The sequence below is a fragment of the Aphelocoma coerulescens genome, chromosome 4 (genome assembly GCF_041296385.1).
Source record: "Aphelocoma coerulescens isolate FSJ_1873_10779 chromosome 4, UR_Acoe_1.0, whole genome shotgun sequence".
NCBI lineage: Eukaryota > Metazoa > Chordata > Aves > Passeriformes > Corvidae > Aphelocoma > Aphelocoma coerulescens.
Genome location: NC_091017.1, coordinates 18,057,106 through 19,189,176, shown reverse-complemented (window position 1 = coordinate 19,189,176; position 1,132,071 = coordinate 18,057,106). Strand labels below are relative to the sequence as shown.

At 41.2% G+C, this 1,132,071-nt stretch overlaps 14 protein-coding genes, 4 long non-coding RNA genes and 1 pseudogene across 99 annotated transcripts in view; 10 read left to right on the top strand and 9 right to left on the bottom strand.

Moving 5' to 3' along the window:
* The window catches only part of HNRNPD (heterogeneous nuclear ribonucleoprotein D), a 9,325-nt gene extending 4,377 nt beyond the window's left edge, over window positions 1–4,948 (bottom strand). For all 4 annotated transcript variants that reach the window (XR_011150506.1, XR_011150507.1, XM_069012978.1 and 1 more), the window contains exons 1-3: window positions 4,584–4,948; window positions 1,029–1,197; window positions 149–310 (exon numbers count right to left, since the gene is read on the bottom strand). Coding sequence is in view for 2 of the 4 variants with exons in the window: in XM_069012978.1 (XP_068869079.1) it covers window positions 149–310; window positions 1,029–1,197; window positions 4,584–4,774 (522 nt within the window). In the remaining 2 variants the exon portion in view is untranslated. The remainder of the gene's footprint in view (window positions 1–148; window positions 311–1,028; window positions 1,198–4,583) is intronic.
* A 1,680-nt stretch (window positions 4,949–6,628) lies between these two features.
* HNRNPDL (heterogeneous nuclear ribonucleoprotein D like) lies at window positions 6,629–10,684 on the bottom strand. Of its 2 annotated transcripts, XR_011150505.1 has the most exons (9): window positions 10,496–10,684; window positions 10,022–10,190; window positions 9,772–9,933; window positions 9,380–9,511; window positions 9,151–9,265; window positions 8,361–8,528; window positions 8,083–8,180; window positions 7,597–7,700; window positions 6,629–6,898 (listed from the first exon to the last, which is right to left on the bottom strand). XR_011150505.1 is itself a non-coding variant. In XM_069012972.1 (8 exons), exons 1-7 carry the CDS (start codon window positions 10,582–10,584, stop codon window positions 8,110–8,112), a joined length of 906 nt encoding a protein of 301 aa, XP_068869073.1. In that variant the 5' UTR covers window positions 10,585–10,684; the 3' UTR covers window positions 6,629–6,898; window positions 8,083–8,109. The 2 variants fall into 2 exon arrangements, 1 of the variants encoding a protein (XP_068869073.1); XM_069012972.1 differs by lacking the exon at window positions 7,597–7,700.
* Window positions 10,685–10,787: 103 nt separating this feature from the next.
* ENOPH1 (enolase-phosphatase 1) lies at window positions 10,788–19,524 on the top strand. Its single transcript, XM_069012973.1, has 6 exons — window positions 10,788–11,130; window positions 14,700–14,801; window positions 15,670–15,872; window positions 16,792–16,924; window positions 17,195–17,318; window positions 18,367–19,524. The coding sequence occupies exons 1-6, from the start codon at window positions 11,047–11,049 to the stop codon at window positions 18,504–18,506; spliced, it is 786 nt and encodes a 261-aa protein (XP_068869074.1). The 5' UTR covers window positions 10,788–11,046; the 3' UTR covers window positions 18,507–19,524.
* Window positions 19,525–20,379: 855 nt separating this feature from the next.
* On the bottom strand, window positions 20,380–46,392 carry TMEM150C (transmembrane protein 150C). 4 transcript variants are annotated; one of them, XM_069012976.1, is made up of 9 exons: window positions 46,373–46,392; window positions 35,673–35,807; window positions 30,418–30,502; window positions 29,365–29,418; window positions 29,215–29,247; window positions 29,050–29,117; window positions 25,737–25,864; window positions 23,238–23,415; window positions 20,380–22,617 (listed from the first exon to the last, which is right to left on the bottom strand). In XM_069012976.1, exons 2-9 carry the CDS (start codon window positions 35,677–35,679, stop codon window positions 22,409–22,411), a joined length of 762 nt encoding a protein of 253 aa, XP_068869077.1. In that variant the 5' UTR covers window positions 35,680–35,807; window positions 46,373–46,392; the 3' UTR covers window positions 20,380–22,408. The 4 variants fall into 4 exon arrangements, with proteins under 4 accessions (XP_068869077.1, XP_068869076.1, XP_068869075.1 ...); XM_069012975.1 differs by lacking the exon at window positions 46,373–46,392 and adding an exon at window positions 40,978–41,033; XM_069012974.1 differs by lacking the exon at window positions 46,373–46,392 and adding an exon at window positions 40,970–41,028.
* A 2,329-nt stretch (window positions 46,393–48,721) lies between these two features.
* SCD5 (stearoyl-CoA desaturase 5) lies at window positions 48,722–73,948 on the bottom strand. Its single transcript, XM_069012971.1, has 5 exons — window positions 73,615–73,948; window positions 58,005–58,135; window positions 53,538–53,743; window positions 50,984–51,216; window positions 48,722–50,443 (listed from the first exon to the last, which is right to left on the bottom strand). Exons 1-5 carry the CDS (start codon window positions 73,781–73,783, stop codon window positions 50,253–50,255), a joined length of 930 nt encoding a protein of 309 aa, XP_068869072.1. The 5' UTR covers window positions 73,784–73,948; the 3' UTR covers window positions 48,722–50,252.
* A 7,693-nt stretch (window positions 73,949–81,641) lies between these two features.
* On the bottom strand, window positions 81,642–121,191 carry SEC31A (SEC31 homolog A, COPII coat complex component). 14 transcript variants are annotated; one of them, XM_069012957.1, is made up of 30 exons: window positions 121,064–121,191; window positions 120,785–120,836; window positions 119,940–120,022; window positions 119,276–119,399; window positions 116,888–117,086; window positions 115,731–115,826; window positions 114,037–114,177; window positions 112,893–113,035; window positions 111,891–111,990; window positions 110,483–110,644; window positions 110,155–110,307; window positions 108,517–108,756; window positions 107,898–107,972; window positions 105,805–105,855; window positions 104,945–105,022; window positions 102,672–102,747; window positions 101,872–102,050; window positions 100,388–100,514; window positions 100,105–100,250; window positions 98,256–98,429; window positions 97,543–97,716; window positions 94,934–95,026; window positions 94,146–94,275; window positions 92,799–93,155; window positions 89,523–89,570; window positions 88,007–88,065; window positions 85,796–86,068; window positions 85,284–85,403; window positions 83,100–83,171; window positions 81,642–82,250 (listed from the first exon to the last, which is right to left on the bottom strand). In XM_069012957.1, exons 2-30 carry the CDS (start codon window positions 120,829–120,831, stop codon window positions 82,071–82,073), a joined length of 3,900 nt encoding a protein of 1,299 aa, XP_068869058.1. In that variant the 5' UTR covers window positions 120,832–120,836; window positions 121,064–121,191; the 3' UTR covers window positions 81,642–82,070. The 14 variants fall into 14 exon arrangements, with proteins under 14 accessions (XP_068869058.1, XP_068869059.1, XP_068869064.1 ...); XM_069012958.1 differs by lacking the exon at window positions 89,523–89,570; XM_069012963.1 differs by lacking the exon at window positions 89,523–89,570 and having other exon boundaries at window positions 92,844–93,155.
* A 326-nt stretch (window positions 121,192–121,517) lies between these two features.
* Window positions 121,518–127,871, top strand: THAP9 (THAP domain containing 9). Of its 2 annotated transcripts, none has more exons than XM_069012950.1 (5): window positions 121,518–121,604; window positions 121,674–121,869; window positions 121,950–122,238; window positions 122,502–122,652; window positions 123,571–127,871. In XM_069012950.1, exons 1-5 carry the CDS (start codon window positions 121,525–121,527, stop codon window positions 125,498–125,500), a joined length of 2,646 nt encoding a protein of 881 aa, XP_068869051.1. In that variant the 5' UTR covers window positions 121,518–121,524; the 3' UTR covers window positions 125,501–127,871. The 2 variants fall into 2 exon arrangements, with proteins under 2 accessions (XP_068869051.1, XP_068869052.1); XM_069012951.1 differs by having other exon boundaries at window positions 121,526–121,604; window positions 121,696–121,869.
* LIN54 (lin-54 DREAM MuvB core complex component) lies at window positions 127,555–167,607 on the bottom strand. Of its 4 annotated transcripts, none has more exons than XM_069012955.1 (14): window positions 167,478–167,607; window positions 150,993–151,720; window positions 145,257–145,377; window positions 142,395–142,540; window positions 140,755–140,910; window positions 138,247–138,463; window positions 137,457–137,530; window positions 137,106–137,303; window positions 135,228–135,319; window positions 133,967–134,038; window positions 131,529–131,631; window positions 131,199–131,336; window positions 130,271–130,473; window positions 127,555–129,940 (listed from the first exon to the last, which is right to left on the bottom strand). In XM_069012955.1, the coding sequence occupies exons 2-14, from the start codon at window positions 151,683–151,685 to the stop codon at window positions 129,739–129,741; spliced, it is 2,415 nt and encodes an 804-aa protein (XP_068869056.1). In that variant the 5' UTR covers window positions 151,686–151,720; window positions 167,478–167,607; the 3' UTR covers window positions 127,555–129,738. The 4 variants fall into 4 exon arrangements, with proteins under 4 accessions (XP_068869056.1, XP_068869053.1, XP_068869054.1 ...); XM_069012952.1 differs by lacking the exon at window positions 167,478–167,607 and adding an exon at window positions 166,975–167,062; XM_069012953.1 differs by lacking the exons at window positions 140,755–140,910; window positions 167,478–167,607.
* A 241-nt stretch (window positions 167,608–167,848) lies between these two features.
* On the top strand, window positions 167,849–176,844 carry COPS4 (COP9 signalosome subunit 4). The gene is made up of 10 exons (XM_069012956.1): window positions 167,849–168,030; window positions 169,134–169,213; window positions 169,951–170,102; window positions 171,121–171,224; window positions 171,976–172,129; window positions 173,238–173,388; window positions 173,740–173,910; window positions 175,165–175,280; window positions 175,633–175,717; window positions 176,262–176,844. Exons 1-10 carry the CDS (start codon window positions 167,954–167,956, stop codon window positions 176,393–176,395), a joined length of 1,224 nt encoding a protein of 407 aa, XP_068869057.1. The 5' UTR covers window positions 167,849–167,953; the 3' UTR covers window positions 176,396–176,844.
* Window positions 176,845–181,402: 4,558 nt separating this feature from the next.
* ARHGAP24 (Rho GTPase activating protein 24) lies at window positions 181,403–428,927 on the top strand. 12 transcript variants are annotated; one of them, XM_069012941.1, is made up of 12 exons: window positions 181,415–181,512; window positions 183,977–184,042; window positions 196,399–196,510; window positions 274,619–274,818; window positions 310,205–310,292; window positions 398,520–398,642; window positions 410,267–410,474; window positions 420,857–420,989; window positions 421,737–421,810; window positions 422,220–422,341; window positions 424,882–425,953; window positions 428,197–428,927. In XM_069012941.1, the coding sequence occupies exons 3-12, from the start codon at window positions 196,486–196,488 to the stop codon at window positions 428,438–428,440; spliced, it is 2,289 nt and encodes a 762-aa protein (XP_068869042.1). In that variant the 5' UTR covers window positions 181,415–181,512; window positions 183,977–184,042; window positions 196,399–196,485; the 3' UTR covers window positions 428,441–428,927. The 12 variants fall into 12 exon arrangements, with proteins under 12 accessions (XP_068869041.1, XP_068869039.1, XP_068869044.1 ...); XM_069012939.1 differs by lacking the exon at window positions 181,415–181,512 and adding an exon at window positions 182,845–182,987; XM_069012940.1 differs by lacking the exon at window positions 183,977–184,042 and having other exon boundaries at window positions 181,403–181,507.
* Window positions 210,649–212,270, bottom strand: LOC138110159 (U4/U6 small nuclear ribonucleoprotein Prp31 pseudogene; annotated as a pseudogene).
* A 15,053-nt stretch (window positions 428,928–443,980) lies between the features above and the next one.
* On the top strand, window positions 443,981–611,775 carry MAPK10 (mitogen-activated protein kinase 10). 31 transcript variants are annotated; one of them, XM_069012910.1, is made up of 18 exons: window positions 444,026–444,218; window positions 449,967–450,028; window positions 450,252–450,441; window positions 451,519–451,655; window positions 455,731–455,834; window positions 536,087–536,272; window positions 536,367–536,438; window positions 546,471–546,640; window positions 563,741–563,870; window positions 565,719–565,777; window positions 566,745–566,883; window positions 567,837–568,002; window positions 571,147–571,218; window positions 592,236–592,418; window positions 594,571–594,695; window positions 604,003–604,066; window positions 604,529–604,606; window positions 609,642–611,775. In XM_069012910.1, the coding sequence occupies exons 5-18, from the start codon at window positions 455,751–455,753 to the stop codon at window positions 609,782–609,784; spliced, it is 1,671 nt and encodes a 556-aa protein (XP_068869011.1). In that variant the 5' UTR covers window positions 444,026–444,218; window positions 449,967–450,028; window positions 450,252–450,441; window positions 451,519–451,655; window positions 455,731–455,750; the 3' UTR covers window positions 609,785–611,775. The 31 variants fall into 31 exon arrangements, 30 of the variants coding, with proteins under 30 accessions (XP_068869025.1, XP_068869011.1, XP_068869010.1 ...); XM_069012909.1 differs by having other exon boundaries at window positions 449,963–450,028; XM_069012920.1 differs by lacking the exons at window positions 449,967–450,028; window positions 450,252–450,441; window positions 451,519–451,655; window positions 455,731–455,834 and adding exons at window positions 468,957–469,049; window positions 473,444–473,563; window positions 520,316–520,472.
* Window positions 611,776–618,315: 6,540 nt separating this feature from the next.
* On the top strand, window positions 618,316–629,941 carry LOC138109475 (uncharacterized). Of its 3 annotated transcripts, none has more exons than XR_011150498.1 (8): window positions 618,316–618,403; window positions 619,641–619,739; window positions 620,830–621,115; window positions 621,818–622,010; window positions 624,046–624,163; window positions 625,845–625,958; window positions 627,628–627,809; window positions 629,564–629,941. It is a non-coding gene; the product is annotated as an uncharacterized lncRNA (long non-coding RNA). The 3 variants fall into 3 exon arrangements; XR_011150500.1 differs by lacking the exon at window positions 618,316–618,403 and adding an exon at window positions 618,410–618,746; XR_011150499.1 differs by lacking the exon at window positions 618,316–618,403 and adding an exon at window positions 618,410–618,807.
* A 7,079-nt stretch (window positions 629,942–637,020) lies between these two features.
* On the top strand, window positions 637,021–751,553 carry PTPN13 (protein tyrosine phosphatase non-receptor type 13). Of its 12 annotated transcripts, XM_069012901.1 has the most exons (49): window positions 637,316–637,398; window positions 663,423–663,542; window positions 671,212–671,381; window positions 675,077–675,142; window positions 677,780–677,965; window positions 680,924–681,017; window positions 693,845–694,006; window positions 694,118–694,408; window positions 703,872–703,967; window positions 705,613–705,712; window positions 712,033–712,252; window positions 713,198–713,272; window positions 713,382–713,556; window positions 713,767–713,920; window positions 714,055–714,193; window positions 714,624–714,776; window positions 716,123–716,305; window positions 717,299–717,461; window positions 720,628–721,051; window positions 721,219–721,316; window positions 723,136–723,192; window positions 724,904–724,996; window positions 726,287–726,394; window positions 727,113–727,244; window positions 727,494–727,960; window positions 728,913–729,056; window positions 730,811–730,904; window positions 731,669–731,754; window positions 732,288–732,450; window positions 733,339–733,553; window positions 733,635–733,733; window positions 735,411–735,772; window positions 735,971–736,145; window positions 737,482–737,640; window positions 737,876–738,047; window positions 738,152–738,362; window positions 739,400–739,470; window positions 740,140–740,201; window positions 740,868–741,024; window positions 741,351–741,527; window positions 742,806–742,888; window positions 743,891–743,946; window positions 745,042–745,145; window positions 746,266–746,414; window positions 746,978–747,068; window positions 747,739–748,076; window positions 748,598–748,813; window positions 749,639–749,701; window positions 750,719–751,553. In XM_069012901.1, exons 2-49 carry the CDS (start codon window positions 663,428–663,430, stop codon window positions 750,797–750,799), a joined length of 7,449 nt encoding a protein of 2,482 aa, XP_068869002.1. In that variant the 5' UTR covers window positions 637,316–637,398; window positions 663,423–663,427; the 3' UTR covers window positions 750,800–751,553. The 12 variants fall into 12 exon arrangements, with proteins under 12 accessions (XP_068868997.1, XP_068869005.1, XP_068869004.1 ...); XM_069012896.1 differs by lacking the exon at window positions 637,316–637,398 and adding an exon at window positions 637,021–637,096 and having other exon boundaries at window positions 693,845–694,408; XM_069012904.1 differs by lacking the exon at window positions 637,316–637,398 and adding an exon at window positions 637,039–637,110 and having other exon boundaries at window positions 693,845–694,408.
* A 13,353-nt stretch (window positions 751,554–764,906) lies between these two features.
* Window positions 764,907–833,317, top strand: AFF1 (ALF transcription elongation factor 1). Of its 2 annotated transcripts, none has more exons than XM_069012892.1 (21): window positions 764,907–765,150; window positions 787,877–787,997; window positions 788,505–789,503; window positions 808,113–808,157; window positions 809,168–809,254; window positions 809,840–809,876; window positions 810,241–810,292; window positions 814,571–814,625; window positions 814,754–814,791; window positions 816,219–816,375; window positions 817,680–818,555; window positions 820,227–820,324; window positions 822,988–823,228; window positions 824,037–824,128; window positions 824,339–824,402; window positions 825,209–825,345; window positions 825,584–825,655; window positions 826,278–826,371; window positions 826,474–826,517; window positions 827,264–827,508; window positions 830,151–833,317. In XM_069012892.1, exons 1-21 carry the CDS (start codon window positions 765,134–765,136, stop codon window positions 830,270–830,272), a joined length of 3,693 nt encoding a protein of 1,230 aa, XP_068868993.1. In that variant the 5' UTR covers window positions 764,907–765,133; the 3' UTR covers window positions 830,273–833,317. The 2 variants fall into 2 exon arrangements, with proteins under 2 accessions (XP_068868993.1, XP_068868992.1); XM_069012891.1 differs by having other exon boundaries at window positions 814,754–814,797.
* A 936-nt stretch (window positions 833,318–834,253) lies between these two features.
* LOC138109473 (uncharacterized) lies at window positions 834,254–842,893 on the top strand. The gene is made up of 3 exons (XR_011150497.1): window positions 834,254–836,819; window positions 837,236–837,321; window positions 841,353–842,893. It is a non-coding gene; the product is annotated as an uncharacterized lncRNA (long non-coding RNA).
* Window positions 842,894–865,829: 22,936 nt separating this feature from the next.
* On the bottom strand, window positions 865,830–925,308 carry LOC138109471 (uncharacterized). 3 transcript variants are annotated; one of them, XR_011150496.1, is made up of 4 exons: window positions 925,136–925,308; window positions 871,163–871,275; window positions 866,458–866,572; window positions 865,830–866,377 (listed from the first exon to the last, which is right to left on the bottom strand). It is a non-coding gene; the product is annotated as an uncharacterized lncRNA (long non-coding RNA). The 3 variants fall into 3 exon arrangements; XR_011150495.1 differs by having other exon boundaries at window positions 865,830–866,572; XR_011150494.1 differs by lacking the exon at window positions 866,458–866,572.
* Window positions 925,309–952,764: 27,456 nt separating this feature from the next.
* LOC138108974 (uncharacterized) lies at window positions 952,765–979,188 on the bottom strand. Its single transcript, XR_011150169.1, has 6 exons — window positions 979,025–979,188; window positions 978,296–978,351; window positions 963,276–963,419; window positions 960,884–961,661; window positions 960,705–960,795; window positions 952,765–953,089 (listed from the first exon to the last, which is right to left on the bottom strand). It is a non-coding gene; the product is annotated as an uncharacterized lncRNA (long non-coding RNA).
* Window positions 979,189–1,003,921: 24,733 nt separating this feature from the next.
* On the top strand, window positions 1,003,922–1,074,738 carry HHIP (hedgehog interacting protein). The gene is made up of 13 exons (XM_069012889.1): window positions 1,003,922–1,004,238; window positions 1,011,142–1,011,337; window positions 1,018,450–1,018,606; window positions 1,019,422–1,019,623; window positions 1,053,323–1,053,474; window positions 1,053,914–1,054,087; window positions 1,054,964–1,055,107; window positions 1,055,999–1,056,120; window positions 1,058,174–1,058,297; window positions 1,058,665–1,058,795; window positions 1,059,386–1,059,467; window positions 1,069,675–1,069,823; window positions 1,072,180–1,074,738. Exons 1-13 carry the CDS (start codon window positions 1,003,972–1,003,974, stop codon window positions 1,072,371–1,072,373), a joined length of 2,094 nt encoding a protein of 697 aa, XP_068868990.1. The 5' UTR covers window positions 1,003,922–1,003,971; the 3' UTR covers window positions 1,072,374–1,074,738.
* Window positions 1,074,739–1,132,071: the final 57,333 nt, after the last annotated feature.

Sequence of the window (1,132,071 nt, the reverse complement as noted above, 5' to 3'; positions counted from 1 at the left end):
TTAAAATTCCAACCACTAACACACATGGAACAGCCATTAAGCTCACAGTAGCATCCATGCAGGCTGCATGTGGGGGATGCTTTTTATTAATAAATTTGTGAAGACAGAACAAGTTCCACAGGTATAAGCAGTTTGTTTCACCACATACCTCGCCAAAACCTCCAAAATATTCCCTTATTTTCTCCTCAGGTGTGTCTGGAGATAAGCCCCCAACAAAAATCTTTTTAACGGGTTCTTTTGTTTTCATGGCTTTAGCTCTTTTTGGATCAATGACCTTTCCATTCAGCTTGTGTTCCTTCTGGTCCATGACCTGAGGAAAATTAAAACACAATCTTACACAGTTCAAGGTAAATGTTTCACTGATGTTTTGAGTAAGGCCAAATTTGCTTCAATTTCAACACTTGGGTTACGCCAATAATTTGTTGCACAAAACCAATGAGTTTTATAATTTTTGATCACTACACTGACACTGACAGTTCTGACAACTGGAACCACCTATTAACCAGCAGAAGCAAGTGTTAACATTTCTCAAAAAGTACTCTACTCATCCTCAAACCTTATGAAGTAAAAAATCTGTACTTTAGGTATCACAAAGGTCAATGAAGGTGAAAACTTTACCGTGTGCTGTATCCACAGCATTTTAAAAAAGTTAACAGATCGTTTTTGCTTGGATAGAGCCCAAATGTATCAAAGCTATAGGCTCTACTCCAGGAGTTCACATTACAGCTCTGGAATTGAAAGACTTGAAGTTCTTTGCAAATGCTGCTTTCACAGCAGTAGGCAGTGGCATTTATACACTGTACTTTTCAAGTGCCCAAATCCATACCTCAGGAATCACTGCTAGTCCTGGACACTGCATCATGAGTAAGATGGCTCATAAAAGAAAGCATTTCAACAAGCACCTTAAGCACACTGCACTCCTGAATCACCTTTACCAGAAGATGCACAAACACCAGTGCCTACAGCCATCCTAGTGAGTGCTTTATCTCCGATACCTAAATTACAACGTTTCATTACATCAATCCCACCTTATCTACGCTCTCCGATTCTTTGAAGAGCACGAAGCCGAAGCCTCTCGATCGCCCAGTGATGGGGTCTAACTTCAGAGTGCAGTCTACAACTTCCCCAAACTTAGAGAAGTAGTCCTTCAGATCCTTCTTCGTTGTGTCCCAGCTAAGGCCACCGATGAACATTTTCCTGTTAAGACAAGATGGTGAATCTGTAAATGTGTGTAACCCAAAATCCTGCACTGCCAAGTTTCATGAACTCAATTACCTAATGCATGGAACTGGCAGTATTTTATCAGTCGTGTCACTACACACACGGGCCTGCACTTTTTGACAGCTTGCTTAAATGATTCTGGCCAGGACAGATAAAGACTTTCACATACACAGATGTTTTTCACCATTTTCTCCTGCAGCTGCTTACTCTGCTGTCCCAAGAAATTACCAACAGGGACAAAAAAGTCTTTTACTACTTCCTTACATCCCCACCACTACTGACCCACCACAGGCTTAATTCCATTTAGTTATCTGTGGAGCCTCCACACAACTGCTCATGAAACATGCACAGGCAGATTAGATTTGCAAGAAGTGTGGTTAAAACAGAAGCATTTATCTACCAGTCTGGACTGGACATATGCCCAAATTAGTAAACTAAAATAAAAAGTTTAGTCAACTTCCCTTCCCCAGAAAGCAGTAAAGAAAAAGCAAAGTATTGGATGGTCAGAAGATACCTTTCTTCACAAAAACTTCATATATACACCTGGCATAATCCAATATCACCAAGAGAATGTCTTTCTGATACTTCTACAGCACCAGTTTTGCTAGGCAGATGTGTACAGCACATAATTCATGACTTGTATTTTCAAAAGCACACTGAAGCTTAGAATCAAATCATAACCACCTCACCATGTTATTAAGGCATAAAAAAATTTTTTAATATTCAAAAAATATGAAAAATCAAGGCAGTATACACACAAATCAAACATTCCAAGTTATCAGGCATAGCTTAGGCACCCATTCAAAAGAGGATTTGATCTGAGATGATCTCTTCTAATACTGATAAAGCAGATTTTACAGTGAGCTCTAACCAAAAAATATATCCATTATAATCTATAAAAGCGCTTTCTACAAAGCTTTGCACATTTTCACTGTCCCAACTTATTCCACAACCAGACACAGTTTTCAGAAAACCTGAAAAACCACTGTATCATGTTTCCAACCCTTCCACTTCCCACACACAAATATTCCTGCCAATCATGCAAAATAGCATTGTACCTCCACAACTCAAACTCTCTCGAATTAAAAGCTGCTCCTGTGAACTAACTCTGTTGAATTAGCTGTGCTCTCACAGAATTAACAGGAGCATTCGGTTTCTGACAAACATATCCACACAGATGACTGTTCAGGAGCTTCAGATGTTTTTATAACAAGTCTTGAAATTTGTGAATTTTTCCCACTAGTTCCAGATTTCTCTTCAACAAAGTACCAACAGCCCTTTCTATCAGGTTCTTATTGTCTTCATGGAAGAAATGGTCCACCCTGGTAAACCAGCAGCCTCATACCAGTACAGAGAGTAAGCCAAAGTATGCTTGCTGCCCTCTGTTCACCCATCATTAAGGTCCTTAGTTTGTTTGCTGTTCTGTGGAGGGTTTCTTAAGCATCCAAAACACAAAAACACAGAGGATGCAGCATCGTGTTTCTGACACATGGGGGGCAGTGATGCTCTAGCAGTTACTACTGAACTCACACTCGCTACACAAACCACCTGTCTCAATATTAACACACAAACCCTCTTTGTATCACTAAGGACAGACAGACCAAGAACGAGAGCTTGAAACCAACAGCCTCTGAAGGGTTTTCATCCCTCCACACAGTAACTGCACGTTTGAGCCCAGTCACAAAGCAGCAAACCCCGTCTGCTTCCATCTGCCCCTACATAAACTGCTGCTCCAAGGCAAAGCTGAGCTCAGGTCAAGGCTACACCACAAACGTGAGCACAACAAACAATTCAGGAGCAGTGTCACAGTGCTGCCAAAAGCTTGTAAAATACATACATTATTCCTAGCCCACAGTCTGGCTGGTCTAAGTCACTTCAGCACATACAGTTTCCCAAAATAAAATCCCAGAAGTGCACTGGGAAAGCTTTCAAACTTCAGACTTAGCTAAACAAGATATCACAGGTATGCTGTTTTCCCTTTACTACCAAAAGTGTAGTCGAAACACTTTGTTTCTTGTACAGCATTAAGAACTGACAGGTCAAATAAAAAGACTGAACTAGACTACAAGTCAATGTGTGATGCATGTAAGCACTGCCCAACATCCCTGCACCACTTAAGAGACCACTTCTTCTAGGCTGTGCTGCCTCAAAAGAACCTCAGCTTGTTCCTGAAAACCCTTTATTTGGTGTGTATTCCAGGGCAAGAAATAAAACAAGCAGGCAAACTCTGAAGATATTTAAAGCCATTAAGAGCAGGTGAAAAGTAACAAAACCATTCTGATTTTTTTGCTAGTCCCAGCAAAACACTCAAAATAGGTTACTCTTCTCTCTCCCGGTAACATCTCAAATTATTAACATCTCTCTCAGCAACATCCCAGGTTGTTATAGAAGGAGGAAGACACTGGAAGGTTTTGCAGCAGGTATCTGAAGGACACAGTAGCTAGTGCTCCTTTATCCAGGTTATCTTTTGCCTTGACCAAAAACAGACCTGCAGCTCGAGTTTCTCATGGGTCTGACAGGAGACAGCAGTGCGCAACAGCCTGTCCTGTCACTGGACTGATTACATACAAATTTCACCGGCAATACGGAAGTGACACTGCCCCAGGCAGAGACACTCTGAAGATTAAAAGCTGTCTTTATTCTCCATAAAACAGAGTAACAGAACATGCTGAGTTGGAAGGGACCTATCAGAATCATCAAGTCCAACTCCAGCCCTGCAAAGGACACCCCAAGAGTCACACCCTGTGCCTGAGAGAATTGTCCAAGTGCTTCTTGAACTCTGTCAGGCTTGTCCTGTAACCACTTCCCTGTGGAGCCTGTTTCACTGCCCAAGCACCCTCTGGGTGAAAAACCTTTTCCTTATACCTAACCTGAACCTCTCCCGACTTAGCTTCCCGCCTTTTCGACTCCTACTTCTAGAGTTCGGACACCACTTAACATAATCCTCCCCACAGCAAGTTCCGAGAGAAGCAGAGGGACGCTTCAGGCTGGGAAGAAGTCCCAGTGCCTCTCGCCTGACACTCAACTGACACACTGTAATGTTTGCAGCACAGGGCAATGCTGTGACTGCAACCAGAGCATTCAGCCACACCGAGCTACGGTCTTAACGCACGCATCGCACTTTAACTCACAGAAAAGACATCCTTAAAAAAAAAAATAAGTAAAAGAGGTCTGTAGCTTGGCGCACATCACACCACTTGTACACCCCGGGACCAGACACCGCCCCCGCCGCTCGGCCCGGCCCGTGACGTCGCCGAGGCGCCAAGTAAACAAACAGGGCGGCGAGCGGGGCCGAGGGGGGCCGGGCCGGGCCGGGGGCGCCAGGCCCCGCCCGGGACACACAAGCCGCCCCCGCCGCTCACCCCTCGTCCTCCTCGTTCTTGCTGGCGTCGATCTTGGCTCCCTCCGACTCGATCCCGCCGCCGCCGCCGCCTCCCCCATCGGTGCTCCCCGCCCCCGCCTGCCCCTCAGGCTGCTCCGCCGGCTCCGCCGCGCCGTCCCCGGCGCCAGCCGCCACCGCCGCCGAGTCCAGAGCGAACTGCTGATCCGACATGGTGCCGGTGCCGCCGCCGCCGCCCCACACTGGCCACCCCCGGTGCCGCCGCCTCCCCGCCGAGGCCCCGGCCCCGCTGGCGGCCCCGGCCGAGCGCGCCGATCCCGCCGATTCCTGCTCCTCTCGCTCCCTGTTTTTAATGGCGCCGCCACCGACCCAACCTAAAATGGCGGCCGGAAGGAGCGCGGCGGGCGGGACACGTGACACCGCCCCCGGGGAGCCGTGAGGGAGCGCGGGGCGGGCTCCGGCACAGCGCCGGCAGCAGCGGAGCCTGGGCGGGCCGAGAGGGACGGTCACGGAACCGATAGGGCTGGACGGGGCCTCGGGAGATCGTCCAGTCCACCCTCCCCGCCCAGGGCAGGGCCACCTGGTGCGGGTGACACAGGAACAGGTCCCGGTGGGTTTGGAATGGCTCCAGAGAAGGAGACTCCACAACCTCTCTGGTCAGCTGTTCCCAGTGCTCTGCCACCCTCAGCTTAAGAAGTCCTTCCTCATGGTGAGGTGGAACTTGTGTTTTAGTTTGTCGCCGTTGCTCCTCGCCCTTTCACTGGGCACCACTGAAAAGTGTCTGGCACCTCTTGGCACCTGCCTTTGAGATATTTATGTGCATTTATGAGATCCCCTTCAGTCTTCTCTTGATTAAACAGGCCCAGCTCCCAGAGTCTCTCCTTGAAAGAGATGCTCCAGACCCCTCATCATCTTTGTGGCCCTGCACTGGACCTTCTGCCATATCTCCTTGCCTTTCTTGTGCTAAGGAGTGCAAACCTATGCACAGCACTCCAGCCACACTTCACTGGGGCCAAGTAGAGCGGGAAGACCATAGAGTGAAGAAAACTCAGCTTAGTGGGGTTTTGTATATTAACAAACCACTGTAGCAATGAAGCCATGTCCTTGTGGCACAAGTCTCCTTCAGCCCTAGAGTTGCTGTGGAGGACAGCGCTGGATCCAGCTGCACTCACGCAGTCCGTGTATGAACTCACGCACTGCTGTGGCTTCTCCCTGCAGTCCCGTACCAATTCTTTAGTTTGTGCCCAGTGACATCAGTGAACTTTAACAAGCAAGGTTTATTTTGATGCTTGACTAGGTACTTGTGCTGAGAAAAATCAAAACTTCAGGTAGACTACTGCAATCCTTCAACCTCCGTAAGAATGTATATGCTCCATTACCCATCCCAGTCATTCTAATCCAAAAAGAACCTGCTGGGTAACGCAGTGTTCCTTCTCCAGCAGCCACTCAGGCCTTTAGTTGTTGCTTGCTAGCATGCACAGGATGGGAAGCTAGGTAGTAAGAGTACAGTACAGGACCTAACTTGTAGGTGCCAAGTTTTCTTGGTAGGTAAGAAGCTATTAAGCTTCTTACCTACCATTTTCTAAGCTAGGTAGTAAGAGTACAGTACAGGACCTAACTTGTAGGTGCCAAGCTGTACAGAAAAGAGCTGCTGACCCTGAAGCTCAAGAACTTGTGATCTCCTGCTTGAAATCAGAATAGAAGTGGTGTAGGAAAGTAATTAACCTAGGTTCTAGAATATTCAAGGTTTAAAGTGCTTGAAAAACTCAACTCCTCAGGTACTATCGGCATTAAAAAGTTGCTGCTATACTTCTAGATCACTCTTGAGATGTTCAAAACTGGCAGCATTGTGCCACAGCTCACTCTCCTTGTTTCTGCAGAGGGCAGGACAAAACTCCACCATCTTCCACAGTGATGCTAATTCCAACCACTCTGGTGCTCTTTTTAGACAGATCAGGGAAAAAAGTGTTTTTACAGTAACGCTGATCTCCAGAGAGGTACCCGCCCTTCTGTCCAAGTGAAACTATAGATCTTACACCACTTTAAGGTGACAGCAAGACTACACACTCACTTAAGTAAGCATTTATTAGAGAATCCTTTAACATGAAATTATACAAATAAAGTTTGTATAAACACAAGTCCACATTGTGTCATAACATGAATGGCAAAAAGAAAGTAAAAACCATAAAAGAAAACTAGTCGGCCGCTATGTACAGTTGGACACAGTTGTGTCATACACTAAAAGTCTTTTACAAAATAGTCATTTCCTCTCACGAAGACCACCCTCCATTCACTCACGATGCGTTGCAAGATGGCTTTTTGTTGCAGTATCTCTACCTAAAAAATCAAGACAAAATGCATGTCAGATCTGTGACAGTTACTACAGAATTGTTAAAAGGTCCATTTTCATGAACTGCTTTAAGTCTTCTATATATTCCTTTCTTCACTGTTAAAGATCATATGCATATTTATCAAGGTAACACAAGAGGTTTGTTTAGTTACCCATCAGTAATTTGTTTTCCCAAATATAGTGCCATTCAGCCCATCTAGGAAGCTGCTCCAAATCAAAAACCATCCAATTTAGACAAGTAAGCAGGCTCTGGATCGCTTTCTTTCCACTGAAGACACTGCCAAAAGGCTTTCTGATTATTTGTTTATACAACTAAACGACTTATGTGCAACACAAGTCAGGTCACTTTAGTTCAGACAGTCCATATGCATATGATCTTTAATGTTTATCCAGATTTAAAAGTTCGTTTTGGTTTGCAGATTTCACTATTAGCTATAAAAAGAAAAAAGCAAGCATTAAAATCTTAAAGAATGCACATTTAAAATGAGGTTCCACAATTGAAATACAACACTAAACAGAAGACCAAATGATTAAGCTGTAAAGGCATTTATGTACTTTAACTCCTGTAAAAAACCATTTAAGTTAAAGACACTTAATCTCCAAAAAAGATTAAAAAAAGAAGCCAAAGTCTGAAGTTTTCCACTTTAATCTTTACGCTGGTACATGAAGTTGGAAGAGACCATACCACAGGACAGCGTTTTCTGGTGTATGCCTTGCGCTCTGCCTGCAACGTGCGACCCCAGAGATAGACGTGGTCAGGGTGACACACGGCCTGCAATGAAGTTCCCGCTGGCGGGTACAAACAAGGTATAATGTCAGAGTTAGAAGACAACATTCTTGTTTTCCTTAAGTTGTACCCATTTCAGTACTTTACCTGTTAATACTTCTAATAAGTTTAATTATTCCTCTAGACCACCTGGTACACAACGCAAACCAGAAAAACTCTTATGTTTTTCTGAAGTACTAAAGAAGATAAAGTCACATTTTTATAAAGTTAAAGATCTATAGACACGTAGGCAAAGCTGGTTTTAAAAAAAAAAGTATTTTTTAAGTTAACAAAAGCTTAATTAAAGGAAAAGTCATGCTAGGCAAGTTTTTACTCTTCGTTTGTCTATTGATCTTTAAATTAGATTAGACATACTCGGAGTGGAGCTTGCACTCATGTACACACCTGTTTTGTCAAGTACTAGGTACTGCTTTAGTAGGGCTGGTAGTTGTTTTGGTGGTTGCCGCCGCCACGGGACGCCTTCCCATACGTGCTTTGTTGGCCTGGAGGTAACACACGGGGAAGAAACAGAACAATCCAGAAGTATTAACATCCAGCCTCAGGAGACTCCACACACAGCACACCAAGAGATCTGACCTTTAGAGCCATGTGCTGAGTAAGAGCAATGTTCCAGAGAGGGGATCCATGCTCTTGTTATCTGGAATGAGGGCAAAACCACTTACCACTGTAATCTGTGTATCCTGGCCCATATCCATAGTTGGGATAGTTGTACCCAGAGTAGTCATAGCCTCCATAGCCACTGTAGCTCTGATCACTGTAAGCGCTATTGTAATTTCCATAGCCTTGATCATAATAGTTATTAAATCCTTGGTTCCAGTTTTGTCCCTGACCTGAAACCAAGTATAGCAAGCGTAAGTTTCAAAACTTATTTCACTCCTCTCCTGTGGCACTTCATCTAACTTTCAATGGCAATCTTTCTATACTAGAGCTATTACCCAAAAGAACCCTCTTGCCTCCCCAAGAACAGTAATTTTCTAACAAGAATTGAGATATCCCATTTGGATATGAGAATAATCAGTAATTGCCTGAGCACCAAGTGACACCACAGGACCAGCCTTACTGAGTGGTGTTGTGACTGCTTGACCTTGTAAGACTGAGATGCATTAACCTGTAGCTAACAGCTGATGCCCTCTGATCCATTTGAAAGTGACTGTAGATCCCTTTCAAGTGACAGTGTAACTGCACTGGTTACACTGTCCACTAAGGCTGTACAAAAGCACCCTACATCCACCTTCCCACTTCACCGCTTGAACACAAGCGGAGCAAGAGGAGATTCCTCAGCTTCAACAAGCAATCATAACCACCACAACATCACTTACTAACAGGCTACTTGACACATTTGATTTACACATGAGATCTGCACACAGCCTGCAACCTGGAATATCTACAAACTCCTGAGTGTTTGGTAAGACACTTAGTACTTACATTAATAGAATCACTGAAAACACTCACCCCGTCCACGCCCCCTTCCGCCTCCACGTCCACCGGAAGAATTGCTTTTCCCTCCTTTCTGCTGCTGCTGCTGCTGCCTGTACACCTCTTTGGGCTGTGCTACTTTGATCTCACACTGTAAGGACAGAAATTCTTTAACTCAGCAAGAATTTCAAGAGCATTTTGTGATCTGCTTTCACAGAAGGCTATAGAGATAGATTTCACATGCTAAGAACAAGAGTATTCCTACCTTTCCTGAACCAATCTGATGGTATCTGCTCTCTAGTAACTTCTTTACTGGCTCTTCATCTGTGTATGTGATAAAACAGAAGCCCCTCCTTTCATTTGTCTTTGTGTCCATGGGAAGTTCAATGTTTTCAATCTGAAATCAAAATGCATATAAACAACGCATGAAATCTGTAAGCAACTTTTTATGCCATCAGAACCATCTGGCAGGGCAGCATCTATGCTGACTACTTCTGGCAGCTATAAATCCGACCATTACCATTCTATGAAGTCACTAACATATAGATTCAACAATCTCTAGTTTTGGCCAACTCCCTCCTCGCAAATTCTATCTTAAGAGAGAGGCAACACTGCACTTGAGAACTAGAGGTGTTCTTACATGTCAATATACTATACCTCGCCAAAAGCACCAAAGTACTCCTTAATCTGTTCTTCAGATGTATCTGGACTCAGCCCACCAACAAACACTTTTTTTGGTGGCTCCTTCCCTTTCAGTGCTTTTGCCCTTTTAGGATCTATTAACTTCCCATCCAGTTTGTGTTCCTTCAGTTCCAACACCTAAAAAGCAGACAAAGGAACAAAGTCTCAGATCGCTACAGCAACACAAGCTGGCTTCATGCCATCGATCCGCAGGCAAAGCGCCCACCTTCTCCACGCTGGCGGCATCCTTGAAGAGCACGAATCCAAACCCCCTCGACCTTCCAGTGACCGGGTCTGTTTTGATTGTGCAATCCACAACCTCGCCAAACCGCGAGAGATACTCCGTCAGGTCCTTCTTGCTGGTGTCCCAGCTGAGGCCTCCGATGAACATTTTCCTGGAGGGCAGGAAACGCGTACGGATACGGGTGAGGGAGCGGCGGGGGAGCTCCCCCCGGGCCCCCATAGGCTGCCGGTGACGTCACGGCCCCGATCGCCCCCCCCCCCCCCCCCCCCGTCCTGTCCCCGCCCCACGGAAACTGGGTCACCCGCCCGGGACACAAAGGCGGGCGCGGCCATGGTGCGGGGAGGGAAGGCCCCGCTCCCTCCGGCCACCCAGCCGCTCCCCCGAGCCGCAGGGCGGGCGGCCGAGATGGACGCGCGACTCCCCCACACCTCCCCCCCACGCCATCCCAGGCCCTACCCGTCGTCCTGCTGGTTCTTGCTCGCGTTGATCTTGGAGCCCTCGGCGAACTCCTCCTGGCCGCCGCTCATCTCGGTCGCGTCCTCCATGGCGGGGCGAGGGCGGCGGGGGTGCTCGTGCGAGCGGCGGAGACAGCGGAGACCTGCGTCCGGCAGAAAATGGCGGCGGAAGAGATCCGGGCACCGCCTGCGTCTGCCTTTTATACCCGCGCCGGCAGCCAATCAGAGCCGCCCTCCCGCCCGGCGCCGCAGCGCCCCCGGCGGCTCGCGGCGGGGCTGCAGCAGCCGCCCTGCGGCCGCCATCGCGCCGGCCGGGCCGAGTCGGTGCCGCCGCTCCGGGCGGGCACGGGCACCGCCGCACCGGCTACCGGGACGAGCGGGCGCCGGCGCTGGGCGGGCCGGCCGGGGGTGGGTCGTAACGCGTAACCCAGAAACCCCGTTCAGGCGGCGGCGGGGCGGGGCTGGGCGGGCGCTCCGGGGGCGGGCACAGCCGGCGCGGCGCTCCCCGCCGCTGCCGCGCGTCCCCGGTGCGCCCCACGTGCCGCCGCCGCCATGGGCGTGCTGCCGGTGCCGGCGGAGGTGCGCGCCATCCTGCTGGACATCGAGGGCACCACCACCCCCATCGCCTTCGTCCAGGTGAGACCCGGTGACCGCCGGCACCGCGGGGGCTCCGGTAGCATCGCCGCTCCCTCCTATCGTGACCCCCCAGCCCTGGCGTCGCGGGGGCTCCCGTAGCATCGCCGTTCGTACCGTGACTCCACGGCCCCGGCAGCTCGCCGCGGGGCAGGCCCGAGGTGCCGCCGGGAGCGAAAGCTGTGACCCATTTTCTGTGTTTTTCCGAATAATGCTCCCGAGAAAATACGCCTTGTCTTGCCGATCGGCCGCCCCCTTGGTGGGCTGAGGAGCAGGTCACTATCGCTGAGATTCGGGGCAGGTCTGGGATTTTTTTCACGGATATAGGGCAGTTGGAGTGCTCGCAGCCTCATCCGGGAAAAGCCCTCGAGCATCGCTGTTCCTTTGATGGCTGGAGCTGCAGCACCGCGCCCGGGTCTGCAGAGAGCCTCAAGTGCGATCTCTTTGAAGTGCGATGCTTCTTTGCCTTAATTTCAGTAATTAACAATTTGCAGTAATCGGTAATTCTCGGGGTTATGTGCTGCCTTTTCCCTTCGGGAGGGTGGTACAGCCAAATGCCCCCAACTGTGCCGGGGGAGCGTGTCCAGCACTGCGGGAGGGCAGCGCAGGGGACACACCGAGCGTACGCAACAGGGACTGTAGTGGCACCGAATGTACGAGTGCTTCCCTTGCCTAGGAAAAGGCTTTAGACTGCTGGAAATGCTGGTTTAGGTGCAGAACCGAGGGGACTGGGAAGTCTGCGTGTCACGGGTGCTTGGAGAACCGCAGATTTTAATAGCTGCGGGTCCCTCCTCTCCGGGAGGCTTTGGTTCGCAGGAGGGAGCGGCTTGCTAGGACAGCAAACGGATGTATCCCTTCTCCTGCCATTAATTAACCTGGATTTCCCCACGAGACGTTATAGCTTTTGGTAGATCTTTTTAGCCAGTAGCTTACAAAGGTATTTTGTGACCCACATGGCAGCTGAAGGCTCCTGCCAGGCTTTCTAGAGGTTTCTGCTAACGCAGTTTAACAGATGAACAGTATGACCTACATCTTTCCTGTCCATGTTCTTCCAGTGCTCTTGGAGAAACTTCAGGCCTAGATGGCATTACAGCTGCCTCCCTCCCCTCAGTATCTTTCAATTTAAACAGTTTGGACAGCTCAGGTTTCTTAACTAAATATCTAACAGAGTTTATGTCCACCTTGAAGCCGTTTTGGCTGTTGTGCAAACAACATGCCATGCACCTGAGACTTCCGGTTTCCACCCAAAATCTTTCTCTTGTAGGGAGGCCAAATGAATTTTGGTTCTCAATAAAATTCAGTTTGCTGGAAATCCTGAAAATGCTTGGAACAAGTTATTTCATTTGGTCTTTCAGTTAACCTCTATTTGCCTTTGAAAGGTCCACTGCTGGTTCAGCAGACACTTTATTCTTTAATATTAAACGATTTTATTTAATCCTTTCGCTAATGTTAGAATTACTGAATATGCAAAGTAAGGAAACAGAATGAGTCAGTCGATGGGTGGATTAAGGAAAGATACCAGAAAAGAGAGCATCTGGTGACCATCAATTAGAGGTCATCAAGTTTTCTCATTTGCCGGGTCCACCCTGGCAGAGTGGAAGTAGATGGCAGGGGAAGAGATGTCATTAGATAAACTGTATTCCATGTGATTTATCTAGGATTTGTTAGATCTCCTGTAAAAGAGCATATTGTCACTGAACTTTGTGACAGCTTGCATGGACATTAAGAGGAAAATAGACCCTGGTTACTTGAAATCCTACAAGTGCTAATTACAGCTTGCATGTAATAATTAATGAGCTGCATCAGTGGCTATTGATGGTAAAAATGCTTCCCTTTCTGTGCTGGGTTTGACATTGCTGTAAGCAGTTGTGAAGGCTTAGGAGGGCTGTCAAGCTGTGTTTGGTGGAGAATGATTCTCCATCCTGCCAAGCTGAATTGCTGGTGGACAATGCCAAGGAGCCTGTCCGTTCCCCCAGCACTCACAGGAGGTAGGCAGAGTGATGGGAGCTGTGCATAGGCAGGCTCGTATCTCTGTTCTCCAAAGGAGAGAGAAGTGGGTGAACTTAGAAGGGTCCCAGTTAAACCTATTCAAGAGGTTACAGCTGCCAGCTTTTGCTGAAAGCTGAAGTGGTAGAGATGGAAGGGTTTCTTTGCAGGACACAAGGAGTCTTTCTTCCACACAGACTCATGGCCTATTAAACTTAGTCCATCATTGACTGGGATCACTCCTGACATCCACAAACCATCTGTCCCACTGGCTGTCCACTATTCCAGCTGTCACGTGGGTGTCCCCTCTTAGTTCACAGACCGATGTATTTGCCAATGGACCAAGACTTTTACCCTTTTAAAATCCCTCAGATCACAGAATCCACTGATCTTTCAGAGCCTGTTTGGAAGTTTTTCTTAGCCAGCACGAGAGTATGAAACGCTGCTTTTGGAAAACAATTGGGACCTTCTGACATCTGAGTTGTAAAGGAGGTTAAATCAAGGCAGCAGGTCAGCTGCATTTCCCAGTGGATTCTCTTTAATTTCCTCCATGATTTAAAAGATAGTTTGAAAGTAAAGGAAATGAGAGTAACTGGGGGCATTACAAGGCTTTTGATTTCCCTAGATCAGTTTGTGGTAATTTTTTTGGCAATTTGCATTGTTTTTAAAATATACAACATGGAAAACACAATATTACAGCAATAGAAAATCCTGCAGTTCTGCCACCACATCACACTCTCAGGACCATTGCTTTATTAATTCAGTAACAAGCTAAAGATGACATACAACAAGGAACAAGAAACTATGATCCATTTTTTGAGGAGAGGTGAGTTCAGGTTAGTTTTTGCCCAATTAAGAAAAGCTCAGTTCTCTACCCAAAGGAAGGAGTTCCCTGCCCTTCTCCTTGACCTGAGGCTTTTCCCACACCTGGAGACACACAGTGGCTGCTTGTGGCTTCTGACTCATGAAACACCACTAATGAGAGCAATTTGTAATTATTTCTGGTCGCCCTTGGGATCTCTGTGAAGGCTTGTAATTTTCCTGTGGCACTTTTCCCAAACCCTATTCTATTTCATTTGCAAGACTGTCCTGTGGAGTTCCGTGTCACCAGACCAGGCTTTTCGTTTTAAAAGGTCCTCTAACTTTGGCGAGAGGTTAAGACATTTTCAGAATGACCTTTGCTAGGACAAGTGCCCCATCAAAAATACAGTGGCATGAGTTGTCAGTTCAGAGTACATACATTGTCAGCCTCGTACTCCTCAGCTGGTGGGTCACATGTGCCATTTGAGAGGTTTTTTGGCAAGCCCAGGAAAAGTTATCACCCACCTTTCCATCACAGGCTTTAAAAGTTTCAGCTACGTAAACATTTGTGTAAAAAAATCCACCTGCACTGATCTTGGCCTGAGGTTGGCTCAGTCCTGTGACCAGGCAGACACCCTTGTCAGGAAGTTTCACCAGCTGCAGCACTGCAGGGCAAGCTTAAGTTGGGAAAATAACGGTACATGGCAGCATGTGCCAACAGTTCCTTTAGAAGCCAGTCAGCCTTACCTCTGCCAGGTTAAAGGAGCAGCCTGTTTTTCTGCCAGGAGACCTTGTTCCCTTACATCAAAGACAACGTGAAGGAGTATCTGCGTGCTCACTGGGAGGAGGAGGAGTGCCAGCGGGATGTCGGACTTCTGAGGAAACAGGTTAAGTAACAGAGTTATTCTGTGTCTCTGGGTTTTCATAGCATGCCTGAGGCTTCAGGTCACTCAGACTGTCCTGGTTACCCAACATTTGTCCCTATCTCTTTGCCCCCACCCTTGGAGGCCAGTTGCCTCAATGGTCAGATTCTCCCCCATCCAAAGCCTGCGGTTGCGCTTGGCAGGCAGCATCCTTCCCTCAGCTCACCTTGGTCTTCACAGCCCCTGGGCAGCTGTTGAGCCTAGACTTTCCAGCTTTTTGCCTGCACTGTGCCCTTCTATTGTTGAATTCAAACCTCTTTTGGGAAGCAGCACAGGGGGATGGCAGAGCACTTGGCCCACTCAGGGCAGTGGATGGTGCCTCTGTACAGAGACGCAGCATCAGTTTGAGACCTGTGGCTGAAGCCAACAGATGCATTTGCTTCTTTGCCTTAATTTCAGTAATTAAATACTTAAGCAAGCATAGTTCTCATTAGAGTATTTACAGTACAGCTACAGTAATGCTAATTGTTTGGTTTGGAAAGTACAATTCAAGCAAGTATTTCTAAACACAACTAAGTCTCAATTTCCCATTGAGAAAAGCATTCAAACAATGTTGTAACCCCTCACGTGAAGAGCAGTTCAAGCAGTGTCCTGCACAGGGGTGCATGAAGGCAGGTGTTAGACCACTTTCCCTACATTAGAGGTGATGAAACTGCTCCGCCTCTTCCCTCCCCTCTTTTTATCATGGATGATTTCACATAATCACAGAACGTTCCGGGTTGGAAGGGACCCACAATGATCATCAAGCCCAGTTCTTTAGCAAATGGCCCATACAGGGATCAAACCCACAACCTTGGCGCTGTTAACACCGTGCTCTAACACCACTTTCCAGGCGCAGGAGGACTCCAGCCTGGATGGGGCCGTGCCGATCCCTTTGGAGAGCGGCAGTGGGGAGGAGGAGCTGGAGCGCGTCATCCAGGCCGTCGTAGACAACGTGCACTGGCAGATGTCCCTGGACAGGAAGACCACAGCACTGAAGCAGCTGCAGGGCCACATGTGGAGGGCAGCCTATGCCACTGGGCACGTCAAAGGAGAGTGAGTAATTGTGTGAGTAGTTGTGTGCCCCCTCCTGGGGGACAGGTATGGGGGGCATCTTTCCTAAAAGTTTATCAGCAGAACAGCTGTGTGAGCTATTCCTGGGAACAGCCCCTCGTACAAATACAAATAGGATCCCTAGCTCAGCAGACAAGCCAATATTTGAGAGATTTCTTGGTAAACCAAGAGTCTAAGGCACAAGTATGGGCTTCTTACAGTTCTTTGTCTTGAATTTTTTATCCCCAGATTGCACTCATATTTTGGAACAAGTATAAACAAGTCAGGGTTGCAGGGTCAGACCCCTTCAGCTGTTTCCTTCTGCTTTGTCTTTACCTGTGTGTTTCCTGCCTTTCCACTTCTTTGTGTCTTCAGGTTCCTCTTTACGTTTCAGCCTCAACACAGGAGTGCATAAGTAGGGACAACTGGAGTTAAGCCTGATCTTCTTATTTAGGTTAAGAGAGAACCTAAACCGTGCATTTCAGGTTTCTAAGGAAGTAAAACAAGCCCATAAATTCACAAAGTGTTTAGTCAAATGAGGAACGAGGAAGAAGAAAATGAGCTCACAGAAAAATGTAAACATCCACCAGAGAAAATAACAAAACCCAAAAACAAGTCAAGAGAGACAGATATCCTGTTGGTTTTATTTTTAAAAACAAGGCTAAATTGTCTTAGAGCGACCCAAAAACCTTGGAGAAAGCTGCCTGCTTGGCTGCATTCAAGGAGTGAGATCTCTAAAATCTCCTTGCCCAGCTCTGCATCACCTGCTGTTGAAATAGACTCCCCGGTTCCAGGAGCCCTGAGCAGATTGAAGTCCCCTTGCAAAGTAATGGGACAAAACTAATTGTCACAGTGCCTGGCTAATGATGTCCCTCCAGTTGCCTCTGGGTTTGCCCTTACCTGCTGCCCTGTTTTGCTCCAGAATCTTCGAGGATGTGGTTCCAGCCATCCGGAAGTGGCGGGAAGCAGGGATGAAGGTCTATATATACTCTTCAGGCAGCGTTGAAGCCCAGAAGCTTCTGTTTGGATACTCTACAGAAGGTGATATCCTAGAGGTAGATAACCTTACCACCTTCCTTACAGCTTCTCCACTTGCAGAGCACTCCCCTCCCTCAACCACCCTTGCTGTAACACTTGTGGAATGAATTCTGGGACAGGAAGGTGGGGCAGCAGGTTTGACCCATGGGAATTAAGCTCAAGCAGTTGACTGTGAGAGCATGGCTGCACCAACCCCTCATTACTGTGGCAGAAAGGGAGGGAGGGAGGTTTGTCCCTGCTCTTCAGGTGGGACTCAGCCATGGCCTGTGCTTCACCCTATCTTTCAGCTCTTTGATGGCCACTTTGATACCAAAATAGGCCCCAAAGTAGAAAGTGAGAGCTACAGGAGGATTGCCGCCAGTATTGGGTGTGCCACCAACAACATCCTCTTCCTGACAGACGTTCCTCGAGGTATGTGACCTGCCAGTCCTACTGGCTCTCACCTGTGCAGGGGAGGCAGGTGCTCTTCAAAGTGTGCTGCTGACTTCTCACAAGCACCCCAGAAATGTTGCAGACCACTTTGCTTCAGCACGTTCCCTCTAGCTGTTGCCATCCTCCTTCCTTACACACCTGGGCTTGCACACAGCAGTGGGATGTCCGTGTGCAGCGCTGCAATGAGGGAAAATAGGTCAAGTAGAAAACCTGCCTTTGCACCAGCCAGGAAGGAGAGACTGCTGAAGCAGAGCTGAAGCACGCCCCATTTACAAACAGGGTCAGTGATTTGGCCTGTGCTCATGGGAAATGATGGTGTTTGCTGTGTTGCTATGTGGCTGGTTCTTTGTGCCACTCATGGTCAGGGTGTGTTCATCAGCAGGAAAACATTGCTTCAGGTTGCCAAGACTTGACCCCTGGAAAGCCAGACTTGAGAAGCTAATTTAATTTCCTGCCTTTGCTGGAAACATCTTTCTGGCAGAAATGGTGCTGGGTCTCAGTCTAAGCCAGCTCAGTGCCCCAGAGTTAGTCCTTACCTCCTCCCCAGCCTTGGCAGCAGAGCTGGTGAGAGCTTGTAGTTACCTCCTTTTCCCTGGATCATCTTCCAGTGGCCTTTTGTGCTCAGGGAGTGAAAAGAAGCTTGTGAGAAGAAGATTGGGGGAGGGGGGTGTTTGACTCACAAATGACATAGGCTGACCACATCCTCGTGACAGGAATGGAGCTGATGAAGCAGGAATGGAGCTGATGGTGTGTGCTGCCTGCAAGGTGCCTTGGTCAGCCATCAGCTGGCAGAAGGGAAGGGATGGTGAGACAGCCAGCTCCTGTCCACTCCTGCAGCTACAGCCGTCCACAGCAGGCCTGCCAGGAGTGGGTTCCTCTCTAGAGCCCTGCCACGTGCAAACGCTGCTTTCTCAGTCTCAGCCTTTAAAGGCACTCGAGTGTTTTGGGGCATCCTCAAGCCTTAAGGACCCTGATATGAAGGGGTCAGTAAGCAGCTCTCACCTCCACTCTCCCCACTCTGTTTCAGAAGCCAATGCGGCCGAGGAGGCGGACACTCACGTGGCTGTGGTGATCAGACCAGGCAACGCAGGACTGACAGATGATGAGAAATCCTATTACAGCCTCATCTCATCTTTCACCGAACTTTTCCTGCCTTCCTCCACCTAGGGAAAGCGGTGCACGCACAAAAGACTGTGCTTCACCTAATTGTCCTTGTGAAATGTTAGGTAATTTTGTCCATAATCAGAATTTCAAACCAAATCCACATTATGTCTTGGGCCTCGTGCAGGCAGGTATGGATGGAGAGTATGGTGTGGGGTCCCTTGTGCAGTAGGACAGAGGCCTGCTGCCAGGTGGAGCTGGGAACAGGGCAAAGAACAGCACCATGAGCCCTGCTGTTCCTCCCCTTTCCCAGCTAGCAGTTAGCCAAGGGAATGCTTCCTTCAGACTCATCCCCTGGAATCTGGTGCTGAGATGCCCCACCATGAGCTCTGTCATTTTTAGAAGCAGTCTGCAAACAAGGTTTATGTCCCCTTGTCCCAGAGGGAGCGCTGGGGACCACGGGGGGATATGTGAGCTTCTCCCTGCAGATGGGATTGCTGGCTAAGTCAAAAACATTCACAATTAGGATTCCCAATGGAAAATGCCAGCTGTGGGCTATAATACAAGTAGGTTTGGGCTGCCACAGAAAAAGCCAGCCCTTGCTGCAGGCCAGCTCTTTAGACAAGGAACAATGTATATCTTGGCTGTGTCTGCAGCAGCTCTAGGTAAAAACAGTACAACTTGCATATGGAAGCTGCTTGGAGCTCCACAGCCAGCCTACCCAGAATGAAGCCGAGTATATATAAACACAGCTTTAAAAATTAAATTCTGGACACACTTCACTGCTGCATCATGGTGCTGGGCTATGGGATACAACTGGCTGAACCCCAAAGTCAGCTTGACAGCTTTTCTCAAGTATTTCAGCACCGACCCATGGAGCTCCTCCTCCAGCCAACATCACCCAGTCCCATGTTCATAGCACTGATCAGCTGTGAGCAAACCTTGACAAACTGCTCCTGAGGGCGGACATCCTGCTGCATTTGATGAGAATTAAACCCCTGACCTTTTCACCTTACCTAAATTGTGCCAATTGTAGATCATGGTGCTTTTCCTAATGTAGTAAATAAAACCACAACTTTGCTTTCATTGTGTTCATTCCATCACAGCATTTAGCCTTCCTGTACTAGCACCAGTGATCCCAGCACCTAAAAGGCAATTTTATTATTTTATTTCTAAACCTGTAAACTGTTTTCCTGCTTTCACCTTCCCCAGTCCTTTCTTTAAGGCAGCAGCCTTGTTCTGACAAGGAAGCTGTACTACCTCCCTGACCGTTTTAGGATTTCAGTTGTGGCTCAGTGCAGGAGTGAGAGCCACAGGTAGGTTATACCTGGTAGTACTGGAGGCAGAGGCAGCCTGAAACTCCTGTGTGATATCTCCACTTCCCCATTCCTTGCTGCTGGCACTTCATGCACGGGTGTCTTGCCCTCACAGCCAGCCAGAATATAATATGTGCATGCTGCCTTCCTGAGCTCTGATCTACACCTACAGCTGTCCCTGTTGAGAGCAGCTGATGGGTAAAGAACAAGGAAGAGGCAGGCACTTGGGGAGGAAACTACGTTGTGCCAGCATGGCCCTTCTAAAAATTTAATAGTAGCAGGTCAGGCTGTGGGGCAGCTAGTCCAGATGCCTTTCTGGGCTGTGTAGTGAGTGTGATCCTGCTCCTAGGAAGAGCCTGCTAATTAGTGCTGTTACAATAAGTGTATCTGCATGGCTGAACAGTCCCTGGCTTCCTTAAGTGATAATGTTAATCATTACACTGTAAATAAATACTCACCTTTTGTTTTGCCTTTGCCATCAGAAAGCTATGCTTGGGGTAGGGACAAAAATAAAGCTCACTTTCTCCATAAAAGCACTTTCTTTAGTGATATGTTTCAGTGTATATCAGTTGTCATTTAGTTGTACTGAAATGTGCTGTTAGAAATACTCTTTAAGAAATGTACAGAGTTATCCCTAAAAACCTGAAGTTCAGTTTGGATTGCATATAGGAAAAGGAACAAAAGGAAGAAAAAATAACCACATCATCTTTTTTTTTTTCCTTTGATACAATTACAAAATCTAAAATAATAAACTGAAAGTATTAATCAATTAGGGGGAAAAAGTCACAGTGGACTATTTACAGTAAAACACCGTTACAACAAATTGCTATTTTGTGCTCCATATGGATTAATGTGTGCCAGTGCAAGAGGATCCCCACCTGCATGTTCTCCAGACTGCCCCCTCCTGTCCTTGCCCAGGAGGAGTTCCCTGGATGAGCCTCCGGGGAGCTGGCACCTCACACTGCTGTGTCCTTGGCCACTCTCAGCACATCCTTCCAGGAAAGCTTTCCACTAATGACACTGCTACAAGGAGGAAGCCTTCAGCTGTTGGCAAAAAATGCTCTGGATTTGTAACAGCTGCCTGAGAATAAGTTTTGGTGCACAGAAAATAAAGGGCTGGCTGAAAGCTTTCTACTTAATACAGTTTGTCTCAACTGTTTCTCCTCTCAGAGGTCTGTGACCTTTGCAGAAGACTGAATGCCCTTTTGCCTTTTCCCTTTCTCAGAAATGCCACAGAGCAGTACAAGTTCCCCTTCAAGTGGCTTTTCCTACCATTTTAATTTCTGTTTGTTTTCCTGCAGCTCAGACAAGATGCAAATGTAAGCTGAGCCTGATTTGTGGAGGAAAATAGGAGCCATGTTCATGGGAGGCAACTCCCATCACTCCCCTGCCCAGCCAATACAGCAGCCTTCCCAAAATGAGGCTTTCAAGTGGGCTTTGAGCTCCTGCTTCTCTGAAAACAGACCTTCTATTTGAAAACCTCCCTTTAGGGAGGGAGAAGCCCTTCTGGTTCTGTTGTTCCAGTCTCCAACCTCCAGCCCTCAGGCAGATCACCCACCCCCTGGGGCAGAACTCCCTCCTGGCACACTGGAAGCCCATTTAAACCTGGGGCAGACTCCGCTCAGGACAACTGGCCACACTGAGGGGCCCAGAGCCCAGCCCAGCATGTCCGAAGTTTGGCTTGCACAAGGAGCAAAACCAAACCCTGTGCCCAGAACCACTGGTGTTGTTCCCGTGGCAGACAAGCCTGGTGTCTCTTAACACAATGTTTTCCCCCTTAGTGAACATAAAAAAAAAAAAGTTAAAAAAAGTTTTTGAAATACTATACATGATGTGTGGTGGAAGCACTACACATTTGGGAAGAGCAGCCTTTTTGGGGTCATCTTCAGAGCACATAGACATTCTCATCTTAATTCAGCACCTCACTCCCACCAGTCCCCACCAGGAAGCCCAGCACAGCACCCCACTGTGTCACCCCCTCTGGCCTGGGGATGATGTGCCTGGCTACAAGGCAGCATCAGCCAAGCCTCACCTCCTGATCGCAGCAGTTCCTTCCAAACCCAGATTTACCGTCAGCTGCTTTCCAGGCTGGAAGAAATGCCTGCCTGCTTGCCATAACAGCCAGTCCATTGGGGTCTTCCACATCTGATTCCAGGTTCTGAAGAAACAGCTGTTCCTGCTCATCCTACCAACTTTCCCCAGTTGGCAGCAAAGAATACAACCTCAGAAACACACGAAAGATGCAGTCTGGTGCCTTGGGAACCAGTGACTCCTGTGGTGCCCGAAGAAGTCTGCTTCCTTCACCTCCTCCTCTGCAGGGTGGGCTGAGCAGAATCTGTCTCAGAGAGGCATCACAAGGACAGGCTGCTGAATGTTTTGAACAACAGGAGTGTGACAGAGCCACTCCAAAAGAGTCACTGGTGGCACAAACTACGCAGCTTGTGCTCTCTCATGCTGCTGCTGAGATGGATCCACTCCTCTTCTGGCAGACACCTCTGTTTGTTTGGCTCTTAGCGAGATAGCCACCCTCAGAGCCCTTTGGCAATACCATCATGATTGCACATGAAAACAAACTCATAAAAAAGTGTAAATGAGGTCATGTTTCACCCATGAGACCACACCTGCCCCCCTCCCCCCCTGCCAGAGGACAGGCTACACCTGATCTGTCTGGTACTCGGAGGCTTCTGATAAGTTTTCGGAAAAGCTCAGGAAGTTTTCCTGGTACTCAGAACAAATGATCTCAAATCTGTAATGCCTGAACTCCACTGCAAAGGTGCCAAAGTAGCACAGGAAGCACATCACCAGGCCCCACTGGATCCTGGAAGCATGCATGTGAATGCCCCGGTCCATAAGGATGAAATCTGGAAGAGAAAGTCAAGGAGAACAAGTGGGAACAGAGACACAAACCAGTTTGAAAGCCAACAGGGAAGAAAATCTGAACAAAGTCACCTGGATAAGTCAACCCATCCAGCCATCATGAAGAGAGTGTGAATGTGATGCCAGAGATGAAAGGGGTCCAGTGATGCCCATGGAGCACAGCAGCCCTCCTATACGGACCACATCTTCCTGGACCCCAGATCAGGGTGATAAACATTTACAGAGGGAAACTTGGGTGCAGACAAGTCAGTGCTTTGCTTGAGCATCCAGCTAGCCAGGGACAAAGCCAGCAAGTGGGGATCTGGCTGGGGGACCCTACCTTCCAGGAGCTTCCCAGTGGGAACTGGATCAGATCACTGCACCGCAGGCAATGGGAACACCTTTCAAACAGCGAAACCTTTCATTCTATTTAGATCCCCTGCAAAATTGTCCCTTTCTGTGAAGTCTGGAAGCATACTCTACACAGTATGGCACTGAAGTAGGATTGTGTCATGAAGACAAACTGAGTAGCATTCCTAAATGCTTTGAGATGCTAGGGCCGGTGTGAGAAGAGCTGCTGCAGAATATGATACCTGGCTTCCCAGGGAGCAAGACAAAAGGATACAGAGCACCACACAGAGGGTGATGCTGGCTGAGAGAGCCACTCGTGGAATCCCAGCTTTCCGCCCCTCATTCTTCAGGTTGATCTTGAGGGTAAGGGCAGACTGGATCCAGCACGCCAATGTCCCGAAGCCAAAGGTCAGCAGTGTGCCCACGATGTGGATCTCCTCATCATTGGAAAGCTAGGAACAAACAAAACGGTGATTGTGTGGACACAAGAGGAATTATCTGATAGCTAACTGGATTGCTGCTGAGGTGGGACAGGAGAGAGTGGGGATCACTGGGGTGAGAGACAGAGATGCTGTATCATTTCTTCTGGCAGAGGTGTAAGGTGTAACATAACCAAGGTGAGTTGACAGCTGTCACAGTCAAGCAGATCTTCTGCCCAAAGCCCAAAAGCACCATGGAAAATGCAGTTGCTTGAGGACTGTCTCCACAGCTCCCTGACAAGGCTCAAAAATAAATCCTTCCTTGGCTCGAAGTGATGGCCAGGGCGGGCAAGGACAACCCACTGGGTCTTGTACAGCTCCCTGCAATGGATGCAAATTGTGCACCTTCAGTGCTAGCTGCAGGGAGCAGTGCTGCCTGGGGAGTGGGCAGCCAGAGCCCTGACACCCCCTTGAGCTAGCACAAGCCAAAACACAAATACATGCTCCTGGTTTGGCAAGTTTCTCCCAGCAAATTTCCTCTTCTGCCCATCCCTGACCACTGGGGTCTGAGGTAACATGAACCCAACCTCTCTGGAGTGCCAGTGCTTCCCTGTTCCTTGGGCTTCCCTGTCACACAGGGCTCAGTGACTGTGCAACACTGCAAGGCAAAATGACAGCCAGGTTCAACTAGCAAGAATCTGCAAAGAGATCCCTTGGGGCTACAAATCCAATCAAAAAGTCCAGCATGGACTTAAGCCAAACTATTTCCCTTTTCCCTCTGCCTCTGAGGCATTTCTAGAAAAGAAACTACCAGTCTATAACTTCTCCCTGCAGCCTTGATTCCTGTTTGATGATTTAACAAATCCCCATCAAATAAGACACAATCTACAGGACAACAATCTAGTTGCTGTCCCTCCACTGGTATCTCCCCTCCTCTCTACCCCGATTTTTTTTCAAGAGTAGGTCCAAATAATAATACAGGTAAAAATGGGATTGAGCTACCTTTCCCAAGATAGCCAGCACTGCAAGGGACTTGCAGGTATAATGTCCCTCTAAAACACCCAATGTATAATTTTGAAGAAATATGACTTAATGCCATATTCAGCTCAGCAGTCAGGCAGGGAGAGGCATGGACAAAGGTCTCATTATGACATGCTTTCATGTTTGGCAAAAGATGCAAGAAAGGGTACAGATAACTAACAATGAATGGATAATTAGAATCAGATATCAGAGAATAGAATCAGAATTTATAGACAGGCATTATTCAAAGCATCTACTGTTAAATTACAATCATTTGCTCGGAAGAGTGAAAAAAGGAAGGAGAGATTGAAACTTAGTGCCTTAATATTCTTCTCAGAGGTAGACAAAGCTGTTACAAAGGCTTCATAGTTCCTAGCTGGGAAGCTCCTGTGAGAAAACAAGACTCTGGGTTTTGGGTTTGTGCTGTGGAGTTAGTAAGACCAATCCATAAAAGTCAAATTATCTCACACCTCATTCAAATAGAAAAAAAAAGTCAGCTGTTAAGGACACCAAGTTCCTTCAATAACTGTACAACCCAAAGAGGTCCTCACCCTTCACAAAACAAGTACCATTTCTGCATTAGCTCCTCGTCATGCAAAGCCAGGGGAGCAGCCAACCATCACTGACCTTTCTCACTTCCTGCCATTATTGGGGGTCATTACTTGCACCCCAGTGAGAGGCAGAGCCTCAGAGTCAAACCCACGTGCCACTAACTCTAATGCCTTGATTTTCAGTGCAGCCCTGACAGACACACTTGTGATCACAGGGGACACCCATCCCTACAGATGTGGCAGGTGTTTGTTCCTATAACGTTGCAGGACAGAGGGAGAATGGGAGGGCCGCCATCCAGACACCCATCACATCCGGAGAAGTCCTGGCACTCCTCTGCTGTGTCCCTCTCCTGGCAGGTCTGAGGATCAGCAGAGGTGGATTTAAAGCAAGATATGTTTTAAAAGAAGGACACGGAGCTGTCTGCTAAATCTGTATGGGCATTTGTGCATCTGTTTGCGCAGATGTGTCCGCAAACTTCCCGCTCAACCCTTTTACCCAGGGCCATCTGTGCCAGCTCCCAGGGCTCAAGAGATTCAGGAGATTCCTGCTGTGGCTCTCAGCATGCAGGTGCAAATCCTGCTGGAAACATGTGAAAAGTGATTGTGGCCCTTCATCTCAGCACACAAGGGGCAGACAGAGGTGCCGGAGCAGGTACAGGGAGGGCTGGGGCACATGCTTTTCCCGGGCTCACATCACAGGCTGTTCAAAGACCCAAGCAGATCCCCTAGAATAGCAGGGAACTCACATCACAGACAGAGCAGTCCAAGCCTGCAGGGCAGTACCTGAAAGTTGCCGAGTAGGGTCATCCCAAAAGAAGCCAAGCACAGTGCCACCAAGCCGCTGATGTTCAGCCAAGGGGTGAGCACCTTTGGCTTCAGCTGAATGAAGCGCAGGACAGCCATAACAAGCGCTGGGAAGGAAACACAAGGCAAGGGGTATCAGTAGGTAGAACCTGCTGCAGCAAACGCCTGCCTGGGGGCTCACAGCCCCCTCCTCCTCTTTATACCTGCAGGCCAGCAAGCTCTGTGCTTCTGCATGGTGCCCTCCCACTTAATCAGGGACAAGACTAAGCACAGGAAGCATTTCCCTTGTAATCCAGATGCACCAAGCTCCAGGCTTCCTTTCCTCATTATGCTTTGTCTGCAAATTTTCTGAGGGAAAGAACACCTTCCTGCTTGCCTGTGAAGCTTCCACATACACACCACACATTCACTTAGTGGCACCTGCATTTGCATTGCTTCACTCCACTCAGGAGTCCTGAGCTCTCCTGGAGGAGGTATGTCAAACCCCACTTTTATTAAAAAGCATATGAATGGCACATATTCCTGCATATGGGGTTTGCCATAATGCCCACTGCCTCTTCTCCTCCTCTGGAACAAGTTCTGTTGCCACAAACATTCCATGAAGAATGGAACAACAGTCCTTCCATGCTTACAATTCTCCCAAGCACCACGGTATGTGACAGATGATAGATGTGATATATCATACGTCGTATGATATGGCATAACCCCAGAAGATACTCCAATCATGTATGCTTGCCCTCCCTAGGGAATGCTGCATGGAACAACACAGAAAGTCAGGCAATCAGTTGGCCTCCAGATGGGATTCAAACCAGACCATTAAAAATCAATTTAGTTGAACAGGGAAACTTGCTTGCTGTCAAACACCTTCTTATGCTCATGCTCAAATTGATAGCGTGCAGCTCATATTGTTGTAAATAGTTTGCCTTAGCAAATTAGATCTGCATTTTCCACAAAACCCCTGGTATAATATCAAAAACATGGTTTAGGAAAATAAGGGCACTGTAAGTGACAAATATCCACTTTTACCCAAACTGCATAAGATATTTGAATTTACTCTCTCACAGTTGCTCTAGTGAATCAATCCTTAAAAATGAGAACTTCGTTCCCCCCCAAAAAGAGGACTCCTACTTTTCATCCCCAGGCAATTGTTTGGGACAGCCACCTGTGATTACTCAAGCTCACGTACAGGAACTTTTAAATTTCTATTTCTACAATACAGACTCCTGAAATTATGTGATCTTTTTCTAAAACCTGATGGGAATGACAAAAGGGAGTTAAAAGTATGCCGTGCAAAATAACGGCACTTTCAATTTCAGTCATTCCTACATTTCTAGAATGTTTCTGTCGTTTTCCTCTCCTTTGACATAACTAAGGTGGGCAGAGATAAAAGCTAAAAGCAGCTCTCAGAAGTACACAAATACAGCAGAGGAAAGTTTGACTTTATCCACAAAGCAGAGATTAGAACAGAACAGACTATTTCTGTTGGAAGGGACCTAAAACAATCATTGAACTCCGCTGCCTGACCAATTCAGAGCTGACCAAAAGTTAAGGGCATTGTTATTAAGGGCATTGCTCAGATGCTTCTTAAACAGTGACAGGCTTGGGGCATCAACCCTCTCACTAGGAATCCTATTCCCATGTTTGACCACTCTCTCAGTAAAGAAATGCTTCCTAACAGAGAGTCAACAGCACCTCCCAGTTTGGGATCACCAGCAAACTTGCTAATGGTGCCTTCATGTCACTCATCCAGATCGTTGATAAAAACATTGAACAGAACTGGCCCTGGAAATGGCCCCTGAGGGACAACCACTGGTGGCTGGATGCTAGCCAGATGCAGCTTCTCTACAACTCTGTGAGTCTTGCCCTTCAGCCAGTTCTTCACCCAGTGCACTATGAACCTGCTGAACCCACAGGTGGACAACGTCTCCAGAAGGTTGAAGTGAGGGACAGTGTCAAAAGTCTTACTAAAATTCAGAAACACTACATCCAACACCTTCCCTTCATCCACCAGGTGTGTGGCCTTATCATGGAAGGATACTGAATTTGTTCAACAGGACTTTCCCTTTGTGAGTCCATGATGACTGTGCCTGGTGATTGCACTGTTCTTTAAATGTGTCCATATCATCTTGTCCCTAATTTTTCCAGGAAGTGAGGTTAGACCAACAGGTCTGCAGTTCTCTGGGTGTTCCTTCAGGCCCTTCTTGAAGGCTGGAATAACACTGGCTGGCTTCCAGTCAGCAGGGCCCTCCCCAGAATCCCAAGACATTTGGTAGATGATAGAGAGGGGTCCTGCCCTAACATCCACTACCTCCTTCTGTACTCTGGGATGAATCCCATCTGGACCAAGGGACTTGTGAGCATTCAGCTGATACAGCTGGTCCCTGACAATTCCAGTGCCCACAAATGGAAAGTCTCTGCTCCCATGCTTGTGATCCTTCAACTCAGAGGACTGGGCAGCCCAAGGTCTATCAGCATTTTATTAAAGACTTAGGCAGAAAAAGCATTGAATGGCTCTGCTTCTTCTTCATCCCTATTAGCCAGGTTACAGCCTTTTACAACTATATGTCCAACATTTTCTTTAGGCATCCTTTTGCCACTGACATACTTAAAAACACTCTTTTTGCTGTCTGAAACAACTCTGGCCAGTTTCAAATCAAATGGAGCTTTGGCCTTTCCTGTCTTCTCCCTGTATATACAAACCACAGCACTGCAATCTTCCTGCAAAGCCTGACCTCTCTTCCAGAGCCCATATAATGGCTTTTCCTCTTAAGCCAAGCTGGTCTTCTCCCCCACCCTTTAAGCACAATCTCACACAGTGGGATTGCCTGCTCCTGTGCTTCTAAAAGTTCTTAAAGACTGACCAGCACTCATGGACACATAAGCCCTCAAAAGCAGATTCTCAACATACTCTCCTAAGTACTTCCCTGAAGAGCTTAAAGTTTGTTTTCTTGAAATTTAGCATTCAAAATTTAGGGATCAAAGCAATTCTGCTTTGATCCCTAAATTCCATTTTTGTCATTACAGCAAAAGTTCTAAACTCAACCACTTCATGATCACCAAGGCCAAGACAGTCACCTACCACCACACCTCCCACAACACATTTGCAGTCTGGAGGTTGTATTTCCCCTGTTACATTTCTTTCTTTGCAATGGGAAGAAGCAGCAATCAAAGTGTACAGTTCAAAAGACTTCACATCATCACATTCAAGAAGAATATGTACAGGATATTACTTATGTTCCAGTGACTCTTAAAACAAGCAGAAAGAGAAGGAAACTCCAGTTGTGGTTCCTACCTAGAAATGCTGCCATGTTCATGACTTGACTAAACACACAGCTTGCAGGAGGTGCATCACCTGCAATACTTGAAAATATAAAGTGTATCATTGTAACTCTGGGATGGCAAAGACACATAAATAATAAACCATTAATCAGTACTTGGAAGAAAATAATTCATTTACCTTATATAAGGCGGTCTTTCGGGACCAGGTTTCCTAAGAGACATAGGCACAGGAAAAAAGATTCAAGGTTTTCTTTCCCATTTTTCTTTAATTGTTTTATTACTTTAAAGAAACAAGTGATTGAATATAAAGCCCACAAGCAGCTCTTACCTATCTGGTACACTTAGTGGGAGAATTTTGTTGTCTTCCACTGCTATAAAGTACCTGTCAATAAAAAGGAAAAAAGAAGGAAATAGTGTAAAATTTCATCCCAGCTTCCATTCCAAATATCACTCAAACAACACAGTAAGTGTCTCAAAGCCCACTGGCAGGATCTGCTGGAGGAGCCTGTGTTTCTCTCTGCTCAAGTAGGCAGTTTTGCTCATTTCTCAGCCTGTGTGCCTTCCTTTGTGTTGCATCTGGTTTGTATGATTGAGTAGACAAACAGGGTCACTGAACTGAGCTGCCTTAAAAATAACCAGCCAGGGGAATGTTTTCATCTTTAGTTTGAATTGTTTTGATTCATCAGGTTTACTATAGTACTCCATCCACAAAAGCTGTTTTAATAGAGAGGGGATGGGACAAGAAAAACAACAAGCAATAGAGCTCACACAAAAGGCTTAAGCTGCCCCTGCTGCTGGAAAGCAGCATCCATAGACCATGGCCAAAGCCACATCCTACAACATAACTGCTTCTCAGCCTGAGCATAGCTGCAGATCACACATTCATCACTCCCAAATTCATGCTGCAGTCATCTGCCTGCATGCTCGGAGAGAGCCCAGCTCAGGGAAGTGCATGTCATGTGTGCATTTCGGTAGGAAGCATTAGGGAGAAAGTGAGAAGTCAGCACTAAGCTGCTGGCAGGTTGTCAGTGCTGGATGCTGAAGATTTTGAGTTTCCACGCCAAAGCAGGGCCTAAGTGTTTCTCCAAGAGCTTTGCTGAGTCATTCAAAGAAAATGTGATTAAAGGAAATTTTTACATTTTTATCTTTCTCTTTTCAGGCAGCTCCCAGTAAGACATATCAGGAAGAAAGCAACTTGGCTTGGGGAGCACAGAAACTCAGAGATAAAAATGTGATCCTGCAAGCCATGAACTGCCACAGACTGGCCCCTGCCCCTATCATGTGCGGTCCCAGCCCCACAGTAGCTCAAGGGCAGAGCACCCCCAAAAGACTCTCCTTAATGAGAAGCAAGCTCCCACATAACCAGCAGGAGATAACTTACACTATCCATAATCCAGCTGATGTAAAGAGGGTAAAGACAAGAGGTAAAAACATCCACATACTGCATTTCTTCCCATCCATACCTGCTAGAAACAAAGAACAAAGTAAAAACAGAGGGCAGAGTCACCCATCCTCCTTAGCCCTCCTCTTCTGAGAGCAAGAAGGGCATCCCCACAGCAGGTGCCAAGGCACCGAGCTCCTCACAGCCACAGCAAAGCTTTCCTGCAGTCACTACTGGCATAAAGGGTTCAGCTGCTGCACACAGGCAGCATGCTCCACACAGTTTCTAACAACCAAGGCGCTGGAGCCAGGAGACTCTTCAGCCACACCTACAGAATTGGAGTGGTTTTCAAAGTACTTCCCTCAAGGATTTTGTGCAAGGTGACCACAAGACCTGCAGCTCTGATTCCCAACTACTTCCCGCAGGCACAAGGCAAGGCAGCCTCCTACCCAGGGTCATTACCAATTCCACACACGCTGCCTCAGCAGAGCCTGCAGCATGGAGAGAGAGGGATGCCCGTGCTGTCATAATCCCCACAAAGCACACGACCAGCTCCCGTCCTGGCCACAGCAAGCAGCTAAAAACAGTGTCTGGCCACACACAGAGCGGAGCCAAGCTCCAGCGCCGGCACCCAGCGCGCTGTCAGGAGTCGGGATGAGGCGCTGCAAACAGGATCAGCTCTTGACATGCAGGCACTGTGAAACCCTGCATGTGGCTTAAGGGTGCTGCGGACACTGCCTCCTGAGGAAGCATTTGTCCTCCAGGCAAGATCATGCTGGATGAGCATCTGGAATGCCAGGGCTGTTCCTGTAATATGTGCAATTCAGAAACACTGCTGTGCTGCGGACACAAAGAGTCCCATGTCTCCCCGTGAGACCTTTGATAATGGATCAAGTATTTTCTCATCCTTTGTCCTCCTCCATAAATGTTCTTCCAAGCATCAACACAGCCAAGAGACACAAAGCAGAACAACACGAGGCTCACAGCTCCAGCACCTGCTTTACTTTCACCAGGGCAGCAGCACCTGTGCCCCTGTGCTCTGCCCCCGCCCCTGCTGCAGGGCAGGTCTTCCCTGGGGTCACCAGCCCCACAAGGCATAGTGAGGCACCCTGGGGTGCCACGACAGCTTGGAGATGATGGCCTCTCATTAGAGCCTGCTGGCACTTGCAGCTCAATTACCTCATCCAGGTCCTTAAAGCCATGACCCTTCCCTTTGCCCCAGAGAATAAAGTACCTGAATTGTCATCCTCCTCCTCTCAGCTCCCCTGGCCTTCCTACATCTGCAGCACAGAGCCATGGTCTGCTCCCTGCTGTGAAGACCCAGAGAAGAGTCAGCACCCTCACCCTGTCGCAGCAGCCTGCAGCTCACTGCTCCCCTACGGCACCAAAGCTGCAAAGGACACGCTGGCTGGACTGCTCAGGGCCCCAGACTCCTGCCCTGCCTCACTGGGACAGAGGCTGAAGGGCTTGAGTGAGGCTCTCCACACCCTGTAGAAGACATGGCACTCTCACTCTTGCTCTACAAGTCAGCTATCTTGTTTTCCCTGCAAATGAACTAGCAGGGGTACAAAACCACACCCTGGCAGTGCCAGAGTCACACCACACTTGCCCAAAACCATGAGGCCATGATTTGGTGCTGTTTGTACAGACAGCCTAGAGTAAGAGAGAAAAGCAACCTTAAAAGACAGAAGAGCAATCAGATAAGGTCTCTTCCCTGACCTGGAAGCAGAGAGAACTGCAGACAAGGAGCATGAAATGATGCAAGTATTAAGTATGCTGATTTAAAAAGCAGGCAGCTCCAGTGTGCATACAGATCTTTAGCATGGTGTAACAGATCAGAAGAAATTATCAGTGAGGGGGACTTGATCTCCCATCTCATTTCTATTCCTCTCCTCCTGTACAGGAGACACAGCATTTCACAGCTCTGTTCCCCGCACAGCTCCTGCTGTCGTGCTTGCAGCTATTCAGCAGCAATATATCCAGCAGCAATGCAGCAGCATTCCTTAGCTGGTGTTGGATGGTGCTCTGGTACTGGAAGACCCATGACAGCAATGTCAAGGACTGTTTCCAGGGGGCAGCTGCCCCACATGCCACAGGACCGTGTCCCTGACAGCCCCTGGCAGCACAGTGCCCAAGTGCCAACGCCCCATGCAAGGCAGATGTAACTGTGGCCAAATTGCCCTCTCCTGCCTTGGCTGAAGAGAGCAGGCAGATAACATCACCTCCTGCCCCTGTCTGCTCAGCAAGGTAATTACTGCTGTGCTCAACTCTCCTCTTGTCTCTGGTGGTGGCTGGGCTGAGCCAAGGGAACACAATTCTTTCATGTCAGGGGATGGCACATCTTACTTACCCTTCCCCTTTGGAAAGGTACAAAAGTTTCATTTACACAATAAAAGCAAACACCAGCTGTAACACCTATCCTCATTAATGGGTTGCCATAGCTCCTCCACCTCCCAGCATGGAAACTTCACAAGCTATTTCAACACTGTCAGTCATGCAGAAAGGAAGGTGGCAAGGGCTTTTCCCCCAGGCAGAGCAGTGAGGCAGCACACAGGGACAGGGACTCCACACCAGAATGAAGTGGGGAAATGTGAAAATACTATCCAGATAACCACTGCTCTGTGCTGAGCTCTAAAATGGAGTGAGGCCAGGACTAGTGCCCAACCTTCCCAAAGTCAGAGCAACATGGCTACAGACTCACCCCCTTGGAAAACAGCCCTCTGTTTAATATTCACTGTGCCACACTGAGTCCCCTTCCATCAGCCACTAACAGAAATTGACATCTGAAATCATTGCATATTAAATGAATGATCAGTGCAGAGCACAGTGTCCTGATGGGAAGCTGGCTCTGTAGTTCCGACACCCTAATTTCAGCCAGCTAAAAAGAAGGAAGCCACCTGTGTCTGATGGATGAAATACCAAAAGTAGGGAAGAAGGGTCCCTTTCCCCCATGTCCCCAAACAGCAACACCTTTTAATATTGGCCATTGGCACAGCCCACACATGCTTGGATATGTTTCAGCATCCCCACGTGGGCAGGGGATGGTTTAAAAACAGAGCTCAGCTCCCGCACATTTCTCATTTATTCCCTGCTGTGTTGTTCGGGTGCCAGGAACAAAATTACATGTAATCCCAACTTCTTCCAAAGGAGAAACCCTAAGCATGTGCCAAACCTGCCTAGCATTGCACTAGTGTTCAGCAGACATAATTCTCAGCAGCTGCCTTTGGGTTAGCCTTGTCCTCTTCAGGGATGTCCCCAGTGCTTGTATCTTCAAGCTGGGAGACCTCTGTGCACACTAAGACCAGCACCTCTAAAAGCAGACAAGAGAAGGAACAAGAGAAGAAGGAACCCAAACATCATCCTCTCCTGCAGCACCACACCAGTTTAGCCAAAGTAAAAGGCCAAGAGTGATAGGAGAAATTACCAAAATTCTTTACGGGAAATGTAGAAACAAATTCTTTGACAGTTAATTGCTCCACGGGGATGACATAAAGCCAGCCTTCCCCTCCACAGTTCTGTTCTGCATTGCTGCCATGACCAGTGGTGCCAAATCTGAGCAGTCAACTCCAGCTGGCAACAACAGCAATCTCTGCCAGCCCATGTTCTCCCAAATAAACACACTGCATCCAACAGGCAGCTGGTAATTTCCCATGCCCATTCGTCTTCCATTTTTAAGGCTTGCACAGGAAGGCCTTCAGCGACAGAAAGCCCTCATGGTGCAATGGATTCACAAAGATAACAAAAACATTCTCAGCATCACAGCTGACCCAGCCCACCCTCTCAAAAGCTCACATGTGGTTTTCCAGTCCCTCTTGACACACACTCTCACACCAGCACTGCAAAACCGCTGTTGAGGTGTGCTCCTGCTGCCAGCTAATATGAGTCAGGGTGCAGAACTGAAAAGAGTTTCTCATTAGCACTGCCCCAGTGTGTGTCTTGAGATTTTCTCTCAATGCAAGCTTACTCATCTCCAGTTCCATTTTTATGTCTAAATCTGCTTAGACTGTCAGCTGCTTGCTCTGCTTTTTTTACCATTGCCCCGCTATACACCCTCAACCAATTAAGCTTCCTTTCCTCTAATGTACACACTTCAATTACAGCAGGCAGTTCACCAAACATATACTGCTGCTTGCTCAAGGTTCATTTAATATGGACATCTTAATTTCATCTGCCAAGCAAAGTTAGAGGCTCCTCCTGAAGTTGCTTTCACCAGAGAACATGAATGTAAGGAAGGACAAAATTACCACATTAACAGAGCCATACATCTTTTTTTAAGACTAAAGCATGCAGATGCATTTGAAATGCATAATAAGCCAGAGCAACACTCCTGCATTTCACAGCACTAGGCCATGGGGTTATTTCAGAGAACAGGAGCACTGGGAGAAGGACACTGTTCAAAACATAGAGCAAGTAATGAAGAATTGCTGCCAGTCAGCAACAATAAAAGGGGAACAAACACATTCTGTCTTTTGGGGGAGCCCACTATAGCTCTCTGTTGGTTTTAAAAGCAAAAATAACCACAGTCACTTGATACCTAATGACTGTAACTGAGTAGATACAAACCAGCACATTATATAACCTGCCACCCACAAGCCACAAATGCCAACATAACAAAACAGGGCGTTTTCAGGTTTATCTCAAGGTTTCCAGTGTGAGTGCACAATGAGAGAGATAAGATGTGACAGAGGCTTGTAAATACGTAACAAAACGGTGGGATAACAAGGAAAGAAGTGATCCCCTCTGTCAGCAGGGTATGATGTTCTGCTTGCTTCAGGTACCCACCTACCTAACATCTCACAGATGTGCAGAAATGCCATTTTCATTTTATTTATACAAGAGGAATGGGAAAAGGTAAAGACATCTCCGGGTTGTGCATGGGGGAAGCAGGAGATGCGTCAGTAATCCTGCAACAACGTTGAGAGGCAATGTTTTCAGCCACGGCAACATCAGTACACGTTTCTTGTCTCATTTCACACACTGTGACTGCATCCAGTGTGCTAATGAAATGCTCTGGCCAACATAAACCTATCAGAGATGGGCCAAGCGCAACAAAGAAATGAAACCTTCTAGTCACCAACAAACAGGCAGAAAAGGACATACTGATAACCACAGTGTCTGACCCAGAGATATTCCCGCAGCACTGCTGGGTCCCGAGGCCAGCGCACCCCACTGTACTTCAAAAAGTGCCCTCGGTTTTCTGCTTCCTGCTGCCCCACAACCTTCACCCTCAGTCACACATGGGTGTAAGTACTTACAGGCCATTTAGCAACCAGTGCTGAGCTGCTGTGTTACAGCCAGAGACGCCGACTGTCAACTCTTGTGGGCTGAGTCTGCCGGTCTCGCACTTGGCGCTGCACGAACCAGGCACGCCCCGCTTCCAGACCACGCTCCTGGGTGTTAGAAAAGAAAAATTAATATGATTTGCCACCACAGGACCAAAGGGGTGTTCTGTAGGCTTTGACCCACGGACTTATGCCAGATCACACTGATTTCCACGAGGTCCCACTCGCACCATGAGCAGGGTTTGGGCAGTGGTAGCCCTCAGCCTGCAAATAGGCAAAGGAGGCAGAGAGAGGAGCTGGGTGAGGCAGAAGGTAACATCCAGTTCAGACATAAGGAGCTGGGGCAGCAGGCAGGGAAAGCAGGCAGGAGCAGCCAGGGTGAGCTGGGGAGAACTGCATTTTGCAGGTGCTGTGTGCTTCTTTGCCCCAGGGATCCCATTCTGCTTGGGAGCACTCACTGCAAGATTCAGCCATCCTGGCTCCTCCTGACCTCCTGACAAGCCAGGTGGCAACCAGCTCCCAGTGAGTCCTCCCAGTGTGTGCTGGACTGCCCACACCCAAGGGCAGATGCTTTACCACCTCTGCAAACGCAGATGTTGAGGAATACACGTAGTAGCTTGGTGAGCAGCTACAGTGGAAGCTGCAGGTTGTGGTGGTGGCTGGAGCTGCAGGCAAGGGGCTGTGACCTGGCACCCACCCTTTACCTAGCACAGGGTATGGGGACCTGTGGCACTGGCCAAGGGTGGCTGGTCACCCAGAGACTCCACAGAACCAAATAAACAGCAAGAAGGCCCCAGACTAAATACCACAATTGGAACTGGTGCACAGACTGTGAGGATATAAAAGCCTGGGGATTCTTTAGTTCAGAGTCCCCCTTACCCAAGGCACCAATTCAAGCTGTCATGGTGTTACTGCACCATGATTAAATTACTTAAAGGGTCCAGACCTCTGGGACTCTGCTATGGGAATCCTGGGGTCCAGCCAGTGAGGGAAACCTGACTGACTGTGAGTGTGGGATGTGTGAGGAGTCAAGCAGGGTACACATCAGTTTAATGGAACCCCATGCTGTGAAAGGGCTTCAGTCCCAGCCTGGCACAGTGGGAATGTGACTGCCAAAGTGGCTCCTGGGTGGTCAGACAGGAAAGTTTCCTTAACACAGAGATGTTCAAGACTGGAGCCACTTTCACCAGACTTCTGAGACACAAGGGAAATCTAGCAGAGTCTCAACACAGACCAAACCCATAGTCTCACACCACCACCACAACCACAAGGGCGTATCTTCCCCTTGAGAATCCTTTGGTTTGGGATGCTTGTGAGAAGGGCACTTACCTTAAAGTCCCAGCCAATCCCCAAAGTAAAGAGCTGCTGGAAAATGAGGAGGGCTATTTATCTCCTCAAAAAAAAAAAAAATAAAAGACAGCAAAGCTCTCCCAGCTTCAGCTGTGCTGTGAGGAAAGTCTCTGAAACCACCTCCTTGCTCTGCAGGCAATACAGAAATGCAGGCTGATGTTATGGCAAAGCCCAGGAAGTCAGAGGCACTGTGCAGACAGGCTGTCCAGTGACTGTCCTCCACCTCAACCACCCCAATCTAATGACCACAGTCTGAACCCACAATAAGCAGAATGAGTGTTTCTTCACCCATAAAGTACAGAGATCTTGACAGGGTATTAATAAATTGATAGACGTGTTTTATTTGCTCCTCAGTTCCAAAAATCACAAATGCCTCCAAGCATTTCCAACGTGCATGAGCAAGCAAAGCCAAGACACCGGAAGGGGGAAGGAAGTCTGCCCAAAAGGTTTGTCCCATTATCAGGAAAACAATGTAAGTGTTGGGAGTGGCAAAGAACACTTAACAGGGAGGTGAAACCTCATGTGTTGACTTACAAATAGCTTTGAAGGTAAGGAAAAACAGACTAAGCCAGGGGAACAGACTTGGCAGAACGTTATTCCTGATCATACTGTCTCCTTCTCCCATAGTTTATGGATGAGAAAGTACACACGCTGCAAGGCCAGAAAAATTCCAGGTTCCCCGGCCTTTTCTACCCTGCCACTGTTTTTTTCCCACCAAATAGAAAACACAAACTCAAGCTACAGAGCTTCTCATGAAGTGCAAGCAGGGCTTCTCCCACCTGTCTACCCTGTCTTTCATCTCTTTTATCCCTTCCACGCCTCTTCTATTCACCTTGTGGAAGCACAAGCTCCTTTCTTCACTGCATTTTGCAGCTCTACACTTTTGGAGAGACGTACAACTGTCCCCAGAGCAGCATTTCCTTTGGTAAATGCAACTTGTCACAGGGAAAACACCCCAGGCCTGAGAGCTGTTAGGGACTGTGGCAGAGCATACTGAGCTTTCTCAGGACAGTTTTCCCTCACCAACCTCTTCAGCCTGAGGACTCACTCCTCCTCCACAGAAAGAGGTGCCTCTTCTTCACATATTTACCACCAAAGCCCCAGAGGAGCAGCAATAAGGTGATGGCCCAGAGGGTGAGCTACAAGGAATGGATGTGCAGTACCCGTGACTTGGCTTCTGCCACTCCACTAAAGAGGCCCCTTCTGGCACAGGGATTGTCTTTTGACTCTGTTGACACCTGTGGAAATCATTTTCCCTGGGAGACAAAGTACAAGGTAAGCAGTCATGCACAGGCACTTCTGTGGTGTTCACCACTTCCTTGCCAGTATTCCTTACCTGTAGGAATTAGTTACATTTGTTTATCAGTGCCCCAAGCTGCTACAAACATAAGCAGCTGTTTGTAGGGTGTTTGGGTGAGCTACAGTAGGAAGGTGCCATACAGCGTTTCCCCTCATGCAAACACAATGCACAGAGGGGAGCAGGGAACAGCTTCCAGCTGTTCAACAGGGGCCAAGCCTGTGTGCCCAGCCCCTACATTGCATCCAGAGGGATTAAAACTTTTAAAGTCTGTTGAAATATTTTCAGAGACAGACCTCTGAGAGCATTCAGCTGGGCCAAGACCACACTGGGGAGGCTCTCTCTGACAAAGCTGTGGCCATCTTCAGTGTCTTGGCCAGGCAGAATCCACTCTTGCAGTTCTGTGGTGCCAAAACTGAAGGGCCACTGGTTCTTCTGGTTCAGGCAGCCACCATTATTAATACCAGTGGTTCCTCACGGGAAGTAGGAAATAATACAGCGAGAGCAGAAGTTCTCTCCCTAAGTACCTGGACCTGCCCCAGCTCAGGAAATTGCAGGGAGGATGCTGGACACTCTCTCCACCATTGCAGCACATCAGCCCACATCCTCCAGGTTTTTGCTCCCTTCCCTTTGCTACCCATGGGAGAGGCAGCCCAGACCTCTCCCCTGCAAGCAGGGCCATCCAGAGGCAACCTCAACATTAAAAATGTACAATAAACCCCACATGAGGCAACCTATAGCCATTTTCACATCCCTCTCCTCCCATTCACTCTGCCCTTCTTTCTCCACCTGTTCCCAATGTGTTTTTCTTCCTTTTCACTCTCATCCTGCCCTCATCCTTCAGCCTCAGGTGACCTCTTCTGCAACCTGCAGGGACCCAAGGCGAGGAAAGACCTTTGCAAGTCTTCTTGAGGCAGCAGAACCCCACAATTACTCCCATTTTAGGCAACAGGGCCAGTGATTTGCTCGCTGAGAGGTCACACTGGAAATCAGTGACACAGAGGAGCACGCGCTCACAGAGTGCTGGTCCAAGCCTTCTACTGCAGCAGCAGCCACCACCCCCTACCCCACTGTATCCTTCCCAATACATTGCTTAGGATCATCTTTCTCTTTTCTCACAGACCTTTCTCAGCTTCTCTACTCCCTCTTAACCTGCAACCGCAGTTCATTGTTTCAGCTTGGACTGCAGGATTGGGACCCTAAAGCGTCTCTGTTGGGGCAAACCACAAACTTGCAATCTCAGGCTGCCCGGAAATGGCTGGGGGAAGAGAGAAAACCATGGACATGACGTTTCTTCCAAGAAAAAAACCAACTGAAAACGTTGGTGTTCTTGCAAGCACACATCCCTGCTCTGCATCTGGAAAGCAAACACTGCAGCACAAGGAATCTGAAAAGGGGAAATGAAACAACTGCACTTTCAGCATCCAGGTTCAGAAAATGCTGACAGCTGGGCATGGATAATCACAAGAAAACAATTTGACTTTTAGTAGTTCAGCAGTGAAATCAGGAGCAAGATGTTTGTCAAGCAAATAGGAGTCCCCTTTCTTCATCCCATTACCCAAAGGCAGAAGGTGGGCAAGAATCAAGTCCCCTTCTTTTAGGCACTGTTATCTGTTTGAGCAAGACACAACAGGCAGGCAGTGTAAGGATACACCTTTCACACACTGCCCTCCTCCATATTGAATTGCTAATCCTAATTAACTATATGTTCGTACATTGCTATGGCATGAGGATTGTGTGAATGTTGATCAGACAACCCAAGTGTGGGTCACTTCCACAAGTAGCTTTGTTTAAAAAGGAAAAAAAAAAAAGGAAAAAAAAAAAGCAGAAAGGTTAACTCATAATTTCTGTAACCTTTATAGATTAAGGGTTCTGAATCAAAGGTTTGGCACAAGGATGATGCTCTAATTAAAAGCTAAGACTGAGATCCCAAGCGACCCCATTATCACCTTGGGACATCAGCACCCAGCATCTTCCTATCACTCAGAGAGAGGCTCTCGCCCTTCCTTCCCTGAGGGAGCACAGCACAGCTGAACGGCCTTTCTTGACACCTTAAATTTCCTCCGCGAAATTTAACCAGACACAGCCTGCATGTCCTGACAGGACATCCTGACAGGATCTGGGGAAAGCTGGACCTGTCCCACTCCACAACCTCAACCCAGGTGAGCTTCTTCACAGACCCCTATGCAGCAGCCCGGCCGAGGACCTTGCCGAGTTCTGTCACCACCACATCGCTCAGCGCCCAAGGGACGGATGTCCCAGAGGGATTCATGGATGAGAGGGATGCCGAAATCATGACCTGGCAGAGCTCTTCCACAGCTGGATCCTCCAGGCCCTGGGTGAAGCGGCTCTAATCCTCCTACCCAGCCCGTGTCTACCTGCGGTGACACAGGACGCTCCAGGACAGGCAGCGCGGGGGTCCCGGCTCCTGCCGCAGGCTGCAGCCCCTGCCCCGCCCGCAGCTCGAGGGCTCCCCGGCGGCCGCGGGCACCCGGACCACGGCCGGGGCGGGGGCGACGATCCGCGACAGGGCGGGGCGGCAGCGAGACGGGAGCGGGCGGGAGGGGGTGTCTGGCACTCCCGGCGCAGGCTCCCGGCCGCGGCTCCCGGGAGCGGCTCCTACCTGCGCACCTGCGGACGGCTCCGGCTCCGGCGGCGGCGGCGGCGGCGGCGAGCGCGGCCGGGCTGGTCCGAGCCCCAGCTCCGCCGAGCCCCGCCCCGGACGGGCGGGTCCAGAGCCGCCGCGGCCACCGGGGGCCCCGGAGCAGCGCGGGGGGGGGGGAGGCGGCTACTGGAGATGGAGCCGCTGTGTCGCTCTGACCGCGGGTTTGGGATGCTGGGATGCCGTCACAGTCCCCCCGGGCGCTTCAGGGCATCCCCCGGGCACGGCCAGCGCCACGCCCCGTGTGCAGCCGCAGCTCCGCCCGGTGCCGCTGTCTGCGGGCCGTCCCCGGTGCGGCCATGCGAAAGCGTCCCTGCTCTGCCCGCGTCCCTGCCCGCCCTTCCCAGCGCCAGGAGCACCCACCCAGCCTGCGGCTCTGCGTGCGCCCTCCGCTCCGAGCCCCTGGAGGCACCGGGGAGGGCTCGCCGCACAAACCCCGCATCTTTGCAGCCCTCCCGGGAGTGCTGCCCATTTGGATGGGTATTTTGAAAGACCTCAAGGAAGCAGCCACCCAGTAGCAAGAGACCCCAAGAACAGCTTCTTCCACCCCTTTTCCCTTTCCTACTGTGGTGGGCTTTGTGATCTCTGTAAAGTATCTCTGTGGATGGAATTTTGAGAAGAAACATTCCCAGCAAAACAGCTCGGTGATAACCATTTGGGACTGTTTCCTGGAGTGGAGGGATCCCATCACTGTCTGATCTTCATGGGATTAAGTCAACATGAATGCTACTACTTCTTTTTCCTCTTCCTCCCATCCCCCTGTGTCAGGATAACTGATGTTATCTAGCAACTGTGTTGTTTGTTTTCCTAAAATCCAAATAAGGTAGCACTTACACAAAATTTTGTCCTGGTGCCATCACTTACGAACCAACACAAAACAGACAGATGCCCAAATCCATGTCAGCCCCCAGAACAGAGTTGAGTTATACATCAGCAGTTTATCTGCATTTCACAGTCTGCCCTTCTAGCAAGGAGCACTCTTTCACTCGGCAGGTTTGGCCCTCATGGAACACTGAAAAGATTTCGTGTCACTGATCCCCAGGGACTGAAAATCCTTCAGAGTGCTGATCCTCAGAGCAAGCACTGCACCAGCAGGTCCCCTGAGCCCTTTCCAAAGTGGCTGCATCATCAAGGGAGAGGACAGACGCTCCTACAGAAAGGCATGTACTGTGTATGCTTCTCGGTGTTTTAAAGGCTGAGGGGGCTATTTTTAGAGCCAAAATAACATTCTTCCTGCTTTGGTATTTCAAATCCTATGTTATCCTGGACTAATAAATGGTTCCTTGCAGCACTTGCTTTTTTTGCAACCCCACGAAATCCAGAGATCTTGGCCAGGTTTCTCCTCTGCCCCATGGCACTGCAATGCTTCGGAGCCAAAAGTGACTTCCAGACATGGCTTTCCTCGGGCAAGGAGTTGCTATTGCCTCCATGTCACCAAGAGAGGCCCCAAAATCAGGTGCCTTGAAAAAAATACACTTGAGGTATCAGCATTAACCACATCCCTCCCTGCAAGGCTTCTCATGACAGCAAAAGTCAGGGAAGCTCACTTTAAAAGTAATAGAGAGGAGGTCTTTGAATCCCAGCACCCTCTGGCTTTCAGCAGCTGAGGTTGAAGAAAACCTTCTGTCAAACAGGTGAGAAGTGAGTGTTCGGTCCCAGTGATTTTGGTCAGAAAGGAAAATGCAGCAACTAATGAGAAACTGCCTTAGTCACTTCACCTCTGCTGTCAGCCAATACTGGAAAGGAAACAATGCACCATATGGGATTTTAAGGCAATTTCATTTTTGGTAAACTCTGAGTGTCTGAGACATTTTGTTCACAGTTCTTTTTTGAGCAGATGGTGTCCCTCTGAGTGCTGGAAAACGCATGATGCTGACAGGCCCACCAAAAACCTATTACAAATTAAAAAATCACAGCTTGAAAAAAGGGCACAGCCTGGGGACAGCAAGCATGTGCTGGAGCCCACCCAGTGCAGGAAGCAAGAGAGATGCAGGCAGGCATCAGCTGTTGAGGGGTGATGTTACGAGGGTCGATGGAGACATTTCCTACAATCGTTTCTTCAGGGGACACCATGGGAGGAGCAGCCCCTCTCCCACGACCCTCATCCTGCAGCATCTCCCTGTCAGGGGTGTGAGGGTGCAAAGGGAGGTAAGACACGTGGGCACGTTGTGTTGGAACTGCATCCCACAATAAGGCATCACCTGCCTCCCTCATGGTAATGCTGCACATCCCAAAGCCCACTGCAAGCTCACGCTGACCTGTGGGAAGAGTCTCTTCTCCCACATCTCCACCAACACTGCCTTGGCAAAGTCGAGTAGCCACAAGTGCCTGCCCTCACCTTGTTTGAGGTTACACCTGGCTTTCCCAGGGGTGGATGTGCCAGAGGCTGACAAGAAGGCACAATTGCAATGACACTTCTGGGCAGATGTGAGGATGCTCCTGGGGTGCTGTGAGCAGCGTTTGAATTCTTCTGTCCCAATCTACACTGGGTTTTCCTGCTGGGCCACTGAGACCCACAGGGGATCTCCCTGGCAATTTTCCTGGATTGCAAAAGCAACCTGCTCCAACACAAGCAAATGTTCCCAATTACAGCTTTGCTTTGCTGTCTGTTCATTAGTATTTCCGCCCCTGATGAATTACAGCACATGTACATTCCCTGTCCAAATTTCACCACATCAGTGCTCTTCACGAGGAGTGAACTGCAGGCCACTCACATCTGCTTTCTTCCAGAGACAGAGAAGTGGGAACTCTGAGCCCCCCATGTCCTGACATCAAGTAGCAGGATCAGGCCTTGGCAGTATTTTATTTTTCATGTGAAGGACAGGACCCCACAGAGCTAACCCCTGCCCTTGCAGACCTCACTCACAGCTCAGGAGGAAGCAAAGCAACATCATGCCCCTCTAGTTGCAGTCCTTCCCAGGGTGATACTACCATTGAAGACTGGCTGTGGTTATTCTGGACTGGATTTTTTGGGAGGAAAAGGTACACAGAGATGAAGAAAATGGAAAAGGGAACTGCTTTGAGTTTGCTTTCATTTCTGGGAGATACGTGTCTTTTGAAAATACATTTGCAACCTTTTTCTCCTGTCCTGCTCCTTTCAGCTCCAAAGCTGGAGTGAGGCCTGGCAAGAAAGGTTGCCCACCCAGAAGGAGGAGCAAGGGGGAAAATGGGCGTAGGGATCACTCAGCAGCAGCCATTGGAGCTGCTCCACACCCTGATGCATGTGTTAAATACAATTAAAACTGTTGAAAGCCAGTTAAAACTGTTTCTCAGTTGAAGTGTTAACCCTTATTTCATTAGCTAGATCAACTCTTATCAAAGCCATCTGTTCCTTTATTGAGCTTTTCAAATATTGTGATAGACTTCATTTCTCCAAATGCCCTGCTGATAAATAGATGCCATCTGAGCAAGCGCACCTGAGGCTTGGCTTTGACAAGCTGTGCTCAGGGTAGCTGGAGAGGCAGTGACCTGCAAAGTGCACTCTCTCACCCTAAAGAAACATCCCCAGATCCCACCCCTATGAGATGAAGCTCTTCCCAGTTCACCCACATGATCCCAACCAAGAAAAATGCACCTAGATCAGGGAATGGAACAGCAAATTGAAGAGACCCATTCCACCTAACTGCAGCAAAGTGACATCATTTAAATGTTAGGAAAGGAAATGGAGTAAATGGAAACAAAATTACACATTTTTTTCCATAAAAAGAGAAGTAAAAAAAAAAAATACTGCTGTGATAGCAAATACATGGGATAAAGAGGACTTGTAGTCAGGGTGTGAGCTCTGGGGAAGAAATCTTGCAGTGCCAGAGTACCAGTGTGTGCAGCTGAGAGCTGCAGCCTGGTGTGCCCTGGCCCCAGTATGTGTGTATTCCGGCCTGGCAGGAGGACAGTCCTACATGAAGCACAGAAAATGCTGGGGGGAAAAAAAGGGACATTTTTTTTTCTTTAAGAATAATGACATTGTGAAAAAGAAATATTTCCTATTATCCTGCTGTAAATGCTACTGGAACTGTGTCAGTCAGGAAAATTTAGCAGCCACAGTTAATAAAAAGGTTAGGCATGCTGTGCAGATGTGGTAAGGACCATTTCACCTACATTTCTTATCTGTGCTGCTCATTGGAGCCTTTCCTCCAATCATTTTCCAAATCCTGCAGGAGGGATTTTTTTTATTGTTCTGCAGGCAGGCTTTGCTGCTCACCTGCTTCTCTTGGGCAGTAGATTTATCTTTAACAATGCTTGTGTAGGGCAAGGCCTTTACCTGCCCTGGGGCCATACCTTTTCTCCTTGCCCTGTTGGCTTTAACCTCAGCTTGGCCATGGGCGGTACAGGAAGGGGAGAGGCAGTGGCACAGCTCCTGGAGTCACTTGTCTGAAATCCAGGATGGGAATTCTTTCATCATTTTCTCAAAAAAAAAGCCTAAATCAGGGTTTAACTCTCCAGGGAGTGGGGCAGCAGGAGATGGACTCAGCAAAAACAATGCACCCCATGTGCCAGGGGTGATTTAAACAGCAACAGCCTCCAAACCATCCCGTGGGCAATTTTGCCCATGCAGGGCCACCCCAGGAGTTCTAAATTTTTCCCCTATTCTCACCTGTTTAGTCGGGCTTAACCTGGGTAGAGGTTTTTGACAGAGGTTTCTGCTCCCAGGCCAGGCACAGCTGTGCCAGAGCCTCTGTGGGAGCTGGGGCACATGGGCACATGTTAGCACTTGCCTCCTTTCCGACTGGGCTTAGCTTTCAGTTTTGCTTTTCATTCTTCTTTTAAGATAAGATCTTATGGGAAATTGCACCTTGATTCCCATAAACACCCAGAACGTGGTGAATGCTCTGTAACACCCTTTCCACATAAAGGGTAGAGCTACAAAACAGCCTAGGGGCAAAAATATCCAGGTAATACAAGTCCAGCCTGGCCATGCCTTTGGGACCACAGTCTGGGAGCTGATGTATCATCAACCTCCCTCCAAACTGAGAGGCCTCCCAGCTGCAAATACCCTAAACATTGTCCAACCCCATAAATCAGCCACCACACTTCCAGCCTTGCACGGATTCTCAGGCTCACATGGACACAGGAGATCTTTTAGAAGATCTTTTTTTTCCTAGGAGCCTCCCACCCCAGCATCTGAATGTGATACCTGCAGGCAGGCCACATTTCCCATCTGCTGGGGTTATTTCTAGAAAGCTGTGTTCTGGCTGCCAGCCAGGGGACAGCAGTTGCCTTGCACTTCCAAGCTGCAGAGGGATGCAGACATTCCCGGGGCTTACCAGGGAACAGCAGAGCCTCTGGAGGAAGTGGGCTGAGCAGAAATCCACCCCTCACACCCCTAGAGTGCAAACCCCGATGCATTTCTTCAGCGCCAGCACTCACCCTCTCCCTGCAGCATTGCTCTCAGGGCACAACTTCAGTGCCAGCAGGTTTTGCTCATGCCTCCTGCTCCAGGGATTACCCCAGCCCAGCCCAGCTGCAGCAAGGATGGGGTCAGATGCACCTGGAAGTTTCTCTGCAGTCAGCCAGCACAACCTTGGTCTCACCTCACACTTTGACTGCTGTGTTTGTGCTCTGCCCTGACAATTGATAATAACATTGGTTATTATCAATAACATTAACCAATAACATTGGTTATCAATGTTTGCATAACCAATCATGTGCTGTAATTTGGAGATTAAATCCTCCTCTAGAGATTGTGCCAAGTCCCAGGGGACCCAGGGCAGGCTAGCATTCCCTCGAGCCACCCTATGCCAGAAAGCAGCTAGCCTGCTTGGGAGTTTCCACTTGGAAGGAGCACACAGCTCCAAAGTCAACACTCCATTTTGTAAGGGGCCCACCAGTTCTGGGAAAAGAGGTAAGACTGGCCCAGTGCCTGCTGTGTGCCAAGGCTGAGAGCCTGGAAACACTCAGTGCCACGGTGCATGGGGCAAATACGTGTTCCCACTCCTGCATGCTGTTATTCCAGATGAGTCAACGTGCCAAGAACAGAGTTAGAGACAACACAGGATCAGGCACTGCCAGACCATCAGGTCTCAGAAGACAGTCAGTGTGTTCCTGGTTAAGTGCAACCTACAGCCAGCCACCAATCCACCAGCAGTCCCTCAACACTTCTGCATTGCTTAGGAAGCTCTAGCCAGGTCTTTAACTACCAAATCAGCAGGAGAAGTGCCACAGACCACAGAAATAAGCGCAGCTCATGCCCCAGCACCTACCCTACCAAGGCTCCACAGCTTTCCCACATCACTTCATTCAACAGTGGATGGATCCAGCACCTACCCAGGGAAATGGCAGTGGCCCTTCCTGCCTCCCACAGACCCTACATCTTCTTGAGGAAGAGAAAACCACACTAAAGAACATGACCAGAATAATTTAAAAAACCAAAAAAACAAAACAAGTGAGCAAAAAGTTCAAAACAAACACAAAACCACAAACAAATAAGCAAAAAACCAGAAATGCATGGAAGTATTCCTTGTTTTACCAAAATTTGAGGCACCCTCTTTAAAAATCTATTTTTCCTACAAAGCCTGACACTTTTTTAATCAACTCTACCACATGGAGAATTTAATCTACAAAAAGAGGGATTCAGGTAGCATAAGCTTCCAGATAAGCATTTGATGGAGGAGCTTTTTCTTTTCTGAACAATGTTTCTTCACTTATTTTCAGTTTTTCAAAACCAGGCAACTTGACAATGGCTTCAATTTCAGTTTTCAGATCCCTGAAATACACTGGAACTGCTGCTGCTGCTTTTGAAGTCTTATACCTGGGGGAGGGTGGGGGGAATCTTATCTTGTTGCAATTACAGGTATTCAGAACAGCATGTGTTTCGTACCAAAGCCACTTACTCTCACACTAGGCACTTGACAGGAATGAGCCTGAGGAAGTCCAAGCAGTAGCAGGACAAAAGAAAAATGATAAAGATCAACAGGAAGCTGTGTATTTTGGTGCCTTCCCTGTAGTTCTGCACTCAGGAAATTGCACAAAGGAACGGATGGGAGCACCAGTGAGGTCAGGTGTTTGCACATCTTCCAAGCTTCGCTCCTACAATCACACCCCAACTCCAAACCCATTACATGCACCTCTTTGAAGGCAGGTTCCCTATGATTTTTGCCATGGAAGGAACAGCTCTATCTTTCTAACCAGCAGGTCAGGAGCCCCCCAGCTCCAGGAGCCCATTTCCACACCATCCTGCAGCCACTGCAGCAGGGGGTGGGGAGACATCTACTCGTGTGTGTGTAATTCCTGTGTCTGTCAAATGGCTCTGACTCCGGATGAATGCACATCAAAACACATCTTCAGGCATACCCCGGTCTTCAGGCCCATCTCAGCAGAAACAAAGAGAACTTACAGCAAAATCTAAATAAAATGTTTAATATTTTTGGCCAAAGCATTGTCCTGCAGTCACACCGGGCTGGTATTTTTCTATTCAAGCAGGATTTTCACATGCAAGAGCCTGCCACAGTCTCCTTTCAAGTTTATGTCAGCTTCCAGTTTCTTTTCCCCCTCTATCAGCTCGGCCAGGAAGCCCTAAGTAATCAAATCTCTTGGTGCCCTTCCATTTGACAGCCTCCTCTTCCCCTGACATTCAGAAGTGCTGAGGGGGGAGGCATTTTGAGCCACACCAAATGCATAGCTGGAAATGCCAAGCGAAACGCTGCTGTAATTCTGATGTGTGATGCACAAAGATCTTTGCTTTGGGAGATGTTTCAGAATTAAACACAGTGGCCAGGCTAACTCATAACTGTTTATTGTAAATCACTCAAGAGTTTACACATCATTAATGGCAAAATAACACTTTTAAAACACCTGCTGGATGAAAGACAGAATAAAGACAACTCTTTTATATTATATGGCATCATTTGAAAAACAAGAAACAGAACAAAAAAGAAACCATTTTATTTTTTTTCCCCACTTTTGCATCTTTCCTGAAAATATCTGGGCCTGAGTCTCAGTTATCTTGAGATCCCTGCCTTGCCCAGGGTGTGGGGCTGTGTGGCTGGGAAACAGGCACTCCCTCTCCGAGGAGCAAGGCAGTGACCTTCTTCATAAATGAAAATCATGCCCTCTATCTTCAAAAGTGCTCCAGTGCTGACAGTACAAAGCCTCTCTCCTGCACTGGCTAACATCTAACACAAAGGGCTATATGTCCCATTAAATCCACATGCCTTTTTTTTTTAGTATTTTTTCCTTTTTTTTCTTTTTTTTCCTTTTTTTTTTTTTTTTGGTTAAGCAAGGCAACTGTTAAAATTCAGAAGCTACATAACTGTCTTTATATTTTGCTCAGAAACCAATGGATGTTGCATGCAGCTGAAATACTAGTACAGGCTCTGACTTAGATAAAGGTCAGTTTTCTAAGACCCACTAGTCAAAGGCATAAAAAGAAATTAAGAGGCCTCTTGTGCAAAAGGAGCTAAAATATGCATGCATCGATGGCCATGACTAATTAGAGTATGACTTAGGTCTCCAAACATTGAAACCGAAGCTTTATTTGGCTTAAGACATGGTGGAGCTCCATACATTTACAATTACAATGTGTATGTGACAACAAAGGAACCATCTCAATATAGCATCAGTTGGTATTTTGGACTGTATAGAGACTAATCTTCAACACAAAAGCCTGCTCAGCAATAAATGGTTTTCATATTTAGCAAAGACAGCGGTGCACTGGGCTGGCTAACAGGGCTAACAAAAAGAAGAAAGCAGGTTTCCAAACTAACATCTAACTAAATTGAGGGTGATTTTTCCCCTTGGACATACTGTATTTCATCAGTGGTGTTACTGTCCTTTCCATGAGTATGCAGCTGACACAGCACACTGGGCCCTGCCCTATCCCCCCCGAAAGATGCGCCTCAAAAGCTTATTGGATTAGCAGTAGGAACAAAAATCTCCCCTAACTGCACTTGGAAAGGACAGTTAGTTCCTTCAACCTGCCAACGTTTACCATGAACAAGCAAATTACAACAAATCTCAGACATGAACTACAGTGACTAAAATCAATCTCTCTCCTGTTTAACTGCAATATTAAATAATATGTAACATTTTTACACTTAATAGTCTTAAGTTTGGACATCAGACAGCTAATAAGGAAAGAAAAAAAAGAAGCTGTGGCTGAATCAATTCCTGGGGGAACTGATTCAGCCCAACTGATCTGAAACAAAAAAATAATTTTACCCAGAGGTAAATCCACCACAGGCACGGGGTTGCACGCACACACCCAGCCAGCCACGCGGACAGCAGCGCTGGCACAGCGCAGCCTCGCTCCTCAGGCACTGCCATCTCCAGTCCTTTCCTTGCGAGCCTGGATCATCTCCTTCGGGGCCTGCTTGCGGTCAGTGACCAACCCCAGCCAAAACATGAAGTCAATGAACCAGGTGGTGGGGTTGAACTTCAGGCCCAGCTCGCTGGCTGAGTAGTCAAACGGGAAGGTGTGGTGGTAGTTGTGGAAACCCTCACCTGAAAAACAGAGAGGGAGTTTAAAGACCACATGGCTGGCACTTTTGTCAACAGAGGAACACACGCAGGTGGGGCACTCCAATACCCATTTCCCAAGTCTTGCATCTAGTGGAGGTTATGCTCCACCCCAGAGCTCTGGGGCAGACCCAAACCAGACTCCATTTCACTGCTCTGGGCTTTCCTCCCCAGCAGGAAGGGGCATATCCCATGCCTTATGCTCAGGGAAAAAAACCAGAAGTGCTTCAAGAGGGGAGACACGCAACTGGGTAAGAAGTGGGGTCACTCACTTCTGCTGAGCAGAGCTTGCTGCTGGGTGGGTGCTAACACCTCCCTTCCCAGAGACTACATGGCATTATTTCAACGTGGGCACCATCAATACAACAAGGGCGTCTTCCTCTAGAACGTGCAAGCTCCAGCCTCCTCCAAACCTTGGCTCCAAGCGGCGTCCAGCTGCAGGCACCCAGAGTCCCAACCAGGGTGAAACAGGATGGGACATCACTCTGAGCTCGCAGAGTGCAAACCCAGGGCTGCAGCACTCACCAATGGCTCCCAGGGTGACCAGGGTGTTCTGCCTGGGGTTGATGTTCTTGTCGTAGGGGCGGTTGCCGTACATGTGGGCGGCGCTGTTGACCAGCCAGGTGACGTTCAGGGAGATGGTGTACCGCAGGATGGAGGCCAGGAAGTAGGCGTTCCACAGGCTCTCGCCCCACAGGTACCACGGCACGAAGGTGGGGATCACAAAGCACATCAGCACAACTGAGCTCTTGTAATACCTGCGGGTGTTACAAGGTAAGGAGGGAAAAAAGGAATGCAAAGGAAGACCCATCTTGTTGGTGCCCCTATGACAGGTTTAAAATAGACCCCTGCTTTTTCTGAGTTTTGTGGAAGGGATGAGGAAAAACAGAGTTTGGATTTATTAGACAGTTATTAAAACTCTGCATTTGCTGAAAGTTTTTTGGATAGGAAGAACTGTCATTTTTGTTTGACAAAACCAAACAATTTTCAATTAAAACCCACAGAGGATTGAGAAAAATGTTAATATTAGAAGTATTTTTGAAAGGAAAGAAGTTTTCATGAACACAGTTCTCATCTGTAACACATGAACTAGTTTTGATCATCTTCTGTATGAAATAAATCAACCTCTTGCCTAGATGTTCTTTGCTTGATATATTTTGTTGTTGTTTGGAGGTTATCCCTCACATGTTGGGCTCCAGAAGAAGATCTGCAGCTCTACAGCAACACCAGCCATGGTGAAAAGAGAGCATTCCTCAACTCTTTCATAGAACTCTATCCTCACTCACCTGAGCTAAGGCCCTCCAAGGAAACAAGTTCCCTTTCTTTGCTCCACCAAAGATAACAAATAATTTCCAACTCATACGACTGACTTCTGATAAGGTTTGCAAACCTCATCAATTCAAGGCCAGGGTTTAAGTAGAGCTGGAGGAGAAAAATACTTTCCAGTCCAGAAAACTCCTTCAAAGTTAAAAGCTTCTACTACTCTGGGGAAATAGAATAAAATATGAAAACAGCTTATCAGGCACCAATTAAAACCATTCTGCAAGATGCAAGAAGCCCAGACTGAAGTCTTTGATGAAGACATGAAATCTCCCATCTGAACAAGCATCTGAGTACATTGTCTCCCCTTTGACTGAAACATCCACCCTGGAGTGAGTGAAACCTCCTTACCTGGAGTGCAGGGGAATCAATGCCTCGACACATGCTTGGGGAACAGCGCTGCTTTCACCACATGAAAACTTTGTCATGGAGACACTTCACCTGTGAGCTCCTCTCTCACATCCCTTGCAGGATTATTGCTCCGTTATTCACAGAGGGTAGGTTTTGCTGTCAGTCGTGCCTGGAGCAGTACTGTGATTTCAGCTGAAGTGATGTGGTTTTAAACTGAGTGGTGCCTCAGCCACAACTCAGCAGCACCACTAAATTCAGCAAAGCTAACAATTTGGCCTTAAAACAAAACGTGACAAGAAGGATTTATTATGATTCTTACTGATCTGACCTGCTAGTTTTTCCACGCTGTCAAAAAAAACCCCAACACTGCAACCTTGTAGAAAGGAGAAACCCAAATTCTGATTTCCAGATAAGGGACTAAGCCCTAAATCCATATCCAGAGCAGAGACATTTGCTAAGACAACTTTCCTGCAGAAAACATACTTCATCACTTTGCAGCATGACCAAAGCAGTACAGCCTGCTTCTTGTGGGATGCTGCTGTCTTGGAAAAGGCAATAACCAAGAGGAGCTGCAGCAAACTCCAAAGGAGCTGCTGCAAACAGGTACTGCCAACTGAGGAACCAGTAAAAGCAACCATACATGGAGGGAAGTATTCCTCACTCCTGTAAGATTTCCATTACAATGGTAATTTTTTGCATTAGAGAAATCTGGGCACTAGCAGCAAAAAACCCTGATTTTTAGACTCAACTGACTGCTCCCCTCACTCAGAAAATACAGAAAAATGGCCTTAAGCAATTTTCCAAAGTGCCTGGATGAAATGCTTGCAAGCAGGAAAGTCTTCTTGTGCCTAAAACACAGGTACTCACACAGAGCACAAAGAATGTTGCTCAATTCTAAGCTCTCACAGAGTGTGCAGCAAACCAAACTAGGACTGTGCTAATTCCCAAGGAAGATAATTAATTCTGTATAGAATGGCAGTCTTGGGAGAGGTGGCACTTGGCCTGCACTGGCCCAGGGGTGCCAAAGATGACCTTGCAGAGTGAAGTGTGCACTTCTGTGTTAAGGCAATTAGTGACTGCAGTGTTTGCTCCTGTGATCAAAGAAGAAGGCCAAGATCCAAGCAACTTCTGCCACAGCTGTTTTCATAACCAGCCCTGGCTTTTTGGGAAAGCAGAGGGACAAGGACAGGGCTCACTGCTTGTGCCACAGAGCCTGTGAGGACAGTCAGCAAGTGTCAGCCACACGGGAATAGTGGGGGCCAGAGGAAAGGCATCCCAGCACCTGCAGTCAAGCTGGCAGGGATATCTCGGGGAAGAAAAGGGAAAGACGAAAGAGCCACAACCAGACCACCAGGTGGAAGGACCCCTGCACTCCCACCTCACACCAGGACCTAGTGCTTGCACTTACTTTCTTTGGAACCTGACGACAGGGTCATCCAGCAGGTCAGTGAAATCCAGTTTCCTGCCCTTCTCGATGACGTCCCGGTGCTTGCGCACGAAGAGCCAGCCGATGTGGGAGAAGAAGAAGCCCCGGCGGGCGTTGTGCGGGTCCGCGTCTGTCTCCGAGTACTTGTGGTGCACACGGTGGTCTCGGCTCCACTCGTAGATGTCATTCTGCACAAAAAATACGGTGGGGTGAGAGGAGAGGGGCCAGGCACTGCAGCCTCCAGTCCCCCCCCACAGTAACAGCAATGAGCCCCTCTCTGACACTCCTCAAAAAGGCTGCTGACTAAAACCCCCAGCTCTGCAGCCAGCCAGCCCCTCACACTGCTCCCGTCAGTCCCCACACGGAATGGGACCTGCTCTGGGAACTGGGGACACAGACTGGACAAGTCTCAGGACTGGAAAGGGCTGTTAGAGCCTCTTGGCAGTTACCATCATCAATCTGCCCTGGCCCTGTGGCCTCCCTGGGTATTTGCTGTGTGAGTTACCATTGTCAGCCTGCCCTGGGTGTCTGAGGATGTGCTGCTGGGACTGGGTACATCCATGTTTACATTGTTATTTTAAGACTGTGCTATGGGGAATCTTGTATATTTATTTTCAGGGGACTACTGTGCAGAGGCTCTCAGCTCCTCTTTCTCAGCTGGTTGCAGCTGGTGCCCTCCAGGCACAAACACAGCACTGAAAATGGGACAGAACTTGTGGATCACTACAACTACTGTAGTGAACAACATGACACTGAAATGCCTTATGGCTGTAAATGGAATCATGTGGATTGCAGGGAGAAAGGGATGGACCACAATTTCACACTTGGATCCATGAAGAGAGACTTTCTGAGTTCACTAAGCCAAAGGGATTTCAACCTCCCAGTTTGCTCTACAGGATGCCCTGGACTAAACTGGTGGCTTCTGCAGTGGTGCTGAGCTGTTATTGCAAGGGATTGTAAGCACATTCAGCACTTGCAAGCCTCAGGCCACACACTCATCTGTGAATCGAGTTGCTCAACACCAGCACCAAAACATGGAAATGTCAGTTAATGCCCAGATCCACAGGAGTGTGAACTTTGATCAGAGAGTTCTTAGCAGAGGGTGCTATTTCCATCTCTGCACAGTCGGGGGGTACCCAAGCAGAAATACCCAGGGAAGGAAAGGCCTGGGTTACTTTTAGGAACAGCACCCACAACCACCAACCACAGCAGTTTTGCTCCCGGCAGAACTTGAGCAAACCATTTGCAGTGTCTCTGAAGAGCAGGACACCACCCATCTGGGCACTGAACATACCACAGGACAAAGCAAGCACAGGATAATGAAACTGTGTACACCTGTATTTCGTGAGACAAAAGCCCCATGCTAAAAGCATTGCAGAAGTCATTGCGCTTTCTTTCAGCTATCAATGTTTGAGAGAAAGCACTGAGGCGACTCTGGGAACAACTGCAAAGAGCAGCTAGAGAATCCGGCTCAAATGGCCCCACATCCAACTTCAGCTTTGCAAAAATGCTCTCTGCCTGCAAGAGCACACCAGGGACAAGTGAGGAACAAGAGCCCTGGAAAGATCTCAGCTCCACTGCGTTCAGTTGTGCTCAGCCCTTTACTGTTGTCATGTAGTGAACACAATGATGCTGGGAGTGGGCTGGGAATGAGGGGGACATTTTCCTGCAGCACTGACTCATTTAAGACATTGAGAGGAGGAAGCAAAGATCAGCCCCTTGCCAGTGCTCCAGTGTGTTGCACCTTAACTATCCCATTGCATGAGAAAACAAAGTAAACTACAAAAAAGCAAAGGAAGTCACCCAGTCCTCAGTGAGAACAAGGGCAGACCTCTACCTTCCTACAGAGAAATCAAAAGGAATGAAAACCTCTACACTGCTTCAAGTGGCTTCGGTGGGAATATCCCTATGACTGGAAAATGTCAACATTAAGTAATTTAAAAATAAACCAGGGTTATGCAAAAAGCACACTTAGAAAAGGTCCTTTTTCCTAACCAGATATAATTTTCCAAGTGAGACTATTGATCAGTTTGTCACAAGAACACTTGATAAGTCATTTGTGGGACAGCAGATAACCAGGAAAAGCAATGATACTGTGAGAAATTAACTTGGCTTTTCATGCCACAGCAAATGCCTGCAGAGCTGGCAAAAAAAACATGATTCCCCAGATGAAAGGATTAGGAAGCCGTGAAACAACTGAACTGCATCTAATTAAAAACCACAAAGGCTAAGAGGAAATAAAGGCCGGAGGCCAGAGCTGTTGACAATAAATACACCAAGAACTGGAGCACAGCATGTGTAAATATGCTCTGCGTGTATTAATAGCAACCATTTTTCAGGAACACATCACTTTTGATCAAGTTTAGGGTAAACACAGGGGTGAAATCCCTTCCAACGCAGAGAGCAACAGCATCATGCTGTGACAGTGATGCAGCCATGAGGTTTCATTAGCAGGTCCCTCAATAAACCTGCAGACTGAAACATGCCAATAGCCTGGGCTGTGTGACAGTCTCCATGTGCTGACACAGCTTGCCACACCACCACTCCTGCTGTGTACAAAAGCACCCAGCACAAACACAGATTGTGCCACAGAGATGAAACCAGCATGGCCCAGCTGAGGTGCTGAACTTAAAATACTAGGAGATCAATAAGCCAGGTATTACCTATGTCTGAAACAGACAAGTGACAGCAAGAAGCACAGTCTTTCAAAATTGTGAGAGCTTCATTCTAGATGGAGGAAAGAAACACAGCTCAGCATGCTCTGATCATAAAAAATCCACGAGGCAACACAGCAAAAGTGGCTGCATCTGATGGTATTCCAGAGGAGGTACAGCATGTCACAGCACAGGCAGCATCAAGTTAAAACTCTACAGCAGAGTTTCCTTCCCCTGCCCTTCGAATTCTGAATACTTCCTCCTTATTTAGCATCCAGGTATGCTGTACATGTCTCCAGTGCTACCTCTTCCTCCCACAGCCAACGTGAAGGAGATGGACCTGAAAACTCATCACTCACTGTCTGTTTGTGGTGGTGGAAACAGCCTTTACAGGCAATGGATGTCGTGGTAATTAGGAGCAGGCTTCAGACTACTTCAAACTTAAGAGTGGGCAATCTGGCCTTTCATCTTGTTTCTGATATGAAGGGCACAAAGGTGGCTTGAAGCTACTTTGAAGTACTTCCCTGCCTCCAAACCACACCGTGTCCTCAGACAAAAGCAGCGAGGAGGCCAATGCAGCTAAGAGCAAAAACCATAGCAACAGGGGAGCAGAATGCAATGAAATCCCTGTGTGCAGGCTCACTGCAAACAGCTCTACACATTCATTTAAATTACTTGTGAAAGACGAGATCAGGGAGACAGTACCAGGGGCTTCTCAGAACTCAAAACAGTTGTTTAACACACTGAGCAAAGGGCTTGTAAAGCTCTGCAAGGAACCAAGCAGCAGATGGGAAACAGTTCTGAATAAAGAAAGGTTATAGTCAAAATGGACACATTTCCATTTTCAAGCAAAAGCATTGTGCTCTTTGTAATGTGTAGAGGAGCTAACTAATTAATTCTTTCCACCTCAAAAAAGAAAAAATCAAAGATGATAAATGAGCAGTATAGAAGTAGATAAAAGGACTCTTTTCATTCTCTGTCAAGGTACATGAACAGAAAGTCAACCAACCAGAGTGAAAGGAAAAAGAGGAAAACTCAGGGCACAACACATACGTGGTACTCGGTGCCACAAGGGGTTATGGCAGCCAAGATCAGTAAGTTTAATTTTAGTACAGATAAGTTTAATTTTAGTGCAGGTTCATATCCCTATCCTTACCAGCCAGAGGAGGAACCAAATTCACACTGAGAAGATGCTGGTTCAGGGCTAACTCCTACAACCAGCTGGGTGTTACACAAGTGTTTCTGTGGTCTAAGACTGCCTACCAGTAAGTACAGAGCTAGTAACACACTTCTTCACAAATGTATTTGAATCTGGCTGGTGAAAAACGCTGCATAAAACAGAGATAAATTAAGATTGTGAAAGGATGCCTGCTCTCCTTTCTGGGCACAAAGTCTCCAACTGCCTGGATGAACAGACACTTGGTTACACAGACACATCTGCATCAGGTTGACCCTTATAAAAGTCTCCATGTTGTCCTGTGAAGCGTGGGGCCTGACCTGTGCCACAGATCAGCTGCTGGGGTGGTGAGGGGTGCTGAGCCTCTGACCTGGTCACATTCAGCTTGGTCCTTAAGTAATTATTGCTCCTGGTCTACGTAGTGCATATTGTTACGTGGGTGGTGAGAGGGGCTCTGCATCCCCTGAGCCAGCAGAATGTGTTACAGCAAATAAATGTCTGTCTTTCTGCCAGGATTTTTTTTTTTATTTCTTCTGCTGTCTCTAAGCTGAGGGGATCCCTGCACAGCAGAGAGAGCTGCCTGGAGGTCAAGAATCTGAACAAGCAACACCAGCCCACCTGGAAAGCCATGGAGTTAGCTGCAGCCAGGAAGATCCTCAAAGGCAGCTTGGCTTTGTAGGAACGGTGGCTCCACAGGCGATGCGCGCCAGCTGTCACGCCCAGAGCCGTCAGCAGGAAACAGAAATACGCTGAAAGACACAAAAACAAAACATGGGGTGTGCCACGGGGCCAAATGACATTATTTGTGCTCTCTTTGGTGTGAACATGGTCCTTGCCCTGCCTGCTGACACCTGCAGGGTCACTCAGGAGACGGGGCTGGGCAGACAGGAGGTGAGGTTCTCAGCCCACCTCTGCCTCACAGACTCTCTGCCAAGAGGACAGGCTCATTTTGCAAGTGTAAAATTAAAACAAGAGCTGATTCAAACACTAAAGAATATTGCAGGACAACTTCAAATCAATTTACACCATCTGCAGCAATGTGTTGCTTAGCCAGGGCTCCCTGCCACCCTACACACACAGACATGTTTTGGTTACAACAGCCTATTTCAAATACCTAAACAGAGTCACCAGAACAAATAGGGGAAACGCGATCCCCAAAAAGGGGGTTTCTATTTGTGTCTGCACAAGAGTCTGTCCAGCAGACAGGCAGTGGCTAGACAGGAATTCACAGTCTGCTTTTCCCAGTACGTAATGTAAAACATTTGTCTCTGCAAGAAGAAAACAAATGTATATGTAGGTGTGTGTCTACTGTGTCCCTCTATCAACTCCCAGCTCACAGTGCTTGAAAAGGCAGCATCTGAGAGGAAATGTAACAGAAAGATATTTGGGAAAATAACAGCAACCATATTTCATGTTGATTGTCACCCCTGCGGACTGAAGAAGCAAATGGACTTTTTCCACTCCGCTGGTGGATCCATCAAAAACAGATGTACCCAAACTGCTTCCCATTATGTCCACGGCCAAAATCCCTGTAATCTTCTGTACAGCAAACCAAAGCCTTTCTCAAAAGATGCAGCAGACAGCTGGAGTCAGAATGGTCCCAGTAAAGATGATGCCTCTCTAAAACCTGCTTTGGTTGCCATCAGTGAAGAGACAATTCTGATTTTCAGCAGGCTGAGTGCTCATGGTACTCCTAGAAAAGGCTCATTTGTGCAGTTACACCCAGCGTACTGAAGCCTATCATGAAATTAAAATTTCTACTCGCCTGAAGGGAGGTACAGAAACGAACTAAAATCAGGCATTCTCTCTGCACATTATCTACAGATTTTGCTGAATTTACAGATTACTCTCAGATCAGTAAAATGCTGACACCACAACTCCTTATGCTCCAGTCTCCACTGTAGTCTTGCAGCTATTGCATGTGCCTTGTTAGAGCAAGGGCTTGGACTTCTATGAAATTAGGGAAAACCTATCCTGCCATTTTCTCTGTGTGATGTTGAGCTGTGCAGAAACATCACCAAATAAAGCCTTCCAAATCACTCAAATTACTGTAATTGTGGGAACAGATCTGTGACACACAGAATACTGACATTACCCAGCTAACATAAAAATATTAGGGTTAGAGTCCTGAATCATTACAAGAACATATTTTCTGTGGGCTTTATGACTGGTTAACCTCCTGCTAGTCACGGGCTGAAATCTCCCATCTTCAGCAGTTTCTTTGCCTCCTTAAAGCACAAGGGGGCTTTTCTCCCACTTCAAAGCAACAGATCATTTAATTGACCAAGTGCTTCTCAAGGGCATCCATCCATCTCAATCATGAATGATTGCTTAAAATGAGAATGAAAGATAAATGGGTAGAATGAGAGATATGCAACATTAGGGTTGATTTCACTTCCCTTCTCTGTCCACTGTAAGGAGGAGGCTGCATGGCAGGTAAGAGACCACAGGGAACATCTGCACTGAACACAATCTGGGACAACCCTCTCTGGCCCTTTCCAGCCCCCCAGCGACTTGCCAGCCCCAGCCCACTCCTGCAGTGCTCAAGTGATCAAGGAAACAGCTGGGGCTTATACCCACGCAACATGCCTATTTTTTGGCTTTGCAGAGGAGGAATCACAAGAGCAGGAAATCTTCCTAATATAAATCCTGAGGGCTGAAACATCCTCAGAAACAAACAAACAAAAATTACTCAGGAGGTTCAGTGTCAGAGCAGAAACAAATCCTGTCAGACAAATGAATTGTTCGGTGATGGCAAGTTTTGTGATTCTTACAGCAATTAGGGTGCCCAAAAATAATACTTGACCATTAACTCCCAATATGTAGGTAGCCAAGATGACAAATATCTGCCATGTAAGAAATAGGTCTCAAGCCCTCCTCTGCAGAATAAATTAGGATTTCAAACCAAAAATCAGACTACCAACCATTTGATTTTACATTAATCATGCACAGCTACAGTAACTGTATGAGAAGAAAGCCACTACTTGCCCACCTGTCTCATTTTTGGGGATGGGAGTGTGCCTAGGGGGTGAACATGTCAATGAAATAGACAAGGATGACAATACAAAGCAAAGCAGCCAGTTAATAGCAATTCCTCCTTATACTGAACACACCCTCTTAGACCAGTGGCTAAAGAGGTCTCCTAAGTAAGAGAGTAAATAATATTTATTGCAGAAAAAGGGGGATAAGAATAAAACCACAAGAAAAGTACCAATAAACAACCTGGAATTAAAACAATTAATGTTGTATTTCTTCTTAATTTAGTGGGATAGCTAATGTACAAAGAGAAAAACAGCCACATGTGTCCTCTGCATGTTCTGCTAAGGTCTGACAGCAGCATTTCCAACCAGGAGCTCACTCGACAGAGCACAGCACAAGCAAAATGATTCAGAACCGGGGCAGTGGCAGAAACATTTAAAAGAGGGAACAAGGAGGAAGAGAGGGAAGAGAAAACAGCAGGTAAACCTGTGCAAAAGGACAAAAGAGAGACCCAGTGCACAGGGACAGGGAGAGGATGCAAGAGAGACAAGACACATGAGGTTAAAGTAATGTGGAAACACGGAGCTGGCGGGTTGCTAGGCTTCCAGTACACTGTGCCTGTGCACAGATGCTATTTATGGGAACACACCAGAATCAATAGGCAGAAGATTTTTATTCAACATTCTTATTAATGGCCTGAAACAAAGGCAAACAGCATACTAATTACAACAGTGGATGATGCTATATTTGGAGCAGCAGTGAGAGAGCTAAGAAAACATGCAAGGATCTATGCAGAAACAGGGAAAGTAAGGCTCAAAGCAAAGACAGAGAGAAGTAATGTAGTTTGGGGAGCAGTAATTAGAGACAGGGATCTGTAATGAGGATGAGAAGCTTGGGAAAGCAGGAGCCTGAAAGGAGGATCACCAACAGTTCATAAAACATTCCCAGTGGGCCATATGATAAGGCAGCAGGATATCAGCGTGATTTTGAAAAGGAAGCACAGAGGTATCATCTCACTGTCAGACAGAAGCAATGAAAACTGTACCAGGCAAATAGTTTAAAAATGGATGAGAAATCAACAGCATAAAACATTTGAGCCACCTTTTTTGGAACAATTCATTGTGCCCATAGGTGCATTTCCAGAAAAGCTTCACTAAGCCCAAGGCCAAGCTCATGTGAAAATCCCAGTGTCCATGGAACTGGCCTCTTATGAAGATACGGGGAGATGTTGCCACAGTCTGTATCTGCTTCACAGGCATCAGAAAATCATACTCTGCTCTAAGTGGTTGCTTAAATTGGAGAAGATCTCACCCTCTGAAAATTTCAATTCTGTTTTATGCTGAATATCAAAATTAGAATTATTTATATTATAAAATTATTCTGTTTCTAAATCCTGGGACCCCATTACAAAGATATGCATTTATTGTTTGGATCCAGCACATTACAGATTGATTTTGACTTTCATCTCATTATTAAAAAAAACAAATCAACCAAAACAAGATGCTCAACAAGCACTGGGTTCACTCTGCGTATCTGAACAGACAATGCTGGCTCTGGAAAGCGAGGAGATGACTGGACACCCTTGTTCAGCACAGATGACAAGGAGACACAGTGGGATAGCAACTATCCACACGTTACCAATGTCAAACATAACCTAGTTAGATGGAGCAAATCACAATTATCTCAGAGGGACAACACATCAGACAGGAAAATAGGAGCAGTGAAACAGAATCAACTGCACATTCACAATAGCACTACTGTCAACACACAAACCATCTTTAAAATACAGAATGACGTCCCCCAGTTGTTCCCAGGGGGTGGCAGCACACGGAGCCTGGCACCAACTCACACCCAGTGGCTGCGATCCCTGTGCAGGGGTGGCACGGAGAGGAGGGACAGCAGGGCCGGGAGCAGGGAAGGGAATCAGCCCTCGCCAGTCCCACTGCTGGCACCTCTCCCATGTGGCTCCCAGTCCCTTCACTGGGACTTGAACACTGCATTCAACCACAGCAAGGTGACTACTCTGAAGCTGGCACAGGCCTGGACAGCCATCATCCTCACACTTTGGTCTCCGTGAGTTGTTCCAAACACAGATCCCACCACAGATTTATTTTCCAAACACACTTTGGGACTGGGCAACTTCTGTGAACCTTTGAGCTTTTTTGCACGTTACAGCATGTAAGAAACTATTTTCTGCTCCTGAAGCAGGCTTGGTTTTAAGTCAAGTGATGACACATCTTACATCAGCCAGAATTGGGGTGTATCACATCAAGTGCCAGCAAGCAGGGCAGAAACTCACCAGTGCCTCTTCAGTACCAACAACAGGGAAAAACATGTGGGGGAAAGTGCTCACCCCTTCAAACAAGACAGATGGCAGGCCTTGTGAAATCAGAGCAGTGGCTCACCTAGCCCCACACTTTTTCTAACAGGGGTAAGGGGAATTGCCATGCAGAGGAGACAGAGTAAAAATAAAAGAATTTAAAAGGAAAAAAAAGACAACACAGCCCAGTTACTGCTGCACTAGCACTGCCTGCACACTTTCAGCTGTGTGGACTTCAAGATGTGGCCTTTTGCACAGAGAGTATGTGAAAAGTAATTACCAAGGCAAGTAATTACTGGAGGCTGTCCCAGAGCTGTTATCACACTTGCTCTGACCAGGAAGGTGACAGACCTTGGGTCAGGATAGCCACCAAGGGTCAGGGACTTGGTTTTATGTCTTGTTCTGAGGACATCAGCCCCATTTACTCCTGTGCTGGCTGCTGTCCCCTTCTGCGAACCCCCTGACACAAAGCCCTGCTCACAACCCACCCACTGAGTTATTTTGTACGTGCTCAGGGACCTGCTCCTTCGGTGGTGTCTTCAGCTTCCAGTTGCTATTTTGGAAAAACCTTAGCTCTTCTACTGTCACCTTTTTGGGGACAGCTTCAGAAGCACGCAGCACTCTGTTCTGGTGGAGGTCCCACTGCTGGGTCATGACATTCCCAACATTGTTTAGCCTACAAAGTCTGACACGTTCCCAGGCCCAGCCTGAAGTTACATTCAGCAAAGGCTTACACATTTTTACAAACACACACCATGTCTCCAGCAGTTCAAGGATCAGGAGCCAAGATCCCATGGATACAGGAGGGAGTAATTTCCTCAGAAATGAATTCTAATCACATTAATGGCAAAGAAAGCACATCTTTTGCATGGGGAATTAAAATTAACAAATGCAAGGGCTGTGCTTCACCTGTAGACATCTGTTACCTCTTCAGCAAGAGGGCAGCTGGAGGTAGCTGACCTTAAAATGCTGTTCATGATGAAGACATCTCATGACATGACACCATTTGGTGGAAATTCTCTCTCCACAGTAGCCAGCAAAGCCTCAAGCAAGCTGCCGAGAAATTTTCATCTTAGCACAGGCCATTTTTTTCTCCCCCACATATAAAAGGATACCACAACTTGACTCATTTATATAAAAAAACTATTTGAGGATTAAAAATAACACAGATGGACATGGAACTTTTGCCTACTTCCACACCAGCATCCTGTGCTTATTCAATCAGATGAAAATTCCTTGTTAATGATTTTTACTAACCAAACAAGTCAAACCCCAAGTTTTCCATTAGGCTGCAAGAACTGCATGAGACATCCAAACAGCAAGTTGCTCAAGCACAAACATGCATAGCTTACTGACTGCCATAAATATGTAACACTCCTGTAACTTCCAGTGCTGACTTCTTCCTTTCTAAAAATTAAATTACATCTGCATATCCTGTATCTGCCTTCTCCTCCTCACTTGGGGGGTTTTGCTGTTACTCAGTGGCAGATTCAGGACTAATATGACCAAACCAGGGAAAGCAGTTCCAGTAGTGCTGAGTGGTGCCTAACTCCATTCCCACTGAAATTCAGGGCAGGACTGCCACCCATTTCAGCAGCTGCACCACGCCTGGTCTCTTCTGAACTCCTAAGAGATCCTGCACTTCACTACACACACAGACAGAGGTAGAAGATTCTCTTCTGATTCAGGGCTCAGACTGGAAACGCAGCTGATCATTTTGTGGTGCCTGGTATGCTTTTGTATGCTTTCATTAGATAATGTCGAGTTTGGGGATATATTTTCTTAAAATGCCACGTCTGCCCTCAGAATGGCAAGTTTTCCTACCCCAAATCAGACCAGCAGTCCTTCCAAACAGCTCAGTTTAAAATGCTGGCTGATGTCACGCACTGTACTGGTGGGAGGGCCAGGGTCAGCATGCAGCATTTTTGGATGTAGATTAGGTATCAAGTCCCCAGTACCCATCTCTACTGCTAAACTCCAGGGAAACCTGGGAGATCTCTTCCTCCACAGCAAAGAGACACCAGGGAGCGGTAACACATCATTTAACCTGCAGCATCCTACTATAAAAGTCTTGTTTCCTGACCTGGAACTACATTTATTACGGAGGAGGAAATTTTCACCACAGTCCCTAAATTGCTGCCAAGAAGTGATGTTGAATCAGCACTCTGGCCCTGGGGTCTCTGGGAAGGAAACACTGCTCTGCTAGCCAACCCTCTGCTCCCTGAGCCCTGCTAACTATCAAAGGCTGGCATCAAAAGCTCCTTGGGCTGGATTCAAACAAGCAAATGAGAAATAAAAAGCACTGGAGTGCAGCAGCACCAATTCCCTGGGCCGCCCACCATACAGGTCATGCCAGCTCTCACGGGGAGCTGCGCTTCCCTGTGGAGACCAAACATGTGAAATCTCAGGCTAGAAAGTTTCATCTAAAATTAGATCTACACATCCTCTGAGCTACTCGAAATTGAGCCAAGAGAGAAAGAGATAAGAGGAAGCACATCAAAGGCAAAGGGGAAGCAGAGTTTCAGAGCTGCAGAGATGATTGCTGATGATGTCCTGCTCCTACACCTCTGTACTGTGGTGGAGCTCCAGGAGAAGCCATCTATCACATCCCCTTGGCCCTGCCATCCCCAGCTCATGAAATCCAGGCTGCCTCTGCCTGGATGCACATGCCTGTGTATGCATTTTCAGGAACATTCCCCAGAGCCAGCACTTTTGGCTGAGTATACAAAAGACTTTATTCCGGTTGGAATAGCAGAAACGTTCATATTGACAACTGCAGCCAATGTGACATAAATAAAACCAATAGAGCAATGGAAATCATGGCTGAAAGCAATTATTCCAGCCAATGCTAGAACTCCCCTAGGAAGGAAATACAGATTCCCTGAACTCACCAGCAACTGAAGATTGCCTTAAGATGTCGAACAGCTTATGTGTATTTTTAGATCAAAAGAGAAGGCTGGAAGATGCTTTGGTTTCTCTGAAATTTTTGATGCTTATGTGTAGCCTGTCTCAGCTCAGCTGGGTCCTGCATCATCACAAAACCATGGGCAGATTTCACTTCTCTCCCAGTGACCTCACTGCTGTCCTCAGTCCGCACACTGACTTGTGCTCTCTGGTGGGTTTTAAGTGCTCTATAAATGCCAAGACAGAAATAATGCCAATTTTACCTCTTTTTTTCAAGGACAGAGTAGAGAAATAGCATGGTTAAGCCATTAGCACAGCATCCCTGAGCCTTGCATTCAGCAGGCAGCTCTGCCCCAAGGAAGAAGGTTTAGTTATTCTTTAGTTATTGTTTAGCATCCCTGTCCAAAAAGGGACAAAGCCAAAGCTTGCCCTGTGCAGAACCAGGTACATGACAGGGGAATGCCCTGCCTGACCCAGTGCCCTCCCCCTGACCACTGAAGCAGAGATCTGATGGATTTCACTTTTCAGGGCTTCAGAGTCCAAATGTATCACTGCACCTTGCCTAGATGCTTTGTGTCTGCTCCACTTGTATGCTTTCAGCTGCTACACCTTTCCCTAGCCCTTCCAAAACCAAACACAGCTCAGAGAAAAGCCTCTTGCAAAAAATGGCCTCTTCCAACTTTCACTCTTGGCAGTTGGAGCCTCAGAACTGGGCTGCAAGCACTAAACCTCATTAAAATTAGAAGGCACAAGCCCCTTGCACCCAGCAGGTCAGTTAGCCAGAGCTGTCAGGTTAGAGGATGGTGCCAGGGCAGACGAGGAGACCTTGTGTGTGGGCAGGCTGATGCTCCCCAGGGGCACTCACCAGATGATTGCTCCCCACGCTCCCCCAATGACTCCTCACTATGTCCCTCCAGGACAAACAGCCCTGCCCCAGCCCAGCTCTGCTCCCCCAGCAAGCTCTAGCACTCAGAACATCATCTGAAAAGCCACTGTCCAAAAACATGTTGAAAAACATCCTCCAGAAACCCCCATCCGCTGCTGTTGAGGCCCCTGCACAAGAGGGATGGCAGGCACACAGGATTCCTGATGCCAGCATCACAAACAGCCTTCCCCTCTGTTTCACATCAGCTTTGCTTTACTTAGCACAGTTATTGTTAATGTTTCAGCTCTCCAGTAGGGCAGCACATTTAATTGTTAGCCTACATGGTAAAAATAAAATCTGATTACAAGAAATTGCTTGGCTTCAATTATAACATCAGTGTTAGTTACAAGTGCAGCTGTGACTGCAGGGAGGGTAGGTGGAGTGGCAGAGATGAGGACTCACACTAAATTCAAGACAGTAAGCCCCTTGAGACTTCTCCTGCAGAGAAGTCCATCCTGACTCATTCACTGAAACTCCTCAGAGCTTGCATACTGCCATCCCCACCTGCACATGGAACCAAAGATAAAAAGCTAGAGCCAGAAATCCCTGATGACTCCCCAGAGCTGCCTGCACCAGCTCAGGGGCTGCTGGACCACGGCTCAAGAAGGCACTTTATGCTTTTGTGGCCTTTGGCTGGGCTTTTGTGTGTTTGCCACAGCCAGCTCTGGGGGTGCCAACAAACCTCCCCTTCACAGGGCTGCTGCCCAGGGATGCCTCTCCCAAGCCCACGATGTCAGGGGGCAGCCCAAATGCCAACAATCCTGCCAAATTCAGACAGGGATTTCTATCTTTGCTGGATCCAGCTATCATCTCTGTCCTCATCACACAGATCAAAGGGAAAGAGTGCTTGAAGTTCTTGTGGCTTGCCTGGGGCACAGGTCAGAGCAGCCCAGCAGTGCTTTCTGCTGGGTGAACATCCCGATGTCCAAGCAGGCACAGCTCCCCTGCTTGCTCATCCACGCCCACTGCAGGAACTCCTCAGGACTGCCTTGAACCCACTCCTGAGAGCAACAGGACCAAAGAACCATTGCATGCATCCAGGGCTCAGCACACACACGGAATTTTTTCCCCCTTCCTTTGCCGTGCTCACAGTGACCATGTGATGTGCAGCACACAGGATGGAGGGAAACAACACAGGAGCACCAGCAATGCACAAGGGATTAAATCAGGATAAGGAACAAAACCACATAGTTACAGCTGATCATTGTGACAGACAAGACCTTAAGGAACCACCTCCAGCAACAGTTAAAACAAGAGGGGAGTGAACACTGGGGAAGGGAAAACATCTGACAGGCAGGAGTGTCCTCAACAGGAGATCATCTCAGAGCAGGATTCTGGAACAGACCCAGGAACACTCTCAAGTGACTGTATCCATCCGTACCTGTTCCATCAACAGGATGCCCAGGGAAGTGGTGGAGTCTCCATCCCTGGGTGGATTTAGAAGATGTGCACTTGTGGTGCTTAGGGACGTAGTTTAATTGTGGACTTGGCAGTGTGGGCTAATGGTTGGTTTTGATGATCTTAGAGGTCTTTTCCAACCCAAGTGACTCTGTGATGCTGTTCCATCTGTGCATTATGTGAGGGTGTGTTCCCAGTCTTACCATGGACACGGAGCTCAGACCATTCCCAGATGTGTTACAGCCACCTCCAGCTCTGGGGCTTGTCCCATTTTTAAGGAGGGAAACACTGTCTGAGAAAAGATTTTGTTCTTGTCAGAGATGATGGGAATTCAGCTCTTGATGCCAGGAGGGAAGGAGCAAGCCAAGAACTTGGCTATTAAGAGTGACAGCTGTATAACTATGCTTTCAAATTAGCCAGGGGAGGACAAGCCAGTCCAAAACTTCTCTGGAGACAAGCAGGGCTACTGCCCTGTGCACCTCAGAGATGGAATTACCATTCTGATGCTCCACCTCTTCTCCACTCATCATCTAGTGGACCAGCTGCTGCCTTGAACTGCTGAAAGCATGGTGGAGCTGGGGGCTGATGAACAAGGCCAGCCTCCTGTATTCCACAGAAACCTCCCAGAGCTGCTCCCTGCTCACAGCTGGGACTGTTCTGGGAGCCAGCAGCCAAGAGATCATTCCTGAGAGTAAGGCAAGGGAAGGTCTTTCTGTTCATTAAGCCCTTCTCAGCGCGTACCCAGGATAAACGCACTTGTTCCCTGTTTCCTGACCCAAAACCTTGCCTACAGCAATCACCTGAGCATAACCACTGTCCAGGACACAGAGGAGCATAACCCCTCTCCAGAACAGCAGCAGGAGCGACAGAGAAGTTTCCATCAGATGTCTCCATTTCACTGGGTGTGAAACAGAGACAGTGTCTGCACTCTCCTTCATCCACAGAGGTACCAAGGAGAACTTCCCTGGAGCTCGGATTTTTTTATTTACAGCTGTCTGCGCCGAGTTTCCAACACCGCGTGTGGAAATGGTTTGGGACTAAAACCAGTTAACAACCAAAAAGCCAGCAGGTGGCACTCAAGAATATCCGAGGCTCTGGAACCATGCAGGACCAATAAAACTTGAATCTGCAGTGCACAACAGCGACCTGTGCCTTATTACACAGGCGTGCTACCTACCAGGCAGCCTGGGAAACAGGCGATCACCCAAAGCACTAAGACCACAATTGCTTCAATCTCTCTTATTAAAGGGATCCAGGCATCCCAGGCAGGATTCAGGCATGCCAGGCAGGATCCAGACTCCTGCCTGGGAGCAGCTTGTACCTCAGCAGGAGTGCAGCTGGGCAGCACCGCTGCTCCGTCTGCGCTCCCAGCCAGCCAGCACTCGCACACGGGGGAAAGCTGTGGATAAGCATGGCACAGGGCCCGCCACGGCTGAACATGAACAATCTGGCGCTCTCAGGAGCACTAAAACATCTCCTAAAAGCAGCTAAAACAACAGCAACAAGCCTCCCTTCCCATATGAGCACCATTAGGGCAAGGCCATCCTCCTTCCCAACTCCAAGCTCTGGCAGGGCACAGCGTGTGAACTGACATTCACTCGTCCCTCAGGCAGCTCTGCCAAACACACCCAGGTGATTTGGGATTTCTGGGTGGCCATGCTTGTGCAAGTTTTTAAAGTTGTTTCAGCAGCCTGAAATAAAAGGTTTTAAAGCAGGTAAACAGCCTAATCTTTTTTGTGGCAGCTCTATTTCCTAAAATTAATTTGGCTACTTCAAGCGCTTCCTCACAAGCCTTCTGTGAAGGCTAAAAAGCAACTTTTCCCATACAAAATCTGAGAAAATCACATGATCCCCCAGATGGAGTCTTTAGGAAGTAATCATGAGCCCACCTAAAGAAACTGTGAGCAGCCATTAGCATCGGGCGCTGCAGTGAAACATGCTGGTACTTCTGCCTGTACAAGGATTTCAGAGGTTTTTTTAGTTTGTTTTCCTAAATCAAACAGATAAACCTCACTGGGACTGCCACAGCATGGGCCTGGCTGGAGCAAGGAGATTCCTGGTTAAGAAGCATCATTTAATGGCACGTTACTATTGCAGGGGATGAGTCTTGCAGAGTTTCCTCCCAGGTAGCCTCTGGAAGGTGGTGCAGCATGTCCAGCCCAAAAGAGGACACCAGTGAGCCACAGCTGGCCACAAGCACCCCTTTGCACAAGTTAATTCCTGGGAAATCTGCATGCTTGGCCCAGCCAGCCCCACCAGCAGCGAGCTGCTCCCACCCTGCTTCACTTCCTCGTGGGGGCCTGGAGAGAATGGTGACACCTCCCCTTCAAACCTCCGTGGTGCTGAGTGCCAGGGGAAGGCAGCAGGGTCTTCTCCACACACCCCTGCACCAAACCACAGGTCAGGCTGGCAAAGAGCAAGGCAAGAGAGCTCCCAGTGAGCCTGGGCTGCTGCAGCAGGGGACATTCCAAATCCACTCGGCAGGTTCCATGGCTGTCCCACGGGCACAGCCTGGGGCTGCTCGATGCTTCGCACACACCGTCTGCTGCCTCTTGGGTCAAAGCAGCTCCCAGCTCATGGAAAATTTTGACATGAGTAATTTCATTGTTTTTGTTCAGCTTGGACTGAAGTCAAATTCCACAGAGACACTGGGATGGCCCTGAAAGCCTGTGTTTAAACCAGCTTATCTGTACATCCCTTGAAAGAGAATGCAGTTCCCAGTTCTGCACCAACTCAAATCCCCAATTCTGCACCACCCAGAGTGCTGTTTGGGATCCCTTGTGCAGCCCTAGCTCCACGTGAGGTGTGGGAAGCTGCAGCACGGGCCTCAAGGTGCCGGTGCGGGAGGCAGCGGGAACAGAGCAGCACAGATAATCCCGAGTAAACAACCAGCTGAGCCTTCCTTGGCAGCGTTTTCCCATTGTCTATTATGTACAGCTGGACAAATGTCAATAAATTACCAATGGAAATGAGCCCTGCCGAGCAGGCAGCTTGGCTTGAACAGCTGTTTTCTAGGTGGCACAGTGGCATTTCAGCTCCACTTTTCAATCGGTGCTGCATCAGCTGCCTCTGGGGGTGGGAAGGGAAGGAGGAAAGCAAGCCCTGCACAGAGGGAGGGTTTGTACCCGGCCTCCCCCAGGGGAGAACACAACGAGAGGTGGATGTCTTGGGGGAGGAGAAGGTAAAAAGCCAAGCAGGCAGTGGTGAGTCACGGGAAGCTGTCGGCTTCCTGCCAGACACCACGGAGGTCACAGCCAGCCACTGGCATCCCACTCCCAGCACACTTGTTCCTGCAGCTTATCCATGGACAAGCAGTGGTGGGGAACATGGAGCGGAGCAATGCAAGGGCTTGCACAGGATCACTGGGAAGCTCCTCGAGTCCCAGGAAAGCTTGGGAAGAGAAAGGAAACCATGGAGGGATGCATGGAAGGCTGCAGCTCCTCCATCTGCACCCTTCAGCGTACACACATCCCTGCACTACCTGACACTACACTCATACCCGCCATCCAAGTTTGCCAGCATGCCAGCCCTGCTCCGAAGGCTGGCTGGCAGCCAGCGCCCACAGAAAGGCAGTCTCACAGCTGATCTGCACAGGGAAGGAGACGTGGAGAACTGGGGAGGGCGAGGGACACGTCTGATTGACACTTTTTCCTTCCAACTCAACTTTACTGATTGGCTCCTTGCACACTGAAGTGAGGTGCGTTTGTCAACTTAGGCAACAGCCACCCTTTTTTATCTGCCCTGAGTCGCTCAGAGGCACCTCAGAAACAGGTCAGCAGCCTGACAGCAAGCTAATTTGTCTGGCATATTCTGCAGGAGAGTGTGTATTTTCATGTTGCTCACCACCTCTGAGGGGAGCAGACTTGGCAGCAGCCAGATGCGAGAGTGGCACGCAGTGTCCAGGACAGCTGGAGCCAGTGCCCTCACTCCCTGCTGTGGAGCCCCTGTAAAAACCACCCACCAAACTCCTGTAAAAACTCTGTGGTCTGCTTTAGGGTGGCTGTTAAAAATAATGATGTCAAGAAATGAGAGGCTCTCACTTTCAGAAGGAAAGGCATTAAGCTGCAAAGTCGCTGAGAGCTGTTTATTATTTAGCATCTGTTTAATCTCAACTAGGAAAAAATACCTCAGAGGATGAAGGGCTGAATTGGTAATTCTGTCCTTTGCCTCCAGCCTCAGGGATATTTGTAATTAAGGACAGTGAAATCAGAGATGATTTCAAATTGTCTTCTTGGAAAGGCAAAACAGAAAAAGAAAGCCCACCTGCCTGCACACTACAGGACCTAAAAGGGTTGAAAACAGACCACAGGCTGTGCATTCCGGCCATACAGCTCCCACAGGCTCTCCTGGTCTCCCTGAGCCTCAAGCTGTGGCCAAGGTAAACTATGAAATCAACTTGAACACAACCAGGAATAGGGAGGCGAGAGGAGTAGTGCTTACAGAAGGAAACTATGCAAAACACAACCACCCCACAAACCTCTTCTAGTCATGAGCAAGCCAGGTGAGGGATTGTGCAAACCAGGCTGCCAGTCAAACGCAGGTGCCCTCCAGGGACCCAGAAACTGAGGATGGTAATTGATGGAAAGATTTATTTCCCAACTGCAAGCAGCAATGGTGGTGGTTTCGGGGGGGTTAAAACAGACTGAATATCAAAAGCTGAACCACTGAAAAAGAGATTTCAGATTTCCTCTAACAGAAGGAATAAGCCTGACTTCTAAAGCATTTAGAAGAAGCTGGGGCTTCTGAAGAGTCACCTCAACACTAATGATGGCAGCCTAACAACCCAAATTCCACGTCTGTGAGTTCCTGCAGCACAGACCCTTCTTTCGGCTGTATAAAAGAGTTCTGGGGCTGTTATATTCTCCACTCACCCAAAACCAGGTTATTTATCCAAGAAATTGCATCAGCTGTAAGCAGCACACAAGTTTTTACCCTCTTGGCCACCGAGATTTATATGACTCAATATATGATTCTGCCTGCTAAATAGTGATGCTGACATTCACCATCCATTTGGTCTCACAAACCCTGACAAGCCTTGCTCAATACCGCAGTGCTTCTGTGTAGCTCCTCTCCCAGCATCATTCTTTTGTGGAGAAAAGGGGACCTCACTACAGGATGGAAGAAAAGATGCCGTATTCCATATTCTCTTTCCCAGATCGAATCCTTGGCTTTTCACGGCTAGCAGGACAGACACTGCAAGCCATCTCCCCTCAGAAAGCAGAGCCGGGCTTATCTTCCCTGTGCCAGCACCTTACAGCTCTTCCTCGACTTTTACATCTTCCCTAATGAGATGTATCGCCTTCCCCAAGAAACAAACGACGAGCTGATTTTCTACTCCAAACCGGGCCAGAAAACCGTGAGTGTTCACAAAGTAACACGGTGAAACAGCAAAGGGACGGCAACGCGTCCTCCCTCAGACCTTTACACCGAAACATCAGCGCTTGACTGGGTTTTTTAACTAAAAAACCTGATAAATGTAACCGGAGGGAGAGCGCCTCCTGTTTCTACAGCAACCGAGGGCCTGGCGCGGCGCTGCCAATGGCATCCCGGGAGCGGCCGGGGGGGGGGCTCGGGAACAAAAGCGACCGCGCCGGTAAACAGGGGACGGACACGGGGAAACCGAGACGCGCCCGCTGCCCCGGGGTGCCGCCGCGGGCCGCCCCTCGCCCCCGCCCCACCTGTAGCGCATCCCCCGCACTCACCCCAGAGCAGGGTGAGGATGTGCGCCCGCGGCACCAGGCTGAGCGCGTAGACGGCGCCCAGGTGCAGCAGCCCCATGAGCACCACGTTGCGCCAGACGATGGCCTGCCCTCCGCCCGCCGTGCCCGCCGTGCCCGCCTCGCTGCCGGCCGCCCTCCGGGGCGCGGCCATCGCGCCGGCCGGGCGCTGGGGAGAGGCGGCGGCGGCCCCCGCGCAGCGCGGCCCCACAGCGGCTACGGGCGGCCGGGACGCGCCGCCGCCGCATCTGTTGCTGCCGCCGCCGCCGCCTCCATGGAGCCGCCGCGCCGCCGGCTGCGCCCCGCACCGCGGCGGGGACGGGCGGGGGGCGGCCGCCGGGACCGCATAGCGACAGCCAATGGTGGCCCCGGGCCGCCCGCCCCGCCCCGGCCCCGGCTCCGGCAGCGGCTCCGGCTCCGCCCGCGGCCGCCTCCCGGCGCGCCCCCGCGGCAGCGCGGCCCCGCTCCCCTGCCCGCAGCGCTGCTGCCCGCACCTCTCCCCCCCGCCCCGCTCCCGCGGGCTCTCCGGCTCCCAGGAGACAAAGGTTCACAGTGGCGTTCAATTCTGGAAGCTCGTGCCATCAAAGTAAAAGATGCCACTGGCGCTAGGGAGGAGCAGGTGTTGGAGAGATGGTGGGCAAAGTTCGCCTGTGTGGGAGTGACAAGGTGGGCGCTGGAAACAAACAGACAGACAGGCAGCAAGCTGTCTATCGGCAGCGCACACCGAACGAAGAGCTGCCACACCTGCTCTTTGCTCCGTCCCACCGCGGAGGGAGCGGCGCGGTTCCAGCGCTCCGGTGTGGCTCCGTGCCGCCGCCGTCCCGCCGTGTGCCCCCCGTGCCGCCGCCACCTCCCGCTGCCAGCTCTGCGGGAGAGGAAGGATCCCGGGGTAGCGGGGATGCCGGGGCGGGCGTTGTTAATGGCGAGTTCAGCGGTGCCAGAAGGGTGGCCCCGAGAGGTGGCAGGCGGAAAGCGACTCACTGTTACCAGCGAGGTGCTTCACCTGCCGCGGAGCGAGAGCATCCTGCACAAGCTGCATACAGAGGGTTTAAGCCGTTAGGTAGGAACCAGACACTGATTCCAGATAAAATTCGTTTTGAATGCTCCTGAGAGGACTGGAGGGAAGGAGGGAACGGCCCAAGAGTTCCAGCAGCACTCCGCCCTGGCAGGGACCAGATTTTCCAAGATTTACAGCCTGCCATTGCTGCGCCAGGGCCGCAGAAGGAGGTGATTTAACTTGTGCTGTGTTTTCCTGCCCTGACCTCCTCTGGCTGCCCAAGGTCAACTGTCAGGCTTATTTCAAGTATACCTACTACTGATCTAATACGTGATGTTCATTTTCCTGGTTGGACTCTGCAGTCTGATGTTGGGGGCAGGCAGGAGAGAACACTCCATCCTTTAATGATTTTTCCACGTCTTGGTGCCTGAGAGCAGAAAGAAGCCCCCATCCCTTGCACAGCAGCTGCTCCCCAGCTGCTGATGGGCACACCCGTGCAGGAGGAGAGTGCACAGCCCAAGCTCACCTATGCACACCACGGACAGGATGCCCTGAGTGTTTAAGGCAGGAATGTCAAGGTCCAAGGTGAATGAAATGGGAATGTTACCAGGCAGCAAGGAAATATGGGGACCCAGGGAGCGCATGTCTCTGAAAAGGCAGGATGCAACCATTCATCCTGACCTGGTTTTGCACGCTATTAAAGCAAGGCATAGGATAGATGTTAGTCTTATACACTCAGGCAGAAGCAAGTGGCACTGAAGCCTCGCAGCTGCCTTCCACAGGCATTTCCTGCCACCCTGGCAAGAGGCAAACACAAACAAACTGCTTTGCAAGAATTTCAGCTAATTTGAGTCACTGATGAACACATCTGTGAAGGCTCCCCCTGTGAGCCTTTGCACACAATATGCTAAGTTTAATACCCCACATTTACCTCCAGTTCCCCAGCAGTTTGCTTACAGAATAGCCAACACAGCAGGGAAAGCGGGTGAACAAAGATGACATGGAAAATGTTCTGCTGTGGCCAGAGGTCCTCTGGGTGCAGGGAGTGCTGATGCTTAGGGTGACAACTCTCGGGTAACTTCTGTGAAGGAGAAGTCCTCGTGCCCCTCTCCAGGTGAAGCTGGCTGCATGCAGAGAAGGCTTGTCAAGAGCAGCAGTAAAACTGTAAGGAGGATATTATGTGGTACCCAGCCTACCTGGCTCCAGAGGGGTCCCTAATGCTCATGGAGTTGCTGGTCCTGATGGAGGAGCAGAGGAAGCCCAAGCCAGACCAAAGTTTCCCCTCTGAGAATGTCACTGCATAGTGTTATTCCTCATGAGTGTAGCCCATTACTATTCCCCTGATTCCAGTAATCACTGCTCAGGCAGTGGCAACTTGGTGACAGCATCAGCATTTGTCCCAGGATCACTGCAGTGGCTCTGGGAAGCAGCACATTTTGGGACATTATGCTGTTAAAACTTATACCCTCTTTTAAAAAGCTACCTGGCTACATAATGTCAGGACTGCATACCACAGACAGAGGTCTGGACTTTCAGATTAAGGCCTTGCTAGTACCCAGAAATGCAAAGAAAAGATTTTGAAAATCTGACTCCTACTTCCCTTGGTAAAAAAATAATATTGGAAAACACTCAGTAAGCCAGAATTGCCTAGAGAAAAAAACCTGGGGAGTTGTAACCAAAACAGCAACAGAGTTAAAAGGAGATTTTCTCAATAAACATTCCAGGGTTTGTATTTTTAAAAGCGAAGGATGTGCAAGTCTGAAAAAAAAAAAAAAAAAGGCTTGAGTGTAGTTCAGAGATCTGGAAACAACTTGGTTTCGTCTGCTGTACCTAATGGTGAATGTAGATGTGCTGAAAATGAGAACTCAAGGCAGTGTTTTGAGAGAAAGATGACACCCTCCCTTTTGTCTGCACATCCTGCTTTTGCAGGCAGTTCCAGCGGGACTTTCTGTTGTCGTGCCTGTCCGTCTGCTCGCTGAGTTTGGCCTCCACTGCTGCAACAATGCCTTTCCTGTGCAGGTAGAAGAGGCACCTGGCACTGAGCTGGGGTCCAGGGGACCTGTAGGTAGTTCTTTTTGCTCTCTTGTGCACTGCCTTCAAACGATCTCACTGTGTGGTCTGCCTCACACAGCTCTTGCTCAAATCTCACTGATTGGGTGAGAGGGCTGGACTAAAGACTCAAATCCACTCACAGGAAGCAGGCAAGCGTGTAATTCCCCCTGGGACTGAGCCTGCCTTTCTGAACTTCGCTGAAATGCTCCACCAGGTTGCTGAACACGTTGGCACAGGCTCTGAGTAGTGCTTGGGTGCACCCCGCAAGTGATCACACATCCTCTCAGCCTCGCCAGCGAGAGAGGGCTCATCCATCATCTGCACCGAGGTGTGAAATGCTGCCCTGGACAGCAGCCTGGGAATACCTCACTGGCACATTCCCACTGCTGATGGGGACAGCCGTCTCTGTGCCACAAAGATTCTTCTGTGTTGCTGGGAGGAAGGAGGTTACAGGTCACTCTGCCAACACAACTGAGTGTCAGTCAACCAACGCAAGAACAAAGGACAAAGACCTAAATCTTGTGGAGCTTCCTATTCCAGCAGAAACCATCATGGACTTGCAGGGCTTCAGGATTCAGCACTGCTGCTGGAGTTAGGTACTGCCCCTTAGACAAAGCCTGTTTTCTCACTTTTCAGGGAGAAGCACGGGGGAATCCACTCAAACCTGCGCATGGCCCCCACCTGTTTTGTTCTGTGTGTCAGTGCGTGGGTGGGCAGCAGCAGCTTGTCAGGTTGATGCCTGTTCCATCAAAAATCCTTACTGCTGACTAACACGAGACCTACAGGCTCTCTGCCTTACTGGGGTGTGCCAGGCTGGCATGGTCCTCTGGAGCTGAGGCTGCGAAGGGCCTGAAAGGCTTTGTAATGTCTTCACATTTTTTACTTTCACAAAGGTTTAAGAAACAGCAAAAACTGGGCACTAATGTTGCATAGCTCCAGAATTTATTTGTCCATTTCCAGTTATTTGACCTGACCTTCACTACCTTAGAAAGCCAAAGGAGTTCAGAGGGAGGCTTTTGCCAGGGTCTGAGAGTGGTGTGGCAGGAGGAGGCAGACACCAGCTCGTCTCCATCCCAAGTGGGTCTTGGCACAGCACTGGCCTCACCTCCTGATGGGCCTGGATCCAGCAGAGCGTGGTTTTATGAGTGATATTGCTACAAAGCACATTAGTCTGCTGAGCTAATTAATTTCTAACTACACCTCCTGAGGCAACTGAATCAGCAGAGAGCACATAATTAAACCCGAGATTGTTTTTCATATATTCTGAACATTCTTCTAGAATTCTCTGCCTGGAAGAAAGAAAGAAGGCAGCGATGATGAAAGGTTCATGTGAACATTGAGTATCATTTTAATGGCACTCAGTCCTGACTGCTACCATCACATTTCACTGCAGAGCTATTTAACATGTTGTCACCAGTGGCCTATTTTTTTCTATTCTCTTGCCATGAAAAATGAAGTAATGACCCCAAAGCATTGTTCAAATGAACACTTTAGGTAAAGAAGGAAACAAAGCCTAAAACATCAGAGGGAGAAGGAATATGTGATCAATGTTGGTGGATTGAAGTGCTTCTTGTGTACCTGGCAAAGAATTTGAGCCACAATTTACCAAGGAGCGTTCTGTATGCTGTCCAGGAAGGCATGGACTTACTGGGTGAGATCAGCTGCAACTGCCTTTTTAGAGTAGTTCTTAATAAAGCCCCTTTTAATTAGATGCTCTTCTGGATAACTTGCAGCTCTAAAGCTCATAGGAATTTAATCAGTTTAGCCTCTTTTGGGTGAGGATTGCATTAAATGTATCCATGGATCCCTGCCGACTGGCGACTTGATGTATCTGTTGGATCTGCAGGATCGTCAGAGGAAACACGGGAATGATCAACTCATCATACAGCAAGTCAAGGCTGGGAGATTACCCATTTGAGACTGGACATGTTGCAACTGTGCCTGCTCTCAGTACATTATTTATTGGATTCCTCAGTATTCTCTGGCAGTGGCCTTGGCCCTTGTTCAAGGCTGAGCGACTCAGCTCAGCACCAGGCACCTCAACAGGACACTGAGCATTCCCTGCAGGGGAGGTGCTGTCAGCTGGTGGCAGATGTTCGGCTGGATTTCCCTTTAGCTTTGAGCCATTGCTGGCTCTATACCTGCTGCTCTGCCTTTGCAATGGACGCTTCAGAACAATGAACACTTTGGAGCTGGGTGGGATCAAAGGTAGTGGGGAGGGGTGCAGGGGAGGGAAATCTCTGACTCAGGATACCCTTTATTTCCCCTCTCAGGCATAGCAGTGTCCCCAGCCAGGCTGATGACACAGTGGGGTTGGTGTTGCTGAAGCCACGTACCAGCACAGTGGTGAACGTGAGGATGAAGCTGAGGGCAGCTTGCAGAACTCTGGGGAGTGGTGCCACTGCTCTGCATGCTGGCTCTGCCATGTTTCCCCTCCATAGTTTTTTGGGGAAACAGCTCTGGCAGCAAGACCCCTCTCCCTTGTCTCTCATTAGCCTGGTCTGTGTAGCACATGCTTCCTTCTGGGCAGAGAAAACAAGGCACTGAACAGTAAACCCGCATTCCCAGACTTTATGTTTGGGAGCTGCGTTGTCCAGAAGGCACAACACAGGACAAATCTGATGTAAACCTAGCACAGGCTAGAAAGGCAGCAGCAATTAAAGACAATATCCAACATTCCTGTCTAATGCTGACCTTGGACCTCTGCCAGCAAATCCAAGGCAAATCCATTACAGAGCTTTACAAGCACAAAAAGGTTTTCACTCAAGTGCTTAACTTGGATGTCCTGCCTGCAGCCAGCCCTCTCTGCAGCACTGCCCCTGTTACATCCCCACCTGTCTCCAGCAAATAGCACACAAATGCATTAACTCTGCCCTTCCCTGCTGGCCCTTTTGCTTGGATGGTGACCGCTGAAGTAGCAAGGTACCCCCCATGTCAGCTGCCATCAGACAACACCCATGCTGTTCTGATTACATCCTTGAATTTCCTTCCATCCCTTCTTCTTACAATCCTGTAGCCTTGGGTGGCTACAAAGAGGAGCAGCTTGGTTGGTGTTATAAAGGTATAAATCTCTTCTCACTCAGTGAGATCAAAATTAGGCTATTTGGGGCCAAATTATTTTACCAGCATAACTTGGCAGGGCTTCATTGCCTTCTGGAAATGAAGATGGCCGTTTGCATTTATCCCATCAGATGGGTGGCTAATTGCTTGGCATTCCTTGAAGATATGAACAGACGGCAGCATAACCAATAATTCATCTCAGCTGCTCTCAGGAGAGAAGCAGCAGATTTCAGATTTTTGCATCCCCTCCTGTTACATACTCAGGCAGTGCAGTTTTCCTGTCCTGAGCTCCTGATGATGGCTGAGGTGGAAGACAGCTTTCCTTTCAGCAGGGAGAGGGGATTACTCCATTGCTGACACAGTGTCCAGGCCATAGGGTGACATCAGGGTACTCTTAGGATACGATCACCTCAAAACCCCCCAGTGTTTCCCTCTGATCTGGTGGTCTCATTTTTGACCACTTCAATTTCCAGACCAAACCTACACATGGCCAGCTCATACCACATTTATTCTCATGCTAACACTGCTCTCTAGTCCCAATGAACCCAATTCCCTTGTGCTCTTCACAAGGGGAACAAGCAAAGTTTATTTAATCTCTTCCCATTCAATAAACTCTCCAGTCCTGTCCCTAGCATGTGTGCCTTGCCGAGCCCCTTCTCATTTGGCATCCTCTGTGACACAGATGCAAGTCTCATGAAGGTTTGTGTCATTAAACATTCCATGGCTTTTACAAAGCCACATCTCACACAGGAGATATTCCCAGCCAGTTACTCTCACACGCTGCTGCTTGCTCTTGTTCCCAACTTATGAGCTTCCACTTTACAGCAGTGCTTTTGCCCACGACCCTGCACCTACTGGAGGGCATCCCCTTCTGCCACCACCATCAGTCTCCTCAGTTGTCACTGCCAGAAACAGCCAGCTTCCCAAAATATGGACGAGCTGCCTGTCCTTCACAGTGCTTGCCACCCCTCCTGTTCCATGTCCAGAACACCCAAAAACACTCAGAGAGAGCATATACAAGGCCAGCTCCTGCATTCCTCTAGCATTACCTCCTATCTGCTGGTTTGGTCCTGAAAGTACGTACTGAGACTGCTTTTTGTTTTCCTTGCTGAGCAATGCATCACAGAAACCTCAGGCCAGCCCAGCACACTTGCTTTTCACGCTGCTGAGGTGGTTTTTTAAAATTTTATTCCTGTTTACCTTTGAATGTGTCTTCTTTTAAAACTTTTCTACCTTGAATCAAGACACAGAGGTACTGCTATACTAAGTATACTTACACAAGAGTACTTGTAACACTGCTTAGAAACCTGTAACCTAGATCAAAAAATTTACTCCAATTGTTGTTTAGACTCCTCAAATAAGGTAACTCCAAACTGATGCTTTGTGTTCACCAATTTTAAAAGCTTATGAAGTAAGAAAATGCTGGAAAGGAAATAAAACTGTTTTGCCTGACAAATCTGTTTGAAGTCACAGAAGTCACCAGTGATTTACATTGTTATTTAGATGTTATTTCTTGCAGTGTGCATTGCCAAAGCTACAGTCCACTGGCACTGAGATTTTAGGGAGTTTTCATGCCAAATTGCTTCTTTTATTTCCAAAATCCAGACATTTCTTCCAACTGCTGTTCTTTCTGTGTTCTACACAGAGCTTTAGTGATAAAAAGAGGAAAAACAGAAGTATTCTCATGCCCAGGACACAACAGACAGCAGCCCCACTGTACTCCAGGTTCAAAATCTCTCCATTGCAGTTCATAAAGACAAATTTTAATAAATTTACATTTATTGAAAATATCACATTAGCTTTTATTTTGCTCATTTGCCCCAGTGCACAATTAAGCAATTTAACATGTAAATTGTAATAATAGAACTGCAAGCAGCTTCATAAAATGAAAGACCAAATACACTTATAACATGATCAGACTGTTTTTAATCTGGTGGATAAGGAACAGTGGGGTGGAAAGGGAATAATTTGTTTTAGGGTCTGATACACAACCTATCTTGTTGTTTCAACACATACATCTGTTATTAAAAGCCACTGTTTAGCAGTGTAACATGCACCTAAAAATTGACAACGTGGGGCATCATCCATTAAATATACTATTTGTAGATGAGAATCATTAGGGGTGGGGAAAGGATTAAAATAAGAAGAAAAGCACCAGGGCTCCACAGCCCTTCTAGAACAAAGTACTTTGCAGGGAGAGTGTAATGCCATTTGCCAGCTCTACTGCGCCATGCTGTGAGGACGAGCGCTTGGTCCATTTCCCGCATGTCTGCCGTAGAAATGCACTTCTTTGGGAAAGCAACCACCAGGGCTTTGCAAGTGCAGGGCTACCTCACACCCCCAGTTTGTTGGCCTGGGTGAGGACGACCTTCAGGACTGGCATGAAAGCAGAGGTCTCGCTGAAGTTGCTGGTGCTGACGATGTGTGTGTGGATGTTCAGTCCCTCCTGGTAGTTGCGGGTTTCGATGCTCTTCACGATGTTGTGCAAGCCACTGATGATGGTTGGAGAGAGCTGCAAGGAAGGCAGGCAAGGCAGGTCAGCACAAAGGAAAAACTAGAAAGAGAGAAATTCCGAGTGTGGCACTTGGCCCTCAGGAAGTTGGAACAATTAGTTCCTTTTGTTGGAGCCAGCTATCTTCAGAGCTGCACCACACTGGGAACAGTCACTGGGAAGTCTAACAACAGACTTCAACCAGCATGGACCTTCTCTGCAGTACTGCTATGCCCTGCAAGCCTTCCCTGCCAGCCCCTGGATGCAACTCTCTGGGGTGGGAGACCTGCTGTGACAGACTCTTGGCACTAGAAAAACCTACTGAGCTTTTACATCTTTGGGTAAAGTTAATTGCTCAGCAAACATGGACAACAAGAGGATTACATCACTCTAATCTTAAGGTACTAAGACATTTAAGCACAGTCCTTTGTTCTGCCAAAGCCTTCTGGAAGGCTTTGGAAAAATTACCAAATCTTCAAAAGTACTTGCACATCTGCCTTCCAGTGAAGTCAGTGAGCCTCCAACATGGAAGTCTCCTGGGTTCTGTTTTGACCCCAGGCTGTGTGTCTCAGTTTCTTCCTGGAGCAGAGAAACAGTGCCTGCTGCAAGGAGCTCTGCTCTTTGGCTCAGCACAGCACCACAAAACTCATGACAACCTCAAAACACTGCAAAGTCTGCACAGGTGTGTGGAGTCAAGCACAATAACTAGCTGTTTTCTAAGAAATCCATGCAAACATCCAATAAATGGATCTGGAGCACACTTCCAAAGAAAAAACAAGCACCTGCTGCATATTGCAGAAGTAGTACTGCACCAATGAAGTCATTGGCCATACGTGATTGAGGGGTGGGGGGAAGTACAACAGAACTTACTGTCTGTTCCCGAAGTTTGTCATATAGAAACTCCAGGCGTTTATTTGCATCATCCAGCTTCCTCTTGGTTTGCTGCAAGAGAAATAAATACATCAAAGCATAGTGATTTTAAGAACCCCAGACGAATCTGATATCATTGCAAAGAGCAATGCAGCACATCAAATTCCTTTCTCAACAACATTTTCCTAACACATAATTTGGATTCATTGTTCTGTACTCTTCTCTCCTGATTTTGCTAGGAAAGACCACGTGATGTGACTGTAGTTCTCTACATGTAAATGCTCCAGTTGTCTACAGAGACTAGAAAACAGTAGAGGTACACCCCAAAAGCCACTGGTCATTTGCAAACCCCACTGGCATAGCTGATAAGAAAAGTGACAGAATTCTGAGTTGCAGCATGATTTTTTTCCCTATGGTTCATTGAAAAAGTATAGTGATAACTGGATAAAATTCTTACTGGAATGAAGTATCCAGCAACATCAGTGAGAGCTTAAGGGCACATGCAAGTACTCAAGTTCTAAGTGTTTACAACTCAGTCACCATTTATGGCAAATCCTAATTATATTTTTCCTCATGTGATTAGTAAAGCCAGCAGTTTGTATGTAAGTTTTTAGTGTCAACAGAACAGCTAATAGCCCAGCCCAATCTGTCCTTACAGACCCTTTGTGCTTCCATGACTTTTATAAAGTAAACCACCCACTGATGTGCCTGGAATTGTTTTGCCACCAAAGGCTCTTAAAATAACCCCAGTACATTCCACCTGGAGCTGCAGCTGCTGGAGAAATGAATTTTTACCCACTTTTTTTTTTTTCCCCCAAACAACATCTAAAATTGTAGCTTTTACTCCAGAGTAATAAAACAGTAATAAAGCATCAAGGTTACAATTGCAGGAGCACAAAAAAGCTGCTGGTCAACAGCACCAGAAATGTCATCAGTGCACAAGAGTAATGGAACTTCCTCCTAAATCAGTCTGTGCATGAAACCATCTTCACTTTATCCTAAGTGCCATTTTCCCTGGCAACTGGAAACATTTCTCTGGATTAAATCCTGGAGAAAATAAAGCTTGTGGGAATGCTTTAGCTCAAGGGTGAAGACCAACTGATGGCTGCCTGCTGTGCTAGAAATTAGGGAAAGCTGTTCAGATGGCATAAAGGAGAACACAGCACACAGATCTTGGGCCACATGTGGAAAACTCCTCAGCAGCAGTTATGTCATCAAGGAACTGAGGTATCTAAGGAAAAAGTACCCCAGGAGGAGCAGGTATGAAACCCCCAGTTCTTTTGAACTGGCTAACTCTCAGAGACATAGACCACAGAACATTTGTTTCAAAACCCATGAAAGGTGCACATGCTACTTTCATTTTACAGATAGTCAGCTAGGACAAAGAGGAATAAATGGTGTCTAGGAAACTGCAAGGCATCTCTCCAGCCAAAGCAATTAGGTGGAAGTGCAAACTGGTTGTTCTCCTTGCTCTTTAGTGCCCGTTCCCATTTTCCCCTTTAGAATGTAATAGTTGAGCAGTGCCTGTATTTGCTCTGACAACAACTGATGTGTACAGTCAGGGTGGTGTCTCTTGTCTCCCTGGGCTGAAACACTTTCTCTGCCTAACAAAATCAGAGAGACTTAACAAGAAGCAAGCAAAATGTGTTGGTAGTGCAGAAAAGCAATCCCCAGGTGCAGATGTGAGTGGAATGCTTTTGCCTTCTTTGTCTGTCTAGGAGAAGGGACACTTAGAGGAAGTGAAGGTCAAAAGGAATGCTGTATACACTATATATATACACACACGTGTATATATGCTCTCTACAGCCTTTAAATAAAGGATTTTGAGCAATTGAGTGATTCCAAACCAAGAAGAGCATGAGTCTGTGCTGCTGACCATGCAGATTCAGGGCACAAAGCCCTCTGCACACCACCAGCACCACCTTGTAGCATGTGGCAGGCACAAGCTGAACAGTCAGCATCTGGGCTTTGTGGTGGCATGTTATTTACTGGCCATCAGAAATAATTGAGAAGCTCTGGGAGGGATGGCTCATTTACAAAGTACTGGCTGCCATGGGAAATGTTTTTCCTATCCAGCTCCAGTGGTTGTGTTAAAGCTGTTAACCTTCCCCTTTCTCAGCTAACTGTTGCTTCCCTTTGAAATGAGTTTGTTACCAGAAATCACACATCACAGAAGTCGCCTACCGGATCAGAGGCAGACAGCAGGCACCTCTGGATGAGAGCTTCAAATGTAGTCTTCAGAATAAGGTGCTCCTCAGGGATGGGCTTCTTGGTGATCTTCTCTGTGGGCAGTGCCTGCACGTGCTGAGCAACAGAGAACAGGTGAGACTTTTCCAGGTCACTGTGCCCACATGTTGTTTTCAGCTAAACTGAGTGGCATTATTAGCTAGCTTGGCACAACTCCTATTTCTTCCCTGTGGGTGTGTGGAGGTGACTTTACCAGCACCTGCTGTTGCTCCCTCTGGGAAGGTGTGGAAGTTGCAGAAGGAAGCAGCTTGTTGGCCCATACTGACTATAGGATTAGTGTGGCATCTAGGTGGAGGTTACAGTACCAAAATGCCAGCACGGCACACAGCCAGTGCCTAGAAACTCCACAGTACACTTTGCAGCTACAAGAAAAGCCTGGATAACAGGATCCTGCCTGGCAGGCTCTACTGATGGACAAACAAACCCATGCAGTGCTGGGGCTACGTTACCTGGATGGCATTGCCGATTGGGGCCCCCGGGGCCCCCTCCGTGCTGGGTTTGGAAACAGTGGGTGGCATGATGGATGGCCCCAGGGGCTGGGAAGCAGGCTGGAAGCCACCCTGCAGCACCATCTGCCCTGCAGGGAGGTGTGGAGGCTGGAAGCTGGGTGCACTGCTGGGCGGTGCTGGAGCCGGGGGCTGCTGCATCTGAGCCTGTGGATCCGCCAGCGGGTTCATGATGGGGGAAGTGATGGGGACCGGGGGCAGGAAGTTGTCAGGGACCTGGGAAAAAAGCAGGGCATTTGTGTTGGTGTGGCTGCTGCAGGCACAGCACAACACCCAGCTCTTACAGACTTCCCAAACCACAGTAAGTGGGAGTGCTGGATACAGAAGTAACAGGGGCAGACAACACAGGATTGCACTCTGGCTAACCAAAGCCATCCCTCGGGCTGCACAGTAGGAACTGCCGTGGGGCAGCCCAGCCTGCCCCTGGCCACAAGAGCTGAGTGCAGCCACCTCAAATCAGAGCCACTCTCCCTCGGCCAAGGGCACAAACCAGAGATGTGGCAGACCAGCACTATTAGAAGAGAAAACTAACCCACACCTACATCTATTCTTACTATTGGGTCATTATATTTAGACTTTTGTGTCTCACTTTCAAGGGTGTATTTTTGTCCATGCAGTACGTAGGTCACAGCCAGCAACATGCCCCAGTAAAGCTTCTGAAAGCTTTTCAAGCTTCTGGCACACAGGTCTGCACTAAGGCAGATTACCAGGGCATTTCAGATTCATCCCCGAGCATCTGCCAGTCTTGACACAGGGGTGTTTCACAGACATTTGGAAGACGGAAGAGACAACAAAATGAGCTTCTGGCCTCTGCTACACATCATGCAGGAATCCAAACAACAGAAAAAGGGCTTCCATGGGAATGTGCACATTTCTTTGGGTGCGCATGGAAAAAAAAAGGGAATATTACAGAACCCTGAATGAACAACCCTAGAATTAAGCTAGTGGTTTGTGACCGCAAAAAAAATATTCCCAATCCAGCAACAAAGCCAGTAATAAAAGAAATGAATCACAGCAATAAACTTTTGAGTGGTGAATAAGTTCTTAGTTAGGAGGAAAACAGCTGAAAATTATGGCTTGAAATGCCAGACATTCCTTCTATTTTGTAATAGTGCATGTGGTGAGTCATTTTATAATATCCTAAACCACCCCTCAGACAGTGGACAAAAGGGAAACAAACATAGAAACACAACTGACAGATTTGTTAAATACCCAACAGGGAATGCAAGGAGCACATTCCTCATTTAGAAGGACCCAACCCACAAGCCTTGGCTACAGCAGACACTCTGGCTGTGACACACACACACACACACACAGAAGTGGCAAAACCCTGTGTGCAGAAGGCTGCCTCTTGAGCTCTCAGCTCCAGCAGTCATTCTGACACTAAAAGTTCTCTAACCAACCTCCAAAAGGTTTTTCACCTTGAACTGCAGAGACCAAAGGGTAAGGAAGACTTCTGCCTTCACCTTCACCCAGATCTTATCTTGCCTGCTCTAACTTTTTTTGTTCTCTGCACACTTTAGACACTCCAGACCAACTCTTGCTTCTCAGGGTCAGAGTGGTGGATGACACTGACTGCTATGGAGAAACTCCAGGCTACAGCAGCACCAGGGGATGAAAAGGCTCACTCTGCTCCATGCCAAGTGTTCCCAGTTATCCTGCCCTGCTGCAATTTAAATCCGTTTTGCAAAACTACATTATCTCCATCACGGAAATTGTCTTACTCTTAACAGATCTCTTAGGGTCAGACCCTTCATCAGGATAAATTGCTTTCAGCTCCAGCAACATCAATAATCTGTAACAATTTGCACAGCCTCCTCATTTTACCTAAGTATCATTTCCTGCAAAACTCTGCTGCTTTCCTGCAGATGAAAACAGTCAGAAGTATTTGCTTCAAACCAGGAACAATGTTGTCATTAACAACCACAACTTCAGCAAAAACCCACCATCTCTTTGGAGGCTTATATATTTGGAGAGGGATAATGCATATTTAGAGACACATTAAGGCCATTTCTGCTCGTGAGGTGCAGCTTTTGTTTGCTGCTAACCCTTCTCTTTCCTTATCCTGCCAAAAGGTTTCCCAGGAGCAGCTTAAACAATTGCTTTTCAAGTGACCAGCACTCAGTTGTGTTGAGGTAGGACTTCCTAGAGTACCTTCTTCTTCTTGGCAGCTCTGTTCAGGGTGGGAGGGTCATTCCAGCCGTTCTGAGGCCCTGGGACAAAGAGGAAACAGAGACTGTAAGTACCTGGGAGGAGGGCAGTGATGCCTTCTTGAGCTCAGCTGAGCCAGCTCCCTGCCATGGCTCTACTGGCAGAGCCTTGCCCTCTCCTGCCTGCTCCTCTGCCCTTCCCTAAGGGCCAGAGCAGCTCCTGTGCCAGCCAGAGCCTTCCAACATCCCTACCATCAGACCCTTTGGGCTCCACACCCGCTGGGCAGGTTTGGGATCTTGACCAAGCGTTCTCAAGTTAATAACTTAATTATTAACTTTTCCTTTTCTTGCAGGAAGAAAGAGCTTTGAGCAGACATGCCCAAAAAAGCTCTGCTACACAAACTGTGCATGTGAAGAGAGCTTACCCGTGACATTTGTACATGAAGTTCCCCAGCAACACCACACAAAAAGAAGAGGCATAAGAGGCCTTAAACATTTCAGGCCAGATTCACCCAGCCACCTTGCAAACACAAAAGAGCTACAAACCCAGCTTTCCCCTGCCAGCTACAGCAGCGTTTTGGGTGCTTTGTATCCCCAAATCAGAGCAGAGCTGCTTGAGCAAGGTGGAAAAGTCTGGCTTTCTGCACCAGGGGTGATTTGTTTGAAACTGGAAGAAGCACAGAGGAGGTCTGAGCAGATTCACTCCAAGTCTGGGGTGCTGCTCTGCACCAAACCTTCTGCTCTCCCAAGAAAACAAGCCCCCTGCAGCTGCGAGATTTGCACCCCAAAGCTCCATTAGTGCATTAGAAAGAGCTGCCCATCTCCTCACGGAGCACATGGAATCGGGCCCACTGCATTACATCCAGGCATTACCGGGGCCTCCCCGAATAATCAGGATTTATTGCACAAAGCCACAAAAAGCCAACAAAACCAAATCCCTGCTCAATGGACTTTTTCACCACAGTGTTTTTCACTTAGCAGATGACGAATTTACCTTAGACTGCACAGCTTAACATTACTGCAGAATTTGCTCAATTTATCTGAAATTTCATTTGCTCCCGAGCTTTTGTCAAGCAAGTTCCACATCCAGAGCATCTTAAAGGGGTAAATGAAAAACTATTTAAAACCCCTTTCACGTCTGCTTTCTCTTTAACCAAAGGCAGTGCCATCTCCTGGCAGCCTCCTCTATTCCTTCCTATCCAGAAAATCCTAGACTATTTCAGATACAGGGAGTCCAACTGATAGTAACGTTAAGAAAATCTCCCAGACTGTTACTCCTGTTAATTTCCTGGAATAATTTGCATTAAAAAGGAAAATATTTTAAAAGAATTTGTTTCTGTGGTTAAAAACTCCAGATATATTGTTATTGGTTTCAATTAAGGAATTAAAAATCGATTTAATCAAAGTCTAATTGGCAAACAGCATCACACTTAATGTCCTCTAAAAGAACGTTTGCATAACTGATGTCCGTTCAATTAATTTCATGTAGTGGCTGTAATTATTTTCAGGTTAGGTGGTACCTAGTTCACCTGCGAAGGGAGAGGCCTGGTCTTGAGATGGTAGACTTTCTGCAGACAAAATGCAAAGATAACTAAAAAAAAAAAAAATTCTTCAAAAATAATTAAGCAGTTGGTCTTTAATTTTTGACCAGCAATTTAGTTTCACAACATGCATCAGCAGAAAAAACACCTAACCTAATTAATATGCCAGCTTGGAGACAGGTCATTTATTCAAACCCCCATGGAATTCCTTTTGTTCGCCTTCCCCCAAAACAAGCCTGTTGCTCTTTCCATGCAGTAAATCAGTGCTTCTAGTTGTTTATAACAAATGTTGCAGGGTTCTGGCCCATTTTCTTATCTTTTCTGCTGTTCTCATTTTTTATTCCAGTGCAGCTGACAGACCATTATTCTTAGCCACAATATTCTCCACATTGTTTTACCATTCCAGAAAGCTTTTTGATGCTTGAAGTACTTGAACTTAAGGTGGATCTCCAAGTATTTTCTCAAATCAAGGCACACTCTCAACTGCATGCAGCCCAGCAACCCAAGTATGTTCACATATCAACCTTACACTCACACACAGAGACACACTGCCTGCTCAGACTGAGCAATAAATCCAAATGGCAAAATGCAGCCAATAAAGCCCACACCATTTCAAAGAGTGAAGGAGCTTTGGGGATGAGGTAACTCCTGTCCCTGGGGTTGGCCTGCTCATAGTTCTGGTGCAAACCCTTCCTTTAGCTCAGAATTGGTCTACTGCATTGTCAAACAAGATTCAGGATGCTGAGAATTAGAACTTCCTTGAAAGTAGGTTCAAAGATCTATAAAGTGAGAGGGGTTGAAAATAAAATTACATGTGGGCTTTTCTTGCTTACTGAAGCTCTGAGCACAGCTTAACATATTGATGTTATATACCTTTGCAAAAAAGCAGAAAATATTTACAGAACTCTTTCTTTTTAAGTGCATCTTTAAATCCAAGCCAGGTCAAAGGTCAGGTGCTTCTCAAGAGTTCAAATTTGAGATTCCTTCCTCCCTTACTCCTGCCTTTAAATGAGTCACATTTGCAAAGTGAAGCATGATGTTCCCAGATAAGATCATCACCCCACACAAAAGCACACTACTTCATTGCCAGGATCAGTATCACTGCAGCAGAACACTCCGAGTCACAGGTGAGATCTACTTCTGGCTGCAGATCTCTGTGGTTCTACAGGATCTCCTGCCAAGGCATCCCTCACTAGGCACTGCAGCTGCTCAGAAAATGTGTTGGTGGTAAGGCATATTAAGCACGTACACTGTCACTGCTGCACTTAGAAAAAAAGATTCTTTTCCTTCTTGTTTGCATGCTTTCTGAAAGGTGTAATCTAAACACTGGAAGAGAACAGAGTGTGCTCTTCAATCTTTTTTCCATAGTTCTCCAGCTGCACCCATCACTTGTGTGTATGCATGAGCCATCCTGGCCCTCAGCACCTCGCCATGCCCTGGAGTCCACCTCTGCATTTCAGCCTAAGGCTGCAGAAATCGGAGAGGATGCCCAAGTTTGGGTTCCTGAAGGTCTGACACTTTGTACTGGCTACCTTCTCACCACACCTGCTGAGAAGAACATATGCAGCATGGATAGTTCTCAGAAAGTTTTATAAAAAGCCTAATATGAACAACTTTGAACGCTGAAAAGAGCTTCACCCACTCTGAGCATGCCACGTGGACTATGTCACGTCACTGCAAGAAAGCCAGCAAGTGGCAGATCCGAAGTGCCTGCCAGTGACGCAAGCTGAGTAGTAAAATGGGTAAGAAAGAACAATTTTCTTGCTCCTTGCATTTATTTGGAGGTGCAGAAGCTATGCTGTCTGCATTATAATGTGCTGCTTGACATCCCAGGCCTAGAATCCTATCCAATACCTCTTCCACCATCCAATTTAGTAACTCCTTTGGCTTAGATTCAAATTTGACATGCCCCGTAACATGGGGTCAGGAGAGGTCACAGTAGAGCACCTCCAAGAACAAACAGGACACCAAATCTGGCTGCATGGTGAATGGAAAAGGTCTTTTCTCCCCTTGCAACTCTGGCAGCCCTACACCTATTTTTTGACAGGGCAAAAGACTGCTTTTCCCCCAAATGCAAGGGGGTATGTGAGCTGCCAGCCCCAAGGACACCAACAGGAGCATCTACTCATAGGATTCATGCTGCCAAAGGCAAAATGGCTTTTCTGCACTGCATCACCCCTAACAGACTTTTAAAATAAGAGAGGGAATGACGGTGTGCACATTAGGGCCTGTCAGCAGAGTCAACATCCCCAAAACATCCCTCAAATCTTGCCCAGCATTCCCTGTACTCTCTGCCTCCCAGATCTGGTCCTTGACTCTTCAGCTGGACCACCTGGATGTCAAGTATGTTTATGAGCAGGTTTAGAAAAGGACTACTGATTCTTCCTGCACTGTCTGGCATGCAAAGCTGCTGCTTCACAGGCTGCTAAGTGAAGGGACAGGTTTGTTATGGCAGGCAAGGTCACTGTCCCACGGCAAACAGTGACATCCAGGCAGTCACAAGCAGACACAGAGCCCCACCTCAGCGAGTGCTCTCTCACCAAGCCTGCTCCAACATGCTCCTACGTGTCAGCCACACACACATGCTTTTAATTGACATTCAGGGAAGAGACGTGTGAAAGCATTTCTAAATCACTTCTGATTATCTTTTAAGGCAGTTGCAGCTACAGTAAAATCCCATCACCATAAGAGGTTAGGGACAAAATAGTGAAAAGGAGCTGATGCCACAGGAACTGCTGTTTGAATTAAATATGCTGCCAATCCTGGGCTTAAAAGGCTGCTCAAGAACCAGGGATACAGGGACAAATCACATCTGCAAAATCATTCTGCGAGGAGAACTAGGATCATCTTGTCTGCAGCGATTAGGAAAACTTGCTCATTTTTGTACTTTGCTCTCCAGTCACAACACAGGCTCTGACGCCAGTGATAAAACTGAGCCATGATCCATCCATGGCATACAACAGCCTCATAACAAGCCTGTTGTAGCATCCTGTCCTGGGCAAGACAAAAGCTCTGTGACTGTGGCAAGGTCTGGCTCGCCAGAGAAAGGTGACTGCTCATGCTGCTTAGTGCACCAACAGCCCTATCACGGATGCACAGGGGTGATGATGTGGTTTAGAAATGCTTTGAACTGATCTCTAAGCAAAAGCAAACATTTTGCAGAGCATTCACAAGGAAAAAAGTGCATATTTAACTGAGTGGGTGAAGACCGACCCCCTCCCTCCTCCCTGCCTGCCCCCCTGTCCAAGCGCAGACCTGTTCTCTGGGATGCAGGAAGGTCACTGGTTGCAGGCAGAGTACCTGTTGGTCCAGTAGGTAATGCATAAGCCACAGAAGTTGCTGGAGGTCCTGGCCTGCCATGCTGAAAGGATGTGCCAGAAGGAGGAACAGGGTAGGATGAGATGGGATTCAGGCTTGTTGGGGAGGGTTGAGGCTGCCCGGGGTACAGTGGGGAGGACATGGAGTGGGCAGGGGCAGAGGGCAGGTAGGAAGGGGTGGTGTTAGGGGCAGGGCTGGGGTAAGAGGCTGAAGCAGGGACAGCAACAGGCTGCTGAGGCTGATAGAGAGCTGGTCCCCCTGTTCCAGAGGAGTACTGCTGTGTGGCCTGATATGCTACAAACAGGGAGAAAAAACAGTCAGTCAGTGAGTTCATAACAGAGCAGCAGTTTCATCTGCCTCTGCTTCCTGACTCTCCTCTCTTCATCCCCCTACCCCCCGAAACCACTTACCTGCCCAGCCAAATCCTGGCTCCCACAGCTCTGCCTGCACTTATAGGACTGCTCGAATCCCCAGCCTGTCGCTGGGAGCAGGGAGGCACAGAGAGGATGGCCTTGGCTCAAAGGACTCCTCCTCTCCCACACACACTCTCCAGCCCAGAGCCACCATGCTGTTTGGGGCGGGCTGGGACACACGGACACTGTGGTCTTCTGCACCCCTGCCATCCTCACAGGGGTTCACAGGGCAGGGAAAGCCCTACCCCAGGTTTTTACAAAGGGAAAGCCCAGGCCAAGGAAACGAACAGACTCTGGAAGGGAATGTAAGCTCACAGGCTTTCACTGTGGGCCCTGCAGCCTATTTCACTGCCTCTGCCCATCTATGGCCATTTTTCCTACATCATGCCAGTAATTTCAGTCCTTGCTTTGAGTGTGTCAGGGCTCTGCCCCCTTCTTCACTCACCTCTACTACTGCTCTCATTTCCTCATCCCCTTTCCCATCTCCATGGAGCCCCAATGAGAAATGGATGGCCCAGATGCACATAGATGTGCTGTGTCCCTCCTTACCAGGCCTGTGCTGCTTTCCCAGGACTCAGACTTTGGAGTTTCTGACCCTAGCACAACCTTGGGCAAGGCCAGCTGTTGAGTGAGTCTGAGAGCTGTGGGTAGACACCTCAGCAGAGGAGGAATGTTTGACAGAGGGTGTCTGTCTGGACCCCATCAAGAAATGACAATACTCAAATGTCACCTCACCTTTCTCCCCACCCCGCAGGAACTGTGGGACTGGCTTGGTCTCAACACTCCCAACCACAAGGAGAGGACTGGTTATTCCTGAGTTAATGCTGGCCCACCTGGGTGGGAAAGAGAGGGGGAAGCTGCTGTTACTCACTCTGTGGGTATGCTGGCCGTGTTCCTGCTTGTGAGTACATGCTGTAGTTGGAAGATGTGGCTTGCTGCGGTGGCATGCTGGGGCCAACAGCACCTGGCATAATAAACCCTGGAGGAGGTGGGTTGTCTCCCTGCAAAAAGAAAAAAGATTACAGGAAAAATGGTTGGGAGGGACAGGGTTTAATCAGTAATGGTAATGCAGTGCTGAAGCAGAACTGCTGCAAAATGACCAGTTCACGTTTCAAGGCCCAAAACCACATTCCCTGGAGGAAGGGAATCACCAGCACAGGGGCAAATGCCTCCAAGCACCCCAGTGCCTTAGGGTGCCCAGCACAGCACTGGAAGCACAGCTGGATGTGCAGTGACTTCAGCAGCAAGCAGAGCAGCACACACCTTCCTGCACAAGGAAGAGCTCCCTTCCCGTACTGCCTGGTGTTCAGGCAGCCCGAGAGCACCCTGCCATCTTTCAACTAAACTTAAACGTTAACTCTGAAGCTTCTAATCTCCATGGAAAAGGGGAAAGGAAAAATCATACTTCAAATATTCCAGTGTGGGGCAAGGGTTGGGGAGACTCAGGTCACACTGAGCTCCCACTCAAGGCTTTCCAGTGCCGCTCATCTGGGCATTGGTGAACAAAAAAAGTAACGAGATGCAGAGGAGTAAAACCAGAGCACACATGAGAGCTGCTCCTTCCATCTATCTGTACCAGGCTGTGCCAAGTACACAGACTATACCAGGGGACATACCGGGGTGGAGCAGAGGCTCAGAGAGGAATAATGAAGGTTATACCTGTATGTCAGAGGGACAGCCTGCAGGAGGATGGCTGGGAAGGGCAGTAGGAGTTTTGTTACTCCAGGTAGTGACAGTAGGGGCAATTCTAACCTGAATCGAACAAAGAAATACCAATCATGGAAAACAAAACAATAAAAAAGTCTAAAGGGTTTCACAAAACAAGATGCAAAGAAGTGAACACAAGAAGGTTTGCATGCTGGCACTTGTAACAGCCATGAAATCTCAGAGGAAGAAGGAAATTGCATTCAAGACAGACAAAAATCACTGTGCACTGGAGCCAAAGTGAATTGCAGAGTGAGGACGAAGCACAGTGGAGTTGCAGCTGCAACAGGCTGTGGAGCAAGTGCAGTGTTACCTGTGCCAGTCAGCCAGGTCTCCAGCTTTCAGCACATTTTCCTACTGCATACGGCCCCCCCGCCATTAGTCCATGGCAGCGAGCATCACTAACCACAGCTGCAAGCCCCAGGTTCCGTGTTAAATTCAAACATACGCCTCACACAAAAGGAGTCTGTTTAAACTGAGCTTCAGATGAATTTAAAAAGGTTAAAATCTGATATTCAGCTCTTGCACATGCACAAATACACATCATAATGGTAATTGCTCCCCAGCCAGTCTCCCGTAGCTCCTTTCCTCTATTTTCCTTCTTTGCCACTCCAAACGGCTTCAATTCCATACAACCACTTCTACCTTTCTGATGAGACGGAAATCAAGAACTTCCTGTGCCTGTCACATTCCTGAGCAAGGAGTGGGTGTGCTGCCCAACAGCAGGACAACATGGCTGGCATAGGCAGAGGGAAAGCTGTGACCCTGCAGTCCTGGCTGGCTCAACTGGCTTCAGTCTCTGTGTCTCTAGCTGCACACAGTGCTAGGCTAATGGTGCAGTCAACTGCACAACAGCCACTGCTAATGCCTGCATAACTCATCACTGGAGTGTCTAAAAGACTTTTTCACCCCCTTTCATGCCTGGTTTAGTCAGATGAAAAAGAGGGTTCACAAAACTATGCAAAAAGGAATCCAAATGTTAAGTGCATGTTCCTATTTGGGACAGCAGTTAAACAAAGGCTGCCTCAAGCTTGAACAAGTCACGCTTTCTTAAAAGGAAGTCAAACAAAGCAAGTGTCCTAAGACTCAAATATGTCATTTCTCTCCATTCTGGTTCATCAGCTCAGAACCTTTCTGACTGACACCTGTCCCCTTCAAGCCCTTCCTGCTGAGGATGAACTCCCTGAAAAGCCAGGACCACAGAGGGTAGTAACTCCCGGTGAACTTGAGGGGTTGTGATACACCCAGCCTTTAATGAGCAGGGCTTGCTGAAATAATTGCTTGAGGCATTCTGGAAACAGTGGGAGAAAGAGGGAGCTCTAGTTTAAAAAAACATTGCTCCTATCTCAACATCTAGAGGAGAGCTGCTATTCTCCAGAGCCAAACAGGAAACACACAGCTTCGCTTCTCAAGGCAACTCATTGCTTACAAGGAAGACGGCCAAAGACATAGACAGCACAGTAGACTTGATTATTAATGATGATGCATTTAAAATCATATGCAGTGGGGTTAGCAAGGTAAATCCTGGATGAATGCTTTGTCCTTTCTGAAATCTACCTTGCTAACACTCTGGAGAGAAGGCAGAGGCATGCACTGCCCAACTCCCCCCCAATCTTTCATCCCTTCTTTCTTTCCTGCCCTGGTTTTTCTGGCAGGCACTGCCTGAGAGCAGCACAGACAAGAGATACCTTCGCTTGTGCCAATCTCTGTGTAAGGAGAACACCCACAGCCCTAACACAGCTCTGCTCTCAGAAAAGACCAGCCCAGAGCACCTTTAGAGCAAGGCCAGATGAGCTGCAGTGCTGTGCTGGGGGATGAGAGACCTGACAGTGCTCTCTAAGCACACACACAGCCAGAGCTGCCCAACACACCACACTGCCCTGATGGCCAGTGTGTTCTCTTGTAGTGTCATCCTCAGGTTAGAGGCAAAACCAGGGAATTTTCCTCCCCCATTCCTCCTCTTCCTCCCTGCACAGCTCCCTTATTAGTCTTATACTCACCAGGTCTGTCTTGTAAGCCCAGCTCACTCTCAGCCTCCCCACCAGCCCATGCCCCTTACAGCTGGCTGGGAAAGTCTTTTCACAGCAGGCTGTACCCACAGCTGCTGAAATGTGCCCTCAGTTTGCTATTGCCACTGCTCAGCAACTTCTGCAGACAAAATCAGAGCTGGGGGTGGGAATAATCCGCCCCAGGGAGGCTGGTGAGCCCCAAGGCCTGCAGGGATGGGACAACACCAGGGACTGTGAGAGGGAGCACAGAGAACTCCTGCAGTGCTCTCCCACACAGCTGCTCTTGGCACTGAAGCACATTTTCAAACAAAGTGGGGAAAGACCAAATCTTCGGAAGCAGGCTACTTGATAAGGTGTTTAAAGAATGTTTCCAGATGAGAAGTAAAGGAGGCATCTGTACTGACTGACAGGAAGCACCAAGGACCTTCACCACAAGGCTCTCAGTAGAGGTTTGTCACACAGCCTCAGATCAAGAGAAAGGAAAAAAATTATTACATCCATCACTCTCCAGAACTCAAGCACCGTGTCCCTCCCTTATTGCCAAAGCCCATTCACCTGCTGGTAGTACTGCTGGGCTGGAGCCTGGGGCGCCTGCATCCGTCCAGCCACCGGGCCAGCTCGTCCTTTGGGCATGGGCTCTCTCTCATATGGTCCCTTGAGGCCATCCTGTCCCGCTGGGAGCTCCCCTTGGGCTCTGCAAAGCCTGTCCCGTAGCTGCACGATGTTTGGCTGCAATCAGAAAAGGGCAGTGAAGGGAGGGCAAATGCACTGCCTGGCACCCGGTGTATCACACCGAGAGGCAGAGTGGCCACTCACTGAAGAGCTCTCCCAGAAGCCTGCTCTGCTTTATTTCATTGGAATAAGTCTTTTCTGCATGAGACATGAGGCCATTGGAACTGCCTTACAAGTGCCTGCCTCATTCCCAAACCAGCCTGTCTACAAATATCAGCTGGTGGAAGATGAAGTCAGAAGACAACAACCAAATGTCATGTCATGGCATTCACTGTGTCTGGCTTTCAGGAGGGACACCCTTTGGCAGTCACTGGCTGCAGGCACAAGGGTGTGAAACCAAGAGGGAGCTGAAGTCTGTGCACGTCTGCCAGCTCAGTGAGGCCAGTGCAGGGTGAGGGAACAGCCTGGCTGTCACATCCCAAGGTGCATGTCAAGTGGCAGTACTGATGCCGAACTCCACTGTGAAGAGACCTTTGCTCCAAAGCACACTGGTTCACAGAGAGAGAGGGGAAGCAAAGAGCCTGAAGGCTCCATACCTGGTTGGAGTTGGCAGGGAGGAAGGTCAATGCTGCAGCCAGGCTTCCCTGAGCAGCCAGGAGGTTGGCATACTGGCTCATCTTCTCAGCCAAAAGGGCCCCCACGGCATTCGGGTCCACAGCCTGCGTGAGCTGCACAGCTTTGCGCAGGATCACGACCTTCTCTATTAAATCCTGAAAGAGCAGAAGGGGAAAAACCCACCCACAAGTGAGAACAATGAAGTGAAGGAGGTCTTGGCTAAGGACTGTTGTGGAGAGCTGCTCCTCAGGGCAGCCCTGCAGGACCCCTCTCACCCAAAGGGGAGCCCAAGCCAAGCGCAGGTTTCCCAAACAGCCACAGCTGCACCAAAGGCACGGCTGTTCCCAGAGGACGGAACAGCAACCACCCACCAAGCAGCTTCTAACAGCAAAGCCAGCAGAGTTCAAGAGAACTGCTTTCATTAAACAGGATTTCAGGGTCCTATCAGCACTAAGCATGTCCACCAAGTGGATGCTTTCATAAAACTATCTAGTGACAGCCTCAGAGCAAACAAACATCACAGCTGTCATCACTACTAGTGCCAGGCTGCTGCATGTTCATTTACAGTGTTTTAGTAAGTCAGCTCTTATCCATCTTAAAAGGAGCTAAAAACTCCCTTGGGAGAGTTGTCCATAGTTTTCTAGTTGTTACAGCAAAATGGTTTTCCTGATATTCACCAGAAATACTCTATATCTTGCCTTCCTTGCACATCCCCAAACACCAGAGCTGGTCTTGGTTGGGTTTCCTTCTAGTCCTAAATTACAGGAACATTTTCTGTTCCATTCTCTCATGTTTTTCTTACTGTATTTATAGTACAAATATTCATTTGCCAAAACGAAACCCCTTTTTAAAATCTTACAAGAGATTTAATGAGAGTGTACCACACAAAGGATTTCAACCATACATTACTAATAGATTGTTTTCTAACCATTTGTTTTTCCCAACAAATCAGCACTTCAAAAAAGGCAAGTAAAAAAAACCAACCAACAACTTCTATTGCCACTATCATAGTAAACAAGCCACCTAATTAGGACTTTAACAATATTTTTCAATTTTACTGTCTGAGAGGCCAAAGCCATGCAATCAAAATGCAAATTCAAACTGAAGGTAAATCTGTAAATAAAGCCCTCAAAATTAAATAATTTTGATAATTCAAAACTGGAGAGAGTTAATGACATGAAGCAAAACTCAGATACACATCAGTTCCTTCAATTAACTACACAATAGTCTCACAGTATCATCAAATAAATACTTTCCAAAACTCATCCTTCAAAGGCCTTGAACACATGGAAGAAACTAACATTGTACTATAAAATAAATTTTTCCATAACTACTTAATTCCACTCATCAATCCTATTCCCTCAAGATATCTGCTAGGAGCAATGTTTTCCACTGCTGGAAACCAAGCCTTGTATATGCAAACCCCTAGAGAAAACTCTCATGAGAGCCTTCCTACAATTGTCTCTCCAGATTTAAATCTAATTCTTTTGATTTCTTCTCCTGAACTTCCAAAAGTATAAAAGTCCAAGTATTTCCTAACTGCAAAAGATGTAAGCACTGAAAGACCCTTCTTTACCAAGACAGTAAGTACTACAATTGTTTTTACACAAGTGTATTAGCAGCACCACCCAAAGAACAAGGCAAGCACAAGGGCCACTGTACTTCCCAACACATTTTCCAGTAGCACATTTATGTGTTATTTTTCCAGAAAGGAAAGGCTTGCATCCTGATGCACATCAGTCAGCAAAGCTCTACACTAGGTAATTTGATTTAAGAGCCAAATGATTGCAGTCCATTATTTCCAACATTTTTCTTAAAAGAATTACCAACCTGAAGGGACAAGGGGCTATTTCCATCCTGAACTTTGGTCCAACAAGCAACGAGCTTATCCACATTGCCGGCACAAATGTAACACAGGCAAGCTTGTGTCTGCAGAACGCTGTCCCCCTCATTTTCCAGCCTGCTACCCAGGAGATCTAGATAAAATACAAACAAAGATGCTGGTGAATCACTCTGGTGATCCCTCCCCACCACTGCTGAAGCTGGGGAAGCAACTGGCCGAGCAAAGCCATGGTACTGCTCCAGAATTAACCAGTCTGTGAAGTATCCTTACCGCAAAGGGCTGTAAACTCGTCTGGCCTGGCATAAGTGAGCACAGCAGCCAGAGCCTCTCTCCAATTCTGCAGGTCACAAGACTGCACAATCTCTTTCCAGTTCTTTGTTACAACTGCAGTGATGAGCTGGAGCAGGACAGAGACCACAGTTAGAACCTTGGTAGGATTTCCTCTGTGTAATACACAGGATAATTTAGATCTGTTCCAGTGTACTCATCCCCACTGTATCCAGGGTCAGGACAGGTACATGGTTTTCAACACTATTTTTGCAGACAAAGATAATACACCAAGTACTTAGCTACAGGTCTTCTACACAATGAACAGGGAGAGGTATGGATTTTGTTTGTTAAACTGTTTCATTCAGCTTTAAGCTCTTGGTCTCAAGCTGACCAGCAAGGGGCAGTTGAAAAGGCTGCAAAAAGGAAGCAGCAAGTTGGCCGCAATATTAGCCTGAGCTGGGCTGTAGTATCCCTGTCCTCCACCCACCCACCCAGGCTGCCTCTGCACAGCCCTCAGAATGAAATTCCAGTTTCTTCCTTCTCAAACTCTGCCTCCAGTTATTTTGCTTTGGACAAAAGACAGACTTGGCAGCTGTGCTGCTCTTTAGTGAACAAGGCCCTTCTCATGCCAAGAGTTCAAGCTCAGAAACAGCTGAACAAGCAGTATGTGGGCAGTTTGGGACCAGAAAAGAAAAAACACCTGAACAACAAATGCAAGATCCTAACTACAAGGTCTGTCAGCATAGGCACAGATGACTGGCCAGCTCCTCATAAAAACACCTTTTCCTAAAGGATGAACTACAGTGGAGAAATTCCTTTAAAAGCTGCCACCCTTGCTAAACCAATTGTTCTTTTAAAGCCACTTCTCCTGTTTCAACCTCCTGTCACTACTTTCTCATACTGGTAGCAAAAAAAAAAGATTTGCACAAGCAGCATCAGCAACCCCTAGCAGTGCAAAAAGCTGAAAATAACAATAACCAGCTGGCCATAAGACACTGTCTCCTAGACAAAGGGTGATTAATCTACCCTGGGCATACTTTGCTCTCTCTTCTGTGCATGCAGTAAAACAAAGCATCAGCAAAATCTGTGAAGACCGATCACGGGTAGAAATCAACATGCTGCTGCTGGCCCTGAGCACAGGTCACGTGTGAAAAATGTGACAGAATGGCAGACTGAAATGTGCCCTGCTTAAGGTATTTGTCTTTATTGCTGAGAATCTGTTAGTGTACATGCAACTCAGAGACACTGGAGATGAGATAAAGAATACTCTTGTGCACTGATATTCAGGTGGTGTGCCTCTTCTCCCTTTATCAATGCATTAAAAAACACTAACAGAAATCCTTCTGCTCCGAGACCTTACAGACTTGAACACTTACTAACATCTGCCAGAAATAAACCTGTAACATGGCAAGAAAACTTCTAAGGTGAAAAAGGGAGTTGCCAAAGACATATGAGCATGTTAGCTCTGACTTGGAAACACATACCCTGGTAACTTTGCTCTGCATCTTGGCAAAGTACTTCTCCTGTGTCCGGGAGAGCAGCTCCTGCCCGCCGGCGATGGCCAGGATGATGGCATCGGCCATGCGGTTGTCGTGCAGGCACAGATCCACTGCGCTTTCAAAGTTCCCCGTCAGCAGAGCCTGTGAGATCAGCCCATCCACATCTGCAAGGAGACAGGGGTGCACTTCCAAATGCTGCCACAAAAGCCACTGAGAGATGCAGCAGCAGGTGACACTGTCCGACTGTACAATGCTGGCACAGCTGTCTGCAAACCAGCGGGCTCCTGGCCAGGTACTTACAGAGGTGTTCACCTTCACCTCCAGCCTCAAACACACAGGGGCACTGTCAAGCATTACTTACCTTGTTGCAGATCAAGTTCCTAGAGGTCTAAATGGCCTCTGAAACAACTACCTGAACAGTGCCATAAAAAGTCTAACCTCGACAGGGGTCAGTGGCTTCTGTGTTACTCAAGATCCCCTGGGAGTTTCTGTATGAACAGCACTTCATGCCTGACCAAGCGTGTCAACTTTTTTATCAGAAATCACTCAGAGCAGCTGCCATGTCAGCAGTGGGGTACACAAGTGCTGTATAACTTCCTTCCTTCCTCAAAAAAGTTGTATTTTTCAAGTGCCTTGAGACTGCGTGATAATGCAGTTAGAGGCAAGTAATTACAACCCTTCACAATCTGTGCAGAATTTGCCTTCTCACTGGAACACCAGTATCAACATCAGTACTTATAAATATCAGTACATACAATGAAATCAATATCAAGGTTTTTTTGTACCTCCACTAACAGAAATGTTAAATGTTGTCTTTGCAGATCCCAAATCTTCAGTTTCTTTTTTATGGTCCTTCAGCGTCTAAGAGAAAGGAAAAGCATGATTTTTGAGATTATGTAAACACTTAGAAAATAAACACATTTTAAAACCATATGGCTCTTGCATTGCAAGTTAAATTTAGAACTTCAGACTACCAGTCAACTCAGAGATCATTAACTCAGAAGGGAAGGTTATCCCTGTGTGCTAGTTTGGGCAGAGGTGAAGTCACTTTTCTTCAGTATTGTCCTGGAAACAGTGCTGATAATGAGATGTTGTTGCTTTTGTTGAGCAGCACTTGCACAGCATCAAGGCCTTTTCTACTTCTCATACTGCACCTCCAGTGAGGAGGTGGGCAGTGCATGGGAAGCTGGGATGAGACACAACCAGGACAGCTGACCCCAAACTGACCCCAAGGGATATTCCAGGCCATATGACATCATGCTCAGCATAATACAAAGCTGGAGGAAGAAGAAAGAGGTGGATGTTTGGAGTGGTGGCATTTCTCTTCCCAAGTCACTGTTACATGTGATGGAGCTCAGCTTTCTTAGGGATGAACACATGCCTGCCCATGGGAAGCAGTGAATTAATTCCTTGTTTTGCTTTGCTTTACAAAATAAACTTCCTTTATCTCACAAGTACCAGCAGTCAGACACCTGGATCCAGGGTACTGACTTGCACCTGTGCCCATATACACACAGCCCCCTCTGAACAAAGCTGGAGCTACAAGGAGAAAATCAGAAACCTTTTCTTTCCTCCTCTTTCAACTTTAACCCCTACCAAGAACAGTCTACCATTAATGCTACCTAGGTTCCACTTTGAATTCCAGCTCATCCTTGAAACCCTCTGCACTAGACATACACCCTAGTTTAAATAAGCAAATTACAGGTGAACACAAGCTTAATTTTCAACACAGAAGTCCAACGTAGCACTCAGTACAGGAGTGCTCAGTGGACAGAGGCTGCTTTTTTTATAAAACTCACCCAGAATTAAGACAGAGACCACTTTGTGCAAGTACCTGGATTTTGGCATTTCAAACAAAACATTTCAATAATAAAAAATAATATCAAGAGGGAAGTCTCTCTCCACCATCAAATTTCACAGCACAGGCTAAGCAAGAGTGCAGAGCCTGACCCACAAACTGCCTCCTCTGTCACAAGCCACTGCTCCATACATGAAGGGGGTTCAGGAACACCCTGCTTGTTCAGCTAAACTGAAGGACACAGTCGACCAAAGATAGGCCTTTGGATGGGAAGCAAGTCTGAAACAAGCTTTATGTTGGGCTCATGAAAAGGACACAGCGCCTGGAAAATTATTTCGTTGTCAGATAACACAGGATGTGTGTTTGGTGTCAGTTGAGATCATGTTGTGACTATCACAGGACTAACGTGCCCATCCATTTACTTTATGTATGTGACAGCACACCCTGATGCATCACCAGTGGCTTCAGGCCAGGCTCACAAATATTTAGGTAGGCTAAGGTCATGTTTGGCTGTGAATTCTCTCCTAGAAGAGACATTTGTTATGAGACATCTGATATCTTCATGACTGCATACAGCAAAACCCTTACCCAGTCAAGATACACATGTCTGCTTCTACAGAGCCCAAAGAATTAACAAGCCATCAAGCACCTAACCAAAGAGAGCATTCTGGTTTTGGTGTCCTTAACAGGCTGTTTGTTATGTGGAGTCAAGTACACCACTCCAGCATGAGGAGTGAGCCTTAAACCATGGTCCCATCCCACAGAGAGCTGCAGACAGGCACCAAGCACAGGGAGCACAGCTAACAGCCCAAATTCTAACCCAAAAGGGAGACTGAGGGAGTGGGGAAGAATGAAGTTGGCCTGTTCACACAGCAGTACAGTATATTCAGTGCTAGTGACAGCTCACAAGGCAGGGGCTGGGTCCTTCGTGCTAATTATAGACCTGTCCCCATATGTGAAACACAGGGCTGAAAACAATGCTCTTCAAATGGTCAGACAGCAGCAGTAGGTGTAGGATCCCAAATGCTGGCATGGTGGAGCACAAACTGCCTGCAATAAACCTGGCTGAACATACTGCCTGAAGCAGATGAAAAAAATCTCAAGTAACTTAACAAGAGACCAGCTTTATCATTCTAAATAACTTCTTGTATTTCTGTATATCCTCAGCAGCAGGAAAAACCAACAAAATGAAATGCTGTTAAAAGGAACAAAGTCAACAGAGGGGAGGTCAGCAGGGTTAGTCTAGAGGGCAAGAGATACCTCTCCCAAGAACTGCTCCTCTGTAGTCTGGCCTTCATCACCCTCGTTTGGCACAGATGCATCAGATTCTGCAGGAGCCTTCAGCAGAGAGAAAACGCCATAAAAATCCACCAGCAAAAGAGGCAGAAGTACTTTGCATTGCAGAGTATAGTCACCTTCCCACCAAACAACAGTTAGAACCAGATGAAAATCACAGAAATGCATTGGGAATATATGCATCACAAACATGGTAGAGGCTGCTTCCTTGCTCTTTGTCATTACACAGTACCTTGTGCTGTTTTCATCTCAGCTGCCTCAAAACAGGCAACAAAAGCCTTCTTCTCCATTAGGCATCTACAGAAGACTCTGAACTGTCTGTGGCACAAAAGCAATGCAGTCCTGCTGTAGACTCAGGCCATTGCAATCACAATGGGCAATGCCTGCACTGTAGTTACCACTCTTGTAGGAAAAGTTACAGGACCACACTCTCAGTCCTGTTTTTGAAGCCTGATGAAGGCACTGTTCTTGAAATCAGGTGCCAGGCAGCAAGGCTCTGCCCTGTCTCACAGGCAGCACAAAGTGCCACAGTGGGCAAGACACGCAGCAGCAAGGAAAGGTGGAGGGACACCAATGAGACCCCAGATTAAAACCTGTGACTGAGAGCCCTTCATTGGAAAAGGAGGGGAACATCTGAGTGGGAAAGAAGTGGTTGGTTTTTTTAAATACCTTCATCCTACTGAATGTAGGAACTGGCCACATGCTGGATTATTTGAGACTTACTTTGGGACAGCTATCAAGTGAAAAGAAAAATGACTCTTACTTTGCAAATTACCATGGCATTATAGAACTAACCACAGAGTTACATACATGTGTTTGCCTACCTCTCCCAAGACACCATCTGCAAGACCTTCTTTATTCAGAGCAGATGTGATCTAGAAAACAACAGATTGAAGTAAGTACCCTTTTAAAGAGGCACCAAATTCTCAGATTGCAAAACTGGCACATGTAGCTACTATGTTGCTTGCACAACAGTTAACATGAAATTAAACATTTTAACATAAAACTAAAGCCATTTCCTTTTCCAGCCTGGTGATGGATTACTGCTCAGATCCCTACACCCCAAGCTCTGATGGAAACAACAGCTGCACTATGCCTTTAAACCTTTAATTGTTAACTCAAGGGCCTCAAACCTCAACTAGAGCTGCTGGAAACCACAGGAAAAAAAAGCAGTATCAGAACATGAAGGACAAAACTCTCTGTCTGCTCTGGTCAGGGAAAACAAAGCAGTGACAATCCTTGTGGAACAGGGAGCCTGACAGGAAGCTGAGCTTTCAAGCACATCAGGTACATGGCTGTGGACTAGGATTTTCCAAGCTACAAAAGAGTTAAAATGCTCAGCTTCTACTGCTTTGTGAAGCAAGTCGTGACTCCAGATTCAATTAGGGCTCTCAAAGCCAGCAATTTTATGTATAGAATTTCTATATTATTTCAGCATCAGGGAGCCTGGGTTTCACATTGCTCCTAAAATTATCTACTGCTTTTGGTATTGTAGGCTTTATTTTACCCTTGCAGGCTGGTTTGTGTAAAGAGCTGAGCTCAAATTGCCAGAGACAGTTTTCTCTTTCTTTTTTAATCACTGGTTTACAATAAAAATGAGAAATCCAGGACTTGGCTTGCATGAGAATCACAGGTTTTAAGACTATAACCCACCCTCCCATGTTCTTAACAGCTTATTACAGGAAGCTGAAATCTGTGATCCCTGTTTTACTTTCCTAATGCTACCAATAACAGGAAAACCAAGTTGTGATTTAGTGAGCTTTTCATCTGGGTATCCCAAACTTTCAGATGAGCTGTACTGTGTTGCTTCTTGACACTGAAGAAAGCATGGACTCAACTTCTATGGGGAATGTTTTTAGAAAATAGCTACATAAAAACAGGGCCTTGTAGCTCCTCTCATCTGTTTCTCAAATACTGAAATAATGGTGTAGGCCCGGCATTCCAGGCCACCCAGTTCAGCTGTGCCCATTTTCCCAGCTTCTCCCCATGCACAGGGCATATCAAACCCAGAGCAAGAGCAAGCAGTGGGCTTTAATCTCATGAGGTCACTCTGCAGAACCACCACTAAATTTCAACTGGATTTTCTAACTGAGAGCTGCTTTTCAAAAACAGGGTTACCCTTGCTGTGCTTGCCTTTGCACAAATATTTAGAAGCTGAGGACAAACTGTTATCAAAATCATGATTTTTTTCCATAATCATACTAATTTTGCCCTGAAGGACATTTAATTCATGAGCACAAAGACACTTTAATGGAGTCAATCTTGGAAAATAAAACATTAGTTTGATATAATGAAAATGAGTCAAATGTTAAAATGAAATAAAATCCTGGGTAGACAACTGAAAGCAACGAAGAGCCAAAAGGCACAGCAGGTAACTCCCTGTAACACTGAGTAAAAACCTTCCAACTGGGAAGAAAGGTCTATAATGATGTGCAAATTGTTTCCTGGTAATCCAAATTTTGCTTTTCCAAATGTAACCACATTTGACCTTTGGGGTTGTTTTTTTTTTTTTCTTTTTCTTTCAAAAATGAATTATGCCTCCCACAAACAAAAAAGACTACCCCAGGTTTTCCTAGTTAATGATAGCCTGAAAACTGCTTACGTGTTCTTCAACCAGAAAGCCTAAAAGCATATCCCATTCCATGATGCTAGAGTAGAAGGATGTCACGTGGCAAAGTTACATGACTAGCCTCAATCCATAAATATCAAAGCTTCTTGAGGGGTGAGAATTTCAAATCAACTATGGACAGTCAGATGCAGACACATCTCTGAAGTCTGTTGCCTGCTCTGACATTTCCATTGAACATCCATATTACAAGAAGACACAACTAATGAAAAAACCCAACAGAGCAAACTGTTTTCTGTAAGAATGCTAAAGTTACTCAGAAGTTATTTATCTCACATATCACACATTTACCTTCTTCCTCAGATCATCCTTCCTGTATCCTAAGAGCTCGAGGTACTTAACGCGTGAATCTTCTTCGAAGTTCACCTTTAAAAAGTTAAAGGCCATATTGCAATTTACAACTTTTCATTTTCTCCCTCACTGGCACAAATGACTCAGTGAGATTCACTGACTGAGTAGACTGAATGTAATAAAGAGAACTGCAAAAGTCTTCAGTGACTTGGGCAACTGAGCAGGTGGGCAAGGCTTCCATCTGGTTATTGTAGGTGAATAATCTGTTTATCTGCTTCACTTGGAAACCTCTAAATGCTTGGAGTGAGCAGTGAAAAGCCCATCTAAAGCTATCCCAAAGCTTTAATCCTTCTCACCAGCTCCCTGTACAAATATGTGCTGATGGGGGATATCAAAAACCTTCATCCACACCTTTGCTTTGCCATGACTTCTCACAAACACCCCTGACCCTGAGGACCCTCCCTCCTCTGCTGGGCCCCCTCCAGTGACCTGGCTTGTGGGCACTATTCCCACAGCCTGCAGCTTTTGGTTCCCAGCATCTGTTCTGTTAGTGCAGAAGGAACCACGTCCTGGCTTTCCCAGTCAGTGGGGAACTCCCAAAGGGCTGTTACCCTATTACCTTTAAGAAGGCCCACACGTTCCTCTCAAAGTCAGCCAGGGCCATGTCAATTTTCTTCTGACAGTAGCTGACAAAGCCCTCGGACTGCACAGCCTCCTGCAGCTGGTTTGAGCGGGCCAGGAACTCCTTCTCTGTGACAACCTGGCTCACGTAGACATGGGGATGCTGCTGCTGCTGCTGCTCCATGCCCGGCTGCTGTGGAGCCTTGGAATTCTCAAACGTCACCAGCTTGCCTCCAAACTGGAATTGAAGCACACATGCAGTATGTGAAAAGTATACAGCAGGGAAGCAAGCATGAAAATGTGTTTTATATAACATATATATGCTTATTGCCCAATAACTGAACACTCCTGACGTCTGCTCATTGATTTGTTCCCCCCCCCCCAATATTTCTATGCATTTAAGGAGCTTGTGGGACAAGTAGGTTCACATTTAATAACATTTATAAGCACAGCCATTCCTGTGCCTATTTTTTTCTCAGGCAAAAGACTGACCAGAAACTGAGAGCTAGAGCCATGGATTTATAGAGTACCCAGCATCAGTGGAGTATCTCGTGATACTGCAATGCAATTATCAAAGAAACCTATGCATCACTAAGTAAACGCTCAAGCATGATGTCTGCCCTGCTCTTGCCAGGCTGTTTAGCAGTTGAAATCCTACTGAGAGATAGACAGGAAGTTGTGACAACATTTGAAGAGGTAAAATCAACACAAGAAAATAATTAGGAGGGGCTTATGATATTATTTCATTCTGTAGCTCAAAGTTAATTTACACAGGCCAGTCCAGTAAAATCTGCCTTAAAAAAAAAAAAGCAAAAGCCTAGCCAGGAAAAAGACTGACACCTGGCTCCTAGAAAACCAGGACAAATAAGGGAAAAACCAACATCATAAAATGACACATCAGTCAGTGGCTAGGCAACATCACGTCTGACAGGAGAAAATTGCATTTAATTTGTGCATCAGATTGTGAATAAGCAGACACATGATGCTGAAAATTGAGAAATACTTCAGCAGAGAAATCAATTTCAAATGGACAGGCTAAAATCTCCAGAAGATCCCAAATAAATGGCCTGTGAGTTTGGAAAATAAGACAAAAGTGGAGCCAAAGAGCAGATGACTGCAAAAAGCGGAGCTTGCCATCCCCTCACCTGGCTCCTCTGCAAATCAACTGGCCATAGAGGAACCCTTGTGCTGCTACAGCAACTCCTGCTGCCTTGATCAGAGCTAACCTGAGTATTCTCCACCACGCTGACTCACATGAGTGCGGTCTGAAGCTATAGAAGTCTCAGATACTTGCCCAGTTTGGTCTCATTCCCTCCTCCCATTCCCCCCATGTATATTTGTTTACTCCAAAGCAAGCACTGCACAGAAATAAAAGCAAAGCCCTAATGCCAAAATACAGACTAACAAATGTCTGTCGGCAATGTTTCTTTTCCCCAAGCATTTTGGTCAGGCTTTTGCTGTCCCCAATGCCCTGTCTGGAAGCTGCCCCAAGCATCTCCCACTATGATGACAAACAGTAAGCTCTCCCAAGGTGGAGCACCACACTGAACTCCCCCCTTCCTAAGGGGTTTAGCAGGTGCCAGCAGTATCTCCCTACCTGCCTGGCCAACCCTGCCCATCCCGGTCTCCCCCTTACCGAGAAGGAAGCTCCCATGGGTCGCCGAATCCACTTGGGTGGTTTCTTCAGAGGCAACACCACACTCTGTGGGGCAGTCTGCTGGGGAAGCTGCAGGGGAGGCAGGGGCTGGCCTGTGCCAAAGGGATCAAGGTTCCCAAAAGACGAGGAGAGCTTTAATAACACAAGGGGAAAACACAGAAGTGACATTTCCTCTTATGAACAAAACATTTGTTTGTGCTGAAGTGGTACTCCTGCCAGCAGGGCTGCAGACAGCCACTGAAGACTTCCCATGCTTTGTCCCCCCCACCCTTTCTGTCCCTGTTCTTAGCTGGACAATTTTCAACACCTGGTCAACTTGCTTCTGCCTCAAGCCATCGGTGCTGCCGCCCATGATGGAGTAGACACTGATGCGCCCGTCGAAGGAGGCCGCAGACATGACAGCAGGGTTCCTCGGGCACCACTGGATATCAAAGCACCACTGCGTGTTCGTGGGCAGCTCGTACAGCACCTGGGGAGCAAAACCAAGCCCAACCAATCAGAGCTCTCATGGAGCACCCTGCCCAACAGCAACTATCCTCCCGTCTGCCCTGAGACTGGTCTGCTCTTGCTACTCCCCAGCAGTCTCCACATCACCATACACACTAACAGCGGGCAAACCCTGATGATCCCCAAACAGCTGATTGTCACATACCACTGCTTCATTTCCTTCTCCTGCCATTAAAGCTTCTGTTTAATCCACACAGGACAAATGATGCAGGTGGAGTGTGTCTGTGCTGTCCCACTGAGAGCTGTGAGCTGTCGACATTCACGCTAACTTATTCAAAGCTGATTTAGGTATCCCCACACACTACATGCACTAAGTCTGTTTTCACAGGAAAACTGAAAAAGGTAAAACCTGCACCCTGGGCAGACAGCCTCTTGTGCCCTGGAACAGATAAGCCCCCCTTACAGCAGACATTTAACCATAAATGAGGAGAAAGTCAAAGAACAAAATGCTAACTGTCAGCAAAATGCTGTCTCCCAGGAAACTGGTTTTATTTTTAATAAAAACATGCAGCATGATTCAACCACATGTAAAAGCTTCGTAACAGCACAGGATCCAGCTCAGATAACTCATTTGCCACTGTACAGCTCTTGCACTTCTGGGCCAGTGTCTGAATTTTAGAAACACTTCCCACTCCACAGTTGTTGCCCACTGGAGGCAAGGATCCCTCCAGCACGCCTGAAGCCCTTCTCATAGTCTAGGGACAAACACTGTCTGAAAAACAGATCTGCATTCTCATTGAAAGGTATCCCCAGGCCCAAAAGGGTGGAGTGGGAACACATTTGAGTGGCTCTCACTGATCTGCCACTATTATGGCAACCTACAAAATTCCTCCTGTCTGGATAAAGTTCTTACAGAAGGAAAAAGGCAATTACAACAATGATCCAGCCACACTGGACGCAAAACAAAAGAGTAGGAAGCATATACTTAGTTTAAGTGGAGCCATTTCCATCTCTTATAATGAACAGGGACATCACTACTCGGTAAGAGAGAAGCAGCAGGGACAAATGTGTAATATTGACAATATCAGGAAGGAATCCCGCACCACCAGAACACACTCAGAAAACACATGTAGCAAATAGGATAGGGAGAAACATCCCACAGAAGCATCCTTCCTAGGAATGCAAGCACAGGAACACATATGTGCTTTGCATGTGCTACGTCTGAGCAGAGATTTTTGGGGTTTTTGTAAGTGGTATGTATACAATACCTCGCCTGTGTTAGGGTTGGAGCAGAGAATTTTAGCATCCTTCCCACAGCTAAGTAGCAGCTCTGGATCTGCCATACTCCAAGCAATGGCCAATATACCCCTGCATGAAAAGCCACAACCAAAAAAAGCTTAATGTAAATGCAAAATGGTGATAAATAAAGCATATTTATAAGTTCAGCATCCCACGCCTAAATGCCCTCTCCACCCCTTCCTATTACAGGAGGAGGAATTTTTCAATGTTATCAGCCCTTGTTTTGTTAAAATAGATGTTTTCTATTTTCTGCATGAAAAAATATAAAGATGCAGCCATTGTATCTGAAAATTAAATGCAGTATTCATGTGGGAGAACCTGGGCATTAGTGTAACAATATGGTTTGTTTGCCTGCAGTGTCACTAATATCCGGCGTGCAAACCCAGAGGTAAAGTCAGTGACTAGAGATTTGTCAGCTTTTTATTAGCAAGAGATTCACTGGCAGCTGTTTTGGTAGAAGCCACAACACTGTTCTCCCTCCTTAAATCAAGCATTGGATTTGAGCAATAAGGAAGGTTTTATCAGCAATGAAGGAGGGACAAGAATTTAACAAAATCATCCACTATACCCAAAATTAAGGCACTGAGGGGCAGAGAAATGGTGCAAACCCACACATGAGGATGTGCCTGGGTGGACCTTTAGTACATTATTCAAGCAAAATCAACTACCATTAACTCTTTTTACCTTAGCTTCCTCTTCTTAAACTTAGAAACAAACTAGTAGCTTCACTGTTTCAGCAGCGTGGTGAGTTTATTTAGTTATTTAATTTTGGGACCTGTTCCCTTTGAAGTACCAAGTTCCAAAAAAGGCAAGTCTTTCATGGCACAGCATATAGCACTGCCTGCTGCTGAAACTGCCCCCTTAACCAAGCCTTCCTTCCCAGAGAACAGCAGGAAGTGAGATGTACAAACCAGGACAGCCACCAGCAGTGCAAAGACCATGGAGCACACCACGCTATGTAAGACTTGTACCTCGTGTGACTCTCCAGAACACGAAGTGGCGAGGAGGCAAATCTGAGGTCCCACATCTGAATAACAGGCAGCCTGTCATCCTCTGAGGCCAAAACCATCTGGGTGGCAACTTCAGGGTGCCACGCCAAGCCTGAGCAGTGCATCTGAGGGGCGACATTGGGCCAAAGCATCACATAACTAAGCAGCACTAAAAGAAAAAGGAAACTAGACCAAATACGTCTGTGTGCATGGTAAAACACTGTTGTGAGGGCATTTGTAGCTGTGTTTCTGGGCATTATTTCTGACTGCATTCAGCATGGATATTCTCCTTAATCCTGTGAATGAGGACACTTGTGCAGTTAGGTTTCCCAAGGTCCTCTCAGAGAGATTACACTGCGCTGACTTTTTCACAGTCCTACGTTTTAATGTAAAGTCCACCATATAAACCTTTTCCTCTACTACTTTTATTGATATTTTAATAAAAGCCAACATTAGGCAGAGGTTATTGTCATGAGAACAGTGTATCACAGGACTACCATCACATGATGAAGACAGCCTACTGTGCTGCTATGTCAGGCAACAAACACATAAAATACTGAGTTACACAGTTTATCAAAATAAGAGTGCTGTGACGAAAGAGCTACTTCACAACCACCCAGCAACTTTCATTTTTAACCCTTGCTGTATCTTTGAAGTTTTTTATAGGAATATTCTATTTAAAATAATACAAAACTATACAAATATGTCACTCTCCACAAGCTGAACAGGTTCTTTTTCACATTTAACGCTGCTTAAAGTGGTGGCATGGTGGTTATAACTACAGGAGGCAGCGCCCCTGTAACTTGCTCAACGCCACACTTCTCTGTGCCAAAATCAATAAAAATCTTTCTGTGGTAGCCCCAAACAGATCAGTAAGGCCTTTCTCAAAATTAAATCATCACTCTGATAGGACATCTGAGTGCCTTGCCTTGCTTCCATCTGCATCTGGCTATTTTAATTTATAATGCTGACAATCAATCTTGCATAAACATATTCTCAAGAGCAAACTGGGCCAGGCACCAGTGTCTCTGTCACAGAAGAAGGGGTGCCATGACCCATCCCCACACACCCAGAAGCACCCCACACCTCTCTGCAAGCACCCCAGCAGCTGCAGGAGAGAACTCACCCTGTTGTTGTGGTCACTGACTTTGATGATGGGCTCGTTCTTCCTGAGATCCCACACGGTGGCTCGGCCACTGGGGCTGGCGGATGCCAGGATGTGCTGGACTTGCCTGTTCCATGCAATGCAGCTGATGTCCTCCAGAGGCTGCCACACACACAACAGCCTGTCACAACTCCGCCACACTGAAGACTCAACCCCTGTTATTTTCAGGCCTTGCTAAGTGAGAAATCTGCAAGGAGACTGTCCCGTGTACTGGGTGTGTTCTGGCTCCTTTTCTACACATGCTGTAGGGTACAACACCTGAAAACACTGATTTAAAAGCTCCTAGAATTTCTCCGTGAAGTTATTTTCTGCTTTACAGTACTACACGCTAGTTACTGAATCAAGACTAAGCACAACTGTCTTCAAGAACACAAAATTACTCCATGAAAGTATATCCAGACATATGAACTGCTCTTTTGTCTTGGACTACTAGGTTTTTATTCAGGAAAAAAAAAGGTTTGCTCGCAGGAATTCCACGGGTTTTTTTATTCCCCCCAATGCTTATTTTTAGACCAAAAATTAAAAGCAGTATTAGCCCAGCCCTTTTTGCCCTATTATTTCTAGTCGTCATTACAAATATGGACTAAAAAGATATCTCAGCCTAAAAAAATCACTATTAGACATAAAAAGTCTTTTACAGGGATCTCTAAGGTAAGCATTCTCTTAAATGCCTATGTGTTAATAAATGACTTGAACTAAACAGAGTAACCAAACTCACAGAGTTTAAACTAAAAATCTTCAAACTGAAGATTACTTCTCATCCCATTTACATACTTTATTATCTCCAAATTATCATGCAGTAATAAACACATTTTCCAGTAACAATGAACTTCTGTGGAATTTTGTAACAGCTACAAAAGTGTACCTGCATTGAAACAACTTCCCCCCATTCTTCCATTTCCTTCACAAGGCACAAAGCACAAAAGACTATTGTTCTTCCCCACAGATCATCTTTAAGAGACACAGGCTAAATACTGAGCCTTGAGTACAGCAATGAAACCACTCCCTGACACCCACCAAGGTAACTGCAAAACCTACTGGCTCATGATGTGACTTCTCAGGAGCTGCTTTTTATCTTCCTCCTATTTTCCTCTGTGTACCTGCACCATCTTCAGGTTTGTGCATGCAGTGAAACATGCAGAGGAAGACTAAAAGACATCTAACGGCTATGGTATTTGAAAAGCAGTGTAACATGAGAGACTCAGCTTGTTGCTTGATAAAACACAACTTTTCTCAAAGACTAAGGGGACACTACAGCTTTCCATGGCCAAATACAATTTCTTAACAAAAAATTGCCACATGAAGACATGGCTGGCTTGTGCAGCCAGCCAAAACTGCAGGTCGGTTGTGGATAAACAAGACAGCACATCCAGAGTTGCTGCAGGGCAAGCAGAGCACACCACTTATCACATGGACCTGTGCACACCTGCACTTACAGGCACAGCCAGGACACTGCTCTCCAGGGGCTGCAAAACTAGCAGCATCCAGTCACCCTCGCATGCAGCTGCTACCCAAGTTAGACTTCAAGAGGCTTCTCCACCTCCTTTCCCTTGAGACAGCTTTAAAACTGCAAATTTCAATCAGCTCTCACTTAACTGCCATACATCTTTTTCATGAGTCTGCTCTGGAGAATTTAATAAATACAAATCTGGTACCTGCGTCTTCACTCCTGGTGTCATTGGTGTGGCAAAGTTGTTCAAGTCCCAGATATAGATTTCAGACTCATTAGCACCAGAGGCCACCAGATTAGTCTGTAAGAAACGTTAATAGATATTAAGAGTATTTTCAGCATCAGCTTTCCCAGTCTTAGCTGCTGGGAGGCATCAGACCTGCAGGACTCTGAATTTCCCTTATCAGCTCAGAATATAGGGAAAGATACAGGGAAAATAGGGCAGAGGAGGAAGTGGTGCTGCAGTTATGGCCACCACAGAGCTTTGCTCTGGACAGTGTGGCATTCCTGCCCTGCCCACAGTGAGTGCAGCCATCCAGAGCAATCCTGTACCTGGGATGCAAAAGTCCAGGCAGGGCAACATGAGCCAAGGCCACCAAGTGCCCTTTGGTCACATTTTGTGGCTGATGACAGGCAGGTCCTGAGTTCATAATGGGCAGATTCAGAGAGGACACAGTGAACACAGTACAGCCTTGCTGGAAGCAAGTGTGCAGGGACAGAAGTGCTATTTAGGAAACAAATCCAACTGAATTCTCACACAGCTGGAGGCAACAAGAAAAAACCAACACGCTGTATCTAGAGGGAAGTAAATGCTCATTGGTGATGTGGGAAGGATTCTTGGTTTTGAGAGCCCTTCTGCTAAAGAGGCCACATGGCTGTGTTTCCTTGCTGTCTCCTCTTCCCAAACAACAATACTTAGAAGTCTTGAAGATAGGTCCTTCCCAATCCCTAGAGGAGATACCTGAAAACTGATCTCACCAGGAACATGAATGAGAGCATGTAACTAGTCCCTGTGTGATTGGCACAATGAATGCACAGAAGCTAAGAGAGGAGACTGACTAAAGACACCCTGAAGACCACCTCTACTTCCCACATAAGCAGAGCTAAAAAGATCAACAAAATTGATGACGTAAACTGATGAGGGGAAGGAACGAACCAAACACCTCAGGCACTTTCATTCCCCATCCTGAAATGCCAGTAATGGGACAGGTTTTTCCTACTAAATACAAACAGACCCTCAAACACCAAATACAGTTTATGCTTTTCAGGGGACAGGAAGCAGCAGAAACATCTGAGGTCACAAGTCAAGATAAGCCACTCCTCTATTGATGGTATGTTAAGAGGAACAGCAGAAAAACCAACCTGGAACATGTTGACATCGAGAGCTCTCACTGGTCCCGTGTGCTTGTCTTTCTGGGCTATTATCACCTCAGCCTCTCCATCTATGATTTTGGCTGGGTCATACAGAATGACATTTCCATTTTCACCCCCAGCAATCAAGACTCCAGACACTCTGTCCCCCGAGCTCATGCTGTGAGGGCCCCAGATCAGCTTGTGGTACCTGTAAGACACAGAGGTCCCTACAGTTTAGAAACATCCACCACCAGCTCCCCATAGGCTGATACATCCCATTTTTCTTCCCTCCAGCTAAAGTCAGAGGAAAGCACTGCCTGCATTTCTTCCTGAGGACAAGTCTCTGCACTTACACCACCTTCTATTAGGAAGACATGCCCCAATTCTGCTCATAAACAAGAGGCACAACATGCACAACCAAAAACCCGTAAACTGATAACATCTCTAATGTCCTGGCTGCAAAATCAGGTAAGTGCTCCCAACTGCAGTAGGAGTAATCAAAGTAAGGGCTGTAAGCCCATCCAGCCACAGCCTAGAGAAAAACCTCTGTTATTTGCAAGCAGCTTCATACAGGAGAAGAAACAGGTGAAACTAGAAAAATTCCATACCCTTTTCCATATCTGTGCTTTTGGATGTGCAAGTGTTTTGTCTGCCATAGCAGGGGCTCAGCACATGGTTTACTCACCTCACAAACACCTCTTGGACCACAGCCTGTTTTCAGGTTAAATCATGAGGAATCAAACATACTTCCAAAAATTAAGAACTTTCACACTATTGTGTCCATCTGTAAATACTCAAATTCCCTTCAACTCAATTACCTTCCTGCATAAGCAAAACAGGATTCTTGTGCCATGCAAAGAATGAATATCTTCCACATAAAATGACACAGCCACCTATCAGCTCTTATGCAAGCAGAAAGCAAACCCACATTGACTGGAAGGTGGCAAGGAGCTACCTTAGCATTCACTGTAATATCATTAATCTTTGTTATCTCTGGGCAATCTTCAAGTGATTTCTTTAAATCACAGCAACTTTAGCATGGTAAGATAAATACTGCAGAAAGCTACCCAAAGAGTGTATGCTGGGTGAGAAATACCATAACAGCCAAGTGCTCAGGCTCCCAGTGTTGAGATTACAGCTGGGGTTCATCAAAGAATGGTGCTACGAATGGAAATTGGTCTGTGATATCAGACAGACCCATTCCTGGGTATGATTTTTATGCTTCTGCACCTAACTATGCAAATTTACGAGAAATTAAGTGACTGACAGGGTTGTCCAGGCACCACCAGCAAGACTGAACAGGACTTAAGATAACCCAAAATGAAGGCAGGGAACGGTGAGGAACAAAACCCAAAATTTAACTGTGCAATTACTTTTCTCTTGCCCTTTACTCTTTCTAAGATAAAGTAAGGTTCTATAAAAGCAGCTCAAATCTTTCCTGGGAGGGCAATTAAGGACTTATCTTTTGTGGGTCTAAGCACCAGGACATTTTCATTAGCTGGAAACCAAAATATAACCTGATGTATACACTGCTATCTAATCTTTAATTAAAAACAAACAAACAAACAACCCTCAACCTCCTTTTTAATGCATTTTCTGGGGCAAAGTCAAATCCTCATGTTGCTGGTCAAGGGAGTTACTTTACAAGGAGCACTGCATCCTGGCTATAAGGAGTGCTTCTAGAAATCCAGTAAGCAAATAGCAAGTCTTGAAGAATCTCAGTTATAGCTAAAACAAGGCAGAACAATGAAACTCAAAGATCCAACACCGTGTCCTGCTCTGAGCAGGTCAGTAGGACATGTTGACATCAGCTCTGCTCCCAGAGCAGGGCATTTAAAAAGGGACTGTGGCTGTTGCAGCTCTGCCAGAGAGCTGCTGCAAGTGCTGCTGAGATGGAAACTGGATGCTCTGATGCTAACAATATTTGTCTGGATAAAGTACATGGTAAGGAACTAACAGCTAAGTGGAGCTGTGCAGCCAGAAATTTGGCTTCCCAGCTGTGGAAACACACACAACATTGACCCAAGTTAGTCATGTTACAGGAGTTCCCCTGAAATACCTATTTACAAACAGGATGGCACAATATGAAAAGTTCCTACCACATTTTTGCTATTTCACATTTTCTTCTGCTCTCTTGTGAATCCCAGAAGCTTCCTGAGATAAAGGGTCCACACACATACTCAAAAACTTCTGTTTATGTCAAAGCATGAGCTGCTTGCTTGGAGTCCAAGCTCACTGCCCCACAATATCAATTGCACTCGCTTGCCTCCACCTTTCAGTGCTGAACTTCTGCTTCTCTCCTCAACAAGCGCAGGCAAACCCCATGAAGTGACATTTCCACACACACCACATGTAACAGTTCCACACACCTTACTTTTCCCTTACAATGCTGCCTACCTGTGTGAGGAGGAGAATGTGGCACAGCTCTTCATATCCAGTGAAGGGTCTGCTAAATCCAGCTCAAATATTTCTAGAGAAGCACTTGTACTGAAGGTTGCATCCAACTGCTGAGCTGATGTACCTGTGAGGAAGCACATCTGGCAGTGAGAAAGACACAATACCCTCAGCAGTAACTGCAAATGCAGCACAAGAAGGGGAAGGAAAACATCATCCTTCCAAAAAAGATCCTGAGGTGGGGTCAGGCTTCTGTTTCTATTACTTAGAAGTAGTTCCACACAACTCTCCTCCCCATGGTTCCCCCTTTGGGTGTTTTTTCTAATGAATATGAGCAGGAAAAGCTTTGGGCAAGTACCTCTCCCTGATGATGCACAGAACACCATCAAAGTTACAAAGGGAGCCACAAGTGACCAGTGCTTACGACTGGTGTCACCTTTCCCTGGCAGAAAGACGAGGATGCCTGCTGCCACTTGCAGAATGCAAAGCACGTTTTTGTCAGCACAATGAGAGAACCCCACTCAAAGCACAACATATACCCCACTCCAGCCCTCAGGACACAACTACAACTCAGGACACACTCCTACAACTTCCAATAATGGCCCCTTCATGGCAGCCACCACACACAGCCCGAGGTCTGCTAGCACATGCTTCCCAAAAAACTCACCTGTGGCCAGGTAAATGGGGTGCTGCTGGGCAGGGCTCCATGCCTGCATGGCAGTACGGTCTATTTCCTTCAGCTTCATTTTGCTGAAAAGTAAGACCAAGAAAGGTGATGCTTGAATGGCGCATGGTGAGACTGCACTGCCACAGATTCAGGAGCTGCATTAGGACTTGGCAGCAGCAGCCGGAGGGACCGTTTTCCTAAAGACATCCCACAGACACCTAAGCCATCGTCTCCAGAGCACACCCGGGGGGAGGGGAGGAATAACTCTCCACTGGCAGGGTAACACTGACACGTAGAGGAAACTGACGAGTGCTGAACATAACACAGGAAAACGTGGGCAAAGCTTCAACAGCTGTGAAAAACCCTCTTCTCACAGCATCGAGGCATCGAGCACCCTACAGCAGCTTTCTGCCTTAACCCACGAAATAAACTCAGCCCCGGGAAGACCCTCCCCAGACCCCTGCCGCCGAACACCCTCTGCGGCTCATTTCTGGGTTCTATTTCAGCACCCTAGGGCTCCCCCCGCCTCGGGAACGCCCCGCGCGGCCGGCGGGACCGCCACCCTCGCCCCGTTTCCGACAGGAACCGGAGGAAAACAGCTGTAAACCAGATGATTTCCCCGTCCCTGCCTCACCTCGGCGTCCCCGGCGCTCACCCGTGCCCGAACCGCTCCAACGTGGCAGCCCCGGCACCGCCTCCCGGCCGCCACCGTCTTCCGGGCGCGCCCCGCGGCTTCCGGGCGGCGGCAGCGGAGCCGCGCCTTCCCGGCACGGGGAGCGGCGGGAAGCGACGGGGGCGGCGGGGGGGGTGATGGTGGGAGTGTGTGTATAGGGATGTGCGGCCACCTCCTTCTGCGGGTGTCCTCCGTGTCCCTCGAGGCGGGAGCAGCCATCGGCCCTGGGGAAGAGGGAGACTGGTTAGGGGCGCCGGGATCGGGGTGAGCCGGGGGGCAGCGCGGGGGCCGCGGTGCCGCCTGTCCTCAGCTCCAGGGCAGTAATCATGGCGTGCTCATGATGTGAACAGCAGTGAGGCTCATCACGGGACAGGGGCCACCCCAGGGCGGGGGAACAGCCCGAGGGAGCTCAGCCGGCTTCCACAGCCGGAGGCGGCAGCTCCGGACCCACCTCCTCACGGCAGCCGGGGCACAGCTCCGCTGCCGCCTCCCGCCGCCGGGCTCCGCGGCCGCTGGGCGGGCAAACGCCGTGCGCGGGGCGGGTGCTGCCCGGGCCGCATGGCGCGGCGCAGCAGGAGCACAGCGGGAGAGGCAGCGGGCGCTCCCGGCGCCGCTATAAATAGGGGCTGGAGGCGCAGCTCCCATTGGCGCTGAGGATCGCCGCTCGCCACTGGCTGCGCCCGCCGCCGCCGCCGCTCCCGGTTGGCTCGGTTCGCTCCCCGCTCCCGCCGCCGGCACCGCCGTGACGCCGCCGCGCCGCCGCGCCCAATGGGGCCGCGGTCCGACGGGCCCGCCGGCCAATGGCGAGGCGGCGGCCGAGCGCGCGGGCGGTGGCGGCGGCCAATGGGCGGGCCCGTCGGGGCGCGCGCGCAGGGCGGCAGGCGCGGCGGCGGCGGCGCGCGCGGGGCCGCCATGACGCGGAGCTGTTCCGCGCTGGGCTGCACCGCGCGCGACACCGGGCGGAGCCGCGAGCGCGGCATCTCCTTCCACCAGTGAGTGCGGCCGCCCCGCGCTGCCCGCCGCCCTCCAGCCCTCCGTTCCCTCATCTCCTTCTGCCGCAGGTTCCCGGCCGACGCCGCGCAGCGCCGCCAGTGGATCCGCGCCGTGAACCGCGTGGACCCGCGGAGCCGCCGGGCGTGGCGGCCCGGCCCCGGCGCCATCCTCTGCTCCCGACACTTCGCCGAAGGGGACTTCGAGCGCTACGGGCTGCGGCGGAAGCTGCGGCGGGGGGCCGTGCCCTCCCGCTTCCCCCCCTCGGTGCGGGCGGGTACCGGGCGCGCTCCCCTCTCCCCCCCGGGCGGTTCCGCCGGGTGCCGTGACCTCCCCTCTCCCGCCAGGAGCCGCCGGGCGCCGGCCGGAGGAGGAGCGGGACCCCCGGCCGAGCGCTGAAGCAGCCGCTGCCCAGCCCCCCCGCCGGGGACCACAACTACAGCCTGCAGGGACAGCGGGCGGCCGAGCCGCGGCCGCCGCCGGACGCCCTGCGGCAGCAGCAGCAGCAGCCCCCGGCCGCCGGGAGATGCGGCCCCGCGCACCGGCGCAGAACCGTGCCGAGCATCCTCAGGGAGCTGGCGGAGAAGCGTCAGCTTTCTGAGGAAGTCGTGAGTTTGCTGCAGGCGCAGTTTTCAGGTACTGCTGGGGACGCTTGCTGAGGCAGAGTGCACTCCCTCGCCCCGGTTTCATGTCTTTGCTTAACCCGTGCCAAGGAAGAGGTGAGGCACAGTGGTGTCATTTCTGAGCCCTACACTTCACACCAGAAACACGCTGGATGGAGTTGTTCCAGAGGTCACGCTGTTGCCTTGTATTCTGCAGTGTATTTGTGTTATGTATCCCTCTGTTATCAGCCATTTATTTGTTTCACTGAAGTTGACCTTTTGTGATTTCTTAAGCAGATTTGCCTCGAGAGTTGCACAGCTGGAGGCAGATGGCAGACTACTCACCAGAAATGAGGCAATTTGCTTGTCTACTCCACCTCTACCATATTAAGGCCTATGATTACCTACGGAAGATTCTTCCCCTTCCTCATCCCTACAGCCTGACAAAGCAAGTTTTCATTCATTCATTCATTCATTCATTCATTCATTCATTCATTCATTCATTCATTCATAATGTATTTCCAGGTACTTGTATAGAAATAGGTGTAACAGATCTGTCCTGAAGATATTAAGCAGTAGTAATTTTCCCTGCTTTGTTTTTAGTAGCAGGAGCAGAGTAGAGAGGAAATGCCAAGAAACGTGGATACCCCTCATCTCAGAGAGCTGGAATGTGTTCCTGCATGTGGGTCACAGCCTAAGAGTAACACACCTGCACAATGTTCCAGGCTGCTTATCAGAATTTATTTCCTGAACCTACCTGAACAAGGCTGAAGAAACTCTCCCCCTGCAGGTTTAGGGTCTCAAGACTCCTTTAGGGCAATTAGAGGGATCCCAGGGGATACACACAATCCGTGCCAGCCTGTGGGGGTTTAGCACAGCTTCCTGCTAGGAATCTGCTGAAAGGGGTGCTGGGAGTAGTGGATGGAGCTTGTTGGAAAGAGTACCATACCCCATGGACTGCTGGGGGTTTCACATCTTCCAAACTGGATTACAATGTCCGATGTGGAGAAAGCCAGTAGAGAAGGAGAGCAGACTGGTGTTGCTGGCCCTCTGCATAGCCTAATTTGCAGTTCTATGTCTGGTTTAACTTTTTTTTTCCCTTTTGTCATGTGATTTTATACTTTGAAAAGGCAGGAAGCTGCTTTATTACTTCCCTGCTTGGCCAGTACTTTCCTTGGCTACCCATCACTAGGGTGGGAGAAAAGAAACTCGTACTATGCATGAAGGAAAGCAGGGCTGCCTTCTTTGCCCTGCACGTCTCAGTCTGCTCTGCAGCTCTGGGCATGGCTGACTGGTAAAAAGTGCTGTCTGATGCTTCAGCTTTCCCAGAATCACATGTCCTAATTACATCCTCCCTTTTTTCCAGCTGGCTGTCTAATAATGAGGCTGCTGCAGGCTTCAGCAGTGACATTTTTCTCCGGCTTCAGGAAAAGGTGGAGAGAGGGGATCAGGCCTACCGCTACTGTGCTGTGCTGGTACAGGACATGTCCCTGCAGAAGCAGCAGGAGTGGGACCCACAGACCAAGCAGCTGACAGGCTTTGTTGACTTGGGAGCAGGCATCCTCGATGGTGACGAAGCTCCACTGGCATCAGAAGCAATAATCCTCATGGCAGTCGGCATCTCAAGCCCTTGGACAGCTCCCCTTGGCTATTTCTTTGTGAGCAGCACTTCTGGCCACTTCCTTGCTCAGCTCCTTCGTCAGGCCATCAGTAAGCTGAACAATGTTGGGATCGTGGTCCTGGCTGTGACATCAGGTGCCTCTGCTTGTGGTGCTGAGACTGCCAGAGCTTTGGGGATCAGGATAGATCCAAAAAGGATTCAGTGCACTTTCCAGCATCCACCCGGTTCTGCTCACAGCATTGCATACTTCTTTGACGTTTGTCATGCCCTCCTGCTGATAAGAAATGCTCTGCAATGCTTCCAGAAGGTGGAGTGGCTCGGTGACACCGTGTGGTGGCAGCAGGTGGTGGAGCTGGCAGCTTTGCAGGAGCAGAGGGTGTTGGAGCCCTGCAGTCCTGAGTCAGGCAGGGCTGGAAGTAAAGGGAGTTACCACCTGAAGGTCAACCCTGCTACCCTGCTGTTCAGCGAGGGTGTTGCTGAGGCACTGGAGCACTTCCAGAAGCTGGGCCTGGCCTCATTTCAGAACTGCAGTGGGACTGTCAAGTTTGTGCGTCTGCTGAGCTCTCTGTGCAATGTATTTTATGGCAGAGGGCCCTATGGAAAGGAGCCTTTGCTAGCTGGAAATTACACCAAAATAAGCACCCTCTTCGATGAGGCCAAGAGCTTCTTTGTCAACTTAACAGACTCTGTGGGGAGATACATCATTAAGAGCAAACGCAAATTAGGATTTCTGAGCTTCTTGCTAAATGCTGAAAGCCTCAAGTGGCTTTTCTCCAACTATACGTGTCCAGAAGACACTCCTTCCCAGCACCTCCACACACAGGCCTTCAGCCTGGACCCTCTGGAGCAGTTTCTCAGGGCCCTCCAGCAAGCCTGTGGCAGCAGTGGCAGCCCCACCTGCGCTGTGTTCCAGGCTGCTTACCACAAACTGCTGGCCAGCTGCAGCCTGGCACCGGGCTCACCGCACAGTGCTGGCAGTGCGAGCCCCTGGGACAGATCCCTGTCTCGGAGGAGAGATCTGACCCTGGGCACCATTCGTGCTCAGTATCATCCAGCTCCTGCCAGGACTCTGGCCCCAGAGTGCCCCTACAGTGCAGGCCTGCTTTTGCCCAGCTCTGCCCTGAGCAACGCGCTGACGGATCTGTCGCTGTACACACGGAGCCTCGCCTGCACTGCTGGCTGGGTGGCTGAGCAGCTGGCCTTGGACTTGCAATGTGAGGCTTGTCTTGCCTCTCTCTTTGAGGTAGATGAGAGCAGGCTAAGGTACAGGTCAGTGCTCTACATCAAAAAGTTAGGTGGTGTGAGTCTGCCCTCGCCCAGTGTGCACCACATAACAAGCATTTCAGAACGAGTCTTAAACCGGTATGGCAAAGTAGGAGGTGCCAACAAAAATACCAAGCTGTGGCATTTGGCTCTAGAACAGAAAGTCCTCCAGGAGCTTCTGGGTGAAAGCCCCCTCTTTCCCACCCTCACAAACCATTTATTTGAGGGGGACCTGAGCATCAACAACCACTACACAGTCTTGGTAAAGGAAATCACACAGTGTTACTTAAACATAAGAACAAACGCTACCCCACACCTGAATTTGAAATACCCTTGTGGAAGGCACAGATTGAAGAGACTGAAGAGAAAGCATTTGTCTCCATCACCACTGGGTAGCTGTCAGTCAAGCTAAACCCACACAGGGTCTAGCTGAGTACTCTGCTGTTCCAAAGATGGCTGTTCCCTGCTGAGGCTCAGTGCTGGACAGATCTAGGCAACACGTGAGCAAACAAGGCTGGCAAAACTAGTGTTGATAAGCAGTGATGTTTTGGGCCATTCCAAACCCCCTAAGCAGAGTTTAACTGAGCAAAGCAAGGAGGTTTATCTGGTCCTGTGTTCCTTCCAGCAATCCTGCAACGCAGCCACATATATCATGAAACTTGCATGGCAGATCAGGATGAGCAACGGTTGCTCAAAGTGCCTGGGGCAGTGGTAGGAGACTCTGCAATGGCCCCAGAAGTGCTGGGTGGCTTTAGTGCTGTGAGTGCTCTTGCCAGGAGAAAACTGATGCATATTTGATGGGGTTGTGGGGGAATCGTGCACTGGCACTTCGATTTCACCAAAGCAGATGTGCTTTATAAAAGCTGGAGGCAAGAAAGCTTGCAGAGCTTCTACTTAAATAGGAAAATAAAGATGTGAAAAGAAAGTGGCACTCCAGTTGTACACAAGCTCTAATCTCCTTTCCAGTATGTCTCATCAAACAGCTAAAGAAGCTACAAGAAATCTAGATCCTTTGGATCAGTCCTGAGCCTGTGCCCAGACTGTTGTGTCCAGTGGCACCCAGGAGCACCAATACCCTCCTCCCTGGGCAGGAATCCCACAGTGTGCTGCAGCAGGGTGAGCATTTCAGGTCCCATTTCATGGCCCCATCCTCCCACGGCTGGCCTGTGTCCTGCAGGGCAGGGTACAAGCCAGTCTCATTTTGGTGTTTCCACTGATCACTTGAACTATTGCTTTGATGCCACCAAGCAGGACAGGCTTCTTCAGGTAGTTCATTTCCATGGCAAGGAAGCTGTGTCCAGTGCTTTGCCTGGAACAACAAAGTTTGGCATAACTGCTGCTAAGGGGTTTCCCTTTGCCATGCAGAACAGCAGTTGCATCCATAGAGATGGAAGGCAACTAATTCCCATCAAACCTGCTGTTCAGTCATTTTCAAGATCCATGATGGAGCTGAGATGAAAAATGGTGATCTGCCACATCCTAAGGCAGTAATAATATTAAAGGTACCATTCTGCCTACCAGTGACTTGACAAAACTGTCCCTGGTTGGTTTGGGTTCTTCCTCCTTCCCTTAGCTCTACTCACTCATGGTGGGAGCAGACCTGCTGCCCTCAATCCCTCAAGCTGTGCTGTGAGAGCAGCAGCACCACAGAACTTCATATAAACACTGCTGGGAGGAACAAACCAGAACCTCTAGGCTTTTTTTTCCCCAATCCAAATATCTATGCAAAAAGCCATATTATGGAGCCATTCCACCTTACAAGAGACTTTGCAGGAAACTATTCCCTCCCCTCTATATGGGATTTTTGGGACAACTAGCAAAATGCTGCTGCTGAAATCCCAGTGACAGATTGGTTGCAGTCATGTAATGTTGGAACACTTGCATTGCCTCCACCTCCAGCCCTGAGATGAACAGTTATGAATTGTGCCATGGATTGCTGTGCATGACAGCACACCAGTAACCAAGGGATATTTATCTCTGGTTAGGTTTGGTCTCACTGAAAATCCAATTCAGTACTTGCATCAGAAGTGGACCTACTGTTAACAATTTATTTTGATATTTCAAGTGACAAACCTTCTGTGTATATTTGTCAGTGCTGCAGCAAAGGAGTGCAAAAAAAATCATATTTACAGAATAGTATAAATGTTTATTTTTTGTGATTTATCTGACTGTTTTATTTGTACAATATAGAAAAGTGTATTCTTTGAATAGGTCTTGTAAATATAAATTTAATTTTTCTACTTTTGGATGTAAACAGAACTATAAAATGAACCCTTGCCCCATTCCCAATTATTTTTTATGTAACTGGATGAACTTGACTGTTAATCTTGTCCAGCAGTTTGATGCAAATGGCTAAGGAAGTACAAAAACCAATTCATACGCTCTACACCAGGGAGAGGGGAGAGAGGAATCCAAGCTTAATATTTGAGAAAGCTTGTTCAAAACAAAATAGAAGAACTAAGAGCATTTGATTGCACCTTCAAAGTCTTTACAAGCAAAATATTCTCCAGCAATGCCATCATACATAATTACAACTGTAATCTAAATTTCACAAGTGCTTTTGCACACTGTATATAAATACACATCACAAAAGGTGCAATTTAGAGTAAGACACTGAATATATACAAAATTAACATGGATTGAAGTCTAAACAAAAGGCATATTGCAATCTGTTTGAAAAATAATGTAAGTAGGTATTACTTTATTCACTTACACTAATTTACATTTATACAAATCTTACTGGACAGACTATATTAGGTCACTAGAAGGGAACGGAATATCCGCGCTATCTACAGGTAAAGTTACTGCACTGATTTTTTAGTAAATCCAAGTCCTAATTATGAAAAAACATGGCATTTACTTACACAAGAGATGGATTCCCTTTTCAGAGATTTGCACAAACATTGCTATTTATGCTCAGGGAGATGTCCTTAGCAGACAGAGCCCTTCAGGCAGTGACTGGCAGGTCAAACCTGGTCTGTGAGCGCACCACTGCTGCTGGCTGCCTCCCAGGCATTTCAAGGAGGCAGCAGAGAAGAGTGAAGGGCCTTCTGGCAGTGCACAGGGCTGGGAGGTGAAGCATCCTCCCACCCTACTGCCTTCACACACACAGGCACATATCTCTGCTGCTGGTGTGCCTAGCCCCTACCTCTCCCCAGCCTGGCCCAGCTAGAAAACCTGGAGAAAGAGCTCTGCTGCATTTCTCTGTATTTACATTTTTATAGAAGGAATACAAAATCCCTTTTGGAAAAAAAACGTAGCTAGTTCAGGCTGCAGTGAGGTAATAAAAATGCCTGTGATTAAACATGGTTAATGGATCTTTATGATAGGTAAGTAACCTACCAGGTTAATTCTGCAAATGTGCTCCACTATCAAAAATGTGATCTGAGATTGCCTGTAACAAATACTGAAAAAAATCCCCTGCCTTAGTCTGTACCCAGCTATAGTTGATTGCCCCCTGTTTAGTGTAAAAGGATCTGTGTCTGTTTTTGTAGCAATCCTGATTCTGTGCTAGTACTTTCTCTGATCACAGCTCTCACAACTATTCTAAACAACACTAAAAGAGCCCTTATGCCAAGTAAATTGCCAACATGGAGAGAAGCAGCATGCTGAATACCCACAGCCAGGCTGAACATGATCCCTACCTGCGTTTGCAAGTCGATTCAGATGCAGATTGTCATCTCCCATGACTTCAGCTTCTCAGGCCTAAACACTCTTCCAGGGTTACAGCTTGATCCTAGAAAACACAACGGACTGCACAGGCCTACTTCCAGTGAGGGATTTGGCTGCTGCAGACCTCTGAAAAAACAATCTTCACCTAGAAACAGTATCCATCTGCTACACACTTAGGTAACACTACGCTGGGCAGACAGTCTGGCATTGTGTGGCTGCTCTTCCTCACTTCTGAGGACAGGCCACTGTCTTAGCCTTCAAGTTCCAGCTTAAGAAACACCTGAGCACTCCACTCCATTCCTATCAAAAATTCCCCATAATGCCATTCACCTCTATACTCCTTGGGCCCTGCTCCAGAAACATTCTCCATGACTTGCTCAGTGCTAAATCTGCAAGCAACCCCTCTGTATTATTGCCTATGTATCTCACAGTGCTCCATGCACTAAAGGAACATGCTGTGTCAGGTCCTAAATACAAGTACTACCTTCCATTTAGATGCTTATTTCTACATATTTCCTTTCAGAATTATCTTGGATACACTGGTACCTCCATATTACAGGCCTGTCAGCAAAAGCATGACCTGGCTGTTGACATCACCTGTGTTTTCCTGTATGCACAGTGATGCAAATCCATACACTGTAAATAATATATATTATAATAATTTATATATGCCCTTCAGACAATTATTCTGGGGGAAAGGGGAGAACACACCTAATTTTTAAGAAACCCAGGGTAAAAGCTGTACATTGGGAAGAAGAACTGACCTTTAGGCATTGTCTTAAGTAGAAGAGGATTTAGCTAAGATTTAAAAGGCTCTACATCTTGTTATAAAAGAATTTCTTGTTTCAATCTTACATGGGTCAATTTACAACAAGCACCAAATTAACAAATATTATTAAATCCTTTATGCTAAACCAAAGTGTCCCTGTGCCTTAAGTGTTCTGTTCAGTCCGCTTCATTGTGGCTCATGTGCATGAGTCAGCAGTTCATGGCACAAGGGTCACCTTTGGACTTCCCTGCAGAGCTGATAACCCTCATCAGACAGCGTCCAAACTCCTCCAGGATCATGCGCTCTGCCGCAGCTTTGGACTTGCCCATCTTCTCCGCTTGCTCTGCCTGTGCCAGGAGGCATTCACAGGTTGCATCGGCCACCTCCTTGGTGACAAACGTAAAGGGCAGCCTGAACCAAAGAAACATCCACTTAGTCACTGCAAAAACACACGGGGCACCTAACTCTGGAGCTGGCAACTTTTTAGTCTGAGGACTGACGAGATTCCGTATGTCCCATTGCTTCCAAGAGCCTTTAGATAGTGAGTAAGCCTCAGTTAACAGCCAAATGAACTGGTGGGTCAGTGTCCCACTGTTACAGGAACAAAGTGTTCCATTCACCTGACTGCTCCCACCTCTACAGCTTACACAGACAAGGCTCAGAGATGACAGGGACATACCTGTCACACACATCAAAAACCCGCACTAGAAACAACCCAAAGAGGGCACAGCATTAACTTACTTCCCACCACCACTGCTGAGTGCCGGTGTTGGCCTTGTCAGCAAGTCTGAGATCTGGGAAGATAACTTGGTCTTTGCAGCAGTCTGCTGCTGGACCCTGACTTCTGCAGCGTCTGCTAAATGCATTAATGTCTTTCGCTCCGGGCTTTCTTCAAAATTTTTACAGCCAATGCATTTGCATATGGAAGAACACATGATTTTTGCCTGGAAGAAACAAACAAAACATAAGAAACATGTTGCAAGTTTGACTCCCCTTATGAGAAGCCACAACAAAAAAGGAGATTTTGTTTTTATCTCTTACCAATTAACTACCAGAACAAACTTCCAAGTAGTAGTTTTCTCTCTAAATTCTTACCTCTGAGGTGAGGCATCTTCCCAGAATATATACTTGAATCAAATCTTAGAATCATAGAGCACAGAATGTAAATCGGTGGTTTCCCACTCATCCCTTTCTTCATCAACCTCCAGTTTCCAGTGGAATTTAGACAGCTGAGCTTTGAGAAAGGCCAGTCTACACTGTCTCTACATCTACAGACTAATCAGTTAGCACATGAAGTAACAACTTTTGCTTTTGAATTCCACAAATACATTCTATCCCAGAGCATCTGTGGGATGCTACTTCAACTCCTCCTAGAGAGTTGGTGCAGTAGATTTCTTTAGGAAATGGTGCCATTCAGAAAAAGAACAAATTCAAGCCTAAGTCCAAAGTTGCTAAATTGTTTAAAATTAAAAATGCAGAACAGCAGTGATCAGTTTTTCCATGTACATGGCTTTCTATGCGCAAACTGCTGGGAGAAGACGTAACATTGTAGGAATGGAAAAGAACAGAAAGCATTAAAGCAATTCAAGGAAGAGACAAAGTAAATGAGAGAAGTCACTGCACTAAAGGGAAAAAGCTACTGTCTTTCAAATGAGATCATGCTTCGTACCTCATAACACTCGCAGTAGTTTTTGAGACATCCCGAGCGTTTACAGTTACACCCTTTGCTGTGCCTCCGATCCGATTCTCCTTCCTTTCCTTTCCCTATTTTGGGCTTGAAGGCTTCAGGGTTTCTGTCGAGGCAAGCCTGTCAATGCAGACCCAAAGGGTCAGTCACTTCATGCAGGGAGCAGAATTTAGAGGTGCAATGAAAGAACTAAAGCCTTGCATATGTGGGAGGAGATCAGGGCATTATACACCCACTCTGCCCCGCTCTGGAGCTTCAGAAGAAGGAAGCTAAATGGCTTTGGTCCCAGGGGCAGGGGAAGAGGCCCCTCACCTTTATTGCTTTTTGCCTATCGTTTTCATGGTCCAGGTTGTTGTAACAATTTGTACAGTTGCAGTTATTGCAGAATTCACCGTTTGCAAAACAGTCACAATACCTGAAACAGAAGATGCAGAAGGCATTTGTAAACTTTACCATGACACTGGTGTGTGACAGCAGTAGCAGAAGTTCCTACTCTGGCACCAGTACGGGTAAGGGTCACCCTATGCTCAACTCCACACGTACAAGCAGTACCAGCCTCACTGCAGAGCCAAAATCCTCTAGAGTGCAGGTCCAGCTGCTGTCTTTAGACAGGTGGAGCTCAAGGGGGTCCACCTGAGCTCATCACATAGCATAGATCCCCTGTGCAAGAGAAGCTGATGACACTTCTTCCTAGGGTGACTCCTGGGTCACCCACATATTGTGGGCCATCCTGCTGCAGCCACCTCACAGCCAGTTCCTGACCCAGTCAGTCCAAATCAGCCCTCAGGAGATCTCATACAGCCAAAACAAAAGGAAAGCGACTGGAGTGCCAGTTAACAGGCAAACTAACTCATCAATGAGCTTGTTTTGGTTAGTTTTGCCCATAAGCTGGGATGGAAGAACAGAAAAGGAATAACAATTGGTACATCTCAGAGGCTTTGAGGCACAGGTAACCAAGGGAAGGATCTGAATGAGGATAAAGCTGACTTTTTAAAGGGACAAATATATGAACAAAAAGCAGCAAAACATGGACAGGGAAAGCCAATCACATTGCCAGGCCCCTTATGTACCTCTGGTGCCTCCCATCAAAAACATCTCACCAATCCCACAGATCTGATACATCGAAGTAGCACATTCATCCCCAGCTCAAACATGGCTTTAGGCCACAACAAACTCTGACATGTTTCAATGCTTCCAGCTCCACCTCCAGCTATGGCTAAAAACTGCTGATCCTCTTCACTTGCTTTTCAAATCCTGCTGGGAGTGTATGGTCATTTTTTGGAGCCTAAACCCATTGCTAAACTGGCTTTCTGTGTGGCTTGCCCAGCCTTAGCACCACACAAACTAGATTAGGGTTGCCCTGGAGTCCACTACAACCCTTCATCAGACTGAACTGGAGATTTTTAGCATCTTGAATGGTTCCCAGTCTTGGTCTTGAATGTTTTAGGGACATACTAAATCAAAAGCTTTTATAACCTGTAATAGTTCTCCTTTTTTTTTAAAATTCAGCGGTGGAATAGTGCTGGTTTCCAAAACAAACAGTGCCAGCATCAATCCAGAATATAAATGAACAAATAACTTACCTGAGTTGACTTTTTTGTAGAATGGGCTATGTGCCTACCTTCAATGTGCATTTGGGAAAAAACAAGTTTCCCTCCAGACAGAAAAAAAGTTTTACTAGCGAGAAAGCATCTGTGCCAGAGTGAAAGAACCATTTGCTCTGCACCAATGCCCCGCTACTTGAAGATACAATGACAGTGATTTACAAGAAAAGTCTGTTTCCAAACAGCATTCTGTAGGTGCAAAGTATTACCAGTGAGGCCATTATTCTCCAGGAATTTCTAGTGCACATTCAAACACCAAAAGCTAAAACCCTACACATCTAACATACATTGGGCACTGTGAGGTCAGTCATGTATGTAAAATATCTGAAAAGCAGCTGCACATCTTCCTGCCATGCAACATACAAGTTTGGGACTAGGAAGCACAGGGCACACCTCCCCATATAGAGGTGGGGTGCACTACACAAAAAGACACCCAAGCTTAAAAGTTTAAACACACTTCTTAACTTGGGTTCTGATGTCATTGCATTACTCCCCCTTGAAGTACCACACCCGATTTCCTCTTCATTGTCCAGGATTCAGGGAACCACAGATTAATTTCAGTATCTCCTCCCATTCCTGTCCCAAAAATATCAGTAAATTGACTTTGCCTCAAGATGAAGAACTCTCCTCATCTTAAAATACTTTTGTGTCAAATTCTTACAGATACATGGACTGGAACAGCAAAATACCTCATGGATAAGCAAAACTTATCAGTGAAGAATCACTTGTCTATTTAGTCCTTTAATAAAATATACACAGCCCATTTTTTCTGAAGTATTTGAGCCAGCATGGTATTACTGAAGCACTTCACCGAAGTATAGGAAATGCCCATGAATGATACCATGAGATGCCATTTCACTCAGAGTACCAAAAAGGCAGCCAGAGCTGCTGAGTGGAATTGGCTCCACCATGCAAAAAGGTGCATGGTGCAGAATTAGACCTTTTCAAATGTTATGGTCCATATAGCTCACAGGAGTTGCAAAATTACACAGGCTCTGCAACATCTCCACCAATATCCACCTTAAATCAGCATCTAGACATAAAATTTCTGATATACTTAAAACCATTATATTCTGATACTTGACACACTTTTGTGATGTTAAAAATAAGGCTTGAAAGACAGAAACTGTACTAAGCTGTACTTACAATTTCAAACACAGAGACTTAGTACAATTGCAAGGCTTCCTGGGGCGGTTTGCAGACTCAGAAGAAATAATTCTGTGGAGGGAAAAGGGCATTTATATACACACAGTTTTATCAGTTTCTTCCTATTTTAAATTCATGGGAACAGCTCATGATAAAAACTTTGAAAAAAATCTTTATATTCCCCTTGCATTAGGTTTTTGGCTGAGTGTGTTTAAGTAACTATTATAAATAGTGCCTTTCCAATCAAGAAAGAGATGGATTATTTGCTGCAAATTTGGATGCATGCCTGAAGTAGAAATTAGGCTTTAAGGCTAGAGGAAGCATAACTAAAAACTGGAGTTGGGGAAACCTTCCCCAGAATCCCTTCAAGTGCAGTGGGACCAGATCCAACCAAGATTCACACAACATGATCATGCCTTTTCTTTTGTTCTGCTCGGAATTAAAAAATCCCCAAACCCAAAAAATATCCCCTCTGGAATAATGGGAAAGCAAGCCAGACCATGCTATTCAGTTTATAGATAAATTTTATAGCAGACACAGTCTTTAACTGCTCCTAAAACTCGGATTTGGTGACACTAATCGCTTCTGATGAGATTTGTTCCATCCCTATCCAGCAATTTCTGCATGTAATACCGGGGAGATTAAATCAAACCCGTTCACTTGAATAGCTGCTTCGGGATTTGGGATTAGTTTGCATCAGTTGAGGCTGCAGCAACAAAAAGCACCTTCATGTTCACAATTTCCAGCAAACAGTAACACAAAAGGACTGTGCAGAACAGCTAAGCCTGCTGGATTGGCAAAGGGAAAATAATATATGTTAGCTGTTATTTTCATCCTTAAAGGAAAAATGCAAGACTGAAAAAACCCAAAGAAGCCTCCTATCAGGATCCATTTTGCTGTTTGGCTGAATTTCTGCATGCGTTAAGCATCTAGCTTTATGTTGTACAGAACCTCTTTCCAGCGATGTTGAGAAATAGTTGAGGCCTGTAGGTGCTGTTGCAAAATAAAAAATGAGCAACAGGGAGCTTTCAGGTCAACTTCCTGCTATATGAGTTCAAAAAACAGAAAGGAAAACAGCTCTGATCAAGAGATCAAATTGGCTCAATTGTCAGAGAGGTCCACACCCTTCAGTCAGAGGTAGTAACCACACCACAGCAGACTTGAGTGTCTTGGAAAATCCCCCAAACCAAACTCCAATACCTCATGCTTATTCAAGCAGCCTATTCTACAGGCTTTGGGATTTTTTTTCCAAAACACTTACCCGTTAAATGGCAGCCGTGCCTGGGACTGGACACTGGATGTCCCTGTGAAGCCAGTGTTGCTCGCTATAGATACATACGATGACTGTTGTAGCTAACAAAACAAACAGGTTAATGCCTGACATGAAAGAAATTAAAGCATACACTTCATATTGTACAGACTGTAACCAGTCTTTAAATCAGCTTTCCAGATATTGTTATAAAAATAACTTGCTTGTAAGTACAGTTTTAGACATAGAACTTGGACCAGGTGGCAACCTCCTGTCTCCATACTTAGCATAAAAATACTATTTTAGATTCTATTTTTGTTGTCTATTACAGTGTCTAGATCCATACAGATGACAGGGATAACACACAGAAATGTTCAGACCACGAAGAGTTCCTGCTCCTAAAAACATGTTCATTTTCCCCCTAATAGAGCAGAATCACTTCTTGCACAAATTAGTAGCTTCCTTTACATACAAGCCACTTACTATGAAAGTAAGCAAAATGGTTTGTATTCCAACTCCTTTGCATACCTGAACCCACGACTTATTTTTCATATTAAAAAAACAAAATCTCATAAAAATTGCCAAACAACACTGCTCTGGGCTACTTTCTTTAGCATTACCTACAAGCAGCTGTTAGCTCCTGCTGGGACAGGTTCTGGGGACAGACTGGCACACAGCAAGATATGGACCTATAATAGGGCCAAGCAAAAGGGGTCAGGTTGTGACTGGAACACAAACCTCAGAGGAGACGTCCAACAGATGCTAGATGCTAGCTTAAGTAAAATTTGCAGAACTAGACTGCAAGGACACAGTAACAATCTTCAGGGTAAAACTGCAACTGTGATAAAACCAAAGGGCAACCAGAAACCAGGCTGGTACCAGCAATGCTGGAGCTATGAGAGTCTTTGTTTCTACAAACCAGACTTCTGCAGAATGTTTCATTTATTCTCTTTTTTTTTTATGCTGAATGTTGGTCAGATCTTGGCAAAGAGTAAAAAACTAATCTCTCAGCCTCAGTTGGGGTGCCTGGTACCAGCTGCTTCTGACCCCTGGCAGTATGCTTAGCATTAACTAGCAACATTTTATAACGAAAACAGCCATACTCTGTGACCAAGCAGGTCACATATATGCTCCCTTTCTCCTCATCATCAGGCCCTGAAGGTCCTGTGAACCAAGCAGACAAACCAATGGGATTTCTTCTTCCCCTCACTAAAGGTCTCAGGATTCCTGGGCACCAGGCCAATTACTCTGTTCCTTACTGGCTGTGAAGGTCTCAGGCACCCAGACATCTAGGTGATGGTGATTGTCACAGAACAGGGAAGCGCAACAGCACACAGAGAACAGCTATAAAATCACGCTGTTCCAAGTCCTAAGTAATGAACCTGGACTGGAACTGCTGCTGGACACTGAGCCCTGCAACTGCCAGTGGCCAGGGTCACCTCCACTGACATCTGTCTCCTCCGAGGACTGAGTGACTTGTACTCTTTTATATGATTTTCAAGTCTAGGTTATGATTGTTAAAATGATGAACCAAACTGTGTATCAAGATCAGACCCAGTATGCAGAGGGTCTAGGTGATAAGAAATTCCAAATTGAGAGCTAGGTGATTTGAGTAAGTTTATATTGTAAATTCTGTACTATGCTACTCAAAATTGTACTACACTGATTCTGCTTATAGGAATGCTGTGCTATTATGCTAATAAAGAAACCTGTTGAGAAAATAAAGCTTTAATTGCAACTATGATTTAGTGCCATCGTCATCATTCCGCCAAGGGTGCCTAAAAGAAACTGTTGCCTCGGTGTGACAGTCACGGAGCAGGAACCTTTAAGAGAAGGCAGAATGTTCCACAAGAGCAGCATTTCCTTGAGCATCTCTGGGAAAGACTGTACCTGTGTGACATACTGAGCTGGAAGGACTGCATAGCCGACATTTCCCGTGCCAGGGGCTGGTGCCAGCACAGTCCCCGGGGGGAGGTTGGTGAGGTTGGGCTGGATCTGTGGCAGTGGAGTGGCTGGCATGATAAGTCTTTGTTGGGGCTGACTAGTAGTGACTATCTGAGAAGTCGAGTTGATTGGTTTGGGCACCACCTGGAGAGAAAAGAGGTCTTTATGAAACCAGTGCTTCACTCATTCAGAATGCACTTTTATTAACAGAACATTTGATTACAGAGCTGGAAGCAGACCTTTTTTCTGTCCAGCCAAAACAGGTCAGGAATATGACATGATTTAAACTTAGCTCACCTGTTTCACAGTCTGTGCTGGTACTATGGGAACTGACATACGCACTGGGGTCGCATTCACCACCACAGGCTTCGCTGGTGTCAAGAAACAACATCATAGGAATGTGTGTTACTCACTCCAAGTCCACAGTTCAGCCCTTCAAACTTTCACATGTGCATAACACAGAGGTACAGAACCCTCTAACTCATGGCATGCAACACTTGGGTCTAAAGAACACCTTTGTAAACAGGTATTTGGCACAAGAGTGTGTGCACACATTTCACAGCAATGGCTTAAAAAAACAGCCTGGGTGCAGACCTCCTCTGGACACTGGATTTCCCTTACAGCCCTTTTCCCTTTGAAATCTTTTATTCCATCACAGCTCTGGAAAGCATGGACAGAAACCAGCAGAAACATCTGGCACTTCTAAAGCAATTTACATGGAAGTATCTTCATGTTACAGGAGTTTTGGCAACATGCTTGTGGGCTGGCCTGCCTTCACACTTTACATATAGAGGAGATGGCAGTTGCCATGAACCACCCACAAATCTGGTAAACTAGGGAAAAGCAACCTAAAATGCTCCCAGGATTCAGGCCCAACTACAGAGTAATTTGACACAAAGGAGCATTTTCATATACAAACCAGACGTAGCAGCAGAATATGGAATTTATAGAAGTCTTACCACAAAACCAAGTACATCTGGCAGTCTTCACACATCTCTGTAATGTATTCATTTTAATCCTTACAGAACAAACATGAAAGAAAAAACCCAACAGAAGCTTCAGACAATATGTTACCACCAGCACTTACCCTGTTGCAGAGGCTGAGTATTCGTACTGGGATTTTGACTGGCAGATTGGGTTGAACTACTGGCTGTTGTGGCAGTAACGAGTCTGACATAATGGAACTTGCTTCCAGGTACCTGAATCTGCTGAACATTGGGTGCAGTTGCCAAAGGAATAATGGTCTTAAATTGAGATGTACCCACTCCTCCTACAGTAATGGTCTGCACTGCTGATTTCACAGCCTGTTAAGCCAACACAGACAGCACGAAGTTACTTGTACAAAGGCAGAAAGAACATCAGCATGTTTATTTCTCAGTTCCTTAGTGAGCAACTCTAGCACACCATTTGTACCCTTGAGAGGGAAGTCAGTTACCCCCTCCTTGCTTTCCAAAGTAGAACAGATGCAAAGAGATAAATGCCTCTCAACAGCTCAGAGTAAACTCAGTTCCATTTTCAATGTTCTACACCAAACACCAGAGTAAACTAGTATTTACATGAGTAGGGTGACTAGTCCACATCTGCCAAAACTATTTCTAGTATTTCTAGACTACAGAGAACATGGTTCGGTTTGTTTTCCACACTCAAACAACCAAACATAGAAATATTCCTACTATTAAAAGCACATGGTAAGAATCTGCAGAACAGCTTGTGCTGGACTGCAGCATGATTTATCTGCATGTGTACAGATATGTCCTGTTAAGATAGTTTGTGATTAATCCACAGAAATCACTGTGCAACCCTGGAGAGGAAAATGGAACAGAATCCTTAAACTGATGGACATCAGAAAGAGTACAAGCTGAAAAATGAAAGAAGCAAGAACAATGAGGAGTAGCAAAACAAATTCATTAAGAAAAAAGGCAAAACGGTGAAAGAAAGGGAGCTCAGCAGACCTGTGCTACCTTACAGCTGGAGGATCAGTATACCTGGAATTTGCAAAAGTTCATCTTTCCAGCTTTTCTCAAACTACAAACTAATAACAAGAAAGTTTTATTTTATTTATACACATTCATAAGTCTACTGGTTTGATAATAGCCTCTTTTTCCAGACTTGCTCAACCTCAAACCCTGATTTCTTCCTTTTTCTCCTTCCATTTAATTTCTTTTAGAGCTCAGCTTTTTATTCTCAGTATCTTTTACTATTTATATTAAGCATATTGTCCTTGGCATCAAATTTTTAAGTACTACATTTGGTTGACAGTATGATGTGAACTCTTAGGAGAGCATTTTCCCAGCTCCTCAGCTTTCAGCAACTACACAAATGAAATCTCAATTTGCACACATTTACTAGAAATACAACCTTGGTCTTCTAAAAGGTGTTTTCTTGGGATTTTTTTTTTCCTAATACATTGAAACCTTAACAGGCCAGAGCATCAAAACAAGCACTATGTGCAAGCACAGTCACAGACACTATCAAAGGGAGACCAGTATGGGCAAAGTTCTCTCTACCACACAAAGTAGAGGCTGCCATCCAAGGACAACTGGGAAAATTGTAAAATTCAAGGGACAAGTTTCTTCTAAAGGCATGTTCTGGAGCCCAGTGAAGATAGGTGAAGCCCTTGTGTTGTGTCAGATAGCTTTGTATCAGAACTCAGTATGTATACCCCACAGATATCTCCATTTTCTCTCTTAGAGTGCTTGCATTAGAGACACTTAACCTTTTAACAACTATTTCAAAAGACAGTTTTCCCTGGGGAAAAGAAATAAAATTCAAATCTCAATGGTGTCCACACCCACATATCAGCATTCCAATTATCTTCTGTATCAGTAGAATAAGACTGAATCTCTGGCCTCATGCTGTACATGCATGTCCACTCCCAGCTACATCCACACTCTGGATATATTTGCACCCATACACACCCCTTCATGTTTACCAAAACAGGAGTACAGATATTACGACAAAAAAAGATTCACCTAAGATCACAAAAGAGGAAAACAGCAAAAACTGTAGTTTGTAAGAAAGGTCAGTTTTGTCTTGTGATTTATTAATGCAAAACTATTTATAAAAGGTATTACAGAAAACCCCTTTTTTCTAGAAATGAGACATAGGAAATTAATAATTCCTAGTTCTGTAGGTTCCAGCCCATGGTGTCTTGCTTATGCAGACCTCTACAGCAGGCATATGAACTCCACTGCTGCAAACCTCAGAAACACCTGGAAAGCAGCCCTAGGCAGTGGCATAGAAACACTGGCAGAAGAGAAAGAACCACCCAAAGAACTCCTCCTTGTGTCACAGAGTTCTTCAGGTGACTTGGGAGATTCGGTATACAGAGACAAGAATTTGCACCAAGTGGGGCTTTCCAGGTTGGAAAGCTGCTTTCTAATAAATAGCATGCCCTTGTATGGGCTTGCAATGGTTTGCACCCCTCAACTGAAGAAGTATATGCTCCTCAGGGCAATACCTTTGCCAATTCCTAAGCAAACACCATTCCAAGAACACCGTCGGACAGACCGCGGCCAACCTGTGGTCCAGCACTCCCGTTTCCAGCAAGCAATGACACAGACACACCAGAACACAAAGGAAAGTCAGTCTGTACCTGGGTGGTTGTGTGGTTGACTATAGCCTTCCCAGGGGAGGAGGGTGCTGACTGCTGCACTGTGAGGATCTGCTGTCCTAACGCTACATTCAGTGGGACGCCCACCGTCTTCTGGGGGGAGTTGGGAGGCTGGGAGGCCACTGACACCACTGTTAGCTGCTTGGCAAAACAAAAAGCAGTTTAAACCTCTGTGCAGGATACAGGACCCTGGACATACACATTGCCCTCCTCAGGACAGTACAGCTCTCCATCAGAACAGAGCTCTTTCTGGGAACAAGGGACTGCATTTAACCACAAATGACACGGGTCCAGCTGCAACAACAGCAAACAGATCCCTTAGGAACTTGAAGGCATCCCTGGTTTCCAGCACCAAAAGGCTCTTGCAGAAACCCAGCACAGCATCTGGGTGAGAGTGAGGGGTTGTCTTTTCATCTGTTTTGTTGTTGTTTTTTTTTTTAAGGAAACTATCCCATTGAAGCCTGAGCATTGTCAAGAGGGATCTTCTTTAAAAGCTTTATAACTGGTACAATGACTGTTTCATCGTAAATAGAAATTTTAAAGAAAAGCTGCTGAAAAGAAAAAAAAATTCTCATCTCACACTACTGATTCAGTCAAAGTATAAGAACATGAGTACTTTAAAATCCACACTGCAGTTTCCCACAGAGATCCAGTCTTCTGACCACATCTCTGCAGAATGCAGTGTTTGAACACTCTGTATAACCATACCCCTTCCAAGGCTGGTTTTCTACTTTTTGTTCTAAACTTCCCTATGTTTTAAGAAAAATCAGATACTTAGAATTACCTATCTACAGTAAATTCAAGATGTAACCCTAAAGAGTCTTCACACTCACTCCTAGTTAAAGAAAGTAACTTTAGAATCAAAATTAACTTCTTTATGTTGCTTCTTTTAGTAATAATTGTCAAACACAAGTCATTTACTCCATCTGTGTAAACATTACATCACTAAAGCACTGCCAAACTAAAATAATTCTTCACTCTTACTTTGCTTCTCATACATGATACTTAGTTTGCCTGCACTGTGCATCTTGTCCCCCTGCCTACCTTTCTCCAGCAATATTCCTCTTCTCAGGACAATTATCAAAATCTAAACCACAAGTGTCACCTTGACCTGTGCCAATCTCCAGCTCTGTGTTTGTCAAGGACCATTGCAAATCTCATCTACTTTAGAAGTGATAGGGAAGACTAAATTGCCTGTGCAGTAGCAGGCAATGGTTAATAAGGGCTGACCTATTAATATTATTGAGGTCTCCTCTTAAAACAGCCTGCTGACGTTTTATGAAGGCATTAAAAATAGTTTGAGTGCTTGGCTAAGAGAGAACAGCTGCTCTCAGAATGGATGCTTAGGGAATGGCAAGAAATGGCAGGAATGGGAAACTATGCAGTAATGCATATCTACTTAAAACCATAGTAAGGGAGCCAGTTGAAAAAAATCTAAATTAGGGCATTACCACAGATCATTGTGATGCGAAATGGAGACTCTGGAGATATTTTTATGGACTCTGGAGATATGTTTATTATCTCTGGAGAGACAATAAACAGCTTGTAGCAAAGACACAGAGAACTCCATTCAGACCACTGTGCAGGAGGGATAGAAGGCTGCAGCCAGAACAGGTCCTTACCTTATTGGGGGATTTGAGTGGTGAGATAGCTATTTTATTCGGTGTCTGTTGTGTTGTTGTACTCAGAGATGATCCAATGACTCCGCTCTCAGAGATCGTTATTGTCTTTGGTGGTGTCCCTGGAGCAGACTGTGAAAAAACCCTACCTATAAACAATGAAGATACCATCAGCTCCAGTTATCCCTGGTCACATTAACTTTTAAAGCAAAGTTTTCCCTGCCATTTGTGCAATTGAGCCCTACTTCTGAGAGTGTACAATCTGGCAGGAAGGACACTGGCATTCTTTAAGTTAGATTTAGCAACAAAGAAGAAAATAATTGTCATTATTACAAATAAAAAGACAGCTCTCTTGGGCTTTTAAAAAGAGCCAAAATGCACATTGAGCTTTCTGTGCCATTCAGCTGATAATTCTTGACAGCCAGGATAGCATCCTGAGGAGCAGAGCCCTCCAATACACCTGCACCACACACAAACACCCAGCCAGCTGGCAGTTTCCTGGGAAAGCCCTGGGCTGCTGCCAACGTACAGAGAAACTGAGCATCTGTGGGGGACAACTTCCTTTAAAATCTCAGCCATCAAAAATGAGCTGTGTTACAGTGACCAAGAAAAAGGCATTTGGTCTGTCTACAATCAACTCTGAGGTTTCTTGTTTGGTTTTTTGTCCTGTTGATGATTGTTTCTTTCACTGCCTAACAGTTTTTAGTCACACTACCACCCATGTTTTCATGTGTGTGTCATACATTCTCTGTCTTTTTACAATGCCATAGAAGATTAAACATCAAAAACAGCAGCTCCAAAACATGACATCAGTTTCAGGAATATTGCAAAACTCCCAGAATGGAAAACAGATTTTTTTTTTTTCCATACTTTCTAAGTTTCTTTCCAAAGAGTGCTTGACCACTGAGCTTTCCTCTGCTCCACTTTGGTTCAGACTCATTTCTGTCATAGCTTCTGTCACCCATTCTCTTGTACTACATTTATAAAAATAAGAAACAAACAAACAAATACCAGCATAACTTTTCCATCCAAAATCAACTAGTGGCATAACAATTAAAGTCAACTGGAACTAACAAGAAAAAGCACTATCCTCATGGAAAGCTGATTTCCTCTGAGGTCTATGTGCTCTAAAATAACCACTTTTGTGCAGTCTAACTAACAGCATTGATAAGTTGCCAGCAGCTGCTAAAGCCACATGCAATCTGAAGAATCTCAAGTCTGTAGGGATTTTCACCATCTAGAGGTTTCAATCCTTTGAGTTATTTTCTTGGTGACAGCTTTCCATTTCTTACTACAGCCCCTCTGCACCCCTTGGCATCATGTAATGGGTTGAAACTGAGTTGATGGATGAGCTTCCCAAACAGAATCTGGTTGCTAATATTGACAAGTCTTTCACATTTACAACTTCCACCTCAGCTTGCAGGAATTTCCAGCCAATTAAAAATATTTATCAGATTCATGAAAACATGCAAACAAAATCAAAACACAAACCACAACTGTTATACCTTCCCTAAAGTGATGCCAGCCTCCCAAAGTTCACAAGCTGTGCTGGCTGTTTGGAACAGTGAGGGAAAAACTGATATTTAAAGATTTCCATCTCAATGAGTAAGCAACTTTACCTCCCACTGATGCTTCTCTCACAAGCTCAGGCACAGGTGATTTTTCAACATACTGATTTAAAAACTGCAAGTAATTTCTAATGTTTTTGGGTTGTGTTTTTTGTTTGTTTGGATTGTGTTTTTAAACACACAAACAGCTTAATTCAAGTATTTATAAGCATAGCAATCTTCTTACAGGTCTGTATATTTGGTAGGGAATTTGAGAAAGGGGACAAACTGGGGAGTGGGATGGGGAATCCCTCTTTCACCTGAAACACAGGTCAGACTGCAGGCAGCCTGACAACTCAAGAAAAAGGTTATGTTCCAGCTATGGGCCATTCACTGGCATCTATCAGTGTTTTGAATACAGGAGAGAGTTGCATACTTCTAAAAACCAGCTCAAGTCCCAGTGCTGTAAAGACTTAACAAATCTGTTTAAATATGTAGGAAAGATTTTAGACCTACTTAGGCTGATCAATCTGTAAGCAGTTAAAGACATCCTTTAAACCTCTAAAGATGACTCCGCCTTCCTACATTTGTCTTTTTCAGAAAAATTAGGCGTCTAAGATGTTTAGCAACAGATACACTGCCATTATAAACAAGGTATTACACTGTGGTTTTTTTCTTTAATTTTGGTGGTGTTTTTGTTGTTATTCTGTGGTTGGTTGGGCTTTTTTTTTTTAAGGATATATAGATTTGTTTTCCAAAGAGAGAGACCATTTGTTATTTATCTTAATTACTTTCTTAGGCACTTCTGTGATAGTTATTTTTAAAGTAGGTGAGCAATTTAACAAAAACAACACAGCTTTATTCATTTTCTTCATTCAAACATTTTTTTCTGTTACTTGCATGTATTGCATTTAAGTCCAACTATAAGCAGATTAAAGTAATACAAAAGCATGTGTCTCCCTTTCCCCCTGTGTATTTATATAATGTTTCTACAAAAACTTTCTGTTTATCAAGTAATCTTTTCTGTGGCTCTGGGGTATTTTCTTCTCCTCCCCAAAATCTGTGAAGTAAAAGTACCTTGCAGTAAAAGCAACTCTGCAATTACAAAGGTTATTCTAAATGAGTTAAGTATAAAGGTACCAACAACTTCATTTATCTGCTTCTACCCAAAAAGCTTTCTGACTTTTTTTTCCAATTGCTTGAGGTACTCTGACAGAAACTACAGTAAAATCGTTGAGACAGAAGAATTTCTACAATTACCATTTCTTTGAAAAGCCTTTAAAAAATGGTAAAGCAAAACAAGTCAAAGTAGTACAACCTGCAATGACTGGTGACACTTGAGTGGTCTGCCCTGTAACAGCTTTGCTATTGATTGGTTTTGCAAATATCAGCTTGGTGATCACCGGGCCAGAAGTTGGGGTTCGAGTCTTCTTCGCAATCTAAAAGATGGAGGAAAAAAGATCTAAAGTAATTTGAGCATTTTGGATCTAAATTATTGTATTGTTAAGTACATTAAAAAATAAAAAGGGCAATACTCGCACACATAATTAGAAGAATAACTGTGTATCGTGCATTTCACCTCCATTTCTCCCTATGGAAAGAACTAGGAGATTATCCTTGACACTTTAGAATGCCAGCTACCAAAGTAGGATAGCCAAATCCCTCTCAGCTTTTTCATAAGATAGCTCTCTGTGCAAACATCTCATTTTCAAGATGCTGGAATTACTTCTTACATGTGGTTGGTCTACATAAAAATGTTAAAATTAAATGCAGAACTCTCAGTATGTGAAGCTTTAAATGAAGTCACTTTTTTTCAGCCAACCAGGAAAAACTTGTCCCCCAGTGACTTAAATATGACCACTACTGCTCTGAAACATTTCTTGACCATTTTGACACAGCAGCAAACTTGTTTTGCAAATGGGGAAAACGCCTTCTGAAACAGCTCCCAAAAGTACATGGATCATCAGTGCCTGAAAGTTTTGAGTACTCACTAGTCAAGAACAAATCAGTTGGCTACCTCTAAGTACAAGGGGATCTATTTTCATATTGTAATCCAGTCTCCTGAAACACACCTGGACCAAGAACATGTACAGCAATTCAATGACAGATCACTTCAGTTTGAAATCTTTGTAAGCAAGAGCTTTAGTCTTAAAAGTTCTAAAGAAGACTTTCCCCCCTTTTCCACATAGAGAAGTTAGCTACCAGATACATTTATTCCAACAGTTTTTATACACTGGCACCCAGCTAGTGAATAGTTCAATTTAGAGGTTGACTTTTTCCAGACTTTTAACCTGCTGACTGCAGAGGCTGCCTATGGATGTGGCCCGAGTCTATGTGAGCAACTGGAAGGCATTACTGAAGCCCTTACACCTGCCCACCCCGCAGGTCAGGCACATCCTGCCTTTCCTCCACCACACACCCTCAGGCACATCCTGTGGGCAACAGCCATCAGCTCCAGCAATATCAGAGAGGCACAACATTACAACATCCACGTGGGGAGCCACCTCTCAGAGGCACAAAACCACCTTTATTACTCAAGCAGCTAAATCTGAAATCTGCCTGACGTGCAAAGATACAGAGCTGACAGCTACTTTTGACAGCCTGAGAAAGTTACGAATGCTCAAATGAAGCAATTGAGTAGGCTGGAAGTTATGGTTTCCTACACAAAACCCTATCTATAGAATTTGTTGCCTGAAAACACCTTTTTTACAATCACTTAAGGCCAAAACATTCAAAGTATTCAGAAGCATGTAAATTCCTCAACTGCTCCACAAAAAGCACATGTGAGGCTGTCCCAGTTCCTAGTAGCACAGTCATGGCACAGCCTGGGAAGCTGGAGCTCCCCTCTGCTACGGCACCAGAGCCCTGCAGGCTGCTACGGAAAGCCAAGGGCACCTCCGTGTGCCCGAGCTATGCCCAGCCAAGGGAAGCCAGCAAGGAGCAGCTCTGACATCAGGCACTACCAGAGAATGGATCTCATTTAAAGGAAGCCACATGCTGCTCCTCAGATACAGTACAGCTCCTCAGAGGAAAGCTCCATCTCAGAACAAATACGCTGCTCCTCAGGCACATTAGGTGCTTTATAGGTGAAATACAATTGTCAAGGCTTTAAAATGAAACAGAGGAGAAATAAACCTGTTCTTTTTGGAGATATATTAACTAACACTTTGAAACATAACTTCTTTGAAGAAGGAAGCTTCACTCACAGCTCTGTTCACAAATTTAACTCAAAGCCATTTTAACATTTCAAGGATTCAATTATCTTAGCACATATACAACTGATAGATGAGCAGACATTTTATCTGTTATTTTTTTTTCAGCTTGGACACATTTTAATTTCTGATAAATTCTACACATTTCATCTGCTTGATTTGAGATTTCTGTTTTGCTTAAATTAATCTTACCCTGCCATAAGGTATTATTGCAACTCAACTGCTATTGCTTTTTCTCTGAAGTGAGAGCAAAGTCTGGCTCAGAAAATGTGAACACACAGCAGGAACAGCCAGCTCTGGATAACAGCAGTTGTTTCCCAGTAACAGTCAATAAATGTGCCTAAATGACTTACATGAATGCATGTAAAATACTAGCAACGATTAACACCAAGTATTTCAGAAAAACCCTTAAAAATCCCAAAGTAACAGGTCAACACAAGCAGCCCTGCTTCCCTCATACTCAGCTTGCAGTATCCTCCTCAAATAAATTTCCCCCTGCTTTTTAGGTGAACTGTTTGTCGACAAAGAAGGAGGTCTAATAAACAAGTGAATCCCCTCAGGGCTTAGGAAACAGCAAGACAAATGTGGTTGGTTATAAATGAGGAACAGCACTCCTGCCCTTCCTGCTGCCAAGTGAGCCTTTCTGAGGTTTGTGCCACTAGATTACCCCAGCCACCAGGGAGAGGCTTCTAGGCATCACTGTGAAACTCACTACCCATTTCAGTAGAGAAAAGTAGAGAAGCCAGAGGAAATAATCAAGATGCCCTTTTGATACTTCAGAACAGGCAAGCTCTCTGGAGCACTCTGCCATTGCCTGTACGGATCACAAGAAGCTTAACATTATCCCCCTGCCTATGCAAGCTAAGCATGCTCTCTCCAAGTTACTTTGAGTTAGACTGCAAAAATATTGCCTGGAGCAACAAGTTCTTCTGCAACAATATTATTATGTATGGGACCACACACCAACCTTCTTTCCCCTACAGAAGTCAAGAGATTTACCTGCAGGCAACTTGACATAAAGGGTCAAGTTATGTCTTCCTAAACACTCTCCACTAAAGATGAGCTAGCAAGTTCATATGGCTGGACTTTGTTTTCAGTTGCCAGACTCTGTTCTATTCATACAGAAATAGGCACACTCATTCCTCACATTTACTGCTGGATATCCACATAGTCAGCTACCACAAAGAAGCTAACACACTATAAATCCACTCCCTAGATGACCTCTTGGGAGCCTGTCCATGTACCCACTCTCTGTGTAATTTATATTTGGTGTAGTATGAAATATCAGGGACTCCAGAAATAGAAAAGGACCGCTTACTTCAGAGATGAAGAAACTGAACTAGGAATGGGCATTTGAGGTTAGCGAGTGGACAAGGTCCCTTTTCAGTGATGAGATGAAGACACAATGATGGCTTAGCAGCTGCCTTGCCATGGTAGCAACGATGCTGTGGACACTGTTGAAACCAGAGCCAGTTACCACAGCAAAACAAGCACAGGTCAGACTTAATGACAGCCATGGCGACGTGTCTGGACGCTTGGTTCAGAGTCACATGCAAGGCCAAACTCCTGCTTAATGCACCTGGATTAAAGTAGTAGAGCAGCAGGCACACCACCACTTTTAAGGCTATAGGCAGGCAGGAGCCACAGGCTGAAAGCAAATGCACTTGCCCAACAGTTTTTTTCCACACATCCACAGCAGTAGTTTCAACTAAATCAGGACAACCTGCTAAGGACAGTAATTAACTTCTGGATATAGATAAGGCCAAAGGCCCTGACACACTTTACACCTCACAGTTTCATACATCTAGACCTGTAAGTGGAGAAGGAGCCAAGTTCCAAGAAACATTTTGCTGAACTCTACTAATTATGCCTTGGGTGCTGAGACTTCAACTGTCACAATTAGATTACAAGATTAGATTAGAAGTCAAGGCAACTGAATTTCTCTAATGATATGCAAAGCCCCTATGACAGTGACCACAAGAACTGATAAGAGCTCTTTGTCATCTAAACTTTATCAGTTCACTTTTCAGCACCAAGTCAAGCTCCTGTGCTGCCCTCCATCTGAAATACCTTAGTCATAAAGCCACAAGACCTGGGGGGAGGCAGGGAGGCATTCACAGCCTCCTTTTCCACTCACTGAAAGCTTATGGAGCTCGTTCAGGGTGATGGGGTAAATGAACCACTTCTTTTCTAAGACAGGGACTCAAGGTGTGTGTTACCTCCCCTGACATTCAGGGTAGAGTACAGCAAGAATCTCTCACCCAGCCTCATACATCACTCTGATACTTTAGCTATTTTCTACAAGGAAAAGCACTGTCTGAAGTGCTAATGCAATCCTTTTCCCTGCAATATCGGGTGCTAACCTTGCCTTCTTGCTTTTCATTTCTACTTCCTCCTCTCCTTATGGGAAAAAAGGACTGTCAAGTGCTAACAATTCAATCTGTTTTGCAAAAGGAACCAATGGCTTAACAAAAAGAAACCACAACAAAACACATTTACCCAAACTGCAATCAACTAGATTTAAAAATGGATGCAAGTCCACTAGTAAGAGCTTCTGCTAAGGAACCTGTAGAATTCCCAGTGGCAAAGGGCAGAGGTCAATGGCCAAGTCGCTGTATTTCAGTCACTCATAGCACAAGTCATCTCATGCAAGGAAAAACCACATCACAGCTAAGTCGTTCTCCTCAGTTTCCTGAATCTGTCACTTAGCAATGAATAATGAAGCAAAGTAACAGGAACTGATCCACTCTTAAGTGTTCCTATGCTGAGTAAAGAGCAGAGACTTTCTTGAGAGCTACAGCGACAATCATTTATGTTTCAAATGGCTATTACTAAATATGTTTCCACAGATACAATGTAGCAACAAAAAAGAAGAAAGTAGAAATTGGCGCAGGAATCACCTGCAGCTTTAAAAAAATATTCAGAATTGATCTCATTCACCTGCCATGAAACACTAATCAAGGAACATTTGGCTAATGAAATGCTTTAAACTTCGTCATTTTTTATGTGCAGCTGATTATTTTTAATAGCATACTTAAGAGTTTAATTTCTCATTTCATTTAGACAGTAAAATAAATATTTTTCCATCATAACCTGCATTGAGTTCTACTTATCCTTCACTTTAAGAGGTCTTATTTCTGCCTCACTGCCAACTAGAACAAAGTCACTCACATTTAGTTCTGCCACATAGCAGATGAGAATCAGACACTTTGGGTCATAACCCAAGTCTTTTCAACACGTTTTCAGATCCAATCCGATTTTCTGTGGTTTCAAATATCTCAAGATCCATGCCAGAGATTGGGAACAAAACCTCAAAGTGTTCAGCTTATGACAGTGCCTAGCCCATCATCATCTATTAACAAGCTTAACTAGATTTGAGGCAGACAAGATACACCTTTCTGTTCTTTTTCAGATGCTAGAAGTTTTTTTCAGACAGTTTATTTAAACAAACTGAATGTAATAGGCAAAAGCTACTCTTCCATAAAGGAGTGTATACTCTGAATAAAGAGCAACAGGCATATAGAGTTGAATTCAGTCCTCCTGAAAACATGCAGGATTTATTTTTATAAAATGAAAATAATGAGAAAATTATCTTAAATTTACTGAATAGTTCACTTTCTCTGAGGTAAACCCTATGTTTCTAGACAGTAGCTAGAGGCAAACAGCATAAAATGGCAAACACATCCACAGATGAAAGCATGGGCTAAGAGCAGCATTGTATTTAATACAAAGAATAAATGCAAAGGCTGAAAGCAACAGTGTGTCAATCAGTGCAGGAAACAGACAACAACTGCAGCAACAGAACTGGTTTTAAGACGTTTCATCAGCATAACTCATTTTACCTGTACTGTTTTTACTTGCTGGGACTGCAAGACAGAGGGCTGGGCTGCAGTGTTTATCAGCTGACTTCCCTGCGTCAAAGCTGAGACACCCACAACAGGTTTCACTTCCGACCGACCTCCAATGACAACTTTGATCTGCTGGCCTTGTACCTTGGAGTCTCCACCCTGGGCTTGGGACACGGCCTTCTGTGACTGTGGGAGCTGGCTGTGGGGTAATGCTAAAACAATAGGCTGGCCAGACTTGCCCAAAGTTGTTACAATCAGCTTTTGCCCGTCCGGTTTAATACTCTGACTGCCTATTTTAATATCAGTGGCCTTGTTCAGAATAATCTGATTGGCTGAGATAGTGACAGGGGTCTGAGCACCAAGTTTGTGGAGGCCACCTGGAAAGGCAGGCTTTACAGCTGCATTCACATCAGGGCTTGGGGCTGTGGTGTTCAGTGCTGCATCTCCTGAGTGGCTGCTGGGCGCAGGAACTGATTCCGTGGTGACTGCGGCTGTAGTCGTGGCTGAGGAGTCGCTGGTGGAGCTTATGTTCACTATTTCTTCCAGTTCTGTTTCCATGGGAATAGACTCTCCCATCGGCGAAGATACGATAACGGCCTCGATGCTGTCATCTTCCACCAGAGTTATGCCAGTGTCCATGATTTCCTCAGGGAGCAAGCTGTTGACTTCTGCTGAAACCACCTCCATTTTAGTAGCTGTGGCAGGGATGGCCGGAACAGGTACTGCAATATTTTAAAAAGTTATTGGCTTCCAGAAAACACACATTTTCAAAATATTACCAAAGAAGAAAATATAGTAGAATTTTTTCAGACTGAAAGTATTGTGCATGCACAGGAGAGATATCATGGGAAAAAAATGTTACTAAAACGTAACACATTAAGCTGAACTTACTCTCAACCATAACGTAAACCAAACCTCTACAACATCATTCACTGAAGTCAGATGAAGACATTACCAGTCCACTCTTCACAACACAGTACACAAAGAAGCAGTGTTTCCCCGCTGAAGATACAGGCACAGACATTTAAATTCATTGAAGTATAAAGCAAGAGTTAAGTAGCTTTAAAAAAAATCCAGTAGATGACGATGATGTCTTCTCATACATGTCAACATTGATTAGCAGGTTATCTTGCTCAAGAGACTTGTTATCCATTTTGGAAATCTCAGAAAAACAAATGACAGCTTAGTGATGGACTTGAACAACCCCAAAAGCTCCATCAACAGCCACCTACCCCAGGATCAAGCCAAAGCCCACTCACAAGATGAACAGATAATCCCTTGATGCTGGCTATGAAAAGAAGAGCTCAGTAATTTTTTTCCTCAATACTCACCAGAAAATGTAACACACAAATTCATGATTAATTTGAAAGGTGCTCTAAACACAAAACAACTAACACCCCATATGAAAGAAAACGGAATTTTTTAGAGAGTACCCAAATTATATATTAAACAAACCCATGCAGTGAGATTCAAAGCCAGAGTCACTTCCACTTGAGAAACCTTACAGACTTTGCTGGAAATGGTCTGTACCATTCCCCTAAAGCTGTCAGAGTCTGAAAACAGATCAGCTTAATAAGGCATTTTCTGCACTTGCTGACCCCATGAGCACACTTGGGCACTGGATGGGTGAGCACACCACGTGGGTCTGTGTGTACATGCTCCTGAGTACTAATCATAAGCTCAAGGGGACAAAATCCTTGCAAATTCTGTTTCCTACTTGCTAGGAGAAGCAGAGCTGGGTTTTAATACTAATTCATGAGGAACTGTGCCAGTAAAAACACTGACCAAATGCTGAGGTGACATTGTTTCCTCAAGTCATTGTGGGCCCGTTTTGTACAGCAGCTAAGTACAGAACAGCTGCATTACACCCACGAGGTGGAAGGAGTGGGGAAAAAAACCCTGCTAGAATTACACAGTTTCCATGCTGAGCTCCAGAGTCTAAGCTGGAGCAGTCCTGGCCTCCCTGATTGCCAAGGGTGCCACTCTGATCCTCCTCACCTCAGAGTGCCAGCCAGATCAAACTGCCATGACACTCAAGAAGTCTGAGCTGTGAAAGAACTCAACTGACAGTCAAACTCAGGGCTCACTCACTGGCAGGCATTTAAAGATACAAAGTTATCTGATGTCACTGCCAGAAATACCTCCTTTGGAAAGCATTTCTCCCAAAGTAATAATGCTTGCACAGTGATGCCAGCCCTGGTAACCAGCTCTAGACAAAACAGCCAGCTCCTAAGGACACATTAGTAATAGTATCAGATTGCTGCCTTAAAGTCAAATAGGTTAACTGCATAGATGATTACTCAAAAATAGGAATAGTAAAAGTAGACTATGATTTTGAAGACAGCCTATGTTAAGCCCTATTTCAGACACAAAAAAACTAAACCTCAAACCAAACCATTGTCCTGTTCTATACTGATATGCACACAGGGCTTGGATCCAGAAGTTAGACTCCTAGTGTCAAGCACAATCCATGCAATGATTGCCTCCAAGTCTGAAAAGGAGAGACTCATCTAAATCAGACAGTGGGAAAGTCACCTCACTCTGTAATTATAAATAATTTTAAATAACTTGCTTTTGGTTTGCATTTGTACATGTTTTTCCCAAGAAGAAAGGTCATTCTTAGTATCTCTTAACAGTATGACCATGAAATACTTAAATATACCTAAGTAGTTTTATAGTTCAACAGTTATTTGCCTTCTTCATCCTTGCCATTTGGTCATGTTACAAAGAAGTAAGTGGTTATTAAATACCTATATCTAGCTGAAAGTATATTTATATTAACATACATGGAGTCAGGCTTTTAGACAGCATTTTGAGTCCAAACCAACCACTTGCAAGTCAGAATGCAGAAGGAAAAGAAATACATCACATCACATCTGGAATCCGAAACTGAGAAGTGAAAAGGAAAGAAACATTACTCATAGTTACTGGATTAACAGTTTATAGCAATCACGTTGGAGGATTTTGCAGTTATCAGGTCATTTTAAACTTAGCTTCCATTAATGTATTCAGGCTAGTGTGCTCAGCAACAGCAAAAAAGAACCATAACACAACCCACTTGTTTTATTTCTTCACTGCATATTGGACATGACTGAAATAGATACGTGAAAGGCAATAATTAAAATCTCATCCTGGCTATACCAGAGGCTGCTGTCAAAGGCAGCTTCAACATCCCTGCAGATTTTTACTTTTTGGTATTTAGCCAGGATTTCTCAACAGTTCAGCTGTTTATTTTTTACTAATGCTTTTATACTGTTTCCATTTTTCCAGCTCCTCTACTAAAGTGATTACCAACAGTAAAAGCATGCCAACCTCTTTTAGGATCTTAACAGCCTTGAGGTTGTCAAGAAAGGGTAGAGAATTATTTTAACTATTTAAAACCCTTGTAAGTTCCCTTCACTTCAGCAGTTATGCTCTGAGTACTGGATAATGCAAGAGTTCTAACTACAACCCCTTGAAAAGATGCATTACTAAGTGTTTACTCAAAACCTGAAGAAAAAAAAGCAATCTAGACCAAGAAAGTGTTTAGGCTTCAGACCGGGAAACTTGACAAAAATCCTAGGTTCAGATTACTAAACAGATAATCTTGGCCTAAAAATTAATGGCCATACAATTAAATAAAAGTTCACAAAGAAATCCACATAATGAAGATTTGTAAACATAGCTCAGCACACCCAACCAGCCACATACATTAAAAAAATAGAGACTAAAGCATATTGTCAGCAAAGTCTTGGACCAACAACTTTGAAAAGTGCTAGGTACAGCAAGGAGGAGGAGAGGAAAATACTCTCAGTTTGAGCAAACCACCTGTGATCATCCTACTCATAAAACAGATTCCTATTCTTGATAGTCACAAAGAACAATATATCTATGATGGTGTAAAGGATAAAGAGGATTTGTAAGGAAGAGGATAAAGAAGACCAGGATTGTTGGCAAAAATACAGAATGGTGTCTGACAGGTATCTGTGAATTTTCATCTTTTTTCTCTGTCACTGCAAAATCTTTAAGAAACTCTGTTAAAAGTATTGAGATCAATCATATTAACATCTTTGTTGATAAAATACTAGAACAGCCACACTAAACAGGAAAACAACAACAACAAAAAATCAATATAATAAAACACAGTGATCTACAAAGAAGTAAACAAAATGCAAGACATAACAATGCTTGTACTTCTCAGCAACTGCATTTTACTACATGCAGAAACATCTCCATTTCACTAAGAATAGCCAACCTTCCAGCCTGCAACCATGAGCTGTTTGAGTACAGTGACACCTTACAAAACCATCAGCAAGGCTATGTACTGCAAGCAAAATACATGTTCATAAATTCAGATTACACAGAAACAAGGCTTCTGAGACCACCTTTACACAAACTCCTGGGAAGGTGATGCACGTTAGCAAGGCCATGACAACGAAGCAGAGGACCAAAGGGACTCATCACCATTTGTGGCTGCTTTAGTGAGCCCCTTCTCATTCTCTTTTCAGTGCACAGCACTGGCCTGGTGGCACTCAGCCATGGGAACACTCTGGTATAACTTGACAGATTTAGGAACACTGGCCAGACCTGCCTTGAGTCATTGGCAATGTTCATTTCTTAACCAAATTCTCAAGTGTCACTTTCACCAGAAAATAAGGAAATCAAATTAGTAACAGCTTCTGTATGCACACCTTGTGAAGTACAAAACAAACCCACACCACTCAAAACCAAAAGCCTGATAAATGCAATACACCTAAATGGGCTCCTAAAGCAGCAGGGATTCTCTTGGGATCAGCAAGAAAAATCTAAGTGAAACTAAATATCATTGCCAAATACAGAAGTATCTGCTAGTAGTTCTTTAAAGCTGGGACAGATACACTTAAGAGTAGCACTATTAAGAGCCAAAAAGTGCAAATATTTTCAACTTCTGAGCTAAAACTCAGAAGTTGCAGAAGTGCAAAAACCCTTAAAAGGAGGTATGAAGAAGAACAATAAAGCCTGCTCTCAAGAAAGGGGAGAATGAGGCTGAAAACCCGAGTCAGATGAATGGCAGAAAAGTAAGAGAGGACAACCTAACAAGTAATTGTTCACTGCAAGTACAGTGGACTCTAATGAAAATAAATACAAAAGAATGCAGTATCACCAGTTAGTCAGTACAAAAGGGGTAACATTTGGAATTTCCATTGCTGAGACAAAAATATGCCAACACCATCTCTTCTCTTTCCAATCAAGGTGCAGCAGAAAACTGTCAGCAGGCTATAGCTTACATTTGAGGATTTTAAAACTCAAAAATTCCACAATATTTGTATGGTTACATTCATAAAATTGGCATATTTAAACCTTAACTAGCAAAGGTTTAAAAACACAATATATTTCATTCCTAAGTCCATTCACTAGAACAAAAGCAAGAGCAGGAAGAAGGGGAAATACAGAATGGATCCTTGATGATTTAACTGAGAAGCTTGACATGCTGTCAACCACATTTTAGGTGCTTAAAGGCTTTTCAAAATTTTCAGCTTCTGCTTATCAGCACTCTCCACTACCAGCAGATACGTAAACTCCTAAAGGCTGCTGAGCTGAATAAATCAGATTTTTTGGGGGACTTAATACTTAAGAGATTAAGCAATTTGAAATGACCAGGCCTCAAATGCCAATGCCTAGACCTTTCTGCCGGGGCAGGGACAGGTAGCAGACCTGTCTGCAAAAGGTGTGCCCAGGTGTTGGACCTCCTGCAGCAGGTGGCTGAGCCGCAGGAGATGGTAGGAAGGAGCTGGATGGCTGATTCTAAGCACAGGCTGCAGGACACTCAGTCCACAGCCAAAGAGACAAAAACTCCCCCATCAACACATGCAGAAGGGACAGGGGCAATCATCATGCTGAAGAATGGAGGCTTGCAATGACAAGGACTGGCAGGAGGAAGAGACTTCTCCCAAAGGCTCTGCAGACTGAAGAGGAAACACCTATCACAGCAGGAAAGATGCTGCAGCTAAGGCAGCCCCGTCTACTCCCTGTGCCACCAGTAGGAGTTTGGGTACTCATACCACGGGACTGGCTTGGAGAAACCTGGTCTGTGAGGGACTGGTGGGGTCAATCTGCCAGAGAAAGGCAAGAGATTCTTCATTCATAGGCTTGTCTGGATGGTGAGGAGGGTTTTAAAGTACAGTTGTCAGAAGAGGGAAATGGAGGGTTGTGATCTGGGTGGAGTCTGGTTGGAGGCCTGTAGCCAGCAGTGCTCCCCAAGGAGTCAGTACTGGGTCTGGTCCTGCTGAACTTGTTAAATGACCTGGATGACGGGACAGAGCGTATCCTCAGCAAGTTTGTGGATGACTCAAAACTGGGAGGAGTGGCTGACACACCAAGAGGTTGTGCTACCATTCAGTGAGACTTGAACAGAGAGGAACCTAACAAAATTCATCAAAAGCAAGTGCAGGGTCCTACACCTGGTGAGGAATTACACCAGTGCAAGCTGGGGGCTGACCTGCTGTAAAGCAGCTCTGTGGAGAACAACCTGGGAGTTGTTCCAGGGGACAAGTTCTCTGCAAGCCAGCAATGTGTGCCCCTGTGGCCAAGAAGGCCAGTGGCACCCTGGGGTGAGTTAGAACAGTGTGGTCACTAGAACTGCTGCCTGGAGAGGTTGTGGAGGGTCCTCTTCTGCAGAAACCCACCTAGACACAAACACATGTAACCTGTCCTAGGTTTGGTTGGAACAGACAACCTCCAGAGGTCCCTTCCAACCCTAGCCATTCGGTGATTCTGTGAGCACTTGGAAGCTGCAACAATTTAAGTACAATCCAGTGGAAGAGAGATTTAAGTACAATCCCGTGGAAACACTGTACTGCAGTAGCAATTCGTTCACCTGCTCTGATTCCTCTTCCTAATCTCCCAGCTCTTGGGATGTAGGGGAATAAAAACATGTTGCAATTATTCAACCATGAAACAGTTACTAAGCTCTCCATGCTGCTATAATTAACATAAAATACCACAAAATATGGACAAGGACAGTTAAAACACAATGAGCACCCCCTCCTGCCCAAAAAACCCAAATCACAGAGGAAGAAAGAGATGATGTTCTTTGCAGACATGCTGTAAAGAAAAAAAATATTTTCAAGTTTTCAAAAATTCATGTCTTACTGTCTTCAAAACAGAAATGTTTTACACAATTGCATCTTCTTCCTTCACCACAACAGCTGCGACAAATATACTTTAAGACTCAGCTATCCTGTGACCTATAGCTGTTTTCTTTACATCAAAACTATTTCTCACATAGAAGGAATCATAGCATGCTATCACAGAAATTCAATTACACACAGCAAGTACAAAAGCAATTTCTACAATTAAACTAACAAGGACCTTAGAAAGAGTACATAACCAAAAATCTCCATGAGTCAGAGCCTTTCAGGCGAAATGGAAGGTGGAAAGAAAAAGAAAAAAAGCTATAACTAAGTTTTGGATAAGAGCAGCATGTCATACAAATTGCAAATGGTTGAATCATGTTACATGTACAAGTGAGTGCATTGTTTCCTAGAAAACCAGCATTTCAAAACACTGAGATATCTATCTCTGGATTGGACAACCCCCTTTCCACCACAAGAAAATACTACGTTGCCCAAAGGTACCATCTGTTACAAAAGAAGATTATTAAGGAAGAACATTCCAGCGCTTGTGAGGTACTGAACAAAACACAACAAAACTCCAAGCACTCACTCAGAGTCATTAGTTAAAGTCTTAAACACTACTTGTTTGCCACACACCTCACTTACAGCAACTTTCCAGGAAAGTACTGGAAATAACATTCTGTGCAGCAGAATACTTCAAAGCAGTTCAGTTTGCCTTCTGTAGTTGGAAACAATGTTCTACTTTCAAGCAGAGCTTTAGGCAAACTAAAAATAAAATAGAAACTAAAAATCAGAACATTTCCCTTCGCCCTCCCCTTGGTTTGCATGCCAGTCATTTTCAAAACATACCATAGCACAAAAGCTAAAACACAGACCTGCACAGATGCTAAGGCCACTAAACACATTCTGAAGGTGTTCACTACAGAGAACAATCCAAATTTGGGGTTTGTAGATTCCAGGGCCTTTACATTTAATGAAGTACTTCTAACCTTATGTTCCCTACAAACTTTGGTTTGAGATGAAAAGGAAAAAAAACCTAAAATAACTTCAAATAATTTAACTTTCTGCAGTGTTTAGTAGGCCAACAGTAAGGCATTACAAATCTAAAATTACATTGAATAAACATGTAGTGAACTTAGTTTGACTGATAAAAAATCCAAAAACCAAACAAACCTGAAATGCGAAGAGTACTTATCACTAGACCCCCCAAAAATGCAGATTTTTGTCTTCTATATATAGCTTGAAATAAAGGTCTTGCTTTCCAAACTCCAGACACCTCTTGAATGTGAGGCTACAGAAGAATTCCGAAGATACAGCAATATCACACCAAGAACACTCTTAACAACACATGTGAAAACTACCACCATAGGCTTGATATCGAGTTCCCCACAGACTTTTAGCAGGTGTTATCATATTGCACACCTTTAAGATGTGTCTGTCTGCCAGCAATTTCAGCAAGAGTTTTACATTTTAGAGCTGTATTTATGAACAAGAGTTCATCACAACAGAACTGTAACCTGCCAGTTTTACTGAGACTTTGCCAACTGGGAAGCACAATGATGAGCCAGTGCATCACATATATACTACACCAGTACTGCCCAGCTGGGAGGTACAATGCATGAAGTTCATTCTAACTGAAACAAAAACCCCACACCTGACACTGATTTCAGTGAAGTATTTAATTTCAAAAAAATATATTAAAATGGCACACAACATTTTGCTCTAAAATCTTAATTCCTTATGTGTCTTATGCAGTCATGATCCTTTTCAAAGTTAGAACACCACAGAGAAGAAAACCAGAAAAAGAATCTTAAGACAATACAGCACAATGCTTTAAAGGTGGTGCTGTCAAGATTTGAACAGTGGTGAAAGCTGCTATGGCCACTACTGCTTTTTAAACTTATCCTAGAAATCTAGGTTGGCTTTCTTAATTTTTGAGTCCAGTGAAGCATTACAATAAAGACAGCCCGAACAGTTACATTGGAGTGATCTGCAGGAAAACATGCTTATAGCTGCAGATCTCAGCAGTTCTACCAGCTTTAAACATGACAACACTTCACAAGTACAGAATATATTTACTTGCAGAAGGGCTGAGATGAAGATAAACAGCTCACCTGCAGGCAAACCAGGACTTCATCCAGATTCCTTCATTCAGGAAAAAACACTATTAACACTTCCTTCTCACTTCAATCTCTAGATAAAGCACCTCTGTATTCCTTTTGGGAAAACTTACTTAAACAACTAGGACTGTGCAATAGCTGACTGACTTTTGTGGAATAAAATTCCACATTAAGATTTTGAGTTGAGATCAATTCAACAGGAGAAAAAGGAATTTCTGTGGAATCTTCATCCCTGCTCCAGTACGATGTGGGTCACTTCAAATGCAGGCTCTTCTCAGACCTCTGAAGTCTCATGTGTCGTAATATAAAAGGCTGAAGAGCTTCTGAAACACAAACTCCTAAGTTTCATTAGCTTTAGGTAAGAAAACCAACAGCTTTGGATACACTTCAAAAACTCCCAAAAACTTACAGGCAGGACTAGCCAGAAAGAAGCATTTCGGTGACTAGGACTACACTGTATCTCTTACAGCCTTTCCTTTCAATATGCTGAAAGTGACACAGCAAGATATCGACACTGTATCTTATCCTATCCCTGGAGAAACTCTGTTCCAGACAATATGCCAAGCAAGGACACTTAAGGAAGAAGAGTTCTTTGCATGCACCCTCCATGCTGTTCACTGGCAAGCCCATTCCAGTGCCCAATCACTCTCTGGGGGAAGAACCTTTTCCTACTACCCAACCTAAACAACCAGCAGGCTTTGAGAAAAGCCCCAAATCTGTCCTTACGGGATACCCTTCCAAATTTGATTTTCATGGCAAACATGCTCAACCACCAGTTGAACAAGTCACCACTAAGTACACTGAGTTGATACAGATCCAGAATGTTCATCTTCTCAGAATTACTAAGTGAAGAAACAATAGCATGAAAAGCCTTAACCGTATTTTTCCATGGAAGAAGTTGTTCGGCTTTTTTTTTTTAATGTAGCAAGATCTAGCTCTTTACTACATCTAAAACCAATTTGACACACAAAAGAAGCTTTAGCCAACTGCCAGGTCAATTTTGAGGGCTGGAGATTAGCAGTGATTAACACATGACAGGACACTGGAGCTGACCTGCAGCTTGGCAGGTTCTCTGTGTGACTCAGTTGTCCTTGTTCATCACTACACAGTTAGTAGCACCATGTACCCACAAAGAGCTGGACACACCTGCACCAGAGGCTGTCACTCTAAATTCTCTCACAATCCAGCTCAGGACACACACCCAAACAGCTCTGTATCAAACTGTACAGACTACCAAAACCAACCCAGCAGCAGCAACAGAACTTAAAAATAACTATGGGATGTCTTTCCGCAAAATTCTGTAGCATCTGCATTTATCAATGTCACTAAGAATTCTTGTTAAGAATCCAGGACATCCAACTTGTCAAAACCTTTTATTCAACCTATTTCTTTTTACTGACATAACACCAAAACTCACCTTCCTGTTCAACAAAGAATGAGCTCTTATTTTTCCCAGTCATTCCAGTAGCGATGGTAAAAATTCACAAGCAGCCTCCCTCTTGCCTGTCTTCTGCTTCTCTCCTGGGGAAAGCCACATTTTTTTGTCCACAAGAAACAGGAGTGACAAACTTTGCCAATATCATTGAGTGCAAAACTGACTACAGCCTTACTGATCATTCCAGTGTAGCCAGTCCACAGCACTGGCACCAAAACTAATCTCTGCAAATGGAAAAACACCCACTGGTCATTTAATGATCCAGGCATTCTCCTAGCAAAGAAAAAATTTATTTTAGGAAAAGATCAATGCATAACAACACAAGGTTCACAGTTCACAGATTCTTGACTGCTTGCTAGTACAAGGGATTTAGAACACCTACCTATGCAAAGTAGAATCAAGTTACAGTTTAGAAAGTGAAGGTCACTTGATTGCCTAAGTTGATTTCAAGGGGAAAACAAATAAATCTTAGAGAAACAAATCCTTTTATTGGGTCATTTTATAAGCAAAACAAACTCAAGAACAGGCTAGTTAATCTCCTTGTTTGCTGTTTCTCTCATCCCTTTTTAACAAATACAAACAAGCCCATCAACTATTCCAGGCAACTGAAGTTCACAAAGAATGGCACAAAAAAATAGGAAATGCAGTTCTTAAGAAACTCTTGACACCAGACATGTTTTCATTCTTTAGGAAAGCCTCTGCAGAAACGTATGTATACCCAAGACTCACCCTGCCCTCCTGGCATACTGTCAAATGAAAGAGCACAACTGCATGTAGGTGATCTTGCTGTACTACAATTCTCCTAATTATCTGCCATTCTTCAATTTTGCTATCTTTTCAATAATGGGCAAAATAGTGTCATTCATTTCACGCATTCCCTATTTTCTTACTCTCTCTGACACTCTCTGTTTTCTCTCTAAAATTGAAAGGTTTGTTTTGTCATAAAGCAAAGAATTACAAAATCACTCAGCACTGTTTTTTTCAACAGAGAGGCTTTTGTTTAAGCTTACTGAGCTAGAGATACTTTAACAAAATGCATTTCATGAAACCAGAAAAAGATGAATCCATGAGGAAGCTATGATTAACAAGAGTAAGTGGAAAAATTAATCACCTAAGACTGTAAACTCACCATGTTTGCATATGTAATAGCAGAGTGAAAGCAAATAGTTTTAACACAGTAATAAAATATGTGGAACACAGGCAAAACAATTTCCATTCCTTTTTCTACTCTCTACAGAAGGCAAGACATGGAGGCAGTTTGTCTGCATGCTTCCCAGAGGATCATGGCTCTAGATTTACCAAATACAATACCAGTGGCAAACTAGAACAAGGAAAAAAACCCAACCTTACTCCTTATCAAATGCTGAATACATAACTAGTGTAAGTATCTGGTCTTTTTTCCAACAGTTTCAATGAATACTTAAGAAAATATCAGGTGTTCTTCTACCACAAATTAACCACCTATAGTCACAAAATAGTTCCCAAGGCAACCATAATTCCCTCAACCAATGCACACCATTTCCTTCCCATTACTCTACATTCTGCTAAGTGAGTGCTCGCTGCCTGAGACACCACACAAACAACTGTGTGCAGCAGATCAGGAGAATGGGCAAGGTACACAAATTAGCAACTCCTATGTGTTTAAACTGACAGCTGTCAAGTGATATGTACATGAGAATTTTATATTACACAGTTGAGGGTTTTGGGTTTGTTTGAGTTATTTTTCCATGATGAGATTGCTTAAGCTCATGTTTCCACTGCCAAGTTTATAACAGAGGCGCTAGCTGGTTGTTTTTAACAATGGACAGAGAAAAAAAAACAAATCAACACACCAACTAACCTCTTGTCCACATACCAGTTCTGAAGAGATCCTTCATCCCTTGGTAAATTCTGGATAATTTATGCTTCCATTATAATTTTAAAATGAAAAGTAAAAGCTAAAAAACCTTGTATGTCAACAAATTGTTAATTATACACTAACAAAACAAGCACCTGTTACAATTGTATAGGATTTAGTGTAAGCAATATCCTAGCAATACCTTTATTGCACTGTTATTTCAAATATCATTTGCTACTTTGACCACTGTGTGCACATGAGCAGTGGCATTACTCTCCCTATATTTCAGTTCCCTGTGTGTATTAACTACTGCTAAAGGTGTCCTGCTCACCTTTGGCATCTGCCCTTTCATTTCCATACACTTTCCCTTCTTGTGCTAGCAAACATCTATGTAGCTGCAAGGGCAGCCCAGATGAAGGAGCCAGGCTGGATCAAAGCCATCAACTGTAGGTTGTCACTGGCCCATTTACTCCATGCCACTGACACTGGTGTTCAACCCAGGAAGAAAATTACTCCACAAAGTAGTAAGCAAATTCTGGCAAGTCAGTGTGCTGAGATAGCTCAGTTCAAAGTCTATGAGCACCAGAGCAGCACCAAGGGATCACACCTGAAAGATTTTTCACAGAAACAATAATTTCATCCAAGGAAGACAAAGTTCTTGAGTCTATAGCAGAAACTGCTGTTACTCCAAAGGAAGAAAAACCCCAAAACAGTCAGTCCCTAGAGAGGGGGATGCAGTACATACCTAGAACTCATGCAACAGCTCAAAGCAGAGCCCAAAACTAAGGACACAACCCTCATGTGAGAAGCAACACATCCAATGGCAGAAGGATGGCTCTTGAAGGGGAGTGACACACAAATTAAGGAGCCACAAATGAAGATCTGGAACATGAGAATCTCTCACATCCTGTAGCTTTGCACCTCATGACTGATCAAGGGGTTATTTTGTCACTCTCACTCTTTCTTGTGCAAGAATATTTTTTTCAGATTTCTAATGTTGTCAGGTAAGCAAGCCTAGTCACAGGCTGTACTGAAAGCCACATGCTCCTTATCAGCTTTCTGAGCAACCAAGGAAACCAAGCTACTCAAATATAAGGCCTGGCAAAATGCAAACCTTCGAAACAAAAATTCAAGAAACATTTTCCACTTCTCATTGGGAGCTCCTGGAACTAAGAAGAATAATAAACCCAACCCAAACAATCCTGAGTTTACCTCCTAGGAACTTGCTATGAAGTATCCCCCCACACCCTCCCACTGCTGTAGTGTACAAACTCTGTAGGACATTAGGATGTGCTTCTCACAGCATGTGACAAAGAAAGCCCTACCTCTATAGCACATATAGGGAACAAAAGCACAAACACACCAAATGACAGATAAGGAACCTCAGGTTGTTGCTGAAGGAGAAATCAAATGTTGTCGTTCCCCCCCCCCCCATCTACCTTAGTTCCCCCTACAAATATTTTTTAAACAAGTGTAAGGGAAAAGAACCTAAGGGACTCTGATGGTTTTTCCAAATCCAGAATAAAATATATCACAGTGTATGAGATCTCTACAACATCTCTAAGGATTAATTCTGACAGTAGTCTTCATCACCACCCTTATTTACCTGTGGTTAGCAGATACTCTACCTGAAAGCATTTAAAACTTCTCAGTAATTCCAGCTGAACTGTTCAGAGCATTCAGTTACAAACTATCTGAGTGTGGACATCACAGGAGTATAAGCAAACCAAACATCAGCAGATAGTTCTTGATACATAAGCTGAACAAGCAACCTTGCATAACAAACTGTTGAAGCTTACCCCATTACAACAAGCATGAAGTACTTTTTTAACCCATTAGAGAAGCTGGGCTGTATTTTCAAATGCACTCTCCAAGCCAGCCTGTAAGAGTGTTTGGCCTACAGAGCAGTACAGCCACACATCTCTCTGTGTGGCTCTCATCATCTAGGTTGATGCAATTCTGTACAAGGCGTGTAACCAACACTTACCACTTGCTGACAGATATGTAAATTGGATGTCTTGACAGATAATAATTTAAGAAAAAAAAAAAAAGACAAGTCTAATGCATTGTATTTTACAAAGGGACTCCACTGACAGAAGAAATATTTTCATCTAATAACACACTACTCTTCTTGCCTCCAATAAGCCAAAAGCTGTTGTGAAGAAAATAACCACATACTCACAGATTCATTACCTGTTTGTTATTGCCAGCTCCATGTAAACATTGCAAAGAGTACTTCAAATTATTTCTCTATATTCAGTATTTCCTACAGTAACTGTAATATATTTCAAGGAACTGTTCAGAAGGATGAAACTAATAAAAGGTGATTTAAATATCTGTTCTTTCCTCACCTGACATCTTAAGTCTGAGAGCTTTCCTCCTGATTACAGTATATTCCAGTGGACAGTTTCACATGCTCTCAATGCCACAGGGCTTTCCAGAACCCAAATCTTCAATATCAAGCATTACATAATTAGTACATTACATGCTTCAAAGTCAAGGCCACAAATAATTAAAAACACATTCTGAATACTGATATACCTCATAACAAGCAAGAATAGTGACAAGAAAAGATGGGACTATCTGAAAACACGGTCTGGCTACATTCACAGAATCACAGAATTGTTAAGTTTGAAAAGCACCTCTGGAGATGTCCTCCCTCCCTGCCAAGACAGGGCCACTTGGAGCAGGTGACACAGGACCATGGTCAGGTGGGTTTCAATGTCTCCAGAGAGAGAGACTCCACAATCTCCCTGGGCAGCCTGTTCTAGTGCTCTGCTATTCTCAACGTAAAGTTCCTCCTCATGTTGAGGTGAAACTTCTTCTATTTTAGTTTATGGCCATATATCCTTATCCTGTTGCTGAGCACCACCAAAAACTCTGCCACCATCCTCTTGGCACCCGCCTTTGAGATATTTATGTCCATTAATGACATCAGTCTTCTCTTCTCTAGACTAAACACACCCAGCTCCCCGAGTCTCTCCTCATAAGAGAGATGCTCCAGACCCCTTATCATCTTTGTGGCCTCCGCTGGATCCTCTCCAGTATCTCCTTGTTTTTCTTGTACTGAGGAGCCCAGAACCGGTCACATTCCCTTGGAGCTGGGGGCTGTCCACCGGCCGGGCAGCGCACGCTCAGGGCACAGGTGCGCCCTGGCACCGGGGTGAGCTGAGGAAACACCGCACCCGCTCCGCGGGGCAGAGCCGGAGCGAGCATCCCGCTGACACAGGCGGGACGTCCTCACCCACCCGGGCGGAGCCCAGCGCGACCCCGGCGGCTCACCGGGGGCGGCCCGGTCTCCTCGGGCGGCGTACACCGGCGAGTTCGGCGAGCAGTCCGGGCCCCGGAGCCGCCCGACGCGCTGTCCCCGGGCCGGGGCAGCCGGGCCCCGCCGGCCCCAGGCCCGGCGCGACGAGCCCCAGCGGCCGCCGTCCCCGCGCGGTGCCGCCAGCACGGCCGCTTCCCCCGCGCCCCCCGGGCCGGGTCTCACCTCGCGGGGGCGGCCCGGGCCCGTCAGCGCCGGCGGCTGCCACCGTATTTCGAAAGATCCGCCATTTTCAGCCCGTCACCGCCGCTCCCGCCCCCGCCGCACCTGCCCCCGCCGCCCCGCCCCGGCGCCGCCCCCGAGCCGCGAACCCCAACCCCTTCCGCACCGGCGGGTCCCGCGCATAGCCCGCTCCGAGGGGGAGCCTCACCGCGCCCTGGGGCCGCCGTGACCCCGCCGCTCCGCCGCGGCTCCGGGCGCAGCCGACCCCGGCGAGCGGCAGGGAGGGGACGCGCCGGGCGGGCACCCCCGCGGCGGAGGGGCGGCCGGGACCGACTGTCCGCGCCATCCCGGGGAGGCCGGCAGGGCCACCCGGGAGCACGGCCCGCCACGGGGAGAGCGCCCAGCGAGGCCGGGCCTGTTCTCTCCCGGCGGGAGGCGGCTGTCAGCCGCGCTCGCACCCCCTTGCTCCGTCCTCTCGCCGCCGCTTTCCCGCCCCTCGCACTCACCGGGAGGGCGGGCGCTCTTATTCTTCCTCCGCTGGCGATGCCTCTCTCCAGTGCCGGCGCCCCCCGGTGCTGCTCCCGGCGGCCGCGGCGGCGGCGGCCGCACCCGCGCCGATCCCGCCGCCGCGTTTGTTCAAAATCACGCGCCCCGCGCCATTCCCCCGCCGCATCCCATAATACCGCGCCGCCCTGGCAACCGCCGGCGCAGCGCCCCGCGCTTCCGGGACCGCCCCGCCTCGCCGTCCGCTTCCGGGGCCACGCGCGGGCACCACCCGTGGGAGGCGGCGGCTCCGGCCTTATCCCACGCGCGGTTTCAATCCCGTGGGATAGCGCCCTGGGATATCCCCCCCCGCCCGCCCGCGCGCGGGGCCCACCGGCCCGCGCCCCTTCCCGCGGCCTGCGCGCGCTCCCCCGTCACGTGACCGCCCCCCCTCCCGCCGGCGCGCGCGGCTCCATGGTGGGAGGAGGCGGCTCCCAAGATGGCGGCGGGCGCGGTGAGGCAGGACCTGGCGCAGCTGATGAACTCCAGCGGCTCCCACAAGGACCTGGCGGGAAAGTGAGTTGTCCGGCGCCGCCGCCGCCGCCTCCCCGCGCTGCGGCGAGGGGTGCGAGCCGCCCGCGGGGTGAGGGTGAAGGGGCGCCGGGCGCTGAGAGGGCGGATCGTGTCCGGCGGCCGCGTTTCTTCAAATAAAAAGGAGACAGAGAGGTTTCACCTCGTGGTTGTGTAGTTTTTTCGTTCACGGGCTCCCGCGTGTCTGTCCGGCGCCCCTCAGGGCTCGGCTGCTGCCCCTGGGCTGTGCCACAGCGGGAGGCCGGGGAATTTGTTTTCCTCTGCTGCCGTGTATCAGCGATTCTTTTGTTATTATTAATAATTCTTACTCTCTTCATTAAGAGAGTATTTTGGACGGCAGCCCTCAGGGGTTGAGCTGCTCGTGGCGCGATGTGTCACGTAGGTTTTCACTCCTTCGAGAGTCCAGTCAGCTGCAGATCCGTCACCTGGAATTCTTTGACTCCCTGTCCAGTTGCTTGTGTTTTAGGGGAGCTGTGTCACTTGTAGGATTTTCGTGTGAAAACCTTGGAAATTTTGCCTTCAAAACGTAGCTTGAACGCGGATGTAGTACTTTATCAGTATTGCACTCGCTGAGGCAAAGTTTCATTAGCTTGCTGAAACAAGAAAAGAGAAATTGCTGGGTTTTGCAGCAATAAACACTTGAAAACACATAGTGTGCACCTCTGTTCGTGTCAAGTGGCTGTAACATAATATTTATCACCCAGTCGCATAGAGTGTGGCATTTTGAACATTTGACTACCTTGGTTAATCTATGACCAGTAAACTTTTCATTGAGTTTTCTATGCACTATCCTGGACATGTGATTATTCATTTTTTAAACCTCCAAAATCACACATACATTCTTAGATAACAAAAATTATGAGCTCTGTTATCTGAGAATCTAGTCGTGGGTTTTAAGAAGAGCCAGGTACCAATTCCAGGTGAATGTTCATAGTACCTGAGAACAAACTGTTTGGAGAATTGCCACCTTCAAGCATACAAAATATGAGCAAAAACAGGGCTCTGACGTGAAAAGTAAGCAGAGGAGCAGAAGTTTTTAGTGAAAAAAAAAGTCATTTTTAACCTTTTTTTTATTTCTTTATGGACAGGTACCGTCAAATATTGGAAAAAGCCATTCAGCTGTCGGGTGTGGAACAGCTTGAAGCTCTGAAAGCTTTTGTAGAAGCAAGTAAGTGCATCTGGTATAAGTGGTTGCACACTGAGTGAAGGCCAGAGGTCTGTGGGGTTGTGTGTTTGTTAGCTCTGTGTGAGGCTGTGTAAGTGCAATGTATTTTGGTCCTGTTGGACCTCAAGACACAACAGGAAGAGGAACCCTCATCACCACATTTGGAAGTGAAGAGGGAATGGATTTGTAAGCTTTGTGGCTATTACAGCTTTCCAACCTGTCAGCGCTGGAGGGTGAAAACAAAGCAGCCTCTGTTGGGTGCTGAAGTTGGTACTGGATGCCAGGTGGTATTTAAACTGACAGCCTCCTTCTTCCATTTGTAAAACTGCCAAGAAATTGTTAGGGGAGTTTTTGTTTGGGTGTTTGGCTTATTGAACATCTCTGTAAATTATATCTATTAAAATGTTTTTAAAGTCGAGAATAAGCTTAGTGAGATTTAGCCCAAACATGTGCTTTGTCCAAGATATTTCAGCAACTGAGAACTGTAAATCAAGGTGAAAATTTCATTTTTTATCTCTCAGGGGTTAGAACTCTGGTGACCTCTAGTGTAAACAGGTTCTGAAAGAAAAAAAAAACCCACCTTTTTAAAAAAAAGGAAAAAAAAGTCACCTTTACTTGCATACCGTTTTAGAAATTGAAATATTCAAATTTAGCATAAAAGCAAATTATCACCTGTAGTGAAGGCACTGACAAATATGGCATCCATTCTGTGTTTTTTCTTCTGTGCATCTCTGAACCAGTGGTGAATGAGAATGTCAGTCTAGTGATCTCACGGCAGCTGCTGACAGATTTCTGTACCCACCTTCCAAGCCTCCCTGACAGCACAGCCAAAGAAATTTACCACTTCACCTTGGAAAAGATACAGCCCAGAGTTATTTCGTTTGAAGAACAGGTGAGAAATCAGTGAGGGGGGGTTTTGGCTTGTGGCTTTGGCTTTGGTTTTTCCCCTCCTTATCTGCTGACTATTTCAAGCCTTTCAAAAAGCTGTTCAAAACAGATGTTCCTACTTAAAGTCCACTTTTGCAGCCCTGTACATGGAAAACCTGAGCTGATTGCAGAGAGCACTTAGGACTGTGCAAAGAGGACAGACTGTCACTTCATCATGATGATGGACATGTAATTCCTCTGCTACCAGAAATTGGCTTGTTACAATGAAACAATCCTGGAGCCTCCTGGAGGTGCTCTAGAGAGACAGACTGCTACTCATAGTATTGCCTTTTACCCGAGTAGTAGAACAGTCAGGTGGTGTAAAGAGCATGCACCCTGACAAATAGCTTTTGTTTCAAAATAAATGAATTTTCTCTGTGTGTTTATTTTAGCCATAACCATTTTACCTCGAAAAAATGCTTTCTTGAAATCCCGATTCTCTTCCACTACTGAATGTGCTGCTGTGCTTTTTCAGTTCAATTCTGTGTTTTGTTGTATGAATGTGCAGTATCATCTGAGAGTTCTTAGAGAAGTTGCTTATATAAAAAGTCCTTAGGATCTAGTATTTGAGAAGAAAGTCGAGGCAGTTTCTGCCATGATTTTTATTCGCTTCTCTTTATCTTTTGTCTTTTTAAGCAGCTTTTACTCTGAGCTGAACATGCTTGCTTTTATGTCATCATGATTAGGCATAAATTAAATTTAATACATCAGATGATTTTTTTTTTCACCCACACTTCCACTTAAAAAGCCAGGTTGCAAGCACTGATATTTTGCCTGCTGACAGCTGCTCTCCAAAGTAGAAGTTTCTGCATTAGGATCTAATCACAGTTCATCTCATTCATACCTCACAGGCATGATATGAGGTGTAACTGCAAAAAATGGCTTGTGACTTTTGGTGCTCCAGTTCTTGAAAGATTTGTTTTGTCTTTTTAAAAGCTTTATAAACAGTGACTACTTTTGCTATTGATTTTACTGTTCTTCAGGTGGCTTCAATAAGGCAACATCTTGCATCAATCTATGAGAAAGAAGAAGACTGGAGAAATGCAGCACAAGTGTTGGTGGGGATCCCTTTGGAAACAGGGCAAAAGTATGCTATACCCAGTTCTGTGGTGTTATCTGTACCTGCTCTCTCTCTCTGTACTGATCTAGATCAGCGAGTGAGAATTTTGGGGTTTGCTGCACCAGGAGTTACCTTCTATTAATTAGTGCTGATAAACAAGTCTTTCTAATAGTACTTTGCAACAATGTTTCTAAGGTTATTGAAAGGTTCCTGAAAGGTGGCAGTTCTTCCACATGTCTACCTTCTCAGTTCAAAATGAAGATATAGTTTGAAATTGGATAATAATAAATGCAGTTGGGGATTCTTTTGTGTGTTTGTGAAGTGGGGTTTGTTTGTTTGGGTTTTTTTATGTTGAGAACCCTTGCTGTTACTTTTCTCTGGCAGTCCTTTCCCCTTTCTCAGTTTGCACATAGAAGGAATTGCTGTAGGTTTTGCCTATTTAGCACCTATTTGTTGCGCTGCAAGGTTGCTTCTTAACTCAAGTGGCTCACCACTGGTGGGAAACTTCCAGTCCACAAAAAACAAATTATGAGAGTGTAGATTTGTGTCTTGGTGGACTGCATTATTTCTACTGGTGTTTGCAGGAGCCAGTTCTATATTGGCATTCATCTCAAATTTCTTACTCTGTACAGAAAGCACTAATTTTGGTAGTAGGGAAGAACAAAGCAGGGTAAAGCAAATGTTGCCAAGTGCTTAAGAATCATAATACATGTTTAGAGTTAAGAGCAAGGGTAGTTCTGGAGCAACTCTGAGCACTTGCTTTTCTCTTTCCCTACAGGCAGTACAATGTAGATTATAAACTGGAGACCTACCTGAAAATTGCCAGGCTGTATCTGGAGGATGATGACCCAGTTCAAGCAGAAGCTTACATTAATCGAGCTTCCCTGCTGCAGAATGAATCAACTAATGAACAGCTGCAAATCCATTATAAGGTTGTCTAACCTGCTTTATTGCTTTCTCTTTCTACAGGGAGACAATTCCACATTGAGATGTTTTTATGCACTGCCATTAAAACTCTCATCATGAGAAAAGAGACAAAGGGAAAAGCTATATGGTTTTGGGAGCTTGAGAGACATGTCGTAGCAATAATTAACTCATTCCTTACCATTTGGAGATAAGTCTGTAATGGTTCTTTAAATGCCAGCTTTACTGATAGAAAATAAAAGTTAGGCTTCAAAACATCTGAAATACTGTTGAAAATACTGCCTCCACCTTTGTCTATAAATCTAAGAGGGGGAAAAAATTGCATCCAATATTAGAGACAGTAGAAGTCCTCCCATGCCCCAGTAATTAACTAATAAGTCCCATACATAAATGTAGCATAAAGTCTTAGGTAGTAAATTAACTGCTGACATTCCTGCTTTGTTGTGGGTTTACTGTGTACATAGTTCATACACAAATTTCTCAAACCATTTTAGTAACTGGTGAGCAGTGATTACTACAGTGTAATGGAATTGGTCAAGTGTGGTGGCGTTTAAAATTCTGTGTAGCAAAGCAGATGTGCCATGAGCAGTAGCTCAGCATCTGGTGGTTTTGGTTTGTTGGTTTTCCCTTTCCTTTTTTCTTCATCCCATATTACGTTTTGAAGTGCGCACTCAGTTGAAACTGTAAATATTTTCTGTGAATCGTAGAAAAGCACAAAGGAAGGAAGAAATATCAGGTGTTACCGTGCTGAAAGGGAAAAAGCAAACACTTGAAACATAAATTGCTGCCTAAGTGGTAGCTGTCAGTGTCAGTAGTGAAGGGGAAACTCACACGAGTACAGTGCCAGCTGTACAATATTTCATTTACGTAGGCTCAATACTTGGCTTTTAGACATTTGTAGTGTTTAGCACGTGAGATGCCCTTTCAGTTGATTTCCATGATACTGTAGCAAGGACTTTTCAAGTCAAGCTAATTCTTTGAAGACGCAGATTTCCCTAGGAAGCAGAAGAGCAATATTTATGGGAGCTATCACTTGATAGTGTGCAATTTTTACACACCTATATTGTGCAGCCTCCTCTGCTGCTTTTCTTTTTCTGAGATATCCTTCCTTTCTAGGTTTGCTATGCTCGAGTACTTGACTACAGAAGAAAGTTCATTGAGGCTGCCCAAAGGTACAACGAGCTGTCCTACAAGAGCATAGTCCATGAAACTGAGCGGCTGGAGGCATTGAAACATGCTTTGCATTGTACTATTTTGGCATCAGCAGGTAAAATACACCTTACATGTTTGTGTAAAAGACCCAACATAGGTATTTCCCCTGAAGCAAATCAGCTTGTGTGTTACTTGTGGGGAGGTACCTCGTGACAAGATTTGGTGAGGAATCCAAAACTGTGAACATGGTGTCAGCATTACCTGTTGGCAAACTATTAGCTCAGAGTTGGATTACTTCAGTGGCTTTGCCTTTGAACCGAGCACAACCAAATTCCTTCTTCAGTAGAGCTTTGTTGGCTGTTATTTGCATGTATTATGGGAAAAAAGATGGTAACTTTCTGCTGTTCACCTCCAAATCCTTGGTGCTTTGGCGGTCATTTATGAGAATTCCTCTTGACTTTCCTAGGGCAACAGCGTTCCCGCATGCTTGCTACTCTCTTCAAGGATGAGAGATGCCAGCAGCTTGCAGCCTATGGGATCTTGGAGAAAATGTATCTGGACAGAATTATCCGTGGAAATCAACTGCAAGAGTTTGCAGCTATGCTAATGCCTCACCAGAAAGCGACTACAGCTGATGGTACACACTTCTCTAAAACCTTGTAATGCTAGGTGTTCATCTGTGGGAGTTAGACTTTCCAAATCAGTCAAGAAGTGTCATGGAAAAGAATTTAGTATTGCTTTTATCATTAGTTTAAAAGTAAAGCTTCTTAGCCATAGTTCATCTTTCTGGTTTGCCATTAAGGTTTTGAAATACTCTTCTGGAAGATAACTTGTCAAATTTTCTTTCCCTGTCCATGTACAGTCCTCTTCACTGACAACCTCCCAGTATTTCTAACTGAGTCTCTGTCCTCATGAACTTCTAAGGCCCTGTTAGGAACAGGGTGCCTAGAAACCCGTGACATGCACGTAGGCCATAAATGGTCTGTACTGATGATACATTTATTTGAACTGCTTCCTGACTTGACAGGAAGGTGACATAGTGAGGGGATGGTTTTGACCTCACACATGTCTCCACTGACATGACATTAAGTCTGGAATCTCTGAACAGTCAGAAAAAATGTCAAGTAGTGTCTTCACTGGAATCCTAAACACACTGGTCTCAGTTTTCTAGATTGGAAGAATATCAAAGTGGAAAAATACATAAGCATGAAATACCTCTGAATCAGGAAAATCCTCCTAGTGAAAAATAATCACTGATTGGGGAAAAATAAGTAACCATGTAATTGCAGAAGTGAAAACTGGGTTGAAGGTACTTGCTACCAATGTGCTGCATTCCTTCCATTGGGTCACTTTATTGTTCATTTATAACCTGTACTGTTTGTCCTTAAAGAATGCAGCTTAGTTGGTATTTAATAATGTGCTTATCTTCAGCTAGAGGTTAAGGGGCAAATGAGTTATACTGTTGAAAACTGTTCAGTCAAGAAGAGAGACATCAGATAAGGGTTTATCACAAGCACAGTGAGAGAGGTTAATTGTACCCCTAAGAGCTGTGATGAATAATAAGAAAACCCCCAATGGTCTTTCCATTTGTCAAGCTAGGATCACAGGAGGTCAAACCCCCTCAATTCAGACACTAAGTCTTGTAGCAAGGGCTCCACTTACTTACTCTAGGTTTATCTGTTTTAAAATCAGCCATGTGCCATCCATTTGTTTTTGTCCACTGTCTCTGCACAGCTTAACAGGGATGCAAGGCAGATGCATCGGGACCTTCTGCACACGTAGCACTTCAGAAAAATAAAAGAGAAGTGTTGTTTCATTTGCTCTACTATATAAACCAATATTTCAGTCTTATAGTAATGTTTTGGGGTTTTTTTCTCATCTAACCCTAAAGGTTCCAGTATTCTGGACAGAGCTGTTATCGAACACAACTTATTATCTGCAAGCAAACTTTACAACAACATTACCTTTGAAGAGCTTGGAGCATTACTAGAGATCCCTGCAGCCAAGGTATCCATTTTCTACCGTTTTTTGGGTTTTTTTAAACAAGGAGCATGAATGGCATGAGAAAATATCTGTGGTAAATATTAGGAAAATCAGTTAAATTTTAGGGAATCACTAAATATTCCATATTATGAGGAAGGTTAAATATCTAGCACATTTATGAGAATGGGAGGTACACAATGTTGAATGAACAACAGTGGAGTTAGATGCCACTGATAGTTTGTCTAATCATTTCATAATGACTGCTGTCTATAGGTTCCTTCCCCCCTGTGTGTTACACACACCTCGTTAAGTCTGAATAATTTCTAACTTCTTTGAGAATGGACAAAGTTTCTGACATCTTTCCTTGCTATTCCAGGCAGAGAAGATTGCTTCTCAGATGATAACTGAGGGTCGCATGAACGGATTTATTGATCAGATTGATGGAATTGTTCACTTTGAGAGTAAGTTCAGCCACAGTATAATTTATGTTTTTGGCACCTTTCAGAGTGACCTTTTCGAGGTGGTGCCTGCCAGGCCAAGGATACTAAGTTTATTAATCCCTTCTGCCCAAAGTGAGCTTGTTCGTCCTTCTGTCGCCAGGAGGTGGCAGAGTTGGCCATAAGGGACAACCTTTGACACTTCACTCATTCCTGCTCTGCGTCTTCTTACCCACAGGAAAGTGTGAATTTATTCCATCAGTCTCCTTCTAGGAACAGGTTCACCAGGAAGTTCTCTGTCTAATCTCCTCCAATGCAGGAGTTAGGCTTGTAACAGGCAGCCAGAATAATTGTAGCTTTTGAGTACAGAAGTGATCCTGATGTCACTGCAAGGAAGGCTTCCTCTGTGAGTTAGGTGAGGGTGGTGGCAAAAGGAAAGGCTGCAGTTGACAAGGCAAAGGAATTGCTAAGACTTGCTTTGTTTAGTGTGGGTTGTTTTTTCTTTTCCTTTTCCTTTTCCTTTTCCTTTTCCTTTTCCTTTTCCTTTTCCTTTTCCTTTTCTTTTCAGCTCGTGAAGCTTTGCCAACTTGGGACAAGCAGATTCAGTCGCTGTGCTTCCAAGTGAACAACCTGCTGGAGAAGATTAGCCAGACAGCCCCGGAATGGACAGCGCAGGCCATGGAGGCCCAGATGGCTCAGTGACTGTGCCCCGCTGTCCGAAGGGAGGCAGTCACCTGCCTGCTGTGCCAGCAGGGGCAAGCTGAGCAGGACTGGGAAACAAACAAACCTACCATCTGCACTTGCCTATCTTCTGCTTCCACTGTGGCTTAGGACACTATTAGCTGATACCATGTTTGGTCTGACAGGCTCCCAGTTCTCTGAGCTTAGATTGATGCTCTTGCTGCCTCTGCGTTGCACTCTGCTTGTCCTGAAAACTGTGGTTTCCGTTTAAAAGAAGCTGTAATGTCTGCAGCAAGCTTTGGGTTTGGTTTATTTAATTTTATTTTTTTCCACTGTATTGCTATAGCTTTGTAGCCCATTACTTCCTATGATGCGTGTCCTGCTGTGAAAATAGAAGCACCACGTTTCTTTTAGTTGTAATTATTCTAATAAAGGCTGACATAAGCCACTTGGTTTAAGTGTTGTAAGGACCTGTGGTTTTGGTTTCTTTGGTTTTGTTTCCATGTTTTTTCTTAAACAGTAACTTGAAATAAATCAATTTTTTATAATTGCATTTTCAGCCCCTGAAAATGTTAAATGAAAACCATATTTTTTTTCCGTCCTTGCTTATAAAATGCAGATCAAGCTGTCATGTGATAAGCAGGACTAACTTGAAATGCTTATGCACAGCAATGAAGTATGAAAGTGGCCCTTCTGACATTTATTAGTCTGGAGTTGGGCACTCTTTACCCATCCTTATGCTTTGCCAGATACACACATTTAAAAATCATGACAAATACTTGAGTCTTCAGAGGCTTTTATGCTTGGTTATCTCCAGTCTGTTGGAAACTCCATCTACTCTTACCTATCTAGCTGCATACCTTGGATCCATTATATTTTTCAGTTCTTCAGCTTCTTAGAGAAACAAAACCAAGTTGGCTGATGAGGCAAACATCCCTGAAGAAAGGAATTCATAAGGTTTCAGGATGTCAAGCACAGCAGAAACTAGTTGCTATTAAATCAAAATCTTCAAACAGGAAAGAGCAGCATGCACACTTGCTGTTCTTGTCCATGTTTGTAAAAAGGTGTCTTGTTTTGAGGTGTGTTGCTACTACGACTCAGTAAGAAACTGTCAAGTGAGTATAGACCCAATTATAATGTTGTTCTTTGCTGTGCAGTATTGCACATCTTAGTACAACAGCATCATAAAAGTAAGAGCAAAGTGATGACATAAATGATGGGAGTAGGCTGAAGGGTATTTTGACCACCTATTTTTAAGAGAAATTAAATGTAACTTGTTTAAAGTGGTACTGGCTGAGAATTTTCTCTCCCCTCATCAGAAATGTTGTTACTGTTAGTTTGGAGCCTGTTGTTTTTCTTGTTGCTTGTGCTCTGACTTCTGCACAGAGCTCTTCTCCTGGAGCATGCCCTTTGCAGACGGAGGTGTGCCGTAAATGCCATCCATGTACATTCCCATTTAGGTTATTTGCTGCTTCACTCTGGCACTTAAAGGAGAATCCAGTTCTAAAAAGCCATACCAGTGTGTTCACAGCTGCTTTGTGGACCTTTTCTTCCTGTGGGCCAGGACTGACTTCTGGAAAGCAGTAAATAGTTCTACTGAACCATTTCTGAAAGGACAGACCCGAAGTGGCCAAACTTGAGCCTCAAAACCAAGATGGTTTTTGGTGATGCATATTTCAAGTAAGCCAAGACTGATTTATGTGATGGCTCCTGACATAACCGAGATCTAGTCTGGGAATGCTGTGGTAAGCCAGGGACAGGTGAGGGAAGCAGATCCACTTCCAGCAAGGATGAGCACAGAAGGAGCAGAGGTTGCAGCCTTGAAACATGCAGCATTTGGGCTATGTCATGCAACAGGAATGCTATGGAAGGAGTGCGTAACTTTCACATCAGCAGGGAAGATCTAATTTATTAGAGTAAGTACAATTACCCTCAGAAATTGCTGTGATACATTGCCCAGCCCACACTAGAGGCATTACAGAAATTGATAAAGGGAATGGCTCTGAACACCTGCTCCAATATGTTATAGATATGCAGAGTTTGAAAGAGTGAAGAAAGCATGCTCAGTGGTACCAGATACAGGTACACGATATACAACCTGGACACAGAAGCATTAATGAACATTTTCTCACAAAAATCCAAATAAGAACATAAATGGGAGGGGCTATACACTGTCTTACTATGTTCTTACTCTGCAGTTACAGTTTTAGGTAGGGAAAACTGGATCCACCATTCCCACATTACATGAGTATAAATGATCAACCAGTTGATCAACAAGTGACTCCAGAGAATCCTTCATGATTTTATGTTGATAATCATTACCACTCCATGGCAATCTTTCTGGCCTTAATTCTGTTATGTTTGTTATTTGTAAGGGCAGTGGTTAAATAGCTTGAAAGTTTTATTTCTTTTTCCTTAAAGTAAATCAGCAGGTATGCTCAATTAAAACAGAGGGATGATGAGGAACACACACAGTGCTGGTGGCTTGGTGTGCAGCTACAGGCTGTGCCCTGGGTGAGGGGAACGTCAGAGCCCCCCACAAGGGGCTGGCACTGTGCCAAGGAGTGACTGGCCACCCTGGGGCTCAGCAGGAGCTGATGAACAGCGAGAAGACCCCAGACTAAATATCACCACTGGAACAGGCATGCAGACTGTGAAGGTATAAAAGACCAGACAATCCTTTGTTCAAGTTTGCTTGCCAGAAGCACAACCCAAGCTGTTATGGTGTTGCTGCACCACCATTAAATTACTTTTAGGATCCAGATGAGTGGGACTCTGCTATGGGAACCTGGGGTCCAGCCAGTGAGGGAAACCTGTCTGACTGTGTGAGTGTGGGGTGTGTGGGGACTCAAACAGGGCACCCATTGGGTCACTGGAACCCCCTGCTGCCAAGGGGCTTCTGTCCCAGCAGTGACAGCCTGGGGCGGGGGGAGTGCGACTGACAGAGCGGCTCCTGAGCGGTCAGACAGGAAAGTTTGCTTATCAAACGTGTGTGCAGAGCAGTGCCAGCCCTCCCGAGCTCATTCCCCACTGCAGGCCCGGGGATCCTTCCTGCTTCAGCCGGGAGCCAAAGCCAGCAGCTCCCCACTAGATGGAGAGCTAAGCGCACATAACCCACGTTGAGGCCTTAGGGATTGTGGAAGAGCAGCACATTGCCGGTTTTATTTTGTGATTAAGCTCTGCTCATCCATACCGGGCACAGAAGAACAAATTAATTGGCCTCTGGGCTCTGTAGATTTGTGAGCCTTTAGCTGTATTCAGAGCAGGCTACAAAGCTTGTTACTTAGGTTGTACTTCTTGACTTCAACTAACAGTCCCCTGGTACCAGAAAGTTTTCCCTTCTATAAAGCTAAAAATGACAAAAAGAGAACTTTGCTCAGAATAAGGGAGTAAAAATTACCACACGATGCCTCGCAGGATGATTCAAAACAATATATAATATGTTTTTAAGTATAATGCAGGACTGAATTTGGGATAAATGAGGTCTTGGTACTTTAGCAATTAAAAAAAAAAAAATAAAGCCTTAGTACAAGGAGTTGCATTTATCTAGAAAAAGAATTTCTATGAAGAAACCTGAAAACAATGTAAGTAATCTGTTAGGGGGACAACACCCATGCAAATCCATCTCCTTTTTTTGTTTGTTTGTTTAGGGCTCAGGCTCAGGTACTTTGCTTTACATAGGAGAAATTACTTCTCTATGAAATTATGTTCTCATTCTTTGTGGTAGTCACTATTCTAACTTCATTATTCACTGAAAAAAAAAATCCAAAAGCAAAGTAAAAAAGTTTACCAGACTAAGAACATTAGACTGAGAAATAGGCCGTCAGCATACTTCATAGTGAGTGCACAGCACTCATTTTGTTGCAACAGTGTGAACTTATAATATTATGACTTTTGAGGGAAGGGATGCCACCCAGAGGCACCTTTCCAGGCTTCAGAGGTGGGGCTGTGTGAACTGTGAACCTCAAGTTCAACAAGGCCCAGTGCAAGATCCTGCATGTGGCTTGGGGCATCTCAAGCACAAATACAAGCTGGGCAGAGAATGCATAGAGAGCAGCCCTGAGGAGAAGGACTTGGAGGTGTTCATGGATAAGAAGCTCAATATGACCTGGCAACATGTGCCTGCAGCCCAGAAAGCCAATTATATCCTGGGCTGCATCCAAAGCAGCTTGGCCAGCAGGGCGAGGGAGGGGATTCTGCCCCTCTGCTCCACTCTGGTGAGACCCCACCTGCAGTGCTGCATCAGCTCTGGGGTCCCCAACATGAGGATATGGACCTGTTGGAGTGAGTCCAGAGGGGGCCACTAAGATGATCAGAGGGATGGAGTACCTCTGATATGGAGACAGGCTGAGAGAGTTGGGGTGTACAGCCTGGAGACCTTATAACACCTTCCAGTGTCTAAAGGGAGCCTACAGGAAGGCTGGAGAGGGACTTTGTAAGGGCATGGAGTTACAGGATGAGGGGTAATGGCTCTAAATCCTAAGAGAGAAGGCTTAGATTAGATATTAGGAAGAAATTCCTTACTGTGAAGTTGGTGAGACACTGGCACAGGTTGCCCAGAGAAGCTGTGGATGCCCCATCCCTGGAAGTGTTCAAGGCCAGCTTAGATGGGGCTTTGAGCAACCCGGTCTGGGGCAGGTGTCTCTGCCCATGGCAGAAGGTTTGGAACCACATCAGTTACCATGCTGTAAGTCAAGCAATTGATTTATTTTCGCAGCATAGCATGTTTGGATTGTTTGGGGCAAGGATTGAGGAAAACATGTGTTATCACCTCACAGCTTTGGGTGAGTCCCAGCATGGTTATATTTTTGTTGGCTTTCAAATGCTGCAATCATCGTTGGAACTCCTATACTTCAGGGTACATAATGCTTCCATTATTGCCTGTATGGTACTTTATTTCTAGGTACAAAACACTGCCTTGCTGCTGTGACTTTGCTTTTGAAACATGCACTCTGGTTGCACACCTGAGCACCATTACACCATCATGTAACAATTGGCACTGATAGTTTCTGAGGGGTTTTAAGAGCCAGGAAGGAGAGGAACTGCTTTCTCCAGCATGTTCTGCCTAGCTGGTCTCTACTAAACATGGATAGGCCCAAGGTACTACACTGACTATAAAATTAGAGGAAAATGGTAAGGTATGTGTAGTATTTTGTAACTATTTCACATGGTCAATGTCCATGACCAGCCATGACTTTCTGCTCTGAAGACTGGGGAATAGTCACTTCCTATAGTTTCTGCTGCCTTGCCTTGTTCATCTGTGTTGGATATGGTATTTTGTTGTGACTCCTCATAGCTTGTAGCATTATAGGCAGCCATATGACTAGGTTTTTGTCCTGGAATTAGCATGTTTATTATCTGAAAACAGATAATTGTCATTATGTATTTCTACTTTGTAGTAATGGATAAAACCAGAGAGGAATAGTTGGAGAGTCTTTTAAACTCTCGCAGTCTTTGTAAGATGTCTTGTTACTTGAATGTGCTCCAACAAAGTTCCATTCTTGTCATCTCCTTTGTGAAGGGCTGGAAATCCAGACCTGCCTCTGTAAGCCTCCTTTACCAGCAGCTGGTCAATAGCTTTGATTTGTGGGGTTTTGCTAATAGAGCTCAGTACCTGTTCCCCTAACCTGAGGGCATCTTCTCTGATCAGATGCTTTTTCCTTCCATGCAGAATAAAGATTACTAGCCAGGGGAGGATTAGCAGAGTGGGAAAGATTATGGATTTCCTGGAGGCTGTTGGGGAATTCAGGATGCACACCTACCCAGTGGGGCTGATATACCTGGGAAGGCGTATTTGTACTGTAGGGGTAACTGAAGACCCAAGACAGGATCAGAAGGATTTTTTTATTGTTGCTTGCAAAAAGTTGCTAGAACTTTCCCAGTAAAAAAAAATCCCAAATCCTTATTATGTACTTCAGATTTACTATGATTTTTTTATGTATGGTTTTTTAGCTGGAATTTGCCTTTGTATTGTAAGTAATGTTTTTCCTCTTTGTGGCACATGTGAAGAGATAAACAGATGGGAGTTGATTGCTGGACTACGAGCTCACATTGGTTTAGGGCTCATCAGTAGCCTGGCTATTCTGTCAGTAGTCCCAGGGAAAATATGTCAAAACTGAAATGAGGTTCACCCAATAAACAATTACAGGATGGGAATGTATTAGTGCTGGTCAATATGGCTTAAAGGGAAGCAGGTGCTAGCAAACAAGCTAAGTAGGGTTGGAAAAAGTAATTGTGCAGGGGACAAGAGGTACCCAACTTCACAGGCGCTTGTGATTTGCAAGAATTAGCTGTTCAGAGCTGAAAGGATAAGCGTTAACGAGCTGATGTCATTCTAGCTGTCGATTAGGGAATCCTTATCAGCTGAGGGGCTTTGTTAGCGACAGCCACAGCTCAGTATTTCTGCTTACAGTCTGCAAGTAAATAGCTAATAGAATGATTTCTATTAGCTATTTCTATTAGCTATTTCTAAATAGCTATTAGAATAGCTAATAGAATAGTTTGTGGGTGCTGTGTTACAGTGAGGACAGACTGGTACGGTAAGGTAGTCTGGGTGGAGGGGAGTTATTAATGCAAAATAGCCCTGAAATGGCTGCATGCAAATTAGACACAGGTATGTCAGTATTTCATTGCCTTTTGTCCTGCATATTGGTACCAGACTAAGCCACTAAGAGAAATAAGCCCAAAATACTCGTACATGTTTTTAAAGTTGTGTTAAAACATATGGACAACACTGTCAAGTGTGGTCAGACTGATTTTAAAAAAGGTAAATACTTTTGAGGAAGGACCTGAGGAATTTATGCTGTTGAGCTCTCTCAGAAGTCCCTGGAGTGGCTAACTATCCATTTTCTTCCATGCAAAGCATATTTGCAGAACTAGGGTGAGAGATGCAGTAACAAATGGGTAAAAATTCAAAACATGCAACTGTAATGAGACAACAAAGCAGCAGTTCCTAAGAGCAGGAATTAAGCTCTGAAATTCACTATCAAAGGGCAAGGGTAGGTTTCCAGTGTTCTCCTGTCTTGAAATCCAGAATGGCTGCCTGGCTGGAAAGTGGCTTAGTCAATTAATACTGGCTGAGTTTAGTCCAGAGGCAACAGTGCAATTTAAGGGTCTGATCTACAGGAGGTCAGACACCATGACCTAACGATCTGTTCAAGCCTTAAGCTTTTTCAATCTGTGAAGTGATTTGAAGGTGAAAAGATTTTTACCTTACCCATTTCTGCACAGCAGCCATGCCGTAGCCTTTAATTGTTTTCATTCTGTGATGCTTGTATTTGAGGCAGAGCCACATCAGAAATTTATGGCCAGACAACAAAGCAATCAAGCGCATCGAATAATAACTACATTAACTTCTGGAAAGGTTGTGTTATATTTTCCAGTAAGTTGATCATATTTCATCTGAGAGTTTGACTTTAATTAATGCAATACATATTTAAATTCCTTGATCAGAAAGTGAGCTGCTAGAGGATGTATTGCCACATGTGAAACACTCCTTTGTTTTTGTTGTTGTGGCTTGCCTCAGTCAAGTCAGGAAAACATTTTCCAGGGAGTTATCAAACATTGGTGAGAAGCTAATACCAATTGTACCTTGCCTTCTAGTGAGAGACATTGACATTAGTGCTGATGAGTGACCCAGCTGGATACCTGGGGAGAATTAGAGGGCAGGTGGGTGAATTTCAAATCAGTCTGCCCTGCCTTGCAGATGTGTGGGCTGCTGTTAGCAGAGTGGTGGGGTTGTTCAGAAATGCCTTCTGCTGTCATCTAGAGCCTGTGGCATTTTGCTGATTCTGAACATGATTTACAGACTGATGCTGGTCTTAAAATCCCATCAGCATGCTGCCTCCTGGCATGAATGTGGACAGCCTTTGGGAGACAGATGGGTAAAAGACCTCTAAAGGACACAGATTGGATTATCAGTTGTAATACTTCATCCCACTGGACTCTTCCAGAATTTTTAATTGAAAAAAAACCCCCTAACAATTCAATTACGTGTCCTGTTGTGCAGGCATTCAATTTCATAGCCAGTTGCTCCTCTTCTCTCTGCCCAAGGATGGATCTGGTTTTACCCTCATCTCACTTTTGTTGCCTTGTGACCATTAATCTCATTGCCAAGCTGCTGCATGCACCAGCCTGTGCAGAGGAGTCCTACTAGAAGCTGTAGCTGGTAGGAAGAGGAGGTATGGCAGAAAACTCTCTTGTATCAGAGGTTTCTTACAAGCCCACCTGTGCTGACAGCAGGCATTGGGGATGTTCAGGTGTGTTTATGTATGTTGTGGGAGCTGGGAAGAAAGCAATGTGCTCATTACTGATGGCTTATTTTTGCTCAAGTGTGTGACTAGGAGACTGATACCAGCCAGCTGCTACCTGCTCCTGAGGATCTAAAACAATTCTGATAGTTAAGGGAGAAGATGGCTAAAGATGTTCTGTGTGCCACTCAAAGCTTCTTGCTTCCCACACTTGTAGAGCTGTCAGGCATTTTCTTCCATTGTTGACATTCTACAATTGCTTCTGGCTGCTATCAGCATTGATTGTGGCATTAGCTTGCACTAAAAGTGGAGAGAGTCTGTGCAAATGGTTGGCTTTTCTTTCTCACCAGCACCTGGCAATCAATTCTTAACCTGCCAGGCCTAGAACAATTCACTGCATTCTCACAAAATGAAATATATTCCATCTTGGTGGGAAGCCCTTTGTACTTAGCTGGATTGATTTTCTTGAGAGCACCACAAAGCCAGCTTGGGATTTCTAAAAAAGTTAGGTGCAGTACATGGGAAGGGAATCTGTTGCCTCATATTTTAAGGGCTTCAGAAATGAAACACCGATTCTGTCTCACAGCAAATATAACTAGGTTGCTAGTTTTGGGTGTTCACCAACTGTTTTGTGTGCTAGGTACAGTTATAAACCTGTCCTGTGTCTTTCATGTGGCTGGGACAGGATCTGGGGTGGGTTAGAGTTACAACCCTGGCAGCTCAGTGTGCCCTATCTTCCAGTGTAGCAGCCATGGGGCTGTAAAGATGTCCCAAAGTGCTACAGCTGTGCAAGAGCAGCAGCCATTGTTTCCCATAGGGAGTCCCTGGGAAGGAGACCCCAGTTTGAGTTAGCAGAACTACACTTGTGAAAGCTGGTGTTGCAGGAAAAGGGGGCACACTTTGATAGCACTTCCACAGAAATATGCTGACATGGGCCTGATTCTGATAGAGTGCGAAATCTCTGAATGAAATTGGATCACAAGGTTAAAGCATGTGCAGCAGAGTTAGGAAACCCAAGTGAAAATATCCTATCGTGATACCTAAGAGTACCTAAAATGGTCACTGTAAAAATGGCATCAGTTTTAGTACCTAAAATATTCTCTGGGCTATATCCTGTTAAAAAGTGACTCTTTAAACCTTCTAGTTGTTTTGGGGCATATCTTAAAGAATCAATGGTGCGGTATTGTTTCAGCTTGTGATAAGGGCTTTTCTTTATTGCCTTGCATGGGATATGTTTTATTCATGTTTTCCATGCAGTTGGTTTTTTTTGTTTCCTGGAAATGGCTGCTGTGCATGGTGACCTGGAGAGCCACTGCATCTCTACACCTGTGAGGGTGAAGTAACTGGGTAGTTTCCCTTAATGAGCAGCTGAGTCCCACAGTGGAAGTTTCCACTGCAAGGACCCAGCAAGCTCCTCTGGCACCTTATTTTGCTCATCAGACAGTGGCTCCTGTGGGACTTGTGAGCAGAAGAGCAAGAGAGGAAGCTGTGCCACCCCTCGCTGCAGGGCACTTACTTTGGGTTTTGCCTTGTGACAGTCAGGTGGCAAAATGCAGATTTCCATTTCAGACTGATGTTTTCCCACAGTGTCTGTGCTGCAAAGGGCTTTGTGCCATAGGCACATCCAAGCTACACAGCAAGGACAAGCTGGGTAAAACAGGCTGTGCTGAATTCTGGGCTTTTGTACCTAACCTATCACAGGCTTTTGGTTCAGCTCAATTAAGCTTTGCTTTCATATCTCTTAACTGTTCTATGTCATGATTAGTTTCTGTGCGTGGCTAATGAGGGGCTTTAATTTCTTTGATATGTACAAGCTGCATTCTCCATGTGTGCTGGTTTTTTCTGGGGTAGAGTTATTTTTCTCCACAGTAGCAGGTATGGGGCTGTGTTTTGGATTTGTGCTGAACACACTGTTGATAACACAAGGATGTTTTAGTTACTGCTGAGCAGGGCTTGTACAGCATCAAGGCCTTTTCTGCTTCTTGTACTGCCCTGCCAGTGAGGATGCTGGGGGTACACAAGCATTTGGGAGGGGGCATAGCTGGGAAAACTGGCCCAGCTGACCCATATCCCAGACCACACGACATCATGCTTAGCACATAAACCTGGGGGAAGATGAAGGAAGCAGAGGGAATGTTTTCTCCTGGCCATCCCTTCTCTTGAACATTTTTTGTGTTCCTACCACACTGAACAACCAATTTGCTGCCATGAAACCTGAGTGCCAGCCATAGAACACTTTATAGAACATTCTCAGACGCTTGCTGCTTTGTCACATGGATCATTCTTGATGTGCTCTGTGGCTGGTCTCCTTTGCTTCTCCTAATCTGTGCTGAACCATTTTAAGCTCCTAAGGACACCCAGTGATTCAGAGTGGTGTCATAGTTTATTTTCAGTATTAACACAGAAAAAGCATCATTTCACTGAACACGAGAGCCTCCAGCCTAGTGCATTAGGGACTGTTAGTAAAAGCCTAGGGGCCATTAAGCTGAAACTACAAAATCCTTTCTTAAACATAGCAATGAAGAATTTTTCTTGAAAACCTGATTTCTTCTCTATCAGAGGTCTTGTTGGTGGTTTGCACCAAAAAGAAACCCAAACAACCTAACTCACCTGATTAGAGTTTGCAAGTACCAGAGAGGAAAGCCAAACACAAGGTGTCCTAAATGAGCTTAGTGTGTGGCCTGCAAGGTGGTCAGGGACCCAGGATGCTTCTCACAGACTATTCCCTGTTGTTCTGTGTGGATAACTAATCATCCAGTCTCCTGAAGTTGAGAAACACATAACATGTTAGCCAGAGACTTAAGTTTTGTCAGATGAAAAATGCCCTGCAGGGATTTCCCTACCATTGGAGGGCAAACTGTTGAATTGTGTCTGTGGTGGTACCTTCTGGGTTTAAAATGCCTTAGAGGAAGGCTTGAGAGAAGGCTCAGCCTGAGTGGGTTTGTTCCAATACCTGGAGGTGGAACATAGTCTTTGCTCTTCCACTGATTTCCCTTTAGGAAAGAACAAGTAGCAGTGTATTTCTAAGGTCTGCTTAGACAGGAGAAATTACAAAACACAGCCAAGATTATGTAAAACTTTAGGATCCCTTGGGGGGTTGAGTTTTTCAGGCTCACTAGATTTGGAGAGGATTCTCAGGAGCAGTAGCCTGAAGCTGTGATGGGAGGGCCACACAAAGCCTTTGCAAGTCCAGGCAAATGAGTCCCATAGTATTCCTCAAGGGGAAAACGAAGCCTGATCCAACCCCCCCTTAATGTCAGTGGCTCAGATAAGGGAGGTCATGGGCCATTGCCCTGTGCCTTTAATTTACAAGCGAGCTAATAGGAGCCCACCCAAATTAGGGTTTCTGAGAACCAGAGAGGACAGCCAAATGTGAGTTGCCCCAAACCATCTTAGCATGGCCTGCAGGGTGGTCAGGGAGCAAGGATGCTTCTCATACAGCATGACCCATTGCACTGTGTGGGTAATTAATCATCCAGTCTCCTGGGTGAGAAACACCCACAGAAGAGAGTGCTTCATGCCTTAAGGAGTGTGGGACACCTTTTGCCTAGGAGAGTGTTGGTTATCCTGCTTGCCTGTGGAGGGAGCCAACATGCCTGGGATGTTGTGTGCTTACACCACCTTTACTCAGCATTCATTGGCAGGAGAAATGACATTCGGAGCACTGTCCCTCATACCATGACAACCAAATGATCCCAAGGGTTAACCCTTCCTCTGACAGTGATTCAGGCCATGCCAACGGGATAACCTCTTGTTTGGAGATTGAAATGAGCCACAGATTGCTCACATGAATGGAAAATGTTGATGGTAACAGAGCCTGTGTAAGTAACATGTGACAGTACAAAAGGGCAAAAAAGTTTATACATGTCAAGACAGGGCTAATGGGACAAAAAAAGGTTTTTTTTCTAGTCTATGTTTCTGGGTAGGGTTTTCTGGGGTTGTCCTTGTCTCCTGTCTGCAATAAATACTTTATTGAGAAAGCAGAGCCACTGGTACTTGGTGTTTCCCAAGACTGTGCTTTAATGCAAGTAAGTTTTGCTAAGGACCACTGCTCTTTCTATATGATTAAATATCCTTCCTCCCCTTCCATTTTAGGTGATAGAATTTGTCAGGAGCACTGACGGTGTCAGAACTGAGGAGTCCTGCTATTGAGGTAGCAATACAGAAGATCTACAAAACTTAGCCTGAAGCGAGTGCTTGTTTCCAGCTGAAACCTTCCCAGCAGCTCCTTGTCAAAAGCTAGGTGGAAGATATATAACAGGCTCTGATCCCTGGCTGTGAGCTGAGTTGTCTTGGGATTGTGGCACAGCATTAATACAAATATTGCCACACAGTAACAACAGGAAATTATCTTCTCTATCTACTGTAATACAGACTTTCCTGGAGTCATGGAGTAGCAAATAATAAACAGTGCTGAGGGCTGTCATAAAAAATATGGTGATTGCATATCTCGGGATGAAGGTTTTGTTTCCTTTGCAGAAACTATCTCAAAGCTTGTAGCTGGAGAAACTGTTGTGTTACTTCTTTAAAATGTGCCACAGTTAGCATTGCTTATGCCTGAGGATAGTAGGATGCAGTTGTTCTGTCTATGATGGAGTGGGAGCCACAAGAAAAAGAACAAGAACGTGCAAAGACTATTCCCTCTTCTCTTGCATCTTCCATCACGTGTACAGGCTTAATTATGTAGCTATAGGGAAATGCATGGAATTGGCATTCCAGTTAAGGATGAACAGAACGATTTAGCTTTCAACATCTATGTTATATAAATGGGATGGCTGCAGCAGGGAAATGCACTCAGAGGAGAGTAGGAAATGAGCCAGATATTAGGGATTTATCTGAAATTCTGTGAGTTTGAGGGCAGAATTTGTGTTGGCAGGGTGCATCCTTGAGACATGCTTTGGATATCCCACCCAGGACAAACCCCTGTGTTTACAAAGGTCAGTGGCATTGGGCTTATCAGTGGGATGTTATTACTGTATCCCGCAGCCATAGGGAGGAGAGGAGAGAAGATCCAGGAGGCAGGAATTGTGCAGCAAGATTGATTTCTTTAATTATTTTTACAAACTCTTTTATAGACTTTTTTCTTCATAGTCTAATTGGACAAAGGATCAGCCACCCCTTGGGGGTGATTGGCTAAAATCCTAAAACATCCATTGTCAAAATATTTTTCTACTGTACCATAAACATAGTTCTAAAGGTTGCAGGTGTTCACAGTTTACAGAACTTCTGCTATTATCTTCGTGAGAGAGAAAAGTGTCTCATGGGCTTAGAAAGAAGCAAGAAAAATCCTTGCTAGCAGCAATATTGTATCCACAGCATGTCAACTGAAATTTGTGCTGTTAATACCTCACTGGTTCTGAGCACAGGGGTCCTGCAGACACAGGCTGGAATGGAGGAATCCAAACAGGGTAAAGGCTGTTTCTCAATAAGCTGGTACTAATGAAGGGTCCTGCTGGTCTCTACTGTTCTTCTGTTTACCCAAATACCATTTATTACCATGTTTTCCCAACGTGCCTGTGTGAAAGTGGAGTAGGGACTGTCTCTGCCCCTTAGAACTGCTACAAATCTGTTAGACTGTACAGATCATGGATCTAAATATGCATTTAGGTAAAATATATAACACAGCTGCTAGGCAGTTTATTTTCACCAGTGGAAAGACTATATTTCAAGAGAGTGGTGAAATGTCAAGTGAATTATGGGGTTTGTTGTCTTACTTGTAAAAATAAATTGTATATTCTATAATCTGAACCAGACTAGGTTTTAATTATGCACTGTTTTGCTTTGATTTACTAGGCAAGTTATCTAGAGGCCAAAACACTAGCAGATATATTGTAGTAAGTCTGGAATGACTTAAAGGGCAAACATTAGACTGAGTAATTCATTTTCAACAAGTTACCATAGGTTTCTTTGCTAGGCTTTCTTTCATCTTTTGCTTCCAAGCTTAACTCTTTCATGGATCAGTGTAATTTCATTTCTGCTTTATATTTTGATTGTTAATTATCAACCCTGTTGGTTCTGCACATAGTTTATGCCTCTAGGGTTCTGGAGAAATAGATGTAATTTGAACTTGTCTATGCAGGACTTTTAGCTAATTGACTGCTTTTTGTGGAGAGCTGAGTCTGGAAAGATAAGCCAGGTGGTTCAGTGAAATGTGTGTGGTGTGCAATGGGAGATGCTCACTGAAGTCTCACGTTACTGGTAGCAACACTGATGTCTAATCTTCCTAGACATGTGATACTCCAGAGATTTGACCCTATGGTTTTTGTATCATGCTTGAATTTTGTGTTCAAATCAAATGCCAAAAGTTTCTGCAGACCAGGATGGGTTTTGAGTCGGACAAGCTTTTCTTATCAGTGGACTGAGTGCTTGTGGTCAGTGATGAACAATTGCCTTTGACATTCTCCTGCATGCTGGTCATGGATTCTGACAGCACATTGAGAGATGCTGTCAGCAGAATTTCAATGTTACAGTAAATGTCAGCCTTTAAAATGGCAATAGAAATGGTTAGTTTGGATTAGTAAAGATAAGAGCTGAGAAAAGCTGCATGTTAAAATCACCTGTTAGCATCCCCAATCTGGACATCAAATCTAGTAGATCTGATGAAATCTTTTAAATACAAGGGCTGAAAAACTGATATTAGACCAGAATCTCTGTGTAAAGAACCCAGGAACTTTACCTAGTGAGAAGTAAAACAACAGAAACATGGGGATGTCTTGGACTGCCATTGTCTTGGAAGGCCTTTTGACTGCAGATGTTTCAAATAAAAGCTGTTATGTGAAAACAAGGAGATGCTAACTTTGACTAGAAAGCATTCTAGAGAAAATGCTACATCAATAACTGGGTAGCAGTGTTTCAAAGGGGACAATGCAGACAGACCAACTATCCAAAGTTAGTGAGCTCTGATAGTGTGCTGGAAGAATGACTGCTGTGTTCATATCGAATGATGCTCTAGCCTGACCCTGCTTCCTTCTGGGATCTTAAGTATTTTTAGCCTCTTTGATGCCTCAGATAAGTCAGCTGTAAAACAAACATATGGGCATGCAACTTGTGCACTGGAAAGCAGTTTCTTGACATGTGATCAGGTGCTGCAAAGCAAGCTGGTGTTTGTCAGTGAGCAGTGGAACTGGGATTGTTCACTTGGATTTATAATATTAGTTACCTAAGTTAGATTTTTGAGTTGCTTTTTGACTTTTCTTAGATCAGTACAAAGCTTGTAAAAAGGCATTGGGTCTATCTGAAGAATTATGTAAGTAGAAAGCCAATTACTCAGGAGCAGTAGTCTGTACCCTAAGTGCTCCCAAAGTGTTCAGGGCTCATTACTAGTTGTTTGCAGTAGTGGAACAGAACAGCATCTGCCTCACACCAAATCCATGACTGTGGTTTCTAATTTAAGTCAGGGAAGAAAATTTGGCCCTACCCCTCAAACAGCCTTCTTCTATTTCACAGTCAAATATCCTCATTTTAAAGAACTCCATAATCAGCAAAACTGGGTGGAACTCTTTATTCACCCACTTAGCCTAACAGTAAGTGCTGAATGTATGTACTGACCCTGCTATAAACGTTACCAGAGCCTACTCTCACCAGCCCAAAGCAAAGACCATGCTTTTTCCATTTATTCCTGTAGTTGGCATGCACTGGCTAGGTTGTAGAGAGCTAGATGAACTACTGAAATTTTTGCAGAGCTGGAGCTGAACTTGATTCTTTTTTAGCAGTAAGTTTTTAATTACCTTGTCACTTACATACCCCAAATTTGCCCACAGGCTTCAGTGAGTCTGTGCATTGCAGTACAGCTACTGAATGTAGCCCAACATGCTTTATCTTGTAGGTCTGCCAGAGGGGTTTTTATTCTTTGTATTAATATCAGGTTATTGTATATGGAATCTCAGAAGCATGCATCTTTAACATTTTTCTCTTGTTAGAAAGAAATCTGTTGGAGAGAAAATTCTACCAGTTGAGAAACACCTTTTAACATCACGAAGCAATGCTGTGTTCACTGCCCCTTAATGTCACAGGAGCTTCCTAGATTTTTTTTTTGTTGTTGTTGTTGTTGTGGTTGATGCTTGCTGTTAGAACCACATGATTAACTGCTGTTTAGGCAAATTATAGACAGATATAGAAGGAATGGTTGCACTTCTCAGAAAAGGAGGAAATAGCAACAAGGTAGCTAGTTAAAATGATGATGTCAAGTAAAAGGGAGGGCCTGTGAAAGGTACTGAAAGCTGAAGTATAGAGACTACTATTTATGGAAAATAAGAGGAGAGAAATACAGACTTGTGCTGCATTTGCCTTCTGCCTGGTGACTAAAAAATTAGCTGCAGTTGTCTGTGTAATACTACCCTGGCTGTGGCCTGACAATCACCATTTGTTCCCTGGCAATCTATTTCTCTCACAGAATTTCTTCTCCTGGAGTCACTCTGAGAGAATATTTATATCAGTCTGCATCATACATTTATTTTCTTGCTGTAGACAAGTATCTAAGGCAAACCTGTGGCCAGTGTCCGAGCACAACAGTTAAACAGGAAGAAGTAGAAGGTCACTCTGTGGAGAGAGCTTCTTGGAAAGAAGCAGTGGATTTTTAACTTGTAGATACTTCAGCAGTGCATAGGAAGCTGCAATTTGCACAGGACTGTACCCACTCCGTTTTCCAGGGCATAATGGTATACAATAAAAAAACAGCACGAGATTTTCATACCAAACAGCATGACTTGACTGAGATCTTGCACTTGCTTAGCTTTAAAGGTCAGTGAAGTTTCTCTGGGTCACAGGAGAATCAGATGCTCCACAGTACCCAGCCTGGGTTTGCTCTTTGCCTGAGACTAAATACGAGAGAGTAAACCAGGCAGTGAGCACAAAGGGTAATTCTGTGCTTCTGGAGAAACTCTGTGTATTGATGGAATTTGGCAGGTCAGGTGGCATGATTGCATCTGGTTCTTTTAGATTTGAAATCGAGGAATCCATAAGTTGGAGGAAATGAAAGGGTTTTGCCTGCTCATCAAGACCTACGTTTCAAATTTGCATATTCAAATATATCCATTGAAATTCTCCATTTTGTGGTCATGGTTTGAGACTGAAATATTTAACATCTGTTAACATGAATGCAACTTAAGCATTTGCACAGCTGGGGATCGTGCCATATATGAGACTTGGGTGTAACCTTGAAGAGAAGAAAGCAGATAATTTCCACTTAGCTGCATGAAAAAGAAGTCCTGTTTTCAAGACTTGTGTAGTGCTTTTTAAATAAGTGTTGCTAGGTTGTTGGATGTGTGGCTGCTCCTAGTACCCTTTTATAAGTGACTTATGTGCTACCAAATACACCTATTAACCTTCATTTGACGGAATAACCAAATAAAGCTTAGAAAGCTGTATTACAAAGACTGATATGTATGTAGGCTGGTTGATTCATGTTCTGGTTTACTTGACTGACCACTCTGGAAAAACAGAAATGTGGTGTTACTTGTGGCTTATCTGAATAGGATTATCAGGGTTTTCTAGCAATTACTTCCAGCTGTTTCAAAGATAAGTGTGAGAAATGGAAAGCTGTGGAGAAGGGCTGGATGCAAACTCTTCACACCCTGTGTAATAAATACTGAGTGTGAATGTAAACAGTGCTGCTTTGAGGGTATGTAAAAAGGATTTTGGGGATGGTGCTGTGTGGCAAATATCCTGAGTGCAGGCATGGAAAAGACTAATTATATCTGTAAAAGCAGTAGTAGCAGTATCAAAAAGAAAAAAAGTTGTAACATTTCCTATTCATGAGATTTCCTGACTATTTGGTAATGTATGATAAAACAACACAAAGAATCCAATTTCTCATTTGCAGCTACAATTCCTGAGGGTAGAAAAGTGATTTTTTTTTTTTTTTTTTTTTTTTTTTTTTTTTTTTTTTTTGCAATACTTTCATATCTAAAGGAATACACTGAGCAGGGTGCTTTAGTGAGGCCCTGTTTCGATTCCTGATAGATGGGAAACAAACCACAGGAACTGCCAGAAATGAAATTAAGTGAAGTGAAAATGAGCACCACTTAAACAATCAGGCACTGCATCTTAAGAAACTGAAGAGGGGAGTCCAAGGACTGTGCACTCTCCTGTGTCATGGTTTTTGTTATGCAGGAGTTAGAGGTGTGAAGTCCCAACTTGACTGCTGCTGGGGCCCCTGGAGGCAGGGAGCAGAGTTATTCTAGCTGAGCATCTGCTTCATAGCTGAAGCAGTGAAGAGAAAGTGCTGTTCATGCATTTGCTGCGATTGATTATTATCAATTTAGCAGCATCCAGTGCCTCAATAACTCAGTGACATGAAACAGGTAAATTAATGATACCTTATTTACAGGCACATCCTGCTGTGATGCCTTTGCCAGTGGCCAAATGCAGATCATCCCATGTCTTTTAGCCCCTTCAAAAACTGGGCAAGTAATTTTCTCAGTCTCCTGATTATCCCAGGAAACTTTTCAGAGCTGTACAAGTTGCAGTAGAAGCTGCTTCCAATCACACTAGAAAGAAGGCAAGTGCAAGGACATGAAGCCCAAGATCAGCTGATGTTTAACAGGCAGGTGTCAGACTCATCCTGCCCTCCATGTGCTTTATCCTGTATCTAACTGTATGTGAATATTCCTGTCAATATTCTAAATCTTAAGGATATAATTTTTTTTAATTGGTAAATGGGACAACATTCATCAAGGTTTTTGCAAGACAACAGTTTGGTCTTAAGTCAGAAACAGCCCCATTAGTTGGGGATTTTAGCTCCCGGAAATGGTTTTAGAAGAGAACCAAAATGGTTGTAGCACAAATTGCAAATCTACTTTGAAAGGAAATAAATGTTCTATAAAAATGTTCTTCATAATAGATTATAAAAACCAAAACAACAAACCCAAGAAAGTTCAGAATAAGTACATAGTATTGGCATACTAATAGCTAAGTTTGTACCTCCTGTATGCTCCTGTGCTAGATTACAAATGCTTTCACAAGCAATTTAGCAGTAGAGGCTTAAAATACCTCCTCTGCAGTCAGTTGAGTTCATAAAATGTGGTAAGCAGAGAAAGTCCTTAGTTCTTAGTTAAATTAAATGAAAAACATTTGATGTCTAACAGGGTCATGGCTAGAGCCTGTGCTTCAAATGAATTTTTTTTTATAAACTTTTTTGTTCTGCTTGACTGAGATGCCTGAGGCACAATTATGGTTTCCCACATTAAAATAAAAGCTCTGAACAGCCTTTCTAGTGGTGATTTTCTGGGGGATGCTATAGTACAACAAAAAGATGCATCAGTCTGTAATATCATCTGCAGCTTTGATGCAACCTCAGCTGTTAGCTATGGAGTATAAATGTAAGTTGCCAAAACTTTAATATCCATATTACTGATTCTAGGAAATGCTGATCAATATTTTTCCCTTCCCCTTTCCTTCCCCAACAAGGCACCCAAATAAATATTTCTGCCTCCCTTTCCTTTCCTCAAACACAAGGCAATTTCTGAGGTTTAAATGTCTGTAAGGGTGGGCATGAATACATGGATTTTCCATCACAATGATATATCTGTTTCCACTGGAGTGGTCAGGTGATCTAATAAATTTTCGTCTCTGCAAGGGGAGAGTGAGAAAGCTACTCCATTATTGCCTCATTTTAAAAAGCAGTTGAGCAACAGCAAATAACCCAGTGTTTTCATACTATTTCAGAGAATGGCTTGGGTTGGAAGGGGCCTTAGATATTTAGTGGTGGATGAAATGAATGCTAAAGCTGTTCATATAATGAACAGTCCTCAAGGATGTGCACGATTTCTCCTGCAGAATCCATGGATCCTGTGCTAATACCTCAGCTGAACTGCAGTCAGAAGGGCTTGCAAAAGGAGAAAGTGTTGTTCATGAGAAGGGCTCATGGCCTGCTCACTGCTGGGGACAGGTGAGTCAGATGATTTTGGCAATTCAAGGTATTTGCAAAGAGAACAGATGAAAAAAAGAATATATTTTAGAAGGGAACAGTCACAGAGTTCATGTTCCTGCTAGGACAAGTTTGTATTGTTCTGTTAATATAAATCATTCCTTAAGAGGTCTTGGGAATGCAGGCAGGCAAAAGTGGTGACACCTTAGGATATTTGCCCAGGGTTTTTTCCTCAGAGGTTCTATCTTATGAGACTGATCCTGATAAAGGAAAATCTTTCAAAGTAGAAAATGACCTTGCAGTTAAACCAGCTTTGACTTTTGTTATTCACTCAGTTCTGTGTTGCAATGTTTAGTATGTTAGAAAGTTCTTTTGGAAAGATCAACTGTAATACTTATATAAGCTTTCTTTTGTCCTGTTTGGCTATTCCTTTTGCATGGAGGAACTTGTCATTTTCTCACTAAGTGTTGTCAGGAATACACTTCAAGGGCTTTATTGTTCATAAAGGAGTTTAATCAGTTTGGAACAAGGTATCTATGAGGCATGATTATTTCCAACTGGACGAGTAGCAAAAGAAGTGTCTTGTGTGTATGTTCCCAGCAATGCTCTGTGTGTGTCAGTTTTGCTGTTGGCATAACTGTGTATGGGACAGGGCTCCAGAGATGTAAGCTAATTTGACACACTCATAGCTTAGGAGAGATTGCTTTGCATGAAAATAGTGTCTTAAACCTAAGGTTTTTCTTCCAGCATGATCAGGAAAGGAAGTTTCTCAGGTGGTTGATATGTGTATAAAGCATTTCTCTGAGATTGTGTGGCCTGGTGGCAGTGCCAGCTCTGCTACTGTCCAACCACATCACCCAAAAAAACTTGTGGGCCAAGCCTGTCTTAGTTCTGCTGCATGTAGAACAGGGAGAGTCACTGACTGCCTTCTCCTAATCATTTCTGCCCTGGTCCACCCCATGCTGGGTGAAGGAGGAGAAGGAGAGGGCCTCCAACCCCTCTGGGAATGCTTGAGGAGGGAGCAGCTGTGTCATACTTAGCTGCCAGCTTGGGTGAAACCACAACACTTCCACATCCGTGGGGGAAAATACTGCATAAATAGTAGCAAGAAAAAGAATTTTTTTTTCTTCAGTTCCACAACTGCTGTTGTCACAATCCTCACTTGGAAGTGCCATCTGTGGAAATATGCAGATCTGCACTCAGGTTAAGGTTCTGGCCTGTGCAAAGCAAAGATTACCACTAATCCAGTTTTGTCTTGGGGAGAAATTTTCTCTGGGGAACAGGAGAATACACCCTTTTCTGTGCAGCAGCCTACATTCACTTGTGGAGACAATGGACAGTAAAGGCTTGCTGTGGTGCTAAAGCAAATTTGAAGTTTCAAATTATTTCCTTTCAGAGTTGGTATCTATAATTCATCTGAGAGCAACAGTTCTGAAATCAGAGATCTGCTCAAGGGAGTGCCTGGCTTTGACTCAAGAAATAATAAAAGAGAGGAAGAATAAAAAGAATGGTTTCTACAACATATGGAGCAATGGCACTTTGAGATGCTTCAGTAGACTTCTGTACCTTGAGTTCAGCCTTTTATGTTACCTCTGGCTGCACTCACTTATCTGCAGCCTCTCCCTCTTTATCCTGGTTTGCTATTCTCCTCTCTGAAAGGACTTAATTTTTTTTTTTTTTCCTGAATGAATCGTCTGGAATCCACTTCAAGGGTTTATTCATCTTGGTGGAGTTTACTTGCTTTGGAACAAGCCTCCGACGAGGCACGGTCTTAAGGTGCTTCCTACAATTTATGGTCTATAGATCATGCTCTTTAATCTGCTTCCTCTGTAAACTTGCTATGGCCAGGTTTTCCCCCGTCTCAGCTTGCTCCTACCCCTCCAGTGAAGTGTGAGGGTGCAGTGAACCCCATCTTTGTTGAAGCTGACTGGAGAGTAAGGCTTGTTTTAAGAGGAGTCGTGCCAAGTTCCCCAAGATGTGTGAGTTTTGGAAACTATGCAAAAATGCCTCTTGCCCCTTAGTACTCTGCCAGCAATAAGCTCAAATAATTTTAAGCTTTTTTTTTTTTCTGCTAAAGAGTATAGATGGACAAGTTCCTTCTCATCTGTTGCCTCTTACTGAACTTTCTAGAGATTTCTCTAACTTCACAATTAAGAGCAAGTTATCAAAGATTTAAAGAAATGTGGCATGCAGTGGCAGATCCTAACCTTGGAGTCGTGTAATTCCTTATTAGAAGGAAAACAGGTTTTGTAGTAAATATTCAGAGGCCAATACATCCCAAATGGAAACCTCAGAGCTGCAGTTCAAAATTGTGCTCTGGCTGGGCTGTGGCAGGACCTCTGTGCCATGGGGTGGGCAGACAGGGCTGAGGGCAATGGAGCAGTTGAAAATTTCACAGCACAGAGCTGGACAAGGACACTGTGGCCCCTTGGGAAGAGTTCTGTGGCTGCTTTGCTTACAATCAGCATGTATTTTATATGTTCAATGTTGGTACTGAACTTCTTTTGCAAGATATAATCAAATAATGTGTGTATGATAAAGGTAGTTAAGCAAGAGATAATAACAATATTATTCTGTGTCAGTATTTCCATGGCATTGTTATTTGTGGTGTTGATGAGCAATTTGTGAAGTCTGCTGTGTCCTATTTTCAATTTTACAATAGAATAAGCAGTTACTTAAAACTTAAATGTTTTAATTAATCAGAATTTCCTTACACCGATACAGAAGATGCTCCTGTATAGCAGTGAAGCACGGATAACTGTAGGCATGCTGACTAACCTTGCAACAATTCCATCAGATGAAGGTCCTACTTAAGCATTTATTCTTTGGAAGTAACAAAGTTTGTATCTTCGAGGTGAAAATAAGCAGTTCTTTGGTTGTGGTTTGCAGTGAATGACTCATTTGTGACGAGTGAAGAAGGCATGTGCAAATGTGCACTCTGCTGTGTTGCATTGCTCAGATCTTATCCAGCATGTGATGTGCCCAAGTGGCACATGCTGGATGGAAAAAACTGGTGCTGTAACAGATGAGCTCATCCTTTTCTTGCTGGGGCTCACATCTTGTTGCTGAAATAGAATATTCAGTGTTTTTCTCATCTACAACTTTTCTTTCCTTCTATCACTTTACAAATGGAAGACTAGCAGTTACCCAAAAAATGTCTTTTCAATATCTCTGCTTCCTAAATACTTGAGTTTTTATTGTTTACTTTTTCACTGGTACTGAGCCTGTTCAGTTGGAATTCAATAGTTTCTATACCATTCTTAAAATTCAATTTCTCTGGTTAACCAGAACTGAGCTTTGAGGAGAAACTTTAATGTTAGTCTACAACTCCCTGAAAAGGAGGCTGTAGCAAGGAGGGAGTCAGTCATTTCTCCCAGGTAACAAGTGACAGGATGAGAGGAAATGGCCTCAAGCTGCACCACAGGGGGTTTAGACTGGATAGTAGGAAAAATGTCTTTGCTGAAAGGGTAGTCAGGAATTGGAACAGGCTGCCCAGGGAAGCGGTGGAGCTTTAGACATTTACATTAATGTCATAACTAGAAAGATGCAAGTCATTAACTGCACTTCTTACAGTAAACAGACAGTTGACTTCATAGTTAAATTAGAGACGATTTCATTGATGAAAAAGGCAGCTATTGCCCAGTTCACATGGCAAGGCAAGTGTTTAATACCTCCTTGTTTTTCACACAGCAGAAGGTCAAGTTACAATGTCAGATGGCTGGTGAGCGACTGTGAGTCCTGTTGAGCTCTGAGAGGTTTCCTGTGTGCCTTTCATGAACAGCAGAGAGAGATCAGGTGTAATCCTCCAACTACACGTTTCTTGCAGTAGGCAAGTTGGCAAGGGGAGAGCTGTCTTGTTTTGCTGATAGTCAGTTTTTACAAATGCATGAAGTATGAGAAAATCATGGATTTTGTGGTGTATGGTGGGTATTTAGCTACACTTAAATCTCCTTAGTGCCTGTGCAATGGTCATATCAGCAGGAGGAAATCCCAAAAGCAGAACTCCATGACATCTAGAAATAAATATATTTTTAAGAATGCATGAGAAGTTGGAGTACCCCTATCTGTAGTAAACCTTCTGCAAGTGCTGGAAGCAAAGGGATCTGGTTAGGATCTTCTGCTCTAACATTTGGACTGGTAAGAAAACATTATAATCAAGTGAACATTTTTAGATTAAGAGTTTGAAATACTTTTAGAATTGCAACAAATGTTTTAAATTGACATCTTCACATATTAACTGCAATATTTGACTGGTTTGGACTGTGAGGACTGCTGAAATGCAACAGCCTCATAAAGTTCAAGTATGGAATTTTGTGAGGACAGAAACCTTTCTCTTTGTAGCTAGAAAACAGGTAAGAAAACCCTGCTCCAAACACTTTAAAGGCAAAAATTAATTTGGAGCATACCTACAGCTAAAAATGCAGTTCTACTCAGTACAGCATTTTATGTATTTATTAAAATTTATTGAGTGACAATTTTACTTTCCTTGATGTTTTGAAAATTAGCTTAACATTGTAATATTACCAGACTTGTTTGCTTGAAGAAATTAATTTTAATTGGAAAAGGCCCAGCTGTATCCTGTGGACCTTCTCCCTAGTGGAGATTTTGTGGATTGTTGTGTGTAGCTGCAGAGTGATACATCAGCTATTAACCTCTGAGAAATGGAGGTTATGATAATGGAAAGGCTGGCACGTTGTCTTTAGGGCCACAAGGAGTGCCACTGTAATAACAAGGTCTCGCTTCACTCTGTGAATATTGTGGAAAGAGACCTTCAGCTGCTCTGCTCCTTTTGAAAAACAGATTAAATTTATCATGGGGGAAGCTTTGGGATGGACAGTCCTTGAAGTGAAATCCTGGGTTTATTCATAGAAGAGCTATAATGTGGACAGTAGAGGTGTGGGTTTCTTAAGACTGATGAGTAAATGCTGTGATTTTTTTAAGGCAAGTTCCAGAGTATCACAGAATCGCTTAGGCTGGGAAAGACTTTGTGGATCATTGACTCCACGTCCTCCAAGACTATCCTCAGGCATTTTTGTGTTTTCTAACACATCGATAACCCTTGTCTTTGCAGCCAGGTGGATCTCCATGCCCTGCCTTGTCTGAGATTGCCATCTGAAGGTCAAACCCTCAGACATGGGTGTGCTGTCCCCAGACAGTGCCTGAGTTTGGCTGACAAAGGCAACTCTGTTCAGAACCTGAGAGTCTGAACATGATGTGGAATTTCAGAGCTCATGTCATGCCATTGTTATAAAATAAATATCTTGGTTTCAAACAAAAGTTTTTCTATTTTCAATTAAAATGCAATGCAGCTTCTCACCAGAAATTGTGCTTATGATCTGGTGCTGCGAGATGTAAAGTGAAAAACAAAGAAATAAATTGATGTCAAAATAAAATAAGGTTATATAACATAAGGGAGGACTGCAAAACCAGACAGGAGCGTGGTACACTAAAATGCAGCATAAACAAGTTAGTTTCAATTTTTGCTGGTAATGGAACTTTCTTTCTTTGGGAATAATGAGTCTCCTTAAGGTATAGTTACCATGAAAATTCCATGATTGCTTTTAATAGCACAAATTCATATGGATGTATAAAACAGTCTATTGCTAATACCAAGAAAACCTTTCCATTTAGCCTAACTTTATTAAGTTTTTGTCATCATAGAGGAGCAATAAATGCCTTCTGAGCCTGAACAAAAGACTTTTGTCTTTTGCTCTGAACGAGGTTGGAGTGAGCATGTGCTGGCAATCCCTTTGAATTTCTCCTCTAAAAAGAAGGGAGGGTGGAGTAGCTGTATTTATAAAAGTTCACTAGAAACAGAGTGTGTGTGTGTTAGTGCCACAAAACTGTCTTGTGATAGTTCTAGCTGAGATGTCTCTCCATGTTGTACATTACTAGACTTTCATGGAATGTTTCTATGATAAATGCAGCTTTTCAGTGCATCTTGTTTTCCCACCATTTTTTTTCTGCTGGATCAAAAGTAGATCAAAGTCTGGGGAGAAATAACATGGAAATTTAAGGCAGTACAACAAGGATCAGAAAAAAAGAGGGCTGGGAACTGCCCTGGGGATGATGTCTGGACAGCAAGCTGTAGCAAATGTTTTGGGGTTGGAAATGAATGTGAAGAATGGGGAACACGGTATTTTTGTCTTCCAGCTACTCCAGGCAGCAGAAGAGGAGGCATTTAGGGTGTACAGTACAGCAACCCTGAGCAGCAATCAAACTGGCTCCAGGCAGAAGCAGGACTGGAGAGGGGAAAACTGTCTCTCCATGGGCTCCCCTTGCTGCTTGGATAGATCAGGCCTGGGAGATTACAGAACGGCTTTTGGAGGGAAAGCAGCCTCTCCAGCAAAGAGGAGAAGGGAGCCCTTCAACTTCACACCCCAAGAGACACGCAGCCCAGGAGAGCTTGTTGGAGGAACCTGAGCCAGCCAGCCCCACGGAACAGCACGGGAAGCCAGATCCCTTGAGGCTGTGTGTATGTGACAGTGGATACTTCTCGTAGCAGAGACAGAGCCGAGTGGTTGCCCTCGGGGCAAAATGAGAGACTGCTTCAGATGCTCTGTAGCTCACCCTGTGCAATGAATGGGACTCAGAAAACTGAGCTGTCTGCTAGACCAGAATACCAGAGCCTGGCTATTAAGCTGATGAAGTCAACTCTACCACTAAAGCTTTAGCAAATTAGCAGATTAAAATGATTTTATGCACCTAAAGGTAGAATAGAATTCTCCTAATGAAAGTGGACAACAGGAGGAAAAAATAGGCTTGCAAGATTATCAGCAATGTGGTAATTGCTTCAGTTGTCTGCTTTGGGGTGCAGGACACTGACAAGTGAATTGCAGACCTTCTCTGAATTGTTCGGATTCTGATTTAGTCTAAAAGAACTTGTCACTTTAATAGGGTGTGTTTGCAATTGTTACCAGCATAAATGGCACAGATTGGGTAAAAAAAAAATTAAAATCCACTATTTTAATGAGTCTGGCTCAAGGAAGGTGGCTTTCTATCAATTTTTAAGTAATATCTTAACACTTTTAACAGAAATGTTAAGGGTAAATTATATTTCAGTCAAGTACATGCTATTATTTTCACCTTGCTCTCTGGCATGCTGTTTTGGTGTTAGGCTAAGGGTCCAAAGCATGACTTAATCTGGATTTCATATCCTGCATTTCAGGGGCGCTGAGTTCTGAGACTTGGCTGTTCAGCAAATAGCAGACACCAACTTCTCCTTTAATCATTCTTGGAATGGAACTCGTGTTTCTGCACAGTTTAATTTGTTGGCTCTGACTGCTCCTTCATGCTGATGCTTTTGGTGGCTTTGTTACTCCAAAAGTCTTATGTGTGTCATCTAAGAGTGAGGACCCAGGGCACTGTGTTATGAGGCTGCCTGAACTGAACAGAGGTCACTTAAGATCCTTGTGAGCTCAGTTCAGTGATGCCATGCAGCTGTTCACACATGAAACCTGGTCTTGCTTTAAAGTGGAGGGACAACGTAGGGAAGAAGGCAATAAACCTGTTATTTAAAAAATAGCTTGACTTTTAAACCTTTAATCTTCAAGCTGTACTGAGGCAAAGGCAAAATCTCCAGTAATTAATTTCACAAGTACCTGAGGTCAATTCATCCTTCTGTCTTAGTTACCTAATTGGCTTTCACTGCCTTTCTCCTGAGTGCTTGCTGGCTGGCTGCTGCTCTGAGATTTATGGAAATATTCATTCTTCCCAAGTCAGGTACAGGATAAAAGTTCAGGCAAAAGGTAGAACTTTTAATGCAGGTGTAGGTCCCATAGGCTGTATTTGCCCTGTATTCAAGCAAATGTACTGTTAAAATCCTAGACTTGCTGAAATAAATATCCAATTTTGGTATTAGAGGTACCAACTTAAAGAAGTATGAGAAATATTAAAAGCTATGATCAAGGGAATAATGTTTTCTCTGAATATGTGAAAATACAGATAGTTCTCTCCAGTAAGGGCTTTCTAATTATCTTAGAGGGAAACAGAAACTACTCAGCCAGCTCAGCAGGGCAGAGAGACGGAAGTTTGTTAAAAGTTGCTAAGAACATAAAGCTTAAGCTTATTTAGATAGCTACCTGTCTTCCACTGTCATAATATCTGCAGGAAAACACTAACATAAGTAGGTGCTTTAATGGAGTTTATATCTAATCCTTTCATCCTATCATGTCCTTCCCTTTGCCAGACCAGAAATGAGTATTAGTCAATGTTTTCTTGAGCTTATTGTGTTTAGTTTTAAATGCTCAAAGTGCAGGATTCTGTGTGAATTTACCTGCAGGTAGTATCTGGCAAGTGTCTGAGAAGAGGGTGTGGATATTTTGGTCTCGACATTTAATTAGAAAAACAATGCTTCTTATGTTATCCCATGCTTTTCTGTATTAAGTCCTTTATCTTTTCTTTTAGCTTTTTTTGGTGGTAGGATAACATAATTGCACTTGCTGAATATGAGGATGGCTTAAACTGTTAGAATTATGCCCATTTTAGTATTTTTTTTTAAAGATGCTTTTACTCTCTTTTTTGAGGGAAGGACTTAGATTTAGCAGTAGAGTAGGAAAGCTGTTACTTGAACACAGAGCAAGTTTATCCTATCTCCAGATCAGAGTAGTGGTTAGTTTTATTAGTGTGTCTAAGTAAAGACTATTCAAGTTTATAATATAAGAAAGTTTGGGGGGAAAAAAAACCAAAACATTTCAGTGTTGCCTGGATAGCCTGTGAGGCAGACTGCCCTCCCCTGTGAATTCACTAAGCTCAGGTTTGTTTCAAAGTGCAATCAGAATTTTGGAGCTTCAGGCTCTTTTCACACCTGCTGCTCAGTCTGTGCCTGTTTCTAGCAGTTGTACATCCCTTTACCTTTGTATCAACTGAGTCAATCGTGCAGCTCTTGAAAAGAGCCTGGAAGTGCTGCTTACTCACCTGTGCAAAGACTGTGGCAGCTGGGACTTCCAGAGGCTGAATCATCTATTTTATTCACATAGATTTTTAATCTACAAGCTTGAATTCAAATTTAAGAGTCACTGTTTTTTGTTTGGGTAATTCAATTTCGGTTTTATGAGATCTCTTCTGAGTAAAAGAAAATGCCATCATTTATAGGCACTAAAGGTGACCGAGCTAAATTGCTCTGCCTTACATCAATGAAAGGGCAAAAGGCAATAGCCACAGACAGAAGAACAAGAGAATTTGTTTTAAGATAAGAAGTCTTTCTCCTGTGAAAGTGGTCAAGAAGGATCAGAGATTTCTCAGAGACTGTGAAATCTCCATTCTTGGGCTATTCAAACCCCATATGAACCTGGGACAGTCTGTTGTAGAAAGCCTGGGTTAAATAGGGGCACTGGACCAGATTATCTTCAGAGGTCTCCTCCAGCTCAGTCCTCTGGTGTTTTGAGCAAGCTGCAACCATTCCCTCTGTAAGCATCTATGTGAGGTTGAAAGCTCACCATTTTGCTACAGGTAAAGAAAAGTTTTTGTTCAGCTGTGCAAGAAATAAAAGGACTCAGAAATGCTGTCCTTTTTTGCAGAAACTTCTAATAATTAATTTCCTGTTCTGGACTATAAAATGTGTTGAGGAATTCTAGGCTTTATAGTATTACCTGCAAAAATAGGCTGATTTGGTAAGATTCTGTACCTGCATGAAAAAGCCTATTAAGCACTGTTGTGATTTGCCACTGCCTGATTCACAATGTATTTAATCGGTCTCCAGTTCTAAACTTGCATGTTTTCAGTGTTTTCTTACAGTTCTAACTGTCCTGTTAAAATGTGTACAAAAGCAGGTGCAACACTTGATTTGACAGAAGTGTTTTATATGTATGTCTTTGAAATGGCAGCCTCAGCTAAAGCCATACCAGCAAAGCTTGCTGAGGTGTTGATGCCTTTTTACCTGAAAATTCCCCTCATGGACTTAATTCCCTAAATGCTGGCTTGCAGCTTGCTTAACTTGATCTGTCACTAGGCTTTAACTGTAGAGTTTAAAATTAGCATTGATGAGTCTTTTGCTTCATTTGCAGCACGTGTAGTTATTAGAGATACTTTAAATTGTTTCTTTTTGAGTGCTAGCAGGAGATGGTGTATTATAACAGTGATTTTTGTCCTGCAGAGGATGAGTTGAGGGAGCCTTAGTTTAGTTTAGCTTACAGAAGCATCAAGTATAAACAAGTTTACTGTGGAGGTGAATTTAAAATACATTGGAATTCCATTAACCTCAAAATAGAAGCCATTCTGTCAGCTGCTTTGTGCCACTATTATTGGATGAGCACAACAGTGATGTTCCCATATCCTATATACAGCTTTCCTTCTGGTCTCCTTGGGTTTGAGAACAGTACAGGCTGAGAAATGAATGTTCTTGAAAGTCTGCAATTGTGTGCCTACTTGCATGAAAGTCTAACAGTGTCTATGATGTCAAGTGCAAGTCAGGGGTCTGTGAGTTTCTTTTTAAATAACTGAGAAGGACAAGGTGATATTTTTACATCTCTAATGATTCTCCAAGTGGGGTGGGGTGGAAGTTAAGGTTTGTATTTTTTAACAGACTTGGTAAATTAATACAATAAACAAGTGTAAATATTAATTTAATATGCTTTCTGTAAGGGACCAAGCTATTTGTAAGAATCTTAGTGTTGAGGGTTGAATTTGATTCTTAGCTTGGCAAAAGAAAGCATGGGGCTGTCCACTTCTACATCAATGCAATGAGCTCTGCTTTGGCAGAGAACTTTTAATTAATATAATGTGGTACAGTATCTGACCATAGTAGGGTTCAATCAAAGCTGCTCTGGCAGCACTGACACACAATTATCTGTTTCTCTTAGTTCATTTTGTGACTTCATAGAATCATTAAGGCTGGAAAAGACCTCCAGGATCAAGTCCAACCTTTGACCAAGCACCACCCCCCTGACTAAACCACAGCACTGAGTGCCATATTCAGTTGTTTATCAAACGCCTCCAGGGATGGTGACTCCACCACCTCCCTGGGCAGCCTGTTCCAGTGCCCAGTTGCCCTTTCAGTGAAAAAATTCTTCCTGATTTCCAGCCTGACCCTCCCCTGGCTCAGCTTGAGGCCATTTCCTCTCATCTTGTCACTAGTTGCCTTGGAGAAGAGACTGACCCCCACCTTCCTACAACCTCCTTTCAGGCTATTTCAGTTACAGAGTGATGAGGTGTCCCCTGAGTCTCTTCTTCTCTGGGCTAAACTATGCCAGCTCCCTGAGCTTCTCCTCACAGGACTTGCCCTCTAGACCCTTCCCCAGCTCTGTTGCCCTTCTCTGGACTCACTCAATCATGGTCCCTTCAAAATCTCTCAGTCTTCAAAATGTTATTTTTAAGCTTGTTGCCTTTGGTATTAAATTGCTATGTTAAAGCTGAGTATTTGGGAACATTTTTTTAGTAGCCAGCTGCAAGATAAAAGTATGATGTCAAAAGCGCTCTTCAGCAACTTAGTTTTCAGAAGTCAGTAGCCAGCTTTTTTGGGAAATGGATGAGCTTTAGTGCTCTTAAGAAAGCAGCAGAAAGCTGTCACAAACCTTGCTATAAACAGTGGGAGAGGTATGTGTAGGCAGCCAAGTTATCACGATTCTGAAGAAAAACTCTTGTGGAATGTTTTATAAACTTTGTTTTTTTAAGAGAAACTCATGACATGTAGAATTTTATTCTAAAACAAACAGGAGTTAATACCTTCAAAAAGATTTAATTCATAATTGTGAGTAATTTGGCATTGACTCCAAATCATAAACAGAAATTGTGCATGGAACGAAGTTGACTTTATGGCATGAGAGAGATGGAACAAGATGCAAGTTAGGCAGGGGTAAGATGAGTAAGACCTGCAACCAGCTGAGCATATTTACTGCTGTTTTGTTTGTTATAGATACCTTGTTCAGTTACTAAAAGTCTTCAAGGTATCTGGCCTGATGTTTCCAGTGCCACAAATTAGGAAGAAACATGAAGGCCTGACGAAGGCCTGGACTTGTGCAGAAGTTCCCCACAAAAGCAAACTGCAGAAAGCATCATGCTGTGTTTCAAAGGGTGTGATTTGGATTAATGTTCTGAAGGTCAACATGAAGTGTCTGTAGTTCCATAAGATAAGACTGAAAGTGAAACTGGATCCCAGCTGTTGCAGCTGGTCTGTGTATTCCTAAAGCCTTGCAGGATACCTCCTCTTCTCTTAAAGGCTGTCAAGAATCCTCGCTCCTCTTTGTGCAGAGTGGAAACCTGACTCTCTGTTTGGGTCATGCTTTGCATTTAGGTGTCCACACAAATGGAGTGGAGTGGTTTTCTTCAAAACTGGGAACATTGAACCTGGGCTTTGACATGGATTCCTTTTGGACTATATTTAGTGTAAGGGTTTTGTACCAGCAAAGTACAAGCCACTCAAGCCAGGAATAAGAAAACTCACAAGGATTGGCAGTTGAAGGAGCTGGAAGATTGGTTCAAATGAAATTTAGAATAACAAAATTCCCCAGTAAGCTGAACCTTTATGCTGTTTTTTCACTAAATGCAACAGTGACAGTTGTACTTAATGGGCTGTAAAGGTATGTGTCTCTATGGCACAACTTCTATTTTACTGGTCTTTTGCTTCAGTGATATTTTAATTTTATGATGGATACAGAAGTTTCTGGCATTGGCTGAAATGAATTATCCTTTTAGCTTTCTCAACTACTTATTGCTTTTCAAACAGTCAGAACATAGCACAGTCTATGTGTTTTGAGCTGATAATTAAAAAAAGCATTGAGAAAATTGATAAATGCCTCTTTGTTTTTCTTAACCCATATGATTACAGAGTTGGTATTTACCATTACATTGCATCATTACGTAGAACAGGGAATAACACCAAGGTGGAAAGAAAACTTTGCAGGCTCTTTTAGATCTGATATTACATCCTTTTAGGTCAGTAATGATTGAGAAGCCTTTTCATGGTATGTTCTAATGGCTTGTTTAGCAGCTTGTGCCAGGCACAGGTGAAGACAGAGGAGGTGCCTTTCAGCCTTTTGTGGGCAAAATAGCCACAGCTTGCCTGAAAGTGATACAACAAAGCAGACAGGACTCTGTTCCTTCTGTCAAGGAATTCTTCCCAAGCTGCTGTTATGGAACGTGTTTGTATTTCCAAGCCTTCCTTTAGAAGATAAGGTTATTATCTTGCCCATCAGCCCTCTTGTGGGATGAAAGTGGGAGAGTTAAGAAAACAGTGAGCCAGGGTTCACTGGTGCAGAGCGTGTGAGCAGCTGCCTGCTTTGAGTGACAGCAAATAAACAGGCCTTGTGTTTATAAACCAAACACATGCAGGTGCTCCAGAATTCATGGTGCTGTGGGTGATGGATTTCAAGGGCATGGAGAGGACTCTCAGGATTACAAGGAGACTCTTATATATATATATTTTTAGATATTAAAAAAGAAACAACTTGAGAAATGAGACCTGTGTGCTGCTTAATGTGCTGTACTCTCCCAGGAACACATTTCTCATTTTGGGAAGCTGTACTAATGTAAGAGTTTGGCAGCTGTAGTTCTATTCTGAGGTTGTAAAATTCACAAACACATCTTAATCCAGGCCCAGCATTTAATCAGTCTCTATAGTTTTAAGTTTATTGCATAAGATTCAGTCAATTGAATGTCCAGGAAAATCAACAGTTTTGCATATAGTTATTTGCTCATTAAATGTGCTACTCAGTGGCTGGGGTTTTGTTGTCTGCTTTTTGGGCTGATATTTTAGTCCTGATGTATATATAGGTCAGTTTTGTCTTACCAGGATGTTATGATTGTGAATTTAACCCAATAAACATAAAAAATCAGGCTCCAGTAGTTCCAGCATAGGACTAGCAGCAAGGCCTGCTTAATTCCAGGCTGCAGTGCAGTGCAGGTGTTACCATGGTAACTTCTTAAATATCAAAGTACTGTGTGGGTGTGATTTTTGCCTTTTTTTATATATTCTCTGCATTCTTTGCACATATATTTGTTACTCTGTAGTCTATTTTTTTTCTTTATTATTTTTTTCCCCAGACTCCCCAAAATCCATCCAGGACCGTCCAAAATCCCTCCAGGACCTCCTGACCTCTTCAATCCCCCCAAAACTCCCCCAAGATGCTCCAACCACAAATTCCAATATTTATAAAAAGTTTGGGAAAGTGATACTGGGGGGGAATGCCAGGAATTTGGGGGTTGCAGGATGGGATTTGGGGATCCTAGTGGGGTTGAGGGGGTGGGAACCCCATTTTTGTCCCCCTTGACCTGGAGGACCTCCTCCAGAAACCAAATTCTGATGGAAAAGGAAGGGGAGGGTGATATGGGGGAATTTTTGGGGGTCCTGGGGCCTCAGGGGGGGTGGGGACCCCACTTCTGTCCCCGTTGACCTTGAGGAACTTGGCCACGCTGTAGAAATATTTCTGGTTGGCCTTGGCCACTCTCTTTTTGGCTGCCTGTGGGTTCACAATCTCCAACCCCTGCAAGGGGTGAAGGCCACGCTCAAGGCCACGCCCAAGCCGTGATCCTGGATTGTAGATTTGCCTCCATAGATGACACTCTGCTTCTGCAGGGTCCTCTGCAGGGTCTTGCTGATCCGGGCCTTGGTGGCCTCGTTGACCTGGGTCTGGCACATGTAGTCACTGCCTGCCTTGCCCAGGTGGCCCAGGCTGAACCTGAGGTTTTCCTGGTAGGTGTCCTCCTCGATCTCCCTGAAGCTCACCCTGTTTGCAGATCTCTGTCAGCCCCAAGCGTTCCTCCATCTCCCGGTACCGCCGCCCCCCCACTTCTTCCTCTGCTCTTCCAGCGGTGTTGGCAGTGGCTTTACCTGCTTGACCGGGCTGGGGCTCCTGCCACTTGTCGAACTTATGGTTAATCTCCTCCTTCAGCTTGTAGCCCACCTTCCCGTCCTGGCTCTCATGGAAGCTGTCCACCCTGGCCACCAGCACGCACTTGGCCGCCACGAGCCGCGCTGCTTTTCTCCTCAAATCCGGTAGCAGGGACTGGACGATGTCGCTATGGTAGATGAAGCCAGTGTGGGGCAGGACAGAGGTGGAGGAGAAGCTGGGCAGCATCTGGTGCTGGGCCCCCAGCAGGAGGATGTTGCAGGGTGGCAGCTTGGACAGCAGGGTCAGGCCTCCTGCCATCCCCATGATCTTGGCGGCTGTGGAGGCTCCGAGGATGAGGGAGAGGTTGGGGGCGATGAAGGACATGCGGGACTCCATGTACTCGTAGATACACAGGTTGGCCCTGCTCAGTGCCAAGGCCGTGTCGCACGCATCCTCGGTCCTGCCCAGCTCCTCTGCCAACAGCTGCTGCCCCCGTGGTGGTGGAGGCCGTCACGCTGACCACCACGGTGGTGGCATTGGTCAGGATCTGCTGCATGTTCTTGTTCTTGCATTTATCCAGGGAATTCCCCAATTCCTTGATGGTTTAGATGTAATCCAGGGTGTTGGGTACCAGTGACTCCAGCTCCAGGAACTGTTTGAAATATTTGTCCCAGATGAACTTGTGGATGATGTTGAGCTCATTCTCAGACTCCACTGGGAGGTTGTTGGCCTCCACGATCACCCAGCATTCAGGGGCAGCCTCCACTGGCCCCAAAACTTCAGCCACCTTGGGCTGTTTCCCAATGTATTCCTCAATTTTCTGCGTGATCTCTGTAAATGCCTTGGACTCCCAGAGCTTGGCAACGCTCCACACAGACTCCATGGCCTTGGGTGGCTCTGGCTCCTCCCACATGTCCTCGAGTGGGGGCTCCTTCCCCCCCCTCAGAGCCTTCAGCCTTGTCCTCCTCCCCTGCTGCCTCCTCCAGGTCCGCCACCAGCTCGTCCACCAGCGACATGGGGAACTGGGAGCACTGGGAGCACTCCCACTGTTCCTGTCGCAGCCGCGCTGACGTCACTTCTGTCAGGAAAATCCACAAACACCAGAGGTTTATGTCCCAAAAGGAGACAGAGGAGTCCTGCAACTTTATTTGAATAACAGGAGAGAGTCCACCAGGCACACGCCCGCAGGGTTTTATCTTTCTGGGTTTCAGAGGGTGCAGCCTCCTTTTATCCTAAACTCCTGGCTGCATGTTGCCCTCTTCCTCCTCCCATTGGCTGAAGTACTAGTGTTGGAGATAATAGGTAATTTAAAATGTTTTTAATGTAACTTTAGTCAGTTTGAATCACAGAATGAACTAGGTTGGAAAAGACCATCAAGTCCAACCAATGTTCGCCTTTGCCCCGGCAGAAGGGGATTTAAGTTTCTTTCCAGGGCATTGTTCCACCAGATGAAGGCCTGATGAGCCTAATATCTCCACAGACTGGGAGTAGCACAGAAGATACCCAAAAGATAATGACCATCAACTCCGAACATGGCATGGTGGGAGACACCTGGTCTGGGAAAGGAGAGATAAGAATGAGGACCTAATTAGCATCAGAGGCAAAGGCATCTGTAACCAGTGGGAAACCAAATACTAAGAACTACATTGGAACTTGGAACCAATGAACACTGAACCAATGAATCTCTAGGAGTTTTGACTGCATAAAATTCGTGAAAAATCTGGCAAAATTCACGTGTCATGGAATGATTTTCTCTGCACACCTGGGTTTTGTACAGATGAAATTATTTCTGTTGCACATTCTGTCCAGAACTAAGTAATGCCTTGATTCTCTAACACTAAAAATGTTGTTGGAAGGTTTTTGTTCCTCCTGCAGTTTTGGTGACACTAGGAAAAGGTGTACAGCCTTCCTGAATCGCCTACCACATATCCCCCCTTGAACCTATTATTTTACCCCAAAGTTCAGAACTTCGGCTTGTGAAGACACTTGTCTGTTTCAGGAGTGAAAGTATCTGGGCTCTGAAAGGAACCTGCTGCCCAAACTTAGTAGAGATGTTAAGACCCATTTCAAAGACATTAACATCCATACCTTCACCCATCAAATTGTTTGTGAAGACATTCGCTTTCCTCTCACTTCCGACTGCATCACCACTTGTGGTCCAAATTGGTTGTTTTTGTCAATTATGCTAATTTACTAAACTTGTAAAACTGTATTGACCCCTTTGGGGGGGGGTGGGCTTTTGTGGACATTTCTCCATAACTGCCCTGGAGGCCTCCAATGAAAACCAGCTTTTATATTCCCTCCTATACTAATATTATCTTCAAAGTGTGTGTAGTTTCATTTCTAGGTTAAAAAAGGCATCAGAGGCAGAAACCTTCCCAGCAGGGACCTGGGAGATATTCCATTTGAGATACAGGCTCTGAGCTGTATCACAGCTGGGCATCTTGCTGAAAGACAGGGGAATTAGGAGCTAAATGAGCTTTTGAAAAGTTAATTCATTAATAACACATTTTCTGAGTAGTTAATGCAAGTGGATTGAATAGTATGTGTAAGGGTGGCATGATTGGCCCTTAACTAAAATAGCAGTGGGGAAAGGAAGTATTTATAGCCATGAACTGAGGATTTCATTGTCTAATTGCCTCTGTATTCCAAATTATTCCTTGAAGACCTTCTGAAGGCAGCTGTTGAGGGAAGGATGAATGTTTCCAAACCTGTGCTATGCAAGAGATTTGTAGGCTGCCTCAGCTGACTTCCAGTTCTCACTTTGGTCTCAAGCAGACTTGGCACAGGATATGGACGGCTGATAGGAAAAGGCAGCACATCTGTCTTCTGCTGACTTTAACCCTTGAAGCTGTTTGTTTTTGGTGGAATATGAGACCCCTGGCACATCAAATCCGTGTTTGCTTTCCCAGAACACAGGAAAGCTGGCTGCTTGGCAACTGTTATGGTTTCATTAAGATCTGAGATTTTTATGAGGCAGAACATTTTGTGCCGGTTTCGCTGCCACTTGACACCCTGGTGATGGGACTGAAAAAGCCCTGATCTGTCTGTGTGTATGTATGTCCTGTCCTAAGCGGGGATTGCAAGGATAATTTCCTTCAATATGGTACCTGGCTACTAAGAAATGCCTTCCAAAAGGAGCACTGTTGTAAACATTCCCACACATCCTCTCAAATGCTCTACCTGTGCAGCTCTCTGAAGGTTCTCTCTAAAGCAGGCGGAGCTGGTGTTGGAATAACACCCAGGCTTTTCCCTGGTCCTTCAAGAGGATTTACTGCAGTCTCCTTCCTAAAGTGAGGTCAGACCAAGTGAAATCCACAAAAGGATTAATAATGACGCCTGCCAGGGCAGAGCAGAAGAAGAGAACAAAGGAGACAAAAGGTCACAAAGTCCCCTCACATGAACTTGTCAGGCCCATGAATGAAACAGCTCAGCCTCCTGACACATCTCTGACCAAATGTTATGTTTTCAGTTGTTCCAGCTTTCTGCAATGGCTGCACGATACAGTCACCATAGAGACAACCTCTTTCTGGATACCCACAGGGCCCATAAAATATTACCCACAAATCAGAGGGTACCTCTGTGGACCTCGTGGGAGATGGTTTATAGGACTTTTGGCTCGTGAGCTCATCAGGTGAAGAGCTGGAGGACTGGAGGTGGCTGCCACCCACTGTTTGCTGGTCATTCTCTGACCCTTCATCTTAGTCCTAAAGACTTCCACATCAAATATCATGGAAGCCCTCTAAAGCTCAGAGCTTTTTTTTGACTGTCCTAATGCAAAATTGCTTGACCGCTGTATGTTGTGTATTGAAAACTGCTGTATACCAGCTCAGGGACTTGTGTTTTGGCTTGAGTTCCAGATCTGGTTTGCTTGCAAGTGATGCAAATTCTGAAACAAAGAATGTGACATGATGCATAGCGTCCTTCAGGTACTGATACCTTTTTACTGTAGGTAAGAGCAGGTTATAGAAGGGAAGGAGATTTAAGGCTAGGGTATTTCAGGTTATACAACCAGCTCTAGGTTAAATGCCTTATGCATGTTTTGGCAAAATATTCAAGCATTTCTGCTCCTTTATTAATTAGTATCCAAGTTCTCTATACGAGTTGTGTATGTTATTTCAAATGTCAGTTCACAGATAGGGTTTGTTTGCATTCATTCTCATGCTTGCTCTGTGTCATAATTTTCATACAGTTATAGGAACAAACTTGTTTGAACATTCCTAGTTAAGTGTAAAAAAATATTTTCCCATGAGCATCATCTTTTTGGCAAACACTTATATGAAAAGGAACTGCTGTGGAAACTGTTCTGTGTTCTTGGGAAGAATTTACTTTGAAATCCCTTCATACAGCAGAAAAAAAAAAATTCAGTATCAGTCATTGCACAGAAGGTCTGTGGAAATACAAACTTCACCCACCTGTCTGTGATATTGATAAATAGCACTATATTTTCCAGAAGATTCTTGACAGTGAAGCTAAAGTTAAGGGTCATCTTTTTCAACAATATCTGAGGAAACTTCATGACCTATTTGAACAACCAGGATGTGATTCTCGGTTTTGTATGGGCCAATCACATCTTGTTTCATGATGATTTAGTAACTGGGAAAATTTGATGCTGGTTTCTTGGGATGGAAAGAGTTCTGCCAGGTTCAGTTGTTATATGCTAATTTTACTAATGTAAGCACTGCCTTAATGACACTGTAAGCGTGTGATACTGTGACTGTAGCTGAAATCTGGTGTGCTTTTGGTTTGTCAGGTAACATTATACTGAGGGAAAGCTGCATTTTGTCTGGGATCCTGAATGCAGTTCTCCCCACTTTGTTTTTGATCTGAGGTCTGTAGGAGGTCAGTGGAGACGATGGCTGGGAACAAATGAAAGTGTGCCAGTACAGAAAGCTGCAATGCTGTAATCAAGCATCTGTTGCTGTAATGTGTGAATGCTTGGCATTCTGGGAGCTGGGACACAGATTGTTGCTAGCTCCTTCCCAAGGTTATTTCAGAAGCACACAGAGCAGCTGGCAGGGTCTGGGGCAGGTTTAACTCTCTAGTGGCTTCCAAGTGCACGCTGCATTAAAAGTTAAGTACACATCAAGAAGCAGTTTTTCTCAGCATAAGGATTTTTTTTCTTCTGTAACTTATGTTTGACCTCAATACTAAATCCCTTGGTCACCATCTGAATGAATTACTTAGTGTGAGACATGCAAAAACAGAAAATAGAAATCTGCAATAGGTTTTGATGGGGTTTGGGGCATTGTTTTTGAAAGGGGTTGTTGAGTAGAACTGAGCAAAATGACAAGATGCTTATTGTGGCTAACATTGCAGTATAGCCAGACATTAACTGCCCTGGAAATGACCTGTAGGATGTAAGGAGACAAGCTTTCATCAGTCATCACTGTGCTATCCAACCAGACAACTGAGGCCACAGCTTGCCATTCTTCCTACAAAAGGCTTACTCCACAACTACACGCTGTCTGCTAATAAACTGTAGACTGTAACATCTTTTTCATTTGATCTGAACTTTTTAGCTGTTTGATAAACTCTGTATCAGACTTGATACCGTGAAATAATAGCAGGAGAAAGTATCATTCATATGGGAAATGAAGTTTTATTGCTACTTAATACTCTATTAGACCTATCTTGTTCCTCTGCAATTCAAATTTAGTTGTAGGATTAGTTGTTGAAAAGCTACAGTGTGAAGTCAGATGAGTGAGTCAAGTGAAATACAAACATGAATAGTGACAGCACTTCTCATGGCTTCTTAAGACCTTATACTTCTTCACACCTTGAAAACTTGAAACTGATTGCTTTTATAAAACATGCTTTGAAAATTATTCAAGTATATGCTCATTGGGTAATGGTGCTTCATTTCCCTGAATGTACATGGAGTTCATCATTGAATGCTTGTTATTCTTGAGCTATCACAAAAATAATTTTTTAAAGATTTAAGCAATGGAACCACTGCAGTTTTGAAGGATTTGGGGGCATGTATTTTTTTGTTTTGTTTTGGATTATATTCTAGGACTTAAGATTCAATATACTTTGGATATAATGTTCTTTAACCTCGAAGAAATCAAATTGTATGGTGAAAAATGCTATTTCCCATTTTAGTGGTATGTGTTTATTCAGGTAGAGGAAAAAGGATGAGTGTGGTGAGCCACTAAGGCTGCTTGCTGTGCTTAACGAAGAAGTTATTAATGGATGTCCCCAGGTTGTTGCACTTTCAGATGGCTTGAGATGATCATTATGTCATTAAAAATCTAAAGGGGTGAGCAAATCAAGGTGTCTAGGTGTATACAGAAGCTAAGAATCACTGCATAAAAGAGGTGAGGCTATCTTTCAGCACTCTCATGTTATTAGTTGCTTATTACACAGCATCTTCTGCTGCCCAATTTGCTTTGAGGCACAGTTGCCATCTAATTCAAAAAAGGCTGTTCATGCTGTTCATCCTTTAATACTGAATATGATCTCATTTTTAATGTAATTTTTTTTTTTTTTAATCCTTAGATAAGTTTCCTGTCTTCTGATAGTATCTGTCTGAAATGTAGTTTGAGGGAATGGAATGAATCTTGGCTGGTAATTACTCTACAGTAATCAAAACTGATTTTCTCTGTAGGTGTTACATAAACACACCACTGGCCACAGCAGAGCTCAGTTTCCCCATGACCTGGTCCTGTAGGCGTTCCTGTATCTGATGGAAGGCCTTACATCCCACAGTTCTCCATTTCCCTGGTGTCTCCATTGAAATCTGTGCTGACTGATAAGGAGCATGAGAGTAGTGTGGTGCTGCAAATACTTTTGCAGTAGAATTATTTATTTTGCACTTTTTCTGTCTCTGGAAGAGAAAGTTCCTTTCACTGCTGTATGTAGAAGCATCATATGTTCATTTCATGTCATGAGCTAATTCTCTCCTAGGTACCCGTGTTTGACTTGAGACATGAGAACTGGATCCCCACATGAGGAATAAGTTGGAGGTACAAACCAAATTGTTCAGTCAGTGGCAATGAATTCTAAACCAAACTGAAAGATGATGGTGGTTCTCTGGTGGCTGATGGAGGTTTGTTCACTGCATTTAAAACTATTTTTTACTTTTTTTTTCTGCTTTAGACTCTATTTGTCCCTGTTCTCCCTGTTCTGAAACCCTACAGATTGCCCACAAGAGTTTTTCTGCAAATAAATTGTAGGTTTTGGAAAAAGAAAAAAAGATAAAACACAGTTTCTGGTTTTTTTCATCCTGCCTCTGCCATAAGGGAACTATAAGCAAAATACAAATTTTCAGATCACATAGGAATTGCCAGAATGAGTTGCCCAGCACCTCCTGTAATGAGCAACTCTACTTTGTCCTTCCATTTTTTCTCAGGGAGTCTCAGGTCTACCTTGCCAGACTGAAACCCATTAGGTACATGTGTGATAGGTAAACATTTTGTATTGATATTCTTCCATAAACTCAGAACTACAAGAAATGCTGAATTATTGACAAGTCTCAGAAGAAATTCCTGTGTTGACTTAAGGCCATGCTCAGTGATACACAAATTTTTCCAGTGAATTTGCATGAAATTGTGTACTGGATTTCTTTCTGTATGAATATGACAGAAAAGAAGAGGTTTTGTTTGCTAAAGGTCAGATTATATAAAAAAGATGCACTGTTTTTGGGGGGATTCTTCTTGCACATGTGCACTTTTACTGGGTCAGATGTGGGTGGCCTGTGCTGATAAAATCAAATATCTGAGTAGGCTGCTTGTGGACTGCTCAGTAAACAGCTCAAGTACTGTGTCTAGAAGTGCCTTAAAACACACTCATGTAATATTTTTGGCTCAGTATATTGCAAAATCTTTGTTACTTTCTTTACAATAATCTGTTTTCCCCAACCACACTGTTAGATCTCTGTAGCATTACTGGAAAAAAGTCTCTCTGGTAACACTGAAAGTAATTTATTCTCTCTTGATCAGCTTTTCCTTTCATCTTGTGTATTGAAACCCCTTAAAGGGCTAGCATGGGCCAGATTACCAGGATATTAATGCAGTGCTGTCCTCCACAATAGCCTTCAAGGTATTTGCTTCACTTATATTTTTTTCCTCTCCCTGTTCCCTGCATGCACACAGGATGTTGCAAACAACAGGCAGCTCTACTTTCAGAAACTGAAAAGTTCCACAGTTTGCACATCTATTTTTCATGATTGATGTGATGAGAACTTGATAGTTTCAGGATAGATCAAAATACAGGTAACTTGGTAAGCACCTCTTTTAGTGAGGGAGGAGAGTACAAAGATGGTGTTTCAGGAAACTGTGAGAACACCTGGAATTACTTTTATATGTATTGGGCATGTCTCTTCTATTTTTTTGTTTTGACTTTGTGGCTTGTTCCTTGTTTGGAGGGTTTTTGTGGTTTTATTTGTTGTTGTTGTTGGTTGTCTGATTTCAGGCACATGGATTTTATAAAACAGGCTAAAATTTTACTTTGAGCTCTGCATTTGACAAGCTGCTCCTCCACAGTGATATTAACACACTGGTGATGAAAGGAAGCATAAGTTTTCCTTCCTGGTATATCAGCCCAGTACACTGGGCTACCAAGTTAAATATTTTAAAAATTAACTCGAGAGCTCACCTACTTTTACTGCAACCTACAGTTGAGATGTTTGATTATCAAGTGTTACCACAAAGCTGAACTGAAATATTAATATACAGTCAGTGAAGAATACTCTTGCTGGGTCTTTCACTGCATGCTTCCTTGCCACGACTTTTTTGGGGGGATGTTCTGTCTGTGACAGGCAGATGTGAGACTAGGTGTAAAGTCTGATGCAGACATTTGAAGCCACTGGTGGGAGGGGGCCCTGAGCCTTTGCTGACTGTCTTTCCCTTTGGGCCTGGTCTCTCTGCTGCCTTGCAGGCAGTGCAGTTATTTACCCTTGTTCTGGCTGAAGATGAAGGGATCAATTTCATCTGTTTGCACAGCTCTAAATGGTGACACAGTGGTAAAAGCAGAAGGTGGAGACTGAAAACTAAGTTTGGTATTCCAGCAGTGTGAACCATGTGACAGAAGAAAACAGGCCCACTTTGTGTCTATTTAGTGGCACCAGCTGAAATTTGTTTTAAACTGATGCAGTTTAAACTGATCCTAAGTGGATTTAGGCGCACACTGATTTTAAGTGAAGATCAAAACTCCCTATGCCACACAATGGTAAAGCTGGAACAATTTATTCAGGTTCTTGTTCGTTTTGTCAGCATGGTGATGGCAGCTGTTCTGGTTTCTCTTTATTTTATGAAAGAGCTCATATTCAAGCTGTAACAAACTTGATTCAGTGTGGTTGCTGTCTTTCAACTTTTTTGCTACTTACACCCATTCTTAGGCTGCCTCAGAAGCCTGGGTTAACTGGGGCTGTCTGCAAGGAAGGTGCTGTGAGCTTTAACAGGTAGGGTGAACCACCAAGAGGCAGATGAAAAACAAAAAATTGAGTTTAAAAAGCTCATGGGAAGCAGAAGTTTGGGCTGAGCCAGTATAAAGCTCTGTCTGGGCCAGGATCACATCACAAGGGTCCTGGACACATTTTAGCTTGTAATTTATTGAAAACTCAGAGAGGAAAAGGAAGTTTTCTTAAATCTTTGTATTTATAAAAGAAAGTGTTTTGGAAGATGTACCCTGGAGGTAGCAGCTACCAAGAATTAAAGATTTAAAAACAAAACAAACAAAAAAAACCCCCCAAACCAATTTACCAGTACTTTTAGAATAAAAGCAATGAAACTAACCCAAAACCCATTCTCTCTGATGCAAAGCTGTCTGAGCCTTAGGTATGACATGGGTTAGTGTCATCCATGGAAATAAATAGGAAGTATACCTGTTTTCATCATTTGGGAAATGGATGTTATCATCTCTGATTTTTCAGATTTCTTGCTCATCAAACACTGAGGCAGGAACCAGGATGAATATTTAACTTACAGGCTAAAGCAGCAATAACCCTCCCCATAGCTGTAATAATAAAGTTCTTTTCTAATTTAAAAGAACAGCATGTTGAAGCATTAAATTTTCCAGATGAAGAAAATATATTAAAATAAATCAAATTAACTTAGAAGCTTCTGATTTATAGTACCAATGGATCCAAAGCTTTAGAAGAGTGTCTTGTTCAGAAGCTTAGGAGTAGAGTATCAGTTTTATTGTGGGAAACTGTTCCTTTGTAAAACTGAAAAGACCCATTCCTTACTAGTTTTAGAATCTATTTATTTTTCCTGTTATGATTCAGACAAATCAAAGGTTAAAAAGTCAGCATTTCATATTTGACAATCTGTGACTCAGCTCAATTAAAAAAAAAAATCATACATTCAATGAGAAATAGCACTCTAGACTCCCTTTATTACACAGAAGTCTTAAGAACTGTTGGTTTTTTTTCATGCACACACATGACAATTTATCAGCTGGTATTTACCGTGCTTTCCTTCCAGGGCTTACTGCCCTTCCTGTGGGTACCAAGCAAGAGGGCTCAGATTAACTTTTCCCACAAGAAAAAAGAGTTGTGGGGCAGTAAGGTCAGCTGAACTGCTCGGAAGGAGGAGTGTTGTCAGTCTTTTACTAAGTAAATGTGTCTTTAAACTTTACCACCTTCACAAAGAGTTCCATAGGAAATGTACAGCACTGACTAATGGTATTTAGCAACTATTGCTCTCTGAAGAAGTTTCCTGATTTATTTCTCTCTGCAATCAGTTTCTCCATTGTACTTTTTAGTAGCATATCTGATTGCTTTGAATGAAACAGTAATAATGTTTTCTTCCATTTACTACTCAGAGTTGATAGTATTTTGTGAGCATGTAACTTACTATTTCCCTGTCCCTGTATTTATGTGTATGTACCACAGTAAAAAAAAAACCAACAAAAATGATATATATTAAATGTAAATATATTTCATGTGCTGGATTCCCTGGCATGCAAACTTCTGTGTAATGGAAATAGGGTTAAATATTTGCTTTAGTAAAGGACATCTGTGTAGCTGCATGTATTTTATGAGCAAACCTATTCAATTCCACTGACGTAGAGATTATACCGCTGCAGCAGAATTCCCCAGTGTTAAACATTGCTGGCATTTAGCCTGTAGAGGTTTTAGAGGTTTTAGTGGGATTTCAGATGTAATTTTTGTAGAATGTCAAAATAATGTGCAATTTTAAAATCTAAAAATGATAGTTAGGACTCAAAATACCAGTTTTCATTTCTAAAAGGATTTACACCACTGAGCTGTTTTGGTCATTTCTTATATTCCATTTGTACAGGTAAAATGACTACATTAAAAGTCTAATGAAAAAACCTTGATACATCTCTGTTGTGTAAAATGACTCCAGTAATTGGAAAACAGAAAATAAATATTCTACCTAGTTTGTGATGAGTCCAAGTTTACATCTTAACTATTGAAAACACAGCATCACTTGATGGCAGTGATGTACACTTGCAAAGTCTGCCCCCCTATTAGAAATAATGTAGTAGTGCTCTTCACATCCTTTCTAAGGTGTTTCAGAAACTGAGAAGACTCTGGGATCACGGTATAACTCAGGTTGCAGAGTAGTATCTAGTCTAACTATAGTTCAAATGTTTCCCTGGATTAAGTAGAGCATGAATATTGTCCCATATTGGCATACCCAGAGAACATTCCTGAGTTGTGTGCCATGGTACCTGAGGGTGGCGTGGTTAGGAGGTGCAGGAGAAGTTTTTCTGGAGTAGAAATGAAAATTTGGGGCCTGTTGCCAGCTTTATTTGTGGCCTTTTGTCTTCTGCACTCTGCTCTTTCTGTTCTTATACCTGGAGAGTGCTTTTTTTGTCTGTGCTCAGCTGGATGTCTGATGTGGTGCAGATGCTTCATGCCTGAAAGTCAATTTTGTAGAAGAGTTTAACTGAGAAAGGGGTTAAGGAGAGGCCACTTGAGTTTATGCCTGAGTTAGGTCAGCTGTCCCACATTTGGGAGCACATGCACCAGCCAGGGGGAGGTCTTGTGCAGTTAAAGTCTTTTTTTGCTACCTTCCCACTCTGATAAACTGAAGTAGCTCTGACTGAACTTAACTCTTGGATCTTGCTCATACGCCTCTGTAGTTTGGCTCAGTCAAGACTGCCCTTTCTAAAACAGTTAATGATTTAAGCTCCAGATACTGCAGTAAAAAGCAAAACAACTGAACAAGCGAGTGATGGATCCTGAGATGAGATCATTGGGCAAGATAATGAACAACTCCTTTCAGAGATGAAATACTACTGTAATTCCAGCAATGTTCTGGCTATCAGAGTTGAGTTACTATTGCCGTGGAGGTTTTGTAATCAGCCTGCTGGAGTGCAGCCTCAGTGCAGCCTCCTGTCTGCTAAAACACTCCAGTCAAGTGACTGTGTTGGTGCAGTTATGCTCCTTTATCAGATGTTTGCATTCACTGTAGGCAGAGATGTAAGAGGGCAGCCTTCTGTGAGGGGATAATCACAACTGGACAGGCAAGTCAGTATTCATAGAGAAGACCAGCAAATGTGGAAGGGTGAAAAATAGACTCTCATGAGTCTGAGTGGTGGTGCAGGACATCAGCTTCATTGCCTGTCCCTGGACCTGCTCCAGAACCTCAGTTTTCCTTTCTGAACTGAGAGGCCCAGAACTGGACACAGCACTGGAGGTGTGGCCTCACCAATGCCCAGTACAGGGGGACAATCACTGCCCTGGTCCTGCTGGCCACACTGTTTCTGAAACAGGCCAGGGTGCTGTTGCCCATCTTGGCCACGTGGGCACACGCTGGATCATGGTCAGCTGCTGTCAACCAGCACCCCCAGGTCATTTTCCACTGGACCACTTTCCAGCCACTCATCCCACAGACTGTGGTGCTGCCTGGGGTCTTGTGGAACCTCATGCTCTTGCCCTCAGCCCACTGATATGGCCTGTCCAGATCCCTCTGCAAAGCCTTCCCATCCTCCAGTAGATCAACGCTTCAACCCAGCTTGGTATCATCTGCAAATCTCCTAATGGTAGACTCAATCCCCTCACCCAGATCATCATTAAATATATTAAACAGGACAAGAAACACTGGACACCTCTCTGGTCTTGTGCAATCTGTTGAAACTGCAGTTTCATTAGTGAAAACCTGTGAGCCTGTGCTTGAACTGTTCATTTTTCCTCCCCTAAAGAACCAGTGCTTTACGTACCTTGTTCTGTGCTCGTACTTTGGCGCTGTGGGATGCTGTAACTGTAGCTCTTGCTAACTCTAAAGTAGCAACCATTTTCTGTGTATATGGTGAACTAAGACTGAAAAAGTCAGACTACTAATCTAGAAAAGGCTAAGGAAAAAAAGGTTACTCTCAAATTATTCTAACTTGTGAAGCTGCTGCTTCTTTGTCTGTATGCTTTGAATGAAGGACAAACAGGAGTTGGTGAGGCCAGACCAGGCCTGTAACAGAGTCATGGAATATCTCAGGTTGAAAGGGTCCCCTAAGGATCATCAAGTCCAATACCCTGCTCCTCGCAGGACTATTTAAAACTAAACCATATGACTAAGAGCATCATCCAGACATTCCTTGAACTCTGTCAGGCTTGGTGCCATAATCCCTTCTCTGGGGAGCCTGTTCCACTGACCACTCACTCTCTCACTGGGCCACTCTGTCAGAATCTTTTCCTGATGTCCAGTCTGAACTCCCAGGATGCAGGCTCAGTGAATGTTTGAGCAAAACAACTGTTAAGATGTACATTTGACCTAATGAAAAACACTCCTGTGGGTAGCAAACACACCTGCTGGGTCTCAGAAATTTGTCTCGCTATATTTGTTCATGTCTGTTTTGTCTTCACCAAATATTGCCAGTTGCTGTGTTTTCTTTTAAAACAAGCTTATTGGTAAATATTTCCTCTCTGATGAAATAGTCTAGTGATGACTGGATGTTGCTTAGTTATTCTGCTCAGTATGCCTTACCAAACACATTTCAGCTCTACGTTGTTTCCACTGTATTCTACTGTTAATATCGCTCTTGTGCAAGATGGTACTTTTTTCACCAGCAATTTCCTGACCCTTTTTCCAGTATCTCCTAATTTTTTTCATGAACCATACTTCAGAGACTGCAGGAAATTCCTAATTATGATTAGACATAGCATGGAGTAGTTCTTTGGAAGCCTCCAGAGTCAGCTCAGATGATTTTCAGCCGTGCTCTGAAACATCGGAAACATTTTCTACATTTTCAGGCTTCAGTTTTTCAGCCAGTTACTTATGCTTTCTTTATTATGTAGATTTAATCTGAAGATTAGCATGAATGCAAGAGCACTGATGGATTTCTGTAACGGGTGGGACAAGTAATTTTGAAAACAGTATGAAGTGAGCAGTTCAGGTATCCATGATGCAGGTCTACCTAAAGCCATTTGCTTGTGTGAATACCAGTCTTAGTGCACTTTGTAAAGGATAAATCAGAAGAAAACAATTCAACTTGCTTCAATGAATTCTAATATCTGCATTTTACTGTATCCACAGAATTGTGGATGATCTGGCCTCCAGATTGCTGATGCACAAAGGTACTACTGTTACTGAGGACAATGAATGTCAGTGTTGTTGTGAGCTAGCGACTTCCAGAAGTAATGTTTGAACTTCAGGTTCTTTTAAAAAGATTTGGTTTACCCTTCTCTTTCTTTAAAGCTGAGGTAAACCTTTACCTCTTTGGAGACACTGATATGAAGCAGATTCAGGTGGCTCTGATGTTGGTGTTTTGTTAGTTTTCTTACAGTGAAAATTGCAGTAGAGATAATACTCAGTATGGGTAAATAGAGAATTTCTAAGATTTTACACAGAAGATCATTGAATGCTGCTTTTGCAGAGCACAGCTTAAGATGTGTTTTGTAGTCCTGCTCTCTTTGTGTGAGTTTCCTGGTCTGTCTGACCCTTTTGAAGTCACTCAGCTCAAAATGGCCAGCGGATGGATTCTGTTGGCTAAGTCAAGCAGATGAATGGCATTACTGCATTCATACATGTGCCAGCAGCTCAGCTGAACTACCAGGCATCAGTATCAGCTCTTAAAAGTAGAGTTCTGGAGGTGCTCTGTGTTATGGTGCTCATGGAGGGAGGCTTTTGTGTTGTAGAAGTGGATCATAAAAATTTTAAGTGACAGCCAGTAGGGAAACTTGGTTATTGCAGAGGCCCTGTGCAAGGCTGAGTAACGCTGAATAACACTGGTGAAATATTGCTGCTGATACAAACAAGAGGCCTGGAGGCTGATCTTGCAGATACTTGTCTGTATATTCTTTTTAATACAAAGAAGTAATTTATCAATGGGAATAGCTTCAAATGTAGCTAGGAGAGCTCTGCAACGAATGGCCCAGAATCCGTGTATTGATGTGAATGTGTACATGGAGTTTAGCCTAATTAGCAAATACACAGTGTAGCATGTTTGTGCAATTATTGCCTGTAAAGGAAACCGTGGCCATTGAATGTTTTTTTTTCACCATCTGGAAGGTGGGGACATAACTTGAGCTCTTGTTTTGCTAATACCTGTGAAAGCTAAGACAGAGCGCATAATAAATGAAAAAGATTTTGTGGGAGTCTTGCCAATGTTCTCTGTTCCTTGGAAAATGGTAAAGAAGGAGTATGTTTACTTTTTCTGGTAAGGGACTTTGGGCTGGGGGGAAAATTAGCTGTAATTTTCCATTAAACATTGCTTGAAGTTGGAAGAGGAAAGATAATGAAGAGTCCTAACATCAAGGAATGCCCAGATCGCATCATGCAGACAGCAAATTTCTTAGGTTATTTTAGGTTATAAAGGGTTATTAAATCTACATAAAATTAAGTTCTAGGCAAACCCTTGAAAAACAGCTGCTGGAGCAGGCTACTGCTGTGTTCCCACTGATAAGGTAATTTCCATTGTAGGAGTCTATACTAATTAAAGGTGAAAGGTACTGTGCTTTTAAAGGGAGCTTAAATGTGGTAGATTAGAGATACCTTACAGAAGAACTCCAAATAAGATGGTAATGATGGATCTAGAAACATGAAGATGAAGAATAGGTGGAAACACTTTTGATGGATGTCTGAAATATTAGATCATTGTTGTAAGAAAAACGAAAGTGAGGAGGAGTGTTGGTTAAAGAAACATTTTCTGCATTCAATAAATAACAATTTGTATGTCACTCTGAGTATTGGATTTTCATCCTAGCTAAGACAAACTTTTAAATTGCTGTCAATGCTACCACAAATATGAATTTTTTGCTCCTCAGTGAAAAGCTGTGTCAAATGTTCTTCCTGACTACAACAGCCATACTTTGGTGCTTGGCAGAGCAGAGCTTGCATATTGTTCCAGTTGCACAGCAGCCCTGGACTCCAAGACCTTGTTTTCATTTTCTTCAAGCAGCACTGTATGTTTGGAGTGAACAAGATGATGAACTTGTTGTCATTGGGTAAATGGACAACCAAGTCATGTCCAGAACACAATTACATTGCTATAAAATATGCTTTTACTTTATTTTAAGAATGGTTTTATATGTGTGCTGCTCTTGCCATGACACAGACAGAAGAGAACCTTATCTGAAAGTCTGCATGATGCAGTGAATTGCTTAATCCATTTTAGAGTAAAGGCAGAACTGCTGTGCAGAGCAGGGTTCTAGCATGTGGCACAGAATGTATGTATTGTCTTTACGGTTTCTGTTGTAAGCATTTTGCTTGTTTGTACATTGTCCCAGGGTGGCATGTGGCTAAGAGAGCAATATACCTGTCTAGGAAATAATTGTTTCCTCTTTCCCAAAGCCCAAAAGCAGAAAAATGAGTTTTCACTGAAAAATCATGTCTGCATTTGTATTGATTTTTCAGTTGACTTTTCTGTGTGTCTGTAGCAAAAGAATACACTGCCCGTGTTGACAGGGTGTCTATAGCATTCAGGAGGAAAGCTGAGCTGTTAGGTTGTATAAATGAGTAATGTCTTGCAACAGTTGGCCTTGACAGCCTTACACTTTTTCTTAAGTGGATTTACAATCATCTAATATTTGCACACCTCCTTTCAACACTTAAAGCATCAGCCTCTCTTTAGTCCCCATAAATCTAGGGCTATTCTTTCAGGAGGAAGTTCCCCCCAAGTGATTTCAATGATCTGAAATGCTAAGTGAGATGGCTGCACCTTTAATGAGAGGGATATTTCTTAGTTCACCACCGGCTCTGTCATAAGAGAACATTTGCATTCTTATTTGGCCAACGAGAGTCTCATTATAGCAATTTCCAGATAGAAAAGAGCTGAATGCTGAAGCTCAGCTTTAATTAAGTGTGCTACATCTAGCTCAGCTTCTCTAACAGGCTTAGATGAAGAAATACCGAATAATTAAAGGAATAAGGTAGAGTAATGGCTAGGAGTTATAAAAAAGAACCAAGTCTGGTTTCTTTTAATCATGAAATGTTTTTCTTTTTTTGTGTGTGGACTTGAACGTTTCAGCCCTTGTGGCTCAGTCCCTCAGCTGAAGAAATAAATGGTTATAACACTCCTGAAAAGGTGAAAATAGTTGACAGCAACCAAACAAGACCTATTATTTTTCTGGATGTTGCTACAGAGGAAAACATGAAATTGTGATGGGTATGGATGAATTTTTGAAAGATTAGCAATTAGATGGTTGCTGCAAAGACAATTACAGTTACTGTGGGTTTGATCACAAGGAAATCTGAAAATTTGTTGAGGTTCTGTGTCAATGCAAATTTTGGTAATTTGTTACCACAACTCTTTCATACTGTAGTTTTCACATTCACTCCTTCATAGTGCAGTTGAAAACTATAAAAAAAAGTCAAACAAAAAGCTCCAAATGAATATCAGTTGTAGCTAAAAACATTCATTGAAATGCTACAATTCCTGAGAATTTGAAACCATGAGCAACACCATGATTTGATTCAGACATTTGCAGACTCTGGACAGTGGGCTGCTTCCAATCTTTCCTCTTTGTTATCCAAATTTTAATTTTATGCTTTGTAAAGTTGCTGTGAGATGCTAATTATTACCTCGTGGTCAGCTTTGGACCAGCTCCCATAGTGCTGTGGTTCCAATGGTTTGCAGGAGCATAAAACATACTCTAAGGCTTTTTTTCCATCAAATTAAGTTCTTGCAAGGAACACATCTTCATGCTAGTGCTCCCACTGTATTACTGTATTCTTAGCAAAAAATCCCCAAAGGAAAGCCACACTTCAAAGAAGCTGGGCTGGGGGAGATGAAACACAGATGCTATTGTACAGCAAAATTCCATTAAAAAAAAAGGAGAACACCACCATCAAGAGAAGTTCAGCAGCATGGATTCAGCCTTTCTCTTATTTTTCCATTCTCCTGGTAGTGAAATAATTGCAGTAGCTATTTAAATATGTACTATGTCTTTCTCTCATGTCCTGAGGAAATTGGAGAAGGGTAAGAAACAGAGAGGGATAGTCCAGGAGAAAATGAACAATGGAATAGCACAGAGGGAATTCACTGTCTACTTAATTTCACTCTGCTGCAAACTGTTGAGGGCTTTATAGTTTGACAACAATGACAGAGCTGTCATCAGTCCCCACTGTGAAACCTTAGACTTGTGCTTTAACTAGTTCACCACTGGCAACATAAACAGGAGGTTGTGATCAAGTCGTGTTATGTCTTGTGACAAAGCTGAGGTACACAGAATACTTTGTAATTGTACAAAGAATCATGAAAATACAAAGAAAAGGATCCCAGATGAAAATGAGGACATATGTTTTTATTTGCTTAGAAGCTAATAGTTGTTTTTGACTTTTTTTGGCTTTTGCATGTGGGCTGAATTTAAATGTCCTTCCGCACCAGAAATTTGCTCAATTTATGGATGTGAAAAACGTAGATATGTGTGGAGCTTGGTGCAACTTACTTCTAGTGATAGAAAGGGCAACTCCAGTGTGAGGTTTTTCAGTACCTCGGGCTGTAATTGTCACCGGTGTGTGTTCTCAGTTAATGAGGCATTCAGTGCTTCATCACAGAAATGGGAGACTTGTGCACAGTTTGTACCACTGAAGTAATTGTCAAACGTGCTCGTGCTTGGCAGCTGAATGTTAACTAGTGGTGACCTGCCCTGATGAAGCAAGCAGCAGGCTTTGCTTGACATGCTGCAAAAGAATAGATTTCATTTTTGTTACAGGTTCAGAAATATCAATTAAGTGTTGGAAATGTGCTTGAGGCTATGAAATGGCCACTTTGATCCAGAATTCCTTGTTGTTAGGACTTGTTCAAGTGCTGAAGTTTGGTATGGCCCCTTGTGGGGATAGCCTGAATAGAAATAACTGAATTTTAGATAACAATTACTGTTTTCATCAATACACCTGATCATTGGGTTTTTTTTTTTGTTAGGTCCATTTCAGTGCTCTCATTGTTCTTGCTTGATCACTGGATTTATTTCACAAGGCAGAAATGGTAAAATACTTACAGAAGTGATGTTACAAACTGGAAGCATGAGTTGTGTGGAAAAAGGCAGGAACCAACTGCCTCGAATATCTCAGGTTGGCCTGGGAATGTTTGGTTTGGTGAAAGGAGGGTGAGAAGAGTTGGGCAATTTGGAGTCTTAGAAAAAAATGGGGTGTGATTAAGATTTTGAGAGACTGTAGGTACATAAGTTGTATCAATGACTTATGTGGTTTCCTGGGATTGCTGCTTCAATGCAGCAAACTTGTAACTTTAGGAAAGAATAACTGGATCTAGAGAGAATCAGACTGAAGAGAGGTGTGAAGGAAAAAAACACTGAAAGGGTCCAGGTGACATTGTAAACCACCAGACCATGTCTGAGTGCTTTATCATGGCACTAAAACTCCCCCCTTCTAGTTTAGTTTATATGCTTCATGGAAATTGAAAATGTGGCCTTGAAATATATTCAGAAATCTCTCAGGATTTATTGTCTGATATTACAGTAATGTTTTTCCTCTGGGCTTGACAAACACCTCCAAAAAAACCCAACCCTTCAACCCCCTCAAACCACTTGAGTCTTTCCATCCCATTCTTGTCAGTGAAATAAAAATCCATTTATTTGATGGGGAAAGCTGCTAAGTAAAAGTACCCAAAGCAAATCAATCCTTCCTAAAAATTCCAGAAACAAAATGGAATTGGATATTGAATTGTGGCTATCCTGCCCATATTAGGAAATCAATTACAGCTTTTCAGAAGCCACTCTGTTTAAAAGGGAATTAAATTGTTTATTTTTCTATCCATATCATCTTTTTCCTGTCCATTGTATTCTGTCACAATTATCTCTGGTTGCATCTCATTCACCTCATGCTCATAACAAAATATATCAAACATCATCTCATACACAAAATGTTTGGATTTTCCATTAAAAGTGAACAGCCAGTACAGAATAAATACTTGCCTTCAGCCTGCAAAGGATATAAATATTTATTATTTGACAATAATATTCACAAAAGCAACTCACAGCATGTGCCATCAAGGGGCACCCACAAAATCCTTGTAAAATGAGACTGTGGACTAAAATTCTGTAAGAGTGTAGTGGAAAGTAAAGACCTGCTGAGTTTGCCTCACGATCTGGTAAAGTTTTCCTGCAGACTGCTCCCGGTAATGTGAATGCTAATGGCTGTCTTTTCAGCTTTGAGCGACAAAGGTAAAGCAAGGACAAAAAGCTCTTCCCTCACTCTGCTAACAGGATTTTCATACTCTGTCATGTCACTGTGGTTTGGTCTGCTTCTTCTTCCCCAGAAAATGTCCAACTGATTAATGTAATTACATTTTACTAAAATCAACTGTGATTCACTCATATTAGATTTTTGCTTTGCTACGTCATCATATCAAGCCAAAGCTTATCATCCACTCTCTCAGTTATTCTCTTTAATAGTCCTGTATTTCTTATCCTGGTGATGACACATGTTCAGTGTAATTAATAGAAATGTTTCCTGGTACGGAGAAAGGTCTGCAGGTGGTGTGCAAGAGCATTTAATCTTTGAGTTCATTGGAGACAGGGGGATGGATAAAGTGACTTAGAATATTTGTAAAAATAGTATTAAAGCAGCAACAGTGCAGCGCAGTTTGGCAGGAGATACGAGGCCTATCTAGCAGTACATACTTGATTGAGCAGTGGTGAAATGATTCTACTTTCTCCTCTAAACCCTGATCTGTGTTGTGGATATCCATTTCCTCTTTCGGAGCCCCTTCCTATGTCCCTGTTGCCAGTATCATTTTAATAATCAGGGTGTTGCTGCAGGTAGATGCCCCCAGATAGGTCAGTGAGGCACTGGTGTATTTTAATAGGTTTTTTATTGCCCTGCTGCAGTATATAGCTGGTCTGGTGTTCACAGGCTTTGAAGAAGTTTAGTTACTCAGTCCACTTCTCATTTGCTATTTTGAGACTGTTTACCCCACATAGTGGGACCAATACTGGGCTACTTTCTACTTCCCTTTTTCAGGCCATCTACATAGCACCAAATATGGAAAAAAAAAGAGTTCTCTCTGATTTTTATGGTCTGGGTAAAAGTTGGCAAGGCATTATTTATTTGTGCTCCATACAGTTACTTGAAGATGCATTTCCTGATCTGTCAAGATGGGATTCACAGTCCAAATTACTCCTTACTTTGCTTCCATTGCAATGAGGGGGTGACTTCATCCTGTTTCCCCGCAGCAGAAAATACAGAAAATAAAATCCTGTGCCAGAATCTTTGAGAACTAAGCCCGGGTATCCTGCAGTCACGTTAGGCATATGAGGTTTTTGTTGCTTCCTAATGGAAGCGCAACATGATGGGCATTGTAGCAACAGAGAGTCATTGTCCTGGAGAGCTTAAGTTGAAACAGATGTGTTAGAAGTGGGGGAGGAAGAAGAAAGACACAGAATAGCAGCATGGGTTTCCCAGATTTGCTTGGCTGGCAGAAACTTGGACTAGAACTCAAATCTCAAGGCCCCTAGCTCATTGCTTTTTTTGGGCTGGATCCTGCTCTCTGTTTATACCACTCATGACATCTGTCTCATTTTTGAGACTTGCCAGGTAAGCTGAAGAAAAGAAGTTAATGGGACATTACCACTGCAGTATCCATAAGTTCCCAAAACCACAATTACAATTCTTTTTGAAGGGGGAGAAGTAACAGTGGTTTTTTGTTTTGGGATTTTTTTTTTAGCATCCAGTTTTACTGAAATATTCCAGTTACAGGATTGACTGTGCATGACTCGTATGTAAGCATCAAGTAGGAATGGTTTTACAGTCTGGGATGTATTTTCCTACTCTGAATTTTTCAGCTCTGTTATCATGTTAGCAGTGCAGCAACTTGCTGGGAGTGGTGGGGAAACCAGTCACAAGGGTATTGCATTTTCTGTTGCTTCTGGTCCCCAAGGTCTGGCAAGCAGGAAGGCTCGGGTTGCTACAAAGCCCTGGTCTGTGTTTGGCAGCTTGATTCTGGCTGAGAGCTGGCAAGGGTTTTGGCAGCCTCTGAAAGGGAGTTGAATCCCACTGTGGGCTTAATGGTAGATGCAATGTGATCCTGTTCCACAGAAAGTTTTTTTCCTTGTGTAACCAATTACATTTTCTTCCTGCTCCACAATCTGTATTGTTTGATCACAATTAGATGGATGATGAGGGCTTGAGTGGGCAAGGGGAGCTTGGGTGAAATAGAGCTCTGTAAGTATTATCATCACAGATCCTCTGTCACTTACAGGGAGAAGGTTGTCATTTTTTTTTTGTCTGATGGCAAAAGTTTTAGTTCAGAGTCAGAGATTCACAAAATACACTAAATGCCAGTGAGGTTGTGACATCCTAGCCTGGGGCAGGGAGAAAAGTGACTTACCAGGAAAAAGAATTAAAAAGAGGAGAAGCTTTTATCTTGTTAGTGCTTGGAACTTCCTATGAAAGGCTTGGTGGTGATGAGGCAAATGATGCTATCCTCTATCAGCCATTGTTTGCATGGCAAATGCTCCTTGCAGGTCTCCTCCTAAGTGGAGAATTTCTGTTTGTTTGCTGCTGCCTAAAAGTCTTTCAGAACTGCTTCTCCCTAAATGGAGATAAACAGATCTCTAGTAGCAAAGATAGAAGGTTGGAAGAGACGTAAGAGGTTGCAGAGCCGGTCAGGCACATAAGGAAAGGAAACCTGAAGGTACTTTCTGAAGTGTAATTTCTGTTTAGGGTTATTTATCTGGCTATTTAGTCTCACTTGCTAGCTGTTGGGATTTAGTATGCATTCTTATCCATTAGTTTCTGGTCCCCCACCTGATACAGACAGTGATGCACAGTGTGAGGCAGGTGTGAATCACTGGGAGCCTCTGCCAGATCCCTCCCTTGTTTTTCAGTATTTGCTGTAGAGTCTAAATTATGGAATTGTGTATTGGCTTAGAAATACTCCTGTCTTCAAAGAGTGAAAGGTGTCAGCTTCCCTCACAATGAGAAAAACTGCATGACCAAAGCCTTCTGGGAGCAGCTGTGAGCTTCCTAATTTTGGAGATACCAGGTGTGAGCTCAGTTTTGCCATTTTTGGATCTGGATGACTGGCCCAGGAGCCTTCTTCCACAGCACTGAAGAAGCTGGGGAGCAGCAAGTGTTGACTGTTGTAGCTTGCTTGCGAGGGGCAAACAATAACCTCTGTGTGTGCACTATATACTGCCAAAATGAGATTAAATGAAAAAGAAAAAAAAAAACAACAACAACCCAATATAACCTGTATGCCAGCTCCTTTATATATGTATTTAATCCAAGATTCACCAGCTCTGGATAAATTGCATGATGAAATAGTGGGGTCAAAAAATGAGGGGTCTGTATGGCATCCATCCTGGATTATACTGCATATATAAATATATAAATACTGCATGAAGCAGTAATCCCTGCCTTTTTTGTGACTTTAAAGCATTATTCTGAGTACTTAAGGAAGGGAAGCATTTTTTTCTTCTAGAAGTAATAGCCTTAATTACCTCATTGTTACAAGAAGTGACCCGTTTTGTTTCTGTGGCTGCTTGCCTAGAGGAGGAGGTCATTTGCCGTGACACTTTGATAAGATCTCTGGAATTAAAAACTTTGGGTACACAGGTCATCAGGCATACATTAGGTTCTGGAAAATACTCATAAAACTAACTGAGGCATGTGGAGATGAGTGCAGCAGCCTTTATTGCCAATTATGTTGCTTCATTTGACTCTCTGATTTCATGTAGCCCTTGCTCATGGCACCACCTCCACTCACTGCATCTATTTTGTGTCATGTTGAGGAAATTGCAACAGGGGCTTAAGACAGACCTCTGTGGCAAGCAGAATAAAGATGCTTTAAAACATTCAAATGTAAAAATCCTGTTCTTGTTGGCAGGGTTATTCTTGGGTAAAAGGTCTTGATGAAGAGGGAAGTATTCCTAGGGAGCTCTAAAGGGAAAAAGAACAGATGACAATGGTATTGCAAGAGAAACCCAAGACCTACTTGAGATCTTTTTCTGCTGAAAGGTTTTTATTAAGCACCTGGAAGGCATAAAATACATCTCAGAAGTACTCTGAGTCAATTGACTAGCCCTGAAAACAGCTTGTATGTGGGAGAAGAATGGACAGTTACTAGAATAGCTTTTATGTATGGGATAGCTGAAAGAGGTTCCTATTTATGCTTGATCCAAAGGGCGTATGCTGAGTGGCAAATGGGGCTTTTTGACTCCAAAGATAAAAGCCTTACTTTTGCTATTACAATCAAATGGCTCAAGAACTCTCTCTAGTATTATGAAGTAAATGCCACTGTTTGAGATGGAAGTCTATCTGTCAGTCATGCCTCAGGATGCATCCAAAAGAATGGGAGAGAAATGACTTTGGACTGCTGTGTTTTCTATTAATACTTAATCTGTTGCTAGAACTATCTGCTACTTGAATCACCTGTTGGAATTCGAAGGCTTTAATTGGGAGACCCTCAGGCTTTCCTTACCTGTAGCTCCTGTGAAATGAATGATGAGGAATGGCAAACGCTGCTGCAGCTTTGAGTGCTCAGCTTCCCAGTGCTCCAGGGGTAACCAAGCTTACCATGAAAATATGATGAAACTAATTGGGATCAGCAATCTACAAATATGAATGGGATTGCATCTTATCTTTCCTGATGAGACACATCTCATCTTTTGGCTTTACTCTGCTGGTTTAAATTTGCCCCATAAAAGGGACACAGTAAGACCAGATTTACAGTACGGTCAAATAATGTATCATGTATTAAAGATGAAGTGCAGCAAGAACTGCTAGTGAGGCTTGGAAAGCAAACAGCCCACTAGCAAAAGGCATCTGAGCTGCAACCATCTGAACTTTTATTTCAGTTTCTTCTAGTCAGGACCACAGTGGAAGGGAAGCAGTAGATAACCAAGTCCATGTGATCCATATTTTGGTGAGGCACTGAACAATTCTTAACCATTTCTTCCCCTGGATGACTAACTAGTCTAACTGCAGAGATATGACTCAATACACGGTTGAAAGAAGTCCAGACATTTACTGATATCACCAATAAAATAAAACTTTAAAAAGGAAAATGAAAGAAAGCAACAGCAGCTGTAATAAAAGCATTTTCAGTGCTAGGGTAATAAGAATGCATTCATAACATTAACAGAAAGATGGCGAGCCTCCTGGAAAGATTTTGAGGAAATAAATATTGTGCACTGCAGATGCCAATCAGAAATATTAATACATCATGATTAGTCAATGGCACACTGACAGGGTAAGCTATTCAGAGGGGTAGGAAATGATAACTTATCTGGAAATATTTGTTGCAGTAGTAAGATACTGGATGTTATCAGCCCCTGGTGCAGCCTACTTGCATCTATCCTTGAAGGAAGTGGTGATGGATATTCCAGGATCACACCTAAATTATTGCAGAACACAGATATTGCAAGCAATGTCCTGCAAGAAAACAATCTGTGGATTTACCAAAGGACAGAGGTTGCCCTGACATACAATGTGTTGGTGATAGGAAGTCCAAATTTTGTGCAAGTACCATATATTCAAGACACCCAGTCTGTGACAATTGCTATCATGATGATGCAGTAATGTTAGAAAGGATACTTGCACCTGGAAGAATGTCTGATAAAAGGTGAGATTTCCACAATCTGGGAAATTGTGTGCTCCATTTGTAAAGCACTCTGCAAGTCCTGACAGTAGCAGTCTTGACACAGTAAATGTATTGGATGAATTCAAGATATTTTAGTGCTCCTTTTTGATGCACTCTTCAAAATAATCCTTCGGTAATACAGAACAGAGTAATTTGTTTCCATCACCCTTGCTTACTTTTGCTCACTAATGAAAGCTGACCCAAGAAATCTATTTGTGATTTTTTTACTGCCTTATCAAAGTCTTCAAGAGCAAAATTTCTAATTTGCTCCTGGTGACTAAGCCTGTTGTCTTGTGCAGGAGAGTGTTTTGTGAGTGAATTGTGTAATTGCCCTTAGTCTTTGCTCTCTCGTTTTCTTGTTGTGGTCATGTTCATATTACTTTTGTTGTCCTTTGCACCTTAAATGATGTAGTTCATGCAGTGGGGCTTGTCACTTCAGAGCTTAAGCTCAAGGGGTTGGGACTGACCTCTGGGAATCTGCATTGGGGTGAAACATGGGTTTTGTTAGACCACTCCTCCTCACATGCCACAAGGGTAAAATAAAATGCAGTGGTTGTGCTGGTTTCGTCAAATAAAAAAATACAGACATTTCTTAGTGCAAGTTGTTTGAGACACTAAATTCCTACCCCTCTGTGCTTGTTCTTTACTGATCTAATGCAGCAGTGACTGACTCAGGGGGTGATGTCTGGCTGCGGATGTCAGCAGAAGCCATTGCTGTGACAGATATGGACTCGAGCATTTTTAAACAGACACAAATTGTGCCTTGTGCAATAACTGCACCTGTACATTTACTATAAAGGCTTTTTGTTACAAGAAAGCATAGGAAGGAGAACGTGGTTGCCTGAGGAGGATGTGCTCTGTCGTGTTTTCATATTTCTCCTTAGAGATCAGCCTTGACAGGTGAATGAGTGTCCTCTGCACAGGGTGTGCAGAGAGCTTGTTAGAAATAATGGGAATTGCAAAGCACAGACACAGAGGCACTCAATTTCATTGTTTAAGGTTTTCTGAATTCTTTACCTGCTGGCTTAACTGTTACATTCATCACATTTGATGCAGTTATTCCTGTGTATTATTCCAGGTTCACCGTGGGCTGCTGTCTTTCCCTTGTAAATTTATTGCTGCTTTACGGTGTGGCTGTTTCTGGTTTTCCATCCAGACTATTGAGAGGCCATGTAAACCAGAGCTCCTGTTTACTGTTGATGAGGAACATTCACTTCTTAGTGACTTGAGAAGATTGCTTGGCCAGTGGAGAACTCCTCTGAGCTCTTAGGGCTTGTTTTTTTTTCCCTACTGCTTACTTTCTACTGCTTTTTTCCCACTGGTTTTCTATTGCAGCTGCTGCTATGTTGCTTATGAAAGTGAAGTGGCTCAGAGTCTACATCTTTGACTAAAAAGTGAGACTGTGCATTTAAACACCAGTTAGCAGGAGCATAACTCTAATACTAAGTTCTGCTTGCATTCTTACGTTTTAAGTGTATCACCAAAAATTAACACTGACATCCAGTATTTTTGGGTTTGCTAATTTCATCTTGGTTGCTCCAGCTGCTAAATAGATAATCAAGGAGTTTTATGTAATGTATTGCAGAATATAAGTGTAGATGTTAATTTTTAAGGGGAAGAAATCTTGTTTTACAATGTCAGTGTTCCCAAGAGGTACAGGCTCAAAACCCTTTATTTCCATGTGAATTTCAGCTTCTAGGAAGATCCCATTATTTGGGTGTTTTTAACTTACTTAAAAAAACCCCAACATTATTTTTGCATGGCACCAAGTAGTCTGCAAAATGCCCATTGTCAAATTTGGAAGAAAACACGTTATATTTATATATTTGAGGGTTCTACTCTCTGTGTAGAAAGGAACAGAAGTAAGACTTTCTGTTCTAAACTGTCCTATGCAAACAGGATCCAGAATTTGCTGGTTTGAGCTGTGACCTATAATAGTAAATCAAGATTCACTGCTGGAATGACTACATTAGAAAGGGGATTTTTATTTTTATTTCTTCCTAAAAGGGATGGCAGCAGGTAAGGATATACATGCTTGTGTTCTGTGCTTCTGACCAAAGACACACGGTCAGTTACCTTCTGCCTGTCCTCTGAGTCCAAAAGAAATTTGCTTTATAGCTCGGAAAGAATAGTATGTTTATGCTAGTAAGAGCTAATTCCAAAGTAATCTTGCAGCAATACTGGAAGATGTTTAGGAAATCAAAGCCAAGTGGTGAAATCTAATCTGAGATCCTTGGCAACCGCCTTGTGAAAGAGTCAAGTCTTGAAGTTAGTGAGTGCTTTAACAAAAACATTAGTTTTAAAGCCTTATGTTGATGTTCCTGATGTTGGTTGTCTTGCTTCTACATTTTTGCATTGATCTGTCACACTTTATCTTCACTTTATCTATCGAAGCTCTATTCTGTGCCTTCTAATGTTTTCTCAGCTCTAACATATTAATTTGAATATTTAATTTGAAGAGTATATTACATGGGTGGCTGTCTTTTCCTCAGTCAGGACACAGTGGAAGCAGCTTCCTTCTGTGTGTCCAGAATAACCTTGTTTTGTTTTTCATAATAATTTTAGTACAACTCTAGACTCAACAATCTGAACTTGAAGGAAGCAGACCAGATAAAATTGTTTGGACTCTCAAAGAGGAGGAGAAATTCTCTGCTGAATTCTGACATCCAACCTAAACATGAGGTTATTCTGAGCACTTGCACAGAAAGGAAGAGGGAAGTGATGAAAAACCTTTTTTTAAAAAATTACTATCACAATTTTGTGTGATTTGATGTATGGCACACACATCTTAAGAGCCCTACATTAGTACCAGTTATCTACACTGGAAAACAGAACATGTAGCTAGGAATTATGGTATTGAGTGCCACTATTGTATGTGAGGTTCAGTTGCCAAGCACAGGGATGGAGCAAGTTATAAGGCAGGGAAAGCAGAAAAATCAACAAACTAGTGAGCAATATTTTGCTGCAATTGGTGGAAGTGGATATGTAAATGGCAGAGTGCCCATGGGTTATTTGAGATAAAATAATTCCCAGCTGGACAGCTAGATTTTTGATAGATTTGAAGACCCAGAAATTATTCAAACACTCTTGATGATTTTGTGTAGAAGTTTCCTGTACGTGGAAGGAGGAATTTAACAATTTTCAAACCATTTTCAGACGTGTCAGTTTTTTGCCCTGTCTCTGAGCACTTGCATGTCTGTGCTTTATGGCTGTTAGTGTAAGCAGCTTTACTCATTTGTGAAACATCTTGCAGAATCTGTCTGAGGGAAACAGTAAAGATTTAAGTCACTTTTCTGGGTGTTGTCTCTTAATTCTGAGTATGGCTTGTCCTTTTCTTGCTGAGGACTAAAGATACAGGAGTATATTTATTCAATGAGCTGTATTTGTGTTTTCTAATTTGTGGCCTTAAATTTTGATGACACTTGCTATTTGAAATTCCAGTTCTTTCCTTATTGTCAGCTGTACTATTGGATAAACAAAGGAAATAGTGGTAAGCTGGTACTCAAAAATATCCAAAAGTTAAACCACCAGTGTTTAAGAAAATACTGCCTCTTTCAAAATAATCCAGGAGTTGGGGGGATATGACAGATTTCATCTATGAGTGAGCTCACGATAAGGTAAATTGATTTCCATGAAACTGAGAATAGGAAATGACTGTCCAGCTTGCTCTATTGAAGAACATAACCAAGTGAGAAGAGGATGAGAAGATAATTCCTGAAATGTAAAGTGAATTTAGTAGAGTCTTCTCTGTTGGTATTAGACAACAGAATCCGCAGGGGCAGCAGATGCCTTCTGGGTTTAGTTACATTGAAAAAAAGTGGTGTTTTTTCCTGCTTGCTTAGACTTTTGCCCACTTTGCTCACCAGACTGCACAGATGTTTGCAGACAAGTTGTGTTCCAAAGACAGCGTGTATGTATGTTTATATGTATACTTGCCCTAGGAACATATTTTCTCAGAGCAGGGGGATTACTTTTGGAACTGCTTGCACTTGGCCAAGGATATTCTATGCCTGAGCAGGGCCAAAGTGTCTGTGGCAAACACAGATTTTCTCCTTCCTGTTTGATTGTTTGGTAAAGTGTTTCTAGTTTTTGTCATTAAATGTTCCGGAAAAAACAATGTGTTGTTCTTCCAGAGGCAAAGATTCAAGATCTTAGCTCCCTATCATGCAAAGGTCAAGTCTTTGAAGTGTCTCAGTCTTAGGTTTGGTATCTAAGGAGTTAGATAGGAGAAGTTCTGACATGAACTGGTACCTACTGGTACCAAAACAGGCTTTTCTTTGCCTTAATTGTGCATTGCATGGAGTTGGATAGGCTGTTTCCAGTTATGGGTCTGCTCCTCCTGGTTTTTTCCTAACGTAGCTAATGAATGACTGGATATTGATGATGCACGTGTAAAAAAGACAACTCAGGCTGAAGGATTTCAATGCTCATAAAACTGCACATATGAACTGGTTTATGGTCTAAACCTCAACTTTAGAAGGGTATCAGCTAGCGAATCATAAACTGAGAGAAAGAACAGGAGCAAGTGACCACCCATAAGCAAAGTAAGGAAGGAAATCTGAAAGGATCTCCTCATTGTTATTGTTTGTAATTTTGTACTGATAGCCAGATTTCACACGTGCAGTTGTTCAAGGATGTGAGTGGTTTTGCAGCTTAGCTTTTGAAAGCACCTGCATTGTGGGCACAAGGCTGTGAGCGGCCTTGTGCACGAGAAGGTCTGGCACAGGACCAGGGGGGTCTGTGTTTACCCAGTGCTGCAGCCAGCAGTTCCAGTTTGCCCTGCAGCTTGCTTCCTGTGTGTCCCCGTGCTTAGGAAGTACATTGTGCCACTCTCCTTTCTCTACGGTAGCTGGAAATTTCCCTGGGGTTACTTCTCTCTAAAGAGAACAGCACAGCAACAGAACAGTAATTTCCTATCATTTAAACAAGAGGTCTTGTGTCTTAATATGACTGTTGTTCAGATAAAGGCAGAGAATCGCAGAGACAAAACTTACAGAAATGCCTGGGTTAAATTTTTATATAATGTCGATAACTGTGATGCATAAAGTGAGGCTCCCATGTGTACAGGCCCCTCATCAGAGCAGGCATGGTCCTTGATGGTGGAAGCCTTTCCAGCCCACTAAAAAATGTTTTTTCTAGTGTGTCATTCTGGCTGTTCTCCCTCTGAGCCTGAATTTGGCAGCCAAGCAAACTGAAGGCCAGCATAGGTATCCTGCTGTGCATGTGTTTAATTCTGTCCTCCTCACCCTCTAAAGTTTGTGCACGTTTATTTTCTCTTCTTGAGCAGGCATGTATGATACATCCTGTTTACTCTTAAATTACATTGGCATAGAGTCAGCAAGACTCACTGGTTTCTTCAAACTGGTATGGCTCCTGGGAGAAGCTGAATTTTGGTGGGGTGCAGCATGCTGTTCCAGATCTCTGTTGGCCAAATCTCTCCATTTGGCAGGGAGATCATAGGAATGAGTTTGCTCTGCCTTCTCCTTGCTTTATCTCTGTGGATTTCTTTTCCAGAGGCAGGAGCAGGGACCAGCCTTCATCCTTAATGGCTTGCTTAGTTCTCTTTTCTGGCTGGTTATCTCATAAAAAGCTGGGAAGCTGAGGAAAGTGCCTTGGGTATTCCCCTTCATAAATGTACTGATACCTGGGCTGACTGCTGCAGGGCCCAACCCTTCCTGCAGCATTAGTGAGAGGCAGAGTTCAGAGGTTTCATTCAGTATGGATAACCATACTGAATTATTTTGTCTCTGTTAAAAGTAGCTTTTCCAGTGCAGTGGTATCCCATTTATCACTGCTGCAAGCTACGACATGTCACCTGCTACACTACATATTCTTCAGACCTCATCTATTGAAAAACCTCCTAAATCTGAGGAATAAATCAGAAAACTGATTGCTTTCAGAAGGTTGTACCTATTCTTGTGGTACTGGGGATTTTTTAGTGCTTTCGCACTGGGTGGAGCTGGAACCAGCAAACACAGAATTGTGAGAAATGGGTCATGGGAGGGAAGTCGGTGGGAGTGTGTCTAGATCTGTCCAAGCTGCACTCATCAGATGCTGAGATTCTCATGCAAAACAGTTTTCTAGTTTCTACAGATCTTCCAGCTCCAGTCATTAGAGGAACACCACGTGCCTGGTATGTGTAGCTGAAAATGTGCAGGATTTTGTTGTCAGTGTGTACAGTAGGCTGAGCCCGCTTGGGCTTCAAAATGCGATGTTGTGCCATCTTTAACTATCATTATTAGTAATTTTTTTCTTATGATCTCATTGCGGTATCGTATTAGAAACTGCTTTTTGTCTTGTGATGGGGATCTGAAAGAAGAGACATAGCATCTAGGATTTTCCGAGAGAGGCTGTTTCCACCGGAAACCAATACTGTGGTCTGCTGGAAGGGAGGACGCAGAGCTACACGTCATTCACTGCCCTTTCTGAGTACGGGGAAAAGCAGAGTGCAGTCTCATGCTTCCTGAGTCACCCGGGAGCAGGCATCACTCCTGCCCTCCAGGGAGCGGACAGCAGCTCCCGAAACACAATCACGGCTGCCGTTTCCATCCTAATTCCCTGATTTCTGCTGTGCACTTGAGTCACAACTGGGCCTTTGGACCCTCGTTGTGCGGGCACACGGATGGATAAAATCCCGAGTCCTTCTTAAAGAGAGCTAAGCCGTGGTTGCAGAGGTGCTGTTGGAAGTGGATGAGTCGGGGCTGCTTCGGAGTGTATTCGGTGGACTAAAGCTGCATCACAGGCACAAAGGAGAAAGGAGAGGGGGCGGCAAAACTCTGCGCAGCATCTCGGGCTGTCTGTGTGTCCCCTTGGAGTGTGGCAGGGTTAGGGACAGCAGGGACCCCGGGACGGCTCCCGGCGGGTGTCCCGGCGCTGGCATTCCCAGAGCGTCTGGGAAGGCAGGCGCGTTCCTCCAGCAGCGGAGCCGGCGGCGCGCCCGGGGGCTGCCAGCTGCCCGTGAAACCCGAAACCCGGGGGCTGGCCCTGCGAGACCGCCCCAGCCCCTCGGCTGGCGCACACAACACATCGCACATTATCCATCACCCTCACACGCCGCCGCGGGCTGCCCCCGGCGCGGCTCCCGGGGCGCGGCGACAGCCCCCGTGGGATGGTGGCAGCCCCGCCTGCGCACAGGTCGCCTGAGCGGCTGAGGGAGGGGGCAGGAGAAGAAACTTGTGAGCGCAGCCGGGCTGAGATCAGCTGGCGGTGCCGCCGAGCGTGCCCCGAGCCGCGGCCGCGTGTATGGGGGAGCGGGGCGGCCCTGCGTGAGGGCGGCCGGAGGGCGGTGCGGGGCAGCGCCGCAGCCAGCGCCCGGTGAGTAGCGCCGATGCCGCCGCTGCCTGCGGACCGAGCCCCGCGGGCTGCGCAGGGCGAGTGGCTGCTGCCGGCCGGGAGCGGGGGCAGCAGCTGTGCGTGCGAGACAGCTGTTCTTGTCTGCTCTGTGTTGTGTGCGTGTAGGCATCTTTCAGTGTTCTTCTGCGCTGTTGTTTCTTAGCGATGCTAAATACTTCCGAACAGGATCTGTTTTTGTTGGTTTCAGGGCTACAGGCTGTGTGTGTGTCATCTGACTACTTGTTGACTTGAATATAAGTCAAAGCCCTTTGTGCTTTCTGCGGTCTTGGGTTTGTGATGGGTGTCTTTTAAAATCTCCCTCCTTCTATGTAAGTATCTGTAGCAGGCTTTGAGAAGTAAGGTCCTCACTGGGACAGATTTTGCAATGAGGACTTTGATTGTAATCACAAAAGGTTAGGGAGTCTTCCATGGATTTTTACAGATACTGAGTGGATTTCTTTTTGACATAAGGGAGTAATTGTCTTCTCTTTCTCCTTCACTGGGAAGGAAATTGGAGGTAGTATTTGTCTGTCTTTGCAGTAATATGCATGTATGTTGTCAGTTTGGGAGTTTTCTTCTTCCAACGGGGTGGAGAGTATTAAATAATTTATGTTTGATGATGTTAGAAAAATTTTTGCACTGGAAGTAAACAGCAGGGGTTTTTTTAGGTAGGTACCTGTGTCCTGAATAGGTAGAAATAAAAAAAACCCCCACATTTCCTGTGTAGAACAGTGACTTCATAACACAGAACTTATTCAGATATTAATCTGAATTCTGTTTGTCTGCGTCAAGTAGCATGGTTGCTGGGAGAGGATGATGATAACTCTTGTATTAAGATGCTGTTAAGTTCTTGTGCTGCACAGTAGTTCTGTACCTAGGAGGTAACAGACAGTAACTTCTGTACATTCAGGGAGAAAGGATTCCCCATGAGGTAAGAATTAAGGCAGTGGGACTGAGCAGCTCAAGGAGCAAAGCATCTTGTCCCAGCTAAAAATCATTTAAGTGGCATCTCATAGGCACAGAAGGCACGTGTCCAGGCAGAGGTAGAGAGAAGGAAGGACTGAGAGTCAAGTGCTTGTCTGCAGTCCCATGAAATTTTCATGTTGTGGCAGGTTTTGTTATTGCAAAAGGCATCTTCTAGTACGTGACAGTGACTTAACGTTAAAAATAAATGTGCTTAAGCTTGTTTCTTTGTGCATGGTATCTAAAGTTATTAGACTGCCTCTTCTCTGACTGTTGTTCTGTCTCTCAGCTGCTTTTTTTTCCTCTTGTTCTTTACTTGACTCTCAGTCTTTAATGAAACTAGCTAGGTTTAGTTTGGAATAAATAAGGTGCCCATCCCAAAAACACCAAATCAAACAAAAAAAAAACCCAGAAAACAACATGGTAATTAAGTAAAAAATATAAAGCCATGCAGAAAATGCAACTGAAAGCATGATTCTGTGTGGAAGGCTTGACTTCTTTGCGCTGTAAGGTGATGTGCTGCTGGGCTGAAGTGAGAGGGAGGCTGTGGGTTGTTCCTTTGGCATGTGCCTCTCCAGTGTTTGCAGACTGGTGCATGAAGATCACTTCTATTAGTGGCTCTATAACTACGTTTGTTTCTCTGAAGATGGAGTTTAGAAAGACAGAAATTAAGATCCCTTTAAGAAATGACCCAGGTGATAGTTTGAAGTCCTGATAAGGTCATGTCTTTAGAAGCAGCCAGAATCAAAACCCCCTGTGAGCTCCTTGTGCAGCTGTAGCACACAAGCATCTCTTGCTGCTTGATTCAGTATCTTGGTGGTTTTTTTTAAACACACCAGGTGGAAGAAAAAAAAAAAGTTGAAACTCATGGTTCGTAGTTTGAAGTGATTTGCATCTGCTAGCTTTAACTGTCTTCTGTGTAGACTCCTTTGTGTTTCTTGTGATCTGATGGCCTTTGGAAGTATGTTTAATTCCTGGAGCTGTTAACTGGCTTTCTCTATATTGGGCAGAGGGAATGCTTGATACAATTTTTAGTTTTAAATAATCTGGAACAGAATGTGACACTTCATCATATTGTGGTGGCATTTGTGTTGTACACTGTTTTTTGTGAATGTATGTTTGATTTCAGCCAGGGAGAAAAAAGGTTGCCTTCTGTTGGTGTTCTAAAGTGAGAAAAACATGGCAGGAGAGTATCTGGTAGAGTTCCAAGTCTGGAACTTGGCTTTCTGTTATGTTGAAGGCTCCTGGTAAGGTGAGTGGCTGATAGTGTTAGATGATAAGGAAACACACAGCTTTTAATGAAATTTGCTACTCCCCTGCCAGTCTTGGGAGAGACAGAAACTTAAAAAGCTGATAGAGGCCGAATTTTCAGCTTAGATTCTTTTCCTTCATGTAAGACTGCAGAAAATGCTAGTGGTAGGATTTAGTGTGTTAGTTTCTATTACTATGCTAAAGCAAGGATTTCAAGTTAGAATTGTTTTTTATAGTTGTTGCCTGCATTTATTTAGAAAAATGTTGATTAGGTTGCACTTTTTTTAATTGAAAGCACTCAAAAATCTATGAAAATACCAGGCATCTCAAAGATGGATGTACTTCAGCTTCTTGTACATTTGTGACTCTTTCCTTCTGCCTCATCATTTTGCCAGTTACACTTGGGTGATCAAAGTGGGCGTGGTAAGGACTGGAGTGAAGCTGTAAATTGATTTTGTTTTTAATTGATTATGGATCCAAAATAAACCATAATGGTCCTTGATTAGCTTCCATCATAAGCTAGATCATTTAGTCGAGAAGAATACCCTGTTTTGCCAACAAAGTCATTTGATAGGCTCTCCAGTATATTCATTTGGTATAATTATCATCAGTCAGCTTTACTGTGAGTTTTTGGCTACCAGCTTTGTTAGCTCTAGTTCTTATTAGCTCTTTGTATGTTTAATAGCCTTCTCTATCCAAATTTCTGTTTTCTCTAGAGTTACTATTTTATTCTTGACCTTCTCTTTTTAAAAGTGGAAAATAAAGTTTCTTCATGTCTTCATTTTCTTCTCCCTTTCTCTATTTCAACATTTTTTAAAATGGTTTCCAGAGAAGATGCTCTAAGGTACTGTCAGTTCTTCCCAACTTGAGCACCTGCTGAACAAGGAGACACAGACTGGTGCACAGACAGACAGACAGACAGCTGGCCTTTCCTCTTTGTAATTAACAACTTCTTTGGTATTTGTCACCTGCACAACTTTTCAGTCATGATCTTTTTTTTCTTCTTCTTCATTTTTCTTCCAAGTCGTTGGTTACACTGCAAAATAAGATAGTTGCTTGGAGACTGGAAGCCACCTGCAGTGTGGTGCTTTTTTTTTGTTCACGGTCATGGTCTTTGACTTTTCTGTTCAATGTTTGAATTAATTTTGTCTGCTTGGCTCAGCTCTAGTTTCACTGGGCTTTTCCAATGAAAATGTCATGCACCATCAAGCCAGAGGTCTTGAAGGAACACACGAGCTCTTGCTTTTAACTTTAGCAAACTTCTGTTGTTTACTGTTGTACTTGTTAGTTGGGAGGGGCTTTCATGCTCCACTGCTCGATGAGACAAACCTCAGCAACACATGCTGAATTCCTTGGCAATGTGTATAGTTTCTTGCCATGAAATACCTTTCATTTTCTTATATTGAGTTTTGTGTAATGGCAATTAAGATTAGTAGCTTTTTAGCAAAGACATTTTTCACATGTGTTACTTCCAAGAAGTAGTTGGTGTGTTCCCATGGTTCTTTTTGCACATTTACCTTTGCTTTTAGAACAGCAATTTGTTAAAAAAGTAAAGAAAATAGCACTTAAATTTTAACTGGACTGGTATTCTTGGCCTATCAGATTGAACAATCATGAAGTGTTAGTAAAACTCAGCAATTTGCCTCCTTGTAAAACAGGGAAATAGCTCAAAATAAGGAAATAGCCAACACATTTTGGCCCAGACCACACTAACCAAAGAAAAAGCATGTTTGGTTCTCCCAGTTAGTGATATCTAGAGGGATCTTGCTGGCTCCTGAGTACAGGCTGAGTGCTCCTGCAGTAGGCAGAGAAAGTAGCCTTGCAGTTAATCCTTGCTCGGTTGACTCGACCTCAGCTCTGGCGACAGCATCCTGGATTTTCCATAAGCTGCCTCTCTAGCTGTATCTTTGACCTCCCCCAGGTACCACATGCTGTGCTGTGAGAAGAAAAATGTGAAGGATAGAGGTGACATCAGGGGAGAAAGGTTCTAGTAGCTGGCAGCTGAAGCTGGAAAAGGTCTTACAGAGGGTGAAAAGAATTGCCAAGGACAGCACAGCTTCTGTGCGAGAAACAGTGCAGCAGGAAGGAACTTTTCAGCCTGGAGATGAGATGGCTGAGAAAGCTTCACTAACAAGTGGCAGGAAAAGGACTAAGCAGACTACTTCTTCCCTTATTTTTCAGTACAAGAATCCCAGGGTGTGTCCAGGAGTGATGGTGGCAGGCTCAAAACAAATGTAAGGAGGTAATAGTGTGCACAAGATGTAAGTAAGGTGTAATTCAGATGCGTAAGTACTTGCAGTGTAGGGGTTAGTAAAAGGAAAACCCAGTTTTAAGGGGTAGCTAGCCAAAAGTATTGCTGCTTGCTTGTCTTAGTTATCCTGCTTGTCTCTGGGATTCTACTTCAGTCACAGTTGGAGATGGGATGCTGGGCTGGATGGGCTCTTTCTGTCCCTTTATAACCATCCATTTGTTCAGTTCTGACCCTCTTTCATTTTAGTATTACTTATATGAGTGGAAAAAAGATCTGATACTCTGTTTGTGGCTTGATGGAAAGGAGCTGAATGACCACAGCAGATCATGAAGGCCTGCCTTCTTCGGCTAGGAATCTGTGGATACAAGGAAGGATAAGAGCTGCTGTTGCAAAGCAAGTTGTGATCTTTAAAAATAAAAAGCAAAAAGATTCATCACCACTTTCTTTCCAGGCAGTGCTGCGGGAATGTGGCCGCATGGTCTTACAGGATGAGTCTTTAGAAAATGAGTAACAATGGATCACGTGAATTCAAGTGGAGCAGAGACCCCCTGAAGCCTGCTGGAGCTTGGTCAAATAGGCCTTTCTCTATGTACCCAGCTTGGCAGCTGACAGTGTGGAGGTGCAAGAAGAAGAAGAAGCTCAAGTGCTGCTGTGCTGCAGCAATCCCAGCGTGCTAAATGACTGTTTAGCAAATGGGAGAGTGCTACAGTCAAGGGTGACTTAAAGTATGCTTAAGGCCCTTCTTGAGTTTCTTGAGAAAGAAAAATGATGCAGAGGCTGCAGGCAATTAACTTTGCTTCTCATTCTTCAAGTCCTGCTCTGTGGATCAGCTGGATGAGGCAACTTCCCCTCATGGCCGTATTGGTTGGTAATTCTTTCAGTATTTTGGAGGGGGAAAAAAGCGTCAGTAAATCCTAAATGAACTGTGCCTTGTGCAGTATCTTCAAGATCTTTTTGCTGTGACTTTAGTGACTTTAGTTTAGTGACTTCAAATTAGTTGATTATTGCTGTAATGGAGTTTTAATCGTATTCACCTTACCTACTTGGGCACGGACTGAGAAATAAGAATTGTGCTATTATCAATACATAGCACAGAACATGATAAAACTCATTTTTAATCCTTCCTGTTGGAGCATAACAGATTGCTGCAGTTCAAAGACAAGCATGTGAACGCAGACATGTATCTAGGAGATGAAGACAGGCTTCTGGAAATCTTATTTATTTAATGACATCATTGCCTTATTTCAAAGTGTTGTGTTGGAAAGTGTTCTGAGTAATTTGGGGTCTCAGCGTTGTCATTAAAGGTGAGATAACGATGAAGGGAAAAGCTGTGCTGTACATTTGCTTACAATTATAAACTAGCTACCATGGAATTCTGATTCTCCAGAAGTTGGAGCAAGCAGCCTACTTCCTGGATAAGCTTTTTTATGGTGGAGCCTCTAGACAATTCCTTCAAGAGTTTGGGTTTCTGGTTGTTTTCTCTGTGTGTTTGTATGTCTATGGTGGGCTCCTGTTGAGCTCTTGTCTCTTATCTGTGATTGAGATCAAGATTGTGTGTCAGATGCATGGATAGTCACTGTGGTTATCCACTACTAAGTATTCTTGCAAAACACAAAACCAGAAATCCTGGATGCTAGAAAGAAATCTTTTCTCTGGCAGTTGCAATATTTGTGCAGCTGTTCCCACAGATGTTTCTTCTTTCTTGGCTTTTTTTTTTTAAATTTCTCCTAAGAAGTAAGCAAACGGAGGCAGAAATGTTAAAGGGCCTGCCTGGAGAAGGAGAGAGAAAATGCAATGCCTTTTAGCTTGGACACAGTGATTTACGTTCTTTCAAAATGACTGTGAATTCTTACGTTGTTTGCCAAGTCCAAAGCCTGCTTATGCTCTGCAGAGCTGAATGGAAGTGTACTAAAATGGGAGCTTTGCAAATAGGCCTTGAGAGTCAGAATCTGATTGTGGTAATTTGGGATCTTAATAGCATTGCTGGAACCCAAGCGGACCCAACTTTACTGTCTAATTTGCTCATTTTAGAAGTGAATAGGAAATGTACTGGTCAGAAAGCTTGTTCTGACAGAGCTCTGCCTGTTGGCTAAAAGGGAAATTTTTGAATTTCGTTGTAGGAAACACCCCCACCCCGTCAATCAATAACTGATTTCAAGATTGAGGACTAACTCTGTTCATATGCCAGACACATTTATTCACTGTTTTAAAAAAAGCAGCTACAATTCTGTTATATGGCAGTGGGAAATCTTGAAGGTGCTATTTTAAATACAGCTCAAGTAAAAATTCTTTGAAAGTCAGTAAATTAATTGGAGTGTAAAACATTATTAACATTTGATGCATGATGGTGAAACCCCTTCTCCTAGGAGAATACAGGGTTCAAACTGGAGTCAGTTAACCTCATCCTCCAGAAATGTTTAATAAATAATATTTAGGAAAATGCACATTGGTATAAATAGAGATCTGTGTCTTGATGCCAGCAGCTTCCACAGGTTGGGTTTTTCTCTCGGGGGGTCACAACTAAGTAAGCAGGAAGAAGCTCTAAGAAGGCACACGTTGTAAGTAGTGGTTTTGAGTAATGAAAACTTAAGAAAAACAATAAATATCTGTCTGTAAGTGTGAGAGACCTGGTGCTTTTGAGTTGTTTAGTTTTCCATGTAACTTGGTATGTGTGTGATGTCTGCTGCCTAGACTTAACCAGCCGTGCTCGAGTCCTCTTTCTTCAGAGAAAGTTGGACCTGGCTTTGCGTGTTCTGTGAAAATGAGAAAGCAGCCTTAGACTGTACACATAAATATGTCAGGTGTGTAAACATCAGGGAAAGAGCAGAACTATTTTGGGGTGGTAAGGAATAAATTGTTGTAGCCTGTCCATAAGTGTGCTGGGATGAAAGAAAAAATTCTAGCAGGGTAAGGAGTTCCTGGGAAGCCTTGGGGCTACTGGGTTGGGGGTAAGGGGAAATAATAAAATATATGTTTTGATTGGTGTTTTTTTCGCTATCTGAAAGTAATTGTGTTGCCTGCTCCCATGGTCTTTTAGAAGTTGGGCTTAATGAGTAGGCAGGTCCTTTCTTGTCCTGCCTGTTTGTCATATGTGGACGACTGTGAAAAAAATAGTCCACTTTTGAATCATAGGAATATTTTACATGTATTGTAGGATGTGCCAGGACAAAAATAAAATCCATATCAACATACTTTTAGTAGGAGCCTTACGATTTTCACTGTGATGATTCTGTCCTGCAGTGAGTCAACTATTAATTAGTTTAATAGAATCATAGAGCTATTTAGGTTGAAACAGACCTCCAAGACCATCAAGTCACATTTTAGACCAAACACCACCGTGCTGACTAAACAACAGCAATAAGTGCCACATCCAGTCACTACCTGAGCACTTTCAGGGATGGTGACTTCACTTCTTCTTTCTTAACAGCTTCACTGCTTTTGAAGAATTTCATAGGTTTTAGCACTGATGTTGCAAACAATTGTGGTCCCTTGCCATGGTGATTCAGCTCCTGATTTGGTCAGCTGTTACTGGTAGGATTTACCACACTGGGAAAGGGTTGTTGGCTCTGCCCTGGGCAGTGGTCAGTGGATCTTTGTATGGGGGTAGTTGGTCCCTTCAAATGCTGCCTTTTGACAGGCATCAAGGGAGAGGGACACTTCTGGGAAGGAGCAGGGACAGCTGTGATGGTGGTGCTGTAAGCTGGGGAGCTTGGTGGTTCCTCATGCACATGCTTAAGTCGCTTGCGTTTGGCTGTTCTCCTGTTTAGTGTGTACTGAATTCCTGCCTCTTGCTGTCAGCCTGGGCTCACAAAGCTCACAGTGCACTTAGCTGACACCAGGAAAGGACTAAAGCAGCCAGCTGAGCGTGCAGCACGTGGCACGTTCAGTGTCAAGACTATTTATCACGTAATGAGATTAAGCCTCTGTGCAGCACTGCTGAACGACGCAGTTTCATGTAGCTCTGACGCCTTCCCTTGGCAAAGTGCAGAAGGGAAAGTGCAGAAGGCGAGTTGGGCAGAGGTGTGATCCTCTGCCAGCATTAGAAATAAAGTCCTAAATGCTGAGACTCACTCCAGATGTTTGTATCATGTTTGATGGTGTCACTCCTGGGACACTGCTTCGGAGATGTTCATCTCCCAGCACACACAGGAAGGCTCTAAAACGTGAGTTTTACCACTTCTTACTTTCATAGGGACTACTAGAAAAAAAGGCAGATTAGCCAAAACAATATACTAGGTATTGGTAGTCCACGTACGACTATGCAGTAAGTATTTTGTACATTATTTAGGTGTCCAGTAAGGGAAAATTATTGTGCAATACCTGGTGGAAATACTCAGGAAAGGAAATAATTTCTAACCTGTGCTGTTAACCAAACACTGAATTGACCCAGGACAATGAAACAATAAAAAGGTCACACTAATACAGTGGTAGGGGAAAAAGCTGAAATAAGGGGGTATGAGCAGTGCTACTGAGAGATTTCAGAGGTACATGCCTTTGGGTTTTCTGAGGATGTGAAGCACAGGCAGTTATCATTGAAGTTGCTGTGCAGTTGCAGGGAATAGATCTGATCTCACTTGCAGTCTGATAGCACTGCTGGCCTTCTAAACTTTAGACAGAGCAATTGGGATATGTTGGTAGATGTGGAAACGTGGCATGAGGAGGTAATGGTTTCTCAAGTGACTTATCAGAGCTGCTTGTGCCGCCTGTGGCAAGGGCAGGTCTGCTGCTGGGCTGTGCACCAAGCCAACAGCCTTTTTGGAGGGGGAAGGAAGGGTTCATAGTTCAGAAGAGATGTTTTGTAGGAGGTTATGCTGCTCAAAATGCACACCTGGGTTAAGCCTCTGGTGTCCCATGAGCTTAGACCTCTGAGGAAAAGTTAGCTCTGGTAGCTGAGCTCACCATTGTGGCACTATGATGTATGTACCTCGTTAAGGAGCTGAATACCCTCCTATGCCTTGAAGCTGAGTATTTTAGGCTGGAGGGATTGTATAGAAATAAACCAAAACTGAGTGTCTTGGACCTGTGATACCACTCAGTTATGAATATAAATTAGTTCATACTTATCTTCTAATATCATAAAATACCCAACAGCTTTTCATACAACATGGCTCTTGGCAGGGGAAAAAAGAGTATGGTAGTTGAGATAATAGTATATTAAATGAGCGGTTTGGTTTGGAGCTGTAGGAGCATTGCTATTCTTTTTTCACTTTCTCCTTGGAGAAAAAGTTTAGAATTTTTCTTCTGACTCATGGAGGTGCCCCACACTGGACTGCTGTGTGTGTGACAAGTTTCCTCTGTGTCATGTATCTTGAAAAGAGAGTTCTAATGTGAATATAGTGGAATGTTTCCTACCGATTCATATCAGGTATTTTGATTCATAGGGTCCTTTCATCCCTAGCTGAGGATCTGGTGTGAGATGTGGTTTCTTGCAAAGCAATCTTGTACTCAGAAATAATCACATGATGCTTCTTGTTAAATCTATATCTTACTCTCTTGGAAAACTTCTCTGCATGTTACTGAGCTTTATTGGGTATTAGGGAATTTCCTAGAAACATGAAAATCAAATAACAGATTTGCATGGGGAGATTGGTGACAGTTGCAGACAGTATATGTTGAATATTGTCCATGGCATGACACTACAGCAGTCTTGGATGCTAACTTGGAAAATATTTCATGTTGAGCTGGTGGTAGGAAGGTCCTCTGTAGGATAAGTATGAAGTTAGTATCTATGCTTAAAAAATAGGATGCAAACTTGAGCTCCGAAACAAGCTGTATGTGCTATTGGAGGTCTACAAAAAGTAGGTTTTTGTGTGTGTGTTTTCAGAAGCACTAAAAACACAGGGGTTTTTTGTATCTGCTATATAGATTGCAAGCAATGAAGGGTTGGAGTCTTAGCACAAAACCAGAAAGATGATTTATTGGAAATGTCAAGGAATCAATCACAGAGCCTAATAGGCAGTTAAACAAGCTTTTCAGTTTGGGTGTGTTTAAAAGCAAGGAGGCTTGAATGGTTCTTGTTGATAAACTTGGATGCCTAGACAGATTGCTTGGAAACTGATATGAGCAAATACTTTGTTCTGAGACTCATTGAAAGTGGAACAAAAAGAAGCTGTTTTTTGGCTAGTCTGTCATTTGCAGATTTTTTGAGGCTAGTAAGGTACAAAAAAGTAAAGTAGTGTGGAAATTGGGACACGACCCTTTAACCAGCCATTAAAATTTAATAGAGGTCTTTGGAGAATGATTTTAAACTCTGACTTGTCATATTTTTTGTGGTGGTGGTGCTGAAACACCTCTACAGAACAAATGGGTGTTTTAGCTGAAAGCTTGTGTGAAAATATTAGTATTGACCAAGTTGTCATGAAAAGGTTACTGAATTCCAAGATAGAAGATACTCATTTCCCCTGGGACAAAAGAGCACATGGTGAAATTGTTGATGGCTTGGAGTGGTCTGAGTATTATTTTTTGCTGGCACTGTTGAATATACTATATGACATAGCATATATATGTAAGTAAAACTGTCAGTTTAATTGGTTTAAATTACCTTTGGAATTAAAAAAACAAATGCTTTACTATTAAGTAGCATGTCTCATTAAGGCCTTCCTGCTCCTTTGTAACATTAGAATGGCTGTTTATTTTTGTCATGAATTTTGTGAATCTGTAAACAAGGGTTGGAAAAACTTCTCATGGTAGGTTTTTTCGAGATTGGGGAATAGTACTGAAGTAATGTCCTCTGAGGTTGGGAAATGGGAAGAAGGCCTTGGTTTTAAACATTTACACAGGAGAGGATTGAATAACCTTAGTAGAGTTGTCTTGTCCAGATAAGAAGTCCATGGACAAGGAGACAGGGGTTTTTGTTGCATGTTTTGTGTATTTGTAGACACATCAGTGCTACTTTGGCTTAGAGATTCTGAAAACACTCTCCTAGATCCGTTGTTGCCAGTTCCTGCTAGTTGCAGCTAGGCTTAAATTTGGCTTTGTGAGTAAATTACAACTTTTTTGTTTGACTTGGCAGCATTTCATCAGCTAACAAATGACTTTCAGATGTGTGTGATTGATTCTTGTTGCCATATCATTACATTTTTTAGCATTATATACTTCCTTATGGGCAGTCTAAAAGTGCTTAATTTTCTATTTGTAATGTTTTTCTACCAATTAATCTTCTGTCACCCATTGGTCTGCCATAGGCAATGCTAGTTTGCTCTGGGAAAATCATGTAAAATTACCTTGATTTGCAGAAAGATAAGTGAAGGTGGCTGCCTGCAAAATGGTGTGTAAGAGTGGGGTTCTACAAAATTCTGTGCTGAAAATGAATTGTGGGGACTTGAAGGCATATTACAGGGAAAATAAGACACTTTGAGCTGCCTCCTTGAGAAGTGTAATTGTGAATTGTTTTAAAAATTGTTATTCTTGTTGTCCATACAGATGAAAAATTTAAATGGAATTATGTATTTTGTCATTTGCAGGGGTGAAGGTGGGTGGGAATCTCCTTGGTGGTAGAAAATCAGTAATTCCACATCTTTCCCAGCTTTTGCACCACTTCACTTTACCTTACTCAAGCTCGCACTTACTGCATTTGCTTCTTGTTAATAGTCATGCTTAATGGCATTTTGTAGCTTGAATGTGCGATTCTACACTGTTGTTAAACTTTTTAAGGTATTTGTGAAAAGGAAATATCAAATGTGGCCAGTTTGCAAGTGTTCCCTTGCAAGAAAATAAATTCTCTTCAGTCAGCAGACGCTAGTATAGTGTTACTGATCTCAAATACCAAGCAGAACCAAGCTAAATACTGTATTTTGTCTTGCTGTAGAACTTGGGAAAACATTGAATGGTTCAGGGTGATATTTTACAGAAATGCTGCATTGATTTGAGCGTGTGGGATGGGGGAATGAAAAGTTAACTAAAGCAATTACAAATGATCTTAAGTGTTTTAGCACCTTGAGAATTGTCTTAAATGTTGTGGTGAACTTGAAACTGCTGCTTTTTCTTAAGCAATGATGAAAATGGATCCCCCATTGTTTCAATTAACCATCCATAGTTTCCTGTTATCAGTTAGGATATGGTGCAAAGTTTTAAAAGCCACATAAATAGGCTTAAGCATAAAAAAAAATTTAGAAAGTATGTTATGAAGGTCATTTCTCAATAATTCATTTATAAGTAAGATCATTAGGATAATTTAGGGCTTTTGCATAGTTGTGCTAATTTTGTGGTGGGTTTTGTGCTGCTAAAATGGGTGAACTATGTATCAGGAAAGTTTTAGTTCCTGTCAAAGTACAAAAACCTCTTGTAAGCTGGTGTGATGGCTGAATACAATATACTACAACGAGAGCAGGTTTTTATAATTTTCGACCGGCCCATTTGTGCACGTGAAGGGCTGGCAAATGGAAAAAGTCTTCTAGAGATGACAGAGGACAGGCTTCCAACTACCTGAGAGCTGGTTGTAATTGCAGACTCTATGTATGAGGGACCAGAAGAAATAATATTTCATTTCTATGTATGTTCAGTCAGGTGATGTACTGGGCACAGGTTTAACACAGGAGAGGGCTCTGAGAATTTCATTAGCAGGTTTAGGGTACGTTTGTCACATGTGGTGAAATTGCGGGTGTTTTCCACTGATCACTTCCTGTCCTCTCTCTGTAGAAGGATGTTTTGTGGTTTGCCACATTTGCTTTCAGACAGGTTCTTCAAAATTGCCAGAGACCTTAGAAAACCCAGTGGCTGTGGTGCAGAAAACTGGGAACAGTTAGGTATGGATACTTCCATGCCTCCAGCGCTGTTTTTGGACTTACTGTTGTTCAGTGTGTTGACCTGCTTGTAGAGGTTGGTGGCAGCAGCTCTGCAATCCATACTATTTTACCAATATATTTTGACGCACCTTTCTTTCAAAAAAAGTTATTACCATTGGATTTAGTATTGATGTTGTTATCTAAAGTGTTGCTGACACTGTCTTGGCATTCTGTTTGTGTGAGGGATGTGGTTCATGACCTGAAGATATATCTGCTCTGGATTTTTGATAGCTGAGGTAATTCTTCCCTAAAGAAAGCTTCCATTTATATTGTGTTCAATATCTACTGAAACCAAATAAAAAGGGCAGAAAAAGTATTGCTGAGAAAAAAGGCAACACATACCAATAAAAGAAGAATCAGATGAACAGAGAATAATCTGAGTATGGAGTCAGGAGTGAGTTAAAAAAATGTGTAACACAGTTTCATGGTTGTTCCACTTGTTTGTGATTGAAAGAGGAAAACTTTGTGCAAGTAAAGTAATGCAGGTCATGGAATACAAATTACTTTAATTGTTCACAGGTAAAAATGCTTATCATTACTGCTGTGTTGTCTATCGCACATCCACAGGTTTGTTCATATGCTTAAATCTTTTGGTTTGACTTGTACAGGGTAGGTGATGTCATAATACAAAACAAAAAAAAATAAAAATGGGATGATTTCTTTCCATACAATGGAATTAATTAGTGAGAAGGTTTGTAGAATTTTTACTGTCAGCTTTGGGTTTATGGAACTGTCATCTGGATTATGAAAATGTTTGAGTACTGTTCGGAGCACCTTTTTATAGTACAAATTTGGAAGAAGGTGTAGAGCATGGACAAGCTGAGTTTGTGCCAAGTGGCGTACATGAATTTCTGGCGCTGAAGAAATGATTTGATGCAGGAGAAGTCCTCACTGAACTCTTGGAGGCTTTTGCTGGGCAGCAGAAGGGTGGTGCTTGTGTTAGTTCCCTGAACAAGGGGCTATTGGCCCACTCAAGCTTGTTCTGGTAAGGTAACTTTGATGGCTTATATTGCTGCCAGTAATACTCCTGATGTGTTTTTCGAGCCACTGATTTGCATGCCTTATTGAGCTGACTTGTGTCATCCCCCTTTAAAGTCGTTTTTTCTCCTTGCTGTTTGCATCCTTCAAACATTTGTGGAATGTTTTGTGTTCTTGGCTGTCAGGGTGTCAGTCCAACCAAATGCTCATCTCCATTCCTCTGCCCTGAATGTCTGCCAAGCTGTCTTTGTTGTTTCCAGTGGAGAAAAAGGGAACTTGGTAAACCAGATGTTGATGTATTGATACAGTGTATTATTTTCCATATTGAATTGGAAAGCAAGTTTGCAAATAGCTTGTTATATATTACCACTGTTAGGGAACTTAGTGGAGAAAAAAGATCTATATTTACTCTGTATTCCCTCTGGGCTATTTTTATCAGAGAAGGCAAATAGTATTTTTCAATTGTGAATCCTACAAGAAATAGTCCAGAGTTGCAGTGTTTTCTCTGTTTATTGTCCTTCAAATGTGATTTTTGCAGTTCTCATGAGGATCAGATTGTCTTACAAATCTTAGAGGCAATCTGTCTGTCCAAGAGCAATCACCTCACTGCCTCAGGAAGGGAAAATTCATGTTAGTGTTGACAATTGTTTTGCAAATTGTTCCATCACTTCCAAATTACCACTATCCAAGCCTTCTATTTTTTTTCAGGGTTGCTAGTACAGCTTTTTAAGATTTTGCTTTGCAGATTTAAGCTTGAATGGGCTGCTTGAATGGTAGGTTCGTCTGGAAATCTGGACCATGAGGTGAATTATGCCAGGATGCTCCCCATGTCCCAGACATGAGATACATTTTGGGAAACCCCAGATTCCTTGGCAGTCTCTCAGGAAATGTCACAGTGCTGTGGGAGCTACTTATGCCCTTCCTTCCTTACAGGAAAAATAAAGTAAAATTCTCCAGTGAACCATAATAAAGATGATAAAACCAGCTTTGTTCTGGAAAGCTATGTTGAAATCTTAGAACTGTTTTTGATTTTTTTTTCATTCCACTCTGTGCTGTGCTGCTTATCATGGGATTTTTTCCAGCAGAAATTTGTCCCCTCCCCCACCTTTTTTTGGTGTATATTTCTAAAATGCAGTTGAAATAGTTTGGGATTAGAGTTTAGGACATCTAATGTGTATTTGCCAGAGAGAACAACTGTAAGTCATGTTAAAAATATTTTGCTTTCATGATATCCAGATGTGTCTAGACCTTCCTTTGTCTATCAGCTGTGGTGACAACATCTGTTTTCTTCTTTTCACTTTGTGTTCTTGACAATTGAGTAATTGAAAGGATAAATTGTGGCTTAGTCCTCCCTATAAGCTGTGACACAGGGATGTGGTCAGGTTCCCCTTGGCATCTGCTCTGAGTTCAGATTGAGTCCTGCCTGCACAGAGGAGCTGTTGTTAAGTGTGTCACCTTTCCATGCTGTTGGATTCCTGTTTGTGCCATAGTACATTGCTTGGTTTTGAGAGCACGTTGTAAACAAATGTAATAAATAATATAGTGTGTGCTCACTTTGAGGATACTGGAATGTATCTGAAATTATGAGTTCAAATGAAAAGTAGGACTCAGATTCAAGTTTGAGATGAGAAAATACTGAGAAAGGTGAGTGGGCTTCTTGACAGTGTGCTAAGGCTCATTGTTGTCTAGTAGGAATGCAGTCATAATTGCACTTCTAACAGTCTTAAAATGATGCTGCTCATCTTCTCAGGAGCTCTTATGTGTGCTTGAGCTTGTACCTGGAATTGGCAGTAATTCACATACAGAAATTTACTTCTAGGTGATTGCCATGGCAAATATATCTACTTCTTTTTTATATATTCTTGCTCAGCTGATGCCTTGAGAGGCATCAGTTGGACAACAGAGACTAGACAGGAATAAGGGAATAAAGGTAGGTATTTATTTGAAAGGCCTTCAAAGGTCTGGGGAGCCAGAGGTTATCCTCAAGATGGACCCCAAGATGGACAACAGGTCACGAGTTCACCTAAGGCATCATGACCTCTGTTGTGCCATTTTCCGCAAAAAATTGTGTACAACTGACTGTGGTAGATATTGTCACCCTTACTATGGGACCAGCAAATGAAAATGCCCTCCTGGGGACAGCAGGCAGGTTTTTTTGGTTACCAGAAATCTGCATTCTTAGCTCATTACCCTTCTTGGGAGAAATGAACCTCTAAGCATGGACAGGAGGATTTTCTTACACAGTTCTTTCCAGTCTACAGGTCTGTTAGGAAGGGGGGGACAGAAGGTGGGCTGGTTTTAGCTTGCCTGCCACTGTTTGAGAGGAGCAGAGGTGGAATTTTGCATGACAGCCCGGGCCCTACCTCCCTCACATTTCTCCACTGTTGAACCAGGTGTGGAGTGTGAAAGGCTGAGCAGAGCTGCACAGCTGTGCCAGTGTTATGCTTGGATCCCCTGTGCGGGTGTTTGTGCAGGAAAAGCTGTGTGACTGGGCTGGATAAAAGAGTAGTAACCAAATCATTGCCTAGTAAATTCCTGGGAATGTATTTTGCTTGTACAAAAATATTTACAAAGGGAATGTTCATTCGCCAGTTTCGAGCAGAAGAAAATAAATTGAGGTGAAATTACAGAAGGAAGGGTTTAAAGAGGGGGCAGGGCAATAGGAGATGGTTTGAAATCAATCACACATGCTCCTCTTCCACCTGCAGTTTCTTGGATCCAGAAAATGAACCTAGGCCTCTTTTCCATTCATACTAGTTTTTCAAAATGCTTTTGGAATAACTAAAAAAAAAACAAACCCAAAACCAAACCTACAAAAAAGCTCTATAAAACTATTAAAAATAGTAAAAAAAAAGGAAGCTATTCAAGCTTTATAGGTTGTTCAGCAAGCTTTAAAGAACAGTGTGAATTACTGCAAGGGAAATTTTTCAATTATTTGCTTAGTGAGTAAAAGATGTAATTTCTTTTTTTTTTTTTTTTTTTTAATTAAAACTTAAAATTAAAACTGCTTACTGGATCTTTTCTCACTCTGCCAGAAGAAAACATTGATTAATGTCAAGCCTAGGGATAACTTTGGTGCAGTCTCTACAGAGGTCTGATGACAGTGATGAAAATGAAGTAGATCCGGTGATTTAGCTCTCTATGTCTTGCACTTAGCTTTAAAACTGACTGTATTTTTCAGTGAGTTTTGGTGAAGGTTTGAGATGAATTTACTCATATCTGTTTTGTCGTTGGAGTTGAAAAGGAGGAAGAGTTAGCAGTGCACAGATAAGTTTTCAAGGATTTTGGAAATAAACTTACACAACTTCTTCATTAGCTGTAAGAAATCTGACTCAATGTGAACAGGATTACCTGTATGGCTTGGTCATTAATACTGGCCATATTATGTGATTTGGTCATGTGAATTGTCCCAGTGAAGTGTATATATGTCTGCTGAGAAATACTTGACTCTCTTTGAACACCAAAGTGAATGTGTACTTGAAAATGCAGTGGTAATGGTTGAACTTCCAGGCTATTCACAAGATTTTTGTGCCACTGAAGGCAAAAATAGCTGCTCCTTTGGAGAAGTTTCAAATGTATTCTGTGTAAGGACTAAAGCATCAATTCATAGCATGGGTAGACAAAAATCTGAATTATCAGCAACTACTACAGCAAGGTATCTCATGAAAAATTTACTTCTGCTTCCAAGTGTCAGAACTACTTCCTGCAGAGCTTACAGATCAAACTAGTTCCTATCAAGCTGTGTACCAAAGGATGGAGCTCCATAAGAAGAATTTGTTCACCATTAAATAACTTCTAGTGTGTAGAAATACTTTCAGAATAGGGGAAAAAACGCTGGAAAGCTGGGACTTAACTCTGCTTTTAGTGTTTTGGATTCGGTCACTGTTATGTTAATATTTGAAGACAGACTAAACACTGAGAAAACTAAACATACATCCTGCCTGGAACATCAATTAAAACAAGAAACCCAACAAGAGGTTCATTTCTCCTACAATTGGTGAAGGGAGTGGCTTCTTTTCACAGTAATAACCAGAAGTTATATTAGCAGTGGATGTACAGAAATGTTTTTTGCTATGCTGTAGCTATTCAAATAATAAAATGAGCAAGGTTTATGTACTGGTGGCTGAGATTGAGGACTGCAAGTGCTTGTGCTTTCAATTTCTCTCTTGGTTAAACGTCTTATAGGCTTGTCTGTCTTGAGGGTGTTGGGAAAGTGATGGATTTAGTCCTTTGGTCTTGGGTTTCCTGGGGCTTCCAGTACTGAGAGGTGTACATTCTTTCCCCTTTTGTCTAATTTCCTCCCTTTGAAGTGGAGATCAGGCTTCCATTGAAAGCAGAGGTTGTCTAGATACATGGCATATGAACATCTGACTTTATTTGAGAGTACATGAAAGGCTTTTATTACTTTCTTTTAACATTTCTGTCTCGTAATATCATCTTAAATCACACTATGAAATGAAATCATAATAGTTGCTGCTTAGATTCCTTGTGTGTTGTAGAAAGCTTAATGCCTTATGGTACAGGATCTCTCAAGGCCTAGCTGATATTTCAGCTGCATTGGCTTCCATATGTTTGGAAAAAACCCTTCATCATCTGCATCCAATTTAGCAGAGAGCTGGAATGCCGGAAACATGTTTTTGTTCCTGATGAATATAAATGCAAGCACTCTGTGAGCGAAAGCATCACACTGGAGTTGTTCAGCTCTGTTTGTGCAAAGCAAGTTCTAGCTGCTTTTATTTATTCCTAGGCTTTGGTCTGTAATCTCTTTGGTGTGGGCTGAGCCTGGAGGGCTGAAGTGAGCCCACGACGAAGCCATCGGGTCAGCTGTGGTTCCACTTAGCTCTTGGTGTAGGGCAGAGGAGCCCTGCTGCTCTGCTCCTGCTGCAGGTATTTGTGTGGGGATCTCAGTCCTGAATGAGCCAGCTGGTCCTGGAGCTTTCTCCCAGATCCTGGCAAAGGACACTTGGTGATGTTTGGTATCTCAGTATCTTGTACTCAGATACTTCAGCAGGCCTTGGTGCACACAGTAGGTAGGTGATGCTGCTCTATTACAGTGCCTAGTCAAAACCAGCAACTGGATTAGCAGTTTTCCTGTTTGTTTTGCTGAAACACTTGGCAAATTTCATCATCCTAAGAGGCAAAGTGTGTTTGTGCATGTAGGCATTGGTGTGTTTTATATCTGTTTTGTCCAGATTCCTTTACCAGCCTATTGCTGTGAAGCCGAATGCCTTCCACAAACAACGTCTGACATCTGTTACCTGTGCTGGATTGTTTTTCTCTGTGTCAACTTGGAAATTGTATGTATAAAGCTATTTTTTATTTATTTGAAACTTCCAGGGCATTTGACTGTTTTGTTAGGAAATGCAAGGTCAAATAAATATTTTTGATTAGTCTTGCTGTTTACACTTAACAGATCTGAAATGGCACCAGCAGTATTATGTCTTCTAAAATACAAAGGCCTTCAGAAGAATTGAAAACAAAAAAGTGAAGAATTAGAAAAGCTTTGCCAGAGCTAATCTAAGAAGTCAGGTGACAAGACAATTATCAGGGCATCTGTTCTGCCAGCTCCCAAAGTACAAAGTTCTTTGTGTTTTCTAGAACACCCAACTGTTTCTACAGTGTTTTCTATTTGCACTGGCTAATCTGTTTTTTTTAAAGGTTAATTATCTTTTTCTATTCATAAAGGTTGAAATACTGTCTTGAGAACCACTGTGTCTGTTGGAAAAGAAGCTGAAAAATCTTACTCCGTCTGCATCTGTTCTAATTGAACTTGGTTCCTAAATTGGGGTGAATGATGGATCAAGCTGATAAAACAGACAACTCTATGTAAAAATTGCTTTCTAAGGGATTGATGCTTAGAGATTTTACCTTCAAACTTAGAAGAGCAGAGTTAACTTTCAAATCATCATCTTACCAAGAGCAGAAGAAAAAGTAAGGATGTAGTTAGGGTTGCAGACATAGAGAAAAAGGAAGTCATGTATGAAGTTACCAGGAGACTGGATTAATTTAATTGCCTTATACTGGCTTTTCTGCAGTGTCTGTTCTAGAGGTTGGTTGAAAGTATGATTCCTTGGGAAAATTGTCCATAACTGATAGTTGTAAAATAATAAAAGTCACAGTTGTACTTTTACCCAGCTCTACTGAATTGGCTTTGCAAATGGAATAAACTGTGATGCTGATTCTTTTAACAGTCAACTCATGTAATTCATACTTTCCAGAATGCACTTTATTCTGCAAAAAGAAATCCTCAGACAATCTATGCTTTGGCAAATAAGGAACTGCTTGAGTTTGTGACACACTGATTTGAACTTCATTTGGTTTCCTGCACTGATAAAACATGTTGCTTTTGAAATGCAGCATGGTGTTTGGTGCAGGTTATAGATAACTTGAAGGTTACAAGCAAGGCAAAAAAGGTGTCCTTTTCTTCTTTCTGAAAATAAAGAACGAAAAATCAAGAAAACAACAGTGCAGAGCCATGATGGCCATATGGAGAGAGATGGGGTATTTTTGGGATGTGGATGGCAAGGCTTCTCTGCTGTTTTGACTACACTAATGTGAAATAGTAAGGCTGTCTGACTGGAGGTGATAACCTCCTTTCCCTTGGGCATGCTGATGTTCTCCTCTGCAGATAGTGACTCACATAAAACACAAACCATCCTTACTGTAAAGGGAGTTGATAAGAAAAGGTAGATTTTTCTGGTTTGCTCTTGACGCTGTGTTTTGCTGTTGATGACCTGTGTCATTCACAGCAGGAGAAATTTATATTCTCAGGATACCTTGCCTCTCTTAAATTAGATAAATTGAATAAACTGAACTCTGTAAACATGGCCATGCTCAGCACAGTTTTGAAGTGTCTGCAGGTACAGGACCTGCCATCTTTGGATTATTTTTCTGTTGCTTTTGCACCTGTTTCTCTGAAGTGTTAGTCCTAGTTAATGTCACTGTCTCTTTTTGTAGCCTACCTAAAATCTGGAGAGTGCCTAACATTGTTTGCCTACTAGTTGGTACTTTTTTTAAAAAAAGAAACCAAACAAGAAATGTTTTCCTTAAGTTTTATGTAAGTAACATATACATGTCTTCTGTTTTTGAATCCTTTCAGGTGAATAACTCAACTTGGTTTTCCCTTATCTCATTTTGGGTGGAGCAATGTCAGAAAAAGATGCTTACATGTTTTTAGCTGGCTTTCAGGTCACTGAAGGTAACCAGTTACTTGTTAAAGTGTTCTTGACTTTCGTTCTGCTTCTCTTTCAGCTCACATAGCATAGTAGTGACCAGAAAGAGACACATGAACATAAAATTCTTGTGGAGAAGGTGTGTTCACCTTTTAACTGTGGGTTATGATGGTAGAGTCTGAAAACTGTGGATGCAACACAGCAGAGTTGGCTTTGCCTTTAATGGTTCCTTCAGTACAAGCTGGAAAGTAGGTGTTAGCATCCATGCACAGATTGACCTTCTAAAGGATAAGGATCACGTGAATTTATTCCATTCCCCCATATGAATTCATTTTAGAGATAAAGCATAGTGTTGGTGTTGGTGCTGATTTAGGAATTCAGGGACAGTGTTCTCTTCACTTAGAGCTTTACTGGAAAGGGCAATGCCACAATGGTATCATTTTTCATTTACTAATACATGATGATTTTTCATTTACTGAAACAATTTAGGTGGCTGCTTCCTGAAGTACATAGGAAGGATTGTGGACTCTATTTTTCTGAGGCAGACTTGGTTTTAAAAAAGTGAAATGTTGGTTCCCTAAGTATGAATTAATGCTTTTCCTGGGCAGAAGATGGAAATGTCAACTACAAAGTAATGGTGCTTCTTTAGAGTTGGCTTTTTCAGTGGAAAGATACACATCTGCTTTTAAAAATTTTGACTATATTGTCTCCAGTATTCTAGCGTGGAAATTTATGTCAGTATGGTTAATGTGTTTAAGTGACAGAGGCAATTACCATTTACATAAAACATTTCTGAACAGCATTAAAGCTATACTGATTCCTGTTTAAAAGTAGGTCTATTTAAAGTTTAGGTCCTGCTGGGGTTGGCATGCAGAGAGGACACAAATCTTGGCTCTGGTACTAAGTTTAGTAGGAATGGAAGCAGATGCACCTCTGAGGTTGCCAACTTTGAGCCTTTGGTTCTGACTTGCCTGTGTTTGAGTTGGGACAGTGCCAAGATACTTTCTGAGGCTGGGTGGGTGCTCACTACCTATGTACAGTATGTGCTTACCTGCTTAATATCCATATACTCCTCTGCGTGCATACAGGACAGCTGGGAAATGGGCATGGTAATTCTGGATTTCCGTGCAGGCATGGGCTGTAACTCTGTCAGTTCCTCTGATACACTGGGGCAGGATGCTCCCACAGGCACAGCTGTGATGCCATGGTCCTTCTGGGGAACACATGGAAGTGGGAGAGATCTGCTACAGAGGAATCTCTCAGCAGATCACCAAGTGCTGCTGTTACTTGAACTTCTTTGAACTGAAAGGGATAAACATTATATTGTGTGTAGCAAAGCAAAGGGAGTAATTTTGCCTGAAATGTTCATAGCAAATACGTTCAAAGTAAGTGCATGGATTTCTGTTTGTCACATGTGAACTAATGTAAGACTGAAAAGGTCATTGTGGGCTGAGTTGAGGTGGGTTGAACCTTCCTTTGTTTCCCCTGAGGCTTCTGTGGAGGCACCCAGAGATAAGGTTCCTCCTGCTCTGAACATCTGAGTATCGGGAGAGATGCTGCCAGCCAGTACTTGCTGTGTTAATCTTTTTTTTGCCAGAGTTGGGATTTTGCTTGGACTACATTTGCTCTGAGCAAGAGAGGAGTTTTAAGTGTGGTGCAGGCAGCAAATACTTATCTTTCTTCCTCCCACTCTCCAGCAACTACCAGCTCTTTCTGCAGAACCTGTGAGCTCCTTTGATTTGCAAGTACTACAGCAGATTTGGGAGGAAGCTTTTGCTGCTGTAGACAAACTAGAATGTATTTTTGCTGCTTGGCAGTATACTTAGTGAATGTCACTTGTAGCATCTTAATTCCCTTGGTCAATCTTGCAAGGAATTTGCAAGGCCTGAACAGCTGTGAATAGGACAACATGGAAAGTCCTGTTGTGTTGGATTTCCTAAAAAAGCTTTCAGCCTTGTTTCAGTCTCAGTGATTCACTGTCAGAGGGCTGCTGACATCTGTACTCAGATGTCTTTTGCCACCAGTCTTTGAGAACAAAGAGTAGTGCTGGAGATTATTTTTATACTTTGCGAGATCATCTGTTGAGATCGTGCTTAGGCACAACTCATAATCAATTCTTTTGTAAGCGAAGCCAGTATATGCTGAAGTATTCACCACTGACATGTAGGAATTAAGTTAGTTTTAAGCTGTCCTTACGACCACTTTCTCCATGTAAAGTATGAAGCTGTAAACAGGGTTTATGTATTTTCAGTGTCAGATATTCAGAGGCAGTGTTACGCTTTGGTTGGAAGAGACATCTGGGACTTGGAATATCTTTCAGCTGTTCCAGATGCCGCTTTTGACTTGCTCCCTGACCTTTTCACTGCTCAGTATTTCAGCTCCTGAGACTTGTCAACTGTTCTGCATTTCTTTGTCCATCTTGCATCACTTGACCCTTTCAGCTATCAGAGGCTCTTTACTGCCTTGTCTGTAGTTTTTTAAGCTTCTCCAGATAGTTACAGCTGATTTTTCGCTGTATGCTGTTTACCGCTAGCATTGCCAGTTGTGCAGAATAAGACACTTGAGATGGGAATCTGGGCAGAAACCTGGAAGATAAAAGGACCACTTCATTCTAATCACAGAACAGTTTTGAGTTGGAAGGGACCTTTTAAAGGTCACCTAGTTCAACCCCTGTGCAATGAGCAGGGACACCTTCACTTTCCCAGTCACTTTGGTAGCAGCAACCTTGTCTTGCAACTGTGTGCTGCCATGTGATGAAAAAGCTGAGGGGATATATAATAGTAATGGGTAACATGCAAAAGCGTAACAGAGACTGTTACCCTTGGAAGTTGTTTCTCAAGTTCTTCAAAACCCTTCCCTGTGCTGTGACATTTTGCAGCCACTCCTAAATCAGACATGGGTTATCTGTACTTGAGAAAAGATACCCAGACAGATTGCGTGCAAATGCCTGCCAGTTGCACAAGTCTTCTACAGGTGGAGTCCATCTCCACCCAAAACAGGTAGTGGGATTAGGAAGTGATGGAGAGAACTAGGTGTCAGAAGAGAATCCATGATAAAAAAAGTGCTCTTAGCAGTGCAGTTTTGTTATGGGTCTTGCTGCCGCAGCAGTGGTGGGAGGACAAGAAAGGATTTGCTCAAAAGCTGATATGTGGATTTAAACAGAATAGGACCAAATGGCAAGGGCTGCAAAAGTTAAAGCTCTGAAAATTACTCCAAATGCTGATCTGACAGTGTGATGCTGCAGTAACAGAACTGCTGCAGTTGCTTTGCTTTTACAAAACTAGTGTACATGTTTACTAACACTACTCACAATCACAGGAAAGAAATATACACATGCAGGAGTGGATGTTTTCAAAAGTGCCTGACTGAACTTGTTAACTAATTCCTGTTGTAATTCACAAGAAACTGAATGTCTTCTAAATCCTCTAGTCCCGTTCTAGCTGGGCTGTTTATAGCTGTGCTTGAATTCCTGAAAGAAAACAGAAGACTTGTAGAGGTTTGGCTGGTCTAAGAATATCTGTTAGATGGTTCTGACATGAAAATGCAAATCAGGTACTAAAGAGTTGTATTTGACTAAGGCCTCAATTTTCTGGCAAAATTACTGGGTCTTGGTTTTCAAACTGATCCCAAAATATATTGCAAAAGTAATGGAAGTCTTTCCATTAGCTTCACCAGGCAGTGAATCTCACCTGCTACAATCTTACTGGTGAGAACACCTCTCACAAGTTTTTTATTTTACCTAAGGAGTAATTATTTAGGCCTTGGAATTAAAATTCTTTCAAGTAAAATATATCCAGGCTGTCCCTGTTAGGACAAAAGTGAGGGTGAGAAATGCAGAACAGCCAGATGATCTGTGCCTAGGAACATTACTGCCAGTAGTACAAGAGGTTTCTCAGATGTCTTGGAAAACCTTTTGGATAAATGTATAATGTCTGTTCTAAAAGTTTGTGGAGGAAAGCTACTGGCAAGTGCACTGCTGCAGGTTTTGGAAAAGAGCAAGACTGGAATGCTGTAAAATCTCTTCTTGCAGTGACAGAAAGTGAGACATGCTTCATGCAGTGTAAAAATGGTTGCTAAGCACAAACAGTAAGTTAGCTTTCTTATTAAGTATGCTTTTACCTCTTTGACATGTTTTTCCTTCTATGTGCAATATCCTTTTGACACAAGAGATGACTAGCAACTGATTTGAAGTACCCTGGTGGTGGGAAATAGGCCAGTCTTCTGCTTCCTGCAGCAATTGCTTACAAACTCACGCCTCGGGTGAGTTTGAGGTGTCTTGAGACATCTTACCAGCAAGATGAATGCTGACAATGTTTTCACATAGTAAATGGTTTTAAGAAGTTGCTACTCAGCAAGGCTAAATCAAAATTAAATAAAAGGAAGCTTGCTGGTCAGAGGCAGGAACTCTGTACCTGAGAGACACTGATAATCTTAAACTCAGGCACTTGTACTCTGTATAGCTCATCATAAATAAGTAGAAGGGAACCCAGAATTAGATGTCACTTGGAAAGTGGTATAAGTGTGGAAGTATTAATCTAATTTTATAGAGAACCATTGTGTCACAAAGACTGTTAGGAATTCTGTGTGTGTGTGTGTGTGTGCGCGCACACATATTTGGCAGATGCGTTCATCAATAACCAAGCCAATTGTTGCTGCAGAATTGCTGCCTTTTACTGGCTATCTGTCCATGTGCCTGACATGGAAAAGACAACATGTCTGTGCAGTGTTGTGTGTGCCTGCCCTTTTGTGAGAGCAAGAGAATTCGGTGATGTGGCAGGCTGAAGGGGTATGGTTCTGGGGCAGCAGGCACTCTGGCGGCCTCCCACATTTATCCATTTTGTGCTAGGCGACATTAGGCTGTAAAGAACAGCATTTGAGCAGTGGCAAAGATGAATAATTACTGCAAGTGAACTCTGCTGATGTTTTGCATGCTTGAAATGTGCTATCTTGGCCATGAGAAATTTCAGTGAGAAGAAAAACACTGACTGCAGACCACTGGGGTTTCTTGCCAAACAGATCATCTTCATGCAGTCCTATGACTACTCCTGTAACTGGCTTTGGTGTGCTTTAATGAGTTTCTCTGACTATTTCCTGGCAAAATGCTGGGACCTGGGGGAGCTGCCCAATTCCATAATTCAAGTATTGAGTGAGTGGTAGCTGAGGAGAAACACTTCCCTGCTTTCTGTGCCTGCCGCCGGCACAGACCTTCCACATTGGCAAGGAGAACGTAAGTGCAGTTAGCTGCCTTCTAGACAGACCAGTGAGAGAGGCAAGTGGCTTTATGGGAGCAGAAAAAGGTTGGATTGAGGCCAGCAGTGGTAAATGGTGATGGTCTCCATGGACCAGGAGATGTTGATGCAGAGCCAGTGTGTCAGGGAACATTTCTCATTTTGTTTGCTTTGCACTCCTGATGTCCAGACAAGCCCAGGAGAGTGAGCCCACAGGCAGCCCCAAATGAATATATTGTATAGAATTTATTAAGTTCTGGTCATTACCTAAACTGGAGGCTGGCCAAGTCAGTAGAGTTGACTCTGGCAGCAAGTACAAGTTGTGTTTCCTGTTGAGAAGATGAGTTTGAGGAATATTCTCATTTAGTGCTTGAAAATGCATGGCTTTCTGCCTTGTCTTATGAGGCCGAGAGGACTTGGAGTGTGTTGATATAATTCCACACTTTGTCATGTGTTGTTTACATACTGTTTGCACCTCACTGTTCTCTGCATCAGTGCCAGCACCCTGATATTTCTGCAATTTATTTTTATGATCTTAGTGTTGAAACAGCTGTAAAAACAAGCAGTGTGAAAGTGAGCCAGCTGCTGGAATTTCTGATTCCAAGTCTGGTTTGTAGTAGGCAGACATTGGAAGGGAAGGATATATGAAAACAACAAATATACTTCATCTCAGGACTAAGTGCAAACAAGGTGCCTGAATTTTTAACTGCTGAAGAGAATTAAACCACTAATGAATGAAATAATACAGCTTTTTTTTTGTACAGAGCATGTCCAAGGATATGCTACTGCTTTAAAGGAGATCTTACCCTGTGGAGCAGTAGAACTATCATCTCTCCTACACCTCATTTGTTTTAGTGTTGCAGAAATAGTTTGATAGGCATCAGACAAAGAGATGGGGATGTACTAACACTTTCCTTGGCGAGATAAAATCCATATACTTCGTATACTGGTGTCAGCACCATTGGCATGTGACTTTGTGAAACAAAATAAAAAATAGTCTTTCATCCAAGCAGCTAATTGTTTTTGACTTTGGTATTTAGATTCTTGTTTATGGTCCAAGTGTAAGAGGGACCCAATGTCTTCAGCACTGCAGTGATACATACAGGTACTGTACTTAAACTCCTCCTTGAGGCTCACCCAGGCAGCAGAGATGAACTGATGAGCTTAGCAGTTGTGCAGCAAGGAGCACAGGGTAGCCTGTGGGTAATGATTTTGTTCCTTTTTTCAGTTCCAGTAATTTACCTGCTGTTTACAATGCTTTCTGTAAAATACTTGCTAATTCACTTTCTAAGGGTGTGAGTTGGAGGGCTGCTTCATGGTATCTACTTCGGTCCACCCAAAAACCAGCAGCATCCAAGAGATTCCCGCTCGTATTCAGAAAATGCCAATTACGACTTGGGTGCGTTTCCTTTTGTAGCGAGGTCGGTGTGGTCTGAGGACTTGTCATCTGGTTCAGTTTTGTTCTTGCAACTGTAACCACAGACAGACACACAAAAAAAATCTTTATCTGCTCAGAAAGCCAGACACATTTGTATGTTTTGGGGGGACACTTTGCTCAAGTAAATCTCACAGTACAAGTGTTCTGGGTGACTCTAGGTGAACCCTAAAGAGGCGGGAGAATGATTGCCTTTCTCTGAGAAGAATACCAAGTGATTGAAGTTTTGATCCTGCAGTTTGTACTCTGCTGAAAACCTCAGTGCTTGTGTTGGGACCTGTTAACCTCAGTGGCACAGGGCAGCGAGGAGTTGTAATCATGGCAATCAGATTCCAGGATCCAGCCCAAATCAGGGACATGACAACAGACTGTGTGTGGGTATTAAAAGAAAAAGCTGTAAACACACAGCAGAGATGGAAGCTGGAGAAGTTGTTCCAAAGGAGGATGTGTGAGCAGTAGGAAGAAGGGAGCCAAAGGAAAAAAGGGCTGAAAAACACTTCTGGCTGCAATCTATTGATTTCTCCTTGTATTGTGATTTATTTTATGGTGATGTAACACTATCCAGACAAAGTACTTGGATTAATTGTCAGAGGGATGCTTTCATCTGTCAAATGAGTGTGTTATCTGCATTTCTAGTCTGCCTTAGAAGCTGAGTACATCCCTTTGCAATCCCAATGCCCATTCACTATGTTCAGTAAAGGTATTGTTGCTGTGTAGGGGACCAGAACAGGAGTGCAAGGCTTGGACTCACCAATCTACTTTGCCAAATCAGGACACGAAGTTTCAGTCTAGATATTCTTAGTCAGAGATGTCTGCTGCCTGCAGTGTCAAGAATATTCCATTCTTTTCCCAACCTGGTGTTGGGAAACAAAACACTACCTATGAAGCCAGCTTTTCTGGGCCCTAACAGCTGGGCAAGCTTCTGATGAGGCAAGAAAGATTTCCAGTGGTAGTCTGGAAAGAAGAGAAACATGTTGTTCTTCAAGCACTTACTGACAGTGAAATTTCACCATTGATTTTGCACGCTGCTGTGTTTGTGCTCAAAGTCACATTTTACTCTGTTTAGGTATAAACTCTTTGGCACACGTAGGTTTTGGTTTGATTTGGATTTCAACTGGAAATACCAAAACTTGCAACTCAAAAGCCTGTGTTTGTGCTCTAGACTTAACAAGAGATCAAGAATAGCTTTTTGACCATGAAGGTTAAGCACATTACTACATGATTATATGTACAAAATCCATCACTAAGAGTCATGACTGCCCAGAAATGGTTAGAAGGTATCGTTTTAATAAGGCCAAAATGCTACATGAAACTTACAGTTCAGCTCTAGTTTTGACACAGTTCTTGTGCCTTAAGTTAAGGTGGGCCAAAATTCTTCATGATTTGCCAAATGTATATAACAAGTGTCTGGGCACACACTCACTTCAGTCAGGGCTTGCTTGTGTGAGGTGATGTGCAGCTATTCTTGCATTTACTGTCACCATTCCTTTAAGTGGACTTCAGTAAAATGAACAACAACAATAACAAAAAATGCCTGCTTGTCTGGTGGGGTAAAATTAAGCTTTGGTGAAGCAGAGGCTTTTTTTAACATTTCCCTGAAAGTCCCAAGCCTGCCAAGGAATTGTAAAAGGGGACCTCCAGTAGTCAGCTGCTTTCCTTAGTATGAGGAAGTACTGTAAGTTCACTCCTTGTTACTGCCTGTAATCCAGCAGAACTCACCTCTAGAAACAGCTGATGTCTTCTTCAGTGCTGGTCAAAATGTCTTACACAGCAGTTGAACAGAACTTTTGCCTCTTGCCTGCTTTTTAGCAGTTCATTATTATTTTAGTATTTTACAGGTGAGTAGTAATTCTCTCAGCTGATGGGGTGCTGGTATGAGAACAAGCAGGCCGATGGCAAATGCTTTTCAGACGCACTTTTGTAGTCAAGGCATGTTTCTTTTCCAGCTGTGTTGAAAGAAGCAAGTTACTGCCTGGATAATAATCTAATTATTTTACCTTTTCCTCTTGTTTGCCCAACAGGAGAGTTGCCCATTCCCAGTATGGAAGAACACAATGGCTCTTCAGAGACTCCTGCCCTGAGCCAAGGGCGGCACATTGCCATCAAGTGTGGGTGGCTGCGGAAGCAGGGGGGCTTCGTCAAGACCTGGCACACGCGCTGGTTTGTCCTCAAGGGGGACCAGCTCTACTATTTCAAAGATGAAGATGAAACCAAGCCTTTGGTAAGTGTAAGGAGGAGACAGGATGGGAGGTCAGGGAGTAAAGTAAGTTAATGTAAGCAGAATTGTCTGGTGTGTGAAGCACTGAACTTCTGCACCTCTGTCACTGATTCAGTGTTGCATTTGGGATTTTGATTACACTGAGTCAGGCCCTGGCAGTGTGGTTTCCCCATCAGGCTCATTTCTAAAACTTCCTTTCTCAGGTCAGGTTTTCTCATTTCTGCATTTTAAAGGGAAAGAAGTATGCAAGAAGTAGCAAAAGTCATCAGTCAGATGCCCTTGACTGAGGCAGATGCATAAGCTGTATTTGAAAAGATACTGCTTGTGGTTTTTTTTGGTTTGTTGTTGTTTTTTTCTGCTTACTATGCAGAGTATCCCTGCTTTGTGTCTTCCCAAATAACACCCTAGCCTGAATACATTGCCATCTGTAATATGGAACAGACTGGTGTCTGGTTCTGTTGTGGCAGTTTAGTGCTCCTTATTCCTCATCTCTTCTCCTATCTATTTAGCTTTTTCACTAGCATGCTTCAGGGCTGCCTATCCCCAGAGTGCCATAGGAGTAGAGTTAAGTAGTGCTGCCTCTTGGGTCAGGGCAGGCCTGAGCCTCTTTGATAGTAAGGGTCTCCTGCTAGCATCTACAGGAGTATGATAGTCTCATGTATTAATGATTTTCCAGATGTTTGTGACGTTAGAAAAAGGCTTTGACATCTGGGGGTTACTTCTGTGCAGGTACTAAAATATGATCATCACAGCCGTATTTTTTATGGCTATGAAATTTCTGGTGGTCTACCTTTTGTATGGAATTTCACAGGGAGTTCTCAGAGATGTAAAACCCATCTAATCCAGCTTCCTGTATGGAACAGGTCATGACACTTGGCCGAGCTTTACAGCTTGCATTATGGTGCACATGTTAAGAAAAGTATTCAGTCTTGAGGTAATGGTTTCCAAATTGTGAATTAATTTCTAAGTACCTATTTCACTGCCTTGGTACCCATAAAATTATCTCAGATAGTTGTTATTTGATAGGTTAATCAAATAACACACTGCTTATTTACACAAATTATATGATAGGATGACTGCTTTGAGTATGAAATAGTTAATAATTTTCAAGAAATTCAGCTTATCTTCCACTATATATGTTTTGTTAATCAAGAGTGTAAAAAGCAGCCATCAAACTAAAATGTTTGTGGGCCAGATCCTGGGTTTCCAGAATATAACTCTGCTTTCTAGTACTTGATCTCTGCCAGAATGTTTGCATGCAAAGACTTCATGGCTTTTTGAGAGGTGGCACAATGCCATGTTTCATGGAATTTTCTACAGCTCAGAGCCCAATTTATCTTCTTGTCCATCTGCTACTGACCTGTGGGATGGCTTCAGAATATCCTACTGACTTTGCTACTTCCCTTTTGTGAAATGGAGGTGGTGATTCTGATCTGATACTTATGATAGGTTAGGTAGCAGTTTGTGAAAAAACTAAGAGCTTATTTGAATTTTCCACTTCAGTCTCGAGCAAGTTCATAAAGACACTTAGAAATACAAAATGGGGTTGGAAAAGTGCTGAGAGAAGTATAACTTAAAATATGCCAGTGGGTTTGGAAAATTAATGGGCCTGTCCAAATTAAGATCAGTCAATATCTTACCTTGATGTAGCTTTTGAAATGTTTCTGAAACAAACTGCACAAGTGTCAGTGCCTGAAATATGTCCCAGGTTCAATGCCATAACAGAACTATTTTTTTCCCATTACATTGAAGGGTTTGCTGCATTAACTTTGACAAGAAAATCACTATGACCTTCTGGAAACCCTGTTGTTCTTGCTGTGGAGAGCTAAAGCAAAGAACTCCTCTGATACCGTGAATTTTCAGTGCACAGGGATATTACGAAATGGCAAGCATATATTGTTATATTGGATCTATATTTAGGATAAATACCTCTTTGTTTACTACTGGATTGTACAGTCTGTACAATTTACAGATGTACAGTAATTCTTTTAGACAATAATATGATGGAAGAAACTTAATGAGGTTTTTTTTCCAAATCAGATTGTAGGTTTTATTTTGCTTACTGGTTGGTTGTGTTTGGAGGGAGGCAGAGAGCAGTGATTGCTCATACTGAGGAATATTCTAATCGCACACCTTGTGTATATATATATATTTATAGATGGTGGAAGAACTACAGTAGGAGAGGAGAGGACAACACAAGCAGTGAGTTTATGTTCATAGCTCATATTCATGTTAATATGAGTTAGAGAAAAGCAGAATCCAGTTTCTGGTGCAAATTCAGTGGGTGTCCTGAGCACCAGTCTGCTTAACATTTGGTCTTGGCTTCTGTTCAGTCAAGAACAGATATTATGCCATGGTGTTTGTATTTTTGAAAGTTAGGGAGATGTGAATGGAGCTGAATTTTGGAAAAATATTATGATCTGGCAGACTTTATTCTCCAAGTGACTGTGTATAATGGGAGTAAAGAGAAGGAGGAACATTTTGTGTCTCAACCATCAGTAAATGCTTTGGAATTCCTGAAGCAGGCTCATTTCCTGCTCGTAATAGAGATAGCTACCACATAGGCTTTAGTCAGTGTGTGTACATCTCCTTGGCATCAAGGCTATTAAATTTAAAAGTCTTCAGCTGTCAGTGTGAGTGTGGGGAATTGCCTCTGCCAGCCTGTGCCTATAGGCACACAGAGCTAGTGAAGAACAACAGAAGAAAAAGCAGTGCACAGCTGTGTGTCTTACAGTCAAGGTCAGTGAATTGTCATTGATTGATTGTTATTGTCAAACACATGAATCTTTCCCTTGTAATGTTTTATCAATAAATTAGCATCTACTTTTTGCTCTGATATCCCTGAAATATCTCTCAGGATCTGGCAAAGATGGCATTTCTGTTTACTGATGTGTATATGGATAGCAATAATCTAGTTAATTCCACAGGAAAAAAAAAAATCTAACAAATAAGTGAGCAAGCCATGTGAAGGCATAAAATCTGATTTCTGATAAATCTGTATTGTCTCTGCTGCTTGGAAGTGATACTGGATTTTGCTTTGTTAATTCTTTTTACTGTTTTGTGCTTTAGGAAGCTGGTATTATGCTAGACCTGAAGGTCAGCTCTCCAAGCTCGAAATGGGGGCAGCTGAAAGAAATCAGAATTTAGCATTCCCTGTTCCACAGTACAGCTGTTGTTTAAATGCAGCCCATGAAAATTCATTTCTTCCTTTCTTCTCTCCTAGCTTAGCTTCTCCAGCTATGCCAGGGTTGACACACTCTTGACTGAAGATGGGAGGGGGAAGTTAGTGCCTGCTCATGAGACATCGTGTTTTTTCTGTGGTTTTCTGAGCAGCAGAAGGGAGATTTGAAGCATTGTCTCCTTTCTGCAGTTTTGCTGTCTCACTCTCCTCGTGTTGTTGAGGAGGTGGGAGGAAAGCTTGGTAACCTGTACTGATGGAGCATCATTTGTATTAGGTTGCAAATGAACAAGAATGGACAAGCTCATCCAGTCTGAACAGCATTTTAGTTAAAATAAAAAGTTACCTCTTTAATGTTGTTGAGACTCAGCTTGGTTTATGGACTTGAATTTGAGGTGTGTGTAGCAGAGAGATCTTGAAAAGCTATGAATTAGCCTTCAGGAAACACTTGGTGTATGCCTGAAAGCTGACAATGATCTGCTGTTTCCGTTTATATCCCATCCTGAACATTTTGCCACGCAATTTTTATCCTCAAGATCTTTATAAGCTCTTAACTGTTCAGCTTAAGTAATGCTGGAAAGTATTCCACTGAATACACTGTGGCTCCCAGTATCTTAGACAGGCCCTGGGATGAGACAGGAGACTGAAGGGCAAAAATGTCAGTCTTGGATGAGGCATTTGAATTCGTCATTGACTGAAAGCAGGTTAAGTGGCAGCTGCAATCTTAAGTACAGGTCCCTGTTTTGTCTGTAAGGGAAAGATGTTCTCTGATGTACAAACAGAATATATTTTAAAGTCTTACTTTCTGGAATAATTACAGAATGAATCATAGAATGACCTGGGTTGGAAAGGACCTTAAAGATCATCCACTTTCAGCCTTTTGTCACTGATGTCCATTGGGACTCTGGGCCCTTGACCACTACTCTCTGGATGTGACAGTCCAGCCAATTCCTTATCCACCTAACAGTCTACCCATCAAATCCATCTCTCCAGTTTAGAGGGAAGGATGTTGTGGGGAACCATGTTAAAGGCTTTACAGAAACCCAAATAAATGACGTCTGTAAGCCTCCCTTGTTCACTGATGTTGTCACTCCATCACAGAAGGCCATGGGTTTGGTCAGGCAGGACTTGCCCTTGGTGAAGCCATGCTGGCTTTCCTGAATCACCTCCCTGTCCTCCATGTGCCTTAGCACAGCTTCCAGGAGGATCTGTGCCATGATATTCCCAGGCACAGAGGTGAGGCTGACAGCTCAGTAGTTCCCAGGGTCCTCCTTCCTGCCCTGTTTAAAGATGGGTACAAAGTTTCCCTTTTTCCAGTCACCTGGGACTTCACCTGACTGCCACGGCTTTTCAAGTGTCATGGAGAGTGGCTTGGCACCTACATCAGCCAATTCCCTCAGGGCTCTGGGAAGCCTCTCACCAGGTCCCACAGACACGTGCATTCAGGTTCCTCAGTGGTCACAAACCTGATCTTCATTTACAGTGGGAGGGACTTTGCTCCCCCAGTCCCCATCCTGCTGTCCCTCCACTGGAGAGGTGTGGGAAGAGAGGTTGCCTCTGAAGACTGAGGCCGAGAAGTTGAGTACCTCTGTCTTCTCCTGATCTGTTGTTAACAGTTTACCAGTGTTTGTTTATTGGAGTGGGTGCACCTTTTTTGACCTTCCTTTTTTTGGTTAACATACCTGTAGAAGCCCCTCTTGGTTATTCTTTGTGTCTCTTGCCAGGTTCGGTGCTTCCCATATAATGCAATTTGTGTAAAAATTTCATCGACCAATAAATCCACTTAATAGCATTAATAGGAAATCTTGACAAATTACAGTTGCATTTTTAAATTAAAATCAAGCTTCTAATGAATGTAAATAGAAATTACTATGATAATTACATGATTTGTATCTTAGCCTGTCAGGGAAAAATCCTTCAGTATTAGTATTGAATATGATTAAAGACTGAACATCATGGGTTTTTTTATAAGTTAAAAGGGAGTGGATAACATTTCTGTATGGAGGGTAAAAACCTAATTGTATGTGCACTTGAGAACTGCATCACAAGAACTGTGATCTCTCCTTGCTGCCTAGAGCATTTTCAGTCGGGGAGATCAGAGTATCCACTCTGGTCCCTGTCTCTGGAAAGCAACAAGAACCAGCTGTTGTGTAAATACTGAGGAGCAGCACAGCAAGTGAAACAGCTTCTCAGTAGATTTTGCTTTGATTTTTAAGAGCAGCCCTCTCAGTCTTGCTGAGGGAAGGATGTGAAGCACCAAGTCCTTTCATGCTTGGCTTGGCTTGAAAATCCACAAAGTCAGTTCAGGGACTTGATGTGAAAACAGCAAAGAATGTCCAAGCCACTGATAATGATTTTTTATTTTTCAATTTATAGGCAAAATACTTGGAAAGTAGATACAGTTTTTGGATGGACATGTGCTGCAGAGTGAACCCTTGCCTGTGCAAACCTGTAAACTGTAAAGGGAGAATTTAATCAAATGAAATTATGCAGGTGTCACAACAAATGTGGGGCGTTGATAGAGAATGATGTTTCTCAGGAATTTCACTAGAAACTTAATATACTGGATGAAGTTAAATAGGATTTTCTTGACATCAGTAGTGATGATCAGTTTGCCAGATATCAAACTATTTACCAGAAAGACACTCTGCTGTTGGATAGTGGTGAATATGGAACTTAAAAAAACAAACAAAAAGTCTCCATGAAAAAATCCATCAGAAGGCACACCTTAAATGGCTCATGGGAATGCAGTGGAATGGAAGGATGTCCAACACATCTCAGATGAATGTTTTTAAAAGGTCAGTCTGAGTGTTATCTCTATTTTCTTTGTCTTCATGGCTTTTGACTTTGTGTAAGCTGTCTGAAGTAAGGTACTGCTCACTGCAGTTTTGCATGCGCTGCCAACTGGAAACAGATTGTTTGTTAGCCACGTGTTCCTGGTATAATGATACTTCCTGTTTTTTGAAGTGCTTAGTTAAGGAACAGAAGCCTCTCTGTAACATAGCTTTCCATTTGTGGCAGGGGCATTTTTTTCCTTTCTGCTCATTCTTGAGCTCTGTCCGCTGACTGTAACATCTCACAAGTTTTAAAGAGAAAACTTAACTGCTTAAGCATTTCACACGAGGCAAGAGCAGTTGTGTCTTGTCTGATTGTGAGTAGCAGAGTTTTATTCTTTTTTTCTGTCTGAGACAGAAACAGGTGTGACATGGTATGGCAGCAGCCAAAATAATGTGAAGCCTGATCTTTCTGATGCAGTCAGCTGCTACAGCAGTGGCTTTTCCATGCAGAAAGTGAAGGGAAAGGCCCAAAACTACTTTGGGCCCTTTTAATGGATGTTCTGGGAATGGCTTCTCAGTTAGTTGAATATAAACAGGCTTCTGCAACTAAAGCAGTGAAATTTCTGGAATACAATGAGGGTGATCAAAGGATGGGTCCTGGCTTTTACATACAGTAGAAAGTTCTGCTATTTCTAATATCTTTATTAGTTTTTCGGTAATTTAACTCTGCAGGTTTCAGCAACTCACTCGTAGAGACACATTTTTTTACTTCAGTGACTTACAGAAGTGCTTTTAAAGGTGTAATACACTTTGGTCAGTAGATACCCATGGGAATTTTGTATGTGAGAGATTAGTCTGATGAGGCCAAGTTTATTTGAAACCAGGGTACTTCTGGTGCCATTATTCTGTTGCTGGGGAAGGGTTTCTCAAATTTACGGGACTGAATTTCTGTTCTCAGCCTGAAACAAATAGCAGCAAGATCCATCACTGAGGTACTCAACTTGGAGGTGATCAAATTCCAAATTTAATCCCCTTTGCATTTTTGATCTGAAAGAAATAGAAAACTTGAATTTTCAGTAGGTGTTCTTTGTTTTGTTCCTTTAAAAACTTTGAAGTCTTTGGGCTTGGCCCAGTAGGAGTCTTAAAGATTTTTCATGGGAATAAAAAAAGGTTTTACCTTCAGCATTAACTACCACATTAATTGCAGGAGTGTTACTAAACACTGTGCAAGGTTATGGAGTCTGTGCCAAAATGAGGCAGTTCTTGCTCCATGCTTTGCCCCAGCTTATGCAGTTGAAAATTCAGTTCCCCTGTGAAGATGGGTTTTAGGTTTGAGTGCAATGCAAGGGGTATTCTGTGCCTCTTTTATTCAGCTTTGCATCTAGCAATTGTGTCATTGCTGTGACTGCACTGGCAACATCTGGAAGCTGCTGTATCCTGCTATTATACCAATTTGTTTAAATCTGTGCATGCTTTATTCCCAAGGGCTTGGAGCCTTTCATGCTCCCTGAACTTGACTGAGTTTTCAAAACAGCTCTCAGGTGCAGTTTTTATCTTTCTTGCATTGCTGCTGTTCTTTTTCTTCAGATCCAGCTCTCTCCCACTTCCCCTGGGTCTTCCTTTGCCTCTGAATACACTGGCTGGTGAAGTGGATGTGCCCCCTCCTCTCCGAGTGCCTGTAACATTCATAAAGGGCCAGCTTGTATGAATGTTGTTTCCTAATATCATTCAGTGTCTCCATCCCATTTGACAGCTTGGAAAATAACAGATTAAGTGGTTGCCTTCCTATTGCCCATGGCACCAGCATGCTGGCTGCCTGAGTAGATCTTCAGTTCAAACTAAAACTAAAAGTTTGTTTTTTCCATAATCAGCCTTTTTAATGCATTTTGACACCCACCTGCCCCAAAACAAAAACAACACTGGGCCTAGATGCCACGCCAAGCTGTGCCAAGCTGAGAATGTGTCTACCTCATTTTAGGCCTCAGAAAACAGGTTCAGTGGCTGAATTTCAAAATCCACTGAAATGAGACAGTTTTGTGGGTGGGAAATGTGAGTCTTTCATGGTGTTTCAACTTGTGCATTTCACGGGAACTTTTTGTTGTTATAACCAAACTCAGAATGCAGGATGGTAAAGAAAAGATGATCCCATGTGAGTCTGCCTGTTTGTGTGGCAGTCAGTACAGCCCCAGGTCCTCTTTCAAAGCTGTTTGGGAACAATAAATACATGTTCCCAGACTTCTGTATCTTTAATCAATCCAAACTGGGAAATTAGTTCCAGTAAATATTTTTGTAATAGAACAAAGCAAGAATGCCTCGTGGCACTGACAGAAAGTGCCAGCACCATTGACCCATGTGTGTGCATTCAGAGCTGAAGCTCCCGAGTATGCTACCATGTGTTGTATAAACTGTGGGTGTAATTAGACTCAGCCAACACCTGCTGTTAGATTGGAAAAGAGAGGCGCTCTAATAAGATGTAAACTGGCCAACAGCTTAATTTCAAGTCTTGGCTGCCAATGCATCTGCCTAGTCCAAATGTTCAGAGAGCTGCCCCCACCTTTCCCTTCCTAGGATGAAGGAACTGCCTTGTTTGTAAAAGCTTGCTAATGCTGAAGTTCAGCCCTTAGTGTGCTTCATTGCATTTCGTGGATGGGCAGGACTTCCAAGTGAAAGAAGCTGCTGCATGGTATAGAGCTGCTTTTCTGTCGTGGTGGGGCTGCCTAGCCTGTAGCTCTGTTGAGCTCTGTATTTCCCTTTATGCCCGCACCATCTCTCCCTCCCTCCTTTCCCTTTCTGTTTCTGACTTGTGACAGGGTTTGGGACAGGGAAGCAAGGGGATATAGTGTCTTTTTCTTTTGTCTTCTCTGTTGGCTGCCAAATGAAAAATGCGTTTCTGGTGGATGCTAATTAATCTATGTTTAACAGATCAATGAAGTTGTGTGGAGAGGAATAAGGATGGTGTTAGGATAGTTAAAAGATATACCTGATGTTATGTTGGATGGTTGTTGCTGATTGTGTTCTTACTACCACCTTCTTGTCTCAAAGACACTGATCTAAATTCTAAATTTCTAATCCTGTCAGTGGTTTTAGGAACTCCAGTGCAGTGTAATGCCATGTGTCATATTCAGTGAGACAGCAGTGATCTGCTTTAGGTGTTTCTCTTTTATATTTCCTTGCTTAATAAAAGCAGTAAAGCAACTAATGTGAATACTGCTCCACAGCACATGTGAGGCTATAGGATGAAGTTCTGTGAAATCAGCCTCCAGATTCATCTCTAAGTAAACTTAATGCTTTCTCTTTCAAGCATTTGTGGAACCTTAACCATTGTAAAAGTTGGTCTTTTTTCACGCTCCATTAATTTGGGCAGCAGAGGCTATGTGGTAAGCCTGTCTTGTTTAAGGACAAACACATGGGGTATGAATAGATGAGGTTGTTTTGTTTTGGAGCCTGACAGTTGAAATTCAGTAACATTTGATCAACTCATAACCTGAAGCTGCTGCTGATAGCTTTTAGTTTAACATATTAGCCATTAAGGGAATATGTGAGATGTGGAAAAGTTCAGTTGGTTCTGTTATCTTGTGCAGGCCACAGTTAATGTCCCTAAATAAAGAAATCCAGGCGTCTTTGCTTATTTCCTTGCATATTGCCAAGGGATTTACTTAATGTTGTTGCTGTAGTAACTGAGAACTGATTCTAGCAATAATTTTTAGCAGCATTCATACAAGTCCACTGATTCCAACTTGATTCAGCTGGACTGCATAAATGCTCTTATGTGTGAGCTTATGCTCATCACATGAAAAATGGCATGAGTCCTATACAAATTTGAACACAGCAACATGGTGAAGATGTGCTATCTGATATGGACACTGTGGGCAAGAAAAACCTTCCTCTCTGTGTTGGTTATTGGAGCTTTTGGGCTGCCACGTGTTCCCTGACGAGCTGAGCCAGACATTTCAAATCCCTTTGCATGGAACAAGTTTATGAGAATGGCCTTCACAGGTGGTATTTGTGTTGGCAGCCTCAGAAGGGAGTCCAGGGGTTGAATAACAGAAGCAGCTAAATTAACTTCTAGTGCTGGAGGGACATCCTTTCCAGCAGGCTTGCAGCACAGAAGTTGAGCTAACAAGAACTTTCTCTTTTCCTGCTTGGACTGCAGAGTAAAATCCATTAAAAGTCTATGCAGCTACCCACAAAGTGCTCCTGCTTTGAGTGAGTAATTGCAGTGTTTCCACTCTTTTACTCTTGAATAATAACCGCAAGCAATTGAGGAGTGCTAAGGACTTTCATAGACACAGGCATGTATTTTGGAAGCTGGTTGACATGAACTGAGCATTACTGTAATGATCTGGTCATGCAGGTGATAGAAAACAGACACAAGGCTGTGTTTTTAAGTATATGAGCTGATGCTTTAATAAGGCACTATATGTGTATTTGCCAGAGTACAATGGGGATCTCAGAAGAAACTTCTTGAAAGAAATAAAGAATTATTTACCTGTTTTGGAGCCCAGTGAGAATGAGAGACACAGTTTTTTCCCACTTCCTTTCCTTTTCCTCACTTAAAGAGCAATAAATAATGCTCCACATCTGAAGAAGAGATTTAGTATTTGTGTGGAAAAAGGATATTGTTAAAAACTTCAGCCTGCCATTCTTCCTAAAGTTACTATTTGCCATAAACTGCCTAGTGTTAAGATGCCAGATTTCCTAGCCCTCCATGGACTTGGAAGGGATACCTATCCTACTGTGTACCAGCCATTACTGAAACTGCTGAGCTTTTGCAAGCTGAAAATGTATTTAGAAAATAATGTATATATTGTGTTTCTCCTGATATTTTTTTCTGCAAATGAAGTTGTTGCTCAGTACATTTCATTATAAAACCTTTAATTCCTAATGCAGAATCACTGTCTTGGAGTGAGCTTCACTGCTTTTCTTAATATCTTTTCTTGACTGCAGTATCACCTCTTCATCTGCATACTCTTAAATCCTGTGTAATGATCTGGTTTCATGTGGGTGAGACAGATGATGTGCTACAAAAACCAGCTTTTACATGTTACAGAAATAATCCCTTTCAACAGGGAAAACATTGCCTAGAGGGACTTTTTGAGAAAACACCTCATGAGAAATGCTAGCATGACTGGTGTCTGTTACAGGTCCTGTTAGCACGTCTCTGAAAAGGATAAAGAATAAAAGCAGACTGAGATCAATTTGTTTTCACAATTCCTTCCATAGATGTTTAAGAGCAGAGACCTTGGCCATTGGAAGAGCTTGGGTGAGGCACACAGAGGTGTTGGGAAAGGAAAGGAGATTACCAGTGTGCAGTTTGCTGTGCTGTAACCTCCTTCGTGCCTCTCAAGAATGCCAGTTCAGTCTCGGGTGCACCAAACCGGCTTAATTTCCTTTAATGAAGTTGTATTAAATTCCGTGCAGTATCCAAACTCTCCTGTCACCAAGCATCTTTCCTGGAGTGAAAAGCTCTACATGGGGGTGAGGCTTTGCAAGACCTGTGTGATGGTGGGCTCCTGAAGGCATGTTGTTGGCATGAGAGTCTGTGAGTTAGTCTGAAGAAGCCTAGTGTTAGATTTCATTCACAGTCTAGGCTGTAAAACACACGGTGCATTTAACTACCTTCGGATCAACAGAAGATCTTTTTCCTTTTGCTAGTGCATGGGTTTGATTGTTTGTTATTCCAGGTGTGTTTCTTCATTTTCTTTCAGTATTTATATAATGTCATTTATATAACCAACAGTATCTGGGAAGAAGTACAAGTCATAGCTGAAAAATAAAAACCACACAGATCCTATGTGTCAGGTTTTTTGATGTAGTGAAGTTTTTGACTTATAATTTTCGGGCCAGTTTCAGTTTTTAATAGGTTAATGTAAGCTGAGGGTGGAGGGTACAGAGGAAAGTAAATCCTTGGTATTTATAATGTGACAATAAGAAGAAATACATAAGGTAATTTTCTACCCTCTGGTTCATACCAAGGTGAAGGTAAAGCATTTCATGAGTAATCAAACTGTTCTGAGCCAGTTGGAGACAAGGATTCATGTACTTTATGCTGAAGATAGGCTAGAGAGGAAATGGGGAGGTTTTTTTCTTTAAAATAGTCTTCAATTTCTGTTAAAATTCTTGTTCCAATAAAAAGCCTAAGTCTAGCAAACATCAGTGATCTATCACTGGTGGCTGTGGAGCAGTTTTCCTTGGGAAGATAAGGCCCAGTCCTTCTCACTTCTCCTCTGCAAGCTGGAGGTTTATATTTCCCAAGGCACTTGTGAGTTTGGACTGTGAAAACATGGATTTTATTCAAGTGTGAAATCATGATTTTAGGACCAGTGCATTATGACCCTTGGTTTTTCTCACAAGGCCTGTTTGTGATTGCATGAAACAGACTACAACCAATTCTAAAAACAAACAAGTGTGCCTGCTGGCATTTGTGTTAACCTCTTTAGTGTAACAGTTAGTTTAGTAAACAGTCATTATTTTGGTGTCCTTTTGCTACACTGGAAAGAAGTATCTAATTAACTGAGTGAAAAAATTCATCTACTGCTCTGAATGTTACAAAAGGCTGAGTTAATTCTCAGTCTGAGAGTATTTAACATTGTGAGTAGAGCTAATTAAGCTGTTAAGCTGACATGAGGAAAACACAAAACGAAGATCTCCATTCTTGGCTCTCATTCACAACACAGCTGTATTCTTGGACTTTTAAAATATGACTTATACATAAGTACGTAGTTTTTCTAATAAAATGTTTAATTAAACAGAAGGAAGGTCTGCTAGGTTAAGTTGTTGGTGCTTTTCTTGGTCTCCCAAAAGATACCAGCACTGAGACTTCTTATGGTTATGTCCTGCTGAAAATACCCAGAATGGCTGTATATGTGAGTGGTTGTTGTTTGACTTGTAGCAGTGTTGTTCTGGCTAGAGCAGTGTTGTGTATGGAGTTTGTACTGCAGATGTGTCTCAGGGTCTTCTCCCTTGCTTGGGGGTCCTGCTCAGTTTGCTGCCTCTGGGTATAACTGAGTTAGTTATAAAACCAGCAGCACCAGTATGGCTGTTCAAAGACACCACGTTTCAGAAGTTAAAAGGGTTTCATTGGTTGAATGATGCGTGTTCTGTATTTACAAAAAAATAACAATTCCTCCCAGTATTCTAATATTTCTCAAATACCTTCCTTCATGGATATGCTTAAGTCTGAGACATTTAGTGCAGCTCTCAGAAGAAGTGCATGGTTGCAGCTGTATGACTTGCATTCGGCGCAGTGATCAGCAGTTGTGTGTCTCCAGTGTGCTACAGGACTCTGAAATGCAAGATGCTTTCCAGACCCTCTTCTCGTACTTGGAAAGGCTTGAGTTCACCACAGGTGAACTCATGTTATTCCTTCTTAAGCTTTCAGGTTACCAAAAGAATGTACTAGTGTTGAAGAGTGTACTTGATGGATATGTAATCTGCTAGACAGCGTCCATTCTGTAGTTTTAACTTATATTGCTTTTGTTTCGCTTTAAACATCCACAGTGTGCTGCTGCTCCTCTCCCTCTCTGTCCCACTGCACTGTGCTTTGGGAGAGGAGCAGAGTTGAGGAAATAGGAGCCAGGCAAGGGTGAAGGGCCCTTAAGTGTTCTTCACAGTTGGCTTCCTCTGGCAGCATCCATGTATCAGGACTGAGACCATCTGCAGGGTGTGGATGATGGATTTCCATCACCCCTGTCCTGTCATCTCTTTGCTTCTGGGAATGGAGTCCTGGTGCAAAGATAGAGGAGATGCTTCCCAGTACTGTGATTGCAGCAATAAAAGTGCTTTGTGGATATAGTAGTTCAGATGTGAGCTAGTCAAGTTGGTGTTTGTAGCTTACAGAGTCTGATCTGAGCTGGCAGAGTCGAGGGGGTGCAAGCAGAGGTAATTTCAGAGAGAGGTTATTACATGCTTGTAGAGCCGTGCAGTCTCTTTCAGATCAGGGACTTGAATGTGGTGCTGTGGGAGCTTGGACCTGAGTGTAGCATTTGACCTTGGGAGGGAGGGTGAAGTGGTCAGAGGGGGCTGTATGAGAAAATTCAGCTGTGATGTGTAGGCTCAAGGAATGTAACCAGAGATCAAGGGACTAGTGTGTTAAATGAGAGGCTGGAGAACTGGACCAGGGCTTCACAGCAGGTGTGGGGAGGAAGAGCTGAACTTCCAGACCTAAAATGTTGGCAGGACTTCCATTAATTTGCTAACCACTATTCTTCACATTCTCTGTTTTCTTCAGAGGATAATTATTTGCTTGCATTATTCTGCTTGGCTCACCTTGTGAGCACAGTGTGCATCTGCAAATAGCATTTAGGCTCAGCATTTGGCTTGTAGTGTTTTCCCACAAAAGACTTCAGCTCTGTTGTTTTTAAAACCTTTGTCAGCTCACAGCAGAGCTCATGAACGTGTGCTCTGTGGAAGATACAGGGCCAAAAAGGCTTTTTTGTAGAATGGTCTCTGAATCTCTAGAAAGTCTGTGGACACTTCTAAATGAAGACTTGGCAGTAGAAAAATAATGTTAAAGCAGACAGTAAAACAAGTTTTTAGAACAATACCTGTGCTTCTCTCAAACTGGTGGTATTGCCAGAAATGGGACATATGGCTGCTGAAGAATGAAGCTGGCTAAAGGCATCCCTGCTGCCAGTTATCCAGTGGGCTGCATCCAGCAGGTCCCCAATGCATTGCAAACATTCAGGAAGAGCATAAAGGCTTTTTATGTGGGGTGACTGTGAATAATGGATACTATCCAGAAAAGAACTGCTGCGCATTGTGGCGTTCACTAATGCCTGTGCAGTCAGCAGGAAGGTTCAATGATAGATTTCTCTATTAACTGCTTACACAGTTAATAATCCAGCCACTGTGTGCACAGCAGGAGTGAAGTGGTAGAAGGTCCCTTCAGAGAGGAAAACTCTGATGATCTGCTTTGGGAGGTACGATGGTCAGGGTTGGGAGAGGAGAAGAGATGTCTGCAAAAGTAAGTACTGGGAGACAGCCTTTTCTCTTGACCTGAAAGGTGATGTTGCAGGAAGGTAGGGGTCACTTCACTGAATCACTTCAGGGAGAGATTACCTAAGGGGTAAAATTATCTGTGTGAAATTTTAAAAAGTCCACATAAATTGCTGCGTCTCTCTCAAACAGTGGCAGTGTTGCAGGCAATGCTATTATTGCCTGCCTTCTTCAGGGCAGTATGTGGAGGAGGAGAGGGGGAAGGAAGGTTTTGGAAAGGGTTGCTGAGCTCAGACTGTGAGTCTGGCTGGATTTTGGACAGTGGAGAAGTTGAACTGGGGTGGAGGAAAGAAGCTGTCTTTCTCTGAGAGAATAGCTCACATGTTAAAGACTGTCTGAAAAGAAAATGCTGAAGATAATGATTTGATGGAAGGGTGTTGGAGATGTGTCTTTTGACTTCCAGTCTGAAGTGAAAGTGATCCTGCATGATGCTTTGAAGATCCAAGTTCGTGTTACTTTCGAAATGAGTCCAGTGTTTGGGGGAACCCTTTCTAAGAAAACCCACATTTTGGGACAAGCCATTTAACATGTAGAGCCTGGTCAAAAGACTAGAAATAATTTTAGAACAGAGGCTCTAGGAGCCAGGTAGGTAAGAAGCAACCTTTGGGCTTTGGCCTTGTTTGTGTGCTTAAAAATAAAGGGAAAGACTAAGAGACACAAGTAGAAATGGGGCGTGAATGTCCAAATAGTTCACTACAGCTTCTCCTGCATACCAGCAAAGGGACTGAAGGAATAACCACTGGAAAAAGGTGTGCTTCAGGTGAGTGCAAGGAGAGTAGTCCTCTTTTTATGCCTGTACTTGTCCTCAGTAGCAGAAATTAGAATGCCTTTGTCATGTAGCTCTGATGTAAAGTCCCATTTTGCATCTTGCACACTGATCCAGAGCATGCTCAGGATACAATTGTGTTTTACCATAGAATTACTCCAGGTAACACTGTCCTTTCATATTCTTCCTACTCTTGTGTTGTTTAAGTGGAGTAGAAGGACAAAGTGCCAAGAGCTCGGGGTTTGGAGGGTATTGGGAGTGTTCATAAAGAACAAACGTGTCATGGGGGAGAGAAGGGGAGGAACCCTAAGAGTGTAGAGCTGGACAAATGTTCATCCTTAAATGACTCTCTGCCCTACCTAACCTGGCAGGTATCTGAATGAACAGGAGAGTTTCTGAACTGTAGTTTCAGAAAGTTTTACCTATTATGTGACTTGCAAAAGATACGAAGGCTTCTTCTCTGGGGAGAAATTCAGTATACCAAAAGGAAAAGCCTAAGCTCATGGTTTTCAGGTATTTTCAATTATCCACAGTTAGGTTTAGTGTATGGATAATTTAATAAACACTTTCTAGCCTAAAAACACTGCAAAATGACTAAAAGCAGGTAGAGATAATATTTTTAATACAATTTGAAAAGAAAATTCAATTGTGTTTCATATTTTGAAAATGCACAGACATCGTTTGACAGGCTTGTAGAATATTAGAGGACTAATTAAATGGAATTGATGATCACTAATTTAGTTTCATTTGTAGATTACAGGCACAGTAGGATGCGCACGTTTGTGCACTGTGTGTGTGGCACTGACTTTTGTTTAAGACAAAGCCATGGACTCTGTCAGGGACATGCTAAAACTTATCTTAAATGAGGTAAGACCTTTTCAAAACTGTCAGATGCATAAATAGAAAAAAAATAGGTCACTTAAATCACCAGTGTTATCAAAGTTGAGACATGATTTTTAGCCTAGGCTGGGATTGTCATTTCAGGAAAAATTGCAAATGCTAGTCTGTCTTCAGCAAAATAGACAAATAAATATCCCTGGGTTTTGGGTTTTTTTTTTTTTGTAGCAGTATTTTTAGTGGGTTCTAAGAATTACATTTTTGTTGTTTTTGTCTGCTGAAGGCCTGCCTTTTAGTGGAAAATAGAGAAAACATTCCTTCAGAAGAAGGAATGAGAAGTCTCGTGCATTCAGCACTTGGATCCATAAGCAACCTAACCAGCCCTGTGAAAATGAGCAGAGCAGTGAGATCTTTTATTCACATGGAAGAACTTGGGGATACTACAGTTAGCTTCCTAGAAGAAAAGTGTTCTTTTAAACCCACGGAATGTATTTTGTAAGGGACAAAGAGGGTTGAGCTCCCTGTGGCTCAGAGAATGGGGGCAGCATGTCACATAAAGACTCTGTGAAAGTGGTAACTGTTCACTGCAGCCTGGCTCTTACTAACACTGAGGTGGAAATGGCCTTTCTAAACTTGGTTAAGGACACACAGATCTGAATGTTGAGAGCTTGGATGTGCTTTGTTGACATCTTTATGTTGACTTCAATGTATTCTTAATGGGTTGGTGAAAGTGTGCCAGAGCTGGGAAAAGCAAATAGGGATAATACCCTCTTCCACAGCATGATGAGGTGGCTGCTGGTGGTGACAGCCCTGTCCCAGCCACCTGTGAGTAGAGCTGTAACCATTTTAAGGATGAGTAAGATGCTTTCTGTATTCTCTCTGAGTTAGCAGTAAATTGGATATAAGTACAGCTGGCAGGAATCAGCAAATCCGAAATGTTGTAGCTCTTCACTAGAGCACTTTCCTGTATGGTAATAGTTCCTTTGGTCTCCATTACTTAATTCACTTACCTGCAGGAGGGAACCATAGGCTTTGTGTGGGGTTAACTGAAAAGAAAACTTCCTGTAAAGTTGTCATTTCTGATTTCATGCAAGAGATATTAGCTTCCCTGTCTTGAAATAAGTAAGAGCCCTGTACCTTCAGCTGTGAGGCAGTAAAAATGAAGGACTTTTTATAACTTTCTATGAGATTAGAAATTATTTTTTACTACAGAGTGTAATGGTAAATGACATTGGACCTTACACACTGTCTCTTGGAGGGAGCTGGTGACACAGTGAAATAGTATGTGTATCAAGTGTTTGCATATGGGCAATTATGGTAAGTGTTTTTCTAGGAGATGGCATCTTTAGGAATTGCATAATAATACTGGGATGAATGCACTCACCATCAGGTGAGGCCCATCTGCTCTGGTTTTGCCTCCTAAGTTTATTGGTGGCTGAGTGACTGACTCTGCCAGTATTATATGAGGTGAATGGGCTGGGAAAAATCACATGAATGTAATGGAGCAGTGCCAGATCCCTTTCTTTGCCAAATGTATCCAGTCAGTTGTGGAAATATGTGCTCTTCTGGTCTAAGCCTATGTCATAAATTAAAATGAGCCTCTTCTCATATGCATGCTTTTATAGATATTAGCACTGTGATATTAGAGGCTGGTGGGTGTTCAGTTCCTGTAGATTTTCCCATCTCGGCATGTACAGAGAATAATTACTGTCATGCTTTTTATGTATTGCTGAAGGAAAAGGGGCATGGCTTTGGGATGTTTGCATGTGTGGTGCAGGAGCCTGCCCACTTCTTGTTTTACTGAGACTTGTATTAGCACTTTTCATCACAGGATTTTTCACTATATTTGTGTAGGCAAATACTGCTACTGGGCTGTTTCATCAGGTTGTGGAACTGAGGGCTGGTTTCTGCTTAACGAGAGGAACAAAAGAGATTACCATTCAAATTTATTAGCTGTTTATTCCAGCCTTAAAATTCTTCATAACCTTTATGGAAATGTTGTCTATCCCTTAAAATTAAAAGGATGGAACAGAAATTTCATTGTTGTTTTATACTGGAAGTTTCTCTGAAATACACTGAAATGTTTAATGACCTCCAAACATTTCTGTAGGGAATATATCATCCCCTGTTGAATTCAATGGAATCATTTCATCATACCATAAACCACAGGATTTTTACTAGCACCTGCATGAGTTTTTCAGAAGTGTCTCCTTTGTCCCATACTATCAACACACAGAAAATGAGTGAGCAGGTGGCAGCTCCAAACAGTTTTGGATTGAGAGAATAACAGTCTGAATAAATTAGAGATGACTGTCACCATTCATCATCCCCAGTATGAAATGAAGCTCAGTGGAGTAGAAGGGATGTCCTTGATTGTGGTGATGAGGCTCATGGCAGGATTCCTAAGATAACAGAGAAGTGATGGGAAGAAAGTGTAAAAAGCAAGGGGAGCATTCTTCCATGTGACCCCTGCTGTGTGTAGAGGCAGTGCAGGCACTTGTCCAGGTCAGATCACTTCTGACTGGGTAACCTGGGATAGCACTGTAGGTTTCAGGCAATACTCAAAGTTTTCAGACTGTGGGGCGACTGTTGGTTTTGCCACATAGATTTTAGTAGGTAACTGCTGTGTTTTACAAGGCTCTTTTTACTTTGCTTCCCTTCCTATTGTGCACCAGAAGCTGATGTTTTCTCACAGACTGATACTCATTTCTTACTATGTGTACACTGGTTTGTGAAAGACTACCTCAGTAGCCTGTGCATTTAGATTGGGATTCAGATTCCTTTTTGCTTACTTAAAATTACTTACCTGAATGTGAAAATGAAATTTGGGATAAACTTGTGAAGGCATGGTTGATGAGTTTTCAGTGTTCAGATGAAAACAAGAGTGTATGTCTCCTTTCTGAGACAAGTTGAAAGCCTAAGACTACAGTTCACTACTTTATCATCTCAGCCCTGATGCTGCAGCAGATAATTAAAATACCTCAGGAAGTCATTAATGATGAAAAAAAATTTCTTGGTTTGAAGAAAGCGTGTGACCGTATGGAAATCATTCTGTATAAAACTGAACTCGAAAATGCTCAGTGTCTGCTTCAGCTGCCTGCCATGCTGGCTACCAGAGAAGAGCTTGAGCTTCAGCAATGGCTTGGACTTGAAAGGGAGTCTTTCAGACATTTTCTTTTGACCATTTCTTGATAAGATGGACATTTTTGAAAATGATGACTGTGTAGTTGTATCTTAAGGGTCTGAGGCATTTGCAAAGAATTCTATTGTAGTTTATTTTGCTGGGAAAATTGGTGGGAGTGGGAATGAGATGAAGTGAAATTGGTAGAAAAAGGTTTCCAGGCCATGTGAAGCAGTTGAGGCGAGATGGAATGGTGGTGCATTTCTGCCACTGGCCATCACTCTGCTCTCAGTCTGTGCAGGCATCCTTCACTGGCTGCCATCTGTGTGCTGTAAACAGCCATGAGGAAAAAAAAGTGTCTGAAGGGATTTTGGGTGTCATGACTGAGCTAGCAGGAAATCAAATTGGGCTCAGAGAGCCATTTTGTCATGGTAGCAGAGAGAGGAGGGATGTAGAAGCACACTGTGTATTGTGTGCTGGGCTAGCATTATATGGGGAACAGCCAGACGGAGCTAGAGCAGCACAAATCAAATACCAGTGACCTGGGAAATGGAAGTTTCATTTTGATGCCAGTAGCATGAGGTGCAACACTGAATCATGGTGTCCTAGTTTTCTCTTTACTTCCCCCCCCCCATGTTTGTTTCATGTTTTCAGTAAAGCATTAAGAAGTTTTAGCAGAAGCACAGACCATATCGTCTCTACCTGACTTAATCAATAATTAAATAAATTTGTTAGGTAGAAAAGAGTAATAGAATATAGAAAGTACACAGATATTGAGAAAACGAGAGTTTTCTTCCCCACACAAGATAAAGGCTGTCTTCTACCTTGCTTTCAAACACCAGAATTAGCTTTCTGTCTTCTAGGGGTTAGCAACCCCCTTGTGTGTTTTAAGTTTTTAAAGGTGTGATGGGAGGTTTGTGGCAGTGATTCTTGGATGGCCACAGAGGAAGATACAGTGGGTGTGTCTTCACAAGGACTCATTCCCCAGAGTGAAGGTGACATACGAATAACAGTGGTGCTGTTCCTTGTAATCTCACATAATCCCTTGATCTTGTCAGATAGGAGGACTTGTGCATTAGACTAATCATGATCGGGTCAGTATCGAATGGCCTGAGAAAACCAGAATTCAAGTGTGTTCCATCCCACACTCAGTCTAAATGCTGTAAAAATTTCTAAACAATTAGGGATGATAAGCAATTGTGTGATAATCACTCTTTTCTACAGCTTGACCGTTGTGTGGCTGATGGGCTTTTGATGATCTTCCTGTTTTCCTGTTTAAAGGGAATCTCAGCACTGTAGGAGGTCTGTGTCCATTAAAAGGGCTGAGTCATGATGACTTCTTTCTTCCTTCCTTTTATTTACTTGGATGTGGTACAAGTGCGCATGGATCCTGAAGTAGCAAAATGAATAGCTCACAGGAGAGCCTCATTAGTCTTGAAATTAAAATAATTGAGTTCTTTTAGCTTATTAGTGCTTAAGAATAGTCTTCTCTAAGTCCATTACCTCTGGGATAAAAGCCGTATTTGCAGCTGAATAAGCAGCATGTACAACATGACGTGTTGCTAGGGAAAGAGGCTTTCTTAGTTCTTCGCCAGGCTTGTGTAGTAGGGAAAAACTGAATGACCTCAAACTGCATTCCTGAAATCCTCTTTACTCTTCAGTTGGCAGTCTGAGAATATTTCCGTAAGTGACTCGGGCTTTCTGGAGCTGCTCTCATTCCCTCTCCAGCTTGGACAGTCAGTGATGTGGGAAAAGAAGCTCCTTCTGCCTGCTGAGTCCAATTCTATGATGGCAACGCTCACTTGTTTTTAATGGGTTGAACCCTGGTTTTGGTGGAGTCATTGATAAGAGCCTCCATCAAGAACCATTCCAAGTGTTAAAATAGACCAAGCAATGTAAAAATGTGTTGCGAGGAATCTTGCCTGACTACCTTTAAGCAACACATTTAACTCTCTATCAGCAACAAGGCACATAAAAATAATTTGTCTCGTTTAGCAGCTGAAATTTGTGACAATTGTACAGAACACAGTGCAGTAGAGAAGAAACTGAGATGGTGCTGTACTGGTTAGTACAAGAAACTTGAATGCAGCAGGTCAATGGCAGTGCCTTTATACAGCTTGCATTTATTGGATGGGTCCTTTTTCTGCAGTGGGAATGAGGGTAGTTCAGTAAGAAATTAAGATTAGTAAGTTCAGGAGTTTGTAGTGGATGGGGGAAACAGTTTTTAAAAGTTTAAGTGTCAAAAAGGACTTGGTGGTTATTGTTCTGACATCTGCTGTCTTACTTTTAAACATCTGTTTGTAGCAAAGACATTGCACAGGACAGTGTGCAATTCCCTTGATACTTGCGTGGTATTAATAATGAAGGGGGACAGAAGCCCCAAAATCCTGACAGTGTCTATAATATGAAACTGTGTCCTTACCCACCCTTTGGATAGATGCTGTAGCTGTCTCAGTTTATAAGAGAGGATGATGGTGACTGCCATTGGTTTGACTGGCACTCATATTTATAAGACATCTTGGTCAGAAATGTCTAAGTCCTTGAATATGTAGTACAAAAAGGTGTGTATCAGTTAAAAGGCCCTGAAACTCAGTGACAAGGACTGTGGACTGAATATTGGACCAGGAGTGTTTTCAGGCTTTGGTACTTGCACTGGTTTTCTTACAACATGAAGCCATTTGCTTTTGAAAGTAATTGTCTCTATTCTCAGTTCTTCATAGCACTCAAAACTTTTTACATCTTTGTATAAATGGGAACGCAGGCCTTTATCTTATACTCAAGAGGGAGGTCATTAAATTGTGGTACTAATTTGTGTTTCAGAATGAAAATCTACTCAATCCCCTAGAGTGGAATATCATCACAGATCAGTTGATCTTTTCTGCTTTAAAGGGGAAAGAGAAAAGGAAAGAGACCTGGAGCAATCATTGATACAAACTCTTCTTATGAGAGAGAAAAGGAGATGGTTTAGAGATGGGGGGGTTTCTGATTCAGAGTCGTGGAAAAGACTTTTTTCCTTAACACAAACCCTGCTAAAAATAGACGGATACTGTGCCTTCAAATGAACTTGCTGCTGTTTGAGTGACTGTGTGTTTATCATCTTGCAATTCAGTGGAGCTCTCAGGCTGGAGAGCTTTTCTTGTTCTGTTTTGCTTCTTGATTAATGCTCTGACAGTGGATCATAGCAGTAGAAATTTTGATAATTTGCTTCATCCTGCATAGCTCTAAGTCTCACTTCAGACACCTCTGCTGATGTAGGCAGGAAATTAATCTGAAAGTCTCCTCTCTTTTAAGTTTACGCTGGTGCTCAGTGGCTCTCTCAGTTGGACTGGATTTTCATAGTGTATATATATTTAAATGTTTGTTGGGCTAAATACCAAGTCTTTGTGAAAGGTTCCTAGCTGGGTAGATGGGGTCTGGCATGTGAGATGCTGGCTTTGATGCATCTGGGTGCGTACACAAATAACAGTTTCTGAACAGAAATGGAAATCGTAGCAGGATAACTCTCTTCCCTTCAGACAAACATTTCTGAGGACAGCTGTTTAATGAAAGGCCTTGGAATGGCTGAAATCTTGCCATTCCATGACAGCAGCCCTTCATTTCAATCCCTCATGAAACTCCCAAAATCTGCCTGTGAGTCTAGATACCTTTTTTTGGGTTGCTATGAGACAGCAGCAGTTCGCCTGCTGCTTGCTTTCCCTGGGGTATCCGTCCAGCCATTTTAAATGACTCATCTGGTTTGTGTTCAGTTCTTCCTTGACTGTTGTAGATCTAAAATGTAAAACCCACCAAAATTGGAAGAGGAAACTAATGGAGAGATCTCCAAAGCTATAAATATGAGATGCTGTCTGTCAAAATTGATGCTAACGTTTTTACAACATAATTTGATTGATGTAACACTTCAAACAGCAGCCTTGATCAGGATGCTTTTGTGAACAAGATAATTTATCTCAGCAAATGCGTTCACATAAATGTTTTAAAATGAAAGGCATGATAAATCTGTCTAGAGCCTGCACACCATAGAGCTGCCAAACCTGCCACCTGTTAAAGATTTTAATGAACTGTTCTGTATTTAATGGAAAAAGTTTAATTAATGTTGTCACTTTCCTTTGCTGAGACTTCCCTTATCTCCGGCACTCGAGATATCATGTAATAAATGCTTCTGAGTGGAGCAGGTCTGGTGTTGCTCTGGTGTTTTAATTAGAAGTTCAGCAAACAAGTGAAGAAGTCAGTTAAGTCCTAAATGTGGCTCCTGTGCGGCACAGCCATAAGGATGGGCCTTTTGTCCAAAGCCACAGGGAGACTGTGTTTTGTTGGGAGCCAAAGGATGCCCAACCTCATGTTAATGTCGTTAGATTAATGGGAAATTAGTTCCTCTGGATTTTCTAAATGGAAGATAACGTTTTTCAGAGTAAAGCAAAAATGTATTATGTTATGCTTCCGTGTGTGAGAGAGAGAGAAAGCCTTTGAGTGCATTAAGACCTCTAAGACATGGGTTGGTGGAGGTTTTTCTGCAGCAGTGGGAAAAGTATTCAACAGTCCTTCTCCATCTCTCTTGTAGACCATCTTTAGGTACTGGAAGGCTCCTATAAGGTCTCCCCAGAACCTTCTCCTCTGAGAAACCCCAGCAGGATGCTTTTCCCTATGCTCTTCAATGAATTCCCACTCTTTTTTTTTCATCCAGAAGCATACTGGATGCTCGCTGTGTAGGTCCTTGCTTGACTTCAGTCGACCGTGGATGTGGAAAACATTTCTGGCTTAGTAAACAATACTCAGCTTTTAGTTAAGCTATGCAATGACCAGACTGATGCTCACTGATGTAGAAGGGCAGAAAGGAGCTAGAAAAAGGAAAAGCAGTGGGTAAGGAGGTAGAATATCTACAAGGGAGAAAGCTGTGTAGAGAGATTTGTGAGGTAGGTACATGGGCAAAGTTAGGAGCACGATCAGTAATAGCCACTGGTAGCAGCACCAGCATTGTAAAATTATACCCTTTAAAAATGGTAATGAAATGTCATTGATTACCTTCATTGTGTATTCTGGCTTCAGAAGGCATCCTCAAGCCAGTGGCTCAAGTGGATATTGGAATTCAGGAGCTTTTCTATTTTTCTTTTGGCTGAGCTACATTTTGTCCCACGAGACAAAATAGTACGATAGTTTTCACAAACTGCTGTAAACTTGAGACACACCCTTCTTTTTCTTGCTACATCCTAATCAGTACCTGCGTTTCCCATGAAGATCCCAGCTCCACCTGTGGTCACTATACTTTGTAGCTGTGAGCATGCCAGAAAATGGGGCCACTTCTGGTTCATCTCCAGAGTAAAGTTTTTACTTGCAGGTTGGTGGGCTGACTAATTTGACGTCTTTGCCCTGTGTTTTCACTTTGGAGAAAAAAAATGTGCAACAGAAATAAATGTGTGTCTAGAAATGCTTAAGGCTTCTGGAGCTGTCTCTCAAAAAAAGCAGATTCCAACGTGTTGACAGCAGATGACTGGTATGAACTACATTTTCTTAATAGTTGGAAGAAAGGCCCCTTTTCAACAATAACTCCCGGCAGGGAGCAGTCCAGTGGCCAGAATATTCCTGTGTTTGCCAGAGAACCTGGAGCTTTGTTTCTGTTCACCTGCTGTGTAAACACTGCTTGGTTTCTCCTCTTCCATAAACTGTATTTCGTCCTCTGCTTTTGTAAAGGCTTCTGCAGTTTCTCCTGCAGACCGTGAAGGCCTTCATGGTCATTTATATTTTGATAACTTATTAAAATAGCAACATGGAATCCAAGGTATTTATATTAATACAGTTGGAACAGAGCAGCTGCTGGAGTGCAGTTAATAATGCTGGCCTCCAGTCACCCTGAATCCATTTTTACTCCAGACTGTCTGGCACTCAGCAAGATACACCCCCTTCAACAGGTCTGCAGAAAGCTTTGTCACGCTGTCTTGTGGAAAAGCAGAAAAATGATGGCTTGATATTTAAATATGTAAAATTAAAAAAATTTGTAAGAAGTCCAAGTACACTCAGTTATTCTTGCTGTACATTTACAGAACGTTGTAAAATACCTTTGATGGTGGTATTCAGAGAACAGTGTAAAAATCTAGATTATGAGAGTCTTATTTATTCTCAGTGAAGTAAGTGCTATTTTGAGACAGCATAATCTTGAAAAATATTGGCTGTTTTTAAAAGATATCTCTAATTTAAAAGGTCAGCCTCCCTGCAGACCCTGCAGATCCTGGTGCAGGAGCATGTCTTTCTGGAAACTTTTACATACAGAGGGAGAAGCTCTATAGCTCAGCTTTGGCTTTGGTGTGATCTCCCATAGTGTCCTTATAGCCAAACTGCTGAGATAAAAGATGGAAAAGTGGACTTTTTTTTCCATGGCAATCTTTTGAATATAGCACCTTCCAGCCTGTTATCCTATGACTGTGTGATTTTAATCCTGCACCTGGTAAATTCCTCCTGCAGTAGCAAACTGTCAAAAGAGATATCCAAGGGGAAACAATAGGTTAATTAAACTAGCACTGAGAGGAGTTGTTTGTGGTGGTCCTTGAGTGGTTGTTGCCTTACCCTAAGTTGCTTTGATGGTCCACATCAGTTCATGTAGTTAAACTGTTGTCAACAACTTGCCACAGCTTGAAATAGTTCTGAATGCAGGTTGTGCCAGTTGAAGATTATGAAGAAACCACATGTACACAAAAAACCCTCACCCAAACGTGTGCAAGCAGAATTGCAGAAATGTGCATGTATTCTGCAGAACTGAACTGATCCACTGGTACTTGACTTGACCTAAACTAACTCCTACTAAACCCTGCCTTAATTTTGTAGTTATTTAAATCGAGGGTTATCTGGCATCTTTTCTTACATAGGTAGTAATTTAAGCACTGTCCTCAAAAAACATGTTACTAATACAGTAATAAGGCTAATAATAAACAGCTAGATCTCATTCAAAAGCTATAAAAATGTGTGATTCAGCTCAGTTACAAAGATGAGAAACTATCCAGGAACTCCAGTTCCAAATTGGAAGCAGTATCACAGAATGAATGAAGCAAATGAAAGTGCTGAACTAAAAGTAAAACGTGGCAATACCTACTGCACACAAATAGTACTGCAGCAGAAGTAATTTGTAATCAGGGAATCCGAGTTTTCCAGTTGTGTTAATTGCTTAGATGGCACCTATTTTGTGTAGATAGCACAAAAGACATGACCCTAGTCTCCCCCGAGATAGGATCACTGCTGCTTAATGTAATCCCTTAAAAAAGGACCAAGAGTATTTTAACAGATGCCAGAAAGCTAAATGAGCTATTTATTCTGTGTGATTGTGGTATTTGTGGTGTAGTAGCACTTTTTAAGCCATGCTCATAAAACATTTACTATATAGATTAAATATAAACAATGTATAGTTGTTAAACCAACAAGCAGTATAGTCGTTAAAAGACCTTGCAAAACAAATAGATAGCCCTTGCCATTAACCTCTGAATTTTTTCCATGTGAAACTGAATTTTTTTCTTCCCATAAAAAACTGCAGGATGATAACTTATATAAGTTAGGCAGACTTCCCTGGAATGTTCTTGCTTGTCAAAAGCTGACAAGAATATTTGCACAGGAAAAAAACCAACTTTGGTGGAATTGTAATCCCATTTCCATGTCTCTCTGCCACCTTTTTCATGCTGTAAAAGTTGCACTTTATATGTAATTTTTAGGAAATCTGCGTCAACTTCAACCTTTACTATACATTGACATGGAAATGAATTGTCCTAGGTGGGATAGTTGGCCATATACAGGTTTCCTGGAAAAAAACATAGAGTTGGCCTTGTTCCATGGATCCAGCCTGTTTGGATCCCTTTGCAGTCTTCCTACTCTCCAGCAGATAAACTCCACTTGTAGCCAGCTGGATTTAACTCCATATACACCCTTTTCTGTGCCCAGCCATCCAGGCAGTTTTTTAACCCAGCAAGGAGTGCCTCCATCTAAGCCAGGAGCAGCCAGTTTCTCCAGGAGAATGCTGTGGAAAGCTCTGTTAGAGGTTTTATTAATGTCTTAGATAAACATCCACAGCCCTTTCGTCACGCACGAAGGGCTTCTCCTTGTCATTGAGGGAAATCAAGTTAGCCAGCCTGCCCTTCATAAATCTGTGCTGGCTGATTCTGATCCCAAAGAGGGGATTGAGTGCATCAGCCTTTTCTTCATCCTTTGTCACTACATTTTTGCCCCCACATCCAGTAAAGGGTGGAGATTCTCCTTAGGTCTGCTTTTGTTGCTAATGTATTTATACAGTCATTTTTACTGTCTTTTACAGCAGTAGCCAGATTGAGTTTTAGTTGGGCTTTGAGCCTTCTAATTTACTCTCTGCATAACCTCACCACATCCTTGTAGTCCTCCTGAGTTGCCTGCCCCCACTTCCAAAGGCCATAAACTCTCCTTCTTTTTCCCTCTCGGCCAAAGCTCTCTGTTCACCCAGGCTGGTGGTCTTCTCCACCAGCTTGCCTTTCAGCACATGGGGACAGCCTGCTTCTGCATCTTTAAGATTTCTTCCTTGAAAAATGTCCAGCCTTCCTGGACTCCTTTGCCCTGCAGGACTGTCTCACAGGGGACTCATGCCAGAGTCTCTCTCACAGTGTTGCTGTATCTGTCCAGACTGTCACTGGAGAGCTCTGTATATAAATGAGAGGTCACAGTTGAAATTTTCCCCTTGTCAAGTATTATCCTTTTGGGGAATAATTGCATTGTTTTGACCTGGATGTTCTCAGGATTGGAAGCTGGTAAATTTCCTTTGCAGAAGCTATCTGTAAAGCAAGACTTGGTCCTTTGTGTTCTGGTGCTTTATTGGCTTTTTATTTTGGGAAAACAGTTTTATCTAATTAAAAGCTGAATTTCTTACTGACTGGAGCTATTAGAAGTATTTTTCCTGTAGTAAAAATCTGTAGCAATTCAGTAATGCCCAGTTCCATTTTTATGTGTTGATCAAATTTTAATGACCATTGCAAAGCCTAATTTTATCAAACTTCCATGCGTGCATGTAATAATGATCTCAGCTTATATTCATGAGTTCTTAAACTCAGTGCGCTCTCTGAATTTATTTATGCATCTTATTTTTTTTTTTTTCTTTGCCTTTGGAAAATACCAAGGATCATTTCTGTGAGGAATATGACAACTGCAGAGTGCATTCCCCAGGAAGGCACCTCCTGCCCCTGAACCCTGTGACCTCTCCTGTTCTCTTACCCGAGCTCAGTCCTGTCACACCTGTCTCTTCTCTCTTGCCCTTACCAGAGAAGTGAAAACCATAGGCATGCAATATGGATCTATCCTCTGGGTTTAGGCAGACTTAATTTTTTGTGCTGTTAATAGCTTAACTTGGTATGAGCTTGCTTTCTCTTATGGGACAAATAAGGGAGTTTTTTGTCCAGTGCCCACTCAAGCCAAGATTGCTTCATTCTTGAGGAAAGAAGTTTCTCTCAGGCAGAGAAGCACTCAACCATTATGTGAAATGTCTGGCAGGAGAGAAGGAGAAAAATCTTTAAAGAAACTGTAATCACATAATCATAAAACTGTCATCTCTGTCTCTCATGGCAGAATAAATGTTTTGGTGCTCAGTATCAGGCAAACAATATAGATGGTATTCACCAACACAGAAAAGAATTTACTTCTTTTTTGGAATATTAAGCTGTCAGGTAGCTTTGAACATTGCTTTAGGTAAAGAAAAAAAAGATCTCTTTTAGGCTCCTGTTTGCAGGAGCTAAACAATAGCTCTCATTCTTCAACAGAAACAAACTCTAGAAATGTGTTAACTTAGTGGGAAAAGAAAATGTCAAATGCAGCGATATTCATGCCAGAAAATATATGCTGTGTAATGGCTTAATTTCATCCAACCAACCCTGAGGTTTGTCATTTCTCTTTCATTCTCTGTCTTTATTCCTGGCATGCTACCCCCTAAAATCTGAATAGTCACCCCTAGCCATTGTTTTCTCCTTGTACATACTGCAAAATTGTAAATGGCTGCAATAACTATGAGGCAAGGAGTGTATCACCTCCTGCAGTAAATGTACTTCTTCCAGTGTTTTGGTTCCTTAAGTGGTATAAAAATCCATTCTTATGGTAAAAATTAAAAATATCTGCACTGACCCACAGTTTGGAGCCAGCTGGAGAACTTGCTCAGGCCCAGTTTGAAATGCAGATATCTCTGCGTAGGCAGTCAGATGAAAGGGCTGGCATTCAGAGCTGCTGTGCCCTTTTGCAGCAAGTGATTTCACTGGGATCTTGGAAATGAATTGTAATGGTGAAAGTAGAGTTGAACTTCTAGGAAGTTACTGCAGTCAAACTGCTTGGTAGTGAGCACAGTGCAGGTTTCATTCATTACTGACCTCAGTATGAGTGGATCTCTGTCTGTGCTGTCAGTCTTCCTCCTGACCTCATGTCTGAGGCTCCTGACAGTGCAAAGGGCTCACTTGGACTTGACACCTATTTTTGTGGTAGCTTACAAGCAGAAACAGCACTGTGAGGAACAATAATTTATAGATAACTGATAACAGCTTGCATGTTCTTTCTCCTTCTTTGGTATGCATCACTTATTTATGAATTCACAGGACAGGTGCACATCTGTATATACTTTATATATATATATAGTATGTATATATATAGTATAGGTATACTTGTGCATATGTATCAGATGTGTTTTTTAATTTACATTGATTAACAGGCATCTCTGTGAAATACAGTAGATGCCTTTCTAGCTGTGGTGTTGAGAGTATTAGTCACTAATAAATACTAGGGGTGTTGAGAGTATTAGTCACTAAAAGTAGTATTTTTCAGTTTAAGATGCCATCTGAGCTGAACTGCTCTGTTATTTCCAAAGTGTGACAGCCCAGAGTTTCCAGAAGCAGCAACAGTGACAAAAGAAACCACAGAACACTGCTGTGTTGGATGTGGCTGTGAATCATACAGAAAGACACAAGTACTCAAAGATTTCTTCTGCCTCTTCATCCCCTCCATCAGCTGCCTCTTTTCCTGGCTGATGACCTTCCTGCCTCTCTGAGAGCTGATGTGATGAGTTTTCCATGAAACCAGAAAAACAGATATCGTAAATGCAGCAGCTGTCTTGAAAGTTAAAGTAGAATTCAGTGATCTTTGATAAATAATCAAAGCTGGAAGGGCAGGAAGTACATGTGATATAACTGCTGGTGCTGTGTACTTCTCAACTTTTTTAAGGGGTATCAGGACAATCTACCAGCAAGCAAATAGCCCCGGGGAAGTGTATTAGGATAAAACCTGAAAACATTATTTTGCCAAGAAAGCAGTTAATTTCCTTATGTCTCTATGTGTTTTTTGAGTAAAATCCATTCAGAGGTATTGAAAATCATGTGTTTGTCTTCACATTTACCTGTCAGTATCTTCAGAGTACTGGAATTGCCTGTATCATAAGCCTTCTTGGGAAAAACGTGGTATCTCTCGGAAAAGATGGTAAGTCTGCTTCAGGAAACCAAGTTTAAACAAGGCTGGGGAAAGTGCAGCTAGGGCAAAGCAATGGAGCAGAGGTGGCAGGAGGGACAGGGTTGCTTTGCTACTGCAGTGTGTTACATAGAGCATGCAAACAGAAATACCATCTGTCAGCTGGTCCTCATGAAGCACTTGTGCAGTGGCCATCCTGTCTCCTCTTCCGTGCTTCCTCCTGAAGTTCAGCTGCTGAATGGTGCTGAAAATGTTCTGAGGGACCAGCATGGGATAAAACATCTATTTGAGCAAGACTCTGTCATGCTGTGAGACTAATCCAAAGGAGATGGATGTAATTCTTGCTGCACTACAGTATTTTATCAAGCACTTAGTTAACAGAGCGGTATCTTTTCTCAAGTTAAATGCTTTGTATATGCATATTTTTGATTTTAACAAACGTGTTGTTGCTCTGCTATTTAGGAGATCTTTGGTTTGAAGCAGCAGTGTGCTGTAGAAAAATCCATGTGTGTGAGAATCTCTTTGAAAGTAGGCTTGATATTCAGTGAGGGAAAAGGCCAATGCTTCTTGAGCAACCCAGATTTCTCCTGCATGCTGTGAATCATCCTGAATGCTCAACTAGAGAAGCAGCACTGCTCTGGTAAGGACAGAAGTGTTGGAAATGGAAAAACAACGCGGGCATACCACAGCAGGAGATCTGCAAAACACTGCTGACCTGATGGAGGCACAGCCTGCAAACAGAATGGCAGTGGGAGCCAGGAGGGACTTGGGTCAGGGCCACATTTTTGTCCCACTTCCCTTTTTCCTGTATTTTTATATACTGTGTGTCCCTGCTGGCACCATGCTTTTTTTTTTTTTTTTTTTTTTTTTTCTTCCCCCCTTCCTTTTTTGAAAGCAAAGTAATAATAATCTGATCCAATCTAGAATCTTGGGTTCGGATTTTTTAAAATGTTTTGAATGAGCTGTAGACTTTGATGTGAAGCAATGTGAAGCCACCTTATTATGGAGCATTTGCATGCACTCATGCACTGACACCCAAGTCAAAACATGTACTTCCTCTGGAAATCACCTTCCTCTTTTATATGCAAATTACTATCTTGTTAGGTGTCTAAGGCTATATAGTTGGTTTTCTCTTACTTCCCCCTGGAATTAGATACTCAAGGCAGAAAGCAGAGCTTGAACTTGTTGAAGCTTTGCAACTGACTGACAGTCCATGCTCTTGGGGCTACCCAGGCTGTAAGGATGGGCCTAATGTTGCACCTTAAGGGCCCAGAAAGGTGATTAAGGAAAGGGACCAGCAGTGATGTGGGGACTGAGGACCCCATTTATATCAGATACCCCACAGCCAGGGCTTTGTTAGAGTGCAGATATGTTCCCTGGGCGTCAGCTGCTGAGAAACTGAGCAAAGGGACACTCCAGACAGCCTCAGTACAGTTATGTAGACAGCTACAAAACTTAGCAAGGGGAAGTGTTGCTGTGTGGTGAAGGCAGACAGATGGGTGTGAAAGCAGACAGAATGGGAAGTGAGAGAGCTGCAATTGTTCTCTTAATGCTTTCTCCACTAGAGTTGGGCACCCAGGTGCATGTTGCACAAACAAAGCTATTTTTTTAAATTTAAAAAAACCCTCACATATGTATATTGAAGTATTTCATATGCACTGATGTTTGCAGTAATAGTTCTGGAAATAGACAGTAAAATAAAATCACCACTTGAGGACATTTTCTTTTTAAACCACTGCAATATTCTGTATGGTGTTACTGTCTGGTTTCTCCTCATATTAACTTAGCTATTGTGTGTGGCTTTAGGCTTTACATTTTAGTAGATGGAATGGGTTTCATCTCTGAAATTAAGGTGCTAGGGTTATAAATGTAGCAGTTTTGTTTCTGTGTTCTCAAAAATCTGTTACTAAGAGAGCTCACTGTAAATGGTAAACATCAGAAAAACGTCAGAAGGCATCACACTGCATTGAGTCTGCAGAATGCCTGCTGCTAATGAGTTGACAGCAAAGTTGAATGCAGTTTTCATTTACTGTCTCATGAATTGATTTTAGTTTACAGTGCTGTAGGCTAGGTCTCGTTAATTTTGTGGTTTTGTTTAATTGAGTAGCAAGACCAGTGATTAGCTTGAATATGTTGTATGCCTTCAGTGATGCAAGCTCCCAAGACAGTGACACTTAGTCCAGCATGAAGAGTGACCTGTTCACCCAGTGTCCTGGGTTGAGCTACTTCTGGGTAAAACCAGCTCAATCTGAAAGTGGGCAAGAAAATTATACCAGTCTTAATGGTCTGTTACGTGGGACAAAAATACATGTAGTTAAAATGGCTTTTAGAGATTCTTATTCCTGGTCTCCCATAATTCTCAGAAAAAATGTATTCCTCGTTTTTCTCAAAAATCTGTTATTCCTCGTTTTTCTTCAGGAGTTAATATGAGCAGTTGAACTGCATTGTGACTTTTCCTGTTCATATAACCATTTTTGTTTATGACATTTGTCTTCCCTAATAAGGTGTTTCACAGAAGGCTTTGGAGAGTGACATCTATTAACACGTTCTGTGTGTGGCAGGAATGAAGGAAGACAGCTCCGAGTGGAGCTATCGGACCAAGGCAATTAATGCTTCTGATACATTTGTATCTGCACTGAGTGGGGACATCTGCCCACAGCTGCTGATACCTGCTGCTTGTGCCACCTCAGCAGAAAGCTGTGCTGTTTCATCTGCTTTCATGGTGCTTTAACAAGCATCATAGTGTTTAACTGAGGTGATTTTGTATGTTCTGGTGAAATCCCTCTGCACCCTCTCTTTGCCTTCCTGTGAACGGTGTTTTTGCTGGCACACAGCACTGGCAAGTTGGTGTAGAGCCCAGACTCCACATCAGCTGGTACAAGTACTGATTTTGTGGAACATTTGTTACCTGTTCCTTCAGGTGACTTTTCCCTGTTGGTTTGTAAGGTCTCCTTTGTGAGAAGACTGTAGTGTTTCAGCTTGTCTTGACTTTCCAATAGCTGTAAATGGTTCTGCTCAAAGATTGCAGGTCATAGCAGTGAATTCTGGGATACCAAAATTGTTGTTTTTCACGTACAGGGATATCTTTAGTGCTGCTTAGACAAGGGGTCTGACATCTTTGGGCATTTGGTTGAAACTACTGTGGAAAACAGTGCTCCATATTGGACTCCATGATCCTTAAGGGGATAAGGACCTTACTTGAGGTATTCTGTGTTTAAGATGTGTAAGTTATTTAAGTTGTTTACTTTGGAGATGGAGGCCCCATTATGCCATAATAGGAGAATATTACTAAGTAGGTGTTATCTCCCGTTAACAGTGGTGGGGAGAACTTGTACCTAATACAATTCCTAGGCTGCTGCTCTGAAAATTTATCCCTGGACAGCCATCCCAGCATAATTTCCCTAAGGACTGCCTGATGACTGAGGTTGAAATGGTACTAGGAGGAGCTGTAATTTCTAAAAATGAAAAAGAGCTCTCAGAGGAAAGGGGTGCTCTATCCATCCCATGTATCCAAAGGGGAGGGAATAAACTGTGTCTTCAACACACCCCCAGAAATGTTTTGAGGGTCGCAGGGGTTGTTTCTGGTAATCAGTCTTACTAAAAACATGCACAAAATTCCCCACCTGCCCTCTTAAGGTAGTGAAAGTGTAATAAAGGCATCCAGTGCCCATCACAGATTTTCTGACATCTCTCTGCCCGTAGCAAACGCATCTTTGGACAGGACTCCCTCTGTGCCTGCTGTACCTTAGCACCAGCAGCCTGGCATGCTGCAGCCACGGGGTGGGAGTGGGATGTTTTCTCTGTGTTTCTTCCCTGGGATGCTATGGGAAAAGGGCCCAGAGCAGAAGCTGGGTATGCACTCCACAAAGTGAGGTTACTCTTCTGTCCACACCCCTTTTGGCTTTAGCTAAGAAGCCTGACTGCTGAGTTCCCCTGCCTCACGTATGCAACTTCCTAGCTCTTCACTAACCCTTTCTTTTAAGATTTTTCCTTGCAGAACAGTGGGATTAGTATATGTGATAAATACAAAAGTCTGCATAGCATCAAATACCCAAGAGATCAGAAAAACCTAGAGCTGTTACCAAATGCCTCAGTTAATTAAGGGGATCTATCATTTTGGCTTTTGGGATAATCCCTCCTCAATCTCACTTTGGAAATCAGGTGCTCAGATGTTTACAGTGAAAAAACTCATGTTTAACCCAGTCCAAAAAGAAGCAGTATTAGTCTATCAGAAGCATGGTAGCGGTGTTAATCCCATGTTTGTTGTTACTTTTTTTCTTTAGGGTACCATCTTTCTGCCTGGCAACAGAGTAATTGAGCATCCCTGCAATGAAGAAAGTCCAGGAAAGTTCCTTTTTGAAGTTGTTCCAGGTAGGATATTCTACACCATATGAAAAGCCTTTGCAGTTTGTCCTCAGTGATGAATGGCCACATCTGTTGTGCCAGAACAGAAGCTGAAGGTGATTAATGATTCAATTTAAGGGGAAAAAAAAAAGGTTTAATTTGTTAATATATTGGTTCATAATTTTTTCATTCACCCCCGGGCAGCATAGGAAAAGGATGTGTATTTTATTTGTTAGTGTAAAGCAGAATTCTTCAGGGCAAGGAAGTGCCAGGTCCTGCTTTTGGATCACAACAGCCCCATGTGGCACTATGGGTTGGGCGCAGAGTGGCTGGAAAACTTCCCGGCAGAAAAGGACCTGGGGGTGCTCACCAGCAGCTGAACATGAGCCAGCAGTGCCCAGGGGGCCAAGAAGGCCAATGGCACCTGGCCTGCATCAGCAACAGTGTGGCCAGCAGGACCAGGGCAGTGACTGTCCCCCTGTACTCAGCACTGGTGAGGCCCCACCTCGAGCGCTGTGTCCCGTTCTGGGCGCCTCAGTGCAAGAAAGACACTGAGGTGCTGGAGGGAGTCTGGAGAAGGGCAATGGGGAAGGGGAAGGGGCTGGAGCACAGGTCTGAGGAACGGCTGAGGGAGCTGGGGGTGGTTTAGCCTGGAGAAGAGGAAGCTGGGTGAGGACCTTATTGCAGGTAGCAAGTGACAGGATGAGATGAAATGGCCTCAAGTTGCACTAGTGGAGATTTAGATTAGATATTGGGAAAGGTTGCTTCACTGAAAGGGTTGTCAAGCATTGGGACAGGCTTGTGGAAGGGGAAGTAGGAGAGTCAACCATACATGGAGTGATTTCAAAGATGTGTAGATGCAGTGCTTAGGGACATGGTTCGGTGGTGGATGTTGCAGTGTTGGGTTATGGACTGGGCTTCATTTTAAGCATCTTTTCCAAACTAAACAATTGTTTCCACATCCAGCCAGCCCAGTGTATTTATTCAATATGTTCTCTTAATCCCTATACTACTTTTGTGTGAGTGCACCTCATATTACAGCTATTTGGAAGGGCAAATAGATGGTAATGTCTATTGTTCTTGGTCTTAAACCATCTTAGTATCAGGGCACAAATGTAGTTGTGTTCACTGATGTGCCAATTTCTAATATATTGTAAAAGTGTCAGAAATATGAAGTAGGCTTCAAAGCTTGATTATGAAAGACGTGCAGTAAGGGATTATTATGCAAAGAAAGCCAGTGTGGTATCTCTGAGGTTTAACACTCACCCCAATCTTGAATCAATCAGATTGGAAAAGTTTCTCACAGTGTCTTCTCAAAGTCTCTTTTTTATATGTTCAAAATACAGAAAGAAACTTGCTTACTAGCATTGCAAGTCTGGAGTTGACTAAAATCTTCTTTCCGTTGGAAATTAAGAGAATTCTCCATATGTCCTGATGCATGTGACACCTTAATCTGTCTGATAATGCTGACCCTGGGGATGTGTATCCTTCATGCCCAAGTTAAGAGTGCAGTTGCTCTTGTGATTTCCCAGAATGTTTTTTTAGGCCACCTTTCTATGGAGTCAAGCTAAAAAGTAATTTGTAGTTACTTTTGGGCAGAATTCAGTGTTTATCTGGAGCATCCCTGAGAATCAGGTAGGCTTTTGTGTTTTGTTTTGTTCTGCTTGTTTTCAGTTCTGAGAATGGGGTTTTGAATGTGTTTTAGGATAGCACCAATGTATTTATTTCCCCCCTCCCCACCCCTTGCTAACAAGCATTTGGCTATAGAGATTTCCTACTGGACATCTTGTGCCAGGGATTCATGATGAAAAGAAAAAAGTTTTTTGGGAAGTCAGGACATTTCATGCCACAGCACTGGTCTTTGAGGGATGAAATTAAAATGAAGGCTCAGACTGACTGTGGAGGTGGCATCACAGTGCAGATGTGTAGTAGTGAAGTAGAAGTGCCCACTGTGTTTTATACAAAGATGAACTGAGCATTGCCACTGTCATCATGTCACTTTTGCTTCTCAAGGCAAGAATTTGTCAGCCTTCTGTAATGGAGCTGTTTGTCATCCGTCTCCTCTTAGTGACTCAGTATAAAAGTCAATTTTATAGGCTGACAGCAACAAAACCGAGCTCTTTGAGTGTAACACAGAAAAATGTATTGTAGTTAAGGTTCTGTTTAGCCTTTGTTAGCTTTCATATGGGAAATCAGCTATGTAGCAGCAGGATCTACGTGCAGATTTTTAAAAATTTTGTCATCTTAACTGAGCATTGTGTTAAATATATGGTGCTGAAGCTCATGCTGCTCTTGCATTCTGTTTTCCCTGTATTAAAAGTTGAAGCAATTTTGGTTACAATCCCAAGAGCAAAAGTGACAAGTCCTCTTTTTGTCTATCATGTCTGTGGGCGGCCTGAAAACTTGTGTGCGTGTGTTTGTTTATTGGTAATACATGCAAATTATTTTGGGAATGTACGTGGGAGTAGGTTTATACTGTGAAACTAATACTCTGTATGCAGCCATCTCTGAAGATGAATGAAAAAAATGTGTGTGGAGACAAGTATCTTGCAGTTTTGGTGCTGTAATTAAAATACAGATGCCTTCAATTTGCATTTTGAAAACATTCTGTTCATTCCCTAAGTCACTACATGATTTAATACTTAAAACTTTTCCTTTTTAAAAAAAAATTGGTGTGCTGACAGTTAATTTACAGGAGGGAGACTTTCTCCTGTACAGCACAAGGCCCACGCCATGCTTCTGTGTGGGAGTTTTCTGTGCTGGAGTCAGTGACCATGAAAGGATTAGTGATGCTTGTGCTTATTAACAGCTTCTCTTGCACTCAGAGGAATGTTTCATAGTCAACAAAAATCAGAAGAGAGGCTTTAAATTAATACTTTTAGTGGGAAATGTGCACATATAGCCAAATTGTGTGATTAGTTTTGCTAATTGTTATGAGCTTTATATAGTAGATAAAACCTCATTCTGTGCATTGGTTGCATTCTAAAGAAAACCTGAGGTTTTCCTCTTGGTGTGTAGGTGTAATGGGGGAAGGCATCTCTGTTCCCACAGATCTGAAGCAGGTGACCCTGCTGTGTCTCAGTGGATTACGTGTCACCTGTAGGTGCAGGACAGAGGTACTGCTGTGGTTTGCATGTGTGGTGGTTTGCAGGCAGGATTCCTGCACCTCACTGGCACCAGGAGGAGCCAGGCACAGAGAGGTGGGAAGCTCAGGCTCGTCCACTCTCTCACACCAGGCTCAAGAGTCTTTTTTTAGGGTCTCCTGAACTGTCCAAGGGTTGCTCTGTGAAGGCATTTTGGGCAAGTGCAGCATGAAAAAAAGCCTTGCAGTAGAGGCCCGTGGATGCTTACCAGGGATGTCTGGATGCTTGTAGGAGCTCCAAGGATTGAATCCTCATTTCCTGATGCTCTCAGAAAGCACCACCAGCTCAGAATAATCTGGGACTACGTAGGCAATTGGTCTAGAAGAGATGATGGTTATTGAATGGACAAAGGAATATGCTTCATCATTGACTGGACTTTGATCCTGGAAACTAAGCTGCTTATACTGCTATCCCACCAGCTGCTGTTACTTGAGAACCTTGTGTGCTGGCAGATGTCCTCCTCTGAGTCTGATAAATCATTTTGCAGCTTGGCCTCAGGTAAGAAGCCAGATCATCACTCCAGTGGTGCCTCATCATTCAGATGTTACAGAATCATGTCTTTCTTTGTCCCAGTCCTGTATTAATGCAGATTTCATGAAAAATTAGCACAGAGGACAAGGTTACTTTCAGGACCATATTCACTAGCAGGTGACCTGGTTGTATGCTCTGATCTAAATCATGAATTTCCTTAGAGACATAAATATCCTAAAGATTTCTCTGATGAGTTTTTGCAGTTGCATGAGTTTTAGTATTTGTTTAGTACTGTTTAAACTAGAACATCAATTTCCAAATACTGGTGTTCGGTATTCCTTGTGGAATCTTTTGCTTGTAAACTTTGTGCATCTGTGTTGTGTTTTTTACCATTGACAAAGTATCATAGTCCAGCATGTGCATCTGTGTGGATGAATTTGCACTTGGTCATACTGAGGTACCAAACTTAGTTCATCCCACTAAAAGCATTCTCTGTGCAGTCCCAAGTTATGTGTCTGCAGCTTAAGTCAAAGTTTCATGGTTAGGGATTATTCAGACTGTTAGGAAAGAACTGTAATATTTCAGCAAAGTCACTTGGAGTCTCTGCCGATGCTTTTTTCTGCATTTGTGTGCCTGTTGATTTCTTTAGCCTGTGGATTCTGGGCTATCTCCCTTCCTATCAGGGAACATGGGATCTTATCTTGAGTCATGGATGGTGGAGACTGCAGAAGGCAAGAATTACCTTCAGCACCATCCACTTTTGTTAAAGGTCAGTTTGTCAGGCTCTTAATTAAAACCTCTGTAAGGAAGTGAAAGACTAAATTCCCAGAATTTTGTAATAGTTAAAATTTTTTTTTTTCGTAGAGGAAAAGTGGCATCCAAAGGCCTTTTTCTTTGTTTCTTCATGTATTTAATTGCATGCTATATGGCAAATTACATTTCTTTCAGATTAGCTGTTCTGGTCAGGAGTGTGAGATGGCTTTGAGGTTTGGGGTTTTATAAGCTTCCTGTACCTGAAAGGTTGGATAATAAACTACTTCTCCTTTTTTGCTTCTTCTGCTGCAGTAGGTTTTCACTCCTTTTAGTCAGCTGAGATTTGCATAGGTAGGTCTGTGCCTCCATGGCTGACAGTCAGGTGGGGTCTGTTTTGCTTGTGTGTGTCACGCTGATCTCCCTGTCAGTAAACAGGCCCTTTAGCCTCCACAAAGGAGTTGTGGGGTTTGACAAGATAAATGGATGCCAGTCTGTTGTGAAGTAATCAAAACCTCTTGAGTTCCCTGTTGCTATACAGTGTTTAGCAGATTAAGCCCTTTTGAGACTTTTGCCATGAGTTCTTAAACACCTGAAATGGGAAGGCCACACTAGGGGCTAATTCGTGGCACCTACTGATTCATAGTGGTTTTAATTAAGGGTCCACGAAGGCCTGGAAAATGTGGATTTAGTAAGTGTACTTGCATTTTTTCCCTAAGAGACACAAGTAAGACAAAACAGGAATTACAGATACATCTTTTTTGGCTAAAAAAGCTATTTTCTTTGTAGTCCTCCTGTATACCTTAGCAGGTTGGATGCCAGGTGCTTACTGTAGCTTCTACAATATCCTTCTCCTCTGATATCAGTGCTTTTTAGTCCTGTAAGTCATATTGACAGCCAGACTTCTGTGGGGTGGGACAGGTTGGACTCTACAATGAGGCACCAAGCAGGGCAGATGATTAGCTGACATGTTTGACTGTGGCTGATATGGTGCAGCATCATGTCTCAGGGATAGAAATGTTTTAGAAGGTTTTGAGCCTGCTGTTTTGAAATAGAACTGTAAGGATGTAACCTTGTAAGAAATAAGGGGCAGGAGTTCCTTGCCTTATCTTCTCAGGAGTAATTGCCATATCCTAAGTGAGGATACACCCACACATACAGCGAGTAGCTTTCCTTGAAGGCTTAGCAGAGTATTGGCAGCACAGTGCAATAAGCAAATTCTCTTCTGTTGACTTCAGGAGAAAATTGTTTGTGTATTGAGAGGTTTCCTGCCCTGATGCAAAAAAAAGCCTTTCCAAAGCACACATGTGCACACACCTGAGCACTGAGGGTGCTCTCTCTGCCTTTGCTGTCAGGCAGATTCTCCGTATTCCCTTTGCCATCAGCATAGCTAGCACAATTTATTCCCTTTTCTCCACAGTGTAAAACCCAAAAATGAGGTGTTAAACCATTCAGCTGCTCTGACTCGTTCCCGGTGCTGAATTCTTGACTCCTGGTATGATGCGGGTGGATTTAATTGGCGCTGCCAGGAAGATGAATGCCTCCCCCTGTACGTGCTGACAGCCAGCAGTGCCTCTTCATTAGCTGTCAGGAGCACAGGACCTCAAGGGCATTGCTGATACCGCCGACTGAGCTAATTGTACCTCTGATAGCTTGTGGAGGGAGCAGACAGGCTGTTTAATCAAATGGGCACCAGCCTTGCTGCACAGATATCTCTCCCTGTAGTCGTGTATTGCGCTAGAGCAGCTTGGAGCGCTGCTCGTTCCCTGTCGAAGATCTCCTGAAAGCCTTGTCGTCCTTATTAACAGTGATACATTTCTCAAAAATGTATCTGGTAGAGAGCCACCTCTCTTCACTTGAACACATTGGCATGCCCTGCCTCATTCTCATCCTTCGAAAGGTGATTCAAAACTGATTTTTTTTTTTAAGTGAGTCTTGGAGGTGCATGGAGTCAGTGTGCCAGGGAAATGAAGCTGCCTGAAGCCTTGCTGCATGTTTCTCCCAAGGTTAATGGTGAGGGCTCACTGGGAATGAATGCTTTTCCATCTTGAGCAGCAGCTCTCATGATGCAGAATTAGTTGATGTGCCTGTAACAGCTTTGTCTCCTGGGCAGAACAGAACCCAAACCATCCTCAATCCTACATGCCTGTGAAATGAGATGGTGGGTCACACCACTGAGCTGTTGTGCTGCCACCATAAAATCTGCTAATTTCAAGCTCATTTCTGTACAAGGCAGTGCATGTAATAATCCCTTTTTACCTGTGTTTTTGTGCCTTTCTTCACATGGCTTCTGAACAACAGCTGGGGGAGGGCACCAAGTTTAAGATACGTGCTTTTTGTTCCAGTACCTCTTTCTGTGACATTGGACCAAGTCCTACCTTTCTGTGCCTATGTGTCCACACATATTTAATTGAGATGATACTGCGTATTAATGGTGTCAGTCTGAAGTAATGAGAGCCTGTATATGAGGGGTTTGGGAGAGGGAAGCAAGACTAAGATTGTGACACATTTCCAGAGTGACCTGACTAGTTTTGCCTCCTCTCCTTCATATGGAAGATCCCCTCATAATACTGCATCTGCTTAAAGATTGAGATTGGTGTGACTCAGATTTGGGCTACTGAAGAACTACCAGAAAATGTCCTGTTTATCATGTAAGGGGAGATGAGGCACCTTTTCCCATTCAGAAGATGAGGTCGCTTTTCTGGTAGAACTCAAGCACTGGTATGTAGCAAAGAAGAGCCTGAAAAAACTGTTTTACACATAATTTCTTTCAGTATAGAAACATTAATTCATTGATTTTTTTCAGCCTAAATTTATCTGATCGTAGAAGTTTAGGCCATCTGCTTTAGAAGTGAAGGAATTAAATCTAGATGTAAGAACTATATAAAAGCCAAATAAAAGAAGAGCCCTCTCTGAGGTATGCAGCAGGTGCAGAATGAACACATTTCTCTTTGCTCATATGGCTTGGGTGTGTAACTTCATATTTAGTGGAATATCACAAAATTTCATGAATAGACCCTGTTATCTTGAATCCCATCTATCTCTGTGAATGAATGCAGCCTATAGGTTAAAATTGTGTGTGTTTATATTAGAAGTAGTAGTAATATTGCCTGCTTTCTAAACGCTGTTTCCTAGTTACAGTCTATTTTGAAAATAGATGAGAGGTGAATTACTTCTGAAAACTACTGAACAATTATGTGTTTCATTTTCTTTCATCTAAAGTAATTCTCCTTAATCATCTGTTCTCAGTGACATTAGTTTCATGTGGCAGAAGACTGCACCGACTCTATAAAAATTCACCCATACTCCATAAAAATATACCATTACTCAAGCATGGTGTATGAAGCTGAAGTTAAAAAGTTATTTTTCACTTGTGTCTTTTAATTTAGAAGTGGATTGCTTTTATTGATCCTGCTTACCCCGTGGTGCGTGTGATCTGAGGTGTGTTAAATTAGCAATATCGATCATTTGTGACCCACTGCTGTCATTCTGGAGGTCATCTGCTACACAGAAGAATTTGGAACATAATGGCAGTGGCAGCTTTAAAAACTTAGGTGGCAAAAAAGCAAACTTAGTGATAAAAACTGGTCAAGTTTGTGATAAACTTCTTCCACCATTATTGTTGGTGTGCACCAGATTGGCTCTTAGTGAGGGTGTAGCTCATCATGATAATTACATTGGGATATGGCTTTTTCCCACCCGATTTTAAATGCTACCAGTTGTAATCACAGCAACAATGAGATTTTTTTTCTCTGCCTCAGCACTCCAGCTGGCACTGGATTTTGATGATCATTAATAATATTGGAAAACAGCTTATGCAGTGCCAGAAATGCAGAGAGAGTTCCCACAAAGCCAGGTGGTCTGTGGGTAGTGAGAAAGGTAACTGGAATGAGAGCTTGTTGCTTGGACCATTTCTGATGGTGATTTGGGGACCAAATTATATGTATGGGGAAGCACAATATTGGCTTTTTCCATTGTTCTGTTAAGAGGTGTGAAAAAATCCCTGAACTTTGACTGTGCAGACTCTGTGGGGCTGAAGATACACTGCACCCCAAAGGTACGGCTGGAATGAGTTGTGAAGCTACAGCAGGTCCTCAGTAAGGCCTGTATCCATTAACTTTGTGTCCATGTCTGTTTTGTTTGCCTGTACAAAATCTTGTGTGTTGACACTTTTGGTATTCTCTGGGGTGCAAGTACAAACTTTGCCTCGAAAGCAACAAAATGCCTTTTCTCTTCCTAAATACAGGGGCTGCCTTAAGGGCATCTGTTACAGATAATTAAGGTTCCTCTGCTTGGTTGTTCGGTTTTTTTTAGCTTCATGTAAGTCCCTCTAGTGGCGACATCAAAAAGTCCGGTGAAGTAACAGATGTTCTTGTGTCTGGGATACCCTGTTCAGGGCTACAGTTTTTAGCTTCATTATTGCTTTTTGACATATCCTTGATGTATCATGAAGCACAGTTTGAAACTTAGATTCCCCAGCAAATTCTGTGAAGTGGAAAGAAGGTACTGGGAAAAAGGGAAAAGTCAGAGGCAGTGATAATCCCAGGCTTCTTTTGAGAAAAGATGTTCCTAAATGCCCATACTGCTATTATTTGGATGTAGTGTGATGATGATTACTTCGCTCACAGAATTGAGGATCCATCAGTTTTAGTCAACATGCAAGGTTTTATAAGAAAATAATGCTTTTATTATAATTGTTTGTGTGCACTTTCTGTATTTCAGTTGTTAAAAGACACTCTGTATTTGATTAAGTAATGAAAACAGCATTGTAGGAAGAAATGAGACAGAGATGTTATGGAGGGAAGCTCCAAAGGCTTAGACATTCAAGATGTCATTATTTGGTGAGGTATTTTCTTGTACAGCTCTTCTGTAATAGTAGTAGTAGTAATAATAGTGATAATAATAATAATAATAAAAACCAACATAAAATTCCCATGCTCATTACCATTTTCAGCAAGAACATCTGCAGCTGCAAAATGTAACTCAGTTAAGATGCATATATACCTCTGCTGTGGTATAGCTGGTGGGATTCCACTGTAAATGGCAGGAAAGATGGAGATGAGGTGACTTGCCTGAAGCTGTCTGGAAAGCTGGTGGCTGAGTCTGAAGGCAGATCTCGCCTCCTTGGTGCACCAAAGAGCTCTGCTCCTGATGTGGGAGGAAAAGGACACAAGCTTGTGAATCCCTCTCATCTCTGAAAGTAGTGGGATAATCCAAGTTCCACTTGGATTAAATGATGGTTTAACAAAGCATCCTCAAAATATGTTACTTCCTAGTGCCTAGGTAATCTGAATTGAAACTGGATTACTTTCCTAAAGTTTGCAGATCTTATGGCAGACAACTCACTTTTCCTCAAGTGCTTGGGTGTTGCTGCCTGACTTAACCCTCCACCCTGTGACTGTGGCAGTAAGAGGCTCACAAGTCCTTTGCTTTTCATCCTGCCCTTTTGCAGTCTCTTTCATCTTCCCCCTTTTCCATTACTGGTGCCTGGGGAACGCTGATCCTGATTTAAAATAAAGCGTCATCTTTCTTCTTTTCCAGCTTTGTATTAAAAGGGTGGGAAAAAATTTTCACACCTGTGGTGACTACAAGGACCTCGCTCTTGTCTTTGTTTCTTCAGCATGGTGTCAAATTTAAGGCTGAAAAGGCAGAATATCAGCCAGTTTGAGAGTTATATCATGTACTAGTACATGGTGCTGATTTGTTATGCAGCATGTTAAAAGCAAGGTTAGGCTGATTCCTTCCCTTTGAGGGGAAAGGGACACCTTTCTGTGGGGTGTGAATGTCTCTTCCTAGGCCGACATTGTCTCATCTCTCCTCATGGAGTCATAGCTTGTACTGCTACCTCTGGAGATGGAAATCTCTGCTAATTAAACTATGTCTCTTACAAATCTGATGGGCATAACTTGTGAAATTGTGATATTCTGTGCTATATTTCAAATCCCTGCTATAACCATAAATTCAGTGAGCACTTAAGTTTTATTTTCTGGAAGCGATAGCAAGGAGGAACAGGTGATTGATGTGTGTTCTTGAAGAGATAGCATCAAACTGCAAGCCCATGGCTGACTGTCAGGTTTTAATGGAGCAGGCCTACAATTTAGGTGATGATTAATGAGAGCATGAAGTCAAGGAGCATTGTTTCATGGTCTTACGTTGATTCCTGCTGCAGACCGAACATTCTCTGCTGTGGGAAGAGTAGGACTGCTTGCTCTGGGTTGATGTGAGCTATACCCAGCAGCCAACATTCCCACTCCGTGGTGTGCCTTCCAGGCGGCGCGTGTCGGGAGCAGCCTGCCCTTTGTCCGTGCGCTGCCGGATCTGCTCCGCAAAGGGCTCCTTTCAGGATGACAGTGGAAAATGTGACAGCCATGTCAGCCACTCCACTGCGTGCCAGCATGGAGAACACCCAGGAAGGGGTGATTGTTGTGGCTTGCCAAGTGCAGCACTGCAGCTATGGGATCTGGGGGGAAGGTGCCATATGCTACCATTTGGCACGGTGGCTGCGGGGGCACAGAGCACATCATTGTCCTGGACCTTGGCGGAGGGAGCTGGCAGCGTGCCTGCTGGGATGCTGCCTTTGGCAAGAGATAGGAATGGGAGGGGTGTGGTGGTAAAAGGGCAAACGTGTCTGTGCCTTGCATGCCAGAGTGGTGAAGGAGCTGGGGGAGAGGGACAGGGCACCACGTGTCTCTTCATTCTGCCACGGAAGGACAGGCTGCACCAGCAGCGAGTGGGGCCAGCACGGGGCTCCCAAACATGGTTATGGGGTAGTGTGCCTGTCAGGAACTGTAACACCTTCCAAGCCCTTAATGTTAGAGTGGTAATAATAGGAGGCTTACACCAGCTGATGAGAGAATGAGCTAGCTCTGTGGAGACCTTGCTGAACTTGGATAAATGTCCCCAAACTAGATTAGGTACACCAGGGGCTGGTTTCCTTTGGAAGGACGTGACACCTGCAACTTCATGCCTTTTTCTTTGTGTTGTGACTTACTAGGTATGCACCTCATTTTCTAGGGACAGAGGAGAAAGCAGGGGCTTAAGGAGAAACTTTAAATAAACTGCCTAAACCACCCGATATGTCTTTGCTCAGAGAACAAAATTCTAATGGCTCAGTGATGAGAAGAAAATGGCATCGACGTGGGAGAGTGTACTTTTAGCAGCAGGCAAGCCAAACAGTAAAATCAAGGTACAAGATACCATAATGGCTGGAGCTAAGGAGAACAAATAATGGAATTAAGCAGTGGGCTACTACAAAGGTATATAAAGGAGGAGTGTTTATATAAGAGGAACATGAAATAATGTGTGCCATACCCTTGTCAACTTCCTTATCAACTGAGAGTCAAGTTGTGGTAAAGGCTCAAGAAGAGTCCCAGCATAAAATCTGTTCCTGCAAGGTACATGTACGTGTGCATGTTGTCTTTCCATTTGCAGTACAGCAGAGGAGCAGCTCTGGAACGGCGAGAGAGAATTCCGGCAGGGAAGGCAGCCTGCAGTTCATTATGGGCCTGGCATGGATAAAAGCACGTTTAGCTTCCATCTGTTCTGGGTTGGATGATGCTGATAGAAGGGTCATAGTTTTGTCAGTGATGGATATCTGAAGTCACTGTCATTTTTAGCTCATCCAAAATTTTGTCCCTTCTGTTTACTGGACATCTATTTTTCTTTTTGACATGTATTGCCAGATAACACTGCAGGTGGTGATGAGCTACAGGTGTTAGATGAAGTGAATCTCTCCTTGTTGTCTCTCCCTCTTTCACTGCTGCATGTGGTACAGAAGTGATGGGGAATGGGAATAGTCAGGGATATGTTTTGGCAGCATTCAGATAGCTATAATTTTGCTTTACTGGAATCATATGCATAATTACCTTACAGTTTTTGCAATATTATTAAAGTGTGAATGTAGCTTGAAAGTAATAAAGAACGTAGATGTTCAACTACAGTATAATTCAAGAAATGCATTACCTGTCAAATACTTTTTTTGGATACTGAAATGTAAACATTTCTCATCTTTCTTTTACATCTGTGCTGCCTTGTGATTGGAAAAAAAGGCATCGAGGTATGTCTTAAATAATTCTCCTTTAATTAAAAATAAGAATCTATTGTGAATATGGAAAAGGGTGCACCATACATTGAATACCCAAGTATATCAGTCAGTAGTTCTTCCTGGAAAGTGGCAAGAGCCCAGCATTCTACTTCGGAAAGTTGTCATTACAATGGGATTTGGGCCCATGGGCAAGCTGTGTTTCCTTCAGAGAGGTTTGTCCTTTCTGTGTATCTCTAGAGGCAGTCTGTATGGACTGAAGAGTGGTGTTTTGCCACAAATAATTGGAAATCCATTTATTGTGGCTCTGTATTATTAATCTTTGTGAACTTCTGTGATACCCAACCTGCCTGTATTGAAAATGCTGTAATTGCTGCCTTAACTCGAAGTGCATATTTGTGATTCTCATTTAAAAGCCTTGTCAAAAGTGAATTAGATTCCAGTGTGCTAAAACCTTTTTAAAGAATCCCCAAAGGCTTTTTATGTGGCAGGCTTTTTAAAGCCACACAGATTTGCAGAGAAGTGGGCTCTGTTAAAGAAGGTGCTGCAATAGGTGTACGTGTATATGTTGATTTATTTTGTTTGGAGTACAACTTTGTCCACATGTGCAGATGATGGGAGAAGAAAAACGTGAAAGTCATATCTCACTTGAAAGAGCCTTTGATCCCATGGGACCTCCTACACATTTCAGTGATAAAACCACAGTTCAGATAGGTTTGGCAGAGTGTCAGCACCGGAGCTGGGATAACTGAGGTTTACATTCTCAGAGTACCATTAAGTACTGTTGGATCTGCAGCTGTTTTTTAAGGCATCAGCTCTCTTTTAATCCTGTGACATGTGTGACACCCCCTCAAACCATGTTGGCCCACAGTTGAGTCCTCATGTCTGAAATACAGGCAGTAATGCACAGTGCTTTACCTAAGGTGTTCTGTGGTTTTTTCTCTACAAGTGAATTAGAGGTAAGTATAATGCTACTGAGTTATGTGAACTTGACCTTAAAATTATAGTTGGTCACCATACCTATTCCTTGACTTTCTTTTTCTATCATTCTTTGTTTTAATATCAGTATTGTTATTATATTCTAAAGCAGATGATTAATACAAATCAGAGTTAGCTCTGCTGATCAGTAGAACTCATGATCTCTCTAACAGTAAGGTGAAAATTTCTTTTTGTGAAGTGATGGGGAGATCAGTATAATATGAAGTGTGTGGCAGTTCTTTCAGTGATCACTAATTTATGTACTTAAGTGCTTAATCTTGGCCAGCTCTTACACAAAATGAGGTTTAAATCCAAGCTGGATTTTTTCTGCATCTGAGGCAGTGGTGCATGACCTCTCTGTGCTCCACAGCAGTGTTTTGTTCTGTGGTGTGACAGAGAACCCCTCTCCTACTAAACAGACCTACTGAATAGTTTCTGTATTTAAAATTAATTTAAATACTCAAAGATCAGCTTCTCTAAATTCATTTAGTATTTCTGCTGAGGTGGGTGATGAAGTAGTACATGAAGACCTCTCAAATGTAAGGGCCTTGTAAACAGACTGAACTGTGCCCTGATACGGTGCCAGCCGATTAGCTGAGAGCACCCTTGTTTGCTGCTGCTTCCAGTGTCCTTCAGATTTTGTATCCTGTGGCAGCAAGCAGTGGTATTGTTGCCAGGCCTTCGGTTGTTCCTGTACTTATTCCAGTTCTCTCTTTGTCTTGCTAAGGGAAAGAATTGCAATCCCCTTTTCATCCCCGATGAGTCTTTGCTTCCCCTCTCCTACATCTTCCTGCCTTAGAGCTAGCTGAATTTTTGCCCTCACTGTTCTCTGAGAGTTGTCAATGCCAGTCCTGTCCTGGTTACTCCACACCCCAGCTACCCTTTGCAAACCACTCTGGTCTGAATGACCAAAGCCTTCATGTAGCCTCACAAAAAATGTTGCTCCTGAAAGTCTCGTAATGGGGCTTATGGGGAGGACTGAAAGGAGTGTTGTCCCAGCTTTTATCATGAAGGGCCAGTTATGGTTCAGTCAGCATTAACAAAGTCTGATACCATTAAGAGCCCACTCGTTTTCAGGGAGACTTTAAAATCAAGGAAATTTTATGATCCATGCAGCCATGAAGTTAATAAAGTTAATGTTTCATTTTTATTGCTTGTGCTGCACCGGGGTGGGTAATGCAGGCCAAGAGCATGGCAGTGCTGCCCTCTGCAGCCTCCTGTTCTGTGGCCATAGCCATCGTGGGGAGCTGTTTTCAGACAGCTCTACCCAGGTAAGGATGGAAAGCTTCCCACCCTCAGCAAGGGCTTCTTAATGTTCGCTCCTGTCGTCACCTTGCTGATGTGCCTTCCCAGGGCAGGCTGTTGTACACCCCAGTCAGCCTTTCCTGCTGCTGCTAAGCAAGCTGGACTAGTCAGGTTTCTGTAGGATGCTCTGAGCCTTAGCCCATGTTAGTGATGCTCCTCCCAATTACCAGTGCAGACATCTCGTGGGTGTGGTGAGGAGATGCCCTCACACATAGTCACAGCTGTGTCTTGCTCCCTGCTTTTGTTTGTCTGAAAGTTGGTGCTTTTAGTGCCTGTTACCAGTTCTGGCTACCCATGGCAAGAAGACTTGCTGCTTTATAGATGGCGTATTTTTGTAGAGTACAGTTCTTGACTTGAAAATAGAAAAACACTTTGGCAGAATTGATACGATGTCCTTAGCACAGTTTGTTCATTTGTCTGCGCTGTGCACTAGGATGATATTTTGAAGAAGAGGTGGGATTTCTATGTATTTCTTATTTTCACAGCAGTAATCTCAGGCTGAAGATGAGTAGTTGAATCTGTTGAGATATCTTTGAAAGAGCCAAACAATGTTTTCCTCTTGATTTTTGTTTCTGTATTGGATAATCAAGTCTATTTAATTCATTGAGTGTCTTGTGTGAGAAAGGACTGTCACCAGATACCCTTGGTCACCTCATCTGTATTTGCTGGTGTCCGTAGTTACAGTGATCACTTAATGTGCCTCATTCAGCTACAGATGCTCTTCTTTAAAAGTGAAAGTTTTGTGTTTAGTCTTAGTTACAGTGTCTACATGAAGTGAAGTCATCGTTCATGTTCTTCATCGTGAGTGAGAAGAGAGTTTGGCCTTGGTGTAATTAATTTTAACTTACCCCAGCAACGTAGTCATCTTCTTAATAAATTATGTGAAGTCCCACAGTTGTCTGTATGATGACTTGGAAGAATTGAGCAAAGCCTTGACTTTCAGGCTGGGGAATTCAGTTTTAATCCATCCATCATGTCCTCACTGCATGTTTCTCAGCAGAAAAGCATGCAGTGTTTCTTGACTTTATTATTATTGTTTTTTTCTTGTGTGACTATTTTATGTCCAGAAATGAAACATGAGCAAGGATAATCATTTTGAGAAGCCAGTAGGGAAACTCCAGAGATGTATTGAATTTAGTAAATTGAAATGGTAACTCACAAAGCTTGCAGAACCAAAGTAGGATGCTGACTACAATTTTGGTATTGACTTTATTGTTCTGTACTCTCAGTTCTGAGTACAGCTGACAGAGAGAGAAAAACATGTATTTTGGTGGCTAAAATAAAACCATGCTGCTGTGCACTGGTAACACAGGAAGGGTTGATTCCATGTATTATGAGCTGTGTCGGACTAGTGTGCCTCAGCTGTGCCAGCAGTTTACCAAGGGGAATCATCCCTTCCAAAAGTCCCCACTGAGTATGAAGCAGCCCAGAAAATGGGAGAGTTTTTCCTTAAATGTTGTATCAGATCCTGTAAGCAAAACTAGCAAGAAAGCAAAGGCAGTGAATGCTTAATAGAATTTTTCACTAGCATGATGTCAAAGCTGGCAAGTTATAAAATGGCAGCAGGTGATTGTATACTTGAGGATAGACTGTTTTCCCTCTCTCTTGACAGGCATATGTATGTGGAAGGTATCAACATATATATCTGTCTTTAATTAATATATGTATTACAGGAAGAGAAGATAAATATGTGAACAGTTTCTTCAGTTTGCATTGAAATTACAAATTATCTTGAAATTTGAAAACTCACTGATTTATGCAAGCAAAAAGCTTTCATATATAAATATAAGTTTGTTTCAGTGGCCTGCTCACTTTCTGCTCACTTGATTTGTATAAAATGCTTTCCAGTTGCATTTCTGCTAGACACTTGTACTCCTAAGTGCTCGCTATGCTATTTTATAGCTAAAAATAATAGCTTAGTGATACTGTGCTAATGACACTGTAGCTCTCTTGTTGTCCAGGGCTACTTGAAAATTGGAGAGTATTTGAGGAAGTACAGGAACTGCTGTAACCATTTGGTGAGATGAACAGCTAGAGTTTAAAATAAGCTCAGTCTGGCTGCTAGGCTGAATTTCAAGAAGTGTTGGCCAACAAGAGCTATAAAGACCAATTCATCCCTATGTACAAGAAAAAAATCAAGGTAATAAGAAAAAGCCCACCTTTTGGAAGGTGCTGGTAGTTCAGCCACATAGCAGATAGAAGTAGTTAATAAAATATAAGAATTAAAAAAAAAAACATGCTAAGAACAAAATTATAAAATCAGATGGTATTAAAGTGGATTCTTTAAAATCATGCACATAGCTGCCAAAAGCTGCTAAATTAATTAAAACTATTTTTCTGTATTTGTCTACGTGTTTACATGCTGAAGATATTTTGCATTGTGAGCAGTAGTCAAATGGAGAATTATGCTTGGTCTTTGGATTATGTTTCATAAATTTTGATCATTCCTTGCATCCTGTTTGGATAAAATCTGTATCTCCTCTCTATGGAAGAGTTCTCTCCTTGTCCTTGATGGCTCTCAGCGATTTGAAAAAGAGCATTAGAGTTGTGGTGTTAGAAAAGCTCACCTGAGGTACAATAGACTTCAGATTTTCTTTCCATCTGCAGTATGGCCTGAGAAGCAGTGTTTTCTTTGTGGGCTTGTCCTCCTTGTGTTGTTGCTCAACAGATTGGCTTTTGAAATTGCTCTCAGCCTCAATGGGCAGCTCTGTCCCCTCTTCTCTGCTTTTGAGATGTCTGCAGGAGAGTGCAGAAGCTTCCAAACTGTAATTTGCTTCATAATTGCCATAGGACTTTGGGCTAATGACCAGCCAGAGGAATGGAGCCTACATTGGCTCATGCTGAAACAGAGTGCCAAAAACCACCTTACCTTTACTTTTTACATCTCTGTGTAGGATTTTCTGCATCTGAGTCTCTCTAGGAGAATCCTGGAGGATGTGCTTCCTCAGCTCCCAGCCACGGCAAAGCAGCCAATTCTGCTAAGTATCTCCAGAAGCAAGGTCCCTGACAAATGCCAAGTTTTTCGGGCTGGTGGTCCTCTGCTCACCACTAACACATCATAATTCTGGAGCTGGCAGTGGCCTGCTCACTTGGGTGAGTCCTGGCGTGGTGCAGGCTGGCAAGCCAAGATGCAGTGGTGTCACAGCAATCACATCAGGCTAAAGGGTAAATCTGAACTGGTGTTTTTGATTGGATTAGGAATACCATTCTCAGTCCTGAAACATGGTTTATACTGCTACATTTTTTTCTGTTAGTGCTGAGAAGAAGTTAGTATCTTGCACAGAATTGTGCATGCACAAGAGTGATGCTGCACACTGGGGTCACAGGATTCCTTGTGACTGATTGTACCCATGTGGATGTAGATTCTTTACCTAGGAGGCACCTAGGATGTGCAGCTATTTTAGAAAAGCCTTTCTTGAATATCTGTGTATTAAATTTTGAATAATAAATAAAAATTGTTCCACCTTGTATTAGTATATTTCAAAATTATATTTCAGTACTTGCCTGTGTTGAAGAGGATGATTCACTCTTCTTTTCAGAGGGAAGTTCACCCTCACAGTTACTGAAGGTTGCTGAATGTTAAGTGTTGTGACACTTGACCTTTATGTCTGTGTAGCTCTGTGAATACTTGGAAATCTGGTCCCAAATGGCCTCTGGGAAACCTCGGAAGTTGTTTTGATTTTTGTTCTTTTCCCATTCTGCTATTAAACATTTAAATATTCAGTGTTTAGGGTAAATGTTTCAGATGCTGTACTGTGCTAACAAGTATTTAACCTATGTGATGTAGGGAAAAGAAACATAATTCCTAAATTGAATTAAATAACCTTTTGGAATTGTTTTACAGGAGACTTCTTGTAGACTTTGGTTTTGTTACAATGTTTTAACGTTCTGGCTAATGGTGCTGCCTCAGGAAAACTGGAGAATGCTGTAGTCAGGCCTGTCTCTGACGGACCCTGTCGCACACACAGGTAACAGGAAATCCAAAGCTGAAAGGCTGACTTGGAGTAGGAGAGTTTCCCTCCAGATACCCAGCCCTGGGAGCGAGGGGAGCGTGCAGCTCCATGGATGCAGGCGTGGACTTGTCAGAGGAGCTGGGGCTGCTGCTCCCCTGAGCACTCTGAGGGACAGTGCTGGATCAGTCTTTGGCAGGGTGGATGGGATTGAAATCTACTTCAAACATCCTATGAAAGATTCATTAAAAATAAGCAAAGTGGATGGTACAGCTGAAGGGAAAATGACAGTTCTCTGGGGCGCTGGGATCAAGTTTCAGCCTCCTGTGCCCCAGCTCAGCTGGAGTTCTTCTCATTCTCTGATGTATTTGCAGTATAAATAAAGCTATGTGTTTAAAAAAAAAAGTGTACTATAGTGCCCAGGAGTGTTTAAATATTAAGAGCAGATTTACAGAGCAAACTGAAATAGTTCTTCTTGCCTCTTCTTCTGTGGTGTCTCTTAAAACTTCTTGAGAAATTTTTGCATTGAAACACACCACATTAAAAAAAAAAACAACAAACCAATACAATTGGAGTCTGTCCCAGTTTACAAGGTTGGAATATTCAGCAAACTGGTTAAGTTATGCCCATGGGATTTAGGCTTGAGTCTTTTAGCAAACTAGGGTAACTGTAAATACAGGCTCTTTTTTTTTTTTTTTTTTCCCCCTCTGTGGAGCTTTAGGTTGAATATTAGGGAAAAGGCTCTTCACCCAGAGGGTGGCTGGGCACTGGAACAGGCTCCCCAGGGAAGTGGTCACAGCTTCAAGCCCACCAGAGCTCAAGGGCAATTGGGACAAGGCACTCTCAGGCATATGGTGTGAGTCCTTTGCAGGGCCAGGAGTTGGACTTGATGATTCTTGTGGATCCCTTCCAACTCAGACTATTCTGTGATTTTATAACCTGAAATTGGTTGCCTCCTGCTTCAGATTGCAGAGGGATGGGAACAGAACTTGAATGAATACGAAGGCCGTGCTGTGACTATTTCTGGTCTTTGAACCACTTCCCTTTACATGTAGTTTTGTAGTAAGTGGACAGATTTATCAGGGCTTGTTTTGGAAAGTCAGTGTTGATGATCTGAGAAGCTGCAGCTGTGTTTGTCTGTGCTGCTATGCCTCATCTATCAAATACATCAAAATGTTTGGCAAAATTGACTTCTCAGTGGAGATGAATCTACATTTTTATCAGTACTGCAAAGCTCCTGCATCTTATTATTATTATAATAAATTTTCCCCAGAAAGGAACAAAAATTTGTGACAAATCAGAATCCTGTCACAAAGTTGTTTTGTGGTTTAGCACCTTGCAAGAGAGTATTTGGCCTGCTTGTTTCTTATGTTTAGCTGGCAGTATCTCAATGTTTTCATAGAGACAATGTTATAAATAAAACATGCAGTTCCATTAATGTAAAGGAACATAACTTAGTCAAATGTTTTTGTGTCTATCCTACTTGTGACTGGCTCACTGGTTCCAGTAATAATTTGCCCAAATATTCTAAATATCTTACAGTCTCTTTTTTTTGGATCGATTGGAAATGACCTCTGTCTGGGAAACCACCACTTAGAATTTTGCAGCATTACATCTGACTCCTGATCTCAGTGGCAGAGTTCCCAGCAACTTAATATAAACAAGAAGCAGCCCAATTATGACAGGATATTATGGAAAATACTATAATACATCAAAATGGGAAAGAGGATTTTAGGTTGAAAACTACTAAGTATCAAATCTTAATTTAGTTGTAACAGCTATGTTTAAACATCCTCTCTCCCCCATTTCCCCACGTGAATGTTCTGGGGGGTAAATTCATTGCAAGGAGTTGAATAACTGCATGTGGTCAGGAAGTCTGTGCCAGATTTCCAGATTGCATCCAAAAGCCTTATATGTAATAAGATATACTACAGCTCTGAGAGTATGTTCTTCAGTGGAAAACCAAACAATAACATTGAAGGCTAGTCTGTTGTTCTTTGTGTAGCTTATTGCATTATAGAACTCCATGAAAAAAGAAACCCAGACACCCATGCCCTCTCTAAGATGTTCCTTAACTATAATTTATTATAATTAAAAAAAAAAAAAGGAGAACTCTCTGGTTGAGTTACCTGTGAAACGTGTTGACCTTTAAATAAGAACAGTATCTAGGATTTCACTTTTGCTGGCTAGAAGCTTTCTCTTGAATTGACTTAGAACAAGATGTGCAAAAATCAGGTCCTGTTTCAGTGATAAGTAACACAGTTTTAATGATGAAAGCATCCATGGGATATGTTTATATTCAGCAGAAGGGATGTGTGTGTATAAATAGAAGGATGTATACTTGGTATTGTTTATTTATAGATGCCAAGATATGTTTAAAAACACTTTGTCCTTTTTGAGGTCAGAATGTATGCCTACAATTGATAAAATCCATCTACAGAGTGATTGATTTTCAGAAACTTCAAACAGTGTAACATTACAACTCTTCCACTCCTTCCCCTGTCTTCTATGCAGGCATCCTCCTGGGAAGCTCTTTGGCCTTTAATGAATACACACCTAACAATTCAGTGTTGGATCTAGTGTAAGATTTTTATTCTGTACAACAGATATTTTTTTCCCTAAAAGAGGAACTTTTGCATAGTTGTTATTATATAGAAAAACATGTTTTAAAATGAGCAAGTATGTGGGGTATCATCTTTAAAAGCTTTTGTCAGTTACAGAAACGCCCCTTCAAAGACAGCGTGTAGCTGTGCTTTACCTTTTATGCTTGTACCTAGAATTCTACAAGATTCTGTCTTTGGAAGAATTTTATTTTTTGGGTTTGGGTGATTGGGTGGTGAGGAGGGTGATTGCACGTTTTGCCTTGATATTGCTGACTTCTTTGGGGGGGCTAATAAGGAAATGCAGATATTTTTGTCCTATCCTGTATCTAACCAGCCAGCACATTTGACAGTGTTCTGCATATTATGAAATCATATCAGTATGTCCCTTGAGGCTCAGCCAAAGATGAACTTTGTGTTCCTTTAATGGCAGGAAGCAGAAGAAAGAGGAAAAGGGCATTAATGTACTAATGCTTCCCACTCTGAGCTGACTCCACTTTTTTTTTTTTTTTTTTCCCTCCCAGATGATTTAGTGGTGTAGCTACTTAATGACCTCAAATAGCACTAAAATAAACAGCTGCTTTCAGTGCTTTCTAGCTAATACAGCCTATCAGCTCAACGAGTCATGGCAGAGCGATTAGATTCACTCCATTACTGATGGAGTAACTGGGAGACTGCAGGCAAAGGTGTTTCCAAGAATGGCAGGCAGTTTAACATCAACCCGATGTCTCAAAAGTCCTGGATGCTTTTCAGTGGATTTGTTTTGGGAATCAGAGGGAAAACAATCTGGGAGTATTCCTAGCTTCTGAGAAGCATAGGCAGTAAATGATGTGATGCCACTCTGAGTTTGGACAGTACTCTTTAGATCTTGGTTGTCTTTGGAAGCTGCTTTCTAGAGGGGCCAAGTGGATAAGACACTGTTTCAGCCAGGAAAGTGTCTGGGTGAATGAGGTCTAGCAGTTAAAGACTTCAAGATCTCCCTCCTTCTTAATCTGCACTGCCTGGGAAACAAGGCTGCACAAGGTTTGGGAAAAGAGCTGGTAAAGAAATCTCCAGCAGATGTATATGCTTTTGGTCTCAGAACTCGTGAATGTTGGAGCCAACACTTAGCTGGTGAAATATGGATCCTGGAAGCATGCCTTTGGGACCTTTAAATGATTGCTGTCAAGTACTAAATGAATAAAACATGCAGTTCAGTACAATGGTTGCTCTCTGCAGTCCTACAAACAGAGAGGCTGAGCTCTTGCTGGCATCCAGCAGGAGCTGGGGACACTGCCACTCCTGGGTGCTGCCTTTTGACTGCCTCTTGTTTTTAAGTTTTGCTGGCAACATCACTGTAGCCAGACCATCACCACTGGTGACTGGGGTGCTCAGCTCTTCTCATGTAGTGGGTGGGATTGCTGTCAATCTCATTTAAATTTTGTTGTACTTTTGCTGAAACTTACTGTCAAGCAGCTACCCACTTGTGCAGCCCTTCTGGATCTTCTTGTTTTCTTAGTCTTTCCTGGCTTTCCTGCTTTGGAGACTCTCCAGCTCCCCTTAGCTCACTGCTGCCTTGTGATGCTGAGTGGCCCTTCTGCAGCAGTGTTGGGACCACATGTCCCATTTCAGATTGCACAGGCTGATAGGAAGCAAAAGCCAAGCACATTTCTCCTTCAGGAATGGATGTTTGCTGGAGTGAAATAGCGTTGGCCAGATAAATGTAAGAAAAATTGCTACTCCTTTTTTTTTCTCCTCCTACTTCATGTGGTCATCCTATTCCAAATGCTGCTTGGACCTTGTCATTCCTTGCTTGTTAGGGGTTGTGGATGTAGTGTGACACCTTTATCTTGGGGGATAGAACATGCTTGGGAGCCATGAGAGTGTCATTCATTTATTTTAAGTCTCTAAAATGAAAGAAGAAAGTGGTGGATTGAAAAGGAATTCTAAACCTTTGGTAGTAAAAATTGTGCTGGTTTTAGTTCCAGTTGTTAGGAAGCCCCTAGAGTTTATAAACAGAGGGACAGTGCTGTTCCTGCTGACGTGTAAAAGGGGGGGTCTGGAGTCTGCATCTGACCTGGGTGGTTATTCACTTGCTGCACTCTAAGAAATGGCCTGACCTTCTAAATAATTATTAGCCCAGTTATTTAGACCTGCAAAAATGTATGACAGCAGTTAAAAAACCCTCCACCAACAGTATATTCTTTGTAGTGTAATAATTATTAGGCTGTTATCTGATTTTTGGGTCCTTTCAACTGGGTCTGCCTCTTATTTCTCCCAAGGAGACAATTTTTTTTGTCAGTAGGAATGTAGCCTAAAGATCTAGCATGGGAGAATGTATTTTTCTTCAGTGCCAGGTAAATGTTAGCTTGATCTCTTCCAAGACAAATGTTTCTTGACAAATGAAGTTGTAATGCTCTAGTACAGGAGGTTTTCCTAAGGGAGTTCAAGTGAAAACATATTTTGATTTCTAGGAGAGAAAGTTCCTATCTGCAGACTGTGGTGCCAGATGGACACTTGTGTTCCCCAAAGCTGATATTTTTGAAGGCCATTTGAAGGTTTTACATTAACTCAGAAAGTAAATACAAGAGAAATTCAACTAGCATCACTAGCTGGAAAGTTAATTCCTTATAAGTTTTATTGTCTCCTGACTGTGAGCCAAGTTGCATTTGTGGGACATTTGATATACCTGCAGATAATAGTTTCGTGCTACAGTCAGAAACTTGAATGTTTGCATGACTGGTATTGCACACACATGAGGAAAGCAAGGCTTAGCTCATCAGTTTTTTATTGATAAGGTAAAAGCATAGGAGTAAAAAGCTTTTATACAATATAGATAATCCCAGTTTATTCTGCATTATTAAGACAATAAATGTGGATGGGATTTTATCTCTTGATTTATTAATACATTTTTTTCTTTAGAGAACTAAAATTTCTGAGGGATTTTATCATACCATGTTTATTAATTCTATTCAGTGAAAGATTCAAACTCATTTTAGAGGGCAAGTAAGGCACATGTCCTGAAGCTGCCTTTCTGTAAGTATCTGGAATTGATTGTTGGAAGCCATTAAGATTTGAATACGAACATGCATCCAGTTTTAAAGATTATTTCATGGAGTATTGTGCATGCTATGAAGTGTGTTATCAAAACCAGTGAAATACTTGTTGGAGCTGTATGATATTTGTCACACATGCAGAAACAGGAGCTCCCAGTACATGAAATTGTGAGTTCTCAGTGCAGCTTTGGCAGGGAGGCTGCTGTGTGCCCACACTTGGAGAAGGGAGCTGTGCCTTCTTTGTTAGAACTTAAAAACTTGCTTCTGTTAAACTAAAAGGTCACTGGGTGTCACCAGACTGAGGCAGGGATAAATACGTAAATAAAAGCACTTTTTCTGTCTGTGGGTCAAACCTTTTTTGCTGCCTTATAGCAGTGCTATGTGCAGTGGCCAGCTAAGCCTGTTGTAAGCCTGGAATTAAATGGTATGATCCCTAAGTATTTTCCCTGCTAGTAGCACGCATGGAACAAGCCCTTCCTTTCTGGCACAATACTTTCCTTCAGCCTGGCTGCATGTGAAGCATGAACTGTTCCCCAAGATGCTGGGATGTGAGCACCGTGTGGAAGTCCTTAAGATTTGTGTACCATGCATAGGGAAGCCCTAGCACCAGTTAGAGCATTAGGTACCCTGAACAATAAAGGATTTGCCATAAGGTGTGGAAGAGAGGAAAACACAATGTAAGCTGGGATTTTCCAGTCTGCTGAGCCTTGTGCTTCCAGACTTCTCATTAAGGGATTTATAATAAAAGAGCTAAAAGTATCTATTGAGGGTTTATTAAAGATTTATTAAATAAGAGAGAAATAGCCTTCAGAGACACTTATTCACTGCCTTTTCCCCTTCCTGTGCTGACTTTAAGGCACTGTTGTAAATAGCTGAGTGCACGACCAAACAGTGGCTTGAAGAGGCTCCATACTGGGCTCAGAACTGTAAGCATTGGCAATTTTAAGGCTGGGATTATGAAATGTAGCAGGTTTCTGCAGAGAGCAGGAAGCTTTGGGCTCTGGGTACAACTATTTGGGCTCTGGGTGCTATTTCTAACTACTAAGAAATCTTAGGTATTGATAGACTGCATACAGCACAGGAGGCTTAAATCATCCTTCTGGCAGCACGTCCCAGAGCAAGGTATGTTCTTGGGAATGCTTCAGGGTTGTGATCCTTACGCTTAGGTTTTTATGGATCTGTGTTAGGGATATGTGGATGTGGTGTTTGTGTGCCTAAGTCTTTCCTACATTGGAAGCATGCCTGCTGTTAGACCAGAAACCCCTGAGCAGACACACAACACCAGCTGGAGACTCAAAGACAATTAGAACAGAGTTAATAAATCTGGTGGTAAAATCTATTTGAGGAGGGTCGGCATGGAATGGGCACTTCTTCCCAGAAGAAGCAAGGAAATTGCAAAAGCCAGAAAATCCCACTCTTGTAATCAGAACCCCAGGACCTAAAACTTGGGAGGTAATTAATGTAGCTTGCTGGAGAACTCAAAAGTCAACACAGAGCAAGCCAAGATGGGAGATTGAATTATCTATAAAACTGCCTGGGTGAAATTATTTGCTTTCCCCTTCCAAAAAATGTAATAAACATGTTTAAAATCCAATTTTTCTTCTATTCTTGAAGCATCAGTCAGTGACTGAAACAGTATCAGTTAAAATTCTCAGTAACGGGGAGGCAATACTGTCGTGGGTCTGCTATTTCAATTAGTTCAACTTACTCTGTTCAAGAAAACAGTGAAGCCAGGAAGCTTGGGAAATAAATGGTAAGCCAGACTCCCCTTAGTTCCTGTTTAGAGAAATGGTTGCTCTTTTAGGCTATTAAAATGTCTCCAGAGCATCAGCTGTGCATTTGGTGTCTGAAGAGGTTGGCAGTTAATAACTCGAACTTTAGAGAGGCAGAGAAAAAACTGTCCATCTGTGTTGATAGTGTTATGTCTTCTGATTTGTGTTCACAGCTCATATTTCCTGAGGTGCATGAGGACAGAAGTGGTTCTCATACATTTCTAAAGACATCGAAATATGCACGCACTGGAATGCAAAAGATGATTAAAATACCATGATTTGCTACTTACTATAACTAATCAGCCCAGTCCACTGCATTTCTGAATCCCTCATTTATGGAGTCCTTCTAATAAGGTTTTTAGTGAAGATGCTGAGATTGTGAGTAAAAATTATGTATTTTACTAATGCACCTCTTTTAAAGTCAGGTAACGCCTCTTACCCTTGCTCTGCTACTGCTCTCAGTGGAGAAGGAAAAGATTTGAACATGTTCTTCCATTTATCTCTCCTCTGTTACTTTGCCTGGTGTAACCCAAGAGGTTCTGCTGGTCTGCATTTCCTGGGTGAGCAATTAAGAAAAATAGTGCCTTGTCTGTTGTTTATGACAAATTTGGATGAGAAAATACTGACCTACACATCTTGGTGCCTGTGCCTGAGATACTGTTGAAGGGGAAGGTAGCTTATGTTGTCAAGGTATAGACCACTTTTAACTGTCATTTGCCATTAATTTCTTTTTTTCTCCCCCCAGTTTTTTTTACCACACTCTATTCTATTCAGGATGGCCAAATATTAGCAACCTGGAGCTGCCTAACACTGGCAGATGCCAGTGGTCTGAGACTTGATCTTGTTCCCTCTATTGAAACTGTTTGTGAAGGCTGTGGAAAAGGCTTGGAAGCAGTGCTGACATTCATTGGCATTAATTTTGAAAACCTGAAATTATTCGGGGCATAAAATGTTCTTGTTATGCCACCTGGTGCTAGGCAGACATAAAGAGATGCAATTCAGTGAACGGGTTCTGCGAAAAGGTCACAAGATCAGTGTGCACTTTTGCTGCATCCTGGCATAGCAGGAAAACCTGGAGCACTGCTAAATAGTAATAAATTCTAAAAATCTGGGGTATTTTTAGGAATCAGGAATAGCATGGCATTATGCAGAGAAAAGTAGCAGAAATGTGGGTAATTTAGTGTGTCACTACATTTTTTAAGGTCAGACAACCTCTCTGAATTCTTTTGCATTAATTCCTCAGTGGGCAGTGCACTCACTGAGTGCTTTCCCATTGCTTTTTGAAATCGAATTAATACCACTTAAGGCAGTGCTGTTTGTCCAGGCTGCTCATGTGAACTGTACACCAAAGTTTAGATGGAAATTCCTGCCTTTTCTCCGGTGCTACGGGATTTCAACTAGTCATCGTAGCTTTAAAAATATTTATTCAATATTACACAACACAAAGAATCTCCTAGAGACTTGTGCTTCCTAGTGGGAATGCACAACCAGCCTGGCTGGTGCTGGCTGGGTGAGCACAGTTTGGAGCCTGCATGGGCATCACTCATTTGCTGGAGTTTCTGTGGGGCTCTGCATTTCTCACTTGACTTGGCAGCTGTTGTCTACATGAACAAATCCATCTCCCCTTTCCCAGACCACATCCTACTGGCATCCTGACCACTGGAAGCTAACAAAACGAAGCATTATACAGAACACCCCTTTTTCAGTGTGCTGTGAATTAGGGATTTTACACTAACTCCAGATTTGTATCCAGAATTCTTCTTGTAGTAGAGAAGCTTATGCCTGGGTTTCTATTGAGGAATGCTGGCCTGGTGGATACCTGGTGGGCAAACAGCCCAGCAGGTATCAGCTGGACATTCTGGGGCCAGGGAGGCCAACTGTGTTATCAGCAGGTGAGAGAAGGGCACCTGGTCCAGTTTGGGCTCCCTAGCAAAAGAGGACCCTGATGTGCTAAATTGTTAGGGAGATGGCTGGAGCAGTGACAGAAGAGGAGAAGCTGAGGGAGCTGCCTCTTCTCAGCTTTGAGGAGATGAAGGGGACTTTATATTGCTGTCTGTGGATATATGATAAAGGGAGGGTACAGAGAAGGGAAGAGATACAGAAACAAGCTTTCCCCCCCCATTCCTAGGTGAGCATTTGTGTATTGTTGGCTGCTTTTACAGCAGATTTTTGATACCATGGGTAGTAGAATAAAAGTTTTGCCTCACAGGGATAAGGCAAAGGAGAGGCACGCACTATTTTTTGCACCAGTTATATTTGCTTGATGTTTATTTTGCTCCCATCAAAGCAGCCTGAATCCCACAGCATCACAAGCAGCTCAGTGCCTTCCTCCTTTCTACTCTGACTTACCCTTTCTTCGAAAGAGAGCTAATTCCCATTTGCATTCAGGGGGACAGCCTGCTCACTCAGCTTCAGTGCTTCCAGGGATCCTGCCAGGTTTGTGCCGTGCCCCAGCTGGGGCTAGCTAGCAACAGGCATCCATATAGGAGGAATTTATATTGTCTGAGGGGCCTGAACACTGAAGTACTGCAAATGGTGTTTTCACACACTGCAGCTAATTCCCACAGTTTCCATTGCTTTAGGCTGTTGCTTCTGATGAAAAACAAACAGCACAGTCTGGGAGCTGAGGAATGCAGTCTGCAGCGCAGTCAGCACGAGGCCTCCGCTGGAGTGGACAAATGGAGCTGGAAAGGGATCTGTGTAATGCCTGGACAAAACAGGGGTGTCCAAGCACAGTGCTTGGCTCTCCTCAGTGTCAGGACCACAGTTCTTAGAGACTCTTGGAGCTTTGTGGACTCAGCAGGGTAATTCACTTCAATGGCTGGATGCTTTACCCTGTCAGCAAATGGAAGGGATTCCTTGAAGACACAGCAGCTTCCAACAGTACAGTCAGTAGAGCAGTTTTCCAGTCAGGAGCGAGTAAGTGGAAATCCTCACTAGTGCAGAGTGTCTCCTGAATTTCTTAATGATGATAGGGTAGAGGCAGGTTTTGGGGTACACTGAGCAGCCATGGTAGATGTACAATGTGGCTTTATTATGTTAGGATGACTGTGGATGTCATAATGCTGCACCTTCTCCTTTGTCCTATTGCCTGCCTTTTGCTCAGGCCCTTATGTTCCTTTCTCAACCCTTGGTCTTTCCTGCTGTTGCTTGAGTCCCCTGTGCAATTTGCATGCTGCATTCTCTCATGAAGTGAAATGTGTGATAAAAAACTGGTCTGGTTTGGACACTACTCAATAATTCTTCCAGTGTGCATGGCACATGGTTCCAAATGCTGATACTGCTGATCAGCACACGTTTATCATACCAGTAAATAATTCTCTACTTCTTGCACAGGACAAACTCAGTCTTTTTTGAAGGTGCCCTGGCACAGCAAAATACCTTGCTGTGTGCAGTATCTAAGAATTTTTCCTTGGCTAATTCTGGAAGATCTATGGAATTGCCCTCTATATATGGCATTCTGTCTGACCACCGTGTTGGGGTTTAATGTGAAAACTAATTGAATAATTTTTTCCATGAGCTGCTGGTGGCATCAACCGAGTCATTTTCACCATATCCAGCCACCTGTTGGGAGGAATTAACAGTGGGTTTGGGGGTTTTTTTGAGGAAACCCTTTCATATTTTACTTGGATGCAAAAATAACTTTGTGCACAAAGAGCTTTTCATTCTTCCCTGTGAAAAAGTAGAGATAATGAAATGAAACTTTAAAAGAGCAAATTGTATTGTCAGTGGAACTTCAGACAGAGCACACCTGCCTTTGGTTATTTGAGTGCTGGGAAATGCAGGTAAATCTGTGATATACAGAATATCCCACAAGGACCAGACTTTGTTGGAAGCGAGTCAGCAAGGTTCAGCTGCATGTTGATGACCAGGATTGGCTGATACCTGGTCATCAAATGTTCTTTTGAGACCCATGGATGCCCAAAGACCTGCAGCATCTTCCTGACAAACTTTAGTGTGTTCACAGTCTTGCAGAAGGTTCCTTGTAGGCAAATGCCACCCACTTGTGTAGTTCATACAGCCTAAGCTGAAATGCATGAGTGAGCCCTGGGCCTGAAAAGGAAACCGGTTTCTGGGTAATAATGCTGTGAATGTCTCTGAGCTGTCTGGGAATGCCACAGCCAGCACTCTCCTTTCACTCCCTCCGGGAAATGCCATAGCTGGGTGCATGCATGTCTGCCATAGAGGTCAGGGGAAAGGAGTGTGTGCAGTTTTGACTGGTTTTCCTCCTCTTTACTGCATTTTGGGAAGAGGGGGATATTTTTGTCATATTGACTGGATCAAATGTTACAGCTTAGTATTACCAGCAGTGCCTAGGCTCTGACGTTGTGGATGCAACGTGACTTCCCAGCAGGACAGTGTGGGCTTTTAAGACAAGGAATCCCTGGGGACAGAGTATTCAGTGCTTAATATGTTTAAGAGTATTCCCCTGTGACCTGTAGCACTTTTTATTTTGGCCATGGTACTTGGAAATTTCATTTGAGGCCACAGAAGTTCCCAAGTGTTGTCTTCTTGGGATGGTTGAATTGTTTCAGGGTGCAGATGCTACTGAACAATCTCTGTGCAGGGCTAGCCTCCTGTTCTTTTGCAGGTAAAACCAACAAAACCAAAATACATTTTTCTGAGAGGGAAAGAATTTGTGCTTCATAACGCTGCCTCTGTATATGCATCTATAAAACCTCATTTTAATTAAGACATGAGTGTAAAAGGGAGTTTTGAAGAGGGGTAATGCCTTGCACATGTCCAGAAAGTTGAGTTGGTAATACTTACAGTTATGGAGTTGCTATGCTAAGTTCCCTCTCAGGAAAAGATGATCCTGGTTTCCAAGTCAGTGCTTTTTTTTTCTCCCTCAGAGCAGCTGGCTGCCCACCCTTGACACACCTGGCTGCAAACTTAGTCCATGTACTGGGAAATTGGGGTAGGGGAATATGTTATCTGGAAATCTCTGCTGAGAAATTAGCTGGTTGCACCAGGGTAGTTGTAAAGTGCATGAATCTCTATTTGTGATGGCATTACAGAGCATGAGAATGAAAAGTTAGTCACCAAAAACCTGAGTACATCTTCTTGTATGTGCACGCAATAAATGTTGTAGTTTTCCCAAGTTACTGAAGATGCTGAGCAGAGCAGGGACAGTGGCTCTCCTCTCTGGCCTGTCAGTTCCTAGAACTGCTTCAGCTCTGCAGTTGTCGTAGATGCAGCTATGGCAGGCCATACTAAACTGGCCCCAAAAAAGGGGAAGCTATCCACTTGGAGGCACATTTTTTCCCATAAGCCTTCAACCTTTAATCCTACTAACTGTAAACAAACCCTGACCTGGAAAAATCTTTTCATTTTCTTTTCTTCCCCTTCAAGTGTGGGAAGAGAAGTCCCACTCCTTAACCTTTGCACAACCACATATTAATCTAATTTCCTACTCATCATGACCTAGTCATTTGGAAATTGCAACTCCACTTAATTTGATTTTTCTTTCTATATTTTTATATTATGTTTTTGTTGTTTCCCTGACTCTTATTTTTTGGTTCAGCACTGGTTCATTAAACTTCAGTCACAAATACCAGCTGGAGGGCTCACAGCTTGTTGTCATTTCAGCTAATCAGACATTTGTAGATCACAAGGGGTTATTACATATGCATGTGAAAACTAGGGCTCTCTCCTACTGTTCCTTCCTTTCCTGGGAGACTTTGGCTGATAACTGCTTTTCTCTATGTTGGCCCACCAGGATACACTTTTCTGAGAGCTTAGCATAACAATACTTTTTTTCTAGCTGATTCAAGAAGCTGTGCCATCCTCTACTCCCTGCTGCTACTGTTGTCCTTGTGCAGTATTTTGGAAGTTAGCCCAGGCATTTTAGGATGTTAGAATGCACCTTATGTTTTGCTGTACTTTCAGTCAGCAGGTAAAGTCCAACTGCTGTATCTCATCACTTAACTGAATAATTAAAAAAAAGATAGAATTCAATCTGCCTCAGAAGAAAAAGAATCTTTTGTATTCCTGTAAGAAATACAGTAAGTTGCAGTTAAGCTGCAATGGCAGTAGTTTTGAGTGATGAGTAGCTGCCTCTAGCTTTGCTTTAAACCATTAACACAAATGCTCAGATCTCAAGAGATGTAACCTTCCCTTAGCAGAAATGTCATGGGAAAATCAGAAACTCATGCTGCTTTGAATTAAAAAGAAATAATAAGCAAATTGAGTTATGGATTATGATGGACAGTTGACACAAGTATTTTTTTTAGGGACATACACCTCTCCAAAGAGGGAAGGAGGTGGGGTTTTTTTTTCTCATGTATCTTCCATTTGCTGGAGGCTTCACAAAAGATTTTCATTTTAAGCGTAATATTAACAAGACTTTGATTAGCACTATACCTTTAACTCCCTGATACTGCATAGCATAACATCTTCTCCCGTGCCTGTGTTTAATTGCTGCAAATCCAGCAGTTCCCATGGCTTGTTACGAATTCTTTCCACTGAAATTGCTGAATCTTGGAATTCAAACTATCAAAAATTGCATCTGTGAAAGTAATGAATCTTACATCAAATCCTGAGTGATTTGACGTCACTTCCTTAACTATTTTCCATGTTCCCTCTCCCACTACAAGTTTCCTCTTTTCATTTTTTTTAGAACTTTGCTTTCCCATCTGGGAGCAATATTCTTTCTTATTTTTTTTTCTGAAGGCTTTATTGCTTAGATTGGAAGGGCAGTGTCATCTCAAACACTGTTGCTGTTTTGTTACTTTGATTGCAGTAGAACAACACCTTCAAAACTTTGCATGAGTGAAGATATCTCTGTAGGCCTTTCAAAAGTCCCACAGTTAAGGGTTTCTTGTGACCAGCAGGTACAACCCAAATATGCTGACAGCATGCTGTAAGGGAGCAGGCTGCCTCAGCTAAGCTTCAGTGGCTAAATTTGAAGAAAAGCAAGTTTAAATGACAGTAGAAATTGTGAACAGCTAAGTTATATTGCAGTGGGGTTTTTTAATCATACCAGACATTATTTTGAATAGAAATAGTAGCTGTGATGGGGGCTCTTTTAATAATGCAGTAGATGGCAACTGAGATTGTCTCTGCACGTTCCCATTGCAGCACACACACACACACACACACATATATATGCTGAAAATTCAGTAGCCTGGTGGCTCTCAAAGGAGTTGACTGCATAATCAGATCACTGTACAGCTGAGCAGTCTCTAGACCTTAAAGTTCAGCAGATGTCTTGCTCCTCCAAAGCATATGTGCCAGAGAAAGGAAAAATGTAGGAAAAGTGGCCTGACTTCTTTCAGTGGTGTGGGGATGTGCCTGTTCATTCTGAGAGGGAAAACAAGATGTCCCTGGGAGGTTACTCTGTCCTGTATTGACTTTTCTTCCCCCTTTTTTTTTTTTTTTCTTTTCTCCCTTAAAGTAAATGAGGTCAACTTGAGCTTTCTAAAACCCTTATTGGAAATCTTTTTCCCAGAGTTAAAGAAAGTGTTTGAATGAGTTTCTGTTTAAGAAAAAAAAGCCCCTTAGTAATACAAATTAGTTAACACATACTGAAGTAGTAAAAAGAAAACCCCCAAACAAATGAATATCAAGACTTTGAATGTATTATATTTCCTTCCCTTGTCCAGCATAAAGCAGGTGATAGTTTAGATTCTTGGTAACTGCAGGCCTGGCCCAGGAGTGTTTTGAGGGAAGATACAAGTGGCTTTTACAGCAACAGGGCTGTTAGAACCCTTCCACAAGGCATTTGCATATTCCATAAAAGATCAAAACAACGCAATAATAATTCCAGTTCGTTTTACTTACAGCTATATTTGAGGAGAGCTGTATATGCTGGAACATGTGCTTCCCTACACTCACATCTTCCTTGATTATCCCCAGTTATTATACATTATCCAAAGAAATTGCTGCTCAGCCATTTTCCTGCAAGGGTAATTTCTCTGTTAACAGACTTTGATTGAGATGGTCATCCCTACATCAAAGCTGGGACAACCGGGTACAGATGCACTTGGAATTATCTTTATTATTAAATTAGCAAACAGATAATAACTTTAGAATATTTTTGAAACAACAGCCTGTACAGGGAGCAAAGCTGGGTTCTTATTACCCAGTACCCATGGTACTCATCATGCCACCATACAAATGAATAGTTTCAGGTGATCCATCTGCCCTTAGTGCAAATAGATGCCACATTAAAATGGAGGAAGATTACATTTGTAATTGCTCACCGTTTATCTTTTTCTTGAAACATTTATGGTTCATGAAACATTTATACCCATTTAGGCTAAGGAGCAAGTAGAAAATAAGTGCTTGCGCAGGGTCTTGGTTTCTGAGGCAGAAGTACACAGATGCATGCAGTAAACTTGAAAATGAAGGAATAATTTACCCACTGTCTTAGAGGAATGTGGACATTTTAGCATTACCTCCTGTTCTTCTGCAGTGAGGTACTTGATCTTCTCTAAGAGTTGAGCACAGTGGGATTTTGTCATAAAGTAGCTAAGAATAAGTGCTTAATAAAGAAGGAGTAAGTGCTGGTGAAATCATGCACAAACAGCCAGTCCCTAATTCACCAGGGAACTTACTCCATGTTCATTCCCTTTATGTTGGCCTTTAGGGCATTACCTTTGAGCAGAAAAAGAAAATACTGTGCATATGGGGCACAACTGGAGGATCCATGATAGCAGAGTAATGTGTGGATCCCCAGCACTGAATTGCTCCCTTATGGTGGCAGAGCAGGGCTGGACTGGCCTTTCAGTCCTGCTCTTCTAAATTTTAATCCAGCTGCCTGTGCACTGCTCATCTCCAGGCTCCCTCAAGATGAAACGCTTCCTGGGTTGAAAAGAAATTCCTTTTAGCTCCTAAACACATCTGTGGTGTGCTGCCTTGTATGAACTAATAGGTCATACCATCTTTCCTTATGTTGTGGGCATTGCAAACTCCACCTGCTGAAGGGAAGGGAGGCTAGGGCTAAGCCAAGGCAGCTCTGATGACAAGCAATGTCTTGAAACCCTAGTCTGGGAGAACCTTCAAAAGGAACCTGCTTATTTGGTTGTTCTGTGTAAGTCAGGCTTAAATAATGTCGAATGATTTGGCATTTGCTGGTTTCCAGCTAAGTATGGTCCAGGGAGGATGTAAAAGGAAAAAGAGAAGTTGCACAGTAATTTTATAAATGAGTTTGGCAGGATCAGTTATGCTGAAGGATGCTGAAGTTCCTTTTGAGGTTTTGATCCTCTTCTTTTTGCACCCTCCCTAGTGCTATAAAGCATAACTTTATATTTACAGCTTGTGAATCACCTTAGCATGGACCCAGGTTGTTTTTCAATCTCTCATTTTCTTTTAATATGCACTTGATCAAGTGAGCCACTTACTGACTAATTGCTCTAATTTGCATATTGATAAACTGAAGTGATGGTAACTGAGCTTGAAAAGCTCTCTGAGCAATTCTCATGGAAGACAGGGAATATGTCTATTAATATTGCTTTCATAAACTATAGTTGTTCTCATTATCTTGGAGCATCTGTGATTCAGAGGGCTTTTGCACTGAAGCACAAAAATGAGAAAACTTGCTTCCTCAGTCTGAAGTGGTTTTTGTTCAGAAGGCACGTCTCTGGTAAGGGGATTGTACTTGTGCATGGTGCCTCCTTTGGCAGTGCTGGCTCTTTCTTTTGAAAGCCCTTTGCCCTTCCCCATTTTGTGGCTGACCCTGCAGCATTCCTGTGTGCCTCTGGCTCTTTGAGCAGTATTTTGCCATCAAACTGTTCCCTGTGATACATTGCATATTTTAGCCTTTGGAAGTGTAACTTCACTAACTGGAAAAGAAACTATTACCCCATCAAAATGGGCTATTTTCTTACATAATTCAGATGACCTGCTCCATAAACAGAGTGTAAGGTCACGTTTGCTTTAAACAGCTGTGTCGTCCCTTTGACATTGCAGGCAATTACTTTGCCTTCACTGGTAACCGGATTGCTTTTTGTAATGCAGGCATTTCAAAGTGTTTCATTAATGTGGTTCAGTGCCTGGGGCAAAGGCTTGCTGGCTCCTCTGCCCTCCCTTGTCCAGATGTGCTCTGCACAGTACAGGTTGATCACACATGGGTTGTGCCTCTGGTTGGATGCCAGGATGCACAGTGAGACTCTTCTGTGCACCTGCAGGTTTAACTTTGCCCTGGACGTTCTTGATGCCACCAAAATGTGGATTATGGTGCAGGACTGCCCTTGAGTGGCCAAATCATTTTCCAAGTACCTTTTTCCTGTCTTAATTCACGACTGCAGTTTTTCAAGGGAATCCTGAACACGTAAGACAAAAGAAAATATGGAGAAAGGCCTATTTAAAATTAAGGCATGTTTTCCATCATTAAAGGTTTTTCCCCTGAAATCTTAAAAAAGGCTGCCTATAATCATATGGTGTTTTCTCAAAGCAAATGATTTTCACCAAGAAACTTGGCTTATGCCTTCCTGTAGAGCAGCCAAAGGAGAGGTAATATTTACCCGATTTGACATGAGAGATCTGTAGGAATGTAAATAGAGTAGTCCTTCAAAAGACACTAAAGCCAGAGCAATCATCCTGCAGCTTTGACAAATTTGCTAACATCTGTTCTGGTGCCATTTCTGCAGTACAGACCTGCCACTAACCATGGAGATGAAAGGGCTTTAATTAAATGAGCAGACTGACATGTTAAACTTTGATAGCATCGTGCCATCTGGGTGGGTTATATTTGCAATTCTCTCCACAGCTTCTTAGATTTAGGGTATATTTCAGCACTGCCCCGGTTATTTTTGAGAAGATACACTGACCCTAGAGCTCTGGGGTTCCTAAGGCAAGGTGTCAGGCTCTAAGTATGTGTAGCAAGATGTGTATTGCAGCATCTCACTTCTGAGCTGCATAATTTTTCTTTTACAATTTTGGTTTTGCAATTAGGTCTGGTTTTACTAACACTTCGCTACCTAGTCCTGGCTACAGCTGCTACTGTAGATTTCAGGTAATACAAGGAGCATAAAAATTATTTATTTATCATAACTAAACTTCAGTCAATAGATAGGACAGGCTGCAGATTAAAAAATCTTTTAAGGTGTGCCTTAAAACCCTCACACTGTTCATATATTCATTCCCTGCTGGCAATGTGTCGCTGGGTTTGTACAAAGTAGTCAGTTCAAGAGAAGATTGCTCTTAATTAAGGTGGAAATTGATAAGTAAAATTTTGCAGTGCTTTAGATGCCTAATGTGCTGAGTGTATTCAGCTTACACTGTAGTATTTGTCATCCCTTCAACTTGTAATAGATTGGAGCAGGGTGTTTAATATGATGAGATGCGGTTATAAATAAAAGGCTTTTATAGCTTCAGGGAAAATCTTTATACAGCTTAATTGTGTAGACAGGTTCAATTCCCAGGAAGGCCAAGAGGGAAATCAGTTGATCATTTTAATCCAGAATCAATTTTCTTTAAGCTTTTGAAATGTGCTCATCCAAGTTTTTCATGCAGCAGTCGGTTTCTGCTGAAGTAGCAGGTGGAGTGTGGCTGGTGTGTTACTTCAGTTGGGCTTTCCTTTATACAAAACTGAATATCTGGTGAACAGATGAACCTCTTTGAGTTCAAGTAAATGCTTACCTGTCTGCCAGTACTTTCATCTCTGAGTGAGATAATCTTTCTGCTGCAACATACGAGCCAATGCTGAAGTACTGTTGCTAAATGCTGCCTGCTTTCTGTCTTTTCAGCTGCAGGATGGTGTCTCCAGTGTTTCAGGAACCTAAAGGAAAGGATTTGTTAGGACTTGAAGAGGTTTAAATGTCTGAAAATGTCTGAACAACTGCATGGGAGGCTATGGATAAAATCTAGTAGTCTGCTAGGCAGAGTGCAGAAAAACAGCTTCAGACTCTCTGTCTTCCCTGATAATGACACTTGGTAAAATGAATAACTTGTACTTTAGTTTTTATGTATCTGGTTTCTTTGGAAAATGAGAAGCAAGGTTTTCTTTGACCAGTTAGGCTACCTTTTATCCAAGAGGCAATAAGCTTCCTGACAAATGCCCATGACTTGGACTGTTCTTCATCTGCCTTCTTGTGTAATCACTATTTGAAGGAAGGATGTCAGCTACGACAGGTGTGCTTGTAAATCCTGGTGATGTCAGATTGTAGCTCATTTAGTATGGGGAAGGACACTGGGGCTTTGTAAGTGCTGTTAGTCTGGCTGTAATACCATGCCTGTGGACACATTTTGTCTGGATAGGCTTTAAAGAGAAATCAATATGAGCATCAAATGAAGGAGTCGTGCTACCAGATGTAGGTATAAAGCCAAGGAACAGGGAGAAGAATACACAAAATACGGGATATTTATGCATCTGATAGTGAATGCACATCTGAAGTTTGGAACATGCTGCATTTGTGGTATTAATGAGAAATTCCCGTATGTTTTTGAAGTCCTCTTACTCCACTTGAAGTTATTTAAAGGAGTTTTGCAGGAAATCACATATCCTGTGCGTGACACTGTGTCTGAAGATTGCCACTGTACAACTGCACTGGTTGGAAACATTCTGATTATTTGTCCTTCAGTAAATAGTGCTGGCTGCTTCCAAATGTTACTGAACAGGTGTGACTCCTGGTGTGGTAGTATGTAGTGTATAGATGCATACAGAATTCCCTAGCCAAGGCTCTGTGGGTGCTTGTACTTGTGGATTGTCTGTATGCATGTGTCTCACTTGGGGAGAATGGTCCTGCTTTACAGAGCTGGGGTTGATTTGACTTAGTTCCTCAAAGTTCCCAACATGCTTGTAATCAATATAGATGCATTTAGGATGTAGCATGCTTCAGGGTGTTGAATTTCTTAGTGTTCCCTAAGGATTATGTATTTGTAAAGGGAAGACTAATTGTGTTTTCTCTCCTTTGAAAACTGTGGGATTGAAGGAAGTACAGGAAAAGGGCATCTAAACAGTGTAAGACCATGGAACCCTACTGGATTGGTTTAAGGGTGGTGATTACAGTCTAAAAAGTCATGTTCTTGTTTCCCAGAGGAGGGGGCAAAACTGCATCTTGTGTTCCTGTCCACAGGCATCACAGGCATGGTTGCAGTGAACCTGCTGCACAGGTCAGGGGAGCATGGCAGGGGGAAGGCTCTAATGAGCCCTGTCAAAGTAAAAGGCTCATAAATATCATTGGAGCAGTGAATCTATCCCCAAGCTTCTGTTTGGGTCTAAAACAGATCCATCATGAAATGCTGGCAGTGAGCCTAGATATTTTCTGACAGGGCTCTGCTCTCAGCACATTTTGATACTGCCCTTTGGAAGATACTAATGGCTTGTTTCTTCCCTAGCTTGGACTGACCGAGAAATTAAGGGTTTTTTAGTAGGTGCCAGAAGTTGTGCAGTGAGTGTGACAGCTCAGCTCCAAAAGCCAGCAAAAATGAGCTGATCAGATAGGAGGCTCTTTGGAGTGGTAGATTCCAGGATTCCTCAGGGATGCCCACTCCATACTGTAGCTGAGCAAGCCAAATTGGACATAAGCTTCTGGCTCTAGCCTGCTATCACTTCAGATTGGGGGGCATCTACTGAAGACACCTTTACCCTGGGCAAAGCAAATATGTAATTTATTTTTGGCCTTGTTAGTGATGGAGTGAGTAGTGGCAACAAATAGGGAACAAATACACTACATTTCTGTTCCTGGAGCTGCCTCTCTCAGGTCTGTTTTAGATATTTCACTGTAGCCCCATTATATACTCAGCCCTTTGGTCCCCAGCACAGGAACAAGTCCAGAGGAAGGACACCACTCTGAGCTACCTGGTCTAGTGGAAGGTGTCTCTGCCCATGACAGGGGAATTAGACCGAGGTGATCTTTAAGGTCCCTTCCAAACCATTCTGTGATTCTATACATTAATTTTGCTATTTGTGAAAAGGGATAAAGATACTTGGTTACTGCAGCCTAGAGGAATAATCTGTTTATGTAACTGCTTTCTCATATAAATTGTATTAGCATTAGCCATAGGAAAAACTATTGTCTTGGTCCCAGGAAGACAACAGTTATACCTAATAGACATTTATTATTTTAGGACTTACCTAAGTGGGATATGGAAAATGAGTGTTCACTACTCTTCTTTTATCTCAGCTTATGAACTGCACAAAAGCCTCTGTGGACAGAAGCAAGATTTCTGCCTTCTTCCTGTGCTTTCCCTTGACCCTTTCTCAAAGTTAGAGCAATGCAAAGCACAGAAACTTATCCTTACCTTTCAGCTTGCTGTTGAGTTTGTGATTTTGGAATAATATACTGATCCTAGCTGCCAAATTGTAGCTGATGTGCCTCTCTGTCTGTGAAATGGTGGTGCGCAGCTAATTCTTGCCCTGTCCTTGCTATCGTCTCCCAGAACCTTTGGAATAAACATAAGCTTGTAATACGCTGTGCCCTAATGGGAAAGGAACAGTGATCTCCTGAAGAGCCCAGGTTACACAGGGTGAGACAGGTCTCTCATGGCATTGATGCTGTAATTTAGGAAAACTGCTGGAGTCCATATGTGTGATTTGTGTATTATCACTATTTTATAAATCAGCCATAAGTCAGTTTTTTGTAGGATCTTTGAAGGTCCCACAGATGATCTCTAAAGACAAAGCCTCTTTTATTGAGCTGGATATCAGAGGTGCTACTGATTACAGTAATTTTTATCATGATGCTTCTCCAGCAGCAATGGGAGTGAAGCCAGAGTCTCATTTCATTGGAGCTGATTTACAGGTGTCAGGCTATGGCAAGTTTCAATCATCTCAGACTAGGGTTGTGTTTGAACTGATGACCCAGGAGGGAACAATTTTAAAGAACTGGATTCGTAACTGTGGTATTGCAGATGAACTGTACCACCCTGGTGCATGTGTCACTGAGCTGGTGGAAAAATTGCTGGGAAACAAATCCAGAGGACGTGCTGTCTGTTTCTCAAAGACAAAGAGTTTGAGATGTTTTGTTTGCCATATAAGAGCAAATAATGTGCTTTTCTGGCTCACCTAGAGAGTTGTTTTCCATGGTCAAATCTCAAAACCATGTTCATCTTCAGAACCTCTGCTTATATTCTGACTTCCTCTCTGGATTTGAAACCAAGGCATTGCTGTCACCAGCATTTCACTGTGATCAAGAGGGAGACACAGGTCCCATGTGCTCTCCTTGACTCAAAGTTGACATGATTGTGTAATAAGTTTTGAATCCACATCTGAGCTTTCTGAATTCCGTGTTTAATTAATAAATTTTTATTTACTCCTTCTTTTCGTAAACCAAGGAAATAACAGCTGGTGTTTGCTTATGTCAAGTAGACAGATGCATCACACAAACACCATACTTTCCCAGCATCAAAACTGAAAGGGAGTTAATATCTGAAGGGCAATTTGTGGATGCATCTGTGTTTATGAACCTGTTCATTTCGAATGTAACAACTAGATATAAGGAGAAGATAGAAAAGATGTTGTCCTTATGGATTACAATTTCACAATACTTTTTTTCCTGAGGTTTTTTCCAGACCTGCTGTAATGTTTCTCATATCTCCCATTCCCCTTAGGAGTAAGTTCTTTGAAAAATTGCATATTTTGGCAATTTCCTCCTGTGACCTAGCTCTTGGAGAGGGTTTCTCTAAGCTGCAAGGCAGAACAGCAGCCAAAAATGTAATTGGGCAAGTTAAATAGTGTGCAGCTGAGAGCCCTTTGCATGGTACAGCTGACAGAAGCTTCCATGAGAAGATCTCAGCATGATATTCAGAGTTATCTGGGCATCCCTGTGGGCTGCACGAATATAACCAATTCAAAGCCCACACGCACAAACATATGGAGAAGGACTCATTTCTTACATATCAGCTGAACTGGATTTGGACTGCAGTGAAGTTGGAAGGAAAGCACTCTGGAAGATTTATTCTTGTGCTGGAATATGCAAAACCAGATGGTGCATCTGTATCACAGAGGAAATAATTTCTGTGATTGTAACGTCCTCTTTGCTGTTATGGTTGTGCGTGTGACTGACTTTTCACCTGTCCATGAAATGTGTACAGCAATTTTATCCAGCAGAGTAACTGAAAGAACAGTTCAGCTTCTCCTAGGAATGTCTAGTAATGCCTATCACTGTAATGCTGCCTTTAGTAATGCTGAGGGACAAGCTGACAGCTTTGCTTTCAGCAGAGATTTTTTTTTTTGACAGTAAGAGACTTGCTGATAAAGTGGAGAGCAGATCCTAATCTAGCCATCCTCACATTTTCTAGGATCTTTTAACAAAGAACCCGAAACGTTCTTGTCACACTGAATTCCCCAAGCAGTTGGGGATTTATGGGTACTTTAAAGATTCCCCTTGTACTGTTCTGCGAGTATCTACACTGCATAGCTGTCTTCCTCTATACCTCCTTCTTTAGTACATTTGTGGTCATATTGTTAAACATATGTCATAAAACACAAGGAGTGTGCTCTACAGCTAAATTTACGTTAGCATATGATCCTTAATTCACATTTCTGGGTGTTATACCCATTTTACATGGGTGTAGCCCAGCTGGCACCTCTGAAAACATTCCTGCCATAAAGTACTAAAAGTGAAGAGGAGGCTCAAATCCCATTTAAGCACACACTGTGAAGAAAAGGATTTTGTTCTGATGTCACATGAAGTATTAAAAATTATCCCAGTGTGCAAAGTTACAGTCTCTCCAGCAATAAAGAAGAATCTTTTCAGTGGGATGTGAAGCAAGCATTTTAAGCGGTGGATCCCAAACCTTAGAGGTAGAGCAGAAATCACTAAGCAGTTGGTTTCATCAGTTAAGACATTTAAGTTATTGCTGGTGATAGTACTAGAGAAGAAAGCAAAATGTCTGGCAAAACAGTTTCTTTTACCTCAGCCAGCTGGCACCAAAGGAAAACTTGTTGAACAGTATGGATGCAGGGAGCTGCAGTCAGAACCATGATTTTTGCAGGCAGCAAAGTTGCTGTGTTTCCCATCTTGCTGTCCCTCCCATTGTTCCCTGCCCACCTACACACACAGCTGCTCCCTGCCCAGGTGGCCCTGGTGTCCACCAATGTCCAAAAATTTGAGGAACGCAGCCCCACAGTGCTGTGGCCAGTGCTGCGCCAGCCACTGGAACACGTGCTGTTTACAAAATACTGCTCTAAATATTCCCTGGTGCCATGGAGAACAGAAGTGTAAGGCAACAAAGGCAACAGAAGGAGATTTCTTGCCTTTTTTATGAACTGCAGGAAAGGTAGGAGGCTATTTCTAGCACAGTTTTTACTGGGAGCAGTGGCTTACCTAAGCAGTGATTACTCGCATTCAGTCTGCTCCTTTGAGCCTTGGGCAGAGCAAGTGGACCCAGGGACTCAGCAGGCTTGTGGCACAGCTTTTCCTTGGGTTTCTTCAGTGCATTCCCAAGCCCAGCTGATTCACTTAGGTACAGTAACAGAGAGGATTAAGGCTAAACCTGATTTGTAATAAGGAATCGTACAGCACAAAGCTTTGGAATTTTGTCTCAAGCAGTTAAAAACCCATCAGTTTTCCAGGGTATCCTTGGGCCCAGGCTGTGGCTGTTGTTCTTCCTCATGTGCTTTTGACCAAAATACGCAGTAGTCTTACAGGCTGGCTTCCAACCAAATTCATCTTGTAGTCTCTCCCACCACTATATGGGACCAGCATACTCTGATTTAGGTGGATGTTCAGAAGGAATTTTCTCAAGAGGACAGAGAGGTCTAACATCAGCAATTGAAATGAAAAATGGTCCATACTTGCTGTGATGTGGTTCAGCTGTCTGCAGGGCCTTGGCAGTAGCAATCTTGTTGCGAGTTCAGTGGTGAACTCTGAATCTTGGCAGCTGTGGTCCAGTATTTCCACTCGTCTTTCCATGCATGGTGTCAGCCAACATCTGACTCTTTGGAGAGTGGCTGACTGTTGAATACTTACATCACTGGCTCGCTGTTAAACAGGAGAGGTGAATTACTAACCAACAACACTGAAAGGTTCTCAACACTTTCTTCACCTCCATCTCACCAGCACTGCCGGGTCCCAGGCTTTGGGAACAACAATCCAGGTTGGTGCAAACACAAACCCACCACTGTCAGGGGAGGAAGAGCTGGTCTGTGAACTGCTTCAGGAGCTTGACCACACAGATCAATGGGCCTTGACAATACCCATTTGAGGGTGTTGAGAGAGCTGGATGGTTTCACTGTGAGTCTGCTCTCCATAATCTTTGAGAAGTCATGGAGATCAGGGGACATCAGAGAAGGCTACAAGAAGGCTAAAGTCACCTGCATCTACAAGAAGGGCTCAAAGGAGGATCCAGGAGATTCCGGCCTATTGGTAATACTTCAGCTTCTGGGAAAGTTACCAAAGGAATCCACCTGGGAGCTACCACAAGATAAATGAAACAGGGGATTGGGAAAAGCCATCATGGATTCACCAAGGGCAAATCGTGCTTGACAGAGCTGATCACCTTCTGTGGCAAAGGAAGTGCTTGGTTCAAGTGGGGCGGACGGTGCACAGTGTTTACCTGGATTCTCCAGGGATTTCCATATGGTTTCCCACAAGCCTCCTCCTCGGGAAAAGGACACATTATGGACAGACACATGGTCTGTGCAGCGGTGAGGAACTGGCTGGCAGGGAGCACCCAGGGGGTGCCAGCAAACAGCTCCTCTTCAGGCTGGTGACCTGTCACAAGCAGGGTCCCCCAGGGATCGATATTGGGCCCAACATTGTTTAATATCCTCACAGGTGATCTGGGTGATGGGACCAAGGGCACCCTGATGAGGTTTGCCAGTGATTCCAAACTGACTGGGGAAGGGGACACTTCAGAAGGGAGACCCACCCTGCAGGAAGACCTGGATAGGCTGGAAGAGTGGACTACTTGAACCTTATGAAGCTCAACAAGGACAAGTGTAAGGTCCTGCACCTCGGACACCTCAGAAAAAACATAATCTGGGGGTGAAGCACGGGCTGTATGCGATCTGCCTGGCTGGAAGCAGTTCTGTGGAAAGGGCCCTAGGTATCCTGGTGGACAACAAGCTCAATATGAGCAAACAGTGCTGCTGTGGTAGAGATCCAACAGGATGGTGGGATGCACCAACAAGGGCACCACCAGCAGAGATAAAGAATCATAATCCTGTTGTACTTACTGCTTGTCCAGGCCACTGCTCATTCCAGGCCACACCTGGAATACTGCGTGCAGTTTTGGTCCCCGCAATACAAAAATATGTAGACAAGCTGGAGGGAGTCCAGAGAAGGGCCACAAAGATGATCAAAGGACTGGGAAGGCTGCCATATGAGGAAAGGCTGAGAGAGCTGGGTTTGTTCAGCACTGAGAAAAGGAGGCTTAGGGGAGGCCTTGCATCACCATGTTTCCAGTATTTAAAGGGTAGCTACAAAGATGGAGACTCCCTTTTTACAAGGAATTGCATGGAAAAGGTGAGGCAGTAATGGTCACTCCTGGGGAGATTCCAGTTTCTGTGATCATTCGATGAACTCACTGGAGGAGAAGCAGCTGCAGAAAGCAGGCTGCTCAGACCTGGGGGATGGATGATGTCTTGTAGCTCTCTCATTGCCCTTCTAACTGGGTAGAATTGTGAATTATTCAGAAAAACAATATTGAGTGTGATACTTGCTCAACATGACTGCAAGAGGCTGTGACCTAGGGCTGTGTTCATATTAACAGCAGTGTTCCCATGGATTTTGGTAGGGAAGGAGATGCTTTGTAGCATTGGAATATGATGTATTAGGAGGGCCCTATTTCTCTCCTGTGGTGACTTCACTGGGTGCAGCTGGTCCTCAAATGTGTTTTGAAGTAGTTTCTCATTAGGATCAACTCATGGGAAGTAACAGATGGTGAAGTGAGACTAAATTAGTGAGAACGTTGTGCTCCGTTAATGCTCTTTCTCTCTATAAATAATAGCTGGGGAGTGGAGCAGGAATGAAGATGCTGTTATGCTTGTGGCTACCTCTGCTGCTACGTAGATGTTACATGATGCCTTCCAGCATGTTTGGTCAGCAATAGAAAGGAGTAGAAGGAATTTGCCAGCCCTTTCACAAGGGCAAAAATACTGCAATTCGACTGCAGAACAAGTAAAATCGAAGGAATGCTCGAAGACTTACAAGGGGAAACAAGTGTGGGAGACAATTTTACATTAACAGTCGTTTCAGCTTCTTCCTATGAAAGTCAGTGAAACAAAACCCAGCGTCTCTCCTCTGACATTCCCAGTAAGTCTCCAATTTTTTAGTGTTTACTTCTATCCTAAAATCTTCCTTTGAAATTTATGTATCTTAATGAGACTTAACTTTCTGTGGTTCAGACATCCTGGCTTGTTGTCAGGCACGCTTCACAGCTGGGAGCAACTAGCAGGAGAATCACTGTGGCTTTACCAGCCTTTTAGAATGCCACAAGTGGCTGCTGCCATCTATCACCTGCACCTTCCCATTTCTTTGTGTGCCACAGTGTGAATGTGTGTGAGTCTGTCATCCACTGACTGGAAGTTTTACATTCAGATCTGCATCTGCCATCCCAGTGCAGATATTGGCAGCAGCTCTAGCATCTTTGTCTTGAATGACATCTCCTGCAACTTTGGTCTTTAGTGATTTCATGTTTTCAGGACACAGCAATGAAAAGCTTTGCAAAAAATAATTCCTCCTGACAATTTTTTTCTGGACTTGTCATCCTGTGCCATAAACTTCCCTTACAGGCCATTTTGTACACTTTTTTTCAGACCTTTTTCACTGCCCTGCGAGACATACGCTTCTGTTAGCAATCCTCTTGAGGTGTTAGCCAGGATAAAATCCTGCTTTGTTTCCCGTGCTAGTCCTGACTCCACAGTGGAAGCAGGTGCTCATACTGTTAAAAACAAGCAACACAAAGCTGATAAAACCCAATAGTTTTTCTAAACTTTGATTTGCAGGGGGACATATGGATCTCTGAACAGCTCAGAGACTAAGGAGATAGAGTTCCTCCAGGGATCTTTTATCATAAAAGCAGCTTAAGTGACTCACTCTTTCCCGAGGATATTCTTAAAACAACCCCACTCAGTTCGTCTTTTAGTGGTCAGAAAGATTTATTTTCAAAAAAAAAAAAGAAAAGAGAGGAAAAAACATCTTTTGAAAAATGTCAATGGCCGTATTTCCAGGGATCTGGGCTGTATTAAAGGTCTGTACGGCTCACTAATGCATGGGCTGACTGGCACTATCTTCACTCAAGCAAGTGCTCCAGTGAAAAAATTCAGTGCTATTTTTAGTTCCCTTACAACAAACTGCTTGATTGTAAGGCCTGGGGAGCCGTGACACCGTGATCGTGAGGGGTCTGCTGGAAAAGGCAGAAGGACGAGGCACGGCAGCGTGCTGGCTACGCTGGGGACTCCGGCTGATGCACAGGGGAACACGCCAGGAGCAGGTATTTTAAATCATCTCCTAAGCCTTGGTCTGCCCACGAAATGAAGCTGCTGGCCAGAGTCAGGGCATGAAAGCGTTAGCTGGCTGGCTCTATCTGCTCCTGCCCTTAAAGATTTCATTCCATAAATTCCTGTCCTGACCGTCAGCTTTTAAGTCGTCTCTTCTCGTTTCCTAGCCTTTTCTGGGATTTTGCAGGATCTTTAGGCAAGTTAGCAAATGGTAGTAGCGGGAGAGAGATAAGTTTCCCGAGCGGAAGGCGTTGTGCTCTGGTGGAAGCCCCGCCGTGGCAGTGCCTGGGTGAGTAGCCGGGAACAAGTAGGAGCTGCAGTAGGCAGAGGACGCGGCCGGCCGGGGGTCGCTCCGAGCGGCCGGAGGGGCTGGAGCGGAGCGTGTCCGAGTGCGTGCGGCCCCCGGCCCCGCCGCCGCTGACGCCCGGCCCGCCGGACCCCGCCTCGGCCGCGGCGCTCCCCGCAGGTCGGTCCCCGGCGCGGGCGGCCGGTCCCGGGGGGCTCAGGGACCGCTCCTGGGCGCGGTGGTCGCCATTCCTGGGCGGTGGAGTCACGGGCGGGACGGGCGCCAGCGGGCGGGCAGGGCGCGCCCGGCCGCGGCTCCCGGGGCTGCTCGGGCTCGGCCGCCGGCCAGCGCCGGTGCCAGGTGAGCGCGGGGAGGCTCCGCGGCGCCCCTGTCCCGGAGGGGCGGCAGCCCTGCCGTGTCACCGCCGGCGGGATGAGCCGCCGGCTGCATCCCGCCCGCCTCCCGGCCGCTTTCAGGAGCTGGTGCAGTGTCACAGCCTCTGCCAGCGTGCCGTCAGAAGGAGGATCCCGGCCTGCTGGGACGCGGGAGCGCCCCGCTTTCGCGCGGTGCTGGAGCCGCAGCTGGGCTCGGCAGGGAAAGTTGTGCGTGTGTAAAGTGCCGTGGGGAGCGGGGCAGTGCTTTGCTGTCTCGCATTTGCACCCTTTTGTTGCAACTCGGCTGTGCAGCGCGAATTCCTTGCTTCAGAGTAAGACCCAAGGCTTCGGAGTGAGCCTTGATGCAGTTGAGCTGCATTGCTGTGTTTTAAAATAACTACATGTGTTTCACCCTTAATGATACCATTATCTTAAAATAGCACGATGTGCTGCCTCCCTTGAGTTACTTGGTAGAAAAAACAAGGAAGGGGAACCGCTGAATTCCCATGAACTCTGTGTTTTAGAGATCCTGCTAGGCTTTCAGCATGCTGAGCTACTGTCGCAGCTTTCTCTGTGTGCTAGAAATGTGCATTACCAAAGTGCTCTGTGCTGCTGTGGTCACGTTCTCTGCCCTAGCTGTGCTTAAGGTACATTTGAAAAGACAGGTGAAGTGGCATTTCCATGATGGGGTTGTCAGTCTGCTCCTGCTAGATATGTGCATTTGTACATTAACGGTGCGGATGGTGCAAGCAGAGTAGCTATAGCATGTGTTGGCTTATGTTTGCATGAACTGAGATCAAATAATAAGCTAATAATCAATCATGCTCATGTGAGATGAAATAGTTAATGTTTTGGTGCTTGTCTAAGAGAAATAATTCCAAAATTAAAATTTAAATACCCTGTTTTGTTTTCATTGGTTCCGGACAGCCCAGGTTTTTATCCTCCAGAAATAGTCATCATCACTAGTTGGCAGTTTCAGCACTAGTTACTAAAACAAAGGCAAATAGAATGAAAAGTCAGTTATTCCATGGCCTGAATTCAGTAAACTGAGTCTGCATGGTCTAGAACTTGTTATACTTTCAGAGTAATTAAGATGAATTAATTGGGTTTTCTTCTGGCAGAAAGTAGAGGTGGATGAGATTTTACTAAAACTTCAGTGACAAATGTTTTAGTGTTAGGGCACTTCTCTGGGATGTGCTGTACACGTCAGGATAGATGAAAGCTCCGTGTTTGCTTATGGTGATCAAGTGCACAGATTTTGCCCAGCTGCTGGGAAGGTTGACTGGGTATGTTTTCATCAGTGTTGTGTCTTCCTGACTACTCCTCCTGATATCCTGAGTGTTTTGTGGGCAGGTACCACACAAACCATTTCTAGAAATACTCACTGTCATGTTGTAGAGTTTGTGTTTGCACCGTACAGTCCTGATACCTTCTAGGTAAGCAGTGCAGTTCCTGTCTGGCACGTGCTGGAGTCAGCCTGGCACAGGGGACACTCTGTGTGAGTACCTGCATCATCTAATTTTGGTACTCTGGTACCTCTGTGTTGGAAAGACACATGGCCCTCAAAGCAAAAGACAAATGCCATCACCTCAGAGGTATTGCAGTTTTTCTCAACTACCTACAGATGCTGTCCACTACCCTGCTTGAGGACAGCTCAAAGTAGCAGCAGCAGAGTTGGTTTTTGGTTATGCAAATATGAGAGGTAAGGGGAAGGGAGTTGCAATGCTTCTGAGAACTCTTAAGAAGTGAGCATGTGTTTACACAATATTTGGGTATAAAACCCCTCTTCTCTCTTCCCCCACACCCTTAAGCCTTTTAATTAGGTCAGTGGGTGGGATGCTGTGCTGCTGGTCATGCATCATGCTCTGAGATCAGTCAGAGAAGGTGGCCCTGAAGGGTGTATTGTAGCACCCTGATTCTTGAGCTGCTCATGTAGAGCTCCCTTCCTCTGCTCTGCAGGATGACCTGCTGCTGCCTCTGGCCTTCTCTTTCCTAAATGGGGTTACACTTGTACTTTAGTGTCTGTGCAGGTTCTGAGACAGGGCAAAATCTCATTTGAAGGAAGTGGGCTATCTTTCTGTCTTTATTGTCCCAGTTGGGAAGCGATGGATTGCACATAAGCTCTGCACCTGATATCTCTTGTGGGCTATGAATCCAAGCAATGCAGCTGAAATGCAAACTGTAAAGTCCAGACTGACATTGTCATTTATATGTCCATTCAGAGAAATACAGGTTTATGAGCTATGGCTAAACATGAACAGTTGTCATGTCCTCTAAATGCAGAGCAATAAATCACAGTTATCTCATTTGTTTAAAAACAACTTTCTGGGGCTTTTTGATGTTTTTTTTCCCCCGATCTTTGTTAGCTAATTCAGGTAGAAGTGGCTTATTAATTTAATATCATTTTCTAATGAATCCAGCTCATCCTTAAGCCAAGTCTGATACAAAACCAAACTCATTTTAATAATTAAATTAAGTTACTGACTTTTCTGTCTGTGTATGTCAGCTGTAGCCGATTACTTAACCTGGACATTATCCATAGACTGCAGCTCCATCTTCTTCCAAGCCGTAGTTATGAAGTGTGCTTAACACCATGCATGTAAAAAGTTTTAAGTTCTCAGCATTCATTTCTGCTGCCAGGGGAGCAATTACAACCTTCTCTTGGCAACAGATTTTGTGGATAATGCAGTTTTTTATATTTAATGATGAAAGTGTCAGACTGTCAAAATGACCAGGAACATGTTGGGGTCATTCAGGTTGTCACAAGAGCTGCTCTGTGATGCCTCTGAAACCTTCCCCTTTTCCAGGTATGCAGATAAATCCTGGACCTGTGCACTTTTCAACCCATCTGGCAGCAGGGTAAAGAGGCAGCTTTGTACACAAAACTAAAGAAATCCAGTTTCTCTGCATGGGAAAAGTGTCAGAGAATACCTGAGCTGACATTTTACACTTAGCCATAAATAAAAGTGGGGCAGCTAGAAGCAGCAAAGAATGTTTGTGAAAAATAAGTGTCATATGTTTAGAGATGGGATGGGCTAGAACACAGTAGAAATAGAACAGAATTCTTCATTTGGAAGGACCTACAAATGGTCATCCAGTCCAACTGCCTGACCACTTCACTTGACCAAAAGTTAAAGTATGTTATTAAGGGCATTGTCCAAATGCATCAGTCTTGAAGCATCAACCACGTGTCTGGGAAGCCTCTTCTAGTGTTTAGTGTTAACCACCCTTTCAGTAAAGAAATGCTTCCTCATGTCCGGTCTGAATGTCCCCTGATGCAGCTTTGAACCATTCTCATGCAGGAAAATACAGGTAATACTCATCTGTCTGTGTGCTAAGAGTGCTTCCTAAAAATCTGTGGAAGAGCTAACAGCATCCAGCAGTTGTTTCAGCTTCCTTGTTTGCAGTCTGCTTCAGGCTTCATTTGGTTTCCTTTATTCTCCCCCTGGGATATCTCCATTGCAAATGAGTTGGATTTGTAATGAGGAAGCACTAGGTTTCCAATATTAAGTGAACAAAGCCCCCAAATGTTTCCTCTAACAGTAAAAGTTCACCATTCTTGTCTGTGGATTTTAAACTTCAGCCAGTTAGGGAGCCAATTGATGGTGTTGTGTTACCAGAGGAAAGAGATAGTGTATTTTGGCACCATTTGTTCATGTCCTCCCATGGCCTGCCATTGAGATCTTTGTTTCAGTATAAAAGAAAAGGAGGGTTAGTGGCTTTGGACGTCTCTATTGCTGCGTGCTACTAACATGAAAACTAATAAAATGATAGGTTGAAGGTGTAAAATACAAGCCCAGAGTGACTTAAAATACGGGAGAGATGGCTGTGCAATTGGAGCTTGCAATAAATGGTCAAAAATAAAGTGGAAAAATCTATCCTTATTAAATGTGGTATGTGCCATATATTTATTCAGGCACTCAGAATCAGGAGAGCTGTGGCTGCTTGAAATGAGAAATGTCTTCTCAGGAAATATTTTTTTCATTTAAACTTAATTTGAGTAGGTTTGAAAGTAGAATTCATTCTTGTGGAATTAGATTATGCCCTGGTTGTTTTATTTCCTTCTTCTATATCATCTTGTCTTTCTCAGTTCCACAAATAGCTTTTTCATCTTGGTTGCCATTGGCAAAAGCCTGTAAGTAGGATTTTTGGACACATACGAGTGAATCAGAATGCTGTGGTTGGAAGTTTTGCAGTCATTAGAAGGAGGCCTGGAGCAATAGAAGGTCAATTGGCCGGATTTAAGCCAACTCAGAAGTTGTGGTTTTTCTTTGTTTTGTTTTTTTTTTCTGAAACAGCATCGTAATGGTGAGGAATCTCAGTGCTGAATCACAGTATCATCTGCCCTTCTTCAGCCTATGGAAGCTGTACCTCACATGCTCTTCCTTCAGAAATCCGGGTGCACACCTTACCCAGATCACACTGTGATCACCCAGTGACCATTACTGGCAGGAGTGAATCTTGAGCCACAACCAGCACATTTAAGTACTGACATCCTGAGGGGAACAAATGAGCATGGGCTTGTCTTTGTCATTTTTCTGCCTCCAAAAGATGGGGAGGATAGACTGGGAAATACAGATCTCGTTTTGCCTTTTTCTTGGGGTATGCTGATACATGGTAGAGCCTGTGCCTTTGTGGCTGGGAGAGGTGAGGGGTAGGACACTGCCTAAGAGCAGAAGAAGCTAATGGAAGCAGTGGAGCAATAGAAGGAAGATGCTGAGATCCTTCACTAAAGAATTTCTTACCTTAAGCAGTCATTGTCTGGTCTTAAAAGGCCAAGAGGCAACTGGTGGGATCTATCTGCTTTGAAAACCCTGAACAGTGGTATCAAGGGCTTTGAAAACCCTGAACAGTGTGATGTTCATCAGGCAAAACAGGAAGGGCAGGTGTGCAAGTGCATCAGTACCTCCTGTACTCCTTCCCAACCTTACAAAGCCTGACCTGACACCCTGAGGTTCACACGTGGTATAGAGAGGACTCTGAGGGGAAAGAAAAAAAACGGTGTGGGGATTTGAGGCAGAGAAGATGACGAATGGCATAAACTTCTGGTAACCTTAAGGGCACCTAAGTGAACTGTCAAAAACATTCTCTGGGCCAGCTTTGCAGCAGGGGTACAGCTGAGCAGTGCCCAGGGTCTCCTAGGAGGGTCATCCTCACCTGACAGGCCTCCCTCTCTTCAAGGTGCTCAAGTTGTGGTCCCGACTGCATTTGAATCCTTCCGCTTAGCAAAAGGATCCCGAGGCAGCAGTGGCTACTTGTGAAATGGTGCAATCACTGCTGTGTAATTATTCCATCAGTGCCTCTGAAGTATTTGCCCTGATCCGTGACTTGACTTGTGATGCTGGCTGGTCCGGCTGGCAGCTGGCAAGTTTTAAGTCGGGGCATGGGATCTTGCTTCAGTGTGAAATCCCCTGGGGGCAAAATCTACAGCTAACCCAGCAGATTGCTGTGGTAGAAGCCTGTCCCCTGTCCTTGCATTCACCTCCTGCCCATGTCTGCCTGTTGTTTGCTCCCTTGCAGCTCAGGAGATCCTATCCTTCAACCCTGTAAGAACCCAGGCACTGGTAGCTTTCAGCTTCTGTACTGCAAGGAGCTGATTTCTGCTTTTAACACCAAAACTGAAAGGAGGCTTTTACTTAAAGATAGCATTAAGTAGTAGTGAGAGACATTTCTGCTTCTGCTTGTGTGGGCCCTCATTCTGCCTTTTTAAAGCAGATAATACTCTAACTTTTATAGTTAGTGGTTTCTGACAGGTATCGCTGATTGCAAATCACCTTATTTATCTGTTTAGATTCCTTCCAGCTCACTGAGTAGCATGTGAAATTATTGCCTTTCTCATGAGTGTCCTGTAAAATTTCATTTAAGGTGTGGTGGGAGACCATGTTGTAGTTATTTAAATTACAACTTTTTTTCTTTAAATGGGATGCTTATTTGACACACTTCATTTCAGATATGACCTTTGTGTCTCTGCCGGTACATTTTCTGAGTTTATGACGCACTTCACATTCCTATAAAGCCTTTCACTGGGTGTTCTTAAGACTCTTTACAACCTTTAATTAACTGAAATACTGTGTCTCCCCTGTGAGGTCAGTCAATATTCTTAATTGCTTTTTGCAGAAAGAGGAAAATACGGTAGAAAAATTTTAAAGGAATTCACCAGTGCTGGGTGAAAAGCTAGTGAAGAGGCAGGAGCAGAGGCTGGGATTCCTGAGCCCTCTTTGGTGTGCACCATTTCTCTTTCTTACATAAGCATGCATAGGAACGATGTAACCCAGCAGAGTGAGGCAAGATGTAGGTCAGGTTTCTTTTGTCAGTACATCTTCTGCTTTTTGACCTGTAAGTTGCTGAAAGCAACAAAAGCCTATGGATGAGGGAGTCTTTTCAAAACTGGTTGAAAAAGCAACAAGCAACCCCTGAAAGCCTCAATCCCCTCTAAAGAGCTATTTTTAGGAAGCTAAATCAAAGAACAGTCCCCTGGGGGGATCTGTACACAAAGTTTCTGTCTGGCTGCCTTTGGATACCTTAAAGTTTTAATGCACTTGTCAGGCTGTCACCTTCTGTGCCTGGTGAAAACACGGACCGGACTCTGCGGGCTGTCGGGGACAGACCCTTCTTCAAGGCTGCTGGTGCCAGGCCCAGTAACTGGAGGTTTGGGAAGAGGCAATGTGCAGTGTTAAGATGACTTTCAGTCCCATTTTGATCAAAGGATGTTGTTCACTCTGTCCTGAGTTAAAGGGGAAAGAGATTTCCAGTGTGTTGTTGTTGGCTACTTTATCAGAAAAGTGGCAGCACATAGAACCTTGAGCAGAAATTACCAAATGTACTGATAACAATATAAATGTGATGCCTAGTTTTAAGGACCACCAAGGAAGGAAGCTTAACAGGACATTATTGTCCTTTCACAGCTGTGTGAAAAAGTTGTGTCTGTCCCTTCAACCGTGCTCCACACCACGTGGAAGTTCTTTTTTACCCTTGAGTACCTGGTGGTTTTTTTTTTTTCCTGAAAGCAGAATGGCTCTAATGACAATGTTGGAAGGACTTTGAGGTTTTATTCTGCATTTGAACATCCTGAATGCTGGGGCAAGAGGGGACAGCACAAGCTGCTCTGTTGTTGAGAGAAAAGGGAATAAGCCTTATCTCCTGTTGTTATTGCTGTTAATGTCAGAGTGGCAGTGCAGAAGTGCCATGGGAAGACAGTCCTTGCTGCTGGTGCTCTGAAACACTTCACTGGGAGCTAAGCACCACTGGCTTTGTACAAAACGGGCTCTTGACTGTGAAAGTTGCGAAGAAGCCAGGAGCAGCTGGGACAAGGAAGCAAAACCTTCATTTCCTGAAGCCCTTGGCAGTGGTTGTACCACTTTCTTTTACCCAGCACACATTAAATAGATATAATAGTAACTGCAGTCACGCAACAACAAATTGGATGAGCTGATTTAGGTGAAAAGAGAATCGATGAGGAGTTAACTCTAGATTATTATTGCTTTGATGTTTGCAGCTCACATTTTTTTCTAGAAAACAAATCACCTTCTTTCTACAGGGACACTAGAAAGAAGGCTTAGACACAATTCGTTTTTATTTCAGCTCAACAGATCAGGAATAAAAGCATGTCCCTGTAATGAGAGCAGAGCTGCTTGCCCCCAAGAAAGCCTCCTTAAATCAGGGAAGACTGGAGACACTAGAGATGCCTGTGGCCTTGAACTGTGCTGGCACAGGATAGTAACAGCAGTTACCGTTTAAAATTGTTTGGAATTCTTGCCTACACACTATAATTGGGGGAGCTGATACAGAATTACCAACTGATACAGCGAAGAACTGTGATAGGTCAGGGGGTGACTTCAAACAATATAAACTAAAACAAGAGCAGGTGCTGGTAGCACTCATTTAAACCCAGACAAAATTAGTGACAGAATGAGGAGGGGCAGGCCCTCTGTCGGGTATGTAAATATTGGGAAGCACTTTATTAGCAGTCAGCCAGCTGAACTGAGGGAGGCTGGAGTGGGGAGATTATCACCTGTGGCATGGGAAGAGACTGCAAGGTGAAGCTTTCAGCCTCTTGATTCACAGGACACAAGTTTGGTAGGTGTTGTTCCTAGTATAAGAAACTAGGTTCCTAGTTCATTGTTCCTAGTATAAGAAATGGGTGTGATTTTGTATTAAGGACACTGCCTTATCTCCTGTTGTTATTGCTGTTAAATTTGGAATCTGAGAGTGATTTAGTTGGTTAAAGGAAACTTACAGAGCTGAAGTGACTTGTTGCTTGCTGTAAGATTGTGCATCCATAGTTGCTTGATGATGCAGCACACCCAAAGAGGCCCTGCTGCAACCAGGCATTGTGAGCTAGGGCCTCCCACCTGGCTATTCCTCCACTGGGTGTCAAGCCTGTAGGAAATAGTTCAATGCTAGCAAGCTAAATGCTGGGTGCTTGTCATCCAGTTCCAGGTACTGAATATTTTGAAAGTACCAGAAAGTTTGAAATTTCCTTAACTTTGACAGCAAAAAGTTGGTAATACAGGCAGGGGACCTCAGTCTGAGAACTCATCCAGCTTGGAAAAGCTTGCTTTCTTTGGGGTGAGGAGAGCCCCACAAGTCCTCCTGCTGCTTATCCCTTTTTCATGTTGTCTGCCTGGGTTGTGTCTGCGGTGTTGCAGATGGAACCAGCATTTCTCTTGCACCTTATTATGAACTAGTGAAAGTGTGTTCTCTTAAACAGCTGGGAACCAGGGTCAGGACAGAGTGGACCTGGCCTTTATTTCTGATGGCCTGTCTTCAGAGTTCATGGTAGTATTCTCAGTGGTGGAGTACCTACATAAGGATAAGAATCATTCATTTTTTCCTTTTTCTGTAACTAATGTAACTAAAACAATCATTTAACACCAGAGAAAGTCTGGATCAGGAAGAGCTTCTTGGCCTTAAGCAGGCAAGATGCAGGACTGCATAGCTGATTAATTCGTGGATGTGGAAGAGGAAATGCTGAGATGCCACTGTTTAAAATTTTCTTTGGTGCTTTGTTAGCTTCCAGTTCAGGGAGAACTGACAGGCTTGAGGATAAAAATGTAACTTTAGTCTAGAAAATGTAATTTACTGAATAACACCCTGTTGGTGGTGGGTACCTGAGCATTTTCAGCACTGAGATCCAAGCATTGCAAGACCAGATGACAGGCATGTTCTTTTTCTGTAATCTGTAGGACTGACCTCAGTGTTACGATAACAAAATCACTGCCGTGCTGTCCATCCCTTTTGTTCCATGCCCCTTTGGGTTTTCTAGCTATTTCATCTACTTCTGCACTTACCAGCTCATTGAAGTATTGGATCAGTATTTTGGCTACTTCTGAGTGCAGAATTATATTGTATACATTCAGAGCACTCAAAATAGTCTCCTAGTGCAGCTGAAACCACACTGTCATCTGAATTCCCTGACTAAAGTGAAAGAATCCCTTAGATTCATTGCTTGGCACTTAATATCTGGAGAAGATGGTGGTTGTGTACTCATATACCATAAAAGAAGTAAGTATATCTAAACCTGTATAACCCTGTGGAATTCAGCAGTTTGCCATAGTGGCTCTTGCAGGCCACTTCTACATCTGACAAATCAAAGCTGCCTTTCCTAAAGTGGGATTTAAAAAAGCCTCAGACAGCAGCCCCAAAGGAAAGGCTGCTCTCCTGTGGCTGGCAGCCAGCTGCCTGGGAGGCAGCCCCATCCTGTTCCCCCTGCCCACTTCCAGGGCACGGGGCTGTGTGGAGCAGCTTCACGCTGCTGCAGACATGAGAGGCATTAAAAAGAAATGGCTCTTCCGCGCAGAAACCGCTGTGGCAGCGTAATCTTTGTCCGAGGCTGTTTAGGCAGCAGTCTGAGCTGCCCTGATGGGAATAAAACATACATTGGACCCGTGCTGGAGAGCTGCACGGATATGGTCTGGTGGTAGCTGAAGGTGGGGCTGAGCCGGGCCAAACCAGCGTATCCACGCTATCCTGGAAAACTGGAAAAGAGGTTGGGAGTGGAAAGGAGCAGCAGCAGTAAGGAGCAGAGGTACTCCGTGTGCTCTTTGGTTTTACACTGGGCAAGTAAAAGCAGCAGCAGCAGCAGTTAAAGGGACATTGTGTTCATAGTGAGGTGGAGAAGTCCCTTTTTCAAAAGTTATACTGGAAGTTACAAGTTCTCCCAGCATAAATATCACTAGATGAAGATTGTTGTATTTCTGGTTGAATGGGTTTGCCAGCACTGTGATCTGTCTTACAAAGATGTTTGCATCCCTGCAGCATATACTGGAATCTGTTTCCAAAAGCTTGGATCTGCTGAAACCTACCTGTAATGTGGAAATTTCAACTTTGGTCAGTTCCTCGGAATGAGCATGTGGGACCTGTGGCTATAATGCACCTCCAGCTGAAGGGCAGAGCAATGCTTCCTGATGAGAAATTTGCAATCTGTCTGTACTGGAAAAGCCTGTGTATATGTTGTTGTGTGCTATGAATTAATTCCCAGTGCTCCTGACAGAAGAGAAGCCTTGTTCTGGAGTTTCAATTTTTTAGATAGCAGAAGTAGAAATTATTTTTCTTCCTTGGAGAGAATTGTTTCAGTAAGTTCTACAACACGGCTGGATTATTTATGGGTGTGTTTTGGGGTTTTTTTCCCATCAAAAATGAATCATAAGGTTAAGGAAAAAGCAACTCGACTTCCCAAAATAAGATCAGAATTAGAACAAATCAAGAATGTGTTAAATTTGTTCTGTAGGCTCTAGCTGTTACAGATCACAGTGGCATAGAATCGTGGTAGTTTGGAAAGTTGTCAGCAAACAGGAAAATTAATGTAACTCTCATACCTCATACAAAATACCAGCTTCTTTTGTCAGAGACTTCACAAAAATCACTGCTTTTTTGAACATAAGCCTGCTATGAGACAGATTGTAATGCAGTAGAAGTAGGTATGCTCAGATTTAGAAATGGATGAAGTGAAAAAGAATTAGAGTGTAAACTGTTGTTCTTGTAAATAGACAGGAAATAACATACTGAAATATGGTAGTGTTCCAGGGCATTCTGATACATAGCTCTGAGGAAAAAGCTGGTAATATAACTCAAGAAAGAAATTGGGATTTATTTTGATTGTCTCTCAGAGACAATTTTCAGATGACCCGAAGGTTTATTTGTGGCACCTTTTCTTTCCCATGCTATAGTTCAGCTATCAACCTTTTTATCTGAGTAGAGTGGTTGGTGAGATGGGGGCTGTTAGAGAGGAAGCATGGAAGAATAACCTGGAAGGAATGGCTGCATCTGTATCAGCTCTGTACCTGGCTGTACCAGAGGTCAGGACAGTTGCCCAAAAGCAGAGCTCCAGAGGCTTGGGAAGAGGTGGAAGTGGCAGAGTAATTTGCAGGGATGGTATTTTGTATAATTTCAGCGGAATTTACAAATCTCTTGCCGGGTGGAATTAGAGCTGTAGTACTCATTCAGTGTTTGGTGGTAGCTTGTTAGATCTGGATGGAAAATACTCCTTGCTCCGATAATTATATTCTCTATTTTTTTCCATCCCAATTTACAGTCTTCCTTCTGCTGGCTTGGGTATTACACTGCATGTAAGCTTTTTTTCCATCCTCATTGCTACTGCTGAGTTGGAAGGAACTGACTCCTCCAGTTTGTTCAGCCAACTGCGCTCATAAAGGACTTTGCTTCTAGCCCAGATGCTGAGGAAGGCAGTTCTGTTCATGGGTCAGCTCCCCCAGCACAGCAGTCTGCGAGGGGACTTGTCCTTGGTAACTCCTTTGGCATCTCATTCTTGAGTTGTCTCATTTTCAGGGCCTTGGCTGTAAAATGCGTGCAGAGAGGGCAGTGGCATCTCACACCTGCCCTGTCCTTAGCAGTCCTGCCGCATCTGCACTGAGGTTACCCAGTGGGACCTCTAAAATGGGATTTGGATCAGCTGAGGCCAGTCCCTCTGGAGAAAGCAGGATCTCAAGGTGTGTAAAAGTTGTACGAGCACTGATGACAGGAATGCCTGTCTTGCTGTTCTGCTCTTTGTTGGATAGTGTGGTGTAGTTCAGTTGCAAGATTGAGCTCGCCAGTTCTACTGGGAGCTAGAGGAATTTCCCTATGATAATCATATCTTAGGCTATCTGAAGGGTGGGATCTAAAAATACTCTTAACTGTTCTGAGGCTCAACTTCAATGTTTGTGGTATTGGAGGTGACAAATGTCCTGCTTTGCTCTAGCATTCACAAAAATGTGTTTTTCTTTGTATTTGTCAGGCCTTTCAAGCCTTAGTGTTCTATAAACCACATGTCTACCAAATCCAGTTGCTAATGGCTCATTTTTTTCATAGCTTGATAGCACAATACAGGGCACATATGGGATGCCTGGGACAAACGAGGTCCCTTACAGCATCTGCACGTTGTACTTTTCTAGCACCTGCAGCTTTACATTCCTTAGTGTGTGCTTGTTTCGCTGTGAACAGAGGCTCATATTCAGGAGCTTGCTGTTCAGCATGGCTTTCCAGGAGAAATGTGAACGTGATGACTGTCCCTGACCTTTCTGTCCTTGGCCATAAAAATCTTTCCATTGTGTGCAGCCGCATGTACAGCAGGTTGGTGTTTGCCCCCTTGAAACACGTTAGGGATTAACCTTTTGCAAAAGCAAATTGCAGACAGCGGAATCTGCCCACCAGTTCAGGCTCTTGCCTCTCTCTTTCCTGGGGCAGACGTTTGCCCCTGGCTTGAGACTCCATTTGTTTTTTGGCAAATAAAAACATCTGTATTGCCCCAGTGAGAGGAGAACTTTAATGAGGTTCTTGGAGACCTTCTGCACTCTCCCTTGAGATGTAAATTTACCCACGGATGGAGATTATTTTGGAAGAGCAGGAGCAAGAAAGTGATGCCTTTATCACAAAGATGGAGAAAGCAGCCTGTTGGCTATGTTAAAATGCCTGTGCCTTTAATTAATACTGACTGAGTCTGCTCAGAACCGAATGCTTATATTACGTGTTGTGGCTGAGGGGATGTTGAAATACAGGCAGAATTATCAGGCAGGTTTCTGTCAGAGCTGTCATCACTGTTGTGTTTCTCTTTGGCTTTTAAATCCTTTCCCTGTTTGTTAAAAGAGCAATTCACAGAATGCCTTTCCTGGTGGAAGCTTGTTTTAGAGTCTTGGGATCTAGCTTTCCATTCCCAACTGAAGAACTTTGGAAAAATGCAAGAGATGGCTGACTGCAAGAATAACAAAATATAAATTAGTTGAAAATAAACATTTTGCAATATGGTAAACACCGTCTGTGGGCTACGATGCAGTCTTCCTGTAGTGGAGAGTGACGGAAACATTCCTGAGGAAAACAGGACTGTGTTCCTATGGGAGAATGGGTGGGAGAGAGGGAGAGGAGAAATGAGACCAGTGGAAGGTGTTAACTGCCCAAAGATGCCTTGGGCAGGCAAGTGCAGATAATGGGGCAGGGCAGAGGGAAAGGGGCCATGCTGTAGGTCGCCTGCATGAGCTCTGGGGGTCAGATCTGAATGCCAGAATCGAGGGCCCTGGTGCTGCAGTTTTGGCTCCTGTAGCTGCAGGTGACCTCCAAAGAAATGCCCCCCAAACAAACATCATGGTAGTGCTGGCCCTTGGAGCTCAGCTTAGCAAAAGGCACCGGTTTGGGATATTAAACAGTATTTGTGATTATTTCCACCTCAGTGATCATGGCTTTGTTTTTAGCTTGGCTATTGAGTATACATTGAATTCAAAGCTGGGACAGCAGAAACATTTGTTTGCATTATGAACAGAAAGATCATTTGCAAACATTGAGGAGTCAGATCAGCTTTCATGCTGGCAGGTAGTTGCTTGACCCAGGTCAAGAGACTGGGCAGCGTTTCATGGGCTTCAGCCCAGACTGGCCCAGCTGGGAGTCAGGTTCTATTCCCTTTCCCGCTGCTGGGATCCTTCTGCTAAACCAAACAACATAAACACATCTGTCTGGTTCTGTACAGCGACAGACCAAAGAAATTGCTGCTGCTCTTTGTGCCTTAGATTTAATTCCCCATATCATGTATTTAATTGCCCATCTTAATGGTTTGTTTCTAGAATTACAAAATGTCATCTTGCTTATAAAATAAACAAAATGCCAGAGTTGGCAACTAGGTCCCAGGTAATGTGTTGGCATGGTATCAAAACAACTTGGTAGTGATCAGTGTGCCCGTGGACAAGGTATCAGTGTGATAATGAAAGTTTTAAGTGTTTACACTCGTTTTACTCTAGTCAGTAAAACAGGTGAAGGTGGAGGAGAGCAAAGAGGAAGTGAGGAATGGAACAGGTGGTGAGGAGCTGCACTCAGGCTGTGGGTGCTGCCTGCAGCCATGGGGAGGTTTGGGCATTGGCCTGATCACACAAGACCAGATAAAATATTTTGTGTTACCCACCACTTTGGTGCTCTACTAAAAGAGGGCTGGAAGACTTGCTTGATATTCTTGATTAACTAAAGCCATACATGAAGTGCTTTTGAATTTGCCAAATGGGTCAGGTAAAAAAAATATGAGTAGATTTTTGTATGATGTTTTCAACAAATAATGGGTTAGGTGTTTTTCCTTTTGAAAGAACCTCAGACTGCTTCCAACATTATCAAGATTGCTGTTAAAATATGGCATTAAATGAACAAAATACTTTAAATATTGCATTATGGTGTATTTTTACTGCTCTGAAATGAGCATTTGCAGTTTTGTTTTACCAAGGAAGCCAAAAAGCTTGTCATTTTCTGTCAGTGAAAGGACTGTTTGGCTTTCTTTGGCCAGCACTCCACAAACTCACTTATTCACATAGCTATAAATACCTTAATATTTTCCTATCTGCACATTTTGATTTATAACAGCAGCAGCTAAAGAAAATAACTGCTTTCCCAGTCTACAGTAAACTGCTGAAAAATGTGTAATGTGTGTAACATGTGTGTCTTTTCCTTTCTTAAGTGAGTTATACACATGACAGAAAAAACCTGATGATATGAAAATGTGTGTTGTCTTTGGGCCACAGCCTGTGATGGATACAAAAAAAAAAAAGATTTATGTGGGGATCGAAGGTATTTGTTGAGATTTTCATGAACAACAGCAGCAAGGGCCGAGGTCCCTCAGAGGGCCCAGTGACACAGAGGAGACTGAGTCCCCTCCCTGGGTGTGGGGTGAGTTAAGGAAATACTGACTTCGCATTCTCAACCTCTTCCCCAATTAAGAGCAGGTTCAGTTAGAAGCAGATCTGATTTCTGTAGCTGCCTGAACCATGTTTTCCTTCTCCCTTTGTCTGCTTACCATGCAAATGTGTGTTTGGGGGGGACACAGAGCCTGAGGGACTCTCCTCAAGTCTCCCCTTACATTGCTTTGCTAGGCAGGGTGTTAGAGGAGTCTCAATGACTGTGTTTGCCCTTCTACCTCACAGCCTCATTCAGGGAACCTGTTGCTTTTTGTTAGCTGGACTGCCAATGCATTTCAAAAAATAAAAACACAATACTCTCGTGCGTCACAGGTCTCATCTTCCTGTGTAGGGTTAATTCACAGATCCTGGGGCAAGCTGTTGATACCAGGCTGGAGAGAGGCTGAGGGAAAAGGCATGTTTGTGCTGCTAAATGTAATCAATAGAGCAGAGGGCTTTGCTTGGGATGGAGCCATTTGTTTTCTTTTGTATTTTTCTTGGGTAAGCAGAGGTTTGTTTCCTGACTCTTCTTCTGAAGCAGCAGTTGATAGTTTAATGAAAATGAAGCATCAGTGTTTCAAGGACAACAGAAATCTGATGTGTTCTTTTAATCTTTGCAGCCCCAGAGGGGATGAACAGCTACCTGGGTGGGTGTAAGGCTGGCTGGACAATGTTGTTGCCATGCAAAGGCTTCTGCCGTTCTGGCAGAGCTGTGGCCGCTTCTGGTGCATCCCCTCCTGTTGCTCCAAGAGAGCCAGGGCCAATGGCATCCGCTGAGGCTATTAGCTGGTTAAGCCCTGGCTCTGATTTCATCTTTGTGGGGTCATTAGCAACTTGGCATCTGCTGGCAGCTAGAGTCTTCACCTTCTCATAATGGGCTTTTGTTGTCATTCCAGTTACAAAGGCCTCTTGTAAAGGAAGCTCCACATGTACATTACAAAAATTAGCCGTGTGCCAGAGCTATGCAGAGGTAGTTGTTGTCACCCTGAGAGCCGAGAGTTAAGTCTCATATTCTTCTCCCTGTGTGATCACAACATTTGGATTACAGCAGATGTTATGTGAAAAGTAGCATGGACTCAAGGCACAAAGTCCTGATTCACATCTCAGCTCTACCAAAGCATTTCTAGGGGAAGGGGCTCAGGTGCTGCCTTCTGGTGCAGGGCAGTCACTAACGAAAACGCTTCACTCGGGTAGTTTCTGCATTTCTGTCTTTCTGATTTCATCTGCCTTGATGCTCTGTTGTTGTCTGGGTTGCTATGGCTGTGCCAGCATGAGGCTGGCTCCCCTGCGAGGAATCATGAAAAGAAGTGGTTGCCTTTCTGCTCTCTTATCAAAATATGCCAGGGGTGCTCAGCAACCTGGAAGGTCTGTGTATGTTAATAATCCATGTCTGCAGCAACCAGTTGTTCAGCACCTCTCCGTGCCTTTTCACTGTGCTAGTTGTGGTGGTTGCTAATGCCTTTTGCAGGTGCTGAGAATAGAGTAGAGCTGCTGTTGTTCAGCAGCTCTTTAGAAGTAATCCCTGTGTGAGGCAGCCTTGGCTATTTAATTTGTTTTTGGGGTCTCCGTTTAGAAAGGATGACTCCAGTGGAACAGCAGTGCTGATGGCAGGCAGCAGGCTGCCTCCTTCACTTGTTGTCCCTGCAGTATTTCCTTGGGGTATCACCAAGAACACAAGGTGCCATTAGAGCTGCTGGATTTATGGAGAGATGAGAACATCTGCTTCCTACAAAAGCTGTTGCCGTAGCAGCTAGGTGCCTTAAGAATGGCTTCCTAATACAATCTAGGTATTGTGCACCATAAGGGTTAAATGCAGGACAAAACAATCAGTGTAAGAGCCAACATAGTTGGGCCTTGTGCTAAATAAACCATGTGCATAAGTGGAATCAAGCCTTTGGGGCCAATGGTCCTTAGCCAAGCATCTCCACACCCGTCACATCAGCAGTACGTAGGCATGTCATGTTCAGAATTGCCTTCTGTAAGCTGAACTTAGATGGAAGCAGAAATGGGGGTGAGGAAGCCAAGACAGAGACTGGCTTGCACGTTTTTCTGCTGCACATATAGGAGAAGAGGTACTCTGAAAAAATGAGGCTGGAGCTGCAAATGCAAGCCACGGCATGGTTAAATTCCTGACTGACTTTTTCTGGTTTTTAGCTCCATGTCATGTATGATTGATCTCTAATTTCTGCCTACTGGGAGAAGGAATTTCAGTGTCAACTCTGTTTTCATTCTCCTCTTGCTACTTTAGCATGGAAAATGGTAAAATGTCATTTGTTTGTATAAATATTTTACATTCTCATTTTTCATTCGTGTTGTCTTAAACAAATCAAAATTGCTTGGGATTGTAATAGCCTCATTTTACTGAGGCACTTTTATGAATCTGTAATGAGAGGCCAAATGAACACAGAAGAGGGGAAATAAGAGTTCTGTCAGACTCTTGCACGTAATACAAATTCAGAACCGTAAATCCCAGTGGTTCTTCATTGTATTTGGAGTCCAAGGGCTGGGTGTTGTGCAGGGTTACATTCTGACTAGAATCCTCATCAAATTTGAGACGTTGTCTGTAGCTAACGGGATGGAGTGCTCCTTCCTTTGTGTGCCAGCTTTGGGCTGAGCACCATGAGCACTGTCTCTATTAGCCCTCGTTGTCATGAACAAGACCAAATGTCACCCTGCACATGCACATATTTCTAGGCCAGTTGCTTTCTTCCCCTGGTTTCTGTGCTGTAGTCAGTAGGTTTTGGAGACCCATCTGCAATCTTTATGGCTGCACATATTTATCCAAATGCTTTCAAGTACCTGGCAGAAATTGCAGCTGCTGGTTAACGTTTGTCTTCAGTATCTTGAAAACAGAAACACTCTTCTCCTTCCTCCCTCTTACCATTAATTTTAGCTTTGCCGGTAAAATCCATGGCATACAGGCTCTGTGAACAGTGCCAGAAGAAGAGTTGGTGCACATGGCCTATATGCACTGTCCTGCGCTGGTCAACAGCAGATAAACTGCTTTGCCACTGTGGCCATTGGGTGACCTGGAGCCAGAGGAGTCACTTCATGCCTCTGTAGTCTGTCCACTCCAGCTTAGTTTGCACAGACCACTTGCAAGTTTGAGCTGGGAGCTGTGAGATGAGGTACATCATTACATTTCCAGCCCCAGGCTCTCAATCTCTGCTCTCTTGATCTCACAATTTACCAACTGTGCATTTTTTTCAAATATGTCGGAGTAAAGTAAATTCCATCTCATTTTTCTTTAGCAATTATACCACTGTATGCTCAAGGTTATATGTTACCAAGTTGAATTACAGACAGCGTGTTGAGTTGTAAGTATCATTCTCAATAGATGCTGCAGTTACTGTGCAATAATAACATACCTGTCACATCAATATGTAGGGAACCATAACAGCATGGTTTAAAGCCTTTTTCATTGTGCTCTTTCTACCAGAACTTAGTGTGACAATTGCATGAATCAAAACTGAGGCAAGTGTCTAATGATGTAAAGCCTGTCAGATGACTGTACTCCAGCTTGAAATGCCATCCTGGTGTGTTTTAACATGTGCTTTACATGAACTGAAGGACTGGAACTATATCTGAAAGAATGAGTTCTGAGTGAGCAGAAGAGGCAAGCTTCTTTTTAATAAATGATAGCCAAAAATCTGCTTTCTTCCCTTCAGAGCTTTGGATGTTAGTGCTGTCTTCTCCATAGCTGGATCCCTGCTGCCCTCTAGGAATTTTTGATGAAATATTGTCAGCAGTACCACCATACTTCTACTGCAAGCTAGGGATTCCTTTATTAGTGTTCAGTAATAATGTTATTGAAAATACTTCCGATTTCTACAGGGACTGCTGAATTATCATATCTTATTTTTGTAAGACCTTCAGGAGTTCTGCGGAGCCTCTCCATTACTGCAGTGTTCCTTAAGGCAAAGTAAGCAGAAAGTGACTTTTAAATAAATTAATATTTAAATCAGATTTTTCATTTAGAATAGAGGTTGTAGCATTGAGCAACATTCAGTTTCAGATTTTCAGTAGAGACATGGTGTGCAGCAAATCTAATAGAAATGTAATTTCTATCATTAGAGAGGTGTTTCGCCCTAAGTATCCCATAGCAGGATATTTAGCATGGCATAATTGGACATAATGGCTCCATATATTATAATGAGATCTAGATCCAAAGCAAAACCCAAACTGGGAAGGAAGTTTTATTGCAAACTGGCATTCTGTAGCTCTGACAATTAGGGTCAGTATTGATGCCTCATCATCATTCTTCCTCTCATAGGAGAGAATAAGTGGTATGACAACATTGTGTGGGATCTGGCCCCTGTTATGAAAATAGTGGATTAAGTAGTTGTCTGTGGGTAATGAATGTGGCTTGGTTAGCTGGGATTAGTCCAGAGAGAAGTGTAATGAAAATGCCTAACCCTGGGCAACGGAGTTTCCTGGAAGGTCCTTTTTAAAGGATTACAAATTTCAGTTTAAATTAAGAAATGTTGGAATACTTTTCAGGGATAGACACTCAACTGGTTATTTAAGAAAATATTGTAATTAATATTTAAGAAGTGGAAGAAACCCCACCATGGATGATGTGAGCTTTAGAGGCACAGGGCATCAAATATAAGACTGAGTATCCTGAATTCCCTGCACAGAAATGGCACATGGACAGCAGAGCACAGCCTGGCTGTTGGCAAGGGCCGTCCTGCCCGCATAACCAGGCTTGTCAGGGCAGCAGGAGACAGTGGGGGCATCACAAGGTAGAGTTTGTGTGGTGCAAAGCTGAGGGATGGATCGGTTGCCTGGTTTCCAGCCCTGGTTTTCCAGGATCCATGCACTGAAATAAGCTCAATGATAGGTGCTTCTGAGGCAGGAGGGTTTTCTGGAGCAGGTCCCGACACGGTGTGCACATGGAGTGGAACTGCAAGAGCTGGCTGCGGTGCTGCCTCTGACTGCTGGATTCATTCTCACAGTCAGGTAGTTAAATTCGTTTGTACAGGTGATTAAAAACCAAAAATCTGTTCATCTTTTATGAAGAGAAAATGAGGATAACTACAGTGGTTTCCATAAAATTTAAAATGAAAAATTTTTCGAGTCATGTTTTTTGTTCTAGTATAGTCAGTTATGCATTCTTCCATGACATGATCACCACTGATATCAGTAGTAGTTTGAGAAATAAACAGGAGTGAGATTTATATTTTTCTCCTAAGTTAAAAATCAGCTTGCAAAAGCCTGCTGTGAATAAGTTTGGATGAGTTTAACCCTACTGTTCTCAGTGGAAATACTCCAAACTAGCACTTCCTGTTGGGGTTACCTGGTTACTTCTTGTTTAGTACCATAATATATCTGTCATCCTATGCAATACAGAAAAAGTCTTGATGCAGAAACACCTTTCTATTTATATGTTCTAATCAATGAAACAGTGATGTCTGAGGTGAAATAAGCAGCTTAAAGGCAAGGCTGGTGGAAGCTAATACAAATCCCTGTAGTGAAATTAGGGATTTAATTTGCTATAGACTGATTTACAGGAGGGAGAATAGTGTCACCTACCCAGAGTTGGTAACACATGTAATGAATTTATGCTTGCTGCTGTTAATGGATGTCCTGAAAACTGTGAGTCTTGCATCTGACTCCTGCAGTCTAGCACTTAGAGAGGGAATTTATTTGTTCAGGAGCAGATTAATTCCCAGCATCTCTTTGAGCAGCTGGGAGAAATTCTTGGCAAGTCTGAAATCAAAGAAGAGCACCCTGGGCAGCCTCTGTGAGCAGAAGATGGTGTGGGGACTGGGTCACAGGGTCACTGCAGCCACTGCCCCTCTGGTCATGGTGAGGTCTGCCCCTCTGGTTATCGCTGTTGTTCCTGTGTAATACTTTGGGATTTCCATCCCCAATTCCCCACACTGCAGTGTAGCATCACTGCAGTCTCTGGTTCCTGGGGGTATGGATAGATTTGGATGTATGTTTGTCTCTTCATTTTTTTAAACTTGAAATGTCCCCAGCACATGTTACTTCACGCAGCTCAGTGGTTGTCAACCCAGACAGGTTCTCTGTGCGCAGTTTTCTGTTCACAAACTTCATAAGCACCATTTGGGACCTCCCCTTCCTCTGCCTTTGAGGCTGTGGATGGTGCTACCAGGCCTCACACACCTGATTGGTGATTTTGGAAACCTCAAGTGCCTCCTGTGCTCCCCCACTGCTGTGTTTTAGTCCTGGCTGTGCTTTCAAGGGGAGTGCAAGGACCTAGGTCTGATTAAGGGCACAGAAATAAGTCTCAGTCCACTGCTGCTGGGCAGGTACAGCCTGCTGGAGCCCTCAAGTCTGTCCTTCAGGAAGCACTGGGGTCTAAATGCCATTTATTCCCGGTGTATAGGGAGCCAGATGCTTATCTTCCTGTGGCACATACCTGAGGCTTTTGTTCTCAGGAAGAAGTTAATGCTGCTCCTGATAAGTGTGGCTCCCTCCTGTTGTGTGGCTGGTGCACCCCACCAGCCGGGGGAGAGTCAGGAGGTGTGTTGATTCCGTAGCTCAGCTTTCCTGTTGAAACTGGATCCTGAAGCCAGGAATGGAATGGAGGTTCCCACTAAGCAACTGAGTTTGAAATGCCTCCACTGCTGCCCACTCAGGGAGACATGGAGAACTGCTGAGTCGGTTCTTTGTGCGGTCTGCCATTATTTTTATGAGTCTGTAATTGCATTAGTTTCTCTGATGGAGGAGTTATGTTTTGGGTTTACTTGGGATTTCTGTTGTTTCTGTTCTATTTCCTGTTTTCTTTCTATTTTTATGAATCAAGTGATTGTTCACTTCGAATTTCAAGCACAGACTGCTTGTGTATGGTGTGTTTACAGTATTTTCAGCAGAGGATTTAGGCTGAGAATAGCTCCATGACCACATGCAATATGCAATTCATTCAGAAGGCAGCTGTTTTATATCAATAACCATCATATGTGTCTTGAAAACTGGTGTGTCAGTAAATTTCTGTTCTTGTGGTAGGCCGGTGAAAAGTCTGTGCTTACTTGATAGGGGCAAATTGTGCTTGTCTTGCTCTCTGTAATCTCACAGACCACTCATGGAGCTTAGTTTGACCAGCAGTTGAAGTAGCTCCTTATTTTCTAAGTCATCACAAACAATGAAATATTCACAGACCTTTTCATTATAAATATCTCTGATTATCTTGGACCATTTGCAGATCACATAATAGAAGTATTGAAATTGTGTGCAGTAAAGACTGTACTGCACACCTATATAGCAGCCTTTTTTTTCCAGTGCATCAAACTTCTGGTAGTGCCATGGGGAAAACTGTACTGCCTACAGCTGTGTGTACGTGCAGGGTATGGAAAGGACAACGTATGTCTTGGGTAAATGTACCCAAATGTCATCACCAGGTGTACAGGATGGCAGTATACTTACTCATCACATAATCATCTGAAATTTTATTGAGGTTATTTTCTGTGTTTTGATGAGTCTTTCAAAAGTTTCTAATTCAATGAAGCTTTCAGGTCCTGGCCTCCACAAATAAAAACATTATTACTGGTTCCCAAAACCTGTCTGTGACACCTGCCTATTCCTCCAGTATCTCTTCCAAAAACAGCTTCCTGAACATTTTTTGCTTTATGGAGTCCATGGTCAGGATCAGGAGCTCCTTATGTTTAAATTAACATTTCAGGGACTAAAGATGGAGGAAGTGGGTTTGGGTATAGAAAACATGTTTGCTTGTTTTTTAAATAAAGTCTCTCTACCCTTGCCCAGGTGAGAAAATGGAAGGTTTTCTTTCAGAACTTGAGTGTTCTTCTTCCCTGCTGTGCATGCAGCCTGGGAACTATTTCAGTGTGGTTTGTCCTCAGAGAGGATTTGCTTTTTTTAAGTGGTTGGCTCCTGCAAATCCCACAGTCTCCCTCAACTTGCTCCTTGTTACAATAAGGGTTTTGGCTTATACCGGATACTATATGCATTGGGGTAACTTCTATGGATAGCATTTCATTCCTTTAAAAAAACCCAAATGCACACACACCAACAAAATACCCAGCAAAGATGTTTTTAGATGACAGCTACATTTAAATTCCCAGGTGTACACCTTAACTCCAAAATGAAGTTCATTTCACTCAGTTGAACTGCTTCACCTCACCTCTTACTGCAGAGAATGTTTGACCACTGTAGTTTGCGATGCAAATGACACCAACCTGCCAGTTTCCTTCTAGCCCTGTATATTGGGGTAGGATTAGCAGTTTATCCCAAGTGTAGTCTGCAAGCATAACTCTTCTCTGATGGAATTGCATATTGCTAGCCCGGTGCTGGAATCAGTTCCCACCCACTTTTCCTTCCACCGTGATTCCTGCCCTCCATGCACTCACCAGAAACCACCTTTCACCCCTGAGAAATAGCTTCAGCCATTCCATCCTTCCTTATAATTGTCCAAAGAATAAGTATGTTTTCAGGGCTAACAGTACCTATAAAAATAATAATGACACTGAATTCTAAGGCTGGAATGCCAAGTGACCCTAATGATAGGATAGCAAGCAGGCAGCTGATTTGAGGACGCAGCCACCACCTTTCACGAATTAACTCTCGCAAATTTACTCTTGTGAATTTACTGCTGGATTGTTTTTCTGTGTGCAGGCAAGATTTTCCTGTGTGCACTGAAGGTACTTCGGTCTCGCCATGTTAAGTGTCCTTCCGACTAATCAGATACCCATGCTGGGAATGAGATAAGATGTGATTTTGTTTTGACTGCCTCCAAGGTCAGAGCTGTTGTTTGCACGGCTTCAAGCAGATTTGGTAGGCTGCTGATATCCGTGTCTGTCTTCTTTTGATGATAAGCCTCCTTTGTCCCTTGGAGGGAGGGGAGGAACGGAGAGGCCAGCTGCAAAGAAGCATGTGTTTTGCAAGGCACTACAGGTGAATTCTATGGACATCAGAGCAAAAAGCTGTGGAGCTGCCTGGAAGGTTGCTTATGACCTAAGCTGCAGGCAGCACATAGTAGGAGTGCATTCTGAGCAGTGTTTCTCCGTTCCCACATATAAAACAGCCAGGGTCTCTCTGAGAACTACACATCTGCATTGGACAAGAGCAAAGGCCAAGGTGAGCTGGTTTGCAAGGTATGCAGAGCTTCCTGTGGTGTTCTGGTGTTGTGGTAAGCTGTGCTGTGATGGTGATGGGAAGTGGTGGGAGCAGCCCATCTTCTGGACAGAGCCAAGTTCAGCTGGAGACCCCGGCAAGTGACCAGAGAGTCTATTCCATGGCTGGGCTAGCACAGGTGACGTGTCTGTGGTCTCTGCAGTAGTGTGGGTAGCAGTAAAAGGGCTCTCTTGGCACATAGCAGTACACATTAACTGAGCTGGCTGAGCACAGCCTGCTCTAGGATGGCTCTGAAGTGCTCTGCAGAAATGTCATGCCATGACTTCTTTTTCAGTGCCTTTGGAGAGGCCACATGCATGGAAGTCAGCTGAGAATTACCATCTCCTGAAGGTGCGAGGCTGGCTCTTCCTGCAGCAGTCTCTGAGGAAAGCCTAAAAGCGTCTGGCACAGCAGGTTTGGTGCCTGGCTGTGGGTTTTTCCCAGTTGTATGCTTAAATACTAATGGGAACTCAAGTGGTTCTGTTGCCATCTCTGAGAACAGACATGCTGTCTGGAAGGTTCAGTTTTGTTTGGTAGTGTCCCAGAGAAACTCAGTTTGCTTTGTAAACAAACTCTTGTTCAGAGGTTTTACTGAGGCAAATTTTTTTTTTACTGCAGCTGCTTCCATAGGCTTGAAGCCTTATTTTAAAGCTTAGCAAAAGCAAATAAATGGACGTGTTGGTCAGACATGCCAGTGTTGCAGCTGTCCCACACCAGCAGACAGCAAGGTGGACTATTACATGCAGGCTTGTATATATACTGAATTTGCTGATGAAGTGGAGCTTCATGAGGCTAATGTGATGGGATGTCATCACCCCCATGCACAGTGGGATGTGCAGTGGCAGCATGCTGGTGTGTAGGTGATAGCATTGTATCACCTTTTACAGTGAGGGTGGCACAGTCACCTGATGAGCAGATCTCTTCCTTAGCTGGTGTGCTTTATGGAGCTGTAAGGGATGTTTTCTGTGCTGCTGTTGACAGGGGATTGCTGGAAGGAGATCCTCCTCTCCAGTTTCAGTGTGGTACCTCTCTCTCCTGATGCAGCATGAATGGGCTGTGTGGATCTCTTGGTCCTTCTGTGAGATGTGGGTTTTTGTCATGTCATGGGAGGATGAGTGAATGAAGCGATTCCACATTAGCTGCAGTTGGTTGTTAGATTTCAGCATGCTGCTTTCAGCCTGGGAAAAGTAATACAGTAGCAAAGTTAAAGGAAGGGAATATTGCAAATGGTGGGGTTTGTAGGGTACCTGAGGTAAATGGAACAAAGCCAGTTCATTGTTGGTTGGCTGTTCACATGTACATACCTGGAGGGTTGATCCAGAGTCATCCTGGAGTGGGTGGAGAATCCCAGGTGCTTGAGATATCTGAAGCCTAAACAGAAAGTGTATGAATCCTGCTGTCGCCCACCCCTCCCTTGGCTTTTCCAGATGTATGTCCTTGTCCAATAAAGCCTCCTTGGAGCTGAAACTTGCATCACCATTATCCCATTTCCAGAGGTCACTCCTATCTTAGCACAAACACAGTATTTTGTGTCCTCTCTCCACAGGTAATCATAGCCTTGCATTTTATGAGTTGCTTCTTCAGATCTGTGAGATCAGGAGAATTAATCACATTAAAAAAAAAAAGTGGCTCTACCTTGTATGGAAACAAGGCCTCTCTTCTAAACATGGAAATATCATTCCCCATTTTAGCTAAGAGTTTAATTTTTTCATGAGGACTTAGGCTTCAAGAGCATCATCCGGTAGGAGACTTTCCCTTATTTATGGGAATCTTTGCTTTAGAAGCCACCAGTTTTGATGTCTGGATGGGTGTGTCAGGATTTCACCCCACAAACAGGGTTCCATTCCTACCCACCCATTCATGTGTAGATAAACGCCTTCATTTCATCACTGCATACTGGAGCAGAGCTGTTGGATGTGATACCAGAGTCCTGCTGAGAAGCAGTTACTGAAAGAATTAACCTTTCAGTGACCCAGCCTCTGTGGCAACAAATCTGTCTCCCAGACCTAGGAGTGTGGCGTGTATTTTAGTACAGTCATGGAAGTTGCCCTAGAAGGTCAAGAGCAGAGATCTGTGAGCTTAGTTACATAGCTAAGCAAAATCTATTTTAGGGAGAAAAGCTATTAAACTGCAGAAATCTTATTAACAGTCCTAAGTGGTAGACTTTGCTATTAGTTTTTGGAATTGCAATCTTGGTATGTTTGAGTTCTTCAGATTTATTTGAGGCATTCTTCTGAGAGTTGTGCCTGCATGGTAGGAATGCATAGTGACATTTAGTTTAATAAATTGATTCATTACCTCTAGATTTGTTTACCACTCTGATTGTATCATTATATTTCCACTATCGTTTTGAATTAACTTATACTGTCCCCTCAGATCGTGCTGCCATTTTCATTTTCTTTTCCATGGGATGTTGTCTCATTTATAATTATTTTATCAGCATTTAAACAGTGTTTCATGCCAGAATAATAAGCAGAGTGAGGCAGAAGCATTTGTCCCCATTTAGAGTATCTGAAGGTCAGGAAAATGACACAACTTCTCCAAGATTCCTGAGTAAATCAGTAGGAAAGAGCTCTGTGACAGTGGAAAACAGGTTTGCTCTTCTATCCTGTGCCTGATTATTGGAGAATTCACGTGGCGATTCAGGCCTCCACAGCACAATTACTACAGCAACTGAATAGTGGGGAAAAAGACAACCTGGTCACTGGGGCACAGGGCTGGATCTGTGAGCCTTTGGGACTGTGTTAATCCATTTGTTGATCTGTCAGTGTCCTGTCAGCTGGAACAGAAGTTATTTCTGTAAGTAGTCCAGGCCCCTAAGAAGGAAGGCTCATGGATTACTGCTGCCAGATGCCTTTCATGGCATTGATAGTTAATCCTTCATTAGAGGAGAAATCATCATGTTCTTTTATGTAAATTAAGTTTATTTACTCTGTGCATATCAGTTGGAGAACAGATGAATCTGAATGTCGAAAGGGCCGCTTCCCCACTCAGTCTCTATCCAAGGGCTAAAACCTAATTCTCTGGGAGAGATTCTGCCTGGGAAGCAAGTCTAGCCAGAGACTGTAAAGAGAGAAATCATGGCAGAAAATGCACTCCTTTGCCACAGCAGACTCGGGCAAGAGCTCCATCCTACAACAGGTGAGTGCAGCATTTCTCAGAGGCTGAGTAGCCTGAATACAGGAATGACTTCCCCTGAAGTGTTGTCCCTGAAGTGCCACGTGGGTGTGTCCAGGTGAGGTTTTGCTTGGCTCAGCTGTGGCGAGCAGCCTGGCCACAGTCAGCACAACTCGCATTACAGCCTGGTTCTTGTAGTATGACCCTGCTTCCCAGGTGGGGATTTTTAACCTGGTTTGAGTTACTTCTTCCCTTAGTCACATCACTTCTTTCTCCATCTGTGGGTACTGTAGCAGCTCCAGGTGGAGAAATGTGGCTTTTTGTCTTTTTCAGCAGGGTGTCCTTTGGTCATTCAGTTCTCTTTCTATGCCATTCATTTCAAAAAAGTCTTTTCTGCTCAAAAAAATCCCCAGCTACTGGGCTGCCAAGCATAAGTTTCTCCCCTTCAGCACTGTGTAGTCACAGAGTAATTTGCAATGCTGGGCATCGGCTGATATTGTATTTAATATGTAAGGAGCATGATGAGATTAACTGGATGTGACCATCTGTCGAGCTGCAGAAATTAAGTTGTAGCAAGTTTTAGTCTCTTTCCCTGTTTAATTAGCCATAATTAACTTGAGTTTTTCTTTTTTGTAAGATTTTATTATGGAATAAAACGTTCTCCTGTGAATTTAACTTCGAAACATAGCATGTGAGATGGAAAGTGTATTCCTGTTCAGCTTGTGATCAATAAGTGTTTTTACGGTAGAATAATCACAAGAGGAAACACAGAGAACACAGTTCTAGGGAATTTGCTTAAATACTTGAACATTCAAAGTGACTTTGTATCCAGTTTACTTCCTTGACGGTTTGGAAGGTGACAGGGGGAAGTATGTCTGCAAAGGATCACAGAGATGTTTTGAAGAGGAATTCTTTGAAAGGAAGTGAAATTTGCGATGTGGACGCCCACACACGGTTGGGTCTCATCTAAGCATCCTCTGTCAAGTATTTTCCTTTGCTCTTCTTCATTTTTCATTTTGAAAACCTAAGCAGATGCTGGTGCCTAGGAAAGCACTTCTGCATCCCCCAGCACTGGCCAAGCAGCCCTTCAGAGAAGGGTTTGATGAGACTGGTGCACTCCATGCCTGTGTAGAAACAAGAGGACCCCCAATTTACAGCCATTCCCACAGACAGTTCTAAGGCTGCTGTGTGCCAGTTGTATTTGGCTTTGGACAAGGTAGAATTTGAATTGGAATTTAGCTCTGTGTGAGTGCATAAAACAGCAGCAAACTAAATGTTTCATTTTTGGAGTCGAAACTCCAAGGGGAAAGTGGTTTTGAACTGGGGGCTTATTGCGACGTGTCTGATAGATTGATCACAGAATTGGAGGAGGTTCTGTGGCACATGGGAGAAGAGACTCCACTTTCAGTATGATGGGGAATTTCTCTTTGCCTGGCAGCTGCTGGCTGTACCATAAAATACTTGAAGAAATAACTTCCAAGTGCTGTGTCAGGCTTACCTGGGAATTCTGCTCAGCTCTTGGGAGAGCAGCTGTGCCCCTAGTGGGGCTGTGCCACCTAAAAACACTCTGCTCTTGAGGGCAGCTTCCCTCTCTCTCTCCATGAGTGTCTTGGTACACTCCAGAGGGACTCAGCAGTTCAGCCTGGATAAGCATCAAGAGTCTGTGTCCCTGTAAGAAGACTTAATGTGGGAAACCTTACAAGAGCTGGCTCTCTCCCAGACTGATACTCACCAGTTCTAGCTGTGCCACTGATACTGAGCGTCTTTCTAAGATACCAGAGTCACCTTTCCAAAAAATCACTCAGGGTTTGACAGCTTCCATGTACAACATGACATAGGATCCTATAGTTCCCTCTGTATTTTGAATAGGTGATGAGTCTTGGTGGCGCACTTAGTAATCTCACTGGCAAATATTTCTCTCTGACTGACGTCTATCCTATCATTCTTTTTTTTTTTTTTTTGTTCCTGTTGTTATAAAAATACCTTCTGCCATATATGCTGTATGGTTTAGGGACAGTTGCTTGCTATGTCCGTGTTCAGCACATTTAAAAAAAAGTATTCCATACCCTCCATATGGAAATAACATCCTTGGCGAATGGTAACCTATCAGTGAATGAAATACCTTTCTTTTGAATGTATAAACTTAGTCTAAGCATAAGACAATTTTAAAGAATCTGCCAAAAGAACATAAAGGTATTCAGCAATTTTGTAGATGCTAACGTAGCTAGAAAATCTTGTTAAACTTCAGTGAAATCTCTTTGTCTAACTCCCAGCATGCTCTTCTGTTGTTCTGTGAGGACATCAGAAAGTTGCAGCAGCTTCTATAGAGTGGCCTCAGTTTACAGTGCATGTGGTGATTATGAACAGTAAATTTGTCAAAGGACCTGATGGCAGTTAAATTCCTGTCTCCTGTTTTGTCAACAGTAGGTATTTGTATGTCATCATTAGGTCCTTATCCTAAGCTTGTAACTTTCTCTGGGTTAAGGTTTTGTGTTTTGTGAGAGGGCAGTGATTACCTGGAGGATAGATGCTGTCTCTTCAGTATTAGCTGATGTCTGCTGAGTGCGAGACTCTGTTGGTTAATGCATTGTTGTTGTTGCCCAGGTTGTCAGTGATGGAGTTTTGTTGCCTTTCCCATTGTCAGACTTTGAATCCCTTCACTGATGTACAGAAGTTTGCCAATAATTGGATGCCAAAATCAGAAATGCCTGCTGGTAACCTCTCAGGTTTGTCATGCACTGTCATGACTTTACTATAAGAAGTCTTTGTTTCTTTTCTACTAGAAAAATCAAGTGTCTTGAACAACTTTTTCTGCTTAATTGCAGATTATTTACTTCATAGAATTAACTGTTACTTCTTAACCAGTAAATGGTTTGTAGATACTCAAATCTATAATATCCTTTAAAAAGGAGTACTTCAAAATACACTGGGTTTCTCCTTGCAGCACTTTCTGCCAGAAATGAGACCCAAGTGATTTTTGTGTGAAAAAAACATTCTGTGGTATATGGGCTCCGGCTGTCAAGGCAAAAGATATAGACCTACTGAGATTAGAAGTAAATTCACTCTGGGATCATTCTGTGCTCATGAATGAGAGGGGAAATACAGACCATGTTATCAACATGTCTGTGTCATAAATATAACAAGGCTGAAATGAGGTTTCTGTTCATCCTGCTCTGTTGCAAGGTATGGAGATGTACAGAACGCTAAGCTCTGTTTGTGCTTTGCAGATAACTGGTGTTTGATGGCTCTCTCCACATGAAAGCTGTGCTGGAATTTGACATTTGAGAGACTGAAATGTCTAAACGACTGGAGAGTTGAGCTGATAATTCATTAAGCAGCGCACTTTTGTTTGAGTCAATATTGAATTGATATCCCAAAATAGTGCTAAGAGGCACAGTGTTCCTGGAGATGGTTCACTTTAGATGAGCCGTGGAACAAATGTCCTGAACTGATGACTAAAATCTCCTGCTACTTTAGATAAGCAAGGTTGTCTTATGCTGAGACTTAACACTGGATTAGGTAGTTGTTTTAGTCATATGTCAATTAGCCCACATACTTTATTGAATAACTTATTCTTGATTTATTTACTGAACTGCTAAAACATGAATTTGCGTTGTTAAATAAGTGGTGCTTCAATAAAATTACATGTATGCATAATACATACTTGCTCATTTAGGATATTTGCATCCTTTTGGTTTTGTATCTGTGCTACTATTATTTTTATCGGTGATAGAATTTGAAGTCAGATATGAGCTAGAAGGACTGGCTGCTCTCTGGAGAAATGAAATATTTCTATGTTTGGGCCTTACTCAGTGCAGACTGGAAAGTCCAGAAGTAGGGAGGAGACCATCAGTTCCTGATGGAGAAGGGAAACTGCTTTTTTTGGAAGCTGTTGGAAAGACATTATCTTTTCTGTCTGTTTACAAAATAATCATCTGTAAAATTAGAAGGCATGCAATGTTTTCTGTGTTTGGGGCAGATCACTCTACTTGTGATCTCTACTTGCCCTAGGCCACTGTATGAGACAGAATTTTAAAGACTGTCTCAAGTTACGGCTTAGCCACAACTCACTGTCCTGGAATACTTGATGCTTACCTCCTGATGGAAGTTATTTTTGGTGGCCTCTCTGAAGAAATACCACATGAATTTAGCTGTTTTGTACTGAGTTACTTCCCCACCTTGTGTTGTGCACACAAGAGCATGTTTAGACTGATAAAAGAGCATCTCAGTTTTTATCTGCTGAAGGCTCAGGACATTCCATATTCATGAGGAACAGAGGGCTTAATGAGTGGATGCTGAGACCTGGAGAGCTTAATGAGTAGATGCTGAGAGCTGAAGTGAGCATGTGCTTTGAATGTTGTTCTTGTTAGTCTCTGAGGACAACCTTGCTCTGGCATCCTGGCATGCTGGCTTTGCAGCCTGAAGTTCACATGCCAGTATATATATAGGTAAGTCCTGCCAGTCCCTGGGTGAACTTACACTTGAGGACTTCCATTCAGGTATTGATCCATCCTTCCTTAAAATCATCAGAAGTTTTAATTTCCTGCTAGATCAAATGCCATACAAATATGTGCTGTGGACCTGACCTTTCAGAAAAATCCATTTCAGGTTGAGTGTTTGCACTTCAGTGCAATTCATGATGAGAGGCTGAAGAGCAAAGAAAGAATTTAGTAGCACAGGGCAGTCATTTCTCCAGCAGCAATACCTCTAGGATCTTGTTTTTTCCTAAAACAAAGTCCTCTCAGTCAAATTCTTTCAAAGCATCTTTCTACGTGTTTGACTATGACTACACCACCAAGTGCATGAGGCTTTTCCCCATCTCTCCTTAGAAGCAGAGATGAATATATGTTTGCAGAGACTTCCTCTAAGATCAGCATGGAGATCTGCCAAATTTCCAATAACATGATGGTTATTTTGGTGTCCAGCTGGAGATACTTCAAAGAAGGTCCTTATTCTCAAATGACAGTAATTTATCTTCAAGATGTGTCGTGTAGGGCAGAGAATATAAGTTGCTGTAATTATTTGAATTTATGCTTTTCTCTTAGTTTAAATTAGTTACAGCAGGTAACAGTGAAGTCGTCCACAAATTCTTGCACTACCACTAATGTTTGACAATACGTGACCCTCAGACTCCTCCCTTCACAGGTCATTGAAAAACTCATGTTCTTCTTTCTCTGCTGTTTATTCTAGGAGGTCCCAAACAAGTTCTGCTATCTTGGTTGCTTGTTCTAGCTGATGGGGAACCAAGCTATTCAGAAAGCAAATCTCTCTTGTCTCTGTCCCCAGGAAACAAGCACTGGCAATTTGATATCTTTGGTGTGTACAAGTTTTAACTAAAAAAGCCACAGTAGGTTTTTAATAGTTTATGGTATTGGGCAAAACTCTGCTTTATTTTTATTTTCTTTTACTCAAATTTCAGAGGAAAACTCTTTATGGTTGAAGTTTTGGAAATAGAGCACTGTAACAGCACTTTACATTTATACAGACAAGTGTGGCATGCAATGTTTTTTTTTCCCAACTGAATCGATATTTTATATGTTTCAAGTCCTAGTAGCAGTGAAGGATAGAGAGGAGTAGATTTCTTACGGCCAGTCTCTGGGCTTTTGTTTATTTATACTTTTCCCATCTTTCTATCAAAAAAGAAAAGAAAAAGCCCACATGAAATTCTGTTGCAAGAGGCAATGTGTGCGTAGGGGCTGGTAAAGTGTAGAGCTGTGATGGGGTCCACACAGCTTGATGGACTTCTATTAAAACCTGTGAACAGAATGTTCTGGGTGGTATGCCCTGAGCAAGAAGAGAGAGATGAGATTTTTTTCAAGTGAGAATGGCACTGGGAAAGGGCAAGACACAAAAGTGAACTGTGCTGGCACCAATATCTTAGTCACAGGGAAGGGAAGGACGAATAGACTCTATAAAAGCGGTACCACTTGGGATCTGTGGCTGAGGATGAGGTGGAGAACCGTAAAATCTGTTTGAAGCATAGCAGAAGTTAGAACTAGGAATAAAGGAAGGGCAGCAAAACTAGGGGGGAAGAATGAGACATGCCTGAAAAGATTAAAGTGCTCTGAAAAAATCAGAGCTCTTACATTGTGCGAGGGATGATTTGAATTCACATCTCTTTTCCTCATTAATGATCTCTTTCTCACACAATTAAAACTGCTGATGAGCAAGCATCACACTTCTTTGCTCAGGTATTTAAGCAATAATTACAGCTATGCAATACACAAAATGCTTAAATATGGCACTGCTTTTATGCTTTTATTGTGCAAAACACTAAACTTACTCTTACAGACTGATGGTGCCACGGCTGTAACCCTGCAGCACAGGAGAGACCTACCTGTACAGAGTGTTCATTGTGTTACACATGAGGAATCCATTTCCTGAGCCTGATTTCAGGTATCCAACAGCAGCTGGTTCAGTGCTTCATGAAAACAGCTCATTCTGTTGAAAAAGCCCTGCTGTCTTCCAGGCATTCTGCAACTGGGGAAATTGTGCTAGAGCACAACGCCTACCAGGGAATGTACTTGTGTTAGCAATCTTTTGCCATTTAGCACTTAAATTAGGCTGCAGCTTTTATGTTGAAAAGGTAATATGCCCCCTTCAAAAAAATATACCCATAGTTTAGAAAACTGCTGTTGCAGATTATTAATGCAAAAGACTGGCTGGATATGAGCAAAAGAAAATAATATTTGTACTGAAGTATTGAAAAAGAGGTATCTTCATGACTCTCTTGTTCACAGTTACTTGATTCTCTTTCTAGGAAAACATGTTAGTTCTTTGTGAAGAGAGAAATTAAATAGTGTACCTGATGTGGTTTGGTAGTAAAAAATGGTTATTTTGATAGCTCTGTGTTTCAAAGCTGAGATTTCTCAGGGGTGGTGGCATCAGTTAGTTAAAGCCCATAGGTGATACAAGTGTTCTCTAGCCACATCTTTGTCCTTTAGATGACTAAGCAACCTTGAGCCAAACAAGAACAGCAGATACAACAGGACAGTCCTGGGAAATTGTAACTGGAATTGTAGTTTGTATATCCCCCACAACCCAATCTATTACCTTTCATCAAGGCTTTAGAGGTGATGCAACTGTGTAGTAACTTCTGATGGCATGAATTTTTGAATGATCATTAAGAACTTGGTTGTCCAGACTACTTTCTTTTTTGTAGTAAAGAGGGCAGTGATTTGAAGTTACGCTCTGTATTCCTTTCTTCATTCTCAGATGAGCTAAGAGGGAAGGCTGTAAATTCTTGGCCAAGTTTTACACAGTCTGGAAGAACAGGACCAATTACAGGCATGTGCAGAATAAACAAGCTTTTAAGAATTATAAAAGAACAAACAAAAACACAGAAAAAAACCCCCAAACACAGAACAAGTTTCAAGTAGCTTTGACTCTCTTCAATCTTCAAATCAGTCATGTGAGGTGCAGCGGTTGCTCAGCCTTCAACACAGATTGTCCCTTGCTATGAAGAAAAGTTCTTGATGAATGCTGGATCCAGTAAGACATGAAAATCTTATTAAAATACAATTGCATTCTGAAGCTTAGCTCCTTCATTTGGCTTTGCTCAGCCTGTGCTCCGACCAAGCTTTTTGCAGTTAGGTTTCTCCACTGTCCCAGCTGGAATGAACGTAAAACATTTTAGTGTTAAACTCATCTACCAGTTTGATGGCAGTTTGCAGGATAAATTGTCCCATGTCAGCTCAATGCAGGAACCACGATCTTCTAGATACCCATCCGTGATTTTTGTCAGACTCGAGGTGCACAGGGTTCATGAACAGAAGCAGTGGCCAGCAGAAGAGTTCTTACATTTCATTAAAGTTGGGCATGATGATTAATTTAACAGTTATGATCGAGTTTCTGGTCTCATTTGAGGATAGATGGATCCCACTGTTTCCAGTGTTGGTATATGGAAGACAGACATGTGGATTTGAACTGTAGCTTATCAATGTGTCAAGTCAGCCCTGTGTTTTAAAGCAGCAGTGGTTAATACTGTTTTACTATCAAGGTTGGGTAATCATAATTTCTGTTTTGTTCTTAAACAAGAAGTTTCATTAGGAAGAAAAGAAGAAGAAGAAGGTTGTTCATCTTGTTCTTTGATACTCTGTTATCCTTCACAACTTGCAGAGATGATTTCTGCTTTGGATTAAAATGTCTGAATACAAATGCTTTAAAATGAAAGCTGATGAAGGAAATCCAGGTGGGTTTTTCTACAGACATAGATTAAATATGTCAATTAGTGTGCAGTTCATTTGCAGCAAAGAGGAAAATTTGAGAATGCAAAGTGTAGTGGAAGAGCCATGAATTTTATCGTCATTAGTGGCGTTTTGCTTGTGAAGAAATACTAACTGGAGTCCTGATCAGGAATGATAAGTTACACAGTTTTATCATGCACCTGAACAAAGAAGAGCATGCTGTGAGGTGATGAGTAGCCAGGAGTTTCTGTCTGAATACCAAATGGAGGTGCATTTAGTGTATTCATCTGAAACATCAGAAGGCTCAAATTTTACTCCTGAGGAAACAAATATAAAGCATCCAAGGAGGAGGATGTTTCTAAGGAAAACCCGGTGGGTTCTGTTGTAAGGCCAGTCTGCCTTTCATATTCTTTCAGTTCCCAAGCTGAGAGTAAAGGTTTCAGAAACTGTAGCTAAGAGAAATGCACAAGGGAGTAGGAAACTGTTTCACTTTGAAATTGGTCCCCCCCTTTTTTGTTTTGTTTTGGTTTGGTTTGGTTTGTTTGTTTGTTTGTTTGTTTTGGGTGTGGGTTTTGTTGTTTTTTTGTTTGTTTAGAATGTGAATGTTCATGTGAGGTTGGCCATGACATTTTCAGCTCAGAAAAATCAGATTAATCCTAGTTTTTTGATGTTCCTCCTGGGAGAAAATTCTCTCTTAAACAGTTGGTATGAATTTAATCCTTTCGCATTCCATTCTCAAGAATGCTGGAACCACTGTTCACAAGAAATCCAAGATACTTTTAAAAGGACAAAGGCAATTCTTTGTGTGGAGTTCAGCCTGGGTACATCCAGGTAAGGGAAGGGTGTTGGCTTAGACAGGAAGAGTCTACAAAGAAGTAAGAACTGAGGACTGAATGCCAGGCTGTCTGTGCCTTCTCCTTTAAACGATGGCTGATAAGAAGCTGCAGAGCTGTTGAGCCTGGTTCTTCAGGAAACAATCCCCCCTTAAATGCAGTCCTGTTTTGGTGCTTCTGCAAGCGTGAGCTGTGGTGCTGCATCACCAGTGCACCCTGGTCCCTCCCTTTTTCCCTGCAGAGCGGATCCCTGCAGCAACTGGCCTCTCTGTATTTTAATCATAGTTTTGGATTTTTTTTCTGGATGCTGGCAAGAGTTCTTAAAATCCCTCACTGGTGCTGGGGATACCAGCAGCATCAGCCTCTGGGTCATGAGCCCCTGAGGAGGCAGGATGGAGCACTGGGCACCCGTATGGGTGTTACAGATCAATTCCTTCAGTAAATAAGAGTCATTTCTGCCCCTGCCAAGAAAATAAAGCGGATTAGGGTCTGGTTAGGGCTACAGGAGTAACATTATGTGATGGTACATTGTAGTTCTGAGCCTCCAAACAGTGTAGATCCAATTACTTTTGGTGGTTTCCAGAGGCTGGAATATACATCAGTTGTGCAAACAGCAGCTTTCATCTCAGACATGCCAGAGTCAGCTTCTTTGGTCAGGTAGACTGGGTTCTGCTCCTTCCTGCTCCTGTGACACCTGCAAAGTAACAAAGGGAAAAAGACGGGGAAAAAAGGGGAGTTCATGTTCCAGCCCCTGGAGCTGGCTGTTCGCAAGCAGGCCACACATCACACAGGCTTGGGCATTTCTTGGACTGCGAGTGCAGGCACAGAAGTTTGGGAAGGCATAATCTGAAGCTATAAAACAACAGAGGTAAAATAGATTATGGTTTGCACATGGGAAAGAGTATGGATTCACATCTGCAACATGACCTCATGCTGAGCACCATTTTCAAGTTGATGTTCTTAGTGCTGGTACATGTGGTATGAATAGATGTGTGATAATTGGAGATTGTGATCTGCTCATGCTTCATTGTAACCATAACAAAAGTATTAAAAGGAAAAAAGAATGGAAGTGGATATTCTAAACAATGTCTTTCACAAGTGTCTTGTAGACCTACTGAAGATTCAGAAATGTCCTTCTAATTCTATTTTTGTTTTCCTGGTATTTTGTATCTGAGACGACGTCTTTCCCAGATTATGGTCATTTCTTCTTGTCTCATCTTGTTAATTTTGTATTTAAAATATAGACTTGCTAAAAATTAATATTTGCAGTGAAACACAAATCCAAGTGCTATTGTGTCCCAGACGAATCTTTTAATGAGGCTTTAGTTAATGAATAATATCTACATTAACACACAAGTAGGAGAACCCTGCAAGATCCAATGTTGTGTTGTGAAAGAAAGGGATTTGAATTAGAAAGTAGATCCAGAACTGCTGTAAAATGATGAAACTCCTTCTGTTAGGAAAGCTTCACTTTCTCATAACAAGGTAATGTAACCAAACATTATGCTTTCCTTCTCTGCAAAATCAGGCTGATTGTGTATTGGCTCACTGGGTGTTTACCTGAGCTGAAGTACTGCTCTGGAATTCACACTGTAAATAAACTAGCTAGACTTCTGGGATTAATCCAGTCTATCTGGAGAACACCCTCTAATTTGTCATAACATGGTAACTCAGTAAATACTGCATAATCTGCTAAGCAAATATTACATAATCTGTTGAATTTAAATATGCAGGCTATTAAAAGAATATGGATCAATCTGGCAGCACCTAGGAGGAGGACCATCACGTGTCATCTTTTTTGTTGTCTCTTTAGTGAAAAAATCACGTCACCACTTTTTTATTCCTGGATCTGATATGTATTATGTTTATGCATGTTTTTTGGGTTTTCTTGTGTGGCACCTTGCAGGATCCTAGTCCACTGAAATGAAAAGGAGCTACAGTGCAATATGATTAGATAATTTTTTTCAGGTTTATTAAGCCACAGGACTCAACTGTGGTGCATTATTTTTCTCTATACTGTATTTATTACTTTTATATTTGATAGCTATGAAAATATATTGAGGTTTTATGCTTCTATCCTTATTTTTTGGTCTTTTCAGGGTGAGAACTCTAGATGATGTGTAAAATAGGCCTGTTTAAGTAAACTGAAGATGGTATCTTGTCTCCTTTTTGTCCTTGAATGAGAGATCTGTCCTTGTTCTGGTTAAAACGGCTATGTAAATGGTAAAAATGGGGAGCAAATTTCCAGGGCCTGACTGTGTGTTTTCTGTGGGGCAGGGTTGATGTGGAGTGCTATGGTTTGGGATGCTGATGCTTCCCTGTTCCCATATTCTTATTCTCCATGGTAAAAAGGATGGAACATAGCATAGAAGTAAGACCAATGCTTTGTACTGATCTCGGGCTAGTCACTGACAAGGTTAAAAAAAAAAAAAAGAAAAGGCAGTTTACTTAATCTTTGTATTTGTCTAGTATTGATGCTTAAAATAGGTTCATCCTTACTATATCTTAGGAAGAAAAAAAAGACCAAAAAAAAAAGTGTTCTTTAGACTTTCAGACTGTCGTATAGTCTAAAATGGATTGTAGTTCAGGTTGTTGCAGTACTTGTTTCGATGCCTTTTTGGGGAACACAGGGTGTATGAATGGCTGTGTTTTTTGACTGTAGAAAACCAGAGTCTCCAAGTGCAAATTTAAGTTTTGAGTAATGGTGCAAACCTTAAGTTTTCAGTAGAATCTGCCAGTGTCTGGCTTTTGCATTCACCAAGTCCCCTTTATAGTTGTGTGTCCTAGTTCTGTAAAGTGTGGTCTACAGGAGTAGATTAATTCAGAATACTTGTGCCAGGATTTTATAGCCCCTAAGAAATTTCTCTTTAAAAACCTGTTTGTTTCAATGCCCAGCACTAAGCATGGCTCTCTTCCAGGAGCAGTATTCCTGCTGTAATGAACAGAGATATTTACTTTAGATATGACTAGGATAAAAAATGGGAATGTAAGAAGCTGGAAAGATGTGAATACAGGACTGACAGGATTTCTAGGTGCATTGCATTTGTGCATGAAGTACTTGTGCCTGCCCTTGGCTCAGTGAAAGGGCTTCAAAATGCCACTCTTTTTCTGGAAGCGTTTGGCATTCTGCAGTGCTGGAAAGGTGGTTTGAATCCCCCACATGCCCTTGCACTAACATGGTACCTTTTAGAGTGGAGGTGAAACAGTACTAAAGGTCTGGAAACCTGGAGCTGTGGCAAGCCAAGTTCTGGTTTTGACCTCATTAGTGTGGGCCCATCCTTCAAAGAAGGGCTAAAAAGGCAATGTGTTCCCTTTTAATCTAATCCTCACCAGACCCGTCGAAAGGCAGTGGGTGTACGGTGTTGTCTGCCTTCTCCTCAGAGAGTCCCAGCAGCACTTGGGTGTATCAAGTGTTATGTGGCACAGTGTGTTCCTGAAAATAAGAATGGAGTCATCGCCACTTGTTCAAACCACCCTTATCTGTCTCTGCATTTATTCTCTCCATTGTGGTACAGTAACTGCTGCAAAATTTCCAGTGTGTGTATCAAGTTACAGTTTAGTGCAGGCCCCTGTGGTTCTTGGAACAGCATGGCGCTGTTTTTGTTTACTGATGACATTTATCCTCTCATTTCCTTTTGGAAGCATGACAGCTTCTCACTGTCTCATGGGGAATGTACTTACAGGACCTTCTTTTCATGCCATGTCTGAAAGCAAGTGCTGCACTGCACAGTATCCATGTCTGCTTGCTATGGAGCCACTGCTGGTGCTTCCAGCAGTCAGACTGGCAGGAGCTTGGCTGGGCATGGAAGCACAAGGGTTTCTAAGTGCAATTATCTTGTCTTGCAGGAGGAGACCGGGAGCGGATGACAGCTAATCATGAGACCTACCTTCTCATGGCGAGCACGCAGAATGACATGGAGGATTGGGTGAAATCCATCCGCAGGGTTATATGGGCACCATTTGGAGGAGGTGAGTCACTGAGGGAACATGCAGTGCTCACAGCTACACAAAGACTCATAGGGGTTCTTCTCTTATCTCTCAGTCACAGCCACAGTTTTGAAGTAAAGAGGAGAATGGTCTGGATCTTTCCAGAAAAGTGGAGTAAACATGTTTCCATGCAGAGGGCTCAATTAAAAGACTGAACTGTGTGGAACCATTTCCCTTGATGAGGGTAACACGTGATAGTGTGAGGGGAAGTTTTCACAGAAGATTGGTCTTGTATGAAATCAGCTTTCCAGCAGGAAGAAGCAGGGTAATTCCTTTGGTCACCAGCTGAAAAACCATCCATGATGTTTTTTAAATGCCTGTTCAAAAAGCTGTCAGCAATTCTCCTGCCAATGACAGCTAAGACCAGTAACAGTATTATATAAAGCTGTGCCTCAGAATATTAGCACTAACAGTGTGGGAATTTGATTGGCATCTCAGTAGTACTGGACCAAAATTTATTGTTGGGAGTCTTAGTTGTCTTTTTAAAAATCTCTCTTATGGTGAATGGGCTGCAAATTATTATAATAAGTTTCATCATTACTATTCTGGTGATAATGTCTCTATTATAATATGAGTATGATTGATACACTTGCACAAAATGGCTGTATGTTAATCAGTCTGTTCCTTGGAGCTCTCAAATCCTGAAGTCTGAGGACAGAAGTATTTTCCTATGGTGGAAGACCACCTATATTGCAACAAATGATTGGTCTTTTCTGCAGGTTGCTGGAAAAAAGTCAGGAGGGCAGGATTGTCTGTGCTGTTTCACGAGAAGTGCAGTTATCACTGAAAAGTGTGATTGCTGACTTCAGATTTCTTTCTGTTAATTGCTGGGTAGACTACAGGAGGGAGGAGGGAGAGACTCATGGAAGTTTTCTTTAAAACTTTTCTTCTAAGCCACCTATCTTCCTTTGTGCTTTATTGAGGTCACACTGTGTTTAGGAGAGGACTTTGGCATCACTGGTGGGCTGCACTGAGGGATTTGGTCAACTAGGGCCTGCCTGACATCTCTGAAATATGACTGCCTTCTCCTTGGGTTCTCCTGGGGAAATGTGCCTTTAAAAGATGGTGCAAAGCAGTCATCTCACTAGAATCTCGCTCTTTATGTTAAATAAGATTGTTCAGTCCTGAATCTGGGAATGTAGGTATTAGAATGCTTAAAAAACAAAACCAAAACCCATACCAAAAATCCCCCAAACTCACAAAGTAAAAGATCTGTCTTAAAAGGCATGAACTGCTATAGGTATATGGAGTTGGTTTGGGAAAGGGAAGGTACGAGGAGCAGTCTTCTGTAATCAGGCTAGGTAAGAAACCTGGGTTTTTATGTAGCACAAAGATTACCCCTCTGCAGCTTTCTCTTTGCACAGCAGGCCTCATGTTGAGCTCCTCAGCGTTCTCCTACTCCAGTCCAGGAGCAGCATAAGCTGCTGTGGCAGTGATAAATTTGGAGGCTTAGGAGAAGTGGATTTTTCAAAGAGTATCTTTGTGAATTTTTGTGCTTGGCTTCCTGCACCACAGTATCTTTCTGTGGCAGATAATAAGGAAAGGCAGCCTTGCTGTTCTCCTGCAAGTGGAGGTGTCTTTACATGTCACAGGCAGGGAGCTGCGATTAGGTGAAACTAAATTCTAGCCCAAGTCCATGAACAGGGCTACAAATAGAAACCAAATCTCTCCAGTCCTGACCCTGTGCTTTCTTCACCAGCTCCTCATTTGCTTTTATAGGGCAAGAGCTATTTCTGATTTGCAGCTGGGAATCCTTCCAGCCACCAAGAAAATTCTCAGGACACCATCATTGTTGTAGGAATGTTTAATGGCAGTTACTGAGGGAAGCACCTCGCTGAGGATTTTTCTTGCCGATTTGCATAAAACTAGAGGGGTGCAATCCTTGCATTACCTTTTCAATTCATTTGCAGTTGAAACACTTTGAAGTATGTTCTTGTTTTTCTTTTTGGGTTTCTTGAGCAAGTGTACTGATTCAGGGTTGTTTGTATTGGGAAGCAAAGAGTTAAATCCCTGGAAACCGCAAAAATAAATGGAACATAATTTAGGGTGTAGTGTTCGTGGAGCAGGTTTGACTGTGATAACAAGGCAAAGGCAGTATCATGGGATGTGTCACCATTAAGAACCGAGTTTCCAACATGTCCCCCATTTTATTAACTACTTGATAGTCAGAGCTATCTTAACAATTTTAAATAAATCCTGTTAACTGTTCTGTAATTATGAATGTCCAGACACACTGGTATTTTTATTATTCTTTGGTACGTGGATGTTGCTACAGCTGCTGCAACAGTCTGACCCTTCTTAAGACAGGCACTTCTGGCTTAAGATGTCTTAAGAGCCTGCCTTTATGAGCTGTAGCTGCTGAAGTTAAAAATGGGTTTATATATCATAATAGCTGTAAAAAAGATACAGGAAAGTTGCAATCACATGATCATGACTAGCCAGTAACAAGTAATTACTTGCAACACGAAATTGTTTCAGACAGCTAATTAATCAAAATGCTAGTTTTATATCAGCTTCCTAAATTTCAGTACTTAATGGTAAACGACAATAGCCTGGTGTCACACAACTCAAGTGCCACTTTGAGTAACGTGAATTTTCTGGTTCTTCTAAGCATTGTAAGTACGCTCTGTGTGTGTGTGCAGCGGATGTGTACAAGCCTTGGTGAGCCACTAATATTTAAAGTTTGTCTGGCAGTGGGAGAGGACTCCTGGTACCAGAGTGAGGAGCTCTGTAAATTATTAACCTTATCATTAAATTGTTATTTGTTAACCTGTGCTAGAAGGAGAAGGTGGAGGGGGGCAGGTGGGAATCTGCTAAGCTCATCAAAAACAGGTTGTTTTTTGCACCAGAAGAATAAGGTGACTGTGGAAAAAAAAATCTGAAAGGGAAAAGAAATGTAAATGAGGCAGGGCATGTAATGCCTGTTTGCACATGAAATTCCCTTCCTGATTAGATTAAAAAGGCAATTTTTTACAGAGCCTGCAACTAAGGGGAGAGGGAGGAGGCGAGAAGAAGGAGCATGTGCATTTTAGCAGGGGTAGCAGTGTAAGGTCTGGCACCTCCTGCAGGAGCCAGGCACAGCCTGCTCGCTTTCCCAGCCACTGCACATGACAGGCGCCTGAAGTCAACTCAAAGTCACCCGAGGAGACACAAACCTGCGCTGCGGCTGCTGCGCCGCGTCCTCCCGCACCTGCTGCACGCAGGCGGGGAGCAGCACAGCCCCGCTGCCAGCAGCACAGCCCCGCTGCCAGCAGCACAGCCCCGCTGCCAGCCCCGCCGTGGGGCTGGTGGCGAGCGAGCCGCCAGAGCGTCCCCCGCTGCAGGCACGGATTCCTCAGCAGCTCCCGGGATCCTGCCAGCAAGGATGCACCACTGCCGCATCTGACGCGCCTCTCCCGGGAGAGCTCCTGGTAGTTGGAAGGCAATAAAACAAGGGAGAAGCCCATGAGAGCATCACACGAGGAGCTGGCTGTGTAAAAGGAGTTTTGAGAGAAATCTGGTATGGACAAAGAGCCTTTCGGGCGAAGGGACTGTTATTTTTGCTTCTTGGTTGCAGAAATAAAGGGTGCCAGCGAGGAGTGTTTTATCCTGGAGGATTCTTCCGTGGCCTTTTTGGTATTGTTCTTCTCTTTCCCCTTGCACACCACACAGTGCTGAGCTTTTGCTGTGGAATTAGTCTCTGCCACTCAGCCTCCTGTTCCAGCTGGGAGGAAGAGGTCTTTCTCCCCCTCCGTCTGTGCAGGCACTTCTGTTTGAATGGAAGATACATCTTTTTGCTGAAACTCTTTTGTTGTGACATTGCATAATAGGCAGTTGTCTCACCGCAGGAAATAAAAGAAACGAAAGGAAATAGATGGAAGAATATTGTTCCCCAAAGCAAAACTGAAGCAGGGAAGAGAACATCAGAATCATTTCAAGCCCTACCCAAGATCTAGAAGACCACAAATCTCCTAGCTCCAGAGGAAAAAACACTATTATAAAAACTCCTCAGCAGTCAGTAACGATGAGCAATTGTGGTGTTTCGTCTGGATGCTGCTGGTAAAGGAGAGCTTTGGAGGGACGTGGAGGCTCTGGCCTGTATGATGCCTGAAGACAGAAATGCTGGAGTCCGCAGCCCAGGTGCCTTAGCAGCAGCTCCCTTCATTCCTAAAACTACTTACAGGAGAATTAAGCGGTGTTTTAGTTTCCGCAAAGGTAGGTCTGTTCTGTCGCTGTGTTCTGCTTTGCTGGTGAAGCCATGGCTTCTGAGAAGTCGAGGGGGCTCTGTGTGCAGGGGCAGATGAGAGCACCGAAACAAAAGGCATTGAACAATGCAGATGCCAACGTTCCACGAATGATTTATTTACTCCTTTGTTCATTTGTTTGTAGCTGGCCAGCACATACTGTCTCCTCTACATAATAGCCCATGAATGCAGGAATGAGGTGGAATGAGACAAGATTATTGCAGTGCCTCTGAGCAGAATTGAGTGAGGGAGTCAGACCTGTGATGCTCCGAGTTCCCTGTTAGGCAGAACATCAGGAAAAAAGTTTATATTTGCATTTTGTCTGTGTGGGAGGAGGGAGGGAGGGAGAAGAGAGGGAGCAAAGCAAGGTGATAAATGTTCATCTGTGCAGAAGCTGGAGTCCTTGGCTTCAGAGGTTTCTGATGGATTGAAGTGTAGCTCTACAATGCACTGTCCTGGTGCAAGTGCTGCATTGCCACTTCATCATGCTGCCCTGCAGCCTGCATTTGCCTTTTCACCTGCTGCATAGAGAGATTTATAGCCAGTTGTGTTCTGCATTGCACATACTCCTGTTGAAGCAGTGCATGGCAATACTCGGGGAAAGAGGGCAAAGAGGAGGCTGAATGTCATAGTATGTCAGCTGAAAGCACTGGAAGGGAAGCACATGTCTGAGACAGAGATACGACAAGCGATGCTAAGGTGCTATGGCAGTTGGGATGGGTGGGGAGAAGCTGTTCCCATGACAAGGACAAAAACTTTGTGTGGGGGAAGAAGAGGATATTAGTGCTGTTTTAAAAGCTCTGCTGGACTGAGAAATCCAAGTGAAAGGGCTAAATTGCCATGTTTTTTTCTGAAACGTGAGAAATTACTTTACACAGGGCTTATACAAATTCTATCACCTTCTTCTCCTGCTCCTTCCTCAGCTGTTCCTCTGTGCTGCCATTTGCCCTTTTGCCAGACCACACAGCTCTTTGCTCCCAAGCCTCAGCAGTGATGTAGTGACATCATTGCTTTCGAGGGTTGGTGAGCAGGCAGTCAGGGGCGATGTCTTGGAACGAAGGATCACAGCCAGTGAGGGGCTCACTGCAGAACTACTGCAGAGATCAGCTATCACCTGCAGCTGAGAGAGCACTGGGAGCTGTTTTCCCCCTGTACCCCCCTCCCCAAGGCCCTTGGTTGCTAGAGTTCAGTCTTGCTGGAGGCTGGCCAGGAGGATGTGCATGTGTATTGCATTTCAAGGTGTCAGTGTGAATTAGAGCTGCCTGTGCCCCATTTATACCCTTAACTATTTGAGAAATGTTTGGAAGTTGAATAAAGGATTAACTGATAATTTTGCAGACAGCTGCCTTTGTGCCTGGGTACAGCCTTAGCTGCTCCAAGAGCTTCAGCTGTTGATTCTTCCCCCATATGTTCTGATACAGAAACTCTCCATGTCTAAAACTCCCAAGTGAAGCAGCAGCGCTTGGGGCAGAGGACGGAGTGATGGAGGTGTTGCTGCTAATTTGCTTTCCTCTATGCAAAATTCGTTTCAGTTGCTTTCTTATGTACATTTTCTGTCAAGGCCCCTAGATCAGAGCTGCAGAATGCTGGGGCATATATTTTAACTAGGTCCATGTCCCACTGAAGTCAGTGGAAAGATGAACATTAACTGGACTCAGTCAAGCCTTTGCTATGGTTGCACTGGCACATTAAGCTAACTACACTTGTCTTACTAACTGGTTTACTGAATGATTATTACAACTTCATTTGCAGATTGTATACCTAAATATAAAGAAAGGAAAAACTAGCCTTCTGCAAACCTAATCAGTACTTCTTGCATAAAGCAGATCAGTTAGTTCTAAGCTGTGCAACATGATGCAAAAAGTACAATTAGCAGGGAAAACCATCAGCTAGTCATGGGAAGTACAAGAGAATCATGACATCTTCACCAATGATACCAGGTATAGAACCCTTCCTGGAAATTCAGGTCAAAGTTTCATTGGGATTGGCACCAAAAAATTAGATGCCAGGCTTATTTGGGGGTCATGTCATGGGAGAAGTCAGTGCTCAGAGGGCAGAATCTTGAGCAGAGACAGAGCCAATCATCTTTAAACTCCAGCTTGGAGAAGATCCTCTCTGTTTAAGTACCACCACAGGAACCTCCATAGAGACCATGCAGGAGCAGTGGAGAAAACAGTATCTGAGGTAGGCATGCATGTGAGAACATTCAATAATGCGGTGAATTTGGGTGGGCAGAGTTGTGGAGAAGGAGGTGGCATTGGCTGTGACCAGAAAAGTGTAGTGCAGGCTGTGATGTGATCAACTGTGACAAGTTCCTGGTGATGTTTTCAAAATTCCCTTCTTTCATTTCCTGTATCTAGTTGTGCTCTTATTTCAGGGTTGTTTTTCCTAAGCAGGTTATTTGGGTGTGCAAATGTTCAAAACTCCAGGGTGGGAGTTTATCTTGCCTTCTCTACTGCCAGCATCACACTACCTGTGGAGTTGGGAGAAGGCTTGAAGAGAAGAGAATGATTCAGGCAGGAACAAAATTCTGTTACCACTGGTTTTGGTGGTTTTTTTCCTCTCCTATACATCACAAAATTCTGTAGAGAAAATTCTCCCTGTCTTTGATCCACTCAAAACAGCACTTACTGCTGTGGAACATCTGAGCAGAAAGCTGATGGGAAATAATAATTAAAAACTCCATATTAGGTGTTATGTGGCCATGCCAGCCACTTCTTTGTGTTATTCCAGGACCTTTGTTCCCAGTCCTGCTGTTGAAAGCCATTCATCTGATGTGTTATTTTCTGTCAATGAATTACTGATGAAGAATTGAGAGCTGTTTAAAATTCACATCCAGATTCTAAGCTGAGATCAGTTCCTTTGACCTTAACTGACCCTTTCTGATGAGTAGAGCCCATGAAACCAGAACTTGTTTTGGAAGCACCAGGATCCTTTGCTGCACGTTAGAAGAACACATGTACAGGCGTGGGCTGTCTATGAGAACATCAGCCCTCAGTGTTTTTTGCTGTCTGAAACCTCCTGGCTCACTGAGTGCGTGTGCTGTGGTAGATCTAGAGTGGCAGGTGGGCTTTTTTGAGATATTGCTTATTTCAAGCCATTCCTTATGGAGCAAGGTGGCAGAATGGCCACCCAGATTTTTCTCCTTTTTTCCTCCTGAATCGGAAGTCCTACACTTCAGATGTGACCCCTGTCTGTGTGTAGTTAGCTGTGGAAATCATTGACTAATAGCATTCTTAAATTTTAAAGCCATCCTCTAACTGTGAGTATGTATTATAAAAAATAACCACAGTGCTTCCACAACTCTTGGGAAGACATATGCAGAATCTGCATATAGCACTGTAGTGTTTTTCATAAGGTTTCTGGGTATCTGTTGAGCATGGAAATACAGTTTCTCAAAGTGTTTACAAAACTTCTGCCACGGGAATGTTCTAGTTAATGAATAACTGCTCAGCATGCCCTTTACTAGCATGTGATTTTCCTCTTTGATGTTATGCGTGATCTTGGCTTAATTGGATATAGCTTTACAGACCTCCAAGAGCTCTCTGAAAAAGCAGTTCTGCTGATTAAATCTAATGACTGGTCAGAACTGGATCCTGTACATTTCCCTGCCTTCCACCAGCTGTGGGGAAGCCAAGCCAATGCAATTCTGAATATCATGGCTTCTTGTTGATTTATTTGTTTCTCCTCTGGCACCCTATCCTAAGGATAAACCAAACCACAGGTCAGCGCTTGTGCATCTGTGCATTTCTGGATTTTGGAGACACTGAGATGTAGGAGGAGCCACTTAAATTTGCATTACAACATGAGTTATCAGGGCTCTCTTTTATTTCCTTCTCCAGCAGAGATGTTCTTGTTTAGTTACTCTAGTGGAAATTTACTTAAGAAACAGCATTTGAGATTTTCTCCGTGATTTTGGTTGCGTTCTAGTGTCCATAACTTGGACTGTATTTTCCTTTCTTTTTTGTAAGGGAGGTGCAAGTAGTTACCAATTATAGCTGATAGTGTTCATCATTTTTTCTGCCAAGCATTTTGGAACTACAGTTCTTCACAGGAATGCCTTTGCTTCCGAATAGTCACCCTCTTAATGCTTGTAGACTCTTCATCTGCAGTATCTCTGTAGCAGTTAGTTGTGGCATGAGAGGGGATAAAAGCATTGGAGAGGGGCAGTGGAAGAAGGTGCACCTCAGCCAGCTGACAGCAGAAGGATGATGAGCTAGGTAGAAGCTATGGCAACATGATGTGGAAGCAGAATCGTCATGTTTCTGCCACTTCTGCCCCTGGCAACAGAGTACCTTTGCCATAAGGCCATCAGCAAGTCTGTGACTTCAAGTCAATATTTGTGCAGGCTTATCATGACTGATTCATTTCATGGCCAAGTTCTGCCTGGTGCAGTGTTCTACATTTGTTAGGTGAAGGAAATGCTTCCTTTGCAGAAGTTCAGCCTACACCTTGACACCAGCCCAAGCCTGCCTGAGATGAATTCCAGTGCCAAACAAATTGAAAAACAGTGTTTAATTCTAGTTACAGACATCTTAGTGCTTTATGGTTCCCGCTTGTTTTCATTTTGTGTTGTCATGCATCAGCAATTTATAATAATATAGGAAGGTTCTTTGCTCCCACTGCACAAGCTGCCCATATTCTGGTTTTATTCATTATCTATTAGATGTGCTGAAAACCAATTTTAAAATGAAGTAAAAAAAAGGCAGCATCCAAAAAATGTATTAATAGAAAGTGATGTGTTTTGACTGCAGTGTCATTACTAATAGGAGTTTCAAAGCACTCTGGTAGGTCTAAGAACTTACTCTCTCCTGCAAATGTAAGCTGCAATATGCACATTACTGATTAAAGGAAGTTAGCATAGTGAGAAGAAGGTACAGCCAGCAGGAGAAAGCTTATTCCTACTAATTGTACTGTCAGTGGGCATAAGTTGTAATTATACATACATTGTAACTGTATAATTGGAATATCCTATTGTATTTTGTTTGAAAAGAGGCAAAAAGTCTTGTGTTTGAAACCAGGAGATCTCATGGGTTCTTGCAAGAAAGCTCAGGCTGTATGTTCATAGGGCAAACTGGACTAGGATGGCCAAGTCCTGCACCTAAGAAGGAATAACCCCAGGGAAACAGCTCTGGGGAAGGGACCTGAGTGCCCTGGGGGACAAGCTGGACAGGAGCCAGGAGTAGACCTGGCAGCAAGGAAAATTGGACAGCAGTCTGGGCAGTATCAGCAGTAGCACAGCTAGCAGAAGGAGGAAAGTGATTAACACTCTGCTTAACGTTTTTTAGACCATATTCCAAATATTGCATCCTTTAACAAACAAAACAAAAAAACCACCGAAATCAGGTGGAGGTGGAGATTCATTAAAGGGAGTTGAGCAAAGGCTCACTAAAGTGTTCAGGAGCTAGAACACATGCCCTTTGAGGAGAGGCAGAGAAAATGGGGCTTGTTCAGCTGGGAGGAGGGACAAACTGGGGGGCACTGAACAGCAGCCTTCTCGTATATTAACAACTTTGAAATCCCCAGACTCCCATAATAACACACATTCCTTAACTGACGTTCACTGGTCCTTCTTCCCTAATTCCCCTGCTTTGAGGAGAGTGTAGCAAGTGGAAGGACTTGAGGATTTTGTGTTGACCAACTGCAAATTTTAACTTGGACAAATACAGGAAACACAGCTTCAATTAATACTCCTCCCACCCCCATAGTCAGTTTGTAGGAGGTTAGAAAAGTATGCAAGAATTAAGAAAACATACTTAGCATACTTAACTCCTCTGCCAGCCTGAAGGCCCTGAACTTTGTGGATGCTACATCAGCCAGTATTCTTCTAAGCTTGACTCACTCTGAAATTTCAAAAATTCCTTCTTTAACTGTTAATTGTTGGGCTTTGGGTTTTGTACAGCATGAAAGGAAGAGAGCTAATAAAGAGTGACTGTGTGATGTTCATTCCCCTTACCTACTGCTGGCTTTGGCATCCCCAAGCGTGGGTACCATGGAAATCACAAAATACACTGCTCTGCATCTCAGAGACTCTCTGGATGTCTTAGCAGGACATCAGTTACTCTCTCCAGTTATTTCCTCTGCTACAGTAAAAATAATTGCTTTTAAGGACAAACTCCAGACCTTCAGTATGGTTGAGACTTGTCCTTGAGCATTTGCAAGGCAACTGTTCTGCCTGCAACTGAGGTGTAAGTTACCTTTCCTTTCTGTTAAAGGAAAAACGTGCACATTAAAGGTTACCCAGATGGATGCTTTGATCTGAATTGTAATCTATGGGTGAATTAAATTTTTAGTTCAAAATCAGAAGCTGTCTAGCTCAATTTTGGGCTTTTTTTTTTAGAAAAAGCAAACCAAAACAATTCTGGGTTTCATCTTGAATATTTTTAAACCAGCAGGAACAGTGTGCTCAGTGAAGGGCACAATTTACTGCCTTTTTTTTTTCTTTTACTTTATAGTGTACATCATTGCAAAAGTGAAGTAGTCATTTGGTCTTTAATTTCTGATCGTGACTGCCTTAGAGCTATTCATTGTCCTGCTATATATAGAAATTGAATTGCCTTGCTTCAGCCTCAGTGCTGATCAGCAAGGGGTGGTCTCCAGAGAGAACTTCCAGCACAGATGACATGCCTTGAACATTATTGTGCTGCTCTGCACTTTGAAAGGAGAGGCAAAGTAAGCTCTAAAGAGTAGCTGTTGTTCCAGTGGTAGCAATGATACCCTCAGAGCAGGGTCAAAATTAATTCTGTCCAAAAACCTCCATTTTCTTCTGAGCATAAGGACAAATTTAGGTTTCCTGCAGTTCATCTGACATACTTCACCTTTCATGTCAGGAACTTCTGCTCATACACAAAATTTATTATTGCTGAAGCAGATGGTGAAAATGCATTGTGGATTTATCATTGTCTATTTGAAGAACAGTAATTTCATTCAGTAGGGACAAAATGCTGAGTTATATTTGTAAATATTTTTCCCTCCATGTGTACAGGTAATGTTCATATGTCTTTGGAACTGATACAGGAAGTACTTAATAATTAGACATCAACCAGAAAAGATGGAGATAGGCATCACTTTTGAATCAGAAGTTTTGTGACAGAAAATCCTATTTGTGTTATTCCAGTGTTTTCTATGCCTGTGGTCTTGCAAATAATTTACAGTGTTTTATTTTAAATAATGTTTTTGAGCATTGTTGTCAAATGTCAGCCAGCACTGTATTTCCAGACGAGTGTCAAGGGTGAAATTGAGCATTTTATTCTTAAGAAAGCAGTAGGTTCATTGTCCCGGCATTTAAATGACCTGCAAACTGCGTGGGTTGTAACAGAAGGTGTGGGCTCCTCAGATGTGTTGATGCTGCTGAGCTGAGTCAGAGCTCTCTTTTTGGTGCAGGTATTTTTGGGCAGAAGCTGGAAGACACTGTCCGGTACGAGAAGCGCTATGGGAACCGCCTGGCTCCCATGCTGGTGGAGCAGTGTGTGGACTTCATCCGACAGCGGGGGCTGAAGGAAGAAGGCCTTTTCCGACTGCCCGGGCAGGCTAATCTTGTCAAGGAGCTACAGGATGCGTTTGACTGTGGAGAGAAGCCTTCTTTTGACAGGTAAAACCCTCCAGCTGTTCCCCACTCCCTGGAGCCAAGGCAGGACACGGTGTGCTGGGCTGGCTGACCCACAGTGCTGTAAAACACATGGCAGCAACAGATAGAATGACATGTTTTTGTAGGTTTCTCTCTGTGTGTTTCCTATTACCGCTCTGAAATGTCTTCTTTTTTATTCTGACTTTGATGTCTGATTTCAAAGCGTTCCTGGAGAATTTCCTTTTGTGAAAAGTTGGTTAGGAGAAGGATTGCTAATGTTTTGGTTTAATCAAAAGTATCTGGATAGCCTTGATCTTAATATTATTTGAAATGCAGTGGTGATGCTGGCTTTTAGTCAGTTCCACAAAGGAAAAATTCTGTTATCACCAATCTCAGTGTGTTCTGTTATCTATAAAATTGACTGGAAGTAAAGTGTACTTTCATGTATTCCTTTATAATTTTGGGCCTTTGGTCTTACAGTAAAAGTCACTCTGACCATAAAAACAAACCTATGTGGTCTTGAGGATCCAGGTTTGATTTGTATTCCAATATTTATGCAGTTTTACAAAGCTAATGAGAGTTTCTGGGCCAAGGAAAACCTAGTCCTGTTCACACAGCTGTGTATGACTTTGCTCTCCTGTATGACTAATTTTTGTACTCTGTTCCTGTAAGCATTGACAGCAGCAGTCACATATTCAGAGTGTGCAATCAAACAGACAGACCCAGTGGATTATGAGTGCTACGTAGACTTTTAAACTCTGATCAGAATTAGTATGATGGTAATGAAATTCCAATTCAAGAGACTGTTAAACAGTGGTTGTCCTCAGCATGTGCCCTAAGTGGCATCCATAGCACACCCCCACAGTGGCATCAGGATGCTTCACTGCAGTTGTGGGCCCAATGGGAATTAGGAGGAAGAGGCAGATTGCATTTGTTACATGAGACCTTTGTCTGATAGCAATCCAAGTAACAGGAAGGAAAGTGTAGCTTGATCTTTTAGTGCAAAAACATGCCATAATTCAAACCTGATTGCTGGAAATCATTTAGGTGCCTCCATTCCCTGTTCCTGTGAAGTGAGCAGATTAATTAAGCTTGAAGTTTTGTGCATCAGATGCACAGAAGGCAGACACCTGTAATGGTCTTTCATCTCCAACAGTTTTCCTCAGTCCTGACCCTCACTTTAAAAGAAAAGTTAAGAATTTATAATGCTCTGGAAAAGTGATTTGTCTTCCTGTGAGGTTTATTAGTTTCTTGTTTGAAGGTGAGTTAGGATAATTGATGAGTAAATGGCTTTATGGAGCCAGAGGACTATGGGAAGTGACAGTGTTAGCTGATAAACGTTTATGGCATGCTCACTTACTGTTCAGGTACCATGTAGCTTATTTAAAAATGGTAACGAAGCATCTATTGGGTACATCTTCCTTACTTGGACATTATGATAAATACTGCTGATCACGTCTGTCTCTATCAAAGAGTAGGCGAATGGCAGAAACAAAAGGTTCTCCTGTGCCTGTAAGCCAAATAATTGTGGAGGAAATGCTTAAGAAAACAAGCCACCCCAAACTGTGGGAAGATGATGTACTGAACACCCCACTGAGAGGTACAGCTTGAAGGAAGTGCACAAGTTCTAACTGCTCCAAACAAATGAGACCAGGGCTCAGCCACACTAATTTTTTTTCAAGGTTATCTAGCAACATCTTTAGCACAGACTAATGAGCCCCATGAACAGGTATGCTGGCTGAGCTTTAGCAGATGAAAAGGAGAAGAGATTTTACATGCTACTGCTGTGAAGAATGCACGTAATTTCTACTCTAGCAATTAGGAACATCAGCAGGAGCTGCCTATAAATCGCTGGTCCTGCAGTTCTGCTTCTGAAGCTGAGAATTTATAGAACACTGACCTTGTATGTCCCCGTGTCTTGCACAGGGTACTTTTCCTGTTTACTTTTTCACATTTGAGTTTGAAGAGGTGTGATTTAGGTGTAGCACTGGTCCAGAAGTCAAGCAGACATAAACTCTGCTCTAATCTCTGCTTTGTTTCCATTGGACATGTGCTTTTTTCCTCCAACCTGTTGTTCCATTTGTAAACTCTTGAGGTGAAGTTCATTTCATAGTGTTTACAGAGCACCTGTGTGATGACCTTGGTTTTGGGGTAACTTTTCATTGTGCTGAACAGCAGCATGGGCTCCAGGTTTAATGCAGCCAGTTTGGCAAGTTGAGCTCTTGGAAAACAGCCACAATATGAAAAGTGCTGTAGAGAAAGAAAAAACCACATACATTAGGCATCCATGCTTACTTTTTCTTGTGAACCTCCAGATCCACTGTGTTTAATCTGTAGTTACATGTTATTATTAGCCAAGAGTCAGTCCCATGGTGCAAAATTTACCCAGGTTCTCTCTATTAAATTATATTTTGCCGGTTCTCATACATCAACAATAAGAGACTTTTACAGTTAAAGCAGAGCTGACATTTTTGTTCCTGGGGCATGGAACACAATGGAATACAGGTCACACTTCCGTAGCAGTGCTGGATCACTGGCTCTGGCTGGGAGAAAGGCTGGCTGCTGTCATCAGTGTTGGAACTAACACAAAGAGCTGATGTTTGAGGAGTTTGCCATTTTTCATACTCACACTTTTTCCATGTCCAGATGCACGTAAGTCAGACAAAGACTTCAGAACGTGTGAAGATGCTTTGAAATACATGTGCAGGCTTGTGTATATTTTTGTGTGATAAATTGCTATTAAATAATTCTTCTCTTCATGCCTTCATAGCGGGTTTAGTAAAATATGTAACATAGAATGAAAAGCAAAACCAAAGGTAAGATCATACACCCGTGGTTAGTACTCCTTTAAAGTGTCATCTCTGTTTTAAGATGGTTGTACACCTTAAATCACCTTACAGGTGTTGGGAGATGGAGTTCAGAGGCACAGATCTGCTCTTTGGCCCAGAGTTCAGCTGCTGTCCACGGTTCTGTGGAGACCCTGCCCTTCTTTCTCCCCTCTTGCCTTCCTGTCTGCACGCCTTTGGCAGAGAAGAACACAGATGAAGCACAAGTAGAACAAATACAGCAAATTAGAAACAAGAACTGGAATAGCTTTGCTCAAAAGAAAATGCAGCCATGTTTTGAAACATAAAACATATCTGAGAAATGGTTGTACTCATGCGAGTTAGCAGCTGGATGTTCCAATACTGAAGTCAGTTACAAAAATGCAGTGGAAAAAACCTTCACTTACTAATTTTGATCTTGATCTTACAATTGGAATAAGATGTTGCTGAAGAATCATGTATGAGAATGGAACAAGTATTTAAAATTTTTCAAACTCATAGACTGAGGAAACCCTGTGTCTGATCTGAAACATCCAGCCCCCCAGACCCCCTCTTATAAAAACTGGAACATCATCATTTCTTGCAGTATTGGAAAGGTGAGGTGCAGCTGGCTACAGCTGAAAACTGCTGAGGCCTTTCATGTGAAGAAAAACACAGCGCCTCAAAATTGTGTGTCAGTTCAGAAACAAAAATCAATAAATACCTCACTCCCTCTGAATGTATCTGCACATATTGTGAAATTTGCTTTAAGGAACTAGCAGTGCAATTAGGCAATCACTCATACTTGCTACTATTTGAAATATCCTTGGTATTTCCAGTACATCTCCACCTCTGTGTAAAATTGCCCCCTCCAGGGAATCCATTTTCTTTGCCCTTGGGGTATTTGCTTCTCTCATCTTGTGTGGCTTATGTTTTACTTATAAAGTCCCTCATCTCCTTTACAAATCATACATTTGTAATGATACAAAGTGAATTATGACCATTTGTTCTGTAGCATTAGCACAGAGAATATGGCACTGCATAAGGAAAATAGCATAAGGACTTGTTCTCCAGTTTTTACCTAGGAGGGGCACAAAGTTGGATTTCTCTTTTTATATTGCCTCTTTCCATCTGCTGTTCGTCACAATTACTACCAGATGACATGTGAGATAAGACTGCTCAAGGAGGAAAAATATTTGAAGTGTCACTGAAACAAATATTAATTAAAAAATTAATGTGATGATACATGTGTCTTGGATTTTCATAACGATTACTGATGTGTATAGTTCAGTAGTTCAGAAGAGCTCAAAAGTTTCATCGCTCATCTGCCAGCATTAGTGTGCATGGACAGGAAAGAAGGAAAGTACAGAAATGCATATTTAACAAAGCGTTTTCCTATGACTATGAATTCCTCTAAGGAAGAATACAGTGTATTACAGGACAAAATGCTACTGCTCTGGTCACCATTGCAGTCAGCTGAGAAAAAGGTACCTAAGTTGATAGTATGTGATAGCTGGGAAATGGTAGCTGTGACTCACTGGAGCCATGTAATCCAGAATGTAAACTGGTATGTTCCTGTGCATTTAATCACTGGGGTTGTTGAAGCAAAATAAGACAGTGACGAGGATGAGGTGACAAGGAGCACATGCACAGTTCTTTTTTTCCTCCTGAGGCAAAGAATGCTGTAAAATTTTGGTGAATGCAGGAAATGGGACATGTCTCAGTGGGGCCGCAGTCTGCATTGGCACTGTGCAGATGGCAAGTAGAAAGCACTGGTTGTAAAAATTGTTCTTTGTTTTCCAGATCCAAGCCTGTACATAAGAACTTGTTTAGAAGCAGATAGTTTCCTGCAAAGAAGGGGCTTTATATGTCTTCCTACTGGCAAAGTGCACTAATGCCTAAAACTGCACAGCACATTTTTATGTGAAATGAAGTCTTTGCTCGAAAGCTTGTTCCTGCCAAACACAAATGGCCTTAGGCCTGTGAAAATTCCTGTTTGTTTCTGCCTGTTCCAGACTTTCTTCCCTGATCCTCTCAATCTGCTCATCAGCTATACCTCTGGACCCACTTCCATGTCCTTTCCAATTCCAGCCCTTTTTCTAACCAGCTAACAGAAATAACTTCTGCACATGTCACAACTTAAAGACCTAGTCTAGTAATTAAATACACATTAGGAGACATATCTATTGTGATGCAGGGGTCATTAAATCAACTTAATTGGTATCCTGTTGTGTTTTTAGTTGGGTTTGTTGTCCTCAGAGTGTTTTTAGTTATTGGCAATCTGAATGAACATTTGTAGTTACTTTGCATGAATTTCAGTTTCAGAAGTGGTTGGTTTGTCAGCTCTAATTAAAAAAAAAAAAAAAAAAGTCAGCTACATATTTTATTTACCAATGACAAATGATTTCTTAGCCACGGTCACCTTTAAGAAAGGATGGCATTTTTTTACTATGTGCAAGGTCTGAGAGAGTGGTTTTTTCCAAGCATTCACACCTGGGTTGCAAAATCTGTGCCTTTTTCTTCCTGTTAACAAGGACAGGTAGTTTATTTGTTGTGGGTTTCCATGTTTTTGCATATGCTTGCAATCCCTGAAAAAAATCTTGGAGAAACTTAACAGTTTTTTTGAGCAATCTATCCAGCATATTCATGGGAGCTGGTAGAGGAAGCCCATCTGTTTCTTAGACCTCTGCCCACCTTACCTGAAAGCACTTGTGTCTCTCTTTAGGGATCTGTATTTTTTTTAAGCAGTTTTTAACATCCTTCCCCATAGAGTTTATCTTTTTCTTTGTGCTAAATTGCGGTCTTTACTGCTGTTTTTAAAGCCTTTATAAACCTGAATAAATTGGCTGCTGTTACAATTACTGCAGTGGATATCTAACTTGGAAATAGAGTCTGCCAATCTTCAGTATTCCTTGTGGACTGTGGAAGGCAGAATGCTTTGTAAAAATGGTGAGCACAGGGACAAAGGAGCAGGATAGGTTTGATTTATTTCTCTGTCTAAACCAAAAAATAAGAATTGAGCTCGGTTGATAACTTAAACTAGAGCCAGACTTCGCAGCAGCAAGGAGAGGAGAAGACTGCTCAGGGCTTAAAATGGTAAACGCTTTCATGTATGTTCCACAAGTTGTAGGCAAAATTTAATCTGGTACTTAGATGAGGCACAGGACTGCTTGCACTAGATCTGCATTATGTAGGAAAATTATATAGAGTAATGCTTTGAAGATACCCACATAGGGGAAGAAAAATCACATAGGACATTAAGTTAACCTGACCTTTGAATTTCTAGACCAAAGCCTGACTCCCAAAATCAGTCAGACTGGTACACAAACTGTAATGTTCTCCTTTGTTTTATTACCAGGACTCCTAAATTGAATTATAGCCTCACAGCTTGTTGTTCCCTACTGTTTGTTCTTCATGCAAACTGTTTATGTACCATCATGATCTAGAGCTATTTTTGGCACAGCATTAATCTTTCTGTAATGTGACCTTGCCTTGTTAATACTTCCTCTCACCGAGTTTATGAGGGGCTTGTTGGCTTTGTGCTCTGAAGTGCTGACTCCAGCTCTCTGAACACGCTGTCTGCTTGTCTGAGTGCGAGGGTTATGCCTGGATTTCTGGTGACCTGCTGGGCTTCAGTGAGATGGTTTATGGTAGAGAGAGTGAAAAACTTCAGGCAGTGTAATCGGTCTGACAGCCACTTCCATGGTGTCTGTGGTATCACAAAGGAAAGTGCTGTCAAACAGCAACGCCATGAGAGATATTAAAGACAAAGTTCAGATGAATAGGGCTTTGAATATGGGCAGTCTGATGACTAAGGAGAGGCTGGGACATATTTGCAATTGTCATGCCTGTGCATGAGCAGTGTTGGAGTGGGGGGATGCTCCTTTGGAAATACCACCATGAATGCAGTATTAATATTTTGGTGAGATAAGTCATCTTTGTCAGACCTCCCATCACAACATACCAAAATAGCTGTTTCTCAGCTTGCTGGTGCTTTTTATGTTACATTCAATTCCCCACTTTGTGCTTTGTCATTCCCATTTCAAGCTCGTAATTGTGCACTTTGAGAAAGTCTGCCTCGGTTAATGAGAGTTGTTCCAATTTAGATAACAGAGGATTTTCTGCCATAATTGACATACTATGTTTTAATAAAAATTAATGAATACTTCTAATCTTGTTAATTATGAATGTGTAATCATGAAACACTTTGATATTACACAGTCAGATAGCAAAAGAAATATGAAGATCGGTGTAATCATTAAATTTCTGTAGCTGTAATGATTCTGGAATGTAGGCAAGGATGGTGCTGAAGGGGGAAATTCTGCCCTGTCTTAAACTGATCAGTTGTAATTGGAAGAAGTCCACGAGGAAATGGTCTTCCACAGACCTGCAAAGATTCACATTTTAAAAACTACACCAATTATCCTCAAGGCAGAAATATAAGTGCTGTTGTTTGACTTAGACTATGGATGTAACACCACAGACTAAAAAGGGAAAATAAATGCTCCCAGTCCTCCAGTTCAGCACTTCTTAGAAACCCATGGCTGTCCTCTGGGGCTGAAAAGTGCTTAGTGGTATTCATGGACTGAAATACCCAGAATACAGATGCATTAGGACTGGAGTCTGGCATTTTAAAGTTTTCCTCTGTAATTTAAAGCAAAAAGTGGATAAAAAAATACTACATTGCAAGGTCTAAACAAGTCTCATATTCTGAGAGATGGTCTTTTAGTTACATTATTTATAAAAATACCGTCATTTTTGTACCCCCAGTTGCACTCAAAAAAGAAGGTCACTGGCTTTTGTCTAAATGTTGATTTAAAAATCCGATTCTTAAAGAGCTTGGCAAGTAGTTTTTGTCTGTGTATACAGACTGTGTGCATTTTTTTTTGTCCTGCCAAAATTTGTATGGTAATTTCTGTACAGATAGACTAAATCCTAAGAAGTGGTCCAGTACAGTTAAGGGAGAAAATAACTGATGTTCCAAAATCTTACTTTACTATCCCACCATCTCGTGGCAGTCTGTGGTATTGCCTTAGAAAATAATAATTTAAAAATGAGTTTAAAATATTGCATATGTGTCTCTGTCTATTAATTGTGACCTGGGTTTTTAATCCCATCTTATAAAACACCTTTCTGTATGCTTGTAAGTACAGCATGTGCTTCAGGAAGTTAATTTGAGAGCAACACTTCCCAGTTTCCTTCCTCCTCAGCATGCTGCCTCCCCATTTCTCTCTCAGTTCTTCCATGGTAGACCAACAGTGTTTGGCACTCATCTTACCTCTCACAGTGATAATCTAGCGGTATTTCACACTGAAAAAAGGAAGTTTATAAATTGCATTCATTTTCAGGGCTTCTGTCCCCTTCTTCAGCCTTTTTATCCTTCAGCTGCTGTGCCCTCTAGGAATAAGTATTCCACACAAAGGACTGGTGTGGAGTTATTCTTACATACTACAGGAAGCATGATCCTGGCAGTACAAAGAAGGGAAGATGTTACTGTGTAATCCCCTTACTGAGAGACCCGTGTGCCAGCTTCTAATTGTTCTTCAGTAATTTCCCTCACTTAACCTCCTTGATGCTTGTATTTTGGAAAGACCTCTCCAGTTTTATGCAAATAGACTCTGGAAAATGTCGTTAAGTTCTTCAGCTAGGTGTGAGGAGTTTCCTTGCTTAAATAACAAAAACAGTAATAATAAAATCTTAAGAAAGGCAATCAGTGCTGAATTGGGAATAGGTAGAACAGAAAGGTTAGAGGCCAAATCTGAGCTAGCATTTGAAATCTCATAAGAGTACAATCATACCTCGTTCCTTGCTAGTAGTTCCCCACATTTGTTATATGCATCCAAAAAGTGCAGTAGGGTAAAACCACTGTTTTGAATTGAAGCCACTCTACAACAGAGGGTTGCAATCAAGAGATTAGAATTTGAACTCTCTTTAGAAATGTGGGTTTGCATTAGTACTTTGTAGAGTTTCTCTAGAAAACACTTTTTCAAATTTGGGCTGGGAATTATTCATGTTTGAATTAGAAATATTTTCTGCAAATTCATTTTGAGGAGTTTGGTGGTGGTGAACATTTAAATATGTACAGTGCTTTATCGTCTTTCTTTTGTTTTGACATACCATACCACATTGCTCTGGGTTGTTCTCACCATTCTTGTTAAGATTTAACTTAGTAAAAGCCATTACTCTTTTAACAGATTATTCCAAAATAATGATTAACACACCTCTAGCAAAGCTTAAGTGCATCAAATACCAATGGTTCCCTTTGAGACACTGTGAGTTTAAAAAAATACTCCACGTGTGAAGTCTTCAAAGAAAAAGAAAATATATAACAATGCATAACATAAAAATACATAACACTGTAGGCATGTGTGTGCATTTTCTGTTTCTTATTAATGAAACTAGCAAAATTTAGTGTCCCCTTCTTTGATTTTTCAGAAATCAGAGTGGAAGATAGCAGCTTGCCAGTACAAGTCTTTATCTGAACCAGGGAAAGCATGTAGAACATTCCAGTAAGGATTTGAATAAATGCCTGAGTAGCTAAACCCAGAGATGGAGCCAGACATAATGCAAGAGAGCTTTCTTCATGCATTAGCATGAGCCTTATATGTAATTTCTACTTACTTATTTTCAGATAAGTACTCCTAAGTTAACAGAGTGTAACCACAGAAACATTGAAGCCAAGTGTGATTGCCTACTCTGAACATGTGATTTCAATCCTTTTCCTCGTGTTCTTACTTTTAGTGTGCCTGATAAACAGCTGAGGCTCCTACTAGCTGTATCCAAAAAACCCTTACATTTCTGCAAGTGCACTTATGGGAAGTATGTCGTATCAGGTCTTTGACTGTTGGCCCTGTGATGTTACCTGCTGTGCAAGCATTCAGACACTTTCTGTTTGCTGCCTCAGCTTACTTGGTACAGGACAGAGCTAAAACTCATCTCCCAGGGATTTGAGGTTCCGAGTGTAAAGTATATCCAGGTTTTCAGTGTAAGAGTACAGCTAAAAGGCACAGTAGTCATTTTGTGGGAGCCCACAGGAAAAAGATGCATGTCAGGGAAAGAGCTGTAATTCCAATAGGTAGACTTCAACTAAACACCTGTGGTATATATGATTTCCTTTAAAACCTGCTTCCTGAATACTGATAGCAGAGGAGGTGGTGATCCACTGGAATTGAGACATGCTGGGCATGTTTTGGGAACTGGGGCCATCCCTAGTAGGAGAATAATCCCCACTCTGTAAATGTAATGCCTGGTTTCTGGCTCAGGTGAAAACAAAAAGTGTGATTTAAGATGAATTTCGCATGTCTGAAGGGAGGTGCTTGTCAGCAAGAGCCAGGATCTGTCTCCTCCATGCCTGTCTCTGCACTGTAATTATTTATGGTAATAAATCACTGGAGTTGACAGACATTTGCCTGTGGGTATCCTGAGTTCTTTATAGGACAAAAAAATCCAACGAAAACCAGATTACAGGTGGGGTTTGTAAATGTATTTATTGCTGATGAGTAAAATGTGGGGTGACAATGGAAAAGTGGCAGGTTTTAGCCTGTCAGTGTCACAGTATCATCCTGATTCACATTAATGATTTCTTGTGTTCCACCCCAACAGCAACACAGATGTGCACACGGTGGCTTCACTGCTCAAGCTGTACCTAAGGGAACTCCCAGAACCAGTCATACCATATGCAAAATACGAAGATTTTCTTTCCTGTGCCAAAATGCTCAGCAAGGAGGAAGAAACGGTGAGTTGGTAACTCAAGTAAGATGAAATAAAAGGCTGTTCCAGTTTTCAGGAGGAGAGAAGCTGGTGGTTGTCCTAATTTAAAGGAACATCTATTAAATGAGGCAGGTTTTGTAAGAAAATTGTTGCCACGTGGGTCCTCTGGAATTTTAGATAAATGTGTGTAGCATAACCTTCGCTGTATTTATTGCACATCACTGAATCGAGTTCAAGTAAACATCACTGTAGCCAATGGCTTCCATTTTGCATGGAATAGACTTATATTTTCATGGGTTAGATTCTGAACTATAAAAGGAAGGGTCTTGGTGGTTGCTGCTCAACCCTTGCTGTTAAGTCAGGAGTCATTTATTAGTCAGAATCTAGTATGGACCTGAACTGGGTAAAATAACCAAGTAGTTTCTTACAGGAAATGTCAGCTAGTTCAAACCAGAATTGTTTCTGGAAGCCTTGCTGTCCGCAGGAGGAATGGAGCTGCTGGTCAAAAAAAAAAGAAGAAGTAAAAGAAAAAGACATGATGAAACCAAGATATTTATTTTCTTGTTTATTTTTTTCCAGTACTAACTCTTGTTACGCAAATCCAGAATGGGTTCTACAAGCTGTTCTGATTATAACCTATATTTAATGCTGCAGTTTCAGTGGTGTGTTTGTTGTCTTGCAATTGGAATTGCTGACTTTTTTTTTTTAATCTGATAAAGTGTTAAAAAAACTATGCTTACTCACTCTTTATTTTTCCTTAAACCTCTTAAAGGGCCTGAAAGAACTGGTGAAGCAAGTGAAGAGCCTGCCAGCTGTCAATTACAATCTGCTGAAATATATCTGTAGGTAAGTGCTCTTGCAAGAATATCACAATGGTATTTATAGGTGTGAGCTGACAGACAGACCTGTCTGTGGATGTGCCCTGAAGGAACAACATTACTCACACTTGGAGGACTGGTGAACTCAAGTGAAGGTGCTAAAGCTGTAGATTTACTGCATGACTAATTAGTAATTTGCTCTATCAAGATTGTGACTTTCTTTCATAAGCAGGCAAGGAGTGCAAGAAAGTAGAAGTGAATATATTCTGTCCTCTTGATAGGACACAGCGTTTCCCATTTCTAACTGCGGTTAATGGCTTTGTTTGCATTTGGAATGCAGTACTTAAACTGTGTTAAGGAACAATTACATGCTTTGACTTTTTTTTTCTTTAATTTCCTCCTTACATGTTCCTTAAGGACCTCTTTCTTCCCCACAGATTCCTTGATGAAGTCCAGTCGTATTCAGGTGTAAACAAAATGAGTGTGCAAAACCTGGCTACAGTTTTTGGCCCCAACATCCTGCGCCCTAAAGTGGAAGATCCTCTGACGATCATGGAAGGTGAGCTTACTGTACATAACTTGTAAGGGAAAAGAAGAAAGGTCTTTAGGTTTATTACTAGCACATACCAGTCCATGCAGTATGTGCAGTAAATTCCATATATCTGTTATACAGAGACAGAAGTTTTCAACCTGCATGAGCTTTTGGGTTAAATCTTGAAAGTTAGTATGAAAGCTACTGAAATGTGCAGCATCGCAAACAGACTTTGCATGAGATTGTTCTGCCCTGGCAACTTCACTAAACATGGACCTTCTCTCTCAAAACTTCCTGCTAACATGGCATGTTCTTGCTCAGCATGTGCAGTTGGAGTGCAGTTAATATTTTACCTGTGGTTCTTGAGGACGAGGAAAAGTTCAGGTTCACACTGCAGTGACCCGTGTAGAACCCTCACGAGGCAGTTGTATATTACATGCCTTCCTGAACAACAGGAATCAATTTACCAGCTGCATGCTCTCACTTACAGCCATGTTCAGCTGTAGCATTTTGCTGTGTTTAAGATAAAAATATGGACATGACCAAGTCCTCCTATAACTTTCTTCTAGACTTAGTCTTTGTGACTTTAACTCTCCATGAAGTACATGATGCCTTTTCTGCCATCAAACATGTTTTGTTTAATGTGTAGGATTTACTCATCTTTATCAAAAATTAGGGCTGTAGACAGACTGTGCACTGAAAATGCTACCAAAACTCAAAAAAAGCAGTTTTCATAGTTTATTTGAGAGTGTGTGGAATTACTCCTATCCTGTGAGTATGATGCTTTTTCTCTTCCCCAGATACAACAATGCCCCATACACTTTGTTAGTTTACTTGTTTTTCTGAAGTTTTTCATTTCCTCCTTCTTCCCTTTAATTCTTACCACAATAGCTATGTTGTTGTGAACAGAAACAAGGCATTTCCAAATCACGTATGAAATCTGTGAGTACTGTCTGAGCAGCTCTCCAGCCTGCTTATCAACAGCCCTAGAATTAAAATGATGATGCCTGTTGCAGGAAACGGGATGGATGCTACATTTGCTGTACGAAAACACATACACTTTTTTAACTAATGAGAAATGGGTTTGATTAAACAGATCTATGACCTTTTAAGCACAACTTTAAGATTTGATGTAAGACAGTGCCAATTTGCAATTGGGCTACATATACTTAAATGTATAGGGACTTTGAACAAAGCCCCTATACACATTGATTGGTGCTCATGGCCACCCTTCATCACTTCTCTTTGCTTTTTGGAAGATGCAGAGTGCTTTTCTTGCACAACCGTTCAAAATCAACCATGCAGTTATGGGGAACCGTATCTTTATGATGTGGATGAGGAGTTGGTTTTGTTTGATTCAACAGAGATGGGGAAGTTTTTTCCTGTCAAATGCAGTCATAAAAGTTGCCTGAAGACAATGCAATGTCTGTAGTCAGGTTCTGCACATAACAGGTAATGTTCTCAGAAGGAATGCAGCTAAGTGTGCCATAGGAGTAGCTAAGTGAATTTTCCTACTGCCTAGTTCTAATGTATCATTTTGCCTTAGCAAACAAACAAGTGAGAACACCTAAAAAAGATGTTGAGTACCCACATTGAATTGACTCTTGGTACTTGTATTTTAAAAGAGTGGGATATAACATCCAGAGTATTACAAAGGAGTTGATGTTAAATGATTTTCACAGCGGGAATTTATTGATTAGAAGAGCACAGCATGCCTCCAAACGCTTTGTAGCAGTTTAAAAATGAGGTGGTTATTGTAACTACCTTGACCTTGTTCCTGAAATATTCTTAATAACCCTTAATGAGGGTCTGCTTAGCAAAAGAGTTGCGCATCTTTATCTTGCCAAGCCCAATTCTAAATGCTAGTGTGTAAATTGCAGTGCAGTCAAGTGGTGTGCACACCGAGGGGCTGTTCTTTAAGAGGAAAGGTGGCTGTCTGTTAGAGGAAGCAGCAGGCTGTGGTCCTGCATTACTTCCACAGTGTGCTGTAATGTGCCATAGTTCTCTGGCTGCATATAGTCTCACCATGGAGTGGTTAAAGGCATTCATATTAAATTAATTCTCTCTCATTACTGCACTGTTTTGCTTCAGAAGACTAAAATGTCTGTTCCAGCAGTGTAAATCCCTTGCGTGCCCATTTGCTGTTTAACTGCCAAACACAAGTGCTGTGCCAGAATGAGACCTTGGTCTTAAAACATTCGCCACGTTGAGTGGAAAGACATCATTTAGAATGATGTTACCATGTTCTGCTCATTATCTCCTCCTGTGGTCTTCATGAGATGCAGTTACTGTCACGGTAACAGCTTCTTTGCAAATGTTCCTGTTGTTTTTAGGGGTCTGTGAGGCCTTGCTAGCTTGGTGTGATGGAAGGAAGAGGTAATGCTGATGTGGCCCTGTAGCCAGGAGGCACTTCAGCCTTGTTAAACATTCTGGGTGTTACACAGATGGATGCATTGTGTCAATGTTTGTATAAGCTGAATGTTTGCGAAGTATTTGTGGAATCTGATAGATAAAATACATTTATGCCTTAAATAAAACAGGCCATTCACAGCCGCGTCTCCTTTCAGGTACAGTAGTAGTCCAGCAGCTCATGTCAGTGCTGATTAGCAAACACGAAGAGCTGTTTCCCAAGGATATAGACCCTCAGATGGGACCTGAGGTGTGCAACAACAACAACGAAATTCCAAAGAAAACCACTGCAGGGCAGCTACAGAACAAAGAGAACAACAATACCAAGGAGACGGCAGTGAGGCGCTGCTCTTGGGACACGCCTGAGTCTCCCCAAAGGGGAAGCATGGACTGTGAGTCTCCGACTGCTCTGCCAGGTAGCAAGACAAATAGCCCCAGGAACAGCATCCAGAAACCAGATGTCACCAGGAGCCCGCCACTCATGGTGAAAAAAAATCCTGCTTTTAATAAAGGTAGCGGCATAGTCACCAACGGGTCCTTCAGCAGCTCTGTGGAGGGCCCGGAGAAGAGCCAGACCTTACCAAACTGCTCCCTGCAAACCAGGAGAACGTCATCCCTGAAAGGGCCGGTGACCAAGATGGGGACACACAGCGTGCAGAACGGAGGGGTGCGGATGGGCGTGTCCAGCACAGACGGGCACAGCAACACCCTCGGCAGCCGGAGCCCGGGCTGGGTGCCCAATGGCTACGTCACTCTGAGGGACAACAAGCAGAAGGAGCCATCGGTGGGTGAGTCAGGCCAGCATAACAGGCTTTCCACCTATGACAACGTCCACCAGCAGTTCTCTATGGTGAACTCTGATGACAAACAGAGTGTGGACAGTGCCACCTGGTCCACATCCTCGTGTGAAATATCCCTCCCAGAGCACTCCAACTCCTGTCGCTCATCCACCACCACCTGCCCTGAGCAGGACTTTTATGCGGGTAACTTTGAAGACTCTGTGCTGGATGGGCCACCACATGAAGATCTCTCTAACCCGGGTGACTATGAGAACAAAAGTGACAGGAGGAGTGTGGGGGGCCATAGCAGCCGAGCCACCAGCAGCAGCGATAACAGTGAAACGTTTGTGCCCAACAGTACCAACAACCACAGTGCTTTGCACAGCCTGGTGTCCAGCTTGAAGCAAGAGATGGCCAAGCAAAAACTAGAATATGAGACAAGAATAAAAAGGTAAGGTAGTTTGGCTCTTTGCCATCTGACTGCCTTTTGCAGAGTAAATCCAACTTTTCCCTCTCGTGGCTTGCACTAGCTGCAGTGACTACTGTGTCACTCACTCGGTGCTTGCCAATGGGTTTGTCATCTTTCAGTGTTGACATTGCTTCAGTGATACTGTGACCCAGAAGAGTTTGTTTCAGAGCAATTGTTTGCCATGGTTGTGACAGACTGTTGGTGTCAAAAGTAAAGCCAGAACCTTGTGAGTGTCTGTATAAAATCTAATTAACAAAATCAGTAGGCTCTCACAGTGTTTCTGTTAGTTCACGCCTGTTCTCCAGAGAAAGGCAGCTGAGTGTCACATTTCAATGAAAACAATTTTGTGGCATATTCCACCTGTAGTTTTTGGGACTGGGGAGACTGCTGGACTCCTTTCCAGTCCTCATTGCGCTTGAGAAAGTGCCGCATCTGGGAGTTAACTCTACTCATGGTGCTGTCTTTGCTCTGCTGCTGAGCCTTTCCTTCAAAGCTCAGAACTGTTAAAAGAGGGCAAGGGAGGGATGTGTCTTTGTCTACAGATAGTGCCAACTCTGCTCGTACAGAGCAAGATTGCTAGGGTGGGTGGTTGTAATGATCAGTGAATAACCTCAGAGTCAGTGCTTAGCATTAATTAGTGCACTCAGCAGTGCAGAGCTGTACTCTCTTTGTAATAAAGGTTCTTCAGTCAAGCTGTTCAGGACTTTCTGTTCTCACCTCTGTTCAAGTCTTTCTGTTCTCGCCTCTGTTACACAGCAGCTCTGTGCACTGGTACCTCTGGCACTGCAAGTCACAGATCACAACGTGTGAGAGCTGCTGGCAACAGCAGCTGCCAGTCAAAGTGCAGCACATGGAGTGTTGCAGTCTTTCACCTGCATCACTGTTTTCAGCACAGTGTGCAGTGTAGTAGAGCACTTCATAGAGAGTTTAGTATATGTGATGGCTGTGTGTTCAGTACCACTCACACCACAGAGTCTATAATGGTTTGATTTGGAATAGACCTTAAAGATCATCCAGTTCCAAGCCCCCTGCCATGGACAGGGACACCACCCGCTACACCAGGTTGCTCAGAGCCCTATCCAGCCTGGCTTTAAACACTGCCAGGGATGGGGCATCCACAACTTCTCTGGGCCACCTGTGCCAGTGCCTCATCACCCTCAAAGTAAAGAATTTCTTCCAAACATCTGATCTAAACCTACTCTCTTTCAGTCTGAAGCCACTCCCCCTCGTCCTATCACTACAGCTCCTGACGAAGAGTCTCTCTCTGGCTCCCCTGTAGGCCCCCTTCAGATACTGGAAGGCTGCAAGGAGATCTCCACACAGTGTCCTCTTCTCCAGGCTGAGCAGCCCAGTCTTTCTCAGCCTGTCTTTGTAGGGGCTAGTCCTCTTAAAACTTCATGGTCCTCTTCTGGACTTGGTTCAACAGTTCCATGTCCTTCTTATGCTGGGGGCACCAGAGCTGGACACAGTATTCCAGGTGGGGTCTCGCTAGAGCAGAGCCAAGGGGCAGAATCCCATCTCTCACCCTGCTGGCCACGCTGCTTTGGATGCAGCCCAGGACACAGTTGACTTTCTGGGCTGTGAGCACACATTGCCAGCTCATGTTAGGTTGTTCATCACCCATCACTCCCAAGTCCTTCTCAGCATGGCTGCTCTCAATCTCTTTCCTGCCCAGCCTGTAGGTGTGCCTGGGATTGCCATGACACAGGTGTAGGACCTTGTACTTGCTTTATTAAACTTCATGATACACATATTTAGAGATACATGCGGGTCCATACCAGCAAGTAGATGCAGCAGGCAGATCAGCTGAAGAAAGGAGACTAGCAGTGAAACAAAGGCATTCAGGGCACTGTTCTGACTTTGTGAGTGGCACTACTGCAACTAGCAGCAGCCGGGTGTCAACACTTCCAGAAGTAAAAGGAGTAGTTAGCCTGCTCCTTGAGAATTAGATGGAGCTGTTTGCTTCTGTGCCTTTTGCTGTTCAGAGGCATTTTCTAAATCAGCTACCAAAGAGACAAAGGCATTTTTTTAATAAGCTACCAAACTGCTTGCCCTGTGAGAACATTTCTTTGATGAAGCCATTGTTTGTAGATATGCCCATCAGAATTTCAGTCTAAGCTTTATAAATGAAAAGACATGTATGAATTTGTTGATGGTGTGCATTTCTGCTTAAGTAAGTGAGGAGTTCTGCTCAGGAGTTGTCTGCTTTTATTTCCTTCATGCAGCTTGGAGCAGAGAAATCTCACCCTGGAGACAGAAATGATGGCCCTGCATGAAGAGCTGGATCAAGAGCGGAAGAAGTTCACAATGGTGGAAATCAAAATGCGTAACGCAGAGCGGGCGAAGGAGGATGCCGAGAAGAGGAATGATATGCTGCAGAAGGAAATGGAGCAGTTTTTCTCTACTTTCGGAGAATTGACAGTGGAGTCTCGCAGACCAGAAAGAGGCAACACCATCTGGATCCAGTGAGATTTGGAAGCATAGACTGTGGGACTTGAGGAAGGGCTTGGGGGTATTATACTGTATCAGGTGGCTGGTCACCTGTCTGAGGCTAGTACTCAACAAAATGTTACAAACCCTTGAAGGAAGAAATCATACATACATTAAGCACTCATATCTACAGTGTGTACTTACCAAGTTATACTCTTTGAATGCTTCATGAGACTACTGTCAAGTGTTACAACTGGATATGTGTATATAAATTTAAAAACCACCTTAGAGCAAGAGATGTATCTGAAGAAATATTTTAATGCAAGTCTTGTATTTAAACTGGTAAATTGAAATGTTGTTGCAATCAAGCTTTATATAAAGGCTTTTCTCCCTTGCACTTAACATAATAAGCTATTTTTGGCATTGTGTTACCATCAGCTTATTTTGTATATCAAATGGGTTTTTTTTGTTTTTGTTTTGTTACCCCTTTTACTGGGGAGTGAAGATAAACAGATATGTTAAGGTAGATGTGTGGATGGCTAGCCTTGATTTGCGTCGCTTCCAAACAGACAGCAGGATGAGAAACTGAAGTATGCCGTGGGCAAAATAAAGCAGTACTGGTTTCACAGAACTGATGGCCAAGGGAGAAAGTTCTGGGGCAGCCCTATTGTAAAATAACATGGATATGAAGGATATTAAGTCAGCCAGACTGGGGACAGTGGCAATGGGGTAAAAACAGCTGCTTGTTTGGGAACAAACCTGGGTGGCCAAGTAAGAAGTTGGGAGAGGAGAAAGGGGGACTTAAGGAGAAGTTAATCACATGACCAGAGCTTTTTGGTGTACCCTGATGTACTAGTTTGAAAACAAACCAGTGAGAGGCACCAAGTCAGAATAACAATTTAATGGAAATTAAAGAAAAGGAACAGAAAGTAAAAGAAAACACTGACAGAGTCAAGATACAACCTGAGTCCCTATTAGGCAGGGTAGTGGTAGCAGTCTGGTGGAATGGTGGCTGCAATCCTCTGAAGTGGTGATCCTGTAGTAGAAGGGGTCTGCTCTTCCTCAGAAAGTCCAGCGGTGGCTGTGTAGCTCCTGTCCTCTGGAAATCCAGTGGAGCCAGTCCCTTTGATGCTCAGGCTCCCAGATTATATCCACGATGGGATGCTTGGTTCCTCCCTCTGGTTGGAGCATCTCACAATGGGGTAATGAGTCATGAGGCCAAGTGTTGATTAGGCTCGTTAACAGAAGATAGTCTGGAGGGAGTTATCTCTGAGTCATGCAGCAGGACAATGATGGGCCATTAACAGAAAGATAGTCTGGGGGGAGGAGGCAAGGAAACACTGCCCCACCTGATTTCAACAGCTCATGAGGATGGTAATGGAATACACTGCAACCCAGGACACCTGAAGAAACCCTGTGCCTGATCATTGCAGTTCAGAGCATGGATATAAACCAGTTGTTCAGACCATATTTGCATCTGAATCACCTCTGTACTCTGAGTGAAAGTGAGTCCTTTTTGTAGTGCTGGTGAAGGCACACACAGAGAGGTTTAACTGGAGATTCTGGTAGCCCTATCAGTGTGATGGGTATGGAAAAAATAACAAAAAAAAAAATGTCCACAGTAGAAGTTACTGGGGCAATTAGCAACAAACAGTAAATAAGGAAAAAAATACACCAACATATTCACCACTTGTATTTAATGTGTATATTAGCAAGTTATCACACTGTCTGAATGCTTCAAGGGATTACTGTCAAGTGTTACAACTGTGAAAGTGCCAGGCTCTTGGCATCACCAAGGGAGCACCTCAAGGGAACAGCCTGGAGCGTCACAGCATACAGAGTGCCAGTGGAAAAGAAACACCAGAGCCATCCTGAAAATTAATAATTTGTTTGGCATCTTTAAATACAGTAAGTATAACCAGTGTTTTCTACGCCGTGTTAAGGCTGTTTGGTTTTAACTGTGGGTTTAGGAGTGTGAGCAGTATGATTGGAGAGGGTTGTTGAGACATCTTGGCTTCCCTCTAGTGTCTCTTAAATATATTGCAGTTATTTTTTCATTCCAGTTGAGAGAGAATGATGAAGGCAGCTTCAAAGAATCTTCTTGGTTTCAGTATGGATATGAAACAAGTATTGATTGGATGTGAGAATTATACTGGGAAGCAAACATGAGGTTTTAAATTTTAGAGAAATACAGAGCACTACATGTGGTGCTCATGGATGCATCGGTTGTGCCTGGTGATGTTCAGAGTTCTCAGACAGGGAGAGATCAAGGTATGAGGTGCATGTTTTACATCAGTTAACAGTGATCACAACACGTACCCACAATGGTGAGAGAAGGAAACAGATTACTATGTTAATTCTGATTTTTTAAATGGAATGAGAGACCCTGGTAACTGATGCAGTAGGCTTCACAATTTAAGCAGTATCTGACATCTGCTGATGTGACATCAGAGTCTCTGAGGTAAGTATTTTCTTAACTGGAATTCCTTTTTTACACTAGATGTACACAGTAGTGAATGCTTCTTTCAAACCTTTTGTTAGGCAGGATTTGTCTGTTTGAAACTTGACTTTGCCTAGATTTAAAGCTTGCCTTCATGTTTCAAAAGGCATTTCAGTCAGGTCCTCAAAGAATGTTCAAATTCCAGTTATATGGCTTAAGCACTGACACCCAGAGTCCTTGCTTTGCAGTCTAGAACAAGACTTTACCTCACTGACTCTGCAGAAATCATTTAGACAGAGGGGGTACTTGAGCAGACACAGCAAACTTAGAAAATTGACAAACTTAGAAAACGACATTCTTGCAACACGTGTAAGACAGCAGGGCCTGTGGAAAAGAAATAGGGACCGATTCTTGGTAGATGTTTCAGAGATGTTTATTTCTCCAGCCGCGTGGCCGGGCTCTGCCCAGGAACTGCTGCAATCATGGGACCCGAGGGGTCCTTGCCTGCGCAGGGGAACACAAAACAACCAATGGGGAACAAGGCTGACCAGGGAGTAGGGAAACCCCCTAGGTCCTGCCTCTACCCCGGGGCCCCTCTCCCCCTGGACCCCACGCCAGGGGGGAAGAACCCCAACACTTCACCCTTTTATTTTTAACTAAAAGAGATTTAAAACTTAACATTGAAAACAACTGGATAGACATAAGATAACAAGAACAGTTTCAAAAGAAAACAAGCCACCCTCCTGAGTCTCTAAATGTCCAAATGGATTTTTTTTTCCTCTGGAACATCTTAAGGTTGGCAGAAGGGAGACAGGACGCATGCTTCATGGGGAAACTGAGGCAGGAGAGGGTTTCTTCCATTTGTACCTGTTGGAACTCTAAACAAAAATAGTTAATTTCTTCCCTCCCCTTTTTCATCCCCCCATCAGCATCGGAGAGGAGTTGTAGGGAAAGGGAATTGTATAGGGAAGCCATGGGGTGAAAAACGGATTAGGAATAAACTGGGGATGGGGTCAACTTAGGAAAGGATTCATATTGGGTACAGGGTAGTAGGCTGTGGGTAGGGAAGCTGCTGGGATGGATATTGTTTATAATTTTGTGCATAACGGCTGCCTTTGACTGGAATAACCCCAGGCCCTGTCATATGGGCCGCCTGTGGGCCTTTTCTTCCTTGGACAATATCAAATTGTACAACTTCTCCATCTCCTACACTTTGGAGGTATTTTTCAGGGTTATTCCTTTTAATGGCGGTTCTGTAAATGAATACCTCTTCCCCTGTATCATCTCGTGTTATAAATCCATAGCTGTTTTTGACATTGTACCATTTCACAGTTCCTGTGATTTTCGTTGCCACAACTTCTCCTATCACGTGCTTGCGTGTTTGTCATGGTTGCTTGTCCTGCTTGGCTGCTGCCTCACCGACTCCAACGTTTCGGCTGGGCCCCCACATTGCGGCTGCTCCGTGCCCTCCGAGCGGCGCTGCTCTGGCGCGTCTGCCCGCGTTGCCATCGCCACCGGCCCCGCGCCCTCCGAGCGCTTCCGCTCCGCCAACTCCACGCTGCTTTGAGAGCGGCCCCGTTTCGGCTCAGCGCTTCGCGGCTTCTCGTGTCGCTGTGGAAACCACCGCTTCTCCCTCCACAGGGCTCTCCGAGCCGTGTGCTCAGAGCGGCCTGCCACGCCGACCCCCGGTTCCTGGCCGCTCGTGGGGGCCGCCTCTCTGCTGCACGTGGCCCACGGCACCCGCGGCGCCTGTGGCATCGCTCCCTCACTCGCGGTCGCGTGGCCGGGGACCCCGAGACAGGGATGGGGTCTGCAATAAGGCGCGGGCTCCCGAGGGGGCCGGGTGCATCCAGCGCAGGCACCTCCGCCGGCATGGGTAGAGGAGACCCTGTGGCTGCAGTCACGCGCCCCTGGGATGGCCACCACGCGGTCTCAGCCATGCGATGACAGTCGCCTTCTGCCACAGAGGGAATGGGACCATGCACGTGCTCCTGAAGAGCTTCACTGATTACAGGAGATGCACGGAGGAGTTCTGTCACTAGTGCATGTTTTGATTGAGCTATTAGCTCACCCAAGATCTTGGACCAAAAATTCCAGTTACCAATTCCAGGAGGTTCAATATGAAAAAGTAAGTCTTAAGAAATATAAAAGAAAGTTTTGAAAAGCCAGTCAAAAAGTGTTCTAGATATCCCAGAGCAAGTTTCCTGTTTTGCTGGGCCAGGATTTCTTTAACTTCTAGATATGTTTCTTTCTGCAGCTTAGACAGCCACACTTCCCTCGATTCCTCCATAGTCCAGAGAGAACAGCCAAACAAAAGCAGGAAGAGAAATCCAAAGAGTTTACTCACAAATCACAGTCGCTGTCTCCAGGGATCGATGTCCTTCCCCAGCATCTGCACCATTTGTTGCAGTGGGGATTCTTGCAACATGTATAAGACAGCGAGGCCCATGGAAAAGAAATATGGACAGATTCTTGATAGATGTTTCAGAGATGTTTATTTCCCCAGCCGCATGGCCGGGATCTGCCAAGGAACTGCTGCCGTCACAGGACCCGAGGGTCCTTGCCAGGCAGGGGAACACAAAACAACCAATGGGGAACGAGGCTGACCAGGGGTCAGGGAAACCCTGTGTCTCCCCCCCAGGACCCCTCTCCCAGGACCACATGGCAGGGGGGAGGAACCCCAACAACAACAGATGTCCATTCCCATCATGATCCATCCAACGTACCCCACTCCTCCTGTGAGATTGCAGCAGCATTTAGGATGTGGTGATAAAGTTTATTTATGTTCTTTATATGGTCATCTTCATGCTCCTCTTATGTCCTAGTTCTTCAAAAGCACAACATCCATGTTGTTTCTTATGTTCAGAATCTAACACTTGATAGCTACTATTCCTACGTGGCCCATGACTCGTGTGCTGCTCTGTTCCTTTTAGCATGTCCAGCCTGTGTGTGAAGTGACCTCCTGGGGAGGGCGTGCTGATGGAGCCAAGTGGGCAAAGAATAAAATCATGCTCTGTCTCATTCAGTGCAGTGGAAAGGGGCAAGATTTATTCACAAGATTAAGCTTAATGCAGACTGAGCCCAAAGGCTCTGAAAAAAACTGTAAGGATTTCACACAGTGCATTTGTAGATCAATGTATCTCATAAAGGCAGTTTTTAGGATTCTTAACTGCTAAGGTGTTGAATCTAATAGAGACAACTGGTTTTATCACCAGTTTGTGTAATGAAACAAGTGAGGTCATCACAGGCCAAGCTAACAGTGTTACCTACTGCAAAAAGAACACTGAGTTTCAAGTATCAATTAAAATAAGGTTAATAAATTTGCTTTCAGCTCTTCCTCACGGGTCTGTGAGCTCCCCAAGTTAATAATCTATTGTATGAGTTCACTGGACAGCTCCAAGCTGAGAATGGCAGAGCAGCTCAGCTTTTCTAGCACATTGTCCTTCGGCGTCACGGGCAGCTCACCAGAGACAAGGCTTTTACAATTAATCAGCACAGACGGTGGGAAAAAAATATCTTGAGCTGGTGGCCACCTGGTCCAATCTCAGGGTTCACATTACATCCTAAAGCATGATTTCAGGACAGCAAACACGAGCCGGCTAGGCTTGAGGGACAGAGAATAAGAGAGGGACGCACACTTGCCACTGTTAATCCCATCTCTGACCACATTGTCGGAGCACTGGGACGGGTGCTCTTACCTTTACATGTCTTTGCACCACAGACTGGAAAAGTGGCAGACACACCCCGTAACTCTGAGTGTTGGATTCTGGTGTTCTGCTTTGAGAAGCTTTTGTCTCCCTTTCTGTTTATGAGAGTCCTGCTACACATTTTTGGAGTGTGTTCTGGTGGTGCAGAATAAATAAAGTTGCTACACATCTGTTCCACATGTTATTTGAGCATCTCAAACTCAGCAACTCAGCATCAGTTTCCCAAATACAAAGATTAATAAATAAAATGCCACGGTAAATAATATGCAACACTGGTGTGTTAGGTTTTCCTAAGAACAAAGAGGAAAGGAGCTTGCTGATATTACTGCTCTTAAGATCTGTAAGCAGTACTTGATCTAGTAGTTAAAGTGCTGGTCCAGAAATTTTCCAAAATTGGTCCAAAAAAAGAGAAAGATACAATTTTCTAAAAAAAATTTATCAAGTATTTCTTGTGTAGCATCCCTACAGGGATGGAACAGAGGCAGGGTAAGGAGAGAATGAATAAGCAGGTACAGTGATTTGCACATTTTGACAGCCCAGTCAAAACAGTGAGTTGCCTCCAGCTGCTCTACATTTGAACACTTCCTGGATGAAACTCCTAATTAATTTCTTTTCTTACTCTGGATTCCCTCTGGAGTCTGTCCATTGAAGAGGAGAGTGTCTGCAGACTCTGTGCCCCTGGCAAATCTGCAAGGAAGTAGAGGAGATGGAAAGGGGAGATGGGCAAATAGAAATTAGACGTACTTGTGATGTGGGCATGCAAAAATAGAGGAAACAGATGGGAGAGATGAGGAAAACAAGGAAGTTAATATACCTGAAATTGCCATGTGTAGGTGGTAGTAATTTGCCCTCAGTTAAGAGCCTTCTTTCTGAAAGCTTGTCTCTACAAATGGGTTACTGTAGTTAATGTTGTGTTATTCTTTCAGAGCTTTTTTGGCTGTAAATTGCTTTGTGGGCTGACACCAGGAGCTGGGTCAGCTGTTTCACAGCCACCCGCCTTGCTTTTGTCGGTCCCATGTGCCAGCAGTGAGAGTTCCTGTGGGGAAACACCCAGCAAGGCCCTTGCTGCTGGAGCTGCCGGGAAGGAGGGAGCCCAGAAGGGCAGCCAGTTCCCGTGGGTTGCTGGCCCTCGCTCTGGGAACAGCTAATGGCCCTGGACTGTCATCCAGCATCTCTGGAGCAGTGCTGCTCGGGAAGTGAAATTCCATGCGGCAGATGCCGTGCTGATGTAAATTGCCGTAGCTCTGCAGAGGTTTAGGAAGCAGTGGGAGATGCTGAGAGCTTTCCCTGCCAGGCTTTTAGAAGCTGTCATAATGTGTGTAATTACAATTAGCCTTGGTGATCTAGTTTTATTGGGAAAAGGCTTGTCAGCAGTAAAACAGGTTTCTTTAGTATGCCAGTAATAATGGAGAGTGCAAAAATTTTTTTGAGGCCAGAAACATGATCGTGATGCAAATGTATTCCTCGCTTTTTCCCAGAGGGATCCAGGATAATGAGCTTTATATGCAAGACAATTCCACTTCTGAATCTTCTAAATGCAAGAACGGAAAATCCCTTCTACCTCTGTGCATTACTCTCTTCATGTGAAAGAGGTTTAAAGTGATTAATGTTCAGCAGGACTTTGTGTTTAAAATACTATTATGAGCATGGCTGTAATTTTTTAAGTGTGTGGTATTTAGGAGGTGACTTGGCTTGGGACCAAAATAGGTAGTTTTGAGCACCAGTATTTTCTCTGTTGTTCATGTGGCAAGGTGCAATCTTGATTTTTCGACCTTAACATTTGCTGAAATACAGTCTACAGTTCAGTCAAAATAGTAGTGACTGTTGCATGTAGCACTACTTGCAAATCAGTTTCCTAAACTGTAACAAAAAACGTTCTCCAAACCTTCAGCATTGCTGAGCTATTCCAGTAAGTGGTATTTTTAATTGTGCATTCTTTGTATCAGGATGAATGACAGAACCTGGAGTTTGGCTGAGCAGGATGAGAAATGTAGTGCTGTTCCCACTTTTAACCTAGACTGAGCACTCTGGTGAGGTTTTGCTTAATTTCCTCTTGCAGATGTGTGCCTTGTGTAACAGCGAGACCTTACTCAGGGAAAAAGTTCTGTGTGGAAAGAGTTATAAATTCACACCTCCCTCATTCCACAGTAGTTCCCACGAGCAGACATGCCTTAATACTAACAGTGCATGTGGCTAATGGATATATTTGTATAGTTTAATGGTATTAATAGCGAGTGTATCACAACTGACTTAATTTATATTCTTCTGTCTGACTGGAGGGACCTACATCAAAGGAGGCTGAAATGGAAAGTAAGCAGGGTATGAACCATGGCAGAAATGAAGCATCTCTGGAGGCAATTCCAGAGGCCATTAAGAGAACAGTTCATGAACTATTAATGTATTTCTGCGCTGCCAGCTAGGCCTGTTTTTCCCAGGGCCCAAAAGCACACTAAGCTATTAAAAACCTTGTCTAACAAGGAAAGAGGTGGAGACCTGCTAGTATCTATGCAGGAGGATATACTGAAGCAAAGATGGACAGCTTTGGATGCACTGGAGCCAGCGGGAGCTGGGTAAATTTGCAGTAGTTTGCAGGACCAGGCACACATCCCAGCTGAGGTTCTCAGTCCCCAGTCCAGCCAATATGCCCATGTGCCAAAGCAGGCTGCACTGGCTTGGGCACACAGCAGCGTACAAGTACTGCCCTGCTAATTCTGAGGCCCCAGTGCTTTTCCTTCTCTGTCTCTCTCACAGGAGAAAAGGTGAGGCAAGTGGGCTTGAGCCTCCTTTGAAGGAGGTGGTGGGTGGAGAAGGGAGTGATCTGCCTGCTCACCTCATACCCAACAGGTAAAGGAAGCTGGGAAGATACGAGTTTATGTAGCTGCATCAGTAGCTTGCCATGGGCACTGAGAGATGAGCCCCTGGAAGCTGCTACCACAGGTCAGAAATTATTGTTGTCATTACAACAAGGGAACTGAGGGGAAATCCGTCTCCATTTTTAAATATATATCTTTTAGAAGTAGTTGCTCAGAAGAACTTTGTTCTTCTGCGTGGATTCTGGGTTCTTCTATATTGATTATACCCACATTAGAGATATGTGGTATGTGGTGCTGTGGATTAATGATGTGACAGGTTTTTGTTCCCTGACAGTTTCTGGACAATTTTTAAGAAAATGTAAACAAATTACTTGTATTCTACTTCACTGCTGTTCAAGTTCTACTGTCAAGGCAAACAGGAAGAAAGAAGGAAAAAATAAAACAAACCCCCCAGCTACAGCTGTAAGTATCTGTTTCTTTGTTTAAACCTTATAATCTCAGTGGACCTGTATAAACCCTATTCTTTGCAAATTTATAATTCCAATGCACTGAAGCACGCCTCAGGCAAGTCCTGCTCTCTGCTGCTTTAGTTATGCTTTGCAGTACTTAACAATAAACCTCGTTGTTGCTGTGGGGAGCCAAATCCACTGCAACACAGCAAAGGCAATTAAAAACGCAGGTTAGCAGGAGACTAATGTCCACACTGATGAACACAATCAATAGGCTTGTTGCAAGCATTGATTTCCTACCTAGGAATAAAAAAATTATGAAATTGTCAGTTGTGAATGTTAGGTATATATTTTGGATTGATTTTGATATTGAATAGCTACAGAAGCGGGATAGATAGCTAATAGGTGTGTACTGAACACATTAAAACACGTCAGCAGAATGACTTTGATTTGGCCTGAGAAGCTGGAGTTGAATCAGTGACCCACCTGAGGACAGCAATAATGCACCACCTTCATGTGATGGCTGACACTGAGGGTGGTGGTGTTTAACTCAAAGTCTGTGATGCTGCAGAAATACAAATCTGCTGTTGGCCTCTATAGTCTCCCCTAAATCATTCAGGGCCTAATTAAAGTAAAGGCCTTAGATACTTAATAAAGACTTGATTTTGGGATCAAATGTGGCCTGCAATCAACAGAAGGTGGCAAACAGAAACTATCTCCCTTCTTGGGCAAGGCCCAGAAAACTGGCCATGATCTTGACAACTTACTGGTTGTTCAGTGATTAATCTCTGGGCATCTACTCTGTCGGGTTTATTTCCTTCTTCCTGGTTCTTGGCACTGCTTGTCTGGGGGAAGGTTGGTTTGCCTTGGTGTTCCATGTGTTGGGGCAGCAGGCACGGTACCAGCATAGGGGCTTGACATAAGTTGTACAGCATGTGTAGTCACTTCATGGAGTGTGGGTGCTCTGGGGCAGGACAGGGGTTTCAAGAAAACCTTCACTACTGTACAGCCATCCTAGGATGGAGGTATCTGTTATGGGGTTTTGTATTTAGCTGGTTTTTATCAAGACATCGCTAAGACATTATCAAGAATTTTACTCTTCTGCTGATTAAAATATTAGCTATTGGGAAAACTGACAATATTTAGGATAAGTCTCCTAAACCTCCTGGTCCACAGGTGGATATATTGCAGTTGGGATTTTTTTTTTGTATTTTGGTGTGCCTTTTTTTTTTTTTTTTTTTTAACTTTGCTGAATGCACTTTTGCTGAACTCTTAACACTGAAGCACCACTTAACAATGAATATTGCCTAAGTTCTGATTAATGCATGGGATGTGTGAGATGGGGACACAGAAGGCAAGAGAGATCTCCTCCTGCTAGAAGCAGTGTAGCCACAAAACCCTATTCTTAGCACTGCAAAAGTTTTCAGGTGGATTATCCTGCACTGGGTGTGTACAGACACGCTGCCACAGCTATGACAGTGCTGTGCAGACAGAATGTCTTAGCTTTTGCAGACTATTCAGTACTGAATTGGCTGGTGTGGGGAAGGAGGATGTGCCAATGCATCACAGGATACAGGGCTTGTAGATCAAGTGTAGAACTAAGAGCTCACTAATTCAGAGGGAGACTGCCCAGGAATTTAGAGATAAATGCAAAACTTTCCGTCCTGTCTTTTTTTTGTTCTTTGTGGATGTGGAGGGCAATTGAAAGGCAATAAAGTGAAAGAAAGATGCAAATTTGTATTAAGGCTGGAGTGTCTGAGATGATACAGTATTGGGAAATTTCTGTGTGCTGAGTAGTGTGGTCTGATAAAACAAACCCTTTAAATGCTTCTTAGAAGATAGCTCCAGTCCTAGGTGCCTACAGGACTGATCCATGAAAAGAAAATCCAGGTGATTGCTGAGAAATTGCCCAGAAATGCAGAGAGGAAAGGAATCAGTTGAACCATGAACTGTGTCTCATTGTCCAGAGACTGTGCAGAGACACCAAGGAAGTGAATGTCAGGGAAGCTTTCTTCCTACCTTGGGAATGTATTTTGTGCTTGATCACACAGCAGAACTTTCTTCTTCTTGATGCTAAGTGTCTGGCAAGGACAAATTCCATCTTCAAGGTGGGCTCCAGTCCACCTGCCAGTTTTCTGGGCTCCAGAAAAGGAGCCAAAAGTCTTCTTCTTGAAAGTCTTCTGTGAAACTTAACAGCACTCTTGGCAGTGACCCTTTTTACCCTTATAAAATGCTCTCTTGGGCAATTGTAAATATCTTTCCTCACAGGGTCCTAATAGCCATTGCTGAAATCTTCTGGTCTTCTTTTCACCTAGTAACTCAGTTAATTTCTAAGGTTTTCTGCAGACCACTAACAACTCAGATCAAGTATCTGCGCCACATTGCAGAAAATTCCTAGCCCTAGAAGAATAGCAGTGACAGAGTAAACCTTGCAAATACAGATAGCTGGGATCCAAATCCTGGAAATTCATGTTTGGATAAAACCTGAAACCCTGAGCTTTTCATATGTCTATAAATTTCAGGAAGGATTGACCTACTCTGTTGAAATTACGTGAGTTTATTATCAGGACAAGAATCACTTAAAAAACCCAACTCAACAAGCACAACCAAATAAATCACGACACCAGAACCCACATCTATCTTTAAATGCTTTCTCACATGCAATTCAAGTGTTTGATCCTAACACTGAATGCCATTACTTGGCACATAAATCTTGTAAATGTGTGAATTACTAGTTTTTTAAACTGATGTATGGAAGGAAAGGCTGGTCTCATCGTCTGCAATCTCCATGAGAATCGTGCTTTCAGAATAACCGTGAACGATGGCAACGGTTTCCAGCTTTAAGGACCTTTTTAGGAGAGCAGTAGATAAATACACAGTGATATATAAACAGAGAGTACTCCATCTGTATCTGAAAAGATAAGTGAGTTTTCCTGAGACGTGTATAACAAGGCATTTTATTTTTTCCGGTTTGATTCCAGTAACCACAGCATTTCTTGCGTGTAACCATCTATTCTTAACTCAGAAGCTAAGGTTATCTGTAGCAGCCACAATAACATAAATTATATTATCAGTGAGGCAGTTCATCTGAAAACTGATACAACACAAACAAGAAAACCCTTGGAGTGTTTTGTTGGTCCTTTCGATCAGTGCTGTGTAAATACAGAATATTAAGTTTATCTGGAGCTACCGCAGTCTATAAATATTCAAGTGTCTGCTGCCAGTTTTGTGGATGTAAACTCATGTTACACTAATGTAAATTATAAATTCAATCACAAATGAGGAGGACTTTCAAGAGACAATTAAGTGCACTGAAGTATTACATATCTAACAAGCAAAAAATCTTAATGAGTAAAGAGGGGAAATAACTGTGACTTCTCAGTGGAACTTCACATATAGCTAGCTCTGCAAATATTCTTTCTCTGCACCAGAGTCTCAGTAAGTCTGAGAGTTCTCAAAAATAAAAAAGCAAAACCACTCAGTTTTATACGTTTTGTGAAATGTGCAAGATGTGATTATTTAGTTCTGCTACCATGTACATGCCACTGTGTGTTCAGAGAAGGGGTGTTGCTTACATGATTCCTTCAATCGCTCTGGAAAACAAGGCAGTTCTCCTCTGTGTCCTCCTACTTGGAAAAGTGGGGTGGAGCTTGGTGTAAGAGAGTTTGCCATGTAAGGACTGATTCATGCCTCAGCATTCTCTGCTGAGAAATCCAATACCTTTTCAATCTCTCTTACCCAGTTTTTGTCTGACCAACTTTCCTATGTCTCCTTGTGCTTTCCAGTGATTAGGAGAGATGGGATTCAGCCCTATTCCTGCCTTGTCATCTGTGCCAAGAAGTTTTCAGCATCAATGCAAGACCTTTTGTAAAGGGATTTCACTCTGCTAGCTGTCAAGAGTGTTGCAGTAGATGCTTGTAATGCAGTGTTGCATAAGAGTATGATTTGTTAAGAAAGCACATTATAATGCAGGTTTTTAATCTGGGCACCAGTGTCAGTGAAGGATAACAACGATTTCCATAGTGTGTAGCTTCCTGAGGCTACAACACAGGTTCCATTTAGCACAGCACAGATCAGTGCCAATAAAGTTCAGTTGTTAACTACAAATTTAGTGAAGCTTTATATGAGTGTTTGTGAGCACATCTGGTAAGGCCTGCATCTAATCCTGACTTGATGGGTGCTGATCACAGGCACTTCATGATTGCCATGCTGGCATAGGAGTTTAGGAAGGACATTGCTGGTCAGAAATAATTCCAGTATGTCCTGAGCAGCATTAGGGATCTGCTGGGCAGCCAGAGAAGGATTACTGGTTTTACATGTTGAAGATTCTCTAGTTTAATCTGTTGGGATTTTTAAATGGGGGACAGGAACTGGGAAAATTCTGTTTTTCAAATACATGTAATCCCTTTGATATTAAAAAAAAAAGAACAATAACTTCTGATTATCCTCAAATCCATAAACTGTTTCACTCACAGGACATGTATCAGAGTGTAGTGGGCAACAATCATTACATTTATCAAATTCATTGGAAATCACCAAGTGCCTGCTAGCTTTTGTCCTTCAAAAAGCATGTCACATTGCAAAATTCCAGGTGTCCACCATCTCTGAAAAGTCAAGTAATGAGTTAAGTTTGAAATTACTGGAGGCAACGCTCCAAGTGAGCTTTTTTTATTGACCACCTCTTTTTATGTCCCTGTTAATTTTGTAGCTTTCCTTTTTCCTGTTATTTCAACACTTGGCAGTCTGATATGCTTTTCCTATGCAAAAACTTACTGGATTGTAACAATATTACTGTAGGACATCCCTTTTTGTAGGTTCTTCTATTTCATTTTGCAGGAAGTTTTCCATTATATCATGTTACAGCTCCTATCATCCAAAACATTTTGAGAGCTCTGCACTGGTACCAACAGTTTTCATAAGGTGTTAATACTGGAAAGAAGAGTCCACTACAAAATGCCATGCAGAACACCTTCCCTGAATTGCTGAAAAAGCCTTTCTAGGGAAGGTGTTTACTGCTCAGCTCAGAGGTTCACCCATTGGACTATGAGAAGGAAATACTGCTTTTTGTTTGCTTGTTTGTCCAGAAGAAAGGAAATTGTGTTTGCTGTTACAAAATCTAGCAATGGCTGCTATGTGCACTAAAATTTGAAGCTTCTCAAATGGAAATTAGAATTGCAAACCCAAACTGAGCCCCCCAGCTAAATCTTTTGATGTGTTCATGAATTAATTACCCATAGCTGAAGGAAATTAGAGCAGAGTTCAAAGCTGAGAAATATGCAAAGGAAAATACTGTATTAGACAGAAAATTAACTGTAAAAAGTCTAGTCGAGTTTCTTAGGGTCTCGCTCTTAGGAAAGTTTCACCAGCCCTTCTAGTGAAGATTTAGTTTCACTAGAATTCCAGCTCTAGAAAGTGTTGGGGTCTCAGATGTGTGTGTATTGTGCCTTTCAAACTATGTGCTGCCACAGCTAATTTAGTACAACCTTCTGAAACTTATTTATAGTCAATCATACTTTTGCAGGATTGGGGTGGACTGAAGCTTTAGGGGGGCCGAAGAAGCCCTGGAGCTTGTCTTTCCCTGCTGTTGTGATGCATCTAAACTAGGTCTGAGAGACAATAAGAAAATGTTACTTAAATTTAATTTTCTTTGTAACCCATAAAACCAGGCACAGACCCAAAGCTTCTAAAATCAGTTTACAGATTAATTAAGGTATTAATCTTTTCATCTGTAATTTCTTGTAACTGTAGGTGAAGGAGAACTATACAAAGGAAAGATGGATTATGGTTAAAACCCTACAACTCAGCCTTTTCTTATATTATTCTTCCAAGCAAAAGAAGATTAAGCAAAGAAAACTAACAGTGAAGCTGCAGACAATATAATGGTTTGCAAATATGTGTAATGGTTTTACTGAATAATCACATTGGGCTGAAACCAGCCAGCCAAACAACCCAAACTCCTTAAAATCAGATTTTTCCCCTGTGGGATGGGCAGTGAGTTCATTAAGCTGTATGATTCATTAAAGACAGTTTTACAATGTGTAGGACACAAATCCCATGTGCTCCAGCCTCTCTTCTAAAGGAAGGGCTTTGGCCTATGCTATTATTGAATTCACCTGAAATGCTTTAACTTCAGCTGTGGCATTTCCCAGTCTCCTCTTCCCCAAGTCAAGAAAGGGTTGGAGAAGTAGTACAACAGGTGAGTGTAATTGCTCTGATAAAGACTTTTCTCCCTTCCTTGTCTCCTGCAACACTGTGTTTCTTTAAATCCTAAAATTCATTCAGTAGTGAAAGTAGGAGCATGTTGGCTTGAAATGTGGGGCAAAGACCGTCTTACCTCCTTGCAAGTGTGTTTCCTGCAAGATTAAAAATGCTTTGACTTACAAAGCTTCCAGAGATGACTCCTGTAAGGTAGGATTAAACAGGAAGGTGTTCTAGGGTGTTCCCTGCTATAACAAAAAACTGTAGTAAGTGTTTGACTAGAATTCTGAGACTACTGGAGTTAGAATTTAAGGTGTTTGGGGTTTTTTTTAAGGGAGAGTTAATTTCTCACTTAGTGAAGGCTTCATTAACTAGAAAAGACTAATGAACATTAAATGGTTTGAAACTACTTGCTAAAGAGGATTGTGTCTGCCAGGATTGAGAGGAGGAAATGCTGTATTCTGAGCAGAAAATCCTGCCCTCCTGCTTATGGAAAGGTAAATATAGACTGAAGGCAGGTGTAGAATGGAATATGTCTCTGGACCTTGGTGGGGAACAGCAGATTTATGTTCCAACAGCACCACATACTTGGGCAGGTGCAGGTTGGTGCTGCTGCTGCAGGGCTCCTGCTCTGTGCCCTTTTAAAGGTGATTGGTGCTTCAGGGGACACTGGAGGAGAGAATTATGGTTAGTTCTTAAAAGCTTTGTCTGTGCAGTTTGAAAAATAGCCTGGGAGTGGGGCATAAGGACAGAGAAATAGTAGCCAGGACCACATCTCCAGTGAGGCCAGGGTACTTACCTGGCAGCAGAGAGTAAATTGAAAAGCCAGCTCAGGTGGAAGAAATCGAGGCCATGGATGAGCTACTTTATCCTTGCAGATAACAGAGTGTGGATGTCAAAAAGCTGAACCAACTGCCTGGGACCTGAATGAAGTTTCAAAGGGTATTTTATAAATATATACGCACACATGGCTTATATAACTTCTTAAGATACAAGTCTTGCTCATGTAACTGAGATGTATTTCAAGGAACCAAGATTTAAACTCTGCATGTATTTCTAAGAGCTGTGTGTTACTTCTTTATCACTTCTGTGCTAACAGAGCAAAGATTTGTCGATTACCCGTTTATTCCTAGCCTTTTTAACTCTAACTTTAACTCTCTGAAGAGTGGAAGTGTAGCTTTTTTTTCCTGTGATTATTTGCTATGGAATTTTATTTTACAGCAGTTGCAAGCTCATCTTAGTTTAGGATTTATAGGGTAAAAAAATACAAAGGACTAATTTCTAACTCATAATGCACTGCTTACTGACAATGTCCCAATGATTCTGCAAGCAAATTAATTTTCCCTACCTGTTCTATAAAGAATTTTTGTGTGTGTGTTCATTCAGCAGCTGCAATTTATGGCTAAATATGGCAGCAGTACCATAGAATATTTTCAGGTTAAGAAAGTTAAATTTATTGGCTCTTTTGATGGAAATAAAAAACTTTAGCTGAATCCCATCTTGTAATTTGTGCTATGATGCAGTTAACTCATAAGAGGTCAGAGCTTTCTCTTGAAACTACCTAAACATTAAAAAAAAAAAAAAATTAAAAAGTGCTTAGTCTGTCTGGGATGTGTTTTCCAGTCCAGAGTGTAGAAACCATTAACTCAGGGCTACTACAGCATCCCTAAAGTGCCACAGGATGGCAGCCTTTCAGAGTAGTGTGTTGTTATCCTGTGAAAAATCCTGCAACTCATTTTCTGCCTGAAAATTGAAGAGCGTTCTGGTGTACTTCTTTGTTACAGAAACCACTATCCAGCTACATCATGTTGTGTTTTGTCTGAATGGTCATAGAGCTTAAAAGGTTGTTCTCTGTGGTGCAGTCTGCATTTTAAGCCTGTAGCTGAGATTAAAAAAACAGGGCAATCAAATATGGGTGTGGAATTCTAGTTCTGGGTTTTTCTTCTTTAACCTACACTGTGCTTAATGGAGTCTGGAGGGTTAATCTCTCTTTCCTCTTGCATGTGATGAATTGGTTTGGTTCCTCACTCAGATCCTTCAAATACTTTCAATGACATTTTGTTTAAGGAGAGATTGCAACCTTAAACTGTAGTTTGAATAAGGCCAGCCATTATTGTGGGTGGTATATGCAAAGCAATTATTACTGTTGGTTGTTGCAAAAGAGATTCCTGCACATGTGCAGGTCTCTAAGATTACCACAGACAGTGAAGGAGTTGTGCTCAGATGGAGCTGACTGCATCCATGAACTCTGCAGGACTGTGTGACCTCAAAGTTTATGCAACTTTAATACTCACATAAAGAATTAATCAGTTCCACACAGGCTTGCAACTGTGTTCATAGGATAAAAATTACAAACTTTTTTTCAGTCTTGATCTAAGATTCCTTAGTACATAATTGTGATGTAAAACAACAGCTTTGAGGTTACATTGGAGTTGATGTCTGCATTAATTGTGAAAACTCAGTTCTTACAGAATGAAACAATAAATACTTCCACTTAAATCAACATAAGTACCAGGAATTGAATTCTCTTCTGAAGCAGCTGTCTGGGTCACATCAAAAAATGCATGACCAGCAGGTTGAGGGAGGTAATTCTGGCCCTCTACCCCACTCTTGTGAGACCCCCTCTGGAGTGCTGCATTCAGCAGGTCTAGATTAGATGTTAGGAAGACATGTTACTGGGAGGGTGGTGAGGCACTGGCACAAATTGCTCAAAAAAGCTGTGGATTCCCCATCCTTGGAAATGTTTAAGAACAGGTTGGATGGAGCTCTGAGCAACCTGGTCCAGTGGAAGGTGGCCCTGCCTATGGAACTGGATGATCTTTAAGGTCCCTTCCAGCCCAAACCATTCTGTGATCATATATTGGACCCAAGCCTCATTTCAGGGCATCAAGGCACATTGAACTTGTCTTTCCCAAAGTTGTCTTATACACATTTTGTCTACTAAATACATCCCAGAATTTTTTTCCCTGTTAGAGGGCACGACAGAACGTTGCCAGCTGCTCAAATTTGTTCCAGCAGGGCTTCATCCTGTTGAGTCAAGCTTCCTTCAGAGGCCCATCTCAAGCACCTCAACATGAGTGTTCAGGACAGTGCAATGAATCCATGTGTATTCAGCAGGAACTTGTTGCCCACGGCCAACCCCTCTGCGGTGGAACCTGCTTGCCATGGATTCTAAAATAAGGCAATTATTTATGTTAATGGAGCTCAAAGGAGAAATGGGGCCAAATGCACAACTGTAATATAGAAAGTTTTCATTTTGATTGAGTTAATCCAACCACAACTTATGAGCCAAAGTCTGTTTGCTTTGGTGCACCAAAGGGTGCAAATCATACTTATGCTTATAGCAAACACACTCTGCAAGCACGGACTTGCAGTCGTAAAACCACTGTCTAGGTTCACAGCAAACAACCAATGCTTTATTAGAATAAGGACATCAAAACTTAAACAATCTCAGAATTTTTCCCATTATTAACATTTTCTGTGGAGAAACTCTCTCAAAATGAGATGACTGCTTTTATTCTTTGCCAATTCAGTTACGCTAATTTTAGATGTAATTTCTTACTGTTATGACTACTATCTGTATTAGGATGTGTTTCTTTCTGTACTTTCATTTGGGGTTTGTTTCCAAGAGGTCTGCAGTCTGAGGAGAAAATGCAGTGAAACATTCATGGGCTGTGCTGGAAGTGGGGCAGCACGCAGTGGCACGCTATACCAGCATTTGGTGTTCTGTTTTGTAGTTCTTGCTTGAGTTTTGAGGAGAGATTGTAACCAAAGCTGGGCAGATGGTGCTCCCAGACTAAGAAAACTCTAAGAAGTCTCAGTATTTAACCCAAATAGGGTGAAGCCTGTGCTTCAGCACAGTTCTGTGACCCTACAGCTTCTACCAGCTACAGCTTCTTTTTTTTTCCAGAAAAGCAGGACCTTTTAAAAGTGTGAGGCAGCTGCTCTGCCTTCTCCATGCTGCTGATTTTCCAGATCCCCAGCTCACCTACCACTCATGTGGGAAGGTGGTTCACAATTTGTGTTGCACCTCAATTACCAACAAACCACAAGCCTTTCTCAGCTTCTAAGGCTTTCTGAATGCACCTGTGGATAAGCTTGAGAGAGAAAGGTCAGAGAGAGAGATATTTTCTACCTTTTAGCTTCCTGCCTTCCTAAGAAAAAAAAAATTTCTGCGATGAGAAATATTCTGAGGGGTGGATGTTTCTGGCCCAAACATCCCCCAGGTACTGCCCCATAAATCCAGGTTCTGCATTCTGTAGAAGCACTGATTATATGATAGGAATACCATCCTTTTTAACATCAGTGAATTGGTTCTTTCCAGGTGCCTCAGACACATTTTGAATGACTAGTTTGGCCCTTTGCTTGTATGATTAAGAGAAGGAAAAAATGAGTCATCTCATTCTGAGAGCTTCTTCACAGAAGGAAAAATTCTGCTGTCTTAATGGTAGTGTATATATTATGCTCTGTGGACAGGCAAAAGAAAAAGAGGAGTGATAGAAGGATTCAGTTTTCAGTCAGGATTGTTTCATAATGTCAGGGAGCTTGAAGAGAGCATATGAGAAAAGCCAGAAAGGTTCTGTCAGAATCACTGTTTTTCTTTTCCTGTTTCTAAAGAATTTCATGTAATGATGGGTGACACAGTCTATCCTAGAAGGCAATACCAAGTTACAGTCTATCCTACAAGTTAATATCAAGTAGTTTTCCCCACCCCCCACACTGGCCGATTATATAATGCCTTAGTACAGTAGTCCCCAGTCTCCTAAAAAATGTAGAGTAAGTGGATATTTGATTACTTCGAAGGATATCCTGGTATGTGTACTGTGATAACCCTAAATAACGTAGAGATTAGTGCTCCAAGGAGTCAGATAAACAGGTACTGATATTCATCTAATTTAGGCTTAAATAAAAAGGTAATCACACATTTCTCATTTACTTTAAGAAAATAGCTTATTTAAGTAAATTGATAAATATCTCTGTATTTCTTTATTAGTGCATTTTTTGTCTTTGTTTTTGGAGCATTCTCTTCAAATCTTAAATTCCTGAGAGTGCAGTAGTTCCCTGTTTCCCTTCTGAGAGCTTGGAATTGCAAGGAGATGCTACTGTCTAATTTAGCATTCAGTTGTACATGTTGTAATTAGTAAGTGACATAATGATACCTTGTAGGCAGAAACTGGAGAACCTAACTTATTTCTTGTCACTGTGTGGAGGGAAAAAAAAAGGAACCCCAGACACAGCCCTTTAGTTCTGGAGAGATTATCCACAGCATTACAAGTGTATTGTGCCTGGAATATTATTAACCTATTGAAATTATTTCAAAGGGCAAACACAGACCAGTGCATTTAAGTGTAGTTTAGATTAATCTCTGCACCAAGAGAATCGCCTTCAAAAACTCTTAAGAGTCATGCGGATATTTTGGTTTATTCTGAGTTGGGTTTTAGCCAGAAGTGTAAACAAATGAGTACCAGCTCTGTTCTTGGGCAGGACTTCATGTGGTCAGCAGCTGAATTGCCATTGAGTTTCAAGCAATGGAACTAGCAGAGACTGTGTGAATTATTTTTTTCCCTGTTCAGGTTAAGAAAAAAACCTCACCACGCTTCCGTTCACAGTGGAGAATTTGTCTACATCTGTCACTGTCTACCAATATACTGCCAATTCTTTTAATATTAACTTACTTGATGTATTTCCAGCGTCAAATATACAACTTTAGGCAATTCAAGAAAAGCAATTGGCATAAACTATCATTCTCTCTGAGCTTAATTTGCACCTTATTTAACTGTGTCTGTCCATAGCTCAGTGTACTTCTGCTCTTTGACAGAGCGTGAAGTGCTATGCTGCTAGAAATAAATAATGAAGTCTTCTGCAGGTTAATACACAGCGTCAGCTAATGCTTATGAGACTCCAAAAATATTTTAAAATCACCAGTTGTATAGTAAATATGTTTTCTTATGAAGCCAGGGTGAGAAAAGAACTTGGAGAGCATTATGATTTCTGCATCTTGAAGAAGGCAGCGAATCAAGGTACATTTTTAGTCCTTACTTTCTTCACTGTCTCAGCTCTTGTAGGTGCTTCTTGCTAGTAGCTTACTGTAGCAAGCTACAGCTTCTGTGTACATCCTGTATGATCGTGTATTGCCTCGTTATGCTGATTTTAGAGTCAAAAAAGTCTTACTGTCTTCATGCTCCGTGAGTAAAAAACAGAGTGTTTAAGGTTACTTATTAGTTTGTTATCATTGTTTTTTAGATTTCAGTTCCACGTGAAAGCCAAAACACCAAGCAAGCTAAAAATTGCCACCTCAAGTGTTTCTGTGCAGACACAGCATGGTAAAGCATAAACAACACACCTAGTTTAGAATAATGAATTACTGATGGTACTGACATTGTCACAGCTGCACTGCCATTGATGCAAAGATACTTCCCTGTTACTACCTATGGTGAGCAAACATTGTGAACTTCCCAGGTGTCTTGTACTCAGCCATGCTCTCCATTTTTATTATTTTCTGGCTGAATTTACCTTGGTTATTAGTGTCTTGGGGGTTTAATTTACTCTTTTTACCATTTCTTTTCTTCTTTGCTTCTGTTTTGTGAGTTTTTTTACTCAGAGTTTGAATTAAAATGCAGGAGACCAAGAGTTCTTCTTCAGGCTTAGTTGTTTATTATATCTTATTTATAATACAGCTGCACAGAGTGTGCCTCCAAGTTAACAGGGTGGAAAATGGCCATGAGTTCCAACTTCCAAGGCTTTTTAAGATCTAAATTATCCAACCAAGTAACTTGTTTTTATTTATAATCCAATAACTAGCTGTTCATGATCCGCAGTCCGGGATTTTTAATCCAATACCAGAACCCCTAGATTTGTGAAGAAAAAGGAGAAAGGAAGGAGATCCACACCCAAAATCCTCCATATTGTTACCTATATCCCCTAAACCTAGTTTTACTACATCTCTACATATTCCACCCAGTGATATAAGTTTTAATTACACAGCAACAACCTCCGTGTTATCACACAATTTAGGGAACCTTTCCCAGGGTTTCAGATTGAATACAGTGTGCTTCTGAGGATCGCTGCTTGCCAGCACTGAAAGGCTGAAATCCTCAGAAGCCAGGGTTCCAACACTTGGGAATCCCGGGTGCACAAACACAACGCTTTCCCGGTGTTCCCCCCAGAGAGGGAGGGATGCGGCTCCCGCAGGGAGCTCCAGCTCTGACCTTCCCCTCAGGCCACTGCTGCCAAATGCAGGCGTCGCTATTTTAGGATGAAAAAAGGGCTGAAAAGGGCCTAATTCCCAACGTGTCTGCCAGGAACACAGGTGTGAGGAGTGTGTGTGCGGGGGAAGTTTTGAGTTTTAACCTTCATGCCTTTTTGGTGCTTGAAAAACGCCCTTCGTAGAGAGCCCCCCTTCATAGAAGAGGCATTCATATTATTTGGGCTTTCAGCACGTTGCAGATGCTGCCTCAGTTATAATAAATACACGTTTTTTTAATTTCTTTTTTTTTTTTTTAACCTTTAGGTTCTGCACAGCAAGCACTTTGTGATGCTATTAAAATGTGTGTGTGTGTGTCTCAACACACAGGCGAGACCAGGGCGTCCCACAGCTGAATTAAATGGGAATCTGAGGACAACATTATCCCCCTTGCTTGCTGTGAGGTCAGATACTCCTGAGAGTTTTCCCTAATTTTCCTTCCTCACAAGGGCCTGTGGTTGACAAAACATTTGCATTCAAGAGAAGCTCTCAGCAAGTCCCGGACATACAAGAGATTTGCATTGTTTTTTGCTATAACTGTTAGGGAAAAACCTTCAACAAAACCCTGATTTTCTTGAGGCGCTGACCACATAGTGAAGAATGACTGTGGTTTTACTAAGTGTTATAACAGAATTGGCTGCTAAATTTGTTAATAATTTTATCAGGTGGTATTCTCTGAGATACTCATTTTTGTAATCTTGGTCTATATGTCTTCCACAACCAAGTCGCGTTCCTGATTATGTAAAAGAGAAATTATTTAAATCTTGGTTTTGATGTTTTTTAGGTACGATTCTGTCTTCTTTTAGAAAACTCTTGTGTTTTCTGGTTTGTGGAATTTTTTGTTTATTTGTTGCTTCCATAGTCCTGATGCATTCCAATTCCACTACTGTCTGTTTCATATCAAGAAGGCAGTTTAAACTTTTTTGAGTCCTATTTCAACTGTATGAGTTTTGGACTTTGGCAGGATTCTCTTGTGAAAGCTTTTTATTTTGAATTACTAAGATTTATGGTTGCCTAACCTTCCCTCAAAAAAAAAAAGGTTTTCTTATATCTTGTGTATTCATTCAAACAAGTTTAAAAAGAATATGTTTTACTAAAGTAACACAATGTGTTTTCAGGAGCTTGACACCAAAACCCACCAAAAGCAGGAACCTGATAGCCCACAGCATTTCTTTTTCTTATTGTACCCTATATATACATGCATATTAAAATTCTTTTCCTTTAAAGATTTCAAAATTATTAAAGGGATTTCTAATGGTAACATGACTATCACTTTAAAAATAATTCTTTCTGTTCTTATTTGCTGGAGGTAATATAAATGATTGTTTAAGTGGAAACCAAAGGAAACCCCCAGATTCAGAGTTATGATTTTGCAGTATACTTATTTCAGGAGGTTTAGTTAAGCTGTGTCATTTAGGGGGGAATTCAGGTGCTAGAGATGGATGGGATTTCCTATTCAAACCTTTAAGGGACTGCCTGGTTTTACTGACAGATGTTCACAAAACAGTGTTTTCTGTAAAGTGTTTGTGTGCTTTTTTAATGTAATTGCTGTCTCATTTTAGAGGCAGTGCAGCAGTTATTTTAGTCAGGCCCCAACAACAGTGTTCTGCTATGCCATTGTAATTCTGCAGTGTCAACATGCAATAGCATTAGTCTTATTCTGAGATGTGTTCGTTTTTAATCCCTGCCATTATCCCTGGATTTTCAGGTTTCTAGCCTGCTTATCAGTTTTCTTAGAATGGTCTTGGGAGTCTCCAGGTTTTGAAAGAAGTCTGTCACATAATCTGCCTTTTTATCCTGCTCAGTTAGCGATTTAAATGCAGGAAGAGGAACTGCTTACACTGAGCCACCACAAATACAATAAATTTTAAAAAACCCACAGATAATCATGTGCAGGTAAAATTTACCATGAATCTTGCATCCTGCTATTTGGCTAGGTTTGTAACTACAACTCTTTTTGGTTGTCATTATTCCCAGGATAAAGTTGGATCAAAGAGATTTTTTTTTCAACAATATGTACTTGCCTTTTATCTGCATTAGCAAATAAGTGTGAATAGTCACCATCATACCACTAGTTCCATGCATGCACACTTCTCAGACAAAAGTGCTTTCTAAGGTGTCTGAAACACCAAACACTTTGTCTTTGAGACTGACCTCTTGAAGTAGGGTGGTTATGAACGTGGAGCTGGATTCAGCAAGGGCAAATCAATCAGAGCTTCCCCTGTCCAATCCTATGGATAAGTAGTAGGGCTGAATGCAGTGAGTCCTGTGGCATCCATATGTGTTGAGATTTCTGAGTCCTATGCCTCCACCCACCACAGACTGTAGTGTGAGGGATTCTGCTGCTCCTGTGAGATTTTGTATATAGGCGGCTGTGAATCCCTCTGGCAAAATCAATTTGGGCAGAGTTAAAGATAAATGAGAGCCTCTTGGTGATAATGCATTTATTAAACACTTATTCTAACAGTTTGTTGAAATAAATACATACTGTTGAACATGAAGACTAACCAAAACCCCAAACATTTGCTGTTCCCCGTGAAACAATGAATTTTAGTTCAAAGTTCTAGGTAGATCTGGTTCTGTTGGCTGTACTCCCTGTTCCCTGTACAAGGCTTTTGCACTCAAAAAATGGAAATGGCAATGTGCCATAAACCACATATTAAAATTACACTGTTATAAAAGCAAGGAAAAAGCACTTTGCAGCACTTTCACTTATCATTTAGTGCCAGCTGGCAGTGTGGGATTGGAAAGGCTATTGGTTAGTCTTTTATATTTGGTCTTGCTTGCTGTGTGATAAATAATAGGTCTATCTTCCCTGATGCCTTTATCTAGGATCTTGAACTGTTTCAACTCTGCCTGTGTATGGGAAGGGTTTAATTAAATAGGCCCTTTGCAGGTGTTGTATTTTACAGTTTCTTTACATGACTGTGCTGATATGCCCACAGCTGTTGGTGCCAGTGAATTTGTGGAATGCTGCTTGCAGTGTGCATCCATTCCATTGCTCGTAATCAAAACTAAATGAAAAGATGAAGCCCCATGTGCTTTAGAAGTGCAGCCCCCAGCCTATGCAAAGGGAAGATTTTTTTTTTTAAATAGCTAAAATCTTTAAAACAGATGCCTTGATGTTTTCATCATGCTCAAGAGCTGCCTCTATTGAGGAATGCCCCATAGTGCCAGTAGCTCAGTGAGCAGGTGCAGTGGGAGCTGCAGCTGTGCCCTGGGTGGGGGCAGTGGCTGGAGCCCCAGGTAAGGGGCTGTGACCTGCCCAAGGGCTTGAAGTGCTGCTGCTGAATTCAGTGGAAGGCTTTTCCTTCCTTTGTGTGTTCCAGAGCAGCCCCTCAGTGCCTGCTACAGAGAGCAGTGAAGGTGTGCATGGACTCAGAGGTCCCACATATCGCAAGAAGCAAGAGGTGGGTGGGAATACAAAGGTGATGATAGCAGTGGTTCAAGGTTCTCTAATTTACATACACTAATTTGTGCAGTGTGTGTATGTATGGAAAGGTAGTGGAGAAGTGGGAGAGTTTGTGGTGAAACTGCACCATATTCTGTGTTGTGCTCGGAAAAAAGAAGGTCAGTGATGTAGGCCAGCTTAGACCCAAGGGAGAGCTCCTTTTAGTACCCGTGGTGGTGCTGTGTGTGTAGTGTACTAAGCAGGAACATCAGGGAATATCTTGGAGATCTCTCAGTGCTACCAGGTGACTGTTGGCATCCAGCCCAAAGCTGATGTGCAGTCACAGCCATTCTGGAATACTTGGGGGAAAATAGAAACTTGAAGTCTCTCTTCCCACAAGTGGAAGTCAAATTATACCATACTCAGCTGTAAAGAAATGTCTTTTGATTTGTGTAGGAATCAGAAAATTTCTAAAACATGTATATAATAAGATCAATGGAATATAAATATGGCTTTAAAATTATGGTTGATCATTTGAAATCCTACTTGATGCCCCTGCCCATGATGATTTTTAAGGTCCCTTCTAAGCCAGAATATTTTAATATTCTATGATATAAGTAGTTTGGAACCTGAAATAAAAATTATTGTATCTTCAATCTACTTCACTGTAATCTTTACTCACTTGAGCACTTCTTTTCCCATGTTGAGACTTGTGCAATGTGGGGAGAAAGACTTGCTCAGAGCGGGCTAAAATAGATTTTGTAGTGGATGGTTACACTGCTTCTGTGCTTACCTGTCTGCAAAATGCATGCCTGCAAAGAATTTGAAAGTAGAGAAGTTACATTCTAAACATGGGTTTCTATAGTTTTGTGGAAACCGATAGTAAAACTTGCGTGACATGATCAAATAAAAGTAGGGTTTTGGTTCTTTTTTGCTAGCTTTTGTGTATTATTGACATCTATGTAGAAAGGCCTGTTATGTATGGATCTATATGTGAAAAAGTAGATTATATTGGAAAAATTAACCATGTTTCTCCATGCATTTTCTAGGAAAGAAAAAACAGATAATTCGTGCTCATTTTTGTTTAGATCTGACTTTTCAAGAAGAGATGCAATTGCATAAAGAAGGTGTGGTGGCTGCACATAACTGTGGTCTTTTCTGTAAAGATGACAATGGACCAACTGCTCTTGTGGTAAGTTATTAGGAAAAAAGCAAACAGGAACAGTAAGCATTGCTGAATAAAAACAGCCTCTCTGGCTAGAGACATGTTAAGTGTCCCAGAAAGTGGCTTCTGGAATCCGTATTTCCAGCATTTTCTTTTGGGCACCAAGGTTCCACTCTTGCTGAGGTTTTGCATTTCTGTGATGTGGGAAGAATGGGAGAGTTACACAAGGTTTTTGTTGACAAGAAATCTCTCCAGTCCCCAGGATAACCACTGTAAAATGACATTCACTGAGCTAATCATGTCAGAAGAGGTCTATGCTGATGAACTTTCAAACTGCTTTCAAGGATTGTAACCCAGGATATTAACAGTTTAAATAATCTAGATTCACAAGTGTTAGGATAGGTATAAAAATACCCAAACAAATGTAGTATTTCATTAATGCTAAATCAAGCCAATCATTGGAGTCGTTTGACTTTATTTATTTGCTGGTTCTGTTATCTAAGGGTCTGACTGACTCTCTCATCCAGAAACACCTGAATCGTCCTCTTAGCTTGTCCAAGGCAAACTGCTTTAGTATTGGGGCCAGTGGGCTGATGGAAGCAGTCTTGTAGTGTTGTTAGTTTATTCTGTACTGACAATAAACACTTTACTTAAAGGTCTTTCTTTAATAATATTGAAAAAAACCCCACCAAACCTCGATTTGCAGGAGTAATTAAATTTCAAGTGTTTGCTTCTTTCTGAAGTAATGAAGTTTTAAACAAAGGCTGAAAGCAAAAAGCAGAAGGGAAGAATTCAAAACACTAAAAAAGGGAATAATAGGATATTTTTTTTTATTTATTTTTTTTTTAAATTTCACTCAGGCATAGCACATAACAGTTGTTACCAAATAATTTACTTCCTGCCCTAGAAAACAGTTACCTGGTATCATTCATGAAAACATAATAAAACTAGGAAAATGATATCCAGTCTGCAGCAATTGGAAGCCATCAAATGACTGGGACATGGCCTGCAGATAGGAGTAGGGTGGTACCACTGTGGATGAGCCAATTTTCAGCACTTGGTAGTAGCAGTAAGCTTTGGAACTAGACTACTCTTGTCCTGTGGAAAGCTGTGTAGGAACACCAGCGATGATCTTGGGGAAGAGCTTCTTTTAGCCTGTTTTGATTACAACTTGCTCTTCTTGAAGAGCTCTTTAGCCTTAATCTGCCTCAAAGACTAAAAATCATGAAGTAAATGAGAGCCACCCTGACAGCACCAGATCCACAATATCATGTATCTAATATTTGACAAATATTTTTGATAAATGATTCATTTTCAACTGTTAGGAGTTGAGCATAAAAAAAAAATAGCTTGTTTGAAATTTTGTGGCTGGTCTGTGGCTTACCCCTCATCTCCACTTCAGAAGAGTGGCAAGAAGGACAAGTCTTCATGATATGTGGGTTTTTAAATACACAAAGCTGTAAAGTCTTATCACTTCCTTATCTTGGTACCTGCAATTCTATGCCCTTCTGTATGTATCTGATGAGATAATCACCTACGTCTCTGTTAAATGTAGGGATTGAGAAATAGGGTAGAGCTGAAAACATTCATATCAGTTAAACTGGGCTCTTTGTCACTGCAGCTGTGAATATTTTATTTAGGAAAAGCAGCCAGAGAGAGAGAGATATGAAAGACAGTGCCTGCCATCTTAGCAACTTTGCAGATAGAGCACAGGTCTGAGTTATTTTTGATGCTCCAGAAACTGCTTCTGTCTGCTTAAACAGTTGTAGGAATAAACCCAAGGATCCTCTTTTACAGAACTGCACAAGTGAGTTATTTTCCCTGTGCTTTCTGTTTCTGACTTTGGGTTTTGCATTCACTTCTGTGCAGTAAATCCTGTCACTGCCTGGGAAAGTGGTTATGCCACAGAGCTGTTAGCTAAAAGTGCTGCAACTTTTTTCCAGCTGTACTTCCAAAACAAACAGGAGTCCTTCTCTGGCCATTCAAAGAACAGCTGTAGGCACTCAGGATTGTGAGAGGAGACCTGGACTGTCTATGTTCTGGACAGAGAAAGGAATTTGGATCAAGTGCAGTGGAAAATGTTTCCTCTAAGATAACTAGCTGGCTGTCATCCTTCACTCCTGCAGCTGTAGATAAGCTTGGCTTGAACGCCTGTTCCTCCCCAGACATTGTACGGGAAGCGTTGGGATTTGAGTTCCATCCAGGGAACCACAGGCCTGAGAGAGAGATGTGTCAATGGGCCACTCCTAGGTGTCCAAGTTTCTCACTGAGGCCAATGATTTTAAAAGAGGATCTGTAGTAAATGCTGGGTTTGGTGATCTGGAGCAGTTTTGATGTGGCTCTTCACGGCAGATACTGAGTGCAGTCCCCAGCGTGAGGGTTTGGTTATACAGCATTTTGTCCATCTGTTCTGTGATTCTGATTTTTTTGGTTTGGTTTTTGGGTTTTTGTTTGTTTGTTTGTTTGTTGGTTTTTTTTTTGTGATGGGAAAGAAGCTAAAGTTACTTTGGAATTTGTTCTTCTTCCTTGCTGCTTGTCTACAGGGGGGAAAGTGAAGTGAAATGTCATGACTTTAATAGGAATTTCATGGATTGACAATGCTTTCTTTTCCAGTTAACATTTGAAGAATTGGGGGTTTTTTTCTAAGTCTTCTTTCTCAATCCTTTCAATTCCAATTGAAAAAAAAAAAAAAAAGGAGGGGGGGTTGGATTATTATAAGCTTTTGCTGGGTAACCACTAAAAATTAAGATTTACTTATTTTTGGCATCAATTTCCACGTTACTGTTACTGCTGGCAGTAATGGTAACTCTTGGTAACTTGTTTTTGTTTTTCATGCTTTTTTAGCACAAAACATTTGAACTCCTCATCTCATTTCCAATAATTTTCTGTGTTAATGAGAGCACCTCTTCAGAAAGCAATACAACAATGCAGATTATGAGATTCTCTGAGAGTAGCTGGTTTGAAGATACAGGCAAAAGATATTTCTATCCTAAAGGGAAAAGGAAAGGCTGACCAAATGCAAAAGTGGAGCAGCTTTGAACTTTTTATCACAAATGTTAAGATTATATCTATAGAAGCACTCAAAAGACAGCACAGCTTTTTCTGTGGTGAGGTTAATAAATATGCTTGCAATTGGAAATTAAGACTTTATTTAAGAAGTCAGTTGAAAATGAGATATGTGAGCACTCTGTAATTTGTGTTTGTATAAACTTGATTTATTGAATCTGTGCAGTGATCACTGAGGTTAAGGGTGAGTTTCTTTTTGCTGCTGTTGTCTTTGTTTTTGTTTCCTTCAAGAGGCTTTCTTGCTAAGTTCTGATTAATTCTATTATTTCATAGGAATTTCAAGTACTTTGCTTGATTTCAGGAATTAATTTTTAAAAAATTTAGACTGTTCCTTTCCTGTGAATCTTGCCACTTGAGAAAAAGGTGAGTGTGACAGTCTTCATGTGAAGGTGCTACCAGTTCAGAAGTGATGTTATTAATAATTGCTGTATTACAGTATTAAAGTTAATGTTTTTTAATACCTGTAATGTCTATCATACCAAAGCCACTTTACAGAAGGTGTGTCAGCTGTCACCTCCTGGATGGTTTAATGCCTTGGTGATAACTCTAAATGATGCTGCATGCAAATGAAAGAGCTTCATTGATTGACAAGGATTCATCAGGGCACCTGGTGCTTTGAGGAAAAGTGCCATGCTTGAAAGGAATCCATGTCAAGATTACACCTGGAATCTGGGACCAAAAGAAGAGGAAACAAAAGATGTTTCATGGGCGTTTTCCAAGCCATAGTTTCATGTTGTAATCCTGCCTCATCTGTCTGTGGTAACAGTGGAAGGTAAGTTGGAGCGTGCCATAAGTTGCAGCTTGACTTGGAGCTGACAACAGGCAGCTGGCTGGTGTGGAGTTGATATCCGAGGACATGAGGACCCCAAATCAGGTGCATTAACACAGATACCAGTGGGATGTGAAATGCCACAGGCAATTTTGTTTCTTATCTGGTTGTTAATCCAGGAGGAATGTAGTTCTCCTTAATGTCCAGCCACATACTGTCTAAGCCTGTGTAGATTGTCTTGGACTTCAAATCAGATCTCTCAAATATCAAGTGCCCATGGTGAGATGAGAGAATAGTGCTCTGTAAGATGCAAGAAGTCCAGCTCATCCAAGAGGGTTGTTTGGATTCAAAGTGTACAGTTTCCATAATGTATTTGTTCTGCTTGAGTCCAGATCAAATAAGACAAATCATAAGGGGAAAATGCAGGAGAGAGACCTGCCAGGTAGGTGTCACTCAGTGGATTCTCTGTTTTTCGTCCTGGATTTCAGCTCCAGTAAAGTAAACACAGGGTATCACAGAGGTTTGCAGTGGCCCTCAATAAAAATCACTGCAGATAAATCCATCCCCACAGCAAGTTAATTCTTAGAACTCAAATACAGAGACCCAGTGTTATTTCCTTCTCTAAAATGGCCATTTGCTAAACTATGATTGAGAGCCTCTCTTTCTTTCTTGAAGGCAGATCATAGAATTTTCTGCAGATGCTGACTTTGGTTTTGTTTTTTATTTCCAGCAGTCAGCTATCTATTTCAGTTGTTATCAGTCTTTAACTTTTGAACTTTCTTAGTTTTCTTTGACTAAATAAACAGGAATAGTATATTCTTTCCCCTGAAATATTTCCCCTCTTCCCTGTCATAAACATTCTAGGATGTTGCAGTCCTTCTTCAGTGATGCAGTTAGATAAGTTATAAGAATAATCCTTGAAAACTGGCCTCTGCAAACTATTTTCAGTGAACAGAAGTGGTTGTCTAAGCCTTTAAACCTTGAGGCAGGTTATGGTCTTGACTTTCGTGTCAGCAGAAATAATGCAGTATTAGATTGAGGCCTGCCAGGTGCTTTTGGCATAACTCTCAGAACTTGGTTTTTTGGGTTTTTTTAAAATTTTTCAGATTTGCCTAGATTGAGATTGCAATTGCGGGCTGTAGATTTGTCCTAATTTACAGGATTACATGGCTGTCTAGATCAGATACTTTGTTCCACTATAGGAAAACAGATATTGTTTGCACCATCTCTCTGGTTTTTCAGTGAGGTAAACAGCTTAGGATCCTCATGGTTCTCTGGCCTTGGCAGGATTTTCATGAGTGTGTAAATTTTGGGGGGTTTGGGAATTTGTTTTTGTTTTTTCTTCTTGCACTTCTGAGACATTCTTTGCAATATGGCAGGATGAAATGAAGAATGCTGAGGCAGTGAAGAGGGGGAAGGGCTAGAAGCACAAACAATGCCTAAGTGGAATTAGAATGCCTGGAAAACATGAATAGCTCTGTTACATCCGAGCTGTTACTTCAATTCTAAAATTGAAATATTCTGCCTTGGAATTACACTCTTTTCACATCACTATTCTGCACCTTTGGGCAATTACAGAGCTGTTGAGCACAGCCAGTTTGTACATTGTCCTCACTTAGCTGCTGCTTTGTTCCAGAATCAACAGTGAAATATGGTGTTTAAAAGTGTTGCTTTGACAGACCTGCACAATGCTCTATGATAGCAGCATCTGAGCACGCCATGGAAGCAAAAACCCCACGGGTCTTATTCTGTGTATCTTCAAATATGTCTGCTGCTTTGTCTTGGCAGTGTCTGAGTGTGACATTAAATTGCATTTGTACCCATCCTGCCTTGCAGTGCTCACTAATAGGGAACTTGGATGGCATTAGGAGCTGTGGGAGGAAGCAGAAATGTGGTTTTTCAGGTGGTTTCTCAGGCCCCATGCCAGCCTGTGTGCCACAGAGGGATGCAGTGTGAGCTGCTCCTGCAGAGCTGCTCCCTTGGGCAGAGTTGCCTCAGGTGGGAAGGGTTCATGCAGGTGCTGGTGCAGCATCATGTGTGATACCCACTCTCCTGCCTTTGTGCAGGTTTGAGAGCATCACGAGCATTCCTGAGGCAGCAAGTGTGGAAAGCAGGTGTGGTGAAGGGAATTTTTACACACTTTGAGAACGTGCATCTCACGTGTATGGCACTGGGTAGTTGCCGTGCCTTATCTCGCTGTGTTTTGCTGTGAATGAATTTTCTACAAATCAAATGAAAGTTTAGCTGTTCTACTTCTTTTTAACTCACAGGCAGTGCTGGAGTCCTCAGGGCTGGTTTCTGTCTCTATGAGCTGCAGCCTTTACAACTCCCTAGTTTAAGTGAAACCTTTTTGACCTATTTCTTAGGTCAGGGCTGAGATAAAATAAAAAATCCAAAAATGCTTTTTTCATTATGTGATCATTCTGCTGCCAAAGGGGAACAAGAACACCTTTGAAATCACCTATTTGGAAGAAATACTCGGGGGAACCAAATGCACAGAGGCAGTCAACCCAATTGCTTTAAAAAGATGATTATGCAGCACTGCTAAATTCTGACATTCTGTAATCCTAATCTTAGAACTTTTTGGTTTGAGACTTGCTTATGTGCAAGAAATATGGAATCAGGACTTGGTAAGTGAATGCATCACCTGGTGAACTTGAGAAAAAAATTGATGAGTTGTCCAAGCTCTTGCATGAGAATTAAACTTAAGAAATGAAACAATTCCCAAGCAAGTAATGTACCAAGAAAGATTTTATAAGAAAAGGCAATATATTAAAAGCTTTTGAAGCAACCCAGGAACCAGAATTTTCAGTAGCAGAGGAGGCTGAGCCGTCTCTCAGCAGGGTGCTGAAATCCATGTAGTTCACTAAATCTACTAATGCATTCTTTTCCCATTTCAGTAAGTCTGTGCAATTTTGAACACAACAGTGTTTAAACAAGAGAATTATTTGGCCCAGCTCTTCTAAATCCTACCTTGGGGAACATATTATTGTCATGGTAACATAGCCAAAGCTTTTACTGTTAGCTCAAGATAGGAATCTCTATTGTTTCAAAAGGTATATTTGGAGCACAACTTACTAAAATCATCAATATTTATACAGCAGATAATATCTTCAGACAGGCTGGACACCATCTGTCAGAGTCTGATTTAATTTTATGGTCGTAGCAAAGTGAGCTGACAGCGTGGAATTTTTCACAGAAGTCAGCTGGAAGTGTGTCATGGTTCTCAGGTAAACCTGAGAAATGTTGCAAATGATGGCTATGCATTCATGTTATGTAAATGGGGGAAGTACTCATTTGGGGGAGGGATTGGTTTCTGTTTGTTTGCATCCTGAAACAAGTTTAAATTCTGTTTAGTGCTCTATTGTACTGGAATAATTTATAATTGAATCCTTCATACATGCCTTATGTATCTCTGGAGGGAAAATTGAGCATGAAATCATTCGCTCTGGAAGAATTACTGAATACAGGAAGTGGCAATTTTTAAAATTAAATAAGACTTGAGCAGTTCATGGCATTACCTTCAGATGGCAATTTAAAATTAAGGTTGTTTTCTTTTTTGTAGTAAGCATTTGGTTTATGGCACCTTTAGCATTTTATGTAATGCTTTATATCATTAGGACAATGAAACAACCATGATAAATTCATTCAAAATTATATTAGTGCATTTAAGGGTATATTTATTTGCTAGAGTTTTACAGGACATGCAACCCTTGACAGCAAGACAAAGCAGCTTCAAAAATGGCAGTAGTATTTTTGTGTGCTGAAGTTGTTCTCTTGATGTGTGTGTCATCAAATAAGTAGCAACATTTTTTTTTACTAATGATGCAGTAATTGAAGGTACAGATTAAATAGTTTCTTGTACAGTAAAAACAGTTCTGTTTCTCCAACACTTGGACGCTTGAAGCTATTCATTAAGTTTGTTCCCTCCATTGAAGTAAGTAGTTAGCAGTCCAGTTTTGTACATCTGATTTACTGCCTAGTGAGATATATATGCATCTTGCTGTTTCATGTTTATGGACTTTGTCTCAGGACGTCCTTTTTCTAATGATGATGAGTGTAAAGGCTTGAACCCTTCAAATTTGTGTATTCATGTGCATGCATTTGTGTGCACATTTCTACTGTGTTAGTGCCTGTCCAGTTTCTGCTTAATGCATATCTGCTAAGATTTGTTTCATCCTATCTTGCATCTTGATTTAGAAATGTGTGGATAATGAAAAGCACTCTTGACTTGAAGAACCATTTTTTCTGAATCTGCTCTTGTCCTCTACTACATATAAAGCAGGATTTCAATATCTAAGGTAATGCCCTTTGGTCTGATAGCTGCTGGATTTTGTTCCTGTTTGTGCAATGTACAAGCAAGTGATCAGTGCGACTCCTTACTGTTAACCAGTCTGTCTTTTAAGAATTCTTCTGGTGCATAGGTTGTGCTGATTCACTGTCTCTTTCACTTATAAACCTCCCTTGTGAAAAAATGAATCGAGTGGACTTGTCCAACAGCCATGCCCTACCCTGTGATATCACTGCCTATTCTCAATTACCCAGCTTTGTCTCCAATTACACTTTGTAATTGCAGCATCTCTGTATTGGTGAGGCCTCATGAAGGTAAAAAGAAGGTTTAGATTGTGCTTTTCAACCTCAGAGTTATATAGAAAGCTGACCTGATGCTGGGCATAGTTAATTCTCCATCTCAGTTTAGTTCTGTTACATTTGTCAACCTGTACAACAAAGTTAAAGAAATCCTGAGGTTAAAATGTACACTTTTTCATGGTATGGCAGTGAAAAGGTAGTGAAAGGAAAGGGGGTGAAAGAAGAGTTATAGGAGTATGTGTAGTTTCCTTAGCTTTTTACAAAGCCTCTCTCAACCATTAGCATAATAACAATGTGGAAAATGTAATGGCTTTAAAGGCCTCTTGATGGAGATGAACACAAAATCCAAGATTATTGTTTCTTTTGTCTGAGATAAAGTCTGGGTCAACCTTCATCAGTATTTTTCCTTGAGAATGAGACTGAATAACAGCAATGAAGGCATTGAAAATTTTTTGATTTTGTTAAAAACCAGCTTAGAAGTTCAGTACAGTGCAGGGTTGTATGGCAGAGAAATGAGAGCTGCAAAAAAAGGAGTTTGTTATATTGCATCCTCAAGCTTGAAAAATAACTTTGGAACAAAGACACTCTTGGATTTCCTGTACAGCGGGTTCATACCTGGGGAGAACAGCAGGGGCTGGTTCCATGGAGAGCCTGGCACACACCTTCACTGTTCTACTGGAGAGTGCAACATTACATCAGAGTGGAATTGTACAAAACTGTGGCTGAAAGTGAGGTTGAGAAATCCCTTAGTTCTGGCTTTAGCACTGACTTGGATGGAAGAATTTGTTCAGAGGTTGGTCTGTTGCTTTATGCCTTAAAACATGAAGATGCTTGCTCACTAGGATTTTATTTTAGTGGCCTTAATTTGATGTGATTCAGAAGAATATGACCCCTGTAAGGCAGGCTGAGCTGAAGGGGGTGTGTAGCAGCTCTTAAACCATCACAGTTTGCAACCCAGTGCATTAAGTCATCTCTAATTTCAGATTGCTTTAATGTGCTGGATTGCAAACTGTGGCAATTCAGGAGTTGCTACATTCAGCCATCCATACAGCAGGTTCTGAGAGAAGTGTGCTCCCAGTCTCATGAAAATGAATGACAGAGGTACAGTCTACAGCTTTTTCATCTTCTGGGCTACAAATTGTATGCAGAATTTGCATTTGAAATGAAATTATTCTTGTACTAAGGAGGACCAACACTGAGTGCTTTAAAAGCACAAAGAGGAAGTCCAGGAGCTTAGCTGAAATTAATTTAGTTGACTCATTGTGACCTTTGTAGTTGATTTTGTGCTGTAAACATCTGCTTCCATTTAGTCCACCTTAAATTTAGACCATACCCACTTCTGGCCTTACCTGTCACAGAGAGCATATCTACCAGTTAAGACTGGGACAACTATTCTGGGAAACTGGTGCCAAAAATGATTTGTTTAAATAGTTTGATGCAAATCTGATGTGCTGTGTCAGGCCATTACAGTGTTTAGCTGAGGCCTGATTCCAGTATGGAATACATTTTATGGCATGTTGGTGTATCTCGGCCCAGCCAGTCAAACATCTCTGTAATCACTGGAGATGAGTGTGGAGAGAAATGCTGTTGAGCTCGAGGAAGCAGCATCCCTTGACTGGGGAAAGAAGCATTTGAAAAGTCGCTGTTTTCCATTAGATCCATTGTTTCAAGGGCAAGTATCCTAATTACACTCCAAAGCTTCTGTCACTTCTGTAGAGGCTTAGGCTCTTTGTTTCCTCTGTTTCTCCAACCCCACTCTTGTAATGATGTCAAAAGCAGCCACTCTTTATCCCTTCTGCACCAGTGAGTGGTCAGTTAATGGTATTTTCAAAGGTATTTTCCTGACTCATGCAATAGTGTGGGATTGTTATTTTCCTAGAAAACTTAAATTTATTGTACCCTTACTGTTTTTTGTAATTCAGAAAAATATGTGTATGGATATATTTTTAAGGAAAAAAAAATCCTTCTTCAAAGAGGTAATTTCATTCTGGTATTTTTGCCTAACAATAGTGAATTGTTGAAGAAACCTGTAAGCACAAGAGAAATAATTTTTCAGGGTATTCTCTTGTAGGATCTGGAAGGGATGAAACCCTTCTCAGAGTGGAGGAAGGTTCCTTTGCTTGGAGCCCTTCTGTGCTGGAAGCAGTAGCCACTTTCTGTGCAAACATGATAGTAATGTCCTAGACACTAGGAGAGTAGATGTGATATGGTGTGAAAGATTAAAAGGGAATGAAGGGGTTTGTGTTTTTAATGGCAACATAAATACAGCCTGTTTAAATTTTTGTTTGTTTTGTCAGTGTTGTGATGAGAATCCTGTTTTTTTTTTTTTTTGTTTCAATATCTTGTAGTTACTGCTAATTGTGGCTCTTGCTAGCATCTTGCAGCATCTCTGTTGTTCTCCTCCCCCATCACTCAAAAAAAGAAATTTAGCAAACTGTCAATGTCTGAAGCTTACCCAGTCAAATGTGCTATGATGTTGAGACCAGTAGCTTGGCACCTTAAAAGTATCTGGCTTATTGCTTATTTCTACTCTGCAGGTGTTTGCAAACTGCAGTGGAAGTTGTGCCCGGCTGCCCTTCGTGCCTCTTCAGGGCACTGGTGACAATGGCAGGACATCTTCTCTTAGCATAATGTAGAGTGTGGGGAGGACTTTCTGTGGTGATTGTTAGCTTTTGATAGAGGTGTTAAGTAAATGGGTGGGGGGAAAAAAAAGACAACAGTGTGAAAGTTGGAACAATAGAATTTTTTCTCGCCGCAGCTAAATGCGTTCAGACCGTCATGCATGTATTTGTGTATGCAGGAACGATACGTGACTCAAGATAAAACCCTTCACTTCCAAAAAATAAGAACATGAAGGAGAAGTAAGCTGATGGAGAAGGGAGAAAAGTATATGTAGACACGAATGGGCAACCAATAGCTATGGGGCCAGACCCAGCCATTGACTTCACTTTGTCTGTAGTTAGGTTAAATGGTTTACATGTTTATGTGTCACGTCATATGTCAATATATGGGCTGCTAAAGGCACTTGGGTGGCCCTCAGGAAAGCAAGAGTTACCCAGCCTGAGTTAGATAACCTCTGTGTTGGAGTTCCAGGTCACACAGGACTGTGTTTGGCTCTAGGTGTGGTAAAACCTGTGGAATATTCAGACTCGCTGGCAGTGAGCTCCTTGGTGTTCTTGTAGACCAATGAAATTGATATAATGAAGGAAATGGTTTGTTTTTTTGAAAGGGTATTTTGGCAAGATAGAATGTCACCATAATAGGAGGAAAGGCAAAAAGGGTTGGAATTATTCAGCCTGGAGAAGAGAAATCTTTGGGGTGACCTAACTGTGACCTTCCATCACCTGAAGGGAACCTACAGGAAAGATGGGGAGGAATTTTTTTCAAGGGTCTGGAGTGACAGGACAAGGGGGAATGGCTTCAAACTGAAAGAGAGCAGGTTTAGGTTAGATATTAAGAAATTCTTCACTGTGAGGGTGGTGAGGCACTGGAGAGGTTGCCCAGAGAAGCTGTGGATGCCCCATCCCTGGCTATGTGCAAGGCCAGGTTGGATAGGGCTCTGAGCAACCTGGTCTAATGAATGACATGCCTGCCTGGGTATATTGGAACTAGATGATCTTTAAGGTTGCTCCCAACCCAAACCATTCTGTGATAAGATTTCTGACTAGCTCTTATCCAAGCCTAAATCTCATGGAAGTGGAGTAGCCTTCCAGTGTGCTTTCTTTGCTGTTTAGTGTCAGAAGAGAGGAGACATCCTGCAGTTTGGTATGTGCAGAAGAAATGTTATCTGCTTAATTTGTCAGCTTGAGGACATCAGAAGTCATCACCAACTCTGCTTGGTTCTGTGAGCAAAAAATGCACTAGTTCCTCTGGGCAGTGGTACTTTTTGGAAGTGGGGTACAACATACTGCTAGTGGGGAGATCTTTAGCAGGTCCTTGGGCTTCTGAGGACCTCCAAGAGTTGCATTGCTTGTACATTCAAGCAGTAGCTGTGTTCAATAGCCGTGGATGTGTTGTAATTTTATTATTTTTTTAAATCCCTCTCCCAAGCATGCAGCTTGATTGAATTTTAAAGATGTGTATGTTTTCTTAGGGTGATGGGCATTTATGCCTTTGTATAGCAGCTAATGTAAACAAAAGAGCAGATCCACACTGCTGCTACCACCTTCTCTCTGTACTGCAGATGTCTGAGGAGCTGCTGCTGCTGCTGGTCAGTGCTACAGGAGGCTGCTCAGCTTCCCTTTGCAGGCTGCTCTATCCCCTGATTCTCCAGGAGATACCGTAGCTGTGGCTGCAGATTAGATTTTTCTCTCCCTCCCCCTGCGAGACCTCTGTGTGCTTTGACGTCATGTGTGCTCCTTTCAGTTGCCATAGCAGCCCCATTCCCCAAGCTCTCTGCCTGTCTCCTCTGGTAGGTTCCACAATGGTACAGCCAGCATCACGCTGCACAATGGTTTCCAGGCAGTGAAAGAGCGTGATTCAGCAAGCCACTCTTCCCCCCCCTCCCCTTTTATTTCATTATTATCAGACATTTTGCCTCCCCTTTTTCTGTTCTCTTCTACCCTCTCCCCCAGGCTTTTATTCAGTTCTTGAAAGGAAAACGGTGATTTACCTTGAAAGCAACTGCCCATCATTTTTCTTTTTTTTTTTTTTTCTTATCTTTTTTTTTTTTTCCTATTATTATAAATAGCCCTTTTTTTTTTTTTTTTTTTTTTTTTCCTCAGCACTGTTTGGAATGTGATTTAAAAATACCACCTAAAGTCGCAGTTTGGGGAAAAGGTTTCTGGACGAGGAGAATAGCTCGCAAGCAAGGAATGGTAGGTGGTTGATGCTAATATTCTTTGACTAACTGCTTTCGCAGGGTGGGGTGACGACTATTGATTGCTCTTTGAGGAAAAAAAAAATAAAGCAGGGGAGAGGGAGAGAGAGAGAGACAGATTAATGAAGTAAACTGCTAAGAGAAGCAAGAAGGCTGCACCTGTCCATTTTGTGGCCAGAGAAGCAACATTTTCCTGTGTTCGGGTGTGTATGAGCTTTAATGTTTGGGTGCTGTAGGTGACCGGTGGCCGTGAGAGCAGGGCAGGGGCACACCGTGGACGGGAGTGTGGCAGTGCTTTACCAGCTGGCTCATGTAAACAGTGGGGTTTTACTCAGCCTCATCACCTCTAACGCTGCCTGGGGGCTTTGGGGGAAAGGAGGTGTCTTGGCTTGCAGCTCAGTAGAAAAATGAGGGTATTATGGGGGTTATATGGTCCATACACAGCCGTATAAAATTTGAGTGTGGCAAAATAAAGAAAGGACAAGGAACTGGAACATTCAGGGGGCAGAAGTCTTGGCCTTTTGCAGAGTGGTTGAATGCCAAAAAAAAAGTGTGTGTGTGGAAGCGTTTGACAAACCTTGTCGGATGTGGGGGTGGGGGTTGTTTTTAAGAAAGTGGCCTTTAATCATCACTCTTACACATTACTTGGATGCAAGTGAACAACTCAGCCCACTGGGTTTTACAGAACCAGAAGAGCTTTCAGGAGAAGTGTTTACAGCAAGCTACAGGCCAGTTATTTTGCAAAAGAGAATTAACTATCTGTAGATGCTGCAGTGAAATCAATGTTGCTTTGCAGGGAAATCCTCTGGCCGAAAAAGCTACTGCTAATAGGAAGAGATGTTGTGTTTGTTTTTTACAGCAGAGGGACATTATTAGAAATGATAGAAATTTGCCTTGGATAATTAAGTGTTACAGCATTGTTTAATAAGCAGGCAGTGCTCCCACTGAACCACGATGGGCATATTTCACACCATCCGTGTGCTGGGGGATTGTAAGCTTGTTTACATGGGCTCTTTTTGCTGCATAGCTTCCTTATATCCTCAGTGCAATCTTCCCCTCCTCTGATATGTTCACTGTAAGTTTTGCCAGAGACTTCTATAGGGATAAACCAATACTATGTGAAAATACAAGTTTTGAGAGAAATTATGCCGTGGAGTAGAAATGCATTAGGAGGAAAACACAAATGAGTATATTGTAAGTGATCAGAGGAGTCTGAAATGAGCTTGGTGAAGGACACAGAGGTTGTCCTGCAAGCCCAGCTTCAGAAAAAGAGAAGGGGTAAGATAGAGCAGGCTGGTGTAGGTACTGCACAGGGCTATTTGTCTTTGCTCACGTGTAACCTATCTTCGGTCCTCATGCCTTGGGGAAAATGGGGTGCACCAACCCTCTGCTATTTTAACCTTCTTTCAGTAATTTGCTGTGTAATCACTGGTCAGGAACAGGAGCAGTATTTTCTTCTGTGGTCCTCTGGCTGTGTGCTCTCTTCCTGATAGGAATGGTGGCATAGAAATACCTTTTCAGTTGGCTCAGCTAATGACTTTGTCTTACAGGGATGCAGATGTGAATGACAAAGGTGATTTGACCTGTCATTAAACAATATTCTTTTTCCCTGACTCTTGATAAACTGCACTCTTGCTCACAGCTCTCTCCTGCTGTTTCAGAGTATGTATAATTTGTCAGGGTCCTGCTGTAATTATGGTTTTGTTGAGGAGTATTGGGATTACAAGGGTGTTCCTAAATAGGATAAGGACAGAAATCACTTACCATGAAAAATAAGTTATCTTCAGCTGCCTCTCTGTCTGCTTGGAAAATGTCCTTCTCATTGTTAAAAAGCCCCTTCAGTGCACACACGCATTTCTATAAGCAGACCACAGGGATGAGTGTTTTCTTGTAGGTTTGGATTTTTTTTTCCCTACTGTCAGTGGCTGGCATGTTTGCAGCTGTTTTTTAGCGATTTAACAGTACTGGATCAATATACCTTCAAACGGTGTTACAGTACCAGATCTGGCTTGTGAAAGCAAAGAGAGAGTTATCAAAATTTCGCTGTCGTGGTATTAGAGAAGGTCATAAAGTTTGCTTATAGTTTTCAGTTCATTGCAAAACTCATCCAATTTAAGGAAGGGATAAAGCAGGCCCAAAGGAGGATGGTTTTAGCACTGCTTTTGCAGATAACATCATAATTTTCCTAAGCCTTGGAAGAGAGAAAAGCTGCATTTAAGGAAAGGTCTCCAGCTTTAAAATTGGCAATCTCTTAAACTGTTGTTCAGCACATACTACCCAGTTCCTGGGACAATTCCAAACTGCAGAAAATATCACCACCTTGTTGATAAATTTTCAAAACGAAGTAAATTTTTGTTTGTTTTATGGCAAGCATTCTATACCCATAGCCCCTCCTTTTCCACTGACTACATTTTGACCTTATAATAGCACTACTAGAAATGATGTCCTGAAAGCCTAGTGATTGCAGAATCACCACAGTTTCTGCTCTGTTACGTCATCAGGAGTAAAGGAGAGAGTCTTCACTGGACTACAATACTGAATAGATATATATAAATTCTGGCTTTCAATGCTCTTATTCTGCTACCCTTGTCCATGATTCTTGCACACTTACTGTTTTGAAGGCTACTTGCAAAGAAAATGAACCTTCATAAAAGGGCCACCAGTGATTAAAGTAGAGATCAAAAGTTGTACAGGGGATGGGATGGAATTTCCTGGTCCTCTGTCCACTGTTTATGAAAGCTGCACATCTGTCCTTGAGCTGCTCTACTGTGTTTTAGCCTGATTGCTGTAGCTTTGTTAGCCAGCTCTAGGATCAGTCTTGGCTAGTTGTTAGAAGAGAAGGACAGGAAGTTCAAGTCCCAATAATACTTTCCAGTCTTACTTGTTTTCTATACAGTGAGATTTTTGGTAGGAGTTTAGGTGTATGAATCCCTAGTGGTGGTGGTATGTTCTCAGTTTCATTTCCACAGAAGATGTGAATTCATGAGCTTTTGTGTACGCTAGGATCTTCCTGACTATGCCTGGAGCATGGCACAGTGTCTTGTTACAGCAAGAAAAAGGAAATGCAGCTGTTGTATTTTTAGGCAGGTTCTGGGTTTTTCTCCTGTCTAAGAACAAAATGATGTTGATGACCCCGTGAGTGCAGCCCCTTGCTCGCATCACAGCAGTGACATGGGAAGTTTGGGGTGTGTTAGGACCTGATCTAACACAAATCTTGGGGTGTGTTAGAATCTCTCATGACTTCTGTGAGCTTTTTACATTGTAATAATCAGTAAAAGTTGGAGGTCCAGAAGACCCTTCCAGTCAAGTCAATAGCTGCTTCACCAGGATTCTACACTAAGAGGTCAATAACCCTGCAAATTAGGAACTGTAACTTGAGGGTGGGATTTCAGGAGCCTGAGCCGGGCCCTTATTTGTTAAGTAGTTGTTTTCTCGTGAGGATTTTTTCATTTTCTGTGCTTAGTACAAAATTTTGGTTCTGACATACTTGAAAGCATGTTAGGATACAGGGGTAAAAAAATGTTGTTCAAACCTTACACTTAATAGTAATTGCTTAATTTTGTCCAGTGCTTAGACACCAGAACACCATGTTTGACTGTTCCTTCTCTTATTCACTATCTTAATACCACAGCATTTGCTTTTTCCTCCAATTCTTGAGGTTGTCTGTAAGTTTCTTGACTGCATGGGCTTTGTCAGTTGAACTTCTTCTGTCACATGCTTTGCTGTTTGTTTTTGAGAGGGTGCTAATTTGATAAACAGCAGTAATTCACAGGCCTTTCCTGATGCCTATATGTATCCATATCACAGTTTTTAAAGATGTTAATCATGTCACGAGTCAAATTTAATTTCCATCCCCAGGTATTGGTGACAGGTGACTATGTACATATCTCAACTGGTTATAGGTAAAGTTTCTGTTCTTCCTTGTTCCAAAGAAAAATTTCAAGATCTGGCCTGAGAAAGATAAATAGTATAGAAACAAAAATAATTATTTTAGAACAGTTATGATTTTTTTTTTTAGTGCCATCTGTTTCAATTTGAACGTTCTTGACCATGTGCTCTTGAACACTAAGGCCTTGATTTTTTTTTTTTTTTCCTTTTTATTTTTGCTGGTGGGGGAATAACTGTGACACATTCCTCCCATTTAAACAGCACTTCATTCTGCATTATTTTCTGTCTCTAGCCTTTCTTCTTTTCATGGAAGAAAGGAAATTTATGGTACAGATACTGCCTGAACTGGATGCATTATGGTATTATCAGAGGAAAATCTAAAGTCTTTTTTATATAATGTGCAGCTATTGATATTCCAGGTTAGTTTAGTTTTCTGAAATTTTCTGTGTCAATCGGACTTGAAAAATAAACCCCAAATATTTCTTTCTCTTTTTTTGTGCTCAGGGCTAGTATTAGGAACCTGTACCAACAGCAGGCCAGACTCAAATATCAGCTATGGCAACCCATGCATGAAGTTGATGCCTTTGAACTATTTCCTATAGATGAGACATAGCACATGCTGTGGTGAGTCAACAATATATTATTTTATTAAATCATACTTCTTGGCAAAAAAAATGCCAAATGCCAAAAGATGCTTAATGCCCAACTGTATGCTGATTTTTTTTTTTTTTTACTTTTGTTTTGTTTTTTGTTTTTCTTGTTTTGGAGGGGGGAGGCAGGGAACATTAATGTTACAACTTGTAGTAATTTTTAGTACACATTAACATAATGCTGTCATTTTATAATTAGTTTTCCAAGAGTATAATTCCTGCATTGCACAGTTATCAGATGGAGCATATTTGGAATGTTGTTTCAGAGGAAGTGTTAATATAGCAAAACAATTTTAAAAAAGATCCTACACATGCAGGGTTCTAAGCATGATTTAAAATGGCAAAATCTGTTTCACTACTGGAAAATCCACAATTTTGGACCAATTTTTGTAACTAATGTTTTCCATCTCTTTGATTTGGTATGGGAGAAAGGTTGCCTTGTTTCTCTTTGAGATGACTGAAGAAGATTGTGGGGGGTCCTCATAGATTTTTTTGACATGTGTCTCTTTATCCTTGGACAGGAGAATAGTGATGAAAAGCAAATAGTCTTTTAAAAAATACTTTGTAGTTTTAGCTATCTTAAGTCTGGTAATAATTTCAATGCATATTTCTTACATCAGAAATAATTTTGATTCCGATAATTTCTTTAGGATGGTTTTGGTGTACCTTTGGGAAATGGGGAATTGTTTTCAGATTTCTCATGTAATCTCAATAGAACTGGTGCCAAAACTTGTAACTGTTACACCAATAAGGTGTAGCTCCAAGTCACTGAAATGTTTCTGTAAGGAGATAGTACTCTTACTTGTAGATGGGGGATGGAAACACGTAGTAGGCACTCACCAGTGAGCAGAAGTGGTGTGTAGGTAATGTTCAGGATGATTAGATGAATGCTCTGGGGACACTTTCATCCTTGGTGAAGATGCTGAAAAAATTAAACAGGTGTCAGTTAAATCTTTTTGCAAAGCAGTTTGACTGCTTTGAAGTGAGATGAGTAGCAGAAAGCGGGGCCTACTTGTCCACTGAGAGAATTCGTGTTCTTTTGGAATCTAAAGGGTTTCCCGAGGGGAGAAGACGTACACTGGACATGGACAGTGATTTGTGGCATGAGGAGTCACAGTCTGGATGCTCACATCCTTGACTTGTGGACATCCAGTGGAACCAAAGCATTTATGTAGAACTTAATAACCTTTCTTTATTACTATGATATTTTTAACTTCTTATGGCTTTTAAGGCCTATTGTCCTAATGTAATTCTAGTTAGCAAGACAGCCTTCATCTTGGCTTAGTGTGTAGGCTTTAGAAACTGTGACACTGAGCCTTTTGTGTATGAACAGGTCTGGGTGACTTTTGAATTTATAATGAAGCCTGAAACCATATGAAATTTTTTTTTAAATTAATATTATTTTACTTTCGTTTCTGTGCTGAGGAGCACACAGATAACCTGCTAGTTGTAGGTAATGGAAGAGGCTGGCAACAGCAAAGTATATATGATTTATGGTAGTTGATGGAGTGGTGCAAATAAAGGATTTTGTTAACATGTCCATGATGAACAGTTGCTAAACAGACATTGCATGAGATTTTTATGGTGTTTAGTACATGTTAATGTAATTAGCTGATAGTCATGGCAGCCCAGTTCCTCTCACCATTGACATTATTAAAATTGCTGTATAAGTAGAAAAATCGTTCTTGAGAAGCCAGCTGATGATAATCCCCACTCTTGGTGATTTTGCATGTAGTAGTATATGTAGTGCTAATTTGGGAACACAGTAGTACTGCTGAGTACAAGCACTGGGACTTGATCATTTGTCCCTCAGGTCACCAAGATGTCTTTGTTATCATGTTGCAGCTATTGCTATTGCTGTGTGGTGTTCAAGCATGCACCAATGGCTCTGTTCAGGGTACTTCCAGAGTTCAGGGCACATCTAAGTCACCTCCTCCAGCTTTGTTCTTCCCAATTTAGATTTTAGGGCAGGAAATCAGTGCAAACACCAGGCTTTCAGAAACACCATATGAAATGTGTCAAAAGAACTCAGATATGTCATAGGGAGAGAGTTGCTTGAGAAGTTTTCTCCCAGCTGACACAACATTAATAAGCAAAATTAATTAATTATGTTTAACAGAAATTAAGGACTTTAAGGTCTTGGTCTGAGGTAACAGCTCCACAAAAAATATCTGTAGGTGTGTTCAGGCATATGATACAACCCTTTAGCATGTATTTAAAGCTTTCTATGTGTAGGAACTAGGCATGCAGTCCTGTAAACGTGTGTAGCAAATGCAGTTTGAAATTTGGGGCTTGAGCTCTCTCCAGTTAATAGTGCTTGTTAAGGCAGACACTTCGATCATATAGCTTTATTTTGCATTCAGCAATTTCTGAGGATGAAAACACAAGATTTGTAACTGTAGAACTTGTATGTGAAGTCAGAAACCACATCTAAAAATTAGCATCTAATTAGCGAAGTTGCTGGATTAGCTGTCCAAAAACTTTAAAAAATGGTCAGGAAAAATAGCATTTGGAGAAGGAAGGTACCTGTCAATATTCATCACAGAAAAGAACAAGTAAGGAAAAAACCTGGGATATTTTGCTTAACAAAAAAGTAAGTTTAGTGCTGTGGGCGATGGGCATTTTGAAAAGCTGAGCTAATAATTTTATTAGAAGTCATGTGAGAGGGAGGCTTTGATACATCTATGCAGAGAAGCAAAGTATCTGGGATAAAGGAATTTTGGGATTTTTTAAGTGATTGAAAAAACCATATGAGGATCTTTTTATTTTGTAGTGTCTTGGCTCGGTATCTTGCTACTACAGTCACTTTTTTTTTTTTTGGAACATTGTGTTGGTTTCTGTGATGTTCATCATGTGTAAGTGCTAAGTGCACAAAGAGAAATCAGAGGAACTCAGAGCACAATTTTCTCTGTGAAACTCATGTTCTGCTCCTCTGCCTAATAGAAAAACCCTGTTCGTATTAAATTTGCTGCATATGATAAATGTAAAAATTTATTACCTATTACTGATGATGGTGATGTAATGTGCAACATATTTCCCCTTGGAGGACGGTTGCCTGAGTCTATTTCCAAAAGCTATTTGTCATGTGATCAGCTACATGCAAACAAAGGTTTTCCAGAAGTGACCTCTAATACTCAACAGTTCAGCTGCTCACCTTCTCTATTTTTCAAGGGGGCTGGACTTTTTCCAGAAAGTGCTGAGATCTTCGCTTTGATTTACAGACTTTGTAATGGAACCACTTCATGGCCTTTTATTTCAATAAACTTCACTGGAAATGCCCATAAAGGGAATTTTCTTGCCTTTGCTTCTTTTTTTGTTGTTGTTGATTATCTTTTTTTCCTTTATATGGATTTTCTTTTTTGTCTGCTCAGGATATTGTTTTGTAGAGTGTTTTCACATCCCTTTAAACTCAGATAACATTAATGCTATTACTTCTTATTCTGATTCATATCCCTTCTCCCTCCATCCTTGGTTTATCTTTAGTTATTCCTAAGACAAGCCCCTAAGATTGATATTTTAATTAAATTGTATTGAAGTTTAACATTGTCAATTCTTGCAGTATTTGGGCTTTTTTAATGCTCTGGGCTAAGTATCGCATGCATGTGAGAAACTAAGAGCTTTCTTTTAATAAAATGCAGGCTTTTTGTTTATATTACTGAAAAAAATGAAGCTTGAGTATGTGAAAGAGTGAGGGTTCAAAAATGCACAGCCCTCCCACCAAGATTATTCCTGAAGGGTATACTGGATTTTTGACATCATGTAACACGGGTCTTAGGCTTTTGGGACAGATAGTCTTAGAAAAATACTTTTATTTATTTGGAAAGTAAAGATTTGGTGTCTTTCTAATGCCTGTAAGGACACAGACATACCTTGTGCTGTATCTATGTCTGTTTTCCCCCAGTAGCTTGAACAGGCCCAGCAAAAGCCAAGCTATTTGCATTTAAAAAATGAAAATGAAATTTATCTAAAGAATTCAAGTGCCTGGTGTCTGCAGTTGTTTAGTTTTGCTTTGGAATACTGCTGGACCAAATGCTTTTATTCTGCCGCATGGCAGTCTGCGCTTGCTGGAAAGGAGTGAGCTTAATTTGTGAGCTTAATGCTTTCCTGTGTCAGGTGTGACCTGTGAATATATCCCATGAAATATTTGTGTCTTCTGTATTTTTTGAGTTCCTGGTGGAAAAAATAGCTCTGAACCACCTGCCAGGGCAGTTCAGTATTTGGCAGGCTCCTCTTCCAACCTTACGGAAAATATCCAGGACTATTGCTGTGGAATATGGGAGTAGAATGTCAGACAAATATCTTCTGAGCCTTTGAGTAGTTTTCCAGTGTGATTCTTATGAGCTGTATTAAAATAATTTGAATAGCCTGCAGAAAAATAAATGGAAATGCCAAATCAATAACAAAAAGCACCTGGAATGGTGCCAGCAGAAAGGTGGAAAAGAGACCAAGACAGCAGTAAATTCAGCTCTGCTAATGGGCATGGCATGCAAACCCATATTATATAAAGTGGTGGGAAGTATTTTGTGACCACAGGGCGAAAGGTTTTGCCTGCTTCCTCTTCAAGGCTTGTCAGAGTGGTGTGTCTCTGTGCCTATTTCTTTGTGGCCTGTCCTTATCAAAAGTGCCTTTCTTTCACACAATTTGTCAACAGCAGCAGAAACCTGGGTATACCATGTAGTACTTCCAGCTTTTCCTCTGCTCACCTTTCCTCTGCTGTGGTGTGTATTGGAAAGAACGGGGAGCACTGTGGGTGAGGAGTGTTGCTCTTGTAGAGAGGAGCACCCCCAGTGCTGGCAGCATCAGCTGCTGCATTCCTGCTCCCCACATGAGGATTTAGGTGGAGTTGGCTCAAGGCTGCAGTGTGCCAGCTGCTGTACAGGCATTAGGTTAGCAGCTTTAAGCTCTTGGGCAGTCATTTCCCAGCTATAAAAGGGAGTGAAAGAAGCTGAAGATGTGTACAAGGTTATCAGAGCAACGCAGTGAGTGTGACATTAATGTTGCGTTCCTTCTCTCCCCACTATTGTGTGTTGGGATGGAGAGTGGCAGGCAAGTGAAAGCACAAAGGCAAAAATGCACAGTGGTGGACTGTCCAGAAGAGTGAGGTTATCCAGAGGTCATTCAAACTCATTGTACATCCACACCTTCATGTACAGCACTTGGTATCCTTCCTGCACTGGATGCAGACTGAAGGTTGGCAAGAAGAGAGGGAACACTGCAGGCCTGGTGCAGTATTTGTGCATTCTTAATATGTTCAAATTCCTGGCAGAATTAATAAGAGCAATTCGCCAGTGAGGAGTTTGAGGAGATGTAATTATTAAGTAGGCATTCTTGAGCTGTTGGATGTTGAATAGCTCTGGATTAGTTTTATAAAAATCAGAGTTGCTGAGGCTTACAGTTTTTAATCACTTTAAAGAAGAGTAAAAATATAAGAGCAGCCATTAATCTCACAGAAAAAATCCATCTAGAAAAGGCTTCTGTCCTCAGTGGCCATTAGCTAAATACTTGGAGAAGAAAAGTAAGGACAAGATAAGTAATCACCAATGTTTCTCTTGTTGTGTCCTCTCATACTCTGGAAGTCTGACTATTTTTGGGGGATAGAAATTGTTTCTTTGTCTTAAAAGTTATCTTTCCTAATTCACCATTTTTTGCCCAGCATGTGTTTTATAAGCTGTTTTCTAGATGTTCAGTATGATGATCAAGTTCTGGTTGCATTGAAAATGCTGGGATTTTATTTGTTTTAAAAAGTGATGTTGGGTGTAGATATTACTCCCACTCTGGGAAACAAAAAACATTTATTGTGTGAACCCACTCTAAAAATGCAGGGGCTTTAAAAATACTATAAATGTATAATAGCACTGTGATAAAATGTTCTGTTCCTAGCAGATATGGAGTCTTGGCTAAAGGTGTAATATTTATCCAGCTGGCTCTGGAGTAATTTATGGAGCATGTAGCCTTGTGTCAGCATGGTTACTATCCCGATCTGGTTTATCTAGACCAGTGCAGCAGGTAGAGTGATACAATGGTTTGGGTTGAAGGGACCTTGGAAGGCAGGGCCTTCTTTCACTGGGGGTACAGAGAGTTTCTGATGTGCTTCCTTACTGCCTTTGTTTAAAAGTCTAGTTCCAATTAGGTATCCAGTTAGTGTGGCTACTTTCCTTGGAGCAGGTGTCAGTGCTCTCCATTTTGGCCTGCCAACACTGCATGAAAGCAGAGATGAATGGGAGGATTTTCTTGATTTATAGGCTGTTGAAATAGAGCACACAAGAGAAGGCAGGGTGGAATTAATTACCCTCCTCTTCACGGAGTGGACAGGATGGTTTGTCTTGGTTGCACATCAGAACCAGGTGAAATAATGACCTAAAATGGTATCCAAATGTTCCTGTTCTGTATTCTCAAAGCAGTTTTTTCTCTGAACATAAGTTTTTTGTTGTTTTTATAGTTTTTAACTTCACTGCTTCATGCCTAGTTCAAGTACTCTATATGTGATTCCCCACCGAAAATGCAGAGATAGTGTTTAAAAATTGACTCCAACTCTTTAAACAGGAACTTGAAGGGCAAGTCAAAATTAAATTTACAACAAAATTAAAATTACATTTTAATGCTGGTTTTCTTGAAACAAAAACTTCTCTCTGAGAGATGTTCCTGAAAATTAAGCTATGCAGAGCTTAATTGTGAATCATAATACCACTTAAATTCCTGCACTAATTTTATGTTAGATTTTAGTCATCAGCATGTATATAAATGTTTTTGTGGCATTATGAATGCTTGATTTGCTGTTGTACTTAAAATTAATTTTTTTTATCTGCCAAGCTGTGTGAAAAGAGTATGATGGATGTCTTCCATGACACAACACTGTCAAAAAGTACCCACATGGTTGTACAAACAGTAGTGATCTATAAACCCTTTCATAAAGTGTTTTGAAGGTGATACATAGAGTCCTCAATCTACAAACCTATAGTGCAATTCTGTGCTTTTCTTTTGGGAATTTTGAAAAAATAAAGACAAGGATTTCTGCTTGGTTTTGGCTTTTTTGGGCAGATGTGGCAATTGTTAGTTGAGGTTATGTGTGTGGCTGTCAACAGAGCATGAAGCTCAAACTGTGACATGGGAAGTAGTATTGTCAGAACTGAAGTATTCAAAAGCCTTCAGTGAAATCTTCAGACTTTGAACTGGTTTATTTTGATTTTTGTGGGCTTGTAGGCTACCTTTGCATCTCATTGTTAAGGTTTTCTCTGAAAATCAAAAAGATGTAGAACCAATCACAACTTGGTGGGGTCAAGGGGACAGCGTGAAGGTAGATGCTTCTTTAACAGGATGAAGACAATTGGGGAAGTTTTTAAAATAACAAAAAATATTATGCATAAAATTACTCCCTGGAGACCCTAGAGCACACAAATCAAACAGTAGGCCATTATACCTTACAATGATTATTATTGGGTTTTAAGTAAAAGAGAGAGCCCCATTTACTACATTCTAAATCTTCTGTCAGGATTTGACTGCCAGCAACAAAATCCAACATAATGGCGATTACTAAAATGAATTTCACCTCTGACCCTCACACCTGGAAATATTGCAAAGAAACTTTGTTCAGTGAGCGAATTTTAATCATCTGCAAGCAGACATCAGTTTAATTAGCAAGCCTACTCCTCCCTGATGAGACCTCACCCGGAGTCCTCTGTACATGACAGACATGGACCTGTTGGAGCAGGCCCCGAGAAGGGCCAAAAAGATGGTCAGAGGGAGGCAGCCCTTCTCCTATGTGGAAAGGCTGAGTTACTGGTGCTTCAGCCTGGACAAAGAAGGCTCCAAGGGAAGAGCCCTTACTTAAAAGGAACTTCTAAGAAAGGTGGGGTTGCTTAATAGTAGGGGCTGTAGCAACAGGACAAGGGGTTTTAAGCTGAAGGAGGATCAGTTTAGAGCAGATATAAAGAAGTTTGTTTTGGTTTTTTTATGAGAGTAGTGAGATACTGAAACAGGTGGCCTAGAGGCGATAGATGCCCTATCCTGGAAACATTCAGGGTCAATGTGGATGAGGGTCTGAGCAACCTGGTTGAAGATGTCCTTGCTCATTGCAGGGGGTTGGACTAGATGACCTTTAAAAGGTCTGTTCCAATCAAAAAGAAAGAAAATAAAAGCTTGGGTCAGTAGATAAACCAATAGCCCTGTAGTGGCCTAATGCTATTTCACAGAAGCTATGTTCATCCAGCAGCCTGACCTAGCACTGCTCGCCTCTTCCCTTCTCCAGTGATGCCTCATACAGATTTTGGGGTCATCAAGTCTCAGGTTTTTCCTACCCATCCTGCTGGCTTACAAAGCCCAATTGAAGCTGATCCTGATCTTGTGATGTGAGCTACTTCTGTTCCACCACCTACTCCATTTCTTGCTGCTCTAGATAAACACTGCTTCTTTTTTAACTTTACAATTTAAGCACTGTGTTAAAAAACATGTCATTTTCACAACTAACACAGTTGTCTGCATGCAGGATCTTTCTGCAGAGGTCAGCAGAACTCTGGTTTGGATTCCATTCAGAACTTTTGGAGGGATGTAGAGAAGGAAGCTTGCTCTTTTTATTTCAGCCATCAGGATTACTAGTATTTTCCCTTAGAACCTGCTTGTAATAAAAACATATTCCAGAATCAAGTTATTCTTATTTCTGCACCTTACTGACCAAACTGTTGTACCTCCTCTGCATCCACCACCTGTTTCTTTTCAGTGGCGGGTCTTCTTCAAATGAATTGCTTTGTAGTTTCATCTTTTGCTGTCTCTGTGTTAGAAACTATCTTGAAAAGGTTTGGAGGATGTTTCCAAAAACAGATACTCAACGTAATACTGTGTGGAATGCTCAGAAGAGCAACAGCATGATTTTGGGTTATATCTGCAGGTTTGTTTTGTGTCTAGTACAGCTCAAGGTGATTAGTAAATGTGATATTAAAAACTTGAAAGAAGGTTAAATGATGTCTTCAAAACAATACCATAAAAATTCAAATCTGAGAGGAAAACTCAGCCTAAAGATATAGAGCAAGTTCAGACAAGCAAATCTCTACCTGGAAGAGCTTGGTTATGATGAGGCTGTTTAATAGCCAGGCTGGAAATGAAATAGATTTCCTTGCCTGGGTTGCTCCTTTATTCAATCAGTAAACCCAGACCAGTGGCTATTTGAGCTATTTCACTGGGCACCTTGTCTCTGGATGGGTAAGAAGGAGATCAGACAGCAAAAAAAGCAGCATACCTTTGTTCTGCAGGTTTTATCTTACTGATTTTTTTTTTTTTCCCCTGTGAGGCACTTGCTTTTGACACTTCAAATTTATGTTATTTTTGATCCTTATGTTCTAGTGCAAAGCTTCCACTTGGAGCTGAGAGTTATCTGAGGGAGAGAGTGCTATGAGTGCCTTCTGTTTGTCTGTGAGAAGAATGTTTCTGTCCTCCAGGAATCCTGCGTTGGAGCAATGAGCTGCAGTTTGGAAGGACTGTGTATCACTGCTCTGAAGGACAAACATATGTAAAGATAACTCGCTCAGCAGCCAGATAGAGGCAGAACTGGGATAGATGCAGCAAGATAATAGAGGTAGAATGAGTTTTAAACAAAGGAAGACTTATGTTTAACTGTGTCATTATGTTGGATTTATATCTGTTACATCATTGCACTTAATGAGTACATGAGGAGCTTTGTGATGAGTATACCTAAACCCATGGAGAGCTTTTTCATGTTTATTTCACCTCAATCTGATATTGTTTACACTAACTTTAATGAATATATAACTAGCCATAAACCCTAAAATGTTAATCTATATTCATGGTGAATAGTATTAGAGTATCTCTTGGTACATTTTGTGGTTGTACATTAATAAAACTTTCTGCTTTTTATTACTATGCAGGAAAATAAATAATGGTGTCAAGAGAGATTTAAGCCAGTATTCCATCTCCAGTACTATGTAATACTGCAGATGGATAGCATGAAATTCATGCAGAGAATCACTTTGTTCTTATAGTAAAAAGAAATATTTGGGCTCAAAGCTTCTGCTAGGCTAGTAAGTCATCAGAATGAATAAGATTTTCATTGTAGGTTTGGCATTATGAGTTTCTGTAAAATACTGCTCTTTAGTAAGTGATGTAATCATTTCATTCACTTAGGGCGAGGCCCAAAATACATCTGCCTCTTTATCAAAAAGAGCAGATGCTGCCATTAAATTGCTCAAATTTACCATCAGAAAATGGTATTGCACTCCTGTTTTGGCACTTAGTCTTTATACTCAGTTATTTTTTTCATGCTAAATATCAGCCTTTTAGTGATGGCTTCCATATAACACATATAATGGTGGTTGGGGGTGGAAACCTGCAATGCTGTGGTTTGCTGTAATTTTTTTTGTAAGATATAAAATGCTGTAAATTTATGGAATACAAAGCTGTTTCCTCAGGATACAGAACTTGGCCTCTTTGTGCATGTGGTATTTTGTGCTATTTTCAGTGCTATAGAATTTTATGGCTTAATTGTCTAGCAAAGTGCATCATCAGCATTACATATTTGCATTGGCTTGTTAGTCTTGTTTTTCTAAATAAATAGAATATGTAGTAAATCATAACTGGCTTTTCAGGATTAAAATCAAGTCACTGAATGAATTGATTTGTCCTTGCATACAGTAAGTAAGTGTGTTTGTTTGCAGAGTACCATGCTTGCTATTGAGATGTATTGTAACTGAAGGATTAAAAAACAAGGAGAAGAGAAAGGGAAGATGGTGTGGGGCAAAGACAAAGGACAGCAACTTTGACAGTTTTACTTGGAGCCCAGGTTTGGATGCTGTACGTGACATCCTGCAATTTTTTTGCAGGAGACTTTCACGTAGTCAGTGAGGGTTTGTTAAACATTCAATAAGTCTAGTTGACAAGTGTGCTATGCTTGCAGAACCTGCAACCCAGAGTCATGGAGGACAATGCAAAGGGTGTTTGCATAAGAGGGCAGAAAAAGCCTGCTGCTAATATGACACGAAGCCCTTGTCATTGAAGTTGGTTGGTAGGACGAGCAAGTGCCGTGGGAAAAATCTGCCAAGGGAACAAGTGCAATTCGTTACCAGAATTTGAATTATTCATCCAAACTATGACTTCAATCTGTTCATAAAGTTAGGAGTAGGAAAATATAAGTGTCTGACACTGATGGTGGTTCCAAATTGGCAAAACCTTTGCCTTCAACTAAGTTCTCTGGAAGATGGGAAGTTGTCATAAGGACACCATGGCTACATGCAGGAGGGAGGAACCAGGAACCCAGTGGATAACCTTGTGGCTTTCTGAATAAATTGTGGCTGAAATATCATCAAGGGGCAGAGACAAGCCACAGGTACAGAGAGAAACAGGAACATGCTGGTCCTTAACTGTGAGTTTTCCTGGTCGCTTCAGCAGCAGCAGTCTGCTGTAGCTCTGTGACGTTGTTCATGCTCACTGGTCTGTCAGAGGCCTGTCAGTACTGAGGCTTTACTGTTGCAGCTGTTCTTATTTTCCCTTTGTCTAGAAGGCATCATATAGGCTGTTCTATCAAATAATTTTGATGTATTTGCTCTCCTAGTTTTCCATTTCCCCCTCTCTCATCTTGTGCTTGGGGAGGGCTGTTGGGAGTGGCATGTGAGGTGATGCTCCAAGAGTACTGCAGTGGGGAGGGAATTGTAGTGGCACTCTACTGTGTGTTGCCTTCTTCCAGGGCAAGGTCCAACCACACATGATGGCCACAGCTGACTGAAATCACTTGATTTTACTGACAGTTCTCTTACTCCTGTTGAAAAACTGGAGAGCTGTGTTTCCTTTAAGCCTTGTTTTTTAACCTTAAAAAATTTAATTTAGATGAAATAGTCTTGTTGGTGAAGAATTAATGTCTCCTTCAGTTCTGCTCAAATCCTGTTTGTTGATACAGACATTTGGTTCGGGTTAATATTGGACAGTATTGGATGCCTCTCCTCATCTCAAGTATTGGATTTTGCTGGATATACATTTTGGTTTGTTTTTGTTTTGTTTTGTTTTGTTTTGTTGGGGATTTTTTTGGTTGTCTTCTTTTGTTTTTTGTCATTGTTGCTTCACACAGGACCTACCCCCCCACCCAGCATGAAGTGTCTATTTTTTTTGTAATCATGGGAACCACCATTGCCTTCCCAGACACAGCAATTCTGGGGAGGGAGCAGCACAAGCCCCAAGCTCTAGAGGAGCTTTTATAAAGGCACTTTGTTTTAGCATCAAATACTTATCCTCTTTTTGAAAACTATGTGCAGTGCCTTATATAAACAGATTTTATGTTTATTTACCTCTTCTGGTGAGCCTCTGAAGTACAAGTTGGTGACAGGGTTGGATGAAATGGAGTGAGATTATTATCTTTCTGTTTATTGTCTGGAAATGACCCTGGAGTTCTGCCTTTATTTGTATACATTGTGTAAGTGTCAGAGCTTAAACTCATGGAACAAATTTGCAGATTTGGGTGTCGTGATTTGAAGTGATATTTGTTTTGACAAATATATTATGGCAGGTAAAAGCAAATTATTTTTCTCAGTTCTTTCAGTTCATCAACTGTATAATCTTCAGTATTATGTACTTTTATAAGTTCTGACTTGTCTTCTAAGCAAGCCACTTAAAGGATTTCATATTGTTGTTTGATTAAAGGAAGAACTGTGCTGTCTAGGATTTGCAAATTTGTGAGAGAATCTTATTGCAAATTTTAAGTTATGTTGGTAACTTGGCAACTTGATCTTCGTAGAATCATAGAATGGTTTGGTTTGGAATGGACCTTAAAGATCATCCAGTTCCAAGCTCCCTGGAACACCTCCTACTACATCAGGCTGCTCAGGGACCCCATTCAGCCTGGCACTTCTAGGGATGGGTCATCCACAAATTCTGTGGGCAACCTGGGCCAGTGACTCACCCTCACAGTAAAGAATTTGTTCCTGATATCTAATCTAAATGTACCTTCTTCAGTTTAAGGGCACTCCCTTGTGTTCTATAACTCTACACCCCTTAAAAAGTCTCTTCAACTTTCTTGTAGTCCCTTTAGGTACAGAAAGCTCCAGGCTTCTGTTCTCCAGGCTGAACAGGTCCAGCTCTCAGGAGAGGTAAATTAGCCTCTTTTCCAGATTAGAGATTGTACCAGAGATGATAATATGTGTAGCTTATTTTAGTATATAGCAAATACAACGGTTTTGTATGCAGACTATTTTTTTTTTGAGGCTTCCAGTGATGACAGATCACCAAATATGTTACTAGGTGTTGTTTCTTGATTGATTCGGCACTAAATTTAGTTTGCATGTTGCCTCTTCTTAGCTGTAATATGGAAAACAAATGCAGGATTTAGGGAAGAGGGGATTAGTGATAGCAAGATGCATATAAAATCATCTCATACTGTTTTAAGAGTGAGCAATTGCTGGCTTGCGATTCAGAATTCATTTTTCTAATATGCTTATGTTAACAGTTTTATAATTAAGCTTCACTTAAAATTATAATAATAATTTCCTTTTCCATTCAAGCATAACAAAGCACTTAAACAAGCATTAATAAGCCTCATATCATCTTTGAAAAATAAGTATTATTTCCCCTATTTTATAGTTGGGTAAACATAATCGAGGGTAAGTGATTTAGTCTGAAGTGACAAATCCTGCAAAGGGCACCTCCTGGATACTCTATACCAGCTCTGTGAACCTCAGTGTTCAAGTGCAGGTATCAGGCTAGATCCTTGAGTATTGAGGCTTAGTAACAAAAAATGACCTCAACAATGCTTAATGTAGATGAAGAACTGTGTAAATACCATGCATTGTGGCAGAAAATGTGGGTCTGAGATTTTGGTGGAAAAGACAGATCTGTGGTACATCATCCTGGGCACAGTTAGAGATCTTGGTGCTTTCTGCTGCTGTGTAGATGAGGAGTCAAGGTGACCTCAAAAGCAACCCATGAGCACCCTCTGAGTAAAGCATCGTGGTCAATCTGTTCTTTCACAGCTCACTCGTTCAAACAGGAAGACTCTGAATCTTGGCTTGGTTACAGGACTTTGGTCTATCCCTTGACAAAATGCCCAGGCCAAGCTGGATTTGAAGGACCCCATGTGTTCCCTCAGTTCTTTGAAGTTTGTCCAGTATCTTCCAAGCAAAGACATTGTCTGTAACCTCTCAATAATGTGTGTAAAGAGAAAAAGAAAGCAGTCTAAGGCCAGTTGCATGATCACATAGGGAAAACTTTCCTTTATTTTGGGAGATAGATGGGTGGGACATTGTCAAGACACAGTTAATGAATAAAAAACCTAACAGAGTAAAATTGGACTGAATAAAAGCTGACTTTGCTGCCACTTCCAGAAATATATCCTCACCTGCACCACAGCAGGAAATGCAGACTGAATAATTACTGATCCCTCAATGCAAGGCATACCACAGCAGGATAGGAGTAGAAAACCCTCCTTCCTCCAGAAGCAACAAAAAAAAAAAAGAAAAAAAAATACAAGCAAACCATCATAAACAGTGATGAAGCCACCTGGAAATTAAAAGCCACCTCTTGGGGAGATGGAGAATTTCAGTGTGGCCAAAGACAGCTCTTGGCTTCTAACTTAAATTACACTCTGGTGCTGCTTACTGATATTTTTCAGAGATACCATCACTGTACCTATGTAGCACGTGTAAAGTTCACAAATAGAGAAGTTAATGCCATTTACACTGATCAACAGCTTACATCCCTGTGGTTGAAAAGGCTGTATAACATATGTTGTATATAACAATGCATATACATTGTTGTATAGAATATAGAAAAAACCTGTCTATTGTGAATTCAATACTACAAATTTATAGGCAAAACATTTTGACGTGACTGAAAAATCTTTTTCTTTCTATTTCCTGAGAGGTAATTGAGATGTGAGAACATGAGGTATTTCTGACAAGTATTTAACCTTGGTGCATATTAGAAGTTCAAGTACTTACCATATCTAAGCAGTGTTTGTCCTTAAATTAATTATTAAATAGAAGTTGCGTTCATGAATATTGATACTTACCCACAGATTAAAGGGGCAATGAGTCTGTTGGTACCTGACTACAACAGAAGGAAGAAAAAATTGAAATAGTGCTGTCTCTCCATTCATTTTTAGGAGAGAACAACTATATAAGAAAGATTTTTTTTCTAATAGGAAAGAATATAATCCTTTTGCTGCATTTTTGGTGTTAGTAGTAGACTAGAAGTAACTCTAGTCTGTCTCTAGGAGGTCTTCCTCAAAGGGAAGGAAGCAAGATAAGCAATGTAATCAGGGTACCAGAGTCAAAATGGAAGAAAATAAAAATTTGGGATACTCCTCTGCATTATTATCCTGCAGTTAGTTTTGTTTAACCTTGATTTGAGATGTAACAGCGTTCATTGACCATTGAATTTTTGTTACCAAAAAAGTATTCAGCTGCATTCTGTCATTTTTGGATGCTTTATTGTTACTATCAACAGCATTTCTGGATGCAATACTACCCACAGGACTGAAAAAGAGAGAGCTCTTTACCAGGATAATTGTATGCATAATTTAATTTTAAGCAACTGAATCATCCTGACAAATCCAACTTTAAGCAATTGAACACTGCCTTAATCAGACTATCCAGGTACTTAAAATTAAGCTCAACATTAAGAACATTACTGCATTGTGTTTGAATGCAGGAAACAGAATTGCAACACAGCAGAAAAAAGGTTTCCACAGCCAGAAGTAATTTTTGTCTCCAGTGGACGTCTTTGACAACCTCCCCCATGCACATTTGTATGTACATCATAGTTGTATTCAACCCCAGCAATATCAGAATGTTTGCTGGCTAAAGCTGGTGAACTTTCTTACTGCCACTGCAGATAGACCAAGAGTGAAATAAAAGGCACGAGGCTCAAACAGAGCTCTCATTATTAGATACCAGACAGCTATAATCCCATCTGTGGAGATGTACAGCCAGCATCTGGGTCATGTGAAATACTCCCTCCCTCCAAGCAGAAGCCTTCTAATGATTATTCATGATTAATTTTAAAGCAAGCACTGCAATATATTAAGTGAATGTATTCTCATTTTTAGAATCCCTCCCACGGAACAGCATTTCAAGCAGCTATTATTATAACAGTCCTGACAACTCCCTGATTAATCCTCATCCATGTGTGTCAGATATTATTAACACTTAACTGGTCAAAGCTCAATCTTTATTACTCTCTGAGCCTGTTTCTTCATGCAGAGCCTGAGTGAAGCTGTCACATATGTCACTCTGTCAAGCAAAGATGCATAACCCATTCCCACTTGTTAATTTGTTTACTGACATGTCTTATACAAAGTGCCTCTCTAAAGATGGTGGTGGCAGTTCCAATCGCTGGTGCAAATGTCAGTGGTGGTGGCTGCTGTTCTTTAGGTATAAATAAGTGTACTGTAGATATGACACACAGTGCAGTGTTAGGTGCTTCCCATTCATGCTCCCCTGATGCTCTGCTGCTGGCTCAGTCTGCTGTGACTGCAGTGCTGAGCACCAGTGGTTGTCATGTGGGCACAATCTTGACCACAGGAGGTGACTTGGCTCAAATACTCCCAGGAGTACTTGTCCTGCTGCTCCTGGTTTCTGATCTGCTGTCATGTAGCAGTTGCTGCAGTGGGCCAAATAGGTTTCATCTGGCATATTCTGCAACTGGATCTTCTGAAGCAATCTTTACAATTTTGAGTTTAGAAGTGACTTTGAATTCACTGACTGGATTCTGTCAGTTAAGAGTAGGTGTCCTGTGCATTTGTCTTCTTTCATTACGAAATGAATTTTACCTGGACTGACCTTAAAATTTTCTGCTTGGGCTTTTGCTGTCTCTGGCTTCGGTCTCGGCCTGAACTGATGCTCTTATGCTGTCATTAGCTATTACATGCTGGCAACACCTTCAGGTTCTTTTGTGTTCATTAGCAAAAATACTTTGTCAGCTTATTTAATTCCCAGAAATAAGTAGAATGCAGAAGCTTTTTTTTTTTCCTTCTTCTCCCCCGCTCCTTCAAAGTATGTGCTTCAGACAGTTGCTTATCTGATCTGATTTGTCAGTATCTGTATGGATGACTAAGTATGTTTTTAGCCATGTGGCTGTACTGAGTGTCTGCTATGGGAACTGAGGAATGCTGGCTCTCTATAGCCCTGCTAAGACGCCTCAGGTAGAGGTGGATCCTATTCTTGCTGTATCTCTCTTAAATTTGGCCAGGCTCATGCAGAGTGGGCCTTAGCTGTGAGTGCCTCCATTTACCAGCTCTGTCATTGCAAAGAACCTATTTCTGCACCCACATATGATGGTTGTCACTCAAAAAGCTGAGGTATTAATTGGGTTTATTCAAGAACTCTTGTACTTCATCAAGTTTCTGGGTATTGTGTAATAAGCTCTTTTTTGGTGTTATGTCTCTGTTTATAATAAGATTATCATGTATGCTAGCTGTAACTTTATATATTTATCCAGTTGATATTAAAATAGAAATGGAGAATTGGAGAGTGGCCTTGTTCTTGAAATGGAGGCTTTCACCACCAACTGTTCTCTGATCTCCATATGTTACAGAACTAAAATTCAGGTGGTTTTTTAAGTACCTTTTTCAAATGCAGGGTAGTAGATGAACTTCAGCTGCAGTACTAAAGTCGAAATGTGTGGGTATATTGCTTTCACACTGAACAAAGTACAGTTGAACTTCAGTCTTCCACTGAACTAGCAGGGTTCCTTCCCCAGTACGGCTCAGAATTGAGACCTGATACACACAAGGAGCCTGACTTGCATTGCCTTGATGCAACATGTCTGCATTTAGGTATTTTCATGCAAAGGCTTTTCACTCTTCATCTGTGAGGTCTTATACACAAAACCAGCTTGATCGCATCTGACTTCAGCAAACCATTTGCAGGTCTTGAATGACTAATTTTTGGCTATTTGCATGGGAGAAGAGGCACTTGATTTTCTGCCTTTTTGCTGGTACTTCAAGTACTGATCATGTTTTGTGTAGCTTTGTGCAATTGCAGAGTCCTTTCAAGTTGTGTGACCTGTTTTTATACGTTCACTTTCACTGGTCCAGTTCTTCCTTTCCTTACCTTGAAAATACTTTTGTGCAGGCTGGTTAATACAAGAACTCTGAGTTCACTGAGGCTCTGCTGTTATATGTTGCTTTTTGCACCTTAAAGCAGGGACTTTCAATACCTCTAATTTTTGTCCAGTTAGCTATTTCTGGGACTGCTGGAACTTCCTCACAGGACCTGGTGTTTTGTTCTGTCAGTCTGCAGCAAGAAACATTTCTTTCCTGCATTTGAAGCTGCTTTGGTCACCACCATCCATTTTGATCCTCCTTGCTAGTTTCATTTGCTCTCTTCAGTTGCAAGTGGTAAAGAAACCCACACTGCTGGACAGTTCAAGAGGTTGTCAGAAATAATGGAGGTATTTTTTGGCATCTCTCAGCTTGCTTTACGCACACACACAAATAAGTGAATCACCCCCATGGAGTCTCTGTTTGAGGTATCTGAAACAGAAAAAAATGTGTGGAATGAGAGATGATTGGCAGGCAAATATCAGGACAAAGCAGATTAAAAGATGTGTTTAAGCTTGAGGAGAAGCATTGATTCTAAAAACTGGTTTTAGACACAAAGGCCAATATGAAGAAAACTGACAAAAATCCTGCAGCAGGAAGCTGAAGGTCTTCATGCAGCCTGTGCATTTGTAAATTCATAACAATAGCAGCTGCTGCATCAGATAGTCTCTCTGGCTCTCTCCCTGTCCTTTCCTGTGAGAAGATAAGAGGAAGAAAATGGGAATTGCATTACATTTCCTGCTCCTGTTAATTTCGGATCTGGAAAGGGCTTCTGCTTTACTCTGGTAATTGGGTTATATACTGCAGAAGACCAATATATTTTCGTGATTAATAATCTCTTTTGGCAAATTATGTGTTTCTGAAAAGTACACGGAGGACACTGCATTTTAGTGTTGGAATAACCGTGGTTTGCTCATTTATAAATATGCTTCTCTTCTCTCGCATAGAATGTGCATAAATCACATTTCAAACATGAGATAATCATCAGCAGTCAGTAAAAAAGATATTTCCATGGCAACAGTTGCTAAATTGAACAGTGCTGTAGTACCTCCTCCCTGGTTTTGTCCAGAAGCCTCCCTGACTTTAGCTCAGATAGCATCTACCTTACCCATGAGTAACCAAATAATCATACCTGTTAAAAATAATAAACTCACCATTACCCATGTAAAGAAGTATTAGAGCACAAATGAGCAATAATTCATCACTGCTGACAGTACTGGGCATCCCCCTTTTACATCTGCACTTCTGTAACTCTCCATGGGCCCTGTCAACTTATTATGGCCTTTCCCCATGCCTGGTGGAGTTTCTGTAATCGTATTTTGAGAACTCTGGAAAAATCATCTGGCCTGGATGAAAATCTGACCAGTCTTCCTGGCTTCTGCTTGAAAGAAAAGGAAAAAAAATGTGTAAGTGATGGCACTTCCCATGACTTTATGATCTTTCTTCCTTTTCTTTATATACATCCAGGAAAATTGCTGTTCTAAGGAATGAGCTGAAGTTATTCAGCAAACATTTGGAGGTTATTGCTCCTACATGTGCAGGTAACATCAGAGTGAGCCTGAGGATTACAGGATGGTGGACACTGGGCCGCTGAGAGGGCTACTCTTTTGATACCCTACTTGATGGGAACTTTTAAGAGGGACTGAGACAGGTCAAGAGGGACCTTTATAGGAGCTCACCTGTGATGGAATGGAAAAAATGAAAATTTGGGTTTGTTTCCATGAACAGCCAACAGCATCTCTCTGCTGTACTGTTCTCTGTTCTCCAGGGTTATTTCCTGTTAAGCAGTTTCTAACCGTAGGAAATATTATGCTTTTAAATCTACCTTATCACTAGAGTGAACTGTTATAAGTTTCAAATAGAAGATTTCAAAAGAAGAGGTGAAACAGACAGAGAATAATTGATACTTTTTCTTTCCATTTTGTTCTTCAGGTATAAGCTGCAGGGACATATTTTGACTGTGCCTGTATTGAAAGAGGAAAATCTCTTTGCTAGTATCTAAAATGTTTCCTATTTACAATGCTTTTACTGCGTCTCAATGCTCTCAGTATCATTTTTTTTTTGGTTTATAAGGCATAAGTTCACATGGCCTTGTTCCATCAGCACTGTGTTCTATTTCACCTCCTTATATGACCTGGTTTATCTTGTGCCTCTCCTTGGCCTGTTCTTCCTTCATCCTAAACTGGGAACTTGTGGACTGAAGAGAGAATGGCAGAGGCGGACCATATTTATTCCTGCAGTGTTAGGAGTCTGGTGGAAAGCTGAAATTTGCACTGTTCTGTTCCCTGTCTCCTAGATCTATCTTAGGCAAAGGTGGAGAATATAGACACTAAGGCATTCAGAAACATTTTTCTTTCCTTTTGGGGCAGTTGGAGATGTAGAACTCTCTAATGGGAGGTAACTGAGGAATAGATCAGTTGCTATAGGACTTGAAAAGCTGATGGCTGTCACATGTTATGGGTTTTAAAATCCTGTGTGTTCCTGATCCAAATGGGACTGTTACCAAGTTGATTGGTGTACGGTAATTTCTGAAATGAGTGTAGAAGGTTAGCAGGTCTTAATTGATTATGCACCTGCACTTTTTTTCTTTTATCTGAAAAATAAAGCTAAATTTAAATTTAGTCACTGTTGCTCTTTATTTAGAAAATGGAATGGAAAATCTCAGCTGCCTTTAACTGTCCCTGCATCTCCAAACCAGATAATTTTGCATCTCCGTCTGACTCTGTATGTGATCAGTTGTGCTTAATCTTCTGTGTATGAAGAGATTTCAATGAAGTTTATTCTGGCAGGATGAAAAGCTGTTCACATGGCTATTCTGAATTCAGGGGGTTGTGTGATTGTATTCTTATAAATTTCCTCAAAAATCTGAGAAAGAACAGCTGTGTAAGGCCACAGTTTCCTAAGGAGCATATTAATGCTGTAAAATATTACCGTGTCCCGCAGCCGTAGGGAGGAGACGAGATCCAGCAGGCAGAAATTGTGCAGCCAGATTGATTAATTATTTTACAAACTCTTTTATAGACTTTTTTCTTCATAGTCTAATTGGACAAAGGATCATCCCCCCCTTGGGGTGATTGGCTAAAATCCTAAAACATCCATTGTCGAAATATTTTTCTACTGTACCATAAACAAGACTTTTCAAGGCTGCAGGTGTTTCATTGTTTATATAACTCTGCTACCTCTTCTGTGAGAGAGAAAAGTCTCTCACGGGCTTAGAAAAATAGCAAGAAAATCCTTGCCATTTTTGTATCCACAATAGCAACTCTACACTGATAGAGCTTGTCCATGTTTTCTGGCAGCTGGCTGTTCCACTGGATTAAATTTTAAGAGGCTGTTTTTCATTATCAAACTTGGAGGATCAGGGACACTAATGATACCTTAATCAGTGTCATAATTAAACACAAACAGCCTGGTCTTGGGGTTTCTGAAAATAGTTGTGTAAAGCTATTTCAGGTTTAGATGCGCTAATTGACTTTGGGATGACTTGACCATTTGTTGGTTTTACCAATGTATGAAAAGTTCCCCTTTTTTGTGTGATTTTTGTTTTATTTGCCTGCTGAGGCTGTGCCTCAAATGGTGTGTGGAGTTCACAGACATACGCCCCATTATTAGGAATTTCAGGTAGAGTTACTATGTAATTTAAAGATCCAAATCCCTGTTTCCAGGGTAACTTAGCATGGGACACATCACCAGGAAATCAGACAGACTAGAAAAGGGGTAGGCAGTATGGGTAGAAAAAGCAAAAAAAAGGAAATTGCAAAAGGAGTAATAAAAAGAAACAAGCAAAAGAAAAAAAAATGAGGAGTGGAGGAAAAAAATATACTTGAAAGGAAGAATGCGCTGAATTGTGAGTCAGTAAGCAAGTTCAGGAATGGAATTAAGAAGGACTGAAATTGGTGAAGAAAGATACCATCCTCTGTCTGCATTTTGTGCTTCTCCACAAAGCCTTTTTCTCCAAGCATTTCAGATGGATGATCCCCTTTGTCTCCTCCATCTTCCTGTGGCATCTTTAGTCAGCTTCTGTTTGTCTTCCATGCACTAATTCCTCAGTCTGGTGGTTTACAGTCCCTCCAGAGGAATGGCAGCTGTTGCCAGCAAGTGAAGTGGGTCTGTGGTTGCTTTGTGTGTGCAATAGGGCTGGTAATTTTATGGGTTTTCTCCTTTCAAGAATTAAGCCCCAGTTGATTAGGGTAGAAGTGAGCTGCTGCTGGCTATGGCTGTAACTCCTAAGGCAGTCACCACTTGCTGTTGGAGAAACATATCTTTATGAGACCAGTCCACAGCAGTGATTTTATCTTTAGCTGCTGTAAAGGTAAACATGTTAAAACTGGGCAGTCTGAAATTCCTGCTTTGTGTCTCTTCTTTTTCTTTGCACTTTTTCACCCCCTTTTTGGTATCTGTCAAGAGACCTGCTGCTTTGAGGCAGTGACTGACAGCACAGGTGACAGAAATGTGTTTTGCCTGTCCCTCTGAAAGTGTGTGTTTGTTGCACAGAACTCATTCATATTCTTGTCATGGGTGTGACGTTCAAATGTTGTGAAATGCTGCTGAGTGAGAGCTGACCTCATGGCCTGATGCTGATTGTTATGCTCAGTACAGTGCATCCAAGCACTGTTTGCCTCTGCAAGGTTTAATAACAAGCAGAAGATGAAGTAGTTCGACATACACCTGGGTTTTATGTATTTACACCTGCTGTCATGTGCGTTTGTTTATTTCTTGGCTCCAGAGACAGAAGTCAATGAAAGCAAATGTGGAAGTAATGGAAAAAAATTGTTATTGTGCGTGGTGTATTTGTTTCTGAATTCAGTGTCTTGAGACCAAATAAAAATGAAATAAGAATAGCCTTAAATTATTATAAAAGTTAAACAAGACCAAAAGATCTGAAGAACTTTTAATGTAGCATCTGGACATAAATTAGGTCTTTTTTTTGCCATGAGAAAGTTAGACCTTCATTCTTCTAGTCCTCTGTAAAATTTTTGCAAGACTTTGTGCCCTTTTTTTGTGACATGGCTGGCGGTGACTCTCAGCAAAGGCAGTTGATAGATGGAGTGCTAGGGTGATAAATAATGCAAGCTCTGTTGCTTTTTAGCAGAGACTGCTGTTTACTGCCTGTATTACTGCTGTTGTTAATGGCATTGGTAAGAAGGTGACTTCCAGACTGTGTCCTGTTATAAAGTCTGCAGAGAGGTGCTGGTTTGGGTCATTAAAGAGAGGAAACAGCAGGTTACACCACTTCGTGTCCATCTCTGCCAAGGGCATGGAGCCTTCCACAGTTTCCCAAGAATGACCTGTACTTGGAGGTACAAAATACAACTTGCAAGCAATTCAAACTGTTATGTTTGTGTTGGGTTGGTAGCCGTCTATTAATAGTTTGATCAATGAATTCTAATATTCCTAATTAGTGTAGGAAGGGTGAAAATGTAACTGCTCTGTTAGATACTAATTCCTTTTGAGTCTGAATGGAGCTGAACCAGGTGACAGCAATGTAGTTACGAGTCGGATACTTGACCACTCTACTGATCATTTCACTCATCAGCAACATTTCTGCATTTCAGCAGCCTGCATACCTACTTTGGACGTCATGGCACAGTTCTGAGAACAAAATAGACACAACCCATACTAACAACTTTTTGCAAAGGGTAATGCATAAAAAGATTGGAATTCTCAGAGTTCAGAGCATGCTGGGCTTTGTATTCTGTTGTGGTTTGATGATAGATTTGCATCTCAGAAAGCCATATTAGCAAGCATAGGAAAACATTTATCTCAGCCAAAGGAACTTTTTGTTTGTTTGCTGAGCATTACAACCTTGATGCAATGAAAGCTTCTGAGGCTCTCCACATGTCCTGAAGGAGTACTCCTGTTTTCTGGGTAGAAGCAACTTTGGTGGTGTTTCAACATGTGACGTCATTGTGTATGGAAAATATCTGGGATGTGAAGCAGAACTGACCTTCCACTTCTGCTTGAAATAATTTTGGCATGTCAAATGGCCTGCTGAACTGAAACTCAAGCACAGACTGCCCAGTCCGTTGTCACAGACAACAACCATCATTAATCAGCAGTTTCGAGAGTTCAGGATTTGAGCTAAAGCAAATAACCCCACTTATGTTGAAGATAAGTGGTTATTGACAAGGGAAGATATGCCAATACTATTAAAATGTTCAGCAACTGTTGCACTGTCAGCAGTGGAAAATGTTAGGAGTTAATTTCCAATTGATATCTCAGAGCTTTCATCTGAACACCTGCTGTTCAGGATTGGAGTATGAAACATTAACTGTGATTATTTCCCCTTCCAACCCTCACTCCAAAAGGCACCTAAAAGTGAGCAGGTGTTACACCTTAAATTAAAATTATGTCTAACATCAGTTTAGAAGCTGCAATAGCAGGGACATGACTAGATTGCATAGAGAGGTCCTAGGGTTTGCTCTTTGTGACAAAGCAAAACTACATTCCACTGAGGGATCACTGAGTAAATTTCTTGTGGAACACAGCCTGTGAGAAATGAGACTGCTGGCCATTTTTGGGTAAAGATGAGCAATATTGCTGTTCACTGGGAGGGACAGGAGAAGAGGCAAGAGGTATTGCTTTGGCTGCCAAGTTAAAAGGCTTCCATGTTCATAGAACCACATATGTTCAATGAGTATGACTGAATAAATTCATGTAGTCTATACATATAGCTGGTGTATGTGCTAGATGTGCAGTAAAATGTGGGCTTTAGAAGTGCTCTTGATTTAGGAAATGTAAATAACATTAACATGAAGAGGACTCTGTTTTGCTGTCAAATTCGAGATCCTTTTTAACTAATTGATGGGATTTGGGCATGTTTGAAGGCTTGGAATTGGAGAGTGATAAAATTTATTATTTATTTATTTAGTACAAGACACTGAGAGGGTGTTTGTTTAATTGCCAAGGTATTTCATACTTTAGATGATTTTTCTCTGTTTTCAGTTTGTGAGATTCAGGACAAGAGTAGGACAGCAGCTTTATGAACTACTTAGAAATAAGCAGGCATAAAATATTCTGTGGTCTTTTGTATTGGTGTTAGATACTTTTATGTCTGTTATCTGTAACACTTTCTTAATAACATTGGTACTTCACTGCACAATTGTGATAGGGAAGGGGAAAAAAGACATATGGTCCATACTGTGGTTTTCTTTTACACCATTGTATATCTGGTCTTATTTAGTGTGATAAAAGCTAAGAGCTTATGGAGTTGTTCTTGGAGGAAAAGAAATAAGAATTAACTCTCAGTATTTCTGGGGATTTCATAGTCCAATATTGGTTTTTATCGGCTTCAGCTCACTCGGTAGTTTGTTTGTGTTTTGGATGAGCAACAAAGGGAAAGAAGAAAGAGTATCTTTATTTTCTACTTTAATACACAATGGTTAAAGCACTTTTTTTTTTAATCAAATAGTTTTTCTTTTTCCTATCTTTAAAAAACACTATTTGCATGCTGGCACTTAGGAAGCCTCACAGCAACTTAATGAGAGACATATAAAGCTACCTTTATTTTTGAAACAGATGCAGAGATTAAAGCCAGATTCTGAAGGCTTCCACTGATTTGGAGTATTTCTCACTTTTGTGTTCCTGATGAAAGAATACTTGGAGCTGATCATGCTCAGACTCCTATGGAAAATTACTGGATTTGTGAGTTGTTTGCTAGTTCCAGATTTCTGCTCTTGCAGACAGTTCACATAGTCAGAGCTTAACACAGGATGTTTCTGAAGAGAATTACTGAAATTAACTGCCCCCTGTGAGTTGTAAGTGCATTTTTATACAGACAGAATTGCTTTGATAGCAACACAAATGATTTTGTTGCCTGGAATTTAAGGTGGTGTGAAACCTCTCAACCCTGGAAAAGTTGAGCAGGTAAGCAGAGGGTGGCACCAATGTCAGCCTGCTCAGTGGGCAGAGAGCTCTCCTGTGCCATTTTCTCTGTATGTTTTCTGTAGAAGGATATGGCTTATTGGATTTTATTGCAACTATTTTATCTGACTGTTCCCAATACCCATGTGGATGTTGTGCTTTATGTTTAATATTTCCAGCCTCATCTACTGTGGGTAGAATAGCCTTTTTGAAAAATGCATGTAAAATAATAAACCAATTATCTGAGTAGTCCCAGATAATTAGAATTTTTACATTGCACATGCAGGTAAAAGCAGCCTCACCTGGATTGTTGGATCATTTAATCTCTGAACATGTTGAGTTCTGTTAGGAAAGGTACTAAGGTTGGGTCAATTATATTTCAAGCTGTTTGTCCTACCACACTTTATTTCCTCCAGTATGTCATCTTTGCAAAATGCATCTGTTTGTAGAAGGTCTTTGTCATAGACTGTATTTCACACATAAGAAGTGATTGAAGCTGTAATTGCTTTTTGAATCCCCATTTGCATTTTCCTTAGCACATTACTTCATTCATATTGTACATGACAGATCTACCTTATCTGACATCTGCATTTTAATATGTTCCTCTGCTGAGAAATAATTTCTAACTCTCCTAATTCTTCCAATTTCTAACTCTCAGTTTTAGATACAGATGTTAGCTAATGTTTTGGAAATAATATTTTGCAGGATAATGCCCATAGGAAGATGGAATGGAAAATGTCATACGGCCGGTATCTTAATAATTTTGATGTATTTCACTATCAGTGCTTTTTGGATTTTTTAATACAGTGCAATTTGTGGCAAAGCTTACTAAGATAAATTTTGATAAACTTACTGTAGACTTTAATGTACTCATTCATCTGTAAGCTGTGCTTTTGTTCAGAGATTTTCCTGTATTTGCAATGGTTTCATATTTCTTTATCCGGATTAAGGCTGTGCTCTGCTCACATTATTCTGTCCTGCCAATACAAAGGTATCATATACTAGCCAAATACACAAATTTGCATCTACTTTTATCATCAATGGCTTTGATTCAAAATTGGCTTTCTGTAATCTGTAAAAACTTAAAAGTGACTTGTTTAGAATTCCAGAATATCGGGAGTGATGGCTTTATATTAAGAACTGAGAATAGGCATTTTGCTGTTGTCAACAGCAGCAAGGAGGAAGACTGCAGGTATTGTAATAAAAACTTTTTGGCAGTTGGTTGGTTAAATGTTTCATATAGATAGGTCAGTTTTATCCTGGATAACAGTCAGGTATGCAGCATGCTGTTGGATATGAATATTATTCATATGCTGCTTTTTTTCCCCCCTTGGAACAGCTGATGATATTTTAAAGACAGTCAGAACTATGGTTGCTTACGGCCCTTCCAAATGAGGCTTTCTGTGTTGTACCAACAAAGTACTGCTATCTATTGTACAGAAAACAAACTGAAAGGTAATGAAACAAGACCAGCCTGGGATTTTTGTTCCCTGTTTGCTTTTGCAAATGCTTGTGTTGATTCTAGGGCAAGATGTATGGCCTGAAGCTAAACGAGGAAGAAAGTTTTCACTGGATGTTAAGAAATCACTCCCAAAAGGGAGAGCAATTAGTAAAAGAAACAAAGTGATCACGGAGACAGCATTACTGCAAGTAAACCATAGCTTTCCAAATAATGATTGGCAAGGTGCCACACGAAGAACAAAAGATTCTCCTAGCTAGGGTGTGCTGGGCCTGTAATTCTACCACACATGACAGCTGCAGAACAGCAGGACTTCATTCTGAAATCACACTGTGTTCTGTCACATTCAAGTGGTACTTCAGGTTATCCACTGAATCTCCTCTCCTAAAATGTGCTTTTTGCCATGGCCTTTTAACGAACTAACTATAAATTTAAATCTCCATACAAAGCGAGTAATTTCAGGTCAGGAATGCACTGTTGCTCTATTTTTAGTGTGCTGCTCTCCTTGATCAATGCACATTAGCAAGTTCCTAAGCACGTAAGGAATCCATGGAAATGAATGTAATGACTGTTATCTTTGAAGTTAGACATACATTAATTTTCTGCATCAAGACAATGCAGACAAAGAACAGCATCTTTGTAATAGGGAATAAGTTTTCTATTATGGGTATAATACTCTATTGTCAGCATTAGTAGTATACAACAGGTGGCTTTGATAGTTTCTTATTAGGAAACAAGAAAGAGGAGGGTAGAATTTCTTGCAGTAGTAGTAGCAGCATGAATTTTGACTATAGAAACAGAAATTATTTGGTCTTTTTTTAAGTAGAAGGTAAATGTAATTTGTGCCAGAATCATCATGTTGTTTGTTGCTACTTAAGTATTCTAGTCTTTTAGAAAACTTATCAAATAGATCTCATGGTGTCATTGTTTGTAATACTCCAAATGCTCTGGTAATATCTCCTAAGTATTCCTTTTGAAAACCAGAAAATTTTGCAGTATAAGATGAGAGGTTGAAACCATTTTATTCCAAGCATTTCCTTATATATTCTGCAAGGTGGTTGCCTTAAACTGTTAACATGTTTTATTTTAGTGAGTACTGGATCTGAGCTTCAGTAAAGATACCACCAAAACATCATTCAAATGTTATTAGAAAGCTGCAGGTACTGACTTCAGTGGGGAACCACTTCATCCTGAAACAGTCTGGTTTGCCTCCATAGGACTTGGTAGGAGAGGATGTAAGGCTGTGTGATGTTCCTGTGGTTGATATGATTGGAAGGAAATCCAAGGAATGTCTCAGAGTTGAGTCACTTGAAATATTTACTCAAAGGTAGCCATAGGTTTGTTATCAACATAAGTTTTGTCACTAGAATTATGTGGTGTGGGACCTGGCTGATGGGACAAGATTTCTGGAAAGCCAGGATTGCTGTTTTTGCAGCTTGATGGAGTGCTGAGTAAGGGGAGCATTGAGAACAGGCACTGTAGAAATCACTTCCATAGTAGCCCTCACTCCATATATGCTAACTTGGGAATTACAGCTTTGGAATTTTTTAAACTCTGTAAAGTTTAACTTTGTTAAGTTAAACTTTGGAGTTTGAAGTGGCAAATCTCTCTAGCACTTGGGCACAAATATATTAGGCAGAGGAGTCAGTGGGAATGTACTGTGCCCAGAGCCATGCTAATGTAAGTAGTTACCTTTCTTGCCTTTGCCAAAGTTCATGCCTGAACTTAATACCCCAAAATTCTTTTTGCTCAAATGTGAGATGTATAAACTTCTCTTCTGTGAGCTTCAGCCAGTCTTTAAAATGATGATTACCATTTAGTAAGAGTCCACATTTTGGGACAGTGGGGGTTACTTTGGGACAAAAATGGCAAAAAAAATTGGGCAATAGGAAATGAAGAACAGTGATAAAGTGGCAGAGGAATAGAAACAGAGCTTTACTTTTGTTTAGGATGGTGAATAAAATGTCCTTGTATGAGAATTTAATTTTTTTCAGGCTAGAATTTATCATCTTAGGAAAACTGCTGAATTAGTGAAAGGACCATTTTGAAAGGATGTTCTGCAAATAATTAGTACCCTTTACTTCAAATCCTTTAACAACATGAAAAGCAGACAATTTCTGTTTCTATTCCTGTTAACAAAGAAGAATTTACTTTTTGATACATTGGAAATATCCTTGCATTTTAATAATAGCAAAAAACCATTTCCATGGCAGTATTATGTCTCCCTGTCATTTGAGTATGAAGGCTTTTTTTCTGGAATTCAATTGAAGACAAAGAAGCAGCAACTCCTGTAAATTCATTAAAATAAAGATGGAATCATTAAGGACATGATAGGATATCTTTGTCTGGGACTAGGAGAAAGGTTGACAAGCTTTCAATTTTTCTACGCAAGTAGAAATGTCATTAAGAAAGGACATCTGCCTACTTTTGTAATGGACTTAAGAGAATCTAGGAAGAATGCCAGGGAGGAGGAACTGTTGCACAAGCAGACTCAGCTATAGGAATACAGTTCTGTAGTAAAGTCAGACCAATTAATTCTTTAAAGCATCCACCAAGGCCCATCGAAGGTTACAAGATAAGCAATAGTTTGAGAGGTGGAAAATACATTGCCACATAATTTTTAATGCTTTAAACTGAAACTATGTATGAACACTTGAATGACAAGAAGAAAAAAAAAAACCAAAATAACTTATTTGAAGGAAGATGCTCTATTTGTGCATTTCTCATTTATTCTGCATTTTGGACATTTGACATGTTTTTTGAGGTATGCATGTATCAGGATGACAAGAAACAGTTTCAGTTGTAATATGCTGCAAATAATAGCCTTCTCCTTCTATTCCTATTCCCTTCTTGTTATGGCTTTTCGCAGATATTTTTTTCCCAGCAGATCAGACTGATTTACTACTATGAAAAACTTTCTGTTGTTTTCCTATTAACTTTTTACAGTTTGGTGTTGTCTGCCCAAAAAGTGTGCTACAGTTATATATCTGACTCCCTGGTATGGATCGCTGATAAGCTCACTCTGGGACTTTGTAGACCAGAGTGATGTGCAGAAATAGCAAAATACATGCTTGTGTTGCATCTCTGGTCTGGTTTCTGGTACCAGAGTATCTGCAGCACACAGTCAATTCCCTAAACCATGGTTTATTAAATGCTTTAACTGATGGGTAACCACCATCTCAAGAAGGGAGCTGAAAAGTCCAAGTTTAAGAGCATGTTTCTGTCCCAAGGCTCAAAGTGGTAATTTGTTCTGTGTCAAAGCTCATCTGTAAGGGATTGATGAATTATGACCACTTTGGTTGGTTTGATGTGCATTTACACGATCCAAGCTGCCATTTTTGAAGGTTGCTTTTTGTTACGGGGCCTTCAGGCCACTTCCAGAATTAACTAGCAGATTATGATGCCCAGGAGAGTTCATTTCATTTAAAACAATGTAGCATGCAAAAAGCTGTCCAGTCCTCTTATGAAACTGGTAAACTTGTACTTGACACAAGGTCTTTGGCATTTTGTTTAGCAAAGGAATTATCCCCCTTTACTGTTCTCCATTAAATTACTAACGTTGGATAAGGGATGTTATAGACACAGATATTAAAACTTCTTCCTTCCTGATGTTTTTCATACCAAGTGGTCTTTTCTTGACCTTAGGGAACCTAAAAGACTCATCTCATGTATGCAGTCTGGGGTCATACATTCTTTTTGTAGGCCAATAAAACCCATTGATTTTCTAGCAGGTATGAGGTGTAGAGAAGGGCTGTTGAGTTGCTCTTTTTATTTTTCTCCTAATTAGATTGCTTTTGAATAGCAGCATGAAATACTGTAAAAGAGTGGAAGAACAAATCAGCCAGCCTTGAACTGTCCTAAAATTCCTAAACACTGGGGAGAGGGCCAAGAAAAAAGCTTGTTTATACCAGATGTATTATTTTCCTAAACAAGAAGAGGTAGAGAAGTGCTGTTTTAAGTTTTTATTGGTTTAAGGTGCTGAAAAATGTCACATGTTCTAGAAACAAAGTTTTAAGTTTATAAAGTCACTTTGACAATCAGCTGCTTAGTGCTGAGGTTCTGCTGCAGTGCTGTCTTTGCAGAATACTGGTGACATTATCTGTGCTGCACAGGCCCCAAATACAAAGGGAATTTCTGCTCCAGTGAACTCCTATTCCAGAAAGCAGACACAAAGGAGGGCTCAACTTGCTGTGCATCCCAGAGAAAGGAGGTGATTGTAGATATACTTCCATGTCATTAAATAATTTCTGGAAGGCCTCCCTTTCTGCTTTTAGTTTTTAGTGATTTGGATTGGCAGCTGCAATTTACACATTTACTTGGCAACATCCAGGAGCTTTTCAAAGTGGTTTTGATAACCCCTAGCAGGGAGCAGAAGAGAATTCACTTTTTTTTCGGAACAAGTTTATAGCTTCTTTCTTTTGATAGTTTCTTACTTCTGATAGTCACGTGGAAGTGTGGATTTCCTTGTCTGGTACCTCAGACATGTTACTCTAGTGTCAGTCTTTCAAGCTGTTGAAGACATCTTTCAATTTGGTGCCCAGATTGTTGAAAAGTTGAAGGACAAACAGTTCACTGAAAGAAGTCCAGTTCATTTTTTTCTACTTGTACAGAATTGTGCTTTCACTGCTTTTGACAAATTATAGGATTGTGACAACTGCAGGCTTGTGACTACTGTTTGCTCTAGGGTTTGTGGTAGGAACAATGGTAGATAAATATAAGCTTGAAGGACAAAGATGTGCAACACCCAGCATCAAATGGACATTGGTTATCTGTCTAGATTGCTGGTAAAAAAATAAAGCAGTCTCATAAAAATGAGATCTTGGTAAAAAAGAGCTCCTGTGGTATGGGTATACCAAGGTTCTCTGGAGTGGGATAGATAGGAAGGACAGGACAATTTTTTCTCTAAGGTTTTTATTGTGTAAGAAATTATTGAAGCAGACTTAGTAAGTTAGAATCTACATTTTACAGCTGGCATTCTTGAAATGAGTCATTAAATAAAACCTTGATTGTTTTACGTTTTACTTCTGAAGGACTTGGGATCTTAACAGGGCTCATTGATGGTCAGAAAACTGGTAAAACTCAATGAGCACACTGGTGCTTGTTGAGTGTGATTGTTGCTGGAAGTTTCTAATCACAGGATCTAAAAAGAAAGCCCATGTGGGAATGGTAGGGGTTTACCTGTAATTCAAATAAATATTCCTCTGTCTCCTGTGCTGCAGCAAACTGAAATTGTCAGAGATTAGGTGCTCTGAAAAGAGCTAATGGGCTAGAAAAAGCTGCAGCCAACAAGGAGACAGAAAGTGATCTTTAAGCAGAACTAAGAAAACCTTTTTTTCAGAAAGAGGGTTATAGAGTCATCTATATATACCTAAAACACCAAAGCATACACTAGTTAGATAAAAGGATAGTATTTTTTTCTCCCAAAGATTATAGAGGCATTTTTCAGAAAGTTTTCTGGTGTACATAAATTTGTTGACGCATCAGCATGCCCAAAATAGGTAATTTTAACAGTTTCACACTGTGTGGCTCCAAAAGTTCCTTTATAGTTCACAGAAACACGCAAGAGGGTGGAAAACTACTTAAAATAAAAAATGCTGTATCATTGGCTTTAATAGAAGCACACACACAAAAGTATGTTAAAAGATGCATGATAAGAAACATTGCAAGAAAAGAAATGCAGAATGGGAATTGGGGATGCAGGCAGCACAAGGATGTTATTTCTTGAAAACGTTGCCTGTACCACAAAGGAGACACGTTTTCCCAAGGTTTGGTGAATAGTCGGGTTTGAGAGGTGGGGAGTAGAATACAGGGAGCTCTAAAGGATGCTTTTCCTTGCTTCCTTTAATTTTAGAAGAGTGATTTTCTTCATTGGTAATAGACATTGAAGAGACATTCTCTTGGGAAAAAACCCAAACCACAAAATTATTTACCCTTTCTGTTGTTTTGTGGAAGAAAGGGTTCTTTTTTTTTTTTAATAAACTTTTTTTTTGTCTGCCAGTTCACTGAGAGCTTAACAGTACTCAGTATGAGAACACTCATTATTTATTTGCTTTGTGTGTCCTTGTATTTGTGGTTTATGGCTGTGTTTTGGTGTTACAGGCTGTAGCTCTGGCTGACAGGCAACTTGTATCAACCAGTGTGTGCTATGAAGGCAGCAGCTAGGGAGATCTTGCTGCTAGTGACCTTCAGCTTGTAAAACCAGTTGGCTTACTAAGTTGGGAGCTCTGACACTGAATTTGTACAGGCTTGTGGAGTAAAGAGAAATGGGAGTGAGCTATGCAGCTCCAAACAACATCTGAAAGGTCTCATGTTTTCTCAGGAAAGCACTCACCTGTCTTCTTGATCATTGTAGCTAAAGCAGGAGTTGGTATCATTAACAGCAATAACAATTTTACAATAATAAAGCATTAAAAATAAAGTATATTCATCCACTGTTGATTCAACTGAGTTATATTTCAGCTTTTTGCTATTGTCATTGTCTGTTTCGTGTTTGTTCTTCACTGTTGTACAACTTAGTGCCATTTTTGTTGTACAACTTAATGCCATAACAGCTCTGTGGGGCACAGACCCTGTCTTTTTGGTTGTGGTGGCTCTAGAAAGAACTGCTGGTGTAGCATTTGCCACTGGTAGCAGAGGTCAGAGCATCAGCTGCTGATGCTCACAGTTTTTTCACAGAAGGTTATCTGCTGTGTGTATTATCAGTAGGTGACTCCCATGGTTGTGACTGGTACTTTACCTGTTGTCTTTGATTTTCGCAAAATAATAGATCTATTCGCCCAAAAAGCATTGTGTTCTGAGCAAGTCAGTGCTGTAGTGGTCTTCTCCTTGTAATCCAGGCTGGCAACTGTGCCAAACTTCTTGGCAGTACTTCAGGAAGATAGCATTTATATTTAAGGAAGGTGATGCATTGTGAAAGCTGTCATGTTATGTTGTGCTGATGGAGGAGCCAAATGGAATTACTGAGACAGAACTCTCTTCAATCATTGTAACCTGTGATTTCTGAACTGAAAAAGAAAAGCTTTTTTTTTTTTTAAAGCTGGTGAAAATGCATCTTTAGGTACTTTGAGGCAAAAGATGCTGCAAATACTATAAATACTGCCCATTGAATGTTTCACACATAGGGATTTTTGTCTAAATATGTCAACTGTAACAACATTTATGAGTTAATTTTTGTCCAGGAACATAAACCCATGAAAGAGATATAAAAGTAACCAACTCTGGTGCATGGTTTCTAGGTCAACCAGTTATATTTTTGACTGACCTGCCTCTTTTCACTGAATGCAATCTATAATAAAATTCTTGGCTGAAGAAAACAATCTGATTATAGCCTTGTAGTTGGTGGTCTTGTCCTTCAGGTCTTCATTTCTTCTGATCTTGGTTACATTGGTATGTATGGAGAGGCCCTGTCCAAGTGGCACAGTTGACTGTGGTGGGATGGCCTTTGGAAATGTTTGGTAGGTAATGGCATAGGTAGGTAATACTAATTTCATGGTGTCTTGCCTGCCTGCAAGTCATTTGTGGATGAGAACTGGATGGGAAAATGGGATCAGGTGCACGATGGTTCCTTTACTGTGATGCTGGAGAGACATCAGAAGAGGCTGCTCGGAGAAGAGGGATGCCCCATCCCTGGAAGTGCTCAAGGCCAGCTTGGATGGGGCTCTGAACAACCTGGCCTGGTGAAAGGTGTCCCTGCCTATGGCTGGGGGGTTGGAATGAGATTATCTTTAAGGTCCCTTCCAACCCAAACAATTCTATGATTGTGACTTGTGGGTTCTCAGGCAGTTCACATAGAGAGGCCCTCAAACAAAGAGCTACATGGAAATACAGGCTTGCTCTGTAGTGCTTTGCTTTTGATTATGTCCAAAACCTCACTCATTGTTGTAAGTAGTAAGAATGTGAGAATTAAAACTCTTTTATCATGTACAAGGTCACAGCACATCTACAAAAGGAGCTTCTATATCAGTCAGTCTTCACGTGTTACCACAGATCACAAACAGGTAAAGGTAACACATCAAGGAGAGTTGAGAATCAGGTGGTGAAATGAACTCAGTGGAGACCAGAATTATGACCCAAACTAGACAAAATGTGAGCCAGTAAATTCACTTTGATATTTCAGCTTTTGGGTATCCTGCTGCTTTTCTTATGCAAATTAACTTTTCAAAGGGTGGAAGAGCAGACAGATCTTCAGGAAGCACTATTATTCATTCACATTTCTCCACCCATGCTTCATGCAGACACTGGCACCAGGAGGCTGACCTAGTATTTAACTGTGTCTAGTTACATTATTAGACTCTCAAATCATTAAAAAAACTTAAGAAAGATTCCTTTGAGACTGCAAAAGTGGCTTAGAAATACAACTTTGAAAATCATCAGTGGCAGACTTTTTTATCCAACTTGTATGTGGTCCATTTGTGGTGGCTTAGGGCTTTTTTGGAGATGCTAGGTCAGTGATGTAAAACTGGGCTTTGCTTCACGTGTCCGGCAGTAAAAACCTGCTTGGGGAACCTGACTTGGTCTTGGTTGTGGGATATCCAAGGCAACAGGATATGCTGCTGTTTCTTATAGTTTCGTGGCTGCTGTGCAGCATCTGTTTTCAGTAATTGTTTTAAGCTGTTTTATTTTGCATTTTAAACTCTAGAACCCTGGTTAAAGAAAAAAAAAATCTAAATCTGTGATATAATTAAAGGTATATATAAATATAAATAAAGGTATATATAAATATACTAAATAGGAATATATTGCATATTTCATTATGACTTTATTGTGAGTATATATAGTTAATGAAAGATGAGATTGTGATCCTGACATGACAGTTAAGGGCCTAGAAGAAATAAATAAGCAGATACCAAGCAGTTCACCATAAAAATACGACCACTAGCTCCCTGTTTACAGCAGCAGTTTACAGTCAGTGCAGGAGGACAGAGGGTCCCCAGGTGGCTTTGCCATTGCTCTTGCTGCCTAGAGAAGTGTGCTGGCTGCTTCCACAGCAGTAGGACTCAGTCTCCATTTATTTACAGTATCACAAGAGGAAAGGGAAGTGCCAGGGTTGAAAAACTTGTCCATTCCTTCATGGCATTCCTTCTTTTCTCTGGTGGTTAACTAGGACAATGACCTAGTGCTGCAGCTCATGCAGTAATGCCACACTGATTTATGTTAACATGTTAATAACCAGAAGTTTCTAATTTATTTTACTGTTGCTTCACCTTACTCAGCTTTGATTAAAATGAGTTGGTTGGTCTTGGATCTTACGTAATATTTATGTGGCGATATGTTCCTCTTAGAATTACAACATTTTCAAGATATTGAAATAAGGATGCTTTAGCTTAAATTTCAGTTTATCAGTTAAGCAATTTTCAGTTTGATATCTTGGATTTGCTACACAATGTCCTCAAGCATATCCATCAGGGAAGTAGAATGGTCCAGACTAATTACTTTGCTGAATCTGGACTGTAAAACATAACCAAAAGCTATTAGGTTGGCACCATAAATATGAGACCTTTATTGCAAAGTAGAACACCTTTTAATGAAATAATCCAAAGCCTAGTGAAATCTGTGGAAAAATATCTATTGACTACAATAACTCACTACCAGGCAAAATGTCAACTGCAGTAATTTTTTTGCTATTGCAAGTGTGTTGTATAATCAGAAATGAAGTTACTGAACTGGCACAAAAAATTACTCTGAAGATTGAAACGTCTATATCAATCACAGAAAGCTTCTCTGTTCTGAGACTAAGAAATCTTGTGGTTTTTATAAATAAGGTAATCCAAAGACAAGATGCCACTGATATTCAGGAAATGGGGGTCAACAAATGCTGTCGGTATCTGTACACAGAGATTTATCTTATTGTGAGCCATGGCTAGCTTATTTTTTTTGAGTGTGAATGCCTTTTGGGAGATATCATGTGTCTTCTCCAGGCTGAGACTGTGGATATTAATTTCTTGCCTTTTATTTAGTACCATCTGGTTCTTCTTTGTTTGAAAACTTAGTTTCATGGTGAACACATTTTGTACTTTCTTTACTAAACATGCTAAACTGTAGCCTCTATGAAAACCTGAAGTGATTGTAGAGCTTTTTCCTTTTGGAATTGGGAGCAGCCTTGTACTTCTACTGATTCCATTTGTCTGTGTTTAGTTGCATTCTTTCATTCTAACAGGCTCAATTCTCCTGCCGGTCTTGCTTAGTGTTTTTTGTTTTGATGGAAAATAAATGTTGCCTTACAGATTAATTTTTATCCATACAGATTCTGTCCAGTACTTTGGTTCAGCAAATATTTCATCTCATTAGGTAATGTTTAAGGTTGTAATGTTGCAGCATTACTGTCCATTTCTATTGGCTAGACAACCTTGTCTGGCGTTGATAAGAGTAAAATATTAGAACGGTGATCTGCCTTTTTCCCCCATTTTCTTCTATGCCTAGTCATTGCAGATACCATTTTCAAAATTTGTAGGTACATTGCCTTTTATTGATCTTACTTTATTTTATTATTTCTCTTATTATTTTTTAATATTTAATTTTCTTAGTATTTGTCTTTTCCTTTTTTTTTTAAACACAATTGACAGTTATGTAAATTATTTATCCATACATGAAGTGCAGGGAAAACCAAATTATTGTGAAGTATCTACAAACTTTAGGTAGACTGTGGGATGTACATAACTGGCTATTTCCTTTATTTAGGTTTTGTTAGTTGTATGTTTACACTGTAGTCAGTGCAGGTTTATAGTGCATGTGCAACTGGTCTTAAATCAGCTAATTTGAGTGCTGAGAAGAGTGAAGTCCCAGCAGTGTGGAACTTGCTGTGAACTGCAGTGAAAATGGGTTGATGCCCAGCTGGTGCTGCTCCCTCTGGGTGCTACCATGTCTATTTTAGAAGTTGAGCTTGCGATGATCCTTGTGGGTCGCTTCCACATCAGGATATTCTGTGATTCCATGATTTATTAGCAGTGCTCAAGATGGCTTTTTCAAAGCTGAACCTGCAGCGCTCTGAAATTACTCATAATTTAATGTGGGAATGCTAAACCTCTTGTGGAAGTGAAGCTTGCTTTCAATATTGCAACAAATAGTGTGAGACCTGACTTTAGACATGGGATTCATAACAAAAGTTTGCCTTCCTCTGAGAGCTGAAGACATTTGGATTTCATGTCCACGTCCACTACAAAACAGAGAAAAGAGCCAAGCCATCAGGCACTTTCCTTTTCAAAGGCGTTTGGCTCTCATGTCCTTGTTAATCTGTCCCTAAACTTCACAATGTCCTCCAGTGGGACATATACAATTGTAGCACTGGCAGTTTTCAGACAGAATTTTAATGAAGGGGTTTTTTTGTTTTGAACTTTTTGATGAGCACAAATGCATTAAGAATGCGCATAACTGACAGTACAAAGCAATGCAGGACACAGACCCATGCTTGCTCTCTGTCAGAGTGCTTTTTTGAATATCTTGCCATTTGATGTGCTTCACTCTACTGTAGAGGATGTAGAAAAGCTGTAGATTCAATTTTGGCATGAGTAATCTAGCAGTATGTAGAGAGAAGTAGCTGTAAATCCAGGAAGGGTATTAAAATAACTATCCCTTCAAATGTAAGAAAAGTGCTAACTGAATTCTTCCTGTGTACCTCAGTAAATTTGCAGAGTGCCTTTGTAGTATGTTTATTTATGGAAAGGCCATTGAGCCAATTACAGCAGTTATTCCAGCCTGCCTATAGACCTCCTTATACTTGATTTTGCACAGTAGGTAAAGCAACGAGATTTCATGGACAAGTTTTTCAACTTACCATCTCCATGCTGCCGAGACTGGTGGTCTTCCAGAGCTGGTGGTGCCTCTGAACTTCACTTCAGGCAACAGATGCGTATGTGTCCAGTCCTATGGGTCTGGATAACACGATGTAATTCTGGAGCTTCTGCAAAGTGGAACCTAAAGCCATTAGATATTTCTGTAAATCAAGTTTCCCCTCATATGAATTTCACCTGGAACATGTGGAATTCGATATGGGCTGCCATACAATATTTCATAGGGACTGTTGTTATCCCTCCGCCTCAGTTGTATGCGGATCCTCAGTAAAGCTATAGGCAAGGCCTGAAGCCACGTCATGGATGTCTCTTGACAAATTTTGCTAATTTGTGCTTTAAGGTTCTATCTGCAGCTGGTGATAACTGGATATTGGAGTTTCTTGCAAAGACATCAGCATTTCCTGGCTCTTCATTCTGTGAGCTCCTTGAACATACTTTGTCTGAAAACCAGCACGGAACAGCACTTCAAAAAGGTCCATGGAATCAACATCGCATACGCTTCTCACAGTTACATAAATTTGAGTGACTGTACAAAAGACACATGCTTGCAAGGACTGCTGCATGTTGATGAATCTATAGACGCCTACTAATCTGAGCTTTTCTTTACATGAATTATGATTTGAATTTGTGGTGTATTTTGCTAGCCTAGGGAATCCCAGATGTTGCATTGCTGGGAAGTAGTGCTGCTGCTTTATGCCAGTATGGGTTTCAGGCGGGACAAGAAATCAACATGTGGCACATGTGAGCTGAAGTTTTTTCATATGATGGATGTAAGAGAACTCAGGGTGCTCTAAGTAGAGACAGTATCTGTCTGTTTGGCAGCAAGACCTAATGGCCTGTGGGGTGGCATTTCTGAAAACATTCCTCTAAATTTCATTTGCATACATTTTAAATATCTATAGTCTGAGCTTTCTATTTAGGCAGTGTGAATTAGATATTTATCTGTGCTTTTGATGAGATAAATAAGAACATATGGTAAAAGGTGCTGATGCCAGGGTATGAGTTTTTTTGGTAGTCCATGGTTAGTAGTTTTATTCTGTTTGTGGGTAGGGGCTGGGCCTGTCAGTGAAGTCTGTCACAGTGGTAGACACTGAGCTAGAGTTGACATGAAATGAGAAACACAGGGCATTAGTATGGTGTTTTTGTGATCTACAGCCACATTCACATTTCTAATTAAAGACAGCGCAGCATCAGGTGGCTCTCTCCCCTTGAGTCATCATCTTTCTTGAAGAAAGTATTTTCACATTATTTTCCTATATGAAGATGAATGTAGAGGAATAGTTTGCCTGTTCATAACTCATTTAGTGTGAGAGAAATGAAGGAATCTCACTACAGTCAAGATACTTAAACAGATGTTTTCCTCCAAGATAAGACCTTAACTGATTTGGCTGTGAATGTTGTTAGAGAAAAAAAATTGAAGGAGCTGGAGAGAATGGTAGATTATCCTAGTTGTATAGTTGTGGCTTCTGACACTCATAGGATCTATATAAATATAAGGGGGGATGTTCCTGAAGTGCAAAGACACAGTGGTCCATGCTCAAAATGGTGTATCATTAGGACTGTGAATACAGCTGCAGGGCTGTAAGAAGAGACTTATTAGTGGAGCAGCGTGAATTTTGGTACTCAGAAAGGAAACATGTCCCTTCCTCAGCAGGTAATTGCATGCCTTGCATGTGTGGGAGTATAGGAAGGCTTAGAAAGTTTTGTCACCCTCATAACTTTGACTATGCTGTGACAATGACATGTCCTGACCTATAGGACTTCAGGCACCCCAAACGCTGAAGCTCTTTTAAATTTTTGGATTATGTATATTTTTTATGAGACTAAGTCCTTTGTACTTAGACCTTGGTTTCCTTCCTTCCCTCTGAAGCTGACAGGCAGTACCAAAAAAAATTCTTTTTTTTTGCCCTCACTTCTGGTGAGGTCCTTCAGTCTGTCAGGCCATTCTTTTCAAAAGCACATGTAGAAATCCAAGGTTTATGCTGTTTGTTTGAAGTTTATTTAAAAACCTCAAACAAACCAACTAAAGAAAGAATGTAATAAAATGCATTCTTCAGAATTTAACCTCTCCACCCTTGTCTCCCTTATTTTTTCTCCTGGGTGAAAAGTGATCAATTTATTTTTAAAAGAAAGACTTGTCTGTCCAAAACCAGACTGTATATTCTCAGGCCAAAACTAGGAGGTGTGATTGCCTCTTGGAAATCAAACCAAATAGTCTTTAATTAGCTTTTACAGTTTTATTTTTTACTGCATTCAAATATTTTACTGATTTATAAACATGACCTATTGATGTTGTCAAGAATATCTTCCAAGTGTTTTGTCCAATCTTAATAGTTCTTGTATAATCTGCACTACCAGGCGCTTCATAGTTTCTGTAGGTCAGGGCAATTCAGCATCATATCTGACATCCACTTTGCAGTGATTTTACCAGATGTAATGGTTGTGACAAAAAGAATTCTACTGTGAAACTCTGCATAGTGATAGAAGTACCTAACCGGTTCACGGCAGTGTATTGCAAAATAGGCTGTTTTAACCAATGCCATAGAAAGAAAGCAAGAAGAGTCAATCTCTCTCTTTTTCTCTCTCCCTTTTGCCCCTCTGCCCCAGCTATAAGCTGTTAAAACTGTTCCAGTATTCATCTTAAGTAAGTGCCCTTCATTGTTTCCTCAGTGAGCAGTGATTGGTTTGGATTCATCAGAAACAACTTTCTGCAGAGGGTTTACATTGTTGTACACATGAGAGATAGCAGGTGTAAGTATGGCAGCATGGATTCATACCTATAATGTAATGAGGAAAATAAATCATAATTAAACAGTGAAACAATAATGAGCTTTTTTCCCCTCAGTGGTGTTAAAATTTTGCATATATTCATCGTTGAATCCTCATGGTTGGTCCCACTGGTTTGTTTTTCACCCACGTGCTTTGGCTGATGAGAAATATGTTGGCCAGTGAGGGATTCTTTTGTATGTCTTGCTACTCCAGTTCAAAATTCAACTTTTTTTCCTTTAGGCACTGGGATTTTGCACTCAGAGGGATTGGATAATACCCACTGTACAGAGAAAGGTGATAAAATCTCATTTTGGTGAAAGCTGCTGTGTAATCTCAGTAGAAAAGGACAGTGTAAAGACAAACTCAGCACACCATTGAAACCATCTTTGTGAAAGGCAGCCTGTTTTCATGTTGAACCATGGCTCAAATGAAGTGTACAAAGGCTGCTCTTGGATGGGAATTTGAGCAACTTGACCTAATGAAAGATGTTCTGGCCCACAGCGGGGGGAATGGACTAGTTTATTTTTAGAGGTTCCCTCCAATCTAAACCATTCAAGAATTCTATAATTCATGCTTAAGTGTTCAGCATTCATTCTGATTGTGAAGTTCCACATCATTAGCTGCTTGGATACTTGGCTTGGGCCAGCATTTGGGAGGACAGTTAGCTAGACAATGTACAAGTTGTGTTCTAGTCAGTTATTGCAGCTTCAACTGAAAAGTTGCCTGGAGAAACTAGATGTCAATTCTTATTATTGAAAATGGTTTACGCTTTTCATGCAGGTCTTTTCTTTGCACTTTTTCAGTGTTCTGTGTCATTTCATCACATTTCCATAAAAACAAATACTTTGAAATCTCTTCTTACAGTGTTTCTGATGTACAGGAGCAATTTCTTGCAAATAAAATGCTCTGCTCTAGGCCAGTGCCCTGCAGTTGCTCCTTCACATGTACAATTTTTTCTCAGATTAAGCCAAGAAGATTTCAGTAGCACACTGAGCCCCCAACACATGCACTTGTGCACCTGTCTTGTATGTATTCATAAGGGCTGCAGTAGATTTATACACTGACAAGATTTTAAAAAATGTTTGCTGTGCAGTGCTCATGGTCACAGTGGAGATGAGATATTGTCTGTGTTTTGGCTCTGCATTACACCAAGCTAACCCTTAGTTAATGCTGCAGAATTTTATGTCACTGGTAATTTCTCTCAGCAGATTAATTGTCCATCCAGCTAGCATGCCTTTGCTTGGACTCCTAACTCTTGTATAGTGATTCAGCCTTCATAAGCAGTGACTGGCACCAGTCCCCAATGAACTTGCTTTTCCTCCCCCTGCACGAATTGGTAGAATTTCCTTTAAAGACTGCTGTTAGAGGAAGGCATCTTTTCAAGACAAGAAACTATTTGAATTTCTGGCTACATGTTGGTTAAATAAGCATATGCCTAGGTCTGTCTTGCATTCGAAAAGTGGGATTTTGTCTTCATGTACTCAGAAAACATGAGTTGAAGTCGCAAAAAATTACTGAGTCTTTTTGGTTTTTTTTCAAATGAGGAATCTTTGTATGTTCCTTCTTTTTTGACCTTCTGAGGCTATTGAGTATGTTCTTTGTTGCCTTTCTGCAACTATGAGGGAGAGAAACATCTTTTAAATGAAAGATAGAATTCTTAATCTGAAGCTTTGAGAAAAGTAACAAATACCATTGGACTTTGTGATACCATAGTTAGACTTGCCAGTAGCAGCAGTAGTAGACAAAGGAGAAATGAGCAAAGGCTGATCATGTTGGGCAGTGGAGGGCAGTACACACCTGAAGTTGGAAGGGCTACACTGGGCTATGGATTTAAGCAGATAATTAAAACATTTCTTTTGCTGAGGATTATTTATAATTGCAACAGAACTCTGTTCTCTGCTGGTGGTGTTGGGCTTTAAAATTGCCTTCCCATTAGAGCTTTGAAATCTGTCTAGGGAAGACTTGTGGTAAATTTTGTAGACTTGCACAGACTACATTCCTTTTCTCCCTCCCTTCTCCTCTTCCAACTCAAAACAGAGTTTGTGCACGTTCAGCTTCCATCCTGTCAGCAGCAACAGCTGCTTTGTGCCCTGCTGACTCTGTATGTCTTTGGGAAGTTCTGCTTCAGGAGTTGTCTCTTCCGTTTCCCAGGCATGGAAGAGCTTCTACTGTGGAGCTGGTGTAGTGCACAAGTCATTTTATTTTTATCTTCATTGAAATGCAGCTGGGACTAGGCAAGCATTCACTAAAAGTCTTGGAAATGGAAACATCTTTCTGTAACTGGTATAATGTGTCTTTCTGATTGAGAATTGGAGGCATCCATCTTGCTTTTTAAACATACAATTCTTTATTGCTGCTGCTGTGAATTTCATTTGTACATCTCTTTCAACATATGGGCTGATAAACTGCATCCTGTTTAAAAATAGGATGGAGATTTATTTTTTACATCGTGGTTGAATGTTGTTCAGGAGTGATTAGCTGTTGAACAGCACACGCTGGCTAGACTAGAAAAAGATCTGATGATCTTCTCTAACCATTCCAGGATTGCAGGTAAGCTCTGTGTATCAAAAAACCCCAACCCCCCGAAATCCCAAACATTGCACTTGGTGCTCAGTTTCACCTTCAGATGTCAGTTTGACAGCAAATGCTGCCTGGTTCTTTAAGTATGAAGACAATGCCGCTAAATGAGGTAGGCTTAATTTCTAAACTTCATTGAAATGTTAAGATTAGTCCAAGAGCTGATGCTTTTTCTGCAACCCAGTAAAATTGTTTGATTGGTAGTACATGGCTGTTAATTTGGGGGAAAGTATGTTCTACTCTAGGACAGATGGATGCATGTCTCATAGAAGAGTGGGCCATTTTACAATTTACAGGCTGGGTTGTTCTGCAATAATGTGGGAATGGTAACCCACAAATATGAATTTATTTTTCTTTTGGTGTATCTTTGAGATAGGAATTTCTGTTTAAAGTCAACCACCAACATTTTAATTGAGCAGCTTCCTGGCATTTTTTGGATTATATAGAGAAAAAAGAGCTACAGTTATAGTAATACACACTATAAAAGAAAGAGAGGCAAATGATAAAATTTCACTGAGCTCTTCTGGTCAGGTTGATTAGACCTGTTCCATCAGATTATGATAATTCAAATGCAGTGGCTGTTTAAGATGATACTTGGCATGTGTAAAGCAACTGACACAAGAGGATACTAAACACACAGGCTCTTCATTAACAGATAAAACTCTCAAACTTTCTGGAGGAAAACATCATGGTAGTGGTCATAACCCTGATTAACCTTTCCACCAGCAATTAAATTGGTATATACATTTGCTGTGAATTCTTGCATACCTTTGTGAGCCTTGCATGCTGTTGAGCACTGTTCTTCTGATGCTGCAGATTTTATTCTTTGTAAATAGGAATTCTCCATTGACTGTAATGTAAATTGCAAGGGCATGTTTCATTGTGAAGAACAACTTATGAAAATATCTGTCAGAAATAATTACAGTTGATCCTGCTGTCGGGCAGGAATATAGATTGGATAATTTACTGGTGTCTTCCTCAGCAGTGTTTTTTATAGCACTGTTACCAGGAATATCAGAATTTAACTCAAATAGTGGTAAAACCACTTGTAAGGGGAAGAAAAGGAAAGGAAATGTTATTGATCTTCTGCTCTTGACTCTGCACAGTGGTATGTGGCATGGGCTTACTGGTGCATGGCTGTGTAGATAGCAGACTATGATCATGGAAAAAGTATGGTTTTTTGAAGGTGTGGAGGCTCTTGAATGTACAAATCCTGTTTGTTCACTGTCATCTAAGGGTGTCCTAAAGGCCTCAAACAGCTGTTTGCTCTTTTTGAAGTTTGTATCTTAAATCAGACGTGGCACATGGTACAAGCCTTTGTAGGAACCTAAGGACACCTGGAGGTAAATACGCCCTCTGAAGCGTGTATTTTGCCAAGTTGCCCATGACAGTGACATTTAAGCATCCTGTAGAATGAGTAAAAGGGAGAAGCTGCAAGGCTATTGATTGCCCTTGTCCTCCCTCCCCCATTCTATAGATTATGAGACCTGCTAGTTGTTCAGGACAGCAAGGCAAAAGAGAAAGATGGAAATGTATAGTTGGCAGGTAGGTTGGTAAACAGCTCTTGTAATTGCATGAGTTTGGTAGAAATTGAAGTGTCAGTATTATTCTTAAAGAGTGGACAGCAATACATCTTTCTAATGTACCCTCTCCTCACTGATATGCAGCTGATAAGATTTTATTGATTTTCTCCCTTAAATTTCTACTCCTGATTACTTCAACACTGATGTTTTGGGGGTTTTAATTTACTTTTCCTCAGAAAGTTTCTTTATTTCTCCAGATCAGGAGCTGTCCTTTTCATGTAAGCCTTTGAGTCTGTGTAGAAAGAAGATCCAGGATGTGGACTCCTTAAACTTGTCTAATGGCACATTTAAGGAATAATGCATTTCTTGTTTATTTGCCTTTCGGAGAGTTCTCTATACCTAAAGGACCATAGCAACAGAACTGCTCTCTGCCTCTGACAGATATTGCAGTCTCTGACTATCACAAGGCATCATAGTCACCTCCAGGCTTTTTTAAGCCAACAGACTATGGCAATGCATGAAAGGACTGACCTTAGAAAAGCTGCAGAGTGTTTAAAAAAACCCAGCTACTCTAATGAGGGAAAATGCACCACTCAGTATCTGTGCTGTTTTTGCTTGGAGCATGGTAAAATGGAGCAAACAGTCCCAAAATGAGCTAACTGTCCCAACTCAGATGAGCTCAGGCTTCCTTAACCCTGCCTGTCTTTAACTCCTTTGACAGCTGTCTTCCACTGGGACAGAGGTGAAACTTCGACAGACCGCATTTGTTGAGCAGTGGTCCCCAGATTTGCAGCTCTCCCCAGGAAGACCTCAGAACAATTACAAGTGTGTCACCTGGACAAAATGTAAAACTTCGCTGTCAGACTATCCTATCCCTGGTAAGGCATCTAAGGCCACCTAATTACTGATGAAAACAAGCTTAATAAAAAGGAAAATACCTGTAAAAGAAGGGGACTACTAGGAGATGTTATGTGTTTTTGAAGTGTTTGTGTTACGCTGTGATGAGCATACTGTAAAAATTGCATGCAAAGTAATAGGAGGAAAACTAGTGCAGGAAAATAAACACTTTCTAAAGGTGTTCTGTTTGTTGTTTGTTGTTTTTAGGCACTGTTTTTAGTGTGCCTCCTCTGAGGGAGAACTGGTTGTGACCATAGATTCATTTATGAAAAATGTCTCTGTGTGTTATGACAGAGCAGGTTTTGATTTGACCAGTCAATGAATCCTGGAAAGAATATTGAATGAAAACGAGGTATAGATGATAGCTCTAAGCCTGGACAGCATGGGGAGGTAGACTTGACCTATTTAGCTGCATATCTTACAGTGAAGTTTCACCACTAAATCTAATTCTAATATTATTTCCCTTCTGTAAGAATGACTGTGCAGCTGTGGATCCTATGCAAAGCCTTATGCACATATTTACCTGTGTGGTCTAGAAAATATTGCACATCCTCATAGTCCCTTTAGGTCTGTATTTAAATTTTTTCCAAAATCAAGATCTCAGTACACTTGTAATATTCTCTGTGTAGTATGGATGTGTAGTATTAACTAAAATAATAGTGTAACTGTTACTATAAAAGATGAGTTAGCAGTACCCAGTACAATGTGACTGTTCTTAGTTCATCTTTGAGTACCCATGCATTAATAAAAGATGATTAATTGTTATAATGTGCTAAAACACTAAGAAGGACTAAAGATAGTTCTGAATGACATTCTGTGTTAAATTAATTTGCTAAGCAATGCTGAGAACAGCTGCAGAAAATCACAAAGCATGCTTGTGTCTTTTGTAGCCTACTTTTTTTTTTTTCACTTGGTGAGTGGTTTACTTAGTTAAACTCGTTTTTTTTCTTAGTGGTCCTTTTGCTTTGACAAGCACAGTCAATTAAATTACTGATAGGATGTGTCTGGGTAAACTCAGTTTCCTAGGAACTGATACTACTGGAGATACAACTGTTGGCTGCATGTTAAGTCAATGCATGGGAAATTGGAATAAATGAGGCTTTTAATGTTTGTACTTAAAGCTCTTTTGCAACCTTAATGATTCCATGAGTCTATTTCCATTTCTGGGTCCCCAGTATATCATGCTAAGGTTACCTGCCATTAAGCAAAGCTTGGCTGTTGCTGGAGAGGAGGTGGTGCTGCTGCTCCAGCTGTTCTGCCTGGTGTCACTCTCAGGTCAGCCTGGGAATGCTGGTGCAGCACCTGTACCAGGAGTAATTTTGATGGGAACAGCATTGCCATGATAACGTTCAGGTCGGTTTTTACCTGTCTATGAGATGTTAGAGACAGAACTACTCATTAATCTGTGTTGTGGAAGAGTTGATGGCAACTCAAAATGCAAAACAGATCCAAGCTGTGCTTATTAAGACTTCCATGCTCTGACTAGACTAGTACAAGAAAAAGCCTTTGTTCCCTTTTCACTTTGTGTCTAGTGAAACCTTGCTCAGTACCAGGGTTCTCTAATGTTCCCAGCAGCAAAACAACAGGAAGAAGTCACTGAAATGGTGGAGGTGGCCGTTTATGGCTGAAAGAAGGAAAGAGGATCTAGGCTGAAGCATGCAGGCTCCATGCCTCCCCAGAAGTAATTTTTTGTACATTTTTGGTAGTTTCTATGTACTTAATAAAAAACAAAATTAGTCATCTTCTCTGAGACCAGTCTCTGTTGGCTAGATGTACAGGGCTTACATTTCCAAGGAAGTCAGTATTTACATAGCTTAGGTGTAAGAAAACACTGAAGTTCTCACTGTACCTGACTCAGAATGTTTAAAAGTGTGCAGAAGCTGTCCAAATACTTTATGCCTTAAATCTGAGGATAAACAGCACACTTCAGCACAGGAACATTTTTTCAATATGCTGTATTGGTTACTGAAATCCTGTAATTCACAAAATGTATCTATTTCACATATCTAGTCTGCTAAACCTGTTCCATTCAGTTCAGAAGTTTTGGTGTTTCTTGAGACACAAATTCACATGGTCAGAATGTAACAATATTGTTGAACCTTCTTTTTTTCAAAGATAGTATCCAGCTGTAAATTACAAAGATATGCTACCTGCAGGTAAAATGTTGCTGTAAATGAGAAAGCCTGAGAGGAAACTGAAATCAAACACAGTTTTTGGGTAGGATTGAGGTAGGATCAGTTGCAATTCAGAGTAATCTGCTGAAATTATTCTCTCTTGTTCTTTCAAATAGTGTTTCATTTAAATTACATAGCATAGGGTACTGAGCCCCTGTGCGAGCAAAGTAAAGGCAGCTGGCACAAGGGATTAATAGTGATGCTTCTTTATTGCAGAGGTTTGGCCCTGTAATGTAGAGAAACAGGCCAGAATCATGAGAAGGAGAACAAGGCAGCATTTTCCCTGCTGTTCTGTTGAGGTCAATAAGTGGCAGTTCAGCTGATTGAGTTTCAGTTTTGGAAAGTGTCTGAACAGTTTTGTTTATATTGTGTCTAATGCACATATCTATGTATACTTGTGGTAAATCAATAATGGTATAAAATGCCTGCCTTCAGTTTTCACCTCTTTTGTGTAAATGAGGGATGAAATGTTTCTATAACATTGTGTCTCACTAGATGTCTACTGCAGTGAATTTGTTGGACTCATTAAATATTGTAGAGGACAAGATGCCCATAAATTAACTCAAATGAATTAATGAACAGTTAAATTACTAAAAACATGGTTTTCTCTGTATTTCTTGCTCCTGATTAATTACACTTCTGAAAGTTATTTGAAGTTGAAGGACGAACAGACAATCTTTATTCCATTAGGGTGAAAAAAAAAAAAAAAGCTAAAACTTTCATCCTGCTTAGCAATGTCTAGAAAAATGCCAGGGTTTACCCTGAGATGCTGCAGGACAGGAGCTGTCTCAGCCTGTTCAGTTCACAGTGCGTTGACAGTCACCTACAGGTACCCTTCACTGGAATTGCCGTGGTTCAATGTGGCACCTTTCAGATGTGCTCTACTGTAAGGCAGGATGGCTGAAACTGCACTGGTGCAACTTGCAAAAGGCTTTGTTAGGTAACAAATGGCAGCTGAATATAAAGTTTGGAAAATACAATGATAGTTAACCAGATTTCAAGCATTTTATGGTAACCAGTCTGGCCGGTTCTTATTTATTGTTGTAAGTATTCTGAAGTGTTATTATATTAAGATCTTTTCATAATGCAAATGGATCTAAGAAAAGTTGAATTTTTCTTCAGTGCATGTATTACTGCTGTATAAAGCTGTGGCATAGATTTAGAACTCTACTTTTAAGTAGATTTATTTGTGGTTGTCAGTTCGGGCCAGCAAAAGCCAGAAGACCCTTTTAGCATTAGCCCCAACTAAAACCTAAACAAAATCCTCAGACAGCAAACAAAAGACAAAGAAAATATATACAAAGATAATATCTTGTGAAAGTAGGATCTGCTTTGATAAAAAATGCATTTTAGAAGATTGTTATTCAAGCAGATGGGCTATTGAGATTAAAAAATAAAATACAAAAAATACAGTATTAATAAACACCTTCTTGTGAGGTCAGAATCTAGTGTAAGATTTTATCTTTTCTTTGTTTTTAAGGCTCCAGCTTGTGTATTGGTGGTTGTAGATACTTGAATTACACAAAATCTAAGCCTTCTTCTTTGTCATGCCCTGAAGAACAGAGTATTGAGGACAAAGAGGATCAGGGGAGACACAGAATGATTGATAGAAAGTCTTTGTACTCATGAAGAGAGGTAGGAGCGTGATTACTTTGATAGCCACACTTACAAGGCTTTAAAGGCTCATTCTGCTTCAGAAATGTCATGTTCCTTTTCCTGTATCCCATCATCATTCACAAATTTCTGCCCAGCCTAAGTTAAAACTCCCTGTCATTCAAAAGAACATGGAATCTGTTATTATTCATGTACCCGTTTGATTTCACACCAAGACCCAGAAATGTGTTCTGGGAAAAAAGATTATAAAAATACAAGATTTCACAGAGAAACATATAAGTTTATTCATCTGCTCATTTCTACTCCAGTATGTTTGGATTCAAAAATGAAATGCAAAAAAAGAAAGCACTTGGCTATGCAAGCAAAATTGGATTTTGTTCCTTTGTTTCTGGGAAACAAGGATGGGTTTCTGTTAAGTCTTCCGTAGCTTTTATTTTGTTTAGGAATTTGACCTTTCTTATTTATATTAATTTTCAGTAGGTGGATTAAGGCCAGGTGTCCAAGCCCCTATTCCTGACTGAGTGAACTTACAATTTATTTTCTAGTGCCTTTGTTTTATTATCTGTCAAACATGTGTGGAGGAACTCCTGAGGTCTTTAAAAAAGGTCCTATTTCTGTAGAACATCTAGGTCCTACTTTTACATGGTACACTGTACTTGGAAGAGGGAAGAGTTCTAAAATGTGTAGTTTTGTCACCAGGTTTGCAGTGAACACTCAATTACCTTGGAAATACATGTACCATGCACATTATTGCAAGGGATTTATGTAGCATAGGGTGTAAAAATTATCCTGTAGTCTAAAGGAGGCTGGAAACCATGTGAAGAAAATTTCTTGTCTAAATTCAGCTATTTTTCATGGATAGTGAGTCACTTTTGTGCGGAGCAGCTTCATGGCATTCATTGCATGTTGCAGTAGCTCATGCTACCATTTTGAAACGAAGAGGAATCAATCAGCTGACTCACAGTAGGATAATTCCTTGCAGGTGATGTCAGGTCAGCTGGATTTAAGGTGATTTATCTCATATTTAGTGTCTACGGGAGCTGGAAATTATATCGGAAAACACTTAGGGTCAGTCGTATCTGATTCTCTGAGCATCTGCTCTGGTTTAGGAAGCAGGCTCAAACTAACTTGTGATACAGGGAATTAGTGTCTTTCAGTGCAGTGTTTTCAGCTTGGCACTGAAAAGCAGGCAGCAGAGCTGGCTGGTTATGCTTTCTGGACATGTGGCCTTTGAGAGGTTCAAGAGAGCAAAGAAATGTATTAATATATTTTTTATATTCATATATTTTATATATACATGTTTTTTGTAATATTTCATACCTGTTTAGAAATCTAGAAGGTAGCAACAGAGTTAAAGTAAGCAAGGTGCTGTAGCTTCTGCCTAGTTCAGGAGAGTTTACATTTGTAGTTGAAGTGTGAAAGTGCTAGAAGTGACTCCAGCAACTCTTACATCTGCTGGTCTGTTGCTTGCTCAAACTACAATTGCCTTCTTGTGGTGCATATCCCTTGCCTGCTGCAAGAAAAGAGCTAAAATTGGGATTTTAGTGGCCAACAGATGTTTCAGAGACAGAAAACGATCCCCTGCTGAGCTCTTGATTAAGGCTGCCCCCAAAAACAAAAACCCATGGTAAAGCCTTGAAACCTTAATCCCAAACTCTAGAGCTCTGGCATATGACCGAGTTCTACATTTTTTTCATTCATGTTTACATTTCTAGTTCGGAACAGTGAATGCCAGTGCTCCAGTGGGATTGTGCAAGGGCCCTGTTATGCTTTATGAGCATGGCCCTCCACTGAGGCTAATGCAAAGCTGCACTGTCCCCATGGGAGCTCTAGGAAGCATTTATGCCTTGGGCACACACACTAAATGGTTGAGATTTTCCTAGAACAAAAAGGGCATTTGGATTTATATCTCCCTTAAGAGCTTTCTCTTCTTCAGATGACCATGAGCATTATGAACACATGTAAGGGGTGTGATTATTATTGCTGCTGATCTGATAGCTTGTGTGCATGAAGATTTGCAGAATGTGCAGTGTTTATAGTTTTCAAGCTTGTAGTCTAACTCAGATGGGTATCAGGCAGATAGGTTAATGATTTATAGGGAATAGAACTAATCAAGTGTGAAAGGCTGGACAAAATGAAGAGTATTTATCTCGCTATTTTCTTGTGAGCCTAAAGAAAGCTTGGCACTATGGGCATCAGGTTTCTAGCTGTGGAGAAGCTCTGGTAATTGAGTCACAGGTGATAAAGAAGCCAAAAACATTAGAAGAGCAAGCTATGGATTGTAGCATTTTAAAAATTACATAAGAAGGTGCTAAAAGGAAGAGCTTGCACTTGTATTTAGGGACTCAAAAGTAGGATAAGGTTGTGTTCTTGCACTTCTTAAATTCTTTGGTAAAAGTATTCTTGTAAAATACGTGTTTACCCTTTTCATGTGAATGTATTGCTTTGTGATACTCATCTTGTGTACTCCAGTCCAAATTGTTTCAAACTACCAATACATAGGTTTGTCATTTCAGTTTTCTTTCAGTCTTTCTTTCCCTGGTGACTCCTTGTGTTACTCACCACAGAGTTCTGGTGGCAAAGACTGTCTCAAGGATGCTCAGCTTGTTCTTTCTGCAGTATACTTCAACTTTTTAATGGTAGTATTTTGGGGGCGAGAAGTCCTCAGTCTATCTGGTGTACCCAGGTCAATTAAGCTTGTTCCCTTATTATCCTTAGCCCCCTTGGCTTACTGGATCAGACACTCATATTTGTTGCTGTTCTCCCCTTTTCCCAGCTCTGAGGGGAGCTGGGACACAAAAAAGAATACAGTTTTTAATATTTCACATTTGAGTTACATTCAGTACCTGTAAAAATCTTGATTTCATATGACTTCTTGGACCTTGCATGTTTGTGCAGATTTTAAAAGCCTTTTATCCCTGTCTCTGAACACTGATTCCTCAGCAGAGTCAAATATTTCTGAGAACTTTCCTCAGCAACCTGAGAATAGGAGAAGCAGAGTCACCTGTTTGTCTAAAATGTCTGTGCTTCAGCTCTGCTTTAATCATTTACAGCATTTCTGTGTAACTCTGAGGGCACCCATGCTTTTAAGTGGTGCTGTGGGTCTCTGCTTGCAAAAATCAATTCCAAATTCCAAATTGCTACCCATAGCAGGGAGACTTTCCCTGCAGTCAGAAAGAAGTATGAGCCTAGTGTCTCTGTGTCTTAGTGGCAATGAATAGGGAGGAGTTATGAAATAGCCTGTTTTGGTTTCTGCTTTTTCTTTTCCCAAATGGTTTGTCTAGAAAATTGCAGACTTTGCCTCTTTGGCTCCTTTTTATCTTACCAAAGAAATTCCTATCCCCTGACTTTATCAAAGTCACTTTGTTCCAATGCTACAGGACAAAGAGAACCAAAGAAAAGAAATTACTTTCTTGTGATGATTATCTTTTGTGTTTTAACATGCTTTTCCTTGGTTTACTTTTATATAAAAACCTAAGAAGAACATGATTTGGTTTTGATCACTCCTTACCTGTCCAGTCTAAGTTCACAAAACTGTAAATTTTTTCTTAATGTGAGAGTTTGCAGTTACCATTGTAAGAGGAAACTAACAGTAGCCTTCATGATTCTGTATTTTTGCATTAATCATCTACTCTATTTCTGGTTTTGCATATGGAAAAACAAATGGCACTTGCAGCAACACCCCTTGGCAGCAGCAGCAATGCTTTCTTTAAATAGTTCATCTGCCATTGTTTTGTGAGCCTCTGAAACTTTAACCGTATTCAATGGATAAATAATTATCGTTGTTATTCCTTATGCTTTGGAGAACTTTTACCCAGCATTAACTACAGCTGGACTGGAACAAGGAAACACCCACTTTTGCTGGGTCTGTATCTGCCTAAATCATAGGTGTGTTTCTTTCTTTAGCCATTCTACACTAGCATGATACATTCTAAACAGCAGCAGCATAGGTGTATGGCTACAGTCGAGCAGCAGGCAAGCTGTTCTTTTTCACTCTTGCATCATGTTATTAGTTGTTGATCATCAGAAACACAAGGCATTTTCTTGCTCCGTTAAGAATTTTTTTTTCTTATGTATTTAGGGTTTTAATCAAAAGAAGCCAGAAAGTATCAAAATATTTTCTGTGTTTTGTAAAACAATATCTAACTGCCATTTGATATTAACAGCCTGCAGAGATTTTGCAATAAGTCCTGCTTGCATCCTGGAGAGGAGTTGTTCTAACAGTGTTTTGTTATGGGAGTAATTAAAATTTGCAAATGTTAAAGCTTAGAAGGGGGAAAGGCTTTTCAGAAGCAAATGAATCTGTATTTTAGCTGTTTGAGAAATAAGCTGGTTTGTAGCTGCAGACTTTACAGTGTAATCTACTCATGGCCACAGCCTTGCACTCCAGAACTAAGCCTCTTACATTTTTTAGAGTAACAGTGTTTTTGGTTGTGCAGCTACTGTATTAATATGTAAATACAAACCAAGGCAGGGACTGAGCACCCTTACTTTGCAAACAACTGAAGCAACTGTCCCTGTTTTTGATTACAAAATTTGGATTATAGCTGTCCTAAAGTCCCTTCCAATGTGAGTGATTTTTTGGCTGTGTTCCTGAATAACCGTGAGGTGTGAATTAGCTGGCTCGGTTCAGTGGCCAATTACACAGTCCTTTCAAAGCTGTGATGATGAATACAGATGTTGCAGCTGAGCAAGTTATTCCACAGTCCTGAACAGCTTTTCATATCTCCATCATGCATACTTTGCTATAGGAAAGATGAGCATTGGTAGAATGTAATATAATTTTTATCAAATAAGTAAAAACATGGCTAAATACTATTTTGGTTGCATAATTTTTCCTCTCAAGGGACCAAACCCATCAGTTTTTCCCCTAAATTGAATGAAACAGTTACAGAAATTGCTGTTTACTACAGTGCCACATAATGAAGGTACTCTGAAACAGGATCTATGACAGGAGCTAAGTGCCCTGACCTTTCATACATTTTTCCCAAAGTTAGAATTTTACTTTTGACTGGAATATTCATTGTTTTTACATGCACCCTTCATTAATGGGGTGGTTAACGTGTAACAGAGCAGCCTTGTAAGAATGAGATCCAATGGCATACAGTTCAACTAATCAGAAATGGATTCCAAACTATTCAAACATAAAATATATAATTTATTCAAATCTATTAATTTTCTTGATTCTGCTTGATGCAGACAATAATTAAGTATTTTTCTCTATGTATTCCAGAAAATATAGGTCATTTTTGCCACCCATAAAATGCCAGGGACATGTGTATTGAAGGCAAACGTAACTGAATTTGAATTAGGTTTGGAGGTTGACTTGGGAGTGTATTAAAAATAGTTTTGATATGATTCAGTACATACCTTCAGGCAGCTTTGCCACTGACATTTATCTAAGGAACAGCTTTATATTGATTTTATTTTTTTAATAGAGAAAAACAAATTTCCGAGAGGGCAGAATTTTTCATTCAGCTGTGCTGAGACAGTTACCTCAAATTTTATCTTTTTCTTTTTTCCTCAGAAAGAGAAAGCAGATTAAAATCAAGTGCCACAACAGGAAAAAATGCATTAAAAAAAAAATTAAAATCTTGCTTTCACCATTGTGGTAAAAGTTGTTATCTTATGTGAGGCAGGTAGTATTTCACTGTACTCATCTCTTTCCAATTAGCTTTTCTTCTTTTTTTTTTTTTGCTGCCAGTAGTAGCCCTGGTCTCGCACACTTACAACTCCAGGTTTATCCTATACAAATTCAGAGCTGCTTCTAACATCAAAGTTTAATTTAACACCTCTAGGAAGTAGCTAGGATTTATGCAGGGAGTGAAGATATTCAGCTGCAAATGAAAAGATGGTATGAAAGATTATGACAAGATCATCATAAACTTTGATTAATTAATCTGCTGCAGCATCTTGCAGGAGTAGGCTCTTTTCCTGATAATACCTGTTTGTAACAGTAAGTATTACCTTTGGATATGAAATCTTGGACTGTTATAGCTTGGGCATTTAGACCAAATATTGTCAGGTGAGGAATTCTGAATTGTAAGAATTGGCTGGAGAAAAAAATGAGAAGCTGGTAACAAGGCCAAGAGCTCATTTGTTCCTCTCTTCTGCATGTGAGCTGTGATTATTAAAAATATCTGCTTATCAGTCCTTTGTCTTTTCAGTTTGTTTGTCCTTTTTCCTTTGTATATATTTCCTTTTCAGTGCTATCCCTAAATTCTTTCCTTGTCATTCTCGTTTCCAGCAGCTCAGTTTTAGAGCTACTTGCATGATTCTTGTGAATTTCAACATGTCATCACTTCTCATCCCAGTGGAAGATGATATGTTTCTGCTGGGATATAGCCTTAATAATTACACTGTTCACACCACTGCTTTCCCTGGTTATTCTAAGAATAATTAAAATGGGAGTGTAGACACAAAAGAAAAGCACTCTTTTGCAGTAGAAACACTCTCCTTGACTATTATTAATGCACTTGTAAATTTCAGTTCATATTTATCCTCTGAGGTGTCTTGAAGCTTCTTGTTAAGCAGTGGGTCTCCTGTTGCAGTGCTGTACACTAGATCTGAAAGAAAAAAAGTTAAAAATAAAAATTTAGGTAAATTTTTATTAAAGAAAAATTATTTATTTATTCTTATTTTATTTAAAGATAAAAATTGCTGGTAGCCCTAAAGATTTGGTCTTTGGAGTGAAGGCCAATTTGATAGGATATTTGAACATATATATCCCTATATAACTGGCAGCAATTATATGAAAAATGTGGGCGAATTGCAGGATTTCTTTCTTGATCCAGCATGTTAAAGATGTCAAAGTCCATGTTTGAATTCTGTAGGAGTTTGGGGATCAGACATTGCCATTCTCTACTGGTACACTTTGCCATGCTGTGTGAATTTGGTCAGGTCTTCATTATTTCCTACACTATTCTTGTTGTTTACACAGGGCAGAATAGCTGAGTTTCAGCCAAGGAAAATATAGTTACAGGACTAGAGCATAACTGATAGCTTCAGAGAACTTAAAAGATACTGTGGTGAGAGTATGTATTTTCAGATAGAATGTAATTCCTGTACTGGAAATGCATGAAATTATTCAAACACATTTTCAAAACAGGAAGCATTAATAATTCATAAATGTTAATCTTTGAACATTAGTGTTTTTCAAAAAGGTTTTTAAGTGACAACTGAATTGATCAATTGCCCCCTCTCATTGAATTAGGACAGGATGGGTTTTTTAAATAACTTTAAGTGATGGTGCTATTTCATTAATTTTTTTCATGCTCTGAATCTTTATGTTCATTAATGAAATATTTAGTGAGGAAGTAATAAATACTTTAATTCTCCTTTTGTAGCACAAGTAGAAAACTACATGTCAGTGAAGATAGGGAGCACATTCACTATACCCATTGTGCACGTCATATATTTGGGTGGTAATATCAAATAAGCAGAAATGCTGGAATTTTATTTCTTGATATGAATATATATTGCTTCTCCTTATGATTGAGACTATCACAATTGATGGGACTGAGCAGAGATTATAGAATTTTATTGGTGGGTGTCCTGTGATTCTTTTACAACCTTCCAGTTTGCAGCCACTCTGTGCCAGGTTTAAATCTAGTAAAGTTTTACATACTAGTTCTGTTTACTTTGTCTCCAGCTGCCATTTGATTCCTGTTTAAATTGGAATTTGCATTTCTAATTTTTCTTTTTTTTTAAATTTCATGTGGGGCTACTTTTAAAATTAGGATTTGAAGCATTTTTTTCCATTTTGTTTTGTTGTAGGGCATGTAAATACCTCTCAGAGTATAGTCTCAGGAGCATGGGAGGGTGGTGAGAACAGCCCCTGGGCTAGTTTGTGATATTCATTTCAAGTACAAAAACACTGGTTTAAGTACAGGTCAAAAGGCTGCTGCAGTTTTTCCTCATGAAGAACCTTGTTTCAGCCCTGGATTGGTGCATTTGACACAGATGGTTGTGCTGTGGGGTGACATGAGCAGCCCTGCTTGCCTGGGCTGTGATGAAGAAAGCAGTATTGCACCAGGGCAGCTGGCCCCTTCACCTCCCTGAATTAAAGTTACATGGAACTTTGCTGAGGATCGACACTGGCCTTCTGAACTTTCACAAAAAGCTTTAAATATACTGTGGCAAGCTGAGGCAATATCCACTGGGCATGAGGGATATGTCTGTTGATTAGGGGATATAGGGATGAAAAACCATAATGAAAGTATTTTCTCAAAAGAAAGTGACTGTGATGCTTTTTACAGAGGAAGGAGCTCAACATGGTGGGTGCAAGTGCTTAGGCTCTCCTTGGACCAGCACAGCAACAGCCCAGACCCCTCAGACTTGAGGTTTGCATCTCTTAGGCTTAAGGCAAGCACAGCCTTCCTGTCCACGATCCAGGAGCCACTTATGTGAACAATAGTGCAGCCTGGGTAGGAAACAACATCCCTAGGCCAAAAGATTTAATCTGACTGGGCCAAATTTCCCAGACATTCCCTGGGTGCCAGTATCATGCAGCACTGAGGGTGAAGAAAGAATTTGAGGACCCGCAGAAAGATTTACTGTGGGAGGCTGTATTTGAGAACTGTAGCTACTGTTGGTTTTCTAGTCTGTTTTAACTGCTCTCATTGCATGGTTTCTTCTCTGCTCTCAGTAATTATACTAATAGTATTGGTTTAATCCTTTCAGTCTTCAAAGAGCTTTTTTGAATAATAATGAGATAATCCTCCTGACCCCTGGAGAGACAGATAACCATTATTAAAAGTAAAAAGTCCTTGTCGAGAAAAGGCAGATTTGATAGGAGCACTGCAGGTAAAGAGAAGTTCATGCCTGAAATTTGGGCATGTCTTTAGTCCACATTCTGTTTTGAAGAACAGCTTTCCATAAGGGAGGCAGAGTAGAGTGAAGAAGAGGATGGCAAAGCAGCAGGCTAGGTAGAGGCCAAGCCTCAGTGGTTCCAGCCAGCAATTCCCTTGGGGGCTGTGCCACTGTAGAGCTCAGAGGATTTTCAGGATTTTCTTTATCTTGCCTTCATGTCTACTTTCCTCCTCCTGATTTTAGTGCCCCCTAGTTTTGTTTTGTCTGAAAGTAGATCATGTGTTTGCTGCTGAGTCTTGTATGTTTTTATGGGTTCTGGCATACAGATACCTTGATCATGATGAAGGTTTGAGATCCAGTTGTGGTGTTGGTGTTTCACAGACGGGTTTTCTCCCTGTGATGCTACTGCAGTCTCTGGCTTCCCAGAGTGTTTTGTTTTATTCTATCAGCACTGTTCCATTCTCCCAGTTCTTCCCCCCTTGGGTGATTTCAGTCAAGATTGAAAGGTAAAGTGCCAGAAGTGTGGGGTAAAGAAATATTGGATGCTTATACTCTCACGTAAAGCTCCAATCCCTGGTGAGTGACACTGTTTGTCTCAGTAGCTTCTTGTTTTATAACTGCTTTATATAGTAACACAATTATCTCAGCATCAGGCCAGTTCTTTATTCTGACACTTCTTAAACATCTCGAGTGATGTGGTGTCAGCTCGCACCAGAGGAGATGTGATCAAGGAGATCTGCGCAGATGGGTGTGAATGTATTTTCTGCCTGAAGGAATTAGAAGTTACATACATGTGTGATTGCTTACAAGGCACTGAAGGGAGTTTTGTATGAATTCAATAAACACTGTGTAAGACATGAACTCAAGTCTGTTTTGTCCTGGGTTTGCCTTTCTGTGCCATGGAAAGGTGGCATTCATTCCTGTTGTACAACTGGGGGAACTCAGTTCCATGGTGATTCGTTCGGTGTATCTCATGTACAGAGGAGTATGGGTATTGATCTAGGACATTAAAACTTATCATGCTTCTATTATTTTATAAGCATTAACTGCACACAAGGACAACGTAATAAATTCTAAAATGCATTCCAGTTCATAAAACTCACCAGTCTGTTGTTCTGCCCAGGGTGACCATTAACAGCTGCAGTGATTCCTGTGGACAGCTGAGGAGCTGGGTATGGCTAGTAATGCATATATAATGCAAAGTGCATCTGCTCAATAGACCCTCACAGCAAATTCAGGGAGAAACCAAATTCCCTTGATTTTCTTCCCTTCCTTTCTTCACTTTCCACCATTAGGCTCTGTCTTGAACGTGGTATGTCCTGGCTATTGACATTTCAGTCATTCATTATAATAGCAATATAATCATATAGCCACTGTATATATCTGCAGCATGACAGTGTAATTACCTGCTGGCTTTCCAGAAATCATTGGCAATATGACTAATGCTAAAAGCTTTTTTTCTTCCTTTTTTTTTTTTTTTTTTTTTTTTTTTTAAATAAGCTTCCTTTCTTCTTTTTGTTCTAATATAAACTATTATAAACCCTCTGTGGAATGTGAGACTGGTAAAGACATGACTCACTGGGCAGTGAGACAGCAATCTCAGATGCTGTAACATGATGCAGAAAAGGTCATAAACTTGCTTTCATAACAGGATTATTCATACATTCATTCATTAAAAATTAAACACCTGTGGGAGCACATGATGCATTGAAGTTAGCAAGTATTGGTGAATACTTTCTTGTAGTTTCTTTACTCCTAATCAGTTGGTGTGAGTCGAACTTACTTCAAATTAAGTCTTGCTTTATGCAGTGCCATTTACACTTGAAGTTAGTTAATTGTTCCTATTGAAGACAAGTGCCATGAGTAGCTACATAGTGTTTCAGAATCATGACTTTATGGAGTGATGGTTGGAGGGTGGTTTTGTTTTCATTTTTACGTCTTTACAATGAGCTTATATTTAAAAGAAAAACATGAAGTTCTATATTATTTATCTAATTTTAGCTAAAAGTTGCTGGTTTTTTCATTATACTGTTAACAGGTTTTTGTTTTGTGTATTTGGCTGGGTTTTTTGTGGTTTTTTGGAGTCGTGCAGAAGAATTGATGTGCTCCAAAGTCTTGTGACATACCTACCTGTCTCAGCCTGATAATATTGCTGTGGGTGTTTTTCATTAATGTGCCACACTAGAATGTAGCTAGGACAGGATTGGTTAGGCAGAGCTGGAAGTGGTGCTGTGGAGCTAAATTAAAACAGCTGTAATAGGGTGCACAGGGAGGCCTGTCTAGCCTAGTCTATGGCTCCCTGGGCCAGAATCAGATGTCTGGGAAATCCAGAAATAGGCTGAGCATGGAGTGGCAGACGGTGACTCAGGGGTGTCTTGAGTCAGGGGTGATATTTTGGAGGTTAATAGCCTTCAGCAGGTTTCTCCTTATATGAGTTTGCCTAATCATATTAGTGCTTATGTTGCCTTCTGGCTTCCACAGCAACATGAGACAGAGAGTTTCACTGTGACAAAACAGTGTATGAAGAATTATCTCCTGTTGCTGATTCTAACTCTGATAACATAACTTGGTGACACATATTTCTTTTATTTGAAAAGAAAAATGGAAAATAATTTCTCAGTATGCCACTCATTTTATGGATCTCTAGCATATTTCTGCTCAGTTCTTTTCTAGGCTAAAAAAAATACATCCCCAGTCTGTGAGGTTGTTTCATGTAAGGAATCTCTATGTGCTTTGGACCCTTCTTACTGCCCATTTCTGTAGCTTTTCTAGTGGTAGAATATTAAGACCAGAACCATAACTACATGGGATGTTCACAAAGTGGTTGTGCCATGAATTTATACAGTGATGTAATTAGTCTTTCCACTTCTATAACTTTCCTAATACCTGTCAACTTAAGACTTGAGTTTTTCCTCCCCACAATAATAACCATCTCCTATTCCCATATTGTTCAGAACATTATTGACCTGATTTTTTTTTTTTTTTTTTTTGTGTAGGAATATGCAAGTGACATGATAAACTTTGAGTTAATGGCAGCAGTTACTGTAAAGTTTTCCAGATGTAACCAAGTCATATTTGGGGCCATAACCTTGACAAGCATCAGAAAGAATTTAAAGCTTTTTTTACAGTTCAGTGTTACAACATTTCTGTTTTTCACAAGCTGGGTAGAAGGCAAAACTCAGGTTGGTTTTAGAATCCAAATGTAGCTAGAGCTGCATCATACTTGCACATCAGCAGCCAGACAAGATTTCTATGTCTGCTTTTCTTTAATTGCAGGTATTTATGAGCCGCCATTTCTTGTATTATTGTGGTGAACCTACTCTGGATGTGAAGATTGCCTTTTGTCAGGTGTGTGTTCCTTACAGGTAAAACAAGGTACAGTATATACTTGTACTTCATTTTTGCAATACATGCTGTAATAAGAGAAAAATAGAAGTGAGTTTCAGTAGCCAACTGCAAGTAGCTGGTTATAAAAATGAGAATAAATACAAAAAGATAGAGAAATGCATCACAAAAAATTACTTTTCTATTTGCTCTCAAGTTTATTTTGTAGTTTAGTCTTAATGATTTTTTATTTTGTTTTGCTAAAATATCAGTTAAAATATCAGTATTCTGATGGTTTTTTTAGTGAAAAATAATGGCACAGTTTTCAAACAGAAAAAATGCAAATAAAAACTATTTTATCTTAGTCTCTTTTTCTGAGACAGAGCCTTTTACATTGTAGCCTGTGACTATAACTTTCTGTTTACCTTTACAGGAAGTGAAGGAAGGGTAATTAAAATTGTGGTGTTTGTCTTGTATCCCATGGAACACCTTGTACTATGCAGGTTCTAGGGGTCATGAGACTGCACTGAAGCCAATTCTGTATTTCTACATCACCCTTGAAACTGTTCGATCACAATGTGTGGAAGTCCTCAAGGCTGAAACTAAATCTGTGATGCAAAGGAAAAGCTTATTGATTTTTCCAGTTTTTGGTTCTCTTGGTTAAGTTAGTTAACATATATATATAAGTCACAAAACTGTGTACATAATTTTCCCTTGTGGATGAAAGATGACTTTCTTTCTCACTTCAGAACATTGTTTCATGCTTGAACTCTGTCTCTTCATAGTTTTAAGGTTTTTTTGTGAGATGGGACATCAGTAATCTAACAAACCAGAGAGCTATTAGGGACATTCTTCATTTTTTGAGGCTGGAAACAGTGTTGCATTCTTAGAGATGAATTTATGATAAACACTATTTTTTTTTCTTTTATATTACATATGGAGTCCAAGTGAAAGCACAATTGTAAAAAAGGAAGAGCTATTACTTTTGTGTAAGCATTTAACACGAAACAGTGACAGGTGCTGGAAAGTTGGCTTTATGCTTTTTAGCTCAGGAATACTAAATATTAATTTTGCTGAGAAGGTTGAATCTGGACTTAGGAATCATCAGCTCTGGGATGGGTCTTGACTATTCAGTTTAATAATCTGCTTAACTGTCTTTTCTATCTCCCATTCTTCTTGTGCATGTGTTTAACTGGCTTAATTCTTCCACTGGCAACTTTGTAAAATGCTGTATTTTTTGCAATGTTTTGACAGAGATTGCTTCCAAAAATAAAAAAAAAAACCCTGCAAAAACTGCAAAAAGGGTTTTTTTTTTCTCAGATTGTATGAGAAAAATGTTATTCATGCAAAATTCCTTTCACTGTGCAGAACAGAGGGTTTTTTGCACCTCTCTCCTGTTGACTTTCCTCTCCTTTTTACTTAGACCATTTCAGATGCATTTGTATCACTGAGATTAATTCCTGTTTAATGGCTGCAGCCAGAATGGCATCATCCGGTACAAAGAGACGCTATCCTGGCATTGTAGGAAACAGAGTTCCATCCTTCAAACACTTATCACACCCATACCTTTTCAAGGTCTTCAGATCAATTCTCCTGAGGATAAAAACTGGTTTAAGCTTCATGTTAATTTATTTTCTCCATAAATATAGGCCCTCATCCAAATAACAGCTAGAATTATGTGCTAGAACAGTCTCTAAATTAAGTGTCTGGTTGCATTAAGACCTGTCCTGGATGCTGTTCATTTGTATTGCTTAGAGTGGGATGGGGGTTACATCTCTGTCCTTGGTCCAAAGAGCCAGATCTTTATTTAGAGACTAGGAGTAGTGTCCAGGTAGTAATACTGTTTATTCCATCCTTACTCCTGCTTCCATTTCAAATTTATGCCTCACTGCAGACTTTCTAGAAAGCATTTGTGCTGAAGTGCCTTCCATAAAGCTTCAATATTGAAGAGTATTAGTACTGGGGGTGTATTTTTCTTGTAATGTATATTTGTGGCCTAAAAGGCATAGCTTTATGTGCTCTGAAGGAAAGTGACATACACATAATTACAGGCCCTTTCTCTTGACACAGAGCTTATGTCACTGAGCAGACAAGTTTTGTATGATGAAATGCTAATTCAGCAGGAATAGAATTTTAAGGATTTCCAACTGAAGGAAAAAGAAAGGCCCTTCCTGAGAAACACTCAGTAGCATAAGTAGAGTAAATATATACCTCCCCACACCTTCACCTCACTGGCAGTATAAAAACACCCAAGTCTGGAATTACTGGACATGGGTAGCCAATTCATGTTCTGAAACAGCCATCTTTTTTAAGGCAGAGGAAAATGATATCTGCTTTTCTATCATAATAGAAAAGTAGGACAAGAAGGCCAATAGAATTTCTTCAGATTTTTGTAAGGCTGGTATCACCAACAAGCTTTTATCTGTAGGGCCCTACATATTTTTATTGAAGCACAAGGTAAGGCAGAGTAGTGTATCGTGAGTAGAATAGCGCATTAATTTTTAATACTAATACATTAATAATATTTAACAATGCCTAAAGGATACTGTTTTCTTCATCCATATTTTTTGTTATTTAGTCTTTCAAGAGGTTTTTATAATCAGGACATGTATAGAATTTACATGTTCCCTAAACTGTAGCTATATGGGATACCTTTATTTAGAATACAATTCTAAATGTAGTGTGTCCTATGATTATGCCTTCTATCCAATGGGAGATTAGTTGGTATTCATAAGCTATCAACAAGTGATTTCTGTGAGTAAAATGATGCTTCACAGGGTCAAGAGCTGTCTATTTCTAGCTAAAGGTGTGATTATTTAGCTCCATATAGTCTTCATTTATTTAATCACTGATTTAGTTCCTCTCCATAAAGAAACCTCAGTCTCAAGGAACCTTTTCTTTCAGTGCTTCTTGATCAGTCCTTTCAACCTTTTTTGGTGGGATGACCAGGACTGAATGTCACCTGTGTGCCAGCATTGAGCTCTTCAGGCATCAGGGGAATTAGAAATCATTTGAAGTAGTGTTTTCTTGTGCAGATACTCACAGATTGCTCACCTGGTAGAAGTCTGGCCTGGAATGAAGGACACACCTCTGGGACACAGTGACTTCTGAGCAATACATGACACCACAGTTATAAATGATTTATGAAAATTTCATGCCTGTAAGAAGGAAGGAATTAAAAGTAGTTGAAGCTCAGTGAACAAGTGGAGGACAAGAGAAGGATAAGTAAATAGTGCTTTGCTTCATGTTTTGAGTAGATACAATTGAAAAGGAGAAGGCAGACTTGCTGCTTTGTGTGTAATCAGAACTAGGTAAGAGCTGGGTAAGCTGCTGGGTTTTTGGTATCTCAGAAGTTAAACAAGGACAGAGTGTTTAAACAAAAAATACAACAACAAAGAAACCCCAACCTAACAAAAAAATTGCCCAACCAGCACTTAGAAATATTGTACTCCACTTAATAAAGTATTTTAATATGATGTGTTAAAATAGAGTGGATAAAGCAAATGTAAAAATATCAATCACTGATCAGTCATGGTTGAGTTGTTTGCAGGGGTCTCTTGTTTACTTGAAAGGCTAAATGCATAAAGCCCCCTCTCTGGAGGACAAAATAGCTGGAGAGAGGTTAAAAAAAGGCCAAAAATTAGCTTTTAAATCCCTCTCAAAGCACACCAAAATCAGGAAGACTGGGTGACTAATACAAGCCTCACAGGAAGAGAATGAGGTGAAAGAATGGAGAACTGTGGTGTAATGTAGCTGGTAAGACCAAAATCTATAATATTACATCCAACCACACACACACACACACACACAAGATGAAACCCTGTGTAGGAGATTGAATCACTGTCCATGGACTTTTGAGTTCAGGGAGAGCCAGAATAAGTGAGAAGTCTGGCTTTATGGTGAAAAAAGTAGATGTAATTTCTGCCATAAATATGTCATATGCAGAATGCACAATTAAAAACAATGTAGTAGATCTTTCTATACAAAGATACTCTGTATTTCCCAAAGTGACAGCTTCTGTGGCCATTCAAATTTACACAGCAAAACACGTGACCCTTGAATTCGAAGCAGAGGGCTCAGTAAATGCAGGTTCATGCCAGAATTCTGGCACTTGAAACTTCTGTGAGATTTACAGCTGCACAGGTGGGAGGATAGCCATTAAATTCATGGTACTGTTGACTTAGCAGATGCACCCAGGTGGGCAGGGCTTGCCTCTATGCATATTTTCGGAGCTGGCCAGAAGACTGAGGGTTTTACCATACTTGTGAATTTCAGTCAGTACAATCTCAGCATTTGACTTTTAAATTTGGAGGAACAGCCAAATTTGAACATCCTCTGATAGAAGGAAGGTTACAGCCATCCCTCCCCCACCAGGTTTGGGAAAAAGAAAAATTTTCCTGGGAGGAAAGTGAAAGGGAAAAAGCCTATTTATTTAACAGACACAATGCACAGTGGGAAAAGAATAATGCAAAATAATAAAACCTCTCGCTGTGGAGAGAAGCCTGGTAAGATTGTAGAGTCCTTTCTTTGGGTGTGGTCTCTCTCTCTCTCCTCTTCAGAGCTGGGTCTGCAGTGTAGGGTCTCCTGGTGTGTTCTGAACAGTTCCAGAAGAGAAGAAGAAAAAGCCAAAGTCCCAGGGAGAAAAAAAACTTTCTTGCCTCAGCTCGCAGACTAGCTGAAAAGCAAAGGGGTTTAAATCTCCATCTCTCTCCTGAGAAAAGGACAGAAAGCTGGCTGAAAAGCAGCAAAAAGGGTGCTTCCTCTGCACTTGCCACGCAGAAGCACGCAGAGGAGATAGAGTGACCTTGGAGCACAAACTGCTCTGAAAAGTTCATCTGGCTTTTTTCTTTCTCTTGCACCCAGTTTTAAAGGCACAGAAAGGCACAGGAATCATGTCCAGGCATAGAGCTGTGATATGGGATACCCATCATAAAGTCACCCCAAGACAAGGTTAAATTGTAGCTTTAAGATATTATCCCTTTGGATCCTGAGGGAACCAAATGCATCCACTTCTCAAACGTGCTGTTGTCCTCATCAGTCCGTCTGAGGCGGGGTGGAGATGTGGGGGCTGCTGGGGAGCCATCATGATATCAGGCTCAGAACATCCTTTCTGCTCCATCCTGCTCATCTCTGGGCTCTGTGCCAGCTGCAAATTTGGAGTCAGCCTTTCAGTCTTCCATCTGATTCTTTTGCTCACCTGCGTTGACACATGTGGAGTGCTTTAATTGATTTCAGTAGCCTTGCTCCATGGCACCCTTGAAAGGGTGTTCCCACCAGGATTTCTGTGGGCAGGCAGGGAAGGATGCAAACACAGAGGTGAAGTTTCCCCTCTGCTGATGCTGCCAGTGGACTCTGTGACAGCACTCACAGTCTTGGAGATGCAAACGACAGCAATTTGCCTTAAATTGCTGCTAGCATGGTTTGTATTTATAAAAGCTGAAATGTATGAGATGCTGAGCTGTAAGAAATTGCTATATTTTAGGCTCATCAATAATAGAAGGAGTGTTGTTCAGAAACAAAGTTCTGTCAGTAAAATATAATAAGTATAGTTATTTTGTAGGATAGAAATGGACAAATAAAATGGGATATCGGGAAGGAATTTACCTCATAATATAAAAAATTTCATTGTTTTATTTCTGTTGGGCTTTTTAACCCTTTTGCTCTCTGTACTCTGAAAGAAAGGAAAAGAATACAGCTTGTAGTTCTGTGTGAGGCAGTAAGTTATTTGAGTTTCACAGAATTTTTAAGTACTTGTCCTTTGAAAGGAAAATATATGCTCTCCAAACAGTTAGTAATGGTGGGAGTATCTTTTTCCTTCGTCTCAAATGCTTGAGTCTTGACAGTTTATTTTCTTTTCTCTTTCTCACTTGTCAGGATACTAAGCAAACATCATTGCAAATGTGGATACATGTTTAAGTGAGCTTACGAGGATAGTTAGGTTTTCAGGGCTGAGAAACTTTTGCTTCTCTTACTCTTACATTTCTCAGTATGGAGGAAAGAGAATGGCATTGGGGAATGTGTGGGTGTGGGTGTTAGAAGTTTCAATTAAGTACCGAAAGGAGAAAATAATGGTTCACACATTTTTGTACATATGAAATGAAGGCTAAGTTCCTATCAGTGTTAAAGAAATGTAATTTCATTGTCAAAATGTTTATGGGAATTAAGAACAAATAGCAGTCCAATGCATACTTTGTCTCTGAGGAATAATCCTTCATCTTACACAGAGGTCTGAGAAACTTAGATGTGTTTTGTTCAAAGCTTCACACCTGCAGTGTTTACTGTTAATCTGGGGCCTCAGTATTGTAGCTTGTCCAAGTTCATTTGAAGTTCACCTGGAAATTTGTTAACTCACTGGAATTCACTTTACTATATGAGACCTATACATTTTTACTATGACATCCTAAGAAGCAAACCTGATTGCCATGTGTATCTATGAACTTCCTTCCCTCATCTGTTTCTTGATGTAGTGCTGATACCTAGTTTCTTACAATGTGAGTCTCAATCACATTTGAAAGGAGTTTATGGTTAGGTGCACATACAGAAGAGTGTATACTGGAAATTCCTAGCCCTGGGTTCCTTTCTGATGCCACATAATCAAAGCTTTAACTTAAGCTGCCTGTACAGAACTTGTAAGCATTGTGTAGTAAAACCTGAATCTGAAATAGCTTAGTGGCGTCCGTGAGGGGCAGCTGGGGGAATATTGATATCTGTACCAGCTCCAAGGCTTCTGAAGGGGTTTGAGTGAGCACTGAGGATGTAACGGGACAAGAGCAGAATGTAGTGTGCAGGCTTCTTTAAGACAAGATATGTGAATTTGTAGATTTGGAGAAGAACCTTTTCATCAGGGTTTGAAACTAAAACTAACATTGGTATGCTCTATAAGGAGCATGAACTTCCTTACTAAAGGAAAAAGGTTTTTTACCTTAATTTTGGAGTGAAACAAAACTGTCATTTCCTTGTCCTCATTCAGAAGTGGTTGTTGAATCAACCAGAGATGGTTCTTGATTAGATGTCAGCTTGGTTTGGGGATCTGATCAAATGAGATTAATCCAATAACGCTGTTAATTCATTGATTTAGGGATTTGATTTAAATCAGCATCATGACAAGGATAGTTATATAATTCTTCTCCTGATTGTTATGAAAGTAAGCAGTGCACTGGGCTTTAGAAGCCTTACTGTGCTTTTATTTTGCTAATTTAGACCTTGGTAAAAACTGGAAAATATAGAGTAGGGTTTTTTTGTAGTTCTTTTGCACTGTGGGTTTAAAGTGAGGAGATGACTTAGAGGATGTTTTGCCTGTCCACAAAGCTGAATTTTTTGTCACTCAGAGGAGACATTCTGCTTGAAGTGAACTTCAAACTAAACCAGCCTGCCTTCAATTTTAGAAGTAATACTTGGTGTTTGTTTTCTATCCAAGCCCTTACAGGACACAAATATTTAAGTAGGGAAGAAAATACTAATCTAAAAAGAAAAAGTGATTCCATGAAAAACAAAGTAGTCTTTACCTTTCCCTCTCACACACATTTAGGAGCAGATTGTCATAGGAATGGTCTGTGCTGTACAGAGGAGAGCTGCTCATCAGGACATTTCCGTCTTCTTACCAGTTGTGGTCTTCTGGGTGCCACAACTTTAATTGCTGTTGACTGAAGCAATTGGATATGTTAATTACCCGTGTAACTGAGGAACTAGAGTGGTTCTGAGCTGTTTTAATTGCTTTTTAAGACATTTCTCGATTTAAAATAACCAGCTGCTAGAACTGCAGCAGTTCAGAAACCCCACTGTAAGCAGCACAAGTTTCCTGAGGCTAGTAGTTCACATGGTCAGGCTAACTTAAAAAGCAAGTAATTTCTATTCTAGACATAGGGTGATAAAATATGTGTTCCCATGTAGATCCACACCACACAACGAGCTGTCAGGTAGCTTGGGAGTAAGGACACAAATAAGATGTGGCAGGCCTGGCTCATCCAAGCTCTAACACAGTCATCCAATCTTTTTAAAAAATTCACTCTGTACTTCCAGAGGAGCTGGCTGTGAGTCAGGCTCACTCAGGAATGCAATTTTTATGCTGACACTTTGTATATAAACGTTGGTTTCAGAGTAATGGGTGTTAATGCCAAATATGTCCTGCATTGTTCTGATAATGACATCAGAAAAAAACATGCTCCAAATGTGTTTGTCTAGCCAGAGGGAGCTGTGGAATTCCTGTCAGTCAGGAGCATGTCATTAAAAAAACCCAAAAAACCTCTCAGTTCTAGGTCTGCTGTGAATACCTGAGTTGAATAGCCAAATTTATTCATCTCTCTCTGCCTAATGGAAGAAGTTTTAAGACTAAGGCTACACAGGGTGAATCAGATGCCGCCTGTTTGTCTTCAAGTGACAAAAAGTCAAACCTCTTTTGGAATCATTTCACTCTCTGGAAGCTCCAATTTAGTGCTGTGTCAGTGTCCATAGATCTCTTCCTTTTTGTGTTAGGGCAAGGCCTCCCCTGCTCTCCCCCTCACAATATTTGATGAACAAGTTAATGTAAAGTTTCCACTTGGTCTTCTGAGATGAGACTTTGAATAAAGAGCTACATTTGTTAAAATGTTTCAAAGTCTCTAAATGAGGTATTTAGGATGATGCTCTCCAGTGCCAAAGTGCCTTCCAGTCAGATTGTGGACAGAAAAATAATAATCATTTTTTCTAAGGCAAACCTTAATATCCAAGTTCTCTGCAAGGTCAGTAATCTGGTTTTAATGGCCAGATTTTTGGAACACTGGAATGATGTCCTTTTGAATTGAAAGAGTAATGTAATCAAAATCAACTTTACTTTTTTGCCAGCTCCATCAAATTTCAACTTAGTAGTCTATAAACACATAATACAGTTGATCATTCAGATTTTTTGGGGGGAAAGAAATTTATAATAGAGCAAATAAGAAAATTTAGAAGCTGTGTTTGGGAGCACTGAAAAAAAATGCATAGAAGAGGCCTAGCTGGTTTTTCCTTTTCCTTATAGAAAGCATTTAGGCATGTCATGACTTCCATAAGTGAACTGCAACTCTTTTAGGGCAGATCTGTTGTTATATGTTGAGCTTTTGCATCCTGTGCTCAGCATTATGTAGTGTAGAATCCTAAATAACGAGCACGTAATTCTGATTTTTATCTCAAATGACTATAAATTTGCTCCATAGTCCACAGGGAACTGAGCTCAGCAGTAGTCATAAAGTGGTTATAGTGTAACTTGCTGCATAGTAATTTTGCAAATTTAAGGAAGGGTTTTTTTTAGTCTTGTAAAAATTATTAGTTTTTAATTTTACTGTTTTGGGAAGGAACACTGCTGTGTAGTGCTAGCTACAGTGCAAGCACAAACTTGGTTTTGTGTCATGAAAATTGGCATTTGCTTAGTACTAATGCTTTTGTTAGGTCATGAGAGCAGCTCTCCCTCCTATCCTTAGGAACCCAGAACTCTGGAAGACCTCCAGAACTTCTGAATAATACTGAATAATACTTTTTCATAATACTGAATAATACTTTTTCATGATACTGAGCCATGTTGGGTCACAGTTTGGCTCATAAACTGCTCTGTTTCTTTCACAGCTCCTGTTGAAAGCTTCTCAGGGCCTTTATCAGGTGCTTAGGGAAAGTTTCAGCACTCCTGGGAATACACTTGCTTGCTCTGTCTGATCAGTGATGAAGAGCCTGATTCCCGTGTCTCTTGTCCCACTTCCACACTGATGAAAGTCATCTTATTTTAAATTCATTGCTATACAAACCAGGGCAGAATCAGCACAAACACATGAAGCAGGAATGATGGCAGGCAGAGACAGTAGTTGGCAGTAACAATGCCACAAACATCAGCTGGAGAACTCACTAGTTTTCTTTAATGAGTGCCTTGTTATGGTGACTTCCTGCAGGAAAGAAGGTCTGATACAGTCTTTATGAAAATGAGCCAAAAATGACAAGAATTTATATTGAAAAATTAGGCTGACAGTGCTTTATCTGTATTCTTACATTTTACCAGCCTTGGTTTCTCTGTCTTTACCAGTCCCTCTCCCCTTCCCTTCTTCTGTACAACAGGGATTTGGGAAACAAGTGGATGTGTCATATATTGCCAAACATTACAACATGAGCAAAAGCAAAGTTGACAACCAGTTCTACAGCGTGGAAGTAGGTGACTCGACCTTCACAGTTCTCAAACGCTACCAGAACTTGAAACCTATTGGCTCTGGGGCTCAGGGAATAGTTTGGTGAGTATCAGCAGTTTCTCTTATGATGCTTTGAAACAGAATTGGCATTTTGCATTTCTTCAAAGTTTGCCAGCCACAGCCTTTGTCTCAAATTGCAAAAACAGCAGTCAGGCAATAGACATCCTGAAGCAGGAGGAGCCCAGTGGTTTGCTAATAAATGCCCTGGCTGGTGAGAGTGATAGCACTGGGTTTGTTTCTCCACACAGCAAAATGGAACTAGCAAGAAAGGGGGAGAGAGATCTTATCATAATTGACAACTGTGGCACTATTTCCAGAGGCAGTGCAAATAATATCCCAAGTAAACCCTGTAATTTTAGTCTTTGTACAGTAAAATCACTGAGAGCAACATAGAAACTTGTCACATCCCATAGCATTTTCAAGTACTCAGGGTGGAAGCCTTTCAAATGGAGGTAACTGCTAATGTTTATTTCTTGAAAGTGTTGTTTCAGTGATGTGAATAAAGTAAAGATAGAAACATTCAGTAGCTCTCCTAAAGAATGCAATGTTCAGAAGTTGTGAAGTCCTGGTTGGCTTTTGCCTCTGCATTTTTAGACCTGGCTTTTAAGTTTCTGTGGCAGGCATTTGTTACCTGTTTAATTATGGGGTATTAGGGTAACTAAAACAATCTTTTATCTGTAACTTGATCAGAGATGATGTCTTAATTCCATCTGTCACTTCTGTTACTGGGTTTTTTTCTGAATTTGATGTAATGTGTGTTACTTTACAGGTGGAGGCAGTGGTAAAGCAAAAGGTTCCTTTAATCCAGTGGCAAATGGTTTGCCATGGACTGTGCATTGGCACCAACCAATTGACAGTGTACAACACTGACAACACATCCTTAGGTCTCAGTCCATCACTTCCAGTGTTTAGAATGCTTTGAGACCATGCAAGTCCAAAGACTGAGCTAAATGGCCAAGTACCATATTATGTATCTTAAACAAAAAAGAACTAAAGCTTGCTTTGAAATCAGATTTGGGAAAGTGGCATATTTTGGGTTCAGGACTAGTAAAATTAATTTTGCACTATTTTTTTGATTCCACATAAAGCAAAGATGGTTTTTCTTCCTCCTTACTATCCTCTATTTGTTTCAGAGGAAAATGAGTTTTTGTTGAACTTCTCTGCAACTGAATTGCTGTAATGATAAATTTGCAAGCAGCAAAAACCAGAGAAGTTAAGCTAAATAAAATCAAAAACACTCTGTGAATTTTACTTTCATACTAAGAGTTGAATGTAAAAATTAATAATTTCTTAGGAAAGAAAATCAAATTGGAAAACAAGCAAGTTTGAGTGAAAGTTAACACAAATCCCCTGAAATAGTGAGTAGCATGGAGAGGCCATAAAAGGCTTTTTGATGATACAGATATAGAAGTATTACATAATAGATGGGGAAGATAATGAGCATTTCTTTCTCAGTTTGTGTTACATAGTAAACTGCCTGTCATGAGGCATAACTTACCAGAAATACAATAAACCATCCCTCAGCAAAGCATGAAGAATCAATGGTGAGGTGATTAATTGATGAAAAAACAATTGGGAGATAAATATTTGTAGTTTAGCTAAGAGAAAACAATACACGATGAGAAACATCTTCAGTTGTGTAAGTTTCTCCTTACCTAATATTAATAATAAGCTTACATAATAAGCTTTATTAGAATAAGTTTCTATTGTAGAAACTTACCCTATTTAGAAGTATTTTGATGGAAATAGAGTTACATCTAGAAAAAAACTGATTAAGGAAAAAAAAGTACTGAAAACCTGCTTGTTTGTGCAGTGCTGCTTGCTCTGGTGGGGGAAGTAATTTGTGCTGCTTGTCTTGTTCCTTTGCAAAGAATAGCCACGAGGAGTGTCTCTATGAAAACATTGGGCAAAACCTAGGTGATAGTTTCTTTTAGATCCAGTGGCTCTGTTTACACCCAATGACTTGCTCAAGAAGTGTCACAGATCTGGGATGCAATTCTGTCCCTCGGTGCCAGAATTAGGAGAAGCATAGAAGCCAAATGAGTGGTTTCTGATCATTCCCTCCACCAGGGGCAGGCACAGGTAGGATGGCACAGAGGGGTTTAGGCTCAATCTTCTCAGAGCATGCACAGTTTCTGGATTTTCCTTCAGGATAACTGTAGGTTATTGAGTGAAATAATTGGCTACCCAGCTATTGGAGGCAGCTTTAGTGCATAGTGACACTTGGTTTTATGGAGTGACAGAGTATGGCTGCTGAATGCTAGCTCCTTTTAGGAGGAGAGGCCGGATGTTTTTCAGGCTCTGGAAGGTGTTGCAGGGTTCCTAGGCAAAGCCACAGAATATTGAAATTTTTCTCATACAGTTCTACAAATGGGTGTCAAGATAAGCAGGAGAATTTCAGCAAAAAACAATTTATGTTGTGGAACAATTTATGTTGTTCCCAGGCATGGGAAGCAGAGAATGTGGTTATGAAAGAAGTGGGGACTTGATTGTGTTGAAAATTACATCAAAGAAAAAATTATTTTCTTGATACAGAAGAATTAAGATACTGAGGTCCTCAGGAGATGATAATTTAGTAAATTACATGAAAAAGAGAAAACCATATGGTGTGATTGTTATAATTGTGCCCATGTGAAATAATTATAAGCTCAGTGAGGAAGTGGTATTTGCTATAGACCTAGTACATACAGTATCTTTGAAAATTAATCTTTGGGCTCTTTCAAAGGGTTTTGTGTTAACTATGCTCGCAAAATTATTTCAGCAGCCAAAAGAAGGAAAGAAAGCAAGCTGCTTGGAATCTCTTGAGCAGCGAAGCTCCTCTTCCCCCTGCAAGCCCTACTCTTTATCAAAGTGTAGGCTGCTTGCTCACTGTACATCACACAGATATCTGTGAGAAAGCGTGTAAAGGGTGTGTTTGCATATCATTATCATGTTGTTATTACAGGCATGATGGCGATGGGGCTTCGCTGAAACAGAGCATGGAGTTTATTAGACCAAACTGTAGTTGTAAAAACTGCACAGGCCTTTAACCACACTAGTTAATCTTTGAGTCTGGGATAGAAACAGAAAACAGTTCTCTGAGTTTAATTAGACATGTGCCACTTAAACTGCTGAGAGAAGAAGCTGATACCCCTCTGCAATGTTAGAAGGGAGTTGACACCTAACTTATTTTGCAAGGGGCTGAGAGAGAGAGACGGGTCACTTTCAGCTTGAGTTTGTGCATGGTGGATGATGGTGGATGGAGAGGAATTCTCATGTTCCATAAAATCAACAGAAATATGCTGATGTTGGAGTGGGCATTTCTTTATGTTTTAGATGAATTCTTTTTGCCTGGAAGCAAGGTAATTGATCTGTAGGTTTTCTGCTGTGGTTTGCAAGCTATCATTTTTTATGTTGCCTGTGATATTTTTGATACTGTCTGTGATGTCTAGAAAAATGGTGTTGTACAGAAATATTTCAAAAGCAATTTGAAGGGCCTCTGACAGTTTCTGAATTTATGATAGAGGCAAGGGTGAAGTCCAGGTTTCCAAGGCAGATAGGGAAGACATCATTTACAGGCTTGAGGACACAAGCAGTTAAAATCTTATCAGTATCTTGTGAAGACATTTGGCGTGGTTTAAGACCACATAGTGCCTATACCTGTGTGCGTTACCAGGAGAAAATGTTAGCTTTGAAAACAAAGTTGTCTGGGTGAACATCAAATAAATGGGTCTGATGATGCCTTTCAGCTGAAAGCCTTGATCTTGGTCTTTTCTTAAAAAGTGAGCACAAGCTTTCATGCTGCATGATGTTGAGATGTGGTCTAATGATGTGTCAGCTGGACTGGGGGAGTTGGTTGGGAAGTGCTTTATTCTGTCTCATTGATGCAGGAAGTTTCTGTGTGAGTAATGGTTGAGTGGAGGATATGGGAGCAGGAATTATGCTCTTATGAGAGCTTTTCAGTGAATGTGTTATAAATTTAGAAAGTCACCTCATCTGCAGATATAGAGTAGACTGTAAATATATTCCTGAAGTAGTACATTGGGAAATGTGTTGCAGATTTTTGTCTTTGAATTAGTGGTTTAATGATATTTTTGAATCTGAACATAAAGGAGATAGCAGAGTCTTTTAGTGTTCCCTGTAATAAGTAGAGCCAGCAAGACAATAAGTAGCTTGATATATTGCCTAATATTACCATAGATTCTCCTTGGCTGATTTACTCGTGGTTTGGTGGTTGAATCTTAAAGAGTGCAGAGTTCTTTCAGATCAGCCTGTGGTGATGGTAGTGCTCACTGTAGCTTATAAATCTGCTGATTCCTTCCCTATAGTAATCACAACACCATAGAATCACTTAAGGTTGGAAAAAACCCTTAAGATCATGGTGTCCAACTGTTCCCCCAGTACTGCTGGGTCCATCACTAAACCATGTCCCCAAGTGCCACGTCTGCACATCTTTTTCAATACCTCCAGGGATGGTGACTCAACCACTTCCCAGAGTGTGCAAAGGCCGGAGGAGAAATGTGACTGGTATTGTCCACTACAAGATGCAAAAACACGTGGGCTCTTTTGTACAATTATTATCCTTCAGTTCTGGTTTTGTGTAGCACCATTGACTCCCAGGCTGGGTATAAGGATCTAAAGTGATATTGCAGTGGGAGTAATGGTAAAAGCCATAGAAAAGAGGAGCTGATGTTTCTGACCATAATCAATTCCAAGCTCATACTTTTGTGATAGTACAGTGGAAAAAACCACAGAGAATAGTGGTTTTATCGGTGTCTTACAGCTAATACATGATTTTATTTGTACTGTTTAGCTGCATACTGGTGTATTCAAGTTTCTTAGACATGAATATGTCTCTTCATTGTGATCCCAATAATGCTGTTTTGATTTGTGTCACTGAAATGAAATACTGTATTCCTTGATAGAGACCAACATTTGTGCGTGTATAAACCGGCACAGTCCCATTGCAGTTCAGAGGTGTTCTCTTTGTGGGATTAATCACTAGTTTTCCTCAGAAGAGGAGAACAAATACCTGTCATTCAGAGGCAAAATGGGGTAAACAATGTACTTGGATATGCCTAGAATTTCAGTGGTCCTGAAGGGAGTGGCAGCATTACTTTTGTCTGCCCCAATCTCTCCTGTGAATCAGAACTGATCATATGTTGTGAGTTTGGTTACTTTCATTCCAGGAACACAGTTGCATTGTGCAGACTTTTTGTGCTTAACACTCTACTGGCTGGCACTGCAGATTGACCCTGTTCTGTTGTAGATTCTTCAAATTGTGTCCATTAGTTCAGCCAGTGTTCTCTTCCTCAGCTGTTGTGTGCTTCACTGATGTGCTTTGGCGTCCTGCTCCCTGTCTTTTTGAAGACAACCTTTAGAGTGTTTCACAAGTGTGTTCTGTGAGAGCAATGTAGGAAAGAGCTGTCACTTCACACTGGGAGCTAAAGCTGCACTGATAGTGAAATACACATGTCAGTATAAACAAATTTTGCCATGTTTCCCAGTGCTAGTGTCATCCCATACAATGGCAACACATGGTGATTTTTAATTTTTTTGGTTGAGGTTTGTTTTTGGTTTTTGGTTTTTTTTTACATTTTGGGAAGTTCTTGTTGAAATATCAGAAGTTAAACTCACAGCAAGCTTCGAACCTCATTCATTTGTACATTGCAGGATTTTTCCCCAGCTCCCAGTTTGCAGATACATTGTGGTATTCTTTGGATCTCCTGCATGTCATTGCTCTGAAACACCAAAAACTGTGTGCATTTGGTTGCCTATTGGTCTGGTGTACATCTGAAACAGCACATTCTTTGTGGTTCTGATATCTCTGATACCAGCTTTGTGGTTCTGATATCTCTATGCCTTGATTCTCAAGAAAGACAGTAAATTTGCCAATTATATTTGGAATCTGGATCACCAACGTGTGAATTTTAAGGTGCTGAGAGACTCACAATGGGTGCAGCAGAGGCTGAGCCTCTGTTCTTGACCTCCAGAATACTGAGTGGAGGTGCTAATTTAAGTTGGACAGATCTGTGTTTCTTAAGCTGATGTTATTAGAGTTTGCATATTAACACATATCCAGAGACAGTTTGCTTGCATATGGAGTGAGAGGAAGAGGCCATGTCTTGCAGTGCTCTTGCAGCAAAGATCTGGGCTTGGATACGGAAGGAGCTGCTGTTAAGGTCGTAGAGAACAGTTGTCGTGTGACAAACTATGCATAATATCTGAAAAATAGGACAGATGGATTGTCTTTGAGTCATTGTTTGCTTTGATTCTTGCAGCTTCTTCTACTACTACTATCTGTAAGTGAGAAAGAAGCAAAGAAAAGGGATGTATCCAGTAGCAGTGGGGCATAAAGGCACCTGAGGCAGGATGAAGACCCATTTTTACATGACAGAGGAAACTGAGATGTAATGTTTGGTCAAGAATCATTATTGTATCATTTTTTTTAAAAGGTCTGACATGTAGAAACTGTACAAAAAATATTTCCCAATTTCTTTTTTTTTTTTTGTAATGTCCTTCTTCTACCTAACTGCAGAGATTCCTGGTAGGCAGGAAGTCACCACATATTTCATGTTTGTCTTCTTTTGTTTCATTTCCCTTTGTCTTTTGTTTCATTTCCCATCTCTTGTCCAGAGAAATCTAAAATTGAAAATGTAAAGGTAATCACAAATTGTATGTAATAAAATGTGCCATAGTATTCTTTCCAAGCAAAGAAATCATGTCCTCTGTCTCTAAAATACTCTGCCTATATTTCTATGTCCTTTTTTGATTCCTTTCTCCTTAAAGAACCTGTATGGTTTCCATGACTACAACAGTTAAGCAGGCAAAATCTATTCCATATTTATACTCTGCGAGTTTATGGGGGGAAAAAAAATAAATAAGTTTGTGAGGAAACCATCTCTGTGCAATCTGTTTTTGTGAACCCTGACAGCAATGCTCCCTTTACGTGGTCATGAATTCAGTACTGTAAAGGCGCGGTCAGGCTCATTTGAGAGTGTTGGCATCTAGGGTTTTCAGCTGGATTGATACAACTCTTTGGCACAGAGCAGGTTTGTTCATAGCTGTGGCTGGATCTGTGATCCCCTTGCCATTAAAAAATGTATCAGCTGTTTGAAAATTCTGTGTCTGCAGGGAAGTAACTGATGATTATGAAATTGAAGCTCTTTCTGTGAGTTGATTAGAAACTCCATTTAATTTACAGTATTTGCTATCAGACAGTGACATTTTATAACTCTCTTTATGGATGTCAGGGACTTCTGTTCCTACACTGCCAAAAGCTTCCTCTTGGGTCACTGACAGATCTCCCTTTTCTCATGTTTGTGCTGGGTCACTACCATGATACAACTTACTGGACAGATTTTTTCAAGACTCTCGTTGGTCCTCCTAGAAAACCAGGGTTGTATTTAACTGCTGTCAGTGCATTGCAGCTGTTCCTTAACAGACTTCAGGCTTATCCTTTCATGTCATTCACCTGAAACCCTGTCCCCACTGAAATTGTTGCATCACCATCACGGATCACCATGTGTTTCACATGAGCCAGATTGCACAAAACACTTCTGTTCCCTCTTAGGACCAAGGGATTTCTCCTGTGATAGGAGAATGGCTGTGGCCACATGGAATCAGAGAGGTAGGGCAATAGGACAGACCAGCTAAATAAAATGGCAGGCATCAAAACAAAGAAGCAATGGAACCAGAAACAGAAAAGCTAGAGCCAGTCTGGAAGGAAATGCAGCTCAGAAAATTCAATTTTCTATGTGGGCATGTATTGCTGATATTTATTCTCTAAGATGAATGTAGTCTCCAGATTTTCACAGTGCTTTACAGAAAGCAATTTATTGTGCTTTATCCCAAGACCCATCCTTAGACAATCATAAGAGCTGGTGACAGCCCAAAGAAATTAAACAGAAGTTGTGCAAGATAGAAAGACAATATGAAACAAGATATTCTGTGTGAAGCCTGGGTGAAGTTTGTGAGCAATGCTAGGCATGTCTGATGTGAGATGAGTGGGAAAACTCACCAGAATGGGCAAGAGTTGGCAATGAAGAGAGACAGACAGGAAGGGAAGCAGAAAGTAGGAAGACTCAAAGACAGGAGTCCCTTTGCAAGTGGCAAATAGGACATTGAGGGGTTGGTTTGTTTGTGGGTGTTATTTGTGTGTAGTTTTCTGGTGTTGGTTTTTTTGGTTTGGTTTGGTTTTTAATCTTTTATTCTTTTCTGGGTTCAAATACAGTGTTTTAAAATTCTGTGTACACATCTATGTCTTGAGATTTCTGGTGTTACAGGGCAACTCAAAAACCTAAGATTTTTCATTTTGTTCCCGTTGTAAAAAGGCACTTTGGCTTGTTATGCAGGTAAACCATTCTGTTTCTGTCTGCTTAGAATAGCCTTGTGGGGATTGCAGGGTTAGTTTGGGGAAACTAGAACCTGAGTGGGCATTTAGGGTTAAACTTTTTACTTTTTTTTCTCCCATGGTTATCACATTGTAGGTGAAGGCTTACTAAGAGTACACTTTTATTCCATGGTTGAATTTTGGTATTCAATCATTTGAGAAATGCAGCAAGAAGTGTTGTGAAATAGCATTTCTTATTGAGCCAAGTGACAGCTTTTGTTCTGCTTGTCAGGCAAGCCAGCAAATCTTTTAAACTGTGATTGCAAGGAGGTTATAGTAAGATAGTAGCTGGCTTCTATTCCAGTTTGTAGATCAAAAAAATAGCAGGTTTATCATGTGACTGACAATTTGAATGTGGTAGGTACTCAGCTTTGGCCAGGTGTGGAGACTCTGCCTTGGTGCCACTATTTCCCATGTCTTGTAAATTGCTGTTAAACAAGGAAACTGGGCTTTTTCTGGCTTTGTTTCTTAAAAAACTTGAAAACTGTCCAAAATTTATATTCCACGCTGAGTTCAGAGCAGTGAATGTGAGATGTCTTTGCCAAATTCAGTGTCTTATACCCATTCTCCAGATGTTGGGCAAACATCATCTTAATATGGTTTACTGGCAAATCCTGCTGAAGCTTGTTTTGCCCATGTGTTTTCTGCCACTGAGTATTGATAGGCACTGCCACCTCTGGTCCATTTTTCAGTTTTTCACCTTGCTTTGGTAAATCCTTGAGCAGACAAAGAGTGATTAATATAGGATACTTTGGAAACCACGAGATTGTCATCTCTTACATGCTTCACGTGTAAGAGAAAGCATATTGGTCTAGAGCCCTTTTAAGGCAGAATGGAAAAGAAACTTGGCTCCTCTCACTGCCCAGGTTGAATTTCCTAGGCTGGCAGCTAACAAAGGGTACTGGCAGCTAGCAGACTGTGTAGTGAGTTAGTGACAAGAGGCATGCAGGGCCAGAAAGTACAGATTTTACAGCTCTGTTCAGAAAAGTATGAAACAGCTGAGTGGCTTTCAGAGCCAAGTATGAAGAATTAGCAGAGCACATGCAGATGAGAAGTATGTAAACATGCTTCATACTCAGCATCCTCATGAATATTTTAATGTCCTGGCAAACTGAACCAGCGCCCATTGAGTGGTGTGCCAGGCAATGTGTGAACTGTATAGCTGTTTCCACATTGCCTTTCCCACCGTACCCCTGTATGCCCACCCTCTTTGTGAGTGAGAATGAGTGTGGGAAGAGTTTTATCTTGCATCAATATACACAACTGATAGGTGGGCTACAAAATGGCTCTTGTTAGGGCATCACCAGCTCATGTAATTAGAAAGATAACTAACTTTTATTGTAAGTAAGTTTACTAAATTAAGTGTTCCATCGTTTTTTATCCCTGCAGCTTCTTTTACATTGTCTTATATGTGATGGCTCGAACACCTTCCTTCAGACCCTCCCATCTGAAATTTTGGCAGATAAGAGCTCTCTCAGCATGACTGAATTGTGGAATAGATTTCACAGAAAACTTTTCAGATCTAGCTGTCCTTAGAATTATGAATGGATTCTGCTTCCCAGTTTATCTTTGCTGTAAAGGGCTGCTTGGCTTTGACATTTCAGGCAATGACTGTAGTACTTGAAACAGAATGAGCAATACAGATTCAAAATTGGACTGCTATGGGTATGACACTGACACTATTTAATCCTCATTGGGTGACAGTGAAGGGACTGGGTGAACTGTGGGCTTGGACTTTGTGTTTGCATGTAAGCATGTAAGCTACTGAGCCAGGTAATAGACACCCCTACCAGAGAGAAGAAGACAGAGGTACTCAACTTCTTGGCCTCAGTCTTCAGAGGCAACCTCTCTTCCCACACCTCTCCAGTGGAGGGACAGCAGGATGGGGACTGGGGGAGCAAAGTCCCTCCCACTGTAAATGAAGATCAGGTTTGTGACCACTGAGGAACCTGAATGCACGTGTCTGTGGGAGCTGGTGAGAGGCTTCCCAGAGCCCTGAGGGAATTGGCTGATGTAGGTGCCAAGCCACTCTCCATGACACTTGAAAAGCCATGGCAGTCAGGTGAAGTCCCAGGTGACTGGAAAAAGGGAAACTTTGTACCCATCTTTAAACAGGGCAGGAAGGAGGACCCTGGGAACTACTGAGCTGTCAGCCTCACCTCTGTGCCTGGGAATATCATGGCACAGATCCTCCTGGAAGCTGTGCTAAGGCACATGGAGGACAGGGAGGTGATTCAGGACAGCCAGCATGGCTTCACCAAGGGCAAGTCCTGCCTGACCAAACCCATGGCCTTCTGTGATGGAGTGACAACATCAGTGGACAAGGAAAGCGTTTCACGTCATTTATTGGGATTCCTGTAAAGCCACTGACACAGTCCCCCCACAACATCCTTCTCTCTAAAATGGCAAGAGAGAGATTTGAGGGCAGGACACTTGCATCCAGAAGGTTGTGGTCAACAGCTCAGGGTCCTGATGGGCATCAGTGACAAGTGGTGCCCCTCAGGGGTCCGTATTGGGACCAGGGTTATTTAATATCTTCATTAATGACGGACAAAGGGATCAAGTGCACCATCAGCAGATGTGCAGGTTTATGAGGCTTAACAAGACCAAGTGCAAGGTGCTGCACCTGGGTTTGGGCAACCCCCCAGGATCAGCACAGGCTGGGGATGAACAGATCCCAAGCAGCCCTGCCCAGAAGGACCTGGCAGTGCTGGTGGGTGAGAGGCTGAACATGACCCAGCCATGGGCACTCAGAGCCCAGGAAGCCAAACGTGTCCTGGGCTGCATCCAAAGCAGTGTGGCTAGCAGGGTGAGGGAGGGAAGTCTGCCCCTCTGCTGGTCTCTGGTGAGACAAGATGTCTTTCCTGATAAAACACTGAAATGTAAAATAGAACCACACATTTTGAACTTTTGTCTTAAAATTCTCCTGTTTTAGTGGCACGTCTTTGAAGTTTAAGCACTACAGAATTCACTATAAATCTTGACAGCAATGCTGAATTTTCATTCAAGGACTGGGGTGATAATCCCAAACAATTCAGGCACTTCAGTCCTCTCTCATGTTACTTCATTCCAACACAGGATAATAGGTCACATTTCTGTGCAGTGCAGGAAGGAATGTTTTGAGCCCAATCAGTAGTCTCTGCAGTGATGAGGAAGCTCATGGGAAACCATGGCAAATGATTTATTTATTCTGTTAGACTAGATCTGGTAATAGAAAAAAAAAATGGTACCTTGTGTTGCAGCTGGGGAGGCAGCTTGATTGTATTTTATAATCGAGCTGTTTCCAGTGGCTTGCAAGAAACTGTGAGCTGATGGAAACACACACAAAAAAGCTAGAATCATAATTGGCAACAGGAAGAATGCAGCAGTCATCCATTATGAAGATGTATTGGTCTTCTTTAGCATTAGCTCTGAATATTGTCTCAATTTCTCTGCATTTTGAGAGGAAATAGAGCTGATCCAGACTATATAGTAGCCATTCCTGACAATAGGTTGGCAGCTCTTCAGTATGGTCAAACTGGATTTTCAGCACAAAGGGTTGATTCCAAACCTAATAAGGACAGTCAGAGGCTTTTTGTTACAGGGGCCTTTGACTTGTACTGCTTGGGGCAAACTTTCTGCACACTGGTGCAGGTATGGAATTCTTTTCTTTTACACTAGTTTCATGGAAAACATTTGCTATATTTAAATATACTTTCTGGAGAGAAGTTTTCACTCTAAAAATAATTTTTTAATGTAATTGTTGAAGAGAGGAATGGGCACTGTTTGTATGAATGTGTGCCTTTAAAAACTTAGATGTCAAGAGAAGAAAAAAAAAGTTAAGAAGGATAAAGTCTAATTTCATTCTAAAAGTTGGGCTGGTATAGGAGGACACTGTAAGGAGCAAACAAACCAAACCCACCAGAAAACCCCTGGCAGAGTACACTTAGAAAAGTTTGCTTAAAGCAAGATAACATTTTCACTCTTTTTTGTTAGACAACTTGGCTGAAAGGGGACCATAAGCAGAGAGAAGGTAAAGCACTTGAAATATTTTATGGTTGAAGTTTCATAAACTACTTTTACAGCAATTTTGGTTGATACAGGAAAAAGATTTGGCTCTTGTTGTTTCTAAAAATGACTTCTTCAGAAATTGCAATAGTGATAGTTATCTGAAACAAGGGCTTTGAAGACAAAAAAATTGCTGTGAAAAGTATCTATATATGCATCCATCTATGCTTTCCTTTTTATCCATCTGTGCATATACATTTAGATGTGTATCTGAGCATTTCTATAAAAGGTGTTCTGCTCCATATATTGGTGGTGATTGGTTGAGGATGAGCTATCATTCTTGTTAAGTGTGATTTTCAGGGTTACCAGTTCTCTCCACTGATGGGGATCTCACCACTAAATAACCACAGTGTTTCAACTACACAGATCAATGTCTTTGCTTAACAAGATCTGTTACAGCTTTCTTCCCCCCTTGCTGTGCTGGGGTGAGGAAATAAGGCAAAATGCAAATGTCAGTAACAAAACCAGGTTAGCTAGAAGGATCGAGTATTGCAGATCTAAATAGCAACAATTTTTAATAAGCAGAATTGTGACTGGAGTCTTTTTGGAGGAAGGCAAAGATGACCAAAGTTTGTCTCTTTAGAAAGTAGGTGTAATATTAAGCAGCTTTTCAGACAAATGTTACCACTATATTTGTCACAATATGCATATGCAGTAATAGGGAGGGGGAGTGTTTGGTGGCCCTTAAATTTCTACAGCATTCAGTGAAGAGACTTCCTCAATATAAGAAGCTGTTTGCTGAGATTGCCCAGAGTCTCCATTTCACAGCCTGCCTTGGAAGACTGGAGGCTGGGAGCTTCCTTTCCTCTTATGGGCTTCTGATCTGTCATCTGAGAGATAATAATAGTACTTGCATGAAGTAGTGGCTTGAGATAGGGTAAGCACCTTAAAGAGAATGTGTGTGCCCCATTCAAAGACCCTTGACACTAAAGATTACAAAAGTTGTCCTTTATCATCCTAAGAACCCACCTTTAAGAGTCGACTTAAAAAGATACGTATTTTCTGTGGATTTGACAGTCTGTTCTGGGGTAGACTATAATGGAATTGATAAATGTTAAGTTTCACTGTTGATGAAAACATGAGAGGAATAATTTCAAGAGTTTACTTGCAAAGAGACTACTGAAATAACAACTTGGACATGAAACTAGAATGCTTTCCTTTGCTTTTTGAAACAGGTATAAAAATGAATGCCTGATCTTTCAAGTGCATGACAACAGAGCATTGCTTATTGATTATTGCAGTCTGAGCTCACACAGAATATTAGAGATAAAAGATGACCTGGGTTCATGTAAATCTGACTAGGAGGAGTTTCATTTTTTTCCTGCCAAAGTCAGCAAAGAGCCTTGCTAAATAACTGTAGTTACATATATCTCTTGGTAGTCATGAATTTATATTTGCTAAAATTTTTTATCTCTGCTAAATAGGTTTGTTTCAAATTATTTACAGTTTTAAAAGACATTTTTAACACTAACATTTACCATGTCAAACTAACTGTAAAGAGGATTTATAGGGAAAGAGTTTATTTACTGCCTTTTCTGACTGAACAGCTGCAGAGACATGGTAGTAAACTCTGAGGATTTTTCTGAGCTCATGTTGCAGTAAAGCTATCATTTTGTTACAAGACCAGGGGTAATTTAGAGTCTTTGCTATAAGATCAGGAAGTTGTATAAATTAAAAAATAAATTTACCAGTTGAGCAAGAGTTGTTATGATAGAGTTTCCAGAGAAACTCTTTTAGATGCAAGTCCAGTCTCTTATTTGAGAGCTAGAGTGACTTTCATGCTCACCCTTTGCATCACAGTTTGCAGACACTCATTACTCTCTCTCCCTTATTCCTGATCCCTGGAGCCACATGTTTATACAGCCACTCTTCTGCCAGTGATTAAAGTTTGTCTTAAGAAGGCTTATCATCAATACTAACCTTGGTGTTCCAAGGTAAAGATTTTGTGTAGCAAGCAGCAGAGAGAGGAGATGCATCTGGTATCTGTAATTTCATTGTAGTAAAGTGCAGAGTTGGCTGGCTGTAAACAAAAGCTTCTCTCTAGTGAACACAGAAAAAAACCATCAGGGCTATGAATTTACCCAGTGCAGTGAATTCATGTATTGACTTCTTCAAGTAGTTGGACACCTTCCATTTGATAGAAGACCATGATAGAATTTCAGTCAAGATCCTTGTGTCTCAAAGTAAATATCCTTCTACAAAGGATTACTTTAGTTGTCCATGACATGCAAAGGACTGGGAATTGATCATAAAAGCCAAGTGTTTAAGAAGCCTTTGGTTTTCTGATTTTTAGATTGGTGCTTTTGTCTGTTGCTTTGACAGAAAGAAAAAATTTAGAAAAGCAAACAGAGATCAGGAACTGAGGAAAATGTTTGCCCAGACAAACTTTGGAGTTTTCTAACTCCTAGTCAGTAGTTTTATGATGTACCTAATGAGATTAAAATATAAGAAAAGATTATTAAAATTATTCACAGTACTCTTACATAGCTTGGTTGAGTCTTACATAGGCTTTTCATCCTAAAAGGAGTTGGGTGATCAAGTAATATGGATTAGCTGAGAGATTTGTCTGCTGAAGTATATTTGCAGTGTATGTCCATGAACAATAGGGACAAAATATTTAACTGTTGAAAGATCCTATTTTTTTAAATTCTTGGGCTTTGCATTTTATTTGTTCAATGCTTTCTTAATTTAATTGTAGCCTTTATGATGCCCTGTTGTGGCTGAACTAAATCAGAATGAGAGACATGATTCTGCCAGTTGCCACAGGAGGTTTGCTTTCTGCTACATACTGTTAGGCTGTAAATCACACATCATGTTCCTCCTAACACAAGGTTTAGTTGAGTGAAGTTCTGTGGTGGGAGGGAAATCAAGTCAGGCTGGATCTTTGATAGCCTTGTCACCTAAGCTGCTGCTTGTATGGTTTAACTGGTGAATGCAGTATCTTTGTTTATGCATGTGACTAGCAGGATATTAGCTGGGTCATGAAAGTTACATGCCTAATTCATGAATAGGAGAATAAAGAACCCTTACCAGGTGACAGAATGGATGATGTTGGAGAACACCTGGTCCAACCCACCTGTTCAAAGCAGAGTCAACTAAAGCAGATTGCTCAGGACCACTGGAAGAGTCTGGCTCTATCTTCTTTACTCCTCACAGCAGATACTTAAGAACATTGGTAAGATCCACCCTAAGCCTTCTCCAGGCTACACAACTCCAGCTCACTCAGCTGCTCCCTGTATGACAGATGTTCCACTCCCTAATAATCTTCATGGCTCATCAGTGGAATTGCTCCAATCTTTATCTTTCTCATTTTGGGAAGCCTGGAGTGCAACCCAGAATTCCAGATGTGGCCATGGAAGGATCACTTCCCTAGACACACTCTAAAGAGTCTTCCTAAATGAGTCCTAAAAGTAATCTTTGCAAAACTCCTCATCACCTTTTGCAAACAATTATTCTTATTTGTGGGATGCATTTGGTGTGTTATTTATGCAATTGTAGTGTAAATTAAATATTTCCGATTCTTCTCTTCTTGTGTGGTTTCCCAGGCAAACATTGCCAACATTTTCTTACCTGTTTTGAACAGCTGTACATTTGTGTTGGCTTTGTGACTAAGTTTCTGATGCTTGCATGCTTTCTGCTCTGTACTTGGTTAGTTAGCCTCTGTCACCAAATGTCTGCAGTAAGTAAGAGTTAACGAGAAAAAAAATTACAGGATTCTGAATATTTACTTTATGCTTAAGAAAGCAATTTTTAGAACAATGAGTGGTTTGGTTGATTTATCTCATGGGAAATACATTGTTGCTTTTCATGGACTAGCAGAAAACTTGTGTCATGCCTTTCCTCATTCTTGATAAAAGGAAAAACCAGGAAGAAGGTCTGAGGATGCTGTCCACTCGGAAATGTTTCTAGGACTTAGTGTGCTTTGTGGAATTTAGAACTCAGAATTTATGCAGTCAGATTTGAACCACCAAAATAAGTGTTTCAAATACATAGGAGGTAACATTTATAAAAATAACTGAAGGTTGTGAAAAACATTTAAAAGTTGAAGGAGCATTTTAGGACCCCAGCTTTAAAAGTTCACTTTGCAAACAATAATGTATTTCTTCATTTACAAAGGCTGTAACTGTGCATATGTAACAAATTTTTTCATTATCAGGAATCAGTAAAAAAATCTTGTGAAATTGGTTCTGTTTCTAGGTATGTTATTTGAATTGGATGATATGGTCTCAAAGAATGACTAAATAACTTGATTTCATTAGAAATATCGTAAGGAAACTACAAACTTCATGTTGGATAAGCGGGCAATTGTTCACTGAGCCATGTGGTGAAGGTGTTCATAGTGGTGACAGAAAAAACAAAAGCCTTTTCTGCTGTAGCCACGCACAGAGAGTTCCTTTATGAAATACCTTCTGTCTCATCCAGTTTTTATTGTATTTTTATCTGAAGTTATTTAATTTTTTCCCCCACCCCTTGAAAATAAGTGTTAACTTCCAATGGAACTGGAGTTCAGAAGTAGTGGTGCATGCTGTCTTTTGCCAGTGTGGTGCTACATGTTTCCTTTTGATCTCTTACTTTTTTTTTTTACTAGAAACTCTCTCCTTCTTTTGATCCAGTATTTTTCTCAGTGGAAAAAAGGAAATGGTAGACCTGAGGTTCAGGAATTTGCCATGAGAAATGCTGGATATCCTCAAAGATGCATAACCCCTATGTTTTCATCACTGCAGTGCTGCATATGATGCCATCCTTGACAGAAACGTGGCCATTAAGAAGCTCAGCAGACCATTTCAGAACCAAACTCATGCCAAGCGAGCTTACAGGGAGCTGGTCCTCATGAAGTGTGTGAATCATAAAAATGTAAGTTTTCAGCAGGAGAAATGGTATGTGCATTGCTTTGTTAGAAAGGATATTGTTTTGTTTGGTTCCTTTTTTAAATGGAAGAAATTAGAAGTAAATATATGCTCAAGGGCTGCAGCCTCTCTGGTACTACATGCCCACATGAGAGACTGAGGGTATTGCACGTGCTTATTTCAAGTCTGTGCCAAACGTGGATTGTTCTAGAATTTCCTGCCTCTTGCACCATCTACTGTATATCATTTGGTATCCATAATGAATGAAAATATCCCTATGCTGCAGCAAGAGTGTTATTCCAGGGCTGTATGTTAATTTTAACCATTATCTGTTAGAACTTTTTGACTGACACTCTATAAAAGTGCTTTTTTTTTGTAGTGAAACATGCCAGATTGCCACACTGCATTGTAAAGGGATGTCCCGGGGATTTCATTTTCCTCCACTTCCTCGATTTCTCACTGCCATATCTGTGTGACCCTTCCTTTTCATTAGGAGTGCATTTTTCAGTTTGCAGTATTTACCCTTCCCTCAGATCTTGCAATGACTCTTTCTCCTTATGTAAAGCATAAATGAGCGTGAAAAATATGATGTAAGGTGAGATTTTACACTTGTTCTCAATCACAAATGCACATGGAAAGAGAAGGGACTGACCCTAAAATGGCAAATGGCAGGACTTGACACTACAGTGTCCTCTGCCTCTCTTCTGGGCAGTGATTTATCCTTACATTCCCACTGTGTTGGCCAGGACTGTTCTGTGTCTTCCCTCTTGACTTGATGGAAGCCACCCTCAGGCAGACCAATGCCTGGGGATTTGAAAACGCAGGAATGACAGAGGAGTTTTTTAATGGACTGGAAAGATCAAAAGGCAGCAGGAGCAGCACTAATTTTAAATATATAATTTTAAACATGTGGCATGAGAGCTGCTAACAGCACCACGTGTGTCGGGTCAGAGCTCTCTGTACAGAGAAGTGCAAAGGAAGGAGAGGATTGTAAAGGCACCTTTGCAGAGGTAAGATTCAGTCAGAATATGTGGAGTACAGAGAAAAAATGTTGAACAATTTCTGCTAGAAAACCTAAAGAAGTGATGGAGGTGGGAAAGGAGACATTCAGATGTTGCCTTCATGGCAGCAATGCTGATACCTTCTACCTCTGTTACTTGCACAGAAGGAAAATGGGAAATCCAGGTCTGTGAGGTCACATTGTTTCATTTATTCTGTTTCACACATTGTTACCATTGTCTTTCAACAGCCCAGCCTGTTTAAAATCAAGCAAACAAAAATGCAAACCAAACAAGAGAAAAGAAAAAAGGAGTTGCAGTATGCAAGATGTCTTTGTTCAGGGTGTCTCTGTTTCAAAGCGCTTCTACTGGAAAGTTGTACCTCTCATGATGGAATTTGTGCATGTTTGTGCCCTCAAAGGAATCGAGGCCATGTCAGAGATAAGGAAGGACTACTGTTTAATACGATGGTCCTTGATTATTTGTCCCCTCAAATTACCATTCCTCATAAATAAGAAAATTGTGGCTGTTGCACAAAGATGGTTATGCTAGATTGAGCTGAAGTTGGTCTTTGAGCCTGTAACTCCAAAACTGAGAGGAGTGTCTCACCCTTAGCACTTCGCTTTGCCACTGGTTATCTTTCTTTCAGATGATTGCAAGTGCACCTAGAAGAAAACTAAGAGATCTGTGGTGTTTTATTTTGAATGTTGCCGATTTTTTACTGATACATAAAGTGAGAAGTGTTAATACAAATAGAGCAGTGAAAAAACAATTTATCCTTTAATACACTTCAGGACAGGTTCAACTGATTATATATATCACTTCTCTTTATTCTTTTGTCTTACTTTGCTTTTCAGATTATCAGTTTATTAAATGTCTTCACACCACAGAAATCTCTGGAGGAGTTCCAGGATGTGTAAGTAACAGGGGCGGTAATTAAGCTAAAGTTTAGGGATGTGTGGGGTATTATGGTGTACCTTGATTGCAATAACTCAGCAGAATACAAAGGTTATAACCCCATATAGAAAAGGTTGTATGAATCAAATGGATAGAAAAATATTCTGAATTCCCATATTGAGAGCTCTTTTGACCATTTAGGGCGAAAAATACTAGGTTTCATATTTGTTGTGATATGACCTTTGACTGTGTAGATGTCTGGGGGCTAGGAGTGGGTGTAGAAGACAACCAGCATCTCTGTTGGAAACTTGCCCTGTTGCACAACCACTACTGTTCCTACTATGAACTGCTGTGAATGAAATTTTAAGTATTCTGTGTTTTATATAGGTGTTCTCATTTATCTTCCTATCTCTCCCATATTCCGTATACACTGCATGGAAATGTGTTCCTATTCTGTAGTCTGGTTACCAGCAGGAACCAAATAATTGTAATGAGAATTTTGTGAAGTCATGCAATCTTAGGAGGATTTTTGGAGGCATTTTGCATGGGGACACATATTTTACCCCCTCAGATACCTCTCTTTCTCTCAGATTCCTACGTGTACTGTGGCAGCCATCCTTGCAACAGCCGAAGGCTGAGCAGTTGTGTTATTTGGTGCTTGTAGGTCTTTTGGGTTTTTGTACATTTCTGTTGTGCTGCCTGATTGCCCATGTAGGGTAAGGTCTCTGTCATGGGGAATGCACCAAGAAAGGGCAAATAATCCACCAGTTTTCCTGGGATGCTAAAAGAGTGGTGTCTCTGCAGTGAGATACAAACTCCACCATGGTACTGTTGTCAGTGGGCCCAGTCTCCAGCTGTGTTACTCCCAGTCATCAGGAATAAAGCAAATTTTGAAGCAAGAAAAGGCACTGTTACTTATTTGAGATGATGCTGTGATTTGTCTTCAGCAAAAAAAAATAACCCTGTGGCTTTGCTTTTCCATTCAGCTACCTGGTAATGGAGTTAATGGATGCCAACCTGTGCCAGGTGATTCAGATGGAGCTAGACCATGAGCGAATGTCTTACCTACTGTACCAAATGCTCTGTGGAATCAAGCATCTTCACTCTGCAGGAATTATTCACAGGGTAAGGGGCCTTTGGTTTAAAACTTAAGGCATCATATGAAACGATCATGAAGACTTTAAATGCCACTTGACTCTCTTGTGTACTGTGGATCAAAGCACTATCTCCCAGTACAATGAATATAAACATAAGAGCCACAGTCAGTCAGAGGATATGGAATAGGCATTTGCTATCATTTATGCATGTGCTGAAACAAATGGAAAGATTGCTGAGTCTATATTAAATGCATCCTCTCATTTTGCTTTTCCACACCAATACTGCTCCTGGTAAGGATGTGGTACCTGGCTGTGAATGTGTGATAGTTGATAGCAGAGGGGATCAGGACATGTGAGCAGGAGGGAATGCTCAATGGATTGAAAATACCCTGAATTGACTTCTCTGTTGAAAGGAGCTTTTACTAATTTGGGATTTCCACATTAAAAAAAAAAAAAAAAGAAAAAATGTTTCCCGAAAGGAAAGAAAGGCTGATAAAATGGGTTACAAAGTGGTTGTTCTACAAAGGTCTCCTTTCTTGGCATGTCATGTGTTTAGCCCAGGGTGATAGATTTGGCTTCCAGATAGTCAACCAGCAAAGGATGAGTCGAATTACTATAAATGAAGCATTAAGGTATCTCCACATACGCCATTGGAATGTCTCTATCAGGCTCACAGCATTAAAAGAAAATAATCTAATCAAAACTGTGCTCTGATACTAATCCTTGTTTCTTGATCTACTAAATGCAATTAATTTAACACCACTAGGCTCCTGTTATCCAGGTAGAGCCCCCTATTATGCCAAGGTAGAACAACTTTCAGAACAGTTTTCTGGAGAAACAATTGCAAGGTTTTCCTGTATATTTACAAGTATTTCTGATAGTAACTGGGTCAGAAGAATGAAAGAGTATTTGAAGGGTGACCTGAAGTATCGGCCTACTTTATACAGGACAGTCACATGTTTTTTTCACTGTCTTTTGCAGGATTTAAAACCAAGTAATATTGTAGTAAAATCTGACTGCACGTTGAAGATTCTGGATTTTGGACTGGCCAGGACTGCAGGCACCAGCTTCATGATGACCCCATATGTGGTGACACGTTACTACAGAGCACCGGAGGTCATCCTGGGAATGGGCTACAAGGAGAACGGTAGGGCTGCAGTGTCACTGCACCAGGTGACCTCAAGGGCAAGGTCTGCCTCCACCATTGTATGGGAGACCCAAAGGAGGGACAGGAAACATAATGGGAAAAGATGGGAAATGATGCCTGACTTAGAGCAGTTCCTTGCTGTTTTGAACTGCAGCTACGGGGTGTATTTGGGATGCACCGCTGGTGAATTTATCAGGGTGGGATTGCAGAGCAATAAGAAACCTGTTCTGAGTTATGGCTGAAGTTAACAGCTACAGTAAGAGCATTCTGACCAGAATATCTTTGGCTTCTGTGGCTGTGAAACAGTGTGGGAACCACTGGAATTGCTGAACGAGTGATGCCTTCTAAATTTGAGTCTGAATCTGTGAATTGCTTGAGGGAACAAGAAGTACAAGCTGAAATAGCAAAACTTAGCCCTTCCCGAATTTCTCTAAATCCAGAGATAGATCTGAATTTCAGGAATTAATTCCTTCTTCATGATAAATTTGACAAAAGTCCCAGGTTTTGCTAACAAGTTTCATATTGTCAAGCTCTAGGTACAAATTTTGCAGTTTGATTTTGGTTTTTTTAGTGTAAAGTAGAATTTCAGAGAAGAGGAAAAATCTGAAACTAGAACAAAAATGAAACAAAACATATAATTTGTATGTAATCTCCCTAGAAATAAATAAGATAGTGCTCTGAATAGTCTGAGAGAAAGATCTTGGTTCTTGGAAAGATTGTGAAAAGCAGGTGAGAGTGCTTGCTATGGAGAAGCAGGTAAGGAAGAACTCAAATTTTGCAGAAGATGAAGGGAAAACTTTTTAAAGTTGTTCTCATTTTGTAACGAAACTGAGAATTGCATCTGAGTGCCAGGTAGGAAGGGAGGAATATCTTATAACTCAGATTTTGCTGTCAAAGGTATCACTTGTCTGTTTGAGGAGACTTTTTGATGGCAAATACAGCAAATGTCAAGACCAGGAATTTATTAAAAAGTGTCCTACTTAATTTTTGTTGAGGAGGTTAGCTAACCTGCAGGAGAACTTTACTAACAGCCAACTGCATCCTGTAAAGGGCAGTGAAACTGATTTTGGGAGCCAAATCCATGGCTTCAGCACACCTGAAAGCATAATCACACAACATCTTCTGAAATTAGCAAGTCCCGGCACAAACTATTTGTCATGTTTATGAATTTAAAGTATAAATTTTAATACAAAATACTAAAATGTAGAGGATTATTACACAGAGTCTAAGTATAGAGAATAAGTTCTGAAAAAAGGAATAATATTCCTTTAAGTATTTTGTTTGAAATTTTTGCTAAGTGACACTTAGAACACTTTAGATAGTTTTTTAGTCAATATCCAGAGTTTCTTCTATTGTCAAATTAATTCTTTTGTTGGTTTTTTCCCCCTCCAGACATTAGGTAGATGATTACCATTATTGTTGTTATTGTCCATGAAAGGGCAGAGAGAGCATTTGCTTTTCACATGATTAAAACTGCACCAAGAAAAAGTTAGACACACTTTTGTGAGGAAGTACACAGCTGGGAAAGTTCTAATGTTTGCCACATCCAAGGGTCCTGATCAAATGCCCATTGAATTTAACACAGAAACTTCCTTTGACTTCCCTGGGCAATGAATCTGGCTTAAGATGAATGATCTTGTCTTACTTGGACAAAGCCAAAATAAAGAGAGGAAGAAAACAAAATATCTGAAAATGTAGCTCAGCTGTCAGAGGAGCTGCTCTGCTTGGAGGCTCTGACCCAGCTCCCAAGGAAGTCAATGGAAAGGGTTGTTCTTTGCTTCCCTGCTCTGGCCTATGCTGCCACATTACTGAAGCTCCCCTACTTTTTCCCCCTCTGACTACGTACACTGCCTGTATAAGGACTGTTCACTGCTTTCATTTTCTTTCTGCACTTGGTTGGCTAAAGATGCATAATTATCACCAGTTTGCTGCACTTCTGTGGAAGGTCCCAAAACTGTCACTATGAAGAAAACTCTGCCATTGCCTCAGGCATGCTTTTGCTGTCCCATGCCCCTGATATCTGTACCCTCCTTTTCCCAAATGGAACATTTCACCTTTATTTTGTTTTACCGAGAAATGAGTTGTTTGTTTGTTTCTTTGGTTTGTTTTGGATTGCTTTTGAAGGTCAAGAAAGGGGAAGAAAAAGAGGAGAAAACTGGTTGTGTAGGTCAAACATGACCAGAAGATAAGGATTTCAGGCTCAGAAACAACAGAGTCTTTTAAAGCATTTCAAAGCAGTTTTTCCCTCTTAATGTGGAAGACAGGGTTGTTGGTTTTTTTTTCCTGTGTGTACTGTGTCACTATCTATCCAGCCTTTTTTCTTGAAAGACTTAAAGGGCAAAAAACACCCTATCCAAGTCAAGCAGAAAAAGTGACTGTGCATATTGCATTTAAAAGCTGATTGCAGGATTGGGAACAGGAAATGCTCTTAATCTTGTTGATATTTGTCCTGTGGAGCTTTTGTTTTTAGCATTTATTTTGAGTACCTACACAGTACAAAACAGAGTCCACTCAGGTCATTCTCTCCAGGTATGTAGGTACAGACAGATACACCTAGATAGGTACCTATAGATAGGACATAGGTACAGGCTCTGAAAGAGGAGTTTTAAATAACCTTTAAGGGTGGTATTGTCCATATGGCCTTTACTTGTGTGAGCAGTTCCATTTGGAACCTCTTGTCAGATGCTGCAGAGAGACTCAGAGCCAGAGGACAAAGTCTAGCAACTCTGCAAATAGGATTTTTTCCAGATTATCATTATCTGGTTTGGTTTTTGGTTTCTTTTGTTTTTTTCCTGAAAAAAAAAAGGAGTTGTTTTTTAACCATAAATTTAGTGTATACCATGGGTCTCTGCAGTTGTTACTTGATCTTTACTTGCTAGCTCTGGACCTTTACCCAAAATGCTGATTTTAAACTTTTTCCACTGTTGTTACTAACTGCTGTTGAGCTAACTGACACAGCTTTTATTTATTTAGTGACTTACTTTATCTTTTGGTGAGATGTGAAAAAGAAACACAACAAAACCACAAAACAAACTGTACTGTTCTGATCAACCTGCTCTTTTTCCCCTCCTTTAGGAGTGAAATGTCGTAGTTAACTTTGCTTTTTTTTCCTCCTTCTTCACTTCCCTGTCTCTGCTGTTCTAGTGGATATATGGTCTGTGGGATGCATTATGGGAGAAATGGTTCGCCACAAAATCCTCTTTCCAGGAAGGGACTGTATCCTTGTGCCATTTGCTGCAGCTTCACCTATTATTTGTTCCTCTCCTCCACCCCATCCCTTTTACCATAAAATGACTATACCAGGACTGTAAAGATAGAAGCAAAAAGTTGAATCCCAGAGGTATGGCTAAATGAAAATAGCGCACTACAGATACGCACAAAATTAAAAATGAAAAACAGATGCACAGAATTATTTCCGTCAATTAAGTTGCTTTAAAACCTGTAATCGTTCCATTTTATATACTATTTATGTCATGTCAATAAGAAATATAGAAAACAAGCATTATGATGGCAAATTGGATAGCTTTATTTACTGTTCTTCAAAGGAAAAATAAGAATAAAAGAAAAAAGTCCTAACTTGGCCCATCTCATTCCTGTAAATCTGTTTTTCTGCTTTTGTGTTTTGGAAATATTGACTTCATAACATTTGTGGTGACATCATAATCTTTTGCTTGCTAATGCATCATGGTTTTGGAGTCATCTCAATGCTGTATGGGCTCGGTGTTGAGTCAATACAACATTTTTTTTTTTTTCTTTAAAACAAAATGAAGAATTTGACTCACCCAGTTTAAGGCAACCGTTTATCTACTGTGGTTTCCAAATTGGCCTGAAATCAGATTCTCTTGATTTAAAAATGGACTTCCCTTTGCTTGCATGAGGTCTGTGTCGTCAATTAAACTGTATATCCCTCCCATCTCCTTCTTCTTGTCTTGGATGATATTATTTTTACCCCTTCCAAGGTGGTGAAAGCAATATTAGAAAATGAAAACAAAAGAAGAGGTGTCTACTTAGCCCCCTGTTTATCACAGGCTAAGCCAGGCAACCTGCCCGTGCTGGCTTGGAAATGTAAGTAGTGTGTATTTTGCCCATCAGAATGAAATGAGGCAACATAACATATCTCCACTTTCGGAAACAAGAAGGCATATTGTTGTCAGCTAGTTGGCAGAAAGGCACCATGAAAATCTGGCATCAGCACCCACTGGCAGTTGGTGTGAAGAAAACCCAGCTTTCACAGACATCAGCCGTGGAAGCAATTATTTTTTTGCTGACTCTTGAGTAATTCCTGTCGTGTTTGTCAGAGTTGGGTCCTCCCTGTCCAGTTTTCACAGCTCTGTCAACTTTCTCTGAGAGCTGAGCTCTGCTTGGTGGCCCAGTGAAGATGCAGCTCTATTTCTCAAACAGGGAGATGAGGGGACAGCAGGTACCTCCTGTTTGCTGAGGGGGTGACAGCAGCACTGTACTGGCTTGGATGCAAAACATGGCAGGGAAGTAAAAATGGTGGTTTTTTATTACTAGTGGGTAGCTCTGAGATGCTTAGAGGTGCTGAGCTGTCCCTGCAGCATGAGGAGCTGGCTGCACACCCATCCTGTGCTGTAACCTGAAAGTGCAGGGCAGCTCCCAGCCTTCCCACGACCTGTAATTCAGTGTGGTAGTTACGCTGTGTTTCAGTGGTAACACCACCTCAGAAACAGTCGTAACTCTCCCTCCAAACAACGCGCTCTTTTCCTCTTAAAAAAAAAACCTCAGAGAAAACTAAATTATCTATAGTATACTTGAGGTTCAGCTGGAAATACTGAGGATATTTCCATTTAATCTTTTCAGAGAGAAGTCCGAGATTTTAGATAAGCAATTAGAATTCATACAAAGAGTGATTTCAGGGTAAAAGCACAGTAGCATGGTTAATGGGTTGGTCTCCTTTTACAACAAATTAAGAGATAGGTTCTTCTGCCCATGTCTAGAAAAAGAACTAATGCTATATAATTTAAATAATGTAGCTATAAAAAAAAAGACATTCAAACATGAGAATTACTTTTTTTCTGTCTGGCTGTGAAAACAGTCTCTTGTGACAGCCTTGTATTCAGGGATAGCAGTAAAACATTTTTAAACCCCTTTTTAACATTTCAATATCAGTTGAAAATAACAACTGTATTTTTGAACAACTGCAGCAAATATTGTGTAGATTGTGGGATAGTCCTACTTTTTAAATCATTGGAAATCCCATATCCTGAAATAGAATGGATGTGGGCCAGGTCACAGTTACTACCATGCTTTAATGGTGGGTTTATTCAGGTGAGCGGGAAGTTTAAAAAAAAAAAAAAAAAAAGAAAAAAAGAACCAAGAAAAAAAATAAAGAAAAAAAGAAAAAAAAATCTGTACATTCATTTCCAAGTCAGTACTCATTTGTTAACCAGTTTGACCCCATGAATGAGTTGTCAGTGTTGGTAAGACTGGTTTGTGTATGGGTCCATATGATTTCCCACCCCTCCATGGCTGTTGATGAGCAGATTTAGTTTCCCTCCCAGGTGCAGGAAGAGTTGGAGAAGCATTTGTGCAGCTGCAGGTAAACTTCACAGAAGGACATTACATACTTCCTTTGGGCTACTTAAGGCTTTCCAGCAGAGTTTTCTAGCTGAAAGAGGCAAGTCTGTATAGAAATGAACAAAAGTCAGTTCTTTTTAATCATTCAGAAGCCTGTCTACTGTGTGCACTTGTTATCAATATAAGTCTGGAGTAGGAACATTTGTGTGTGGCACAATACACATCTAAGAAAAAATTCACAGCTGCTGCCAAGTTTTATGGAAAGAAAATATTTTAAAATTAGTCTCACCTAAACCATCCCACTGAGTTACCATTGCACTCAGGTGAGGCTGACTTGAAATGAAATTTCATTTTTAAAGTCTTCATGGGCACTAAAACATGGAGAAGATTAATTTCAGAACCTCTCATCTATGTAAATAAGAAACTCTCTCTTAAGCTGCTATGAGAAATCTCTGGACTCTGGATAGACTACAGCTGGTTTTCAGACAGGTAAGAACAGCCTCCAGTGTCCTGGAGAGAACTGGGTAGAAAATGCCTGGCAGGTACCCTGGTTCCTTGTTATTCAGCTAAGGCAGACATTTCGAAATGCTGTCAGGAAAACTTCCTTGTTAGAAATCAGACCCTCTCGAGAAGAAATCCACCTTTCTAGGTGGATTTGTAGACCAAAATACTCCTGGCAAGTTCCGGTAAGCTTTTGTAGTCCACTTCTGAGTTTTTTGCTCAGTGTTTCTTTGATGCTTATTCCACTTTTGTCAAATCAGAAAGAATGAGAGCAACTAAAAACTGCCCAAACTCTTGGATGCCATTGGAAATATCTTAGAAAACCCCAGGACTTTCCGCAAACCTGGTTCCCCTCTAGGTAATGACATCTTCAAAATCTCATAAGATTTCAATTTAAGGATTGGAAATGTATTTTTGCTTTTTTATTTGAAGAGAATGAAAAACTTAAAATGAATGCTTTCAGGTGGGACAGCTTTATTAACATCTGAGCTGCCAAGGCCACAGCGATGTCCCACAGGCACACATGACTTAGTGGGGAAAATGGAAGGATCAGAGCATTTATTTTCAGTACTGAAAAGATGGAGGCTGATGCTATAGCATTCATGTGTAAGTCCTTCAGCAGATCAAAGGGCAAACAGTGATTTAGTCATAGAAATATATTGTGGTAACAGCCAAGTGTCCTAAGTTTGGCTAGGCCTGAATTTCCATGGTAAATATGGAGAGCAGAGTTCCTACTGCAAGCAGCTCAAAGTCTAAGGCATTCAAAAGAGCAAATACTATTAAAATAGAAAGAGAGAAAAATTCCAACTTTCTTCTATGTAATTATGAATATCCAAAAGGTATTGTGAAGAGAAGTCAGCGTTAACAGATGCAATTAGTGTTTTTTGTGGCCAGATTTTCAAAAATTCCCTTGCCCATCAGCTGTCTTTGAGAGTGGTGGGACTAAGACATGCTCTCTGACATTTGACAGAAAGTTCTATTGTCTGAGAAAAGAAGTTTGCATCAAAAAAGTCTTTTAGGAAAAGGTGCTGCCTTTCCACCATTCATTAGCAGAATTTGTCTTTGCATTTGATCTGCATTGATTAGTGGGTGTAATTTTAGTGTTTTGAGGGCATATTTGAGGGTAGTTTCTTAAACTACAGTATAATAAAACCTCTGCACTTTTGTTCAGTGCAGTCTGTTGTTTTTCTTGTTCCGGGTAGTATTTTCTTAAGGCTTGTTTTGTCCTAAAAAAAAAAATCAAAACCAGCAACTAGCATCAGGATTATTTAAAAGATACACTTAAGTGTGACTGGCCTGGCTTTCCAGGTGGGATCAGCTGGTTTGTCTTAGCCTTCTGCTTAACTGTGTGTTAGCTATGATGGCATTGATGGCTAAGTTTGGATCTTGTTGACCTGGATTATTCTTCCCTGGGTATTTGGTTTTTGACTCAGGATTTTTCCTAAAGCTTGCATATATGAGATGAGGTCTGTTTCAAGGAGACCTCAAAGTAGATGTGAGGATAATTTGGCTGTTGCCATTCTCCTCTTTTTTAAAATTCAGATATGCATACTCCAACAGTTTAAAGTGTCATTTGCCCTTAGCATGAAACTCCCATGCTGTCTGTCATCTGTGTGGCTCTTGGAGTAGGTCCCAGGTGCTACAGTGAAGATGATCCATTGCTTGTTTCCCATCACTCACCTAAAAGATTTTCAGCACCCACTGCTGCCTGTGATTCAGGACAGCCAGCATGGCTTCACCAAGGGCAAGTCCTGCCTGACCAAACCCATGGCCTTCTGTGATGGAGTGACAACATCAGTGAACAAGGGAAGCGTTTCACGTCATTTATTGGGATTCCTGTAAAGCCACTGACACAGTCCCCCCACAACATCCTTCTCTCTAAAATGGCAAGAGGGAGATTTGAGGGCAGGACACTTGCATCCAGAAGGTTGTGGTCAACAGCTCAGGGTCCTGATGGGCATCAGTGACAAGTGGTGCCCCTCAGGGGTCTGTATTGGGACCAGGGTTATTTAATATCTTCATTAATGATAGACAAAGGGATCAAGTGCACCATCAGCAGATTTGCAGGTTTATGAGGCTTAACAAGACCAAGTGCAAGGTGACTCCTGCCTGGCTGCCGAGCAGTATGAATTTCAACCAAGGCAAGTTTTAATTGCCTTTTCTGGCACCTATGAAAATTGGATGGTCTCAAATGTTTGGTTTTTTTTTTTTCCTGTGGCATTAGTCAGCTTTTTCTTGATGGTAGCTGTGCTAACTTGAGCTGAGATAGACTGGAACAGTTGAGCAGAGAATTTAGAACTTGTGGACAAAACAGAACTGAAGTGCCTTTTGTCAAGAGCATGCAGGTATTTGGACGGGATCAAAATAAAGAACTGGAACACATTTGAAATGACATGAAGCTGAGTCAGGGAGGTTGAGGTTGGATATCAGGAAAAGGTTTTTCACCTAGAGGGTGGTTGGGCACTGGAAGAGGCTCCCCAGGGCAGTGGTCACAGCACCAAGCCCAAGAGAGTTCAAGGAGTGTTTGGACAAAGCTCTCCGGCACAGGGTGTGACTCCTGGTGTGTGCTGAGCAGGGCTGGGAGTTGGACTCGTTGATCCTGATGGGCACCTTCCAACTCAGCACATTCTGTGATGCTATTCTGTGATTCCTCTCCCAGATATGAAAACATACAAGTGTACTCAAATGATCTGCTAATCTGTTTGTACTGTAGCAAGAGAGACTACCTGTGGGTTTCCTGCTGGAAGAAGTAACACAAGTGTACTTGAATACTCTTTGAGACCTGGGAAGAGATACTTCAAAGTCAACATGTAATATAAGCTAAAAAGAGGACCTGAAGCTAGGAAATGAAGGATCTGCAAAATAGGTTTTCAATGCTATGGTCTGTTAGACAGAGAGTAGTTTGTTTCCCATTACTTGGCAAGATTCTCTGTAGGTCTCTCTTACTGTGATGGTTTTTTTATATATTTATATTTAAAAGAAAATGGGAGAAAGGGAAGGGCGTGAGTCATCTCTTGTGCCTCCACTCATTCTTGAGCTTGCTGCTCAGGATTCACATGCCCTTTTCAGTCATTTTTTAACAGTCATTTTTTAGCACTTGTTTGGCACTGCAACCTAAGAGCCAGGAGCCTGCTCCAGTGCAGAGCTCTCAGTGGGTCACAGAGAGTTTAAAAAAAGAGAGAAATTAATAGGTTGTTTTGAAGCCTCACCTTTGTAAAATGGTGGCAATTCCCTTTTGGTTCCATAGAGCATCTGTCAGGAGAGTACCTGTGTTCCATGGTGTTTGGTAGGAAGAAAATTAAAAGTCACTAAGTCAATTCTTCAAACACTTAGGAACCTTATTACTGGTGTTGAGAAATACTGAGGTTTTCATAACATCATGTGGAAAGTGGTGTTTCAAATTAGAAAGGAAAAACTCACAGGAAATCTTAATGGATTGAGCTGACACTGTGCTGAGCAAGCCCTTGTTAAAACATGTTGAAATTCAAGCACATAATAAATACAAGCACTAAGGGAAGGGTTTTGATTATCTCAGCAAGGTCTCAGCGAGGAGATTGGAACATCACAAAACTGGGAGTTTGCCATGATTTAGCCAGAATTGAGGGAGATAAGGGTCTAGTGGTTTGGGGAGTCTTTTAATACTTTTCAACTGTTTGAGCCATCTCCAGAATGGTCATTGGAAGTGCCACACATCACAGAGTTCCCTTGGCATTGGCAGGTCTGAAGTTTTTGTAGCTGTGGTATCTGGAGCATGTAAAAAAAAAGCAGCTTTGCCCATGTATTGCTGAGAATTACCACACATTTTAATAAACCATGTCTGGTTTCTTATTGCATAGAAATAACAGAAAAACCTGTAAAAACAAGGTACAGTATCCAATACAGGCTACTGTAGGGCCTATAAACAGTTCTTCAGAGCAGACATCAGTACAGATCTACAGGAATGCTCAAAACAGAGATGGAGGTAAAGAGAGGTCCTGCCCAGCAAGGTGTCTGTCCATTTTAGGAGAATTTGGAGAGAGAAGCTCACTGTTCTGACAGGCATACTCAGCTGCCTTGGCATTTTACTGGAGTTTACGCCTTAGCCATTGCCAAGCAGTGTTGTGTGCTAAATATTTTGGCCTACAGTTACACAAGTAAAACAAGTATCATGATTTGCTTCATTAATATGTCTATCATTATCTTCTTCCATCAGTTTTGAGGACATGAACATCTCGTTTCAGCTTGCAAAAGGCAATTCCTGCATCAGTAAAACAGGAGCTATTACAAATGTGGATGTTTGGTATTCTCAGTAGTGCTCTGGGCAGAAAGTGTGAACCAGCCCATGAGGTTGGAAAAGACAGCAAAGCTTATTCAGCTGTGCCTGCATCTCTGCTCTCCAGACTGTCCTGTGGCTTGCATTTAATGAATTTTAATTTGAATGTCACAATTTTCGCTGAATGACAGCTGGATGTAACTGAGTGCATGACTGAAGAGCCACCTCAGTGGGAGTTTGAGCAAGGGCAGTTACAGACTCTCTCATTGTTTTGTGAAGTCCCAGAGAACGTGCAGTTTTGCAGGAGGAGAATGTAGAGTCACCAGGGAGGTGTCTACAAAAAGTCTACTTGGGTTCTCTCCGTATACAAACATCTTTGGGTAGTTCTACAATTTCTGGCCCTTCTGTATCTCTGCTGGAGGGAATCTGAAATCTGGAAGGATGAGCAAGCACTCATTTGGGTCAGGAAGTACCTGTTTGGTGGGATATCAGAACCAGGAGATGGCCCAGAGGAGATTTGCTGTATGGTTAAAATGTTTTCTTTGTTCAGGAAGACACTTGCATGTGGTTTCTGGTGAGCGCTTATTCAAGCTGGCTATGCCAGGGTGGCATCTGGTGTCTTTGGCAAGTTTACTCATATTCTGAAGTATGTGTACACATTCAAGAATGTGCTCCAGAGTGTGTAGATTCTGAATTTGTAGAGATTCTGAAAAAATTAAAAATCCCCGACTCTTAGTAATCCAGGACCTGGATATTCCAATGGAGAGTGGATTTCTTGTCAAGGGCTACCCAAATCTCAACAGTTTCACTTCAGAGTCTTGAAAAGTTGTAGGTTGAATTCCTTGACACTGTTTCATGTGATCTTAAAACATCAAGGCAAATAGCTGCTAAACTGAAGTTTTATCTTGAATCATGCAGAGATCTGTCACTAGAAGTTAGCCTGCCCTTGATTGAAGCTTAGGGATGTTCCATGTGTTGGTGCAGCATTGCCAGCATTTGTGAATATCTTGCATTTGAATAAAAAAATCTTTTACCAGGTGTAAATTTTCAGTGCTTTGGAGCTGAATGCAGATGTTTAGAGATTGTGGTGTGCTTGTTTTTTTTCTGATGCTTGTAGGAGTGAAATTACTCAGACTGAAACATCTGGATTGATGTTGGACTAAATGAAGCAGAGGATCAAGGCATAGATCTCTGCTCTGCAGTCCTTTCTGGAGATTTGCACAAGTCTCAGTGCCTTGACTGGGGCTTTTGACAGCTGCTGCTGTATGTGCTGAAATTCCTAACCTCCATCTAACTACTTCTAAACATGCAGCCAAATCCTGGTTTCAATTTGATTTATTTCTAATTGCCTCAGGAGGTGAAAAAGAGGCAGCAGTCAAGAAGTACATTGGTACATTGTTTATATTTAGGTCTTTATCTTTGCTCCTTCTGATTTGGAAATTTTCAAAGAGCTTCCTTCCCAAAACCTCAGGCATAGAGGGGAATAATCATCTCTGATTTTACACAGTTTGCAGTTTAGTAAGCCACTAGTTCAACTTGTGTGTGTGCCCCCTGGAGCACAGCATAGAGCAGTGATGTCAGGAGGCAGCCTCTGAAAATGAAAAGGAATTAATAACAGACGAACAAACAACTGCTTGCTCTATCTTTTCCTGATATTTTGCATGCCATTTAGCTTGCGATGAAAGCAGCAATAATTTGCATCTCTAGGTCTGCTTATTGCTCCCAAACAAGTAGCCTTTTCTTTAGTTTTTTGGTTTTTGTTTATTGATTTATTTATTGTGAAGTGTTGAAGCTTTTTGTATGCCAAATAAAGCAACAAGGGAACCTTAGACCCAGGCATGTTAAGATTTCCACAGATAGGACATTTGCCTTCAAAGTCAGATGCACTTTTAACTGTTGCTCAATATGAAATTGTAAGAGTAAATTTAACTAAGCAGCATGATGCTTTCATATTTTTCCTCAGTTTCTGGCCCTGAGACACCAATCTGTCCCTGTGCTTGCTTTCATGCCCTATGACTTATCATAGAGCAAGGACAGCAGAGGTAATGTGGTTACATGGAATCAGTATGGGGGAAAATGCCACCTTAATCCTGTGCTGAACATAAGGAGTCTGATTTTCATCTTGTGCTCCAGTGTAAATTGTGGTGAGTTTTGTTTAACCCAGCTGAACTGCTCTTCCCTGTAGGAGCTAAATAGGCCCCTGGTTTTCTCTGAATTTTGGTGCAGAAGGTACAGCTTAGTGCTTCTGTATCTCAACTGGCCTATTTAGAAATCACCATTTCCTATCATGGCAAATGGAAATCTTATGAGATTCTCAAGATCCCTGTGATGGACTGCTGGCTTCACTGAGATTTGGTGGAAGTGAGCCAACAGGCCCTAAAGCAAGCATTGTTGGAGTTGAATGATCTCAAAAATTCTATTCATAACCCTGAATAAGTGGTGGATATGTCTTCACAAGGACCCAAGTTCCTTTTGTGGCTTCTGGCAGTTCAGCTTGTGAAAATATGCATGGATCTCTGGTAGCTGGAATGATAAAGGAATAGCAATTTGCATATCCTTATTGAATACAGAGACAAGCATTCATTTACAAGACAAAGCATCATAAACCTAGGTAATGAATACAAATGAAAACTTGAAAAAGACAAAATTAATTGGTAAATTTTAATTACAAAGTTGTACTATGACACAGTAGCCAGCCGCGGGTCTCAGTTGGGTTTCTGTATTTAATGGCATTGTCTTTCATCCACACTGGGGAAAAGGAAACTGCTGGAGTCTATTTTTCTCAGACCTGCTCTGTTGTCATGAAACTTGTGTGCTCAGGCAGAAAGGCAGCTGCTGAGAACAAGAGGCAGGTCTGTGTCTGCAGGCGCTGTGCTATAGCATGATTGGATAAGTCTTCTCATTTATTTGTTGTTCTGTTCCTGTTTTCTTGTTTACCTTCATTTCATTTTTGTTTTCAGTTGACATGTGGTCAGTAGGGTGCATCATGGGAGAAATGATTAAAGGTGCTGTGTTGTTTCCTGGCACTGATCGTATCCTTCCTAGCAGCCATTCTGGCCCCAGTAGGTACTTCCAACCCTATCCCTTCCAGCCCTTTCCCACTAGACTAGTGCTGACACACCTCTGTTCTGTACCAAAGAGCTCGGTTAAATCCCACAAAATCCCTGCAAACCAAAATGTCAACAAACCATTACTGCCACAGCAAGTACAGCATGAGGAGATGGAAAACAACGTCCTACACGGTTTATCAGAATCGCTTTCTGCAGCCAGTGACCACAGTTTTGTTGTTATGGATGTCTCTTTATTAATTGGGTGGTGTGTGGGAGGGCTGTGTTTCATAAATGAGGGAGCTTTTTAAAGGTGGTAGCAGGGCAGGCACAAGTCATTGCTTACCTCAGGGTGAGATGTCAGAGGTTCTGCGTTTCACATGCATTTCTGCATCTCTGGTTAACTCAGACATGAATCATAGAAATGCTTATTTGTTATAGACACATAGAGCTTCTTATTTGCTTTGTTTGTTTGCTCTTCAAGTGGTATAAAAGTACAAAAGTAGGAAATGGTTTCAGTTTGGACACAACTTCTTCCCAAGACTAAAATTGTCACTTGGTAGTAGTTTAATAACTCAGAAGTCTGGAAGTTTCTTGGGAAACTGTTGGGTCTGTCATCTTTTATTTAAGTACATAGAGCTATTATGTGAAAGCAGAATATATTCTTGACATCAGCAAGAAGTGATTTACAGATAAACCCACTAAATCAGTGGACAAGCAGACAAGGAATATGTTTGTTTTCCTTAGAGACCATTTTGCACTCAGGGCTGCGGCAGCCACATTTCTTATTTTGTTCCATGCTTTACTAAAGCTTTGATATGCACTTTAGTATTTATCAGATTGTGGAACACTTTCCTGTGTATAAGAGTAACTGATATCAGGACATGTTTGGTCTAACTCCAGTCTTTTACTGTCCATAGGATCATGAATATGAGAAATGGGCATGGCCTGTGTACATATTTTCCTTCTATTTTAAGTTCTGTACTTAGATGACAGAGGAGTTTCCAGGCATTATTAATTTTTGTGTAACTTTCTGAGTATGTGTGCATGTACACTTGTGTGTGTGTATACACATACTTACCAGTTCACTTCAGCACTTCTGACCTCATTTACATTTCAAAGGGTTCAAAATTTTGATCAAAATGTGGAAAAAGTATCATCTGAAGAGCATTAAAGAAATTAAAGTAGGTAATTATATCATTAATATTTTCACAGCCTTGTCCAATTAGATTCTAATTTTTTTTTCCAAAATGCTGGGTTAGCATACCCACAGTGAAATGAGCAATACACTTTGCTTGTGGTTTTGTATGATCTGGAGCACATCTCCTCTGCCTATGCGAAAGAAAACCTTCCCCTTCTGTGTGTTAATGGAAATCGTTAGCACCTATTTGTGCTCCAGATTTGCTGTGCTTCTGTTTCCTGTGGATGTGGAGTCAGGCATTTGAGTGTAGGGGTGAGTATCCCTCAGTGTTGTAGTCAGAACTGGTTTTATGTTCACAGACCTACATTTTATAAGCTAACATTTAAAGATGTCCCCAAATAAGTCCAAAAATAATTGAATATATCTTAAAATAGCACTTCAAAAACTGGTTTCTTTGACACAGCTGCATGCTTGTTAAAAAGAACTTGTGCAAACCCTCTATAATTAAACCATTGTGTGCCATCTATTATTGCAATAACTCCACAGAAATTGTCATTACCAGCTGCTGATTTGTTTGGGATTGGCCTGTAACTGAGTTCACGTTCTTCATTTTTATTTATGATACATTGCTAAACTTGCACTCTGTTTTCTGTACTGCTCTGCTTTTCTTCTGCTGTTCCACGAGTGCCTATTCCATAGACAGAGAACGATGCCATTGCTTTTTTTCAAGCTGCTCCTCAAAGCCACCTCTCGTCCAAATCCATCCCCCAGACCCCTTCCCTGCTGCTGAGCAGCCACGAGCAGGGGTTCAGCACTTCTGGCTTCCCTGCCCATCTGTGCAGCTGAAAACCAGTCAGGAAGCTGCAAGCTCCCACCCAGCCTGCTGAGATCGTGAACTCATGGAGTCATCTGCCTTAAACCTGCACAGAAAATGCTTAGCATTGCTGTAAAAAAGATTATTTCTTCAGACGAGTGATGGAGTTGGGCAGCTGGATAATTCCATCAGCAGGGACTATAAGCCCTCAGAGCTCGAGGGCAGCATACTTAAGGATGTATTTAAGTGCAGGAGCAAGAGTAATTAAACATCCGTTTCTTTAAAAAAGTTTCCTCTTTCACATAAAATGGGTTAAGCCTGGTGGTGTACCAGAATCTGCTACCAGCAATTTTTTCTTAACAGGCAGTGCTTCATTTCACATCCACACTGTGATTTGAAGAGTATTTAATACAATTTGTGTCAATTTTTATGCATAAATAACCATGAAAAGCAGTTTTGAAGCTGAAAGATTGAATATTCATGAGAAATGCACTGTCAGTCATATATTTGACTGCAAAATCTACTATTTGCCATTTTCCAGTGGTTAAGGAGTGTAGGTAATTTGATACTGTTACTGTTTACGCAACTAAATAGTCCATCAGCTAACTTTAAAAATTTCAGTAGCAAAATTCAGAAGCAGAAAAGCAGAAAATGCCTCTGAGTAAGTGCAGAGTGGAGTGTTTAGCTAGGCTGCAGCTCTGTTCCACTCCCATAGTCCATCTGAATTCACTGAAATCACTGGGGTGAAGCTGAGAACAGAAGCCACCTCTATTCTCTTTTAAACTCCCAGTTGTGAAGAATGATTTACAGTGTCCAAAATTCTCATGGTCTTTACTGATCCTTGAAATGTTCCTGTTTCTCTACCATTCTTGGTGCATGCATGTGATGCACTTAATTGTGTGCTAAAGCTTTTTCATTTTTTCCTTCTTATTTTTTTTTTTTTTAATTCCATATGAAACTTCATTTCAATGTTGACAGCTGTAGTTCTGCTTTAAAAAAAAAAACAATTAACATGAAGCTTGCACGTAACTGTGCCTCGAGCAAGGAGAAAATGGTGACCTGGTGCGTTGTGTTGCCTCAGGAGCAATGTGACAAGCTGGCTGTACCTGTGAGTCTGACTCTTGTTCCACGTGCTCTCCTCAAGATTTGATGAGGGAGACTCTTTTCTCACTGCTGCATAAATGATCTGGAGGAGTGAAGAAGCTGCCCTAGTCCTCTGGTGAGCTGTGAAAGTGGTAGTTACACATTTTTTTTAACCGCTGCAGGCATTTGGGGCAGACAAGGATGAAGGTGCCTTTAAATCCTGTAGTTGGGAAAGCTTAGGGAGACAAATATATATTCAGCAGGGAGGTGTGATGTCAGCTGCTCTTAGTATTTGTCTGCACAAGCTTATGCAGCCTTATTCTACCTTATTCTACAACTGCAATCATGCCCTGCATGTTGTAGGGATTGGGGTATAAGGGGATTGCCACCTCCTGTGCTCTGTGGAAAGTGTCCTTAAAGATGTACCAGCTCTGTTTTTCTCCCTTGTCCCTGAGGACAGTTTCCCTGGGGGTCCTATTGCCTAACTCCTTGAACAACTGGAAGTTTGCTTTCCAAAAATTCGGGGTCCTGACTTCACTCTTCACCTGACCCATACCCCTCAGGACTGCAAACTCCACCACTGTGTGATCACTGCAGTCCAGGCAGCCTTCAGTGGACTTTAGTGGTGTCTTGTCCGTGCTGGGTTTGCAGCTGGACTCAATGATCCTAAAGGTCTTTTCCAACCTAAACAGTTCTATGATTCTGTGAAATTTCTCCCTGAAGTTGCTAGGCATCAATCTTACCAGAGCTCTTGAAATCTTCAGCCAGTGCCAGCTGCAGCAGCAGATGTGTTTGTAGAGGAAGTTCTCCAGCCATCAACAGATTTGATGAGCTTATACTTCAGCTGAGCTGCTGAAAAATTGCTGGGCAGAGCTTCAAAGCCATATTGTGGAATTCAGAAGACAAATGGGGTCTTTTTGAACTCAGGAAGGACAACTAAATTTTAGAAGACTGCCAAGATCACTAAAGATCCTCACAGAGTTAAAACTCACTCCCTCAGACCTTGTGTTGAGACTCAATGCTTAGAAATCGAAGAACATGACCAGTGTGAGATGAAGAAAATAGACTGAAATACTGTAAACCATCAGTACCCTTGAAGGACCTTAGATGGGTTTGTACTTTCTAGGATTAGTAGCAAAATTATTTTTGCAGGCATCGCAGACGATCTCAATAACTGCCCTTAGGCTTTCTCTGCTCTATGCAGAAGATGCAGGGACTGTTCTGACATAAGAGAACAGGTTATTGGGAACTGTTCCAGCAAACCTTCTAAGAACTGATTTTTTGGTACCTTTTCTTTGGCAGGAAAACTGAACTGATGGAAAAAGAGACTGCAGAAATTTTGCACAGAAGTCTACTGTGGTTTTACCTGTCAAAACAAGGACAGATTTAATGGTTACAACAGTAAGCAAACCAGCATTTTGTGATTTTCAGGGTATTATTGGCAGTTAGATGTCATGAACTCCTTACGAAAAGCAGCTTTGTGTATTTGCACAATAAATTAATTCTGTTTTAAATCTGCAATGAGAATTATACTCTGAAAAGTAATTTTTTGGTGTGGTTTTTCTGTGAGCATCCATGCTCAATGAGCAGTGGTTCCATGGAAACAGTGATGTTTGTGAAGAAACCACTAAAAAAAAGAGTGCCCAGGCTGTGAAAAACCACTCCCAATACTATTAAATGGATGAAAGATTATCCATTGCCTACTTAATTATTTTTAGTACAGCAATGTAAATCTGTTAGAAATGTTTGTGCTAAACACAAATTGTGTGAACTTTGACAGTGTGCTAATAGCTTATAATTTTATCTTGGAAAACCTGCCATCTGTATGTAAATATAAGGAAAATGAGAGCACTTGCTCCTATCCAATAATGCAACTCAGTTCATGCATTTTGACAACTGCTCTATTGCAAATTTATTATATTTTCTCATGAAGATTTTTTTATTTCCCTCTTTATTTAGCCTTTGCTGATTTCCCATCCTTTGAGTGATGTGTACAGCTTTTGCTTCTTGGAAGTCAGAGGAAATGGAGAGATAGAATTGATGTAAAAGATTGGTAGAATAAGACTGAGATGAGGGCTGCTGGAGTTGACTTAGCTGACACAGACTGATAGATACATGAATATATAGAATGATGTATGTTGTTGAATATTCTTGAACTTCAAGGCCAAAATTTGTCCTTCGTTAAACACTGGGAAGTTGAGTAACTGTTAACTGTTGTAAAAACTCATTCATAAGGGGTAAAAGGAGCTTTTGAATAATTACACAGATGAAAACACAGAATGGTTCTGTTTCTCCTGATTCAGGCAAAGGAGCAACCCTACAGTTTCCAGGAACTTGTTTCCATGTTTTGAACTTGAGGAGTCTATTTTTGATTTCATATTGAAGTTGTCACAGGTACACCTGAGATAGAGAAGCAAACTGTGAGCCCATACCAACTTCACTGACAGTAGCAGCAGAAACGCTTATTTTGGGATTGTGCTGTGTCACTAAGATCCTACTTCATAAGCAGACTCCTAGGTGGCTTTTATGAACACTTCTAACATTTTTGTGTTGTAACTGTGGATGTCCCATCCCTGGAAGTGCTCAAGGCCAAGTTGGATGGGGCTCTGAGCAACCTGGTCTAGTGAAAGATGTCCCTGCCTATGGCAAGGGACTTGGAACGAGATGATCTTTAAGGTCCCTTCCAGTCCAAAGCATTCTATGATTTTATGATTTGCTTGCTGCTGTGTAAGCACAGCTGCTCAGCAGCTGAATGAAATACCAGCTAAAAGAAATAGTATTTGAAAATTTTAGTTAGAGTCATAGATGTGCATCCAAAATGTTAATGGCATCTGTACAATGAACACTGCCATCTCCTAACTCCTGAATGATCAATGGTAATCTTCTGAAGTAATTTATTTGTGCTACATGATATTTTTGTTATCACCACGTTTTCTGTTATACCATATAAATAGCAATTACTATTCTGAACATTGCACAGTATTTTCTGTTGCAGTTTCATTTTTACAAATGCCACATCCTTTTCAAAGTGTTCACCTTGGAACAGAAAATGCTTTATAGTTACTGTCTTGTCAGATGGTAGCATTTTCAATTCCTTTTGTGTGGGTTTCCTTTGGTAAACTGTGTTGACATCAATATGTAAATTGTGGGACTGTGGAAAAAATATGAATATGACACTGATGTCTTCCACAGCAATGCTGGTTAGTGTCTTTTTTAGCAGATTTATTTTAAAAAGAAAAGTCCAATTAATTTTTTTTTTTTTTTTAAAAGTTGACCCATCAACTTTGCAGTTGTTGCCACAATTTGATGTTGGGGAGGGAACTGCAGAGCCACTCGTAGTAATTATTCTAAATTTGACCAATTATGAGCATCAAAAATTGCCTGAAGTGGAGCAGTTAGTTTTTGTTGGTGGAATATATAGACTTAAGGAGAAGTCAATTAGGAAGGTGGTTCCCTCAAGATTTTTAGGTTGAAAAGAGATGATCTTCCCCTGTCTGTCTGTTAAAAAGGAAATGTTCTGTGTCTGATTTGTTTTTGTTTTGCCTGCCTTAACAAAAGCAAGATTTGACATGTCCTAGTTTAATTATCTCCTGAAGCAGCACATTTATCCAGAAAGAGCAAATCCTGCTCCTGTACAGCAAAGCTGGTGCAGAGATGCTGCTTAACAGGTGGAGAAAGTGCTGTCCAGTATGCTGGGCAGGGAAGCATGATCCCCACCAGCACCACCACCATCCAGCACAATTCCAACTGCTCTGATATAAACAGGCATTCTGGCAGAATTACTCATGTTTCCCACATCACACTCCACAGATACTGCTTGAGGAAGATTTTAGAAAAAGGCTCCTCTTTCAGGGGAACAAACATGAGTGATTAAGTTATTTGTACCACAGTACAACTAAAACATCCTAAGGCAAACAGTAACTCCTCCTGCAAATTCTTGCTGTTGCACTTAACAAAATATAATTCTTCGTTCAAAAAAAGAGTATGATTTACACAGACATGTCATGAGAAGGAAAAAGGAAAATGATTGCAATTTTGAGGCTAGGTAGGAAGACAATAATTTGTTGTCTAAATTATTTTTTTTTAAATACAAGCTACTACTTTGTACACTGTAGAAATGCTTTTAATATTTTCTGATTGAGACAGAGAAGTATTGTAAGTTTTCTCTTACAGTCAAGTTCCATTTCCTTATAGTTGTTTGGAAATGTGCAGGAATTTAACTGAGGTTTACAGGCCAATTGAATGAACAAAACACTGGTTCTTAATCCACACTTTTGAACTACTTTTGAACTTTAGAAAGCAAAGGAGAACAATCCTTAAGAGAGTATAAGGCTGCAAAGAGGTGGTTGGGGAGCTTGAGGCAACCTGAGGCTTCAGTGATAAATCTTCATCCAAGAGATACACAGTTTAGATCTATTTTCTTAAATCTTTGCTGTAACTCTGCATGGCCATCTTAATGTTATTAAATGCCACAGTGTTAGTGCCAGAGGCAAGCTAATAAATCTAGGTTAGATCCCTTCTTTTGTCTTAAATAATACAGATGCTATTGTGAATAGTTGACACGTTTTCCTTGATCCTGCTTGGAGCAACAGACAGCTGAACTGATTCAAATACTTTTAAGCAGACATTTCATCATTTTCCAGAGCTTTGGGTTGGAATTCATTCCTACTTTCAGTCTGTCTAAAACTTGCTTAATTTCACAGGGAGAAACAGGGTCCTCTGTTTTTTCAGAGTTATGTGATCACTAACTTGTAGTGCCATTTTTTCAATAACATCTATACTTACCATCTCTAATTGATTAATGCAACCTACTGTAGATTTTGATTCACATTAGGACTGTCCTGTAGAAATATTTTTTCCTGTAGAATTGCTGAAGCTATTTCTGACTGCCAGCTAGAGAAAGCTGCTTATCATTGCTTTGATACGTAGTCCTCAGATTTTTTTCCAAAACTTTTTTTTTCTTTAAATCTGGTACCATGACAGGTACAATCTCCAGGTGCATTACAGATGCATCACACATGGTGACTGCATAAAACATTATGGTGAAATGCAAGAACTTTTACATTCTTGCACATTTTCACATACAGGACCTCAGAATATAATCCAGTGCTTGTAAGGTCTAGGTAAGTGGAGAACCATTACTAGAGACAAAATGTGCATGTCCATCTGAGTAAAAAATTACCTAACTGCTTTCACTTAGCATGGTTTTGTTATTGCTATTACCAGGACAAAACCAGTTGTGAGTGCTCCATCATGTCAATTTGTGTGTGTATGTGTGTGTACATGTAAATGTATCTAAAGACCAAACAAATGTCTTTTATTTAAAGGTTTTGGCAGTATATGAGCACATTAAGTCAGAAATAATACAGTAAAGAAGCACAATTACCCATTCAGATCATTCAGTTACTCAAAACCAGTCACTGAAGTTGCTGTGACATAAAGCCTGACCTTCTGGCTCTTGGTGAGAGCCAGGGCTGCAAAAGGTCCAGTGCTGTCCTGCAAATCCAGTCTGGTCAAGGAGCAGAACATGGTGGCTCTGCCAGTTCCCTTGCCTTTGGCTCTTGTTTTTGCACTGATGACTCCATCTCAAAATGTGGTGGTAATTTGCTTGTGTGTTGTTTCTTATTGAGAGCCTTTCTGTCAGCTTAGAAGAAATGTGTGCAGTGGGCCCTGGCCTGTTGTCTATGGATTTTCCTTCTCCATCACCACTGACAGTGGTTCCCACCATGTAAGCCATATTCTGGGAACTTCTTGTACTCCTTTCCTTTATTGCTCATGTCTAGAGCATCTTACTGCATCTTCCCTCTCAATGTGTCCAGGTCCCACAGAATGCCATAATCCCAGAAATAATTTTCTTTTTGGCCTTCCCTAAGTGCCTGGGAGATGGTTCACCTGCTCTGTACAGGGGTGACCTTCTTTGAAGCAAGTCCTGTGTTTGGCCCTCGCCGTTTATCAAACATTTCACCCAACATGCACAGGTAATGCTTCCAGTGATGAATTTAGAGCTTGGCTCTCTCACCCATTTAGCTTCTTTTGGCACAACTAACAGCATCTTCATTTCTGTGCTCTCTGTTCTTCTCTGCAAAGCATTTACACGCTCTATATTCCCAAGTTCCTCAGAGAGACCTGCTTCCAAAGCAGTCCAGCCAGCAATCACTGAGGTGTGTTAGCTTGGGCACAAGTTTAAAATGTCAAACCACTTTATTTTCTAATGAAATATTTAATGGAATATTCAGGCTACTATTTGAGTGGCTGTAGTCCTAGAAATCTTTATTGTTGTTGCAGTTGTTTGGTTTTCTGTTGAGAAAAAGAGATTTTTCATGGACAACACAAGCTACATACAACCTATGGAGTGTTTGTGTGTTTGTGAGGGGCTTTTCTACATAAATCTTCACTTTAGTTTAAAAAACAAAAGGTATTCAGAAAAATCTTTCCAGAAAGCTGCTATTTCTAACAACCTTTCTCAGCTGAAAATAAAACCATTCAAAACACTGTTTTAGAATTCTTTAAGCATATGTTTAAATGATTTTCATTCCTTTAAACACTTTTGATTAGTAAACCTGAAATTTTTAAATGAATTATTTCCTTTTTTTTTGTTAAAATAAGACACTTCAGGTAAACTCAAATTAAGTCTGTCTTTACTTTTCAAGGCATGTGAAAAGACTGTTTCCATTTCCCTAAAATAAAATACTTTTTTAAAATCTGAAATTGCTACTGCAACCAAGATCTGATTTTTGCTCGACTTTATTTTTTTTTCTAGTTATCTGTCATATTATTTGGAAAACTCCTCCACACTTATGATACTTATGACAATAATTACTTAAAAGAATAATTTTTGAAAAAGAAATCACTGTGCTGAAATGCTTTGAATGTCTGTGTTTTCTTTCCAGTGTGTTCTTAAAAAAACTCCTTTCATCATATTTCTTAGTATCAATGTACCCATGGCTGCATGTAATCCTCCTTTTTTTTTCTCCATGTGGTCATCAGGTTCTTAGCTCTGTGAATTAATGTGATGTAGAGATGCTACTGATGATGCTTTTTTGTTGGCACAGTAACATGTTCTGTACGTAGCTGAAAGAGCTACGTAACACCTATCAGCTGCCTAAATGTTAGCACAAGAAAACTAAATATCAAGACCACAACAAAAAAAAAAGCTCAGCATGAAATGCTTGTAATACACTTCCTTTTTAAGCATTAGAGCCTGTTTGTCATTAGTCACTATCGGTTTAGCAGTGTAGCTGTCACATTTTCAGTTAAAGAGAAACATCTGTCTATACCTGTGCATCAATTGTTTATAGAAAATGAGTCCCAGTGTATAAAATCATATTGCTTTTTGGGGGGTTGCTGCTTGGCTGGTATTGGAAAAATTAGCATCAATGAAGTGATTGGAGAGAGTAAAGTGCAAAGCAGATGAGTGGAAGATTTTTGTCCTGTGTAGAACTTCTTTAAGCCAGCTGGGTCTCTCTCTCCACAGAGATTGAATAGAGAGGCAGGTGCACATGGTGCTCTTCCAAGGTGACATAGTGGCAATTATGTGCATGTAACAAAAAGGGAGTGCAAGTCACTGGATTTCAAGTTTAAAAAAAAATGGTGGCAAGTGTTGATCCAAAAGAGAGGAATCTGTGTGTTGTCCTGTGCTAGTTATGGTTTTAGAACTGCACAATGTCCTGAAATTGTGTGGGAGAGTTTTTCCTTTTGCAGGCTGTAGGAATAGTGAGAAGAGAAGGAAAGATAGCGATTGTAAAGATGTTATTAAGGGAGTTAAATACCTCGGAGGATTCTCAGAGAACACAAGCAGAAATGTCAGGAGGCTACACGGGGGTTTGCATTTTGTTTCCCTTAACTACTGGTGTTCAGATATTGATCAGTGGAATAAAGTTATTGAGCAGCTGGGAACACCCTGTCCAGAGTTCATGAAGAAGCTGCAGCCAACAGTACGGAACTACGTTGAGAACAGACCCAAGTACGCTGGCCTCACTTTCCCCAAACTTTTTCCAGACTCTCTCTTCCCAGCAGACTCGGAACACAACAAACTGAAAGGTATGTCTGACAAAGGGACGTGGTCCATGTGCAGCAGCTGCAGTGCAATGAAGGGCTTGCCCAGTTTTTCTTCTCTCTAGTTGCACTCCCTTTAGTTGCAGACCAGTGACTGCACAGGTTTTGTTCAGCTGAGAGGCAAGCTTTGGAAAAGATCTTTGCAGATGCTGGTGCTTGGGCAGCCAAGGGAACATAACCACTGATGCACTGAGTATATTCCCATGGTGTTCCATGTGATGATCCTGTGGTACAAGGAATTGAGGTGTTCCTTTACTCTTATTCTTCAACTTGCAACACAAAGGAACAATAGAACTTTGATTGGGAGATCTCAGCACTTGAACTGTTTTGTTTTAGGTGAAAAATACCAGTTCAGCCAAATACCTGCCTCATAGCTCTACCTTTACTAGAAAATACAAAGATATTGCCAACATCAGCCAAAATTATGTAGCTGAGGTTTAATATCCACTGGGTTGGATTTCTTCTTTTGAAGAGATCTTGTGGGTCACTTAAGATACGTGAAGTAGAAAACTGACTTAATTACAGTGTAACTAGATATCCCCTGTAGAAGAAAAGTTGCCACGATTTTAATCATACACTGAAGTCTTTTTTCCCTTGAACAGGGCATTGACCTTTCAACAGGAAAGAGTGATTACCGTGTGTTTAGTCCCCAGCCCTGGAGCCCCTGCAGACTTGTGCTGTGTATTGGCTCTGCACCACTCCAGTCCTTGGAGCCACTCACCACGGTGGCATCTAATGGTTTTCAATTGCTTGCAATTTGCATGTCATTACACGACCCAGAATTTTCTTCCAGTTAAAAACTGCTTCATAGCCAAGCTGCTGTCTTGGCTCTGGGAGTAAAGGGAAAGGTCTGAGCAGATGCTTTCGGATACACAGAATTTTATACTCCTACTACAACACAATTGAATAATGGAATTTTCCTGGATTTGCAGCTAATGAATAGAAATGACTGACAAACAGTGCTGTTATCTTTTGGATGCAGAAAGCACATACATTTGAGCATACTAAATGCCAGTTTTTAAGATATAGCCACGGAGCAAGAAACGGTGCATTAAAAATCCCCTATTTGCGCAGCATTGTATCATGCCATGTACTGCCCAAATATTTCATCATAATGTAATGTTAATGGTTTAATTAGATACTTACCTATGTATGATGAGATACCTAATAATATTTTTGCACTTACTGCTATTGGCAATTTTTTTCTTTTCATTGTCTTTTTCACTTACACAGCAAACAAATTTGAGCATCCAAGAGCTTAGAACACTACATGGATAATAATAATAGAAATATGTGTTGTTATAATTTTTTCATGTGGTTCAAGAAGCTATTTTATATTATATTTTTTACAAACTTCAAATAATAAAAATCCACTTGGGTAGTATAAAGCTGAGTCTGTGGCCTGATAGGCACAATGGGATATATTACCAGGTAAAATAAATCAATGCTGCAATGTAAAATTCAATGTGTGTATATATATGTATATATAGATATGTAGCTGAGGATGATGTGCCCTGCTGATTTAAAGTTCATTATTGCAGGACAAACAAGACTCTAGCAGTTCCAAAACGCTTCCATACAACTGTGGTGCCAAGGCTACAATTTTGAAATTATTGCTTCTCAGGGGATGCCTTAAGATTAGCCTAGTATCTATGCCTCATTGAAATGTTTAATGCCTCACAGCAGGTCAGGTGAAAAATTTTAAAACATCCAGAGAAGTGTGGATGTTTTTCTGAGCCAGGCTAAGAGTGCCTGTAAGTTTCAGGCTTTGACTTAGTAATGCCGTGATTTTAGACTTCTTTATGTGAACTTTTGTACTCTAATCCTAGTAATGATCACAAATACATCAAGCACGTTTTTCTTGGGTTTATTATTCAGCCCTCTGCATGGAATCTGCACACACGTAAAATCTCACTGAAGCTTGTTAGGGGGCTTATGATTTTGGCACCTTTCTAATGAATCTGACCTAAAATGATTACTGAAGAGCCCTCGCTATGAGAAGGCAAGGGAGCAGAAGTACAGACACAAAGAATCTCTAAAAGGGTTGTGCCACTGCTATTTTCCTACCCTTATTAACCCTCTGGAGGCAGCAGCTGTTTTGTGCTAATGCTGTGTTTCTCTGCTTTCCTTGTTCCAGCCAGCCAAGCCAGGGACCTCTTATCAAAGATGCTGGTCATTGATCCAGCCAAGAGGATATCAGTAGATGAAGCCTTACAGCATCCATACATTAATGTCTGGTACGACCCAGCAGAGGTGGAGGCGGTAAGTAGGCAGCACTCCTTCCTTCAGAATGCTAAACACAAATATGATTCAGGGATTCCTGCTGCTTTACAGCAGCACGATAATGAGCATCCTTTTAAGAAACAATGCTGGGACTGTGGTGGTCTGGAGATTGATGTGAAATGAGATCTGTAGGGATAGGATATCTCTCTTTATTAGATTAACTGATAATAGATGGGAGGAACAAAAGCTCTTCAAGCATATGAAGCTGTTTTCTGCTTTCTTCTAGAAAGGATTTTGAACCCAGTAGCTCACCTTTCTAGCTATAGAACTCAATCTGGCAAAAGATACTATCTTTCTTTCCAAATCTTTCCCTGTGGAAGACAGCAAACATCACTTTTTCTGTTTGTGTTCAAGGATATATGTAGAGAGGAGGAGAATTAAGCAAAACAATAGTTGGGATTCTGGAAAAAAAAAAAAAAATCCTGAAGTAAGGATTCAGAAAAATCTTAGCAAAGCATAAATTCTTCTGTAAAATGAAACGGGGGCTCATGTGTTTTCCTGTTCAATGTACAGTATCATGTACACTGTGTGCAAACAGAAATGGATTTTTTCTTGTAATCCTGTCACACTCTAAACACCTCTCTGTATACTTTGGTGAGGCTGGTGTTAACAGGGATAAGTGCAATCTGTCAGCACTTCAGTGACGTGGTATGGTATAAGGGGTATAGGTGTAAGTTCAGAGAGGTGCTCTGTAATACTGTATGAAATGTATGAAAACAGGTTTAGAAATCTTGCTTAGCCACCATAGGAAACGAAGACGTTGTAAAATAAAATCACTGCTGTTTAGTGATATGCTCCACTTCAGTCGTGCTCTTGGAAGTGCAGTTAACTTCAAAAGTAAATGGAATGCTCAAACCCCCATAAAATTTCCAGCACATGGGATTTTTTCAGAGGCTTTATAAGCTTTATATGGCTTAGTTTTCCAGTCTCACTTTCAGAGGGAATTGGAAGACTTTCTTTTTGCGATGAACAATTTATTAAAATATAAATATCCAGCTGTTCATGCTGACACACCCTCAGTGGTTAGCTATGAATCGCTTACTAATTATTTTCTGGAGAAAACTTACCAAAAAAATATTTGTGGGAGATTGGTGGTTTTCTGTTCTTGCTCAGAAGAGTGTTCTCCAGCAACTACCCTGCTGAGATATCTGCCCTGTTACAGTTGCAGAAGTTCCCCATGGGCAATGGGGAAATAATTGTCTCATGTATTTTTGTTAGATCTTGCCAAATTTATAGCAGGGGTGGGAGTTAGTAGGCATCTAAAAGCATCCAACAAATTAGCTGAGAGGTAGATACTTTTGCTCATTCACTTAGTAATCTGACTCTGTGAGTTTGTCTATCCTGAACAAAACCACAGAAGTTATAATAGGGCTCACCTGAACAAAGAAGTAGTATTTGAACGACATTTCAAAGCCTAAAAATGGCTATGTGGCTTGTTAATGTTAGATTTGCAGCATGATGAGGCTCTGTGAAGCAGTTCTGCTTTTTCACAGACTGCCCTGCAAATGTGCAGCCAGGGAACCTGACAAGAAAGCAATGGGAAAATTAGAGACAGAGTTGTGCTCGGTCACTTGCATAGTGCTTAACTTCCCACTACTTTTCCTGGTTTCCCCACTGGGATTTAGAAGCTTGCAGTGTGTTGCATCTGCCCATGTTCACTGCACTCTTTTTTCTGGTAACACTTGATAAGCACTTTTACACAGACTAAAGTCCTTCATCATGTAGCTAAAAGTTCAGTAGTGGGATGTTTTGGGGTTTTAAGTTCTCCTCCCATATTGTAACACGTGACAGTGTTCCTCCCACTATCAGTAATCCCGTACAGTAGGGATAACACAGAAATTAGGATACAGAGGTATTAAACAGGATGACATTTTCAGCCAGTATAGTACTGGGGAGGGGGAGTTAGGTAACTTCTGCTGTCTAGTTAGATTCCTCCTTCTCCCCAGTAAATGGCTTCATCAAAAGCAGCCAGGGATCTGTTGTACAGCATCCATTTCCTTCAGAAGCACAAGAGGACAGCTATCTGAAAGCCTTTAATGTGACAGGAATTTTGAAGTGAGCTGTTGCAATGTCATTAAATGTCAGTGTGTGCTGGAGAAGATGATGAAGAGCACTGAAGCCAGCTTAGGGAATAAGCAGAGAATTTGGTGTCAAAGTTTAACCTGGAGGTAGCAATTCTCTGTGTTTGCCCAGATTTACAGCATTATAAATGTGAGGGAAACAGATAAAACAGCCCTACCCAGTTAAAAAGCAGACTAGTGAGACAGTTACAGTCCCTTTTTATAAGTCTATTATAAGTTTATGGTCTTTCAGGGACTGTGTGGGGACAATAAAACGATTATGTCTCATTCTAATGGGCAAACACTGTGCACAAATGAGAAGTGGTAGGAATGCAATACCCTTTCCTCCACAATGTGTCCCAGCATTAAACTCTTCTGGGTGGCCCTAAATGCCAAGTGTGGTTCCCTGACACGGAGAGGAAGACGAGCTGTTATTAGATGTGGGACTTGCTGCTCACCAACCGCAGGAGGTTACTCAAACCGTGCTGTGGCTCTGCCACAGAACTTCTGCATGAAACAAACCACAGCCAAAGCCCTCAGCAGCTCTGAAACAGTCATCACACTCACAGCTAGAAACAGGCCTTGCACAGCTTTTGAGCTTACCTGTGGATTTGGGATTTAGAGGGAATTCTTATGTCTAACATAGGTAGTTTGCCAGGTTCTTTTAAGCATACGCAGCTTGCCACAGTGTCTCTGATAAGAAAGTCACAGTGTTAGGTTCTCCAGAGCATACACCACTGCTCTGAAGTTATTTTGAAGAGCATTAAGTTAAGATAATTTCTGTATTCAGCCAAGGACAACTAAAATATCTGTTTTGAAAAAATACAGATAATGTATGGCTTGGGTTGTGTGGAATTCCCAAGATTTTAGGAACTGTTAAAATCTGTTATCAATCTTCACACCTAATTTAAATGAGGGGAAACAAGAGTTCACATATTATTTACTAATATTACACAGGAAATCTATTGTAAAATCAGAATAGGAACTTACAGACCTTACTTCTCTGTTTTATTCTTCAGTTCAAGACTCTTCCCTGGAAGCTTTATGCAGACACGATCTCAGATCCACTTTTAAACAAATATTATGTTTATTACTTTCATGTTAGGATATTTACCTATATAACAGCATTTGGACTATTATATAAATAAATGGCACACATGATACCTTTTCTCCCTCAAATTGCTCTTATTCTATTTTTAGGAAAGAAGAGTTTTCCAATATCTCTTGTCTCTACATGCAGACTACCCTGTTTATTGTAGATAATATCAGTATCTCCGTGATGATATATTAGTTTCTCTGTTTTCCTGTCTGAAAGTGCCATGCTTGAGACTGTTTTCAATTACACAGCTGCTTTTTTTTTGAAGCTGCTATACATTCTCACCCTTCATTGAGACAATTTATGAAAAAATCCCAAATCTGATGTTTAATTTTTTGCATCTATCCTAATGCTTATGCCCGCTCACAGGTCACTGGGTTTTATCCCAAAATGATCAAATTGTGAACAAAATGGATTCCTAGACATGTTCTTCAGCACAGTAAAGTTCTTCCTTTTGTTATTGATATATTTAAAGAAACCCTTCATGTCCTATTGGATTCCCTTTTTGAACCTTTTGAACATATGTGTGATCTCATATTGATTCCTACTTGGGAAAACTTGTTCCATTTCATGGGAACAAATCTAGTAGCAAAATTTGCTGTAGATTATTATATGAAGTTTTCTGTTAACTGGTTTCAAAATTTGTCTTGGACTTTCCTGTACCTGCAGTTACTGTTTGTTATCTGATATATGCCATCCATTAGAAGAGATATTTCTGTGAAACAGAAAGACCAGGTGTTAAAAATATTCCTTTTAAGTATTTCTCTGTGTTGATAGAATTTTACAGCAGTGATAGATTTTGTGGGGCTTTATTCACTGTTGCACACACAGCTTTCATTCCTGGTCTTATTTTCATAGGATTTATATTTCACTGATCATCCACAGGGGGCTGAGTTGTGAATTACTGTTCATTTTTCTGTGCATGCCAATCTATATGTTACCTTCTATTAATGTGATGCTGTTTCCAGTGTTGCTAATGAAAAGAACTTGGTTTATGGTTCTCAGTCTGAAGTCCGGATCAGAAACCGCTGCTGTATTGTCTTAGCCCCATATAAACTATCTATGACCAGCTGTTAAATACAATTTGTTTAAATTAATTTCAAGGTTCATAGTTTGTCAGAAGAAAAATAACCCAAAAAATCACCCACCTCTTCTTTTACCTGTGAGTGCTAAGCATCCATTTTGATGGAGAAGCACTTTGGAGAGCTCTGTGGCCTTGGCAAACACACTTCAAAGAAGGTGTCACCTTCACTACATGACAAAAGCAAGGCTGTCAGGTTGTGCATCTTTTCTGGTGTTCTTTTCTCTTGCTCAGCTCTCTGTATATAGATGTTGTATCGAAAGTCTTCGATGAGCTGCCACATTTTTTAGCACTCGGTTACAGGGCTTGGTTTTCTGCTTAGAGATTGATGATGTGCATCTGCTGTCTCACAAAAGAAGTGTGCAGCTCTGCTTTGTGCACAGGCACAGATACTTCCTCTAGTCAACAACATCTATCCATTTATAGCTGATTGATTATGGAAGCTGAACACAGCTTCTACAAAAATCTTTGTTAATGTCAGTGAGGAGGAGTGGTTAGAGAAGAAAGAGGCATTTCTTTTCTTCTTTTTCTTTTTTGAACCAAACTTAATCTTTTTCCAGCTTGCTTGTTGTATCTGCAAGCTGTTCAGTCATCTGTGTGTAGCTGAGTAATCTTGACTCCTGCTGCATGGCATCCTTACAGTCCAGCTGTTCAGAAACAGCTCAGTCTACAGTTTCATTGATGCACATTATGTGTGGAGTTTTCCAAAAGCCTCTGCAGAAACTCCAAGGAACAAATGGGCCCAGAGTCATCTCTTCTTCCATATCCATAGCTGAGACCATACCTAGCCCACTGTGGAATCCCTTGGCAATACAGGGTGAAATTCCAAGCACTTTGTAGACAAAGAGATGCCAGACCTCTGGTGACAAGCACACTGGTGTGCCTGGGCTCGCACTGCAAAAATAAATATATAAATGGTATCAGTAACAATTTAGGTTGTAGTAAAACAGCAAGGAATTTTTATAGTCACTTGTTATGAGGATCTAAGCTATTTACCAAAATGTTTAACCTCACACCATTAATTTTTGCAGCCTCCCATCCCTCTTTCATCTGCATTATCCTGCTAATTCTATCCTGCCTTGTTGTGCCGCTCCACAACTGCTGCTCCGGACCCTGCAATTTCGGGAACAGATGCAGACTCAGGCCTTGCTCTGCCAAGTTTTCTAAAAACAGCTCATCCCAAGGTCTCCACTGTGCTGGCACTAGCTCTGCAGAGACAGGGACAGAGATGGCAGGATGGAAGCTCAAGTATGAGCTTCAGCCCATTCCCTTTGCTTTCTAGCAGTGGCATACAAACCAATCTGTGTTGCTCTGGGAAAGTGAAAATATATCAGCTTCAACACGTTTTGCTTTTTTCTCTAGTGAAAAGCTTCCCCTCCCTGGATATTAGAATGCTATTTAACAAATCCAGTAGTCTCCTGCTGTTTTTCTGACCACATAAACCTCCCTTGTCTTTTGTGTATTTTGCTTTTTGGTTTGGTTTTTGATTAGTTTTCATTGTTTGTTTGATTTGCCCTTTTTTTTTTTTTTTTTTTTTTTATCAAAAAGAGATCCCTGTGGATATTTTCTGTTGGGTTTTTTGGTCATTTTTATTATGTTCAATGAATGTTACATTTAATGCAAGAATATTTTGAAAATCAATTTGTAAAATGGAAAAGCCAAGACCCATTGAAACAACAAGAGGTTTTTTAGTATCTACAAGAAAAAACATAATTCATTCCTTAGCTTCCACATCCAAAAATAGATTCTATTCTTTGTTATTGTTGCCAGTGCAACTGCTTACAAATCAATCTGGTTTGGGGAGAAAATGGCTGCCTTAAACTGTAGCTAGATGCTGCCACCCATAGGATTGATCCACACCCTGCCTTGATTTAATGCTAGTTGAACTCTATACTTTTTCTGAGACCTACAGAATCGCAAAATCAAGTAGGTTGGAAAAGATCTCGGAGATCATCAAGTCCAGCCTATGACCTAACACCTCCTTATCAGCTAAACCATGGCACTGAGTGCCACATCCAGTCTTTTTTTAAACACCTAAACAAAGTAAACCATGTAACTCTCAGTTGGCATGTGCAGTATGAAGGATTTACAAGAAAGTCTATAAACACTGCAGCTACATCCACATGGAAAGTTAATAATTACGAACTCAGTCATTTTAAGATGTTTGATTTAGTCAGTTTTAGGCAAAGCTTTGCGCTAAGACTGACATCAGGTGCCCAGGAGGATGTGGGAATGGCAGCTGCTCTCATTGCTCCATTTCTGTCACAATACTTGTGTATTATCTTTAAAAACCTCCCTTCCTCCCTCTAATTTTAGCAATTGGTTTTAAAAAAAACCCACAAAACAAACAAGTTAGCAGAAAAGGGGTGGTCAGCCTGGAGGGGATTACAATGTTCTTGATAACAGCGTATTAAGCTTTATGGTTCTCATTAGGATTAATGAGAATGGTGGGAAAATAAATTCTTGAAATAGTTTTGCTATTCTCAGCTCATTTCTGTGCCTTGAATCAGTGAAAAGATGAGGGCTCAGGGAATTTTGGTGGGAAAGCTTCACTTTTCCCAGTGTGAAGTGCTGGCCTGGCCTCTCAGCAGAGCTCCATTCAACTATGCTCTGCACAGGCTTTACAGGCTTTACAGATCCTGCCTCTATGAAGAGTAGGGATATATTCCTGTCACTGTCCTGCTGAATGTTTGTTACCCTTGGCTCTCTCATGCCTGCCAAGAGCTGTGTTTATAGCTGTTGGTTCTGCTAACTCACAAGGAAAAGCCTGCAGTGCAAACACTGGTAGAGCAGCAGAATGCTGTGCAGGTGCAGCTTCTGGCACCCTGCAGTGTGCAAGGGACAGTTTGGTTGCTCTCCATTATTTGACTCCATAGAAAAACAGGAGCTTGGTAACGAGTAGGATTATTCTGGGCTCTGTCCCTGGAAAATGCCTTTGCTTCCAGAATGTGTTAATCTAGGCAATGATTACTGCTGATTTTCTTGTTGCCTATTAGCCAATTACCCCATCTTAAGATGTAGCTGAAATAAATTAGAAGAGAAATAAGCAAAAGATTCTGTGGTTGTGTGAATTGAGAACAGGTATGTGCATCTGACCACTTGTTCCTTTTGATTCTGCAATTTGTGTTTGGGAAGTAAAGTAGTGAAGGAATCTATCCGCTTATTTCTGTCTGGGAAAAATACAAGTTTTTCTATGGAAGGTATAAAAAGAGTATTTATACTTGGTAGAAAGAATTTTACCCCCACCTATGCTTTTTGTAGGCCTCTCCCCAAAGCTTTTAGAAAGAAAGGTACTTTCAGGCTATTCTTGTCCAACTTGGTTTGCCTGTTTCCTTTGCACCTGGCAGAGAAGAGGTGGTTCTCTCACTGTGATTCAGCTGCAGCTCAGCCAAATGCCTCCCCTGCTGCTCCTGCAAATTCCTGGCCCCCTAATTTCCTTGACTTGGCCAGTTTTTTCTGCTTTTCCCAGTAGGAAATGCATGTTCCACAGCTGGCTGAGTGGCTAAGCAGGAGCCCAGCAGGCTCAGCTGGAGAAGTGGAGCTTACTTATCACACCCCACTGGTCAGTGGTGAGGATCACCTGTGCTCTTGTAGCATCCACCTCTCTGACAACACCGTCAGCAGGAACACAGAATCCCCACAGAGGTTGCACTGATCTTGGTGGCATCAAGATCTGCTGGAAAGGACTGAGAAGGGTTGTTACGATGAATAAGAGAACAGCTGCAATGGTCTGGGACTCAGACTCTTACAGGGTTGTGTCTTACTTTGCTGATATAACAAAACTTCTGGTACCCCTGCTGAGCCCTCGCACTCACTTTAACTCATGGCATGTGTTTTTCCCCAGCACCTTCTCAGGTATGAGACTTGGCAACCTATGACTTCACCTAATTCCCTTATATTTAGCCCTGATACACATGTCACTCTGAGGAAACTTCCCTTCTTTCCAATGGACTTGTCCAGTTCGGCTATCATGTCATTTTCCTGATCCATATCATGTCACTGAGCTATAACTTTTTCAGTTGTATTTGTAGCATGCAAATGGCTTAATGGAATGATGGAGTTAGAGTCCTGAGAGAAAATTTCTAAATTCTTAGTGATTCAAGAAAACAGCTTGGCACGTGTGCATTTAATAGGAGGATGTTTTGAAAGGGACATGTCCGCAAGTTGAAAGTCAGAGGAAATACATATGAGCTAGAAAAGTCTTATGGATCTTGTTTCCATCTTCATTAGATACTCTTACCTCAGATGCTGGAGCTTCTTGGTAGAAGGAAGGAAGAGGGAGTCTTTTGCCTTGCTTGGTTGCTGTATTTGACAGCCAACAGCAGGAGAGGCAATGAACACATGGCTTAGTTGCCCAATGACAGCAGGTGTTCAGGCTCCTGAAATTCTAGGTGCCTTTGTTTCAGTAAATTCCAGGATCTGCCAGTTCTGTGACATTCCCATCAACTAAAAGAAACACAATTTAGAAAACAAAAAAACCCCAACAACAACAAAACAACAACAACAAAAAAACCACCAAGAAATCTTTCTGTCCAAAGTTACTTAAACATACTGGAAAATCCGGGAATTTGGAATATGGATTAGAAACTGTGGCAGGGAGACTTACTTAAAAAATAGAGTTATTTTGGGAAGTCTATATAGCAGCAAATCTAACGAGCAACTTAAAAATTAATATGTTAATATTACTACTAATTAATCAAGACTGGTATTTGCTTGGTATTCTGACATTACTTCTCTGCTGGTGCAAATGATTTGTGTGTGGAGTTTCTGGGCTCAGTACAAGCACAATGACATTGTTGACCTGGGTTTTATTTCAGCTGCAGCTATGCCTCCTGTTTAAGAAAGGAAAACAGAGAAGAATGTTTATTTCTTCTACAAAAAGAGTTGACTTCTGGAAGTGTTAATATTCAAATGTGCTTCATTTGTTTTTGCATGTACAGGATCGACTGTAAAGATGGAGAAGAGAAATTATCTATAATTAAGTAATTACTCCTAATTATTTACAAAATAAGAGAAAATGGGCTAAAGAGCTTTGTTTCTTTCCTGCAGCCTCCTCCTCAGATATATGATAAACAGCTGGATGAAAGGGAACATACAATCGAGGAATGGAAAGGTAATTGCAGTTTAGAATCACATGGGAAGGGGCATTTTAGTGGCAAAATAGCAAAAACATAGCAAAAATATAGAAAATGTTCTGAGGGCTATCATTATCTACATAGGTTTGTGTTAACACAGGAGGTGTGGATTCCAGTGCTTCACTGCAATTTGAGGATATTATCTGGAGAACAGAATACTGTTCAGCGGGGCAATGCATCAGAATTTTAGCCACAGTAAAAGCAGCTGTATTACTGTGCTGCTTCTCTTCTAGATAGTGCAGCACTAAACAATTCTTGTGCTCTGGTTGAATCCCATTTGTCTCAATTCAGCTCTAAAAGGAGATTGGAGGAGGGGAGTGGAAGAGTGAAGTCTTAGGCAAGTAGAGCTGGGGCAGGGCTACAGCACTGTGTGGTAGTTGCTTTGTTCCTGATCACAGGCACTGGCCCCTGTCAGTAACTGTCCCAATTCTCTCTTCCAGAACTCATCTACAAAGAAGTAATGAATTCTGAAGAAAAGACTAAAAATGGCGTAGTAAAAGGACAGCCTTCTCCTTCAGGTACTCAGCCCCATTGAATAACTTTGATGTGTGTTCTACTGGCAAAGAGAGAATAGAGATTGCTGAAGCACTTAAGCTACACTTGCAGTTATGTAGGCCAATTAAGAAGTTTTTATGAAACTCAGTGCTTCTGATGGGTTGACCTTTAATAATTGCACTCCAGTGTCATGGTAATACTTAAGAAATGGTCTTCTTGCTATTTGAGAGATAGTTGTCCTGGTATTGTCTGTGGTTACAGATTATATTCCTGTGAGTGCGGAAGTTTCTCTCACTCTAACATTTTCATACTGCTTATGGGTGGATAACTGAACCAATACTTTGCTAGTTGAAATAAGCAAAATTGGTGATGTTAACACATATTAATCTGTTGGACGCACAACACTGCACACCTGTCCCCCAATCCAGCTCCATGTACGTGTCTGGTATTAATCTGGTAGTCTATTGTCTCAGAAATCCAAGCACATTAGAACAGCTGGCTGACAAGGTTTGATGACACTTCAGTGAGAAGGGTCTCAACCACTGACTCTTAAAGTCCTGTCACCAAAAAAATCACAAATAACTTTTTCTGAGGAAAATTCACATCAGCAGTCTTTTCACAGGAATGCAAACTGTGACTGCTGGCATATAGAAATACTTGTGAAGGTACACTTTCACTGGAAGACTTGAAGTGCCCAGATTTTGAGTACAGTGTTCCAGCAGTATTTACGGGTAAAACTGCCTTTCCTCAAACTAGAATCATTTAACTCAGTGTTCTCTGCATATTTTCAGAGACTTTTTTTTTTTTTTTTTTTTTGTATTCTTATTTCTCACTTGCTGCTGAGCTAAGGTAATGTTACAACAAGAACACATCACTAGTAACTGACAGGACAAGGGGAAACACAGCAACAATGGAGGAAAGTAATAAAGTGCTGGGTGGTGATACTGGAGCACGAGCCCTGCACCTGGATTTTAACATGGATGAAGTAATATTTTGGAAACAATCCACTGTGTCTTGCCAAGTAGCAGACAAAGTAAAGAGCTTGCAGATTTAATTTACTGAACTACAGTGCCACCACTGAAAAGAAATCTGGGGCCCTAAAAATTATCTGATAAATACTCATTCCTAAATTTTTCTCCCTTGCAGAACTGTGTTTGCAGGCTGATTTATGATCAAGAAACACTGTAGTTGCTTCTTTCAGGAATTAAGTGCCATGGGATTTCTTTATGTATTTCATATTCTGGCTTTGCTATGTGGAAAGTTTTTATTGTTTATGTAAAACATTTTCAAACATACAGAATTGTCATTTTTTTACCCGTATTTCTTCTGCTGTTTCCCTTTGACTATTTTTTGAATGTAAGGCACCAACAAGTTCAGCAGTTATTTAAAAACTGCTCTCAGATGAGGCTGTTTCATGGAACAGTAGATTTCCTGTTTTCCTTCACTCTGTGTGCCTGATTTAAATTTTCAGCTGAATGATAAACTGGAAGAAAGAGGTAAAACACTGGTTCTGAGCATAAGGAAAATGAGAGAGACTCTACACACACGACTCATTGGCTGGTGTTCTTGGCAAGAGTTCAGAAAGCTGAGATTTAGTGCTCTATCAGTAATCATAGCAAGCAAGCTGGAGATTAGTTTCCACAATTACTTGATCAGAGTTCTGGGGGAGACTGCTGAAGCTGACAGCACCAGGGATAATAATTGCCCATTGATAGAGCCACTTAGAATGCCAGTGTATCAGGGTGTCAATCTCTTGTTGCGTGAAGAATTGGTTAGTACAACATATATGCTTGGAAACTCAAGTACCTGCCCCTCATGCTTATGTCCAATGAACAAAATCAACAGTGTCAAAAATCATTCCCAGCAGAGGCTACTTCTACCTGTCCAAAACAGATATTTCTGTTATTATCAAACAACAGTATTTTCAAAAAAAGTTTAATACAAGGCTGTAGATTATTTAGAACTAAACTTACATTCTGTCCATACTATCTAACCTTCCCTCACACTATCCTCTAGCCTTCAATACCCAGCTGCAGTTTCATACATAACATTTTCAACTGTCTTGTCCTTTCTGGGTATGGAATATAGTAAATAGCACAGATCCTAGTGCAGCTTATTTTTAGCGCTCCCTTTCTGGGTGAAAATGGATCTTTGATTCTTATTTTCCTGGCACTTACTTGCTGTCTGATTTGGACAGTTTTGGTGCCATCACCCAGGAACTAATGGACACCTTTACTAGCCTCTTCTGTCACGTGCAGACTCTAAATTAAGCAGCTGATGGACTTGACAAGCACTGTGACACTCGATACCAAGAGTTGCTATTTACACAATTTGTGAGAAGCTGAGCAGTTCCCCAAGAGAGACACTGGGCTTTTTTTGGAAACAACAAAAGCTGCAGTTCTCCTTTCAGTTTTTTTTACCCCCAAATCTGCATCACTTCACAGCTGAAGTCTGAGAGGCACTTCCATTGGTGCTATTTAATAGCACTTCCCAGGAGCCCTCTGAGGAAGGAGTCCCTTCTTTACAGCACACGAGCTGATGTGTGCCTTAAAAGAGAAGCTGTCAAGTCAATGGCAGAGCCAGGAACAGATCCCAGGACCTGTTTCTCACCTGCTCTAACCTTTAGCACTTTCCTCAATCCTGCAGCTAGTGAGAAGCTTCCTGTCAAACAGCAACTTCATAAATGGGGCTCTTTTTCTCTTTTGAGTGCACCTCTGTCACATTTGCATTGTCTCATCTGGCACACATCTGTCCAGGAGAAAGCTGCTGTAGCACCAGGCAGGTGCTGAGCACAGCAAATGGATCATTCCTTACTGAGTAGGACAGATTTGTTTGGGCTTCTGAGTGTTACTGCCCAAGTGCTGCTTTTTGCTGCTGGACTCTAATTCTGTTGTTGAGGTTTAGTGTGGTTTCATTTATTTTTGTGGATACTCTGTGAGTCTGGGTGCTTTGGGGCTGCAACAGCAACTATCACATCTGTGTGTTGTGTCATGTGGAATTGTGCTGAAATCTAGGAATAGCCATAAAAATGCATTTTCCAGAAACTTACGGGCTGCATTGATACTTGCTGAGAAGAGCATAGCAGGGTTTATTGAATTCAGTGGTGCTGAATCAGACAGAGTGAAACAAAATCTTCACCTGTACAATTTCTGCAGTACTTTTTCAGCTATTTTGCCTAGCTGAGTGCACGTTCATCAAAGAAAGCTGCACAGCAAGAGATTGATCAAAAGTTGATTGAACCTACTGGAATTCTTTCCAATTTGACTCCTAGGACAGTATCCATGACTTAATGGCAGGCTTCTGCCCAGCATGGTAAACATTTAGAAAGGTAATATATTTTTTAGTCATTAAAATAAATGAATTCAGTCATATTTTGACTACACATAGATGAATGCATTTGTCTTGACTGATTAGTATTTTCATAAAATGCCACATGATTAAATAACATGTAAACATGAAGTAGCAGTATTGTACTGGATGATGAGGTACATGTAAATAACCCTTTGAAAAACATGTTTTCTGGCAGAGAGAATGGATGATTGTTGTCTGCAGTCACCAGTCAGACTTTGTTAAGATTGCTCTGTCTTTTTGCAGCACTTACAAAATTAACTATTTTATTTTCCAAATGTACCAGGACAGTAAATTAATTTAAGGTTGGTTCTGATGCCATAATGTACTACTAGAACAGCAGAAAGCAGTTCCCATCTGGAGCTCTGAATGTGAGCGTATTTGTCTCTGTTTTGTGCATATTTACACTGGATGTGTATAAAGGGAAGAAAAAGTTCAGGAATATAGAATAGTGGTTGGAGGTATGGTATGGTGGGTTGTTTTCTCAAAGTAAAGTTTTTATTGCAAACTGGAAGGTGACAGAAATCCTTTCCTTTTGCCCATAGCATCATATATTTTGCCTAGGCTGTAGAGATAGCTGTTAATCTCTGTATTAGGAATATATGAGTTTCGTAGTTTTACTAGATAATAGATGTTCATTTCTAGCCATTTGGTGGAAATCAAAGTCTGTAAAAGTTGGCTGTTAAAACTTTTCAGACAGAAGAATGAAATGGCATCTGTCTGCAGAACAAAGACCTGTGTCACCTGACTAGCTGTAATTTCCAGCTATGCAAAATCATATAAAATTGCACATTTTATTGTCACAAGTATTTAATGGAAATTAATGTATTCCTCTCAAACTGAAGCCAGTGATAATTTTGGTATAAAGAGCACAAAAGAACCTTGCCTGAAAGTTCAGTGGAAAAAAAATACCAATCAAACAGGTTTTTGCTACTCTGAAAACTTTGGTTTGAGCTGCGGTTAATGGGCAGTAACAGCTGAGCAGTCATAGGTGCATGATAAATACATTCTGTATATGGCTCTGTATTTGTCATTCAGTTGTCTGAATTTATTGGACAGATAATTTCTGATAATATTCAGGGATGTGATAAACGTTCAGTTGCATTAAGGATAATCTCAGGAAGGTTCATTCTTCATTTCATAAAGTCAAAGTGATTTTTTGCATAATATCTGGTACCATCATAATTTTAGAGAGGCAAGGTAAACTTGGATGTACAAAAATACAGTTGCAGCTGAAATCCTGGGCTTAGTCCCCTAGTCCTTAGCTAAGAGAAAGAAACCACTCTGCATTGCCACTGGGTGATTTGATCCCACCCACTCTATTAGACTGCCAAGAAGAAAACTGGAATTTTATGAGAAGAAAATGTAGGAATAGGTTGGGTCTGGTTTTGTTTTGATCACACACTATATGATCCTAGCATGCCTCTGACTGTTGGGTGTTTTGGAGCTCCAAGAAGGCTAGAACGAAGCGGGGTGACAAAGACTGTACGAGCTATAACTTTTCAAAGCAGACTGTTGAGGGAGAGAATTCCCTGGTAAGATATTTAATATTACTGAATGTCTAAAGTTTGTATGGCCCACGTTCTGCTAACGTTTGCAACTGTGTAAAATGGTCTGTGTACCACAAGGTAAGAACCCTTTGCTTTCTAACGCGCGACACATTCTGGGGTTTCGGGTTTAATCACGTTGGTGTTCGTTTTCGTAGCACAGGTGCAGCAGTGAACAGCAGTGAGAGCCTCCCTCCATCCTCATCTGTCAACGACATCTCATCCATGTCCACGGATCAAACCCTGGCATCTGACACGGACAGCAGCCTGGAAGCTTCTGCGGGACCCCTCGGTTGTTGCAGGTGACTAGCCGCCTGCCTGCGAAACCCAGCGTTCTTCAGAGGATGATGGAACCTAGGAGGAAAAATTATGGGAGCTAAGAGATGAAAAGAAAGAGAAATAAAATACAAAGATTTAAGTCAAACAAACAAACAAACAAATCTTTTCAGCCTGCTTCTCCTACAGAGTTATGTAACGCAGCTAAGCTCAAATGTATATTTAACTTATAGTTGCTCTGCTTTGGTCTTCTTCCAGTGATGCTTTCTGGGGGGGAAGAGAAAAAAAGGAACTGAAGAAATCCTTTTTTTTACCCCCCTCCCCACAAGATGTAAAATGAATGGCTGCAAAACCAGCAACCTGCAACTGTCTTTTCCACACTGGCATGACAAGGTGTGCAGTGGCCACGTTCCACCACAGGAGTGTATGTCTGCCTTCACTCTCTGTTCTGCCACCTGCCCGGTGAGGCAGACAGGGATCACCATGCATTCTTCCTCATACACAAACAGCACACACACGCACGTGCCAACAGCATCCTGGCAGTGCATGCAGCTGTGTGCCTGCACATCTGCATAGGCGCTTAGTGTGCACTCCACAACTATAAATGGCCCATTCCAGGCGAACTGCTTATCTACATATGGGGTATTACAGTACATATTCTGTCTGTTTGCTCATTGATGAGGTTGCATATACTGTATGAGGACTTGTGGAAGTGTAAATAACCACACAGAACTGTGGCTCCCTCAGACACTTGAAGATGTAGCACCAAATTTCTGCTGAGAGTTGTATATATATTTTGAAATAGCAACCAGTTTTATTGAAAGAAGAAGCCGCAGAGCTTCATAGAAAAATGTTAGTTTGTGAATGTTAAGACTTGTTGTTCTGATTTTTAGAGCAGATATGCCAAGCTGAGACCGGGTTAGAAGGAAGCACATGTATCTTTGCAAGCTACAGGGAACAAGAATGAAGGGTTTTTATGCATGTCTGAGCCCAGAAAGGTATCAGTAAGCAACTTTTTCTGTCAATGTAAAGTGAGTTATCATCTTAGGTCATAGTTAGGCTCGCTGTTTTGAATTATATGTATGTTTGTAAATTAGAGGGTATGACAGGGTTGGGGAACGAGCAGATTATGATCAAAAGGACATGCACCAACTTGTTTTTATTTTATGTCTAGATCTTTATTAAGTTAGATAGAGAAAGGATATTTGCAGCCTACTCCCTCTCAGTGTGTGTTTGCAGCTTAGAGGTTGTTTTCCCTTTTCATCATTCCCTTGCAGGCACTTCTGCTACTCAGAGAAAAGGCCTTCTCTGGGTGCTTTGGCTGTTCATTTCCTCATGACAAATCATTGGACTCCCCAGGAAGTTTTAGCATCTGTGTTACATGGAAAAGAACCACAGAGTGCATATAGTTTTCCTATATTCTAAGTAAAAGCCAAGGTTACCAATCAGCTCGTGCGCTGGGCTGGAAGGGTCGCGGCCAGGGGTCTTGGGCAGTTTGGACAAGTTCTGAAGAACCCAACAGTGACTGAATATCAAATTGAATTTGCCAGGTAATAAAACAGAGGATTTCCCATGGTAAGTAACAGCAAGTGTTTTTACTAGAGAATGACAAAACTCCACACAGAATGTCAGAACAACCGAATATTTTTCCAGCCAAAACAGCAATTGGCATTTTCCACTGCAAGGTTATTGTTATCTGAGTTGGAAATTAACTAAAATCCGAGTCATCTGTCCTTTTACCAAAGTGTGCCATGTAAACTGAAATGAGCTAAATCCTACTCTAATGCTTTTCCAAATGTCAGAGAGAGAAACTGTTTAGACTATGTTAGTGGATATTTTAAATTCACTAATTCTTTTGTATTCAAAACTCTACCAAAATAGGGCTGTTCCATTGGGTGGTTTACAAGCCTGCCATTCTGTGGTAGGACAAAAAATTGAGTATCAAGTCAGATTTTGTTCAAGGGGAAGAAAGGGAAGAAAAAAACTTCTCTCCAGGGTGGGGAGGAGGGGAGATAAAAACTAAGAGGATATAAAATAAAATCAGACTTGGTAAGTCTGAGCTGTATCAGAATTGCTGTAGCAAATGGGACTTTTTCCCTGGTTATATTTTTGGTAGATTTTAATCAATTTTTCTTTTTTTTTTTTTTGAGAATAAAATTAGGTTGTTAATGTTCTAAAAACTCAGAGCAGTAATTTTAAAAGCAATAATTTACAACTGCTAAATATATTTAGCAATATTCTCTCTTAAGCCATGAAACATCATGTCATTATTGAGTGATGTAAGTCTCACTCCAAAGCCAATGATCATAATAGTATTGAAAGGTTAACAGCAAAGCTCTGTAGGTATGTAGGCAATAACACCAAGGGTGACTTCTTAGCAATAATTAAATATATCACCTCCAGATTTAATTCACTATAGATACATATTAATAATATTCAGGTAACTAGTATCTACATTCCTTAGTGTGCACCATTTGGGTGTGTTATTTAAACAAAACTGAGCTAAGTCTCATCGAGGCAAAGCTGTGTGTAAGAGAAACTGCAAAAATATCACCAGTGTAGACAGTAGAACCTTGGAGTAATCCCAGTTCATTACCAGTGATATTATGGAGATGTGGTAGAGGCAATAGCAGAGAAGCCATTTACAGTAGATGGAGACTTGTAGACCTCCCATGTTTCATCACTTGAAGCCAAAAACCATACTCTTAGTCCCATGGTATAATTCAGTCTTGTTTGGGTTCATGAGTGCTGGGTGGAGAAGCAGTCACCACAGAAGGTGTCCTTTGATCGGCGCTGAACGGACTCACAACACAGGAGTTACACAGCTTTATTTCCTGACTCTGCTAAGCACCAGTGCTTGTTCAAACATCTCATGGAGGCTGTAGGATGCTTACAAAAATTTAACCAGCGTGTGCTTATGTCCTTTGCTCAGCAGTGATCGACATCAGCATGTGCTTAAGTGCCTTGCTGAAATGGGGCCTAAAAGAATTTCTGCATCTCTTTTTGTCCTCAAATTAGTCTCCTTCATGAGAAGCTCTGTCTGGGGGAGGAGACTTGGAGCTGTCCACATTGGACACTAGAAAAACAAGCCATCAGTGAAGAAAAGCATTAGTTCTTTACAATTCTGGTCCTTGCATGTCCAAAACAAAGTAGCGACCATCAAGCAGGAATAGCATCCTTTGTTTTGCTTTGTGGCAGGAATTCAGTGCTGTCAGATGATACCTTACAACAACACACCTACTCTTGAATACAGGATCAAAGTGATGATGTTCTGAGGCTGTCTTAAGGGAAACCACTTTTTTTTCCTGATTCTAGAAGTTTTGATCCCACCTTCTTCAAGTCTGTTCCGCTTTATTCCAAAATTTTGTTCAGCTTGATAGATGCTTTCCTTAATTTTGCCATTGATCTTTTAAACCTACTTCTGCTTAACATGTTACTAAATATAGTACTTTGGCAACAATTTTCACTTAATTCTCTGAGGTTTGCAGTTGTAAGCATTATTGCCACCACTGCAGAAGTGAAGGAAATTGGGAAGCCAAAGATCTATGACAGATGTTCCAGAGGTATTTAGGCATTAAAGGGGCAATCAGAGAGCCTGTGCCAGAAGTGGCATAACTTACATCATCCTGAATGGCAGCTGGACATCTTGGCATTTCTGAAAATATGCTTAAGAGCCTCTTGGTATCATAAGTGCCTCAATACCCAAGGAAATTCTGTCACAAGTGGCTCACCTAAGTCATAGGCATCAGCAGGGTGAGGAGAATGGCAGGAGTATTAACTCTCAGTGACTGCTCAGAGCACTAGCTGCATTGAGATGGTAGAGAGGAAAGTTGCTGCAAAACATCCCTGCTTCTTTTTCAGATGGAGAACTAGTCAGAACAGCTCTTAAAAGACCCTTCCTCCATTTTCTTTCTCACTACTGAGTTTAAATGAGGATGAGGTATTGATTTACTACAAGTTGATGGAAGGTTATGTATGTTTTCAGTCAAAAATTTTTGGTAATTTTTGCAAACAGTCTTCAGATACTGACTTGGTAGCTGGAATAGTATCTTGTGAGTTTGGACTATATTCCATCACAATATATCTTCAGAGAGTTCAGATATTTGAGTTGGTCACAGTGATTTATGTGAATTGTATTGTGGTTGATGTTCCCCCCTCCCATCTAGAATTCCACGGCACAAATAGATCCATGAATCATAGCAAGCTCGCATTACATAAAACAGACTTAAATTGGAATGCAAATATGGTAGTGTGTCAAAAAAAAAACCAACCCAAAAAACCCAAAACCAAAGCTGCAGAAAGCCTGATCATGTTTTCTAAGCCCTAATGCACTGATGGTTTTTCTCTGGAAATCACCAGTTCCTGCACAGCATTGGCCTCCGTAGGTTACACAAGACAGATGATCATGTCACTATGTCACTCTTCCACATTTATAAGCAATTTGGTTCATATATATTGCTTTATCTTCATATATATTGCTTTACCTTCTAAGTCTGGGATAACAGTACTGAAGAAATTAGACCTGTTGCAGTGCCTTTTGGGCATTTCCCAAAGTAGTGCTACTTAACTGTGTCAGATTGTATTCTAAGTTTGTCAGTAAGCACCAGTGATTTTTTTTTTTACCAACTCATTTTCTCATGAAAAACATGCTAATAGTAACTTTTAGAACTGCCTGAGAGAGTCACTTTCAGGAAATCTCCCAAATTTTTTACTAAAAAAGTGTTTTGAATATGCTGAAATTATTGTAAAATGGAATTGGAGTATTTTAATTCAAAATAATTTCTAGTAACTGATGCTAGTTTATATATATTGCAAGCTTCACAGTATTTGAAAGGATCCAAAACTATTTTAGTTTCAGATCTATTTATTTCTATTCATTTAGATCTATTTATATTTCTTCCTTCGTGCTTATTGAGAGTTTAAAAATTTGTGTTCATTCAAACATGCAAAAACAAACAAACAAACAAGGCATTTTGCAACAAACTCTGGGCTTCCAGGGAGAGCAATATGAAAGAAAACCTGCAGGGAACAATTAGTTTTCTTTTAAAAGTCTGATCTAGTGGTTCAATTTCAGTTTAGGCTTTTCTTTTTCTTTGCTTCTGTATGGGTGTGCAGGAAAGAGAGGGTGTACATTGGATTTTTAGAACATCTGTTCCACTCATGCTTGATCCAGGTTCTCAGTGTGGATAAAGAGAGGAACTGTGACATAACCACACATCTTCAAGAATCTGATGGCTGTGCTTATTTGAACTTCCACCACTTTACAAAGAACACAGTTAACTAATTGCAAGCTCAAGGTGATCTTTTTCACACACCAACACACACACACACACACACACAAAAGAAAATCATTGTGCAGTAGGTTTGAATATTATATGAATACGTAACGTCTTAATTAGTAAGATGCTTGGGGGATGCAGGGGAATGGTGAATGTGTCATCTTCACCAATGAGCTGGAAAACAGACCTGTCCAGTGGAATTTATTGGAAACTGCTTAGTGTATTAGGAACTTGCCAGTGTGGCCTGTTTTTTTTTCATTTTTGTTGTTGGTTTGGGTTTATTTAATCAACTATTGATTGCAAGAAGTGAAAGGTTTAACTTAATGCATGTTCAGGCTCATTGACATGTGGCAAGTTTGAGTTTTAAAGAGTGATTCGACAAAAGAATGTTGAAAAACTTCAACTGAGGCTAACGGTGCCTTTTTACTTGAGAGGGAAAAGCTGAAAAGCACATATTGAAGGAAGACACAGTCAATTTGGGAAATAAAGGTATCCTTACCATGCTTATCATTTCAGACAGGTCTCTTTTGCTAATTTTCACTGAACAGGGCCATTCTTGTCTTCTGGAAAGCAAGATATTTATAATGTAAATAGTTGTATGGATTTATTTTTTTCCTTCCTCTGTAACTAATATGTAATAATCCAACATGCTATTTCTGTTAAAATCTTTTACAATAAGGCCACTGTTTGCCTAAATATGGTTGACCTCTGACCTTCTCCTGAGTCAGTCACGTGCTGATAAAGGAGGGTGCTGGAAGTTTCAGTGTACATATAGAATCATGTATATTTAGTAAATTGGGTAAGTGGGACTATGGCCAGTATACATTAAGCCACAACAGTAACAAAGCTCCAGATCTTAACTAGCAAAAACAACTGTTCACCTTGCCATGTCCATCCTGTAATAAGATCTAAGTTGCACCTGCCTGTAGTTCTGCATGATCAGACTTCAAAGTATAACTAACAAGATCTGTAATGTATCAGTGTTGATAAACATAGATGTAAACAAAAAGAAACCAAAAAAAAAAAAAGAGAAAAAAAAAAAGAAAAAAAAAAGAAAAACTAAATAACTTGACCAACAAAAGAAAATCAACAACAGCAACAGCTCAGTATCAAGACTGGAAGATGAGACATGTCTGATTTTGTTGCGCAGTTATAACTGAAAAGAACAACCGGTGTCAGTCAGCATAAATGGACTACAGTACAGCATTTGTTAAGGAACCAACATTATTTCCATACTGTTTTGTTCTTACCCTGTTTACTTTGAGCATCTGTTGTTCCCTATGTGTGGCACAGGGGAGAACAGGGCCTCGGTGATCAGTGTTTTATGGGTCAATGTCGCATTAATGATTTCCGATTTCTGTTTGTTTAGCAATTACTGAACTAAGACGGGACTCTCATGTTCTCCCATGTGTCAAAAGGAATCCTGTCAGAGCTTCCTCATGAGGATACTCTTCTCACTGCTGTCTTGACTCCTGTCAGTTGAATGACTTTGCAGTGTTCCCAGGAAAGAGCACAACGCAGCGGAGGCAGCAACCCAGGGCTCCACTGCAGGCACGTTGTGCGTTGTACTTTCACAGGGGCCCAAAGTCACTCAGGGACAGGACTCAATTGAAATATGGTATGTACTCTATGCATGACGCCTATATTACACCTTTATGACCTTATAGTGGTAAAACTGCTGATCTTTACAGATGTGGATTTGGACCATCTTTTTTTTTGGAGGAAAACTGTCCTTATCCCAAAACCACTCGCTCCTATCCAGAGCAGCTAAATGGAAGTTAAAGAGGTGCAAGGGCCTTCTCGGGACCGTGCCCACGGGTGAATTTCATGCTGTTTGAATGTGATCTTGCCAAAAAGCCTGTATGTCTAGCAGGGGAGACTGTGACTGTCCTATAAGGAGTGTTTGTGTTGTTTACTTTAAAACAAGCTTTGCTAATTAAAGTAGTGTATTCCGGAGTCTATTTGAATGGCATGAAGGGTATCAATGAAGAAGGTGGAAAGTATGCTCCTACAGCTCTCCTGGCTTCTTGTTTCTTTTCCTTCAGCCCTCTCTAGGGGACACAGATAAAGCTGTAAACACATGGACATTGCCAGGATTGCTGAATTCAGTGCTGCTTTGGGTGGGCTTCATTTAAGAAGCGTTTGCAGCACTACAGAAACATAAGGGTATCTTAAGACACGTAAGACTCAGACATTTTGTCTTTGAGTAGCTTTGTAGTCTATTCCTCTGGCTGACTGCCTAAAAGTATTGGAGGGGGTGGGGGAAATGTCATTCCAACACGACTGGACAGAGTTAAGAATATCTGCCAAGTAAAACCTAGTCCCTCTCCCATCTTTTCCGCCCTCAAAAAATGTAAACTAAAATCAAGCCAACAATAACAAACACAGAAGAAAAACAAACAAAAAAACCAATGCCCAAACCCCCATACCAAATGCAGAGTCCCTATTTGGAGACTGATTTTTCACAAAACACACTTGAACACACTTCACTCTAGATGAAAAAAGGAACAAATAGCAGAGAGGTGCTACCATTTGGAAAAGATTGCTGATTTTTTAATTCTTGCACAAGCTATCTATGTCCATTTTGAGCAAGTCAAACCATAATAACAAAGGACATTTTTGTATTTGGATTTATCATGTATAGAGATGAAAATTAGAATCATAAACAGCTGTCTGCCGAAACAATTTGAAGGTGGGAGCTGCAGAAAAGGATGAATTAAAGCACCCTTTAAGAACTGTAAGGAAAGAAATTCTTATAGCTGTTGGTACTTGAATGTCATTTCAAGCCTACTATGAACAGTAGTACTCTTGTTTTGACTTGCTATTCTTCTCCCAGTTTGTATATGCAGAGATTGACCAAGCTACACCATCTAATAGAAACCTCTGATTTCCAGTGGCTGGGGAATTTTGGCTTTGTGATTCTTGCTGCAAAACAGGGGACCCATTTCATATAGGGACCAGCTTTTTTGTTTTACTGGGTACTTTTCAAAACAATTGAAGAGTCATCTTTTTTTTGAGAGGTTTGCCCTTTCCAGGAGTCTCAAATTTTATGGCCATATTTCAGTGATTTATACATCACTGAATCCAGATCTGAAGCCCTAACTGGGATGTAGCTTCCCACAAGCTCGTGTGATGGCCTGAACACCCCGTGTGCGGTGCGAGGCCGTGCGCGCTGCACGCTGAGGGCTGCGGCAGATCGATGGAATCGTCTGTGTGGAAGGAGATCAAAGTGCCTCTGCTAAAGCCCCCCTCCCTCTCTGCTTGAGGGATGAAGGTCAGTGAACAGCCCTGGGCTCCAGCTGATGGACATTTAGCAGGGCGCTGTGAGGCCCGTGTGGGTGCCCTGAGAGCAGCCCACAGTGCCCTCACGGTAAGTGTGACTCTGTGCTCTGCACGGGGCTCTTGCTCTCTGCTTTGACGGCAGAGGTGAAGCTTTGCTTCTCCGGTGGAACCCTCTGGCGAAGGCTGTTCAGTTTTTATTGTTTCCACGTGCTGATGCTTAGGAAGCAATGATTCTGCAGGCTCCATGCACTGCTCCATGGCTGGGACTCTCTTCAAGTACATACAGACAAGAGACTTTTGTTGCTTTTCAACATGCTCTCCCAGCCCCTCTGTTAATGGCATGGCTTAGAGCCTGAATTGCAAAACTGCTCTGCCTCCAAGAAAACATGATTTCCTGTATAATAGAAGGAGCCAGGGAGAAAGTTTAGCTGGTAAATTAATTCGAATTTCCTAATGTATTTGTCTTATTTTGAAATTGACTGCTGGGAAGAGGTAAGTGTTGTTTGTCTCCTGATGCTTCCATATGATGTTCTGCCCCGTTCCAAGAGCCCTTATATATGAAATAGGAATTAGTGTGCTGGATAAAATGGCTCTCTTTCTGAAGATGTCTATTTAATGGATAGACTGGGGCTTTTGTTAAGTAAGTCCCATTATGGGGAATGGTTGGTTGTTGCTGTCTGGAAGATTTTAGCCTTTCTTGCATCATAAGCCTGGCACTAACAGTGGGGGCATTTAGTGTTTCTCCAGGCTAAATAAATTTAAAACATGTGAAGTTATTCCCTACTCTACTCCTCACCTATCAGTGGAGAATAAGGGAAATTATTTTTGATACAAAACCATGAGGCAGAAATTACAAAGAAGTAGCTGATACAACAAAATACCCTATTTTCCAGAACAGTTAATGGCTTAAGGTGTAGATGAGGTAAAAAGCTGTACAAAGACCCCTTTCTGCTGTTAACACCAGCTATGTAAAGACATGTCTGATGTCACAAGATTAAGCTGATAGTCATTAACAAATTGATGGCAGATACTATAGAAATGTCTTTGATTCTTGATTTGCCATCAACAAATGTTCAGAAAGATTACCTCTGGAATTTTTTGCCTTGGAAGATACATTTAGGCCTATGCTTTGATGGATTTGTCCTCAGCATTCTCTAGATTATATCCCTGCTCTTAGAATAGTCTTATCTTTTCAGTTCAGTTGCATCATCTTAGAAGGAAAAGGATATGTTTTAAGTGTATCATCAGAATGCTAAGTTGCAGCTAGAATAAATGTTCATTTTTTGGTTTTCTTCTTTTTTTTTTTAATATGAATAATTATCCAGGGTGCCCTAACGGTGAAAGTCCTGGAGATATGTCACCACAGGGTGCTGTTAAATGTGCCTACCCCACATCTGTTTTCCAGGGAGCAGTCTGCCTTTCAGGTAAAGATTTGTTGATACGGGTGTTCAGGGGGAAGTGGACTCTCTTTCTTAATGTCAGCCTCAATTCAGAATTAACAGGGTTTGAACTCAGATAAATTCAGAGTTTGGGCAAAATCTCCCTTCAGTAAAATTAGAAGTACTGTAAGGTCCAGCATGTCACTGAGTGGACTAAAGGATGAAGCTCTGGTTTTAAAATCAATGAGCACTGTGAGAAATAGTCCAGGAATCAAACCTAATGTCTGAATACCACTGATTTCAGAGGTCCAAGCAGTCAGAACATTGTCCAAATTCATTTCCAAAAGCCTGAGGCCATGTAACAGATCAGAAAGTACACCTATGTTCTCAGAGCAGGAGTACATCATGAGGGTTTTAGTGCACGTCTTTCTGCAATGCCAGTTAGTTGAAGGATTATTACCATTCTCTGCATAAAGGAAAACACTAATATTTGGCAAAATACAGCACTTTCATATTTTTTGTCAGAAAGGAGAAAAGTAACATCTTGAACCACACTGCAACACAATACCATGCTGCTAACTGCAGGTGGGTCAGTGGGACAATGCTGGTCAGGTTTCAGCACAGTTGTACTCATCAATTTAAGCTTCCTGACATTTTGTCACGAGCACAAGACAGGGTTAGTGGACACAACAAATTAGAGCATGCACTGCTGAAATAATTCATCTGCCAGCATTGTCACGTGATTTCTGAAATACATTAAGGCTTCTTTAATTTCCCTTCTTGGCCATAATTATGAGCATGAACAAACTGACAGGACCACCAAGCTGTACAGCACTTTCAGTGTTGGATTTCTAAGCAGTTATCGCACACACGTGTGCAAAAAAATTACTACCACTGTTGTGTGACTCTAAATCCAGCAGGACTGTGACTGTACATCAAATTTGCACTGTGTTGCAACCCATTCAGAGGAGCGTCCAGCAACTGGGGAGGGGGAAAAAAAATTAAAAATCAGAATGTGCAGTGTTACTGAAGGAAGACAGCCATGGCTGTCCCAGCTTCTCCTCTGTGTTAGATTAGATCCCTCATCTCAGTTTAATGTTGCACTCAGCTTGGTTCTCTGAATGTGGTATTGCAGAGCTGTAGCAACAGAGCAGCCTTGGAATTTTCCTTCACTCGGCTGGTGTGACACAGGCACAGCGAGGAGGACGCACCGGGCAGGTGAACAGTGACACCTAAAGGCACAAATGCGCTCAAGGCCCCAGTAAGGTCAAACCTCAGCGAGCTCTGCAGCCTATAAATCATTTGCTTGAAGATTTCTTCTCCAGCCAGATGGACCCTGGACAGTTCATCGTGTACTTAATGGTCTGGAGCATTTCTTAGATGCTCCAGATTTAGGGCCAAAACATAATTCTACCTTTTCAGTAAGTTTTTGTTATTTTTTTCTTCCTTTTCCAATAGTTTTTCTGTATGGTTGAGTGTAAAGGGCTCCCTGTAGCACAGGGGATAACAAAAAAGGTCAAATGAGCAGAACTAAGGGGTAGAAGGGACTGGTGCTAAACCAGCTGGGGATGTGGGTAGATTTAGCACCCTCAGTCTCTTCAAAACTGCTTGGAGTCCTGAAAGTAAGAGGCCAGAAAGAATTTAGACAATTACCTTTTATGAATTTTTAACTGTCTGGTCTGTGACCAACTAGAAATTATGTAGTGAAAACTTCTTCCAACAGAGCATGCAAAGCTATGTCCAAATAGAAAATTTATGTTAGCATATTCCTCTTCCATTTAGATAGCTCAGCCATCAGACAGCAGGACAATTGGACAATACTACCATTTTGGGAAATTCCTTTGTGTTGAGTTATTTTCAAATCTATGCGCTATTTGTCTTCTTTTACTTTTTTGTTTGCTTTTGGTTTAGGCTTTTTTTGGTTGGTTGGTTGGTTGGTTGGTTGTTTTTATGTGCACTTTAACACAAAAGTGTTCTCTGGGAAATTTGTGGGAGTCACCCTCAGAGTAAAGAATTTTTTCCTAATATCAGATCTAAACCTGCCCTTTTTCAATTTGAAGCCACTCCCCCTTGTCCTATCACTGTACACCATTGTAAAAAGTCCCTCTCCAACTCTTTTGAAGGCCTTTTTAGGTATTGGAAGGTGCTACAAGGTCTTCCCAGAGCCTTCTCTTCTCCTGGCTGAACAACCCCAGCTTCCTCAGCCTGTCTCCACAGGAGAGGTGCTCCAACCCTCTGATCACCTTCATGGCCTCCCCTGGACTCACTCCAACAGGGTCTGGGCTGAGGACTCCCAAGCTGGTTGCAGCACTCTAGGTGCGGTCTCAACCAATACCACCAAACTAGAGAGATCAACCTTATCCTAATAGTAATTAATTATTAATTATTCCTTACCTCTGTAACAACTTCTTTAGAAGTGGAAACAGCCAATGACCACTAGTAATAGGCTAAACTTTCTTTTAGATCTGTACAATTAAACCTCTTGCTCCCACATAGAGCAAACAGGGTGACATTTTAAAACCCACGCATCTTTCCAAGTGACACAGCTTTTTATCTTCTGTTTCATGCTCTAGTGCATTTATTTATTAGGGCCTACTCCATCAGCTCAGGAAATGAGTTCTCTAAAAGATAATAGCATTCAGTAATTATCACCCCTCTCATTTCACCATGTCAGAGAGGCCATTTGAAATGATGATCACATGCAAATTCCTGCTGCATTGCCTGTAAGAAGTGTATTACAGGTAAAGGAAAAAATGTTAGTGCATCAACATTGCAATTTTGCTGTGAGGAGATAATGATTTGCAGTACATAGTGAAGTGCATGCAAGGAATTCATATGTCACTTGATGTTTTAGTTGGTCTAGAGTTAATATGCAGGGAACAGCTACAGAACACAGTAAATGCACACTATTCTTTTCTTCACAGAAGAGCATTAAGAGGCTACCTGAAAAAGTGCAATTCATTCAACAAGCCAAATGGAAAATATTTCCTTACCAAATCTTTTGTAAAACAGAATCCAGTAAGGCCTGTTTCAGGCAGTGAGTTTCTGTCAGGTGTTTCTTTAAGCACGAATCTTATCTGTGCTATGTGTGTTTAAGTTGGATCACAGTGCTCAGTATGTTCAAAGGTGAGTTAGAAAAGTACATGACATTGCATATAGGCAGCAGCTCATTTCAATTAGCAGGTGTTTGGAGAAAAAAACCCTGGAAACATTTTGGAACAATAGCTTGCTTTATTTTTTTTCTTACAACACAACACTGAAATAAGGGTGTAGGCTTGCCCCTAGGTCACTGCAATGCAGAGGATATTTTAGGTACTCTTCCTTCCATAACTGCTGAGGAGCACAATTGTCTCAGTAGTATTAACAAGTTAATCTACCACAGTGGCATTCCTTTTGCAATAATCAACCCAAATGAACTGATACACTGCTGGACTGATGAGCAGCTGCTTGAAACAGCTCTGACACTACAGGCAATTTGGTTGTTGATGCTGTGTTCAGCACTTTGAACTGATGAATAAGTGCCTGACAGCCATGGTGGTTTCAGTCATCACTCTTTTAGGAAATACTAAGCTTAATGAGCATAATAGAACAAAACAACACCTGCTAATGGGAAAGAGTCTCCCTGTAGGCAAATGGTTGTTCATAACACCAAATCAGAACTTCACCTTCAGCCCAGGTCAAAAGTTGGTTAAATGCCACATGTGTTTTTGGAGCTTTAGGCTTTTGTAACCATGTGTAAGATTACCCCTAAAACACCTACACACAGGAATGCACACCAAGGTAGGGAAAAAGGGAGAGCTGGGAGTGGCCAACACGTTATCCCACCATATGAATACATGTGTGCTGGTTTTGCACCGCATTGAAGCAGTGGATTCCCCATCATTCCTCTCCACACCAGGAGGACTTCTCTGACTTGTGTGGTGCTCTGAGAACAATTGCTGGTTTGGGGGTTGTGGCCTTTGATGCCAAATAATTCGACCTGTAGGTTTTGTTTCAGTTGGCACATAATATTTTCCCTGAGGTTCAGCAGTGGGAACTGGAATGTTTATTGTCACACAGGCTAAGAACTAGCCTATGGTTTGCCTGTGGGATGCCTCTTCTAACTAACACATGGTTCTGACCTACGCATTCAGAGAGTTTCAAAATTAAAAGACTAAGGCAGGCAGCTCTTAAGGCTGGGAAAGAAAATTACTGTTCTTCAACTGAGCAGGACTTAAAACAGCAATTAAAAGGACTAATGTGACAGTGAAAAAGTATGGGAGGTGTGCTTGTATCCTATAAAGTACCCTTTAAAGTTTAACTTTTTCCCTCCATGTTCTTGACACACTAAAATCTCGTCTTCCCTTTTCAGGACAAAATGTTGTAGGAGCAGAGTTCACTAGTGAGATGCATTACTGTCTCCTCCTCATCTCAGTCATGGATGCCACAGCAGAACAGAGTTAAAACCTCACTGAGAAAGGGAGATTCAGGTACTTGCTGCAGTCATTTCTGCACCTCAGACCTCATGTGTGCATTCTCCTTTACTAACACCACTCACACAGGATCCCTTCTTCAAACAAAACTCCTTCACTGTCTAAGAGGAGATTTGGCTGAACAAGGTCAGAATCAAGGTCAAGCCTTATATAGAGATGGAGACTGAGAAAGAAACTCCTTATCTGCTGAGACTAAGTGTAATTATTTTCTGTAATGTAACTAAATAAATAGCAGGACAAATAGTTTTGTCTCATTTTTCTTTTTTACTGATAGTGACTGATTTTTTTTCTGGTGTGAGAAGGAGTTAAATGTAGTTCCTTTAGCAGTTGTATGGTGCAAGAGTCTGACAGCCCCATTCCCTTCTCTGTTCCCTGAATTTCAACTCCAACCACCACCAGATTTTCAGAAAAGTATAATCATTTCAGGAAATGACTTACATGTGTCTTCCATCCTGAACTAATTATATCTTTTCAGAAGGAAGAACCAAAAAGATGCTCAAGATTTTAAAATTTGTCTGCATGAATAACTCTGTATGTGACTCAAAATAAAAGGAAGTCTTTGAAAGAGTCATAGTGTGGACTGCTTCATGCACTTTCACCTCTCAAGCCCTGTTTTCAAGAGTAATCATTATAATCAAATGAAGTGCAGACATGTTTGGCAATTGCTCTCCGGAAAACAGTGAAGCAAATAAAAAAATACTTTGTCGTGCAATTTAGATGTAGTGAATATACTCAATTTCTGTGCTGTGGGAATACTCTGGCTTCTGGTGGTAAATATTTGTCATGATACCATCTTTTCAGCCACTTCCTTTACAAGATAAGCAAAGATTGAATAATATACTGAAGAAGAAAACAATTTCCTGCCAGGGTTAATTCTATTTTGTTTGTTTTCAAATACTTTGATATTGAAGAATGGTATAAAAATGTTGCCTATACCTTACTCTAGTGCTTTGATTACAACTGGGTTTTTTTAGCTACTGAAATCCATTTACAACCACAACTCACTTTGTCTTTCCTCCAGACATTCTTCATAAATATTTTTATACAAAGATGTAACTTTATTCAATGAGAGATTTGATTAGAATGGAAATAGGAAGATACTCTCAGCTGGAAAAAAAAAAAAAAAAAGTAGTGATTTTCATATTTTATCTTGGTCATTTGTTTTCTTGTAATTGTGGTTAGGATACTAGACATAAATTAAATGCCTAGCATTTCATACAGCTGGCTGAAGTTTCAACACCACCAGGATATTAAACCAGGTTTTATTGAGGGAACTCTGAAACTCATTCTGTATTGACATTAGATTTGTACAAAATTACTGGTGCAAGCAGCACAACATTAAGGCTGTGCATTTGCATAATAGCTGTGTTATCCACAGCACCCTGTGATTCCCCACTTCTCTTAGTTAGAAGTGCTGCAAATCAGAGCAGGCCATCCTTGAATGTTGTCTTAAGCAAGTTGCAAATTCAGTCTCTGACATTTGGAGCTAAACTTCCCAAGATGGCTACAACTCCACTTAAATCACATGCAGAAAATCAATCACCTCCCTCTTCCCTACCTGTTTTTATCAGAAATAAGAGATTGTCAAAGGAGTTGCAAATAACAACACTAAGATGTACATCAAAGTACTTTTGTTATGCTGATGATGCGAATACATTTTTTATTATCCTGCACATAGTCTGAAATAAACTTGCCTGGACGTCCCTGCATATAAGAATCTGTGAAGTCGGATATCAACTCATTATAAATGATAAAAAGATAGTTTGCATGCCTGCAGAATGAAGAAACAGAGGTAAGGAATTTGTTATTAACTCATTTGCAGATGCTAAAGCATACAGGAGCTGGTAAGAGACTGCAGGTAAATTAAACTACAATGAAAGTAAAAGATGGTACAGAGGAAATACATCTGTGAAAATATTTTGTATGAATAGTACTGGAATTTCAGCCACACCCTTCTGTTTATTTAAACAGCATTACAGGACCATAGGGTTATTGCAGAAAGCTGCCTGTTCTGGTGTGTGGAAGCAGACAGAGGTTTTGGTCACAGCAGTCATGTTAATGGTCTGCTACCTGTGCCAAGAAAGTGCAGCTTCACTACAAGTGCTTGAAGCAGATTATATAAAATACAAAACAGGCCTAACACCCAGTGATGCAGACAGGAAAATAATAGACTGAAAGATTAAATAGCATGCTAATTTCAAATGCATTTCTGAGACTATCTGCTTTTGTTCATTATTTGCTTTAACAATGAAAAAGATGAACAGGGTGACAAGGGAGCTGCTTTGTTCTCTTCAGAGCAGAACAGATGCACATCAGATGCTGCCGTCTTTTGTATAAAGAAATGCACTGCAGTCTGCAGCATTCCCAAGATGAGATTAACAAAATCAGCAGAGTTTCAGATTTTTTTTTTTGAACATTTAACTACTTGACTTGAAGTGTCTGTGGAACAGGTTTGCAGTAAAGTGTGTTTCTGAAGCAGAAAAGAGTATCTGCAGCGTTAAGCCAGTTGCAAGTGGGCAAGTACATTAAGATACCTGCTTTTGGATTACTGTTTTGCTAGCAAAATAGAAATAATAGGAAGCTTTCCAGCAGTGTCATAAAAAATATCCTCTGAGCGCTTTCTTGGGTAATAATTGCACAACCAGTGGTAACAAGGACGTCAGTCTGAGCTTTAGCAGGCATAGTTAATCAGTGCAGCTCCATTGCCTTCAGTGTATCTGTGGCAGTATCAGTAAATTAACTTGGAATATCTCCCTTCAGAGAAAATCCACATTGAATTCCATCTTCTAAAACAGAGTAATTCCTATTATTTATAGGAAACTATGCTTCATACCGTATTTTAAACATCAGAAGTATTAGATAGAAAGACAAATGACACCGGCATTGGAGTAGACTAATGCACTTCAAACAAAAAATAAACTGCTTTAAAATTATATTTTCTATGTACAAAATAAAGTGGATGCTGCATCATTGGTGAAAGCAGCTCCCAGACTGAGCAGGACAGAAAAGAGATGGAAAGAGATGAGCCAGTGGATGGAAATACACAGAATGCTTCAAGTCAAAAGATGAAACAAGCCCTTAGAGAATTACCAACCCATGAGCAGCAAGCATTACTTGGACAAAGAAATGGCTAAGAAGGCAGCTAAGAGTGAAGTCATGTCATCTCCACCGCTGGAGAAAGAGTGTGGACTTGCCACAGAACTCTACCCTCCCTGGATCTGGAAATATTTAGGTTCCAAGAGCAGATCCCATGGTCATTGCATGTGGGACACAACTAGGAGTCCTTTATCTCCAGTGAAGTCTCCTGTACCATATCAGTTTACACCAGGGAAGAAGACTGAGGTACAGGGATGTAACAGGAAACCCCTGCTGTAGCTTGGAGTGAGTTGAGAGGAAGTTAATGTGTACAACTCAAATAACTGCTGATTTGTTGACAGCTCATTTATTTACTATTTTTTAAGGTCTCTGTACAGGTTATTTTGTTCCATCTTTTAATTTTTGCCCAAGAAAGACAAGAAAAAATCTTAAGGATTTGAGAAGAAAAAAAACCCTGCCCACAGAGTGGAATTTTGAAAGTGGTTCCTTTTTTTGCCTTTTCCAAACTACATCATAGACTTCTCTGGTCCTCCCTGGTTTTCTTTTGGTAAGTACTTTTCTTCTCAGTACCATTGTATGCACAGTGATACTCAAAGGACTCAGATTTGGGGCCCACCAAGACAGAAAATCTTGTTTTTTCTTACTTGCCATGTACATCTGCTTTTAGCTCCCAAATTTGGGGTGCCTGCTTATGGAAGAGCAACCACTGCATTTGGCTTGGGTTTGCAGTCACTTTGTCTGCTGGAATAATTTCAAGGACTGAATAACCAGAGTACACAGGCTCTTGTTTATTTACATACACTACTGATCAGACCACTCAAAAAAATAAGTTCACAGTTTACATGCAGAGAAGTCTTAAATCAGAGGGCAGACTTCTCTGGCTAAACACTTCAGAAACTTTTGAGGTAATGTAGCTCCAATTCTCAGCCTTGTTCCACCACTCAGGTAAGTTTGTTGAATATTGTGACCCTGCCCAGCCTACTGTCAAAAAAAAAGACCGTTGATTCGTATGAAAATCGAGTAATGTCATGTCTGCTTCTCTTTAGAATAAAGAAAAATTATAACATAATATTGGAATCTGTCAGGCTTTCTTAGAGAAAATACACTGCTCATATTGGAATAAGGCAGCCATAGCAGTAGGGAGCACAAATCTTAGAGACTATTTAAAAAAATACTAATCTATTTCTCCAGGAACAGATAAATTCTGCAAATTTTCAGTGATCTTCAGATAAAATACTTTTCAATAATTTATGTTTTTACTCCCACCCTTATACAGCTTAAAAGATATGGTTATTTTCCTCTGGTGATTTCATATTGAATGTATTCCTGCCATTATCTAGCAATGATAATTTAATCAGGATTAAAATAAGAAATGAAAAATATACTTATTCATATTTTGTTTCCTGAATGTACAGAACATATGGCTAAGTTTGCTTCTGTAAATCTCTGCCTGATAAGCCTTAGAGACAATGGGTCTATTTAAAAGTTGTAAAGGAAACAATTGAATCCAAATAGTTTCCTGTAAAAGAAGAGAGACTTCTCCCCAGTCACATTCAGCTAAGGGTTTGATCCAATAGTAGAGATTAACCCTCTTACCTTAAGCTTCCTTTTAAACTGTCATGCAAACCAGGTAAATTAGAGATAGATTTGGTCACACTGCATTTGGGTGCATTCCCCTGAATTTTATTTTTCTATTAGTCTGCTGTTCTTGAAGTTGTCAAAGTACATCTCTATGGACTTTTGGTACGGGAGGGTCAGAAAATATGCTGTGGAAAAACATATGCCTGTATTTTTCTCTGTAAATAATGGCAGTTTCCCAATTCTGACCTCAGGTAGACCGACTATGATATGTATCACAGGGGACTCGGTGTTATTTGTAGTTGTGCAATAGCATAATCTAAGAAATAAAAGCTCTGTTAATGAAAACTTTTTTTTTTTCCTCCATCTTTACTTATGTGCTTATGATTTGCTGTCATGGCATGCTGTGTGATTTGGACATATCCCTTCAATATATTTTGCATTCATGGTAAGTGTGCCTTCCCTAGAGCACTACTATTTTCTCTTTCCATGCAATGGGATAAATTACACTGAGGTGTGGACAATGCAGTCAAATCCTAGCACAAGAAGCAGAAAAAAAATCCATGTTTCCTGCTTAAATGGGAATTAAACACTTCTAAAAGCTTCTTTTATTTTAGAGTTAGATTATTCTTAACACCAGTGGTGATAAGAGACAGAGAATGTCTCATTGGTGGCTGTGTTTTCTCATCACTCAAATGCCATGTCACAGATTGTCCTGTCCAGACACAGAGCAAAGCACTGGAATTAGCAGACTTTCCTGTTGCCAACTGTACCCTTCTGTGCCTGTTCACTGATGACACCGTGCCGTGGACTGCTGGGGCTAACTTTGAGAAGAAGGTGTTTGAAGTGCTTGTGGATTTAACGATGCTGTGAAGAGACAGATACCACCACATGCTGTTGCTTCAGTTCACTCTGCATTACCATTTCTCCTATTAATGGATTCAGCCAAAGTTGTGTGGGTCTGATGATGCCTGATTGTAATTGACACCATATGATGCATTCCGTGAGTGCAAAGTAGTTAGACTGTAATTAGTCATGTGATACGTAAGTATATGTGGTACATTTTATGCCTGGATTCTTAAAAATACAATAAAAATAAAGCTGCCAAGCACAAAGAATGAGATACAGTTTCTTTGATTTTTAGGTGGCTCATGTACATTAGTTAGTGTCGAGCCAAAGAGTGGCAACCTCAGAACAACGGAAGTTACTCAAAAGATCACAACATTCTTATGCTCTGACTGCACTTGTACACACTAAATTTGCTTGCAAATGTAGCCTGAAATGCTCCTTGTGTGCAATGCCCTGTAATTTTTAAACATGCTGAGTAAAGATTTTATTTAATAGCATAAACTAGTGGTTCCACCATAAGGAAGTATTTTGCAAAGAAGCCCTTTGAAATGTAAATAAGATAGTCTTCTGCCGAACAATCTTGGAGTCGCAGGGAGAAAAGGGCATGTTTTAAATTTAAAAAAATACAGGACTCACTATGAAAGGTAGTGAAGTGAAAATAGATTATTAAGTACTGCTATATGTAGCCAGAGGAAAACCTTCTAGACTCTAAGCAAGAGTCTGATTCCTTCTGGACTACCAGCTCTTCTGGAGGAGTGTGGGATTAGGAGTTAAAACTTTACACCAAGGCAGTACTTTGCACCAAGTTTCCTGCATAACCCTGAATATATCAAGCCATGCCTCAGCTTCTCCTTCTTTGAAATGTAGATAATACTACCCTTCCATTTGTTGTGAGATTTAGCAAATCCCGTATAGAGGCCTGCTTCGAAATCTTCAAGAGGCAGGAGTTACAGATGCCAAAATATTGTCAGGCATACATAAAAATATATAATTAGGATTATAAAGGCAGAATTGAAAATTAGGCAATTCATTAACACTTCACCCCAACTGTCAAGTGTTTCCTTCACAGGGATTAAACGATGACCCGTCTCTGAGAAGTGAGACACTTTTCCAAGGGCGTGTTTCTGTTGCAAACTGTTTCCTGTCTCTGCTTGTTCTAAAAGTAATTTATGGCCAGGGGATACTAAAGAAATTTCTCTTTGGGGCTAATGACTGTTAGAAAATCTGTTTATGTTTCAAGTTGTGGAAATACATAGTACAAAAGCAACACGAAGAAGGCTGTCCATCACACTGCTCCATCTGCTTCACACTTCAAAAATATTTTCCAATTAACAAAGCAGTAGAACATTACTGAGAGAAGCAGTGTGACACAACTAAATGGAAGTTGGAAATTATATTAATCAATATAATTCTTCTAATCACCAAAGTGGGAAACTTTCACAAGATGTTCACATGCAATTCTCACAGAAGTCAGCTAGAGTGGCTGGCCTATGTATTACTGGAGATAAAATTTACCAGGCTGAAGGGATGCTGCTCACTCTGTGGGAGGAGTTCTCTTCTTCAAAAGTAAGTATCTCTTTCTTCTTTAAAGGCACTTGCTTTAAAATCCATGAGAGCAAAACTAATTGATAATTAATGGAAAGAAATGTAAAATTACCATGAAAGCTTGGTGTTAATAAGCAATTAAGAAAGCAAGGTAAAATCCTGAAAAAATCTTGCACAAATGCAAGAGCATGTACTTATTATTGCTTATTATTCCAATAAAATTAAAAGCAATCCACTTCAGTGGGTGCAACTGTTTGAAAAGGTTAACTTCTAGGGTGGAACACAGTCCCTTTAGCTTGATAAAATAGTTTTTTACTAGTTTTTTACCTAGTCAAACCAAATTTATCATCAGATATCCCAACACATAGCTTTTAAAACCACAGTTTTGTACAATAACATTAAAAAAGTATATTAAAATAATCCTTATTATTACATAGGACACAAGACAACTTTTTGGTCAAATTAGTTCACAGCTTTTTATGGCAAATGTGAATAGAAATGTAAATTACAATGGTTTACAGAATAAGTAGGTGTCACAGTAATTGTCACCTACAGTCAAATTATGGTCACTGTAACTTCAATGTAAAACTGGACTAATTCCACAGATTTCAATGTAGTTACTCTGGAATAACTCTTGTGGAATTCTTCTGGAGAATGATACCCTAAAGTGATTTACAGAAAGGCAGAAGAGATTTTTATGACTATGGAAATAAATTCAAGCACCGTTACAGTGAGTACAATATTTCTATGTCATTAGATATAGTCTCTTATTTTTGTTTTCTTCTGACTCTTTTATAGTTCTTTTAGTAGTTTATATAGGGATTCTACTTCTTTAATTCTATGTTTCTCTCACAATGTTCTCCTGGAGTCTATCTTCACCTTTTTTTTTCTGGTTCTCCAAAGCATTTAATGACTCAACAGACATGTTTGCATCAGTGTCTCTTTTTATTATCTCTTCATCCACAGATACTTTAACCTTTACTGAAATATTTCATCACCTGTAATGTCAGACATTTGTTTATGTACCTTTTGCTACTACGAGGAAATGCAAGGACCCTGGTATTGCCTCTGTAAAGATGGCACTGGGAACATACAAAAGCATAAAGGAAATATTGAGCACAATGTTCACCAAGAATTTGTTACAACTGGTTGTTGCTATGACCAGTGTCCCTGAGTGAATGCTATCAATGGTAGAAACTGAAAAAAAAAATCTTACAGATGTCAACAATCAGTGGTAAAAAAGTTAAGAAAAAGAAAGTTGGGTTGTGTTAATTTTGTTTGTTAACTTCTGCTTGGTTTACTACCTTTTAATTAAAAGTGCTGCAATTCATACATTCAATTCCCATCCCTTCCAGTTAGGTTTAAGACCATCCATCTGAATATGGGCAGATTTGCTAGTCAAAAATAGGAAAATCGTGCAATCCTTAGAGATGAACAACTTCGTTTCCAGTCACTTCTATCACAAATAGCCAAGTGGGATTTGATCAAGCAGAACAAATTCACGTGAGAAGCCTGAGGAATTTCAACAGCTTGGGAAGTGTAATAAAGCAGTGCACACGTTGTAAATGCCAGAACTACGTGTTGGATTGTTTACCTGTAGACATCCACCTACTCAAACTGTCATTGTGCAACTTCCATTGCATGAAATCAAAAACAAAAATAAAGGATGACCCCCAAATCGTAGAACTCACCACTAGATAAGCAGCATTTCTTGTTGACCTGTGAGGAGCAAAGATCATGGCCAAATATAAAGCTGTCATTTGTACAAGTCAGCACCTTCTCTGTTGGAAGGAACTGTGAAGCTCTTGCTGTGTTCAGCAGAAGTTGTACTATTGCTTGCACACAGGACAATGCTAAATTGCATTGCAGCAAGAGGAATGAATTGATTGAAGATAAGCACAATGCTTTTAGATGCTGGAGAGCTACAACAAAGGAATATTCAAAATCCCCAATGCCTGGCCTTTACAATTTGGTCAGCTGAGAGTCATCAATTATAGAATTATAGAAATTATAGAAACACAACAATTTTGGAAAAAAAAAATCTCTGTGCCCCCCTGTACCCCTGGCAACTTGTCTAGACTTTGGTCTGTCCCTCCATACAATCTAGCTACTGTTGATGTGAGAGCCTTTTCCTCCAAACAGGCTGCAGTCTGGGACAGCCTTTGTGTATTTCTCAGCCTCAGTGACCCTTCATCTCATTTCAAATCTTAAATGAAAACAAGTCCTTTTCTCCTACTCTCCCTATACATTTTAATGTCTCTCTTCCGCTGCTCTGATTTAACTCTTCACTGTAATAGTCCTAAACAAAACCTTCATTAAGATAGACACCAAAGCTAAATGCAGAAAGGACCCGTTTGAACAAGTACTCTCTGTCTGGGCAAGATTGTTCTCTACTGTATATTTACTACTATTTCAGCCAGTCTGGTTTTAAGTATCTAGAGCTAATTGGCTCCTGTAAATTAGATTTTCTTGAAGATTGTCCTCAAGACCTGTAAGTCTTGATGTAAGAACTACTTTCCTAGTAAACTTCCTATTTTTTTAAAAAAATTTTTACATGGTACCAATGTAACTATACTCCCAAATATATTTCAAGCTTCTTTTTTGCAACTGTACTGATATAGGGCTAACAAGAGCACTACAGCCTTCACTGAAACTTGCCTACCAATGAATTTCATTGCAGATGGGGACCAAAAATACTTCCACTGGCATTGAGCCTCATCAAATGTTTGTAGGCAGTGTTTTCCCTATCCCTTGACTGTCATTTAGCCAAAAACCATAAAATGGCCAGTAGTTCTAAAGGGATCTGTCAATCAAGCTGCTAAACCTCAGATACCACTTGTTCTGTACATTTTGAAAATAAGGTCCCCCTTTGTGCACCAAAACTGGGAAACGCCCAGAATTTATTGTCACTTTTGAAAATCCCAAACAGTCATTGTACTGTCTTAATATTTCCCAGAGATTTAATCTTTGTGGTAGCTATTTCCCTTTGCTGCTTCTTTCTGAGCCACTCATATAATTTCCTTAGGATCTTTTAGATAATACAAGGAAAACACCTAACACAGACAAACAGAAGGTGCTTTGTGGGCCAAGGACTTGTGTGTGAATTACTATAAGATGCACCCATGTTGGGCTTTTTTCTTTTTCTTTTTTTTTATATATTTTTCCTTAGCTGCAAAGTACAAACTGTCAAACTTAGTGTCCCTCTAAACTGACCTCTACATGTACACTGCAGCAAGCCACACAGTTTTTGATTCTCAGTTGCCCATATTCATGAGCTTAAGGGAGGGTTCTGTCCAGTTTATGTACAGGTTTTGTCCTAAACCTACAGTCAAGGTGTGGCCAGGCATGCATCCCAAACCAGGAACTTGGAGGTGCTCTTGAATCTCCCAGTTTAGGCATAGATAAGAAGCACAACTCTTTACTAAGGAAGTTTCAACATGAACAGTATATAACAAGTACATGACAAGTACATAACATAAATTGGCTTCTTTTTTTTTTTTTTTTTTCTTAAGCAAAGTTGCACTACATTAAACATAAGCTATAAGTAAATGATGCAAGATTTTGATGGTGGAGTAATTGGAAGAGATTTATTTGCCAGACAATCTCTTCAGAGGAAAATTTATTTAATGTTTGCATCTCTGGTTAGCATTTCTCTGAAACTTTCTCTGAACAGCTAAGGAAAAAGTCACCCTCAGGAATCCCTTACGTACTGGAATGTCAATCTCTGCAATAAATGTGTTGTGGTCACAACAAGTCCAGAAGTACCACACTGGCAAAAGCCATTTCATTTTTCCACAGTAGAGGCATTCCAAGGCATCAGTCTTTGTGCACAACATGCTATGTCTTTCTTTTAGTCAGTGATGTAATACGTTTCTAAAGTTATGACAATGTTTTCCATGTATTTGCATCCCTGTAAAATGCACAGTAGGTGAAGATGATAATTATATTTTTCATTGATTCTAAGCTCCAAGTTTCCTTGTTGAAGATGTTTAATTAAAAATATAATCAAATAGTCTAATGGGATAATTGTTAAGGCATTCACATACATTTACAAGGCCAAGGAAAATGCTGCCCCAAACAGATGCTCGTTAGTAGAATGAAGAACAAGGAACTAAATCTTCTTTTGAGGAAAGTAAATTACAATCAAATTTACAGTCTTTTAAGAGAGGCGACTCTCTGGGGAGGAGACTTCTACATTCAGAGGCATATGCCAGTACAAGTATACAATATTACCTTGTTGTGTACGTTGGGTTTTAACACATCCCCCAGTCCCGCTTCACTCGTTCTGTTTACTTAAACTAATAAAGCATCTTTCCAAAAAATCATATTCCTACAAAGAGTTCTTTCTGTGCCCTATCTTCAAATACAGTGAAGACAGAACATATAGTGACATGGGTTAGGGCCACTGTGAATTGATCTGAAGTGTGGAAGCAAAGGTTTAGGATAAAACCTTCTCTAGATCGTTAACACCTATAAAAAATCTCTTTCACTGAGACACTAACCTGTAGAAAGAGGAGGTGCCATAGAATGTTTAAATGCACAGGCACCAAAATGAGCTCTTGTTGGAAATGTGGATGCCAATATACTCAGTTCACCTTAAAATGTAAGTAGATAGTTATCAACTTAAAGAACTTGTATTACAAGAAAATTATATTTAAATTACAATTAAATTACTTAAATTATTTAAATTACTTCAAACAATGTTAATTCGTTTTACTACTCATCTTTATTTTTGTTATGACTTACACAAAGTCCCTGACACTATTAGTTACGGCAGACTGACTTTTATGCTGAGTCCTTAATACTTTAGTTAATACAAAGCAGTTGGTATTTTGCTAGGAAACAGTTACAGTCAAACATTTTTATTTACTCTAATGCAACTGTTTCCACTTCTTTTTTTTTTTTTTTTTTAATGGAAATTACTCTTCCAGACTGTCATTCTGGAAGTTCATTTTCACACAGCCCCAATTTGGGGGCACGTCTCTGGTGCGATTATTCTTTGCGACTTAAAAGCGCTTTCCCTGCCCTGTGACTAGTTTCTTTCACAGTCTGTCTCCACAAAGGAGGGAGCTACTGCAGAAACCCCAGAGGAACCCACTGGGGAAGCTCCAACCCCACTGCACAAGTGGGCAGTGGGTTCCCAGAGTGGATCTCACATTCAAACTGGAAAAAGAAGCCTTATTTAGAAAAAAAAACAAAAACAAAAACAAAACAAAAACAAAACAAAACAAAAAACAACAGAACCCCCAATTTTCACCTCATCAAGTGGACCTTTCCCTCACCTCAGTTCGTCTGACAGATACGAACAATCGGCCACGTTTGAAAGCTTTGCCATTAAGGCTTTTGTTTAAGTTTGAGGACCAAGACTTCCAGCTGAAGAGCCAAAGTCTGGGAGCAGCCAGAAGATCATCCCCGAGAAAAAAAAAGGAAAATAAAAGAAAACAAAAAAAAAACCAAAGAAACGCCTTTGGGGCCAAGAACAGGCTGCCGTCACTAGGGCTGAAGTTCGCTCCCAAGAGAGGCAGCTCTCGAGTCAATCCTCAAGTCGCTGTGGAGCTCCGGCTGCACCCTGAGGGCGGGAAGGGGCCGGGGCCGGTCGGGGCGCGGAGCGAGCGGGCGGGGCCGGGCGTGTGTCAGCATCTTCCCCGCTGCCCCGGGGGCGGGAGGGAGAGAGAGAGAGGAGAAGAGAGAGACAGAGAGAGAGGAGGGAGGGAGGGGAGGAAGGCGCGGCGGTCGGGGGCGGTGGGCGGTGCGCTCCCGCCTCCCCGCGCTGCTGGCGGCCCCGAGGGGCAGCGACCGGCGCAGCGAGGCGGAGCGGAGCGGGCAGCGGCAGCGCCGGGCCGGCGGGGCCGGGCGGCCGCGGTACGTACCCGCAGGTACCGGGGCACTCGCAGGGGCGGCTGCGGGCGGCGGGCCAGCCGTGCATAGCGGGAGGGAGGGAGAAGGAGAGAGGGAGGGAGAAGGAGGGAGCCAGGGGGCGGGGAGCGCCGCCGCTCCCGCCCTCTCCGCGCCGGGTCTGGCGGCCGGCGGGGAGGAGATGCTGCTCCGCGCTGCCTCCCTGCCCGCGCTCCCAGCGCAGCCCTGCGCGGCCGCTCCGGGCGAAGCTCCGCGCTGCTCGGCTCCATCGCCGCCCTGCGAGCGCGGACGGCGGCTCTAGAGGGGCGGTAGGTGCGCGGCTGCCGCGCCGAGCGGGGCAGCGAGCCCAGCGGCGGCCTCCGCCGAGCGGGACTTTCCCGGAGGGATGGGGGCTTTCCCGGAGGGATGGCCGCCGGTGGGCGTGTGAGCGCCTGGCTTCGCTTCTCGGATCGCAGGGGGGCCGGCGGCGGGGTGTGGGAGAGGTGAAGAAAGGCCGCACGGAGCGGCGGGAGATGTTGGTGCTTCCATCGGGACTTCAAGCCCGGGTCCCATGGGATTGGACTGGGCGCTCGGAGCAGCGGGACGCGCTCTACCGGCCGAGAAGGGCTTGGGTTTGCCTGCGCCAGCCAAACAAAGCAACCCCCGCAGCCCTCGCACTTGTTAACAGAGAGGAAACTTTTTCCTCATTAATGTTTTTGGAGAAGCAGAAATGAAGGATAAATCTGTTGGCCGGTGATGAGAAATAGCGTAGGTTTCATTGGCTTTTTATCTCCTAGCAATCGACACCTCCGCAGACCGCAGGATAATCTCTCTCATATTCTAGATTGTGTCATTCTCTTTAAATTGCATGTTTAAAACAACAAAGGCAGTGACTTCATAGGGAACCGCCAGGAGCTGTTCTGTACCCCTCCTGTTTACTGGGGAAACATTTGGGAACCGGTTTGGTTTTGTAGGTAGGATCAGAAGTAAATGTAGGACATGGAAACTGTAAGGTTGGTTGCAGGTAATCTGTGTCTAGCCATCTTATTAAGGTGTGAGTTTGGGAGAAGGGAATATGAAAGTCTTTGCATGTGGAACTAGCTGGGGCAGTAACCGTGATCAGTTCCTGAAACCTTTTCAGGGAAGAGGACGTGTTTTGTGAAACTGGGTCAGAATCCACAGACATTTTCCTGAGGGTTGAACCTCATGTGAGAAAGCTGTCATTGAATATATATATTCCGAGGTGTCATGACTCCCAGGTCATTTGTTTGGGCTCAGGTTAGTGAAATGGTAACATTTAGTACCCATTCCAGAGCAGCACTGCTGTCGGTGTTCACATTAAGCATCAGGGCTCTGACTGAACGTGGCCTCTGCAAGTCTGTCTTTGGATGGCCAGAAATAGGTTCTAAAGACATTTCTGCAAGAGTTAGAATCAGCCAGGATAGAGGTACAAATGGGAAAACAAACTTTTTGGGTCTTGTGCAAGAAATACTGATGAGGAAGGAGTAAATCTAGTCAGAGGATCTTTTGGTAGTGCAGTTACAACAAAATTTGCTACCACTCCTAGTGCTATCAATCGGACGTTATCTGTTCAGTTTTCACATGCAACAGATGTGTTTCACTTGGAGTGTCTTTTTTTATCTGCCAACAAGCATGTCTTTCCATGAACAGTTCTAGAATTTAAGTAGTAATTTAAGGAAAGAAGAGAATGACAGCAAGAGAGACAAACTTACAATCTAACTTTTAAAGATATTTTGTAACTCATTTTTCACCTATCAACCCTGTTTGGTGAGTGGAAAGGCACATAATGTATTCCTTCCATAATGGGACTTGTTTTGTCCTTTTGCTTGTCCATGATAAAAGTGAACCTTATTTAGATTAGGGTTTTTATATTGATTTTTTCCTAATCAGAGTGTGGTTGTTTGGGTTTTTTAAGTTAAAGGTGCAGTAAAAGTAAGTACTTTCGAATATACCAGATGTAAGAAAGGAGACAGGCTGTATGACAGGGTGTTGTTCTAATGGCTTAATGAAAAAATGCCTCTTAATTCTGAGACTGTTGTTGAGTGGAATTGAAGCTGTGAGAACCACAGGCTCAAGGACGTTTGAGTGGATGGAAGAGCAAAGAAGTGTCTGTGTGAGAAGGCTGGGCAGAATGTTAAAGCATAAGTGAGTACACTGCATTTATTTTCACCGGGATAGCAGAGCCTGGTGAAAGGATGTGACCTAGTAGTCTATTTACAGCTTCACAGGCCTGTGAAAGTGAAAATGGACTGTGTGGATGAGTGGTAAATAACCACTGTGGCTGGTCATCATGAGCCTGTGATAACTTGTGCATAGCATTGTCGTTTTCAATGCCTTGAAGGGAAGTAGTGAAGAAGCGTAGTGAAGGGAGGAGATTGCACTCCTGAGAGTGGGAAGCTACCAGGACACAAATGTCACCTGTTCTGGTGGCAGGAAATTGTAGTGTCTTTGCTTTTTTTTCCTTTATGGTGGGACTTTTTCAGCCACGTGGTTCGTACAGATTGACTATCACAGTGAAGACCCGAAAGTAAAAATACAGTCTTTTAGCTGTTTACTTTTTAAAAAGCACAGCAGGGCAAATATTTTTATTTTTACGTGTGGAACAGAAATTATTTCACACACAGCTATTTTTCTCCCAACCAAATGCAGGTATGAACAATAATAATTAGTGGTTGTATGGTACAATAAATCTTCAAAGTGCTTTCAAATCTTAATCAGCAAACCTTAATAGCATGCTATTCCTGCAAGGGAGGTAAGTAATTAGATAAAATGAGACTGGGCAGACTCTTAAATGGAGTTTATTGTTGGAGTGCCTGTCAGTTTCACAAAGCTCTTCTTTATCACTAAGGTCTCTGAATGCTGCTGTACTTAAATGGCTTCAAATATGACTTCAAATATTTGTATGTTGAAATACACGACATTATGGCCCAGAGGGCCTTGTTAATATTGACACTCTTGTTCAAAGTTCTTTACAGTGAAGGAGACCTTACTGTAGGAACCCAGAGTGCCGAGAATATTTCTCTGCCTGTTTTTAAGGGTTCTTACCCCCCTGAACAGCACTGTTTTAACCTCCAACCTTGGAAAAAATTACCAACAGTCAGACAAGAACTAGAAAATACAGTGGTGTGAATTTGGTGATAGACTACTATGTAAGATTGTCACAGGGTGAAAAATTTAGAGGTTTTGGGCTTCTCTTTGTAGTACATAGATAAGAGTAAAAAAATATCAAAATGGAGGATTGTTGTTATTCTCTAAACCTACTTCTTCTTCTACTACTCCATGTTCTGCAGTAAAAGTAGTTTGGAATGATTGGATAGAGAATTCCGCAGTTCCTGGCCGTGTTACTGAATAATTTGTAGGAAAGTGAAAATAATATACGTTTTTAGTAACTATTGGTTAAATTATCTTTAAAAGGCCATGCAAGTCTTGATAATGAGACTTCTCTCCTGCTTTCTGTGCTCTATGCTGTACCTGGGTCATGCTAGTGGCTCTGTTCCTCTGATAAGACTTACTAACAACTATCTGGCAGCATTGAAACTCAAGGAAAAGTCTTGATTTATCTTTGAAACTCCTTGCAAGGACTTTTAGAAAATTCTCTCCCATCAGGAGGGATTTGATTTATGGCATGGTTCAGTGTCACCTTACACTCAAGAGCCTTTCTAGTGGTTGTTCCAGAGCACATGTGAAGACTTATTAACCTGAACAAGAGTAAGGTCAGCTCTTCAAGGGGTCTGATTTTCTTCTGAAGAGCTTTCCAGTTTACTTGTATGACAAGCCTAGAACCTTTAGTCCACTGATGGTAAAATTTAAAGTGATTTTGCCAGTAGTTTGTTAAACCTAAGAACATTAAGTATTGCTCTGGTTGCTGCATTTTTGGAAGGCGTGTTGGTTATCCGCTCAACAGTCTGTCACTTTTTTTTCCCTCTGCTTACAGAAAAAATTGGCTGGAATTTTACTCTTTCAAAGTGAGCTAGTTAGTGAGACTAAAAGATTAAAAAGCAAGTCTTGGGGTAGTGTGTATTTGTAAGCAGTTGCCCCAAGCTGTCGTTTACCATGGGACAAGTGTGGATGGAAAGCTGTGAATACCAGAGTAAGTTAATGTTGTATGTCGCCAGTTAACTATTAATGAAATCTGTGCATCTGTAAAGAAGGGTGGAACTTCTGAAAGAAGTGTTTCCCAGCCCCACCTCCTCCTGAAGTACAGAGAAGGAAGCTGGCATTTACAGATGGGAAGGGCACAAGACGACTCTTTGGTGCCGTTTTTTATTTCATCCGGGCTTCTCTTTCTCCTGGGCCACTTAAATACCTGGTGAGGAACCAGGCATGTTCTTTGTGCATCATTATCCATTAAAATGCTTTCATAAAAGGCAATGAATTGAGTAGGCTGCCTTGGGACAGTGATATGCCCTGTGAATTTGAAATCCACTTGGTAGGATAGAGATCTGCTCCAGTTGTGACACTGTAGAAAGAATAACAGACGTGGGAAGGCTTTGTTCTCAGGGTTTCATTTGTCCTTTATCTTTTATATGTAAATTTAATATGCCACAGAAATGTCTGCAAGTAATATGTCAAGAATTAAAGGAGAGCTGCTATTAAAACTGACTATTTTTGTTTGCTGGTATTTGTAGGGAATACTGTAGTTTTGCAGGATGTGTAGTGTTTTTAACGATTTGCAGGTGGTAGGGTAATGTCAGATTTTGGACTAGGTGCTGTGTTGGCTTGTGGTTCCTGATTCTAACAATTGGTCATTAAATTGGGTGAGATGGGGCACTTGGAAAGGAGAGGAAAGCTTTATCTCCTGTTTTGCAGGTAAAAGTAAAGCATAGGGAGAAGAACTGACTGAGGTAAGAGTGATGAAAATTTATGTGCACAAGTTTGGAACCAAACCTCTTCATGAACTAATCTGATGCTGTCCAAAATATCACGCTTTTTTAGTAGACTTTGAGATTTTTAATTTCTTCAAATTTCTGTGTGCTTCTGCCTTCTCAGAGGAAGCATGTGGTTTTCTGGGGTTTCATGGTTTCTTTGTCCAACTCTGCCTAAAGATTATTTTTTGTGTGTGTTTCTTGGAAGTTGTCTTACAAAAGAGCATTTGTCTGTATCTGTGGGAGAAATATGGGTGGGAACATTATAGAGCTTGCTGAAATTTTTGAAAGTGAACCTGGAAATGGCTTTCATGTGGTGTTGACATCTTCTCTGAGTATTTTGTATGTAGTGTGGGTACTTGGCTTCAGGCATGTGCAGAGAAGTACCTTGGAAGGGGCATATCAGAAGTCTGGTTTCTTCAGAAAAGTAGATCTGGAGCTGGAAGTCTTTTTGGGTGACTTTTCTTGAGCAATATTGTTGCATGTGGCTTACATTCATGCTGTAAGCTTGAAATTGATGCTGAAATGGATTGTTAGGAAACACTCCTGTTTATTTCTCAAGTAGAAGAACTTAAGGAAGAGGCTTTTTCCTATCAGACTTTTCCTTGAAAGCCAGTTTTGTTTGTTGAGGGGAGAAGGCTGTTAGAGCGCACAAATTCCTAATTTTTTGATGTGCTTTTCATCATCGTGAAAGCAAAACTCTTAACTGGATAAAGCAATGGAAATACCAGGTTCTCCTCTGTTTCATATGCAGTTTCACAACAGCTGTAAAAGCTGTTTTGGCTACATCTGTTTACATATGTAGGTGCAGCTGATGCTCTCTAGCACCATGCTATGTGCTGTATGAAACTGACAATACTAGTTCATTGCAGTAGCATAATTATGCCAATGTTGTTGAAATGGTTGCTTTTTTTGTTGACTTAAGTGCTGTTTCAGAATAGATGTTGACAGGCATAAGGATTTGTTAATGTAAACAATTTCTGTAGTAAAATTGCGTGCTTGGAGATGGAAGCTTCTCTGAGTCTCGTGTCCGTTCTATAAGTCTGTCTTTATTTTTATTCATGGAACAGCCAGTGTTCTGCTCATGTAGTGGGCAGGCCCTCAAAACCTGTTAGAGAAAAAAACCCAAGGAGCTGAGTGCAAAGGTTTTTTCTAAGTTACTGCTAAGGACAGACAGAACACGGCTTATCTCATAATCTCTGGGGCTATAGACACTCTCATTCGCAGCTCCCTGTTTGTGCAGGGGAATTGGTTCCCAGTGATAAATTTTATGTTTCAGATGAGGATTTTTCCCTTTTTAATATTAATTTATTCAGCATCTCAATAGCATGTGCCTGTTCACTGTATTTTCCAGTTTTCAGATGGACATGAATGGCTACATGGAGGGCATAAATTCCCACCCCAATAAACCTGTGTGACGCACATGGTTCCAGGGCTTTCTTAGGGTCACCAGGGAAAGGTAATGGGACTTGACTCATTAAACAATGTCTGTTTTACCCTGTGGAATGTTGCTGTTGAAATATTAACTACAATATTTCAAACATGTAAGCAACCTTAATTTGGTGTTGAATGTGTTCCATCTTTCTTGATGGGGACTGTTGACTTTTTCTGCTAACCACTTCTGTATATTGTAATTTTAAAAAGAGCTAAATTAAAGTCTGAAACTTCAGCTGTTAGAAATAGTTGTGCTTCCTGGCAAAGCCATGCCTGGTTTAAATGATGATAGATTTGGACTTGGGTATTGCCTTAAGTAATAGAGGGGTAAAAAATGAAGCAGCGTGTGAATATTTAACCATGTCATACATAGATAGTCTAACTTTTCTACCTAGTTTGCTCATCAGGATATCAGTAGTGTAAAATATCTTGCGGATTTTTCTTCTCTCATCACAATTCATCAACGGCCAGCATTGTGTTATTTCTGATTTTACCCATTTCTCTCTTAACATAATTTAGTGTTTCAACAGAGAAAAGTTAGAGAAGGGAAATAAAGCAGAAGTTTTGCCTTTTAGTACTTTTACTGTAAAATCAGTAGGTGGAAAATCCCCTCCTAATGCTTAGGATTATGGTCAGTGAAATAATAGCTCTATTTTGTCAAGTCAGTGCAAAGCTGTATTTGCCTTCGATGAATTCACTTGGGAGTTTGAATCCCAGGCAAGCAAATGGTCGATACGGTTGTCCAAGTGCTGCTTTTTATGCCTTGCTTTTAAATGTCAGCGAGGAACAGCACACGTGTTGCTTTGAGAGACATCTCAGTACGTGTCACTGACTGGACAATTGGGTGGTTAGGTTTATGTGGAGCTATCCCTCCAGCAGCCTAATTAAAGACTATGTGTAACTTCCTTAAATGGGATGCTTCAACAGGTGATAAGTACTAGTTTCTCCTTCAGAGGTTTTGTTATGGTATTTCTTTCAAGTGCCTTAGTGTGTTTTAACTTTTTTTCAGTGATTGAGGTGCATTTTTTTGTTTGTTCTTCTGAAGCCAGTTTGCTTTCAACTTTTCTAAGTCTCGAAATTGGACTTCCCATTACTTTGACATTTAGGAAATAAGAGAGTACTGCCTGTATGCAAGCATTATTCAGAGATTTTTTTGTTAATAAGCTCCCTCTGCACTTTTTGGTAAAGGATTTATCTTGGGTAGGTTTCTAGGAGGAAAGAGATTCTGTGCAGCCTTCATAGACTCTGTATTTTAGAGTTTTCATGTATCTTCAATTATCTTTTCTATGTTCTTAGACCAGTGCCCTGCACCTGAAGGGCTTTCCTCTTAACCATTATACAAAGCTTCAGAAACACTTGCAGAAACATTCAGCTTATTCATTAATGTTAGAAAACTGTACAGAAAATGGCAGCAAAAAATAACAGCACGTCTAATGAATCCACTGGCATAATAAAAAGAAAGTTGCAGTCCAGCAAAAACTAAGAGTTTGATTATATTTTTCCATAAAAATAACTTCAATGGTTTTGTTTGGCTTCTGAATTGATGCCCCCTGAAGAACAATGAGTCTCTCCCTACTAACTTCACTGGGAATTGGAGTGGGATGCAAGTGGAATAGAAATGCTATTGACATCCTTATTGATACATAACATTACAGTTGACAGTGCAGTATATATCTGTATGTCTGTAAATTAGCAGTGCTCTGTACAAGAGTAGCAGTTATGAGCTGTTAAATGGCTTGTCTCTGACAATGGAAGAAATTATTTTACAGGGTAGCCAGAATACCTGCACAGCACCTGGAAAACTTTGACCTAGAAGGTCTAGCTTGTGAAAAACATGTTAGAAAATGGTTATTTTTTGGAGGAGCACACAGCTTGGAAAAAAAAGGAAGGTGAGGTAAAGAAGTGGTGAGAGAAAGAAAGGGTTGGACTCATTCAAGGTCTGCTGGGATACCTTCAGTTGCCTCCAGTTCAGGTTTGTGGGCTTTACCAGAATGTCCTTATCTCATGTGCTAGTGGTGGAGGCTTCTGTGAGCTGAGGTTTCTTCCTCATAAAGATTGGGATGAGTTTTCAGACATTCATAGCTGCAAGTACTTTTGGTGTTCCCAGCTTAGTGGTTATGTTTAAGGTCTTCAAGGGTTAATAACTATCTGATGTGTATCTTGTGTTTTTTTGTTTGTTTGTTTTCTTGGTTTTTTTGTAGGTTTTTAGAAGTATTTATCCTCTTACTCCTTTTTATTAGTAAGGTTGTTCAGACTCTGAAAATCAGAAATTTGTCTAGGAAGTCTTGTCATACTGATCTGTTTAATAAGAACTGCAAGAAATATACACTGTAAGTTTTTGAGGAACCCCAGAACTTTAGACTTAGATTTCCTGAAAGAGATTTCTTCTGAACCTTATAATCTGATGATGCATATCAAAACAAGCTAATATTCAAGAACCTTAAATTTTGAACAGCTTCTTTTTTCAGTGTGCCCTATCACTGAATTGCTTGAGTGACCTTAATATAGAATTTAAAGATTATCTGATTATAAAAGATTTGCTAGCTGGCAGTGCTGAAAGTTTGTTTCATCAGAAATATAGACTCGTTTATTGAGTGGCTTTGCAGTTAGGTTATCACATGTGTGGAACAGCCAAACCAGCCTGGAGCTTTAAGCACATGGGCTAACACGTAGAACTGAATTACTGAAATAGCTTTGTAGAGCTCCTTCATGTCAATTTAAAATGCGTATGCTCACCATGAGTGGCACAAGACTTCATGTTTCAGAAGTGTGATGCATTGTTAAAATGAAGTAGTTCTTTTTAATTATTCTTGTTTTCAGAGGTTTTTTGATACCACTGAATCACATTAGTTTGTTTTAATCTGTTGGCAAACAGTTTTGGTAAGAATAATTTTTCCGTTTTCCCTTGATCTGTGATCCAGTTTGATCCTCGGTGTATTTGAGGAATATGGTGTGTAAAGGAAGAAAACTTGAAGCCTGGTTTTTGTTGTTTTGTCACAAACTGCTAAGGAAAATCCTAAAAAATGGTTTTATAATAATTTTGAAATTTTATGTCCATGCAGTGCCTTAAGAAGAGAAAATATTTAGTATGCTGAAGATTGGTTTTGTTGGAAGAAAACATTTTCTGTTATTTTTGGTAGCTGCAAACATTTACTGTTGTTCAGTAAAAGTCAGACAACTTTGAGGCGTGTCTGGGTCCTTCAAGACCTTTAGCATGTTCTCTTCTAGTGAAATTTGAGAAGTAAGTTGCTGTCTTACAGCAAACAAAAGAAAATACTCTTTGTGAACTTCTTAATTGCAGCTGTGTTACTGGAACAAAATGTCATGTGGAGTGAAAGTGTACATGTGCTCAGAAGGGGATTAGAGAAGTTAACAGAACAGAAACCATTAGTGACTATTAGATTTGACTGTGCAGCTTGAGCTCAGGAACTCAATAAACTAGTGATTGCCAGGAAAGGGGATGGGAGAGCTGGCCTGATCCAGCTTAGTACTTCTTGTATTAAACATTGGTTAAGTTTCTAAACCCACAGAAATGGGAAGCTCTTTCAAACAAAGAACTTCTTTAACCCATTAAAAAAAAAAAAAAAAAGCCCAAAAGCTTAGAAGAAATCTTTTGTAATCTGCCTCTGAAGCTCATGTGTGTGTCCACATGGGCTTGACTTGATGTTCAGAGAAGAACAGCTGTCAGGTTCCAGCTGCAATTCCTTGCTTGTTTTCTCATCCTTTGTGTCATGGAATCTGTATTTCCTTTTCTTCAGATCACATAAGGAGGGGATTAAATGATGGATGGTCAGGTTATCAGGGGAATTCATTTTCATGCATGTGACTCTAGAGTAAAAATAGCTGCTCAGGAAGAGAGGAGAAAAAGACAGGAACACCTTGGTGATACCACAGTTTCAGTTGTAGTTTTAGGTGAATGGGAAAGTGAAAATATACTGCTAGATAAAATAGGAAAATATGTAAGCAAACTCATTTTAAATGGCATCACATGAAAAGCACAACAAAAAACAACTTATGGAGACATAAATAATTGGATTCCTTTTACAGATGAGAAACATTACTTAAGAAGGGAAGGACAGTCTGCGATAAGAAGGGCATTCTTTTTGTCCTTGCTTCCCTCAACATCAGATTCTTGTGCTCTGTTGATACTACCACGTGTGCTGTGTGTGCTCTTTGACCTTGCACAGAATGGTTGGAAAGAGCATTCTTCAATGTAGAGCCCTTAGTTTTGTGATATCGTCAGACACTGAAGGAATTTGTGTCTTCAACTACTCAGTATTAATGAGCAGAATAGAATTTAATTAGAAATTGAGTTTAACCTGGTTTGTGGAAATTTCCCTGGTACTTGTGCAGTGCAGAATAGTTTGCAATGTTATAGAAAATATTTTTGTGTTTGACATTAACTGAACTCTTTGGGATACACATTAATTATCACTGATTCTGTCCCACCCATTGCCTTTGCTTTGAGAATATTAAAGAGCTGAAGATCACAGAATTTAACTTTTCACCATAATATGAACTGCTGGTTGGGAAGTCTGCTGCTGATGCAAAATCTGTTTGTTCTGCTTCCCTCTTCAGTGGTTTTGGAGAAATGGAAGAGAAACTATTGCCTGTCTAGACTTTAATAGTTTATATATATATATATTTCTTATGTAGACAACATTCATTTCAAGGCTTCTGATGTATTTTCAGTGATAGGCTATAAATGCCAGTTCAAAAAAAACCTAGCAACAAGCAACACCGTGGATGTGCCAAGAGCTAATATGCATCTAAAAAGAGAGATTGCTTTTTATAATAGTTTTGGAACCCCAAGGTATAAAGCCTTCCAACTCTTTCCAAAGAATTTGTGGAATTCAGATTTTGCTGTGTGAAAAAAAGCTGTAAATAGTCACCAGCAGGCGCCTGGGTATATAGAGCAGCTGTAAATTGTGTGTGACTTCTGGGTGGGGAAGGTTTGGATTTCCTTCACCTTTTTTTTTTTTTTCCCTACTCCCATCTATGTCTATGGGAGAAATTGGGGTTTTTAGTGCCTGTTTTTAGACTGATGGTGTAAAATCAAGGGTGAAGTCTTACAGCAACTTCCATATAAGTAATTATTGTAAAAGATCCCTTAAAAATGGGAGAAGTCACTCATCAGCATGGTAGGAAGCAAAACCTAGGTTACTGCCAGCTGTCTTCAGTTAAATTTTTTCCAAAGCTCAAAATTTTAATCTCTACCTTTTAAAATGCAGGCTGCAAACAGTTCTATGCCTTTATTTCCCCCTGAATAACTGGGTTAATATTCAGCATCTATGTATGTGGATGAAAAAGGGTCAGTAGTGTAAAACCAAATGGTAAAACAATTTTTTGAGGAAAAAGTACATTTCTTCTGGAGTTGATTAGTAATGGTCCATTGAATCCCTTAGTTTTGCCAGCAAGGCTTGGTATCTATAATTCTAATTTATATTTAATTTTTTTTTTTTTTTTTTTTTTTTTTTTTTTTTTTTTTTTTTTTTTTTTTTTTTTTTTTTGTGAAAGTTTCTAATGTTCCTGACTGCTCCTTTGTCTGTAAGCTGGGTATTTCTTCCCTGGCTAAATAAAGCACACAGCCTATGTGTGCTTTAGTGCAGGCACTTTCTTTCCATTCTTCTCTCTCAACTCTCTGATGAAGTCTTGGTTCCAGCTCCTGTGCTTTTGTTCACAGTGAGGAATCTATGGGTAACTTCCCACTGTGGACTAAGAAGAGAATACATTTTCCTGTCTCTAAGATTTCCTTCTCAAGACTGTAAAGTTTTGTTTCTCCCCTCCTTTTTTCTTCCCTCCTTGCCTCTTTACATTACTACCAATTTGGGTATATCTGTAAGTGGTGAGCACTTGATGCTTCTCACTGATTGCTGCCACTACTTTTTCTCAGGTAAGTGTGTATGCAAGCTGAGGTAAACCAGTACAACTGGTCCAGTTTGATAAACTATCATTCAAATTCAGTATTTTGTAAGCAAAGTTTATGGGAGGATGTTTTGAAACTATTGGTAAAACATTTGAAAGTTTTGAAATCTGTTTCAGACTGCTGTCCAAGTGGTTTTTTATGAGTTTTCTATGTGATATATCAATGAATAACCTCTAAAGTGTTTAGTTAGCAATAAAAGATGGAAATAGGAGTTGAAGAGGTTCAGCCCATGGCTTTTTTTCACACAGATTTGTGAAAATTTTTTTGTAAAAGCTGAATTTTCTCCTAGGAGTTTATGCTGTTTGTATACTGAAAATGTAAATATTGCTTTTTAAATAACATACCCATTTTCTTAAGTTTGCAAGAATAAAATTGAAATACTATATTCAGGACTGGAAGAAAATTTGGATTGTTGTCAAAGTTCTAGACATACATGGAAAGGATGAAAGTTGGTATATTGTATGCCGACTATACTATATAAGACTTGAGCTCTCATGTTTTGAGGGGAGGATTTTTTTGTTGTTTTTATGTCAGTCTGGTGTTTCTGTTTATTTTAGGCAGTTGTAGTCAGTGTTCTCTTGGGTCTCCATGCAGTAACAGAGTTAAGCTGTCGTACATGGTATAGTCAAATTGATTGTGAAGGCAGCAAAATTTGATGCATTCCTCAACTGGTCTAACTCCCTTTGGTCCAGTTGCATGAATAAAAGATTCAAGTGCTGTCCTTTCACTTAGTCTCTCACCAGCCCAGTGACTTCAGAGATTAATGTGACCTTCTGCTTGGTTCTGTTCCAGTATAGCAGACACAATTTGTACATGGGCATTACCTGTGTATGTTCTCAGTCTGACTAGCCCCCATTACTATTCATAGGAATGTTCTTCAGAGAAAAGGAAAGAAGGATGATGCTGTGAATCACTTTCCTCTCAGTTTCTAGGCCTGTAGAGGAAAAGTTTCTGCTAATATGCCTTTGTTATGCAGCCCAAGGGTGTAATACGGCTTTTTGTCCTTCTAATATGAATGTTTATCATCCAGACAAAGCAAAACTTCCCAGAACTCTGGGGGTTTTTTTTGGTGATAGCAGGCTTAATATTATGCCATGGGAGGAGGTGCTGCTGTCTTGTTTTTCCTGTTTTTTTGGCAGTGCCATCTTCTGTAGCTTGTTCTGTCCTGTAATCTCTCCAAGTACCAAAACATTATGGAGTGCAGATAGTGATCAGATGGAGTTCTTTGTCCATTCTGGTGTGTGAAGCTAAATCAAATCTGTTACCACATGGACTATTTGTCTTTGCTATAGATCAGGCAGTGTGTTTTGCATGGAAGGTCTGCTGAGGAGTTGTAGAAATCACTCTTGCAGGTTTTTCATGCTGCTGTCAAGTGATACTGAAGCTTATGTTCTTTGTGGTGAGGGTCTTTTTCACACTCCAAATCCCATTCACTTTCTTGGCTCAGAAACCATAAGCTTGGTAAGCATTTGAGGCTGGGCAGGAATAACAAGTAGATGAATCTCTTCTGAAAGAGAAATGCCAAGTTTTCCCATCTAACAGGAAAAGGACTAATAATCACACCACCTTTGAGGGCAGTTAAGCCATGGAGAATATCGTGGCTGTAGGACTGAATAAATCATGCGTAACCACTGAATTTAAGATGAATCATAAATTGGGTGTGTGTAAGAAATTTGTTCAAGGGGCAGTATAGTCAATTTAACAATTGTTCAGTTATAAACACCTACTGAATCATGCAGTATATAATTATATATTTTTCTGAAGTGCGGTGAGCAGAGTGACAGGCTGAGGGACTCAAGTTAACTGGTCAGGTTCTGATTAACTTGTATGATTTTGGCACAAAGCTATATGTGCTATGTCAACTCATGTTTTGAAGGATGATCATGATTTTCTAACCATAGGCAGTCCAAGTCTTCAAGTGCCTTTGTCTACTAATTAATCTGGAGCTAAAACCTCCTAATTGCAGGATTTAAACTAGACAGTATAAGCTGCTCAGTAAGGTTTTGGCCTCCATAAAGAGCTCATTTAAAAATCAAGCTTCCATGACCAAAAATCTTCATGTTTTATGTGGAATCTTTGAACTGATGGCTATCTCTAGATGTGCTGCTAAATAGTTGTCTCACAGACTGTACTGTTCTCAGTACTTGGTGTATGTCACATCTAAAGAGATGAGTGGGCAAACAATAGGTAAATTTTGATGTATGGTATCAGTTGCAGGAAATGGATCAGCTATGGATGGTTGGATAAGGGAAATCTGCCTTTAAAATCCAGTATTTTTTCAGTGTTTGCAGGAAGGTGGTGGGTAATGTGCTTAAAGACCCTGCTAGTGATAGATTTAACAGAGAAGTCGAAGAACTTGAGAAATACTGAAATATGAAATCACCAGCAGCAGATAATTCAGAATTTAGGGAAATCCTCTATGGCCCCATAGGGAATAATATCCTTAATGTAAAAGCTTGTCTTCTATTTTCTGGGAATTGGGTCTATTTCCCAGCATGGAAGAATATACAGCATGTTTTCTGCTTGCTCTCAGATTTTTAAGTGCCCTGCAAATTGGTTACTGGTTAGGAGTGTGTATGCAGAGAATGAGCACGGCTTTAGTCTTAAATTAATTTCTCTATGCATAAGTATGGAAGAAAGTGGAGAAAGAAGGGATCTACATTCTGAGAGGACAAATGATCACCTTGTGGTGTGGAAACAGTCTCTGGGCTTGGGACAGGCACATGTTAGGCAGAAGAAGAAAGCTCTGTGTTTGCACTGTATGCATTTAACTCAGAGGTCTGGTATCTCATATTATCCGGTTGGGGTTTTTGTCATTAATGGTTTACTGAAAACTGTTTCTTGTAGGTCATGTTGGACCTTATTGGTAGGTCACCGAAATTACATTACATAGATGGATTCTAAGTTACTAGGTGAAAAACTGAGATGTGTCCTGTTCAAGGACAATTTCCAACAGTCTGCTCTTCAGCTCAGCATCAGTTCAGGAAAGGGAAATACCTTTCCTATCGCTTGAACAGCAATTAAGTGCTTTCAAGAAGTAGCAGTTGAATAGGTCGCTTTTTCTCTGCAAAGTTTGTGGAGAGAAGAAAGTGCTGTGAAGTCTTTTCTGAGGACAGGGGTATATAAAGACAATGGATACTTTTGAAGTGCTTTGCAGGAAATGGTTCTACCTTTTAAGACTTGCTAATGCTACACTTGCAATACCGTGTGTGTAGAGTGGCGAGCTGGTTTCTGGACAGATGGAGGTCTGTTATTAGAGTTGCAACCCATCTGCTGGTATCAAATCTGTTTTTACAAATGCTTCCAGAATCTTACTTAAATCTGCCTTGGCCAAAACCTTTAATAGGCTTTAGGGACCCTCTAACAAGGCTTTCAGGTAGTTAATGTTGACTTCTCAAAATAGATCGGTGTTCCTGCCCATTTGTAACTCTCTTTGTCCTTCAGGGTTTTCCTCTTGTCCTTCAGCAGAAAAATATAGCAAAAGGAAGTGGTTGGTCTATATGGAATATATGCGTGCACACAAGTGGACACACACTTTTTATATAGGTAGTGGGTAACACATGCACGTGTGGGGACATGCACACGCTTCCTCAGCATGAGTGTGCCCTGAAAAAGCACATCCTTCCTGAAGGCTGACAGACATAAAGTGCAGAGGGCCAGGTATGTAACCTCACTTGCCAGTGCTTCTCATTTCCTTAGGATCAGCTTGCCTTCATTATCCAGCCAGCTGCCTGTTCGCGTCTCTGCCATTCCCTTGGAGTGTTCATGTTTCCTGATGAGGTATCGGGGTGAGAACAGGGTATTATTGTGAGTTATGGTTCTCAGTTGGAAGTGTATGAAGTTGCTTTATAAGATTAGTCACTGATTCCCCCTGCTTAAATCTTTGTAAAGGTTTTCACACCTAATAGGAGGATATTGCAGACATTTTGAATTGTGTTTTGGTGCATATAAAAAGTATTAATCTCATGCCTTGTACTACCATGTCTGAGTAGAGAGACTCTCTCTCTGCCTGAGAGCAAAGTTACTTTTCTTTTTCTGTTACAGAAGTGTGGAGAAAATGCAGTACTCTCTGAATAAGACTTGATATTTGCTATTGTGCTTGAATTAGTCTTTATTTCAACTTACAGGAGAGCAGAGCAGGTATCTCTGAGCTTATGCCTTGGTCCTAGAGATGGATTTTCTTGTGTGTACAGTTCTTGACAGCTAAAATGTAGGCCTCTGTTCCATCTTGTCTGTTTTTCAGGCTAGAAATTCAGACTTTCACAATAATAATTAGTCATCACTTGTGTGAATAATAGCTTTACTCCCAGACAGGTGAGTTCACAGATAAGATATCCATGGTGTCATCTATCTGCAGACCTTGTAAAGTTCTGTTCCTTATGCCATATCTCCCTTTTTTTTTTTTTCTTTTTTCACAAAAATGAACCTAAGAAATCATAACTGTATGAGAAAGCAACACACTTTTTTTTTTTTTTCTGCTGCAACTTCTGTGTGTCTGTGGTGTTGTTTGTGCTGTAGAGCATATGTAATTGCTTAAGGAAATCTAAATTTTCCAGGAGTTGGGAATATTACTTTTTTGGGCATCAAAGACTGAAGACTTGGTGCATCGTAGACCCTCCAGATGATCTTTCTCCATCAGTAATTATTTGGACTCTCATCAACTATTTTCACTAAGTCACAGGCAGAAAAAATGTGTGTGAGGATGTAGTTCAGCTTAGGGCATTGGGTAAGAAAGCCATTGGAGTATTTGTGAGAACTGAGTAGCTGCAGCTGGCTGGGTAGTAACTTTTAAATTGATTGGATTTTTTTTTTTTTTTCCTTTTTAATTTTCATAGCAGAAAGCATACAAGTGCAGTTTAGTAGAAATATTGGTATGTGGGGTGATCCACGTGGGAGTTTGTTAGCACTCAAATTAAATGTGTGCTTAAACAAAAAAATCCTTGTGTTGTAGCACTGCAGCTTCTTTACCTGTATGCACCTGAGGTAAAGCAGTGCTGGAGGAATCAGATGCAGGTGGATGTCATTTTCAAACTTGCTTCTGTTATTCAGCCAGTTTTATCTCCATTATTGAATATTATTTCCTTCCCAGGCAGGACATGTGAGGTAGCTGCTAGTAGGAACTGTCCTTGAATACCAGGACTTTTTTCTGGAGTACACAAGTCAGCAGCTCTCTTTCTTCTCATGAGTGTGCAAGGGTGCTGCTTTCAAATGAAGAACACAGCACTTCTTTCTGAATCCAGTGCATTTTTCCCAAGTACCGTACATGAGGTCATTTTTAACTATGGAAAAACTGCTTTGATATGCCATAGTGATGCTATCTTTTCTGCTAACTTCTTTCTCCAAAATGTCTGATAGTCAAATATATGAGGCTGACAAAGATTTTTTTGCTCAGATCCACCTTTTCTCCCACAGGGGGAAGAAATCTCAAAACCCAAGAGAACCATGCAGTTTACTCACCTGAAAAGCTTAAAAAGCCATTTATGGAAGGACTGGATGTGAATATGTAGGATTAAAGTCAGGCTTTGAAATAATATATGGTAGGGTCAGTCTTTATACCTGTTAAGTGTATGTTGACTTCTATGTTATTTACAAATATACTGCAAACAACCCAGCACTTTTCTTTATTACTAAGGTTGGTGGGTGATACTGATTCCCTCCTCCCCCCCTCAGTATTATAGCACATTAATGTAATATTTTTGTACCTCTCTGAAGGACTTTTCGAGTGTCACATCAAAGAAAATAGAGAACTCTTATTCACTTGACTTAATTTCTTGCTGATCCAGAAATTGTGCTACCTTTATGACACTGATTATTTACATTACAGCAAGGGGCCATCTTACCAAGAAAAGGCATTTTTAAAGGAAGATACATTCTCTGTTACTGAGACTGAAAGAGTTAGCATCTGCAGAATCTGAGCCCTTTGGTACTAGAGAATTTGTCTGATATAGTAAAAGCTGTATCACCTCATTACCATGGAGAGGCCTTAAGCTAAGCTTTTAAAAATCTACTCTAAAGTAAGATGATCCATTAGTGAAACTTATTGGTAGAGTCACTGAATTTCTAGTCTGTGGTAATTTATATCTTGGTGTTAAATATTTGAGCATTATTCTTCTCAAACATTGGGGACTGGTTATGAATAATATTACAATATAATTATAAAATAATGTTGCAGTGAATGAAAAAGCACTTACTGTACTAAGTAATTGTCACTGCTCCCTTGATGTGCTGACCAAAGCCCCAGTATTTTATTTGTAGAAAGCTTTAGAATGTCACAGATGGTGGGAAGTAGTACTTAATGACTTAGAATAATGCTTTCTAGTGGCTCCATGACATTTAAATCAGTTGTCTGCTACTATTTCTGCTCCCCTGACAAAAGCTTTCATTCCCTCTTCAGCTGTGCTGAGAGCTGTGAGTGAGTAAGGACAGACTTCAGTCATGACCTTTTTAGAGTATGTGAGGAATGCATGGCTCTTGCATGCAACAATGGAATAACTGCTGGACTAAAGCTGGAGGTGCCATTCTTAGTGCCTTTTGTCTGATAGACAGCACATCATCACTCCATCGTGAAGTTATGCTGTCAGTAGTAAGATACCTTTTTGCTTGTGGTTATATCAGGTCATTAGAAGGGTTTAATTTGTTATATGTGAAGAAGGGTGTTACTGGTTCATGTGCTGTTTGAAAAGTGTCACTATTGCCAAGCTGCTTTGTAGTCCTGAAATTTCTTTTTTTTTCCTAAAGCTTGCCTTAGTCACAGGTCTTCTGCTCCTGCTTAGCAATTAAAATGAAAGTTGCAAGTATGAGAAATGCATCAAGGAGACGTGCCCTCTCCGAGGTGGAGCAGATCAACAGCAAAATAAGGGAGTTGCCCAAGAATCTTACACCGACAATTAAACAAAGAGAGGGATACAAGAGTCATGCTACGATTTATGTGGATTAAGCTTACTTTGTAGTGATAATTATATACTCTTCTGAATAAAATTTTAATATCAAATGTGAAGCATCAGCTACCCTCATGTATAAAAAAGCATTCTACAGTTGCCTAGAAAACATGACTTTCATGATCATTATATACAATTTGGACTGGCTTTACTAGTTTGCCTAACACGAAGCTTCAGATAAACAAGTTTATCTGGTTCTGGTGATGGAGACAGAAGAGCAAAAGAGGGAGTCAACACTAACCCTTGCTTGTCTCCCATTGTGTGTTCAGGCCAATACCAAAAGCTGATTTCTTTCCACCTTCCAGGAAAGAAAGCAAGCACTTTTTGAGTAAAATAAACACTGCTTGTCCTGGAGGTGCAAGCCAAGATTCTCAGTATGTCACATTCCTCTGTCTTCCAGATATGGGAATATAATACCAATTTAAGGTTTTGGGAGGAAAACTGCTAACATTTCATCTGATCATCTGTGTATGTTCAAATAAAATTCATTTATACTTCTGGGAGTGTTTTCATATAGTGTTTTCTCATAAATTTGAGCTAGTTTCTGTTCCTTATTTGGGAGGTCTGAGCTCAAGCAGCAAGCTATCAGTTTGAAGAGGAAATGCAGTTTTAAAGAAATTTTCTTGGTGTAGGTTGAGGATTTGCCCAGGAGCATGAGATTTTTGTTTTGCATTTCATCCTGTCTGCCTATGGGGGAGAAAGAGGAGAACATGGAGGGAAAAATGGGAGTGGAAGAAGCTAATCTGTTCCATAACTGGAGGAGGGGAGAAATACTTGGGTGGTAATACTAATCTCTGCTGACCTCTGAAAAGTGAAAAGGAATAGTGCTGAGGTAATATTATTGTCAAGTCACAGGTTAAATGAAAAGCACCATGAAAGTGTGGGGTTTTTTTCACAAAAATTTTGGTTCACCTGGTTTCTGGCAGCTCTTTAAATACTTGAAAAAACAGGGGGGAGATGGTATTTGGATCTTGTGGGGCTGTTTGTCCCCTCTTTGTATCTATAGGAGAAATGAAAAAAGTGGTTGTGACACAAGGGTTTGTTTTGTTGTCCTTCAAGACATTAATTGAGAATAATGTGCAGTAATTAACTCGAGAGCAAGACTCTAAAAGAAAAAAATTCTTGAAGCACAGTGGACTTGATTAGCTTGTGTATTTGACTTGATTGCGTGCTTGACTTGACTATTTGCAAATAATGCCTTATTTTCTGGATAGTCTATGCAAATTGGACTTGCAGCCATAGGAAAACCACATTTTATGTGTGTATTTGAAAATAAGGTTTCAAAGACTACTGAAGTGCAAGCTTTCTAATTTGGCTCCAGGGTTCTGCACTTCAGCCCAGTTTCAGCAACAGTAGTATTGGGGATAAACTAATTGGTAGATGTAGTCCAGATCTTGTTCGGGGGTGTAAGGTGTGGGCCAATGTAAATAAATAGGATAGATGCCAGGATTCTGAAATTACAGGGCATGGTAATGACTTAAGGTGCTTAGGTTCTGAAATGGGAGAGACCAGACTTTCCAAACTGTCCAGATCTAGCTGCAGTTCAGTGCCTGTCGAGTGCTTTTAGAGAGCACTTCATGCTCAGTGAGTGCTGAATGAAAGTGTCAGGGTTTTATTTTCAGGCAGCTAATCACGGCATAAGAAAGGTGAATTTTAAGAGGTTCTCTGGATAGAATTGTCTTGTTAAATGTATTTCTGGCTTCAGGCATTTATATCTACAGAGGAGGGGCCAAGAAGGGGCTCTTGGCTTATGTTCTAAGAGAAAGTCTCCTCAGAACCTGCCACTTTTTCCCTAATTGTCTCTGTGGAGCAAGGAGCAATATTGCTCATATTCAGGACAGTTAAGGTCAGCTAACAGTGTTTTTTCTATGGGACAAATGAGGTGGGTTTTTTCTCCACAGAAAGTATTTTGTATGTATATAGAGCCTTCTTGCTCTCTCTTACTTGTTTTAAATTTTGTCAAAGGGTAAAAATTAATATCAGAGTATTTTATGTGATTATCTAGAAATTCTAACAGTATTTGATATTCTAGATTTTTTTCACTGCTTCTTGCACATCTAAAAGCACCTGCAGCGTGGATGCCTAGAGCAGCTGCTTTTCATGTTTCTTCACATCATATCCCTATGAAATATCAAGTAGTATGGGGTAGTCCAGGCATTGCAGTTAGCTGATGTTAAAGCACAGCTTTTGACCAAAAGTTTTTGTTCTGAAGTTATTGACGAAAAATGTTGATGCTCAAGGTGAGGAAAAAAGCAAGGGATATGTGTTACTAAAACTGAAACACCAAGTTGAAGCAGTTTAGCCTTTTGACTATTAATCTGTTTTTAGGAACTTTTTGACAAAAATTACTGTATTAGAGTCTTTAATAATCACAGTTATAGCAATAGCTTCTTAATATTTTGTCTGGTGGCAGTTCAATAAAATTTGGAAAGAACAGGCCATTAAAATTTTCCTAATTCTTTGTTGCTGTTGGAGACCTTCAATTTCAAATTTAAATTGTATAAGGAAAAATGGTGGTGGTTGGGAGAAATGACAATTTTGAGCATTTAACTTCTGTTCTGCATACATAAGTAATTAAAAAGTGAGGTGTTGTGAAGACTTTGTAAGTGGTAGGGGAAAAAGCATATACCTTGCAGAGAGTCATTTTGATGGAGTTACATGGTGTGAAGGGCTGCTCCTGTTGTGTTTTCCCTCTTACTTGGGACAGAGCAAGTGGGAGGCTGCCTCATGGGCCATGCTGGCACTGTCTGGGTGCTCTATAGGTGGTGTGCTTTTAACATGGGTTGCTGGGACTTTAAAATGAGACTTTTAAAAGCGAAGAGGTCACTGAGCTTGTTTTCAGGTGAGAGACAAAGCCCCATCCCACCCACTGGGGAGTGTGTCAGCTGTCTGTCTAGAGGGAGGTCCTCATAAGGCAGACAGGCTCTTTTTAAAAAGTGTCTGAGATATGGGAGAGGCCTCTGGCTTAGGCAGCATTTTTCCCTGTGACTGTGCTGCCTGCATGGCTTAGGGCTGAGTGGTGCCGAGAAATTGCACTCAGAGCTTGTTAATACAAATGATTTACACCTGAATTTACTCTCTTGTCCTGGAGCATAAAAGCTGCCTCCACATGATGCAACTCCTTTCCTGTGGAAATAGTACTCCTGTGTGGTCTGGGAGGAAATTCTGCCCCAGAATTTCAAGCAACAAGCAACCTGTCAGGTTCATGTCTATGCACCTCCAGCACTAACTATTTTAATTTGTCCACTGTCTTCCTACACTGTGTTGTGCTCTCCGCTGTGAGAATGTCCCTGTTTGGACATGCTGTGGCTGTGATCTCGTCTGAGTTTTGGGTGTATGGATTATCCATGCCCTAGCAGTTCATGTGGAGTTCATACCCCCTAACCCTGTGACTTGCCTACCCCAATCCCATCTCCAGCCAAGTGTCTGTGTGGCTTCATATTAAGATACCATCATAACGCTGTCCCAAGAAAAAGGGAAGTCAACTCGTCCTTGTAAGGTGCACCTTTCAATGTTCTTTAATCTGTCCATTCTTGTTACAAGGAGTGAAAGGAACAGGGCACAGGATTCCAGATCTTCCTTTCCTTAGATAAAGAGGAGGCAGGGAGATGACTCACTGCAAGAAAAATGGCCTGACATGAGCTAAGAGTCCACAGAGAACTCTGCCAGTGCATCTAAATTTCTTTGCCAGTCAACCTGGAACGCTAAAAAATTTTGATATGGTATTCTATGAAAACTTTAAATGTTTTTCCCATAGAAAAATTACTCAATATAGTCCTTATGTTGCAGTTTATCATAATGTCCAGGTATTGCATAGAACCAAAAGCCTTTGTATGTATTGAGCATTTAGGTTTCTGTATTCTCATAGAACCACGCACTGTTGAAGGTTCCCAGAATCTAAGGAGACAGCAAATTTGGAAGAGTTGTGCATTGTAAACGTTAGCATTCCTACAAATATCTTCTTGTGAAAAACATCTGACACAAACAAACTGGTGGGGGAGAAATATGTGTTGTGCCAGGCACTCCCACTGTCAGCTGCAAATCCGTGCCTGGCTGATAACAGCTGCGCTGTCCGGGTGGAGAAACCTGGCCTTGCATTCTCCTGCCAACTGCTTCACCCCAGCTTGCCTCAGTCAGTTCCTCCGTGCTAGAGAACCACTTTGTGGGAGGTTCTTTAATCCTCATAACTAGCCTGTTGGTCGGCTCATTGCTGAGGCAGAAAAGCACTGCAGCTAAAGATAATTTTGAGGAAGAAAAGTTACAGAGAAAGTTACCAAAAAGTTACTGAAACAGATCTGCTTCAATGAGAATCCCACTCAAATCCCAGCTTGTGGCATTTTGCATGTGGCTGTGCTTGTAATGACTGGTTTTGTGATGGATTCTGCTCGGGCTTTCAAAATCAGTTTGAAATGGTTTGGGCTCGGTGTGTTGTGTGTCTGATTTTTATTTGTCAAGCTCCTAGTATCTGTAAAATGCAAGCAGATCTTGTTGGTTGCACTGCTACAGCTGAGGGCTGGGTGTGTATGTTCGTATGCTTCTCACTGTGATCAAGAAATTGTTTGCTGTAGGATTCTTTTGCTGTGGATGTAATGTGTTTGGGAGTTTCAGCAGACATGCTTATGGTCTCTGTTGTGCTGTTAAATAGGGAATTGGCTTATATCTGCTACAGAACAGTCCACACTATTTAATCACAGCTGAAAAGATTCAGGGTTTTTCAGGATGGGGAAAAGGGTGTTATTGTTGGTGTTATGCTCAGCATACTCCTTTAAAATATTTGTCGCAAAAAGTTTTCATTTGCAGTTCATGTGTTTTTAGTCCCTAGGAGAAGATGAGATCTTTTAATCTGAATAATCCAGATAGCTTGATTCTAGATGTACATGCTGCAATTTGAGACAGTGGCATGAAATGACAGAATTTCCTAGAGCAGATGATAGACCAGGCACTCGCTCTGTGCCAGCTGTATGTGAATATCATGCTGACTCGAAACACACTTGTTTCTGCTTTTCCATCCATTTACTGCAAGTCTGTGTTGGCCCCTACCTTTGTGTTTTTAATGGTTTATTTATTTTTCTCTTTGGGAATTCAGATTTCATCTTTCTTTTAAATGTGATCTGATTTTGCTTTCCCTTCCATTGTCTTTTGTTGATGACTTTTGAACATTTATTTTTGAAACTATATCTGGCTTAGTAAATACGCACAGTAATAGAATGCTGGAAACTGGGAAGTTGTGAAATAAGGAAAAATAAGCTGTGCTGAAAAGTAGCCAGCAATATGTAATTTTTCAGTAGTAGTATGGAATTCTAGGTGAAAAGGCTAGTATTATAGCAAGTATTGTCAAAACCCATGTTTTCAGTTAGAAACTATAGGGTATTCAGCCTTTTATGTTGCCATTATATGTGTATAAGCCTCGTTATCTGTAAGTAAAAACACATGGAAGGCATGAAGCTGCCTAGACAGTTGGGAAACTAAATATAGCCTGTAAGCCTGTCCCTCTTTAAATTTGTTAGGTTAATATCTATGAGTTAGTATCCATACACCTGAGCCGGGATTGTGTGGTGATGGGGAGGCTCTGGGTAGGTGATTTAAAGGAAGGGGGAGGAGCCTCCAGCAGTACCATTGGGTCATCTAAAACTGTTGATACCAATTACTGATCTCCAGGCAATGAGCATTGCTTGTGGAACTGTATTTTCCATTTCCAGCAGCAGTTTTGGAGCCTTTGAGACATAACAACCTTACCAGTGATGACTGACAGTACACCTTAGGCTCTTACTACAGCTCACTGCCTCAAGATTTTATTCTCTGGGGTTTGGAGAGAAGCAGAGAAAGAAGCCACTGCAGCTGCATCCTAATCAGAAATATAAACTGGCATGAATGCTCAGTCTGAGAACATTCCATAGAAAGCTGGAGTAATTAAGTAGACACATGGGTTATTTGCTCTGAGCTCAAACGGATGAAGCTTTGACTTTGCCAGAATATTTAAGGATGCGTTCTTCAGTTTTCAAGATGGTTTTGGACAGCAGAACATTATATTGTAGTATGGTCAAAATGGTTTAGCTCTTTGAAAAAATATTGAAGCATAACCTCCAGGGTTTATCCAGGGAAGGAAACCTTGATTTGTTTTCTGGGGAGGTAATAAGTAGACTAACAGTTTTACTTTTTTTTTAACTGCAAGGAGAAGCTGAACAAAGGAGTTCACTATCAGTTCCATAGCTATTTTGCTTGTGTACATGTTTGCTGGTAGTGCTTCTCATAATATGGTCGTGAGATACTATAAACAACCTTGTGAAAGGAAGAAGAGCTTCCTTTCCTACCAACAGCTTCACTGACTTGAACCTGTCAAAATCTGTGTTAATAGCTGATTTGTTTTAATAAACCTGTAACTACTGGTCGATCTGTCATCTTTATAAACACAGCAAATTCTTGCCCATAGCATATGGATTGATGCCAGTTTGTTGAGTTTATTGATGTAGAGTCTACAACATTAATATAGATCATTATTTTCTTAGCCTGAGTTTTTCTGGAGTAGGTGCTCAAAATTCTTTATCGTCATAGTGAACATTTTGTATTATTTATATTTGGTGGGTTCTGTTAATGCTGGAGAATTTTTGTGACTAAGGGTTGAACATGGGTTATTGCTACTTGTGATGCCATGATGATTTTTTGCCTTTTCTTGTATACCCCTTTTATACCTTTTTATAACTTCCGTATTCTTAGTGGCTTTTTGCCTACATTCTTGGACTTGTTAAGTCTCCTAGCTTAACAAACATTTTAGAAGCTTTGTAGTTAGGGATCAAAATGCCCCAGACCCCAAGGTCCTCTCCAGAACACATTCTGTAAACTGAGATAGACCCATCCAGGGGAAGGTTCCTTGAGGAGGGGAGCTCACTCGAGCCTCTCAGTGGGGAATCTTTGATAGATATGCTAATTAGTAAAACCTATAATGTTATACCAGATCTTCTGGGGGGGCATTGTGGTGTGCATTGGGGTGCATTCCAGCTGGACGTGTGCACCTAAGGATCCTTCAAATAAATACCAAGGTAAAATCCCTTTTTCCCTTCTAACCATGTATGACTCTTGATTTTAAGACCGGGAAAAGGCATCACTTGAATACTGCATGCAAGGAGAAGAAAAGTGTTATTTAGGCTTACATCAGTCTGTTTATTTCCCAGGTAACATGCATGTGTCACTAGCAGAGGCTCTGGAGGTTCGGGGGGGACCACTACAAGAAGAGGAAATATGGGCTATTTTGAATCAAAGTGCAGAGAGCCTTCAAGAACTATTCCGAAAAGGTAAGCGTTTTTAAAGACTGGTGAATACAGAACTGGAAACGTCTCGGTTATGCTCAGGTGCCATGAAAGTAAACTGCCTTGTCCTTCCTAGGCTCTAAACCCAAACAATAACTTGCTCCTAGGTTGTCTCTGGGTAAGTGCCTCGCTGCACCCCAGCCCAAAGGTTGCTTTCAACCATCACTTCATGTTCTGCCAGAATCTGCGGCATATCCCGTTTCTTGTGGTGGTAACTTCAATTATTTTAGACTCATTGGAGTGAGCTGAAAACACAGGAAAGAGGTGATAAATAAGTGTGAGACCATTGGAGCACTTCAGTACTGAAGGGGACACAGAAATGGGTACAGTACTGTGCAGTCATGACCAGTGTGCTCTGAAGAGATTCAGTCTCAGGGGAGGCAAAGGTGAACAACAGAAAACTTGACCAGAGGGCTAGGTATGATTCCCCAGAATGCAAGTGGCAACACCTACACGCTACTGAGAGGAATGTGGTGTTGTCTTGTACTTCAAAGGAGTAGAAGTATTTCTTCTCCCTCCCCCCTCCCACCTTAGTAGGCTCCAGGTTGAGCATCTGAAATACTGCTAATAATACACATTTTAGCACTAGGTCTCAATATGGAACCTTTCCCTTTCCTTGTGTTTTCGAAACCCTTTTCTTTAAAATCTGCAAATCCTTAAGGTCCTTCCCTCCTTTTCTTGCTTTTTTTTATAGCAATAAATGCTTAACCCAAATACTGAACTTCAGTAACATCTTTAACTTGTTCTCAGATAAAGTATATATTCCCATGATGCATCCTAGTATTTCAGCACCTTTGTGGGGGTCGTCCCCTTGTATCTAAGCATGTATATGTAAGCTTATTCAGTTTTATTAATGAAAAAGCAAAGGGTCACACTGTGAAAATAGTCATTGTTTTGCCACATTACGATGCAAAGGGCACATCTTCGTTATTGAGGGAAAAATGTTTTGTATTTTTTGCAAGTATTTGATGTAGAATTTCATTAAGATTCAACATTGAAGTTGTTTTGGGTTGGTTTTATTAAGATTTGGTTTAGACAATCTGTTGAGTCAGATACTGGCTCTGTCTGATGCATTGTGCAGCCTCTGAGACTGGTCTCAACTGGACTGTTGGATACTTTATAGGCTCCAGAGAAGGCAGATGTGGGCAAAAACTGCTATATAGTGCTTGATTTCTGATCAAGCTTGACTTAGCTTTACAAATATGAATGTTATCAACTTCTCCAATGTATTTTTTGGTAGGTGAGTTATAGGTAGTTTTGACATCCCATTCAAATTTACCTTTTTCCCTTTCCCCGTGTTCTCACAGGCCATGTGTAGTAAAAAGCGTTCCCTATTAGGAATGCTGAGTTTATTGTTGCAGTTTGACCAACTGACCTGTCCTGCTGCTTCTCATACTGCAAGAAAGGGAAAGCTGGCATCTGCTTTCCTCTGTCTTTCACTCTTTGTTGTCTCTTGGAGACAGTCAGGAGAATTATTTCTTTTAAGAGGGCAGGTTGTTAAGACCTTGACTTAAGAGGGATCTTGAATGATTAGAGGTTTACTCTTGTAAACTTTACAGGAATTGACACATGGAGCTCCATCTTTTAATCCACCTGCAAGATCACAGTTGTATGAGCCCACAGCGGTGAAACCACTTAAAATTTTATCCTAGGTCTAGATTTTTTTTCCAGAAGGGAGTCTCCACTGAAAATAAGAGCTCACCCTTTCTTGTCCTGAGAGTAGTGCAGAAGATTATCATAATTTCTATGAAGACTGCAGGCAGGCATCCACAATGAGAACAGTCAGCGCTCCTTCAGAAGAACAAGTACTGAAAGATGAGAGCACAAACCAGAAATCTGCCCCAGGACTTCTGATATGTGTTTTTAAGGCAGGGGAATGTTTGCCAGCAAGGACTGGGTAAGGTGGCAGAAGCTTCTGATCTTGCTTCCTATCTGTGAAGACCAAAACACAAATTCAGATAAAATCAGTGCCAGAAGAATCTGTCTCTTTTTTGGAGGTGAAGCTGTTTTATTGAGTTGTTTTTCTGCTAGTTCAGCAAACTATTTTCAGTTGCATGCTCTTAATTAACCTGGGATATAGCCTTTGGTAAAATGCACTTCAAGAGACACTCAAATGAAAGAGCTTTTCTGTGTAGCTAAGGTTGATAAAGGTAATCTAATTCCTCCCAGCAAGAGTTGGATAACCAGACAGTCTTTAATGAAGGTTTGTCTTCACTAACGAAGCAGTCTAGAGACTTTTTTTGTCATCTTGAATATCAGTTTTTGTGCTGGGTTGTAAAGGTGTCATGGACATGCAGGAATGTCCACGTGGAAATGTGGAGGTTCCTGTAGGCTTGTCTGACTCAATTTCTTTCTTTATTTGTGGAGGACTTGTAGCAAACGAGGAATCCTAAAGAAATCTTGTTTTCCTTGGTCGAATTTCAGGCCCATTTCTTCCATGGATATGGCATGGAAGAGCTATTTTATGGCAGAGGGTGAGTTCCTAAAATTTTTCAGAACTGACTGATCACTCCTGGGCAGAGGGCAATAGGTCAAGCTTTTAGCTTCTGCAAGATCACAGCATGTTCAGCCTTCACCAGCTCTCAAAAGTGTTCTTCCTTCCTGTACGGAGTCCTGAAGTCCCTGAACTTGCTGTTCTGTAACAAAATATAAGCTTTGCTGAGTGTTTTGTTCATTGTTTCTTCAAAAAAATTAAATAAGGCATATTGGTCAACAGCCTGTGCTCCAGCTGTTTTGAAATGAGGGGGATAAAAAAGGCCATGGAAATAGTCAACTCTTAAACTGCTACCTGTTGGCAGCCTCTCCACACCAGTCCAGGAACCACACAAATTTAAAGGATTTACCAGCCCAAGTAATAATTCATTTATGTATGTAGTCCTGGTAGTGTTTTGGTAGTTTATTTCAAGTTGGAAATCTTGCTATTACTGTGTCAACTGAGAACCTGTTCTTCAATTAATTTCTTACTTAAGCTAGTTTCTGGAAATTAGAAAAAAATGTCCAAAGCAAGCTTCTGTTACAGATTTGATAGCTTCTTGATACATAAAAGTTGTGCATGTCTTTTAGTGAGTCTACTTCTCCATCAAAGCACTGAATAAAAGAAGCACAGGATGAAAATCCATTGTCTTACATGGTTAATTGCATATCATATCATGTCTGATTCAGCAACAGATACAGAAATGTGCATATTTTTATCCCTCTTTGTATTTACAATTCTAACAGATGTTGAACTCCTTAAAAATACTGCACAAATTTATTTCTATCGTTATGAAAAATGAAAGCTTACATTGAATTGCCCAGTTGCTAATCACCAATTCAGAAGATCAACTCTGGTACCTGTCTTGTCAGCATATTATAAGCTGTTAAATGAAGGAGAAAGACAATCTAGGACTCACTTGCAGATCTGACATCAGTTGCACTGGTGATGTTGAGATTAATCTGGAGATTTGAAAAGGCCGATACCAGACCTGCCCTTCTCTTACATCTGTTTAATTATCTGCAATAACTATTTTGTTGTTGAAAGGGTGTATCAGCTGTTTCAGACGTGCTGTATCTTGCACTCAGAACTCCATGAGGTCAAAGGAACAAGTCTTTGAAGTAATCTCAAATGTGAGTGTATAAGCGTAAGGAGAATGCTGTGCTCGCTGCTGCTGAGAATTATAAAACAGGCGTCCCTCTAATTTGGTAGGTTTAACTGGAAAAGATTTATCTAAGCTTGAAAGTGGGAAAGCCTTCATATGTCACTTAAGCCACTCCCATTCTAAAGTGTGCATTGAGGATTCTGAAAATAATTGGATCTTAAATTTGGAGACATGTATCTAAAGGAAGGGGGAAGAGAAGGGGGAAAGTGAGTCTGATATTAAAAAGACAGGTTGAGCAAAGAAAGAGAGTCTTTGCAAGTTGAATGTCTTACAAATTTGTATGTGGGAAATGATTTATGTAAAGAAAAGTTGTATCATCTGAAAGTGGATGTGAAGAAAGAAGATTATGGTTTTCAGGGACCTGTAAATCTTGTTGACAGTCAAACTACTGTGGCTGGTTAGCTTGAGTAGGTGTAATGAAAAGAAGGAAGGCAAAGTGTGAAATGTGCTGATGGGGACTAGTGGTCAGTCCAAAGTAGTCATAGACCTAGTTGGGATGGAGCAGGAAATGGATTGGTTTGGTTGGCAAGAGGAAAAATGCAATAGGAAGGAGTAAAAACCCAAATCCTCATTTTCTAGCTAGTCCTTGTTGGCAGGCAATAAATGGTTGCTTTTTCCCTTTGCCAGTAACTGTTAGAGAATGATTTTTTTTTTTTTTCTCATCATCTGGTGACATTTGATCTTTTGGTTGCTGAGAAGGAGAGAGATTGAGTTTTTGTAATTTTATTGGGATTTTAAAAATTTTTAGTTTCTGTTCCTCATCCCTTCCTCCACCCACCCTACTCACACCAAAGAGGCTTGGTGACTCCAGTCATTCCAGTGCACTCTTTGCAGAGCTCTGCTGGATGTAGTCAGCACGACAGTGTAGCATGGTGTTAGACTGACTGTGGGGCAGCTCAGGGACAACACATGTGATCTCAGAAACTAATTGTTCACCTTGTTTCTTGCTCCAGTATCCTCGGGAAAGAGTAAATTTCAGTTTTCCAAGGGGTTCAGTATCCCATCAGAGCTCTCCTATCCCTTTGTGCCGAAGGGAAAGGGAGCAGAGACGCTGCAGTGCTGCTTGCCCTGCACACCAGGCGTGCAGGGACATGCTGCACCAGCCCAAGGAGGAGAGGATTTACAGCATAAGTGGTCCTGTGTGCTGGCATAATCCTGGCCAGGCTGCAGATGAGTCAGTGGTCTGCCTGCCTCCAGCCTGGCCTGAGCATACACATTTTCAGGGTCCTTTGCTCTAGGAGAAATTTTATGTGTCTCAGTGAGGGCTACAGAGGGAAGCAAAGATGGGTGTTGAAAATCTCATGTATATTTTTGGATTGTTCTGTGCTTTTTAGAGATTTTTGTCGATGTGTGTGTTCTGTGCTAATGGTTGAGGCCTAAGAGAGAAGTGGGGGAAAAAGATCCTGAAGGACTGACTTGAATTGTGACTGTAGCTTGGGAATTCAAAATTACCTGCCATCAATATTGTAAAATAGATCCATTTCAAATATTTGTATTCATGTCCCTTATAATGTGGTGGGTCTTTTTTATCTTAGGCTATTTGTATGCTGTTAAAGCACATAAAGGACTTTTTCCTTCTCTCATTTGTTTGGCAGATGCTCTGTAGCTGAAGATTATTTCTGTTTTTATTGTGTTTAAAGCCAGTTCACTCTCTCACTTTAAGTAAGACCACGCTATTTATCTCTGTCTTGGCATTGTTTGATATACTGTGCTCTCACAAGTGTTTTGTTACCGAGTTGCATAGTTCTGGAATTAACTCAGAAGGCTGGCAGCTCTAGCACAGTTGAAAACCTGTTGGATAGAAAATTGACCAGGAGCCATATCCTGAATTCCAGTGCTTTTAGAAAAAGGGGTTGGTTTTTTTTTTTGTCATTTTCCTCTGTATTTTCAGGAGTATGTTACCTTTACTGCTCTTGTAAATTCTTCTGAAAGCCTAAACAGAAGATGACATAAATATTATCATTGGAAGATAGTTTCTGTTGTTGTCTTATAGTTGCTGGCTATTTGACACATTGCATCTTTGCTACTTTTTTGTTAAAGTAAGAGTAGCGTTACTGAAAAGTATTTTCCTAGGTAGATCTACCTAGTTGGAGCTTTGAGACAGTTATTTTGGTTTATGATGCACGCCTTAAGGAAGAAACTGGACAATTAATTGTTTTATCCTCATCCTTTGTAACAACAGATTCGATTCCCTGGAGTTGGGATGGGGCAGTATGATCTGCTATGTTAGTTGCAAGCTACTAAAAGAGGAAGCTAAAAAAATGTCAGTAAAACGAGCTTGGCAAAACCAGTCCCTTTTCTAAACTTACTGTTTGTCACATTAATTTTACATTGCTTCAGGTCATGAAGATTCTTGAGTGGGGGTGGATCAATAAATTCAGACTCTATATCTGTAGGGGACAAATGCTTTAAAGTTTGTTGAAATTAATATCGGGAAGACTTCAGACTAATTGTGGGAGGGGGTTTAATTGTTCTCAAAACTAAATCAATTTTTTGTCTTAGTATGTTTCAGAATATGAAGAGTTTTTATGCATTTCTAGTATTATACAAAATGTTAAATTAAGATTAAAGCATCTACATTTCCTAGGGTTCTTGAGTTGGGACTTATAAGCAGAAATCTTACAATATTTTCAGATGTTGCTGGTTTAGGGTTTTTATATCAGTGGTGAATACACACAGAAATGGTGAAAAATCCAGTACTTACCCACAGGATAATTTTTGAAAGCGGCCATCTAAGATAGTCTTCCTAAAGATGTTTTTGGAAGCCTTGCTATATAATGTAGTATTTTCTTGTTACATATAGTAGGAATGGTCTGTCCATCTTTATGTTTCTTTCGTTTAGCATCTAAACTTACTGCTACAACAGTGAACAGCACTTACTCTGTTTGTTTCAAAGGAAGTGGGGTTAGAAAATTGAAGGACTTACTTGGTAGATCCTTTTACACCTGATACCTGCAAGCAGTAATTTAATACATTTCCTAGGAGATTAGAAATATTCTAGATTACAAGATAGGTCAGCAGTCTAGGAACCAGCACTGTAGGAATATCCTGAGATGGAGAGTGGAAAATGTTAGTGGTGATGCTGAAGGAGGAAATTATTATTCTGCTGGTTTTCCTTACAATATCAAGGGAAAAGGATGTATCATTCAAACATGTGTTTCCTCACATCTTGGATATATTGTGCAGCAGAAGACAGAGATATTGCCTTTTTGCCTATGAAAAAATGAAAATTAACTTTTAGTTTTACTTAGGTAAAATCCTGTGCCTCCTTCAGTGAAATTGGGTTGATTCATGTTTGAGTTGTAGAAAAAATATTTTGACTCAAGGAAATGGTCTTTATTTTTCCTGCCTTTTTGTGTTACAGTAGTTTGACAGCAGTATTATTGGACATCAAAAACCTATCTGGCAAATTGCATATTCTAGATCACTTTTGGTTCTGCAATTTCAGTGCTTGTTTTGATATTTTCAGGCATTTTTAATTTTTTTTTTGCTTTAGACTAAAAAGGATTTCTGTGCCACAAAACTCTTCTGTTTTGTCCCCTTCTGTTAGCCACTCTAATGAGTATTTTCCTTCTCCACTAACGTTGTCTACTGTCTTCAAAACATTGCTGCTGCAGTAATGCTATGATGGTATAGGAGCAAACTCCATTCTATTGTAGGAATTAGCATTATTGACGTGCACTACAGAAGGGGAACATTTTATATGTCAACTGTAACATAATTGAAATAACTTTAGGACAGGAAAGATTTGTGAGTATTTTAGCAGGCTCTTCCTGAGCTTGCTGGTATGAATAATAGCAAAGAACAGTCATAAAAGATAGGTGTTACTCCTCAGTGTGATTAAAATTGAGGTGGTTGTTGTGGTTGCGAAACACCGCAGGTGGAAAAGGAAGCATGAATCTATTCCACTAACAGTATGTAGGCTGATAATAAAAGAACATCAAGCAAGGGCATCAAACAACATTGCTTCATTTTCAGGGTGGTTTTTGTTTTTTTTTTTCCCTTTTCAATTACAGCTGATCCTGCTGCTCTGGGATTCATCATTTCTCCGTGGTCTCTCCTGTTGCTTCCATCTGGCAGTGTGTCATTTACTGATGAAAATGTGTCCCAACAAGACCTGCGAGCATTCACAGCACCAGAGGTTCTGCAGAACCATTCGCTGTCATCCCTGTCAGATGTTGAAAAGGTAGAGTGCCTCTTCCTTGGCAGACAGCTCTGGTGTTTTGCTGTTGATCCCTTCACAAAATAGCTTTAAACTGTCCTTTTTATCTCCCCATGGTTTGTGATTCGTGTAATTTCTTTTGTGAGGAGGGGAAGGATCCTCCTACTTTGTTTTTCCTGGTAAAAGTGGAATTATAGTTGTATGCAGTTGTGAGGAAGAGTCTCTGCTGCACCTGGCTGTGTGCATACTTGAGCAAGGGCTGCACAGAATTTCCACTTCTCCTTTTTAACCCTTTCACAAGGGTAAATGTTCAGACAGATGATGTTTGTATATGTGATCTCCTCCAGGTCATTGACAGGTACAGTTAAAATTAGTATCTTCTCAGCTGTGCTCTTAAGAATTTGTTGCAAATGGTAACACTTTCCCCAGAAAACCATTGCCTTGGCTTAGTCAAAGATATTTAGCAGTGGGAGTGAAAAGGAAGCTGAGCTATTTCTATCTCCTTGGCTTCCCTGGATTAATAATCCTTAGAGGGAAGCTAGCCACAGCCAGTGTTGTGATCTGGGAACAATTATGGCATTTGGCAGTGTTCCTCCAGGAAGAACAGCTCTTACTCCAGAGGAAAGTGGTATTGGCATGGGTAGCTGTTGTGTGCACAAGGACTATTAAAACATGTATTTCTGTGTTGAATATTTGGTGTTTCCAGCTTTTTGTATATAGTCAGTTTTCTTTAGGGCTCTATCACCAAATACCTACTGTAAATCCTCTGTTACTCCCAAGTACTTTAGACATCCTTCTTGACCTGCATATTGTCAAAATTAATGGTATGATAAAATACGTTTACAGTTTTATCTATGTCAAAACTATAAACATTTAGAAACTTAGGCTGAAAGTTAGAGAAATAATAGAGGAATAAAAATAACACTGACATAATGAAGACTCAGGTTCAGTTATGGAGGATGCAGCTGCCAAGTTCTGTAGTCATACTGCTGGAATTGTTTGTTTTCTTTCAAGAGGGACAATGCTTTTGAAGACAGTAATGTTACCTCTAGTGCCAACTCTGAAGTTAATGTACAAAACAGGCCTTTAAAAATGGCAGAAAAAATAGTTTTGAAGGGACAAGCTTGTGACCTTTGTCAGAGCTGATTGCATTCTTTGCTCTGTGCCAGTATTCAATATGCTACTTTTTTTCTTTTTGAAATAAATGGAGGACTGTTACTATGAAAAGCCATGCTGTGATGTTTCTTAATCTTTAGGGAGGAAACACTCAGAGGGACCTCTGTGGCCTGTAGATGCCAACACAGAGCACATCAATAGGCGATGACCAAATGCTGGCACTCTGTGCGTGTGCAGCGCTAACTAACCCTCTCTGGTTAGGGCTGTGTGAATTTCTTTCCTGGTGTCAGCATAACCTTGCTTGCTGCATGGAAGGTCATCCACCTACTTCCTTATGTGGAAGAAGAAAGCTCCCTGAAACATAGCTTTGTCCAAAAACCAGAATCCTTTTATGACTTTATTAGTTGAAGTTTGTAGGGCTGATAAATAGCTTATACGTGCATCCCTCTTTTTTTGACTGCTTCCCTTTGCATTCCTGTTAAACTCTGTATCAGGTGGTACACTGGTTATTTGTAAGGAGTATGTTGACTTCATGTTTCTTAGATCACAGAATCAGATCTTGCTTTGCTGACTGTGGTAACTTTTAACACATTTAAACTTTTTTTTTTCCTTCTGTCACAACTGGCTGTAGTTCACTGAATTCATTTACTGGAAATCATTGGTGTTTTCGTTTTTGATTGTTCTACTAAAAGCTGCTGAAGCAGAAGAATACCTTGTTTTTTAAGGCCTTGGATCAGACAGTGATGGGGTTGCATTTGTCTTTTCAGTTATGATTGTATTTGCTAATACAAGTTAAAAGTGTGTTCACGAGAAATGCTAAAAAAAAATTATCGTCAATAAGTGAATACCCTTTTGATTCCAAGACACACAGTCAGCTTGAATCCAAATATGTGTGAGGTAACTGCAGGCTTATTGGAAATAGAGTAACCAAACCATTCAATATTAGAATGAAGATTGGTTTGGGAAATTAATTTCATGTTGATTTATATATTGTGGAACATATTTAAAGTATCATAGTACAGAAATTAATTATAATTTTTGAATAAATGCTTTTATTTTGAAAGCTGTTTTCAGATAGATTAGTAGAGTAGCATGTTTTAGTTTAGAGGTCTGATTGCACATAGCATTTTTGGAAATAGCTTCAGTTATTTTGAAGCGCAGAATCATAGAATGATGGAATAACCTGAGTTGAAAGGGCCAAGGAGTCATCAAGTCCAACTCCAGATTCCAAAGAGGGCAACCCAGAAATGAAATAATGTATCTGACCATTGTCCAAATTTTTCTTGAACACTGACAGACTCAGGACAATGACAATGTCTCTAATTAGAAGTAACTAATTGTATAATAGTATTTTCAGTTGCTGTTCTTGCGTTATTGGGGGACTGAAAGAGTTGGTGAGCTTCTGGTTTTGTTTGGGGTTTTTTTTCTTGATTGCTTTTGGGTTCTTTTGGGTTTTGTTGGCTGTTTTTTCTGAAAAGGTTTTTTTTTGCATTCATTACTGCCCTGAAAGCATGTTCACCTCTTTCTGCATAGCTGCAGTGTATCTTGATATGTAAGGAAGACTTTGTAGCATTTCAGTTGAAAGGGTAATGGATAATAAACTAGATAAAGAGCAATTTTCTCAGTATTTGAAAGAGAATGTTTCTGCTTGAATGGGGCAGTGGTATTAACTGAGAACCCCTGATGCATTTTTCTGACTGCTGTCCTAATCTGTTCAGATTTTTGTCAATTTATATATCTAGAACTTAACTAAGATGTTTTGCTTTGGTGAAGAGGCTGACTTAAGTGAACTTTTATTTTATCTCTGTCCTTGTAATTGTTGTTCATTGCCTCCAGAGTTATTCAATAAATTTGTTGCTTTAAGTAACACAAATATTATTAATAACATGGTATAGGGAGCTGTCACTAGTGTACATTACTTACACAGTCCAGAAAAACTGTGCTTTCTTTCTACGCTTACCTGTTTTGTTTTGACAGTCACCTACAGAGCCAGCATGTGCTTGTGCTCTTAATTGTGCAGTATTTAAAGGTTTTATTCCCTGTACTGATCAGGGTGTATTATGTTGAAGATATATTAATCATTAATTATAATGTGTAATGGTTAATGTATTTGTACCTTAAAATATCAGCTATAGATTAAGGTACTGCTTTAAATGTTTATATTGTTTTGTTCAGTCCTTCTTTTTCCTTTGATCCCAATCTTAGTGATCTCATTAGGATAGCCCCCTGCTTGAGTCGTGCTACGGTCTGCCTTACTTTCACACTCAAATTTTAAGGATCCTTGGGCACAACCATGCAGTCTTTACCCCACACCAGGCTGATTGCATGGATTACATGACTTTCTGGCTTCAATGTGAGATGAAAGCTTAAAATTGAACAGAGAAGATGGGCCACTAATTAGATGCAGTGTGTTTTGTAGCAGTAGGATTTACTTCTCTGAACCTCATGTAAAGGAGAAGTGGGATTTGAAAGACAACTGAGCTTAAATACCAGAAATGTATTTATAAGCAAAATGATAGTTGCTAGTTGCTCTCCTTTAAAAGTCTGCTTTGCATTTCCATTCCTGTTCAATGAGCTGACAAGTATCTTGTGTCTTATGGCAGGTCCATATTTATTCTCTTGGTATGGCACTCTTTTGGGGAGCTGACCACGAAGTTCCTCAAAGTCAGGTAAGTTTGGATTTGGTTTTGTTTAATATTGCAACTTCAGACCTGATATCATTGGACTGACTCTGCATTTGAGTTTACAGGGCAGGGTTGTCATACTGAGACACTTAGGAGCAAGGTGCCTTTCCCAGAATGGGTCAGGTTGGAGGGGACCACAGTGGTTCATCTGGTCCAACCTTCCTGCTCAAGCAGGGTGATCCCAGAGCACCTGGCACTGGATTGTGTCCACATGGTTCAGTGAGGTGACTCCACAGGCTCTCTGGGCAGTCTGTTCTGATGTGCAGTCACTGGACAGTAGAGAAGTTTTCTTTCCTATACTTGGAGCTTTTTCTTGTGAAGTGTGGTGTTGTCTTGCAGGGAGAAGGTGCTGATAGTACATTGCTGTTAGTTTCCATGAAGATGTATCTGGCCTAGTCTAGCCTGTAATGCCACAGGCTGAAAGACAGCAGTTCAAGCTGCTGACAAAGGAGAAAATAATTTGTTTTGGTTTAGGCTTATATAAAAACAAATATTGAAGTAACACGGTTATTTTACACATAACAAAACAACTTGTTCTCTATGCTGCCATAGCTTCTGTGAGTCTGGATTTGGCACATATAGATACCTACCTTTCACAATGGCCAAGAAAGGGTATGAATTGTTTGGAACAGGGAGTAGACTCTTGATATTGACTTGTCAGTCAATGCAGATGCAGTTGCAGACTGCGTAGAGCTGAGTGTTATTGCTCAATGTGGTTATTTTACACACCCAGCAGAGCTCTTAGACTGTCTTGCCAAAACTGACTGAAGATAAATGTGATTCTTTATCTTCCTGAGTGCTCCTTCCCTGCCCCCAATTAAACTTTCAAAACTAAATATCTAAAAGAGTGAAAATAAGATGAAATGCTTCTGAAAAAGCATTTAATGATGGACTTGCAGTTGTGGGAGAAGCAATTTGTGTTTCATATTTGGGTTTGTTCCTACTAGTTGATGTTATGTATAAGACTAAGAAAGGAAATTTTGAAAGACTTCAGCATTTTAGGCGTTCGGTTCCTAGTATTTTCTTTAACAGAGTGTTAGTTGGGATCTCAGTTGTACTTACTTGGAAGTAGCTGCCTGAATGCAGCTAAGTGAGGTAAAAAACTTTGAAACTCTGACTGTTAAGGGTACCTGTTTATAAGGCCTACTGTGCCTGTCCCAAAAGCCTTAGTGTTTTCCTAGATACTAGGGCTTTTCTCTTTCTTTGCTTTCCTGTCTTGCAGGAGATGAGAGGAGCAGTATTCAGCAGTAGTAGGAGAGTGACTTAAAGTAGGTAGAGATAGGTGTTGAGAGGAATGTAGGCACGAATTTTAGTCCCTGTTCTCTTTGTTTCTTACTTTGGGGTTAAGAGTGTAGCAACAGTTCCTCAGTAGTGCAGTGGGAAGGCATCTACCTGTTAATAAAAGAGTATTTTCCCAAAGACAGTGTGTGGGGGGGATGCCTGGAAGGAATTTGCCTTTGGGATGTTGTCAGGTGGATCCTCTGTCCTGTGGAGTTAGTGTAGGCAAAAGGACAGTCTTGTGTATGGCATTACTTTTGAGTGTTAATTTGCATGTGCAGATTTTCCCTTTTTTTTAATACGTTTTCTATATTTGTCTGCCTGCATTCGTTAATGAGCTGCTTCTCTGCTGGGAGTGTGGCTGAACATGAGATTCATATCTTATTCACATACGTGATTTTTATGATTAGTTAGAAGTGATAAACAGATAGATGGGAAAAGGCTACATTAATTAAATCAGGGTGGTCCAGAGTGCCTTGTAAAGGCTCACCTTAAGAGTGCTCACATGGGGAAGATTGAAAGATTGCAATTGTTTGAAGCACTCTGTGATGCAACAAGCTTGACAGTGTTTGTGGGTAACCACCCACTTTGGGAGAGTTGCAGATCAGAAAGCTCAGGTCCCAAGTGCCTGCAGCATCTGAGAACAAGTGTTATCACATTGCTGCATACCCTGGGGAGTGATATTCCACATGCAGTGTGCTGCATTCACTGAATGGGGAGAGCAGAAAGACATCTGGAGTTACTTTTTTTAGACTGTATGGGTGTTGTCCTGCAGTTAGGAAGCTCTGCTTCGTTAACCAGTGGCTTGGTTGTTTTATTCCTTAATTTTTGTTGATACTGTTTGGTGATGTCACTAGAATTTGGAAATGCTAACACATCTGCTGCAAAATATTGGTGAGGTGAGGAACTGTAGAAAATGAACACAGAGGGTTGCTCAAAATTATTGTAATGAGGATTGAGTTTTATACTCGTGACTGGCAGAATGTTCAAAATCAAGGAATAAAACTTCCTCTGAACCTTTTCCCTTTCATTTTATTTTTACTTTTTCATTAAGCATTTGAGAAAGGAAAGCATTGGTGTCCTGACCTTACAGATCAGGCAGCTTATTTAGGCCAGATCGTTGCAGAGGAGTTGAATCCAGAGGCTAAATGCCTGTCTCCTGTTCTACAGCCACTATTTTTTCCACCACCTAGGTGGTGACTTTCAAATTGGCACTCACATAATGTAGGCAATAAGTCTCATGAATAGGTACTGTACATTATTGAATGTCTTTTGTTTCTGAGTGTTCCCCAAGTCACTGCTAAAACTGATTCTCCTGTGTCCCCTGTCCTTGTTTGTCACTAGCCTATCAAGCTTGGAGACCATCTCAACAGCATTCTGCTGGGCATGTGTGAGGATGTCATTTATGCCCGTGTGTCTGTACGGACTGTTCTGGATGCCTGCAGTGCCCACGTAAGGAACAGCAACTGTGCCCCTTCTTTTTCATATGTGAAGCAGCTGGTCAGACTTGTTCTGGGAAGCCTGTCTGGGGTAAGTCTGTGTCAGCATTTGAGGAAATAGTAAAGGTGAGCACGAAAAGAGCAAAAGTGCTAAATCACAGTCACTCTGCAGTCATTCTTCCTTTTGTTTTGATATGTTGCAATTTTGACAAGGGTGAGTGTTGAAAGGAGAGAACTGCTTCTCTCCCCATGTAGCAGTCTGTTCTCTTGACAATTCCTCCTGGAATATGCATTCACGAGTTTCTGAGGAGGTCATTTCGTGAACTGTCTTCATTAAAGAAAGGTAGGAAGAAACAGGAGAACAAGGTAATGAACTGTAGGGCAAGCCTTAGACTTGTTGCTACTTGAAATGCTTCAGAAATTATGGCTGTGAGTTTACTTTATCTTGAAGTTATGCTTGACTTTTGGGGAGTTGCTTATTAACAGAAAGAGGGACTGATTAGGCAGTGTGCCAATTCTCTTGCACTTCTGCTCAGCTCTTGAGTATGAGAATTGTGGATGATTTTATTGTCTAATAATGACCAAACTGTTTTTAGAAGTGAAAGAAGTTATACAAACTCATCTCACAAAGTTACTATTCCTGATGGGCAACTTCTCTCTTCACCTAAACCATTACAGCATAACTTCAGAATAGTTAAATAATATTAAGTAAATAAACGAAGACCATAAATTGTCATAGAACCATAGAATGGTTTGGGTTAAAAGGGACCTTAAATCTAGATCCAACCTCCCTGCCATGGTCAGGGATACCTTTTGCAAGAACAGGTTGCTCAGAGCTCCATCCAGCCTGGCCTTGAACACTTCCAGGGAAAGGGCATCCATAACATCTCTGGGGAACCTGTGCCAGTGCCTCACCACCCTCACAGTAAAGAACTTCTTCCTAATAGCTAATCTAAATCCACTTTCAGTTTGAAGCCATTTTCCTTTGTCCTGTCACTACATGTTCTTGTAAATAGTTTCTTTCGATCTTTCTTGTAGGCTCCCTTCAGCTACTGGAAGGTCACAGTTAGGTCACCCCTAAGCCTTTTCTTCTCCAGCCTGAGCAACCCCAATTCTCTCAGCCTTTCCTCATAGGAGAGGTGCTCCACTCCTCTAATCAACTTGATGTCCCTCCTCTGGACTCACCCCAGCAGGCCCATGTAAAAATTGGGGTCTAGAGAGGCAGCACTGAAATGGCATGAAAAATGTTTAATTTGCTGATGCTTCCTTTTCTTTATAAAAAAAAAAGTTATGATCTAATTGTTAGATAGTTTCTTCATATATCTGTTTGGAAATGCTTGCAGAAAGCGAGAGTTCCCTGCATTTGTCTAATATTTGACAGCAGCTGATTATGCCAAGCTTCCAGAAATAGTGCTGAGCCTGAGCTCCATGAAGCATTGTCTAGTGTGTGAGGTATGTCTGTCAGTCCAGTGCTCCTTACTGTAGTGTCTGAAGTCTTGTGTAGTTGCTGAGTGGAATTAGTTTGTGGTTCAGTGGAATAAAGGGCTACAGGGCCTTCATCAGTGTTAAAGATCCAGTTTTAAATCAGGCCACAAGCTATAGAAACAGCCACTTTGGAAAGTGAGTCATTATTCTCCAAGTTGTTGATGGTCATTTCAGCTTAGCACATTTTCTTCTTTCCCTCCTCTTGTTCTTGTCAGCAGGCTTTCAGGGAGTCTGGGGTTAGTGCAGCAGACTGATCCAGACCATCCTGCCAAAGACAGTGACAGTGCTCCCAAATGCTTGTACTGAAATCCAGTGGAGACCTGAATCCAGCAAGTGGGCTCACATCTCCTGTCCATGCTCTTAATGAAGGAGTGGGACTAGCAGTTATCCACTGCTGAAGCTTTGCTCATTTCCCCTGCCAGTAACCTTTTCAATTCTGAATGTGTCACTGCACTGGCTTTGCAAGAAGACAAGAAAAAACACAAGAGTTGACAGAACAGTGACAGCATAGCTGTGCTGCCAGGTTTTTGTGCACCTTAGCCAGCTATCCCTGCTGGTTTTAATGTTCAGTGCTCTGTATGTGTGCTAGAATTTTTTAAGTTAACAAGAAAAATGTATAAATATTGGTTTTTTAGAGGCAGAGTACAACTTACTATTCCAAGGTTGGCATGCCTCTAATCTTGATGGGCCTTATCAAAAAGTGGTCTTATCTCTGTAACTGGTCATTTGGTGGTGTCTGAAGCACAGCTGAGAGGTCCCATTTGAATGTTTTCATTTGCCATGTTAATATGCCTTGTAAAGGGCAATACAGCCCAAGGCTGATTCAGTCTGTTTAATGTTAACTGAGTTGTATTTTAACTGTGAAGTCTGCTTGATTTCACCTTCCCTCCTCTCAGCTAAGCTGCTGTCCAGGTTATGCTCCCACTATATCAAAAGATCTCACTAAAAATGTTTCATTGTAGCAAATAAACTCTTCTTTGAATGATTATACATGTGAAAGTTTTTCCTAGGGAAGTAGTGATTTAAAAAAAAAAGGTTGAGTGAAGAGTTAGTGGGAGTAGTTAAGCCTGACACATGAAAGGAATGTGCCTGAGGGGCTACAGAAACTCCTCACAAATGCCTGCATGTGATTTGACATGTGCAATAAGTCCTGTGAGGGTACAAGACAGTTCTTCCTGTTATACAGAAAACTCATCAGTAGAACTAGGCAAGTTCTAGTCACGTTGTAATCATGGAAAATGGTTTTTGAGTGTTGCTGTTCCTTCAGTTTGCTGTAGGGGTGGAATGTGTTTAAGTTACATGCTTGTGAACTTAATTTATTCTTAGTGTTAAAAAGGTTGACCAAATGTGTTGTAAAATAATGCACAGACTATTCAAACACGGATAATTCTAGGGGATATTCTCACTGATTAATCAGTTTTTTATTAAAAAGTTTGAATGCCTGTGCTGCACTTAACTGTTTGGCACTGATTAATATCATGCATTTACATAAAAACAATGCTTGTTTCATACTAATATGAGCTCTTCCAACATTTTGACTTTATGTTGCTGCCTTTTTTTGCAGATGGATCAGCTGTCTTGTAATGGAGATAGAAAATTGCAGCCAGACAGGAGCCAGGCTATTCGGGAGAGGCTGAGGGGAAAAGGGCTTCCCACAGGTAAGTGCTTCATTGCAGCCTTGTGGAAGACCAAGTTTGGGTAGATTTTGCAAGCAAAGAAATCAAATAGAGGAGGACTTGCTTACATTCACAAAATTCTCTGATGGTTCAGTGTCTAGCTAAATGTTGATGATGGTGACAGGAGAATAATGGTTTCAAGAAAATACTTGTCTTTTTTTGTTTCAGTCCTTATGGTAGGAACAGATTTTAAAGGTTCTTGGCCAAATACTTTGTTTCTGGAGAAAGGAGGTGCTGAAAGTCGATCAACCAGAGGAGCAGGAAGTAGCTTTTCCTTGTTCCCTCTTTCCTGTGGACTCTGCTCTCTCAACTCTAATTGCACAAAACATCTCTCCCTGCTTCCAGGGCAGCCCTGGACTCTTTTCCCTGCACACAAAGCTTTTTTTGCTGCCTTTTCTTTTTTTCTGAAGAGAGGTGATATATGTTCCATCACAGTTCTGCTATGCTTTGACAGTGTGAGGTAGATATGGAGGCCAGGTAGGGCTGTACTTTACTTCAGGGAAGTAAGGAAAGAGGAAACTGGGAGACCAGGGAGGAGACAGACAGTTGCTATTGCCACTGTGGAGGAAAAAGGATAAAGTGATGTAGGTTGAATGCTGATGTTTGCTGTGGTTTTTTGTTGTTTAAAGTCATAGATGTTGTTGTTTAAGATCATTGGCAGCATCAGCTCTGTGCTAGGCTTTTCAGACGAGAGGATATATTCTTCCAAAAGGCTGGTCTCTGATTTTTCTGAAAGAATTGTGGAGCTGAGGTGGAGCCTTTTATAAGGTATCAGCTTGGACCAGTGTAAGTCATTGCAACAAAGATACATTACTTATGTGCTTGAGTTGCTCCTCAGTTCTTCAGTTTTGTGTCAAGCAACAGTGCAGGGAATTGCAGGAACTGAAATAACCCATGGAGCTGTCAGTGACAATACAAACTGCAAAAGTTAGGTACAAGTCTGGCAAAGGATTGGTGGTCTTCCTTTATTGATTCTTTTTTTTTTTTTCTTTGAGATGAGGCTAGATTAGGCTACTGCTTGATATAAAACACTTATGGCAGTGGTTGTCAGCCCTTCCAGTACGGCACTATGTGTTCAGGAACAGTTTCTGGTACAAGCTGTTTCTTCATTTTCTGGCACAAATTCACTGTTCTGACTGCTTTCTCAGGGGTTTTGTTTTCTTACTGTTTTTTTTGTTTTATTCTTCTTCTTTTACAGAATATTTCTATAGCAATAGGGAGATCTTTTAGAAATACAGGATTTGGGACTGGATCAATCTAGTTGACTGGGTTTGTAAACCTTGTAATGTCTGCCTTTTCTGAATTTTTTAAGCACTTTCTCAAAATAAATTCTTTTCCTGGTTCCCAGCAATTTTAAAGTTTGAACCAGAACCTTATTATTCTGGCTGTTAATTTGGTTTTTTCTTTAATCCTATGCTTCCCTGTCTCCAGTGTTGTCCAATAAACAGTTTCTTTATATACTTTTGTTCTTTTGCCAGTACTACTTTATTCCATATTTTTTCAAGAACTTTATTTAAGCAGAATGCCTTACTACCTCAAGCTTTTCATTTCTATACCCTCTTTCCATAATCTATTCTTCTTTTTATTCCATAATCATATTTAACTGTGTTTTGGTAACGATCAAAGTATTTGTAAAGTTTAGGAGACGTAGCAGGGTTGTCTTTAAAGTCTGTTCTCATTGCATTAGCAAATTCTGATTATTCTTCTCTATGTTGTTTCTAGTTTTCATGTTCTCTGATACAACTGACCAGTCTTTTGCTGTTTTGTTATTCATTTTCTTAGAAGATCTTTAACTTCTTTAAAATGTTTGTGGTTTAAGGAGTTTGTTTCTTTGTCCATTTGTTTTCCTACCCACAACTTCGTTTAAGCTTTTTAGCAGATTTTTCTTTCTCCTGAAGTAATGCTTGTCCCCAGTGTCTTCATTATATCTTAATAAAAAAGCTTTGGTTTTAGGATCTACTAAATTTTGAAGATTGCTGTAGTAGCTCCAGCCAATATCTTCATGGCTTTCTGGGTCAGCACTAGGGTGAATAACATGTAATGTCTGAAACTTTCTCTGAGGACTCTCTCTTTAACTCAAAGGAAGTAGACTAGATGATCCAATTGCTGGTTTTTTACTGTATTCTCTAACTTGAAAAAAATGTTGTGGCTAGAATGTTTTTTCCTCTTATTCCTGGCAACTGAGTCCACTTGTCTCAGCTGCTATCAACCAGTAAGTTCAACAGAGAGTTTTAAGCAGCCTTGGTCAAAATGACCTTCTGAAGGGTTTCTCTTTTTAGGTAACTTCATATTATCTGAAGAGTTCTAATTTAACAGAATCTTTACTCAAATAATATTTATGGAATGAGAGATACTGATAACCCCCAGACTATAAAGTTGGCTGAATAGCCCTCGTCCCTTAACACCTGTTCCTGTGAAGCTCATTGAAAGTGCTTGCATGTGTAGAGTGTTACAGATAATGTGTGACACCCCAGGGAAGAAATGTTTGTGCATCACTGTTCCAGTGCAAACATTATATTGTCTGCATCATTGCAAGCCTGGTCTGAAAGGTACAAGTTACTAATGAGATGCTCTTGAATACTTGACTTTTTCTATTCTTTTCAAGATGAACTGTCAACCAGCAAAAATTGCTTTTCATTTACTTCGTGGGGTTGATGGTATTTTGGTATTACAATTCTGTCTTCCCCCTATCCCTAGAAGCAGAAAATATTTTTCGTATTTTCTGGTATTTGAGTCTTTATTTTCATAAAAAAAGATAAATTGACATCACTTATTGCTTTGTTTAATGTTTTGCCTGACCTGCTTCCACTCAACCATTTCCAGTTTCTCTGTATCACATCTGTATCTGTGGAACTAATTTTTCTCCTTTTCCTTAGAAGTTTTACAACCCTCTTAGCTTCTCCCAAACCTTTCCTGATTCTACTTCTGTTATCAGTCACTTTTCTTAGTATGCCTTAATAGCACCATCTTCTCTTTATTTCAATCTTAGATACATTGCTTTGTCTCCACTTTGCTGAGACCTCAGGGAATTGTAAACTACAAAACAGAACCCCTCAAATAACCAAACCAGCTCTAGCTGTTTTCAGTTCTGTTTTTACACTGATGTTAAGTACACTGAGTCATGTGTTTGGAAGTAAGTGAGGGCCCAGTGAAACTGGGTGTCTGATATTGATGGGAGACAGCTTGTGTTTAATTCAGGGCAGTTCAGTGCTTGTTATTTCTTTTCCTGCAGTGGTGTGTTGGTTTGCTGGTGCAAATTCTGTCAGTAACAGCACAGATCAGCTGCCCTGGGGGCACAGCTTTAAATTTCTGCTAAAGTGAGCTATAGAATGCAGGGCTGATTATACTGGTTGATAATCTCATACATTGAGGAGCCACAAGTAGAAGGCCAGATGAAGGTTTAAGAAAAATGTTACAGTAAAAAAAAAAAAAGTTGACAAAATCAAAACAGCTCAGGAGTGCCCATAGTCCTTTTGCTGTGTGTAGCTGGAATAAATGCCTCTTACTCCAGTTGCAAAATGGCAAACATTTAGAAGGTCAGGAAGCTACTAGATAGGATTATGATTTTTGAGTGCGTCTTTCTAATGAGTGAGAAGTTCTTTGAGTCATCCTTTACCCTTTTCTTGGGTTTAACTGCCTCCGAGAACATGTTTTGGGTCAAGTTTAGCACTGGGATGATTGGAGGGGGCGAGATGGTGCACATAAGGATGTGTATAACTTTACTAGCCACTTCCCCAGTGTATTATAAGTCAAGTAAACACACTGATCTGAACTCTTTGCTGGAAAGGACAGAAGACTTTTTCTGAAACTCACCGAGATGAAGTTCTGTTCAGTTGTTGTGAGAATCTTAGAATTCATAGTTACTAGAACAGCTGTCATATGGAGAAAGAAGCAGCATAGGGGTATGGTATTTATTGAGAACTTCAGAGTATTGGAAATTTACTTGGAGCATGTAACTTAAGGTAGCTGATAAATCGTGCTAAGGTCATGAATATAGAGATGGTTCAGTAAGAGAGATGTGCTTCTAATTGGAGAGTAGCCAACTAATACCTTAGATATTTGCAGTCTTTGAAAAATGCTATGATTTTTCCTTTATTTGAATTTCATTTTTATTAGGATCAGTTTTCCATACCATGTTAATCCACAATTATGATTGCTGGGACTTTATTGTTGACTTAGGATAAATGTTTTGAAATTTTTCCACTTCACATGTTTAAATCAAATATTTTGCTCTCCTTATGTAGTTAGCTTTGATATTTTCAGCTATTCATTTCCATCTTTATGTCTGGAAGATGATTATTAAATTAATGAACAGCTTTGTGTAATATTCTCCCCAGATAAATGTATTTTTTTGTCTCTTCTGTGACTCACTTTCTGTGGTTATCTTGGTGAATGAGTTTTACAGCAGGGCTGGCTGCAGAAGTAATTTATTGTAAATTAATATTACAGAATGTTTGCTTTTAGTCAAGTCATACTCAGAACACAGTGTTTAGGAACTGACTTAGCCAGCAGAAATCAAAGCAATAAGACCTGTCATGAGTCATCTGAACCAATGAGTTACTTAATTTTTTGTAGTTAAAACACTTTAGACCTTAAAAGAGTTTTTACATCAAGAATTATATGTGAAAGTTACTTGATTGGCTTCATAAAATTCTTTTGGTATGACAAAAGATTAGGTAACTGTCAGACTCTTCCAAATATAAAGCAAGAATTAATTCACTATGTTACTCTTTACCACAAACTATTCTTGAAAAGGATGTGTAGGCTATTTAGTGCTCAGTTGGAATCTCCCTAACTTGTACTTGCCTGGAAACCTGCTTCCCAGACATCCAATACCCAACATCCTGTTTATTTGCAAAGTTCCAGTTTATGTTGATGATCCACGAACACCAAGGACAGACCTTTGCCAGAGATGTTTCATCTTCTAAAGAGATGCAGCTAACAGGTGTCTTGGCTTTCCTACCATGAGGATCCCTGATTTTAACTTGACTTTTACGATGTGGTAGACTGTCACAAGTCCAACTTGTATATTATAATGTTACAGTTGTGTTCTGACCTTTGTCTCTGCCAAAAATAGGTGTCACATGAATGAAGGCTTGAAATGAATTTAAAAGATCATTTAGATTCACCTTAACTGTACACAATAGGAAGTATTTGGAAATACTGATCAAAATTGTGGATGTTGTTCAACTCCCTGTTCAATTACACTGCATGCACTATCAGGTGTAACAAAATTGGTAGGTGTTGGAAACTGAATGAAAAATGCTAAGGCTAAGTGAAGCTGCTTTTAATTTTAACAAGATATCCTAGTGTTTAATTACCACTCTCCATAAAAACAAAGCAAAAAAGTCAACAAAAACCTCTCAAATAAATTAAAACGTACCCTTTTTTCTTTTGATCCAGGGAAGTTGACTGTGGATTATGTTTTTAGTTATGATCTGGGTGAAAACACAACTTTTAGTCTATAAAGAAATGGTTTGTAGTGATGACCTCCACGTGTGAACTGAAGTAGCTTAAACATTATCTCGATAAATCCAAACACAGACTTAAATTATCAAAAACTGCAGCACAAACTTACTTCCATTGACTTGAAAATCTGTCATCTGTAAATATACTAAATAAAGTCCTTTTAAAATTATTTTATTTTTTATTTCCCCTGGCTCCTCAGTTCAAGAAAAAAAGAACTGAGTAGGTGGAGAATAACTTCCAGAGTTCAGCAAAACTAAATGAAAGCCAGATGAAAGTTTGTTGTTGGAAGAAAAAAAAAAAGTATTATTTTTCACTACAAAAACCATGCCTGTTTTCTTCCAATAAGTGTTTCTGTTTGCATGTAACAGTACTGGTGGTTGGCACTGGTAAGATCTTTTAAATTTAGATATAGTTTCTCCAGGTGTAGGGAGCTTCCAACCTGGCACTATTGGAAATGCTGCCCCAGTGGTGCTGAGGACAAACTCTGAAGACAAAACAAAAGTGGAGACAAAGATCAGTGAGGACACCAATCCAGAGATGCCAAACGCTGTCTCTGTGCAAAAAAGCAGCTATATCACTGAGCTTCTCCTGGGATACACAGAAATCCAGGAAGAGAGTAGCTAGGTGGAACTTTTGCCTACTTGGTTGAGAAATGTACCAAAAAAAGAATTGGCCCGTACAGCTGAGTGGGAAAGAGTGATGGTTGTCTGTCTTGCAGAGATGCTGAGGAAGGGAAAAGGTACAATGTTGCATTTATGAAATATGAAGTGCTGCTTGGCAAGGCTCACTACCACTGTTCTGAACAAGACGCCTGGTTTTTGGAGCTGCTTGGTGGTTTTTGATAGAAGAGCTCTCAGTCCAAAGCAGAATGCAAATTGCTATACAGGATTTATAACTTGGCCATTACATACAGTGCTTTCAACAGTCCCCGTGTCCAGTTCATTTTGTCCTTCACAGAGAATGCATTGTTTAGGGGTACTTCCGGCTGAAACTTGGATTTTTCTCAACAATTTAGAAAGTAAAAGAAAAGAGGGGGTGCCTTTCCTAGCAGTCAACCCACAGGCCACATCTGGCTCTGTTGTCTTCTGTTTGGCTTTTAGCCTGCCCCAAAGGGATTGCAAACCCAACTCCTCCATCAGCTACCCACTCATATTTTAGAAACTAACCACATTGTCTTGGAAGAAAGTGGTTTCTTCTGTTGCTTTGTTTTCCACACAAAGATGGCGTGGGAGATGTTTTTTAAACTCCTGTATAATAATTTCCTCTCTTGAGACCTTCCAATCTGGAAGTGATGGTGTGCATTCTCATGCACATGTGGGTAGTCTCTCTCTGCTCCCCCCCAGCCCCTCTCTCTTCCTAACCACCCCCACTCCCATATGTGTGCATGTACATGCATCCACAAGTTGAATAACATAACGATCCGTAACAGAGTTGAAAAAGGTGTTCAGTTTCGTGCAAACAAAAGGAAGGGGCAGGCAAAAAGATTTTAAAGAAAATTGAGCTGAGTTTAAGCAGTAAAAACAGATACAGTATGTGATGGTACTGACTGTGTTTGCACTTACATAATATTGGATTAATTGCCTGTTTGATCAAGCTGGTACACAAGTAATTGAAGACAGACTGGATTTAGTTAGAACTAGACAACAACTCTTTCTCAGAGGAAAATCAATCAGATTAGTGTCAGTGTGAATGAAAGATGGTCTGTGAATGACACTGGTGTAAAAGAGGGTATAGTTGCATTCATAGCTGAAAACACCAAAGGAAGAAGGAAACAGATCTATGGTTATTTAGAAAATATAATATCTGGCAGTTGAAAGTGTGTGTGGAAGACTGGAGTTTCATTTTAGCACCACAAGGGAATTTAATCGTGAACTCCTGGTGATTAATTGCTATTTTTATTGTATGTACTCCCTCACTGTATATTATGCGTTGGAATCATACAGTTGCTGTAATTGCATTTGAATTATTTACAGTAATTATAAATAATTGCACTAATGTAACATCAAGTAGAGGATAAACACCCAAGGGCGATACGAGAAATCAAGAACCCAAACACTCTTCAGATGAGCAAGGAGGAGAGTTTAGTGCAACAGAGAAGTAATTGGGGAAGGGGAAAGTGTTCCTTTTGAACCTGCTTACATGCTGCAGCATCTTAATTGCTAATGGCTTGTTCTATCACCTGCACTGACAAACAGGGAGGCACTTCTCTGTCCTATTACACACCTGGGTAACTGAAGCCTGGGGTAGCTCTGTGTGGTCTCAGGTGATATAATTAATGTCTTTAGTCGAGCCAAGATACTTGGGATAGGTCTCCAGAGTTTCCATTATAAATACAAACCTTTTTTTTTTTTTTTTTTTAAAGGAAGGTCATAACATGACTCTACCCATGCATTAAGATGTACAAGTTCCCTTATGCAGGTTCTTTTTGGTCATTAGTTAGATATTTATTCATTCATTATATATAGGTTTCTGCTGGTAGTTCTTTCCTTCCTTTTCCCACACATTTCACAGTAAAAGCTAGGGGAAAAAAGCTGAAGGATAAAACATGTATTGACTTAATGAATTTGGTCTTGAGTCTGCCATTCAACTGAAAATCCATGTTTTAAAGAAGGGCATATTATTCCAGTCTGCTCTGTTTTGGAGGTGTACTGTTTTCTGAAAGCTGGATACGTGAGCCTTATGCTGAGAGAGACTTCCTGAAGCCATTTTAGACTCTTGATCCAAGTAATGCTGAGGTGGTGGAAGAAGTCCAAGATTTAAAAAGTGAAAATACCTTAACAGTTGATCCTGTGACTTACAAAGTCTATAATAGTACTTCAAAAAAAAAGGAAGAAGGGATGAGGACAGATTTAAGTTATTAAAAATAGAAATATTGGCTTGGACTGATTGCTGGTTGCCTAATCCAGTTTTACTACTGTTATCTGCAGTTGCGTTGCTTATGTATTGAGAAGTCTTGCCCTTGATCCTTGGGCTCTGCACCCTGGTGCTAAAAGCAGCATGCAGTTTTGGCTGGGATAAAGTACAGGTCAGAAAGTTCTCTATTGCTGTTTTGTTTCAGTTTGCCCTCTCAAGATACCCAGGTTATACACACCTTGCCCCAAAATCTCTTCTTTACCCTTCTCTGAGGATGATTTTTAAGCAGCTCATGTTGGCACTGTCAGTCAGTTTGGGCAGAGCTTGTTGAAATAATGTAATGTAGAGAGGGATAGTTTTGCAGAGGTGGCAAGGCTGATGAAAAGCAGAAGTGGGAATGGGGAGAGTAATAAAGGAAAGATTGAAGACATCCGAGAGAATTTTGCAGTCTCAAGCCTGAATACCAAAGCCAGCTGTAGATTAATTTTGCTACTATGTAAAAATCTCATATTGACTGCTTAAGTCAGTGTGGATCCGAGTTAGAGCTGTGGAGTGGAAGTGAAACGCCTCCTGCACTACTTCCTGATGGGACAGCTCATCTCCTAGGAGTGTCATCATGCAGTTGGCTGGTTGAGTGGCAAAGCTGTAGCCATGAGTACTTTCCTAGTCACTGCCCATGAGGCAGTGTTCGTGGACTTCACCTTTTCTTGTGAGGGGAGCCCCAGTGGGTGGCTGACGTGGGGAATAGAGAGCATCTCTTGTGTGCTGAGGCGAAGGAGCTCATGTCTTCAGTGCCTCTGTACAAACAGCAAATAGCCTCTGGTATATCCAAGTCCATGGGAAGTACAGCTTTGGTGAGGAGCTCCTTTCCCCCAGCACTCTTTTTGACTGAGAGGTGGGTTCTTTCACTGCTGTTCCCACCAGCACACAGCAAGACAGGGTTGTGTCTCTGGGGTGCTGTGGTGAGGACACCCACAGGTACTAAAAGTACCTTGTGACTCTTTTCATTGCATGTGATCCTGCAAGAGGATCCTGCAAGTGTGCAGAGACCTAAATGATCTTTGGAACCAGGAATGTTCTTCTAAGTCATGACCAATGCTGTACTGAGTAATCCTGCATGTATAGCTGTGGTATTGTATTGGGGTTGCAGCTGTCTGCTTCCCTTGGGTATTTTTCTGCTTTGTTTGCCTTTGTTTTGTTCAGTAAGGTCCCTGCATATAAATACTTTCAGTGGGTATTTGGGGTTTTTTACATTTAAAAAAAAAAAGTGAAAACAGTGTGTAGAGGAGGCTGTTCTGTTTTTTTCTGGCCTAAAATTATCTCGGAGTTCTCATTACTGGGGAGGATTCTCAGAGCTCTTTTTGATTTGTGTTTTTGACCATCTTAAAAAGCAAACTGCAGTGTTTAGGTTTTTATCTCACAAATTACTGAGTTAAAATCTTTTTTAGGAATGTTTGTCCTTGGTTGCATGTACATGAATGTGAAGAAGTTTGCAAGAATGGATATCATCCCGCTGCTTTAGATGGATAGTGGGAACTTCACAATGAACACCTATTTTTAAAAGGCTTTTTTTGTGTGTGAATATTATACATAGTTCACCCGCCTTAGGATGATGTATAGTCTGAGAATAAGGTAATAATGTAATATTTACTTGACCACAGAGATAATTATGTTTAGTTTAGTATTAAAGCCATATTTGTAAAATATGAAACGAGGCATCTTTTAGAAGATTAGTTCATTCTCATTGGCAAAACTTGTTTATTTTTCTGGCTAGAGCATGTGGAAACTGTGTGATTTCTTACAAGACACTTTTTAGTGTCTGTAATCCAAATCCTAACATTTTACCATCACGTGTTTGCATGGTGGTAGGAAGCAAGGAATTACTTGGTTGCATTTGGCTTCAGTCTTGCTGGTTTTGATTGCTAGCTAAATATCACAGAAATAAAACCTACAAACTAAAAGCACAGCCCCTCTTCAAGTAGAATATCAGAGTTGAAAGGTGTTTACACCTTTAAAAGCCATAAGCTTTTCAAGCATTAGTGACTACATTTCCAAACATCCCTAAAGCATTCTGTGAAATTCTGTTTGGAAGGATAACACTCTAGATAAAGATCATCGGGAGCCTGCTGTGCAAGTGGGGCAGTTAATTTCAATGGATGCAGGCAGGACTATGTAGCATTCTTTAAGAGTAGTAGATACAGTACAGTGATTACTTTGAACTCATGACTGCTTGCTTTTGCAATGCAATCTTCAAGGCTGCTGCTCATTAGAGAATGCACATGGGAATATCACCATAAAGAGGGAGCTAGCTCTGAGGAAGGCATCACAGGCCATGCTGACTCCACCTGGGTCAAAGCTTCTTGGTCACCATGATATGATATTCTTCAGAGACGACATATTTCATTGATATTATTCTACCTCTGGCAGTTTCTTCTATTCTGGAAGTAATTTCACAAGAAGGGAGAGGGAGAAGAGAGACTTCCTAAGTATTGGTGGATACATGTATGAATGAAACATGAAGGGTGCAGACTTGTAGAATCATTTTAACCCTGGAGGCTTTGTTGGTTTTGTTTCGGAGTATTCTTTATCTGGAGAGACTGCAGTCACTAAAATTAGTCACTAGGGAAAGATCCAGGATTTTTATAATTCCGAAGTACACAGTCATTCTTTTCTTGCTGCTGACTCTATTGCAGGGCATCAGTAAATCTGTTGAACAAACCTGGACTTGTTATTAAAACCTGTAGGCGGTGTATTTGGGTGTGAGAGGAATGGCTGATTTCAGATTGATTATTAAGTAGTATTAAGTAGTATTAAGTAGTAGATAGTCTGGGCTATTTTGAAAATGAAACTAATGAGAAAACAACTTTCAGCAATTATGTGATAGTTTGGGGGGTTTTAATATTAATACTGAATTACAGTAGGTCTTTCTTTTTTCTTGAGTATTTTAGAAATAAAAGAAAGAAAATGGTTGTCATTGTAGTGGTTTGGTCTAAAATACTCATTGCTGTTTATCTTCTGTGAGATAAGAATTAGGAGAAATACAAAGCAGGCACCAACTTGAATGAATATAAAGAAGTTTATTAACAGACCTAAAAGAAGAAAAGAAAAAAATTATACCACCTTTAGAACTCTCCTCCTCCCCCCACCTTCCTCCCTTCTCCCACTGACAATGGAAAAAGACAACCCTTAAGATGTTCAGTCTGTTTACCACTTCCATAATAACCTGGTTCAGTCCATTTAGAAAGAGAAGTCTCTTTTTGCTCATGCTATGAAAACAGTATCACACCGAGACAGCCACCCACTTCCAAATATTGTTCGGTCCATTTAGGAAGAGGAGTCTCTCTGCTTGCGATGTGAGTCCCTTCCCCCGACTTGCAGCTTTTCCCGCAACTGCTTTCGAGGGTCCACTCTTGAAAGTTTTCTGGGGTACAATTTTAAGGTTGAGCTGTTCAGAAACAAAGAAAACAGAGGCCCTTCTCCTTCCCTGGGAGCAAAGGGTCATCTTCATCTTTAAAACTATCTCTGGAAGCATCTCTAGGAATTGAGGTTTTTCTCCTTTCCTCTTTGGAGCAAAAAGTCCTCATCTGGTTCATCTGGTTCATCTCTCTCTGTCCAAACTTCTCATGAAATTACAGCTGCGTCAGCATCTGCCTATCTCAGCGCAGGTGCTTCTGCTTACGAGTTGAACACTCCACCCCCCATATCTTCATGAAATTACAACAGGATACTCTGATATATCATAGCTTCACAACAGACTTTCAGCTTTAAGCATCTCCTCTCTCTCTTCCCTCAGGTTTTCAGCTCTTCACAGCAATAAAAGGGTTAATCTCACCTCGGCCTTGCAGCTGGAATGTGGCTTATCGCAGTTGGTCACCTGGCCTCTGCCGGACAGAGGTGCCGCTTTGCTGAATCTCGGCCGCAGTGGAGAGGGGGGGGGGTTCCGAGCCGCTCTGGCTGCCCACGGCAAGGCAGTGGGGGGGTTCCACGGCTGGAACAGGCCCATGGCTCCAGGCTGGCCGTGGCCCGGCCCGGCCTGGCCCAAGCAGGGCCTGGCCGGGCCTGCTGGCCCCTGCACGGGGCCTGCAGCCACCTGTCCCAGCGCCGGAAACGAGAGAGAGCTTGGGGGGGAGTTTGTCTACTCTTAAGTGTGTATCACAGAGGCGGTCACAACTTTAAGTGGCTTAAAGAATTGTCCATATTCAAACTGGCCAGCTGATAGGTTCTGTCAGGTCCCAGAGGAAGCTGTAAGCACCCCTTAGCAAGGATATCCCTTCCGGGACTATGCTTGCTAACCTATGACAGTCATGTATGAAGCAGTTGGAATTCTGTCTTTGTTGACTGAGGGAGCCCTTTAAGTAGCCTTCTCAGTGTTTTGCTTGGTAAAACCAATGCCCAAGCATGTGTTCATCATATACTTTAACTAATTTGTGTTGGACTCCTGTGTATTAGGTAGAAAATTACATGTATGAAATGTCTCCTTATTCCAGGAAAAACACTGGCGGTTGATGCACCTGATGGACACAGAGCTCACTTCTCCCAACAGACCACCCTTAACAAAGGACTTAGCAAGTCTATGGGATTTCTGTCCATTAGAGGAACACAAGATGAGGAAGAGTTTTTCCAGGGCATTTCTGCAGATTACAGTTCGGGTCAGGAAGATGCTTTCTGTCCTCATAGGTGTAAAACCAGTGAGCTTGAGAAAAAAGGTCACCTTCACACAGATGTTCCTCCCAAACGGAAAATATGGGCTTCTTCCACAGATTTGCTTTGCACTACTGACAAGGCAGCTGAGAGGGACCATGCTGGAGGCTCACACAGGCACAGCCATCAGTGTGAAACGTTTACAGTACGGACTTCTACTACTGCCAGAAACAAGGAGGCGAGATACTCTGATGGGAGCATAGCACTGGATGTCTTCGGACCACAGAAACTGGACCAAACGCGCCACATGCCTGAGACATCAGCTTCTGCAGCAATATCAAGTGCCTTTGACAGGATAAGAGAGAGACAGAAGAAGTTGCAGCTTCTGAGGGAAGCTATGAATGTAGAAGGTTAGTGAAGCCTTTTGATTTTCTGAGTATTCCAGTGGTGAAACAAGGATTTCTTGTGGTAAATTTGAGCTCTCTTGTAGCAGCTCTTGAAACGGCCAAGATCTTTGCTTCATCTTTTTTACATAAAGTGAAGTCATTAGAGCATCTGTTGCCAGTGAAGAGAAATGTGCTTGTCCAGATTGTTTACTTAGTACAGTTGATCTCTCTAAGTCAACCAATATCAAGCTCATCAATTACAATTAGGAAAAAAAATAAGACTGGTAACAGCCAATTGCCAAGTAATTTTCCTCAAAGGAAGATTCTCATCTCCAGCTATTAGAGATGGATTTATGCCCGAGGAAAGGCAGAATTTCATCTCCAGATCTCTGTTTTAGTGCTGTTTAGCTCTGGACTGAAGCCCTTAAATATGAAATTTTTTTTGGCCTCATGTTCAGATCTTTACTTCAGTGGGAATACTTCACACAAGTTCCATCAGTTCATTACAAAAATGCATGGGGGAAAAACAAGTCTTTGTAGTTGTTGTGGGGAAAGTTACAATATTATCTTGATGCAGAACCCTGTAAGTGGAACTGCATGTTTTGTTTGGTTTGGTTTGGTGATGTGATGTGATTTTCAGGGGCTGTAAGTTTGAGACAGTTGGATAGAAACTGAGCAGAGCTGGATCTTGTATGTGCTGGGCCAGAAAGCATAACTTGGTTACCTAAGGTACACGGTACAAGAGCTGTATGTACAGAGCTAGCTCAGGCATTTACTCAGGTGCACTCAAAGACTCATGAGTTAGCCTGCCTGTTGTGTGACAGAAGTAACTGTGAAAACACACCCTACCTTGGCCTCCTTCTTCTGCCAGAGGTGTGAACAGCTCCAGATTAGGGAGAGATGATAAAGCCTTTTGTCAAGGTTGAATTTCTGAAAATGCCTGCCCATGCCCTTTGTGGCCATCCTGGGAGATGCTTGTATTGCAATTAGCACGGGAAGCCAGTCCTTTCCTGTGCGTGTGAGCCCTTTGTTCCAGAAAGGAGGAGTGTTACTGAAATGGCATAGGCAGTTAAAAAAGCTGCTGTCATTTCTGTACAGCTGGACTTCTCTTGTGCTGTCAAATTATCATCTTCTGATGAGGGTTACGTTATCATGTGAAGAAATGAACATAGATGAAAACAGCACTGTGGAGATACCATTGTTTATAGAAGTTTACTATCTGTTGTTATCTACCAGGATGTCTGATGAGGTACAGGGAAGCTTGGTTGGGTTTTGGTTTAAGAGTCTGAAACCGACAGGGTCCGTCTCAAGTATATGAGTCAACCTGGATCGCTGGAGATAGGCAGCTGACAAACTTTAAGAGGAGGCCACTCCCAGCATTGGGAAAGCTCAATAGCCTTGTTGTTCAGGAGTGCAGCTTTGTGCAGGTTTGTGTTGCACAAGAGCAAAACCAAAAGCATGGCCAAACCCATTGATGAGCAATGGGTTTATCATTCTAATTCGAGCAGATTGGGAGATGGCAGAAAACAAAACATGCCTATGCCTTGCAAACTGAGATAGGTCAGATGTGTGAAACTACTCTATTCATAAGGGGAATGGGTGAAAGTGCAGTCAAAGTAAACTGGGAGCTGGGCTTTAATAGTCTCAGAGGCTGAGTGACAAACTCGTACACGGAAGATTGAGGCAATAGCCAGTGACTCACTGCCCATCCTTCTGAACTCACAGTTATTACTTGCTAGGAAAAAAGTAAAGACACTTTCTCAACAGGTAGCTGGGTTTCAGAGTTCTCTATTTTCAAGGAAGGTGTGTTTCGCTCTTGAAGTTGGCAGTGTGCTTTACTGTTATATTTTAGGCGTTCCATTGTTCGACTTCTTTGGTCAGTTAACTACTTAAAGAAAATCTTTTAGACCAGAACCTGGTTGTGAATGTGAATTTTTAATGAGAGCCAGTTTAAAGGAGTATTTTAGCAAGATGGATGATGAATGTTTTTTCACATAGGAGTAAGTTGCTGTTATGTCTTATAGGGCTTGAGAAGCCTGACTGGAAGTATCTGCTCTGCTTTAGTGAGCAGATTCACAAGTCTGAATACATAAAGTCTGCTAGCCTATGAAGACTTCTTTCCCTTTTCCTTTTTTTGTTCCATATGTTGTACTGTTCCTCATTTTACATTTTTTACACCAGACATGTCCATTGGGATCTTTCATAAAAAGTCTAGTGCCAGTTTCATCTGTCAAAGAAATGAAAAATACAGTCTTGAGTTTTTTGTGCGTTACTGTTGTATGTAATTTTGAAGTACTTAGTGGGTAGACAGATTATTTCCACATCCAACACTATCAAGTGTCAAGTGTGTGTGGAATTGCTCTTCTTACCAGCGTAGCTGAGAGGTATGAACAAAAATTAGAGAAGGAGAATAACTTACTTCAAAAGTTCAGCAGTTTGGAATAAGGGTTCAGTTCCATTTAGAGGGAGAGTCACAGGAAACAGGGTTATGGTTGGGGGTAGCAGAGGGGACACAGTCTGCTTTCTCTTTGGTAGGTCTGGGGATATTCTCAGTTCAGTTGAGCCCAGGTCTAGGTTACAGCTAAGCCTGTGTAAATTGTATTAAGCCTCTGCTTTTGGCTGTGTATATTGTTTTTCATTTTTGAATTGTGAAGTGACACTGGACTCTCTGTGAGTTGAACTTGGCAAGATAAAACTTCCCTCCTCAAACTACAAAGGAATTTAAGTGACATGTGGCTTATTTTTCTTTAACTTACTTTGGGTTAAGCTGGAAAACTTTTCTGTTATTCATAAAACCTTAAGGAGCTGACTGCCTTGGAAAAAGAAAATGTTCTTATGCATAGGCTCTAGTTTGCCAAGCTTTCACTCAGAACAGATTTTTACAATCTAAATTACAAACTCATGAAAAGCAGAGTTTATAGTGGAAAGAATGACAGAGCTTTAATTACAGCTGTGCTGTAATAGTTTGTAGTGAGCTGCAGACCATCTAAAGTGCTCTATAATCTACTGTCGGAACATCTCAGATTTAGCCTCACAAGGCTGAAGTGTCCTTGCAACTGCCTTGCTCTTGAACTTGCTGGTTTATGTTAATCTGCTGTACAGTTTCAGGGTTGAGGTTGTTCATCTCTTCTATACTGCAGATGATTGTTTATGATTAGGTGCCATTTAGCCAGATGGGCGCAAGGCCAAGAGTCTGCTATTTTACTTATGGTGTAGCCAATTCTGATCACTAAGAGGAGAGTCCAAAAATATGTGTTAATTGTACCAAGAGAGTAAGTTCTGCATCTTCGCCCTTTTGTTCATTCTTGATTTGTTTGTGGGGGTTTTGTGACTTCAGAATTGATCAGTTATGAAGTTGTTAGGTGTTAAACCCAAACATCTTACCTGTACCAGGAGAGCAGGTTTTTTTTTTTTGTTGCTGTTTTGAAACTTGGAAATTGTTGCCTGGCACCTACTGATAGTGTCCCACTCCTTTCAGAGAGAAAATAATATTCTTTTACATTTGGAAGCTTGGGCTGCAGCTCAAGAGCGTGAAAGTGTCGTCTGTTCTCCCTTGCTCCAGTTTTCTTTGCCTTCTCACCCACCAAACTGATTGTATCTCCTGACACTTGTGAAGCCAAATTTTCCTATCCGAGGCCTGCCTTCAAATGGCTCAGTAATAAGGCACAAAGCTGTGGTAATGGAAGCCTTGTCTGAACCTCTCCTTTTGCTTAGGCAGCTCCTCCCCCCACCCCTTGAGTGCATGCATAGTTCAAAGTGAAAGGGTTTATGTGTTACTTGAGTGAATGAGTATCCTTTGTTAAAATGTTTTTAAACGCAGTGTTGTTTATGAGGATGTTGTAAGTGAGATGCATGAGGGAGCATAAAGTTTTCCCGTGTCCTTGTGGAATACAGGAGGACAAAACCAGTTAGGGAGTAGTAATATAGCTGGCTGTGGGTTGAAATAGCAGACAGGACAAAAAAAAGATGGGAGGATACCGAAAAAGTTGATCTTGCTGAAGCTCTGGAATGCTGAATCCAGGGGTGGGGAAATGGGGGTGGTTTGGGAATATTCTCAAGCCTCTGTTAAATGTTTTTGCAGTTGGGAACCATGTGAATTCCAGAGCCACAAGTTGTGTTTATTCCTCTCTTTTTACCTTTTTTTTTTCCCCAACAGAAACCCCAGATTATTAAGTCCTCAGATTTTTTTTTTTTGTCGTGTTATTGCCCTTGCTTCATAGAGTCAGCAGGAAGAGGCAGTAATATTCTGTATTTCTAGAGAAGGATCTCTTCCCCCTAAGTCTTCTTCCATGTGTTTATCTCATGAAACTGTTCTCATCAGCTACCTTGAAGACTCATTTGGACCCATTTATAAAATTTCCATGTTATGACGACTGGGAAGGTTGCAGGTAAAGGCTGCAGTTAGGGATACTGTAAATATCTGGGTTTTAAACCCTCTCTTAGTTTGAAGTTGCATTTTTGAATAAGGGAAAATTTCTGCAGGTAATCAGGCAGCTGTTGGTAGCAAATTTATCCCAGCAGATTAAGCCCCAGAGATTTGATTTTGGGAGCTTCTGTAGAAGTGGGTTAAATGGGGGATTGTATTTGGGGGGAGGGGAAAGGAATAGTTGCTTTACAAACCTAGCACTGTGAATTCATTGAAGTGCTCATACTTCCTTTTTCTCTTGAATTGTATGTTCTGGGTTTCTGAGTTCACTGTGGGCGGTTGGAGTCATGCACAATGGCACATCTGTTTGCATGTGAAAGCAAAGGAAGGGGCAGTTTGCAAGTCTCCTTGTGATGCAGTGTGATTTAAATTCCCTGCTGGCAAAATGGATTCTCGTGTGGTTGGTCTGTCCAGTAGAACAATATTCTCAAATAATTTTAATGAATCTGAGAGGTAGGATTATGGACCGATACTATTTCAGTTAGAAAACTCCAGCTGTTGATTTTACTGAGACTACAGAAGTTGGCTTTTCAAGGAAAAAGAAAGATATTTGTGGGATATCTGTAAAGTACAAGTACTATGGCACCAGCAGCTACTACTTTGTGCTGAATTACACAGCTTAACATTCTTTATCTCATCTATCACGCTTTCAGCAGCTCACACAGTCTGAGACTATCAATTTTTAGTCAATACATTACATTCTCAGTTGGATAAAGCATTTAAATTAAAACAGGCAAACAGCTTTATTGGACAAACTCTCAGTCTGGACCTGTCTTAGTTTACATACCTTATCCCACATGGCATGATCCAGATCCAGAAAAGAAAGGTCTCTTTCTAAAAACAGGGCTCTTGAGTTCTTACAAGACCCTGGCGTTGTTATTGTTAATCTGGCTGTTTTCCTTTCCAGCCCAGCACTGGATATATGTGTTCCCTGCAGTTTTACAAGGCTGCATTTTTCTCTGTAGATTAGATCCTTCCAGGCCCTCTTGGGCTCCCTAGGGGGTTGCCTGGATGGCTGGTGACTTGGGCTGCATGTGAAATACAGCTTTTTCATGTAGAATATGAGTGGTGGAAATCTTGCAAGTTAAAATGAGCCTGCTCCCCTGGAAGACTGAATGGGTTAGTTTCCTTTGTCAGTTGTTGGATGTGAATCCTTACCAGGAATTTGAACTAGATCTCTATGTCCTTCCTGTTAAACTTACTGTGCTGCTTGGCTGAAGATAATTCAAGTTTTCTTAGATGAAAAGAGGAAAAGAAAAGGAAGAGTAAATATGAGTCTAACCTATAGATTAAACTCATGGGAAAGAAGTGAGTCCCAACCTCTACTGAAGGACAATTAATGTGTTCTAAGTGGTATTTTAGTACCACTCTCCTGTAATAGACACCCACCAGCAAACTTCAAAGGGCAAACAAGAGCTCTCTCCCTGTCATGAAACTGTTGGTTTAATTCTGCTGCCTTCTCTGTGCAGCCAGAAATCATTCTGTAATGATGTGTATTTTGAAAACCTGTGTATCTGATGTGACTCGTGTTCAGAATAACGAAATTCCAAGCTGAATGTGGTTCTCAGATTTCTGTTGAAGCTGGCTGAGATGAGGCTCTCTGTAAGAGACTTGTCTGGGCTTGCGCGTCTCGCCTTGCGTAAATAGCGTGTTTTGTTATTTTATGCCGCGTGAGGTGCCTGGAAGGTTGTGCTCTGCTGGCTTTGATAGGGAGTTTGAACAAGCACCACTGCAGCACAGAGACAGACTCTTCAACTTGTAATGCATCATCTACCTTTGCATCACGGAGCTACCATATCTTAGCTTAGCTTATTAGTACAAGTTTTATGTATCCATTTTAGTTGCAAACTCTTAAACGTGCTTAAACTCAGGTTGATTTTTCTGTTAAGGAATGAAGTAGTTCAAAGTGTTCTGGTAAGAAACTGGAATCTAAACACTGAGATGTTAAGGAGAGTAACTGATACAAATTATTTTTGCTACAATGTGCTTGGTGTTTTATAGGAGTTAAATCAATTCTGAAGTCTTTCTTCAGTCACCAAACATTTTTTTAAAAATGAACAGAAAAAACCTCAAGAAACCAAGGCTGTTCAGAATTCCCAGGGAAGAATGTAAATATGGGAGATAAGTTGTTTTATTGTTGTCTTTAGCTTTTGTTGCATTTTTCAGCTCCTTCCCAGCCAGCCAGACTAGAACTTTGTCCTTATTTTTGAAACTTCTGTGTGAAAAACTAAACTTTAATTTGATCCCAGAACTGGGACTTTGTGACCTTTGGAAGCCAATTCTTAATTAGAAGCTTAGCTTGGACATGATCCAAGTGCCTTCTTTGAAGTTAAATCCTAATATGATATGTTAGAATTGAGGAGAACTTGCTGGAGGAGAGGAGAGAGCCTGAATTATTTGGATGACTATGGGAGCTTTATAGATAGAATAGTCTCAATATTTACATTTTAACTGAGTATTTGCAGGTCTGCAGTGCATATTCCATCTGTGCCCCAGAAAAGAAGGCACTTGGTTAAGACAGGGTGCAGTGCTGGGGGGAAGTGTAAGGGATGTACACAGACATTTGTGTAGACCAGCAGAGAACTGGAAGGCAGTTGCCAAAGAGAGGGTGCTCCAGCAGCAATCAGTTCCACATCTGTATCTATTTTCTCTAAACTGAGTAAAATGAATATAAATCTAGAGGATTTACGTGGAATTTCAGGATGTAGCTTCTTAAGTGCCTTTAAACTTTGCCTGGTAGTCATTGGTGCAGCCTTGCGTGGAAAGGTTGTTCAGGGCCTCCAGCAGATGAGAGGAATACCTTTGCTTGGGTTAAAGTCGTACAGTCTTGATTAGGGAGAAGGATGTGGCAAGACAGGAGTGTGGTCCTGTCTCCAGCTCTACTTGTGCATAGGTTTGAGCCTTGTTGGGCCTTGTGTGGGGGTCTGTGACAACACTGAGATAAAGTATGTGGAAATCTTGCTTTTTGTTTCTGGGCTCATGGACTTCTTGGCCTACAGGATGGCACCACCTCCTGCTAAGAGGAGAGTTAGGAGAAGTCAAACACCCTGCAGAATCCTGTATCATGCCACCACCTACAAACACTTGTCTCGTGGTTTAACTGCATATTTCTGTTTTACCACGTTTGGGGTTTTTTTCAAAATTTAATGTCTCAAAGAACCAGAATGGAGCCATAATTTGTGTGCAAATTGAGAAGCCCAGGCTGCTGACTAAGTGGAAAAAAATAAGTCTGTTTAAAATCTCATGTCATATTTTATTGTTCCCTCTCCATCATCTTGCTTCAAAGTCAGTTCAGCAGACTTGAAAAACCTACAGCTAATAAAACTACTGGGAAACAAGAGGTCTGGTTTTAGTTAAACATTTCAGTACTGTAGCTCCAGTGTCATGTTTGGATTGATGCCTCACTTAAGGGCTGGGAGCATTTTAAAAACACATCTCCAAAAGCTACCCACTGAATTTGGGTTTTATTTCCCATGGTAGGCAAGTAATTGCTAGACTGGGGGCAGATTCCTTTGTTGTAAAATCCTCAAGGTTGAAAGTAGCCATTGTGAAAGATTGAAACAACCTCACTGCTCCCACACAGCCCCAGTGGATTCTTTTCATCTTGCTGTAGGTCCACACTGCTCCTTTCTGAGAGTAGTGTGAAATGTTCTTTGGATTAATTGGGTTTTATCCTGCTAAACTGTGCAGCTGGGATGGGCTGGTGCAACCTGGTGGTTTCATGAGCTGATTTGCAGCTTTGCTTACCTTTCCCAGTTTTTTTAAAGGTTCCCTGCACAGCCCAAGTCAGCTGGGTAGAAATGGGGAAAATACTGGCTTTTAAAGAGGAAGGTTTTGGGAACAGATAGTCCAAAGTAAACATGAACTAGTCTTTAGTTCTTGGAGTACTGCATTATCTTACCTCATTTTGTACTTTTTTCCTATTTGGAATTTTTCGTACTTCTGTAGGAAGTCTAAATGAGAAGTGTTGTTGACTAACCTGTCCTCTGACCTAATAGAAGTTATGCAGCAGGTTTAATGTTCCCTCAGAGTTTTTCACTAGCCATTTTGTTTTCAGGAAGTTGGAATTTCCAATTTCCTTTTTGCAGCCTCCGGTATCTGCTTATGTGTTCCCCATTTTGTATTCTTGCATTACCTATTCCTTGCTGTAGTGACTGGCACTTGTTTTTGCAGCAATTGCATGTGTTTTTTTCCATATCACTGCTTTTGTTTTCAAAAACATTAACTATAGTCAGACCAGAAACAGTCTTCTGCAAATAAGGACACCTGAGGTTTTTTCTCTCACTTTGACAGTGAAGCATTGGTATTCCCAAGACGTAGAGATTTTTTGTGTGTGTTCTGCTTCTGTGCACATTCTGTGGGTGGTTGTTGGCTTGTGCTTAGGAAAGTTCTGGGAGATGGTTGCAAATGTCAAGTACATACCCGCTTCTGTGGAGTCCTTTGCTCCAGTATGTTATTTACATAATCCCCTGAGAGTGGGAACTGAGACTGCTGCATTGATTTCTCATCACATCAATTTAACTGTTCTGGTTAATTAAATATCCTCTAGGGGCTTACTAATTGATCATTAATCATATTTTGTGGATGTCAGAGATGAGCTGAATTATAATTTTCCAGTGCTTGCTTCGTCTCTGTGGATATTTTTCTTTTTGTGTCGTAAAGGAACCAGGAACCGCGTTCTGGTGATTGCTTTTTACATGCAAGAGGTGCACACCAAATGCTTGCACCTGTTTTGTTTGCAGGAGGGATCTGTTCTTGTCTTGTGTCTCACTGGGGTTTTTTAAATACTAGTTTTAACTTGGAAGTGATGTTGAGAGAAGTTCAGAGGAGGTGGCTGTGTTGGGAGAGCCAAGAGGGTCCAAGCTGACCACAGAACACTCAGGCCATGGGAACAGAATGGGACTGCACAGCATCCTCTGGGTGTTTGCTTTTAGACTCCATAGCCACAGACAGCATTTTAGAATGGTTTGAAAATATTTCAAAAAATTTCAAATGTTTGGTTTTGATTTTTACATTGTGACTGTTGCTTTCCTCTTGTGATACCTTGATTTCAACTTTCAGAGCCTTTGAGAAGGTACAAGTCTTATCACAGTGACGTTTATAGTACTTCGAGTGAAAGTCCATCTGTTATTTCTTCAGAACCAGATTTCAGGCAAGGTAAGACCTATGTTTTAAAACCAACCAACCAAACTAACAAAAACCCACAGAAATAAAAAACCTAAAGAAAAAAGTTCAAGATAAAAACCAGATCCCAAAAGTCTTCGGTGGGAGTCTTCATAATTGCCCTGATACAAGGTTATAAGATGATGAAATGAGAGCATCGTCTACAGATCAGCATCGTTGGCAGTTTGTTCAGAAAAGAGTTTGACATTTAGCACTCTGGGAGGGAGCTTGGTAGGAAAAGCTGGAAATAGTTAACTTTTTACTAGAAGTGGGTTTTTTTTAAATAACATGCCGCAAAAAATGATGGAGTTGTTGTTAGTGCACAGTAACAGTGTATTACAAAAGCTTTATATGGGACCTCCATGGTATAATTGTATATATGAGGGTTAAATTGGCTTATAACTTATATGCCAGGGATTTCAGTGTAATGCAGAAGTACTGCATAATACCAGCTGTTTGTATGATAAATTTAAGTAATTTCTATTAAATCACCAGCTTGGAAAAGCAGGAGATGGTACAAAGGATTGTTTGCTGATGTATGGCAGGAAGAATCATCTCTGCCAAATCATTGTAAGAAATGGAGACAAATCGTTTGGTGAAAATTAGGGAAGAAAATAATAGTTAGGAAGCTGGGGTATACCTGCACCATGTGTATTCTGCATGCACAGAATTCCAGCCCAGCCTCCATGCACTTGCTGCTCTCTCAACCTTCTTTGTCATTGTCTGTCCTTGTGCTTACTGATCCGGAAGCCTGAGGAGCAGTAACAAGTATTGAGGCTCCTGTAATTTCTCTTTGCTTGCTTGCAATTTGGAACAGACTGTTTAAGTGTTCCAGTCCAAAGTCAACAACTCCTAAGTTTGTACAGGCAAGATAGAGCTGCCTTCTGCCTTCTAGTAGTAGTATATCTGGGCTCATATGTGGCTGTCAGAAAGAACTGTTTCTAAATCAGTGTGGCTGTAATGTGTTCTGCAAGAGCTCTACTGCCAGCTCTCTTTGCTGAGGGTACAGTAAGAGGGGGAAGTGTAATGGTTTGCAAAATCAAGCTTGAAGTGTAGCATCTCAGGTGCTACTACAGGAAGATCTTCCAGCAAAAGCTGTAATTTTACAAAGAAAATCACAAGTTAATATATTGCCAAAAGGAAAAAAAAAATTATAAATTATAATGAGGAGTCAGATTCCAGGGATAATGATTAGAACTTCAGATACTGCTTTCTTAACTCCTTTCTTGTGTACTGCATGCTTAACTAGCTGCTCTCTTTCTGGTCTGGAGTGGTTTTGTATGATGTCTCTGCCACGTGTTTGTCTCAACTCATGGCTGACAAAAAATGTGTTACCTTGGGAAGATGTCTGTGCAATTGCGTGGGTTTTTATTGTGATTTCTTTTAGGCCTTCCTTAGTATTCTTCTTCAAAGGACTATCAGCTGTTTTTGTTGGGGTAAACCTTTAAGATAGCTCTGAAAACTGAAATCAGCTTCATAACATTAATTTGTTTGATACTGTAATGCCATTGTGCAGAACACATGAATTCGATTCCTTCTGAGTAATCTCATATGACTGATAAATCCTTGAGTTTTAGATGGGATTACTCTGTGGGCTTTGTTGCCCAGTCAGGTATTAATTTGTCTTTTGGTTTGCTAGTGAGAAGAAATGAAGGTTTCAAGAGAGATGATGCCGGTGGTGTGTTATCAGGTGCTGATGATATCTCCACATCAAGTCAAGCTAATTCTCAGAGAACAAGGTAAACCCTTTGAAAACAATATGTCTTGGAGTGCTTTTTCTTCATCAAAGAATGTATTCTAAATCTGCAGGTGAAGTTTTTCACTCTCATCCCAGCTTCTGATTAAGGCTTAAAAAAAGGCAAGTAATACTTGAATGAAAATTATAATTATCTTATATTATTGCATTCTGAAGCAATGGTCTCATGAGGTAAGTTGGGAGTCCAAATTCAGTTCCCATGTTTAATGGAGACTGGGTTGAACTCTATCAAGTTGTTATAACTGTCAGAAGGTCAAGGGCTATGGTCTGCTTGGAAGTATTTAATTATTTTTTAATTGTACTTTTCTAAAATATTTGAAATTGCTGATATTAATACAGATTTATTTGTGGGTTTTTTTCTTTTAATAAGGAAATGGAAGCATGCTTATTTCCTTGAAATAAGTCAAAAGCCATATATTTGGTTTGGTTATTTTGGCAAACTCTTAGTTCATGTTTTTGTGTTTGGATTAATTTTTTTTAATACTTCATCACTTATTAAGCAGGCCAATTCAGTAACAGTTTATGCTTTTTGAAAATTACTTTGCTGTGCAGTGTATTCTAATATTGCACCTGTTTGAGTTCCATTTATTCAAATGCCATTCATCAATACAGCTTTAAAAAGTAGGTTCTTCTTTGAACATCACTTTAATACAGCATCTTTCTACGGCAGAAGCATATCTTGCCATACCTGTTACATTTTGAGAATGGTTCCACTCTAAAATTTTGAAAAATTTTATTGGCATTGACCTTTTGGATTTAAAATTTTCTTCTGCTCTCTGCCAGATACCTTGGGATATTTTATCAAAATGCAGGTAATTTTTGTAACGAGGCGGGAAAAATAAAGGCAGATCTCTTTCTCCCCTCTTCCCTCACCACTTCATAACAACAAAGCCTTCTCTTGGCATCTTTTTGCTTTGTATGCCATAGAGCAGGAGAAATATTGTTGCTGTGCTCGATATTCTAGGATATTTATATATTTTCAGCATAAGTTGGAGGGCAATCCTCCCCTGTCCTATTAAAGAAACTTGGAGGTGTGTGGAGATTGGGACTGTGCTGGGTGATGTGACACTGCTGGTGAATGTGTCCTCCACATTCACTTAATGCAAAGGGTGATGTGCAGTTAATGGGGCTTAGAGCCATTCTTTGAACATGGAGATGAAAATAAGTGAGTGTCTTCTCCTTGCACTATATTGTGTGCCAAAAATGGATCTGGGTAAAGCAGGGTCTCAAATGAACTGTATCTCAGTGCAGGTGAGCAAGAGAAGAGGTCCTTGGAAGTCATACAGCTTTTGGTTACCTGGTTTGATGAATTGGTTTCCTTACTACCTGCACTTTGCCTGAGAAATGCAGAGTCATCTAGAAACCTATACATTGGCATTTCTTGCAGGGAAGAAGTAGTTAGGCACAGCTCGATTGAGTCCACATGGGGTTTTTTTTGTCAGGAATAGGATATCTATCTGTGTAATGCTGTATGTGTTAGTGGTGTCCAAGCAGTCATGGGAATCCAGCCCGTCTTCACATAGGAAGAGGATTTTGGCTAATATGTGTTTATAGCAGACTTCTAAAGGGGTGGGTTACTGGTTTATAATCCATGTAACCCTGTTCAAGAACTGTAAATTTTTACTTTGCGTTTCATGCTGTTTTAGCAGCGCACTAAAACAGCATAGCAGATTATTGCCAATGTTTGTACAGAATCAATATATAGCTTTCTTATTTGCCTTTTTTTTTTCATTGTGTTGAAAACTGCTAAGTCAACCTTCATTCTGCTTTGCCTTGAACCCAGGAAATTGCCCATTCAGCACTGTAGCTGTGCTTCCAAATAAACCGGCAGTAATTTGCGGATGCTGATAGAGAACTTTTGTTTCTATTTACAAAGTATTTCAGAAACAGAAAGTAGTATGTGGTATGTAAATGAGTCACATTGTAAATGAGTCATTGTTGTAAATGAATCGGGCCTATTATGCAAGTGAAAATGCTGAGGTAAAGCAGTACATAGTTTCTCATGGTTTGTTTCACATTATTTTATATTACTCTGTTAAGACTGGTACCTTTAATGGACGTAATTTGTATATGTGTGAAATCTAGAAGGAAAATATGTTTTGCAAGCACAGCATAGACTTACCTGTTGTGCTTAGCAATGGAATGAATTTCACATGTATGCAACTATACAGTCTTATCTTAAGGCTTAGTACTTTTTTTAATCTCCTGTATCCTTGACCCCCTCTCTGTGGTTTTGCTAAAAGATACCACTCTGTACTTGCAGAAAAATGTTGTGGTAGGGTACCTCAGATAATTATTTACTGATTTTCATAATTGCTCACCCATTTTGCTAAGGTAAACAAGTTTGGCTTTTTTTATTAATCTAACGACCAGGCATAAGTATATCCAAGATGAAAAAATAATGCTGCCACATAGTTTCACTAGCTTTTTTTTGCAGAGCTTCTGAGAAGCAGGACAGCAGCCACAAGCAGAACTCAGTCCTGTAGTCATGCTTAGATTATACCTCTGTTAATAATATGTGCTGAATAGAAAACAGTGTGCTCTTTCTGTCTTACTATAGCAGCTCCTAAAACATTCCAATGCTAACAAGTGTAAAAGGAATTCCATCCCAGATGGTAGTTAGTTAAGTGGGGGATTTCTAAGAAAGTAACTTAATATTTTCATCCAGGACATTGCATGTTGCTGTAAAACATCTGTGTACCAACAAACCATGGCTTTTATAGCTTCAGAAACCTCAGGTCTCAAAGTAAAACTAGTGATAACAAGTAGTTCCAAGGAGCAGGATCTCAGAGTTTACATGCTTTGGCTGGCCATTTGATTGATTCCAGGATTTGGAGAAGTATATGCAACTTAATCCATTACTTAAATTCCATCAGTACTTGGGAGCATGTTTCAGTGTCTCTCTTGTGTTCAAGAGATACCACCTGTACTTCAATACATATTCATTTTACTTCTCCTGTAACATATTTTTAGAGCCAGTCTGTTTAATTATCCATGGAATTATCCTTATAAAATTGAGTTGTAAATCTACTAGGAGAATCTGGATTTGAGGGAGGTTTCTTTTAAAAGAAGCAACAAAGCTGTTCAGAATTATCAGAGGATGCAGCTTGTGCTGTTTGGGTGGGCTGACCTGATCTTAAATTAGCAGAAGCCATAGACATTCAGTATTACCCTTCTCATGGTCTGTGACTGTTGTTATCCTTTAAGCTTCTTGGAATGCATTCCTTGTGGAAATGGCTTGTGTCTTGTTTCCTCTCTGCTTCTTGTATTCCTTATTTTTTTCCTTTTTTTCTTTTGTTTTCTTTTTCTTCCTTTACTATTTCTTCCTTTTTCTCTCTAGGAGCAGCAGCTGACATGGATCTCTTCCTTCTGTTGTCTTTTCCTTCCAGTAGATTTCATTTTCATATCCTTCCTACCTTACCAAAAGGCATCCATCTTTCTCAGTCTATTCCTGACCTTCCCACTGCACTAATCATTAGAGAATGCCTACCTGCTTCCCTTCTTCCAACTTCCTTCTCTGCTTCAATACCTGCTAATTTCTTGGTAAGTACACCAGGTGAAGAGAGAATTCACTTCCCTTTTTTCAGAAGCGTCAGCTTTCCAGGTTCCTGCTCCCCTACCATCTGCAGGTTAATAAGCAGCTGTGAGATTCTGGTTTACAGTCAGACACTGATGAAAATACAGAGTAGCAGCCAAGTACTTGTCTGATGAAGCACCACACAAAACACACTTCCGTGATGCTATCTGTTAGGAATGTAATTTAGATTTTATTTTTTAATTTTTTTTTTTGTTTTTATAACAACACTTGCATATTCAGAACTTCACGAATGAGCTCTCCCGTATAGGTCAACAGTATTTCCTTTTCTGTAGGAGAGATGCATTCCTTGTCTTGGAACCTAAAGACTGAATCATGTTGCTCCCCATAAAAAACTGGCAGTCTGACCATGCCAGAGTTAATTTTACTGACCCAGGATGCTGAAACATGCAGATTTATGCTTGGTGATAGTGCTTATGTAGTAAGTTAGGAAATTTTTTAAACCCTTAGGTTTTTGAGTTTCCTCCACGGACATCCCACACCCCACTCCAATTTTCAGAGAAATTAATATGCATCAACAGAGATGATAAAACCAGCCTAATGATAAAGAACTTTTCATTGCTTCTGTTGCACAGGGCTGTATGTTTTTATAAGGCAAGATATTTTTTTGCACTTGGTGTTTTCACAGCAGCAAGTTTTTCAGTAGAGCCAGTTGCAACATGTCTTTTTCATATGTCTTTGATAATTCATAGATATTTATGTTCAGAAAGTGTTTGTTTTTGTTTTATTTCAGAGCCCATCCTTAGACCTTGATCTGAAGGGCACTTGTGGGTGTATTTAACTTATGGCTTTGTCAATATTCCCATATATGTCAATCCTAACAAGTTTCCTCATGGTGAAAAGCTAAGCACATGCACATGTGTTGACAGGTCTGAGGCCTTTTCTCATTTCTTTGTCATTTTAGGTGCACATTATTCAGTCTATTGGAGAAAGAAGCAGAGGAGGGAGAAGGGAAAAAATGCTATGAAAGCCCTGCACAGGGGAAAGGATAATGGACTTAGATTAATACCTTTGTTCTCTAACTACTCTGTGTCTGCCCTGAAATTCCATTTGAGGAACTTCAGCATTGTATGTAACTCTTATTTTAGTGCTGGATTTGGATCCAGTGACACTTAAGTATTAGGAGACTGTGATGCACTGTTCATAACATTGGTATTCATTAGTAGCTTCGTAAAAAGATGAAAATAAAATTTGAAATCACATCCACCAATTTAGCATAGACAACTGTACTGTCTTGGACAGGTGCATTTTTTTCTTAGTTTATTAACAGATTTGTCACTCATCAAACATATCTTTAGGTTCTCCTAGGAAGTAGGTTTATAAACTTAATGTATTTTTTAAAAGCCTGTATATTACCTTACTACAAAGGGCCGTGTGTCGCTGTCAGTGCCGGATTACTCTATATTTATCCATACTTTTAAACATGACTGCAATGATACACAGGCTTCTAAACATTTTCTTTGCCTTTTCATGTTTTTACTCAGTTTAGGTGGTGTGCTAAACACTCAGTTTAGAATTGCCAAAAAGTGGTTTTTGTGCTTGAAAGCTAGCTTAGTTTCCCCTGTTCATTTTTGTTTAAAAGTTGCCTCTGTATAATTATATTCATTGCTTTTTCTTGTTTTAGGATTTCTACAAAAGGCTTGATTGGTTTATGTTTAGTTTGGGGTTTGAAGGTGTTCATTTGTAATCATGGGACAGAGGGAAGGGGAGTGGAAGTTGGTTTTACTTTTCTTGGATTTCTCAATTCTTCACATTTCCTAACCATATTTTTATTTTTCAAACAAAAAATGGCTTTTGTTCGCCCAAGCAAGACATGAATTTCTTTCCTTCCATAGAAAATAAAACTGATAGGATGTTTGAGATCAATACTTGCTGAGAAAAGAAACTGTAGATACGTTGCTGTGGTTTTTTGAAATACTGATGCATTTTTTTGTTTGCTTTTCCTTACTTTTTCCTTCAGATTATAAATTTAGATTTAATTTAGTTATTGTGATGATTGCATATCAGCCATGCCATTCTTGGAAATTTAAAAAAAAGGAACCATTTTCAGCAAATAAGATTGTGGAAACATTATTTTTTCCATTAATAATGGAAACATTATTATTACGCAATAGTGTATGATATTTAGAATAATTTAGTATATAGGATGTTATTACGTGGGCATTTTTATGTAAATATTTCAAGCTGTACTACTTCTCTGGAGAAATCAGGGAATAAACATCAGGCCCATGCAAACAGAAAGTGTTGGAGCAATATTTACTTAGAGAAAATACACTATTATTTCAGTTTTTTCTCTAATGACATGTTTTTGAGCGTGCCTTTTTCATAGTCCCTGCTTGAACACAGAAATTAAGATATTTGCAAAGCATTAATACTTTTCTTCTTGTGCATCTACTAATTTTGCACTGATTCACTGGGTTTGTAGTGTTGAGTGTTTTTTTTAGACTGCAGCTGAGCCTTTCTTTTCATATGAATAAATGAGGCAGTTCTACAGGCAGCTGCAGAAACCTGGTGTGTTTGCTTGTTTTCTACTCTACAGTGATGGGTTGCTGCACAGAGGTAACCTCCTGGCTGCTGAATAAATGTGTTTAATGCAGTATTTGATGACTGGTGCTTGTGCTCTGTGTTTCCACTTAGGGATGTGCTTACAGCAGCAGAATGTCTTAGGCATACCTGCTAATCTGCCATCCCCTCTGACTATCCTACAGGCAGCATGAAGCACCATTTGAAGGCAAGCTAATAAGTCAAGAAGTGATGCTGAAGCGTCAGGAAGAAGAAATGATGCAACTGCAAGCTAGGATGGCTCTGAGGCAGTCCCGGCCTAACCTCTACCCAGGGGATGCAATTAGATCCTCAGTGCTTGACATCACCAGAGACCCACTGAGGGAAATAGCCCTGGAAACAGCCATGACACAAAGAAAACTGAGGGTAATGCCCTGAACTCAGGTGAACTTGTTTACATTGAAACAGAGCAGTGTCTTGACTGAAACTCTCATGTGGGATTCATAAACTTGATCCTGTAGTAAACAGCCATCAGCAGATTAAATACCAAGTGTGTGGTGTTGGCCTATTTTCCGAGGGTAAAACTTCTGAGATTTTGTGGCATTAGTGGCTACAGAGCCTAAAGTGGCATCAAGAGATGCTAAAACAGACAGCAAGGCTTGACAATTGCATCAATTAAACAATATAGCATCCTAACAAAGGTAAGGCGTAGGTTTTCTCCTCTATCCTGTGGTGTTTTCAGCCGCTGCATTTGCATTTCTCTTAGTGGAATGTGGATATGCCCCACCAGCATGAGAGGTTATTTATTAAATGAACAAGTTTGGAAGGTAAAGAGAGGATTCATTTGGCCCCTAAGTTCCCCGGAATCCCTGTGCAAATCCCTGGTGCTTTCCCAGCTGTCTTGCTATGTGGATGAAATATAGAATTACACACAAAGAAGGAGACAGAGGTATATAAGTAAACAGTGTCTGATGTGTAGAATAGACGATGGCTTGATGCCCTCTGCTGCTACTTTCCATGAACTGGATTTTTTTTTTTTAAGTAAGGACGGGAAAACTTGAAACAAGACTCAGGGACTTGCTGTCCTAATACAGGGTAGTAATTCCTGTATCTGCCTCCAGTCCGTCACATTAAGATGAGTTAGTTCATGTAGGCTTTACCTAACCAGGTTAGTTCCCCTCTCTCTTCATCCCCCCAGCCCTTAAGAGGTTTTTGTGAAGATGTTTTGCGTATAGTACACAATGGGTAGCAGGCAATGGTCAAATTTTAGCCTTTGATCCCTCTTTTGCATTTTCAGGGCAGGAGTTAACTGTGCCTCAGCCTGTTGTTCCAGCAGCACAGTGTTCACTCATACTCTTTTGTGATTTGCAGAATTTCTTTGGCCCAGAGTTTGTGAAAATGACGATTGAGCCATTCATCTCCTTGGATCTACCAAAGTCTATCTTGGTAAGAAAGGGGCTGTTCAGCCATCTGTGGCAGGGGAAGTATGTTAAACCAACAAATGTGTTTTTATCACAAGTGTGAATGTTGACAGATTTCATTTCACAAAATGCAGACTAAGAAAGGCAAGAATGATGACACCAGGCGAAAAGTAAATGTGATGCTTCTGAGTGGGCAGAAGCTGGAGCTGACCTGTGACACCAAAACGATATGTAAAGATGTCTTTGATATGGTCGTTGCCCATATTGGCTTGGTGGAGCATCACTTCTTTGGATTGGCTACTTTAAGAGGTAAGAATAACTACTAAATTATTTCTTCTGTCCTTATTCAGTATTCCCTTGAAGAAATATTGTTCTTATTAAGTCACTGTTAGTCAATGGAAAACTTGGCTATTCAATGCCCAATTTCAGAGTTATAAATCTGGTCATTATCCTCCATCTGGAGCAAATACTTGGTTTTAATGCTTTTACCCATGTGCTTGTCTTTCATGTTTGTGGCAGACAATGAATTTTTCTTCGTGGATCCTGACATAAAGCTAAGTAAAGTAGCTCCAGAAGGATGGAAGGAAGAACCAAAGAAGAAGAACAAGCCTCCTGTCAACTTCACTCTGTTTTTTCGCATAAAGTTTTTTGTGGATGATGTCAGTCTTATACAGTGAGTGTATGAAATTTTTTGTAGCCCCTTAAGCCCTAAATTTGTGGACAGAAATGGAGTATTAATCAAATACTGGAGTACCAGAGGTGGTGTGTGAGTTTTTTTCATGGTTTTGTTTTATATTCCTGTTCTAGGCACACGCTGACCTGTCACCAGTACTACCTTCAGCTGCGGAAGGACATCCTAGAAGACAGGATGCACTGTGATGATGAAACAGCCTTATTATTAGCATCCCTAGCTCTCCAAGCTGAGTATGGAGATTACCAGGCAGAGGTACATCATCAATTTCACCTTTGATCTTGTTGAACTGTGATCTTGCTGCTTCATTAAAGACTGGACTGTGATCTGCCACACGTGCTCTGCAGCTCTCCCCCAGACTGGAAGCTCAGCTGGTAGCTCCTGGCAGATTTTACTGTGAGGAGGTGTTCCTAAAGTCTAACACAGATAGTTGCAGAATTTAGTTCAAGATCTGGGTGCTAAAGCCTTTTTTTTCAGTGGAAGTAGAGTCAGGCTTGAATATGGAGAAACTGATATGAAATAAGCTGTGGGTCACGATGGGGATTGTGATTCCCTTCTGTTACTCAAATCTTATGATCCTCTGAGTTATAATGTACAGTTGTTTGTAAAAACAAATGTTTGTGCTTCAGTTGTGCTCATAGGGCAGTATATGGAGGAGCCATCACAAGAATATTTCGTGTTGCAGGTGCATGGCTTGTCCTATTTCAGACTAGAACATTATGTCCCAGCAAGAGTGTTGGAGAAGCTGGATCTATCCTACATCAAGGAAGAGCTGCCAAAACTGCACAGCACTTACGTGGGTGCCTCTGAAAAAGAGACAGAATTAGAATTTCTGAAGGTAAGTGGGCAGCAATTGGCTTCCTTCATCTGTGACTGAAGAATTCCCTTGTTGGAATATGGGTGCATGAACTTCAAGTGAAAGCACAGTATAACAACTCAGGGTCTGAATAACACTGAAAGGAAGAAAGCTGAAAAGATTTTGTCCAAAAGACACATCATAACAAACAAAAAGAAATTGTAACCAATGGGAAGTTCTCTCACTTTTTTTCAATCAGTAGTCTTAACTCAAGCCAGCTAAAAGCAACTATTGATCCTTGTGTTTGTTCTAAAGGAAGCTCTGTTTATGAGGCAGCACACCCTGTATTCCCCATGTCTTTTGTGCTTTCTGTAGAGGGGAAAAAACCCATATACTACAAAAGATTTTGTTACAGCTAATACTGTGTGTGGGGGTTGGTATGAAGCAAGCCAGAAGCATTGCCAAGGAGAATTTCTTGTGCAGGTTCTATGTAAGATGATAGGAAAGCCATTATCCTCAGATATATTTGGATTATTCTAAAAGGACTCATTGAGAAATCTAATTATGGTGTTTGCTCGTGGGATAATAGTCAGGTTGTACCTTGATCAAAATGAGTTCAGGGGGTGAAGGACTGCTGTTGAAACACCAAATAACCATTACACTGTAATTCCACAGGCACAGTGTGTAGTTCCACCATCTCCTTGAGTATGTGGTGGAAGAGGCACTCAGCTGACTTTGTCCATTCTTAGTCTATTGCTCATTTTACAGAAGTGTTCTTGGAACTTAGTCACAGAGAACAAAATAGGGGAGGTGATCCTAGCTAAAACCTAGCCTGGCTGGGGATCTGGTGGGGGGAGCAGTTAGATTCCCGTGGTTGATTCATTACATCAGTCCCTTACACCAGTACTGGAGAGACAACAGGGATTAATAACTGGGAGTGCAAAGTGAGTGAAAGTGCATATGATACCTTAATATGATCACAGAATCGCAGTGTTAATTTGATTCTGTGTTTAAAAAATGTGTTAATAACTAGTGCATCTGTCTAGGTACAGTTTCTTGCTAACAACTGCTTTGTGCAAGTTTGATTTACTCACACATGTTCTCTGTTTGTGCTTTCCCTGCTTGATTTTAATAAACATTGGGTTCATTTGCTGTAGTTTGGCAGGTCAAGAGTACTACTAAGTCTTAAAACCCTCAGCTGATGTGTGTCTGTCATAACGGCTGTAAACTATAAGTAAGTGGAATCAGCAGGCAGAGAGGATTATTTTTGCCAAAATCCATACATTTATATCCATCCATTAAATGAAAACATTTATACAGTGGTGTGAAAAACTTGTGATGGCCTTAACTTCATACTCATAGAAGTTTCATTGCATTGGTTGGTACAGTTGTGTCAGAGGCTCACAGAATATGGGGTTCACCTTCATCACGTGCTGCCTGAGAAGAGATCCCAAACAGGTATCCTTCTGGGAGTGTGCTGCAAAGGAGTTGTCATTTTTGAAGTTCACAATGGTGCCCGTACACCTGTACTGCGCTTCCCATGGAGAGAGACAAAGAAAATATCCTTTAGTGTAAGTTGGTCTCTTTTCCTCTGTGTGTACACACCTCTGTCTGTGTCTCCAGTTACTGTGAGTTTTGTGTTGATTGTTTTTGCAAATTAAGCTGCTGTTTTACAGCATAATCTGACTGTGTTTTGTGTAGCTGTTGTATTATAGGATTGAAATAGGAGTTTTCATGTTTTAAAGGTTTCATTTTTTTCCTTCACTTGCATGGACAAGGATAGTGAAGGAGCAGCAGACTGAGAGTCCTGCATTAGAGGACTGGGTGCAGGCAAATGCCAGTACTCAGTATGACTAGGAGATGCACCTCTGTTGCTTTCAAGTTCTATTTCCAAGAGTAGTTAAGTTAAATGATAATAGATAACAGGCTGACACTTGATCTGGACAATACCAGCCAACTTAAGTGGGTGCACTGTAATCTGGTGATCATGTGACAGTTTTTAATGAGTCATTGAGCTTCAAATGCTAACCTTTATAAAGGCATTGAAAACAGTACTTCTAATTCTGTCTGATACCTTATTGAAACGTTACAGCCTGTTTCATCTGTGAGATGGTTTTCACTAGAATTGATAAATTGAAGTTTAAAAATCACTAAAAAGATAAGTTCAAGACCTGGAACATTAACTGATACATTTGGTAATTAGATCAGCTTTTAGTTATTTTTTTCTTAAATGGCAGCATCCCTTGTGACTTCCTCAGGGGCCTTTGAAAGCCCCATCCTGCAAAATGTAATAGTTCTGATTGTCATTACTCAGCACTAACAGTAACAGAGACGGATTAAATAATAATAATGCACCTTCTCATCTAGCCCAGGAGTAGTTTTAAAGAACTACTTTGTAAATCTCAAATTACTTTTGACTCCTATTTTAACGGAAATCTCTCCCATCAGCGCATTTTGCTTCAGGAAAGTTTGAATGCTGTAACTGTGCACAAGCAAATAACAGAATTCTTTGTAGGCGAAAAGAAATAATTTGTCTTCAACTTTCTTCTTTCTCCATTGTGTAGAAGAAGAAAATAACTCTGCAGAACACATCAGATGGCATCAAGCATGCCTTTCAGACTGACAACAGTAAGACTTGCCAGTACCTTTTGCATCTCTGCTCTTCCCAGCATAAGTTCCAGCTACAGATGAGAACCAGGCAGAGCAACCAAGACACTCAGGACATTGGTAAGGACTGTGATGTTGTGTTAGTTTTTAATAGCAATCTAGGTGTCTTTTTGTAAGGAGAAAAACTGGAGCTTCAGTAATTCTGCTGAGTGCTGTGTATGTGTAGATCTACATTTGGAGGGTTTACACTATGAAGAGACTACTAGCTAAGCTTGTTTAGATTTTTTTTTAAGGGGTGGGAAAAGAGTTGGGAGAACACAGAAAAGCTGGCACACAGCAGCTCCTCTAAACTAAAAGGAATCTAAAAATAGGTCACTAATAGTACTTCCCCCTTTAATTAAAGGCTTTTGCCTTTTTTTCATAAATAAATGGAAGATATTTCAATAGCAGGATTTTTATCTGTTGCTTAATGTGAAAGGGATTGGTTTGATAATGTGGAATTACAGATAGAATGGTGTGCTCATGGGAGTGCAAGTAAATAAGGAGCATTCCATGGTGCTGTATCTCTAAGCTGTGGGTTCAGCTGTTATTCCACTTAATGTTGGGTGGACCTGGTAAGGAACAACATCGAGACTAGTCAGTTTCCTTCATAATTCCCATTTCCTTCATGGATAATAGAAAATGTAAAGGCATTCTTTTTAGATAGCAAATGTTAACTGGATAATATAAGCATTGAAAAAAACCCTCTGTACTAATTTCTTCACTGTTTGGAGCAGAGCTCACTTGGCTGGCTGGCCTTCAGCATGGTCTGGAAGTGCTGTTTTGGTCAATCTCACGCTTTCTTTGTTCCCTGTTATCTGTCTGCATTCCAATTGCTGTTAATCCAGACTTCCAGTAGTGTAGCTGGGATGGAGTTTGACCCCATTGCTGTGGATATTGTGATCTCTAATTTAAAAAAAAAAAAACAACCAGTGGGAGTGGGAAAAGGCATGTAGCAACTATCCAGCCTTTTTTCTGTTCTGTTGGGCTCAGCCAGCTTCAGGCAAAGAAACAGGACCAAGAGACTTGAAGCCTTTGTGCTATTCTCTGATTTAGTTTGCTTGTCCTGAGTTGCAGAGAAAAGCAATACAGGAAAGGCTTTCTTGGCTAGGCAAATTTGGTTGCTCTTGACAGATGGATTATGTGTTGTGCTGTGGGAGTCTGGAAAACAATAGTTTGCTTCTGTGCAGTACAGATCACTTGGAAATCAGAGGTCCCAGATTCCACCAGTCACTCATAATCAGAAGCAAACAAATAGGCATTATGGTTAATTCCATCACACTGATTATTGAAAGTAAAAACAATTAAAAAATTGCCTGTTGTCATAATTTCACTAAATCTAAATTGAACCCTTAATGTGTTAGTAAAAGCTGGTAGTTGAGAGCACTCAGCAAACAGTAAAGAAAAGGACATATATAACAGGAAAGAAAAGGACACTCTAGATTCCAGAAAGGGCATATGGAAAAACAAAAAAATGAAATGAGGGTTAAGTCAACCTTATGGAGGATGAATTTTGAGCACATGAGAATTTTCAGTTACAGGATTGGCAGAAGGTTTGAAAAAACTGATGTCTATATAGATAATGATGTGAAAGTATTCATCTGAAATCCATAGAAATTCTGTTCTCAGAGGGCAAATGCAATGTCAAGAGAACATCTCAGCATGTTTTATTAGGGTACTCTTTCCCAGGATGGGAACACAGCAAGAGCAGGTGTCATTGATGCCTTCTGTCAGAGTCAGGAAACTGGGATTTGTGGATTTCTGGTCTGATTGGGCAAAATCATTCTACTGTAGCTTATCTAGTCTAGTGGCTGTGGCTAGAGGAGGTGTTTGGTGTGGACAAGGAAGTGGTAGTTGTATACTAATTCACCTTATGAAAGGACAGAAAAACATACCTTCCACAACTAAATCGTCACAATCTGTATGCCTATTACAGAGAAAGCTTGAGTTACTGTGGCAGTTAATTCCTGCCCTGGGTACTGGAGGAAGGAGGATCTTTTGGAATGGCAGGACTGAGGCTGCATTTGCCAAATACACTCTCTCCTAAATGCCACAGTATTTAGCATTAAACCTCATGGGTGATGTGTACCAAAAAATAGTGTTTTCCCTTTGAGTTACAGTGCAGCTTCCTAAAGCAGCTTGTTTCCTACATGTATGTAGGGTTAAAAAAAGCACGGGTTAAGCCTAAATCAGAAATATATATGCAGCTGAGGATTGCTTTTCCTGAGACTTCCCTGTGAACTGACTCCAGGACATCAGTGAAGTTTATGAAGGGTTCAGGTGGACTGATTTCCTTTAAAGTCTCTAACCAGCCAACAAGTCGCCACAGCTTATCAAGTTCCTGTGTGAGAGCCAAGCCACAGGAACTTAAGTGCTAGCCTTAGGAGGCAGTTAGGATAATAGGAAGGAGCCCTGCTCAGCTTTGCTCTGAATTAAGAGGGGTTTAGGCTAAGATGTGTTATGAATTTGCTTTCAGCTAAGAACATCCACCCAGACAGTTCCCACGACTCAGCTGACAGTAATTTAATTACAGTCCAAAACCTCTTTCTCGCTGCTGCTTAAGGGAATCCTTGCTAATGAGTCAAAAAGTCTGGCAAACCCCAGTCAACACTTTCTGTTTCGTGCTAGGATGTTTGTGGCAGGGGAGGTCCTTGAGTGCACCTGAGTGGACTGGTGCTCTGTAACCAGGCAGAGATGCTGCCCCGCCCTCATGGCCTTGCAGCTGTACTGTACATGTGGAGGGGCTCATGCAAAAGAAAGCAATGCAGTGGATGAATGGAAGTTTGGTAGGATCTGATAGTGTGGAGATGGGGAAGCCCTATTTGTTCAAACCCTGGAAAAGGTTTTTGTGAGCAGATTAAAGGAAGTGTAGTCTTCCAGGTCAGTTGGCTTGAGGATATTATTTGTTTTGCAGAAAGAGATGATGTGCCTGTATATAAGGTACGGCACCCTGATGGGGAATATGAGTCTTCATGCTAGTAAGAGGATAAGCATTCTGCTATTCTGTGTTTTTGGACTCTGGCTTAGTGTAGTGTCATGAACTCCAAACTTTGCTTCCTGAGCAAACTCCATGGTGGGTGTTTGTATGTCTCTGTTGATGCTACATACTGCTAAGCATCTTGAGAAAATACATTTTGTGTGAGTTGGTTGTTTAAAAAGCATCCTTTACACAAGGTGGTCACAATAGCTCTACTGAATAACTTCAGTTGTTTGGGTTTTGGTTTGATTTGTTTTTAAATTTCCACAGAAAGGGCTTCATTTAGGAGCCTGAACCTTCACGCGGACTCTGTCAAAGGCTTCAACATGGGCCGAGCCATCAGTACTGGCAGCCTGGCCAGCAGCACTCTGAACAGACTTGCTGTTCGACCCCTGTCTGTCCAAGCAGAGATCCTCAAGAGACTGTCCTGCTCGGAGCTCTCGCTCTTCCAGCCACTTCCTGGCTCTGCAAGGGACAAGAACGAGAAGACTCCGTGGGAGGAAAGACCCAGAGTTATGAGCAAGTCGTTTCATGATCTGAGTCAGAGTCACATCTCTGTTTACCCCCCAAGGAAAAATGTTATTACTGCTTTGGACTCTTCCCCCAGAAAAATAGAAGATATAATGGGCAGGGTCTTTCAGCAAATGCCAAAATTTGATAATGGATCAGCAGCAGGAGCATTAAAATTGAGCAAGTAAGAGTCTCTCTGACCACCCTGCAGTATCTTTGTGTACAGTCAATGTACATTTTGCATCAGTTTTGATTTATTATTCATGCCATTATTTTATTACATTGATCCTTCCCTCTCCCAACTTCCTCTTCCCTCTGTCTGGTTCCCCTTCTCTCCTTCTCCCCTTTAAGTTCAAAATCTCATGCAGGTTTAAGTAGAAGCCCTGAAAGAAAGAAAAATGAATCAGACTCATCATCCATTGAAGATACCGGTCAAGCCTATGTTGTAGGTCAGCATGCAAAAAATAATATTACTGTATTTACTAACTAACCTCTAAAATTGCTTTGGGTGTAATGCTTTGATATATTTATTAACTGATGGTAATATTCTGATTTCAAAGTGGGAGCAGAGTATCACATGTTAAAGCAATCCAGGCCATTATTGCAGTGAATCCAAAAGATCCTCCATTGGTAAGCACCAGTCTGTACACAGGGGTGTAAAGTAAAAGCTGTTGCAGAAAACATCTTCCAGGTTGTCACTTCAGAGTGCCATTTGGTTGTATGGATCTTTTAATAATTTGCTAGTCTTCTCAGTCTGTTTGTGAAGGCTGAACTTTTTTTTTGTTTTCTGTGGAAAGGATGTAGGGAGTGATTTTTTGGAAATGACTGTTTGGCATAAGCTGTTACTGGCTAGTGCCTCTGAGTAGTAACTCCACACTTTGGAGGCTTTTTTTCTTTTATTTGTTTGGGGGTTTTTTTGTTCAGATATAATAAATTAGTTAAATTTTTTTTGCAGTACACTGGGTGTTTCACAAAAACACTTTTGTAGTGAGGTAAGCCAGATGTACTTACTCCATTTTCTTGTCAAGGATTGGAGTGCACACAAGTAGTCTTAACTATGCACTAAGAGAGTTCACATTAAAAAAAAAGATTCAGAGCAGCTAAATGGATTTAAACTAACGTTGGGTTATTGAACATGTATTTCTAATATCTGTGTGTAACCAGTTTCTGATTCTTGAAGGTTCCCTGTTATAACAACAGAAACTACAATGACTGAAATATTTGTAGCCTTTGCTTGCTTGTTGGCTTTACTGTAGTTACAGAACATCAGAAAAAGTGGAGGATAGTTAGGTTTCTGGGGATGGGGGTCAGTACAAACAAACCAAAAAAAAGCAAACAAAGCAGAGTGTGACATCCCACATCTGCCCCCAGTGCACTTGAAACCAGGACGGACATGGGAATGATGCATTTTCAGTACTGAGAGCATAAATGCTGGAGAGTGAGATGAGGCGTGCAGGTTCTGTAGTGACTGGTGGCAGCCATTTACCCTGTGCTTTTAGTTTTACAATTAATAAGATCATGTGCTTACCCATAATCTTCTGGGCACCAGTTCTGGTGAGGATCTTAGCTACATGTCAGAAAGTCCTGCTGAATCACACTGCCCATGCTGAGGGACTTTGGGTGGTGAAGCACATCAGATGAAACTTTAGGGGTCGTAGGTTTGGAGAAGGCCAGGATTGCTTTCCTAAGAAGCTGGAATTATCTTCCCTCTTTTACTTTCATATATTAGTGCATTTATTATTTTATCCTCTTTAAAGTAGGGCCATATTTGCTTGGCTGTGATAATTTCAAAGAAAATGTGATTCTATATGCAAACAATTTTAAATAGAAATAGTTCAAATTGCTTGTTACTGCAGCAGCTTATTTGTTCCTTTACAAAATCTTACAAGAGTCCTGTTGTGTTGGTTTATTAAATTCAGCATATTCATCCAATATTGTTAGAAAATTTAGTCTTTGACTTCATTGCTTAAGATCCATTGCTTTTATCTGAAGTTAAGCGTGGTCATAAAGGCCAAACCTCTGTCCTTCCTTTAATTCATTGCCTTTGCATGAGGTGCCATCTATCTGAACCTTTAACTGCAACCAGAGCACATGAGTAATTTGGATTTGCTAATACAAAGCTAGTTTTATGTTTATTCATTTTTTTAAAGAAGTAGTTTGATATTGTGAATGAGCTCATGTGAACTGTGTAAAGTCTGAAATAATTCTTGGTAACCTCTATATTTAAAAAAATTTGATGAGTGTCTAATATTTTCGTTCATGTCACAGGTGTTAGCATGAATACTTCAGAAAATCTTCTGTCATCAGCAGCATTAAAAGAGAGTGGTAAGTTGATAAGTTATCTGTCTATAGAATTAATTCAGTCAGTTTGTCTGTCACTTGTTGCTGCTGTACCGAGAAACGGCAAGAATCACGACACAAGTCCAAGGAGAATAGCTCAATTGAATTAATTATAAACCAGTTTATGTAACATGGTCCACAAGAGTGGTAGGAGGTCATTGGTCCTTTGACCAACCACCCCTTAGAAGGATTGGCTGAGGTTCTCTAACACCCATTCAAAATATTTTTTCCAGTATACCAAAGCAAGACTGGAAAACAAACCCCAGGTGCAGAGATAGAGAATTAGTTTACAAAACCTGCTTCTCTGTTTCTCAGCTAGCTGTATGAGAAAGGAAAAACTTCACAAAATTGTGCAGCAGCTGGAAAATTCCTCTGCTCCTAGCTTTTTAGTATCTACAGTCACTTGCAAATGCTTCACTGTTCTGCCAGTCCTGTGTCTTCAGTATTCTTAAGTGCCTCTGCCAGTTAGCTGGATAGGACCTTTTCCTAAATGCAACCCCTAATATTTATTTTGGATTGCTTCTTGGGTGAGGTTTAGACATCTGTGTGTAATATTTTTCGAATATGAATAGTGTCTGTTTAGTTTGGGACTGGAAGGGTGCTCTTACCTACCAGATCATGCTCTTGAAAGCTCATTTCCCTTACTTAGGAGGTTACTGGTTCTGTGTTATCTTTTTAGTTCTTTTGTTCTTTAGGCTTGATGTGGTTTTGTGGGAGAAAAAACTCCTTTTCTGGGTGATGTTCAGTCTGCTGCACCCTCCTACATCACTTCTTCTCTCCTTGTACCAGTGTGTAGAGCTTAGTAGGTTTCTGCAGCTCTGGAATTGCCTGTTCCACTTAGGGCAAAAGTATCCCAGGCACTCCAGGATATGAATATCTTCTCTAGGAAACAAGTCCATGAGTTCAGACTTGCAGTATGTTGGTGTTTCCTGAAGTTTCTCAGGAGATTGGGCTTTTTTTGTTTATTTTTTTGTATTTTGTTTTGTTTGCTTGGGTGGGGTGGGGTTTTTTTGTTGGTGTTTGTTTGTGGTTTTGGTTTTTTCTTCACCAAATTATTCTCCTTGGGTCTCTGAAGTGCCTGGGTCTGCTTCAGCCTGATGGGAAGCCTCAGGAGTCACAGAGTTCTGTTGTGAGGGTGCTCAGGTTTTAGAAGAGAATCAGCAGCCTGGGGAGTTGCAAATGAGGAAGTCAATTTAAGCAAGAGAGGTTTTAGTAGATGTTTCTAATTTTGGTTGTTTTTTAATGAAGAGACACCATTAAGAGAACTCACTGAGTTCAGTAACCTTTCAGTAACTTCATGTAATGACCCTCAGTTTCAATTTTACCAATGTGTTTGCATCCTCCCTACCTATGAACAGAGCACATAAACACAGATCTAAATACTTTCCTGAACTGAGGCTAATGAAGTTGAAGATTCTAGGAGTCAATTATTTGTCACTCCACGAGACTGTGCTAACTGCTTTTCTTAGGAGGAATAAAAGATTTGTAACTGCAAAAGATGGAAGTGGGTTAGAAGGGTGGTGGAGGTTTTTTTCTGTCTTTGGCCATGGCTTAGAAGATGAAAGCTGGACCCACTAGATCAAAACAGCTTGTCAAGTTATCAGAGAAGTCATAATTTTTAATGGAAAAGAACTTTAAAGTAAACCTGAAGGGAAGTGTTGAGGTAATTTCTGATCATGAAATGTTGGCTTTACAGTTGACTCTCTTCAAACAGCACAGAACAGAGTTGCCACGCCAGAGAGAGAGATCACTTTGGTGAACTTGAAAAAGGATGAAAAGTTTGGCTTAGGTAAGTGGCTTTAAAATTGCTGTTGTCATGTATTTCTAGGCCAAAAACAAAATAAAATTTTCTGGTCTGTATTTAAGCATTTATTGTAGGACTGAGTAAAGCAGTGCAGGCAGTAGCTGGATTTTGAAGGCATTTAAGTTACACTTTCTGTGATGTTAAGCAAGTCTGGTTTTCAGTTTTTCTGTATTGTAAATGTAGGATAATATTTCTATTGTGAGCTAGTCGTCCTAGAAGTTGGCCTTTAAAGTTTGTCTCTGTGCTCAGTATAGAATTTTGTCTCTGTGGAACCTCACAGCTTAAAATGCTTTAAATGAATGTTTTTTTTTAAAAAAAAAGATACAATAAAGGCATTATGAGCTAATTGTGGAGTGTTTTTCTTACTCCTGTAATATCAGATGGAACACTGATTTGATGTTTAAGGAGCCTGGGAGATGAGATATTTGCATTACATTCCTTCTTCTTCCACTGATTTTTTTTTTTTTTTCATAAACCCACATAATTTTTCCCCATATGAGTAATGAAAAATTTGGTGTCAGTATTGTGCTTTAGGAAGGCTCTCTAGGGTCTCCATAAGGACATTGCTCTGTCATTCAAAATCAGACTGTAGTGTAAATTTGAGAGGGGCAAAAAAGCCTACAAGACAGTAATACTTAGTCTTTACACTGCGCAGTAATGTACAACTTAAGCAAAAAGGAAAAAAAAAATTTAAAAATGTACTATTTCTCCTCTTTCTTCCCCATGCAATTTGTGGTACCTTGCTGTTTTAGCTAGAATAGAGAAGACATGATATCTCATTGGAACATTCGTCCCAGGTTTACCTGGTAGAATGAACAGAAATAGATTAGAAGCCTCAAAATAAAACAGGGAGATGTAAAACTCAGATCTTAAGACCCGGGTCAGACATCTAGGTGAAACATGGAACAATGGAGAAAACCAGAAATTTTTATGTGATAGAAAACAAATTTTATCTGCTCAGCAAATGCACATTTCATGTCACCTGTTTGTGTGTGTTTCTATTGCCAGAGTTACCTTCTGTAGCCTTTGCTGGAGTGTCCTGAACAGGCAGACAGTCTAAATTAATTGCTTAAAACAAGAGTATGCAAAAAAGTTTAATCAAAAAACTTTGCTGTTTGTTTCCATGTGGACTTAAATTTGAGGTGTCTTGGTTTTTTTACTTTATATTTATTAGAATGACTAAGTTTTTGTTTGTTCTAAAATATGGACTTGTACTGTGTTAAGTTGCATGGTGATCACTGACATTTTTGTGTGCTTTGGGCCTTTTCTTCGTAGGCTTTCAAATAGTTGGTGGAGAGAAGACAGGGAAACTTGATCTGGGAATTTTTATTCATTCAGTTATTCCTGGAGGGCCAGCTGATTTGGAAGGAACTCTAAAACCAGGTGAATAGTGTAAAATTCCATCTGTGGCTCTGGGTATCACTGTTCCTTACAATGGTGACCTTCAGTTACCTTCCAGATAATTTCTGAAAACTAGTGGTACTTCTTTGTTAAACTATGCAAAAACAACAGTCACTCAAATCAAAGTAAAAATGATAAAGCTTGAAGTAGCAGAAAATTGAAGTTACTTATAAAAATAAGGGCTTTATTTTCTTGTTGTCTGCCTTGCAGATAGATGCACTGTAATTTAAATTTTTTAAAAGTCAGTATCCATATTTTGTTTTTTGAAAAAAGTGAAGTGGAACCATATACTATAACCATAACTGTAGTGGGGGAGGAGGAGAAAAATGTGGGTTTTTTTCCTTCTCGTTTTAGTCTCTGTCTTGAACTGAATTGCATATTGCTCACTTATCTTCTGGTTTCTGCTTTTTCATCTGTTTTTTTTACAGCATAAGAGAAGGTAGAAATCTATGGAAAGATTTGGCAGGTTTAAAAAGAGGAAGTATTCATAGCCAGTTCTTGTGCTCTGGTTTGGTTTGGGGGTTGGCTTTTTTTTTGTTGTTGTTGTTCAGGATTAGAGCTGCCTATTCCAGCATCACTTGAAGTTTAGTAATTTTTAACGCATGCATTGTGTACAGGTTGTCAGACCTGTACTCCGTGTTGTCACTGATGGGTAAAAATGTAGATGTTAGGCTGTATCTGAACAACCCCTTTTGTGCAGGACACCGCCTCATATCCATAAACAGCACGAGTTTGGAAGGCGTCAGCCACCACGCAGCGTTGGAAATCCTGGACAGTGCTCCCAAGGACGTGACACTTGTGATCTCCCAGCCCAAGGAGAAGCTGTCCAAAGGTAGGGAACTGCAGTTGCTCCTGTAAGCAACCCCAGCTAGTGTGGGCTTGGAATTGGGTTCAGAGACAATGAAGAGATGTGTTAGGATAACCTTTGGTGAGGGCACACCAGGTGCAGTGTGAACAGAGAGTTTTCTGTGGAATGTCCAGACGGGTAAAACCTTACTCGGTTGTAAGCTGAGAAAAGGGTGTCGTGCTGCAGATAAGGTGTTGCCAGCTGCTGATGGCTGTCTTGTCTCCTGGTTTTCAGCATCATCTAACACTGCTCATATCAGTAATGGAGCCAGGGGTTACTTGAGGAGGCCCTCTTCAGTGCAGGACAACGAGGCGGAGTCCTCTTCAGAAGAACACAGCCGGTCCCGTGGTCACCAGAGGCCTGCTTCGGGAAGCCTCTCTGGATTGTCGGGAGGCAAGCGGGATGGCAGCATGAGCTCCCAGGATTCCAGGACCGAGAGCGCCAGCCTGTCCCAGAGCCAGCCAGCCGGCTTCTTTGGCAAACGTCCAAGTGGGAGAGCCCAGCAGGATGCTCAGCAGAACAGTGATTCCCAGGCTGGGGGCTCCAAAGTGATCGAGAAGAGAAGATCCTCATCGGACAGTACTCGAGCCAAAAATAAAAGGCCCGGAGTAGTGGAGCCTCTGGAATATTCTGATCGAGGGGATTCTGACATGGATGAAGCGACTTACTCCGGCAGTCAGGAGCAGCAGCCAGCTAAAAAGGCATAGTGGATTTCATATGAATATTTCCCATCAGTGGGATAGTGGTATTGAAATAGCTGTCTCTGGGTGTGAGGAAAGAGAGCCTAGCCTAGCCTGCAGCTAATTCTAGTAGCTAATTTCCAATAGCATGGTGATTTGTTCAAAATAAATGGAGAAAATCACTTCTGTGGCTTGAAACAACTTTCCAGCTTTCCAATGTCACAGAGTGTGTCTTACTAGAGGCAGATGGTGCTTTGAGTTGAGCCTATAGTGTACTTGCTGAGGCTGTTGGAAACCACCTTTCAGTTCTGTTTGTTTGCCCAATATGCTCATAATCTAGTGAGCACCCCTAGAGGTAAGTTTATTCACTTGGCAGATAGAGGAAAGTAGGAGTGATACATCTGGAGTGGGTAGCAGCAGAACTCATTGTCTTCTGGGATTGATCTAATCCATGAAAAACTGCTCTTGTGCATTAAAGTTCTGCAGTGAGTCATGCTCTTGAGCAGACACAGCTTACTGCTTCACCTTTCCAAAAGTGCACAATCACAAGTACTACAAATTTATTTCCAGCTTGCAGTGATTTCTCTGTTCAGCTGATGGAGGTTATTCAATTAAATTGTGGCAGCTCATGCTAATTAATCCAACAGACTCTAGGCTGCTGTCATACTGAAGTACTGCAGTTTCAGTGTTCTGGAGCTAACTCACTTTGCCAATAAAGACTTGGCTGCTAAAGGCCAAGCATATTTCTGTGCTAAACCTGTTCAATGGCAGGAATGGAAGAGTTGAAGCAGGGAGCCTTGAGTCTTACTAATTGGTACTTTGCCAGGTGGACTCCTTCTGGCTGTGTCTGACTCAAAACCCCACCCTTTAGGGTCTTACCTGTGAACATCCGTTCTAAAGGCAAATCATTGTCTCTTTTTGTTTTGTTTGTTTCTTTTTCTTTCTCTCTTTTTTTTTTTTTTTGTAAATAAAGGATTCTTCCTCATCGAATACAGCAAACAAAGTGAATTCTAAAAAGGTTTCTACAACACTTCTTAAACCTGGAGATATCTTTGAGGTTGAACTAGCAAAAAAAGATAACGGCTTGGGAATAAGTGTCACGGTACTGTTTGACAAGGTTTTTAGATGTTTTCTCTTTTTCTCTACTCCCAGCAACCCATTAAATTGCTAAATTACAAGGAAGCAAAATATTTTCTGGAATCACTTTTAATTATATAGATTTATTGATGTATGATTAATCTTACCAAAGCTGAAAAGTAATCCTAATAATTTATATCCTGTTTCTTGTCATCTGCCCTTTAAGTAATTCTTGTTTTTTGTTTTATGGTTGGAGCCCCAAAGTCCTAATAGACTCTTATCACAGATGCTACTTTGTGACTACAAAAGGCAAGATGGTCTTTGTCCCTTGCTACCTAATCTTGTGGCAAATTTGCAAGGAAGGAAGTGAGAACCCTCCCAGACTGGCACAGCAGGCAGTGGAAGCAGTAGTGTTATTTTAGAGTATCTGTTTCCCCTCAATCACATTCACCATGTTCAGTGTTCTCCCTCTGCTGGAGAAAAGGCAGAAACCAAAAAAAATACTTAAACCCAAATGGGACCTGGCTGACACTGCTTTCTTGCAATATGAGACAAAATGTGTTTTTTAAGACTGATTTCTCTTCAGGCTATAAGATTTTGAACGTAGTTTTATGTTTAGGGCCTGTCATACTGCAGAGTGGCACTTCAGGGAAGAAGAGAATAATTTACAACTGAGATGCACACATGTTCCACTGCTTCTGTCCTTGTATTGAAAGATACATTTTAATGTATTTTAATATTCAGCTATTTTCAGTGGAGGAACAATTTGCAAGCCTATCACTGTTTGCATATATATGGCTAGGAGTGTAAGAGGAGCAGAATGAAATTCTGTTATTTTGGCATCCCAGGCTATTCCAAGTCATGTTCCGTTGCTTGAGACAGTTGGAGGAACAGAGGCTGAGCAGGAGTTGGTCACTGAGTAGCATCAGGCCTGCTGTGTGCATGCATTGGCTTTGTAGAGATGTTAGAAGATGCCAGCCAGTGCAGAGATTTCCCCTAAGGGGTGACCAAGTGGTGTCTTCACTGACTTTTCCAGCCTCCATTCTGCCCCCACATTGTTTTCCTGTGCAGTGGTGATGAGGAGAGGTGTGCAATTAACTGTGGGTTAAGTTTTCACATGTAGTCCTGGGTGCTTTGGGAGTGAACATTAACACACTGTTGCTCTTCCTCTTCCCTCCAAGTCTGTGGAGCACAGTGAGCCAGAATCACACAATGGTTTAGGGTGGAAGGGACATTTAAAGACCATCTAGTCCTACCCCCGCTGCAATCAGCAGAAAGACCAAGGCCCTCCAGAAACAATGTCAGTTCAGCTTGAGCAGTTTTTTACAGCTTAGACCTTCAAACTTGTCTGAGCTGAGTGAAAGCAGCACTCCTTAATTTCCTGTTACATCAGAGAAGTTGTGTTGGAGTAGGACACTGCATGGGTGTGCATCTCCTGCTTTGGCATGCTGTGCTCTTGCACATCTCTGAGCTTTGGTGTGCATGCAAGCATGTAAAGTCCAACAAAATGCAGACATGCTTCTGCTGAAGGACATTTATTTGTGTTTTGTGCATTTGCATTGTGATGCATTGTGTTTTTACAATCTTCCCACCCCAACTTCATTCATAGCAAATTGCATGACTGCACAGAACGTGCTTGATGTAACATTTTGGTTTGATAGTTTGTCTGGGTTTTCTACATGCCAGTAGCCCAAATGCTTCCTCAGTAGAGTTTTCATTGTGTGACGCTGTGCTTAATTACCAAGTATTCTAACTGCAAAAAGACTAACAATCCTATTTTTACTTTCTATTTAGGGTGGTGTAAATACTAGCATAAGGCATGGTGGGATTTATGTGAAAGCAATTATTCCCAAGGGAGCAGCTGAAGCAGATGGCAGAATAGAAAAAGGTAGTATTTTCATTCTTTTAGTGGGGACTCTTAATGTGAAAAAAGGGCAGAGGACTGTCTGTGGTGGACTTGAGAATATCCTGTGGCCTGGAAACTAGCACTCTGTTTGCCTCATGTCCTTGTACATTTTCCACTGGGAAGAGCTGTTTTTCCAAGCTGTTGCAGTTGTCATTTTAAATATTGCCTTGATAGCTAATTCTGCAGGTGAAGATTAAAAAACTGATGTAGAACAACTGCAGAACCAGGAATGCTGAGGCTGTGGAGAGGAAAAACAGGATTTTTGTTCTCTAAAGCAGCCTATGTTAATGGAGAACGCTTCTCTGTTCCAGGCACAGAGAGAGACAGCTTTGTATTATTTGTGGCCTTCTTGCATGGCATGCCTGGCAACTCAATACAGAAAATGCTGTAATTGTTATGGCTCTTCGTATTTGTAAGCCAGGCCACATTCTTCACTAAAGTGAGCATTCCCACTGTGGACTAAGACTTGTTCTAAATGAAGAGTCTGAGCTTTGTGGCAGGCTGTCATTCTGGTGGTTAACACTAGTTTTGACATGGGATTATCCCACAGAATCATTAAATTGGAAAAGACCTCTGATTTGAACCATATAATATATTTACAAAGTTCTCTTCTTGACTCAGAGCATGAAGGGGAGGGAAAATTTCCGTAAATAACTGTCCTTGTTAGCTCAGACTTGAAGGTTTCTGTGCACCACAGATGTTTTATAGGTGATGTCTGCCTACTTTTTCTTGCATTATTAATGTAGGTGACCGTGTGCTCTCTGTCAATGGGATTAGTTTGGAAGGAGCTACCCATAAGCAAGCTGTTGAAACACTGAGAAACACTGGCCAGGTGAGTGGCTGCTGGTTCTACTCCTGTGTGTGGTAAACCAGTTCTCCATGAGTGAAAAGAGGTAAAGGAACCTCAAGACTGGAATTCTCCCCAGTGTTGTTGTGGTTAGGTGTGCTTTCTTAGACTCCTTGGCTTCCTGGCACACCTGAAAATAGCCAGTGAGTGTACACATTGAGAACTGCTGAGGACTACTATTTGTGTTCACTTTATAAAATATTTTTAATCCCCTGTACAAATGTGCAAATGACACTGTCTTTGACACCTCTTAACACTCTCACAACTTTATTGGAAGAAAACCCTTTCTTACTCTATTGGCAAGTATCTTGCAAGTCCATAAGTGTATTTTGGAGGTTGTCATTTAACAGCCCTTAAAAATACGGAATAATTGGAGGATATATGTGGGGAGGGGAGTATCTGTAACATTTGCTGCTGTAAAAGTGTTTACCCTGAGAAGTTAGAAGGAAGCATGTACTCTAGACTGTGCTATCTCTGTGACTGTTGCCAGTTAACTGGGGAACATTTCACCTCTTTAGGTGGTGCACCTGCTGTTGGAAAAAGGTCAACTTTCAGGGGCCAAGGCTCATGCTCCAGTGACACCACAGTGCACGCTCCCAAACCAGGTGGGACAGTGTGAGCAGCAGGAGAAGCCAGCAACAGAATCTACAAATGCCAAAGATTACAGCTTTGTCACTGCAGGTCAGGTCATGTAGAGCAATTGTCTTAACTGTCAAAGCATCCTTCAGTTTCATAATATTTTCTTCACTTCTTAGGATGGGAATGGAGCGGGTAAGAACCTATACTAAGCCCTTGCACATAATGCAGTCTCTTTCTTTTTGTGCTGTTGTGTTTAAGACTTCCTTTCACATCTTGGTTACTTTGTTGAACTACTATTAAGTGTTTGCTCTCTCACTGTTCCTTGTTGTTTCCAATTTCACCAGCCTTACATGCCAAGGCTGTAGCAAGGTTGGAGTAAAGGGGGTGCTGCTAAGGGGTGCCAAGGGGAATTAAGATAGTTATATATAAATGAGAGCTTCTGTGGGTCCTGCAGTTCCTGTCTAGATGAGGGAAGACATCAAGAGCTAGATGAATAGAGAAGGATTTGTGCCCCTGACTAGAGATTGACATAATTCATCCTCTCTTGCTGGTGACTTGTGCAAGTGAAGGGAAGCCTGCCCAGATGGCAGAACCACTGTAGATACAGACTTTGGGCCTTCTTGCATAGGATCTATCCTGTCTGCCAGGAACTCCAGTTGCTGCTCTCACTAATGCCTGATCAGTGGCTGGAAAGGTCACCCTATACTTTAAAAGGCTCCTTAATGGACTTCCTAGGGAGTAGTCCTTTGGAGACAATATGCCTTTCTCCATATTGATGTTGTCAGGCCAAGCAAGCAGACTGGGAAGTCGTGATCAGCTTTTTGTCCTCTTTAACCTGGAGGGGTCTTTTAGGTAACGCTTCTGTTCAACACAGTGAAAGAATCATGTGAGGGGGAGATTGCACATTGTCATGTCTGGGATAAGAGCACCAAACACTCTGTTCATGGCCAGTGCACTGTAGGAAATAATAATTTATTGTTTCATTTGCAGACAACACATTTGAGGTAAAGCTCTTGAAGAACAGCTCAGGCCTTGGGTTCAGTTTCTGCCGTGAAGATAACCTTACCCCGGAGCAGCTGGGATCAACTATTGTGAGGGTGAAGAAGCTCTTCCCTGGGCAGCCAGCTGCAGAAAGTGGGCAAATAGAGATCGGGGACGTCATTCTGAAAGTGAACGGGGCATCGCTGAAGGGTTTGTCCCAGCAGGTTTGTACCTATAGTAGTGAAACTCACACTGTGGTAGTCCTGCAAGTCTGCATCTGACAGTGAATCCCTCTGTGGCCATAGGAAGTCATCTCTGCTCTGAGGGGAACGTCTCCAGAGGTTTCTCTTCTCCTTTGCCGGCCGCCATCTGGAATACTGCCAGACATTGATCCTTCGTTGCTGGTAAGGTGTATGGCATGTGATTTTTTGAACGTTATTTGCTATTTGAGGTTCATTCATTCACTCTGGTGGGTTGGTGGGTTAGTTAAATGCAAGATGCAGATGGAAAAATGGGGAGAGGGCTAAAAGAAATGAGGTTCTTGGAATAAATCCCTTAGGAGTGCACTAACCATTTTGTGGCAATGGTAAAGGAATGCATGGCTTGAAGATTTTTTTTCCCCTCCATTTTGTGACCTAAGACGTGAGAAATTGGTTTAGTACAGTGTGTCTGAGGCAGAGATTTCTTTGCAGCCCAATGTTTTGAAGTTGATATCAAGTAGAAATTGGATATTTCTGTGATTCTGTGAAGGATATTCTGCAAAACACCAATTTGTCTAGTGTTGATGCATGTAAAAGCAGGGAAAAGGTTGTCCTATTTACCTCCTGGAAACTAGAGGTGTCCCAAAGAATATTTTCAAAATGCTCCATTAAATGAATTGAAAGAACAGAAGGCCATTTTAAGATACTTGAAGAAGTGGAAATGAAATGTGTTCAGCAAAAGAGAGTGTAGAAGACAAATTGCCTGAAAATTAGGCTTTCCGTAATACAGGAAAGTGTAAAACTAATGGAGACAGGTCTTCAATTTAAGTTCCCCAGGGAATTTGTCACAGCACTAAGCCTGCCAGAGTTCAAGAAGTGTTTGGACAAGGCTCTCAGGCACAAGGTGTGATTCCTGAGGCTGTGCTGTGCAGGGCTTGGATGATCCTTGTGGGTCCCTTCCATCTCAGGATACTCTATGATTCTGTGATTCTGAGTTACTTTAACATTATTTTCAAACAATAAAATCATTCAAGTCTGATGAGAGAAGTTTAAGTGTACAAATACACATTTAAGTGAAGTTAGGATTGGAGTAAGAGATAAGCAACTGAGCAAACTAATAATACAAATAACTACTCCTGTAATAGACCTGTTTGTAATGTGGAATACCAGGAAATTTAATAGAGCTTCATAGAACTTTAACAGGAACTTTAATAAAACAGTGCATGTATTAAAAGAAGAGGAAAGTCAAAATTTTCTTTATAACATTATCACAGATTGATGTGTTCATGTACACAAGAATCTGGCTATTAAAGCCTAAATGAAGCTTTTAAACTTTTTCTGTCTGCTGGCTGGCATAATTCTTGGGAATATGTGACAATTGGCAAAATTGTTATTCGTTCTTGTGGGAGTCAATAACTTGGTTAACAGTCGCCATTTGGCATAAATTATCTTAGTTTTTGTAGTCTGTTATTGTTGCTTTTTGGTTGACAGCTTCTCTGTTTGCCTCTTGTGAGATTGGTTTGACTTCAGGAGCTCTCTGAGCCTCAGCTTCTGGTTAGAAGGGATTTCATGGTAGTTGCGTGGAAGACTGCTGGGCATAGCTTAAAAGCATCTGTCAGTAGGCTTTGTGAAGCTAAAGGCAAAAGTATTTTTGTTTTCTTTAGATGACTTTAAAGGTTATTAGCAGCATATGTTTGAAAGTTTTGCACACTTTGTCTTGCCCAAGTTGCATTGAACATTTTGAAACTGTGCTATGATATGTTTGCACAGTTCAGTCAGTGGCCACTGACTCCTTGATTTTGGTAATTTTATGCAGTCTTCGAAACTTTCTTTTGTCATCAGAACTTGATTATGATGAATTAAATGCTTTTGCTCTTGCAGACTCCCATCCATTCACCCCAGCAAGTTTTTCCAGAGGTCAGCAGAGAAGTCTCTGGTCCATCAAATGGAGAACAAGGTGACAGCTCAGATGAAAATGAAACTACTGATCTGAGCAAGAAAAGGCTGAAGTCTCCCTCCAGAAGAGACAGCTACAGTGACAGCAGCAGAAGTGGTGATGAGGAGGTGATGGACTCAGCAGCGCAGGTGGGCCTTGGCTGGAGTTCTGCGCTGTACCAGAGCTCAGGGGAAGCTGAGGCACGGGCACAGAGTCAGTATGAGGCACACCCTGGTCAGAAGGATGCTGTTCGCACCATCCTGTATCCTGATCAAGAGACTCCCAGCAAGGCAGAGCTTGAGGACAGGTATGCTGCTGATAATGATCCTCATCATACTGCAGAAATGTTGAGAAGAGTAGTTTATTGGACCTATTCATAGAAATACTTTTTTTTTGTTTGCTTTTTACATCTGCATAAAGTCAGTCTTGGCTCATATATTAATTTATGAATGACAGCCACATTGCACTTATTCCTGTTTTTCTTTGTTTTCTGCTTTATCTGTAGTGATTTGCCTTTGGATTTGCCAGTGATCCCAACCTGTAGAACTGTACCTGATGTTACCACGTCCATTTTAATAAATGACTGTTATGCTACTCCTGTCTCTGAGCTGACTTCACAACTGGGAGAAATAGATTCATTACTCACCCAGCTGGAAAAAAATGCTGAAGAATACGAGCCAGTAATACACTGTTTCTGTCTTTCAGGAGCATAAATGTCCTGCTGTGGTTGTTTTAGCCATGATTTGGGGAGTGACTGGATAGAAGTTAGGCACACTGGTTTACAAATGGGATAGTTGTAGGTTATATTTGCACTAATCTGGATGTGTGCCTTGTAAATGGTACATACAAGTGCCATTTGTAATCAGTCAATTGCAGCTGCTCATACCAATGTCTGCAGACACTTTCTGTGTGGACTCTTGAAGAATTGATGCATTTCCATCTGTGAATGTGGAGGCATCCATGTGTACATAGGTGGATGTGTATATGTCCATTTCATGAGTCATTTCATCCTGGAAACCTTGGTATTAAATATTTAACTACCTCTAAACTATGTACTCAGAGGAACCTGAAATGGCAGATATCTTGCTTCTATCTTTTAGTTTTAGGGGGTTGTTCAGAGGTCAGAGAATCAATTGAGCCGTGAAGGGCATCAGGAGACCCTGTTCTTTGCTGCATTTATAACTATGAATCCCAAAGATTTTCTGCTCTGCTGCAAGATGGAGCCTGTTTTTGAGGCTCTTCTGTGAAAGCTTCTTGCCACCACAGAAATATCTTGTGTATCAGAAGGGACTTCCATATCCTCAGATAATCTGTTCAAAGATTGGAAAAAAATTGAGATTGAATTTTGGTCGTCCCAGTTGGGAGGGTCTTCCAGGTTATAAAGCTGTTCTAGCCAATACTCAATTTTGACAAGAAACTGTATTTTTCTTAGTCCCTTCTTCAGAAGTTTTTTTTCATCCTTCCTGGTGCTCTGTGATTTTTTTAATGCAAATGAGGCAGATCCATATCTTTCAAATCAAAATTACTGCAAATTAAAATGGGCAAAACACATGCATGTGTTCAGTTTCAAGATAAGCTCTGTGGTATTGTGTCTCACTTTAGGAAACTATGTTCCCTTATTTTGTTCTGAGTAACTATGGATACATTGAGATATTTAAAAATACAGAGACTTTCTTATATATGGCAGCTAGATAAGGGTAAAATAAGGTGTCAGTTTTGATATGTGCCTGCAAAATTTTGTTTATTCATAGACTTTTATTATTTTTTTTATTATTTTATTATTATTAGACATGTTATTTCCATGCAAAAGATTATTTGGTTCTGTCTGAACTCATCAGAGATGCTTATTTGGAGCAGCTAAGCTGAGCCTGATAAGAAACATGTCTGGGTCCAGGCTTGTGTCCCACTTAAATCAATTGGTAAATCAGTTGTGTGCTTCCAGCTGTCTTAAATTCAGTAAAATGTTCATATTGCTTCTGACTGCCCGTGTTGTAAGGTGCTGTTTTGTCCCCCTAGGAAGTGGAGCTCCGAGTGACTCTGACGAAGTCAGAAAAGGGCAGTCTGGGTTTTACAGTGACCAAAGGTAATGATAATGTTGGCTGCTACATTCATGACATTGTTCAGGATCCTGCCAAGAGCGATGGGAGACTACGGCCTGGAGACCGACTGATAAAAGTAAGGGAATTCATGTTTTCGGATACAGGGATTGCACCAAAAGGACAACTTTGAGTCTAAAAAAATAAACTGAACTGCACTGTGGGCCAAGTCAAATGTGGTTACAGGACAAAGGCACGCACCTCCTGAGAGGCATGATTTGATAGTGCTTGAGGAACAGCAGTAAATGCTTCCTCAGTAGTGCTGTCCTTCTTGGGACCTAACAAGGGCGCCTGTGTTGCTTTTGTTGTTGCAGGTTAATGACATCGATGTCACTAACATGAGCCATACTGATGCAGTCAGCTTTCTCCGTGCTGCCCCAAGGACTGTCAGATTAGTGCTAGGGCGTGTTCTGGAGTTACCAAAGATGCCAGTGTTGCCTCATTTGCTGCCTGATATTACACTAATGTGCCATAAGGAGGAGCTAGGTAACATGGAATTAATCTGCTTTTTTGCCCTAAAGAAAAATCTTCCCCTTCAGTTACAAGGAAAGCTTGATTTTTATTTTTTTCCCCCTTCTTTCCCTGTGAAGGTTTGTCATTATCAGGAGGCCATGACAGCCTTTATCAAGTTGTGTATATTAGTGACATTCTCCCCAGATCGGTTGCTGCCAGAGAGGAGAGTCTCCATGTACTAGATATTATCCATTACATTAATGGAGTAAGCACACAAGGAATGACTCTGAAAGAAGCCAAAAGAATGCTGGAAACATACCTTCCAACAGTGGTGCTCAAAGCAACCAGGTATGTTCTGGCAGCAAATGCTTCCCTGTACTTTTTGTTTTTCTTGCGTGATTTCATGTGTATATGAGTAAAACCTGTTCCTGGTATGACAGGAAATTCACCAAATGTTACTGAGGACTGACTCCACAGAAAGGGTCTGTAAATTCACAGTTTTTGTGCTGCAGTGGAGCACAAGGGCAATGTGGTACTTGTGCTTTGTGCTTTTTGGGAACACATGGCTATGTCCAGCTTTGAACTACAGGTGTTCAAATAGATCCCCTGCAATCCAGGAGGGATTAATCAGAGACCTGCTGTGGCACTTGGACACTCACAGGTCTGTGGGGCTGGATGGGATTCATCCAAGGGTATGGAGGGAGCTGGTGGGAGAGCTCCCCAAGCCACTCTCCATCGTTTGTCACCAGTCCTGGCTCACTGGGAAGGTCCCAGATGGCTGCAGTGTGACACCCACCTGCAGGAAGGGCTGGAAGGAGAATCCAGGGAACTACAGGCTTGTCAGCCTGACCTCAGTGCTAGGGAAGGTTACAGAACAGATTACCTTGAGTGTAGTCACACAGCAGGTACAGGACAAGGGAATCAGGCCCAGCCAGCAGGGGTTCAGGAAAGGCAGGTCCTGCCTGACCCACCTGATGTGCTTTCATGACTGGGTTCCCCATCTGCTGGCTGTGGATGTTTATACCTGGACTGAGTGAAGCCTTTGATACTGTCTCCCACAGCATTCTCCTGGAGAAGCTGGCAGCCCATGGCTTGGACAGGTGTTCTCTTCACTGGGTTAAGAACTGGCTGGAGTGAGAGAGTGGTGGTGAATGGTGCTAGTGAGGTTCCCCAAAGCTCAGTACTGGGGCCAGCCCTGTTTCATTTCTTTACTGATGATTTGGAAGAGTGGATTCAATGTGTCCTCACTCGCGTCGCAGATGACACCAAGCTGGCTGGGAATGATTAGCAGTTTTACCAATAGTGCTATTTACTTTAATATCTGATGATTGTCATTATTTACTTCTTTTCTTAATAAATATTTCTGTAAATATTTCTTTTCACAGAGATGGTCATGCAGTGTTCCCAAAATCCAAAAGCCCTGAGAACTCAAATCCCTGGCCACTGAAAGCTAATGGTAAGTTTTGCATGCTTACTCATTGTAAGTGAAATCCACCTGTTTGTAAAAATAAAGGAACTGATATGGGCCTTAAGATACTATCCTAATCCAATTTATTGTGACCAGCTCAAACAGGAGTTTGCTTGATGTTTCTTCTAAAAGCTCCATGAGAAAAGATTCAGCAATAGTGTCTTTATGATGCCATTTCTCGTGTACTTTAGAAATACTCTCTAATATAGAGAGAGCTAAAGGGTGCCCTTCAACAAGGACCCAGATGTCAGATAGTGTTTAAAAAAAAAACAAAAAAGGGGTCAGTGACAGGTGTTTGTGGGGTTGTATCTTGTTCATTTTGGGGAAAAGGGAATCAACCCTGTTCCCAAAGGTGCGTGTTTCCACTGTAAGTGGTTAAACTCCTTACCAACATTTCTCTTTGCTTTGAGTTGGTTACTTCTATTAGTATTAATGCTTTCTGATCCTATCAAATAGAACATTCAAAAAGCCATTATATGAAGTGTAGTCATTCAGGTAGAAGTTTGGCAATGCACAGAAACCAGGCAGAAATGCTATTCCTGTCATAACGTGGTATTAAATACCCTACTTCTTTTATAAAAATAATCTATGGAGGCACATTTAGTTTATGGGAAAAAGTTGCTGTGAGATTGTTGTTTTTTCCCCATTTTTGTTTAGGCTGTTCCTGTGGTGATCCCTGTGATAAAACAGAAAAGACAACTGATGCTTATGGGCCCAAGGTAAATGCTCCTGTCTTGTGCCTGTTACCATTAACCAGAGAAAAGAATCTACTTCAAACAATTTTAGAACTAAATAAATGAGTAAAACTATCTGTTGATCAAAGTATGTAAACCCACTATTGTCAGCTGACATGATTAAGCAGTGATCATAATAAATATGCAAGTTTTTTTAATTGATCTGCTCTTTCTTTGGCACGGTTTTGTTGAAAGACAAATTGTCTTATGAGAAGGATGCAAGGCTATCATCCAAAATTCTCCATTCAGCCCCCAGTTTCTGCAGATGCTTGCATATTATATTTGCTAGGTGGTTTTCTTTCTTTTTTTCCCTTAGTTTTTTCTGAGAAATGCTGTGTTGTGAGACCAAAAGTACTGAAGCTTACATACATTTTACAGGGGTTATAATAATGTTAAATTTTACTATGTATTCTCTTGTAGAAGCTGCTGCTTTGTCATCATGTGGGTTTTTTTCTTAGTTGCTTTAAATTTTTTTTATTTGTTCTTGTCATCTGAAACTTCCCACCCATCACCCAGGTATCTCAGATGAGAATCTGGTATGAATAGAGGTTTTTATTTGTTGCTGAGGAGAACTTTTTAGCAGTTGTTTACTGCTTCAGCAAATTGCCGGGCTCTTTAAGAGTTAATGGCCACTGTTCTTTGCTTTCTCAGGTCAATGGCAATGGCATCCTAGGACCTTCTCAGGGAAATACAGAAAACAATATCCATCACACAAAAGCACTAATGAACCTCTCAGGAGCAGCAGATGCACCTTCCCTTGGACTTGCCAATGAAATATCAGATTTTTCTAAACACGTTGACAAATCAGGTAAGAGGAGGTGAGATGGGAAGAGCATTATTCTGTCTGTATTGTACCAGTGCAAGGGAATCATGGCATTGTTGACTATGCTGAAATAAGTAAACGTTAGGCTGGCAGTCAGTTTTAGAAGATCATTTCCAACTCTTGTGCTTTGCTTTGGAGGAGTTAGTTGATGTTGAAAGCAGATTTATAGAAATTGGATTTTGTGTTAGAGAGAAATGAAGGCAGGCCATGGTAACAGCTAGAAATAATGCCATGGGTCTGCCCCTTTAATTTAGTTCTCCCAAACCATCCTATACTGGGAAAACTTGTCATTTTGTACTATTTGTCTTCAGGAACAGAGGTTCCAGATGATGAGTATTATGATGAGGATGACCACAATGAAGTTGTCCAGTATCTGTTGGATGTTGTAGATGAGGAAGCCCAGAACCTCTTAAATCGGAATAATGCAATTTCAGGGGCTCAGAGTCTTCTGCATCTCAAGAAGGCTGTGTCAGAAAATCACCTGCCAGGTAATGTGAGCCATTGAAAAAGAGCATCATTAACAGCAAAACACTGTGAAACAAGGTGCCAAGTAAGCAGTTGATTTGTTAACAGGGAGAGTTGACATTGATTTGATGTCTGGACTGGAAGTTTCCCAAGTTGAACACAGACAAAGAGTTGCCAATTACCATGAATTTGAGATGCAGTGTAAAAAGTGAGGTTCTGGTTTGATCAGTCTGGATTTTGGTTTAAGTAATCTGGGAGTTGTATCTTGAGTGAAATTCATATTGTTTAGGTACCTGGTCCTGCAGCTGCAGTCATGTTGGCGTGCTGAAGCATTTCAGCATTTCATTGATTTCAGATTGCACAACCTGGAAATGTGTTGAGATCTCTCAAAACCAAACAATTTGCCAACCTGCTTTGTCTCTTTTAGAAAGACTGGCTTTTTGTCAGTACCTACTTCTGACTGTACATCTTTCTTTTCCTTCATTCTGTCTCCTTGGCTCCTGACTGAGATGTAGTGAGGAGTAGGATTTGTAGTTCCTTTGTGGTGTCACACTATGTATGCATGCTCCAAAAATTCAAGCAAGGTGCTTGCTCCTTCTGTAGAGATTCCTTCTAAAACTCAAGATACACCTTCCAAAATTATAATTATTTCAGGTCATGACTTTAAGGTCATTGGGTTATTGTCATTGGTCATTGCATTAGAAGTCAGGGATGACTGAGGTTCTGGCTGTGCCAGGATCTCAGCTGAGGAATATCATTGGAGCTCCAGTACTTCCAATATCTTGTAGGCTGTGTTTTGCAACTGAAGATGAATTGAATCCGTAAGGTGTGGCAGCAGGGTGCTTCCATAGCAGACAGATGCAAGTCAGATTTTATCTGGCATGTCCTAATTACATTTTGTTAATCTAAAGAGTGAGCAGAATCCTGGTTTGGACCTACTGCTGGTCTAAATGTAACTGAATTGCAGAAGAACTACTGGCATGGGGAATATGATAACTTAGTAGCTGCAGCCTGTCCATCAGTTATGCTGTGACACAGATATTCTGTGCAAACAACCTCATATCATGGCAGCTGTTCCAATTACAAAATAAAGAAACCTAAAGTCTGATTATCCTATACAGTAAGAGCACTTTTCCAACACGCTGGTAGCAAAGGGCCTTAAGAAGTATTTCTTGGTTATTCTGGCACCTGTATTCCCTGTCTAGTGCCAGCCAAGTGGAACAGGATTCATGTCTGTGAGAGGGTGGCTCCTGGGCATTTTCTGGTGTGTTTATGCTGTATCTCCTGGTTTTCCTGTTCAGTAGAGATGAATGGAAAGGTGACAGAAGATAAGTCTGAGGACACAGACTGTGATGGGTCATCTTTACCTGAAGATTTTTCAGAGGTAGGATGGCAAGAAGCTGGCAGATGCTCTTTCAATTTGTATGAACATTTATTTTTAAATAGCATGTGATTGTCATAAATTAACTACATAAGAGAACAAAACATACAGTTATTTTACACTGTTATATAAAGTCCATCAGCTTTCTTTTCAAAAAGGGTGGTAATAAACTACCTTGTTAATGCTACTTCAGCTTTTTAATCTAAAATATTTCAGTGATTCCTGCTCAGAGAAGGGGAGCAGTCACAATGAAAAGGAATGCTGTGTAGGGTTTACTGTCCAAAATGTGTACTTGAAATTTCTTCTGCTGCTGCTTTTTGCTATCAGCAGAACTCTCTATCCAGCACATCCTGGCTCTTGCAGCTTTCTGTCCAGTTAGTAGAGCTGAAAATCCAATCAGGAATCTGGCTCTGTGTCAATGTGCTCTAGGGAGAGCCATGAGTAAAATTGTCCGAGAATGGCAGTGCAAAAGCAAGCTGGCCTAAAAAGTATAAATGATTTTGTAGAGTTTTTCTTTAAAGAAGAGTGTAAATGCCTTCCTCTGTGCTGAGTCTTCATTGTCTGTTGAGGAAGGTGTGAATAGGAGTGTGTCACTTAGAGGTAGAGCCCTGTTCTGCTACATATCCACAGTATAGGAACTGTGGCTTGACAGGAGGCAGAAGTTTTCACTATCAAGCTTACCTCATAAAGGGTTTCTAAGTATTAGAAACAAAAAAAGCCAACTGGGGAAAACTTAGATGACTCTATTGCTACTATGAGTCAGGAATTATTTTAATATACCTTTTTGGCCTTGTTACAGTAGAGTATCTGTCCAAGTGCTCAGTGTTCTCGTCCTCTGTTATTTTGGGTTAATGAGATGTCTAAAAGAGGAAAGTCTTTCATTGTGTGCTGCTTTGAACTTAGTACCCTTCAGAAGTAGTCCCTGTAATTGTTAATTGTTTAAAATTTGCAGCATGTGAATGTTGTAACTATGTCCTTTAATGTGTTTTGAAATACTTCTTCTAGCCAACACATGTAAATGGTTGTGAAGACTATTGTGGAGTAAAAGCTGTGCCAGAAAGGTAAGATTTCTTTCCTAGTGTTGCTTGAGAGCAAACCTGTGAAGTCTGGAAGTCTGAAGTGTAGTATATTGTTATGAGAGAAAAACAACAATAAAAAAAGCAAGAAACCACTCCCAAAACAAACCCAATCAAATATCTGTACGATGTCTTGTTGAATTTTCTCTTGGTCTATTCCTTACTTAAAAGTTTGTCATTTGCCTGAATACTAGTCAGCTTTATGTGGTTTACTATGCCCTGCTTTTATTTGTTCCTTTGGTACGTGGTTACAGTAACTGGACTGTGTTCAGATGTCTCCAAAGAACATAATTTGCATTGTGCTAACAACTTGGTACTTGGATGTGAGGAAAATATTCAAACAGTGCTGTCTTCAGTTCAAATCTATACAAGCTTTATTAGTGTGAGATCTTCTGGTTTTAGAGCACTGCAACTCAAATGTAGAGTTGCTATGCTCCATCAGCTCCCATTTGGGTGCCTGGGGCTTTCTGTTTTTTCCATGGAGCATGAAGCATATGCCTGGCCGAGTTACTGCCTGTCCCTTTGAGCCACTCTGAACTTCAGAAATTCCCAATACTGTTTTTCTTTGTGAAATAATTTTGGTCTAAGAGAAATTTCAGTGAAAGTGCATATGCTTTTATGCTTGTAAGCTTGTGGGAAGTTTGGGGTTGAGACTTGGCACAGGCAATGACATTATGGCCTAAAGTACTTAATACATTCATCACTATCTTCAACAAAGCTAGAAAACTTACAATTGAAAATAGATACTCAAGTGTAGTGAATTGTATGAGTGGTACCAATCTGCTATTGGATGCTATTTAATTGCTTAGTCTTTGAAAAGTAATTGCAGTGGTAGTTATTACTAGATTTGTATATTCCTGGCTCTTTTTCCACTGTTACCTTTTTCAGATCCCCTCTGGGGATGTAGAAGAGAAAAAGGGGAAAGAAAAGTTAGGTTTTTGAGATCACTGGTAGGGGTCCAGTCCAGAAATAATTGTAGCTATAGACTACTTTCTAGTGGGGTTTGGATTTTTTTAACTGTGTTGCAAATGTGTTGCTTCTAGGTGTTCTTTCTTACTTCCATACCTTGTCCTCTTGTAGATCTCCTCCACAGCCTTCCTTGAGCCAGGCAGATGAGGATGAAATCACGTGGGGAAGCGATGAGCTGCCGATTGAATCAGTCAGCCAGGAACGTGTAAATAAAGGCAAGGACATTTAACTTAATCAGTGGGAAACTTCAGGGTCATGTTAAATAGACAGAAGTGAATTTTAAGACGTCCTGGATATGTTTTGAGGGTGTCATGACAGGTATAATGGGGATTCTAACAGCTCAGCAATGCACTGGAAAGGATCTCTGCAGCTTTGTGTGACAGGTGTGTGAGAGTTAATAGGAACAAGTATTGGCAGTGTTGTGTCTGTAGTTGTACAGGTGCTGGGACCAGCTGAGATACTTCCTTCCTTAGTATCTATCTGACAAAAGCTGTAGCAATAAATATATGTTTGATTGTGATTAGATTGATACATCATGTGCTTCACATACCAGCTATTCCATGCTCAGATTAGGCAATACTTCTGTCTTGACTGTCATTCTTCCGGTGCTGGTCTATGTGGCAGAGTGGAACTCTCTGCAGTTTGATGTGTTTGGCAGAATCTAATCTTCACTTTTTTGAAATAGCATTAGAAATGCCAGTTTGTGAAGTTCATATACAGCAGTCCTTTGCATTCATTGAAAGAAAAAAGGATAATCCATGTAGTATTTCAGACTAAATCAGTAGATTTAGGACATTTCTAATTGCAATGCCAGACAGATTCTTGGTTTATTAATTTTGTTGGGCCTCAGAGAAGCACTGAAGGCCTGATGGGAGGTAAGCTGTATTGGCAAAAAAATGCCTTTCTAAGTGATAATTGTAAGATGTGTTATATACATGGTGAGTATTAGTGCTGAAAACAAGTCACAGGCTGTAATGTGGAGAGTTCTGAATTCATTCGTGTGTGCATGCATCCATCTTTGTAGGTTCTTGTGTGAAGAACTTACATTTAAAATGTATTTGAAGTTTGTTTCGATGTGTGTGGAAATTGGAAGTTCTGGAAAATACTCTGTTCGGTTTCTGGATTAATCAGAGCTGATTTTGTGTCTTTACTGGTTTTGCTAGTTAATTTGGTTTTGCCTGTCAAACTGAGAGTACAGCTGTGTGTTCTCTGGTATGGAGGCATTCAAGAGAAAACAGGTAGTACAGTAGTGAACAGCAACATGCAAATCCAACTGTGAGCTACAGCTTGTTTCCCTGGTTTTAGCTATTTATTTATATTTGTATCTTCTGCTAGATTTCCCCCTAGTGACGAATGAAGAGATCTCTGCACTCCCTACTGTGAATGTGCTCCCTGGAGGCAAATATTCAGGAGCCAAATTGAAGTCAGTGATCAGAATGTTGCGTGGATTGCTGGAACAGGGAGTCCCTTCTAAAGAGATTGAAGTGAGTAACTATTTGTCCTTTAAAGTCCTTTTTCCTAGTATGAAACAAAAATAGAATGGCTGCATCATCACTGCCTTGAATACCACAGCTCTTTAATTGGAAGCTCAAAAGAGATGAAAAGACTTAACACCAAAGACTTCTCTCCCTTCCCCCACAAGCTGCTGAGAGATGAGATCAGTTTGAATTCAGTTCGTAAGTGTTTTCACATCAATCTTGCTTCTGGTAAGTTACCAAGTGAATATGAGGTAAACAGCCATAGACAAGGGCTGTGAAATCCAGCTGCTGAATGTGAAACCAGTCTTTCCAAAGTCTTAAGTCAGCCATGCTACATGATCTCTTTTTTGAGAGAATGAGATAAAATATTTACTGGATAGTAGGTGGGTTTTTTTTTTTAATTTCATTTTCTTGGCTGTGTAAAAGATGCCTTCCTGCATTATTTTGCATATCCACATTAAGATTTGATTTTTAATGATTCTATTTGTTAATGACTTGATAACATAACTGCTCTTAATATTATTACCATTCAGTGCTTTCCTAATGGACATGTAATTGCTTCTTTACAGAACCTTCAGGAGTTAAAACCTCTGGATCAGTGTTTGGTTGGACAAGCAAAGGAGAACAGGAGAAAGAACAGATACAAAAACATACTTCCTTGTAAGTCCTAACTCATTTGGAATTCACTGTTCATATTCTGTCACCACCTGTATGGCCAGATGGATTGGATCAGAGGGGGGATGTTTTGATTCCTAATCCTAGTAAGGAAAAAACTGAAGCAAGCATTTATAAAGCAGTTTAAGATCAGTGAACAATATACCACTGTGCTGCAGTAGGTATGGATGGATGGTCATAGACTTTTCAGTTGTTTCAGCAGATCCCATGTCTTAAATGATGTATACATGTGGAACCAGGCAAGGTTTTTTCAGTTTACCCATGCAGAATTGGAAAAACAGACACATGTACTATTGTCAGTAAATTTCCTGCCATAAAACTCTACTTGTTAGGTGTTGAGGAGAAGAATGGACAGAGGTTAGTTCTGTTTGAGAAAAATTCAACCTCACTTTTTCAGAGCTGCTGCAGTTCAAATCGCTTATCCTGCCTGTCTGCTGATTTCTATTTCTCCTGCAGACATCTTTTTCTTTATTGAAAGTACTGATTAGTACCCTAAGTTAAGTATTTAAGTGAATTATTTCTTTTAAAGCAGATGTGGAAACATCTGTGGAGATGAGTGCGTGTGTGTGTGTGTAAGGCTCAACATCTGTACTGTGTGAAGGTCTGATGATGTGCACACCTAACATGAGGTCTTTCTGTTGTGTGGGGATTGCAGATGACACCACCAGAGTCCCTCTTGGTGTTGAAGGTGGATACATCAATGCCAGCTTCATTCACATGCCCGTGGGGAATGAGGAGTTCGTTTACATTGCATGCCAAGGACCTCTTCCTACTACTGTAGCAGATTTCTGGCAAATGGTTTGGGAACAAAACTGTACTGTGATTGCCATGATGACTCAGGAGGTCGAGGGAGAAAAGATAAAGTGTCAGCGTTACTGGCCAGATGTGCTCAATAAAACCACCATGATCAATGACAGACTACGGCTTGCTCTTGTGAGACTTCAGCAGCTGAAGGGCTTTATCATCAGAGTGCTGGAGCTCGAAGAGATTCAGGTGAGTGAATCTAATTCTGCATGCTTAGAGTTTTTTCTGGGTGTTGCCATATTTATCCTTATACTTCTGGCTTGCCTGCTTTCACTTGCTTTGTCTACATCGAGAAGTAACCCAGGGCTTCTCCTCTTTGCCCAGTGATCATTACTGGGCAGCTGTTCCTCATTGCAGCTTGTGCTACTCTCTGACCTTTATAGGAGAAGGCATTTGGGCCGGGTTATGATTTCATTATGCTAACGAGACACTAAATTTTGGCTCCCTTTGGCCACAGAAGCATACAGGGATAGGAAATCCACTGATAATTCAGCCTGGCTGGTTGACTCCTCTGTGTGATCAGTCTGGACAGTAAACCTTACACATTTAAATTACTAATTAGCTACTTCCAGTTCAGCTCTTGTTTTATTGAGTTACAAAGCATCTTCACTGGGCAAATCCCTCTTTTCTGTGACATTTCTTTGGGAACTCAATTTCTTTCTTTTTATTCTTGCCACGTGCTACATGTTGTTGGTGTTTTTAAACCTCAGACAGGTGAGGTGCGGCACATTTCCCACCTGAACTTCATCGCCTGGCCTGACCACGACACCCCCTCCCAGCCAGATGATTTGCTCACCTTCATCTCTTACATGAGGCACGTGCACAAGTCGGGACCCATCATCACGCACTGCAGTGCAGGCATCGGGAGATCGGGCACCCTCATCTGTATAGATGTGGTTCTGGGGCTGATCAGCAGAGACCTCGACGTGAGTATCCCAGGGGATGGGCTCAGTGGTGCTTCTGACCTGCAGGAAATGTGTTCCACTGGATCCATGCAATATTTTAAAGAGTGTGCCATGCTGTTGGCAGTACCATGTTTGCTTCTTGGTGATCCCAGGTGGGGAGAGCTCTAATATCCAGTGGTTCTTGGGTTAGCTCAGGGAATCTTAAGTGTCCTGTCTGCTGGTCACCTCAGCAACCAGGTGCCACTTGAAGTATGCTGCAAGGACATCTTCTACCATAGTGGACTTCTGGTATATGGCATGAGAAAAATGGTGTTGCCATGATGGCTTGGGCAATTGATGGAAGGGGTATGCAAATTAACTTTTCCAGCACAACCAGGGAAATGCTTTCTAGGGTGACCCACAGGAGGGTGCTAGCTTCCCTGTTTATGTCCTTCAGCGGCCTGGGGTAGCAAAACTTTGGTGAATTTCTAGACAAGATGAGCTACATCACACTTAGCTCATTTGGGTTTCTAAGCACCCTCTGAATGTCTAGAACTTTATGGACCTGGGAAAAAAAAGTGTTTTGTTAGGTTGGACCGAGGGGCTCTTTTCTGCACACTTAGCTTAGAGTAAGCAAGAGGATGTGTGTACAGAAAGAAAACAAGGGAAGGGGGGAGTGTCTGATGTGGGACCACATCCAGATTGCCCAGAGACACTACATGTCTACCTGACATACAGAGGCTACAGGGAATTATTTGTTTCACTACTAATGTACCTAATTCTATTCCCTGGTTTGATGCTGGGGATGTTTCTTTTCTCTGCATGTCTGCCTTTTTTGAATGTTTACCTTGCTGTTTGTTTTGGTAGTTCGACATCTCGGACCTGGTGCGCACGATGCGTCTGCAGAGACATGGAATGGTTCAGACAGAGGTGAGTCTGGATTCCCCAGGTGTCCACTCAACCATCTGATGATGTGCTAGAGAACTTCATGATGCACACAGCAATTGTCTTTGTGCACTGTAATGTAACATTTGTGTCACAGGAATTAAATCAGATGAGTAGCAGGATGTGTTTAACATTTATAAACACGAGCTGTTTTTAACATGCTGTATTGTTTTGATCTGTGTTTTAAAAAGATAATTGTGCGTTTTCATCTTCAAAAGCATGTGTTTATTAGAGGAAGTCAGCTAAGCTTTTTGGGCTTAAAGTTGCATTATAAACTGAAGAGAAGGTCTAAGTGTAGCTGCTGTGAATCACTGATACTATCAGAGATGCCTTGAGATCTCCTTTGGGAAGGTATTCAGCCAGAAGTTCAAATCTTTTAGGAATAATCTAGATCTACAGCTAATTAACTTTAGAGATGGTCGTCACAAGGTCTTGTTAAAATCTGCACTTTTTCTTTGAATGGGAAGGAATTGTGAAGTTATAGTTAACAAATCCCTGAAATCAAACCACAAAACTGTCACTCCCATCCCCACCTCACACCCCAAAACATGTATTAGCCCCCACACCTCTATCACTGAGATTAAGGTAAGAAGCTGCACTGTCATCTGAGTTCTCTATTTGCTGGCATTGATGAAAGACCTTGAAATTCACTTGCTCTCTTCATTTCTACTTGTGTAAAGTGCCTCATCTCCTTTAGGTGGTTTTGGTGTGAAAGAAGGATAAACATCCCATATGAAATATATCTTTAGTGGCAGATCAGTGTCTGTATTTGCTTTAAGTTGAGGTTGCATATTTTTCCACTGTGGCCTTTTTGTTTGTTTGGGTTTTTTGTTGTTTGGGGTTTTTTTTGTTTTCTTTGGGAGTTGTTTTTGTTGGTGGTTTTATTATTTAATAGAGTAATTAGTATTAAAATCGAGTGCTATGGAACTGTGAAGTGCAAGTGAGAGCACTTAGGTGGTGCAGACGTTTTTCACATGTTCTGTAATTTCCTTTTCCTTGCAGGATCAGTACATTTTCTGCTATCAAGTTGTCCTTTATGTCCTGAATCATCTCCAACACGAAGAACAACAGAGAGACAAATAAAATACTGAAGCAGAAGTGCATTTAAAATACGGAATCAAGGAGGTTGAGAGGCTCTTGAGCATTTTATTTGTCCTGCCAGTAGTTTTCTAATCCCTTTCTCCAGTTGCTGTCCAGTGTCTTTTCTATAAAGTCTCTCCATCATTCCAAATAAGGTGTATAGTTCTAAGGGAAAGGGATAGCTCATACAATACCACTATTGTCTTCAGCCCCGTGGATACACATGTGAGATTTTTGTATAACTATTTAATAAAGCTGCATTTTTTTTTGCAGCTTCCTTATTATGTCATAAAATACTGAAATAAAAATATTTTAATTTAAAAAGAAAAGGGGAAGAAAAAAGTAATCCTATAGTACTTCCTGCAGTTCTGCAACTGTTTTGGGGTATTTGTTTCTTACAGGGTGGGCAAGTGGGAGGGATGAAGCAGTATTTTTATCCTGACAAACTTTATTACAAAGACATTTTACTAGTCTATTTTGAAAGCTTGTTCATGGCACAGAATTTTTTGCCCTTCTGGTACAATTACAGTTATTTTATAGAGGGTATCTTGAAATCAGCATTTAAGCTCTAAAAGATGCCTGTTAGCATAAGGGTAGTAGTGAATGTTAACTGTATCACAGTTAATAATGTTTACTTCATAGAATTTCATGTATATATTTATATACTTTTACACACAAAAAAAGCTGAATTATTGGGTGTCTAACCTTATAATTGATTAGGCATCTCTACTCTGTAAATAAAAATATACCTAATGTACACTGGTCAGTGGGTCTGGGTTTTTTTATGTCATTGTGACTGATTTGTCTTGGCCTTACATGGCATCATTCCTTGTGGTTGCTGCCCTTAAGACATGAAGGCTGTGTGCATTTCAAATTTTGTGTCCTTCTGTTCTTCAGTATCTGTTTGAAAAATCTGGCAGAACTGTGGGCTCCAGTCTGGAGCGTTTCTCTACTATGGTGAAAGGAAGAGTTTATTTTCCCTCCCTCCTTGTTTTTCAGCACACCTGGGCATTGAGACCATATCACTTTTTTGGGTGGTGTTTGCACTGCTACAGCCATGATCTGACAACAATGTAACCTACTCTGCCTACAGCAGCCAGGTTTGAAGTTGGAGACAGGATATCAGATTCTAAGTAGCTCAGTGGTTTAGTGATACTGTAAGCTGTCAAAACTGTTCTGATAGAAAATTTTCACTTTAAGCTGTGGGAGCCTTGGATGGTGAATAAATACCATCAGCCTTGAGTACCCATTCAAGGGCTTGAGCAATATTCCTGTCCCAGCAATGCTTGCCAGAACTGAAGCTCTTGACTTGTGCTGTCAGGAAGGGTATAAGAGTGTTAATTTAACAGCATTCTGCATTGAAGTGGTGGAAATAAGTTCAGAGGCTGGTTTTTATTCAAGGGTTTCACTCTTCAAAATAGTAGCCCACAGTGTTCCAGTGTCCCAAAACTGAGACCATCACTGTCTTGCCTTTTTCACTTGTCACTTGACAGTAATACTGTGTTTTGTATTTCCTTCAGCATAATGGCAAAACTGCATTTCTCAGAGCAGCATAGTTTGAGGAAGGAGAATAAATTCTGTGTAGATAGAAGCAGAGGCAAATTGATTAGCCATGTCGGCAGTATACCTATATGAAGGAGCTATAAACTGAAGACAGAAGATTTTCAGGACAACAGTTGTCAACAGGCAAAGTAAGTAAACACAGCTAGTTAATACACTGCTGCTGCTGCTTTAACATAAATAGTGAGTTCAGAGGGTTTGGGCATGTCTGGGTTTTAGAAACAAAAGAAGTGTTATGGTAACCAGACAGTATGGTTAAGGCAGTTAAATTCTTTTAAATGTTTTCAGGTACATGCCAAACAATGTAGAAACAGGAACAGATTTTGTATAATGTGCTGCATGAAGCCAAGTACAGCACAAACAGTTTACATCAGATTACAGCTTATGGGAAACACAAGTCAGTAAAAGATTCCAGGATTTGCTGCTTGTCCTCACAGATATGATGATGATCCTATGGTATGGTATGTTATACCCAAATTCCTTTCAATGATGTGCACACAGAAAAGCAGAGGATAACTAACTTGAGCTAGCCTTTCTCAGAAAAAGGACACACACAAACAAAAAAAGCAGAGACACACACAAAAAAAGAAACACATGCGCACACACAAAGCATTCAGGTGTTCCTAAGAAATGGTGTATGTATGATAAAAGGCAGCACTGGCCTCTTTAGAGAAGTGCTCTGAATTTCTTTGGGTTTTTGTCTCAGCACAGGAATAGAGTATCAAATGAAGACTGAATGCTCACTAGTCACTAGTCTGACACTTGCTGAGGACACTGGAAGGTTGTTTGTTCTGGTGGAACTTCCCCTCTGTGACACCTGATGTGGTTAGTTTGGTTGAAATAGACCCCACAGCTCAAAACTGATTACCAAAACATGGATGTGCTTATACATGTGATGGCTTAAACTTGTTTTCTGTGGAAAATCTGGTTGGAAATATGCACCAATGCTCATCTTTTCCTCATTTTTTTCTCCAAAGGATTAGGTTACTTAAAATCTTTATGCCCCCTTTGAAGAAATGAGAAGTAAAATTATTAAGAAACCTATTTCCTTGGAAGGAAAATTGCTGTGTGCTTTCTTACTATGCTGACTATATGATTTGCAGGGGAAAAAGATCTTGAGAGGCTTTTTTTTTTTCTTTTAGAACTGTGATGCCTTACTGAGTAAGCATCCAGGACATGCTCCAGCTGAAAGGGATTTTCCTTTATATAGGTATCTGATTTGTAGCAGGAAGTTTACCAGACTAGGGAAAAAACTGATAAATAATCCATTATAGTTCTAATTAAAGAGCTGACCCTGTGTGTTAACCCAAGAGAGAAAGGATCCTTTTGTTTTTCCAGCCAGAATTAGCTGACAGAAGCACAAACACTTTGCCACATAAGCAGCCCTGTGCTGTTAGTAGTTTATCATATCTTTGTTTTACTTGCTGGTCTTTGCCCACAAGAGAAGGGCAACAAAGGAAGAATTCCAGTTGCTCCTTGGAAGCTGTTTGGAGGGTTCATTACTGTTGTTCCTTGAATACTTCTGAGCAGCCTCTTTCCTTACAACTGAAGTCCTTCTAAAACTAAACTATTATCTGGATGGAAGTTTGAATTTGTGACATCCACTGTTAGGCAAGTCAGGACACTACTTGGAGCAAACATCAAGTGGCTTGTGAATGTTGGTGCAGCTGAAGTGGAGAATCTGTTCTGTGCAGTTGATCTCAGGGGTAAACTCAGGGAAATGTTACTCAGCATTTGAGCAGCTTTGAGAGGACAGCAAGGGCTCTGAATATTAAGAGCATTCATTTACCAAATATTCATTGAGTGAATGATATTCTCCTGGCTGGGCAAAGTGGCAAATAAATGAATGAACGAGCCAGCAGAGAAGAAAAGGCCAACTCAACACTAGGACAAAAAATGCTGACAAAAAGTGGCTGATACAAATAAATGCTTTATTGCATATACTGAAAAGACAACGAAGAGCAGACTTACAAATACATGAGATAACAAGCTCCCATAGCATGTGGTTCTGAGTAGTGTTTGCTGCAAACTGGAGCACAGCCACTGAGTTGGAATTGGAAGTAAACTAAAATTCTGGTTTCCACCTTTTGGAAAATTCCTTTTGGAGTTCCCGTTCAATTTCAAGTGACTTGTCCAGTGGAGTGTTGACTGATGAAGGTGTTATACTTGACAAGGGTCAATCTATCCCATCTTCTGGGCATTGGTGTGTTTTACAGGAGAATTTGTGGAGTGGGATGTTTCACACCAACCTGTCCCATGAGAGAGCTAGGATGAAAATTACCATTTCTGTCTGAAATTTTGGCCTATATATATCTCTTGCAGATACACATCTTGGTCCGTCCAATTCGTGTCAGCTTCTCATAAAATTGGTAGTAGTCATCATGGAAAGTCTTGTATTGCTGTGGATGTGGTGACTGAATTTCTACTGCTTCTTTGGTTAAACAAACAAACAACAACAACAAAAAAAGGCAGAACACCACATCCTGTGGCTGCCATTCAGACCTCAATTTGAACATTACTTCTTGGGCTTAATTCTTAGTGTTTTGTGTTGGCCAGCCCAGCAGGCTCTGTGGGGAACTTTTCTTCTTAATGAGACGTTAGGAAAAGGGCAGTTGGTTTTGTTTTAATGACGTGCTGGAAAGATCTTGCTGGCTAAGCGAATGTGACTTGAAGGATAAATCATTGGACTGGGAGCAGATTTAATTGTTCATTTCCTCAAGTGGGTTCTAGGAAATGGATTTCATCTTCCTTGTGGGACTGTGATGACCTCCATAGTCAAAAATTTTCTCTGGTAGGGCTCTGACTGTGACTTCAGTACAATAGCCAGATTTCCAAACCAAGTTATTATCTCTAAACAAGTTAACTTGGTCACAGAAGTAGCCTGGTATTCAGTAACAAGGGGCTTCAGTAACAGTATGGTCTATTTTGCCTTCTCTGCTATCTTTAAAGCCAGATTGGATACGTCTGCACTGTCCTCAACAACAGTTACACTGGGATATCCCATTAAAATGCCCTCAAGTGACTGTTCTTTCCTTGAAGTCTTGTCAGATGTGGAACTCAAAGCTTCAGTAAAGGAGCTTGATTTTGGTTCCACCTCTAACATTGTTAAGCTTTGAGGCCAAGCCCACTGCAATTGGAGTGTGCTGAGCATTTGATGTATAACAATTCTCTGTTTCCTTGAGGTGGGTAAGCCAAATTTGCTGTGCTGAGCCAAGCCTGCAGTAGCCTTTTGGAAGCTGGACAGGGTTAGAGGATAAAGCAAGAGAGTTCTTGGCTATGCACTGTAGAATGGGGTCAGTTTCTCCACAGCTCCTTTGGCACTTGTCAAGGAAATAAATTTTCTCATGTCAAATATTTGTGGGTTTAAAAATACCCTGGCCTGGAGTGGTCAAGTGCTGGGGAGTGCAGCAGAACTTTCCTTGCATTTCCTTGTATCTCCTGTGTGTAGCCTACTGCAGGATAGAGAAGGAAGACAGCCCATAGGGCATGGTCCCCACAGTTGTGGGTTTCCTGTGTTCAAATCTGTCTTTAGATTCTGCAGTGTTCAGTACAGTCTTAGCATGTGACAAGGCTTTTTTAAAGTTAGTTCTTCTAACAAGGAATGTCTCAAAGAACAGTGACCTGGTAATTAAAATAACTGGTCTGGGTCCCCTTGATGCATCCAGGAGAAAAATGTTCATTTACACTAAATGAAATGATAAAGTAAGGTCAAGTCCATTTATCCCCTCAATGTCTTTAAGAGGTGCTGAATGTTCTGAAGCAGAGGTGACACTGCCTGGTTCTTCCTAAAGCTGGCTGTTGGTATAATGGCACAAAGGCAGTGTTCCCAGTTCTGCTATGAAAAGATTACCATGCTGATGCTACAGATAACAGAAGTGTGAGTGGTTATCAGGAGGCATTTCCTCAATGGTAGTGTTCCTAGAGCACTGCCAGTCTTCCCACCAGCACAATCTGCTCATGTTACCCAGTCCCATGATGGAAATAATTCCTGAAGCGCAGCTACCTGCCTTGCTTTTCTCAGGGAATCATGAAGCACTAGACAACAAGGTTAGATTTAGGCAGGAGTTATGTGAGCCCTGCTAGGTTGTCCATTCATATGATAATTATTTTGCATTCATCCCCTTTCTGTAACCTGCTTTTTCATGCACAGCTGCATTTTTTTCCCAGCAGAGCTTAAATTTTGTTTTGTTTGTTTCAAATCCCTGTATTGCTGTAAGCATTCAGCAATTCTGTCTGCTGTGATAAGTCCTTACCGTGACTGCTTTGTGCTCCCAGCAGCGCAGGCTACTTGTCTTGGGCCTTGTGGTCCCATGACTATGGATATAAACTCCTTGTCTGGTGATGTGTAGCCCTGGCATGTTGATGGTCGCTTTAGAAATGAGCATTATCTCAGGGCAGGATTCAGCAGAAACATGTGCCTAAGTGGGATTTGTGTGTCCAGCCACATGGGTGTACTAGTAGGGAGGGTTGCCTTATTTACCTCAACAACACTTACCTTCTTCACCCCCAAATCACTTTATCTTTTATCTTTTATCTTTCTCTTTTTCTTACCCTCTTGTGAGAGAGACATTATTTACAAGTCTCTTGTGTGACAAGTGGCTTGATGGTTTATAGCACATGGGGATAATGCAGTTTTCAGAATTTGTGTTCTGAATCTGGACATGGTACTGGAGTCTTCTAGAGATACAATAACCTTCTTTTGCACTCCAAGGTTATGGAACTGGGCAGAAAACAAGTGCAACCAAGGGAAACACGTAGGTACCTTATCATTCAAGACCTCCTGGCTTCCCTAGTACAATTTATTGTGCAGTCTGTGTCATGTTGTCCAGTTGTCTCATTCACTTAATTTGTTGAGATATGCCAGTGTTCTTGGCCCTAGGTAAGAACACAAATCAGCACCTGACATGAGAAATTTTTCATATTATGTATGTGGAGAGGAAGATGATGTTACATTCCAGTCAGTTAGTTTTTGTAAAAATTCACCTTCAAGCCCAAAGGAGCTCAGCATAGCTGAAAAAGGTGAATGGAAAGAGGTGAATTCCACAAAGGGCATTTCAAAATCTTCCACTTCCTCTGGAACATAAAGTTACCTCACTCACTGTGTATGAATCAGCTCTTCGAGGAGAGGAATCCAAGAGGGAATTGTGCCGAGCAATCATAATTCTAACAAAGCCCTTAAGAAGGGTCTAGTCAAAGTGAAATGTTTATTTAAAAACATCCTCTATCTAGCTCTTACCTTGGTCTTTCAAGCAGCTTCTGTGACCTTACACTTGTCTTTGTTGAACTTCATAAGGTTCATGTTAGCCCAAGTTACCCATAATACCCACTCTTCCAGCCTGTCCAGGTCTTCCTGCAGGGTGAGTCTCCCATCTGAAGTGCTTGTTTGCCATTTGGCAAACCTCATCAGGGTGCCCTTGGTCCCATCACCCAGATCACCTGTGAGGATATTAAACAATGTTGGGCCCAATATCGATCCCTGGGGGACCCTGCTTGTGAGAGGTCACCAGCCTGAAGAGGAGCTGTTTGCTGGCACCCCCTGGGTGCTCCCTGCCAGCCAGTTCCTCACCGCTGCACAGACCATGTGTCTGTCCATAATGTGTCCTTTTCCTGAGGAGGAGGCTTGTGGGAAACCATATGGAAATCCCTGGAGAATCCAGGTAAACACTGCACCGCCCACCGCACTTGAACCAAGCACTTCCTTTGCCACAGAAGGTGATCAGCTCTGTCAAGCACGATTTGCCCTTGGTGAATCCATGATGGCTTTTCCCAATCCCCTGTTTCATTTATCTTGTGGTAGCTCCCAGGTGGATTCCTTTGGTAACTTTCCCAGGAACTGAAACACAACTTCGTTGCAAAAGCATTTGTAACTTGGGGAAATATGTCAGGTTAATAATGCAACTGCAAATCCATGGGGCCTCAATGTGGTGGAAAAACCTGGCCCTGTCGAAGACATTTGCCAAACTTGTAGGTTGTTTAGTGAAATCAAGATTTTACTGCTGGCTGCTCACATGCTTTCTAGCTGTGTTAAGATGAGTTGGCAGCAGAACAGGCTTCCCCCACACCCTGTTCAGTCACATGTGTGCGTGCATCTCCATCTGCCTGTGTCATTACAATGTGAGGTCCGTGCTTTGGCTGAGGAAACCTCTCTTTCTGTGGCTTGCAGAATGCCTGTCTGATGGTCCCTCACCTGGTGTTTAAAGCCATAACCTAGGGGTCAGCTGCTTCATCTAATTATCAAGGCATCTGTGCTCCTGTTTATCAGATGCCCTAAGTGGGTCAGTTCATGAGGTTTCACATAAAACTTCTGTAGCCTGGACCCCTGCCAGAAACCATTTTGCTCCCTCAGGTGTGTGACATGCCGCAAATTAATGTCACAAATTGAAATATAAACGTTTTCTGTCCTATCTCTTCCTGTTGGAGACTTTTTTGCTTCTGCTGAGGTGATCTTGCACTTAATAAATCAAAGCTTGCTCACTCTTTTCTTCCAAAGTCTTTGTAGAACACATTTTTGTTGCAAAGGACACCCATGGGCCAGGCCAGGCCAGGCCTCATGACTATAATTTTGATGCCATTAGCTCTGAACGTGTTTTGCTTTGCCTACTTTTCTGTGAACCAAAGACTAGTTTGGGGCAGACAGGATAGTGAGAAATAGGTGTTGGATGTAGTGAGTGAGCAGCATTGTAGGAGTGTGAGTTCGCTTCCCTTGCATGGACCAAAGCAAAGGGAATTTTTTTTTTAATTTACTGTGACGAGCCAAAATGGTGCCAGTTGTGTAGTGGCTGAAACTTAGCTGTGTCTGAGGGCCCTGCTAGGTGGAACTGCCCTTACAGTGACATGAGGAGCTTAATTGCTACAAGATCTTCCCCCTTCTCTTTCATCCTTGCTTCCTGAACACTGCTGCTTTGGATTTTTATCCAGTGTTACCTTTTAATCTATAGCTTTCTTTTTAATGTTTGTTTTTTCTCTTCTCCCCTTTTCATGAATGTTGACATTCATCAGAGGCCTAGTTGGTTGTCTAAAGGGAGGGCCCTAACGGCACATTTATTCTTAAAATTGAACAAAATATCCTGGAGCCAGTAACGGTAGCATGGTTTGTCATGCTCTTGGCCAAGCCTGAAGTTCTCTTTAAGAGCTGACCTGAAATGCAGCATCACTGCTGGGAGAAGGGAAAAAGGGATCTCTTGGTTCTCCCTTTCTTAGCTACGTATGATCCATGTGTTTGGCTTGTATGTTTAGGAACACTGCAGTGACTACCAGTTGGACATTCCAGGCTCTGTGTGTAGCATGTACCTGAAGATCTTGGGCCAGTGCCCCTCATCCAGTTGCAGCTGAGTTCCCTGTGTGGAAGATCCCTGAAGATCTCAGCAGAGATGCTGGCTTTGGCAGCTACTTGTCCTTTGAAAAACCTGCCAAGAGAGCCAACGTCACATAGCAGCTTCCACTGCCTTGCAGTTCCAGACAGGCAATTACTAAATCTATTTTGTTGTTTCTTGACAGTTAAAGCAAAATTCTGCAAACATTCATTTTGATCTACTAATCAATGTGTGTGGCTCTAAGAAGTCTGTCTGAAACCAACAGAAGTGTTTACAGGAGAATTCCTAGCATTTACAAGCTTTTCCTGAACTCAGCTTTTCTTGAACTGTAAGTGTGTTTGATGCAGAGATTGTGCCTTAGCCTACCAGTATCAGGAACTGTGTGTGGAAAAAGCTGTCAACCTAGTGAACATCAAAAATTAAAATGATTTGCTGCCTCGGGTAAGCAATCTGTTCTTTAGGTTCCATCTAACCTTCCTGTTGTGTAGCATTTCACTGAACATAATCGTAACTGAATGATGATTTAGACTGCTAGGGAGAATCTAAGAATTCACACAACTCTGAAAATCTCTGTGGGAGTGTTGGGGGAGAGTATTGTGTATCTTGATTCTGCAGTTCAAAATTATTTTGGAGAGTTAATTTAAAACGGAGATTTCCCATATAACACACACACAAACCTAAATGCAGTGTTCACCCACAGACACACATCAATGGAGGAAATAAATGTTTAGATTTCATTTTTTATTCACTGTAACAATTACTGGAATGACTTGCTGCTTTGGAAACTGAAGAGTTTTCATGTTTGCTTGCTTGACTTTTCCTTTTTCCCCACTGTTGACTCCAAGGAAGCATGTTTTGGGTTGGTCTTTTTGACTGCTGAAGCAAAGCTTGGGTGGCATCTATCAAGTACAATGTGCTGCACTTTTGTAAGAGAGATGTTGAATATCTGGTTTTTCCCTTCTAGAGAAGCTGACCCAAATCAAGCCTTCATAATGGAATTTACAGACATGCAGAACAGTGGCAATAACTAGGAATTAATTTGTTGCAGTCTTGGCTTCCCAGGTGCTGTGACCAATGTTGAGATGGTTTAAACAAAATAATCCCCCCCTCAATGCAAGAATCATAATCACTGAGTGGGAGGAATTTTAAATCTAACATACTGTCTTTTATCAAACAATTGATTCCTCTTATAACTTGAATCTATTGGGAAATGATCAGTGCTGGACACTGGGTCTCAGTGCAACCCTCATGCAGACGTAGTGTTTAGGGTACAATGCTTTCAGATAAAATTCTTTGGAAGTTTGGACAATGAGGGTTTTACACTCATATAACTTGCCAAATGTATTATTCTACCCCTGCCCACCCTCCCCCCACAAGATAATTTTTATGCAGTTTCCATTTGTTTCTCATTTAGATCTTTACAGCTGCCAGTGTGCTCTACCCTCATACCACCTGTACTTTCCAAAGTACATCTTACTTTTTTTTTTTTTTTTTTTTTTTTGGCAATACACCTGCAAGGAATGAACCTTAACTTGTGAAAGTTCATAGGCATTATGGAACATTTTAAGGCATTCTGAGTGATTAATGAGTACTGCCAAGTAAGATGATGGAAATTGCTCCTGTTGGCTGCCAAAAGCTAGTAGAGCGTAGCCTCTAGTACAGTCTGGTTCCTGTGAGAAGGTGGCTTCTTTTTAAAATCAGTTTTCTTCAATTTAGATATTGAAAGATGAAAGGTTGTTTTCCTCTCAGAAAAGTTTGATTCTTAACATCTGTAGAGCAATTACTTGCATAACAGACTGTACTCAAGTTAGTCTTCCTTGTTAAAGTCAACATCCTTTTGGTTGTATTCTTCCCTACCCCTTTTTTTCAGCGTTGTACTCAGCTGTTTCTTTTCTTTGCCCTGCAGCTCCTTTAGCCTCACTGTAGGTACACTGTGTGGGCTAGACCCAGTGAAATCCAAGTGCTTTCCAGGATTTGCCCAGCAGGGATGTGCTTCTGGCAGTCAGCTTTGGTTCTGGAAAGTGCTAAGGTTAAGGAGGTGCAATAAAACAACTCTACAGGGAAGTGCTTTGCTGAATCAGGGTTAACAGAGAGTCTTGCTGTCTCAGCCTTCTTCAGACTCGTCATTGCTCGCAGCTTCATTTACCTTGTTGAACTGGTTTTTGTGTGTGCTTGCCTAGATGGGTTTCTGAGTTTTGCTTACTTTCCAACTCAACTTTGGAGGCAGGACTTTGAGGATGAGATTAACCAACTCCTCCAAATACATGGAACCCTTGAAGCCCTGAGCATTATGGCTGTAGCCTTTGCTTTACAGCACCAACACATGTATTTGTAGTGTGGCCAGTTCCTTGCCTACTGGTAGGGAAAGACATGAGAATCAAGCCCTTGGCAGGTTTGTGCAGGGTTTGGGATTGCCAGAACACAAGAAACTCTGCAGGTGTGCAGAGTTCTCTGTAGTGGTAGCTGTCTGTAGTGGTCGCAGGGAAATGCAAGGCAGAAGGGTGCCGAGAGCCAGAGGGGCTGGCAGGGCTCAGGGGTCAGGGATTGTTTACGGGGCTGGGGCAGCAGAGCCTTTATGGAGCACGGTCCTCGCCTTCTGACCTGGTGCAGAAGTGCCCTTTGCAAATGAAAAGGCCACCCAGGGCTCCCTCGGGCCGGGAAACACAATATCCATTGGACCCTTTTCACCTCCAAATGTGAAGGACTCATCAGTGGCAATAAATGGCAGCGGTAAGATGGATTTCTTGTCAACAGAGCTGGGAGAACACATTTTAATTAAAGGACAGCAGTGACTCTTGAACAGTGAAGGTAAGGGGGTGTGTCTGTTTAAAAACCTGATGCAGTGCAGTGCAATGAGATGTTTTGAACAGCGTGGTAAGGGCATGAATTTGACCTATTTCTGTGTATAAACAAATACATGTTTTACTTTACAGCAAATATATTTCAGGAAAGCTTACTGACCATGTCTTTGTTCTAATGATTTTACTATTGCTTGGTATGTGTTCCTTCTTCATTGGTACTCTATGCTTGACTAATTGTTTCACAATGCCATAAGCTTCTGGCATTTGTCCCACAAACTTAATGAATTATCATACCTTCATTAGTATAATGTCATGTTCTATTTTTTTTCTGGAGTTAAGGGATGCTGCATTCCCCTTCCTGAACCAACACTCAGGTATGGCCAGCACTGTTAGTGGTGAGCAAAGAGAAACCCACTGTCCTTCTACAGGCCCTGCTGTAGATGCTGTGGGTAATTTTTTGACAATGTATCAGTATCTGCACCTTATCTGGAAATAATGTTGTTTTATGCTTGAAACTTCTGGGTTTTTTTCTTTTCATTGAAATATCCTTCTTGTCAACATGTCCAGATACAGGTAGGTCTATAGGCAGGTGAGAGGGGACTTAAACATAATATACCCACAGCCTGTGCTTTACCACTGATGCCTGAAGTCTGTAGTCTGGCCTTTTCAGGAGTTCAGAATTAAGTAACAACAGGATGCAGGCTGCCTGCACACCTTCGTTTGTTTTTTGGTTGGATTTGCATTTCTGTGAAGTGTTTAAATCACAAGCTTCTTCTCTGGAAAACTCCATTCTCATCCAATGCACAGGTAGATATGAATGGTTCTTCAAATATTATATACAGCTTAAATACCATTTGGAATGATGATCACCTGTAGGAAGCTTTTCCTGATAGGTTTTTAAGGCAAGGAGCCCACTAGTGCATTTCTGAGCTTATGATGAGCTGAAGAGTACAAAGAGTTTATTTTATTGATTTGTTTTGTTTGCATTTTACTGATTTGTTTTGTTTGCATTTTACTTAGGGGAGATATTTTCCTTCATTTGCAATACATCTTACAAAGACAATGACTGAAAAAGGGGAAACTTGTATCCCTGATCAGTGAATAGAAACAGGTGAGAAAAGCTGCAGTCTGCTGATTTTGGAAACAGACAGGAGGGATGAGTCAACAGGTGACAGAAAGCTTTCTTTGGAGAAACACTGATTTATCAGACACACTTATACAAGTGCTTTTGAAGGGGGGCAGGTGGAAAACTGCTAGAAACTCTGGGTGAAAGCAAACCATTTCTTTTTCCTGGAGAAAACTCAGCTGTTGTGGAAAGTCTAGAGAATATTTTTTTCCATTATCTTTTGTTCTGCCTGAAAGAACTGATACGAAGTTTATTTAATCTTCATGGAGATAGCTCAGACTCGAGATTCCCACAGAGGTTATCTGGAATAAGAAAACAATCAAGTATAAACCCTTCTCCTAGTATCTGCCAAGTACTTTGACACAAGTAGTGCTTTAAACCAGAAAATTACGAGGAACATAACGTTGTTGCAGTGTTGGTAGAAACCTTAGCCAACCTTACACAGTTGCAGGGAAGAGTTGAAGGGATCTTGGATAAATGTTTTTTGCCTACTGAATGCTTGGTTAATTCCTGGTTGAAAGCAGTTGCAGGAGTAGTTCGTTTTTATAATTGTGCCAAGAAACACCCAGAGTAAAGGACAGGTATTGCTGCTTTCCAAGTGTGTCTACAAACCGTGGTCAGGACCAGAGCCCAGCAGAAATTGCATAACCAACTTCATCTGCGCACAACAAACCTTTTCCCACAGGTTTCTTAGCCTGCAGGGTTTCCTTTGCTGCGTCCGTGTGGACACCTGGGATTCGTGTTCGCAGCTAGGTTCTGTGTTCGTTTCGAAGATTTTGAACCTTCCGAATTTTTTCAAAAATTGGAGCCGTTTTCTTTTGTTTTTCCAAAACAAAAACTAATAATAATAATAATAATAATAATAATAATAATAATAATAATAATAATAATAATAATAAACCCAAAGGAAAAACAAACAAACAAACAACAACAACAACAACAAATAACTCAAGCAGACGCCGCAGGAGCGCTCACGGGGCCGTGGCGGAGGTCAGAGGCCGGCAGGCGGAGCAGCCCCGGCCCGGCCCGTGCCCTCTGGCCCCGCTCGCCGCAGGCAGCGCCTCAGGAGCGGTGCGGGGCAGGGCACGGCCCTCGCGCCGCCCGCCCGGGCAGAGGCTGGGCCGTACCACGAGCGCTCGGCCGGGCAGGGGGAGGCGGGCGCGGGGCGGGCGCGGGGGCCGCGCTGCCGCAGGTCCCGCCGCCCCGGGCACCGCAGGGGACGCTGAGCGGGGCCGCGGCCCCGGCGGACGGCGGCGCCCAGCCCCGCCGGATACGGGCCGGAGCGGGGCAGTCCCGCGGGGCCGGGCGGGCCCCCCCTCCCTGCCAGCGGCCGGGGGAGGGCCGGGCGCCCGGATGTCGATCAAAATGAGCGAGCTCCAGCCGTGCGCTGGCCGCCCAGGCGGGGGGAGCCGCGGCGCGGCGGCAGCGGCGGGGAGGCGGCCGGCACATGGGACGGCAGGCTTTGGCAGCGGGGTAGAGCCTGGACAGCTGCGGACGGAGCTCATGGATAGAGGACGCTTGGCAGGATAACCCCGCGATGGCTGCCCAGTCGAGGTACGGCATTAAATAACTTTGGTCGCGCCCGGTGCATCTCGCTGAGGGCTGCTCGCAGCCCGGCGCTGTTTGTGATGCCCTGGCTCCGGCTCCGGCTCAGGCTCACTTGGCTGTGGGGTTTTACCCCGAGCCCCGGGTAGGTTTTGTCCGTGTGTTTTGTTCACCGAAGTGTCCGCTCCCTCTTCCCACCGTAAACTTTCTTCCAGCAGGAAAAACAAAGTCTTAATTGCTCCCCGTCAAATCTCTCCCGGTCCGAAAAGTTAAAAGCTCTTTGAAACTGATTCTCTTCTCCCCTCCAGACTTGTCTCGCATTTGTTTGTTTCTGTTCGCCTGTAACCAGCCCGGCGTGAGCAGGTTTCTGTCAGTGCTTACAGCAGTGTTTTAAAAGGTGGGGAATGGTTTCTGTTCGGCCGGGTTGCAGAGCTGGCTGGGCGCACTGGAAGCCGGTTGTGTCTGCTGGATAGCTGGGAGGATAGAAAATTGTTACAACAGAGAAGAGTACCGAAAAGAGTTACTTGGTTGCTGTCATGGAGCAAAATTCAAGTTAAAACACCGATCTTGGTTAAATACTTCGCAGCTGCTGTTTTAAAGAAGCTACATTTTGCCAGCTCTCGGGGGAGTGGGGGAGTGTCCTGTCTAAAGTAAATTTCACACTCAGCATGGGGGAGGCAGCTTTTCTTATGCAGTAGTACTTGATGGAGCAGTGCTATTTAAGGTACCTGTTAAATGCCTTTTAGCGTTTACCATGCCTTAATGGGCATTTCAAAAATGCCAAAGAGAGAAATTCCTTTTTGCTCTTTAGTCTCACACCAAAAAAGCCACCCTGCTCCCCTTTCCTGCAGGCAGGGAAAGAAAAAAAAAAAAAAAAAAGAAAGAAAGAATTAAAAATGGTGGTATATCCTACACATAAGTTTGGCACTCACGGTGCATTTTCACAGTGGTGCTTTTCTGCAGGTTTGAAGCCAAGAGCTGGCTTTAAATTACAACTGGAGAAGGACAGAGCCCTGAGGTTTGGGGAAGAAGCAGGGGAAGATTGATTGCTTGGTTAACAGCTGAGCTCTTCTCCAGCTTCCACGGCCTACTCTCTCGAATGTGGGTAGACTGGGAGTGTTTGACATAAAGAGTACTTAACAAAGAGGTGAAGATTGAGAGTTTAACATCATTTTCCTTTGTATGATCCGTTTTCATGATTTACTGGCCTGCATTATCAGCGTTGCTGTAATAGGACCACATGCTGGATGCAGCATAAATCCGAGGGATGCTGGCTGGCCCTGGAGCTTGGCTTGGCTCCAGGGCCAGGGACATGCCTGATGTCTCAGAGGTCGCACAGCCATTCTGCTGGGTGGCAGGAGGGCACGTGGGAGTCGGGTCCCCAACTCCAGCCAGCTGGCCGAGACAGGCCAGAGCTGGCACTGGGGCCAGTGAGCCACATCCCTGACCCCTAAGGTGAATGGCGCAGAGAATCGAGTGTTACACGCTGAGTGGCTCAGACTGAAGGGAGGAGAATGGTCCAAGGCCTGGGTCTGGGGGGCTGAATTTTGCAGAGCAGGTGCAAGGACCGTGCCCCACACCTGCTATTTGAGACAGACATGGGGACAAGGCGTGCACGTGCCATTCTGTACTCTTCCTCCTTCTCCATCCTGTGTGTTGGCTTCTGCTTTTGTCAGGATGCTGAGGTGCTCAAGCTATAAAACTGCGTCAGACCATTTCAGCACAGCAAGTACAGAGGTTACTCTGTATGCTTGAAGATCAGTGTTAAGATCTCTGATTATTGCTTGTTTTAAGACATTTAAAGAGTGTGGGAGTGCATATGAGTAGCAGAAATGAGTCTGTAGGAGAGAGGTTGCATTTGCCAGAAAGCCTGATGCTTGTATTTCTGTTTCAGTGGCACAGATCTTCAGGGGCATCCATCTCATTTCAAAAAATTTGTGCTTTGTGGGTGTGTAGAAGCTTTTATTCAACAGAAAAGGATGAAATAATATTCATAATAAATAATTAGAACTCTACTGCATGAGACTGAGAAGCTATATGTCTCCAGAATTCATTTGCTGAAACATGTCAGAGGGTTTACTCTGCAAGGTAGCTGACAAAAGAAATGGGTGAGCTTTCTGTGTTCATTTGTGCTTTGCAGAAAATACAGGCAATTTTTGCAAGCTCAGTAAATTACTGATGAGGTGGTGTGATACCGAGCACGGTAGTGGTTTGTGTATCCCTCTGTACAAGGCCTTCAGGCGCTCCTCCATCTGCTCACGTTTTCTATTTCTCACATGCTGTTTGCTACAGCTAGCGAAAGTGATGTGACATACGGGAGGATGCTTGTTTGGAAACAAGAAAATCCAGCATCCTTTCTTCAGCTTCAGTACTGTGGTCCTCAGTGCTTACCTAGCATTTGGGTTTCACTATTTTGAAGGGTGGAAGAGTAAGGAAAACAAGGTAATAAAACATGCCTGTTGCTGCTCCTTAGCATTTTAAAGACTGTAATAGTGATAGCTGAAGAATTGATGTGCTAATGGATGCCACAGCATTCTTTAAAATCGTCATCTTAAGAAATTGTTGCAGGGTGAGTTGGGCATGGCTTGAATGTCAGCTGTTTGAGAACGATCAGCTTTTCCCATTAGCTACTGCAAGTATCTTACATCTGGAGCTATTAGGTGGAGAAACTGTCCTCCAGTTAGCGTTGTTTTGTGTATAATGTGAGGTTGTGTGGGTTTTTTTAAGTTGGTCGCTGAGCCGTAGGTTTGCAGCTGTAGCTTTCTATGCGCTTGCTTCTGGAATGCACGGATGATCTGATGCCTGTGGTGTCCCCAGGCAACAGGGCTTGTGTCAGGTTTTTATGGTGTATTCAGGAACGTGTGAGCAGAAGCAGAACTGATCTGAATGAGGACGAGTTTACTTTCTTGTCGAATGTGGTGTGATGTTCATCATGTGCCGTTCAGCTGCTCTGGGAATACGGCAGGACCCTTGGGAAGAGCGTGGGACAGACTGGCAGAGCTCATCTCTTTTCTGTTTCTTTCTTCATTAAAATATCTGATCTACTGCAGCAATTGCAAGCTGAGGCTCTTTAGATGAATATCTGCTGGGTTTTTTTAAGATGCAGGCTGCTTTTCTCAGGCCGCTTGAGGTCATTTTAAACTGTCTGTAGACCCTGTCAGTTACACTTATTTACAGTAGGAGGATAAACAAAATACTTTGTTTTGGATGCTAAGAATTTCCAGTTGTCATATATATAACTTGCCTTTCAGTTAGCATCATTTCTGGTGTGCAGAACGAATGCAATTTCCTAATCTTTGTACGCAGGTGAATGCAGTACACAGTCAGAGCAACATGAAACCTGAGTGTTGTGCTGTCATCCCTGCTGGGCTCACCTTGCTCTTTCTCCTGAGTCAGCCCTGCAGGGAAGGGTAATGATGGACAGCAGTCTGGGAAACCCTCTGTTTTCACCCCCTAAAGCCAAGTTGTACCAGCTAAACCCAGGAGAGTCTTGGGAGGAGGCTATGCTGCTCATTTTGGTAGAAAAAGATGATGCTGTGAAGAAATAAGATGTGGCCTTATCTATTTTAAAAACACAGTAAATTCTGAAGGGAGTAACACTGAGGCTTTTTCCTGAGAAGCTATGTTGAATGAGCTTTAGTTCATTCCATGTCATTTCACAGTGTTCCAGGCCAGATGTAAAGACACTTTTTATAACTTTTTTTTTCATGTGTCCTGTTGATACAGGCAAATGCCAGTATTGGTGGTGCTGGGTTCCAGAAAGCTGATGGAGGTCAAGAAGGGCTGAAACAATACCTTGTTGGAGTTTACTTGTCTATTGAAAGCTAAAACATCCCATGAAACCCTGTTGGTTTTGCTTGTACATTGCCACTAGCCCTGCCTAGAAATACCACTCTGTTTTCTCCCGAACTAGATGTTTGGATGATCTATGGCATGTTTTGTAGGCTGCTGGGGATTTTCCGTTTGCAGTTCCTTATTGCCTGGACTTTCTGAGCCTGGAGTTGCTCTGAGGCAGACCTGCAGCTGAAACGTTCCCACACAGAAGAAAGAGATGTTCACAGGGAAGTGGATTTTTCAGGTTGGTTTAGGTTTTTTTGGCAGTGGATATTCCAATTTAGAGTAGGCCATTGAAAACTTTGAAGTACAATTGTCATGGCATACTTGAGCTGGTATACAAGGGAATGTTTCCTTAGGTCATGTAATTTTCCTGTGTCTGAATCTGTGTTATAAAGAGAGGCCTCATCTCTCAGCTTTTTATGAGAAAATCATTTGCTAGTACAACTGCAAGACACAGCACGAATGGCAGGAAAAAAGATTTTAATGAGCTGCATAAATTCTCCTCAGCACTTTTCTTCTGAGAGTAGCCATAGTGAACGATGCATGACGTTTTTAAATGCCTTTAAAATATAATAGGAAAGGTGTCTCCTTAAAGTATGTGGGAATGCCACAATGGCATTGTTTTCCATGAGGTGGAGGGCAGTGAAGTAAGGAAGAGTTCTCCACAGAGCGCAGGGTATCATCCTAGGGCCTGGGTTTGGTGCTGGGTGGTTGGGAGTGCAGAGGCTGGTTTGCTTACCTGGCATGACAAGAGTTACTGTAGAGATGCATGAGCCTCAGAAAAAAGAGAAAGTACTTTTCCTGTTCGGTCTTGAACACAGCCTAGAGATTTTTTTTTTTTCCTCCCTGTGGTATGTTATAGTGGAAAATGTACTGCCTATTTTATATTTTGCAATTTTGGCTGCTGCAGTTGATCTGTGTTCATGATAAAAAAGAGAAGACGGTGAAGGACTGCCTGGGACAGTTATCACCCCCGAACGAGGTGTTACCATACGTGGATTAAGATAAGAGCTGCCTCTCCAGAAGAATGCTTTTGTGGGGAACAGACAAGAGCTGCTGCATGTGCTACCACAAGCTTTTCCACAGTTGCCTATTCATAGACAATTCAGGGAAGAGAAGCTGAATTCTAGATCAGAATCAAGCAGCTGTGGAAAGTGGTGAGAGGCAGAATTCTTGCAGCCCAGAGGGAAGATGGCTCTGCACACAGCCAGCCCCCAGCTCTCTTTTGCTTCTGAGGTGCAGAAGTTGTTGATCACCTTATTGAACTGCATGGCTTTTTAAAAAAGCATTTCTTTTGCTGCCTTATTCTTGTATGGGAAGGGAGAGGTGGCAAACAGGGAGAAAGAGGTGTGTGGGCACAAAACATGCATTTGAGAAGTTGCTCTGCTCCAGAATTGTCAGGCTGAGGTATCTAGGCACACTTGATTAGGCAACCTTCGTCACAAATGCGATATGCTTTGTGAAGATGTTTGTCTTCTGGATTAGTTTAGGCTTAGATGTTGTTTGTAGAGTTGTCATTTTCAGTTGTTCTGAGTGTTTATTGTACTAGCAACCTAAAGTTTTTCCTTTACTGTTGTTTTTGCAATGTTACCATCAGGTTAAGAGAAAATAATGTTCCTGCTGTAATTTTTAGAGAAAGTTCAACAAGCAAATTGTTAATGTTTAACCTCAGAAGCAACAGTAAAACTCATTTTCAGAACTGCAAGAACTGTAGGTTTCATTTTTGTACATGTAAATAAAAAAAAGAGCAACAAAAACCAACCACAAAAACTCATCAACGAATAACAAAAACACCTCTATCACCAGTTCAAGCAAAACATAAGTAAGAAGTAGCCCAACCAAAACAAAAGAGGAAACTCTTGAGCATATGGTAGTATTTTTATTTCCATACATCTTTTATTTTTAGAATGCCATATAGTGTGTAAGCTGCAAGCAGCAAGTGATGTATTCAGCGGTGTATGATCAGCTCCTTCTCAGCACAGTGATGTTTAGCCGGTGGTGTGTGCATGTGAGGTATGTGAGAGAGCTTGGGTGCGCGTACCTCCTCCCTGAGCTGAGCTGTGGGCACTGCAGGTGGAAATATGGATATCTGCTGGCATCTGAAATTGAAAGGAATTATTGAAATGTGAAGCAGTAAAGGGATATTGACATATTTGGAGAATTGGAGGCGTGATAAGAAATTGCTTTTGGTTTTTTTGTTCTTCTGCAGTTCGTAAGGTTTTGCTTAAAAAATATTACTGAGATAATTCATCTTTGCAAGCACAGCTCAGAAGCTCTCCCTCATAACTGGTATGCAGCTATTTCTCAATAGTCCTCTCCCCTGCTGTAGGCTATTTTGGAAAAGTCATCCTAATCTGAAGGCAGGGAATATTCTGGCAGTTTAGAAGTGCTTTGGTGACATGCTTCTCTCTTCCCTGTCCCCTTCAGCCCTCGGCAGAACAAGCTGTTCTAGGAAGAGTTGTTTTCCTGATGTCAGTAAGCCTATGGCTCTGCTGAGAACAGGCTGTCAGTCTAGAGACCTATTTCTTCATAGCTTTGCTAAAATAACATGTGCTAACAGAAAGAGAGCCTGGTCTATCCCTCTGTGCAGCAGAGCAGGGAGCTTTGCTTGGATTTTTGAAAGACTCCCTTAGAGCTGCCACTACCTGGAAGCTGTCGTGTCTGTCTGTCACTGCAGGCCTTTTTTACTGTGAGAAGTGCTGGCATAGCTAAAAGGCAACAAATACACTGCAAAGGTGAGATAACTGTGTTGGCCCAAGTGTGAACTCCATGATACTGGTGAAGAATGCTTTTTCTGGCATATGGCTTCAGGGAGGCTGGCTATGGGATGGTGGGTATAAGCTGTGTTGGCCAAAGAGCTCTTCTGGACCACTGTGTCTCCCTTCTTTGCTGAGACCCTTCAGCCCCCTTGTAGCAGAGTGGTCAGCTTTACCCAGCAGTTAACTCTTAATTAGTCATTGCTTTGACTTTGGGTTTCTGATTTAACGCATGATATTCTGTAGCTTGCATTCTGGAAGCAAGATGAATGAGTTGCCTTAATATTTAAAAGGAATGTGATCACTTTGCCGAGGTTTTGGAACACTGTAGGTGATCTTTATCTGTTTGCAAACCCATATCCATTTTACATGGACTGGCTTCAGCAAACTAGTAATAGTCTCTCTTTGCTTAGCTGGGTTTGTGGTCCTCCGTAAAGGGAATGCCTGGTTCTGTGTAATGCGCTACAAGGGTAAAAAAACGACTGGCCTAGAGTTTAAGAAAATTCTGTGTAACCACCTGGACTGGAGAGAGACAGAAAAATAGGTAAAATCATGTGCTGTTCTTTGAGAAGGACTAATCTGCTTTTAGAAACACCATAATAATGAGATATATTATTTGGAGACATGGGGTACTTTTACCATTGCGTCCTGCAGGAAAAGCAGTTGACTTGTACAATGAGGAATTAAGAACAATAGACCAAAATAACTTCCTAAATTGACTGACTTGGAAAAATTCAGTAACTCAGTGTTTCACATAAGAAAAAAGACTTGGTCATTTAGTGAATTAAATGGCACAAAGCTTTCCCTTGCAGTTCTCTATTTATTTGTAATGAAAATGAACAGTTTAGCCTGGGATGGGTGAAGAAAAAACATGCACAGCTTCAGTCTAGAATTTCACTCTGAAGATGCCTTTAACTTTTTGTTGTTGTTCCCTTCCCCTTCCAAACCAGTTCCAGACTGTTAGTGGGTAAATGGGATGACTTCAGCCTTGGTTTTGGTTCCAAGTGAGCCAGCTCCAAGGTGGAGTTTCTGTACCTGCTTTAGCATGTCGCTGATGAGTAGTGCTGTTGCTTGGTGCTGTGGTGAACAGACAGTGCAGCTCTGCACGAGTAGGACCATAGTGGATCAAAACAGATGGATGAAACTGTCAGTCTGCAGAAACTGATAACATTAAAACTTGGCTACCAGGCTGGTTCTTCCATTACTTAAACATGTGGATCAGTCTGGTTCCTAATGATTTGGAAAGGGTGTTTTCTTTCCACATCAGTTAAGTAAACTGGATGAACTGACCGGCAGTGAATAGGTTTCTCTCATTACACATCCCTTTTTCCTGCATGTTTGGAGGGACAGACTGAATTTATGTGCAGGCAACCTATTGCTGTTTCTTCCTCTTAAAATATAGACAGCTGATGTAGTGTAGTACTGTGTTTCACAGCCAGAACCTCCTTTCTGTGATTCTTGAATAAACAAAACCAGTTTGTAATTATTGCGTAATCTGGGAATTGCAACCAAAACCTTCTTGGGATCTGGTTTGGGAACTGTATTGGTGTGTGTTGATATTGTTTTGCTATTTGAACAGCTTGTTAGAGAATTTATTGGGAAAACTGAGAAACTGTGCATACTAAAAAAACCCAACTAAACACCTCAAATCAAGAAAAAGAAAACCATACACACACACAACCCCCTCTCCTGCAATGCTTATAAAGTCAGATGCAGTCTGGGTTAATTTTTAAATCTAATGAACATTTAGTTGACATTCTGTCCTTTAGGCTGAACATTGGCCAAATACAGTGGTTTCAGTTCTTACCTAGAACTGACTTTGGTATCCGTGCTGTACTTAGTTATAAAGAGACACATATGGAGCTCATGGTGTTTCAATCACAGGTCCTGTGTTCAGTACTGTTTCCACTCAGCTCCCTTAAGAGTGCTTATTCCTGTAACTTCCTGATTTGGCAGTCCTTTGTGCTAGTCAAACAGTAGAAAATAGGAGAAAAGGTCCTATTTTCAACTATAGCAGGAGCAAACATCAAACTCATGTTTGAAGAAATTCCCCCATCCCCTTGAAAAAGTCTGATAGAAATGCTGTATAAAAGAAGGTATTGTGACGAAAACTCTCTTCTTTCTGTGTCCCAACCCCATCTTCTGGGCAATTTCTTCTTTGCTTCCGTGTTCCTTTGTGCATCGATTAAATATCAAGTTAATGGTTTCCTTTTATAAAAATTGCTTCCTTGAAAATGAGCCATCCTCCTCCCTCACAGCCTAATGACGGAAAAGTACAGATGATATTGATATAAGCTGTGTTTACTTGAATGTAACAGCTTGAAAGACTGTGTACAGTAATCTGCCAAGTGAATAATGATTTGGTTTTGCTTGTTCAATATTTCTTCCTTTCCCCTAGAGAGGGGGAGGTCTGAACAACCAGTAGCAGTTGCTGAGGTTAATAAGATGCATTTAAAAGGTCTTTAATTATGCCGTGCAATTTTCTTAGAAGGCCCTTGAACTATTCTTTCACCCCTTCCTCTTCTGTTTCGAGTGGGTGAGTGCAAATAAGATGGAAGTGCAAGGGAGGTGCAGGCACTGACTAGATACAGATCTAGGATCCTGCGAAGTCTCAATGGAAAGCAGGAAACCAGAGGAGGATTGAAATGGTTTGTGTGAGTTCAGCTGGCCAAGGGTGTGCTGAAAGCTGAGGCAGTGGTGAGAACGTGACAGGGCTCAGCAGGGTGAACACATAAGGTGTTGTTACAGCTGCTGCTCCAAATTTTATTGGTTCCTCTGGGTGTTTCTGTGCCGTCCTCATTTGGGACCAAATCGTAGCCTTCAGCTTGTACGTTGGGTTCCAGCTGATCTACCCCTTCCATATCTTTTGAGAGACTTATATAAGGCAATGCTGTACTTTAGTGACAAGAGGAATTGACACCAGTATCTGGTTTTCTATTTTCCTTTGGCTTTAAGTTTTTCAAGTCCACTTCAAAAATTTGTTCCTGGTAAAGAGCTTCACTTAATCTTGTGCTCAAAAAGAATTCTTGACCTGGAGCTTTGACACAGAGAATGGGTTTTGCATATGTATAAGCAAGTGCTCAAAATGGATTCCTGGTTCACAGCTTGAAACTGAGGAATGACAGAAAAAGAGATGTAGAAAAGGGATTGTAAGGGATATTAACCTTACAATTTCCTGTGTTCTTTCTCTGTTGTGTGCATTACTACAAGGACCACATTTCGAAGCAGGGCTGTTAAGTGAAAAAATGGGGAGTTAAGGCACAATTTGCTAGTTGGGAAGGATTCTAAGAGCTGTACTGAGGATTAATGAAAGGGAAGTTTAAAGAGGGATAGAAAAATGCATAGTGAGACTCTTTCCTTACTCTCTTTTTTCAACTGGCTTCCAGAAATACTTATGGCAAGCTTGCTTTGCAGAATTTTACTCTTTTGCAGCCCATGTTTAGTAACCACGGGCAAGATGGGAAAGTTACAGAATGTGTTAGAAAGTGTGTGCTGAGGATGTAATCCTGCGGTTCCAAATTACTATGATCAACTTGCCTTTTCTTGAAAATACCTAGCTTTCTACAGTTGACTTGGCTGGATGTACCTGGGTTATGTGAGGTGTTAGCTGCTGCTGGAGGTGTTATTCATTCTGTTTGTGGGTGTTTCATTAATGAATCTCGGGGCCAGCAAGAGAGTATAGAGAGATGAAGCAATCCTGAGTCAGCACATCCCTGTGATGATGCAGGAAGCTGTCTGCTTGGATGCAGGTTGTTGAAGAGGCCTTCTGTGCTTGGCACTGGATGTAGCTCTAGGCAGACAGTCAGGGGGCAAGGAGTCCAGCAGCCTGCATTTAAGAATGTAAAATCTTCTCCAGGAGCTTGGTGCAGTGGTTACTGTAGGGCATCTGCTCTGTCCCTTGGTAAGCAAAGCGCAGATCTCCTGCCTCATCCTGAGGGCAGGGAGTGAGTATTGTTGGGAACGTGCGTGGGAGGGCAGGGATGAGGAACCCCGGGGAGAGGCAGTGCTGATTCATTCTCCTTCCAAGTCTGTTGCCACCATGGTGCTGAGGACAGGAACTTGTTGGCTGTTGCGCTGAAAATATTCATAAGGGCAGAGGCTTGGAAGGGCATTATCGGAGAAGGCGATGTATGCCCTGGAAGGTTGCTGTGAGTCACCACTGAGTGGACAGAATGCTGGATATGCCTGGTGAAACCCCTCACGTGTATTTCTGCAGCACTTCAGTGGGATTTCCAGCCTTGGCCACCATCTTGGCATGAAATCACCACTGTCATTTTCTGGGTAGACGTGCCTTCCTTTGGCTGCCAGGTTTTGCTCCTTGAAGAGGTGATCAGTTTTTATGGAAGTAGAACTTCCTTGACATTTTTTGCTCTGCTCTTAGAGGCACAAGAAATGATGCTGTGTTTACAGAGGAATGCACCCACTCACGAGTGTCTGGCCAGTGACTCTTCCCCAGTTTCACCCAACCTCTTGGCAGGCAGCCACTCCCCCTCTTGCTTACTCCACGCTGGCCCATCTGCAGTCCTGCTGCCCGTCCTCTCTCTGGTTTTGGGATCCTGCCTAAAAGGAGGGTCTCCCCGTGGACCCATGAGCACTGCCTGACCATCCTGGGCTGCTTCACCGGGGCTCTGCCTGACAGGCATCAGCTCATGAGGCCCCTGCTGTTGCATTAAGTTGTTTGCTCGATTGTTTAACAAAGTGCTTTTAATGGAAACATAAAACTGGATAGAAATACAAAGCCTAATGGAATAATCTCTTAATTGCAGTGCTGTAAATGACTATTCAGCACATGATTACTGTACTTCTAGGGGGGACAGGGAGGAGGAAAGGATATTGAATGAAAGACACTAAACACTTAAGCTGCTAAGAATGATGATTTATTGCCAATCTGAGCATCGGGCTAAGCAGGGCAAATAGACTGACAATAGTAAGTGCTTTTGGAGGTAGAAATTGCCTCATTCAGGGTATTCACTGCGTGTGCAACATGTAAATTCTACCAGGATAAAAGCACAAAGAGTGATTAATTAATAGTGGCCAGATACTCATGCAGGCAGTGTCCTTAGGCAACCCAGAAAAAGGTATTAATCAGCACATTGCCCAATTATTGGCAGATAGCTCCTGGTGTGTAGTAGTTTGCCATTTCAGCTAGAAAATGCTTTGTTCCTCTGCCTCCCTGTAAAAATAATGGGGTTTGCTGTGTTATGTGGTTCACAAAAAATACCCCAAGTTTTTAAGCAGACAAGGAGATGTGCTCAGAGGCACATTGACGTTATCACTTTTTAGTATTGCTGCAAGCCTTTCACGGTACATTAATCTTTAGAGAAACTGTGTCCATCCTTCAGATATCTCACCTAGGTTAGACAGCAGCAGGTGGACGACTATTATCTTGGTATTGAGCTGGCTGTTGATTTGGTGTACAGCTGTGTGTTCTCCAGAACAGGGCATGATTAGCAGGGAACATGTTCCCCAGGAGCACATGCTGCTCAGGGAGGCAAGGTAAGCAGCCTTACTGGTTCCCACCAGCACTTCCCTTTCTCATGATTTAGTGCCTGGATTCCCGGTGCTGCCTTAGGCAAGGCCGCCTGACTTCACCTGCCTGCAGAAGCCCCTTTGTTGCTCAGACCTTTCTTTGCACTTCTGGGACGTGCCTGGTGCCTGCTGGACTCTCCCTGGGGTGCACAGATGCAGACCCAGCACCAGGCTTGCACCAGGCAGGTCAGAGATTTCCAGTGTTTGCAGTGGCCTCGGCACTGCCAAGCCATGCTGCTGTCCCGTGGGAACTGGAGCTGGCTGTTGCTTTTGGTCCGAGCCAGAGGGTGATGTTCCCACTGCCTGCACGCAAGTGTGGCTAATGATGGTGGAACTGAGCACTTGGCTGTTTCTCAGCCTGCTTCCAATACCAGGGGAAAATAGGTGCTTTCCAAGTAGAGGTGCAGATGATGTGGTGAAAATGTGTTTTGTTTTGTTTGTTTTGTTTTTAAATTTGAAAATCAGAAATATGTCGAATAAGTGTGTACAGAATTGAAGGGGAAAGGTATTTGTATCTGTTTTATTATTATTCTTTAAAGGGATTCCTTTTTGTAGTTGGTTGCTAAAAGTAACAGCTTATGTAAATATTCTTAAAAAGCAGGAAAAAGGAAAGATAAGATACTTCAGAGTGTATTTTGGAGGGGTATATGCTTTGCAGTGTGCATTAGGCATGCATCAGTACCTGCCTAATGCACCCTGTCATGGATTATTGCTCTTGCTTAGATTGAACACTTGCCAAGTTCTTTCGAATGACAATGAGATGCTTTGTTCAGGCTGATGATTCGATTGCAGTTTGAAACTCCAACACAGAGAGGTACTCGGCTACAGAGCATGTGCACCTCTTAATAGAATTAAAAGACAAATACAAACCATAGGAAAGTTAGCAGGTCCTTCTGTGTATAGATGAAAAAAATTAGGAAATACTTCTGGAATAATTATAGTCTGGCAGAGACTGCAGGAAAGATTTTCAAATAGGCTTTTCAGCATATAAATAGATCTTTTCAACAAACATTGCTAATCTCGTTATGCTTCTACGTAGTCCTTGCTATGCAGATAAGACTTGTCCAACCTGTTACTTGGTACATGCTGTTATGTAAGTGAAAAACTCAAAAGGATAGGAAACCTTTCTTTCATGCATGATGTGTTTGCTGCTAATTCCTATGAAAGTATGAAAGAACTTATCTCTTTAATATTTTTAAATTTTTCTTAATCTCAATTTAGTTACAGTACTATCCTGTTCATAGCATGTTAGATTTGATTTACTCAATTGTTTGGGAAGGATTTACACTGAGAATGTTTCACAAGAAATGTTATAAAGTTGCTCTTGTGTTTAATAGGTTTCAGGAGATTAAAACTTCAGGAGGCAGAGTTGCACATATCCATATTTCTGAGACAGTTTCAAATGCTCATATTTGCAGGTTTTGCTTTTGATATGCCTCACAGCAAATTAAACCACTGATAGCATTTGATGTGGAGTTAATTCTTTGAACAGCTTCAGGTTTGCAGTTGGGAAAGGAGCAACTTCTCAGGCTGATGTTACATTCTTTTACACGCTGGGCTTTGAGCTGCATTGAGCTGTCAGCTCCAGGAGTCTGTGCTGGCCCTCAGCTGGGATGGTCGCAGAGGGAAGAAAGGAGGACCCTTCGGACTGTGCAGGAAATCTGAGGTGAAAGGCTCTTGGGCTCTGCAGCAGTCTCACTGCCAGCCCTTGCAAGCTGTCTGACAGCATTTACAACAAGCTGGCTGAAGTCAGGTCTTTAGAAAACAGGGGTTTGGGGATGGCTGAAGGGAACTAAGCTAAGCTGAGCTGTGTGTGAAGTGAGAGTGTGGCAATATGTGTATGTTGAGGCACCTGTGGACCTCATGGCAGAGTGACTGATGGAACAGGAACTACTTGGCACAGCATGGACAAGGTCAACTGAGAGCAGGCTCCTGGGGAAAGCCAGTGATAAATTCACTTGGCCAGATGTGCAGGGATGTGAGGAGAGGTGTGTGAGAAGGCGTTTAAAATGCACACCCATGAAGCAGCCGCTCACTAAACATTTCTGGTTTTCTTCTACTAAGTGTGTATCTTGTTGAAATTATTTTTTGCTGTAGTGGAGAACAATAATGTTGGGGTTTTTTTAGTGGCATTTAGGAAATTCTGTAAAATCAATGAACAAAAGGCATGTCCACTTGAATAATTTTAATGTAGTCCTAAAATAGAAAATGTACTGCATTTGATTTCCTGCACATGCAGTAAGCATTTCAGTGTCCTCTCAAAGAACTAAGGTAGTAAAATAGATTGTAAGCCTTGAACCTTTGATTTAACTTGCAAAATTATTTCACATGGAAAATTAAACATTAGTTTTCTGTAATTTAACAGCTGATATCACCTGGATTATTATTTTTCTTTTTTTATGTTGCTGCAACTTGCTTTTTATCTTAAGGCCTTTTAACTGAGAAGTCTTTCCAAGGCTTATGACTTTTATGAGGATCCTGGGGAAACTGTAACTGGGTTGGAGGGGACCATTGGGCTTTGCTTGACTGAGTACTTCTGTGTTACATCAGGAATAAAATGTTTGGACATTGGTAGGTCTAAGAAGCATGGTTTAATTTCCTATAATTTCCTATAATCAGTAAACTGAAAATATGTGTGTGAATCAAAACGTTTTAATTGTGTGAAAAAATGAATTAAAATAGGTCTGGGAAATTAATATTAAAGGTAAAAATGCTTTTTCTTGATCCCTTAATTATTTGGCTCTCTTTCAAATAGTACTAGTTTGCAACAGCCTTTTTGCCTAATCTCTCATGGTTTGCCAGTAAAGGGCATTGTTTTGGAGCATATTTTAAAGAAATAGAAAAGTGATTTCATTTTTACATTCTGCTTTTTGTACATTTCTACTGCAAACATGCAGTTCTCTTGCTGCCTTTAAACCTATTGATTTTACTGAACAACAAGAACAGCAAAAAGAGAAATTTCAAGGCAAAAGCAAATGAACAGGTAGGATAGGTTTTATATAAGGTAGAATGTAGGTTGTGCCCCATGCTTTTTCCCAGGCAAACCTACAACAGTTCATGCCAGGTGCTGGATTTCTGCCATTGAGATGAGGAATTCAGAGGCAGATGGGTACAGTGGGAGATTTCATGCACCATTTCACTGAAGAAAGCCTTCAGACTGCTCGGGCAGCAGCTGATAACCACTTCTGACTATTTCAAGTATGCCTTGTCAGTGTTAGAGACAATGATATTTTGCCAGTGATGGGTGAGTTAATAAAATATCACAGTCCTGCCTCTGTGTTTCCGCTGGGGAACACTTTCTCCCCGTGCTGGGCAGTTGTGCACACATGTACGTGCTCTGAAAGGCTTGCTGCTCACCCCGTGGTAGTTACCCTGCTCCTGTGCTCATGCAGCTGATTTAAAGAGCCCTACCAGAAAGACTAGGCTTAGAGATAACAGCTGAAGACGGGCAGTGAAGTGCAGAGTGCTGGAGGATCTGGCCAGGCTTAACAAAACTTGAGATTTGGCACTCTTTCATTGATTTCACTTCAGTCACGTAATTTTCCTGAGCTGGGGTTTGTAAGCTAATGAGTTAAATTTGTTTACTTGTCTCAGGCTAACTTAAACAATCGAGAAAAATGCATGATATTTTTTATTGTAAGTGACATGTAGATAATCAAGAGGAAGAAACGCTGTGGGAGGGGGTAATGCTGCAGGGCAGTCCATTCCCAAGTAGTGAGAATTGTTCCGGGTCCTGTTAATCCTGGTGGAGAGCAGAAGATATCAAGCTGAGTTTCTAATGGGTCTACTCGCTTTAATTTTTCTTGCTGCCCACCTCCTGCCTGAACACTGACTTAATCCAGATTGCCACTGTGCTGCTCTGACGTGGACATGTGTGAGTTCATGTCTACATGCTCAGTTCACAGCAGTTGCCAAGTGCTTTACCTCCATTTTCATCACGGGGAATAGTCCAGCTTGCAGCAAGCTCCAGGTGCTTCCCTGCAGAGGCAGGGAAGGTGCCACTCGAACAGTCGCTGCAACAGCGGCTGGGGCACAGGGCTGGTGACCCTGCTGTGCCAGCATCCCTGTGCTTGCCCTGTGGCAAGTCGGGAATAATGCCAGCTCGCATTTTGTGGAGAGTGTGAGACTTCGTGACTGCAGCTGACTTTTAAATCCATAAAAATGGGAAAAGGTCACTTCTGAGACAATCGCTGGTGACTCAGAGTCCCCTCTCTGTTGGAGCAGGATCTGCTCAGCAGGGAATGCCGCTTCTCCATAGAAGCGGATTCTCAGACAAAGCCAGGATGTAGCACGCTGTCAGAGGGATCTGGGTGTACCAGCTGAGCCTGACCAGATTGGCCCTGGGTCTGAGAGCTCTCTGTGGGAGGAGGCACTTGGGGCTATGTGAAAATGTTTGCTCAGCTGTGCAACAGAGCAGTGTAGATGAGTTAGTGGCAAACTGAAGCCTCCCATTTTGATACAGAGAGTGAAGTTTAGAATAACTTATTTTTCACTGTCACCTCTGCAAAGTAAACCCATTTGGGCAACTGTCTTATCTGTATCCTGACAAAGCTAACTTTTTGATCCTTGCTGATGAAGTGAGAACAGACATGGATGGGCTTCTCTTGGCTGCAAAAGCTGCTCACGTGGAAGCTCAGCCTTGTCTCGGCTGGGTCACCACAATCAAGGTGTGCAGCTAGGAGAAGGCTCTCAAAACCTGGGGAGCTCCTGGACTTGGGTCCCATCCTAAGCTGCACTTCTAGAGCTTCTCCATCGGCTGCAGCCAAGGCGCCAGCCGCCCTTCTGTGCATACGCTGTCACTGAAATAGCACTTGATCTGCAGATCTTCAGTCACCTACCCAAAAAGACACGCATGCCTTCAGGGCTCAATGGCAGTCAGAACACTCACGTGGCTCGGGGAAATCCTGGGATGTGTGCCTGTGACTGCCGTGTACGGAACGCCTTGCAGAGGCGAAGTGGTCAGGATTTTTCATTGCACATACCCGGTGATTTAAATTTTTCACATTTCCTGCTTTGCCTGCCACATCCAGAACAAACAAGGCCTTGAATTCATCAACTCCTTGTCTGCTTTCCTTGTAATTACAGTTCACACAATCACACCTTCTTAAAAGCTCTCGTAGTATATTTGCATTTAGATGGAGAATGACAGCTTTCGTGTTCCCCGTCTAACTTATAATTAACACCTTTTCTGACTGTTCTATTAACGTCACCTACATGGGGAGAGGCTGTAAGCCTGGGTTACTTGAGAGACTTCATTTCTACAGCATCTCAAGTGGAGAGGCTGCCTCTTGGTTTGTTCAGCTATGGCACCATAGTTACATGCTCTATAATTGTCACGTTTTTCCAGATTTCCTAAGTTGCTGTTGTACGTGGCAATTTATGACTGAATAATAGTTAGATTTTAAACATTTCAGGGTGTGAGGGAAAGTTCGAGTCATAAACTTTTCACTTGTTTGCCTTTTTTGAGTAGGCACAAGAGGTTGTTACTGTCAGTTATTTGCATCTTTTGACAAATCTTTTTCCTCTTTTGAGACTTCATGGACCACAGGCTGAGAAATCTTGGGGTGTGTTTTTAAGTTCACAGCCATTTGCACTGGGGTTTAGGCTCAGTTCTATGAAGGATCTGTCATGTTTGAAGAACATCTGAGAGTTGCCAGTTTCTGCTAAAGTTGCTGGGCACTGCAGGGACTCAGTTCTTCTCAGGAAAAGATCAGGCTTACTCCTGGGAACTGCTTGATGATCAAAGGCCTATTGATGCTGAAAGGAAGCAAAAACCTTTTAATGGCTGAGTAATGAATATAACTTTAAACTTGGCAACAGTGGGAGGAAACAAATAAGTAAGAATTTGAACCCAAAGATTACCACAGGAGAGGCTGAGTGAGATGATGATTAATGTTACAAAAGTAGAACTGCTTTTTTTTTTCCTGGCAAAAGCTAACTTAGCTTCTACTTAAGCAAAGTGGCAGTTCCCTTCTGCCTGTTACAACATCCCAGCCTTCTCTGCTTCAATTTTTTTGTGTAACCTAGAGGGCTCTGTATTTAAAACATAAAAAGAGGTGTATTCAACATCATTTTTCCGTATGCTTTGAAGGAAAGGTTGCATCAGTGCTGCATTTTCTTGGAACATTGTTTTTGTTCAAAAATATTTGACAGGAGGTTTCTTACAGTCATTGCAGATAAACAGGTAGGCTGTGAGGCCTTGATCTCTTGCTCTGTGGGTCTGATGTCCCTGTCATACAGTCAGTAAACAGGGCTGGATAGACTTGATGAGTTGAAGGAACTAGAGGAAGCAAAATCTTGAAAAGCAAATCCCAATTCATATTACTTCAGTGTGAAGATATGTGGTTTTGGGAAGCACGTACCAAAGCTGATTGATGATGCTGATGCAGAAAATTATTGACTAACTGTACCATCTGTTGTACTTCTGCCATATGTTTTTCTCTTACCATTTGTGTATGTTCAAACTGTGTGTTTTCTGAGAAATAGTGTTTGATGTGAAACAGAACTTAAAAAAATTCAGCAAGTAGCAACTTGTCAATGTTTCCATAAAGGAAAGGAAGCAAAGGTTGGGCCAAGGATTTTTTCATGCTGTTTGGTATTAACTGTAGTGTTGTCCTTTCATCTGCTTGTGTTGCAGTCACTGTCAGGCAGCATAGGTGATACCAGTGTGAGAGCTGAGCACATCTGCGATGCTCAGGATCTTTCTGTGCCATGCCTTTATCCACGTTTCTTTTCAAGCTCATGGCCTGATGAATGAAATTGCATTTTTAATCTTTGCAGATGTGATCTTGGCTCTATAAATTGGTGGCAATTCTTCTGTGGAGACTTTCATAGAAACAGAGCTGGGATGCTGCAGCAAGGCTGTGGTGATGCATCCTTGTGATATCTGTTTAGTTGTTATTGGAGATGATGTGTCTTGCCTTAAACAAAAATGTCTCTCAATCATGATCAGCAGTTTCTTATGTGAAAAAAAGAATCAATTTTAATGCCAAAACAGCTTCAATCAATTTGTGTTTTCCTGCAGTTGTACCAAAATGAAATGTTGTGTCCCAAGCGTTTCAGAGGAAGAGGTTCTGCATGTTGAGAGGGAAGTGAGTGTTTTTTGTGTGTTTGCTTTTTAGGCTTTCTCTACCCCTTTTCCCTGCTCCTTGGTAATTCCTTTTGGGAGCCAGCACTAGATCTTATTACAAATAAAGCACATTTTTATTTTCATTTCATTTTCATTTGAAGAACACATGGGACAGAAGAGGCAGAATTTCTTCCTGCAGCAGTCTGTTTTTTGAAAATGTTGTCATGGTCTGGATTGTCACATATCAGCATTTGAAACTCTGTAGTAAGGATTGGCATGTCACTGAGAGCAGCTTCAGAGCACGTCGGTATTTGGTGGCTTGTGTTACAGACCTAAGTCTGGATGATGTTGCGGGTCAGGGTGTGCGCTTTGCTGAACTTCCTGAACCAAATCCCTTTTTATGGGAGCCAGTGCAGTGCCTTCACCTTGGGCTGCTTTGAGCCTAGCAGGATTCTACTGTTTCAGTCTGTAGCAAAGCACAATTTTGGTTTTTTTTGGGGGGTGGGGGTGATATGTACATGTATCCCCCAAATCCCAGGCTCCCATGTGCTTGGTGTGTTGGTGCCAAGCCTCAAGGTCCGGTTTCCCCAAGCTTTTCCGCAAACCAGTAAGGAAGAGCTTGGGGGTGGTTTTGAGGTTTTGCTTGAGTTCTCATTCTAGGAAAATCTGAGTATCAAAGCTGTGAGTCTGACGAGGTTCCTGAAGAACAGGGGATCTACCTGCAGCTTTGGCAGAAGCAGGGTTGGGGCTACGCGTGCGTGAGGGACGCCTTGCTGGAGCCCGGCAGACGGCGTCTCCGCATGGGTTTCCTTGCTGGCGCCTGGCAGACCATGGAGACCTCCTCTCCTCTTGGCACGAGGCCACGCAGGGCCTGAGCTGACCGTGGTTCTCAGAGGCTTTCTGCCTGGCTTCCTGGCACTTGACCTTGGGGTAGCTGCTGTCTGAGTTACAGCATAGCCCAGGTTTTCAAAAGGTTTTCATTATACCTATATGATAAAATAGAATTGGAAGGAGTTTTAGCTCTTGCCTTCAGGTAGTTTGAGGTCTTTTCTGTAACTTGGAGAAGGGAGGGCTGCTGCTCTCAACTGCATGATTAAATAAGTAGCTACTCAGTGGTTTTTCCCCTTATCCTCTGCTTTTGAAACTGTAGCTTCTTGTGTTCAATGAAGTTGGAGGAAAACTCGGAATGAAAATTACATTGACCCAATTCAGACAGGGAGGCAGAGGGTGGATGGCAATCCTGAGCAGCAAAGGAGAGGGGAATGACCCCTGGTCTGGCTGCAGGGGCAGTCAGCTGTGCATGGCCAGCAGACTGGGCCACTGTACCCCGTGAGGATATGAAGACTGACCTCGCTGAGCATTGCCCGGTACTCCCGTACGTGTGCGAGCACCCGTGTCCGCTGGGATGTTCCCAAGCAGGCACCTTTGTTTCTTCTTAAACCTTCAGGAACTGGCACTACGGCAAATAGGCGGTGTCCCTGCCCATCCCGTCTGCCCCCCTTCCACACTCTTTCTAAAGAATTTATTGCTGGGAAGAGAGCTTGGGGTCAAGGAAGGTTCAGGGAAAGAAAAGGCCTTTAGGGGTATTACAGCTGCTGTCTTTGCAGCAAGCAGCACGTAAGTTGTTTTGCATTCAGTGTCAGGGTACATATAGGAAACATAGCTACTTCTCATCATAAATATTATTGTTGTGAGAGACTCAAGTGGTTAAGGGTTTTCCTTTTGTTTGAACGTGATTAGAACCTCTGAGCAAAACAACTTGATTGCTCTGAATTTGGGTGCTTGCCAGCCTAGAAATAGAAGGACATCCGTAATTCACATGGATGTAGCACAATGTTTTAGTAAAAAGCAATTTTCAGGGTCATAATATGTGGCCTGCCTTTTTGTGAAACACATTCACTTAAAAAAATCATTTGCAAGCATACAATTTCAGATAGTAGATATAGCTAAGATTACTTCTAGCTTGCCTTATAATTTTTCCTAAGTTTTTGCTTTTTGCAGTTGGTGTCTCCCACACCTGACTGCACAAAGCTTTCCTGGTGCACACACAGGGCAACTGCCCAACTAACTGCTTATAGATAGGAAATTGCTGGCATGCAAAATGACATCAGCTGCACAGGGGAAATGGTTCTATTACACAGTTTATTACAGAAGGATTGTATGTATTTGCTGAAGCAGTGGTCTGTGATTCCTGTTTCCTTCTTTTTTTCTTTTATGAACATTTAAAATTGTTTGCAGAAGTAGGGTACATAGATATTACTGGACACTTCTGTTTTGCTATATTTGGAAACAGTTCGGCACTAGCAAAGTTGGAAACTATGCTAAATGTGCACAGTCTAACCCCTGAATATGTTTTTCTGTCTTGGTGGTGCAAGTATATCCTTACTGCAGTTCCATATATAGAAATTTGCCATCTGACAGCATCGTTTTCCAGAGCTCCCATTGAGTCAGGAAAGCCCCTCTGCAGCAGTCAGACCTCTTGGGTAACTGCTACAGCAAAGCCAGTCCTCTGCCTCTCCTCTAGGGATGATTAAACTTTCAGCAGCAGATTATTGGTGTAGCATTTGGGAAGATGTCACTGGTGGGGAAGACAAGGCTCTTCTTTTGCCAAGTGGGACACTTGAGAATTTGCGTGTTTGAAGAAGAATATAGGAATTGTATGTATATAGTAGACTGTGAAGTAGAGTAGAATTAGGACAGGAGAGAGATGCCTGCATGCTTTTTCTTCCCCAATGTCTATAAAGATTAGAGGAAGAGATTCCTTTGTTTTGCAGTAGTATTTCAAAGGCAAGGTGTAGTTTAAAGTATCTGGTTTTCCATGAAGTCTTTCTGCTGTGCATGTGACACAGGTTTATTGGTGCTTTGGTGTGGGGCTGGTGGAATTGAGTGCATGCAGATATGCAGAGGAGGAACAGGGGCATTTGACCTGGTGTTTTCTGGGTTTCTGAGACCTTTCTAAATACATTTGCAGGATTGCCTTAAATGCAACTACACGGGTTTCCTTGTGAACAGCTTTCAAGCCTGTTTACTGCCAAGTAGCATTGCCTTGTTTTTTGCCAAGTAGGCAAAGTTCATTGTTTGAAAGTGGCAACACCTTCAAAATGATGGATTCTCTTTTACTCCTGGGTGAAGAGTTGGGGTGGAAGTCTGGAGGAGAACAAGAATAGTAGTTTTTCACACTTTATTGTTGCAAATGGATTTGCCAGCTGGTGTGCTTATCACCCCCACTGACTGCTTCTCAGTTTGTTTCACAATGAAATGGATGGGTAGTTTTTTCTTTCCCACTCTTCTTGAAGGATGGTATCAGGAGTAGAAATCACTGAGAAAGATGCACGTACCTGCCTTGTGTGTCACATTACTGTGTTGTACAGCAAATTCTTGATGTAATTTATTTGTTAGCTGTAACCATCCCGTGGATTTCAAAATGACTTTCATTCTGGATGTATACCATTGTATGAAAACCAGGATTTCTGTACAAAGTAGATATTTGCTGATAACACTGGTGTACAATGTTAATCGTCCTTCATTTCTCTCTTTCCTAAAGCTTGTGCAATGAGGACAGAAACTTGCTGCGAATTCGAGAAAAAGAGAGACGGAGTCAGGAGGCACTGGAAGACAAAAAACAGTTCTCTGAGAAGACTCCCCTCTTTGCAGAACCCTACAAGGTAATGGTATAGGCTGTGGTGGGGGAAGAGAGGAGGAAGGAGGGTTGGGGCTGGAAGAGGAGAGCTGTGGCTCTACATAGGGTGTAGCAGACTTGAGCATGATAAATACAAACACAACATCTTCCCATCTGCTTAATTTTATTTCCTCATAGTATGTGCTTGAATCTCTGTTGGTTGTGCAGGAGCAGTATGGACTTTAGACTGTCCTCCTGTAGTTAGAGGGAGAGTGCTCAGGAGCAGCTTGGCTGCCTGTCTGCCTGCAGCTATATAACGAATGGATCTGATTTTCGTGCTCCTGGAGGCTGCAGGTGCACCAAGCTCAGGTTGGAATAACTGATAGTGGCTCAAGCAGTCCTGTCTGCTTTGGAGAGAATTGCAGGATCAAGATGAGCTTGCCACTCATGGTGATGTGTGGTGATTAAGTTAAAATCCTGAAGAATGTCTCTTCCTGAGCTGGATCTCTTGGGGAGCTTTTGAAATATCCACCTCTTTGTTCTTCTGTTGCAGACTAATAAAGAAGATGAGTTGTCAAGCCGAATTCAGAACATGCTGGGCAATTATGAGGAGGTCAAGGAGTTCATGAGCAACAAATCCTGTCAGAACCTTATAGGGATTCCAAAGAGTGTTGCCCCTCTGTTTCCCCCTGGACAGCCTGATCACCCATACTTCCCTGAGAAGGCCATCCGTACACTGCCATCTTCATTCCAGCACCCGACCCGCCGTCCGCCTGTGGGACCCATGGTTGTAGCCCCTCGTCCTCCAAGCCACTCCAGTCACTACCAAAAGGCACAGTCAGGAACAGAACCACCTTCAGCTTTGCACAGCAAGAGCCGCAGCTTACCCAGCGCTCGGAGCCACAGTCAGGAGCACGGCCGTGGTGGCCGGGACAATCAGGCAGGTTTTCCCCACAGCCACAATGACAAGCCTGGGAGTGGGGAAGGTCGTGCTCATGGCCTGCAGGCCTCCCCTCTGGCGCTTTCCCCCTTCCTGCCATGTTTGTTGTCTTCTCCAGTGGCACCCCTGTCACCTCTACATTCCAGCCAGCATATCAATTCCAGGTCACAGAACAGCAGCAAAAGTTATGGGTCAACCTACAGTCAAACCAAATCATTACAGGACTTAGTGACAGGATCACAGGAGAAGGAAAGTCGGGAGAGCCCAGTTGTTACCTTGACCAGCACCACTCAGCCTTCCTCTCAGACTTTTCCCCCTTCTTTGGCATCAAAAGCCAGTGCAATGCAGCAGAAACCAACTGCCTATGTCAGACCCATGGATGGCCAAGATCAGGCACCATTTGAATCCCTGGAGCTCAAACCTCTCCTGGAAGAATACCATGAAGGACCCAAAGAAGATGTCTCAGATTTGAAGGCAAAAGTTAAAGCTGAACTATCCAAGTTGGAAACCTCTTCTGAGCCCAAGGAAGAGACCGATGAAGATCTCTCAGATTTGAAGGCAAAAGCCAAAGCTGAACTATCCAAATTGGAAATTCCTTCTGAACCCATAGAGGTGAGTGCAATTTTTGGGGTCTCTGTTGGAGCAGGGCAAGTTTGGCTGTGGAGGAGGAGGTCAGCAAACAGCAGTGACTGCCAGATGCAATGATGACTGTGTGTGTGTTACCCTGTTTGGAAGGTGCATTTTGAGGTTCACCTGAGTGTGAGATACCTGTTTGAATGGTGAAAATGTGATACTTCCTGTGATTTTTCTATTGTTTTCTCAGTGAGGCTGCAGCAGGTTTTATGGTTTGAGCCCTGCCTCTGTGCCCATAATTTTTGTTTTCCTCAAAGGCTTGTTGAAAAGAAGGGGGAAATGATATGAGGAGAAGATAAAGTGTTGATGCAGACTGTCAGTACTTTGAGTGGTGGTGGGTGGAGGCCCCAAATCCTCACTGAATATTGGGACAGCCAGCAATGCAGTGAATTCTGTGGTCACCTGGGCTTTGTGATAAGGGACTGTGAACACCACAGGATTCTCCTCTGTAAGTTTGTAAAATCTCACTGTAGATCCACAGGAAAGTATGACTTGATACTGCAAATTTCCTTGTTGTACTTCATCAGTTTTTGCTGACCTAAGGCCACCTCTGATTTGTCATGTGGGATGCAGGCAGAAGCCCTGACTGGTAAAGCAGTGGGAGATGAGGAGCAGCATTGTAGATGTGCTGTTCAGCAAATGCAGCTCCTTTTCCTGTGCCCTTTGAAGCCCAGTTTCAGCGGTGCCAAGGGAGCAGCACACTGACTCTGCCTGCCTCGTGGCTTGGCCTCCTGTGAGCTCAAAGGCACTTGGTCCCTTGCTACATTTTTTGAGATTTACTGTGCTCATCCTTCAGCACTGAGGTTTTTGCTATGCCCTATGGGATGTAGCATCCCATGATGCTGACCTAAGGCAGCTGGGTGAGGTGAGCTATGGAGATTGTTTCAAATTGTATTTTGCCACCTTTGTAATGAAAAAGAGTGTGGGTGCAATCTGCTTTTCATGGAAAAGGGTGTGGATCAGCTGCAAATGGCTGTGGGCAGTATCTTGTGGGAAATGAGAGGAAACTGTCAAAATGACATTGTTGAAAAGTTGTGAAAATACTTTCATGCTGAGAGACTTTATTTGCTACCAAGTAGGTTTGGCATTGCACATCACACCTCAAAACAGGAGGTTCACTGAGGTCCACATTACCTTATTTGTTTAACTGGGTATTTTACTCCTGGGAGATAAAAAAAAGCAGTGCAGGGCATCACCTTCTACATTATCTTATTGTCTCATCTGCATTATTGTCTTATCTCTTTTCCCACCCCCATACTTATTCTGTCATCTCATTTATCTCTGGTTTAATATGAATTTTGATAGGGCAGCATTAGCTATGACTCTGTGTGCTGAATGAAACCTTTTTCTCACTTTCTGTTGAGCATGTGTCTGAGTCCAAATGCCCATGAAAATCCTACCATTGCCAGTGCAGGAGTAGCATTGCTCACGCTCCTTCTTTAGATCTGTAGCAAAGTAAGAACACAATAAAAAGGGAATTGAAGATAAGAAGAGAAATGTTTTTGTGCAAACCAGGAGCTGGATTTTAATTATATGCTTAGTCCCTTTTGAAGCTGATAGAGGAACTTTTTTTGTGAATATGCTAAATGATCCTCCTTTGCAGAAGGGATCTTTAGGCTGTGGCCCCTGACTGTTTTCTGTGCATAGGCAGGGAGGAACACAGGCATTTTGGATAATGGCTCTGTAAGCTCTAATGAGAAACACATTACTTCAATTTCTGCTTTTTTCAGTCTTGTCATTGTCATGTTTGCTAATTTCTGTTTGATCTCAGTGATAACCATCTATTTGATAATAGAGCCCTCCAATGCTGAAGCCTGGAGAAGAGGAAGAAACAGTGAGGTTGCACCAGTGGGTATATGGCCTGTGTGCTGGATGTACAGTACAAGAGAGCCTGATTGAGGGGTCTGTTGGCTGATGAAAGGTTGTCTTTAGTTTTTGGTGAAACAGGAGCTGCAGGGAGGCTCCTGCCCTGCAATGGCCCTGACAGTGAATAGGTTTAGACCAGAAGAAACTCTGCTGTTCTTCCCTCTTCTTCCCTGAAGTTTGGCCCCAGTTTACTGAAGGGCCACATGCCAAATACAGTTTTTCCTGTGATCTCCCTTGACATGACTTAGGAAAGCCATTTCCTGAACCACATGTGTTCTGGTTAATTGAATTTCTAAGGTGTGTTTCAACTGCAGCTGTAGATTCATTATTGACAGCTTCTGCTCATGGGAACACTGAAAAGTTCAGCCTTCCAGCCCGATTAGACACACAGTTTCACTGTAGTGAGTGAATCCACAGCGTGTAACAGTGCAGTGCCTTTGCATTCAGAGACACTGAACAGCTCCTTCCCCTCTTCCCCAAATCAAAGCCTTCACTTTCAAATGTCATCACTGTACATTTAAGTCATCTTTCCAAATTTGTTGTGAGAAAGCTTGAAAATATAGCACACATGAAGAAGCTTAGATGTATCCCTTCTCTTCATGAGAGAAGGTGCCAGGTTTTACCTCTTCCCCAGCACCTAAACAAAGATGCTTTTAAAGCCATTCTCTCTCTCCATGCCTTTAGGAGAGCTGCAGCACCAACAGAGACCCTTGTATTGCCTCCATTGACACAGACTGTGATGTGTGAAAGGGAATCAGCTTGACAGCAGGGCAAGAAGCAGCGAGGCTGTTTCAAGGGAGAGTGTTTATAAATCCTCAACCATTATTAAGGGCATAGTGTATGGAGGAATGTATGGCCCTTGATGCTCACTGAAGATTTGGCTTTGTTTTCCCCAAAATTTTGTGTATGTTAAGGCATAGCTCCTTTTACCTTGCATAATGAGGCCTCATTGGACTCTTCTGCCTGTGAACTGGGAAGCAAATAGGGAAACAGCCAATTTAAAACACGGAAACAACAACAAGCAACAATGAAGCAGCCCAGATATGTTAAGTCTTTTTGGTAACACTGTATTATGTTTGAAGCACAGGGTGCACACAAGGACCTCTGTGTTCAAATTGCTGTCTTTGGGCTGTGTTTTCCTCAGTAAACATTTATCAATGGTCACCAATTAAAACATGGTTGATGTATAGTAAATAATAATTACTAAATACCTATGAAAAAGTTTGGATGGCAAATATAAAAAGTCCATTCTAGATAGATAATTTTTCACTGGACTTCTCTTAATGGCACATGAGTTTTTCTACTGGCAGGAGTTGTCAGACAGGTGAATCCTGTAAAGTAGAAATAAATGTATTGTTTTAATCCTGCATTCTTTCAAAATGAAAATCTTTAAAGACACTTTAAAGTGCTACCACTGTTGGCCTTATGTAATGAATGCACAGTACTCATTCATGTAAGTTAGGATTTAAGCTATTGTTGTCATCTTTCCACCAATCCTATATGTATTTCTCATTTACTGAATAGAAGGGAGCTTCTGTTTTGTTTGGAGTTTTTCCCTCACCCCTTGTATTCTGTTTTTTGACTATTTTTTTTTCCTTGCTTTGCACCAAGGCAGGTAACAAGGTGTTATTTCTGTGTCTCCTCTGCTGCCCTTTTTATAATCAGAAGTGCCTTAGGTGATTGGATGCTTCACCAGAGGCATTGTGTCAATTTGTCCTGTTGCTGGTGTGTGACTGCTAAAGAAGCAGATCAAATGTGAATGAGAATTGTTACTTTTTCTGACTGTTTTGGATAAGAAAAGTTTTAAAGGCAAAAAAAGTAAACCTCAACTTCACCATAAGAGCTGAAACTGAGCTATCTCGTTTTTGGTAAGCATCCCTAACAACTTGCATGTAAATATCCAAAGCTGTGCTAGCCAAGGCCTTTCCAGAACCCTTGGGCATTGTGGTGTGAGTTAAACTGAATTGCAGCCAGAGGAAGATTTACTGTGGGATTCTCTGCTGCTTCTTGTCATACCAGGTGTCCAAAGATGTATCCTTTTACTTGGGTCTTCTCCATGTTCCCTTTTGGCTCTCAGAAGTGAAAGCAGTTGGTACTTTTTATGCTCTTACATTATTTTAATTTCTTGTTCCCCTCATTCACTGGGTTGCAGGTACATCCAGAGGCAATGACCTTGATCAGTGCCTCTTGGGATGGTTGCATGGACCACAGGCAGTTTGGGGGTTTGACTAGTGGTTATGAGGTCAGGATTGCACACAGCTTTTGCATTTTTAAATGTATAAACACATGTTGGCTTCTCTTGTTTTCTCACTTGATGAGCATGCAATATCTTAGGAGAAATCACAGTCAATCCCAGTTGACAGGAAAGAATTAGATGTCAGTGCTGTGTTTTGTTTGGGTTTTTTCAGCTAAACCAGGCCAGAGCATGAGGGTGTAGTTATGTAAACAGAAAAAGCTACTTGTATTTGATTTAATAGGTGAGTCCCACAGGAAGCAAAAGAGGTTTTTCCCTTGTGTGCCTCTCCTTTGGAAGAAGCCTTGCATCCTATCCAGGCTGGAAATAAACCAGCAATAAAATGCCAAAGCAGCTCTGACGGCTCACACGAAGCATCCTCCACCAACCTCTCTGTAGATTTTTTAAACTCTCCGCACCGTTTCTTGCATGAGTGGAAAGTGCCAAAGGGACAGATGTTGCCAATTTGAACTGTGCAGGGGGAAGGCAAATATTGCTAAGCAACCGAGTGCTTGAGAGAATTTTTCGGAGAGGAGCCAAGGGAGTTATGCCTGGGAGCGCCTGCAGCTTCTCATGGCTCGGTGCGAGGGAAGAGATTAAAAGTTCTTTCCTGTCAGGGCTGACGCCGCCAGCACAAAAGACACCATAACCTATTGACACTGATTAGGGCTGACAAGGGAATGTATGAAAACAGGAAATCTGCCCTGCCATGTGGGAAGGCAGTAAGACATGTTCACAGAGGTAAGTGCAGCACACAGCTGGTGCCAGGGTGGGGTCAGCAGTTGGCTTCAGCGGGACAAGGTGAAACCCAGGCAGGCACCCAGCCCCGTGAAGTCCAGTGGAGGCCATGTCTGGGTCTGGCTTTCACATCTGACTGGAAACAGGTTGCTCAAGGATAGGCTGGCAGGGAGAGGGGGGTGTTTTCAGTGAATCTTGTAATAATTGCAGGCTGCTTCATGTAAATGGAGTTAACTTCTCTAGTTACTGAAGGATGAAAGAGCTTATAAACAAGGCAAGTCTTAAAGCACCTGTGTGTGGTTGTGCTCCTTCCTGACCAAGCAGCACTTCATAGCTAAGTGCCAGCCTGAATGCCACTGGAGATGTTTCCTTGGAGAGTGAATCTGCCTGTTTCAAGCCTCTGAATTCTTTTGGCTGTACATTCTGGTGTCTTGTTCAAGAGATGTATTTTCAGGAATGAAACACAAGATTTATCTTCCTACATTGGTCATCACAATAACACTCTCCTAAGGCTACTTTGAGCACCTCCTGGACTTTGATCTGATTCTTTGCTTTGTTTAAATGTGCAGAAATGTTTAACATGTGCTTCGTGTTGTATTTCTTACTTCATGGGATTGTTTTTTACTACCAGTGAGCCTCAGTGGAAGTGGCATTTTGCAGCTTAAGGATGCTCCATAGGAATAGTCTGGATCAGCACAGTGATGAGGGTTATGACAAATCTGGAGGTACTGCTTTTGCTTCTTGGGCACTGGTCACGGTGCTCTTGCCCTATATGGGTCCTGCAGTAGGAAGGTGCCTCACTGAGGTGTTGGTCAGCTCTCTAGTTTTCAGTGAGCAGCAGCATTAAGGGGAGAAGAGTTTTCCTGCTGTTTGTATGACCTGGTACAGTCCTGCATCGAGAAGGGCTTCCCAGTGTTCCTGGGTAGGGCATGAGATTGCCAGAGCTCACCAAAGCTTGACTACAGTAATATGGTAATTTTTGAAATTAATTCAGTAAGTAGTGGTGTTCTTGCCCTGGCACACTACTCAGTGCAGTCTGCTTTTCTATAAGTTTCTGTAAGTTTTGCCTCTCTTACACAAGTAAATGCCTGTCATTATTCTGTGCCTTGAAGTTTCAGGTCTCATTTTTAATTTTCTCTGATGTCTAACAATGTCACTGTCTGAATTATCTTTAATATCCTTCTTCCTCCCAAACTCTAGATGCCAGTTTTCGTCTTCATAATGATGAGCATTTATTACCTAGACAATAAAATAGTGCTTAATTATTTTAAGCAGCAGAATATTTTAATTCCCTGTTGGAAAAGGTGATACTCCTAACTTTTTGATCTCCTGCTTTTCAACACACCAGTTTCTTCTCTTAATTGCTTTAGCAGTGTTATGTTTTCTTACCGATTTGTTCCATTGGTTAAATATTGCATAAATGTCATTAGGTATTGAGGTGCTCTTTATGCATGCAGTCAGGTGTATCAAATAGTGGGAGACATGATCTTGGCAGTCCATCACGCTCCAAGCAAAAAGCCTGGGTGCACTTCCCAGAGAGGCTCTGCCATCAGCCCAGCTGCCTTTGCATGTACCCAGCCACAGGGAGACAAACTGCAGCTGACATCACTTTGTGCTTGTTTCAGACCCAGCAAGGGCTGGATGCTGGCAAGTGTCCTCTGTCCCCTCCCTTTCCCACAGCCACCTTCCTCTAATAAAAGACACTACTGCCTTCTATAAGCCCCTCTTTTCCAGGATACTGAATTCAACAACTTTGGCCTTTCTGCCTATTCTTCAGATGGAGCTTTTCTGGAATCAAAGGAGGAAGGAACAAGGGTGATGTTTGCTTTTGCTGCTAAGGAAATAAAGCTCAATAGTACTTGGCTTGTGGAATAATTTTTAACCAGTTATGAAACTTGACCTAAACTCGCATTACTTACAGAAACTCCAGTTTGGGTGACTTGTTCAAAAGTGCACTTTCCTTTGAAGAGAAATAGTAACTCTTGCTATTCTAGACATTATACAGCTTAGGTTATGCCACAGTCAGAAATGTTATCTTGGATGGCTTGCAAAGCTTCACTAAGTCAAAAGAAAAATTTGACCATTAAAAAACCCCCCAAAAACCTACTTAAAATTTTCAGATTTTTTTACTGCTTGAAGTTAGAAAGAATAGCAAAAACATAGGAATACTTATTTTTTCTGTTTCTTGGGAGATGAGAGAATTCAGTATCTGTATTAGGATAATTTTAAGAGAATTTATTTGCCTTGAATCAGAGCCTAAATTCAAGAATTTGTTTTAATACACTATTGAATCGAAAGCACCCCAAGAGGGAGAAGTGAGTGAGCACTTCCCCATGATTTTTAAGGTTAACTTCTGTATGTGTTTACAAGTATTTTTCTGTGTCTCTAGAATGAGCACACTGGCAGAGTGACTGAGCATTTTACAAGTTTGTTGTGAAATAAGCAATGTGTGGAACGATTTCTTATTAACACTGCGGTATCTATTTCTTCTAAAGCTTGTATTTTTTTAACTTGGTTTAAGAACATTAGTTGTTTAAAATATGACTTATGCATGTTGTGTTTTGAATAAGAGTGGCTTATGAAGAATGCTATAGGTTTGGGAAGATGTAGGGTGAATTCATATAACAGGAAACAAAGTCATGTTAGATTCAGATCCAACCAACCTAGTCCTCCTCATACAAGGAATACTTTGGTTTCTTTCATCAGCCTGTCAGCTGATTGCTGTTCAGACCAAGTTGTAATTCAGACTTGGCTGGACACCATCTGTTCTCTAAAGGTGACAGGTGTGGTGCATTCAGCCTGAATGTTTTCACTTGAAGCAGGCATTTTACTGAAGGTGCTCTTTGGCTGTCACAGGTTGCTTGTCTCTTTGCAGTTTTGCTTTGTTAATCCTCGGCTGGGTGTGCTGAAGGAATGCCATCTGTGCTTTACCAGTGCAGAGGACATCCCTTGCCTCCTCGGTATGCTGTACTGTGGAGCAGGATCAGCTCCATTCCTGCCCCTCTTTGCTACTACAGTATTTGTGTTACCACAGTAATACCGCACACTTTTCCATAATGAAAGCAAGAGGAGAAGCAGTGTGGTAATTATTTCTCTGTTTGCTATGGTAGCAGTAACCCCTTGGGTATGTCCTACCCTTCCCTTAGACATTTCCTTAGACATTGATTTCCTCGGAGCCTTCTGTGGTGCACATGTAGGGAAATGCTTGTCCAGCTTTCAGGAGTCTAAGGATTCTGTGTGAAACTATTACAGTGTAGAGACTTTGTCTGAGAGGACATAAAGAAATCACAGTACACAAAGGTGTTGAGCCCTATCCATCATGTGGCTACAAATTATGAACCTGCCTGCTCACATCCCTGAAGTATTTTAAATTTGAGTGTTTTGCCATTGGTTCTTGGGAACTTTTCACACAAACATTGGCATCATTTGAGCAATTATGTATGAAGGAAATTATAGGCAGTGAAACAGCAATACAGAAAATCTGGAAATGTCTGTAGTCCTCTCCAGTTTCCTGTCCCTAAGATGCTTCAGGAAAAGATGGAGAAAGCTTTTCCTTAGGCAGAGGTTGGTTGGTGTCTTGGTACTTCTTGTAACCATGTCTCCTTGTTTGGATTTTAATTACAAGCCATTCAGTCAGTATGTTAAATAAGCAAAAAAGCCACTGCTTCCCTCCAGATTATACAGACAAGGAAAGAAACAGTGAACTGACCCGCTCCTATCTTCTCAGTATTGCTTTGTTTTCTGACAGCCTTTGATCCCGGGAGGCTCATGGCTGTTGGGAAATAGAATTATTGGGATCAATAAAAGAACTGTGCAAGCAATAGGCCTGAAAGTTTTTCTCACACACAAACCTAAAAACTTCCAGGCCTATTGCTTGCACAGTTCTTTTATTGATCCCAATAATTCTATTTCCCAACACATGGCCCATAGCCTTCCTATTACACCTGACAGACAAGGATCACTTCTCAAATGCCGGCTGGGTATGTTAGCTCAGCACCCCCTTTTTACCAGCTTGGCTGCAGGTAAAAACTGTGTGACAGCTCTGCAGGGCATAAGCCTGGCCATAAAGAATTTCTGGGACTTGGGAAACACCATCTGCAGTCTTTAGTGCAGAGTTTAGGGAATGATAAAAATGTCTTTTAAGGAAGCTTACATTTTGAGTCGTGACAGAAGCAAGTGTCCTCTATGTATGGATTTTAAATATTGCGGACTGGTTGCTCTAGGCACAGCATGAGCAAAGAAGGTTCTAGAAGGCTCTGTCCAGCCCAGGCCTCTGTTCCTACCTGGCAAACAAGCTGAGAGTGCTGTGGGACTTTTGCTGAGTGCACAAAGCTGTTTGCTGAGGAGAGGATGAAAGTGTTTGTGTGCATGTTTGGTTGAGTAAAAACAAACATCTCCTGGGAGCAGACCTTGTCAACCTTGCACACTGCTTTTACAGCTGAAAGTTTAAGTTAAGCTGCTTTCAAGTTAAGCTACTTTCATTTACCTGGTCACTCTTTTTAGCACACAAAACTGAAAAGACTGACCACGTAACTGGTGGGCAGGACTTGCTCTGGTTTCCCGTTGTCTTTAGCAAGATAGGGAGCTTCAAGAGACTTGTCCAATATTTGTCTCGAGGAGGATAACTTTTATTTGTGTATAAATGATGATAATAATAATAAGGCACTTTGCTGTTCCAACCACAAAACATAAAATCTAGAAATAGGTTTTTTTTGCAGTTAGTTCAATTGCAAAACAATGGTGATAGTTGCCTTTGCAAGCAAAAGGATAATCTGCTATTTTTTTCCCCACAGGTTAAGTTCCTTGGTTTGGAAGCATTTAAAAATATTTCTTCCATTTCCATTAAGGTTTAAAAATAGCATGTAGGCTCTTTCTGAGTTAAGAACTTCATTTTCTTAAGGAGAGAGATACAATTCCTATCCTTTCAACACATGTGTTTTCTTCTCTTTCTTCCTTTGGGAATACTATCCTTAGATGCACTAACAAGCATCCCTTTATTCATGTAGCTCCCTCTTGCTTTCTCCTTTTATGCACTGGTCCTGGTGACTGATGCCTTTTAGCTCCCCTCCAGGCTGTGTGGTCTGTCCCAAGCAGCAGCAGCAGCAGCACAGAGTTGTCCTGGGTGCTGGCCTGGGACTGGTGATGTTGCTCCAGGCTCCAGCCTGTCTCTTCAATTTGTTTTATTTCCCAAACTTCTATTGGCAGTGGTGGTAATGCAGGGAGGTGCCGAGGGGCACTGCTTTCAAACAGAGGGGAGAGCCTGCATCTCCAAGTCTTGTTTACCGAGTCATTAAGGGGAGGTGCACCAAGTACCACCACTGCCATCATAAATCTAACTCAGCTTGTTTTCCAGGGGGAAAGTGGTCTTTGGAAAGGGAAAACATTTCTGAGAGATGGCAACAGTTAATTATCTGAGGTGATCCCCAGAACCACAGGATGCCTCTCACCACCAAAAGCCCCAATTTCTTTGATGGTCTTAGCAAACATTATTATTATTATCTTATCTTCTGTTGTTTCAGCTGAAGTGACCAGCTTTTTTTCTGGAGTAGGCTAGCGTCAGGCTACTCAAAATACTGTAAAAGTATATCTATTAGCAAAATTGCAACAAGGTAGTACTGGAAATGACAAAATGCCTGAAATGGTGGCTTGCTGCTCTTACTCTAATGCTTACATTGAAAGACATCCTCAGCCTTTTATGGACACAATACTTACAGATTCTCATTAAACAGTATTAAAAATTATTTACTGGAGAGATTTTAAGGGGACAGTAGGTAAGAAAGTTTTGTGGAATCAAGGCGTCAGAACTAGGTTTTTGAGAGCTACTGTACAGATGGCAATTGCAATGGAGAGGTGCTCTTGTGTGGAAGTTCTTTGTGCAGAGCAATTTACTAGTGAGATAATTAGCCTTGGCTGGAGTCCGGGTCTGCGTGGCTATAGACAGGTGATGCTGCACTTAACTTCCATGCTTACTTCATTTGGATTTCAGTAGTATTATTATTAGATGAAGGCTAACAAGAGATGCACAAATTTCTGTCAGCAGCTCAGGATTTGTAACGAATCCTTCATTAAAACATATCAACAGTCTGTTCCCCCAGGACACAACCCCCTTGGCTACTTCTCTCAAAGAAAGACAAAATAGCAATTTGTTTTTCTTACGCCGTTTGCACACAGGGAGGCCCGTGCATTTATTTTTAGATTGAGCAAAATAATCCATCTCAGGGTTAGAAAAGCATGTAAAATCTTTAAAGAATGTTTTATTTCCTGCAGGCGCCCACGCAGGGGCAGGACAGTACAACCATTGTTTGCTGAGCATTTTGATGTAAAATGCTTAAATTGCCAGGATCATTCAGTGTCAGCTGAAGAAAGCTCATGGGAATGGTTTGATTTGTTTTCAAACCTTCGTCAAGGGTGGTGACAGGCTGGAGCTGCTGTCTTCACTTTGAGCTGGGCTGCTGAGTTGAGGCGTGGGCAAAAGCAGAAGTGAAGGTGGTATGGCATTTTTTTAGTGGAATAACTTCGGCATTGCCATGGAAAAGAGAGGAATGGACTCAAAGGGGTTAAGTGTGCTCGTGGAGCTGTCTACAGGGAGGCTGGCTACAGGTGAGCTGCTGGTGAAACCCTGGTGCCCACAGAGGACCTGAAGTAGCACCCAGAGAAATTATTTTAGAAGGCTCCTTGGACTCTGAGACTGGTAGATTGGATTTGTAGTTGACAATGAAGTCTTATGACTTCAAGCAAGCAGCATAAACACAAATGAGAAAACAAATGCATTTATAGTGTAATTTTGAAGATTTTGTCTGGCTGGATAAGACAGAATCCTTTTGTACATTTCTGTTGGTATACCTCAGCATTGCTTTAGTGTGCACAAAGCAAAAAGCATAAATAGGTTTTGTTTTTCACGAAATACAAAAGTGAAACTTAACTCTGAAAGCAATGTCAAGCAGATCTACTTCAGCTTTGCTTTGATTTTCTGGATTTATTCCAGTCTCACTCCATTAGGTTGCAGAAGTAGGTTGGTGAGAGGGGAGACCCAGGATGTGTTGCTTGTTTCTGCTCATCCTCCATAGCTAAACCCACCCATCTGGCTACCTGAAGCTGGCACAAAACCCAAACAAGTGCATCTCCAAACATATTTTTTACAGCTCTGCAGTGTGTGCTACCTTGTTACTGCTTTCCACAAAGATAATCTGATATAAGGTTTTTATAAAATTTCAGCTATTTCAGGTTTTTTTGTGTTTAATTTTCTCTTTTTGTCCTTTTGTATTCTACCTTATGTTTGGGGGTTTTTTGGTTACTGTTGTGGTTGTCATGTTTTTGTTGAAATTGAGTGAGCTTTCTTCTTCTGTGCTAAAATTGATGTGTCTTGCAGTAATTTCTCCTGTGAAAATTAATCCTAGTCTTGGACAACCTGCTGAGAAAATTGCCTTCCCTTCTCACGGGTTTGTCGTTCTGTGACAGCAGCTTCCTGAATTTCCTGGAACAGCTCAAGCTGCTGTTAGAGGGATTCTGCTGCCAAAGAGTACCTCTATGTTATTTTATGGTAGAAATGAAACCTCAGACAATATTACCTGTAATAAAATGGCCTTTAAAATCTGCAAATCTGCACCCGTGGTTTATGAAGCCAGTCATTAAGGACATATGGAGCCCTGTATGATTTGAGATTTTAAGCAAATTATGTCTATAAAGGTTTCATGACAGTAATGAAAGTCCCTTTTTATTGTATATTTCTGAAATGTTTTTGAGCTTAATAGAAAAATAGCACCAAGGAAAGCCTAAATATAAGCATGTATTTCCACCCTTGCATATGAGGGAAGTGTGAAGTCAGGAAGGGATGGTCTCGTCCTTAAAATACAGTTTGTTTTGAAGTGTTTGCACACTCTTTGATTTGTTATTGACTTAATCCAAAGCTCACAGGCAACAGTGCAAAGACTTACACATCTGTAAGCTTTAGACTTTAGACTCAGTCTCCACATTTTATCTTTTAAAAACACTAATACTTTTTGCACTAACTTTAAAAAGGAAACAAACAAAAAACCCAATCCCTACAATTTCTTAACATGAAATCAGAAGAAAATCTTGTGTTGACTACCTGCCTGCATCTTTCTTATTTGACACAATTTTGATGGTTCTGTTTGCTTTTCATCCCTATTTCCCCAGTGCAGTCACTTCTCCAGTGGTTTGCAGGGGTTGTTTTCATTGCAGCAGCTGTGACAGCAATATTTTCCTGGGTTCACCTAAATGGTTGTTGATGCCAGAGCTGAGACAGTTGTGTTTTGTCAGAAGGGGTGGGTGCTGGTGGAACCTGTGGGCTGGAAATCAAAGTGTGGTTTTATGCCCCAGGGAGCTGTTGTGGTTACTAAGTTTCACCAGTATGTGCTTCAAAACCAAGTCATTTTCTATTGTTTCCAATCCATTTAGCTACAAGCAATCAAAATATCCCTGCTCCATAGTTCAGGGAATACAAGGCCTTGGACTAGGTTAGTGCATGTGGGAAAACACAGCGTTATGCACAGACTTTGTGTGCTTTCTAGGGAAAAAAAGTTGCTGGTAGCAAAGCATGCATTGATTGCATGGCAGGTTTTCTTCATGTTTTTCTCATAATATAAAATACCCATTTCATAAATGTTTTTAAAGCATTATTTTCAAATATTGGGTACAATATAAGAAGCACTTCAGATGTGTAAAATGAAAAGCGTTGTAAGACTTCTGATCTGTGATATGGAACATTCAAACACCCTTGGCAGAGAATCTGCTTGGTGTCTGGTGTTCCTCAAGATAGTGTGTGAAAGCCTTTATGAATTTTCATGTTTATGTATTTCTGTCAATCAACAAGACAGTTTGAGCTTCAAGCTTTGGCAGCCTTTTTCAATACATGGCAGAACATTATTGCATCCATCATCAGGATTAGTAGGGGCTTGGTTAAAATATGCCTTGTCTCTTGTTGGCTGGGTCATTTTTGAAACAGCGTGTGTCCATCTCTCATCTGTCTGTAGCATGGAAAGGGTGGATTTTTAACTGTACAAAAATACATCAGGTGGGAAATTGCTTTGGAGAGTAAGTTGGCTTGGTATTGCTAGCGTGACTTGTGTGCAAGGAGGAGAGGGCATCTAATATGCAAGATCTCCTCCTGCTCTGACTGGCTAAGCACAGAGATGGGTGAAGTGAGGACAGGATGGTAGGTTTCAGTCTGATTTTTGTCCTGCTGTTTTTTCAAACTCACCCTTCACGCATATGCAGTTTTGTGATCTTCATTGCATTCAAGTGGCAGTGACTGTGCAGTTGACATGAAAAAACAAATTTGAAACTATATATTCCTATTCAAGTATAATAAAGTGTAGTATTAAATGGGAAGCAGCTGAAAATGTGATTTTTTAAATTTGTTTGGTTGGGTTTTTTTTAGTATGAGGCTGGTGACCTTCTCTGCTGATAGTTGCAGGGGCAAAGCTCTCATTAGGAAATGACGAAAGCCTGACAGCAGAATGAAGGGCACGGAACTCATAATTGGCTTTTCTCATCATTGCTGCACAACTTGCTTGGGTTTTGTTGGCGTTAATAATTCAGTCTGAGATCAGGCAAAGAGCAATAGCTGGTGTACTTGAGCTTTACACACACATTTCAGTTTTAATTAGGAGGAGATACCAGGCAGCTCAGGAAATGCACCTGTGCTGTAGCTATTCCTCTCCTACACTGCCTGGGTACCTGCAGCACCACTGTCACCTAAGATGGAGATGGGAAAACAAGGGGCTTGTTTGCATACAGGATGTCAGGGGACAGCTCCAAATGGGCTGTGACAGCAGAGGCTTGCAAATAGCAGGGATAATCAGTTGGGTGGAAATTACTGAGGTGGTAAGGAACAGAGAGGTCTGCAACACCTTAATGCAGCCTGTATCCATTGCAGTTAATGTCTGCTTCCAGACCTCCTGTCCTCCTCTTGGCACACTCTGTGTGCTCTGACTGCCACTGGTCTTGTTTGAGCCCACACATCTTGGCAGTGTCACGTGGTGGCTTCTGAAATAATGCGTGGCCAACTCTCTCTGGGAGGTGACTTTTTGACATCTTGCTTGAAACTATTCTGCCACAGCCTCCTGACGAGGCAAGCTATTTAAAGACCAGGGAGAAAGCTTCAGCCCCCTTCTTCCACATGAGAGCCATCCTTCAGCTCCACTTGGCACATGTGACAGAGTGGGATGAAAATGTGTGCTGTAATTTGTAATGGAATATCTTTTTAAAAAGAAACAACCGCAGAAGCTCTTTAACCCCATCTTCATTACAAAAAAAAAAAAAAAAAGCAACCAACCACTGCTTATTCTCTGTAGCATCTATGGCCCACATATTATCACGGCCAGTGGGGCATCCCTTTTGTGTGCCTGGTGGTTCCTTAGGTGGTTTAGTTTGGTTTTGGGGATTCTTATTATTGTGATTTCCTCGTTCATTCCCCAACAGAGCTGTGCAAGGCTCAGGGCGTGAGCAGAGCTATGTGTTCATGAAAGTGCACGGATTTTGGAACTGCTTGTGAGGAGAGGACGTGGAAGTATTTCTGAGAGTTTCGTCACACAGTTGCTATGCAGTGTGAATTGAGTGCCTGTGCGGATTTTAAATTGTTTTCTAAATTAGGAGCTCCCTCTCCTCTTTTGTGGGTATGTGCACCTGTGCATTTCTGCAAGCCTGTTGTAGTAAAGACAGACTAATTCCTCAAGTAACTTCTAGGGCTTCTTACGTTTGTGTAGATGCTTGGAATTATTTTGGCCTGAAGTCCTTTTCAGTTCATGATCAAAGTAGTAGTGAATCCTTTAGTGGCTGTTTTCCTTTTTTTAATTTTAAATCAGTATTCTTATTAATATTATTAGTAATTAAATTAGTATTATTGCTGCGGGAGCTAGCTGTTATTGAAGCGCAGCATCAGTTTGGTTGTGCTTGACCTTGACCACCAAAACATCTTGTAAGTGACATTTGGAGGTGCCTGTGTCATTCCCAAACTGAAAGAGTGTGAATGTGGCATAAGAAAATCCTAGCTGGGGATTGTACAAATGTCAGTGTCAGACAACAAATATGCACCAGGCTTAACTGGAGTTGTCTGTGGGGAGCACATTATAGTGCTCCCAGGAAAGGCTGTAAAAGTGCTAGCAGGGATAGACAGCAACGTGGAATATTTGATCTCCCACACCCACAGTCCTCAGTGGAGCTGAGCTCATTTCGGGCATTTCTTTGGCTTTATGGTTTTTTAACTCTTCCTGCAGCAGCATCATGTTTCTGCTTTTCCCTAAACTCTTCTCTTAAAGCTGGCAAGGACATCCCTTGCTGCTGGGTGGTAATTGTGGTTTAATGGTGGTTTAGTGGTTTAACAAGCTGAAACACAGCCAAGATGTGACTTGGAGAAAAAAAACAGCAAACAAACAAAAGGGAAGAAAATACTCAGGATTCAGAAAAGCCCACCTCCTTCAGGCACTGGATGCATAGCTTTGTAAAAGATGAAGTGTTCTCGGTCACTGGAGCTGGGATGGAGGGAAAGGGGGCATGCCCCACAGGTTTGGGGCACAGGGACAGTCACAGTCTACCTGAGACCAGAACCTCCATGCAGTCAGCTGACTGACCAGTTTTGGTGTGATTTTGACCCTGTGCATGTCTCAAACAATCTGTGATTGTAATCTCTAGAGCAATCATTTCATCGTGCATTTGATAATGGTATCCTAAAAAATCCAGCAAAAACAGAGGTCATTATGCTGTCGATGCAGTCTTGTGTGGTGCTTGTTCAGTGTTGTGTTTCTTTTCCTTTAAATTTTGTGCCATGAGGAACAAAGTGGTTTCTGCTGAGCCCCTGGACCTGTGAAGAACCAGTCACTGAACCCTTGGGGTTACAATAAATCCTCCTGACAATTGAACTATAAATACTCTGTGTATGTAAACCTGTATCAATGTCAAAGTCCTTTCATGCTCATCAGAAGGAACTCCAGGAAGGGTGATGTGGGTTGTTTGGCAAGGATAAGAGAGGTCCAGACTGGCTGTTACAGATATTCTCTGATTCTCAGGTTAATTGAATTCCACTTTTGTCATCACTTATCACCTCATAAAACTTAAGTTTCTTAAATGGGTGAAGTAAACTGATTTTGATTTGTTGCAATCAATCCATTATAGAGAGAGTTTTCAAATACTTTGTACAGGCAGGATCTTGATTTCTTACCAGTTTTGTGGGAAGTTTGTTTTTTTTTTTTTGTGATGCTGTCATAGGATATCTCAGGAGTTTCTGGAGCAATCTGTGCAGGAAGATGCAAGTGCCTGTGTCTGCTGTTTTCCAATTACTGTATTAAGAAGTAAATTAGGCTGAGCTACCAGGTTAAGCTTGCTGGGAAGTAGAAGAGGAAAAGAGGTGCCTTTTTTGGCACTGTGAGTTACAAAGCATCCTGGTCTCTTGCCATGTGGTAGTTCCTTGCTGTTCGCCCTCCCTGTCCCCTCCTCCTGCCTGCTGTGGGACACATCTGCAGGCCTTGCTTTCATTTGTGTGACTAATCTGGCCGTGCCTCAGCTTTTGTTTGTTTGGGTGAGTAAGGTCAGAAGCAGCTCTCCATACGTGATTTTCTGAAGAAAAGTCAAGGCTTTGTCAAATGAGCACTGCCTCAATGAGAGCTTTATGTAGACTCAGACAAATGGGGCTGCAAGGAAAAGACATTCCTCATCTCCTCTTCTCCTTTCAATGTAAATAGTGCAGCATGTGGGAAACAGATGAGTGGACTTCCTGTGAAAGGGCCAAGGATGATAATTTTTGACTTTATTGAAGTGTTTGCTTGCTTTGCTCTTTACTTTTTTCTGGGGAAGGTCCTTCTGGTTGGGTGCTGTAGCTCACTGTCCTCTTCCTTGAAGTCTCCCTGGCCTTTCCCTTTCAGCAATTACTCTGATGACTGGACACTTCCATAAAATTTTTTGTTTATAGACAAGAAACTTGTCTGGGATGCATTTTGCTTGTTACAGCTACTCAGCTCTTTGGTTGTTTTCTGTTTCAGCCACCTTTAAGGATATCAGTTAGGAAAGGACATGTAAATGACAGATACTCTCAAAACACACACTTTGTTAGTAGATGAGAAGCTGATCTGTGGAAGGGAAGTGGTGTTGGTGCTCCCCATGGCTGGGGCACATCAGTGTGTGGAACCACACATACACTCTGAGAAGGGATATGTTAGAAGACCCTGCTGTTAAAATTTGGGACTGGGTTCTTAAAATATCAAGTGATTGACTGTCAGTCACATCTTCAGGTCAGCTGTGTCAGCTCAGCAGCTTTAGATAAGTTATTGGTAGTATCAGTAGAATGTTTGTTCCTTTATCAGGTACTTTACCAGGTCTGCCACATCTTCATCTCATTATCAGGATGTTTAACTTGATGAGTCAGACTGGTTTCAGCGTTATTAAACACCAAAAGCACTGGGATGTCCCCTTCTTCATTTACCACCAGTAGCTTTGCAATACCATTTGCCACTGGTGGCCTTGTTTGAGGTGTTTTACCCCATTCCAGGCAGAGCATCCTGATGGAATCTCCACTCACATCTGCCAAGGACCTGAAAACAAGAGGCTTTTTAGAAGTGCGTTATTAACTGCCCTTCTGATGGGGATTTTAATCCCTACTAGCATTTTATTACTAATAGGCTTCCATTAAATTTCTTGAGCTGTTGGTAAGCAAATGTTCACTGAGTGCATGCTTGTCTCATGACAGTTGGTAAAAAAACCCAAACAAACTCATGCTGCTTTCCTCTTTCTTGTCACAGCAAACCAACCCCATTGATGTGCAGTCCATTGAAGAAATTTTGAGGGTAGGTACTCTTAAATAATAGATCTCTGTGTTTGCTTAGCTTTTGCATGCCTTAAGGTAATGATTGGGAAAAAAATACCTCTCTGCTTCTGTTCACTCAGCAGAGGAGAAGTAACGATAAGAGTCAGCTGGAGATTAAGATCAGTCTTTCTATCAGTACATAAATGTAATACAGTCTGGTGCAGTTTGAGGCTGACAAGTCATCTGAGACAGCCAGAGCTACTCCTACATCAAGTCAGGGGGTTGCCATTCCCAAGTGCCCCTTTTCCAAAGGCTCCAGACATGCTGCCTTGTGTCCATGCTGCCAGCCTCAGCAGCATGGCCCTGAGCAGGAACACACCTGTGTCCTTCCCACCTGCCTGTGCATGGCACCGCTGCTGCTCCCTCACTGTAATTCCAGTCTACTCATGCAGAGCAAAGCCAGGTCTGATGCAAAACTGTCTCTGCTGTAACCTTGTGTCAGAACTGACTCTGTGAGCAGTGCACAGGCTCCCAGTGGCTCAGTCCATGTTACCCCTTCCCTGTGCACAGTGTGAAATTGTCTTGGGATTCCCAGGCCAGTGGTGCTGATCCTGAGGAGACAGTTCCTTCATGTCAAATGCTATTCTGAGACTCTGAAGTCCTGGTGGAACAGTTTGGTTTCTGCAGTTCGCTTCCCTTGCTGTTGCTTGAGGTTGCAAAATCCTGATTCCTCAACTGCTCTCCGGAAGCTGCTGTTGGGGCAATGTTTTAGCTGGAGGGGACCTGTGCACAGGTGCCCACTGGTTGCCCTGTGCTGGTTGGGGTTGCAGCATGAGGATTCCACCTGGAAGTCTGGCATCCTTTTGTGTTTCACCAGACATATCCTATGTTCCTGCCTGTTAGTAATGTATATCACTATTTTTGTAGCAACATGGGGAAACATGTCCAAATGCATGAAGAGGTAGATCCAAATGAATCTCTGAAGCATGAAACTTGTTCTGTGTCTATCAGCAAAAATCCTGATAGCTGCTCCTCTCAATCTCTTTCCAGGAAATGACCCGCTCTTGGCCACCTCCCCTGACAGCTCTTAATACACCTACTAAAGCAGAGCCTTCCAAATTTCCATTCCCATCAAAGGTAAGATGCCCTCTTTCTGCCAGGACTTTTGATAAACTAGAAGAGAGTTTTCTGGCTCTTGCATGTGTTTCCATCTCATTTTGTCCCCCTTGTTACGGGCTATTAGAAGGTATTACCTTCAGAAGTAGTCAGATAAATTAAAGCACAATGGGGATGAATAAAAAATGCTTCAGCAACTTAAACGTTTGTTGCAATTGTAGTCTTCAAATGCACCTGCTTTTCTGACACGTTTTAAGTATCTCTGCTGAAGCACAAAATACATTTTATCTTTTTGTCAACAGAAATATTTGCTGACTGTGTTAAACAGAAGTGTTTGGCAGCTCTTATAGAATTTTTAAAATATTTCTTCAAGCATGTACATACCCCTAATATGCTAGCAACACATTTTTGGTGACAGTAGCACATTATCATTTCTGTCCGTGCTAAGCTACATCAGGCCAGCTTAGACTATTGGATGCTTTGACAAGCTAGTTGAAATGTTTATTATAGTTAAATAACACATGGAAAACAAATCATCAGTATGCTGCTCTTACAAGAGAGCTCATTTATTTTATTCTCAATTCACACTTTGTCCTTTTTTTCTAGGAATTGCAACCTGAAGGATCTGTAGCAAAGGATCAGAGTAAGTAGATACCCAAAGGAAATACACAGTTATATGTGTATTGACAGATAGTTTTGTGTGTTGTGTGTTATATATGGTGTGTAAAATGTTTACATTGATTAAGAGGTGTGGTTTCCTCTGCTTTGTTGAACAGCGATGAATTTAGAAATGGCTTAAGAGTTTGTATACGTTCATTACCTAGACATTAAGGCAGCAGTTCATCAGAAGACAAACAGTATTTCATTAGGAAACCCCATTTGAAATGATGAATAATCTGAATGACAGTTATGTCCTAGATGAGTCTACTCTGGTGCTCAGAAACCATAGGGTAAAATAGGCTACAAAGGAGGCAAATAAACCCAACCTATTCATTTCTGATTTCCAGAGCAGTATGGAGCACCTTCAGAAACGTTGCCTAGTTCTCAGTCAAGAACATCGTAAGTAACCAGACTCTGTTCACATCTCTACTGTGCAGTTAATTAAAAGGACCCGGAATGAACTAAATTTTGGGTTACTCGATGTTTCTGAAGATTAAGGTTTTATCAGTCTGATTTTTCTTAGAAAACTTCAGTGGAGGGAATTTTCACCAGAAGAAATAGAATTGTTGCATGATGAAATCATAGAATTGTTTAGGTTGGAAAAGACCTTTAAGATCATCAAGCCTAACCCTTAACCTGCCAATGCCAAGTCCACTAAACCTTGTCATGTTTATGATGACTGTGTTAAAACCAAAACAAAACTGAAGGAAAAAACCAACTACTAAGGCACCAGATTAAAGTTATTGTGTTCTTTTGATCTGTGGCTGTTTCACATCACACTTCTGTGCTCTTCAACCTACAATAATGTATCCAACTGACATAAATTACAAAGGATCCAAACTGAATCTGATTCTGGATATTGTTTTGAAGCCTGGGAGGGCTAGTAAAGCTACAGCTACAAGAACTGTAAAAACCAGGGCTGAAATTTTAAAGAAAAAAAATAGGTGCATAAAATAACTTGGTGCAGTTCTTGTAGGTGAAAAGTGGTTATCTGCTAATTAGGTTAATTACAGAAGTTGCTTGAAAGCAGTTTTGTGTGGACTGACATTAATCTTTCAGGATTAACTTGGCCAAATGCAGCATTGGTGGGTTCTGAGCCCCAAGTAACAAATGGAAGTCTTTCCATGTCTGGAAGGCTCAGGGGTCCATGTGCAAGGCACTTGCTGAGCCATTAAATTTAAATGTCTGTCAGTTGATATGATACATAAAGATCTCATTACTCCATGATGTGTTGTTCCATGGAAGGCTGCAAACTACAGACTTGTACAGCTTACTCCACTTGTTTACCTTTTCCTTATCACAAATCATTTAATTAAAAACAAAACAAAACTGGGCTAGTCACAAGTAAGAGCAAAAGCATGTCTCTGTCTTGGCTGAGATTGTAGAATTTTTCACTCAAGCTCTGTAGGGTCTGTTGAACATTCCTTTTCCTACTGTTCCAGCATGATGCAGAGGAGCCCTCACTCACTGGGAGCATGGGATAGTGTCCTGCTGAGCAGTCAGCTACTCCCTTAATTTCCTCCTTATTTTGCTTCACTTTCTTCCACCCCACTTTGGTCCTCAATGACTTCTGGAAATTTTCACTGCACTATTAAAACTAGTATTTCCAACTGCTCCAGGCTGTGCCTTCCTCCTCAGCTACCCTATGGCCATCATCATTATTTCAATTCTCAGCTGCTTGTAAAAAATCCCTTTAGCCCTTCAGTCAGTTTTCCAGGCAGCAGAGAGAGAAGAGACTTTTCCTGCACCCAAGAATTGGAAAAGACTTTTTTCTTAGCCCCCAGGGCAAGAATTGTAAATTTGACATGTAAATTTGGCTCCTTTGGCTTAGGAGCTCTGTCCTTAGACATAATCCCCTCTCTGCTCAGCATCCTTGCTGGGCACTTCAGAGCCAGTGCTCACCTGCAAGGGATGTGTGTGCCCATGGCCAGCAAAGACAGTGGGAGCAGGAGGAACAGGGTGGCCTGGGTTTGTGTCCAAGTGAGATTTGCCCGAGGACTTCCTCTACATCTTTCCCTTGAACCAATGCATCCCTTCTTTTTTTGTGTTTGTTTTCTTTGGCTCAACAGGCCTGGCTTTCTGTGCTGTTCAAAGCACACGTGACTGTCTGAAAATTCAGCTGCCTGGAGTAGCTTGTGTTGCAAAGTGTGGCTGGATGAAAACAAACAGCGTTTGTGCTGGTTAATTAGAAGATGAAATCCCAGGGCATCTGTGTGCCCAAATTAAGCATTCAGCTTTTCAGACCGTGTAGGGATTTCCCAGATGGATTTCATTCTTGAATGCAGCCTTGAAGTTTGCACCTGGCACTGCTGGAATGGAAGCAGCCCTTCTTTTAAAAGGGGACATGCCAGCTCATTCTTGGTGATTCATCTTTAACCTGGCTAGCAGAGAGGCACCAGCCTGTGCTTTCAGGGAGGTTGTTTGGCAAGTGATAATAATTTTAGTGCTGCTTCTCTCAGTAAAAGAACTCTTTTTAAATAGCTGTAGGGAGATTAATGGTGTGTATATAAGCTGCAAATGAACAGGTCCTGCAAATGAGACCTTGGCATCTATTAACTCCTGAGCTAACTGGAGCATTAAAATTATTAAGGCAGATTTATTTTCTTTAACTAGCCTATTTACCAATTTGTCAAAACCCTGTTTTGGGGAAACTGGCTTTGGCTACCCTTGCAGAAGTATGCCTTGAAGTCTAGTGTTCTTCCTTGATTCCAAATAGAGTATATGTAGTTGCAGTGTTCTTTTATGCTGATAGATTTTATTTACCAGCAGCTCAGGTGGAAAAGGTAGTCCTTTTTATTAAAAACAGTTAAATCAGATATAAGAAGATCGAGGTAGTTTCTTTGCACATCCCTGTCCACAGCAGGGGTTTGAAACTAAATGATCTTTAAGATCCCTTCCAACACAAACCATTCTATGATTCTATGATTATCCTCTTACCTCTAAAGGAAATAAGTCTTTAGTCCACAATTCTTAAAGCAGAAAAAAATAAAACAAACACAAAAGAACAAAAACCAAGCCCAAAAGCAAACTCAAAAACTTTCAGCATATTTTTGCATACTTGGAAGTTTCTTCACTACCATCTTTGAAGGACTCCTTCCCCTATGGAGTTGTAAAAGAAAATAAAAAGGATTCACTGAGATGCCAGTAGATGCTTGGCCAAACTGCCCAGAAGTGTGGAGAGTGCCTGTATTATTTTTTATCTTTCTGTGCCTCATCTGTCTGGCAGTGAGCTTGGGCTCTGGCCCACATGCAGAGCTGGCTCATGCAGGATTGCTGCAGGCTGTGGGCTGTTTGCCTTCTGTAGGAAATTCAGGGCTCTCCTTTTCCAAGGCGGTGTCGCATAGAGCTTCCCTTCAGTGTTTACTCTCAGTGAAGAGGCAAGAGGTGATTTCCACCGAGAAGGTGTGTGAGGAAATGAGGCAGTGGAGGGTAGCTCACAGGGGAATGGCAGTCAAAATGCCTGAACAAAGAAAGAACCGACTTTTTCCAACTTTCTCCCCCTCTTTCCAGGGTGATGTGGTTCACTGGGGATCATTTATATTTGTTTTCTTGCTATAAAACATGTTGTCATGAGGCGTCACAGTCTTATTTTTCTTATTTGGCAATAAGAAAAATTTCTCACAGAAAACCTGTGGTTTGAAATGAGGTTGAAATAAGCAGAGTTTTGATCTGATTGATTAAAATTCCTGTCTTAGTTCCCAAGCTTTTGATCCCATTTTTGGAAGCACACTTGAATAATCCTCTGGGTTGAGGAGTCAATCACTAGCTAGTTTCAGGATTTGAGTAACTGTACTTTTGAATAGCCAAGTTTTGCCTGCCTATTTTCCAAATCCTTTGGGATGCCTGCAAGTTTGCCAAAGAGGGGGATAACAATCTGGGAGAGCTTTGAGTCCCTCTCCTTCCTTTCCAGCCTTTTAACAACCTTGGTAATATATTGAAATTGCAAACAGTAGTTACCACCTGCAGGCAGAGGACTAAATGATGCTTTTGGAAATATTTGTGGGCAGCCTGCTCTCTTCTCTAGCAATAGTGAAACAGAGCTTGTGCCTCCCCACTTGTAAACTGCTCTGAGTACCTGAGCTGCTCGACACTACTGCTGAGATGTGCAGGAGCATGGAGTTCATTGTGGGGGGAAGAGATGGGAGATGGGCATTGACTTACATATGTGTGATAGGAGACTAGCAGCAAAATGAGAACCCCTGGGACAGAAGAAATATTCGCAGCCCCTGAGAGCAGAGTGTGTGGACATGCACAGCTCCTGGTGCTTCTGATGCTTTCTGTCCCTTGAGGAGCCAGTGCAGGCTCATAGCATGAGAGTTCTTACTGTACCAGGATCAGACTTCTTCCACCCTGTGCCAGTGTGCTAGGTAGCCTTTCTGAGGAGCATTCCCCACACAGAACTTGGTCTTTGTTGTCTGTAAATGGCAGCCATTGCTACAGACCTCTATTGCAAAATATCCCAAGGTCAGTTGGAAAGCAGAGGTAAAAAAAACCCCAAAATATTTTAACCATTCATTTCAGGTAATGACAGGGTTTAGTAGATTGAGCATGCCAAATGTTCAGAAAGGATGGGGGAGGTTGGTTTGTTTTGGCAAGCACAAACTAAATCTTTTTCAGTGCCTGCTGCTTCAAAATGTGTCTGCCTTGGCTGATATTTATCTTCTGGTTGTCTTTCAGAATGCTCCAGGACGACCTGCAACTCAGTGATAGTGAAGAGAGTGGTGACGACCAAGTCGGTTTTAGCTGTTTTATACACTAGGCACACAGACTTCCCTTTAAACATCACCACTTGTTGCATTGTTCTGAGTTCTGAGCTAACCTTTCCTCCCCCTCTCCTCTTTGTTTTTGTGAACAAAACAGGTTGTTGAAAAGTCACCTTCTTCACTTGCTGCTCCAAGGTACAGGTTTGTTCCCAAACTACTCACTAGACCACATAAGGAGTAAAACAAAACTGTTTTTAATGTGTGGGGTAGGAGGGTAAGGGTTCCTGGTTTCTCCTGTAGGTACAGAGTTTGGTTTCTGGCTGCTGTTGAAAGTCAGCTTCAGTTGTGTGGGGTTTTACAGAAAGCTCCAATTAGAAATGAATAATCCAGGCATGCTGGATTTTGCCTATGAACCAGAATTATATTTCCTCAACTGCTCCCATCTCTTCTCCTCCTCCCCTCCACCAGTGTGTCTGTGGATCACACTGCAGCTAATGGGATTTTCAGCTGTAGTGGCAATGGGTGAGATGTGAGTCCAGTTTTAGCTCAGAAGGAAGCACAAAACAGCCAAGTGGGTAAAGAACAGGAAAGGGTTAGGAAGGCTCCTTGAAGCTGTTTCAGCTCTTCTTGATAAGGAAGCTGACTGTAAGCAGTTCCTGCCATGTATTGTTAGTCAGAAGCAGTATTCAAGGTAGACTGAACAGCCACATGCCAGCATTTGAGGAAGGAAGGTGGAAAAGCTCACAGATTTTCCTATAGGAGAGCACTGACATAGATTTTTTTGGCTTGATATATATGTATTCTTCAAGCACAACGTAGTGGTCTGCAAAGTCAGACTTGCAGAGGAGCACACCAATGCTTGGCATGATCTGTGTCTCTGCAAACTCTTAAAATAGGAGTGTTCTCATGATATCAGTCTTGTATCAGCAAGGAGCTTGTCTCCAACTTGTACAAATGTGTTGATACTGATGTGGGAAACCAAAGTAGAAAAAATAAAATATCTACATTTTAATTTTGTAAGCCCACTTCAAAACAAAAAAAACACTGTGCATAAAAGTGAAAGCTCTCCCTCAATTCTGTCCACTCCATTGTCAGTGTGGAGCAAAACACTTTTGGTTAGAGGAGGGTGTTGCAAGAAATGCTGCTGCCTAATGTGGCTATTAATGAAGTGGTTACAGCAGCATGACCAAATAATACAGATGAAGTGAAAACTTAATGGGGAGAACAGGAAAAACAGAAACAATCCTGAAATATATGTTCCTGTCTTGTTCACCTTTATTTCAAGTTTTTTGTTTTGAGGGTTGGGGTTTTCAGAAAAGCACTGGGCAGTTTTGGTGCTTTTTAAACTTTGATTGGCTAAATGCAGTTTCACATTGTGGCAGTGCCATCCTGCTTACATATTTGACTGGGTTGGAGTTGAAGGTTTATTATTTCCAGCAATTTTATATTCTGGTGCTTTATGTTTTGAGTATGCCAATGTATATCTCTGGCCTTCTCCCCTCTCATCTCAGTGCCAAGACACGGGGGTTCAGTTTTATTTTTGAATACTGCCATGTCAATATAATAAGTAAGTAACCTTCAGCCATGCTGCTTTCTAATTTTATCTCGTGGTGGCCTTGCAGTTCCTTACAGTCCCAGCCCAAGAGTGTGGCATCAGCACATTCCAGCAGCTCGGAGTCAGGGAGCACCAGTGACTCAGACAGCTCCTCAGACTCGGAGACAGAGAGCCACTCAAGTGACAGTGAAGCGAACAACCCTCCAAGAGCACCAGCACCTGAGGTGAATGCAAATAAAAGGCAGAGGCTGCTTACACAGCCCCTTGCCTCACACTCTCAATGCAGTCAGGGCAGGAGACCTGAAACACTGTCATTGTTCAGGTGTGCCTTTGACATCTTTGCTGCATCACTCGACTTTTCTTGCCCTTTGCTTCCCTTCTAGAGTTTGTCAGCCTTAGTTACCCTTAGTAACAACATAATTAGACTTTCAGATGCCCAACCTGGGGGTGTTCCCCTGTGTCCTTTGGCATAGGTGTCTAGCTCTCCTGGAGGAATCAGTGCCTTCACTGGGGAGATACAAGCAAGGCACAGATGGGAAGCATGGCTGGGCTGGGCTGGGCTGTGTGGGGCCCACCTCTGCCCATGCAGGATTTCTGGGTGCCTTTATGGGCAGTGTCAGGGTGAGACCAGATTCCTGATAATTTAAGAGGAGCTGCTGCCTCCCTGCAGCTCCTGTGCCCGAGTGACAGATTCAGCTTCTTCCAGGTCGCAGCTGAAGAGATCAGAACTGCAAGAAGGGCTGGAATATGCTTAGTCTTGCTGCTGTTGAATTTGGCTTGGATACTGCTGCAGTGGCATTTCTGAGGCTTTTTCTGGGAAAACAGACAAACAGAACTTGGTGCCTTAAACTTTCATAATTGAGACCATGCATTTTAAAAAAAATCTTCTGCAGCAGTACTCATGTCCCATGCTTTCAAACAGTTCCTCCAGCTTGCAAAACGTTCTCAAGCCAGTGGGAAGTGCATGGCTGTATCTGCAGACCACAGCTGATGTAAAACAATCCACTGGCAGTTTTGAGGTACTTTTACAAAGCCCTTGTAATTTATTTTTCCTCCCCTGCCTCACCTCTAGCTTTCTTTATTTTCACCTTAGAAGTGCATGAAGAGGGAGAAGCCAAAAACAAGCTTTGAGACAGACTGTCTTTGCATCTGACTCTAATACTCTTTGCCCTCCAGCAGTTCAGTTACAGACTTTGCTCACTGCAGTATGGTGTCCTTGAAGGAAGATGTTATACTTCTCCTCTTTTACCAAATTCTGCCTGGTTTGTCCTGAAAATACTAATGAAGTCCTAGCTACTTGCCATTGACCTTTTTATCCTTTTTTTTATTCAGCCAGATGTTTGTCTATGATGCTCTGGAGCAAGTTAGTGCACGTGGCCTGTTTGTTTATAGTCAGTTCTTCACATGCAAAAGCACACACTTTGAGACATCTAGGCAAGAGTCCCTGGGCTCTGGTGAGCTGTGCTAGGGTGGAAATAGCCCATAAAGGCATCAGTTTTGAATGCTCCCTTTCTCTTCTTGTCTGCAGCCTGAGCCACCAACTTCTAATAAGTGGCAGCTCGACAACTGGCTGACCAAGGTGAATCCACCAGCAGTGCCAACAGAGAGCCTCAGTGAAATTGCCTGTGGGGATGGATGTGAGGAGGGCAAGAAGCAGGAGCGGGGCATCAGCAGCAATTCCTCCCAGCAGCATGCTGAGCTGAGGGAGCCTCCTCACAAGAGCCAAGTGGCCAGGGCTCCTCAGGAGGCTCCTCTTCCCACCAAACGCAGCTGCCAGAAGCCTCCTGCACATGAGGAACCCTCGCCCAGGCAGACTGTGGGGATCAAAAGGCCCAGCAAGCCCCTGGTGCATGAGGGATCCAAGAGAGGCCTGAAGGTGGAGAGTGAGCCTGGTCCTCTGGAGGCTGCAGACCAGTCTTCTAGGGACAAGCTGAAGGTCAAAAAAACACTGAAGACAAAATCCACTGACAGAAAAGACCTGAAGTCAGGACTTCAAGAGCCCTCTGAGAAAAAAAAGGACAAGGGCTCCCACCAGGCCAATGCCAAACCCTTCTTGGACCCCAAGCTCATGGGAGATGCCCAGGCACGTGATGCTCTCAGCCCCCTTCCTCAGGGCCAGGGCACAACCCCCATCAGGACCAGCAGCCACAGGCCTCAGGATTTGCACAAGGAGAAACTACCCTTGCCTCTTGGGGAGAAGTTGCTCTCACCAGTGAGGGACCCCCCAACCCGTGAGCGCCTTGTGGTGAAAATAGATCTCTGTCACCTGGAGAAAGTCCCTCAGCCCCCCAGGAAAGATGGACACCAGAGGAAAGCAGAGACCAAGGACCTTCTTAGTGGGAGGAAGCAGAATTTGAAGAGGAAAGCCACGGACACTCCTGAGGAGTCCCTTGGAAAGAAGAAGGTGAGAGGTGGAGTGGGAGGTGGGTTTGTACAAGGACCAATGTGGTGTTTGAAAAGCCCATGTGGAGTTCCCACTTCATAGGTTGGGAGCAGAGCTATTATCCTTCTGTAAAGCTGTTATCAAGGGGAATGTGAATCAAGACTGTCTGCGGGTGTTTCTTCTTGGTCACAAATCCCCTCCTGAGCAAACAAAAAGCCCTGGAAGCTGTCTAACGTGCTTTGGTGTTTCAGAATATATTTTTGCTCTGTTTCCTTGAAATCCTAGTTTTGTCAGACAACAAAACCAGTTGTAACAGTCACTTTCCCTTGAATTACAAGAAAGTCCTTTATTTAACTGAGGTGATCGTTGCTCACAAGCGTTTTTTGGAAAGCTGACTTGACTATGAATATACCTCCAGCCAGGTGGGTCAGCTGCACAAAGAGTTGGCTGCAGGCCTTGTGGTGAATGGGTATTCCCTCTGGATATTTCAGTCCCTGACTCCCCTTTTGCTCCTCCTCACAGAGCAGGTGGCTCAGCATGGGTGGGTGAATAACCTTGGTTTGGGTTTCATTTAGTTTTGCCATTTTATGAGTTTCTTGTAATTGTGAGGGAGAATTGAGAAGAGCAGGGAAATAGTAAAGAAACTTGAGAGACCCCCAGAAGTTTCTGCTCCTGCAGAGCAGTGGGAGAAAGGGAAACAGGCAGTCAATCTGTGACATCTCTCCTGTTGTCTAGGAGACACAGGAGAGGAGTTATTTGATGTTAGACATGTCTTCCCTTGCAATCCCAGTGTGCCTGACTGCAGGGAAACCCCCCTTAGAGCCTCACTGTCAGTTCTGTCAGTGCATTAGTACCCTTGGAGGCTCAGGCCTCATGGCAGCCAGCTGGGTCAGGTACAGCTGTCAGACGCCTTTTGTGGCAGTGTAGAACCTGAAAAACAACATAAGGATGTGATCTCAGTGCTGGAGCCTTGTCCTGAGCACCCTGCCAGAGGCAGGCTTTGTGTCACAGCACAGCCCAGTGAGTGACACAAAGCTGGCTGTGTCCCAGACATGAGTACAGACCGGGAGAAGAACTCACTGAGAGCATTCCAGCAGAGAAGGACCTGGAGATTCCATTGGATGAAAGGCTGGACATGACCCAGAGGTGTGTGCTTGCAGCCCAGAAAGCCAAACGTGTCCTGGGCTGCATCCAAAGACGTGTAGTCAGGAGGCTGAGGGAGGGGATTCTGCCCCTCTGCTCTGTTCTGGTGAGACCCCACCTGGAGAACTGCATCCAATTCTGGGGTCCCTAGATTACCAGCACTTAAAAATTTCACCTGTATTGGCATTTTGGTAATAAAAGCCAAACCCCCTGCACATCTGGAGTATCTGTTTGATCTAAGTGACATGCAAGTGCCTTGCTTTTGATTACTGTTAGCAGCAATAGGTTTAGCAGTTCCGTCCCTGCCGCTACAAAGCAATTAATCTATCCAAGCAAAATTAGATAAAATGTCATTTTAGGTTAATTGTCAATGAGCTTGCAATCTGTATCTTCTGTGCTGTGGGTTTGCAATTTGTTGGTTCCAATAAGGTATTTTTTTCTTCTTTTTTTAACCAGAATCAATCAAACTTAGCCATGTTGGTCTGTATTTTATGTGAACTTTGAAAACCTAAGTAATTTTATTTTTCCTTTTTTTTCCCTTCCTATTAGAGGGAAGAGAAGGAGGAGACTGATAGGAAGAAAATGAAATCAGAAAAAGAAACAAAATCATTGCAGTCTTCAGCTAGCAAAGACTCCAGTAAATTGAAGTGAGTATACAGTGGTGGAATGGCAGAAGGATGTATAAATGCAAGTTTTTCCTAAACAGCTTAGATCAAGGAACTGTATCTCCTGTCCTTACACTCATGGGTTTGCTTCTAAAATAATGTGCCTTCTGAAACCTAATCTGCAGATTTGCCTTTACATCCTGGAAGTAACCAGTCCAGAAAATAGCTCTGTAGATGTGGGTGGGTAAGGGTAGGGAGCATTTCCTTTCTCCACTAAAATAATCCTGTTGTCTTTGTCTTGTTTTCCTAAGTGACCCAATGGACACACAACTACCATGCCTTTTGAGTCCTGAGTGTATAGAATTCCTTCATGGCCAGGAGTTCCTCCTTTTTCCCAGCACAGCATTTGCAGTGCTTCTGGTGGATCTGCTGCAGCTTCCCCTGTAATTTGCATACCAGAGCACTGCCAGCATTCTAGCTAGGCCTTTGCTAGAGTGAGTGCTTCCAAGAGCATGTTTCCAACTGGGCACTGTTCCCAAGAGGGGAGACTCATGCCTCAGTCATGGGCTACTGCATTCAATTCCTGCTGGCTTGTGGCTTGGATTTGAGGTGTTGGCTTGGATTGGTATGCAGTGTTGAGGTTTGTGTCCTGACAATAGGAGTAAACTGCTTTTCTGAAGAGAAAACACTGATGCACTCTGGAAGCACTGAGGCATTGGGACTAACATTTAGTTGGGTGAAGTGATATTTGAACTGTGGTAGTAATGGAAGAGCTTTAATGCTGGGGTTTATTCCTCCCTTTTTCTCAGTGAAAATAAGCACCTATTTTAGTCATGGTCTGGCTTTTGGAATGTGAAGGATAGGATGCATTTTTGGGGAGAGGGTGCACTGGGGCAGGTCAGGTGATGGTTCTGTGCTCTGTGGAGCACCAGCTGTGCCAAGGTGGAGAAGCTTGGGAGCATGTGTGTGATGTGAGTAGGGGCCAAACCATGAGAAAAGTGTGTGGTAAAAGAGGGGAGAGGACTGTCCCATGTACACCAGAATGAGACAGGACGTGTACCATCACACCTCTGTCTTCTCACTAGGTTAAACTTCATTTTCCTCCTCTTCTGATGTTGCAGTCCCTGAGCTGGGATTCACTGCTCAGTGTTATCTTGCAAACTTTGAGAAACTGATTAAAAATATGTAAAAGAGCAGTGATAAAACAACGTTTAGAACTATTTGGTGCGGTTTAGAACTGCCAGAGTTCCCTGGTCATCCTAACTTCAAATGATCAGAAATCTAGTATTATTCAATGTGATGATCTCTGCCATTTAAGAGCACAGCATTTTAAGTCTCTCTCAACTTTGTGAGTGTTGTCTAGTTCATCTGGGAAGTCTTAAAGGAACAACTCAGTTTAATTCTGTCAAAGCACATACAGGATCAAGTGTCAGGGTGAGTATCTCTGACCACAGAAAATACCATCTACCAAAAGGGGAAGAGGCAGGCAGTGCTGCAGTTCATTTGCCTTGTTGGGTGATTCGTCCCAGGGATTTTAGTCACTGAATTACCTCCCTCGTGGGCTGCCCACATGACAGATTAAATTGAGATGAGGTTGGCCAAACAGCATGTCAAAGACAATATTCTTTTGATATGAAGGCTCGTCCCAGACCTCTGGTAATGGTAAAGGACCTGTTTACAGGGCAATGGAAAGGACCCTTAGACCTACTACTAACATGGGGCAGGGCTTATGCTTGTCTCCACAGATCACCGTGTGAAATGGGTTCCTTCGCGGTGTGTGCGGCCTTTTGTTGCGCCATCCTGAAGGGTGAAGGCACTACTAATGCCTTACCCCCACGATGGACAGAGCATGCCACACGTACTGATACCATGTGCATATCGTTCATGCCACAGGCATATGTTGGTGGTTTTGAAAGGTCGTTACTGGGTGCTCCGCCTCTTCCTTCGTCATATTACATTTGAAAATGTTTCAGGACCTGTTCAGGTTTTTCTCAGTGTGTTTTTATTGGTTAAACGAAAAAATACCTGCGTTAGAGTTGTTAAATTCGTTATATTCCGTTCACCAAAAAGCACTCTGGGAAGGGCTCAGCTGTGGCTTGGATGGCCGGAGAGTCGGTTGAGAGTCGCCTCGTGCGTGAGGCAGGGATTGGCTGGGGAGACGCGTGGACACCACGGGAGCAGAGGGTGATTGGATGAAGGGACGCGGGAAGAGCGGCACGGCGGTGGCGGCCAGCCAATGGGTGCTTGTTTCGTTAAGGCTCCGTTAGGCTCGGTTGAGCTGAGAGCATAAAAAGGCTGGGCTCGTTGGGATAAACGAGCTTCTTCGGAGCTACAGGGAGGTCCGCGTGTCTTTGTTCCCCACTGCTACGCCCTCTCGGCGTGAAAAGGGGCTGTATTGGAGGTGTGCTTTTTCTGCAATGTCCTGATGTTCTGGTTGCAAGTGTTTGCTCCGAGGACAAGTTTTGAGACTGATTCCTACTTGAAAAGCAGCTTGCTTGTATGTTGATGGTAGGTGAAGGTTTGCTGCCTAAAGCACAATGAAGCCCCTGAAGTTTTGTTTCGCTTTTGTTGAATTCTTTGTATTAACAAACCATCTCACACTTCCAGGGGAGTTTAAACAGAATTGGTACATGGTGTAACTAAGTTTGTAAAAAATCTCAACGTTGTATGTACACCGTATTCATGAATCTGCTTCCCATCACCAGAGCATCAAAAGCTTCATCTGAAACCCAGAAGAAAGATGTGCTCCCACCACTGCCAGCCATGTCTACTGCACAGCCTGTACCAAAGTCAGCCAAGATGACCCAAAAGAGACCCAGAAATGAGACTGATGAGCTGCCTGCCATGGATAACCCTGCCAGGAACAAGAGCAACCACAAGGATCCTTTGTTTGCCAAGCACAGGAAAGTGGAGGGAAATCATATGGAACGGTCAAAGGGCATCAAAGTAGGTATCCAGGATAACTGGTGGGATGGTTCCTCCAACCCCTGGGTGCTATGTGATTCTCTTTAGAAATACACTCTGTAAACACCAAAGGCATGAGAATCATGTTTATGCTGATCACCATTTTGGATTGTAGGCTACTGCAAATACAATACTGGTGTAAAAATAGGTGTGCTTATAAAAAGAAAGAGGGGATTGCTTAAAATAAGAAACAAGCAACCTGTGGTATTGGCTGCAACCCAGATATAAACCTTTGTAGCTTATTTACAAAATGGTTCATGATCCTTGCCAACTGGTTCTTTGCATTTCTGGGTTACAAAATTCGATTACATGGCTGTTTACTGGAGGCTCAGAGTGTGTGGTCTGGGATGTTGCTCTGTGTGTGTTAAGCCAGACTGTGCACACTGTATTAGCTGGCTTCTAACTGCTTGCTTTTCCCTGACAGTGTTGTTAGTATTGGGGAATCAGCAATTGTTGTGTGGTTAAGGTGGAAATAAGTGTGAATGGATCTTACCATTCTGCCTTGGCTAGGGGACATGAAAACGGTGCTGCTTGCAGCCTCACTGCTGTCTTAGTCATTGGGTAAGGAAACCTGCTGCCGAATTTCTCTGTGCTTGGGAAAAGTTTGAATGGTTTTAAGCATTACAAACAGTCAGGTGAGAAGCAAGCAGGGATTGCTGAGGAAGAGAGCCTGGAAAATAGACTATGCTTGGGACAAATAAACATTTTCACTTGAAATTTAGGAAAGCTGGGCTTTGGAATTAGTTTAGGCATATCTCTCTAACCAGCTTTTATCTCTTTGTTTTTTCAGGGATCTGCAGATGAGGTCACAAAGCCTTTCCCAGTGCCTTCTTTGCCAAATGGTACCTCTAAGCCAAGGAGACCTCTGCTCAAGTTTGAAAAGTAAGTTTTTGTTTGACACCCCTCATCTGTACTTTCTCAAGGCTGGATCTGAAAAGATGATCATAGAAATGGGTAAAACCCCTGAAGGCATGAGGCAAGGCTGGCCCTGAAGCCACCCTGGCTTCTGCTTTTTCCTGAGATGTGTGAGACCTGCCTTGTACCCTACCCTGTTTCTCTTTCAACTGTTTTTCCTCTCTGTCCTCAATTCAGGCAGCATTCAAAGGAATACTACATTGAACAGGCCCAGAGGCTAAAGCACAAAGCTGATGCAATGGTAAGCTTTGACCTTGTGCTGGGAATGTTCACCACCTCCTGCACTCAGCCCTGGTACCTGTGTCTGTGGGAATGAGGTTCACTGGCTGCCATGACTTCCATACTCCATACATGGAGTATGTTCAGTCGTGTGTTGGGAGGCTGTCTTTATTTGCCAAGTGTTCAGATGTTCCTCTTTGATGCAAACACATCTAGACAATGGGATTCAGAACTGGCATTGTCTGGGGTTAGCTTTGCAGAGCTATAAAAGAGTCCTTGGAAAACAGATGGAACAGTTAGTTTTAAGATAGTTTGAAAAGTCAGGATCCTGGCAGCTGTTGAGTTGCTGGTGGCCAAGACTTGGAAGTGGCCCTGACAGTCTGATTTTTCTCTGCTCTGCACAGTTTAACAGTGTGCAGGAGTGAACATATTGCTTTGCTAATTTTGGCTCAGTCAGATAATGTCCATTTGCTACTTTCTGTTTACCTGTGAAAATGAAGTGAGGGAATACTACAGAGGGAAAGTCCCCTGTGCCTCACAGAAGGCAAGCCTCCAAGACCAGACAACAGTATCTAACAAAAGTGAAGATAATAAATTACTCAAGGAAACCATTGAGCAAGAGGAAGAGAGACAAATGGAGCACACAGAGCTGATGACTGGGATCACATTAAGGGTTCTGCTGAGAACCTTTTAGTTGTCACCAGAGGCCAGACTGGAATCTTTTTCTTTCTTCAAATCCTGCCTAGCTAGGAAGAAAAGAGAACTCAAGTACACTTGAGAGAAGTGTGTTTGGTCCTAGTTGAAAAATGAGAATTTTTTCCCCAATAGACTGACAAGACTGGAAAGGCCTTGCAGTACCTGGAGGCTGCCCTTTTATTCATCGAATATGGGATTGCCTTGGAATCAGATGTGCTGGAACCAAAATCAGCTTACAGCATACTCAGTGACACCATAGTTCTCATCAAGTAAGTGGCTTTCAGAGGGTGACAGTTTGGCAGCACATTTGGAGGGGAGGGCATTTTGGCACACAGTCCTCTGCTGAAGATCTTACAAAGTTCTGGATGCTAGGACTAGGTACTCGGGGCAGGTTTCCTGACTTTCCGACTATTTTTTGAGATTATTGCATGCACTGTTTTTTCACGGTCTGTGGAGCTTCAGAGCGCTCTGGTGGCTGACAACGTCCTGTTTATTTTGTCTCCTTAGATTCATTATGACACTGAAACCATTTGCAGACTCCTCAGTCTCTTCACATGGAAAAATCTTTGCCGTGTTACGGTGAGTAATTGTGTTTCTGTTCCTTCATGTTCTGCTTTGAAACTTGATCGAGGGAAAGATCCATTACTTCCAGGGGTGAAGGAATGGGTTAAATGGGAGTTAGAGTTATGCAAAGAAAAAAAAACCAATATGAAGGAACAGGAAAAAACACAATATAAAACCCAGAATGAATTGAAACGTCTCTGAAGTGAGCTGGGAGATCACTAAAGGACCACATGTAGAAAGCACAGGCTTTAAAATTTGATCTGCTGGTAACTTGAGAGCCACATAAGGGCTTTCACCTAAGGTGAAAGAATGTGATTTGGCTGCCTATGTTTGAGCTGTGTAACTGAAGCTGTAGCTGAACATGGATGAGGCACTTCTGGATGGGGGCTTACTCAGCCTTTGGCACCTCTGCGAGCCTGGGCACCTGTTTGTATGAAAGACCAGAGAAGGCTCTTCCTTGTTTGTTTCTTTCCCTTGTGATATTTTTCACAAAGTCTTTTTTTATCATGATCAGAAGAAGGAGAAGTTTTGAGCTTTCTTGACTTTCCAGTAGAGCTGAGGTGTGCCTGCCTCCATCCCACAAGGCTGATGGGGGCTGGGCACAAACACTGACCCTCGGGTGTGTTTCTGTTCACAGCATGCGCTGCCAGTCCATTCTGCACATGGCAATGTTTGGGTACAAAAAAGACACTGCAATGAGGTATTCCAGACTCCTGAATGACCACTTCAAGGTAGGGCACAGGTATCACTAAGCTGCCAGCTGGATGGCTGTGGTAGTTACTGATGTCAGCTGAACAGGCCAAAACTAACTACACTTTTATTCCTTGCTGCAGAGTAATTTCAGAGTAATACAAGCACCTTCTCCAGGTGTTGCAAGGTAAGATTGAAAAATTTGTTGTCATGTGTCTGTGTTTCAATGACAATGAGTAAGAGCTTTTCTGTGGTCATTTCAGCTATCAGGCTGTCTTTCAAATTCTATGGCCGGGAGAAGGTTGTTTGGACTTTGATGGTGGTACTGATTCCAGTTACATTGTTTGGGCACCTTGCACAGGCTAGTTCATTGGGAAGTAAATGGTCTCTTGAGAGCAGTGGTGGAAGCCCTGTCATATCAGTGACTAAAATTAGATTGGTTGAAGTGGTGGGGGTGTGATGAGCCAGGCAGTGTCTGGAAGGCGGCCGGCTGACCACATTTAGCTGCCCTGGGTCTATAAATAAGTGTGTGTAGGCTGACCTGGCTGCTCTGAGTAGCTGCCAGAAGCTCCAGCCTCCATAGGAGGGGAGCTTCAGTGTGCCTGAATTGGAAGGCATTAGGGAAGACACTTGGGTAATCTGGTGAAGACTTTCACAAGTAGGTGTAGATTTTGGAAGATGTATGGGTGGCCCTTTCTGATGTCTGGTCCCCACATTTTCTCTTGTTGAGCAGAGTCCTTCTAAATCACTTCCAAAAACTTGGCCTTGCCCTCAAAGTACAATTGTTTGTGCTGTAGCTGAACACACCTCACTTTTCAGCAGTCCACTCCATGCTGCAGGCCTGGGTGACACTGGATAGCTCCTGGCATGGGGCAGCCTTGTGGAAAGATGTTTAGCTCTGAAGTTGAATGTGGTGTTTCTTTTCTGCTGCAGAAGCACAGGCTTGCCTTCTCCTCTTTCTCCAATACCCTCTCCTGCTGGATCTGTGAGTTCTCAGCTGGGATCAAATGATAGCAGCAGCATTGGCCACAACGGCATTGGCAACAGCACTGGCTCTACTGTCACTGTCTCCTGTCATATCTCCAGTGTCACCTCTTCCTATGTCAACATCACCTCCTATATCCTCCATGCATATGAAATTTGGGAAAAGGCTGATGCACTGGCCAGAAAGAATAAAGGTAAGTTTTTGCCCTTTGTCTTTTCTGTCTCGTGTCATGGTTATGTGTGTTCTTACTTCAATCCTAACAGTCAGTGCAGCAAGCACCGTACCTAAAGATCAAAGCATAAAATATGTGGAATGTCTCAGCCAGGGCATATTGGCAGAGATACTTGATGGTGATATATTGATGAGTGTTCCCATTAAAAGGTTGTCTTGGCATCCTCAAATGTCTAAGAGCTACGGGATGAGGGTGTCGAGTGCAGGAAACCAGCCAGCTCGCTTCATGGTAACACAAGAAGCGTAAGGGGGTTGGGTTTTTTTCTGTCTTTCCCTTTGGGGCACTGAGCTTTTCTGAGTTGATTCACTTTGTTTAAAAACATCGTTTTGGCCCATAGCCTTGTGTTTTAGTTTCTGTCAAACTTCCAGGTCATTTTGTCTTGAAAATGGTGAAGCTGGCTTCTCTGCCTAACAGAGTAGCTGAGCAGCACTTGAATTTGAGTCCCTGCTGGGTACGTGCCCAGTATTTGCCAGCAGCAATTCCTAGAATTGCTGCAACTTTTTTTTAATTTTACAGTTTTGTTGTTAAAAATGTTGTATTGTCCTGTGGTGAATACACAAAAGCCACAGGGTGGGTGCAGTCCAGCCCTTGACCTGCCATCCCACATGGCCTTAGCAGTGTTGTTTTTCATAAAACACAAAGTTTTGTGAGCCACTGTGGGCAAAGAGATGCATTGCCATGATCTGTTGGCAAACTTGCAAAGGAAAATAAGCACAATGTGCCTGGCTGAACTGTTGGAAGGCTGTAAAAATCCTCACACTAATGAGGCAGTTGTTGAAAATCAAAAGGCTTTCCAAGTCACCTCTGAATAAAATAACTGGATGTTGGCTGTCCTCTGAGGAAATCTGTGCTTGCAGCAGCAGTTCATGTGTAGTATTTTCTATTCTGTCCTCAAAAGGCTGATAAAAGACTGTCACATAGAAGCAGTGGATGCTGCTAATAAGCCAGAGGAGTGAGTCATGGAGGAAAATGTGTGGGAGGGCAGCTTGAGCACAGCCTTGCATCAGTCAAGACTAAATTCAAAACGTGCTCTGTGACTGGTCCCGATGTAGGGGGATGATGAGTGGGCTACTAAATACTCTCTAAGGAGTGGATCTGTGCAGGAGGCCAGTAAATACTCATGTAGGCTTGGTGGTGTTGTCACTGTTCAGGACAGTGGAGGCATTTCAGAACTGGAACTTACTGATAATCAGTGTAATGCATGAAGAGGTACAGAGAGTGAGAATGCAAAATGAATAAAAAAAGGCCACATCCTTGATTCTTTTATGCAATTCATAGGGCATAAGAAGAGGAAGAAAGAGCAGTAGCCTTTAGCTATCAAGAGCCTATAAACCGGGAAGTCCTAAGCTATTGGAAAGCAGTGAGCTGTAACTTCTGTCCAAGTCACTTGTGCAGAGCTGAAGATCCTTCTGGAGGGCCCACTAACAGGTCCCAGCTCCTCACTGTAATTCATGGAGCACTGTGGATCATGAGATTCTTAACAGGCTGTCTTCCAGCCTCTGATCTTCCCTAGCAAGGACAAGCTGAGGCTGCAGGCATGGATGTGGAGTCCCTCTCCTTTCATATGATGCTGTGCTGACAGATCAAGTTATCTTCTGTTTGCTCAGACAGGGGCTTTGAGCTCCATCTATTCCCCTTGGAGGGCATGGATTTTGTAAACAAAAGCAGGAAAATCAGAGGGAATGTATTCTCTGCTTCTGCATTGGCAAGTATTAGAAAGGAAGTATGTGTACTCTGCTTCTGAAGAGCTCCTTGCACAGCCAAGCAGAAATTTTCCACCTCTAGCTTCAGTCTTTGTGTATCAAAAAGAAGAGTTGAGAATGACCAGTTTCTGGAAAGGTGTTAAGCCAATATGGTTGAGCTGAAGAGTGAGGGACTGGGCCTGTGTCAGTGGGAGGCAGGTCATGCAGGAATGTCTTTGAAAGGTGAGCGCAAAGGAAAGGGTGTGAGAATTTCCCAAGCTCATGGTCACCTGCACAGATGGTTGCCAGCACAGAGCAGGGCTTGCAGCCTGCCAGCCCCTCATGGCAGGGTCAGGTGTGCTTCAGGAGCCACCTCCTGTGTGGGAAGAGGAGCGGGATGTCTGGAGTTGGTGGGATGGGAAGAATGTGAGACATGCTCAACTATAAGCAATCCAAATCAGAGCTGTATAGCCTGGCAAGCTACACAAATAGAGATATCCTGATGTCTCCAAGGTTTGAGGATGGATGAAGGAAAGGGACCACAGCTGTGTGTGCTTCTGGGTGCTGCTCAGGAAGACACTCAAATTTGGCCTGTTTAGAATTTGGGGGAAGCTTGAAGTGGGGCCTGTGGTGTGAACATCCAAACTTTTGCCCACCTACCATGGAGTCTCTGTGTCCTCTAAAGTCTCAGGAGATGAGGAAGTGGCTCAGTGTGTGTAAACGTGTTTTCCTGTTGCCCGCCTTGCCTGCTGTGCTTGCCACCCTTCCCAGCCCTGTGTCACTACTGAGCTGTCTGCACTGTTTAACAGGACTGGCCAGCTGACTGTGTGCTGCTGCTGTCACTCCTCACCTGTCAGATGTGCCTGGTGTATAAAACCAACCAAATGTTTTCTCCTTCTCTCCCTTTTTTTTTTTCTCCAGAGTTTTTTGCTGAGCTCAGCAGAGCGACGAGTGCTCTGGCACTGACCAGTAGCCTGACAGATCTGGTACACTACATCAGACAGGGATTACAGTGGCTGAGACTGGAAGCAAATATGCCTTAACTGGTTCTCCAGGTGGTTAAATACCTTGAAGTTTTTTTGCACTTTCGAAGCCTCAGAAACAGTTTAATTTTTTTTAATTGTTCAATACAAAGCACCTGCAAGGGAAAATATTTTAAATAAAGTTGGAAGTTATCTGGTTACACTGGAAAACCCTTGAACTGTGTTTTTCTAGGGTAGCACTTTGCTACCTTGAAAAAGAAGAGATGGAGGATGGCACCTTCCTTTAAAATGATGAAGTGCAATGAATTGTCTGAATGGCCCGATGTATTGATGGTCTATAAACATTTCTGTTACAAATAACCAGCAGGACAATAATTGCACATGATGCTGACAAGAAGGAAATCTGCCTCCAGAGGTGGTTATGCAACATCCCACAGTCTGCAGCAGTCGTGTGCCCAGACAACATGTCAGAGGAGCTGTTTTTGCAAGCACAGATGCAATCTTTGGTGTCTTTGTTCCTCAAGAGCACGTAGCAACCTCATCAAGCGCCGAACGGCATTATGTTACAGGAAAAACAGCAAAAGGATCTGCTCTGCCTGCTTTCCATCCTCACCCTCCTACTTTTGTCAGCCAGCTGACAGAACTGAGGAAGCCACTGCCTTCAGTGCTGCAAGTTTCCTCTTCAGATCATCGCTGCTTTGGTCCTCCTTGCCGTGCTCTCATGCACATCCATGCCCCAGGCACTCCAGCTGTGTTACTGAGGGGCTGCCTCAGCTTTAGCCTTGCAAGCCAACCACAGTTGGGGTGGCAAAACAATGTGGGGTGTTTGGAACAGCCCCACCTCTGCTGAGAGATGCCACCATGAGGATTCTTTGTTGGGCTGATTTTTGTCATTTCGGTGGGTGGGGCTGGAAAGTTGCACTGCTTCATTGTCATTGCTTGGACATTGTTCTGAGAGCTTCCATGGGAAGGAATTGCTTCTGATTAAGGAGGGATTAAGTGGCTGAATGTGGAACATAAGATAAATTTTTCATTTGGATATCTGCCTGCAACCATTGAGGGTCTTGGTGAATATCTAAGAGCAGGATTTGTACCAAAGTAGGGTTTTCTTCATGTGGGAGACAACTCATGTGTTCTCTCAGCCACACTATAGGATGGGCCCAGTGACTTAAAAACCTGTCAAGGGAACAAGAAAGGGAATAATGAGCTGTTTCCAAGCATTTTGTCCTTGTAACAGTATCAGTGAAGGCAGCACCCATGGCATTTGTGTATTCAATGAGGTGACACCCTTCTCTACCCAAAGATTCCTTGTTGTGTGACAGCAGCATCCTGCCATCCTCATATGTAATAGTGTGCCTTAGCCCGCTGGTCCCCTCTCACATCCCTCGCCCTCTCTCACAGACCCATGGGACTGGTGAAGAGAAAGATGGTATCCCAAAACAACTGTGTTTACAAGAAAGAATTATCTCCCTTTTCCACATAATTTCATGATGGAGGAACAGGTCTGCAGACATGCAGCAGTACCCTCTTTGCAGAATACCTGCTCATGGGTTTGAGGCTCATGAAAATGGACAGTAAATAAATATCAGCAAAAGGTCTTCATTTCCAAAAGTAGCTTCTGTAGAAGTGGTCCCTGCCATGGGGAAGCCTGGGATCCTCCTGGCTCTGGGAGGAGGTGGCAAGAGTGTGCTGGTCCCAAGCAAAGGGGAGCTCTCCTGTCACCTTCCCTGGCAGTGCAGGACCACTGGGATCGTGGCTGGGCCCTTCTGCACCTTGAAGGGACTGGCCTTTTATGTTCACTGTGTTAAAATCCTCAGAGCATTTCAGGAATGAGCTGTCCTAAACAAATGGAAGGAAGATTCATGTCCCCCCTCCCCATTTTACCTATCAAGCTTTGCTTGCACTCCTCCCTGCAGCAGTGAGTGCTTGGAGTAAGCCAGGGACAAAGAAGGGCTCAGCATTAACTGTTTTGTTCTCAGGAAGTGTGTGGATGGGCCGCCAGCCTGAAGGCTGATGTGCACTTTGGAGCTCAATCCCAGACTGGTGGATCGATGCCACCTTCGGACTTTGTCTTCAGACAAAGCTATTTCTAGGATCACCAGCTGAGGAGGAGGAGGAAAGATGAAAGCTTTATTGAACCTGAAGACCACTGTGGGAGCCTGCAGGAACCATAGCAGAGTGTTAGGGGAAGGCATAAGGAGCAGCAGGGACAGGGGTGTCCTGGTACTCTCCTTCTGTGCACATCCATGTCCCTCCCTGCTGCCAGCAGAGGTGCTCGCCGCTGTGCGGAAGCGGTCACGCGAGGGCTGCTCCCATTCCCAGCACAAACTCCCCTGGGCTTTGGGGGAAAGGAAATCACAGGCAGTTTGTGTCACAGGTGTGTGGGGGGATCTTTGAGGGCTCTCACTTTGAAAGGAATCTGTGGAAGCATCACTCCCAGGCTCCACAGCAGGGACCTAGGTTTTGTTTCAGGACACAGAGAAGACTGTTTAAATAATAGGAAGTTCTTAAAAAAGCCATCATATTTCAACCTTGAGCCAGGTCAGAGGCCTGCAGAGGGTTAGGAAAGAAGCTCATTGATTTCACCTGGGCCTATTCAGGTCTTTAAAAAAAAACAAACTAAAAAGAAATAAAAACAGAAATCAAAACGTAGCAGTGGAGGAAATAGCATTTGCCATTAAGAAGCAAACCATTAATCCAAGGAAAACCAGGGGTGATTGTTTAATCCCAGAAGGAAAGGAGGCAGCTATGGTGGCAAAGCAGCATCATTTCCATGCAATATTTATTTAAAAGAAATAATAATACATGTGTTGAAATTGTCAAATGTTCTATTTTTAAGATGCCATTTATTTAATAGTTGAAAACCCCACTTACATGGAGATAGAGATCTCTTCTGTAACTGAAAGTCAAAGTCTGACTGCAATGTCCTTGTTTTTGGTTTTGTCCTCTCCCCTCCCTCTTGGTTCCCATGATAAATCTGTACATCTTTTTTTGGGGATGTATGTCCCTCTTGTATATAACTTTTTTCTGCCCTGAGTGTGATGGAATTTCTGAGATGGTTGATTCATACGGGGGAAATAAACAATAAATGAATGTTTGTTATGAGGTGTTTCAAGAGTCCTTGTGTTCTCAGCTTCTTGCAGAGAGAAATTCTAGTGTAGCTTTTCTCTGAATGGTCTTAGTGTTTCCCTTCTGAATGAGGTTTAGGTATGAATTTCTGTACAAGAAGTCTCTTGTTCCCTTTGCTGCCCTGTTTGTCGCCCCTTGCCCTTTCATTAATGCCCAAAAATGGTGCAGATGTAGATGCTCAGAGTGGCAGGAGTGCCATGACTCGGGACATGTTCCTCCTACCCTCCCAAAACTGATCCAGGGAAGGCTGTGCTGGGCCAGCTGCTGACAGCCAGCAGAGCCTGGCTCTGAGCGCTCCCTGACAGGAACATTCCACAAGTTGGGTTCAGGCAGTCCAACAAGATAAATAAGAAAACCAGGAGGCAAGGCACAGAAGTGGTGGCTGAAGGGTCCTGCTCTGTGTTTGCCACAAAGGTGTTGTGAGCTTGGATTGATTTCTGAAGGGCTGTGAGGAGGATTTTCCTCAGGGAGTCCCACAGGATTTCATGCCCTGTGGCAGCTATGTCTTGGTTTACAAGGGGATCTCTTTGCCATGGCCTTGCACTTCTTGTTGGAGGCTTTTCCCACTTTTTGTTTTCCAAGCTGTTCCTTGAAAGAATGGTTTTGGCATCTCTGCAATATTGATATATAATTTATGTGTGTGATTCGGGTCTATTCTGCAGCAGGCATTGCCCCCAGGATGTTTGCTAACAATGGATGTGGTTTTCTCATGCTCTGTGTCAGTTGTAGAGGATATTGACACCTGTTTTAGTGCCCACTAGAAATGCTGCTGTTACAGGTGCTCTGCATAGAAATGCACTCTTGCACTGTGGTCAGTGCAGGGCCAGGGCAAAGCAGGGAGGGTTAATTTTGGGGGTGGGATGGGAATGGGGCTGAATGTGCCAGCAGGGAGGGACATCCAGCCAGGCAGGATGTGGGGCTGTAGGCAAGTGTTGGCTCCCCTGCTTGGCTTTCTGCCCAGGGCAGTGGCCCCCTGGGCTAACACAGCCAAAAATATCTTTCCAGTAATACTTTGTTGTAGTTTCTTTAATTATCAAGTCTTTATTGCCCAAACCTAATTTTGCAACCCTGTTTAATTTATTTTGAGATTTTTTATTGATTATAGATGAGCTTGCATTCTGTCTTTGGCTTGGCTTATCCTTTTCAAAGACAAATGTCATTTTTGGCAAAACAGCTGAGTTAAAGTCGATTGCACTTTGTCAGCCCTGTGCTGCTCTCCAAACACTAAAATAGCCCCCTGGCAACCTGTGCTTTCCTTACATTAATTGCAGTTTCAGCAATCCCTGTCACAAAAAACCAACACTGTTCCTAGGCTATCATCAACCTTTCTGAATGTGTTTCCATAAACTTTGTGTTCCTGAAGCTTGTGCATATTACAAGAGCAGTGTGCACTCACTGCTGCTTTTGCTGTATTTTATCATAGTATTGGGTTCCCAGAGTTTCCACTGGGTTTTTCTCATCTCCTACTCAGTTTTGTTGAGGTTAAAGGGTTTTTTGTGCCTAGCGCTTCATGTTGTAACATTAAGGCCATGTTTTACACTGTCAGAGGCCCTTGCAAAACTTGTAGATTATTTAGTGAAATCTTGATTTTACTGCTGGCCAGTTGCATATGAAGAAATACTTGTAAATGGAAAAAATAGTTCAGATTTTTTTTTCCAGTTTCCAAGTAATAAAATGCATCTGTTTTTTACTTGTTGCATGTGGGTTTTTTTTCCCAGATGCCTGATGTACCTTTTCATTTGGAAACTATAGCTGTGGTAAATTCAAGTCTTTGTTTAAATTTTCATTTGAAAGAATCAGAAAATACTGTCAGCTTAACAATTATAAGGGAGTCATTACTTAGACAATGTAGTGCCTTGGGAGTAGTTGGAATCTTTTGGACCAGGGAGGTTGTGGGCAAAAAGTAGCTGGGCTCCAGACCAGGTCATGAAATACCGTGCAGGCAGATCAGAACTTGGGGGGCATTAGGGGTGTATATCTTGAAGTCAACGAACAAAATCTCTTTTAAGCCACACAGCTGGGAGAAATGAGCCTTTGAGTATATTCAGTGCTAAGTGGAATAGTTAAGCTGAGTGCAGGTAGTAAATTAGACTTAACAGTCTGGCTGAGGTAAAAGGGGAGGAGAAATCTGCAGATCACAGGCATACCATTTATTTTAGCACACTAAATCTGTCTCTTAACAGCCAGTTGGGTTCTCTGTGATGATTATTAAGCTACAGGCAAAGAGTACATTGTTTTTCTGCAGCCAGTGGAGGAGAAGACTCACTCCAGACAGAGGCATTACTTCCCCCTGCTGTTATTTTTTGTAAGGGCAAGGTTTGCCCTGGAAAATAGAAAATCCCATGCTGCAATTTGGTGGCTGGCGCAGCACAATTCAGACATGGTCCTGGTGCATCCCTGTTCCTCTCCAGTGATTCCTTGGCACTGTGTGAGTGGGACAGCCCATGCACCATGAGTGTGCAATGACTGGTGGCAACTGGAGAATGGCAAACTAGTTTGCAAGAACATTGATAAAGAAATAAATGTGGATTTTTTTTTTTTAAATATCTTTTTTTTTTAAGTGCTCCAAGGGCAAATTAATTCTCCTCATAAATCCAGCAGTAAGCATGGGAAAACAGGACACAAGAGCTTATATCCTTCAAAACAAAAATGTATGTTTAAAGCTGAGGAAGTACAAAATTTTATAATAAAACAACAAAAAAAAAAAAAGGTGAAATTAAACCTCCAATTTTATTTCCAGTGACTGTAGAAGTTCAGGCTGGGGAACTGGGTTAGGTGGAAGGAGGCTGGGCAGAAGCTCTCGTGTCTTGGATGAGGGCAGGCAGCAAAACATGCTGCTACTGTTGTGGTTGAAAACTATCCTAAATAGGAATTTAATAAGGGATTCTCTCATTTCACAGAAAATTTTAGGATGTAGAGTTACAGTGTAGCAATCAAATGTGAAAGAAGATTGTGCAGCTGACAGGTAGTCAGAGCAACAGAGCTGCAGGAATCTGCTCTCATGAAAAAATCATCCGGTACATTTTTTCATCATCAAGGTGAACAAATCATGTCCTTGATTTGTTCAGGAAATTAGATATTCTTGGAATTGATGGTTTGTACCTTATCAGTGATGTGTTGTTTTAATTTTTTTTTAGATTAATTGTGTCTCTCTGGCTGAAATTATTTAATACCACATTCATTCTCTATTTGAGGGGATTACTAGGTATGCAGAAGCCTTTTCTCACATGAAGTCTTTCAGGAATCAGCTGTACTTGAAGGATGAATAAAGAATCTGTGAATCATAGAGATTAGTTGAGCTGCTGTGGTGTTTCTCTGGCTACAGAATTCCAGTGTCAGTTTGTTTTTCTTATCCCATTAACCAATAATTTACATGTGAAATTCTCATTGCAGAGGCCCTGCTCCAGGACTTCTGTCTGGACTGGTAAAGAGCCTCCCTGAGTTTCCATCACTGCTCAAAATGTGCAAGTAACAAAATGTAATTTCTTGCCACTTTTTTTCACTGAATGCCCAAGCCTGCAGCCTTTGGACCAAGCAGCTGCACAATTTGGCCCTGGTACCTGAGGGCTCCCTGCATGGCTCCTTCTCAGCTGCTGGGCAAGGCACGGGGGTTTGGTGACAATGGCTGTTTCCTGATGTTGGGAAGTGCCGAGCTCCAGCAGGGTCTGTGAGCAGCCCCTGGTGTGCAGCTCCAACCTCTGACACTCTGTGACACCCAGGCACCTGCCAATGGCAGAGCCCAACCTTTGTCAGCACGGATCCCATCAGGGCTCGCTTTTGTTTTGTGGGATATTCGTTGTCAGAAAGCCTGTCTGTGCAAGGTAATTCTCTGCTTGTCTGGAAGGGAGGGAAAGGGCAGGCACTGATGGTCTCCTCTTCCTTCCATCCCTGTAGATCAACAGGAAGAGCTTCATGTCCCAATTCTTACTGCTACCTCTGCAAGCTGAGAGCAAGAAGTTGTCTCTCCAGGGAAATTGCAGGTAAGGCTGGAGCTGCTGGGAGAGGCTGAGCTGAGGAGAGCCATGTCTGCACAGGGGAGCAAGGTGAGAGCTGCTGGGACAGGGAGCCTACCCTGGGTGAGGCAACTCCTGACTCCAGACTCAGTCAGTCCTACAGCTGACCTGTCACAGCCAGTGACTCTGGGGAAAAATGGTAAAGCCTCCGTGGAAAAACCCAAATAGCAGAAGTGAAGCCAAAGCTTTTGATTTAGTATTTTTTTCAGTTTTAATAATCCAATGTCTTCTGTGGCTGTACATTGAGGTGTCTCTTCAAATAATTTAATGTATGCAAAGACATGAAGTTCTGCTCAAAATAATTTCATGTCAATGTTAGTGACAGTAGCATTGAAAGGAAGGGAAACTCTTGAGAGGGTTCATAAAGTTTAACTTTTCCAAGCAGCTTCAATGTTCCATTAGAGCAGTTGTTCGCCTGTGACTTGATGGAGAAAGGCAGAAAGAAGAGGAATCAGTAAGTCCAGGAAAGGGATACAGAAATCAGTTTGATTAAATACAGAACTCTAAAAAACCAGGGGAGAGCCTTTGGAATGGAAGCTGCTGGACTGGAGTTTCCCATGTCTGTTTTCCTGAGCTCTGCACCTTAGGGGTTGGCATTTGAGTAACTGTTCCCACCAGCTGCCCCCAGCCCTATGGATTAGGAGGCATTGTTGGCTCACCTGGGGTTAGGAGCAGGTGTGGACTGTTTCTTGTACTGCCAGGTGTCTACTTCCTCAGCTTTAGGGAATCTCTTGATTAATCTGTGTCCAAGTGTGTGAAACAGAGCTCGGCTCACCGGGATACAGTGCAGGTGGGTTATCAGCAGCAGCTCATGGTCAGGAGGGGATGAACCGTCAGCCTTGGGAAGGCTGATTTTGTTTCACCCTCCAGGTGCCATCAGGGATTTATTTATGGTATTTCTGCAAGTGCTCTGCTGTGTAGTGCTAATCTTTCCTCTTTCTTTTTTGAGATGCAGTATGGAGCATTTCAATAGGACTTGACAGTGTGATCATTATCTGTTTTAAGAGCTTAGCGACTACAGAAACTGTCATCTGCCACCTCTTTAAGCAGCCAAACCGTTCCAGGCCAGGTCCAACAAATGCCAGCTCTTACAGATAAGCACTATGGTAGGGCAAAGGCTCAACTGCCCTTCTGATTAGATTCTGCTGGGCTTAACAGGGAGAGGGAGGTTTTAATACAAATAATCCTCACTAATGGGCTCAGGCTGCAGCATAGAGGTCCCTCAGTTCTTTGCTAAAATATCACAAAATTCTAGAGTGGAGTGAGATGTTCTCTCCTGGAGATACCAGGAAGCCTTTGCCAGGTTCTCAGCCACACTGCACTGGGAGAGACAAGCCCTGAAGCAGTGATACCAAGCTGTTTTCTTCTCACATCAGTTCACCTGTCCCTGCAAATGTCATGATCTTACTGAAAGCTAGAGGACTTTTAAAAAGGAATATTTTCTATTGGCTTCGTTGGTTTGCATAAGAAATTACTTCAAGGCCCTGATGGAACCTAAGGGGGTTCCTGTCCTTCAAAAGGGAGTTACATAAATCAAGATTCTCTCTACTCCCATGCTGATTTTCTTCCTCCTCTTCTTGCCTCTGCAAAACATGTTTTCTCCAGTCTATCTAAAGGAGAAAATTTGCATTTTCTTTCAGTTGTGCAAGCCAGCAGGGCAGAGCTCTGCATCTTCCCCTGACCACCAGGAATGGAGAAAGATTTCTGGCACCCCATTAGGAACACCCAGAGTCGTGATGTTCCCACTGGTTCATACAGCAGTGTACAGGGCAGGGTTTAATTTGTTACTTTTCTGGCACACACTTGTTCTCTGTTGGCTGGCTCAGCAGTATTTAGCAATTGTTCCTTGCTTACGTGGAAATAGTTCTTGGATTAGAATTCCGTCTCTCTGTGCAGTTAATTTGTTGAACTATGTGGTAAAAGAAATGTTATTTTGCCCTTAATCATTGTTAACAGAAACATAACCATGACCAAACTCTCTTGGATATACATACAAGTTTCAATATAATGTACAACAAAAGGCGTCGTATTAAAAATTTCTATTGAGTGTCAATGGTTTTAGTTACAACCTATAAAATTACACTTAATGAATCCCATAATTCACTTACCAGTGTCTCTGTCCATTACAAATGCTGAACTGGGAACTCCCCAAGGAGTATTGCACTGACTCTCATAATAATAATAAAAATAAAAGTGTTCATTGCAGTCGTTCCACATAATCCTCCATAACTTGCTCTTTCCAAGTTTGTGATCCTTTGATGCTTATTTGGCTACAAAATGAAAGCCTTGTCTCCAGATAATGAAGCAAAGGAAGGTTGTCCTGGACCATTTGAAGTCTGGGAATATTTGATTCTTTCATTGTTTACAGCTAGACTTGAAAAGGATCAAAAAGATAAAAAGATTTTTTCAGGACTAGCTTAGTGTAAAAGCTTCTTTCTGACTTGTAGCACAGGCAGTGACCATAAAGAAGGTATTATCTTTAGGAATCAATTACACAGTAATTAAAGGAAACTACAGATTGCTTCATACAACAGGGACAGGAAGTGAATATGGAAACAACTTCTCTATGTGCAAGCCAGTAAGCTTGAATTCACCTAAACCCAAAGTTCTCTCTTTACTGAAAGCTTCAGTTTGTTCTTACTCTTTTACACTTGTTCTGGAAATCAGCAGACACCCAGATTGCTGTTAATGACTGCACCTGATTTCCTTCTGGAAGCTGTACCTAATTATCCAAATGGAGCACTAGACACAACAGAGTAAAACAGATTAAAAACGTTTTCAGCTTAGTTCTCCATTTGAATTAACTCCATTGGAATGAAATTTCACTGGCTGTAGGATCTAAAGTGTTTTAGTGTGTAGAAATGGGGGAGAATTCCCCTAAAGAGTCTTCTAACAATCCTTACTATATTTTCTTATTTTCAACACAAAGCAGCAGGATATACAGGCAGCTAAGCCCAGAATGTCCACTGTTGAGAAAAGGGTGTTTGGATCCCACATGGGAGAGCACAAGAGACAGTGTCAGGCTAGGAATGCATGGTGAGTCCCGTTTCTGATGGATTGGCATCTACTCAGATGAACTAAAGCCAAGATTGAAACAGGGACAAGGCTAGGGCACTGGATACATAATCATCCTGCTTTAAAGGAATTCAGACCTATTTTGGGACTAATTTAGTGAGAGAGGCTTATATTTCCTGATCAGACCCCAGGATCAGGGGTCTGTTATACCTGAGTCAGTGGCCTTGGGAAAGAGATGTCAGCAGAGTTGGGGTTACACCAAGACTGAGAGAACCTGTCCCTTCTGACCCAGGGAAGGGAGCAGAGCTTGTGCTGAGCTAAGGATAAACTTGGTAAGGAGATTCACATGTGGGATCCTGTTGTGAGCACAAGTATCTTTTGGCGAGGAAATTCATCTTCATTCACAGTTGAAAGTGGGCTTTCCAATGACAAAAGGATTTGAAGAATTAAGATCAGAGAAGAGAGAAACCAGAGACCCAGTCCAAGGCTAGGACCAGGGTCTGTGTGAAGGTAATAGAAAGGATTTCCAAAAGAGCATAAGCGGGTATGGAAATGCAGTTTTATGTATGGAGCATCAAGAACAGCTCTTCTAAATTGGGGAAGAGAGAATCTCCATCTAAACCAGTGAATAACCTACCAGTGTACTCTGTCCATTCCTGATGAACACAGATCTTTGAGGTCTTACACTACAGTGCCCACCAAAAGCAACAGGACAACGGAAACATGAAAGGCAATCTCTTGAGCTCTGTTACATAAAAAAAAAGCTATTAAAAGAAGCTTTTTATTGTGATAACTGCTACCAAAAATCCTGTGTATTAACAGAATATGAAGCATTACCTAGAAAATCTTTATTTTTTCACTGTTCATGTGATAGGTCTCAAAATACTCTGACTTGGAAAAAGGTAGAAAAGTCATGATCTCCCATACTGTTTCTAAAAAAAAAAGACTGATTTATGACAGATTCTGCTTGATTCTATTTACAGAGAATCCTGCTGCTAAGGGAAATTGATATTGGCACTGACACCTTCACAAAATGCTACCATGGGTGAAAATGAACCCTCAATATCACAGCTATGGGAAAGTGTAAGTAGTACTGGCTGCCAGGTTGATATGTAAATGTATGTATTCCGGTATCACAACCCCTCACAGCAATGCAAAATGTTTGAAGGAAAAATTATTATTGCTACTGAGAATATCCTTCTCAACACCAATAATAAAAATCCTGCAAAAGCCACGCTGGCCCGTTACCTGGAAATGCCAATTTCTGTTTGCTGGTAGAGGTGGGCAAGAGAGCTTCTGACAAACATCTAAGTACAACATGTTCAGCAGAGACTTTCACCTGCCTCTGATTTGCAGGCTGAGAAGTACAAATCATGTGTGACTTGTCTAAGGAGGAGGAAATCAACCACCAGTCATCAGCTGATAAAGCCACAGGACAAGATGTTTACTCCCATTTTGGTTTCTTTGGTTTCTGGTTTATTTTTTTTAGTATGAGAGTTACTACTTTCGTAACAATAATGTTTGCTAAATAAACCATTATGCTTCTTAGCTGCACATTTTTCTCTGATAAAGACATTTATTTTCTTGAATTTTTATTTCCTCATCTAAACACTGACTTCCCCCTTTAAACATGAGTTTATATACCAAGATATTTACCTTAATAAGTATATACATATTTATATTATATATTGGTTTGTACCCTTCTAACTTACATATATGGATGGAATTTTTAAAACTTTGTGACTAAGCTGAAAGTTCCTTGCTTTAGGAGCACAATGATACAAGAAGACATTAAGACAGTTGGGTGTGATCATGGTACATGTTGCAATTTGGTTTCAGAAGGAAGCATGAGAAGGAGGAACACTGAGCTGATACAGTGCTCTTATTAATATTAGTCTTTCATAAATGCTTTTTTTCCCTGCTGTTTTGCAGACATTTGATGTTTAGCAGGACAGCTTGCTTCAGCTAGAACAAATAAGGGTTTTCCCTTTTACCTGGGATTGTGTTGTTAGAATCTGTGTGGTTCCTCACATGGATCAAAATGCTCCTCCAAGCAATTTGCATCTGGAAGCTATTTATGCCATACATCAGTTGTCTTAAACATAGGTTGAAGTGCATGACTGAAGCTACAAGATAGTGACTTATGCCACATTTCACAAAAATCTTTCAGATACTGCCGTGGATAAAGACAATACTCACACCAAAGCTCCTCCTGAAGGGGAAAAAAATAATTCTTGTATATGATGTCTAAGCATGTGAGGCATATGCCTGTGTACTTAACTTTCCAAAACGCAGAAGCCCCTATTGGGACACCCAGCCTTTCCAAAACCCAGGTTGCACAAACCCTTCTGGGCTAACAGGAACTGACAGTAATTCTGGCAGCCAACACTGCCCTCCAGTGTGGGTCGTGTTAACTTCGTTCTGCAATGGCTTCCTTCTTCAGGGTTAATAAATTCATTTAGTGTGCATTGCTGAATGTGTCATCCCATGACTTAATTTAACGTTAAGATTTTATTTTATTTTATTTTATGAAAATAATTTTTAAAGCTATCATTTTTCATCTGTTACTCTCCTTTCTATGAACTACTGCACATATATAAATGAATGTGTAAATATATTATTATTTGATTTATCATTTATTTTTGCTTTATGTTGTGTTTAGCATTTTTTGAAAGTTCTACAGACCCACTGGATCCCCTTCAGAGATGTGTAATATATTGTGGATTTGCTTTCTGCAGTTATATTTCTCTATATAACAGACATAAAGGATGTCAATATTACTTCACTACTCTCCCTGCAGATTTCTGATAGTCCATACAGTACATATACAAAAAAAGGATGCCACCCTTTCAAATCAAAAATTCCCTCCAACACCCTCAAAGCATGAGGAACTGTTAATCTCTAAGTGTACAACTTATCTCATAATCAACACACTGCTTGTATATACACAAACACCTCGATCTCATTTAGAAATAACTGGTGTTACAGGCATAGCTGATTTTAATTTATCCCCGAGTTATCTTTTTTCTATCATTCATCTGAATTTCAATCCCAAATCACATTAAAAGATAGCATTAATGCTAACACAGTTAGGATGCCCAATACTCCCAGTCACCAAGTTGCAGAAAGGTTTATTTAACCCCATATTCTCTGTAGGTTTATTAACTTATTGAACAGCCACCAGAGTTTGCATTTCTTAGGGAGAAGAAGCGATGGGGGATATGTCTGTGTGTCTGTGTTTTGCACTGTAGAGAATAATCTCCAGTCAAAATGTGTGTATACAATTCCTGCTCAAAACTGCCCACCTCAGGGTCTGCGTTCTGCAGAATTTGTGCAAACACTTCACTACACTGCTGTGTGAACACTCTGTAACATGGGGCATTCTTTAACTATAAAGAAATATCTACTTTCCCAGGTTAAGACACTTCCCAGAATTGTTCACAGCTGTAATTCTTTATCAAAACATACCATAGAGAAGGTGGCTGGAAAGTCCATTCCAATCAAGAGGAAAAGAAGGTGGGCTGAGATTGCACCTTCAGTTGTTCTGAGAACACGGAATGATCCCATTGGTTCCAAGCCCTGCAAAGAGCTGTTTTGTGATGCTGTACTTGCCCCCACAAGCAGCCATGGTCTCAAACAGCCTCCTTTGCTGCATGAAGTGGTGCAAACCCCTCAGTTCTAGTGCCTACTGCCATGCTGAGCTCCCCAGTTTGTATTTCATCTGATCTGTGGGTAAATAAATTCCAATGGAAATGCAGCTCGGCTTGGCTTCTCCTCAACCTCCTGCTGGCACCAGCAGTTGTTCCCAGTCTTTCTCTTGCAGCAATAGGGGAGGTTTTGTGCCAGGCAACTGCAACTGTCAGTGTCAAGGGTCAGCTCCACAGCCTCTTGTCTTTGTCACCAGCTCCCACAGCTGGCTGGCATCCATTTATTCTATTCTCTCAGTTTACAATCAGCTTGAGACTTTCTGCCACACAAATGTTGCTTCCCCCTGTGACCCCAGCAACCTTTACTTGAAATGATCTGTATTGTTAAATCCTGAGGTAGTTTGGCTGTCCCCTGGGCATCGGTTCAGCTTCTGTCCCCTTGCACCACCCTTGTGTAGGTTCACAGAGTTGTCAGGTGCCATCAAGTGGCAGGACACGTTTCACATTTTCTATTCTGCACCAATACAGCCCAGTACTCACCCCTGGGGTACGCCCTTGGCTTCCAGCTGGACCCAGAGCTGCTGATTCCAACCCTTCCAGGCCAGTGGCTCAGCTGGTTCTCAATCCACTTTCTCAGTGTGTATTTCATCAGCTCATCCATGAGGACGTTTTGGGAGACAGAGTCAAGAACCTTGCTAAGGTTGAGGTAAACAACGTCCACTGCTCTGCTCTCCTCCACCAAGCCAGACATTACATTGCAAAAAGCTGATGGGTTGGTGAAGGTTGGCTTATCATAAATCCTTGCTGGCTACCAGTTCTCAGGAATCTACCCCATCCCTATGACCACTCAAATATTACTGAGTACTGTCCCCCAGACACCCTTGACACTATATTAGGAGCATTTCTCTTCTGGATTTATTAGCTCTGAGCTCCTCATTCCTCATTTTTAAGGAGGTTATAATAGCAGTGTAGAAAGCAATCCCCATCTTTAATTTTTCACCAATAAACGTTTTCACTGGAGCACCATCAGAATAAATACTAATTTACAGATTACTAGTCCCAAGGAGGTAATGACAAGCCACGAAAGAGCATAAGGCAATCACATTTATATCACTCCCATCTGCGAGAGGCAAGAGCTGAGTGTCTGCCTCAACAAAGACCATGACACACAAACATATTGCCATTGTTTTCCATTCACCCTAAGAAAAAGACCTGAAGGAAAAAATGCTGGTTTTGTTCTTGACCATTCTCCAGAGACATTTTCTGACTTGAAATCTGAGACCATTATCTTCCAATGTGATCTCACTGCTCCAAGTCATTCCAGCGGACAGCTAGAAACTTGCAGAAAAATGAACATTCAGGGATGTTCAGGAAGGATGATAAAAGTACCTCACAGGACAATGTTGTAAGAATTTTAGTGAAATGGGAATTATACTATTGTATAGTTTTGTATCTCTTGCACAAATTAGTAAAAAAAAGTTAATTCATAAGCCTTTTGCCCCTTCATTTTTCCTCAGGAAATTCTAAATCTCCAAGCTGATAAATCACTTCTCCCTCCAGTTCTTTTTAAATAAAAATGCTGAAGTCCTATTGCACTCTTCTAGGCCTCAGGCTACATAAAAAAAAGCCTGGGAGAGCAATAAGCCTGCAGTGAGCCTCTGGGGAGGCAGTTTATGGCAAAAGTAGGAGAAACATTGTCTACAGATCCAGTTGGAGAGCCCTGAAGTGGGCTGTTCTTCTCTTTGAAATATTTTTTTCTTTCCTCCCACTCCCACTTTAGTCTATCTTTGCATAATCTCTTTTATTTTGTTCAAAATCTCTTTTTATTTTGTTCAAGTGAAGCAGCAGCAAGAAATTCCCTCCTCTCTTTTTTTTTTTTTTTTTTAATTGAGAAGAACTGCTGGTACTCAGCCTCTGGTGGGAAAAAAGCACAGGCCGAGGCAGAGTCCTGGTTCCCTTCTCCCACATTATTCACTCTGGTGCAGTTAGAAGCCAATGCACACTAATTGCTGTGATCTCCCCATTTGGCTTTTAACTTAAATAGCCATCTGTAGGAGAATCTCAGCTGCTTTCAGCAGCCAGAAGCACTTGAAAACAGCAGCCCCTAACATTGTTTAATTTTTACTTTGAGGTCATGAAAGAGACCACTAACTGTTTCAATGAAACTCCATAGGATGGGCTTTGGCTGGATGATTTGTTTGTGCTTTAGGATTTAATTTTAACAATATGGACTTTTCCCCATTAGCATAAAATAAATCAGCACTTTGCACTGGTTTCCCACGCATCACTTTCCACAGGCTGCCAGCATTAGGGGTCATGTGGACAGATGACAAGCACTCAAACTACTTACATCTATTACAGTCCACTGGTCACATCAGCTCCTGGTTTTGATCATTCTTTGCCTTCTCTATCACTGTTACTTGCTTCCCACAGTCACCAGGTTAATATACACATATGCCTTGTAATTCAGCCACACAGCATATTTAGACAGTCATAAATTCAAATCAGGTAGCAAGGGTTTGAATAATAGAAGACATTTTTTCTCAGGCAGTTATTTGAAATACACCATAGCTATACTTGTAGGATTTCAAGGAGATCAAATATTAGAACTCATATTTTCCTTCCCCAGCTTTCCATATTTGTGTTAGCACATAAAATGCTGCTTTATATAGAAATGATTTTGTTCCACAAGTCTAACTGAGATAAGTTTGAGATTTACTGAGCTAGAGTCCAAGTATGGCACTTCATCATCAAAATCACATGGGATGAAACAAATTATCCAAGTTAATGAAGGGAAGGCATTGAGCTAGCTGGAAAGAACAGGGTATTTTTCCATGAAAGATTTGCAGGCTTCTTCTTCCCCACTCCTGCCTTACTGCGTTGTGCCGTAGGGGACATCACCACACTGCTCCAAAGCTGCCCCATCCCTTTTCCTGGCAGCCCTCCAGGCTCCATGGTGCCTTCACCCCTTCCCCACAGCCATGCCCTGCTGTGAGCTTTCCATGTTTTTGCCCACACAGCATCCCCCTCACCCTCAGCAGGACCAGCAGCCTCCAGTTCTACACCAAAAGAGACAACTGAGAAAAGGGATTCCTGCTGAAGCAGCAGTGATGGGACCCAATAACATCCCTGCAGTCAGTGCCACACTGCTTGGTACATTTCCTCCTGTACAAAGCAAAGCTAAGGAAGTACACTTGGGTTTTAGTCATGTAACCATGAGTTCTGAGGACAAGGAAACCACTTAACCCCATTGCTGGATTTTTTTTGTGAGGCGGGTATGTCCTAAACTATCAGTGAGTTAAGACAAAGGATACAAAGGTCTGGGGACATTTACACGTAAAAAAAAAAAAAGAAACTTAAAACTAATCAGAAACTAGGGCAGTGGCAGGAAAAGCATGGGATTCCTGGCTCTGGGTCCAACAGACAGAGTTGGTGATCTTCTGGGTGTGTCTGTTGTGGAGAGTTTCTACAAACAGTTTTGCAAACTCCAGCAGAGGTCCCAAATATTTACAAAACGTTCAGAAACATTCAGCTTTTTGCACCAAGTGAAAATGTGTGTTCTACCCACAGTCAGGGGCTTTACCTACACATTTCTAAGATCATCTTTTCAGATCCAGCTATCTCCAGTCCAAATTAATCTGCAGTGCTTCTCATCCAGACCAGTCTGTATACTGTCAACTCAGATGCCAGTTTTAACTATGAAAGAAAGATTGGACTTGCTGAAGAAAGAAGTCAAATATGTATCTAAATACCACAACAAAACAAACTGCAGATGCTTCTCTGAAAACCATGTCAGATGAGAGATACACATTTTTTGCTAAACACTTCATGTTTCAATTGGCAGCTCTAAGCCAAATTACTCTGCCTAACCCCAGAACAACACATATACAGAAGCATCAAAATTTCATCCAGAAACGTTTTTGAAAATGAGGGGATTTTTTTCTTAAGACTCTACATGAATAGACTAAACATTTCTAGGTTTTTTAAAATATACGAAAGTCAGATGTTGTCCACCTGTTAATCACTGAGGTCAGATAGAAAACAAACCCAAATTGCTCCACGCTCACATCTGAATTTTTGGTGTATGTATAAAAACTTCATTTTGTACAACTGTTAGAGCAGTTCAGATTAAACCAAATATTGAACTAAAGAAGTGGCTTCATATTTTGTGTTAACAAAAGACAATTTTCCCTGTTTTGCTGGACAATTGCAGCACAGCTGCAAGCAGAATCCCTGGATGCAAAATCTTCCTTTCCTGCATTCACCTCAGATTCCAGTGCTGCAACAGCTCAAAGATGGGTTTTTAACTTTGGTAGGAGTTCAATAAGCATGTGCATTTGTTTGTATTTGCAGTAGATTACAGCTGGAAAAAAAAAGGGGTAATCTTTTTTGTTTTATGAGAGGAAATGAGAAAGACCAGTGCCATAGACAAGGATTTCATTAAGATGAAGAAATTCCAGTTCTCCAAAGGGAAAAAATGAAGCTTTGCTTGAAGATCTTTCATGAAACGATTTGTGTGGTCTTTATAATTTCAAACTCTTAAAGTGTGATAGCTGCAGATTTGCATGATTTTCTGAACTTGTCTTGGAATTTGAGTTTTCCTTTAGCCTGTTTAAGCCCTGAATTCCATTTGAACCAAGTAAAGACAATTTTTGATCAAAAAGCTGTTGCACCAGTGTGTAATCTTCCAATGAAATCTATCAAAACTCTAACAATAGGCCTAAAAGGAGACGCTAAAACTTGACAACCAAAAAAATGAGCTACAATTTTGTATCATTGTCTCATCCTCACTGCATCTTCTAAAGCAGTCATCCTCCAGAGCTCATATAGAGCATATTTTTGCATGTCAGCAAGTATTTCCATTACCCCAAAATATGACCAAAAAGTCTCACTATGATGTTAAAATGCTGGAAGCAGCAGAAGAAAGCAAGACATTTTTCACATCCGAAAGTTAAATAACCTGAAATTAAAAAATGTATTAAGAATTGGTTAAGATGGGGCAAACCCAGCTTATTCAGATATCATTTTCCATTATTTTTAAACTTCTTTTTATGTAGTTGGTTTACTGTTATTTTTCACCATCCTTTTCCAGACCAGAAGCGGAAATGATCAGTTAATAATGAAATCTTGTCAAAGGCTATGGAGTGGTATAGGAGAACAGGAGACACTGTCTCAGGGCACATAAAGTGGGTTATTTCTGAGGGAAAGATTCTTATAAATAAACCCAGTAGTTTCTAGTTGTTATTAGTGTTTTTCACTTGTATGTCAAAGCATCCCTAAAGGGAGTCAGGGTCCTTAGCAGGAGGCCTACAGTTCTTTTGGAAATATGAGAAACATCATCTACAGGCAGAGTATTAGTGGGAAAACACTGAAATGGAGGAAAATTATGAATAAACTGCAAAAGTATGAATAAACATCACACCTTCTAAAACCAAGAGGGGAACAATTAGAAACAATTTCAATAGCTGACTAGAACAGCAGTGGAAACAGTGAGAGAACTCCTTTCATTTTACTGAAGCAGAAACTGGCATCTGACTGCACATCTAGGAAGGAGCACCCCCCCAACAGGATCCCATTTTTCATTCTCACCCCATTAATTAGATATCACAGATGAGGTAGAGTACACACAACAGCTTCATATTCTAGAGTTGCAGGAGGGTAGGGCCAAGAGGAAGGCTATTTTCCCTGAAAGAATAAAGAATAATTTTGATGTTTGTATCCCATTGCAAGCAAATAATGTATACTTCTTTATCACTGAAAGCCTCTGAAAATTTTCAGTGAATACTGATCACACCAGACTGATTGGAAGATTACTAAAAACAGTGTTTTGCCCAAACATCTAATCAGGTTTTTCTGAATTCTTCCTCAGCAGCCTGTCACCTTGATGTCATTCTCACCACTGCCATCACACACCCTATAAATAACTATATTTCATACACTGGAGTACAAAATTAGATTTCCTTGAAATTTCTAGCTGTCCATTGGTTTCACTGTGGTTTTCTGAAGGGAGGTGCTCATCTTCCTGAATGTCATCTGAAGAGACCATGAAAATGCACTGTCATTGGTTGGGTTGCATTCGTTGGGTGCTTCTGTTACAGAATTCTCAGCAGGTGAAATGAAAATCTCTGTTAAAAGACAATAATCCAGTTTTTGAGAATTTATCAGTCATTTGAAGCACCGTGCATATTGGAATTGTTTAGGACACTGCTTCCCAAAATTTGAGCCCGTTCTAGAGTTCAACTTTTTTCATTGAAAGGGATTTTTGTTACATTACCGTAGAAACGAGTGAAGAAGCAGAAGCTGGTTCCTGATGAATAAAACCCACAAAAACCAGCTGCAACCAAAATCTCCCCCATCAACCCCCCCAAATACAAAGTTTTAGCAAGAATTCTCCTGAAGAGGGGAAGCAAAAGATTCTTACTAACCTTTCCCTTAGGGATATAGTGTGTATCATTAACTTGCATTGCATTTGGTTATTGAAAACCATGTATGTGTTCACACAACCAGACAGCAGGGCTGTTGTGTAGGAATCAACATTCTATCACTAGGAAAAAAATTACTCATATTTAGAAACATCCAGGCCTTCAGACAAAACTCCTATTTCCTTATTTATCCATTATGTAACATTTGGAGACTGCAAGATTTTCTATTCCATCTTGTGAAGAAACATCTGAAAGGACACAGTTTAACTGAGTTGATTTCGGTCTGAATTGGAAATACCAGTTCATTTGGACTTTTCTGTTAACCAAAAGGCCTTCAAGTAAAAAAAAAATAATTGCTAGGTATTTTCTAACCATCAAGCTGGTACCAATACATTGACTTAAATATAATTAAAGCCTGTGCCCAACAGCTGTGTTTGCAAAGCTGCTGAAGGTACAAAATATTATTTTTTTAAAGAAGAATGCTTACATCATCAATATTTGGGCCAAAATCCTCTGAGTTCAGCATTACTTCTAGCTACAGTTTTGTTTTTCCCATTACAAGGACAGTCCTTGGCTACAGTACGCAGGTCACACATAAGCTCTCATTCTGAAGCATGCTGGTCCTTTCTAACATTTTGATGCCTCAAATCAATACTTGTGACTTTGTACTCACCTTTAGTTTCACAAGGTTAAACACTGAAGTGCTCGATTTCACTCCCTAAATCTCAGCATTTCCTTTCCATTTCCTTTTATCCAACGCCTTCACTCTTCCAAGCCACCACCTCCAATTGTCTTCCCTCACTTCAGAGACTTCATCATTGTTGGTTGCTTATTATCTTGGCTGCTTTCAGCCCTCAAATCTCAATTCCCCATCTGTTCTTCCAGCCATTGGTCTTTCAGTACTCTTTTTGCTATTTTAGCTTTTATAATCTTCTGGACTTCTTAGACCCATTACTTCAATTTATGTAAACTATTTCTATCCCTGATGTCTGTCCTTGCTTCATTCTTGTCCCTGGGCATCTGACATTGTCACTAAAGCCTTATACTCTTGCTTAATCTCTCTTAATCTTTCATTTATTCTTCCTATGCTCCCAGCTCTCATTCCAAATTGGAAACACAGCTTTTTGCCGTAGAATTTCAGAACTGCACTTCTTTATTTCTTGCATCTTCGCAAAGGGGGCATCTGTATCTGTATTGTTTATATGCAGAAGACACTTTGGTCATGCACGTTGTGTGACTACATAAAAATCGCATTGTTCTGTGCCTCCACACCACCTCTGAGGGTTCCAGGATTCCATGTGGTGAAAAAGCACAAGGGAATTTTAGAGGATCGTATTTTCCACTGACAGCTCATTCTGAGCTGAAATGAGTGCACATAACAGTGACATTTTTAGCTGTGAATCCAGATGAAATTTTTTTTGTGGTAAAAGCCAACCTAACCCTAGTATTCAAAGGGCTGCAGCTATATCCACTTTCTTTGGTTAATACTCGGCCCAGCCACATCTGCCTCTAACCTGACATTCAGCTCCAGACTTGTGGTTGCTTTGAATTTGGCATAATCTACACAGCTGCAAAATGCTGAGCACCAGCCTTCACTAGTCTGGAGTTGTCATTAAAACCTACCTAATATATCCTACAGACAGGAAACTGAGGATTCTGTGAAAAGCAGATATGTTCTCAGAGAGGCAGATCCTGCCATCAGACAGTGTCTTAGGAGGAGCCTGGACTGTTTCTCATGTTTTCCTCCCATTTGCACCAGTAGGCAGAGAATGAAGGGCCTTAGTAGGGGAAGATATAAACTGTATTCCTTGATGAATAAGGATGAACTCCCTGATGTGATTTTTATTTTTCTTAATTGACCGGTTTTTGTCCAGCAGAAAACAGAACTCATTAATTGTAACATTAATGAAGTCCATGAAGGTTGGGATCAGACATTATCTGTTCAGTTATCAGTCCCTGAATCCAGTGCAAACATTTTGGAGAAGAACAGAGATAGGGATTACAATATTGTCATTGAGCTCACGACTTCCTTCCAAGACCTTCCTGCTAGGCTCCACTCATGCTTCCATCTCACCTCCTGCACTCTCAGTGAATGCCCTTTCTTTGCCTGTGAAATGAGAGCTGCATCACAAGGCTGGATTTTTGTGCATTTCACAACCCTGCTCACAAGAGAAGAGCAGACAGCTCAGCATGGCTCACAAGCTGCAGTTTTGCCATGAGTTCATCATCAATGAGAAACTGGTGGCCTTGGCTGTCATTGGTATGGAAACAAACTGAGGAGCTGAACCAGTAGGCCATAAAAAGGTGCCAAATCATCTGTCAGTGTTCTGGATAATTTCCACCCGGAGTTAAATTTTCAGTTATTTTCCCCACTAACACACAACCCAGTTTTGGTGCCAATCATATTTGTAATGAGCCCGTGCAAACCTGCTTCATTTTCTCAGTTGGCTTCCAAGAAAATATCTGTACATTGGGAAAAAAACATGGCCTTTACTGACACTAACCAAAATACTTGTTAGTAAAACATGTGAATTACATCCATATTTCCAAAGATATTGCGACTCCTGTCAACATTTCTAGAATCAATTTAATTTTCCTGGTAAAGGAGTAGCCTGTGACCAAGGAGTCGCATTTCTCTTTTGCTTAGTTAGCACCAAATGTGTAGAACAAAGTCTCTTCATCTCAGTTCCACCAGCACAAGCTGATCAGGAGCTTACTGGAAAGAAAGAATCCATTTAGGATTTCTAGGGGAAACTAGCCTTCTGTGATGGCTCAGATCAAATACAGCAGATACAAATACTCTACAGAGTCCTGTTTTACTGCAGCTGGTGGCCACCTTCTATTTTATGTCATGGCAACCCATCCCTCAGTCTTTCTTTTTTTCCTAATTTGTTACTTTTTGCCCATACTGAGTGTTCCTGAAGATACATGTCTGGAAGCAAACCTGTAAAAATTTCAGTCACTACAAATCCCCAAAACTGACTCGGCTTCTTAAACAAAAGTATTACAAATATGTTTGAAATAGAAATTTGAGGGGTTTAATAAAATCTAAAAATAGCAGGTATTTTACCTTGTGAGAGGTGGCTTCCCCTGTCCTCCCCCCAGCTCTAGACCTTTCCTGATTGTATAACAAATGCAAATACTGAATGGAATGTATCTTTAATCTTCTTTGAAAACCTAAGACATGCTATGCCCTAGTTCCAGTTGTGTATATTCCCTGTTTCCCTTTCAAGCCTGTTCCTAAATTAAAGCTGGGCATTGGGATATCAGATCAGATAGATATCAGGAAAAGGTTTTCCACCCAGAGGGTGGTTGGACACTGGAACAGGCTCCCCAGGGAAGCACCAAGCATGACAGAGCTCAAGAAGCATTTGGACAAGACTCTCAGGCACATGGTGTGACTCTTGTGGTGTCCTGTGCAGGGCCAGGAGTTGGACTCAATAATCCTGATGAGTCCCTTCCAACTCAGCACATTCCATGATTCTGTAACCCTCTCTCTCTAGTACTGAATCTATGCACTTCCAAGAAATTATTTCCTTTTTTTGCTTTCAAAGAAATTTTTGCAATGCCATTATTTTAATGAGAATCTTTCTGATGATTACAGAGTATTTTTCTATCATCAGGGCCTATTATTGGTTTTGGAATTCAATATGCAGTTAAGAAAGAAAATCCAGCCTTCTGAGTCACTTGAATGTCTCAAGGTGCTAAGATTAAAAATGTAGAGGTGATTAATAAATTCTTCTAATTGCAGTAGGATCAAAATTTGGGATTTATTAATCAGAACTTGTTAATCATCCTCACCATAATCCCATTTTAAAATGCACTTATTTAATGCCGGGATTATACATCTTGATCAAGATGTGTTCTGGGGTGACAATGGGGTGCCTGTGAGAGGGCACAGACAGACTGCCTAGGTGTAATGAGGCTGAGGGAGGAATAACAATGTCCCTATTCATACACCCAGACCCTGCAACATCTGAGCCATCTGCTGCTGAAACTGCAGATCTGGACTGAAGAATGGCAGATTATTTCCCTCTTCTGTTATTCAGACAGCATTTCTCATTTGACATAACTTGCAGGCACTAGGTCTTTGCTCATTTGTTCTGTTAGAATCCCAGAGCAACTTTTTACTGTCAGAAGGCACTTTGCAAGCTCAGAATAACATACAGCTGTGGAATTACAGCCCTTAAAAGAATATGCCTAACTGGATGAAACTGTAAAAGGAATTCCCGTGTCAACACAAAAGGGATCTAAATCTAGAGTTTTAGTTATGGAGTACAGTTATTAAACTCTAGTTTAAATCTAGAGTTTAGTTCCTAAATTTAGAGTTTTAAGTTGTATGGTAGAAGAGACTAGCAGCACAGTATCTGTAGCACAGAGCAAGTAAAATGAAGCTCAGTAAATTGCTCATGTGAGTGGTCTTGATGACTCCAGTTGATTACTGGTGTGAGAAAATTTTGCACAGTTTGGCTCACAGTTACAATGAAAACTGATTTCGTTTAGAAGTGATCAGCAACACTTCTGAAACCTCCTGGACGCTGGGGCTTGACCCCCAAGAGGCACAAACCATCATGGCCAACTTCTAAAAATGGCACAAAGTTGCTTACCAACACTCAGCGTGGACACTCTATTGCAGAACATTATAAAACCTGTGCTAGAAGAAGAAGGACTCCTTGTACAAAGATCAGATTTTTGCCAGCTATTAAAGGTGATGGAATAAACAATGTAAAAATGTTTCTTTTCCCCTAGAAAACAACAGCCTCCTGAGTAATAACTGAAAGCCTGTTACAGTCACTCACTGACTAAACAGGTTTGATTCCTCGGAATATTTTTACTCTCTGCTAACAGCAGCAATTCTTCTATGTTCTGTGGAGAAGAGAGGGAGCTGGACTTTGCTTTGTTTCATAGAGTTGGTTTTGCTGTCTTTAATAATGAAAAAAACAAAATATTTGCAGAAGGTGGGACTGGACTGTGAACAACCCGGCCTAGTGGAAGTTGTCTGTACCCATGGCAAGGGGTTTGAAATAGATGATCTTCAAGGTTCCTTCCAACTAAAACCATTCTATGATTCTACATACTCAAGAACTATTTTACCAGAGTATGTGAAACACAATGTTTTCTCCATTTCTTTACATCTTTATGTTTACCTACCCAGTCTGTAATACTAAAGAATTCTTGCTGGAAGTAGCTACAAAATGTAAGAGTCAGTCTGATGAAAATTTTAAGTAAATAATCCTCCAGAAATTTATTTTCCATTTTTGTTTAAATAGAGGCAGGTATACCTGAAATACACACAAAGTAGTTCCATTAAAATCAGCCCAGGCATTCCACTTACTAAGGCAACATTACAGCTACCCAAAATGATCCCTCACTAACTGCAGGAAAAAGTTCTCTTGTTTGGTGTACTTTTTATGGCACAAACCTGGCAAAAGCAATTCTGCTGCTTCTTGTTCAAAACACCCTATTTATGCAAAAAAAAAAACAAACCAAAAAACAAACTCAAAGAAACCAAGTTTTGTCCAGCATGAAGTGAAAAAGAGGGTGTTCCCAGGGAGGGGCACAGGAGCACGTATCTCTGCAGGGGCATTTCACAAAAGCCTTATCACTGGCACACATTAGAATACACCCCATTCCTGCTCTTTTAGGTGGACTGGAGTCCTCAGATCAGTCAATACAGATGTTCCTGCTCTGGCATGTATCCCGTCTGTTACTTGAGCACACACAGGAGGGAACAGAAGGCCACAGTCAATTATTTGAATACTATTAAAACAGGATTCTAAAGTGATGTCTGACAGCAGAACTTAGTGCTTTGAAATCAGCTGGTTGGAAATTCCCTGCCAAGGACCCGTGTCTTTCTGTCAAAAGCGCTATCAAAAAAAAAGCATCCAGTTTGTCTCCAACACTGTTGCTTCCAGCCATCCAGCCTAGCTCAAAGCTCACTAGCAGGAATGCTTGTGAGACAGAAAGATATTCCATGTGTTTGTCTGTGTGCCTGTTGAATGCTTTGCTTCGTGGCAAGGACTGCTGAAGAGCAGAAGCAGTCCTCCAGAGTTTGGACAATTCACTGCAAGGTGCTTGCACACTCTTGTTTGAGGTGGTGTGAAATGGCCTGGCAGTGGTGGCTGCACCTACTGTCTGTCTAAATAAAGGCCCATATTGCTAATAACACCCTGGCCCTGCAGTCCTTTCTCACCCCATATCATATTTACCATTTGCAATATTCTATCTGGTTTCATTTATAAGTCAAACCTGTACAGACAGGAAAACATGCTGCCCTGCTGCTTGTTTTGTTTCTAGCATATACAGAAGGGGAATGCAAAACAAGTGGATACAAATAAAATTTTAAAGGCCTGAAGGATGACTTTGCATAAAAAAGGTTTTAAGGGTTAAAAATGTCTAAGTTTTTACTGCCCAGCTTTCAATATTAATCATATTGAAAACTTTTTCCTCCTGTTTCTTCTTCTTCTGTTTATGAGACAGAGGTTAATGCAACTTGTGGTGAACCTTTCAATTTATGTTCAACCTTATGCTGAGCAAGAGTAAATCTTGGTTTGACCAAGATGGCTACTGTGTATAAATCCAGGGATGTACATAACTAGTATAAGTGACTGTGTAAAATACTGTCCATGTTCTTCAGCCAAACACATCCTTTTTGCTTCAAACTTGTGTTTCACACCATAAGTGCAGACACCAACTTTTAAAAATTTTGTAGAAACTGTAAAAATTGCCATTATTACCCCAGAAAGTACAGTAACTTTCCATTTCCAGCCTCCATTTATTAAAAGCAGATGTGCTTTCACATTTTTAAAGTGCTAAACTTTAAATCAATGCAGTTTAAGTCACACTGTTAGTTTGGAAGACAAAGCAGTTGTCCTGGGGGTCTATAACATCATGAATGACAGGGGAAAAGGAAAGAGAACTGCCCACTGGTTTTGCTCATGGTAAAAAGATGAAGATGATAGTGAACAACCCTACTGGATTTTTAAAAGGGAAGGAGAAGAGATCTTGAGCTGTGTAACTCGTGTTCAGCATGTTGTACCAGTCAAGTCTGCACTGCTGAAAAGGCAGGAGATGTGAAATGGTTTGAATACAAAGTGAGGAAGATCACCCACATCTGCTCTATGCTTATTTTTTGGTAAGGCACCTGTTCCTAGTGCTGCTGGCTGCAGTGTACAGGAGTTTTTAACTTTTTGCAAGTTATCCACAAATGAAACTAGCTGCTGTACAAACACAACTATCTAGCTGTGGTGGTTGTTGGAAACTGGAAATTCAGAGCTTGAAGAGACCTGCAGAGACTAATCAACGCAACCTTCTTCACATTGTGCTGGTAATAAGGGTAATTTGGGTAATCTGATTTTAAAAGTAATCTCCAGTTAGCAAGGTTCCAACACCACTTTGGGTAGTTTGGTTTTCTCTTCTTGTACACAAAAAGACTTAACTCTAAATGATATAAAACTCATTTCCTTCAAACTGAGGCAATTCCTACTCATCTTTCCTATGGTGGAAAAGAAACGTGAATAAACTATAAAAATAAACCATAAAAATATATAAATAAACTAAAAATGTGCATATGAATGCGAGGACCATCAAACCACAGGTAGGATGTGTTGCTGGTCTGACTTTTGTATCCTCAGCTTCTGCTCATCAGGGCTTCCCTGATTTCCACACGCTTCTCCCTTTCCATTTATTTCCTGTCTCATTTCCGAATCAGAGCTGCAGAACATGGTTCTTTCAAGTTTTCTGTTGCCTTTGTGTCTGAACGTGCCTTTGCAACACCATCTCCCCTGTTTCCCAGAAAGCTGGGACTGCCCTTACCCCCATGGCTCCATCATTCCCATGAGCTGCTCCCCTCCTTGGCAGGCAGGGAACTCCAGGACTGTGGGCCTAAAATCCCCCGACTTTGTGAGCACCTGTGTCAGCCCAGGTGTTGCTCAGGCTTCATTGATGCAAGTAATTGCAAGCCCACAGGTAGTTTATCTGCTAAGTACTCAGCATCCACTCCTCTGGGACTGGCCAGCCAAGGTAGAGGAATACATTTTCAGCAATCACAAACATCTTAAACAGCGCAATAACCAAACATGAACGCCAAATAACAAATATTAAATACTATTTCTAGCACACAAATTCTGTAAAAGCTCAGAAAAAAAATACAACCAGTCCAAAAGCATTGTCAAAAGCAAAGTTATTCACAAAGAAGAGGCTTGCAAACATCAATTACAAAGCATTGTAAACATAGTTCATATGAATTATTCCTTGCAAATATTTGTTATTCTTATTTCCCCTGCATTCAAATAATACTGTTTGTTGCCCAGGGCACTCTTGATGCAATATCTAAAAAAGCATTTAAGCACTTACTAAATTTCTATTAAATGAAGGAAAAACAGAAGATCCATATTAAAAAAAAACACCATATAGGAAGCAGATTTAGCCCAACTCTCCCACCCTAAATAATATTGCTACACATATAATTCATACAATTACCTCATTCTTAAACTCAGAGTAAATTAACAGAAATGAAAAAGATATTGTTATCTATGGAGCCAATGGAAAAAGTGATGACCTTCCAAATATTCCTTTGTTTTGTTTCACAGAAGTCATCTGAAAATCTCTTTTTGGCTTTCATGAAAAAATGTCTCTATTTATAGAGAATGTCAGTTGGCACCTGAAATTGAAAGCTGACACAGAGTTCTTTACAATTACTGGGAAAAGTAATACTGGTTTGAGGAGATTTACTAAAAACAGAATCTGTGTCTTCCTGCAAATTTACAGCTCTCAGGGTAGCTGCACTGCTCTGGGACTTACACACTGCATGCTTTTCAATATATTTATCTTCACAGATAAATACGAGCTGGGGACATACTACTGGTCTTGCCCTACAGACCAGGAGCTCAGTCTCAGGAATAAATGTCACTTGTCAAAGCTCACATAAAAGTATTCTGATGGAGTCATCTCAGAAAATTCCCTTACCTCTCTGCTCCTCTTGTCTGTACCATGTTCTGGCAGGGCAGCCCTTTGTGTGTGTGTGTGTCTCCTGGGCCCCACATTCCCAAGCTCCTGCACAGCCAGAGCCCCACAGCACTCCCTGGCTGCTGAGAGCACCTGGCACCAGTTAGTGCTACTCAGTTATGGGAAGAAATAGTGGAAGAGTGGCACTTGATTATTATTAAACCGATTTTAAATTTAAGAATCAGTTAAGACTGGAAACCTGAATTTTATTGGATGATACTGTCATTCTTTCACTACTTCTTCCCCTGAGCAGCACAAGGAGCAAGCAAAGGTTTGCACTGGTCATCTTTGAATAATCCCTGATCATGAGTGGATGGGTGTACCAACTCTGTAATTTAAAATAAAGTGTAAATGAAAACAATCACAATAGCTAGCCTAGTAAGTGAACCAATGCCTAGGAAACTCCCAGGCACTGGAATAGCACTGTTTATGCTGGTAAACTAGTTGTAGCCCAAGCCAGATTTTGGAAGCTAAAACTTTCCAGGAGCCATTTCCAATAGGTAGTTCACAGGTATACAAGCACAAACAGTGGCCATTCCAGCTAGTCTCAACAGTGGTGGTGTTTCTGTGCAGGGGTAATTTATTAGAAAATAGTTTAAGTGTGGCATTTTCCCTAAAGAGGACATTTATAACTTCAAGAATGTAACTATTTTGCAGATACAGCTCTTTTGAGAGTGCTGTTTAACTATCTGCAATGGAGAGGGCTTTTCTTTCCTCCCAGAGGGTCACACAGCAGCTCTCCTGCTGTCACTGCACTGCTCTCTCAAAAGGCCACTCCTGTTAGTTCTCAGGCACCGGGAGGACTCTTAAGGACACTCCAGCCTCACCGTAGGGGATGGGATTGATTACAATTGAACCCTCCTGTGAAAGAAACACAAATACATTATTATGGCTGCAGCGTGCACCTGAGCTACACAAATGCAAAACCAATAATGTCAGTATAATGTAAGTTCTACCGATATTTTTCCTTATTATTAAATTGTTTCAGTAACAGACTATTTTTGCATATCTGTTTCTATATTGTTACTGCATTTATTCTTATTATTACATAAGTTACCTAATATTTTAATTTTAATCAATATTAACTCATCACAGATAAGACTGTCTATGACAAGTTATTATAGCATAAATCATGATAAATAATTACAGGATCTAAAGTAATTCAGACAGATAAAACTCACTTGAACACTTCGATTGTCATTGCTGATGCAGGACCTTTTATGAAAAAAACTGTAAACCAGAAGCCATTCCTACAAAAATGAGAGCAGGTCCTATCCCAGAAGGGAGTTAAGCTGAGGTAAATTAAATTTCAGTTATAAGCTGCCTAACCTTAAGAATGCCATACAGTGGCAAAAACTCCCCTCCCAGTGGAAAAGCAACTACAGTGCAAATGAACATCAGAAGTCTGAGTGAAAAGTGGGAAGCTGAAACTTCATGTTCTATAACATACACAGATTCAAACAGTAACAAATATCCAAAGAAAAAATACTTGGACTTACCTGTGATTTTTTCCATGCATACCAAAAAGCAGCAACTATAAGAATAAAAAGCAACACAAGGGCAATGCTGACTCCTGCCACTAGAAGAGCAAAAAGAAAGGTAACCATGACTCTAAGCCATTAAGACAAGGAAAAAATTAATACTTACATTTGTGGTGGGTAATATATATATATATTATACATAATATATATATAATATACAGCATAAAATATTTATATGTGACACTAAAATACAGGTCTTGATTTTTCCTACAAACGCAAATCTCATTCAGATCTGGGTTTGTACAGAAATAAGCCAATCATGTCACAGATCACTACAGTACTTTTTTTTGGCAGTGCAAATAGGTGCTATAATTATTATTTTTTTTTTTTTTTTGCAAACAACAGTTACTGCTGATCACAAAATTATTATTTGTGTTAGAGATTTTGTTAAAAGAAAAAGGCCCAGATACTAATTATAGTAATAAGAAAGCAAATTACTATGGTTTAGTCTAGTAGCGTGATGCCCTCATTAAAAATTTCACCAGAGAAATACCATGAGTTGCAATTAAGTAGTGTCTTAAATACTATTATATGAAAACAGAGTTTTTCAGCAAGTACATACATAGTTTTTGTATTCCATAACCACTTGCAGTAAAAGAAGTTAAACATTCAAAACTTAGGTAAAGAAAAAATCATTTAAGTACATATATTGAAGTTGTCAACCTACCTACTAGAGTTGGCAGACTTCTTCCTGCCAAAAGGGAAATAATAAAAATTAGAAACTTGAGAAAACTGCACAGCCATGGTGGTGAAGTTAAAGCTGCTTTCCCTACCTCAGTATAAGAAGCAGTAGAAGAGACTACAAGGGGAGGAAACAGGGAGGGCAGGTGAAATCCCTGACACTTCAGCTGCTAACACTGCCCTAGCAGCTGCTGTGGAAACCACCACCACCACCCAAAGCCCCACAGATGCAGGATTTGAGAAAGCATTAGTGTTCTGAGCCTGCACGTACGAAGTTTCATGCAGCCTGCAGCTGTTGTGTTAAGAGAAGATGTGGGGCTTGAGAAAGCAGTCACTCCAGAAAGCCTCCAGAAAGCCCAGCGGGAGCAGGGTGGCATTTGAGACACACACAGAGGCACGTGCTGCACAGAGGTGTCACAGAAACAATCCAGACACTTCACAGGTCGGGGGGACCTTTTCTGCTGTTATCTTCCTCATTAGTTGTCTTCCCTTGGCACAGAATAGGAAGCTATCCGCTGATCATGGAAAGTGCCTGATTTTATATTAAATGATGCATTTCCTGCCCCTGACAGACAATTAGTTAGGCTGTGTTATTTGAGATGTCTGAAATATTCTTTGTGCTTCAGCCTCCACCTCTGTAGAAACAGGTGGAAACCTGTTTAAATCAATCACAGTGTTACATTTCTGCTAAATTGGTTTGCACTCACAATTCTTCTAAGGAGAGTCATTGCGTGGAAAACAACAGCGGAAAAGTGCAACAAGGCATTCACAAGACTCAGGTGTGCCCACTTGAGGGAAGAACTGACTCAGGACTTGAAGGAAGCAACAACTTAAAAAACAGACCTTCAACGTGATCCTCTGTTTCTGGTTCAGAACTTGGTGCAGAACTTGGTGCAGAACTTTGGATATGTTTACCATCTACCCGACGAGGTGATAAACCACCTGCTGTTTCTGTGTGGACTACAGTGTTTGTAGTTGTCAATTCCCCCTGAGCGTTACAAAGATATCCTAAAATTTTAAAATTTCAATAAATTATTGCTGGAGTACACCATACCATGTACTCTTAAGGTTGTTTGATAATTTCAGTTATTAGATTCAAATGCTCATAATTTGGACAATCTTGCCTGCTGTTATACATTTGGAATGTTTCCCTCCATCCATTTTTTTTGCGTGGATGTTTCAGTTGAAATTGTTAAGATGTTTCTCAGAAAAAGTTTGGAAAAACTCCCCTCACTGCCATTTACTAAGCTTTGAAAAAAAAAAATCACAGATATTAGTCTCAGATATTGTTTCCTTGCTCTGGAGTAAGAAAATGAAATCCATAAGGGAACAGTAGCAGAGCTTTTACTAGATTTGGACACTGTGACAATTAGCAATTTGTTTTGATGGGGGTTGATAGGATAAGGCAGCTCAGTTCACCGGGGGCCTTTATTGATATATTCATCCTCATTCTCACTTTTCCTCTCTCCCTATATGCTTCTCAAATGGGAAGCAACCACATCGATGGAGATGATGACACTCATTTGCTTGCTTTAGTTAACAAATATAATTAACACCCTTTCTTTCACATTACTTCTCCATTTCTATTGCAAACTAATGAAAAAGAATTGGGGAGGGGTGAAAGATACTTTTCCTGAGCTTTTTGTTAATGACAGGAAGAGAGGAAAACTATAACCTTTTATAAGTTATTGGAGCATTAAGGGGATCCTTTTTACAGCTACAGTTGTGATATAAAAAAACAAACTAAAACAAAACCTCCTCTATAGAAGCAGAAGCTCCAGGAAATTCCAGATGGACTCTGAAACATCACAGGGCAGCAAAGCTGTGCCCTGGGAGATTCTTGGACACATAAGTTAAAAAAATTCAGCATCATCAAACAACTTATTTAATTCGGGTCTCCCCTGAGATTTGCTGTCTGCAAAGTCCTTCCTAGAATTATAACATCCCCTCTGGACATAACATCCATCCACAGTTTCTCTGGAAGAGAACAAACGTGTGCACCCAACAGTACTTATGGGCAGATGCTGCCTCTCTCTGAGAATGGGCAGCACTTGTTAGCAATGCATTGAAGTTACTCCAGGCTTAGGAGAGAAACTTGCTTTGTCACTTTGAAGCTTTCACAGGTCTCTGCCAAGCAGGGCACAGCTCAGCAGAGAGGGGTGGTATGCATATTTCCATGAACTCCTTAGAAGAGGGACAGCATAAATTCTCAGGCAGGCTTGTTTCAGAACACATGTACCTTCATGATAAGAAAGTCCATTAGCCAACCCCCTCCACCTCTTTCCCCCTTCTTAAATTCTCCCTCTATTGCTTTAGAGGTGTAAAGAAGAAAGTGCTTTATGTCTTTGCACCAGACAAAGCCTATTTTCTTCTTTTTCACAAGCAAGAGTGCTCTGGTGGAAATGTATGAAACTGATAAAATTAGTCACAAATTCTAACAGACAAATATAAACCCCTTTCATTATTGCCTAATACTTTACTCAGATTCTGTAAGGTCTCTCTAATGCAACATTCAGTCACAAATTCTGAGTATCAAACGTAAATGCTTTCATTAGACAGAACTGATACAAGGGGTCCTGACAGTCCTAATCGTGCAAATGGTGCAGTTGGGAAGTTCAGGAAACTTGCAGAGGGAGATCCCAGCCATTCTCACTTCTAATCAGCAAATCTACAAAGTCTTTGTAGGGCAGGCAGGAAAGCCTGGTGCTTATTGTTAAAAGGCCCGAAATAATTCTTTTGTTTCCTTGCAGCATCACTGAGATACTGCCACTGTACCTGTAACCAGCAGTGCAGACAAATAAAAAGGGATGAGCTGTAGGTGTTGTCATTTCTCCAGTTTTAGTGTTGATTGTTAGAATATTGATCATAACCAATATTAACATTTATTTTTGTCATTCATTAATGAGTCTAAGATGACTAATGTTGCAACAAGTCTTACCTTTTATACTGGCCATTTTGTCTTCCTGTACCTGCAGAGAATTTCTTAAAATACAACCTAAATAATTCTTGAAGATTTATTATTAGGAGTGCCACAGATAATTGCATGGCAAAATAACTGTGCTTTTTAAGCATTAGTTTACTGATTAAGCTTAATTTACTGATAGAGATGTAACTAAAGTAGTCATTCATGTGGTACAATATGATAATGCACAGACAAAACGCTTTCAGTGATTGTACTTATAGATGAAGACATGAATTAACACTTAGAATGTACTTAGGAATATTTTCAAGAAGTAATTACAAGTATTGTAGAGGAAGTATTGGCTGAGAAAAAATATAAAGAACTGTTCACTCACCTGTAAACACCAGAATGAACACAGGCATTGCCTTAATCATCTTCATTTTTTGTTTTTGTGTCTGGAACAGGGCAAAAGCACCAGGGAAAAATGCCTGGGTCTCTGTCCCCACAGCATAGAAATTGGGGGTGTTACCCTCAAAAGCCACAGACCTCAAAAGCCTGCCCCTGCTGAGCTTATCATTCTGCTGCACTGCTTATTGGCTGAATCAGACTGGTTCCTGAGACAGCTGTTCCAAGGGCTGGGATGCCAAACGGGCTGTCGGACTCCAGCAGTTCGGGATCTGCTGAAAAGAATTTTTTCACTTCACCAAGTGTGCAGGGAGCACAGAAATGATGAGACCAACAGGTGAATGGCAAGTCCCTTTCATATGTAAAACAAGTTCTAAACTGCTCATTCACCAAAATACCGCAGTTTTGATGAGGATATTCTCGTATGCCACACCTACAGAGAGACTGTGTAGGTCTCAAAGCTCTTGGATAAGCATGGAAAATGCATCCAGATGGAAAAGCCTGGACACACGGAAGTGAAATGCCTGTTGATCGCAAAAGCCAAGCATTTTCTTTGGCACTGGTCACAGATACAGTCATAAATATTCACTAATATTTAGTGCACCAGAAATTGAAGCATTCAAAGCAAAACCAGTGCCAGCCTGTAAAGTGTAATGACTATTCACACACCTAGATATTTAGGATTATTTAAAGAAACAGTATTATGCCTTCCATAGCTGCTTCCCAAGTCCATCTCAAAATTGATGGTCAGTGTTCCAGATGGGTTGACAGAACTTCATCAGAGGGTATACCGTAGTATATGCTGAGTTGACTACTGATAATTTGAATTTAAAAGAAATAAATTTGTCAAGAAAAAGGAATTTGGTTGGCAAACTATCATCCTGCTGCCAAAATTCCTCCTGCTGCCCCCTCTTTCTCTGCTGAGATGATTTCTTTTGAGGTATACAGCAGTACAACAGGGAATACCTGTGTCTCCCTGGACCCACGAAAAAGATACCAGCTGGACTTTCAGGAGTGACAAGCAAGCAGGAATAACAAGCATTTGGACAAATATGTCCATTCCACCAGACAGCATAATGCTTGCAGCAATGTGTCATTAACAGCTCTTTTTCAGTGCACACCCTTATCTTTTATTGGGAACATTTATCAGGCTACAGCAGACTTTTGCAGTGAGAAACACTGGTACAATGTTTTCTGCCTTCCAAGTCCATTGCTAACCAGCATAAGAAACCACTTTAATTGTGCATCCTTTTTCTTCAAAGGCTTTCTCCCAAAGACTGCTTGTGTAACAGACATTTTCTTCTTAGATTTTGTTTGAAGACTATCTCCAGTAACAATTACGTTTTCTCTGCCTTCTTACCAACATTTTCACTGGAGTAAGAAATTAATATCTTCATGCATCTCCTGTGTACACAAAAAAAAAAAAGTATTCATGCAAGAGACAAGTTTGAAGAGCCCTCAGAGAGTACTCTGGAATTCCCTACCCTGGTTGCCATGTTCTGCATTTCTGAAACCTGCTGTCATTGCCATTGCTAGCGAGAATGCCAGAGTGAATCCAGTCTTCTAATTTTACAAAGTGCCACAGAAGCAATAGGTGCACTGTAAGACAAACAACACTGATTTATGAAACAAAGTAGAAGTAGGAGAGAAAATTCAGAAAGACACCTATAAACAAGTTTTCTGAAACTGCAAAATTCAGAAAGATCCCAGTTCTCTCCAGGAAGTTGTGTAAATATCTGGAACCCTCCTCCAATCTCTCTCAACTCTGTATTCTCACTTGCAGTGAGAATTCTTGTCCTCACACATCCAAATACAGGTACCTCCTGAAGTGACAGCAAATATACTGCATCATTTACTAATAACACTTTCTAAGTTTTTTCAGACCCTGTGAAATTTGTCATTCCTTTTCCACCAGTGGCATCTAGGAATGTTGGATGCTCCCTTCCTTTTAGGAGTGGGATGTGACAGCCACACACACTAATCTTCATGTCCACACTATTGTATGTGGTCGGGAGCTGTGGTGTGAATAGAAAACTATGATAGGGAAAAATAAAAATCATTACATGAAAACTGTATGATGTTTCATGATCTCCTTGCAAGATAGCTTTTATTTACTTATGAAATAGTAAGTGGCATATCTCCTAAACCAAAAGGTCTTTGTAACAAGATATTTACTCTAAGGTGACCCAAAATCATTGCTGCTGCAGATTCAGTCATACACACTGCAGTCTACCAGTTGTTTTCTGGTCCTCATATATATATAAATGTACACCCACACTTACAGTTGTTTTTCCAGGCAAGACTAAGGAGGTTCTGCAGGAATAGTCCTGCTGAATTTTCCTTGGAAAAGCAGGGCTTATCCCTCTGAAGAACGAGCTGCCAGGATCCTTTTCTGGCAGATTTTCCCAGCCCTAGTTGCGTTTTGTGCACTGCTCTTGTTACACAAATCCATCACCCACAACTGAGATAACTGAATAGAGCAGACTTCTTGAATCTCTGTGGTTAATGAGCAACGTGGTCGTAACATGTGGAAGAAATTTTGTCTAGTCTGATCTGCAGCCACTCACTGGTAGGTTCTCTCTCAGAAATTTATGCAGCGCCTAGCAGATATAGGAAGTGGAGGTAAGTAGTTCATTCCTCTTCCTGCTTACCTTGGCAGAACTACTGACACCACACAAGAAGTTTCAGTATTGTGGATAGCAAGCAATCACTGCTGTCTTCCACCTCATATTTGGAGAATTTCAATATTAATCTTATTATCTTTGCCTTTTGAATTAAAAGTAACATGTTGGCCTTTATGTTAGCTCGCTGTCACAGCAGTCGGTATGGGATGCAGTTTAATTTGAAGAAAATGTCCTCTTTATACTGGGCCTGCAGACATGTATAACACAGAACTTCTGTCTCAAAGCAGCTTTAGTTTCATTTAGGTCTGTCCTGCTTTTCCTACTTGCCAAAACTATGCATTACTCCTAATACCTACAGGAACAAAGGAGATTGATCTGCACATTGAATTGAATTACCTCAAAGTTACTGCACAAAATGATCCCATTTATTGAGGAAGGACCTTTCACAGGCCTGATGAAAATCTAACCTCCAAACAGCTCTCATTTCCATGCTTCCATGTTTGTGTTACAGTGGCAAAGTCCTTCCTTCACAGACTGCAGGTAGTAGTTTGCCTTCAGCACCATGTACAAGTTGCTGAAGTGAGAGACTGCCAGGTATTTATTTTTTCACATATGAGCATTTCACTCAGGAACTATAAAATGCTTCATCCTCTCTGCATTTTGTAACGGAGAATAACATTGAGCCCCCTGTGTTTTAGTTCCCTTGATCTATTGACCACACATTTTAAGGACAGGCTGACAGCTAGCATGTCAGTTATTTTCAGATATCTGTCTCTGTCAAATTCAGAAATCCCAAGAAAATAAACGAAGTGCAGGATTATAAATACATGTGAAATCAGAGCTGTCATCACTCTCATGGATTTTCCATTGTGCCTGCTGCACTGTTTTTAGGCTAAGATTTCCCAGATGTTTAGTAGGAATGTGTAGAGAGTAACACATTTCATTTTTCTGATGGGTGCAACATTCTTAAATTTAACCTATTCACAATTGGGGGGTTGTGCCTTTTTTTTTTTTTTCCCAATTGTATCAGTGGAATAGAATAATAAAACCAAAGTTTAGCAAGTCTACATAGTTCCTGATGGCCTGAAAGTTGTTGTTTCAAATTATTAGGTAGTCTTATTTATTCAGATGAATAAAACATGACAGAGACCCCTTGAAAGGATGCTGCTCATGTGGGCTCTCTCCAGTCCTCAGAGGCCACCACTGGGTCTGTATTGCTCTGAGCCATAGTGGAGCAGAGCAGGAACTATACTCTGATTTAAAATACAAATTTTAATTATGATTAAAAATTTAAAGTAGGAAATTTTATCCAAAATCTTACTTTGCTACTTGATATAACTAAATACCTCCATCTTTCTGGTCAAGCAGGAGGATAATTATACATTTTAATGGAAGTAAATATAGTTTGAACATACTTAGAAGCAGTTTTTATGCAAGTTGAAAATGCTGACTGACCCATTTTCTATGCTGCCTAAAATTATTCCCTTTCACTTGCCTTTTTTTTTTTTTTTTGTGCCAAACTGCACTTGGAAGAAAATTTGATTCCAGCTGAAAACATATAAAAGTTCTAGAATGAGTAGATCTTACATTCTTACCCTCACAATGAGACTTCTTATGATTTTTACTCTCTTTCTGGCTCAGACTATGGATGATTGAGCCACTAAAACAATCTCAAAGGCAGGAAATACCCCCTCTGAATCTTCTGAAGAGGCTGCTGTTGTCAGGAAGGTACTTGGAGCCCCCAGGTGCTTGAGCAGTGATGCCTCCACCAGAGCAGTGCTTTGGCTCTCTTTTAAACACCAGCAGTACACTTTTACTACCTGAGTACTAATGCTGCTGGCATTCCTCAGGCAGCGTGTGCAGCATTTTGGATCACTGGCACCTCACAGATCCTGGCTAGAGGACTGCTGCTGGACAGCCAATGGGATAACAGGGTAAAAATGTTTACCTTAAGAGTATTCTGCTCATGTTTGAGTTAAGGTGTCAGCTGTTTCCCATGCCTTTATTAAAATACAAACAATTTCCCCATTCCGAAGCTTTGCTGTACTTTGTATGCAGTCAGCTACTGCAATTTACTGTCAAGTTCTTACATGAGCTGCAGAAAGCTTAAAGGTTACAGCTAGGTGGCTTGTGTTCACTGCCCACAGCCATCAAATGACATCAGGAATGAAGTCATGTAATCAGCTTTGCCACCCAAGACACAGATTTTAAGACTGCACTTACATCTCTATGTGTAAATGGATTTGGCATGGTTTATATTACAGGGAAGACCAGCTTCTGTGCACACCTCCTCTCCTTCCCATCCCCACACTCTCTTCTCTCTCTCACACATCCCTACACATGCTTTTAGTCAAGAGATGTTCAATAACTACAAGTCTGAATTCTGTGACCCTAGGCCATTAGCCCTCTCAGGACAGACCCAATAAACAACTGAAACAGTAAAGAGCTTTAGGCATTTGATCTCTGGAGGAAACACCATCACTCTGCAGAAGATTTCTGTGCAGTGACAAGTGAGATGAAGGCAGGTTGGAGTGGTGACCTACAGAGCCTGCAGGCTGAGCTGTGTGCTACCATATCACAGGAAAGGTTTGTTCTGCAACAGCGACGGCACTGCCACACTGAGCTCCCTGTGACACAGACTCCTGGCACAGAGCTGCAGGATAATGTCTTCATTCATCCAGGACTTTCAATTTAGAATCCATTGCAGCATCCTTCTCTTTAATTGGAGAAGAGAGCAGCTGCCCATCTCTCCTGTAAGAGATTACATTTCAGAGCACTCAGAGGTACAGTTCCTTCATCAATACAATGTTGAGGAATATAAAAGCCCAGGGATTCCTTTGTTTGGGGTCTCTCCTTGGAGGTGTCAGCTTGAGCTCTTATTTTGTTGTTGCACCATGATTAAATTGTTTTAAGGAGCTATATGTCTGAGACTCTGCTGTGGGAAACATGGGGTTGGTGAGGGACACCTGTCTGTGTGACATTAAAATATATATCTGCAAAGTATTAATGCATGCATTCAGTTATTAACTCCTCCATACACAATTTTTGAGCACTTCTCCCTAGCATGCTTCTCTCAGAGCACAGTTTAACCCACTCCTGTTAACACTGTTAAACATGAGCTACCTTCTATTTGCACATCACTGAGCTAACATTAGCCAAAGAAAATTTCTCATTGCCTAAAGTCTGAGTCACAGGCAGAGATGGACTTCATGGAAGTCAGATATACCAAAGCATTTTGCCCAAGAAACATGGAATGCCTGGACCTTTGTAATTGCCCATCACTTCCATAGCTGACAGGATAGCAGTGACATTCAGAGCTGCTTTCCAGTTTGATCTCTATTTGACAATATTGTTGTGAAGGAAATAACTAAGATATATTTTCCTACCTTTATGCCTTCCCATACTCTCATGTCAGAGTGTGCTACATTAAAAGAAATATCACAATAACATTAAAAGAAATATAATCATAACTAAAAATCAAGCTCTGAACAATTGTGGTCTTTGAGTGGGTACTTAGGCTTCCCATTTTCTCAGCTAAATTCCAGTGAGTTGATAATAATGTTACCTATTTAGGCCTCATGCTTGAAGATCATCTGCTCAGTAGTATGTGGTGGCTGAAGCACGACCTTTCCAATGTAGGTTTGGTTCCTTTTCACAGACTGGGGAAAAGACAAAGGCCTGAAACAGATGGTTCAAATGTGAATAATCTTGCACGGTATTCATTTTTACAAATAAAAAGCTTTCTAGTCTTACAATTAGCATAAATATTTTGCTTCCCCTAATACACTAAGTTTCCATCTTATTATCTTGCACTTAAAATACTGTGAACTGAAAGACCATGTTAGAATTTTTAACATTGAAAAAAAGGACTCTGCTTTATTGCACGTTCTCTCAAAGCACTGCTTTGGAGAAACTTTGAATACCTGTTCTTGTCCTTGGGCACTAGAGGTCACCAGTGGAACAGACACGAGGAAAGGGATTGGTTGTTTTTTTTTTTAATAATAGTACGGAGGCCTCAATCCCTCTCCTGTGACTTTCATTTAAGTTGTTACTGGAAATCCTTTGGCAACTCGAATTTTCGAAGAGTGAGATTAAATTATTTCTTTCAAGCAAGTTATGTCTCAGATGTATAGCTGTCTATCTATTTGAAAGGGATGGGTGTTTCTTGAAAATATGATTTATTCATCCCTCTGATATTTGAGAGCTACTTGGCTGATACCTGATGTATTTGAGCTCTGAGTAATGTTGTTGAGACAGAACCACAGAACACCCAGCAGAAACACATGTTGTTTCAAACGAAATAGCATGGCCCATTTCAAGGAAGAAACAGTGCTCCTTTACTGGTTCCATGTGTGGTGTGTGAGGGGTTCACTGAAGCAGAACGTTCAAGAACATCAGTTGCATTTTTTGACCAAGAGACCTCACCATCTTTTAATACATTCAGGGCTTTCCATTTCTATGAGTGACACTTATGACAAGAAAACCTCCAAAATCCTCTTGCATGTGAAGAGGGTCAGAAATGCTTAGAAATCTATGCTTGAGCACAGCTATTCCCTTAGAGAAAATATATCCAGATTTTAACCTCTAAAAGATGAAAATTTGTTTAAAATATTTGTGTCAGATCAGTAGCTAAATTTAACAACCACCAAGTTTATATACTCTATCAGTTATTTATATAATGCACGATACTATTAAAATCCTAAAAAAGAAGCAGGTTTTTTAGTGATGATTCATTTTACAAAAGTGTTGGATGGGTTCAGTGTAATAAACATATAATGTGTAATAAACATAGTGCTGCAGTTATGGAAACTGACTATAATCAAACAACTCTACCAACAGAATGTCTTCTTGGTTCATTGAAAGTTATTATCATGTCAAATATCAACTCAAGGATTGTTTTGTCAAAAGATTTCAAAAGATTTTGGATATTAAACCTATCACAGATTGAAATTTTGGTGAAAAGTCTATTGAAACTCTATAAATCCTAAAACCTGCAGTAAGTAGCAACACCACACAGGCTTTTTGCACGCTTGCTTTCTCTACCCAGGTTTCATCTGACTTTGAACTCCTTTTACTTTGAGGTGCAGCACATAAAGAAGTCTTGAACTATACAAAGATAAAAAATATCAGGCAGGCAGGAGGAATCTTGAAAGAAATAAAAACAACTGGACACTATATGCTACATACTTTCACTACTTTGTTTAAAATAGCATGTTGATGTACTTAAAACACTTCAGATCTGTGTGTTATTTATGATGCTGTAAACATACAGAAAAGCATGAAAGTCACATTTTCCACTGCATCCAAGGAGAGAAATTTAAAATTACAGCTATTGGAAATCTGGTTTACGAGCTGTGTGAAAGGTGCAGTTAAATGCAGTGCTGTAAACTTTGGCCTACAATGCCCTACGTGTAGCAACTCCTAGATAGGCTTAAAGAAAAGAAAAATCAAACTAGATGGAGACTCCTGGCTGCATTCTGATTTTTCTACATTCTTCTGGAAGGAATGTGAATCCAGCCCACATCTTATATATCCTTGTATGAGCAAGACACAAACCCAGAAAACTGCAATATATAAGTTAACACACAACTTATGATCAAAGGTAAGCAGGGAAGACAGCTCAGCTCAGCAGGGAGGAGTATCAAGGGGTTTTGTGAAGCTTTGTGAGTCAGGCATCAGATCTGGGACACAGAACTTTGAGGAGGGTCTTTTCTTGTGAGCTCCTGCAGCTTCTGCTCATGGGCTTTTTTCCCTTCTCTTCTCCTCCCCCATCTCTCAGCAGCCCACAGCAAATGTGAGCTGAGTGTAAGCAGAGCATAACATGGCACACCTACTGTACTCCTATGCCTGTACCCAGCCCAAGGTATCCCTCACACCAGGACCAACACACACAGGAAGAACAAAGCACCAGCAATAGCTGAGAACTGGACTTGCATGGGGAATTCACCATGGGGCAAATCTAATTGCCTTCTGCTTCTTTTGGCCAACCAATCCGTGCAACACAGCATCAGTACATTCAGATATGGTCTTTACTGCCCACAGGATTTATCCAGTAAGTCTGAACTGGACTTACCTAAAAAAAAGGTTATTTCTTTTACTTAGTGCACTCATAAAAGGCTGGAACCAGTGAAGAACGTTAGACACTGGGTTATGAGATACAGCTCTGCAGAGGTAGAGCTTTCACCTGGATCAGTTCTCCGTTGCCTGTACCCTGTATTTGAGGAATATTTGAGGAAGTGTGTGCTCTACAGACACAAATGCTGGTGCTGACACAAGACAGCACACGCAGGAAGGGACAGGGGGGACCAACCCTTTTGGCAGAAGTCTGAATTAGTTTGACTGAAAAGTCATCACTGAACTGCAGCATGTATTTTACGAATATGCATATAAAAGACAGAAGTTGGCATGAGAGTGGGCCTTCAATTTCCCCTTTAATGTAAAACAACCAGAGATGTTGATATTCAGGGTATGCTACCAAGCTCATCTCATGCCTTTGTGGATGTGGGTCTCAGCAGAGGGTAAGGGTAGCAGCACATGAGACTGGCTATGTAGCTGGGTTGGAAGAACCAAGGTGTTTTTCTTGCCGATCTCAGGGAAGCATCTGACACTTTTACTGTAATAATTTACTACATTTTTCATATTTGGTGGATATATGTAGGTCCTGGAAAAGCTCTTCTGTATTTACATAAATCTACTATAAACAAGTCTCATTTACCTTCATCCACCCATCATAGAGTTCTGTAACTAGAGGAATTAAATATTTCAACTAGTAAATATAATATTTTATCCCTCTGGTCCCTTCCCATTTTCTTAACTTTCATCATCTTCCAAAATTATGTTTCTGTTTCAATTATTCAGTTGTTTTGTTGTTTTGCACTTTGTTTCTTCCCCCTAAAAATGTCTTCTTGGTGAGAAAGCTCTGATCAGCTGGAAACCAGCATTCTGAGGAGTAGAATATGCCTTCAGGTTGGTGAACCCAACAGATGGGCCAAGTGCATCAGTTTTCCGATCCTTTTCTCTAAGCAGCTGAAACCCTCACTGGTTTGACAGGATCAATGTGTTTCTCAAGTCCTTACAGCCTTGCTCTACCTGCTTTGTGCTGACCTTGCAGGACAAGGGAGTTCACTTGGGCATTTGGGGCTCTCTCTATAGCTGCAAGTGGTTCCTCTCACCCAGGTCCGGGCCTATGCTCAAAGAGAAGAGGCTGCACCCATTGCCACACTGGCTCAGAGGAACCTGGCTGCTCGTGTTTCTCAAGAGCTCTGGCTTGCTGTGTAACTCAGGCTAAATCCTGGCACAAATAAATTGCTTAATCTTGAGATCTGAGCACACAGCAGTGCCAGCGAGGTGACAGAGGCAGTTTAGAACTCCCTGTGTGCTTTGTTCCTGAACCTCAGCGTGCAATTCCAGAGCTGTTGGGGTTTTCCACCAGGCCTGTGCCATACCAGGAGTGAAGTTAACCATGACGGTTACCTTTGCTGTCAGAGCCCCTGCAGTCCAGGCAGGAATGCAAGCTCAGGCTGGTAGCCAGCTACCCTGAGACTGTGTAGTTGCTGGACTTCAACAGAAATCAACTCGTAACACAGAGACTATGTTGGTGGGGGAAGGGACAGCACTCTATCCATGGCCACCCACTGCCTAGGAAAAGTCTGGCAACAGGGGTGTTATTCTTCTTCCATTGGCAATCGTGGGACTTTTGCTAGACTTGATCCTAAATGAATGCATTTTTCTGACCCAGAGTCCTTTTATGTGGTTCGGTATGGAAAAGTGCCATGGTATTTGTCACAAAAAGTCCTTGCTGGCTAATCTGTTTTTAGGATTGTTGATGGTTTATAAATTAGAATTATTAGTCAAACATTGCTCTGTGTGTGCAAATCCCTACAGACTGGGCTATAGGGCCAGCATGGAACCACCTTTCTACCTATAGCAAGTTGTTTTGACAGAAGGTAAAGGCAGTCAGAGCAAAACCAGAATGGTATGTAAGCAATTTACCCCTGACACGTACTCTAACATATCTTAGTCATTGTATTGGTGCAAAACATTTATGAATCTCCAATAAAAGTGAACTTCTTACATTCAAAAGCCTTGGCACGTCCCACTTAAATGTGCCGTACCTCTGTGGCAACTAACTGCCTTGTGATTTCTCTCCATGTTAAACAGAACAGGGACACATTAGCAATTTAAAGGTCAAAGAGGTAAAATTAGATGAGTGTGCTGGTTCTCTTTAATCAAAGCACAAACCTTTCAGTAGTGCACCAGCCTGCCCTTCCCAGGCATTCAGGATGCCTGCCCTAGAGGTGAGCTGAAAGTGGCATTTAGAGGTGAAGAACCCTTCATGGGTGCATGGCCATAAATCCCAAGTCAGGAAAGTTCTGTTACTGACAATAGGCTGAAATAATCAGAAAATGAAAGCTGGCAGGCACTTATGTACATCCATGTGTTGCTCTACTAACCCGACTCAGATGTCGCACTGCCAGATTCCATCACTCCCTTTGTATTCCAAATTCCTCATTCATCCAATTCGCATGAGTAAATTGATATAAAAATATATGTAGTGCTAAATTCTGTGACAGATGTAGATCTGAGCCTTGAACTGCAGAACATTCAAAGCAGCAAAAATGGCTCAAATAATATCGACCCTGTATTTTTTTGTCGTTCCACACCTGGCTGAGTTTCAGAGCCCCTTTGCCCACTCTCCAAATTCACCTTCTTACATAAGAATGTTCCTGGGGATATGCAGGATGGATGAATAACGTAAAACCAATATGGATTACTTAAAAAAAATTGGGAATTTTTTGCAAGTGCTCCTCTCTGCCTCTAAAATTCAAAGCTTGAAACTCAGAATGGGCAATGACATCAAATGTGAAAGAAAAACACAGTGTTAGCTGATCCTGATGCCCTGAAATTAGGCCACCTTCAATTGAATGATGTTTCAACAGGAACCTGTATCTTTTATACTAGTGCCATGTGAAAATCTGTCCCTGCAGTTTCAGTAACTATTTTTTGCATCAGACTGGTTCTGATAAACTTCCTTTTTTTTTCTTATTCACATAAACAGAAATTCACAGCTTTGGGAGAATGACTTCCTTGACCCACAGTTTTTATAGAGATAGAACCCAAATTCTGTACATTCTGCTCTTTTCCTAGAAATGCTAATTACAAAATTAATACAATGTCCAAAACTACGGACTAATCTAAAGATCAAATGGGGGGTGGGGAGGCAGGGCACGGAAACCAAACCCAAACTCCTGTTTACACTAACACTGAGTGTAACAGCACAGAGAACTATATTTGCCATCCCCCAAACTAAATTTCACTTAAGAACCAACTAAATATATTTGCTTTGATAAGTCTTTCAGCCAAGGGACTTCACTCTCTTTTCTTTTACTTGGCAACCTGAAATACATTGTTTGTTTTGTGTTTGGCAAAAGATATTAGAAAGATTAGAAGTGTTTATGTTATTCACAGTCACATTAGAATGAGAGTGTGTGACAGCTGCTAACTGCCTAGAATTTATGCAAAACTTCTCCATTTAGCTTTCTACATACATATGTATGTGTGTGTGTGAGTAAAAAAAAATTAATGTATGTATATATATATATATAAGCACATATACAACATATGTAAGTATACCAGGTCAGCTTCCAGACAATTCCTCTGGAGCATTTTCTGCAGCAGCTGATAGAAACAAGGCTAAAAGCTGACTTGAACAAGTGGTAAATCTGTAGTGGCAGCTTTTCTTGCCAAAATTTGTCGGGCAGCTTCTCACATAGAGGAGGGTGCTAAAGCAGTGACTTGAATGGCCTGAACCGTCTCCTTGCTATGTGGCCAGAACCCCACACCATTTTTAATCCTTTTTACCTCTCAGAGGAGAAAGGATGGTCAGAACTGCGTTACCTCTCTAAAAGATGCACATACATCTGAGTGGAGATCAGCCTTCCTTGGATTTCTGGGCAGTGGCAGTGTGAAAAGAAGGAAATGCAGGCTTTTCCTGCTCATACTTGATGTTTTTTCATCTAGCACTATCAAAAGGCAAGTTATGACACACAACTAAGAGAATTAATTTTCTGTGACGGCGGACAATGGAGATGTGCTCAGCTTCTCAAACATAAACACCCCCCCACCCCCCAGAAGTATGATCTGCAACAGAGCCACTTAATATCTTTAAATCAACATTGTTTCCTCCTATCAAACATTCTAAAGGACACATCTGTGCAGACGAGAATAAAACCTATCAACAGGGGACAAAAATGTGTGAAGTTGAGCCTGTGCTCTACATGTGCAGAGTAAGACAATATGCACAGAGTACTGACCCACCACAATTCTACCATGTAAGTGAACATGTATTAGCCTTGTCTGCAGCTACAACTTAACTGAGGCTAAGCAGCCCCTCATTTGCATCTTTCAGAGGTACACATTGTCAACAATGTGATTTTCAAAGTGTTAACAACGTGCAAACTTAAGACAGTTGCAGTCACTAAGCATTATTTTGATTTTTTTCTAAAAAAAAGTGAACATGAAACTGTTCATGAACAAAAGGAAAAAAAGGAAAAACCTAAATTGCTGAAAAATGCAAACTCATAGATGACAGATTTCAGACCATAAGACAGACTGCCAAAAACTTAGAGCCTATAAAGTGATCAGGGCTGAACTTGGGATGTTCATTCGGTTGAAATATTTCTCTGCTTTGTTTGGTCTTGGTTGTTTTTTGTTATTTCCATGGTTTTGTTCAGCTCACTCAGCCCAAGTTAAGACTGTGTTTTTCTGCAGTAGGGATACAGCTCAAGTGTCAAGGGTAGTGATGATTAATACATCCATATTTTTCCAAGTCTGGCTAAGCCTATATGATCTTTCTCTTCTTTCTTTTTGTCAACTGTTTGTCCACTTCTCTCCCCTCTTCGTTTAGAACATCCCACAGGTTGGATCCTGAAAAAGGGAATTCCATGACTGGACAGAGGTACATGGGATCTAAAATATAAAAAATTCCTAAATTTGACATCAGCTGCAGTTGCTAACAAGCCACTGCCTCACTCCTGGTTCAATACTGTTTACAAGAGAAGGAAAGGAATGGTCAACATATGTTATGGAAAGAATGAGCGACCCTGGTGGAATGGGTACCAGAGATCCTGTACATTGCTCACTGGCAAGACATCTGTTTTCAGCTATGGGGCTTTTATTTGAGAACTGATGAATAAAGGCTCACCATATCTAAGGACCATTGCTAACTCTGGTGACAGAATTTCTCTGCATGTCACCCCTATCACCCTGCACTAGTGATGTTGCCCAAGCATCAGGATATGCTAAATTTTTATTGACTTCTTACTTCGAGTTGCCACTACAATGTTTCACTCATCATGCCATGCTAGGCCATAGTGAGCCTAATTTAAACACTGAAGTTAGAGTGGGACATGTAAGTAGCATTACATCTCTAAAAGAAATTAACCTGTTGAAATTTCTTCTCCATTTTGCTAAAAACTTTCCTTCAGAAAAACTTAAAAGTCTGAAATTAACCTGCGTATTGCCACTGAACTGGAAACATCATCATCACAACGCAGAAAAATCAGTTAAATACCCATGGGAAAGGACATTCAGATAGATGTAATGCAGACAAAATGCAAATAAGCTCCAAGAGTCAGACTTTTTAAAACAATAATTCACTGTTATTGGGAGGGAGGAGATGTTTACGGTCATCTTATCCCAAAGGCCACCACATACAATATTCCCACTGACTTTAATAGTTATAGGAGGTGCTGATTTATGATTGGGTATAAGGATGTTTCAGTCTTCACCTCTTCACCTCTTATTAGCACTTGTCTTCTGCTTCCTTGCCACAGTTTAAGCAGTCCCAGATGCTGTGCAGCTCCAAAGCTCCCCTCTAGCTCCCATAAAACCAGAAAAATAGGATCTTGTGGAGTACATTGTGAGTGGTAGAGATGAGGCAGGAGGGCAAAGGGGAAGGATTCTCTGTAGAATATGACCGGATGAGCTAAGGATGGTCTCAACTCGCTGCTAGTTAGAGTTAAACCCAATGTTGCCCTGAATATTACATGAATTTTCAAGCTTAATGCTTTTACCAGTATAAGTACCTTCAGCAAATCTCAATCCACTCAACTGAATATCTTAGTAAGAAAACTTAGCGGTGAGGGGTTAATGCGTATTAGTCAGAAATGTGAAAAAACAAACCTATACAAATTTAAAACAAGTATACATTTTTCACTGCCTTCAAGAATGAATCTGCTCAGGCATTTCAAAACTACAGTAATTCTGCCAGTTATAATTTCAGTGATTGGGATAAATGAAATCTTTATATAGAATAAAATAATTGAGGCTAATGCTGTTTTATTTGAATAAGAATGTATGGAACTGACTTTATCCTAACATTGCTGTTTAAAAATACCATTACATTGCTCTAAATCTGGAAGAAGTTCCTACAAAATCTCTTGGGCTGTAGAGTAATGTGGAGAAATGCATATAATTATCTCTGGAGAGCAATATATTCTTCTCAGAGTATTACAAGTCCTGCAGTTTATGAATGATACTTTCTACAGTGCTGTGGTAAACAGGAATTTTCACTTGCCATATTCTAACTGTAATTAAGAAAGATGGTTTAGTCACTTTGTCTCTTCCTACCTCTGCCAGAAGGTCAAGATTCATATAAAGATACACAACTGCCTCTCCAGTATTCGTTTTTTTAAGTAGGCAAATGCCTCTCCCTTTTCTGGCAACCGCACTCCGACCTCGTTATTGTGAAGTCAGGGATTGTGCCTGCAATATTGCCATTAAAATGGCATGCAGGGGGCAATTTAGCAATGATACACACATGCATCAAATGCCACCGGCATTCAGTTTTGAAACTCCCTCAGTTTTTTTCTAAGCCGTTCCCTACATCAGTAAATAAAAGCCACAATAACAACAACAACAAAAAATACCTTCTCCTTATTAGACTGCCAGAGATCCTAAAATCTAGCTGATATCTGGTTCCAATTTGTCTTTGTAGAAGGGAAGCCAAAGCCTTGCTTTTCCTCCTCCCTGCAGAATGCAGCCAAAATGTAGCCTAACCTGGGTGCACCCACCCACACTCACCCGTGCGTGCATACTGGTCATGGCTCGAGTTAATAAATTTGATTAGCTCGTACAGTACTCCAAGCCAGCAGCCCACAAGGCAGGTTCAACCAATACCTTTGCTCCACTCACTGCTCTCAGCAGACCACCAAGGCTCTAGTTTGTATTTTTAAACCTGGGTTAAATTGTGGCATAACCACAAACCATTGTATGCGATTAACAGTAGGGTTCCAATGACTGACTGACAAACAAAATCTTAGCACACTGAGTCTGCTTCTCCCAGTAGTAAACACATGTTATTAATGAAATGATTCTAACAGGCTACACAATTGGAAGCCTTTTTCTTGATTGACAGACTATGCTTTTCTCAACGGGCAAAATAAAGAGGGCAAGAAGAGTACACTTGTATTTTTTATTTTGTGAAGTAAAGACATAAAACTATTGCAAATAGTCTCTCCATTCAGTTATAGCCCAATGGGGTGTTTCTCTGGCCAGCCACTGAGTGATGCATTACCTTGATACACAAGCTCTGTTTCTATGAACAGAAGGGACTGGAATTACAAAAAGTGCTGCCCTCCAATTCTTAATGCTCCCTTTCCATCGTGGACCCACACCTCTGTCATCACTGACATAGCTTAACAAGAGAACAGATGACTGGGGAAAAAAAGGAGTATGTCAACATGCATGTGGCATGAGATCATGACACCATCACTCAAAACCACTGCAGACTGGTACAGTTTAATCGCCAGCTGCTGGAAACAAGGCTCACTAAGCTAGGCTGGGTATTGAGCAGCAGGGTGGAACAGATGGGCTTCTCATTCCTAGGCACTGGAAGTTCATACTCTCCAGAAGAAACAGCAATGGCCAAAAAACAGGATGGGAAGCATTACACAATTTCACCACGCCTTTTTTTTTTTCCACAAGGAGCGGATGAAACACATATCCAGCACATCTTTAATGAAACAATTCATACCAAGACTGTCATCACAACTGCCAGGGCCTCCAAATTGGACCTACAATATTCAGGCATGGGATTTAGTTACACACTCAGTAGCTGTGTTCTTCAGGCTATGAAGCAGCCCTCCCTACTTCAGTCTTTCCCTGGACAGTTCATATACGCTACTACAGTGTCATTTGCCAGGCTGGAGGACAAAAAGAGGAAGCAGGGGGTTCTGTCAGTGCTGCTGCCAAAAGAGAAAAATGCAAGTTCTTAGCCTCACTCTGATGCAATGGCCACAAGTTACGGGCAGTTCACCTACCAGGATTATCATTACCCCTAACAATGCCATTACAGCCAGTAAACAGTAACACACACGTTACTCTCATGGTAAACTTGCTCCTGTTCTCAAAAGGAAGGTTTGGAATATTTGTCTTCGTGCCAGTCTGCACAGCAGAGCTGCTATCATTACACCACATGCTTGGCCTCGAGTGCTGCAAAGAGAGGATGAGATGAAATACTTGCCTTTCAGGGGAGGTTCTTACTGGGGAGCAGAGAAGCAGTATTTGACACTGAGCACATTCAGCACTCCACTATCAGCACTTTCTCATGCTTTTTTTCATATCAAACACACTAAAAGGAAAGATCAATATTAATATTGCTATTTTGAGTTTATTCCAAGCAACTGTTGCATCACCTGCATGTGAATGGCAATTTTGCTGGAATAAACAGTGTCCATGGGATTCACTGTTTCATTTCAAAGAAACAAGCTGTGAATGCTGAAAGGAGATTTCTTCCATGCAAAAGGTCAGAGTTCATGTTAGATCAATCTGTCACAGTTGAGTCGCTGATATTTCCATGCTGCCCTGTTCTCCCTGTACGTGGTATACAGCATGCTGAACAGGGTTTGCTTGGTCACTTTTTATAATTTATTATTGACCTCCCTCTGGGAGACAGATCTCACATCTCAGAACTTTGCAGCCTTCTGGGGCAGAAGAAGAATAATTTATGGGTGGGAGGGAACAGAAAGCTAGAAAAGGAAGGACTGGAGGGAATGAAACAGCACTGGTGCACTCAGGCAGGATTATGTGTCAGCCTGTGACGCTGCCTTCTGAAGGCCCATGAGGGATGGTGTGGATTTCCTCCAAACAACTAATGCAGATTTTCCTGGATGTTTCCTGCAGTTTGATGTCTACTGCATTTCTGCACACCCACTTTAGTCCTTACCCTTTTCTGTTCATGGGGGAATGAAATGCTGCATCCTCTGCAGAAGTGACCCAAACTAGAAAGCCAGTTGTTACTGCTCCTTTTTCTGGCTAGGTAATAGCCACAGGCTAACCTAGAAGTTTTCTTCAGATTCTGCTCCTGAGGATCATTCTTCTCAAGAAGAGAAAAATTTTTCTTCAAATAGAACTTCAAGGAAAGAGATAAACTGCTTTTGCCTGCTTAGTTGCATTGTTTTCTGTTTCTCTCATTAATAATAGAGTGGCAAAAAAGGCTCCCCCACCTTCCACAGAGAAGAGGAGAAATTGCAAAAACAATAGAAAATAATCCAGCTATAGGTTGCTTTAAACACTAGACTTAAGCAAGGATTTCAGTCAAGGCACTTTGGAATCACACACAGCATGGAATATTTCAAAATAAGGTGACACCCTCTCATTAAACCTTAGAAATTAATAAGTAACCTTAAACTTGTTGAAAACAGTTTCAGTGGGATCAGTGACTTAAACGAACACGTGCAAATGCTGATACTAATTTGCCTTATTATATGATGGAAATCATACTAAAGGTAACCTGACATATTGCTAAGCAGGGATTTCTGCCTCTCAAGGACCAAGGAGTGAGAGAACATGAAGTCTGGGTTTTATTGCTCCGGCTGGGCTGGCTGTGATGAGGGCTTGGTTCTGCTATCATAAAGCACAGACACATCCTGTTGCCAATTAGACTCACCGGTATTCCGGGGCAGCAGCATTGGGCCCCTGGGATGTTGTATAGTTTGCTTTGCTATGTAAACACCATGAAGTAATCCAGGCAGTGAAGGACACAGATGAGCAGACAATTTGCAGCATACTAAGCAAAAGAATAAAAGGTCTGCGAGCGAGAATCAGAGAATAAATATTAACAATGTCCCTGGGATATAATATCCACTGGTCTGCAGTCATTAAAAATATATACAAAAGAAAGTTAAGGGACTAAGTAAAATAAAATACATCTGTGTTTTGCTTCTGTGGATAGACTGAGAGAAGGACATACTGTGGGGGAAAAAATGTTTTAGTTATTCACTTTGATTTTAGTACATATCAAATATAGCTTCAAGGTGGAACTTTTTTTCACATAGCACCTATGCTTGATTTAACTGGGCTTTGAATCAAGCTGTAAAACCAAACATTCATTCTGTACCTGTTTATTTATCTCTTTCGTGAAAGTAAAATGTAATAAAATGTCCTTAGACACATTTTAGTTGGAGCAACTTTGGTCCTCCTTGTTTGAAAATGCAGTCCCACATCACCCTTGAAAAATCTATTTGATACCAGCATAAACTTGTACAAAAATGGGACTGCAACATATTTAAGAATGTGCTCCCGTGTCTTTCTTCCTCTCCTTTTGGACACACAGAAATTAGATATTCAGGATGTTTAAAACCTATCAGAGTCCATTGATCAAAGAAAATATATAAACCCATGTTTATTAACAATGTTTGTGTTTAAATAAAACTAATGACAGCACACCAACATCAAAATATTCCCCTTAGTCCCTTGGTGCTCTTTGTTTATGGCATTCAGCACAGAGAGCTCCTTCCCACCCTCCCATTTATAAATAGTGCTTTGCTGATGGTAGTCTTCTATTATCAGTTTTACAACAGCATGTCATTCTGTCTTTGAAATTTCTAGATAAGACTATGGAAAAATTGCATGGTTTACTGTTTTGAAGACTGTCTTGAGAACCAGCATTCCTGGTTTCTATTCCTCTCTCTGTCAGCACTTTGCTGTGTGGCTGCAGCCAAGTTACTCATCTTTTCTCCTCTTTGTTCCGCTACATCTGCCGTCTTCCAGATCCTTCATCCATCCTAATGTTGAATAGGTGCAAGCAGTTTTCTGGAGTTTTGTCTCGCTACTTACAACAGAATAGAAACTACTGAAGGCAAGGGACAGAAAAAATAAACTCTGTCCCAAAGGATTTTGTTTGTAGTGAAAGGGCCAGAGATTTCACAGGAAATAAAACCTGGGCAGCAATGTGACCAGCCCTATGCACTATTCAGTACACCCAGGAAGGAGCAGCTAAGCACTCATGAAAAAAAACTGTGGGAAGAGGGGATGTGGAGATGCATGGCAAAGAAATAAATTCAGAAAAAAATAGAGAGGAAAATGTTAAAACCAAAAAAGGTACAGTAGAAGCTTCTGTTCAACAGCTCAAGCACATCTTCCATGCCAGACCGTGTCGACTGGCCAGCCACAACTGGATAATCCTGGGCAGCTGGTTATTGACTTCCCTGGCTATGGCAGGAAGCATCACAGCAGGAGTCAGCAGGGCCAGCCTGGACACCCCTCTCACAGACAGCATTAAAATTGTTTGGTAGGAATTATCAGTGTTTAAGTTTTCCCTCTCTCTCCCCCTCGCTCCTTCCTACCAGAGTGAAAATGTCAGCTCCTCATCTGAGAGGGCCAAGGCAAAAACAGTTGGCACAGAGCAGGCATCTTTCAAGGGCTTTTTGTAGTCTTTTAGTAGGGAAATTTCTGAGGCCTCAATAACCAACAACATTGGAAAAGAACTGAAATCTCCTCTTTTGCTAAAAACATCCCACATTTTACATAGGAATGGGAGTTTAGCCTGCTAGAAAAGACTGAAAGGCAGGTCACTATTCTAGAGTGAGTTAATGGGGAGGTAGAGCACACACAGATTCAAACTTGACTTTTTTTTTTTGGTTCACACAATGACAGCATAAAAATAGATTGGTTTATGACAGTGTGAGCAATGGATCTGCCAAGCTGAATTTAAACTCAACTCCATAACAGAATTATATCCCATCAAGTGGCATGACATGCAATATTTCATTTGCTGGCACACTACTACACTTTCTGTGAGAAAACATAAAACCAGTATCACTGCAGCCTCTATTATTTGTATTTTCTGAAACTGTGTGGTATTAATTAATCAGAAAGGAAGGCAGAATTCTTATATGAAATATTTTTTCCATTTTGATCATAATTAAAACAAGCTGAGCACAATAATTGTAAGAACCGATCATGATCACTAATTGTAAATAATGAAATGGAAATATACTTACCCAAAAGATTTCCATTGATTCACTTTTAGTATTACTTCTTTTATTTTTCCCTGAATGAATAATGGAAAGCTGACTTTTTTTTCCCAAATAATTAATCTTCTATTCATAAAATTGGAAAACTCATCTTTTTTATCATCTCCATTTACTATTGCACTGGAAAATAAGTTTCAGAACATGACAGTTAGTTTGTAGACCAATTGCTGCATTGCTTTAAAGCTAGCCAGAATCCCACCTTCCTGTGCTGGCACTATACAGCCCTTGGGACTTCCAGAAGAGAAGTCATGACAGCAAAGACGTCACGAATTCCACATTTTTCACAAATGTATGCATAAATTTATATTCCTCGGCTGGTGGATTCTGATAAAGTCATTGTTCATATTGTTCAATTCTTTAAATAGGTGCTTTAAATCATACAATCACAGAATCATAGAAAGGCTTGGGTTTGAAGGAAACTTAAAGATCATCCAATTCCAACCTCCTTGCCATGGGCAGGGACGCCTTTCACCAGACCAGGTTGCTCAGAGCCCCATCCAACCTGGCTTTGAGCACTTCCAGTGACGAGGCACCCACAGTTTCTCTGAAAGAACCATCCTGACCCATAAGGTATATTGGAACAGAGAATAAGCAAGACATTCACAGTTCTGAAGATGACCAGTGTCAAGTCTGAAGTGATTATGTAGTTTACTGTATTATATCAACATCCAAAACTGAAAGTTTTCATCAAGAAATGTATTTCTAAGGTATAAAATTGCAAACCCCATTTGCTGAGCAAGATCCATGTTTGTGCAACTGGAGCCAAGTAAAAGCATGGAAGCAGAGCAACACAGCATCAGAGAATTGTTTTCATTTTTTTTTTCTATTAGCAGAGGAAATCTAAGCTGATGACAAATCTATCAGCCAGCTCATTTTAGATCTCCAGTAAACAATAGTGGTCATAGGCAGGGGAGGATGGCTTTCTTTGGAAACACATTATACCTATTTTAACTTCTATTAAAAATTGGCTTTGGGCACAAAATTCTTGACAAACCAGAGATTTTCTCAGTGGTAGGGAGAAAGAAGTGCTGATTATCCCAGTCTTGTGCTGCTGCTCACCTACACCCCTTCACATCTCTAACTCTTCTGTAATAAGCACCCCAGCTCCCTGCTGAGGACATTTCACATGACAGGCTCCCCACTAAATACAACATCCCAGCCCTTCTTTCAGCTCCTTCTCAGAGGACCCAGTGATTAGGACAGAGAAGACAGCAAAGGAGAAATAATCCAGGAATATCTGGGGGAGGATATGGGAACAGGGAGAGAAAAACTGTGAGTCATGGCATTCCCTGTGCCATCTGGCAAAACTCCTCTGGGGGAGTCCCTAGCTGGGACCTGGTGAAGACCTATTTGCAGATGGGTTCCAGGAAATAACAGCTTTTCCTTAATTTCCTTTCAGTGTTGAGTTTCTTCATTCCCTCCCAGGCTGGATTTTAGCCCACCAGACAAAACAGTTCTGCCAGAGCTCTCTGTGTCTGTGTCTCTGTGTACCTCTTGGGCTCAGGGGACGCAGCTACAGGCTGTCTGTCTGTCATTTACTACTTACTCCAGAGGGATCCAACTGTACAGAGAGATGCTTGGTTAGCTTTGCCTTCTCCAGAGCATTTCTCCAAGAACTAAAGCCTTAGGGGACTTCTGTTCATTTCCACAGGAATCCAATCTTTCTAGATTTTCATTGTTGCCTTCCTCCTTCATTTATATGATAATATCATACTTGGACATTAATATACATTTGAGTTGCTGTGCATATGGTATCAAGGGCTCCTCAAAATACGACACACTAGATGAGGCATTTGTTCCAGACAAAATCTGCAGCAATTAAGACTTAAAGAGTGACAATATAGCCATTGAACTTAGAACACTTAGCACAGAGGAAGATAAAACAAAAGGTGTTGAAAGAATATGATCTTACTTTTGAATCTATCAAAATAGTAAGCATTTTTCTACTAAAAAGAAACACTGAAAACTGAAGAATGTTGATATTAATAAGTTCTTTGAAGTCTTAAAAACAAAATAAAAATCACTTGGCCAAATTTTTTTTACCCCTGAAAAACCATGCAGAAAACATTTCTCACCATTTGCCTCTTCAAGACTATTCTAAAGAGGTTACAAGCTGCCGCAGATACTGTGCTGTTCTTTGACCAAAATAAAGACAGAAAACCAGATATGTCTCCTGTAGAAATGTGTCCAAAACCTGAAAATAATCGAGGATCCTCAGTGGCCCACCCACAGACTCAAAAGTAGAGCAAGTAAAAATATTTCTTCCTAGACTGAAGCAACTTTTGCACATCTTTGATGAAATAAAGATCTCTGCAGCATCCTGCTAATGTAATACACTCTGTTCACTACAATGAAATTCCCTGAAGAGTTCACTGAGTACCAGACTGGACCTGGGGTGATTCTGTTGCTGGATGCCCTAATGGTCTTCTATGATCCCAGAAAACTACCTCTTTGTGCCTCATAGGAGGAGTTTGCAAAAATACCTTTCTGCCTTTTCAGAGTATTTAATGACCTACACGTGAAAACGTATTCTTTTTTCCATGTGTTTCATGGTACATACATTTTATACCACCAATTCTAGAATTTGGTAGATTTTTGTACACTAATAAAAATCTGCATTTCTTTCTCTGCCAATATTCAAACCTGACTATTATAACAGAAACATTTTTGTATTTGTTCCACTGCCGTTCTCTGTAGGATTAAAATCAGAAGTATACGTGAATCAGACGACTGAAGAAAATGCCAGTATTTCCTATGAATTTAATGGGTTCCTAGTATCTCTCAGGGATAAAAGTTTCTTTCTTAAAATTTATTTTGGACACCAATGCTTTAAAAATACTCACTGGAAGCACATTAAACTAAAGCTTAGTTATTAAAACAAGTGGAAGATTTAAGGAATGTCGTTTTACCCCAGAGATTTTTAAAATAGAAAGCCTCTTCCTATGCAAAACATCAAGAACCAGAGTTGTGATGAATGTTTGAAGAGCTATGGCCATTTTGTTGTTTGGAATCTGCGTTCCATAACAAGTATTATAGACTTGTAGAACTGAGGATCGAGACAATGAACTGACACTAGTAAAACTTCAGCTCTTCATGCAGTTGAAATTGCATCAAGTATCTCTTCCCTTTGTTGCTTACTTTCAAATACCAAGGAGTCGGGTTTGGCACTTCTTCTGAAGGGAAGAGGTTGCTCTAGTCTCCAAATTTTTTCTTCACTGGTGCCTTGCCAGTTGTTCTCATTGTGCTACATGGTGTAATAGAGAAAACAGAGTCAGTCCAGCCTGCTAAACTCATTTTCACTTTTCAGTGAAGTAAGTTTTAACCAAATTTTTAAAAGGTGAAAAGCCAGTGCATTAACACAGTAATACAGACGGAGAGGTTTGAAGTCTAGAAGTTAAAGTGCTCCATTGTAAACCCAAGTAATGTATTACATGCTATTCAGATTAAGCTCCTCCATAAGACACATTTGTTCCAGAGACGGTTACCCTCCATAGAACGTAATTCTCAAATCTCTGTGGAGAAGGGTTCTTTTTGCAGAGGAAGAAAATATTTCCTAGTGAGAGAATTTACTGGAAATATTGTAAATTCATGCCACATAAAGATGACTAGTAACTCCTTCAGCATCTTCAGGAAGGACAAAACCCAAAGCCAAGGGAATGTCAAATTACTTCAAGGCTTTCCTTTGCCTGACCTGAGTGAGAACCTGAGCTTTTATCATAAAAGGAGAAAGCTGAATGGACTGGCTTGCAGTTGTTGAGAAAAGGCATCAACATCTGTTTCTGGCCTTTTGCTGAAGACTACTTTCAGCTGATCATTTGGATTGAAAGTAAATTGGTTTGTTTCCATAGGCCAATTTCTTCCAAGCTCAGATAAAACAAACCTCTCCTGTGCGCCTGATGGTTTGTGTTCTGAATTCTTGGTTCATGTGGCAGAGATTCCCTGTATTATATTGCTAACATATTATCCTGCTTGAAGAACACAAAGCCGGCTATGCCTTGGCATGTTTCTGTACGTTTCCTTGTCTAGCTTTAAAAGATCTAGTGAAAGCATGGAAATGGGATCCTGATAAATTCCCCATGGTCAAGGAAAGGTAAGTGTGTGGGCATGTATTTCTGTATCTGTAAAATGACATTTGTCACAAATGTCAGCTACAGCATTTTTGGCGGTTTGATGAGCATTCTAGAAGGAAATCTTTAGTAGTTCTTTACTAGCAAATTCTGCTCCTAGATATGACAAATACTGCAGAGTTCACCTTAAAGCTCTGCCTTAAGCATGAATTCAAGGTTTGGCTTCAATTCCTATGTGCCTATGTGCAACTAGAATTATGTTCAAGAGTTCTGGGCCCTTTACTTCAAGAAAGACATTGAGGTGCTGGAGAGAGTCCACAGAAGGGCAATGGAGCTGGTGAGGGTTCTACAGAATAAATTATACTAGGAGCAGCTGAGGGAGCTGGGGCTGTTTAGTCTGGAGAAAAGGAGGCTCAGGGGAGCCATTATCATTCCCTAAAACTACCTGAAAGCAGGTTTTGGCAAGGTGGAGGTTGGTCTCTTCTTCCAAGGACCCAGTGACAGGACAAGAGGAAACGGCCTCAAGCTGAGCCAAGGGAGGTTCAGGTTGGACATCAGAAAGAATTTTTTCACTGAAAGGATGGTTAAGCACTGGAACAGGCTGCCCAGGGAGGTGGTGGAGTCACCATCCCTGGAGGTGTTCAAGAAATGACTGGACATGGCACTTACTGTTATGGTTTAGTTGCTGTGGTGGTGTTTGGTTGAAGGTTGGAATTGATGATCTTGGAGGTCTTTTCCAACCTAAATGATTCCATGATTTTGTGAAGATGACAGTTTAAAAAGTTTGTCCTCAAGGAAGATTTCAATCTCTTGCCCAAAAGTAAAATGAAAGCATAAAACATGAATCTTAGAGTGAGATTCACATTCTGCTGATTCTCCATGGGACAAAGTACTTTCTTAGGAGCAGAAAAATGTAAAGTCATGAGAAATTTATTTGGGGAGACAAAATTACAACTATACAGCCATTCTAAAGCTGTGATTTGTTGTGAAATGTTTTACTTGAGCACTGTAATATATGAAAAGTAAGTTTTCAATTTCTTTACATCTCAGAGGAAATAATAATACAAGAAGAAACAGGAAATTACCAAGTCTATCTTAGGAGAAATATATTATGGTTACCATAATTCATAAACAGGAGTAAATCTATCGAAGATGCTCTCCCTGACCACCCATATAATTTTTCAAGACATTAATTATATGGGGCAAGTGCACTCAGGAAGCCAGTCAGGGAAAAAGCAGTATTTTAATGTAGTTTAACATGTTAATATAGGATGAATGAAACTACTACTTCTTTCTCATTTTTATCTCCCGACTGAGGATATTTACATATTTACAGTAGGATTTTTGCAGTTTCATCATCTTATTTCCCATGGAAGAAGAGCAGGCATTTTCTTTATTTTCATTACAGCATCAACCCCCCAGAGAACCAATGGAGAGCACAAACACTGCTCACAGGGCCTTCTGCTCAGTCTGGCAGGGCTGTGTGACTGCTCTGGAAGGGCTCAGTGACAGCTAAGGTAGTGCCACTGCAACCTGCAAGAGTTAGAAAAGGCTGCCATGGACCACCAAGTTCCCACCTGGTTTTGTGTGTTTTAGAGAAGGAGGTTCACAGGAGCACTGTTTTTAAACAGATATAAAAAGCCCTGTTTTTCTAGCATCCATAGCATTAGGGAACACAACCAAATTCTGGGTGCTGTGAGCAGTAGACGAACAATAAAACACAAAAATACAATAAAAATACTTTCATTTTCTTATTTAATTTCAGCTATACACAGTCTTTCAAGTGCCAGTTGAAGAAGACTCAAAGCTTTAGTCTGATTTCCAGTCAAGTTACAAATACAGACTTCTCTGTATATAATGGTCACAGTTTTATTTCTGTTGAGTAAAACAGTTTTGTCTGGAATCTAATCTTAATTTCATTGCACCAAATATAAAAAACAGTTACAACTTACTGAGAGGTGGTCCCTTCCTTTGCCAGGGAGCAGAAGATGAAAAAAGGACCTCATTTGATTAGTTTTAATAATGCTTACAGACATTCCCAAAGACTCAGTGAAATCTGCTCTGAGAACATTTTCAGATATGCAAAAAAATCTCCAAGAGTGGCATGTTCTTGTAACAAAGGTTATTTACAGTGGGAAACAAAATATGGGCAATCTGAGGGCTGACACAGCTACCCAAGGCTCCATATTTGGAAGTAAAAAAGGAAGAAAAAGTGTCAACAGATTTACAAACAGGCAAAATAACTATCCAGGTTAAAACCAGCACTATTTCGGGGGGGAGAAGTCTCACAGAAGACCAGATTTTCTGAGTGAGCTCTTCACCTTAAATTACATACCTACTGGTAAAATACCAAAAACTGAAACATGGCCTTCAAAAAGCTTAAAGAAACTCTTTGTATTTCACTGAAAAGCCAATTTTTACATTAGAAAATAATAATTCTAAAAAAACCCAAAACACTTAAATACTATAAGAATTCTGAGGCCATTTCTCTGACTTAGGAAACCCTAGCACCTAGCTAAACTACCTACTTTACAGATACTACATATGGAAATCGAAATGAGATTAATGTATTGTGCTGTTTTTTAACAAAACATGTTTAAAAATGCTGTTTTGATAAAAGATGATTTCTTTCTTTCTTTTAATGATTGTAAATGACTTTGTCCTCCAGATTTCTATACATGGTCCACCATTTTCCTTAAAGAATATTTCATTTGCTTGGCAATATGCATTTTATGATTATACTTTTTTTATAAGACACAAGCTACCTTTCAGCATGAGCATTTGACACAGGAAACTAATCTGGAAATGAGTAAAATGAAAATATGCTACAAATATGTTAGATCATTCAAAATCTACAATTAGAAATCTTCATCCTTGACGCCATATAGCTCTCTGATGAATTGTGATTCTTCATCTGCTGAAAGTTGAGGAACCAAAATTTCCACTGAGCTTTCTATTGTACCTGATTATGATTGGTGTTTTCTTTAGGCTTGCCAGAATTTCTCACAAAAGCAGCTGAAATTTCCAGATGTTTCTTCAGTGAAGAGTTCTACTTCTGCTCTCCCATTCCAAATCTTCCCTAAAGACCACAACTTTCTTTTCACAAATATTGTCAAACATCACGGCTATCAATATTCTAGCTTCACATTTCACACTTATATTATTGAGTTAATTTAGCAAAACCCATGAAGTAATTCAGACATGGCATGTTCTGCTCGGATTGTGTGTTTGGGTAAATTTGCCATTCTTGAACTAATGACAGCTTCTTTCAGCACTCCTCATGAAAAAACCAAGTACATCTCTTTGGTTTTGTCATCTGACTTATATCATAACATTATTGGGGAATTGAGACTTGCTTCAAAGTACTTTGAAGTTTCAATCATTAAGAATCCCCCAACTTGCATGACAATTCCAATAAATTTTCAAGTCTCTGCTGGCTTACTTTTGAGCACATTACCTCCAAAAAGTAACAGTGCATATTTTGCCCTACTATTTGGGCAAAAATGCCTTCTAGTTGATCAGCAAATATCTTCATCTATTTAACTAGTAAAGCATATAAGGCATCAATATCTGATATAATAAATATCTGAATATTAAAAAAAAAAGTATTTATTTATGTATCTGTCAAAACCAGCAATATCACAATACTAGGCAATTTATTTTCTTACTCTGAATGATATAGGGCATGGAGTAGTAAGAATGGAAAAGAATAAAAATTCAAAATTTCATTAAATATTTATTAGAACATTAGGGAAAAATTATTCCAGCAGAAATGTTAAATTTCAAATTGCTTGACTGTTCCTGAGCAGCACAATAACAGTAATAATTTCAAGGCAAAATTAAGAGAAACTCAACTATTTGACTGCTGAATCTGAGAGTATTGAAAGACAGACAGCAGATGAGTGGGACCTAGACTGTCACATCTGAGACAGTTCAAGAATCCCTCCTAAGCCTGGGGAGAAAAATCAGTACTACTAAGGCATGAGACATCTCATTCCAAGGCTACACAGACTTGATGAATCACAGTTAAGAAATGCCTCATTTTTTTTCACTGACTTGAGGAAGTTTAATGACGAGTTCTTACAGTGGTCCTATTCTGCTGATGCCCAGTTAACCAAGGTGAATCCTGTACAGGATACCTGAGCTGGAGCTACTGGGGAACAGAAAGAAACATGACGATTTAAGCCTCTACCACTTGGCGAAGAAGTACGAACAGAGCCTGGATCTGAGAAGTTTTATGAACATGCTTAAATTTCTTAGTGCTTAAATGAACCAAACCACAGAAATCTGAGGCTTGCCCTTCATGAGCTGGCAGATTACTATTTTTGGCACTCAGTTTTTGTGATGATGTCAGAATGATTATTTTATTGTAATCAAAATTTGAATGTATATGACATTTTGTTTATGCCAGTCCTCTTTTTGTTCTCCATGTGTATAAACAGATACACCAGCACTAAACAACTACAATTTTGTGTCCCAGACACAGATGTGGAGCAATATGGACACTTTCAGAAACTTCAAGGTTGCCAAAAAATAACATTCCACCTATCATCTCGCACCAGTGTTTCAGAAGACTTGTGCACCACATACACAGCAACTTTCTACTTGTGTAGTAGAAGAAAAAACAGGATTTTCCAGGATTTGGTTGCTCAAGAAAGATGGCACACTTACAACTTCTACCGTGAATATGTCCCTAATCATATTTTAAGAGTTTCAGATCAATTCTAAATATCTGCACTTTATCAGAATTTCGGAACATAATTTGAACGAGGTCAGAGCTGTCCATACTGTAGGACCAAACTGCATCTTAATGTGTTTAGCAGTGCTACAGTACCTGCTCTTTGCAACAAAGCAGTCATTGGTGGTGGTTTCCCACAAGCACATAGGCTATTTAAAGCTACTTATTTCATAAACAGCTTTTAAAAAACTCAAACAAACAACCTAGAGATTGTAGCCTAAAAGGAAAGCTCTCAGTGAAAATCTCTCCATCAACTGGGACGGCAGCTTCTCTCCCCATCAGTTCTTTGGGGTGACTTTAACGACCGCTGAGCCTGTGCTGTGGCCAGAGGTGTGACAGTGGGGCCTCCAGGCACTCCTGAGCAGGAGCCCCCACCTTGTCAGGAGCACTGGGAATGCAGCAGCCAGAATTCCAGCACAGGGTTTCCCTGTCACCCCGTGGGGCTGTGGGTATGACTGTTTCTGCCGCAGGCACACTTCTGGTTGCTCTGCAGACATAAGTCACCCCACTTGATTTTGTGTATCTACGGCTGAGTCAAACTTTCCTCGTGCTACCAAGCCCTGCGCTGGCAAGCTTTCCTTCTGTGTACAGTGAGTCAATATACTCTGACTCTGTTTTCAAGATTCTAGAAAGACAAGGCTGGAAAAGCAGTATAAATCATTCCATGTTGGAAATAATTACTTACATTTGAATTCTGTAATCCTTATTTGAACAAAACTCACATAGACCTTAGTGGGAGTTCAGCTCAGTTAATGACTGAAGTACTTGGCCCTTAATTCCTTTTTCTGCCCTGCTATCAGATGTATTATTATTATGAGAAACATCTGTAATAATACTTTACACTTCCATAGCCCCTGACATCTGGAGGCTTCAACAAACTCTCTCTGAAATTACTATTAGGTATTCTTATGTTACTAAGGATGTCAAGTAATTTGCCCAAGCCAGAGATACTATGTTTATGCTTTATGCAGCTCTTAAAAAATTAAATGAGGTTGCACTGATAAATACCATCCATTATACAGCCCATGTATTTATCAACTAGCTGGAGAGAAAGACAACTTAAAAAATTACTGATGCTGAAGATTAAAAGAACTGTAGATGCCTAATATCAAATAATGTCAAATTCAGCCCTCTGTACTCAAAAATTTTTGTTTTGCTTTTCAGACTCTAGAGATCACTTAACAAACACAAGGCCAGAAGTCTAAGTGGGACAATAATGTGGTTTCTGTAGATGCTTGCTAGCTTGTCTGTCTGTGTTTATCTGAGGACTGCAGCTAACTGATCACATACCATATCTGTTCCACTGTGGCAGAACAGCACTATTCGCTTTGTTTTTCTTCCTCAAGGTACTTTTAAAAATGATTCCAAATATAAAGCAGCCAGTTATTTTAGGGGATCTTAGACTTGATCATGTTCTATCACACAAAATGTGGCACATGGCAAGCAAACCCTCAAAAATGCACCTGAAATAAGGTGTGTGATGTACATGTGGTCGTTTTAAAAGAAAACCCAACAAATCTATACACTACAAGGAAAGAAATTACAGATTCATCTCATTATATGAGAGCAAGAAACCCAGAAGAGATGTAATGTCATGAAGAAAGTGTCTGCCAAACTGATCATAAACAGGAACATGTTCATGACAGTGAAAGGGAAGGGTCTATTTTCAGTTCACAGCTAGTTACAATTCATCCCTCATTGTAAGGCACTCAGTTATCAAGACTTAAGAATAATAGTTCATTGTTCTGTTAGCTCTTTCAGACATTCAGAACCACAGGATTGCACTTCTCCTCTGAGTATCCCTGTCACTGTAAAAATATAGAACACTTTACAGCCATGTATGTCAGCTGTTATATCCCCTCGTACCTTCTTTATGTGGGCTCTCAGGGTGATAAGGCAGTACAGTACCTCACTTTCTGGATACTTCTAGCTGTAATTTGCCCTTTATCAGATGAAGAAATACTGAATAGAAGCTGAGATAATTGAAGCATGAATGGGCACAGAGCCAAACAGAGTACTTCTGCTTTAATATACAATATATGATTTATCTCATCCATTACCACATAACAACCTACAGAGAGAAACAGATTCTGTTTCAGTCTTAAAAATCTGCTAGGATGTAGTGCCTTGCTGAAGCATTTGAATGGCTTAGAAGTGTAAAATGCGTGGTTCACAACCCTAAGTCTTCACATGCATGTTCTTTTAAGGGTAGAGGGCTGACTGAAAGCATTGCCTTAGAGGAGGGGGAGTGAAAGAAAGTGAGACCAAGTGTTCTGCCTAGCTGCCTACAACTTTTGGCAGCGGATCAGACAAACAAGTTCAGCAGAAAGTCGATGTAATTTTATTGGACCACACTGTCTCAAGCAATTAGAAAAATATTTGTAAAACATCAGATGAGAAGGGGAAACGTGGAGCCCAATAATGCAAAACAATGTTTATAAGACAGAAATTGTGAAACTGGAAGAATAAACATAATTACTCTATCAGCACCTCCAGTTCTGAAGATTGCTTAGCTTAAAAGCAAAATGTTTTCTTGTTTCATTTGAAGGAATTCATAGTTAAAAGAGCTTTATGAAGGCACATGCATATTAAAAAATGTTATATATGGATTTTTACTGTGGAGTTGCCATTGCTCATCAGCAGAAGATTACATGCTACATGAATGCACTTTATGTTCTGACATTCACATGCATATTTGGGCAAGGAATTCAAATCCATGGTTGAGCAAGAAGGATCATTTTTAGAACCACAGATTCTTTTTAGAAGGACAACAGATCATCCAATGTATGTGTAAACCACTCAGATAAATTAATAGTGTGTGAGGCAAAAATCTTTCTTTGTAATTATTATTTTTTCCCCCTTAAAGACTGTGCTGAGGAAAACAGTTTTGACAACTTGCACGCTGCAAGCTTAGACGCACACAACAGTAAAGATGACCATATGCATTTCTTTTTAAGTTGCTGGCAAGCCAAAAATTTTCCTGCATCTTAAGTTGGGATATTTGTTCTTTTCTACCAAGTAGAAATATTTCATTTTCTGCCCCAATTAACATCATAAGACTTGTCACATTAACTGTTCTGTTAAAACTCCAGCTACTTAGGCATTAGCGCATGGAGAAGATTTATCTGTTAATTCTAGGATAACACAGTACTGTCTGACTGTTGGCAGCTATCTGAGTAATAGGATTGGACAAAACATAAGTATTACTATGGCCATTAGAGGTTCTATCAAGATTAATGATGGTCGTTAATGAATCAGAAGAAGATTCTGAGCTCCCTGGAATTCAGGTGTATTTGGCATATCAATACAAAACTATCTTCAGCCTGCAGTCCGTGTTTATCCTTTGTGCAAAAAGGCAAAGAATACGAGCTGTTGAAAGGATTGTTTTGACCTGAGTCTCAGTGAAAAACGCGTGCCAAACAAGAGAGAAATTTAGGTGAAAGAAGGGCTTTCTGAGCAAAGATTTGTGGTGCTGAGTGACACAGGCAGGACTTCCACAAACACCGGCGGCTTCAAGCTAACAGCATGGCAGCCCAGGGTCTGGAAGAATGCTGCTGTTCCTACACCGGGAAGAACTCCTGGTGTAGTAAACACTGGGATCCAGGAGTTGGAACTGCTAAAAGTTTCAATAGTTTATAGACTACTACAGTTACTCAGTTGCAACCTCAGCAAAAGCAGGAACAGGCCTTTATAACACCAACCATCAAGTTTACCTTCCAGGCTCGATTCCAGTGCCAACATACTCAAATAAAATCCAGAGAGAACAGCCTGTGTTGCCCAAACAGCCTTCTTGTACCAAGCTGTACAGCAGTGATTTCTGGGCAGCAGTGCAAATTATCTGCAGTATAACAGACTTTTCCCACAAGCACACTCACAATGAAAACAAGCTGCAAATTTCAGGATAAACCTAAGTCTAGAGAAAGCAGCTCTGTTTGAAGTTGTGTTTACAGTGAAACTTTGGCAGTCCCAAAAAACAGCTAAGCTCCGATTTCCGTACATCTATATACTCTGCAATATATCTTGTGTGGACTAGAAATGAATCCTTTGCATTCCAGATGCATCAAAGGACGACTGCTGAAGAAGACTAAAACTTCTGTGAGTGATTGCTGGCCGCGTATGTGCCTGTGTGTGTGACAGAGCTGTAGCCAGACAGGACATTAAATGTCCCAGCAGAGCTGTTGCTTACACACATCCTTTAGCATACTGTCAACATTGGAAAAGAATCTGTGCTGGAAAATACTGGGAAAATACGTTTTTCAATGCTTGTTACGTAGTCAGCTGAGCTAAGGCTCAGGAACAGCACATGAATTAGCTGATATCCTGTGTTCAACCAGCAGCATGGAAAAAAACATGAAGGCAAAAAACATGAAGACAAAAATGGACAGAGAAAAGGAACTAGGCAGATAAATAAAAGCATGGAAGACAGTAGTGAAGTTGTATGAATAGATTACATATGGGGTTTATACGATTTTAAGGAAAAAGAGTTTAAAGAAGCATGTCATATAAGCAAATTTCATTCTGAGAGAAGTACTTCAGCAGATCAATTTTCTACTGAATGTCTTCATTGACCACATGAGATTTTTTTTTCAAGGATTAATGCTGAGCAAATACAGGGTAAAGAAACCCTTTGCAAGAAGTATTTACAAACAGCCATTTGAATAAAACCACAAAGTGCTTTAGGTGGTATTTGGTTTACCTCACCATTCACACTCTAAATAATGAAAATGACTCGCATTTCCAGAGAGAAGAAAATGTTGTTATTAAAATTTTTTAGACTATTACATGGAATTAAATACACAATAATACCTTTAAAGTTTGTGCCTGGAAGTTACAGTTATATAATGGGTAAGATGCAATGACTATGCTTATAAAGCATGTCAGAAAAGACTGCAGGGTTGTGAATATTGCTGGCTTTCTCACTTTCCACACTTGTGGGCTTACTACCTCTTTGGAGAGCAACGTGGCCTCACTGGAGCATTCAAACAACAATAATAACTGATAACACAGTATCCAGTGCCTTACTTTCTTGGCAAGGTTTGCACCCAAAATCAAGGTCAAAGGCATTAACAGAGCTATTGAAACACACCTGACAAGGCATCCTGTGGCTACGGGACCCTGAACCTTACTGGCCTGATTCCTTGAACTGTGTGGTCCATAAATACACCTTTTCTATGTAGACATATTTTAAAATTAAGGATTCAAAAATTTGGCATTTTTAACATTTCCGATATTGATTGTCCCCTCCCGACTTTGAAAGAAAAATAGCATTGCTGGAGTTTTTCAAGATGTCCTTTTCCTTACACAGCAAAGTTGCTTAATTAGAAATAACTTCATTCTCAGGGAATTCAAAAAGGAAAGATTAGACATGTCCAAGGATAATGAATATATCAAAAGTTATATTAAATCTTACTTTTTTTAAGAACAGTATAAACTCATGTACTTAATGAAATATGCTAACACATAAATATTTGAGGGTAAAAAGTTGCTTCTCAAATACATTAGATCTACTCATGCAATTCTTTGCTGTGTCCTGAATCAAATACTGGCCACATATTCTTTACCAATGCTTGAAACTCTATTTGCATGGAAAACTCCAGTAGAGGTGCAAAGCTGGGAGCCTTATGAATCAGATGATGGAGTAGTAAGTATTAGAACCTCATCCCAAGTTCAATTCAAGAAGCCCACCTATCTGAAAAATATAGGTTAAGCTCAGAAAATTAATGTTCTTCAGCATGGCAGTGAACTGTAAGACAACATGGAAAACAGCCCAAAATATGAGTATCATTTTCCCACTGTCACATTACTCTGTCTTCCTCTCATGGTAAAGAACTGAGAACTAACAGAAATAATACTTTGATTGGGATCTTCTCCAAATAATTAAAAAATTAGGGCATTCCACATGTAGTTCTAACATATCCTTTGATTCAATTGTTTCAGTTGTCTTCAAACACAAATCAGCACTTTTCAACAGTTTTTCCTGTATCTCAAGCGATACCATGTACACCTACCCCAAGGTAGAGCATCAAAGGGGATGATATAGGGTGATCTTCCTCCTGATGTGGTCGCTTAACATGGCAGACTATGCACCATTACATGACCACAAACATCCTGAACTAGAAGTTACTCAAGGAGGAGATGAAAATACCATTTCTGAAAACATTTCAAACAAATCCAGGACACATTTGTGAGAAAGTCTGTATGTAGTCTTTTCCCCCTTTCCCATCTTAATTGCCTTCACAAAAGCATCAACTACAATTGGCAATAGAAGAAAAGTAGGAATCTACAATATAGTCAAAAAACTGAACTCGGAAAATGTTGTTTCAAAGGAAACTAGTCCAAATTACTGTAAAGACTTGTAGGTTAACTTCACCTAGAATAAGTCACTAAGCCTGAATGCCAGTTCATTCTAGCTGTTTAGGTATGAGGCAGTGAAACAACCCATGAACAAGAAAAATACACACAGTGGTTCTGCAGTGTGCGCTACATAATCTGAAGCAGTAGGCAGCAATAGCAGCTTTATCTTGTGAGTTCCCACAGTCATTCCTTAAAGATGGTAGGATAGAAAAGAAAATGCATGGATCATACTTTCACATAGAAAAAAGTAAATGGAGGAGGTTTTCAGTTGGCCACATACAGACACATTAGCTTAAACTTCTCACAGAAAAAAAGAAAACTGAACAAAGCCATCTTTGTCTTGCTTCTTTGCATCAGTTGACAATCATGGTCCATCACAATCAGCTTACACTCAGGTATAATAAACAGTACTGAGGAGGTTATATTTTAATGTGAGAGATGTAATTTGCTGCTGGTGACAGGTTCGAACCATGCCTGTAAACCCATCATATAACACATCCTCTTTTAGTCCTACTTACATTTAAAATAATAATACTGAAGGATAGGTTTTGGCTTTGGTACTTACTGCGGACATTTCAAAAGGACATACAGGGAAATGGGATGAATTTGATTGACTGATCCAGAGGGCTTTCTGGGTGCATCCAAAAAACCAACTTAAAGAAAAGCATGCCCATGCTCTGATCACATAATGGTCCTCCATTACATTAGTGCATGTGTGGACATGCATGGCTGTGTAAGAGACAGGGAAAAAGACACAGGAGAAGGAAACTTCTCACCCCATTAGGCACTGAGTGCTTCCAGAAGCTCTGCAAACCATAACAGCAATTTCCCTCCCTGCCCTGCCCCCAGGGTTCATCTAGTCCTTGCACCATCGTAAAAGCAGGAAAACTGTAGAATCACACAACCCTCAGCATCTTCTTGTTGACATCTTGGGTTTAAATAGACCTCTGGAGCGCTTCAATACAAGCATTGCTACATTTTGATTTTATGTTCTTCTCTTTTCCTTTCTGGAGAAAAAAACCCTGTGGTAGCAAGTGAAAAAATTCACGCTTTGATGTATTCTCTTACAGTAAAGGACATAGTATTAGGAATTAACTGTCCCAAAACAATAAACTTAACAGATTTAATGAATCTGAATAATAATTTATCTCATGTAAGTCTGGGGAAACCAGTTTGATTCCATATATTTGCCCCAAAACTAAACCAAGCAAAGTCTTTGTAAAATTTTAGTCAGTTTATTTCATTATTATTTTCCATGTTCCTCACCCTAGCAATAACCAGGCCAGATCTGAAAGGCCACAACTTCTGCAAGATTGCCTTCTCAGATGGTCTAGTCCCCCACCTTAGATTTTGAATGTCAGGGCAGTTTAGATAAACGTTGTTGATTTTAGGCACCTATCCAAGACCGTTGCTTTTGTTATTGGGATGTGAGAATTTAATTGGAAGGACACACTTTTCGTAGAAGCAACTGATTGATTACATTATGTGCAAACTCCTATTCATAGAAACAGCAGAACACAGCATTCTACAGGCTGAGATAAAGAGTGTTTGTGTGTGTGTGGCTGAGGGGAAGGGGCACAGCAGGGGAGTAAAATACTAAGAATATCGGTGCACCAGATGAGATGTCAGTGGAATAGAAAGTCATCACAGGATAATGGTCTCCTGCTGCTAAATGAAGGCCAAGGCAAAACAGATGTTGACTCAGAGCAAAGAAGTTTGTTTTTAAAGCACAAGACACTGATCCTGTCCTAGTAGTTACTCAGCTAAACTGCCGGTAAAGTATCACTCATTTCACTTGACAGAGATATTGAAGGAAAACATTACTTATTCCATGACACTATTGACTTGTTATATTTTTTACTTAAAAAAACCCCAACAAACTCCCCCACTACCCCAGGCTTACTGTTGTGTTCCACCAAGCCGAAAATAAATTAGTAGTGAAAGTATAACCTTACTGGAAATTGCACTGAACCTTCATGTTCCTGCAACTTTCTGGCTGAGGCTGGTTTAGTGAGAGGCTTCAGGTCATTAAAAACTAAGTCACCTATCAGTGCAACTGGCTGGCTGCAGTTCCCTCTTCTGTAAAAATCAATCATTTGTCCTAACGTGCAAATGCAGGAAGGAAAGGAGAATGTTTGAGTAAGGCACCCAATTTTTTGTTAAAGCAGACACTTCTATTTTAAAAGCTTGGATAAGACTAACAATTCTAGATAGAAATCTTGGTCCCACTTAAATCAGTGGCAATATACCCATTGATCCACAGGGACTAATGATTTCATCATGTGTTAGTCTGAAAAATAGATGTAGATGAGAAATGTCCGGTGTTGGAAATTCCTGTCTGCTGCCCAGTGATGCACTTAAACTTTGCTGTTGGAAAACCACCTCAGTGAGGGATAGAATATCTTCCCCTACTTGTTTATGGCCTTTGGAAAATCCTTTAATCCCAGTTTCTCCTTTGTACATTATATGATCCCCTTTTTTAATTTTTGTTACAGGATCTTCATGGTAGGGACTGTTCTGAACAGAAAATGCATGGGGAGAGGGTAAAATCCTCAGGCACTGATCTCAGATATTGTCACTGAAACTGCTGTGCTAGAACATAATAAAAACATATCTGACACCTCACCCAGTATGCTTCTCTGTTCACTGGCTTTCTGTTGAACACAAAGACAAATGAAAGGCCTTGACAGTCACATCCAAAATACTTCACAGATTTGGGTAAGGCTATTTGAAGAATTATTTCAACTCGAGTTACAACTTTTCATCAAAACTACATTTGGAAGAAGACAACTCCTTAACCAAGAGGACAAGAAACTTTCCTAGCAAGTTGTGAACAGCTGTGTGTCAGAAGAATTCTAATCTGGAAAAAAACATCGCAATTGCAAGTTAGTGTCTTCTTCTGGGAGCCATTAGTAAATCCTTCTTTAGAGTCTATATTTTAAAAAAACCATGGGCATTTATGAACAGAGGACTCCTTAAAAACCAACAGAAATCAGGCTCCCAAGTCTTTCTGTTGCTCTAAAGAACCAAGGTTACACATGATTTTTTAAGTCACTCAGAATTGTATAGTATAGAATTAGTAGTACGTATAGTATAGAATTTAAATGCTTCAGAATTGTACAGCTGTTCATTTCTCAATAAGCTCTTGAGTATAATAGACAGCATTCCTAAAAAATGAGTGCATCTGTTAAACTCCTCTAACCAGTGCAATACAAGTATCAGGCAAATCTATTTAATTTGATTTTCTTGATGTATATTGATCACCTCTTTACTAAATTAAACACACTGTACTAAATTGAGCAGCTGTGCTATAATTTTCATATTTTTTCTAGCATATTCCCATTGGTCAAAGGATAGTAGTTCAAATATAGACAGAGAATATAAGCTCTTACAAGAATCTCAACCACAAAAATCAGTATTACATATAATTAACAATACAGACAAATATGTCAGTACTAGCTGAGAACATACCCATACTGCAGTGACAGTAAATTGCAGCTCTAAGAAAGTGGAAGTCACAAAATAGTAACTATACCACAGACCACAGCCCCTTTTTAAATACTAATCTATTTGTACCTTCTGGTCATCAAAAGATGACTAAAACCAGATTTTATTAGAATGTGCTAGCTAATGAACCTGCTAAACTCACTCCAGTTTCACATTCTAGACAGAGCTTTCACATGTTTGAATTCTGGTTTGCCCAAGTTGTAAAATGGTGATAACAATACTTTCTCTGCACTTTACAGCTTGTCTATATATAACTCTGTTGTGCAGGAACAATCTTATTGGGCAGTTTGTACCACACAGCAGGAATGAAAAAGTACTTTAAGATGCAACTGATTTTTTCAAAGACATTAAACTAAGTACTAGTTAACACAAATGAAGAATTTTAAACATGAGTGTTGCTACTGGTAGTAGACTTCAGATGATATTTAAAACGTACTACTTAAGTGCTACTTAATTTAGTTTCTAATTAAACACCATTTTTTATTGTAGTCAACTTTCAGAGCACAGGTAAAAGGTGGAACATCCTTTTTAGAAGTGGTTCTGAATCCCCTTTGCTCTATCCACTTCTGTTATATTTCCCTGTCCTTATGGATTCGTGGGGCTGTGCCAAAGAAGAGCAAATCCCTAATCCACTATTCCTGTACTCCCTGGTTATTCTATAGATCATTGTGCAGGTAACCACTGCAGATGTTCAAGAATTAATGACAGGAAAAAGCAGGAGGGACAAAGTTATTTTGGGGTTAAAAATGGATCCTGGAATTAGTTGTCACTGTCTGAGCTACACCACAGAGTTAACTGGTTAGGCCATAATTCATCATGTGCACAATATTACAGGTAAAACATGACACAGGATGGTGGTCAATGAATTCACATTTTGGGTATGGCTGATTGCAAGTAAGATCTTCTTTGAACAGACACAGAAGTGAAGGGGGGATGTGTGCAGGGGCAGGAAAGCAACAAAGCACACACAGAGCCTCATTCAGGTGAATCTGAGTGCTTGGTGGAAAGCCTGGTGCACGTGGATTTCACCATCTGGAAATGAAGCTGCTATATGTTTACTAGAGTTCTCACAAAGAAGATTGATCATTTCCAGATTTCCCATTTTGTTGGGATGGATTAACATCTGGAGAAAAGAAATGCTGTGTTTGCTCTTGCAGAAATTTCTGCTACTTGTACGCCTTTGTTGAAGCCTGCAAAGTGCTGGGATATCAGAGATTCCAACTGCTAACCAAATCTTTATACTTTCTAGATAGTGGAATTAAGCTCAGAAGGATTTTGCCTACTCTTGGTAAAATAGTTACTGCTGCTATGTAGAATGACAGGATGTAGCTCACTTGGAGAAGTTTCTGTTAGACTTGACTGTCTCCCTTATAAAAGTTTCCCACCTTTGATTTCACCAAAACAGGTTTCTGACAATAGCACTGATCTTACAAGACTCTTTTTTGAGCAAGAATCTTACTGCCATCAGTCTGTCAGGTTTTGCTATTATCTCTTCTGAGTAATCATCCAGAGTTCTGCATGACAACTATTCATGAAATACAAATATTTACAGGATTGAGGACATACTGAATATCATTGATACCACAGATTAACAATTCATGTCCAAAAGTCTTTTTGGACAAAAGAGAAGGAGCTAATAAAAATTACAGATTTCCATTTTTCTTTAACCATTGATCAGATTACTTATTTTGTAGAATATTTTACTTAAATGCCAATCTCTCTGAGTATGAATCACAAGAACGCACTTTCATAAAATTTTTTTTAGTATAACCTGAAATACTTCCTTGCACACAAATGAAAACCTGTGATGGTTTGGACAAGCTATGTGACTCACTCTATTGCTTTTCAAATAGTTATGAATTGTTTCTTAAATAGATGGAAGACATTTTCTATGAGAAAACATGGGCATTAAAGAGATATTCATCAAAATAAACTAAAGCTATTTTGAAAATAAAATGGAACATTACTTCATAAAAAAAGAGAACTTCTTTTCTTCAGTCTGATTAGAAATTGCTCTGCAGAACTCAGGGAAAAAGAGACAGCTTTTATAAGCTCTAAATCAGCAGTTTGATTGTACTCAGAAAAGTGATTTAGTACAGGTTTAACTTTAGGCACATGGTTAAATTCCATTGATTCCTATGGAAGTAAGGCAGATGTGCTTGGAGCAGGTCACATGCTTGAATAGTGTTGAATTAGAGCCTTTATACCTTACAAGTTCAATATAGCAAATGGTAATTAGTCCTCACTGCACTCCTCCAGAAATGTCTCATTACTAAATGCACCTAGTGGGACTGGAGATTGCCTAATACCTCCTGTAGTGACTAAATTTGTGCTACGAAGTGTTGGTGCAGACCTCCTAAGCTTTCTCATTTTTCTAGCACTGCAGAGTCACAGGAAGGAGGTGCTAAAGACAAAAAAAATACCCAAACCAAACAGTTTCTTGTCAATAGAAGAACCTCAGTAAATACTTCTATGTTTGTGTGTGCAGCCTATATTTCAATCATTGTTGGTGAGATACTGAGAAAGAAAATAAATACGTGCAGTATGGAGGCAGCATGTATTCTTAGTGGTCAAAACAGGAGGTGAGGAAGAATGATAGTCAAGAGAAGCAAATTTGATAACACCACACTACAAAAACTAAAGCCTCACTACTGTGGAGATGTCTAAAACTACTAGACCCTGGAAAGGAAGACCTTTCAAACTTTTTAAGACAACTTGTGAAGCTTTTAAATGAATCTTGCCATTACTTCACAGTATAGGAGAGTAGGAGGGCACTTCCATCATGTCACCCTGCCAAACAGTCTATATTTTTTAACATCAGAAAAGGCCTGAGTAAAAAGGAGGCTCTTTATATTTTGGCTAGCTTGTGGTAAGCATGGTTAAAAGGTCCAAACCAAAGACAACCAGGCTTTCACCAATCCCACAACAAGTTTTCAGGGTTGACTTCAATAACAAATACACATATGCCTCCGACTAGGTATTTCAATTAGTTGATTAATCAAGAACAGATTAGGCTTTATAATTCTAGTACAAGACATATCCAGACTTAAACCAATTCCATAAGAACATTTTCTACACTTTAATAATGCACCATTTCATTACTAGCCCCACATAATTTACCTCCATCTAATCCCTCCTTTACATCAGAATTTTGTCAGTCATCAATATTGCCATAGGTAACAGCCTTTCATTATTCATCAATAGCAGAGGGGACCTATATTCTTGGTAAAGAGAAGAAAATGCTGGGACATCTGGCTTTCCTCTCTCTCTCCAGTCACTTTAAGAATGGATTAGAAAAAGGTTAATGGAGAATATTTTAAAATTAATAGTTCTGTTCCATTACAATTTTTGTTCCCACTCCCTCCCCCCTGGAACAGTCTTAACAGTCATAAGGTTTCTGAAGAAAATTCCAGCATCCAGCCTTATTTACTTTGAAAAGCAAGACTCTGATGTCGAACAAAGCATTCATTAGAAACAGGACATCATGGGAAGCTGGATGGTTTTCACCTCACACTCTAGAAGTTTCTTTAAAGATGCACTGCCTAAATTCATTTTTGCACACTGACACTGTCCTACATCCTTCTGACAAAAGATCCTCCATGGTATTTCCCTTTAACAGGTAGCATATGGGGGGGGGGGGGGGGGGTGTGTGTGAAATTTTTAAAAAGTCTTCCCTAGGAATCTCCAGTACCAATATTGGAAAATGTGACCATAGACAAAAAATGTGTTGTCTTATTTTTATGTCGTAGTGTAAACTGGGGTAAAAGATTTCCCAGTGCCAACGGGTTGGCTCATTGGAATAAACACAGTGGTCAGTGGCTTGAACCTCCTGTGGCCAAGTGTGTCATTAAAACCTGGTGGTCCCTGTGTAAGGTGAAACCATGGCCAAGTAAACACACACGCCATTTCCCACACGTCCCAAGGAATGCTAGAACCTCCTACTTCCCCATGGAGTGATGCTGTTTTGTGGGCAGTGGAACCTGGGAAGCCAACGTAACAGGCTGCCTTTTGCTCCCCTCAGTTTAAAATTCAATCTCTCCTCAGGAATACTTCTGTGGTAGTGCAAATAACCAAATAAAGCATCAAAGATCGTCTCCCTCAAAAATGACTGATCAAACTGAACCATATTGAATAAAAAATTTCTCTCCAAAGCATCTTTCTGGATAAACACTTTTCCATCAAAGAAACAGCACATTCTGTATGAGACTTGTACCATTAACCCACAGAAACTCTTTATGCTCCTAATGTTAACTGTTACTTGGAATCAAGGCCAGAACAATGACACTGTCATAGGATCAAGACCAGGTTTAATGTAAGAGTAGTGCATATCCTCATGGAACACTTTGTAAAACACAGAAACAGCAATGTACTATGCAACAAAACAGAAAGCTGATGCAGCACTAAGTAATCATTTTCAAAGTAAACCTTAGATGAATTTCTTAACTGGCTAGCTGCTTGTTTATCACTGCTTGCAACTCTAAGATGTCACTCAACAGGCATTATCAAATCAAGTATCATAGTCAAGAACCTTTATGTGGTAGGGGAACGGCTGATGTCTAGAAAAAGGAGTTCAGTCTTGCCAGGAATGGACAGATACTAAAAAAGGCAAGAAATAATAAATTTAAAAAAAATCAAACCAGAAGAAACTACAAAGAAAAAGAATAACACGGAAATAAAGTTACATCGGCAGAGCTGTAGGAAGAGATCTCAGCATACACTTTATCAGTTCTCAGCATACACAGACCTGCTCCCAAAAGATCCAGAGAAATCCATTTTCAGATTTAGAGTGAAAAAAGATTGGGCAGCATCCCCAATGGCCACTTTCAGGTGACTTTCCTAGTGCTTGTGAGAGCTGCCCTGGCTGGGAACCAGTTTTGCTCAGAAAAGCCTTTAATTCCACTATGAATTCTGCCATGCAGTACCTCAAACCTGATCTGATATGCTGCCTGCAGGATTATCCAGGCAGCAGCTATGCAGCTTATTTAGGGTAATCATTTTGTATGTGGGCCATTTAGGGACATTAATTGCAGCGAAAGTGTACCTTCCTTTGACTCTCCAGCAAGCCCAAAAGTGGCAGAGTTATCCAAGAAGTATTTATGTGCTGATATATTTTAAGAATACTAATTATTTACTTTAGAATAGCTCTTTGTTCTAATTTTCCTAATTTGGAATGGTCTTTTTTTTCATGCTTTAAAGCCATATGCTGTCGTAAGGCCCAAAATAATGTTCAATATGTATCTTAGAAGCTGCAGTGGGTGCAAAGTCCACACTTAGGTTTTGATTAGCTCCATTCCATGCTATATGTCAGAACAAAAACTCTTGCAAACATTGGCCTTATTGTACTGTAGGACCTACGCATAATTATTTCAAAACACACAGAGAGTGGCACACAGCAAAGCAACGAATAAAATATAAGGAAAAAAAGCCAAGAGAAGTTTTAGATACTAGAAACAAAGCACTTTCTGTAGGACTAGCTTCTTTTAAATCCAACATATTTATAAGGGTACCCTGCTTTAAAAAAAAAAAAAAAAAAAGGAAAAAAAGAAGCTGTATATAAACTAGATAGCATACATAGCTGCTCTGTTTAGAAAACAGCAAAGTACCATGTAAAAAAGTCTCTGTTTAGTCAGCCCACCCACTATGAAAGAGAAAAAAAAAGAAAAAAGCTGACATTTAGAAAACAGGATATACTGAACAGTTTTCACAATTGTGCCCAGCAAATCTCATAGAGCTTTTTGTGTAAATTCTACAGCACAGGCCCAATCCTGCAAGTTACCACGTATTGGGAAATGAAAGCTATCAAGGATAAAGTTAAAATAGCCTTAGAAGCCCAACCTTCCTTTATAGCATGGCATTTAAAAAAAACACGAGTTAGCAGGGAAATAGGGAATCAAACAGTAAGTGTGAGTCAAATATCTAAACAGCCCCACCTTTTGGAAAAGTGATCTTTTCAGTTCTACTATAGATATGACAAAATATTGTTCCTGACAGATGAAATGACAGCTGAAAAGCCCCCTACAAGCCCAAAAATAAGTACATATAAACATGAGAAGAAAACCCAAATACTCTTAGATAAAAATTTCAGAGCATGGATTTTCCTATGTGTTTGGAAAAAACGCTAAACACAATGAGGTCCAGATGCTAATTGGAGCCACCAAGCTTAATGCAAAGCAAATAATGCACAGAATTATCATGCAGGTCACTTTGGACGCTCCTCTCACCCTGTGTGACACTGCTGGGGGCAGTCTGGGTGTGCTCTGCGTGTGACGTCAGCTGTCAAACACTGCAGTGAATTATGTGTGTTTTGGTGTGGTGGTGTGAACTCTCCTGAGTGCAGGTACAGGTGGGTGACATTCAACCTCTGAAACCACATCAATGCAGTCTCAGTCCTTCAGGTTTCAGATTTTCAGAAGCCTGTATTTACACACACGCCCACATGCACATTATATATATATGCATACATTTCCGATTGAAAATACTGCAGTAGGGGGCACATTTACTGTGGAAAAACAGTATAATAAAGAAATGTCATTCTTTACTGTGTTATTTGTTCTGGAGAACCAAGCCTACCCTGTCTCTGCTTCTGGCTTGCCTGCCTCCCTCCCTGTAGGCCAGTAGGTCTTTTCCATCTCCCTCAGACCTATGAATGATAAGGAGCATAGGCAACAGATAAGGAACAACTTTAAACACTGCAGAAACATAAACAGAACTTTAACTGCAAACTGAGTGATTTTTCTTTCTTTAAACGGCACGCACAGCCCAACAGAGCCATCCTATACTAAAAATTCCAACACAGAATTCCTGCAAAAGGCAAAATCCATTGCCAAGGAGTCTCCCCTTGAGTATTCACTGAACCTTGCTAACTAGACAGCGGTTGAAGGGGATTCCATTGGGGCACGCACAAAATCAGCCCTTGTACAGATTTGTGTCAGCCCTGCATCTCAGGAACAGAGTAGTCTCAGAAACAGCAGCACACTGTCAACCCGATGGCAGGCCAAGCAATTCAGCTCCTGACAGGTTAAAAAAGTGCTCACTGTCTGAGCAGCAAGTCAATGCAAGCCAGGAAAAACTTTCAGAGATTAGACTAGTGGCTAAACTTCAAGGAACAGAGGAAGTTATGCTGAGGAATCCACTGCTTTTTTTCTTCTTTTCTCCTTCCTGCCAGAGAAAAGAAGGTTGGACCTGCAGTGCAGGCTGGCAGGGAAAGCAAGAAAATGAAGGAAGCTTTCCTTTAGGTCCTTCTTATCCAAAATTATAGTAGGTTCTCTCACCCAGTTCCCTTGAATACTGCTGAAAGACAAGGAATTACTCTAAAAGCAAATGTTTTGCCTTTGCCTTCTAAACAGAGGTAAAGGGTTTAACTCTTTTGAGAACCACTAACTGCAGATTCATCCCTAGGAATAAATCCTGAAGGGTTCTTTCAGTAAGAATATGTTTGCTAAGAATCAAATCACCCTATTTTGGGGAATCCTAATTTCAAATTATAATCTCGATAAACATTAAAGACTACATCCACAATTTTCATTAATGTCTCTCCAAGCTTAAAAAAATACTTCATGTTTCTCTTGTTCAGTGGATGGACACTTAGTTCCTGTATGTCCCATCCAATCAGACAGTGAGATGCATTACAAGTGACTGAGTTCTATTAAAGGCCTTAAACTGCAAAATGCTGCTAAATTATATAAACCTTTCAGATGCATAGGCTATTGATTACACACCAAAGTATCACAGAAATTTTTAGAACAGTTAAAAACTGGAATTCATTAATGTAGGGTTCAAACAAGTCTGACCATCACTTTTTGCATCCACTTGACCTGGAAGAAGCAATGGTTCTTCCATTAAAAATTGTTCTTGAAAATCTTCATAACTTTCACTATTCAATTTAAGCTTCTTCGACTGAATTTTTATCATACTAGAGGACATACACATTTGGAGTTGGTCTAAATGTGGCAGAACTGATTGCAAACAAAACTAATCCAAGTGCCATTGAATAATGATATACAGGAAGAGAAGATAAGCAGATAAATAAATCCTTGGATTTTTCCTGGAGTGCTAAAGAATGCACACTCAAGGAAAGCTTCTGTTGCTTTTTAGCTAGTGGACAACCCCAGGTATGGAAAAGTGCTAAATTCATGTCCCTGTCCACAACATTCACGTCTTTTTTGGCTCATGAAGAGTTCCTTGGCAATACCAAAAGGGAGAGATAAGTTCTGTTCTTTGCCAATACCATATTTAGGACCACTACAGAAAGTGCTAAAAAAATTATGTGTTTCTCTTGCCTACTCTTCCAAATTTTATGGCTATTCCCTGCCTCTCTCTAAGTTCCACTGGGGCATTGCTATCTGCTGCCATATGTTTGCCAAATTGAAAGGAATATACAACTGTACTTGTATACACTGAATTAAATGACTGGCACAGCAAAGAACTTGCATTCTGGCAATTGGACTGATCAGGGTGGGTGACAACAGGGGATGGGGATATATGTCAGAAATCCTATATTAACCTAAAATGGTGCCTCCAAAATGCCTTGCACCAAACCAGGTAAAGGTGCAATACCATTATCAATGAAAAGTGAAGGAGAAAATGCGTGTTCTGAAACCTGATAAAGTCTCAGTAAATGTAAGGACTATCATTCTGTATCTTTGTTAAATGTAGTCTTAAAAATATTTACTAAATGGCTAACCACGAGACTAAACAAAAGCATTACCACCATTGTAAATCAAGATCAAGGCAGTTTCATGCCAGGCAGGGAGGCAGCTGATAATTTAAGAAGAGTGCTACAGATATTATGAGAGGTGAGAGATGATGACGATCCCATTGCTGCTTTTTCTTGAGATGCTGAAAATGTATTTAATAGGGTAGGATCAAATGCTGATATCTACAATACGCCTCTTGCAAGTTTTGTTTTGGATTAAAACTCAGAAACCTAATTAAAACAATTTACTTTCACCCATTAGCCTTAATCCTTATGAATGGCTTACTGTCTTCTCTGGTTATTTTACCAAGAGGCACTTGAAAATGATGTCCTCCCTCTCCTGTCCTACTTTGCACTTGACCTTGAGCCTTTGGCCATCTCCTGCATTTTTATTCTGAAAAAGTATTTGGCATCCAGAAACTACTGGTATGTGTAGGCAACATCCAGACAGCTATTAAATGGCATTTTCAAAGAATAATAAAGATTTTCAGCACACTGGTGTACCAGAATATCTAATACATCTAATAGCTAAAATTTTGTCTATTGCCTAATTCCCATTGAGATCAACTAGTGTTATGAAATTTGCTTGCTTAGGGATTTTTTTAAAAAAAGCAGTGGATTCCCAAAATTTTAAAAACATGGATTTCTTCTCTAAGTAAGAATCAGGGTATTACAGAAACTACTATATTATAAACTACTATAATTTTATAGTTCAAAGAAACAAAGCTCTGCCAACTGCAGAATGAAGTTCCTAATTCTAGCATTTACCTTTAAATCTTTGATAATTTTTGCAAAGTGCAAAATACTTACAAGTAAATTTGGAGCTCAAACAAAAGAGAAAAATACAGTGAATGATAAAAGCATAGAAATCAATTTAAAGGTTTCAAAACTGAGAACATCTGAACTGTAGTTCAGTCTTTCAAAAAGACTGTTGGCACTGGGAAGTTTATATAGAGACGAAGTTCCTCTCCACTGGCAAGCAATACAGAGTCCATCCAGTTGCTCTAAAGAAACAAAATATACTGATAGGAGCAGAAATTCATACCCCTGGCAGGTATAGGAACTGTTTTTTCTGTAACTGATTTACCCAGCTTCCTACTCTACCGTGAAAGAAAACACCCATCTTTAGAGAGGTTTCCAAATAAATCCATGGTAGCACACTTACAGACATGAAAAGGAGAAAGAGAATAGGAGTCAAGTTGTCTGATATCCCTCAATCTAGGGTGATCCACAGAGTCCTTAAGGGAGGGTTAAAAGTCTTCTTCCAATGCAAATTCTACTCATTCTAAAGAAGAGAAAAATTAAAGGCTTGTCATGCCAATGCAATGCTATTTCAAAAGACAATCTTCTATCCATTACAAATCTCACCATATACCAGTGAAAGGGCTTCCTGACAACATAATTTCACCTGCTTGTGCAGAAAATACAGTTTAGATTACGAAAAAGCAACTTTTCAGCGTTGCTTTTTGGGTTTTTTTTTAGCAGCAACATTGAGGTTGTTTTTTGTCAAAGCTCCTGGCCAGTTTTCAAATTCTACAAAGTAAATACCTACTAAATCTCACCTAGGAACAAGCAAAAGATCCAGCTGACTGGGCTTTATGACTCACTCGATGGATCTGTGCATGTCAGAGACTGTCAGCAGCTTTGGAAAGATCAGTAATCCAAGTACAGTAAGTAGCATTTCCAGCTTTTCAGAAAAACAAGCGTCACTCTTTGGTAAAACTGAGAAAACTAGATGTTGTTGAAAGAAATGTCCTTGAAAAATCTTAAAACACAGAGAAAGCTAAGTAAAAAATTAAACAAAAATACTGCTGCTTCATACTTTCTTCATTATGAAGAGCTTTTATAACTTTTCACCATTCTGGGCATATACTTGTGCCCTTCCAAGCCCTCACTGCTCCTCTGCCCATCAACCATCAGCTTGGCAGGATGCACATTGTTCACTTGCATTTCTTTCTGCCATTTCTCAGTTTTCAAACCTCTATAAAAAACCCTAAAACCCTACCTTGCTTGACTTTTCTCTCTGTGCTAGAAAAAAAACCCAGCTAAAAAAAAATACAAGTAAGTCTCCAGTTAAAAGCCACAGAATTCCTGAGGTTGGAAGGGATCTCCGGAGGACTTCCTGCTCAAGCAGGATCACCTCAAGCAGGTTGCCCAGGAGCTTGTCTAGTTGTGTTTTCAAGTATCTCCAAGGATAGAGACACCATAACCTCACTGGGTAATCTGTGCCAGTGTTTGAGTATCCCACAGTAAAAAAAAAAAAAAAGCCAAGCACAAAAAAATCCAACCCTCCCAACCCTGAACAACAAAATCCCCCCCCCCCCCAAAAAAAAAAAAAACCATACCACTATTTCAAAAGCAGATGATATATTATTATATTTCTTCCACTCAAAAAGGAAAAAAAAATTAAGTTTGCAAACTCTGAGTGACTAAGCCTATGTAAATATGAGTACCTAGGTGCCTGCATATATGCAAGTTTCTCCTATGTTTATTTAAGTATTTTAATAGGAAATGGTCTGTTCAGATAGGGAAATTTATCCCCAGTGCTGTCCTAGGGCAGAACAAAAACAAGACAAGAATATGTATCAGTACACATTTCAGCAGAGAAAGCAGGTTAAAAAACAGCTGCACACCGTATTTTCTTGAGAACAGAAACTAAAGTCTGTCCAGCTGAAATATAATATATTTAGTCTAATCACTTACTCTATTTGATATATGAATTTATATCACCATACACATTAGTTTTCAAATTTTTTTGTTATAATTGGGAACAGAGATTATTTGATAACACATCAAGTGCAATGCATACAATATTATATCTAGAAACTGAATTGACACATTCCATTTTTAACAAAAGGATGAGCAGAACCACAGTTTATGCTTGACATGTTTTCCTATTTGCAGCATAGGAAAAGAACAGCTTTCAACAAAGAAAAATAGGTGAAATTCTGCTCTTAAAAAATGTCTCATTGTTTTCTTCAGTTTTTAGACAAGAGTAAGAGAAAATGTCCTTTTAAAAAATCTCAGCTGACAGTTTGTACAGGTTTGCATTCAGAATATCTGAGAAAGATCACATTTCCTCAGTAGGGTCATTTCTGGGAGCTTGGCTGGAGGTTTTTCAGAAGAAAAAGAAGACATCCAATTCCCACTGATTTTCTGTGATTCATATTCTTAGGAAAACCTCATTTCTTCCCTGTACTTTCTTACAATGACAATTTTATATACTCTGATTCTCTTCTTTACCTATTGCTGCAGATAGTCCTCATTATTTGAACACCCACACTGATTTTCTGTGACTATTTGTGTCCAAAGGTTATAATAAATTTCACCTGTTCAATTGTCTGACATTTGCTGTTGCCAAAAAAGTTCAAATCTCTTTTCAGCCAGTAATAATATTGGTGTCAGCTGCCAGGTCCTTTCCTTTGTGGACTTTTGCCCATTTAAACTAATGGTGTCTTATTTGTTTTATGATTGTTTTTTTTCTAGTAGCTGCCCTTCTGTGAAGCCTTCTCTTGGCTATGTAAGTCGTACACCAATCTGGAGGACACCTGCCTTTTAGTACTTGCTGCCAGACCTATTTGAAAAGTCAAATCTCCACTAAGCACATCAAACACTCCGGTCTCACTAGATCAGAAACACTGTGAGTTGTTTAAGAATGTGGCTTGACATTATACATAATCTGGTCTAGCTGCAGGTGGCTGCCAAAAGGGGAAATCCTGCTGCCCCTACCCCCAACCTGTGAGCTGAATGCTCTCTCCCTCTCTCCAGCTCCATTTGAAAGCAAAGATCCCGAGGCCTGTGGCTGAATCAGTTCAGTGAGCTGCTCCAATGGAAAAATCCTGCCTTTTCCCATCAAGAAATGAGTGATGCTGGATGAACTGACTCCCTGGCAGCAGCACGACGTGCTAGACCTGATGTAAGGAGAATAAACTCCTGGACAGGAGTGAAAGATACAGGAGCACCTTCTGGCAAAGAAAGAGGGCATTGATTAGGAAGATTAATGCAATGGAGAATATTCTGTGCTTCGAAACTCCATCCCAACTGTGGTTTTCTTAGATAGAGTAAGAGCTAAGTATCTTCAAGATGAATTCTCAGAACACTTTTTTACAAGACTATTTGTAATCTACTCACAGAGAGAGTTTTACTCTTATGTATTACAGAATAGTCTCAAAATGACAGATAAGGGAAATGAAGTGACCATCCTGTCCTGAGACTGTAGAATACATTTGGCAGATTGCCATAGGGGAGATGAATATCTACATACAAATAAAAAGATGAAGGCAATGAACAGAAGATATATTAAAAAGGCAAAGCAAAAAGAAGAAGCAATAAGTTATGTGAGGAAATTATAGTGTCAGGGTCTGCACCTAGCATTTCCCAATGAAAACAATTGATTCTATATTTGGAAGAACTAATTCTACATTAGGTGAAAAATCGATGGAATAGTTTTCACGGTAACTTTCATCTAAGGATATGAAATTGTTTGGCAAGTAGGAAGTAATTAGGATGCAGAGATGGCTTGTGTGTTTAGGGAATATTCATACACACATTCCAACAAAAAGAAATTAAACATCAACCAGAATGTGACATTCCCAAGAATATTCTATGAGAATACCAAAAATAAAACTCACATCACTTGTACTGAAGACCTATATAAATCTAAGCAATTATAAGATAGACAATAACATCCACATGACTAAGTATGTCAGCACACTGTTTGGTGACAGACAAAACTCCCAATTGTTTAGAAGACATTCTCCTGGACAATGACTTCATTGACTTATATGTTACATATTGTTAGTTCTAGTTTGGTCCAAGAAGATGCATATAATAATGTATGCTACAGCAAACCTGTTCAGCAAACTACTGCATGATACTAATAGAGCAGCTCTGTGGACAAAGAAAGCAAGCCTCAAGGATGAAGAAACAGGATAGAGCCTGACTTTGGCTGTTATTATAATAACTTAACCATAATAGCCACTCTAAAACTCTATTAGAAATTCCAGCAAGCAAAGGCATCTTAGCTTAGCTTTCAGTGACATGGAAGTCAAAGATAATGCTCCCATAAACTAGAAGATCAAAATCATTCAGATCTTATGACTAGCTAACAGAGAATCATGAGAAAACTCTGTCCTTTGGCTCAAGAGCAAAACCAAGCTCTATGGGAAATGATGCTGATAGAGTGGGAACCAAAGTGGAACAAACTGAGGAAGCACATTATGATTTTCTCTACTGTAAGTGATGGTTCCTTACAACGCAGCCTTGACAAAACTGAAAAATGGTTGACAAGATTTAAGTGTAATGCATATCCCAAATGAGGAGAGGTGCAACCCCCAAGCAGCATCTGGTAGTAATACTGTACTATAGCAAATACAATAACAGTAATAATAATTTACATTGCTATATACTCCCCTTCAAGGCATCTGAAACTAGCTACTGTCAGAGAACAGATGTAGGACTAAATGGCACGTGTCCAATATAGTTGAAAAACCTGATTCCTGACTGCTACATTTACATGAGGGGAAAGAAAAAAAAAAAAAAAAAGCAACAAATAATAAGAAGAAATGACAAGAAACAGCTTTTAACTGAAATATTAATGTGAGTACAGGTAGACCCCAGTAATTTATACTAGGACCTCATTATCAAAAGCCTAAATTGCACAGAACAGTGAAGTTAAGCTTGCAGATCACCTCCAACTTCTCTGAGTTGGTCTTTAGCGTGACTTAGGTGAAAATATCCCAAGAGCCGCTCTAGCTTTTATCAGCTGTCAATCACTTCAGAGATCACTGTCAAGAATTTCAGAATTAAATTTCTCCATGCCCTTCATGCTTCACTCACAGAAGGCAGGTGCAGTCACGATATTCGGAAAAATATTTTGCTCATACAAAAATGCTTCCAAGGAAGGATCTAAAGCTACTGAATGTATAACCACTTTATGTCACTGAAGCAGTTCTTAGTGACACAAGACACTATGTGACTTTCCAGGGAAAAAAGAAACCTTTTTCCCTGAAAATTGTTGAAGAAGAGAAAATTGTTGCTTTCAGTCAAAAAAGCTCAGTCAAGACTACAACTTGCAATGCAGAACTCCTAGAGTACTAACACAATCCTCATAAGTCAAAAAAAAAAAAAGAAGAGGCTGTCTTCACAGGAGAGAGAAAAACATCCCAAGTCTGTACCATTTGATTTATACTTGCAAAGGAAAGTTGAGCCAGTTCTATGCATAAACAGGGGCTGAGCTGATGCGTTGCTTTTCTCCTCTTCCATTCTGGGAAATGACTGTGGGTGATCCCTCTTCTTTCTTTACCTCCCACTGTCTCTTCCTCCTCCACCAGAAAAAGAAATTAAAGAAAAAAAAAAAGGAGAAAAAGATCTGTTTGCCAGTAGCCAGTGTGAATACCAGCTGAAACACCTGCACGCCAGACACATCCAGCTGTCCTCTCCCCTGCCTCTTGCTGACAAGGCATCTGTGCTGCACACCACACACACCAGTTTGCTTGCTGTAGGTAAGGAGAATTTTAGGATTATTATTCCCACTGCTCTTGTACAGTTCTCCATACCATCCCCCATAGCCTGCAGAGGGGAACTTCCCCACAATGTACAGCAGCCCAGCAAATATGCTCGGTATAACCTAAAGCAATGGCTTTTCAAATTCTCTTATGGTACAATCACCACATCATTCCAGTCTTGGGTTACAAGGCAGCACGAAGACAGAGCCCTCCTCTAGGCAGGAAATACAGACGTTTATAAGGTTAAAACCAGGCCTAATCCTCTACTGCAGAACCCCCTCACTCCATTTTCAAATTGCTGTGCTTAGATAACAGCATCACTGCTCATTTCTTCACAAATTTTCTTCCTGGTTGTGCAAGAAACAGGAATAAACTGAGCACAGCAGGAAGTCTTCCACCTTGAGAATTCGACCCTTATTTCAGACATCCCAGAAAACTGGACAGGAAGGATAAACTTCCAACCAGAGTCAAGCAAAAATTTCAAACCTCTGTGCCTTAAGATTATGAAACAGAACTGTATGAATAACTTCTTTCAGTTTTTGTCTAAAGGAAAAAAAGATTTTTAAAAACTGTTTCAGTTTAACAAGTTATTTTCAGGGGTTTCATCTGACAAGATACAAACGGTATTTTGTAATTCATTAAAACAAAAGAAGTGCTATACACAGGAAAGATTGCTTCAAAATGCAAAACCAAAATATATTCTTTTAAAAATGTAAAATTAGTATATCTAGCCTTTTTCACCTAAGTTTTTTTCAGCAAATAATTCACCATATTTTCCTATGTATATAGTCTTTCAAGTGATGCCCACACTTAACTTTCTGCAAAAAGAAACGTTGCATGACATTTTTTTCCCCAATAATATTTATAAGTAAAAATGGCCTGAATTTGAAAACTGTGAAACACTTGCAGTACTCTTTCACTTAAGTGACTTCTGTTTTGTGGGTTCTGTATAGAAACTGATGCCTGTGTGCAGAAATACAATTTAGGATCTTACCATTTGTCATCTAGATTTTAAAATTTTGGTTACAAGTCAAAAATCTGCAAGACTGCAAGACCAAATGCAAAGACATACATATATAGTATTGTTATTTACATAAAATCTGTTAAATTTTAATTTTTCCCATTTTCCAAAACTTAGTGACAAAAAATGGTGACTTTTACCTTGTCAGATATTTGATACTAAAAGAACATAATACATTTTATACTTGATTTTTTTCTTTTCTTTCTCTACATGCTCTCAATAACTTCACTAAATACTAGCAACAAATCTTGCTTTTAATTATGCTGAAGTTATTGCTGCTGGAGCTGACCAAGATCAAACTGTGGAAAGACAGAATGACTCTGGAACATCAGTTCCTAGAGTTCTGTATTTTTTCCCCTCATTCTCTTGAATATTTAGTTTCTAAGAGGTGTGTTCACCATTTTCAGATAACAAAGAACATTTTTCAGAAAACAAACAAAACCACTAGCAAAGTGTTTGTGATTAATTTTTACTGCTCCACTGGGTTTCACACATGGCATGAAGAAGGATATTAGTGCTGGGAAAGCAGAATTTCTAAAAGCTTTTTAAAGGCTACAAAACACTTCACAATTTTTTCTCTCAGTATAGGTAGTGAGGGTGGGTTTGTTTTTTGATATACCCGTGTGAAGACAGTTAGCTGTCAGTAGGAAAATAGATACAGAGAACTTTAACCTGCCCTTAAAAGTCAAAAAATCAAGTAAAAGTAGTGGCAGTGCTGCCATGATAAAACAGATGATTTCAGTTTCTTCCCAAAAAGAATTTGTGGTTCTGCCGTTCTCTTGAGCAAAGACAAGGGCAGACTCCTAATTTAGCCCACAGTTCCATCTTTTTAATCAGAAATAGTACTGTAACTGGTCTCAAGCAATGATGTTCAAAAGTTGTCCAAACCTGTTTTCCTTTACAGTTCTAAGCAATACATGAAGAAAAATATTGTTAGAAAGTCATGTTAACATGAAGAAAAGTAGGAGATGGGAAAATGTAAACAATAAGCCCCGTAAAACTCACGAACAAACCAGGACATTTTGAATTGCTCTTTGGTAACTGATGAAAAAAAGTGTTATGAGGCAAATCCTTCACTGGGTCACTCACTGGGGAGACTGGTAAAAATAAATTGCACAGCTCTAATTTTCCTAGCAGCTTCCATGCTATTCTTTGAAACTGAGTAAGAAACCCTTGGCCTAATCCCAAGAGCCAATCTATAGTAAATAGTGCACACTTAATGCCTAAGTTCCTTTTTAGCACCATTCAGACAGTGACTTCAGCCACACAGCTTAGTCATAGCAGACATTTTTGTGGTGAAAGCATTAAACCCACATGCAGCTCTCTTTCTGTGGCCACTGGGGGTCATGCTCCTTTCCCATTAGCTGAATAAATCATAAAGTCTGCACAGACCACACAAGAAGCAAGGCTAGCAAGCCACAGGCAGTGCCTACAGCCTGCTATTTCTTTTCAGAATTTAAAAAAAAAAAAAAAAAGGAAGAAAAGAAAAACAGGAGAGAAACACAGCAAAACAGCCTAGCTTTAAGAAATTATTTGCTTTTTTAAAAAAATTTGATCTCTTTGAAGTCCACAGAGATTTGTTTGTTTGTTTGTCTTTTAACCCAAGCAGCTACAGCAAAGAAGAAAAGCAGAGAAAAATAAAAAGAGTGGCAGGCAATTCTTTTGTCCTATGCTGCAACAGCAGAAGGTACAAAATCCTGCTGGTCTGTTAAATAATAGAGGCTGTCATACAATATAGAACCTTATCAGATACCCCGAGAAATCAAAATAGCTGTTGATAAATAATATATAATATAGCACTGAACAAGGAATCAAAATAGTGCACAATAGTTTTCACATCAAATGATTTATTCTGCCAAAGAAAATGACAGTAACTGAGCAAGGTCTGGAAGTCTAGAGGTTGGTTCAAGTTCCCATCAATCAGAAAACAAGATAAGAAGGAATTTTAAACATAGCCATTAGCATGCAACTAATGAACATGGAGAAGATATGCACAGCTCATTATGCTAAGGAGTGTTCCTTTAAAATGTACCAAACTCTGAAATAGTTTAAAAAGTGCACTGAACTTTAGCGAGACTTTACATAACAGCTTGATTGGCAACTCGAACATGCCCTGCTTCTCAAAGCCCCCCGGTGGGGCGGGCAGGGGGAGCGGCTGGGAGAGCAGCTTTTCAAACCATGTTCTTGTTCCATGATCCCGTCTAGATCATTTGGACATGCAGTGTTTAGAAAATAACATTTACATGCTTCACTGTCTACATGCTGAAAAACTGTGCTGAGTGGGGAGGACAGCTGAATCAGGGATCGCTGGGTCTATTTACGCACTGTCAGCTGAACTTTTGTTCCCTATCCTTTTTTGGGTTGGCATTTTTGGTGCAATCTAAGGTATTTTTCAGCACAATAAAAACCCCAAAAACACCAAAAAACACCAGTGAAGAAAAATATAAAAACAAACCTAAAAAGCTGAAGGACAAGAGAACAAAAAAAAAAAAAAAAAAAAAAAAAAAAAAAAAAAAAAAAAGAAAGTAAACTAGGGTCAGATAGGCGTAGACCAGAGTTTAGAAAGCTCTTTCAATCAGCTCTACCAGTAATCCTATATCCTTACCTGCAATATAACTTACTCTTTAGCTATTATAGTCCTCCTGAGCAAAGACAGATAATCATGTTGAATTGTGACAAATTATACGGTGGTTTTGAGATGTGAGCAAGCACTCACAGGGGAGTAGGGCAAGACCACTTAAATCCATTTCATTTGTGACTTAATATTGTGGGTTAAAACTTATGTGACCTTTGCCAAAGACATCTCATATATGTGCAGGAGAAATATCAAATCCCAAGTCTCAAAAGATTCCTAGCAATAAGATATACAGTTTCTGACAGGTCACCCAAGGCACGGCCTGAATTTTATCATGGAATTCTTACTGATGGATTAAGTACCACTTTAACCAGAAAAACAATAAATAAAAATCCCTCAGTGGAAAAATGTAGAACTGTGTAAAATTTAAGATTTCCCTCATTCCAGTGGAACAGCCAGCTTTTAACATCTTTACACGTGTGTTTTCCCCACCAGCAAAAGACATTCTTAGAGCTCATACAGAGTATGCTCCCTGAAATTGGAGCACTCAAAAGATCTCTAATACTTGAGATTTCAAACTGATGCAGTTACCAAAAGAAGCTGCACGAAGCACAGCTCCTTTTTGGCCTTTATAAGCCAATTTTTTAACCTTTTCCTTAGGCAGAATTTGTGTTGATCTCACCGGGAGATTTGCTCAAGTGAGGACAGCAATACTAGACTCCACGATCAGCAAGAACCAAGGACCACTCCAGTGATTTTAAAATTAAAACCATATAAAAATATACTTGCTTTGTCTCCAAATGTGTATGAACATTAGCAACATAAAGCATTTCATAGGCCTGCTTAACACAAGGACAGCTACAGATTCAAACGTGGCTACTTTCAAAGCACCCTCACTCGTAATGAACAAACACAATGCAGACATTGTGAGGCCAAATTCTCTCTCCAGAATCTGGCATGGGTACACGCTCTCCAGAATCTGGCATGAGCCCAGGCTAGGGTAATGCAATATCTGTAAGGGAAGGGAAGAAAGGCTTTCTCAAGGCAAGGAGAAGGGAGCCTAAAAGGTTCAGGTGAGGGACAAAAGGGCAATCTTCCCCTCTCACTTTTCCCCCACTGCCTGATGTCCTAATCATAGTTCAAAGCTTTCAATTAAGTTTAGCTCTGCCATTCCCAGAATAGAGAAATGTTCATGTATTTTTGCCCTTCTGAAAAAAAAAGTAAAAGGAGTAGCAAAATGGTTTAATCCTTAAACAATATGTGCTATCAACAGTGTAGTGCGAGGCCTCTTCCCCAAACGTAGCAATGAGGAAATGATACAGGGTTACAATACACAACAGCCAGAACAAGCACACTGTTTTCCATTGTATACCATTACTTCTACCTTTGCAAATGAACCTGAGATTCAGTATGTTTAAATGAAAGAATAGTATCTGACAACCTATTCTCCACTGGTGTCTTTTGTACCAATGAGTACCAGCAACAGCAAAATTCAAATCATAGAAATCCTAAGAGTCAGAAGCTTTCCTGAGCAAACACAGGGGTCGGTCTTCCATCTTCACTGAGCAAATTTCAGGAACAGCACAAGAGCATAAGTCACATTTTTATGTAGAGCAAACCAACCAACATAATACAATTTATAAAAAATGCGAGCACCTCCCATGCCAGTAAAGGTTTAGAAAGAGCTGGGGCTGCACAGCTTGGAGAAGAGAAGGTGAAGGGGGTGGGTGGATGTGTTTTATCAATGTATATAAATACCTGGTGGGAGGGTGCATAGAAGATAAAACAAGGCTCTTTATATTGGTGTCCAGTGAAAGGACAATGCACAAAGTTCCCTCTGAACCTCAGGTTTAACTGTGACTGAGCATGGGCACAGGCTGAGAGGCTGTGGAGTCTCTTCCTTGGAGATATTCAGAAGATGTCTGGAGAGGGTCCTGGCTCCAGGTGTCCCTACTTGAGCCCTGACTTGGAACAGGTGCCCTCCAGAGGCCCCTTCCAGCATCAACCATTCTGTGATTATGTGACTGACTTAAAAAAACCTGAAATTGTCAAATTTGAAGGTTGAATCTGTGAAACTAAACACCTTTCCACTTTCAGGCCACAAATTCTAGACAAAACCACAATATTACTAATTGTACTGAAGAAATATGAAAGAGTGCACTTTTACTTGTTGCATGACTTGGATAAGTCAGTCATGAAGGGTTCATATTTTCTGTATTTTTAAATAATATATTAACAGAGTGTGTATTTATAACAACACTGTGAAAAACAGTTTACACTGCAATAACACTTCAATATAAGAAAAATGTTGCTTACTCTCTAACTCTGTATTAAGTGTGATGAGGTGTGCACTAAGTTTCAAGTACTCTGGACTACTACTATCACTATTTTCCAACATGCACAAGCATACACATAGAGCATAGTCCCTCTTTCCAGAAAAGTTCTTCCCAAAACCCAAGAGTAAAGTTAGGGATGTGGCTATGATGAGATAGTACCAGCCACTCATATTTTAAAGATACCCTGTGATACCCAAGATAAGGAATATCTCATGCTAACCAGGTTCTCTGTTGTGCCTAATTGAGTAATTACTCTTTTGCCACCTTCCTCTGCATCTTCACTGCTCCTTAACATTACAACAATAAGAATTTTTTTTCATCTTACTCTTGTTGATCTCAGGATTTTACTAACTGGTGAGTTGATAAATTCAGGAAAACTACTCACAATACTATAGGTAGGTCTGCTCACAAGTTAAAGGTGTCTTCTTTCATTATTGCATAATGAAACTATTTAGAACTGATGGGGAATATCCACAGATCATGTGCACAGTGCTTCCATTGATTTAACAAGAAATTACTGTGGACATAAGGAGCACTTAGAACTGTGACATTTGCCTACATCCCATCAGTTAAGATTAAATCTTAAAATTTATTATCACAATGAGTGATTATTTTATAGTCTTGAATCCAAACGCTACTGGAGCTATACAAAGCGGTTCATACTTTGGTATGCAACAGTAGATTAAGGCTTGTTAAAATAAAACCAAATTTGGCTATGTTAGATAGTTTTCAAAAGGTAGAAAGTGTTAAGTTCTTTAAAAATGTTCCTTCAAAAATGGATTACAATTGGATTCATTGTGTTTCTAAGAATACTGCCATAGACCAGATTCAGACACTGTTGTTCAAAAGCAAAAGGTATTTATACAAATATCCCTAATTTGGAAAATGCTTATACTAAAACTGCTTATTGAAAGGACAGTAGATTGTTCTTTTTAAATGCCAAAATTAAAATACTGTGTCAGTTAGTCAAATATTTTGCCAGGGAAAAACTACATGAAATAAGCCATCACCCTGAAATGACTATAAGAATTTCTGTTGGTGTAAAACACACTTATCTAACTCTTTATTTATCAATGGGGGTAATTCCACAAACTTAAGAGAAAGTTTCGGCTCTGTCTTTCTTTGAATTGTTGCTGCTGCATCCCCTCTCCCATTGAAAATCACTTTACTTAGAATGATGTACATTTTGAACTTAGGAATATATTTGTAAAACTGGTAGTTGCGGTAATAAGATGAGGTTTACATGTCTGTCCACATCAGCACCATGTACTCAAGATGGATTTCAGCTGCCAAAAAGGTCAATCCAAACTGCTTGCACAAACCTGTCTTTATGCTCCTGTTTATTATGCTCCCATGTAGTCGATGTCTCGTGCACTAAAACAGTGCAGCCATATGTCAACATCTCTCTGGTGGTTCCCAATGTTCTAAACAAGAGCAAGGGTGCACTGAACCTCCCATGTAAACTTTATACAACAGATTCAGCAGAACTGTAATTATTTACAAAATGATGGCATGAGAAATCTCTGGATTTATATCTCACTTTAAAGTAACAGGGATTGTGTCCACATAATTCTTGAGCTCATAGTAGGTTTCTAATTCACTTTCTTATTTTTGGTATGATAAGATACAACTCAGCATTCTTTAAAAATCAATGTCACTAATTTTTAAAGTTATTAATAACTTTCTAAAAGAGCACTTCTCTATTTTTCTTCTCTTTCCTCTATTTCTTTTTTCTTTTAATAAAGGCCCTGTATTTCATTACAGATGAACCTGTATGTTGAGTAATTGGCACTACATGACACTTGTGTCTTGGCTTCCAGTTATTACCTGAGTAGAAAGGAGTAAATAAACAAGGGAAGCACAGAATTCACTCAGCTGCAGAGGATAACTACAAAGAATTGTTTGTAGGTAAATTCCACTGAACTCCACTTTTGAGCTTCTCTCAAAGCCTGACAGGTTTGTCACTATGTCAGGTCCTCAGCTGACAGACAAATGACCGTGTCTTTTCCATCATTCTTTGCAGACAAACGGAACAGGACAGCAACGAGAGTCAGGTCTACCTGAAACAAAGTGCACTCAGGGATTCTGACCCAACTGATACCAGCTCTACAGGGCTATCTCTCACCAGTTCTCCCTGAAATTTGCATCCCTCTCTCAGTCTTCTTCCTTCTTACTTTTACAGTCTTCTTTTAAATACTTTTTCTCGCCCCTCAAACACTACATGTACAATGAATCAAGCTGCTTCTGTAAGATCAGACTAAGTGACTAAATAAATATGACACCTTGGTTTTTAACTTAGTAGCCACAATGTTTATGAACATTTGCATCAACTGCTTTTCAGCTGCTTTAACATTTCCATATGCAATTAATACACATTAAGGTATTCCTACATAGTGCATATTGAATTACCTTTGCTCCACGTAGAAAAGCATTCAGTTGTTTTTGTTGCAAAGCTAATATATAATGAAATAATAATGATTATTTGTAATACAGTGTTGCTTGTCTTAGGATTGCCAATGATTGAGTATAATGAAGTATTTATTATTTTTATTTCAGAGCAAGCAAACAGTGTTAAATGTCTTCTCCAGAATCCAGGGCTTATGGTCCTCTGCTCCAGCCACTCTTACTACAGTTTGTTATTTCTCTATGCTGGTGGGCCTCTTGCCTGAGTTTAAGACAGTTAAATAATGTAATTAAACAATTAAGATGATTGTCCCTAAATGATCAATTAAGACAGAATTCTAAACATGCTTCCTCATTTGGAATTTAGCCTACTTTCTATCTCCCTCTGTGTATCAGAGACAAGGCAGCTAGGCTAAATTCAGAAATCACTGCACTTCTTATATTATGTGGTTTATCCTAAGCTTACATGAGTGGTATGTGGTGAGTCATTCTATTTTAGGGAAAACTTACATCTATACAGCCAATCAATGCAGCCAGCAGCTGCATGGATTTAACATGAAGAAAAGATAATTTTTACTTCTTGCTGTACCACATATGTATGTTACTTTCTTCAATATCTGGCAGATACAACAAGTGAGTTCTAGAGTTGAAATGAAGGTCCATGTTAAATTTGCTGAAGTAACCCTCACATGCTTACTTAGAACAGTTTTTGTTAATTAGACTGGAACTGGAACAATAAAAACCGAAGCCAGTGATAGCACACTTACCACACCTCTATTTAAACAATTACCAGGCAGAACTGAGCTGATAGAAATAGAGAGGCTACAGGGATTTTGTGATATGTAAATAAAACTGGCATGCCTAAAACATGCTTCATCTCTAACTGCAGATATTGTAATTTAATTTAAAAGGAATAATATTTAAATAAAAGATTACCCACTTAAACAAGTTTTCTCTCCAAGCCTCCCTCTCAGTTTTAAGTCACTCTGTTTAGATCCTTTGCAGAACTGGTGTCTTTCTTTACTACTTTCAATCTGTATCATAAACATTCAGTGTTATTACAGACATCATGGTATCAAACTCCAGATAGTCTGATGTTTTAGGGGAAAAAATTAGACTATTTAAAGTGATTATAACTTTCCACTTGATAGTTTAACATTCTACAATCATTACTGAGTCTGCAGGCACTGTTAACCTGTTCTGGTGAGACAAACATGTCTTTTCTAATGTTTACTGAGATATTGTAAATTACTTAACGTGCAGCAGAGTACATTTTTCTCAGTTAATCTAGATCTGATCCCTGAGGGGCTATTTATTACATATGTATACAACCTGTCTGTAGAAGTGAAGTTAATGTAATATGACACAAGTAGCACACATTGTTTAAATGTGCTCCAGAAAGTTAGCAAATTTAGTTAAAAGAATACTTACATGCTCTTCTGCCTGGAAAACAATGAGGAAAAGGGTTCTAAATATTAAACACTGCTGTTCACTGTAGGTGGCCAATTAATACACTGTATCCAAGCTGGAACAAATCCTTCAAATATATACATAAAGCATATAATCTCTTATCTGCTTAGGCATGATCAAATTTTTAACAAATCCTAGTAACTTCAAACACAGCTTTAATGGGATGTAGTACTAAAACATGCAAAGTAAAGAACAGAGTTTTTAAGAACATAATCTGTTTTAGAATGTTTCAAGAGAACTGCTTTGAAATGCAATTATAATCTTAACACATGAGTAAATGTGTGCCATCTTGCACAATTAAGTTACATGAATTAATATATATAGAAAGAGATACCCTCTTGTTCTTAACACCTATCACAAATTGAAAATGAGGGTTTACATCTCAAGATACAGAAGTATCTTGAGATGGTTCTAAAGGGTAGCAATGTTTAACACAGGAGCACATTTATGGCTACAATCTTGGTCCCTGTAAATGTTTTATTTGATGATGAGAGAGAGAGTTTACTTGAGAGAGAATCCTAGCAGGATTTTACAACTATTCTATGCCCTGATAAATAGTTGGAATATATTTTAAGAGCATCTATCTGACTTTTGCATCTTTATCTCACTAACCTAAAATTAACACAATGCATCTCTTTCTCAGGGTGCAAAAAGCTCAGAGTGGGAATTGCTGATCCCCAGACAGTCTCAGCTTTCCCTTACACGTATGGTGAAGACACTTACTCCAAAGGCTGGGCTTCCAGTTTCCTTCTTGTATTCAGAAAATGAGTTTTTCACACTGGCTTGGTCCTGTTTTGCTCTGGTTTACAGTTCACTTGTCTGCATGACTGACAAATGAGACATATTTTGAAAACAGCAATATGGGTTTAGAATTGGTTCTATTACCTTGAAGACAAAGTGCAAACTGTTTCAGGTCATAGAACCATTTAGGTTGGAAAAGACCTTTAAGAAGCTCAGCATGTTCTGTACAGAGGCACAACTCAGACTAACTGCTTCTTATTCAGAGACAAAAATTAGCACCTGATAATTTAAATTTTCCTTCTTTTCCCAAAATATGTTGTGATTCCCGATTAGGAAAAGAAATAGCCCGTATGCTTGTGATGCAAGTCGTGTACTCTAATTCAGTAAGCAAACCACTAGACTATTTACAGACCACCCTGTTAAAGAACTTCAGTGAACTCTGTGAAGATGCTCTTTACAGTGCTTTGATGTTAAAAGGAAAAGGATTTTTGCCATATATGGTAACTGTGCAAGGTGTGATTTTGATCTTTATTCAGTGAACAGTCACAGTCAGACTCAAAGAAAGATGCAGAAATATAATTGAAAATTCAGGTAGAATTTAAGCTATCATGAAAAGGCTTTTCAACTCCCACCAAATATAATCAAACTCTAAAAGCACCTCAGTTTTCCTTTTTTAGAGTCCTGAGTGCCTTCATTGCTGCTTTCATGCCTGCCTCTAAACATATCAGTTACCACAGAGCAGAGCAGCTCATCAGACCATAATTCCTGCCTAACCATGAGCATCCCAAGGATCTCTGACCAGGCCGTTTGTAGACATTTGAGATCAGGTTCCAAAACCAATGCAATAGTAACTACAGCTTCCATTTTTTTTAGATATGGCAAAGGGTTAGATTACCACTAATTTTTATTATTAGTCCAGAACTTGCACTATCCTCTGCCTAAAAGAATTGAAACCCTTTGCAATGGAAGTTACCACTGCAGGCTGGAAAAGAAATGGATGTGTATGCATGAAGAGCAGCTAGAATCATTGTGCTGAAGCTGTTTTGGGAAAATCACGGTTTGAAAGTTTCTGTTCTAAGACTGGAACAAACCAGGAAAAGGTGTGGAACTGGAGTTTTGTCTCATGCTTCAAGAACAGTATTTATAGTTTGTAGGGAAAAAAAATTAATCAGTCCATAAACAGATTATTCTAGCACTGCTAAGCTGGTAAGCTCCTGGGTCTCTTGCTGCTAGAGGGAAGGCTTCATCACCAAGTCTGACAACACTGTCCATATTTGCTCCAAGGAATTCATCTGCAGTGGTCAAGGCTCAAGGGAAGAGTTAGTGTCCCTTAATCCCTCTGAGACAATTACGGCCTCTACTAATCACAGAAGAGGAAAAGTTTGAGTCCTCTAAAATGGAAGAAGGACTCTACTTGGCATGCACAGTCTGTGAGCACTAATAATAGACATCTTAATTGTTTTGGAGGTTGTCATGGCCACTGGAAAATTTAGAAAAAAACAATAACAAAAGAACCCCCAACAAAACCAACAAAAACACAACAAACCAAACATCAAAGAGACCGACTGAAACTTATGTTATTCTTGAAGTTATACTGGGAGAGGGACTTCTGCTGCTCTAACAGAACCAAGTGCTTACCTCTCAAACATCTTATGGCAGGATTCAACATGCACCTCTGCCTTCACCCCTCTCCACTGAATAACTAGATGCTCAGTGGTTCTTGTGCCTTCCAAGGCCTTTCTCTCTATAAATCATATTACCACTTCAAGTCTACTGTGCTGGCCACAAGCACAACATGAGAATGGCAGGATGGAGTAGTGAGCTCCAGCCCTTAGTGTGGAATGACATTGCTTGTACCTTAGTAGCTGTGTGTTTTCAGAAACATAGAATATCCTGGTTATATTTGCAAGTGCCAAGCTAGCATTTACTGTACATTCCCTGGTTTCAGCCCTACTTCAAGGTCCTTCCTAATGAATAGCATCCTCAGTAGGAGAGGAATAAGAATTTAAATTGAAGCTAGTTGTTTCCTTTTCCAATTAATAAGTAAGATGTTTTCATTTTTAAATTAAGTTTGCGAGAAAGATTATACTATTTCTTCCACTTTTACTATACAACATGCTGATTTGAACTATATTTATTACAAACCTGATTTATGTAGTTTCTAACATCTACAATAGCTCTCATTCTAAAGGAAATAATGGGGATGTCAAGTATCCAAACAGAAGTAATTCCTTTTGTAGTCAGTATAAAGCAGGGGAAACAAAGAACTCTGCTGTAATCTGTACTAGTTTGGAAATGCCTCTAAAATGCATACAAGACTAAAGATTCCAAAACAGGATCTTGATTCAAATCCCAGTGAGTTTAACTGAAAGGCTCTCCACACCAAACAGGGCAAATTCCATCAGTTTTGAACCAAGTCCTAGTATCTTTACAGTGATTTGAATGTTCTTTTCCATGTTAACAGAAGATGACAAATATATTCAGGCACAACGTTATATTTATTTAAACATTTATTCCTGGTCCCAGTAAAGTCACTGCAGATTCTACTAACCTGAAGAAGGTATTTATGTGAAAACCTTTCTCCATAGCTTCAGCACTATAATCATTGAAGTTTATGAGTTAATGTTCTCTTAGCACTGTTTGACTAATGACTAAATCTTTGTATCAATGACATACACAACAGAGGTAACTTTATCAAAATATTCCTAAATTATATGCCTGTTTCCCTTTGAAGAATTCAAAATAAAATATAAGTATTTATATGGGGTTTTTTTAAGAAATGGAGACACTAAAGAATAGGGAAAAACAATTTTCTCCGTATTGCACAACAGCCTAGGAGCAGGTTAACAGGGCACAACAAACCACTGCAATCACCCTGTCTGATCTCATGAATAGCATCGGTCAAGGACTCTCCGGAGTTTAAATAAATAAATCTGGTTTAAAAGAGAGCATATCTTCTAGAAATAAATGGATAGAAGTAAGAAATAAAGTGTAATTCTAAGATGTTCAGTGACTGTCCTGTTCTTGCACTGCTCCAAAAGTTACTTACCTTCGCTCCTCAAAATAACACTTTAGTTGAAGTCAAAATTTTTCTAGCTAAGCTATCAGTTGAGCTGACTTCTAACTTTGCCTGCTAGAATGAAAAGCTCTGTATTAGAAGATTTTTGTTCCACATATACATACTTATATGGATGAGAATGCAAGAATAGGATTTCAGTTTTCTGCCTGATTGGCAGTAAGCCAGTCACTATAGTCCCCCAGGACACCCTCCCACAACTCCTGCTAAGTATAGTTTTACATTCACTTTTGAAAATAATGCATTATTCATATTACTTTGATATAAAATTAATGACATACAGAAAGCAAAACATATCTTTACAACAAATTAATTTGAATTGTATTGTAGTTACAAGGGAATTTAAACAAAGAAAGGCATCTTGCCTCAAATTCTTTGTGGACCTTTATCTTCATCAATTTATTTCCCTCCTATTGATGCCAAAATCTTAAGATCCACCTATATAGAAATTTTTATTGTAAATTAAGTATTTTTTTTTAACTACATGGACTACATAAATCTCCCTTTTAATAAAACAGGAAAAAATCTTTCAGTATTCAGTAGTGCTATAGCATATCCCCACAAAACCCCTGAAAATTGTATACAAATCTCTGGCCTATACAGGTTGGTGTATGACACGAAACTAAGTTGCATCATTGAAACTTCTATCCCAGCCTCTCTCCTCCCATTAGAGGTACCTAGAGATGGACCATTAAGTCTGATAAATATCTATTTGAAGAACAGCCATCTCTTTTCTTTCAAATTTACTGAAGTGCTCACCAGCTCAGAAAAAAACAGGAAACAACAAACATCCAAGAACTTAACTTACAATTTAGCTCAAGAAATCCAATATATACATTTTCTGAAGTATAATTTTTTGTGTAATGTCACATTTGCGACTATTTTAGCTTGTAAAGGTATAGATGGTCCATTGCTTCCAAAACTAGGATAAGAAGGGTTCAAATATAACAAGAGCAGTGTCTAAGCCTGGCTCGTGCTCTGCCACCACTTACTCTAAATTCTTAACACAATACAGACTATTTAAAGATACACTCACTTAAATCACATTATAATTAGACATAAGTTGCCTTCCATACTGAGAAAAAGATTAATGAAGGTGAAAAAAAGATGTTCCTCCAGTTTGCCTCTGTAGGCCTAGATGATACCAAGATGCTTTAGAGAGAACCAAGCACTCCAGCTAAATAACTGGTAAGGTGTTCATTTTATCAAAATCTGCATGCACAAAATGATTTGAAACTTCATCCTCCAGAATAAATACCTAGGCCTTTACGGGTTTGTTTTTCTTCATTTTCATTTTCTAAGAGTAATAAAGATCTTGGGGTAGGGCATTTCCTTTGGATTAATGACTGGCTGGGGTTAATGGCCAGGATGTTCCTTGGGCCATCATCCCCTCTCAGACGGTCATTAATCCCCAGGAAATGCTCTGTGCCTCAATCATTATTGCTTAATTTCAGTGCAAACAAACTACCGTGGCAGACAGCATGCTGTATGCTATCCCTTAAACACAAGAAACACAGATTCACTTCATTTTATCAATTGTTTACTGTATGAGCTATTTTCTGGAGCTGGAGGAAATCACAGATCTTTTGACTGTTCTATGAAATCTGTTGGTTGCCTTCATGATAATTTGATAGACTGGACTATTTCTGCATGAGTTATTCTGTTTGTCACTTACGTTGTCATTGTTAGTAACTATCAGCTGGAAGGCCATTGCTCACTTTATTTCCCAGCAAAATTCAAATAAATGCCCTAAATATTAAATATTATTTGCAAAACATATTTTCCAATGACAGTGTTACCTGCCCATGCCCGCACATCATCTTAAGTATGAGGTTATTAAATTTTACAGGATACCTCATTTGACACATCCTGACATTTACTGTACAATTTCAGGCGTGCCACAGAGTTATTAAATTATCAACAGTAAAATATAACATGGACTTTCTCCAGGCTTGTGCTATACAAATATTTACTAGAGCACAGAACTTTGTTATATTTCTCTAGTCTACTTGATAATCCCCTGATTAGACATCCACATGCTTGCTGGAGCCAAAGAAAAACTGTAAATGGTCAAAGGCGACGCAGCGTATTTGTTTTTAAAGGCTAACTTTACAATAGTTTGACTTCAGAAAACTATTTAATCAAACTGGCCAACCTCATTGATTTCTCAGCTTCGGGAATAAAACAAAAGGATTCAAAGAAGCTATCAGTGGTAACTGAAAGCCACTTTTACTAAAGATTTAAAAGCTGAAAACTTTAGGAATTTGGATATTGCTAACTAATTGGGGCCCTTATCCTCTGCCTTTTGTGTGAAAAACTTCAAAATACAGACAATAGGTAAGTGCTTATGGTCAAAAGCATTTGTTCTTTTCCAAACTTTTAATCCAAATTCCAGTATAAGGACAATACTATGCTAAAAAAGTGGAATGACATAAGTAAAATAAATGGAATTTAAATTACCATTTTCAAGGACCTGGTGAATTCTTCATAGCTAAATGCATTTACCATGCATTAAACTTCTCTGTGGTATGAAAAGTGTCCACTACATCTTTCCAGTGATTATTCACAGCTTTACATTGTTCTGCTACAAACCCCAGTGATTTTTTCTCTGAATCCAAGAGAGGATTTAGCTGTGAAGACAGCAATAGAGAAGGTGGTTGGGCTATAAAAATTCTTCATCATCATTATCTTGACTGGGCAGAGCTGGTACTACAAAAACTGAACAGATATCTAGGCTGCATTTCCAAACACGTTCACCCACCCCACATAAGCAAGCTGAGTTCCAAGAAAAGATGCAGGAAGCTGTATTAGTACATTCTATCACTACTGCTCTGATAAAAAAGTTCAAACTCTAATTCAACCCTAACGGTTTGCAGCATGTCCATGAAAAGCCTGGGCTGAAGAGCTACTAACAAACTTGAGTTGGCGGCACTGAGGCAGGGAGGCCTCTTGCAGAGTCTGTTTTGACAATGCCCTGACAATTTCCTCTGAAAAAGCTGGCTTTTACACAGGCCTGCAGTTTAGGAGGTTGTTTTAGGCAATTCTCTCAGTCCACATGTTAATACATATAAGAGAAAAATATCCCCACAAAGGGTTGCCTTGTTTGTTTAGACTACAATACAGTAACAGGAACCCACAATTGTAAATAAAAATAGTTTAATATGCACTATATTGAACAAGGTCACCGAGCCAAAAAGGTAGGACAGAGCTGAAAGCAATAAGCTTTGGTAAGTGCACAAAAAAAAAAAAAAAAAAAAAAAAAAGAAGTACACAACAGGCTGGGAAAAAAAAGAAAAGAAAATGCACCAAATATATTTCAGATCTGAATATGGCATTTTAATCTAAAAAATATGAACAATTGGTTAAGTGAAGTCACCCAGGTCATTCTAAGCATACAGATGTCAGGTATTGAAAAACACTACTGCACTTTGATTCTCTGAACAAGAATTTCCAGTCTTTTCCTCCATGGTTTTGCTTTCAAGTATAAGCAGACCATGTTCATTAAAACCAGATGCTACTGTCTCTTTGCTCCATTTCAGTTATCAATATCATGTTTGAAAGATTCAAAACATTTTAATAAAAATTTAACTGTGTTTGTGATCACATCAGGCAAGGCTGGGTTAAGATGCCAAATTCCATAGGGCTTCTTGCAAAGAGAAAAGAAAAATCTAGATAATTAGAACTGTACTTCCCCCTTCTTCTTTAAAACAGTTTTAAAATCACTTGTACATTCCAGAACAAAAAAGCAAACAAATAAAAATATCATCAAACCCAAACAAAAGCTAAAACCCTAGGTAACAAGAAAACATATGTCATCTGATGGCACGCCCTGCAGACTTTCGGTCAGCTGGATGGGGAACCAGCCATACTTTTCCCCTGTTTTCTTCTACTGAGGGAGGCTTTAGAGGAGGAAAATGCAGAATACATCTACTTTGACTTTGCTTTCACTTCAGTGTTAAATGTTATTCTTAGGGGATCTATTCTCTGTTTCCTGCATGTTACTACAATAGCTGAAATGGAGGTGGTCCAGAAAAATCACATCTTCAAAGCCTGGATGCTCAGTTTGCAGCTCAAACTCATTCTCATATTCTGAGATCTACTGGGCTCCAGGGCTTATGCCAAAGGTCAAAAAGCATTGCTCTAATTTAGGTTATTATCATTATGGGAGCTTTTAATGGATTAGTGTTGTACATTTCCCTTGTTTGGGCAGATACACACAGTATGGTACTTGGCTGTGCTCAGAACTGCTTCATTTCCATCTTTGCATTTCTCAGATTTCTTACCACTTACCAGGTAACAGCTACAATATTATTCTCAAGCATTCCATTGCTGGCAGTTGTTAGATATGGCTCCACAGCCTGTGCAGGTACCATTACCTTTTCATCTATTGATTTTTCTTCTCTTGCTGTTTCTCTACAGAGCACATTTTCTTCCTTGTAATTATGTTACAAGAACGGTTCCTTCATTTTTTTTTCACATATATTGTTTATTTTCATTATGAAATATCTGTATTTGCGTGTCCTACATCAGAACCTTGTAATGAATCACTGGATCTGTCCTACTTCATCATGAACACTTGTTTCCATCACAGAACAGCTCCAGAGGAAGACAGTCTTGGTACAAGTGACAACAGCTGAGTCTTGACACCAGTGAATTAAGCAGTAAAAATACTTGTTTAACCCAAGACAGAATTTAATTCCAGAACTGGAATAAAAAAACAGGGTGAGGATGGCATCAAGGCATATTTATGTGGGGAGACTTGCAAATATGTCCTAAAAGTTCTAATTTTTCCCATGGAATGCCTATTTCACTTCCTACTCCTAAAATAATACATAATGGATCTTCCAGTGAGATTATGAGTAGCTGGATATTCCAGTAACAGGACCCATTTTTCTTTTTATTTTCTTTGCCTATTTTTAAAACAAAGCAATTTCACGGAGGCGAGGATAAATAGGTAGTGACATGGGTAACTTTACTGATCTTTTCTATGAGAAAGGTGTAATTGCCTTAAAATTACCTCACTTTGAAAAAGTACATTATTTTGAAAGCCTAAGTTAGGAAACCTCCCTTTGAGAGGTTCAAAGATACTTTATATACTCATATGCTTCATATTTCAAGATACTTAAATGTATATATATCAAAATGAAAGGGAATACAATGCATCTCTTAAACAAGTAATATATTCTAAACTGTGTCATTTTAGACAATTTATTTTGAAATCAAGTGTCCCCACGTTCTCAGAAAAGAACTGTGAAAAATACAACCCTGATAGATTCCAAAACTTGGCTCATGAGCACTGTTAACTCACAGAGCTCTATTTCACAGGTCACAAAAATTCTGCTTAGTAATGCAGTTCTACCCCCTGATCATTTCTATCTACCAAAGCACAGCTAAATGCTGTAAAAAGAGCAGCATTCTGTCTGCACAGCTGCAAATTGCAGGGTCCCACTGCGATTGTGAATCAGATGAAACACATCTTGTGTGATTGTAAACACATAAAGAAGTACTGTGTAGTACCATCTCTATATTTTGTTCTGATCCACACCAAAAATGACAGGGAATCTTGAGCAGGAGAACTCTGAGATACTGTACACTGTAGTTCTCCCAGCCATGACATGCTTTTTCCAGCTGTAAGTTTTGCTTGGGAAGACAAAGTGGACTCTGATGATTTGTCAAAGATTTACAGCCAGAAGAGAAAGGAAGCCTTACCTGTAGACTTGGTCTGCATCTGCACAAACTCTCTGGTATCTACAACAAGCAGCTGATCCAATGCAAATGGGCCTCGCTGGCCTCTCCACACATTCATTACCTGATACCTGTGCAAAGACTTTGCTTCAGACAGGTTTATTTGTGATCTTGGAAATCGTGTTCAGTAAAACCTCAATGATCCTGAGAGAAGTGATCCCTGAGTGGGAATTTTAACCTTGGTTAACTATATTGTTCCTTTTCTTCTTGGAGAGGTTTCCATTCTCTCACAGGGTAAAGATAAATAAATACTATTGAACTAATTTCATTCAAATGAAGCAAACAAGAAATGGGCATAGATATTCCCCTTTGGATAAAGGCTTTCCGTACCTAATGGCTGCTAGTGAAATCTATTTGTCCAACCCTGAACACCAAGGATCACTGGACACTTCATAACCACAGTATTTTTTATTGTCAAGATGACATAATAAATTCTCATTTATCCAGGGGGTCCTGATGGCTAGGCATGACTTTTTGAGGGATTTTCTCTGGATGAAAGCACGAATTCCTAAAATAGAAGGCATTCTGTCTCACATGTCATGCCTTCAGGGTGTGGCCACACTTACTTGGAAACATTCACCTCTCAGATTAACTGAGATGATTTATGTAGCACTGAAGACAGTTGTCTAAATAAGAGAGAGGAAGGAAAATCACATTGTAGGGCCACCATGATGGTTAAAAGAGTGGCTAAATTCAAACAAACAATCATACAAATTTTCCTGTTTATGAAGTAAAACCTGAGGTAGTCACATACTGTCTGCCCAGCGAACCTCATTTTAAGGGCTTCCTTTCTGCTGGGGCTTTTTTTTTAGTGTGTTTAGAACTTTACCTACAATGTCCTCAGGCAATCTGTGCTTCTGTTTGTATTTCCTCAGATCACGTGCTATCTGTATTTGAAACACAAGGAACGACGAAAGATTCCTCCAAAGGTACATTCTCTGTACCAAGTGCCTCAGTTACTACTCTCTGTATCCTTTTATTCCATGATGTTATCTTTGAGGAAGGATCCTGAAACTGCATGTGGCTCACATCTGACACTTGTGGATACAACATATTAGTAACTATAGTGCACAAAGAAAGCCGACAGTTATGCTGCCACTTGAAATTCTTGTGCATTTAGAAAAATAAATGGTTGGCTTGTCTGTACTGACAATTATTGAGCCAAATGGAATTTTAAAAGCTCAAGGAATTTACATTTCTGGGTTTACTTCTTGTCTAACGGCCAACTCACTACACCTAGAAGGATGAATTACTAAAAGGAGAAGTAAAATATGTAATGCCCCCGCCAATGTTTCTTTAATTTCCTCCTACTGTCATCACTGGCACATATAAGTAAAAGCTCAACTATCAATAAAATGACTAAAATTGCTAGACAGCAACAGATTAGTGAAAAATTAAGTGATGAGGCTGGGATTTCTTGACACTCCCTTTAAAGCCTTTCCTTGTCACATGTCATGAAGCATCTGCTACACTGCATGGTGCTAAGTGGAGGCTAATGACCCTTTAGGTCCCCTGGCAAGCTCTCCTTGACAACAAAGTGTAAATGGCTCTTTAATACAGCCAACCCCTATTGAAATGAACCTTCCAAAGCCAACAAGGAGTGCTGGGCTCTTCTTTAGCATGGCATCTCACGTCTTTGAGGCTGCAGTGAAGGACCTAAGTTAGCAGAAGAATGGTTTATGTAGGCTTTACAGTTGAGCAGTAACTTATATTTCCCTAAGTTCTGTGGTTCACTGTAAGACTGCTTGTGGGGGCAGGGCATCCTGGATGCGCTACACAGGAAGGTGAATCAGAAGGAGAAAATTCTTCCAAAGTAAAAAGCAGAGAAGGTATACCTAAAAAAAAATCATCTCAATGCTATGAAAGAAAGCAAAAATTAGCCTCTTTTCATTTGTACTGAGCGAAGTCAAATGCCAAAAGAAGTCTAGAAAATAACAGAGATACAAACCCCTAGAATTTACATAGAGGCTTTTGAATTTCCTTAAATATAAATAAACATAAGGACACTGACAAATTTTTTCAGGGACCAAAAAAGAAAATAAATTATTTTACTTAGTCATTGGATGGAAAAAAAAAGCAGCAGGACTTCTGACTTAATTTCAGATCTGCCATTATCTGGATTAGCAACCTTTCTATAGTTATTTACTTAGTTTAGTTATTTCTTAAATGGGAATACAAAAATTAAGTGATAGAGGAAATTTTACAGTTTCTCTTTTGCATCATGATTTAAAGATGAAAAGTTCTCTTTCAAAGGCTATTAATGCAGAAGGTATTTTTGTTTCTTGAACAGTTTTTAGCAGCTTCACATTGTCCATGGCCCCCAATACAAGAGATACTGACAAACTGGAGTGAGTCCACAGGAAGACCACTAAACTGATCTGGAGAACATGACACAAGAGAAGAGGCTGAGAGTTGAATCAAGTCTTATGGTTTCTATTGTTCATCTACCTAAAAGCCAGTCAGGCTCTTTGCAGAAATGTAGAATAAAAGAAAATATCATGAGATCCTAATCACCTACAAGTCAAAACACATTAAAAAGAAGACAACTGTGCAGGGAACAAGCTGCTTAGAGAGGCTGAGAAAAGTCCATTCTTGAAAGTACTAAGGTTTTACTATGCAAGGCATGGAGCATGCTGATACAAGGTGGAAGCTGGCCCAGCTTAGGGCAGGTGACTGGACCAGACAACATTCACACTTAAAGTATCGAATGATTCTGTATACATGGACATTGATAATAAATTTTGATGCATGTTTCAAGAAAGTTTTATTGGTCAAAAACACCCCTCAAATCATGAAACAAACTTAATTCTAAGTGATTCAGCATAATATACATCACTGTTATGACCAGTGATGAAATTCTTTCATTAACTACCATGAAAGACAAGCCAGCAATTATTACTTTGTACTCTTTCCTCAGCCCTTAAAGTGTCCTTTAAGGTATTACAGTTACTACCATATATGGTTAAATTATAAGCAGACATGGCCTTAAATTAGAAATTCAGAAACCCTCCTGAACTTATGAAAAAGCAGGATCCAAAGTGAAACTTTGACACCCTAAACTTTTAAGACTCTGAATTTAGGAGGAGCTTATTCTGTCAATGTCCTAAAAGAAATGGCTTGCCCAGCTCCTCCAGGAAGCACAGGAGAATGAAATCTTGGCTCCACTAAAATGACAGTAATTTTGTTGCAGTGAAATTACAATTTCCTCAGTTTGTACATTTTATAGTCTCAAAGTTTGTTCACTTCATTCCATCATCTTTTTGATGCAAATAAGCAAGGCACACAGAAGTTGAAGCTATCTTTGGAAAACGCCCCATGGGCTCTTTAAGAACTTTCAAAAAAGATTCTGCCTTAAATCTCTGGGTACATTTACAAAATAGGTTTATAAAAATATGTACGCAATCATAAATCATTTTGGTCTTGACAAGAGCATATGAGTTTAAAGAACATGAGTCATAAAGGCAAAACTCCAGTCAGATAGAAGAATCCAATTTAGGAATTCCATTAGCTTGCATGTTACTTTATTTGACTTTCTTGAGCGGTACATTCCAAAGAAGTATTTCCAGCAGAAGAATAGTAAACATCAATAGAAAAGTGTTCTCTTCTCCATATTAAAGGAATATAATCTTCAGTGGAATGCTGAGGATTCCTTAAAGTAACAAGGATTGCATCTTACTGTTCAACCAAACTGCAATGTGTAGGCATCACTTCTGGAAAGTGTTTATATCAAGCAGACACAGGAGAATAAATACAAAGTCAGCATGTCTGTAAATAAATTTCTCTTTCTTCAACAAAAAAACTGATGCCAAGCAGGATATTGCACATAATTATTAATTCAGCATCAGATCAGTGTTTTTTTGTAATGGTTTATTCTCTAAAAGACAAAATAAAATGAAAGTAAGAGGATCGCTCTCCTGAGAAAATTTGTATTATCTCTGTGGCATTCACAAAAGTACTGAGGAAACATAACTATGCATGTGTATGGGTATCAGTGTCACCACACACATCTATATTTATAGATTGTTTGGCTCAATTTTAATGTGTATCATTACAGTATTCACTATCATATTTAGTGTACAATGCAGTGTAGTTCCTTTTACATTTGAAAAAGACCTCTTCACTTGTTTAAATTTTTATTAACACTACTTGGTTTTCTTCTGGGTAAGATGGTGAGGTAGGTGGAACCTACTCTCTTTTAAAAAATAAAATAAATATTTGGGACTTATTGCTTTATTACAGCCTACAACTTGAGTCCCTCAGTTTCTACATCCTTAATTAGAAGATAGTTGAAAGTGGCAGGTTTCTGCACCTGTTCCTAAAATTGGTTTCAATGAGTTCATACTTTTGAATCTGCCAACAACAGACAGGACTGAAAAAGACCCAATTCTCTGTTCTTAAAAGATGAGACATTAGGAAACAGGCTAAGATTTGTTACTTTATCACTATAAATTACTCTCATAATTTATATGGAAAACACTTTCTCTGTAATAAAAGACCAGCAAAAATAATAATAAAAAAAAGGATTAGAAGATCATTAACACACTATCAAAAAGATGAATTGAAGGTTTGTGCTGTCTCACTGGTTTGAATCAAATAATTATGTGCCGGCATTCCCCTTGGTTCCGAGCTGACACACAGAAAACAACCAGTCTCTTCAAAATGGCAGGGCAGACTGGTGGAGATTCAGCATAGGAGGTGACAAAATCCTCTGAATTACAATCAGCAGTCAGCCTTCTAAATGATTGCTGATGTCTCTCTGGTATAATAGGCTACCTTTCCCAGTGACAGTCAGGGGTGGTATCTCGCTCATACTCCTAAAGCCAGAATCTTATTGCTATTTTGCACAGCAACAACAGAATGGACCCTGAAGTCTAAAAAGATGCACTCTTTGTGACAGTGGAAAGTCTCACTGACTTCTGCATTGTTTGAGTAAACCAGGAAAAACAAAACACAGATGTAGAGACAAACTGATGTAGAGATGCAGAGACGAATGATACCTACTGTGATACATGGTATGGCACTGGGGACTCCTGCTGCTGTGAATCTTGTTTCTTTCCTGTTAAAGCTGTTGAATCAATATTCACTTGTTAGCTAAAAAACATCCACAAACCTGCATTAAGAGTATGTGTGTGTACTTATTTCTTAACTGTAGGAATTATCAGTATATTCCCTTTTAACTGAACAACTCTACTCTCACACAGAAACCTGCAATCTGGCATTATGGAATCTTTTAAAACAATGGCTAAAAGAGAAATGGCCTATTTCTTTAAACCCTTAGGATCTCATACCTTATCTACAACTTCCTAAGTGTATTTGACATAGTTACCTTGGACTGTTCCCTTGGGAAGTGAGAGGAATTAAGGTGCTCATATCAAAAAGTATTCAGCACTACTGTGCCTTTCCTGAGATTTTTATTGTATGGTTTTAACAAAAGCTTCAATGTCTTTTACATCTGGTTGCCATGCTCAGGACACAGCATAAGAAGGTGGACCACACTCCTAAAGGCAAAGTAAAGATATATAGTGATGAGATTGATGTAACAGCTATGTCTGGCATGTTTGTTAAGGAACCACATCTCTTTGCTTTCTAATTCTTTGGTCTTTTAATTTTTTTAAGCTTCATTGCTCAAAATTTTATAATTGGAATATTTTCTTGAGCTCTTTGGTATCTTGTATTGAGACATAGAGAAAAAGTGAGGCAGCCCACTCACTGACAGCAGCAGAAGTTACATAGACCCAAAATTTATCTCTGTGTTGAACAACACAAATTATGACCTGGCTTCAACATGGCAAAAGACTAAAGGCGAGTTAGCCAAGTTTTCAGCTGTTGGTTCTTTGTGGTATCTCTTGGAATACTGTGTGAAAAACACCTACAGCATTTTTAACTTGCCGTGGTATCAGCAATTTTCATGGGTTTTAACACTAAAGACTTCAATGGAGATTCTTATGGTGGCTTTGAACAGTAATAAATTCTGATGAATATCTCCCTCCCCTTCAGACTACCTTAATCTCCTTCAGACATGTACTGGATGACCTCCAGGAAGATCAGCACTCTGCTGGGATACTGGGAAAAGGGGAGAAAACCTGTGGAAGACAGTCCAGCTGAGAGATAAAACACACCAACTTTCTTTGAAAATCTTAGTATACAAATCTTAGTATACAATCTTAGTATACAATCTATACTGATTTTAGTATACAAATCAAATGAAAATATTTTAAATACTAGTTTGTCCTACACAAAACAGATTTCCACTTTCTGTGCCAAAGAATAAGGTTGCAATCAAGAATTACCCTTTGAATCTCATTTGAATGGGATGGTCCATCAGAAGAAAGAAATGACAATTTCCTATAATTGGAGGGAAAAGGGGAAAAGCTTCTTTTATAAGAGAATCATACAGCTTTTCATTATTTTAATGCTACTAAGTAACTACTATTCTTTGAATGCTTTCAAATTATTTCTTCCCACAAAAGCCTCAACTCTTTTTTTAAATTAGTACAGTAACAAAGCTGACTTGCTTCTTGTTGGGAACTACTTCTCTAGCAGAAACCTCAAACTGAAAATTTAGATACAGAAGGACATTACACTAGAACCTTTTTTCTTGTATACAGTGGAGAGATCCTGTAGTAATTTATAAAATCTGCAGTGCCAGCAACTAGGCTGAAATGGCTCTTCACTGCCTACTGTTCATCTTGTCCATTTTGCCTCTCATGAGCAAACACCTCAATAAATGAGAAGATAGGATGATGAAGCTCAATTTAAAATAAAATATGCTTTCTAGCAATGAAGTTGTCAGGCATATGCCCAGCATTGTCAGAGAGCAGCAGCAGAGCTATTAGGCAAGCAGTGCCGTGAGGAATGTGCAGGGTGACCAGTGGCAGTATTCAATGGCATTAATTCCACAGTGCATTCTTTTTGAAAAGATATTCACACCACAGGACATACTTTTTAGATCAATATTTAGAAGATATCTGGCAAGAATGACTGAATAATATCTTAATGTCCATACTCTATCATCCCCAAACTCTGACTGGGATATTTAGTTCATAAGCTCTCTGTGGAATGCTTACAGGTGAAGTAACCTGGACTTTATCAATCAAAGACAAAGATTCCGTGCCGGAAATTTATAGCTGAATCATAAAATCATCTTTCAAATTGCCCTCTTACAGAAATTCCACAAGCCATTTACAAATACAGAAGCCATCAGACGTGTTTTGCTGCTGTTTAGTATACCAGGTAAGGCTATTGCAGCTCTCCAGTACTGGAGACTAACAAGTTAGTTTGGATAAAAGAAGAATGCTAAAACCCTAGCATTACCTGGACTGGGACTTTAAAATATGTGTAATGCCAATTATTCTTTCATCACAAAGCTGAGTGAAAACCAGGTTTTGCTTCCAAACTTTCAAAGAGGTTGGTTAGCTGAAACCAACAAGCAAAAAATCACACTTCTCCACACTCTCTGATCTCAGTTGGAAGTAGAAGTATCAAATATCTGCAAAAGAGACTATCTCACTGATATTTCTGACATGTCTGAGGGCAGAATACTCATGAAACACTCTGATGCAAGAATTATAGAGCAAAAGGTTAGGAGTTCAAATAAGCAAACTTTTTTTCCCTTCCAACTTAGGAATTACTAGAACAGCCTAAACTATTCTGTTATTCTGTGAGCATTTTTCTCTGTACTTAGGAGTAATATAGCAATTAATAATAGGAGTTAAAAGTGGCACATGGATGCAATGCGAGTGACTTAGTGGCTGCAAATCCCCAGTGTTCTATAGCAAATATAAACATAATAATGATTGACAGCTATTTGATATATAAGGAGCATTCTGGTTAGCAACTTAGCTTCTTTGTTAAATCAATATGGGAAATGTGCAATTTAACCACAGTTAGTGCCTACAACTTGTAATGCATTGCTGCAAGTTTCCCATTATTGGCTATTACCATTTACATTTAAAAGAATGTGGTGAATGTTGTACTGGGTCAGACCTATTGTCCATGTTAGCCAGAGATCCTGAAGAATAGCAAAGAGGAGATGCTGACTAGGGAGAACACACAAGCCTGGTCTTTATCCAGAGCCATTCCCCTGTTGTCCAACAACCAAAATTTCCAGATTAGGGATGTCTATTTTGTTTAGTGTCTGTTTATGGACAAGATATTCATGAATTCTTTTAAACCCTTTTGAACCCATTTATACTATCTACACAGTCTTCTGTCAAAGTGCGCACAAAAATTAGCTATCTGCATTGTAAAAAGGAATTATCCGTTCTGCATGGATCTCCTGTGAGTTTCAACAACTGATTTCCAATTGCAAAAGTACCACATTAGGAGCTAATTAACATTTTGCATTCATTTTACCTACCACCTTCGTGTTTTTGCAAACTTTGATCATAATTCTTTCCATCCATCTTTGTCTCAAATGTAGTATTTCAGTTGCTTTTCATAAGGCAGATGTTTCATCTTCATTATCTTTTAAGTTGCCCTCCTCTGAACCTTCTTCACCTCCACTGTCTCCTCTTGAAACACAGAAGTCAGAAGTACACACAGTACTCAGCATGTGAGCACATCAGGGTTTTTACACAGTTAGGCTCTGTCCTGTTCTCTGTACCCTTCCTGATAATGCCAGCAATTTCTTGGCTTTTTTGGCTGCTTCTGCACACTGTCTGGGTGATTTCAGGGAACTCTTAATTATGACTATGGATTCTCTTGCTTTAGATGCAACTGCCAGTTTGAATGAAGCTTCATGGAAGCATTACTGAATGACCCTTAACTTACCATATCACATTTTAAATGACACAGTTACTCAGGACTCAGAACTCAGCTCTTACTCGGATCCATGAGCACCTATTTGTCTAAGAAAGCCTATGCCAACCTTCTTAGTGTGTTGCATATTTCAAGAATGATCTCTGTAGATACTTGCAAAGAACAATGCTGCAAGGCAAACATTTTTAGAACAATCCTCAGCGTCTGGCCCAGGTTTGTACTTCATGCTGCAGCAGATGTGGTCCCTTCTGTGCCCCTTTTCCAAGACAGGTAGGCCACAGCCAGCTGCTTCTGTTTGCTCTCTCAGTTTCATGGGCTACTTGAGACAGAGATAGGAGTGGAGCCAGGCACAAAGCAAAAACGTTTTGTGCCAAATGGAGCGTTTTGCACCAAAGGGAAATGTGGGATCAGGAGTATAACAAGTCCAAAAGGGTAAGCAAAGAGTTTGCAGCTGAAAGCAGCGTGATGTGTCAGCGAGAGAGAACAGCAGCCTTGCTGGCACTGCTGCTGGCCAGAGCCAGTAAATCACTGCACAGCCAGCACGTCAAAAAAGCTTGGCCACCCTGGTGTACAGGCATCAGGCAAAAAAACAACCTACTGTGCAAACCTCCAGCAACAACCCATGCCAGTGTGCAAAACACCAGCAGTCCTAGGAAGAGGAAAAGCAAAATGGCCAAAGTCCAATTGCTTTTAATCAAGAGGCCACAAGTGAAAAGATCCTGCCCTACAATCTTAAATGAGAAAAAAAGCCTCAAGAATACAGTCTGCAAATTTCCTCATCTCCATTTGGGAAAGCAATGTAGAATTTTTGGCACTAAGATGAGAAGTCAGTAGCAATTTAACTAAAATGTCAAATGTTACTGCCAAGTGTTGGTAGCTATTTCAAGGTATAAATCCAGGTTGCCCTGAAAGCCTAATCTGCTAGCTTCTTCCCTACTATCATCACTAGTATTTTATGGGAATCATTTAATCATGCCAGAAAGGTTCACATTTTTAAACAAAACTAGAGATCTAAAAATTTAAAAGTTCTTCCATCCACTCCTGTGTGTGTAATCAGGCCAAGTTATGTTCTCTGATTCACCACACCTGGAAGCAGCACACAAGATGGGGTGCAATCTCCTAAGAGGACTAGTGAGTTGCCATGGTGAAGGACTCAGCGTGCCTCTCTAGGGCAAATGCCCTAAAGAATCACACAGAGATATAAATATTACATAGAATCAGTCAAGATTTCTTATTTTCTCCTCTCCTTACATAAATTTTGGTTTTCTAATTCACAGTGTCCATGCACTTAAACAAGAATTCTCATGGAAACACACCGAGCTTTCACCAGGAAGTTAAATCCTGGCCAGGCAGAATTTTCCAGCCAAATCTAAGGTCAGAAACCTCAAATTTGCACTAAGACAGGATACAGGACACACAGATTCAAACTGCTGATTTAATTTGAAGCAAGAACATACAACTTCCTCATGAGGGGAAGAGCAGGGGCTGTGGTGACCAGTGACAGGACCTGAAGGGATGGCCTGAAGTTGTGTCAGGGGAGGTTTAGGTTGAAGAGTAGAAAGGTTTTTCACCCAGAGGGTGCCTGGGCACTGGAAAAGGCTCCCAGGGAAGTGGTCACAGCACCAACCTGCCAGAGTTCAAGAAGGGTTTGGATGATGCTCTCAGGCACACGGTGTGACTCGTGGGGATGGTCATGTGCAGGGCTGAGAGTTGGACTCCACAATTCTTGTGGGTCCCTTCCAACTCAGAATATTCTGTGATTCTTGATAACGTAGACTTCCCAGAAGAACATCCTACCTACTCAGACACCAAATCAGTCCTTCCCAACAAAATTACTATATTTTGGGAAAAAACTCCAGCTTAGTAGGACACAGAAAAAAACTCAAACAATGGTCTAGTAGCATGAGAACTGTCTTTGGTGGAAAGCCTACCAACATTATATTCATGTTTTCATTGAGAAAATTACTCAAACTTCATGTCAGAGGCCTACTAAAGAACTGGTTTGGTCCGCATCACTCTCCTGTTTTCATTCAAAAATACATATTGAAAGCTTCTGTTTATGTTATTTATTATGAAAAGCACAAATATTTGAAATTGCTAATAACAATGTCTTTGGACAATTTTAATATTGGTTTGCTGGACCTGTTTACCAGCAGTAGTAAATGCTATGCCTGCTAAAGAAAACAATCTTTACTTCAGGGTTGCAATAAAGAAAACAGAAAAAAAACCAGTGGGGAAATACTGACATGAAACACCAACCAATTGCCAACTTGTTTCTCATGGGTGATCTTTCTGAAAATTGAATTTCACTCTGACGGTCTCTTCTCTCATATATACTTGCTAATCTTTATTAATGTACCTCCAGTAACCTCAAGAGACAATGACTTTGAGAAAGCTAGAAAGATGGCTTTTTATTACATGATTTGCAAATAAAAAATTTACGTCTCCTACTGTGACTTAGGCACAGTTGTATTTTTTGTTGCCAGGCATGTATTGGTTTAATTTGTGCCTTTTACAGAAGTCAATGCAAACCTTCAAGAATCAGGCTAAAAAGATGAAACCTTTATTACTGAGGTTACAGTAGTGCTAATTTGATTACTGTTCTTAAAATAACACCTTTTTGTTTAAGAAATTATTTATAAAATAATAGCACTTACTCTTCGACAGATTGCTTTCTGTATATTTACAAGTAAATCCCTTAATTGTCTGCTGAAGTAAAAGTTCTAAAATTTGATCTTTTAAGAAGCAAAGTAATCCTATAGCTTGAGATCGAATAATAGGAAGAAACCTGCATTAGCTGCTCCATTTTACAAAGCTTCAATGTAAATGCAAATGTGTGGTTAAAAGAATTATCTTTCAGCACCACCAGCCTCCAAATTTGTCCTTGTTAAGGGTTTTTATTATGCTCCCTCTCATGGGTGACGTCTGTTTTCTCTTTTAACAGATTGCCCAGGGAAATGGCAAGGACAAATCCAGCTCCACTTTTCACAGCAGATAAGGAAAAGGTAAACACCATTACACCACCAGGACGGGCATCCAGGGCTAATTTGTAAAGGAGATGAGAACCTAAGACAAACACTAAAAGCCAGATGGTCAAGTTGCAACATTTTAATAGTCAGATTTCAGGCTTTCTAAAATGTATGCGTCATCAAGGTCAGAGCAAGCACACACCTGCCTCACAGTGCCAGCATCCCAGTGAATACTTTTGGAACTTTGTTTAAAAAATCCTTAAGAGTTCTGTTATTCAAAGCTAGCACATGTGAATAATATTGAGTGAATGTAATTGTTAGTAGAGACTTTTTTTACATGCCACCTGACAAAGATTTATTAAGGTAGGTTCATACTGGCATAAAAATTACTCTAAAAAAATCAAATAAATAATAGTCTTTGAAGCATTTGTAACACCCCAAAATTTTGGCTAACATGAAAGCGCACATAAATGAGTCAGACCCTGTTTTCTCCCTTAGGGGATATTACTTTAACTTAATTGAAAATTGTAGCAGAAATGCCATGAGGATATGTCATTTTGCTCAATTTCAATATTAAGAAAGTGATATTTTAAATTAAGGAGCTGAGTTGTCAAATAATTTATCACATAGTGTTTTTAGAAACACTGAAATTTGAAAAAGGTCTTCTCACTGAGAACCCGAATCCATTGCAGTAAAACACAGAACTGAAAATGTGTAAGTGGTGCTTCATTATTTCCACCAAATTTGGAAAAAAGACATTGAAAAATTCAGATTTCATCTGGTACAATCTCCTCTTTCTTGGTCACCTCTAAATGAATCTTAAATTAAAACACTGCCTGGTAGAAATGACGACTGGCAATTATTTATCATGGCATGGGTTGAACCATAAGTTTTAAGCTGGGCAGATACCAACATAAGGTACCAATTCTGCAAAACTTCTATTTGAATAATATTAAAGAGAACTATAAAAAAAAAATCTAGGAAATTTTTTGTGTGTCCAAAGTCCACAAATGAGTCTAAATGGAGTCATTAACAGGTCTTTTTGGCTATAGTTCTATTTCTTTTAGTAGTTGCATCAGAATTTATCCTCATTATTACTAGGTTGAACCAGCAGTTTCCATTACCATTAGGGTTTATTTGTCTATACTATCAGCTGTGTCCACCTGGAGCAGGGCTCCATTTGGGTTTGCCACCTGTCCCTAACACCTTTGTGTCTGTATATGTCTACTATTTCCCAAAGGAATTTAATGACCTTAATGATACTAATGAAAGGGACTCCACTACATCCAAATAAAGGCTCTAGTAGATCTCTGGGGCCTTGTGCAGACACCACAATGGGGCATATAAACTATTACCTTGTAATGAGAATTTGGGCCTCTTCATCCTTAGCCAGAATGTTACAGACAGCCATATTAGTGGGTGGCAACTTGCACAGCTGGACCCAACATGCACATCCTCCTTCTGGAAGCTGTCACACATCCCTGGCTAAACAACAGGAACTGTTGTTTCTAATTCCTACAAAGTGGTCATATGGCTTTTGGATTGTTAGAGGAAAAATGGAAAACAGTTTATGTTTCTCCAAAACAGGTTTTAGAATAAACCAAAACCTCTGGTATTGCCTCCTGCCTGTTTTCAGTCATTTCCTTCTCTCTGTCCCTCAGACATGGAGGAAAGAATGTCCTTTGACATTCTTTCCTTCTCTTCCAGTTGCGATAAGGAGTTGTCTTTTTTCCTCTAGTTTTCCCTGAAAAAGACTGTTGCTTTCACCAAAACTGAAGAATGCAACTGCCAGACCACCTTGTTTCTTCAGAGCTGTAAATCTTGTTTAATAATGTTTGGAAAATAAGGCAAGGCAGTAAATGAGGAAAATCAAGTGTTGGTTATTTCCATTCTGCTGCTAGAGCTTGGGCTAGTACGCCATCAGTATGTACATTTCTCCCCATTTAAAAGTGAGTCAGAGCATGATCCAGCATGAAATCATTGTGGACATTGGTAGTTCAGACTAAATGACAGACATCTTTTTTTAATGGTGATCTTCTTCCATACTTAACACTTCTCTTCCCTCCACAGAGGCAACTACAAAATTAATCATTCAGCTTCCTTATCCAGAGACTTAATATTCACATGCCTTCCACCATTTCTTGTGGTTTGATGTGTTGTGGGGTTTTTTTCTGAACTTTCAGGTTAAAAATTTCTCTCCAATACTTACTGCCTGCAAAGTCAAAAATCATATGTGGTCTTACAAAAAGATTATTGACTGCACTGTGAATATTATATGCTTACCTTAAAACAAGTGAGAACAGACAGCATTCTAAAAATGGCAGGAGAGGACCCATTGCATAATTTAGACATAACTCCAAGTATAGCACCATGATCAAGTTTATAAAATGTTCTATTCAGAAGAGCTATGTGAACTTTCATAGTGTAAGAAGCTGTTTTTAGTGCAAAATTATTATAAAATACAAAATCTTTGAAAATAAAGTTTTGATCAAAATAAATGCCTTGCTGGCTCTCAAGTCAGCTAGCTGCCTGAAAAATGGTACCTTTGGGGGCTACATTAGTTGTATGGAAGCTTAGCTAAGAGATTGCAACTAATTTCTATCCTGCTTTAATAATGGTTTAATAAAAGACGTGCTTAGTTCCCGCACTGTTTCTGCAGTGAATATAGTCCAAACATTTTCCTCCCTGGGCCCTGTCTTTTTTAGCAAACACACAGCAGTGGCTACAAAGCATAAATCGAAGTGTAAGTTCTCTTCTGAGTTTGGCTGCTCGATGTGTTCATTGCTAGACCAGCCACTTTTATCCTTCCTCCCCTTATTTAGGGTTTCCCCTATCTACCTTGACATGATATTAACACAGAAGTTCTTTTACCCCTCTCTATTAAAACAGGAGTCCTCATTGGTCTAGTGGAATTTGCAAAACCATTTTCATCTCTGTGTAGGCTCCTAAGAACATTTAGTATTCCTCAAATAATAATCTCTTTGTATTATTAAGTCTGTTTGATTGATTGCCCAGTGTTGATACTCAGTATTTTATGGTATATTGTGTGGCCTGTCACAAAATCTGTTACTTGTCAACAAGTAGGCCACCAGCAACAGCATGCCAAATGTTGTGGAATGACAAACATAATTATGCATGGTGTTCTGAAATGCATCTCACAGTTCCAATGTGGAGCAGGATTACCCCTTTATTCAGTACTCTGAGAAAAGCATAGCGACAGAAATGCAGGGAAGGAATCTGGGAACATCTGAGTTCAACTCAGAACGTCAAAGGGAAGCCCATTACAGTTTATAACACTTATAATCACACTAAGATAAGTCAAGAATCAGCTGGCACCCATGTGGTAAGGCATTTAATATTAAAGCACTGTACAGCTGTCCATTACCACACAAATATGCTGAGATTCTGCAGAGGGAACAGTAGAAAGCAAGGGGAAAGGAGAAGGGTATATGAACAGTGGATGGAAAGCACATTGCTTTCAGCTAGTAGAAAGATGAAGCACATTAAAGAAACAAATTGTGTGGGCAGACAGAGACATGATGAAGGAGAAGGAACATCAAAAGCACAAAAGGAGGAGCAATAAGAGGTCATAAAACCAAGTGAGTCAGATGCAGAGGTTCAAGCTATTGGGGAAACCCAGAGGAGTGACTGGAATGTGCTTAATATATTCCATGTGAATATATGTCTGCCAGCTCCCTTTCACCATCCTCTGTTTCCCACAGCCCACCACACTTCTTCTGTGGAAGAACCTGCTTTGAAAGGCCTCATATGGAGGACTTCCCACACACCCTATGTGGCTCTTCCAACATACCCTATGCATAACTCCCTTCACATATCTAGGGCCTCTTTATAGAATCTGGGATGAAGAAACAAAAATATTAAAAAAGAAGGAAAGTTGAACATATGTTTCAGTGAAGTCCAATAACTCCTGTAAACAAGTACTGTGTGTACTATTTCAAAACTATTGTCCTATGAAAACCCTTAAATTAGAAATATCTGGAATGCAACAGTAATGGGATCTGTTCCCTCTGGCCCATATAATCCTTCCTAGCTTACACCACCCACTCAATTTAATGTTGCTCTGTCATAAAATTGGCAAAAGCATATGCAGAGGTCAAGATAATATATTGCTAGAAGATTGTTTGAATCACATTTCTTATTCAAGAGTCTAATTTCCTAATAAATATCCTAGTGATCTGTGGTTTTGACTCTTGCATGTGGTTCTATGAATACTAAAAAGAAATTGTCAAGTGCACAGTGAAGACTGGGTGGGCAATAATGAGTGATAATAGATCTAATGGCAATCGGGAACTAACTGGAACACTCTCTTCATTCCTGGGTTTTTGTCATATTTGAGGTTTTCGAAGTGTAGATATTTTCAGTATGTACATTGCTCTGGGTTGTTAGTAGGGGTCCATTAAAAGGCTTCTGGATTTTTTCTGATGACCACCAACCACTGTTGTACTCAGTGTTTTGCTGGCTGAGAGATGTGGTCCCAAAAGGGGAAGTGTGCAGTGCTCAAATCCAGTACCTGAATTTCAGTCACTCTCAGTATCTTTAACCTCTTTTTTATTCTCTGAGTTGGATCTAACTTAGTTTTCACCATTCCTGTTGTGAATGCTTGGTGGCAGTCACTACTACTTCATGTGGATGAGAGAAGACTGTTTGGACAATGCCTGCCATCACAATGAAGAAATAACCTGTCATGATACACCATGGCTTTTCAACTACATGACTTGGGACAGCATCCAGACAGCACGGAGTCAACGTTTAATGTTGGTATAATTAGAGAGGAAAAAGAAGAGATCACCATGGTGTTGCTTGAAAGCCAAAAAACCCAATCAATCTCTTGATAATGGATAATTTAACCCCTTGTTTCCTACTAACTTAGGAAAAATTACTGTGGTCAATCTTAAGATATATTTTTCCCCACACAGAAACAGTACAATATATGGCACATTATTTCTGGTAAACAGTGCCTTAATGACATGTTTTTTCACTTCCATTGCCCTTTCAATCACAGCTAGCATGCCTTCCTTCTTAAAAGCTGTTTTTGACCAGGTCTCTCTTCAAAAAATCCAAGTTCTTGTCTAAACCAGTCAGTATTGCAGATTGAGGGCTAAAGATTGTGTTTAGTGATGGCATGAAATAATTCTTTTAGATTGCTGAGGCATAGGTCCAGACATCTCCTTTTTTTCCCAGTAGTTTGATATGGAGCTCAAGACTGAAAAATACTTTCATCAAAACTCAAAAAACACAAAAAATCAATTACAAGTAGATTTAATGTAGAAGATTGGAGGAAATCAGCATGTGCCTAAGAAAAAACAAGGAAGACTGTAATTGGAATATTTTTTGTGTTATGTGACAGGTCTTGCCTCACAACCCTACTGGAATTAGTTGCAATGAACTGCACAAACATCTGAAGAAAGGCAGGGCCTGGCCTATTTAATCACAGCCACTTCTGAAAATTGATGGGTTGCACAAATACAGCCCTAAACTGAAAATAGATTACTGCGTCTGTTATCCTCCCTGCAACTGCTGCAACTAAGGACAGCAGTCTGTGCAAGGACAGATGCAGTACTTTGAAGAAAGCATCCTGGCAGGCTTCCAGCTACAGCTGCCTTTCCCTCTGAAAATCTCACTACTGCATAGTGTCTCTTGGTTTTGCGCCTACACACACTTATAAACTGCTGTCACATTACTGATTTTCAGTTGCTGTGTCAGCTCTGGGGTTTTTGCATCACAGCAAATAATCTCACAAAACTCATTTTGCACAAGTGAGGTGCAAAATATGTTGTCCCAGAACCTGAAGAATTATAAGCACGTGGCAAATAGAGTTCCTCACATCAGTATTTTCCATTGCAAAACTATTTACAATACACTGCAGTTCTGCAGAGACAACAGTGACGGTGGCTGCATTTCAGTTATCCTTAAAACTGGGATGTAAGGGCAAGCCATGTGAACAAGCTGTACACTTTAAACAGTTGTATTGAAACAGGTCGTTTCATAGTACAAATACCTCAAGACCAGACTACATCTAAACTGTCCAGATTCCAAATTTAAGTACATCAGCAATGCCTTAGAAGCATGTTCTCCTAAGGAAGTAAACATAGGCTTGACTTTAGAGACACCAGTGGAGCTACTCACACCCCCTAAGCTGGTGCCTCACTAATTGGCCTTGGCCAGTGCTGAAGAGAGAACCTCGGCTATTTCTACAGGAACTGTAAAAGCAGGAATAAGTAGTAGTTCTAATTCTGAACTTTGATCCCTTTGGTTGAAATCCACTGTTGAAATCCATGTGGTCCAGTGCCTGATGCATGAAATTCTAGGCATGAAAGTATTATGGGATTAAAATGTGTTTCTTTTCTGTTTCATTCACCAACACATGCATCTCTGGTTTATATTTGATTGGAAATATCTCAGGTAAAGAATATGTCTAGCAGTTTGAAAAAAAATTAGCCTCCTACACAAAGAAGCAGAAGCCAATGCTATGATTCTTTTAAATAATAGCTTGAAGTCTTCTTATTTTTCTAAGTATTCATTGATAAAAAACCTCACAGTTCTTAGCATGAATTTTGCTAATGTCAGGAAGTAAAAAAATCAAAAAACAGAGAAGTATTTCAAAATTTAGTTAAAAAGAAATCATTACTGATAAAAGAGTAAATTCTAAATCCTCTGAAAACAAGCAAAGCTTCTGATAAACTCAGTAGTGGTGTAAAAATCAGATGATTGGGCTTTACTTATACCCTAAGAAATGGTATTTTAAGGTCTATTTTGCTAAAGAAATAACATCGGATAGAGCAGCAATCCAGAAACTTTTGATTTCTGAGACTTTTTGCCTTACCTCTCAGTTGGCCTGGATATAGAACTTCATCAATGTTACACCTCTGTTCTGTGAATGTTATAAGAGCCTTTTCTCAAACAATTGTTTTATAGCAACAGAGTATTACCCTAGAGCTTAGTAAAGCCCATTATAGTGTCTCACACCGTGCCTGTCATATCCTAATGCCCTTTTTTCCCCCAAAACAACTACTTTTCATATGCTCAATGTACCAATGTACATCTAAATGGTTTTCGGGAGCATGGCCCAAAAATTAATAAACCTGAACTCCATCTGGACAAACTCTATAACCAGAAGCGTTCAAGTTGCTACCTGTTTCTGCTTCATGAAAGGCAAGGTGCTGCTCTTTTTCAGCTCAGACTTGTTTCATTAAATAAAAAAAGGACATTGAAACACTTCTGTCTCACATGCTCCTGTTTGGAGAAAGTCAGCAAAGAGTAAGAGGTGCTGGAACAGCAAACATGGCCTTTGTAAATCAAACCCAATATATTACTTCCTTATTTGAAACCCAGTGGTGTATTGCTTGCTTTTTTCTTAAATTCAATAGATGTTATGGGCATTCGAGTGAAAGTATTCCCTGGTACAAGATAAATTTGCATAATCCAGAGACATGACATAATCTACATGATGGCTATAAAATGGCATTCTGCTTTTCTCTTTCATATTTAAATTCAGTGGTAGAACCACAGGCAAAAAAAAGGCAATCACTGTATTCAGTAGCCATGATTTCGGCAGGACGGTGTGATTTTGTTCCGTATCTCTCCTCTGAGATGGAAAAACAGGCATAAAACAAGAAACAAACTGAAGACTAGTCCATGACTTCCTATAGGATGAAAAGACAGTGCAAAGGCTAGAAAAGGGGCATGGCCACATGGGCAAAGATGCAGATCCAAGAATATAAAGATGGAAATTTGAAGAAAAAAGAGTACCCTTATTTTCCTAACAAAATATTGTTTGGACAAATATTCATTCTCCAAGTAAGTCAGGCTGTGAAAAATTAAATTTTAACCCTGATTCAGAAAAAATGTTAACTTTGAACACGTGTGCAAATTATTCAGCAACATTCACTAAATATGTGATTAACTGAATATAAGACTAGAATTAAACCTCACACATAATGAGGGACACTACAAATCTCAGCAAAGAGTAACTGATTAAATTGGCAACATACTAATATGTAGAAATAAAACCAAAAATCCCATTACTGATTATGTCACAGATGGAAAATTTTGCCCAGCAATGACACCTTAATTAGTACCACTGTCAGCTGCAAAAGGTCATCTATTTTCAACTGCAATAGCAGCATTGTACAAATTATGGTTGGCAGACTGGTATCTCCTTAATCAAAATAAAACATAAAGTGATCCTTAGTGGACCAACTGCAGCTGTCCAATCATAATAAACAAAATTCCTTAGTTGATTTCTTTTACTCGATCTATGTTTTCTTCACCTTTCCAATAAATTAAATGGATATAACAGAGATGAAGGAAAAGACATTTTAGGCTGATTTGTGTATGTGTTGGATTATCTCAGATACACAGCTAAATCTGGGTGTTAGCCTGAAAACTGTGCAGTGTCAATTTCAAAATAAATAATGGTAATGGTATTTTCAGGATCAGCTATATTTTTTCTTTCTTGTTCATTGCCAAAGCATTTAGAGGACCCTGTTGTACTTGCAAGGTGGTGAAAAGATTTACCTCGACACAGACACATCCGTTGTTCCTAGACAACCTTTTGCATATTGCTTGAGAGCACTGAATGCAAAAAATTAACATAATTAACCTTGATGCTGCTAGGATGTGAAAAAGCACATTAAGCAAGGCTCTTAAAATAATGGCATTACTAATTAAACACTGAGTTTGATATGTTTACAGTAATTTGCTCTAGGAAATGCTGTAGAAAGAGTAAATAAAGCATGTGTTTTTTCCCATTCAAATTTGTTTGGACTGAAACCTGAAGGCCTTAGTAAGACAGCAGCAGTTTACTGAGATGTCAGATGCAGACAGTATTTACTAAATACCACAAATACATTCAGTACCACGCATACAACAAAGTACCAAAAATCCTGCCTCTAAGGTGTGGGATCTGGTCTACTCTAATCCAGTAAGTGATAACAACAAGTCTTTGATAGCCATTAAAAATGTGTTATTGCATTATGAGTGGCATTAATCTCACCTAACTCTAATAACTGCATCTGGTCTAAATGTACACCCAAAGCTCCATTTCTAGTAGATTCAGGGAGACAGGCACTTACACAGTATGATTTATCCTACCTCTGTTTGAGATCCTCGATAAGACTATGAATAAACTTGAAACGCAGGCAAAATTTTGATTTAACCTGACCCTAACTTAAGCAGAATTAAATCAGTGTAATTGAGAATAGAAAGAATGCCTATGGAATATTTGCTGGGTTTAAGAGTTTTGAAGTTATTCTGTACCTTCTTTCAAGACAGTCTCCAGCCACAGTGTCACTTTAGAGTTATTTCATAAACTTTTGGTTATTATTCACAGCTAAGAAGTAATGACTAAATTAATATTATAGCAGATCTCCTGTTAAAACTCTCAGGCAGAGAAGAGTTTTATTGTAGGTCTCAGTTTAATCCTCCTCAGAAGCTACTGAATTTTAAGCTCTCTGATTTTTTCCTCAGCATCATCTTCCCAGTAGTCCTGTGTCTAGCATCATTAATGGGTGAGTCTCAAGTGTTCTTAAAGTCCTTGCCTGAAGCCTCCAACACAGATCAGTAAAATGTCCCTGTGAGCCATTCCTGTGGCTGTGGCTGTGGCTGCACTCTGTGCAGCCATTCCTCAATCAAATATTGTCAGTCAGACAAATATTAATTCCATAGTAATTCCTAGGAACCAGCAGGGCCTTTACAGAAGTTTTTGAAGATAAATACCAACAACAAGCTTCATTTTCCACAATCCTACATAAAAAATATTATTAACTCTATTATTAACTCACCATTTTACCTAACAGTTTTCTCACCTTGTTTTCTAATGTACTTTGGTTCAATTCCAGATGCTCAGCAATGTATTGGCCCAGGAGCTGCATGTCAGTAAGACAGCTTGATAAAGAACTCAAAAAAAAAAAAAAAAGGGGTGAGACAGTGAAAAGAAGCCAAAATAACGATGCAGCAGACTTAAATTCCAATCCTAACTTTATACCTGATTTGCTAAGATGGTCCTTGTTTCTTGGCTCCCTCTTTCACTACTTGTTTAGAGTTCTGCACCATGCCTTAAACAAAGAACATCAATTTAACTAGCTTTTCAGCTTTTCTACTGTGCCCAAGACTGCATCCCAAGTCACATAGTGTAAACAGGCCACAGAAATGAGTGGTACAAGCTACAAAGTGAGGCAGCAGTCCCTGGAGGAGATTGGTACTGCCACAATTGATCTATTGCCTGAAGGCAAGGAAATTTCTCAAAGGGAAGCTGCTAGAGGAAGAACCATCAAGGTGAGGTAATTCCATAGGACTGATTAAGCCAGTGGAAAGAGTGCTGCACTCAATGTATTTCTCCATATATTCATCAAATTCCACAAACACAGACTTCTCCGGGTTAGGTAATGTCTATTCAAGCTAATGGTTCTCAGTCATTTCAGATGTGCAACATACTTCAAATAAGCTTAAAATGCTAAGGCATCGCTACCCTAATTTAACAGTCTTCTATCAGAAAGAATCTAATGTAAAAGCAAATGTCTTCTCTAGTTTCCATAAAGACTGTAGAAAAAAGCTACAAAACCACGCATGAAGTTAATGGCTTTATGTCTGATGATCTTCTCCATCTGAAAGATTATTTTCATAGTAGTGACTCAGAAACATTCCCAAAAAATCCGCAATTTCTTCTGCATGAAGATCTCCCAGCAGCTTCTGCTATTTGTTTCTCAGCATTTTAGTAACTTCTTTTCTTGATTATATTTTTCCAGTTTAAATCGGTATTGACACTAGAAGTGTGAAGATGAACATTTTAATCTGTTTCCAGAGACAACGCTCTTCATTAAGGATTATTTAATTTCTCTCTTAAATACTCTCCTGAAAAAAAGATTAAACTAAACAAAATTTGAAGATAGGTAATGATCTGTTGATGTAAGCGCACAAAGAAAGACAAAGAAATTCTGTATTTCAATTGCTGTTGTCCTCATGAAGGAGAAAATATTGGTCCTACAATCCATTAGGAGGTTTCAGAAAAGCTGAATGTTAGGAGACCTTTTAAATTATTGTTTAATAAAATAAGCAATTTTTAAATGTGAGAGAAGTTTTAGGGGGAAAAAAAAGATAAATTCAACAATTACCTCTACATGCTGCTCCTGTAAATGTTTATCGTTTTAATATATTTCGATTGACAAAAATTTTCGTTATACCAACCACAATAAGAGTATTTTTGGAAGAACTTCAATGGCCTCACAGAAGCTGAAGTCGGGGTGGAGGTGATGCTAGGTGTTTGGGAGGGAAAAAAAAGATTCCATTGCACTTGAGCATGACCTAGTGGCTGGTTCGTTGAGTGGCATTTATGGTAGAAACAGAAAAGGCAACTTGTCTGCTCAGGGCAATTAATGTGTGTGCAGCAGCTCATTGAGGATTGGATAAAGGGAAAAAAGAGTGGCCAGGAATGAGGTATGTAGATGAAAAGACTCACACTCCCACACGAATGGGCCAGTTGGGACTCATGTGCCTGGTACTTGGACCAACCAAACGCACTTGCTCAAGCAGATTTGCACGGAGGATCAAAATCTGTAAACTTTCTCATTCTTTCCAAAGTATTTAGTATAAAGCCTATTTAAACTATATAAAAGCTTAATGGGATAGAAAAATAGAATTAGTAGCTCACAGTTAATATCATCATTAAACCAGAGGTTGATATTTTTACTATTCTGTATTTAAATTTGGATTCCAGTTAGACAGCAAGTGAAAACTCTGCTAGTAAAATAAATGGTAAAAGAGCATATAATCTCTATTGTTTACATGTTCAAATCATATCTATAGTTTGTCCAGGAAGACTGTATACTTGTTCTTTATACTTACAAAATAGTTTCCTCAAAGTCAGCCAAAGAGTTATTTAACTTGAGTATCCTGGCTAAACTATCTGGTAAATGAAGAAACTGACATCTGTGCCTATTCAAGAGTTATTGATGCTACTTATATAATAAAAATTTAATGTGATTGCCTTCAACTTGAAAAATATTCGTTTGCCTTAGCCATGAAATATCCCACCATAATATACTCTACACATTCAAGGCAATAAAATGCAAAGCTGTTTGACCTATACCAGTCAAACCAAAATGGTAAATGAAATTATGTATTATGTTTTCATTACCAATTTTTAGCTAAAACCCTTGAAATGTAAAACAAACTCATGTTACTGAAGCTGAAACAACTTCAATATTGCTGCGTCAACAGAATCTGAATGCTTGTTGATGGTGACTGACAGATAAATATATATAAAATGTTGTAACCCCCATCCTCTTTATCCATGTCCTATGACATCAAACAGGCTTTGCACCTCTCCCTGTTAGTGGTCAAAACACTTATGGCTTCCAATCATTAAAAAAATTACTTACATGTGCATTACTTTGAGCTACTTAATCGCTCTTGCTACTCCTTGACAGTCATTCAACCACAAAACATTCACCTTGCTATCCAGATCTGATCCATACCGAAGATGAAAGTCTTGGCTCTGATCTACACTTTCTGCTGTCTTCTCCCTTAATAAATCAAGAGGATTCAAAAAAAAAAGTACAAATTTAACAGTTCAGTTACACTTGTCTATGTTTCAGCAAGATACAGCTTGCCCTCATGCTGACCCTTAGTTTGAAAACTCAAAAGCAAAGGGACTAGGTATGTAATTCTGCTTGTAAATCATTAAAGCCAGGACCTATTACTTAGACTGTGAGATCAGATTTTAGTTTCAAAATTTTCTTTCAGGCTGCCAAAAAATACTTCATATGAAAGAAGAAAATATACAATTTTAGTGATTGGTATATTCCTTTCTGAGTAAACGTGTCACTTTAAGAAGAACAGAACACATTGGGAGTGAGTAAATGTATTCCAAAAAGAATTAAAATAACATTGTCTTTGGTCCTGATTCCTGAATGGGACATATTGAAAAGTCCAGCGGAAAAAAGTCAGGGACTATGTCATCTCCTGTTTAACTAATGAAAAATTATTCTTAGTTGAGATAATTCTTCATAACACCACCCTACAGAGTTCATAAGTCAAATTTATATGCAGCCTTTTTGGATGAGCAAACTGCACAAGGCTACTTACTGTACACAGGCTGCAAATAACGTCAACCAAGGGAAAGGCAAGCCTACTGCACAAAGCCACATAGGAAAGAGGAGAAGCCTCCACAACAGGAAGTTGTGGAGCTGCCTGTGGGGTGGAAAGCACATGGAACTAAGCCTCTTGCCACCCACACACTCAAATTTTACTGGAACCAGGTACAGTATCTTGTATGATTTCCTTCTGTGTCAGTGCTTCAGTAACTTTCCTGCGCAGGCCTGCATGCATAAAGGACCTACTCTGTTAATTTGCTTAGGGGAGGAAGAGAAAGAGAGGAAGTTTTGTGGCAAGGAATAATGCCTTCCTTTCCCTTACCTCCCTCCCTCCTTCCCCAGCTATCATTTTGTTTTAGTTGGATTTGTTATAATGAAATGGCCAATATTCTCCTGCACAGAACATCCACAGCTATGTAATTGTCAGGCGTCTTCAGGTTTCATGTGAACAGAACTAGGTAGAACCAGTAAATCCATCTCAGAAAAGTAACCCCTGGATCACTGTAGTGACAGACCAATATTTTCATAATCCAAATGATATCTAGTCATTACATAACAGTTTCTAAGAGGGAGACACCTACACCTGTGTTTCTCATATAGCCCTCCATATTTTTGCCCAGCACCTCCAGATTTTAAAGCACACATTCACTTGGTCTTCGATCCCACACGTAATTTGCAGCTGGTGGCAGGAATTAAAGCCCACACTGTGCTTTTGCTTGTGCTGGACTGCCCACATCTGCAGCAAGGCCCAGCCTTTCAACACCTTTTCCACATTTCTTACCAGAAGACAGACAAGTTCTTCTGCAGTAGAACTAAATAACTGCAAAAGAACCCCAGAGTGTCCACACAAAATTGAAGAGTTGTCTGCACTACACAAATAAGAAGAGCACATCAAGCCCAGCTGACTTGTTCTGTAGAACCCTCACCACTGATACTCGGGCAAGTGCTTAGCTAGGCAACTGTGGATGGATTTTTGCTGCAAAAGGACAGTAGGCAAGGAAAGAGGATGAGAAGAAAGCAACCACAAACGAGCAAAGAACTCTGAATCATGAATGAGAAAACACTGATCTTGGCAGTCTTACAAAAGTAATATTTTCACTAGAATGAACTGTTCTCAAACAATTTCTCCAATATGTTAGATACAAACAAGTTCTACTTCAGAATTAGGCATGCATGTCTTCTCTTTCCACCCCTTTTTTTTAGTTCCAAACCCAAATTTATTGTGACCAAAAGTTCTCAAAAAAACCCCTTGTCTCTGTTTGCATTCTAGCTGTGTTTCTCTCTCATGGTATACCACAGCAGTGATGCAGTATGAGATCTCATTCCAGAACAATATTTCCCTTTCTCTATCCTTCTCTTTCAATAGTCCCTTGCCATAGAGAAACTACCAGCATTTAGTGAGTTTCTATGGCAGTAGGACCCGGTTTTGGAAATGAATGAGTTTGTCTCTCACAGATATTAGTAAGACAAATACTAATGCTTTGACAAACTCAGAGTAACCAATAACATGTTATGGATTAGTTAAACCACAAGTGAAACATAACTGCCTGTGGGAGGAAATGTGGCAATTGTTAAACAGTGTCTGGCTTCAGAAACACTTTTAAGTTTAGACAAGCAGCAAAGTAAAGAACCAAAATTAACTGAAACTTGAAAGGGGATGCAGAGAGGCAAATCAAACCTGGAGCTTGGTCACAATTAACCCCCCTGCTTTTGTAGGTACAATTTAATAGCTGCATATGAACATCACTAGTTTGGCAGGTCTGATGAAATCCAAATCAGAGGTTTTCTAAAGGGATGAAGTTGAACACATTTTCACAGGGAAACCAAAAATGGCCTTCTAATTCCAAAAGCACTGCATTAGGGGACTTACTTTGGCATTGATTCAGATGAGACACCTGAAACTAGAACTTGTGCTTGTGAGGGCATCCTGGAGAGATAGTTTTTGTGTTTGAAAATTATGTACTCTTTCTTCATTGCCTTGGGAAGACAGTGGCATTAGCAGAAAACAGCTTCCTGCTGGATGTCATGAGTGTGGATTCTCATTACGTCTTGGGGTACGGGCAGGACTTCCCCATCTGCTTTGGCTACATCTAGAAAATGAACTGGAGTTGCATTAAGTTTGGAACTGTAAACTGTAAAATGTAAAAATCCTTACTATGTGTAAGCTTTCTACAATGTTTTTAAAATGGTTTAAATCCTGTACCTGAAAAGATCCTAAATATCAGCATTATCTCATTGAAAACTTGCACCCTTCTGAGATCACACAGAATCATCTGAATTAGTTTCCTGATTTAGAGATTTCTGGCTTCTATTGTCTTCTTCTTCTATAAAGATCTTTCCCTGAAAATTAAATTGCTAATGTCCTAAAAAGTATGACAAGAAATTTACTATGTCCCATTATAGTAAACTGGCTGCCAAAAGCCTGTTTTCAGTGGCTATAATTCCTATTTATTACTTGAAAAAGGTAGAAATTAGAGAAAAGTCTTAAAACATCTGTTGAAAGAAGAAAATATTTCTAGAAATATTTTAGCACAGTGTTGTGAACTCTTGGTTTTTATTGCAACTTCAGTTCAGCTCTCTCCCTATCTATCGCCATATCGATATTATTTTTCACATGACATAAAAAACTTGTGTGTGATGTTTTTGCAAGAAAAGGACATGTCTCATATGTGGGAAGTTCATAGATTTAAGCCTCAATCATGTAAATGATTTGGGTCAAGAAAATTTACTCCAAAATATTCTGTGAAGTAACGAAGAGACTTTGCATTTGAACAATAGTCTGCCACATCATTGGTGCAAATTTTTGAAGTTTTAAGAGATTTGAAGAAAAAAAATTTGGAAATAAATGGCTATTAGAAAATCAGATGAGAATGGGACCAATGAGCAACCATACATATACCATTTGAGTGGGGTTGTTTGGTTTTTTACAGGTGTAAGTCTTTTAAATATATTTATCTGAACACTGTGAGGAAATAAAACCTGGCAGAGGGACACTTTTGTGGCACCACTTCAGGACTGTGAGATTAACTACAAGGAGTAAAATGTCAGAGAAAGAAAGGAGTACACAGTATGAAAATAGGACTTTAGATAGAGATACCTGCTTGTCTGCTAGAGAATTTCCATTGTCCCTATCACCATATGATTCTCAATTGTGGAAATCCCAGAGGTAAAAACTGACAACGGAAGTCTTGCCTGCTGTGCCTTTGAGATGGTGCTACACCCCCCCAGAACTAACTACCATTTGAGATGATGAGCTCTTTACATGGACTAATGAGGAAATGATTGAATGTCCTAACTGAAAATCACTATTGTCAGATCCACAAAGTATGGGTTCTGAGAATTTTGGCTGGAGTCTCCCGGTGTTGTATGACAGCAATCTACCACCTAGTTTCCTGGCTAGGTAATAGCAAACCAAGTGGCAATGCTTCACATGGCAGCGATGTAGCATTTTGCATTGCTGTACAATAAACACAGGATGGAAAGTATGTCCTAAGTTCAGAAAGGAGCTTTGTTGTCTAGCTTCCATAGTAGGCTTAAGACAGCAATCTCACTGGAAATTTTGGAACAATTATAGAGTCAGCATCACTATGTACAAGAAGAGCATGTGAAGAGTGTGAGTAAATTTCATTAACTAGAAAAATTCACATAAAAACCTGCAGACTCAAGAAGATAACTTATTTGTCATGTAAAGCTAATTCGTCACTTTCTGACATTTCATATGCAAATTCTCTGACATTACAAGTCCACTCAAGCAGCATCTCTAATTAAAATTATATTTGTTTATGTATGAAGTAAAATACACTGCACAGTGTATTTATAGTAACAAAAGTGAGCAGATAACACCTGAAGACCATAAGGAAATAAATAACTCACAGGGGGAGGGAAAGGTCCACTGTTCTGTTTTCAACAGTGACAGTGGCTGATGGGATTTTGGGAGAGTAGCCAAGGATCTTGTCTAGAGGTACCTATTTTTAAGGCCTTGTTTTAATGACACTGCCAATATTGCATGCTGTTGATAGCCATGCTAATTTATTAGCTATCAGGAGGTTTGAAAGAAACCATACACCATTATAAAACACAGACTCTTTTCCAATACAAAGCAAAAGGAATTCTTTAGATGATTCCACTGAAAATTAGTGTGAGCAACAATTAGCCTTCCAAATATAAATACAAAAAAATACACCCAAAATTTATCTGGTAACAAATATTTGGAAAGCACCTATGATAAAATACCACAGTTTGATAAATTCTGAGTCATACAGATATATTTAATTTATGAATTAATAAATCAAAATGTTGATTTCGATCAGTATTTGAACACTGTTCATCAGCATTTTAGATGTTGCTTCCATTTTACAAGTGCTGCTAAAATACAATGGAATTTCAGATGCTCTCCACATTGACTTAACTTATCTGTTACGGAAATCAACGGGGAATTCTTCTGAATGTCCCATTTATGAGAGAACAATTTCACCAGCCCATCCTTGTCTCCAAAAGCCAGAGTTCCAATGCAGTAGCTTGCTGTTGTGATTTAAATATTTCCATAAAACCAAATGTCGTATTTTTCTGACAGTAGAATATGTAGTGAAAATTGAAAACATGTTATAAACAGACTGAATTACTGTATAATTAGGATTTCCAAGAAGGCAGATTGCAGGCTAGTCAGCATTTTAAAGATGCAGAAATAATAAATAATGGGAATGTTCATGTAGTCACTTCCCAATAAATACAAGTCTGCTAACACTAATTCAACTGACATGGATCCAATATTTAATGACTTTTCTAAACCAATATGTCTTAGTCTGTGATTTCATTTGTTCTATCAAAAACCAGTGAAATATGAGAATAGTCTATCCAGGTGAAGTTTTAAAATACAATTAAATAAACAAAATACTGCGAAGCTCCCACAGCACAGCGTCACAAGTACAGGTGGCTAAGCATGGAGGTATAGAATATTATTCAAAAAATTCTCTTTACGTATCAGTATAAACTCTCTGCTTTTATGTTCTACATCAGTAAAATACAGTTGCATGAGGAAGTATGCTTACAGCTTTTTACCGGCTAAGCTCATAGTTCAATGCCTTAGAAAGCCTCGAGCAGCCTAGAGAGGTAGTGCCGGCAATCCAGCATTTCAGTAGCTCTGAAAGCGGCAAAATGGTAGCTGCAAGTCTAAAACCACCAGCAGAAGCAAAGAGGGAGAAATACAGCTCCCAGCTTGCCTAATTCCCGCAACTTGGAGCTTTCAAAAAGGAACTGACAACGAGAGAGGTTCGCAGAAAGAGTTGCAAAAGCCAAAGAGGGCAGGCCCCCCCTTGGTCCTTTCTTTTATTCAGAGGAGGGGAAAGGGGAGGACTGGGGCGGACCCGGGGTGAGCGGCCAATCAGACACTGCTGAAGAGTTTGAGCTACATTTGGTTTTGCCCGTGCTTGGAACAAAGGGGTTCAGAGCACATGGCAGAGGCAAGTGTCTTGGGGAGGGGAAGCTCAGAACAGGCAGCAACAGTTGCGCTCTTCCTGCTCTGATCACACAAGTCCAAAGCTGAAACATACTATGTGCTACATGGTGCAAGGCACAGAAATGCTTCAGGCTTCCTCAACATTTCTTGGGTTGCACTCTTTCCCCAAGAATCTTTGTCTACCTCAATGACAGTTTTCACTCAGCTGAAGGCGATATTTTAATATTTGCTTGATCTGACTAGTCTCACTGTCTTTTTTTTTGGCAATGAACTAGGATCCTTCTTAAGAAGCTGGTAACAAAAGGATTCCTAGAATCATGGAATCATTTAGGCTGGAAAACTCCTCTAAGATCCTTGAGTCCAAGTGTTAAAACCATTGAATTAAGTTTTATTTTTAAGTCTACATTTTAATACATTAAAGTTCTAGTGGAACTGTAGGAATGGCTAGTAAACTGACTTCCAGTTTTAGGTGGGGTAAGTAGCAGAGCTTGTCCTCATACCTTAGCTGGGTTTATCTGGACAACAGCCACAGTCAGTGAAGTGCAAATAGACAGGAGCTTAACTTATTGCTGATATAAACTACCAAATAATGTTTTGTCACTAGAATAAAAAGTGACATGCAGGGTACTCCAGGGATGAACTGACTGAAAATTCCAAAAACGAATGACTTGCTTGAAAACGCTCCTGTAATTTCACTGAACATAAACCCTGTAACAAATTTTAAATCACTCTAGTATAATTATAACTCTTTTTTTCCCAAACATAAGTTTATGTGTAAGAATAAATAATTACCAGTTCTCATGCTCTTACACATTAAAAAGTAGATAGGAATTATGGTTGTTATTTCATTTTAACTCATGGGGCTGATGTTGTACTTAAAAGTAACTTGAACATATCACTATGTGTATCACTTTGCTTTTAAAATACAGAAAGAAATGAAAAGCATGGTTAAGAGCTTAATCCTGCTATTTTATTAAGGCCATGAAATATCACAAAAATTATGACTGCAAGCTGTTGTAACAGTAAGTTGTAAAATGCCTGTCATCTCAGCATACTCTTTACCATGCATCTCAGGAGATGCGTTATTCTCACAATAATAGCAGTACAACCTCCTTCTATTACACCTTCCTCCAGAGCAATGTCTGATGGAGTGCAATTGTGATTTCTTTCTGTGAGGTGATTTGGAATTAGGTAGTCCTGTACTTGAATGGGAAGCCACTAGAGTAAACAGGAAGGTTTGCATCAAAATGTTCCTGCACTGAATGTATTAATCAGAGAATTCAAGGGAGTTTTATAATTCAAACTCTTAAACCGGGCCATGTCTGTCTCTTAGGGATGTTGTAAAGCTGGCCACCCCTGTCTATATATTTGTCTCCCACAAGTAAGGAGCAACTTGTCACTTTGTAGGCCTAGATCCTTAACAATTACCACTCTTCACACCCAGGACCATTACCACATTGACCAGGATTGTATCTGTTCCAGCAGCCTGTTCCTAGGACCATTCTTACTGTGTCTGGCACTTCAAGAGGTATTTCATCAAACAATATTTATTATGCAGTTATTTCAGATACGCATGTGGCAACACATAAATACAACTAATTGTCTTTGTTTCTTCCAACTATATTTCTTCTTACTTCTTGAACTACTAAATCCCTTTACTACTTAATAGGAGTAATCATGTAAAGAATCTGTTTTTTACTTGGTGACCATGTGGGAGACAGATCAAAAATGTAAGCAAAAATTGCACTTTGCGAGCAAGCAAATGTGCAGGTGCACATTGGCATTAAAAATAGCTTTGTGCAAAATATGACAAAGAACATAGTGGAAAAACACAGTGTCCAGCCAGAGCCAAGAAACACTGAAAGTACTCTGAAATACCTACCTTAAGCACTTCTACATGGACCACCATTTAAATATTTCACACATTTTTGGAAAGGGGTTGGTGCACAGTCAAAGGAAAATTATTCGAACTGTGAACAGTCAAATAACAGGTAAGAATGCTGTCATGAACTGTGACACACTTTTGAAAAATAAGCAAGGGAAGGAAGAAGAAACTACAGTAAGTCCACATTGCAAGCTGAAAGCAGCTTGGATGCAGTATTTTCTCTTGCTACTGAGCAATGAAGAACAAGAATTTCTGCATCCTCTGGACCTTTCTGAGGACCAGAAAAAGATCCAAGCACCTGAACTGAGAGCTTTTCCTCATTTGCATGCATTGTTTCAAGTTTCCTGCTACATTACTGCTTTGTGAGCAGTAAAGACAAGAGAAAACCTTGTTTCATCTCCTTGATATGACAAAAAACCAATGTAAAATGCATATATGAGCAGTTAAAGATATTCAGATCTACCAAATTGTGTTGACACAAGGAAACAAAATGCAAAGTTTCATTTAAAAAAATACTTTCTTATTAACATTCAATGCTTTCACAACTTATTTCTAGGAACAACAGTATGTAGCAGCAACTAAAGAACCATTATTTCACAGTGATAAACTGATACAAAAGTTGGAACAATTTATTACCCCTATCTCCAAGATGTTTAGTCAGAGTGATATCATACTTTAATAACACTTTTCCAATCCCCAATTATTCATTATAAAGGCATCCAACAGAGATTAACATCACACTCCGTATCAACTGATAATCTAAAGATTGCCTGACAGTGATTGGCTCAGATTTCAAAACTCTACTTTATAGAGGACATTTAACATACTGAGATTTTTTTTTCCCTACAAAATAGTTATTCATAGAGTGTCTCCTTTACCAATACAAGGAAACAGATGAAGAGTGTCATGCATGTTGGTAAATATTAATGTTGGTAAATATTAATGTATTTAACTTACTAATAGTATTTGTCTCTCCAGAAGTGCTTCATTATGAAAAAATTACTAAAGTTTGGTGTAGTGAAACCCTGCACCTTCTAGTACCACGTGCCCTGGCAATTTTTCAGAAATATTTTAAAGTAATTTTCTGTCTCCTCAAAGAATCAGTTGTCAATGATGAATTAATTCAATATGCCAAATTAAGTGTTGGTTTTTAATGTAAAATTTATTTCAACTGTAATCTGCATATTTTGTTATGTCTTTTTAGCTGCCAAATATATAACAAAGTGATAAATAGAGCGTCCTAAGAGATTTATTTCAATTAAGCTTGGCTTCAGGGTGGTCCTCATTTCAGTCAAAACTAGAAAATTGATGCATGATTTCCAAAGCAAAAGTCACACCAAGTTGCAAAAAAATAATTCATTCTAACATTTTACAGAGTTTCATTGATGTGCGTTCATGGTATGTTCCATATTTTATTAATTGTTTATGTATTTTAGTACTGTATTTCCAACAACCTATAAAAAACCTTTAAATGTGGCTCTAAGAAATAGGAAAGCTGACATATCCCTTAATTTTTTTCTGAAATAGATTCTTTCACTGATACCTCTTATAAGTAAATATTAATTTTTTTTTAAAACCCAGCTCTTGCACAATACTATAAAACATTGAAACATTAATGCATTAAATACAATGAGAATAAACCACCAACACCTTTTACAGTTAAGTATCACCAGACAAAGAATAAAAATAGGGACTCAAACTAGAAAATTTAAGACATCAGAATACAGGAAATATGGTTTAGTGTTTAAATGAAAATGAAAATCACAAGACTTTTCCTGCTTATCTTAAAATGAAGTGTTACATTTCATTTAAATGTTTTTGAGCAAACGTGATGGGTTTCACATGAGTCGTCATGTTTCTAAACATCTTATTTACTTCATATTTGTCATAGAGGCAGATACCAAAAGTTACCCTCTCCCCACTTCCATTACACTATTTACACATTTGTCGAATGTTTCCTCTCACCAGAAAACACCAATACAATAAAAATTACATTTGATTGGCCTCTCCTTTCACAACCACATTGCAAATATGGTGGTAACAGTCAAGACATCCTAATACTTCTTCTCTACTAACACTTCTTATGTCAAGTAAACATATTTAATAATCTCAGCCACTACATTTGCAAATGAGTGAAATGAGTGTCACTTGTCACCTGAAAACATTTGGTGCAGTAAATCCATCTTAAAATATAAATTTGCCCTTTCTTAGGGACTAGTCAAGTAACTTTTTCCAAAATGGAGAAGAGTAACTGGCCACTGGATTTCTTCCATGTTTTGGTACATACAGCATGTGTTGCTGAAGTCTACTCTTCATTTACTCGGGCAGGTCTCCATACATATTTTATTTCAATATTTCAAGTGTGTAAACTTCAATTTGAGCTCATAAGTTGTACATGCTTTTGGGCTAACTTGTCTAATGTGAATTAAAATTGTTGAGCACCTTCAGAAAACCATTCCCTCATAGACAGCTCCAAAATACCAGCAGATATGAAGAGGATAAGACAAAACCATACAAAATTAAAATTCACACAAAGAGCCATTCCTGTGGCTATATAACACCGGTTAATAGAAAATCATAGAAAATACTCAGCAGAGTTGCAAAATTATGTTCAAAGACATACACATGCATATATTGTGTATGTACATACTTATTTTGGACATAAAATATATTTGCTTTTTATTTGCCAAAGAAAGCGTCTCTGGCTATTAATTTATATTCAAATCTTTGTCTTTATTATTCTGCTTCCTTTGGACAATTGTATTGTTTTTGGACAACGGTATTGTAGAAGGTTTGACAATATAATAGAAGTTAAGGTGATTAAAATATTTTTCTTTTTATTTTCTCATTTTTTCAGTGAGATTAAACTTGTTGAAGCTAGCACCATGTTGCGAACTGGAAACACCTGGGTACAAATGCTCCTATTTGGACTAAAGACTAAAACTGTATGATCACAATTGGATAATTCTGGTGCTGAATGTCCTCATTCGCAGAAACAACAGATTTAATTCCAACCTGTCATCCATAAAAGTATATGCTGGATTTCAAAGAAATCATGTGCCTTGTATTTAAATGCCAATGCTTCAGAAACTCAAGTTTTCAGAGACATGACTAAAACAGAATTACAGCATTTACTGATGTCAAAAACATCATACTGTCAGTTTATATCTTGCCACAGTTTGTAGAGCAGTAAGCCCATTTGTTTATAGCCAAATAGACATTTATCTTAATTTTTGTCCATAGAAATAGTGCCTCAAACTATATTAAATAGTGTGGTTTGTCACATAATACTCTTTCTGAAAGCAAGTATTAAAAGTTTTAATATTCACGCTAAGATAGCATTCCTAGTGAAATGAAGGAAACAGAAATTTTAAGTCATTTTCTCTTACTCCAATTAACATAAAAAACATAACATGAAGATTTGGAGTAAATTATTAAAAAATCCTGGATGTTGCAATGCTATTGCCTTGGCAAGTATCTTGCTGAAAACAATCAAGCCTTCTAGTCATGAATAGGGAAACAGGCTTCAAGATGTATTACTTACTTAAACTGTATTATTACTGTTTGACACGACTATACCTCAAGCTCCTGAAAACTGGAGACACATTGTCCCATCATCTACACTGGTAATTAGTAATTGCATGGCTTGATAAGAAATAATTTCCATCAGTTCAATTTCAGTCAAAGGAAACAAGAATTACTTTTCCAGATAAAAATTAACAGTACCAGTGTATCCTATGATGTAAACAGAGAAGCTCCAGGCAAATGCCAAAGAATGGAATTAAATTCATGTCTCAAAACTAATTCTGAAAAAAGTAAGCCCTTTACAGTTCTTACCTCCCATCTTGGAGCACAGCTTAAAGGGACTGAAATAAATTTTCCTAGTCTATGTGGGAGACTATCGTGCCTAAAATAAAACCCAAAAAATTTTTCACACTTTACTTCCAAATAAATCAGATGGGAAATTCAATACATCAGGCAGCAAAAAACCCAAACATAGTACAAATAGCTGCAATGGAGGAGAGCAACATTCTTTAGGTACTTTCACTGAGCATGCCACAAACATCGGTCAAGCACGTTACCTTCACTCTACAAGTGTTTCTGTTCCAACTTTTGACAGGGATGAGCTAGTCATGAATAGCAGTAGTGAACTTTCTTCTTACTTCAGTTCCTACCAGCGTTGCTGCCCTGTGTGTGCTGAGATACACAGCTGGCACATTTATAAGGTCACCTCATCCAGCCCTTGTCCATTCAGAAGTGCTTTTTGCCTTTCACTTATCCTCTGTCATGAGTAGATTGAAGCAATAGGATTTCTCCTAATTAGTAAGGAAATTTATTCTATAAGCTCCTCAAAAGCATTTTATTTTTCCCTTGATATGTTCATCTTTCATGTATTCTACCTGTGAGCAGAGCTGTGAACAGTCTCTCTTCTCCCTAGCCTTTCTTTACATCGGTACAATGTACAGTTCCTATGTCCCTCCCTGTCATCCTTTGGTTCCTGCTATTCATTCCCTGTAGTAATTCCATATGAACTGCATGGATTAGATAGTGAGCTCTGAGAGGAAACAACCAGTTCTCTGGTGTATATGGCATCATTCTCCTAAGAGGTTTCTTGAAAAGGACTTCTAACAAACTCCTAAGAACATCCTCCACACAAAGCACAGATAAGATGACCAAAATTAAGGTCTATAAAGGAGTGTGTTGAATAGCAATGACAGCAAGATGAGGTTAGTCTCTTCATAGCCAAATAAGCCACTTTTCTGGTTATTCCAGGCCACAAATATCATGTAGGAGAGCCAAATATTTAGGGTCAGATGGTCCAGTTAATTCCACCCTTCATGACAATCATTAGAAAGGCTGAGGACTTCAAAGGGTGTCACAGGAGCTTACGCTACTCGGCCAAAAGCTACAGGACACAATACTCTGGAAAAGAATAAATAGCAGAGCCTGATTGGAATGAAGTAACTGCCTTTGAACCAGAACTTTGCAGCACTGTGTAAAGCCCACTGTGATGACCAGAATTCAGAAATGAGAATCCTCATCCCACAGAATTGAAGCCTGCCTAAGAAAATGATTCAGGATATAGATCTGAGTGTTTCCCATGTTTTATATGCCTTCTCTCAGGTAAGAACAGAAATATCTGTAAAACAAAATAGGTGTAGGTAGCCACAAAGTTTGGCCTATGTTATATAATCCAAACACATTTAGGTTAACAAATCACGACAGCTTCCTCAGCATGACCATTGTGTCTTCTCATTCTTCTCCAGAAAATAGGTGTTTAGCAGCTTACTGTAAGTCATAGAATGACAGAATGGCTTGGGTTAGAAGGGACATAATCACAGAATCAGTCAGATTGGAAAAGACCTCTGAGAACATCAGGTCCATCAAGTGCTGTGAACAATAGTGTTGGTGGATGATATTTTCACATGTTTAGGATAAGCCACAGAAGTTGCTGTCTAGTAAAATGTGCCTAAGAAATAATACTGCTATTCATAACATACTTTTGCTACTTGAGGGCAGATAAATAGAGTAGCAGAATAGGCAGAAATGTCTACTGCCTGGAGAGCACAAAAAAAGATGTCAGCTATTAGAGAACTGTCCTTGTCTCAAGCATATCTCGAGGCTGGGCTGGAACAGATTCTACACAGATCCCAGAAACTTGACCCAGGTATGCAAAATAGAGGTTGGTATTACAGATGGTAATTATATTCATACCATATGTCCACTGTCATCTGGTGAAAGCACAGCTGGGATTAATGGAGTTTTCTAATATTTATTCAAGTTCTGCTACTTGTCGGTACCATCCCCAAAACATTGCCTTTCCTCAAAATCCTTGTGTGGTCAGTTTTCAGTTTTTCAAATCCCCAAGGCAACTGATTTGTTCCTCTTATTATTTGCTAGCCTTTTTAATTCTCCAAGTATCCTACAGGCCATGAATTGGTCAATGGACTATTAGGCTGCACAGTTAAAGAATCCAGTGGACCAAGGGCAACACTCATCAAAGACTTGGATGGAGGTGGCCAAAGGCATCACAGAACTGAGGGTGGGCCTGTTCCACAACTAAGCCTTGCATAGCCTCAGTCTGCTCAGTAATTCTTTTTAATTCATGCCTCCCTCGTGGGGTGAGAAAGCTGGAGTAGGTGGCCTGCTGGTCCTCTGCCAAGCTTGTTTCCCCAGCTCCTACAAATGCCCAGACTTAACTAAGGGAAAACATACTGGCCAACTTAGCAAGCCCTCTTTCCCCTGCACAGTTCACCCACTGACACTTCCCGTCCCATAAGCTCTAACATCAGTTTACTGGTCTTGTGTACAGTCTCACATCAGTCTCACTACCCCACTTGCCCCTTGCATTGCCCCCCACGTGTCCCTGATAAATCTGCTGCTATTTCCCAGTGTATCCCCTCTCTCCTAACACATGCCTTCTGTGCCTCTGCTCCAACTGTCTGCTAACCCAAAGGCCTGGATGAGCATGAGGGAATAATGGCTTTTATACTATAAAGTGGGCAAGCCTTGTTCCCAGTTTCAGAGCCATGGTTCTGATCTTCTTGGGTGGGCTAGTCATGACCCTGTCTTGACAAGAATTAAGGACTTTCCACATGGGTTGGGCAATATTTAGGCACACGGCATGAGGGAAATGAATCAAAACAGGGATGGGTGGAGGACAGAAGGCTAAGTTGGCAGGGGAGAGTCATATGAATGTGAGAAAAGCAACTTAGAAGGCCAGAGGACTTTGTGAATCTAATTCTGGAAGGCTATCTGAATTAGATGCATCCTTGGGAAGCAAGATTAAGGTCAAGAGGAGAAAAAAAGTCAGATGACTCGGACAGCAAGGCTTAGCTACTGACCTTCACCTAACTAGCTAAATGAAAGAGAGGATCCTAATATTAATGTCAATAATCTTTTCCAGGAAAACAAATTACTCACCCAGCTATACTGAAAATACAGTATTGAAAAAAAAATGCATACCTTATTTTTTCAAACATTGTTGTAGCCTCATCTCTTTACTGCCCTCTCCAAGGTTCCTGGAAATTTGATGGTTAGAAGCAAGTTGCAATTTTCTGGGATAAATAAATACTATAATCTCCTTACATCCATGAAGCTATATTCAATGTAGAAATTAACTATCTGTGATACCATTTATATTGCATTCATCTCAACAAGTACTTCTATTATGACCAAGGAACTAATTTTAAAGCAAGTATCAATGAAAAACAAAATTAAGCATTTGCATCAGAAATCAGATTTTAAGAGAATTACAGCATGTATTTGACCAGGACACAGTAGTAACACTGCATAATTTTTGTGATCATTAGTAACCAAAAAAAATAAACTTTTAAATATTTTTTTTCAAACAGCAAGACACGCTACATTCCAAATTAATGAGATGTTTCCTTAATACATTAAGTTTCAAATAACTATATTTAATCATTTCACTGGTCTATGAATATTCAGTGAAGATTTTTCTTCCTTGGTAAGCTTGTCACTACTATTTTTCTTTCAGCCATTCAAGTTGACTCATGTTCAAACAGAAAATTTAGCCATCTTATATTAAAAACATGATAGTTTTTCTATGGACTCAGAACAGGCACTAGGCCCACAGAGGAGAAATATTCCCTCCTCACTCCATGATGCAGTGTATAAACTTCAAAATGGAGTTTTCGGTTTCCTACAACACTCCCACTGATTATGCCATACCCATTTACAAGTTGTTAGTTCATTTTTTATTTCTCCATCTTCTGTAGACCATGCTGTTGATCACAATTCAAGCACAGTTTCACAGCTAGTTTCTTTCATAATCCATGGCCATGTTGCCACCAAAAGGGAAAGTTCTCCCTATTTCATTAAGCCCAGGGCCCCTCTTTTGTGCCAGCACTGGATTGCTTGGATCAGATGGATTGACTCTATTCAGCTGAAAACTATAAAAATTAATTAATTCGTTTTCAGGCAGATCAGCTTTTTGATCTAAGCAATTACACAGCTGCATGAATGTTGCTGCCACCAGAAGAAAGGCATTATAACCCATTGCCTGGAGTGGAAAAGTGGTGGGACAGTAGCAGAATAGACTTAAACTGGTTTACACCAACTGTGAAACTGCAGGCCTGAAATCACACAGAACTTTGCCGAACATACTGATCACCATCTTCAACAGCACAGCACTTTGAATATTAATAATCAATTAAATAGTTGTTGATGTGACACTGTTAATATGTACAAACAAGAAATTAACATATCACATTATCAAGCACTGAATCACCTGTTTATTAAAATGCATACTATTCTACATTGATCTTTGCCTTGGGATCTTACTGAAAAAGGGAACTTTTAGATAAATTTTTGTCCCTCATCTACTTCTTTCTGCTTCATAAACATTAACATTTATAACTTGCTATTAAACCTTATCTAACAAAAATGCCTGCATTGCCATTTCATCACACAATGAAAATGTTAAATTAATTTTATCCTCATTTTATGTCAAGTCCCTTAAAAGTATTTGCTGCTGTTACTATACACATACCATTACATATTTTTGAAAAAATTTGAGATATATAATTTTGATCAGTCCAGCAATAATTTATATATTAATGTACAAGTTTCAACTACTTCCTCCCTGTTCATATGCTTTGTTTTATTTGTTTCTGTAATTTTTAGCCCCATTGAAGGTCCTGACAGGTGAATCTAAATGGGTATAGCATCTGTGGAACAAGAGAGACATATCAAGTAATGGAACTGCCTAGGACACATAGCACTAATTTTCTAGAAATGTACTATTCATATCTGTTGAAACAACTTTGTTTCTAAAAGAAAAAAAAGTAGGTACCAACTCCCTTCTTTATCCCTTTCTTCTTAACTGTATGATGCTCAACATTGGATTGCACCAGTTTGAGCCAGTCAATAATTTTAAGTCAGCTTTGCAAAATGCTGTTGCAGAGCTCTGCTGAAAAATCAGTGTAAGTTTTCTCAAGGAATCGTAAAAGACTATTTTCAGATATTATAAGCTTCTTGGGAGAAGTTTGTCCCAATATACTGATGAGATTTAGAAATCACCAGCTTCCTTCCCTCAAATATCACATTCCTAGCCATTCCAGCAAGAACTTCATCTTGCTTATTTCTCCCATGGACCCTCTAGACTACACTTCCTAAAAATAATTAAAATCACAGAATACTTTACTACAACTGATATACTTCTACTCTACCTAGTTTTTGAACTGACCCCTAGAACCTACACTGTTATCAACATATTGCAATCAGAAATTTAAAAAAAAGCCAAGCAATAAACCCCCCAAAAACAACCAGAAAAGAGTCAGAAACATCAGGTTTTCTGGCTGTAGTTTTTCCATTTCACCTTTAAATGCCAGAAGTCATTTGTCACTTCTACTGGATTACCTCATAGATGTTCAAAGTCCGCCAAGTGCTTTTCACTATTATTTCCATCAACCTTTCAGTGTGATGACTAATCTGCTGCAGAACTACATGATGTAACACAATGGTTAAAAATAGCAAGGAATATATTTACTTTCTTTTATTGCCAGTCATTTCCGGAGTTCTTCATGCCCTCATGTAACTTTCTGTCCTTATAAAACAAAAATTTAAGCAGCTTTCTGTCCTTCAGTAACACTTACACATCAGTCTGTTTGCTCACACTATATTTTATATATATATGTACACACACATTTATTAATGCATATGTGTAATTATACACATCAAAAATGTATATATTGAGACTATGACTTTAAGCAATGAAAATTTAGAAAACACTGGAGTAAGTGTTGTTGGTAAAACCCCACTTAAAAAGCTAAGAGTGACAGAGGCCTTACAAAAATCTCAGAAAAAAATGAATAATTCTACCTTTGAATGAGTATTTGAAATGTCTGTAAAAAGTAGGGCTTGGGACCATGCATGATAAGGGCAAAGCAATGTATTTAATAGCTGCTCATTAAGTGCATCCTGCGTGAGGTAGGAATTCTGTGGAAAAATACTGTAATCTCATAATTAAATGTAAACACATGAGGAGGGACCAAGTTTACTCCATCAAAACCTCCCAGGCTTTTTCTCTTTCCTTATCCCTTACTGAAGTTCTGTTATCCCTACTGTCCACGCCTCTCTTGTTCTCGTCCCAATTCCTTCTGTTGATTTATATATGTTTGCCTTTTCCCAGCCTACATTCCACTGACGCAACTCCTCCTCTGTGTTTCCATGGGGGTACAAAACAGCAAAAAGAAAAAGAGACTGCCTGATTTGTTTCAAAGACTGGACCTAGATCCAATCCAGTTTCAAACGGTGCAGGAATACATGTGTACAAAGCAAGAGTTCAAGGTTATTATATCTAAAGAAGAACACAGCTGACAACTTGATTTTGTCATAGGTGGAACTCTGGAACTCCAGTAATATGCAATCCCATGAGTCTGCCCATGGCAGCAAAGTCATGCCTTAGGATGTGTTTGTCTCTTCCAAGCACTGTTGAACAAAAAGTTGGAGGTCGTGTAATGAAACATGGTGCATACACAAAAGCTCAAATCAAGCTGCACAGGTCATGCTAATATATTAAGTCCTATGATTTGACTTCTGGACTTGAGAAGTCCAACAGTGTTCTTTTAATACAGCTTGTGTGTGTATGTGCCTGTGTTTGTACACAATTTATTTTACAATAAAATAAAATTTGATCAATGCTCTTGATCTAGAGGAGCTGTGATTCACTTGTCCCACTGCTTTACACTACTTTGATTTCAGTGTAGTTATTTCTGATGCATATTAATCTGCCAGTAAAGTATTAGTTCTTTTCATACCTGTGAGTACCCCGACACATAAATCAAGTTTTATACATGCAGTCATATAGGTACAGGTACCTGCACACTCAAACATTAAAACAAAGAGAGTGTACAAAGCAATTTATGTCTTCTACATTATGTGTATGGCCATGTCTGACTGCATTTGTTCTACTGTGTTTTTGGGAAGATTATCTTACTAAGCTCCTGTTCAAGCTTGCTGCCAGAAAATTTCAGTTTAGCACTAAACTGAGAGCTAAAATAAGGCAATAAACTAAACTTACCCCTTACTCCCGGAGGGGGTTCAACAAAAAAAGAACATAAAAGCTGCTTGTTCAGCTGTGGCAGTCCTCTTTTAAAGCTATTGTATGACTGCCTCTATTTCAGTGACACATGCTGCTTGTCAGAAGGTGATAGTCTCTGTCATATTTATTAAAAGGCGTTTTGGTACTAAGCAGTCTTAAGTAGCCAACTAAAGACTGTGACATAAATCATGTATGGCATTATGAGACACAAAAAATGGTTCTCAAAGTAGTTAGCAAGGAGTGACCCTACTACACAATATTTTTAGCAATACAAAATGATCAGAAAAATATTGTCTTGCAGGGCTTACAGAAGCTTCAAAACTTTTGAATGTCAAAAGCCATCATTCTCAGCAGTTGAATTTGATTTTGCCTCTCTCTGGTAACTGAAAAGGTATAGTATCCTGCAAGCTAGAAGCTTTCTGATAGGTATACCTTTTCAGAGACTCATGAGAATTGTTTTATCTAACAGTTTCTGCATCTCATTAACTCTGTTTTTTAAAGTGTTCCTGATTGCTGATCAAAATATGCAATAAATCATACTTTGTTTTAGCAGTACTTATTTACTGTACCTTTTCTGAACGTAATCTTCTAATGCATCATTTTTTTACACAGCAATAGCATAACATTTAAGGGTGGTATGCCACTGCTAATTTACATTACAGAAAGGACTGTACAAAAGACTGGAGTGCAGAGATGTCCAAGCTCACTTTAAGCCACCTACAAGAAGACATCCTGCTGCTTGGTCATGGCCAAACATATCCTATTTAATCTGGAAAACCTGCATGTTCCCCCAGCAAGATTTCTGCCAGTGGTTAAACTTGCTTATTTATACAGGTATTTGGGTACTTCTACATTGTGCTAGATGTGCAGGTTTCATTTTTGCATCTCTGGTCCTGCCTGAATTTAACAAGACTTCTTGACTTGGCAGCACTTGCCATGTTGCTGCTACTATAAACTTGAAAAGTGTATTCATTTTTCCCTCAGAGACAGCTAGTATGAAATCCTGATATCACCCTAGCATGTAATCCTGATCACATACACAATTAAGGTTTATAAACACACTAAGCACTACCTTTCCCTTACTATTCCTAACACCAGTGCATTATTGGGTTATTGTCATTAAAATTGGGGCAGGTATCACAATACTTTGCCTTTGGACAGTAAAATACAAGGAAATACAAAATTTCAAGGAATAAAATACAATTCAAATATTTTATGAGACAAAGTATTAAATGTGATTGTCTTTATAAGAAACGTGAACAATTGGTTTGTAAAGAAAGGAAGAGTTGGGTTTGGCTGCATAAGAAAATGGCAGGAGAAGAAGAGACCCTGTAGAAGTTACTGCAGGCCTTGAAATTAAGATAAACCACCAGAATCAAATGGCTGTGAGATCAGTGCTGCTTATTTCTCTCTGCAAGGAGATAGACAAATTCCACAGAAAGAAAATCGATGGGTCTAAGGAAAAAAAAGACATGAAAGTCTAATGTACTGGCTGTACTACCTAACAGTTTTCATGTTAAATTCCATTTCTTATTCCTAAGGACTCCATTACCATTAAACTAAATAGCTCAATTTCTGTAAAGCAATGAGAAGCACCATCCTATCAATAACCTATTTTGTGGGTAAGAACTTGGAATTCAAACCTGGATGAGAAATTACTTTGAATGATTGCTGCTGACAATTGTTTTGCTTCATGCTATTTCTTGACATTGTATCTGGGTGGTAAATAGTTCCTTTCCTCTGAAATTCTGAAATCTCAAAAATATTTCTTCCCCACATTAGAATTAACCCCAGAAGTTTCAAAGTTTTCCCACATAAAAGCAGGAAAGACAGAGTCCAGAACAGCCAAAAGGTGTCAGTTTTCAGAGTCTTTATTTTCATGTCAGAGCAGGGACTTGAAACTCAGCTTTCTGGAACCCAATCCCAGTGCTCCCTTTATTTTTCATCTTTTTCATTCATTTTTTTCTTTCTTCTTCATTCCTAGTTAAAGTGTTCATGAAGTAGCATTTTCAGGGAAAAAAAATACATTACCCCTCCTTAACAGCTTATGTAGAAGGAGAGAGGAAAAATAGCCAGGCATTTTTCTCACTCTTACTGCAACAAGCAAAGCCAGGTATGTGAAGGAACACAATAATTTGCTCGATGAAAATATATTTGTTTACAGCAAATTGAGAATATTAATCTAGTCAGTTCTAAGGTGTAAGTGTAAGGATGCAAACCATTCTGTTGAATAAAATATTAAAATAAATCAACATACTATTAACAACTATTCCAAATATTCCAGATTAAATTGGAAGTGAAGAGATCAGGCTAACATTATTAGCCAAAGAATTTTCACCACTCATATGAATTTAAATTATTTAAGCCAGTTTCAACATTTGAAGAACTTTCCTGCTCTCAAGGGAGATATTAAACATATACGTCAGTAATTCACAGATTGCTGCTGCTGCTAGTCACCAGAATCTGGCTTTAATTCCATCCAGTTAAAATCTCTCTTCAAATTAAGAGTGTTTAATTCACTAAAAACATATCAAAATCAAACAGAAACTAAATAAACTTACTAATGATAGACAATTTTAAATGATACTTTTCCTTTAGGACCTGAGAAAGGGAGGTGACTGATTATCTGAATTATCTGGAGAGTGAGCTGTGATCTAATTTACATGGCAGTAATGAGCACACAGCTTTCTAATTACTTCCTGAACCGTTTGCACACTGAGCTGACTGAACCTGGAGTCCAGAGAGCAAAGAATATGACACTATAGGGAAAAGGCATAGTCCAAGCCAAAGGAGGTTACAATAAATATCTGGATGCAATTTGCATGGGTGTGAGGAAAAAAACCTGGGTCATACTGTGGCAAAGAGTTCAGTAGTTTTTGTTTCCCACCCTTCATATATTTTAGGGCTACTGTTCCCAGAAGAAACAGAGGATGAGGTAGTGATCTTGACAATTCAGCCTGCCTTAGGCAGGGCTCTTGTTTGTTGCCTCTTCTTGAATGACAGTGTGGTTTCAGAACGGCCAGCAGAAGATGTTAGATTGTTAATTTGTCCTTTCATTCTTCCCAGCCATTAATCAGATAGGCAGGGGCTTGCTCTTCTGTTCCTCTACCATTCCTCAACGAACCTGGCTTTCAAAGATAGCTTTCAGAGCAGTCACCAGCCAGGGAAGGCATTAACAAATCATTTAAGTGCTACCTGGCTACTTGAGGAAAGAGGGGCTTTATACTCAAGATCTAACGCATTCTCCACAGATACTGAAGCTGACCACACTATGAATTGCCAAAGAGTTTTCAAGGAATTCAAAGTGGTCCCATTGCTATGTAAGAATTCATTTACAGTTGTATTTATTGAACAGCAGGGTAAGTCATTCCTTTTTGATTTCTTCCCTAAAATAAGACCAAGTGTCAGCTAGGCTTTAGCTTGTCTGACAACCTTTATTTCATGCAGACTGTCAGATACACATGTTAAAAACTCCCAGTGACAACTCTGATTCCCCCAAAAAGGTTGGGGTTTTTTTTCTAGGAAGTCCTGTTCTACAGGTGAATGTGGAACTTTCTGTGATGTTAGGCAAATAATGCTGTCTCTAGGAGTCTTCTAAACCTGTGTGTGGTTACATACTTCAGTTTAATGGATTTAACCCCATTTCTCTAAAAGACCCAATGAAGTAGCTCCATTAGACACTTCTGCCTGTGTTAAAAAATTCTTACAGCTGCTTCACTGAGAAGGTCAATCTTCCTTCTTTGAAGAAAGGACTTAAAATTTGGCAGGATCCTTTTCGCTGTCACTATGCAGTCTCACCCTGTGCAGACATGTTCTAAACTTCTGAGAAAAATCAGGAGTTTGCACATGCTCGATGAAAGCTTGCTAGAGGGTATCAAGCAACATTCTTTACAGAGCCTGTTTTCACATTTTGTCTTCCAGACTGAACAGAGCTTTTCCTTGCAACAGCTCCTTATGGCTGCCAGAAACAATTATGGCACTGGGCACTGGAACAGAAAAGAGGCAAACAGTCTTCCTGTGTTCTCAATGTTCTTCTTGTTATACACACAGCTCAGAAAAAGAATCACTTGGGTTGGAAGACACAGTGCTCATAAAAAAGTGAGTGAAAAGTGTATGGGGAGACTTGACAGGAGAAAAGAAGAAGGGGCAAACTGCTGGGAAAAGTGTGGAAAAATATTAATTAGTACTTCTAATTCCAACTTCGTACTACTAAGTACAACTACTTCCCACAAGAACCTGGAACAGGACACACAGTTCTCAATTTTTAAGATTCCGCTGCTGTAGGTATCCTGTTGGATAAGTCACTGCTGAACTGCATGAGTCTTCTCCACGCTGTGGTCAACCCACAAAGGAGATGACAGCTTATGGCTGCTGCCAAATACTTCATTTGAAGACATGCAAAAGCCTCTGCTACAGGTCAGTAAAATCTCCACTTAATACGAAGATTTCAGCCTGTGTAGCTCCACCCAAGAACAATTCTGTTTTTCAGGAAGGTCTTATTTCCTTTACTACATTCTACCTTGTCAGATAGGATGGTACATTAAAATCTAGATTAAATATAACACATGCTACAAAGTCTTATTCGAAGTTTAAAAAAAATCAGCATTAAGTTCACCTGTACAATCTTTAAATGCTTCCTGTGTGCATAAGGATTCTACTTTTTTTTTTTTTTAAACAAATATATTTGGGATCCCTGCTTCATTCAATAGTCAGGAAGTACAGTGTTTAGGCAACAATTAAGGCCTAGGCTTTGAATAAGGACATTGTCATTAGACTTCTGCCTCATTTCCTCCAAAAGGTAGACAATACCCTGGAAAGAAGCAAAATCAAAGATTGGTCATCTCTTCTGACTGTGAATTTAAAGTCTCTGTTGAGATGAATAAGAGGAGATCCTGAGGGAACAGCACTCTAGTCCTTCAGGGAGCAGACTATGTCAGGAGAAAGGTGAGGGAAGAGAGAGCGAGGTCTCACTCATGCAGTGGAAGACTGCTCTGTTGGAACTGTTCTGCCTCTGAAGTCTGCCAGAAGACCTGAATTCTTACAACAGTGACATAAGTCAAGAAGATCTCTGCTTTTCACACTTCAAGCTCTATAAGCATCTCAAAACTATATGAGCAATCAGGCCTAAGGTCTCCTGCATTCTGAGGAATAGCCATTCTTGACAAAATAGGATTTGGTCTCAGTCTTTCAAGTATGCAGCTATTTCTGTGGTGTCACAGACAGGAGCTCGTTTCACAAAATAAACTATTTCTTGCTTGCAGGAAAATCATTTAATATAGGAGCAATTGCATAGAAAATCTCACATGGAAATTAGTTACTCAAAGCAGGGTTTGGCTAGAGGTCACAAACAAAGCAAGAAGGGAAAACATTGATTATGCAACCACAAAGCTATGCTGTGTTGTCAGCTCAACTGAGGTATATTTAACTGGAGCAACACAGCTCCATATACGGATAGACAGGCTTGCCTGAACGACAGACACTGTGCCCTCTGGGACAAAACACCCTACTGGCTAGTAACATAAAGGATTCCTGCATTAATTAAAATAAACTTGTTACCCAGAATTTGCTGATATTCCTGTAAATAACAGGTGCATGCTAGGAACTAGGATGTAGGGCTACAGGAGCCCAAAAGGGTTGAAACATCGCCAGCTTCCAAGTCAGTTCAGAAGTAGCCAGAAGAGTCTCTGTTCTTCTGTATGTTTAGTTGGGAAGCAGATGAATCCTTAACTCTTTACCCTCCATGATAATCTGTTGCACCAGAACATAAAACTACAACATGTTTTATTTGCACCTTGAATAACTGTGGAGAAATAGAATGGATTTCAACTCTGTCTCTTTCAGACAGCTGCAATTACATGTCATTTCCTCACAGAATTTAACCTGAAAAACACAACCAGCAACTGATTTAGTAAACTATATGACTCAGTCAGGAGAAAATACTGTAAAGAGTCCTCAATTCCCAGAATATTAAACTTATGAAGGACTGTCTTCATGTCTGAGGATGAGATTCTTAAGGTCCAGTCTGCATAAATGTTGCTTACATGGGTCTTGACTCAACAGAGGGACCACAAACGTTGTACACCATGGAGCCACTCAACATAATCTGAAGAGAATATTTCCTTCAGTGTAGCTGCAAAATACCATAAATAGGCATTCCCTCTGCTTCCTTACAAAGAGCAAAATCTCAGACTTGGCTCAATAAGACATCTGCTTCACTTAGAGGAGAGAATCCCCTTCATTTCTTTCCTAGAACTATGACTATGTAACAGAACCAATACTTAAAAAAAAAGGACGAGTCTACATTGTACTCATTTTCTCTGACTTCATTATCTGCAAAAAAAGATTACATCACTACGAGGGAGTAAATTTCACTTCCTATATGCCCTCAAGGAAAAGTTAATGCACAGCAAGGAAGGGGACAGAATAACATGGAAATCAGAGGGCTGTTAAAACCACTCTCGGCCCTACTTGACCCCAACAATTCATGGCTTTGAAGCTAAGGAAAGTTTTTTCCTTTTCCATCAAGTGGCTATTGACTTGAACAGGTCAAATTGTCTTGAAAATTGTTTAGGTATATGCATTATAGTAATAAGGGATATACATGCATGGTTCACTCTGATACTGAGAAAATTGATTGCCCACTGCAATTGGTAAGACTGGAGATTGAGTGCCCACAGCTATTCAAAGTACAGTGTTGCCTGTTCCTTCTCCCTTACCGTCTCTAAATCGCTATAAAAATTAATAATTCACATGTCAAAATAACACTCCTGTAACAAACCTGGACTGTGCAATCTAGTCCCAGATAAAATGTTCCTTTGGTTTATAATAAAGAAAACATTTTCATCTATTTTGTTTTTCTCTTCCTTCAGGCAACAGTTGAAAACAACCAGCATATAAAACATTTCTTGCTCTTTGTTCTTTATGTGTACACACCATGGACACAGTGGAGATATTAACCAGTATTGGTGCCAGTAGAGACCCTTGAGAGACACCACTCATTGCTGGTGCCCATTTGGACACTGAGCCATTGACTGACTCTTATCTGCCTAATAGTCCTTCCATCAAATCAGTGTCTCTCACAATTTAGAGGCAAGAATGTTGCAGAAGTCCAGAGAGATGACACCAAAAGCTCTTCCCTTGTTCACTGATGCAGTTAATCCACCCTTGAAGGCTGCAGGATCAGTCATGCACAATAGGCCCTTGGTGAATATTTGACCTTGGTGAAGCCATGCTGGCCATCTCTAATCTAATTTCTGTAAAATGTTGAACACCTTCTTGATGTTTTAGTTAAGGGTATGCTTCTGTCATTTTGATTTAACAAAACTCATGGTACTCAGATGTATGATACCATTTTCTAGCATAAGACTTCCAGGAAATGTGGCTTTTAAGCAGAAAAATATCCCAGCAACAAAGGTTATGCTATCTGATTGTTTACTGTGAATAATGTGAGCAACTACAGAGGATTCATTGGTTTTCAGCAAGCAGCAGACTGTTATAACACACACCACCCAATCATAATCTTTGGGAGCCAATGAGGGGTGACTAGGATTTTGGAAATGCTGAAAAAGCTACTAAAATGATCTTTTATTTTGGAAATTGAGTCTTTGCACATATTGCAGTTGAAAAGCTTGTGATTCTTTTACAGGACTGTTACTCCAGCAATGCCAGTGACTGACTATATTCTGCTTGTGGTTGTGATTTCATTAAATCAGGGTAACAACGCTGAGAATAAATTTCTGTTAGAAAACATGAATACAAATAGAAAAATCTAGACCAAACCTTTGTATCACAGTGCGATGCAAAAATTTTGACAAACCACTCTTCAATGGGTAACTATGACCTAAATTCCTCTAGTTGAATACTTTCTGCAAGCCAAACAAGGAAGAATTTACCAGTATGAAATATATCCCTTTTCAAACCCATTGGCTTCCTAGGACTTCATTGTCTTATCCATAAAGTTCTGCACCCTCTTGAAATTGCTTTAATTAATAGTGTGTGTCTGGTACCCAGTAAACTGGTTCTGCTGCCATTTCCACTGCTCCTGTTTTTTCCATCGTGTGTAAGAATTATCACTGCTTGTTCTTGGTTCTGTGCTACTTTTTCTGGTTTTCAACCATCTCCAAAGACTTGTTGCAAGTCTTTATTGCCTCTGGTTCACTGTCTTTTCATACATCATGTGTAGTTTCCACATCTTATTTAGGTATTTATTTCTTTCCCTAGCCTCTCTTATTCTCCAGTGCCTTATCCTCCATTTCTTTCTCTATGAACTAAAGACATGAACCCTGCAACTGTTCACTAAATATACTTAATAACTATAACTATGTTTTGCCTCACTTAAACTTTATCTCATTTTAAGTGTGCCGCTACATAGTCCTTCTACAATATGGCTGACTGTAACCCTCAAGTAAAATTCAGTTTCACTAATGAATAGCTACCCATAAGTAATGAGGGGTTTTGTTGCTGTTCCTGTTAGATGCTTCAATTCAGTTATTTATTCCTGAACAAAACTTTTCTCTGAAAGTTGGCATATGTCTAAATTATGTCTTCAGCTGTTGTCTTCCCTTCCACTTTTCTGTCATCATCAGTCATCTCCCAAACGAAAGACAACATTAGGGAAGGCAAAGGAAAACCAAGAGGGGTGTAGGATAGTGCAGTAAAATGAACAGGGCAGAAACAGATGGGAAACATCAGACTGAAAGATATGGGAAGAAAATTGAGGCAGATGTGAAGACAGAGTGAATCAGTGTGAAAAAGAGAGCTGAACATGAAAGGAGAAAAGAAGGCAAAGGAAAGAAAGACTTGGGGAAAACAGTATAGCCATAGATAGCATAAAGATTAGACAATAAGAAAAAACAGGCAAAGAGACAGAAAACAAAGGAGATTAATCAAGACCAAAAAAAAAAAAAAGGCCCTGGGGAGATGATCTGTATCAGAAATAAGGGGTGTTTTAACCAAAATTGGAGATGCCTGGTATAATGGGGAACACTACAGACCAGAGTAGGACAATAAACAGAATAAATATTTTAGAATAAATGAGCACAGAGTGACTAGAGCAGTTGTGCTGCTGTACATTCTAAACAAGAAAGAGGTAAGAACATTAATCTGGTGCTTCTCTGCAGTTGAAAAGGAAAGCAGGATGCTAAAAGGAATTAGTATAAAGCTAAGACTGGATATTATAGTGGGGTTTTTTGCTATATGCTCTTGATACCTCTGTGTGCTACAGTATATTGAAAAAGGATAATAAAACCACAGAGCTCTCCTGTCATCACACAATGATACATGGTAACAGTAAATGTACATTTTACATTGGGGTATATTGCTCCTGATTGCTTATTTCAGCCTTTTGCCAAGCCGTAGCCTTCCCCATTCTTGCTCAACATTTTAAATATTTTTAATGGAGATGGAATACACATCAAAAGATGTGATATTATTGTTTTATGAGGCACTGGTTAGACCTCATGCTTAGTTGGGCTCATTTTGCTACAAAAAGACTATTATTGTACAACATAATGGAGTACATGGGATCAGTTCAGCTTTTGAGATAATTTCTTATGAGAAATTGCATGTTGGCAGATGCACTGATTTCAAGTGAGGCACCCATCTGCATCTGAAGGTACAGGATACTCCAACAAAAAGAAACCTGCAAAGTAACCAAATGAAATCCTTTAAAATGATATTGTCAATTTGACAAAATATTCTTGGTTCTTTGGGTGTTTTCAATGCACAGTGCTTGGTATTACCATCCTGCTCATCTTGCCTAAGGAAAAAAGACAGAGTCACTTGACAGAGGGCACTTGGCAAATGCAAGGCCTGAAATAATACCATGAATTGGTAACATCAGCTTTGTTGAAGTGGATATTAAAATTCTAACTAGCTGCTACTGTTCCAGGCCTTAAGCACAGTTTTCCTGTCAGTTTGTCTATTAATTTATCAATCTAACAAGGCAAAATTACAGTGGCCTAGTTCTTTTAGAGACAGGTGGTAGCTCCCACTTGTAGCATCCTCTCTGAAGACTGTTTTGAAAGGGCAACTAGCCCCTCTAGACAAGTGGCTGTGTTGGGGAAAAGGAATGTCTAGTGCCAATCTCCTTTTCCGGGTGGACATGGCACAACAGTTGGGCTTCAAGCATGGTTACATATCTGAGCAATAGGTAACGTGTGCTTGTGAGGGCAGTGCATGCCCTTACAGGCATTTTCTAGCTCCTCCTTGGCAAATGCAGCAGGCCAGATGGAACTGTTCCTTGGGCTGCCAGTTGGACCACCCTTGTTTGTACCAAACAGGATTTTAAAAAACCCAAGGGGATGGAAAAAGTCTGAAAATTAGCAACTAAAAATAAACAGGAAATGAAGGCAGAACTGTTTCACATGAAGTGCCATAAGTAAATGAAACAGAGTTCTCCAGTTGGAATTATCAAAATTATGAATTTAAGGAAAAACACTGTGAATAGTGAAAATAATGCCAGGACAGAAAGGAAAGGAAGAGCTATATTTGAACAAAAATACTAAACAAACACAGCTACAACAATCCTATCACCAGAACCACACCTGGATATCTTCAATGTGAGGTAAAGGAATGTGTGCATAAGTATGGGATTTTGAAGGTCTGAAACATGTTAACTTTAGCAAGTTTCCTGTAACCTCCTTTGGAATTCCTTATTTGTCACACCATATTCTGTTACTTGAAATTTTTTTTCCTTTAAGTAAGAGCTTTGAAATATTAACATTCAGGCCAAGTACATAATGGAAGCTTGTATTCTATGACTTGTAAGCATGAGCAATTAGATAGGAGAAAGTTACTGCATAATAACAACACGAATACTACACTAGCTATCCAGCATCAGCTAAGATTTAACACAGATTTTTTTCCAGATGAAGGCTAGACACTGTCAGTCTGTGAAGACACATCATTTTCAAAAGACATTATTTAATGGAAATATAATGCCAAAGAGAAATAGCACCATCTACAATTTGATAGTACTGTTTGAAGCTCAACAAATCAGAACACTCTCTCAAAAAATACAAGGCACAGTCCTCTGTTGCCAAGATAAAAACTAGATGATCTACAAATGACCTTCTCCTTCTGTAGGTTTTGGTACTGCAAAGAGCTATGAAATTGCTTTCTGACTATTCTATTTAACAGTCACACCAACAAAACACAACACAGAAAGCAAAACATAAACAGATATTATTTACACAATAATGTGTAAATAATCTATGCCAATATTGAGATACTGAGTAAAATACTTCAATATGCAAATCCTTTTGGTATTTCAATCATCTGAGACCTTAAGACACTAAAGGCTGTGTTTTATAATTTTGGAGTTTTACACAAATGAAGGCACTGGAGCACTTTCATCATCTAAACAGTTCCCCAAGAAATTTAAACACAGTGAAGCACAATCAAGCCTTATCAGATAGCTTATTAAGTAGGGCTTGCTGGGATACTTGAACTGTTAACCAAAACAACACAAGCACCCTGCGTTTGTGCAGCAGGCGAGGAGCCTTGAAAAGTCTTGCTCTTCTGCAAGGTGAATTCCACTGAGTAACACTCAGTTCTGGGGGGAGACAGGGAGCTGGGGAGGGAAACAACAACAAAACAACAACAAAACAACAACAAAACAACAACAAAACAACAACAAAACAACAACAAAAAAGAGAAGCTCCTTTCCTGCAGGACACAGGGAATGCGAAGCATGCAGAACATCAAACCATAGAAGAATCACTTCAGAGTTCTTTGGATTTGGAGCACTCTCCCTACAGTTAAGGCCAGCAACACAGTCAGAATCTCAGGTGTTTCCATGCCATCTCTAAGTCAGCCCTTTTCAAGGTGGCTGTCTCTGAAGCATCACCAAAGGAAGGACCTCTTGGTGGTTGTGCTTGTCTACCAAACCTCTTAAGCTAACAGGTGAAACAGAATGAGGTTCCTTTGTTATTATTCTTTTTTTTTATTGGTACAAGTGTAACTTGAAAAGGATACTGTGTTTTTCTGGTTCACTCTGCCTTATGAGCACCAACAGTATTTCTACATTTGGAATTTAAAGTAATAGGTAGAAGACTAATTCAGTACAACAGAGACTGGCTAACAAAAGAGTACATAATAAGACCATTTAAGAGGGTGGAAGGAAATTGCATCCTGCTTTAGTTGGCAGGTCACCTTCCTTTCTTTTGCTACCAAACTGCCATTACACTTTAATACCCTAAAGTGATAATGCACAAGATGGAGCACAAAACATTTTTTTTCTGTTTTCTGGGTATATTTTTTTGCACCTCAAAGAAAATAACACGGAAGGGTCTTTACATAAAGACCCTGGGGCAGATTTGTAGATAGAAATTATTCAAACTGAAATCAACAGAGACGTGATAGTTACAAACAGCTGATGGGCCTCCTCTTCTCTGTTAGAGCTGGGACTTGAACGTGGCCATAAAAGGATCATAGAAAGTCCCAGCATAGAATTTCCATGCCTCAGACATCAAGGACAAAAATCTGACTCTGCTACAGGTTTTTCTTCATTAATTTTCTTCATTAAAGCTTTTTCTTCATTAATTCTTAGACCATGGACACTTCAAAAGCTAAGAATTTTTCGAATTTTCAGTATCCTAGGAATTTTCAATCTCATAGAGAGTAATGGCCTATGTTTTCCTTACTAATAAGTAAATGAATCAACCTATTAATTTAACATTTTCTTAAAAAAAAAAATTAAATCTTTGTTAATATATTTAGAACCATTCATAAGACAAAACCAGGAAATCACCGTTTAGAATATTATCTATAGCTCAGAGTTCACACCAGAGTTCAGCAAGTCTCAATTACTGCCCAGAGATGTTTAATTTAATAATAGAAGGAAGCATGCATTTTTCCATATACAACAGTACCCTAATAAATGTTCCTTCAACAATCTCCATATTTCCTTGCTTTACTTAAAATTTACTCTACTGTTACTCTACAGACTACTATAATACGAATTAAATGGCAAAATCAAATGCAGATTGCAACTGTGCAAGGCAACATACAAATACATTTAAAATACAAAGGGAAAATTAATTTCCAACAGGCTTAAAACAAACGACCAGTTATACTGAACTAACTTACATAATAAAGATTTTTAAAATAATTTTTTGAGCTTTCTGTTTCAGTATGTGTCTTATTCCTGTACTATCACTATAATAGATAAATTTCCAAAGGCAGGTGATTGAGACACTGTTTCACCTGTGACACCATGTGAAAATAAAACTAATTTTGATGCACATTGTACCAAAATGTCAATATAGGTCCTGCAAATAGTGTTCTGTAGCAATACTCACATTTTTTAGTGTCAGCTAAAGTGTTTAATGAAAACTAATTACCCATTCTCAGTATGAAGCATCGATGGAGTTGGCGGTGGAATCACACTTGGGTTGCAGCACTCCTCACCATCTCAGCCAAAATCCACACAGCCAAGGGTGTTGGCTACCTGTAAAGCAGTGATTTCATCATTTCCAATTGTCTCCTTTCTACAGATATGTAAACAAATCAGAGCATCAACCAATACGGCTCTTTGGAAACCTGCATTTCCACAAACAAAGCAAATTGAAGAAATTGCATCTCCACAGTATTTTACATTTTATTTTGAAAATGTAAAACTGTAACCATGAAAAAGAAGGAATCTTTATCATTCATTTGAACAGGAATGTCTGAATCTTCACGTGCTTCTGACATATATTGATAAAACAGATCCTTAGTTCTTTTGCATCAGGATAATAATAAATATTCCAAAATGCTTATAAATATGCAGACACATAAAGCATTAAACCTGTATGGCAAAGCACCAGATCTCTCAATTTTTGTTGCTGTATGTTGAAACAGTTTCTCAAAGCCCTTGATACCAAGGAAAAATGCATGTTTATGATGTGTAATAATCTAATAACACAAACTGCAGCGTTCCCTTCTATTTTGTGGGTTGCCATACACAACGACTGTATCTTACATGCCAAATGAGGCAATTAAACATTATTCTCATTTAAACTCTACAGAAAGTTACAGCACAGCCGGGCTAAATAATTTTCTGGGAAGAGCTTAGGTTTGGGAGTGGAAGAAAAATTTCCTATTATAAACAGTACTTAGCACTTAAGAGGTGCTTTGCATTTCCACAAGGCTCCTCAAACAAGTATGTAAGGACTGTGAGCATTGTACAAGTAAGGTCACTGAAATGGGCATCTTTCTCTAAGAAAGATTTTAAAATAAATGTTTTCTCAAGTAAGAATCAGAATACACTGCAATGGTTTCTGTTTCAGAGGTAACCAAAACCCATGGCTTCCTCAATTGCTCAAGGGTTAAGTGGTACATGAAACACTTTTATTGTCTTAGTAATGCATGACTGCAAATATTCCATATTAATGTAACATTGATGAATATAAAAATGAACATAAGTATGTTAGTAAACAAATAATGTATAGGTAGCTAGCTAACATCTTTGTACTCACAAGAAATAAAGTATCAGCTGAAGTTCATGTCCAGGAGAGAAGGATCTCCACATAAGGGGAGAATCAAGAGAGAACAAGGGATAATGACTTTAAACTGACAGAGGACAGGTTTAGGTTGGATATCTAATAGAAATTCTTTACTGTGAGGGTGGTGAGGCACTGGAACAGGTTGGTTAGAGAAGCTGTGAATGCCCCATCCCTGGAAGTGCTCAAGGCCAGGTTGGACAGGGCTCTGAGCAACCTGGTCTGGTGGGAGGTGTCCCTGCCCATGGCAGGGGGTTTGGAACTAGATGATCTTCAGTTTCTCTCCCAACCCAAACTATTCTATGATTCTGTGATGTGAAAATCAGGGGAACATGTTGAATGGCCTCTGGATCAAGCCACAATGGAGAGCATAAAGCATATGTGAAGAAACCTTGATTTCATTACTCATTTTTCCTTCTCTATTTTATCACTAATTGTTGTTCTTTTTTTTCTTTCATATTTTTCAGTCCTAGTCTCATTTTATTATTATTCATAAACCTTAATGTTCTTCAAATAAAAGATATTTACCTAATTCTACCCATCAGTGAGTGAATTGCTGCCTGCTTTGAGAAAGGATGTAAAAAAAACCTCATAAACCCATTTAAATGATACGCCTTTTCAGAATTCTCTCATGCTACTGGGTGGATCTCAAGATACAGTGTGGAATCCTATTCCAGAAATCTCTAAATTAAGGATCAGTAAGAAAGAAGCACAAGACTGTATCCCCACTAAGTTATTTTTCTAGAGGTGTCCTATTTATGTCCTACGTGACTCCCTCCCTGTAGGAAAGCAGAAAGATAAATGACTCATAATTACTACGTTATCTGCCTGAAATTACATTTTTAACATTTTGTTAAAATCAGTAATAAAACTTTAAAACTCTGTCTCCTATCCAAAAATACTGGAAAATTCAGAATTATTACCTGTCCACTCAGCTCTGTCAAAGCAATTTGATTGTGCAGACTTCCAGACTAGTTCACTGATTTCTTGGTACAACAGCACTCTCAGGGAACATACAGCTGTCACTTAGAAGTGTTTCCCAAAGTTTTGTCTATACAGATTACCTCCTCCTGAGACATGCAAGTGCCCCTGGTGTTAAAAGTTCAAACCCTTTGGAAAGCCATGCTTGGTGGAGCGATACACAAGCCTCCCAGAAGAACCGAATGTTTGGTGTGAGGTTCTTTTAAAAAAACACAGGTCCACAGAGAACAACCCACACAGTCCCTCTGCTCCTTCAAGCTGCCAGAGGCACAGCAATCGAATGTCCTCAGAGCCTTCCTCCCTTACATATATTCAGATAAGTTTATCATAAACAGTTCCACAGAAGTAAAGGGCTACCATCTCAGACTCTGTATTAGAAAAAAAAAAAATGACTGCTGGAACAAATAATTCCCTCATGAACATCCAGCTGACCCCTCAGTTTCCAAAAAATGTTGAGTGGCAGTAGAAACTCATCTGAGTCCCACTGATACTTGACTGATTTGCCAGCAAAATTCAACAACTCGTCCAAGACATAGATATTGTCCTGCAAACAATGTATTTCCATATTAAAAATGACTAAGTATCATTATTCCACTGGATGGGTCTCAAAAAACTGATCCCTCATGAAAGTCAACACTTAATATCTGAGTGGTGACCTATACCTACTAATCTTGTCCCAAACATAGAAAGTAGTCTGTAACTTTGCATCGTCCCTGGAATGCTATGATTCTGTTTCATAATTTAGGCCCTATTATAAAAAGTTATATGGGGAGTAGGAAAAGTAACAAAGCTGGAATAGTGACCACTTTAAATCATGTTTTTGCCCAAATTAAAACCGAATCTCTGCAGTAAGGGTTAAGTGCAGTCTGTTTACCTCATTCAGACAACATGTAGTCTGCAGTGACCATTCCTTGGGAAATTAGGGATTCCCTTACATCTGTAACAAATTACATGGAGCAGTACAGCTCATCCTTAAAGTTCATTTGATAGTGATTGTAATACATGCCTTAAGGTTAGGATGGAGTGCTTAACTCAATCACTTGATTATATGCAGAATTTCAAATGCTGCAGAAGCCAGGCTGCATATGGAAGTTCTGGGATTGAGGACAACTCACCTGGAAATCAAGGCTGTTATTGTTCATATCCTACCACAGGCAGACCACATTCATAGGGAGAATACTACTTTCTAATGGAGAAAGAAACATGCAATAGACTAGAAGTAGTTTTCTATTAGAGCTGTCCAGGAACAGATGGTTCCAGCATCTGCTATTGTGTCTCCTTATCCTGAGTAATTTATTTGTTTTTAAAAATATGGTTTGGCCTTAAGTTCAGTCAAAGTTCATCTGGCATCCACATCAGTTTACATCTTTATCCAAGGATCTTCTTTCTTCATGCATCTTACAGTCAAATGAAAGAAATTATTCACACATTGCCACCTGTGTGTGAACCCACCACCTACTTAGATGTATTTCTCACCAAAGTTAATGGACTCTTCATCTCAAGGTTTGGAAGAATTTACACAGTCCAATCTGTCTTTGAAGACCATATTCCTGGCAGAATAGTCTCAGGCTGAAGAACGAGGCAGTCCCAAAATCTGATGGTTTGACAGTACTCTGTGTGGATGAAGCAGCTTTATGGCCACATCCTAAGTTACTGGCCAAACAAGTGCTGACATTCCATTTTAATTACTATGAACCTGAGCAGGTTTTTTTTAGTTAAAGGTTCAATATTGTACATAATCTAAGATCCATATGCTTGAAATTTGCTGTGCATCACAGGAGTATGAGAGGGGCAAGCAGGCCAAACTGAGTGACTTCAGTGATGGGTTCCCAAAGAACACCCTCTGTAAGAATTAGCTTTTTACAAAATCACCTGCTTCTTCCAGCTTTTTCTTTACATAACTGGGACTCAGGCTACAGCTTTAATCCTCTCCCGACTGATCTCATCCGGTCAGGATTTAGGCTGGTAACATAATGTTCCCAATGCCTCTTCAGGGAAACAAGATGAAAAAAGTAAAGAAAAGAGAGGTTAAAATTTGTAACCACAGATCAGTGGAGGCTGGACAGTCACTTGTAAAAGATGGCCTGATGTAGGTATGACACTGCACAGAAGTGGACACAAGCCTGCAGAGCTCATGTGTGGTGCCAGAAATGTGAGGCAGCGTCCGGCACCACTCGGAATCGTTTAACACGGCAGAACAGCCGATTTGGGGCAGGCTGTTAGCACGGGGCTGAGGATGAGTGTCAGGTACACCACTGCTTTCCCCCATGCACCAGGGCCCTGTGAGAACAATGTAAGAAAGAGCAATTGTAATAGAGCCGAACTCCCTACTTTCCAAAAGATAAATTATGGTACTGAACTAGAGACATCTTTCTGAAAGCTGCATCACACATATGAATTGGACACATGCTATTCCAGAAAAACATGTGACAGTGGTTGCTGACTCCACTGTTATTTTCCACCTGTAAGATAAAAGGTTTTTTACCATTTACAAAGTAGCCTCATGCTAATGTAGCATATATGCCCGACATGCAGCAGTGCTGTACACGGTGCCTTAGTGTGTATTATACAAAGCTACTATGAAGAATTTCCCCAAGCTTCCATATCAAATAGGAATTGACTCACAATGATCTATGGAACAAAGAGAAATGCACATGCACCGCATCAACACAGGGAAAACCTGTGGAATCCTGTCTGACATCCCAGTCACTGGGCAGCTCAGAGCAGAGCCTCATGACCATTTACTTTTAACACTGTCAGGGTAAAATCTCCATCCCCACACTCAGCAGGCTACAAAGAATACTAGGCACAAATATTTAAGTCCATTATTTAGTTCTGGCATGTACAATATCACTTATTCAGAAAGACCTTTATTCCTTTGGTAAGTATTACAAGCATTTCAGAGTTCCCCTGTTGACATATTATGCAGATTGTTCCTACAGCACGTTATGGATACTTCAAACACTGGAGCAAGGCACAGCATACACGTGGCTTGTAAACTGCAGTACAGAGTGGGATTACCACAGTCCCTGGCAGGAAAGAAAGATTTTTCCCACAGCAGCTTCCTTTGTCTCTTTGTAACACACATAAATAGAGACCCGCTGTTGAGGTGAATTACAGCAGGTAGTGAAAGTATGCAGACTAGAGGCAAGAGGGCCTCTTGAGTCTTCATTCCCTCACAAAATGGTTTGCTTTATCTGCCTCCTAGTTAGACCAGCCCTCATGGCAAAACTGAACACATGTAATTGAAGGTTTGTGTTAGCAGCTGACATGATGTGCTAAAACAATCTGCAGGTCTTAATCCCTGATGAGCCAATCAAGTGGAGTTAACATCAGTCCAATACTGCTTTTGTACACAGACGGGAATCAGGGTTTTTTGAAGTCCTGTGTAGAGAGGAGATGCATTAGTTTACAGACTCAAATGGTCCAGGTGCCTTCAGCTGGGTTAGCAGATTTCTAAGAGCCATGGGGAAATCTGTGGTAAAGGCATACCCTAAAAATCTTTCTGTGTCTGTCTGGGCACCTATTTTCCCATTAAAAATATCCTAAAAAGTCCTGTTCATTCAACCTTCTTCAAGTCTTGCTTATACGTCTTTACATCACCCCATCACAATAGAGCTTGAAGTTTTGAGCACTTTATATTATATGCAAGGTCAACAGTACATTCCACAGAATCTCTGGGAAATGTCTCCATCATAGATCTATGTAAAATTTCTGTGTAAGAAGCAGATCTTCACAAACTGTCAGTTCTTTCTTAGTTTGGCAGGTTGATCTAAAGCCCATTTCGGGACATTTTTCTCTATCTAATTAATACACCTCAAACTCATCTCCTCTGAGAACTGATACAGGTGTTTATGCCTACACAGGGAAAGAGACATACAGACCTCCTAATCTGTCCTTAGGCCACTACAGTTCTGCCAGTGTAACCCGCTGTGAGAGGTCTGCTTGGGAATAAAAGAAACTTCATTCTGATACTGTGATTCTGCTGTATACCAGAATCACTTTTATTTCAGAATAATCTATACAATACCACAGACTAATGAAAAGGGCATAGCTGTTGTCGCAGAACTGCACTGCCACAGTTCTGCTGTGTCTAGTTGCTCATGGAACAAGTTTGTGTATTGCAAAGCAGTACTCTTCTCTAAAACTACAAAGCAAGGATGCTGTATCTCAGGAATACACCTTCATTTCACTCACCAACATGTGTGATGAGGCCCAAGCTGCACCACAGGCCTTCCTTATTCATGTGGATGTGGCTCGATCCTTGGTTGGGAAAACCTTCAGTCAAATGAGTGAGTGGCAAGACAAGGAGTAGTCGTGAGTTAAGGAACAACTTGCCTTCAAAAATACACTTGAAGGGAGAGGGAATAATCTTTGTGTCTACTCAATAATTTATCTGATGTGCTATTTATCGAAGCCAAACTCCTATTTAGTTCAGTGTGGCTGTTTAAGAGTTCACGTGTAAATATGAAGAGCCTCACTTTGCTTGGTGAAAAACAGGAACAGGGCCTAGTTGGTCCAGCGACACCAGTGCACATGAGGAACTTAATGCAATACTTTCCCTTTCTCCCTCCTAAAAATGGTCTTTGGGTACCAGCCAATTTTCCCTCTATTTCTGGGATGAGCAGCCAGTGCCTGGTAAACACACCTCTGACTTTACTTATCCAGCTGTCCTTCTCCTCCAAGTCGGTGGCTGTAGCTGCACCCGCACCTCAGCCGCCTCTGAGGGCTTACCCTGGGCTAGGGTTCTCTGGGCTTCCACCTTTTTTCTCCATTTCACCCCTGTTGGCCTTTCCCTTTCTGGATGGCTCCTGGCCTCACAGGTGCTTTCTTGCCACCAGGTACTTGGATCTTCCTGCTCTTCCCAACACAGGTCTCCCGTTCTCGGCACACCAGGAGGATCACCCCTCCACATGCCGCTCCCTCACACCTTTAGGAATGGCCGCCGCGCCACCATCACCAACAGGTTGTACTTTGGTCATCGCGCTCACACACACCAAGGGTCTGCCAGCCCGCGGCACCTTCGGGGTCAGCCACGGTGCAAAGTCCCGCAGGAAAAATCCACCGCGAGCTGAGGGCAGCTCCCACCGTTGACGCCCGCCCCGCGCTTGGCCCCACACCTCTGGAGCCTTCCGTGGCGCTTGGGGATGAGCCGTGGGAGCAATGGGCGGACACGGGCGAGCAGACTCCGAGCCGAATGCTGAGGGAGCCCTGCCTCGGACGCCTCGGCCGTCGGGGTCGCAGGACCCACCTAAGGCGGTCGCCGCGATCCCACCGGTTCCCGCCGAGACGGGGGAGCGGGAAGGCGCCCGCCCCCTCCCTCTCTCCGTCGGCCCTCCGGGAGGCCTGGCTCCCCCTCCCCAGGGGGGAAGGGGGCAGCCGGACCCCCTGGCGGGGGGGATCTCCTCGGGGCGGGGCGCGCCGCCGGCCCCGCCGCCGCTCCCTCCCGCCGGGCGCGGCCCCCGCGCCGCTCCCGCTTCCCGGCGGGCCCCCGCGGGCGGCACGCGCGGCCGGTGGATGCCGCCGGGTGACGTGCAGGGCGCGCGGTGGCAGCACCTCCCCGCGCGCCGCTTAAAAAGAAGAAGAAAAGAGGGAGCGAAACATGAGAGCCCGGGCGAGCCGCAGCCGCCGCCGGCAGCAGCAGCAGCAGCGGAGGGGGCATTGCCCGGCCCGGCCGCGGCCGCAGTCCCGCCGCGGGGACACCCTTCCTATGGGACGACAAGTGAAGGGCTGCTGCCGCCGCCCGCTGCCCGGCCCGCCCCGAGCCTCGGCGCCTCGGCGCGGCAGCGGCAGCTGCTAAAACCTGTGCCGCTCGCACAACTTCGCCGGCTTCGAGCATCCTCCCGCCGGGGCTCGGGGGCTCTGTGCCCCCGTTCCTGCCTCTTCGCGTCCGTCTTTCTGGAAGAAGCGGGGGTGGCCGAAGTGCTGTTCCTCCGTCGGCTCTTTAACCGCTACTGTTATTATTCTCCTCCAGACTTTCCCCTTCTGGGGGAGGGAGGTGGTTTCCTGATCTGAAGTGCAAAGAAAAGTCAGTGGGATTCCCCTCCTTCCTTCTCCCCCCACCCACCCCCCCACCCCCGATTTGGGTGCATTCACACGCTCCCTCAGGCATGATGCTCAAGATGCTGCCGTTTAAGCTGCTGCTGGTGGCCGTGGTTCTGTGCTTCTTCGAGGGGGATGCCAAGTTTGGGGAGAGCGGCGCCCGGAGGAGAAGGTGCCTCAACGGGACCCCGCCGCGGCGGCTGAAGAAGCGGGACCGGCGGGTGCTGTCCCCGGAGGCCCCGGGCGGCGGGGAGGCGATGTGCCGCGGCCTCTACCCCCGCCTGTCCTGCTGCTCCCGCTCCGAGGCGCAGGGGCTGCCGCACGCCGAGGCCAAGGTAGGCACCACCTGGGGCTGCGCCGGGCTTTGGGGGAGGTTTTTGATGGTGTGGGTTTTTTTTTTTTTTTATTTTTGCGCCGAGCCGCGCACCGGCCGCGAACCTGCCGCGTTCCCACGCGGGTGGGGGCGATGCCGCGGCGGGGGGCGGCCGCTCCTGCCCGGGGGGCGAGGGCGCGGCGGGAGCGCGATCCTGGTGCGGGTCTGGCGCTGCCTCGGGAGGCGCGGGGAGCCGGCGCAGGTCCGCGCCCGGAGGGGACGCGGGCGCCCCGCGGGGGGAGCGCTGTGCCGGCTCTACCGCAGGCTCTGCCTCCGAGTTACTTTTTGTCCACAGCGCCCGAGTTTCTGGCGGCGGCCCCGGCGCCGGTCCCGTCCCGGTGCAGCGGGGCCGGGCCGCCCGCAGGTACCGCTGCTGCCCGGGCGCGGCTGCGGGGAAGGGCGGAGGAGCCGGGCGGGCTCCGGGCAGCGGCAGCGGAGGGGCTGTGCGCTCGCCCGGCGGTGCCATCCGGGTTGGGTTTTTCCTGGGATGAAAAATCGTGTCCAGATTGCTCCACACGCTCACTTCGGGAGCGGGTTTGGGTAGTGGCTGATGCCGGTGTACCAACATTCCGTGATCTCCGGCCGCCTCGGGGCCCGTGTGCTACTCATGGTTCCGTGTATCAGCGCCGAAAGACCCCCCGAAGTGTCCGCTGTGGGACCCCGGTCTCCCGGCTCTCGCCCAGGGCCGGTGTCTCACCAGGTGCCGTGAGATACTCTGCATTTTCACATTACCTGGCAGCCTCTCTGCCCAATTTCAAGCTGCGGTCATGTGAAGGGAAGCACCTCCTCTGATCAGTGATTTCTTAAAATTGTCAAGTTCTCTGCATCCTTTAGCAAGTTAAATTCTGCTTATCAGCCTGTTGCTTAGATTTTCAAACGCATGGGTACCTAACCAGGCAGGACCGTGTTTGATAAGCTGTGCTGTGCTGGCCAGTGCTGCATCCGGGGGTAAGCACAAGGAGGGAAGTTGCTGAATAATGTCATTAAGAATCGCTGCACATGAAATAAACAATCAGGTGTCTTTTAAAAAAAAAATTATTACTTTTCCTTTTCTTTCTTGGTTTTGTTGTTGTTGTTGTTGTTATTGTTTTTTTGGTTTTTTGTTTTTTTTACATTTAATCCTCGTTTAGGTTTAATTAAGAATTCCTCAGTTACAACTCTCTAGTTGTCAAGGTCTGAGAGACTCTTGGAAAACTTGTGTTTCAGTCTTGCTGGCCCAAGCATAATAAAAAAAAATACCCAGCCTGAATCGAATTTTTATGCTTAGTTCACGGTAGATTTCACTCCATTCTCATGTAAACAGCTTCTACGAATCAACATATGTGTCTGGGTGGTATCTCTCACTTTGTTTTGTAACAAAAAGCCATATTGCATCATTTAATTTGCTCAAGTCATGCAAATAGGAAAAAATCAATAGGACAAAAAGGGGTCGACTTATCCTCCTCCCCACTAAACTGCTGCCCACACACAGAGTCCTGTTGCTTATGGCAAAAGAATAACAACAACACCATTGTGTTTGTTAGTTGGTTCACTAATGGGTGAAACTGGAGAACATCATTCTCCTTCAGTCCCCAGCTCTGTCCAAATGTTCATGCCTTTTGAGGGAGCATTTGTCCTACCCCCTCTATTCCCAGATGAGTGAGAACTGTCTTACTGCAGGTTTTCAGCTGCAGATCTCTCTTTATTCATACCATATGCAGCAGCAGTTTGAGATTCAAGGCAGATATATTTCTTCATGTTGTCTAGAGACAGTGTCATTAAGCTCCTGTGTGACAATTGAATTAAACTATAACCACACACAGATAACCTGAAAGATCTAGCTGGAGAAAAAAAAAAGGAAAAAAAAGGGAAAAAAATAATAAGGACTGGAAAATATGTCCTTAATTCACCCTGTTTGCAATGTCTCGGTGGCATATATGCTACTGAGATTATTCAGTGCTTGGAGACCCTTGTGGTAATTGGTTGAATGCAATAAACTGGAAGTACAATTTTGGTTAATTTTCCATCCCCAGGCAGTTGAAGTGTTTATTCTCTTCTTACTATTACTTTAAAAAAATCTTTTAATTCCTTTTCAATGTGTTTTTTTCTTACTGACGGTACTAAAAACCTGATGTAAATGTGAGGAAGTGACCATATATGCCACAGTACCTATTTCTGAGCTGTTGAACCTGTTTTGTATTTTCTTGAAAATATAAATTACATTTTTTAAGGTATGTTATTATACAGGGTTGTAAAATCAGACTTTTTTTCACCAAATATTAATTTTTATGAAACTCACAAATCCGCTTTATCATATCTGACAAACATATATGATTAAAAAAAATGTCAAAATATATGTCATTTATACTTGACAGAATGAGGTGGTCATTCCGTAAAAGACATGGCAAAGTATTACGGTATACATTTGAATGTAACTTTTCTAAAAGCACATTTTTTAAAACTGTGTTCTACTACAGTTCCAAAACCAGCTTTTTCAAACTCTGTCACACACGATGGAGTGGCCATGCCATTAACAGAAATCTGAGAGCTGCCATCTTTAAAAAAAAAAAAAATTGAGCATGCTCAATAGACATACTAATAAGAGCTTCTTGGTTAAGATGCTGGGTCTATGAGAATTTTTGACCAAATCATTGAACTGTGCTTATAAATGAAAACACCACCTGCAGTTTTGGGAACAGTAATGGAGCTACCTAAAGAGCAGATACAACATTGCACTGGCGCAAGTAAAATATTTGCATCCTGTTGTTGACATTTTCCTCTTTTACTTTTCTGGGAATATCCCCTTGTTTATGAAGGGCTACTGACAGGCAAAGAAGTCCTCTCTACCTTGGATGGTTTCACAGCCAAGGCTGTCAAGGAATGGGTGAAAAGTAATTGTTTTCAAGTGTGCCCTTTTACAATCATTTGTTTGCTCTGGCTCTTTCATGAACAAAGGCTATTGTTGAACACATCCAACTAAACAAATAACTCATCTTGGGGTCCCTTTAACAGCTGCCTTAGTACAATGATCTATTTAAATATTACCCTAAAATTGAAACTGAACTCTTTAATGACATAATCCAGCACTATAATACAGAAGAGGCATATGTTCAACTCAACAGCTGAACAATTTCGTCAGCACATGATTTTTAGACATAAATGCGTGTATATCAAATATGGCTTAATGCAATGACTTATTTCACTGGTTTTTTTCTTCTGTTAGTATCAAAATTCTACTGCCTTTCTCAACTAGATGTGACAGAGTACACAGAACAGATGACAGTATTAATCGTAAAGAATTTCTGTCCATTGTGTCATCTTCTGTTTCTTCTTCTTTGCACTCTTCTTTCTGTTGATAAACCAATTTAGTATGCTGTGCTTTCCTGTGCATTCCAGGATTTATCTTACCTTTAGTCTACCCATTTTACTTTCATGTGGCTAGAGATTAAAGGATGATCTTACAGATGTTGTAAATTAGTCAGCAGCAGGCATAATCATTATTAGGCATGTTGCAATAAATGTTTGGAAGTTTTACATATTTTCCAGAGCGCAGTTAGTTTAAACCACTGCAGTTTGACGGTTTCACATACGACTTTAAAAATTGAAGCAGGAAATTAGTTTACATTTCTTCAAAAGACCAAAGCCATTGTCAACTTTAAGGTCACTTTCAAAGTAGACATCCAACAGAAAAAGCTTCATTAAAATAAGTATTTCAGAATCTGCTTAGAACTGGTTTAGTATACTCCAGGATAAATACATTATCGATTTACTGAAATTCAGAATAGAGACTTGTCCTATCTCCAAACCAGTATAGAGTTACACATCAGACCTCACACAGAGCAAATGTTACCACCCTATTTTGCTTGAGCATTCTAAAAGTTAAGTAACATTGTACTTGATATTCAAATAATTGATTGACTCTCATTCCTTAATCTTCCGATTAGCTATTATATGACCAAGATTCATTCCAGAAATGACATGAGGGGGTGAATTCCTGTGGTTAATTCCTGGATAGCAGCTGCTCAGGGGGATTAGGATCCTTTTGTCTTAACTTTGAGGACTGAAATGTTGGCAAGCCTGTATCACCAGGCAACGTCAATTACGTTTTCCACAAGAAACAGTAAATTAGCTTTGCTATCCTGTAATTTATTTCCCCTCCCCCCCACCTCCACAATGTGTTCTGGAGTCTTCCAGCAGAAGTACAGTTTTCTATCTGCATCTCTGTGGAGTTAATTCAATAAACACACTGACTATTTACCTAGTAATACCTTGTGTTTACTTGTACTTCTAAACACACCATCACACTGTTACCACAAGAAAGCCCGAGATGAACTCCCTGATGAAAACTTCTGAGATTTTTGCAAACCAGGTGATACTACTGCATGTAGGCAAGTACTTTGAAGGGTCTGTACTCACAGTCCTTTGGTGGAAACACCAAAATGGGTCACTTCATCCTTATTTGAAGAGACAAGTGACATGATGTTCTAAAAAAGTAGCATTTATGGATAGTGTTTTTGCTCATCCTCTATTGGCTTCAGACTTTGTCCTGTTCGGCAAACAATGACCTGATTGAATTATACAGGCCCCTTCCCATCAGAATCCCAGCATCCCTTAGGAAAGTCCAGCTAATGCAGAATATTGCCTCAGCAGCATGGATTGCTGCAAGCATGTCAAGTCTCTTCTCTACTACCTGGACTGCAATCCTGGGCAGAATTCAGTCAAGTTCAAAGTTATAGTTGTTATGTATTTTGGTTATAGTTTATAGTAGTAATCATTATATTTTTAGTTCTTGTCTTCAAGATTTACCATATCTAGAACAACATCTGAAACTCAGGAAAGAAGACTAAGGTTAACAGTTCTGCTGCTATGGCCCAAATGAGCAACCTAGCAAAAAGAATATAAACTTTTTCAGGGAAGAAGAGCCTGTGGTTCTGGAAAAAATTCCCCAAAGAATTCAGGACTTTTGGCATAAATGCATCAAGCAATTAATTGATTACTGTTTCAAAGCTTTAAAAAAACCCCAAACAAATAAGGACAAACCCTTTACAAAATATGTGAGACAATGAGACAATTGTATTCTCAAGAAAGGTTTGAAGAGAGATAATAAACTATATATGGCAGATGTTAATCACATTACTGACCTGCAGGTGATTTGAAGCTGAGGATATTTTGACAGCAGATAGTCTAAAGAACAGAACATTTAATGCATTTAGTGTTCCTGGCAAACCTGGAGGAATTCTTTTTGAAGCCAATGGCAGCACATCCAGAATAAGGGTAGAAGCCAAAGGGTGTTCTAATCAGTGGTCCAACTTCCAATACTAAACTTTAGCGTGCATTTCAGATGGTCTTTTGACAATATATGTATGGTAAGACAAAATTTTCCTGGATAGAGTTTGCCATATATTGTGTAATATTTCAAATTAAACAATGGAAAGTGCATTCCTCTCAAGCATTTGAGGTCTATGTAATTATGACCCGTAAATAAAAAGCTGAGTTCAGACCTGTGTTATCAAAGTACAGCATCCCAGAAGAGAGCTGGCCTGTGAGACAGCAGACTCAAGCGTATCAGGAGTGTTCCTGCACTGAATAACTTGTTTTATCAACAGTAACTTAGATAATTCCCTCTAATGTTACATGGCAAGGGAATGACATTGGAAAGTCCTTCTGCAAATCAGCTCAGAGATACGAGCTACAGAAAAACTAGCAATATTTTCAAATGTGTGATCTGCAAATATTTACAAATTTTACAGAATACAAATATTTACCACATCAATATTTCTTAACATATGTGTGTTACAGTCTTTGTTTATAACTGCGTTATAGAAACAGCAGAAAGAACCCGAGCTTTGTTTTTGCACTGGATCAGATTCAGTCCCTCTCAACGGAGAGAACACATTTCCCACTGCCCACCATTGGGACGAATGATCAAAAAAACAGTCCATGTGGTTAACAATAGATTAACAAAGTGCACTGCATTCAAAAGCTAATAAAGACAACTACGCTGTTTTCCATTATTTTTCATGATTTGATGACATTGCACTCCTTAGCCTCCTGTGTTTACTTAAACACATCATTAGTTGTGGTTTCATGCCTCTTTAAGTGCTATGCATACATAATATATGCTTTTTTTTTAAGGACAAAGTTACAGTTTCCATATTGACACAAACAAGATGTTACAAATTCTACTTTTTCACTTATAATAGAAAGATATGTCTGAAAACATACAGGGTTTCCCATCTCCAAATAGTGTGCTTTAGAGAGAGCAAAGAGCAGAGCAGCATTTAAAGCATGAAAAATCCATGGCACCTGCTGAATTCCACAGCAGTCATTTCAGCAGCCAGGCTGTGGTGTTGTTCAAGATACACCTATTTTACAAATACCTACACATGGTTTTCCTGTTGTGCTTTTATGGTACAATTTTAATTTCTGGTCTCTAAACTCGAGCAGACTACCTTACAAGTTAGGTTTTTCGGTATTTTTTGTAAGAGAAGTGGGTAGAAGGCCTGCTGCTGTAACTCCTTCTTATATAAATGATCCTTCCAGTTCAGAGATTGCCTATGTGATGGCAGGCATGGGTCCTTTAAAAAAACTTAAGTACTGTTATTCTTATCTGAGAAGCAAGGTCAGATAAGAAATCTTACAGAAGATTCTGTAAGAATCTTTTGTAAGAAACCAGAGAAATTAAAATCTCACTGCACCAGTGGCATATTGCACATTTCATAGTAGTAACTTTTGCACCTCCAGAACGGTGACATCAAACGATGCATTGATAAGAACTGTGTTGGTTCCACTAGCATTATTTACGGCATTAGGCCATGCAATCTTTCTGTGTGTAAGATGGGGACACAGGTCACACATTTACTTGTCTCTGGTTTGTGGCTTGCAGGTCCTTTCCGTTACCAACAACACAGAATGTGCGAAGCTACTGGAGGAAATCAAGTGTGCACACTGCTCACCTCACGCTCAGAACCTATTCCACTCACCTGAGAAAGGGGAAACTCCTGAAAAAGAACTAACGCTTCCCTACCTGTGCAAAGACTATTGTAAAGAATTCTATTATACCTGCAGAGGTCACATACCAGGTAAAACTCATAACAAAATACGGGGCTAAAGGGTGTCCTGATATGTTGTTATTGCCTGAGCGGTTATAGATCCAGCTTTTAACCAGGAAAAATCCCCATTGATATCCAGGGGAATTTGCCCAAGCAGAGACAGAATGTCTTCAGAGCAGATCTTGTGTAGGGAGGTAAATATTTTGAGTGCTTTCTTGCCACCCTCCTATTAAACTCGCCATGAAACACACATGGTTTGATTGTCGTCAAAGGCACCTGAGGCTACTACCTTTGCTGAAATATTAGTTTGTTAATTCTAATCATGCAAACAAGCAGCTGGCCATCCAAGAGGCTATTCTAAATGATAGATTGCTTTAAAATGAAAAAAAAAAAAAAAAAAAAAATAAAAGGTCCTGGCTGGTTGCTGTAGCCTCTAAAAGCTGATGAGTAAAGTGTTTTTTCTGGTTTTGTTACCCTAGAAACTGATGGTTTTTCCACAGGGTTTAAAGCCCATGGAAATCAAAGGGCCCTATTTGATAGACTTCTGTGATCTTTGAATCACTTCCAGCGTGCTGTTAACAACCAAATTCTTAACTTACCTAACACTTCCTCACTGTAGTCAGTAGAGTTAGCTGGACATAACCAAAAGCAGAGTTTGCCTTGTGTTGTCTGAGGCAGTCACCAAATGTGTGCTATCACTTGTAACTATATCAACAAAATAACCGCAGAAGATGGCTCTTTTCGAAACACTGTCTTAAGACACTATTATGTTAAATAACATCTTTGGTATTCCCAATAGTAAATTATTTATATGTTTAAGACTGTCATTTTTAAACTATGCTTTTTTCCCTGTCCAAACACTTCCTATAAACAATGCCACACAGGAGAAAATAATTAAATTGGTTAAGAGTTCTTTTTTTTTTTTTTTAAACTAGCAACACAGACTGGTATAAAGGACTTAAAAATGAGATGAAGAATGAATTTTTGAATAGTCACTTTTAACATATGAACACAGCTTTGTAATATAATATAAACATGTTTGAGTAAAGGGGATAGTTTAAGTGGATGGGATTTGGAGGACGGTTTCTTAATTGCATGTGTACAGTGTGTACTTGTTTTCTCTGAAATCCCAAGGGTGCAGGGATTTTCTTGCAGTGTTCTTTTATTGATTTGAGAAAACATTTTGAATTGACTTACTTTTTCCCTTTACTGTGCTTTAACATGTATCTCAACCCATTCAAATATGAAAATATTATTATTGTCTTTATAAACTAAGAGATGTTTCTAAGGCTTTCCTAAACCAGCTGTTTCTTGCTCTTTATCACATTCCCCAAAGCAAAGCAGAATAGATCATAGTTGCCAAGACTGCCTGCTGAACAGCGATAACAGATTAGATATTCTAAATGTTTGGCCCATATAAAAAGTCAGCACAAAGACATTTTTGACATGAGTTTGTAGCTAGCACAAATGATTTTCATATTCTGCAGAGCGAGACCCTCAGAGTTGTTCTGTGAAATTCTGTGTTTATGAGGAAACAATTTGTTTAATTGAAAAAAGTGAAAGAGGGAAAAGGGGGAAAGAAGGAGGAGGTGGAGGGAGGGAGAATGAGAAAAGTCTGAGCAGCACAGGAGCTACAGCCACAGGAACCTTGCTCCTCAGATCAACATATGTGGTGACGAATGACAAATTTATTTTTCTACAAAGTTTGTGTATATGTAAAACTGCTGAAGTGCATCAAGATGTCAAGTGCTTTTTGTGACCACCCAGGTTGCCTTGAAAGATAACCAGATGAAAGCATAACTTTAGCACTGGGCAGAGCACTGTGCTTTGCAGGAAAAGAGCTTACATACTTTAGCATCAGTTAAAATAGGATTTTTCCTACATCAATCAGATGCTAATAATCGTTCTAAATACTTGTCCTGAAAGTAGGTTGTACTAACAAAAGCTTGTTGCATGCTTACATCCACCAGCAGGATTAATTTGGTGAGTTGACTGGTACTCATGGTCGTTGATACCTATTCTAGGATTTCCCATAGGTATTAATTAAGATTCAGGTCCCTCTTTTTGAGAAGATGGCCTATAGGATTTTAATATAGTTTCAGAGTCCTGTACATTCTGAAATATAAGTAATTAAAATAACTTATTTGGGGGTTCTGTTTTCCTTGTGAGATGTGTATATCCATAATAATATTTATTGCGAAAGAAAGAAAAAAATAGAAAATGTGGAAGCTATGTTTTCAGCTTAGCCTGGAGGATTTAACAAAGAGTTGAAAATTAACAGGCCCCCAAACCCAAGGTCTCTGGCAATGATTCACTGTGCATTTGTTAAAATGCCGAATAATTACTCTTCCTCCATTAGGGAGTGCTAATTGTTTCTGAACACCAATACAACAGAGTTTAAGGAAATTGCTGACTACAAAAATAATTTTATCCCTTAAGTCCTGCACAAATGAGAAATATTATTAACAGTTTAAGATAGCAAGCATCTTTTCTGGGATTGGAATTTTAGGAGTACATATTAACCAAGAAGGCTGAGAAATTATGCATCAGTTTTTTTCGTGAGTTAGCTTCAAAAATTCCTTTATTGTTCTGTCTCCTGCAAAGATGAAAACTCTAGCAGATCCTTGGTTATCAAATTTGAAGACAGTAGTTTGCCCACCAGTCATGACTGTATCAGAACTTCCACTGACTTCTTTAGGAATATTGAGAGAAGAAGTGGACCCTATTCCTTATTCAAGCAGAATAATATCAGTCGCTGTTAGGATTGTATGGATATGCAGGAGGGTATAATGTTTCACAAAGAGTATGAGATTAGAGCTTCCCTGCTTCATTCCAGATAACTGTTCTGATTATTTCTCATCTAATCTTTACTTCAAGCCTCAGTTTAAGTGATTATTGATAAGGACACTCAAGTTAAGTGATTTAATGAAGTGTCTTCAGTCAATATGAATTTTAAGTTTTCGACGGTCATAAGGGAAGACCGTCAATATTTATTACTAATATAGCTAGTAAAGAAAGGCACAGCTGATTTTGCCTTTAGACACAAGCAGAAACTTGATCCGTGCATTGGAAGTGGCATATTTTAAGGAACAAACCTGTGCCACAGTCACGGTGCCATCCAAGGACATGGGAGAGATTTTGAACTATCTGGCCTCCATTATCTTCATTTGAAGAAATGGATTCCAGATGATTGTGGGTGAATTCAGATCTAGGCCCAGATCAGATGCTTGATAGGACTTTTCAAGCACCAAACAGGGTGTTCCAAAATGTTGGAATTCTTGCCCAAAACACTGTAATTCTAAGAAATTCTACAATTCACAGAGCACTTACAGAAGTTCTAACATGGCTGATTAATAGTCACAGTCAACTTGGTCAACCTGCAGAAAAGCAGTGGCTGGTAAATTTGCTGCTGGTAAATTTGCTACTGGTAACAAGAGCATGAAGGGGATTAACCCTGGCCCTGCCTGTGTGCAGGAACCTGCAGTGTCTGAGCAGGAGAAAAGGGTCACCAGTCACTTGCAAACCAGTTGGAAATTATGTGAGCTACCAGTGGACTTAGTACATTTTGAAACAATCAGTCTGAAATCACGTCTTTGATTTGGTTTTCACTGGCAGTTGAGAAGAGAGGAGAATGGGAGGGGTTTTGTGAACAAATTCACATCTAGGTGCAAATCAGAAAAAAAAAAACCAAAACAGGTAAAGACTTCTTTGACACAATATTGAACTGTATTCTGTCACAGCAGAAATAAAGCAGGTGAGCCTGACTTCCAGATGCCCTCAGAGGCAGTATAGGTCTACTCAGATTTGTGGATGATACTCAATCCTCTGTGCAGTGCAAACAGGGGAGGGAGTGAGTAGGAACTTGGTGCAAAGACTGAGACACGTGCTACCATGGCACTGGAGCTGTGTGTCAAAGAGAAGAGGCAAGGGAATGGGTAATCAGGGAATCCAGCAAAGTGGAATCTGGTGAAGGTAGGATAGGAAGGGAGATACAGTGTGAGGAACAACTGACTGCAAATACAAGTGGAGAGAGGAGGTGGGGATCAGCTGGGAGCAGTTTTCCTTTGAAAAGGCTTTTAATCTTGCAATTTATTCCCACAGTGTTTTATAAAGGCGAACACAGAAAGCCTTCACTGTAGCTGCCTTAACTGAAAAGCCTGTCGTTGGATTCTTGTTTGCAAGACAGAAAGTTTAGCATAGAAATGCAAGCCTGTGCAAAATCTGACACTTAAACATGATGTTTAATCTTCCTTTGTGATTTCAATTTTCTTTGTTAACACAGGCACTGCTCTGTCAACACGTACACAGCTGGTAGGAAATTTGTAATAATATGTATGAGTCTTTTAAAATAAATTAGTAAGTAGAGAAATTCACACAGGACGGAGGGTTGCAGTCCCTATTACTTTTTTTTTTCTTTTCTCCAAACAATTCTAGTGCTTAGGGGCACTTGTCAGGGACCATTCTTCTGGACACTGTACAAACCGAACAAAATGGCAAACTGTACACTAAAGACCTTACAGTCTAAGCATGAGAAAGAAGACAATAAATGGCTACAAGCAGATAGGAGAGCAGAGGCAAATGTTTCTCTAAATGTCCTCAGTGAAGCTGCTAGTATGTTAAACGGAGCATATATAACACATGGAGATTGTTTTTTTCTAAATTACTATGGTTTTTATAGAAAAAAATAGCAAAATTCCACCCTTAATGCACAGGTGAAACTGTATTTACAGAGGTTACATTCCTTCCAGTAATGCAACATTTTTCATAGTTTAATTCTAACTCCACTTTTTTACAAGCATTTCTAATGAAAATAGTTCATAAGCTTTATCCTTTCTTGGAACCTGCTGATGGCTTTGCTAAACAGCAAAAGGCAACTGCAGTGCACCATGCACTTTAGTGCATGATAAAATATCTCATGAGGCAAAGGGATTAGTCTTACATACAAGAAAAGGCATTGCACTGGTCAATGAGTTTGCATCTGATTGTTATTTGAAATGGACATATACCGAGTGAACAATGTGATCACAACATGATCTGGGTTTTCCTGACTAAAGATAACACTCAAGACAAGAGAAGTTTATCTTTAGTAAATAGTAAATGGTATACTTGGAAAATTCTAGAAATTCTCAGTAATTGTACATCTCTAATTTGCTATTGCATTTTTTTGAATGACCCACTGTGCCTAGAAAAATAAATTATTAAAGACAAACCCCTGTATTCTTAAGTCAAATAATTCAACAGCAAGATTTTAGATTACCTTTGATTTTGGCATTATATCTACAAGCCTTGGAATACTACTCTGTGATTATATCAGAGTTCCTCTTCAGTTGTTCCACTTGAAATTACATCTCCCATTTTTTCCAAACAACTACTATAAATTAAAAGCAGCTCCTCAGAGATGAAATTTACTGAAGCTCCAAATCACGGTAATTAAACTTTTACAGCACAACACACTACCATGTGTTTCCAGATATTATTTTATGGAAATCAAAGGCAGGCTTTGTCGTGTCATTTTTCCAATATTTTTAAAGGAAGATGTATATGAAAAGAAGTATAGTTGGGTGGGAAAGGCTTTTCACTCCACAAAAATTCTGGGATCTAAAAAAATTTTCCTATTCCACATAAGGAAGAAATTGAACTCTTTCGAAATTTTCCATGAAGAAAGCCACAGAGAGACCACCCCAGGATAGCTAATAAAGTCGTTGTTAGGACATTTACTTGGGAAATGGGAGACTTAGGGTCAAACTCTTGCCTGACAGATGAGGGGCATTGACCTGAATATTCCTCTTCCTAATGAAACACCCTAATTACAAGACATTGGAGTATAGTGATACACGGTTTGCTGCCTGGTTCTGTCTTTTTCATTTAGACCAGAAGTTTGAGCTTGGACCAGAATCATCATGTTAAGTAAAATTTTGTCAAAACTGATAATGTTTCTGAAAAAGCTTTGCTTGTAAGAAATTGGCATTCTCCAATGAAACACAGCTGTCCCTGATCAGTTCTTATTGTACATTGTAAGCCAGAGGTTTTATGGCCAAGATCTATGGATTACTGCATTATTCACAAGTGGTAAAGCCATGCATAAATTAGCTCTCTAATTCCAATTAAGTGCTAATTCCGTGTATCCTATGAGTTATGTCCTGGACCATAGTACACCCTAAGACAGTTGCCAGTAATGCAAAAAGGAATGAAGGTAACTTAAGACATTATCTTAACAATGTTCTGGTAAAATAGTACATGTATAACTAGCCAGAATCTGTCTTCTTAGATTTAATACTCCTGATTAAAACCTGGATAGAAATGACTAGAAATAGGTTTGTGAACAGAAACAGATTTTTTTTTTTTAATGTCCTTAAACATAATGCAAGAAAGTAATAGCGATAGTGGCAGGGTTTTTCCTCAAAGGCTCTCATTTTATCAACTTTGTGTTTCTCTGGGTCTTTGAACTCCTTCCCATTTTAACCTAAAACCTAAGGACCACCTTTCCTCCAAAGCAGCATGAGACACATCCCCCTTTTCAGAGGATGGGGCTGAGGAGCCATGGGACACTGCTCAGCTACTTTAATGCGGAGAGTCAACCAAGTCAACCAGAGGCCAACTGGATGTCAACACGGTGCAGTTTTCAGCAGTACTTCCCGCTTTTCACCTCTCCAACCAATGTCCTTTGCTGGCAGCATTCCACAAAATTTTGACTGCATTTTTTGCACTTTCACCAAAGTCTTTACTGAGATTTTGACTAGAACTAATCACTTGAAGCAAAAACAGAAGCTGCTCAAGCTATTTTACAGCAGATACTACACTTGATTGATAGGGTCAAAATTAGGGAGAAGTGTGTCACAGCCTCAACTCTGAACTTTGTCTCTTAATTTTTTAGTGAGGGAACTGTTGTGTCATTTTGAATGAAACTTAAGCACAGTGAAAATGAGGTTTAATACAAATACAGATGAATAAACTATAAAAGGCAATACTCAGTTTGTGTTTATACATTTGTGTTTACTCAGAGGAGGCTTTTTTTTGCAGATAGCCCTTTGTTTAAAATGACCTCTTTTTCCACTATAATCTATTTAAAGATGAGTTTGATGACACAAAACTGCAGACATGACAACACACTAAATATTTGTATGCTCTTTTGCATTCTTAAGGTTTCCTCCAAACTACTGCTGATGAGTTTTGCTATTACTATGCAAGAAAAGATGGTGGTGTGTGCTTTCCAGATTTTCCAAGGAAACAAGTGCGAGGGCCAGCTTCTAACTCCCTGGACCACATGGAAGAATATGACAAAGAGGAAGAGATCAGCAGGTTCATAAAGATAAATGCTGTTTAATCTGAAAAAAAAACCCCTAGCAAAGCCTGTGGTTTTCCCAGTGAAACAGCTCAGTGTGTGCTTATGCTGAGCAGCTGTGTTTTCCAGATGTGACTTTCTTTTGCTGCTGCTAGTGTACGTCAAAAGAGAAAGTTACATGAGCTTCAGCATTTCAGTACCATTTGGTATTTGCCTTGCTGAAAAAATGTTAGAATCCTGCTCTGATCCACCCTGTGGATCTTGGTTATGGTCCAGCCCGTGGATTATACGTAGTTCTGGGAAGTAATTTGTACCTGAATTTAGTATTACTAAACAACTACAATAAGTTTATTAGTAAAATATTTTTGTTGTGATCTTCAATTTATTTCATTCATGTATTTTTTGGTGAAAATAATTAAATTAAATGATTCCATCGTAAGTCATTATTTTAAAATGGATTTTGGAAGCCAAATTTTATCAAAGTGATGAAATTTACTGTGTTTATTTTATAGTAGAAACTCTGCATTTCTAAATTATTCTCTTCTTTCATCAAATTTTTGCCCTCCCATTGCATTTTGGATCTAAATTTAGTTAATGTTCTCTTTCTTGTATACAGACCAAATTTTGTTCAAGTGAAGCTCAAACTGATTTTCTGTATTATGTGCTTGCATACATTCAAGGAAATAATTTATATACATTAATATATAAATTTTTTTTAATATAAGCCTGTTTTAATATCATTGCAGAGTGATAATTTTATCTTTTAGGAACATTGTTGTGTCACGGTTATGAGAAAGCAGAAAAGTCTCACTGTTTCTTTAAATTTCTTTAGAAAACACAAGCACAACTGCTTCTGTATTCAGGAGGTGGTGAGTGGACTAAGGCAGCCTGTTGGAGCAGTACATTGTGGGGATGGATCCCATCGCCTCTTTATTCTTGAGAAAGAAGGATATGTGAAGATTTTCACTCCCGAAGGAGACATACTCAAGGAACCTTTTTTGGATATACACAAGCTTGTTCAAAGTGGAATAAAGGTTGGATTTTATACTTATCTCTACCTTTTTATATTTTAGCATGAATATGGGGAAAATGGGAAGAATATTTTTTTAAATAGTATTTTAATTTAAATAACAAAAAAGAGTAATGACAAGAGACACCACAGCTCTTTCTGGCAAAGAAGTGAAAACATGTAGTGGGGAGGGAAAACACAGCACCTTGTAACTCTTACCAAACTTTGTCCTTTCCCTTAATTTTTTCCTCACTTTAAATTCAAATGAAACTATTCAACACCAGCATTCCACAGCATTATCTTTGTATTTTCATCCTTTGGGCTCATTTCCATCCCATTGAATTCAGATGAGTTTTGCTGTGGTGCCAGTGGGAGCAAGTTTGGCTTAGGGTCCCCCCCCCCCGCCCTCTGGGTGCTCAGTGATACCCAGGGAGCTGGACAAGGAGAGAGGCCTGGGAATGCTCAGGGATGCCCTGGAGAGGAGTAGGGGTGCTCATTCCCTCTTGACTCGACCCTAAATGTAGCACAAGCTGCCCTGGGTGGGAGGCTGCTTTAAAACTGCATGTATTGGAGGGTTACGTGAAAGTGACTGACCCTCTAAATTCAGACACGAGGGAGGGCTGGTGCTACAGCTTCCATCCTGTTTACTGGGAACACTTTCATGGTCAGGGGAATGAGTGGTGAATGGGCATTGATGGGAATATGCTGGAAGGTGGAGGTGAGAAATTATATCTAGTTATGGGGTAAGTACCAAGGGAAAACTCTTAAGTCTGTTGGGGGATATTTTAATTTGGGAATGTTGTCAAGTGTTGTTCCATGTTGATTTCTTGTCACAATTCAGGGTGCTAATGTAAGTAAAATCCAGATATATAAAGAAGTTTTAAACTGTAATCAGGTTATGCCTAGAACAGTCAGGACTATGTATGAAAAAGCCTTCACGGATGAAAGTTATATTGTCAACGCTTGACAGAGTGATCCTAAATAATAATTGGGATGAACTAAATCGATTTAAAATGCATAGCACATGTTAACTGATAATTTTGTTTCAGCTATACGGGCAAGAGGCCAGTTAAGATAGACTTTTCTGAGAGCAAATCTCAGAGAGTTTTTAGTGTGTGTTGAAAAAGAGAGCAATGAAACATAATTGCACCTTTTTCAGGAAAAAAAACAGTTTCTATTATTCTGTGTTTTGCTGAATGCTTCCATTTCTGCCCCTGTAAGTAACCATTATGTTCAAGATATCCAAACAGAAGGGACTTATCAGTGGTGTTATTGAATAACCATCTAAGGCTGTTCCATATTTCTTAAACAAAAGTTCTGATCACTTGTACTTGTGAAAAACAGACAGTGAAATTTCCACAGAACTGTTATTGGTCCCAATGAAACCTTTCTCAAGGAAACTTTTACAGCTGCAACTTAGACACAAGGCTAAATGGAAAACTGATTTTCCATGCTTCTGAACAGGCACTAACCTGCTTGATACAACTCAACAGGTACCCTCAGGATCAGATTCAACTTTTAGTTCTGTTTTAAATCAGTGACCTGATCTTTTTAATCTTTACTGTTCTAACCATCATATAATGCTCTACACTGGATCTGTTTCAACTATAATATTTTGTGTAAATAATTTGATGTTTCTAATCTGGAAAGTCTAATTCAATTCCCTGAGATAACAGTCCAGTGACTGGGGATAATTGTATTGCAATGTTTAATGCAGGCTGGCAAGAACAGAGGCTTTATGTACTTTGCAGGTAAGGAGAAAGGGAATGTGCCTAGGAGCAAGACTCCAGCTCTTAAACAGAAAGAGTAAAGAATTTCTGGAATAAGTACATTACATAAAATAATAAATAAATCAAAAAATCCAAACCCCATGTAACCAAAATGGTAGTTTTAAAACAAAGGTTCTTAAACATCTTTATGTTTATCCTCTGCGGTCTGATTCCCGTGATCACTGTCCATGGTCCCTTACCTACAACAATGGGAGATCACTGTGGCAATGATAGCATTGTCACTACTTGCTAGAGTATTTGGTTTTACTTACCTGTTACACACTTCAATACTAGAAATCAGTAATAGAGAATACTCTGTGGATAGATGATTTTCCAGCAGGCAGTGCAGAACAGTCGGCAATTTAAAAACCTCAACAAACATCTGTCTAAAACATTGCACCCACTTGCACAGTGCAAACACCAGGGAATGTGTCCTCTGTGCTCACTCAGGAAACATGTGTCAGGAAACAGAATCTGGATGTACACACTTTGAAGAAAACAAAAACTGCTCACCTCTTTTCCAGCCTTGGAGCAATGATAGCAAGAAAAGGCAAACAATATTTTTTCCCTAAAAAGAAGTGTAAATATTTTCTCTCATATTCAAATGCCTGAAAAAAGCAGTTTCTGCTATTTTTCTTTCCGTACCTGAATACAAAGAAATGTTTAGTTCTAGTGACAGTAAAAACAGCAAAAATACTTTTTCAAACTTTTAGAGACATATGTTGTACCCAGTAAATAATTAGAATAATGATAATGACCATGCTAATGCTAATAATAATAATGCAACTATGGTTGGAGCAAAGGTAATTTAAATTGATGCCTCAGAAGAATTTCGGACAGCTACCCCACTAAGATATTTTTAATGCTGATAGATGGAATAAAATAGTGGTGGTTAATTTTGTCTTCTTTTTCTAATGTCAAGAGGAAATTTAGCAGTGATAAAATCATTATATTGTCACAAAATAGCAGATCTGTTCCAAAGAACTTGAAACTATCTTGAGGCTGATATAACCAAGAAACTGAAGTGATGTGTGTCTTTCATAAAAATAATCCTGGAGGTTAGTTCTGATCTCACTAACATATTTAACTTATCACAGCACTGGCAGTCAGATAAGGGGAAAATAATATACAAAAACAGAGGAAGAGAGGTCACTGCATTGTATAAGTCATGTTTCCCTCCTAAAAAAGATGCCTTTTTGTTTCTCTAATGGATCTACTGGTCCCTGTGTTGATGAAATTCATTTGGAGCCCCTAACATTGACTGTGAGCAAGTTTGCAGGGCTTCTTCATGGGCCCTGCTGCCCTAAGCACATCAGTAGGATTGTCTGGACTTGCTTCTTGTCCATCACTCCTGGGAAGGTTTGTGGATATAAACAGAAAGTAAGTAAGAAGAAGGGTACAACTCTTTGCCTAAGTTTTATTGGTCCATTGGCTTTTAATGTTCATTGAAGTCACTGAGTTTCTCTGCTTGAAAACTGCTGCTACAGTAAAATTACTGACAATTACATGATTTAATTTTAAGGAGTTCAAATGAAAAAGAAGCAGCAATAGTTTTATCTGCTGCCAGTATCTCAGAAGGAATTAGCAAAGTGTGGAGAAGTGTTTCATAACAGAGATAGATTCCATGAATGGATGATGGTGACTTGTGCTTCTTGGTGGCCCTACTCAAGAGAAAATTAGAGGCAGGATTCCTGAAGATTTAAAAAAAAAAAAAAAGCTTAAGAACCAATTTTTATTTGCACATCTCCCAATTTCTAAAACTCTTTGACAGCACAGTTAGCAGGAATGCCTTTCTGATCTTCTATTTTTTAACTTAGTTGTTGGAAGCCGTGAATGGATATTAATCAAGAATTTGCTAATTCAACATCTGTGGCCTTCCCCAATGCATTTTATGTCACACTGGTTACATAAAAATTGCAGTAGTATGTGTGCATGGACTGGGCATTTGGCCAGCCCCCTCCCATCGCTTCCTTCCCTATGTCAGGAATGTGGTGACAAGAAGAAGCCGTGTACCTCGGTCTTGTCTCAGAGCTGAGCAAGGACATGAGTGAGACATGCACCTGTAACTCAAATCTAGGTCATGCACCTGGGCTCTTTTAGTGATATTTAGGGATATTTAGGGATATCTAGCCCAGTGTAGTGGAGAAAATACTGATTCCATCTCCTAATATATTAGCATTCCCATTAATATTGCTAACTATCCTGAGTATATTCAGAAGAATTAATCTTTTACCAAAAAAAACCCCCAAAACCACCCAAACTAAAAGTCTGCTTCCCTGTTTTGGTGATTTACTGCTCCATTATTTTGTGGTAAAGAGAGCTGTTAGTTGCAGAGCAACATTTTACAGTTCTTCTTTCAAAGTTATGTAGCAAAGACCAATTTTTAATGAAAATATCAAAACCCTTTTTTCTCTCAGACTGAATTTCACTACTATTATTTTCTTTCTGTTTTAAACTATTGCCAAGTAGAGAAGAGGCAGAAAGTTGAAATGAGAAGCTATTGATTTAAGTAGCATTTAAGGAGACCTTAATCAATTATCTAGAACATTTAGACCTGATGTGTCTGAATCTATTCTCAAATAGATATTTCTCAAAATTTAGGCAAAATAATTAAAGGGTCCAAAAGTATCATGCAAGTCTGATTTTATCCCATAATGGACTCAGCAGGGAAAAAAAAAGTGTCAAAATGTTCTAAATACTTGGATTTAATGATTTCTTGCGATGCAACAATGCTGAATATGCTCTTATTACAAGATTAGTCCAGTCACCTTGTACTCAAGATTGTATCTAACTTACCAAAAAAGGGTCAATGCTGTAGCAGTTCTCCAACTTTTCATACTCCTGTGACTGTATTTTATCTTATTAACTGTATTATTTTCTGAGATTTGGAAATCTTTAGGTTAGTAGCAGTCACCATAAAATGTAGCACAACCTATTACATCAATTTTCACCTACTTTCTTCTCTCCTGAGCCCAAAAACCTGTATTGGTCTAAAATATATTGGTCTAAAATATATTGTTCAGAAGGGAAGACATCAAGGTATGGTTTGGCACCAACAAAAAAATTAGGAGCTTACCCCTTCTCTTGGGAATTAAATGCTATAATCACCTTTCAGAATACTTTCTGAAAAGCTAAGTAGCTCTAGGGCTGCAACTGTTAGTCCTTAAATCATTTTTGTGGTCCTTCCCCATAATCATTCAACTTCCCCAAATCCTTTTAAAACTAAGGACCTTAGAACTGTACAAAGTAGCCAAGTTTATATATTACTGCTGCCAATGGTAAAATCAAGTCCCTGTAGTTAGAAGGTCATTTTCTACTTATAAATCCACCAACTGAACGAGCTCTTTAGGTACGGAATTGCAGCAGGGCTTCACGTTCAGTTGCTTGTCATCTCTGATCCTTAAGTTATTTTCAGTTTATTCCTTCTTTTTTTGTTCTGTTTTGTTTTCTTTTTGATTGTGACTAAGCTCTGGTGCAGCTCTGGTGTGTATCTGCTGGCTACAGGGTCATAAATTGTGCAGCCAACAAGAACGGCTGCACTCTGCTGCACTTTGCCTCACGCAGTGCTGAGAGCAGAAACCCCTGCAAAATGGGTGTCCTTAATTTTGCCATTATGCAATGACCACTTGCACTTGTGTAGAGATTCAGATATTTATTTATTTTTTTTTTAACTAGTAATAAAATATTTCTCGTGTATCTCATGGGAATACCATGATAAAGGACAAAGTCTCTGAGGAAGGAAAGGGCAGGGCAGAGGAGGGAAGGGAAAAGGGACAGAAAAGTCTCAGTTAAATGGTGTCAGAGATCACGGTTGAGAACATATGAGTTAAACTTGACCTCTCTCACCTTCTCTGCTTTAACACTATGGTTTTCCTTGTCAGAAACACTTAAACAGAAACTTCCCTTAATATTAAGCCATAGTCACCTTTTTAGTTCATCTTGCTTTCAAATTAATATTAGCAAGACTACTTTATGTAAGTTTTTAATTCCCAAAGTTTTTTAAATGCTAGATTCCTATATAATTACTTATAAATATTGTAACAGCCAGCTCTCTTTGCAGGGAAAAAAACTCCATAGAAATATCTGACAATTATTTTAAGTGTATGCTCAGCAAATTTCCAAGGAATAGTCTTTAGATGAGTTAAAAGTTAGATATATCTCTTGCTGTGTTTTGGTAGGTTTTGTATCAGAGCAAGTGCTTTCAGTCCTGCAGAATCTTATTAATGAATGACCCACCAATTCAGGTAGGAATTTTCTGTGATACTATGAAGAGTGCTGTGGAACACAGTAATTCATACGTTCAGTGTAAGACTATGGGAGTAGACTTTCAGGTATTAAATATGTTAACTGTGCTGCTATGAGCCAATTATTCCAGAGTTTCTCAGGATCAAATGAGCATCTGGTCACCACAGGCATCTTTTTGCTGGAATGCATTAGTAGTGAAACATCTACTGTGCCTTCATGTTTGTGTCCAGATTAGTAATGAGTATTGTGGACCAAACCACTACACTAAATTGGTGTTTCTGCCTGATTAACAAACCCAACCCGCTACAACTGCCCAGGGAAGTGGTGGAATCACCACCCCTGGAAGTGTTCAAAAGGCAGGTGGATGTGGCACTTGGGGATGTGGTTTAGTGGTGAACATGGTGGTGCTGGGTTAATGGTTGCATTTAATGATCACAGAGGTCTTTGCCAAAGTTCATTATTCCATGATTCTGTAACATTTAATCACATGAATATGTATTACTCAGGTCATTCAATATATAATCAAATAAAAAACTTTTAAAAAATTGCCACTACCTCCAGCACTGGAAAAGCCTGCTCCAATAAGCTTACAATAGGTTGTGCTGTCTTTGCAGTGAGGAGTGACTACAGAAAACTACAATAAAGCAGGGATAAAATCTATTTAAAACTTAGTGTGGGAATAGAATCAGATTGTTTGTGTTATTTGCTGAATTGCTCAGTTCTGTCACCGATAGAACTTCTCACATATTCTTCTTGACTGGATGTGTACATTTGGTTTTGCATCATGCTGATGCACAGACAGATCTAAGATAACACCTACACTGTCCATTGATATCCACAGGATTTATGTTACTGACAGAACACCCACAATTCACATAATTAATGCTACTCCTTCCATTCAAGTCCAGCAATTTCAATTTATTTTCCTCTGAACACTTGGATGAGGGTGAAATCAATGAACCTTTCTTGAACTTTTTGCCATGACATCACAGCAAGCACTAGCTTGTACTCCCTACAAAGGTTATTTGCTCTCTGCTCTCTAGAAAGCCAAACTTATAGTAGCTACTAAATTTGTGACCAATTAGTCCCAAAAGGGATTCTTTTGATGCATGGAGAGAAAGGGGAGCAGTGGAAGGTTGTATTTCTCTCCAGGCTTTAGGACTGGAAGGACAATTGAGAGATCCTATCTAAATTTCTTCCTTTTTCAACCCAATGGGCCTGCAATTCTTCAGAGTTATTCAGAAACAAACTCCATGAAAACTCTGGAAAGTAAATCCTCATTGTTCTACCAGACCAGGCTCTCATCTCTATCTGAAGAACAGGGATAGTCCTCTAAAACAACGATGTTGAGGTACAGAACATAAGTATGACATATATCCTATGATGAGCAGAGCAAGATTTCATTTTAATTCCATTCTGCTATTAATTCTACCAGTGCTGAGTGTAAACTCTATTTGCTGTCCTTCTCCTGTACTTCTACGACTAATCAAATGGTAAATCCATGTAAGATATGTGCATAGGCCCAGGCAGGGGGGCAAGGTGAATAAACTCATTGGTGTATAACAGTGATACATTTTTGAGGTATTCTTGGGTGTCCTGGGACTCCTCATTCAGTGTATGGAAAGGGAGATTCTAGGATGTCTTTGTTGAGAAACTGAAATGCCACATTGCCTGTGTTGCTGCAAAAATGACAAGGCAACCAATACAGAGCTCGGATTTCCCCTGGAGACTGCAGATGGAAGTGATGAAGACTATTTTTCAGCACAGGACTTGCAGGTGAAGTGATGTCAGGTCACAGGACATGGGGGTTTCTCACTCATCCAAAAAGTCAGAAGAGCAGCAGTCAGACCTGTGGCACATCATTTTTGAGGCCACACCTCACCTGGGACCTGCCCACTAGGCACCAGAGTTAATTGCTTATAAATGTCTTGACATAATTGGAGGAGAAAACTCAGAAAGAAATAATGGTTAAGGTGTGCAAATGGCCAAATGTGAAAAAATCAGGACATTTTAAAGATAAACCACATAGAATATCCCTGGTTATAGAGACCTTAAACAGTAACAAAACAGACACAATGCACACAGCACAACAGTCTGCATGAGAATTCAGCCTTCTTCATGAGAAGGAAGATTTTTTCCTTTATCAGTGATAAGTTCTTTGTAATTTTTGAGAGGATGATAATACTGTTGTGAGAACTTAATATACTTCAACTGCATTCAGAAACTGTAAAATACTGTGTTTTAACCAAAGACTGTATAATGACAGTGAAATGTGCCTGGATTTCTCATTAACTGTTTGCAGATTTTGGTTCTAATCCTAATAGGGGCACAACAGGCCTTTGAAAGAGGCTGTATCTTAGCACCATATAGCTCTGCTGAAAATGAAGTTTCTTACCATTCTGAAAAGCATGTGCCAAAAAGCTCTAGAGACCTCTATTTTTGTGTGAGAGACTGCACTAGATAACCATACTTGAGCTAGCAATTGTGGAACACTGCAGTGGCTCTCAGGTTGTAAGCAGACCAGATGAAGAACTGCCAGTTTATTCTAAGGAAATTTGAATCAACAAAACATAATCGTTTCTGTTGATTTTGGGTAGCGTGTCTCAGATTTGAGGAGCTGAGAGGGGAAAGAAGATAATACTTTATCATTTTACATGCACATGTGTAGATTTTAATGTTCTGTGTTTCCTTGAGAGGAATCCCATGGTGCCAATTAACCTAACTTATTCCAAAACAATTCTCTGTTTGGAAAGAATAATTTTCATTGTGGGTGTTCCATGAAATTGTATGCCTCATACCCTGTTATTACTGAGATGTGTGCAGTGCAATTGAGAATGCCAGTTTCTTTTCCATGCACTGTATAGATTATAGCTGTATCCCACACACAGTGCTAGATAATCCCTACTTTAATTTTGTTATGTGTACAAATCCTTTTTGAATGTTTAGCGGTTTAAAAAATGTAAAAATCCATCATCTTCTGAAACTACATTTGTTAAAACCAAAAGCTGAATTTAGAAGTGATCAAAACCAATGAATAACATGCCAATTATCTAATTAAAAGGAAATTATTGCGTTTACTGAAATGTAACAGGCAGATCATGATAGCCAACACAAAATGGCAAAGAAGGAATAAAGTTACGCAGAAAATTCCATGGTTTTTAGCCAACACAGTTTCAACCACATGTTTTTCTTTAAGGGGAGGAGGTTTAACAGTCCACTAAGGCTCCAGGATTCATCATCCCTTTAAGCTCTTGGACACCCCAAAATCTGTAATGAGTTCCTCAGAATCCTTCAGGGAAGCCATGACGTACTGGAGCTCTCAAAACCAGTCCTGTGTCCTTGGGACTTCCTCTGTGCTTTCCTGTCCATCAGAGCTATGATTTCCTTTTGTTACATCTCTTCTACTGTGCCACATGGAAAATGGGTCCTGTGTTTGTCTTGAAAGAGGTGAAAAACTGAGTAACACATTTATGTTCATTGTTAATACAGCCCAAATGCTATTCCTATATATTTCCCCCAGATGCCACAGAACAATTTTCCTTTATATCCTCTTACACACATTTTCTCACAAGCTCTTAAGTCCTATTCCTTAGACAGGATCAGCAAGTTGGATTGAGGGAGGAACACTTCCTCCAATGGAGCACTGGTATATTATCATGTTTTCCACCCATTTTATCCTCTCTGCAGTAAAAGTTGGACAAATGATCTGCCCCTAATTAATGGTTTATATATAATTTTAGCTTTAAAAAGCAGTCAGAACTAATTTTTCTCATTACCAGAAAAATAAAAAGCTCCAGAAGATGAAACCACTTAGTAGCTGACATTTTTCTTCACTGTCAGTGTCTGCTTACATTCTCATATTGCTGGAATTTTTAAAGAAATTATTCCATAAATCTCAATGAAGTAATATTCTCTCTTAGATTTAATTTGGAAAATTGAATATACAATCTGTGGGAGAGAGGTCTGCAAAATATTTTCAACCATTTGTTTTTAATTTACAGCAGATACTTTTTAAAACCTTGATCTATCTTCACTGGCATTGGACTGCAATCCCTACAGCCGAATTGCAACAACTTTAATTTATGTAATAATCATTATTTTTATCCTAACTGAATGCCTTGAAAAGAAATACAAGAGGGAGTAAATCACCAAAAAGCTTTCATATTTTTGGCATTCTTAAAAATTTGGTGAATCCCCAATAGCTGGATTTTCAATCCCTGTAACAGCCTGGAGACAACACACAAGCGGCAGTAGATGAAGGGATCTGCGTAATTCTGTAGTGTAAATGAGAAGAGGTTTTTATAATATCAAACTACATAAGAAAAATACTTACTTCAGCTCTTCCTAGAAGAAAATACATACGTCTTCATAACAAACAGAATGTTTAATTGCTAGTAATGAATGTAAAATGATATTGTACACCTCACAGAGGCCTAGTTGAAGATGTGACCAAGCACTATTGACTCTCTTTATCAAGTAGCAGACCATGTTTAGGTCTGCTAAAACCCTGAGCATTCTGATGATCTCAACAAATTAATGGAATCTCAGATCAGAAGAAAAGCAATGTGAAATGGTGGCAGCTTCCATTGCTGCTCTTTTCCTTCCCCATAATGGCCTTACAAGATATGACAGGACAATATTATCAGGACAGGATTGCTCCAGTGACTTTTTGAGGAAAAGAGCAAGAAGTCAGCACTCTTATGTAACAAGCAGGTGTGTGCCTGTGTGAATAAGTCAGAAGATCAAACAAACCTTAACAAACCACCTATGAGATTACTCCAGTTTGCCTTCACAGTGACTTACAGATCACAGCCCTGCCAAACATCGGGTAGTTCCAAACATCATGTCCAAAGTTTGAAGCAGCAGAAAAATCCAAAAGTAGGCAATATTAGGGAACTGCCTCACAGAAACCAGCCCCTGTGGAGCTTTACCCCTCTGCTAGTTCCCCCTCACCGGGACAAATCAAAACAATTTCACAGACAGGATCCATGTTTCTCCAAAGGCCTGTGGGACTGGGAAGGCTGCAGGTAAAATTGAATCAAACCCTTTATTTACAAATGTTTGGTAAAGAAATGTGTAATGGATTACTTAATTTTAAAGTAATGTCATTTTGGAAACAGAAGCACTCAAAACTGTGGTTTTGCTGTAGTTTAGTGAGTCAGCATTTTGTAGCTTGCAGCATTTTACACTTCTTGTAGAGATACTTTCTCCTTAAAACCTATATTGTCCATTGTAAACTTCTGCTTTTAAAATAGTATATTAAACATACATGGTACAAATAAAAAGCCAAAAGGAATATAGTTCTATACAATCCACATAATCTTCTATTTTGTATAAGATGCATATAAATTTCATCAATGTGTATAAATTTTATTTTATTTTACTATCTGCATAAATATTTCAGCTTCCAAGAGTTAGTATTCTAAGGAAAAAAAGGTAGCAAATGACTAAGGGAAGTGAACTTCATTTGCTCCTTACTAACCTAGTAACTTCTGAAATCACTTTATATGAATGGTCAAAAAAAATCCCCAAGCAAAATGCATTAAAGAAAATTACTCTCAACTTGAGCAGAACTCAAATTATTTTTAATAAAGCCTGAGAATTCCTTTATTCAATAAAACAAAAATGTACCTTCAACAACCTGTGAAAATTTAGGTGAGTTGAAACATAATGGACTAGAATCTCTGGTACTGAATTTTATTTATTTGATATCCTTAAGTGTTGTTCATCAAGATAGAAATTACAGATGATTTCATAATAAGTGAAGAGAATGTCTTATCCATGCATTAGATGTTCTAAGTATGCAGTGAAGGAGAGGTGTTGGGGGAAAAAAAAACCAGCTTCAAAACTGAAGCACTGGGTTTTAAAACAGAGTCTGCAAGGTGTTGATTTGCTTAGCAAATGTGTATGGCCACTCAGGAGTAAGCAGTGATAAAATAGAAAGTGCAAAGGGTATTGCTGTGTTATAGTATCACTCTGTCTGGAGTATTCAGAGAAGCTCCCAAGGCTGGACTGCACAAAACTTGCACTTCTTCCATTACGTTTCCTTGTTTTCTGTGTGAATTCTGCCATTTACAAAAAGGTAGAATAGTGTTTTCTTAATGCTGTCCTCAAGCACACAATTCTTCATTTGATCAAAAACTAGAGGAATTAGGATTTGTGTTCTACTGATTAAAGGTCTGGGTCCATGATACTTTGTTTCAGCTCTAGCTGTTTGAAACTTTATCGTCTTAATTTTGAGACTGAACATACACTGTGTTGTTCTAATTGCACTGGCTTTTTGCAAAGAACTTTGTACTGTATTCAGCCAAGTTACAGGGTTTCCAAGATCATGGTCTTGGCTCAGGATAAATGGAGCCAATGAGCTAAACAAATTCCGCTTTCTTGGTTCTTATAGTACGAGAAAAATGGAAAGAGCAGGATACTTTTACTGCTTTGTACTAGTGAAACAATCCTGGAAACTGCAAAAATATAAGTTAGCTGTGTTTATGTCAGAAAGACACACTATTTTAGAAATTATTTTTAGCTTTCTTTCGAAATGTGAACCACAAATTATAACATTAATGAAGCAAACATTTCTCTCTGGGCAAATTTAAGAAAAGTTCAATTTAAGAGAATAAGTTTGGGATTTAAAATAATAAAGAAATTGAGTCTAGTACAGACAAATATTGTGTTCTCATAACATGTAATAGTCATAGCTTTGTGTTGAACGAGGATACACGTCTATATTTGTTTCAACTTCTGTTATTGAGAATGCTTTACTAATGAGATAGATTTTAAAACTGGGGTTGAAATAAATGAGTAATTGAAAAAAAAAAAAGAAGAGAAGGGACTTCTAATCAGGAAAACAGTGTACATTCTTTCAAAGTCATGTTTATAAGTTCAGAGAAGCAGTGGATCCAGTTCAAAGACAAACCATATTTCAATCTGCTTTTCTGAGCTACCATATAGCTCACTACTAAAGTTTGCTTTCAGCTGAATCTTAGCCCAGCAACAATTGATGACTTGAGACAAATTACTGGGCATCATCATGGGCTTTCACTTGTAAGGTATCACAATTTCTATGGAATACTGAAAGGGCAAATCCAGTCTTGATGCAGATCTTGAGCAAAACACATGAGTTGATACAGGAAGTTAACGTGGTTGAGCCACTAAATAAAAGCAACCATAATATAATTAAGCTCAACATCCTCCCGTGGGAACCCACCATAAGGTAATAATATTACAGTACTTTTCAAAAAAGGAAGATTTTTATATTGAGGAAGTTAGAAATAGCCTGAAGGGGAAAGTTAGGAAATTAAAATCCATAGAAGCAGCATGGAGGTTCTTTAAAAGTACCTTATTAGACTCAGGGAAAATATGTATATACTGGAACAATCAGGAATGAAGAAGGTGAGAAATATTACGAGGTACAAGGGAATGTTCAGGCCCCCAAAAAATTAATAATCCTATAATAAAATGGAAATCCAACTCAAGTGACACTAATAGAGCAGAATATAAATTCAGAACACCAGAGTAAGGGTTATATCCTGCCATTGTTTCTCTGACAGAGTAAGTAGGAGTTTTCCGTAAATATTCATGGTAGAACAACATTCTGAGGTTTGAGAGGAAATTTGAAGGAAAAATAGGGAAAATACAGAGAAATTTTAAAGACATCATGATAAAAGAACTTCCTCAGACTAGGTGATGATCTTTGGCAGAGGCTGGTTAGGTGGACCAGTAGAGTATAAAAGCAAAAGATACAACTTGATTTCTTTCCATAAGAGATACTGAGAAAAGCACATCCTATAGCTGATGTTTAACATTTGCTGCTTCTCCACCTGTAGGATGAGAAGGGGAAAAAAAAAACAGGGAAAAGAGAAATCATGGAAAGCACCAGCATAAATTACCTTGAAAATAAGTGCTCTAAAGCAACTGAAACTTTCAGTAGCTAAGATAATGAAGCTGTACTATTCGTTTTTACAAAACTTCTTCTGTGAGTTTGGCTGTAAAAAGGCCCTGAAGGTCATCCTTCAAATAACAGAGAAAGGAGAGCCCACAAAAATCCTAGATGAAAAATTAGGAGAATTGTGAAATTAGGTCAAAAAAGCATCTTGTTTATACTTTAATTTCTTGCCACAAACAGAATGCCGTCAAAGAATCTGTGAGATAATGAAGAAAAAGTAATTTATATGTCTAGAAGTTTTTATTTGGTGTTTCTGAAGAAAGTGGTATGAGAGATTACTGCTCATAAAATAAAAACACCCTATTATGGTTCTGACTGCACTCAGGCAAGAACTGCTCTATACCAACTCCTCTGGACATATCTCCAGTACACTTCTAAATTAGGAGTGAAAAACAAATAGAAGAAATAAATAATCCATATCTTTAAAATGATTTTAAAATGTGTAGTCTCGTATTGCTTCCAGAAAATCAGCTGTTACTTTGAAAAGTTCATAACTAAGTGTCAGAATTTGCTGGTGATACAAGATTGAGTGCGCTGGAAATCTAGAGAATTTTTTTACATATAAGTAAGGAAATGGCACAGAAATTCAATATAATGTAAAGAATCTTAAACACAAAAAGAACTCTCTCACCTTATTCTGTTCTATCCTGGAAAAAATATAAGAAGTGTCAGTGATAACTCCAAAAGTCTAACCAACTATAAAAAGCAGATATTGAGCAGTATCTAAGAGAGGGTTTGAAGTATTTGGGTAATGAACACTGTCACTATTTAATTCAACAGCATCCTCAGCAGTACAGCAAGATACAATTGAATAAAATAGTGTTGAAAAGGGTTTTTGTTTCATGGAACCTAAAAATATATTTAACTTGGAAAAAAATAAGATCTAGAAGAAATAGGTGAGTACATTTCAGAGAAGGCAACATTGCCTTTTCATTCTGTTTTTTCTTTGATGAAAAAGTTTAACAAATTGAATTGTCACACTTAAAAGGAATGACATTTGAGCAACATAATCACTTGTCTGTTACACGCTGCTGTCTTGATGGTTTCGATTCAGCACCAATTAATGAAGTATTCACCTGTAGATTTTCTACTACTATAATTTATTATCCAATTGTTTGCAAAAAATACAGCAGCCATGTAGCTTTCCTGGGTCACCTGTCAATAAAACTGGGTGCAGGTAGGTCCTGTGTCTGCTGGCATGGTAGCCTATACAACAATCACCTTTAATATTTGCTTCAGATTCCTTGTCCAGAAATAACGTACTGATAGTGTTTGTTTTCTGTGTGGGACAGAACCAAGCATCTCAAAGTTAGCTTTTCTGTGAAACTTGAGGTATGCTGCAAAGCTTGGTAACTTGCTAACTCATTTATCAGACTCACATGTGTGGCTGTTTTGTATCAGGCATGGATGCAATAGAAAGCATTTCCAAGAGTAACTAGGAATTGTCAAGATACACTTCCGGGGATGCTTATAAAACTCTAAAATATTGGACACAATACATAATAAGACAATTAAATTCAGAGAGGCCGCTTTAAAGGCACATATAAAGTCAGTGGTCCTTGCTCACAGAGACCTGCTGTGCTGCTGCATGAAATTAATATCGTTTGGTAAAAGAGACCCATCATTGCTCTATATAGATCAAGGAAATTACCCAGGATATGCAGGTTACAGATTGTAGTCCCTGTCATGAATCAAGTGCAGAATTCCTCTCCTGATTTTTAGGAAGGTTCTTTGGAAACCTTCTTAGGTCAAGACTAGAAATTCTAGTAAAAACAAAAAAAGAAAAGGAGAGAAAGTCCATAACAACATAGCCAGTAGCTTGATAGGTTAGATCTTTAGACTGGATGTGTGAACTGGGTTTTTTTACTGATTAGGGTTTTCCAACAATTCCTGCCACTGAAATGTTTTCCCAAAAATCCTAGACTAGCATAAGGGTCACAGACTCCTGCAGAGGACAGTTACAATGGGGATGTCATTCTCTAATTTCATTGCCACACTTAACTACTCCACTTGCAGCACAAGGTCCCGAAGTCTTCTATTCCCTGGGCTGAACAAGCCCCACTCTGGCGGCCTCTCCGCAGAGGGCAAATGCTCCAGTCCCCATCCCCCCTTCACTGGACTCCCTGTGGTATAGTGACACCTCTCTGGTAAGAGGGGCCGTAGAACCAGGTGCTGTATCCTCTCTGCAGCCTCCTGAGTGCAGAGAGAAGGGAGGATGATGGGTTTCTCTGCTGCCTGTGCTCTTGTTAAACAGCCCAGTCTGCGGCTGGTTTTCTCCGCTGCCAGGGCACTCTGCTGGCTCATGTTCAATTTGCTGTCTGCCGAGACCCCACACTCCCTTTCAGCAGAGCTGTCCCCAGCCAGTCAGTTCCCTGCCTGCATTGTTGCAAATGTAATGGGGTTTGGAAAAGAAAAAGTCTGCAGGAATCTGTATCTGTAGTTCTGATTCATTCATTCTGGCTGGGCTACCCAGTCAGAGGTAGTTCTTCTCCAACTCAACGAAGATTGAGGTTTCTGTTTATAAAAACTAGAATCTAGAGATGGCCCCCCCAAGTTATCTTTCTTATCCTTTGTCCCTCTTCCCACCATGAAACCCATCCAGCTGCTTTAAACACTGTAAGGTTTAGAACTTCCTATCAAGCTGGCTCCTCTCTGTCTTAAGATTTGCTTTAATTCCTCAAAAAGCAGTATTCAAATGAGATTTGCCAAGTGTATGGATATGCATCAGAGTTCAGAAATAGCAGATGCTGTGATGCTGTTGACTTAATGGCTGTGAACTGCACATGCACATAGAAGGGTGTGAAAGAAGCCTCACTGCTCACACTATTTCCACTGAAGACTGTCCTTTAAGGGGTTGATTTTCAGAACTCTTAATCACTGCTGTAACCAGATACTTAGACTTGAATATTTATTATATACGTAAAGCATTAAATACTTATTGTGATTTATAGCTTGGGTTAGGATGTTATTTTTAAATAAGCCATGTAAAGTACCTTCAATCCTGTCCATTCACACACGCATGAGGCAGACTCCAAAATCATGAAATTGGCTTAAGAGCCACATGGTTAAAAAAATCCATTTGAAAACAGGGGGAGTGGAAATTCACTGTCTCCTTACTTTTTAGTTTGATTTGTGTTCTCAGACTTCTTCCTGCAATCAAGAAGTCTGAAGGTTTCAAATTAAAAAGCTGAAAACCTACTTGCAACCCTTTATTCTACTAATTTCAGCTTTCAATACACCTCTTATACTTTGCAAGGCTTGTAATTTAATTGCAAGCACTGGCTACATGACTTACTAAGATGTGTACACACAGCTATGTAGCTGAAAATTCCACAACATAATGAAATATTAGTTGTAATTAACAAGAGGCTGGATTGCTGAGGTTCTGTGGCATGCCTGCAAATGTTTGAGCCCGCATTCCTTCCATACAGTCAGCTCTGACGAGGTTCATAAGTCCCTCATGCAGTGAGACTGTGGGAAGAGCCCATATGGACAGAGAGCAGGGGAACCTGCTGGTGTTCTGGAGAATATCTGCTTTGTTTCAATCTTCATAGCAGAAAGGGCAGTTTTCATATTACACTTATTACATTTTGTGTGTCCCTGGGAGATTTTCCTCTATCAGTTCCAAGAACAATTGCAAGGAAATCTTTCTGAGTTTATGAATTTGTAGAGGAAGCAAATTTACCGCTTTTAAATACGTTTAAGCAGTTACCTTTTTATTCCTCAGATACAGCAAACTGTGTATAGCCTGTCATTTTTCAGAAGTTATTGTTCTTTTTCTCCTAAGGGAATATGGTTTCTGTAGCTTTAGTGAGGCTCTACTAATTATTACATACCTCATATTTCTAAAGAAGAAATTATGTTTATGTTAGCTATTTTTCTTTCAGAAATTGTTCCATTCAGTACTTAAGTATAGATTGCAAATGTGTGAATTTCCTATTCCTTTCTGGGGGGAAGGGAGAGTAATAGAAAATGCTGGCATTTATCAAAGAATAATATATCAGTGTATTACAGTATTCTGACAACTCTAGTAATTTTTTCTACTTTGAATTTGAATAACTGTCACATTTAGCTAATGTCCATTCAAATGCAAAAGTCACCATGTGTAAATAATGACATCATTTAAAACAGATGCCCAAGTCTTCCAACAACAACAACAAAATCAGGAATAATGAATAATATTTACTTAAATTTCAAGTTTATATTAAGTAATGCAATGTACTATTTGGAAAAGTTGTCAGGGGTCTTTGGATTAAATTGGTCCACATCATTTGTGTACTGCATATCTCCAGCTGATAATTCAAATTAAATTACAAATTAACAAGGATGCTGATGAGCCAGTCATGATGAAGCAACAAAAAATGAGTCCATGACACCTCCAAAACATTTTTTAAGTTTGATTCCAAGAAGCCTTTGCAGACCAACTGTGATAAATGGGCATTTGTCACGTGGAAGGGAAAATTGTTTCCTATGTGAAACAATTATGATGATGCTTACTTATTTTGAAGAGAGCAACACTGAAAAGCATGGTTCCTCTTTTCATGTAAGCCCTCAGACTTGGGACTGAAACTTTGGTTCTTACAGACAATCACATTTTTGTCAAATTGCTACTGCTGTACTCCTATCATTCCTGGACTGTTTGGGGCTTGGATTTGTTTTGTTTCAAACAAGTTACAAAGATGGCTTAACTTCAGAGAGATTTTCTTAATGAAATCCATTCCACCCAGAAGGTGTTCTCTCTAACAAATGGGAAACATCACTAAATTTAACCCGAAGTCTGAGCATATGGAAAGCTACATAGATGATGTCAGACATTACAAATATTATTTGTACTTGCTAGTTTACTTCAAGGGAAATTATGAGAATGACATCATAATGATGACTGACTAATTTTTATTAGTGTTTTCTCTCTGAAACTCTAGCCTTAGAGTTATAAAGAAAAACAGCTTTTAAAATGCCGTATCTGTTATTCTTTTCTAACACTTTGTGATTTTCTTATTTATAAAAGATATTCATATTTTAAAATACCATAGATACTATCAGCTCTTATTCTATGCCTTTGTCAAAAAAAAAAAAAAGTTATTATTTAATGTTCATAAAAGATAGGAAATGATCACATCTTCTTTTAAATTAATTGCTGCTTGGGTTGGCCTACGAACCTATAAACTCTGCTGGAACAGTTGTAGCTAATTTCTTTACAACAGTTTCTTACTATGGAAATGAATTATGTTGATGAAGGGGTGATGACCAGTTTAGGAATAGCGATATGTTTCTGCAGTCAGCAAAGACAAATAATCACAGGGTGCCACAACTTTGAAAACATCCAAAATCCACAGAACCTGTAGAGCTCTATTTTACAGCAAGAAATGTGGTAATCCAGGGTTGCATAAGTACTTTTTACAAAGGTCCATTGGGTAATTTTGCTGAGGACCTCTTGCAGGATCAGCTCCAGCTCTGCAGGACAGCCCAGGCGCTCTGTGTTACCTTCAGGGCCGGAGACAGCAGCAGCCAAGGACACCAATAAAACAGTGTCTCCTATGGCAAGGCAAGAAACATTTTTCAAGCTCAGACAAAGGGCATCCCGACAGGAATACTGTGAGAATCATCAAGGGACAAGATACGATGAGTTGAGTCAGTAGAGACTCCACAACTAAAATCTGGTGGGTGGCACAGCAAGTCAAAGAATTGTGGAGAATTCCCCTCCCGATTTTTAGGAACTTAGCACCACCAAACTGCATTCCTAGGCTCTTTACTGAGGACAACCATTAGGCCACAACACCCCTAATCTCCATGACCATATTAGTATCTTTCTCCAAAGGCTATTGCCCCATTCAGCACAGTGTTTATGGCTGACCTCAAAGGCAATGGTCCTATCAACGTGTTTATGGTTGAGCATGCTCATAGATGTAACGTGCATTAGGACCTTTGTTTATCCGTGAAGACTGTTTTCACGAGAAATTAATATTTATGGTGTCAAAGTGCTTACACACTTTAGGGTACTTAAATGCTGTGCCCCAATGGAGCCTTCGTATTCATGAATTAATTTAACATGCAAAATTCAGGAATGAATTTAGCATCAATAATCCCTGCCAGACCTGCATGTATGGCTCTGACTTCTGGCATAAAGTGATGCATTCTCAGTCTCAACTCCCACATAAATATATTTACATTAGGTGTGCAAAGGCAAGGTTCACAATGTGACTTCTGTGGCTGAATTCAAGTCCTACTGGTAAAGCTTTTGAGAAATTGCCCTCTCTCAGTCTTTGCCACCCTCTTGCCTCAGCAATGCTGAGTAAATGCCTAACTGCTCTCATTTCATTCCAGTGCAAAGCAAATAAAGTTCAGCAAATAACTTAAGGCTTGGTACCATCACACAGTGTTTTCAAATTTTTACTTCCAGAAAATCCAGCAACATCATCCATAAATGATGTATATTTGAGTTCAAAGATATCCCAAAACAAGATGTCTAGGTCATATCAATTCATCTCAACACAGAGGGAAAGTTAATTCTGAGACTGGTTTGCAGAGCAATTCTAAAGAGAGCTACATCACCATGTAATGGGGCTGTGCTCCAAGGAATGCTCCCCTAACCAGCCCCATTTGCAAATGATTTTCAGGATAAAAATGAGCAAGTGATCTGTAATAGATAATAAACAGCTAATCATTACATCACACATACCACATCAATTAATATTGATACATTTATTAAACCTCTTTTATATATGACTTACATTAAAGCATTCTATTTTATCAAGGATTCAAAGGGATTAGAGTTTAATTTGTTATTTTAGTATACTATACCTTTAAATTGTTGACATATAAGTTGTATAAATAGAAACACCATAAATCTCTTAAAAAATGTACCATAAATTTTTTATGTATGACCTTTAAGTAACAGCAGTCTGTTGCATAACTCTGCAGGGGAAGTCACATGGTGGAAACCTCATATTTCCTTAAATTTATGGTTGTTTCTTGGTGGTCTAAAAGACTTCTTTTTTTTTTTCTAAAGTTGTAATCTTAGTAAATTGTTTAATGTTTGGTCTAATGCAGGTCAATGTAAGTTCTTATTTAGATTTATAATAGGAAATATATAATGTCAGATACCAATGAAGCCTGGCTAATAAAGTCAAGGATACCCGTGTTATGTTTCATTATAATGATGTGAAGATAATGCCTTTAGCTGCATAACCACCACGTTAGCTACAGACCATTAAATAATCTTTATGAAATCTCGGGGTAAGATTAATTAAGAGAAAAAATACTCAATTTTTTCCAGCATTTTTTTCCCTCCTCAATCAGAAGTATTTTTGATTGATAAATCCCCTCATCACCATTGTATCCGATCTCATTTACTGACACTGAAAGTCAAGTAAACGCTGAAGTGGAGAGAATTGGCTGCCTCATGTTCTCCTGTTTTGTACTAGAAAAAAAAAATCAGTGGAGTTTGGGCATGTGCCTAAATGCTTGCTGAATTAGGGCCTTATATAAAAAATTTTATATTAAGGTGATGATCATTGCCATTACTTTGAGGAAATTTTTCTCTTTCCAACTCCAAAAGAGTTTGGTTTACACTCAGAACAGTGTTATCAGCATCAACAGAAAAGGTCTGCCTCAAGTTAAAACATGCAAGTGAATATAAGTTGCATGAACAAGAAGAAATTATTAGTGGTTTTCCACCTCCACTGAAATCCTCAGAATCCAAAACAGGAATTTACAACACTTGGCAGAATAAAAATTAAACCCCACTCAGAAATGTCAATATTTAACATACGTAGTACAACCATAATTTAATGAGTTCTTTAAAAATACACAGGCACATACATGAAGTGCACAATTTTCAAAACCCTTTTTCCCCAACAGTGGAATTGAATGTTGGAGGCATAACAACATCAGTTTATTCTTTCCTATAAAATAAATTCTTCTAGATAGTCTCAACTCCCACGTAAATATATTTACATTAGGTGTGCAAAGGCAAGGTTCACAATGTGACTTCTGAGGCCGATTTCAAGTCCTACTGGTAAAGCTTTTGAGAAATTGCCCCCTCTCAGTCTTTGCCATCCTCTTGTCTCAGCAACTTATGGTACATAAAAGACAATTTATTTAAGCCTTAAGATATGCAAATCAAGCATGTGTGCACTGTTTATACCCACTCATGTTCCACTTTTGGGGCTACAAAAACAATTACATTTGATGAGAATTTAATCTACAAGGCCAAGGAAAACTGCCTTCACCTAAATGCTGGATGCAAGTGTATGTAGTGAGTATGTCCATAACACCTAAGCATAAACAGCTTGGAAAATCCAAGCTCTGCACAGTCATAAATCCTCCCCTAAGAGGCAGATGTGCAAGGCAGATGTGCACGTTCCACAGGAGATGCAAGTGAAAGCAGTGCTTTGTGTGTGCAGCCTAGCAAAGGATGAGGGCAGCTTTAGATTGGATATTAGGAAGAAAATCTTTACCATGAGAGTGATGAGGCACTGGCACAGGCTGGCCAGAGAAGCTGTGGATGCCCCATCCCTGGAAGTGTTCAAGGCCAGGCTGGATGGGGCTCTGAGCAACCTGGTCTAGTGGGAGATGTTTCTGAGAATAGCAGGGGGGTTGGGACGAGAAGATCTTTAAGGTCCCTTCCAACCCAAACCATTTTAGGATTCTATGAACTAATATAACACAATTCTATAATGAAGCTCAAAGGGGTACTAATGATTCATTTTCAAGGAACAAGGGATGGATTTACCATCAGGTCATACATCCATAGGCTACTAACTAACAAGCAGAGAACTCAGCCCTGCTAATCTGCTCGTGCTTGCAGTTGCAGTGGGCTCTGTAAAAGGCTGCTGTTCATGCCTCCAGCCTCACTGCTTCTCCAGACAGCCCATGTCAACCTGAATGTAACCCATCAATCAAAGATACCCAAAAGTGTGCCTTTAGTGTCTTAACAACATTTGATTCAAGAGATTTTGGTCAGCTTGTCCAGAGCTCTCAGGTGCTAGGCAGGTTCAATGTACACTAAATAAGAATGGAAAATACAAGAATGATTTTTTTTTTTTTTATTTTTTATTTTTTATTTTTTTTTTTTTTAATTCTGACTTCTGGATAAGCAGTAAAACAATGCTAAATAAATATCTCCAGGAGGGTTTAACAGTGAGAAATCAGATGTGTCAAAAATCTGCTGAAAACCAAATGAAGACCAAAATAAAATAACAGCCACTTCACTGTCATCGTATGAGCATCGCTCAGTGAAGGAACAGATAACTTGTATAATGAGTGTGCTTGAGCGTGGAACAGGGTTAATCCAGAATCTTGACAGACATGAAAGACCAGCAAACCTTTAATTTTCTCAATAATTTCATTTAAAAAGAGCATTTAGAGCCTGAACTTAGAGGAAGGATGATACTACTCAAGGCTAGTCTGGAGAAGAAGGAAAATGTGCACCAAAAAGAGAGCCTGGAACTTTTTCCTATGCATGCAAGGCATTCATTATCCTCACAAATAACAGAAAAATCAGCACTGCTGAGGCTTTCACAAGTAGATGAGGGTGTCAAGGGAGAGGCAAAAATCCATCCCGCAGGCAGCGAGTCTTAAGAACCTCAGAATGCTGGCAATGGCTTCGTTAGAAACCAGAGAGCCTTCCTATGCCAAGAACAGACACTAAAATCTCAGACAGTTAATGCAAGAACAGGATAGAGAGAAGTGAGAATATTCTGAGATTTTGAAAACATACTCTCACCAAGTGTGGACTGAAAGGTTCTCAGAAAGGATCAAATGAAATATTTCATTTCAGTGTTGACATTCTTTTAACTAAAACTAATTTCTAAACTGAAAACAACCCACTGAAATAATCAAAGTTCCCACTTTTACATGTATTAAAACTGGATGTTTCAAGAATTTCAAAACTATTTCACTTTCTGCCCCCCAAATACAACATGTGTCACAAGCAAACCTCCTTTTCCATCAGGGAAAGCAGGGGCTTGGACAAATCAGCATTTTCCAATGCTGTCCTTACCCAGAGAGCTTCCAGCCATTTGTACTGAAGACATTTTTCATAGTAATTTACTGGTTGTCTTAGGACAAATGAGTTCTGAAGTTCCATGTCTGCATCAGCTATTGACGCACACAAACATATTCCTCCAATTATTCCATATGCATGCAGTGCCTCACCCTATTTCATTTTTATAACTGTGCATGCTTAACACATTCCTTCTTTGCAATGTCCAAAACTATCTTTGCATTCTCAACAAGAAACATATTTCTCATTCACACATCTTGGGCCAAACCCAGATGGTATTAGTTTCCTACAAGGGTATTTCCTGTATGTCTGAATTGTCAACACGGCTGTGGATTGCCATCATTCTCCTCTTATATACAGATTCTAGTCATGGAGAGCAAACCGTATATCCTCCACCACCCTGGTTTTTCCACTTGGCACATTTCATACAAATATTCACATCTCTCTCCAAAATACTAATATTTTTCTCACTATTTTAGTTGAGAGGTAAAGACAAGACCTATATGAGGGATCCGCAAAAAACGCCTGATTATTTTAGCTTCCTCTGTCATGCGCAAAATGTCTGTGGAAAAAATCTGGATATCTCTGGATTTATTTACTCCTCGTTTTCAGGTAGCTGGCACATTACATATATTTTTTAGACTTACTGAAAGAACTAAAATAATTGCTTAAGTCAGTATTTAAAGCCAAGCTTAACTGCAGTAGTGCAGACAAGTCGCTTGCTGGCCTTTCTGCCCTCGGCCTGCACAGCTCCTGGGGCACCAGGAGGCTGATGGGATTGGCAGAGAACCAGTGAGAAGAATCCTTGGGCATTATCAGAGAATTCAAATGCTTTTTTTCTTCTCTGCTCCCATTCAGTGCCTTTTCAGAAATGTGGGAGTTCAGTGCTTAAATGTGTTTCTGACCCAGGTACAAACACAGTGCACATGCATGATTTTTGTTGAAAAAATACGATCATAGCCTTTTTTGGATTTTTTCTAGCTACGTTTGTATCAAGACTCCAAAAAGTGCAGTCTTTATATTTCAAGGACTTCAGATAACAAATACAGTTCCAATGCTCACACTCACATGTGGAAGCTTAAAACTCAGTAGCAGATGCTGGACATCCAAATGGGTTTTCTGTTTGCATTTGTGCCAATAAGAAAAGACTGTTTACTTCTTGGAACAGCTGAATGGCCAAAGAAAGTAGGTATACACAATTTCAATACTGGAGTAAGAAGACATAACAGAGTGGGCTAGCCTTCATCCAGTAGTGCTGTTGTATGTCTACTGGTAAAATGTTGAAGAACACTTAACAGAGCTTCTAAATACAAAGTCTGACTTTGCTTATTACTGAGAAAACCAGCAACACATGCAACCAGCATTTGCTTTGAAGATATGACATGTTATTATCAAAACTATGCTGAATGCTGATGCTAAATATAGGCTGAAATATGCCTCTCCATGCATGCAGATTTCAGAGTCCGAAAGTTCTTCAGATATTAGAGAGCAGAATAGCATTTGCTTTATCACTAGGATTTGCACACACATTTTTTGGCAGCTGAAAAATAGTGACGTGTTCCCATCTTTTGGGGCCTGCAGGAAAAGCCTCACGTTCTACGTGGGGTCTCTGCCCTCAGGAGAGAATCTCAGACAAGAGCATAGGAGGAATATAAGCATCAATTGCAGTTAACCTTTTATATCCTTCCCATCTCTCTCCTGTGTTTTTATGTTACTTGAACTTCTAGCCTTCAAATTTTCTCCCACGCCCCTACTAAAAACCATTGAGATAATGCAATTTTCTAGTTTCTTGCAATAAGAAGAAAAGGAAATTTTAAATGTCTTGCAGAAATTGCTTTAGAGCCTTTGATAAGTACCTTCGGAGCCTTAGTGACCAAAGCCAGAAATTTGCTTAAGAAATAACCTTCAATGAAGAAGATTACTTTTATATTTTACAGTGAAGATGAGCATCATTTTGATAAGCCATGGAACTCACTCTTCTCTCAAAACAGTGACAGAGCTCATAAAGGCCACAGTTTAATCCAGGTTATGTTGCAAACATGAATGATTATCATAGCAATACTTGGCAAAGAAACACAAATGGTGTGGACTGAATGAAGTTCCTCTAGCCCTTTATTACTCTCTGGCAAAATGTATCCTGTTGAAGGGGTGATTTAAAATTCTTTTTTAACCATTTCTTTTGCAAGATGCAGACTGTTAGTAACTTTTGTCACTTGCTGAGCAAGTTTTAATACCCATTAGTGTGCAGACAACAGTAAGGACTTGGAGACCAATCTAAGGGGAAATCCATAGCTTTTTTCCTTCAAGCTGGCTGTGGTTTTCTGTTTTCTCCCCCAGCCCCACAATATTTAAATACATAGGTCATGTGAATGTACCATTCCTTTTGCAACCAGAAAAGGCAAGTATCTGCTCTAATAGGTGACAATTTAGCACTGAAAACCAAAGGAGAAAGGCAGAATTGTTTGTAAGAGTAATGTCATCATGGCATCTTTCCATTTGCATCCCTCTTTTTTGAAACTAGTTATTTTTTAATGCCTACAATTAGACAGATCAACATTTCTGGTTTTAATTTAATGCAGAGAGTATGATAATTGCTGTTATTCTGTTCTGAATTATATTCCTAAATTTCCATATAAAGTGGTCACGGTAAAACAGCATGAATTTGTTTTCGATTATCGGAGTATAGAATTTGTTGTAGGTTCGTTCATTTTACATAAGCACTGTCAAATTTGCTTTGTGTCACCATTCATCCTCTTTTTTTCCCTCTCTCAGCAGAAAAGAAAATAAGTCTTACAGCACATTTTAAAGTGCTGTAGACTTTTTTGTTGACATTTATTAAAATTAGGAGCTCAAGAAGATCTTCGTATGATAGTAGGATTTTTATATTTCCATAGCATATTTTTATCCTTAGGAAGGACAAAAGTGACAGCAGTGATTGGCTGAAATGCCAGGCCATAAAAAAAGCAACTTATGTATTGAATTATAATTCTTAGAGTCTTTTGACAACTCTCTGCCATTAATCTGTATTTTAAGCAAAATGAAAAATTCTATTGAACGTCCTACTGAAAAGTAAATATAAGTTTTATATACCTAGTGAAGGAATGAGAGCATGAGAAAACTAGAGCAGATGGCTGAAAGGATCATAGTCAAATTAGAGCATTGGTACAGCAGTAGATCACTAATAAGATTAATTTGTATCGTTTGTGTGTTAACAGAAAAATAAAGTCAGATAGCATCAAAATAGGGTGTAAGTTTAAAAAAGTCATTCTTGATTAGAAGAGGTAAAGCCACAGTTTTGGTGACTGGGAAAAAGGATTATTAGTGTCTTGTAATCATGTCATGTGTTTGCAAACGTTAATTGGAACATAGTCTGTTCTCTGGGGGGTATCATCTGAGCCAATTTTATTGGACTGCCCACTGAAAAAGAGTTGTAAAATTTGCCTTTATCACAGAAGTGGCATGGAAAGGTGGGTAAAGCTTCAGAGCTACAGAAAGGAGGAGAAAAAATACAAAAGGTCATCAGGTCTATTCTCCCCTATTAATGAAGGATTTTCATGGTCAGTAAATTTCTGAACACTTACTGCATTCCCATTCACTGGAAGGAAGCTTTCTCGCTGTCCTGGAAGGCTAATTCTGCAACACAATAGACCTCAAACCAATGCAGCAGAAAACCTGTCAGGGAAAGACAGTCTGTAGTGGAAGAATGCTGAAGAGGAAAAGTGCAGGAGAGCAGATATGCCAAATAAATAAATAAAAGACCAGAAAGTGGAGGCGTGCCAGGGAACTGAGAAGGAGCATGCTTATTTTTTACCTTCCCATAGTGGCCTCCGCTGGTGAACCACTCACTGAGTTGCTGGTGGAATGTAAAGCTTCCTTGAAAATAAATCCAGCTGGGGACAGAGGTGGAATCACCACCTGTGTTCCCAGAGGATAAATGCTGCTTACAGCTCAAGAGGCCTCTGTGGTGCAGGAAAGTGTGTAATTCACACCTTCCTGAGCCAGCTTTACTGAATGCAATAATCATCTGGTCTTTATTTGAATCTCCCTCTTCCGGGACTGATTTCCACTGTCTTCTGTTATTCCAATTCTCCTAAAGCAGTGCAGTACATAAAGTTTCTCAGTCCAGATGCAGACCTCACATGGGCTCATGGCCACCTCCTTGCAAGCACACTCACAGCCCTATGTCACTCTGCCCAGAACTGCTCAATTATTGGCTGGCTCTGGGCAGTCTCAAAGCTTTCAGCTGCTCCCAGCCAATAATTGGGAGAGTTGCGAAAGCAGGATTTCTGTTGTACCAGAGGAGTGTGAAGGAGGCAAGCTGTGGGTTTGTGTTGGGTTGGCATCTGCATTTCTAAGTTTCATGTACTTTCTTTAGGAGGATGGGAAGAAAGAATTGTATTATCAGGGGACGAGGATTGTCATTTGGATTAAACTAAAGACTTGCCCAGCAGAACAGCAAAATCTGGAGTTGAGGAATTAAAAAAAATAAGTACAGAGGACTAGGACTAGAAGTGAAAGGTCCTCCATTTAGTGACTGGTATCTTCAAAGGACTGTGAAGGTAAGGAAAAGAAAAAAAATGATCCCCCCATGTCAAAATTTTGTCTTTGCTGCAACAGAAGTAAGAAGAAAAAAAGAATCAGGGTTTAAGTTCTAGTGCTATCAAACATCAGAACAGAAAACATTGTGATGGATGCATTTTGGCCTTTTTCAGCTAAATCCTGCCCTGCACCTAAATGAATAAAAAGCATCTCTAACTTCAGTAGGTTTTGTGCTTAAATTCCAAGTCAGAGTACAGTCATTTAAGTATTTCTCATGTATAAATTTAATTGTCAAGCATTCTTGTACCTAAAGTTATTTTAAAGTCAAGTATTAAAATAGTGCATTTCTTGAAATCAGTAAAAAAAAATGAAAATGTTTTTAAAAAATCCTAAGATAACTGCAAAGCCCTTTACAAACAAGGAAAAAAGTGAAGCTCTGCAACACAAGAGGAAAAAGGAAATGCTTTGGAGATAGGGTCTAGTATGTAGACCATACTGAGCCATGACATCAGTGTAATTATTTTCCCCTAAGGTAAATGTCTTAAGTTACAAATGCTTCCCTTGCCAGAGGCCTCAGGCCCCACAGATAGCAAAGCACTTGAGTCCTCAACACCCAAGAGGTCTAGTAGGAGCTCTGCTCCTGCAGCCTGCCTGCAGCCCAGACAACTTCTGTTCCTTTCATTCTATATTTGCTGTATTTCCACCAGGCAGGGGCAATTCCCTCTTGTGGAGCTCAGAATAGGTGGTGCAGCTTGAAGGGCAGGGTGTACCCCTGCAGCAGACCTTGGCAGGCTTCTGCTTCTGCTGGAGTCATGTTTCTATCCTGTGCTGGGGCCAAATTTCCAAAACATGGCGATTAAGCAATGACTTCCCACAGAGAAGAATACCTGACACTGATCTTCAGCCCTCACGAATCTCTTTCTGAAGAGTTCAGATGGTGCTGCCTGATAAGAGACTTTACATCCTTCACCCATGTTTTTTACAAATAAAACTCCTTAAGATCAAACACTTGGTAAGGCATATTGATTATGCTATTTATTACATAGGAAATAAACTAAAGGTGACTATATTACTTCAACAACTTACCCAGCATTTGCACTATAATAATAGATGAAAACAAATGATGCAAAGATATTAGAGTTAAAATATTAAGTCAGTGTTGAATTTGCATAATTTATGCACTGCCCCTTTTAAAAAAGGTTGTTACTCCATTCCAACATGAGAGTGGGTTAGTCTAGACAAAAAAGTTAAGTATAAATACCATTCTGTAACAAATATATATATACCATAATAGTACTGTTAGGTATAAATACCATTATTTTATAAGTATTATATAAAGAGCGCATTTTGAAATCAATTTTAAAGGAAAACTTGGAATATGCTACCTACATTATTTACTATTAAGCCACACAGAGTAATGGAAATAAATGGTCATGTCTGGTTTTGCTTACTAGCATTAATTACTACTAAGGATACATAATTAAGGGCCATACATACAATATGATTTATTTTAAATTAAATAGTTTAAATACCAGTTAAAGCATTCCTTTTTATATTTCTCTGTATTTACTATATGTAATAACACATATATTGACATAATTAAATGGCAGCATGTCTTAAAAATAAGGGCAGCATATGTTTCTGTATCATAGAAAAAGTGTAATACCTTAATAATATTATAAAACTTCTGTCTATAATATCAGAGACATACCAGAGTACATTTGAAAGCACACAAACTGGAAGCAGAGCCCACTTCTAAGGAATAGTTACACGAAAATAGCACCATTCTATAAAAATCCAGTATTCACATGCTTCACATGCAGCATTCACAATGCAAGTGACTTCTCTTAGTGTGAGTCAAAATACGAAGTGGATCATGTTGTGCACTTATTTAACATTTTTACAAGTGTAAATATGTCAGAAATTACAGTGCAAAAAGAAACAGCCACTTGAAAATGAAAAATATAGAAACACTTTGTTTTAATGTTTACTTGGCTTTGTACTGACTTTATAGAATTCTGATTAAATTATTTTCATGGCTATGGTCTTAAACTAGACCAAACTGGGGTTTAAAGGTACAAGGTTCCTGGCCCAAGGAAATCAGGTTTGGAAGAAGTGTAGTATTGGTGCAGAAGGTGTCACTGCCAGGGAACAGGAGAGGGGAGCGTTCAAGCTACAGAGCAGCACAGGCAGACATAGAAAGTGGGAGCTGCCAGATTTAGTTACAACACCAATTTCACATTGGCCCCAGTCCACAGTATGTTTAAGTAATTAATACTCATTTCAGCCAACCATCATTCTTTGTCTTCAACAGACATCCCAATGGAATACAAAGATTTGCCTCATTCTTCTTGCCCTTCCTTATACAACTGACAAACATTATTGGTTATTCCATCAAATAGTGCAGTGCAGAATCTCATACAAGCTGCTTTATCATCTACAGTTTGTTGGTGCTGGTTTCATCTAAAGGGAAACTTTCAAAAAAAAGGATGTCAATAACTTACTAACCTGCCAAGAAAAAGATCCAGATATTTGACACATGGTATGCCCAGGAAAGACTGAACAGCCTGGGATGCTGGTTTCACATCAAAAGTACATGGATAAAAAAAGTAAAAGTGAGGAATATTCTAGAGAGAAAGTCTGAAATTTTGTACATAATTATTTGGTTTGATAGTACTAAAATGCCTGCTCCTAAGGGATTTTGCTGGATATCTCTCAATTTACCACACAGCATATGAGACAACACTACAGAAAACCATATACTTTCTGGCACATAGAGGGCATTTCAAAAGCTGTGGAAGTTGTGGCAGTGATTTGGTTGGAAAGAACAGGTTTGCCAGTTAGTGATAAAGCTGAAAATACACATGAACAATCAGTTTCTAAAACCAGGAAAACTAAATATGGAAAAACTCATCTGGATTTCTAGTTGAACGTAAGCCAGCTAATGGCTTGATGCTGCACTGATTTCAGTATCTTGGAGGGATATCCAGAAAGTTTTATTAACTGCATGAATAAATAGACTTTAGAACAAAATGTCTATCTGACTTTGAAAAACAGCAGTGTGACTTTTCAAGAAGCAATAGAAACAATGTACAAAGAGATATATTGCAGTCTAACAGAATCGTGCAAGACAGCAGTGAGTCAAAGTCCTATGAATGCAACTTGCCATAGTTACTACCTTGCAGGTCCCATGTTTCATCCATTTTTCAAATTCTTGCTTCATGTGTACTTCATTAAAAGCTCTTAATTTAATTTTCACCTGTTTATGCTTTCAGCAACTTTGCTTTCACACTGAGACGGCTGCCATGGTATCAAGCACTAAATAAAATCTTCAGCTTAGTAACAAAAAGATCTCTTCTTACTAATACTTTCAATAACTCACCTTGCATGGCAGACCTGGTGTGACTCATTGACATTCCTGGGCCCTTAAATGAGTTGAACTCATCTCTCATGAGAAGAAATAGGATTGTCTTTGTCTGGGCACAACAGATAGAATCATTCATCAGGAATCTTTGAAATATGCCTTCCTGTTCCCAAAGCAACTGATTTGCCTCCCTTTGCTTCAGACTTTATCAGAGCAACTTGGTCAAAACTCTTAGAAACTCAAACAATAATATCTACAATCAGTTCAGACTCAGCTGCAGAATTATTTTTGGCTCACAAGTGAGAAAGAGCTGGATTGCCAGTGCCTTCATCCATGATGACTGCAACTGATTTGGCAGCTCTAACTAGACTTTCAAAACTAACCTCTCTGATAACCCCCTGAAACTAAATTTCTCTAGCAAACAAACTAGCAAATTTTGCCTGCCTCTAAATTAGCAGGATCCGGATTTCATTGTACAAATCTGTTTGTATGGAAATCTCGTGACCTACTTACATCCCCATTTCTGATTCAGGTTTCTCTTTGGTGGTTGTGATTAAAAAGGAAGTACAGCAATCATGTTGAATTAAAATAAATTAAAGCTGTGCACTTTCCCAATTAGGCCCTTTGTGGGATGACTTTCAACAGGAAGACAGGCCCATCCATCACTCTGAAGTGCAAATACATTTTAAAAGGTTCATTCTCTCTTATAATTTAAAATTTCATAATTAGTTATCTTGGGTGTGGTTAGAGTTGCAAAATGTTGTTTCCTTACGGGTGCAGAACTGGAGCACTTGAATCTGCAACAGTCACTGGTTCTAGTTTTGAAGGGCTGGAGAGCCCTGAGTTAAACTCCAAAACAACTATCAGCTTGTGAATAATCACATATATGAATTGAATTTGAATTGTTATCTGTGTGCTGTGTTTATTTCTGTGCCTCAGCTTCACTCTCTGTATTGCCTCAAGAGCAACAAATGAATCTAAGTTTTATTCTTCATTTTAACAAATTCAGTTTTAGGCATAGTAAGAGTACATACAGTTTTAGAAGCTTTCTAGAAGCCGAAAAGAAAATTGCCTTCTATTTAAGTGCACAGGGTATTTGCATTGTCACAGTACATTACATAGATTGGATGCTTAACATATAACTGTACTAATCTTCATGGCAAACATAATAACAAAAGAAAGTTGTTCTGAGATTTTTCTATTTTTACTTTAAAAAATAACAAAAAACCTTTCCAGTGAGGGACCACATGTAAAACTATGGTTTCTCTGCACACAGACCAAGGCTGCTTATTACCTACAGTACACCAGCTATGATGAACAGACCACCATAGTTGTGACAACTGATGTTGCTGCCTCCAGGGTAAAACAAAGGTTTACATATTACACAAGCAATTTAACTGTTTTCTAAACATATTGCCAAGACAGTGGGAGTTGGCAGCCAGCACTATGTTTTAGGTTTTGGATACTTGGATTAGAAGTGACTGCTGATTATAGACCTTTTTATTCGTCTTCTACGAATTACAAGCAACCTAGTAACCCAGCAAAGAATCCTTCACAGCACTTAAACTTGTCTTCATGGCTTCCCAAAGATTACAAACACAAATCACTCCACAAAAGTGGCGTAACAGACTTGTGCATAGATAACTACATAAGGCAATTGTCTTGTTCTAACTCTTAAAGACTTCCCCAAAGTGAAATGTTTTATAATCCTTTTTGTGCAGTAGTCAGGAAAGAAATAAAAGAGTTTGGGCAAAGATTATCCACAAGAAAGAAACTTTTTTTTTTGGGTTCCAGCTGAAACACAATAAAGAACATAATTAACTTCACAATTCTTTGTGTTTTTCATTTGACTGCAGGGAGGAGATGAAAGAGGACTGTTAAGCCTTGCATTCCATCCCAATTACAAGAAAAATGGAAAGCTGTATGTGTCTTATACCACCAACCAAGAACGGTGGGCTATTGGACCTCATGACCACATCCTTAGGGTCGTAGAGTACACAGTATCCAGGTATCAGTAGAACTCTAAAATTCACAAACTCTCTATTTCTCAGCAACCTCTGCATTTTAGTATTTCTGATTTCTAAAATGAATACAAGGTTTACAATGTATAAACTTAGGCACCTGCAGAAAAACTAGTGTGGCTTTTATTTCAAACTTTGGGTTTGGGATGACAGGAAGTACACTGTTTTTTTATTTTTAAGACTTTTTTTCAGTTATTTGGTCATGTTTTAATTATAATTACTTCCTACTTATTGTGTATAGGCTGAAAAATAATTGTTTGTGAATGGTAGAAGATTGAAATTTCTCAGAAATAACTGTTAGGCATTTTTCCATCAAGTTACAACATCTACATCTCAAAGTATCATTTGAATGAGTCAAGTGTATTTTTAGAAAGAAGAACAATAATAGTGAAATGTGAAAACTGTGTTCGTATCTTTAACTTCCAGGAAAAATCCACACCAAGTTGACATGAGGACAGCAAGAGTGTTTTTAGAAGTAGCAGAACTACATCGAAAACATCTAGGAGGACAGCTGCTCTTTGGCCCAGATGGTTTCCTATACATTTTTCTTGGAGATGGCATGATCACTCTAGATGACATGGAGGAGATGGATGGCTTAAGGTACAAAAACTACCAGTGGATAGACTGCTATTATTGTGCTTAAAGGCTTCTGTGGCTCAGCAGAATTGCAGGTGATAATGCAGTTTTTAAGTATTTTTTAAGTATAAGGATATACTTAAAACCCAGGCCAGAGGGCAATTGTAATACTGGGTTTTAAATTAATGTAAAGCAACGGGAGACTGAAACAGATTAATGATGAAGAAAGACAGAAAGGAATGAATTTAAACATCACATCTTTTCATGTTTATAAAAAGAGTTTAGGTGCTCTTCTTCTACTTCTTCTTTCCTCCATCACAATCATAAATGGAAGGTAAAACATTTTAGTTACTCTTGTTTCACATAACAAGAAAGTTCTGAATCCTTACAAAAAAGTATCAACATCTCCATTCAAATAATAAAAGTTTTTTCTCACTTGCTTTCTATATATTTAGTCTTTGGATTGTACTGTGACTAGAAATCATTGAATTCAAGAGTAGGATCCAAAGTGTGAGCAAAAAGCATTATGTAATTACAATGTGATAATATCCATAGTTACTCTAGATGACACAGAGTATAAAAGAGTTAGTAGCCTTATATTTGAAGCCATAAACAATTTTGATGTTTGGAAAGTTGTTCTTATTGATCAAGTTGATTCCCAACAACGTGGTCAGAGGTGTTTTAATCTGCACATAACGAGGCAAGGTATTTGCCAAACTGAGACTTGCATAGGCTCTGCTACTCTTCTTTGGACTTGCATGCACCACAAAATCAATCTCTATGTGTTTAATCAGTAAAGTGGGTCATTTATTTTGCTGGTTCACTCTAGTATTATATGGATTAAATCTACCAGTAAAATACTTTTAAAAATGCAATTATTTTACCCTCCAACTCTCTCAGTGATTTTACAGGTTCTGTATTGCGCCTCGACGTCAATACTGACCTGTGCAATGTCCCTTATTCCATCCCACGGAGCAACCCACACTTCAATAGCACAAACCAACCTCCGGAGATTTTTGCACATGGACTCCACAATCCAGGCCGGTAAGTAAGTTTCAATTAAACTGAAATTACTCTAGAGCAGACACTGTTTTCAACCAGACCTTTTTTTATACACTCAGGCAGCAATATTTCAATAATAAAAGCACTCATGCACTTTTTGAATCTTCCACTCCTCCACCTCCATACATATGTCACTGTTAGAAACAAATGTACACTGGTAAAGGGGAAAGAGAAGAGCATGCACAACTACTACAAGTCAAGACCAAAATGACAGAAACAAAGTACAGCATTTTTAGTTTTAATAAATAATAAAATTACTACCTTTGTGAACACAAAGAGCTTGAATCAGAGAGTTGGTAAAGTACAGCTGAGATGGGAATCTTGACTGGGAAAAAAAGGCACGTGGAAAACAAATGAGAACATCTGGTGATATCTAAACAATAGCAAGGAGGAGAACAATGCTTTAACTAAACAACACATAATTCAGCAAATTAGGTGGGTGGTAGTACTGAAGTGACATTTAAAGTCATGGTTTGAAAAAAATCAGAAAGTCAAGTTGCTCAGATAAGGAGTTGATTCTTGGACTTTTTAACAGTCCAAAATTCCTACACCATGTAAGTTCATTTAACTTGGTTAAGGCACTATTCCTTTCAGGTACTATAGAGCAGACTACATTTTATCACTACGGGAAAACTGTTTTACTTCACATTACATAGATGTGGTGTAGGAATGGGAAAGTTGAATTATCTCTTGTGTATAAATCTTACCACATTTCTCAGGTATTTTGGCTCAGCATGAAATAGGTCCCTCAAATGAGTAGGTACCACAAAGAAAGAATAATACTTTAAAATGTAATGCTTCATATTGATAATTATATGTTATGAACTCACCTTTCTCATGGATTTTCTCTTTTTTTCTCTTGTTGTTTTACAGTTGTGCTGTGGACCGGCACCCAACAGATGTGAACATCAATTTAACTATACTTTGTTCAGATTCAAATGGAAAGAACAGATCTTCAGCAAGAATCTTACAAATAATAAAGGGTAAAGACTATGGTAAGTTCTATCCAGGGTAAAGCTGCTGGCAACAGTCAGTTTCTATGTCTATGGAATAATAAATAGAAAGCAGAAGAGAATACATAAAGGACTGTATAGCCATGATAGGAAACTTACAGCATACATAGGATAGATAACTTATCAGACATAGAAGTGAAAAGTTCAATCTTTTCAAGAGAAAACTTCAATGTAGAAGCAGATAAAAGCTGCAGGACAAAACCAAATTGAAATGACTCAACTTTGTTCTTGTTGGTGTAGAATACCATGTAAATAAGATTTAACAAATTTGACAGTTGCTAGTCTGTCAAAGATCTCACTGTTGGTGTATATTTTGGCTCATAAAGCGAATATTTTGGAATATCAGGAAATGATGAAAATGTATTCTCAGTCCTTCACAAATAACCTTTTAAGACAGAGAATGGAAACCTCATGTAATGTGCCTCTTATAATGGAAAAAGTGAGATAGACAACAACAGACCACAACCAAACAGGGAAATAACTGAGCTCTGTTTAAATGTTACTAAAAATAAAAAACTTAGAGAAAGGCACTATGCTACTACTTCATAATAAATGACTAGTTTAGATTAGATTACAAAAAGATAAATATACTCAGTTAGGGACTTTAATATATTAAAGGGATGCATGTTCTCTCTGAATCAGTATGATTGTCAGTCACGATTTCAGTTTGATGTTTAACTCTGGTGCTCACCAAGATCTCTTGCTAGTTCAGGCAAGCCAGGTGACCCTTCCTCTGAGCTATCACCTGCCTTGACTGCCCATTTAGCAGCTTGTAAATTCCTGATGGTAACATGTGATAAATGCCAGCGGTGTGTAAAGGCAGTGAGAACTGGCCTGTCTCCTGGAATGTAGCGTTTCCCTTCCTAATTCACATCCCTAGGTTCTCCCACCTGTACTTCCCTTAAAAGCAAAGCAGCTGTGCTGGCTGGCAGAACAGTACACAATAGCATAATGCAATTGTACTGCTTCAGTTATTGCATGTATTTTCTGTGTCTGTTTTATAAAAGCCAAACCAAAAAATAATATTTGGTTAACCACTGCTCCAGTGGAATTTTGACTGCATCCTTATTGCAGAGTGTAAACTAAGCAATATTGTGTCTATCCAGAGCAGCTTGCCAATATTAATACTAGGCTGTGGGTCAATGGCTTCAATAAAAAGAGTTCACCATCCTTTTCTCCCCCATAAAATTTCAGCTCTAACTCATGTAGAACAATCTGGGAAATGCATTTATCAAAGACTTGCAGATAGCCCTCTGACTAAAAAAAATTCCTATTAAAAAATGCTCTATTGCCTATAGCTTTTTTTAAAATTATGCAGCTAGCATGTCAAATGGAGCCTACTTGTGCCCTAAACAGTATTTGATTGCATGAATAGGAACATGTACACTGAAACTTCCTTGAAGAATTATTTGATAGGACTAAACTCTGTGGTTTTGTGAAATAAAAAAGGAAAAAAAAGTGTATAGGAATTGCAACTATACAGCAGCATAAAAAAGATTACCATGAGAAGGAACAGCCAGTAATACCAATGTTTTATGGGATGTAACACACATACCATGCTTAAAACTGTGATTTGGAAAGTTTCTCAAACCATTGAAAGGCTTTCAAACCAAGTTCTACTGAAAATCACTGGAATTTCTGCACTGGACTCTACAGTGAATGGGGGTTATTTTATTCCTGAAGTTCAGGAGATCCATTCTGCAGACTGGATTGACATGTAGAAATTAATAGCAGTAATTACACTGATTTCAATGGAAGTCCAACCTAATCTTTACGTAGTTTTATTCTCCCTGCTTGTACACATGGAAGAAAACAATTATAGCCTCTTCTTTGGAAATCTCTAATGGATTGTTTCCCAACCAGACTTTGCTGTAATTTTCTGATTTTTTTTAACATCTCATTTCTGGCAACACATCTTGAATTCTGAGGAATCTTTAAATGGAATTAATGTCTTTTCTTGAAGCAGTAACATTTTCATAAATGTGCATCAACATGAAAAAGCGTATGATCTAATGCTATGGTAGTTCCTTTGCAGAGAGTGAGCCCTCACTTCTAGAATTCAAACCATTTAGCAGTGGATCCCTGGTTGGTGGATTTGTATATCGGGGCTGCCAGTCAGAGAGGCTCTATGGAAGTTATGTGTTTGGAGACCGCAATGGGTAGGTTTTGTACAACTCACTCTTAAACAAAAATGTGTGTAAAGTGTAAGGTGTATTTAGTCACTCAACTGCCTGTAGAAAGCAGCACCTACAGCCTTGTATGTTGTGTCACTTTGCCAGTTTAGCAGCGTGGTAATGCAGATTAGATTCTAGATTTGGGAATAAAATAGCACAGCATTCTGATGAATGGTGACATACAGAACATACCTAATCCTTGGAAAAAAGTACAGAAAATCATAAGACAAGGAACTGCACAAATTTATCTATGAAGCTACTTGCAGCAATTGTTTACTTATTTATCTGGACAATGAGAACTCTCTGTTCAAAATGTAATATAACAGTTTGTTTTATGTGTTTTTGAATATAGAAATTTTTTAACGCTGCAACAGAGTCCTGCAACCAAACAGTGGCAAGAGAAACCCCTCTGTCTTGGCAACACTGGCTCATGTAGAGGTTTCTTTTCAGGCCCTGTCTTGGGATTTGGAGAAGATGAATTAGGTAAATACTAAAAGAATTGTTCTTAAATCATAAGGCTTATCAGTAATTCCTGCTGAAGCATTCATAATTATAGTAAATGTTTAAAAAGAAGGCTATCTGTCCTTTGCCATAGCTGTCTACACTGCTCTCAGCTACACCTCAGCAGCCTTGCAGGAAGAACTGAGAAGAGGATGTGTTGTTGCAAAGGGCAGTCCTTACTGTGTCTCACATGCTGTGAACGTGTCACTCACTATGACACAATGTATAAAACATTTGCTTTTCTTCCCAACATTACAGAATTAAGAGGCAAAGATACTGCACGAGCAGACTGACTCCCCTCTTCTCCCTTCCTCACTGATTTAAATTTTTTAACCAATTCTATACTATATGAAAGAAAAAACTCTCACGATAGAAAATTTTTCACATTTTAGCATCGGTTTGGGGAAAGTTCTTATATAAATTTTCAAATAGCAAATGATTCTGTTGTATATTTCAGTGTTTCTTCTGAAGTTTTATTAATTTCATTTGGCAAATACAACTAGATCACAAAAGTCATTTATTTGACATGTTAGGAAAGGAGAACTAACTTATTGCACTGGTTTCCCTTACAGGTGAGATTTACATATTATCAAGCAGTAAAAGTATGACACAGCCTCACAGTGGAAAACTCTACAAGATTGTTGACCCAAAAAGGTGAGCACTGCATTTCTCTGTAAGATCAGCCTTTCCTTCAGTAGGTTAAAAACCAGAAGGTAACTGCAGTTCTCTTCATGTGGCTGAATTATGCAATACTGCCAATCAATAATAAGGAAAATTCTCAATGCAGGGGACTCTCTAAAAGCAAATGTTCAGCAGCAACAAGCAGAATTGATTCACTGTCTCAGAGGAAGGGAATGTCAGAACAACAGAGCAGTGACCAGCACTAACTTTTGGGAATTTTTACACTTTGACATTGTGCTGAAAGCTGCCCAGTTTCCCACCTAGATGTATATTCTTAATTTGTTTTCATAGAGATGTAGACATACTTAATGTGGAACCATGTGGACTGGTAAAAGATGCTCCTGGTAGTTCTGAAGCCAAATGATTTGTAAGTACCACAGAAGTTACACAGCATCAATGGAAGGCAGATGCTGGAATTCTCCCCTGTGCTGCTGCTTCCTCACCTGCTACTGTGATGGGACAATGCACAACAGGAGCTGGCTCCAAAGATCAGCACTGTGTGACAATACCTGTTCTGTGTGCTGAAAAGCAACTTGGCAGTCCTAGCCAGTGTCAGCTTCACCATAAGTAAGCTCTAAAGAACTCGTTCAGTCTTTCCCAAACATCTCTTCTGTTGTACAGGAGATACCACCAATGGAGAATAGTAGAGGACTCAGTTCTCAGTAGGTGTGAGTTGTCACTCCTCCCTGGTATTCAACATCCTTCCATACCCCTCCCATTACCTGTCTTTCCCTGGGCAGGCTTGGAGCACCAAGGAGGGAAATCCTGTGTCCTTGGACTCTGTGCCAGAAATACATGAAATTGTTTAACAGTTCTTAAAGAACTGCTTCCAAAGGGCTTATAAATCCCACTCAAGTGATTTATAAGACATGGAATTAATAGGATTGGTCTAATTATTTTGGCTAATTTACCAGTTGTAAAATGAGGATAAATGAAAATTATCAAACCAAAGTTCCTCAAGGCATGATCTTTGCAGAGCAGCTGGAGCTATGAAAATATTAAGGAATCTGGAGGGACTGCAAAAAGCCAGTTCCCAACATGACCCAGGGCCCCAGCAGCAATAAGAGCTGATGACTAGCAGATACTCACTTTAGCTGAGGGAATACCATTTTCTTCATGATGGATCTTGCTGCTCTATCAGACCAACTTCTGACATGTAAAAGTAGCACATCCATCCTGCAAAGTATCAGAAATCAATTCCAAATGAAACAGCCAACAGAAATGAAGTTTGCTGTATAATTACATTGAGCCCATCATACCCTACAAAAGCAGTTGCCTATTTCTTCAGCACCTACTTCAGCATGTTCCTCCATGAGTATCAGATACAGTTAGACCTCCATTTTTGGCTTTGCTGTTAAGAGAGGAATTTATTTTCTTGTCAAACTTAAATTCTAAACATTTTTACTCGGATAACAAGTGAATACAACAATAAAATCATGACATTGGATGCATGCTGTACTATAAGTTACAGTAGAATTTCAGTGGTAGGGGAGTTTCAGTGTTTTATAATTGTACTATCCCAAAACTACAGCAAATAATTTGGAAGCAGATGTTACTGCAGGTTAGTGCAGTCTGTCAGTCAAGGTTATTATGTATGTTTTATTTATGCTTTCTGGTATTGAAAACATTTTTTTAGAACAAAACTTGCCATTCTTCCTGGGATTGTTTAGTCTGTTGGTGTATGGTTTTAAGTGAATTTTACACCCTAAATCCACTATTAGTATCTAATTACATGGGGCTGCCTTGTTTGACCTCAGCTTTTTGTTCTTGTTACCTCTTCCAGTAGGGTGGTCTTCAACTGACATACCTGAAAGGCCAGACCTCCCATTGCTGCACTCATGGTTGGCTGTTTTCATGCATGGAAAAGGGTCAAGACTGTGTTTGGTTACTGGTGAAAGTAACCAGAAAACTATAAAATACTTTTGTAAATTGGCACACAGTTGAAATTAAACAGACTGTGGCAAAGGGATATAGTTTTTGGTAACGCTTCTCAGAAGCATGGGATAATTTTCATTCAGGCAAAGTTTTGAGTTTTGTTGCTTTTCAGTCTCACACTATTGCAGATTTTAAGGGAAAGATAATGAGTGAGTGACTTCCACAAAAGAGCATTGCAGCTCTATTTACCATTCCATGCTAAGTTCATATACCACCCCTGTAAACAACTTAAAAATTCCATGGCTTTGGCAAATGTTCATGTAAAGTTTTAGTAACAGAATATTGTTATTTACAAGATAACATTCTTTTCCGTGTTAATATTTTGTTGCTTCTCCTCGTGGTGTGCACCATACCAGTACAGCAAATATCCACATAAACCCTACCATGCTAAAGCTTTCCAGAACACAAAGTGAAGATGCCGCAGGTGGACTATGAGTAGCAGATAAAAATAAAATCATCTAACTATTGGTTTGTCATGTCTTAGAAGTTCATTGATTATTAAAAAAACCCTGTGAGAGGTGGCCCCTGGCAGACCTGTTAATTTGCAAAGAGAATCTTCCATGCCTGGGGCAGTGTAAAAACCAAAATTATAATTTCTTGCAGTAGCCCCTTGCTGGAAATCAATAATTCCATGCAAACCCATCCTTCTTCTGCAGATGGTCATTTATACACTGCTGCAAACTTACAAAATTATTCTTTTATTTTAAAGAATGAACATTACACGGAGGTGCAGAATTGGATTTCTTTTGATCTTTTTAGAATCATAGAAACATTAAGGTTGGAAAAGACCTCCAAGATCATCAAGTCCAACCTTTGACAGATCACCACCTTGTCAACTAAACCATAGCACTGAGTGCCATGTCGAGGTGTTTCTTGAACACCTCCAGGGATGGTGACTCCACCACTTCCCTGGACACTCCATTCCAATGCTTAAAATCCCTTTCAGTGAAAAAATTCTTCCTGATGTCCAACCTGAACCTCCCCTGGCACAGCTTGAGGCCATGTCCTCTTGTCTCGTAGAAAACTACTGCATAGTCAAAGTTGCTCTCAAACATAACCATGACTCCTATTTTTCTTGTATCAAATGTAGCTTAAGACAGAAATCTATTACTTGGATATAGAAAAAAATCAATTTAAGTGGGCAGATTAAAACATTAGGAGATCAGAAGATGAGAATAATCCTGAGAATTCTTTGCATTAGTCCTCAATACTCAGCAATGAGAAAGTCCCATCCTAAACCAATCCTTCATATGTAACAGAAATGAGGTGTTAAACGGAGGTGATATATGACAAATTAATGAACATGATCAACACGGAGGTTCTGAATCCCACAGTCATTAAAGCAGTTTGAAATACAGCATTCCAGGTACCACAGTAAAACTTTTGTTCAGTTCTTCCAAATACTTCATGTCAATAACTAGACTCCCACTGAAAGCACCGAGTGGAATAATCCTTCTCTTTGTAAAAAGGTTGCTATAATGATAAATTGGTGCCTGAGAACTCATGGACAACGAAGTGATTAAAAAAAGCCCCACGTATGTGAGGTGCTGCAAAATATAGATATACTACATATTACCAAAAATCCCACAGAGAGAAGAGTATAGCCAATAGCATATTTAGCTTTGAGGATGGAGGAGTTGTGAGAAACATTAAAATTAAAAGCACATAAAACCAACATTGGGTACATTAGTTAAATTGGCAGTTAAGAGAAGTTCTTAAGGTAAAAGTGTGTCTCTGAAAAATATATCTATCGTTTGATGATTATCAAAAAAACCCATTACCACTACTTTCCAGGGGTTGGAACTAGTGAGAAAATACTGGGAGAAAGACTTATGTTCTTCTCAACTAAAAGGTGGGGTCAGTCAGATACCCTGAAGGTCAGTGCAAATACTAGCATTTTATAGACTGTTTTTGTGGCCAAAAACCAAAACCTTTTTATTTTCTAGTTTTCTACTTTCTGTTTCATAACTTTTCTGTTGTGTTTTCTGTTTCTAAAAATACATACTAATATCAATCACAAAAGTATTGATGAATTCAAAAGAAAAAATAACTAAGTAAACAGTGATGTAGAAAATGTATAGAGGTCCAAAGATTCCAGTTAGTTGATAACAGAGAAAACAGAATACAAACCCATTAGAAAAGAAAAAGTAATCATTTTTCTAGCATGATGAGAGGAGAAAATCAACTGTGAAAATGAATATTTAAATAAGTAAGATCTGTTGATAGGTCCATGCAGTCTGTAATTTAAACATTATTACTAGACCAAGAAGTAAGAAAATAAACTTTGGATGGTGGGAGAACAGCCATAAAGTGGCTTTGTAAGTCTTCTTTTAGAGTACTTATAATACGATCACTTTAATTTCTAAGGAAATTACAAATAAAAGGAAAGATATTCAGAGAAGAGTTCTCAAAACGACAGACAATGCAAAAGTTTTCCATTTAAAAGATGTTCTGTATCTCTTGTGAAGTTTTAAGTGTGAAGCTTTAGGAGTTTGCCACCATCAATACGGTGACTCCAAAGGGGATGAGTAATTGTTTTGACCAGGATGGCTCCCTGAAAGCAACAGGTGATTTTTATGAATGAGGGCAGAGCCTGAGTACGTGTTCCTGCACACAGAAGAAGATTTCCTCTTCCTCTCCTTGTAACACCTTATAGATCTGGATTCCAATGTGTTTCATATCAACAGCCGGAATAGCTGCTTCCTGTTGGATTGAAACTTGAACTTGATTCAAACCATCTCACTCCTCTTTCTTGCCCCTCCAGAGTATATAATTCCACTTATCATCCTTTCCATCATCACCTTCCAGGATTTCCGCTGTCGGAGAGCATTTGCAAACAGACTGATTTCAAACACGAAGGGACAGTATCTAGGTCATGCCTCATTTTGACATTGTTCAGGCTCTTTAGAAAACCATCAGTGATTGGATTTTTTAGTATGAGTCAGGAGTGTTTGGTGGTATGACAGAAGAAAAGCATTTATGAAAGTGTAGCCCTGTTTGAGACTTTAATTACTATGGAAATGGAAACACACAGTTTTAGAGTAATCTGCATCAAGATACTCAGTTCTGATGGGTTATAGATAAACTCCAAAGCTCCTACTGGAAACTCTCTGTAGAAGGAGCCAATTTTGTTGGTGAATGCCCTCACCAACCCAGGTGGGCCATATGACTTCTTTCTGTTCAGAAAGTTACTATCCCTTAAGTCATTTGAGGGAATGGAAAGCCAGAATTAATGTCTAATTATGTTTAGTTTAGCCAGAGCATGCAAAATTCTTATCTCATTTACCTACCCACATGCAGTTACTATTCCCACAAGAGACACTAAAGAGAAATTAGAGCTTTTTGCGAATACCAGTCTAGAGAGTTTCACTTTACAGAAGTACTTCACAAAAACTCCTTTGTAACCATGATGGAAAAACCTAAGGATTTTTTTCAATCACATCACAGCTCACTGACTGTAAAAGTTTTTGTTTTGGTTTCGTAGTTTTTTTCCCCTTTTCTTAAAGTCTTTCTAGTGTTGGCTATTAAGGAGTTCTCACTTTTTATCACTTTATAAGGAAAAAATACAGCTCAGTTTATCTTTTGCTTATTTTCTGGAGCCTGCAGGAAGCCTCTGCCATCCTAAAGAAAGTCACACATAATAGAGCAGCTTTAGCCCAGTAAGCCAGTCTTTCCCAATTCATCAGTCAAAGTGCTATGCAAGTGGCCCCCTAAATTGATAAATTCCCACAGTGCCTGTTGACCCAGCTGCCAAGTGCTCATGCAGCAGGTGTTGTTTTCATGACCACCCTGACAGTAATACAAACTGTTTAGCAGTTGCATTGACCTCTTAGCTATTAACATTGATACAGGCTTCACTAGGGACTAGTTTTCAAACATGACAGAATTTCTTAAGACTAGAGGTCATGAACAAGTATACCATATAAGAATAAATTTGATATGCTGCTGAGTTTAAATCTTAAAAGCCATGAGTTTTTTCCACATTATTCCCATGTAGTAAATCTGGAGACAAGTAACGAGCTTTTGGCATCTCTCCCAGGACTAAAGGTATACTTTTTAATTTTAGAAGCTGTACCTGAAGAGATGCTATATTTATTCTATGACAAGTAGTAAATTTAGGCTATGACAAGGAGTGAAACAAAATTATTTTTTCTTGACATTTTCCCTTATAAAGGAAAAAACCTCAACAACTAATGCACAAGTGTTGGTGATACACTTAAGCATCATTCTAATACCTAATATCATATGTGCAGGTAATTGAAGCATAACATTCCATATATTTTGTATCAGGATTTCTACAGCACTGTCTCTTGTTTGAACATCCAGGAATTTTGTCTGGCCTTTTTTTTTCCTCACTATAGTGGGGAAGTAGAGATTTTTGATACTGTGTCAAAAGCCTGGTGGAGGAATTGTTTTCTGTTCAGTACCATTGTTTTACTGCTGAGTTTGGCCCTCCATTTGCATTGATTTATGCACATCTGAGTTACAGATAGCTCATACAGCAACTAAATCACTCTGTGTGTTTAGTGGAGCTGTGAAGAGATGCACTAAAGAAAGCATGAAGTTCTAAGCTATGCCAGGATGAGTCTTAATCTATTAAAGCATGTTGGACTTTTATATGCTTCTAAACTAACAGTAGAGGCTGCTTTCTTCTACTAGCTATGGTAAGGCAGCAAAAATTATTTCACACATTGCAGAGTCAAGAATTCCCAGCTCACTGCACACGTCAGCGAAGGGATCCAGCGAGGCCCCAGCCCCCAGTACAACTTTTCCTCCATGTTCCATACATTTAGAGTTGTTATACAGTTTCATGAAGGCCTGTTTTAACAAGCAAGATATACTGTACTGTACTGTATATATGAACAGCTCTTTAAGATAACTAGAATTGTGCAGACCATATAAATAGTCATTATCAGCTACATTTTTGGCTGACTTTCTGCGGACCAAATAGTGCTTACTGTAAGAGTAATCAAGCTGTACCCTTTAGAGTTTTATAGATTGAGGATACAAGGAAAAAAATTCTCTCCAGCCCAGAGTGTGGCTCCATCCATTCCCCTCCATTTTCCACGTCAGGAGACACAGCGAAGCACTGGTTATATAAACAAAGCCATGGTCCTGTCTAAGTGCAGGAGAGATCGAGTCCCAACAGTCAGTATCAGGACTTACGTTATCTTTGTGGGATTCACTTCAACTTGCGCTGAGCCTGACCATTTCCACCCCTTTCAAGCCCTAAGAATGCAAAGTGTGAGCACTGTGGGGCAGAGGCTTTCTCTCAATGTGTGTTGGTCCCAGAGCAGCACTCGAATCCTGAGAAAGAAGTGTGGCTTTTCCCAGAGCACAGCTAAGGGAAAACCAGCGATTCTCACACACGAGGATTCCGCTGCAGCTGCATTTGTATTCCTCTTCTCCTAAGGCATCCTGCCAACCAGAATTTTTTCCATCTTTGTTTCTATTCCACCTCACCATTAATAAATACTATCCAAGGCTGATGAGTGCAAGTTATTGATTGATGGTAGAATAAAAGGCAAGGTTATATTCACAAGTACCAAGAGCCGTAGAAAACTTTAAATCACAAAAGTGACCAGCCATGCTCAGCTGGATACAAAAAAAGTGTGACTTCTACCTTCCTAATTAAATACAAAAAGAACCATATATTCTAGCCCTATCATAGATAAATACTTCACATCTATTAATAAAATAAGTCATCATCTTCCCAAATAAAATACCTCTGTGACTTACAAGGTCATTCTTTGCTAAAGATATGCCACTTGAGCTCTTTTTCAAGAGATGCTCCAGGAGCCTGAGGTTATGCTTCCTGCTAAACACTGTACTGTTCTTGTGGTTGAGCAAGAAAAAGAGAAGCCTCCCATTTAAAGTAACTTGAAATAAATGGGTTTTAACAGTGACAGATAAAGAATGTTGTCTCCTATGCAGTTGGCTATACAGAAATAATTTCAAATGTAGGGGTTTTTTTCCATACATAGGAATTATAAGACAGATCTTTTTACTTTAAATCTGAACAAGTCTCCACTGAAAATCATATTATTTTCTAGAACCATTTCCCAAGTGTGATATTTGCATATAATTTTTTAAGTGTAGAAACTTTCTAACCAGATCATATGTAATACACTCAATACAGAACTGGAATTCCTTACAGGTCAAAAAAATAATGCATTATATTTAAAAGACAGCTGTGGAAATATGTAAACAGTCAAACTGAAAGGGTTTCAAATATGCTGCACCAAAGGTGTCAAAACATATTTCAAAGCCCTTAAATAATATAGGACCTTCAGTCTGATTCTCAGAAATGCTTTGGAAATCAGGACTTGGTGCTACACTAAAGAAGCATCTACACATTCTTTCTGTCCTTGACATCTTTGGGGAACCAGCTCTCGTGTGTGGATGCTTAAATAATCATGGCAGTAATTAGGACTGAGCAGAGAAAGTGCTATGCTGAAACAAACCAGTGGGCCTGTACTGTATTACTCTGTTTCAAAGAAAAATGCAAGAAACCCTGTAATGGACTATTAACAAAATGCTTGCCAAAATGGGAGGAGGAAATGTAAGCCCAGTCAGCAAGTGAGGGACTTAGGTATGAATGCTTATTTTTTTAAAAATTATTTTTTACCCTATCTAATATTACCTTGAATGGCCCCATTGTGCACAGAAATATCTATTTAAAAACCTAGTGGAACATGTGCTTCAGATATCTTTTGCTATCTTAGAAGCCACGAGTTCACCTAGTTAATTTTATTTTCTTTAGCTTAATTTTTTTTCCCTTGATGTTTCTTCTGATGTTGAAATGGGAGATAAACAAGAATGCCCAGTTTTTCTCCACTTTTTCTTCTGTCACAGTTTTCTGCACCTCCATCATACCTGTTTTTTCTCAGGATTCAAAAACTATCCTTTCCTCCATGCAGGAGTATCACTCTAGGAATTTAATATTTGACAGGGTCCTCAGTGCACGAGCTGCTATTGCAGTTATTTGCATATACCTGGGGTGTAATACTGATGTCAGTATATTGAACAATGTTATTTTCTATTCTATTCTATCTCATAGATTTGGTTTGGTTTGGTTTGTTTGAATTCTAGCTGGACACTTAGCCAAGGTTTCTCTAAGCTCTCCACAAAACTCATAGAATCTTTTTCCTGCTCATTTCAACCTTAGTATGTATGGCAGTAGTTCAGGTGATTTCCTTGAAAATGTGTAATTTTGTATTTGTCACTAATTAACTTAATTTTCCATGATGCTCCTTTTCAATTACTTGATTAGATCACTTGGGAGATCCTGACATTCTTTTCCAAACTTGTACCTGTTTGGTTGTACCTGTGCCAACCAAACCTACAGCAGAGACAAAACATGGTACCTCTACTGTGAACCTGTAGCTTTTGGATGACCCTATCACCCCAACCAAAACATCCAGTTCCAGAAATATTCTAAGTCAGCTGAACTAGAATTTCCTTCATGCATACGTTCCACAGAATCACCTGATGGTGAATGGCTGAGTTTGGAAGGCACCTCTGGAGGGCACCTGGTCCAACCCCCCTGCTCAAGCAGGGATTCCTACAGCCAATTCCTCAGGACCATGTCCAGACAACTTCCAAGTATCTTCAATGACGGAGACTCCACAACTCTCTGTGCAACCTCTGCAAGTGCTTGGTCACTCTCAGGGTGACAAAATCTTTCTTGATGTTCAGATGCTTAAATAGGCATCCAGAATGCACAATCCAGATATCATTCCACGAAGATATGGAAGTAAAAAGCCAGCAGTGTAAAACTGAATTTGTAGACAGAGGTAGTACTTCTGCCAAATTATTACACGTCATAATGTGTGACATAAAACTTGTTCAGGTTACTCTTCCCCCTTTCTTAGGGAAAATCTAGATCAGCTAGAAGTGCAAAAAGACACCGTCAGATGCTGCCTGTGATAAGCTGGCAGCTTTATGAACATTCAGCAAGCTGATTTTGGCAGGTTCATGCTTCAAGAATTCGCAAGGACTATTGCTTAGTCTTGTAGAAGATCTCTGAAGGCAGTTATATGAAATAATAGCAACTTGCACTGTATTTTTCTGTACTGTAACTTATCATGTCTATGCTTATGTTTTTTAGAAGGAAAAAAGAAATCTCATGATTTCTCCCACTGATAATACTACAGCAGAAAACCAGCCTTTAATAAAAAAATCAAAAATTTTCTCCTTGATCCCAACTTTTAACTCTTTGCTTGGTTTGTATGGTTTTATTCAGGCCTTTAGTCCCTGAAGAATGCAAAAGAACAACTCAGCCTGCACAGATACTGTCATCTGAATGCTCAAGGCATTGTCGGAACGGGCACTGCACTCCCACAGGAAAATGCTGCTGTAATCAAGGCTGGGAAGGAGAGTTCTGCAGAACTGGTTTGTATTATAGATTCATAGCAACAAGTGAAAAAAACAGTGACCTGTCGTAATTAGTTTTTAATTATTTGCTCAGAGAAATTTTCAGGTCTATGTTGACCAATATATTGGCCTTCAGTTCTAAGACAACATTGAAAATACTGATTTCGTGAGTTGTAGGAGAAAAATAAGTCTTTAGATGAGTAGAACTCTGAAATATCTAATGACTGTGAGCCAGTGCAGAATGCAATTGATAGCATAAATATGACAACAGGATTCTTTTTTTTTTTCCACCAAGATTTTAAAATGAAAGGAGATGCAGTCAATACATGTCGTGTGTTTGGACATTCACCTTCCACTTGCAGTATTATCACTGTCAGTGTCAAACAGATTTGTCAGAAAAGATGGTAAATCAGAACTGCAGGTCTCCATTGCATATTTTGCACTTCACTAACTTAATGCAGATTTTTTTAGTTTTGGTACATTCTTGCTTTTGCTCCTACAAAATGAAGTTGCTCCAGTTTGCTAAAGAGAATTCTATGTACAACTTATCATGAAGCAGCTAATAATCAATGCTATTTTGATCCATTATTACAGTGATTGCATCAAATCCTATCATGTAGCTTTCGATTTTAAAAGTCACTTGAAATAGTGACTGTGATCAAACTAAGATGATAGGTGTGCCTGCAAAGGGGTGAGGTGAATGAGCCTGGAGTGCCACAGCTCTGCCATCACTGTCTCAGAGGCTGTGGTTCTGTCTGAGCTGTGTAATTTCGGCCAGTGCAGATACTCCAGAGCTGGCCTGGGTACCAAGAGATGTTATGACAAAGATGTTGTTCCTCAGCATCAGCAGAGTCCTCTGACTGGGCAGATTTGGTTGGTGAGTTTGACCAGATGCCCACACAAAGAGATAACGTCAGCATAATGGCAGTAGAACTCAAAAGAATAGCAGGGACTAAGAGAAAACAAAGATCCCATGGCATGGATAGTTCAGGTTGGAAGGGCAGGAGGGCCCTGATGAAGCAGGACCATCTATGAAGTCCTGGAGCGTAAATTTCAGCAACCTTCAGGTTTTTAGTGATGAGTAGGAGTGACTTTGAAATGAAATGAGATTAATTGCTAATAATGTATCTTACTGGCAAAGATTCATGAGCTGGCCTTCTACAACCCAGCAATGAAGGCAAGTTAGAGAAATGGATGAGGTAATCTGGCCAAAAAGCTCAACTTCAATTGTCCTCACTTGTCAGTCAGAGCCCTCCCACATGTAGAGAATGAGGCCCATTCTACAGCCTTTGTCCAAGTGGAACTTAAAGTAAAAAATGCCTCTAACATGAGCATAAATAGGTCTTGAATAACCTGTTTTGTTTAAAAGATCACAGCTTTATGATAGATAATTTGATGGACACAATGAGCAAGAAAGCCACATAAAATATGTAGACTGAGGATCTTCCTTCTCTGTATCCCACACAACAATTAATAGGGATGTTCTAAGTTGAACCTCAAGCTACTATTATAGTTTAAACAAGAAAATTTACCTTACAAGGTATGAGCTTCCTTTTTGTGTAATTAAGAAACTCGTGGACAAAATCAAGAAACCTGTATTTCTATAGTGTATTATAAATATCCATAAATCCATATTAAAGCTTATTGCAATAGATAACATTAAACAGCCTAACACCTACAGAAAAAGAAAGATGTATTATATATGTATTATATTTATCAAGGTGCTGTGACTACCCCAGAAGACAATACTTCCACAACTAAAGTTATTAATTTTGCTAACAATGGGTACAGTTTAAAATAGGAGCTCTATTTGAAAAACTGAAGCAAGCTGGTAACCTAGAGCTCTATAGATAAACCAGGCATCTGCTAAAGAGAGAGAAAACTTTGAAACTTATATAACTGATAAAAATGGTTGAAAAAATACTCTGGCTCTCTTTTCTGTAAAAACAATTCAATTTTGGTCCCAGCATTAAGTGATTCAAGAGCCAAAGGAGTGCATCTCTGGTCAGGGGTAGTCTGCTTTGCTAAGGCAAAGTAGTGCATAACTCTGAGTATACAAAGGAGTTTGCCTGAGATTCTAAATGAAACCTGAATATGGGAATTGAACATTTTCAAAAAGTCTGTTGTTTGAGTTTATCAGTCTTTCCCGGGTGACATCCTCTCAGACATACAAAATTACTTCCTCTCCCTAATATTCTAAAATTTTGAAAAATATGCTTTCAACACTCTTAATATTTCAACCTTTCTATGTTGTTTTTAATTTATATGCTTTATCACGGCAAGGTTAGAAAAGCTCTAAATGAATGTGTACTGTATCTTTTTTGGTTTGTGATGTTCTAAACAAATTGGAAAATCGCTGTTTTTTCACCCACAGCAAAATGTGACCCAGCCTGTCGACATGGAGGTGTCTGTGTAAGGCCCAATAAATGCTTATGTAAAAAAGGCTATCTCGGCCCCCAGTGTGAACAAGTGGATAGAAACATCCGAAGAGTGACAAGGGCAGGTATTCTTGATCAGATCCTAGACATGACATCCTATTTGCTGGATCTAACCAGCTACATTGTATAGTTTCTGGGACTATTTGGAAACTCCACTTTCAACGGGCATTTGTTTTGAATCCTGTCATTTTTGAAAGACTGTTATCCTGCAGCAAACACCGGTGATTTGATTTACTTCATTAATTTAAGTGTAATATCCGCAAATGTGCAGAAAATCCCTCGTATGTGTGTAAATATTCCTGCGCGTCTCCGCAGACGTCCCGATATCCAATATGTGCACACATACACACGCAGCCGCTATCACGGCTTTGCAGAGAGTGGAATCTTTTTTAATATTTATTTCTTCATGAGAAATAGTTTACGAAGCAATTCCACTGTAAAAAAATTTTCGTCAAAGGACTTTCCTGATGTCTTAATGGCTTCTTTGACATCCCAGAAATCTCGTTCCTGCACCTATCTGGTTATAGCAGTGAGAAAGCAGTTTCCAAACACCGCTGTATAAACTGCTGGACTTAATAAAATCCAGTTGTAACAGTTTCTAAGGTAAACTGAACTCCATCATGAGACAATATTTCAGAACTGCTTAATGCATTCCTATCTAGGCAATTCATTGTAAGACTGTAACCTTCACTTTCATCAATGTAACTCTATTACAGAATGTTATTTCTTTATCTAGCATAGATGCAAAAATCTGGTTATCGCAGCTTAATATCAAGATTGTTTCAAGTGTTTAATAATTAAATTATATTCGCATATTTCAAAACCAGTCATCCTAGAAGGTCTGCTTTTTATCATATATTTTATTTAACGATGGGCACTGGGTTCATGTTACATATTTATATTATTTTATTTTATTTTTATAATGTAGACATCACCTAGATGAGACAGCTTTACCATGTCCTGTAAAATACTAAAGTTACATTTTCACCAACTTAATTGGAAAGACGGGGAAAGAGAGAGCAAACACACACACACTTTAATGTGTTGGGGATCTAATCTAGAAATGTACCCTTGTGTCAACTTGTATTCATTTATGCTGGATGAGGAAAAAAGCAAACGTCCACCAACCATAATAAAATTCCAGCATGTGTTAGAAGTGTCCATAAAGTGATTTTCACTGTAGCAGGACAGTGTAAGAGGTTATACACAGGCAGGCTCTGCTGATGCCACACTGAACGGAATGTCCCAGGGCGAGAGTGCACACAAGCACGTGCTGACTGTGTGTGGTGTCACTTGTACAACACCGACAGCAGTTCTTGCCAAATGCAGTTCTCAATGTTCCTTGGAGAGCTAACAGACAGCTGAGTCTTTGTAAATGCATCAATAAATGTGGTGTACATGCTGTAGTCAGGTAATTTTCTAAGGAATTAATTAGATGTAGGTGCAGAACTGGTCCCCTCTTCAGCTCTACTGGCAGTTTCTTTGTTCACTACTTACCAACTATCAGGTTTCCTTTGCACTACCTGCAAACTACCTACTGCAGCTTTTATAAAATCTTGCCTGAGAAAAGAAAGCAGAGCAGCCACAGTGTGCACATCCTGTGGTCCTTAGAAGCAGCTGCTCATGCATCAACAATTGACAACGCCTTAGCCAAGCAGATCTAAAAGTCTTTTTCGCCATGTAAAATCCAGTAATAAAATTATCTCTCCAGGGCAGCAACATACAGTGAATTTTCTCTGATAGAAATTTGTCAGTCTTCATTTAGTGAGTATTAAATGTGAAATTACAGCATAACCAATACTTGCATTTCTGTGTCTCACACATTCCAGCTCTGAGGAACAGATGATTACATTTGCCTTCCATATATGTTTGCCTGGGTTTCGAGTGACCTCATGCCAAATGGAAATTGGTTGAGAAATCTTGGTTAAGTGCTCAGAGAACAATGGTCTGCATTAAAAAGTGCATGCATAATTTTGCACAATGTAGATTCAACTGACAGTCCATTGAAAGACATCTTGGGATTAAATGAGCATGAAGACCAAATTGCCCTCTCACCCCAGAAAAGGGTGGTCCCTTATAGTCACACGAACACTTCATTGGCTAAGCAGTGTGACCAATCTTAAAATGAACCCTGTGGTAGCATCTGTAGGTTAATAGCAGCTCTTTGTCTCCACTGCTTTCTGCCTTTAGTCTTTTCCCTGAATTCCATCACAAAAAGTTTTACAATTAAAAAATGTCCTGACAACCATTTTTGTAAATTGACCTTAGCATCTAATCTTTCCTTATTCAACGTGGGTGACAAAAATGTGAACTTCTCATGAATGAGCCAGCTGTCTAAATCTGTCACATAGCACGGTTTTATTACACTCTTCATAATCAGCAAAGCAAGAAAGTTGCTGAAGTATTTTAGCAACGTTTAAATATCTGACAGAGATAACATCTTTAACACTTTATTCGATTAAATATATTTAAAAATAAACCAAACTTTAACTCCACTGTGACATGTTATTTTCAAAAACCAGCTGGGGAGATGTGATAGTTCTTTTCTCACTGCTTAGTTCCTTAAGAAATGCCACAGATGGCACCTAAATTGAAGATTCACAATAATATATATGCCATAGTCATGCAAAGGACAGAAAACAATGATCTTAGAGTTCTGATCTTAATAATAAAGACAGTTTGGTTTAATAGCGAAATCTGAAAATAAAACTCCAGTAAGAGCTAAGAATTAAATCCAGGCCTCATTCAAATCAATAGCAAAAACTCACATCAACTGTGCTGCACCCAGAAAATCAGCTTCAAAATTTAAGCAAAATTCTACAGTTTGTTTATTTTTAAAAAAATTTCTGCTCTGAGTCATTCCATAAAAACTTCAAAACTAAGAAATAATCTAAGTGAAGGTTAGAGGGAGAGGGGAGATAGCTTGTGAAACTGTTTTGATTCATTTTTAAACCATCTTTTATATTGTGTGAAAGCAGGCATCTGCATTAAGCCCACATATACATAGGAAGTCCCAGTGGAAAAGAAGTATTCTCATAAAAAAAAAAAAAGGACACAAAAAATCCTAGCTGCTTATTTATCAAAAGAAATTATACTATTAAAAAGAGTGAGCAAACCCCAGGCCTAGCCACCCAAGATGCTGATATAAAAAGGGCAACTGCAGTAATTGCCCTGAGAATTGGCATACAAAAAAAAAAAAAAAAAGGGTCTGTAGAAAGCCTGTTGCCAGTTAGGTCATTCTGCAGCCATTCTCACACAACCTCCGAGAGTGTCCCAGAATAAAACTGAGCTTATAAATGAAACTAGATAAATGAGGCAATTAGATAAGGGCCTCCAGAAGGGATTTTATGTATGTGTTCACGTTGTCTCTGTCTCTGTGTCTCTCCCTCCTAATCTTTTATTCCATTCATTTGTTCCTTTATTCAAGATACTGCCTCTCTGTTCCCAACACATTGTACATTTCAAGCATTCTTTCAGCCTTTCTGCTGCTAAAGGAGAACAAACGTACCTGTTGCAAGAAACATGACTCTCCCTGATGCCTGCTAGTTTTAAACCCCTGCTTTATTATTTTGGGACAGAAAACTCATCTTTCTCTTTTTGTATGCCGCTGATCATAAAGAAGGCATATTACTGGAGTATAAGGAAAAACATCTTAACTCCATAGATAAGCAGGGAGACAAAAAGATGTTATGCAAAATCGGCTCCAAATCGTTTCACTCCATTTCAGAAAAACAGTAAACTCATTTTTCTACTGTGCCCAATAAGAAATACTAACTCAAAGCCTCCCCCTCTGGGAATAAATTTCTTCTGTTAACACTCAGGGACACAGATCCAACCCCTTTTTACCTTTAAATCCTCACACGTTATTCTATTTCATGCAAACAAATGTAAGTTAGGTATAAATAAGACATGACACCTCTGTTTATCTCCTTCTTTCATTCACTTGTCTACATTTGGTTTTGCAGCTCCTTCCTTCCTAGACCCACAGCAAACATCAACAATTCCTGGTTGCTGCAGGTGCTTTTTATTTTTGAAACTGCCTGACAGATGTGTGCATCAAAAAAGCTTCCCAGCTGGCTGAGGCCTTTTATCTTTTGGTCATTCCACAGAATTTTGTTGTTTTATAGTGACTTCTAGCTCTGTGTCTTAGCTGGGCATTTACAGTTCAGGAGTACCAGCCTCACACAGCTCAGGCACAGACAGACTGAAGCTGGAGGAAGGCAGAAATCACTTCAGTCACTGTGCTTATCAGAAAGTTACCCATTGCAAGCCAGGAATCAGATGGCTTAACTGAAAAGCAGAATGATATTCCTGGCATGATGAAATGTAGCTTTTCCATACACATTTTCTCTAATTTGGCTTGAGAAACAAGGACCTTTTCCTATAAAATTATACAAAATGGAGATGCTGAAAATATGAACAAGTAATTTCACAGGTGCAAAGTCGCACTACAGTGAGAATGTTCATACATGTAATTCTAATTGCATTCATGAAATAGGCCTTTATAAGATTAGTTCTACATGGAAAAAGCAAGTCCAAGGGCACCCTGTTCTGCTAATTTTTCCTTAATTATGTATATTCTTTGGAAGAAATTAATGCATTTTAATTTGCCATCCTTTAGAGTATCTGTGTATCTTAATTAGGAATTATACCATTTTGATCTTTTGTCCAACTTAAAAGCTGTCCTTCATCTTAGAAAAAAAAACAAACAGAAAAAAGCTAAGTGGCAAATAAAAACTAATTATTTCCATTTTGCAATATTAAAAATTCACTAATATTTTGTCAATTATAAAAGAAAAAGTAACATTCTCATAAAAAATGCAGCCAACCCTTTAAATTCATTCCAACTCAAATTTGCAGAAAATTTGTACCAAATAATATGGATTCTGGCTACAAAAAGAGTGATCAATATATATTTCCCTAAGTAGTTTCAAGACAAAATGTTTTGGAAACACTGAAAAAAATTTAAGACTGTTTTGCTGAAAAGATTTTTCTTTTCAACCTCAGAGTAATTCAGTGAAATAAGGCACGTACTTTTGGAGATATAGGTGTGAAACAGCAGCAGCCACCTGAAAGCTTAGTACAGGATTACTTTAATCTTTGAGGCCCTGACTCCAAGTCCATTGATGTCAATTGATAATCTCCTATTGACTTCATTAGCTACAGGATTAAGTCCTTAAAAGATATCCACTTAGCTGGCAGAAGATCTTAACTTCAGACATCAGTGCACACATGACCTCTCCATGTCTGCATCTGCAGTCATTAGGCCAATGTTTTGTGGAATAAGACTGCAGATCCAGCCCTGCAGAAAGCCCTACAGAGCATTTCCACTCCTCCTGGGTTTCCTTATAGGTATTGCCAGCATTTACAAAAAAATCTGCCTGACTTCTTGATACTTCTTTAAATGTGTCCAGCAATCAGCTGATGTGAAAGCCGAGTGACTCACCTGCTTCCCTGAGCTCTCAGTACTGAAAAGGTACAGTTTAGTGATCATTCCATGCTACAGACATTCACAAACATTTAGTATTCTGGGTTATATGCAAATAATGTGTGTCTTTACCTACTGTTTACAGCACACAGACAGGCTTCCATAAACAAAATTGTCAGGCATTATTGTACAGACAGCAAGCTGCATTACTGGAGAAGAGTTTTATTTCTACTGATAAAAACCAACTTTCCATGTGCTACACATTACCAAGAGGGTCCAGTGTATCATATCTTAAAGTTCCTTTTATGGTTTATAAGATTTTCCTATTTATTTTCCTTTTGCAATGAAATAAAAAAGTAAAAACTATTTTAAATGAAAAACTACTTTAATTCCCAGGAAATTTCAGAAAGGCAGCATCAGCTAAAGCATGTGAATATACACAATGGTGTGCTCCCAGTATTCTTGGAAAGAAGGCAGAGAGAGTTGGCTGGTTTGGAGACAGGGGTTTTTATATGTAGGATACATTTTCCAGTAGGACAAAAGGGTGTTTTGCATCACAAGGCAGTAACAAACAACCCCATTTTCTGAATGTTCCTAGGAGGAGCTGCTAAAAAGAAAATGTTCTAGGCAGTCAAAATGGGTGTGCAGACTGAACTTAATTCATACCAAGATATGCTGAGACCAGAAACCATCTGGTATTAAGTCACCAGATGTAGCTTGTAGCGGTCTCCATTAGTACCAGAAGCAGTAACCCTACCCTGTGAATTTTCCAGAAATGCTATTAGCTGTCCCCCAAAAAATATACTGCAGAATTAAAACTTCAATTCCCCTTTGAGAACAATTAGATTGTAATGGGAGCCAAGCAGCAAAGGAAATAACAAACTTCTGTCACTTGAGAACATTACTGTTGTGACATTCCCCTGTTCAGCAAGTTTTATTTCATAGTAGCTGTCAGGTACTGTATGTACATTTGAAATGTGGGAAAATAGCTTAGAAAATATCACTCAGACTAGGCTTAAGTATCTTCTATAAAGTGAATTATACTACTAAGCATATACAGGCACCAATCTAGCTGGGAGCACACAAGTAATTTTAAGCATATGAGCCACACTGAAGTCATGTGCTTAACATTATTAATATAATTAAGTGCTTTCTTGGTTCGAGACCTTACAAGTCTTTGCAAGTCTACCTACATAGACTCCATATGCTATATGTGCATTTCATTTTAGGGAGACAGCAGGACTGAAGTTCACAACAAGAGAATTCAGTCTCTGTCTGTCACAAATTCTATATAACCTGAAATAATTGTGTCTTTGTGCCTCCACTCTCCATCCAAAGTTACTGAAATCAATCTTTGTAAAGCGCTTTGAGCTCTTCAAATGAAAAGTGCTATAAAAACTACAAATTATTATTATATTATTGAACACCATGTATGTATACACACTATTATGTAATATATAATATATGTATAATGCATATAAATTCTAACAAATGTATTTGTGTAATATCTGAGAAATGGAACAGTTGTATCTGGAAGTGATAAATACATAGAGTTGGATTTATTGTTAATCTGTGGATTTAATGATTTTTTTTTTAGACAAAAGGATGTTTAAGTGTATAATTGCTTTTCTTAATTTAATATATTTATGTAAATGCATGCCTGAAGTTCTGATTAGATAGTTATTCTGTGTCCCTTAAGCTAATAAAATATATTAAACTTTATCTTACTATATAAGGTACACCTGCTGCTTTAAATTTTTTTTTGTTTTAATATTTTTTTATGACTAAATGCATAATTTAAAGTTCATGAAATTTTAATTTTAATCGGCTCTTTGATCTTTGCAGTAAAAGCAAAATGCCAGCATTTTATATATTCTTTGAAATGTACACTAGTTTTATTTATATAAATTCTAAGATGCTTTCATAAAATGTGACTGAACACTGCTATTATTTTTGGAATGGGAAGTTTGGAAGGGGGTTTCCTGGACAGAAAATTAAGACATCCATATTGAAAAGATACCTGTTGCATTGCAAGCAGTATGAGAATGGACATGCAGCTGGACCAAGGGGATTTCACGCACAGGCTTTGGAAGTACAGATATCTTGGGGAATTAGTTCAGCAACAATGGGAGAAACACTGGGGTCATTTATTTGTTTTGTTTATTTCCTATATTCAGAGAAGCACATCATCAGATCAACATATGTTAAATTCAGAGTTACCATTTCCACTGATTTAAATGAGGGCCATAAAAACTGGATGCAGTGTGGAATTCTTTCCTTTTCTTCCCATCCTAAGACACAGGTTCTGTTCCATTGAACTCAACACCTGAGCATACACATGGGAGCAGGGCCAGCTCCGTAATCAACCCACTGTGTTTTATGATACAAAAGAACAATTAATCACTGAAATGCAAACTACACGTGCATCTGGGACAGCAAAAACCAGTTGGGACAGGGAGTAATAAAGAGCCAAGGGCTTCTTCACACACTAAGTTTACTTTGGTGGTTTGAAATGCTGTTGAATTAGTCTTACACATTTAACTTACCCAAAACCTTTAGCCTGTCCTGTGTTTATTTCTTAAACCAAAGAATGAAGCATTACCAACTCTATGATATTGATGCTATCTCTACATTTCAGATCGAAGCCAAAATAATCTTGAAATTTTCACAAAATTGTTTTTCCATTTTTCAGCTAGCTATACCATTAGTGATATGGGCTGGTGGCCAGCCAGAGAGCTATGATCCAAGGAAAATTTGAACTTCACCCAAATTTGAGGATATTTGGAAACTCTATTTTACTTCAGCTTTTCAGTGAATAAATATAGCAGTTGCAGCAATATTCTTTTAAATGCATTTTCCTGAAAATTTTCTTCATTTGAAGAAGCGCTCAGAACAAGAAAACAGCTGAAAGATGGCAAATAAATAATACAGAAATCCATGAGGATTGTTTTGATTTTTTAGTGGGATCTATGTATTCATGAAGAGAGTAAAAAAGAATTCTGTGAGTTTTGTACATAATTACAATAAATACAGTGCAGCGTGTAGTTCTGGTGACATCATGAGTCACTGAGTTTGTTCTTGTAATTTATTAAGACATTATGAAAACCCACTGACATATTTATAAGCCTTGGAATTAACAGCTACCTTTCATTCCTTTTACAACACATAAGACATGAATTTTACTTAGAGAATTATATATACTCAGCTGTGTACAGCAGGACTGTAATTCTACCTAGAGCTTCTGATGATATCCTAAACCTGAAGGGAAAAATTCTGAATCTGTTTTTGGATTTACCAAAGGAGGTATCTTTGGCCTCTTGAACAAGGCTTGTGTGGTTTGCCAAAAGCCATCAGAACTTTCAAAAAGAATCCAAAGCCTAAATGCACAATTCAGGAGCATTCCATGTTAGTAATACAGTTAGTACTAATATATTTGATTATATTTGATCACTATTCCCAAAATATATACTTCAAACAATCTCCTGTCCTTTTATTGCCTTCTCTTTATTTCCACACACATTTCTGTGTTCCTTAAGTCCTTGGTTCTTTCTTTGTTTTCTTACAGATTTGCTGCTTCTCCATCCTATTGCACTAAACTGCATATTTACAATTCACTGCATATTTACAAGTGTTTCATGAGACTGATTATGGCACAAGTGCTTTTTTTCTATTTTACTTTAATGAAAACACTAAGTAATGGATCAGCCCCTGGTTTAACTGTAAATTAAAAATGCACCACAAGTAAGTAGGGTAGAATCTTTAGGATGCCAAAGAATCATTTCGGTCTGTGGTTGGATTTATTTACTTTGGGGGAAGGGTTGGTTTGAGCCATATTTGATGACATGTCTATGGATGACATACGTCTCTGGCAGAACTGGGCAAAGTGGGACATAGCTTTGGTTTGGAAAACCTCACTCAACAGTGGCTTCCTTGTTTGCTTGGTTTGGGGTGGTTTCTGGGGTTTTTTTAAGTTTTTTTTTTGTTTGTTTAATTTTTTGTCTTTCAGAGCTGGATTTTGCGTGAATTCCAAAATTTTGGGCTGAAACAGTTGAATGAATGGCTCTTACACTGGTTCAACATTCAATATTCAAAATTTCAGATATTGCCAATGTTTCAGTCATCTCCAACTGTTGCTCATCTTCCATTAGCACAAATTCACTGATATCAGTGTTGCCAGGAGGTGAATCAGGAGAAGCAGTGGCTTTTTCTTTTCACTCATTTTATATCACCTCAAATACATTTCACTCAGAAGTGTCTGTCACATTGTCCCACAATGAAACTGGTGTCATTATTCTAGCACAGTTTGCTCCAGTTATACACACTGGAGCAACTTCTATGTGTTTCACCTTTCACTGTGCACATTTGATTACTCAGAGGTAGATGAGGAAGGGAATGTAGGAGTTGCATGCCTGTCCTTCATTAGAACAAGAGGTATGTTCTCCTTTCAGTATTAGAAAATTGGAATTCTGTGATATATATGCAAGCTATTTCCACCTCAGGGAAAGGGAACATACACATGAATCAAATGGCTGCCTTTGCTTCAGGAAGTTTATAAAGAAGAGATCCAAACTCCACAAACTCTCCTGCAGTGGAATTCGTGCTTTCCTGGTCGGATGAATAGAACAGGTGCAGATACAGCTTTTTCAGGCCTCTAAACTACACCAGCCCAAATAAATTACAGCTACGGAGCATGTTTAGCAATTTCAAGCAAGCATTAGAAATGCAATGCCCATGGTGCAGATAAAGTGCTCATGAAAAAGGTGGACGTAACATCTGTACTGGCACAGAATGCCTGACCTAAAGTAATAGCTGCAAAATGCCTCCTATAAAGCATAAGACTGTTAGTACAGCTGCAGCTTTTAATAGCTATTGAATTTCTTGATCAGGGAGGCAGGTCCAGAGCAAGGGAAATGGACAAGTGAAACTATAAACTGCTATTTTACACCTATGAATGTAATATCAAATAAATGTGGCCGAGCCCACTTTTATTTTTTTAAGAAATTCATCCCCAGAGAGCCTCGTGCTAGATCTTAGCTAGCAAGCCATCAGAAGGCACTTATGTCAGCCTAACCCTGAGGTTTCCAAGATGTATAGCTGTGCAGCCTACATATATATATATATATATATACACACGTATATATATATATATATATACTTATTGCTTGCTTATTATATCTGTAAAGAAACCTGCAGTCACACACATGCTAATACCTCATGCATCATTTCTGCACTTACTCAAAGCTATTTGGTTCTAGATCGATGCAAATAAGCAGTAACAATAAATAAACAAGAAAACAAGAAAAGGTAAACAACAGGCAGTTTTTAAGATGGTTCTGCCAGAAAAAAAATATAGCAAAGTGGCTGAGTTGCACAGACTTCAGTAGGGGCAACAGGATGCAACCAGTAAACTCATTACCATGTTAGATTATTAAAATTATTCCGAAGAATACAGCTGTCTGGCATTTTCTTGGGTTTCTTATTTAAATAGCTTGGTACTAATATGAATTCATGTCTAGAAGGCCCCTGTAAATTACTAGAATCATTTTTACTTTGCATTTATAATTACAGCTTTTTGTTTTGGATGGAACTTCTATGGAATTATCAGATTTTCAGTATGCTGAAAAACTGCATTTTAATATTTTCTAAGCTTATTGTCTTGCAAATTCTTCATGTCTTCTATTAGCCTGGAAATGAAATCCCTCACATAATACTCAGGCAGCAGAGGCTGCTGAGACTGCAGATTCACCCGAAATTACCCCAGATGGAACACTCTGAATATTCACAGAATATTCTGAGTTGGACCCATGAGGATCATCGAGTCCAACTCTTCAGGACAAGGCCCACATGGGGACTGAACCCACAGCCTTGGTGTTGATGTCGCTCAAACACAGATTAGACAGGATTGTTTTGGTTTGTTCTGCTGTGTTTAGGACCACTTTTTCCTCCAAGAAGACAGCAGTTTTCAAGTTACAGGCTTTTGATATCTACCCAAAGAGTGTGCCAGGCCTGTAAACCCTTCTGAGTCCCAAAGAACAATTCTATCTACCCAATATCCAGTACTACTTAAATATCCTGGCACTTGAACTCACTGTGTTTAATATGGCTAAACTTTTTTTCTGGCTGGCATGTACGCTCAGAAGTACCCGAACAATATGGAGATAGATAATTATCTCCTTCTAAAAGCAATGCAGGATAAGACATACAACTGCCAAAGCTTACTTGAGACCTTGGAGAATCCTGAAAAGTTAGTCATAGCCAGCACCTCAATTAACTTCATGGGTGGTGGTGCCAGTTTAATGATAAGAACACCACTACGATTCACAAAGAAGTGGATCTAACTTCTGGTTACTTCCCAAGAAATTGTTTTGACTGCAGTCTTTCTGGTTGAATCCAAGGTAAAGTGAAGCCAGAAGTGATAAAAAGCAGTGGATCAAAAGAAGAGAGGGAAGAGCAGAGTCAGAACCTTCTGGCCTAGAAAGCTTATTTGAAAGTGTAAACTAGCCCACTAAATTAGTTCTGCTAAACAATTTAGATATATACGCTTGAGAAAGCAGGACTGAGTTCCCCAGTGCCTCCTTCCAGGTGAATCAAACTCCCTTTCCTGCCTCTATGCTCTGCTTTTCCAAGTGGTCTGTTTGCAACAGGCATTACTGACAACACTGCTGCTTCCACACTTCTTCACTTACCCCTCATTGGGGCAGAGCATCTCTGAAATCTCCAAGAGGTTTTGTAAAAGAATTTAGGGACAAAACCCAAAGTGTTTGTTTATAGGGAATAATCAGGGATTTTAAAAATTATTACTCTTTCACAAATTATAAAAGCCCCAGTTCATACCACAGGCAGAGATCTCCTCAGCTCTGGTAAGACCCCACCTGCAGTGCTGCATCCAGCTCTGGGAAACCCAGCACAAGAAAGACACAGACCTGTCCAGAGGAGGGACACAAATACGATTAGAGGGATGGAGCACCCCCCCTATGAGGAAAGGCTGAGAGAGCTGGGGTTGCTCAGACTGGAAAAGAAAAGGCTCTGGGGAGACCCTATTGGGGTCTTTGAGTACTTTAAGGGGACCTGTAAGAAAGACGGGAACAAACTGTTGAGCAGGGCCTGTTGTGATAGGACAAAGGGCATTAGTTTCAAACTGAAGGAATGTCAATTTAGATAAGATATAAGGGAGAAGTTTTTTTATAAAGAGGTTGGTGAAACACTGGCACAGATAGCCTGGAGAAGTTGTGAATGCCCTGTCCCTGGAAATATTCAAGGCTGGACAGGGCTCTGAGCAGCCTGAAGCAGCTGAAGACATCCCTGCTTGTTGCAGGGTGGTTGGACTGGATGGCCTTTAAAGGTCTCTACCAACCCAGACTATTGTGTGACTGTGATTTACAGAGCAGAGAAAACTAAACAGAAAAAGCACAAACCCATCACACAAACTCCTAAGAAAACAGTGCCAACATAAAAATTACCACCTGAGAGCTACAAATTTTTTGTTTTCGAAACGCACCTGCCAGAAGAAAGTCACAGAGTAGATCCAGATCTGTTGATGTCCACAGGAGCTCTGCCTGTGCTTTCACTGGTGCCAGCATACCAACCCACCAAGAGATTAAAATCTGATGAAGCTGAACAGACACTTTAGAAAGGCAAGTTCAGACAGCAATGGGCTTCAGTGGAGCATGTGGCTATCACTATGAGTTTTGAGCTTCAGTCCCCTGACAAGTGAATACCCCTACAAAAAGCTCAAAACAAAAGATTTCCCAGATTATGGCAATGAGACATTAAAACCCCACAGGATTATATGAATCCTTCCATGTATCTTTTGAACAAGTAACAGAAAGTGCTGAAGTGTTTCCTATATTGTAAAAGCAAATATAAGTGAAGACAAGTCTTTGCCAAAGTTTTGAGTGACTACAGAGTTGAAGAGAGGTCTGGGAGACAGCTTTGAGTCAGCTGGAGCATGAGCAGTACTCATCAGGAGTGGTATCAGGAAGTCTAGAGCAGCAAAGAGACATCCCAGGTCATCCTGTGAAGCTCTGCGTGACTGTTTGAACTGTGACCTGCATCCTAAAGTGCTTACAGACACCTAATTCAGAAAGGTGTTCTGGCTGCTGCAGTCACTGCAGCACAGACACAGCAGAAGGCTCATCTTTAGTATCAATACTCACTTAAGTAGAACCTTCCAGAGAGAAGAAAATGATCCCTCAAATTAATAGGGATGAATTAATAATTCATATTAACCTTTTTATAAAGAGCAAAAAGAAGCAAATGAGATTCCATCCTCTGCCTGTTTTGAAAGCTGCCTGCTCAGAAGGAGCCTTCTTTCAATTACCTGTAATGGGATTATTAGCACATTTTCCTCAGTAAATTTCTCCTTAGAAACAGGTAATGCTGACAAAATTTCCACAACTATCAGAGACAAGAAATTTTAAACAGATTCGTATTCTCTGCATTGCAAATATTTAGATTACCATAATCAGAGTAATGATCAGCACTCCTATAAAATGACAGTGCAGTATAGGATAATGTTTGAAGTAAATAAACTGGATTTTACCCATGAAAAATATTTTCACTGATTTCAATTAAATCTAAAATTCTCCTGCATCTTCTGCCTATATTTCCTATTATTATAAAACAACTGCTACATTGCATTTTAACCACACAGATAGTTTAGCTATTATTACTTACCTCCTGCTTTTTATGTGGTCACAAAAACATAAGGTTTGGCCTTCTTTCCATTGATTCTTGGTGACCAAATATTTCAAGTATTATTTTGGCTACAGCACAGTTTTGCACACACAGCATGTAAGCTGCTTAGCACGAAAGAGAAAAGGGATCTGCAGGCCCAAATCCTACCACCAAGTGAAAAGAAATGAAGTTTAATCCAAAAAAGCAACAATGTGCTGTATCAGATGTGCACACTTCTGTACACAAGTGTATTTAACTCTTAAAATTTTGCATGCATAAAAATTTTACTTATTTGTAAACTAGACAGTCCTTAAGCACCAGCTATATATGTACAAAATACACATTTATTAAAATATATCAAAGCGATGCCTCAGAAATGTAGATGGTTCAACATATTTCGTCTGAGAATACATCTGGAGGGGGTAGTCCCATCTATCAAAAACTAAATAGGTGTGAAAACATCTGGGAATTGCTATTCAAACTGAAAAATTACAAGACACATTGCAGAAGATACTACGTGAAATGTCCCATTCTCAACATCAATGGGCCACTACTTCACAGATAAGAAATGAAAGAACATGGACCTATTTTACATCCTAAAAAAAGATTAAGGCTCAAACTAATTTTTTCAGCTTGCTTCTATCAAGGAATGACCATAAGAATTTCCAAACAATATGCAGGGGAATATTTGAATAACAGGACCGGAATAAAACTCTGAGAAAAGGAATTAGAATCTGATTTTTAAAGTCCTTTGCATAGAAAAATGATGTCTGAACAACCTTGAAAATCTGGCTTTTATTTCCTGCAAAGTGCCCTACTTGCCAGCTTTAGAAGTGCAAGCCATTGGAATGAGCACAGAGCATCTGCTTATGGATTTTAAAATTTCCCATATGTAATATTTTCAGAATCATATCTTGACAATAAAAAGATTCTTTTCATTCCTGGCTTCCTATGATATGACATGAAAATCTATCCAATGTTCAGGATACTTTAAAGATAGAACTTTAGGAGTTTTTCAGCACAAATGTGTTTACATTTTTTTAGGCATATCAGTCACTTGCAGTAGCTTTTTCTTTCTCTCTCGATTAGTACATATCCTCATGCCTCAGCAGCCCAAACATGAATGTGAATAGATAAGCTAAAACCTGAGAATTTCAAGAGCAGTGAAGTGCATGCTTTCACCTCTCCCCCTTTTAAAAGTGTCAAATGCTTCCTGACACACTTGGGTCCATGGAAATGGAACATATTTTCTCATTACGTTAATTAATGGGTCTGCTTGGGTGGTATAATTCAGTATAAATTTCCTTTAGTATTCTGTCATACCTAAAAGGATCTTATTTTTGTGATGTCTTTAAATTTTTATGACTTCTACTCTGTTTAGTCTGTGTGTAATCCTTCTTTTGAAACCTAATGTCCTAGAAAATCTGCAGGTTTCTCTCAAAACTGGCACACTCTGTAGTTTACAGTCATTTCTTTTTCTTGCCTTCTTAGAACTCCCTGCGAGTCCTTAAGGTGTAGTTCACAGCTCAGGGAATTTATGATTACATCTTCAATGCAAACTCAAGCACTGCGATTTATTAAACCTGACAAGATGCTGTTCGTTAATCTCTGAAATACGGCCAGGTGTGATGTAATGAAGAGAGGCTTCCAGCTCAGAGAAGCCTAACACAGCTCCCAGCTCAGCTTGATGGTGGCTTCCTTTACCTCATCTGGGAGAAGGACTGCCTGGGTGGGGACTCTCGCTGGAAGCGTAATTCCAGAAAAATGTGATTTGGGGAAAATGAGACAGGGTAATCCCTTGCCGTGCCAGTGTTGCTGAAACAGCTCAGCTTCTGCTTTCCTTTCATTTCCAGGTTAGAACACTAACTTGGTCATGCTGTCATGAACCACAACTTCCCAAGGAAATGGCTTGATGGGCTGGAGGTACATTTTTATGTATGAAAAAAAAAAGGAGCATTTTAAATATTGGAGTCTCAGCTAGCGGAGAAAGCAACATCAGGCTCAGAACACAGAGCAGCAAGTGCTACAATTTACACACACGTTATAACTTGATCAAAAGAAGGCTTTAATTTGGTTGTGACAATTTACTCTTTTTTTTTTTTTTAATTAATGATTGTATCATTTCAACAGAAAAAAGGGTAAAATCAAACCAGATCAAAAATAAGGGAAACTCACCATTTCCACATCATTAATTCAAATCTCAACATAAACTTATAAATGTTATTACTCAATTTTACGTCATTAACAGCATATGTGGAATATATACTGAGCAAAAGTAAGACTTTGAAACTCATCCCTGTTCTGGCAACAGAAGAAACTTTGTGAATGAAACTCATATTTGTGCTTATTCCTTTTGTTGAAAAACAAACAAGTGGTTTTTAAATATGGAAAGAAAAGATAAAAATAAGTTTTTATACACTCCATGATTGAGAATTTTGCATCCATGAAACACTGAAGTCCACATCCTAAAATAAGTTAAGCCACTAGGTAGATTTGCTCTCTGCAAATCATAACCAATTTGGTTACTGCAACAGTGCAAAACTGGTTGATTTTCACAGATTACTTGATTTTATTGGTTTCATCCAGCTACAAAAGATAAATTTTGAGTACAAAGATAGTTCCTACTGCCTCTACCCTGGAAACAAAAGACAGATCTTCTCAGAAAAATAAGTTTGGGCAGCTTTTGTACTACCTTTTGAAACTTCTAAGAAAGAATGCAGAGCAAGACTAGCCCTGCATTTTCTTCTGACCATGGAAAAGTTATCAGGAGAAGACTCCTCTTTTTAACTTGTCTTTCTACTTTTTTTTAAATTGTTGTTATTATTACAGTATTAAATCCTCTTCTGTTCATTTCAGAAGTGATTCTGCCAAGCTCTTCCTGAGCTCCTCATTCATGGACAAAGTGAAAAACACAGAAAAAGATCGTGGAACTGGAAACAGACAGATCGGATAGCTTGGATTTCTGTCTCAACGTGCATGGCCCCAATCACTGAACACTTATCTTTAGAAGAGAAATTACATCAGTAAATAGATAGGAATACACTGGAATTAGTCTGCAGAAGACTATTATACCTAAAATCTTAAATGTCTAATGGATTTACTGCATTTATGCTCAGGTCATTCAAGTAGTTTTTGCAAATATTCTGGCAATTTACTTGCAGAAGTGATTAGGCAGATACTGATGGACATTCCCCGAAAGTGAATTGTGTATTTAACAAGAAAACAGATTTTTAGAATTGTATTCATCCATTAGATTAGAAATTTCACTTTTGGCTAGGTTATCCATCAAGCTAAGTTCAAATATGATGTTAAGTAAGTACTGCACTGATTATTTGGTTGATTATCACAGAACCATAGAATGGTTTGGGTTGAAAGGCACCTTAAGGATCAAGTACTTCTCACGTCCCTGCTGTGGGCAGGGACACCTTCCACTAGACCAGGTTGCTCAAAGCCCCATCCAACCTGGCCTTGAACACTTCCAAGGATGGGGCATCCACAACTTCTCTGGGCAACCTGTGCCAGTGCCTCACCATCATCACAACAAATAATTTCTTCCTATTATCTAATCTAAAACTGTTGTCTTTCATTTTGAAGCCATTATCCCTTGTCCTACCAGTCCATGCCCTTGTGAAAAGACCCTCTCCAGTTCTTTTGTAGCCCCCCCTTAGGGGTTGGAAACTGTCCTCAGGTCTCTCCAGAGCTTTCTCTTCTCCAGGCTGAATAGCCCTGGACCTTACCATTAATTTAACTATATATCTCTTATTTAACTACATTAATTGAATGAAACATATAAAAATTAAATAACTCGCTCCAACCACTTGACAATATCTTAAATCTTCAGAATTACTTTGAACTCACTCACAAAGAGAAGGAAAGGTGATGTACATCAAGTTAAATATCCCACAAGAAGAATTAATTTAGCAACGGTCAAGGTATGTTGCAACTTTCTCAGTTAACATTGCATTCCTGCCCTGAGTTAACATTGCATCAATTCTGGATCAATTCCTGCCTTGCAAGATAATTTGACACAAGAGTTCTTGCTTTTGCTAGAGGTGTGCCACCAATGCTTTATCCTGACCTCTCAGCCTTTCCAGACTGCTTCCTATTGCAAGAAAGGCATTTGGCAAAGAAAATGTTTCTTGTTAGATAAATATTTAAGAAAGCAATAATTGTGAAACAAAAGTACTGCAAAACTGACACAATATTCACCACATTTGAACCTTTTTTTTTTCCCAGCAATAGCCAGATTTATCACATTTCAAGACTAGGAACTAAATTTAAATTCTCTTGACGCCTAGCCAACGTCTTCACTAAACTAGTGAACCCTGTAGGCCTCTTTCTACACTAATGCTACATTCATTAAAAAATTCATTAGACCCAAGCATGATGGTACATCTCTGGTCAATCATTTCAGGTAAAGGTGGACTCAAACCCATCAGTGAATTAGTTACTTAATCCCAGGCTGTGTAAAAACTTGGATCCATCATGAAAATAACTGGTAGAACAAATCAAGAATACATACTTATACTTCAGGAAAACATTAAGTTGAAAATTCTGTCCACAAGAATGAAAATTACAGAAACTGGCTGCAGCCTTAGTTGCAATAATCAGGAACCAGTTATGGTTTCAAGCTGAAAGAGAGAGCAAGTTTAGATTAGATATTATGAAAACATTCTTTACTGTGAGGGTGGTGAGGCACTGGATCAGATTTCCCAGAGAAGTTGTGGATGCCCCTGGAAGAGCTCAAGGCCAGGTTGGATGGGGATCTGAGCAACCTGGTCTAGTGGAAGGTGTCCCTGCCCATGGCAGTGAAGTTGGATCTGGGTGATCTTTAAGGTCCCTTCGAATCCAAGCCATTCAATGATTGATTCTATGATTCCATTCCATTCTATCCCAAATGTAACTGCAGGAATTTGAAAGCTTAGATTCCTTTTAATGTTGTGAAAACATGAAGATTTATATGCTTTTTGATTTTTAATCAAATTAGTCACATAAGAAATAATGCAAGAGCTATTCTGAGCCAGGTTTTCCTCTCAAAAGTTCATTGATATATGGAGTATGAAATCTACAACTTGTATTTTGTATTTCCACAGTCTTTATGCTTCCCATGTAGAGAAATGCTGTTCTGAGGATTGTGTATTTAACATCAACTATGTTAAAATAAATAATTAGGCAATAACTCAGAATACAACAGATTATTGTAACAATTTAGGCTAGTAGTCAGGAAAGGGATTCGCACTTGATGGTCTTGGAGACTGTCAGAAATACCCTTCATCACTTAAAAATGCAACTGTTGTTACAGATTCCAGAAGCAAAAAGACAAAACCCCTGTGAATTCTATGTCTCTTGCAAGTGCAAATGAAAAGAGTTCTCAAAATCTTTCTAAAGCTACAGGGCTTTCAGTGTCATTGGCCAACAAACCTAAATCTCAGCTACTGAAGAAAATTAAAATTTAACTAATTACCTTTCAATAGCTACTAGAACAATTGTACAGATGCTTTATTCAGATAAATTAATAGCAAGTCAACACTGCCTCCTGCACATTAAATCTGCTGGTAATACCAGAAATAAACAATGTTCCCTAGGAGTACTGACATCAAAACTATTCTGTCTCTCTTCTTTTTCTTCTTGGCACTTGGCTAAAAGTTTTGGGCCAAATTTTATGTTCTAAAATTAAATATCGACACTCAAAATGCATATCTTTATGTCACCTTCTACCCAAAGTTTCAGATAACTTTGTAGAGACCAATTAATTCTCTAAATACATAATGAATATTAGTCACATCTTACAGAAAAGGAAGCAAAAATGAAGCTGACACAACAAATCTGAACCTGTTTTTTCATGCTGACTAGTCTAAGCTCTGGAAACACACCATTTCTGCTACTGGAAAACTATTAATAGAGATCCTGAATAGCAACCACTACATTTGAAAAATATACACTAAAATGGAGCTCACCAGATGTGGAAAAAACATCATTGGCATTATCCAATGACTGCTTCTTTCTCTGCATTATCTCAATCACCAATGTATCCTCAGTTGTGTATGAACATCCACCACTCACAAACATATTTTGTGGCACAGTCCCCTTTACCTGAAAACAAACCCTGTTCTTTGCAGAAGCCTGTCTTGTTCCACTCTGCAGATTCCCCAGAGCACAAGCACATGACCTACAGAAAAAGGTTTGAGATATTTATTCACTTGTGCTGGCACACCTCACCACACTTCTCAGTAACTTTAATACAAAACCCCAGGTGAAGCAGGCAGCTTTTCTAAACATCTGTGGGAGTCTGTCATACCTGTGCCCATAAACTATTTGCCCCTTGAGATATCCAAAAGCTGTCACGGTCTTTAAAAAGTCAGCCTCTACTGAAACTCAATCCTTCTCTAAACAGAGTGGGAGGTTAACTGATTTCATTCTATCTGCTTCTATTCTTTGATTTTATCTTTTAATATTAATATCCTTGAGACCACCCATCAGCTAGCCTGCTTAACAAAACTTACTGCCCAGTTATCTGATCAACAACTGCAGTGAGGCAGAACTCCCTAAAAAGACACATAAGGTAATTATTTAAATACATTCTCATATCATGGATCATTCTTTTTTTTTTTTTTTTTTTTAAATACAAATATTCAAAACAATATAGTGGATATAGGTTGATATTTAAGATGGTGGGACACTTCAGCACTGAGATTTGATTCAAGAAGATACTTACAGCCAAGTAGTTCTACTCAGATTAGTTTGCAAATAGTAATCCTCAAATTTCTTACCTTTAGAACTTAGTAAAAAAAATATTCATCCTCTTTAAAATTGGAAAACTTAACTTGATGTGATATAAAAAATAATTCTCATGCAATATACGAGATTTACTGAATTACCTAAAGTTAAAGGACAATGAGAGGACTATTTGTGGTGGACTTGGTAGTGCTAATGCTTGAACTTGATGATCTTAATGGTTTAAGATTAAACCATTTCAATCTAAATGGTTCTATGATTCTATTTTTAAAATCTTTTCCTATCTAAATGGTTCTATGATTCTGTTTTTAAAAACTCTAAGGGGAAAACAAACCAAGAACCATTGTTGTATCTCTTTATTCTATATTGCATAAGCCACTTGTTTCAAACAGATTCCAAATGAAGGAAAGCTAAAATGGAGCATTGCTAAAGTTCTATGAAGCCTCAGAAGATTGTAAGGCAAAGGACGTTTGCATTACAGATATTAAAACAGCTGAGCTCCCATTTGGATAGCATACTACAGTCCAAAGCACAGGAACATTCTGAATGCATGGCTGCTCTGAAAATGCACCTCCACTGCAGGGAAGGAAATATGGGATTAATAATGTTTGCTCTGAGAGCAGAATTTACGACTGGTAAAAGCACACAACACATGCTGTATATTGATTAAAGAAAGAAAGGTCCATCCAGTTTCATTGATGTGTTGTCAACACCATGTCACCAAGTCCCCGAAAACGTGCCACCTAGTGGAGCCTATGCCCATGTCCTGCAATCCAGAAACAGCCACATCTGCTCCCGTGCCTTCTGCTACCTTGCCTGGGAGAACTGCTCTGCATTTCCCATTCCTCTCACTGCAAACCACCCATCCTCCTCTGCCCTCCCTGCAAAACTTGCTCTGCTTACAATTTAACCAAAAGATTTCTAGAATACCTGCTACTCATGACTAAAAACACCTAAATAAGCTCTGCACTAATATCAAAATTAGTTGAGCACAGAAGAATGTACCAACAGGGAAAATCAAATGCAGCACTTTCTCTGTTGTCTGCCTAGGAGTGGAATCTGCATGAGACATTATTGCAGTGTAAGAGACATTATTCCAATATAAGATATTCCTGATTCTTTTCCCCTAACCAGAAGCATAGGACTGAGATGATGAGAAAAGAACTATTCACTGCTAAACAGGAAGACAGACACACACATAACTCACATGCCTGAGGAAACAGCTGGGAAAATTAATCCAGAGAGTGAAGAAGGCAGATGAGACCAAATAACATCCAGTTTCAGCTATCCAGAAGAGAGTAACTTCTGAGTGTAAATTCTACCTTAATATGCAATTTTCCACAGGATAACTTTATTTTCCAAAGACCACCAGCATTTCTGAAGTCAGTACTAGCTAACTGTTTTTATAAATTTATAGTACAAACCCAATCACCTTCCCTTTCACCAAAAACTAATTGATCCTTTTTTCTTGAATTTGAATACCAAAATATATAGGTTCTTTTAATCTTATGTTATAATTAAAAAGTAGACTTTTTTTATGAAGCATAATTGTATTAGTTATAGGAATAGACCAGGACAGAAGGCACTATGGGGAGAAACTTAAAAAAAAATTATGAGTTGCATACGATATTCAATTAAAAGTATGAAGTTCTCAGTGCTGAATCTCTCTTAGAAGAATAATACAAGACATGTTCATAGATCCTAAAATACTCTGAAAGTTGTTCTGTGCCCTTACTTCTTTCTAATTGCAGGAAAACTCAAGGGTACTAAAATAAAAAATAACTGACAATGAGGTGTAGTTTCACTGTACACTTTTATTTGCATGAAATTTTTTGAGTTTAAGGATCTTCACTTCATGTAGTGGAAGGAACAGTAGGCAATAAACATAAGAAATTTCAAGAGACGTAGAAAAAATATCCAGAGAAATATGAAATACAGTTACATACTGAGATTCTCTGACAGCTGCACCAATGTGCATTTCTAACAAGACAAGACCCATATAGACCTCAGAAGAATCAATTATAGACCTTTTTCCTCTCTCTTCTTCAAAATTAGTTGTAAGTAAATTTAACAGTGAAGAAGAAAAAGGAACATAACCCACCCCCCAGAAAGCACGGCCTGGAACCACAGGGACTCTAGTCCAACACACTACTATTACAATTATGTCTTCTTGGAAGATGTGTAAGTACAGACATTGTTTTACCAGTTGGAGATTTATGGCAGTGCACAGGTTTCTAACACAGATCCTGTCAGTGCTCTGTTACACTCTCCTTGTTTGTGCTTTGAGAAGGAGCAGTCTGTCCAGAGAAAACAGACTAGGTTTTGTGATAACAGGGGAATGCAGGCATTTCACAAAACATCCATGTGCTACGATCACAGGGATTGATATTAAGCATCTGCTGAGGAAAATGAACATCAGCCAGGTTTTTTTCATGTTGCCCCCTATGCTGTGGTAGAGCCCAAATGCTCCACTTGAGTTGCAGCTGCTTTATTTGAACAAACGAAAAACCAACTAACCAATGATAAATCCTTGCCATGTATCCAGTCTAAAAGACTCAATTGGACAAAAAGCTACAGAATGCTTTCACGCTCGGAAATAAAAGAAAACCCCTGGAAAAGAAGGTTGCTTGTCTTAGGTGAGACACAAAGACACATCTCACCCCAAGATACAGCATGTTTTGGGGAACAAAAATAGGCTATATTTGTCATTTCTTGCAAAAAAATTAATTCAGGCGGTTATTTTTCCCCCCCTCCTGTCCTCAAAGCCTATACACTTCTGCTGCCAGGACCTTAGCTTGTAGATTGGGAAGGTAAAATGCTTTCACATTACGCAGGTGCAAAGATTAAAAAATTATTCTATAATATCATGGCAGCTGCTAAATTACCTAACTAGACTCATGAAGATTAATTTCCTTTGCTTCCAGATTGTCAAATGGTGATTTCCTCTTCTTGTAAGAGTATTTGATGTTCTGGTGTAAGTATAAGCAGAGCCACAGCATTTCAGAATTTTGTGCAACTCAATTTTCTCTCGTGAGAAATTACAGATTCCTCAAATTTGTGTCAGCTGGAAAAAAAAAAAATCTAATCTAAAATGAGGAGCCAATTTTAATGAGAAAGAATAAACAAGCTAGTCATCACACCTCTAATGGTTTCCTCATACACATTTTCCCTGAGTTGTCCAGCACTGCCAATGCCCACAGCCAGCCTGTGCTGTGACACACACAGTCCCACGGCAGTGAGCCCGGACCAGACCATCCATCAATAATTAACAAGGGATGAGAAAAGCAACTGGTAACAGTTAAAGCAAGTGTTCACAGGCTGCTTTGAATGGGTTGCTCTGCATTCTTTTGCAATGAACAGGGAAAGCTGTGATTGGCTCCATGTGATTGGCTCCATATGACTGACAAAGGTGATGATAATATGACTTATGAGCAACCTGCCACAAAAAGTATTTATCTTGCGATATATGAGGTGTATACCAGGAAAGATGCTCCTCTAGAGGCACATCACACAATAGTTAAACACACAATTTAGCGAGCTGATTATAAAATCACCTCAATACTCATGTAAGCAAAGAATTTTTGTAGCCACAAGGCAATCACAGGTATCAGAACTGTGAAGAAAGTAGTGGATTTTACTCAATTCCCGCTTTTGGGAACAAATCTCTATTAAATAATCTCAGACCTTGCAACCAGCCCAACATGCCAAACGAATTACACAGGTATCATACTTCGAGAAAGTGATAGAACTTTCCAAGTCAAAAGGAACAATCGTGTTTGCATCCTGCTGTGTGACACATTACCACAAAGGTCTCCTCTTGGATCCTTCTGTTCTTTTCCAATCTATTGTAGTCTGGACTCTCTCTTACTCATTGCAATTTTGGTTGTTTCCTCTTTCAACTTAAGTTTCCAGATGTTGCTTACCCAATTTTTCCCTGCCACGCAGCACCCTTTGCCTGAACTTCTCCACCATTCCCTTCTGTGTTTCCCCCAACTATTCAACTCACAATCTAAGTCAAGAGTTAGAAACCTGTTGTAAATTACATTAATTGGCAGCTCTTTCCTGCAGCTGTGTGCATTTCTTAAGACCACAGGCTTACAGGGCTTGGGGGGGGGCGGGGGGGGGGGGTGTTTCTTTTTACCTTCTTTGGACAAATTCTATACTAAACCAAATTGCACCTGGTTCCAACACCATCTGAACAGTCATGCTGGTACCTTTCAGGGGTGCTAGCAGGGACAGGTTTATAATTAGTTTGTTCAGTATTCAAATGGGTGAGAGTTGTACTGGAAATTTATAAGGAAAACTGGATTATGTAGAACATGCTTGAATATTTCATGCTATCATAGGTAGCTCACCAATTTTTTCCTATGTCCTAAATGCAAAAATACGTTAATGAATAAAGAGCTTTAAAAAATGTGAGTCATGAGGTTGTCTGGTAAAAAAGTGTGGCTGCATGAGCACGGGCAAAGAGTTTTATTAGCCCTGCTAATAAGGAAAGTTTCTATTTTTATTTAGAATCAATTTAACCCACATAGTTTAGAAAATAATTATTTAGAGAACAATTTAGGTTACCTTAAAATTACAGTATTAATTTCCACAGTTCATTTTATAATATGGCCTCATAAATTCAAAACAAAATACTGGAATTATTCAAAGAAAATATGAATAAAATCTACAAATCAGACCACAGCACTGTAGTATGCCAAAATAAAACCCTGAATCTGTCCAATATCTTTGAGTCCTAAGAAAATCATTCAAGAAAAGGTACTGTTTCTTTATATATGCACTACAAAATCAGTAAGGAAAAAGCAAATAGAAAGAGAAAATTAGAGGGAAACACTTTTGAGTTTAGATAATATTGTGACTCTTTCATTTAAAACTAGGGAAAAAATCCTAGTTTTGTTGAAAAATGAAAAAGTGCCATCCAAATATTTCATTTATAGATATATCTGAACCAGAAAGCTCAAAACTGCAGTGGCAGAATGTCTGTAACCAGCAAGGTTGTCTGTAGAAGACACATTTACTCTGACCTCCAATACCTCTTCCCCAGTCTAAAATATAGCTTTCAAATCCAAGACACATCTTTAGTCATGCAGGGAAACTAAAACTGCCTCCATCAGACATATCTGAGGCCCCAGTTGTGATGTATCCTCCTGTATGTAGTGGTTTGGTCCAAAATACTCATTACTGTTTACCTTCTGTGAGATAAGAATTAGGAGAAATGCAAAGCAGGCACCAAACTTGAAAGAATATAAAGAAGTTTATTAACAGACCTAAAAGAAGAAAAAAAAATCATACCACACCTTCAGAACACTTCTTCTCCCCCCACCTTTCTCCCTTCTCCCTCTGACAGTGTAAAAATACAACCCTTGAGATGTTCAGTCTGTTTACCACTTCCATAATAACCTTGTTCAGTCCATTTAGGAAGAGGAGTCTCTCTTGTCCATGCTATGAAAACATTATCACAATGAGACAGCCACCCGGGTTGGTTCTCTGCTCGCATGTGAGTCCCTTCCCCTGACTTGCAGCTTTTCCCACAACTGCTTTCGAGGGTCCACTCTTGAATTACTGGGGTACAATTTTAAGGTTGAGCCATTCAGAAACAAAAGTTCTCTTCACCCATCTCTGGGAGCATTTCATCTCTAAGAACAGAGGCTCTTCTCCTTCCCTGGGAGCAAAGGGTCCTCCTCATCTTCATCTCTAGGACTATCTCTGGGAGCATCTCTAGGAACTGAGGTCTTCTCCTTTTCCATTTGCAGCAAAAGTCCTCATCACTTCCACCTCTCCCTGTTTAAACTTCTCATTAAATTACAGCTGTGTCAGCATCTGCCTATCTCAGTGCAGGTGCTTTTTCTCACAAGTACAAGTTGAATACTCCACCCCTCCATGCCTTCATGAAATTACAACGGGTACTCTGATCTATCATAGCTTCACAACAGAATTTCAGCTTTAAGCATCTCCTCTTTCTCTTCCCTCAGGTTTTCAGCTCTTCACAGCACTAAAAGGGTTAATCTCACCTCAGCCTTGCAGCTGGAATGTCGCTTCTTATCGCTGTTGGTCACATGATCTTTTGCTGGACAGCAGGGCAGCTGAATCTTGGCCGAACTGGAGAGGGGGAGCCGAGCCGCTCCGGCTGCCCACAGCAGGACTGTGGAGGGGGTTCCGTGGGTGGAACAGGGCCCATCGGCTCCAGGATGGCCATGGCCCAGCCCAGCCTGGCCTGAGAAGGGCCTGGGCCGGGCCCGCTGGCCCCTGCACGGGGCCCGCAGCCACCTGTGCCAGCACTGCAAACAAGAGAGAGGGTCTCTGCCCCAGGGCTAGTCTATTCTTAAGTGTGGATCACAGAGGCGGTCACAATTTTAAGTGGCTCAAAGAATTGTCCATATTCAGACTGGCCATCTGATAGGTTCTGTCAGGTCCCAGAGGAAGCTGTAAGCACCCCTTTGCAGGAGCATCACTTCCGGGACTATGCTTGCTAACCCATGACAGTAGTGATCAGTGATGCAAATGAAGCCCTGCTCATTCCCAGTTCTGCATCCCCTGTCCCTGCCGCCCTTTCCTCTGCTCTGTAGTACTCTGGCTCTCTCCTATACCCTTTCCCTTCTTTCCTTCATCACTTTCTTCTCACCTCTTCCCTGAAATTCTTATTCTCTCAAACATTTTAGGACATTTTTTCAAAGCATTCTTAAAATTTTCTCTCCTACCCCTCACCGACTGGAGATACATCACATCACCTGTGCCACCTATCTTTAGTAGCTGATTCAACAGCAGCACATGCCACAGCTGGCTTGGTGATACAGATGTTCTACAGTCAGTACATGTTTGTTTACTGATCAGTTGCTGGGACAAATAATACAAATGACCATCAAGCTCAAACAAATGATGTTCCTTCAACAAGAGAGCACTAATGGTGGTCTCCCTGCAGTCATCGATTTCCCCAAGGATTGTAGGAACAAGGCATCCCTCAAATCTCTATCCTTCTGCCAAACAGATTTTAAATTAGTCAGTGTTTTTAAAATAGCATCGCATGTTAAATTGTGAATATAGTGAAAAATGTAGTAAGTACAAATGACTGTCTCCATGCACAGAAAAATAAATTTCATATACCTTCTGGCTGCATTTCAATTTCTGTTGGCTTTACTAGACATTGGAGGGTAAAGAGGTTGACAAGTAGCTTTCTTTTCATGTCCAGTAGAAGAATGATGCCACCGACTCTAAATCTTACAGCTCTTTGAGCTGTGAGACTCTATTGGCAACCTTTTCACAACTTTTAAATGACAACATACTGACCAATTTATAGATGAATACTGAAACTCATGCAAAATAAAAGCAAGTTAATCTGATTTGTTTTCATCTGTTTTAACAACAGATTTTGCTCACATTTCCTCCAAGAATATACATTATTAAATTAGGCCAACGAATGCACTATCAAAACAAGTACACATGTCACTGATTTAAATTTTCCTACACCCTTTTTCTGTGTCTTGCTGTGCTGCCAGGCTTCTAATACAGAGTTCCTGAAAACAAGGAGCTTGGACAGGGTTTCAATTGATGAATATTTGAATGCAGTGAAGCCCCACTGCGTTAGACCAGCAGCTCTGGTGATGCTGCGCACACAATACTGTTCTTTAAAAGTAACCCTGTTACAATTAAATTAACATGCAATAATACAGAAATTACATGCATTTTTTAGGATTACATACAAAACCCTGACAAGTGCGATTTATCTGAGGTTTGTCAGAGACCCAACATGGCTTTACAGTGATTCACCACCCTGCTGGCCAATCTATAATGAATTAAGAGAGCTTCAGCTGCATCCAGGGTTCAAAAACACTTGGGTTCAATTATCATCCAATCAACTAATAAAAAATATAAATATTTTTATTTTTTAAAACTAACTCACACTATCGATTGGACTGTGTGGTTTAAATCAGCTATGGAATTTGGACAAACAAATAAGAACCATTTTACATAGCCAGCTGCACATCAAAAGTAATTTTGCAACACAAAAATTTTCTGGCCAGACCTGCCTTTCAGACAGTTATAGATCCCAGTGGAGGCATGGGAAGACCAGAGTTCAAATTCAGTTTACTATGGCAGTTCTCCCAGCTCTGAATCTCAGCCATGTGACTGGCAATGCTTACTGTCACCACAGGGGAGTCTTAAAAGGGAAAAGTGGTAGCTCTGACATTCAAAGAAAAAGCAAATACTACCATACAAAACTCGTGTAAGAGTAGAATGTTTCTCAGTAGAACTTTAAGCTGTTTCTTAGCATTGTGCTGGTACCTCATTGTTGCTTGAGAATGATTGCAGACATAGAATAAATACTATTAACCTGGAAAAGTGCATTTGTCAGCTTATCTGCCTCACTGAGCACACTCTGAATAAAGTAGATACACCATGAAGAAAAGGTAAGAGGCACAATAACTACCTCTACATTAGCAAGCAGTGTTACTGAAGTCACTCACCTATTGACAGAGCAGTTACTACACTGACAGCCTCAAGAACCTGACATCCCTGCAAAACTCGCTTCTTCGGACTTCCTGTTCTAGAATTGCTTTAGTTTGGGGCTGTGGATAGAACACCAGTAGAGTCTGGAGTATGCACTCCTGGAGTACAAATTTCTCTTGAAAGGAATCCAGTTTTTGTCCTCTGGGACTTCACTGTGATACAAACCAAAAATGCAGCAAGTGGAGACTACTGTGAGGTTGTTTAAAAGCACAATCATGATCTGTAATAAACATGTACCTGAGGTTTAAAAGCATGAAAAAGTGTTCCAGGGGAAACAAACCAGTACCTACTATGATCATCCTCAAGTCACTAATGTTTATCATCACATATCCACAGAATGGATTTAACACTTCTGTGCCTATCTTAATGCCAATACAATATTTGGAATGACTTTGTGGCATTTCAAATTTTTTTTTGAAAACTTTTCAAGTCCTTTCTTCCCAAATCCAACATTATACCTGCTCTACCAATCACTATTCTTTTGTAGTTTTCACATTAATGGTAATTTAGGGAGACTTCTTTCACAGAATCACAGATTAGTTGGGGTTGGAAGGGACCTCTGGAGATCACCCAGTCCAATTCCCCTGCCAAGGCAGGGGCACCTGGAGCAGGTGACACAGGAATGCATCCAGGTGGGTTTGGAAGATCTCCAGAGAGGGAGACACTACAACCTCCCTGGGCAGCTGTTCCAGTGCTCTGCCACCCTCAATGTAAAAAAGTTCTTCTTCAGGTTTAGGTGGAACTTGCTGTGTTTTAGTTTGTCGCCGTTGCTCCTCGCCCTTTCACTGGGCACCACTGAAAAGTGTCTGGCACCTTTTGGCACCTGCCTTTGAGATATTTATGTGCATTGATGAGACCCCCTTTAGTCTTCTCCAGACTAAACAGGCCCAGCTCCCACAGCCTCTCCTCATAAGAGAGATGCTCCAGACCCCTCATCATTTTCGTGGCCTCCACTGGACGCTCTCCAATAGCTCTTTGACTTTCTTGTCCTGAGGAGCCCAGACCTGGACACAGCACTCCAGATGTGACCTCACTAGGGCCGAGAAGAGGGGCAGGATCACCTCCCTCAACCTGCTGGCCGTGCTCTTCCTGATGCACCCCACGATACCTTTGTCCCTCCTGGCTGCAAGGACACATTGCCAGCTCATGGTCAACTTATCATCCCCCAGGACTCCAAGATCCTTTCCTGCAGAAATGCTCTCTTCTTCTTTTCTTCTTCTTCTTGTTAGCTTCTTCCAGTGAATTATTTATACTGAATTCAGCACCATGAACTTAGACATACAAACTACATGTTTATACCAATAAAATTTCAGTATTGTTAATCGATCTGGAGTCAAACAAGTAAAGGGAGCCCTGGCATTGTAACTTAACCCTAGAAAATATTTCTTATATCCCTATACACCAAGAAGCAACTGTAACACAAAGGTTGAGAATTTTAAGGGACCAGGTAAAGATGTAGAACCTCTTCATAACTGGAAAGTATCACAGATGAGGAATGGCAGTAAATCTAAATTCAGGATACTGACATTATTCAAACTGTGCTGGTTGTTTGTGACATCAGCCAGTCTATACTAAATAGAGTGCCTAAATCTGGCACAATAATATCCAAGATGAGTATAAATGCTATTATGATAGAAGCTTGTTGAGAAATCAAAATACAGCATAATAATGCAAACAGGTAGTGTAATTTGTGAGGAAAACCAATGCAATTCTCTAGTTGATTTATATTTCAGTTTTTGAGGGAGCTAAGTATACAGCTTCCTATGCCAAAAACACATCAAATATGAGCAGATTGACAAAATACTTATTTTGGGGAACCGTCACCAGGACTGACAGGAAAAACCTCTTTTTAGATGCCTTGGTTTTACTCATTCATACAAATGGAAGTAATGACCTCTTCTCAGCTTTAGCATAATGGTGATTAAGCATTTAATCCAAACCTCTGGCAAGCTATAAGCATAGCTAATCACAAATTGGAGGAACTGAGGAACAGGCTGACCCTGCAAGAAAGAACATTGTATACTACCTCTTCTGTCACTTCTGAAAATCTGTAAACTCATAAATGCAAAGTCATAAACTATAATAGAAGATTACAGTTAGGGAACAAGAAAGATCCTTTCCATCCAACAAATTATTGAGATTTTGTGCAGGCCTTTTCATTGCCAATTTTATCTAGATACTTTAAAAACAAATGGAAATAATGTTGTCATACAGCTGCCAATTTGTACAGTGTACACACAGATTTGAAAAGCTTTCCCTGCAACAATCTTCAGCTTGTATTTTTCAATAATTCAGCATCATTCCTCACCAACAATACTAATGTCATTGACATGTGTCCTTGTAAAATGCGTCTCCAATTCTGTATCATAGTCAGTGACAGCTATGACAATATGGCTTTGGCATTTAAAGGTGGTTTTGCTATCAAAAATGCATTGCAGAAGAAAATGTTTCAAGAGTATCAGACAATATGGGAATTTTTCCTCTTTAGGTCATGCTTGACCTCCAGTCAGGCCATCCCATAGAACAGATTGGTGTTTTAACAGTAACTATCAGATAATCAACCATATCAATAGAATTATTGCTATAGTGGCCAGCATTTGTGAAAAAGCCAATCTGGAGTTCAAAAACTACATGGCATTAAAAAACCCACCATTGTATTTTTTCAAGTGACTTTTATAATTTATTTTAAATCTTCACTGCTGACGGCACGACAGCTTAAGGATAAGAACATTTAAACTTGTTTCAACAAGCTAACTCCAGGATGAGAAACAATTCTGTTGAGGTATCAGCAAGCATGGTATTTGGTTAATTACCCTGCCAAAAAGCAGAGTGATTAGCTTAGCTAAGTGCCAAATGCAGGGAACATTGTACAAACGCTGCTACATGTATTGAGCCTGTGCCGTACAATCACCAGATTACAGGGCTGTCAGTCTGCTACGTGCAGAGCTGAACTGGGTTTGTGTGGCAAGGCTTTGGTTACAGGGGGGCTACAGTGGGGGCTTCTGGGAGAAGCTGCTGTGTGATGGAGCCAGTGCCAGCCAGCTCCAGGACAGAGCAGCTGCCGGCCAAGGCAGCCATGGTGGTAACGCCTCTGGGAGAATGTGTTTAAGAAGGGGAAAGAGCTACTGCGCAGAAGCAAATGGCAGCCAGAGAAGAGAGGAGTGAGAATGTGTGAGAGGAGCAGCCCTGCAGACACCCAGGCCAGTGCAGAAGGAGGGGCAGAAGGTGCTCCAGGTGCTGGAGCAGAGATTCCCCTGCAGCCCATGGTGCAGACCGTGGTGAGGCACCTGTGCCCCTGCAGCCCAGGGAGGACCATGGTAGAGCAGAGATCCACCTGCAGCCCTTGGAGAAGCCCACACTGGAGCAGGTGGATGCGTGAAGGACAATGTGATTCTGGGGGAAGCCTGCACTGGAGCAGGCTCCTGGCTGGACCTGTGGAGAGAGGAGGCCAGGCTGGAGCAGGTTTGCTGGCAGGACTTGTGACCTCATTGGGGCCCCACACTGGAGCAGTTCTTGAAGAACTGCAGCTTGTGGGAAGGGTTCAAGTTGGAGAAGTAGATGGAGAAGCGTCCTCCGTGGGAGGGACCCCACACTGAAGCAGAGGAAGACTGTGAGGAGTCCTCCCCCTGAGAAGGAAGGAGTGGCAGAGACAACGTGTGATGAAAAGACTGCAATGTCCCTTCCCTGTCCCTCTGCACCTGAGAATCAGGAATTAAGTTAAGCCCAAGAAAAAAGGAAGGTTGGGTGGAAGGTGTTTCTAAGATTTGATTTTACTTATCCTACTCTGATTTGCTTGACAATAAATTGAATGAATCAACCCCAGCCTTGTCTGTTTTGTCTGTGACAGTAGTTGGTGAGCGATCTCTCCACCAACCTTTTGTTATATTTTCTGTTCCCTGTCCTCCCGAGGAAGGGAGTGATGGAGTAGCTTGGGTGGGCATCTGGCATCCAACCAGGGTCAACCCACCACAAGAGCCTGAATTCATATGCCAAATGGTGGAAAAGCTGGTCTACAGAGGATATGTGCACAGAACAAAATAATGAATTTTGGCAGGACATAATTGTAATTTCTGAGTCAAACCTGTAGTCATACTTTTTAAAACCATCTAAGAGACATATTTCTGATACATAGCTTATAGATAAAATCATAATTAAGCTATTGTTCTCTCTGCATTACTGTCTTTTTTTTAAAAAACAGCTACAAAATTTATTTTCAAAGAGAAAAGCAGTGTGCCATTTTTATCCCTAACATTGGGGATATGAAAAATATTACAAACATATCAAATGGTTTCCTTGCATGTTCTTCATCTAAATGATATTTTCAATATACAAAAATTGCAAAAGTTAGAAGGCAGTAAGTTCACTTGAAGGCTTCTTCAAGTGCTTCATAGCTCCAGCTCCTTGGGTTCCATGCAGTACAAATATTCATCTGTGATGAGATTATACTTCAATGATAAAGCTTGGCAACGTCACTAGAAAAGGCTATAAAGATAAGAATGTATGTCACAAGATTGTTGCCCTCAGAAGGAACAGGACTATTGTTCTACCACAAGTAGACAACTACCAATCTGACTGCAAAATAAAGTATTTCTGTTATTTTGAACTAATCAAAAATGCCCCATTAAGGAAAATACAACTGATATTTTAAAAATTTATTTCCTTGTTAAGGTATTTTCTATAAAGAAAACATTATGCATAGAGAAAGCACATTTTTCGTTCAGAAGACAGAAAGAGAGCATGTCATTCTCCACATTATTTTAAATTCTGTTTTCAGTGGGCAAAAAAAAGCTACATACGGTGTAATTAATATTCTTTTAGATTAGGAAAATCCCTCACTGGAATCATTTTCCTAGTTCAATTTTCCTAGTTCAATGGCAACAGTCAAACTGAGCCTCCATGTGAGCAAACAGGCTCACCAAGTTATTCAGAAAGGCAGGAAAGACAAACTTGTTAAAAGGTTAACAAAGTTATAAGGAGAAGAACATATTCTGATTCATTCCCCTGGCTGCACCACAGCCAAAGACACTGCTGTCCTCATGGGGAGAGTCAAAAGACACCAGGCTTATAAAAGCCCAGAGGGCTAAAAGTGGATAACAACCAAAAGTAATGGCTTGAAGCCATCAGTAGATTTCCTTCATTTACAAAAAGAACTTCAATATGTGCTTGAAATGCTTTGTTTTAATTTGTTAGCTGTTCTGCAAAGATCTCTTGATAATACAGAATTTTTCCACAATAAATGTTGGACAGAACAAGTTTACTCTAGAGTTTTACTCTATCATTGAGCATTTACAAAATAAAATAAATTTAAATACGTCAGGTTGGCCAAATGCAAACCACAAATCAAAAAAACCACCAAGTAGGACCATCCTCCCTGCCAAAGCTTAATGTGACCTAATGGGAGAGCTGTAAGAGGTTAGAGTTGGTTTTTTATGTAGCTTCATGTAATATTTGGCAAACCAAACGGGCTGGGTCAGGACTCCTGATCCTTAAGCAAACATTTGATGTAATTTTTTTTCACTTTTTTACTATAATAATACTCTGCATTCTGCCCTCCTATGACCTCAGCCCCTTTTCCCCAGGGTGGGTCGGATTTAGAACCTCCTTCTTCACTTACGAGTGCCATTTGAATCAGCCCCTTCCAGATGTGTTTCACCTCCACCCACAACAGGCCCTGCAGGTCCAGCAAAGTGCAGAGAGGGAAAGGAGCATGGGGAGAAGGAGCCGTGCCCTGGCAGCACATCAGTTGGCTCACAGCTTCTGCCAGAGTTTATTATTCATAGCACTGGTGGGAGGGCAGGGGGCAGGGTGACTCACACAACATCTTGTCTAAATTGAAAACCAATACCAATCCACACCCCTGCAGCGGAGCTGTGGTGGGTCAGTGTGGTCAGCTTTGCTTCCAGGGGGTGTCTGGGCCCCAGGGATTTGCTGCTCCGGGTTGAGTAGGTCACTCACAATCACTGAAATGGAAGAGAACAGCAAGTTTCTCTCTCCCTCCAACACCTTCAGAGAAGTGACCTCCACTGCCTGTTCTCTCTGAGAGAAGTTACTTAATGCTTGTGACAAAAGTGAGAGTCAATGTGAAGTTACCCAAAATATATTTTAATTTGCATGAAATATACAGAGAACAGTATAAACCCCCGTCCAAGCACTCCAATTTAGTGCTACCCTAAAAATATATTAAATTAAATTAAATTAACCACCCTAACCAGTATCCATCCAAGTAGAAAAAGGAATGTCATTTAGACTGAACTCCACAACATTTCAAATGCAAGTGAACAAGAAAATTATGGTCCTAACTACAGATTGAAAGAGTAATGTAGCATGGCAGAAGTAAAGTGCTATTTTCCTTCAGGTACTACTGTTGAGAAAACAATAGTTTAGATGTGTTGGATTCAATAGCAAAGCATTTGCCTAGCAAAGTAAGAGATAACATGTTTTAAAACATGTTCCATGTTTTAAACTAAAAATTCCGGTGTTCCTGCCACCGTCAGAGAACTTTAGTACTTCAGATATGTATGTATCTTCAACAGTGATGGTATGACTTTTTTCACAGTGGGACCACTGTCTGAGCTTTCACTGTTTAACAATTCTCTATAATCTCCCCTTCTGCTTGCCCCCTTGTGCTATTTTTGACGACCAAATACCTAATCCTGTTGCCAACACACCCTACCCAGGTAAGGGCAAAGTAAAGAACTACAAAACCCCAGCCTGGAACAGGTCCTCCCAATGAATAGGGAGTTGGAATGGGGATCCATCAGCACCAGCCCAGAGCTGCCAGGGAACCTGCTCAGCTGAGGAGTGATAGGAAGCTCCTGGGATGCTCGAGGTTGTTTCAGCCACCTGGAGCTAAGCAAGGACAGTGAGGACAACAGGAAAGGTCCTGCCACTATGCCGCTGCAACCTCTACTTCCCAAGAGCTCCTTCCTGCCTGGGATCCAACAGGGAGGAGATGCCCCATGTTTCCTGCTCAAGAGTGCCACAGTGGCCCCAAGTGGTAAATAAGGAAAACTTCAAGCAGAAACCCGCAAGTCTTCTTGCAGTGGAGCCAAATCCAAAATTAAAGGAATGTGTGACAAAGCTGCCAAAAGTGTGACACCTGGCAGCTCTCCCAGCTGCCTTCTACTACTTCCCTTCTAGCCCCCAAAGTATCTGTGATGTGAGTAAGGGGCACTCTTAAGTAGCTGTTGGCCCTTTCCCACTGCAACTGCTTGGAAGGACTCTTGGCTTCTTCAGGCGTCACTGGGTTAAGGTAGAGAATGTGGCTCCTGGGCCCCCTGCCCATTCCTATTCAGATGGTGGAAAGCAGCACAGGAGATGGCTGGATCCTTCTGAATTGAGGAAAGCTTCTAGCAAAATTAGGCTCCTTTCTTCACAAAGCTACACAGAAGAAAATAAAGCAACAGCCAAAAATCTCTGCCCTTGCTTTCTCTGAAACCTGATGTCAGTTGGAGTTAACTCCCACTGAACTATATTCCAGCTAAGGATGGGAATTTCTCTCTGTTCACATCTGTTTCACAAACCAGTGTCTCCTCTGAGGTACTGACGGTGCCTTCACAATCTTTTTTCAGTACCTTCAGTCCCGACACCCTGGAAGTGAGAAATGTCGGCTTTCGCTCTTTTCCTCGTAGGTGGGACACTTGCTCTTCACCCAAGTCACAAAAGCCACAGTTACAGAAAAATCTCTCTCACCTCACCCTCGCTTATAAACTCTTTAAACTCTGGCTAAAATTAAATTTAAATTATTTCTTCTCAGTTTAGATTGATATTTCTAATACTTCATGTCCAGAGGGGGTAAAACCCCAGCAAATTACCAATGTATTCCATATTAGGTTACACTCTCCATTGAACTGAATGTCTCACTGACTCCTATCCACGTAACAATAATTGTGTTTCATGTGTTAACATTAAAAAGTATAATTATATGTCATCTTTTACCCCAGAAGTTGAGCATTGCACAAATATGCAGGTATTCAACCAACAAAGCTAGCTACAAACCAAGGGAAAAGGACTATTTGCACAGACAAAAAACAACTCATAGAGGAGCAGAATAAAAATGGAAATATCAAGGATATTTAATTATTTAAATTATAATTTCAGCTGGCACAGATACATACAATATATATAAAATGTTTGAAATGTGTGAGCAATGCTTTCATATCTTACTGATAACTTGGAGGGCACAGGCATGCAGCAGCACTGCATTGCTTCAAGTGAACTCTTGCAGTTCTTTGGAATATTCCATCCTGCTACCCATCTGACATTACTGTGTTGAATTTGAGGTATCTGACATACAAAGTAGACACCATAGCTGGCTATTTTGCCATTTTTTTACAGCCCTGAGGATACAGCTTCATGTAGGGATTTAGGTTCTTATCCCTCCCAAAGTCACTGGCTAATTGTGTGAAATCAGCAGTCGATTAATCCCTGTAGTAACCCCTGCTGGTAAAAAAAGTACCTTTTGTGACCTCTGAATGAAAGGTAAGATACTGCCATTGCTGGGGTGACCCGAGGAATTCACAAATAAGTTTAAAAATTGACCAAGCTATGTTAGGGAAACAACTTTTACATTCCAGACTATAGACAGACACTTACATAGAAGATATAGATGAGACATATTGAGGCCCAAATCGTTTTCTGAGTATCCTGTCATCACAAAGACCCCTCAGAAAGCTCCAGGCCAAAGACCACTTGTTTTACACAACCACTATCTTTGAAAATTGGACACTTCAAATTTAAATGAGCTTCATTATGGAATTTTTAATTGCATCCTGTCAGTGTATTTTTAATAGAAGTTTTCTTAACAGGGAACCACGGAGAATTTAGTTTAGTATGGAAAATAGTAATTTCTTCTGGAAAGTCCATTGAAGAACAACTATGAAAAAACACACATCTTTCTTTTCTAGAATTCTGGGGTTCCATTTGGGCCTGAATGGCAGAAACCAGATGTTTCTTTTCCTACCTTTTCCTACCTGTCATCCCCAAAGAAGCAATCATACAAAAAAAATTCTACAGAATTTTGATATTCCTCTTATTTCTGTAAATGCAGCCACTTTCTATCTTCCTAAATTGAGAGATTTCACACAAAATTAAGACTTCTCTTTTTCCACATCCTATCTCCATGTTTATCTCTCCCTCAGCAGCACAAGTTCCTTAGGAGCATGACTCCACTCAAAGACTCAAGCTCTATTTGCTCATTTGCTTCTGCATCTCAGGAGCCATTCCCTTCTGAGAGGGATTTCAAAATTGGTTTTCTCAGTGAGGATTTGACCATTGGACCCTCCATACAATGTTCAGAGTCTGGCAGGAAGTTGTCTTGGTTGAACTAGGAACTGCAAACTGGAAAAAGGGAATCATTTTCCTTACAGATGTATCTCTTCCCTTGGCTCTCTTTGAGTTACTTAACTTAAAATTGCCATCTGTTTACACACTAAGATTATTTTAAAGTGTAGGGCTGAGGTTTTTTCTTTCGCAAATTTGATTTCATCAATTTTAAAAAGAATTAGAAATTTTTTTGAATGGGCTACTTGAGCACTGCCTTAGTGTAAAGGGGAGACTCCACTGGCCTGTACTGAGGTCTCTCGTGACTTAGTGTTTAATATTCAGTGGCCTCCAATATAAACTTTATTGTATGGGTGAAAAGTAGCATATCAGCATAGAATGGAGATGCTTCCCAAGAATTCAGTTTGTTTTAGAACCTTGAAGAAAACATCACAGTGATTTTCAAAACGTTGTTGCTTACACCACAAATCAAGGAGGCATGGTAACCCCAAGAGAAAGCATGGAAGAAGCACTGGTCATCATTGCACAGCCTGCTGTTGTATCACAGCACGTGGGAGATAGGGACAGAGAACAGTATTTTTTACAAGTGTACAGAACATTCAAATCTGCTTAAACACAGGGATTTTGTAAAACAGGATTAGTGAACTAAACCTGCTGTTCTACACATCCCAAACAAAAGCAGTTCAGCGACACAGTGGTACCATAATTGCATCAGGGGGCCTGTCAGAAAATTATTGAATAGCTGAAGCATTAGGTATTTTAAAATTTATTATAGTTTGTGACCAAACTGGCAACTGCAGAGGGGTTGGGACTATATTACAGTGTAATAAAAACCTCATAAAACATTTAAACAAACTCACACATCTGCAGAGAGATGGGAGGTATTATGTAATGCAAGTCATTGCTAAAGTCACCTCTCACCCTATGAGCTGCTGCAGGAGCAGTGCTCAGTGTAAAGTACCTCTGTGGTTTCTCACTCTCTGTCTCACTCACCCCCCACCCCCCAAAACACACTCACACACTCCCATGCATGGATGTTACTTACAAAAAGGACACCCTGGGTTTGTGTGGTTTGGTGCTTTTTTCAAAAATACTTGAAAAAAAAAAGTTGAAAATGAAAAATGAAAAATCTGGAATTATTTTAGTTTCAAACAAACAAGTGTAGAGGCAAAAGAGATCCAGATCTCATTTCATCTTAATCCCCATGGTGAGGAAGTCTTGGATACAGGTCTTTCCTTTAATTCATATCTAACAACCTCCAGCGGATTTCACTGGATTTAATAAAGAATATTCCATGGACAAATTCTTGACCTACATCCTAGGCTGGCATTCCTATTGTGTTTGTTCTTAGAAAATTTAACAAGAGCTCTACAGCATTCCTTTTGCAGATTGCCAGAGAGCTTATGTCTCAATTATATGCAAATGCAGATGATAATGTGTGAGGTAGGATCCACAATTTCACTCAGGGGACTACCTCAAAACCAGTCCAACAATCAACAATACTCCGTCCAAACCACAAAAGACAATGAGAGATGAGTGCTTGGAATGTTTTAAAAAATTATGGCCGCCAAATCGTTTGAAGGCAGTCAGGAATGTATAGTGAGGACTCATTAGAGTTCCTCCCTGGCTACTCTCTTCACTGCAACATATTCAGATCAGCTCCCAGAAGACCCTTGATGAAATATTGAGTTACTGAGCTGGAAAAAACAAATATCTTCAAAGTTTCATTTCTTTCATTCTTGATTTTGTACTGACCTACTCTGAGACATGACACAACATGGGATAAGAACACTCTGCAATGCAAAACAGCATAACCACCACCTTTCCTACTATTGAAAATACCACTATTTTTGCCAGCTGGAAGCTGAGCAGAAGCTTTGTAAAATGCTGAAATCCTTTGTAGCCTGGTGGTTTATGTGAATAGATATTATCTTAGAATACTGAAAACTTCCATGCACTTTGTTGTTAATTCACTTCTTTTCAGTTTTTATTTTCTAACTTAAAAATCACATTTTCACGTATAAAGGTGCTGACCAACAGCATCCATAACCCAAACTATTAGCAGTAAAACCACTCTAAGTAGCATTATATGTTTCATCTTCCTCTGCTAGAAACATGTCATTAGTAAGAATATTCCAGCACAGGATAAAGAGAAAGAGACAGATGAGTGGAAAAAAAAAAAATCTACCCATAATGGTGATTTCTAGGCTGCTCAGTTGTTCCCAAAGAACAACTCAGACACCAAAATGTTTTCCCAGCTTTGAAAACATTTTTCAGAGCTATCATGAGATGAAACCTATTTTAAAAAGCTGCTGAAGTCATCTAAACTCTTAAGTAACTTACCTACTTCTCTCCTGTATGTTATTTGAATAATATATTAAAGGGTAAATTTACACTGTGTCTCTTATTTACCAATCTACCATAAAGTCATGTTGTGATCATGGATTGGAGGAGTTTTGAACTTTTTAATATTTTGGAAGAGACCTTGAAAGGAGTTCCAGCTTTATCAGCTTATCTAATGAAACCAGCTTAGCTCTCCCATGAGACTCCTCCTCTTAAATCCCATAGAGTGTAATCCCATATAGTGTAATGGAGAGCTGCTCAGTGAAGCACAGAGCCCCCTTAGCTTTGCAAAGAGCAATCTATAGGGGATATTAGGGATATAATGCCTCCATGACACCATATAGTGGTGGGTGCAATAGTGTTTAAGCAGGACAGGCATTCACCAAATCTGCTTTCAGAGTTCTGACTGAAGACTTTTCGATGTCTGTGATTGGTAAAGCTCAAATTCTCCTCCAGTGGTTTTGAAAGATCAACATGCACTTCAAAATTACAGTATAAGACCTCATAAAATAAGCTCCTGGTCTTACAGTTTTGGGAGCTAGCCTAGCTGGACTCTGTAGGGAATGTGTTATCTCTGCATAATCCTTTAGGCAGATCACTGCCAGCATGGTTCCCACAAGAATTTAAAATAGTTCAGGACTAGTCATAGTTTATAAGGGCATTCAAGGAAGCACTGTGCTGGTTTGGGAGTACAAAAGCTCAGCACTGCTGTTGCTATCTTTCCTAATCATCTCTTGGTATGGCTGCTGAGAGAGTGCTTTATGTCAGTATTTTATGACTGTGTCTCAGCAGTCCTGCAGGTTCCAAATTAAGCTTCTGTCCAAGAGGAAGGCTACATGTACAAAACAAAAGCTTTAAATTACCTTTGTTGACATGAAAAAATCTGAAATGCCAGTGATGAATTAGATACATTCTAGGGTCCATGTAATTTTTTGTATTGAAAACTTTAAATACATATATAGATGCACATACTGTAGCTCAGTACCTGAAAGTAGTCATGATAAATGTTTATGGAAAAACAAATATAAGGAACAGGCAGGCATAAGGGATATTTCCTGGACACACTGTCCCACATCTAGCCATGTGTGACTTTTAAGAGAGTTTCTGGGCTATTCGTGTTATCCTTCATCCTCTGAATTCAGTGGAGACCATGAATTTAAGATAGTCCCAAAAAGGAAAGAGATTCAAATTAAATAAAGAAAAAAAAAAAAAAAAGGAAGTATAGTTCAAAACTTTCAACTCACAACAACTTAATTTAGAATCTGCTGTCAGCTGAGAAGTGTGTTAGCTTCAGTGTGAGACAGACCAGGCCCTAAAGGTTTGGGTAGCTGATGCACAACACAATTATTACAGCTTCATTAATTCTACAGGAATGTATGTTCAAGCTATCTCAAAGAATTGCTAACATTCCTAATACACAACAATCACAGTGTTTATTTTATCAGTGGATAAACTCATATTTCACTAAAATGAAGTTAATTACTCATTGACTTCCACTTTCTGTTGGAAAGGCAACTTTTTAAAACTTTCAGTGCAAGCTCAGTAAGCTCTTCATATCCCACATAAGTAAAATGGCATCTTTACTCAAGTGCCTCTGATGGAACTGTTTCTCTATTTCTCTGATGTAGAAACAAGCTCTAACTTAACATTCTCCCAAGAATGCAAAAGTACAAGTAATTTGATATTTGAGTACATTCTAAATATGATTAACAAATATTTATCGATAAAAATTGCATTCATTTTTCTAGGACAGAATATCAAGGAGTTGCATCTTAGAGCAATGCATAGTCCAAAATTTCACAGTGGCACAATATTGAAAAATGTATAAATAGCATTTGTTGATTGCAAAACATTGGTGGAGCTGCCAGAATGAAAAAAGAAACAACCCTGAGAAGTAAAGTGACATCACAGATAAAAGCACATACATACATATTCAAGGAAAATGCACTTTTCTTTGAAGAGCTTAATCTCCTTAAAGTGAGGGATTGTGCACCTCATTAAGACTGCAGAACTCCTAAATACAGAGCACAGACTGGCTGTAGATTTCTTTCAAACTAAATAACACAAGCTCCATATAGGAAACTGGTCAGCCATGGTTTTTATTGTGCACTCAAGAACAGAGAGAATCCAGGCACAAATAACAGTGTCTTACTGTTAAAGTAAATGCCACTTACAAGACTGTGTTTTACTAAGTGCAGAAATCACACAATGTAGTTTAAAGTCTATTTTACAGGATTCTTGGAGGAAATAGATCACTGTTCTCAGCAACCAGTCTCGTTCCACTGATGTGCAGTAAGCAGCACAACAGCGCATGACTGCTGTACCTGCTCTCCTTGGCTGCTGCAAAGTATCATAATTCTGGGCAGTCAGTGAAGCTGTACTGGTCTGGCACTGGTTTTAGGTAGCAGTGGGGGCCACAGATATGGCTCCCGTGAGGAAGCCACTGGAAGCTCCCCACCAGGTCCGGCAGAGCCAGGGGCTGGTGGCTCCAAAGATGGACATACTGCTGGCCAAAACTGGGCCAAGGAGAGAGGCTGGTAACGCCTCTGTGGTGACAGATTTAAGAAGAAAATCGAAACAAAGTCACAAGGTTTGGGATTCTCGTCAGAGAAGAGGAGGAGGTGAGGACGTGTGAGGGAAACAACACGGAGACACCGAGGTCAGGGGAGAAGGAGGGGCAGGAGGTGCTCCAGGCGCCGGAGCCGAGGTTCCTCTGCGGGCCGTGGTGCAGCCCATGGTGCAGCAGCTGTGCCCCTGCAGCCCCTGGGGATCCACGGGGGATGCAGAGATCCACCCGCAGCCCACGGGGATCCACGGGGGATGCAGAGATCCACCCGCAGCCCTGGGGATCCACGGGGGATGCAGAGATCCACCCGCAGCCCACGGGGATCCACGGGGGATGCAGAGATCCACCCGCAGCCCCTGGGGATCCACGGGGGATGCAGAGATCCACCCGCAGCCCATGGGGGAGGTGCCCGTGCCGGAGCGGGTGGATGCCTGGAGGAGGCTGTGATCCAGTGGGAGTTCTGGTGGAGAGAGAGGGCCCTGCTTCCAGGCTGGAGCAGCCTGTCCTTGGAGCACTGCACCCCGTGGAAGAGTGACCGATGCCACAGCAGTTTTGGGAGGGCTGTGTGCCCCTGGGAGGGGCTCAGGCTGCAGCAGGGGCGGTGTGGCTGCTGCTCCTGAGAGTGCACCCACGCCGGGGAAGTTCATGGAGAACTGTCTCCCATGGGAGGGACCCACGGCCTCACAGGGGAAGGACTCCTGTCCCGGAGCAGCGGGAGGAAATCTCGGGGATGGACTGACCAAACCCCCAGGCCCTGTCTCCCTGCACTGTCAGTGGGAAGGAGGGAGGGGCTGGGGGGGTGGAAGGTGTTCTAAGGGCTTATTTTACTTCTCATTAAGGTCCTTATCTCATTCATGAAGCCTTCGTTAATTTTTTTTTTCCTTTTCCCTCCTCTGCCCAGCTGTGGCAGGGGAGGGTGAGTGAGGGACTCTCGTGGGTGCCTGGCGTTGGGCCAGTGTCAAACCACGACAGAAGCCTCCTCAATTGATATCACAGTGTAAATCTAGTATCAACTATGAGAAGTTTAGTCTAGCTTAATATTCCTTCGACTATGTATGAACTGATCTTAACCAAGTTAGTATATATAAAAGCAATATACTTCTATAGGCATGTATAAGAAGGAGGACTGGAGTTGATGACCTAAAAAGTGTTTTCAATCCTGTATCTCTATCATTACCCCTCAAAAAAAAAAGTTCCCATGACTGTGATTGTCAAATGAAATGTAAGGATGTTGGTTTGTTTGTGAGTCATCAGTATTGACAAAAAATAGGAACAAAATTAATTGTGAGTTCTAATTCATGGGCTGTCTCCTTGTTTGAGAACCAGACAATTGGAAAGATGCTACAAAAATATTTTTGAAATTATATGGAGAATGATATTCCTCCACAGAATATGGAAGGAAAGTAAGTATCCCATAGAATAATATACTAGTCTATTATATATTGCAGCTTAAAAAAACACTTTAAAATAATAGATATTTCTATTAACGTCATTTGTTGGATTTTATTTTTAATCTCTTTCTGCCTTCTCATTTCTAAGCAGTAGAAGCATTAGAAATTCTGGACTTAATGACAGTATGTCAGAGGACATGCCATCTTGGGAGAAAATGAGTTCTGGATACATCACCAGCTAAGTCTTACACTTTCACCAACTTCTCATTACTCCAGTTAATCCAGATCTTGAATTCTGAACTGCTAGAGAACAGCACTTCATGCAGCTGAGGGAGAGATGAAAATTCAGTTTTAAATACAAGGTATTCAGCCTCACCCCATCTCCCAGCAGTAATTGGAGCTGTTTCAGCAGCTGGTGGCTGCTGTGCCATGTGCCCACACCATCTCAGTTTTCACAAATCTTACTGGAATTCAAGCAGAGGTGAGGCATGGGCCACTCTGATACACACACGAGAGGAACTAACTTCTATCTGGCTTTTATGCCTGCATAAATATGACACAGTAGTGTCTGGCAGCTTATCAGCAGGCCTAATGCCTGCTGAGTGTGTAAGGAAAGTAACACCTGGAAATTCTCCAGCTATTGGTAATATTACTCTTCTCTCTGAGGAGGCCTGACTAAAGATTTGGAACAATTGTCTAGAAAGTGGACATGAGAAAAATCTACAACCACAGAAGCTTATGTAAATAACAATTATGTTTAAAAGTTCATTGATATTAGATACATTTGTGAGTGAAGGAAATTTAAGTCCACATTCTGACTACTTCATTCCTATCAATTAGACTAAGTAGTATTGACACACAAATTCTGTATGAGTGATGTGGCTAAATCCCCACTGGTTCCAGCCTATAATTTCAGTCAGCCTGGTCTTCTGCAGCAAGAAAGAGGGATTTTCCAATTACTGAGAGACTTGTTCTATTTGTACATAAAAGATACAGGACAGATGATAAGTTAGTAAGTACAGGCTTATTTAGCCCATTTGGTCCAAGAAAAACCCATCCGCACAAAAAGCTCTTCTAGCAAAGGACTTATAAACCTCTTAGCTGGTGATTAAATGGCTAACTGATGTATTCCCATTGCCCTTTAGAAGCATGAGAAATCAGGAAAAGAGGGTGGAGTGAACTGAAAAGAAGTTAGTTGCTCAAGAATAGTTTATGCCAATTCAAAAGAAAAATTAGAATTCTTTCCAAAAACAGGGAGTTTAAGTGAAAGTCACAATCTGTGTTTAGTCCGTTTGTGTGGGATTTCACGCTGAGGAATGTATTTGTTTACTTTTCAGGAGAAGCAGCCATACTTACCGTAATCCCAGAAATATAGGAACTCTATTAAAATGCATTTCAGCAGCACAGCCCAGGAATTACCACTCCACAGCACAACTGTGTATAGAGCCACATTACAATGGGCCTTTCCTTCTTCCCTTGGAACATACCTTTCTCTTACAAGTAGGGCTGTGGGGGCCATCCCCAAGATTCATCTTTAAGAAGGATTTTCTGTGCTTTGGCTTCTGCTCATTTATAGATGAGGTCTCACTTGTCACTGTAGTAACATCAGGGCTCTAAATGAAGAAAGGGTCCAAAAATTCAAATTGTTCTTCCTTTGCCAGAGCTCGCAAGACAACAACATTGAGCCTGAGTCTCAATAAAGATATTGTCACAGAGAATCAGAGCTATCTCACAGAAGGTATTCACTGAAACGGCTCCCAAAAGTTTGTTGTTTTGCCAGCCAGTGGAAACCAGAGTCCCAAGCTGGCGATCTCAGCTCTCTTGGCAATGTTTGGTGAGAGACTTCAAGAAAGAGTCCTCAAAGGGAGCAAGCTGAGCTTGGAGCTGTGTAAGACTCACCTACAGCAAGTGCCTTAGAGATGGATTTGCATTATTCCTGAAACTAGAATATGTTGACACAACATGAATAGAATTCCAGCCAGTACACCTACACCACCATGTGCTGTGATTTCCAGCAGGGATGCTTCAGGACTGGGGTGCAGACATAGCCAGCCCAGAGTCCGAGATGGTGGTGCAGATGTGCTCCTGAACACCTCCCTCTGGACAACGGAGGAGGACAGTGAATTTCCCTCTCCCTCACCCACCCACCACCCACATGCAGGGCCAGAGCTCACCAACCTTTCCAATCCAGTGTGATTTCAACCATTATCTATCACTTGTGTGGCAGGTCAGAAAGGATGCAAGAATGAGGAAAGTAAAGAGAGGAAAACAGTTTATAGATTTTTCATGTTAAGCTGACCCACTTGAAGGAAACATTCATCAGGCCAGCAGAGGGAAGAGAACACAACTCTTCCCAATTCCTAGAGACGTGCCCAAACAACCAGACTAGAGTATTTTCCTCTGCTCTTTCATAAACACACACACCAGTGACTCATAACTGCTAATTAAAATCAGACCTGAGTGATTCCATAGATAGCCAGAGGAAATGAACCGGTGAAAATACAGGTCCTATGGTTTTCTGACATAGTCAGATAACAGAGTGGGCATTCTGCGATTAAAAAACTGTGTTAAGAAGCGAAGGATGGCTCTTATTTAAGCCTTTAAATTGACTTCATGACCTAAGCCAGCGCTCACATAGATAAAGGAATACATGAAATTCCTGGGGCTTCTCAGGGCTCACATGAGCCCAGGGAAAGACCACTGCAGGTTTTCTGGTACAGGCATCTCTTGGAATTTTGGACAGCTAAACTCCATTCCAAAAGATGGAGTAATTTATCACTGCTGTTACACCTACTCGATGCAGCATTTCTGCCAAGTTCTAAATTATCACAAGGGAAGAGATAGCTTTAACTAAAGTACCTGAAGGACCAACAAAAATCTAGCAAAACAGAGTGTTTTTCTGGCATTCTTAGGTTCTCCTCCCATGCACAAGTACACTTAAAAAGGAATCTCTGATCAATTGAACAAAATTGATGTGACATTAATAGAAACTCAACTTTTTCCTATCTTGTGAAGGCAGAAGACCATTGTCCCCTCCCTTCAAGACAAACTGTCATAAACTAGACTGGCAATAGCCTGGCCTTCAGAGTATCTTACATTAAATATGTCAATATTGCTTTTATAACTACTTATATTTTTGTATTGTAGAAATTTTATTTTTCTCCTGGCTTCTTCTTTCCCATAAATAACTTTCTGTGAGTTATATATGGCCTCATATGCACTGTGCACATTCAACTCACATAACAATGAGTGACTCCTTTTCTGTCATTAGATAAAAACAGATTCTGCATTTCATGTCAGGAAAGGAGTTGATATGGTGCAATCTACCAGCACCAATCTCTTGTGTTATTTGGAGTTTGGCATCATAGTCCCTTCCTTGCCTTGTATCAGGATCTCAGAGATAGCAAGTATAAGAGAATGCATAGTTTATTAGCTTTCTACCACACAGGGAATATTCTTCCCATGAAAAATCCTGAGTGTTCTTGTTGCTGAAAGCCCCCTCAGCAGGATAGAAAATATAGTCTTTGATTTTGGTACAGATTTGTTTCTTCAAGTTTTGACTGTACATCAGTTTTGATTGTCCATAAATGTCAAAACTAAGCACCTGTAACATTCTGCACATTTTATACTCTCTGAACATTTTGACTTCAGAAGACCTGACACCATTTTATGGCATATAATAGTTATTTCCAGAGTAGTAAAAAGAGTTTTCTACTCAATAGCCACCTCTGACGCATGGAATAAGCCTTGAGCAAAATTAGGTTTCTGATATGTCAGTACAATATATTAAGTAGAGATTATTGAGCTTGGTCTAAGTCTTTAAGTTAAATAATTGATGCACTTGCAACAGTCCTTCAAGACAGCTCTGACAAATTTTGTGTATATTATTTAATGTTCATTTTAGTTGCACTATGGCTTTTATGAGATTGGTTCTGCTAAACATGTATGAGTAACAAAAAATGCAAACTGTCATTATTTAGATTAGTGTGCCAAGACTAAGCTGTTTTAAGCATAAGCTGAAGCATTCAGTATCACAATGCTTTCTGTATGGTCCTCCAAAGTTCTTTGGAAGAATTAGACACAAAATAATCACATAAATCCTGAAGTTGAAATTTGTAATTAGAAGCAAAGTGCTACAAAAAAAGGAGCCTGTTTGATTTTGCCTCCCTATAATAAGAGGAAATGGCAATTAAAAACCAGAAGTCTGCTGAGTGTCTTTACCAGTCACAAAGTATTTCAACAACTATTTTACTTTCTATTATTTTATGTTACATTATAAATAACCTAAAAACACACTAGGTTTGGAGGCTTAATGAATAAACTGTAGAAAGTACAGTTCATCATCAAACATAATTTTCACTACACACCTCTTGTATGTTCCTCTGTATCAGCCAGCACATCCCTTTACTATTATTCACACAGAATTTTTTGAGAATGATAGAGCACAATGGTATCATGTTGTCTCATCCACTCACAGAGTTAATAAAAATGTTACTGTTAGAGCAGTTTTAAAAAAACCAAATTTTGGTCCTAACCCTTTGAATGGAAGTGTCCTCAAGCACACTGTCATTGACAATCCCCCGATTTTGAAAGTTATTTTTTTCTTGTTAGCAAAGTATAGCCTAACAGTGCCTTTACTGTAGTCTTGCATGAAAGTAATAATTTTTCTGTACTTTTCCTATGACAAATTTATTTTTCCTATATGCTTTTACTGGCTGGTGCAGTTGGCATGGCTTGACTGACAATGAGCCAGAAAGATGTTGAGTGTAGGGAAAACTCACAGCTCTCTCAGCTGCTGGCACAGGGGAGGGGAAGAGCACAGCAGAAGTGATGCATTCAAGCACAGCCCTGTGAGTTAGCATTCCCTGCCTGCCAGCTTGGGAACACTGCTGCCAGTGCATGCAAATGCAGATTATTCATACTGCTGTAAACTAAGAGAAGGTGTTGGAAACTAACTGCACACAAAAACATAGCAAAATGTTGTAAGTATTCATCAATTGTATGAGCAAGAGAGTGCTGCTATTTGAGCCCAGGCTTTTAAGAGGTAAAGACGATTTGCAAACTAAAATGCACTGTCCATCATGCTTAAAACAATAACTGCTAAAGATGTTTACAGCACCTGTAATGTTTGATTGTGTTTTGTTACCAGAACAGAATTGTAGTCCCATTAGGACACCAATCTGATGAATTTTTATCATTTATGGGAACACCACTAGATCACAGTACTGTAGTTGAGTCTTAGGGAGAGTACCTTAATAATTCTGTGTGGTGATAGACTCCATCAGGCAATACAATGCTAAAGGAAAGAGTGAAGCTGGTGGTACTGAATAAAAAATTTGTATGACAACAACTCATCTTAAATCTCCAAAGTCCCAATTCACCTGGGCATTAGTGATTTGAAGGTATCACTACCTACAATTTGAATTTTAAGATGGCATTCAAAGAAATTTTGTGAATTTTTACATGAACATGTGAAGAGGAAATAGCAAGATATCTCTCTGGCAAACAGGTTCCTCTGCTTTTTAAACAAATCCTAGTTATGCACATGCCTAACTGGAAGTAAATTACAAAAACTTCAAGAAGTGAAAACACATATGAAAGAATTACTATCATGCTTTGTGAAAAACAGGGGAAAATCCTGTTGTCAGATAAAACAAAAATAGTTCTGAATCAATGAAGTTGAATAAGAATGAACACATGGTTTTTATGATTTAAGAAAGCTCAGCAGGCCTAATAGTGACACAGGACAACATTATAGGTGACAGCACAAACATACAAGCAAGACAAGCTAATTATCCAGTCCAACAAATGCCCATAAATTCTTTTTCTTCTTACTTCAGTGGAGCTCAGTAAGCTATGAAATCCAGGAAAAAAAGAAAAGGCATAGTGTAAGCAGAAGCAGATACAATTCAAAAAGAATTTATCTCAATAAATGCTAAAGTAGACATGGACAGAAGAATACTTACATTAAGAGCTAAAGTACTTTCTTTTTGGAATCTGTGATGACAGAAACCAAGATGAATATGACACTATCTGACTGGCCTAGGTTTAGTTGTAAGCAGTGTTGGCCAAAAAGTGCATTTAATAGAGTATATCTAAGATCCAGTTCTGCATGTGTTTGAAAAGGAATGGCAGGGAGGAAAATAAAGAGATCTTCTGCAAACACAATCAAGTAGATACCAGAGCTAGAAGTGGAAAAGCTTTAGAAACTACATTACTTGTGATATTTTTAAGAAGCGGGAAATGACAAGTAAGTTCTGTGGCAAGGAGTTTATTTTAATGGAACAGCAGTAAAAGGAATGACACAGTGGAAGCATTTTGTGTGGTCCTGTTCATATTTTCACTGGATGGACAGAGTGCTGATTCCACCATAAGCTTTTATTAACAGCCAAATCCGACAAGATGTGATTTTAAGCTAAAATATATACATATATAAATTGTTTATTATTTAAATTTCAAAACAAGCATAGCATTCAGACTAAGAACTAAGCTCTTGCCAATTTTATAGAACATAACACTATGAAGGTTATGTATCAGTCTAAACATTTTCTCAGTGTACTGTGATGAGAAAACAGTTACGGTCTTTTCCCCTGCTCCTTTCTTAAACATACTCCTCCTCAAAATTTTGCTTTTTGGTGTTACTGAAATGCAATATTTAATTATCAAATCACAATGTTTCTACTCTCAGTTGGCTTCACATTCTACACAAGTTTTGGCAACAGCAAAATGTTGAACAACTTAATCACTGAAAAATGTACGAATGGCAGCAACAAGTAAATCCATGAGGTCCATTTAGTCCAACAACCTGTCCCTGACAGGAGCCCAGGGAAGTATCCACTGGGTCCTTCGATATTTTCAAGCACTTTCTAGTGCTTCGAGGGTGCTCTGAACAGGAGAGAAAAATCTTCATCTTTAACCCTTTGAACCTGACACTCCTTCCTTTTGCCACATTTGTTGTCTGTCCCCTGTAGTCACTTTGTTTCTCCAAATTCTTGTTTCCCTTATCCCTTTCCAAGCACGATTGTTTGGTCTTGTTAGGGCTTGATGCCATCCTGCTCCTAAAAAGGCACTGGTATAGACCAATGCCAGCAAGCAATTCCCAAGGGAACAGTGTAAGGGGACAAGTATATAATGGTATTTCACCCAGTACTCTGGTAATCTCCAACAGTTTATGGCCTGTCTTTTGGATTTCATAATCTTCAGAAGATTTTTCTTCCATAAATTTGTTCAGTCCTGCTTAGAAACTATGCAAAAGCTTTAAATGTCTCCAACCTGCTTCAGCCAGGTTTAAGCTACACAGCTTAAACACAGCTTTAAGAACAATATACTTTTATTTATTTTGAACTTCTGCTGACATAACCTGATATCCGCTCATTTTTGTATAGAAAAGACATGGGGAGGGTGAAGAAAGAACACAGAAAAGTTTAATAATGACAGCTTGAAAAACAAGAGTGTGAATAAGCCTGGCTCACACAAGCAGTTCAGGAGAACTGGGCAGGAGGCGTTACTCTGCTCCTTTTACTACCACACAGACTGCATGCTGGGGAAGCAGATTCCCAGCAGGGTGCTACAGACAGTGCTAGGTTAAAACCCTCTCAGAGCTCACCCTGGGACACTGCTACTCTAGCACAAATCCCTGGTGGAAGCTATAAACAAGCATAAAAGAACAGAGATCTTTTTAGTACAAATACCCTTGGTAGACTGTACCTATATAGAAAGATACTTCAACTAGACTAGGGAAGCAAATAAATTATTTTAAAACACTCTGACTCTATAAACCCCAAATAAAAATAGCTATTCTAATGTACTGAAGCTTAGCTAGTTTCTGTAGAGAATTAATTTTAAACCAAATGGGAAGGTCCGCGCAAAGTGACAAAGCACATTGCCCAGAAGATGCTATTTGGTGAAATGTGAACCATTACCCAGGGTTCATTCCCTCACAAATCTCTTCCGAGTTTCTCAAAATTTAGCCAAATTGCAACTCTGTTAGCTGAAATTTCCCATACCAGCTGTCTGCCTCGGGCTGAATTTATTTTTGAAAACTCCAGCCAAAACTATTCAGCCATTTCAGAGAAATACTCTCACAATCTTTTATTTGGAAACTTTTAGCACTCGAATGCTTTACAGTGGAGTTTCTGAAATTAGATGGGAACAGAGAGAGAGTAGGAGATATACATAGAACCATTCATGAAAGTCTGCCCAATTTTGGCCAAGCCTAAAAATGCACACTCCACAGAACAATCCTGAACATGATCTGGTGTGAAGCTATGGGGCAAAGTCCACCTTTTGCTGTAACAGCTGCTTTCAGGTATTGTATCCTTGGGCTGGGTTGAGTACTGTAACCAAAAGCAGAAAAATCTCTCCCCAGTGCTCTCAATAATCTCATCATCTGCAACTTCAGCAGGATGGGAAGAGAGCTGACAGGCAGAATATGTATTATGCAATGTGGGGAGGAAGCATGTGGTATTAGTTGGGACTAGCTGGGAAAGAAAGGAAAATCTTCAGGATTAGTGGAGGGAAAATGGAAAATTAGGGGATTCTGGGGGGATATTGAGAAAACGAGCAGTGGGTGAGAAAATGTTTGACTGAATAGGATACAGAATGCTGCTACAGTGACTCTGGGAAAGGGACGGAGACAGAGAACTCTGGGGAAGGAAAACGGGGGTGAGAGGAAAACCAAAGGCTAGGGTGGAAAAAGCACTTAGACTTGGAGATGAGACTGGGCCTAGACTGAAGACTGGGGAGGAAGCAAGCACTGCAAATGAGTGAAGCAGGGTTCAGACATGATGACTTCTAGAGAAAAAAATTCAGGGCTGCCATCAGAAGCCAGAGAAATCAACTAATTTAATGCAAGCTTTTGTCCTCAATAAGTGAATTAAATTGTTTTTATGCAAAGATTTTGTTGTTTTTCAGGTTCTCTCTTGAGCTGAATAGAATGAATGATGCAAGCAAGCCTCTGCCTTCAGGAACATCTGAGAACATTACTTTCACTAATACTTTAGAAAATCTGAACCAGAGCTTTCAGAGAAAGAAACAGACAATTAGTGATCACCTATGAAAATATTCAAGTGACTTTGCTAGAGTCGTTGTGTGGGAAAATAAAGATGAAGTCCAACTTTCCAAACAGCAATCTGTCTTAATCAAAAAACCATGTCCTCCCTTTCTGCAAGACTTCACCTCATTCACTCTATACTTTTCAAATTTCCAGAAGAGCCAGAGGTCATAGACACTTTTTGCTATGCTATTTTGATTCATTCCTAAAATAAGGTGGGGGAAAAAGAACATATAATCATATACAAAAGGCAGCATAAATTACGGGAGCAGGAGGATTGTACAAACAATTTGAATAATCTTGACTTTTGACAACATAGATAAGCCTGTCATTGCAAACTTTGCAAGATACACGTATCAATCTTTTGCCATTTAATATGCAAGGCCTGAGTCTCTCCTAGCTTGCACTGTTCCACTGGTTTAATGAGGCTGCCTTTGCTTTATGTTAACATGAGAACACAGTTAATTCTTCTATCTGGAAGAAATGAAAGCTGCAGTATCTGGAGGAAAGCCGTCTAAACAGCCATTTGATGGGAATGATATACTCAAAAAATATCTCTGAGAGATCCAGGGATGACACAAACACTTTGTTGGCTAATAGAGACAAATAATTTCCTGTTTTTTTCAGGTATACCCAGATGAACTTACCTCCTTTTAAAAGTACAACTACTTCATAAAAATCCTTCATAAAATATGAAAATGAAGGAAACAAACAAATTAAAAAAAAAATCACAAACAAGGAAGAATTAAAACCAAATTGTTACCATGGGTAGAAACACAAGGTTAGGGAAGAATTAAAATAAAAAAACTAAAAAAATTATTTTTTGATGACCTACCTCACTGGTTTTTTGCAAGGCCTTAAAAAACTACATTGAATAATCAGAGTATGAAAATACAGTAGGATTGGGAATGTGGGATACAGCAGCATATGAGCACATGTGGTACATATGCTCCCACTGAGAGTTACGTATCCACCTACTAGGAAGGTTTAGAATAACTTGAGACTTAGTTAAGAAGCAACAGAATATAAAGACTCCTGGTTTTTCAATAAATTAACAGATAGAAAATGAAACATAATGAAGATACACATAACTTGTACTGAAAGATGAGCTGTCTCTGCTAGATGATTAACAATAGCCTGGAAGCTTTCAGTAAGATTTCAGTTTAAACCTTTGTCCCAGTAGTGTTCCCACTGGTTTTCCAATGGAAAAATGTACCTTTAGAAAGTGTTGTAATTCTCTCCTGCCAACTACCAAATAATAGGAAATAGTACCAGACAGAACAGATAAAGCAAAACATCTGAAATATTTAAGACTAGTCTCAACTAAAAGTAGAATAAGCTTTAAAACTGAATACAAGAGGTCACAAGATCCTGGCCTAGCAGTAGGTCTTACATTAAAAATTACATTGCATTTAAAGATAAAAACATTGTAAGAAATCAAAAATCACATCAAACAAAACATGAGGATTAAATTAAATACAATTGAAAGATTAGATTGTATGGTTTTATTTGTTCCTAATAGAAATTCTTTTCAGAGATGTGTGCCCCACACTAAAGATTCTACTCTGAAGCACCAGAATGAATGAACACCTCTTTATTTTATACTGATTTTCAATGGCAACAGGAGAGCAACCTGAAGCAGTTGTGTAGAAAAACAGGTAAAACTTCTGCAAAAGAGCAGTAAGTTTATAGTTCACCTTTTACTTCAAATTTCTAATCAGTTTAAACAAAGTGAGAAACACATTTTTAAAGGAAATGTACAAATGCAGAGAACAAGGCAATTCCTTTCCTGAGGTGTTTTCTAATTAAAATGCCTAGACATTACTTTCTCATAAATTAATTATCATGGTAGTGTTTTTCTAGGGTGAATGAGACTCATTTATAGATGCTTTCCTCTCTGCTGCTTCACATTACAGATTATATGCCAGTACAAAAATATGGTAAATATTGAAATGAAACAGCCATGAGGAATTTTGTTTAGATCATTCTTGTAAGCTAGACATCGTCACCCACGCAATTTCAGTCATATACTCAAGAATAATATTAAACATCCAAAAAGTGAAGTGTTGCAGAGCTCTGATGCTCTCATCTTATGCAAGGAATTTTTACCTTCTCATTTTAAAAGATTTCAACAAATTGCATGTTCAATACTACATTGCATGTGTATGGAATTTATTCCTAATTTTGCATATTAAAAGCATTTGAGAAAGAAACTTCCAAAACTGCTCTAGGTTTGCCTCTTTTTATCTATATAATGGGGAAGTCACCGATCCCATTTAATTTCCTTAAATTAGATCATTAAATATTGGCTAAACTGTTCCCCTACAGTTATTTATAATTATTATTATAATTATATAGTTATTTATAATTAACAGCAGTAATTCACTTCAGTGGGATCAGAGTTCAGGTATTTAATGTTTCCAGTGATCCCAAACTTACTTTCTCACTTCATATATAATTATGTCTGGATTATATCCTCTAGCAGCATCAAGTATTAGCATAATTTTCATTACCTGGGCCTTGGGGTTGGGTTGGTGTTTTTTTTCATTCTTCCATTAAACTAAACCATGCTAATACTGTTGACTGCTGCAGGAGAGGTTTATCCCTTGGTGCAAATGGAGAAACTGTCACAGGCAATTGTTAGGCTGACATAAAACAGCTCTTTGAAATGTCAACCTGGAGCTACAGCAAATATGTCACGTGAAGGATGACTTTAAATTTGCCTCCATGAACAATGTTTAATGATGCTTTATGCAGCTTTATAAAAGCACCTTAACACCTTTCTGATCTAAACCAGAACACTTAAGTATTCCAAACCAACAGCAGACCACCCAATACCTTTGCCTGGAAGCCTCAGCAATCCCATCTTTAGAGGGACATACTCTTTAATATTATGAACATTTTAATTGCATTTAGATTCTTATCTCATGCTCCGGCAAAAAACTATTGCATTTAATTAAAGAAGTAAAGTAATGTGGTAGTTAAATATTAAATAATATTTTTGTATACATGAAAAAGAATGCAAAGCATTCTTGTGATCAATGCATCAGTGTTAATTAACCGTTAACACAGAATGACAAAATTTAGGAATAAGAGCGCAAAGGTTACCAGGAATTAAACAAGTCAGGCCCTCAAAGCACTGCACTGCATGTTATAACCATGGGCTCTTCAGAGCCTCAAACCTCTACTTCCCCCATGCAGGCAAGCATGTGCTGAGGTCAGTCTGGGTCATCCAATAATCCCAAAGAATTCAGATGCATTCTCCTAAAGCTGCAGAGTTTAGTGGTAAATTCAAGAAAAATATCCACTAAAAATTATGTCCATAATTCATTTACACAGCAAAACATGGTAACACTATGATGACCACTTATTCTTTCATTTAGGCCTGGCAGAGCAATGAACTCTTCTTTTGTATTTCACCAAGCAGACACATCCTGAAAATACAGGTTATAGAAAAACCCACTGACCATTTTGAAACAAAGACACATATTTATGGTTGACAAACTGTTAACGTCTTCAGGATTTCCTGAGAAGTTTACTAGTAGAGTAGCTTCTGGCTCTCATTCTTTCTTTACAAGGTATAGTGCAATTCAGCCCTAATTAATAGGTTCAGTCTTATGACCCTGACTCACTCCAGGCAGCACAAATTGCCTGAGCACCTGTTTCACTTGCAGTTCTTCAGTCCAGGCAATTACAATTATTGCTGGCTACTGCTGTGTGAAAGGTGGGGATTTTTCAAGCAATGACCTACTGCCTAGAGCCGTGGCTTGCCCTATTACGTGAGGCAACAATTTGCCTTCCCAATATCTGGTAGCTCTCCATGGTCCTTCAGTCTCTTCCATCCCTTCGTTCATTATGCCCAAGTTCCTGAGTTTTTACTAGTCAGTACTGGCAATCTCAACATCTGGCTCTCTCTAACGTATAAACAGATTTCAAGCCTAAATAATGTTTCAATTACTTCCCTTGAACTGTTTTAACACAGGTGAAGAAATCAAGTGCCAACAGTAAGACTTGCTTCAGGGAGGTAGAACAAGCACCAAGGCGCAGCTGAAGAGTTTCAGTGGTGCATCTATAGTCAGGGTGCTGGCATCTCCCCTACAGACTAAACTAGAACAGCAGAACCCAAAATACAGTTTAAACTTTAAAATGGAATTACATACAGAAATTGCATTACTGAAAAATTTGTCTTTGAAACAGGATCATTATCTGAAAATCAGCTTCACAGTGAAGATAGACAGTGATGATATGGCTTGAACTTCCAACTCTGCCAGAGATTCCCTATGTGAACTTAAACAAAACATAAATGTTTTGCTCTTCTCCATTTTAGAAACCAGGAGCAGCAAATACCTCTTTTCTCCCTGTCCTGCCATCTGCCTTTTTTTATTTACACTGTGGTGCTAAGAAGACACACAGACATGACTTAGTCAAAACACAGGTACTCTCCTTCAACAGTTCCTCAAGATCCTGGTCATTCAGATACCTCCCTCTTCTACATGTCTGCAAAGGAAATAAGCTAAACTTTAATTAAAAGGAAGGGTTTTATACTTACACTGGGAATCAAATTTCTGTTCTGTGAGGCAGAAAGGCCTAGTGTGGTATCTTCCAACAAAAAGTTTTAAACCCCCTAAATTACCACTATTTGAAGTGATGAGTCAGATCACTGCCAAATCATGATTTTTTTAGTACAAACACATCTTCCATTTTGTCGGTCATTTATTCCAATATTACTTGTACTACTTGATATTTATCAGGTGCTTCTTATACAAGAGTAAAAGAGAAAGTGATAAGATCCCAGACAACTGCATGTCTGAAAACAATGAGCAAGGAAAAGAAGCAGCAGCTAAACATAACATACATGTAAGTAACTTCCTGAATGACTTGGCAGCCCAGTTTGTTTATCTCAATTCAAGTACTAAGTACTATATTCATACACAAAGGCAGCAACTTGCTTTATTTTCAGACACACTCATCTAGGATCTCATCACTTAAAAATCAGCAGCCTTATGTGACCAAGTGCCAAAAATGTTAAAAACCAAGCATACTTCCACAGATGTTAAATACCAATGCAATGCAAAGTATCTACAATTGTTACAAAACAACACAGAAAAGATTTCTTATGGATTTAGAATGGCCACTGCACTTGTTTTTAGGTAAGTACAGATTCCTTCCCCAAAAGTGAAGCTTAACATAACCCAGTTTACCATGGGTATCATGGGTTCTTAAAACCACTTGAACACAATCCATAATTTCAGAATAGGATACATACTCAAGCTACATTTCAGCTTATTCAACTACACTGCCAGAAATAACAAATCCAAATTTTTGACACAAATGCTGCCCCCTATCCCATACGAGCACTGATGCCCTGAAAAAAATCAATAAAAGCAGGAACACTTCTCTAAAGATGCAAAAATGATGCCTACGGAAGGCAAGACAGAAATAAGAACAAGACTGTGCTGACAGGCTTGTTCCTAGTTTACTGGATAATGTTTGGCACAGAGCAGTATTACTCTAGACATTACTTGCAGAGTGACATGTATGAAAAGATAAATGTTACTGACCAAAGCACAAAATGACCACAGAATTATCTGTGGTAGAATCCTTAAGTAGGAAACAGTGGCTTGATGATGCAAGGCTAGGATGGAAAACTGCCATCTTATCTTCTGGGAGAAAAACAGGAAAATTCCATGCCTAATAATCTCCTTTCTTAAAAACCATCCATAACTTATCAAAAATAACTAGATAAATCCAGGAGAGGTTTTTTATTGTTTTTTAACAGCAGACTATGATGTGGACATCAAAAGTACATAATTTGCTTCAATTAAGTGAATGGGAATGTACAAT

What these genes read in the sequence shown, in the direction of transcription:
- HNRNPDL (XM_069012972.1), bottom strand. Translation starts at nt 10,584, where the DNA reads ATGGAGGACGCGACCGAGATGAGCGGCGGCCAGGAGGAGTTCGCCGAG. An exon ending in ATGCCGCCAGCGTGGAGAAG is followed by an intron (nt 9,934 to 10,021) that starts GTGGGCGCTTTG and finishes TCTGCTTTTTAG; the next exon opens with GTGTTGGAACTGAAGGAACA. An exon ending in CGGAAGGGGGCGTGGACGGG is followed by an intron (nt 8,529 to 9,150) that starts GTGAGTGTTTTC and finishes ACTTGGTTTCAG; the next exon opens with GTCAGGGACAAAACTGGAAC.
- ENOPH1 (XM_069012973.1), top strand. Translation starts at nt 11,047, where the DNA reads ATGGGCGTGCTGCCGGTGCCGGCGGAGGTGCGCGCCATCCTGCTGGAC. An exon ending in TCGGACTTCTGAGGAAACAG is followed by an intron (nt 14,802 to 15,669) that starts GTTAAGTAACAG and finishes ACCACTTTCCAG; the next exon opens with GCGCAGGAGGACTCCAGCCT. An exon ending in ACTGGGCACGTCAAAGGAGA is followed by an intron (nt 15,873 to 16,791) that starts GTGAGTAATTGT and finishes GTTTTGCTCCAG; the next exon opens with AATCTTCGAGGATGTGGTTC.
- TMEM150C (XM_069012976.1), bottom strand. An exon ending in CCACTAAGTGTACCAGATAG is followed by an intron (nt 29,248 to 29,364) that starts GTAAGAGCTGCT and finishes TATGTCTCTTAG; the next exon opens with GAAACCTGGTCCCGAAAGAC. An exon ending in CCCTACTCGGCAACTTTCAG is followed by an intron (nt 23,416 to 25,736) that starts GTACTGCCCTGC and finishes GTTTGTTCCTAG; the next exon opens with CTTTCCAATGATGAGGAGAT.
- SCD5 (XM_069012971.1), bottom strand. Translation starts at nt 73,783, where the DNA reads ATGGCCGCGCCCCGGAGGGCGGCCGGCAGCGAGGCGGGCACGGCGGGC. An exon ending in GTCGTCAGGTTCCAAAGAAA is followed by an intron (nt 51,217 to 53,537) that starts GTAAGTGCAAGC and finishes TAACACCCGCAG; the next exon opens with GTATTACAAGAGCTCAGTTG. An exon ending in GGTCACCCTGGGAGCCATTG is followed by an intron (nt 50,444 to 50,983) that starts GTGAGTGCTGCA and finishes TCTGTTTTTCAG; the next exon opens with GTGAGGGTTTCCACAACTAC.
- SEC31A (XM_069012957.1), bottom strand. Translation starts at nt 120,831, where the DNA reads ATGGCTGCTCCCGCCTCGAGGGACACGGAGGACACCCGCAGAAGGAG. An exon ending in CAGATGGTGTCTTGGGAGAG is followed by an intron (nt 105,023 to 105,804) that starts GTAGGCAAACAC and finishes TCTCTGCTGAAG; the next exon opens with GCTCCTGCAGAATCTGATGC. An exon ending in ACAAACTTCGGGAACAGACA is followed by an intron (nt 82,251 to 83,099) that starts GTAAGTTCTGTT and finishes CCTTCCTTGCAG; the next exon opens with CTCTCTCCAACCATCATCAG.
- THAP9 (XM_069012950.1), top strand. Translation starts at nt 121,525, where the DNA reads ATGACGCGGAGCTGTTCCGCGCTGGGCTGCACCGCGCGCGACACCGGG. An exon ending in CGCGGCATCTCCTTCCACCA is followed by an intron (nt 121,605 to 121,673) that starts GTGAGTGCGGCC and finishes CTTCTGCCGCAG; the next exon opens with GTTCCCGGCCGACGCCGCGC. An exon ending in CATCCCTACAGCCTGACAAA is followed by an intron (nt 122,653 to 123,570) that starts GCAAGTTTTCAT and finishes CCTTTTTTCCAG; the next exon opens with CTGGCTGTCTAATAATGAGG.
- LIN54 (XM_069012955.1), bottom strand. Translation starts at nt 151,685, where the DNA reads ATGGAGGTGGTTTCAGCAGAAGTCAACAGCTTGCTCCCTGAGGAAATC. An exon ending in TACTCAGCCTCTGCAACAGG is followed by an intron (nt 137,531 to 138,246) that starts GTAAGTGCTGGT and finishes TCTTGACACCAG; the next exon opens with CGAAGCCTGTGGTGGTGAAT. An exon ending in ATAGGCAAAAAGCAATAAAG is followed by an intron (nt 131,337 to 131,528) that starts GTGAGGGGCCTC and finishes CTGCATTGACAG; the next exon opens with GCTTGCCTCGACAGAAACCC.
- COPS4 (XM_069012956.1), top strand. Translation starts at nt 167,954, where the DNA reads ATGGCGGCGGGCGCGGTGAGGCAGGACCTGGCGCAGCTGATGAACTCC. An exon ending in GAAAGCTTTTGTAGAAGCAA is followed by an intron (nt 169,214 to 169,950) that starts GTAAGTGCATCT and finishes TCTCTGAACCAG; the next exon opens with TGGTGAATGAGAATGTCAGT. An exon ending in TGGAATTGTTCACTTTGAGA is followed by an intron (nt 175,718 to 176,261) that starts GTAAGTTCAGCC and finishes TTTTCTTTTCAG; the next exon opens with CTCGTGAAGCTTTGCCAACT.
- ARHGAP24 (XM_069012940.1), top strand. Translation starts at nt 196,486, where the DNA reads ATGGCCTGCTCACTGCTGGGGACAG. An exon ending in CCTTTTTGAAGTTGTTCCAG is followed by an intron (nt 310,293 to 398,519) that starts GTAGGATATTCT and finishes CTTGTCTTGCAG; the next exon opens with GAGGAGACCGGGAGCGGATG. An exon ending in TCAGCAAGGAGGAAGAAACG is followed by an intron (nt 420,990 to 421,736) that starts GTGAGTTGGTAA and finishes AACCTCTTAAAG; the next exon opens with GGCCTGAAAGAACTGGTGAA.
- MAPK10 (XM_069012937.1), top strand. Translation starts at nt 455,751, where the DNA reads ATGCAATTGCATAAAGAAGGTGTGGTGGCTGCACATAACTGTGGTCTT. An exon ending in CTGGAGGAGTTCCAGGATGT is followed by an intron (nt 565,778 to 566,744) that starts GTAAGTAACAGG and finishes TTTTCCATTCAG; the next exon opens with CTACCTGGTAATGGAGTTAA. An exon ending in ACCCAGCAGAGGTGGAGGCG is followed by an intron (nt 594,696 to 604,002) that starts GTAAGTAGGCAG and finishes TCTTTCCTGCAG; the next exon opens with CCTCCTCCTCAGATATATGA.
- PTPN13 (XM_069012896.1), top strand. Translation starts at nt 663,428, where the DNA reads ATGCATGTGTCACTAGCAGAGGCTCTGGAGGTTCGGGGGGGACCACTA. An exon ending in GGAAGGAACTCTAAAACCAG is followed by an intron (nt 726,395 to 727,112) that starts GTGAATAGTGTA and finishes CCTTTTGTGCAG; the next exon opens with GACACCGCCTCATATCCATA. An exon ending in TCCCTTCTAAAGAGATTGAA is followed by an intron (nt 746,415 to 746,977) that starts GTGAGTAACTAT and finishes GCTTCTTTACAG; the next exon opens with AACCTTCAGGAGTTAAAACC.
- AFF1 (XM_069012891.1), top strand. An exon ending in CCTTCTCCAGGTGTTGCAAG is followed by an intron (nt 826,518 to 827,263) that starts GTAAGATTGAAA and finishes TTTCTGCTGCAG; the next exon opens with AAGCACAGGCTTGCCTTCTC. An exon ending in ACTGGCCAGAAAGAATAAAG is followed by an intron (nt 827,509 to 830,150) that starts GTAAGTTTTTGC and finishes TTTTTTCTCCAG; the next exon opens with AGTTTTTTGCTGAGCTCAGC.
- HHIP (XM_069012889.1), top strand. Translation starts at nt 1,003,972, where the DNA reads ATGATGCTCAAGATGCTGCCGTTTAAGCTGCTGCTGGTGGCCGTGGTT. An exon ending in TTGTTCAAAGTGGAATAAAG is followed by an intron (nt 1,019,624 to 1,053,322) that starts GTTGGATTTTAT and finishes ATTTGACTGCAG; the next exon opens with GGAGGAGATGAAAGAGGACT. An exon ending in AGGAGAGTTCTGCAGAACTG is followed by an intron (nt 1,069,824 to 1,072,179) that starts GTTTGTATTATA and finishes TTTCACCCACAG; the next exon opens with CAAAATGTGACCCAGCCTGT.